Source organism: Hemicordylus capensis, chromosome 3, assembly GCF_027244095.1.
Source record: "Hemicordylus capensis ecotype Gifberg chromosome 3, rHemCap1.1.pri, whole genome shotgun sequence".
NCBI classification, from domain to species: Eukaryota; Metazoa; Chordata; class Lepidosauria; order Squamata; family Cordylidae; genus Hemicordylus; species Hemicordylus capensis.
Genome location: NC_069659.1, coordinates 289,766,413 through 290,679,048, shown reverse-complemented (window position 1 = coordinate 290,679,048; position 912,636 = coordinate 289,766,413). Strand labels below are relative to the sequence as shown.

Sequence of the window (912,636 nt, the reverse complement as noted above, 5' to 3'; positions counted from 1 at the left end):
CTCATTCAGCCTCATCCTCCCTGCCACAGTGGCCAAATGCCTTGGAAAGCCCACAAGCAAGGCATTAAGGCAATAACCCAACTATGCTCTTCCTTCCCCAGAAACTGGTATTCAGAGGACTACTGCCTCTGAATATGGAAGTTCCACTTAGCTGCCATCCCTAGTTGCTACTGATAGGGGACTCTATCAGTAGTTTTTTAAACCTATAAGCCAGTCACCATCATCGTACATCTGGTAGCAGTTAAATCCCATTAGTTAAGTATGGGCTGTGTGAAGAAGTACTATTTTTCCTTCTCTACCCTGGATCTCCTAGCCCTAGAAAACCTGTTATCAGTTTTCAAAGTCATCCTGGGGGGAAAGGATGTACTATTTGAAGGCCACAAATGTACACACTTGGCTGGAAGTAGGTCCAGGGGTGTTGCTATTATTGAGTGGATGGGTTCACAGAAACCAGGCCCCCAGCTCCCGGGGGCCCCTCAGCTCCACCCCTCCCTGTTTTCTTCATTATCTCCCTCACTCTGAGGGGCCGCTGGGGAGAGGGGTGATCACAGGACTCCTCTCCCCTAGCTATGCCCCTGAGTAGGTCCCATTGATTACTGTAGGATTTACTTTTGATTAAACTTTCATAAAGACTGCATTACCTAAGAAAAACAGGGGCAAGTTTCTCTTCATCCATTTAAGATAATAAGGGGCCTGGGTAACTAACATTAAAATGGGATTAAAACCTCTCTGGAGCCCTAAAACCAACCAACTGGGAAATTGTAGAGTTTATAGCCTGTATAACTCAAGGCTGAACTTGATCTACACAGCAGTCTAAATTTGGGGTGGGGTGTGTGTGTGTGTGTGTCCTCCCTGGGGAAGTTGCCCTAGAAACCAGCAGATGGTGACAGGGACTTACACACACACTTTGTTTACTGACAGTTGCCTTCTCCCGAAGTTGCTTTTCCACAATAAAAAGCAACCAGGGAGACGGTGTTACACACATGTATTATTACAGCCAATGGCTTTTTGACAGGGTTGTACTTCCCCAAATAATAAAGTAAGTTTGCAGCTTGAAGGTTCTCCTGAATCAGTTCAGCTTTGTCCCTGGTTTGGTTCACATATGTCAGAGGCCAGGAGTGCATTCTACCATTAGTCACCTATGCAAGGTGGTATACAAATGCAACAACAAACAAACAAGGCTGCCCTGGAGGATGAAATGGAATCTTCAGTTGGTGCAGAACATTGATGCCAGACTGCTCATGGATGTTTGGTGGGGGGCATGGGGCCATGGAAATAGGTTCATGGTTTAAATTTTTAATGCTGGTTTTAAATGATTTTAATGTGAATGTTTTTAATGCTTAAATGATTTTAATTGATTGATTTAGTTTTGATTTTAACCACCCTGAGCCATTTTTGGAGTGACAGTATATGTCAAATAAATAAATAAAGAGGGGAAGGCAAGAGGGAGCACACACACCCTGCAGACTGAGCCAATTCCCATTGAACCCAATGGGGCATACTCCAATGGAGGTAGGTATGGGATTGCTGGTTTTGCCACACCTGGGAAAAATCCTGCAGACACCCATGGTGAGGTGTGAGTTTAACTTGCTCTGCATCCATTGCACTGATTAACAGTGCACTTCCAAGCCCAATTTGATGGGCTGACAATTTAAAACCCTACTTTATTTACCTGAATCCAAAACTTGGGTTTTTCCAAATTCTTTGCTGTTCGAATGAGAGATCATCTTAAATTCAGAGTCCTCTTCCTTTTGAATAAAGACAAGTATAGCCTATATTTAACCTGTTGTGTTTTTTTGGGGGGGGGGTCATCATAAATTCAGAGTAGTCTTCTATTTGGGTAATTATGGTATATGACCTGCTACTGGAGTACCTTAAGGACTACCTATGCACAAATGAACCTGCTTGGGCTTTAAGATCTGCCTCAAAGTTGCTGTTTGCTGGCTTGCTAATGTCTCAGGATTGGTTGGCAGGGAACAAGGACCAGGCCCTTTCAGTGATAGAGCAGCACCTCTGGAATATCATCCTCCATGGAGTTCTGCCAAGTGCCCTAATTGGCAGTTTGAGGGGGAGCAATCAATCAAAACTAAACTGTGAAGGGAAGGCTTGGGTTGAGTATTCTTTGCTGGGCTCCTTTGATACTGTTTTGCCTTATTGGTTGCTGTTTTGCTATGTTTTATGCTGCTAATTTTTGGCTTTTCTTGTGTGTATTTTGATACTGTATGCCTTTGTTTTTATTACTTTTGTTTTGGTAAGTCACTTTGTGGACATAAAAACTCTTTTAAGAATAATAATTCTATCCATGTCTGTAGCTAAATGGAATCCCCGAGTACCAGATGCCAATGCAAGCAAGCACTCTTGCTTTCATGCCTGGCTCCGAAGCTTCCCAGAACTCAAACTGGCTATTGTAGTCTGAATGCGGGTCATTTGGTCCACTCCAGCAGCCATCTTATGTTTTTAAGCTGCAGGCAGCCCTGGAAGAAACATGATTAGACTAGAGAAGGAAATTGTTTGGATTAGGCCACATGGTCCATTCAGCTCTACCCTCCACGTATGGAGCTCCTGCTAGGTTGGTTCCTCTCTTCCACCTCCTGCCCACAGGCTTCAGCTTCTAAGAGGAGAATCATGACATGAACATAAACCCAGGTGGAGCCAAGTAATGACAAGGAGGGAATGAACTGCCCTGATCGATTATATCCACACTCCTTCCTCAGCCATCTTTCTATCTTCTTCCCTGAACTCCTGAGCAGAACAGCAGTAGAAGAAAGTCATACGAAGATAGGGGAGAGCTGGATAAAGGAAAACATCTCTCTAGTCTCTGCTTCTTTCTCCAGCCATTCTCAATACACATTTAAAAATAGCACCCCACACACTGGGAACCATATCTTGTATCTATGATGTCTGAATCTAGATTGGTACAAGTCAGACAGTGATGTGAGGTCAGAAAAAGATTTTCTACATTGCAGAATAATGGAAGTGAGGAATCTTTACCTCATACCCATGACTAGAAAGCAAGCAAGTATGCACTAGAGATCAAATTCTGCATGGTACCACCTGTGCCTCAAAGGCAACAAGTAACTGAACAAGCCTCCAGAGATAGTAACAGTGCTTCTGTCCACACCAAGCACTTAACATGTAACTAAAGGTAAAGTGTGCTGTTGAGACGATGTCTGCTTCTGGTGATCACAGAGCCTTGTGGTTGCCTTTGGTAGAATACAGGAGAGGTTTACCATTGCCATATCCCACGCAGTATGAGTTTGCCTTTCAGCATCTTCCTATATCACTGCTGCCTGATATAGGTGTTTCCCGTAGTCTGGGAACCATACTAGTGGCAATTCGAACTGGCAGCCTCTGGCTTGCTAATAGTAATTTCCCTTCTGCACCATTAGGTGGCTTTAGTACATTAACTAGAAAACTTTAAAACTTCCTTAGGAATTTCTTTGATCAACGAGGACTGATTTACTAACCAGGGTGGGCCATTGCTGGCATACAGTGCCAATGCACAGAGGAAATACTGAGCAGCACTTACTGCCTGTTGAATCTGAGAGACAGCCTCATTCATCCATTGGTTTGCAAAAACAGATATTAGGTTGTACTTATACCCACACTAAATACTTAGCATGCACATAGTACTTGAGCTTCTAAAGCATTTCGCATATGTATGGGTATCTTCCAAAACAGTGTATTTCAGAATAATCTTCCTGATCTTTCTTTTCAATAAACTCAATTTGGGTAGGTAGTTTAAAGTGGGAAAACATATGTACAATGAACTCATCTCATGAACTTTCAGCATGTCTTATTCACAGATCTGTATAAATCAGAAAATAAAATACCACAGGCACATGAACAGGAATGTTTTTATTGTTTTATCTCTCCTTTTAAACAAATATCCAGTTTCATTACCTCTGAGAATGTATTTTATAATATGGAATTGTGTTAAAATATTCCCATTGTGACATGTTGGTTCTGCCACACAGCCTCCCTTTATAAGTACACCATACTGAATATTTGCAGATTTAAATAGGAAAGACCAGTTTACTCTCAAAACTGACAGACACACCAATAAAAAAAGGGACAAGGTAAAAATGTATCCATTACAATTTATTTTCTACAATACTTCATTAGAGGGTAAAGTTCAATGATTTACACTCAGAAGTTATATAGCTAGGAGGCAACCAAGTGTAATAACAAAGAATTGGTCTGACATCTCTGCACTGAAGGTCAAAAGAGGTTCCTTGCTTTAAAAAGAAAATTAACCAAAATTTTAATAATTTTGGCTTTGGAAACAAACAGAAAACAGCATTCAGTCAGCAAAGACTGCAACGTTAAGAATGGATTAGGGAACACAATTATGTGCAAAACTTAAATCTTGAAGATTAAAATTTACAGACTACTTTGCCCTTGAAATTTTCAGATGTGATATCTGTAGATGTGATATTTTGACCTTTAACATCTTTCAGATTGAAATGCCTCTATTGAGATTGGCCGTTTGCTATGAAAAGCGAAAATCTCAAAGGGAAACATTCAAACAATGAGACCCCAGTGATCAAAGAAATTCTCTGATGCAACAGAAGGGGAAAAGAGAAACACACACACATGCACAATACATGGCTGCAGCAAGGGAAATTCCTACCCACAGTTGTCCTGAAATAAACCCATCTAGACCAAAAGGCACTTGCTTGTAGCTAAGGATGAGCCAATTCTCAATCGGGCCAGAAGGCTATTGCTAAGATCTTGAAGCAAACACATTATTCACTATTCAGCTGAAAAATACAACTGATGAGGACTCTAGAACAGGTCGTTCTCTGTTGGCTATTTTGGTTCTCTGTTCCAACATCTTTTTAATATCTTGTCTATCAGGCAGCTGAAATGTACGTTTCAGTCTGGGCTCATCTCAATGCACCAGAGCTATGTGGGAGACAGAAAAGGACAAGCTGTCCCTCCCATACACACTTTGCAGGAATGACATACTTGTTCAACCATACTGTAACCAAACACCACATGGAGACAGATGCTGGGTGTCCATTTTTCAAGGACTGGTTAATGCTTCATGGCCTGTTTGCTGTTCCACTCACTAAAAAAAAAATGCCCAACACACAAAAAATCCACAACCCAACTTTAACAGAGGCATTTCTATTTATACAGACCAGGTGGTTGGATGGAAACAGGGGCAGGGAATGAGACCATCTCTCACTCCAAAATTAATTTAACTTAATTCAGTGTAATAATAAAATTAAACCAAGTAGGTCAAGTCACATCTAAGAGTCTGTTCTTTAGAATGGCATTCAAGGTTCACACCTGGCTCCTAAACTCCCCCCCCCACCTTTTAAATCAAATCAAATAATTAACACTATACACTGCTGAAGACACATAACAGGGCAAACATTTGAAAAAAGAAAGCAGGATTGAATAGCCCGGCACTATATGCCTGCATGACCAGTCTCACCGAATGTGCTCAGGGGTGAAAGTTTAGCACCATTTTTTTTTCCTTTTTGCTTTTTAAAAAAATCTTTACAATTTAAATTCTAACATAGAACACTTGAATAATAATTAGTGTAGCCCTATGTTTCAATACTGTCTGAGAGCAGAGATGGATAGTATGACCAGAGCTGAACCCTCCTCTCCCCTCTACAATCTCCCATCAATCCAGGGCATCTGGGACAGTAACTACAAATCACTCTAATTGGTAACAAGGCTGATTTATTCTCAGTAGCAGGAAATCATGAAAACAGTCCCTTCAAATCCAAACACATTTCAACATCATCAGAAGGGAAAGAGTGGCAATCTACATGAACAATCCAGTACAAAACTAAAGCAGGGCAGTACTGCAGGTATCTGGAATACAAGTTCCTTCCCCCACCCCTCACATCTAGATATGTATTCACTGATGAGCATACATTTTCTTCAGAGCCATTAGAAGGAACAGTAGTGCTTGAACAATATGCAATTTGGAGGCTTCCTAAACTCTCTGAACCATCCTTTTGCAAGGAACATAATGTAAACTTGCTCTCCATCCTTCCTATCAGCCAGCAGTTTGCCTGGTCAATTAAGCCAGATACTGGCAAATATCGCTTACCACCATATATGGGGCATTCATGCCTACTTCTACTTCTCTTCAGAGATGCAGTATGTGTTCAGACTGCCTCAAGGCCTTGCTTCAAGACATTTACCCCTTATTCCCACCAAGGCATTGTTCATTCATCCTAAAAATCCAGATACCCACATCCCATCTATTTCTGGATCCGTCAGTCACCTATAAAGCTCCTGTTACTACACACTCTGGATATATAGTACCCAACTTTCAAAATATGTTCTTCACCTGGGTTTTCTTGCCCATCAGTGCTGATTGCCAAGATTTTCAGAAGTCCTGCATGACCATTTTATAACTCCTGTGGATTCATTTAAGATTAATCATAATGCCAGCATTCATGATATCACTTAGTGATTCACACAGGAGAACTGGGATGATGGAATGGAAAAGGGAGGTTTCCATTTATGGGTATCCAGCAACAATGGGAAAATGAATTTTTAAAAAATCCACAAGACAATCAAACATGGATCTGAGTTAACAGTGTATATATATTTGGATGAAAACATTCCTCAGGTTCCATTATCTGGAAGCATTTTCAATTTAAATCAATTTGACTTACTTCCATGTACATGTATTTTGGACTGAAGCACCAGTGCAGCAATGGCACCTGTATTTGATAGCCACTTAAAGGCTAACATTTACTGTTTATTTCTTTACCTGGATATAAGGGTCATCTAGAGAAAGCTGCTTCCTGATAAGTACAGGCCTCACAGAGCATTTCCTATAAACAACTTTCACACCCTTTATTACTAGAATAATGGCTTTGTAGGGAACAGACCTGCCCCAATCCAACAGCAGATCCTGCTGCCTGTATTGCAGCTCAGACACCCAGAAGAAGCCCCAAAAGAGGGAGATCATACTCTAGAGCGACAAGGAAACCCAAGTCTCTCCCATAGACAATCCACAGCACTTCATCTTCATGCATGCATTGTTGTCTTATCTAGTAGGCTACCTTCCTTGTGTATCAAAAGCAAAAGCAGGTAGATGTGAGAAATGAAACCTCCTGGATATGTGTAAGCATAGTTTTTATCTGCAGTAAGTTTTGTTTTCCCCTTCAAATCATACCATCCTTTCTTGTAACACTTCATGTCATCTGCTTGCCCGGGATGTATTAGGACTAATCAGCTCATGGTAGAGAAATATCAGAGGTTAAAAAAAAATTAAAAATAACCTAAAAATATTTTGTTGGACTCCGTTGCCCAGACTGCCAGGAGAACTCTCCTACTTGATCAAGGGGGTTGTCATAATTAACAATTCAAATAAACACAGTGCAATTTAACACACAGACAGAGCAATCTGAACTGGTACTGCCATTCCCAAGGTTATCTCAACCAAACTGCAACTAGTCTTGGAGCCTCAATCCAACTAAGCCCTCATTCTGGAGGAAGGATGAGGTAAGGCTTGGGCCCCTGAAGTTCAGCTGCACCCAATGGTATCCCCCACCCTCAGTTAGTTGGAAGGCAGACTTGGCAACGGAAGCTAGCATCATAAAATGGTGCAGTAATAGAAGTAACTGGACCAGGAAGAGGAGGCATCTGCCCCAATGATGTCATAGCTGTTAGTGGCAGCTGGGGGGCGGGACTGGTCATGCAGCCTTGTGTCAGGAGTAATGATTGTAGAGGGGCGGGGCATGAAGAGTGCCATTTTGGAAACAATGCTGACGAGAAGCCATGTATTCTGCATAACTGATTGTCACCTTCTCACTGCGGTACCTGAAAGAGAGAGACATTGGGTCCTTAAATGAAACAAATGAATTTAATCACTCACAGCTGTATATGTAAAGACAAACATCCATATCAACATAATTTCTTTACATGATCAAACTACATGTGTTAATGTTTATTTTGCTACAAAAAATAAAAGCTACAGGAAAATGATTCTTAATGTGGAATGTGGGTGACTGGAACAGTATCAGGGGTTGGCAGACACCTAATGAGACCCACATTTTGGAAGGGGGTCCACAGCCTATCAGAGCCCTCTGAATGGTTTTTGGGTGGTAGCAGCTTGACTTCCTCGCTATTTATTTATTTATTTATTTATTTAGCTAGCAAATTTATTGACCGCCTGACTTCCATAGACTTGAGGCAGTTTACATAAATTAATACAACAACAAAAACAAAAGAAAAAGGGGAACACACACAAACACAAAGCCTGGCAAAATAAATAAATTTTCAAAAGCTACTTAAAGGACAGAAGGGAGGTGGCATTACGAATCCCAGGAGGCAGGGTGTTCCACAAGGAGGGGGCTGCCACAGAGAAGGCCCTCCCACGATCCCGGGCCTCACATACCTTCCCTGGGCCCGGAACTGTGAGAAGACCCACCTGAGATGACCTCACAGGGTGGGTCAAAGTTGGATGGGAGAGGCGGTCCTGAAGGTACACAGGTGCCAAACCCTGAAGGGTTTTATAGGTGAAAACCAGCACTTTGAACTGGACCTGAAAGTGAATGGGGTTAGCTCTCATTCTGCTGTTAGCTCCCTCTTTGCTCACTTTTCCTCTCTGAGCCAAATCAACCAGCGGTAACTTTAAGGTGCAGAAGCCACTGTTTGCTGCCTCTGGACATAATAGTATGGCAGTGGTAGCAACTGCTCCTCCACCTTCCACTGCTACCCATCACCATTCCATTGTGTTCAGAGGGAGTGGGGGCTACAATGGTAGCAACAGGGCCTGCTGCTGCTTCTCACCACCTCCAGATTGGGTCCAAAGAGGAAGCTGGCAGACTGGTGAGGGTCCAGGTGATGGTTTCAAGGAAGAGAAGCAGCAACCACTGTTGCCAGTACTGGGGAGAGGAAGGCGAAGTGAGCCCCGACTGCATCCACATGTAGCTTATCACCACCCAGAGCAGAAACTCTGAAGCTGGCTCCAATGGATATTTGGTTCAGAGGGGAAAATGTAGCCATCTTTCTATTTTTGTACAGAAAACACTTACTAATTAAAATTAACAGTACAACACAGCAAAAAATAGGAAGTGTTAGAAGAAGAGCCCTCCTTAGTAAGGTTATACCAGTGTTATGGCAACATAACTTTAGAGAACAAAATCATCAACCAGTATTGAAATCCAGAAAATGTCACATAGGAAAAAGCATGCCTGCTCTCAAAATATGCTCTGTCGTATGCAGTAGGAGTAGTAGCTATTTTAGTACCTGCAAATTGCAAAAATAAAATATACAACTCACCTGGTGAGTTTAATAGTCTTCCTAAAGTCATTGGTAATTGGAGCCTTAAAACCACCTTTCCTGAGCAAGGAGTCTATTGTTTGAATCTGATCCCAATCTGTTCAAACACAGCAGCAGCAGAGATATAAATACAGGCTAATTTTAACTGATAATGGCATAGTTTCATACATGCTTATATATTTAAACAGTGGCTTACACCCAGACTAGTGTTGCACTAGTGTAACGCTGTTGTGCTAGTGTAAGGAAGAAGCATAGTGAAGCTGTGCAAAGAAAGGAACTTGTGTTCCAGACTAGTGGTATGGTAGCAGAAGAGAGAGGATATACTACTGCTAATGGAAGTGGAATTCATTCCCAGACAAGCGGTGCTGAAGGAGATTAAGTTCTTAATTAATTATTATTTCTTGTTTACACAGTCAGACAGGTGTTATTGACTGGTTTGTTTTATCCAGACATCGAGTCCTTCCCAAGGACCTGGGATGCCAGAATTTTATTGTCAGTTGTTATAGATATCGTCGCAGAATATAGGCTGTTCCCAGTAAAGCTGCTTTTTGTAATTGGCTGATGGTGATTTCTGTGGCCCCTATGGTGTTGAGGTGCTCTTCAAGGTCTTTTGGAACTGCACCCAGGGCGCCAATTACCACTGGGATGATTTTGGTCTTTTTCTGCCACAGCCTTTCAATTTCAATTTGTAGAACTTTGTATTTTGTTATTTTTTCTATTTCTTTTTCTTCTATTCTGCTATCCCCTGTTATTGCTATGTCGATTATTTTAACTTGTTTTTCTTTCTTCTCAACTACAGTTATATCTAGTGTATTGTGTGGCAGATGTTTGTCTGTTTGTAGTCGGAAGTCCCATAATATTTTTGCATCTTCATTTTCTACAACTTTTTTAATTTTATGGTCCCACCAATTTTTGGCTACAGGTAGCTTGTATTATTATTATTATTATTATTATTAACTGCACCTCTGTGGGCAGCAGCACACATTATGTTTCTTCTGGGCAGCTGCTACTGATTTGCCATTTTTTAAAGACCAAAAAATGTGGCTAATTGGCAGTAGCGGGCTGCCAGGAACACAATTAGAGCTCCTGACTCCACCACTGTCCACATAAGCAGAGAAGAAGAAAAAGGGGATTATGCAAACTGTTTAGAGGTGCATATCTTCTCCCACTGTGCTAGTGAGACACTAGTCGTATCTTTAGCCAATCAAGTCTTAGAACATTTCACAGAACTCCTATTATTATTGCAAGGACTCATCCTATTTTAGTATAGCATACATCCTATTTTCAGAGCCATCCTATTACTATAGTATATGTCATTTTTTCACAATAAGTCAAGAGGTACAGAATATGTCAAAACTGAAATTACTAAATATTCCTGTAATGGTGTAGTGCATTCGTATGTGGAGACCTGATTTAACAAATGACACTTTTTCATTTCCAGAATGTAGCAATATACTTCTCTGAAAGGTAGAAGAAATGTTTTGTGCAATTACAGTGGTAGTCACTGCTGCATTCTTCAAAGGCAGCCAAATTGTTTACATTTGCATCAAAGACGTTTGCTCTGGGGGAAGACAGAGTCATCTGATGTTGCGTTTGTGTGATGGTGAAGCTGAACTGTAAATCCACAATGTTGAAAATAGTCAGAATGGTACAACTGGATTCAACCAGTAAATTAAGCAATGGGTTATTTTCAATTTATGACTGGCAAATGGGAGAATACACCAAACTAAAAACAATTATATGGAGGAAACAATATTCACAGCCCTGCCAGTTGTGGGGGGAAACCAGACACAATAAAGATGTAACTACATTTTGAGCCTTTAAAAGGACAGATCTCTGAACAATTCAGCCACAACAGATTAATGGTTTTAGGTGGCTTTAACAGCTGCTGCACAAACCAGATCCACAATCCAAATCCTTACATATAAGCCACATTTGCTCAGTGTGGAAGTTCAGCTTATCTCAAACCCACCTTGTTCCTTAGCAACCTCAGGTAAGTATGTGGCTGTGCGTTTGACACCTTTCTCATTGATGAACTCAATTCTGATTCCATGGATTCCCACCTAACAATGGAAATATAAAGCCAGCTGAGAGGTATTTTCTGTGACGATGCACAGAACATTTTCCATTGCCATGCATCCTCTCTGTGGCCAACCTTACCTAGACATACACTTTTGCCTTTCCTTACACCTGCAACACCATATGCCACCTTCCCTGGTGCAATTCCATCACATGTTGCCATTTTCTCGGAGCCACAGAGGCAGCTTCCTCTGGCAGACCAAATCAACCTTAGTTTGTTCAGTCCTCACTATTTCAGTACCCCAAACATATGCCCCTTTCCTTACGACTAATCATTATTGTCTCATCTTCTGCAGGCAACTTTAGTGCCTCCCAACCACCACTGAAGTGTTACTAGCATACCAGCACACTTATCCAGCCCCTCAGTCTTCCATCTTTCCAACTTCATTCTTCTAATCCTATAACCACAATCTACCAATAAAGCAGTCACATTGCCATATACTAACCGAACCCAAATGGTATGAGAATGATGGAGAGTTCCAAATGCACCTGTTCTCACCTCCCAGTCCAAGTAGTCAGTGGCATCCTCAAAATTAGTGAGGAGGGAGACAGAGCAGAAAAGTTTAGGCAGCTCCTCACGGGTCAGGGGTGGAAATCTGCTGTCCTTAAGTGCACTAGAGTGGGAACAGAACACACATAACCTAAAACAAAGTCCTATGGGAGTTAATCAAATGATGTTCTTGAATTCATAGCCCTAGGGATCAGAAGAAGAAACATCACTTTTGAACAAAATAAAGTTTATATGTATTAACATGCAAAACAAAACACCAGGTGAAACAACAGTAGAATTATGCAATGGATTCTTGCCTATGGCTATTATGAGGTTGAAATGGAAAGGCACAGCATTGCTTCCTCAAAATGCTTATATTTCAGTGAAACAAGATTTGATAACCGAATATTAACAGAGAATCGCTCAATAAGCCTTTGCTGTGACTGGGGTAAACTGTCCCCACTGACTACATTATTTATGCCTTTATAGGACAATAACTTATTGGGAAGCCATAGGTTGCTTTGAGGATGTTATATTTAGAAAATTTGACTATTGATCCAATATTTTATTTCAGTTTTATGATACTGTTAACTTTTTTTATTGTTTATATTTGAATTTGTGCTTTTATTTTGGGAAGAAAGCCTTCTCCTACAACAGCCTGCTGGAAAATAAAGACCTATTGGAGAGCAAAGAAACAGAGACTGGAAAGTTGCATATAAGAAATAGAGGGAGGGGGAAGTACCTAAGGTTAGAGGGAAAGGAGTAATTCATGCTGTGTTCTTTCTTCCCATAGCTTCTAGTTTTCTCCCTTATGTGGGGTCAGGGTAGGAGGAAAGAAAGAGCACAGATTAGCTCCTTTATCTTTGGCTTCCCCTTTCCTCTTATATACAACTTTTCAACCATGCTCACTTCTCTTGCTCTCTAGTACGCCCTTAGTGCACCCAGCAGGCTATTGCTCAGGAAGAGGTTTCCCTGTGACTCAAGGAAATCGTTGCTCGAGGAAACAGACTTTCCGCTGCCTCTATAGCAGAGCTGCTGCTTTCCCTTGTGGCTCCACTCTGCCTTACATTTCCACCATTCTCTGTCCCAGATCCTGTTGCCATCTCTGGGAGTTCTGACAAACTGGGGTTTCCCTCTAAATCTCCACAGCAAGTAATATAACACATAAGATAAGTTAAATGGTAAAGTGTGCTGTTGAGTCGGTGTCAACTCCTGGCGAGCACAGAGCCCTCAAATTGTTTTTGTAAGCTTGCAGGAAGCCAATGGAATCATCCACTCAGTCATATACTGTGCTGGCAGCCAAGAATTATTCCCTAACATGCATGCCATATTCTCAAGTGGGTTGTTTTCCAGTCTGCAGCAGAAGGATGCAGTGCACTACAGTACAATTTACAGAATGATTTATCAATTTTACCTCTAGGAGCACTAAAGTCATTGCAGTGGTGATGGTGATGGAAAACACCTGTTCTGGCAACAGGACTTACATGAGACCAAAGACCAGCAGGACATACATGAGACCAAAGATTAGACATCGCAGATGCTTCCTTTGCCCAGTTTCTTGCTAGACACGTGGTTGCACTGATGATGTCTTTACCTGGTTAATGTGTATTCCCTGAGTCCTGAGTGAAGATTCATGGCAGAGAAAGTTCCAATGCAACCCCGAAGTCGCTTGTCTCGCCCTGTCTTCCATGTCACAAAGAGTGGACTGAAAATGCATAACATGAAAACTCAGCCTTCAAATAATTCTTGCTGAGAGAAGTCAATTTGATAGATAAATATGATAGATAAATTGACCATGAAGAGAACATAAATGCACTTGCGATGAAAAGCCATATACATATTGTAGTCAGTAACCTATGTATTTTGTAGTGTCAGCACTTATTTAGTTGAACTTTAGCAGCTCAGCATTTTTCTTTTCTTGAGTACACTTTTCTTACTGCTTTCCTCTAGTGCTTCAAACACATTTAGGATAGTCTGTGTCAGTGTTTATCTTCAAATATTGACTAACTTTGTACAAGTCAGAATTGCATTCCTTTAATCCATTAATTTATGATCTTTTAAAAATGAATCCATTACACCCTATCAAACACAAAGGCCACAATCCAGCATGAATGGAATGTGCTTTCTAATGTCTTAGTTTAAGTGTACCTAATTCTGTGCTAGATTGTGACCATTAAGTTAAAAGCTGCTTTTCGGTGGAAACAATGAACCATGGGAAACATATCTGCTTCTTGAGGTGAAACATAAGTATAGCACAATAAGTCATGTACTGGTTGTGATCCACAAAGGCACGGATTAATTATTTATCATAATTTTATTACAAATTCATCCATGTCCACAATAGTTTAAGTGAACTTCAGCTGATTTTGCCTGAGGAATCAAACAAAGTCCTTTGAAGTTGATGAGTTGTGCCACAACTCATCAGCTTGACCCTTGTTCTTCCTGCCTAGCAGCCTCTAAATACCATCCTGAAAACTAACACTTACTAATGGGACATATCCCAGCTATTTTGAAGTTGGAGGCTGTGAGGCCTCCCCTTAAGAACAGGTTGTTTACCTGTAACTATGGTTCTTCGAGTGGTCTTCTGCGCATTCACACTTGGGTATGTGCCTGCGCAGAGCCATGAACTCTGAACATTCCAGAGCTTGTCATTCACAGGAAAAGGAGCAGGAAAATGATCCCCCTATTGGCTAACTACCCTCCTTACCTCATTCTAGGAGACCACCCCAACCAAGGAATCCCCCCTCCTCTTCCCCCAAATAGGCTGATGTGGAGAGGCAGGTAGGGAAGTGTGAATGAACAGAAGACCACTCAAAGAACCATGGTTACAGGTAAGCAACTTTTTCTGCTTTGTGGTCTCTGTCCATCACACTTGGGATAGTAGCAAGCTAGATTTACCTGGTCGGATGGAGAAGCCCTAATTGCAGACCGTACTCAGAACCTCAGAGCCAAATGCAGCCTATGCCTGAGACCTGACATCAAGGGTGTAGTGTCTAACCAACATGGAAACTTGTGACCAAGTTGCTGCCCTACAGATGTTCTCTAGAGGAACTCTGCTCCAAAAAGCTGTAGAAGCTGCTACTGCCCCGGTTGGATGGGCCCATAAGGGGCAAGGCAGAGCTTCTTAGTCAGCTGGTAAGAAAGAGAAATGGCTACCTTTATCCAGGCTGAAATTCTTTGAGCTGAGACTGGAAGACCCTTAGAGGGACCAGAGTAACTAAAGAATAATAACAGGATTGCTGAAACTGTTTTGTCCTATCCACATAAAAAGCCAAAGCTCTCCTTACATCTAGAGAGTGAAGACAAAGATTGACAAAGAAGACAAAGATTGAAGAATAGAACAATATCGGATCTCTGAAAAGTATAAGCATGCATATGTATTCAGTACTTGGTTTGGGCCCCTTTTGCAGCAATTACTGCCTCAATGTGGCATGGCATGGATGCTATCAGCCTGTGGCACTGATGAGGTATTATGGAAGACTAGGATGCTTCATTAGCGGCCTTCAGCAATTCTGCATTATTTGGTCTCATGTCTCTCATCCTTCTCTTGGCAATGCCCCATAGATTCTCTATGGGGTCAGGTCAGGCGAGTTTGCTGGCCAATCAAGCACAGTACACTGTATACTTTTCAGAGGTCCGATATTGTTCTATTCTTCAATCCTTGTCTTCTTGGTTCCATGTAATATTCTAATTTTCTGAGATTGTGGATTTGGGGTTTTCATGAGCTGTACGCCATGATCATCACAATTATAACAAATTAAGGCTTGACTTATCTCGCTTTGCATGTAATGCGTCTGTCTCATATATCAGTTTCACCTTTTAATTTGCATTACTGAAATTAATGGACTTTTGCACGATATTCTAATTTTCCGAGTTTCACCTGTAGCACTACCGGTATGGGAGCATCTTGTGGAGATATGCCTTTGCTGAAGGCGTAAGTTGCAAATCGCTTTCACTTCAGGGCATAGGTTTTCTGGGTGGAAGGCTTCTTAGAGGCAGCAAGAATTCTCTTTTCATCCTCACTGAGTTCGCTGAACACTCTATCTTCCAGATTGTCAAGTGGAGAAAGTCCAGATCGGGGTGTAACTACATTCTCTGGTCCAGTGTGAGACGTCAAGATGACAGAGGAAGATGCCGGTAAGTCAGCCTGGATAGATGTAGAAGGGCAGTTACCAGGGCTGCTGTGGCCCCCAAGGGGTGACCAGCAGGACTTGTGCATTGTCCTGCTTTATCTTCTGGATTACCTTTGGGATCAACGGAATTGGTGAGGAGGCAGAGAGCAGCTGATTCCTGAGGAAGGCATCGTCCAACAACCTGTGGTCCTTGCCCACTCTGCTGCAGAACTGGGCACACTTCGTGTTGAACCGTGTTGCAAGTAAGTCCAATGCAGGTGTGTCTCAGCTGCGGAACACTTTCTGTAACAGCCTCAGGTCTAATGGCCATTCATGAGACAGGCAATCCTGCCTGCTCAGGGCATCTGCTAGGGTGTTCATTTGCCCTTCTATGTGAACCGTAACCAGTCAAATGTTCTTCTGAATGCACCAACTCCACAACTGGAGGTCCAGGCACTACAGATGATAAGAGCCTGTGCCTCCCTGCATGTAGGAACGTGCAGTTGTGTTGTCCGTTAAGATCAGTATTGGGGATCCCCGGATCCAATGATGGAAGGATTTTAACACCTGAAAAATGGCTAACAACTCCAAGTAGTTTATGTGCCTGTGTTGTTTCACACAAGACCATCTCCCTGCCACCATCAGGTTCTTGAAACGAGCCCCCACAGACCTTTGTAGACATTCCTGTGGTTATTGTCATGGTCGGAGATGGTCGATGAGAAGGACTCCCTTTTGTCAGGTTGGCACAGTCTGCCCATCAGAAGGCAGATGCCTGTATTCTTGTGGGAACCCCAAGTCTCCTATTGTGATGCTGGCAATGGGGCTTGAAAGGACTTAGGAACCATGTCTGAAGTGGCCTCATGTGGTATTGAGCTAGAGGGAGCACTGCCATCATGGAGACCATCAGCCTCAATAAGCGCTGGATGAAACAGGCAGTATGCACCTTCCTTTTCCAGAAACTGCATACTGCTTCCTGAATGGTCAGAATATGGTGTTTTGAAAGGAATGCCTTTTCTCAGTGGGAGTCTAGGAGCATGCCCAAGAATTCTATGGCCTGCGTCGGCATTAGCTTAGATTTTTTGTGATTGATGTGTAGGTCTAGCGAATGTAGTAGGCCCTTATATTATCCACGAGGTGTTGACAGGATGGGGAAACCAATAGCTAGTTATCTATATATAGGAAGACTCTCTCTCTCTCTCTAGTCTATATATATCTATACCTATATATAATATATAGTCTATATCTATATACCCTGCAGACACAGGTGTGCAGCCACCACTGCCATGCATTCATTCATTCTCTTTCTTTCTTTCTTATTTATTTATACATACATACATACATACATACATACATACATACATACATACATACATATTCCGCTCTTACTCTAAGAAGCCCAAAGCAGGGTACATAGTTATGTTTCTCCTCACAACAACCCTGTAAAAATGGGTGGGTCAGAAGCCAAACCAAAGGCAGGACAGCATATTGGTAAGACTGGCCAGCTACATGGAATTCTCAAGAACCTTTTGTGGTGGGGGACAATAGAGAGTTGGAAATATGTGTCCTTGAGATCTATAGATGCAAACCAAACCAAACCCCTCCTGAGAGGAGGCGCATGATGGATTGAATCAACAGGGAAGGGAAGCAATTCAATAACAGGGATATTGAATTCATTCATATATTCATACCTCTCAAGTCTAAGATCAGCCGTAGGCCACCATCTGGCTTTGGGACAGTAAAGTATCCTGAAAAGACGCCGTCCTGAGCTGTTTGATGAATCCTCTCAATTGCCCCTTTCTGGAGGAGGGATTTAATTTCCTCCAATAGGTGTGTAGATGGTGGCGTAGTTCTTATACCAGAATCTGGGGGCAAGGTTTGAAATTCTATTTTGTAGCAGTTTTGAATTATCATTAGAACTCACGCATTGTGTGACTGTGGATAACTCTCCTCAGCCCAAATGGGACTCCTCCATGTATACTGATACATGCTCTAATGTTGGCCTTCATTTCAGGACCTCTTTTTTGAAGGGGGTGGCAGCAGTAGTATTGATCCAGTTTGGAGGTTGTAGCATCATTGTCTCTTTGTGTATCACAGCTTAGATTTAGCAGAAGAGTTAAGGCTTTGATGCTGAGGAAGGTAACTGCTTCTGCTGTTGGTAACGGTACTGATGCTGACAAAAGAAATCGCCTGAATAGTATGATGAAGGTAATTGTCTAGGTTAGTGCTGTTTAGGCCAGAACTTTCTCCTATTGCTGGAGGTATAAGAACAGGAGTGGGTGAAACCCATAGAGCGAGACGTGGTTCAAAGCCTTTTGAGGGTGTCATCTGTCTTTTGTCCAAGCAGGGCTCCTCCATCAAAGGGCAAGTCCTCTATCCACACCCTGGCCTCTTGAGTTACTGACGATGAGTGTAGCCAGGCATGCCTCCTTAGAGAGATTGCTGCAACCACGGAGTGTGATCCACAGTCTGTCATGTGACGGGCAGAGTGTAGCTGTTGTTTTGCCACAAGAAAACCCTCCTGTAGAAGCATTTGAGCTGCAATTTTCTGGTCCTGAGGGAGAAGCCCTAGGAGAGGGGCTAGTTTTTCTAGGATGAAGTGTTGGTATTTGGTCCAACATGCCTGGTGATTGGCTACTCTTAAAGAGGAGGCTCGCTGAGGAATAGGTTCGCTTGCCTATTGAATCTAACTTTTTGCCCTCTCTGTCTGTAGGTGCTGACGAAGATCTTTGACGGGACTTTGACTGTGAAGACTCTGTGATAGCTCAAGGAGGAACAGTGTGGATCTGGAGCATAACATTCAAAATAAGGGTCTCTATAGTGACTCTATAATGTAGCCCATAATATCCACCATGGTCCCATGGACCCTGGGAGAAGTGCGAACTGCGCACATCAGGGGAGTAATAGCTGCACTTTCCACGGTGCCAGTAGTGGCACCCATACATGTGTCGAGGAGACCCTGGCGATTCTGGGGGTCTGCTGTCAGCACTTGCCTTTAAGTCATCGGGTTGGGACTCAGGATCTAAAAAGGGTCTGTAAGGCTGTACACTCTCTTCTGATACAGAAGAATGCTCTGGGGAAGGCAACTGTGGATGTTGTTCAAGGGAACGAAGGACAGGGGTATTTAAATATTTTTCTTTTTTCTTTTTGGTTGCTCTCCCTGTGCATCTTCTGTGTCTGGCAGTGCATGGGAACCCTTCTTTGCCTTGGCTTTGCGTTCTTTGCCTGCCCCATGTCCTCCGAGGGCTGTGCCTGATCAGGCTTCTTGTTAGCCTTTTTTTTTTTTTTTTGCACTGTCCCTTTAAGGTGATCAGGGTTAGAGGTGGCTCCCTTCTTAGCCTGAGGAGCAGAGACTGGGGTGCCTGCCAGATTTGAGGTGGAAACTGTGGCAACAGAGTAACAGGGGCCAGAGTAAATGATAGCTCTGGCTTCAACAGCAGAGCAAGTAATGTCAGGACTGGCAGCAGTGGTGGTTGCTGTGGGGGTGGGGGTAGCCCAGGCTTCAGTTCTGGCGGTGGCACCTCTAGCGCATTTTGAGCAGGAGGCTCTGCTGAAGTAGGTTGACTGTCCGAGCCTTCCTGCGCTGGGTGCAGTGTCTGCAACCAAGGTGCTGGCTTGGAGCGCCCTTTCCCACAGAGGTGCTGTGAGCCAGGATGCCCTGTTTCAGCAGGCCTGTCTTGTGAAGCTTAGACAGACCCTGCAGGAGTCTGTTCTATGTGTCTCTCTGAGGCAGAGTAGGCACTTGGAGTGCCTGATGGAAGATGGGATTTTTAAGCAGCAGTCAGCACACCACTTAAAGTTTATTTTTGCACTCGTGGCCATAAGCCACCTGTGGCCTATCAAGGCCGGGGCAGTAACGTGGTGGTGGGGTTCCGAATAAAACATGCAAACTAATAGTTAGAGACTATAAGCAAATAAAATGAGAAACAAAGAAAGAAGCAACATGGAGGGAAATTTTGGATTAAAACCTATCATTCTCCCACAGAACAAGCTGAGGAAAAATTCCAAGGTCCTGCTCAAGCGGGGGTTGATGAAAGACTGAGGTAAGGAGGATAGTTAGCCAAGAGGGGGGTCGTTTTCCCACTCCTTTTCCTTTGAATGAAAAGCTCTGAAATGTTCCAAGTTTGTGGCTCTGTGCAGGTGCATACCCAAGTGTGATGCACAGAGATCATGAAGAACCACCATGGTAATTATAAACTAGTCTCTAATTTGTTTTTGGGGCAAAGTGCTTAAGTAATGGCTAGAAAATTCCAGGTGCTCTTTAGTAGATCATCCAGATCCATTTCAATCTGGTTTCTGACAGAGAAAGCTTTAGTTGTCCTGGTGGATTCCAGGGGAGACAAAAGGAGTGATATACTTTGATTCTCCTGGATATCTCAGTGGCCTGTTCTGGACAGGCTCATACTCTCATTAAAGAAGCAGGTTTGCAGCATGGGCATACTGCTAGATCTAGCATTGCTCCTGAATTTCCAGAGGGCTGAGAAACCCTCAGGGACATGGTCCTGGAAGGCGAAATCACTCCCCTCCCTGTACTCTGCTACTTTGGAAGCCTCTTGCTGCATCCTCATATTGCTGCTCTGCATGTAAGCCATAGTAAATAAATAAATAAAATCACAGCTGTTAATATCCAGCCTTCACATCCAAGAGATATAATCCTGTACCTCATCAGGACAATTCAATAATCCTCACAGCCAATTGCCTAAGGATTTCCTCCCAATGCAACACGTACAGCTGTAGGCAATATTCTTCAACCTCAATGGCCAAGTACAGAAGCATACCTGCCAACATGTCCCTATTTTCCCATTCACCCGAATGGGAAAAACAGGGACATGTTGGCTGGTGTGCAGAAGGATTATTACTTCCCATATCTTGCCTATAAAGCTTATAGAAAACAACCAAAACATTCCACACCTCACCCATGAAAAGACATAAGCCAAATGCAGACAGTATGTGTCTGATATCCGAGAATGCTTAATGCAGCAGTAGAACCATTCATGGCAGCACTGAACAGAATGGTGTAAAGCAATGTACATAGGATTTCAAGTGGTCTTCCATATGGAAGCAATAAGGTGTTAATATATAGTGGTCTGTGAAGAACAAGCTAACCAGAACAGTAGTTCACAACAGAAGCAGAAAATCACTGGCCTATTACATGCACAACAATTTTAGTTCCATTTCTCCATCTTATGAAAATGGAAACAATATGTGGAACTGTTAGAAGCCTTATTTAAGTCCAGATATTAACAGAGTCCATCTTTCACCCTTATCCATTAAGGTTTGTTGAAGAAAATAACCCTATTTGTCGAAGTGTGATTTTAATCTGTGTTGGCTATCAGGGTTCACCCTTAAAAAAAAAAAAAGATGTTCACTTATAGAGATTAAAAACCATATCTAGTAAAATAGGGTTACTTTTTTCAACTGTCCTCAGTAGTTAAAATGGATTTTGTTATAACTGGACTAAAATATGACTTCTGGTATTTTTAGAATCTGTTCCAATATACTGCTACATAAAATAATTGTTCAATAATATACCATTTCCTGCATAATTGTGCTTGTAGTTCTTTGGTACAGGTATCATTCATTTCCCTTAATTTGTGAACAGTGTTCCCTCTAACAGGAATTCCCAGATGTTGTTGACTACAATTCCCATAATCCTCAAGCAAAGGCTGTTGCAGTTGGGGATGCTGGGAGTTGGTCAACAACATCTGGAAATCCCTCTTAGAGGGAACACTGTTTGTGTCACTAATGGAATTCAATTAGCTCTAACACAAAACTGCAAGTTAAAACCTGAAAGCTGCTTGTTAATCACCTAGTTATATAGCTGATAATTTGTCAAACCTGTTTCTATTCCAAATAGCTCTGTAAAGGCATGGGGAAAACATTCAATATTTTTTTCTGTTAGTACATTTAATAAAGCATGAAAAACTGACTAGAGGATAACCCCAAGCTACCACATCTACCTGAAAAATAGAACTGCCTCTAGCCTTTTAACCCAAATAGCAAATTGTCAATAAACCTATGTATTTGCTAATACTATTTCTTCATATGCATTTAAAGTTTCAAATCTCTTTTCGTTGACATAGAATTTTGGAACTGGAAAAATCATCTTGGAAATAATCTTATCCAGTCCCTGCTCAGTGCAGGAATCTGCTACAGCATCCCTAACAGATGGTCACTGAGCCTCTATTTTACAATCTTTAGCGAAGAGCCCACCACTAAAAGCAAGGCTAACTGTATATCAAACAGCTCTTAGAGTTAGGAAATTCCTCCTAGTGTTTGTAAACTTTGATTTCAGAGATATAAACACTGGCAAAACACTATTATCCTGCACTACTTTTGCTCAAGTAGGCCAGAAAACCTGGATAACCAACTACTGATGCGATTTCATCACAAATCACAGCAAGCAGTTTCTACAGCAGAACATTCCAGGTGTTAAGGTCTGATCTTATTTACTCCAAGCTTCTTGCCTTTGTTTACCTCTTGCCTTCAAACTTTCAGAACAAACAAATCTCTCTCAGGCACTTAGTGACAAAAATTGATTTTCAAAGTTTGGCTGAAAGCTCTGTAAACATTATGAAACGAACATAAAGCTTAGAACTTTGGCAAATTGCTCATTTCAGTTATAGACCAAGGTATTCACAGAACTTTAGATTTTCCATTGCATCAATTTCTTAATCCTTATATGCAGATGGTACTGTTACATAACATTTAAATAATTCCACAGGCTCCCTGTTTTTATTACCATGTTGATTTTCTTATTTCAACAGACAAAGAAGCCCCAGCACACAAGCTGGTTAATACCAGTGTTTCCTCTAAGGTGTGGGCATGTGTATGCAAACACAATTTTTAAAAAACGTCCAGTCATTTAATTTTAGATCCCACTCAGGAAGGCCTCATTCTGAATGCACGTGCACACATACTGCCTTGATACTGCCTCCCAGAACAAAACTCATTCTATACACAGATGAAAAAAATTAGAGAGAACACTGGTTAACACCTTATAAAGCTTAACATAAACGTCCCTACCCTCTGCCCTTGCAATCTCATTTTAACCAACTCTCAATAAGGCAAAACAGAAAATGAAAAACACAGACAGAAATGAGGAAAAATAGAAACAATTCGAAGGTGAGAGGGAGGCAAGGACCAGGGGGTGGAGGAAGCAACAGAAGGGAGAAGAAATGGCATCTCTTTGTGCCTGACTTTGGCACCTCATTTTCTGGCACACCACTAGAATTTTCCTCTGCTTGCCAAGTCCAGCTTATGACTGAACATAAAAATGACCAAGGGCTGGCTCTAGGTTTCCATGCCATCAGTTCAAACAAAGTGACACTGGGAGGTCTGGCTAAAAGTAGCCATTTATCGTAGATCAAAAAGGTCTGCATGGGTGGAACGTACTTCAATGCTGCTGCGATTGAAAGGTATTACTTCTCATGGAGTTTTCAAGAAGTAGCCAAATCTGTGTCTGACTTCTTACTAATACAAGTATATTAAGAGTTTGAAGATATTATGCTTTTCAAGTATTATGTATCCAACACTCGGAATACACCTCTAGCATAAGTTTTGCAAACCCACTAGTTATCCACAGAGTCTTGTGGCACCTTAAAGACTAGCCAGTTTATTGGCCCTCTTCAGACATGATGTTTTACTTGTGTTCAGATGTCTGTACACTCATACATGTTTCTGTATAAGTGACTGTACCTGCATTCATTTTAAAAGTGAACCTGACCTGGGTATAGGTTCCTCAAATACATAGTACAGAATTGTACTTCTATACCTGTCCTCAGCATAACATGCAAATAACTGTACATGTGTACAAATCTGTATCTGTGTACATACGGTAGGAGTGTTGAACATGTGTGAATAGGATTATTGTGGCATATATTTCTGTGGACTAGAGGTACATCGGACAAAGCAGGCAATGGGTGCCATCTCTTTTAAGTCAGGCTCAGTGTTCTCTCTAAGGCGTGCGCCCGTGTGCGCGTTCACACATTTTTGGATGTCCACTCAGTTCATTTTAAATCCCGCTCAGGTTGAATCAGGAAGGCCCCACTCTGAATGCATGTGCACACACACTGCCTTGATACTGCTGCCCAGAACAAAACTCATTCCGTACTCAGATGAAAATAATTAGAGAGAACACTGGTCAGGCTGCTGGTAGCTTGCATGTCTGTTTCCCCTGCCCGCCCCCATCTTCTTTTGGTCACCCAACTACTTGAGGAAGACAAAACCAGCTGTAGCCAGTCCCTCTGTCTGTTCACAACAGAAGCAAAAGAAAGACTGGCTCTAGAGAGGAGAGGGAGGTGCCTACTAGCCCACATCCAACAAAGTGTTTCCTTGAAGAACTTATTTTGCAGTGGATGGATCAGGGTCCTGGACACTGGAGAGCAACAGGTAGGGAGAAGCTATGCCACAATAAAATAATTAGTCTAAGACACCACGAGACATGTTTTTATTGCAACAGACTAACACACCTATCCCTCTGGAATTAGTTATTGAGTGGTGTTGCATTATTGCTGTATTAACCCAAGGTAGAAATTTTATGAGGTATTGCCATGATATTTTTTGACAAGCCCATACATTTTTTTGAAGTCTGCAAATGTTCCAAAATCCCTCTATGCACTATGTAGTGAGGCACAGACCAGATTCTTCTCTTTATCAATTGCTTCTAGAAAAGCATCTGGGCCCCCATGTCAGTGATCTTCATTATTTTTCAAGCAGAGGACACTTTAGTAAAAAAACCTTCATTGTGAAAGGAAACTCTCTCCCGAAGGCAGTCCGCCATGTGAAGGTAGCTGACCTCCGCACAGTACACAGTTCTCAGTGCTGAGAGGGCCCTTTCAAAGAGCCCTCTCTTCAGGAGGAAAGCACTGGGTAGGGCTACACTTCCCAGCACTCTGTGCACATTTTTCAAGGTGGTACAGGGGCTCAAGAGAGTTTAGTTTCCCTTAAAGGAGCCTCCTGGCATTGGGCAAAGTGCAGCACTGCACAGTGAGAATGGACTATGGATGCTGGACTATGCAGAGTATTCAGCTTTGGCCAAAGCTTCATGTAGGCCCACTAAACAGTCAGGGAGCCACACAGAAGATTGATGGGGGCTGCCACTGGCCTCCGGACTTTACAGCGAGGAACAATGCCCTATGTTAACTGAATGATTGTACTGCAGTAAGAAGTCCTTGTGTGTCTTAATGAGGCAAAAGTCCAGCCCCCACTGTCAGCCAAGTGTCCATATAACTATGACTGTTGGGGATTTAACTGCCAAGACATTTGAGAAATTCTCAATGTGGCCCCACTCAAAAATCAGAGCCAACTCTTTCTAAAAGAATGCACAGGGCTCTTGAGCAGCCTGAACTTGATGGCTGAACATGAGCAAGTTAAAAGAAGAAGTTGCAGAATGCCCCAAAATCAACAGATTGCAGAATGGATTAAAAAGTGTTCATATATATATATATATATATATATATATATATATATATATTTGAATTTATTCAAAATTCAATTATACTGTCTCTTTAAATTAACTGTTTGTAATGTAGACAAAGTTGTAGATAGTTGTGTTGCAGCATTAGAAAGAATCCAAAATCAATGCTATCAACAGCAGACTGAATCCTCAATACGCTACTGATATTTGTATTTTCTTCAGTTCAGTCGTAAGTCTCCGCTTTAAATTCAGGCCAGAGTCAACCATTTTGTTTCTTTGGCTTTAAGACTTCATTTCTGGGTAACAAGGTAATCACGTATGCTCTGCCTGTACCATTCAGGATTCAATACCTCCACCACTTAAGTCAGTCTAACACTAGAAGATGAACCATTTAGCATGATCTGCAGGAAACTACTGACACCTACTGCTTCTACTGCTAAAGGGAAAAAGCAAAGTTGGCCACATCAAATATGATGAGAGTGTAACCACTCTGCCCTTCAGGGCTATGGTTCTTTAAAACAAAAAGCTACAGACTATAAGCAAACCCAAAGAGAAGCTACACATCACTTGGTGCCAGCACTTCATTTGGGTGAACAATGGCAGTGGCAAGGAATTGGTTGTTGTGTTCAGATTCCCATAACAGGGAGAGGATTAATCCATGAAATTCTCTCTTAATGCTCTGTGTGTGTGTGTGTGTGTGTGTGTGTGTACACATGCGTGCCACATTCTAGATGATCATAGGTACACTGGCCTAATCCACTTCAGAAGTTTCCCAAGTAGTTCCATAAGGGTCACAGACAGATGGTCATAGTAATTCAGTCTACATTGTTCTCAGAACAATGTATACTGGAAAATTTTGGGAAAGGGCTATATGAATGTTTTAGTAACTAGCATTCATCCTCAGTTAATTGCTCCAAAACCTGACAAAACAATAAGAGCACATATTAGCTGGTAAGAAAGATGGTTACCCACCTTGTGGTAACTCCTGTTAAGATGCCACTTCCTCATGATGCCCACTTGTGGTCTTGTGTTGCTATTTGACACACAACGTCAGAGTTTTGTTTTGTTTTCCCCCCAACAGGGATCTGAGAAAGCACAGCAAGGCTGTGCACACAAAAAAGTGAATATAAAAGATGGCATGGCCACATCCACTTTCAGTTCCTGTGCTAATTCCACAGGCACAAATCTCTGGAAGAGAAGGGAGGGCAAATCAGGAGAGCCATGAGGGAGGGATGGCTCAAAGAGAACAGATTTCTCATCCTGTTACATAATTAAAAAAACAAAAAAGAAACAAAAAAACAACACAACCCTCTAGGGCTGCAAAATATTCCAACTATTCAACCAAAAATATTGGACTTCATTTGACTTTCTCTTCCCCCACCCGCACATACTACCACAGCAGGGCTCAAAAAAATAGTTCAAATACTGATGCACTAGCAGCAGATTTGAAGACAACAATCCTGTATAGGAAAGGGGTAAAACGTTTATCTTTGGCACTAGTGTTTCCTCTAACAAGGATTTCCAGATGTTGTTAACTACAACTCCCATAATCCCCAAGCAAAGGCTATTGCAGCTGGGGATGTTGGGAGTTGTAGTCAACAACATCTGGGAATCCCTGTTAGAGGGAGCACTGTTTGCATCAAGGTAAGTCCCAAGGGTCTAGGACTTTTTGCAGTTAGTTCATCCTAACCAAATTAGTTTCCCCTTCTCAATGTTTTTAAAAAGACCTAAAAACATACCTGTTTAGTCAGGCTTTTAATTTATAGTTTTAAAGCTTTGGTTTTAGAGTTTTTATCCTAATTTAAATTTTTTAAATTATGTTAATGTTTTAATGGCTCTATGTTGTGAAGCACCCAGTGACCTTTTTGTATGGGGCGGTATATACATGTACTAAATAAAATAAAATAAATCCTGATTATTGTTCCACAGAAATTATGGGCCAAATGCATTATCATAATATGCTTACTGATATGGTATAACAGTATAACATTCGTTTCATTTGAATATGAATAAACTTAGATTCAGATTCCTGCTCAACTTGGAAAGTGGCCTTGGGCAAATCTCTCTCAGCCTAATCTCTTATCACAGTGTTATTTTAAACCATGCTCTAAGCGCCATAGAGGAAGGAGGGAATATAAATTTACTGAAATTGCCTCAACGCAAATCAAGATGCCTCAAATCAAATCAAGATGTTTCAAGCAAATAAAGCTACTGGAGAATGTGAAATATACCAGAATCATCAGCCAGTTCTGCAATGCTAAACTAAAACGTCATATCCAAGGTAAAAAAAGCTGTCCTCTGAAATTCCAAGAAAAATGTTTCTTAGCCTTCCTTTTAACACACGTACATTTGAGGCTGTCCTCTTCTCAATTGCACAGAGCCTAGAGGAAACAAATAATTGATCACTGAAATGCAAGCAGGCAAGATCTGGGGAAGAAAAGATGGCAAGGTCTATGAATCATTCTGTCTGCATGAAAAATCAAGCAGGAAAGATGACCTTTTCAGAACCTTTGAAGTTATTAGTTTCTTCTGGGAATATACAGACCACACACCAGAGCAAACCCTGGTTGTACAGAGCCACTCATGGTTTACCCGAGTCTTGAGTAAGCCTAATGTTTGAAATCCTGTGTTTGTGGTAAGAGAGAAATCTTGCCCAACACAGCCATGTTAAAAAGTCTTTACCAAATCTGAAATTGGTACCAGGACATGATTTCAAAAACATTCCAGAGTGAAACCAGGAAGAGTTGAAACTGAATATCTGAAAGGGATATTCTAAAGCAAGAACTCTTGAGAAGATGTTGATTACGATTTTGCAAAGGCAGGATCCAGCTGCTGCCAGAGCTATGTTGTTGGTTTTTAAAACAAGCATTTACTTCATTCTTGGTCAATGTAGTGAAGGCAGAATGGGCCTGTGTTCATGTCTCAACACAGGCAGCCTCCCTCCCTGCTTACCCGTTGCCTGTGCTGCCATTCCTGCCTCCCACCAGTGGGCAGTTGGGCTCCCGGGCCTTGCTGCTGTCAACACTGCCTCTCCTGCTCCCAGTCCCCTCTATCACTCTTACTCCCACCTGCCAGCACCTTGCTAGCCGTTCCTGGGGCAGTCCGAAACATGAAAGCCCCAGACGCCTTTCCTGCTTCCAGTGCCGCCAGAGCCTGCTGGGAATGGAGGACACACCCTCCACCCCTAGCAGGAACGTTCCCCACTGTGTAACCTATCAAAATCACCTCATCCCTCGGTCAAACATACCTCATTTCAAACCTAAACACATATTTTCTGGTTCCTATGTCCTCATTCTATGCCTGCACACAAAATGCAACTTTTTATAAGCTAGTTACCATGTTGTGTTAGGATGGAATCAGTTAGAATTTTCATTCTGACAGATCTATATCAAAGAAATATTGTATTATCAGTAAGTAATATATCATACCGATACGATATATTGTCTTGAAAGATAAAGTGACACTACTTTTCTGCATCAGGCTGTCTTCTGCGGGCAGGAGCAGACCACCCTGGGCTCAAATATCTGATTAAAGCGAATCTTGATTAGCACTGACCATTGTTAAGGTTTTTACCAACTTTAGTCTGAACCCTGGTTAAGGCTGGACCTCTGGAGGGGAGGGATGAATTTGTGTTGGAGAGGGTAAAGAACATGCTATCCCATGGCCTCTTCCCAATTCCTTAGCCAAAGTTAAGTTATTAAAACTAATACAACTGCACAGGCTTGAAATATCAAATGCTTGAACATGCTCTCTGTATGTTCTAGAGCCCTGTGCGTTTAAAGCTCTATCTCATAGTGGTTAACCTAGTCATGCCTTCTTCATTTACAGTGTACAGTTTCATTTCAAATTGTAAGTCAATCTACAAATGTCAAAACAGTATTGTGGATTCCACTAACAGTTTACCTGTGTTTCAAGTAGCCCCTACCTCACCCTCTTAGCCCACAATGTAAGAACCTTGGGAAGGATTCCCGCCCATGCTCATGGATTTACTCACTAGGGATCATTGGTAAATCGAGGAAGTCGTGGCTGAGGGAAACCATAAAGATGACAGTAGAGTACATCAAAGCAGTAGCAGCACATCTCCGCTGTCACCACTAGGTTCTTGGTGCTGTTGGCAGTTCCATTTGGCCGGGCAAGTGGACTCAAAGCTCCTGAAGTGGGATTCATTCGAGTAATTGGAGAGTTTCCAGGGCACAAAGTCAAATCTGATACATTCTCCCTTCCATTGCCCCCGTCTGCATGCTGGTGGTTCTGAAGAGGACCTGAACTAGAGACTGGCACGGTTGTGGCTTGATTCCCGTGACTGTGTGTTCCACTTCCAGACAATTTGGGTTTCTTTACCCCACAACAGCCTGCTGCCAACTTGGGCTCAAGTGGAGGAACACAGCGTCTTTTTCCCATCCTGATTCAGCACTTGCTGTCTGGAGCACTGTAGAACCCTGGCAAAACACATGACATGCAACATTCAACATTATACTAAATGAAAAGCAAATTATAGGGATGTGACTTTTCCATTGCATCTCTCACAGGAACAATCTATTAATTTCAGAAGGTATGATTGTGCAAAACTGGCCAAAAACTAAATAAAAAGGCAGACTTTTTGTGTAACACTTATCAAGACATTACAGTTTTTGCACAGGTCATGTAGACTTTATTAATGAAAAGGTATTTCACTATGACATTGGCATGAGCAATATGTTACCTAAGGGCTATGTACTATCTGCAGACCTATCTACAGATGTCATCATTTCACATGACTACATAGCACGACATTTAACCTGTTCTATCATTTAAAATCTGGCAGAAGAATATTTCCGCAGCTAGAGAAACAAAAAATGATGCTTATCCAGGCCTTTCCATTTTCCTCAACAGAAAAGCTAAAAGAAAGCTTTATGCATGTTGGCACAACTTTAATTCTGGATTTTCTAGATGCTTGCCTGGATTTTCCAGATGCCCTAGTTTACATGTACTAAGCGATGTCACCTTGCCTGAAATGGGTTAAACAGATGTGACAGAAAATGCTTATTGTATGCCTGTAACCTTAGTTAAAAATCCAGCTTCAAGCTGAAGTTTCAATACACCTCTAAAATACTAGTATACTCAAGAAGTTTAAGACCAGGAGATCTTTTGTTTTTCCCAGACATTGAAAACACTAGGTGTAATGGATTTGTCTTTTTCATACAACAAAGACTGCACATGTTCCACTGCCTTCAGCTTAATAGTCACTTGTCAGTTTCAGGCGATCCCTTTAGCAACCCTTCATGTATTTGTATTCATGAGAGTGTGATCAGCAGTGCTAGTGCAAGTTGACCACTAGGCTCACCAAGATCAAACTGACAAGAGGAGATATAAATATTCTAGAGAAAGCAAACTGAGATAAACTCCCCTCTATCATAAATACACTGGACTGGAAAGACAGCCTGTTACTGATCTTTCCTCTTCAGCACGTGATTTATTAGCTTGGAGCCTTCACTTATGATAGCTCACTTTCAGGGTTTCCTGGAGGCTGATGATCCAATGTCTCCATCCCTTCTCAGAACTTAGTGTAATTTGTACAATGCAGTTAGGGTACAAGGACCCACCAAGGATTCTGATCAAGGAGTTCCATACACCACCACCAGAGGCAGAAAAGCTAAATTCAAACTAAGATTTTTCGCTACTGTAATGTTTAGGATATAATCTCTCCTGGGCACAAATGGAAAGGTGTCATGCCACTGGATTAATTTCAAATTATAAAATCAGTAGGGAAATGTTCTCCTTTAGTTGTATGTCTCATTTCTTTCTCTCACTCTTTTTTTATTTTACAGAAAGATAATTTTGTACCATCTCCTCTGCGTGTGCCAAATAATATACAAGTGTTAGTGATAAAAAGAGTTACATACATTATGTCTATGGAAGTGTGAAGACTGTACAACTGTTTCTATGCCTAAAGTATACTAATGTGGCATGCAGTCTGATCCTATACATGTTTATTCAGAAGTAAGCCTCAAGTAAGCACGCATAGAGCTCCAGTCCAAGGGCAACTGTAAGATAGTAATGTATGTGCATGAGATTATTATTTGCATGCAAAGTTCCAAGAGAAAATGTGACAGAGGCTGGCATGTACAGTGGGTATAGGAAAGAATCACCCCCTTTGATAGACCTTAAATTCTGGTTCCCTTACATCCTGAAATGAAAACACAAAGAAAATTCCCTTCACCAGCTCTACTTATCCAATGCAACCTATAACATCCAACTGAAAAACATCACAATTACAGTCCAGAAAAAGTGTCAGAAATAAAAAACAAGAATTACTGAGATTGAAAAAGGATCACCTCCCCCCCCCATGTCAATATTTTGTTGAACCACCTTTGGCTTTAATAACAGCCTTGAGTCTGTTGGGATACTTCTCTATCAACCTTGCACATCTAGACGGAGCAATATTTGCTCACTCCTCCATACAGAACTGTTCAAGTTCGGTCACATTGGATAGTAGGTGTTGGTGGACTGCTATCCTCCCTGGATCCAATCGGCCCTCCAAACTGGATGGAAGAGCAAGGAGGAAACTGGTAAGAGAGGTTACCAAGAGGCCAATGGCCACTCTGAAGGAGTTAAAGGACTTCATGGCAAAGAGTGGTTGTTCTGTGCATGTGACAACAATTTCACGAGCGCTCCACAGATGTGGCTTGTTCGGGAGGGTCGCAAGGAGAAAGCCACTTCTCAAGAAAGGCCAAATTAAAGCTCGTTTGAGCTTTGCCAGAAGGCACCTTGAAGATTCTGATGCCAAATGGAAAAAGGTCTTATGGTCAGATGAGACCAAGATTGAACTATTTGGCCTCAACACCAAACAGTACACCTGGCGTAAATCCAACGCAGCTCACCATCCACAACACACCATACCTACAGTGAAGCATGGAGGTGGCAGCATCCTGTTGTGGGGGTGTTTCTCTGCCTCAGGGACTGGGGCTCTCATTAGGGTAGAAGGAAAAATGGATGGGGCAAAATACCGTCAGATTCTGGAAGAAAACCTGCTACCCTCTGCCAGACAGTTGAGGATGGGCAGAAGATTCACCTTTCAACATGACAACGATCCGAAGCACACAGCAAAATTGACCACACAGTGGCTGAAGGAGAAAAAAGTGAACGTCCTCATGTGGCCCAGTCAGAACCCAGACCTAAATCCCATAGGAAATCTGTGGAGAGATTTGAAGATAGCAGTCCACCAACACCTACCATCCAATGTGACCGAACTTGAACAGTTCTGTATGGAGGAGTGGGCAAATATTGCTCCGTCTAGATGTGCAAGGTTGATAGAGAAGTATCCCAACAGACTCAAGGCTGTTATTAAAGCAAAAGGTGGTTCAACAAAATATTGACATGGGGGGGGGAGGTGATCCTTTTTCAATCTCAGTAATTATTGTTTTTTATTTCTGACACTTTTTCTGGACTGTAATTGTGATGTTTTTCAGTTGGATGTTATAGGTTGCATTGGATATTACAGCTGGTGAAGGGAATTTTCTTTGTGTTTTTATTTCAGGATGTAAGGGAACCAGAATTTAAGGTCTATCAAAGGTGGTGATTCTTTCCTATACCCACTGTATGTGTGGTTTAGACTGAAATTTTGTGATCAACAAATAGAAACAAGTATTTTAACAGATAATCACCAATTCATCTCCTTTTTATCCAAGGATAAACCAGGCAACCTACCCGCCCCCACCCAGTTACCTAACTACAGTCACTTCAGCAGATGAGAAAGATGGGGTTATATGGCTGTGCGAACACCCCCACTTCACCAAATTGCAGATAACAGTTTTTAGCATCACTGGTCTTATGTGTGCACCATCCCATTTTACAAATATATATTTATATATTATGCCTGAGATAATACTTACTGAAAGCAGAAACCTTATATTGCCAAGGGGTAGTGGGGCAGGTGGAAGGGGAAGCTATTTTATATCTGGAATGAATTTTCTCCTCTCACGGCCCATTCCTGTTCCCCAAACCTGGAAAGAAAAAGTAAAAATGATCAGGGATCATTTAACTTGAAAGTCATATGTAGGCAAATTTTAAAATGAACACAAAAGCTCATTGCACAGAAGAAACCATGACCTCCTTGCCAGTAGAGCCCGTGAAGCAGACATAAGAGAGGTACACTAGATAACATACACTGCTCATCAACTGGGTAACAAGATCAAACAGCTTGTGATACACAAACTAAAATGTGGGTCTCTCCTTGAAAGGCTTAAACTTTCCTTTCACCTTTCTATTCTTGACCCAAGAACATTATTTACTGCTGCTTGGCCATTTTAAATAAACTCTACTTCATCCCAGCCTCAGACACAAAACCTCTTTAAAGCATTGCAGAGACTGGGCACACAAAGCAGCAGCAGAAGCAAAATGGAAAAGCAAAAATAAGAACAAAATGTGTACTAATGAGGAGCTATCAGGGCAAAATAGTATGACAGCACAAGTAAGGGGCAAGGTGTTTGGACTTAACTCAGACAATGTCAGGAAAAAGAGTCATACATGAAAAGGACAAACAATAGAGAGATGAAATACAGCGAATGCAAACATGGGAGAAGTAGGAAGGAAAGAGCACGAGCGGCAGCCAAGTAAACAAACTTGCACTAAAGGATCTCAGAGAAACATTTTGTCAGAGCACTCTGAGCACATCTACTCTAAAGTAAATCCCACCAAGTTCAATGAGACTTGATTCCCAATTAAGTGTACTTAGAATTACAACCAGCACATGGCAGAGGAGAACAAGGGGCAGCCTTGGTGACAATACTTAAGAGAAGCAATCATCTTCAATTCAGTGCTTTTCCCAGTGTTCAGAGTAATTTACATCTTCTCAATTATCTTCACAACCCGGGAAGGGAAGGGAAGGGAAGCTAAGCTTGCCCAAGGCCGCCCAATAGGCTCCACTGGTTGAGCAGGAAGTTGAACCTGGTTCTCGTGATCCAAACCCAGTCAGCCCTGTGTTATTCACCCACCCGGCGGTCGGTGAAGAAACAGACTGGAGAAAGACAAGAGAAACAGTAAAGCAAAAGAAACGTGATGGGATGGGGATGAAGCTAGTGGGGAGGACCACCCGATGGCCGGTTGGCGGGAGCAAAACAGAGGCCGGTGGGCGAGAGGGAAGGAAGAGCAAGCTAGCGGCTGGTCCTCAAGACAAGCAGCGACAGGCGGGGGCAAGGAGGACCAAAGCACCAGCAGTGGGCGCCCGGCGGGGTGAAGCGCCCAGGGGCTTCTGTGGGATATGGGGAACCTGAGTGGCCCAGGGAGGGGTGCGTGGGGGGGTGTAAGTGGGAGAAGAGACCTGCGGGAGCATTTGCGCACCCCTCGCCCAGGGACAGAGCGAGAGAATCCCCACCTTCTCTGTTCCTGGCTCCCTGCCCCAGCCACTCTTTCAACCCAACCACCGTCGCCGCCACCAGCGCCGCCGCCGCCGTTCCTGCTCTTGCCTCCCCGCCGCCGCCGCCGCCGCCGCCACCTCTACCGCCCCGCGCTTCATGAAGCCATGGGCCAGGGCTGGTGAGCGCCGAAGAGGTGGACCCGGCAGGGCAGGGCAGGGCAAGGCAGGCTGTGTGTGTGTGTGTATGCGTGCGGGGGGGGGGGGGGAACCGCACAGCGAAACCGGACGAGGAAACCCGGGCTCGCCGCCGGCTAAACAGAGAGCTGAAGCAAGGCGGCAGAAGAGCCCAGGTCCTCCACGATCCCAGCAGCCCCTTCTCCGAGTGTGAGGTAATGGAGGAGGAATGTGCATGCTAATCCACCGTCCTCCCATCGGTCTCGCGAAAACCATAGACAGCGCAACGGCACTCTCTCGCAAGGAAACAATAGAGTTGCGGAACTTCCGCCCAGCGTCATGTGATATTTTGAGGGCAATCATGTGAGATTCTGAAGGGTCGTGTAGAACGAATGAGGTTCTCGGTGCCTCCCTCGACATAGAAATGTCTCTGCGCGTCACGTGATTCGAACTTACTTTTTAGCTCGCGCTTTCCAGAGTGCGGAACTAGTAGAAAGAAAAGGCAGGCGGGGGTTATTGTTAAGTTCGTGTTGGGACTTTGTTATTGTTTTTCAGTATGATATATTTGTTGTATAGCTTAAAGAGCGGTCGCCTGAGTACTGATGTTTTCGGGACGTGAAGTCCTAACTTTGTGTACTAACACGCATAGGTAGGCCTATGGTGGAAGTACACTTAAAAGTCCATACCATGCATATCTGTTGTTTACTGAACAAAAATCGTATGGAGTCCCAAGGGGTTACTTCGCGATAAAATACACGTTTGAGCTGCTTCTTGGAAGTAAGTTCCGTCGAGATAGGTAGGCCTTATATTGAAACAAAATCTTTGATTTGTTTTCTTAATTTGCCGTTTGGTCTATGAAATTTCAAGTGTGGCTACGAAATCATGTAGTCTCTGGAAGGGCACAAACAAAACCTCTTATTTGGTCTCAGGTAGCAACTGACTGAAGGCATAACTTTTGTTGCATGAACATTCTAAGTAATTAAGGGTCTGCCCGTGCAATTATGAGATGCTTATCGACTACAGCCCGGAACAACGCTAGTTGCTTCTTGCTATCTAGTAGAAACATGACTCTCTAGCTGCTTGTGAATATTCTATCCCTTTTTAGCTCTTTCTAGATCAAAAAAATTGCAATTCTGTGTATCCTTACTTGAGAGTAAGATTTATTGAACTGTAGGGTTGTTGAGTAAATATTCATAACATTAGTTTGAAACACATCAAAGCCCTTCAATAATAACAGGCTTGAGACTGCTGTTTTGCTAGCTTTACTTCTGGTGGAATTGATCTACAACAAAATACAGTAGCAAAACTTGGTAATCTGGATCTGTATAACTTTGGTGTGAACAGTAGTCAGGCTCAATGGAAATCTAAACGTTCATTGCCCTCGGCTAAAACCCTGGCAATGTCCTTTCCTTCTCACCTTTGCTTGTTGCATCCTTAGCCCGCTCACCTTTATACAGAACTCTGCTGCAAAATAATTCATCTCATTCATTACTCAAACCATGACGCTTTCCAAGTTAGCTGCTCAGCTTGGAAAGCGTCATGGTTTGAGTAATGAATGAGATGAATTATTTTGCAGCAGAGTGACCCCTGGTTCTAGTGTTGTGTGAGAGGGAAAAGAATCTCTCTCTCTCCAATTTTTCCATGCCATGCATGGAGAATACCTAATACCTAACTCCTTGTTCTTACATCTTCTCATAGCTTTGCCCACTCCTACTTTTCCTGCTCATGGCTGACTTTATTCCTAACTCAACTACCCTTTTGAATAGCTAATAAATATTTAATTTCTGAACAGCAATTTTGTTCTTGTTTGGCTCTGCTATGTTTGTTTTTGGGAAGATAAGGGCAATAAGTAGTTATTGAACAGCTTCCCTCATGAAGAAGTGTTCACAATGCAGTGAAAGCCTTCAGGAAGCCCACAAACAATAGTCGTCTCTGGGTCCTCTGTAAGTGGTATTGAGTGGGCATATGGCCACTGCCATACTTGCATTTTTGGCTCCCCCCCCCCGGTTCATCTTACTATATACTAGGGCTGTGTACAGAACTGGCATGTACCTATCCAGAGGTGAGGGGAAAACTTTAAGGGTGGGGAGGTGCTCTTATCTTTCCAAGCGCTGTGTATTCAAATGGGGTGGCAGCATATCTCCCTGTTGCCACATACGCACGCACACCAGGAACTTCCGGTCTGAGGAAGCAACAGGGCGGCAGGGAGGTGTGCTGCCACTCTGCCGGACTGTTTGAACATACAGTGCCAGTGGGGGAAAACACAGTGGGAGGAATAAGAGCACCCTCCCCCCACCCCGCCTTCAAACCAGCTCGAATGCCAGTCCACAGAACTGGTTCGGCCATCCTAGAATGGCATGCCAAACAGTTCCGTGCACATCCCTACTATATACACATAGCCTGGCTGGTTGAGAAGCAGCAAGAGCAGTACCAACACTTAATCTCTGCAATGGCAAGAGGAAAGATGAAACATGGGCAATTTAAGCCAGAGTGTATAGAACAGTGTTTTTCATGAGTACAATTGCAAATATAAGTGTCTGGTGCATAGGGAACAGATTGCAGAGTTGAAGGAATACAACATCCAGGGGCATTGTGCCACTACACATTTGAAAGCCTTTGATTTTCCATATGCCACTGAGAAATGTGTCCTAGTGGAGCAGCTGAAAAGGAATCTTTGTGCTCAGCAAAGTATATTCTGAAGAGCTAGTGTTACATTGTGTGCACAAGGGCCTAGGGATGTACATGGACCGGTGTGGCAGTGGGGGGTTACCTTTAAGGAACAGGGAGAGTGCCCATCTCCACTGACCGCGTTACCCCTGCCGGCGCTTTCTGCAAAACGGGTGCCACGGGGCTGCTGCGTACTTCCTTGCAGCCCCGTTCAGCGGTGTACTGGAAGTGGCATGTGTGCATTGGCCCCTTCCTATATGCAGCAGCCCCCCAGCATCAGTTTTGCAGACAGCATGGAGGGATGGGCACCCACCCTTCTCCTCAAAGGTAACCCCTCTGCCTCCGATCACCAGACCTCCAACCCAGTTCAGCAGTCCGTAAAAGGATTGCCAAACTGGTTCATGCACATCCCTACAAGGATCTCTTGGAGATAGTCTGTTTGGATGAACTGTTTACTGATAGAGACTAATGAAACACATAATGATGATTTCCAAAGAACTGGAACCAGAAGAGACACAGTATTTCAAGATATAAGCCTATCTGAAATGTTGCTTTTGGGGTACTACTTCAACAGAAAGGATGATAACTGTATGCAAAGGGTACACAGTCCTGCTGCTAGTGTACATTCATGGAGTCAATAACTTTGACATCACGCAGGAGCTTGTGGACATGTGGTCTGTGCACCGACAAAACTAGTGAGACTGGTTATGTATATATGTACAGAAATAATTTGTTTTTGCAGGAATTGCAGCTCTCTGCAGTAAGACTCACAGGTATATGTACCATGCATGGTAGCAGAGGCGCTCTCAGTTTCTTACAGACTGCCATATTCTGACAATTTTGTGACCTTTTAAAGTTTTTTTTAAATATACCTACTGTTGTGGGCAGGTTCAGGAGGGTCTTGTGAATATAACAGATTATTACCAGACCATAAGTTATAGGTGAGCAACCTGTTTATCTGGATTGTGATCCATTGCATTCATAAGGAATGGGTGATTAGCCAGCTTCTAAATAAGGTGGAGGACACAGTAGACCCAGAAGCCTATGGCAACACCCTTTTCAGCACACTCCTCCCAACTCTGGCCTGCTCTGTAAGTCGCAGGTCATATAGCATAAAGTTTTACAGATAGCTGCTGTGAAGACCATGTTGCAGCCGCACAAATATCTGCCATTCTAATCCTAAACAAATGTGCTTTTGAAGCAGTGTATGCTCTCATTGAATGTGCTCTTATTGTGCGTGGGCGATCCACACCCTTTTCGTAAGTCTGCACAATCAACTCCACCAACCAATGCACTAGTCTCTGCCTTGAGATTGGTTGGCCCTTGCCTTTTCCTTTGTAAGCTACAAAAAGCTTCTTTGTCTTTTATCATTTTGGTCTTTTCCAAGTAATACTGTATGACAGTGAGTGATGTACATCCAAAGAATGCAATGCCTTCTCTGTCTCTGGATTTTGAAAAAAGGTACCTTTGGTCAGAAACAGATCCAGCCTCATGACCACTTTATGTGCATAGAATTCAGTGTACATGATGTCCGTACGCAACACTATTAACTTGCTCACACACCTGGCAGTAGTGATGGCAATTAGGAATGCAGTAGTGATTAATGTTAAAGTCACCTCCTTCATTAGCTCAGAAGGGTTTTCGGTTAAGGACGACAATACCAAGGACAAATTCTATTGTTCCATTGGTGGATATAAGTTGTTAATTCCTTTTAAAAATCTTTTGCAGTCAGGATGGGAGAATACAGTTGATCCATCCCACCCCCTGTGTTTTGACAATATAGCTGCTAGATGGACATATTTGCTAAGCTACTTAGCTTCAGTGAGGTCATGTATAGCAACACCTGTTTTAAAGTGGCCTTTCTAGGGAGGTAATTATGCTTCTGCACTTATATTGTGAACCTTCTCCATTTACTCCTACTTTTTTCTTGTTGACAGTCTTCGATTGGGTAAAATCTTTTTTTTAAACCCAATTCTCTACACTGTCATGCAGAGTCTTCACCTCTGGGTGTTGCACCTTTCCGCCTTCTCATACTAGGAGGTCTGGTCAAAGAGGGAACCTGTGGTAACTCTTTGTCTAGAATTTGAATAGCAGTGCAAACCAGGGTTGCCATCGCCACCATGGCGTCACTAGAATGTCAGAGTTTTCCTTCATGATCTGCGCTAGCACACAATTGACTAACAGTTGTGGTGGAAATATAGGAGACCCTTGTTCCACTGATGTTGAAACGCATCTCCCAGTGATCTCCTGCTGATTACTGCACATGAGCAGTATCTGACACTTTCTGTTGGCAGCAGTCGCAAACAAGTCTACAGTTGGATGTCCCCACAAGTTGAATACTCATAGATTCTGTTGATCTCCCACTCATGGCATTGATCCAGCTGTTTTGAGCAGCTGAGGTTGTCCACTAATACTTTGCTCATGCCTTTTATGTGTATGGTTAGAAGGTACACTCTGTGAGCGATGCTCATAACACAGAACGATCGGGATACCATCCCACCTTGTTCATTGAGATACTAAATAGCTATCGTATTGTCCAACTGGATTTGCACCACTGTTTCTAAGCAGTGGCTTGAAAGCTTTTAGTGCCATAAACACTGCTAGCAGTTCCAAGTAGTTTGTGTCATTGGGTATTTTGTTTTGTCCATCAACCTTACATTTGATGCTGGGCACAATGGGCCCCCCCATCCCAGCAGGAATACATCTGTAGTCACCCACTGAGTGGGGGTTAACATCTTGAATGGAACCCCTTCCAACAGATTGGTCCTCACCGTCCACCAGCATAGAGAATCTAGCACTGTCTGTGCAAGTGTCAGCAGCTTCCCTTGGATGTTGATATTGGGCTGGAAGTTCCTGAGATACCACTTTTGCAATGGTCTCATACATAGACGTGTGTATAGCACCATGGCGTTGCAAGACACCATTAGTCCCATTAATCGCTGTATGCTTTCTGTGGGCTGTACTGGGTTCAGGGTGAATAGCTGTACTAGGACCCTGATCTGCAGGTAGCGTTCTTTTGGAATGTCTTTTGCCTAACCTACTTCACAGGGTTGTTGTGATGAGAAACTTAAGTATGAAGTACACCGCTCTGGGCTCTTTGGAGGAAGAGCGGGATATAAAATAACTAAATAAATAAACGTTGCTGCCCATTTCTCCTTGCACAGGAAAAGCATTATCCCCTGTAATGTTGTCATTCTGAACTTGCATGCCCACACAAAGCAATTTAGTCCCCTTAGGTCCATGATTGCCCCAATTCCCCCATCCCTCTTTGGGCTCTGAAAGTAACAGGAATAAAATCTGGACAGTCTCTCTGCCCTCCGCACTGGGACTATTACCTGTTTCTCCAGAGGCACCTGCACCTCTTCCAGCAATGTAGGAGTTGCTCTGGTATACTTCAGTCCCGAGAATGGAGGCAAAGCTTTGAACTCTATAGCGTAACCAGTCTCGATAATCCAGAGTACCCACTGATACGATGTTATGAGGTGCCATGCTTGGGCATGGCTTGCCAACTTGATGGAATTGTCAGCAACCACAAAGGTGTTGTGTGCTTTGGCAATCACCTGATGTATGTGCGATGGACAGTTGTTTAGATCCAAGAGATTTATTGTTCTTGGGGGAGGCCTGGTGTTTTAGCCCTTGTTCTTTTGACCAAAACCTTTATTCCTTTGGTATGGCCTGTATTGTTGTTGATAATTCCATCTGTCCTGTTTGTATGCAGGTTGTTGACCATAAAAATAGTAATGGGAAGTTGTTGCTGATGTAGATGTGGAAGCCGTGGATGTTTTAGCTGTGAATTTTGATTTTTTAAAAGTGATTCCATAGTGGAATCTGTGTTCACTAAAGAGGACTTTTTCCATTAAAAGCCAAGTTTTCCACACAATCACGCATGTCTTGCTGCAAGGCTGTGGATCTAAGCAATGCGTGATGGCACAAAGTCACTGCAGTCACCATGGCTTGTGACTCCATTTCTGCTAGGTGCTTGAACACACTAAGTTGTTGTCTTGTAACAGCAGCAGTCTCCTTGTATAGCTTTGCAAACCTATCTTGAAACTCTTCTGGTGATAGTGACATGGAATCCTGCAGTAAAGTGTCCAATGAAAAGTTATTGAATAAAGCCATACAGGTGGCATAGTTGGCAATTCATATAGCCAAGCTTTCTACCCAATACATCCATCTTTCTACCTTCTTTATCTGAAGGTGTTCTATGGTGGCATCTGGCCTTTGACAATGACGTGCAGTTGATTACCATGGAATTTGGGACAGGATGTAGAAGCAAGTATGCATTCTCCTATTCTTGTATCCTGTACAACCCTTCCAAGCGCTTTGACATTGGCGTTGAGATCTGTAGCACCTCCCAAGCTGTCTGGGCCGCTTTATTGATCACTGGCAGCACTGGAAGGGTGACTGGATGCAAGGTCATAACAATCAACATCATATTGTAAACAGGATCTTTCAGGTCTGTCTCAGGTATATTTTCCCAAAGCCTCTGCCGCTTCTCTTATCAAAGCATGATAGGCTTTTAACACCTCCAATGGAGAAGTAGATGTTTAGGTGATACATCCGGGGATGGATCTGATGGATGGCTTGCTCTGTCAGAATCTGAATCCGTAGAGTCTGAAGAATAATCATCACCATCCTCTGTGGGGGATGAAGGTAGTACCAGTGGGGGTACTGTTTTATTTTTCTTTGCTAGCAGTGGCACTAGTGGGGTTTCTGGTACAGGAGAACTTGGCTGCTTGTCTGACAACCAGTTGTGACTGTCTGAGTACATGGCAATGCCGGGGCATTGCTTAGTAGCCCAGCATCCATGGAAGTGCCTGCAGTTTGGAGATTTAATCTCTCTGGAGCAGTCATAATAGGCTGCTGAATTACACACTGTGCCTTCCACTGGAGGTATTCTGCATAAACATCAGGTAGACTATGCGGTGCTGCATATCAAAAACCACAAGAACGTGTAAGCTCTCTATGACCTTGCAGTCCTTGAATATTGTGCTGTAGGAGTCCCTGCGTACTTGCATACTGAATGGGGGACTTCCATGTGAGGGACGCAAAAGCTGTTGTCATCGTAGCTGGCGCCATTGGCCTCGACAGTACATGGACAGTATGCGTCACCACAGGCTCTGTTACTCGTAAGGGAGACATCATTCGGAATAGCCTTGCAGATGTTGTAGTAATGTTTAGTGGCGACACTGGCACTTGGACAACTTTTTCAATGTTGAGGCCACTGCTAAGGAATCCATGGAAAGTCAAACCCAAAGGGGTATTTGTCAAGGAACCAAACATTGCCAGTAAAGTAGCAGCAGTGTTTTGGTCTAAGGAAACATCTTGTTCTTGTTCCGCTGCCAGATCCAAGAAATCCCCTTTCCCCTATATTCTCATGCCGAGGAGTAGATGGGGATTGCACTGGTGTTTGAGCTGGAGACAACAGGAGCGGCCTAGGTGGTAACACTGCTAAAGACGAAGCTGTCACTTTCGTTTACAGTCTTGTAAAAACAGGCTCTGCTCACTCAGCAGCAGTTTTAGACTATGCTTCCACAGATCCCTGAGCTCAACATCAAGACTGACCGCATTCCCAATGTCGAGGGATAGCTCGGTCTCGAAGTTGGTGGCCGTAATATGTCATCGTACAAGGCCACGTGAAGGAAGAGTGCTCTGTTCTTCATTGTTGTCTTTGAAAATGAGCAGCAATTTTTGCACACTGCAGTGTTCTGCTGTTCTCCCAAACACAAGTCATGATAGTCCAGAGATGGTAGATTTGCCTGGCATTCTCTACACATCTTAAAAGTTTTTTCCGATTCAATGTCGACAAGCGACACCCCAGGGCTTTTGCCCTGTGGCACCAAAAATAAAGTCTGTTTTACTATCATCCAGTCTGTTGAGCAAAGAATGGTCTTAACAGTCCTATAGTCAAAGTTCGAAGTATCAGTATTTCTCTTTTTCTGTTTCTAGATAATCCGAAGAGGCAGCAATGAGGTGTTGACACTTTGGCAGTCAAATAGAAAATGGATCCCCAACTGCTGATTACAACAGAAGCACAGAACATGTGCAGGGCAGAGTGGGCATCACGATGAGCTAGTCAGTATACCCGTGAGATCCCTGCACAGGTACAGAAGCCATTCCTTATGAATGCAACAGATCACAATCCAGATCCTTAGAATACAGTTGTGATCAAGAATGATTTGGAGATCACATAATCTCATGATGGTACTGTATCTTCCCTGTCAGTCTGTTATTCATAATAACTTTGTCAATATTGAAACAAGAATGATTCTGTGGCTAAGTTTAACTGTATACTAACAACTCAGCCACAGAATCTACAATGCAGACCAATACAATCACAGCAGGTAGGTGTCCAGAGTGGTGTGACATTGCATGATCTTGTGCTTATTGTTCCTTGAAGTATGTTGTATCCCTTCTTGACCTTTCCACTTTTTGTGTTGAAGCTATAGCAGTAAGTATATAGGCATGGTCTTATTCCCATTCCTAAATATGAACAGACTGTGGTGCTCTGTGACAGTACCATGAATTACTGGCTGCTGTTCACTGAATAGAAACCTGGGCAAAGTTTGCATGTGTTCCTGTATCTCCCCCGCCCCCCTGGCCCAATTCTGAAATGCCTCAGTGCACCAGAAGGAGCTGGAAGTGAACACTGCTAGTAGCTATGTTCATAAGTCTCTGGCTCACATCCATTCTATCAAAGCCCTTGTCAGTTTCAGTAGACCTTACTCTCAAAGTATGCTTACAGGCAAAAATGACATATTGGTCTCATGTACAGTTAAATGAGAACTACTTAAAAGGTATAGGCATATTACACTGGGATGGTCCCCCATGCAATTGAAATAAATGGAGCTAAGCAAGAACAGATTCAACAGGATTTGAGTATGTGACCTTCATGGTAGTCTGTGTCCTACCTTTTTATCCAATTAGTACCGAAATGTTTAGACTAAATCAGAAAACTAGTGGAAGCCTGTATTAGGACAATAGTCTTCTACAAGTTTAACTCCAACAAAAACGGAACAGGATGCAAATGTGTATTAGTTTAGCACCATAACGTAGGATGAATTAAGAGGGCTGATAGAACTACTGTTATGGAAACAAAGAAAAAATGATCTTTAGCCCTGCTAGATCAAGTGTAAACCTTTGTTACCAACCTATTTTTACTATCCTAAAGGAAATATACCGAGTTATTGGGGGAAATTCTCATCTCCTTTCTAAGAAGAGATCTGTTTTCCCAAGCTATTTCTTGCTGCATAAAATTAGACCACCTGCTGTTATACAAAATCCTCCAAATCTTTTATTCATGTTTTTGGAAGGCTAGGTAACACAATGAACAGCATCACACCAGCTACAGGAAGTACTTTGCTGTATGAGAGTACTTTGAAAACAATTATATCCCAGAGCACCAACATGGGCACACGCACGCACTCCACAACACTACAAATCACTTTGAAATGGTTTTTTTTTAAAAAAATGACAGCTAGAGACTTCAGAACCACTTAGGATTCTAAATTGTAGCAGAACTGCCAGTGCAATAGCACTGGTTGAATGAAGGCTGCTCCAGCCACTGCAAGGTCATAAGGAGCAAGAACCGAGTGGGCTAGGTGGAAGTAGTGTTTCCAGATTTTTTTTTGTTTATTTCAATAGGTGGTTCTTGAGGTCTGTTGCAGGAATCCATTGTACAAACCTGTAAAGTTACCTCTAAAACTGTAAGATGGAAGGAGGGGGACTGTCTACCACGTTTGCATCAATGGTTCCAATTAGGCACTGGCACATCAAGAGGGCTAAACAAAATGTGACTGTGAAGAGTTTAAACGGACGAGCCTGAGAAAAATCTTTGTTCCTTTGATAGGTCAATAATAATCCCTTAAGGTCACTGGGCTCCACACATCCATCCATTGTCCTTCTCTGAAACTCGTCCTTTTTACTCAAATGCAGCTCTCCGAAATAAAACCCCAAATAAGAGCCTTAACACTGTTCTGTACAAATTTTTTGTTTCCAGAGTCCTTCTACCTCTGGCTCTAGACCTTCTCTTTTCTCTTCAATTTGGATACTTTCTTGACAGTTCCGTTCTTGTTGAGGAGTTTCAGAACACGCTCTTTGTGATCCAAGACCTTTAACATGGATTCTCGAGCCTCATTAATTTGATCCATTACAAGCTTACATCTCTGCATATTCCCCTGAAACAACACAGCATTTACATTAAACAGTTGAACATTTTAAAGGCATGCAAGTCACATTTGAAGAATTATCCCTGAAATACCAGATGTATGATCTAAATCCTTTTAAAGAAAGTAACTGAACAGCCCTTTTAAAAAGATGGATCATAGCACTGTATTCAGAAGTCTGTTCTGACCCAATTCCTCCTCTCCTGCTGATAAAGTGAATCACCTAAGAAATGAGACTTCAAAGACATTCTGTAAGAAACAAATTTTGCCCTTCAAGACACAGTAACACCAAGTCTTAAATGAGACAAGAGAACCACATCTCTGCATAGTTTTGAATTGCTTCTTGCGAATTAAAATAACCCCATGTTACTTTGGGTGACTTTGCAAATTTCTGAACAAATGAGAGTGCCTTATACTGAGTCAGACCATTGGCCCTTCTAGCTCAATGTTATCTACACTGACTGGTAGCACCTTTCCCAGGTTTCACCTTTGTGGGGATACCAAAGATTGAACCTGGGACCTTTTGTATACAAAGCATATGCTCTAGCATTGAGCTACAGTCGTTCTCCCCCCCACTCCCCCGCCCATGTCTTTATTCAAAGTATGAAACTCCAGGCTGGACTACTGCAATGCGCTCTATGTAGGGTTACCTTTGTACCTAGTTTGGAATCTTCAGTTAGTTTGAAATGCAGCAGCCAGACTGGTCTCTGGGGTATCCTGGAGAGACCATATTATGCTTGTTCTTAAGCAGTTACACTGGCTGCTGAAAGGTTTCTGGGCAAGCTACAGAGTGCTGGTTATTACTTTTAAAGCCCTGAATGGCTTAGGTCTGGGTTACCCGAGAGAGTGCCTTTTTCTACAAGATCCCCACCACTCACTGAGATCATCAGGAGGGATCTGTCTTCGAGTGCCACTGATTCATCCAGAGGCGACCTGGGATAGGGCCTTCTCAGTTGTCGCCCCAGGTTGTGAAATGCATTCCCCATGGATATAAGAGGATTATCTTCCTTGGAAGCCTTCAGTAGTGCCTTAAAGACCCCTCTTTTTAGCCTGGCTTTTAACAATATCTAGTTAATTTTAATCTGGTTTAAATGTTTGATTTTAATTGTTTTATTTTTTTTTTTATTTTAATGTAAACTGCCCTAAGCCACTTTGGGAAGGGTGGTATATACACTGAATACATAAATGATCTTCATAAAAAGTGAGTAAATGCATCAGTAAACTAGCCTCCCACTAGAATTTGAAGAACAAAGTTGAGACTTGGACCATTTACAAAGTTACTTTAAGAGTGTGTGTAAAACATTCTTAATTTTGGATATTAATCATGTGTCTATTGAGTGAGACATGGAACTTTCGAGCCTCAATATTTGTACTAATATGGATAATATGGCGAATGGCTATTAAGTACAATGTTATTTGTTCATCCTTCCCTTCTATCTCAACAACTTGTTGTCTCAAGTATTTTAAAACATACTTCAGTCAGGTTGAAAAACAAATTGCAGTAAAAGTTTAAGCTCCATCAGACAAGAAATGAACTGTACCTGTATCAGTTCATTTATTCGATGCAAATCATCATCAGTTGCTGCTTTTTTCTTGGGAATGATCCCTTCTTGCAAAGAGGTGAGTCGTTCATATACATCATGCTCCAGATTAGTCTATAAAATATTAGAATTTGGCAAGAACATCAACATTCTCATGCTGTTTTATATTAAAAGTTACCATTTCCTCTAACTTCTTTCAACAAAATTAGTATTTTTCACTGGCTGCAGAACCACTTTTTTTTAAAAAAAGATCACAGCATCTTTCTTGTAGCTGCCATCTGATGCTCTCAAACATGCTTCAGAATAAAATAGGACTGCCCCACCTCTGAACAGGAAAACATGGAGCTTAGCCAGTGTTACCTACAATGGAACATCTCCCTCAACCAACCCATCTCATGCTTGTGAAAGAAGTGCTTTGAAATTCTCAACCTTCTTACCACCACCTCTTATGCCTGGATCAAAACTTCAATCCACATTAAAGCTTCAGGTTATTTTCACAAACCCGAAGTAGCCCCAGTTCTCCTAAACATACAGCTGTAACCTCAAAGGCTCGGGGAGCTGGTGCTAAAATACAAAGCACCTACCTCACCCCCACCTGAAATAGAAGCATCCAGGAATGTGGAGCAGTGCTGCCTCCTCAAATCAGCGGCACCATCCCAGACACTTCTTCAGACCTGTGCACCAGAGGGAGGGATTTGCCAGTTTTGAGCATTAGTGTAAAATCCATCAGCTCTTATGCCTGGACCAAAGCCTCCATATACACTAAAGATTCAGGTTCATTTGATACACATTTCCAATTAGCCATTGGTTTGTGGGGTTCTGCAGAGTTTGGTTTTGTCCCCCATGCTGTTTAACATCTACATGGAGCTGCTGAGAGAGGTCATCCAGGGACTTGGACTTGAGTTGTAGCAATATGCAGATGACACCCATCTCTCATCACCTGATCCTAGGAAGGCACTGGATGTCCTGAGTCAGGGGCTGGAGGCAGGGCTGGGTTGGATGTGGGCTAATAAACTCAGACTGAATCCAGGCAAGATGGAGGTGCTGTTGGTCAGTAGGAGAGCCAGTCGGGATTCGACTGGTTATGGATGGGGTTGCAGTACCCTGAAAGAGCAGATGTGTGGCTTGGGGGTATTGCTGGACCCAGCTTTGCTTTTGGAAGCTCAGGTGGAGGTGGAGGCCAGGGGCACCTTTGCACAGCGTCAGCTGATGCACCCTTTCTTGAGAAGGCAGATCTGGCCAGAGTTATCCATGCCTTAATCACACCATGGCTGGATTACTGTAAGTAACATACTCTATGTGGGGCTGCCCTTGAAGAATATTTGGAAACTGCAGCTAATGCAAAATGTGGCAGCTAGGATTTATTCCTGAGCTGCCTTCTGGGATCATATTACACCCATTCTGAAAGAGCTACATTGGCTGCCAATTTGTTTATGGGTCCAATTCAAGGTGCTGGTTTTGACCTTTAAAGCCCTTAACTGTTTGGGCCCTGGATATCTGAGGGACTGCCTGCTCCCAGGGGTTTCTGCCAGCTTGATGAAGTCATCAGGGGGCTCTGCTCTTCATGCCAATAATGAAGGAGGCTCAACTGTCATGCATGTGGGGCAGGGCCTTCTAAGTTATTGCCCCAAGCTTTGAAATGCTCTCTCAGTGGGCATCCACTCCTCAGTCGCCATCATAATTTTTAGAAAGCAAGTGCAATCTTGGCTTCTTACCCAAGCTTTTATATGAGTGTTTTTGTTGTTGTTACTCTGTATTTTATTGTCTTATTGTGTATGTTTCTTAAATTTTTAATTAGATTTGTATTTTTATATTACAACTTAATATTTTAATTGTATAACTTTTATATTTTTGAAATTGAGATTGTTTTAATGAAAGGTGGTATAAAAATCTAACAGTAAATAAATAAATAAATAAATAAATAAATAAATGGCAACCTGACACTACACACTTCATTTTTGATGGGAAATCCAGTCCCAATAATCTGTCACTCTGCTGGTATCTTCTCTCTATTTTTAAATACACACATATCCATTAAGCTTTGCCTTGGAGCACTTTCTTCCCCACTTATAGGAAACAGACAGTTCTCCCACTTACCAGCTGCAGTAATTGTGCTGCGCAAAGATGGACTTTCCATCCCTGTGCACGACAGGATACCCCCTTCTGATTGGCTATTTCTTGCAACATAGCCTTCTTTTCTTCTAGAAGGAAAGTCAAAGATGAGAAGGAAGCCAACCACCATGCAATAAAATGTGAGGTGCACTTTAGTCCTCAAGTCACCAAGCTGAAGAGAGCACATGTGTTGTCCAGTATTCTCTTCAGTTATTCCTGCCCTGGGCACTTGCTCCTTGACCACTGGTATGGAGGGTAGAATGCTGGAGTACAGAACAGGCCACACATGTGAAGAGGAATAGATTTCCTATTTTCAAATGGTTGAAGCTTAAGTCTGCAAGACCTTCAGACTGAGAAAAGAGTCTCATGACTATGGGTAGTGTCCATTTCTTTAATGGATGAAATACCAAGAGTTAAGCACAATCATATGCAAAAGTGTTTTGTAAAAAAACCAACCCACTAGAAGTAGAAATACTAGACAGTTGACAAAACTGGTGAGTATGTGGAAATTTTTTTTGTTTTAATCTCTGCATTCACTAAATATGAAGATTGACAAGACTTTTGTCTTAAAGCCAAAGAGTGTATGTACACTGTACTCAAAAGCCAAATTTGGTGATCTGAATCCACAAAGCAAATTAAGCAAATCTGTTTGCTTATTTTGCACAAGTTATTCAGCTTCTGCTAGCCACTGGGAAGGAGCAAGTAACTATGCAGAGTTTTCAAGCCCCCACCCCTACAGGAAGTTCTGCAATTTATTAAGCATTATTGTACCCCTACTAGCTGACCCCACACAGAGCATCTGTGCGCTCTTTGGGGCCAGCGGTTACCTCTCCCCCACCCCCCCAGTCTCCACTTCCAGGCCCAGTTGCCTCTCCTCCCCACCACCACTTCTGCCCCCCGCTTTCTCCCCCACTGGGCCATGCCTCCGCGATTGGGCTGGGCCCGCCGCTGCCTCTGGCCTCTGTGGCCAGGCCTGCCGCTGCCACGGCGACCAATCCTCCTGGGTGCGCCTCAGCCAATCAGCTGGGCGCGGGGACGCACATTCCAAGGCACACCCAGGAGAATTAATATAATAGATACCAACTGCAAAACTGATATGCACTGTTACCTCTGTAGCATAAATTTATGTTGGTTTGAGACAGTGAATATCTTTCTAGGCAAAAACTAAGTCTCACTGTATGTCCAGCTATATCAGAAGTTACAATGTACAAGTCAGTATTTGATGTATGCCTTTATAAATTGGATCACAGACCATAAAGCACCATTATATAGTCCCATATTAAAATGCAATGACAGGAAAAAACATACCTTTCACCCTGACGTCACTATATCGCTGAAAATGATGGTAGGCAGCTTTCCATGGGTTGCGATAGTGACGAAGCAGTGTTATGGGGGGTCTTGGACGCACAGGCACATACCTCACCCCTTCTTCATCTAAGAAAGATTAAGAAACATCATTCAAGTTCTTTAAGATGCTTGGGTTATGAACTAGGCACATAAATGCAATTCCAGGATTTAAACACAGGACCAACATACTTTGAACCAGCAATTAGCTCAGTCTTAATGTTAATTCTCATTTAGCAGCAATACTATATTTTGGGTAGATGGGTATGGCTTGGAGAACAACCACTATGAAAGAGTTTGCCTCAAAAGGTAGTAGTCACCTATATACTCTTTTGGAGGCGACTTGCGCTTCTCTGCCTTGACTAGCAGACTTTTGGTAGTGGATTTTTCATCATCAGTGCTATTGGTCTCCATCATGTCCCCTTCCTCTGTAGAGATGACATGTTGCTGCTTCCGTGGTTTTTTCCTTGGGGAGGCACCAGGTGGCAAGTCACTTGGGGGCACTGAAAGGTTGTTGGGCAGTAATGTAAGCGAGGGTGTATTTGTAGATAGGGGAGGAACTGCTGAAAGAGAAGAAGAGGAGGAACACATTTAAGAAATTGACAATTAAAATGAAGAGGGGTCCAGACCTTTCATCCCCACCCTCAAAAAAAAGCACAATGCAAGAAGCTTTTGCTGTACCTCTCCTGCCAACTCTATGTGCTATGCATTTATAAGGAGCAGCTATCTAGGACATTGTGTTTCCTTGGGCCTCCCTCTCAATATCTCAAAATCTGAAATCAGTTTTTGTGGGTTCATCTCCTAATTGTCTTTTGAATCATTTGGTCCTGTACCAAGAACATGAGTGGGCAAGACATACAACCTTAGTTGTACCTTATTTACCTCTAGGACAGGCATCCCCAAACTGCGGCCCTCCAGATGTTGCTGAACTACAACTTCCAGCATACCCAGCCACAAAAAATTGTGTCTAGGGATGCTGGGAGTTGTAGTTCAGCAACATCTGGAGGGCCGCAGTTTGGGGATGCCTGCTCTAGGAGGATCAGTTACTTTTTTTAGCTTAAATAAGTTCACTATGACAAGGCTTGGGAACCCCTGTGCTACACCAGATTCAGTTCACATGTTGCAAACTTCTGCAACCCTCATGTAGTAAAGTAGTTATCACCACATGTCAAAACTATCTATCTTGGAAAAGGAATATAAAGGCAAATTTCCCTTTCTGAAAAACATGATATGAAGAATCCCTTGTGTCATAGTTATTGTTTGCAAGGGTGCACAATTGCTGTCTTAATTTTCACCACATAATATACAACTGTTAATGCTTGATGCGTCCAAAAACATCTAAATTTAAAGGTTAATATATTCTTAGCATTACTCCAACTATTTCCCTATGAAACCTTTTTTTTTTTACTTGCAGTCTAGGATCATGGCTGGATGTTGAAATGCCCATAGGCTATCATCATGATACTAAAAGCTTTAGTATCATGATAGACTATGGGCACTTCAACGTCTAGCCATGAACTTCTGTACAGAGATCAAATAGAAAATTAAAAAGTTTAAAGGTATCTAAAATGAAGGAAGTCCCATTCCTTTCACGATTATATTCTGTTTTGCAAATGGTGGTCAGGCTTTGTGACCAATTCAAATCTCTCCTGAGAGAAAAACTACCTGAGACTGGCCGTATTATGTCCATAGGTTCCACTTCCTCTTTGATTTTTATCTCTGGTACCACAGGACCCAAAACTGTGGAGAGGACACCACTTATGGTTGACGGAGGTGGAGGAGCAGCCACAATTGTGGTTGAAGTGGGTGGGGCAGATGGAACTGTTCCTGGAATGCTTGACAGGGCTGCTGTGGGCTGTGAAGGTGGACTGGCTGCTGTGATGATTGTTGGAATGGCGGATGGTGGCTGCTGAGAAGCAGGGACTGCAATAGGAGATTGCTCGTTGCTCTGAATGGATACTGCCTCCACAGGCACAGTTACTGGCGTGGCCATTGACACATGGATTTCTGGTTTAGGCTTGGCACTGAAAATGAAATCAGTAACAGTGTTAGTATAGTGTAAATTGCATCTTTATACAAGTTGCACTTACTGTAACTTTGTGAAATATTTTTAGTCAGTGCCTCTACAAGACCAACACTGTTTTCCCATGGAGGTGGTTGGCATCCTCGGTCTGGGCCACTCCAGCACCCCCCAAGTGCAGTTATTGGGCTGCTGAAACCTGCATTCTTCCCTATGGAGAAAAACCTTAAAGCCACTTGTGGGGTGCTGGGGTGGCCCAGAGTGAGTGGTGGTCTAGTGCAAAGAGGGTGCCAGCCACCCCCATGGGTTGCTAACCCATGGGGTACTGGGTTTTGTTGTTTCTGAAGTGTTCTGAGTGTAGATTCTTTGGTAGCATATAAGATTTTCCATGACAAACCATGAATCCACTCTCATCTGCTAACCTTAAAGACACATAAACTTCAAAAATCACTTAAAAATCAGCCCTTTGCCCAGTTCCTTTCAAATAATTCTGATAGCTTCCTTGCCCACCTTGGGAACTACCACCCACCACACTCCACTCTAGGACACCCCTTTCTCCCCGACGTGAAGCTATACATTTGCTGCAATCCTCATTATTCTCTATGAGGAATTCCAAAATAATTTTAAAATTCACCAATAATCAGAGGAGTGTCTGATTGCCTTGGAACTTTGTGGATAGTAGGCACCCCTGGTTGTCTACCACCCACCCCACTTTTGTGCCCCTAGGTGCTCCACAATAGGGGATATGGGCTGGTTCGGGTCCCATGATACCCTATGAGAAAAAAATAAAAATAATTTTCAAAAATTTATAAAAAATCATACGAGTGTCCGATTGCTTTGTGGTTTGGGTGGCAGGTACCCCTGGGTGCCAGCTACCATCCTACCAATTTCTGGATGTTCGAACCGGTTCGAATCCAACCACCCCCTGGTTTGGTTCGAATTTGAACCTGTAGCTCGAACCTGATGGCTTGTTCGGTTCGAATTCGAACCGGTTCGCACATCCCTATTGAGAAACCTTGTGACACAGCACCACTAATTTGGTAAGGGAGCCGCATGTGTGTCCCCAAAATGTGAACAGCCTCCGAGTCTACCACAAATGCCTCTCTCTCTAATTCTTGGCAATTTCATGTAAAAATGGACAGTAATTTATAGTTCCAGAGCAAACCCTAAAAATGTTTGGATAATGTTCAAGTGATTTGGTAACTTTTGTTCAATATTCCCACTCTTAGAAATGTATTACTCTGTTCTTCAAGTTCTAATTTTTTCTCCAAAGCTGCTGTTAAAAATAAAGCTCTATCCTGTCATAAAATTCTGCAACCAGCAGCAGTGTGTCTCAGTAAAAGCGTATTTGGATACTTTATTACAAAACACAGACTTTGGTTTTCTTATTGCGAAGTCAGAGACCTTTAGTAAATAATTCAGTTTACCCTTTCCCACCCTCAACATACTGTATTTTGTCTACTATAAGAGTGAGGCTATTGGGAATATACAGTCAACCAATCTAGGAGGCGGAAGTACCAGTCAGAAACATAACAACCACTTGGTAAGCACATGGCGGTGTGTTCTTGGGAAAGAGAGGGATTAGCAAGATCTGGCAGAAAATTGTGAAACTTAGAAAGATGCAGCCAGATTTCTCAAACTTTAACATCCAGTGAATATGTATTGGTCCAACTTTAATTTACCTAGAAGCAAATATGCATTAGCTGACTCCACATAAAGTGTTTACTAATGAGTAAGAACCTACATCACTGGGTTGTTGTGAGAATAAACTCAAGTATGTAGTACACAGCTCTGGGCTCCTTGGAGGAAGAGCGGGATATAAATGTAAAAATAAAAATAAATAAATAAAAACAACCAGCTCTCACACCTTTCTGACAAAATTGCAGTAACTTTTAATCTTTCATGTATCATTTTATTCTGAAGTCTTACCCAGCTGGTCTTGGTGATCCAGATGCATTCCTCATAGAGCACTCTACTCGCGTGCCAGTGACCTCAGATGGCTGAGGGGGAATGAGGCTTTTCCTAACGGCCAACCTGAAATATTATTAGAGGCAATTAAACACCTATTTAGGATTACAGAACGCTAAAATCAATTATTTAATATTTCCAGTTGTAAACTGAATAGATCCCTTTGCAATTCCTTAAAAAAACCTATTTAAAATAAGAAGGCTTTACTGTTCCTCTATTTATCCAGTATAGTCTCCATTTGTTTGCTGCTAAAGGAGAAAGACAAAAATCTAAACAATGTTTGTAGGTTTTATTTTAAATTTTAAAAAATAAGGCAATCAATTTGTAAAGGTGGTGGCAAGAAAATCAATCAGGGGTTATTACACAATTTCTCCCATTCTGCATTGGCTGCATCATTCTGCCACCACTTTATAGGAAGACTTCTTGTTGGTTTTGCAGCAAGAGAATAATGTGGCTAACCCTCTAGAAGAATGTTACTTGAGGCCATTTTGAATACTATGGTGAGTAAATTTTAAGTACTATGGACAGCTGCAGTTTTACTCACCCGTCTGTAGTGGGTTTCTTTCGGAGGATGCTTGGACGAGGGGATGAACCCTGGGCTGGTGTGCTAGAACTGGCACTCTGACTATGCGTTTGCACCACTGTAGTTGAAACTGGAGCAGCGTTGAATGTATTGCTGATTGGATTGGCCACAATGGTGGCTCCATCTGCCAAGACCACTTAGTGAGAAGAACAAAGCAGATTGTAGGAATTTAACAGAAGTGACAGAAGATAGGCCAATTGTCGTGGCAACTGAAAGAAAATTCACTGGGAATGTTGCTTTATCTATTCTTGCTCCACAATCTCCTTATTTAGCGGGCAACATTCAGACCAAGTCTCACTGAACGTAATGGGAATTTAGTCATGACTAACTTATTGATTTTGGTGGTGCGTAGTCATGACCAACTAGTCTGGATATTGCCAGCTGTTTTTAAAATGATCTCTAGCCCAATTCTATGTACTCAGAAGTAAGTCCTGCTAAGTTCAATGAGGCTTACTTCAACTATAGGAGTGCAGCAATCATTAGTTTAGCTCCCACCTACCCCCAGCAAAATATTATGATTTCTAGTGGCAAGAAAAGTCTTTTGCTCAACAGCTGCTGCCTTGCAATACAAGATTTGATGAAATATAGAAAAATCTGCATTTTGTCTGCCCATTACTATGCATGCTTGCTTTGTACACCAAAAATAGCAAAAGTCTGTGTTTTACACAGTGTGATGCATCATATGCCCAATATGATGCATATTTATAAGTCTCACAGAATTCAGTTGGACTCCTTCCCCAAGCAAGCAGGTAGCATCCAGAACTCTAGCAGAGTGGTATTCTTCCAGCAGAAGGTCTTTTCACTTGTGCAAAGACCCCTTCTGTTCATGGAAGCAGCTTTTGCCAAAGAAGCACTGCTTCAGAAAGTGTCTCCATACTGCCCACCAAGTACAGGATTGTAACCCCAGAGTTGTTGTTTTCAATGCCATCGTTGCTCGAAAGACACTAACAGGAACAATTTATTATTCCTTTATCTGCAGCACAGATATTGTTGGCTAGTTACCTGATGTCTTTGTTTCAGTTGGTGGCTGCTGAGCACTCATTGCTGCAGTCTGAAGACCTTGTGTGCCAATTGGTGCAGCTGGATGTAGCCCTTGAGTTCCAATTGGTGCAGATTGTATTCCTTGTGCACTGATGGGTGCTGGTTGTATACCCTGTGCACCAATTGGTGCAGACTGGATGCCCTGGATATGACGGGCATGAGATGCATCCACAGTCATTAGCTGCATGGGGTTAAGATGGACCGTAGAGGCTACTCCTACACCAGTCGGAGCTGTTATGGCTGAATTGGGAGCCTGAGCTGAAACTGAGAATGCCAAACAATTGCTTAGTTACTTCCACCAAACTGACAATTTGTTATCCTGTGCTAGATTTTATAACAATTTTGCTTGGCATTTAAAGTTTATTTAGACATCTGTGGTCCTGCTGAAGATCCCAAAAAATACAAGTAAAATTCATAAACCAATCTTTTCCTCTTAGGATTTCTACAGCATCAATGGAGGCTTCCTATTATTAAAACTGAATTTTATTATAAAATTCATGAGTACTAGTTGACCGGGCGCATAGCATCTGCGCCCCTAGTTCTCCCTGGCTACCCCCCCCTTCAGCCCCTTCTCCCTAACTCTTCCCCCAGGTGTCTCTAACCACCGCCCACCCTCTCGCTTCTCTCCCCCCACTCTCCCCGCTTGTGGTTTCTGACCGGCTTGCTGGCCCGTTTGCTCCTGCTGCCGCTTCCTCACACTGGCAGCACACAGTGCCCACCACGGCTGGTCCCGCCGCTGGCCGCCATTTCCCTGGGCAGCAGCTCAACAGTCTAATGAATCCTGCCGCGCGTGAGCTCCACCACCCAGCCAATCCGGCGCCTCGGCTTCCCAGCCAATCCGCTGGGTTGCCGGGATGCATCCCCCCAGAGGCACGTCTACGGGGATTAATAATATAGATTATTGTATTCTACACCTGGAATGAGACCATCTGCTCCACCACTATCCTCCAAATTAAAAGTTTAGCCAACATACAGCCTAGCTATCACAGCTTTTTAGATCCTAGCTATCACAGCTTTCTTAGCCACTAAAGTGGCTGCTGTCGGATGATAGGCCAACGGTTTAGCTCTGTAACTGTAAGCTGATATAGCACATTGATTGGGAATGCAAGCGATGAACTAGAAAGTTCACCTCAAGATTGAATTCACTGGGTTGCTTTAGGCAAGCCATTATAGATCGATACACATGTAATTCCAAGCCACAGCTTGACTCAGTTTAACATAAGAACAGCTGTGCTGGATCAGGCCCAAGGCCCATCTAGTCCAGCATCCTGTTTCAAACAGTGGCCCACCAGATGCCACTGGTAGCCTACAGGCAGGAGTTGAGGGCATGCCCTCTCTCCTGCAACTGGTACTCAGAGGCATCACAATCCTACTTTAGATGGCTCGCACAAACCAGTTTGCCAGGTAGGATGTTAACAATCAACTATGGATTTTACCAAGTATAAGCTTAGGAATTCCTTGTGCAACACCAAAGTGTGTTTGGGCTCACAGTAACATGGGAATAAGAATACTCGTCATGGATCCCGTAAGAATGATTAAGCGAAGAGAGCTGAATAGCTCTGAACATTAAGGTGTGTGTGCGCACGTGCACACATATGCATCTATTCTGACAAGCCAAGTAGCTCCAGCTACTACAGTCTACATGTTGGCAAGATCCAGTTCGCACTACGCTACAGTCTGTACAACTGGCAGAGCGCAAAATTATTACAGTTAGTCACGACAGGATAGGTTTTAAGAGTATAGAGGCATGTCTAAAATTAAGCAACGGTTGACAGCAAGTGCCTAAAAAATCAAACAGGTGACATTCAAGATGCATGGGAGAGGAGAAAGCAATGCAAAAAAGAGTGACATGCACTTTACTCTCTCTTCTCCATGAACTCATCTATTTAATGCCATTTAGGCGTTACCAAGTTCATATTATTTTTCTGCATTTGTAAACGCAGCTGCCCAAAACTCAATCAACCCTTTAAAGCCAAGGTGTCAAACTGCTGCCCCCTGGGTTGGATCAGATCTGCTGAGCTCAACTGACCAGCCAGCTCAACTGACCAGCCCCCCCCCCTCCGCCGCCCAATTCTGCCCCATGCCAGAGACAGCAGCACATCTCATTTGCCAGCCAAAAGACTTCCTTCTTCCCCGCCATCGGTGGCATCTCTCTCTCTGCTATACACTGCAGGGGGAGCTTGAGTTGCTTCCTTTGCTGCCACTCTCCTCCCTTCCTCCTCACTCATAGCAGGTTTTTCAGTGCACAAAGTGCTAACTCAGAAGAGGGGGAGATAAAAGAGGAGGGAGAAAGGCAGGCAAAGTCAAAAGATGGCACAAGGTGCTTTTTGTCTGGGGGGCGAGGGAGGGAGGAAGGGAAGAGGAGGACGGGTAAGAGGGGTTCTGCTTTTCTTGGGGCATGTTTTGGAATTATTGATCTGAGGGTTAAAAATATGTTGAGAACAACAACAACAGTTCTCATCCTCCATCACCACCATAATGCACAGCAAAAGTTGTGCATTCAGCTAATTTAAATGGCAGGGCAAGGAAAAGAGGAAGAAAGGAAGAGAGTAAGAGAAAAAGGGAGGAGGAGGAACACAGAAGATGGTGAAAGATAGAAGGCTGTAGTCCCCCAGAAGTGCATCAAGATCAAATCTAGCCCACCATCTAATTGAGTTTGACACCCCTGCTTTAATACAGCTACAGGCTTTTACTGTCACCATTTTAGAAATTATATATCTGCTGCTTCAAAAACCTCTGAACCAGATGACTGACATTTGTTACACATAAAGGTATGAATTTGAAAGGGAGAGGCTTGTTTACCAAAGTCACTGCAACTATTTTTATTTTTTGCTTTATCACTGTCCATTATTAAGCAAATAAAGTTGACAGTGGATTCTTTAAAATATTTAAATACTGCATTCAGTGGCTAGCCTTTGCTTCTTGGTTGCAATTTTTTCACATTAGTTTGGAATCACATCTTTAACCTCAGAAATATTCTTGGGCATAAAGCTTTGTGATACTGCTACTCTAATGCTCCTCTGTAAATCAATAAATGTTACAATGTCTTACCAGGATATTGGCGGATGGTGGAGACGGAGCTGGTAATAGGTGTGTAAGTATGGGCCAAAGGGTAAGAAGGTGGATACGTTGGTAAAAAGTACTGGAATTGAACAGGCACTGACTGTCTACAGAAGTGAAGACAAATGATGATATTATTTTTAAGAATTATGTATACACTGCTTTTCAATGAGAAGTTCAAAGCGGTTTACATAGCAAAAAGAATGATCTAAAAAGAAACAGGAGGGAGACACCATCAGCTGCCACTGTAAGACACACTGTGCTGGAGTGAATAGGGAAAGCTGCTCTTCCCCTGCTAAATATAAGAGTATTCACATTTTAATACCTGCCTCCACACAGCAGGGTTTAGACAAAACTATTTGTCACATAACAAAATGTAGCAATGATTATTAAATTTTGTTTTAATACAAGCCACCTATTTGCTTGTTTGTTTTGCAGAACACCAGATGTTCTTATCTTGTGGTTGCCACTTGAAAAGGTGATTCCTTCTGCACCCTGAAGCAGTTGTATAGTATACTCCAGGCAAAAAAGAGCAAATAGAAGGAATGAAATAAAAGTTTTTCTAGGTTTGCACATGCTCCACGTCACTTTCCTGACTGTTGAGACACTGTTAAAAGTTGAGTCCTGAACAGTCCGTTCTACTGAGAAATGGCCTCGAATTTTAGTGGCTTGCCTGAGAACTCTCTTAAATGGCTACATGCACAAACCTAACAACTACTCACTACCTAGCAATGCATCTCTCTTCTTTTTATCCTGTGCACCCAAATACAGCTGTACAGGACCTGTAGAAGGAACTTTTATTTCAGAATTCAACTTTGTTTGCTCTTAAACTGTGAACCACCCAGGGACTTTTTTGTATAGAGCAGTATATGAGTGCACTAAATAAATTAAAAAGTGCTTGATTTTCCTGAAAGTACACCACAGACTCATTGAACTGTAGACTTCAAGGCACTATCTGTCCTTAAAAGCATCAAATATAATTTGAGTGCTAGAGTACTTTTCAGTCACATAGATAAAGAAGTTCCAAAATTGCCAGCATTTCCCAGTAGAAGCATGCAATGGATCACTTGCCCTGAACTTAAGTTAACTGGAAGATCAAGATATTTCATTCTATTTATGCTGTTTTCACCTGTTATATATGTCATATATCCAAGATTATCAGGTATCTGCCCAGTATATCAAAATTCATTTAGTTACCTGTTATCATTTCTAGCTTCCATTGCAACTGGATTTGGAGATGCACGGTGACCAGATATGGGAATGAGATTACTCCTTTCTGCAGTGTAGTCAGACTGGATGCGAGGAGAAGTATGTGTGATCTGCTGAGGGACCACTTTAGCTGCACAGTGAGAAAATGCACCACAATGATTTACAAAGTAAACTTAGACTAAGGATACAAACACCCTCAAAGGAGGAATTGGAACCTCAGAATGGCTCTATATACTGTTTCAACTCACAAAAGCACACACACTAGAGTAATCTGGAGATGAAAACCCAGGGATTCTGAATGGAGTGTAACTTGAACAAGGCTAGTGAAAAGAGCTGTTCCAGAAAGATCACACTTGACAGAGAGAGAGAATTCCAGCAATAAACATAACTAAGCAATAGATTTTATACCTGAACTAGCTCAAAAAGAGTTGACTTATCAAAAATAAAGAATGAGAAAGAATAGACTACCATTACATAGATCAATTTCTCTCAATCTGGAGTGTCCTCTCTTGCTTAATTTGCTAACATGCATTGGTACCCACAACTCGTTCTGTCCCTGCTAACAAATAAATGTTACAGATTAAATGAACCAGAACATCTCTCACCAACTGGGATGTTTGATGTGGTCACAGCAGTGGCATGGGAAGAGTGCGAGGGCATAGTCACGGTGACAATCGTACTTGTAGGCGCTTGAGTATGAGATACAGAACCTAAAAAGGTAGAGAGATGCATATGTAGTTAAATATCTCTCACCTACATTTTGTGGCACAGCAGGGAAATGCTTGACTAACAGGCAGAAGGTTGCCGGATTGAATCCCCACTGGTATGTTTCCCAGACCATGGGAAACACCTATGTCAGGCAGCAGCGATATAGGAAGATGCTGAAAGGCATCTCCTCATATTGCACAGGAGGCAGCAATGGTAAACCCCTCCTGTATTCTACCAAAAGACACCCACAGGGCTCTGTGGGCGCCAGGAGTTGATGGCACACTTTACCTTTACATTTTCTACAAAGAAATATGTACTAACACACAATGAAACTACTAGGCAGCAAATGTACTTTTCACAGAATAGCACTTGACTAGGCCCAGAACAAGCCATCTCTCTGGTATGGTAGCTGATGTGAGAGAGTCATCCAAGTGCAGCTAACCTTACAATAGGACATGCTAAAAATCCATGTGTGATTATTTTATCATATCTGTCAACAATCATGAACCCTTAAAGGGTCTTCGCTTTTGCTTTTTAAAAACAAGATACTTCAGCTCTAATTAACTGGCTTTCATATTTGTACAGAAGAAGAGACAGTACAAGAAACGCAGAGAAGCAGGTACTCACCAGCTGTGGTTGCTGAAGGAATGGTATTGGTTGCTAAAATAGGTGCCACTGTTGCCGCTACCACTGGAGTACCGGTACTAAAAATGGTTTTCTATAGAAGAGAAGTTGTAAATCAAGAAAGCTTTGCTGATATGCTGGTTCACTTAAAAATCATGCTGTGTCATTTTAAAATGAAATTACTCTCCAAGCCCCAAGTCCAACACAAAACACGATTCAACATTTCACTCGGCTTTAAAAATGACATAGCAGTAAAAGCCAAGAAAATATGGAAGAAAAAATTTCATTAATGCTGTTCACAGTTATTCACCTGAGCCATAGTGTGGAGCTGCTGTTTTTGTGTTCCTATGGCTGGATGGGAAGGTAAGGTAATTCTGGTGGCTGTGTCCCGTGGCTGTGCAGGGCGCTGAATACTGATAGGTGCAGAAGGGTGCTGCTGAATTGACAACGCTGGCCGACTGGAAAAGAAAATCTGGTTATTTTCTGAAAGTTCTCAGGAGTCACGTATCTCTCAGGGCTCCTTCACACTATATGGTTACCACAAAGATGGGTATTTAGCTGATCCGCATCGCAAGCTGCTAAACAAAGGACAACTCACTGCATGGAGCAGCTACTAAAGGAGACAGATTGAAGCAACCTCCACATGATGGACACATTGTATAAACCGATCCTTAGTTACATGCCTCATATATACCTTTTATATCCCTTAAGAGAGATAAAGAGTGTTTACACTGCTCTGGGTTGGTTACCTGAGGGTAGATTCTGTAGCATGTGTTGTTGTAGTAGTAATAACTGGTGATTGCGCCCTAGTGGCTGAGACTGTTGCTACAACAGCAGGAGGGATGGTGCTTGAAGTTGTCACAGGGGGTCGCGACTGTGAAAACACAAACAAACAAAAAGTAATAATGATTATCCACTATTAAGAACAAAGGAACAGCCTTGCTGAATCAGGCCCAAGGCCCATCAAGTCCAGCATCCTGTTTCACACAGTGGCCCACCACACACATCTGGGAAGCCCACAGGCAAGAAGTGGGCATAACCTCTCTCCTGCTGCCGCCACTGTGCAACTGGTATTCAGAGGCATCTTGCCTCCAAGCCTGGAGATACTCTATACCCATCAAGACTAGTAGTCATTGAGAGACCTGTCTTCAATGAATTTGCCAAAACTCTTTTAAAGTCATCCAAGCTAGTGGCCATCACCACATACCGTGGCACAGAGTTCCACAGTTTAATTGTGCACTGTGTGAAAGATGTACTTCCTTTTGTTGGTCCTAAATTTCCTGGCCATCAGTTTCATGGGATGACCCCTGGTTCTGGTGTTGTGTGAGAGAGAGAAAATTCTCTCCATCCATTCACTCTACACAATGCATAATTGTACAGATGTCTTTCAGGAGAGAGCCTGCCAGAAGAGCTAGTTTTGTGGTAGCAAGCATGCATTGCCCCCTTTGCTAAGCAGGGTCCACCCTGGTTTGCATTTGAATGGGAGAATATGTGAGAACTGTAAGTTACTCCCCTCAGGGGATGGGGCTGCTCTGAGAAGTGCATCTGCATGTTTGTATGCAGAAGGTCCCTCCCCAGCATCTCCAGATGATCTCCTGCCTGCAACCCTGGAGAAGCCGCTGACAGTAGACCATGCTGAGCTAGATGGACTGATGATCTGACTCTGTATGAGACAGCTTCCTATGTTGATGCCAGGAGCTCGCCTTACTTGAGAGCAAAAGAAGAAGTAGAGAGGAAGCTCAAGCACACAGTCCTCCCCCCGCCCCCATCTTCTGACTTTTCATAAAGCTCCAGGGCTCAGCAGGGTTTGGCCATGCCGCTGCAGAGATAAAAATCCAGTCTTTGAAGAAAGTCCTACATTTACCTACAGTCCTTCGTGATGAAGCACACGCGAAAATAGCTGGAATCTAGACAGCTTTTCAAGGACTATTTGGATCACACCCTGGAATATCCTATTATGCCTATCTAAGTTTTGACTTGTTCACACCTTGGAATAACTTATTTTTCATCTATATACGGGAGACCCACGAGCATGTTTACAAGACCATCACTCTGATTTGAATGAATTATTTTAGGAATTCATTCCCCTGGGTCCATGCCAAAAGTCTAGCTTCTCCCCATACATTACTGTTTTTCCAAGAGTTTATCTACTTACTAGTATCTTTCAGCCCATTAAAATAACGGGCGCTAGTAGCCTTTTCCCCGCACCTTCCGCCCCAGTATCCAGGGCTACTACCGCCTCACCGGCCGGGCCTGGACCCCCACCACTGCCGGCCTCCCCTTTCCGGGCCGGTCCGGCCGCCGCCGCCTGTGGCTTCCGTGGCCGGGCCCGCTGCTGCCTCTGCCCCCCCGCCCTGGTCTCTGGCCGGGCTGCCGCCGGCCTCCGCCATCGGCCTCCACTCCGCCACCGGTCTCCCCGGCTGGGCCTGGGCCCCCCGCCACCACCTGCCTCCCCTTTCCGGCTTTTTCTGCTGCCTCCTTCCCTTCGCCCGGTAGCGGCGGCGCCTCGCTCGGCTTCCCCCACCGCCTCCTTGCCCCGTCCATCGGTGGCGGCCGCGGCTCCGCCGCCGCCTTGCCCGGCTTCTTCCGCTGCCTCCTCCCCCCGCCCGGCGGTGGCGCCTCGCCCGGCTTCCCTCGCCGCCTCCTCCCCCTGTCCATCGGCGGCGGCTGCGGCAGCAGCTCTGCCCCCGCCTAGGCCAGCTTTTTCTGTTGCCTCCTCACCCTGTTTGGCACTGCCGTCTCTCCCCTCCCCGCCTCTGCCCTCCCCGCAACTGGCCCGGACCCGCCCCCTCTGCCCTCCCCGCGGCCGGCCCGGACCCGCCCCTGCCCTCCCCGCGGCTGGGCTGACCAGCCGGCCAACATGGCCGCCTGGTGCCTGCGGTCGTGTCTCCCTCAGCTGTTCTGGGCACGCGCTCCGCGCATGCCCAGAACAGCCAAGGGAGACACAGACGCAGACACCAGAGACACGGGTGCACACGCTAGGGCTTTATTATATAGGATGGCATATCTGTGACGGGCTCCGCTGTTTTCAACTATCTTCAAACAATGGAGGGATTTTTCCACCATATTATGGACTTTCATGCCCTGGATACTGGAATAGTCATCTATGTCTATGTTTTTGTATAGCTTTAATATAGTTTCTGTATCATTGTTGAGACTTGCATATGTATCTTTGTTTATAGTTATTTATTTTGTATTTATGGTTCCCATATTTATGGGTGTGTATTGACATTTGATATTTTCTGTTGACTTAGAATTTATAAATCTATTTTGAGTCAGTTTAATATGTTCTATTATGTTTTATTAGGTTTCCACTATATTTTTCTCCTTTTCACATGGTCTTTTGATTTATGGTATCTTTGTTTTTACGTGTTACTCCTTTTTTGATTTGTGATTGTGCTGCTAGAGTCCTGTGCAAAGGAGAGAGTTGGGAGTGAATTAGGCAGAGGACTCTGAATTTAAAAATGACCCCCCATATAAGAAAAACCACTGACACATTTCTCAGTCCATATTACTATGCAATAGTCAACTGAATTTTCTGAGTGGTTTTCCAGTGAGAGGGTCAAAGAATGTTAAACAACCACCGCTTGACTACAATGCTGAATGACTGTCACCTACCTGGATTGGTTGATGAATGATGTGCTGAACTGCTGGTTGAGCAGTTGCTGCATTTGGCAACTGTGACGCTGGCCTTAGGACTGATGTTACTTTTGAACTGGACATCACAGCAGCAGCTGCTGCACCTGAGGAAAAATCCATGTACATGTAACTAAAAAAATAGTTAAATGTTCCACTTTTATTAAAATAGCTACCATTTTTACTTAATGTATTTTTAAAAAACATTTATATCCCGCTCTTCCTCTGAGGAGCTCAGAGTGGTGTACATGGTTATGTTTACCACCACAACAACCCTGTGAGGTAGGTTAGGCTGAGAGATACATGACCGGCCCAGAGTCATCCAGTGAATTTCATGATTGAATGGGGATTCAAACGTGTGTCTTCCCGGTCCTAGTCCAACACTCTAACCACTACGCTATGTTGGAGATAAGGCAACATGTTTTAAAAACAGAAAATACAGATAATAGTGCTAACTAAACCAAACTGCTTACCACAGAAGAAAAGATCAGGTGGTAACACGGGACTTGCAGAAAACGGAGCATTTGTTTCACTTACCGTGAAGGCTTCTTCTGGTTGGTGTTGCCAGGGACACCTCTGGGTTATCCTTTCCCACTAGCTCCTAGGCAGGACAGATTTGATTTGCCAATAGCAGTTTGGCTACGCCTCCTTGGGGCTAGGGAGATAACCCCGCCCAGTTCTTTCGTCCGAGAGACATACACACACCATAGGAGGTAACAGGAAAAAAGTGAGAAAACAGGTACTATAACGAGAACCTTGAACTAAGTGCTCGGAGGGTCTAACGAATATTAGCCTGGGAGCAGTAACAATAATTGGTTCAGATGAGCTATTCTTAGAGGTATTTATCCCCTGGCACCCTAAGGCTACCAGGATGAGGCAAGGAGCGCCAAACTGAGTGGGTCGAGGTGTCCCTGGCAACACCAACCAGAAGAAGCCTTCACGGTAAGTGAAACCAATGCTCCATTCTCAGTTGTTGTTGCCAGGGACACCTCTGGGACATACCACAGCTTGGCCAAACAGGGCGGGAGCACTCCGGCCTATTCCTGAGGGAGAACCCGCTGAAGCACCCTCCTGCCGAACGCGGCCTGAATGGTAGCATGGGTCTCCATTTTATAATGCCTGATGGACGTGGAGCGCGTGGACCAGGTGGCGGCCCTACAGATATCCTGAGCTGGGGCATTAGCTGAGAATGCAGCTGTGATGGCTGCAGCTCTTGTTGAGTGTGCCGAGATGTTTGATGGTGCTCTGACATGCCGCACTTCATACGCTAATGCGATGCATGCCCGGATCCAGCAGGCGATTGTGGATGACGTTACAGGGGAACCCAAGGACCTAGGGTGAAAAGAGACAAACATCTTGTCCGTGGTCCGAAGCGATGCTGTGCGCTTAATATATTTCTTTAGACATCGACGGACATCTAGGTTGTGCCACAACTTTTCCCTCTCCTGCACTGGATGGGGGCAGAACGATGGGAGGAAAACATCCTGAGACTGGTGAAAAACTGAAGCGACCTTTAGTCTAACAAAGGGGTCCGGAATCAACCTAACAGCTTCCTTGGAGAAGATATAGAATGATTTGTGAATAGACAGAGCCCTTAGTTCTGAGACCCTCCTTGCTGATGTTAGTGCTACTAGAAAGGCCAGCTTGAACGATAGCACCTTGAGCGGAATGTCCGCAATCGGTTCGAATGGTGCCCCTTGAAGTGCCTTTAGGACAATATGCAGGTCCCATGATGGAAAACGGTGAACGGTCGGGGGGGACAACAGTGTTGCTCCTCGCAAAAAAGTCTGAGGTGCGGGTACATTTGCCAAGTGTCCATCCTGTTCCCTGATATCAAGCCTACTAGGGAGGCTGCTTGGCGCTTTAAGGTGTTTGGTCATAGACCTTTTTCCAGACCTTCTTGTAGAAACAGGAGGAGGTGATGCAACTTGGCGCTGCCCCTAGGTACCGAGTGACGGGTCGACCAACGAAGAAAGGCCCTCCACGTACATTGGTATATACGGTTAGTAGAGGGTCTACGGGATGCCGACATGGTAGTGACGACTTTAGCCAAATAGCCAAACTGCCTTAGAGTTCGCCGCTCAGTCTCCATGCGGCAAGCCTTAGCCAGCCCGGATCGGGATGGAGAACTGGACCCTGTGACAGCAGGTTGGGAAGGACCGGGAGTTCCCATGGAGCCTCCGTAGATAGATGCAGGAGCTCTGGGAACCAAGGCTGTCGTGGCCAGAACAGAGCTATGAGTATGGCTTGGGCTCGCAGAAGCCATACCTTTCTCAGAACCCTGGCTAGCAAGGGGGTCGGGGGTATGTGTACAGTAGGCCGTCCGGCCATTTGGTTGATAGAGCATCGGTGGCCATGGCCCTCCTGCATGGGAACCTGGTCATCAACCGAGGCAGTTGGGCGTTCAGCAGAGAGGCGAAGAGATCGACCACTGGGGTTCCCATTCTCCCTACGATTTCTTGGAAAATAGTTGGATGTAGTGACCACTCCCCTGGTTGGACGTCCTCCCTGCTGAGCCAGTCTGCCAGCACGTTCAGCTCTCCTTTCACATGATGGGCTGTCAGTGAGTTGAGCTCTTTCTCCGCCCAATAGAGCAGGAGAATCGCTTCCTGATGCAATGATTTCGAGCGGTTCCCCCCTTGCTGGTTTACGTGCGCCTTTGCAGTGGTGTTGCCCGTTTTTATTAAGACATGACGCTTGCGAATTGTCGATTGGAAAGCTAGCAGCGCAAGTCGAATGGCATGGAGCTCCCTCCAGTTGATGCTGTGCTGTTTCCCCCCCTCTGTCCACAGGCCCTGGGCCGTCAGGCTGAGGCAGTGGGCACCCCAGCCCGTCACTGGCGTCCGTGGTTACTATGATCCTGGGAGAGTCCAGAAACTCCTTCCCCTGGAGCAGGTTCACCGGGGACAACCACCAATGAAGCGATCCCCTGAGGGTGGATGGTAGCCTCAACGTCACCTTCCTCCGCCATGCAATAGAGTGCTGGTGAGGGAGCAGGAACCACTGGAGGGGCCTGAAGTGTAGACGAGCCCACGAGACGACCTCTATGGTGGAGACCATCAAACCCAGGAGCCTTGCTAGATACAACAGCAAGGGCGATGGAAAAAGCAGAATCCTCTATTTCCTCCCTGATGGTCTCGAAACGGTCTTGCGGAAGGAAGAGCCAATCTCTTTCTGTGTCGATAACGACGCCCAGGTGACAGAGCTGGTGGCTCGGAGTGAGTTGGCTCTTTTTTCGTTTGATTATAAAACCGTGGAGTTCTAGTTCTGAGAGTGTCACTGAGAGATCTCGCTGGGCCTCTGGGTAGGTATGCGATTGGACGAGCAAGTCATCGAGATATGCAAATAACCTGACCCCCTGTAGTCGAAGACGCGCCACCAGAGGGGCCAGGACTTCGGTGAATACCCTGGGAGCGGACGAGAGGCCAAACGGAAGAGCAGCGTATTGGAAGTGAAGGCCTGCGTACTTGAAGTGTAACAGCCTTCTGCTCTCCTGGTGGATTGGAATATGCAAATAGGCCTCCTTGAGGTTGATAGATACTAAGAGGTCCAGATGATGGAGGGCCTCTGTGACTGACCTTAAAGTCTCCATGCAAAAGCGCTCCCTCTTTACCCATTTGTTCACGTATTTTAAGTCCAGGACCGCTCTTCTGGACCCGTCCCTTTTGGGGACGGTAAACAGAATAGAATAGACGCCACCCCCCTCCTGGGCGGGTGGAACTGGTTCTATCGCTCCGATCTCCAGCACGTGACGAATCGCCTAGGACATCTCTGCATGTTTTTGCCAAGAGCGAGATCGTGGAGTTGGAAGGAACCTCTGGGGAGGAGGGGCGTCCACCTCGGTATTCTGTACCCGGTTCGAATTATCCGAAGGACCCAATTGTCTGTTATGGAGGATTCCCAGACGGGAAGAAGGGCCCCCAGGCGGCCTCCCAGGAATCCTAAGTGAGAGTCATTGACCTGTCTTTTGCTTGGTTGCAAGGGGCTGTGGCTTGAAGTATGGCCGGCCCCTGTAAGAGGAGCGCTGGCATCCCCAGGAACCACGCTGTTGCCTCGTGTCTCTATCCCGGCCCCTGAAGGGCCGAGAGCCTCGAAAAGGCTGTGACTGAGACAACCCCTTCTTAAAGGATGGTCGGGCTTGCGGCCAGCCGATGGCATGGTTTTGCGCTTGTCATAAGATTCCACTAGGATGTCCTTGAGGGCGGCCTCCCCGGACAATTTAGTTGCATCATAAGGCACAGCTGTCAGATTACTCTGACATATTGTCAACTGGCCAGTTCTTCAGCCACAGGTGGCGACACCCCAGCACTGATACGGCGGCTACCCTTGAGGAAAACCTGATGGAGTCCAATGTAGCATCCGCTATAAAGGCCTGAGCCTTCTGCACCTTGACCAATTGCTGTCTTAGCTTGAATGGGTCAGAGGGTGTATCATTGAGGAGATCGTCTAACCACAAGAGGTAAGCCCTTGCGGCCATAGAGGCTGTGGTGGCCGCCCGGGTAGACAATGAAGAATTATCATGTGCTCTTTTAAAGGCAAGCTCAGCCTTTTTATCAGCTGGATCCTTTAACGTTACCTCACCATCCCGTGGGACCAGGGAATTGGAGACCAACTGGGCGATGGGAGCATCGGCACAGGGTGTCTTGAGTAGGTCGGATGGTTCCTGCTGGTAAGAGTAGAAGTGGTTAGTCACCGACAAAGGTTTTCTATTAGCTACTGGGAGCAGCCATTCCTGCTTAACTACCTCTGTGAATAGACTAGGAAAAGGCAATAAAATGTCCTTAGGCTTTGCCCTTGGGAAAACTATCTCCTCTTTGTCAGAGGTGGCGGAATCGATGGATGCACCCTGATGCAGGCCTATTGTCTTAATAATCCAAGACATTAATGGATTGTAATCCTCAGCCACAAATAGCCTTTGCAAGACCGATACAGCCTCAGTGTCCTCCCCTCCAGACCACTCTCCTTCCTCCCTGTCGGGGGGTTCTGGATCTTGTGGCAGACTTCCCGGGTTAGAGGGACTATCCCCTGCGTCAGAGTCCAAGGCGTTGGGTGCCCTTGGTTTGGTGGGTCTGGGGTTAGATGGGGTAGGATCCCCGGAGTTGTGCTCAGAGAGATCAGAGGAGTGAGGGGAAGAGGGTGCGTGCTTTGTAGACTTGAACACCTTTTTAGTTTTAAGGTGCTTTTTCTTTTCCTTTGCCTTTTTAGGCGAGGGACTCTCTTCCCTACTGGAGGAGGAGCTCTCAGAGGACGAGATGGTCCTTCTCCTTTTAAAATATTTTTTCTTTTTCTCCTTTTTAGCAGGCCTGACCTGGTAGACTGTCTCTATGATGGCGTTTTTGAACCATGCCAGCTATGCGGGTGGTACAGCCCTTGGAATGGTTATGGTAGGCTTAGAGGCCAAAGGAGCCGTGACCCCTGACATGCTAGTTTGCCCCAATGTCACATTCACAGACTCCCGAGAGTACTTCCCTGAAAGGCGACTCCAAACACGAGGTCCCTGCACAGGGCTGGCTGGAAGACTCTAAAATGGCCACTGCTCCCTCCTTTTGCGCCATTTTTGCTTTCTCCTCCGCCATTTCACACTCTTGTGCCAGTGATATTTGTCTTATCTCCGCCGATGTAGGTGGCAGGTTAGCGCAGGGGAATCTCGAAAAGTGCAGGCAATTTTCCGATTCTAAGGAGGTTTGCGCTGTGCGTCTGGCAGCCGAAGCGCGCATCTCATGGCCTGAAGGCAGGAGACCGGGGGCAAGCCGAGGGGCAAGCGGCGCGGGCGGCTCTGAGGCGGCCGCTGCCGTCGCAGGCAGCGAGGCCGTCTTGGAAGCTGCGGCTGTTGAGGTGATAGACGCTGCCGCCGCTGCGGTTACAAGCGGGAGGATTGGGCGATCTGCCGTTAGTGGCAAAGGAGCCTGAGGGGCGGGCGAGAAAACCTCTCTAGGCAGGAGCAAGCCGAAGGGCTTTGAAGTGCTAGGGCCAAACGGCTCTTGGCGGGGCCCGCGGGGCACTAACACGAACCTTCCCCTACACTCAAACTCCATGCAAGAGGGAGCGGAACGGGGGGGGGGGAGAGGAACTAACGAGGATGGCCAATAACGTCTTTTTTTTTTTAAGGTGGACAAAGGAGGATGAAACGACGAGGAAAAAACTCACAACGGTACAAAAATCTAGAGTGGAATCAGAACCAAAGAAAACCTCTGCCTGGAGCTGAGCGAGGACAGAAAGAACTGGGCGGGGTTATCTCCCTAGCCCCAAGGAGGCGTAGCCAAATTGCTATTGGCAAATCAAATCTGTCCTGCCTAGGAGCTAGTGGGAAAGGATAATCCAGAGGTGTCCCTGGCAACAACAACCGAGAACTTAATGTTCTCAATTGCTTAAACACGATTATGCAATTAAGAACAGACTATAGGTTTGCATATTCTCTCTTCCCAGCTCCTCCCTTCTGGAGAATTAACTCCCCCATTGACTTTTATTGCAGTTAAGTATTACATCAGAATGGATGTTAAGACTAAACAGATTTCCCTCTTAAATAGGATTCGGGGGGAAATTAGTGAACCCTGGTCAAAAGGGAACTTGATTAGCCTTAACTGCAGTTAACACTGGTACTGGTGTTAACTGTGGTTAGAAGCTGGTGAGAGGAATTTGAGCTCCAGCAGTTAAGGGACTGGAAGGAAGGAATACACAATCCCATGGCATCTCCTCAAAGCATCTAGGTGTTTGCAGGATCAGTGTAGCATATTGTATAGTGGTGGTCGTGCTAGCACAGCATTAGTACAGATGTTAGCCATACCTCGATATTTTCCCATGACAACACAGCTAAAAATTCAACAAGTCACTTCAGAGACTAGTTTGCTCTAGATGTATACGAAGTGGCACTTTGATTAATCCAAGTGCCAAGATATTTTATTTCAGGATCATTCCTTTAAATCAGGGCTGCACAACTTTGGTCTCCAGCTGTTGCTGGACTATAGCTCCCATCATCACTGACTACTACTTACAGTGGTGGGGGATAATGGAAGCTGGAGTCTAAGAGCGGAAGTTGTGTAGCCTTGCTTTAAATCATCATTGCATTAAGTACCTCGAGGTAAATGAGAGGCTCCAATATGCAGCGGTGGCCCAGGAGCGCTACTTCGGATTATTGACATCTGAACGTTGGCTGCCATTATATGGTGCAAGTTACTGGGATGTCCCTGTAGACAAGGAGTACACAATATATATCTTTTCTAGAGGCAATCTATATGAAAATGACACACACACACCCCTACAGTTAAGATGTTTCAAGAAAAACATCAAGGTACAGATTAGATATGATTATAGTAGGGGATACAAATTAAGATTGGGGATGTATTTAAAGTCAGAACAGTTCATAATCCCTTTCCTATCCTCTACACAATCTTAACATGCATTTTACTTTAGCAGAAAAAATTACAACCTGTTGTCCACTGATTGTTGCTACAGGAATAGCAGAGGCCTGTGGAATGCTGCTCTCCATTGTTACAGTAACTTGCCCAGGTACTTTGGTGGGACCTGACAGAGTGGAGGGCGGAGCAGGTGCAATAGGACGGCTGGGTATGGTTGGTTTCAGGGGAGGCTGCAAAGAACAAAGACACCAAAGTCTGAATCATTAATGTATTTTGCACTCCTCTGTAAATATTGTTCAAAGAGGAGTGTCTGAAAGGCAAAACCTTTGAGGAACAAGACTCATCTTGAGTAGGGCTACTAGAAGTTACCATAGAAAGTGTGTAGATATAGAACTCCATCACCAATGTCCTTGAAACCTATTTGCATCACAAACAGTCTCTCTCTCTCAAGTAAAAGTGAGGCTAGGATTTGGTAAGATTAGTTCTGTAATACACACTGATTGCCCTAGAAGAGGGAAAACCAACTTCCTACATTGAGGGGCTAGATCCTCCCTCAGCCAAGCTGTTTGGGGCCAGACCCTCTCTGACAGCAACTGCATTGCCTGGCTCAGAGCAGAAGAAAGGATGACACGAGAGCAGAGCTGACTTGATTTTAGTGAAACCAGAAGTATCTTATCATTCTCCCCTGGAAGTCTGTATGGATCCTTGGAGCAGAGCATGACAAAGCTGAAGTACTTCAACCTGTGTATCATCTTGCCCTGGACTCCAAATTCAGCAGGACCTTCAAAGCCCAATATGGCCTTGCAGACGTCCACAAGAGTTATTTGCCCACAAACATTTCTGCTAGGCTGCCTGCAAAATACCTGTGTTTGTCATTTGTCGCACATCAATAGACTCAAAGGAAAAGAAAGTCAGCTCTTTCCCAAGGTTCCCTGCCAAGAGAGGATTCTTAATCAACTCGTGTGAGTGTCTATTTTATAAGGCTTTTTGTAGAGGCTACACAAAATCAGGTTGCAGGCTTGACACTGTCCCTAGGCCAGAAGTCGGCCATCCATGGCCTTAACAGCTTGACTATTCAAGAACAGGGATTCTTAACCTGGCATCCATGGAGTAGGTCCAGATGGTTCCATGTAAAATTAAAAGGCAGCTTCCCCAAAACATCATTTAAATCAACTACAGTATGTTATTTATTTTTCTTGAGTCTTAATTATAATATAATTCAGAACATTATAAGTGGGATGGGGGCCCATGGGAAATACTTGATGATATGCGGAGTCCTATAGGTTCAAAATGTTTAAGAAACCCTGATGTAGAATAATATGCTTGTCCAATTTAAATTCCCATTTTAGAGAAGTTTTAATGCCTTATGGCTGTGGGGAGAACCCTGAAAAGTGGGACTATGCTATATGCATCAACCAACATTTCCTAAATATAATTACAATGGCAGTATGTGGCTATTTGGAGGACTTCCTACTTCACTCAACCCCACACCCTGCAGCTGAGTCCATAAAGAAGGGAGAAAAGAATACAAATGTTCTATGTTACAATAAATTATTGGGAGCTGTTGCATGGAATAAAGCAAACTAGCTGACCCTGCACAGAGCATCTGTGTAATTGTGCACTGAGCCTCGCCCTGCCCTCCCTGCAGCTAGCTCGCCCGCCCTGCCCCCCCCCCACAGCCAGCCCGCCCTGCCCCCCCCGCAGCCCAATCACCACAGTGCCACAGGTTCCTCCTCCCTATCTGCATATGGAATCCCCACTGCCCAATCAGGTGCTTCTGCTTGCAAACTCTGTCAGCCAATCGCCTCCTTTCTAGCACGTTCCCCACGCATGGCCTGTCTTGGAGAATTAATAATATAGATAAGAGGTTCAGGATGAATGGGGGAAAGTTTGAAGTACTGAAGATACAAAAATAGGGGTTTAAGTAGAACGCAGAGTCTAGTAAGCAGATCACATGAAGATTATTATTACTATTATTATTACATGTATATCCCACTCTTCCTCCAAGGAGCCCAGAGTGGGGTACTGTATACTTAAGTTTCTCCTCACAACAACCCTGTGAAGTAGGTTAGGCTGAGAGAGAAGTGACTGACCCAGAGTCACCCAACTAGTATCATGGCTGAATGGGGATTTGAACTCGAGTCTCCCCAGTCCTAGTCCAGCACTCTAACCACTACACCACGCTGGATCCAACCACTACCCCAAGATGGCAGGAACAGAGACTGAGGTAACCTTTTTCAATACAGAGCAGTAATTATGGTTCAGTACTATAAAGCTGTGCTGTAGTTAGTAACTAGGGTAATTTTTCCAGTGAGACAAATTGAGATTTACAGGGGGATTTAATGAAATACAGATGAGATGGTCTACCAGATATTTTGATTGGGCTATATTTCAATAAGAACAAATATTTAATATCTTTGGCAGTCCTTTTGCCAAACTGCTTTCAATGGTATACCAGATTAAAAGCTACTTAAGAAATATATTTAACCTTTTCTATTCCAATGACTCAGGATAACCAGTAATACACAAAGAATTAAGTGCTAAAAACAAAGAGAAGGTTGTATCTAAAAATTTAAAATGCAAGCAAACATCACAACTGTGGAATGAGTTAAACAAGTGCTATTTATGTTTTCTTAATATGGAATACAAATTATTATTACCTTCATAAGTCCTTCAGGAAAAGAAAGTGGCACTGCTGGAGCCAGATGTGCTGGAGGAGTTGCCACTGTAACTGGTACACCAGACTGAACTGGATGGTGCTGAGTTAACATCTGCACCTGTGGATATGGCCGAACTACCACAGTTTCCTGCTTCTCTTCACGAGACTGAAGAGAGCCACCAGGGACCACATGATCTCTGGGAGAAACATCTGATTCTCGGTTGGGTTCATCACTTACTACTGAACAGGAAAAAAAATGGAACATTAAAGAGGCTAGAAATGGATAAGACATACATCTGCCATCTTCAGTTTCAATGTGACTTACTTCCTGAAAAGTATGCTTAGAGTTGTAACCTTGGTAGAACCACTATCAATCTAGGAGTTGCCTCACCTGTAGATGTTGGGTTTATCAGTCCAGTAGATCCACCAGTAGAGATTGGAGGAGGAGCTGGTCCTAAATTTGTGGAAGCGGCTCCAGAACGAGGAAACTGCTGAGAACTCATTTCCACCTAGGGCACACAATCAGAAATATAATTCATATGGACACATTCTTTAGCTCTCTTATTAATGCTTAATCCTAATGAATTTAACTGGACTACTGCTTTGCGCTCTCAGACTGTGGCTACTGACAACTAATGTGTAAAACCTCTCCCTCACTGAGATTCTAGCTATAATCTTATAATGCTAACAGTTCAAGCAATAAGATTACTTTTAAACAAACAAGGATATGAAGTATAAGCATCTTAAAAAACAACTAGTAACATGGGTTGAACATCAAGGAGCATTCACAGAAGTTTCTGCTCTGCTAAAAGGTATGAATGCCCAGTGTTTAGGCCGCAGCAAGCAGATTCTAAATGTTTGATATGATGGTGGATGCTTCAGTGTTTGAGGTTATGTTTCTCTTCTGAAATCTGGACAGTTTCAGGACTGTATTTATTTAATCAATGAAATCAGTTGTTCAACACCAGCATTAGCCATCTTAGTCAATAGCAGTCACTACCCATACACTTGTGTGAATAATTATCTCAAAGTGTCTCCAATCAAGACTTTTAATCCCATGCTAAAGACCAAGTGCATTACCTAATCAACACAAACACAAAGTTATTGGAATTATTTTTTTAAGGGTAGATTCATGGCTAAGAGTGAGAAATACTGGAGCTATGCAAGTCAGCTTATTTCCTGAACTGGATTCCTCTGCTTTGAGCATTGTACAGGTGCAATGTCCATTTGTATATAATGCAGAATTACAGTTTGTTCTTAAAATGAAAGCTTTTGCTCTCATCCTCTAATACACGCAAAGGAAAATGGGGGAGCATGCAAGCCCAAGACTTGCGATGGTTCATTCACAATCATCTGGGCATTACTGTCCAAACTGGGTCACAGAATTGGTCCATTTAGCTCAGAACAGTCTACTCTTGAATTAGCAATGGCCCTTCCCAGCTCTGTTTTCCAATTGTGAAATAATGCACAAATACACTGTAGCTCTATATAAGCCTTTCAGCAGCCCAAATGTGAGCTTATGCTGGTCATTGCAGCACAGCTATTTGTGATGCTGCTCCTACAGCAGCACATTTCACTACACAACTGGGACAATACCAGTCAGTTCTACTCTACTTGCCATTTGAAGGCTTTAATTAACTCTTAAAACAGGAAATCCTTTGCAGAGGATCCTCATTTCTTCAAGTCTTTGGTCCCTACACATGACTAGCAGTAGTCCAGTCTCCCCATTTGATCCTACCTAATCCCCACCTTAAAGAAGCACTTGTGCAGAGCAGCTGAATCACACAAAAACTAGGTGGGAGCACACAGCAGCACTGATGGCTTCTGCTACACACACACTGCAATTCTATGACCACTTACCTGAGAGCAAGCCCCATTAAACACAGGACTTACTTTTGAATAAGTATGTATGGCACATTTCATGATGAGATGTTAAGATGGAATTCCAACACCAATGAGAACAGAAGCTTCATAACATCAAACTGATCTTTTATTTGTCTTCAATGGAAGGTTAAACACTTAACATGAAAGTATGCCCCAATCACATAAACCTATGCAAACAATTACTTCATAGGTATTATATGACCTGTCATTCAATCCTATTTTTCCCTCTGTAACTGCTATCAACATAAATCCCATTTTATGGCACTGTGATGCAAAACTCAATTCAACTTTGACTTTTTTCTTAATTGCTACACTAGGCAACACCTCTTCTATTACCCACTGGGAAGCAGAATGTAGGGAGCATAAGTGCATTAGAGAAACACTCACGCAGTACTAGTCTATGCATATTTATGCCAAAGCAAGTCCCACTAAGAACAATTGAGCTTTACTCTCAGGGCACAGGATTGCAGCCTTAATCTTCAAAAAGGCTCTACGTGCATAGCATGAAATCCACAACACTCCAAACACAAATCCGTGTTTGCAAGATTAACTCCCAGCAGAACATTTCACACTTCTCCCCTTGTTAAAGTACATTTTAAAAAAAAAATTCCTCTTTTTAAAGCCACCAGCGGTGAAAGGTCCGTTATGAGAGAAACAGAGAAGGAACCCTTCGCCCCCGCAAACCAGGTTATTTTTCAGGGCCAGGGGAGTGTTGCTTGCAACAACGGAGCCGACCCAACGCAGATCAATCCGGCTTTCAAGTTTTAATGCTACAACAGGAGAGATCGGGCGAACTTTTACTACTGGCTCTCAGCGGAAACACACAAAACAACGGCCAGTCAGTCTCCGCGCCAAGGCAAGGAAAAACAGGGAGGAACAGCTCCAGAGACTCCTCCCCTCCTCAGGGCAGAGCCCAACTCTACATATAAGCTCCACCTACTCAATTCTCTGTAAGGCCAGCCTCTTCCCCGAGTAGCCAATTGGAAGGCCTCCTCTTTCCACTGCGGGCCAATCCGACGTAGAATGGAGAACTGTTCATCGACCAATGGGAAAGCCCGCATAGGTTACGCCTGACTACCAATGGGGAAACAGGTAAGGAGTAGACAGGGCCCACCTCCTTTCCCTCCCTGATCACTATGTGAAACAGACGCGCAGGGCCGGGGACCCGGATGTTCAGCAAGAATAAAAAAGCTGCAGCAGCCTCGACTAACGTCTCGCATAACCATCGCGGACTAGAAAAAAGAGACTGCTTCATCAGGCCAGTCTCCGCAGCCCTTTGGCTAGGAGCGCCAGTGTTTCCCTCCAGAGTCCTGCTCCCAGGACAAGCCCTCCCCTCAGGCCCTGAGTTACCTGCAGCCCTGGGTGCGGCGGAGACTCTCTGGAAAGCCCCCAGCGCCACTTTTCACTGACACTGAGGGGCACAGTCGGGAGTGTTGCTTCCGCTGCCGCAGCAAAGCACCCCTCCCCCTTTCAGATTGATTGGGTCTTGAGTAAGCCTGCCCACTGTGGCGATACTTTCTCCTCACTCTGCGCGCCGATTGGCTAAGGGGACGGGGGCCATGGGGTTCCTGGGAGTTGTAGTTCGAGATCTGAGTGTCGCCGCAGTGAATGTCGCGAGATGATGAGAAACAGAGAAGGGACGCGATTGGTTGCCGTGGAAGAGGCGGGTCGCTTATTTTTTTCTCCACCTACTAATTTTAGGATTGGCTGGCTTTCTTTGGAGCGCTTTAGTAAATGGCTTCTGGATGCAGAGCGAACGGCTTCGTTTCGTAGCGCAGTGGCGGGAAACATGGCTGGAAGCTGTCAACATGTACCTAAAGTTGTTGTGTAACCGAGTTTATCTTTCCTCTTCCTAGCCCAGATTAATAAAGAGAAGCGGTCATATTTTCCAGTGACGCTGGTAGCTTCCTCGATATCCTGTATTCCTCCATCTCTCTTTTGCCTGGTTTACCCTTGTTAATAAAGTTTGTTTTTACTACGGTAATTGTTGTGAACACTTATTTTAGCCACCTCCAGCCTCAGAGGCAGGATGCCTCTGAGTACCAGTTGCAGGGGAGTAATGGCAGGTGAGAGGGCATGCCCTCAACTCCTGTCTGTGGCTTCCAGCAGCATCTGGTGGGCCACTGCGTAACAGGATGCTGGACTAGATGGGCCTTGGGCCTGATGTTCTTATGTTTCTTAAAATACCCACGCATAAATAAAGCCCTCTTGGGCAACAAGCTGTATTTTCAAAATACTATTTTGCTCACTGTCTTAAGTTATTATGAATGGAGTCTAAAATCTTGTGGAGCATTAAAAAGTGCAGTAGTATTGCCCTGCCCCATCAGAAGTGTCAGAAATAGTTCTATTTTATTTTTTAAAATTTATAGCCTGCCCTTCCTCCAAGGAGCGCAGTGTAGCAATTATTCTTCCCGACCCTTTATCCTCACAACCACCCAGTGAGGGAGGCCCAACAGAATGACTGCTGTCAATTTCATCCAGTGAGCTTCATGTCAGAGTGAGAATGTAAGGGACAGGACACTACAGTCTTAGTCTTACCCTAACTACTACATCATATTGGCTCTCTACATATGGCCAAGGCAGGGTTTTCTATAGCCTGTTCTATAGTCCCCAGTGTGTGCCTTATGACACTCAGTGCAAATAACTGAACCAAATTCCTGCTAGGAAATGATACTTTTCCTTAGAGCCTGACTTGCTGCTGTATGTCTCAGCATCTCCCCTCCCCTCTATCAGTGTGCACTAGCAACATTGGTTTCAAGGACTGTGAAACTGCAATTTGCCAATGTTACTGCCAAGGAGGAAGGGTAATTGTGGTGGCAGCAGCAACTTTGTAGGGCGGGTGGGCGGGGGGCAGAGAAGCTAGGCTGGCAGGTGTGGGGGCAGCTGTTTTGGTGGGAGAGGATTCTTGAGGTAAAGCAGCAGCAAAGAAGCTTAGATAGAAAGTTGTAAAGTGCACATATAGATGGTGAGGCTGGGAGGAAGGGATCACTTGATGGCAGTGCCCATGAAGGAATTCTGGTGGGATGGTGAGGTCTATTTTTAGGTCCTAACTACTAGCCCTTCTGCTGGCCCTCCTCCATCAAAACTGGTATTTGTTTAGGAGACGGACGGGCGTGGCTGCATGGTATGTGGTGTAGTGGGCCAGCGTGGGGTAGTGGTTAGAGTGCTAGTGCTACTCGGCGAGACCCGAGTTCAAATCCCCATTCAGCCATGAAACTAGCTGGGTGACTCTGGGCCAGTCACTTCTCTCTCAGCCTAACCTACTTCACAGGGTTGTTGTGAAAGATAAACTCAAGTATGTAGTACACCTGGGCTCCTTGGAGGAAGAGCGGGTTATAAATGTAATAATAATAATAATTAATAATAATGTGCTGGATTGGTGGTAATTTGATGCCACATTTCTAGACAAATTAAATCTCATCACAACTTGGTACACGACAGTCTCCTAAAAGCAAATTAATGACTATCACCCATACTGAGTTACCTATCAATCAAATACAGGGATTCATTTCAGTTTCTTCTCATGAAAATGGCTCTTGTCTTTCCAGCAGTGCCTCTGAAAGATGAATACTCAAATAGTTCAACTACTTCTGATTGTGATATATGTGCTAGTTTTCTCACCTGATCCTGAAAGTAATTCTTCCAAAGCATCAATGATACTTGGAAAGTGTTTGGTAACTAGGCAAGTAGCTTGCATTCTTGCACACTACTGAGTATCATTAACCAGCCAACGTTTTTAGTGAACACATCAAGTTTTAAGATTCCAGCAAATAGAGCGATTCACTCAGCCAATGAAGATTATAACTTCAGGACAATACACTGCAGCATGTACACCAAGATTCAATGAACGAGCCACACAAGGTGAAAAGATGGTAGCTGGATGTTTCTGAATGCAAACTTGAACCCAGTTTACTTTCCCAGCCATATCAGTGGCACTGTCCTGCCCTCTGCAGTCATCAATATATTCGGGAGTGCTCTATGGTGCAGTGGGGAAATGGTTGACTAACAAGCAGAAAGTTGCCGGTTGAAATCCCCACTGGTATTATATTGGGCAGCAGTGATATAGGAAAATGCTGAAAGGCATCATCTCATCCTACGTGGGAGGAGGCAATGGTAAACCCCTCCTGTATTCTACCAAAGAAAACCACAGGGCTCTGTGGGTGCCAGGAGTCTAAATCGACTTGACAGCACACTTTACCTTTACTTGCTCCTGGACCCAAAGCTCTCCCTGGTTTATCAGGTTGAGGGGATGGCCAGGAGCACTTTTTATCAGCTTGGGCTTATACATCAGCTACATCCAATTCTAGAGTTGAATGACCTTAAAACAGTGGTACATATGCTGGTAACCTCCAGGCTCGACTACTGTAACGTGCTCTACATGGGGCTGCCTTTGGGTGTAGTCCAGAAACAACAATTGGTACAGAATGTGGCAGCCAGATTGGTCTCTGGGACAACACGAAGGGACCACATAACACCAGTTTTAAGAGAACTTCACTGGCTGCCAATATGTTTCTGGGTGAAATACAAAGTGCTGGTTATTACATATAAGCCCTTAATAGTTTGGGTCCAGGCTATTTGAGAGTGCGCCTCCTTTGTCACTATCCCTGCCACGTGTTACAATTTTCTGGAGATGTCTGGTTACATTTGCCACCAGCTCATTTGGTGGTGACCCAGGACGAGGCTTTCTCTGTGGCTGCTCCAGGTCTTTGGAATAAGCTCCTTGCTGAAATAAGAGCATCTCCTTCTCTGTTTGTTTTCAGGAAGAACCTCAAGACTCTCCTGTTTTCTCAGGCTTTTAATTAGAATTAATAATTTTTAAAATCTTGTTTTAATAATTATTTTACTCTATTGTTTTTATTGTCATGTATTTTAATTTGTGACTTTTAAATATTTTAAATTTTGTACACTGCCTAGAGATTTATATACCAGGCGGTATAAAAATACGATAAAGAAATAATTAACAAATATCCACATCACGATGCTGTAGTCAGCAGTATCATTAATGCAATTTTCGTTCCCATCTTTTGATCAAGTTAAAAAAAATTCATAAATTTCTCCATAGTCTATACTTCCACATTTCTATGGGCATAACAAAGTATAAGAAAATTCTACACATGTGAAACGTCAAGAGTACCATCACATATTGGGAAAGTACATTACTTGTACACTTTCAAAATATAGTCTTCAAAACATAGTTTCCACACAACTTGATAAACTAATTCTGAATTTGCATTAATAAGTAATGCACTCATAGATATTCTCCACTTTTTTGTGTTGTCTTATTGCTCCTAGGTCATCAAGTAAAAATGGTTACTATTTCACAGGAAAGTCAGGAGTCCCGGGGTTCCCTCTAACAGGGATTCCTAATGTTGTTCAGTACAACTCCCATAATCCCCAAACAAAAGCCATTTCAGCTGGGGATTCTGGGAGTTGTCAACAACATCCGGGAATCCCTGTTAGAGGGAACACTGGTCAGGACCAGGGAGACTTGAGTTCAAATTGTGCTATTACGAATTGTCACATACTAATACGTGTCAACTTACTGGGTATCACTGGGATAGTCACTTATATTTCAGCCTAACTTAACTCATAGGGTTGTTTTGAGGATAAACATAACCATGTACACTGCTCTGGACTCCATAGAGGAAGAGCAGGAGATAAATGTGAAACTAAATAAATACATAAAATATGCTTTTTGGGACTGACCTTTGAATGCAAAATTTCTGGAAGACAGAAATATAGCCACATTAGGAAAGCATTCTAGCAATGCAATAAACCTCTGCCTTTGATCCATTATGGATTGGTGCATCCTTTTGTCAACTCCTCCTCACCACCAGCAAAAGGTTGCTGAAGTGTTGTGTACTGCATGTGTAACTGCTTGTGTGGAATACCCTCTCAGTGTTCAAGAAGCATTTATGCAGCATGTGCCGTGTCTGCTACAAAGGATTACAGCTGCCTGCAGGAATATGACAGAATGAATGAACAGCTGACAAAGATATAGAAAAAGGGATGCAAATTGAACAAATTGCTGAGGCCAGGGGGTCAGCAGGTGGGCCAGTGATTAAAACAAGCACAAAATAAACTCCTATCCTTAGTACTCTTGCTATTATCATAGTTCTGACTTATTTCCTTTCTGTTTGAGCCAAACACACACACGCACCTCCAACTCTCACCAGCTCATATGCTGGTGAAATACCAACAGACATATGGACCACACATAGATCCTATGCGTTTTACTCAGAAGTACAATATCCGTATGTCACACTGAGGATGGCAGCAGGCCATCTACTGAGAAGCAAGCTTTGAGTTCAGTGGGTTTCCTCTTAAGGAAGCATGCACGTGCGACCCACACACAGAGGCAGATGCTTTCTTTCTTGCCTTTCTGGGAGGCTTAGCAATTAACAGGAAGTCAGCTCCTGGACGGAGACCGACGACAACTCGGTTCGTTGCTTTGCACGAGTCGCAAGGGTGGGGGAAGACAGACGCAGCGGCGTCAAAAGTCCATGAGGTGAGGGCGACCGAAGTGAAGACGGACAGCCGCCACTGAGTCGGCTTCAGGGAGCTCGGAGCAGGGGAAAAGCGGGAGGTATCCTGCGCTCTGCTTTCCCTGCCTCGGATCCCTGTGAAGCCGAATCGGCGCTCTCCGCCACGTCCTCGGCTCACCCTCACCTTGGTTCCTCCTGCGGCTGCTGTCAAGACAATTTGAGAGGACCAGTTCCCTCCCCTCTGAGGGCTTCTCGTTCCCGGCTTCCCGCTCGCCCCACTTTCTTCCCCTTCTTTAGATGGGGCGGCTTCCCACCCCTTGCCTTTCTCTCGTTTCCTTTTCCGGAACAAAAGCGGCTGGGAGCCCACTACGGCACCAGTTGTAACAGCATTCTCCCTTACTTATAGACAGTGTAAGGGAAAGAACTGCTACAACGGCCCCTTCCCTGTGCATCTGAGCATGCTCAGAAGAATTGGAGCATGCTCAGTATGGTCAAATGAAGCTCCTTTGATGAGGTAGGGGAGAATGACCAGCTATCAGATGAAAACCATACAGGGAAGGGGGCGCTGTTAAGGATGAGAGAATGGTGATACACTGTACTGCGAACTGGCCCCTAAGCGGAGTGAGGAGAAACGGCGGGCAAGCCAAGCAAGCGAGATGGCGGCGCCCCTGCTGGCGAAGTGCGGAAGCACAGGCTTGTGGAGTAGTAGCCTCCTTCTCCTCCTCCTCCTCCTGTCAAAGTTTCTTTGCTCGGCGTACGGAGCCGCAGCGCCTCTGCTGGACCACTGGAGCGTAGCCTGAGGGATAGTTGCCCGCAGTGGACATGGCGCTGTGTGCCTCTCCAGCTGCTCCAGACTGGTTGTTTCCAGACGAATAAGCTATCTCTATGCACCGCTCTTCCTGGTAGCCGGCAAATGGCCGGAACCGGAAGAGAGGTGTCAGGAAGACGGAGGACCCGCGGCAGCTGCAGCAGGAAGGGAGCGTGGCGGTGGCTTACAGGTGCGCTCTTCCCAGGGGGAGTTCTAGACAGAGCGGGAGGCTGTTTGCCAGGTGGCCCCGGCCGGCACCATCGCCCTCTGAGCCCACTGACCCCCAGCACTGAACGGTGAGCGAGCGCCTCGCTGGTTACTCTGCCCTCCGCCTGCCGGTTAATCAAGGCGACTTCTCATTTTACGGGCTCTCCTGGGGCGCGATCGGAGAAGAGGGGCCCGGCTCTGGGGCTCACGGCTGCACGGCCCGGCGGGCGGGCGGAGGGAAGTCAGGATAGTACCTCGAGGAAATGCTGCATCAGGCGCGGTCATTTGTTACTTTCTAGCCCTACGTGTGCTGCGAGGAAGCTGACATTTTTGTGGGTCTGTCTTCCTCTTCTTCATACCGTATCTCCGGTTCCGCGATAAAAATAAAAAGGCGGCGATCAAGTGCTTATCGGCAGAGTTTCCTGCGTGCCTGCAGAGGAGCAGTCTGTTCCTGCTGTGCCACAAGGCTCTGTCACGAAATTCTCGTTAGTCTTTAAGGTCTCCCAGGACGGGTTGCTTTACTGTTGCAACAGATTGACGTGGGTGCTGCTGTACTGGAATCTGCAGTGATCAGAGTTGCTGTCATTTACCATGCGTGGACTTTTCAAGTTACCATGTCTTGGCGAGACACAATTATGTATCACGAACTTCCTTTGCCTTAGCAGTAGAGAGGATGCGTTTCACATGTGAAACGGGGAGGTGGCAGTTTTAAATAAGGATCTTGCTTAGTAGGGTCGAGAAGGATCTCTCTCTGACTGAGACCTTGGGCAGCTGCTGCCTGTCAGAGTAGATGATACTGGGCTATATGAACTAGTATTTTGATCAGCGAAAGTTAGTTTCATATGTTTGTATGTAACTTGTGAAATAACTCTTATCTTTCCAGCGTGAAGGCAGTTTGAGGCAATTTTTAATATGGTTTGGACTTGGAGAGTATTCAGTTATGAGATCTCCATTTCTTTATGAGATCTCCATTTCACTGCTTCACTAGATTGCCTATTATGCTGCACATACATGCATTGTACTCTGTAACACACAAGGCAACTATATGCATTTATGCTGTGTTTCTTATAATATATGTACCTGATAAAATAAATGACTATGTTCACTTTGCATGTTATGTGCAAACATGAAGCTGATCAAAAAGCCAACAGAGAAAATGCTTGTGATTGTCTAGGTAGGAGATTACAATGTTGAGCATTTCTGTTGAGTGTGACGACTTATAGGATGTTGGGAGGTGCAATCCTTCTGAATTGCTGTAGCTTTCAGTTAGTTGAGTTTCTCGTAAGGGTGCAGTAGGCAAGAAAGAGAGAGAAAACAGAATTAGTTGAGAGGAAGCAACACAAATGGAAATTTCCCTGATCAGGGTCAGTTCAGTTAGTTTTCTAGATCAGGTCCAGTTAAGACAGGCTGTTAGAAAAGAGAAACCAAATCTCTTGCGGTGATATTCCTACATAGGGTTACTTTGGCTTTGTGAATTTAGAATTGGTTCAATGAAGTATAGGCTTTACTGAATAAGATCTGAGCATATTAGATGGGTGAGAATCCCTAGGTTTGCGCCTATGGACATTATCTGTCATTAATAGATAATTCCCACATGCAGGTGGGAAAAGGCAGGAGAACATTATTGGGGTGGGGGAGAGCAACTTGAGGGGGGAAACACAGTATACTTACATTTCCAAACATTCCTTCAGTTTGGAACAACAAATGATTTCCTACTAAAATCAATTTCATTTTCATAATAAGAATCTGGGAGCAATACAAAAATGTTTTGAAAACCTTATGAAACCCATAAGAAAGTGTTTCTAATAGCTTAAATGCTGCACATTATTACAGCAATCATTCTGATGTCTGCTGAAGCTGGTGGTACATGTTTTACAGGAAGGACAAACATTAGGCAATTTTACTGTATCTTAAGGTGCTCGTGGTTTTTGCCAGACTGGCTAGACCAGGAGTCCTTAACTTGGGGCTCATGGGGTAGGACAGAGTGTCTCTGAAATGTTAAATATATAATAAAGGTAGCCCCCTCAATATCATATAATTAAATAATAGTGTGTCTTTGGTTTTTTGGAAATTTTAATTTTACAATTGTCATTTCCAAAATTATTAATGGGGTGGGGGTGGGATCCATGTGTACTTGGGGATCTGGGAGGGTCCACAGATGCAAAAAGATTAAGAACTTTGGGCTAGGCAAAGTTCAATTTGATTCTAAAAACAAATAGAAGTTTCTAATTTCTCTACAGTGAACCTTCGCATCCCTCTGCCTTAGCATACTTCTTACATCATCCTTCACCAATTGCTCTTCTAAAACCTTATTTAAAAAAATAATTACCAACAATTTTTTTTAGAGAACTTCAAAACTGGGGGAATGGTAGTATGCAGAAGGTTTCATTAAGGCTGCAGCCCTAAACCCTCTAAGGAAGAAAGCCCCATTGAAAGTAAGTTAGGTAGAATAGTTATGAACACTGCAGAAGTGCCTTTATTTGCCCAGTTGTTTTGTAACTGATTGTAAATCCTTGGATTCGGCGGCTCTCCATTGATACCTAGGTAGCAAATGCATCTGTACTTATTGAGATATAACTTAAGACAAATGTCTTCATTCTTCTTTTTTCAGGTTTTTCATAAGATGGGAACTCTGATCACACTTATTGGAATCTGGATGAGCTGCTCCCTAGTGAAAGCAGATTCAAAAGCAGTGACAACATCCTTGACTACGAAGTGGTTTTCCACACCATTATTACTTGAAGCAAGGTAAGAATCAGGGGTGTACAGTGAGGGAAATAAGTATTTGATCCCCTGCTGATTTTGTCTGTTTGCCCTCTGACACAGAAATGACCAGGCTATAATTGGAATGGTAGGTTTATTGTAGCTGTGAGAGACAGAATAACAACAAACAAACCCTCAAAAGCCCAGTGCCCAAAAGTCAGCGATGGATTTGCATTGTAGTGAGGGAAATAAGTATTCGATCCCTTCACAAAAGATGTCTTAGTACTTGGTGGCAAAACCCTTGTTGGCAATCACAGAGGTCAGATGTTTCTTGTAGCTGGCCACCAGGTTTGCACACAACCCAGGAGGGATGTTGTCCCACTCCTCTTTGCAGATCCTCTCCAAGTCAGAAAGGTTTCGAGGCTGATGTTTGGCAACCCAAACCTTCAGCTCCCTCCACAGATTTTCTATGGGATTAAGGTCTGGAGACTGGCTGGGCCACTCCAGGACCTTCATGTGCTTCTTCTTGAGCCACTCCTTTGTTGCCTTGGCTGTGTGTTTTGGGTCATTGTCATGCTGGAATACCCATCCACGACCCATTCTCAATGCCCTGGCTGAGGGAAGGAGGTGCTCACCCAAGATCTGACGGTACATGGTCCCGTCCATCGTCCCTTCGATGCGGTGAAGGTGTCCTGTCCCCTTAGCAGAAAAACACCCCCAAAGCATAATGTGTCCACCTCCATGTTTGACGGTGGGGATGGTGTTCTTGGGCTCATAGGCAGCATTCCTCCTCCTCCACACACGGCGAGTTGAGTTGATGCCAAAGAGCTCGATTTTGGTCTCATCTGACCACAACACTTTCTCCCAGTTCTCCTCTGGATCATTCAGACGTGCATTGGCAAACTGCAGATGGGCCTGTACATGTGCTCCCTTGAGCAGGGGGACCTTGCGGGCACTGCAAGATTTCAGTCCTTCACGGCGTAGTGTGTTACCAATTGTTTTCTTGGTGACTATGGTTCCAGCTGCCCTGAGATCATTGACAAGTTCCCCCCGTGTAGTTCTGGGCTGCTTTGTCACCGTTCTCATGATCATTGCAACTCCACGAGGTGAGATCTTGCATGGAGCCCCAAACCAAGGGAGATTGACAGTTATTTTGTGTTTCTTCCATTTGCGAGTTATCGTGCCAACTGTAGTCACCTTCTCACCAAGCTGCTTGGTGATAGTCTTGTAGCCCAGTCCAGCCTTGTGCAGGTCTACAACCTTGTCCCTGACATCCTTCGACAGCTCTTTGGTCTTGGGCATGGTGGTGAGTTTGGAAGCTGAGTGATTGCTTGCTTCTATGGACAGGTGTCTTTTATACAGGTACTGTAACAAGCTGGGATTAGGAGCACTCCCTTACAGAGGGTGTTCCTCATCTCAGCTCGTTACCTGCATATAGTGAAAAGACACCTGGGAACCTGAAATCTTGCTGGTTGATAGGGGATCGAATACTTATTTCCCTCACTACAATGCAAATCCATCGCTGACTTTTGGGCACTGGGCTTTTGGGGGGTTGTTTGTTGTTCTGTCTCTCACAGCTACAATAAACCTACCATTCCAATTATAGCCTGGTCATTTCTGTGTCAGAGGGCAAACGGACAAAATCAGCAGGGGATCAAATACTTATTTCCCTCACTGTAGCTAGGTAATTTTGGGGCCTGGACCTAGTAGGCTTATGTCCCTCCCCCTGCAAATTAAGCATTGTACACACACACACACACACACACACACACACCATGGTTTCACACAGCATTCTTGAGCCACTGGAATATATTAGTGCATCTATGCACGTGGAAGAGAGAGCTTCCCATTGGGGCAGGCAGGAACAGGAAAGCAGGCATATACTGAGGCAGCAGCGCACAGAGTGCTCTGCCTTTGTCAGCCCCTCACTCACTCTGCTGGGTGATCTCATAAGCATACTGGAAAGTAGGGCTAAAAACGATAACACAACAACCAGTGGATTCACACACCTTCATGACCATTCACAAACGAAGTGGGACACAACACATGTCCCTTGCTCCACAGTTTACATCTAAATCATAAACCAGCTTTGACATATACTGCATTTTTAAGGGGAAAATTCCGTTGGTTTTTTTGTAATTACATTACAGTTATACTAGTGATGCTGGCTTACATGCTGTGCAGCGTAACAGACTGTTCAGAGCCATTCATACCATTATGGGTGTCAAACACGCCTGTGGTGCTGTACAACAGGGTTCTGCTGTGACTACATTCCCCTGCACAATCATATGTCACAACACTACTTGCATTATTTCCAATGCACATAGCATTGCAACATGAGTAGTTTTTTAAAAAAATGATAATTGAAAAAAAAAAAATTAAAAATAAATGGATTGACAAATCCCCTTTAAACTAAATACACAGAATCTCCACCACCCTGTTCTACATCTGTGGCTGATATCAAAGCCCTATGCCAAGCCACTCCCAGAGAGCAAAGGGTGGGGCAAAAAGGGGGGGGTGCTTTATCCTTCTTTATGAAGACAAAAGGCAGATTCATCCACATGGGTGTGGAATGATGGTCCGGGGAGGGGCTGGTGGCGGCTTCAGTTCTGAAGTGTTTTTAATTTTCTGCCATGAAACAAGCCACTTTTAGGGCTTTTTGAATTTTTTTAAAAAATCAAAAGATCATTAATAATCAATGGGTTGACCAATTCTCTTCAAATTAAATATGCAGAGCCCTTCCACCCTGCCCTACTTGTGTGCCCAATATCAAAGCCCTAGGCCAAGCCACCTCAGAAATACACAAAGTGGGGGGGACCCACACACAAGCCCCATAGTCCCACACACACAGCTTCTGGATGGCTTTGAGGATGAGGCAGGCACAAGACATAAGGAGGCAGTGTCGGGGCAGCGGGGTAGAAGGCTTGCATAGGTCTGGGGCGGCTAGTTCTGGCCCCTCTGCTTTCTTTAAGTCCAGCCTCTGCTGCTGGGCAACCTGCCAGACTGTGCTGCTGCAGAGCCAGGGGGGCATCCAGAGACTTCCGCTCAAGCCCTGCTCACCTGCAGAACAGCTAATTGACAGGTGGCAGCATTTGCAGCAGCCTGCCAGCAAGCAGACAGAGAGCCTCCAGATGGCCAGCCAGGCTGCTGGTAGGCTGGGCAGTGAAGGAAGTATTGTGGAGCCTGCACTGTGTGCTGTGCGGGAAGAAGATTCCCCATGCTGGCCGCTGGCAGGCCTCAGACATGCAACCTGAGGTCTAGGCCTAATAGCAATAGCAATAGCACTTACATTTATATACCGCTCTATAGCTGGAAGCTCTCTAAGCGGTTTACAATGATTTAGCATATTGCCCCCCAACATTCTGGGTACTCATTTTACCGACCTCGGAAGGATGGAAGGCTGAGTCAACCTTGAGCCCCTTGGTCAGGATCGAACTTGTAACCTTCTGGTTACAGGGCAGCAGTTTTACCAGGGGCTCTGGTGGCGCTGTGGTATGGCACCCCAGGTAAGAATATGGCATCCCAGGTAAGAATAGTGGCTCTGGTTTTCCCCCAAAAGCACTTTAAATACACAATTTCAGTAACTCTTACAAAGTTTTGTAAGGTACACCAAAATTATTTGTTATTGTACAACATAGTGGCTAAGAGGCTGAGCTATGAATTGGGACTTCCTTGGTTTGAAATTCACCTCTGCCTTCAGTTCTGGTCTTAGGCAACCCAGCCCCTTTAACCTCTATCAATACAGGGTAGTTGTAGGGATAACTACAAGATAAGATATGTGAAACTCTTTGGAAACTCAGAAGTGCTAAACAAATGCTAAGTATTATTAATTTTTATGGTTCAGATTATAGGGGCTGTAACTGAGAGAGAGTGGCTTGCTAAATATACCCAACTAGTGTTTTTAAGCCTGTTGGATAACGGGTGCTAGTGGAGCTGTGTGCTCCGGACCCCCACTGCCATTCCCCCTCCCGCCACCCACCGCCGCCCGCGGCTCCGTTTGGGCCCACCACTGCCCGGGCCCACCGCCGCATCCAGTTTCCCCCGCCGCTTCGTCCGGTGGCCATGTTGGGTGGCCAGAAGCGGCCGCCCTGAAGAAGCCGGGTAAGCGGCAGCGCGGCCAGGCCTCAGCCATGGCTCCGCCGCGCCGCATCCTCTGGCCAAGGTGGCGGCTTTGCCCCTGCCTCGGCCAGTTTCCCCCGCCGCCACTTACTCGGCTTCTTCGGGGCGGCCGCTTCTGGCCGCCCAAGATGGCCGCCGGGTGCTGGCGGTCATGTCTCCCTTGCTCTGTTCTGGGCATGCGCTCCGCGCATGCCCAGAACAGGTCAGGGAGGCACGGACATACGCTTGGTGTCCGTCCACGGACGGACACCAAGCCTTTTATTAGAGAGGATGAGTTCACAGCAGAGTGAAACTGGAGCCATGGCTTCCTAAAAGCCTATTATTTTTACCTCTGTACCACAAGAGGCTTTATATGCATATTTAAATAAAAATTAATATAATGTTTCTCTCTGTCTCTTCTCTCGTTTCAGTGAATTTTTAGCAGAAGAAAGTCAAGAGAAATTTTGGAATTTTGTTGACGCCTGTCAAGACTTTGAATCATCTAATCATTATGGTAACTGCCACTTCCTTTGATGATTTTTAATTGCTTCCTCCCTCCCATCTCCATTTGTAGCATAACATAAAAATAGTAGTCAACATCCATACTAACAATGTGTAAAGGTAAAGTAAAGTGTGCTTTCAAGTCGATGTCAACTCCTGGTGACCACAGAGCTCTGTGGTTATCTTTGCATAGAACAAAATTGCGCACATCAAAAAAGAAAGGAGTGATTTTCACTTATCCTTCCGGTCTGTTTGCTGCTCCCACTGCCCCCTGAAAATATGTCCCTCAGGGTGGTGTGACCATCCTGCAGCCCTTAGGGACATATTTTCAGGGGGCTTTAGGAGCAGCAAACGGACAGGAAGGATAAGTGAAAATCACCCCTCTCCTGTTGCACATGCACAGTTTTGTTCTATGCATACATAATTAGTCTGGATGTTGAGTACTGTTTTTACGTTATGCTACAAATGGTGACCGAGAAAAGCCACCTCCTAATTTTTGTTATCTATACTGATAAACCTTTACAAAAAATGCATACCTTTTAAGGTGTGTGAGTGTGAGAGTGTGTGTGTGTGTGTGTGTGTGTGTGTGTGTGAGAGAGAGAGAGAGAGAGAGAGAGAGAGAGAGAGAGAGAGAGAGACTGGGTGGGGAACCCAGTTGCATAGATATACTGTATTTACCTGAATCCAAGACTAGGGTTTTTCCAAGTTCTTTCATGTTGGAAATCAGGGGCTTGTCTTAAATTCAGAGTTGTCTTGTATTTGGGTAAATATGATAATGTGGTAATCAGTTAGGTCCAATCCAGTCATAACATTACCCTTTAAGGCAGACTTGCACAACTTGGTAAATTGCCAAGCCAAAGCAACTTACCAGCAATGTAGTGTGCCCTTCCAGAGGCTGAATACATCACCTGTGTTTGATGACTTTCAAATACTAGGGGTGTGCCTCTGAACAGGTTCAAACAATGGGGGGTTCAAAGAGTTCGATGGCGGGGGTGGGATAACTTTAAGGGTGGGGTAGGGTGCCCTTACCCCTCCCTCTTCTTTCCCCCCGCCAGCACTCGCTAGAAAACCGGGCCGGCGGGCCGGCAGGGTACCTCTCTGCTGCCCCCTCCGCTCTCTGGACTGGAAGTAGGTAAAAGTAGTGTGTGTGCTAATGCACGTCAGGTGTGCGCGCGACATGCACACATATGTGAGCTACTTGCACCTGCTTCTGGTCTGAAGAGTGGGCAGGGCGGCAGGGAGGTACACTGCTGCCCCACTGGACCAGTTTTCCAGCAAGCGCCAATGGGGGGAAAGCGGAGGGAGGGGTGAGTGCACCCTCGCCTGCCCTTAAATTTATCCCACCCCTGCCGTCGAACCGGCCCCCGCCTGTTCTGTGCACATCCCTATCAAATACAGAGGTTTATTTAATGTGTATAGTGAGCTGCATTCATTTTGCTGAGTTCAAAGTTGTACAACTCCCCCCGCCTTTTTTTTTGTTGGGACACAGTTCTGTTTTAAGGAATACAGGCTGTCCAATCGCATACTCTTTCCTTTTCACATGTGATTTCCCCCTTAAGTCTGTACCAGCACTTGCACACTTTCCCAACTATTACGCTGTAATCAGTACATTATGTCCACTTAAAGGCAGTGACCAGATTTTGCAGGATAATTAATAGTGGGTGAAAACACTATATGGTCCCATTATGGCAAGCAGCAACAGAAACTGCCTAAAAATCGTGATGTTCTCACAGTACAAAGATGCCCCCCCCCCCAAGAAAAGAAAAAACCCAACAACAACCCTAGAATGGGCTATGGAGCATCAGGGTTTAATATAGAAGTATTTGGTAGACTTGTGTGTGTAGGTAAAATTGGAATTTTGATGTCGGAATTCCTTGCCCCACCACCAGGAGGCATTAGACCACGCGGCAGGTGCCCCTGGTAGCACCCTGATGGTGGTGACCCTTAATTCACCATCCAGCACTGGAGCAGGAGTGGCTCCAGAGGCCTCCACTCAAGCCCTGCTCACCTGCAGAACAGCTAATTGACAGGTGGCAGCAAATTAAAGGCCCACCCCCACCCTCTGCCCTGGACACTACCTGGGGCACTTTCCCCATTGTCTAAAGCCTCATGTTAGTGGGGGCAGGGAATTCTGACATTGAAATTCTGATTTTACCGACATGCACTGGCTTAGTATTTGGCATTACACAGGTGATCCATTTTAAGAACAGATTATAGTCATTAGGTGTTGAACTTTGATAGTGAATGACTGTATGTAATTAGTTAATAGGTTTTCAAGAGAGTGACAATGATAACTAGAGGCATGTTGTTAAGAAACGTATATGACTTTGTTGCATACACAGAATCAAGCTGTATACTATTTAAGAAACCTCACGAAAGAGATCATAGATGAAAATCAATGGATTCCAAGAGTGACATCAAGAATCAACACTTAATACATCCTAAACAAATGGTTATGTGATCATAAAAACTGTGTTGTCCCCAATGAGGGGACAAGTTCAGAGACGCAACGTTTCTGAGTACAAGACTGGAGGAGTTAAGTCCAGTATACGGTCACTTGAAGCAATATATTATGGCAATTCAGAGTTTTTGTAAACATATATTTCCAGTTTAATGGTAGGTCTGACTGCATAGGATGGTGATGCCTTGCTTTGTTTGCAGTGATGTTGCTTGTTGCCAGTAGTTGCATAAATACACAGTGTGTTATGTGCAGTGTGAATCAGAAAAACCTCTGATTATGACTTCTGAAATTTCACTTGTGTAACACTGGTTTGTCCTGTGCCTTGGCAGGTACTGATTATTCCTCTTACCAAGCAATGCTGCAAGCAGCTTACTGGAATCTTTCACCCTTGCAGCAAAATTTGTTGAAATTTGCTTTGTCTTTACGTTCCTATTCGGCCACAGTCCAAGCATTTCAGCAGGTTAGTACAAAGCTTTAGGTGCTCTACTTCTACTCCTGCAGTATTGTTTCATATAGATAGTCGTAATGCATTTCATTGGAAATCTGAGGTATCCTGTTGCCATGAACTAGTAGGATCAAATTCTTGCGTTTGATTCTACTACAGTCATCCCTCACCAACCATGGATTTGAGTATCTGCGACTGGGAAATTGTGACTGGACTCGCCCACCGCAACCTGAGTATCTGTGGTATGGCAAGATTTTTTTGAAATTAGGGGTTTTTTTGGCAGTGGGATTCTGGGAGTTGGGGCCATTTCCAAGGGTCCGTGGGTCCTTTCTGGGGCTAAGGGGGGATTTTTTTCTATTTTTTACTGTCTTATTCGGTCATTCCACAACCACGATTCCCCTAACCTCTGTTCTCAATGATTCCCTATTGCTTCCCAACCGCGAATTCACCAACGGAACCCTCGTGGTTGGTGAGGGTGTAAGTGAGATGCCTCAAAGTTTCCTCTTCCTCGCAAAAGGGAGGAATGGAAAACCTGAGGACATTCAACAGTAGGGATGTGCATGGTCCGGACCGGTCCGGACCGGCACCGAGGGGGGTCTACCTTTAAGGGCAGGGGGGCGGGTAGAACTTACCCCTCCCGCCACTCTTCCCCCTCCGGCGCTGTAGTTTAAAGCACGCCGCCACACACACATGCGTGTTGCTATTATGGAGCGTTCCAGAGGTGACGACGGGGGCACAGGCGGCAGCGAGGAACGCTGCCGCCCCAAAAACATCATTTTAAACTACAGCGCCGGAGGGGGAAGAGTGGCGGGAGGGGTAAGTTCTACCCGCCCCCCCGCCCTTAAAGGTAGACCCCCCTCGGTGCCGGTCCGGACCGGTCCGGACCATGCACATCCCTACTGTTGAGTGTCCTCAGGTTTTCCATTCCTCCCTTTTGCGAGGAAGAGGAAACTTTGAGGCATCTCACTTACACCCTCACCAACCACGAGGGTTCCGTTGGTGAATTCGCGGTTGGGAAGCAATAGGGAATCATTGAGAACAGAAGTTAGGGGAATCGTGGTTGTGGAATGACCGAATAAGACAGTAAAAAATAGAAAAAAATCCCCCCTTAGCCCCAGAAAGGACCCACGGACCCTTGGAAATGGCCCCAACTCCCAGAATCCCACTGCCAGAAAACCCCCTAATTTCAAAAAAATCTTGCCATACCACAGATACTCAGGTTGCGGTGGGCGAGTCCAGTCACAATTTCCCAGTCGCAGATACTCAAATCCATGGTTGGTGAGGGATGACTGTAGTAGGATCAAACGCAAGAATATAAGGCCTCCAACATGGCCTCCAGACCGGTTCGTGCACATCCCTACTCAACAGAGAGATGCCGGTTCTTGCCAAAGGCTGACTGTTATGATTTCCCCAAGATTCATGAAAGTACACCAACAGGAAAATTAAGAGGTTAACTGCGTTTTATTTCTCACCCAACCTAAGCCGTATTCAGCATACAGGAACAGCAAACGTCTCTGATATAAAATCAAAGTTAACAGCTTTAAGATTAATGATGCCCCCTCCGCTTACTCCCCCTTTTGTCCTCATACCTTGTGGTTAAGTCTTCCAAATTCCTTTCCCCTCCTTCTTGCCGAGAAAAAAAAACCTCTGTTCTTCCTCTTCTCCCCCTTCTGTTTTGTCCCTGGTCCTTGTCCTTGCTTAATTAATTAATTCGATCCCCCTCCCTCTAACAAACTTTAACTTAAGTACCCTTTGACAGATCACCCACACATCATCCCTTTTCCACCTTTCCTAATAATGATTGGTCAAATGAATCATGAGGATTGATGACCTATATTCCAATTTGTTACCCCTTTGACATATAAATCTATCGGTTAGGTTCTGAACGTGTGTAAATGAAACTGCATCATGGGTGTAACGACCACCTCATGCAGAACATTTTGGTGAGCACATTCTATTCTTGATCTCGTTTTCAGCAAAATTGAGGAAGAGACCCGCATGAAATGGGGAACCGACTTGCCATGCCACTATAGAAAATATAGTTTGATATTTACAAATCGAAAGGTGTACCTACATCCAGGTGGGGGTTGTGAGAGGGTCTAGGAAAGTACATTGAAAATGAGATGGTATGGGCGGAGCGGGTCAACTGAGGAAGGTACATTAAATTGAGATGGGGAATGTGGGAGGCTAGGTTATGACTGGTCACGACTGGGAAACAGCTATCATCAAGTAGGCCCTAAAACTAATGTCAAGCACACAGGCCAACTTAATCATAAAATAAAAATGTCCTCTGCTCTGTCCTACAAGGGACTACTGTACTTTATTGGTAACTGCTGAAGCTACTGTTTGTATCAGGGCTAGTAGCATGCTGATGGGCGAGGAAAGGTAAGAAAGTTACTGTATGATTTTCCCTTCTGTCTTTTATGTAATTCCGAGATGAGTGATCTTTATAATGTCTGGTATGTGTCTGAAAACAACTGAGCAGCTAATTCTGCCTTTCTTGCTGATATCCATCTAGGCTAAAATAAGCAGAAAATCTGTGCAAGTGCTTTTGTTCTCCCAATCATTGCCAGGTTTTTTATATGGCCTGGTGGCTATGTTACTTTTCGTTAATTTTGGCCAAAATAAACAAGCAGAGTGGCCCCAAATCCTGTTATATGATATGACCATGATGTGATTTCCCCCACTCAAGGGAGATTGCCATCCTATACTAACAGATGTATTTTAATACAGATAGCAGCTGATGAGCCTCCACCAGAAGGGTGTAACGCATTCTTTGTTGTCCATGGAGAGAAGACTTGTGAATATGACAAACTTGGAATGCTTTTACAAACAGCTTCAGAAAGGTAGTTTTCTTTTGTAGCCATCAACCATTTTTATTTTATTAGAATGGGGACATTTTAATGTGTTATTAATTTCTGCATAGATTCACCCCCCACCCCCCCAGTCTATCCTTTTTGTCTTTGGAGTAATCAAGTCCTTATACTAGGTCAAGTGTCTTTGGAGGGAATATGTACTCATCGGTGCTTTCAGGGTTACAGGACTGAATGAGAATACTTGGTCTGTTGTTTATCATATTAGAGTTCTCAAGGGCATAGTTGACATTTGATGGGGTAGGAAAATGTTAATATGAGAATTAAATGTGGGAAATGTTCAGGCAGAAATAATTAAAATAATAGTTTGGAGGTGAAAAGGATATTAGGTCAGTGCATGTTTGAAAAAGTCAGATCTGATCCAAATCTGACCTAATCCAATTCCAAAAATGTCAGAATCAGATTCTTTACTCCCCTGGGCATGTCAGATATTAGGGATGTGCACTAAACACGATTCAAGCTCCAAATCACGGTACATTCTCCACACCTTTAACGGAGGAGAGCAGGACCATATCTGCTCCTCCTCCACTTGCTGCCATAGGAAGTTTGGCAGCGCTCCACCCAGGTAGGATTGTGTGCAGGTGAGGCTCTCCCAGATGCCCTCATATGATGCCAGCATGCACATGGTCTCTGTGCATGTGTGGTGGCTATTTGTGTGGTCAGCATGGTTTCTGACCATGCAAATGGCTGCCGCACATGCGCAGAGGCCATGTGAGTTCAGCCATGCTGTTGAACTTCCTATGGTGGTGAGTGGAGGAGGAACAGGCATGGACCTGCTCTCCTTCCTGTTAAAGGTGCGAGGAACTGGAGCTCGAATTGCATTTCAAGCATATCCTTAACATATATCAGATTGGAGTCAGATTTCCATGTGGAAATCCATCTGAAAATCAGATTTCCCCCATAGAGGTCAATGGTGAATTTTTAAAAAATTCACCAAAAATCAACTGTTGAGTCTAGAGCTTTGACACTTGCCACACACACATGAAGGGAAGGAGACCCAGACCTCCTGTAATGGATTTGAAGTGAATTCGTCAATCCTCTGATTTTTGGTGAATTTTTGAATTTTTTTTGTTTAGATGGCTAAAAATTGTGAAATTTGGTTTGTTTCAAGCCAGAACTTTACAAAAACCTCTGTAACTGAAGCTTCCCCATGGACCATCATTCTACCCCCATGTGAAGAAATTTGCTCTTTGCCTTCATAAAAAGGGATAACAGAATGCCCCCTTTGCCCCCCCCCCCCTTAATATGCTGGGCATACAGTTATGTAATCTGGTGCATATGAGGTCCACATTGGTGGTATTCGGTGCCCCCATCCCCACCAAGGCAATGGAAAAATCCTCTGGTTTTTGGTGAACTTTTGAATTTATTTTTTTTAAGCAATATTGGGAAATACCCAGCTTGTTTCAAGGCAGAACCTTACAAAAGGTTCTGTATCTGAAGCCACTATTTGGACCACCATTCCACCCCCATGTGGAGGAATATGCCCTTTGCCTTCAGGAAAAGGTGCAACCTGATCCCCCTTTCTGCCCAACCCTTCACAGTTTTTTAATGGCTGCTCCTAGGGCTTAAAAATATGCCCCATGATGTAGTCCAGGTTGTCATGAGTCCTATAGTCTTTATTCCACAGAAAAAGGGCATTCCATTGATTTTATATTAATTTTTTCTTTCCTGTTGCAGAACGAGCAGCACTCAGTGAAAGTGCTTTGAATGTTTATGTTTTTTCTTAGAAATAATTTCTCACTCTCCCTTTTAGTCATTAAGGAATTAAAAGGTGTGAAATGCTCTCCTGCTGCCCATTGGGGCTTCAGATCTAGAATCTTTTGTAAGGTTCTGCCTTTAAACAAGCCGGTTTTTGCCTTTATTTGCTATTTTAAAAATACATTTTTTAAAAATCACCATAAATCAGTGGATTGATCCATTGTCTTGAAAAACAAAACACTGAGTCCTAACAATGTGGACTTCATGTGTGCCAGATTTTATAACTGTATGGCCAGCCATTCTGGAGTTATAAAGGGAGGCAGTGACAAAAGGGACATGCGGTTGACCCTTTATATGAAGGCAAAGGTCAGATTCCTCAACATAGCGGTGGAATGATGGACCAAGGAGGGGCTTCAGTTGAACTTTTTGTAAAGTTTTTAGCCATTTAAAAAATTCAAAAATCAGAGGATTGACCAATGCATTTCAAATTCGTAGCCTACGTCCCCACATGTGTGACAAGTTTCAAAGCTCTAGACCCAACTGTTGATTTTTATTGAATTTTGATCAAATTTTATCGTTGATTGTATCAAGAATTTTTTTCTCAATTTCCCCATTGATCTTGGGGGGGGGGGCGGTGTCAAGTTTTTGAAGGTTTTAAAATGTCAGTTCTGCCATTTTGTACCTCCAACATGACTCCTGACATGAATTTTGACTTTCTAACGTAATAGAAGATATTTCCGATCTGATATCTGAAAGTTGATGTTGGATCAGAAATGTTGGGGTTTTTAAAACCGATTTTGCCAATTTGGGATTAATTCTGACCTTTCTGAATCAACTTTGCATGGGCCTAATGAATACCCCCTTCTAGGCTTCTTGTTGCTAAATCATCAGTCTCTTTGCCCTTGCAAACAAGGCTGTTCACTTGTTTCTCCAAGTGTGTATGTTTGGAGTAATTTTTCTCCATACAGAGTTTTAAAAAGACTTTTTGCATGTGATACATAATGCTAATGCATGATACAGGAACTATAATCAATAATGTTGGTAGATTAATTTAAGCCTATATAAATGATCCAGTGTGCCATGACGCTTTAACTTTTCGCATTCTCACTCACCCGGAACAGCAGAATTAAGGATTTCTTACACAATACAAGTCTTTCTCTGTTCAGGAAACATGAATTCTGATGCATTCAGCTCCCTAATTTTAGGGAAACCGCCATGTTGGGGTTCTATTCATATTATTTTAAATTCGTAGTCATAAATCTTCTTGGTTAATCACCCCTGACTTGTGCTTGAGATCTTTGTAGACCCTTCTACTAGAGGACAATTTGTAGACTTTGACCTTAGTTATAAGGACTCTAATACAAGTGTCAGAGGGAAGCGAATCTCTTATTTTTAAAGAAAATATTAATCTTGTTAAAGTACAAATGAAAATATTCGTATTTTCAAAATTTATTTTAGGCCAAAGCCTTTTATGTTCAAAGGTGACCACAAATACCCAATTTCAAACCTTGAAAGTCCTGTTGTAATAATGTATGCTGAGATTGGCTCTGAGGAGTTGTCTAGATACCACAAGCTACTTGTATCAAAAGCCAATACAGGAGAAATCACCTACATCCTTAGGCACTACATTGCTGTAAGTATTGATATTTACAACAGGTTTCGTGTTTTCCGAGTGTAATGTAAATATAGAATTTGGAAGAATAATGTTACGTAAGAGTAGTATGTACATAAATAAAATAATATTTACATAAGAATAGTATGTTACTTGGCTTAAATGCCACTAGTGTTCGCTCTAAGGTGTGTGCCTGTGTGTGTGCTCACACATTTTTGTATGTCCGCTCAGTTAATTTTAGATTCCACTCAGGTAGAATCAGGAAGGCCTCACTCTGAATGCACGTGTGTGTGTGTGTGTGTGTGTGTGTGTGCACGCACACATGCTGCCTTGATACTGCTGCACAGAACAAAACTCATTCTGTTCACAGATGGAAAAAAATTAGAGAGAACACTAAATGCCACCAGTTTGTTTTTAATCTAATTTAGATTAAGAGCTAAAATTACAAATGCTTTTTTTACAGTGTAGCATGATTTTTGTAAGATTGGATTATAATTGCTTGCAGTATGTCTTGAAAAAGAATTTTTTAAAATGAGGTATTCATTAATAGCCTACTAAAGGAGTTCTCAAACTTGGGTCCCCAGATGTTCTTGAAAAGCAGAATATAAATATTCATAGTAGTAGTAATAGTAGTAGTGGCAGCAATAGCAATGGATTACAACTCTCATTATCCCTAGCCACAATGTTTTATGGTCATTGTTGCTGGGAACTATGTAGTTGTAGTCAAGTAACATCTGGGGACCCAAGTTTGAGAACCTCTGGCCTGCTGTATAGGAGTTTAGAAAATGGGATGACTCCTCCATCTTTTTTTATACAAAGCAACCAGGAAGTTAACTCTAAGCTGAATATTACTAAAAGATCTGGAAGATGTTTGGGCCTTGGGCTTCAAATTAAAGATGCAAGTAGTCCAAGATATATCTGTTGGGAGCCCTTTTCGTTTGGCTGCTAAGGAATTCTTATTTCCCTTAAAAAACAAAACTCTTTTTGGTATTTTGCTCTTGTATTAAATTTTATGAATTAGCCATCAAAAGCCTCTTTTCAGTGAAAGGATGGAGAGGAGCAGTAGTTTTGTTGCCTTGTGTGTGTGTCACACTTGAGGGACACACACATTTTGCTGCTCCTAGCTGGAAAGGCAAACCACTTGCCCACTTCCTACTCCAACATGGTGTTGTCTCTGTACAAAAGCAGAGGTTGCCAAAGAGAATCAGGATCAAGGTTTCAGATCAGTAGACACCAGCATCCTTCCAAACGCGAGGTTCTGCCAGCCTGCCAAGAAATCAGGAGTCACAATTGTATCTGTCATATGGAAGCCACACCTTTTCCTCCTCCTCCTGCCAGTGAATCTGGCCCCAACTCTTTTTACCTCAGGAGAGTATGGGTGAGCCACAAGACGCTTGGGTACATATTATGTTAAGAAGCTTAAAGCAGGCTGGCCGAGCTGCCAGCTACCTGTGGTTTGCAAACTTGGGAGGGACTATCCAAGTAAACAGCTTGTTGGTGCAATATTGTTTTTTTCTTGTAGAATCCAAGCAAGGAAAAAGTCTACCTGTCAGGCTATGGAGTGGAACTGGCCATTAAAAGTACAGAATATAAGGCCAAGGATGATGCCCAGGTGAAAGGTGAATTCCTACCTTAAAAGTAGCAGTGGTTCCACCATAATTTAGAATATCCTGGAAAAGCTTTATATTTTGCTAATAGATAACTTAAAAAAAAATATCTTCCTGTTCTTTATTACTATTATCCATGTTAACATGATGTTGCTCTAATTTAAATGAAATACCATTGAGTAGAAATGTCCCCTGTCAAAATGTCACCTCTGAGTTTCCTGTCACTCTGGAATTGTTCACATGTTGTCAGGAGCCACAGAGGCTGGATCGTGGAATCTTTGGTCTGTGCTCTACTGCCCTTGTGGTGAGCTATCCAGGACTGCAGCTAGAAAGTTCCCCAGATTATGATGTGCTTGCTCCAGGGTGACTCTGTCCAGCCAGGTACTCCATTAGTTTCCCTTAACATGCTGGGAATAGAAAAGCTTCGTGTTCAGGCTGGTGTCTGAGTCCTCGACTCTATGTGGATTTGCTCTCTGTCTGCCTCTTGGCTTGCTATGTCTGGGATTTCCCCTAAGGCCACACTCCCAGGGGCTGGACTCCTTCTTCTTGTTTTGTGTTCTTCCTCCTTGTTGAGGCTTCATAAGGTATATCCTTAATTGCCCCCTCTAGCCCTCTCTTCTCTAAAAATAAGCTCTGGTGAATGAAAGACAGCAAATTTCCTCAGTAAAGAAATAGCTGCTAATTACTATTCTGTATTAACTGCCTTTTTCCTTCTTCAATATCTGAATTATGGCTTTAAAAAATATTTCCTGCAAATAAGTTAAAAGAGAAACATAAGGCTCCACCAAATACTCTAAGTGTTTGGTGTTGTGTTCTAAACAGAAATGTTAAATGAATAACCCAGCCATGCCTATTCTGTATGATGCAGAATGAGCAGCAATGTCAGTACCATTATGTCTCCTTTGTGTTACACTTGACTTATAAGCACTGGAAAATGTTTTGGGCACGATTCGCCAACATAACTTTGTGCCAGCGGTCAGGGGTGTGTGTGTCTGTGAAACAGCGGCGCGACAATCATGAAGGATGTGGGGCTTATGGGCTCCTACTCACTTTAGAGTGTGACTTTCAGTGGCAGGCGAAAGCAGCACCAGAATCTTTAATGAGTGACAAGAGCAGCATTAAGATATGGACTCCCAAAGGATGTGACTCACATCTGTACCTCACCAGAGGGTGACTCATTTTAGTTATTTGTTGTAGTACTCTTTTTATTTTTTATTTTTATAGAAATAGCATGCGCTTATTCCCTTTAATGTATGAGGTTTTAATGTGTGACAATACATTGCAAAATGAGTCAGAGTCTATTTGTTAAAAGTCTCTTGCATAGTATCCTCATTGAGGTGGTTTTCATGTTTCTGTAGGTACAGAAACGAATGCAACGGTAATAGGTGAAAATGACCCCATTGATGAAGTACAAGGATTTCTGTTTGGGAGACTAAGGTAAATTGTTATCTTGATAAACCTGTTCATTGTTTCTTGCTTTTCTATTTAAATGTTCCAGAAACCTTATTTGCAGGCAAACATTTAAAGAATGTTAACTGTATTCTCAAAGCCGAAATGTACATGGTATTAAAAAAGAAAACCCATATCTAGGGTAGTTGTGGGTTTTTAATGGTGAGGGGCAGCGGGAGGTTGAGCTAATTTCAGAGAGACAGTATTTTTCAATTCACTTCTTTTTCTTTCAGGCAGCTGCATCCTGACTTGAAAGAAGAATTGAAAGAATTAAGAAAACATCTTGTTGAAAGTACCAATGAAATGGCACCATTGAAAGTGTGGCAATTACAAGGTAATGCATTCATATTAAGGTTTGTGGTTGTTGTTGCGTTGTGTGTATAGAAAAGTATGAATACGATGAATATTTATAAACTGCTTTTCAACAATAGTTCCAAAAGTGGTTTACACAGATAAATAACCATAAATAAAGATAAAATAAAGTGTGTGTTTGAGCAATGTCTGAAGATGGTCCTTATCATACACTTCCTAGAAGCAGTTAAACTATGCATTTAAGTCTCATTATACATTTCCTGTAGAAATGTATTTTACATTCTCCCTGACTTCTGTCTGAAGTGTTCTTGTGTCAGCAGGAGCATCCATCAATGCAAGTGTACTTAGAGCCACACTTTGTACTAGTTCTGAAATGCTTCCCATCTACACACTATTCCAAATAAGTTCTCCTCTGTGCAAAAGGAGAAATGCTCCCCTGACTGCAATATCAAATGAATTGTAATTGTGTTTTTTACAGTCACATTATGTTTGACTTATAGTCGCCTTATGGATACTAAAGATGTCTAAAACTCCAAAGTCATTTGTCACCCTATCTGTCACTGTTCCATCATTCAGAGCAGAGATCCTCAACATTGGGTCCCCAGATGTTACTGGACTTCAACTCCCATAATCCCCAACCAAGGCTGGGGATTATGGGAATTGAAGTCCAATAACATCTGGGGACCCAATGTTGAGAATCCCTGGTCCAGAGCACTAGGGTACGCTCCTCTCTCTGCTAGGAGGCAGATTCTTTCTTTTAGAAGAAAGCTGGGGTTGAAATAGGAGGCACCTCCCACTACAATGTTGTTCATCTGGACCATGATCTGTTGCACTCATAAGAGCGGGTTCTGCGCCTGCATGGGACCATTTGGGCAGAATTGACTAGCTCCTTGAAGCACTTGCACGTGGTGCACTTGCTCAGTTTGGGCAGTCTAGTGTTCTCAGTTTCTTTCTGATCGCCGTTGTGTCGGCACCTCGGACAGTGAGCTTCTCAGACTGGAACAGTTTTATTTTGTGGAAAACGAAAATTATCTTCTGACTCAGCCTGAACCATTTCTCTCACCTTTTTAACTTTGTTCTATCGAATGGACTTTTTCTCAGATATGACCTCAAACTGATTAACGGCTTACACACGGAATGGACTCTTGCTCGACACTTGAGTATTATTGTCATTTTATTTACTTACTATGGATAAGAAAAAGACCTTTAAACTCTGTCTCCACTGCAGTGCAAAACATCCCTCAATGGAAGACCACAAGCTCTGACTACTTTGTCTGGGGGAAGAGCACAATACCTCTACTTGTAAGATTTGTCTTACTTTCTCCCACCAGACCAGAAAAAATAGAGCCCTTTGTTTGCAGGCTGCCCTTTATGATGACGTTGTGCGCCCTGGAATGCCCATGCCGAGATCTCTGGCGGACACTCCTGAACTTTCAACATCCGGTACGGTACTGAGATCAACATCGAGCTCAGCGTCGAAGTCGGCGTCAGGGTCTGACATTGTGCAGTCTAAAACCTCACCGCGGGTTGCTCTGAAAGCTTCCATTGGCACGTTTAAAGTACCCAAACCGCCTTCTGAATCGGCACATCAAAAGAGGCATAAGTCTCGACATCAGGGCTCTGATGCCAAAGGGGTGCCACCTTCCACGAAGCATCGGGAGAAAGGTGCCAAGACTGGGTGCAAGCTGATTCCCACACCTTCGCGGGCTACCCTTTCCCCAGTGACTCTTCAGTCAGCCCCGTTGATCCCTCGATCTCACCCATCGACGCCAGAAGTTGTAGAACTAAATTCTTCCACATCTATGGCATGATGCCCAGCGACGATGACAACGCAGTTGATGTTGACCACAGTATCGACTGCTCAACGCCGTGAGCACTCCCTGTGTTCACACCAGGGCAATCTCCATCTCCAGCCACTCTCCAAACACCATATGCTCTCTGTCCTGCATCTTCCTCAGTCTCTTTCAACGTTGATGCTGATGCTGATGATCTAGAAACTGGCTTAGGACCCGGTGCTGCCCAACGCATCTTGAATATGCTGGATTCCACTGAAAGTACTACATCGGCATCGAGCTTCAATGGCAGTGCTGCTCAATTTCAACCCTTCTGCAGATGTTGACCTACAACTCCCATAATCCCTGGCTATTGGCCATTATGGTTGGGGATTATGGGAGTTGTCCAAAAACAGCTTGGGGGCCCAAGTTGAGCAGGCTTGTTCTATGGATTTCTTAGCCAAGGTCTTGACACTGATGAGGATGGAACATCTTTTTTGATATTGAGAACTCTGGGAACCTCCTCATCTCAAGCTCGTCTCTCTACTCATTCAACACCTTCAGCTTTCCAGCCTTTCCAAATGCAAACTTGTCCACATCCATGGAAAGCCCCAACTGACTATGTTACCACATGAGGCTTAGTTTGTGGAGGCAGAGATGTGTCACAGGCACAGCTGAGCTCCCCCGGACTACCATTTGATTACCAGGAATATAGACATTGGAAGGCCCATCACCAATCCTTAGTGCTGATGGTACCTATTGTCATACGGATTATCCCTCCACCAGAATTGACAAAGCTAGCGGCTGTAATGGTCTTGATGTTGACCCAGGTTACCCCGGTACCCACACTGACCACCGCTGTAGTTTCAGTGTCAACACAGGCTACGCCATTGAGAGAAGATAATTCCTTGGTGCCTAGACCTCCTATCCAGCTAACCTGCATGTCTACACAGAGGGTCAGGTTGCCAAAACCTTGTTCTCAAGAGTCAACCAACCCAGATGGTGGCCCCTGTTGCCACTACTTCGTGAATTCAAACAGCACCTAAGAAGATGGGTCTTCTACCATAATTATAACAGATGATTCTGATTCATCTTCTACGGTCTCCAGTTCCTCTAAACAACCTGGCGACCTCCCTATCAAGGTGGTACCGGGTGACAACATGTCTCTTAATGAAGAGATGCATTCCTATCACAAACAGATCTCTGAGATGGCTTCTGCACTTGGTTTAGAGTTAAAGAAGCAGGCCCAAGATGTGAACTACTCTGTCCACAAGTTCTATATTTCGATGACTCCCATCTAGCCAGTATACCTCCCTGTGCTGCCTGTGATCTTCAAGGCTGCTAAGTTGGTCTGAGAAACTCTCCAGACCTCTGCTCCTACCACCAAGTGCTTGGAGAATTTGTATAGGATTTAGGAAGAAGATAATGACTTTCTACTAAAGCATCCACCTCCCAACTCTCTGGTAGTAGATTGTGCCTCATCTTCTAAGACCAGCAGGCATCATACCACACTAAGGGACAAAGAGGGACAAAAGTTAGACGTCCTTGGATAAAAAATCTACTCTACCTCCCGCCTGGTGGTTAAAATTGCTAATTATACTGCCTGCTTTACGAAATACAGGTCGACCTTTCACTGGAGGAGTTTCTAGCCAAATTCAATGATATCCATTCCAAAGTTACTCTCTTAACCAGACAACAGCTGAGCATTGCCAAACGCCTGGCAGAAACCGTATCTCGGACATTGGCTACTGCTGTTTCTTTATGGATACACACTTGGCTGCACTCTACCGTGCTTCAGCCTGACATGAAGGATCATGTGGAGAACCTGCCTTTCGATGGAAAGGGTCTCTTCTGTGAAACCACAGACACCACCATGGAATCCATTAAAAAGTCAAAATTTACAGCAAAGACCTTTTCAGCTCCTTCACAGACCTATAGCTCTAAATACCACCAGTTTGGTAGAAGGCAATACTCCTACAAACAGATGGACAGGAAAGGCTTCTGTAAGCAATATCAATGCTTTAATAGGAAGCCCTTTAACCAGAAATCAAGAGCCTCTCAAGGCACCTGCCCAAAGACCACCAACTCGGGCAAACATCTTTGATCACGAGGTCAGTCCACTGAATACCCTAGTCCATGAGTCAACACCATCGAGTTCTCTACTACCTTCCATCCTAGCTGCCTCCAACATCAGGCTGGCAAGTCATGCCTTCGCATGGCGCAACATAACATCAGACCACTGGGTCCTTCACATAGTCCAGACAGGCTATGCCATAGAATCCACAACACTACCATCGTTCAACAGATCAAGACTACCTGCACCCCAGCTGCTGATAGAGGAAGTTCAAATGCTCTTAGACAAGGGGGTGATATCTCCTGTTTGGTGGACAGATCAGTGGCGGGGTTTTTACTCTTGCTACTTCCAGATCCCTAAACAGTACAGAGGCCTACAACTGATTATGGACCTACAGTGGCTGAACTGCCACGTGGATGTGTGCAAGTTTTGCATGATGGTGTTGCAGGGCATCCTTCCTCTCCTTCACAGGAGGAGTGGTTCATGACATTGGATCTCCAAGATGTGTATTTCCACATCGGGATCCAGCACAGCCACAGGCAAAACCTCAGGTTCACAGCGGGCCAACAAATCTATCAATACAACATACTCCCATTTGATCTGGTGATGGTGCCCCATGTATTTACAAAACGTATGGCTGTGATCATAGCACACCTTAGATGGCAAGGATTAGCAATATTTCCATACCTTGACAACTGGCTTCTGGCAGGAAGGATAAAACCCCTGCTAACTTGGCACCTTTTAATGCGGTGATTCTCTTTATTTAGCAGGGGGAGAGTAACTGGTCCTATCCACCCCCAGAACAGTACCTCCAGTGACTGTTGCTGGTATCTATCTTATGTTTCTTTTTAGATTGTGAGCCCTTTGGGGACAGGGTTCCAAATGAATGAATGAATGACGGTCCTAAGCTTACTGGAGGATCTTGGCATCCAGGTCAACTGGTCAAAGTTAAAACTCCAGCCAGTGAAGTGCATAGACTACATAGGGGCCATTCCTGACGCGGAAGCACAATGTGCATTTCTGCTCATGGAGTGCTTCTTGTGCATCAGAACCCTAATATCCACCTTTATGGCGCATCCCAGACAAAAGGCTCACAAGATACAGAAATTACTGAGCCTGATGGCTTCATGCAACTCCACTGTGTACTACACCAAACTTTGACTGAGACATCTGCAACTCTGGTTTCTGTCGGTTTTCTGACCCAACGTAGACAATGCTCAGATGCTGCTGACGATTCCATACCCGATCCTAGTGTCACTCCACTCCAGTGGTAGACAAAGGAGGTCAATCTCCTGGTGGGAGTCTCCTTCCAAGTACCGTAACTGTCTGCCTGGGTCATAATGGGGGCTTCTTTGTAGGCCTGAGCCCAAAACTGCTCAGCCACGTTTTGGTGGTGGCGGGGGTGGCTCCTTAAGGGCTGGGGAGGGTGCACTTACCCCTCACGCTGCTTTCCCCCCACCGGTGCTCTGTTTGTACCGAAATCCATGCGGCAGCAGCGTACCTCCCTGCCGCCCCTTCCCTCTTTCATCGCCATAAGCTGCCGGAAGTACCGGCTGTGCGTGCGCACACGCATGCGATGAGTGCACACGCAGCCGATACTTCCGGCGACTTGTGGTGACAAAAGGGGGAAGGGGTGGCAGGGAGATATGCTGCTGCCCTATGGATTTCGGTACAAACGGAGTGCCGGCGGGGGGAAAGTGGCGGGAGAGGTAGGTGCACCCGCTGGTGCTGAAACGGCCCTGGAGCCGAAACGTTTTGGAAGCCTCTATAATGTTCTCTGAAACGTTTCAGGCTCAAGCCTACTTCTTTGCAAGCTTGGGGAGCCCATTGCAGGGATCTTTGTGCACAAGACCTGTGGTCTCCGAGCCAGTGCCAAATGCACATCAACATTTTAGAACTCCTGACTGTGTTCCTGGTGCTCAAATCCTTCCAACCATCGCTGACGGGAAAGGTGGGTCAAACCAGCCTACACAATACTACGGCAATTGCTTATCTAAACTGCAAGGGAGGGACGAATTCCTGTTCCCTTTGTATGCTAAGCCTTCAAATTTGGAACTGGGCCATAGTTCAACAAATGACCCTAACCACTATCCACATCAAAGGTGTGGAAAACACCCTAGGGGATCATCTCATCAGGTTGCAACTTCTTCTGCAGCAACATGAATGGGAGGTCAATCTGACATACCTTCTACTGCTGTTCAGGGCATGGGGGACTCCAGAAATCAATCTGTTCGCAACGTCAGTGAACAAGAAGTGCCTCCAATATTGCTCGAGGGCCAGTGTCGGCCAGAACTCCAGAGGGGATGCCTTCCAATTCAGTCGGGGTCAGAAATTTCTATACATCTTTCCTCTTTACCCTCTGTTCTAGTGAAAATCCTGCAGGAGTCTGCAAATTGTATTTTGATTGTTCCCTGGTGGCCCCGAGAGCCATGGTTTCAATAAGCACTCAGACTGTCGGAGGGTTGCCACAGGTGTCTGTGTCAATGCGAGGATCTTCTGCTACAGGAGGACAGAAGACTTGGTCATCCTGACCTAAAAACCCTAAACTTGATTGCCTGGAGGATAAGTTTTTGAACGACATCCTCCACAACAGGAAGAAATTGACTCTCATCAATTACAACAGGCAGGGGAAGCGATTCAGTGTGGATGCACAGTGGCAAGGTTTTCTACCTTACTCTGCAACATCTTGCCAAGTCCTGCTGTACCTCACGAGCCTTAAGCAGCAGAAACTGGCCAATGTCTCCATTAAAGTTCATCTGGCTGCCATTTCTGCTCATCATCCTAGATGGGATGGAACAATGGTTGTCTCGCATCCAGACTCCAAAAGATTCTTAAAAGGCCTGAACAACCTCTACCCATCTATCTGTTGACCTACTGAGCAATGGAGCTTGTCCCTTGTCCTGTCTGCTCTAACGGGAAACTGAGCAAGTGCACCATATGCAGGGGGCGGGGCTAAGCACTTCGAGGAGCTAGTCAATTCTGCCCAAATGGCCCCTTGCAGGTGCAGAACCCACTCTTAGGACTGCAACGGATGACTTCCAGATCAATAGTTAAAGGTGAGCAACCTGTTTTGCCTCTCACATGCCCACACAAACAGCTCTGCTCCGTGCAGCTCCATAAAGCACAGAGCATGGTGGAGGGATCTGGGGCTGGAACTTGTTCCAGTGTCCAGGCATCCCTCAATGTAAATGCATGGTATGTGCATCATATATGGGACTCCCCCCTCCAAAAGGCACTCTATGCACCCATCTCTGTGATTCCTGGTAGCTGGGTTAAAGTTGCAAGAGCACGCTTAATCTTGGCTAAAAGCTGGAGTTATTTAAGGGGTTAGGCAGGAGGGGAGCAGAGGGATCCATAAGGATCCCGCCACTTCTCATGACCAGCCTAACTCTGCTCAGGCAGCCCAGGCAGGGTTAGGCTGGTTTTAAGAACAAAGCCTCATAGTGTTTGGCTCTGCATAATTATTTTACTCAAGTGGCTGTGGAGGAGGCAGCTATCAGAATTGGGACTGCAGTGCATGGGGATGGGCTATTTAGCTCTTTCCTGCTATGCTGCCATTCTGAAGAAAACTGCACCTCAAACAACTATTGGCTCCAGAAGGGAAGCTTCCATTGACTTGCTGGAAGCTCCCTCCTCACACCCTCCATAGTTGCTATTTGAAGAAAATAAACCAATAATGCATGGCCAATGTGTAGCTGATCAGAATTCATTCCCAACTGGTGAATAGTTGCTGTCCACCACTCCCCTGCGCCCTTGTGTAACCCTTTTTTGAAATGTAGATGTGCGAATTGTGCACTTTGCTAAAATTGAGAGTTGTTGGAGCAAAGTGGTGGGTGTTCTAGCTGAATCTAGCAAAGCCCTCAAGCATGAGCTCAACTTCAAGCATGTGAACAGTCTCTTCAAAGTGAGTGGGGGTAGTATTTCGTGTGTTTGAGATCTCCTAGGGATCTGGCTGATGTTTTAAATATCTTGTAAACTTAAGTTGTTTTTGTTTGAAGGACTAGCTTTATCATAATTAAATTAACTATTTTCTTTTTTAGATCTAAGTTTTCAAACTGCTGCCCGCATTCTGACTACTCCCACTGTGTATGCATTGATGGTCATGAAAGATCTAAGTCAGAATTTTCCTACAAAGGCTAGGTATAATAATTATTATTACTACTTTTTAATTACTTGTTTAGTAGAAATGTTGTGCTAAGTGCGTATTTCAGTGAAAAGTGTTAAAGATCTCATCCAAACTGTGGTTGTCCATAAAACTGAGAGTGGAATCCTGATTCTTGAAACAAAGCAATTTGGTCTTTTATGTACATGGGCGACCTTGGGGTGGTTCACCCAGGGACAATTGGTTAGTCAACATTTTGATAAGAAGCAACTGGGGATGGCCTAATATGAATACTTGGAATCAGCATTCCCTCTAACAGGGAATCCCAGACGTCATTGACTACAGCTCCCAGCATCCCCAGCTCTGGTGGCCTTTGGCTGGGAATTATGGGAGTTGGTTCGAATCCCTGCTGGTACTATATTAGGCAGCAGCGATATAGGAAGATGCTGAAAGGCATCATCTCATACTGCACGGGAGGAGGCAATGGTAAACCCCTCCTGTATTCTACCGAAGAAAACCACAGGGCTCTTTGGGCGCCATGAGTTGAAATCAACTTGACAGAACACTTTACTAGGGATGTGCATGGACCGCGGAGGCACGGTCCGACACCAAGGGTGTGTGTCTCGCTCTAAGGCAGGGTGGGGGTTGTACTTACCCCTCCCGCCGCTTTTCCCTCTCCGGTACTCCATTTTGCAGAGAAATTTTCAGGGCGGCAGCATTCCTCCCCGCCGCCCCGCCCCTGTTGTTGACCAGAAAAAGTGGAAGTAACTTCTGCGCCTGCGCCTGCTGTGCATGTCGCACATTGCGTGCGCACGCTGCACGGCGGGCGCATGCGCAGAAGTTACTTCCGCTTTTTCCGGACAACAACAGGGGTGGGGCGGCAGGGAGGAATGCTTCCACCCCAAAAATTTCTCTACAAAACAGAGCGCCGGAGAGGGAAAAGCGGCAGGAGGGGTAAGTAAAACCCCCGCCGCCCTTAAAGCAAGACCCCCCCCCGCATCAGACCGCCTGACCGGGCCACTTGCAAACCGGTTCACAGGCCTCTAACATGGCCCGCGAACCAATTAGTGCACATCACTACACTTTAACAGAGATTCCCAGATGTTGTTGACTAAAGGAAGAGGGAACACTGCTTGGAATGACTGCACTTTGGTATGGTATCTTTCTGTCAGTCACCTTTATTACAGTCAAACACCAGCACAGGTTATAATATAGTAATACAGTAAAGTGGATAAGGCAGTCAGATTATTATGAAAATAAATTTTACATGTATTGCTACTATAAACTATAAGATTGAGATTTTTTATTACAGCTCTATTGGGAAGACTGATGGAATAAGGGTCTAAAAATGCAAGATATTTAAAACATACTATGGAGTACAAGCAAGGTAGCTAAAATATAAAATAAAATATAAAACTGCTACATAAAATTAATCAGTTACAAAATACAACTCTAGTGGGATATGTAAAATACAACTCTAGTATACCTAGGATTATCAATGAATAGAAGACATCTACCATGTTAGAGAGAGAGAGAGAGAGAGAGACTATAAAATGTACTGTAGGGTAAAAAGGGAAATGAAGTGACTAACTAAAAAGGACGATCTAGTAAAGCAGTTAAAATCAGCTTCATGGATTATAGGCTACAGTCAGGGAGTATGGTGTCTTTGTATCTCTAACATTAGCGTAATGTCCCCTTTAAGGGATCCAAGGTGGGTGGAGATCTCAGACACAAAACTATTCTTAATTGTGTTTTGGATATCTAATAAGGAGGCTGTTCTCACGATTAATGAGAAGATCCTGGGGAGGGTTTGCAGAGAGAGCGGGCTTAGCCCGCTCTCCCTGCACACAAGCAGGCATTCTGCTCTGGGCCATTACGGAGCCGGTGGGAGCTGGCAGGATCGGGGACCTTGTGGCCACCGGAAGCTCCAGCATGACCTGCACGAGTGCGCAGGGCATGCTGGAGAGACCCCTGAGCCGGGAGGCTGCTTTTCAGCCTCCCAGTCAGGGGTCTCCTCATGAGTTGCTGTGGCGCAGAGCCGCGCCGTGGTAACTCATGATTAAAAAAACTGGGTTCGCAAACTCGGTTTAAGGGGAGGGGGTAGTTTGGCGGGTTAACTGCCTGGAGGCCACCGGGCTCACCTGCAAGCCCGGTGGTTCTCATGGTCAGATGAAATCGAGCTAGGCTTCCCAGCCCGATTTCACCTGATCGTGGGAATAGCCTCTTAGAGTGGTAGATGGTCTTGGACTAATGACTCACCCAATCCTAGAATACATCAAAGTTTCTTGGTGTCATGTTTGGTCTCACTCGGCTAAGAAATGGACCCAGAGTCCATACATATAAATACTTGCTGCAGGAGAAGTCCACCAGTGTTTAACTTGCTCGTCCCCCTCACTGTTAAATGTGTGTTGCTTACATGCCACATTTTAAATGCTCACTACTCTTCTCTGTGAACCCAGCCTCTTTGTTCTGCTCCACTGCTTTGTTTCTGGGTAATACATGTTGGAAAGCATGTCCTTTACCAGCTTGGTCTGTGAGACTCTGGAGGGCTCTTCAGAATTGGAAATGGGGAGAAAGCAGTTGCAGGGATCTTGTGCAGGCTTAAGGAGAAGTCTGTGCTGTGGTGCTTTAGCAGCCCGGCCTCTCAGCAACAAACTTGCACAAGAACTTAGGGGATTTTCTTGCAGTCCTAGAATGCATGCACAGGATTGTTGACAATGCCAGCATTTATTTAAAGTGAAGTTGCAGAGACCAAGGAGGAAAAGTTGGCAAGAAGGAGAATGGTACTCATAAACACTAAGCCAACTCCAAGGAAAAGTTGCCCAGGGAACAGAGGAGGAACTGGTGTCATGGAACCGCTTCCCTCTCCTGGTAACCGAGGTCTCCAAGGGGGTGAATAAGAGGCAGGGCCAGAAGCCGAGCAAACCCTGAGAGGGTTGTCCATTCAAAGACGTGGCAATACACACATTTGTTTGCATGCTGCTTGTTTTTTATTTTTAAACTGTTGATTTGCTGTCCTGTGTGTAAGACCTTGAGAATTAGTGGGCCTTGGTTCTGGACAGAAGCAAGTTTTATGCATGAACTGAAGGGAAATTGAGATAGTTGCTTGAAATGTAATCTTTTGTGAGACAATCTGTCCTAGAGAGTTTGGCTGAAATAAATACATGTTGCTTTTACCATGTAATCTGTACCTTGAGAATAATATGAAGTAAATTCTTAAGCTCGTCTGGTGGCTACACAGTGACGGTCCTTCTCTGTTGCTGCCCCAAGACTCTGGAATGTGTTCCCTGCTGAGATAAGAGCCCCCACCCCACCCCGACAAGCTTTTAAAAGTCTCTAAAGACTTAATTTTTCACCTAAGCGTTTTAATTGGATTGCAGTTTTAAATTGTTTTAAGGTTTTCATTTTTAATCTGTTTTATGTTGTTGTAAACCGCCCAGAGACAGAATTTGGCTGGCTGGCTGGATAATCTGTTTACTTACTGATGTAACAGCTGCATGCTCCAGTGAGGCATATTGTGTTTTGAGGTAGAGAAGGTTGCGTGTGTCTTTGTGTGCATCCTGGGTTTCTTTCGGCTACACCCCGGCCTATTTGGCTGGTAACGATTATGGATAAGCTTTCCAATATTGGCCTAGATCCTGAATTTTTATTAGGAACTGACCTAGTGAATGCCCCAAAATTAGTTCGTCAATGTCTAAATGATATGGAGTCTCAGAACGAGTTGGCTTGTCTGCCGGCATTTTACAGTCAATTTAAGGCCAGGGTGGGGGTTTTTTCGGCTTCATATTTGTCCACCATAACTGTCAGAAAGTTCAACTGGGCTTTTTCAAGAGCACACTTTAATGCCTTTCCTTCAGCTATATTGATGGGGAGATTTCTACATCTACCTCTGGAGGCTCGCTTGTGCCCTTGTGGTTCGGGTGAACCTGAATCAATTGCTCACATTTTATTACACTATAGATTCTACAGTAATATTAGATGTCATTTGATTCTGCTGCTTCTTTCTAAGTTTCAACATCAATTGGATGATTTGCTGGTGAAATTTTTACTTGAAGATAATGCACTCTGCATCTCTCATGTTGTAGCAAAGTTTTGTTACATCACAATGAGAATTCGTAGTTCATTGATTGATGCTAAAGTTAATGACTAAGTTAATGTTGAATGCTGGAATAATTTTTATTGTTTGTGTTGTTGTTTTGGCCATTGGCCGTAAATAAAGTATCTATCTATCCTAGTTAAGACGTAACTCTAAACCAGGCCTGCTCAACTTTGCCCCCCCCCAGCTGTTTTTGGACCACAACTCCCATAATCCCCATCCACAGTGGCCAATAGCCAGGGATTATGAGAGTTGTAGACTAACATCTGCAGGAGGGCCGAAGTTGAGCAGGCGTGCTCTAAACCAGGGATTCTCAATTTTGGGTCCCCAGATGTTATTGGACTTCAACTCCCATAATTCCCAGCCCCAGTGGCCTTTGGTTAGGGATTATGGGAGTTGAAGTCCAGTAACATCTGGGGACCCAAGGTTGAGAATTCCTGCTCTAAACGATAGGCTAGCATTGTGAGAATGAGCAGACACAACCCTTGGGCTTACCCATTTCCACTGCCACTTCATGTACAAAATGGAGGAAGTTTAAAATTTGCTCTTGCAGTTTGGAATAAACAACAGTTTTCCTTATGTACAAATTTGGGTAACCATAGTTTGTTCAAATACAGTAGATCCTGGTTTGTTATAAATAACTGGTTTGAACAAACTCTAGTTTCCAAAATCACAAGAAACTGCACTTTATTCCAAGCTACAAAGAGAAAGCTTCCTCCCCTCATACACAAAGGGGAGGCAAGCAGGCATTGTCCATGCCTGAGGTTCACATTTGCTTGTTCTTAAAACAGTGGGGTTTTTTTTAATGTGTGTGTGTGAAAGCAAAGCAAGGGATAATGGGAAGTTGGGCAGATAGTGATAAAAATGAATTTTCTGATTTGGTATTTGTTTTGGTAGAGGAATAATGAAGACAGTTGTTTCTTCAGAACTCAGATCTGAAGTTGAAGAGAACCAAAAGGTAATAATGATTTTTTGTATAGCTCTAAAGTTTTAAAGCACATATTTCTGTTGTTGTTGAAATGTATTTAAGAAAGGTTTTATGACTCTCTTAGCAGTGTAAATATTTCTGTTGGTATTGAATTCTAGTAGTGAATTAGTTACACAATTCATTTTTGAAGAAGAATTACTTGGGAGTAATTATTGTGCCCACCTTTAGAAAGCTTTTTCAGATTTGATATTAAAAAGCCAATCATTGTGGAATATTTATTCTCCTATGGCAGCAGATTCCTGCACTGAGCAGGGGGTGGACTGGAAGGCCTTCTAGGTCTCTTCCCACTCTAAAATGCTATGACTCTGTTCTCCAGTGGTGATAAATGCTATCTGTTTAACTTGAATGTATTAGTAGTGTTATGCATATTATAGTACTCTAGATGAAAAGTGCTTTCCTGTTGATCTTACTCATAAATTTTAATTGAGTAATAACTGTGGAAAAGGAAATCTCTGATCACAGCAACAAGGCAGCTCCAGTGTCCCTAGAGACAGTGAATGAAAATGCCTGCAGCTCTGAGTGTCACTTTGAGCCCTGTTGGAATGATTAAGTTTGGCTCAGCACACTCTACAGAGCTTCTAAGTATCAGATTCAATCGCTGTCTTTCCTGCGGTGACCTACGTGCTTCAGGCTAGATTGAAAAAACAATTTCCTTTCATGTGGACTACAAAAATGACTCCAGTCACTTGCAGCCTATGGTGGTCTGAAGGGGATTTAATAAAAGTAATGACTTTTGACAAAATGCTGTGCCTTTCCCTGTTTGTCTTGCACATACTAGTGCCTCATAGCCACAGGCATAAGCTTCTGCTTGTACTGTGGTAGCCACGGCCCAGGTCTGGATAAAGGAGGGAAGGCTATTAGTAGTTTTCAAGAAGAATCTAGAAGTTGATACATACAGGGTTGTTAATTCCAAGTGCTTGGAAACCACAAGCCAATTGGTAATCTATTTCCTAGGGGGAAATTATTAGCAGTTGCTTGGGGAAAATTTGGTCATGTGTGTTTGCCTCTGCTTTTGCATAAGTCTCAGTTGTGTGTCATTCTAGTAATTAAGAGACTCTTGTGCAGTGTTTTGGGAATGAACAAATGCAAACATAATAATTGGCACAGTAAAAACAACACAATAGTCTCCATGTACATCCTTTTATGACCTGACTAAACTAAGAGTTTACTCACAATGGCCTGATTCAGGCATAACACTACACATTGATAACATTTTTAGCCTACTTTCCAGTAGGCTTATGAGATCACCCAGCATTTTGTGTGTTGGTGTGTGTGTTCCCCCTACCCCCATCAACTTTGCAATGCCTGAACCAATATGAACCAAATTGGGTACAGTTCTAGGGACACCTCAATGGTGTCGTTTGTGATGATGTCACAAAAAGTGTGAACTTTTGAGGTGCAAGTGCACTAACTTGAGGATTGTCTAACAGATTTGGGCCAAATTTGGTAGTTTTAGTGAGTGACCGACAGAGACACCTCAATGGCATAGTTCATGATGATGTCATTCACCCCAATCCAAGATGGCGGACGCATGAACATTTGTGGTGCAAGAGATCTAACTTGTGGGCCTCATGTTGAACCAAATTTAGTACAGTTGTAGAGATAGTACAAGGAAAGTAGGCAGACTAGTTCTTACTAGAACAACTTGTATTTTTTGCCATAATATATTTCAAAAATGTGTTTAAAGGCTCTGCACTCTAAAGGCCAAAGTTGTGCAGCCCTGCTCTAAACCATGGTTAAGTACTATGAGAATCTGGAGCATCTTGGATTCATGTAGTTCTCCCTCATTTTTGCATAGCTAAAAGCTTCCATTCGTGGTTTGTAACAGACAGTGACTTATATCCAGACTAATGCTGTGCATGTTGAAAAATGTTTCATGTACACAACAGGGGAGAGATGATTTTTGGTCTGCCCTCTTCCCTCTGCATCTCTTGTGCCTCCCAAAAATATGACCATGAGGGTTCCACAACTCTCAAACATCTTTTCTGGAGGCACAATGAGCTGCAGAGGGAAGAGGAGATTGGCAGAAATCATCCCTCCCCCTTTGCGCATGTGAATTTCCCCCCATGTGCACAGCATTAGTCTGGATGCAAGCCAGTTTCCCATACTGGACAAAATATGGGAAGCTATTATTTGTTACTTATCACAAACAGAAGCTCATAATTGTGTGCAGAGGAGATGGGGGGAGTGCATGAGCCTGAAGTATTCCACATTCCCATATGTCTGAACTGGGCCAATGTGTTGTGGTAATTGCTGCCTAATATCTGTTACCCTGTGTTAAAGGGAAGGGTGTAGTCTTTTGAACTACGCTTTTGAAGTGTGTGTGTGTAGAAATGTTGGTATGACAGTGTAAAACATCAAGAAAGCTGTCTTAACAAGCTCTCCCTAGAAAACGAACTCCCTCAGAGGAAAGGGGTTGTCACGACAATGAAGAGAAAACCATGGGGGAGAGGGATGTCCAGACCTAGAAAATGTTGTTGGGATACTCACTAAAGCATTCATATCCACTAGAGATTCAGTACTGCAAGGTTTAAGTTGCTCTAAATTTATGCTAAGACCTGAACTTTGGATTTAGGTGACACAGAGGATGTTTAGAATTGCTTCTAATTTAGTTGCTTTGCTGTCTAGAGGACAGCTTGACTACAGTGGAAGATGCATTTCTGGTGAAATCCTGCCTTTTCCCCCCTGACCTGATCTCCATGTTTCATTGTACCCCTTTTGATTAGGTCTATCCTTGAATGCAAATGTGGCCTGAGCTTTTGCCAGGGACACTTTGTCTTTATGGATGTAATATCCCTTTGGAATCAATAGCTTTTGACCTTGCAGCCCTTAATGCTATCCAGCATCATTATATGCCATAGATCTTAGTCACTAGTACCTCATTATTCCTGGAAATAGCTAGTTTGGAAAAGCCATTTTAAAATACAATAAAGCTATTCTCACAACCAGGAGAAACCGGGCTAAGGGTGCCTAGCCTAGTTCCTCCTGGTCGTGTGTTGTAACAGGAGCCGCATGGCTCCTGGCAGCAAACCCTCCTAAAAGCCCCTCCCTTTAAATGGGGTTAGCGGAGCAAGTGCTCCAGTAAACCCCGTTTACTGGATAGTGTGCCTCTGTGGTGCAGTGACTCACGAGGAGACCCTGACTGGGAGGCTCCAACAAGCCTCCCGGTGTGTGTGTGTGTGGGGGGGCTCCCCAGCATGCCCTGTGCACTTTCGTGGGGCATGCTAGGACTTCTGGGGGCTGGGCGGCATCCAATCCCCACCAACCCAACCAGCTCCGTGACGGAACCGGTAATCGTGTGGGCGGCCAATCCGGCTGCCCATGGAGGGCTGGATGCTCATGTGTAGGGAGAGTGGGTCAAGTCCACTCTCCCTGCCAAACCCCTTCCAGCTCTCCACACTGCTTGTGTGGAGAGCCTTATTATATATTTTTCACGTATGTAAATGCATGTTTCATAAACTGTCTTTTATGACTAAAGATTAGAAGTAGTTGATCTAGTGCATTTTGTATTGTCTGCATAGGGACTATTAAGAGCTGCAACAGAGAGATCTTTGGTGGTATGTGGAGTTCTTCCTTGAAGGGAGAGCAGTTCATCTTGATTTTTTAAAAAGAATCAGCCACATAGTTATGAAGGACCTGGCCACTAGACTTCATAAGTAGAAGGGAAAACACACTCAGAGGCACTGGAGGGAGCGTGCTGGTGATCCATTTTAGGAGACTTCTAATTCTCTCCCAGTCTCCACCACAGTGGTTGACTCAAATGTAGGGGCAAGAAGGCCTTTGGTCCCAAGGGTTCAGGATTCAGATCTTTGAAAATCAATTCTGAACCTGGTTGCTAGGGAGCCTAAGGACTAAAAGGACCTATAGTCAAATACCATAGGTAGCATCCATAGTGACTTTTTGTGGTTGCAACAGTCTGCAAAGTTGTGGTATTTCTAGTGGAAGAGGAAGCATCCAAATGGACGTTGTGCAAGGAGTTTCCTATTTGCAGCTATACGGGGTTGTGCAAGAAGTTGCACAATTGCAATAGGTTGCACTTGTGCAAGATCTAGTCTGGAACAGAAGAGAATTTCTTCATGCAACAAATGTGCTACATCCTTATGCTAGCACAACTGCATTTATACTAGCACAAGGCTAGTCTGGAAGTTATCCCATTGCTGCATAGGATTCTCTCCATCTGCTTTCCATCTAAACCAAGTTGTGGCAAAAGAATCAAGAAAATGGAGGAACCTTTTACTAGTTGATAGGGTGGAAAGAGACAAGTATATTGAAAGGGCATATAGAGATCAGTAGTGTTTGTGGATTTTGAAAGTTAATATTAAACTAATAAAACACTTAAATGCAGGTCAGTGAAAGATTTGATGTATGCTCCTGAAGTCTTGTATAAAATGAACTAATGTTAGTTGTTAGCATTCTATTAATGGCTTCATCACACTTTTTTCAGTACTTCAAGGGAACATTGGGATTACAGTCTGGAGATTCTGCTCTATTTATCAATGGACTCCACATAGATCTGGACACACAAGACATATTTAGGTTTGATTACTGATTTATTTATATGGTGTCATCACTGTGCATGGTGCATCAAAAAGTACAAGTTGATACCTTGTGGAGCTTGCAATCCATAATTGACTGCGGCAGAGACAAGAGAAAAAAGAAGGCAAATACAGGCAAACTTTGTTGTATGCGGAATCACTATTCATGGTTTCGCTTATCCACAGGTGTCAAATAGACACCCAATCTCCTTATCTGCAGATACAAAAGGGTTAAAACCCACATATCTGTGGTTCCTAGAAGGACGGAAATGACAGCGGAGGTAATTTCTGACTACCATTTTGTCTGTAGGAGCCGTTTTGTAGCTCATTTTGCCCCCTCCCCAGGAAAAAAATCCATGACTTTTGGGGACCATTTGGGACTTTTGCTGGATGCCAGGAGACCTGTGGAGCATGATAGGGCACTTTATTTGGCCCGCTTTCACAATTTGGGTGATGGGGTTTGAGGTCAGGAACCTAATCCCCATGTTCCCATAGACTCAATGACTCATTATCTGCTGTTTCGTTGCCCGCGTTAATATGTGGGAACGGAACGCCTGTGGAGAATGAAGTCAACCTGTAGAGGCAGGGGTAAATGGAGGAAGCATATGGGTATGAATTCTAATCTACACTTTGGAATATGTCACACACATTCTCTGTCAGTATAGAGTGCAGCTAGTGTAAAAGGCTAGAGTATACAGTGGTCCCTCTACTTACAAAATTAATCCGTTCCGAATGCACATTTGTAAGTCGAAAAGTTCGTAAGTCGAAAAGCGGTTTCCCATAGGAATGCATTGGGAACGGATTAATGCGTTCCGGAGCCTAGAAAAAAGACCCAGACCCCCAGTAAGGCTTGCAAACTGCACAGGAACATTTCTTTTCAAGAATAAACAGGCAGTAAACAGGCAGGCAAGTCAAGGAAACCGCATGTAAAATTCGTAAGTCGAGGAAACCCCATCTAAAAATTTGTAAGTCGAAAAAACCGCATCTAAAACCGGATCTAAAACTGCCGTTTGTAACTCGAAAAATACTTATGTCGAGTAGTTCGTAAGTCGAGGGACCACTGTATCTGCATTTGTATTTTACACTTTTAATCTGATCTGTGCTTTCTAGCTTGTTTGATGTGCTGCGGAATGAAGCTCGTGTTATGGAAGGACTGCACAGTCTAGGAATTGTTGGCCTTTCCATGCACAATGTGTTAAAGCTGAACATCCAGCCATCTGACTCTGACTATGCTGTAGATATCAGAAGTCCTGCTATTTCAGTGAGTATTGTTTCCAGCAATCTAAACCATGTGGTGAGTGCCTTCAAACAGAAAAAATTCCTTTTGGCTCTGATTGGATTTGTTTGTGGACTGTCATGATAGAATTCCGTAATAGGTCTTAGCTGTATAGATGCATATCTGGACAGAATAAAAGTTTGAGCTCTGCCCCAGATAATTTACGCTTTGATCTGCAAATGTGTAGAAAGAAAGAAATTGTATTAGAAATCATTATGAAAAGGCATCTGTGTACTGACACCATGCTGCTTGAATCAGAGCTGGAATTCGAGATAACTGTAACCTAAAGTAAAGCTGATTAGGGGTAATTTTCTTCTTAAGTACCAAAGTGATATTTCTCTTAGAGGCCAGTCATCTAGTCACTCACATACTTCACAGAAAAATGCTGATGAGCAAGTGAGACTCTTGCACTTCTGCAAGGCTCTCCAAAGCACGTTGGCACTGTTGCAGAGGCAGGCTGCTCTGTGCCTACTAAACATTGCACAGTTGCCTTTGCAAGGCTGCTTCCATTGGGAATAATGGCAATAGTGTTGCAAGTGCAATTGTGCAATGTAGTGCAATGTAGTGCAATTGTGCAATGTAGTGCAATTGTGCAATGTAGACACAGAGCAGTTCACCTCCACAGAGGGCAGAACATAGGATCGTGCTCAAGGCCCTCGGTGCATGGGAGCTACTAATTTTTTTGCTCCAATCCAGTGCTGGGTTCCAGTCCTGCCCACTCGGTGGCCCAATCGGTGCTGGTGTTCCAGCTCAGCAGAGTGATGGGAGGCAAACCAACATTAGGCATTTGTATCTTTATCCTAAGACTCAGAGAGTGGCTCAAAAGTTCCTAACACTGCACACTTAGGGGTTTCCCTTACACTTAGGTAATCAAGGCAGTGTGGTTTAGCTGTGGTGACAGGATTAGCCTGAGCTTCAGTATTCTTCCACTTAGATTTCATTGCCAGCCTCTGCTTGGCTAAAAGTGATGAAAACGCCAGGACGAACAAAACATGCACTATAAGATAGATGCAGTGGGAATGTTGTGTTGTAAATAAAATTCAGATAATGTTTATCGTATCTCATTTTCGTGACCCTAGAACCTCTAAATGTAATGTTACTGGCATTAAGTAGTTTAAGTAGCACATGTTTTTTTGTTTGTTTTGATGTTTTTAGTGGATCAATAATCTTGAAATTGACAGCAGATACAATTCTTGGCCTTCCAGTATTCAGGAGCTACTGCGCCCTACCTTTCCTGGTGTAATCAGACAAATAAGAAAAAACTTTCATAATTATGTAAGTGGTGATTTTGCTTATTTTCCTCTGTTAACTGTACCCTAAACCTTCCTGGGCTGGACAATTTTAGATTTTGTTTAAACCCAGTTTTCTGTCCTGTTGATTCCATAATATGATGAATATAATGGGATGAATGGGACTAATGTCAAGGTTAAACTCTCTCATGTTTGTTTTTATTATTTGGATGTCCTAGGATTTCAGAGAGGTTACGTCTTGAAAACACAACATTTTTGTGACTTTTAGTCTAAGTCACTCTTGAGTAAGTGTTGGAGAGGCCCAACAAATTATTAAATAAAACCGGACAACAGAAACATATATTGAAACCTCTTGCTAAAAGCTTGACCTGGCGATTAAAAGCCAGCCTAGATCCAAAGCAGTGTTCCCTCTAACAGGGATTCCTAGATGTTGTTCACTACAACTCCCATAATCCCCAAACAAAAACCATTTCAGCTGGGGATTCTGGGAGTTGTAGTCAACAACATCTGGGAATCCTTGTTAGAGGGAACACTGATCCAAAGGTCTTGCAATGCTTTGGAAAGAATCTTGGACTTTGGAGAGCATGCAGTGGAAAAGGAAGTTTGTGGGATTGTGAAACAACTGTAGAAAGTGTCTCTTTTTGTTCCCTTACTCTTTGCATCAGTTTTCTTCATTGTAAGGCTTGGGGGCCGGTGGCAGCCCCCACCAACCCTAAATGTGGCTCCCTTACTAATTGTTTATTGGGCCTATGTGAAGTTTTGGCCAAAACTGAATACTTGAGCCCTCGCACCATCTTGGAAGGCATGCACAGAGTGTCTGGAAGTATAGCCCTTCTCAGCCCTGTCTCTCTTAAAGGGCCCTCCCAGCCCTAAGAAACATACAGTACTGTGTGGAGGACAGCACAGTGGGAAATGGCACTTGCATGGAAAGATCTTTGTGCTGGCTTGGCATCATTCCTAACACTGGGATCTGCACCTGTGCAGTACCCACCACGGAAGGATTCGACAGCTCCTTGAAGCACTCTGAAGCCCCACCCTTCACACATGGAGCACACTCAGTCTCTTTTGGTGCCAGAGCTTCTTTTCTCCTCGCTTCCTTTCCATCCACCATAGTGTGCACTTGCTTAGGGATTCACTCCTTTATCTCGGTTCCTGGAACAAAAAAAAGTGTATTTCTAAATTAGTTACTGTTTTTTAAAAAAAACTTTCGGACTATGTTTTGCCTCTTTCTTTCTTCTTCATCTCAAGTCTCACGGACTTGAAGAAAACCTTTAAACATTGTTCCTCGTGTCATGGCACCTTACCCTCTTCGGACTGGCATGATTTGTTTTGCTGTGCCTAGGAGGGGACCATATTGTCCACTCTTGTAAAATCTGCCTCTCCTTTTCGAAGCAGACCCAGAGGAATTGGGAATTATGGTTGCGGGCCACACTTTACAAGACCGCCTTGCGCCTGCTGACTCCAATGCCGTTGACATCGACAGCGTCATCAATCTCAAAGTCGGCTCTGACATTTAAGCCTCCATCTGATTCCATCTCCAGCACCTTTAAGAATCCGAGGGACGTCCCTAAGGAGTCCACCACAAACATCACAAAGAGAGGAAGGACAAGGACTCCCGAGTCCTCGACTGCCCTGAAGCTCTTTAAGACATTGTTGGCACCTTCAGTATCAATGTCAATGCCCCCTTCAACCTTGTTGGCTTTGACCAAGTCGGCTTCTTCATTGAACAAGATCTTCAGCTATGATTTCTTATCTGTCAACATTGATGACTGTCGAGTGTTGCTCCTCGTCAGTGCCACCTCCAGTGCCACTCTGTCTGCTTGCTTCTTCGCTGACTTAGACACTGACACTTTCTGCAGTCGATTCCCATTCTTCGTCCTCCTCCACAAAAATTGTGAACAAGCCTTAAGTTCTGCCACCATCGTCATTGGGCGCTCTTCAGACTCCACCTCGTTGGTGTCAGTCTCCACAATCCATCCTCCATGGCTGTCTTCGTCGACAACTATGGATCACATTCTTCATCAGCTTTGATTTCACCTGCTTTCAGCACAGGGTTCCCCTCGACATCATCGAAGTTGAGGGATATCCAAATACTGGATTCTATTCCATACCCCTTGACTGCATCATGATTGACCTTCGAAGGTTCTCTTTACACGGACTCGACATCAAGGATGAACCCGATGGGGTTCCATGTGTTCTGAAGACTCATCTGCCTCGCCTGCCAGAGCTACTCTAGTTGCCTCTCCTTCTCATCTCCCATCGACTTGGAAGGAGTAGCTTCGTTTTTCTCTGCCAGCTCCTCTTTCATATCAACAAAAGATGGATTACTGGAGGTCTCCGGGTGCCCTCGACCCAGGATGCATCTTCAGGATGCATCAGTTCGGAGACCAAATGTTGGACACTCCTCTTCATTTCCATATGATTATGAGGAGTTTCACCTATGGAAGTTAAATAATCTGAAGTAGTGCACTCCTCAGGATCAGCCTACTGGTCCCTTTTCCTTTCAAGCATCCTATTGATCCCCTTCCTGGGCTCCAGCCTCTGCCCTCCAAACCTGCTGCTTCAACTCTTCTGCCTGCTCCTCCTTCTCATGTTCCACTTCAACCAGAGGACCCTGTTGAGCCATCAATACCACCAGATGCTCCTGTTGTCCCTGATACACATCTCTCGATGAGGAGTATGTTTCCACCTCTGAGTCTGATGATGATTCCACTGTTACAGAAACGTCTTCTGGCACCTCTCCAGATGATGATGTTTCAAATAAACCATCAGACTCTCCCAATGAAGAGACCAAGTCTCATAGACTCCAGGTCTCTGAGATGGTGAAAGTGCTCGGCCTGGAGCTAAAGTCTCCTACCAAAACTGTCAGTGACCTGGTTTATGACTTTATGTCTTTGACCATCGCTTCTACTCCTGCGGCTCTGCCCATGCTACCGGTACTAGTTAACTCAGCTAAGTCAGCTTGGGAAGCCCCCTCATCTACAGCTTCAACCTCTTGTAGGTTAGAGAACTTCTATCGGGTGCATGAAGAGGACTGCCAATACTTATTTAAGCACACACACACACCCAAACTCTTTGGTCATCAACTGTGTGCTTTCTTCAAAATCTGGAAAACAACATTCTGCTCCCATAGATAAAGAGCTCAGGAAGCTGGACTCTATAGGGTGTAAGAGTTACTCCTCTTCCTCCCTCTGCATGAAGGTTTGTAACTATGTGGCCTGTATGGCAAAATTTAGTTATTCTGTCTAGGAAGGCTTCAAGACTGACATGCAGAATGCCCCTGCACCTTTATAGGCACTTTTCAAGGAGCTTATTTATTTATTTTATTTATTTAAAATATTTATACCCTGCTCTTCCAGTACACTACTGCTTGAGGCGGCTCACAGTAAAATAAGATTTGATTTTATTTGGCTTCTCACAAAATCTGCTGATGTTACCCATCAGTCTCTAAGTACGGCAAAACATCTAACAGAGATTGAGTCCCGCACCCTGACCAGTGCTGTGTCATGCCTGGCTTTGGTTTTCTTTGCTCCAGCAGGATATGCGGGACAAGATCTAAGATTTGCCCTTTGACGGGGAAGGGCTTTTCAGTAAAGAGATAGACAATGTCATGGAGAACATTAAGAAGTCTTACTGTGCGTGCTTTCACTTCAACTGCACCTGCATTGTGCTCCTATACTCAAAGATTCCAAAGGCTGGACAGAGCCAAGGCCTCCTATCCTCATTCTGTCAAGATAAATTTCCGCCTCTCCTTTCCTCAAGGTCAAAGATGTCCTTCTCTCAACTTGGGAAATAACATCAAAAGCCTGGAGGCCAAGATGCCTCCAAACAAAGTCTTCGACTCCTCTGTGCCCATGCCCATTGCTCCTGTTCCTTCTTCTATCCAGCTCACTTTCTACTTAGCACCTTGGCGTCTTATCACCTCCAACAGCTGGGTGCTGTTATCCAACAGCTGGGTATCTTCTCCACCGGCTACGCCCTAGAGTTCTTGTCTCCACCTCCCTTCATGGGAATAAAATATACCCCTGCAACTCCTATGCTTCTAGCAGAGGTACAAGAACTGTTATCCAAAGGAGCAATAGAACTATACATACAAGGAAATTCCAGATGCTGACATTGCAACAGCTTCTTCTCCTATTGTCTGGAGAGGAGTGGTTCGCCACCCTGACTTGATAGCGTGGAGGTTGACCTTTTGAATAATATTCTTCTTTATGAATGGAAGGCCTCCACGAGGTGCAGTTACACCTGCTAGTGGAAGAGACTTTCTGTTTCTGCCCGGTCCAAGGGTTTTGATCCCTCCACAGCTTCGGACCACCAAATCTTACTCTACCTTAATTCTATTAAGCAGACAGGATTGTCTACCTCATCTATCAAAGTATACATGTCTGCATTATCTGCAGTGCACACAAGTTGAGGATCCACATCTCTTTCCCCTCCATCAGCCCCTGCAAGTGTTTTTTTGAAAGGCTTGAATTAGTGCAACTCTGGAGTCTTTCTCTGGTCCTCTCTACGCTCATGGAAGATTCCTTTAAGCCCATCTTCAACATTCCTCAAGTTACTTAACTTTAAAGTAACCTTCCTCGTTGCAGTTACAACAGCCAGGAGGGTCAGTGAGCTTTCCTCTCTAAGCATTGGCATTACCTATGTAATGTTTTACCCTAACAAGGTGGCGATGTGTACTGACCCAGCCTTCCTCCTAAAGGTAGTCCCGGATTTTCATTAACCAATACACCATTTTGCCCACCTTTTTTCTTGGCCTTGTGTCACCCCTTGAATGCTCATTACACTCTTTGGATGCCCATAGGGTCCTCCTCATTCACCCTCCTGTATTACCTGGCACACACTAAGGACTTCAGGCATACTCACAAACTCTTCATTACCTTTTAGGGTCCCAGTAGGGAATGACCTGTTTCCAGACAAGGCTGCCTGAATGGCTGGTTCAGTCTATCCTGTTATGCTACAAGAAGCAAGGATGAACTCCGCCTTCTACCATCTGGACTCATTCCACAAGGGCAATGGCGGCCTCGGCTACTTACCTGTCAGGAGTGAGTTTCACTGAAATCCGCAAGGCTGCAATCTGGTTGACTGATCAACCTTTTATTCAATACTACGCCCTTGACATGTGCTCTGTGACTGAGGCTGGTTTTGGGAGCCCCATTTTTAAGAAGGTTCTCGGATGCAGCCTTCTCCTATTTGGGAACTAGCTACTCTCCCAATGTTGGGAATGATACTGGTCCATCACAAAGATAAACAAGTTGCTCACCTGTAACTTTTGATCATTTGGTGACGAGGTGTCATTCACAACACCCACTCAGCCTCCCCACTTATTGGATGCACTTATCTTATTTCCTTCTCTGCCTTCTCTGAAGAAGCATCAATCCAACATCATCCATCCAGGAACTTAAGAGAAAGGTGCTCTTGCTCCAAAAGAGACCGAGTGTGCTCCACATGTGAAGGGCAGGGCTTCAGAGAATTTCGAGGAACTGATGAAGCCTTCCGTGGTGGCTGCTGTGCAGGCGCAGAGCCCAGTTTGGGGAATGATATCAGATCAAAAGATACAGGTGAGCGACTTGTTTTTCCCCACCAAAGTAACCCCTGCTTGAAAAATAGTGAAGACCACTGCTCTACATAGATTATGCAAATTAAGAAGGCAGTCTCAAGTTGTATAAAATCATGATGGGTTATTTATATGAATAGATACTTTGTGGACCATTATTTATTTCCATTTTTAGCCTACTTTCCAGTATGCTAATGAGATCACCCGGCATTCTGTGTGTGTCCATGTGTCCCCCAACCCCATCAGCATTGCAACGCCTGGACCAATATGAACCAAACTGGGTACAGTTGTAGGTACACATAGGGATACCTCCACGGTGTAGTTTGTGATGATGTCATCCACCCCAATCCAAGATGGCAGATGCATAAATGTTTGAGGCGCAAGTGGGCTAACTTGTGAACCACTTAACGGATTTGAACCAAATCTGCTGCAGCTGTAGGGACACATAGGGACACCTCAGTGGCACAGTTTGTGATGATGTCATCTATCCCAATCCAAGATGGTGGACGCATGAACGTTTGAGGCACAAGTGGGCTAATTTGTGGACAGTCTAACTGATATGAACCAAATTTGCTACAGCTGTAGGGACACATAGGGACACCTCAACGGTGAAGATTGTGATGATGAGATCCACCCCAATTCAAGATGATGGGCATGTAAACTTTGGAGGTGCAAGTGCATTAACTTGTGGACAATCTAACCAATTTGAACCAAATTTGCTACAGCTGGATGGACACATAGGGATGCCCCAATGGTGTAGTTTGTGATGATGTCACCCACCCCAATCCAAGATGGCGGATGTATAAACTTTTGTGGCACAAGTACATTAACCTGAGGACTGTCTAATTTGAACCAGATTTGGAACAGCTGTAGTGAGTGACACACAGGAACCTCAGTGATGCAGTTGTAATGATGACATCCACCCTAGTCCAAGATGACGGATACATGAACGTTTGAAGGGCAAGAGATCTAACTTGTGAACCTTGATTTGCACCAAATTTAGTCCAGATGTAGAGACAGTGAAAGGAAAGTAGGCTGATTAGTTCTTACTAGTAATATTTATATATAACCACATATTTAAAATTAGATATTGGTCAATAAACACATTTGATGAACGTAATTTGTATTCCTGATCCTCTTAAATCAACTAGTTTCACCTGAGTCAGGAATATTTCCCATTAGTTTCGTGTTAAAATTATAATGGAATATAGGAAAGTGCAACTTCTGAAGTGTGTGGGTCTCAAGCTGTTATAGAGTTTTGTACATTTAAGCCAGCACTTTTAACAAGGTACCAGTGCTGTTGCTGCAGCCCTTGGGTAATGTGATATACCACGGGTTCCCAAACTTTCAGTGTACCCCTTCTGTTGCAGATCTTAAGCTTGGTTACCCCACAGAGATTGTGTGTGTGTGTGTGTGAGTGAGTGAGTGTGTGTGTGTATACACTTAGGCACACACAAATTTAAATATTTCAATTATGAGATAAGCTGTTGTATTCACTGGCTTACACTCATGAGTATTCCTAACCCTAACCCTAACTTGCCCTATAAATCTCAATAAGACTTCTTATGAGTCTTAATCCAGCTAAAAGCCAGAGACTGGAGTAATCTGTCTCTTAACTGCAACATTTAAGTGAGTTTGTGTGAGTGTGTGTGTGTGCGTACATATATTATATACATAAAAACACAAATAGGGAGACAGGCTACTACAGTCGGCTCACATCCACACTAAGTGACCCACAAGCAGTCTTTTTGAAATTAATGGGACACATTTATGTGCTCTATTAAATCTCAGTGATAGTACTCAGTGCTCATTTTCTGAAGTCTGTCCTTCAGGCTGAGGGGAAGGGTACGGTGAGCTTCAGCATGTAACCTGTTAATCAGGAGCAAAGTAGGAGGGTCTTCATCCTCCTTCCTCCCCTTCTTCAGTGTACACATTGCTGAGGATGCATTGGCTTCAAGCCGGCGATCCTCAGATGGGGAACAAATAGATCTGGATCGTGAACTGTTGATTCCATAAGGAAATCGGTTCTGCACCTGCGCAGGCACCTCACAGGCCTACTAAGTAGCTCCTTGCGATGCCCAGCTGTCTGCACGTGCCCTCTGAGTCTGTTATATTCAGCGGTTGGGCATCTTCCTGTCAGTTTTTTGTTTGACCCCCATAGCATTCAGACCTCATTTGGGCTCCTTGTTATAGTGGAAATTCAGGATGACAACGTTGCAGGCAATACTACCATTCTTAGTTCAGGAAGAGTGGGCGGCAACATTGATCTGAAGGATGCTTACTTTCATGTAGGCATTCAGGAGAATCACCGGAAGTATCTCAGATCCACAGTAGGAGATGCAGTGTACCGGTCTTGCCCTTTGGACTCTCAGCGGCACCACAAGTATATACCAAGGTGATGGCTGTCATAGTGGCATATTTGTGAACTCAGGACTTGATTGTTTATCCTTATTTGGACGACTGGCTCTTGGTGAGCAGCGACAAGGAACTGCTGATCTCACAAATCCAGTTGATAATGCACCTGCTGCAAGATTTAGGCATCCACATAAATTGGAAAAAAATGAACCTCGAGCCCAGGAAACAGCTAAGCTTTATTGGCACCACTCTAGACATGAAGCAGAAAAGGGCATTCTTACCGAGGGAACGCTGTCACCAAATCATCTTGCTGACGAGCCTGTTTCTGGGCAGCCCCATTCAGCCGGCAAAGGAGATCCAAAGATTGTTGTGCTTGATGGCGTCCTGCAACACAACTGTCAGATATTGGACATGCTTCCTCTGCAACGATGGTATCTGGACAATTTCTGACCCAATATAGACAGCCAGAGGTTACGCCTAAGGATCCCACAGGCTGTGTTGAATTCTCTGCGTTGGTGGATGTCAGAGGGCAACCTTTTCCAAGGGGTGCTATTCAAACCATTAACACCAACACAATGGGTCATGACGGATGCTTTCCTGTTTGGATGGGGAGCTCATTGTGGACTGCACCGCATCCAAGGGAAGTGGATATGCTTACAGACTCGGGATAATAAATTACTTAGAACTACTGGCTGTATTTTTGGCTTTGAGGGTGTTCGAGCCCCAAATCAGAGGAACAGTAACACAGATTCACCTAGACAACATGCCGGCAATCGCCTACCTCAACAAGCAAGGGGGCACAGTCTCCCCAACGCTATGTGCCCTGTCCACACGGATATGGGAATGGTGCATTGCGCATGTCATTTACCCAGTAGCAATACATATAAGAGCCATCGACAATCATCTGGCCGACAGTCTCAGTCAGACCTGTCAATTCAATCACAGACACAAATGGGAGATCAAGGAAGCTTGTCTCAGGAAGCTTGTCTTCAGCAGATGGGGCACCTCAACTGTGGACATATTTGCCACAGCTGCCAACAGGAAGTGTCCAAAATATTGCTCATGTGCTGGCGTGGGCATGGGATTGCTGGACGATGCCTTCCAACACCACTGTCTCTTGGGGCTTCTGTACCTGTTTCTGCCACTGCTGCTGATGAGCCAAGTGCTGGCCCAGATTCTGAGAGAAGGGGCATCCTGCCTACTCCTGACCCCATGGTGGCCGCCCAGCCATGGTTTGCGCCACTGCTGCAGTTGTTGAGAGGGAACTTCTGCAGACTCCCTCTTATTCCGGACCTGCTCCAGAGGGAAGGAGGGAAGGTGCTGTATCCCGAAATCCGAACACTGTACATGACAGCATGGAGAATTGGGTTCTGAAGAAGATTCTGTTGAATAATAGGCACCCTTTGACTAGGTGCAGTTACTTCAGCAAGTGGAAGCGGTTCAAAACCTATGTGCGAGGACACAACTTCCGTCCACTGTGTGCTACCGTGCGACAGGTGTTGCTTTATTTGACCACCTTGAAAATGAAGGGGCTGGCTAATGTGTCTTTGAAAGTACATCTAGCAGTCATATCGGTCAAGCACTCTGGATGGGATGGGACAACAGTATTTTCTCATCTGGAGAGCAAAAGGTTCATGAAGGGCCTTAATAATCTATACCCGCCGCTGAAACGGCCAATGGAGCAGTGGAGTCTGTCATTAGTGCTAACGGCTCAAGCCTCTACATTTGGCAAATTTGCGCTTAACCACCCTCAAGGTGGCATTCTTAATTGCCATTACCACAGTGAAGCGTGTGAGGGAGTTGGCAGCATTGAGAATAGATAGGCCGTACACTCAGTTCTACCCGCATAAGGTGGTAATGGGACTGGACCCGGCCTTTCGCCCAAAGGTGCTTACTGAATTCCACCTTAATCAGGAAATCATTTTGCCAACCTTTTCCCAGGCCCCACAGACGGCCTTGGAGACAGCTCTACATTCCTTGGATGTCTGAAGAGCTCTGCTGTACTACTTGCAGGGAACAAAGTTACTGAGAAAGATGAAGAAGCTTTTTGTGGCCTACAAGGGGAGGAATAAGGAGCAGGCTGTGTCCAGATAGCATTTGGTGCACTGGCTTGTGGAACTGATCCTGCTCGCGTACAAACATCAGGGGGTTACTCCCCCAAAGACTGTACAGGCACATTCAGCCAGAGCATACTCAATGGCTGCCCATTTATCGGGGATAAAGATGGAGGACATCTGTACAGCAGCAACATGGTCCTCTCAACAGCTGTTCCTCAAGCACTATGCCATAGACCTATGCATGGCGTGACGGGCTGAGTATGGGAGGAGTGTCTTGAAAAGGGTGTTTCCATAGAGTTCTGCCTACGGCACCCTCTGCCAAGGTGTAAAGCTGACTAATCACCCATTTCCTCATGGAATCAATGGAACACGATCCAGATAAACAGGTTGCTTACCTGTAACTATTGATCTGGAAGTGATCTGTTGAATTCTTAAGACACGCCCCCTCCGAGCCATCCCCACTGCAGAAGACGGAAGCAGTAAAGTGCAACAACAAATGTTGCGGCAGGGAGCAGATCATGTAATGATGGCGGTCTGCACAGAACTGACAGGAAGACGCCCAACCGTTGAATATAACAGACTCAGAGGGCACGTGTAGACGGTTGGGCGTAGTGAGGAGCTACTTAGTCGACCTGCGAGGTGCCTGCACAGGTGCAGAACCTATTTCCTTATTAATTCAACGGATCACTTCCAGATCAATAGTTACAGGTAAGCAACCTGTTTTGTGGCTGCATTATTGGAAGGCAGGATGGGTTTTTCCACCTTCAGGCACCCTTAGGAGTATTAGCACACCCTGCTGGGAGCCCTGTGCTATACTGCTTCATCCCCAGAAGTGGGTTGGTAATCGTATTGTGCTCCAGCTGAAACTTATAAACTCCATGACAGCCCCACATAGAGTACATTGCATATTTGTCATGTCAGTGTCTAAATGCCACTGAAGAAAGTTGATAGCACTGGTTTCAGTTTCCAGTTCTATTAACTGTTGGGTAATTTCATGAAAATTGTGCCCTCTCTCTCTCACAGCTTTCTGTAGTTAAGCATAATTTTATCTTTCTAATCATGAAATATTTCCCTAGCTATTCTGAAGTGATAAAATAGCTTATACATGTTTATATTTTTGTTTCTTTCAGGTCCTCATATTTGATCCATCCCATGAGAGCACAGCAGAATTGCTTAGTGTGGCTGAAGTGTTCCTTAGTAACCACATACCGCTGAGGTAATGCTGTGGTTTTTGCATGGGACTTTTAAAAAGTTAACTTTTATCCTTGAGGCTGAGTAATGTTCATAACTACTTATTTTCCTTTTAACGTAGTGATTCTCTTTATTTAGCAGGGGGAGAGTAACTGGCCCTATCCACCCCCACCACAGTACATCCAGTGCCTGTTGCTGGTATCTATCTTGTGTTTCTTTTTAGATTGTGAGCCCTTTGAGGACAGGGATCCATCTTATTTATTTATTATTTCTCTGTGTAAACTGCCCTGAGCCATTTTTGGAAGAGCGGTATAGAAATCGAATGAATGAATGAATAAAATCTCATCCTTTCCCAGCCATGCAAGAGAAGGGAATATATAATACACATAGAGTGATGAAGCCTTTCTAGATATGATGATAAGCAGACCCTATATGGATGTCCTATTTTGCAGCAAAGGAGATCTGGGGATATGGAATTAGGATTCATAGGCAAGTTAGAGTGTGTATAGTTTGCATTCATATGTAGACCTGCTAGTAGGGGCTCTTTCTGTCACTGAGGACTGGTATAGACATAACCCCTTGGGACTGTCCTCCTTTATTGTGTGTGAATTATCTCATCCCGCCCCCAACTTGAATCATGGCCTTTTGTTTCTACATGACTGTTGATCATGGTTTATTTTCACTAGGGTTTGATGTTGGTTTCAAATTATGATTGCCATTAACTATAGGTTATGTCATTGTAGATATGATAGTTAACTTTGGTTTGGGTGTTGTGGGAATTTGCTCATGAGAGGGGAGAGGTTGTGGGGAAGAGGATGTGATCCTGCAGCAATTCCCCATTCTCTTGCCCATATTTAGAGATGAACAACCTTATATCTAGGTTGGCCCCCAAGAAATGTTCAGTGCCATCTGACCATGTTCATGAGCCCAAAAATTCCCACTGTCAGTGGTTGTGCTTTGAATATTTGATTAAAATGTTAATCCACATGACTGGTTGTTGTTGTTTTTAAATAGGATTGGTTTAGTGTTTGTAGTTAATGACTCTGAAGATGTTGATGGTTTACAAGATGCTGGGGTCGCCCTTCTTCGAGCATACAACTATGTTGCACAAGAAGTAGATAACAATTTTGCCTTCCAGATACTTATATCTGTAAGTAAACCTTTGTACATGCAGTGCAGCAATATCTGAGAGTCAGATTTACTGGGCTTGATTAGAGGAATCCACGTTCTCTGTGCAATCCGCTTTTATGCTGTAGCCATGAAAAGAAGCACTCAGTTTGCCTCTTCAAATTATTTGGGTTAATGATACTGGTAACAAACCTGTTTTTGTTTGTATGTGGGCAGCTGTTGTGAGTTCCCTGCTTTTCTGTTGCGGGGCCCAGAAGGATAAACTTTCCTGCCAAAGGCACTTTGCTCCCATGCCTTTCTTCTTCAGAATAGGCTATAGAGTGCTAAGGGCATGCATGCCTTTTGTGCCATTCCTGAAGGAAATGTGGGAGGTGAAGTGGGGAATTATTTGATCTCTGTGGAGGTGCCCTAGCTTTCTGTTTCCTGTCTTTCTTTTCCTCATTGGCCCAGCTTACACAATTGATAAACCATGGTTTTATCAAACAGGAATGCAAACCCAGCCTGCATGCTTGCCGCCCTCTTTCCTTCTTACCTTGCACACCACCAGACACCTGGCTTGTTAAATTATGGCTCTGTTATGTTTGTTAAAACATGGCTTGTGGTTTGTAAGCCAGAGGTAAACCACAATTCCTGACTTCACTTGAGCTGTGGAGCCACAGTTCAGGATCGCAATGTCACAAAATGGAGCTGAGGAGGTAAGCAAACGTGAAGGAGGGAGCATGCAAGTTCAGCTTGCATTTCTCACTGAACAAACTGTGGATTGTTCGGTTGTGTGAATGGACTATCTTCCAAATATAATTATAGCAATATGGGGAAGAGCAATGTATAAATTTGTGCTTGGGACTAGTCCCTACTTCAGTCTCCACCCTCCTGCCTCCATGCTTACTTTCTTCTCTATTTTGCTTTACCTGTGTAATAGAATGCCTCCTTTCCTTTTTGTCCTGTGGGCATACAAACTTATGAACATTGCTAACCAGAGCAGGCTCTTAAAAAATTAATCTTCCTGTATGTATGTATTGCATTATAAACAATTAAGTATTCATTGTAGGCATCAGCTTTGCACATATATTCTGCCTAAGTGTTGACATACAGTTCTGGTTGTATTATGTATATAGCAATATAGAGAATAAAATTAACAAAATAAACAGGCCATTCCCCAGAGGTGCTTTGGCCATTTTAGTTGGGGATGGAATGAAGGGATTAAGATAAAAACTTCCTGGAAGAGGTAGGTTTTCCTGGAAGAGGTAGGTTTTGAGTGGCACCTTGCTGATGTTCTGGAAGAGTGTTCTTATGAGCAGGGGCAGTAAAGGAGCATGGGAAAGTGACTGATATATTAATGATCAAGTAGGAATAAGAGGTCATGTTTTTAATTGGTTTTCCTCCCCAATTTCACAGATATATAGCAAAGTAAATGCAGGGGGAAAACTGACAGTAGAACATGTGGTTAGTGTTCTTGAGAAACAGTATCCTTATGTAGAAGTAAACAGCATCCTAGGAGTCGATTCTGCCTATGATCAAAATAGGAAGGTAAGAAATTCATGTGTACAGATTATGCACTTTCACTCCTCATGATTTTATTTTTGCCTTCTGTAATTAGATTTCTGCCAAACTACTGTGTGCATAGCAGCCAGACAGGATACGTTCTTGCATCATTTTTGTAGTAATAATACTTTGTAGTCTATTTTGTAACCCATAATATTTTGTAGCCCTGTAATGCTATCTGCTGTATTTCTCTGGTCTTCATCCCTTAAAATTTTTGGAGGCAGAACTATTTCCCAAATACTATATAGTTTAGAGATCTGGGGAATGGGGAACATTACAGATTTGAAGAATCTCCATAATAAATATAAGGCTACAGACTCACCTCCTGACTAACAAAACACATGTGTAAAGAACGTCACTAGGGCCCGCATAGCAATTCTCCTGGTCTCTCTACTTGTGCACTGTTGCACAAGCTGATGAAATGTCCCACTCTGCCGATGCCCCAGAAGTGCTCTGGAAGAGAGGAAGTGTTATGGAAGAGACTTGATGAGATGGAAGAACATTGGTTGTTTTTTGCTCTTTTCTGGAGCAACTTGAGAAGCGTGGCTGGGAACAGCTGTGTCAAGTCTGATGTTGGCATATTCCTTGTTCCAAAAGGCGTTAATTCTATGAGGGGGGTCTAAGCTTTGGCAAGGAATGACTGTTAATTCTATGAGGGGTTCTAACCGGCAAACCAGTTGTCCCAGTGGAACGAGCTCGGAATGTTGGGATTGTTCTGAGCACATTTTGGATGCCTGTTTTTTCTCTTGCTGACTGGTTTTGGCACTGGCTTCTGATTGGCTTGCGATCTCCTTGCTTCTTGGTTGGCTTGTTATCATACAAATCAACTTGATTTGTATCATACAACTTACAATAACAAGCCAAACAAGAAGCAAGGAGATCGCAAGTCAATCAAAAGCCAGTGCCAAAACCAGTCAGTAAGGGGAAAACAGGCATACAAAATGGTGCTCAGAATACTCCAAATGTTCTGACTCGGAATGGGGTCATTCCGTTCCGAGATCAAAACAGGCCCTTCATTTGAAGGCCATCCTGTTTCAGGCTTGAAACACCCCAAACAGCATGTTTAGAGTCGGAACGTTTTGAGCTCTAAACATTCTACACATCCCTAATCTCTTATTTAGGGAACATTTCAGTAGATTAAGGCATGAGGGCAATAGCGACTTGGAGTAAATAATTGTGCCTGTTTATTCTATGTGTTTCAGGAAGGACATGGTTACTACGAGCAGACAGGTGTGGGCCCCTTACCTATTGTACTTTTTAATGGGATGCCCTTTCAAAAAGAGCAGCTGGATCCTGATGAACTGGAAACTGTGACAATGCATAAAATCTTGGAAACCACCAGTTTCTTCCAAAGGGCTGTATACTTGGTAAATTACATTGCTTGTAAACTAGGATTTTTAAATCCTGGGGACTTTTCAATGCTTTATGATAAGAGCCAAAATCCAAAGAATGGTGCACCTAATTCTTTTAATTGTTCTATTCTGTGAATGTCTTTTCATTGTTTATTTTTATATTGTAACTTGGATTATTACACCACCTAGATATATATATATATCTATATCAGGCTGTATATAAATATGATAAAGAAAATACAGTCATCCCTCGCTAACCACAAGGGTTCCATTCTGGCAAAAACCCACGGTTGGCAAATTTGCGGTTGGTAGCGTTAAAGTATGTGGGAAATGGGGTTAGGGGAACCACAATAGCAAAAACACCAAAAGAAAGGGGGGGGAATGCTTTAAAAACGGGGAAAATCCCTTAATATTGCCAAGAGTCACCAAGAGGAATGAGCAGATTGAACCTCCAAACTCCCCCAAATCACTAACTACTTGCCCCCAACACTTAAAAACCTTGTCAACTGCTGATACTTGGGTCGTGGTTGGTGAGACTGGACACAATTTCCCAATTACGGATACTTAAAACTGCGGTTGGCGAGGGATGACTGTAATTCTGTACTTCAAAAAGGACTTCAAAATTGCTTTTCTTGGAACTGCATTCTCTGATGCTACGTAGCAAACCATGTTTGAAACTACAGGGGGTTTCACAAGCACAGGAGCTTGCTGTTCCAAGAAATAAGTCAAAATCCCAAGGACTACACAGACCAGTGCTTTGGATCTCAGTGTTTTATGCTAATGTGTCTTGATTTTTTTTAAAGCTGGTATTGTGAAGAGAATAACTTGTTTCTCAAACTGATTTTGATTTTCAAGTGGATTCAAAAACATTGGATAACATCTTCCCAGACTAAGTTCCTTTGAAAATAATAGGACAGGTTGCTCATGACTAACAAGTTACTCATGACTAATTTCCTCATTGATTTTAAAGGTGTTTAGTTATGACTAATTTAGTTTGGATGCTGTGCATTGTTTTTAAGAGCAATGAGATTTTTGATCTTGTTTTTCAGGGTGAACTGTCAAATGATCAAGATGTGGTAGAATATATAATGAGCCAGCCTAATGTTGTTCCAAGAATCAACTCTCGGATTTTGATGTCTGACAGAGAGTACCTAGATCTAACTGCAACTAGTAAGGCACATTTATTGATGAAACAATACAAAAGGCTACTTGTTAATAGACATTAGAAAAAGTTTGGACATCTTCAGGAATTGTTGAAAGACTAATAGGGGTTTTCTACTTTGCATGGGTGGCTTTCTATTCTTCCTGACCTCTAGTTCCTGTTTGCTGATCTTACAATTTTTGATATGGTTTCCCTTTTTTCCTTGTCTTCTGCTCAACCCATAGGAACATAGGAAGCGGCCTTATGCCAAGTCAGACCATTGATCCATCTAGCTCAGTATTGTCTACGCCAACTGGCAGCGGCTTCTCCAGGGTTGCAGGCAGGAGTCTCTCTCAGTCCTATCTTGAAGGTGCCAAGGAGGGAACTTGGAACCTTCTGCATGCAAGCATATAGTTGCTCTTCCCAGAGCAGCCCCACCCCCCAAGGAGAATATCTTATAGCACTCACATGTAGTTTCCCATTCAAATGCAAACCAGGGCAGACCCTACTTAGCCAAGGGGACAATTCATGTTTGCTTCCACAAGACCAACTCTGTCCATGCCCAAATATTCTGAACTCTGCAAGAACATGAATTTTTGGATTTGGACGGATTAAGTGGTACAAAGACTAGGTAGTCTTTTCAGTAATATCTTCTGAGCAAACAATGTTTGTGTCCCTGATGCAAAGAGTAGATACCTTTTGTACAGAATATGTGTATTTTATTTACACATGGATCTGCCATGCAAGTGTGGAACCTGGCATCTCATGTGGAATTTGTCATCCTCAATCTTACTTTCTTGTGAGTTTCAGTTGTAAATAGGTCTTTGACAACTCTCTACTCTTTTATATCTTTTGCAGACCTGAAAATGCTTGCAAATTTCTGTATTTCTTTACTACTTTATTTTGCTTTATGTTGTTGTATGTAGATCTTCCTCTTCAACCTTTCCTTGACTTACATCTTGGACTAGTCTCTCACTTCTTAGAATGTATCCTAGAACATATTAGTTTCTTCCCATTAAAAAAGTTAAGTCGGCGATAAGACAGCTTGAAAGCATGTGGGAGAGGTCTCAGAGAGGTGGGGGGTATGACTGAACATATGTGCTGAGTTCCAGTTAGAAGCTTCCACATGTGCACTGATGCTTTTCAGGCTCCATGTTCCTATGGCAGCCCCTTGTACACACAAGAGTGGCTCCCAGCCACTCTTCTACACTGTAGTAGAATAGTATTACAGAAGCTGCTACTGAGACATTAAACAAAAATGCAATACAGGGAGCTGCACCGAGAAGAGGAACTCAGAAGAGCCCCCATGTGCTCATGGAAGCACTTTTGGCATACATGATGGGGCCTTTTGGAGCTCAGCTGTATTTGCTTTTCCCCCTTTCCTTTTCTTTTCTTGGAGGGTGTATATGCCAATAGTCATAGACAGAAGTATGTGAAATCAAACCTTAAAATACTGTGTGTGTGTGTGTGTGTGTGTGTGTGTGTGTGTGTGTGAGAGAGAGAGAGAGAGAGAGAGAGAGAGAGAGAGAGCGCGCGCGCGAGAGAGAGAGCGCTTTAATGCCATAGCTGATAATGCTTTCCTGTTTTTATAAAAATAATTGGGTATAAGAGGTTGTTGTGTTTAAATTTTGTTTGCAGATAATTTCTATGTGGATGATTTTGCTAGATTTACATTCATGGATTCCAGAGACAAGACAGCTGCTATTGCCAACAGCATGACTTACTTGACAAAGAAAGGTAGAGATGACAGAACTAGACTATTTTTGTATATCAAATCTAATGGGAGTGAATGTTTACTATACTACTTTGTACCTAGGGATCCTTTGTGTTGCAAAGCATAGTGTGACATTTTGTTAGTTTGAGTGATGCCATATTACTGTCTCTTCTCTGTGCTCATTTCAGTCTTTTACCCTGTATATCGTTCTTGGCATGCAACTAATTCCAAGTTATTTGGCTTATTGTGTACAGCATAATAAGGCATTATACATTTAGCATATCACTCAATTTTGTTTTGAAAAGTCGAATAGAAGTAAATCTCATGGAAACTGGACAGAGGCATGAGCCAATGTGTTATTCACATGAAAGGTATTCATTTACGTAGCTTCCAGGTAACATCAGCTTTCTTGCTATCTTTTGCATTCCACTTATAGGCCTGGTCTTACATGTGCAGTAGAATGAAATGGTAGGCTTGAGCTTATAGAGTTGACTGTACTAATTTAGTCTGTAACAGTGTGATCTGGATCGAGATCTGTTGAGATCCATAAGAAGTGGGTTCTGCGCCTGCGCAGGGACCATGCGGTAGCTATGCCAAAGCTTGTCAAGGTGTCCTGACCACACCCCCACGCCCCATGCATTCTATTTAAAGGCGGGCAGGACATGCATTCCTCAGTTCTTCTCTGACCGCCTTTGCGTTTAGACCTTCGGTTTGCTGCTAGTTGGGAAGTTCCTCATAGTTTCTTCATGAGTTTTTACGTGAGCTTATACGATTATCTGACTTGGACTGGCTGACGGACTGCGCTCTCTTTTGACCTGGACCGGCTGACGTGTTTTTCTCCTTCGCTTTTGACCTCGGAACGACTGACGGACTACGCTGGAAATTAACTCGGACTGCCTGACTACCCTCTCGTTTTTTTGTGATGGCTGAAGAAAAGAAATCCTTTAAGAGGTGTGAGCGCTATAAAGCCAAACTCACCTCTAAGGATTTACACAATCTGTGCCTTCTCTGCTTGAGCAAACAACATAATGTTGCCACATGTAAGATCTGCTTATCGTTTTCCAAGCAGACTCGGAAAAACAGGGTGCTCCACCTTCGCGCAGCAATCTATGATGACAAGCTGAGCCCTTCAACGCTGGGCATGCTGGGCCCCTTGGTATCGAGGTTGAAGACTCCTCCGAGATCTTCCTCGACTCCGCCTTCAACTTCAACTTCCCTTAAGTAAAAAACACAACCGAGGTTGAGCTCCAGCCCAGAGTATTCTTCAAGAGGCGGCTTGAAAAAGTCCGAGAAACGGGCCTGGACATCGACCGTGGCCTCCTCTTCAGCATTGGATAAGGACGGCACCATGAAAAAGCCTGAGAAGCAGTCCTCAATGTCAGCCATGACCACGTCTTTGACATCGAGCTCAACACCATTGGGGAAGTCCCCATCGATGTCAATGCCTACAGCCGAGTCGACCCCAACACGTCAAATAATAGACCATTTGTCGACCTCATCATCGAAGCAGCTTCCTGCCACTGAATCGATGTCGACACGCAAGGAAAGGGCTCATTCATTGACATTGAAGCCGCCTCCACATCAAGGGACTATGAGCGGTTCGTTGACATTGACGCCAGAGAAGCGCCATGGCTCGGATCGCCCAACACCAAGTGAGAAGCCTCAACGACTCATTGACCTGACGGTAGAATGCACTCCTTCCCTGTCAGACATGCAGTTAACCACTCCAGTCGCCCTCCCGGCTCCTGTGGGTACCGAGCTTTCAAAGTAGACCAGGATGCCGACGAACCTGCCTTCAACATCCACCGTCACTTTATCGAGGGCCCGTTCTTTGTCACCGGCTCAAACACCGTCTTCCACACCTTCAACACCGATGGTAAATGGCCGATCTCTTTCCATTCTACATACCCCGGTGATCTCCATTTCCAGGCAAGTTTCTCCTCGATGTCGACCGCCACCTCCATCCTTCGACATCGAGGATGGTGACAATGCTGATGCTACATCAACTCTTGTTCCAGGGGAGATGGACGCACTCCTGAAGTTGCTCGACTCACCCTCGAGCACCCCATCGACGTCGACGTTTTTGGGTTTTCTCCCGTCGGAAACAGGACGACGGACAGTATGTCCTGCATTGTCAGCCGCCCACCTGCAGAACACTCTTGCATGGCACACATGTAACTTCACCCACGCGGCATCAGCACAGCCACCGGGCTCTTCTCCACTGTTAACAGCCTGCATTAGTGAATCCAACAGAACATGGGAGCCGGTGTCCCAACGCCCACCTGCACCAGTACCCATTACACCACATCTGCAAGGTGTCTCTGTTGCTACCCAGACCTTTTCTGCGTCTCTGCAACACCAAGCATACCAGACTGAATCTGCCACAACACTTTTGGTGGCCACCCAAAACTCAAACACCAACACAAGGCGCAATGGCGGGGACTCAGACTACAGTTCCCCCTTCACCGTCTGCCTACCGCTCTGACCACTATGGTTCATCCAACTTTGAGTCAGACCAAGAGGAGAAGGAGGAAGTTGTTGTGGAGCCTCCAACAGATGTCACCCCTACTACTTACGTATCACCTAACGAGGAACTCAAGGCATACCATAAACATATCCGGGTCATGGCTGCAGCACTAGGTTTGGAGCTCCGCTCAGAGTTAGCAACCATAGATGATCCAGTCTATAATTTCATATTTAAGAAGACCCAAACAACGGCTCTGGTGGCTTTGCTGATGTTTCCAGTTATTACACGAGCGTCCAAGTGCACCTGGGAGGTTCTCCACACTTCCACTCCAACGTCAAGGCGCCTCAAGAGCCTGTACCGCGTCCAAGTCAAGGAGAATGCCTATCTTCTTAAACATCCTGCACCAAACAGTCTGGTGATTGACTGCGCTTCCACATTGAAGGCAGGGAAACGTTACACAGTACCGCCGGATAAAGAGAGTCGTAAGCTAGACCTCATAGGGAGAAAAGTGTATTCAATCTCGTGCCTCTCAATCAAGGTGGCTAACTACTCTGCCTGTACAGCAAAGTATAGCCATAGCATCTGGGAAGCACTTCTTTATTACCTGGCATGGACAAAAGACTTTCGCACCACAGTGAAACTATTTGTGACCTGTGCGTGTTCCTCCAAGGGCACCTGCATCTCACGCCAACACTTATCCAGGTGGTTAGTGGAGCTCATATGCCTGGCATACAAGCTGCAAAACAAGTCTCGACTGGAAGCCATCAAGGCCCATTCCACCAGGGCACACGCTTCCTTGGCTGCACACCTCTCCAGAGTGATCTTTACAGACCTCTGCAAGGCAGCAACCTGGTCCTCTGAGGCCCACTTTGTAAAGCATTATGCCATAGACACATGCTCTGCAGCAGAGGCTACCTTTGGGAGGAGTGTATTTAAGCGGGTGTTGCCCTAACTACTACTGCACCCTCCTCCATTTGGAGCTTGCTAAACACCCACTTCTTATGGATCTCGACGGATCTTGATCCAGATAAACAGATTGCTCACCTGTAACTGATGATCTGGTAGAGATCCGTCGACATCGACAAGACCCTCCCTCCCTCCCCCTCTGCAGTAGTGTGGTTCTCTGGCTGTATGTTTAGGTGTGCAGCCCTCGTCACTGTGGTGTCACTCTGCTCACTCATCACTGTTTCAAGAAAAAACTCAGTCTTACCTGGGTGATCGTCCTCCTCAGTGGTCATCCAAGAACTGAGGAATGCGTGTCCTGCCCACCTTTAAATAGCACGCACAGGGCGTGGAGGCATGGTCAAGACACCTCGACAAGCTTCGACATAGCTACCGCATGGTACCTGCGCAGGCGCAGAACCCAGAAAGCGCAGAATTCAGCCTATAACAGTGTGATATCTTTTGAATGATAACCACCCCCACATAAGCAAAAGCACTTCCATGTAAGCAAACTGGTACAGCAGGGACAGAGGTTCTTGAACAGCCCCCCTCCCAGCTGTCTAATTTTGACTTGCAAAGAGTGCTTTTCTACCACCTGCTGCAAGTATTAAGTAAATGCAGCCATAGTCTTTCTGTTCATGGGGTAACATTAGTTTTGTGGTCCCCCTAGTTTAACTCACACTTCTCACTTCATTCTCTCAGCTTACTCAGGCATAGGGGTATGTAGGCATTAAGTTTTCTGAATATAAAATAATTTTGTTAATTGCTTTTGAAAATTGCCTGAGTACAGCTGATGGCAGTTGGTAACTATTATTGAGAATGGCAAAGTATTACAGCTGCTGCTGATACAGAAAACCATGTCGTATGTATGGCAGAGTCTTCTGGTCTGTGCATAATACAGACTACTATCTACATAGTACAGACTACTATGTACAGACTACTATGTACTGTACTACTCATAGTACATGCTCTTCCATCCAGAGGGATTGGACAGAAGGAGCAGAAGGTGGACTCAGGGCTGGTTGATGGTTAAGATGCTGGCCCACAGAAGCAGCCTAGTTGCTGACATGCTAAGTTTACTGGTCTTAGAGTTGTTGATGGTAGGATGTTCACTTGATCAATAAGCAGGTGAATCGCCTGCTCTCTTGACTATTGTTGCCTGTACCAGAGATTCCCTGATGTTGTACTCAACAACTACCACAATCCCCAGCCAAAGGCCATTACAGCTGGGGATTAGGGATGTGCACGGAACCGGTTCTGAGGTGGACTCTGAACAAATCAGCAGCACTTACTCACCAACAACTGAGTACCACCAAACACCTGGCTGAGTTGGAATCGCGTTCCTTGACAGCTGTGATCTCTCTGAGGAGGTGCGCCTAGCTTTGCTCCACTAATCTTCAGGGCAACATGAATGAAAAAACTGAGGGCCTACCTTTCGATGGTAAGGGCCTCTTCAGGATACTGACTCCACTATGGAGCGGATGAAAAAAATCAAAGTTTTCTGAAAAAACTTTTACCACCTCAACATCAACCTCTTCCTACGGCTCCAAATATTGTTCTTATGCAAGACAGAAGCCCGCTTTCAGGCAGCAGGAGCACCATGACTTCAGGAAGCAATATAATCCTTATCATAAGTACACTTAACAGGGCGAAGGGAAATCTAATCAGTCCCAACATACGAAGCAGGTGGAGCCTCAAAAGCATCTTTGAGGTTCAGGTCCACCCACTGTCACCACTACACTCCTCTCCCTTCCTGCTACCAGGGGCATTAACATCTTGGCATGCGAAGGACAACACCAACCTTGCAAACCTTGTACTCATATCAGCATCCAGTATCAAGCTGGCATGCCATGCCTCTCTCCCATGGCACCACATAACATCGGACTGTTGTGTCCTGAAGATAGTAATTGTATGGATATGCCATAGAATTCAAGACAACCCTGAAGTTTTCAGAGATGCAGTTCTCTCAACCCTCCCAAGCGTTACTAGAAGAAGTGAAGAACCTGTTAGCAAGGAGGGCTATCACCCCAGTGCAGTTCCAGGTGGGAGGGTTTTTACTCCCAATGCTTTCTGATCCTGAAGAGAGATGGCGGGAATTGACCCATCATGGATCTATGCCACCTCAACAAGTTTGTCCTTGTGTGAAAATTCTGTATGATAGCGTTACAAGCTATCTTCTTTGTCAGGAGAACTGGTTTGTGACACTGGATCTCAAAGACGCATATTTCCACATTGGCATCAGGACACAATACAGAAAATATCTGAGATTCTCGATAGGAAGTCAAGTGTATCAGTACACAGTCTTACCCTTTGGGCTGTCTACCCCCCCCCACACCGCCAAGGTATTTACTAAATGTATGGCTGCAGTGGTGATCTACATAAGAACTCAGGGCATAACAGTCTATCCATATTTGGACGACTGGCTCCTGATTTCCAGAGACAGAGAAGAGTTACATTCTTAGACAAAGCGAGTTTTATCTCTCCTCCCAAGACTTGGGGATCCAAGTCAATTGGGAAAAGTCCAAACTGGACCCGGTTCGTGTTATCAACTACATTGGAGCAGTCCTGGACACAGAGACCAGGAAGGCTTACTTACCTCGAACGCTTCCAGTGCATCAGGGGGACCTGGTTCTCGATTTCTAACAACATCTCTCTCAACTGGCCCAACACATTCAAAGACTCCTGGGACTCATGGCATCCTGCAACACAGAGGTGCAGTATGCCTTCTTGGAAATGTGCAAGTTACAACTTTGGTTTCTGTCGGTCTTCCACCCAAATATAGACAGCCAACACCTGCATCTAATGATCTTGGATCAGATTCTACGCTAAGTTACCTGGTGATCAATGGGCACGAATCTACTGGAAAGGGTCCCCTTTCAGATGCTAGTTCCCTCTGTCTTAGTTGACAATGTGTGCTTCTCTGCTGGGCTGGGGGCCCCACTGCAGAGAGCATCAGATTCAGGGCAATGGACCCCTCAACAGGCTCAGTTTCATATCAATTTCCTGGGTTTGCTGGCTGTCTTCAAAGCTGTGAAAGTTTCCTGCCTCTTCTGCAGGGAAACGTTATACATGTACAATTAGACAATACCACTGCCCTAGCTTACATCAACTGTCAGGGAGGGACAGTGTCTCAAACACTGTGTGCACTCAGCCTACAACTATGGCATTGGTGCATTGGACATCAGGTCTACCCGATAGCCATCCACATAAAGGGACTGGACAATGTCCTAGTGGACAACCTAAATAGAGTTTTCCCACATCAATAACAGTATGAATGGGAAATCAAAACAAATTATATTACTTCTCTCTTCATAAGTTGGATAAAACCAACCATAGATCTCTTTGCCATCTCAAGGAACACAAAGTGCACTTGTGACCCAGAGCGGTTCACAACCCTCTATCACTGGAGGACGCCTTCCAATTAGATTCGCAGCAGGAGATCCCGTATATGTTTCCTCCGTGACTACTGATCAGCCAAATGGTTGTCCACCTTCAGACTGCTCCTACATCATGTGTCTTGGTGACTCTATGGTGGCCAAGGCAACCATGGTTTCCACAGGTACTCAAACTGTCAAGGAACCAGTACCACAGACTGCTACAAGAGTTAGATCTCCTGGCACTGGACAACGGCAACGTCCTGCATCCAGAAGTTCTTACTCGCTGCTTGACAGCATGGCGAATCGGTTTTTGAGTAAGATCCTACTTAACCAATGGAAGTCTTTCACTAGACGTAATTATTTTGGCAAATGGCTCAGATTCAGATCTTATGCAAGGTTGCATGGTTTTTTGCCTAAGCAGGCTACAATCAGAGATGTGCTCCTCTACTTGACTTATCTAAACTCAAACTAAAGTCACATGGGTTGGCTAATGTATCTTTGAAAGTGCATCTAGCAGCACTCTCTTCAAAACATCCTAGCTATTATGGAAAGACTCCTTTTTCACACCCAGATAGTAAGGCTTTCCTAAAAGGCCTCATGAACTTATATCTGCCCATTTGCACTCCTGTAGAACTGTGGGGCATATCCTTGGTCTTTTCAACTTTAATCAAAACCCCATTTGAACCAATGAGTTCTACATCCATCAAACTAGTGATGTTGAAAACTGGTCTCCTGCTTACCATTACTACGGCTGAATGCATTAGTGAACTGACAGCATTATGGATTGATTCACCATTCACCAGGATCTATCCTGATAAAGTGCTAATGTGTATGGACCCAAACTTCTTACCCAAGGTGGTTTCCGACTTCCACTTCAACCAAAACATTGTTCTCCCTATGTTCTTTAGGGACGCCTCTACACCTTTAGAATGTGCAATGCACTCTTTGGATGAACGCTTTTATATTACCTAGACCACACTAAGAACTTTAGATCCGTCAAGCATTTGTTTGTGGCATGTAAGGGCTCTGTGAGAGGCTCCTGCATTTCAAGACAGAGAATGTCCAGTTGGCTAGTTGAGCTCATTATGCTGACCTACAAGTCACAGAACATGAAACCACCTGAAGCAATCAAGGCCCACTCTACCCATGCTGATGTAAATGGTTTTTGAATTTACATACTTTAAATAAGTTTCTGGAACAGACCGGACATTTCAGAGATTGATATTAATTAATAACAAAGCAGAGAAGGTTCTTAAAAATACTAAGATAGTTGTATTGGTTAAATAGCTAAAAGATACAATTAATATACAGTTTTAAATGGTTGTTAAAATAGTTGTTTAAAGGAAGTGTCTCAAAGACTAAGCTTCTCTTAGAAGCTGATGTCCTTTTTCAGGCTAGATCCCCCAGTCTATGACAAGGCAAAACAATTTCAAAGCTCACTTACACCCAGTTCATAATCCTAAACTTTCCAATATGGACTGCAGTCTCACAAATCACATTTCTAAGTTCCCCTGCACCAAGTCCGGTACCTCATACTCAATCTCAAAAATAATATCTAGTCTCATGATTTGGTATACTTACAACCAGGTATGAACCTTGATCAGGGGCGATAAATTCTTGGAGAGATCGTTTGATCAATCAGCTAGCCTACATGCACACCATCTCTCTCTTCATTCATTCATTCATTCATTCGATTTCTATACCGCCCTTCCAAAAAATGGCTCAGGGCAGTTTACATAGAGAAATAATAAATAAGATGAATCCCTGTCACCAAAGGGCTCACAATCTAAAAAGAAACATAAGATAGACACCAGCAACAGTCACTGAAGGTACTGTGCTGGGGGTGGATAGGGACACCGAAACTAAACTCTCTTAGTTTCGATGTCAATGCTGAGTGGCAAGGTACCAAAGTACACAGCAAGCATTTATACCCATCTTTCTGTTCAGCGGGGTTTGAGCAAAAGCAGAAAACAATCCCTGTTTTGACAGAAGTTGGCATTCATAGCCTTTGAGAATCTTGAGAAAAACAGACATTAAAATTCCCCTTTCTGCTTATGCATAGATCCTGTCCTTTCCATGTCACGGTGACCTTGCTCCCATACCGAGCATGTGCAGAGTGCTGGTTAGACTGAAGTCTGCGAGCCTTGTCCAATACACAGCTGTGCAGTTTGCAAAACTGTAGCAAAACATATTCTTTTCTGACTGTGTGCACAAAGCAACCAGATGTTATTCTCCTGTTATTTTCATGAATATTGTTATTCTTATGATATTTCCCTAAGTCTCCCTACGCTGGCCAAATTCTTACTCATTCTTTGGCCTATATAGATGTTCTTGGCCAGGTCACTGTAACTTGAACTGTAACCTGGCATGAAAGGAGGCACCCAGGCCAGGGAGCTCTTGTCTTCAGCTCCTGAAAAGGCCAACAGCCGGAGATAATGTTATTTTAACCTTCTGTAATTTGCTTCTTTTAATATTGTAAACTGCTTTGGGTGCCTTTTGTCAAGGCAGAAAGGTGGTATAAAAATGTAGTAAAGAAATAATAATAAATAACCTTCACAGACATCTGTAAAGCTGCAACTTAGTCCACTGAGTTACCTTTCATCAAGCATTACGCCATAGATGTGCACTCTGCTGCCGAGGCGAGTTTCAGGAGAAGCGTTTTGAAGCAAGTGTTAATATAGCTACTGGTGCACCCTTCTCCATTGGGGGCTTGCTAAACACCCATTTTTATGGATCTTGGTCCAGATAAACAGTTTGCTCACCTGAAAATTTTGATCTGGCAGAGATCCATCGACATCCATAAGACCCTCCAGAGCCAACCATCTGCAGTAGTGCTACGCTATGTGCATATTGAATGTGCACACTATTCTCCTTTGATGATGAACTCACCTGATTCTGGATTATCGTCCTCTATGGCGGCCGTCCAAGAACTAAATAGCACACTGTGGGCATGGAGGCAGGGCTCAGTCACCTTGATGAGCTGCAGCATTCTACCGTGAGAATCCTGCGCAGGGACAGTACTCATTTTATGGATGTTGATGGATCTCTACCAGATAAAAAGTTACAGGTGAGCAGCCTGTTTTTACAGGGATCATTGCTTTGGACCCAGCTTTACTTTGAGCTTCAGATGGTGGCTGTGGCCAGAAATGTTCAAAGTGATCCTGCTGTGTCCTCTTTTTGGCAGCTGAGACTTTGCGTCCCTAATTCATGTCTTGAGAACATTTAAGTTGGATTACTTTAATTCACTCTGTGCAGGGCTGCCCTTGAAGACTGTTTGGAAATTACAGTGAGTCTAGAATATAGTAGTCATACTTCTGACAGAACCTAGCCATAAGGAACGTATTACAGCTATCTTTAAAGAGTTGCCCTGGTCAGCAAGGCAACTCTTTAAAGACAGCTGTAATATGCTCCTTAAGATTTGGGCCCTGTTTACTTAAAGGAACACCTCCTCATGTACCAAGATCTCCCAAGGATGTCCTTTTATAAATGTTACTGCTGTCTGAAGCGTGACAAAAAGCTATAAGTTCTAGTGCCTCCTTGATGGTGGCACCCCCGTTTTGATATTCCCTGACTAGCGTATCCACTTCCTTTTCTACTTTTAGATGCTGACAAAAATATCTTTGTTCCAGGGTCCATTTCCAGAACTTAACTTCTGTTGTGGCAGCTGTTCTTTAACTGGAGAAGTGCTATTTTATTATTGACTGAGATTTTAGTGTTGTGTGTTTTGTGTTTTTTAATGTGTGGTAGTGGTTTATTTTACAGTCCCCTTAAGTGGCACAGCGGGGAAATGCTTGACTAACAAGCCAAAGGTTGCCGTTTAAAATCCCCTCTGGTACTATATTGGGCAGCAGCGATATAGGAAGATGCTGAAAGGCATCATCTCATACTACCTCAGGAGGAGGCAATGTTAAACCCCTCTTGTATACTACCAACGAAAACCACAGGGCTCTGTGGGCGCCAGGAGTCTAAATCGACTTGACGGCACACATTACCTTTAGTGGTTTATTTAACCACATATAAAAGTGGAATATAAAGTTAAAAAATAAACAGTTAACCAAACGTTATAAATATTAAGAAATGATAAATAAATGCCCATTGCCCTTATTAGTCAAGATTCTAAGTATCCGATAGTGTAGGAAACTGAAATGGAGCTCAAGAGTCCTTGACTGCTGCAGGCCTTATCACAACAGGCAGAAAACAAAGTGGTGTAGGTGGAGGACTGTGTGGAGAGTCAGATGGGCTTCAGGAGCCTGGGAGGTATACCAGTGAGGCTTCTAGGCGAAGGGACAAAAGTATGGAAGATCCACTTAGTTTAGAATGGTTATATGGTTTCATAAAATATGGACTGACATCTTAACAGCATGAACACAGTGCTAGCTCACCCAGCGCTAGGTCCCATGCTTCAGAAGTGGGATGCACAAGAGTGCCTGCATTTTGAAAGTGTGGAGACTAGCATGGGGGCTAGCACTGTGTGCAGGCAGTTGTTAGAAGCACACATGCAGCGCTGGTCAGGATATTGGCTGAAAATGAATTCATTGGCTGACATCCTAAGGCTTCATGCATGCTACATGAGATGTGCCTGTGCAGTCAAAGGCAGTTCTATTAACTCTTCTACTACTATACATATGCCACTTTTCAACCAAAGTTTCTAAAGAGGTTTACACAAAAAATAAACATACCGTAAATGCAGTGGTTTGCATACAGGTGAGTGGATTTATTATGTATGTATGTATGTGTCACATTTTTATACTGCTTGATATATACATCTTTTGGCGGAATACAAAATTTAAAACAATATGGAAGTCACAGATTAAAATCCACAAAACACAATAAAAACAATAGCCTAAAACAGTTATTAAAACAAATTATTAAAATTAATTATAAAAGCCTGTGAGAACAGGTGAGTCTTGAGGGCCTTCTTGAAAACAAACAGAGAAGAAGATGCTCTTATTTCAATAGAGAGCATATTCCAAAGCCCCTTTCTCCAATCTCCCCTTCTACCAGAAGTGCCTTGTGCCACCTGAAAATATGACCCTGTGGGTTGTGCAAGGGATGATCATTGAAAGGGAAGGGGAGACTGTCAAACCCAACCCCACCACCATCACCTCAACCTGTATGTGAGTGCTGGTGCTGTATTATTATTTATTATTTTTACATTTTATATCCCGCTCTTCGTCCAAGGAGCCCAGAGCAGTGTACTACATACTTAAGTTTCTCCTCACAACAACCCTGTGAAGTAGGTTAGGCTAAGAGAGAAGTGACTGGCCCAGAGTCACCCAGCTAGTATCATGGCTGAATGGGGATTTGAACTCGGGTCTCCCCGGTCCTAGTCCAGCACTCTAACCACTACACCATGCTGGTGCTGTAGTAGTTTGGAAGCTTTCTGCAGCATGGCATTTCTTCCTGCAGTGTGCTTGGAGCCTTAATCAGGATGTTGGCCATTCTTAGTTGCCCTTGACTTTAGTAGTTGCTTATGGGAGCACTGCACAGGGTATATGCTGCTTATTTATATGAGGACTGTTTTATAAACTAATTATTTCTTTTCCCACTCTCTCCTGTTTTACTTCTGTTCAGGAATGTCTTCCAAGGAAATCTATGGTAATGAGCTTGAGCACTTCCTCTCCCCAACCCCACACTATTACATTAATATATTTGGATAATTTTTGGGATATCTCCTCCCCTTTATTAATGGGCCTTAGAACCTGTAGGGAATGAAAAATAGATGCATTTGCTTATACTTCAATGTATAAAATTTGAGTCCATCATATTTGGATCAAAACTATTCCCATTATGCATATGAACTGAACTTTAAGTTGCTTACAGGTTCTTTGTAGGTCTTTAAAACTCTCTCTTAGGTAATTAGGCAAATAGTAAACCAAATTAGAAACAGAATTATGCATGTGCTTGTTTTGTGCACTTTAAACCTAATTTAACGTTAATAGTATTTTCCTTAGCACATACTAGCTTCATTGGAAAGTTTCACGTGTGTCTTGCTTTAAGTTTCCTTTCCCCCCAAAAGAACGCATGATGTGCCCAGCATGAAATGAAAATACATTGTGATAGCATTCAGAAATTCAGTATGCTTCCTTGATGGTGGTATTTTTCCTTGTTCAGATGATGCTTTTGTTAGACCAGTGACCTTTTGGATTGTTGGAGACTTTGACAAACCATCTGGAAGGCAACTGCTATATGATGCAATCAGACACCAGGTAGGTAGCAGTCCTTATTAAAGGGAAATTGCATTGTCAGCGATCAGCCAATCATCTTTATTTCAGTCTCAGACCAGCATAAAAGCAATAAAACACGACAGCGGATGTATTAGAAGCCTAGATATGAGTGACACAATACAAGCATATGATTAAAAATAAAACAAAACTGTTATTATAGAATTATAATAGCTATAAAAGGCTATACAAATCAGAAGTAGAAATACAATTTAGAGTAAAACTATGGCTGTCCAGTACAAAAAGCAAAATCACAAACTAATTGGCCCTTAATGGCTGAGATCTAAAGACTGTATGTAGTAAACAATAGTTAATAATGGTAAAAAGTGGGTACAAATGTTTATGAAAAGTTCATTAAAAACATAAAAGGCATCATAAAAGGACATAAGGGCATAAAAGCAAAAATGCATTAGAAAGTTATATAAAAGTCATGAATATCCCTGTAGCAAATACCCCTGTAGAACTAGCACTAAAGGAGGATGTGCTCTCTTGTTTTTGCTTGCCCAGTATTGTCAGCAATATACAGGGAACTGAGGGTCACCATTGGCTTGTTTTATAACGGCTTTAGAGACAAATAAGTGCTGGCTTTTAAAATATAAGAGGGAGAGTAGAAATAAAAGGGAGAGTAGTTATTGCTCCTTCACTCTAGCCTGCCTGACTTGGGGTTTTGGATTTTGTTTTGGTTTTTGCATCATGCTGAGCCTAACCTAATTGAATCTCTTTTGTTCCATCTTAAGACTACTGCAGACAGGGCTCTTCATTATGCCCAGCATCATTTATTTATTTTCTGTTCAGCCCCACTGCCTTTGCTCAACATCCATCTTGAAAGAAAGTTATAGTAAACTTGAAAGCCTGATCACTATTTTGTAACTTTTGAGCTAGTCCTGATAAAGATATTACCCTACTGCAGCAACAAGTGTTGCTGTTTGCTTTTTTAAAAAAAATTAGGAACTCTTGGTCCTGAAACACATTGAGCTACAAATAATGCTTTGTATTTAAGTAGCGTGAGCACAATGGCACTTGCACGAATGTTCTTCCCTGCCCTTCCTCCCTAGGCCACTTCTTAAACCCCCCAAGAGCTGCTCCTGAGTTTAGGAGACTCTCAGGGATGTGGCGTGCGGGGCTGCACTAGGCAGGGTGAATCCCTACAAGTCGTATGATAGCATTTACCACTATTGAGGGGAATCCTGACTTTCCACTGGTTTGTATTTCTGTCTTGCTTCCAACAAGAGCAAACAGGGTTTTTGTGCATATACAGTTTTGATATCAGAGATCGTGAGTTGGTCTGCAACGCACACACACAGGCTCTTTGTTTAGAGCCCCTGGTGGCGCAGTGGTAAAACTGCCGCCCTGTAACCAGAAGGTTACAAGTTCGATCCTGACCAGGGGCTCAAGGTTGACTCAGCCTTCCATCCTTCCGAGGTCGGTAAAATGAATACCCAGAATGTTGGGGGCAATATGCTAAATCATTGTAAACCGCTTAGAGAGCTCCGGCTATAGAGCGGTATATAAATGTAAGTGCTATTGCTATTGCTACAAATTGATGATGCAATCTCAATTTGTGTGTGTTTTAAAATAGAAGCTTCTAGCTCTCATTGAGTATTGAGAAACCCCAATCAATTGCTCAGTTTAATAACTTAATAAGATTTGTAAGGGGTGACTCAGGTTACATTGAAGGGAAACCATTCCAAAGTGATATGAGAAATGCTTGTTTTGCTGTGCTATCCATTTCCCACAAAGAACAAACAAGCTTTATTAATGATCAGGACTTTAACAAAGATCTGCTGTTAGAGTCTATTCCTGTTGGTCAATGCAAAGGTGCATTTTTGTTTGGAGGCCCATGATAAGCCTTAAAAATGAGAGCAACTGAATGAATATTGAAAGGAATTTACAAAAAGGGAAAATAAAGGAAGCATTATTTATAGAGAAATTGAGATATTAATGCTCGGGAGGCACTGGCTGATGCTATTAGGGTCATTAGCCTTTGAGAAAAATCAGGTGATTCCCTTTCTCCCCCCATCCCTCGTTGTCTCTCCACCAGTCACGGAAGAGGTTATCAGGTCTATGGAATTTAACAGCTGGGGAATGGAGGAGGTTTTTATCTGCGCGTGTCTGTTTGTTTAACTGATGATGGTGTGTTACACCTAAACATCTTTTATTTTATTTTTGTATACGATCTTTAATTTCTTTTTGCACAATAAAGGTCTTTGTTGAGAGTTGTAAGTCACAATAAGTAATTTCTACATCATTATGGCTGATGCTTTTTTAATACAAACATTTCACAGCAGCATGGCTTCTGATTATGCATATTGCAAGACATATTGATAAATTTAAAAGTTGGAAGAGGACATGTGTGTAGATGGTGGGGTTTTAATGCTCACTCCCTGGTTCTTATGGTACTCTTTACTTGCTGGACTTCATAGCTGTCTAGGTATAGCGTTGTTAATGTACATTTCACTGTTGTGCAGAAATCCAGCAACCATGTCCGGATTGGTATGATTAGCAACCCCAGTGAAGAACCAGACAGCAAGAACACAATCATTGCCAGAGCCATATGGGCGGCCTTGCAGACACAGACATCGAACAATGCCAAAAACTTCATCACAAAATTGGCTAAGGAGGAAAATGCAAAAGCTCTGGAGGCTGGAGCTGATATTGTAGAATTTGCTGTTGGAGTAAGTACTGTATGGAAGATGACTTCTACTGTGAGGTAGAGTAGTAGCTGTTCAGATGACCTGCTGCAAAGCTTGTGTGTGTGTGTGTGTGTGTGTGTGTTTGTGTGACCACAGTGAGAGTAGAACTGGGGTCTCTGAATTTTATGGACCAGAGTTGAACCTGTGCTGTTAGAATTAGCACAGGGTAGGGATTTCAGAATGTCCAGACACAGCAACCACTTCCTCTCTCCTCCTCCTAGTGGCAGGGAATGCCTGAGTACTTTGCTTTTAGCTGCTAACCATTCCCATATCTAGGATTGCCAGGTCCCACCAAGAAAAGGCCTTATACTGCCTAATACATTGTTCCATCTAGCACAGTATTGTCTACTCTGACTGACAGCAGCTCTCCAAGATTTCAGGAGAAGAGTCTTTCCCTACTCTGCCTGGAGATGCCAGGGATTTAACCTAGAACCTCCTGCATGCAGAACAAGATTCTTTGCCACTGAGCTACTGCCCCATCCCTGTATGGATGTGGAATGCCAACTCCTCCAGTTCTGTCTAGGAGTCTTGCATGCAGCTCCATTCACCCGCCTCATCCAACTGATATACCATGAGTAGCTCATTAATAATTGTGATCAGAAGTTAAGTGATATTCTCAAATACAAGATCTGGATAGTGGTTCCATCATTCATAAGTAGTGGGTTCTGCGCCTGCGCAGATCAGCTTCGGGAAGAATTCATTAGCTCCTCGCGATGCCAACCGCCTCCTGCACGTGACTGCAGTACCCTCTAGTGGCGGTTAGGCGTCTCAGTGTTCAGTTTCTTTCTGACCGCCATAGCGATCAGTGCTCGGAGGCTGTTTGCTCCTCGTGTGGAAAGTTTGTAATTCGTTTTAAAGGTTTTAGACTTCTGGTTACGGCTTTGGACTATTCTCACGGACTTCCCTCGGTTCTGACAGTACTTTGGACTCGGATTTGAATTTTGGAATGTTTTTTACTACTCTTTCTCTAACTCCTTTGGATTTGACCGCGATCTCGGAACTCCCCCCTCGACCTAGGAACGGAATGACTACTGTTTTTCTCAAAATGAGCAGCCCGGGGAAGCCTGGTAAGGTGAGTAATTCCGGCAAGACTACCTTTAAACGATGTACTAATTGCCGCGGAAAGATTCCCTCAACAGACGGCCATACTCTATGTCAGTTTTGCCTAGGGGAGTTGCACGATATGAAATCCTGCTCCCTCTGTGTAACTTTTAGTAAACAGACTCTAAAGAATCGTGCTGCACGTCTAAAAGTGTTCTTGTTGGAGGAGGCTTTACTGCCTAAAAAAGCTGCCCCGGTGACTTTGGCTGCGGGTCCTGCGTCTACGGGCCCAGCATCGAGTGCGCAATCAAAGGACCCTGGAAAGTCAAAGAAAATCTCGGCGTCTGGCGCTTCGCCATCTGCCGCTTCAACGTCGAGGGCCACGGCATCGAGTACTTCGGCATTGGACCCTTCAGGAACATTTAAGTGTCCAGAGGAATGCTGGTCTGGTCAGAAGAGGAAGCACAAGGAGGATCCTTCGGCGCACGGATCTACCCACAAGAAGTCTAAACATAAGCATTGGGACCAGGCTGTGGAACTTACTCCTTCACCCTTGGGGCTGCAGGACTATGTGATCCCTCAGCGTCAAACAGCTTCCTTATCTCCAGCTCTGACGCCCTATCAGTCACCACTGACTCCTGGGCCCAGAGCGCACACCGTTCGACATCGTGACCAGTCGACTTCGAAGATGTCCAGGCAGAAGTCTGGAGGTCACTTTTTGGAATCGAGGACTCGACATCAAGATGATGCTGCAGTGACCGCTAACATGGCTCTCCCATCAATGTCAAAGACATTGACATCGGCGACTGCGTTGGAGTCGACGATCGCCAACATTTTGGATATGGAGCTCGACGCAGACCCCGATATCGAACTCAACATTGAGGATGATGCCGTAGCTTTTGATCCTATTGTTGTAGAAGAAATTATTACGGAGCCATCTCCAACGACACCTGGTGGTGTGGAGGAGCGAGATGCTAGTTGCCTAAACCGGATGCTGCTTTCTGAGGAAAGTACACCCTCTATGGGAACCTTTACAGGATTTCAGGAGATTGACTACCTCCCTGGGCCAGTACCCAGGACTCCAATACCCAAGACACCGTCCTTTTTGGCTAGGGGCACGCCAGTCACAGGACTTACCCAGTGCTGGTTGGGGTGACTCGGTTCACCTGTCAGGCAGAGACTACGCTTTGTTTAGGGAGTGGTTGCGACAGAGAGAACAGACCCTCAGGGTCAGGAAGGAGACGGCTGTCCAGACAGCTTTTGCACCTGTGCAGCACGCAGAGATGGCAGTTCAGGCTACAGCGCCGTTGCCATGGCAGCGTACCGTCTCTTTGCAAGCTAATGTGCCACGGCCTCAGCTGCCTCCTGCACCCGCACCACCCCAGGTGGCAACTCAGACGACGCGTACTCATATATCTACTGTTGTGGGCAACTCGCCTGCACCCTTGGATGACGGTGTTGATGAGGATGACTATACCTCTGATTCAACTCCGCCTGATCCATACGATCCCGAGGCACCTGCTTTACCTGATCCTGATTCGGATGTCGCGACTGTTCCATCAACATCGCCTAGTGAAGAGATGAAGGGCTACCATCAGCAGGTAGCTGAGATGGCTCAGGTTTTAGGCCTGTCATTGAAGGAAAAGACCACTGATCTGGAGGACCCGGTTTATAATATGATGCGAGCAGCTACTGGTTTGAAACTGGTCTACCTGCCTATACTGCCTCATATCACCAGGGCGGCGAAATCAGCGTGGGAGGTGCTCCAGACTTCGGCACCCACCTCGAAACGCTTAGAGGCTCTGTATGGTATCCAAGAGGAGGAGAATGCTTATCTGGTGCGTCACCCTACTCCCAACTCTTTGGTGGTGGACTGTGCTACGACATCTAAGGGTGGCAAGAGGCACACCACACCTGCGGACAAGGAGGGCCATAAACTGGACGTCCTGGGGAGGCGCATGTATTCGACGGCGTGCTTATCTATCAAGATTGCCAACTATGTGGCCTGTCAAGCAAGGTATACGCATTCCCTCTGGGAGGCTTTGTTCTATCAACGTGCTAAGCTGGAACCAGGCAGGTTTGTGAAGAAATTTGAGTCTGTTTTTGCAAAATCTACAGCGGCTACCCGTCAGCAGTTGGCTAATGCCAAGCATTTAGCCAAGTCTGAATCCTGCACGTTGACGTCATCTATAATTCTGAGGAGGCATGCTTAGCTGCGAGCTACAGGTCTCCAGCAAGATTTGTGTGATCTCATTGAGACTCTTTCATTTGACGGAGTGGGCTTGTTTTCGCACAAGACCAATGACAACATGGAGCAGTGGAAAAAATCACAGGTCACCGCATGGACCTTTACCAACCAGCGGTTTAGCAACAGATACCACCCATATAACCAGTACAATCAGTACCAGAGGCGCCAGAACAATTACTGGCAGACCCTTAAGCGAGACTTCAGGCGATCCTACCAACGTTTCGGAGCAACTTCAAGCGGCCTTATTATCCAAAAAAACGGGCTAATCAATCCAACCAAAATAAGAGGAAACCACAATCAAAGCAGCAACTTTGATCGGGAGGTAGGCCCACTACCAACTTGCGACTTGCCTTAACAAAGCTATATGACCAACATCACAGCAAGGAAAACCATCTCCTTGAACTGTGCCAGAGTAACCATCAAACTGGCAGGCCATGCCCAAGCATGGCACCATATAACATCGGATGAATGGGTCTTACGCATTGTAACGACGGACTATGCTCTGGAGTTTCCTCCATTTCTGGGTGTGAAGTTCACTCCGGAAACCCCAGTCTTGAGGGAGGAGGTAGAAAAGCTTTTGATGAAGGAGGCTATATCACCGGTCCAGTGGGCTCTCAGCCAGTCGGGATTTTATTCCCGTTATTTTCAAGTTCCCAAGCGCGATGGGGGCATAAGACCAAATATGGATCTCCGGGGCCTGAACCAATACATCGAGGTACAAAAATTCAGGATGACAACGTTGCAAGCCATCCTTCCACTCCTCTATGGGGAGAATTGGATTGCAACACTCGACTTGAAAGATTTCATATATCAATTCTTTCATATAGGCATCCAAGAGAACCATCACAAGTACCTCCACTTCACCATGGGGAACGAGATATATCAATACAACGTGCTACCCTTCGGCCTGGTCACCGCTCCACGGGTATTGACGAAGTGTGTTGCAGTAATAATAGCCTATCTCAGAACAAAGGGGCTGTCCATATATCCTTATCTGGACGACTGGCTGCTGTCAGCCGGTACACGGGAACAACTGCAAAAGGATGTGCATTTGGTGACATCCTTGTTGGACAACCTGGGCATAAGGATCAACTGGGAGAAATCCTTTCTTCAGCCTGCAAAACGCCTTCGATATATCGGGGCGCTGTTGGACATGTCAGCCCAGAGGGCGTTTCTACCAAAGGAACGGTTTACTCGCCTGAGAGTGCTCATCCTTTTGTGCCAAGGGCAGCCGGTGCAAAAGGCAAGAACTGTACAAGTGATACTCTGTCTGATGGCGTCCTGCACCACCACCATATTATATGCAAAGCTGCGTATGCGCAAGCTGCAGCTTTGGTTTCTAAAAGCTTACAAACCGGGACTAGAGCCAAAATCCAAGCGTGTAACGCTTCCAAAGAGAGTGTTGGACTCATTGACGTGGTGGACCAAGGAATCAAACATCCTCAACAGCGTCCAGTTCGAGGCGCTAAGGCCTTCGGCCACTGTGACGTCCGATGCTTCACTGCAGGGCTGGGGGGCCCACCTGCTACATCACAGGGTGCAAGGGCTGTGGTCGCAGAAGGAGAAGGTTCTACATATCAACTTCCTGGAGCTGTTGGCCGCATTCAAAGCCCTGATTGCCTTCCAGGAGGAGCTCATGGGACAAACCGTCCAACTGCAGATGGACAATACAACAGCCATTGCGTATGTCAACAAGCAGGGTGGGACGGTGTCCAGATCGTTATGCGGCCTCAGTTTGCAACGGTGGAATTGGTGCATCTCACGCAGAATTTATCCCATTGCCATTCACATCAAGGGCACCATGAACGTTTTAGCGGACTTCTTGAGCAGGGAGCTTGTGCTGGACCAGCACGAGTGGAAGTTGAATCCCATGATACTAGAATAATTATTCCAAGCATGGGGCAGACCTAAGGTGGATCTGTTCAAGATCTGATCCAAGAACAGCAAGTGCGACCTCTATTGCTCCCGGATGGGAGTCGGCCCAAACACCAAGGGGGATGCATTTCAGTTTCAGTGGTGCCAACAGCTGTTTTATGCCTATCCCCCGATTCCGCTGCTCCACAGAGTGGTGGCCAAGCTTCTACAAGACAAGACTTGGACGATAGTGGTTGCCCCATGGTGGCCAAGGCAGCCATGGTACACGCAGTTACTCAGACTGTCCCAAGGCAGGTACAGATGTCTACCACAGTGGACAGATCTGATTACTCAAGCCCAAGAAAAGTTGGTTCACCCCAACTTATCTGTGCTGAATCTCATTGCGTGGAGGATCGGCTGCTAAGGAGAATTCTCTTCAACACCTGTAAGCTGTCCACGAGGTGCAGCTATTGAGCAAAATGGCATAGGTTTAAAGTGCACGCCACTTCTAGGGGATTTGACCCCAAAGAAGCAAGCCTTAAGGCAGTTCTTCTCTACCTAACCTCTCTGAAACAAAGTGGCCTGGAGAATGTCTCTATAAAAGTGCATGTGGCTGCTATATCGGCACACCATGATGGGTGGTACGGAAAGACAGTCTTCACCCATCTGAGATGTAAGGACTTTTTGAGAGGCATCAATAATCTATACCTGCCAGTTAGGCTGCCAGCTGAAAAGTGGAGTCTCTCTTTGGTGCTCTCGTCACTGACGGAATCGCCTTTTGAACCATTGGCAGCTGCGTTGTTGAAGCTCTTAACCCTGAAGACACTCTTCTTGGTAGCCGTCACCTCAGCAAGGCGTGTGAGTGAGCTGCGTGCGCTCTGCATAGATGAGCCTTATACAAAGTTTTATCCAGAACAGGTCATCATGCGTTTAGATTCTGAGTTCCATCCAAAGATTGTTTCAGAGTTTCACCTTAATACTGAAATTGTGTTGCCTACCTTTTTCAGGGATCTATCGACCGTGCTCGAGCGGGTGATGCATTCATTGGATGTTTGAAGGGCCCTGCTCTACTATTTGAGGGCCACTAAGGATATTCGTAAGACACCACAGTTATTTATTGGCTTGCAAGGCAAATGTAAGGGGTATTCTCCAACTCGCCAAAAGTTGACTTTCTGGTTAGTAGTACTGATTAAGATGGCGTATGACCAGCAAGGGGTCAGTCCACCAGCTACCATCAGGGCTTACTCCACTAGGGCTTACACCACGTCTGCAGCACATCTATCAGGCATTCGATTCACTGATATCTGCACAGCAGCAAAGGGGTCACCTCACCAGACATTTGTAAAGCACTACGCCGTGGATCTGCATACGGCTAGGGCTGCAGACTTTGGACAGGCAGTCCTTACAAGGGTGTTACAGTGACTTGCGGTGCTTGCCCACCTCCTACTGGGTAGCTCGTAATTCACCCACTACTTATGAATGATGGAACCACTATCCAGATAAACAGGTTGCTTACCTGTAACAGATGATCTGGTAGTGGTTCCATACATTCATAACACCCGCCCGTTCATCCCCGCTGGCAAGCCACTGTACTCTGTACATCTTATGCAAGATACTATGCCAACCAGACCTGGCTGCTATGTCGGCCATCTAGAAACTGAACGTTTAGATGCTAACCACCACTAGAGGGTACTGCAGTCACGTGCAGTAGGTGGTTGGTGTCACGAGAAACTAACGAATTCTTTCCGAAGCTGATCTGCGCAGGCGCAGAACCCACTACTTATGAATGTATGGAACCACTACCAGATCATCTGTTACAGGTAAGCAACCTGACTTTAGGGCCATTGTGGGATTGTTTGGATTTGGCAATATGAATTTTAACACCATGCTATTAAATATTAATATTTATAAAATTTTAAAGCCATTAAGTGTGAATTTTAATACCATGCCAAAAGCATATCTAATTGCAAACCTGTTCATACATAAAATTTGTGACAGTTTAATAGCAAGTGCAAAGAATGTGCCCAGTCCTAAGGACTGATTTGCTGGCATCAGGACTGGGCCATCAATGTGTCATCCTCTTTGACTAGCTACTGTTAACAAGGAGACAATGGTCTGCATTAGTACTTGACACATCACAAAATTAGAGGAATATAGGAATCCTCTTTCTTATTTTGTACAGTCTCCCTTCATCTGCCTTCCAACAGCCATTGTGGGTGGGCTGCAATGGGTCCATTTTGAAAGGCTGAAGTAAGAGAGTTCTCCAATCTTATAATAGTTTTATAAGAAACCTAGAAAGCTGCCTTATACAGAGTCAGACCATTGGTCCGTCTAGCTCAGGCCTGCTCAACTTCGGCTTTCCTGCAGATGTTGGCCTACAACTCCCATAATCCCTGGCTATTGGCTAGTGTGGCTGGGGATTATGGGAGTTTCTCTGTGTGTGTGTGTGTGTGTGTGTGTGTGTGTGTGTGTGTGTGTGTGTGCCACCCTTCCAAAAATGGCTCAGTTGTAGTCCAGAAACAGCTGGGAGGCCTAAGTTGAGCAGCCTGATCTAGCTCAATATTGTCTATAGTGACTGGGTTTATAGTGACCTTGTCTATAGTCCAAGGTTTCAGGCAGGAGTCTTTCCCAGCCCTACCCAGAAATGCTTAGAATCGAACCTGATGCCTTCCATGTATAAAACATGTGTTCTGTCACTGAGCTAAGGCTCCACACCCATTTATATAAAGTTACTTATTAGTATTAAGAGGTGTTCCTATTTCTGTTGGATTTCTCTTTTAAGAAGCATGACATTTGTTAGTTTACTACTTAATTTCAATAAGCTTTGCAAAGTAAACTGTTCAGATAGCTAGGACTGTCCAAAGAAAATAAGGCTTCTTTCTTGAAAACTAGGATGTGAGGGATCTCTCTCTTTCTCTCTCAATCTCTTAATTTTTGTAACTTTTGATTTACCAGGGGGTTGTGTTTTTTTAAGTGGAGATGTTTTGTCTTGTCTCTTAATGTATACATTTCCCCTTTTCAGGGTATGGATATCAATTCTTTTAAGGCTGCCTTTGAATCTCCTAAAGTGGATTTTATTCTTTCACATACCATGTACTCAAGGGATGTTCTTAAACTGAAGAAAGGTCAGAGGGCAGTGATCAGCAATGGAAGGGTAAGCAACCTAAGGAAGTTGTATCTAAAATACGAAAGAGGAACTATTTCACTTACAGGAATATTTATTTACATGTCTAGTCTGCCCCATTTCATATGCTCAGATTAGTGTAGAATTTTGAACTAACACACATACAGATAAAATGAAATTGGGATGTGTCCTTTGATCTTAAATGTGACTGAAGGTTAGTTGGCACTAAAAGATACCAATGTCTTCTGGGTCTTTGTTCATGGTAGAGTTAGTGGATGGACTCACCCCAATTCCACTGAAGTGAGCCCCAGATAACACACATTGTCCTATAGAAGGGTCAAAAGGGGTTGAATTGACTTTATACGTCAAACCTAAGATCTCTGTAGGGATCCATGGTCCCTCACAACTTGGTCTTCTGTGCCTGCGCAGGAATCCCACGGAGGAATCCATAGCTCCAATTAGGTTCTGTCTGTCCCTTTAAGGTGTAGGGATACCAGAGCCTGTAAAGCAGGCTGTAGAGCTCCTCCTCTTCAGTTCCTTCTTGTCCGTCGCTTGTGCTGCCTCGTGAAGGGTATGCTCCTTTCCCCTCATTCCTGTGAAAAAAGTAAGATAAAAAATTTGCTGATTTTTCATTTTTGACTCAGACTGACTGATTGCTCTCTGATATTTTTTCCCTCCAAACTTGTGACCTCAGACTGCTTTAAGGACATTCTCTGTTTAGTCCTCTGGTTTTGGAATTTCTCGCGTGCGCTTTTTGACTGACTCAGACTGTTTTTGACCTTGATTATGTCTTACTCCAAAACTTTTAAACGGTGTGCTATATGCAAAGGCACCATGCCCTCTTCAAATGACCCTGCGGACTACCTTATCTGTCCAGGTGTTGGCCACAACACCAGCACCTCCAAGGTTTGCTTGTTTAAGGAAAAAACCTGACTCAGTAGGGAGTTACATTTAAAAGCTTCTCTTTATGAAAATATTTTGCATCCCGGGATTCTGAGACTAAGCCCACCGTCACTGCCAAGGACCTCGATGCCTGGCCCTTCATTGCCATCCACCTCAACGGCATCTCGTTTGGCTCCTGATAAGCATGGGGAAGGCATTTTTAAGAAGCCTATGGATAATGGACATGAAGGCTCTTGCAAGCATAAATGAGATAGAGACTGCTCTCCCTCCTCCAAACACGTGCACAAAAAGCGCTCAAAGTCAGCAACCTAGGATATCAAGAGTACACTCAGAGCTTCTTGTTTTTTGACCTTGACATCAAGATCGATGCCAGGCTCAAAACCACACAAAACCGTGTCGACATCAACCCCAGGATCAGCATATGTCTTGCTGTTAGCTAAGACTCCTGCGCTGTCCTCTGCGCAACCGGGAACTTCTTACTCTCCTAAGGACTCAGGTGCTAAGGCATTGACTTCTAAAGCTGCAACCTCAATGCCAAGCACCGGGATGTCGGGGGATAGAAGATCTTCGGAAATGGCACTCTGGCGTAGAAGATCCTGACCTCAATGCCAAGGACTGCTCCAGCGCCAGTGCCACTGGCACCTTCGGCGCCGAAGATAACTGTTCCGACGTCGACAGCTTCGGTGTTGAGGATGCCCCCAATGCCTGCATTTCCACAAGGTCCTACCCAGGCTTCTTCTGCAGGGCTTTCACCAGTTCATTCACGACCTCCTTTGCCTGTTGTTATCTCACCTGTTCAGTCCCCAGCTTGACTGTCTCCTAGTCAAATACTGAAGGGGAATACCCCTGCAAAATAATCTCCTGCCTTGTCACCCCTACCCAGGCAGGAACTGGAAAGATTGGTGAGATCAGCTAACTCCACACTTTCCAATATCACATTTAAAGGCTTTGCTCTCTCTCAAGGCCTAGACAATAATGACTCCAGATCTCCTTTACCAATTCCTAGGATGCCCTCCGGTGCCCCTACAGGGGGGATGTCTGTGTGCTCTCCTTCCATGCCATGGTGAGAACGCTACCATTACTCGGTGCCACATCGCCCCATAAGATCTCTGATGCCTTTGACTCAGGCCACTGAGTGCTGGGGGGCGCTTTAGGTCCCTTTCTCTTTATGGATGCCCTGGCCTCCCCTACAACTTTGAAGAGTAGGGGCTGTGGAAGTCTATGAAACCTAGGGCTACTATCTCGGTTCCCCCTACCCCTGATGCCAACAACCCATTTAAGTGACCTACACCCAGGAATCCCTCAGGGCCACCGATGTCAGCCTTGAGGGCCCCTCCATCTCCTCCATATCCACCTGTGGCACCTCCAGAACTGGTCTGCCCTAAAGTCCCTCCAACTCCGGTGGAACCACTTCCTGAGGCTCCTGGCCTGGAAGACATGGATATTGAGTCTACAGATCCCTCTGTCCCTGGCTTGGACATCACTGACGTCCCCCTTGGCACCTCTATGGATGACAATGTGGTGAACCCTCCTTCGAACTCCCTGGCCAAGGAGACAAAGTCTTATAGGGTTCAAATACAGGAAATGGCAAAGGCCTTGGGCTCCACCTCAACAGGCTGCATTCCAGAACAGGTACTATTATGAGTACAAGCACCGCTACCAACCTAAACCTTCTCAAGAGAGCGACAACTTTAGACGAGGCTCCAGGCAATTCTCCAGACCTTCTTCCAACACCACCAGAGAAACCAGCAAAAATCCAAACGATAGGATCAGCCTAAGCAGGCTTTTTAACCTAGAGGTTCTGGAAGTATCTGTGTCCATCCCCCTTGATTCCATCCGCCTTGCTCCTTTCCTCCCTTCCTGGTGTCATATAACATCAGAATTCGTGTTGTGTTGTGCATAGTTGCCTCCGGCTATGCAACAGATTTTGAAACTCTCTCCGCTTATGCAGGAATAAAATACACCCACTCAACTCCTACCCTTGAACAAGAGGTCTCTGAGCCAAAAGGGGGCCATAGAACCTGTTCCTTCCTGCTCTTTGTATTCTGGCTTTTACTCCACATACTTCCAGGTTCCTAAACATGATGGAGTACTTCGTCCTATTTTGAACCTAAGGGGACTGAACAAGTTTGTTAAGACTAGCAAGTTCAGTATGATATCCCTGCAGGGCATCCTCCCGCTCCTATGGGGAAAGGAGTGGTTTGTCTCCCTTGACTTAAAGGACACATACTTCCACATTTCCGTAAAGCCCCACCATTGTCAGCTTCTGTCTAGGTACACGGGCATACCAATACAAGGTGCTCCCTTTTGGTCTCTGTACTGCCCCCTGGGTTTTTATCATATGTATGGGTGCAGTGATTGCATATATGCACATGCAGGGTGTTTTGATTTTTCTGTATTTAGATGACTGGCTTATCACCACAAGAGAGATATGATTTTGTTTGTTTATTGATTTGATTTATATACCATCCCTCCAAAAATGGTTCAGGGAGGTTTACAACAAATAAAAACAATTAAATCAATTAACAGTTAAAATGAAAACCAAATCAATTAAACAATTAAAATAATTTAAACATTAAAAACATTAACATTAAAATCATTTAAAACTAGCATCAAAAATATAAACCATATATCTAATTAAAAGCCTGGATGAATAAATGCATCTTCAGTGCCTATTTAAAAGTTGCCAAAGATGGGGAGGTTCTTATTTCAACAGGGAGCGTATTCCAAAGTCCAGGGGCAGCAAGGGAGAAGGCCCATTCCCGAGTAGCCGCCAAATGAGTTGGTGACAACTGCCGGCGAACCTCTCTAGATTATCTCAACAAGTGGTGGGACTCATGGTTTGGAAGACGTTCTCTTAAATACCCAGGGCTTAAGCTGTTTAGGGCTTTATAGGTGATAACCATCACCTTGTATTTTGCCCAGAAATGTATTGGCAGCCAGTGTAATTCTTTCGACACAGGAGTGATATGGTCTCTCCTAGATGATCCAGAGAACAACCTGGCCACTGCATTCTGGACCAACTGCAGTTTCTGGACTACATACAAAGGCAGCCCCACATAGAGCGCATTTCAGTAATCCAGCCTAGAGGTTACCTGCATATGTACCACCATTTTGAGGTCGTTCATCTCAGGAAATGGATGCAGCTGGCATATCAGTCAAAACTGATAAAAAGCACCTCTGGTCACTGCCTCAACTTGGGACACCAGGGAGAGGTCCAGATCCAGAAGCACCCCCAGACAGCGAACCTGTTCCTTCCGTGGGCGCGTGACCCCATCCAGAACCGGCAGATCAGTATCGTCACCTGATTGATCCTGTTGTACAACCTTCAGCTCACTCTCTCTCTCCTAGTAGATCTGGGCCTCACTGTCAACCTCAAGAAGTCTGTCCTGGCCCCTTGACACCCAATCCAGTATATTGGTGCTGTCCTGGATGCGGTCACAAGGCGTGCCTACTTACCCATTGAACGCGTCCAATCCATCTCGGCCCTGATTGCAGCATTCCAAGCTTTGTCCAAGTAGAGGGCCCACTCGATACAGTGCCTTCTGGGCATGATGGCTTCATGCACCACGATGGTGGCCAACGCCCATCTTCGAATGCAGAGACTTCAAATGTGGCTGCTCTCGGTATTCAGACCGATCCTGGACAATCAAATGAAGTGGTTAGTCATACCTGGTGCTGTTCTCCAGGAACTTACTTGGTGAGCTATGCCTGACTCCCTGTCACAAGGTGTCCCTTTCCATGTCCTGACCTTCACAACCTCAGTCATCACTGACACCTCTCTGCAAGGCTGGGGTGCACATTGTGGTCCCCTACAGACACAGGGCTTGTGGAACCTCCATTAGCAGGAACTCCACATTAACTTCCTAGAGCTATTGGCAGTTTCCCTTGCTTTTAAATCCTTTCTTTCTGTCCTACAAGGGCAGGTGGTCCAGGTTCATCTTGATAACACCATGGCTATTGCCTGACTGAACCATCAAGAAGGGACTGTCTCGATATCCCTGAATTACCTAGCCCTACAATTGTGGGAATGGTGCCTACTACATGAGATCCATCCTATTGCCTTCCATATTAAAGGGGAGGATAATATCCTAGCTGACTCACTTAGTAGGGATATCTCTTTTTCGATCCTCCATGAGTGGGAACTGAACGCCTCCATTCTTTCCGAAGTTCTTGACACTTGGGGCATCCCTGATGTTGATCTTTTTGCTTCGGAACAAAACACAAAATGTAATTTATTCCGTTCCAGGACAAGCATCAGCATGAACTCCATAGGAGACGCCTTTCAGTTACAATGGAAGGACAGGCTATACTCCCTCCCCACCTCCCCTTCCCGCTAATGTCCAAGGTGATGGGAAGAATTCTTCAAGAACAGAGTCAATGCATTCTGGCTGTCTGGTGGCCCAGGCAGCCCAGGCTCCCGGCTCTACTAAGACTCTACAAGGGCAGTTACCTCCGTCTCCCATTGTGGAAAGACCTACTGATGAGAGATGGGAGCTTAGTCCTGCACCATGTTCTTCACACTCTCTCGCTTATGGCGTGGAGGCTGAACTTTTAGATGAGATTCTGTTGAATGAGAGGAAAGCCTTGACTAGAAGAGACTATAAGTGCAAATGGAAGTGTTTCCTATTTTATTTGTCTTTGAAAGGTTTTGAACCCTTCCAGGCATCTATCTGACAAATATTACTGTACCCCACCTCTCTCAAAGGTTTGGGGCTCTCTAATACTTCCCTTGTCACCTGAAGTGGTGCAGCGGGGAAATGCTTGACTAACAAGCAGAAGGTTGTTGGTTCGAATCCCTGCTGGTATGTTTACCAGACTATGGGAAACACCGATATTGGGCAGCAGCGATATAGGAAAATACTGAGAGGCATCATCTTATACTGCACGAGAGGAGGCAATGGTAAACCCCTCCTGTATTCTACCAAAAGAAAACCACAGGGCTTTGTGGGCACCAGGAGTTGACACTGACTTGATGGCACACTTTACCTTACCTTACCTTAATACATCCCTTAAAGTATGATGTAACTTGTGGCTATATCAGCTCACCACCCCGACTGGGATGGCAAGTCAGTTTTTGTCCACCATGACTCTAAACATTTTTTGAAGGGGATCAGCATCTCTACCCCCCAGTTCAGGACCTGGTGGAGCCATGAAGCTTCTCACTTGTGCTATCCACACTCTCAGAGGCCCCATTTGAGCCACTCCTTACATCCTCGATGAAACTGTTGTGCCTGAAAACATCTTTTCTTGTTGCTATCACTTCGGCTAGACAGGTCAGCGAACTCACTGCTTTGAGAGCTGATTCTCCCTATACCAAATTTTACCCAGACAGGGTGGTTCTTCATCCTGCTTTCTGTCCTAAGATTGTCTATGATTTCCACATAAATCAGGACATTATCCTACCTACATTCTTCCTCAGTCTGTCTACACCCTTGGAATGCTCCATGCATGCCTTAGACGTTCGCAGGTGCCTCCTATATTTCCTGGACTGCAAAAAGGCATTCCAATGCTCAAACAAGCTGTTCATCTCTTTCTCTGGGCCTCACAAGGGCCACACCATCTCCAGACAGAGACTATTGAATTGGCTTGTGCCACTAATTTTCTTATGTTACAAAAAGCAAGGCGTCCAGCCTCCTGCCAAGGTCAGGGCCCACTCTACCAGGACCATGGCTCCCTCAGCAGCCCACATGTCAGACATCAGCATGACTAACATTTTCAGAGCTGCCACTTCGTCTTCGGACCTGCTTTTTGTTAAACACTATGCGATGAACTTGCGCCCCGCTTCTGAGGCCAACTTTGGTTGGGCGGTTTTGAAGAAAGTACTCTAATCACTGGCACCCACCCCTATGCAGGATGTAACAGATTATCACCCCTATGCTTACCTGTAACAGATTATCTCTGTGGGGATCCATGGTCAATCACATCATCCGCCCAGCCATCCCCACTGCTAGCATGTTTCTGAATTGGCTTACCTGTTGCTTTTTCTTGGTGTTCTTCTCTCAGTGTCGTAAGTCTCCTCTTCGCAGCAGCCAATTCAGGAATGGGAAGAGCAACTTCCATGATATGGGAGGACTTCCTCTCAACTTCTACCTCAGCCACCACAGAAGGCTGCACTGTGAGCTCAGGCTCCTCTTGATAGAAGAGCCTGCGCACATCAGCAGGGGATGGGGATGACTCGGGTGGTAGACCGCTCTTGCCATCGCCCACCACAACCAGCATCACCCCTCCTTTTGCCTGCCACTCTGCTCCTGGCTCTGCTTCACACCTTCCTAGACATCTTGGGGTTTTAAAAAAAAATTGTGGGGGGTGAAGAAGCGCCTTTAATAGGGCGTGGGAGCAGATGCCCATCAACCACAATGACCTTATTTGGCTCTCTCAGATGAATACCACCTTCTTCCTTGTCATGACAATAGGTGAAACCCTTCTGATTACTCACCCTCCTCAATAACATCCTTTCCTACCAACTCCTTAACAATGAACAAGCCCCTGAGGGCAACCCACTTCATTCTTGATCCTCCCCTACTGTTGCAGCTGATGTTTGAACTGCAGCAGTCTTTAACTGGGGACTGTCCATCCATTATCTCCAAATTCAGTGCAGCAAATAACTATCTCCCAAGAACAGGGGTACTGTTAGATACAATATAGAATTCTGCAACTGTACTACATGACCCAAAAGTTACTTTTAAAGGTAAACATCCCTTCACAGGAATCCAGTTTATTAAATAACATGCTAACATGTTATCCCTTGCTAACTTGGCGAAGAGGCACCTTTTAATGTGGTGATTCTCTTTATTTAGCAGGTGGAGAGTAACTGGCCCTATCCACCCCCAGCACAGTACCTCCAGTGATTGTTGCTGGTGTCTATCTTATGTTTCTTTTAGATTATGAGCCCTTTGGGGACAGGGATCCATCTTATTTATTTATTATTTCTCTGTGTAAACTGCCCTGAGCCATTTTTGGAAGGGTGGTATAGAAATCAAATAAATAATAATAAATACAGGTGAAACTCAGAAAATTAGAATATCGTGCAAAAGTCCATTAATTTCAGTAATGCAAATTAAAAGGTGAAACTGATATATGAGACAGACGCATTACATGCAAAGCGAGATAAGTCAAGCCTTAATTTGTTATAATTGTGATGATCATGGCGTACAGCTCATGAAAACCCCAAATCCACAATCCCAGAAAATTAGAATATTACATGGAACCAAGAAGACAAGGATTGTAGAATAGAACAATATCGGACCTCTGAAAAGTATACAGTGTACTGTGCTTGATTGGCCAGCAAACTCGCCTGACCTGACCCCATAGAGAATCTATGGGGCATTGCCAAGAGAAGGATGAGAGACATGAGACCAAATAATGCAGAATTGCTGAAGGCCGCTAATGAAGCATCCTAGTCTTCCATAACACCTCATCAGTGCCACAGGCTGATAGCATCCATGCCACGCCGCATTGAGGCAGTAATTGCTGCAAAAGGGGCCCAAACCAAGTACTGAATACATATGCATGCTTATACTTTTCAGAGGTCCGATATTGTTCTATTCTACAATCCTTGTCTTCTTGGTTCCATGTAATATTCTAATTTTCTGGGATTGTGGATTTGGGGTTTTCATGAGCTGTACGCCATGATCATCACAATTATAACAAATTAAGGCTTGACTTATCTCGCTTTGCATGTAATGCGTCTGTCTCGTATATCAGTTTCACCTTTTAATATGCATTACTGAAATTAATGGACTTTTGCACGATATTCTAATTTTCCGAGTTTCACCTGTAAATGATAACTGTAGTTTGAGTTTAGTGAGTGGTTAATCCCCTTAAGTGGCACCGCGGGGAAATGCTTGACTAACAAGCAGAAGGTTGCCGGTGTGAATCCCCGCTGGTTCTATATCACGCAGTAGCAATATAGGAAGATGCTGAAAGGCATCATCTCATACTGCGTGGGAGGAGGTAATGCTAACCCTCCTCCTGTATTCTACCAAAGAAAACCACAGGGCTCTGTGGGCACCAGGAGTTGAAATCAACTTGATGGCACACTTTACCTTTACGATGCATCCCCAAAATATTGAAAACAGACTGATTCTGTCAATATAGCACCTGCTGACCCAGTATCCAGCATCAATTCCATATCTTTTTATTTCTCCACAGCTGCAACAAACACATTAATATTGCACACAATTTTCTCTGCAAGGAAAGAAGGACTAATCTTATCCACACTCAAGATAGTTACATCTGGTACTGTGACTACATGTACCTGCTGGTTAAACTGATTACTATGGCATACTTTAGCAAAGCATCAATTTTTTACATTGAGCTATCTTAGCAGGGCATCCTCTATGACTTGCATCCTCTATGACTTAACCCCCTTATGTCAGGTTTAATGATTTAATGTTCATTAGTGTTAGCAATTAGAGATTATTTAACTATTGGTCCATTGTTTGTCAATATACATCTTCATTGTTTGGCTGCTTTATACTATTCTTATATATGTTTGCCGTAGTCATGGTGGAATATCCCCCCCCCTTTTTTTTGCTTGGTTGATTCCATGATTGCCTTTGCTTGCGTTTTGGAGGGCTCTTAGGGGCATAGTGTCCCCTGTTGGGAACTCCTGCGCTAGAATAAAACTAGTCGGGATGTAGGCCATAATAAATACAAATTAGTTAAAACTATTACAAAAAATAAATCAAGCATCTGATGATTTTTTTTAAAAAAGTGTGAGGTCAGCAGACAACAAAAACAAAGACATTTTCAGTTATCAGTAGGCCTGAATGCCCTCTGAAAGAAAACCTGTATTTGCTGTGTCAAAACCCAAGCAATGAAGGAGCCAAACAGGTGGGAGAGCGTTTCAGAGTCTGGGGGCCATTACAGAAACAGCCTTATCTTATGTGACTGCAGTGGGCCTCAAATGATGACCTGAGTGAGCAGGTAGGTTTGTAAGGCAAGAAGTGGTTGATATTGTTGTTCGCGTGACTGGGGCAATATTGACTTTCCAAAAGGTTCAAATTTCCTTTTAAAGGTATTTGATTTTTACGCTCTTAATAGCAGTAGTGGCTGGTGCGGTTGAGACAGGGGGCACTAAACAAACCACACCTGTCCCACTGATACCAGTTGCTACTGCTCAATAGTGAGATGAGTTGGTCTTGGTTATGCCACAGGTCTTAATGTGTGTAGTTCTTCGGGTATGTCTGCATTTTTCTTCATTATTGCTTTCTTCATTATCTACCTCCACTATTTCCTCCCCCGCCCCACACCCCGCTTCAGATTATTGGTCCATTGGAAGATGGTGAGCTTTTTAACCAGGATGATTTCCACTTGCTAGAGAATATTATATTAAAGACATCTGGGCAGAAAATAAAAACTCATATTCAGCAGCTGGGAGTAGAGGAAGATCTGTAAGTAAACATGAGCAACTTATAAGCAGTGTGGAAGCTGGATTCCTCTGTTCACTTGGTCTTTACAATTGTCATCTGGTCTAAAGGGTGTAAATGTTGGAGCTTTTGCCTTCCTCCCTTTCCTTCCCCCCCCTTTTTTTTTGGCACCATGACCCACTTTGGAAGGCTTTAGATTCTAGGTGACTGTTCCTCATAATGAGTTAGACTGTGAGTGGCTCTTCCCCTGCCATCTCTCTCTTGCAGTTCCTCCTGCACTCCCTAAAAAGCTGTTCCTGAGTGTCAGAAGATCCTCCAGAATGGCTTTTGCAGCTGGCGGGGCTGCAGCTGAGAAGGGGAAGTCATGAAAACTGTAGATCACCCCTTTATATGAGCAGAAGTGCCTTTCCACTCATTCATGACACCATTGGATCCAAGCCATTGACTCTAAACATGTTGCCCAGGGAGCACTTGTTAAAAAAAAACACACCCAGAAATTTGCACAAGCACTTAGTGCACTTTTATGTACTGTATACAAATGTAATTTGATGAGGGATAGCAGTACTAGAAAGTAATGAAACCTCTTTTATTTTAGAGCCAGTGATCTTGTAATGAAGGTGGATGCTCTTCTGTCTGCTCAGCCAAAAGGAGAGGCAAGAATAGAATACTACTTTTTTGAAGACAAATACAGGTAAAAAATTAACTCCCATTGGTTTATTTCTGGATTTCATGTATGTGAGCTACTTAAATTCCCTTTCTCTGTAAACTGTCATAAATATTCTTTAAAAGGTCTTAGCTCAGGTTTAGTTACTTGTTATAATTAAATAGTGATAAATTATTTGCGATGTAGGAATAACTAAATCAATAATAGATTGTTGCTCTATACTCTGATAATTTAGCCTCTTCTTTTAAAGGGCCTTAATAAACATACTTTAAAATATATCAGGAACTCCTTGATGGGGCCTTTACTGACATTTTCCATTATGGGGTAAAGAGGGGAAACATTTTATTTTAACATTATACTTACATGTATATATCTAATTGTAAAAATATCTCTCACTTTTTTCTTTCCTTCCCTTTAGTGCAATTAAGTTAAGACCAAAGGAGGGAGAGACATATTTTGATGTTCTGGCTATTGTTGACCCTGCTACCAGAGATGCACAAAGACTCGCTCCATTACTTATGGTGTGAATACATTATTGGTTCGTAATAGTCAGCAGTTCAGGGACAATTGAACATTTTTTTGCAGTTAGGGGTTTTATTTTTCCTTCTCTCTCTTTTTAATGAGAGGCACCCTGGTTATTTACAATGTGTACAAAGCCTGCAATTTTACAAAACAAATTCCACAGAATATAAGATTACCAAGATTCTTGGTAGAGTCTCGGGCAGAAGTTGATAATGGGACATGTTGGCAGGTTTGGACAACATGCCCAAGTGGAAAGTGTACACCATGTGAACTTCTGGCTCCCTTTTACTTACTTTACATTGACTTATGGGCAATTGTGTGAAGCCACTTCACATGATGATGTTGCATCAATCCTAGGGGCATTCTGGGGTGAGTGGGCAGTGGCTGCCAGCCAATGGCCATCAGAAAAATTGCTGCTGTAAAAATAAAAAATAAAAATAAAAATTAGTATGTCAAAGAGAATCTTAGATTCGATAAGAAATATGGTACTTGGGTCATTGAGTGTTCACTTCTTTCTGTTTAACCAAAATTAAGAAGTCAAAAGATGGGTAAACTATATATATATATTTGACTAACAACATGTTTGTACATGGGCTGGGACCAGTTTCACAAAAGAGTTCACCTTTTAGTAGTAGTGGTGGTATTTGTACTCAAAATGTACTTGCATTCTTTAACTGGAAAGCTTTAAAAATACAAAATATCATTCCCCCCGTCTTTATTAGTTTGCTGCAAAAACTCTTGAAAACCTATTGTCTTGTGCGACGCTTAACATAGGGTATCTAAGGTATTTCACATTTGAAAGTGTATATCTTTTTATTTGGAGAAAATGAAAATTTCCAAGAAGCTCATTTGAATTAAATTTAACTTATTGATTGAAGGTCTACACATATTAAGAAGCAAGGTTTCCAGTTTTTTTTATTTGTTCTTTTTATGCCAGTTTATCTGCATATTTAGGCTTTTCTCTTCTTTAGAACCCCTTGTAACCTTCCCCCTCGCTCCACATTTTATATAACTTCATTAGAACTGTTCCAGAGCAACAATCTGAAAATCTCAGCCTTAGTGAGCTAGTAAAATTACACACATTTGGGGGTAAGGGAGTGGCAGGAAATTGCAAGAAATTTATTCTCTTGCTCTAAATCTAACTGTATATTTGTGTCTTTTTAAAAATTAGGTGTTGAATAAACTAATAAACATGAACCTTAGAGTTTTTATGAATTGCCAGTCCAAACTCTCTGACATGCCTTTGAAAAGGTAAGGAATGATGAGCTTTATAAAGAGTAATGAAACAGAACAGAAAATGCTTGTTTAAAAGAAAAGAACACCACCACGAGTCTGTCTTATGTTGCTTCTGTCAGAAAGCTTTAGGCTTCATTTCTCAATGAACTGTGAGCAGAGTTATAACATGGGCTCCAAGCAAATGGATTAGCTCATGCTAATCATGGTGAAAAATCAAACTTTGGCCAAGTTCCTAATAAAATGTCCATAATCTTCTGATATAAAATATGTTTTTCTGCTTAGCTATCTTATCACACAGGCTTGTGGTAAGATAAGATATATATTCGCATGATGTTTTTTATTCCAAATATTTGCTTACATCCAGATTAGTGTTGCACTAGTGCAGCAGGAGAAATTGCATATCCTTAAGAAATTTACGGATCTGCGTGGTACAGTGGTGTTCTGCAGTGTTGTATAACTGCTACTGGACGATACTCTCTAGGGCACATACAAGGTTGTACAATGCATTGTGCAATGTGTCAACATCTTCTGCTAGCTAGTTCAAGAACTAATCTAACAGATGTCCGTTTGTGCAGTCCCATTGTACTAGTGTTACAGCATTAACATTAGTCTGGATGCAGGCTACTCTTGTTTGAGGGCCCTGTGTGATTTGAAAGCTTGCAAGTAGTAGTTAGTAGTTTACTAAACTACTGATCCTATGTAAGAAGGAAACAAGTATTACCTGTTCTGTGTTGTCTCATTTGGTAGAACCTTTTGAACAGTGTAGTTCTTACTCCATTTCAGTCCTCTGCTTTCTGGTTCCTCTGGTGCCACCATTTCTTGGTTGATGCATGAAAGAATGAGACAAGGAATGAGTAATATGAAAGGGGCATAATTTTCTAAAATCTTTTTCTTGAGTTTTGGATGGAAAATGAAGAACTGCAGTGCCTCAAGATACACTGGAATCCAGCAGGCTTATTGTCTGAGGGGTCCAAGTACACTTTCTCAAAGTAGTATTTTTTGCTGACTCAGAAAGTGGGGGTGGAGGACGCTGTCAGAGATATGGTCTTAAAATGCACAGGATGAAGAAAATTGTTTGTAAGCATTGCAGAGTCTTCCACTAGAACTATTAAAATATTTGCTATTTTAAATTTTAGTTTCTATCGCTATGTTTTGGAGCCAGAGCCCACTTTCACAGATGACAAACTACTTGTTCCTGGCCCAGTTGCCAAATTCTTGGATATGCCTCAGTCTCCCTTGTTTACTCTGAATCTAAACACTCCTGAAAGTTGGATGGTGGAGTCTGTAAGAACATCATATGATCTTGACAATATCTATTTAGAGGAGGTAAGAGACTTGACTGTTTCCCAGTCAGTTGTGTGTTCTGGTGTTTTTTGGAGGGGATGATTTCTTTCAGGATTTAAAAGAGACTTCAACTTGATAATTTTAAAAATAGTTTTTGCATCAGTTGTATGTCTTATATTGATATTCCATTTCCCCATATGGATATAAGAGAAAATATTAAAGATGACTGATAATTTAAACTTTAATAAATGGAGGTAGTACTTAAGAAAAACTAAAATATTAATGATGACTAATATTGTCTGATAATTTAAAATTCCACGAATAAAGTTTCTTAATACTTAAGAAAAACTATGTCCTTTCTTCAATACTATATTTACCTGGATCCAAGACTGGGTTTTCCCCCATATTTTTTTATTTTAAAAAATCAGGTCATCTTAAATTCAGTGTTCTGTTCCTTTTGAGTAAATGCAGGTATAACCTGTATCTAACCTCTCCTTTCTAAGGTGGGTCATCTTAAATTCAGAGTCATCTTTGATTCAGATAAATACAGTACTACCCACAAGGTGTGGGGTAGCATCCACAGTGGCACTTGAGGTAGCACATTTTATGGTTTCAGTGCTCCACAAAGTTGCACTACCACTAGAGGAAGAGGAACCACCTGAATGCATATTGCTCAAGGAGTCCCCCATTTGCACATATATGGGCTTGTGCAAAAGGTTGTTCAGGGAGTTCTCTTGTTGAAGAGATTTTGCAGCTTGTTGCACTAATGCAAGACCTAGTCCTGGAACACAGCTGAATTTCTTTACATAAGCATTTGCTGCATCCTTACATGAGTGCAACAGCATTCATACCAGTGCAAGACTGGTCTGGATGCTACCCATGCATATTAAGATTTTTAATAATATGAACATAATATGAATTTTAAACTGGTCTATAGAAGGGATAGTTACAATTAGGCTGCTAACATGCACTGTGCTGGGTGAGTTTTAGTATACCTTTATTTATCATATTTTTATATCGCCTGATATGCATATCTCTAGGCAGTGTACAAAGTTTAAAACAATCATAAAAAGTCACTGATTAAAATCCACGAAACACAATAAGAACAATCACATAAAACAGTTATTAAAAAATTCTTAAAATTAATTCTAATTAAAAGCCTGCAAGAACAGGTGAGTCTTGAGGGTCTTCCTAAAAACAAAGAAGGAAATGTTCTTATTTCAATGGGGAGCATATTCCAAAGCTCCGGGGCAGCCACAGAGAAAGCTCGGTCCCAGGTCGCCATCAGATGAGCTGCCATCAACCATAACTGACCTCTCCAGAAGTTCGTAATCCAGGTTGCAGGGTTCATGACAAATAAGGCACTCTCTTAAAAACGCCCCAGCCATTTTATAGGTAATTTAAGGTTATAAGTAATTTAAGGTTACCTATAGGTTATAGGTAAGGCTTTATAGGTAATAACCAACACTCTGTATTTCAACTGGAAACATAGCAGCAGCCAGTGCAGTTCTTTTAAAATTGGTGTTATGGGATCCCTTCATGTTGTCCCACAGACCAATCTGGCTGCCGCATTCTGTACCAATTGTAGTTTCTCGATTACGTCCAAAGGCAGCCTCACGTAGAGTGCAGTACAGTAGTCATATGTACCACTGTTTTAAGGTCATTTACCTTCTGTAGCGGGAAAATAACTTGCCTAGGGAGCAAGAGGTTGCTGGTTTGAATCCCTGCTGGTATGTTTCCCAGACTATGCAAAACATCTGTATCAGGCAGCAGCGATATAGGAAGATGCTGAAAGGCATCATTTCATACTGCATGGGAGATGGCAATGGTAAACCCCTCCTGTATTCTACTAAAGAAAACCACAGGGCTCTTTGGTCACCAGGAGTCAACACTGACTTGATGGCACAACTTTACTTTACCTTCAAAAATGGACGTAGCTGATGTATCAGCTGAAGCTGATTAACATTGCTCCTGGCCACTGCCTCAACCGGAGAAACCAGGGAGAGCTTTGAGTCCAGGAACACTCCCAAGCTATGTACCTGATCTTTCGGGGGAATGTAACCCCATCCAGAACAGGCAGATCTAAACAATCTCTCGGATCCAGACCACCCCCCAATCAGTACCTCCATCTTATTTGGATTCAACTTGAGTTTGTTACCACTCATCCAGCCCATTACCTCTTCCAGATAGGCATTTAGGGAAGGCATAGCAATTTCCTGATGAAGTCGAAAAGTAGATCTGGGTGTCATCAGCATATTGATTACACCTTGCGCCAAACCTCCTGATGATCTTTCCCAGCGGTTTCATGTAGATGTTAATGAGCATTGGAGACAGTATGGAGCCTTGTGGAACCCCACACTTTAGTTCTCACTTTGCAGAACAACAGTCTCCAAGTGGCACCATCTGGAATCTCCCAGAGACGTAGGAACGGAACCACTGTAAAACAGTGCCACCAAATCCCACCTCCCTCAGGTCAGAAGGATACCATGGTTGATGGTATTGAAAGCTGCAGAGATATTCAAAAGGATCAGCAGAGTTGCACTCCGTCTGTCAGTAGCCAATGGAGATCATCATCAGGCCAACCAAGGCAGTCTCAACTCCAAAGCCCACTCAAAAACTGGGATAATCTGCATCATCCAAAACTGCCTGGAGCTGAGAGGCCATCATCCACTTAATCACTTTACCCATCCATGGAAGATTAAAATTGTTCTGTAATTAGCTAACTCTGAGGGATCCAATGCAGGTTTCTTCAAATAAAGTCTAATAACAGCCTCCTTAAGACAAGGAGGCATCCTGCCCTCCCTCAGAGAAGCATTTATAATATTTACCAGACACTCTCTGATAATATGATTAACAGATGAGATAAGCAAGTTGGGCAAATGTCAAGAGTACAGGTTTTAGGACACACAGTCCAGAGGCTCATGATACCTTCTAGGAATATAAGAACATAGGAAGCTGCCATATATTGAGTAAGTTCATTGGTCTATGTAGCTCAGTATTGTCTTCCCAGACTGGCAATAGCTTCTCCAAGGTTGCAGGCAGGTATCTCTCTCAGTAGGGATGTGCACAGGACTGCGGCGTGGAGGCTCAAAGGCGGTGGGGGGTCTATCTTTAAGAGCGGGGGAGGGTGCACTTACTCCTCCCGCTGCTTTCCCCCCGCTGGCGTCCATATTTTTCAAAGCCCATCGGGGCGGCAGAATACTTCCCTGCTGCCCCATTGCCCTTGTCTTCCAGACATAACTGGAAGTTGCTGGTGTTCCTGCACGCACCCAGTGTCTTATATCCATGCCCAGCTTTCTAACCATTGCACTGTGCTGGTTCTTTGTCATTGTTAGAGGCTTTGTTAGGGAAGAGAGAAATATGGGGAAATATCTGCCGTTCTCAACAAAACTGAGACATAATGGTATCATATTTACAGGAACTTCATGAAGCTGTTGCTTACTAAAGCAACAGAACATAGCTAGGTTTGTCGATTGTCCTTGAGTTCTGTGACAAGCATACCACAGTAATTACAGAAGCAAACAAAATATTCATATTTTGAATAGCAAAGCTCGTCTGCAACATTTCAGCAGACACGACTGTGACTAATTCCACTGGCACAGACAAGAGCTCCTCATCTTGTATTTCTGGAACAGTTTCTCGGCGGCAGATGGCACACGAACAGCAGCAGGTCCAAACGAAAAAGAAATTCCCAACACTCATACCGAAAATATTGTCAAATTCTTTACAATCGGCATCCAACACCTGCTTTGGTGGTACACTTAAGAATCCTGAGCCATCAGCTGTCTTGAAAAGATACGATATATTGGATTTTATGTGAGAGGGAGAAAAGGGCTTCTTTTGTTATTTTATTGTACTATTGTGAAGTGCATACCAAGAACAGTTGCTGACATCCTAACAGTGCACACTTGCATCTAACAAAAGTGGGCACACAGCCCTAGCCCCCATGCTTCTAAAAGCATGAGCGCTCTTGCACAAGAGGGCAATGATTTTTGCTGCACTCCCATTGCTCCAAAAGTGCTTTTTGACCGACAGAAATACTGAGGTTGCGCAATCCTCAAGGATGTGTTTCTGTGGGACAAAAAGCATTTCTGGTACAAGGGGAGCACAGCAAAAATGGTCACGCCCTTGCACAAGAGCTCCCATGCTTCAGAAGTGCAGGGGTTAGCGCTTTGCATATGCTTTTGTTAGAAGTGCACACACAACATTAAGATGGAGAGAGGAGAGCTGGTCTTGTGGTAGCAAGCATGACTTGTCCCCTTAGCTAAGCATGGTCTGCCCTGGTTGCATAAGAATGGGAGACTAGAAGTGTGAGCACTGTGAGATATTCCCCTCAGGGGATGGAGCCACTCTGAGAAGAGCATCTAGGTTCCAAGTTCCCCCTCTGGCTTCTCCAAGATAAGGCTGAGAGAGATTCCTGCCTGCAACCTTGGAGAAGCCACTGCCAATCTGTGTAGACAATACTGAGCTAGATAGACCAATGGTCTGACTTGGTATATGGCAGCTTCCTATGTTCCTATGTCAGCCAGTGTGTCTTATTTCTCAGAGTTCATCTCATTTCAAATTACAAAGTAATCCGCCACTAAAAATGTAACTGGTTATACCTTCTGAGTACTTAAAGGGGGTTATTTCTTTTCTCAGGTGGAGAGTGTTGTGGCAGCTGAGTATGAATTGGAGCACCTCCTTTTGGAAGGGCACTGCTATGATATCACCACAGGGCAGCCCCCCCGAGGACTTCAGTTCACGCTAGGAACATCAACAAACCCCGTTGTTGTTGACACCATTGTAATGGCCAACTTAGTAAGTGACTACATTGCTAACCAAACTAAAGTAGAATACTTGAAACAGATTTGCAAATAGCTGCCCACCCCAGGCAATTGACCTTCTATGGGCCATCAAATATTTTCTCAAATCCTGAGACTTTGCATTGAGACCCTTATCTGTGTGAAAGAGACGGCAATAGGACTGTGCACATCATTAAAAGTTGGAATTCTGTTTTTGGAACTCCCAGCCCCCACCACAAGGAGGCAGTGCCTGACGGGGCAGTTGCCCCAGTGTAAGAAGGGAGTGGGCGGGGCTCTTTAAAAGTCACCCAGCTCTGGCACGGGGAGAGCTGGGCAGCTGCGTCGCTGCTGCGAAATGTGCAGGGGGCAGGCAGGGAGTGCTGAAGGGAAAGCTGGGTACTCGGGTGAGGTGACTGGGAGATGCAGAGATGCCTGGGAGGATGTAGTTCCTCCAAAGCTTTTTCCATATGAAGAAACTCATGTCCTTTAGGCATGATCATTTATGCCTAACTTGCATAATGCTTCTTTGTTGGCTCATATGAGAATCTTGCAGATATTAGTTTATATGTGTTTAAAACATTGCTCCCAGCCCCCTTGGTGGCAGAGAAGTTAATCTTTTGCCATTCTTAGGGTGGATTCACACGATATGATAGAAGCTGAAACTCTGGTTCCTGGAGTTCTACAGCAGTCTGAGTTCCAGTGGAGGGTGGGGGGGCAGGAATCCAACATTGGCTGTGTTGTCTGAACCTGCCAATGTTGGCTTCGTCAGCCCTGCTTACCATTTTTGAACTGACATCTGTTAACCCACCTCAACGCTTGGTTTCTGTTGTTGAACTTGTGTAACTTTTAGAACCCTACCTCATCTGTTGTCAGTGAAACCTCTCTGCCCACTGTAGCTTTTCATTCTGCCTGTATCTGAGAGTAACATTTTTACTGTGTTACTTTTGTGTAAATAAGATATGCTAATTAGCAACAACCTTTTAGCTCATGGTGTCTTTTTAAATGTGGTGCTGAGAAGTTGTCATTGTCTAGCATGTCTGTATTTGATCTTTCTCCTGCTTTATAGGGCTACTTCCAATTAAAAGCCAATCCTGGTGCCTGGTTTCTGAGACTCAGAAAGGGGAGGTCTGAAGATATCTACAGGATCTATAGGTAGAGTACTAGGAACAACTGTTTTGCTTTGTGTTTTTGTTCTGGTCAGAACTCATCCTGACCCATATAGCCTACCTCAGTGGCATGGTCAGGTTCATCAGTTTTTCTCATTGGTGATACAACATCCAACAGCACACATGACTTATTTTAATTTCCCTAAGCTAACAAATTGGAAGTCTATAAGCAGTTGGGTATACTGCCTTGTAAGATCCAAGATTTATTGATGCATAAGTAAATGTGTATATCGATACTAAGGTTTATATTAGGGGTGTTCAACTTTGGCCCTCCTGCAGATGTAGGCCTACAACTCCCATAATCCCTAGCTATTGGCCATCATGGGAGTTGTAGTCCAAAAACATCTGGGGGCCTATGTTGAATAGGCCTGGTTTATATGATCCTTTCTGAAATAATGTTTTTTGATATCTGAACTGAGTAGGAGGACAGACTGAATGCGAGGGAAAGCTTTTTTTAAACAGGATTGTGTGTAGAAAAGAAATGACAGAACTGGAAACAAAGTAGCACTTCTCTTAGAGTGTTTATTGAGTTAAATGTTTTAATTATTGTAATTTGTTTTAGCCATGATGGTACAGATTCTCCTCCAGATGCCAGTGACATTATTGTTGTTATCAACAATTTCAAGAGCAAAATTATTAAAGTGAAGGTGAGTTCAAAAATGACATGGCAAAGCATTATTTTAAGAAAAAATTATTTTGTAATGGGAAGAGGAGAGGCCCTTGTTGCACTCATATAATTGGCTTATAGAGGGCCCTATGGGCGAAGCAAACCCATAGATGGATAGTAAGGGAACTGGATGACAACAATATAATCACATGTCTCTTATCAGGATTTGCTCTTTCTTTTGTGGAAAGAGTGAAAGAGAGGCTTTTGCTTCTTCCACCAAATTCTTAGCTTACCCTGTAATACTTTTCAGTTGGTCTTTGAAAATTGTTTGTGGAAGAAAACAACTATTCTTATTCCCATAGATTAGGAAATGGAGGCAATGCGAGACGGAAGGCAAAGCCTGTGGGCATATGCACGCTTACCTGGGAGTAAGTCCCACTGAACACAGTGAAGTTTACTTCCAAATAGTTATGTAAAGGAACTTGCTGAAAGTTGCCAAGTTTTTAATTTGGAGTACTGTGTCTTCTTTCCCATTCCTTGCCCTCCACATTGGGCCAACAGTATACCAATGACATCCTAAAATTAATAAATATATTGAAACAAAACAGAGTTGGATATCTAGTGGCCGTAATTAAAGGTGCAAAGTAGGTACACACCCCTCCTTTTTAAAAGTTATGTCACTTGCCCTGTTGTTATTCCCTTGGACAGTATTTAATGTTTAGAAGCTTATGAGCTATCCAGCTACACCTTAGGCATCTCATTAGGCACATGTAGCTGTCCAATAAGTGCTCATAAGAGGGCTACATTCAAGAAATAAATTCCCATACATGGAGCAAAGTGCACAGGTGGGGGTGAGAAGGGAGCTATGGATGACTGGCTTTTGGGACCTTGTATATGTAGGTGAGGCCTATTGTAGATTGGGCAAAGTCATTTTGCATAGATTACACCTATAGGAAAGTTCAAGAAATTAAATATATGTCATAGAATTGTTTATTGATGTGTTTGCAAAAGGAAAGTAAAAACAGTTTGAAATTTGTAGGATTTCAAATTCAAATATTCATTTTATTGAATAATTACCATATATGGTAAATTTGAATCTAAGAAAGATCTTCTGCTTCTCCTCGGTTCATTATTATTGATCTGATTTTTGAGTGTTAAAAATCTGTTGAGAACACTAAGCATTAAAACATGATTATAGAATTTCTTCTAAAAAATAACAACAACATCATATTCCAGTGTAAAAAGTGCATTCAGCTAATTTCAGTGGCAGGATAGTATATGCGAAATTGGATATCTGTAGGTCATCAGGAAGTATGACTTTATTTCGCACCAACTGATCAACCGGCAATTAATAAGAGACTTGTGTTATTTCTCTTTCTGTAGGTTCAGAAAAAACTCGATATGCTAAATGAAGACTTGCTAAGTGATGGAACTAATGAGAATGAGTCTGGATTTTGGGAGTCTCTTAAATGGTAAGCAGAGTTGTCTCTTCTCATGTCTTTCTAGAACCTGAATTATATTTGTTTAACCAATTTCCACCCTGCTTTTCTATATTTGAGGTGGGAAAATTCCCTGATATTTTAAATGTAGCTGCTGAGAAACATGCAATTGATATGAAGCCTTTAAAAACTAACAAGTTGTTCTTGAAAGAACTAATTGCCTACTTTTCTTTCAATATCCCTTTCACTATCACTATCATAGAACCGGACTAAATTTGGTCCAGATCTGTTAGGCAGTTTACAAGTTAGCCCACTTGTGTCTCATACATTCATGCATCCACCAACTTGAAGTGGGGTGGGTGACATCATCACAAACTATGCATTTGAAGTGTCCCTATGTGTCCCTACAACTGTACCAAATTTGGTCCAAATGCACCTCAAATATTCACCATCTTGATTCAGGGTGGATTACATCATTACAAACGATGCCCTTGAGCCATCCCTTTGTGTCCCTAGACCTGTAGCAAATTTGGTTCAAATCAGTTAGGCGGTTAGCCCACTCATGCCTCAAATGTTTACGCATTTGCCATATTGAATTGGGGTGGATGATATCATCACAAACTACACCATTGAGATGTCTCTGTGTGTCCCTGTAACTATACCCAATTTGGTTCATATTGGTCCAGGCATTGCAAAATTGATGGGGGACACACACATGTGGACGGACACGCAGAATGCTGGGTAAATTCATAAGCCTACTGGAAATTAGGCTAAAAATAGGCCATACTGCAATTGCTAATTATTGGGGTATGACATGGGAATTGATTTGCAACTGAATTCATTTCTGGATTAATTCCTGAAAGAAGAAGTAGAGTATTAATCTTTGAATTTCTGCAGAACTGTTCATCTGCAACAGACTAATGTATGGTGGGATGGGTTTTCATAGGGAAGTGCTATGAATGCTTATCAGATGCATTTGTTATGTCTGAATTACATGTTTCACATTCAAATGACACTGTGCTTTTTTGGACACTGGGATTTTTAATGCTTAATGTCATAGTCTGTATCTTCTGGATTGAGGAGAAGCAGAAATCTGGTTGTCTTTTTTGATACTGCAGATTGGTATAAGCATTTTGCTCCCCCTCCCTTTTCTTTTTTAGGGGATTTACAGGTGGACAGAAGAAAGAAGAAGTGAAACAAGATAAAGATGATGTGATCAACATATTTTCAGTGGCATCAGGACATCTATATGAAAGATTCCTTCGGTTAGTCTAGGATCAATAGTATGTTACTCAAACTGGAAAATGTGTTGCTGCTTGTAAGTGGCAATTTGGGAGACTGTATATAAGTTGGCATTAACTACATTGCTTTGCAGAAGGTCAATTCCAGCCAATGTCAACATGATCCACATTTATGATTACTCCCACTGCTGCATCATTACAAAGTTATGTTCTTCATATATAAAGAGCTGCTTGTTTATTTATGGAGGTGGATATATCTAAATTCTATCCATCCCGAAGTAATGTAGAAAAATGCAACTTCCTACACTTCTGAATTCTGTGCAGGTAGTAATGAGCTCTTACATTTCCAGAACCCTTGATCAAGAGCCTTTACATTTTCAGTTTTGAGAAGGATAAACATCATCCTAAGGGAGAGGAGAGCGGGTCTTGTGGTAGCAACATGACTTGTTCCCTTAGCTAAGCAGGGTCTGCCCTGGTTGCAGTTGAATGGGAGACTAGAAGTGTGAGCATTGCAAGATATTCCCCTGGGGATGGAGCCGCTCTGGGAAAAGCAGAAGGTTCCAAGTTCCCTCCCTGGCTTCTCCAAGATAGGGCTGAGAGAGATTTCTGCCTGCAACCTTGGAGAAGTCGCTGCCAGTCTGTGAAGACAATACTGAGCTAGATGGACCAATGGTCTGACTCAGTATATGGCAGCTTCCTGTGACTTCAAGTCATGATGGTTCTTCAATAGATTATTAATTTAATTTAATTTAATTAATCTTAAAAGATGGCTATTCCCCCCCCCCCGCCCACCCATGTAATCTCTTAATATACATCTGCCAGTGTATATTTTTTCTGCAAAAATAGCATATACAGTACACAATATACAGTCATTAATAATTTCACCAATACGAACTGCATGAAGGACTAGATGTAGGAGCAGAACCAGTTATATTGTAGTATGTGTGCTGTTGATTTGTGCTAGTTCCAGCTAGTTAAAACAGTTCTCTTTTTTTCCTTTTCCTTTTTTTGTTTTGACAGCATCATGATGTTATCTGTGCTAAAAAACACACAGACGCCCGTGAAGTTCTGGTTCTTGAAGAACTATTTGTCACCTACATTTAAGGTTTGTTAAAACAATAACAACAACAAAAATTACAAAACAAAATTGAAGCACTTTAAAAATATTCTCTCCCCCAAATATCAGTTGACTGACTGACTGATCAGTCAGTGAATATAAATGCATGTGAGGTGAGCTAATGCAATTAATTAAATACATATAAATACATCCCCTTAGGGGATGGGAAGAGCATCTGAGGTTCCAAGTTCCCTCCCTGGCATCTCCAAGTTAGGGCTGAGAGAGATTCCTGCCTGCAGCCTTGGAGAAGCCGCTGCCAGTCTGTGAAGACAATTCTGGTCTGACTCAGTATATAGCAGCTGCCTATGTTCGTATGTAAAGGAAATATTGAGAGAGTTGCAGGAAATAATTTCACATCTTTGTACTGATGCCTTTTGTTTCTTCTAAACCAGGGTTAGGCAACATGTGGCTCTCCAGATGTTGCTGAATGCCAGCTCCCATCATCTCCAGCTGTAATAAATTGTGGCTAGAGATGATGGGAGTTGTAGTTCAGCAACGCCTGGAGAGATGCATGTTGCGTACCCCTGATCTGAACCTTTTTTCAGTCAAAGCTGATGATCACATATTAGAGTTGTTCACACGACCACTGTGGATGGGGAGGGCGGGGAGGAAGGCAAGATCACACCTATGTTCCCCCACACAACTTCCTTTTTCTCCCAGCCACACCACTTGCCCGCCTGTGTGATCACCGCTGCGGCTAGTGGCATGGTGATCGGGAGGCTGGGGAAGCGGAGTCTGGTCTCCAGGAACCTCACAGTGCACCTCACGAGCAGCGTGGTGCATTGTGGAAATTCTAGAGGATAGGTCGTTCCTTCCCCCAACCTCTATCATTAAAATGGCTGTTGGCGGCCTATAAAGAGCTGCTGGCAGCCCGGCTGCCCACCCAACCAGGCGGTGAGGGAGGAGGGCATGTGCACGTGCTCCTACCTAACTTTTAGCCCAGGTAAAAGACCTGGGCTATCAGCTGAGAAGTGCTAGGATCGGGACTGATCCTAGTGGTTCTCACGAGGAGCATTACCCAGGTAGGGCTGTGCTAGCCCAGGTAGAGCTGGTTGTGAGAACAACCTCATTGTATCCCTTATTTCTTTCTCAAAGGGGAACTTGGTTATAATAATAAAATAAGGTTTTGGTGGCCTCTTTATGGAGGACATTCCACAACTGGGGCAAGCGGACATGGCCATGGTGATCCATGCCATTTTATGTATCTATCTGGCTATCTATCATATGTATATACTGCATGATATGTGTATCTCTAGGCGGTGTACACAGTTTTGACAGGGAGCATATTCCAAAGCCCTGCGGCAGCCACAAAAAAGACCCAGTCCTGAGTTGCCAGCAAACGAGCTAGTGGCAACTGTAACCAGACCTCATCCGCTTAATCACCTTACCCAACCATGGAAGGTTAGAAATGGTTCTGTAATTAGCTAACTCTGAGGGATCCAATGCAGGTTTCTTCAAATAAGGTCTAATAACACCCTCCCTCAGAGAAGCATCCTGCCTTCCCTCAGAGAAGCATTTATAATATTTACCAGACCCTCTCTGATAATACAGTTACCAGATGAAATAAACCAGATGGGGCAAGGGTCAAGAGAACAGGTTGTAGAATGTACAGTTCAAAGCAGTTTGTCCACATCTTCAGGAGTCACAAACTGAAAGTGGCCTACTCTAATCCTATATGAGGAGTTGCTAGACATCTCTACAGTAGACTCTGCAGTAATCGTGGAATCTAGTTTGGCCCAAATATGAGAGATTTTATCTGCAAAAAAGTTATTGAAAACGTCACAGCGAGTGACTTATGGTTCCAAGTTCAAATTTGGTGAGGTGGGAGGACACATACTAGACAACTCAGCTGGACGTGAATTTGCAGAAACAATGGGGGCAGAAAAGAACCGCTTCTTTGCCGCCTGCACTGCAAAAAGCATATATCCTCACATTTGCTCTGTATTGTGATCCATTGGATTTGTACGGAGTCTTCCTCCACTTGCGCGATAGTTGTCTACCTCACTGCTTCAGTTCCCATAGTTCTGAATATGACTGGGCTAATTTTGAAGTAGGTTTGGAGAGAATGCTTAGGAGCAATTGTGTCTACTGTTCTAGTGAGTTTATTATTCCATGTTTGCACCAGAGTATCAACAGAATCACTAGCAGAGTCAACTCTAAACCCTTCAAAGGCTTATTGGAATCCTATTGGATCCTGTAACCTTCTCAGGTGGACCAACCTAATAAGTCCTTCACCCCTGCAGAGGTGGGTTGTGGTTGCAAGTCCTACCTTAACCAGATGGTGGTCTGTCCATGACAATGGGGAGATAACAGGAAGTCCCCACCCACAGAACACCACCCTGATCAGAGCAAAAGACCAAATCGAGCGAGTGATCCAGCATCATGCATCAGTCCAGAGACCAGCTGGGATAGGCCTATAGCTGTTTTGGCTGCTATGAACTCCTGAACTGCTCCTGACAACCCAGTTCCAAAATGAACATTGAAGTCCCCCACCAACAACAACCTGGGCAACTCCCATGCCAACTTCACAACCAGATCCATCAGCTCAGTTAGGGACTCTGTTGGGCAGTGTGGTACACTAACAGAAGTCCCAGTCTATCCTTGGTCCCTAGGCTTAGGTATACACATTCAATATAGGCCAATTCCCTGACAGGGATCCTGGTAAGGGATGGTATTGCTGTAGACACAGACACAGCCACCCCACCTTTCCACCCATGTCCTCTCACATGCTCCACCACGGAGTATACCACCAGGAGAAGCTGGGAGCAAACCGGACGCAAGCTTCTCTCAACTTGGTCTCCATAATGCATACCAGGTCAGTTCCTTCACAATCAAGTTATGGATGATCTCAGACTTATTTTGGACTGACCTGGCATTACAGAGTAATAAGGTGAGGTTCTGTGGGTAATTGGCACTGCTCTCCAAGGTCAAAGAGGTTGTAAGCCTGCTGAAAGGAGAAACAGCAATTACATTTTTGAGTCCCCTTCCCCAATTATTGGCTGACCAACCAGCACCATATATTTGTTGATTCCCCACCACCACTGGAATGGTTCCCCCAACAAGAGTCCAAAACAATACATTTGGCCTTAGGCCAGCCCCCTTTGGTAGCTGGCTTCAGGGGCCACCCACTGGTGGGCAGCTCCACCAGTGGGCAGTAGGTCACTGGTGCCCCACTCCCACGGGGGCTGCCCGCTGTGCTGGAGGCAGCGCCCCGGTGTTGTTCCAGGGGAAAAACCTTCATAAGGGCCAAAAGTTTAAAAGCTCAACAGCTGTGGCTTTCACCCCACCCTCATCAGGCAAATCCAGCCCAGGTTCAAGATGTACAGTAATTAAAAGTGAGCAAAACAACAGTTAGCAGCCCAATGGAGAAGTGCACAGAAATCACAGCCCCTCTCCCAATCCAGAAGGGGGTGCGGGGGGAAACCAGATGAAATAAGTAGACTTGTGGTTTTAAATTGTCTTAAGGTTTTTAGTTCTGTTTTAATTTTTTTATGTTGCTGTAAACCACCCAGAGATGGAAATTTGGGGCGGTGTACAAATATAAACAAACAATGCCAGTGAGCTTCAGCTTTTCAGTTCATAGTATGTTTCAAGATCAGTGTTCCCTCTAAGATGTGCGCACATACCTGTGCTCACAAGTTTTTTTTAATGTCTGCTCAGTTAATTTTAGATCCCGCTCAAGTTGAATCAGGAAGGTCCCATTCTGAATTCACGTGCGCACACACTGCCTTGATACTCCCCCACCAGAACAAAACTCATTCTGCACACAGATGAAAAAAATTAGAGAGAACACTGTTCAAGATGAATCGTTATCCAATCTCATTTGGGTACTCCTGGTTCTAAATGAATGTTTCTATATTAATATGTAGAAGGACTAAGATTCTGGCTAGAGCACTGCCTTATAGGAATGGCCTAGTAACAAGTTTGCTCACTGGAGAACCATTGCAGTGAGGCAGTTCACATGTAAGTCCTGGTGTATTTACTAGTATAGTCTATCTCACAATAGCTTGCCTTGGCTAGCAGTCTGCAGAGTACACTGAGACTTGTAAGGGATTATGTTCTACCCTTTCAGTTCACTGAGGTGGAGCATGGGAAAGAAATAGACTTTTCATTGTCCATCGTCATTGTGGTCTCAAAGTACTCTGATGTTAATGTGAGCTGCCTTCATCTTTTTCTCTTGTACCATTTGAAAAAAAAATCAGAATAGTCACACTGGGGTTTCAGAAGAGAACAGACTCTGTTCTTGTGCCAGAGGAACATTGCAAGGTGGAGGTCTGTGCCAAATATTCTCTTGTTTTGCTGTAACGAATCTTTCTCAGTGCTCTAACAATAATGTGCTTGAGTCACAAGTTAAATGTGGGACTTTGCTGGCATATTTAAAAGCAATGATTAAAATTTTTAGATAGGGATTGACCACATTCATGGTAGCCTAAAAATCAAGATACCGTCATCTTTAAATCTCTTAAGGGGATCCACAAATACAATTAGCTAGTTGCCAGAGGTAACCATAAACTTGGTTTTAGTGACCAGCAAGGAAAGCATCTAATATAGGAGTAATAAGGTTTTTTGTTTTCTTCAAATGCTTCTTGCAGCTCAGAGAGGCAAAGACTGCATCTTTTGAAATGATGCCAGCCTGAATCTTGCACCAGGACACCACATCACTGTAGCAACCTCTCCCCTTCAACTCTAACACATACATTGCCTGCGGTAGCAGAGCCAGACCAGTGGCTCTGCCGATGTGTCCAGCCGATGTGTCCAGCCGATGTGGCAGCCCTGCTCACAACCGCCCCCTACATCTGATGCCAGACGTGGGGGTTAGCCATACACCAGATGTGGGGGTTAACCACGTGGGGGGCATGGACTGGCTCCCGAACGGGGCTGTGCGTCCCCGTTCGGGAGTTAGATTCAGGCCAGCACTGAATTCGCAACGCGGCCAGGAGTGGCTCTTCCCTGCCTTTAAGGCAGCGAAGATCTTGCTCCTAGCTGTGCTGTGAATGCAACAATGGCCATTTAACTCCCAAACGGGGCCGTCTGGCTCCCACTGCATCTGACATCAGACGCGGGGGGGGGGGGTGTCAGGGCTGCGAGGCGTGGTGGCCCAGGTTCTTTGAACCCAGTCACCCAATAGTGGCTACACCCCTGATTACTTGCTGTAGCAGGAAATTAGGGGTGTGCATGGCTCGGAGCCCCCCCCCCCTGGTCCGGCAGGGGGGGACTGTGACTTTAAGCGGGGGGGTGGTAGTACTTCCCCCCCCCCGCCACTCTTCCCCCTCCGGCGCTGGTCCTTGCAAAAATCTTCACGGCAGAGCTCCTCTCTGCCGCCCCTGCCCCCATCGTTGTTTAGAAAGCCTTAACAGAGACGAGCGCTAGCGGCGCGCATGTGCCCTGCGCAGCGCGCGCGCTCGTCTCTAACGCTGCAGCGCGCGCCGTATACGTGACGTATACGGCACGCGCGCTGCAGCGTCAGAGACGAGCGTGCGTGCAGGGCGCATGCGTGCCGCTAGCGCTCGTCTCTGTTAAGGCTTTCCAAACAACGACGGGGGCAGGGGCGGCAGAGAGGAGCTCTGCCGCCCCAAGATTTTTTCAAGGACCAGCGCCGGAGGGGGAAGAGCGGCGGGGGGGGGAGTACTACCACGCCCCCCACTTAAAGTCATAGTCCCCCGCCCAGCCAGACCGCCGGACCTCCGGACCGGTCCGGCGGTCTGTTCAATTATGCCGGACCAAAACCATGCACACTCCTACAGGAAATGAGAAAGCAAAGCCTCCCTGGCTACTAGAAACAATTATTGGCTACTAAGCCCAGTCAGTATGTGTGGACTCCTGATCTTAAGCTTGCACTTCCATCCTTACCCATATTTCTACAGCCAAATATCTATTTCCAAGGATTTTTGTTGGAAGATATTTTGCTCTAAAAATAAAGTTTGCTTTAAATGTTGTCTTTATATAGCTCTGGGGACCAGTAACTATACTTTCCTTCCAGGAGTTCATCCCGTATATGGCTGCTGAATACAATTTCCAGTATGAACTAGTCCAATATAAATGGCCACGATGGCTTCACCAGCAAACGGAGAAGCAGCGTATCATCTGGGGTTACAAAATCCTCTTTCTGGATGTGCTTTTCCCCCTTGCTGTGGATAAATTCCTGTTTGTAGATGCTGACCAGGTAAGCAGTCTTGAAGCCTCAGATATTCCTAGATTGGTGCTAGGAAACACATGGCTTGCAGTATTTATATACATGACACAGAATACCTCCCCTGCTCTTCTTTCTATACTGTTTTGCTGGCTTGTGCAGGAACAGCATCCTCAGAAATCTTTAATGAATAGTAATAGGCTTGATTTAGAGAACTTGCAACTTTTCACCTATGAGAGAGCCCTTAAAATGTTCCCTGCCCCTAGGGATTACAGTGTGGAAAAATGGAGCAAGTCAGACGATAGAGCTTTTGTGACATCTGCAGCTAGTAGACAAGTCCCACATCTCTGACCCCTATATTGCCTATTTGCAATCCCCACTGACATGAGATTTCACTATCAACCAAGTTTTGTTTTTCTCACACTCCGCTCCTCACTTTTAAAGAGCCATGGTTACCATGTGTAACAGAACTGGACAGTTGTCATCACACTTGACTTCTGTCTAGATTTGCAGCCCACTTTTCCGTTTTCCTAGAGAGGGCTTCTGTAATATAAACAGAGCTGAACAGGTCAGTTTTAATTCAGTTGATTAAAATATGTACAGCATGCTATGGGTTCAGGGCAGCTTTTATTATACTTCCTCTATTAGTTGATTGTGCGGTGTAGGGGAAGAGAAGAGGCAGCAAGAGCACATGGTTCTTCTTTCGCTTTTTGAAGACAGCTCCAGGGTTGGGTCCAGGTTTGGAAAAGCAAATTGGGTTTGCTCCACCATGGTTACGTTCTCATTAGTGGATGTGATGGGGGAGAGCAGGCTTTGAGGATGGAGCCCTCCATCTAATGGGCCTTTATCATGACTGTGGAGGTCCCAGCCTCAGGTTTCTCCACCAGAATATCTAACCTTGAAGCTGAAGGTAGGCTTTGCATTTCCTTTTCCTCAGATTGTGCGGACAGACCTCAAGGAGCTAAGAGATTTCAACTTGGACGGGGCACCTTATGGATATACGCCGTTCTGTGAAAGCCGAAGAGAGATGGATGGCTATAGATTCTGGAAATCAGGATACTGGGCGAGTCATTTGGCTGGAAGAAAATACCACATCAGGTGACAGAAGTTTTTTTCCTGTCTGGTGCTCATATGGTTGTTGCTTTTTTTTTTTTTTAACGCACTTGAAAACTGCATCACTAAGTACTACTGTCAGTGGAGTTGGTGATCTCATGTTGAAATGTGCACGTGTTAACATGTGAATTGTAGGCTTTGCATTTTTCCATTGAGCATTTCATCACAAATTTTGGAATGACTGCAAAAATTATTTTGTCAGAGGACTTGGGTTTAGCTTTTGACCGTAATAAGAAACAAAAAAATATGAAAGGCACTGAAGTGTTGCTTTCTGCTCTGGTAATTTAGCCCCTTCTGACTAAGGATGTGCTTGAAACGTGATTCAGCATCCAAATCACTGCACAAGCCTTTTAAAACTGAGGGTTTACACAGCCCCTTTAACATGGAGGAGAACAGGTCCATACCTGCTCCTCCTCTGCTCGCAGCCACTTCTATAATCTCTGCTCTCCCCTCAGCTATGATTGTGTGCCGGCGGGGCGTCTACCAGCTGCCCCTGCACAATGCTGGCACATACATGGCCTCCACGCATGCTATGCACAGTTTTAAAGGAATTGTGCTGTGATTCGGACACCGAATCATGTTTTGAGCACATCCCTATTTCTGATCTAATAATTCTGAGGACCCATTTTGAATATATTTTGATTTAGCCCATTAATATAGCTCTTGGATACAATGACTCAAACAGCTGTTCTGTCTGTTCTTAGTGCTCTCTATGTTGTGGATCTGAAGAAGTTCAGGAAGATAGCTGCAGGAGACCGGCTCAGAGGGCAATACCAAGGACTTAGCCAGGATCCCAACAGTCTCTCCAATCTTGATCAGGTACTTGTTATGCTTGAATTACTGCGGGGAAACACAGTAATCTAATAACATCCATCTCTTGCTCATAAAGCCTTATGATGCTCACATACTATGGGGTGAAGCTATTGCTTTTTCAGACAGCTTATTACGGGTAGGTATCACTTTTAAGGAACTTTCTTTTCTTAAGGCATCTTCAGAGTTGTTTTTTTAAGGTATCTTCTAGTTTTGGGGAAACCATAGAGTTGCTGTACTATGAAGCATAAGGAGATAAGAATGGAAATAGATACAGATTATCAGGAAAAACAAATAGTGAAGATTGATATGGAGGATGACCTGTTGAAGGGAAGCCATAATAGCAGGTGAGTGGATGAAGGAGGCTCAAAATCTCAATGGGCCTTTTGTGTTGTATGGAAACATCTCAGTAAAGTTAGAGCTGCTTTTCAATTAAATGATTACCACTTACAATTGTAGATGTTAACCATTTAAAATGTTTGTATTGTTTTTAATTGTTTTGACTGTTTTAATTCTTGTGGCTTTTAAAATTTTCTGTGTGTAAAATACCTTAAGACATTTGTTTTGGCAGTATATACATGTGCTAAATAGATAAATAAAAATTTCAGGTAGTGGCCAGACTTGGAATCACTAGAATATCTAGTTAGACATTCTCCACTATTGGCTTCTACATCTACTGAGTGTCTTGTGACTTTTCTGTGTTTCCACAATCCATTGTGCTTAGTTTTTGTTCATAAACCACCTTACATTGAGAACTGCACGCGGTGATCTTAAGGAACTAAATTATCTTCCACAGTAGAATGTCTTGATCTGTACTTATTATGTGTGCATATATTTTCAGCTTTCTGGACAGAAAAACATTTAGTTTGGACTAATTTTAATCTGATTTGTAACACTACATGAAAGCCCTTCAAAAGGCCACTAAGGAAACAATTCTACTATGTTAAAAAAACCAGCAACTATTTTTCTTCTGACAGGACTTACCCAACAACATGATCCATCAAGTACCCATTAAATCGCTCCCACAAGAATGGCTTTGGTGTGAAACATGGTGTGATGATGCTTCAAAGAAGAGAGCAAAAACCATTGATTTGGTAAGGTTTCTTGTACATACAGAATGGGAAGTGGTAGACATGCCAGAACCTAGTCATATTTAAATGTGTTCATGTATTATAAATGTGTGTATATATGTATTTATCATATTGTGGACAAACTTCAGGCATGCAGAATCTACTTTCTTTGCTTCTTTGACTAGAACCTAGAGGTTCACCACGCGTAAAAAAGCAACTGCATCCCATGAGCCATATCCTGGGATCGGTGTTCCTTCTAAGGCATGCGCACATGTGTGCGCTCACATATTTTTTAATGTCCGCTCAGTTAATTTTAGATCCCACTCAGGTTGAATCAGGAAGGCTCCACTCTGAATGCATCTCCACACACAGTGCCTTGATTATGCCGCCCAGAACAAAACTCATTCTGCACACAGTTGAAAAAAATTAGAGAGAACATTGCCTGGGATTACCCACATAAACAAGTACAAATCTATAACTAAATTAGACTCTGTGATCTGTAGTAATAGCATCACTCAGAATTGAAGCCTTTTGTTGTTCCTGTTGTTAAACAGGCCAGTACTCCAAACTGCCTAGAGATCTACCAGTACATCCTAATGCACCCTGCTGTCTACCCTTGCTGTAAACAGTAAAAACAGTAGAACTGTTCTTTGCCATTTGTATTGCTTTCATCCCCCCCCCAAAAAAAGCAAACTGAGCAAAGTGGCACCTTTTAAAGGTGGTGATTCTCTTTATTTAGCAGGGGGAGAGCAGCTGGCCCTATCCATCCCCAGCACAGCATTCCTCCAGTGTTGCTGGTGTCGTATCTTACATTTCTGTTTTTAGATTGTGAGTCCTTTGGGGACAGGGAGCCTATTTATTTATATCATATCATACCATATTGATGTAAACCACTTTGGGAACATTGATTTAAAAGTGGTATATAAATACTTATCGTATTAATCACTTGGATAAGGGGTGGCCACCTACTGTCATCTCCAGACACTGGCCTGGGGACTGGAAGTGTGTAGTGCTGCATTGTGACGGCCTTAAAATTGATACTAGTAGCAAGCGCTCCACAGTTGTGTATCGTATATGCTTGGGCATAGCATTGCATACAAATGAAATTTGCATGTTATTTACACATTGCATACAAAATCTATAAGTGTTGTAACATTAAAGTATGGAATAGACAGTTTTCTATTTGAGTGAATCTGTGGGCAAACTTCTTACTATAGTTTGATTATAATGTGCTTCTTTTAAACTTTAAGGTATAACAATTAAGCTTTTGGATGTTGACAGTGTTCTGAGTCTTCAGACCCATTTCCTGAATTCATGGAATGCCGTAAAGTTTGTTTAGTCTCTGGAAAAACAGTAATCCTTGATGATGGTAATAGTGGAATTCAAAGAGAATTACAGTATAGTTTTCATGGCCAATCACATTTGGGGCTTGAATTACAGAGGCACTGCTGAGTACGTTTTCTTCTTGTATGATGAATGTCCACACATTTATTTTCATTGACTTCTGCCATTATATTGCAGTGCAACAACCCCATGACCAAAGAGCCGAAACTTCAGGCAGCTATGAGGATTGTCCCTGAGTGGCAGGACTATGATCAAGAAATTAAGCAGCTGTTCAATCGTTTCCATCAAGCGAAAGCATCAGGAACACTTTTTACAACAAATGAAACAAAACAACAAAATCAAGAAGGTAGTTCTCCCCACCCCCATTGCTACTTTAAGAGGCAGCTGTTGCACATCTGGGCATGCTGACAGTGTGAAATGGCACCAGAGCTGCTGTCTACCCATTTCCTGGGGAACAGAAGCTCACTTGGGACCATTTGAAGGCCTAATGGAGAAAAAACAACAACACTCTTCTGATGTTGTGATCATTTAAACCTGAGTTCCATGGAAAAGAAAATGTAGGACTGTTGCTTACTTTGTTTCTTGACAATGCTTGTGAATTTTGCTTCTGAAATAGTTTACACCCACAAGTTTACACCCAGATCTGCCTAGGAGCGCAGCAGGACTAAAAGAACTAGGCAGGGTTATCCGTCCTGGGCTCTTAAGGCTAGTAACACTTTTTAATTAGTCCTGCCTGGGAGCACGTGGGAAGGATAACCCAATCAGAGATGTCCTCGGCTCCAGGCAGCAGCGAATTATCACTTTGCTTGCTATGCTTTCTGCTATCTGCAAGCCTCTGGCTTTGCAATGGAAAGTACCATATTAGCCATGGACAGCAGAATCCTGCTAAGTGCCTGGACATTTTCCCCCCATACTGAGGATGAGAGTTGCTTATTCAGAAGGAGGGCACCAAAAGGATTGGCAGTCAGTCCCTCAGCTATTTTGACCCTCTGGCAAGATGTCATCTTGGCTTTAAGCCAGGTCCCTGCAAAAGAGCAGACAGTTATCCTATCTCTACATGTGACTTTTCTATTGATTATTTTTTTCTTCTTCCTCTCCTTTTCTACAGATACGGCAGCACATACGGAATTATGATCCATAGTAACAAACCAAGTGAGACTATTTCATAGACAATTTTTCTATCAAATGCTAGTTTTTTTTCTAGTATACTTGCAAAACTCCTGAGTAAACTAAGGCAGGGGGTGATGTATATTGCGATTGAGTTGATATCTGCAAATGGAATAGGATCTGGATGATTGGAACGAGTGTAACTGGTTTTATTTGCACCTGCAAGAGATGGAAGAGCCCACAGAAGAATGCAGAATTTTGCTAACAATTGAAGTACACTGAAAAGTTTCTTCATCTAGCTTTTGGCAGAGTACACAAGTGGTCATCAAGATTCTGATCATTGCCTCTATCTTTCTCAAGAGCCCAGGGCGCTACTCGGAGAGTGGGCAAAACTCTGAGAGTATTACTTAGGCATTTTTGTCTCATTTTCAGGGTTTGAGGCAGAGCCAACTTTTTCAGGTTTAAACAGGGCTTGGTTTCATGCCTTGGACTGACTGACACAGTTGCAGATGTCAAATGGATTCTTTATTTTTTAATGACACCCTTGATTCTGGTATAAGAACTGAAATTCTTTTATTTAAAATGAGACATTGTGAATATCAGAAGTGTTAACTCATTGTAAAACAAAATGTCAGAGCAAGTCAGCAGACTTCAGAAATATACATTTGCAAATAAATGTATATTTTAATGAAGCAAACCGTGTGTGGCACCCAACTTTTTTTTTTTTTAAAGAGAATATCTTCCCTCAAAGTTATTGAAGATTGCAAAATTATTAGGGCATTATGACTTTTGTGATTTTTGTCTTTTCATGAATGTACTTGGTTTATGCAAATCTGTGGAAACTTTTTGAATATGTAAATTTCATAAGTTTATTTTTCTCAAAGATAAGTGTGATGTCAGGTCAATAAAGCCTTAGCGTTCCTAGACCTTTTCTCTAACTCTCCTCTCTCAGGTCCTTATTAGGCTCTTTGCTGTAAATTGCCAGTGGATTCCTCTTTTGTTCACATGTTTTTGAATTCACTGTTTCAGGTGCAGAGAACAGATTGTGCTCTTTATAAAGATCTCTGGAGGATGAGTGATCTTGGAGTTTCTTTAGTTCTTTGTGTCTAATCAAACCTTTTTGCCTTTCATTTGGAACAAGCTGCTTCCGTGCAAATGTTCCCTATGCCTGATGAGCTGAAGCAACTCCTGGTGATTGTGACGTCTTTGTCAAATCACCATGAGAAGTGTTTGCTTTTTAATAAAAATTTCCCTGGCCAGAAGGATTAAAGCCAATCAGTTGGTGGTGATAGATTCTGCCATGACAGAAGTCTTGCCTCTACAGATCATACCAAATCCTACATTTTTAAGAAGAGGCCCTCAGTTCTCACCCACAAACAAGGGAATTATGAATGTCAGTTTTGCATTCATACTTTTATTATGAGTTCATATAATTACAGCTATTGACCAGCTTTTCTTCTAAACCCAATGTCTAGATATTTATTCAAGTTCATTTTAACTTCGTGAAACTATTTTTAGATTAGTCTTTCTCTTTAGAATGCCGAAGAAACTGCACAGTTTGTTCTGCTGCGTAGAAAAAAAATCCTGCAGGAGTACTGAAGTCTGAAGCATAGCACTTTGTTTTAAAGCAGAAATAGATTCTAGCAAATATTTCTAGGCAAAAGTCATTTAAATGTGTTGCAGATGGGCAGACTTACTTAGAAGCAAAAGTGTGACTTCAATTTTTGTGTTATTTGTTTCTTCCCTCAGAGTCAAGCAGGCAGCCTTTACAACCTGAAAAACACATCCTCCTGGTCAAGAGATAAGTTCAATCTTTTGACTTCACTAGTGGGAGGAAATCCTTTCCCTCCCAGACCAGCCCCACCTTATAGCTAGGCAATAGGGTTGTTTAGACTCCTGGTGATTTAGACTCCAAGCTCAGTCTATTTGCCCTCCCCCCTGTCCCCCACAAAGCACTCACTTCTCCCATTTCTCACTGCCCCAATTAGGAACCAATCTGGGGGAGACACTTGGGGAGGGACATTTTAAAAGAGTATTTTAGGCTGGCAAGAAAGTTTCTCCCCGCTTCTCCTTCCCTGCCACGACTACGACTACTTATATACCACTTTTCAACAAGGTTTCCAAAGCAGTTTACATAGAAAAGAAACAAATAAATAAATAAGATGGTTCCCTGTCCCCAAAGAGCTCACAGTCTAAAAACACCAACAACAGCCACTGGAGGGATCCTGTGCTATGGTTAGATAGAGCCAACTGCTCTCCCTCTGCTAAATATAAGAGAATCACCACTTTACTCAGTTAGCAGGGGGTCCTACTGACTCCTAATCCCCTGAGCTGTGTCATTGGGAGCAAGCCCCTGCTTTGGCACAGACTCGTGCCCCTTGCTCTCCTAACTGGGAGAGGAATTGTGGATTGGGATGGGGGCAGCTGCTTCACAAGCAAGACACCCTCCCCACTGCAGCTGGGAGAGGGCTAGATCAGGTTTCCAAAACTGAGGCACCAGCTCTCCAGCTCATTTCCATGGCTAGGCAGTATGCAAAGGAAAAGTTATGGCTGGAAAGGAAGTGGGTGGCTTCCTGGGAGGTTGCTGTACACCATATGGGACAATCTGATGCCTGAGCTGTAGCTCCTGAAGGGGGATTTACAGCCTACTCTGTGTTAAGAACATGCCCTGCTGGATCAGGGTCAAGGCCTATCTAGTCCAGCATCCTGTTTCACACAGTGGCCCACCAGAACCCTTTGGGAAGACCACAGCCAAGAGCTGAGGGCATGCTCTCCCTCTGCTGTTGCTCCTTTGCAACTGGTATTTAGAAGCATGTTGCCTCTGGGACTTGATGTGGCCTATCAGACTAGTAGCCATTGATAGACCTGTCCTCCATGAATTTGTCTAAGCCCATTTTTAAAGCCATCCAATGTAGTGGCTATGACCGCATCCCGTGGCAGGCAATTCCATAGATAAATTATGCATTATGTGAAAAAGTACTTCCTTTTGTCAGTCCTAAATTTCCCAAGCTTCAGATTCATGGGATGACCCCTGATTCTAGCATTGTGAGAGAGGGAGAAAAATGTCTCTCTACTCCATGCATAATTTTATACACTATCATGCCTCTCCATAGTCTCTTCTTTTCCAAACTAAATAGCCCCAGTTGCTGTAGCATAAGGAAGGTGCTCCAGGCACCTGATCAATTTGGTTGTCCTCTTCTGCAACTTCTCCAGTTCTACAATGTCCTCCTTAAGATAATGATAACCAGAACTGTACGCAGTACTCTAAATGTGGTCGCACCAGAGACTTGTATAAGGGCATTATCGTATCAGCATTTTTATTTTCAACCCCTTTCCTAATGACCCTAGCATGGAATTTGCCCCTCTCACAGCTGCATCACACAGAGCCAACACTTTCAATGAGCTGTCTGATCTGTCAGTCAGTGACAGATCAGACCCCATCAGTGTATATGTGAAGTTGTGGTTCTTTGCCCCAAGTTGTATCACTTTCCACTTGCTTACGTTGAACTGCCTTTGCCATTTTGTCACCCAGCATTCCCTCTAAGGTGTGCACACGTGTGTGCACTCACATATTTTTTTATGTCCACTCAGTTAATTTTAGATCTTGCTCAGGTTGAATCAGGAAGGCCACACTCTGCATGCATGTGCGCACACACTGCCTTGATACTGCCACCCAAAACAAAACTCATTCCGCACAGAGATGGAAAAAAGTTAGAGAAAACACTGCCACTCACCCAGTTTGGAGATAACCTCTTGGAGCTCCTCACAACCTGTTTTGGATTTCACTATCCTAAATAGTCTAGTAACATGTGCAAATGTGGTCAACCTCTCTGCTTATCCCAATTTCTAGATTAATTATGAATATGTTAAAGAGCACTGGTCCCAGTACATATCCCTGTGGGACCCCACTTTTTACTTCATTGTGAAAACTGTCCATTTATTCCTACCTTCTATTTCCTGTCCTTCAACCAGTTACCAATCCACACATGAACCTGTCCCCTTGTGTTGCACAAAGGTAGTGAATGGACAGGATGTTGAGATTCTCTGTAATCCACACGCGAGTCAGATTCAGCACTCCAGCTCCTCCTACCCTATCTATAGAGCTGGCAAAGCCAGTTTCTGGGAATGGGTTAAGCAGCTAGTCACCAAAGAGGCTAGGGGATCTAAAGGTGGCAAAGTTAATAGGGGAGGTTCTCTTTCTTAAGGAGCATGGAAATTGGAAGAAAGGACACAAGTGGTGCACAAATCAAAATCTTGCTTTCAGGAGCTACTCCTATAAGCCACTCCAAGCACAAACACTGCTGCTGCTAGTGTTCTTCCTCTAGTTCCCAACTCATCCTTTTCCAATTCAGACCATTGCTGATCCAGCCAAAGCAATGGAAAGCAAAACATCCAGAAAAGTTCAAACAGGCCTGCATTTATTCTTCTGGATTTTTGTCGAGCCTTCTTAGGATGGTCCTGACATCTACATTATTTTTAACTTTTGTGTGAAAAAAATAAAATAGACCAAGTGCCTCTGGGACAGGGGAGCTGGTTTCTTTGGCTTGAATGTCCAAGAAAAGTTGTACAGCTTTCATAATTCTCTGATGTTCCCCACATGTATGCCTGAATAAGGATCATCCTAAACTCAGGCACACATGTGGTAAATAAGTAGGGCCTCAGAGAGAGTTTTCCTCCTTTGCTCTTTCCCATGTTGGTTCCCATCTCCGTGACTGACAAAATTGTATTTCCAGTTATGTTTATTTTCTACTGGTAGGGTGGAGTTTGTCTGCTCTTCCAGTTCTGGTTAGGAAGAGAGGAGATTCCCACCCCATAGCGAAGTCAGAAGACTGACCTTTCCCCCCAAACAGGAGGAAGTGTATTCTGAGTCATAAAGATTGCCCTCTGGACTTCCAGAGTGATGGGAATCTATGGCAAGTCAAAATGTTCCTTTTCCTCTCGTTGTATGAAGTGATGTGTCCCTTTCTTATTGAATGTGAGTGAAATTATGTTGTGGTGAGAGGACAGGGAAACATAAACTAAAGCTGGGGGTTGCTACTTTTGGAAAGGAGGCAGCAGACACTTCTGCCCCTTCTGAAATCCAAATTGTATCCTGAGGAGATAAGGCATACCAGTTAGTTAGAAACTGGCCAACTTCACAGATTCTCAGAGTATTTGGTGAAAACATGGCTCTTCATAGGCTTCCCAGCCATCTCCCCACTCTTGCATGATACTGAGCATAATTTAATTGCCCCAGCACTTGCACTTTAATTCTGCACTAGTCATGTGGTGTTATCAGTTTTCCAGGCCTACTTAAACTTTAAAATGTCCAAAGAGTGCCAGAATATACTGGCCAAGAGTCTATCACTTGTAATGCTGCTGTCCACTAAATAGTTTATGTATATTTTCTTCCAAATCATAAAAAGCCTTGGCCCTAGAGAAAGAGGGGAGAGGCCAGATTGTAGTACCTGTTAACATCCGTCACTAGCAGCAAAGAGAGAGAGAGAGAGAGGTGGTCATAACATTAAATATAATCACATTGGCAAAGATTCCATTTGGTCAAGTAACAATCATAGTCTTCCAGCAATTCATAGAATCCCTTTCATAGATTTGGAAGGGATGCCAGGGAGCCATTCAGCCCAACCGTATGCCTCAAGACAGGATACCCCGAGCACTGCTTTGTACCATTCTCAAAGAGGTGCTACATGGTCTATAGTCTGCTTATTGGTCAAATATATAGTGCACGTCAAAAATAATCTGTCATGACCTACGAAATAGGAGAGGGGCATCCTTCAGTTTCTCCATATAGAAAAGGGGGCAGGGGAAACACAGTCTAAGTAACCTGGAATGGGCAACATCTGCTCAACAGAAATGAATTTATCTCAGTTTTATAAAGGTACAAATAACTGCACCACATCTTATGTTCTCTGTACAATGTAGATATTTTTTTCACTTCACTCTTGACTGCCCTTCTGATCAATACTTGGTCATGCAGATCACTAAGCATGCTCTACTGTCTCAGGATTAGGTCTGTCCAACTTGTAGATAAGATCATACAGCTGGCATACAACTTTTTATCTGTACTGCACAACTCGTGGGAATGTACGGAGGGCTGATGGTAAATGAGGAATACACACTTACCTTCTGAAATATGGTATATGTAATGCAATGTGACGATTGATCAATGTCCTAATCAGAGCGTTATGCTGAACCTCTAATAGTGAATAATTCTTTAATTACAGAAGAAACTTGTGTAATTTTCTAGCTATTTTGTGAGCTTGGAGGTAACATAATTTGAAATTTTTTAAAAAATTGGACTTCAGTTTCTTGAAATATGTACCACCAATGGAGCATAAAGTATAATGTTGCTGTACATTTTTTTAAAAAAATGAAGGCATTTTGAAAGCGATTTATTAAACTGGCTGAAGCTATTGAGACAGCTTTATGTGCCTATTAAGCTTCTTAAAGAGGATTCTTTTATGTTCAACAGAACATATATTCCAGTTATGTGTGTGAGTTTGCTCGAGTGTCAAGTAAATGGAAGTAAAAGAAAATTGAAACCAATGTTTTTTAAACTGGCAAGCTCATGCTTCTCTCAGGATAGGCAATGTGACTTTCCCCCCTTATACTACAACTCCTCTACCCTTGTCAGGGTGGTGGACTAGTTGTGATGATCTGCCCTCAGATAAATATTTGCTGAAGAATAGTTAGTGGTATTGTATAAATTAAAACACGTAATTTATACTTAAAACATCTCTCTGAGTAGCTTCATCTACCAAGAAGACAAATACCAAAGCATCTGCAAAATGACCACAGGGGAGACTTGGTGGGGGGATAGGAATTAGGGCCTGAGAGAGGAAAGATTCCAGTGAAGTTTGGCATTCAAGCTGGTGGGGTAAGCTGATAAGAAGTCCACATAGGGGAAGGTTCCAGGATAAAAAGCAAGCATCCTGAACATAGAGGGGGAAATTAAGAAAACAACCACCCGCCCACCAACACTCTTGGATAGCTGGACCAGTTGAGAGCCCATCAGACTTTTATGTAGGGCAGGTTAAGTCCATCATGGACAGGGTGAGATGAACAGCAAAACTAAGGGGTCTGGACTAGCTGCATTGAGCAATTTGATCTTTATCAGGGGTTCTCAAACTTGGGTCCCCAGATGATGTTGGAGTACAATTCTCATCATCCACAGTAAAAATGACTGGCCATAGTTGCTGAGGATGATGGGAGTTATACAGCAACAGCATCTAGGTGGGGACCCAAGTTTGAAAACCTCTGATCTACAGTATGCAAGTGCCTAATGTTTCTGCCTTGTTTCTGCTCATGGTAATTGTAAATTCCTCAGTTTGGCCAGTCAACCTCTTGTCTTTTAATAGAAGAATTGTGCTTTCTATAATGGGAACTTGAATTACTTTGAGAATAAAAACTACTCAAGTAGGCTCACTTCTAATCTTACCTACTTATTATTCCTGGAAAACAACCAATAATTGGATATAATTAAGTTCAGTTAGATAATGATGGAGACTGTTACAGTATTATTTTTTTATTGTTTCTATAGCACCAACAGAGTGCCAAATAGAGTACCATAACTGCAAAGAGAGACAGACCCCTTTCCATGTTGCTAGAGTGCTAAGGAGAGTCTTTTAAATGATGTATCAGTTTTCCAAACTTGGTTTTGAAATTGTTCTCGTTGCAGTAATTTCTGCTACCTCTCACAGTGAATGTTTTAAAGTGGGTGATTTGGTTTCAGCTATTCTTTCACAACATAACTTCTTTTTTTTAAACAGTTGTTAGCTAGCTATTGGACATAAAATTCTACAGACAAAGATTTTTAAGGGATCTATATAGCTTTTGCTTTTTCTTCCTATTCAATAATACCATGATGCGTAAAAGATACCTGTTGATGTACAAAATGTTCAGTGACTACAAAATGTTATCAGAAATGGCTTTACAATTGATTCTCCCAGGTCTGCTCAACACAATAAAGTATTTTCATCACTTCTCTTTGAAAAAAATAGAATAAAAAAAGTTTGTGTCTGGTTTCTTCGGCTCAGGTTATATAACTTAAATTAAGGGACTGATGATTTGTTTTTCTAGAACAGTGATGCACCAATCAAATTTTTTGTGTAGGCTGAAATGAACATAGGAAGCTGCCATATACTGAGTCAGACCATTGGTCTATCTAGCTCAGTATTGTCTACACTGACTGACAGCAGCTTCTTCAAGGCAAGAGTCTTTCCCAACACTACCTCAAGATGCCAGGGAGTGAACCTGGGGCCTTCTGCTTGCAAAGCAGCTGTTCTGCCACTGAGCTATGGCCTAAACCTTTGCCAGAACTGAGTGGGTTCCATTGTGAAAGTAACCAGAAATGTTGCATCAACATTCACTAAATATGAACTAAATAAAATTTGCTGCAACTTTTTAAAGCCAACATTTATAGTATCCTTTGTCAATGTGATAGGTCCTGTTTTGCTCTTGCCATTCCACTGCAGGTTACAGCACAGCAAAATGTGCCACTGAACTGCACAGCCCAGCAGACTGAATGAAGGTGATAATCCCTGGCTCTGGGGTTGGGAAAAAGGCTAGGGGTTCTTTGACTGTTGTGTGGCCAAGATACTGAGAGCTTTCAACACGTAGGGCCAAGCCGGCTACACTCCCCACCACCGCTTCAGGGTGGGAGAGGGATATATGAAGTATGCCTGTTCAGCTGCCATGGCAGAGTGCCAGGCAAACGGTTACACTCTGGCTCCTCCTTGCTTCCTTTTGTTGCTTCAGAGTGAGGAAAGGAAATGGGGAGGGTCCTCAGCTGTTGCTGTGCCATGGAGCCTGGGCTACTTCAGCCAAGTGGCAGCTGAACAGGCATATTCCACACTTCCCCCTTACTTTGTAGCAGGGGAGGGTCTGGGATGGAATGGGCCTGCTCAAGGCTTCCCCTCCACGGCTTCGAAGCAGGGAGATCCTCGTCTGAGGCACCTTGGTGGAGTGGCAGCCAAGGTGGATGCTCCACCCCTTCACTCGGCTGCTTCAAAGCAGGGAACGGTGGCAGTAGGATTCTCAAATGCTCCTCAGCTGCGGTATTTGGGCCTGTGGCTAACTGGCAACTGACGAGGGTTTTTTTTGCCTTATGCTCAGGTGAACCCGCATGGCGCGGAGGCAGTCACAGTTTTGGTTTGGAGACCAAGACCAGCCAAAAGTGTGGATTGCTAATGATTTTGATCACAGTCTTAAAATGAGTGCCCCACCACCACCACCACTTGTGAAAAATACAAGTGTCATTGGTGCTTGAACAAACTTGGGGGTGGGAATTATTTGGGTGGTATAGATGACCATTTTGTCATACACATGCTGCTCCTGATCTGTAGTGAAATTTTGCTTTGAATGGGAGCACAGACAGCCAAGCTACTCTGAGGGCAAGAGCTCACCTGGTGGGCTGATCTTTCTGGGCTCATGGTTGTGGGATTTGTCCAGGGGTTGGGCCAAACACTTAAGGAGCCATTGAATTACCTTGCTTTTAGCACTGATAGTTTAAGGCTGCAATTCTAGACATATTTACCTTGGAATTTAAATCCCACTAAACACGGCATGTGGCCCAATGACTCAGTGAGCAACCCTTGCCCCCATATCTTGGAGCTGGTGGATGGCAGCAGCCAGCCACTATGCAACATAAGAACAGAAGTGCTCCTGAACCCTTAAACTGGCCTGTCTTCTAAGCTGGGTGGCCTGAATGGCCTCCCCGTATCTCTAGGGATGAGCATGAACTGATTATTATTATTTTATTTTATTTTACATTTTATATCCCGCTCTTCCTCCAAGGAGCCCAGAGCGGTGTAATACATACTTAAGTTTCTCCTCACAACAACCCTGTGAAGCAGGTTAGGCTGAGAGAGAAGTGACTGGCCCAGAGTCACTCAGCAAGTCTCATGGCTGAATGGGGATTTGAACTCGGGTCTCCCCGGTCCTAGTCCAGCACTCTAACCACTACACCACGCTGGCTCTCTCAAATGGTGCTCACGTGTGCACAGATGCCATGTGCATGCCGGTGCCACGCATGGGTTTTTGGGCGCAACGCAGTCGCAGCAGGAAGCTGCATGTGGCAGCAGAGAGCAGACCCCTCTCTTCTTTTTTAAAGATTCCACTGGCTGCTCCCCTCCTCATGGTGCCAGATCACTGCATGAACCTCTGTTCGTGCACAGCCCTATCTCTGAATTAGTGCACAGCAGCCGCCAGTCAGCACGGGAAGAGGAGCAGAATGCTCCCAAGCCCTAAAGCTGGCTATGCTGTGCAGTTTGCAGGAAATGTGTCCATGGGCCACATGTTGTACACCCCGGTTTTAGAAGCCTACTGCATGTGAAAAAAGGCTTCTGATGTTCTGTTCTCTCTTGGCAGTCTTCAGTAACAGAGAACTGAAATTGTTTTCAGTTTGTTTTAATTTTAATTTAATTTTAATTTAAGTTTGTTTTAATTTGCTGTTTTTATGTTGTTAACTTAAGCCACTTTTGCAGAGTATTTCACTTGAAAGGCAAGATATAAATGTATTAAATAAATATGCCTGGTGCTTTACTGCTGGTTTATTGCTGGAACAGCTGTGGGATGTGCTCTTACTGATTTCCCATCAGTGCTATGGTGTTAAATGACTGGTGGAAAACCCAGTTGTGGTTTATTGCTGTTTTCTTTGCGTGAAAAAGACTGCAAATGGTTCAGGAGCAGAATTTAACTATGCTGTATTGTTCCTGGATAGAGATAGTTACACTGTGCTCTCTGAAAGGCAGTGGAGTCCCCATATGCTGTTAATGCTTAATGGGACTGTGAGATGGCCACGACCTTTTTTGTCAGCCTACAGATAAAGCAGAGATGGCCTATTATAGTTTACTCGAGGAGTTCTCAAACATGGGTACCCAGATGTTGGACTGCAGTTTCTGTCACCCAAGCCACAAAGATGGGAATTATAGTCCAACATCATCTAGAGACCAATTTGAGAGTCCCTGGTTTACTCTCCACTGAGGTGCCAGTCAGAGCAGTGTAGAATTGAAGTTTAACGTGGAAGTACCCTACAGATGTTTGAAAGGTAGCTACAAGTGTACCCTTAGTGCCCTGTAGACACGCCCTTAGCAGCATGTAATCATAACTAGATATTGCAGCGAAAGGTGCACCACTTTTGAAGATACTGCGCTGCTTGCCCCTTGGAATGCCTTATCCCAGTCCATTATTTACAGATGTGTTTAAATACTGAAATATGCGTCTTTCATAGCTTTTGCAACTTCTTCCGTTGCATGAAATTGTGTGAAATCTTCTAATTCAAGCATGGTTTCCCCATCATTTGGAATTCTGTTATTCTGTACACCATCATTCCCTCAAGGCATTCATTCAGCCAATCACAGCCCCATCCATCACTCGATTGTGAGGTTTTCAACAATTGGGCTTACTTCTGTGTAAACATGCACAGTATTTGGGCTATGTCATTTGGCCATATGATGGTTTCCCCTTTAGCTATTTCCATTCCTTTTGTGTACTTCCACATACATGCTGAGCAGGGATGAGCCTTTAGTTCCACCCACTTGATCTCTGTCACACACATCAGTGGCTGATATCCTAACAAAAAGGGCACATGTGTTAAGAGGCTCTGCATGATTGTGATGGGGGCTTGCACGCAACTCCCCCTGTCCTCTGTGAGCACTGTTGTACAAGTGGGCCAAACTTCCAAGCTCTGTCCACACTCCAGTCATGCTCTGTAAGAAAGAAAACACACTGCTGACCCTCAGAGTGCTTACTCAGCAGCACACACAGAGGAGGACTGGATGGGGTGGGTTGTGTGAATGCCCCTGTCGCATCCCTGCGATGCCTCCTAATGTGCACGCTTCGTTAGGATGTCAGCCATCATTTGCAAGTGCATCACCGACTGCTTTCACTGCTCATGGCTACACTAAAACCATTTGCATTTGCACATTTTCCCTGCAAAGCACAGAGGTAATAGAAAGACTAATGAATAGGAAGACTCAGAATGTTTCTAATGATATATAGTTAACATGATACTGATCATTTTATTTTTGAAACAACAAAGCTAAACCTTTGTATATTCTCATTTTAAAATAAAGCATTGCTATCCACTGAAACAGCGGGCTTTGCTTTAGAAACTGATTTGAGCCAAGGTTCACTGGAGTTTATCCCTGCAATCTATTTTCAGTAGAACAACTCAGGCCTAGAACATGCAAAGTAACAAGGAATGCTCCCAAATATGTATGAGGTGAAGATTCTGAGTCAGAGGGCTTAGTCCAGTTATTTTATTTTATTTTTCCTTTCCTTTCCTTTCTATCTTTATTTTTCTTCGTAATAAACAGCCATTTTGATCAGATTGGCATAGCATGTCAGTAATTTACACATCCACCCTGTCCGTCAGAGTCAATGTACCAGATTTGTGTGTTGTCCTTTTAAAAACGGTTGTAGACCAAATAAGACCTGTAGGTGGAGGACTTGCACTGTTGAATTCCTCTCCCTCACTATGATTCCCAGCAGTGTTTTTAAATTGGGAAACACATTTGTTCCATGTGGTTTGAAATGACATTTAACTTACGGAGAATTAGAAAGGCAATGGGTGCTTAGTGATCTCTATCAAAATTGGGCCTCTGTACAGGAAATGTGCAGTATTTGTGTTTCACAGATGCCCCCAGAATTGTGTCTATGAACATTCACTGCTAGGGAAGAGATAGGGGCCATCTGATTACATTCAAGAGTAGTTTGCCACTTTCCTGGTATTCATCTGAAATGAGAAAGTGCCAGCATAAATATCAGATCCATAAAAATAAGTGCAGCATAATTGCAATCTCATAAGCACCTTTGGCCTCCATTCCTTTCTGGAATATGCAAGGTGAATCCGAAGTTCTGTTTTACAAACTCTTCTCTGAATGGTGAGAGGAAGCCTTTAGTTTCCTTTGGAAGAAAGACTTAGGATGTTTTTTTGTGTAAAGAAAGCCAATTTTAACGTACAAGTGTACAGTCTCAGCATGAATAAAGGTGATGCAATCATTAGCAAATTAGCAAGCTCCAGGCCATTCCATTTCCAAGGCGACCCTGGTCCAGGCATGGCTGGTGCCATTACCAAGCATTGTGAGTGTGGGTGTTTGTCTAGGAACCATGATTGTTTGAAGGGCCTCACTAAACCAAGCCTACCCATGATCCTCAAGCAACCCTTTTTGTAGGTGTAACACTCAAAAGACCAGCAGACAGTGCAGATTCAGGATCATACAGGTGTGATGTCATATAGCAAGATCTGTTCTGCTAGAATCTCCAGTCCATGCTCTCTGATGCTTTCCTAGCCCTTTCTACGCTAATGAAGAAAATAAATTATGGATTGCGGAACTAAGCAAGTGGTTCACTTTCACTATGGGAAGGAGGGGCAGGTCTGAGATGGGAGCCTTCAGTCCCTTGCTTAGGGACTCACACAAAGTTCTACCCACCACCATCCCACATTGAATCACAGAAAGAAATGAATCGTTCCAGCAAAATTATCTTATAATTACCCAGCCATTTCTCTTTCTCTCTGCGTTTTAGCAAAATTATGCATTCTGTCCGGACAGTCTAGAACAGGCTGTAAGGGCTTCCTTCTGCAGTTAATGGCCCACTTATTCAGCTGAAATGGAACCCGCCCCCAACTAAATTCCATTATACTGAAAGACTTTGCCGGAGAGAAAGCCATGGTCATTTACAGTTATGACTACAGTAGAGTGGTTTCTTTCATTGTCATAAAAGTAGAATTTAGTTTGTTTGGACGGACCGGTTGCTTGTCTTGAGAGGTGTGCTTCTGTCTCAGACAGAAATATATGTTAAGGCCCAGCCCTTTGCCATCTGCTTCCCAATGCACTCTGATATCTGCAAGGACACATTTTTTCCAAGTGCATCTTGCAATCAGTGCTGTCACCAGGTTTGAGGGGGGAGGGGCCTTCAGCTCATTCCCTTTGTGGGCCTTTTTAAGTGGGGTGAGGCAGCCATACTGGTGATGGTCATCTTTTTTTTCTTTTTTTTTTAACCAACAATGCAATGCTCTTGCTCCCACTACTTTGTCATTGGATGCAATTATAGGCAAAGGAAGATGAAGGTCACCAGCATGGCTGCCAAAGAGCTGCTGATTCAATGACAAGTTCCCCAAGGGCTTGAGGGAGGCTTTCCATGGCCACCATCTTTTTTCACCAGGGCTTGAGGGGTCTGCCATGGACCATCTAGCCCAGCGCTTTGCACCACGCCAGCACTGGCTAACTCCTAACACTGGCCATTTTTGTTAGGCCTGTGCAAAATCAGATTGGTAAAATCAGACCATGTCCAGTTTTACCAAATTTAAAGAGTCCAAATCCAAACTTAAAACTGCCAGTTCAGATCAGACTTCTCAGACCCCCTTTGGGGGGAAATTGGATCTTTCCAGAGCTCCAAGTGGTGGTGAGAGGGTTGGTTTTTTTTTTAAGTGATTGTGGCTGAGGGGGGAATCTAATCTATCTTCTGCCCTCTAACTGCCTGCCTGCATGTTCATATCATAGCATTAAAAAAATTCCCCCAAGTGTGTATTCCATTTTTCACTCACATTTGCAGCCCCCAGCCATTTCCAGGTTTCTCTTGCAATTATTTGGTGTGAGGTAACTTCCCTTTGGACTCTCTGATGTTACCTCACTTCCCCTACAACTCTGAGGTTTTATGTTAGCTTTCTTCCGGGTTCACAGTGAATATCTACAGTTACTTTTAACACTTTTAAAATATTTCTGTCCAACCCCAATCCTGACTCCAGTCCTGACTCTTTCTGTCATTTTGGGGGTCGGATATTGGGTCGGGTCGGACTGTGTGCACAAATCTATTATTTATAATTCAGAGTTTGAAAGAAGAAAACTACTGGGGGACATAACACATTTTTTGTTCCTTCTCCTACCTGTAGAACCTCAAATCAGGCCTGAAATTGCATCATATTAATACAATACACTTCAGAAAACATGACCATGTTTATCACATGATGAGCAGCACTCCTCTGACAAGCAGCACTCCTCCGCAGAAGACTTATATGGCTGTTTTGGATATGATTGAATATTGCCTTGTTTATTTTTACTTTGCAAGATAAATGTTAAATTGCTGCTAGTTTGCTTCCTTTTTATTCCTGATTACATGTAGTGTAAAAAGAGCTATACATTTTGTTTCAGCCTCCAAAATGTTAACAAAGAAAATGAGCAGGGTGTGTGTGTGTGTGTGTGTGTGTGTGTGTGTGTAGGTGGAAGGGTTAAGTTGTAAGTGTGCTTCCCTTCGCTTTCCTTCCCTCCTCTGCCCAGGGGTGACTCTAGACTAGAGCAACTAGTTTGGAGGAGCAAGAGAAGTGGTAAATAACATTTTGGGGGGAGCAAGGATTTTACAGAGGTAAGGTAATTAATGTTGTTCATTTGTATACCTTATTAATGAAGCAGAATACACCTGTAGTTGTGACAAGAAGCAAATCTGTCTACAATATTCTTCATCTTAAGATACTTGAACAACTTTTTTCAGTACCCATGAAGCCAAGTACCTTTTTTGCATTTTGTTTCCTGAAAAGGTCTGAAACTGTCATGATTGCTTGCTTGACATTATCAAACATATTCTGAAAATAGGCCAGATTCATCTTAGAAAATAACTGTATTTTAGTGATGTGAACGGATCGCGATTCAAAGCGTGATTCGTAACACATCCCCTACCCCTTTAAAATGGAGGAGGGCAGGTGCATACTTGTTCCTCCACTGCTCGCCACTCCTACCCAACTATCTTCCCCAGCTGCCCCATGTGATGCCAACATGCACATGGCCTCTGCACATGTGTGGAGGCCATTTACATGGTCAGCATCATGCTGGCTTCACACAGGGGCAGCTGGGGGAGAGTGCCGCCAACGCACAAAGATAGTTTGTAGGAGTGCTGCCGATTCAGAAAGTGGCGGCTAGTGGTGGAGGAGTAGGTAGGCAGCTGCTCTCCTCTGTTTAAAGGGCCAGGGGACATGTTACGAATTACGCTTGGAATCACAATTCATGCACATCCCTACTGTAATTTTAGATTAGGCCAAACATTCCAGTCGGCTTTCCAGGCTAGTTTTCTCTTTCTCTCCAGGACCATGTGGCAGGAAAGAGTGGGGTGGGGAAAGAGATTGGTACCAGGCCAGCTGAAATCTGCAGGGGAGATGACCTTGCACACATGACCTCACCCAGTCCAGTTCCTAGCTAGGAAGGAAGCTAAGGGATTGATCTGGCTCCTGGGAGTCTAGAGGAGTCTCCTACCTATCTGGTGGTACTGGCTTCTGCTGCTTGTTCTGGGGTAGAGGAGTGAGTGAATGAAGCTTCTTTAAACAATGGAGGCCATTTAACATATTTAATTCAAGCGACAGGACCATAATATATTATGACTGTATTGTCTGACACTTTGCTGGTGGATGGGGGAGCAGTAAATATTTCAGGGAGAGCACTTGCTATCCCTTGCTACCCCTTGGAGTACTCCCTTCCCTTCCCCAGTACTTGCCCAGTCCTATGATGATTCACTAAGAAGCAAACCCCAATTTGTCCAATCGGTCTGTCTTCTCTGTTTGTGTTCATAGGATTACAGTGTTCATCAGTTCAGCTAACTAAAGAGCTGGTGCATGAGGACTCTTTTGCTTGCTTCTGTCTGTTATGGCATAATAAATGTTCCTGCTCCCTTTATGTAGTTAATCAAAGCAAGAGCTGTGCTCGGCAAGCAGAAAAAATGATTTGAAAATAGTTGCCATGCTATCAAGCACAAGCTGCTGGCTTTTAGTCTGTCTATCTATCTATCTATCTATCTATCTATCTATCTATCTATCTATCTGAAAGCTGTTTCCACAAATCAAAATTGTTTTGGAAAAGGTATAGGGTGGGGAGCTAGGGAGCGGGAAGGAAAAGGAGGCATCACACCAAATCCTCAAAGGCTCATTGTGGAAGGACCCGACCTTCCAACCACTAAAGCACTATCTAGTGTGTTCTTTTCCCTTTTTTGTTTATTTAAGGCTGTAAAGTGAAATGCCCATGCAACAGAGCACCAGACGGAGCTGCTCTCTACAGGCACTGCCAAACAGGGCACTTGCATGGTACATTAAGCAGAGTGCTGTCCTGACCCTGTGCTGGGGGTCTGGATCAGAGGCACCAACAGAGCAAAAAGGAGGGCTTCAGAAGCAACCAGGCCTGGAGGCACTGACTGTGTTTGACATGTAAATGTGGGAGGCAGGGTAGGGAGGAGAGGGAAAGCATCCTGGAATTTATTTTCACCTATATTTAACCTGTATAAGATGGGAAGAAGGTGGACTGTGTGCACCCAGACTTTGGCCCTCCTGCAGATATTGAGCTACAACTCCCATCATTCCTATTGGCCACTGTGGCTGAAGACGCTGAGAGTTTTAGTCCAACAGCAGCTGGAGGACCAAGGTTGTGCACATAGGTGAAACTAGGGGGGGCAGCCAGGGCACATGCCCTAGGCACCATTGGGGGTGTGTGCCAGTGCTATGCTGCCCCCCACTCCCTCCCAAATTCACGGATTTAAAAATAAAATAAAAAATTACCCATAGCCCCTTTGGGGGGGCTTCCTAAAGGTCACGGGGTGTGTGTGTGTGTGCAAGGGTTCCCCCTCCCCCTGCCGGCCTCTTAGATCACCACCGCAGCCCGTCCTGGGCTGATTTTCAGGCCTGTTCAGGCCTACAAAGATCATTTTGATCTTTGGCCATTTTGGAGATTGGACAGCCATTTTGGAGATTGCTGCACATGCTCAAAAGGCTTCTGTGAGGCCTGACAATGGATAGGACCTTTCACGGACCATTTGAGCATGTGCGGTGGCCATTTTTTAAAGTAAAAAAAAAGGCTGCTGAAAACAAAAATGGCCACTGCACATGCTCAAATGACTTCTGCAAGACCCAAGTCTAGATTTTTCCCTGATCTAGGGAGTCAGAAGAATGTAAAGTTGTTGGCAAGGGACCCAAGCATTGAAAAAACAGATATAAATGGCACAAAAGTAAGTGGGCAAAACATCCCTTAAAAAGACGATGTTGGTTTAATACCTTGTAAGCTGGCAAAACTGAAGGGTGGGGGGGAGAGGCAAGGAATAAAATGGAAATATTCACTCGCATGCTGTTTAATTCTCTATACGGAGCTCTATCTTTATCTGCATGTTTGTCAAGCAATCAGATTATAAGGTTTGTGAGATTTCAAACTTGGAAAGTGCCTGCCATTAACTTGTGTGGTGCTTTAAAAAAAAAAACTGTTGTAAGAATTTACACCCAGTGTATTGCCATCCCTGTGTTGTGCAGTCTTACTATACTGAGAAATGGCTTGTCTTTTGAAATAAGTGGTTAACGTGCTGCAAATTATTCCCTTCAATTTAGCTGAGTTGTACTTGGGTTTTTATTGCCTGTTCGCATCCCAAGTAGATTTGCTCAAGTTTCCTTGCCTTCTAAAAAAGTTATATTTTAGAATGTCTTTTTTAAAAAATCAATGCAACTCCCTTTTCACTTTGAACACAATTGTTTTTCAAAGACACATTGAATAGTCAATATGTCACAGCAATAGATGGGAAATGGAATATGTGTGCAATAGAAATGGGGGTTTTGTTTTGACCTTTAGACCCAGGAACTTGAGGGGATGGGGCAGGAGCAAACTTTTACCAAACCTTTGCAGTGTGGCAGAGACAGAAAATTGGTAGATTATTGTTATAAATTCTTTCTCTCTCTCACACACACACACCATTTTTCTGATTCGTATATCACGCTGTTCTGCGGCTAGTTGCAACTTCCACCTTCTTCCTGATTCAGGCTGCTGGATCCAAGCCTATTGTAAGCTGCTGGATAATTTCAGATTGTTTGGGGCCCCTAGGATTTCCCATTGCAACCATCTCCCTTTAAGCCAAAGGCTGTGTGGACAGAAAAAAACCATCCCTGAATTTCTTGGAGGCAGCAACCTGTAGTGAGGTGTGCTGAGGTGGCACAGCATTTGCTAAAGAGAGCTTTCACTGCTTAGCTCTATGGAAGCATGCTCAGCACATGAATGTGCTGCATTTCCTTGGAAAGGCAACTGACACATATGTGCCACATGTGTGGTTGTATGTGCGTATGCATGTGTGTGTTGCTTACAACCTGTTTCTCCTAAAAGTGTCTGAACTTGTATTTTTGAGCTGATATTATGGTAAGGTTATTTGAAATATGGGTGTCAGATGTTTGGACATGGGCGCAATTTCAGTGCTTGCCCTAGGCGTTATTTTCCCTAGATACGCCCCTGGTTGTGCAGTCCTGTTCTAGAGCATGAACTTGATTCAATACAAAGCTGTGACTTGCAAACAGGAGAAAGGCGGTCTTGAGGGCTGTTTCAACTAAGTGCCAGATACTTGGGTCTTGATGTCCCAGGCAGTGGGGCTTGTTCAGGCAACAGTTTTCTACATAGCTGGTCACTGGAGTTCAGTGGTTGAGCATCTGCTTTGCATGCAGAAGTCCCAGTTTCAATCCCTGGCATCTGCGGCGGGTAGGACTGTGAATGAATCCCCCACCCCCACCCCATTTGAAACCCTGGGGAGCCACTGCTAGTCAGTGTAGACAGAACTGGGCTAGCAGGGCCAATGTTCTGACTCAGAACAAGGGAGTTTCATCTGTTTATATATAATATGTATAAACAATTGAAGTATATGTATAGGGGAAGCTAATGCATGCGTCTAGAGCAGTAGTTTTTGTGGGTGTGCCAAAGTTAGAGATGTAGAATCCCATCTGTGCTGATCTGCCACAAATTACTGACGCAGTACAGTCCCACTTCCTAAATGGTTGTATGGTGCTAACTAGGTACGTGCCCAAACCTGTTCGGAGGCCCTTTTACGGGCCTCTGAAGTCCGAACTGGTTCAAACACCGGGGGGGGGTGGTTCGACGTTCAGCACCGGGGGGGTGCTTTAAGGGTGGGGGTGGGTGCACTATCCCTCCCACCACTTTCCCCCCACCAGCATCAGTTTTCAAAAAAGTCCATCGGGGTGGCAGCGTACCCTGCTGCCCCATTGCCCGTGGCCGGACGTACTGGGCTCATGCACACCCGGTATGCTGCCGCCCCGATGGGCTTTTTGGAGAACTGATGCTGGTGGAGGAAAAGCGGTTGGAGGTGTAAGTGCACCCTCCTCGCCCTTAAAGTGCCACCCCCACCACTTCCAAACCGCCCAGCCGCGGTTCCGTGCACATCCCTAGTGCTAACAGAGGTTGCTCCGAGCAAAGTTAACCTTACCCTTTCTGTATTTTTATGTATTGCATTTATATGCTCCTACCTCTCAGATAGATTCCAGATGGTGTTGATTGGAGATTGCTGCTCTTCAAAATCTGAGCTTAAATATGGTGTCCCTCAAGGCTCCATACTCTCTCCAATGCTCTTTAACATCTACATAAAACCGCTGGGAGAAATCATCAGAGGATTTGGAGCAGGGTGTTATCAGTATGCTGATGACACCCAGATCTACTTCTCCATGTCAGCTTCTTCAGGAGATGGCATATCCTCCCTAAATGCCTGCCTGGAAGCAGTAATGGGCTGGATGAGGGAGAATAAGCTGAGGCTGAATCCAGATAAGATGGAGGTACATATTGTGTTGGGCCGGAACTCCAGACATGATTTTGATCTACATGTTCTAGAAGGGGTCACATTTCCCAAAAAGGAACAGGTTCACAGTCTGGGAGTACTTCTGGATCCACACCTCTCCCTGGTTTCTCAGGTTGAGATGGTGGCCAGGGGTGCTTTCTGTCAACTTCAGTTGATATGCCAACTGTGTCCATTTCTGGAGATCAGTGACCTCAAAACAATGGTATATCTGTTGGTAACATCCAGACTTGACTTCTGAAATGCGCTCTACATGGGGCTGCCTTTGTACATAGTCTGGAAACTTCAGTTGGTTCAGAATGCGGTGGCCAGGCTGGTCTCTGGGTCATCTTGGAGAGACCACATTACACCTCTACTGATGGAGTTACACTGGCTGCCAATAGGTTTCCAGGCAAAATACAAAGTGTTAGTTATGTGCTAAAGCCCTAAACGACTTGGGCCCTGGGTATTTGAGAGAACATCTCCTTCATTATGAGCCCCACCGTCCATTGCGGTTGTCTGTGGAGGTCTGTCTCCAGTTGCTGCCAGTTCATCTGGAGGCCACACAGCCACACGGAGACAAGCCTTCTCAGTTGCTGTCCCAGGACTATGGAATGTGCTCCCTATTGAAATACGATCCTCTGCATCTCTGACAATTTTTAAAAAATGTTTACAAACCCATCATTTTACTCAGGCTTTCCCAGCTTCTGGATAATTTATAGGTTTTAATTTTGTGATTGGTTTTTAAATTGTTAGCTTTTATTGGTTTTTATGTGTTTTTATATGTGTTTTTAACTGTTTTATATCATTGTGAACCACCCAAAGATGCAAGTTCGAGGTGGTATATAAGTGTGATGAATAAATAACTAAATAAATAAAATACTGCTCTACATTGTTCCCTCTAAGGCGTGCGCACATGCGTGCACTCATAAGTTTTGTGATATCTGCTCAGTTAACTTTAGATCCCGCTGAGGTTGAATTAGGAAGGCCCCACTCTGAATCCATGTGCGCACACAGTGCCCTGATACTGCTGCCCAGAACAAAATTCATTCTGCACAGAGATGAAAAAAATTAGAGGGACCACTGCTGCTCTAAATAAAATCTCAGGGTGGTTTACAGTACAATCAAATCAAAACCTAAAAATCACATAAACAGATTAAAATTACCATAAATAAAACTTTAAAACATCATAAATCAAAAGCCTGATAAAACAGGTGCATTTTCAAATGTCACTTAAGAATAGGCAGAGATGGGGAGAGACTGATTTCACTTGTAAGTGTGTTCCAGAGCCTCGGGGCAACCCTAGAGAAGGCCCGGTTTTGGATTGCCACCCAGTGAACTGGTGGCAACCACAACCGGACCTCCCCTGATGATCTTAATAGGCAGTGGGCTTCATGAAGAAGGCACTCTCTTAAATACCCTGGGCCCAAGCCGTTCAGGGCTTTATAGGTAATAACAAGCACTTTGTATTTTGCTTGGAAACTCATTGGCAGCCAGTGTAACTTTTTTAAAAATAATGTGGTCTCTACAGGTGACCCCAGAGACCAACCTGGCTGCCACATTCTGCACCAGTTGCAGTTTCCTCACTACATACAAAGGCAGCCCAATGTAGAGCACATTGTAGTAGTCAAGCCTAGAAGTTAGCAGTATCTGCACCACTGTTTTAAGGTCATTTGTCTCTAGAAATGGATGTAGCTGGTGTATCAGCCAAAGCACCTGAGATATCAAAGAGAGGTTTGGGTCCAGAGTACTTCCAAGCTACACACCTGATCTTTCAGGGGGAGTGTAACCCTATCTAGAACAGGGAGATCTAAACCACTTCCTAATTGCCAGCTGCCCACGACGAGTACCTCTGCCTTGTTTGGACTCAACTTCAGTTTGTTCTCCCTCACCCAGCCCATTACTGATTCCAAGCAAGCATTTAGAGAGGTGAAGCCATCTCCTGACGAAGTTGATATGGAGAAATAGATCTGAGTGTCATCAGCATATTGATAGCACCCTGCACCAAATCTCCTGGTGATCTCTCCCAGCAGTTTCATGAAGATGTTAAAAAGCATTTGAGATATACAGTAATGGAGCCCTATGGGACACCATACAATTTTTGAGAATTTATCTCCCTATAACATCTGTTGTTGTGAAGCTGACCTTTGTTATTAGGTGCCATGCTGATACAGATATATCAGACACACCTGCTCAAGCAGGATACAGAATGACCAAATAAAAGCAGTCTCTGAAGTGCAGGCAGAGCATAGGGGAGAAGCAAGTAGAAGAAAGGTAAAGCCACCATTGTTTAAGCAAAGCATACGTTGTCTGCTGGTGGATACATTATTTATTCCTGTTATTTATGACCTGTCACCGTTCACTTGTGGACAGGATTTGCTGTGTCATTGGAGAGTTACAAGGTCATTAATAAGTCATAGAAATGAATTATATACCTGCAGGTGCCCCAACAGAATTTTGCAGCTGTTTATGTGGGGTGGCAGCTATTTATTTATTCACTGTGGACCTTTTGTAAATAGTAACTTTGAATGATGTGTCCAGTGCTATTGAACAGCTGCTATTGAACGCCAGTATCTCTTGAAGTCTAGCATTTCTGCAAATGCACCAAATGGTAAAAGAAGTCAAGAGTCATTTAGATTCAGAATAATACTGTTGAAGAAGGAAACAAAAGCCAATGATTTCACTGTGTCTAGTTTCTAGTGAATGCAGATTTCCCATAATTATAACTTGAGGGAAGGTTTGACAGCCTGGAACAGCACCAGGATCCTAGTTATGCATGTGCATGGAACCGGCAGGGGCCAGTTCGATGGCGGGGTGGTGGCGGCTTTAAGGGTGGGATAGGATGCACTTACCCCCACACACACACACCGTGTTTCCCCTGCTGCTAGATCTCGCTAGCGTACATCTCGCTAGAAGCCCATTGGGGCGGCAGCGTACCTCCCAGCTACTCGGCTCCGACATTATCCAGAAGCACCCGAAGTAGCAGCTGCGACTGTGTGTGTTGCTCGCGTGTGTGCACACACATCATGCGCATGCATGCACATCACGCGCATGCACCCAATGTGCATGAGAACAACGCATGCAGTCACAGCTGCTACTTCCGGGTACTTCCGGATAACATCGGAGCAGGGCGGTAGGGAGGTACGCTGCCACCCCAACGGGCTTCTAGTGAGACATGTGCTGGCAGGGAAAACATGGTGGGGGGTGGAGTGCATCCTCCCCCACCCTTAGAGCCACACACACCCCGCCGTCAAATTGTTGAGTCGGGCAATGTTCAAACTGGTTCAGAGGCCCATAAAGGGGCCTCCGAACCTGGTTGTGCACATCCCTAACCCTAGTGCCTGGGTAAGAGGGCATCCATCAACCAATCATTTTTGTAGCTGCTATGGGACCCAACTAGGATACTGGTGGCTCTGGTTTATCAGTTGCTACTGCTGCTATTTCATGAATAGTTGTATACATTTTTAGTACCTTTTCTGTAGGGATATGCAAGAAACGGATTTTGTTTCGAGCTTGAAACGAAATGCAGATGGCTGAAATGTTTTGTCGAAACAGTGGTTGACCTGGTTGTTTTGATGGAACAAAATTCGAAATGTTTCAAGTGTTTTGGCCATAGGGAACAATGGGGAAACTCAGAACACCCCATTGTTCCCCATGAGTAGCTCTTAGGGACATCAAAGTGGGTTGGGTGGTAGGGCATGATGGGTGCTACCTACCACCCAGCACACAAAAGAAATGGGCAAGCAGGCAATTTTAAACAAATTTTAACCTTTCCCCCCCAAACCCCATAGGATTTCAAGCTAGTGCTAGAAAACCAACCAACAAGGGAAAAACAGGCCTCCAAAATGGCACTCAAAAGGTCGAGACATTTCCAATCAAAAGTGGGTTGTTTTGTTCTGAGCTTGAAACTGGCCCTTTATTTATTGGGTGCTTTGTTTTGAACTCAAAACACTCAAAACAGCTCATTTCGAGTAGAAATGTTTCATCGAAATGTTTTGCACATTCCTACTTTTCTTTAAGAGTATTGGTTTAAAATAACATGTTTATAGTCTGCTTTTTCTATAAGCACAAAGTGGCTTACGGCATTATACAATATACAGGTGGACCAATATACAGGTGGACCTCATTATCCTCAGGGGTTCCAACCCCCAGATTATCGTGGGTAACGAAACCTATAGGTAACAAAACAATGAGTCATTAGGTCTATGGGAACACGGGGTAGGTTCCTAGGCTAAAAACAAACCAACCAAAATCACCCCCAAATTGTGAACATAGACCAGTGAAGTGCCCTTCTGTGTTCCACAGGTCTCCTGGTATGCAGTGATGCCTCCCAAATGCCCCCCAAAAGTCCCAAATGGTTCCCAATGGTTGTCCCCCCCCACTTTCTTTTTATTTCCCCCTTTTTTGCTGAAATGAGCCACAAAATTGCTTCCGCGGATGAAATGGTGGCCCGAAATGCCCTCCATGGCCATTTCCAGCTTTCTAGGCACCATGGATACATGGGATTTAACCCTTTTGTATCCGCAGATAAGGAGGTCGGGTGTCTATTTGACACCTGCAGTTATGCGAAACTGCAAATAGCAGTTCCGCATATAATGAGGTTTGCCTGTAGAAGCAAAATAACACAAAACCTACAACAAATACAAAACCCAGCAATAAAACAAGCAGGCAACCTAAACACAACAATACCATAGCAATCTAAAGGAATAACAGCATTTGGCAGCAACCCTCACCCCAGACCAAGTGCCTGGCAGAAAAGCCAGGTCTTTTCCAAATGTCAGAAGGAGAGTGGGGGCTTAATGGATCTGCAGCAAGAGGGAATTCCAAAGTGTTGTGGGGACTACCAGATGGATCCTTGCTCCTAGTGGGTGTCCACCTATTTCACCAGGAAATAGCTCCCGGAGGACAGCCTCTGATGAGAGTTTTAAAAGGTGAGATCCAGAATCTTGAATTTACCTGGAAACACACAAGTGCACTTCAGGTAATGCACACAATAAAACAGCAGTCTAACAATATAATACATTAATTGTTACAGTTCCAACAGTTAACATAGGACAGGGGTTCCTAACCTTGGGTCTCCACATGTTTTTGGACTACAACTTTCAGAAGCCCTAGCCACAATGGCTGATATTCCCTGTAGTGCTGTGACAAGCGCTGCATGCAAGTGAATAGCCCTTTAAGCAGAGAGGAGAAAGCAGCAAAAATTGCTCCCTCTTACCCTCCACTGCTTATGGGCTGCAGAGGAAACATAACTAGTTTCTGGGCTCTTTAAATCCCCACAGGGCTCCTTCCCCTGTTGGAGCACTGCAGGGAACATTAGCCAATGGCCTTTGTTAGCTTTTAGTTTTTTGGTGTTTAGTATTCTGTGTCAAAATTTGCCTTTGACCATTGTGGCTGGGGGTGATGGGAGCTGTAGTCCAACAATGTCTAGGGTCCTGGGAATCCGTGCCTGGGAATTCCTGACACAGGCAGCTAAAATGCTGGGAATCCCTGACACAGAATGCTAAAATCAAAATTGAATTGAATTGAATTGAATCAAAAGACTAAAAGCAGTAACAAGAGTTTAATTAGACTTCAAAAAGCAACAGTACCCAGGGCTGTTCATATGAACAGCCCTACCCAGGTTTGGGCAGCCCTACCTAGGTAGGGCTGCTCATATGAAGGGCCAGGATCGAGGCCGGTCCCGGTGCTACCTCCCCAGGTAGCCTGGGAATTTTGTCCAGGCGTTTTCCTGGGTGAAAGGGTGCAATGCTCAGGCTGCAGGAACAGAGGCAGGCACCTAGAGCACCTGACTTGAGGGGAAATCCCTCAGTGCGCCACACTCCTCACATGGTGCGTTCAGGGATATCTGGCTGGGCTTCATTTTCCTGGCCTCCAGAGATCTGAGCTGCTCAGAGAGGTGCGGATTTTGTGGGTGTTTGAGCCATGTGACATGCAGAAGATGAATGCTCATCTGGGGGAAAGGTAGGTTCGAACTGGCCTTCCCCCACATGATCCCCGCCTCAGTAACAGTCATGTGAATGACCTTGATTGATTGATTGACTGATTGATTGATTAAGTGCCGTCAAGTCAGTGTCAACTCTTAGTGACCACATAGATAGATTCTCTCCAGGATGATCTGTCTTCAACTTGGCCTTTAAGGTCTCTCAATGGTGCATTCATTGCTGTTGGAATTGAGTCCATCCAGCTTGCTGCTGGTCGTCCTCTTCTTCTCTTTCCTTCAACTTTTCCCAGCATTATGGACTTCTCAAGGGAGCTGGGTCTTCACATAATGTGTCCGAAGTATGATAGTTTGAGCCTGGTCATTTGTGCCTCGAGTGAAAATTCTGGATTGATTTGTTCTATGATCCATTTGTTGTTGCTGTTTTTTGCTTTTTTTGTTTATGTGTTATAAAAATATTTTTAGCTGCCAACACACTCTAGGCAGACCTCCCTGGCCAGAGAGCTCCAGAGCATGGGAAATTCTTCTTCCCAACCCCTATGTGGCTCATTGGCTCATTTGTGGCACACAAGGCACTTTTTGGTAATTAGTATAGTCTGGGATAAATAAGAAGACTGGGGGCAGGGGGTCACTGAGAGCCATATACAGGATACACTGGCTGATATACTGAGCAATGTCTTATATCTGATGGAATGGAATGTTCGCACAGTTGCACAAGAGCACTGTTGTGCAAGCACAAAAATTGTGCAACAGAGTTGCGTGACAGTACTGTCATACAACTGCATTGGTGCAATTTTTGCACTTTCGCATCAGCACTCTTGCACAACTGTAACATTGTGCTCTTGCATGCGTAACATTGTGCAATATGTCAGACACCGACTGATGTATCAGGCCTGGACCCCTTACAGTACTAGGTCAAGGATCTGCAGTACTAGGGGGAAAGTCCAACAGTTCTATGTTCAGCAGACTAGATGGCTCTCTCCCACTTGTCTAGCACAGGATGTAACTTAGGCTGAAGCAGAAGCAGAAGAGCTGAAGTGTTCCTGCAAACAAGACTCTGTTTTCAACAGGGAATCACAGTACACAACAGTCTGGACTTGCTTTTCCATGTTTTGGCATTTGCGGGAGAAATGGATTTGTACCTTGGACATTTCACCTGCACATATGAAGCTACCTCCTGCTGAGTCAACGCATTGGTCCATCTAGTTCAGTTCTGTGTCTATATGGTCTAGGAGCAGTTCTTTAGAGCTTCAGAGTCCCACCCAGGCACCCCAATGTCCTACCTGGAGTTGTCAAGGATTGAACTGGGACCTTCTGCATACCAAGCAGGTGCTCTTCCAGTGAGCCATGACCCCCTCCTCCTCATTAGTAGTAGCTGCTGTGCAAACATCTTTGCATGGGCCACACTAAGGTAATAATGTGCCATAGTGGCCCTGCCCTTCTCCTTTGCAAGCTAAGGAGTGTAAGGTCTGTAAGGGCCTTCTAGTATCATTTCTAAGGTAATTTAATGAAGAGCAGCGCAAGTGATAAGATCAAGCACTGTGTTGTCACTGTCAGCAAGTCTTGAGCTACCAAAAGGTTTATGACAAAGAGATGCAGGCGCAGTGGGCCCCTCGGACTGCTGACTCCGCTGCTCATTATCTGCAATTAAGAATTAAAATGCAAAGCTAAGACTCCTGCCTGCACATCAGGGCCTTACCATCAGTCAAAGGTCAATTGCTGAGCACTTTCAGGGCAGAGCTGAAGGTTTATTGCTGCAGAAACAGACAAACCACTGGGACTTGGGGTGGCTATACAGAATAAACAGGCTGTCATCGGGGTCCAATCTTTAAAACAAAGAAAATGTCTGGATTATCTTGAAGTCTGTACCAAAGAATTTGGAATGGACTTTAGAACTGCTTGTCACTGAATCCTGAAATGTTAATCTGTGATTATTAGCTATACATTCCTTACCTTATGGTAGGTCATACCTGTCAATCATACATCCACTTCCACACATAATTGAACTGAATTTTGATCAAAAAGCTAAACAATAACAGGGTTCTATTCAAGGTCATGGAGGTGAGGCTCTGTGGGGATCATTAAGCAGTTTTCACAGACTGAAGGAAATTTCCCTTAGCATAAGGGCATTTTGTTAGAAGGAGGAGGAGTTTCCTTTAAGGAAATTGGAATTTCAGGAAATAACAAGCAGGGTCACCTTAAGTGGTGCAGTGTGGAAATGCTTGACTAACAAGCAGAAGGTTGCCAGTTCGAATCCCTGCTGGTACTATATCAGGCAGCAGCGATATAGGAAGATGCTGAAAAACATCATCTCATACTGCGTGGGAGGAGGCAATGGTTAACCCCTCTGTATTCTACCAAAGAAAACCACAGGGCTCTGTGGGCACCAGGAGTCGAAATCGACTTGACAGCACACTTTACCTTATTTACAGCCTATTTTTGACGGTTTCAAGATAGCTGTACTTAATGTCTCTACACATTGGCTCCAAAATGCATTCTGAGTGGAGGCTCTTCTTCTAGCTGGATCAGATCAAAAGCCCAGCTAGTCTAGCATTCTATTTGCCACAGTGGACAACCATGCATCTGGGAAGCCCACCAGCAGGAAAGAAGACATGTCCTTTCTTCTTCCTTTGCTCCTGTGCAATTGGTATTCAGAGGCATCCTGCCTCTAAACCTGGAGGTAGCATATAGTTATCATGACTAGTAGCCAGGGATGGATGGCTGCTAACCATAGATTATAAACCACACGCAGGTTTATAACCTATAACTGAGTGCTGCTCTCTGCAGACTGAGAGACAAATTTTCTAGGAGGGCGAGCAAGTATGGTGAATTACTGGCCTGTAATAAGGATTGCTGGCCATTTCACATGTCTGTATTTTTCATTTTTAGTATAAAAAGCCTTGTTCATGCTTAACAAAAGAACTTGTTAATACAAATGCGGGGGATCATTTTGCTGTTGAAAGAAAAGAATTTGTGCATGCAGAAGGAAATATGCAAGTGAATAAAGCCTTTAGGACTATCCTCTCTAATAAAACGCTTGGTGTCCGTCCGTGGACGGACACCAAGCGTGCGTTCGTGCCTCGACTGTTCTGTGCGTGCGCGGAGCGCACGCTCAGAACAGTCCAAGGGAGACACGACCGCCAGCACCCGGCGGCCATCTTGGGCGGCCAGAAGTGGCCGCCCGAAGAAGCCGGATAAGCGGCGGCGGGGGACACTGGCCGAGGCGGCAGCAAAGCTGCCGCCTCGGCCAGAGGACGCGACGCGGCCAAGGCGGCGGCGGAGCCATGGCCGTGCCGCCGAAGCCGGGCGGGGGGAGGAGGCGGCGGGGGAAGCCGGCCGAGGTGGTGGCCGAGCCGCCGCCGAGGCCTGGCGCCGCCGCCGCAGCCGGGCGGCTTGGGGCCCTTGCCTGGCCGGGGAGACCGGCCGCGGCATAGAGGCTGGCGGCGGTGCCGCCACAGCCGATATCCACCTTCCCGCCCTCCCAGCTGCCCGACTTACCCTTCCCTGCACCCCCCCAAAGGAATAAGGGCCTCCGCGGCCGCCGGAACTGCCCTCCTGCCCTCCCAGCTGCCCGAGCCCTACTCACCCGAGTCAGCCCGCAAGAGCCGGTCGAAGTGCAAGCATGTTTTCAAAAGGTCCAGAGAGGAGCTCGCAGACAGAGCTCCTCTCTGTGCTAAGTCTCTTCCCGACAGTTCTCTTCGGGAAGAGACTTAGCACAGAGTAAGAGGAGCTCTGTCCGCGAGCTCCTCTCTGGACCTTTTGAAAACATGCTTGCACTTCGCCCGGCTCTTGTGGGCTGACTCGGGTGAGTAGGGCTCGGGCAGCTGGGAGGGCGGGAGGGCAGTTCCGGCGGCCGTGGAGGCCCTTATTCCTTTGGGGGGGGTGCGGGGAAGGGTAAGTCGGGCAGCTGGGAGGGCGGGAGGGCGGTTATCGGCCCCTTCCCTTCCTAGCGCCTGTTATTCAACGGGCTAAAATTTACTTGTGTCTAAATAATTAGTGACTGACATGACACACAGCCTAACAGAACCGGATGCTTTTAAAAACCGGTGGCTGTACAAGCAGCAGTGCCATATTTGTCCCCATTCTGGCTCCATTAACTGTGCACCATGTCAGCCATTAAAAGTAGAGTCATTCACAATTTATTCTAATTCAAAGACAACTGTGTAATAACACAGAAGGAGGTGGAAGGAGAGCTATGGGTCCAGTGATGGATGGGGCTTGTTAAGAAAAGACTGAAAAATGTTAATGAAACAGCAGGACAGTGCTGCAGAGGAAGGAGGCACCTTATCTATCCATCCATCCATTCATTTTTAGTATTCCATTTCTATCCTGCTTTTCACAAGACATCCCTAGGTAGTAGTGGTAGTGACCCCTTTTGTCCAATCGAAATAAGCAGTGCTTTTCTAGAGCAGTACATCGGTGGTGGCGGTGTCCTCAGCTTCTGCAGCAATAAATAAATAAAACCCATCACAAAATGGCACGAGCACAGGAGGTGGGGAAAATTGCATCCCTTGACCACTGATGGGTCACAGACCTAATCAAATAGGTGCCTGAGACATAACTGCGAAAACGATGGTTGCACTCTTTGGGGCAAGAATATCATTTAGCTAGAGGCACTTCCAGGTGGGGTGTTCCATCTGGGATTGTCATACTTGGTTCACTCACTCTTTACAGGGGAGTTCACATGACATTGTCATCCATCCATTGTTAACCTGTACTTCCCACGTAGTTAAATGGTCACATTGATTAACAGAGATTTTTTTAAAAAATTGTTTTAAAACATTGATGCGGCTGCACAATAACCACAAGTGTAGACTACTGCTCTTGTTAGTGCTGTTGTTCCATTTCTTTGTGTAGGTTATAAGCTTTTTGGGTAGTGCTATTGATTGATTACGTGCCGTTAAGTTGGTGTTAACTCTTAGTGACCACATAGATTCTCTCCAGGATGATCTGTCTTCAACTTGGCCTTTAAGGTCTCTCAGTGGTGTATTCATTGCTGTTGTAATCGAGTCCATCCACCTTGCAGCCAGGGCCACCGAGAGCTGGTTCGGGCCCTGGTGAAAAACATTTTTTGAGACCCCCAGCTTACAAGATTCATTTCATGCCTCCTGGGAACGCAGAATACTTACTAAACTAGCAACACTGGGGTTGCTTCTGCTTACCCTGCTCAAAATGGAAGTATTACAAGCCCGTGCCTTGGTGAAACAGAAAATATTAGACACGGAGCGGCAGGAAGATTTATCTAAGTCTCTGGGTTTCTATTGTAACGATACCACAAGGTACCTTGTTGCTCCTTTATCTTATCTGCAACAATTAGACATCCCCAGATATAGGTTGGCTTTCACACAGGCCAGATGTAGATGCCTTCCCTCTGCTGTCCTTGAAGATCGCTACAGTGGGACTCCTTAGGACCCTGTGGTGATGGGGAAGTTGGAACAATTGAACATGTTTTGCTTTATTGCTCCTTTTATAGGGACTTACGTTTAGAACAAATATCTCCACTGCTGGCTCGTTTCCCAAGAAATTCGCCTAGCCAACAAGTGGCTTTCCTGCTTGAGGACAGCATACCTGCCATTACTTGGAAAGTGGCGGGTTTTTGTGCAGCAGCTTGAAGATTGCATCAGTTTTTAATTATCAGTCCTAGTGCTGCTCTATAACCTTTCAGTTATAACATTGTTGATGGGTTAGACTGTTGACTTGGTTTTTTAAAAAAAGTTTTATTTATATTTTAATTGTATCCCCCCCTCCCTTGTTGTGCTGGTCATATACCGTAATAAACTTTGATTGATTGATTGATTGAGACCCCCAGCAAGGGCAGAGTGGCTATAAATCTTTACCCCGGATTTGTATTGATGTGCAAAAAACCCACACACAAAACAAATATGCCCTGCCTGGTATACAAATGAAACCTGGAATAGGAAAAGAAAACATGTATTCTTAATTTTTTAAAATATAATTTTGACATGAGATCTTGTTTATTTGAAAACTGAGAGAAAATACAGTTAGATTTTTTTTTAAAAAAAATAAACTGGGTGGGTTTTTTTTGGTAAAATATATAGGTAGGCCATTTAACCTTTTGTAATTAAAGAATAACTACAAATTTTAAAATATATGCTTTATAATAATAATTTTTTACTCCAAAGCCCCAAATTGCAACAAAATTCATACAAAGCTACGTTTTTGAAACGATCGGTTCAGGAAACTTGCATAAAATTTACTGTATCATATTTATATCAGTGGAGCTTTACAATTTGCAAATAAATCAATAACTTCAGAGAAATCACATTTTCTTGCTAATTAAGCCTCAATTGACAGTAAATCTACATCTGGCCCATGTCACTATATTTACATTTTGGGGGAAGAACCTTGTTTAGACAGCCCAAGAAGGAGATCTCCTCAGCCTGAACAGCAGAGATCTCTCTCTATAGTGCGGGGATCTTTCTCTACAGTACAGAGTCATCTGTGAGAGACACTGCTGTTTGGTTAAGCCGTGGGAGAGTGGGTGATTGGAAAGGGGTAAAGAGAATCAAAGCAATTATGAGAAAGGAAGAGGAATTGGGAGGAGAGGACAAAGTGTGTAGGAAGAGTCAGAGGAAAGGACAGCAGGAGAAAAGGGTACAAGGCAGGGAATAAAAAGAAATTACGAAGATTTATCGAGGAACAGAATGGAACAATGGGGGAGGGGGGACAATCTAAGAAACAATTATGGGATAAAATGTGAGAAGAGGATTAATTCATGGAGGATAGTTCTAGGACACCACAATGCACTGAGCAGAAGAATGGGGAAAGAAGTAACACAAGTTACTTCTGGTTGTAGAAGGCAAGGCAGTAATCAGGGGCGTAGCAAGGTTGGAGTGGGCCCAGAGACAAGATTTTAAAATGGGCCCCCCTCACTGAAGCTCAGATGATGATGATGATGATGAATTCGATTTCTATACTGCCCTTCCAAAAACGGCTCAGGGCAGTTTACACAGAGAAATAATAAATAAATAAGATGGATCCCTGTCCCCAAAGGGCTCACAATCTAAAAAGAATCATAAGATACACACAGCAACAGTCACTAGAGGTACTGTGCTGGTGGTGGATATGGCCAGTTACTCTCCCCCTGCTAAATAAAGAGAATCACCATGTTAAAAGATGCCTCTTCGCCAAGTTAGCAGGGGTTATGTGCCACAATATAACATCATCCTAAATTATTTTTAAAGGTTTTGTAAATTGTGGGCGATGCAAGTCATTTAATGGTACTAGAGAAAGACATGCTGTTCTGGTAGCTCCAGGTCTTAACACTCACATCAATTTCGGAGGATGAATACAACTGAAGGAAGCCCGGGCGGGTGCGTGGCTGGGGGAGTCAGTCATGTGACTTGCCTCAGGGGGGGGCCAAGGCAGTGGGCCCCCAGACAACTGTCTCCCCTTGCCCTATTATAGTTACACCCCTGGCAGTAATGTTTACATTTCAGCCATACAACTACATATGTATTCTGGATCATTTAAACTGGAACTCTTTGATGCTGTACTCAAAGGTACTAACATAGACTATAATCCTCACTCCACCTTTTTTGCCATTCTTTAACCATCCCGTTGTACATATTACAAGAATGTTGTTCAGTAGTAAGTGACATCTCAGTATGCACCCTAAAAATGAGTTTTGGAGAATGAATCTGTAACGAAGACAAGGTTTTTGTCACACACAGTAACAGAATACAAAAGAGAAAGAATGGTGTCATTAGCTGAGGTTACACCATTTGCAAGCTTAGGTCATGGAAAGTACAGGCTGAATGCAAGCTGTGATGTTAACTTTCTTCTGTTGACAAATGGAAGCTATTCTGTCTTTGCCCAGGGTAGGGCAGGCACCAGAAGAGGAAACTGGAAATATTTTGATGGGTGCCTGCCCACTTATTCCCTGAGAAGGGGTGGGGAGAGGAAAAAGCAGATTTGCAGGGGATGGGGTGGTAGAATCGAAGGAGAAATACTGCAGTGATTGATGGGGGAGGCTTCTGCAGGGGAAAAAAAGTGAATACAGGGGGGCTTATCACCTCAGCCATTTTTGCAGCAAGGTGCAAAGCCCCTGAGGTGTAAGGCAAGGAAAGAGGAGGAAGACCCCATGGAAGTGGGTAGGGAGGGCCTTTCCTCCTTGCTTGGTCTCTGCTGGTGTGTACGCGGGCTGCTGCTTTCTAGCAACTGCAAACCTGCACTGCTCACGTTCTGCAGAGAGACGTGCAGGCAGGAGACGGCTCATGGCTGTCGAGCAGGCTGCGAGGAAAGGGAGGAGGAGTAACGAGTAAGCAGGGGAGTGGGTGCATGGCTGTGTGTCCTGGGTGTCTCCCTGGGAGTGTACAGGAGGCCTGCTCACACATGCATGCACTCACACCACTCTTTATCTCTCACACCTTCACAGCTGAACAAAAAGTGAAGATCCTAGTGCCCCTCTCTTTGTTGGTGGGTTAGACTGTTGACTTGTTATCTTTTTCATTGTTATTTATATTTATATTGTAATTGTATTCCCCCCCCCCTTGTGCTGGTCATAGACCACAATAAACGCTGATGATGATAGTGCCCCTCTCTGCCTCCGCTCCTTCTTCCCACCTTCTCTGCAGCTCTGCTGCCCCTTCACGCCTTGCCTTATGGCACAGGCAGGTGGGGGAGCGAGTTGGGCTCATCAGCGAGCTCTGTGTGTGTGTGTGTGTTTGGGGGTGGATTCTCTCCTCTCCCTTCTTCGAAGGATCCCTCAGGGAGGAGCTGCACTGCCACCAGCTGCTCTAGCCCTAAGCCCATCCAGGAGCCCTCAATCCCTACCACTCTTTCTCCCTCCCTCTCCCTGGAAGGCTGCACTCCGCGTTTCCCTTCAGCAAGGGTCCCTGAAGGAGTGTCATTGTTGCCTATGCACACAGCCCAGCCGGGGCCCCCTCTGGACTGCCGGGCCCCGGTAATTTGTACCGGCTCCCCCTCGCCTCTTGTCAGCCCTGCTTGCCCCTCGTAGTGCTATAAATGCACATTAAAACACATGGCTCATATACTGCACAATGCAACTACCATCGACTGTGTTGCACAACAGGCAGAATTGTGCTCAGTCAGAAAGTTGCCTAAATGTAGTTGCACCCATTATTTCCCAAGGGCGTCATGTTGCCCAACTGCGTTTCCAGCTGAATGGAACTGCCCTGTTATGCAGCACTGTCAGTATTGGTTACACAGACACTTCAGGGTGGACAGTGCTCCAATAGCCTGTGTTGCTTTGCACAATTCTGCTTGTAACTCAAAGACCAGGTGCTACAAGGTGTATATCTGGAAGCATAGTAATATTATACTAATATAATATTATACTAATATAAAAGATTGGCTTTGAAAACACAGGACATCCCCTCAACAGAAACATTCCCTGAGAAGAAAGCACCTGGATTCCCCACAGGAAATGAGCAAGAATAGTTCATTAGGAACATAGGAAACTGCCATATACTGAGTCAGACTATCTAGCTCAGTATTGTCTTCACAGACTGGCAGTGGCTTCTCCAAGGTTGCAGGCAGGAATCTCTCTCCGCCCTATCTTGGAGTAGCCAGGGAGGGAACTTGAAACCTTCTGCTCTTCCCAGAGCGGCTTCATCCCCTGAGGGGAAAATCTTGCAGTGCTCACACATCAAGTCTCCCATTCAGATGCAACCAGGGCAGACCCTGCTTAGCTATGGGGACAAGTCATGCTTGCTACCACAAGACCAGCTCTCCTCTCATTATTACACAAATAACTCAAACGATTGTGTGGGAAGGCCATTACTCTCAGACTTCTAGCTAGATCAAATCTTTAAATAATGATATTTATAGATTATCTTTTAAAGATATAATAATGACACCCTAAGAGCTTGCCTACCTTCAGCCTAGGAAAGAACTGACGAGCTAGCCATGGCCTGTTTTTGAAGTTTGGGTAAGCTCAAAACATCCTAGGATAAGATTTTGTTCCTCCTTTTAGCAAGATGGATCCCTCCTTTAGCTGGACAATTGTAGAGAACAAATTATTTCTGCCTGTACTCCCATCTTGCCAAGACATTGTATGTTCTTGTTGGTATAGGAAGTAGCTACTTTATGAACTGTCTAAGCAGATTGCATTTATCTAAGGAATGTATTGCTTATAATAATTCGAATATTTCGTTGATTATGGCTGTAATGCCTTCTGGCCATGTTAATTAATAGTCTTTTGTCAGGCTATTAATCATCCCTCATGTGGGACTGATTGAAGTCCCAAAAGGAGAATTGTACCTTTTTGAAGGTTTTTCTTTTGAAGTTAGAAGCAATCCTAGAAAAAGTATTAATCCAACAGAAGCTGGTTAGCATTATAGGCTTATAGTCTCACCTCATAGTATGATTAAAACGTTTTGGTGGGGGCAGGAAGCTCACTAGGCAATATGGAGATATAATAAATCTGACAGCCACAGCAATCTTAGAATCAAACACAACTTCATTATATTAGGAAAATGATTTTCTAATTAACTCATGAGGAAACCTTGTGATTCATCCACCCTAATAGAGTTTGAGAGTTCAGACTTCCTCATCAGTGTCATAAAATCATTGTCCCTTATAAATTATCACTTTCTCTAGTCTATAGAGAAAGAGAGCTTGATAGATTAATTGGGTATTTAAACAGGCTACAGATAACTCTAATAATGATCTTTACATTTTGGCATGCGCTAATGTAACTAGTTTTAAGCAGTGTTAAGAAAGCTCCTTTGAAGTAAATACAATTTGATATGGAAGAATCTTCTCTCTTGAAGCTAACTTCACATTGATCTTCATTCTGAGAACAGAAACATTTGTCAGACTCAGACCTGTCAAGATCGGGAAATGGAGTTTTCCTCTAAAATCTCCAGACAGGTTTAGTGCAGTAACATGGTTGGGTAAAATTAATGCTTTTCAGGCACCTGTGCAGAGAAATCACCAGGACAGAGGTGAAGGAGGAGTCCCCCAAACTTACTCCCTCTGCAGGGACTAGTCTCTGGGGACTTGCTTTTATTTTATTTTATTGGATGTTTATGGAATTCTTTTAACTGACTGATTGTGAGCCGCCTTGGGGATCCCTTTTGGGATCAAAAGGTGGAGTATAACTACTTTAATACATAAAACAAACGATTGCAAAACACGTTTTAGCTCTTTGTCTGAGCAATTTTAGAGGCTTTCAAGGGTGGGGGGAAAGTGCTATTATTCCCTATACAAAGCAAGAGTACCATCATAAACTGTTCTTTCAAAAGCTCGACTGGAAAGACCCACCCACACCTACTTAAATTCCCGAATGGTCATAAGAAACATTTCAAGAGCAGATTATGTGTCAGGATAGCTTCTAATTCTGCTCCTGCAACAGATAGATGCTACTGACATCGGAAATTCTAAGTGCTTACATTCTTAATAGAGCTCTCACTTTCTGTGATAGACCAAAATATTCATATATGCAAAGTTGTTCTGCAAAGTAGGCCTTTACACCTCTAAAATGGCTGCCTAAATATAAAATGGCTGTGCTGGAGCTAAGAAATGCTTGAAGGCCCAAACCAAAGTGACCTGGAAATGCTCTTTGTATTGCTCAAGTTGATTTTGTACTTTTAAAATGGTTGCTTCCAATGCGTTTTGCAGTGCATAAAGGGTGATGGAGCTAGTCGAGGTGCTTCTGAACTTTATAAAGTACCTTGTTTATTACAGTTATTTGATCAAGCTTTGGCAATATGGATGTCATGAGCTGTAATGAGAAATGCCTGTGTGTGCGAAAGGGTGAGTGAAGACATATTTAACAGTGGAAACAGACAAACAGGCTGAAGAATACTAGGTGAAAAAGGAAGCATGTTAAGAGTCTATACTTGAGAGACGAGTGCAGAGTGGGATGAACCATCTCCAGTGGCAGAGAAATTATCTACTGAGCATGTTTAGGACACGTTGACTTGGGCCAACAGCCAAAGCCTGAACTCTGGGGGACTTCCCAAAGGAGGGACTAGCCAAGAGGCCTAGAGAGACATTCCACTGATGTGTCCTAGGAGTATAGCCTGAGAGAATGCCCTGTCAGAGCATCTATACAATACCATAACAAATGTTGGAAGTTAAGGACTTTGCACTGTCCCGTCTCAGACAGTGGAGGACAGACTAGTGAGTCAGAGGGCTAGAGGGTCAAGACATTGATCATCCCTTCTCCACTGCTCTGATACTATCCCTTTGATATGTAGATTGCTAATCTCAGGGACTAACTTCCCTCCTCTCTCTTCCCTACCTGCCCTTCTACCTTGCAACATGGCAAGCTTCTCTCCTTGCACCATGTGTGCAGCGAAGATGCAGAATCCATCTGCATCCAGCTAGATAGATAGATTAGAGATCCTAACTCCTCACTTTCCTATCTAGAATGGAGTTCCTTAATAAATGCCTTATATATTGACTTGAAACTATGAATTGGCTCCAAGTTACTTTACTCTCAGCATACACGCATGCCTAACTAAATCCGCTGTGTTGTGCCTCTGTGCACTCTGCTATAATGAGAAAGAAATTCTCTCACCACAGAGAATTTCCAACAACAAGTCCATGGAGTTAGGAAAAAATCACCATCTTGCAACCTGGGACCTGCATAGCACTTCCTTGTCCTGTTGACCACACCCAGCACCACCTAAGTAAAAAAGGTTGGCCACTTTTTCAGTTAGGTAGAGAGAAGTATACCTGTGGTAGGAATGAGACTTGTGTTGAGTTTTTATTATTATCCTAAATCTTTGTTTCCCTAGTGGATTTCTAGTTTCGTGGCTGGAACTATTATTTTGATAGCATAATTATTATTTGTCTTTATTTACCCAGTGCTAAACATATCAGTCTCTTTTACAGTTGCCTGAATATTACGGTTATCATTTAACTCTGTCATTGTTGCATCGCTTCTGGGTTCCGGGGTCCATCTCTCCCTCACCCTCTTGGAATAACATCCTATGCAAAACTAGAGGCATTTCTTCTGGGCGTAACAATGACAAGCAGGAACCCACAGAAGACCATTACAAAACCAACAACCAAGTTCCTCAGTCATATTTTAGACTTACAATATTGCCATGTGTGTATTGTGCAGCACAATGTTCCAGCTCAAGGCCAGTGCCAGGGACTGGGCAGCTGCCAAGGGCTAACAACTGATCCCTGTTCCCTTGGCCTTCATGTGATGGTGGGGGAGTGGAGTGGTCTGTTAGGAGGGTTAGGAACATGGCAAGGGAAAAGACCAGGAATTAAATTTAAAAATTTAACAGATGCTAAAGAAAGAGGTGGTCTTACCCTGCCTGATTTAAGGTTGTATTTTGATGCTGTTTGTTTGACATGGTTAAAAGAATGGATAACATTAAGAAATCCCAGAATACTTGGTCTGGAAGGATTCGATAGAAGGTTTGGATGGCATTCATATCTGTGGTACGATAAAAGTAAAGTGCATAAAGATTTTCTTAATCATTATGTAAGAAGGAGTCTAATGGGAGTGTGGGTAAAATATAAAAAATGGTTGGAATCTAAAACTCCATTATGGTTATCCCCGATTGAAGCTTTAGCACGTAAAGAGACAAATATGCAATCTGTATGGGGTACCTATAGGGATTTGTTATGTTTCCAAGAAAAGGGCTGTAAATTAAAAAACCTAATCGAAGTACAAAATTTGGTTAGTAACTGGTTTCAGTACCATCAGTTAAATAAAATCTATAAGAAGGATCTTAAAGTTGGATTTTGATGATCAAATGTCGAGATTTGAGAAGGAGCTGTGTGAAAACAATGAAAAATTAGTTTCTAAGATGTATAAGTTGTTGCTCTTGGAGGAGACAAGAGATGAAGTGGTTAAAACGACTATGGTAAAGTGGGCTCAAGATGTGGGTCATAATATAGATATGGCAGCTTGGGAAAAATTATGGAAAATGGATTTAAAGTTCACTGCATGTTATACTTTAGAAAAAATTATTATAAGATGATGTATAGGTGGTACTTGACACCCAAAAAATTAGCATTAATGTATAAAAATGTTCCAAACAAATGTTGGAAATGTGGACATTGTGAAGGAACTTTTTTTCATATGTGGTGGCCTTGCAGGAAGGCAAAGGCCTTTTGGGATATGATATATAATGAGTTGAAGAAATTTTTTAAAATGACATTTCCTAAGAGGCCAGAATCCTTCCTGCTGGGAATAATGCAAGGAGAGTTTTCCAGAAGAAACTTAAGATTTTTTATGTATGCAACCACGATGGCCAGAATAGTATATGCGCAGAAATGGAAGGACAATGAAATGCCCTCAAAAGAAGATTGGTTGATAAAAATTTTGGAATATGCTGAGATGGCAAAACTTACAGTACTGATAAGGGATGAAAACCTGGAATCTTTTAAAGAATGTTGGAAACCATTCTTACTATACTTAAAGAACTATTTTTCTAATATGGACCTTTCAGCAGGGTTTGAAGTTTAATAATAATAATAGCAGGTTGGGTAGAGTAAAATCGAGTTTGCAATGTGTAGGATGTATGTTTTGAATTACTATAGCAATAGTTGATTTGTATAGTTAATGAATTGCGCAGATTGATGAGCGGGAAGTCTGTATTTACTTAATTAGATGTAATGGGATTGTTAAGATATTGTAAAAACCAATAAAAATTTTAAAAAGCAAAAAAAAAGGAGGGTTAGGAACACAGGAACATAGGAAGTTGTCACACACGGAGTCGACTGTTTGCTCCCCAGCATAAACAGAACCAGCGACCTTGGCAGAGCTCTCCCTTATGCACACACCTCCACTGTACATTCTCATGTGCCTACGGTTTGGTTCATGCACAGGAATTAATGACTGAGTTGCAGGAGAGGAGAACCCTGAAAAGCCTCATCATGAAGGGGCTTAAGGAACCCTTTGCCTATATCTCTTAGACTGTGTAGCTGAGATGCATACTAAGCACAGGACTTTGCTAAAGCCTGTGTTGCTGCTTGTGCTAGTGAGGAGAAGATGCGTTAAAGAGAGGGAAAAGATCAGCAATCATCCCAGCTGTTTCGACAAAAAGGTGTATTTAGTTGCCAATGCATTTCAAATTCCAGTCTGCCTCAAGGAAAAAAATGCTTCACAAGTGTAGATAGTTACACCACGTAAAATTAAGCATCCCCATACTTTCACATCAAAACAAGCCAAATACCTACATTCATCATTTCCTTGTATTTATATTCTCAAAAAAGAACACATACTTTTATTAATAAGTATAAACAGTTCTATGCTTCTTGAAAGCTACTTATTAATCTCACAGGTGTATTACATAAACACACACACACAGCAAAATATGTACAAAATATAGCAGTTCCCCTGCTAACTGGGCAAAGAGGCACTTTTAAAAGTGGTGATTCTCTTATGTTTAGTTGGGGGAGACCAACTGGCCCTATCCATCCCCAGCTGGTAGGATGGCACTCAACATGCTACTGAGGAAGAGCTGAGAATCTCTCAATGGTGTTTATGACACAGTTAGATTAAAGCCTTTTGGGTGTCTGGAGGCTGATGTTGCCTTGTGGGAAAAGAAAATCCGATGCTGCAAAGACAGAATTACAATGGGAACATGGAATGTAAGAAGCATGGATATGGGAAAGCTCAACACAGTGAAAGATAAAATGACTTGACTACAGATCGGCATCTTGGGTATCAGTGAATTAATGTGGGATGGAATAGGACACATTCAGTCAGAAAATCATACCGTTTACTACTCACGAGGAACGAGGAAGGAATGGTGTTTCTTTCATAGTCAGGTAGGATATAAAAATGATAGTACTTGGGTACAATGCGGTCAGTGACCGACTAATATCAATTAGATTCCGTGGACAACTCTTTTACATGACAGTTATCCTGAAAAGTCTTCTCCAGCACCAAAGTTCAAAAGTATCAATACTTTTTCTATCTTGCTTCTTCAAAGTCCAGCTTTCGCATCCATAGAGTGTCACAGGAAAAACCATGGTCTGAACTATTCTAATATTTGTAGGTATAGACACATCACAGCATCTAAATATCCTTTCCAAGGCCTTCATTGCAACCCTACCAAGGGTGAGTCTGCAGCGTATTTATTTTTTAAAAAATATTATTATTATTTAGAGAATAAGAAAAAGAAAAGAAACATGGTTACATTATCATCTCTTGAACTTCCAACTTACAGTAATTATGTATGGAGTATTACAAATAACAATCCACAATTCCATTTCCACCCTCTGTCAGCCATTACCCCATAACAAGAATTGCAAAAAAGTAAGAAATATGAATAATGCACAAACAAACCCTCAATATTAAAAAAAAATAGCCGAATCTTCTGTGTGGATCGCGACCTTGCGCTATATTAAAATTTATAAAAGGTTCCCAAGTTAACACAAATGTTTCATCTGAGTTATTCCACAAGTAGGCCGTAACCTTAGCCATTGAAGCATATTCCCATAGTTTTAATAGCCATTCATCCAGATTTGGGGTTATCTGTGATCACCAATTGGCAGCATAAAGCATCCTAGCAGCGGTAATCATATATCGAGATAGCTCCGTATATTTGGTGGGTATACTGGGTTTAGTCACATTTAACAGAAAGAGCTCTGGTTGGTAAGGGAAATTTATATTTAAAATTTGCTGCATCTTAAAGTGAATTTTCTTCCAGAATTGTTGTGCTTTGCCGCAAGTCCACCACATGTGATAAAATGTTCCTTCATGATGTTTGCATATCCAGCAATCTCCTGGGTAATTACTGTCCATCTTACTAATGGTCACAGGGGTAATATACCAACAAAAATACATTTTATACCAGTTTTCTCTTAGGATGCTATTTGCCGTAAATTGCAGCATATTCCTTTACTGTTGACGGTCGATCCTAAAAGGCAGAAGCTATCCACTACTTCAATGTCTTCATTATCAATTCTGAGGCTGGTTGCTGTACCTGTTGTCATTCGTTTAGTCTTCTTTACATTTAGACATAGTCCCATTTTCTCACTGTGTTCCTTCACTTTCACTACTAGAGTTTGCAGATCATCTGCATTCGCAGCTATTAGAGTGGTGTCATCAGCGTAGCACAAGTTATTGATGTTTTTAGCTCCAGCTTTAAAACCACGCTCATCTTCCAATCCTGCTTCTCTCAGTATATGTTCAGCATATAAGTTGAATAAATAAGGAGAAAGTATACAGAGCCTTGTCTTACTCCTTTGCCGATCTGGAACCATTTTGTTTCACCATGTTCTGACTGGACTGTGGCTCCCTGTCCTGTGTATAGGTTTCTCATGAGAACAATTAGATGTTGTGGGGCACCCGTTTTCCTAAGGACATTCCACAACTTAATAAGGTCGACGCAATTGAAGGCTTTTCTGTAGTCAATAAAGCACATATTGACTTCATTTTGGTATTATTTGGCTTTCTCAATTATCCAGCGTGCATCAGCAATGATGTCTCTTGTTCTTTGGCCTTTTCTGAAACCAGCTTGAACAAAGCATTTCCCTTTCCATGTAGGGGTCTAATCTGCATTGGATGATCCTGAGCATTATTTTGCTAGCATATGAAATTAAGTATATTGTGTGATGGTTTGCGCAATCTGTTAAGTCTCCTTTCTTTGGTATGGGTATGTAGACTGATCTCTTCCAATCTGTTGGCCACTGTGGTGTTCTCCAAATTTGCTGGCATAGTTTGGTTAGAATGTGACTGTGTTCCGGATGTACTGCTGCTTGACTGTCAGTGGTGTGTTTCCAATCAAATTAGCACTTCCAGAGTGCAGATGCTCGTTTGACTGTCAGTGGTGTGTTTCCAATCAAATTAGCACTTACAGAGTGCAGATGCTCGTTTGTGTCCTTGCACAAAAGTGCAACACCACCGGCACTGCACTATGAGTTCTCAATAGGGTATGCAGGTCGCCATCACCAATGCTATGCTGTACTAGATGTCAGTCCATAAAACTATTTGACAAGAATCAATCATCACTTGCTCAGCACAACCATGGATCAAATAAGACTGCGAAAACAATGCCACGTATTTGGTGGACGGCTCATTAATAACTAATGATATATTGAGCCTCTTCTCATGAGCAGTGAGAAAGGCTCTTGGGCAGGCTACGGGGAAGGCAGGTTAAACCTACCTTCCTTGCAGTTGATTGTCTCTCCTTCCCTGGGTGGGAGGATCGCCTGCCTAGACAAGCAGAGGCTCTCCCAGCAGGTCTGAGGCATGGGGGGATGGGACGCACCGCCATGCCCCCTCGAGCTCCGACAATGCACTGCATGAGTGTGCAGTGCATTATGGGGAATCCCCCTTTCTGAGTGTGCCAGCCACTGCTGCTTACACACGAGCAAAAAAACCGCCGGGGTTAAAGGAACGCTCACTCCCTTAACTTTGTTTTACTGGGTGGCTAAATAGGTGGGTTGCCGCCATGGAGCTGCCAGGTTCAGGCCCGATCCAGGCGGTTCACACACGTGTGCAAAACTGGGCTGGGCTCCCTTAGCCCAGTTTTGTATGCATGTGTGAATAGCATAATCTATTCATTCATTCATTCATTCATTCATTTTAATTTATATACCGTCCTTCCTAAAGTAGCTCAGGGTGGTTTACACTAAAATAAAAAATACATAATGGACATATGAATATGCCCAAGAAGTAACATGTGAGTTGAGCTTTCTGAGGACATGAGGGACATGTTTTTCAGACCCCATTCCATGTTTGGATTCCTGATTTGGGTTATATTTTCAAAACAGTCGGGGACTGGGTTCCATATACTACAACAACAACAAATATTTATATACCATTCTTCAGCCAAAATAAATCATACATAAATAAGATGGTCACTTTTCCCCAAAGGGCTCACAATACAAAATGAAACATAAAGTAGACACCAGCAACAGCCACTAAAGGGATAGGACCAGTTGCTCTCCACCTGCTAAATATAAGAGCATTGCCACTGTAAAAGGTGTCTCTTTGCTCAGAAGGGATACAATTTTTGTGAGGTATCAGGTATCAAGCCTGCATTAACTATAGCAAATAGCTGTTCAGTTTAGGGCATGATTAGGGATGAATTCTCATAAACAGCAGGTGTTGAGACAGCCTATATCTGGGCAGTACCACTTCAGACTGTAGGTAGAACACATGACCAAATATTTATCCGTAGCAAAATACCTCCCTGCTCATAGAAAACTGGCACGTCAGGAAAAAGAACTTGCCTTTGAATTATTATTTGAATAGTATTTGAATCAGGCCTGTAAGAGGGTGTGGTAGGGAATATTTTAATGAGAGTCTGATATCAATTGGAAACATTTAGAACAGTGTAAATGGTATGTCTGTTGTTTGATGTGAATTGCATGTTGTTGCTAATCAAGCATCTGGTTTCCATCACCACAGCCAGACTGAAGAATGTGCTCGGCACAAAAAAGCGGAGAGGGAAAGTCCTGCTGTTTGTTCAACGTTTTGAAAGCACTCACCTATATTCTTGGCTTTCCCCGCTAGCAGCCAGTTGGGAGGTTGACTCAACTGCTTCTCTCATGCTGTGCCAAAACCGTTTTACAGTCCATCTAGATGACATAGTGAGGTCACTATTGGCCCCATTGTGGCTACTCTCTCTATTTACTTGCAACTGTCTTTCCCCAACCAACTTGGATGAAGAAAAGGACTGAGCATTAGAAGGCTTGGCTAGAAGACTGATGCAGACCTTCCAAGTCACTTCAGAAAAAAAGAGAATGGTCCGTAGTATGTGGTCTATCACGTGCATTGAAGCAGAGAGCCAGCTCTTGACTGACTCTAGTGGTATTGGTCACCTCATTAAATGGATGCTCCTGTGGGCTCCTATTTACACCGGCTGACATGCAGAACAAGAGCTCCATCCTTTCAAGAAGCCAGTCAACTAGCTGCACACGAGGTGTGGCTTGCAGCCCAGTGGGGGCAGAGGGGAATGGGGAAATTATTTTAATTCTTTCCCCTTCCTCCATGAGCCCCTTTCTCTGCCAGGAATATGTCCCACCCAGAGGGTCATGCGGCAATCATGAGCAAATGAATTCAAATGGCCGTGAGCTGCCTACAACAGATTTATAACAAATGAGAATAAAAGCTTTCCACCCAAGTCAATACTTCATTAATCTAGGAATTCTATCCAATACTTGAGGCATGATGAGTATGCTGGCTGGTTCACAAGCAGCAGTCCCACTGAATGCTGCAGGAACTAGTTAAGCTGCCAGGCTCCGCTATATAATATATAAACACATGGTACCACATTTTACCTTGTACCACCTAATGGCGCAGCGAGGAAATGACTTGATTAGCAAGCCAGAGATTGCCGGTTCAGATCCCTGCTGGTATGTTTCCCATAGTCTGGGAAACACCTATATCGGGCAGCAGTGATATAGGAAAATGCTGAAAAGCATCATCTCAGACTGCACGGGAGATGGCAATGGTAAACCCCTCCTGTATTCTACCAAAGACAACCATAGGGCTCTGTGGTCGCCTGGAGTCGACACCGACTTGATGGCACACTTTACCTTTACTGCATTGTTCTCTCGTTGTTTACAGCTCTCATATTTGATTTTCCCCCCCTTCCATGTTAGGTTTCCCACTTACTGGTCTTGCAAGGAATTCCTCAATCTTGTCTTGGTCATCCCAAATAAGAGTGACTTCCCAATAGATCCAGGCTGCTATCCTGCTCTGAGGAAGAATGGCGATTTAAAATTAAGTAAAAATGAGGAATTCTGGGTATGGTAACTTGGAAAGGATACCAAGAGTTTTCTGTTAGATATCCATAGGCCTCCTCACAGAGTGCAGTTCTTAGAAGAGGAAATGACTCTTAAGCCATTTCAAGTCTGCAGAACTCTGTTACACATGGAACTTAGCTGTACAGGGCTAAGTGACTCTCTCTTACATCACAACCAAGCTGCAGTGTTTTTGTGGTGGCAGATAAAACCGTAAAAGTACACAAAGCCAGGCAGAAAGAGAAATGGAGAAGGAAATCTAAGGTTAGATGCAGATGACGTGTTGATGACATAGACTGACCATATGGTTTTGACAGCAACTCAGCATAGCCTTTTCTGAAATGGTGCTGGGACTGTCAGGGCCAGCTTTTGCGCAGTTGAAGAGCAGACAGTCACCTGGGGCAGCAAAATAATGAGCAGCTGCTTACTGTTAAGAGGAGGTGCTGGATATATGGAGTGGGAAGACCTCAGGCAATTGACCGAAGGCAGCAATCCTCTTCCATCCCAAGAGCTCATTCTGGAAACCATAATATGACAAAGCATGATGTAAACAGATCATTTGTCAGCATTATGACATCCAGGGTGTACATGTGCGTATCTGTTAACTTTTCCAAAAGAGTTGGATGTCTGTTCCTTCAACCTTGATTTCCCCGCCTCTGCTCCAACCACACACAAAATAAAACTAGGCAGTGTGTTTCCATTAATGCATTCAGTCAGGTCTCAGAGGTAATTAACTGAATTACAGTGGGTCATTGGCAAAATGTATCTTGCCATTCTTCGGGCCTTTTTGCACATGAATTCAAAATGCCTCTGAACCATTCTTTCTGCAAAATTAGCACAAATGAGGCTTCAGTAACAATAGTGTGACATCCTGTCTGGGCTTGCTGACTACCTTGTTGCAGAACCTTCAAATAATGAAAGAAATCCACCTTAAAATAAGATAACATTATGTAGAATATTGGAAGATGAGTAAACTAAGACTGGCTGAGGATGAGTAGGGAGAAGATTTGTGCTATTCTTTGTCAAAAATTGTTACAGTTTCAATCTGCTAAAAAACGTGATCTTGCCCCCCAAACAAAAATACAAAGTAGGCAAAATGCTTGTGGACAACATGCTACAAATGGGAAACAAATGAGCATTAACTCTGAACAAGATGTTAGCATGGAAAGGCTCTTTCTGAGCGCCTGAGCACTTATAAGGGCCTCAGCTTTGCAAAGCTTATTGTCTTTATCTATGCAACCTCATTGTTTAAAAAACCTCTGTGAATAAATGACAACTTGGCAGCACTGTGAATACAATTGAAGGGTGTGATTCAAAGGCAATAAGGAGAGAGTATCATTAGCATGCCACCCAAAGTGGTCAGTTGGTAGGTCTGCATTCAGTTGAACCTGTGTTCAGTATTATGATGAATCTAAATCCAAGCCAGGGATTTTATTTTGGTATGCTTTGCTGCCTTCTCTATACTTTGTATTATTGTTTTCAGTGTGGAACAATGCATCACATGATACCTCATGGTCTTTCTTGGTTGGTTGATGTGCAATGCTTCTCTGATAGGGTCCAGTGGCATGATCCAAAGAAGGAAGGAAGTGCTGTGACATGAGCCAAAGTATTGGTGCAAAGTCTGCACCAGTGTTCATCATTGCTGTGTTGTGCTGTGTTGAAGTGTCTGGCAACACCCCACAAATAATTGTGCTGCTATTTGCAGATAGGCCTCTCACATGTGCCTGTGATCAAGGTGCATGGTTGTAGCCACACCACACAATTATACACACAAATATGTTATAATATTTGTGGGTGTTTTAAGGCCTAACACTCTTCTATAGAAACATAGGCCTACTCCAGGGGGCCTATGAATAAGTCATGAATAAGTCCTATTGAAATCAATGGCAACTGAGTTAGTCACAACAATTAGCTTACATACTCATCAATTTCAATAGCACAGGGGCATGGCTTGCTTTGTCTACATTTAGGCCACAGGCTGTGCTCACATATACCATATTTTACTCCTGCACCTGCTGTTATGGTATCTTCTAGGGCTGTGCACTGTGCACATTATTGGGATCAAGATCAGGATTATTGGGATCAAGATCAGGATCAGTATTGACCCAATGCCAGTAACAATCAAATTGTGTATTTGATCATTGCACTCCACTTTGCATCAGTATCTTCTTGATGCATCAGACTGGGGTTGAGGGGCTTATCTTTAAAGAAGAACTGGCATTCCACGAAGAAACGGCTGCTCAGAGGACAGCAATAGCAATTCAAATAATCGCGTTTCCTTTCACTCTGCTGCCCTAGGGTGCACCAGGACAGGAAACAACATACATGCATTGCATCCTTTTCCTGGTGCATAACTGGGAGGAAAATGGCCACACTCTGAATCTAAAGGATGCAGCCATCCTCCCCCCTGCCCCCAGTAATGCACCAGGAAAAGGACATAATGTAATGATGTTGCTCTCTGCCTTGGTGTACCTAGGGCAGTAGTGTGAATGGAAAGGTGGCAATTTGATTTGCTGCCATGGTGGCAGCCTTCTGAGTAGGGATGTGCACATATTTCTGACTTAATCGATTCGACTCAAAACTGCTTGCACAGAATGGGATTTGTTAAAATCAATTTGAATACGGGTGACTGTGAATTGAATTCACATTGAATACAAGCAAATTTGATTTTGAGTTCAGGCAAATTCAAATCAATTTGAATGAATCCCTTTCTGTGCAAGCAGTTTTTAGTTGAATCAATTTGAATTTGATTTAAATTGGAATCAATTTGAATTTTTTGCACATCCTTACTTCTGAGCAGTTGCTTTCTTTGTGGAACGCTGGATCCTCTTTAAAGGTAAGCCCCTCTCCCCACAAATCTCTAATAGGTTTGATGCAATGCTGATATGTTGTGGCAATGGCATTGCATCAAATCTATTGTCAATATTGGGGACATTTCCCCATCAGAATAGTTTCTGAAGAAAAATGTGCCGATATAGCTTGCATTGCATTGGAAGAAATTATTGTTCTGATCCAATACACAGCCTTAGTATCTTCTATGCGGATGATTTTTTTTACTCACGCAAGCCCAGTGCTTTGATCTCCCAGCATTTAAAAAAAATTTTTTTCCTCCCCACATTGTTATTGGAAAGCCTACCTGCTCCACAGGTACACATGTCAGACTAGAGGTGCAGCAGCATCTACAGTGCATGGAAATGTGGGCTAGGCTCCACAGAGCATGTAATATTTCTCTTCCTTTTCCCAGAGGCACAAACTTAGTCCCAGCCAGGAGCTTTTAATGAGGCAGCAAGCTGGCGCCCTTCTCCCTGCAGGTACCATGCAGCAGCCATTAATTTACCATTGTTCCTGTGCAAGGAGCTGTTGCTAGCCATTAGCAGAAGCCAGATGGTGCTTTCACACTAATGAGGCTTTGCATTCTAGAGGAACAGATAGGAACCTCTGATTCCACAGGTATTCCTAAACCTTGTCAGCTGAAGCAGCAGGGACAGTGCTTTATTCCTTGCTTCTGCCATGCCAGTTTGCCCACGATGCATATCGCCTTAGTGGGACACTCTTTTTTTAAAAGACAGGTGTGTATGTAGTGTAGACATGTTGCTTTACATAATTCTGCTGCAGCTGGTATCTGAAGCATCCCTTCATATAGGGTGGCCTGCCAGCCTTTCCAAAGTACTCATAAGAGGCCATTTTTAAAAAAATGTATATAGCAAATCATTACTGCATTTGATGGTGAAGCTAGAAGGCTGATAAGTCCAATTACTACAAGTTAGCTTTTTAAGATGCAAAGGATCCTGCCTAACACTATTTTTTTTTCAACTTAGTAAGATTTTGCATTCCCAACATTTTAGAGCAGGGGTTCTTGACCTCGGTCCCCAAATGATGTTGCAATGACTGGGGATGATGGGAGTTGTAGTCCTACATCTGGGACCCAAGTTTGGGAAACCCACTTTTAAAGTAGCACTCTTCTGTTCTACCTCCAACCTATCCTGGGCAACATTAACCACCAGTAATACAGTCATTTGTCATACTTTTAAACAAGCCAAATCATGGAAGAACACAGCCTGAAGAAGCCAGAGCAAAGATACCATGCAGACTACAGACTGTTTTTAGGGTTTATTAAATTGACTAACATTCAGTCTTGATCTAGACAAAACAATTAGATGACTGTTCCTTTACTTTGCGTTATCCATTTTTCATAGTAGTTGTTGAGGAAAATAAAAGGAAACAAGCTTCCTTGTCATTAACACTTGAAAAAGAAGAAGCTATAAATAAATATGTAAAGCTTTAAATGTTACTTGGTTCAACTTAAACATTGCTTTTAGTTCCTGCAGCAAACATGCAGACCTTACAGAGTCAGTCCACTGGAAAACAACTGTTGGGATACTTTCAGCTGTTGACAGTAAGAAGAGCCTGTTTGATCTTGTGGGAGAAAAACCAGGGAGTGGGGGCCTTTTTTTAGAGAGATAGAAAGTAGAACTTGGTTCCTTGGCAGATCACTCAAGGAAAGGAAGAGGGAACTTGCTCCCATGTAGGAATTGTCCATGGATTTCCTGATACTTCTCGCACAGATGTGGAAAAGCAAGAGGTACATGAGCAAAGCAAGCAAAAGTAACATGGTTTCTCAGGATTCCAAGACTCCTGGTCAGAAACCCTGGAGGCTTGTGAACATGTCTGGTGATTGACATCTATAGGAACGTCACAGTGCATGTGTTTTAAAAAGCACTTTAAAATCAGTTCAAAAGAGGCAATAAAAATAAGTTAAAAACATATTCCAATATGTACAAAACAAATCATCCTCTGAAAATAATTTCAACATAATTATTTTTCATAGCTCAGCTCTCAAGTTCAGCATATAGAAGGGACACCTGAGAAAAAGGGAGGGAAATGTAGGAACTGCAGAGCAAGATGAGGGTGGCTGGAACTGGAAGCTCATTTGCATACAATGCCTTTCAACTTTTACTGATAACCAAAATATCAAAAGAGGGTCAAGAGAAATGGTAATAGCCCATTACCTGTGTATAATAACCAGCCCTCCTCACATAGCCTAGGTGACTCTGGCCATGACTGCATGCTGTCAAGACCCAGTAATTTTGATTGCTCTGTGCTCTAAGGGCCTGCCTTGGACTTTACCACAAAGACCCTTGTATTTGTTCCTGCAAATGGAATGTGATAATCTGTCATTCAAAATGAAAGGAAAGGATGGATAACTGAGCAGAGCTGCAATTGGAAGCATATCTGGGGGTGGGTGGTGGGTGGGAAGAAAATAGTGGAAGGAACGTGCTGTATGAAGATTTCTATAGTGCTGCCATCTCTTTCGTTTCCTTTCAGATAACTATGGGTGGTTACATGGCTCAAATGGATTTTACGGCATTACAGAACCACTAACCTCTCAAGCTGATGTATCAAAGCCTGATCAGAACTGTCCTGAAACCATGGACCATTTAATACATGTAAAAAGACTGACTTCCTCATTATAGTTACGGTGGATCTGCCTTGGAACATTAACCACTTCCTATTTGATGATTTAGCACTACAGAGAACTTCCCATAGGCATAATGTGACATGAGGCAATCATATGTTGACACTGCAGATGTGCAAGTATGTCATTCAAGCAGACAAGAGATTGTGTGTGCTGGAGAAAATCTGTGAGGAGTTGCATCGCGGGAATCAGGGGTGGCAAGTCACCTGATTCCTAAGGAGGAATCCTTAACATCCTTGTTTGTGATATCTCCAGGGATAATCAGTGTAAACACTACATGAACATATATGTCAAATTGCCTAGAGAAAAGTTCCTGCCAAGTGAAGCTTATGTGCCATTGTGGATGTTTTGCTGTCCTTTGCCTGTGCTGCAATTGGGCAGGCTAGCCTACGGCTGTGTCAGCCAAACAACATTGCAAAAAGCTCTATGCAACCAAACTTGCATTAAGAACTACATGGTGAAAATGTGTCTGACTCTAAGCAGAGAGAAAATATATAGGCCAAAGAAGTTGCCCCGCAATGTGGTGGCAATATAGCGCCTCAGCATTTCACTTGCTCTGGTCTGGCCTACTGAACAAAAGCTAAAGGGCACAACATCTTTTCCAGTAATTACTGGATACTGAAGATAACATTGGCTTGACTGGTGACTGAGAATCTGAATTAGTAAGTCTTCTACACAGCCATTAAATTTTGTGGCAAAGCTCTAATCCTGGAATACATACTCAACCTTGGGTCCAAGAGGAGTCATTGTAAGCAGTTTCAAGACAGCCTTAATACCTTGTTACATGACTAGGCCTATGTCTACCAAGATAGACAAGGTGGGAACAAACAGTCCATGGGTGTGTATCTGTGTGGCCTAACCCGCTCCCTCCACCCCAGGAGGCAGACCAAGAGCTTGCTGAAAGATTTTGTGGGAAAGATTTTGTGGGGCAAACTGTCTTCCTTAGCCCAGAGCAGGAGTGTGTGGGCAGGAATGCTGGGAGAATGAAGGAGGTGCCCTGCCTAGCTGGGGCTGCAAAGGATCCTGCTGTGGCACTGGTCTTTCTTCCCCATGTTCTGCTATTAGCAGTTGGCTGGAATTGCCACGAGTCTGCTTGTGCTCTGGTGCTGGTACTCCCTTTTGGTGCAAGGAAGGAGCAAAAGTCATCCTTCTTTTAAACTGCATGGTGATCTAAAGTTGCATGAGTTCCCTTCAACAAGCTTTGCTTGTTATGGAGGTGAACTGACCTGAGGAAAGGTGGAGCGAGAAAGGGCCAGTTGGCTCAGTGACAGATGCAGTGGCTGGAACCGAAAGCTTCAAAGCCCTCTGTCCAAGCCACTGTCATGGAAGAGGAACCATCTGGAGAATCAGACCATCTCCCTGTCTGCATCGCTAAGCCCCTCCATCTGCTCTGTCCTGTTCAGTTCCTTGGTCACACAAATCTATCTATCTATCTATCTATCTATCTATCTATCTATCTATCTATCTATCTAATCTACCTACCTCCCTACCTTGATAGATATGCCTACCTATATAGATGTGCATAATTTTAAAGCCAGTACATCCTCTACGCTTTAAGGTACTCTTTCAAAGAGGATGGAAATCAAGGTATGCGATTCTCCATGGCTTCAGACCTTGCATCCTCTGTATAGCCAAAGTAAGCTTGATATGGGATCAGACTTCTCTGTCCACACACGACTGAATTTTTAAACATATCTGGTGAAAGACATTCTGAAAGAAGGCATGAAGCCCGTGTTCTTTGAACCGAGACCTCATTGGTAGAGCACATCTAGGTTGTAATTTTGCTGCTGTTTCCATCTGATTGCTCTGCACAGCCCTCACAAGGGCTGTGCCAATCTCCATGCTAGCTGCACTTCAGTCAGCAGGGTAAGAAGAAAATGGAAGAACCTTGCTGTGTCAAACCAAAGATCCATCTAGTCTAGCATTCTGTTTCCAACAGTAAATGGACAGATGACTTCAGGATGCCTACCAGCAGAGCCTGAAGGTAACAGTCCGCTCTCACTGTCTGTCCTCCAGCAACCAGCATTCAGAAGAATACAGGCTGACATAGTGCACAGCATTCTGCACACATTTTAATGCAATTGTATACAGTTGTGCAAATGCCAGGAATTGCACCAACACAACTGTGTGATGGTAGGCCATATTAAATAAAGGCCTACCACTGTGCAACTTCATTTGCACAGTTCCCTGCATTTGTGGAATGGTGTACATGCAGAGTTAAAACGTGTGTGAAATGCTGCACAGTATGCCAGCCACTGCCTTTGAACCCGAAGGTTTTGTTTAAGCTAGTATGGCTAATCGTTGGCGGCTAACCTCCTATAAGAACCAGTGCAAGTATCATGTCAACTGTAGCGCAAGGACAGCAATGGGAGCACAAACCCTTCGTGCTAGTTAGTATTTTGGTTGCGAGAATCCCTCCCCCCCTGCACTTGCCTTACCCGTGTAGCACCACCATTGCTGGAGAAAGCTGCCCTCAACCTCAAGCAGCATTGCTACTCCCCTAAAGCATGACTAATTATAGGCTTTCTGGAACAGTTCTGCAACCATGGCAGACTGACAACACATCTGATACTCTGTTATATGAAAAATGTGTTGCTAGCTGGGATCTGATCTATCTCCTCCTTCATTTCCTCCAAGCCACTTCATTGACCTCAGTAAGCCCTAGCTACAGAAGGCTTCCGTGCAAAGCAATTTCTCAACTGCCTTCAGTGTGACCTGGTGGCTGGCTGGCAGTACAAAATCCCCCTTTGCCTAAAGAAGCCTAGAAAACGATGAGTGCTGGGGGAGAGCTGTGTGTACAGCCGGAAGTTTAAGTTCCTACTGCAGTCACTTGCATGGCTGAGCAAGCAAGTGGAATTTAAGAGCTGCAATAGACATTTCAAAGACCCCTCCAGCACCATAATCACAGACTGTCAACATAAGGGAAATTCTGCAAATGACATGGAAGATGAAAGGGTGGCACATCATCTGCCCACTGCAGTTTAAGCAGTTCTTGTATATAAAACTGAAAATCATGCATATCTTTTAGTTTTGCTGCGGTATTATATCTGATCGCGAAACAGCTGGTACCACACCAAGCAGCAGTCCTTAAGCATCATAATAAACTACTGTATATTCACACTGGCTGACATAATGCACAACATTATGCACATGGTGGAAACATAATATTTACGCAGATATGCAAGATATGCATAGTTGCACTTGCACAACAGCACCAATGTTAAGTCCCACCGCATGCATGGTTTTTCGTTTATAATGGTTTAAAGTTTTATTGATGGTTATTTTAAATTGTTTATATGATTTAGGGTTTTGTGTTTTAATAATTTGTAAACTGCCAAGATATTTTATATGGGGCGGTATATAAATGTGATAAATAAAAATAATAATAATGATAATGCATAGCATTGTGCAGTATGTCAGTCACTATGTTAAAATGTTCTCCTAAAAAGCCACTAAAGGAAGGAAACATGGTGTCAGAGAAAAGACTCTGCCACACTGTTTTTTCTCAGTGCTTTGATTAATTTAGGTGAGGTCTGGTGCCTGTTGATTTTGTTTCCTACACTTAATCATAGATCCTCTGCCTTTTAGCTGTATACTGCAATTGTTTCGTACAATCTAGGTGTTGGCGTTTCAGAGAATTTTGCAATCTCATTGTGTCAGTTCCAGATTAATGTTTTTGATCTGAACATAAGAAAATGCAGGAAGCAGAATATTTGCCAGTGTTGGGACCTGAAAATGACACGCTTTCCCCTGCAGCTACAAGGATAGTGTTCTGAGCACAAAAGATCACACACCCACTCACCTTCCTTTTGCAGATGTAAGTGAAGCTGATAACCATATTCAGTAGTTTTATTTCTTTAGCTTATTGTTATAACAATATTACACAAGGAAAATATTAGAGAGCGCCTATCATTGATGTTCTCAGAGATCTGAGGTTTTTATAGGCAGACCCATTAAGGTTTATTCAAGTTATTGTGGGAATTAAATTTGGACATGAAGAATAAAAATCTAGCTTTTATCTGTGACCACACAGCTCAATACATGGAAGCAGATTTTAGCCCTTAGAACCTGGTACCAATTGTTCAAAGTATAACACAGCAGGCTCTCTAGTAGTCTTCAGACTATGAATATGGATTAGTTGCTGCAACCATTTTTATATTATAGATCCGTAACTATGAATGCACAGAGGAAAGCCTTTGGGTAAAGTGACATGGTCTGCATAAAGAACAGCTGCTCCTTATACTGTATTTCACATATGTTTTGTGGGTAAAGAGAATGTTAAATAGCATTTAAAAAACCTGTTGTTGTTGTTACAGAAATATACAGGTGTTTGGGGAATTAGCAAATTGCAAAATCTAGCATTTTTAACATGCAGTGCTCCCCCAACCCCAAATAATGCCAAAACAATTATGTTAGGATGAGAGTTTTCCTTGCCTCAACCTCAAGAGCAAATTTATGACCAGCTGTGCACACTCAGAGAACAGGAAGGTCTTCATGGAAGAAGTACTGACATGGGACGGCATCAGCACTTGGATCTGGTCAAGTACTTAAAGACCTGGGTAACTTTCCATGCTTGGGTAGTCCAAGGAACTTGGGTATTTGGCATGATCAGATGAGCATGAAAGAAATGGGAAGGGCTTTCAATCAGTCTATGTGAGGCTGCCTCTTCTGAAGTTTCTTTTTCATGCAATTCAATGTCATTTTCACGGACTGACTGGTGGAGTAGAACACCTAGAAATGGCAAGCCATGCATGAGGAAATCAGGCAGGCTGCTGCACAAGCGACACTGCTACCTCCTTCCATATATATGTGAGAAAAGAAACATCACATTTTTAATTCCAAAGTCCCGGCAACAGTGTGCAAAGGCTAGGGATGGAGATTTCTGTTACAAACCACGGGAAGCTTCACTGTGCTGGAACAAGTGGTATCAACCTCCGCGCTTTCAATTTTTGGTAGGATATGCAGTGAGCTTGAAAATCAAGCTGGCTGCCAGCTTATCTGGACTTTGCCTACAACCTAGCCAATTCACATCCTAGGGGTAGGTAATAATTAAGCAAAGAAGGCTTTTGTTTTGTTTCTCTCTTTTGGACCAACCCACAGAAATATAAAAGTGTAAAGAAATGTAAAGAAAAGAAAGCAAGAAAGAAAGCACATGCTTTGGAGAGCAACTTGTCATTGGATGGTCTGCAAACAAAAGCTGTATGATATTCAAGCAAGGAGTATGGCAGACATCAAAGGCTGTTAAAATCTGAACCTGAAGCTGAGAATGAGTCAAGATTTCTAGTCTTCCAAATGCTTTGACTTGGCTCCAAATAAAAAGGCAAGACAGACTTTACCCATCAAGTAAACCAGGGCAATGCAATGTTGCCTCTTAAGTTAAAGAAAGCAGCAGTTGTCAAGCTCATAGCTAGTGGGTGCAATCCAGCGAAGGTTAGCTGCGTCTAAATCCCATTCCAATCAATGGAACTGAAGCACTGAGTTGGATGCTTAGGTCAAGCCCTATATGAGACTTATATAAAATAAAGTAACATAAATAAGTGCATCTGACTTTTACTGTGTTGTAGTCAACATTGAGGACAAAACATATATTGTCAAACAATGAGCATTTTGAATGTTTTAACATTTGTGCCTCATTAAGTAAATGCCCTCCCTGGAACCAAAGGGTATTTGTATGGAACATCATAGCCTGAGTGGACAATCTCCATTTAAATGTGGGGATTGGTGCACACCCAATCTACCTCTAGAAAAGGACTTCCATGTGAATATGGCACAAGAACACCCATGTTGGATTTTATAAGGGAATTAATTTGCTTTCAGACACCTGCCTAAGGCTGAGGATATTTGTGCACTATTCACCAATTGTTTTGCTAATGGCATGTGAGTGAGTGTTGACTGTGAGTACAAGCATGCAAGACACCAGTGCAATGTATCCAAACCTCTGTGCTTGATATGTGGTCCAGATTGTAAGCTATTTGCTTGCGTGTTTTTCATTCTCTGCCTTTTCGTTTCCTTTTTTGCTTTGCTTGTTTTGATGATCTGTTCTTTTTGACCGCAGGTTCCATTTGAAGACAAGCAACTGTATCGGAGCTGAAGCCATGGTTTGGCAGATTCACTGCCACTATTGTGACTTGCACAATTGAAAAGCTCACATGAGCAAGGGAAAAACATTGATAACCTTTGAGGATCAAGTGGCCGTTGCTGAGGGAGAAGAGAGGTTACATAGCTACTATCCATGGCCTTTTGATTTGCATTTAGGAGGATACAAAACATCACACTGTATTTGGCCTCAGAGCTGGGGGACCTAGACTTGTGCATTTTAAACTCTGAGCCTTCTAGTATATTGATTCTTAATTTTTTTATTTTATTTTATTTTATTAAGAACCCCATTGGTCTTATAAGAAACAGTAAAAAGACCCTTTGTTTAAACAAGCATTCTACCTTCTGTTTTACAGACTGTTTTTAAATAAGAGTTTTTTTTAATTCCATGTTCTTTTATTATGGAAACCCTAATATTCTGTTTTCAGTATAAAATTCTCTACCACTTCTCTATAATATGGCTCATGTAGTCCTCAGTAGGCAAGCGTCCTTGCTCTTCGGTCTCTTCCTTGGGAAGTGCCTCATTAGACCGGTGAAGAAGCCTCTCTTCCCGATTTTTTATCCTCTGCTCCATCCTCTCCAGCTGCCGCTTGTACTGGTATCGTTGTTGGAAGAGGTCCTTTGCATAGTCGTAGAGCTGCATGTCCAAGTCATTAAGTTCTTCAATCCTCCGGATGGTGTTGTTGTCCACCTCCACTCCACCTGCCCTTGTGCTGTTGTACTGCATGAACGGCCTGATGAATTTCAGATTGAAAGTTCTCTCAAACAAGTACTGTGTTTTCCTCTGGAACTCTGTCAAGCCAAAAAAGGCCATGTCTCTAAGATTCTTCTTGGCGCTCTCCAGCAATATCTGTGCTCGCTTGTTTTCCGGTATGAAGGACATGTTATAGCAGCCCACCAAGCTCAAGTCAGCCAGCATCCTCACCTGGCGGTTGTTGGCTAAGTTATATGGGCAATCCATGAACTCCTGAAGGGTACAGCCTGACCAGTCTGTGCCCTCATAGCACGATGGCAGCTCTTCAGGGGTTGGCGTCCGGCCGTCACACATGTGCAAGGAGGTTTTCCAGGTAGCTCCTCGTTGGACATGCCTCCATTCACTGAGGTAACGGGATACAGGATCTCTCAGAAGAGTGATATAATAAAATTTCCTGTAAGGAAGAGGAAAAGCATATCAATATCCTACACATCACAAAATAATTATTTGGCATGCTGAGGCCTAAGGTACATCTAAGACAAGACAACTAACAATTGACAAGTGCTTAGGATGCATGGAACCCCCTCCTGCCATCGCAGAAATGCCCATGTCCTGGTGAGTGGCTCATCATGAGTGGGTGGCCACTGTGCAGAATATCAGCCACTGTCATTATTTGCCTTCTTTTTCTTATAAGAGTCTCTTGTGATAAATCAGGATCACATTCCCCTAATCAGAAAGCATATTTTCCATTTCAGTCATGTTTGGTGATATTACTTTCTAGCAAACAAACTGAAATGTCAGAATAAATCATCAGAATTCAAATGATCCACCACCCTCTTAAAGCTTCTCTGGCTTGAGGGATCAACTGGCCTTTTATTCTACCATGTACCTTAAAAAGTGAGTCAAGAAGGCTCATAGCAACAAGCACTGCTCAGATAACTTATACTTCTCAAAGAAGGCCAAGGTACAATTGCAGAGCTCCCAAAGGATATCTCCAGACTGGGGGAGTGGGCAACAAAGTGGCAAATGCGGTTCAATGTTGGCAAGTGTAAAGTGATGCACATTGGGACGAAAAACCCCCACTTCAAGTATACACTGATGGGATCTGAGCTGTCGGTGACGGACCAGGAGAGGGATCTTGGGGGTATGGTGGACAGCTCGTTGAAAGTGTCGACTCAATGTGTGGCAGCTGTGAAAAAGGCCAATTCCATGCTAGGGATCATTAGGAAGGGGATTGAAAATAAAACTGCTAATATTTTAATGCCCTTATACAAAACTATGGTGTGACCACACTTGGAGTACTGTGTACAATTCTGGTCACCACATCTTAAAAAGGACATTGTTGAACTGGAAAAGGTACAGAAGAGGGCAACCAAGATGATCAGGGGCCTAGAGCACCTTCCTTATGAGGCAAGGCTACAACACCTGGGACTTTTTAGTTTAGAAAAAAAGACGACTGCGGGGAGACAGGATAGAGGTCTATAAAATCATGCATGGTGTGGAAAAAGTGGATAGAGAGGAATTCTTTTTCCTCTCACACAACACTAGAACCAGGGGTCACTCCATGAAATTGATTGCCAGGAGGTCTAGGACCAACAAACGGAAGTACTTTTTCACACAATGCGTGATCCACTTGTGGAACTCTCTGCCACAGGAGAGAGACAGCCAACAGCCTGGATGGCTTTAAAAGGAGTTTGGATGACTTCATGGAGGAGAGGTCTATCAATGGCTACCAGTCGGAGGGCTGTGGGCCACCTCCAGCCTCAAAGGCAGGATGCCTCTGAGTACCAGTTGCAGGGGAGTAATGGCAGGAGAGAGGGCATGCCCTCAACTCCTGCCTGTGGCTTCCAGTGGCATCTGGTGGGCAACTGTGCGAAACCTGATGCTGGACTAGATGGGCCTTGGGCCTGATCCAGCAGGGCTGTTCTTATGTTCTAACTACAGCCTGGGTGGAACCTAATCTAGTCCAACCTAGACCTAAGGGGCTTCCTTACAAGAACATCCCTATCAAATTAGTGCATACTATCCAGATTAGAGCATGCAGTTCGCAGAAAGCAAGATGGATCAAGGCGCATTGAGGTGTTTGCATAACAAGAAATATATTTAGTAGGGCTGTGTGAAGCTTTGGGGGCCTATTTGGCTTTGCCTGTTGGGGCTAAAGTGAAGCAAATCAGACTAAACCATTCGGTCACTTCCATCCTCAACCCTAAACATATTCAGGGGACTGGGAAGGAGGCAAGAGAGAGGTTGCTTTCCTGTATATTCACTCCCTAGTGAAGCTACAGGGGGACTTCTGCAGTGAGAATGTTAACATGACTCCCCCTCCTTTAATTTCCCTGAAGTCTTGAGAATAGCATAAGCTCTCCTGGCAACTGAAGTGCTTTTTATTTTTATTTTTTAGGCTATATTAATGGCCATGGGCTCAGAAAAAACTACAACTCCTAGGAGCACCATTCCCAGGGCTTCAGGGTAATTAAAGAGGGGGTAAAGTCATTTTAAAATGCACACCTTGGAAGATGCTGCCTGCTCCCTTGCCACCAGGAGTGAAGATACTGCCTAGTCCTGTGATTACTTTTTACAGGGCCTTCTCGGACGGGCCTTCTTGGTTGCTGCCCCGAGATTGTGGAATGCGCTCCCTGCTGAGATATGATCCTCCCCATCTCTGGCAATTTTCAAAAAAACACCTTAAAACTCATCTTTTCCCCCAAGCTTTCTCAGCTTCCTAAAATTTTGGGGTTTTAATCTCTGGTTTATTTTTAAATTTTTAAATTGTTTTTAAGTTTTTTGTATATGTTTTTAACTGGTTTTATGCTATCGTTAACCACCCAGAGACGAAAGTTTGTGGAAAATAAATAAAATAAATAAAAATTTAAAGGGTGGCTCCGTAGACGGGTTTGCCACCATGGTGCTCCCAGGATCGGCCTGATCCTGGCAGTTCACATGTGTGTGCAAAACCGTGCTGGGCTCCCTCACAGAACTCATAGAACAGGAACAACTACTTTGGACAGACAGGTGTTACTGTCTCTAATGAAATAACCAACAGCCTTTTCAATAGGTGAGAATGCCTAGGTTTTTTCTTTTTTCTTTTACTCTGCCTTTTGCTAAAATCAGCACACACTATTTTCCCACATGATATGGGGAATCATTCCAATATGATTTTTTATGGCCAATCTCTGCTACTGTACAAGGTAAGTTTTTTTTCCCCATTTAAAAGCGATCAAAGGCACTGGCCAGGAAATCCAACTGGAAACGATACTCCCATTCCCACTGTCTAATAATTCACCAAGGGCCTGAACACAACCCCCCACTGAAGTCACTGAGAGAAATTTCATTTAATTGAATGGACATTGGAGGAAGTCCAAAGTGTGTGTCTTCCATCTTCTGGTTTTGTAAGCAGAGCAAATAGGAATGTCTGCTATTCGGACTCCCAACAAGCCAAAGATGTCACACTGTCTAATAAGGAAACATTTATAGAGGACGGTGGAGGGGGAGCAAGCTCCCATGCATTTCTTTTGCTTTTGACTCATTTCAATCGCAGCCCATAATAATGATTCATCTTCCCTGACCAGGATGCAGCTATGATTTAAATCATCAGTGCTATGGAATCCCTAACAGGCAGGGATAAAATATGACAGTGGAAGGCACAGGGCGGTGATGACGGATGCCAGATGTTCCAGAGACAGAAACAGATTTTAAGCATTACAGCCTTTTTATTTTAAAATGGTGAACCCTGGTGGGTTTATTTTTACTGAAGTCAGAAAAATTCCAAATCTCATTCCCCTCACCCTTCATGAAGCAGTATTTTACAAGTACTCTGCCATAGTGCAGAGGGCTGAATACTCTGGCAGTTAATGATGAGTAAGATTATACAAAGAATCCAAATTCTGGGCCAAAGAAAACCAAACTTATGCTAAAAAAACATAAATTCTGCATGTCAACAATATACGTGCAAATTCACTTCTTTGGAACGAAAATGCATAACAAAGAGCTAAGCTGGATGAGGTGTGGAGATGCCTGAATAGGATTCCAGTTTTCAATGGCTTGCACACAGTGCAGCTTCCCACTGATCCAAGAGCACACTCATTTTATGCCTCTCCAAACCACATCCACACTGCTAACAAACTCACAGAGCTTCCGTCACTACTAACAATTGTGTCACCACTGAAGCAGCAAGCCTACTATTGGGAATAATGGAGGCTCATCACTACAGCAATGATGCAACCATTAGTAGTGACGGAGCTTCTGTGTGCTTGATAGCAGTGCGAATGCGGTTTGGAGAGGCATGGAACGAGTGTACATGCCCTGTTCTTGGATCAGTGGGGCGCAGCACTGTATGTAAGCCACTGTCTACAAACAGCAGCCACAGGGCCCAATCTGAACTGGGACTGTGGTGCTGGGGGAGGGGTTTAAGTCACCCATAATGCCATTTTCTCGATTAAAATTATTCATGCATGTATATGTGTACCTTCCCCCTAACTATGAGAATAGCTGTTTGGGGTGGGATTTTCATCAGGAAAATCACAGTGACATGGAGGAAAGGGTTTTAAAACCCATGCTCCCCACTGTCCTGATCGAGACTGCCCCATCCCTCCCATGGAGGTTGGAGAGCTATCTATACATCTCCATGGTCTTGTCTAGTTTGGCCCTTATTCTGAACCAAATAATGTATATGTTTGTAAAATATAGAAATCCTGGCCTGATGACAGTGTGCAGGCTGAGAGGTATGTTTAAGTAAGGGGCAGTTTAAGGGAAACATGCGTGGAGACTAGATGGTGGTCGGCCAGTTATTTCAGGGCAGAGAAACACTGGTTTGAAACCCCTGGAGCTCTTTGCTGACACTGACTGGGTAAGGATGAACTGGTGCAGCGAGAGAGCAGCAGCCTAACAGAACCTCCCAACTAACTGCACTGGTGCCGTGGGGTAGCAACCATTTTTAACTCAACAACCCTCAGGGACATACTTTCGGATGGTACAGAGGGCTTCCTTGGGAAGGGGAGGGTGACAAAAATTGCCATTCCACACTGCACCAGTGCAATAGTTGGGAAGGTCTGTTATGCTGCTCTCTTGCTGCCCTGGGGCATCCTCGCTTTGCATGCCAGCCACTGCCCAAATATTTTCCTTGATAACCATTAAGGCTTAGGAAGTGGTTTAAAAACCAGATGTCCTCAAAAATCCACAGAATGTCTCAGATTCCAACTCTGCAAAGATGCTTGCATGCACAGAATCATGAAAAATGAACAGCCCCAATAATTACGTGCACTACCTTTTACCTATCACTATGAAATTGGCTGCTGCTAGGAGGAAGAAGCAGCAGAGAAGAAAAGGGGTGCTTCCAACTTTCAAAAATGATTGCGAGTGACTGATCTGAGCCACTTTTAGTGGGACTCTAGGGCAGCCTAGGCCACGAAAAGGATGGAAAGTAAAAAGGGCAGTAAGCTATACTTGGCAATGGGGAGCTGCGTAATCAGGCAGGCAATACAGACTTTGCCCATCTGTTGAAGAACTACAAGGAGAGCTTGGGCATTTGGAGCAGCTCCTCAGCACCAATAGAGCATCCTCCTGTTTTATTGGTGCATGTAACTGTGGAGTGATTATTGTGATTATTGGTATGGTAATACAAAATGCACTTTCCAACCTGACCAATCTGCATGAAATACTTCATTAATACTGAAGTGCTCAAGGTAGCACGGTACTCCCAAATTGCTAGCTCAGACTTGGTAATTGAAACAAGCTGTCATTAAGGAAGGGAGCTAAAAAGCAATCATTGCTTTCTTTGCAGCATGAGTTCAGATCCCCCCACCCCCGAAGATGAAACGAACAGCTTGAAAACATCTAAACACAACATTGCTTTTATAGGGTTTCTAGTAATCATTGAAAATGGATATGAGAGAAGCATAAGTGGAGAGACTCTTACTGAAAAGCTTTAGTGGGGGCACTTGATTAAAGGTGCACTATGCACACATTCTATCTAGAAGATGGAAAGGTAATCACCTAGGGAATAAACACTACTGGTAGCACAACACTGACCACCTAAGTAAATATTTCTAACTTTGGGAACCAGTCTCCAGTCTCCCATTCTTGGGCAAGGTGCATGGCAACCCAGCTCAAAAATTTCTAGGATGATTCTAAGGATATCAACCAATTTCAGTCTGTCTTCCATACTACTTTGGGGACTGAAACAGCCTTGATTGCCTATTTCATGATCTATGATGGCACAATGGGAGTATGTCCGTGTTGGTTCTGCTGGGCCTCTCAGTGGCTTTCAGTACCATTAATTATGATACTCTTCTGGGTTGCCTGACCAGGATAGGTCTTGGAAGCACTGTTTTATGGTGGCTTTGGTCCTTCCTGGAGGGCAAGTTCCAGATGGTGGTGCTGGGGGATGTTTGCTTGACACTGTGGCTTCTAATCTGCAGTGTTCTGCAGGGTTTCATTCTGTCCCCTATGCTATTCAACATCAGCATGAAATCACTGGGAGAGACTGTCTGGACTTTTGGATGACATGCAATTCTATCTCTCATTTCCATCTTAGTCCAGGGAGTCTGTAGAGTCCTGAATGAGTGCCTGGGGGCAATGAAGAACTGAATGTGAACAAGCAAACTGGTTGACATGAAACACAGCATCTCGTTGATGCTGTGAACTGCATCAAGGCTGCTTCAGATGCATAAGGCAGCCCCAATGGTGCTGAGGATGAGCAGCTGTGCAAGCAGCAGCACCGTAGTTACTCGCATGCAACAGTGCGGCTTACACAACCGACCACCCTCAGCAATGCTGGGGCTGCCTTACTTGTTCACAGTAGCCTCAGCGTGGTTCACAGTGTTGAAGGGACACTGCATGTTGTGTTGACCACTGAAATTAAGTCCAGACAAGAGAGAGGTTAGGAGACCTGCTGTTTCAGGGAGAGCAGTTCATCCTGGTCTGGATGGGATTGCATTCCTCTTGAGGTTACAGTCTTAAGAGTGCTCCGGGATCCCAGGTTGCTGTTGTGGTCTGGAAAACTTTTGCTCCGTTTAGGCTGGTGTGTTAGCTGTGCCATTCCTGGAAAAGGTAGACTTGGCCTTGGCCACTCATTCCTATCATATCCGATACTCATATATCCTATACTCCTATACTCCTTCGTATCACTCATTCATATCTTCATTGGACTATTGCAGCATGCTTCATATGGGGCTTTGAAGACCACTGTGAAATGGAAATTGCTACTGCTAAAGTTCTGACTGGGGCTAGTTTTCAGGAGCATGACTCCTGGTCTACATCCAAAGTGCTGGTTATTATTTTTAAAGCCCCAAATGGCTTCGGATCGGGATATCCAAAGGACTGCTCCCTCCATATGAAGCGCGAGCTACTTAAGGTCACCCAGACAGGGCTTTCTGCATGCCCAGTCACATTTGGAGTTCTGGCTGATAGAGACACATACACACACCTTTGGAAAGGTGGGATATAAATTTTCCTTTTAAAAAAAAGTATGCAAATTATTAGTTGCCCAAATGGTAAAAAAAGAACAGCGATGGAAGCACTTTCTTTAGAAAGCGAAGGAAAATACATTACTATTAATCCAGGCAAGAAACAACATTTAAGAGGTCAAGCCTAGCACAAGGCAAGGGGTTTCCAGGTGATTTGGACATAGTAGGGAGAGCATGAAGCTGTTGCTTGGCAACCATGCTTGTGCATTGCCCAGTGCCTTTCCACAAAACAAACTTTGCTCTAACCTGGGGGTTTTAACCTCAGCTGGCTAAGAGGCAATAGGAGGCTCCCCTGGCATTTGCTTAGGTCAAATAGCTACTGGCATTTGGTCTTTCAGAGGAATGGCATTTTGCTTCTGTGTGGTTAAGAACATGAGCAGAGGCAGACGTTTGTCAGCAACAGCTTTAGATTTATGACCATTGACTTCTCTTGTCAACAGAGATAAGGAAACTCACAAAGCAGAAGCAGCTGAATGTGTCTATTTCAAAATGGATTCTCCCTTTTGGCATGGTGCCTGAAGCAGCTATAGTTTCTTCTAACACCTACTTGAGTAAGCCCTGTTGATTTCAGTGGGATTTCATTGGTTTCAACAGGGTTCATTCCCAAGTAAGTGTGGATAGGATTGCACCCAGAGGCTGATCCTAACCTCATTCACTCTGAAATAATCCCAATGGAATTTACTTCCAGGTAGGTATGCTTAGTGTTGCAGCATTCCACAGCTATAATATAACTCCAAAGAGCACAGAATAATCTGAGAGCTTCTCCCTGCCAACAATTAGAACTGAACACAGAACAACAATGCAGATAGTTCAAATTTCAAATATGTCAGTCTGAATCCTCAGGTATGCAGTTGCAGAATAAGCTTTGCTACTAAAGCTGGCTCGCAAGTTTGGTGCGAGGTGTTATCAGTATGCTGATGACACCCACATCTATTTTCCCATGTCAACTTCAACAGGAGAAAGCATAACCTCCCTAAATGCCTGCTTGGAGGTGGTAATGGGCTGGATGAGGGATAATAAACTGAGACTGAATCCAGATAAGACGGAGGTACTTATTGTGCAGGGTCAGAACTCTAGAGACAATTTTGATCTGCCTGTTCTAGATGGGGTCACACATCCCCAAAAGGAAGTGTGGGAGTGCTTCTGGATCCATACCTTTCCCTGGTATCTCAGGTTGAGGTGGTGGCCAGAGGTGCTTTCTATCGGCTTCGGCTGATATGCTAGCTGTGTCCGTTTCTTGAGACGAACAATCTTAGAATGGTGGTACATATGCTGGTAACCACCAGACTTGACTTCTGCAATACGCTACCTAGTCTGGAAACTGCAGTTGGTACAGAATGCAGCAGCCAGTTTGGTCTCTGGGTCATCTTGGAGAGACTACATTACTCGTGTTAAAAGAGCCACACTGGCTGCCGGGAAGTTTCTGGGCAAATTACAAAGTTGAGATCATCAATTGAGATCATCCGGAGAAGTTCGTCTCCAGTTGCCACCAGCTCGTCTTCTTTGCTGCTGCCCCGAGATTGTGGAATGTGCTCCCTGCTAAAATATGAGCCTCCATGTCTCTGACAACTTTTTAAAAGCACCTGAAGACTTACCTCTTCACCCAAGCTTTTCAATCTGATTCCGGTTTTAAATTGTTTTAAGCTTTTTATTTCCTGTGTTTTAACCTGTTTTATGTTGCTGTAAATTGCCCAGAGACAGAAGTTTGGGTGTGTGTGTACAAATTTGACAAATAAATAAAATAAAATAAAGTCTTTTGCAAGTATGTTGACCCCTGAAAACAATCGCTGACATCCTGACTAATGAAGTGCATGAATTAGGAGGGTCTATGGCAGGGTTCAGCCTTCCTGCAGATGTTGGCCTACAACTCTCACAATCTCTGGCTGTTGGCCACTCTGGCTAGGGATCATGGGAGTTGTAGTCCAAAAACAGCTGGTGGGGGGGCAAGGCTGAGCAGGCCTGGTCTATGGAGATGTGCTGGGAGCCCTAATGCAACACCAATGAAAAAGAAACCCCTTTGGTTTGGTAGTGTGGTCATGAAAGTTTCATTGAGTTTCAACATTAAATAATTTTTATGCATCCACCTATTAATCTTTCTAGTTAGCTCAAACATTTTTGCCAAGAAATTTAGGACTGACGAAAAGAAGTACTTTTTCACACAGCACATAATTAACCTATGGGATTCTTTGCCAAAAGATGCGGTGAAAGCCACCAGCCTGGATGGTGGCTTAGACTGATTAATGGGCTTAGATGAATTCATGGAGGACAAGTCTAACAATGGCTACTAGTCTGAGGGCTACAGGCCACCTCCAGCCTAAAAGGCAAGATCCCTCTGAATACCAGTTGCATGGGAGCAACAGCAAGAGAGAGGGCATGCCCTCAGCAATTGCCTGTGGGCTTCCCAGAGGCATCTGATGGGCCACTGTGTTAAACAGGATGCTGGACTAGAGAGGTCTTGGGCCTGATCCAGCAGCACTGTTCTTATATTCTTATTGAGTGTACAAGTAAAGAATCTCATCTAACATCCTGAGTCGCAGAAGAAATTCTGGAGGAAATAATACTTGAGTTATAATTCATCTGAGCATTAAAAACTCGATAAATTTATGTTCCAAAGCAGGTAATTTACAAATTTCAGTGACATCACTACTGATAAGGACCTGTGAACTTCAATGTAAGGGTTAATAGCTGAGTAACAAAGCCCACCCATATGCATTAACGGTTGACATGATGTGCACAGCTAACGGAGATGGAGCGACCTGATGTGCCACTGCTGCAGAGATGGAAGCAGCAGTGCCACTGTAGAGAATGGGCAGCAGTGTTACCAGAATTACCATATCTCCTCCCATTGTTGTGAATGGGGAAAGCGCAGCTGCTTCCATGTCTGCAGCTCTTTCTCCATTAGCTGTGTGTGTACTGTATCATGTCAGCCTAGCTGTCTGTCGATGTGTATGTGTGTGTTTGTTTATTTATTTAATACATGCAGCATGCTTCAAGTTCCCTTCCTGGCATCTCCAAGTTACGGCTGAGAGAGACTCCTGCCTGCAACCTTGGAGAAGCCCCTGCCAGTCTGTGTAGAAAATGCTGAGCTAGATGGACCAATGGCCTGACACGGTAGAGGGCAGCTTCCTAAATAACCCTGCTCAGTCCCACAACCACCAACACATGGAGCACAAGCCCCAAGATAGGATTTGAGGTATCAGGAAGGGCTGCTCTCTGCCCCTACGTGCTGCATAGAAGGGAAGTTATGCTGCTCTCTCAGATGCGACCACGTGATCCAGATCTTATGAGCTGCAGCAGCCCAGAGCCCTGAACATTTAGAGGTGTTTTACTGACAGCAGACTTTTTTTTTGCTCACACACTCACACATCCTCTTTTGGTGGCCTTCAGTCATAGCCTAATGATGCTCTATCTTGTAAGTGTTTCCACTTCAATCCATCACGCTTGTCAGGGAAGAGGGACAGAAAAGAGAGCGGCAGTCATAGAGCTGCAAACAGATAATCTCAACCTTGCTAGGATGACATGCCTGGGTGTGATAATGTCCCCCCTTCATTAAAACATTAACACCTTCAGGCCCTTATTCTTGTTCTCACTAAATGAATTGAACTATATTAATTAATTAAAATATATATTAAGCAGGGCACCTATCTACATTTTCTATCTACGTTTTATTTAGATAAAAACACATCAATATTGTGGGATATATGGGTGGGAAGAAGTCAGCCCTGTTGGTCAAGTTTAGCTTGGCCCATACCAGAATGGATACTGCAGCTCTTTAACCTACACAGTTTGTTCCTGGTGCTAATAGACCATGATGAACTATAAAACCAGCAGGGCTTAGCTGGTCTAGACGTCTGCAAAAATATGCCTAAACTTTGAGCCCTTGGAGCAAGCTTCCTTGTGTATGCCTTTGTCTCACCACATGAAGAATGTAAGGACAACCCTTGCTGCTTTGGCTAATTCGTTCTCTAGCTTTGTGGAAGCAATTAAGCAAATTATTGTGCACTTATTGATCCCTCTCCAAGGTTACCCCATGCACTAAGCACACTATCGTTTAATGAACCATTCACACAGGAGGTCACCAATCTGCTAAGCAAAGGAAATTGAGCTTCTCTGTTGATTCAGGCTGTTTGTGCCATTCTAATGGAGCTGGACATTTGGTGTAAACTGATAGTAACCTGTAACAATGCTTTAAATTTATAGTAAGAATAGAACCCTGTTAGCAGGCCTTGCTATGATGGAACTGCCTGTCCCTGCATACATTTTATGATAGGACTGTTTAGTCGGTCATGGCCCTCTGTTCACTGTGCCCTCACTTCTATGCTGTACAGTTGTTTAATTATGAAATTAACTCTCCCTACAAAGCAAGCATCTTTTTGAAAACTACTTTTCTATACGTCTCCTTTACTCTTTTGACACCGCATGGTTCGATTTCCATTTTTCTCCTCCAACCTTACATAACATGCCCTTTCTGCTCGAAAGTAATTTAATATCCACATAATGACTGGAAGCAAATAGGTCTAATTTTCCTCAACTTGTTTCCTCTCATATGGTGCTAATTAAGTCTCTTCCTGTTTTCCCCTTCATTCACAAAATAAAACCCACAGCCTTTGAACGTCTCCAGTGTGAAAAGAGCAAATACATTTCGCTTATGTTTATGTGCATGCTTATGCAAAATAACGGTGGCGACATAAATTAACAAAAGCCAGGGAAATGCAGTTTTCTTTCCTTAGGTTATAAATAATAAAAAAGCAAACAACTCCCCTCACTGCCACTTTTCATTATGCTCCAAGTAGTCATGGATTTCTGCATATCAAGTGAATGTATGCTTTGGTGGCTGCATTTATTCTGAAAGCCACCACCCCCCCTCGCTGCTGTTTTTTAAAAACGTGATGGATAGTACTCTCGGGAGGTGAAAAAGATAAATTGTTTATGACATGAGATGCTGAGCAGTTTCATGAACACACTCCTCTGCTCACAAGTCATCACTCACTGATTGCTTTCTGTGGTCCCATCACATGCCATACACTGATCCAACAGATAATGCTGGTCCAGTAGATGTTTGCATGGTCACCAGGTCAAAATACTGAGACACCCCATTGGAACTGTAAACAGGAGAATGAGCAGGACTGTGATACTGAAGAGGAATAATTAATCCTTTGGTAGTGTCATTGATTCTGCAAGATCCTTCTCCAAACAATAAAATAAATTGGACATGATTGGAGAACAATTGATTGTCATTCTTTAAGTAAGTTAACAGACCTGAAGTGAGGAGAGCTGGTCTTGTGGTAGCAAGCATGACTTGTCCCCATAGCTATGCAGGGTCTGCCCTGGTTGAATATGAATGGGAGACTTGATGTGTGAGCACTGCAAGATATTCCCCTCAGGGGATGGAGCCGCTCTGGGAAGAGCAGAAGGTTTCAAGATCCCTCCCTGGCTTCTCCAAGAGAAGGCTGAGAGAGATTCCTGCCTGCAATCTTGGAGAAGCCGCTGCCAGTCTGTGAAGACAATACTGAGCTAGATAGACCAATGGTCTGACTCAGTATATGGCAGCTTCCAATGTTCCTATGTTCCTAAGTTAGCAAATAGATTGTCTTACAAAATTCTGTCTGCTGAATTTCCAAAACTCTCATAAAAGATACTATTTTATTTCATAAAAGATCCTAGTTCATAAAACAACCTATTTTATTTTTGTTCTAAATACCTGTGGCCAATTAAGAACCTGATAGTGCTTGAGAATTTACAACGTTCAAAATATCGTGTGGCAAGGTTTCACTTTTTGGGTCATCACCCTGGCCACAGCAGGAGCCCTCTGGTAAGGGTGACAAGAGGAACCTCTGGTCCTTTCTGCAGCCTGGACTGGAGCTGGAGAGGAGGCAGGATTATTCCTGTTGCTGTACTGACCTTTGGAGGGCATTGTGCAAAGAGATCCCTGCCCACTTTTCTAGCTCCAAGGAGACAGAAAAAGTAGAGGTTGGCTATTTTGGTGCTGGACAGGCAAGGGAGAGTCCTCACTTACCAGTCCCATAAGAAGTGCCAGCCTTCACCTCCACCTCTGGAGAAGGAGATTAAAGCTGGATGTCCTGGTGCTGGATGTCCAAGGTACCCTGTGCATCTCTTAACATTCAGCGCTGAAAGAAGCACCGGACGTTCCCTCCATGATCATCATGCATATAGCCGTTGCCTCTTCAGATGAAGGTTATATGCTTGATGGACCCGCCTGGCAGGGGAGAATAATTGATGTGCTGGACAGGAGTTCTGCCTCATTCTTGGAAGCTGTACTCATGTTTTATAACATCTAAATGAGACTAAGGAGACTTGAGGGCCTAATTCCTGCTTTGCCATGAACTTACTGGGTAGACTTTCCATAACTCCCTCTCTTTGAGCCTCACTTACTTTCTGATCTGTTATACTGAGAATATTATTGAATGACCTGTCTCACAGAGCTGTTGTGAGGATGAACCAGACACAGAGTATAAAGCACTCATTATCAATTACCAGCATTTACTTGCTGAAAATCCTAGTGCTGACCTAGCCGATCAAAGGAGAACATATTTGTCTAGAATTAAAATATTCTATTCCAAAATGAAACAAAGAATGGGGGGTGGATCGATTCACCAGATGGTGGTGTAAATTGTCTGCTTCTGAGCTTCCCTCTCACAGTCTAGGATACGCTCTAGAATGATTTACTATAAAGTGACTCAAAAAACAGTCATCTGCAAATCTGCAGTAAAACAAACCAGATAACACAGCTGTTCCAGTGGTTTTAGGGGGTGTTCAGTGGATCATTGCCACTGCATGACTTCCATTAGCTACACTGGGCTGTGCAGTGGAGCAGTCCTGAAGCTTCAAAGAAATGGATCGAAGCGGAGCAGCTGTTCTTAGTGGAATGTATCTGAGAACTGTATTTGCTTCTTTTAAGGGACTGACAGGGAGCAGCTTGCTGAAAATTCTTATATCCTCCCTGTTTTGGCACAGCCACATACAACTTTATAACAAAAGATTATCAACATGCACCATGTTTATTTGCACTCTAGATGGCAAACAAAGCTCTTCTGGGGATGAGAACTATAGACAGAGGTCAAGAAATATTGGCTCTCTTCACCAGCCAGACAAAAAATATTTTACTCACCGAGTAATTTGGTACATTACTCGTCAGGACTTTTCCCACTTGCCAGGCATCATTTTTCACTCGTCACAGACAAGTAGACTAGTGGGCTTCCTGAGCCCTGACTACAGAAATAGTCCAGTGCTCGTGTGGTTTTTCAAACAGCTGGCCAGCAAGAAGGAAAAGGTTGAATGAGATGATCAAAATGGAGGCTAAGGCTTGGTCTTAAAAGGGTAATGGAAAAATTGCTTGAAATACGAGATTGTTGCGCAGAAGGCAAGCAGCATGAAAGTACACTGCAGATTGATCATGGCAAAAACTATTCATTATTCTAGTAGAGTAACCAAGACCATTGCTTTCTGAAAAAGCGATGAGAGACTTTACGAGCCTCATTAATCATTTTTCACAAACTGCTGATCTGGAAACAGCAGGGCAATTCGTGGTTTCAACTTCATTTGCCTGAAAATACCACAGCATGTTTTGTCCGGAAATTAAGGTTTTCCTTTTTAAAAAGCATCTGAAGCACACAACTGCTTTATGCCACATCGTACTACAGTATCAGGGCATCTTCTGAAGCATTGACAATCTGGTGCAGGCATGTGCAATGGCTGGCAGAATAATCAGCAGCGCTACTTAAGAAACAAAAGCAATTATTCCAATGAGGGAGTAATCACACCCAAGGACCTATTTCAAACATCCAGTAACGTGATGGCAAAATTGGCTAGCTAAACAATTTTAAGAGCACAGGAACTGCCACATGGGATCAGGCAAGTGATGCATCCTGTCATTTGCTCCTGTATATTTACTTGCAACTTTAGTATTACGTGCACGGTAGAAACAGCTTTTGTGTAAATGAGAATGGGCCCAGTGGAATTTAGTAAGGAACCAATTCCATTTTTCCATAGGCATCACGAACGGTACACAATTCCTGAATTCTTCAGAACAGGGTTGTGCTTTCTGTTTCATTTGCACAGAGAAATTTAATAGTGTTTGCGCCCCTTTCCCACCCACAACTGCCTTGTATAACCATCACCTGGTGGCTAGGATGTGCAGGCTGGCTGGCTGAGTGATGCTGGTACAAGCTGCTAGTGGAAAGAAGAATGGCTGACAGTGCAGCTTGGGCTTATTTGTTCATAGTTCCTTGGGGAGTTGTTATTTGTTCCTTTTCATTCTAGGAGTGAATACCAAACATCTGTTGAAGAAAAACTGGAATCCCACCCCCTGCCCTTTGCAATACTGTTTCCTCTTCAAGTGCTATATCCTTTTAGGTGTGACAAAGATAGTCAGAAGAGGCCAGGACACTTAAATTATCCAAAAAGGGGTCTCTTCTGTCAGAGAATAGCCAACTTTCACAAGGAATGTTGTTTTGTCTGGATCTAACAGCTGATAACTAACATCTGGCCTTGTGTGTGGAACCCTGACATCAAAACTTACCAGCCTAAAATCCTTCATCTCCCCTTATTTCACTCTTGCAATCTGTAAAGCCTCCTCTGACATAGTGTCTGATATCCAAAACACTGAACCGCTGGTGGAACAAACAAATTTGTACTCGTTCAAGACAATAGCTTAGTTGCGCTAAAAATGGGGGTTTGCAGAATTGCACTCTTGCACAATCTCCTCATTAAAGCAAACGAGCTGGGCTGCAGGTGCTCAACTGCAAGCCTGCTTGCAATGCAACTAGCTAAAACAACCAGTGTGCACTAGTGCAATATCTTTCATTGCTCTGAATGTCGACCACTATCTTTGATAAAAGCACGAGAGCTAACTTATGCCCCTCCCCTCCATCCCCCAAATTCACACTGCTTAACATCATAACTCTTCCCCTCCCCTTTTCCATAGCCTCTGTTGTATTTTGGATGCTTTCTTTTTTGTAGATCACAAACTTATCCTATTCATTTTACTTGCATTCATAATTTTCTACTTTGTAATAGTGCACGTTGAGCTAAGGAATCTTTGCTTCTTCTGGGCCACCACTCTCTAGGAAATCCTGTGTGTGTTCATAAAATGGAGCATATCTATATTTGCAAGATGCTTGCTTTATTCCATCCCAGATAAATTATCTTAACTGACATGGACACCCCCCACCCCTTCATTCTGCATCAAATTTTTAAGTAAGTCAACAACATAGGAACATAGGAATCTGCCATATATTGAGTCAGACCATTGGTCTATCTAGCTCAGTATTGTCTTCACAGACTGGCAGCGGCTTCTCCAAGGTTGCAGGCAGGAGTCTCTCTCAGCCCTATCTTGGAGAAGCCAGGGAGGGAACTTGAAACCTTCTGCTCTTCCCAGAGTGGCTTCATCCCCTGAGGGGAATATCTTGCAGTGCTCATACATCAAGTCTTCCATTCATATGCAACCAGGGCAGACCCTGCTTAGCTATGGGGACAAGTCATGCTTGCTACCACAAGACCAGCTCTCCTCCCAGATAGTCCAGATAGAATATCTGGGAAAAAACCCACGTGTCTTAATAAACTTGGCTTGATTCTTAAACATAAAAACAAGCCTTTGTGATTAATAAGCATGCCTGAAAAGCAACTTAATACAGAGGCGTATCTAGGGAAAATAGCGCCTAGGGCAAACACTGAAATTGCGCCCCCTGTCCAAGCATCTGACATCCATCTTTCAGATAACTTTACCATAATATCAGCTGAAAAATACAAGTCAAGCTCGTTAATCTTTTAATATTTCAAAAACTATTTAGCAGTGGATGTAGCCAGACCAAAAAATGCTGGAAAACTACAAATTTCAGTATGTGGGGGCTCATGAAATACCCAAATACTATGTGGAGATGTACTTGGAAAACTAAACAGAAGTGCCTGTCTAATTCTCTACTATGCATTGTAGCATCACCATTACATAAGTTTTAAAAATCAATGGAGAATTTGACTTTTCCCAGATACTCTGAAAATAATTAAAGGATATGCAGAGTAAACTGTGTCACTGCTTGGAATATATTCTAGTCTTTCAGAAAGACAGTTCAAATGAGAGAAAGAGAGCAAGAAACTCCCAGTGGGCCTTAATATTAAGGGTTTCACACTGATTCAAAGACAAACTCACCATTAATAGCCATATTAGCAAGACATCACATTTATCTCACTTATCACAAGAAGCAAAGTAAGAGCAAATGAATACAATCCTAGCTCTTAAGCGTCAGCTCAGTATTCACAAGCCCTGATTCTCTGTACATAGTGCCAATCTGAATATGTGTACAGTGTCTTATATTATATTATTATTATTATTATTTTTACCCGTAGCCCCTTTGGGGGAGCTTCCTAAAGGCTGGGTGTTTTTTTTGCAAAGATTCCCCCTCACCCCGCTGGCCTCTAGGGCCTCGCAGGGACCATTTGAGCATGTGCAGTGGCCGTTTTTAAAAATAATCTTTTTTTATTAAAAAAAGGCCACTGAAAACAAAATGGCCACCGCGCATGCTCAAATGGCCTCTGCAAAGCCTGGCATGACCTAGAGCCTCACAGAGGCCATTTGAGCATGCACAGTGGCCATTTTGTTTTTGGCAGCCATTTTAAAAAAAAAAAAATTTACAAAATGACGCCCCCCTTCAAGTGGCGCCTGGGGCATGTGCCCTGCCTGCCCTACCCCTAGATACGCCCCTGACTTAATATTTTGCACATAATATCAGATTCAGTCTATTGTTTAAACAGGGATTGGATAGGCTGATAGGAAGTTTGCTTAGCTTGATCACAGTTGCACTATTAAATCCTGTAATTGTAAGTTGTTTTTTCCATTCCACAAAAAATTTATATTTAGGTTATATTTAACTGAAGCACTATGGAGAGTCCATTTCCTCCTAGACAAAAGGAGAGCACAGCAGAGTATTTAAAATGGAACAAGGATAACCACTTTTCTGTTTCATTACTAAAGCCTGATTGCCACACATTTAAAAAAATGAATATGTGGAAATCACCACACAGTATTATTTTAGCATGTCAGTTTCATAAAAACCCTCTCTATATATTATCAGCGTGAGCAGAGCTTACGCTTATAGCAGGAAGGAAGTCCTGCCCCACAACTGTCACTCACCCCTTCCTGCTCAACGAACAAGCTTAACGGCATCATTCGTCTGAAGGGGGAGGCACCATCAAGCATGTTCACTGGCGATTCCGTGTGCTGCAACCTTGATCGATCGAGGTTGCAGCTCACAGAATCCTGGTGAACATGCTTCCAGTGCCTCCCCTTTCAGACAAATGGTGCCGTGAGTGTGTGCGCCCTGCAGGAGAAGGTGAGTGACAGTGGTGGGGTGGGATTTCCTCCCTGCATTTCTGACTGTGTGAGCACTGCTTGCGCTGGTAACTTCTGAAAAGGGCTAAAGCGAATAATTAGTTGGGATATACCATCCAGTGAAAGGCTTGAGAACAAACAGAGAGGTACTGACTTGCGGTATGTTGTGCATGTGCGTGTACACGCATATGTAAGAAAAGGATCATATGAAACTGACAAGGTAAAATAATCTTCTGATGCCTTGGTGATATCAGAAGCGAAGTGGGTTTGGGTTGGGATTTTAGTACTCTTGTGACAAAGTACTGTGATCTGTTTGTGCAAAAACTACTCCTATAGAGCATGAAATATTAGTCTTTTAGTTATGAGGAACAATTTCCAGGTGCTGCAATTCATATATACATATTCTATTTAATGTGCTTTTTGTGAACACTCATACACAGTAAAGGATTTTCGCGTAGAATCACCCCAAATACAGTAGAACTGGATTAAAATAATATCAAACCAAATAGTGCTGACACAATTACAGCAAATAATCACCCTGAAGCTTCCACTGATTGTAATATAATTTTAGCTACAGGTAGAACATAGGATATCTCAAATGTCCTCCCCATTATCTTTTTTGTTTTACTTATCATCCAGTCTGATGAAGAGTTTTGGAGAATTCAAAGGCTTGTTGATCACAACTCTGTCATTTTGTCTGCTTTAATAAAGGTATGAGCAGACTTTGACTTTTAGACTCAAAAGTCTTGTAACTCTTACATTGGCTTAATTAATTAATTATTAATAAATAAATTATTATTATTATTATTATTATTATTTATGCTTTTCAACAAGAAAAATCTCAAAATTGCTTACATAGGAAAAGAATAATAATAAATGATGATGATGATGTTTCTTGTCCCCAGAGAGATCACAGTCTAGACACCAGTAACAACCACTCTGCTCGGATTGAACAGGGGCAATTGCTCTCCCCGAGATAAATGTAAGAGAATCACCACTTTGAAAGGTGCCTCTTTGCCCAGTTAACAGGGATTGCTACTGAAGCAAATATCCACTAGATGGCACATTGTTACTTTAGAAATCTAGAAGCTAAGAGGGAGCATGCTGAGAACATGTTACAGCCCTTTTCAGAGAGCAAAAGATTGTAGCACTTCACATTATTACAATACATTTACTTCAGTTCTCATGGGGTTTGCTATGTATCTTACATATTAAGGTCACAAGTGGAAGTGAATATAATTGGCTGTGGGGGGTGGGGAAAGGAACAATTGTGAGTGCAGGTCTCAGCTGTAGGATAGTAATGCCAGGGAGCTATCTGACAAGGATCGATGAGCAGAACCAACTGGCGTCAGGACACATCTGGGTACCAACTGCATACTTTGCCAGAAAAGCTAGCACACCAAGCCAAACAAGTACATCCTCCCCAGGGGGACTTCCTGGCAGATTATAGAACCTCTGATTTGCTGCGCAGGATTCGTAGGACATGCCACTGGTGTTCACATTATATTCACACTTGCAGCTTTGTACGACATACTTATTGTCTCCTAAACAGGGGTGTGTGAAGTTTCTTTGTCCTAAACGAATGCCCCAGGTTAGAATTTGAAATGTGCTGAAGGATGCACATGATAAGACAGATTTTTAAACAAACAGCATGATTCTTGGGGTTTCTGCTGAAGGGTTTGAAACAGATAGAGGAAACAACCACCAGAAACATCAGGGCCCTTCACGGCGTCTGTTTTTTGAGCTGCTGTGGGTTTTGGGAATAACAGCCTGCCAAGTTTAGGTAAGCCACAATTCCTGGCTGCTGCTTGGAGACAGCCTTGTGCAGAATCCCAGCAATAACACCACTAGCTAGTTGATTCTGAGGATTTTCTTTATTCTTGGGTTTGCAAAAAGCCTCTCTGAAGCTTTAAGCATGCTATACTTGGCCTAAAACAGACAGGGCCCTCTTTGTTTCCTTCCAGGATTCCAAGAACACAAGGACAATCCTGCTGGATCAGGCCCAAGGCCTATCTGCTCCAGCACCCTGTTTCATACAGTGGCCCACCAGATGCCTCTGAGAAGCCCACAGGCAAGAGGTGATGGCATGCTCTCTCTCCTGCTGTTGCTCTTCTGCAATTGGTATTTAGAGACATCTTGCCTCTGAGGCTGGAGGTGGCCTGTAGCCACCAGACTAGCAGCCACTGATAGATCTGTCCTCCATGAATTTGTCTAAGCCCCTTTTAAAGCCATCTAAGCTAGTGGCCATTACCACATCCCATGGCAGAAAATGTCATTGATTAATTATGTGCTATGTGAAAAAGTACTTCCTTCCTAAATTTCCTGGCCTTCAATTTCATGGGATGACTCCTGGTTCTTCTGTTGTGAGAGAGGTAGAAAACCTTTCTCTCTACTCCATGCATAATTTTATACACTTATACCATGTCTCTCCATAGTCAACTCTTTTCCAAACTAAAAAGCCCCAGATGCTGCAGCTTTGCCTCATAAGGAAGGTGCTCCAGGCCCCTGATCCAGTTGGTTGCCCTCTTTGGCAGCTTCTCCAGTTCTCAAGATATGGTGACCAGAACGGTATGCTTTACTCCAAATGTGGCTGCACCACAGATTTGTATAAGGGCATGATAATATTAGCATTTTTATTTTCAACCCCCTTCTTCGTGATCCCTATAATGGAATTTGCTTTTTTCACAGCTGCCACACATTCAGTTGACACACAATCCCAAAATCTTTCTCCTGGACAGTAACTGACAGCTCAGAGCCCATCAGTGTATATGTGAAGTTGGGGTTTTTTGTCCTAATATGCATCACTTTACACTTGCTAACACAGTGCCACATTTGCCATTTTGTCACCCACTCACACACTTTGAAGAGATTCTTTTGGAGCTCCTCACAATCTGTTTTGGATTTCACTACCCTAAAGAGTTTAGTGTCATCTGCAAATTTGGCCACTTGGCTGGTTACCTCAGCTTCTGGAGCATTTATGAATAAGTTAAAGAGCACTGGTCCCAGTGCAGATCCCCGGGGACCCCACTTCATCCCTCGATTGTGAAAACTGTCCATTTATTCCTACCTTCTGTTTCCTGTCCTTCAACCAGTTACCAATTCACACATGAACCTGTCCCCTTATCCCATGACTGCTAAGCTGAGTAAACTTAGAGCCTTTGGTGGGGAACTCTGTCAAAAGCTTTTTTGAAGTCCAAGTATACTATGTCTACTGGATTCCTTTTATTCACATTCTCAAAGCACTCCAAAAGGTTAGTGAGGCAAGACTTGCTCTTGTGGAAGCCATGAGGAGGAGAGCTGGTCTTGTGGTAGCAAGCATGACTTGTCACCTTAGCTAAGCAGGGTCTATCCTGGTTGCACATGAATGGGAGACTAGAAGTGTGAGCACTGTCAGACATTCCCCTCAGGGGATGGAGCCGCTCTGGGAAGAGCAGAAGGTTTCAAGTTCCCTCCCTGGCTACTCCCAGATGGGGCTGAGATTGATTCCTGCCTGCAACCTTGGAGAAGCTGCTGCCAGTCTGTGAAGACAATACTGAGCTAGATAGACCAATGGTCTGACTCAGTATATGGCAGCTTCCTATGTTCCATGCTGGTTCTCCTTCAGCAAGGCCTGTTCTTCTATATGTTTTTTAAAAAATATCCTTAAGTATGCTTTCTATCACTTTACCCAGCATTATTTTACCCAGGTTAGATAAGCTAACCTGGCTTTACTTTACCAGATCCCCCCTGGATCCCTTTTTGAAAATGGGAGTTGCATTAGCTACTTTCCAGTCCTCTGGTACAGAGCCAGATTGTAGGGACAAGTTACACATTTTTGCTAGAAGCTCAGCAATTTCACATATGAGTTCCTTCAGAACTCATATGTGGGTGATCTCTTCTGACCCTGGTGATCTGTTAATTTTTAGTTTTCAAGTCAGTTTAGAACATCCTCTCTTGTCATCCTAAATTGGCCCAATTCTTCAGCATCCAAGCCTGAGAAGCTCAGTTCCGGAGAGCGTATATGGTCAGTATCCTCCCCTGTGAAGACAGATGCAAAGAACACATTCAGCTTCTCTGCAATCTCCTTATCCTCTGTAATAATCCCTTTCAGACCCTCATCATCTAAGGGTTCAACTGCCTCCCTGGCAGATTTTAAACACCTATATCGGGAATCCACAATATAGAATGATGCTGAAAGGCATCATCTCATACTGTGTGGGAGATGGTAATGGTAAAGCCCTCCTGTATTCTACCAAAGACAACCACAGGGCTCTGTGGTCGGCAGGAGTCGACACCGACTTGACGGCACACTTTACCTTTGCTTTACCTTGGCAGTTCTAGCTATACGCTTCTCAAACTCTCCTTTTGCATCCCTTGTCTCCACTATATCTAAGTTTTCATTAGCAACCGAGCATTCCAGCTCGCCCACCTTGGCTTGGAGGCTTCTGGCATTGGTATACAGACAACTATACACCAAGTGTCCATCCTGGCATTGGTGTGTGCTATCTCTCTTACTGTCATTTGATCTTTTCAACCATCTGCTCTACTCCTGGTTCTACTCTGTCCCCTTATGGTTTATATAAAAATCCCGCACCCTCACACCTGTGACAGCATACATGAGCCATAAGGTAGGGGCACATTCCAAAGGGGAAAGGAGGATTGCTCCTTTTTCTTCTGACTGTTCTGCTTCCAGCTCCGTCAATCACTGAATTCAGTGAGACACATGTTTTGGTCTCCCCAATATGCAAAAGAGGAAGTGCTGTAGCTCAGTGGTCAAGCACATGTTTTACATGCAGAAGGGCCTAGTCCACTCCTTGGCATCTCCAGGTAGGGCTGGAAAAGACCCCCTACCTGATACTGTGGAGAGCTGCTGACAGTCAGTGTAGACAATACTGAACTAGATAGACCAATGGTCTGATTCAGTAGATGGCATCTTCCTATGTTACTATGATGTAAAAGGCTGCTTATAAGACATAGCTCTTAAAGTGGTGACTTATATTTAGCAGGGGGAGAGTAACTGTCCCTGTCCTACAGGGTGGATTTGATTTAAATCAAACTGATTTAAATCACGATTTAAATCACTAGCAGGGTGGATAAAAATAAAAAAATCCAATTTAAATCAAAAAAATCCAATTTTTTTATTTAAATTGGATTTTTTTGATTTTTATCCACCCTGCTAGTGATTTAAATCGTGATTTAAATCGTGATTTAAATCAGTTTGATTTAAATCAAATCCACCCTGCTGTCCTACTCAGGGAGAGTGTTTTTCCAGTGGTTGTTGCTGGTGTCGAATGTGTGTGTGTGTGTGTGTGTGAGAGAGAGAGAGAGAGAGCACTCTTCTGGAACAGGGAATAATCTAATTCTTGTTCCTTTTTCTGTATAAACTACTTTGTGAACTTTTTGTTGTTGAAAAGTGGTATATAAATATTTGTAATGGTAATAATGTATGAGTGCCAAGAACATTGCACTTCAAACTCTGTCAACACAAATAATGCATTTGCCTTCAAACATCTGAAAGAAAAAAAGAGAGAGTTTGGGGGCCAGTGCATGCACTATGAAAGGGCAGCAGGGCTCCTTGAATCTCACCTCTCAGCAGCTGTCTCTATATGGAGTAATGTTTGTGTGAAATCTCAAGTTTTAAACGTTGATTTGCAGTTCTTCTTTCTTTCCAAGAAAAAGCCGTGCAAATGATACATGATTCCTGTTAGTGCCTGTTCGCAGACCTTTCTTGAAAAAACCCAGCAACCAATTCCAACTTAACATGTGCATTTCTCCATGAGAACAGTTCCAAAACCACTCATGTGGTGGCAAGCATTATGGAAGAAGAGTAACCCATGGATAATGGCTGCAATTATAAAGGCAGTTTTCTGGCCACTGATGATATACTACAGCTGTGAAATGTTGTTCTTCAGATAAGGGGCCTTATATCTGCAGAGTTATTGAGTTAGTACATATTGATCTCTTCTGTAAAGGCATTTATTTTCTTTGAGGCTAAAGCCCCTGAAAGCTGAAGTAGAGTTGTTTAGATCCTCTCTTCTTACCTAGTGGTAAGCAGCTCTTATACCTCTACCCTTAAATATCAAAGTCCTGTGCCACACAATGACTATGTATTTATTGAAAGATAGATAATTGGTATTTTCTCCATCTCCAAGAGCCGGTGTAGTGGAGAAAGGGTCAGAGTTGGACAGAGGAGACATTGGTTCAAACCCCTGCTCAACAATGAAGTTTTCTGAGTGACCTTGGGCCAATTACAATTTATTTAAGATATCTTAGGGCTGCTTTTCTATTAAAAGAATAACAATAGTGGCTGACATTCTGCACAATGGTACATCAGCCTAAGTCACTTTGCATGCACCCAAGGTGCATAAGTTACACATATGTTTGCAAAATTTGCATAAAAGACGTTAAATAAAAGTAAGCCCAATATTTCCAAAGGGCTTACTCTTATGTAATATCATTTGCACAAATATTAAAGTAAGTTAAAATAACAAAACACACACACAAAAGTTACAGCAGGTTAAAACAGCACAAACCCCCCAGCAATTAAAACAGCAACCAAATAATTGTGATTAGAAGACCTGGGAGAAGAAAACGGTCTTTACGTGGCACCTGAAGAAGAATAATGTAGGTGCCTGGTGAGTCAGCCTGGGAAGAGATTTCACAAGTGGGATTCCACAACAGAAAAGGCCGCCTTCTGGGTCATCATCCATCTCACTTCCAAAGCAAGGGGCACCCAAAGAAAGACCTCTGAAGATGACTTTTTTTGACTCATGTGGGAGCAGGCATTCTTTCAGGTATGATCCTGCAACCCACCTTCCCTTAGATTGGGAATAAGTGAGCCTAAAATAAGATAATTACCACAGTTGCCTCTCTGAGCTTCTTGGAGGAAGACTGGAATATTATATATTTTTTTCACACTCAGCCCTTGGATTTTAATGGGCCCATCTAACCCAATAATAAATAGTTTTGCTGCTAATGTTTTTCAGTGCCATGTGAAAATGTATATGCAGTGGAGAGGAAGTGCAAGTGGAGGCATGAAAAATGTGCATGTGAGTGAGCTAGATTGGAAAACAGCTAAATCTCTTCCCATCAGTGCCAGAATGAACATAAGCCTGTAAGTCCAATACATATTCCCAGAAGATTAGGAAATGAGAAGCAGGAAAGATCCGGGTTGTTAATATTGAAGAAACAATCTTCAAGGACCCAGTCCTGCCAAGAGGCACAGAATGCTGACAGACCATGATAACAAGGTCTTCATGAAGAAAATGCTAGCACCACCAAATTAAAACCAAAAACAAAAGACCAAACATATACTCTAAATGTAAACATTAAAATGACTGACTGCAATTACATTTATGATTAAAAGATCTACCAGAAACATACTTAAATTCATTAACTTAGTCCATACTTGCTACCTCAGGAGACCAGCTGTTCCCAGAATATGGGGCAGCGATATACAAACTACATCTTGTTTGTGTTTGATCTAAACCTTTTGGAAGTTCCAATGATTTGGCTGTTAACATCTCTTAGGTGATAATTAGCCTCCAGGGGCAGCAAACAATGTTTTGAAGAGAAAATGCAGAGTGGAAACATAATAAATGGAGTGTTTTGCTTGGGGAAGGATTTGCTATATCTATGTATTAGGAGAAAGTACAAGTGGGACAAATAGAGCTGATTCCAAACAGAAACCCATTTCTATCTAAGCGTGTCAGCAATTAGGAGCAATCAGAAACAGCCCAGCTGGATGTTAGCTATTTAGGCTTTGCAAACTGGGTTGATTTCAGGCAGTGCCTGCTTGAATGGATTCCAGTCCAACAACTAGCTAGTAGGATTCTGCTTTGTAATTTGAGGCTTGCTTTGGGCTCTGACCAATATACAGTGGACGTGAAGGGATCGATCAGTTCATTCATAAACTGCAGGCTATAAAGGTAGGCTTTAATTGAATTCTAACTGGAATTCTCCTTTGTGAAAGGGTATTCAGTGCCAAGGGGTGCTGTTGTGAAGAATCAGTATACGCTTCTCAAGTTGGACAATGAAGACAATAAAAGATTTGCCTGCATTATTTAGGGAAACAGCTGTCCCCCATTAAACTTGCAAGAAATACTGCCTAAACTGATGCCCTGTAATAATCAACCAAAAATCTTTAATCACTTGAGAGCGGTAATAAATAGCTGTTGGTTTCTAGAGTTTCCCATTTGCAGGCTTTGTGGATTTCACACACAGCTCTTAGCCATATTCATCAATGAAGCTGTAGTTCTACCTCTGGAGCTGAAGCGGTCTGGACCTTGCTTTTGCCTCAATGAGAAATTTCCCAATATGTGCTGCTTTGAGTGCCACAGATCATGGATAGCATAAAAAAAGAGAGAACAATAAATAAAATGCTAGGTAGGTCTCTTGAGAGACATCTCAAGTCTTAGGGAAAAATGAGACTGTCAGGCTCGCTTGCTGGAACCATGACATTACAAGAAGCAAGTAGTAGGATGAGTGGATCCTTTGCTGTTTGGAAATGGTGCTCAAGACCTTTCTGACCCTATTCCCTCTACTGTATTCCCAAGGCTGAGTTGATTCTCAATAAGGCTAAGCAGTGCTTCTGTGTTCACAGCTTGTCTAGTCTGTAGAGTGAGAGGTGACAGCAAGGTGGAGTGGTATCTCAGAGTGTCTGTGCCCCAGGCAAACCTTTACTAGGATGAGGAAGGACAAGCTTTTCTGAGATTGATTATTATTCTCCTCTATCCTCACACAGAGTCTTTCATTGGAGTCTAGCAAGATAGACAGTGAGCCGGGTCTCATGATCCATGAGACCCGGTTTCTTTGGGTGAGCGGGGAAGGAGCCCTGGGTGGCTGGATAGGCCGCCCACATGATTGCCGGCTCCGAGATGGAGCCGGCGGGGGCTGGGGAGCTCGGGGGCCATGTGGGCCCCAGAAGCCCCAGTATGCCCTGCGCGAGCATGCAGGGCATACTGGGGAGACCCCCGGAGTTGGGAGGTGGATTTTCGCCTCCCCTCCGGGGGTCTTCTAATGAGTAGGTGCAGCGCGAAGCCGCGCCATGGCTACTCATGATTTTGAAAACCAGGTTTGCGGAGCACTTGCTCCGCAAACCTGGTTTTGGGGCAGGGGTTCTTGAGTGGGTTACCTGTTCTAGAATCACCGGGCTTGCAGCCGAGCCCGGTGGTTCTGACGATCTGCAAAAACTGGGCTAGGCTCTCCTAGCCAATTTTTGCAGATCGTCAGAATAGCCCCAATGTTTGTCTTAGGATTTGGCTGCTGTTCATAAGGTTTGTGGCTGACATCCTGAACTAAGCTGTGTATTGGCAGTGCAAGGTTGTATGGTTGCAGAAGTAGCAGCCCCACTTCTGAAGCAGGAGTACTAATGTATGGAGGAGTGTGCAATTTTCCCAATCTCCCATAAGTGCTCTGAGCAATTATGTCTCTGAGGGTCATGGAGTCCTCAGGGACATAACTGTACACTGCTCAGAGCACTTCCACAGAAAGGGGAGATAAATTAAATTCACTTGCCCCACCCACATGCAATCACCTGCACTTCAGAGGCAGGGATGCTACCACTGTAACCATGCATCCTTTTATCGTCCACACACAGCTTTAGTCAGGTTGTTGGCCGCTTTCCCTTTTTGCCTCAGATATACCTGTTATATTATTAAAGATGAAGTTAATGAGATAATAGTAAGATGGATCATGCATGACAATGCTCTCCCATGGAAAGATGAACATTTGTTAATTGAGATCTCCTAATATACACAGTGGGATATTTAAACCAAGAGCAAAACTATCCAAGTTCCTCTGTAATTTCCTTTCAATAAAGTCAAGGGACTGGCTTTCCTTCTACCTGCTTGAAAGGACTCAACTAAATAGTTTCCAATTCCTCTATGATTTTTGAAGAGGTCTTCTAAACATGAAAGATCAAAGGAAGATGTTTTGCTTTGTTTATATTTAGGGTACTAGACAGCAAGAACAACAAAAATGCCTCCAGGGTACAATCTTACATGTTGGCCCCTTGAGCTGCAACTGAATTTTAAACAAATTGTCTCCACTGGTTGGGGAAGTTGAGAAGCAAAATCAGGCACTGAGCAGAGGGGGAAAAAGAAGAGACCCAAAGAGGGCAGGATAGAAACAAAGAAGAAAAGCACTTGTGTAGGTCACTTGTCAGCCCAGGGAGGGCCCGCTTCAAAAGGAGAGTGAAGAGCAAGGAGTTCTGGGAAAATATAGAGTGCATATAATGATATGTGGTAACCGTAGTTAATGAACAGATATGTTCAAATTGCATATTAATGTCCTGTGCTGTTTTGCATAGTTATATTTACTTGATTTATAAGTGTTACATTTTAATATTCTAATTAGTATTGACACATGTTTGATAATAAAAGCAGACAGATAGAGTGACTAATAAACCCTGCCAAGAATTAAAGAGTCTCTTAACTGTGGTCCACAAGCTCTTAAGTCAATACTCTACTCTTGGCATTTAGATTTTAAAACAATGCAAGTTATACAAAATTCTGTACTCATCCTGCAATATTTGTTGATGCAAACTTTGTCAATCAATGCTATAGGAAAGTGAAGTGTGGAACAAACAAACGTTATCTAACACCGTGCAACACTGAGTACTACAGAACCTAAAATGGCTGCTGCCCTAAGTTTCTGGAACTGCATCCCTCCATTCATCCGAACATAGAATGATCTGGTTCCTATCATCACTATATGTCTTCCCTTTAAGAAAATAAATTATTACTCTAAATTTAATAAGTTATTGTCCTCCCCATGTAGTGTGAAAAAAGCCTCATTCTTACATAATTATTTATTGAATTTTTATCTTGCCCTTCCTCCAAAGGTGTTCAAAGTGGCAAACGTTGGCCATTGAGAAGGTGGTGGCCTCTCAACTCCAGACATTCTTGGATGAAACAATAATCTAGACCCATTTCAAACAAGCTTTCAGGCAAGTTATGTGGTGGAGACTGCTTTGGTTGGCCTGATGGATGATCTCCAAAGGGGAATTGACAGAGGGAGTGTGGCTCTGTTGGTCCTTTTGGATCTCTCAGCGGCTTTTGACACTATTGACCATGGTATCCTTCCTTCTGGATCGCCTGCGGGGATTGGATGTAGGGGCACTGCTTTGCAGTGGTTCTGCTCATAGCTCTCAGGAAAATTTCAGAAGGTGTTACTTGGAGACTGCTGATCTACAAAGAAAGAGCTTTTATATGGTGTCCCTCAGGGTTCCATTTTGTCTCCAATGCTTTTTAACATTTATATGAAATATCTGGGAGAGATTATCAAGGGATTTGGTGCAGGGTGTTATCAGTATGCTGATGACACCCAAATTTATTTCTCCATGTCAGCTTCATCAGGCAATGGCATAGCTTCCCTAAATGCCTACCTCGAGGCAGTAATGGGCTGGATGAGGGATAACAAACAGACTGAATCCAAGCAAGACGGAAGTGCTCACTGTAGGAAGCCACAGTTCAGGAAACGGGATAGATCGGCCTGTTCTGGATGAGGTTAAACTCCCCCAGAAGGAACAGGTTCGCAGTTTGGTAGTATTTCTGGACCCAATCCTCTCTCTGATACCTCAGGTGGAGGTAGAGGCCAGGCCTGCTTTCTGTCAGTTTCACCTGGTTTGCCAACTGTGCCCTTTCCTGGAAGTGAGAGACCTTAAGACAGTGGTGCACATGTTGGTAACCTCCAGGCTTGGTAACCTCCAGGCACTCTACGTGGGGCTGCCTCTGTACATAGTCTGGAAACTGCAATTGGTGCAGAATGCTGCTGCCAGATTGGTCTCTGGGACGTCCTGTAGTCCCGATGGCACACTTTACCTTAACCTTGATAATATATTCATTCTCAAATAACTAATAGATCCTGTTTTGTTATTGTAATTGTAAAGCCAAAACTTAAAGAATAAAAGTATTTTAAAATGTTTTGTTCATATCTCCTGGGTCATAACATTCTCATCTGATCTCTTCCAGGCATGTCCGAAACAACTATTGGATTGACCTGCTTTACACATTCTTCTACTTTGACTATTACCTACATTCTAGCCCCTGCATATTATTCAGTTCCCTTTGCAATTAGTGTTGCTGAAGTTTCCAAGATGCATGAATAACATTTTTAAATGGAATATTGCTCGGGTAAACGATCTATGCCTTGAAACACATCTTTATAATACATATCAGCATCTCATTGATCTTCTGGATCTGTTTCTATTAAATCAACTCTGTATACCAAATCTAAATTAGTCATGGATAGCCCTCTGACCAAGTACAGATTGTGCATAAAAATCTGCTACCTGGAATTCCAGCTGAGCTGCCTTATCTTTATTCAAATTACATTTACCAAACACTTGCAGTCTTTCCCTGGTATATGTTACTAAATTGTTATTTGCATGTTGAAGTAAGTGGCTGACATCTTCACTGTGGTACCACAAGGGAAGCAGCCCTACGGAGACTCAAAAAGGAAACTAGCTGCACCTCTTTGTTCTTCGGCAGCCCAGCAGCACCAGGGGGTGGAATCTTTGTTGCTTCCGCCTCCCTCCTAAATACATATTGCAGGAATATGTCCCTGAGGGTCACACAGCCTCTTTTTCTAGTTTTACACATTTACAGTTGTTGGATTTGCTGCATTTTCTCTATTCTTCCCCATATGTTGGATAGGAATTTATTCTCTGGCTCATGCCACAGGCCTTTGTTGCACTCCCTTCCGTTTGGGGCTTTTGTTAGTGCTATGGTTTCATTTGCTCTGAGCCGGGATGCCTTTTAGGGGTGTGTTGTTTTTATAAAGTATTTTTGTAGTGTATGGTATCCATTCGTTTTCTGCTTCTTCCAGCCTTTTCAATTCCATTGTAGTGACTTTCTCTGCCCTGCATATACCCACTGAACAAACCAGGTTAAAACTCTGAGCATAATCTAGAACTTAGTTGGCCTATCTTTATAATTTCAAAGATCAAAACAGTTGACTAAAGGTTAATGTTGAATAAAGGTCCTACACATTCTAGGGCCAGGAAATCTTAAGGACTGCCTCCTCTTATATTACCTACCTGATAATTCAGGTCCTCATTTGAGGTCTGGCTCAATGTCCCCCACCACAATCATCTGCAGTGTGGTGGGTGGTTACATGGGATAGACGATGGATGACATGGGATGGTCATCCATAGTCTGAAACACCCTTCCATGGGAGATCCATTTGGCCCCCTTACTCTTGTATTAAAGACACAAAATAAAGGTGTGGTTTTCCTAGAGGGCTTTTCAGATTAGTGCTAACTAAACTGAGTGACTAAAAAGTCTCTCATTTTTCTCTGGGCCCATAAAGTAGTGCTGACTGAAGTTTCTCACCTTATCTGCTCCACTTTGCAATGCAGTACAATTCATATAATTCTTTCCACCCTCCAGTTCTCTGCAGCATTTCCTCCAAATACCAACTTTCCTGGAGGCTACAGATAAACCCATTTTCGGCTTCACTGTTTTACGTTCCATTTCTCTTCTGACACAACACGCTGTTTGCTGCTGTGCACTTTGTAAAATGATGCCACTGGACTGAAGGGTGGGACAAATGAACTATACTTAACACTGCTACTACAACCTCTGATCTCAAAAAGGCTATCTGACTTATTAATTATTAATTACAGTATGTGCTGGTATTCCCCAGAACTGCTTCCCCAGCATGTACAAACTCACTGAGCACTTTATCACTATTGTTGTATTTCTAGAATGGAATGTCAGGAATCGGCAGTGCATGCTCCCAGTGGCTATGTGATCTGAATATGCCCAAGTCTGGTTCCAGAGTCCTCCGCCCAACATTCTCCTGGGATCTGTCACCCAACTTCATATCTTGATTAGAGAATTCAGGCAGAAGTTGGGCGAATGTCAGATAAAGGACTCGGGGACTGGACTTGGGGTGAGGGTGGGGGAATGTCACGTAACATACCCACTGGAAGTGCACACTGCCAGTTCTCAACACTTCCAAACCTTCCTTACTTGTGGTGGATCATGTAAAGCTGCCCGATGTTTTAAGTCTGTTGGTGCTCCCCATAATGATATCAATTCATGGAATACTGTGGTACCTTCTGTTGTTATAACCAGTCTCTTTCATCTAACTGAAACAATCAGAACTCTGAGAAAATAGGTTCTTCCTTCTCATCCATGTTCCATAACAATACAGTGCTAGATTAGCTAAAGTGCATTAGATTAGCTAAAAATGACAAACTGGGCTCCTATACTTTAGAACTAGGCAAAAAGAATGCTGTCTTGTTATCAGAGCACCTTTACTCAGATGCTGGCTATTCACTCCAAGACAAACATACAATGGGGCCATTCACACAACCTACTGGGAGGGTGGGCGGGTAGAAGTCTTCCCAAACCTTGCCTTCTCCCAAGACAATCACTGAGGTCATTCACACAATCAAAAACTGTGTTCTACCCAGGTTTGGGAGCTGTGTGTACTCCCAATTTTTGATTGTGTGGAAGCAAGGTTAGAGGAAAACCTGGGCAGAAATGATTGTGTGGAAGCAAGGTAGGAGAAAAAGCTACCCAGGTTTTCCTCTAACCTTGCTTCCACACAATCAAAAATTGGGAGCACACAGCTCCCAAACCCAGTTTGAACATAATTTCTGATTGTGTGAACAACCTCACTGTTTAATTGGTGGAAGTATGCAGTGTGCTCCCACATGATCAGCCCTGCTGATCATCTGAGATCTGAGACCGGGACTCATTGTCCCAGTCTCCATGACTTCCACATGACTCGCAGCATGCACGATGCATTGGAGGCGGGCACTAAATATAGTCCCAGCGAACACACAAGCAGTTAGCTCAGGTTAAGGGAGCGTTTGTTCCCTTATCCTTGGTTAACATCTGGGTTTGAAAGCGGGGCTAGGTGGTGCAGGCCCAATCCCAGCAATACTCACACGTGGCCTAATATGGGCTGTGTATCCCTAGCTTGGGTTAGGCTGTACAGACAGCCTCAATGTCTACTCGCGTTGTTGGAATAACATGCTGACGTACAGAGAACTCTCAATGTTTATTATAAAAATATGATGAAGCTTTTTGAATCAATCCAAATGAAGTCAACAGAAACTCACTTTTAACGGCAGTGGAGATGGCTACAGAAAGTGTGTGTGTGTGTGTGTGTGTGTGTGTGTGAATCACTGGAATAGTACAATTTGTTTTGGAAGAACAAAAAGGTAGCCAACTTGCCTCCTAGAACCAAAAGCCAAGAAAATAAATTGTGTATAAGAATTACCAATTCAAAAGGTTTTTCCTATGTGGTCCCCAATCTTTTCAGTATGGTCTTCCTGATCTTCAGCCATACAATTAACAGTGATGAGAAAATATATTGTGATAGGTTTAGAAAATGGGTGGCTATTCAACTTGAGTACCATCTCCAAGAAATGCACAACCCTTATAAGGTGTTTAATATCATGTCCACACACATATAGGTAATTTCAGAAATAAATATATCTATATATCTATCTATATCTATATCTATATCTATCTATCTATATCTATCTATCTATCTATCCACACACACACATACACTGTATTTTTATCCCGTGTCTCCTCCGTGGATTTTAGGGCAGTGTATGTGGTCAGCCCTCCATTTGAAGCTCCTCATAACTCTGTGCAGTAAGTTAGATGGTGATGAAGCACCTAGGTCACTCAATGGGCTTCATTAGGCGATTTTAATGTAAGTCTCCTTGATCTGACATTCTATCCTATATACTGGCTCTTATGAAAGAGAGCTGTGGAGGCGAGGATAGCAGCTAAATTTCCTTTCTAGATAAAATGTAATGCATGGCATATAGGTATTTTAGAAAAGAGAAGAGTCACTCTTTATGAGAGGCCTGCACCACCTAGAGAAAAATTTCTTTTTTTGGTAGCTCAATTTTATTTAAGGGCATAAGTTAAGAATATCAGGAAGAGTTCCATTAATTATTCACACAGGGAAAGCTGCAAGTCTGAATTTTAAAACAGAGCCTAAGGCATATTAATTCAAAGGAATGGTCTATTCGTCTTATTTCTCTCACCACCAGAAACTGATAGGTTGCCATGATACCTCAGAGACCAGTCATCACACCTGATGGATGTTAGTTTTACAAAGCATGTTCTATTTTACACCTGAGTGAACCTGCACCACTCCACTAACTATTTCCCCTTTGCTGAGATTTTTCAGGATGCTGAACACTCACATTTCATCCTTGACAACAAACAAGTACCATCTTGGCTAATATTTACTGTTTTAAAAGACAATGCTGGGTCTACACCTCAGAAATAGCCTTTGACCTTCCATATCCTGTATAGATGAAGCACATATAATAAAAACAGATTTGAACATAATGGGAGAGACAGCAGACTCTTCGAGAGGAGAAAGAAAATTTGACATTTGCATTATTTTAAGGAGTCTTCACGCCCCAAGCCTTTGTAACAATCAGCATGGCTACAATGCCATTTTTTATAACCAAGAGCTTAAAGCAAACTTTTGTATACAAAGTTTGTTAATGAAGGCCTTCATAAATTTTCTCTGGATCAAAGAGCCAGGCCCAAAATTTTGGAGCCAGACAATGAACACTTGACAAAATTACCAGATTTACTGATGGGCATCGTAGGACGCTCCTGTAATGGGCTCCTCTTTGTTCCCTTTACAAGCAACAGACTTAGAAAAGAAACAGCACTACCTCAGGAAAAGGCAGAAAATGTTATTTTCTTAAATAACTCCTCCTCTGACTATTCCAGTTTAGGTGCCACAGTTACATTTCTAGTTGCTGTGGATCCCTGGCACCTGGCATTTGTCAAGCTCTGTCTCAATGTGCTTCTTGACTGATTGTTTTAGAGGCGTTTTAATATTTATATAAATTATGTTTATAGAGGTATTTTTATAACCATGAACTGAAAACAAAGACTAAGGCTGTCCACATGAGCAGCCTTACCTGGGTAGGGCTAGACATGTGAAGTGCCAGGATCGTGGCTGATCCCAGTGCTGTCTTACTGGGTAGCCTGGGAAGGCAGCCCAAGCAGACACAGAGCTGGGTGTCTTGAGCGCCCGGCTTGTGGGGAACTCCCTCAATGCATGGCACTCCTAGTATTCAGGGATACCAATAGGCTGGGCTTCATTTTCCCAGCCTCCAGAGCGGGGTGCATGGGTTGCACATCACACAGAAGACAACTGAGAGTCCGGGGGAAAGGTAGGTTCAAGCCTGCCTTCCCTCCCCCGCTGTCGTGAAAATGACCTTATTGTTTTCCATACAAAGTTTGTTAATGTGTTTTTCTAGGAAGGTTTTATAAGCAGGATATTTGTGGAAAATTCCAGAAGCAGAATTGCTTCTAGCTCCTGACACTACTGTGGAGACACATTTTATTTTGGAAGAGATCTCAGGGGATCTCAACTGAAGGGTGGTGAATCTTGTTCTGTGAGGAACCATCTAGGACAGAATTTACCAGACAGTTCCACTATACAAACTCCACTGGACTGCATAGGAGTTGTGCAAGAGTAATATTGTGATGTAGGTTTCCAGGAAAATAACTTTGCAAGGCGACATTAACTTTGTAAAAATCTGATTTATAGAATGCAGATAGAGATTTTATAATGCCTGTAACGTACGTATAAAATCTCTGAGAGGTGTGAAAAAATGGGTGACTCTCTTCTCATTTAATACCACAGAAAAATCAATCATGGCCAGGAATCATCCACCCCATGGGAAAAGTAAGTGTTGCTCACTGGGACAGCAGTGCAGTGGTAACAAAATGCATCTTTGCAATGCTTTGAGTCACTGGGATTTCTGTAAAATATGAGCCCACTGTAATGACAGGAATTTTGCTAGCTTTAGATAACAACTACTTGAAATCCAACTCACATTCTCAGGCATATTTATCCTTTCCGTTGGAATAGGGCAGCTTCATCCTATAACCTGGAAAATGTGGTTCTTCTCAAAGGTGGTGCATCCGTTGCTATTGCAACTTTTGAAGGAACTTGCGGTTTTTAAAAATTTATTTATCATATTTATATACCACTTAACATGTGCATCTCTAGGCAGTGTATACAATTAAAAAAAACCATTATAAAACAGAATAAAAATTTAAAAAAATTCACGGAATAAAAAGTTAAAACCATTACATGAGATAAAAACAATGAAATGGGGTGGGGGGCGACAAGGAAGACTAGGGGCACAGATGCTCTGTGCCAGGTCAGCAATTTTGTCATTATTACTTCTCAATTCTACTCATAGCTTTTGTTGAGTCAATTCTAGGACATTAGCTCTTGAAGGAAATAAAAAAGCCTATTTCAGATTCCAATGAAAAACATCAACATGTATTGATGTCTATTACATTGTGTGTCTTCCGGAAGTATTGAAACATATCTGTTTCGATGATTAGGATGGCAGAGCAGGAAGCAGAATATGGTGTAGGCCATGTTAGAAATGAAGTGACGTCACAGTGAGAAGAGATGGGCAAACTCAGTGTTTTAAGTTTCTTGTTTAAAAATTACATCTGGTGTGTAGAAGCCTCTATGAACTGAAACCCACCAGGCCTCTGCTGCTGAGAGGACCCAGGCAGCAGCTTTGTTGTAGTCAGTGGCCCACACTAAATGATGCCTCCTCTATGACATTTCGTTCTTCTCCCCCCGCTGACAAAGAGGGCCACATCACACATGGCATAATTTCTCATGTGTAACCCTGAAATATAAGATTCAATGATAATTAATTTATTTTAATTAGATGTATAGTTTTAATACTTTTAATGTTGGGTTTTAAATAATTTAATGTTAGCGATTTTAATTTTAAGTCTATTTTAATTGTAAACCGCCCAAAGACGTAGGTTTTGGGAGATATAGAAATATGTTCAAATTCAAAGAGGTGGGTCTCATGATTCGTGAGACCTGCTTTTGTCCCTGCAGATGAGCGGGCAGGGAGCCCTGGGAGACCAGATCGGTCACCCACACGATGTCCGGCCCCGAGACGGGGCCGGCAGGCCACGTGAGTGCACAGGGCATACTGGAGAGACTGGGAGGCTGCTTTTAAGCCTCCCGGCCAGGGGTCTACCCATGAGTAGGCGTGGCGTGAAGCTACTCACGAGCCTAAAAAGCAGGTTTGCTGGAGCGCTCGCTCCGCAAACCAGCTTTTTAGCAGGGGTTCTCGAGCGGGTTACCTGCTCGGCTGCGAGCCCGGTGGTTCTTACGACCAACAAAAATCAGGCTAGGCTCTCCTAGCCCGATTTTTGTTGGTCGTGAGAATCGCCCCAAAATGTTAATGTATTTAATCCTACGGTTGTAGTAAGTATAAAATATTATATAAGTTACATATATAGGTATCATCATATGTTTAAAACACATTAAAATATTAAAAAAGCATGAGAAGTTATATATGACAGGTTAATTGGTAGCCATCCCTTGAAGAGATAAAAAAGATGTAACAATTTATTCATTCAATTTATATACCACCCTTCTTAAATTAAAAAACACATTTAAAAAATTGAAACCAGATTATAATTAAAACTAGATATCGCTAAAAGCTGGGTTAAACAAATGGGTCTTTAAGGCTCTCCTGAAGGCCTTCAAGGAAGATAACCCTCTTATATCATTCCACAATCCAGGAGCGACAATTGAGAAGGTTTGATCCCAGGCTGCCACCGGATGAACTGGTAGCACCTGAAGACGGACCACTCCTGATGTTCTTAATGAGTGGTGGGGAACTTGTAGAGAAAGGCAACTCTCAGGTAACCCGGACCAAAGTTTATGACAATCTTAGGATGAAATACATGATTTAGGATTCTCTTGTGTCTGCTTATAATTTCTCATGCTTCATCTTACAGGAGAATAGCACTGGATACAATGGTACAAGAAAGCAAATCATGTTTCCAGGCTAAAAATATACAGTACTGATAATGTATAAGGTATACATTCACCTTCAGATGGAGAGTCAGATATTGTCCTGGACACTCTCCTTGACTCTCCTGCAATCTTGCTTCTATCTTGGGAGCAGAACCAACATTACCACAGGCTTGCTGCCTTTGTGTAACTGAACAATTCCTTTCTTCTAGGCTGACTGTACAGTGCTTTCCTTGTATGTCTGAAAACTTCTTTCCTAGCCTGTATGTGCATAGCTTTTCTCATAAGCTGAAATCTCTTAGGAATGGTAAAACTAACAAGGACATCCTAAGATGAATGGGTGACTTCCCTAGCATGATAAATTGGTATCGGTAATGGGGCAGAAGATTGCATAGAGTCAGTAATAAGGTTTGCAAGGGTTCACCTCCAGATGATGAGCTGGTGAGGTGAAAACCTCTTCCATTCTACAGCTATTAGCACTCTAGAGTTAGATGGATATTGGCTTATGCATTCCAACAACAGGATACCAACTTGCTGCTGGGGCGGGAGTGGAATCAATGAGAAGCTTCTGTCTATATATCAAGCTTCTGCCTAACCTCTGATACATCAAGTTGAAACTTAAAATTAAATTATGCCTCAAGGGAATGTGAAGAAAATGGATCAAGTTTCACTTCTAGATTGCTGGTTGAAATTAAGACTGGGTCAATGTTCACTGAAGGCAGTCACCATTGGACAATCCAGGAGCTATATCCCTCCGTTTAGCTCAAATCTACAACAAACATAAAAACTGGGAGTTTCTCTAAAGAATCAAAAAGAACCTGCCAGAACCAAGCAGAACTGAAATACATTGATTAAGCAAAATGGAGAAACTTGTATTTAGTTGACAATGCCATAGTTATTCAGAGACTGATGATCAACCAGCAATCCATAGAAGAGAGCTGAAGAGATACAGCAAGAAGTCAGGTTTTTGCAGTCAGAATAAAAAAAGGCAAAATACATAGAATGCACTCATTTTTACCTTCTTACCACACTTCCTTTCAATTAGGAAATCTGTCCTCTACCTGTAGCATTTCTCAGTTCCTGCCTCATGGCTAGGCCTTAGATAATTAAAGACTAAATACAAGGCTAGAGATATATATCCTGCTTGAATTGCTGGATAGGGCATCCTGTTAACTCACCAGCCCAAATAAAAGTGCCCATGCTGCTTCAACCTATCATTACAGCTGCTGCTTCAGACCTAGGTTAACTACCACTGGTCAGTGTAGCTCACAATTTATTGAGCTTGGGGCATTGCAGCCTCTGGTACTGATTGGCTGAGCCAGCATGATGGCTCAAGAACATTCCAACCCTATGGAACAAAACTATTGGCAATGTTCACAGTCCAGCTTCCAAGAGGGAAGAGGAAACTGCCAGTTTGGCTGGGATTAATATCTCACATAGTCACTACAGAAGAAGAAGCTGAATGAGGAAGGCAGAAAAGCTGAATGAGGGGAAGTTCCAGAAGGTAGTGTACTTTAGAAACAGGAAGTTCAGAGGCTGACTGGCTGAAGAAAATGGACAAAACAGTATGTAGAATATAGGAATATGAAGGAAGAGCAGTAGGAAGAGACCAAAGCCTGATTAAATGGTTTAGGTATTATAAAATAAGGAATCATAGGGGCATAGGGTCACCAAGCCTTGAGAAGGCTCCTGTGCTTTTAAGAGTTCTACAGAGGAACACATTCTGGCAATCCTAAGGTGGCAGCAAGAGCAAAAGGAATGGAATGAGATGGAGAGCTGAATTTTGTATACTGATTTGTACTAACCAGTCACTTTACCATATTTTCTCACCAAGAACCCTTGGATTATCCTCCCCTCCCGTCAAATGGAAGAAGGGGGTGCAGGGACTTAAAGAGGTGCAGGCTTTCTAACAAGACATTCAGAGTCTGTTTCTGACTGTCAAGCACTTTTCCCTGGGGAAAAACTGGAGAATTTTTAGAGGATCTAAGGTTCACACAGGTGTGAGCAGGCAGCTGAAATGCTCTCTCCCTTCTTCCCTCTGTAGGAAACAACAGCCCTTTCACCAGTTTTCTTCCTGGCAAGCAGCAAGTGTGGGGAGTAGAGTTTACAATCACTAGGAGAGGAATGTACGGGGGAGTAGCTGGGTACAAGCTTTCTGACTGACTTATAACAGGGCTCTAGGCAGGTTTGGGCTCCTGCCGTGGGTGGAGACTATGTGAGAAAATACGGTTACTGGTCAGGAGTATACTGCTTCCCACAAAATTATCTCCCATAAACTCAACCTTTTCGGTTGTGGTGCCTCGGTTTTGGAATGTGCCCCCTGAAGATCTGTCTCATGCTCCCTCCCTCAGTGTTTTTTTAAAAAACCCCAATTAAAACAAATCTTTTAAAAGAGACTTTTTAATGTTTCATCTGCTGCTTATATCTGGTAGGTTCTTTAGTTTTTATAGCTCCCTGTTTTTAGCTTCTAAAATAACTTTTCATTTGAAACTTTTTTAAAAATGTAATTTTAATTGTGGTTTTAGCCTGGTCTTTTAACTTGTTTAACATAATTTGGTTAACTTTATTAGTCTTATTTTACATTGTATCTATTTTATTAATGTTGTGAGCTGCCCCAGCCAGCATGGTGTAGTGGTTAGAGTGCTGGACTAGGACCGGGGAGACCCGAGTTCAAATCCCCATTCAGCCATGATACTAGCTGGGTAACTCTGGGCCAGTCACTTCTCTCTCAGCCTAACCTAATTCACAGGGTTGTTGTAAGGAGAAACTCAAGTATGTAGTACACCGCTCTGGGCTCCTTGGAGGAAGAGCGGGATACAAATGTAGTAGTCAATATTTGCACAATATAAGTGGAAAATCAGACATCACAAAGACTTGGCAATGGCTTAAGAATGGCAACTTGAAGAAAGAAACAGAGGGTTTAATACTGGCTGCACAAGAACAGGCACTAAGAACAAATGCAATAAGAGCAAAAGTCGAAAAATCCACCACAAACAGCAAGTGCCACCTTTGTAAAGAAGCAGATGAAACCGTGGACCACCTAATCAGCTGTTGTAAAAAGATCACACAGACTGACTACAAACAAAGGCATGGCAAAGTAGCAGGGATGATACACTGGAACATCTGCAAAAAATACAAGCTACCTGTAGCCAAAAATTGGTGGGACCATAAAATTGAAAAAGTTGAAGAAAATGAAGATGTAAAAATATTATGGGACTTCCGACTACAAACAGACAAACATCTGCCACACAATACACCAGATATAACTGTAGTCGAGAAGAAAGAAAAACAAGTCAAAATAATCGACATAGCAATACCAGGGGATAGCAGAATAGAAGAAAAGGAAATAGAAAAAATCACCAAATACAAAGATCTACAAATGGAAATTGAGAGGCTGTGGCAGAAAAAGACCAAAATAATCCCAGTGGTAATTGGCGCCCTGAGTGCAGTTCCAAAAGACCTCGAAGAGCACCTCAACACCATAGGGGCCACAGCAATCACCATCAGCCAATTACAAAAAGCAGCTTTACTGGGAACAGCATATATTCTGCGACGATATCTATAACAACAGCAAGAACATTGACAATAAAATTCTGGCATCCCAGGTCCTTGGGAAGGACTTGATGTCTGGATAAAACAAACCAGTCAATAACACCTGTCTGACTGTGTAAAATAAATAAATAAATAAATAAAAAGAAGTTGTATGGAAAGTCTCAGTCAGAAATCGAATCACTGCTAAACACTGTCTGTATATTCAGTAGTGATATAGCAATGGAGTTTGGACTAGACAAGTGTGCTGCATTAATAATGAACAGAGGAAAAATAACAAAAACAGAAGGAATAGGAAGCAAGATCAAGAATCTGGAAGAGAAAGAACATTACAAATACTTGGGCATTCTCCAGGCTGATAACATTGCACACGCTGAAGTTAAAAGAAAGATTGGAAGTGAATACATCAGGAGAGTTCGAAAAATCCTCAAGTCCAAACTCAATGGCGGGAACACCATACAAGCCATAAACACCTGGGCTATACCTGTTATCAGATACACTGCAGGAATAATAGACCGGACCCAGGCAGAGCTAGAGATGCTAGATCGTAAGACCAGGAAAATCATGACCATCAATCATGCTCTGCACCCCCGCAGTGATGTAGATAGGTTATACTTCCCTCGCAGCTCAGGTGGAAGAGGAATGCTGCAAGTCCACCAAACAGTAGAGGAGGAGAAAAGAGGCATTCATTCATTCATTCATTCAATTTCTATACCGCCCTTCCAAAAATGGCTCAGAGCGGTTTACACAAAGAAATAACAAACAAATAAGATGGAACCCTGTCCCCAAAGGGCTCACAATCTAAAAAGAAACACGAGATTCACACCAGCAACAGTCACTGGAAGTACTGTGCTGGGGGGTAGATAGGGCCAGTTACTCTCCCCCCTGCTAAATAAAGAGAATCACCACATTAAAAAGTGCCTCTTTGCCAAGTTAGCAGGGAATATATCAAGAACAGTGAAGAAGATGGTCAATAACAAGAAACTATTCAACACCAATGAAACGAAGCAGGTCTACAAGAAAGAACAAGTCAAGAACCGAGCAGAAAAATGGAAAAAGAAGCCACTACATGGTCAATATTTGCACAATATAAGTGGAAAATCAGATATCACCAAGACCTGGCAATGGCTTAAGAATGGCAACTTGAAGAAAGAAACAGAGGGCTAGGTGGGCAGATTTGGCTTAAAAAAAAAAGCCAAATTCTGGTTTACGGCCCATTTGACGAGTATACCCCTTAGGTTCTGGCAACCCTGACAGAGGGTTTAATACTGGCTGCACAAGGACAGGCACTAAGAACAAATGCAATAAGAGCAAAAGTCGAAAAATCCACCACAAACAGCAAGTGCCGCCTTTGTAAAGAAGTAGATGAAACAGTGGACAACCTAATCAGCTGTTGTAAAAAGATCGCACAGACTGACTACAAACAAAGGCATGACAAGGTAGCAGGGGTGATACACTGGAACATCTGCAAAAAATACAAGCTACCTGTAGCCAAAAATTGGTGGGACCATAAAATTGAAAAAGTTGAAGAAAATGAAGATGTAAAAATATTATGGGACTTCCGACTACAAACAGACAAACATCTGCCACACAATACACTGGATATAACTGTAGTGGAGAAGAAAGAAAAACAAGTCAAAATAATCGACATAGCAATACCAGGGGATAGCAGAATAGAAGAAAAAGAAATAGAAAAAAATCACCAAATACAAAGATCTACAAATGGAAATTGAAAGGCTGTGGCAGAAAAAGACCAAAATAATCCCAGTGGTAATTGGCGCCCTGGGTGCAGTTCCAAAAGACCTTGAAGAGCATCTCAACACCATAGGGGTCACAGAAATCACCATCAGCCAATTACAAAATGAGCATTACTGGGAACAGCCTATATTCTGCGACAATATCTATAACAACAGCAACAACATTAACAATAAAATTCTGGCATCCCAGGTCCTTGGGAAGGACTCGATGTCTGGATAAAACAAACCAGTCAATAACACCTGTCTGACTGTGTAAAGAAGAAATAATAAATTAAATAATGTACTGGAGGCGTAGGGTAGAAATATTGTAAATAAATGGCCTCCAAGTCCCAGCTTTGCAGTGACTATTGCTTGGAAGCATCAGGAAACCAGACAAATCATACATGAAAAAAGATCTCTATGACAAGATATCGGAATGTCAGTAGTTCAGTAGAGTAGGGTAGTTCAGGATGTATGAAATGAAGGTTTTATGACAAAGTCTGAGTGCTGCAGTCTGAATGCGCAGAAACAAACCAAAGAGGTAATTGGTCATCAAATGTTTACCGTTTTGAATATGACCAATGGAGAATATGACCCAAACTTCTCTTCTGCCAAATTCTAAGTAAGCAAATTGAAGGTATGGCTAGAAAGGAACTGTTTTACTTGATTCAGCTTTCACTGATGGTTCCGTTCAGTTTTGCTTGCAAGAAATATACATGATAATTACATATAGCTCTGAGTGATGGTAGCCTCATTGAACTGCCATGGTTGTTCTCTAGATAATTGGACACTTTAAGAAGTTAAATCCTTCAAACTATTGCTGCAAACAGCAGCACTTGACATGGTGACCTGGGGCTGAAATAATCCTGAACTCTGATCTGGTTAAACATCCGTGACTTAGAAATGCCTCAGGCTCCCACACAGAAAGCAAGAACAGGGGGAAATGAAGCAGCAACAGTACAGAGAAGAAAGAAAATCTTATTTTTGAACTTTATAATCCTATGACACATGGAGCTGACGTGGTATGTAGATGGGTGGGGAGGTGATCCGATGAATGGATAAGCCACTCGGGCTACAGTTTAATTTACAGCTGCAAGCTAAGTCACCCCTGTGACCTCACTCATAATTCCTTTATCACTTTCATCTCCCCAGCAAACCTATAAGGTCGAAAGGAAGCAAGGGAATGAATAGTCTGAAATGTGCTGGTGCAGCAGATAAATCAAACCAAGCAATGAAAATCCTTATACCAGAAAGCCCATGCCTCCGACTGTTATTCCATCTGTGTGATATACTTAGAAGCTATTCCCACGATCAGTAGAAAGTGGGCTAAGGGAGCCTAGCCCACTTTCTACTGATCGTGGAAACCACTGGTCTCGCCTGTGAACCCGGCGGTTCCAAGGCGGCTAGCCCGCCTAATTCCTACTCCCCTTAAACAGGGTTAATGGAGCGAGCTTCAGCCTCCTGGTTGGGGGTCTAGTTGTATGTCACCGCACACCTCTGCGGCACACGAGCAAAAAAATGAGGTTTCCGTTAACCTCATTTTTTTGCTCGTGTGCCACAGAGGTGTGTGGTGACACACAACTAGACCCCCGACCAGGAGGCTGCAGCCAGCCTCCCAGTCTCGGGGGTCCCCTCAGAATGCCCCGCTTGGCCCCTGATCCCCACTCCCCTACTAGCTAAGCCCACTCTCCCTGAAGACCCACCAGAAGCTCTTCTCACTGTTCATGAGAAGAGCTTCTTAGACTCCTAGGGTAGCAGTCAGAGTGATGCTTGTGGAAGGACTTTTTGTGGTGGTGCTCTACAAAGATGTGCTCCTGCTAGTGGAAGAGGAACCACCCCAATGGAAAAAGGAGCTCTTCTTTGGGCTTGTGTAAGTGCCTGTGCAAGAGATTGCCCAATGATTATAACATGTTGTGCTAGCACAAGCACTAACGAATAGAGGAGGATTTCTTTGCAAAATGTGGATAATGCTATGTCCGGAACAACAACATTTAAGCTAATCCAAAACTAGCCTGGATGCTACCTGTAGAATTATAGAGTCTAGAGTTGAAGGGGTCTTGAAAGTCTCCTAGCCCAATCATGCACTCAGAGCAGGAAACTCCTGCAGCATGCTTGACAGATGGCCATCCAGCCTCTGTCTGAAAACCTCTAGCAAAGGAGTCCACCACTGTACCATGCAGACTGCTCCACTGTTAAACAGTGAGGCTGCTCTCATGAGCAGCCAAGCCTGGGCTCGGCTGCCCATGAGAACCACTAGGATCCATGAAGATCCCGACAGTGCTGTGGTGCCCAACCTAGTGCCGAAGCCCAGCTCTTAGTTGAGGTTAACGACACAATGTGCCCTTAACCTGGCTGCCGGGATGGCGTATCAGTGTGGGGTTACTTGTAGCTCACACTGACACAGAGATTGGGGCCTGGAGTGCCTGTCCCCTGGAGAAATCCCCCAGTGCACCATGCTCGGTGCACCAGGATAATGAGTCTCAGCCTCAGAGCGATCTGCATTGCACGGAGCAGCGTGGATCATGTGGGAGAGCACTCCACGCTCCCACCAAACAAAGGATGATCATCTAGGGAAAGGCAAGGTTTGCAAAGCCTTTCCCCAACCTGCCTGCCTGGTAGGTCATGTGAATGGCCCCAGCAGCTTACAGGCTGCAATGCATTTTCTCTCTTAAATGTGCATAAATACAAACACTCAAAGATGAAGGTGCAGAGTGTATAATCAGTGGGGAAGTGTAGATATAGACATGGTTCTGGGGACATCATTTCATCTTATTTGTTTGTTATTTGTCTATGTAAACCGCCCTAAGCCATTTTTGGAAGGGCAGTATAGAAATCGAATTAATAATAATAAAATAACAATAATAATATTCTTCACCCAATTCACTTCACTTTGGAAAGAGAGAGAGAGTGTGTGTATTTTCCACAGCAGTAGTAGCAGAATTTGGATAAATGACATTCAGTTGGGAATCAACTGGATGAAGCTAAAACATTAAATGTGTAAGTAGAATGTATTTGCTCTTAGTGAAGGCGGTGTGTCCCATCTTATTATTCTTGTCACTGCAAAGACACAGCTCTCCCTTTCAACATTCTGTTTCAGCTCACTAAATCTTCTGACATTCCCTCATCAGGACCTTCAATGCCGCCCGACCTTGATAACCTGTTTGATGCTGTTAGGTCACATGAATATGGAACTGGCAGCAGAATTTATCCATGCGCAAGAGCACAGAGAGATTAACCAAGCGTGCATTTGCCCCAACTAGAATAGCGTGTCTCTCAATTACAGTACACCTGAAGGCTTCACTGGCCCTCTCTAACAGGTCCTTCACTGTTCAATTAAGGCTTATGCTTATTTCCATAAAAGGGCCATACTGACCAATGAAACATAAAAGAGAAAAAATGGTGTGGGTGCTGGAGTTCATTTGCCACATGACGACTAACATCAAAGCTCTCAAAGACAGCGATTGCTTTGGAACAATAAGGACAGTGCACAAAGAGCCCAGGGTTCTTGTTTGCTAAAGTCCATAAGTATCATTAACAGTAGGATGACTAAGAGGTCATTCACACAATCAAAAACTGTGTTCTACCCAGGTTTGGGAGCTGGATAGAACCTATTTCCAGTTCTGTGGAAGCAAGGTAAGAGGACAACATGGGTAGAAGAGACTGAGGCTATTCTCACGATGGGAGACAACTGGGGCAAAGGAGCCCAGCCCAGTATTCTCCCATCGTGAGAACCACCGGGCTTGCAGGTGAGCCCGGTGGTTCTCTGGCAGCTAGCTCGCCAAAGAAGCCCCCCTCTTAAACAAGCCTCCCGGTTTTGGGGGTCTCCCCATGATGCCCCGCACATTTGAGTGGGGCATCCTGGGACTTCCAGGGGCTGAGCAGCCCCAGATCCATGGAGCTGGGTAGTAATGTGGGTGGCCGATCTGGCCGCCCAGCAATGAACAGCTGCTCATCTGCGGGAAGAGAGGGCTAAGCCTGCTCTCCCTGCTAGGGATGTGCGTGGAACCAGTTCGGAGGACTTCCGGCCATATCCGGCCAATGGGGACAACGGGCTGTCAGGGAGATATGCTGCCGCCCCGATTTGCTTTCTAAACCAGTGGGGGGAAAGTGGCGGGAGGGGTAAGTGCTCTTAAAACGGCACCCCCGCCGCCTTCGAACCACCCCGCTGTGGTTCCGTGTACATCTCTACTTCGCGCAGAACCCTCCCAGGCTCTACACATGGATCGTGTGTGGAGCCTCACTGTGTGGGAGCAAGGTAGGAGGTAAAGCTACCCAGGTTTTCCTCCTACCTTGCTTCCACACAACCAAAAACGGGGAGCACAGAAAGCTCCTATATCTGGGTAGAACACAGTTTTTGACTGTATGAATGGCCTTTAAGTCTCTTTCCTTCACATTTGGAACAGCCCTTGCTGCGAGCCCTTGCGGAAGCAGCCCTTTTGTTTTACATGCACTTGGAAGTGAATCTGAATATGAACTGATGTCCCACAGAGATAATGCACTCTAATGTATAATCCTTGAAGGGCTGGGGATTAACATTTGCAGTAAGTGGGTAGGTCAATGTTTCCCACCCTCTCCTGTAGAACTGCAGCTGCTGACAGGATCCTACACACATGCACTGTCCAGTGGATGCCATGCATTTTGGAGAAGCACAAACAATAGCTCAGTTTGGATGGTCTTCCACACAAGGGTTTGGAGGATGAGAAATGAGTTGTGGACCTGTGTGCTCCCACTCCTGCATCAATTTGCTCCTCCATTTCTGTGTTGCTCTAACCCAGGCTTTGACAAATTGCCTTTGGATCTAGGAACCAGCCCCAAAATTTAGGACCTTTGACAAAATGATGGGACTTCGTGATGCACACTGCAGCGGGGAAGAGGGTACACAGGCTCTCTGTTTCCTTTACAAATAACATTGAACAGAAACTGGGCTGCCTGTCACGCCCTCGATCTCAGACAGCGAGGAGGAAGGGGAAGCTGTCAACTTTTCAGCCGATGCCGGGGTGTCTGAGGGGCAGAGCCCGGCTGTCAGTTTCCAAGAAACGGCTGAGGCAGATGATTCAGAGCAGGGACAACAACCTGAGACAGCAGAAACTGTGACGGACCAATCAGAAGAGGAGCTATGCAAGCAACCTCCACTGACTCCACAACAGAGGCGTATTACAAGGCAGAGAACTCAGCTTGAAACTATCAGGAGGAGTAAACGCCTCTTGCAGAGGGCTGATAAGCCTTGAATTCCTGCCAGCTTGGAGCTCTTGGCTTGTACTATAAATTACGTCACCAGCTTTCTATTCACTGCTGGAAAGCAACGTTTGTCAACTTTTGCGTCGACAGCTTGCAGCCCAGCCCGGTGAAGAAGAACTGTGTCCGAGCCGTATCTTGTTTCTGCAGCTCCGTTTGGTATTGCGAACTTCCCTGCCAGGTGGCCAGATACTGACACTACCTGGGACAAATAATGATCTTATGAAAACTCTATGGAGCTACTCAGATGAGCGTTTGGGGGGTGGGGCTGGGAAAAGGTTGTGAAATCTTACCTTCACCCCCAGCCGAGTGCGGTGCATTGGGGGATTCCCCCATCAGACAAGCACTCTAAGAGCCTGTCTCTGTATCACAATCTAGGAGCCTGTCTCAGACACTCATTCCTTGCAGCTGGGTTAACAGAGCCTTCAACCCCTTAAGGTCAGACAAGGGCCGGGCTTAAAAATAAGGTTTGGCTGGGCAGGAGTGCTGGGATCCCGACACTCCACACAAGCAACCTAGCCCGGGCTAGGCTACTCGTGAGAACAACCTTGCCATCCAATATTCTAGTCTAGGTGCCACAGTTAACATTTCTAGGCGACATGACTCCTCGCACCTGAGTCAAGTATTACCTTAACCATAGTTCCAGGGTGCCCTTACAATCACATCATTTGCTGAGATGACCAAAATGGACAACTTGGTTAGTGCTAACCTTCAAACCATGAGGCTCCCCACACAAGCAGTGTGGAGAGCTGAGGAGGGTTTGGTGGGGAGAGCAGAATGCAAACAAGCATTCTGACCTCCCTGGGCAGCCAGATCGGCCGTCCACACTATTACCAGCTCTGTCACCGAGCCGGTAAGGGGGGCGGGGCGGCCGGCCCCTGGGGATCGTGGGCTTAGCCCGTTCTCCCTGCACATGAGCAGGCAGTCTGCTTTGGGCAGCCAAAGCGGCCGCCTACATGACTGCCGGCTCCATTACGGAGCCGGCAGGGGCTGTGGGGATCAGGGGCTGCGCAGCCCCCAGAAGCTCCAGCATGCCATGCGCGAGCGCGCAGGGCATGCTGGTGAGACTCCTGAGCTGGGAGGCTGCTTTTAAGCCTCCCAGTTGGGGGTCTACTCATGAGTTGCCACGGTGTGGGTTTGGGTAGGGGTAGTTTAGCGGGTTAACTGCTTGGAGTCCACCGGGCTTGCCTGTGAGCCCGGTTGTTTTCACTGTCAGGTGAAATCGGGCTAGGCTCCCCTAGCCCGATTTCGCCTGATCGTGGGAATAGCCTCAACGTTGAGAATCCCTAGACTAGGAGACCACCACAGATACTTTCCAACTCTAAAATTCTATGAGCCCTTTCTCACGATCGGTGAGATAGGGCTACAGGGTCAGCAGGGAGAAAGCCTTAAAAAGCTTACCGCCCCACAGACAATCCATTCCTGCTTGTTGGGCAGGTAACTGCCTGCCAAGATGATTACTAGATGCTGCCAGTAGCTCGGAGGTTCGGGGTGCTGGGATATGTTGCCCTGACCCCCGGAGCTCCCAAAATGCACCATGAAAGTGCACAGTGCATTATGGGAATTCCCCCTCCCCTCCCCTCTCTAAAGCTGGCTGGGAGCCCTTCAGTTTGCCAGTCCCAGCTGCAAGCTTCCCGGGCTAGCAGATGATTAGAAAAACAGGGTTAAGAGAGCGCTCTGGAGGCAAGTTTGCGACTGCGGCACTGTCGGGATCGGGCACGCTCCTGGAGGTACACACCAGGTTTGGCTTCCTTAGCCTGGTTTTGCCTGCTCGTGTGAATAGCTTCTATGATTCTCTAACATTCCTTAATTCCCAAACTATGGCTTGGAGAATGCCTAAACTGAGTCATTTTCGTATTAACTCCAATCTCCTTCCTCAAAACCTAACAAAATGCACTCAGCTTCTGTCAAGTAACCTTCTACACAGGTCTCTCACTACATACACTCTTTCACCTTGGGAAGAAAGGCCTCGTGTCTACAGCTGTGTCTGTCTCTCTTGTGGAGAACAGCCCCTCTGACTTGTTTGTAAAATGTGTATAATTTCTATGATTTTGCACTGGCGCTATTATTTTGCTGTATCACTGACTATTCCAATTCGAGGCTTAAATTTACATGTTTTGCATAATGTGCACATGCTTTGTTTATAGTCTTCACTAATTATATTAATCAGCAAGTCTTTGATTCCCACTTTATTGCCTTCCATTGTTGTTGGATAGGTACAAGGCTACGGGTTACTATCTGTTCTGCCATTCACCCTCTAGACTAGCGTCAGACTGCAGCACTCTGCCAAATCTGCACAGCTGGTGTGCTGGCAAGTGCCTTAAAGAAAATATTGCGGGCCCTAAAGAGTGGAAGTGTGAAACAGGGAAGTAGAAGAGAAAGTAAAATGATATTTAAGACTTTGGAAGAGATGGTAGAGGATAGGAGTGTGGGAATTACAAAACAGATAGCTTATTACATACATCCCCCCACCACTTTACTGGAGTCATAGCTCAGACATTTTTTAAATCCTGGGGGCTCTAAATGGATTTCTGCATTGTTGGCGAACAGCCGGCAAAGTATTTGAAATAGCACATACATAGGCAAAAATAACTATACCAGACGGTATTTTCTGCAGAGAGGTGGGGGAAAGTGGGTGCTATCAATTCTTCAGCTTCTGTGGTGGAAGAAAACCAGCCAGCTCTTCTAACAATGGGGGTGCAGCTCAGTGGGAGGTTCCAGGTTCAGTCCTTGACATTTCCAGGGAGGTCTGGGAAAGACCCCGTGTTTGAAAACTTGGGGAGCTGCTGCCAGACAACAGAACACAGAGCGAGATGGACCAAGGGTCTGACTTGGTATAAGGCAGCTTCCTATGTACCAAACAAACATTTCTTGAAACTGCACCTCTGAAATGGCAGTCTGCTGCAGTCTGCATAAATGCGGTGTGCCATGTCCTTGCCAAAAGCTATATAGGCTTTGGGACATAGGTAAGGTACATAGATTGATATACTGTAGATTTTTAGACTGTGAGCCCTCTGGGGACTGGGATCCATCTTATTTATTTATTATTTCTTTGTGTAAACTGCCCTGAGCCATTTTTTGGAAGGGTGGTATATAATCAAACAAACAAACAAACAAATAAATAAATAATATAGGTTTATACATGAGGTATACAGGCTTTGTAGGTCAGCCTCAAAAGGTGAACGCACACAGTTATTGTAGCAACAACTAGGCCGAGGCCTGGTCAGTGCTTGGATAGGAGAATGCTTGGGAACCTCATGGATGATTGCCTTAGAGGCTATTCTCACGAGCAGCACCAGGCTAAGGGAGCCCAGCCTGCCCTTGTTCCTGCTGCTCATGTGCTGCAACGGGAGCTGCGTGGCTCCTGGCAGCAAACCTCCATAAATGCCCCCACCCTTCAATGAGGTTAGTGGAGTGAGCGCTCCGCGAACCCTGGTTTTTTTTTTAATCATGAGTCGCCACAGCGCAGCTCTGTGCTGAGATGCTTCCCACCACCTGACTCTTACATGTTGCTTGGTTACATCTTCAGATGTTCAAAAATTCAAACTATGGAGACTTAAAAATAACCAACAAATAAAAATAACCGACAAATTAGCCAATTCATATACTTTAATATCCAAACAGGCTTCAGATGGGGATGAACTCTGAGCAGAAGCCAAAAGTAATTGAGGATTGCTGACAGAATTGCCTTTGGAGACGTTATACAGATAACCAGTTCCAATATAACTTTTCCATATGTATGGATTTATGGAACACATTAAAAGTTATCCCATAAGTGCTAAACTTCACACTGGAAGGGGCCAACAGAATACAAATTCACCTCTCTATTTCTGAACACATGCACTTCAGCTGGGATGCTGGTAATGTGGTTGTTCCACGCCCTCTCCTTTGCCTGCTCATAACCCTCAAGATGATTTCCACATTACATTTTCTGCTTGCTTCTAAGATTCTTAGATCTATTTATGTTAATAACTTCAAAAGCAGTTATCTTACCTACAGCACAATGATGATTATGAAGCAGAAGGAATGGTGAGTTCAGATCCACCAGGAAGGCAAAGGCAGACCACACATGTGAAAGAAAAAAGGAGGAAAAGGTTAGATTTTTAAAATGAAAAGCTAAGTCAAATTTTTAAAAAGTAGCTTCATGGAACATGTAGCCAATGAAACAAAAGCGTAACAACAAAAGACTGATGCCTGGATAGAGGCTCTTGAGTTAAAAGATATGTGTTAGGGGGAAGTTTACTGACCTTCATCGGACTATGAGAAAATACCTTCCTGAATTCTACATCTTAAATGTTATATTACTGAGTTGTAATGAAGAACCAAATATCGAGATTCACAGCAGAGGAATTACAGTGGCATGGCCATTGCTTTCTATTATACACAGTGGAGAAACTGATATCTCCTGGGCATGGTGGAACCTGCTAGTTGATGGGGCAAGCAACATTTATTATGATTAATAGGCAACCTAACTGTCAGAGAAAGCTCTTAAAAGCTCTTTGTCCAGTTGGAATGCAGCTGAACTATGCACCTACTACCCAAAGTGGGAGGGCTTGAAATATTTTCTAAACTGAGTAAGAAATGCTTGTAGATGCAATTTTGGGGGAATGCTGTGCCGACTAGACTTTGCAGTGTGGAGGGACGAGGCTAAAATGCTTGTGGTATATCACTAACTTTCTAGTTGCAGCTTGAAAATACTAATATGTAGATAAATGGATTATCAATGAAGACAAACGCCAAAGGCTATTCTGAGGACTACTTGAGGAAGGCTACTACTTGAGCAGGAAGGAGCATGAAACAGTGAGGTGAGTCTCACGATCAGTGAGACTCACCAAAACAAGGTCTGCAGGGAGAATGGGCTTAGCCCACTCTCCCCGCAGATGATCAGGCAGGAAGCCCTGGGCAGCCGGATTGGCCGCCCACACGACTGCCGGCTCCGTCACGGAGCCAGCGGGGGCTGTGGGGATCGGGGGCCGCGCGGCCCCCGGAAGTTCCAGGATGCCCCCAGGGCCGGGAGGCTGCTTTCAGCCTCCCAGTGGGGGTCTCCTCATATGTTGCCATGGTGTGGAGCCACACCGCGGCAATACACAAGCAAATAGACGGGGGTAGGAGAGCGCTCGCTCCGCTAACCTCATCTAAGGGGAGGGCTCCGTAAGCGGGTTACCTGCTTTGAGGACACCGGGCTCTCCTGCGAGCCCGGTGATTTTCATGCTTGCCAGAAAGCGGGCTAGGGTACTTTAGCCTGCTTTTTGGTGATTGTGGGAATCACCTCAGTATCTGGCTTGCCAAAATGTGATGGCTTTGTAGTAATAATTCCATGTAACATTAATTAAGATGGTTACCAATTAATTATTTTAATTAAATTTTAATCACCTAATTGGCTATTCAGTTCTAACAAATGACACAATATAGAGCCTGTTTTCACAATATTTAATGAAGTTTCTAGATCTCAAGGTTATAAGGGGGAATAAACCACCCTGGAAATATGTGGGTAGTATTTGGTGAAGGCTTTGAATGCAGAAGAGTATTGGGCAAAATGGTCAGTGGACAAGGCATGTGTATCACTGCCTGGCACAGATCATTATTCCTCATCTGGGATTATTTTTTCCTTCCCTTCTCCAACCATTAAACTCAGTTGTCAGGCATTATGGATCTCAACCTATGATTTAGAAAAGGATTCAAGGAGCTTCTGTGCTACGTACTGTGACTAGCATTCTGTATTACATACTGTGGCCAGAATAGGTCACTGAAGTTACTCTACTGGAACTACAGCAATACCCATAGGCTGCTGCAAAAAATACTCCATACTCTTTGTTAGTTGTTAATTACCCTATCTTCCTTATTAGGTCACTAGTACAAAAACCTCAATTAGATTTTTGGGGTAGTTTGCTACCCCCAAATGCCCACAATGCATAGACATTGTTGGGTTTAGGTTTTATAATGTTGTATTTTTAGGACATTGCCAGTGGCACCACAGGACACAAAACTTTCAAAGAACACATAGTTACAAAACATGGTTTGATCTCTGAGGATGAAGAATTGCCCAGTGTAAGCTTGTATGTCATCTATGAAGGAGTTTTTCCATACAGATTTACTTACTCAAAGTCCATTATCCCAGTTCAATTTCTGCTTATAGACCTACTTAGCCTGGACATGTTTGACCATATTTTGTTGAGATGGCCTATGGGTCAGAGTGCATTCAACACCAGTTCTGGGAAGATGGGAAACAACTAGGCCATCTACATTCAGCTTTTACAAATTTTCTGTAAAATAACCTGATTGCAGGAGGCAAAGCCGTCTCACATTTGCCCTCAAGAAAAATTAATTCACACCTTTTCTGGTGTCCTGGATGGCAAGTACATCCTGGATTAGCAATTTATCTCAGCAATGGCCTTCTGGTGACCTTTCTTTTTCAAGGATTCAATGTCATTGCACCTTTGACCTTTCCAGGAAAAAAAAAGGTCACATGATAGCCTCTCCTCTTTGCAGGTAAGTATGAACTTATTTGCCCCCTTTGGTACAAGCCAGGTGTTACAGGATACAAAGTTGCCCCACGATGACAATAATGGTTATCATGGAGGAAACTGAAGGTTAAGCAACATGTCAAATGATCCTGGCATTCTTGTGTGCTTGACCAGGGGCGTAATGAGGCTGGAGTGGGCCCAGAGACAAAATTTTAAAATGGGCCCCTCGCTGATACACACACACTCACTTCATATGTGACTTGCCTCTGGGGGTCCCCTTGAGGCGTGGGGGCCCCCAGGCAGCCACCTCCCCTTGCCTAAAGGTAGTTACGCCCCTGTGCTTGACCTGCCAACTTGCCCAACTTCTCAGTTGCCTAGCAGCCCTGACCTTAGGTTCCTGCTTTGCCTCACCTTTGCTCAGTGTTTAGGGTGCAATTCAGTACAGGATCATGTTCACCTGAAGCAACAGTTCCCAACCCAGGACAAATTTATATTCCCAGTTTCCAATTGTTTGTTTTTAATTTCCCTCTCTTCCTCGTTAGGTCACTAGTACAAAAACCACAATTAGATTTCTGGGGTAGTTTGCTATAGCAACAATTGCATAGAAATGGTTGGTTTTACGTTTTATAAAATTGAGGCTATATTCTCACGATGGGGGGGAAACCGAGCGAAAGAAGCCCAGCCCGGTTTTTCCCCATCGTGAGAACCAGCGGGCGAGCCAAAGTAGCCCTCTCCTTAGCCCAGGTTAGCGGAGCGAGTGCTTCGTTAACCAGGGTTTTCTGATTGTGTGCCGCCACAGTGAGGCTCTGCGTCATGGCAACACACGAGGAGACCCCAGCCGGGAGGCTGCAAGCAGCCTCCCAGATTCAGAGGTCTCTCCAGGATACCCTGCACGTTCACGTGGGGCATCCTGGAACTTCCGGGGCACACACGGCCCCTGATCCCCGCTGCCCCGTCAGCTCCGTGACGGAGCCAGCAGTCATGTGGGCGGCCAATTCAGCCACCCAGGTACAAGTGGCTGATTGTCTGCAGAGAGAGTGGGCCAAGTCCGCTCTCCCCACAGAACCACCTTCACACAATTGGTGTGAAGCGCCTCATTGTCTTTTTAGGACATTGTCAGCAGCAGCCCAGGACACAAAACTTGCAAAGAAAAGATAGTTACAAGGGTAAAGATGGAAGGAGAATAAGATTAGATGAAGAGGAGGATTAAGAGAAAGTCCATGGACCATAGGTTTCCTATCCCTGACCTATAGGCTTCCATTGTCCAAGAACCTGAACGGAACCTGAAAAGTAGAGTCTTGGTGTTTCCTCTTCCTGCAGACCATGATAAGACTTCCTAAAACACACGGGACAGACAGCTTGGATCAAGTCAGTCCATGGAAACAGCCAGAAGGGTGGAGGCAGCACACAAGTTATGATCTCATTCTCTCTGAAGTATTTTTTTTAGGAATGATGAATGAGATATGAATAAAAGGGCTGTAATGAGATACACATTATATTGGGTTCACAGGGTCACTGAAATAAGCAGGAGCATAGACTATCCTTATGACTCATACCAGAAAGCACGTCAGCCTTCTTACAGGGTGCCTGCTAACATGCCATTATTCTGTGACAGATCAAGTTCACGAATGGAGGTAATTCATGCAATCCCTACTGAGAGTGACTGAATGAGGGAAAAAGCAGTTAATAGCTCTAGTAAATGGAAACCCAGTACTGTAAAATACTCAAGAGGACTGGACTAGGTTAATTTGGAAGCTCTCAATTCTGCATGAAAACAAACTCAGGGAAACCAATTTACTTTTTTCAGTTTTTCAACCAAGAGGGAACATTTCTGAGAAACTTAAGAGATTCTGTGCAGTACTCTATATTATGCCTTCCATATGAGGATCTCTGTGTACCGTTCTTACTCTAAGGAATTCCATTTCCTCTTTACTGAAATCAGAGCTGGAATAGCAGAATTCCCTAGAATTAAAGAATTCTTTATGGATGGTCTTCCAGCTGCCTCCTAGAGCCCCTAAAAGATAAGATACAAATCTACTAGGATTGGATTAAGGTTGCAGTCCTATGCTCTTGTTAGGTAAATTCCACTGAGCATGGTGGAATTTACTTCCAAGTAAATAAGTAACAAGTTTATTGTTATAACCATAACAAAACATAGCATAAGAAGTAAATATACTTTGTATTACATTGCATGTTTAGTTATCCTGACATTGCACAGAGTTGGATTAGATGATCCTTGAGAATACTTTACAAATCTATGGTTCACGAGGTATGATCCAACTTTTTCATTACTAGAAGATGCTTTCAAATCATGAATGGTGGAAGAAGCTTCTTAAGGACAAAACAGAATAATTCCTCTTCCAGTGTTCCTTGTAAGATTTAATGTAGACAGATATACACAGATTGAGGAGATAAAATAACAGAGCTAGCTTGTCAAACAAAATCAGTGTCATATTAAAAATGGGAGATCTGATTTCTTGCTCACTCTTAAGACCCATGCCTGCACAGGAAATATGTGTTTCATGTGAGATATTATAAACAGAAATAAGTGCTATCACTGGGAATGAGTCAGTACAATTTTGCATGCAAGCCAAGTCGTGTCTGTTTCTGTCCTTCTCTGCAGAGGCCCATCCCTCTATGTTAAAGCCAAAATTCTAACTTAAAGAGCCAAAATGATTACAAAATCTTGCACACTTCGAGAGGTTCATCTGAAAGACAAGCTTATACAAAATGGATCTCTTTCTGTTTGTGTGTATGGTTTTTTGGCGTTAGCTTCCATATACAATGTCATTATTCACACCAGCCAAGCTCCTTCCAGGACATCAAGATGAAACTGCTCTCAAACTGTCTATGGCAAACAGGATAGCTTGCCTAATTTAAACCCAGCATCCACCCCCATCCCACACACACATTGGATGGAAAGTGATGAAAAAACAAACACAATCACATTAATAATGATCACATGGGGAAAAACTCCAACAAGGCTGAATAAATGAAGTTTCATAATTATTTTTAATTACATGGCCATCTATTTCAGCTATCAAATGGATCCTACAGCGTTGCCCTCTGAAGTCTCACTGTTTTTATACAATAATAATGAATAATTCAACACACCTGCAGCTGAGAGTTAAAACACTGCCAATGGTATCAGTGCTGTGATAAATCAACAGGCTACCCTGCTTCAAAGTTCCCAAATCTGTCTATTAATCACAACACTTCTTGCATTTTCTAATTTCAGAAATAGCAACTGTATACAGCACTCACTGAGCGCGTCCCCACGTCCCTTAAGCATGTCTACCAGGGCTGAGGGGGCAGCCTGACCCTGTCCAACATGACATCATGGAGGACACATTTTGCTCAGGTATGAGTGTTCCTCAAGATTGCATGCTAAGCTGTCAGCCATTGAGGGTGGGGGCAGCAAAGTGGCAAGAGTCTGAGGAATGCGCCAGTGAGAAAGATGCCAAGTTATAACATATTCTATAAGATGAACAAGAGAGGGGTTCTAGCTTAAGCAAAGGATGTATTGATTTCTTGAAAACTGAATGTCATGCTTAGTATGGAATAAAAAATATATGGTACAAGGGAAAGAAGTGAAGTTAGAATTTAAGAAACACTATGCCAGACTCAAGCGGACAGCCTATTTACTCATCCACTTAGGGTGAATGCTAGATCACAGATAAAAATATCTGCAAGTTATCTGGCTTGCATGGATTATAAATGCTAATGAAGAAGTTTTAGATTATCTCATATACTAGACCTCTAGCATTCTTGGCAAAAATTAAAAAATGAGAACTTGGCTCAAAATATATTTCCCTGTGGCAATATGTCTGTGTGCAAATATCTTCAGTACCGAACCTCATACTGTTTAAAAGATCTTAGTTAAGTGATGAACATATCCAATTAACCACTAATGCTAGTCTAGTAACAGAAAGTACACAAAAGCTGTCTCAGGAGAACTGCAACACTCCCAGTTCCTGGATCCTAACAATGACATTTTTATCCTCATAAAAACAGATGAACCACCTTAGATACTGAGATGGCCCTAACTATTCTGCTACCACAAATATGTAAGTGAATGGTAAAGTAAGGTTGTGCTGTCGAGTCAGTGTCGACTTCTGGCAACCACAGAGCCCTGTGGTTGTCTTTGGTAGAATACAGGAGGGGTTTACCATTGCCATCTCCCATGCAGTATGAGATGATGCCTTTCAGCATCTTCCTATATCACTGCTACCCGATATAGGTGTTTCCCATAGTCTGGGAATCATACCAGTGGGGATTCAAATCAACAATCTTTTGCTCCCTAGGAAAGTTACTTCTCCACTGCGTCATTACGTGGCCTAAGTGAATAGTAAAGGTAAAGTGTGCCATCAAGTCGATTTCAACTCCTGGCACCCACAGAGCCCTGTAGTTTTCTTTTGGTAGAATACAGGAGGGGGTTACCATTGCCTCCTCCTGCACAGTATGAGATGATGCCTTTTAGTATCTTCTTATACCGCTTCTGTGTAATATAGTACCAGTGGGGATTCTAACCGGCAACCTTCTGCTTGTTAGTCAAGCATTTCCTCGCTGCGCCATTAGGTGGCCAATAAATGAATGGTAAGTCCCTTTAAGTGGCACAGAGGGGGAAATGCTTGACTAACAAGCAGAAAGTTGTTGATTCGAATCCCTGCTGGTACTATATTGGGCAGCAGTGATATAGGAAGATGCTGAAAGGCATTATCGCATAGCGCGTGTGGGAGATGGCAATGGTAAACATCTCCTGTATTCTACCAAAGAAAACCACAGGGCTCTGTGGGCACCAGGAGTTGAAATTGACTTGATGGCACATTTTACCTTTAATTAGGCCTAATCTACACATGCAGCAGAATAAAGTGGGAATGGAATGGGAAAGGTCCAAGATGGCAAAATGACTCTGCCACTTTTGACTACACAGGAAGATATCTTAGGCCTTCATTACTTGGCAATGGTATAAAGCAGGCCTGCTCAACTTAGCCCCCACCCCAGCTATTTTTGAACTACAACTCCCATAATCCCCAGCCACAGTGGCCAATATCCAGGGATTATGGGAATTGTAGGGCAACATCTGCAGGAGGGCCGAAGTTGAGTAGCCCAGGTATAAAGAAAAGGAGAACAAGCGTTCATATGTAAATAAATCGTATCTCCTTTCCAACACACAAGAGGAACCTTAGATACCTCTTCCTTAACTATCATGACCACCAGAGGTTTTTTAAAAAGGAAAATTCAGAACTGCATAATAGTATGCAAGTATCATTTGTGTGTGTAGCATGTGCTGCTATGATACACACCTGCGCACTTTCTTTGTCTGCACAGACACATGCTTTGTTGCCTAGAGCCACATTCCGTGGCACTGACAAGCCTACACAGAAGCCTTGTTCAGTCTATTATTATTAGGATGGGAGAAGCCTCCTAGCCGTTTGGGAGCTGTGGACCCTCCCATTTTCTGATTGTCTGTGAGTTAAAAACAAGGTTGGAGGCAGCAGCAATGATCATGTGGGAGGAAATCCGCTAAACTATGAATCTGACAGCATGATGACAGAAGAGCATTATATGGTTGGTGGGAAGTAGTAGTGGGGAGTAGCTGTGGGAAGTGTCTCTGGCTGAGCAAACTCAATCAGGGTCTGGGTTTTAAGTCTGGACTGCATTATTTTTATCACTGTTAGCAGCCTCTTTTAACATCATCTAACATAATATGTTTGTAATGACTTGAAATTTTGAACTGCACAAATATTCTTTTAGAACTGCACTTTATTTTTAAGAACTGCACATTTTGTGTCTGGTTGAACAATAAAAAAAGCTCTAATGGCCAACATTATGACAAATGGAACAGAGCCATTTGCCAAGAAAAATGCTTACTGAGCCCCGTTCTATGAGTAAAGTCATGTACAGGTTTGTACCAGCTTTTCTTAGACTGAGGCTGCACAACTTGGCCTCCCAGCTGTTTTTGGACTGCAACTTCCATTATCCCTAACCACAGTGGCTAATAGTCAGGAATGATGGGAGTTGTAGTTCTGAACCTTTGCCACAGCCCATTGGTACAATTTAAATGCCCAAGGAGGAAAACAGTGAACTGAAGCCACCAGGGAATCTTGCCAGCACACAATCACCAAAAGGAACTTTCCCAGCCTGTTTCTGAGAGTCAATGAAGCAAGGACAGTAGCTCATTTGCTAGTCCTATTCCATTGTTCCTGCTCAGTGCTGGCCCACAGTTTGAATTTCTCAACATGAATGATTTTGCTCCTTATTGGAGATTTTTAACAGCACTGAAATATTTTTCTTTGGCAAAGCTCAGTGTTATTCCCTCTATGATGCTGGAAGGCTGTTTCAAAGGCATCCTGGTTGTACAAAGACTTTGCCCTTGCAATTCTGGCAATACTGACTCTCTGTCACATGGATTTCTCTACTGTAACTTTTATAATGGAGCAAGAGGAAGCTTGATCTTGCAGTTGTTTAAGTAACTTCCTGGACAATCTAATGATCATCTTCTAGTCACCTGTCTGGATTGGATTAATTCCGACATTACTGTGAAGGTTGCGAAAATTTTAAATATTGCCATTAGTACTAGGCCACTGATGCCAGATAAGTAATGAAGTGTCCTTTACTGTGATGTATATGATTGGTGGACTAATAAAATTCAGATTGATTGACTGATTGTAGCTCATAAAATTAGGCTTTAGGGATCAAGGTGAATTCCCATGTCACTAGCTACTCAGGCCCCTTCTTTCCAGTTCGGCTATCCTGTTGCCCTTGGGTACCTTCCAATAAAATCTAGGGGAAAATGTGTGAAAGCACTATCTTATCTACCCCATATTACCTTAAGAATCCTAAGAAATAGCAGCAGCAGCACCACCACCACGAAACACCACAACCTTTTTATTTGCCTAGAATTGTTGTGAGCTTCTAGGGACTAGAGACACAGCTCTTTCCATTTAATCAAAGGAAGGATTCTGATTTATTTACATCTCTCAAGGGCTTATGGCCTTCTGGAAAAAAAATAACAGATCTCATGAGGCTCACAATAAATTCATGGCATTTGACAGCCCCACTCTTTGACACATGCTGCAGTGCACTGTCAGGGAAAAGGGCGGTGAGTGGGGAGAGAGCCGGAGATGAGAGGGTAAGCAAGGATGGCTTCTTTCATCCTGTAATCTGGCAGATGTACTTTAGGCTTTGGTGCGGGAAAGCCAAAGGTAGAATTTTCAAAGAGCCTTCTAGTATGGTCCGGACATACAAGGAGGTTTTCATGGTGTGAGTAGTTTACAGGGGGAAATGCTTCTGATGTATTTAAACACATATATTCAAAAAAGAACAGAACTGGTTTCCACGTTTCTTTTTGCCTGTCACAAGAATGTGCATCCAAAAACCATTAAAAATGCATCTATTCCAACCAGATCCTTTCCAGCTCTTTCCTTTGCTGTCATAAGCACTCTGCATTTTAGGTTGAAGTGACAATTCCCCTCCACCAAATACGCATGTATGTCACATACAAATGACACATTCAGAAGAGAGATAAAAAGTAGGGAAGGGAAAGCAGCGGAAAGCCCACTTACCCATGACTTACTACAGTCATAAGAAAACAGACACCTGTCTTGCTAAAGAACAATCTCTGCCCTCCTGGGACTACTCCAACCATCCTTCAAATGGAAAAGAGCTGACAATATCTTACATGTGAAAGAGCCTGCCACAAGTGATCACCCGTTGTTCTTCTTGAATATTATTAATTTAATTTCTTCAGGATAATCTCCTGAGAAATTGGATTCAGCTGCTCTACAATCTTTGGGGAGAAGTTAATGAATGTTGCTGAGTTGGCAGAATGAAATGTAGAGCTCCAAACAATTTCTGGGCTATTTTCGGATATGTGACTTGCATCAACCAGTTTGTGAGCTTCAAATGTAATCCCCTCACATCATTTTAAATTGTTCCTCTCATTTTCGTACTTCTGTCAAAATTCTCTTAATAAAACTGATCATGTATGTCAATTAGCAGAGGGGTGGAAAGATGGGCAAAAGGAGGCTATGACTAATACTCTGTTGGGTCCCAACATCACAGCTCACCATGTGTCACCACCTACTATGCACAATAAAACTCAGTTATTATAATGGATCCATGATTCATCACAAATATCTAAAAAAGCAAACATGCAGGAAAACAGAGTGCTGATTATTAAATCTTCATATTAAAGTTGTGCCTATTAAAACAAAGACAACAGCAAAGTAATTTGGGATAACTGAAATCTAGAGGTGGAGCGTGTAGCACGTCAATGTCCTCCTGAAGCTGAGCATATCTGAAGAAAGCAACAGCCTCTTACCCACATGATAGGCAACTACAACAAAACCCCACAGGCATACAGAGATTAAACAAATAATTGGCAGGAATGAGAAAGAATAAGGAAGGTGCAAGTGCTTTGAAAGACAACTGAAATATAAGTTTTAAATTGTAACCAGCTTCATTTTAGCTTTAGAAGGCAACTACTGACCTATGCATGACGTGTGTGTGTGTGTGTGTGTGTGTGTGTGTGTGTGTGTGTGTGAATTAAACTAGAAAGGATGGAGAACAAAGTAGAAGAATTTCCCACAGCAAATAAAAGTGTCTGAAGAACTAATTCCCCTGGAATCACCAAAGTTGTTCTGAGCTTTAGGAGTGTCTTTTAGCAAATGTTACATTTTAAAATGAGCAATTTGCAAAGGAGCCTTCTAGAATGCTCTTGTCACAGGCCAATTTCTAGAGGCTTCTGGCTGCTTTTTCTAGAACAGCCTGTTCTGCTAGTCTAGTTTATTTCTCATACTGTTTTCTGTCTTTGTCCCTGATGTGATATGACTCAGTCATTTGAACAGATCCACTAACATCTTGTTTGCATTGTATGAGGGGTTGAACACTTCTTAGTACAGAAGTGCAGTGTAGTGTTTAGAGTATTTACTGGACTAGGAGTGGGGGAAACTGGCTTTATACCTCCCTCAGCTCACTGGATGATTTTGGGTCAGTCTCTCACCCCAACCTATTTCACAGAATAGTTATGAGGATAGAATGGGGGGTGGGTGAGGCCTTGTACACTAGAGTTGTGCTGAACCGAGGTTTGTGCACTAGTTTGGCACTGAACCAGTTTGGAGCCTCAAAGAGGGGAACGGCCTTCCTTGTGCCAAAAATCGCCCAGTTTGGGTGTTCCTCAGCCCTTTCCAGACCTTTCCTCCATTGCGGTGGCCAGTTTGAAGGCTGCTGTGCATGTACAATGGGCCCCTGCATGGCCAGGTTGTGACCCTAACCCCCCTAGTGGCTTCGGAAAAGCCCCCCGGAGGAGATAAGTGTGTGTGTGTGTGTGTGTGTGTGTGTGTGTGTGTGTGTGTGTATGTATATATATATATATATATATATATATATATATATATATATATATATATATATATATATTTATATAAATGCACAAACCCCACAAACCAAACCCCGTGGGTGGGGGTGTTGATGGGGACAAAACCGAACTGATCCAGTCCTGTTTGTACTCGAACCGAACTGGGCCAGCCGGTTTTGTGCACACCCCTAGATGCCATGTGCATGCTGTGCCATGCACAGCTTCTTGGGTCAAGTGCCTCCACAGCAGGAAGCTGCATGCAGTGGCAGAGAGCAGGTAAAGGCCAGCTCTCCTCTTTTTAAAAAAGATCCCGCTCCCTGTAGCACCGTGGTTCGGACATTGGCTGAACCACATCCCTATTGTACACTACCCTGAGTTTATTGGAGGAAGGGCAGGATATAGGAGAAAGTAATAATATTACAAACTAGAGAACTGTAGACAACATTTTGACTGATAAATTCTAATGCACACAGTCCTTCCTCTACCTAGCTATCCAATTTGCAAAGCACATGAACATTTCTTTCTTTCTCTTCCTTCTTTAGAACATAAGAACAGCCCTGCTGGATCAGGCCCAAGGCCCATCTAGTCCAGCATCCCGTTTCGCACAGTGGCCCACCAGATGCCGCTGGAAGCCACAGGCAGGAGTTGAGGGCATGCCCTCTCTCCTGCTGTTACTCCCCCGCAACTGGTACCCAGAGGCACCCCACCCTCAAGGCTGGAGGTGGCCTACAGCCCTCCGACTAGTAGCCGTCAATAGACCTCTCCTCCATGAAATTATCCAAACCCCTCTTAAAGCCATCCAGGTATGTTGGCTGTCACCACATCTAGTGGCAGAGAATTCCACAAGTTGATTATGCGTTGTGTGAAAAAGTACTTCCATTTTCTCATCCTAGATTTCCTGGCAATCAGTTTCATGGGATGACTGCTGGTTCTAGTGTTATGGGAGAGGGAGAAGAATTTCTCTCTATCCACGTTCTCCACCCCATGCATGATTTTACAGACCTCTATCACGTCCCCCGGCAGTCGTCTTTTTTCTAAACTAAAAAGCCCCAGGTGTTGTAGTCTTGCCTCATCAGAAAGGTGCTCTAGGCCCTTGGTTGCCCTCTTCTGCACCTTTTCCAGTTCAACAATGTCCTTTTAAAGATGTGGTGACCAGAATTGTACGCGGTACTCCAGGTGTGGCCGCACCATAGTTTTGTATAAGGGCATTATAATATTAGCAGTTTTATTTTCAATCCCCTTCCTAATGATCCCTAGCATGGAACTGGCCTTTTTCACAGCTGCCGCACATTGAGTCGACACTTTCAACGAGCTGTCCACCACGACCCCAAGTTCCCTCTCCTGGTCAGTCACTGACAGCTCAGATCCCATCAGCATGTACTTGAAGTTGGGGTTCTTCGTCCCAATGTGCATCACTTTACACTTGCCAACATTGAACCACATTTGCCACTCTGTCGCCCACTCCACCAGTTTGGAGAGATCCTTTTGGAGCTCTTCACAATCAGTTATGGATTTCACTACCTGAAAGAGTTTGGTATCATCTGCAAATTTGGCCACCTCGCTGCTTACCCCTACTTCTAGATCATTTATGAATAAATTAAAAAGCACCGGTCCCAGTACAGATCCCTGGGGGACCCCACTTCTTACTTCCCTCCATTGTAAAAACTCTCCATTTATACCTACCCTCTGTTTCCTGTCTTTCAACCAGTTAGCAATCCACTTTCTCAGTAGTCTTTTTCTTTTTCTCCCTTGGCCATCTCTTTCTCTCTGCCATGTCTCCATCTCTCTCACCAGGTTCTTGTGGACTATCCCTTCTCTCTCACCACCAGCTCACTTGCTCAGCTCTCTCTCTCTCATCACTTATCACCCATGCCTTTTCTCTTTCCTTTCCCCACCCATGTCACTTCCACCGAATACCTAATGCAGCTGCTGTTTGTGTCAGGGCTTTACTGCTCAAAGCATCATACCATACAATACAAGGAAGGTGAGCACATATTTATATATTTAAAAAGAATAAACTCAAATCAGGACTGGACGAAGAGGAGCACAGAAACTATCCCATGATTATATCATATCACTTTCCCACAAATTCATATAGAACTGGATGGCTTCCAGGAGTGGAAAGAAACTGTATGTTTTCTCTGCTATAAAAATAAAGAAAATGCCCTGGCTAATACAGACTATTCTTCCTGGCAGCTCCCACTGTTGTGGCTCTTGAGGACACTTCTGTGCCTTCTGCTGCATCCAGGGCCATGTGCACCTCGTGTACCAGGCCTGCAGAAGTAGGAGGTCTTCCACCGCCCCTCCTTGCCCCTCAGGCAGGGGCACAGAAAGGTTGGAGTGGGTCCTGGAACAAAAAGTGAAGATGGCCCCTACTGCCCTCGACTTGATTCTTCAGAGAGTGATGAAGGGGAGAGCAAAGTAACCTATCCAGGGGTTACCCCCTCCTTAGAGAACCAGGGCCATTTGTGTCCCCCCCCCATTCATTTTTAGCTACAACCCTGCCCTCAGAGATGCACCTCTTCCTTCCCCTCTCCCCACACCCTGCGTTATCAATGCGGTGGCAGTGGGCAGGGGAAAGTTGGATGTATCGAAAATGTGTTCAGTCAACACAGTCCAATTTTTTTCGTATAGTACAAGCCAAAACATATTCAGAACATCCTATTATCATGTTTCACAGAAACCTAGGGACATAGGAAGCTGCCTTATACCGCCAGACCATTCCATCTAGCTCAGTATTGTTTACACAGACTGGCAGCGGATTCTCCAAAGTTGCAGGCAGGAGTCTCTCTCAGCCTTATCTTGAAGATGCCAGGGAGGGAACTTGGAACCTTCTGCATGCAAGCATGCAGATGCTCTTCCCATAGCGGCCCCATCCTTTAAGACAAGGATCCTCAACATTGGACCCCCAGATGTTCTTGGACTTCAACTCCCATAATCCCCAGCCAAAGGCCACTGGGCCTGGGGATTATGGGAGTTGAAGTCCAAGAACATCTGGGGGCCCAACGTTGAGGATCCCTGCTTTAAGGGGAATATCTTACAGTTCTCACATATGTATCCCATTCAAATGCAACCAGGACAGACCCTGCTTAGCAAGAGGGGCAATTCATGCTTGCAACCACAAGATCAGATTCAGTCTGGGAATCTAGAAGCCCAACTGGGCATGGCCAGCATGAGAAGAGTAGGACTCAAAAGCCTCCATTGCCCTGAATGTTTTTTTAAAATGCTTTTATTAGTTTAAAATGTAGAAACAGAAAATCTTATCTCTCTGAGACACAGCCATACATGTTCACAAGTACAAGATCTTTTCCATCATTCCCCATACATAGGAAAAATACGCTAAGAATGGTTATATATATGAAAGGAGAAAAATCTAAAAATCTAAAATCTAACCTTCAGTAAAGGGTTCTGAACCTCACAGGAAAGACTCTCCCTGAACCAGCTGAACGTCCAACCATCAAATAATTTGAGAAGAAGAGAACCAGTCCAGCCATGACAGAAAGAGATTAAATCATATAAACATTGACAGTGTTCTGCACCAAGCCCTGAATGTTTTGCTTGGGCCCACAAACCAGTGCTAGTAGTCCAGTATAACCAGTGTCAGAATAACCCCCTTTGCATCCCAACAGAGGCATACAGCCTGGCTCTGCCTGTCCTCAGGAGAGTCTGAGTTAGATAGACAGTGTTCAGCACTGAAGCCAAAGGGCAGCCCAGGGAATGAAGGAAATAGTGCAGCTGCAGCTCTTTAGGAGCCTGGAATGAGTATCCCAACACCTCACCACATACATCCTGAACAGAGGCTCCAAGGTACTCCTGAAACCCCTGGGTCAGGCCAGGCAGCCATGACTCTGTTTCCACTCGCTCACATACCTGAGCTGACCTGGGCACTAAAGCCATTTAGTCATTGCTCCTGGATTATCCAAATCCCTAAAACTAACAAGCCAATATCTTCAAAGTCAACATTTGTGCCTCTGCTCCAAGGAAATTCCATCTTCCTGTCTAGCTACTCTGAAACTATTGTTCTACTGTTCTGGACCAAATACCACTAATGTTAATCATTAAAACAGAGGAGAACAAATTTAGCCCTTTGTTAACCTATACGAATAGCCAGCCAAAAGTCCCCCAAACTGCACAGTTTATTGGATTAATTTTAGAGATTGTTACCCTCTGCTTCACCATCTTCACACCATTTTCCCATTTTCTCTGATGAGAACAGAGCTTCTCTTCCCTTCACACTGGATGGGTAATTATAGGGAAAGCCCCTCTTTCTTTGCTCCCAGAGTTTTTTTCTTTTGCTTGTAGTTTTACTAGACTAGGCTAGGCAGCATTCCATTGAGATCTATTTTTCACTAGTAGGAGCAGGGAGGATGGTACCCCCCCAGTACCACCCATAGTAACACCCATAGGGGCTACCTGGCAGGTCGTGGGACCTGCTCAGAAACCACAGGGCCCCTGAGAAATAAGTCAACAGCCAGGCAGAAAACCCAGGAAAAGCCTGTAGCCTTTGTGATCTGAACTGTTGTCTCACGATGACATTCAGTTGGCATAATCCTCCTTGCAAATTGATCATCCTCTCATGAGAGTGTAAGCCATGGCAGAGCCATAAACTATACATTCAAGCAGATGGAATTCTAGCCAAGGTAGCTGCCAAGGGTACCCATAGGGTGTCCCTTCTGGTACAAGTGACTTGCATCACACACCTTCATGTTGTGACCACTGATCAGTCTTTACCTCCCTAACTTCAGAACAGTCATCCATTCTCCCACTGGTGCCTCCCACCCTGGCAGCAAGAGGACCACCTCCACTACTTCCTGGCTCCCAACACTCCCCCCATCATTCACATAACCCAACCTCATGATCCACCCTGTTGTTGGGAAGCCGATAGCTGGCTCTACTTGTCTAGTAAAATAAACAGTTCTTCTGGAGTCGATTTCCTCTGGTTGCTCTCCCTCTGCTTCTGAACCTTTTCTGGACACTTTCTCTCCCTTCCTCACTCTCTTTCTCTGTCACTTTGTTTGACCAGCTCTTCCTCCTACTCCTCGCCTGAACTCATTTGGACTCTTCCTCTCCCCTCCCTCAGCCCTCCGGACTGGCTCCTTGCTCCCACTTGTACCCAAACCTTCCAGGCTCCTCTCCTCCTTGCTCCTGGTCTCCCTGCCAGTTCTTGTGACCAGCCCCATCTCCCTTCTTCACCCAAACTCTGTAGGGCATCCCTCCTAGCTCCTCTCGGACTCCAGCTGGGTCTCTTGACAAGCTCTGCCTCCTCTCTCCCTTTGGAGTCCCTTCCGTCCCTTCCACTCGTCTCTCTCTCTCATTCCTAGTACTGATCCCTCTCACTTACTTTCCTCGCTTTTTGCTGGGTCCTTTCACTGAACTCCTCTGCAGAGCAGACCACTCATCCCTGTTCCCCCTCCCATCCCTCCCATAATAAACACTCATTCAGTAACCACAACAGAGGTAACACAATTAACCCAGATGCTAGTATATCTCGCATACCTGTGTAATGTGGGCATTCTCTCACTAACATCAGTCACGCCTCTCATTTTGTATTCAGTAAAATATATCTGTATCTGGAAGCTTAAACCAGTGGCTGTGACTTTTTTACAACTGAGTCTAAAAGGTCCGCAAAGAGGGTAAAAAACACTCCTCATAACATCAGTGCCTTCTTTCAACTGATTGACTGACATTGCAGGATTGTTATGGAGAAGTGCAAGCAAATGTGGTTCAAACAAAACCAGACTTCTGCAAAACCCCAACTCCTTTGTATGTTGAGAATCACGATATTAAACACTGGCAAGCATAAAAGCAAGAATTAATCTTGGGGATAATAAACTGACCTCTAGGCTGGTAAGCCAGCCATCCCTGGAGACATTTCCTGTGTACAAGCAATACTGCTGATTTAAACTCAAACCATTTTGCATCAGCATGCCACCAATAGGAACAAGCTGCTTGAAAAATGCCAGACAAATGGGCTTTGTGAAATCTTCCTGCTTTGCAAAGTAATGCTTTTAGGCAGCTAAACTGGGGGAATCTCTCAAAAGCAACTAACTAATAGCTTGCCATTAGTTGCAGCTACAGCAGTGGCAGAACATCCCTCTCCCTATTCTGACTGACAAAAGGAAAGCATTACATTTAACAGGAGGAGAATAATCTTAAGGAAGGTTTTAAATACTTGGCTCCCTAATGAATTACAAAGCCTATTTACATCATATAGAACATGGATCTCTCAAATATCTATAATTATAGGTAAGCAAACTGCTTTTTCCCTCTTGTTTGTCTAAAGTTGGGGCTAGACAACATTAGTGGCAGACTATGGGCAGAATCCAATCTTCGCCTTCTCACCCATGTGAGGCATGCTGTTTGGACCTTCAGTTGCCAAAGGGTCTCAATCCCCCATCCCATCATCAGCCTAGAATGTCCATTAGAGTGCCACGGAACCAGTTCGGAGGCCCTTTATGGGCCTCCAAACTGGTTCGAAGAACCAGCAATTCCGCCGGTTCGAAGGCAGTCTACCTTTAAGAACAGGGGGAGGGTGCACTTACCCCTCCCGCCGTTTCCCCCCTGCTGGTGTGAGTTTTTTAAACAGCCCATCAGGGTGGCAGCATACCTCCCTGCTGCCCTCGTCTTCCAGATATGACTGGAAGTTAATGCACCTGTGCGCACCGGCACACACATGTCACGCATGTCACACACCGCGGTTCCGTGCACATCCCTAATGTCCATTGCTGGCAAGCAGTTAAAGAAAATCTGATTATGTGCTTCTGTACTACCTGTTGCTAGAAGTCCACCCATTGGATCTTACAAGTTGCTGCATTGCTGAGTCAGCCCGTAGAATGCTTTCAAGCTTCTTATCAACTGGTAACAAAGGCATGATAGGGGCTTATCACTTTCACTGCTCATAGGTTAAATGGAATGGAATCAAAATGCACCTCTCCACTTCATCACCCTGTTTGCAGCTTGCATGGTTTTTTAGAAGTATTCACTGCACTTACAAGCAGTAGTTATGGCTGGGAATCATTCTCTCTCTTGCCTCAAAGGCGGCAGAGTGAAGCCAAATCAGACTGAGGGCAGGAAACACTGCCCTCACTCTGACTGGATTTCATGATGATGCCATGTAACCAATGAGATTTGGCTATCTGATGATGCCTACAGCCAAATCAAAGCGGGCGATGTTTCTTGCCCTCACTCTAGCGTCTTGTGGATGGGGGGAAAATTGGCACTCAGAAGTAGTGGGGAATGCAACTGCTCTCACCACTGAGACCCACAAAAAGAAGGCAACTACTTTATTAACAAATTTGAAGTTAACAGGCATAGGAGAATAAATAGGCATCTTTATTTAAAGAGATATACTTTATAGGTTAAATAAGATTTATTTACCTGACTTTGTAATTACTTTTGGTATAATAATATATAAATATTAAACTTTTAAAAGGAAGTTACAACATATTTTAAAATGCAGTCAGAAGGCATAGGCACTTGATTTATGGGTGCATTTAATGCTTATTCTATAAATGCTCAGCAACACACTAAATACTTGTGGAGGAACTTCAAAGGTAGCCTGGAATCTCTTCTATGGAAGATATGGGAACTCTAGGATTATAGACACACACTAAATAGCTCAGAGGATAGGCAACAGCACAAAAATACTTCCATCCTGTAGTAGTTGCTTTCAATCCACCCCGGGTCACAGCAACTGAAATATAATACTATCTGAAAGTTGTACAGCAAGGAGAGGGATGGATTTAATCTAGTTCCAAGCTAACAGGTGTCGCTCTGGAGTCAACAGAGAGTATAGGACACGGAAAAGAATAAGAATTGATTCACACTCCCAGGGTACAATCCACATTCCATTGATGTCAACCATAAAGCTCCCATTATTTTTCATGTAGCTGCACCCTCATTCTTTAGACATCAACAAGTGGGGAACCAGCTTATCTTCCAAAATGAGGCATCTTCAGAAAAAGAGTTAGGGCTTCCATTACCCAGAGACCTATAACTTCCATTATAGATCTTAATAGCATACAAAAAATTAAATGCAAATCAGGCTGACAATGCTGAATGTTTTGTTTGGCCAGTGGTTAAAATGTAATCAAGTTTGAAGTGAAACATTTTGGGTAATGTCAATCTAGCAACTATCTTTTGGACATCACAGGACAATTTATTTCTCTTCCCAAGACTGCTTCTATTCTACAGGAATAATGAATACTGTGTGAACTCATAAGGTTGTCTCTCCATAACACCCAAGAGACAATTTCATCTTTTTTTGACCAAGAGTACACATTTAGGATTATGAGGGTGGTGATATTTTTTATTATTGTTGTTGACAGGTGTTATTGACTGGTTTGTAGTGGTAGAAAATGAAGATGTAAAAATATTATGGGACTTCCAACTACAAACAGACAAACATCTGCCACACCAGATATAACTGTAGTCGAGAAGAAAGAAAAACAAGTCAAAATAATCGACATAGCAATACCAGGGGATAGCAGAATAGAAGAAAAAGAAATAGAAAAAAATCACCAAATACAAAGATCTACAAATGGAAATTGAAAGGCTGTGGCAGAAAAAGACCAAAATCATCCCAGTGGTAATTGGCGCCCTGGGTGCAGTTCCAAAAGACCTTGAAGAGCACCTCAACACCATAGGGGCCACAGAAATCACCATCAGCCAATTACAAAAAGCAGCTTTACTGGGAACAGCCTATATTCTGCGACGATATCTATAACAACTGACAATAAAATTCAGCCATCCTAGGTCCTTGGGAAGGACTCGATGTCTGGATAAAACAAACCAGTCAATAACACCTGTCTGACTGTGTAAACAAGAAATAATAATATTCTAATAATAATAAATTTGTAACTTTAATAAATCTATACCAGATCGGTCGTCGCCCGGGTCAACGAGGACCGCGCCAGGTGCTATAGTCCCTGGACATCTGGTGGCAAGTGGGCAACAGGACTCAGGATCTTCAGTTGAGCAACCAGGGCTGGAGACTGCAAGGTTACTGGAAGAAACGTCGCTTAACCGAAAAAAATATACAAAAAATGCCAACAAGGAAATAATGATCTGCTATTACAAGTCTAGTCCAACTAGAAGAGGTTATTTAAAAAGAATGTACCAAATTTGGAAAGAGAAGCATCCAGATACAGAAATAACAGAACAAAGGCTAGCAGACCAGAGAAGATTCATAATAAGAAATACAGTGTTCACAGGAGTTGAGCTGGAAGAACTGCAAAGAGCAACACAGGCTCAAGATATGGAAGAAGAATTACTACCAACTGAAGAAGTTACTCAGGCGCAGGTGGGGGAGGTGTTGGAAATCGAGGATACCACTGTTGCTGAACTGTTTCAAAATCAAAACCAGGCAACCTCCCCTTTGCCTTCACCTCAAAAACCCAAATGCCGTTTAACAGAAAAGCAACAAGAACTAAAGCAAAAAATAACTGAGCACATGAACCAAACAACCACCAGGGTTCGACTTCCAGCTCTGAAAACAGTTGCCAAAAAACAACTTGCTCAGGCATTAAAAGATGTCAATGCTGCACTTGCAGAAATAACAACCAATAATTTGCAAGAAACAAACCAACTCATGTACAGTGCAGCAACAATAACAACACAAGAGCTCGGATATAAGATCAGTGGACCTGTAAAAAAAAAAAGCAGTACATCACCTAAATGGAAGATTAGATTAGAAAATAAAATCTCCAGGCTTAGATCAGATGCTAGTAAATTGAAAGATATGAAAGACAAGAAGCTGAAGAATGAAAACACCAAACAGTATCTGATCCAAAAATACCACCTAGATTCAAGGAGAATTAGAGAAGTCCCGGAAATAATAAAGCAGCAAATAACAGCAGTAGCAGATACGAAGCCAGAATTACACAACACAGGCAGAATCTCCAATTCCAGTCGAATCAGAGACGTTTCTACCAAAGCATAGAAGGAGAAACTGCAAGAAACCTAGAAACACCAAATAAAGAAGAAACAGTGCAATTCTGGGGGAAATTATGGGACAATCCAATAGATTATAATAAAAAAGCAGGCTGGATGAAAGACATCAAAAAATGTAACCAACAAATGCAAGATCTAATAATAACACCAGAATTAGTAAGTGAAAGAGCAAAGAAAATTAAAAATTGGACTGGGCCAGGCGACGATAACTGCATGGCTATTGGCTTAAACACCTAACAAGCCTTCATAAACAACTATCTAAACAGTTCAATCACATTTTGCAAGGCGGTGATATTGAACAATGGCTAACAACTGGGAAAACTCATCTCATCATGAAAGACCCAGCAAAAGGTGCAGTTCAAAGTAATTATAGACTGATCACCTGCCTGCCAACCATGTTCAAATTATTAACTGGAATAATAGCAGATGAAGTGATGCAACACTTATTAACTAACAAACAGCTTCCAGTTGAACAGAAAGGAGATTGCCCAAACACCAGAGGCACAAAAGACCAGCTGCTGATTGACAAAATGATTTTAGAAAACTGCAAGAGAAGAAAAACAAATCTAAGTGTTGCATGGATTGACTACAAGAAAGCCTTCGATTCATTGCCTCACACATGGATACTAAAATGTTTAGAAACATTTACCGGGAAGAGAAAGAACCTGGAAGAGAAAGAACATTACAAATACTTGGGCATTCTCCAGGCTGATAACATTGCACACACTGAAGTTAAAAGAAAAATTGGAAGTGAATACATCAGGAGAGTTCGAAAAATCCTCAAGTCCAAACTCAATGGTGGGAACACCATACAAGCCATAAACACCTGGGCTATACCTGTTATCAGATACACTGCAGGGATAATAGACTGGACCCAGGCAGAGTTGAGACGCTGGATCGTAAGACTAGGAAAATCATGACCATCAATCATGCTCTACACCCCCACAGTGATGTAGATAGGCTATACCTCCCTCGCAGCTCAGGCGGAAGAGGAATGCTGCAAGTCCATCAAACAGTAGAGGAGGAGAAAAGAGGCCTTGAAGAATATATCAAGGACAGTGAAGAAGATGCACTTCAAATGGTCAATAACGTTAAACTATTCAACACCAATGAAACAAAGCAGGTCTACAAGAAAGAACAAGTCAAAAACCAAGCAGAAAATTGGAAAAATAAGCCCCTGCATGGTTAATATTTGCACAATATAAGTGGAAAATCAGATATCACCAAGACCTGGCAATGGCTTAAGAATGGCAACTTGAAGAAAGAAACAGAGGGTTTAATACTGGCTGCACAAGAACAGGCACTAAGAACAAATGCAATAAGAGCAAAAGTCAAAAAATCCACAATAAACAGCAAGTGCCGCCTTTGTAAAGAAGCAGATGAAACAGTGGACCACCTAATCAGCTGTTGTAAAAAGATCGCACAGACTGACTACAAACAAAGGCATGACAAAGTAGCAGGGATGATACACTGGAACATCTGCAAAAAATACAAGCTACCTGTAGCCAAAAGTTGGTGGGACCATAAAATTGAAAAAGTTGAAGAAAATGAAGATGTAGAAATATTATGGGACTTCTGACTACAAACAGACAAACATCTGCCACACAATATACCAGATATAACTGTAGTCAAGAAGAAAGAAAAACAAGTTAAAATAATCGACATAGCAATACCAGGGGATAGCAGAACAGAAGAAAAAGAAATAGAAAAAATCACCAAATACAAAGATCTACAAATGGAAATTGAAAGGCTGTGGCAGAAGAAGACCAAAATCATCCCAGTGGTCATTGGCGCCCTGGGTGCAGTTCCAAAAGACCTTGAAGAGCACCTCAACACCATAGGGGCCACAGAAATCACCATCAGCCAATTACAAAAAGCAGCTTTACTGGGAACAGCCTATATTCTGCGACGATATCTATAACAATTGACAATAAAATTCAGCCATCCTCGGTCCTTGGGAAGGACTCGATGTCTGGATAAAACAAACCAGTCAATAACACCTGTCTGACAGTGTAAACAAGAGATAAAAATAATAATAATTCAATTTCTACACTGCCCTTCCAAAAATGGCTCAGGGCAGTTTACAGAGAGATAATAACAAACAAATAAAATGGAACCCTGTCCCCAAAGGGCTCACAATCTAAAAAGAAACACAAGACAGACACCAGCAACAATCACTGGAGGTACTGTGCTGGGGGTAGATAGGGCCAGTTACTCTTCCCCTGCTATTTTTTTCAATAAAGAGAATCACCACGTTAAAAGGTGCCTGTTTGCCAAGTTAGCAGGGGTTTACCGTGATACTGACATAGAATTGTCAATTTTTCTTATACTAGAAAGAGAACAACTATCCCTCATAATGCTGGAGTCATATACCATGGCTTCCATAGTTGGTGTATTCTAATTAGCCAACAGAAACTGGCTTGGTATTTTGATATTACTGTAATAGGATGCAAGTACTTGTTCCTCCACATTTCCTTCTCATTCAGCTATTAGCAAGCACTATGACTGATAAGACTATGGATTAATGTTTTGTAAAGAGAATATATTTTACAATGTGTGAACACTGTAATAAACCATGTTTGCAAGGGAAAAGGTAATTACCTCAAGGACTAACACAACTGCAAAAGAAACCTTGAAGATATAACTGTGCACCACTAAATTTACTTATTATTTTGGACAATTTAGAATATTTAGATATTGGTTTTCAACAAAGAAATTCTCAATGTAGTTTATGAAACAAAATGAATGGGAACTTGGTTCTATGTCCCAAAGAAATTCATAATCTAAAAATAAACTCAAGGTAAACACCAGTAACTGGAGGGATGCCATGCTGGGTTGAGCAGAGACAATTGTTCTCCCCTGTTGAGTACATAGTTCAGGGCCTTCTCAGTGATTGCCCCCATTCTGTGGAACTTGCTGTTAGATGACATCCACATAGCTTCCTCACTCCCAATATTTTGGAAGAGACTGAAGACTTCCCCTTTTATTCAGGCCTTTGCCAATGATTAGTCGTTCTCCGGTTCCCTTGCAGTTGGTTTTAGTTAGGTTTGTTGATTTTTAGTGTATTTTTAACAAACAAAATTGATTGTTTTATTATTCATTTGCTTTCACTGCTCTGGGCTACCAGGTCAAAGGGTGGTATAGAACTGTAAGTAATAAACAAACAATAAATGTAAGTGGGCCTCCATTTTAAAAAGTGCCTCTTAGGCCTCTTCACAGATTGCTACACACAGATCAGGCAAACAAGAAATGCTAGCAGAAGGAGAGCAGTGTGCTGTGTGAAGGACTGGGGTGTCTATCAAGTCCTGGAAGTGCAGGAGCAATCAGGCCATGCTAGTGTGTGAGTCTCTTGAGATCCTAGCTGCCATTTAATTACATACACACTTGCTATAATCTGGAATGAAGCTATAAATTGCCAGCAATATACTCTACAGCAGGGATTCTCAACATTGGGTCCCCAGATGTTATTGGACTTCAACTCCCATAATCCCCAGCCCCAGTGGCCTTTGGTTGGGGATTATGGGAGTTCACACTTCTAGTCTCCCTTTCATATGCAACCAAGGTGGACTCTGCTTAGCTAAGGGGACAAGTCATGCTCACTACCACAAGGCCTGCTCTCCTCTCTGCTCTTCAACTCCCTGAGTTGAAGTCCAATAATATCTGGGGACCCAACAATAAGCATTCCCTTTTCTACAGAAATGGTCTACTTAAGTGGAGACAGAGAAATTACAAAAATGAGAATACCTTAAAAATTTTCAAAGTGGGTTGAGATGTAAAGAAATTTATTTTATAAATTTGCACAGATTAAACAAAACTGAAAATCATTGCATTAAGAAGTCCTGTTTATTTCTGAAAACTCTTCTTGGCTGGAAGCCACTAGGTCACTGCAGGATATTAGAATGACTGGGGTTTGATGGCTGCTCCTACAAGTGGTGCAAGATGAAGAGCGACAGATTTGAGTAATTTAGGATGTCTGTATTTTACCGAAGTATGTTTTAAAAATGCAATGTGTCACATGTGGAATACTGTATACTGTTCTGGTAGTCTCGTCTCAAAAGGGATTATTGTAGGCATAGAACAGAGCAATTAAAAGGACAATGGGGTTCAAGCATTTTCCTTAAGGCTTAAGTGTTTGGGGCTTTTTAGACTAAGAAAAAGATGGCTAGCAGGCTGGTCCTATGGTGGGCAATCAATATGCCCCATTCAAATATTGGCATAATATGGTTGCAATCCTATGCTCAATCATCAGCAGAGGCAACAACTTATACCTGCAACCACGTGCCAAAGTTTCCCCAGACAGGGGTTCAAACACCCTAGCAGCCCAAAATAACAGCAGCTTGCAACTCACCATCCTTTAAGAAAGGAAAATGCCAGGGCTTCAGAGGGAAGGGCTGCCATTCCAATAACAATTGTTAGTCAATGCTATAGTTGACTGGACACAGCCAGCATGTGGAAACCAGTGGTGATAGGTCCACAGGAGAAAGGCTTGTGGCTTGCTGTGTGGTCAAGGGTGCCATGCAAAGACAATGCCAATAGCTTGTCTGCATTGGTGTTTATATTTAAGGGGGGACAAGCTTTTTGTAAAGAAGAGAAAGGAAAAAATAGAAGAGCAAGTTCGTAGTAGGAAGAAACACTGTGAACTGTCCGGTAGTTCGGTGTGAAAGAACACTGCAGTTGGAAATGGGAAGCAGGGGGCTTCAAACCCTACCCCATGGAGATGGAAATGCAGTTCTCATAAGCCAGCCTAACTTTTGGGGGCCTGGCTATCTACAGTAATGTTAGATGCCTTGTGCTCAAAGAAAAACACCCTAACCACATAGCTACAGGAACAGATAAAAAGACAGACTCATTATGGGGACTTTGTATTCTGATGTCAGCCTTGAGTTGCAATGTGAAGTCTGACTCTGAAGAGTGGTGGCAAGCAGCTGGGCTGGAGGACCAACCCTAAGCTCTAACACTAGTATGGAACCTAAGCCTGCCAGCTCGGAAACTCCAGCATCAGAGGCCCTGGAACTAGCACTCATTGAGCCTGAGTCCCCAAGTGAACAGGCCTCTTCCACATCAAGTACCTCATTCTTCCCAAGCCTGCACACCAGCACCAGCAATGGGCTTTGAGGGAGGGGCTTGATGAAATGGAGAAGAAGTGCTAGACTCTAAGCCAGAGACTGCCCCTTTAAATATCTGTGCTTTCCCCTTTAAATCTCTGTGCTTTCCAGAGACTGTGGAGCTTGGGTAGTCTGAGCCTGGAGATATTTAAGACCTCATTCCACCTCTGACCCTAGAAGAGGCAAGTTGCTCACTTGGAGCTATCCAGGGTGCTGCAATCCCGATTGCCTTTGTAGTCTTTTAAGAAAATGGGCTCTTCCTTCTCTCCAACTCAGCCCTCTGCATGGCACCCAGCTACAAAGGCTAAAAACTAAAGATGTCCCACATGGGACACTGTAGCCCTGTGCTCAGTGCCCAAGGTGTCCTAGTTCCACTGATTGGTTATTGTTTCATAGGAGGGAAAAGGTTGGGAAGAGTCATATACACATGTTCCTGGAGTTGTGTAGTGATACAGTCCAAGGGAGTGGTGCAAAAACCAATGGTCTTCAGATTGGTCATCCCCTCCAAGCACATCTCCCTCATAATCAAGTAATGGTTTATTGCTAGTACCCTGCAGACCTTGGTAGCAATCTCCTGTCTGTCTACATCATGGCAGCAACACTACTTGGTTAAGTACCGCACTAGCAGTAACTGAATGGGGAGCACTGAGCTGTGGGGACCCTAACCATTCTCCAAATTGCAAGGCCCTGGTCAAGACTGAGTCTCCAGACCTGATGGGGCATGGTGCTGGTGAACCTACTGCTCCCCATTCCCAGTGTATGTGAAGACACTGTGACTACAGCTGAGATCAGTATTAAGACAGGAGTCCCCTGTCTGTGAACCTTCGTAAGAAAGTGACATAGGTGAAAGAGACAATTGTATTGAGCATGATCAAGAAGTGAGTGCTGCAGGCAGAATGCAGATGTTCATTTATCTATTTATGGATTATATTTCTCTTTTTCACCCATGAAAACTCAAGTCTGATAAAAGAAATCTAAAAATTGTTCTCTCCCTCTCTTCTGCTAAGCTGCTGAGTGGCTAGCTGCTGATGGAGTCCAAGACAGTGATGGACACTCACTCCACCAGTGTGTGGCAAGATGGTGGTGATTTAGAAACAAGCATATCCCCTGGGGCACAACAGAGGTCTATACAATTACTAGTAGGTGAGGCTTCTCACTGCCTGAGGCCTGTCATTTTGTGTAGAAAATATTAAAAAGTTCAAGCAATTAAATATCTGTAATATAATTTTTATTAATGTGCTTGCAAAAGGGAAATGAAAGAACAGTTTGAAAATTGTAGGATTTTGACTTCAAACGTTCTTCATATTATTGAATAATAATCATATATGGTAAACTTAAATAGTAAATTTGAATCTGAGAAAGATCTGCTTCTCTTTGGCATGGTGTCATTTTGGAATTATTGACCTGATTATCAATACATCTGTTAAAAATCTGTTGAGAACAATAACAGCGTGGTGTAGTGGTTAGAGTGCTGGACTAGGACCGGGGAGACCCGAGTTCAAATCCCCATTCAGCCATAAAACTAGCTGGGTGACTCTGGGCCAGTCACTTCTCTCTCAGCCTAACCTACTTCACAGGGCTGTTGTGAAAGAGAAACTCAAGTCTGTAGTACACTGCTCTGGGCAGTGAGAAGAGCTTCTGGCGGGTCTGCATGGAGAGCAGGCTTAGAGCCGCGTAGACGAGCAGCCTCCAAGCACTGGGTGGCCGGATCAGCTGCCCACACAACTGCTGGCTTTGTCACGGAGCTGGTGGAGGCTGCAGGGATTGGGGGCTGCCTGGCCCCCGGAGGTTCCAGGATGCCCTGCACAAGTGTGAAAGGCATTCTGGAGAGACCTCCAAGGCCGGGAGGCTGGCTGCAGCCTCCTGGTCGGGATCTACTCATGTGTCGCCACGCACTGCGGCAGCACACAAGCAAAAAAATGAGATTATGGGGTGCTCGCTCCGTTAACCTCATTTAAGGGGAGGGGGGATTAGGCGAACTAGCCACCTGCGACCCGGTGGTTCTGACAATCAGTAGAAAGCGGGCTAGGTTTCCTTAGCCCGCTTTCTACTGATCATGGGAATAGCTTCAAAATCTCATTAGAACTAGAAGTCATTCTGTGATAGCTCCAAGACAGACAGAAGAAATACTTCTGCATACAATGCACAATTAATTAGTGGAATCAGTGTGTGACAGAAAAGCATTTCATTCACACACACACACACACACACACACACACACACACACACACACACACACACACAAAAATAAGTAAGTAAATATATGGTCTGAGAGTACATGTTCCTGGATGGGTGACCATCTGGGAATCCTATGTATGCTGTCTTGAGTTCCATGATGGAGGAAAAGATATAAATGTAATAAATAATTAAAATCCTCTATAAAACCAAACTACTTCCATTAAGGCAAGCTAATAGAATCACTTACTCACGAGTACCATTCCTACGGAATGTGTATTTCAAAGAAATTTCTAATGTTCTTTGGTCTGGAGACCAGGTACTTGTCAAACGCAAGCCTTCTATGGCCAAAACATTTATCCTATCTGTTTCTCAAAAACCCACCAATCCCTTTGAAGTGATAAACTCTGAAAGTCTGGTAGACTATTTAATTATAAAGAACCATAGTTCAGGAATCTTTTTCGCATATTAAGTGAAGCCTAATTTCCAAGGTATAGTCCCAAGTCATCTGACTGTGGGAGTCTTGTGCATTGGCTGGGGCTAAAATGAGCATCTTAAATTGGGGTGAAGAGCCAGTATTGTGGTAGTGAGCATGAATTGTTCCCTTTGCTCAGCAGGGTATGCTCTGGTGTGCATTTGGATGGGTAACTACATGTAAGCACTGTCTGCTGTAAGATATTCTCCTTCGGGGATGGGGCCATAACTCAGGGATAGAGCATCTGCTTGCATGCAGAAGGTCCCAGGTTCACTCCCTGACATCTCCAGGCAGGACTGGGAAGACCCTGGAGAGCCACTACCAGTCAGTGCAAGACAATACTTAGCTAGATATACCCTGGAGACTGTTGGAAATGTATGGAGCAGAAAGGTACCTTTTATCATATGTGGTGGACATGTAAAAAAGCCCAAAATCATTGGAAAACAATACATTTGAAGATGTAGCAAATCTTGCAAATAGATTTTCCTTTTCTTCTGGAAATTTTTATGTTATATATTACTAAACTGTATATTCCTGCAAAACACACTGAACTTTCATTATGTGTGATAATGGCGGCAAGAATCTTTTATGCTTTCTGTTGGAAAACAAATCTGATTCTGACTTTAGATGATTGGCGACTCAAACTCATAGGAATATGCATCAATGGCTAAAATTACTGCATATACTAAGAATAAATTGGAAGACTTTTCCCCCCAGACATGGGAACCATTTATTCAATATAATATAATATATCACAGAGTTTGGTACCTCATCCGAGATTGGGTTTTTCTTTGTAGAGAAATTTAAGGCAGACTGTTGTGTACAGATAGTAGGAGCATTGCTTTTGTTATTGGTTTGTTTGTTTTTACTTTTGCAGTTATATATTTTTCAGAGTAGGGGAAGGAGGGGAGAGAAATGTTGGGTGAAGGAATTCAGGTTGATATATACAGATTTTAATGAGAATCACTGTATTTGCTTTGCTTGATTATTTTATTTTTTCTGTTTTCTTATGTCTCTTGTTTGTATTTCTGATAAAACAATAAAAATATATTTTTGGCCTGACTTGGTATAAGGCAGTGTCCCATGTTCCTATGGTTGGGAACCCATAGTTTAGATGAGGAAAATGGTAGTTTAGACAAATCCATGGAGAAGTCTCTCAACAGCCATTATCCATGTTTGCTTAATAGACCATCTATGTACAGAGGCACTACTTACTAATTAATGCCAATTGCTGGAGGGCAAAAGCAGGAGAAGGCCATTCTGCTTGAGAGTTTCCAGAAGCATGTGGTTGGCCACTGCGGGGAACCAGAATGTGAGACTATAAAGATCCTGCTCTGATCTAGCAAGGCCATTTCTTCATTTTTATGTCCTGATGTTGCTGTTATTTTAGCTATTGATCTAGCTATGTAAGCATTTAAAAAACATGCAAACAATTGTTCCACTGGTCATGAGACACTTAAACCACAGCAGTAACATTATGAAAGAATATTCCAATATATTGTGTAGTCTTGCTGTTATCCTTTTAGTCTGAAATCTTGATGTCAGTACCAGTCCCCCTTTTGTTCTGTTTTATTGCTCTTTTCTTTCTGCAGTTTTGCTCAAGCCTTTTACATGTATTTTTGGAAATTATTCTTGAAAAATCTGTCCATATAACAGAGATTAACTTTGTTGATTATTATGTTCTTCTTCCCTTGTCCTATGTACTAACAAATTAATTGGCAAATATTTAGCTCTTTTAAAAAAAGTATACCCTCATTTTGGGTTATTCAGGTCAAGGCTGAGACCAAGTAAGTTTTCTCTGCTGTCACTGTTAGCCGGGGAGACCTTCTCCAGAAACTATCAACAGAAATCTAAGCATATCAAAAGCTATAAAGGATATCCTCCAAGGAGAAAGATGGGCAGCAAACAAATCACAACTTTCACAGAAAAAGAACTTAAGGCTTTGAGAAATGCTGCATTGCTCCTTCAAAAAAGGACTTCTCAGGCCAGGACAATCAAAAAACAATCAAATTCAATTGCTTTCAATAAAGTGTAGCTTTGTGAATCTGAAGTTATTTCTGTGAGTGACAACATAATGGAGGAAAATGGTCTATGATAAGATACTGCTTGATTCTGTGATAACATAGCAAACTAATATGAAAGAAGCAATAAGGACTATTTGCCATTCATCTTGGAAACACTGGACAGAGAAAAGGATGTACAGATTGCTTTTGAAAAAGGTTGTTTCAAATGTACTGCACCAGCCTGTTAGCACTCTTACTTCTAATGTCTAGTCTTTATTGCTTCTTCGGTATTAGTTTGCCGACAAGCATTTAGGATGGGACACCACTTGGGGGCAAGCTCAGGAGTCCCATTACAGTGGCTGCTTACAGTGATGGCAGAGGGAGTGGGGAAGAATAGGGACAGCAGGAGGAATGACAGGAGTTGGACATCATTTCCAGAGGAGAAGCCATGTTAATCTACAGCTGCAACATCTACGAAGAATCTTGTGGCACCTTACAGACTTACAGGTATACATTTTTGTGATGAAGTTTTGTGATGAATTTACTACAGCACAAGAATTCATGGAATACATATGCTACAATAAATTCATTAGGCTATATGTAACAGAGATGGCAAGCTTGAGGTTCTCCAACCGTTGCTGGACTGCAACACACATAATCTCCAGCTACAACAAATTGGTCTATAAGTGCCACAAGACTCTTTGTTGTAGGAGACAGGCATAGGGTGGAAATGACTGCAGGATAGGTATTGCTTTCAAAGAGAAGGAGAGACTGCTTTTGTGGCAACTGGGGATGCTGAAAGCAAAAACTACCCTACCAACAGTGCAGAGCATCTTTAAAGATGGAGCATTTCCAATAAAAAATAGCAGAAGAATATTATGATCCCTAACTAGATACTTTAGCTTGAAACGCAGCCTGTTGACTGGCAGGACTGGTGAGAGGCTGGGTGCCAGGGCTGGCTATGAAGAACATACCACTCCTTCTTTCAAAGCAGAAATGCTATGGCAGAACTTTCCTTTTTCTCCTCTGCTTAAAAGGAAGCACAACATGACATGTGGTTGCTTTTGCAGATTGCAATATGTAGAATGAAACAAAAACCTAACAATAAAATAGTTGCCTCTGCTTTTCTTGCACATAACTCAATCTCCTCAAATGCATTTCATGCAATCTCCTATTCTCATCCTATTCTCTTTAACAAGGCCAAAGACCATACTGCTTGCATCATTGAAACCAGAAGATATTGTGAAGACACCTTTTCATTTATGCAGAGGCAGAAGCAGAAAGGTGAAATGCTGATGTCTAGGTCATTTCAAGTATATTGGACAGAAACATTTGTATCATGTAACAGCCTGCATGTACAAGTAGGTATTAGCGATGTTGAAAATGATACACATATGTTCCTAAAGCGCCAATTATGCCAAGCAAGACTAAAGAGAGTTGGTAACCAGGACTGTTCTAACATGAATACTCAATGTGCATTCATTACCTGTAATACAGCAGCTTTAATAATCCAGATATATTACAGCATTTTCAAAGACAGCTACTCATGTAATGCAGGCACTGGAACTAGCTCCATTAATATTGCACCCAGTGTACCCAGCAGGTGGATATAACTAGTGATATCAGATCTTTCTTATATTCTTTTTGAAGGGCCACATGGTGTACCCACTCTGCTGCTGTCCAATTGCAGCTGCTTAATACATTTATACCAAAAAGTGCAAGCTGCGAGTTATTCCCAAGCCAAGGAACAGACTCAGCCCCTCTATTCTTTGGTCTTTACTGCCCTCCTTTGTGTTTCTTTAGTAAAAAGTTTAAATTTGAATATAATTATTGAAACAAGATACTTTTGAGGCATTTTAGTGAATGACCATAACACATTAATTTCCTCTATTTGGACCTCTTTAATAGTTTAGCTCAAGGCTGCACAACTTCTGTCCTCCAGCAGATGTTGAACTACAACTCCCACCATTCCTCTCACCACTGCAGCTGGGGATGATAGAAGTTTTAGTTCAGAAACAGCCAGAGGGCCAAAGTTGTGCAGCCCTGCTTTAGATATTGCTCTGCCAGTTTCTCAAAGTCTCAGAATTGTAAGACTTCCATCAATCAATCGATTTATTGTGGTTCATAGACCAGAAGGGGGGAAAAGGAGTCATGGCTACAGCACCAGAAATGGCAGTAAAATGGATTTTCATCCTCAGTTACTCGGGGGTTTTTTGGTCTCTGACTTACATAACTAAAATCATTGTGCTTTTTTCTTCTTCCTCAAACCATTTTGAGCCATGGATCCAGGATGAATGCACAGAACTGGCTTTATATTACTCTGTCTTTAAATTCCTCAGTTCCCTTAACCATGGCCCAAAGCTTCCTGTTTTCTTTGTCAAATTTCCCTACCTACATGTGCAGTGATGAGGCATAGGATGCATATTAATTTTGCCTTGGGTATCATCAGTCTCTCCAAGCAATAGGCTACTGAGCCTAATTTGCACTGTTACCCATGTATGACGGGTTTGCATTGGACCAATGGCAAGTTATTTGAGAGTCATATGTGAAAGGAGCTCTGGACAGTAATCTTTAATAACTGGAGGAAAAAACATTGCCTTGGAAAGAAAATCACACTACCTTTCATGGTTCCAGAAAACCAGTAGAATCTTCTGGAAGCATATTCATTCCTGTGAATCTCAGCAAATCCATTAGAGTGGGAGATCCTTCCAACAATGCAAGCTGAGTTGCATTTTAATTTTAATCTAAATTTTAATGTGGAGAACTTGAAGGATAAAAGATGTTTGCCCTTACAAAAGGGGTACTCGCTTTTAATTCAAATGAATGAAATCTGCTTTATCTGATGGATTGGGTAGTACATTTCAAGGCTGAATTCATGAGGAATCTATAGACAGATTATAGGTTGGTTTAAAAAAAAGTATGAGATTGGAACTAGTTTGGGACAGGTTTTTTTCCTAAGGAAGTTTCTGTAGTTTTAAATGATATGATTTCAAATGGAGATGATGATAACAATTTTAAAAAACCACAACTGTTTGGCAAGCATACTCCACAGGTTAATGAAGCCATTCGTGGCTCTGTGTGAACCTTAGGTGAAAGTGTTGAAAATGTAAAGAATAATAATCATTCACTGTATAATTAAAGAATGGCAATATAGTTACAGAGCTAATGGTCACATATTACATATTAATGTATTATAATTAATTCCCTCTAGGACTAATGCAGGCTTGGCCTGGAACCAAAGCAGCTGCCTAGAGGGATTCTCTGCAGAGCATCCCATTTAAATACCCTAGTAGCTGATACTTATCCACTTTTAGGCCGTGTATAATATTTGCATGAAAAAAAGAGAAATGGGAGAGGTGAGGGGTGCATGGCAGAAAAGAATAAACACAAAAACAAAATGTAGTCTGGAAGTCAGCAAAAGTGAGTTTCCTGTAGCCCAGCTCCAGGGGTGCTTTCTGAGTCTTTCAATGGGACTGAAAGAACTGGCACTTACTGAAGGAAACCAGGCTAAAGAGATTATCAAAGTCTGCAACTGTATTTGGGGCTGGTTATTTTACATGCCGCTTCCCATGTCCATTTCAGTGCCAGAGACAATATGAACAAACTTGCCATTGTTTGTTACCGTCAAGGAAACAGGAGATGAGAATTCATTTTATATTAATAATGTAATGCAAATAACGTGCAGGGCTTTCTGTGTTTCACTGGACGCCTCCCTAGGCAAGTAGAAAGTTTATGTCTTTCAGCACAGCATGATTCCAGGAGTCCTGCAAATAAAAGTATCCTGCTTAGTTGGGACCAGGATTGCCTAGCTGAGCAAAATAGCCATCACCTTTAAGCAAAGCTGGTGATTAGGAGACCTTTTGTATCCAGGAATCTGGACAAAGCTGCTATCCTAATGTGTACTACCAAGACCTGGCCAAAAAAGGCATCTGGGCCAAGGTTTGCCCTGATAGGACTGACTGCCTATTTGGAGCAGCATTGAACTAGGCTTGGGGAAAGAGGAGGTCTGTTCTGTAAAAATATCCTAGTCTTCCAGAGGCTTCCAACACAGGCCATATCTAAGTCAGAGTGAGTTCTCAAGATGTTTGGGCCCAGGTACGCTGAGGATTCTGCTAGTATATCAGCCACTCTGGTGCTCTGCAAAGTCCCTGACCAAGCTTGAGGAGTTGAGGGTCACTGGAGTCGTTCAGACTTATTCTTCAACATCCACACTGAGGATACTGCATCAGGACTGGCTCAGCCCTTTATAGCATACTTGCGACTAACCATATCAAGTTAATTTTTGTTCCTAACATATAGAGGGAGCTAATGGTGCAGTGGGGAAACGATTTGACTAGCAAGCCAGAGGCTGCCAGTTCGAATCCCCGCTGGTATGTTTCCCAGACTATGGGAAACGCCTATATCAGTCAGCAGCGATATAGGACGATGCTGAAAGGCATCATCTCATACTGCATGGGAGTAGGCAATGGTAAACCCCTCCTGTATTCTACCAAAGACAACCACAGGGCTCTGTGGTTGCCAGGAGTCGACACCAACTCGACGGCACACTTTACTTTTACCTTTAATTGGACTATAAGTCCTGTGCTGACCAGAAAAAACAGGTATCCAGTTATTAAGGCTGTATAAACACTATTATTATGGATGGATCACTGGCTTCTGAAAAGCCCAGGTTGCTAGGGCAGACCAGTTACAGTAGTCTACGCAGAGACGTACAGAGCTCGTTAAGATTCCAGAACTCTCTTGAGGCATTTGCAGACTATGAAGCACTACAGTGTGGAGATGAAAAGTGCCCAGAAGTCTTTCATTTTTTAATTTATTTTTTTTGCTGCCATTTCATCTGTGAGGTCCCACTCAGTAGAACTGTTCTAGGAGACTCACAAGTCTGGTTCAGATATGATGGAGACTCACAAGTCTGGTTCAGATATGATGCTAAGCGATGATTGTCGTTTTGGGGAGGCTGTCTCCTGAAACTCAATGGGATGTCTTGGTACAGACACATATAGCCCAAGACATCCGGAACACTCAAAAAATCTGAAAATGGGACATTTGTTTAGCCCTCCTTTGAAACAAGGGACTGAAAAGTCCTGTCTGGATATTATTGCAAAAGAGGCTGCACTCGCATACAGCATCTAAAAAGGGGATGAAAGTCTCACCCTGGTCCATCACTCCTGATCACAGAAATGCTAGTCTGGGGTTGGCCGTCATGGTTAAGGTTAAGCCTCTTTAGATGAATGCTGTCGTAACCATGAGCAGCCCGCTGCTGGGAGTGAGTGATGGGCTGTGGTGGGACGTCCAGCTTCTCTTTAGATGCTGTATGCTGTAACCATGAGTGGCTGAGGTGAGGGTGAGACTTCTAGCCCCTCTTTAGACGCTGTATGTGATCTTTTACAATAACGTCTGAACAGGGCTGACGCGTACCCTCAAACTGTAAAAGTACTTCCAGGCCCCCGAGAAAGTTGAATTATGACATATGTATAGTTAAAGACATGCTGATAGCTGGAGAAGTCTGAAAGGAAGTCTTCTATGAGTCTCTCCCTAGAAGAAGGGAGCCAGAAGTATACCTCCAAATTGCTACTTCTAAGCATCTAGAAAGCTGAAATGTAGTACACACTTAGCTCACGGGGCACCAATTACAAGAACATTCTAAAAATTGTATGTTTCTGCACCTCACAGCCAAGTTTCTTTTGTGACAGGGCCCAGCATTACCGCACAGAGAAAGTTAAACTATACATGGGATGTTGAGAGTTTTGCTTACTCTTCAAGCTTGGATCTGAGGGATCCAGAAGCAGCTAGAAATCCATATCTATGCTTGAAAAATGCAGGCTTCGTGTATCTGTCTGTCTGTGTGTATACACAACCACATATGTATGAGATTAATGGCATGAAGGATATAGATGTGATATATGCATATCAAGGACACTGAATTTTACAGCGGAATTTTACCTATCTTCTTGACAATATGATAGAAATGTGTAGCACCTCAAGCAGAATCAGATGCTCAAGCAGGCTTGAGCTTCTCACAAAACAGTGCAGCACTTGCATGTGTCTAACAATACAAGCTCCACATACTGTCACATACCTTATGGCAAAATAAAATAAAAATAATTACAGGCAGCTACCTCTAAATAATTTTTTATCCTTCCAGCTGTTGTTTTATTAACAAACCATTACTTCAGCCTTCACATTCTTTCTATTTCCAATTTCTAGGCAATCCAGATTATTTATTAGGAAATTTCCACTGGCTTAAATTTCCCATCTGCTATGCTTTATAAATCTCACCACTATCTTCTTCTGTTCTCTCCCCTACTCATGCATATTTGGAAAGCTGTGCCATTATTATGCATGTAATTACTAACATACTAGCCATTTTATGACTTGTGGCCTTATTCCAAAGCACAAAGTTATAAAGGTTTAAAGAGTGAACGCTTATGCCTGAGCCATCTTTGATGGAGGCAGCCTAGTAATTTCTTCATATCATGAATGACAGATACTTCATGAAGAAATTAAGCCAATGAAACTTTTTCCTGACATGAAGATAAAGTAGTAGGGTTCCTACTTAAAGATGGGGAAATCTTCACCTTCATGATTTCTTCATGTTAGTCTGCTGTTACAGAACAGGAGTAGGGCCAGTAAAAAGGCAGCAAAGTGATTCCCTGCACTGCTCATTTGGTGGCTTGATGGTTTAGTGATAAACTGAAACTGTGGCAAAGTATGAAACCCTGAACAAAGAGGTTAATGTAAGTCAGGGGTCTCAAATGAGATCCTCCAGCTGTTGATGAACTACCATCATCTCCAGTCACAATGGCGGGTAACAAGGGATGACGGGAGTCGTAGGCCAACATCTGCCGAAGGGCCACAGATTGCGACCCCAATATAGGTTTCGCTGTTGGACTGGTCTGCCTATGTTGACCCCATGATTCTTCCAGTATGCTGTATGGGCTAAGTGGGGATCAGCACAAGCATAATTGTGCTGATCCCAACATAATTGCCAAATATTTTGTGGGGTCTAGATGTGTTAAACTGGCATAGCTGTACCATGTGGTTGTACTTGACAAAAACACAGTGGAAACTGGAAGACCCAGAGAAAAATAAAAGAAACAAAATATAAAAGGCCTTCCAGAAATGTCAACTGCATCCCTTAACCTAGATGGAATACAGGATATCCAGGAAACATTTTTAAAATAAATCTTATAAAATGACATAAAATGACAATGAGGTCATTCACACAATCCAAAACTGTGTTCTACCCAGGTTTGGGAGCTGGGTGTGCTCCCAATTTTTGGTTGTGTGGAAGCATGGGAAGTAGAAAACCTGGGTAGAAGTGACTGTGTGGAAGGAAGGTAGGAGGAAAAGCTACCCAGGATTTTGATTGTGTGAATGATCTCAATATGTCCACCTTTAGTAGGACTGATAATGAAAAATCTGCCCAAGAGGCAGAAATACATTCACATTTGCCAACAGAGTATACTGGAGCAAGACATGTCCGGAATGCCACTTACGCTGCCACCTCAAAGGCCAGACATGTGACAGACCCTCCCTGCTGCTGCCTTGATGAAGAAGGACCAATTTCCATCAGTGAACTGATAGAGAGTCTCAGTCTTAATAATAATCCTGTCCTGCACTTCAACTTGATTCACAGTCCCAGAAGGAAGATTAATCAACAAAGTTTCTCAGCTCCTAGAAATGATACTCACAGGCTGGGAACCATTCTTAGTCATCCTACTTCTCAGATAATAATCCTGCCCCCTCCCAATTGATAATAATAAAAATAAAATCCAGCATTTGGCTTCTTATTTTACAAGCTGATTTTAAACCTCTGAAGTAGCTTGCATGGGTCATACAATATGCTGGTTCCATAAAAAGCACAGGAGGTGTAAAGTGACTCCTAGAACAACTTGTCAAGTAGAACTGGAAAAGCCACTTCAGAAAAGCAGTTGAGAGGCTTTTCATCTCATGGGGCTACAAATGAATATTTGTTACCTCACACATCTGGAGTAGAACACCAATGCTTATGGGAGGTGATCTGGAACAGGGAAAGAGTAGGCAAGAAAAGGATTAAGTTGCTTCAACATTTCATCAATCTCAACTGCTTCCTCCAAAGTGACTTTTCCAGTTAAAAAAGGGTTGTTGGGTTATCATGATATGCGTTTGCATGTAGCTTAGTCCTGAGAGGTGCAGTAATTAGTCATTTCTGCTCCTGGGACAGGCTCCCAATTCTTCATTCTTTCCCCAGGCATCACAAGGATTATAAGGAACATCCTGCTTCCCAGGAGATTTATGCACATATAAAACATTCAGATTGCCAGTGTAGAGAACACCTTCCTGGCTTCCCTGGAGTCAGCCAATCCCAAACCTGATTATTCTGGTGTGTAGAGAGAAAACAGAACTCAAACGGCCTCAAATAATGTCCTTTGTAACAGACAAAGAGACTGTTCTTACGCGCAGCCTAACCCAGGCTAGGGAAGCCCAGCCTGCGTTAGGCTGCATGTGAGAACCGCTGGGATCAGGCCCAATTCCAGTGGGGCAGCACTACCTAGCCCCGCTTTTTAGCTCGGCTTTTCACCTGGGTTAATGGGCTAAAGTGCACTGTTAACCTAGGCTCTGGGATCATGTGTTTCCGTGGACTGCCTTCAGCCCAAGGAGACACAGAGATGGGTGCTTAGAGTGCTCTTCTCCTGGGGGAAATCCCCAATGCACCATGCTCAGCACACGCATTGTGGGCTATCTAGAGGCTGGAACGTGTTGCCCTGGCCTCCGAAGCTCTGTGCTGCCTGGCGCAGCAGCATTTAATGGATCACCTGGGGAGAAGGTAAGATTGACGCAGCCTTTTCCCCACCCTCCCGGTCACCAGAGCTTCATTACTGTCTACTCAGGGCTTTGAAAGGAATTATGACCAGGTAATGGTCTTATTATACAGTAAGCATTTTCTGTATTGTGTACCATGTATTGTGTACCCCTTCATTCATTATAAGTCTGGTTTTTTTTGTCTAAGGCAGGTCAACAAAGGACCTGATAATGAACTAGTAAGGACTTGGTAGTGGCTGAGGTATAAAAGTAAAGCCAGTGACCTGGTTGAAAGGAAAGAATGATTTGTTGAACTCCATTAAGCCATGCCAGAGGTCAAGCAGAAAAAGAGAAAAGCTCAGATGGCAGCACGAACAGTTGTTCGTGTTTTACAGATAACATGCCTTTAAAACAGGGATGGCCAACCTGAGGCTTTATAGCTGTTGGTAGAGTACAACTCCCACCATCCCTAGCCACAATGGGAGTGGTAGTCTAAAAACAGCTGGAGGTCTCAGGTTGACCAACCCTGGTATAAACAAAAAACAATCAAGTTTTCCCAAAGTGCAACTAGAACACCACTGATATTGCTGAAAAGGAAGGGTGGGAATGCATAGCCTGGACTGCTATAGACGTAGTTACCTCAAACTAGAGATGAAGTGGCAGAAGAAAAGTGCATGAGCCAGGAAGAAAAGTGGCACAGGTATACATGTGTAGAAATTGAGCAAAGCAAATATTGTCCTTAGGTGGAGGGGATGGGTGGGATATAGCAATAGAGGCACCTCAAATAGCAGCGTGGTATGGGGGATAGGGACCATAGTTCAGTGGTAGAGCATCTGCATTGCATGTAAGAAAGTTCCAAGTTCAATTCCTGGCATTTCCAGATAGGGCTGGGAGAGACTTCTGTCTGAAACCTTGATGAAACTTTCTGCTTGAAACACCTGTCAGTGTTAACCAGGGCTGACCCTCTTTCAGATGCAGGACTACAACTCCCATAATCCCCGACTATTGGCCACTGTGGCTAGGGATAATGGAAATAGTCCAGAAAACAGCTGGAGGGTCAAAGTACTGCAGCCCTGTTGTTGACAATAATGTGCCTTTAAAAATAAATAAATAATTAGATAGATAGACAGATAGATAGATAGAACATTTATATACCACACCCCATACAAAAAGGTCCCTGGGCAGTTCACAATATAAAACCATTAAAACATTAACATAATTAAAACAATTTAAATACAATAAAAACTCTAAAACTGAAGCTTTAAAACTAGAAACTAAAAGCCTGACCAAACAGGTATGTTTTTAGGCCCTTCTTAAAACATCCAGAGAAAGGGAAACTCTACTTTCATTAGGAAGTGTGCTCCAGAGTCCTGGGGCAACTCTAGAAAAGGCCCCGTTTCGATTCACCACCAACCAAGCAGGTGACAACTGCAACCAGACCTCCCCAGATGATCTTAAGAGGCAGTGGGGTTGATGAAGGAGAAGGCACTCTCTTAAATACCTCATAGTCAATACCTCATAGGGCTTTATAGGGTTACTTATACCGGAAACCTATTGGCAGCCAGTGTTGTTCTTTTAAAATGGGTGTAATATGATCTCTTTGGGCAACCCTGAAGACCAACCTGGCTGCTGCATTCTGTACTAACTGCAGTTTCTGAACTGTGTGCAAAGGCAGCCCAATGTAGAGCACATTGCGGTAGTCAAACCTGGATGTTAACAGCATATGTACCATTGTTTTAAGGTTGTTTATCTCCAGAAATGGATGTAACTGGTGAATCAGCTGAAGGTTATAGAAAGCACTCTGGGCCACTGTCTCAGCCTGAGAAATCAGGGAGAGGTTTGGATCCAGAAGTACTCCCAGACTACTTATCTCCTCTTTCCGAGGGAAAGCAACCCTGTCCAGAACAGGCAGATCTAAACTACTGCTAGATGGGCCAATTATAAGGCCGCTTCCTATTTTCCTATGGTACTCTCAACTCTTGAGCAAAATGAACTGCTAGTATAAGAAGATAGCATACAGATGGATTCCAGAATCAAAAGACAAGCCCTCTGCCTCCACCTGAAATGGATGAATCACTAGAAGCCAAGCTATTACTATATCAACAGTAATGGGCATGCAACCCTGAGCTGGTGGGATACAACACGGTACAGAGTCCTTGGGGTAAGGAGGTCTGTATGTCCAAACACATAAACAACCAGACTGTTGCAGATTGTTTTGAATGTGTTGTGAGCGAAACCAGGCTGGGAAAGACTGAGGGAATTGGCACGCTTAGTCAAAATATTTCTTATTGAAAAACTGATATAATAAGCCATATGCAACAACAAGCATGACATCCTCTCCATTTGTGTTCTTCTCTCTCCCATCAATATGATGGGAAGGGGTTTAACAATACTATTTCGGAATGGAATATTATGTAAGGTCCTTGAAGAGTATAATTCTGGCAAACAGACTGCATGCTTGCAATTTGCTCTAATTAATTAATTTCTTTGTAAATCACTCAGAAGAACCTCGTCCATTTCAACACCTTCCTAATATTGCCTGAAGGCAGCTTACGTAAACTCACATCCCCCATTAGCTGTTTGAGCAATCATCCATCTCACAAAGAATTAACTAATCTGTGACACATCCTCCTCCTCAATCTGAGATTCTTCCCAGGGGAACTAAAAAAAAAATCAATTGCTGTTTATAGCCTTCTACTCCTTTCTTGCCAAAGCCACTCCTATAAAGAATAAATAAATAAATGCATACATCAAATGAACACTTCTGTCATATTCTGATGTGGTAGCTTGTCTCCTGGAAGGCTATCTTCTTCCTCTCCCTTTCCATTTTTAAACTTGTGGGATTAAATTTTAAATACACAGGAATATAGTCAGACCATTGGTCCATCCTGCTCAGACAGGCAGTGGCTTCTCCAAGGTTGCAGGTAGAAGTCTCTCACAGCCCTATCTTGGAGATGCCAGGCACTGTACCCTGTAACAGGGATTCCCAGATGTTGTTGACTACAACTCCCAGCATTTCCAGTTGAAGTGGCTTTTGGCTTTTCTGGGAGTTGTAGTCAACAATGTCTGGGAATCCCTGTTAGAGGGAACACTGATGCCAGGGAGGGAACTTGGAACCTTCTGCAAGATGCTCTTCCCTGAGTGGCCCCATTCCCTGGGGGAATCATCTTACAGTGCTCCAGCACTAAGCCAGTGCAGTCAATACACCAGTGATTACTTACCTGTTATCTAATGTGTTGGCCAACATTTGGCAGGAGATGGGAGATCAGAGAAATGATAGAGACCCACATGATCAACTGCCACCGAATTGGTTAAGACATATAAACATTATTCGAGCCATGTGGGAGCCACGCGTGGAAACACAGCTCCCATGTGCCTGTGGTAATGTTTAAAGTACTTCATACAGAGGCAAATACTGAATGTGGATGTTGGCTAGGCTCTAGTGTAGGTTGCTGCAAATCTGTGATTGAAGCAATGCTGAGTTTTAACTGGCTTTTCTGTCCACCCTCTACAGTAGTTTGTTACACTGCACTCGGGGAAGTTTCTGAAGCTGGCAAAAAATTCAGGCGTGGCTTGTTGGATGGCACAGAGTGGGCGAGTAGATTGATACTGAAAAGTGGGGTGGGGGGTGGAATCCAAGGTCCCACTTCAGATATGGAGCTCAGCACAGGGTCCTTTGATGTGGGTAATCAATGAATATCACATTTTAATAACCGCATTAACATGAAATAAGCAAAACTGTATGCAGAGAGATTTGTTAGTATGAAATAAAATTCCCTCACCTGTTTATTATCTTTAGAAAGAACACTTCACAATAACTGTCCACACAGAAGGGAGGGTAGCAATAGCACTCCAACTGTGATAGCTGGGTTGTTTTCTGCAGATCTGTATGTGTGCATGTCTGTGTGCACATGTGATGTGAGGTGAGATGTCAAATCAGTATATTTGTATAAGCAGGACCTTCCAACACATTCACCAGATTTATGGCTACTTTATTCAAAGACATCTATTCAAGAAAATCTGGACAGTTTGTTTCCATTTGAATTTTAAAATGCGATAGACTTTCAATATACATGTGATTTGAGGTTGTGATTAGATGTTTAAAGCACAAATAGCAGCAGCGCTACCCTCTGATATTTTTGATACAAGTCCTATTTTAGAATGTGAGCCCTTTGGGGACAGGGAGCCATCTTATTTATTTGTTATTTCTCTGTGTAAACCGCCTTGAGCCATTTCTGGAAGGGTGGTATAGAAATCAAAATAATAATAAAATAATAAAATAATAAAATAATAATAATAATAATAATAATAATAATAATAATAATATTCAGGCATCATGTTGCACATAAGTACAGGTGCTTGTACACATGGCATCACTGTGTGAAAGACTGTATATGTGTTCTTTTAAAAAGTGAACCTGAGTACAGAAAGGAAATGCACTACTGTACACAAGTTGAACATAGTGTGTGAATGACTATACATGCATACAGATCTGTTCATCTATATACTGTACATAGATTGTAGGTGGATTGAACATAATGTATAACCTAATGATTGATTCTGTGATTTTTATAAGAAGAAAATATGTGTCACTGTATACATGGTATCTGGCAAGATTCTGTTCCAGGGACATGGAATGATGAAAAACAGAGGCTGATTGTAATAGACCTTTCAAGAGTTTGTTGTTTGTAATCTTCAGCACTGGTTTTCAGGAATCAGGCTAATGGGAGATTTAGAAGGGGACCTTTGGGCTCTTAAATGCTGACCTCTATGCTTTTCTTTCTTCTGAGGAGGGGAGAAATAAGCATTCGTTCCTCCAATCCCAGCATCTTTCCGACAACACTGAAAAAGGTTTCGCAATGCACAGAGAGGTTGTGCACACCACCATAATCGCCTGTGGTGGGGAGGCACAATCTTCCTCCCCATTTTGCTCTGCCACGAGCAGCACTGTGGTAAGTGGCAGAGCAGGGAGCTGGAGGAGGAAGTCCTCCGGCATCCCTCAATGCACTGTGCCAGGAACGTCTGCCAGGTGCTCTCGCCTCTCGGCTCTGTGTGTGCACTGGCTGCCTTTTGTGGTAGCACTGGGTTCCTTTCACTGTAGTAGAGTTGTCCACATGTATCCTTGCAAATGGTGCAATGGCAGGGCCTACTGCCAATTGTGCCTCTGGATTTCCTGGCTGTGCTGAGACACTGGGCAGCTCCTACGCTGCCCACGTGTTGATCCTGCTCCAGCCTCCAGCAAGTAGATAGACCTTGCTCTTGCTTGAAAAGAATTTACTTAAAATCTCTAGAAATGATGCAAGCCCCTGCAGTGATTACATTTCATGCTACACCATAAAAGGTCACAAAGCTTTAAATGCAAAATCTACAATCATCAGTCATTTAAAATGAAATAGCAGAAAGGACTCTATTCCCTTTTCATAAACTCAGGAGTGACTGTTTCCAGGGTGAAAACACAATGATTGATGGAGTGGAATTTCTTCCTGAAATTCCCAATATATGCTTATATTGTTGCACACGAGAACATAGTTTTGACCTCTGATTGTATATATAACACACACTTCGTTTAGTCATTGTTTTTTGGGGGGCTAATATAAGGCATGTTTTCAAAATAGTCTGCATGTATTTGTAAGACTATGTAACTATGGCAATAGTACTAAGTGTGGACATCAATGGGACTTCTTTCTAATAATTCTCAGTCCGGCATACCTGATGCATATGGAGCTCTGGTCATCCACAGGCATCCTCATTTTCTATTGTAAATGCTCCATACACATTATGGGGTAATTTTAGTATGCACAGGGAATATTCTCTAGCTCAGAAGATCCTTTTTTCAAAACCATCTAAGCTAGTGGTTATCACAACATCTTTGGGCAATACATAATGTCAGTCAAAAATCAAGAGTATGGCAGTAGTGCTGTATCAGCATACAAACATCCACCAAATGATAAATACACAGATAACACCAAAACATGGGCATCTGAGAAATCTCCACAAACTTTACTTTAAAATTGTTTGGAGTAACACAGAAGCCTTAAGACACCACAAAACTGAGATAAATATAAATGTATTACAAATAAAGAGAAAGATAACATAAAAATAAAGGATTACGTTCAGGAATATACTGAAGCTTCCTAAAGCTTCTGGCAGAAATTCTGATCTGATACATCTCAGATTGGCAGCCAGAGTGAAAACTGGAAGTTTCAGTTAGGAGGGGCAAACACACACACACACACACACACACACACACACACACACACACACACACACAGCAAAACAGTACATCCACTTTTGAGTTATCTAATATGGAAAAAAATAATTGTGCATATTTAATCTTTATAAGCCTTGTTTCCCATGCAGCTCTTCATGAGTAACCAGCCCCCCACCTTAGAAAGGAACTGTGAAAGGGAAGAATACAGCCCATTGCATATGCAAATATATGTGTGAATTTGCAGAGGGAGGGTGGGAAGATTTGCAGCTGAGCAGGTTAATGATAAAAGCTCTTGCATTATTTTTCACCCAAGCTATGCAGCTGAACATGCTGGAAAGCTTGAAGGACGGGCAGGGGAGGGAGAGATTAAAAAGAACAAAGACGTTTTGGCTTCTTAAAATGTTTCTGGCCAGTCTGATAGCAGTAGTGGGTGCAAAGCCAGGTGCCGCAGTGTGGGAGTCTTGGATTCATGGCTCCTCTCTCATTCCCCCCCCCTCCAAACTGCCTCCCTGAACCATTTGGGAAATCAGACATTGGGGAGACAGTAAACCACAGGAGGGAAAGGAGAGGCCATTCCTCTGACTTGGTTTGGGGATCAGAACAAGAGGGTTCCCTGCATTGTTGGAACAATGGAAAAAGGAGGAGGAGTGTATGAGCAAACAAGCAAATAAAAAGGGAGGAGGCTAAAAATCTGGAGAAGCAGCAGGCACCCCTTCATTTCCCTTCCCTTTTTCTCTTTCCCATTTCTTAAGCAGCGACAAAGCACTCTGAAAAGGCTTTTTGTCAAGAACCTCTGTGCAGATGGCTTCTGATCCCATTCGGAGGCACTGTGGTTCTTAATACAGCTGTCACTTACACTCTCCTTGCTGCTCTAACCAAAAAAAAAAAAAAAAGTGTGTGGGGGAAATAATACTAATAAATTTCTGCCTAACGGAGCACACTGCCACTGACAGCCACCCACTGGGGATGTGGGCCTGCCTCAGACACCCTGCTGACTCCAAGAGGAGGCCCAGGGCTTTAAACTGCTTTCACGCCACATTAATGCCCTGCCTGGCTGAAGCAGAGTAGGAGAATCTAGCACTGCCTGTCTGATCCTCAGAGCTACCAGGAATAGGAATGGGCTGTTCTTGTCTCTTACCCACCCTCCTCTCTTTGTGGAAGTAGAAATGAACAATAGGTTTCACTCAATGCAAATGAGAAAGGAGAGAAGGGGAGGGGGAGGGAATCACCTTAAACTCCCCCTTAGTGATCTCAAGTAGATAATAGTGAAAGCCAAAGCCCATCTGTGGATGCTGAGCAGACTTTGTCCCAGTTCTGCAGGCTCATCTATAAGCTTACTTTAGAATCCCTGCGATTTAATGCATCTTTAAGGAGTGTCATTACATTACTTCTCTCTTTCTTTCACGTTTTGGTCTCCTCTTTCTTCCCTGTTGTTTCACCCATATACATTCCAAAAGGAGCATCTCATTTCACAATTAAAAATGCTTTAGATGTTTTCATATATTGATTATGATAATATGCTAAAATTTGCACACACGAACATGCTGTTCTCTGTTGTGAATATAGGCTCCAAACCTCTTTTCACACATTATTGAAGACTTTTCTCTGCATTGTTTTATAGCCTTGTTTTAATGTTTCTATGTGAACCGCCTTGGGATTGTTTTAATGAAAGGTGGTATACAAATGTAAAACTAAACAACAACAATAAATTAATTATTTCAAAATAATAATTATTTTAACTTGTTTTTCTTTCTTATAACTTTAGCCGAGAAGAAAGAAAAACAAGTTAAAATAATTGACATAGCAATACCAGGAGATTGCAGAAAAGAAGAAAAAGAAATAGAAAAAATAACAAAATACAAAGATCTACAAATTGAAATTGAAAGGCTGTGGCAGAAGAAGACCGAAATAATCCCAGTAGTAATTGGCACCCTAGGTGCAATTCCAAAACAACTTGAAGAGCACCTCAACACCATAGGGGCCACAGAAATCATCATCAGCCAACTAAAAAAAGCAGCTTTACTGGGAACAGCCTATATTCTATGATGATATCTATAATGATAACAACAATGATATTGATAATAAAATTCAGCCATCCCAAGTCTTTGGGAAGGACTCGATGTCTGGATAAAACAAACCAGTCAATAACACCTGTCTGACTGTGTAAACAAGAAATAATAATAGTTTTATTACACCGCCCATCTCTCACCTGTCACTTTGAGCAATCAAGGAGGTAGACCTTTCTGAAATATAACTGATCTAAAATTGTGCTATAAAAATGCTTGAATCCATGATTGTAGCAAATACACATCAGCAGGTTTAGATCTATTTGCATAGGGATTCTTTTTGTCAGTATTTAATATTTTGTGCTCAATTACTTTTTGTCAAGAAATAGAGCTCAAAAGTGAAAAAGGGGGAAATGGTTAAATATAGGGATAATAGCTCATACTCTGTGCAGCAACAATAGGGTGGAACAAAGTAGCATGCCAGCAGAAACACTGTCTTGGAGCTCAGTCAATGAGTTTGCTGAGCACCCAATGTGAATGGAGGTGGCAGGGAGTGATTTTCACTGCTCTCTCCTCCCTCCAAAAGTACTTCTTGGCTTCAGAAATATTCCAGGAGGGCTTTGCAACCCTCAGCTGAAATATAATGCTGAATTGCAATTTTCTGCAGTGAGAAAAAAAACACCTCTGGAATTCTGAATAATATGATTCATTGTAGCCTGGGTACAATTCTCAAACGTCACAATCGTACCATCAAATTATGAAATGCATGAGCATAATGACAAATCCCTTCCCAACCTCATCCAAACCAAACTGGTTATTGAATTTTTATTGAATTTTTAAAAGCTACCAGTTAATTGTTAGCTTATTACATAGGAAAACAAAGTTTTGCAATGGTTTAAAAGAGCCTGTTAAGCTTTTGCCCAGCAAGAGAGCCTATTACTTGTTAGCTAGCTGACAATTAATGGGATCACAATTGTGGCACTCTAAATAAGAGAACAAGTGCCTCCTTAGTGTGTAATAAAACTAGGTAAAATTTAGAAGGCAGTTGTGTAAAATAAATCTCAATCTTCTGTATAATGCAACACTTAAAAAAGAACAGCATGCTTAAAATACAATGAGGCTATTCACGCAATGAGGCTATTCAGCCGGGGTTGGGTTGCATGTGTGGAGCTCTGGGATCACTCCCAATCCTGGCACTTTTGCCTCAGCTAGCCTGACTTTTAATCCCTGTCCTTAACTGGGGTTAGAGAGCATGAGAACACCCTCAACCCCAGGTTTGGCATTGTGTGTGTGCTGGGCTGCACACAGCCTGAGAGTGCACAGAGTCAGGCACCTAGAGCGCCCAACTCAAGGGGGAATCCGCCAATGCACTGCATTTGTCACGTGGTGCATTTTGGGATATCTGGAGGCCAGGACTCATTTTTATGGCCTCCAGCAATCCGTGCTGCCAGGAGCAGCATGGATCATGTGGACGTGTAACATCACATTGAAGAGGAGCTCTTTGCTCATCTGGGGGAAAGGTAGCTTCAACCCTGCCTTCCCTCGGACCTGCCCTCCCCTGTTATGGTCATGAGTCTTTAAGTCTTATTTTCACTTCATTGTGTTCAAGGGCCATAATTTCCAACTTTCTTTTTTTTGTCACCTTTAATCAAAACACTATGAATATTTAAATTAATTAACTCTTAATTTCCAAAATTAATTTTGCCAGATTATTACACATTCCCAATGAGCAACTTCAAACAAATTTGAATTCACTCTTCAAATCTGCTTTTTTTTAAAGTAACAAACAAACCCAATCAACATTACTTTAGCAAGGATTCCCCCCCCCTTTCACTGACAGAATTATCTATATTTTCTGTAATGCAAATGTTGGTAGAACCAGATGCATGCATTGGTATCCTAAACATTTATTTCTTAGTTGGTTTTCATCAGTTCTTTTGTAGCTAAGTCACCTCCCATACTTTGATCTAGACTCTATGAAGATTTCCTTGGTTTGGCATTGATACAGTGGACTGTATCAATTGCTTGGTTTGGCATTGTTGCTTGGTTTGGCATTGATACAGTGGACTGGGTCTCACGATCAGTGAGACCCGGTTTGGGGCAGTGAGCAGGGAGAGCGGGCTAAGCCACATGAGCGGGGAGGGAGCCCTGGGCTGCTCTCTAGCCCAATTAGGCTCTCCTAGCCCAATTTTTGTTGATCGTGAGAATAGCCCCCGTGTTGCCCAGCAATAAAAATGCTCTTTTCAGTGTTATTTACCGAAGAACTCTGATCCTTGATGTAAGATAGACCTCTTTAAGGAGGACAGAACTGACTTGTTGGATCAGACCAAAGGTCAACCTGAATGAAGCTGAAGGTGAAAGGTCACATACTTTTAATCTGTGCAACACTCAATTCCTTCAAACATGTTTTGATGACAAACTTTTTACTTCACTGGAATTCAGAGAAGCTATTCTCACGACTGGGGAAATTGGGCTAAGGGAGCCTAGCCCAATTTCTCCTGGTCGTCTGCTACCACGGGAGCCACGTGGCTCCTGGCAGCAAACCGCAAAAACTACCCCTCCCCTTAAGCGAGGTTCTAACCCCGTTTTGTTGCTTGTGTGCTGCTGTGGCGCAGCTCCATGGCAACACATGAAGAGACCCTCGCCAGGAGGCTGAAATAAGCCTCCCGGCCCTGGGGGTCTCTCCAGAATGCCCTGTGCACTTGTGTGGGGCATCCTAGAACTTCCAGGGGCCGGCTGGCCTCCGTTCCCCACCACCCTTGCCGGCTCTGTGACGGAGCCGGCAGTCATGTGGGCGGCCAATCTGGCTCCCAATCTGGCTAAGCCCGCTCTCCCTGCATTACTCCGAACGGCGCTTCACACCAATTGTGTAAAGCGCCTCAGAGAGTCAAACTGAGCCTGAATTAAAAATTGGACCTAATCTTTATTTTTTCTTGAACTGGAATACAATCAGAACTGCTATATGGAAGTCTTTATAGAACCCAAACTGCAACAAACCTTGAAAAAAATAGGCAACAGGTTCAGAATTAGGTCTTGACCAAAAGATGCTGACACAGTGAAAATCACTGGTCCTAGCCACAATAAATTATGAGAAGTACCTGGGTGAAATCAAGGTTTGCACTGATGGGCTTTAAAAGATCCCTATATTTCTCTCTAAGGATCTGGAAGCAGAAGACAAGATAGAGGCATTTTCAGCCTACTTTCCAGTAGGCTTATGAGATCACCAGGCACACCGTGTGTGTGTCCATCCATGTGTGTGTCCTCCACATCAACTTCACAGTGCATGGACCAATATGAACCAAAATTAGGTACTGTTGTAAGGACACCTCAACAGCATAGTTTGTGATGTCATCCACCCCAATTCAGGATGGTGGATGCATAAACGATTGAGGCGCAAGTGGGCTAACATGTGAACTCCCTAATCAATCTGAACAAAATTCTTTCTCAAGTAGAGAATGGTCTTCACAAAATACTACTCTACAAAGCTTTGTGCCTTACAAGAATTTGGCTCTGAGTGAATTCTCTAGTAGTAGTAGAGGTGGCTGTCAATATACTTTTGGAAGACTGGACTTTGGAATATGTGGAATAGTATTTTGTGAAGACCATTCTTCACTTGAGAAAGAGCTACAGCGAGACGGAGGTCACCAGGTCACTGTTGTGCATGTATGGATTCATGTGCATCACATCACTCTCCACACTATGAACTTTACCAGCACTCCATAGTTACACATTTAGTTTGTGGCGTGCTTTTTTGATATATGGTTATTGTAGAATTTGTGGGGATCATACTGTTTCTTGTAGTTTGTAATTATGTCATCCACCCCAGTGCAAGATGATGTATGTGTGAATGTTTGAGGAGCAAGTGGGCTAAATTGTGAACCACCACTGATTTAAACCAAATTTGGATCAGTTTTAAGGACACATAGGGACACTTCAACTGCATAGTTTATGATGATGTAATCCACTTCAATTCAAGATGGCGGATGCATGAATGTTTGAGGCACAAGTGGTTTAATTTGTGGACTGCCTAGCCGATTTGAACCAAATTTGGTACAGGTGTAGTGAGTGACACATAGGGACAGCTCAACTGGGATGATGCCATCCACCCCAATTCATGGTGGACATGTGACCATGCAAGGCTGAGGTAGGCTAACTTGTGAGGATGGTAATTATCAATTACAATTATTGTGAAAGGAAAGCAAACAGATCAGTTCTTACCAGAATTTGTTTACTCTCTCATCAGGTCCCAACTTTCTGCAGATGGTGTAAGCTTTTCTGTATGCCATGTGTAGCAATTTAACATAAAGATTAGGACTAAGGCTGAGCCAAAAATCTTCTTTTTTTTACCTCAAAAATAGTGTGTGTGGGTAGGTGGGTTGAACCTCTTCTTCTCAAAATCCTTTAATCCTATTTGGTTTTCAGTTACCATTTCCCTCTATTGTTGTTGCTTTGGTGCCATTTTTGTGTGCCATTCATTCCTCCTCAAGTGAACCTATCCAATCAGGCCAGCAGCAGCAGGAAGAAGGGCAGCAATGAGTGCTGGGCTTCTGGTGCAGGGGGTGAGGCAGTGAGTTTGGGGGGATGAGGCAGTGTCAGCACTGGGCTCACCCAGAGGAATGGCCTGGGCCAGCAAGAGTGGGTGGGGTGGTGCATTGCAAGTTGCCTCTGGTGGAAACAGGCTGCCTCTGTGTGATTACAGCCATTTGGTCCCACTGCTGATAGGCTTGTTTCATTTAATGATGCTGATACTGTAAACTCCGAGCATTATAAAACTTGGATCCCAGAACAATAGGCCTCCTAAAGAGATTCTCATGTTGGAGGTACCCAGTGTAGTGGTACAGCTTTCATCAGTTTGACGAGTATTCTGGTCACAGCTGTAAGAGAAAGAGCAACAAACTGCATTCCATTGTCTTGGGATGGTTGGTCTGATCTAGAGAATACTGTTTAATGTGGGCAGTTGTAGGTAATATGCCAGGTTAAGTGAATTTCCAGAGCAAAGAAGAAACCCAGATTTTCTTTGTGCTGCTATGAATCTCCTGATTATCTTCCTCACGGAGCTTTCCTAGACAGCAGGCTTTACCGCGGGTTTACTGTGAGGCTTTACAGTGAGTTCAAAGTTGCCCCAAGAAACCTGCATCCAACCCTGTATCCATCCAGAAACTGATTATGAAACTGATTATGAAACAGATTATGTCACAATGTTATGCATCCAGTCAGATTTTATTAGAAATGAATAAAAATGGAGAAATGAAGCTCATTGTCGTAGTCCTGACCTCAAGAGACAGTCAGGACTTGGATTTTGATGGGAAAGAGCCAGGTAAATTCCCAACACCACTACCAGCTGTCAAGATGCAAGCCCCAGGTGAGTATCAAGGAATGAGGAATTCCAGGAAACTGAACTGGGGCTCTGAGCAATGGTTCCTGGTGAATAAGATTCACCTAATATGTCAGACCTGAACATATCAGGAACTGCTCACCTTTCAGTACCCACTCACTGAAGTTGAGAATGCACTAGGCAAGAGGTGGCTGAGAGATGGCAGAGTTCTTGACTAGGGATGTGCGCATGAATCAATTTTTTTTAGTTGATTTGTGCCCGAATCGAATCACCCTGATTTGATTTGTGTCCAAATCTGTTCCCCCGAATCACCCCAGATTTGATTTGATTCGGATTGATTCAGACCACTTACAAAAGGCCCTAGGAGCTCAAAGTTTGGGTGGTTGGTAGGTCCCCATGGGTGCCACCTACCAACCAAATTTCAGGGCAGTGGGGCACTTGGTTGATTTTTAATTATTTTAAAAAGTTTTTACTTATTTTGTATATTTTCACCATGGGAAATAATGAGGATTTGAAGTCACACTATCCTAACCCTAACATGTATCCCCAGCTTTTTTTTTTTTTTTTTAAGCTAAGCCCTTGCAGAAGTGGAATTACGGTGCAAAATGTGTGGTCACTATTTTTCAAGTGCTTGGATTCTTTGGTGTATAATAATTTTTCCTCATAATGAATCCCTATGAGGATTCATTGCACATCTTCATTTCTTCCATTCATTTTGACTGTCATTGGACAGTGCCAGCTGTCACCAGCCATGTGCCAACTACACCCCCCACACCTGCAAGGCAGTGGGGTACTCAGTTTTGTTTTTTACGAATATTGTTTAGATTATTTGGTGTCTAATCAGTTTTCCTCATAATGAATCCCTATGAGGATTCATTATATGCCTTCATTTCTTCTATTCATTTTGACCCCACTGCTTTGTGGGTGGGGGTGGGGAATTAGTGGCATCCCATGTGCCAACTCCCCCCCAACCTGCAAGCCACTGGGTACTCAGTTTATATTTTAGGAATTTTTGAGGTGTTTAGACTCTTCGCTGTGTAATGAATCCTCACAGGGATTCATTATGAGGAAAGGTAATTAGACACCAAAGAGTCTAAACACTTGAAAAAATTCCTAGAACATAAACTGAGTAGTATCCCACTGCCTTGAGGGAGGGAGGTGTTGTTGGCACATGGCAGTTGACATCTGGCACTATCCAAAGACAGTCAAAATGAATAGAAGAAATGAAAGTGTGTAATGAATCCTCATGGGGATTCATTGAGGAAAAGTTATTATACACCAAAGAATCAAAACACTTGAAAAATAGTGACCACACATTTTGCTCCATAACTCCACTTCTACAAGGGCTAGAGCTTAGCTTTTTTTTTTTTAAATGAAAGCTGGGAATCTGGGGAAATTCATGGGAGGAATCCGAATCTTGAATAGATTCAAATTGCATCTGGCACAATTCAATTTGGACCTGACTCTAGTCAATGGACCACAGGGGTGATTTGTTCTGTCTCCAAATCACCCAGATTCGGATACAAATCGAATTGTACCTGAGTCACATCCCTATTCTTGATTGTAAGCCTGGGAGCTACCCCATTAAGGATCCACACTCTACAGCAGAGTGATAGAGCTTGAATGAGGCAGTCAGGGCCAAGACACATAAAAGGGCTCAATTGAAGCTAGGACTCTGTTAGACCTACTTGGTCCTTAGGAGCTCTCCAAGGTACTTGAAACTGATCTTGCCTTGCCTTGCAATCCTCTTTAGGAGACCAGAACAGGGCATATTTAGAGTCAAGACAGTGCTTCCTAGACTGGTCACAGGAACAATTCTAGCTAATTAAGGGTCACTAACAGTGAATACTTTTGTACCGTTCTAAAAATATATATAAAAAATCACTGAAAGAGGGCCTGCTTTGACACTGATCCAAATTTAAGCAAAACAGACTTCCTTATCAGCTCAGTCCTAATTACTACAATACTGCAACATACACTGAGGGAAATAAGTATTTGATCCCCTGCTGATTTTGTCCGTTTGCCCTCTGACACAGAAATGACCAGGCTATAATTGGAATGGTAGGTTTATTGTAGCTGTGAGAGAAAGAATAACAACAAACAAACCCTCAAAAGCCCAGTGCCCAAAAGTCAGCGATGGATTTGCATTGTAGTGAGGGAAATAAGTATTCGATCCCCTATCAACCAGCAAGATTTCAGGCTCCCAGGAGTCTTTTCACTATATGCAGGTAACCAGCTGAGATGAGGAACACCCTCTGTAAGGGAGTGCTCCTAATCCCAGCTTGTTACAGTACCTGTATAAAAGACACCTGTCCATAGAAGCAAGCAATCACTCAGCTTCCAAACTCACCACCATGCCCAAGACCAAAGAGCTGTCGAAGGATGTCAGGGACAAGGTTGTAGACCTGCACAAGGCTGGACTGGGCTACAAGACTATCGCCAAGCAGCTTGGTGAGAAGGTGACTACAGTTGGCACGATAACTCGCAAATGGAAGAAACACAAAATAACTGTCAATCTCCCTCAGTCTGGGGCTCCATGCAAGATCTCACCTCGTGGAGTTGCAATGATCATGAGAATGGTAACAAAGCAGCCCAGAACTACACGGGGGGAACCTGTCAATGATCTCAGGGCAGCTGGAACCATAGTCACCAAGAAAACAATTGGTAACACACTACGCCGTGAAGGACTGAAATCTTGCAGTGCCCGCAAGGTCCCCCTGCTCAAGGCAGCACATGTACAGGCCCGTCTGCAGTTTGCTAATGCACATCTGAATGATCCAGAGGAGAACTGGGTGAAAGTGTTGTGGTCAGATGAGACCAAAATCGAGCTCTTTGGCATCAACTCAACTCGCCGTGTGTGGAGGAGGAGGAATGCTGCCTATGAGCCCAAGAACACCATCCCCACCGTCAAACATGGAGGTGGACACATTATGCTTTGGGGGTGTTTTTCTGCTAAGGGGACAGGACACCTTCACTGCATCGAAGGGACGATGGACGGGACCATGTACCGTCAGATCTTGGGTGAGCACCTCCTTCCCTCAGCCAGGGCATTGAGAATGGGTCGTGGATGGGTATTCCAGCATGACAATGACCCCAAACACACAGCCAAGGCAACAAAGGAGTGGCTCAAGAAGAAGCACATGAAGGTCCTGGAGTGGCCCAGCCATTCTCCAGACCTTAATCCCATAGAAAATCTGTGGAGGGAGCTGAAGGTTCGGGTTGCCAAACATCAGCCTCGAAACCTTTCTGACTTGGAGAGGATCTGCAAAGAGGAGTGGGACAACATACCTCCTGGGTTGTGTGCAAACCTGGTGGCCAACTACAAGAAACGTCTGACCTCTGTGATTGCCAACAAGGGTTTTGCCACCAAGTACTAAGACATCTTTTGTGAAGGGATCGAATACTTATTTCCCTCACTACAATGCAAATCCATCGCTGACTTTTGGGCACTGGGCTTTTGAGGGTTTGTTTGTTGTTATTCTGTCTCTCACAGCTACAATAAACCTACCATTCCAATTATAGCCTGGTCATTTCTGTGTCAGAGGGCAAACGGACAAAATCAGCAGGGGATCAAATACTTATTTCCCTCACTGTAAATCAGCATCATAATAAACACATTTAACTATTTTGATATGAACTGGAATTAGTTGGTTCACATTGCTAAACTGGTTAGCAAGTATTTATTGGCTTGAGCAGTACAAAACTAGAAGAAGCAATATAGTCACATGTGAACCTGAATCTTGACACAAAATATAATGCTTTGGCTCTCTAATGGAATCACCTCTGTAAAGATCTTGACTTGGGCCATGAGCCCTCTACATTCTTCTGCAGGGGGAAAAAAGGAGTACCAAATATTAGTCTCTCTTAACTTTAATAATTACACATTTTCTTCTCTTAGGGAGGAAGACTTCTTAATTAGAGTTTGCGAACTTGTGCCCCCACCTAGAAACAAATGCACACAGGCTATGTTCCTAGCTTGCTGACATTCAATGTTGCACATAGTACCATCATCTTCTGTGAAGTTACAAGAAATTAAGCAAGAACATATCTATGTCTGCAGGATGAAGGAATCTGTATAGAAAAAAACATGTTGCCATACCTAATAATTATGCATTGGGATTGGAGCCAGATATGAAAATGCTTTATAAAAAGAGAAGACTTTTATTTAGACATTTTAATTAACAATGGGAGAAAAAGCACAGAGCATTTTGTCAGGTGTTTTGAAAGGATATGAGAAGTTAGTTTTAAATGTGGCAGCAACACTAACTTCAGCATGAGAAAAATACAGTAGTTTAAATGTGCATAATTACCATCCGTTCCGCCACTGGGCACATACAATGCATGTGAAGGAGTGAGTGACAGCTGCCTGGGCTTAAGAGAGAGAGAGAGAAAAGAAAAGCCAACTGGTCCCAGGTCCCTCCCCTTCCATAGTCAGCAGCCACTAAGTATAAGAAGAGGAATGCATTTTCCAAAGATACAGACCATCTTCACAGTGAATTTAATACCTGACAATCAAAAAGGAAAACACAAGAGTGACAGGCTGAAGTTAGGCAAAGGAGGGGAAAAGATTTTCTGGTTCCAGCTCCTCTAAAAAGTTAATTCAATGGGGAGATTTTCAGCATTCCTTCCAGTTTAACCTTACCCCTTGAGAGACACGTTGCTTTGAGGTCTTAGGCAAACACAGCAGAATCAATACTCTTCAAGGTACAAAATGTATGTATAATGAGAAGATCTTTCTAATTAAAACAACAAGAATCCAGAACTGGGGAGTCAGGGCAGGACCAGTAAGTAGCCAGAGCAGATGATAAGAAAAGAAACAGAAAAGGTTTAGGGGATCCAGAAACAAACCTTGTGGAAAATAAGAAGTGGAAAGGACAGCAAGATTGTTTCCTTAGAAATTGTGTTGGAAATATTTATTTATTTATTTATTTATTTATTTTTACACCGCCTTTCGTTAAAAGAAAACCCCAAGGCGGTTTAGAAAAATTAAAAACATACAGTAAAAAGCAGTAAAAACATCAAGCTAAAAACAGGCATAAAAACAAGACAACAGATAAAAACACACAAGAACAGCAGTAAAAGATAATTATGTAAAAGCCTGGGTAAAAAGCCAAGTCTTTAAAAGCTTTCTAAAAGCTGTGATGCGGTCCGAGGAACGAATGGCCACCGGGAGAGCATTCCAGAGTCTAGGGGCAGCAACAGAGAAAGCCCTGTTGAGAGTGCACGACAGCCGGGCCTCCCTCATTGTCGGCACCCGGAGCAGGGCCCCCCCAGATGTCCTAGTCAAGCGGGCAGCAACCCTTGGGAGCAGGCAGTCCCTCAAATACCCCGGGCCTAAACCGTTTAGGGCTTTAAAGGTCAAAACCAGCACCTTGAATTGGACCCGGAAACAAACCGGCAGCCAGTGCAGCTCTTTCAAAATGGGGGTGATATGTTCCCAACGGGCAGCTCCGGATAGAACCCTCGCTGCCGCGTTTTGCACTAGCTGTAGTATATATTCCAAGGAGAGAGACAGAAGAAGGACCTCTGTCCTGTCTACAGATAATCCTAGCCTTGTTTGAAATGAACAACGCAGATTGGTCACAAAAGTGCTAGAGAACGCCATATGCACAAACAGTAGTAACGGATGTTTAACAAAAAGACAGGGCAGACTACAGCCTCAGAATTTCTTGCACTACATTTGGCTTAATCTTAATACTGAGATGTATCTTAATACATGAGTAAAGGCCATTGATATTTTATGTTTGTAAACTTTAACAGAGGCTATTAAGTACATTACTCTAAGCATGTTACTGGAAATAAGTCCTGAGTGAAACACTGAAATAGTGCCTCTGCACATCATGCACGGTGGGGAGCATATTTCTCACCATGTGTTCCTGTATTCCAGTAACTGCAGACCTCTGAATTTGAAGGGCAGATGTGAAACTCCTCTAGGGATAAAGTGAAATGTTCTTCTTGCTCTGTATGTCCTGATACCATGCAGCAAGCATTTCCCTGGCCCCACAAGTGGCAGCCCATGATGTCAAAGGAGGACAGGCAAACACACCTTGTATGGTCAGTGTGTGGGGTAAGTTTAACTGTACATTATGGAAGAGAAGGAGGGAACTTGATGAGGGATTGCTGGTTTTGGCAATAGCCCAGTATTCTCTATATAGCTCCAGCCTTTGTTACATATCTGACATGAATGAAAAAGTTTGGAATCAAAACAAATTAGAAATCTTAGCAAGGCAATTCCACACTGGAAGCACCAAGGGTCCCCATACGGCAACTTGGTTGTGGAAATACAGGGGGCTGAAGCCTATCTCTCTCTCTCTCTCTCTCTCTCTCTCTCTCCATCCCTGTCCCGAAAGGGGCTCACAGTCTAAAACTGACCCCAGCAACAACCACTGAATGAATGCTGTGCTGGGGATGGATAGGGCCAGTTGCTCTCCCATTGCTAAATAAAGAGAATCGCCACTTTTAAAAGGTGCCTTTTTGCTCAGCTATAGTCTTTTCTCTAAGCCTATTTCTACTATAGCAATTTGCTTTAATTTGTTTTTCATCAATGGATGAGGCAGGAGGAAATTCAGAGACATGGGTATTATTGTATTTTAGGAGTTTGCAAACGGACAGGACTGGGAATCGTAGTTCATTTGAGGCAAGTGTTGCGAGGAGGAAGCTCACTCAGCTGATACAGCACATTTGCAGATAAGGCAGCCATGTCAAGATTAGCCCTGCCATCTGTTATGTGGAGGATCTCCATGCATTTATGAGGATTCTTGTTCTAATCCAGGCTAATCCGCTGACTCATTCTTTCACCTTGTCAGACTACTTGCCTATCAATTCACCTGCAAAACCAGTTAACAGGTTTAGTACCTCACTTAGGACTTGCTTTCACAATCCAGATTCAGGGGTTACTGTCTTATTCCAGGCCCTAGCCACATGAACAAGGAATGCCATGAACATGGAGGAGTGCTTAATTGTACCAAATGACATATTTAATGCAGGCCTTGACAAATTTCCTTTGGCTCTAGGAGCCAGCCCAAAAATGTAGGAGCCAGACAATGGACATTGTGGAGGGGCAGGTGGGCTTCTTCTCTTTATCCCCTTTACAAGTAACATACTTAAAAAAAAAAACTCCCTGGGACAAAGAAACAATTGATTAAATGCATCTACCTCTGAATATCCTAGTCTAGGCACCACAGTTCAATTTCTAGGTACCATGGCTCCCTGGTGCCTGGCATTTGTCAAACCTTGGCATCATGTTCAGTCAGGCCCTGATACTGGCTCAAACCATGATTCGAAAGGAAACAAAAACCAAGAAGATAAATTCCCTAAAGAAAAAGGGGAGAAAAACAAAAACAGGAAGAAAAACTTCCTGACAAAAGCTACTAAAATTGGAGTGAAATGTAGCTACTCTTGCTTAGAGCATGGCTCTCTGCCTTAAAAAAAAAAAGATTTCCTGAAAATCTCAACATCCTCCTCCTATGTCTCACAGGAGTAAGTAATGACTTGACACTTGTCAGGAGTGGCCTTACAATTTCTTCTCTACTGTAGTGCAACTTTTGCTGTTAACTTTGTGCCTCCTTTGGGAATTTATAGACATCAGAGATTTTCAAGAGGCCTTGAGATTCCCTGCCCCACCTGGAGCTCTCGTTATCCTTTAGCAGAACCTGCAGCATCTGCCCTTCTGTTCTGCCACTGGGCACATCCACACATAGTTGCTTATCTCCCTTTCCCCTCAAATACATACTGGTTTGTAATTTTAAAAAGAAAAATGGTTTGTGTTGTTCATGGACATATGGCCTATCCACCCAAACTAGTGATTATACATAGTTCTGCTTCTAAATTGCAATCTGCTTTGATATTTATTAAATCAGACTCAGCTTCTGTCAAGTTGGAGGAAGGGAGAGAGTGATCTGTTGCCAGCAGCAAAAGCTGAATCCCTTATTTGCTCAGATTAGTGAGCAAGTCTGAACTGAAGAACATTTACAGGGGTAAGGGAGCATCACCAGAGCAGTTAGAACATAAGAACATAAGAACAGCCCTGCTGGATCAGGCCCAAGGCCAATCTAGTCCAGCATCCCGTTTCGCACAGTGGCCCACCAGATGCTGCTGGAAGCCACAGGCAGGAGTTGAGGGCATGCCCTCCCTCCTGCTGTTACTCCCCTGCAACTGGTACCCAGAGGCACTCTGCCTCCGAGGCGGGAGGTGGCCTACAGCCCTCCGACTAGTAGCCGTCAATAGACCTCTCCTCCAAAAGTTCTGGCCTATTATAGTTAAGATGGCACTTTGTTGGTCTTGCATATCTCCCTAGAGTCCTCTCCTCTGGTCAGAATGATCTGGATGGCCAAAGACTCAATCCCTGCCTTCCATCCCTCAGGCTGGAGGTTCAGGACTAGCTGTGGGTTAAGTATTCAAAACTGCCAAACCTCAGAGAAACAGGTTAAGTGCTAACACAAGGCTTGTTAAAATGTTGTTATTCTTCTCAAAGAATTCTCTCCTTGGGGTAATTTTTGCCCAGGCAGTTCTCTCTTGGTGTGTTGGGAAGGCATCCTATTTTGAATGCAACCTTGAGAAACATGAGCTTCGAGACTCCATCCCCAATCCTGCTGAACCAGAAGTGAAAGACATAGAAGGTAAAGATAAAATGTGCCATCTAGTCGATGTCGACTCCTGGCGACCACAGAGCCCTGTGGTTGTCTTTGGCAGAATACAGGAGGGGCTTACCACTGAACATCTCCTGCACAGTATAAGATGATGCCTATATCTCTGCTGCCTGATATAGGTGATTCCCATAGTCTGGGAAACATACCAGCAGGGATTCAAACCAGCAACTTCTGGCTTGCTAATCAAGTCATTTCCCCGCTGTTCCATTAGGTAGTTAGCTAAGACATAGAATCACAGCTAAAATATCACACAAAGTAATGTGCAATGTTCAGTAACTAACAAACAGACCAGCAGCTCTTTAAAAAGCACCTATACTAATTTTATCTCCAGAGATGTACAAAGAAGTATTTGTGCAAAAAAGAAAAAAAGGTTATGGCTTTTGGGGAAAAATGAAAAAGCCGACTGCATTGCCACAGGCAAGTAATGCTGGACCCACACACATCAGAGTGTTTCAGCCATATTAATGAACAGAAAATATTTGAAAAAGGCACAGCTGGCAATAGTGCAAATTCCACTTTAGGTGAAAATTAAGGGGGGGGGCGCCTTCAATTTTTGGCTAACTAGGCTTCCCTTCCTTTTCTTTATTTTAAAGTCAACAATTCATTTTAATATTTGCTGCTTGCAATAGTATATGAAGTATGGTTAAGAGCAACCAAAGCAATTTCCTGCCACATCATACATCTCTCTTGGCAGAAAATAGATCTCAGCAGCTTCCAAGTGATATTTATTCCCCTGCCCATTTAGTCCTGGACTGCAACCTGTGCAGTAAAATCCAACATGCTAAATCATACGTTGCCACATTTTCTTTTATGTTTTGGGTGATTGTTTTTTTTTTAAACTTATGGACCAAACCAGTGCAAAACACAACTGCTCTACACCTTAAATATTAACTGGTTTTGTTAGATGTACATGTAATTGAGGATGCTGGCCCATTCTGGTTTAAGCCTTCATAAAGTAACAATGTGCACTTGCAACTCTTTCTGCTATTGGTTTGCTGACTAAGTTATTTTGAGTTATAAGCTCTTTAGCATGGAGCACCAAAAGAGAAAAAATGACCTTGGTCTGGATCTAGGGCAGTTCAGACTGATGCTATGACTCAAATCTGCTGAATGGGAAACCCAGCAGCAACCCAGAAGCCTTCTCCTTCCAGTCCTCCCCCAATCCATTGATCTCCTCCCCCGCCTGCTGGAGCAAACAGAACTGCTAGTATGATATAAGCAAGCAAGGGATGGCTCAGGCAAAAGGACAGGTGGTGGAGGCAGGACAGGTGGGAGAAGCTCTGGCTGCGATCTCCCAGTTTAAAGCAGATGTAAAGGTTAAAAATTCAATTTCCATATTGCAATCAGCGCAGCTGAGCCAACAGGACTGACAGGGGTATGAGGAAAAAACAAAATCTATTGCTGTCTCCTGGTGCTCCCCACATCCACAAATGGAAGCTTTCCCCCACAGGACCGTGTGTCATTGGAAGACCCACAAGTGGGAAACCTTTATTTTAAGATAGCATGGGGAGAAGAGGAGCCCTATTCAGACACTATGCTATATCTGCATTCAGATGTCTGTACACATGTACATGTTTTTGTGTGAATGACTGCATCTGCCTTCATTTTTAAAATAAAATAGGTACATGGCCCTCAAATGCATGTACTGATAAGAAGTTACTGCTGTACCAGTGTTCAGCCTAACATGTGAATAACTGCACCTGTGTACAGATCTGTATCTGTGTACACTGTATACATGATGAGACTTTTCTCACAATCAGTGAGAAGGGCTACCAGGCGAGCAGCGGGGAAGGCTGAAGAAACTTACCTTCCTCACAGACCTATGTTCCTATGATTGCCTAGTTCTTGCTGAGAGTGCAATTACATGCCCAGACACTCACTAGTGACCTCTGGCAGTGTGGAGGATTGGGGGCTGGGAAGCATCATCCTGGCCCTTGGACATCCTATAGTGCACCACCAGGGTCGCCGAGAGTGGGTTTGCCCCACCCCCCACCCCACCGCCACTGCTGTCGCCACCACAAGACCAAACCGAAGATCTGGCCACCATATGCATGGCCAGGGGGTGGGAGTGAGCCGAGCACCCCCCTGGGGCTGCGGCGGGTGGAGTAGGAGTGGCCGCTGAGCCCGATCATCTGGCCCAGCGGCCCAGCGCCCCCCAGCTGCGAGGCGCTCCAGCACACATGCAGCAGTTTGAAGCAAGTGTCGATGCTCTATTCAAACTGAGCAGGCATGCTGGAGCACCTCACAGTTCTCAAGGGCTACTGGGCCAGATGGTCAGGCTCAGCGGCCTCTCCTGCTCTGCCCACCGCCACCATGGGTGTGTGTGCTTGGCTCACCCTCCCCCCAGCCACGCATATATCACCTATAATTATTTTAAAGATTGGTGGTTCAGCCTTGTGGCGGGGTGGGCATGGGGTAGCACCAGGAGGCAAGACAAAAACATATGCAACATAGTTGGGCTCCAGGCCCACTTGTGGACCGCTAGGCCCTGGTAATTTGTACCAGCTTCAACCCCACTTGTCACACCTGTGCACCACATGAGTGTGTGTTGCATTGTGGAGATCCCCACAGAGACGCGCAGGTGCTTGTCACTGCTAAAGCGCCGGCTGCTGACAGACGAGCAAAGAAATTGGGCTAAGGGACACTTGTCCCCTTAATTCAGTTTTAGAGTTGGGTTCCTCAGGTAGGTTTGCTGCCACAGTGCCACTGGCAGCTGCTTGCGTCCCACTGCTTCTCATGTGTAGCCAAGACCGAGCTTGGCTGCTTTAGCTCAGTCTTGGCTGCGCGTGAGAACAGCCTCAGTGTATGAGTGTTGAACATGTGTGAATAAGACTAAAGTGACTCTCTTGGCCGAAAGAGTTGCTCCATCACTGTGACTTAATGGGCACAGAGGCAGTCTTGGGGATTGACAAGGAACCCTGAGAGCCCTGGGCCCTCAGCAGCAACACAGTGATTCTGAACCTTGACACCAACCCTGCTAGAATTTCATCAGTTTAGAGATGAATCAAGGGGGCATCCATGCTATAAGTGTAACCAATGCAAAATCTGCTAAATTCTCATGGCTTCCTCCAACGAATACTGTGATTTGGAGTTTTATGAGGCTGCTGAAAATTCTTGCAGTGATCCCTAGCCCAATCACAGAATTTTTGGCTGACATCCTGACATATGCAGCACCTGCATTGTGTAAAGCATCAGTGCTGCTGAAGAGTTTTCACATGATCACCAGCACTCATGCAAGGTGAGTGTGTGTGAATTTTGATGATCTCTCTTCCTCTGGAAGCTCCCTCTGCCACTGTAAAATATGTCACTGAGGGCTGTGTGACCCTCAAGGACATATTTTTAATGGCATAGGGTGCTTCCCGTGGAAAAGGAGATCAGCGAAATCCCCCCCGCACCAGTTCTTGCACCTAGTTGAACCAATCTGCAGCATGTGCACCTCTCACTTAGCGCACCTGTGCTGCCATTAGTTAGGATGTCAGACACCATTTCCAAGGTTCCTTACAAAGAAGCCATGAAAGAAATTCACCTTAGTAGTGTGGACACATCCTGTCTATACGTTTTATTAAGATCTTGTATCCCATACTACTGGCCTTAATCTTTTAGATCACCATCTATCAGAGCATTGTAAAGCCCCATTGGTCAACATCCAGACTAACAAAGTGTTGGAGCAGAAATGCTGTGCTGCTGCTACAGGGGAGGGGCAATTTTTGTCAATCTTCTCTCCCCTCTGAAGCTCACTGGGACTCCTGAAAATAAGCCCTGAGGGTTATTTTCAGCCCTCTGAAAATAACCCCTCTGGGACAATTTGTGAAATTCACAGTGGGCTTCTGAGGGAAGGGGAGGTTGATGCAAATCCACCGCTTTCCCCTAGCACCAGCACAGCCACAGAAGCACTTGGCTAGTCTGGGTGCCAGCCACTGATTCCAAGAAGAGACCTAAACACATTCTTAAAACTTTCTCACTCAAATAAATGGAAATTCAAAGTGCTTAACCTTTGCTGGGTGATGATAACATTTGCTTCAGTTGTGTGTGTGTGAGTGTGTGTGTGTGTGTGTGTGTGTGTGTGTGTGAGAGAGAGAGAGAGAGAGAGAGAGAGAGAGAGAGAGAGAGATTGATTCAGCTGAAGTCATGTGACTTGGAACCTGTGTATTATTGTACCCAGAGCCACACCATCACTCCCAATTTCTAAACAGTATACTGCTCTTCACTTCCCTTTGGGATAATTGTACCTCTTTCTGTCAAAGAGCTGAACTGCTTTCATTTCCATTCTTATTTTACCTTTAGGCAAGAAAAGCATTGAGCCAGGGAGAGACTGAGAAATATTGGTTTGCGAGGGGGGTTAGCCTTTTGGAATCCTGGGCAGGCGGATTTCAGCATGGCTGAACTATAAAACTACGGGGTGGGGGGCACGGCGAAAATAATGTTGGGGCAAGCCAACTCTAAATTTGTCATTCATTAGTTTTTGAAGAGGATTAACAGGAACAAAGAGTTTGGAATCTGTCACGTGAAATGAAAGGCTTTAGTGTCACTCAGACTGATTTGTGAAATAAGATTCCGGAGACATAAGGAATAATTTAAAGGAGGCCAGATGTAGATTTCCTTTTCTTGCCAATATGTTGCCAAGAGCTTCATGATCGCAGGGAGTGTTTTCTGGACCACAGATGTGTAGCCTAGGGACTATCATAAACTGGGAATCAGATTTTTTTGGGGTGTGTGTGTGTGTCAGAAAAAGATTGGATATGATTTTGCCCCCTCCAGTTCTTTTTCTATTGCCTCTGTGGGTTTGTAAGTTAAATGACAGAAAGACTATCATTTTGACCTTTTGTTCCTGAGTAAATTCTATGTTCAAAAAAATCATTTTTTCTTTGAATAATATTTTATCTCTACTTCTTTACCAATGGCACTCAGCCTGACAAGCAATAGAGGAGGGCATGTCCAATATCATGTTGTCCATTTAATCTATGTGGAGGCTTCACCTGGAACACAGATTGTACACTTGGTACTTAGAGTAATTGTCTCAAAGTTTTTCCCTTGGCACACAAATATTATTTTGATGCATGAGCTATTAAATCGGGCCTTCTGAGTCAGACTGAAAACTTACAATGTTTGCAATTACAAGGCTTTGCCCTGAACATTGTTACAGAACTCTGCAAGGTGAGGAAAAAATTTGTCATGCACCTAATGAAACTTTATTCTTCTGTCCAAGTTGTGTGTAGACTGCTTGTGTTTTTATGTCTTGCTCTTTAAAAACAAAATCCATACATTCTGTTGAATGGTTTGTTGGAGAGAAAGCAAAAAGAAAAGAAAAGCAGGGACAAAAGGTTTTCCACTGAGAGGTGAAGAAAGATAGGAAGCATTAAGACAAAAAGTGCTACGTCTACCAAAGTAGGCTGACTGGGTTATTTTGCATAGGCTTTTATGGTGGCAACCTACTTTAACATACAAAAAAGTAGTCCATGCAGTGGTAGGCATATGGATGGCACCGTGAAGACCCGTATCTCATGATCTTCTAAGTCCTCCCATCAGCCTAACATCCACTGAAGTTTTATACATACCTTATCTCTTCTTAAATAATGTTTAAAGGATTTACAGGAGGACCTCAGTATTCGAAGGTGTTCCATTCTGAGCTACTGCCACAGGTATCAAAACCATGAATGCCAAGGCATTAAGTAAATGGGATTGTGGGGGTTAGATTTCAAAGGGCATGGGAAATTGCAAAAAATGGGCAAAAAATACAAAAAATAATAATCCCCAAATAAAGTGCCCTATGTGTTGCCCAGCAGTCCAGCAATGCCCCCAAATGACTTAAATCCACCATTTTCTTGAGAAAAACTGGGGTTTTAAAACATTTTCTTTGAAAAGCCACAAAATGGCTCCCGAACACAAAATGGCAGCTGGAAATTACTTTGGAGGTCCTTTCTGCCCACCCCCTATCAGCTGATACACGGATTTAACCCTTTGTACCAATTACCCAACCGCAGATATGTGAAACCACGGATGCCGAATCTATGAATAAGAAAGTCCTCCTGTATTTTGCTACACAATGGGCACAATGCAGCACAAATTAGTTATTCTAAATTCCACTGAAATCAATGGCACTAAAGTGCACAGTTAAATGCTTAAGGCTGCAACTGTATGCATACTTACCTGGGAATAAGGTAAGTATAAGGTAACCTATTCCTTTACCTGGGAATAGGTCCAATTTAATTCAATGTTACTTACTTCGAAGCAGATAGGTTGCACATTCTACTGCTTTCAACTGACCTTAGTTCTAACTAACCTTCAGTGCATTGCTGTCAGTGCTCGTGGCCAGCAATATGGGTTGTACAAGACACATGGCAGAGTGAGGCAATGGTCAGGGTTACTTGAGAACAATGTTGGAACAGGGCACTGGAACAGGGGTGGTGTCAGGAATCAGAGAGGAAGACGAGGAACAGGCTTTCTGGGGGTTTCCCAGCTCTTATATCAGCGAGGGTCTGGCTGAAAGTAAAGGGTTGATAAAGGCTCAGGAGCATTTCCCCTTCCTGGAGCTAGCTTGGCTATGATCCAAGGTCTGCATGAGTAAACCCATTGGAAGAGAGGCCTAAGGCAGCAAGGCAGGTAAAAGAGGCCCTCTTTTTTCTTTTGCAGGGTTCCATTCCGGCCTATTGCCACAAACAGGGAAACTGTGGAAAAAGAAACCTTGAGCCTATGAGGAGGTGAGGTTAGGTTCCTCACTCAGCACACTTAAATGTGCTCAAATATAATTAAAATGCGGGGGGGGGGGGAGAGATAGAAATAAGAGTAGTAAAGCACATTGCCTTGCTCTCGAGAAATGTTCCAAAGCCCCCCAATTTTCCGGCTTTCTTTTGGTGGAAAAATCACAAAATGGCCACCAGACATGACACAGGAAGTAATTTCCAGGTAGCAACAAACCATAGTTTTAGTACACAAACATAAAAACTAGGTCTCTATGCTGCAAATAATTGAAAATAGCCCTAGTTTTGGGCGCAAGAACAAAGAAACCAAGTCTCTATACAGCGAATAGCCGGAAATAGGGCTATTTTTGGCCAGAAAACAAAGAAACTGGGTATCTAAGTCCCATCTGCAAATAACAGAAACCTGTGATAGGAGAAACCATAGCAAATGAGAGTCTCCTGGTACTTCTCTTTGCCAAGGAGGTGGTTGGACCATTAGACAATGAGGGAGTGAAAGCGATTATTGAGGAAGATATAGAGGTTGCAGAGAAACTAAATGAGTTCTTTGCGTCTGTCTTCATGGCAGAGGATACTGAGCATATACCTATTCCTGAGCCAGGCTTTTCGGGGATGGAGGCTAAAGAACTGAGTCAGATAGCAGTGACAAGAGACAATGTTCTAAACTGTCTGGAAAAACTGAAAACTAGCAAATTGCCAGGGATGGATGGCATCCATCCAAGAGTACTCAAAGAACTCAAATGTGAAATTGCTAAACTCCTTGTTAAAATATATAACTTATCCCTGCAATCAGGCTCTGTCCTGGAGGAATGGAAAGTAGCAAATGTAACACCAATTGTCAAAAAGGGATCCAGGGGCAATCTGGGAAATTACAGGCTGGTTAGCTAAAGGCCACTCCAGGCAAATTGATGGAAAGCATCCTCAAGGATAAAATTGTAAAGCATATAGATAGAAGAACATGCCCTGCTGGGAGAGAACCAGCATGGCTTCTGCAAAGGGAAATCTTCCCTCACAAACTTTTTGGAGTTCTTTGAGAGTGTCAACAAGTGTGTGGATCAAGGTGATCCAGTTGACATAGTATACCCGGACTTTCAAAAAGCTTTCGACAAAGTTCCTCATCAAATACTCCTGAGAAAACTTAGCAGTCATGGGATAAAGGGACAAGTACATGTGTGGATTGCTAACTGGTTGAAAGACAGGATACAGAGGGTAGGTATAAATGGAGAGTTTTCACAATGGAGGGAAGGAAGAAGTGGGGTCCCCTAGGGATCTATACTGGGAACGGTGCTTTTTAATTTATTCATACATGATCTAGAAGCAGGGGTAAGCAGTGAGGTGGCCAAATTTGCAGATGATACCAAACTCTTTCGGGTAGTGAAATCCAAAATGGGTTGTGAGGAGCTCAAAAATGATTTCTTTAAAATGGGTGAGTGGGTAAAAAAATGGCAAATGCAGTTCAATGTTGGCAAATGTAAAGTGATGCACATCGGGATGAAAAACCCCAACTTCAAGTATACGTTGATGGGATCTAAGCTGTTGGTGATTGACCAGGAGAGGGATCTTGGGGTCATGGTGGACAGCTCATTGAAAGTGTCCACTCAATGTGTGGCAGCTGTGAAAAAAGCCAATTCCATGCTAGGGATCATTAGGAAGGGGATTGAAATATATTATAATGCCCTTATACAAAACTATGGTGCGGTCACACCTGGAGTACTGCGTACAATTCTGGCCACCACATCTTTAAAAAGGACATTGTAGAACTGGAAAAGGTACAGAAGAGGGCAACCAAGATGATCAGGGGCTTAGATCACCTTTCTTATGAGGCAAGGCTACAACACCTGGGGCTATTTAGTTTAGAAAAAAGATGACTGCGGGGAGACATGATAGAGGTCTATAAAATCATTCATGGTGTGGAGAAAGTGGATAGAGAGAAATTCTTCTCCCTCTCACATAGCACTAGAACCAGCAGTCATCCCATGAAATTGATTGTCAGGAAATCTAGGACCAACAAACTGAAGTACTTTTTCACACAACGCATAATCAACTTGTGGAATTCTCTGCCATGAGATGTGGTGAAAGCCAACATACCTGGATGGCTTTAAGAGGGGTTTGGATAATTTCATGGAGGAGAGGTCAACCAAAGGCTACTAGTCAGAGGGCTATAGGCCACCTCCAGCCTCAAAGGCAGGATGCCTCTGAGTACCAGTTGCAGGGGAGTAACATCAAGAGAGAGAGCATGCCTTCAACTCCTGCCGGGAGGCTTCCAGCAGCATCTGGTGGGCCACTATGTGAAACAGGATGCTGCATTAGATGGGGCTTGGGCCTGATCCAGCAGGGCTGTTCTTATCTTGACCCATGTCCAGTACGGCCATTATATTTTATTGTTGTTAGATTTCTATACCATCTTTCATTAAAATAATCTCAAGGTGGTTCATAAAACATTTAAAATATAAAACCATAAAAACTATACTATAAGAGTTAAAATGGAATATAAAAATACAAGTCTAATTAAAAGTTTTAAAAATATGTACAATAACCAACAGATACAAAGCAGCAGCCAAACCCACCCACCCCTCCAAAACCCCCACACTCATTTAAAAGCCTGGGTAAAAAGTCAAAGATTTTACTTGCTTTCTAAAAACTGTGATGGAGACTGGGGAGCAGAGGCCTACTGGGAGAGTATTCCAAAGTCTGGGGGCAATGACTCAGAAGACCCTGTCCTGTGTGCACGATAGGCAAGCCTCCCTCATTGTCAGCACATGGAGAAGAGCTGCCCCCCTGGTGACCTTGCTGACTTGGCAGAAAACCTTGGGAGCAGGCGGTCCCTAAAGTATCCAGGGCTCAAACCATTTAGGGCTTTAAAGGTCAAAACCAGCACCTGAAATTGGATCCAGAAACAGATTGGCAGCCAAAGTAGCTCTTTCAAAATGAGAGTAATATGATCCCAGTGGGCAGCTCCAGATAACATCCTAGCTGCCGCATTTTGCACTAGCTGCAATTTCCAAATATTCTTCAAGGGCATCCCCACAAAGAGCACATTACAGTAATCCAGCCATGATGTGACTAAGAGGTGGGTAACAGTGGCCAGATCTGCCTTCTCGAGAATGGGACGCAGCTGGCACACTAGCTGAAGCCGTGCAATGGCACCCCTGGTTACTGCCTCCATCTGAGTCTCCAAAAGCAGAGCCGGGTCCAGCTGTACCCCCAAGCTGAGCACTTGCTCCTTCAAGGGGAGTGCAACCCCATCCAGAACCAGTAGAAGCTCCTCATCCTGACTGGCTCTCCTACTGATCAACAGTACCTCCGTCTTGCCTGGATTCAATCTCAGTTTGTTAGCCCACATCCAACTCATCACTACCAGAGGAAATGGGGGGTTAAAATAGGGCTCAAGATCAAGGTGTGTGTGGTGTGTGTGTGTCAGAATCCTTGAGACCTGTGGCTTATCCAGAGGGTGTTGGGGTCCCTGCAAGTTCCTGGACATTGCCAGGGGCTCCTTATCAGCAAAGGCTTCTTTGAAGCCCAGATCCAGCTGGGTCCTGACGCAATTGCAGCCAAAGCTCTGATGTGTTTTATAGCAACCCAGATTATACTATGAGGGTATCCATACAACCATTCAGTAGGGCGGTGGTGGGGAGGCTTACTTTCCCCCAGACAATCCTTCAGACATTGATGGGTGCGTGCACCATGCTCCCAGACGAGCAGTGCTGTGTCAAGCAGCATGGAGCTCCAGAGGCCCGGATGATGTGTCTCGGCCGCCAGGTACCCCACAATGCATTGTGCACTGAGTGGAGTTTATTGGGGGATTCCCGCAGGGGACTGGTGATCTAGGTGCCCGTCTTGGTGTCTGCTCGGGCTGCATGTGACACATGATGGCGTAGCCTGGGTTAAGGGAGCATTTGCTCCCTTACTCCTGACGAGAAGCCAGGCTAGGCAGCACAGCCCCACCAGGATCGGGCCCGATCCCTGTGCTTCTCATGCACAGCCTAACCCAGGCTGGGCTTCTCTAGCCTGGCTTAGGTGGCATGTGAGAACAGCTTATAACTTTCAAATAAAAAGCAATGTCTTTTGATAATTTTTTACATTTTAATTAGATTTTTACATCTATATAATAAACCTGTATTAAGATTACACATTTTAAAATAATCAAAATATACTGCACATTACAATCTATTAAAACATTCAAAATTAATATACCGAATCTAGTAACCCTGCTTATATTTGCTTAACCTCCATAAAAAGTAAAAGAAAACACAAATCTGATATTTTCCAGCTTTCTCTGTCATAAAGAACCACAAGGGGACCTACAGTTTATTAAATTATCCTGTTAAAAAAATCAAACTCCCACATAATTTCTATTTTCATAGGCAAATTTCTTTTCATTCGAGTGGCTAAAGGATGGGAGGCTAGGAAGGAAGGGAGAAGAATTCTCCTTCAACAAGGAGTTTCCAGCAAGAAAAAGGATCACACTGCTATCTCTAATGAATGAAATGGATTCAGAGAGAGCTGGTTTGGATGAACAGCCCTACCAGCAGCCCTATATGCGATAATGTTGGGGCTGTGGCAGATGACGTCGCTCAAGGATGTGCGGACACAATCCCAGAACATGCATTAATCACCTGTGAGGGGTGCTCAACAGCTTGAGCATCTTATCTGGGCTTAAGAGGAATTTTTGGAATTTCTGTCAGGCATCCCCATGGAGCATGGGGAATCTCTCTATCTTTTCTGAGCTGTAGATCACTTAAGAAGGTTTAGAAATTTGCTCTTCCTTTGCATGAGAAGCCGAGGCCTCCGAATGACATCAGCAGCTCTGATTGGCTGCTCTAAGTCTGGTGATGCATGGCTGATACAGATTAGTCCAGTCTCTGAAGAGACTTTGGTCATCCCTACTTCCTGCCCAGACTACCTCTGTATTGCAAGGAGGGGCTGGAAAATTCAAAAGATTTCCAGTTCTAACAAGCTGAACTAGCTGGTCATGGAAATACAACCACAATGGATGATAGAAAATCTGTAGGAAAAGGAGGCTGTTCTCACAAGCAGCCAAGACTGGGCTAGGGCAACTAAGCCCGAGCTTGGCTGCCCATAGAAACCGCTGGGAAGTGCAAGGATCCCAATAGTGCCTCTGTGGCAAACCTAGCTAAGCAGTTGGGCCTTAAATGAGGTTAAGGGAGCGCTCCCGTAACCCCATTCAAATGAGTGAAACACTGAGACAGGCATCTGCCTGTCACTGGGGGTATCCCCACAATGCACCACACACTCATGTGATGCACTGTGGGATTTCCGGGGGCCGAGACAACAGGTCCCGGCCTCAGAGCGATCAGGTCTGTTCTGCACTGCACAGAGAAAGGCTGATCATGTGGGAGCACGGAGCGTGCTCCCAGGAGGACAAGAATGACCATCTGTGGGGAAGGCAAAGCTTAGGAAGCTTTACCCCCACCCACTTGGTAGGTTGTTTGAGTGGCGCCAAAATGCTTAATATAGCAATAGCAATAGCACTTACATTTATATACTGCTCTATAGCTGGAAGCTCTCTAAGCGGTTTACAATGATTTAGCATATTGCCCCCCAACATTCTGGGTACTCATTTTACCGACCTCGGAAGGATGGAAGGCTGAGTCAACCTTGAGTCCCTGGTCAGGATCGAACTTGTAACCTTCTGGTTACAGGGCAGCAGTTTTACCACTGCGCCACCAGGGGCTCTAATATGTTTCAAACAATAATTATTATTTTACATTTATATCCTGCTCTTCCTCCAAGGAGCCCAGAGCGGTGTACTACATACTTGAGTTTCTCTTTCTCTGAAATATGATTCTATCTTCAAGCTTCTTCATACATCTTGGACACGTTTAATATCAGATGATTAAACTTCAGGCTGTGATTTCAAAAATATTTACTTGGAATAAAATTCCACTGAAATTAGTGGATTTACTTCTGAGTATACCCTGTTTAAAACTGAGTAATACACCAACCCTTTTTTACACCTTAGCTATACAGATTTCTGCTTTTCATGTGAAAACTGCAGTGTTGCTCTTTATCTATGTAGAAAATGGACAAGGAAATAATGCATTTGGCTATCTGAATTCTGCAACAGCAAGAGGCTATTGGAGGCCCAAGGGGTAGAGGAAAGGGAATGACAGGATCCTTTTAATTAGGTGAAAACTAACTTGAAAAGAACAGGCTGTCTGAATTGGTACCTCTAATTGACTGGTCTGAAGCTAGAAAGAGTGAATGTGGCAGGGGGAGTAATTATTGTCTGTGACAATTTGATTGACAGGCTTGTCCTCTTGAGGAGAGTCTAAAAATGCTGCCTTCTCGCAAGACACAAATAAAATAAACTCAATTTCTGAAGACTCCATTTAAAAAAGCATGGTGAGAACTGGACAGCATGGTAACAGAGGTGATGGGGATGGGATTATAATCACCATAACTATCCACTCTCTGAAAGGTGGCTCAGGTAGATTAACTGGAGAAGCAGGAGATGGAAATTAAGTAGCAAGAGTGAACCACTTTGGAAACGGGACAACTGAAACTGTTTACAAAATTTCTCCCTTCTCTTTGCTGGTACATGCCAAATTTTTTAATTTAGGAAGGTTTCAAGCCAGCTTTATGGATTTATCTTATGAGAACACACTTTATGGATTAGCTAGAAATAAAACAAGACACAGTTATACACAGAAGATGCATGTCTTGAAATGCATGTTCATTAGTACAGCAATACTCAGCGGGGGTTTTTGAGCTCTGGGGACAACAGATGCATAGCCAGAGAGGTTCTGACTCAGTGAGATGTGGATCCTTAGCTGACAGGCAGCAGACCACACCAAGGAGAGCTGGTCTTGTGGTAGCAAGTATGACTTGTCTCCTTAGCTAAGCAGGGTCTGCCCTGGTTGCATCTGAATGGGAGACTTGATGTGTGAGCATTGTAAGATATTCCCCTCAGGGGATGGAGCCGCTCTGGGAAGAGCAGAAGGTTCCAAATTCCTTCCCTGTCATCTCCAAGATAGGTCTGAGAGAGATTCCTGCCTGCAGCCTTGGAGGTTGCTGCCAGTCTGGGTAGACAATACTGAGCTAGATGGACCTATGGTCTGACTCAGTATATGGCAGTTTCCTATGTTCCTAAGTGGAAGGCAAGTCAACAGCTCATGAAAACAATAAGGAGAAAAGAGCATGCTCAGCACTTATCTTCCTTCTTGTAAGGACTGATTCTAATATTTCACATTTGAGGGAGGCAGTTGCTTAACAGGATGATAGAGCGAGTGGCAAACCTTCTTAGCACAGTTCTGGAGTAAAGTGCAACATGTTCTTCAGCTATATGTTGCCACTGACAACATTAATTAAAATGATAAATACATTGTACTAAATGACTGCAATTAAAAGATTCAAATTACCTTCAGCAACAGTCACTCCTGTTTAAAGTTACATTCAACATTAACAGGATATGTGTTGAGGAATTATGTTAAGTTGGATCCTGTGAGTACCACTTTCTTTCTGGAGATGAAGTGGCAACCACTATCCAAACTGCAGGCTGATGTAAATAACATAGTTTTAGGAGCCCCTGCAAAATTCCTCTCATTACTCAAGATGGCAGTACCATCTGACATCAAAGGACAACAGATGGACCACAGCGATGGTTAGAGGCCTGGAAAACCTTCCTTATGAAGCAAGGCTACAGCATCTGGGACTTTTTAGTTTGGAGAAGAGGCGACTATGGAGAGACATTATAGAGGTGTATAAAATTATGCAAGGAGTAGAGAGAATAGACAGAGATGAATTTTTCTCCCCCTCTCACAACACAAGAACCAGGGGTCATCCCATGAAACTGAAGGTCAGGAAATTTAGGACCAACTAAAGGAAGCACTTTTTCACACAGCACATAATTAATCTATGGAATTCTCTGTCATGGGAAGTGGTGAGGGCCACTGGCTTGGATGGCTTTAATTCATAGAGGACTGGTCTATCAATGGCTACTCGTCTGATGGCTATAGGCCATCTCCAGCCTCAGAGGCAAGATAACTGTAAATACCAATTGTAGGTGAGCAACAGCAGGAGAGGGGGCATAACCTCACCTCTTGCTCGTGGGCTTCTCAGAGGCACCTGGTGGGCCACTGTGTGAAACAGGATTGTGGACTAGATAGGCCTTGGGCCTGATATGCTCCTAAACCCTTAGCTTCTAAACCCAGTTCTTATATGCTCCTAAACCCTTAGCATTAAATAATATTCAATTCTAATTCTTCCAATATCTATCTGGTATGAGGAGGTGGGATGGCTAAATCAGTATGTCAAAGCTCATTAGCTGGTTTGAAAACAGGAGCCAGAGCAGGTGACACACCTGATTATTATAGATCTGGATCAAATGTTTGCTTTTTAAATAGATAAAATCTGTTGCAGAAGGGAAAGTGATGCAGGATTGTAAAAACACGCAATGTGTTTCAAAGCAAATACAATGCTAAGCAGGAATAATTAATGGATCTAAGATTCAAATGTATTGCACATACCAGAAGTCCGAACCTCATGACCTGAAAAGAAGGCATTTCAAACACGAAAGTCAGGCTAATTGGAGTCACACTGATCTAAGTGAATCTTTCCAACTTTGCTTCTCACTGTCAAAATCACCAGGAAATGCTTTATTCCCAAAGTTGGACTGCTTGGCTGTCCATCTAGCAAATATCCAGCTTTCTAAGCCACTAAGCACAACTTCTGCCCATAATTGGGATCCCAATTATTCTTCCAAACAACATGTTGGGAAGCGAGGCTTATCATATGGCCCAATGAAGCTAACCCAATAATAAAGAGTCAGCACTGTCTTCTATGCACTTCATGTTCTGAATTTGGTGTGTGTGCGTGTGCGTGTGTTTACTGCTGGCACCATTAGCAGGGATGCTGTTCTCAATTAAAACCAGTCCATTGCTTCCCTGAGCTTAATTAGGAGCAGGGCCGTTCATTCTGGCATTGGCAGTGTTTTCTTTTCAGAGAATGGCCCTAACAAGCTGCGGGTGCCAGTGTCTTCCTTTTTCCTCTTCCCATTCCTTACAAGCACCCCTCCATTCTCTTCAAAAAGTCTCTGAATTTTTCTTATTTTTTTACAGAGCAAGTGCTTTCCAAAGGCTGTAGGAAAGTGAAAACAAAGCTATCTTTTGGCATTTCAATGCAAAGAACCCTCAGAGATGGCTGCCTTCACTGGACCATAGCATGGATAATGAAAAGTTAAGCTATAATACTGAAGAAAGTTTAACAAGCCAGAAAAAGAACCGACTAGGTCAGCTCTACCTTGGAAAAAAAGTGGAGGAATGCATAGAAGATGTGTGAATGTGCATGTGAGAGAGAATCCATGGAAGATACGCTATTACTGTTGCTGTTGAAAAACGTGGAAAGTATATGCCTCTAATTTCCAAACTTCCAAATAATGGACAGAAACTAAAGTTCCCAATTTCAAATGGCCCATTGTGCTCTCTGCAGTACTCTTTCTATGCATAGTACTTTGGTGTTCACTGGATGAAAATGTAAAGAGAAGGCTGAAAAACAGAATTTGCAAATAAACAAAATCTAGCTGCTTGTAGCCGTTTAAAACCCTACCCACATCTTCCTCTGGATCCCTCAGCTGCTGCGAGTGACAGCTTATTTCACCTCCCACTCTTCTTAATCAGTTGGCAAGAGGCACAGATCATGCACAATTGGGCCATTTTGCATGACAGCCTGTCAGACTGCTGCCTTAGGATTCTCTCTCCTTATTACAGCTCTCTCCTCTTGGCAGGTCTAGGATTCCCTGCCACACAGCCTCGAGCTCTCTCTTTGCTCTTGTTCTTGTTCCCAAAGCCTTCCACAGTGAGGTGTCTCATGACGCCAAGACCAGTGAGTATTACTCAAAGTCTTCCATTCTGTTACATGGGGGCTAGCTAAAGCACATATGCCGTCTGCTGCCCTTATCCCTGCTCTTCTTTCACATCAATAATTGTCCTTTTCTCCAGGCAGCACTTTCCCTTGATATGCCCCGCCTCCAGCTACATGCAGTCCCATTGGCTTCACTTCCTTGCTTCAGGCCTCTTTCTGCCAGGGGGGCAATAAAGCCTCCCTTACATGGCAACGGTTGCCAAGCAAAGAATGGCTTCTAGGTTCAATTTTAGGGTGTTAACTAGTGAAGCCTAAAAGCTTCAGACTGCTACTTAAAAGATGCAGAGAGATGAAGACACAACTTTGTGTCAATTATTCAGCACACAAACACACTATTAAATTTAGGCAGGGAAAAATGAATGTTATTTAATTTGCAGTCTCTTCCACGATCCACGTCTTTAAAAATGACATGATGACACAAGTCTAGCTTTAGCACTGGGCACATATGCAAGAAGTTTTAATGCAAAAAGTTGCTCCTTAGTAGTATTAGATTGCATTGGCACCCTTCTAGTATTCTTTCACTAAGTGCTAAGAATTCTAATTCAGATTGTTGATTCAAAGTCCAGAACTGGGGGTTGTAGTCATTTTGGATCAATGAATGCGGAGTACAAGAATACAACTGGGTATACATTGCATGTTTCATATCTGTTTTCAATGAGGAAGGGAAAGGGGAGAATTGGGTATTGGTCAGCTTGCAACCTAAGATTGGGTGGGAGAAGCTGCAGCTGCTGCATCTCCTGCTTAGTCAGTTACTTTCAAGAAGGTGAGCTTCTGGGTTGCAATCAGGATGATGCTGGATGCAATGATAGTTTTTGTGATAGAGATAGCAGTATCCTGTGATACGTCTGTAAGACTGCCAGTATTTAAAATAGGTTACCTCAGAAGTACCTGATGACCCAGAACTGAATAATTCAAAGCAGGCATTAGCTATTATTTCATCTGCTGGCTTGCCAGCTCGGCATTCCTCCAGATTTTACATGATTTCACTTTTTAAAATACCCAATATAGAAGTGTAAGAATCTCCCCGCTCATTAGCACTGTCTCCTAGGAAAGAAATACAAAGCAAGAGATACTTTTTTATTTGGACCAACTAGGGTTTAAAAATGTATTCCACTCCACCTAATGAAGCTGCTTTCAGATAGCCAAAAATGTGAAAAACTTGTGTAGATCATTGTGTGAAGGGGTAATGACCACAGACATTCGTAGTTTATTATGTTTCTTATTCTATAGACCAACATGCCTACCATGACTGATCTGTCTTAGACACTATCAATAAAGGCATTCATATATCATTATTACCTGGTCTTTAAGAGAACATATTTTAGAACAAAAACTAATTTGCCTCTCCTTCAACAGCTGGATATGCTTAGGTCTTGAATTTGAAACTCATTCTTTAGAAATATGTATTGGTAACCCAAAGGAAAGACCATTTACTATGCCTATAACAAAAGCAGTTCAATTTGATAGTATCTTTCATTGAAATTGTGAGAGTGAAAGATATGATTGTTTCTGGACCTATTGCATTCTTTCCCAATTGCCGTCCATCTATTTTCCCAAGGAAGTGGCAATTTAAGTATGCATGCACCATTCAGACCTGAAGCAAGGTATATGTATTGTATACTTCAGTAAAATCAGAGCTGACAGCATATCATCAGTTGCAGAAAAGAGAAGAAGTGATAGGAGGGCTCATGGTGTTTAGATTTATTCTCAGTTCTACAAAGAGCAACTCACTCAAGAGTGATGTTCTAATCTTGGAGCATTAAAAAAGAACAAGAACCATTAAATAATACTGTTTTTTAAAAGCCAAACCCATAATATTTATAGTTAGCATTGCACTCATCAGCTGCATTTCAGTTAATGCAGAATGAGAACAAATGATGGAAGGAATGCCACAGGGCACAGTGGGGACCCAGCTCTAGAACTATGCTGCAGTCCTAGCCAAAAGCAGGTGCCAAGAACTGTGCAATGAGATTATAGTGCAGCTGTGGCCTGTCTTTCCTGCTCAGTGTGGCTAGGGACAAGACTGTTATTTCTAACGTCCAAGCTATATTTACCGCCTCTAGAGTGTGCCTTCGAATTGGCTTCAGAACACAGTTGTAACTGCCTAATTACATTAAGTGTGGAACACAAACCATGTTACCTCTAGACTTGGCCTCAACTATTTTTGTAAGCTGTTTCAATATGATTATTGAACACTGTGAATGAAGGGGGATAGGGGGGTGGAATTCCAGTACATTCTACAGAGGCATCTGCTGTTCTCAAGGTTTGTGAGATATTATTACTTTAGGAGACTGAGAAACCATCAACATTATAGGGAAAGGTTGTTGGTTTTTATTTTCATTAAAAGAACAGAATGGCAAAGCACCAGAAATTCTGGCCAGCCAACATTTCTAATAGGTCTTATTGGTCACAGATCAAGGAATAATCAATTTCTTCTCTGCTTTAAACTTCCTGAGATTCAGATTAGCTAAAAAGTGAACCTTAGTTACCCTTGCTCCTTATTTTTATTTCATCTTTAATGTAGAGCTTGTTCAGAACAACTACCCACCACATTCAGGTACAAACATTGATTTCTAACATTTAAGAAAATAATACACCTTACAACAAAGCATTAACGAGTACCCTAATACAAAAACCAGCACTTGGCAATCCAGTGCTCTCACCCTCAAAAATAGTTTATAACTGGACATCTATCTATCTATCTATCTATCTATCTATCTATCTATTTCTCCTGGTGACTGGGTAGTGGGGATTCTATATGCAGATAGGGAGGAGGAGCCTGTGATGGTTAAGGTCAGTTGGAATGCAACTGTTACTGGTCGGAAGATGTTCTTGCTTGTAGAAGAGAAGGAAAAAAGGAAGAGGAAGATAAAAAGAAGGAAGGGCGAGGGATGGGCCTGAGCCTGTCAGCAGCCTGTGGGCAGATATGGCAGCGGCAGGAAGGAAGGGCCCAGTCAACCACTGCTGCTGTTTGGGGCTACCAAGCCCATTGGCGGAGAGAGGGAGGCAGGTAGGCAAGGGAAACACCTGAGCTTGTCATTGGCCTGAAGGGAACGAGCGGCCATAAGAACAGCCCTGCTGGATCAGGCACAAGGCTCATCTAGTCCAGCATCCTGTTTCACACAGTGGACCACCAGGTGCCTCTGGTGAGCCCACAGGCAAGAGGTATATGCATGCCCTCTCTTCTGCTGTTGGTCCTCTGCAACTGGTATTGAGAGGCATAATGCCTCTGAGGCTGGAGATGGCCCAAAGCCACCAGACTAGTAGCCATTGATAGACCTGTTCACCATGAATCTGTCTAAACCCTTTTTAAAGCCATCCAAGCTGGTGGCCATCGCCACATCCCATGGCAAAGCCCACAGATTAATTATGCGCTGTGTGAAAAAGTACTTCCTCTTGTTGGTCCTAAATTTCCCAACCTTCAGTTTCAGGGGGTGACACCTGGTTCTAGTGTTGTGAGAGAGGGAGAAAAATTTCTCTCCGTCCACCCAATCCACTCCATGCATAATTTTATAAAGTAATCTTTTGCAGTTTGTTTTGTTTGGACATTTGTCCTAGGGGGTGACATGTAGAGAGTGTGGGTGAGGAATCAGAAAGGGAAAAGAAGGGAAAGGAGAAGGAGAAAATGTAGTTGTTGCTGAATAAACCTTTAGTTAAATCCACATAAGATTCCCTTGTGTGTATGGGAGAAGCAGCTATAAAACACATGGCTTTGTGGCAGAGCTGCCCAACATCAGCCCTCCTGCATATGTTGGCCTACAATTCCTATCATCCCTCACTGTTTACTACTATAGCTGGGGATGATGGGATTTGTCATCCAGCGACTGTTGGAGTGCCAAATTTGTGCAGCACTGCTCTATGGGATCAGATTGTACATACTATTATTTTCAGTCAGAAAACTAGAGTGAGGACTGCAAGAAATGAGACCCATTAGAGCAGATATTTAAAATCTCTTGACCCTTGCTGGAAATATCTCTTGCAATCCCATTCATAGGAGTTGGGAATTTTCCTGAGGATTAACTTCAAGGGCAGGTTAGATGTTAAATGTGATGCCTTGATTCTTCAGTTATTTACAAAACTGACCCGAGATTCACACGTAAGCCTGTCAGGAATGCAGTGCATTGTTTATTAGCCAGCTGTTGTTCTCTTTAGTAAGAGTACCCTACAACACCTGTCCCTGCTTAGTCTGCCTCATATCCCAGGCAGTATCCTGTTCAAGTCAGCTGCCAAGTGCATTTCCCCAGAGTGGAAAAGGATAGATAATGGGATTCTGGCCAGGAACTTTACCTTGGCATTGTTGTTAGTGAAAGGGGCCTTGTTGGAGAGAAATTCCTTTAAGACAAATTGGTTAGCATCTGTCACATGAGCAGCAATAATCTGAAATGCATAAATTATGTCTGTCCTTTCCTCAGATGTAGCAGTTTTGACTGGGAATGTGAAACATTTCTTAACCTAAGCCCATTGATGTTTTCTTCATTTAACTTTCTCAATGAGCATTCTGGGTGTATTAACTGAAGTTTATCTGGGCCCTTGCCTCAGGTGTTTAGGGCTCCACCTTCAAGCAACTCCTACATTTACAGTCAAAGAGGATGTCTTCACTTTGAAATTGAGAGATGATACAGGTTATTTTGAAATATGCCTAGTTTATACAGCCCACAGAAGGGAAGTAATATTGCTGAGGTGCACACAAATCATATTCAGACTGGCGAGGGTTTAAACAGCTGCCTTACACACAGTCAACCCACTGATCCATCTAGCCCAGTACAGTTCCTGGTAGCAGTTCTCTATGGGTTCCAGCCTGCTAACTGAATTCCTTATCTAGAGGGTGCTAGGGATTGAATCTGAAACCTTTGACTTGCGAAAGATGTGCTCAGCTACAGAGCTGTAGTCCTTCACCCACCTTTTCCTTGAAGCTATTGCTCTTCCTCACTTTTGGTTTAGTGTTCAAGTACTGAACTGGAAGTAGAGGAAGAAAAGAATGAAGAAGAAAAACCTCAGGGAGAGAAGAACTGGTCTTGTGGTAGCAAGTATGACTTGTCCCTTAGATAAGCATGATTTGCCCTGGTTGCATATGAATGGGAGACTTGATGTGTGAGCACTGTAAGATATTCCTCCCAGGAGATGGAGCCACTCTGGGAAGAGCAGAAGTTTCCAAGTTCCCTCCCAGGCATCTCCAAGATAGGTAGAGAGATTCCTTCCTACAACCTTCGAGAAGCTGCTGCCAGTCTATGTAGACAATACTGAGCTAGATGGACCTATGGTCTGACTCAGTATATGGCAGCTTCCTATGTTCCTAAGACCACCACAACCTGTGGAGTTAAACCAGTGGAGGGAAAAATTAATTCAATTGTAAATGCTCTGAAAACAACACAAATCTATATTGTGCTCAAGATTGTTTTCATCTCATGGAAGATGCAGACATCTTCATTTTGCACAGGAATAGCAAAACTCCAATTCTCCATCAGCTCTAACATGAAAAAGAGGTTAGGGTTTTTTTAAATGATGCATCAACAGAGGGATAGATTTTCAAAGGATAGTGGGCCAAAACAATTTTTTAAAAGTGGATCAGTCACACTCATAGGACTAGTCCTAGCCATCATAAGAACTTAAGAAGAGCTGTGCAGGATCAGGCCCAAGGCCCATCCAGCCCCACATCCTGTTTCCCACAGTGGTCTACCAGCTGCCATTGGAAAGTCCACAAGCAGGAAATGAAGGTATGCCCCCTCTCCTGACATTGCTCCCCTGCAGCTGGTATCCAGAGGCATATTGCCTCTGAAGCTTGAAGTAGCATACAGCCATCAAGACTGGTAGCCATTAATAGATTTGTCCTCCATAAATTTGTCTAATCCCTTTTTAAAGTCATCCAAGTTGGTAGTCATCACCACATTCTGTGGCAACAAATTATATGGACTAGATATGTGCTATGTGAAGTATTTCCTTTGGCCTGTTCAGTTTTGTTAGTCATCAATGCTGGCCCCAAATGGCCTTTCCCAGAAGACAATATAAGAGTGTCTGAAAAGAAGGATGAGCTGCAATGACACACCTATGCAGCAGCTTTCAGGGATCAGAATACAAGTAAACTGGTGACATCATCTGCCTATGCCCATTGCTAGAGTCGTCTTTGTATGTATGTATGTATTTATTTATTTCTAGCCCGCACTATACCCAAAGGTCTCAGAACGGGTTACAATAAAACCAAAATAAAACCTAATTAAAATTTAGCATCATAAAATCAAAAACACAGTTAAAAAATACAGTGCCTGAGAGGGGAAGAACCGCTACATCTCTAGTCAAAGGCCAGGGTAAAGCGATGCATCTTCACCATTCTCCATCTTAGCCCATCTACCAAAAGCCTGGTAAGTGCAGGAACCATTTCTTAATAAGCAACAAATATAGCTTCCAGCCTATCTTACTTTCAGCAAAAGACTTTTATGCTTATTAGACAGAGGAAGAGGGACACAGAGACAGATGAAGAGGGTGGTCTGTGTCTCCATTCTTGTGTAGTGGTTCCATGGGCTCTAACTGCCAATGGAAGTTAAGGTGGTCCAAAATTACACTCAAAAGTATCATCTATCTATATATTAATAATTCCTGTAGACAGACCAGGGAGATGCATGGGGATGTGGCAAATCACAGCCCTGCTGAAGCCGTAACCAATGGTAGGCCCAGAGGGGGAGACCGCTGGCCGGGAGGAGGAGGCGGGAGGTGGAGGTGAGGGTGATGAGAAAAAATGACGGTGGCGATGAGGTGGGAGGAGGCGGCGGGAGGCGGCAGCGACAGGGGAAAGTAATGGCGGTGGCCCCACGAGGGAGCCTGGCGGTGGTGGGCGGGCGAGGTGGTGGGCGGGCAAAAATGTTGGGGAGGGAGGGAGGGAGCCCGGTGGGGAATGGACTGAGGCAGAAGGGAGAGGGGGAAGCAGCAGAGAGAGAAAGCAGCGGAGCCCCGCTGGGCAGAGACAAATTAGTGGCACAGATGCTATGCGCCAGGTCTGCTAGTTGTAATTAAATCTTGACTCGGTACATGTTATAAATGTACTCTTAAGGAGAAATCAATGTAATTAATTTCTGATGTAACCCCCTATCCCCTGCCTATCTGCAACACAGGAAGTATTACTGCCAGATTCTCAATTTATAGAAGTATTTATACCAAGCAGCAGGCTACAGTTTCTCCCCACCAGCAGAACTACTAAGAAGGATGAGCCATCGAGTCTGCAGCTTGGCATGTAAGGACCTTTCTGAGTAGCCACTCATAATGAACAATGTGGGGGAAACAAACACTTTATTCATGGATTTTCCTGAGGAGTTAAAATGGAAGTGGGATCTTCATTAAGATCACTGCACAGATGAGGTGTGGGTTGGACCTGCCGTGCCCACGAGATTTCCCAGGAGAAATAGCAGATGCAAATGCACTCCTATTATCCAAGATCAACACAGAAATAGGCCAGTGTCTATGTATCCCTAATTACATTTCTCTTCTTTAAAAAAACAATGTTCATTATGCCCAAGTCCTAAGAACTTCCTTAATTTATTGGATCCTCATAGTCATTCTTCTAAAGCCATTGTTTTGGAAACTTGAAAACAAAACTATGGCTTTTCTTGGCAAGTTCTACAGGTTACAGGTCTTCCTGTTGACACACTGTTCTGCTGCTCTCCAGAATGATATGGGATTGTATAATTTTTCCTTCTCTCCCCAATCCTAACTTGCCTCTAATGAACCACTGCTGAGACCTGAGAAATTATGGGAAAGATGCTGTTAACCTCAACTTTTCTATACAACTTTCTAATATGAACAGTAAGTGATGTTGCTGATGCAGAACTGAAGCTGGTAGAGATCAGAAAGGCTGGCAAAGCAAAGCTCAGAAAGGCTGGCAAGGCAAATTCAATTTCTGTATAATTTGTACCACTGCAATAATTTAATAGTTTGACACCTTTTGTGTTCTTATATACAATTCCTCAGGGTGGCAATGATGGTGTAATGTTCACCTATCATCCCAAATTTTCATTCATTCCCTCAAGATACAGCTATAGCAAAGGTGATCCATGTCTGCCTATTTTTTGTGGCAACTTCCTTAGAGAAAAGAAGCCACAAACCTTGAAATGTGCCAAGCAGTAGGTGAATTGAGGACCACCTACTAAATATTTGCATGTTTGCTAAATTGCGATTTGGAAGTCAGTTTTAGATTAATCTGAACTATTTGACCAAGTGATCATAATATTCTAATGGGTAAGGTGTTGACGCTACCCTCTGAATTATATCTATGCAAAACAATGAAGATTTAATTATAAAAACAGCCCCATAAGTCAACAATAGACAACAGTTTCACATGTAAAACTTTAATGGAATTAAAGTTACAGCATTATCATATGCATGTTTACTCAGAATTAAGTTACACTGTATTCAGTGGGACTCACACCCTAGTAAGTGGACAATAGCCAGATTACGGGACAGACAGATTATATGGAAACTGTCACATGTCATAAGGGTGAGATCATAAAGAGAGTGTGCCTGTCATGACATCAGTGGAGGATGTCCAGGTGTGTACCTATTGTGTACCTTGATTGCATGGGCAGGGGGCTATTCATCTGAATTGCCTCTCTACAAGCACTCCAAATGCATTCGGAATGTGTTTGTAGAGGGGTGATTCAGATGAAAATGAAATAAAGGGTTGCACTGAGATGTCGTCTGCCAATGTCACCATGTGCATTCTTGGTGTACTCCCTTCCTTATCACGAATAGTGGGCTCTGTATTGTCTGTACTGACCCTAAATTATTCATGATTAAATTCCTTTGTAATTAATGGGACTTATGAGACTAACTTGTCTCACTGTCCAACATCCTGACTAATGGTGTGAAGGTAATTTATGTAAAGCACCTCCACAGTATTTAGTAATCCAGAATCCCGCTGTGCAGGTGGAAGGGGGCAATTTTTGCTGCTCTTTCCTCTACCTGAAGCACAAGGCAACCAACTTATTGGAGGGCTGAACCACAAGCTCCAACTCAAGGAAAACATTAAACAAAAGACACTCTGTGTGGAAGAGGGGGAACTTATTCCCTGGAATGTCTCTGAGAGCTGCACAACCCTCATGGACATATTTATGGATGCTGAAGAGTAATTTGGGGAAAAGAGAGATCAGTAAAAATCCTACCCCCTGAGCTGGACTCTGGATTACTAAAAGCTGTAGAGGCACTTTGAATACAGTGCCTCTGCGCCATTAGTCAGCATATCAATGTTGACCATTGATTTCAGTGGTGCTTAGTCATGGCTAACTATTCTGGATGTTCTCTACTCTGTTTAGAAATAGGTCTCCCCCCCCCATGATAAATGTTTCAATATTGCTTCCACTTCCTGTTAAACTACTAATATTGTTTTCTGAAAATACAGATGGCCCTCCTTATTCAAGGTTCCAGCAACTGCGGCTTCGTGTATCCTTGGGGAGGTCTTTAGAGACTTGGTTTCCATATATTCTGTCTTTAGAGACTTGGTTTCCATATATTCTGTGTAATCCGCCCTGAGCTGTTTTTGGAAGGGCGGTATAGACACCGGAATGAATGAATGAATGAATGAATGAATGAATGAATAAATAAATAAATGTGGGTGCAAAAATAGGCAATTTTTGCCTATCCATCTTTTCAGGGCCACCGAAAATGACTCCTGGAGTCATTTCCAGTGTCATTTCCAGTCTGGAGGCAGTGCAGAGCCATTTTGTAGCTCTTAAAATAAATAAAAAATAATAATTTCCCCACAACCTTTTGCTAAAATTGGAGGAATGGGGTGTGTGTGTGTGTGTGTTTAGGGGGGTTGCTAGAGAGCTGGACACCTGGAGAGTAAGGTAGAGTACTTTATTTCTCTTATTTATGCCCTCCCTTAACCTTGTGTGTGTCAGAACCTAACCACTGGATTCCCATAGAGGTAAGGTTTCATTATGCACAGTTTCCATATTCATGCCTATAGGCAAGAACAGAACCCCCACAAATAATGAGGGACACCTGTAGTCATTATCACCAATTCAAGGAATGAAAACAGTGTTTTTTATAAATTGTTACATTGTTAAAAAGATATACTGCCTATTGTTAAAGAAACAACATGGCTTAAAAGCTTTATGGAAATTAAGAGGTATTAGATTTGTTTTCTGCTAGGGTTGTTTTTCTCTAACCCTAGAGAAAATCTAGGGTTAGTAAAAAATATCCAGGAGGCATGAGACACAAAAACAGCTGTAACAGTTAATGCTTTTCCAAAAGCCATTCATTATAGCAAGTTAATTCAATTTGGCTCACATTATTTATTGGAACCCCACCTGACAGCACAATGCAAATAGATGTGGAACTATAAAATAGGTCAGCATTGATCCAATATTTGATTTGGGATTGTTCCCCAGTGTCTACTTTTGGTATGGACTTGTGGCATGAATTAATGTGACACTGGAGATCACCACGGACCTTAAGTTATCTCCATTCCAGTTTATATAATTTCTCCAAGCCAGTGGGGGAAAATATATGGTTCTCTGACTTTCAATACAACTGCCAAAACAATAACTCTGAGGGATGGGAAAGTCAGGTTTGTACGTTGCTGTGCAGCATGGAAATTTTTAACAGAGGCAAAAAATGTTTCTGGGTCTTTTGATAACCAGTTCTTTTGGTGAATGTTTATAAGATGTATTTATTTTATTTATTTGCTACACTGTTATACCTTCTAAATCAATGATCTCTAGGAAGATCATTGTGTGAGATCATGATCTCACACAAATAAAATGTATTTTGCTTAATGTTCTCTTTGAGTTAGAGCTTGAGGTTCAGCCCTCCAATGACATAGGTCGATAGGTTGCCCCATGCATATTATTTAGTTGGGCTTTCATGAGAGAAATTCTTGGCAGACTGTGCTTAAAGTACCTGGAAAATAAGTTGCTGTGAGATGTGTATTCTGGACAATTTGAGTCTGCAGTCTCCACTTGCAACAACAGAATGCTGTATTTATTATTTTCTTCTTCTAGCCCCAGAAGTTGTAGCAGGTTAAAAAACATCTTTATCTCATTTCATGTCATTCAACAACCTATGAGGTACATTTTGCTGAGAGAGAAGAAACTAAACTTTGCTCACAGCCACAAAAGTGAGCTTCCAGGCTAAGTATTAATCCTTTGAAAGAGGGGAAAATGATATAATATAATTAAATAGTAAATAAACATTAAAAATATTGTAATGAAAATCACACACACACACACACAACTCTCTCTCCCTTCCTCCCTACCTACTGGTGTCAAGGGAAACAATAGGAACTGGTGCAGCATGTTAAATCTGGCAACTTTCTCATTTTTCAAATTACCCGCCCCCCTCCACAGTGGCATACATTATTCTCCCATCCCATTTTATCACCAGAACAACCTTTAAGACAGGTTTGGCTGAGAGATAATGACTAGCCCAAGATTAGGATGGCCTTCTCTGTGGCCGGCCCTCTTCTTTGGAACACTCTTCCCCCCTAGATTTGTTTAGCCCCCTCCTTGGCTGCTTTTAAAGCCCTTCTTGGCCCACCTGTTTTGCCAAGTGTTTGTACTTTAATTATTAAATTATTATTATTATTCTCTTGTTTACACAGTCAGACAGGTGTTATTGACTGGTTTGTTTTATCCAGACATCGAGTCCTTCCCAAGGACCTGGGATGCCAGAATTTTATTGTCAATTGTTATAGATATCGTCGCAGAATATAGGCTGTTCTCAGTAAAGCTGCTTTTTCTAATTGGCTGATGGTGATTTCTGTGACCCCTATGGTGTTGAGGTGCTCTTCAAGGTCTTTTGGAACTGCACACAGGGCGCCAATGACCACTGGGATTATTTGGGTCTTTTTCTGCCACAGCCTTTCAATTTCAATTTGTAGATCTTTGTATTTGGTGATTTTTTTCTATTTCTTTTTCTTCTATTCTGCTATCCCCTGGTATTGCTATGTCGATTATTTTGACTTGTTTTTCTTTCTTCTCCACTACAGTTATATCTGGTGTATTGTGTGGCAGATGTTTGTCTGTTTGTAGTCAGAAGTCCCATAATATTTTTACATCTTCATTTTCATAAACTTTTTCAATTTTATGGTCCCACCAATCTTTGGCTACAGGTAGCTTGTATTTTTTGCAGATGTTCCAGTGTATCATCCCTGCTACTTTGTCATGCCTTTGTTTGTAGTCAGTCTGTGCGATCTTTTTACAGCAGCTGATTAGGTTGTCCACGGTTTCATCTGCTTCTTTACAAAGGCGGCACTTGCTGTTTGTGGTGGATTTTTTGACTTTTGCTCTTATTGCATTTGTTCTTAGTGCCTGTTCTTGTGCAGCCAGTATTAAACCCTCTGTTTCTTTCTTCAAGTTGCCATTCTTAAGCCATTGCCAGGTCTTGATGATGTCTGATTTTCCACTTATATTGTGCAAATATTGACCATGCAGTGGCTTATTTTTCCATTTTTCTGCTCGGTTCTTGACTTGTTCTTTCTTGTAGGCCTGCTTTGTTTCATTGGTGTTGAATAGTTTCGCATTATTGACCATTTGAAGTGCATCTTCTTCACTGTCCTTGATATATTCTTCAAGGCCTCTTTTCTCCTCCTCTACTGTTTGATGGACTTGCAGCATTCTTCTTCCACCTGAGCTGCGAGGGAGGTATAGCCTATCGACATCACTGCGGGGGTGCAGAGCATGATTGATGGTCATGATTTTCCTGGTGGTATTATTATTATTATTATTATTATTATTATTATTAAAAATTAATTGTTATTGGTATTGTTGTTCACCACCTAGAGTTTTCAGAGGAGGCTTTTCTAATATAAATTTTCTAATATAAGAAAATTTAAATAAACAAATAAATAAATTACCCATAAGAACTTAAAAGCCCTGCTGGATCAGTCCAAAGTTCTATCTAGTCCATAATGTTTCCCAAAGCGGCCAACAAGCTTCAATAGCCCTCAAGCAGGAGGTGAAGTCATACTCTTCCTCTTATCATTGTGGTATTCAGAGGCATATTGACTGAGATTCTAACACTGCACATGTACAGCCAAAGAATCACATGTTTAATGAATGTGCTTCTGAGGCACAAGTGCCAATTTTCACCAATCTCCCCTCCCCAGAAACACTCTGTCCAAGGGTGAAAACCACACTCTGTCCAATGGTGAAAATAGTTCTCTGCATGTGAGCACTTACGCTTCAGAAGTGGGGGTGCATGTGCCGCACATGTGCTTCTTTGGGCTGTGCAATGTGTAGCATTAGTTCTGGCAAAGGTGTTTACCTATATCTTCTGTAGTGAAGATATATGCAAATAATTTATTCAGTTTATCTGTAATCTCCATATCTTCCTTAACTATCCTTTTTATTCCTTTGTCATCTAATGATCCAACTACCTCCCTGGCAGATTTCCTGCTTCTGATGTGTTTAAAAAAACTTTTGTTGTTTTTATGCCACAAAATATGAGGATTTGAATCTGGTTCTCCCAGAGATTAAATGTTAAATAGTCCAACATTTTGTTTCTTGCTTTACACTTGTTCATGCCTGAGATTACCAACAGAAGCAAGCTGGGTAAAACTGGTGAGCACAGAATGCTTCATTGTGACCACAGATATTGAACAGGTCTTCTGAAAAAATTGAGTGCACTGATGTAGTCCTTTCTGAGAATTTCTCATTGTCTGCTGGCAACTATAAGAAGCAGCACCTTCTTCCTAGGGGATCATTAACCTAACTTTTGAAATAATTTTAAGTAATAGTAGAGTAAAAAATGTAATAGATTTTAGGATTTGATCCTTTATGATCCTTGTGATAAGATGGGGTTACTTTATCCCCCATAGAGAGATGGCTGCAATTCCAATTTAGAATCAAGCCGTTCCTTTGAGGTAGGCTGCTAACAGTTGGAAGACTGATCTAAAGCCATTGACCAGGCTTAGGAACAACCTAGAACTATCTGGCTTGGGACTTAAAGGCACTGTACAGCCGGAGTCCACACAACCCAGCTCTAGACAAATAATATATTATTCTAAAAACAACTCATCAGTAGTGTATGACCTTATGGGGAAGAATTTTGCAAGTAACCCTCCAGAACCTTTTAAACCAGACTGAAGCCACTTCTTATTTTTTATTCTAAGTATATGGAATTTATAAAGAAATAAGGCTTGCACACAGAATAAGGAGATGGGAGAAATAAGAGAAATTTGGATTAAAGAAAGGCACACAGGAATTAAAAAACAAAACAAAAACAAAACAAAACAAAACAAACCCACATTAACTAACTAACTAGCACTGAGTTTTACACTCAGTAGGCAGGTCCTTGGCTAAGAGAGTATTAATTTCTACAGCATCTCCTTTGGGACACTAGTAGCAGCTGGTGACATGGTGCTTGGTTATTGGCAACTCATGATTATACTGGTGACCGACCAGATGGTGGGGGTCTTTTATTTTATTATGATTAAAGAGGTGGAAGGCTTTCCCACACTTCCAAAGGTAGACAGCTCTGAGATAGTAATGTGCACAGAAATGCACCTCTGCAGTCCAGCACTGGGGAGGGGGACTCTCTAAGGGCGGGGGAGGGTGTACTTATCCCTCCCGCCGCTTTCTCCCCTCCAGAGCTCCCAGTTTTTAAGGCATTTGGGGTGGCAGGGTATCTCCCTGCCGCCCCTTCCCCTGTTCCTCGGCTAAAAGCTTCAAAAGGCGGACTGCGCGTATGCATGCCGCGTGCGTCACGTCCGTCCGTCCCATGCATTGCGCATGCACATTGATGCACGGACATGATGCACATGCGGTGTACACACATGCAGTACGCCTTTTGAAGTTTTTCGTTGAGGAATGGGGGAAGGGGCAGCAGGGAGGTACCTGCCACCCCACATTCCTTAAAAACCAGGAGTGCTGGAGGGGGAAAAGCGGCGGGAGGGATAAGTACACCCTCCCCCACCCTTAAAGGTCCACTACCCCGGCATTGAACCACCAAACTGACACCATGTCTGGACCGTTCTGGAGGCCCTTAGAATGGGCCCCTGGACCAGTCCGAGCACATCCCTACTCTGGGATCCAATGGAAAGAATCAGAGAATCTCTGATGTAACGCTGGTCTTAGGCCAATCCAGGGTTGAGGTTTCCCCTCCAAACTGGAGGCTCCTCCTCCTTAATGGATCTGAACTTACATGTCTAAAAGGCAGGTCTGGTTTGAGATGGCTACCTATTGTGAAAAAAGGTTTAGGACTATAGCTTGATGGCTCTGCCCCTTCAATGACAAAAGGCAAGGATTGTACACATTCAGCAACAGAAGGGAGAAGTGCCCCCACTCAGAGCAATCAGGGTGGAGTGTAAGTGTAAGATATTCTTGAGTTAAGATGGAGAGCTGCATTTCATCACAATGCTTAATGCAAGAAACTGAACCTTTATGATCCTTAATGCAAGAAACTGAACTAGGAGAAGTTTTTGGATCCTTTCTTACCGTACAATTAATTGATTCTGTGGATAGAAACAGTTAGGTCATAGCTGCTGCCAATACAGAATTAAATGCATTATAGGCAGGCTTGAATACTGCCAATGGGAGCTGCTTCCAAGCAATGAAAGAAAAATGTATCTTGAAGTAAACTAATACATGATGGAAATTTTAAACAATAAGGCTGTAGGTGAGAAGGGTAATCTCTGTCTGAAGAAAATGCTTGTCTCCGAATCTACCACATCATTTGTAATCTGGACCAAGGATACAGTTTTGTGCTTTGCAGATACAACATCAATGTTTCCAGTTTTATGCATGGAATGCCATACATAAAAAGCAAGCTAAATAGTGAATGTGTTTAAATGAGGAGACAAGAAAATACATTTCATTTCTAATATATAATTTCCTTTGCTATCCAAGTGTAACCAAAGCCATCCATCTTTATTCAAAGATACAAAAGAGCACTCTAGTTGTGTGAATAAAATAAAGTCATACCCCAGGTATAGGCATGCAGGGGCTTTTTATTTCAAACAAATGAACAGAGAAAAGCAAGACTATACAAAGAAGCCTTCGAAACAACTCTCAGTACCAAAAAGCTGCATCAGCATTGCATGGAAAGCATCTCTATGCCCCAATATAGAAGACTATGACAGGCCCTCTTAGGCCCATGCTAGGGCCTGTACACATACACCAAGGTTTTCCCAGTTTTCTTGCTGCAGACTCAAGTCTTTGGAATGACTTGTTTGGTGGCACAAAAAGATCCTTCCAGATAGGCATGTCTCAAAAGTCCCACTGTGTTCATGAAGCTCACAGCATGGTCTTTTGTATTGAGGCCAGGTCTGATTACTCATTAGGAGCTTGTTACAATGTCCCAGTTTGAGTTTCAAAAGCAGGGGAACAATGCCCCTAAATGAACTCCTTGCCACAAACCAACACACACCATTAAAACCCAAGGAAGGTGAGGTTTGCACTGTGAGACCTTGGCTCTAAGGTCTGATACAGATAACAGGGGGGGGGATCTATGTTTCTGCTACTGATTATAAAAATAATCTACTGAAACGTAGAGATTTTTACACATATGTTAAAAGCACTGCAGGATGTCTACATCACCCTAAAGCAAGTCTTGATGAAGTTATTTCATGCCAGGTGTTGAGATTACCACAAAACCTATGCAAATCTGCACCTATAATCTATGCCTGAATAAGCAACAAGATAATACTGCTTCCATTATTCTTAATAAATTCCTCTGCATCTCCCCACTCAGCCCTTGTGAGAAATTCGTATTTGAAAGCAATCTAAATTCTGATGACCGGTAAAAGTGGCTGAAATGAGGCACAACCTTTTCCAAACACTTTTGGATAGGTGCCACACTAATCCTCTTGCTGCAAATACAGGGTGTTACACACCTCCCAACAAGGGAAAATGAACAGATTACATGGTGAGGTAACAAGTTTGGATGGCACTGAGAAGTAACTCTGGGGAAATACAACGTTGGCCTGACTATATCGTGCCCTCTAACATTTGGCAATGCCAAATAATCTTCCACTGATCAAACTAGGGAAACTGTAGCAAAGTTCAAGTATACAGATACTGATAAACATAAGGTCCAGGGCTAGACTTTACGTCTGCCCCAATCAGTGAGGAAATCAAGGGCCATGTGCAATGTTCAGTACTTGTTGGAATGGAAAATATTTATTAACTAAAGCTTGCCAGGGATGACCTATGGACTTGAAGCACAGCAGGGGAACAGGAACATTGCAGAAATGTCAAAGGGGGCAGCTTCACACAAAAAGCCTTGCAATTAGCCAGTCCAGTCAGTAATAATTCCTTCTGGGCAAGTACCCTGCCAGATCAGCCACTCAGGGGTGTAACTATAATAGGGCAAGGGGAGACAGTTGTCTGGGGGCCCACTGCCTTGGGGGGCCCCCCAGAGGCAAGTCACATGACTGACTCCCCCAGCTGCGCACCCACACGCGCTTCCTTCAGTTGTATCCTTCCTCCGAAATTGATGTGAGTGTTAAGACCTGGAGCTACCAGAATAGCATGTCTGTCTCTCGTACCATTAAATGACATTAAATGACTCCTAAATAATTTAGGATGGTGTTCTATTGTGGCACATAAAGATATACACACAGAGACACATGCTTTTTGTTACCATTTCATGATCTAAGCTTCAAGGAGGGGGGGCATTTTTAAATCTTGTCTCTGGGCCCACTCCAACCTTGCAACGCCCCTGCAGCCATTTAAGAAACCCTTGTGAAACATAAAACAGGTTTCATGAAACACTGATGGGGAACTATTGGGTGTTTTTTTTAAACACTAGGGCAAAGTTTTTGTACCTATCTTCTAAACTAATGTATAATTTAGCAAGCGTAACCTGTACAGAAATAAAATGTAATGAATGGATTTAAGGAACTTAAGTACGTGGCATCACTGTTATATGCAAAATAACTGTTAAGGTAGACCAAGAAAGTAAAATTAGTGCTATACCAAATAAATCCTTACTAGAGATTCTGTTGCCACAGGGAGTGATAATTTTGGGAAATCTGAGACAGTTCAGTGGCAACACAACAGCCGGGAGAGACAGTTGTGAAAAATCTTTGCATTGGATTGATACAGACTAATGAGGATAACCACAGGATCGAATCAATTATTTACAAATGATGCTCATTACAACTTTCAGAAATATACTCAGATAATAGGTAGATGGGCCTTGGGCCTGATCCAGCAGGGCTCTTCTTCTTCTTCTTCTTCTTCTTATTAAAACATTTTTATACCACCCAAAACTTACATCTCTGGGCGGTTTACAACAGAATAAAAACAAAGTAAAACATTCATTAAGACAAAAATGGGGGGGGGACCACATTACAACAATTTAAAATTATTAAATAATATTTTAAAACAGCATTAAAACCATTAATACAACATTAATTAAAAGCCTGGGTGAAGAGATGTGTTTTCAAAGACCTTTTAAAAGCTGTCAGATGGGGAGGCTCTTATTTCACTAGGGAGCGCATTCCAAAGCCTCGGGGCAGCAATGGAGAAGGCCCATCCCTGAGTGGCCACCAGACGAGCCGGTGGCAGCTGCAGATGGACTTCTCCAGCAGATCTTAATGGGCGGTGGGGTTCATGCCGAAGAAGGCGTTCTCTTAAATACCCAGGGCCCAAACTGTTTAGGGCTTTATAGGTTATAACCAGCACCTTGTATTTTGTCTGGAAACATATCGGCAGCCAGTGTAGCTCCTTCAATACAGGAGTTATATGGTCTCTCCGAGATGAAGCAGAGACCAGCCTGGCTGCCGCATTCTGGACCAACTGTAGTTTCTGGACTACGTACAAGGGCAGCCCCACATAGAGTGCATTACAGTAATCCAGTCTGGAGGTTACAAGCAGATGTACCACTGTTTTGAGGTCATTCACCTCAAGAAACGGACGCAGCTGGCATATCAGCCGAAGCTGATAGAAGGCACTTCTGGCCACCACCTCGACCAGGGAGAGGCTTGGATCCAGAAGCACCCCTAGACTGCGTACCTGTTCCTTCTGGGGAAGTGTGACCCCATCCAGAACAGGCAGATCAAAATCATCTCTTGAGTTCCGACCCCGCACAATGAGTACCTCTGTCTTAGCCGGATTCAGTCTCAGTTTGTGATCCAGCTCACCACCGATTTCAGGCAGGCATTTAGGGAGGTTATGCCCTCTCCCGATGATGCTGACATGGAGAAATAGATTTGGATGTCATCAGCATACTGATAGCAACCTGCACCAAATCTCCTGATGATCTCTCCCAGCGGTTTCATGTAGATATTAAACAACATTGGAGACAATATGGAGCTGTGGGGCACACCATACAAGAGTTCAGATTTTGAAGAACAGCAGTCTCCAAGCAACACCATCTGGAACCTGCCCAAGAGGTAGGAGCGGAACCACTGCAAAGCGGTGCCTCCAACTCCCAACCCCCTCAGACGCTCCAGAAGGATATTATGGTCGATAGTATCGAAAGCCGCCAAGAGGTCCAGAAGGACCAACAGAGTCACACTTCCTCTGTCCATTGCCAATTGGAGATCATCCATCAGGCCGACCAAGCCAGTCTCCACCCCATAGCCAGCCTGGAAGCCAGTTTGAAATGAGTCAAGATAATCAGTTTCATCCAAGACTGTATGAAGCTGGGAGGCCACCACCCTCTCAATTACCTTGCCCAGCCACGGAAGGTTGGAGACAGGCCTGTAGTTGTTCAAGTCCGAGGGATCCAGGGTAGGCTTCTTCAGAAGTGGTCTAATAATTGCCTCCTTAAGACAAGGAGGCATCTTACCTTCCCTCAGAGACGCATTTATAATCTCTACCAGGCTTTCTACAACAACTCCCCTGCCAGATAATAAAAGCCATGTCGGACAAGGGTCAAGAGAACAGGTAGTAGGCTGCACCATTCCAATCAGCTTGTCCACATGCTCAGGAGTCACAAACTGGAACTGATCCAACCTAATCACACAAGAGGAGTCGCTGGACACCTCCACATCAGACACTGAAGTAATTGTGGAGACGGAGTCTAAGTCGGCCCGAATACGAGAGATTTCCCCCCACAAAGAATTCATTAAACACATCACAGCGGGTAATCAATGGTTCAAGATCCTGATTTAAGGGAGGAGGAGCACTCACTAGCCCTCTCACAACCCTGAACAACTCCGCCGGACGTGAACTTGCGGATGCAATACGGGCAGAAAAGAATCACTTATTTGCCGCATGTATCACCTGAGCATAGATCTTCTAATGAGTTCTATGTTGCAATCTGTCGGATTCAAGCCGAGTCTTTCTCCACTTGCGCTCCAGTCGTCTACCTGGTCACTTCAGCCCCCGTAGTTCTTCTGTATACCAAGGGGCCAATTTTGAAGTGGGTCAGAGAGGACGCTTAGGAGCAATCATGTCTACTGCCCCAGTGAGTTTTCTGTTCCAATTCTCCACCAGGGCATCAACAGGATCACCAGCACAGCCAACACTAAATCCCTCCAAGGCTTCTTGAAATCCTATTGGATCCAATAACCTTCTCGGGCAGATCATCCTAATAGGTCCCTCACCCCTGCGGAGGTGGGAAGTGATTGTGAGTCCAACCTTAACCAGATGGTGGTCCGTTCATGACAATGGGGAAATCACAGGATTCTCCACCCACGGAACACCACCCTGATCAGAGTGAAAGACCAAATAAAGCGTGTGACCAGCGATGTCCATCAGCCCCGAGACCACTTGGGGTAGGCCCATAGTCGTCATGGCCGCTATGAACGCCTGAGCCGCCCCGGACAAATTGGTCCCAAAGTGAACACTGAAGTCCCCCAGCACCACAAGCCTGTGGGACTCCAACATCAAGTCCGAGACCAAGTCTGTCAGCTCAGTTAGGGACTCTGTTGAGCAGAGGGGCAATCGGTACACCAACAGAAGTCCCAGTCTATCCCTGGTCCCCAGACGTAAGTACACACATTCAATATGGTCGGACACCCTAACAGGGATCCTGGTAAGCAAAAGGTTATTCTTACAGACCACAGCCACTCCACCTCCCTGCCCACGGGGAGGTAATGTGTAATTCTTCCACATTACATTTAGGTAGTTAAGTCACAACACAGAAAAATGCAAATAATAAAACATTTACAGAGCTGCAGTACCAAACCAACCAACCAACCCACATTTAATCCTTATTGTTTTACATATGGTATACTTAAAGTCACCATAAAAAACTAAAAACAGGCCCTTCCTGAAGACTGACAAATCTATCCAGTGCAACTGGCAGCAAGCTACAAAAGGCTTGTGCCGCAAGACCTCAGCTAGTGTCGAAGCAGTCCCTGAAAGCAAGCTTGCTGCAGTATGGCAGTTTGCAAGTCTCTTCTGAAAAGCCAAAGCACAATTACCCACCGACACATAGTGGATGGAGGGGCAAGTGAAAGTGGAGAAATAGCCTTGCTGTGGAGTAGACAGCATTGTGTGCGAGGGCAGCCATGCTGCTGTTTCTTTTACGTTTTCAGTAAAGGACATTAGAGGGAGAGCTTCTAAACTATCTGTCTATCTACATATTTCTCTTAGGCGTACCTGTCGCTAATCCCATGTGTGGCAGCTCTTGTGAGAGTTCATGAGCAGCTGCCGGATAGCGACAGGGAAGGGGGAGAAAATGGAGGCGGCCGGCCAGCTGACCAGTAAGTAGGCAAAGAAAACAGTGGTAAATGGTGGCGGCTGGCTGGCCAAAGAAGGCAGCGGGTGGGTGGGAAGAAGGCGGTGGTGGGAAGGGAAGAAGACGGCCGGTGGATGGGTGGGGGAGAAGACTGTGAGTGGGTGGGGAAGAAGATGGTGGGGGTGAGTGGTCAAAAAAGTGGTAGGAGGGTGGGGGGAGAAAGCAGCGGCAGTGAACGAGAGGAGCAGATGCTCTGCACCCGTCTCAGCTAGTTACAATAAAATAGGGGTGGTCAATATGAAGTTCTCCAGTTGTTGCTGGGCTACAACTCCCATCATCCCCACCTGCAATTTATTGTGGCTGGGGAAGATGGGAGTAGTAGCCCAACAATAGCTGGAGAGCCTCAGGTTGGCCACCTCTGCAATTAAAAAACAAACAAACCACACACACAATACAAGAAGTTCACAAAACGGCAAGATAGAGAATAAAGTGGACAGGGTAGTCTTGCTTGTGTTTATCATTTCAGAAAAATAAAAGCTAGCAAAGTGCCCCCATGGAGTAAATTGTACTGCAGAGAAAATATACAGTCTCTAATTTTGTTTTTTAAAAGAAGCACAACAAATGTTGTTGAGATAAATGTATTGCTAATCACCACTCTCAACTTGGGCAAAATCCAGTAGGATACTGCAGATGACATCCTGGTTGCAAAACCAGATTTTGTAGTGACATTAGTTGCTCTCTCTAAATTGCATTTTCCAAGATACAAATTGTGTAAGTGCTGGGTAAATGCAATATTCTCTCAACAAAAGTGCTACCTTGAAGGAAGGCATTTGGATTTGTGCAAAAAATGAACAGCAGCATGTGCAGTATGTTTACGGAAACAAACAAAAATGAACATTGTCTTTTTACTGCTGTAGACCATAAAATAGGTCTGTCCATACTAACATCAACTAGCAGGCATTCCCTACTGCTGAGTAATCCTACAAGAGTTAATGTGTGCTCATGAATATTGGCAGTAAATCACACTACTTATAGATTTAAACTGCTAGGAGGATTAGAAAATGACTGAGAATTAATAAGATCTGAGCATCATCCTTGTAATTATGTTCATTCTTGATAAATAGTTTAAGTGTTCTCTCTTTGGCAGTTGTAACAAACATTAACAAGGTTACAAGAATTTTGCAGGCAATCTACAAAGCAGAGCTTTTAATAGGATTGTGATTTTTTTAAATGGCACTGAAAATAATAAAGGATACTCTTCCTGATCCAATACAACAGCTAAAAGGCAGTAACTGCATCTTATGAATTTTCAAGGTTTCAGTGGTGGCTGGGCGGTGAGGAGAGTAAAATATGCACCAAGCATCTGTCTCAAGGTAGTGCTTTAGTTACACATTCTTCCCAGCATTCAAAACAGTAGTTTGTAACTGGGAAATGGAACTGCTGTATGACATATGGTTGCAGGAATGTCATACATCTTGAATAGTGCTTTGACACTGATGACAACTCTCTTTCCACATTCCTGTACTATTTGTGAAAAGTTTTTAATTGTAATTTATTTTTAAGCATTTCTTTAAAGGCTACCCTGGCTCCCATTCGTCATTAGCAGAGAAGCTGTGAGAAAGCCCTTTATCAGCAATTATTGAAAATGTTTCAAACAAGTAACCCAGATCCCCCTCTGCAATGCCTCACCATTATCATGAACCTTTTGCTATTTGTTTTAAAGCTCTTTTAACAAGAGCTCTTTTTAAAGCACTCTGGCTGTGTGCTGAACTACAAATTAAATACATTTAATAGGCGAAAACCAGAGCATCTTCCAGAAAGAAAGGAATATTAATATTTGATAACAATATTTGAGAATAGTGCTATACATTATTTTCTAACCAAATGAAAATGGAGACATATGCCTGAATACACACCAAAGACATGGATGTAACTATCCTGGCTATGACATTAACTTATTTTTTAGGAGATTGTGGCAGATGGTCTACATCCAAATCAGGAGATTGTGTCAGATGGTCTACATCCAAATCACAAAAGCATATGAAAAGACGCATCAGCCATTATCTGTGGGTTTTTTTGCTTATAAAGGTTGTTCTTATTGTTGTAAAAGTACACTGCAGTAATGCCATGCCTATAGCACTGACATTATTAACACTACTGAAATTCAATGATGAAAGGTACTTCATTGATTTTGCAGTTCTAAGTTACAAGGTACAATAAAAGGAATTTCCACAGTTTACAAAAGAGAGAGAGAGAGAGAGAGAGAGAGAGAGAGAGAGAGAGAGAGAGAGAGAGAACATAGGATAAAAAAAATAATAGTGAAGGAATCTCTTCAAGAAAGCCAGAGCTATAAAACTGCATTAACAGACAGCGAGGCTCTACACATGATCTGTGTGTAGAGCCTGGGAGGTTTCTGCAGGGAGAATGGGCTTAGCCCACTATCCCCACAGACAAGCAGCCGCGGGTTGCTCGGCTTGCCCGGTGGTTCTCACAAAGGGAGAAAACTGGGCTGGGCTCCTTTAGCCCCGTTTTCTCCTATTGTGAGAATAGCTTCATTATTTAAAATGAAAGAGGAACTGAACAGTCAGCAATAATAAAAACAATGCTTCCAAGGGTTTCTGCCCACTTGACAAGATCATCAGAGGGAGTTCTGTTTCCCATGCTGATGGTGAGAGAGGCTCGGCTGTCAAGCACGTGGGACAGGGCCTTCTCAGTCATTGCTCCAAGGCTTTGGGATGCTCTCCTGGCTGGCATCTGCTCCTCAGCCTCCATCACAGTTTTTAGAAAACAAATAAAAACATGGTTCTTCACCCTGGCTTTTATATGAAAATTCAGTTTTTACTGCTGCTGCTTTGTGTTTTTTGTGTTACTGTTTTATATAGGTTTTAAAATTTTTTAATAGAGGTATATTATTTTTATATTTAACATTTGTACTTTTAATTTGTATTTTTGCTGTGCATTGTTTTAATTATATTGTAAACTGCTTTGGGATTCTTTTAATGAAAAGCAGTATAGAAATGGAACAATAAATAAATAAAATGGAAAGCTCTCATACCTGCTTCTGGGAAGGTCACCAATTCACAAGGACAATTTGACTGCTTAAAGAACTGTATCTGCCATTCAGATCCTGAAGACTTTCAGATCCAATTAAATCCTACCAGACAATAAGGAAACTAAAAGGGTGGGGGAAACTCATATCGTGAGACAGCAGTGGAGCGGGCCCGCTGGTGGCCTGTGTGCGGCCGCTGCCGCAGCCCTGCTGACCCCGCTCCCGCGTCTGACGTCAGATGCTGGGGCTAGCCACGCCCCCATGTCTGACATCAGACGCAGGGGCGTGGTCTGGCTGAACAGAGCCTTGAGGCTCCGTTTGGCCCAGAGAGAGGAGAGTTGCCCTTTAACTGCCAAAGGGGCCATGCAGCCCCTTCGGCAGTTAAACGAAGCCTGGCGCTGCTTTCGCAGTGCAGCCCAGAAGCGGCTCTTCCCTGCAGGGAAGAGCCACTCCTGGCTGGCGCTGCAAACACAGCATCAGCCTTTGTCTAGCTCCCGAAGGGGCTGCGCAGCCCCCGCTCGGGAGCTAAACTAGCCTCCCTGCATCTGACGTCAGACGCAGGGGGCGTGTCAGGGCTGCTCTTGCGGCCCCTGATCGGTCGGCGGCCCGGGTTCTTTGAACCCGTTGGCCCAATGGTGGTTCCGCCCCTGCCCTGAGACTCTGCCATGGCCACAAACCCTAAGCAGGGACAGGTAAGTAGAGACAGCCTCTAAAAACAGGAAAGGAAATAGGGAACCAACTATCTTTTTATTAAGTGTAGCTGTTCATAAAATTCAACGGAACTGGGATTTTTTGGTTTCCCACCCCACTTACATGGCAAAGATTACACACAGCTGTAGTGAGATAGGTGGATGAAAAATTAGCATGGAAGTAGAGAAGGGATGCCTTCTCTACAGAAGACAGAAGAGCAGGCCAAATAAAACAAGACAGTGAGATTAAAGCAAATGGTGGGAGGAAAAAAAATCCTGGAGATGGACATCACATTAATATCACATAGCTTTATCAGGCTTTTAGCTAATGGCTGCAGGAAAAACTGCAGCCTCTATTGGCCATCTTGAGAATAAAGTCTCAAATGCTAGAAAAGTACAGGTTTGGCCTCGGAAAACAGAGACTGTGTCATATTTAGAGGAACATAACTACAGTGGTCCCTCGACTTACGTAAATAATCCATTCCGAACGCACGTTCGGAGGTCAAAATTTTTGTAAGTCGAGGAGCGCACCACGGAAGTCTCAAAGCACTCGTAATTCGAGGAAGCCGCATCTAAACATTCGTAGGTCGAGTAAGCAACTACTTCCGGTAAGCAACTACTTCCGGTCTTTTTGTCGCTCGTAACTCGAAAACAACGTAAGTTGAGTAGTTCGTAGGTCGAGGGATTACTGTAATCTGGGAGGTATGATATTTAACTGTCATCCCATACGTACAAGCTATTAAAGTATGGAAGGGAGAAAGGGTAATTTCAAAATGGCATTTTTCCCCTTGAAAGGTTGATCATCCTTACAATAAGATACTTGTGTACCAGATCTTCATTTATTCACTGAAGAAGAGCAAGTGCAAGAACTCTCTCTACCTTGGCTAAATGAGATGGTCAAGATGGCCTCTCAAAGCTTTTTAAAAAAATAATACAATGCTATTAAGAATTGGAAGGCTTTTAAAAGGAAAAAAACCCACGTCCTTTTTTATACAAGGGAAGTCACTGGCTACAAATCAAATATGAGAGAAAGAAAGGATGCATTTCTGGATTTAACAAGGGGCAGGAAGGGTAAATGGGAGAAAAAAGGGTTTAGGAAGATGGTTTGATAATCTCCTATGATATGATTTAAGCTGCATTAGTTAAGCAGGCTTAAGAAAGTGGGAGCCTATTAACTAGATGTGGCTCAAAAGATCACTTCCTTCAGCGTAACTCCAGGGAATGAGAGCAAGAACAACTGGAAATGTGGATTCCCATCAGTCGTATGAACGAACTCAATGTTTTATAGTTTACTTGGTTACAAAAACTTTGTAGCCATATATTGCCTGGTTATAAAAACCTGGTTACAAAATGTTTGTAACTAGGCAAGATATGGTTACTACTCACCATGAATTGTATCCAGCTCATTGTATGAAACCACGGTTTGAAATGTGATCCTGGTTAGTATTAATTATAGAGGCGGGTCTCACGATTGGTGAGACCCGCCTCCAGAGGGTTTGCAGGGAGAGCGGGCTAAGCCCGCTCTCCCTGCAGACGATCATTAAGCCCTCCCTGGGTGTCTGGATCAGCCGCCCACACAACTGCCAGCTCTGTCACGGAGCCGGCAGGGGCTTGGGAGTTCCGGGGCTTCATGGCCTCCAGGAGTTCCAGCATGGTCTGCGCAAGCATGCAGAGCATGCTGGAGAGACCCCCAAGCCGGGAGGCTGCTTTTTAGCCTCCCAGTCAGGGGTCTCCTCGTGAGTTACCAGGCTGCGGAGCCGCAACAACACACAATCTGGAAACCCTGGTTAGCGGAGCGCTCACTCCGCTAACCTGGGCTAAGGGGAGGGCTTTGCAAGCGGGTTAGCTGCTTGTAAACCACCGGGCTCACCTGTGAGCCCAGTGGTCTACACGACCAGCAAAAATCGGACTAGGCTCTCCTAGACCGATTTTTGCTGGTTGTGAGAATAGCCTCATAGGCTGCTTGGATGGAAGTCAAGACATGGTAAAAACCAACTAGAAAATGGAGAGGGAGATCAATGCATAACACAGGATGAGGGAATATATCTATATCTATATTTATAATTAGGTAGGTAGGTAGATACCATAGATAGATAGATACCATAGATAGATAGATACCATAGATAGATAGATAGATAGATAGATAGATAGATAGATAGATAGATAGATAGATAGATACCTTAAGTGGTGAAGCAGGGAAATGCTTGACTAACAAGCAGAAGGTTGCCGGTTCAAATCCCCACTGGTACTATATTGGGCAGCAGTGATATAGGAAGATGCTGAAAGGCGTCATCTCATATTGCGCGGGAGGAGGCAATGATTGACCCCTCCTGTATTCTACCAAAGAAAACCACAGGGCTCTGTGGGTGCCAGGAATTGAAATCGGCTTGACAGCACACTTTACCTTTAGATAGATACACAGATAAGAGAGAGAGAGAGAGAGAGAGAGAGAGAGAGAGAGAGAGAGAATGTCTGTATGAAATACTAACATGTCAGAATGCTACAGATGTCCATTCTAGCGACCTCAGTGAAGACTGAACAAGTAGGACTCTGACTTGTCAGAGTCCTGCAGATATAAGTTTGTCCTTGGGATTGTTTTCCTTGAAGGGGCGTATATGTTCCTTCTCCTCTCCTTCCACTAACTTCATGATGACTCAGTTCATATGGGGTTTAGATAATTGGGAATGTGCTACAGACGCACTTATTGAAGCTCTTCTCACAATCCATGAGAAGTGCTTCTGTTGGGCTTGTGGGGAGGGCGGGCTTAGCAGATGAGCAGCCTCTCGTCGCTGGGCGGCTGGCTCCGTCACAGAGCCGGCAGGGGCTGCAGGGATCAGGGGCCGCGCAGCCCCCGGAAGTTCCAGGATGCCCCACACAAGTGCGCGGGGCTTTCTGGAGAGATGCCCGAGCCTGGGAGGCTGCTTGCCGCAGCGATACACGAGATACACGCACCGCGGTGATACACGAGCAAAAAAATGAGGTTAACAGAGCACTCGCTCCAATAACCTCATTTAAGGGGAAGGAGAATTAGACAGGCTAGCCACCTTGGGACTACCAGGCTTGCTTGCGAGCCCGGTGGTTCCCACGATCCCTGGAAAGCAGGCTAAGCTCCCTTAGCTCGCTTTCCAGTGATCGTGGGAATAGCCTCATTCTCTTCTTCCCTCATCCTGTTTATGCACTGATTTCCCCATCCATTTTCTGGTTTGTTCTTACCATGTATGTATCTATGGATATATGTGTATGTGTGTGTGTGTGTGTTTTTCCTCCACAAACACTTCATCATTTTAGAAGGCATTAAATCAAAACAACTACACTGGAAATTCTGGTTTGTTTTAGCACACACCTTGTTTAAGTGAACTACCTGCTCTTCTCTGTGAAGCAAAACCAATGAGCTTTCTGCAGCAGTCACTCTCTGGCAGTTAAAGCACCTGCTTCCCCTATCCCGATACCCCCTTAATGAATACAGCAGCTTTATGGCCAAAAAGGAATTTGTGCTTTTCATGGCTTTGCTCCAAAAATGTCATAGAGAGCCAAACTGAATTCTAATTTCCAAAGAATGAAAAGTATAAGCGCACATATATTAAATGTTACTTTTTCCAGTAAAGAACACAGCTGAAGAAGCATGGAAGAGAATTTGTGAGACTAATCATACTCAACACTGATGGTAGATTAGGGAACATGGAAGCAGCTAGAAAAGTCTTGACAAAATGAGGTCAAGATATGGTGATGAGGAATAGGGCTGGTTAATGATGCACAGTTTTCCTATATGGTCTTTCAGTTTGATTAATGGAGTCAAAGGAAAAGGAGGAGATGGAAAGACAGATAGCTAACCCCCTCTTTCAAAGGGCATAAGACACCACTGCAAGAGGAAGAGATGCTGGCTGGTGGGAAGAGGACAGGAGACACTAATTGTATTATTTAAAACTAATCTAGTAGCAGAAATAAAGCAGTCAAAACATTGACATACATACAAATGTTCTATAAAAACCTGAAGTCTTATATAGCTTCAATCTTTGAAACAATGTGGACACAGATAATTAGTCTGGTCTAGCACACACACAATAAGTTTGGTCTACGGCCCACCTCATTGTTGGTGCTATAAAAATGATGAACAGCAGCAGCAGTCTGTGGCCTTGGGTCCTACATAAAATAAAGATGTCATGAAGCAATGAAACCTTCCAGACACTCCAATATGGCATTGTGAGGCAATGTCATCAGCCTGTTGTGACTCATCTAAGGTCCTGTCTTTCCCCCAAAAGAGCATCCTTCTCTCATGATAAGTGGGTTCTGACCAGCAAATGAACCCAGGACAAGACTGGTTGGAGCCTCCCAGAAAAGGCTCTGCCCAACCAAGCATGAACTCCCTAAGCCCAGACCCCCATTCATATACATCCCAGACATTTCTCTCCTCCTCCTGCCCCCTCCCTGCCTCCATCCCTTAAAGGGTGCATTTTATCAATGGCCACAGAACAGCAAAACAGAAGCTAATTGGCCAGAATGTCCTAGTTTGTGTCAGAATCCAAGCCTATTATATGACAAGAAAGCAGCAGACAGCAGGTGACTGAGGAAAATTCGAATGGTGGTGGAGACTTGACACCCTTTCTAAAAAGGTAGGTCTCAAAATCTGAGGGGAACAACAACAGCAAATGCATTAAGTTGCATTTCATTAAGACCCATAATACTGAGAAACAACAGAGTCCCCTGTGGCTGCTACCCTGCATTTAGATTTAATGTCTTTCCCCTCCAGTGATCAATTCATCCCCCACCTTCTTACAAACGATGACTTGTGGGTCTTAACCTTACAAGCAAGGATGCATGTGACCCATTAGTTACCCTATTTAAAGGCTTTTGTTAACCTGTAGTAAGAGCTGGAGCCATGGTTTTATATGGAGGCTCCAAATCACAGCAGCAGATGGTCTCACAAAACACCACCCCCCACCCCACAACCCTATTTTTCACCTTCTGCAAGTCATCAACATTTTCTCCTAATAAACTATTTTCTCTGCAATATATTATCTTGGACTGGACCAGCAACAAATGGCACCAAGGTTGCTGTGTATGCTAGCAGGATAGACTGTGTGGTTTGAAACATTATTTCTGAACAGTGAACAGAGTCAGTGTCAGGAATTTAAATATCTGTTCTGGTTGAACATATTTTTCATCCTACCCTTGAAAGTGTGTATTTATAAAGGAAAACATTCAAAGGATCAGTGCTGTAACCATAAATCACATGCAAAACAAACTTGGGTGGTTATGCACTCATGTGCACATGCACATAAACATACACAATTAAAAAATGAGAAATCCCAAGGAAAACCAAGAACAAATATTGTAACCATAATTCATACACAACAAAAATGTGTGTGCGTACCAATCTTTCAATGCAGTATAAGTCATTTTGGATTATTCTAATTTTCAAGCAAACTAGCAAAGACAATTTCCCTTTAAGCCAGATGGCTGAGAACACTCAGCACAAATTAAAGGAGACTTACTATGACTGCACAAGTTGCAATCTGGTTCTTTAAAACCTTGTGCTTTTTGAACAATTTAATGAAAGTAATAGGTAATAAAAACAACGGATGCTGAAATAAGTTAGCTGGATAGTTTGTAAATCAATGTTTCCCAAACTTCATGAAAAAGGTGCCCCTTCATCTAAACTTACTTCTGTACCACTTCTTTCCCCTGCCTCCTACATACCCACTCTTCCCATACCACTCCTCCATCTCCAGTCTGAGGAAACTGGGCATGTAGAAGTCACAGATTCATGAACCTATTCCTCCCTCTCACAGCAATCCCATAATCTGGTAACCATTAGGCTTGACAGTTCACAATTAGAGAGGAAAAACTGTTTTTGGCTCCCACTGCTGCAGTGCCATATCCCCTTACTTAGAGAGGTCCACAATCAGTTTGAGACAGACTGCACTAAGAGCAGTTTGGGCAGAGACCACCAAAAGATCTCTAAGGGGAGGTTTTACACATGAGGATTAAAATGGTTCTTGATTCACTCATACTTGCAAAGTGAACCTAACACCTATTTGGGCCGGAATATTAGTTTGCATTGTAAATACTTCTGCTTTGCTTTTTATTCCACATGAAGAATGATCAGAATTAACACAAATAGGATAGGATGAGAAGTGTCTACATCCTCAAAAGAATGTCAAAAATTGCGGCTGATTGATCTTCCTGCAGCTCCATAAACTTGGCAGGTAGTACAGATGGCACCACCACAGAAATGGGAGGTGGTTAGATCCAGTCAGAGCAGATGCAGTTTACTCTAGAAAGGGTGAAGCATTTCCACCCCTTGGGTATAGTGGGATAAGGGGATTCAAGGTATCTTTGATTGAAGCTTGTTTTCTGTTCTTTTTAAAATACAAATTGTGGATCCATTAATTTAAGGAGTATAGCAATACTAGCAAAAATAAGAGGACCTGAGCATATGTTTCTCTTAAAAGGCAATGCTAACTCGGCTGGTACAGGCTTTTATGTGATCTTTCTCTTATATATTATCCTACCATATTATGAATCCAGGAGAAAAGGTTTATGGGGCAATAAAGCAGTAATGTATCAGAAGCGCTCTAAACACAGTTAGATGGGCTCTTAAGCACAGGAATAAATGCCACAAATCAGCTTTATTAAGCACACAAATCAGATGCTAAACAGCAGCCAAACCTTAAAAATACTGGAAAATATGATTTGCAAATTAGGAGGAGTTTAAAAAGAAACTGGAAGCCTCAGTTGTTCCAGTTTTGTCAGGCAGACAACCATCAGGTAGAACCCAAACATTAGATATAACTAGATGTAATGCATGAGAGGTGGACTCGTCTTCTCTGCCCAGTAGAGTATGGAAGCTTAACAAGTCATAGTTGCTGGAATAGTTGTAAAATGACTAATTTGTAGTTTGTCACTTGTTGCTTCAAATTGGCTGCAGAGATGTGTAGTAGCTCTGTCTTATTTCTAATGGTTCCTCGGGAGGACAGAATGATGATAGTGGGAATGTATCAAGCAGAAGGAGTATTTCACATGGTAGGTTGCTGGCTTCCACTTGGTAACAAATGGTCTGTTCTAAGTAGACAACATAATTTAAAGATGCTAGTATTTCAACAGGGATATTTTGAAAAATAAGATTTTAGAATGAAAGTTCTTACTTGACTTTGCCTTCCTTGATGGCACCCACACAATGAGCCCAAAGAGAGGGTAAGCACATCAACACTTTGAGGCTGTTCACACAGGCAGCCCTACGCAAGATTGGGCAGCCCTTCCTGGGTAGGGCTGCTCATGTGATGCGTCGAGATCAAGGCTGATCCCAGTGCTGCCTTTCTGGGTAGCCTGGGGTTTTTACCCACCCTTTTACCCAGGTACAGGACCATCAGTATGCTGGAGCTGCACGCAGCCTAAGCAGACACAGAACTGGGTGCCTAATGTGCCCGGCTTGAGGGGAAATCCCTCAATGCACTGCACTCCTCACGTGGTACATTTAGGGATACCTGGAGGCCGGGCTTCATTTCCCTGGCCTCCAGAGATCCGCTCTATTGTGTGGGCATGCGAGGACAACCAATTACCCAGGGGGAAGGTAGGTTCAACCCTGCCCTCCCCACCTCAGTAACGGTCATGAGAATGATCTTTCTGTCTTTTTAAATTGAAGGTCTTCTACTTCTTTGACACTGGCAAAATCCCCACAATATAGTATAATAATGTTGTGAGCACCTTCAAAGTTCCCTGTAATGATTTAACAGCAACAGCACCAGTATAAATTCTGCAGGCATGGATTTAGTATGATACCTTATTTCTTTATTTGTTATTTCTCTATGTAAACCACCGTGAGCCATTTTTGGAAGGGCGGTATAGAAATTGAAAATAATAATAATAATAATAATAATAATAATAATAATAATAATAATAAGAAGAATAAGAAGAAGAAGAAGAAGAAGTGTCAGCAAAAACATTCAGATATTTATTAAAAAAGCAATGAGCATGTGGAGTACACAGTTAACAATCAATGGCGAGACACCTGGACAGGTTAGCATTAGAAGAGGCATTTTCCAAGGGGACTCACTATCCCCTCTGTTGTTTGTAATCGCCATGACTCCACTTTCACAAATAATAAACAAAACAGGCCTCGGATACCAAAAATCTAAAACATCAAGTAAAATCAACCATCTGCTGTACATGGACGATCTGAAGTTGTATGGAAAGTCCAAGTCAGAAATCAAATCACTGCTAAACACTGTCCGTATATTCAGTAGCGATATAGCAATGGAGTTTGGACTAGACAAGTGTGCTGCATTAATAATGAGCAGAGGGAAAATAACAAAAACAGAAGGAATAGAACTGCCCAATAGAAGCAACATCAAGAACATGGAAGAGAAAGAACATTACAAATACTTGGGCATTCTCCAGGCTGATAAAATTGCACACACTGAAGTTAAAAGAAAAATGGGAAGTGAATACATCAGGAGAGTTCGAAAAATCCTCAAGTCCAAACTCAATGGCGGGAACACCATACAAGCCATAAACACCTGGGCTATACCTGTTATCAGATACACTGCAGGAATAATAGACTGGACCCAGGCAGAGCTAGAGACGCTAGATCATAAGACCAGGAAAATCATGACCATCAATCATGCTCTGCACCCCCACAGTGATGTCGATAGGCTATACCTCCCTCGCAGCTCAGGCGGAAGAGGAATACTGCAAGTCCATCAAACAGTAGAGGAGGAGAAAAGAGGCCTTGAAGAATATATCAAGGACAGTGAAGAAGATGCACTTCAAATGGTCAATAATGCGAAACTATTCAACACCAATGAAACAAAGCAGGCCTACAAGAAAGAACAAGTCAAGAACCGAGCAGAAAAATGGAAAAATAAGCCCCTGCATGGTCAATATTTGCACAATATAAGTGGAAAATCAGACATCACCAAGACCTGGCAATGGCTTAAGAATGGCAACTTGAAGAAAGAAACAGAGGGTTTAATACTGGCTGCACAAGAACAGGTACTAAGAACAAATGCAATAAGAGCAAAAGTCAAAAAATCCACCACAAACAGCAAGTGCCGCCTTTGTAAAGAAGCAGATGAAACAGTGGACCACCTAATCAGCTGTTGTAAAAAGATCGCACAGACTGACTACAAACAAAGGCATGACAAGGTAGCAGGGATGATACACTGGAACATCTGCAAAAAATACAAGCTACCTGTAGCCAAACATTGGTGGGACCATCAAATTGAAAAAGTTGAAGAAAATGAAGATGTAAAAATATTATGGGACTTCTGACTACAAACAGACAAACATCTGCCACACAATACACCAGATATAACTGTAGTCGAGAAGAAAGAAAAACAAGTCAAAATAATCGACATAGCAATACCAGGGGATAGCAGAACAGAAGAAAAAGAAATAGAAAAAATCACCAAATACAAAGATCTACAAATGGAAATTGAAAGGCTGTGGCAGAAAAAGACCAAAATAATCCCAGTGGTCATTGGCGCCCTGAGTGCAGTTCCAAAAGACCTTGAAGAGCACCTCAACACCATCGGGGCCACAGAAATCACCATCAGCCAATTACAAAAAGCAGCTTTACTGGGAACAGCCTATATTCTGCGACGATATCTGTAACCATTGACAATAAAATTCTGGCATCCCAGGTCCTTGGGAAGGACTCGATGTCTGGATAAAACAAACCAGTCAATAACACCTGTCTGACTGTGTAAACAAGAAATAATAATAAATAATCCTGCAGGGGCCTGAGCAATAGCTATAAGCTATTTGGAAAGTTGTGGGTTCAGTGTCCTGCTCAGCAATGGCTGCTCTCTAGAATACACATGCTTGTAGTTCACCCTCTCAATATCATTGGTGCTTTTAATCAAACTCAGGTCATATTCACACGCCAGAATTTCAGTTTTGTGAACTGGCTTTTAAAAAATGAGGCTTAATTACTTAATGCCACTGGTAGTGTAACTACACATGCACTAATAGGATAGTTTATATATATGGTTTTATTCTGCACTTCAAGTGCAATAGAAGGATCTAAAACAACAACTGAGAGACATAATCTGCCAGCCAATGCTAGAATGCTTTGGTTTTCCATGTTTCCTTCAGGGAGGGATACATACTAAATGTGTGTTCTTAATGGTGTAGTTAGGTATAGGATACTTGTATTCAATTTGTCAAAAACCTGGCCCGAGCATTTGATTTTCCATTGCAAAGAGAAGACTCAACTTCTTTTCTTACAAAAGAATTTTAGCAACTATATTGCTTCCCACTGCAGCTGGAAGTCTGGTGCTGGCCAAGGTGCTAAATGGAAGATTTTGTTTCCGAGTTTTCCCCCTCCTCTGCTATCGAAGGAAAACAACACCCACCCACCCACCCACCCCACCCTACAGATATTAGTATGAGAGAACAGGACCAAAAAGCCTGCAACAATGATATAAGGAATGCCTAGAGCTGCAGGTTTGGGATATCTTTGCCATCTGCTTTTGCAAGTAGCAGCAACAGCTCTGCTAACAGGCTGGAATTTCCCAGGAGTGACTTCCAAGCTAATTCATCCCATTTGGTACACAAAGAAAGCAACTTCTTGTGCAGAGGATGTCTCACATGGGAATAGTCCTACTTGTTTTTCTTTTGAAACCCTAGCAGGAATCATCTGGATAATCACCTAACTTTAATGGCTGATGAAAATTCTGGCATCCTTGTCAGCTAACTAATAAACCTAACAACTGCACTGAGCATGAGACAGCCCTCTATTATGGGATGACCAAACAAAGCAATATATTGACAAATGAATCCTGTTCTTTGTCAGGGCTGACAGGTGTTTGGGGCCTTGGCTATAATAGTTATCAGGGCTGAGAACGAGTGCAGGAATTCCTGGCGATGATGACAGCTGGAGGAACAGCCAAAATGGCATCATGAAGGTAGGCAGCAGGTCGAAGTTATAAGAGGAGTCCACAGAGAGTAGAGACATGGAAGGAGTAGGATGGAATGGGCAATTAGGTTGTGTAGATAAGCAGGTTCTCAGTGGAGAGACAAGTTGCTAAGACTAAAGAGCAGGGTCAGGCTCTGGGATTTTATACTGCACAGAGAAGCATCACTGGTTCCCTGGATCACCTGACAGACTTTGGAGTCGGTAAACAACAGCAATGCCAGCAGGTTTCCTTTAACTATAGGTCTTCCATTTGGCCAGTTGCCTTAGTAGTGCCCAAGAGAGGCTTCATGAACCCACAGCACAGTTTTCTGGCCAGTTGTGTTGGTAGCACAGAGAGTCTGGCTGCCAGGGGCATGGGTATGAGAGCCATGGTGCCTTACATTCTGTTATCCTCCGAGAACCTAGAGGTTGTGAATTTACTGTGGAAAGTTAGCGGAGGTTGTATATAGAAAGTGGTGCTGCTCTTTACATATAGGTCTTTCTAGTTTAAGTAAATAGATGGGTAACTTTACTGGTGAAACAGTATTTCTTCTGAAATTAAGGATTCACTGAGATTTATTTCCTCCATGTTTCCAAAGTATCAGCAAACTGCAATAGTCAGAGACATAAAGTCAAAATGGGAGATATTCCAAGCAATCAAAAGAAGCATGGCAATGTAAGCTGCACTTGTTTTTAACAGCCACAAGACAAATATGCTTGCATCTAGTTTTTCAAGGTTACTCCAATTTTTACTCCTCACTACCCAAACAGTTTCGGCCCACCATTCAGGCCATCTAAACCTTGTTTTTGATGAAGGGGAGATATGAACTCACATTGGAAGATCCCTTTAAGAAATGTGCTTTGTGGACCACTCAGAAACAGAGCATTAGGAATCAGTGTATTTCTATGCCCCTTCAAGACTGGGCGTTTACAACTTATTGATGCTTGTGAATAAAAAAATGGATCATATATCTTTTGAAATTCTGAATTAGATAGTTAAACCCCTAACACTGAAGTTATAAGAAAGAAAGTGGCTATTTAGACCCAATTTATAGGTGCAGAGTGGCATGGTTGCTGCCACATGGAGGCAGAGCTACATGGCAAGTTATTCTCTAAAACTATTTCCTATACCATTCAAGCATTCTTCAACCATGCCAATGCAATGTGATCGAGACCCAGTTAATGGTCAACATGATTGCTACACCTCATGATTTCATGCCATGGTACTCTGGAAACTTAAGAATGTAGAAGGATCATATGGATAGAACCACAGTAGCATCAGAGGTCCTGAATCAGGAGTTCTTTCTATGCAATCCTGCCACTTTGCCCATGGTTTTTACATGATTACTTTACTGGAGCACCATGGGATGGAGCCAGAGTGAAGCAACAACACCCTCTTGCATAACATTGAAATTGGACCTTGGGCATATTGCAATGGAATGGTTAAACTAGCTGGATTGTGTGGAGAGCTGCTACACACACACACACACACACACACACACACACACACACACACACACACTTGCCACAGAGCTCCTTCCACAGAGTTGCAATTCATGTTGCTCTTTGCATATATAAACACAGAACATGCTGCTGTAGACATGTGACCAACTTTTACAACCACTTGCATGCCATTGTTTTGGTAGCATTTTGTTGTTGTTTTGTAGCATTCCTGCTACTACCCTTGTTGCTTTATGAGATCACTTAGACAACACTGAAACTATAGAACTGATGGTTCTATAGACAAATAGGCAGAGTGCAAGGTTACCCATTGTACGACTGGCATCTGAACCACAGTTATGACAAAATGTGGACAACTGATTTCTAACTATTCAGGAAATAATATTAGAAGATGATATCTTATGTTTTAACTTGATCCAAACAGAAACTCAATGATCTGTCTCCCAGGATCAAGTTTGTTAACAGCAGGTAAATGCCACAAAGAGGACTAAATACAATGAGGTATTGCCACTAACACTGGACAATGCATTTTAATATGCAGGCTGATGAGTGACATGCACATCAAACAGGACATAGGCTGCAAGAAGCATTCTTATTATGGGCTAGAGCAGGGTCTTTGTGCCTTCTCCTCCTACCCCTCTATATATTCTAAACCACTGTAGTATAGTAAATCAGGTAGTTAGATAAGACTTAGCTCAGGTTCACACATTTCAGAATCTGCTAAACAGAGTTGCCCCATTGCATATGAGTGCTCATGCAAATACCTGATCATTTATTCTCTCTCTCTCAACCAAAAAACGGGGGCAGGAGGAAGAAAAATCACGTGAATGGGCCCTTCTAGAGATCAAACACTGATGTGGACACCTAAACTCATACGTTACTTCCCCTACATGGCTGATCCAAGGACTGTTCCAAATGGAGGATTTTTAAAAAGCATATGAACCAGGCACAGGCATTTAATTATGTACATTACATTGATCAATGAGAGGAAAAAGGATACACATACCTGTGTATCACAGATCCAAAAGAATGTTTTTGGACTATTATTGTGTAGAGGTATGGCAAGGTAATCAGGGGTTCTCCCTAGTCTGAAATAGACATTTATTAAGCTGGTCTTTGTAGTACAAGAGACTTGACCCTGACAACTGGGAAATAGGCAAATTTGCATGAAACAAACCAAGTAGAAAAGTATTTTTACAGAGTGCTAGGTTAGATTTCATAAGGAATTTATTTGAAACAAGAATATAAAGCATGACCTGTAGAATAATCATATAATCATCTTAAGGCTAACATATGACTAACTATACAACAATAAGAGGAGAGAGGCGGAGGATAATTAAATAGCATGCACAGACTTACCTAAATGCATCAACCGAGTAACAAGAAGTCAGGGAGGACGATATCAGAGTTGCATTTAAAAAGAAAGAGAGAGAGAAAAATGGGGAAATGTTAAAAACTTCACTCACCCTGATAACAGAATTATTAGAATAATAGATGCTAAGTTTATAAATAACAAAATCTGTTGCAAGCTTCATGGGGGAGGGGAGGACTGGGAACAGAAGAAAAAGCTGTTTGACTTTCATGACAAATGTGGCAAGGTACAAATGTTCAAACTCAGCTTTATGGGTCATAAACATGCTATAATAAGTTCTGCGCAGTACTACTTATGTTGAAATTGCTGTTTTGATTTACAAAGAATGAGTGAGATGGATTCATTAAGTAGTGATACAAACCATATCAGCACATATGACCATGGCATAGTAACAACCTCTTCACAAAATCCAACAACATCCACAAAGTAGTACTTTAAGTATCCAGGGCCTATCTGCTTGCTTGCATCTGTAGCCACTGCTCCCTCTAAGGCGTGCACACGCTCACAAGTTTTCTGATGTCCGCTCAGTTAGTGTTAGATCCCACTCAGGAAGGCCCCACTCTGAATGCATGTGCGCACACAGTGCCTTGGTACTGCCGCCTGGAACAAAAGTCATTCCGCATAGAGATGAAAAAAAATTAGAGGGACCACTTGTCTGTAGCGCATCCCATTTCAAAGTCCCATGATGGGTAGTGATTATTTAAATTTTATATTATATAGAAGTATAGTAAATTAATTACATAATTTGGTATTGCAGATATTTTATTAATTTAATTCACATTTCTAACCTGCTTCATCCACAAGGTGTGGGGATCGCTAACTATCTGAAAACAAATGAAAACAGTGATAATCAGCAAATGCTAAGGTCCCATGCCAGAATAGATGGAGATTATTGCCAAAGACTGGGTGTTAATCCCATTAAATTAACTAGGTCTTAGTTTGCAATCCTGAACCCACACCAGGCTGGTGAGGTGGGAGGTGACTTTCCGGTCTTTACTGCCGGAGGGATCCTTTTGGGGACAATAATCCTGAACTGTAAAGGGGTAATTCCTGTTGGCAAAAATTTCCCTTTCTGTAGGATGTCTCCAAAATCACCAATGGTAAGAATTCTACTTCTTGCTAAAGCTCCCTGAAATAAAGTTCTTGATGTCAAATGGGAAGAATAAGCCAAATACTCAGAGACAGGAGATCTTTACCATTCTGTCAGACATTGCAGACACACAGGAAAACCTTGACCACTAAACCTGCCCACACTAACCTGCCCAACAAACATCCCATCAGATCTCCTGGAAACAATTTATTTAGGTTCATTCAAAATTACCTCCACTCAATGCATCACAATTGTCCCCAATGACATATATGTATGCAGAACAAAACAAATGACCCAGACCATCCACAGACATAGCCCAGTCCCCATGACTGTGAAGGCTGAAAAATATATTGCCATGATAGTGGCTAATTGCCAGCAGGAAGCTAAGGCCATATCCTTGGACTAGTCCAGTCAGTCATATGTTACCTTTTCCACAATAATGTGTCCCTGGAGATGGTAGGAGTAGACGGCACAGAGAAGATTTTAAATTACCCTTAGTTACTCCAGTAAGGAATCATAGGGCCAATTTTACAAGTGTGCTTCCATAATTTATAATACACCTGTCAACCTGGTATTTTTGGCTTGCTTTTGATCAGCTAGTGAAGATAAATGGATGTGCCCCTCACAGCTCTGCTATCATGCAGAAGATTCCCCAAAGGAGCTGTATGGCAGTAGAGAACTTAATTGGTGCTTTTGCCTCAAGCTCTAAAGGGCTTTCATGTGGCAGGTTTGTTAATTCCCACCTAAGGTTGCTCTACACTTGCATATTACAAAAACCCAGGCATAACTGGGGGCAGGGGGTGGGGATAACCCAAACTCTCTTAAAACAGTAAACATTTCATCTTGGAGCCAAAAGGAAGTACACAAGTCTGTTTTTACTGAGTCTTTTAAGACAATGAACCCATATATACAGTTAAATATTGCCATTAGCCATACTGAGCCGTTAGATATAAATATAAATATCTAAGGGCTCAAAATAAATTGAAAATAAATCCAAATTACTATATCTTGGTGCAAGAAGTATACAGAGAAACTTAATTAGAATTAGAAAGATTTCAGGAAGTAAAAGATACCAGCGACATAGCTGAACCACATGAACGATGCCAGCAGACAAACTGGTCACAGCCAGCAAAGACAACTCAGACAACTGTCTTAAAAGGTCAATTAGGCAGTTCAAGGTCATAACAAACCTTTGACCTTCAACTGCCAGTCTCAACAGACTTTCATCCTCCCTCCCAAGCACCCCAACACTTCCCCTTCTCTTCCTTTCACGCTCTTCCTTTGGCAAAGGAATTTCTCAAGAGTGCTTCCACATTATTCAGAACAAGCACAAAATGTGTGACCTAATCAACACGCTGAGCCCTAACAAAGAAGAGCTACACTCAGCTAACCTGTTCTTGAATGGGGTGCAGCCCTCCCTCCCTCGCATTCCCAAGGGAAGGCAGAATCTGTTTTAATCTGCATTGGAAATCTTATGCTTGCTGAAAGCAGCTCTTCTTTCCTGTATCTCAGCAGCAGGTGAAATTTATTACTGCACATGGCGCAGGGGTGCAGGACCCAGCACCATTGGCATAGAGGGAAATGTGAAAAGAAGTCACTCAATAGGATTTGGAGGGAGGAAAAAGTCTATCTAAAAAAGAAGAAAGGGATTCAAAGAGAAGGAAGAGGCTGATTCAGTAACAGGGATCAACATTCCACCTTCTTGTCTAAAAAGGACAGCTCGAAAGTTACAATATAATTATGTAGCCTTAGAAGTGGACTATTTTCTTTTTACTAACCTCCCAAAGAAAGTGACAGAGATCTTTAAAAGGCTTCCAGAATATGGAAGCTTTCCCATCCATTAAAGAAAAAAGGGGAAAGTTTTGCATTTCTTCACTTTATTTATTTTTGCTGTAAAATACAGAACACAAAAGCCCTGTGGGTATCTGGGCAGCCAGAGACTGCTGCTAAGAACAGGGAAAGCCAAGCAAAAGGGAAGACCAGTTCACAAAAGCAACACTTTTCCATAACAAGGACAAGGCTGCTGTGTTTTAGAAATATTAGTTCTGGCTTCAGTCACAAGCATAAAGGAATTTGGCAAGCTCCATCCAGCTCCTTCATTGCCACAAAACCACAGGCTGTTCTGGCACAATTAGCTGGCCTTGCTCAGAAAAATGCTGCCAGCTAGGATGGAGGCGTTTCATCAGAGCGTTTTCTGTTGTCTGACCCTACTGTGTTGGAATCCAGCAATAACTAACATCTTTGATTTTGAGCATTATTTCAAGTTACTTAGTTGCCCGGATTTTCCTTTTAAATCACTGACTCTGCATCATCAGCCATATGGGCCCAGAATAGCCAAAGCTGCAAGAGGTGGTACTTCAGTTTCTGAATCTCCATTTTCAATTACTCAATTTCTTGGGAGTCCCACCCCCCACCCTGATGCTCAATACTTGTTCTCATTTCAGTCTTAGGGAAAGGGGATAGCCTACAATTAAGGCACTCTCTTCGAGATTAAACAATGTTGGGATTATATGTGGAATTGAATTATCCTGGTCCCATACACCATGTTCCTTGATCTGCTATCATTTATACTAAAAACAAACAAACAAAACTATGTGGGCACGTACCCCTATTTCCAGGGTTATTCCACCATATACCACTATTTAAATTTTCTGTGTTACATAAATATTTTGCTTTTTATGAAAGTCAGGGAAACAATCATATCATTATTTTTCCAGCTGATTCCTTGTGCATCATTCCTTTGTCTTGTGACATAGGGCAGCTTCACACAATTCACTGGAAGTAAGAAATAAGTCCAGGAGAAGGGACCAGAGGTTCCTGCTTTTCATGCACTCCCGTGCGGCATGTTGTTCAAACCTATTACCTCAACTCAAGGTTTGTAACTAAGGACTGAAATTGACTTGATAAGGTCAGTAACAAGTCAGGTTGACCAGTTGCCAACTGGACTTGGGCGGATTCCTGCATGCTGCGGGAACTCTGGTCCCCTCTCCGGGACATATTACTGATGTTCAGAAGTCATATGAACCTGCTCATAGACACAGACACCATATTCTATTTCTATGGGAAGAGGGAGAGACAAGAAGCCCTAGGCAGTGCACAGGCTGGATACACTTTTCAGCCTGGTAAAACTAGATTTGATTGGGGCCCTATTCCGTAAAGTACTTTGCTTAATAGATATTCCAGCCTTGATCTATCCTACTACAACATATACATGTTGTAATTACATGCTGTTGGCCTTGTGGGGGGCGGGGGGGGAGATCATATTTAATTTAATTTAATTTAATTATTATTACACTTTTATACCACCACAACTCGTGTCTCTGGGCGATTCACAATGATAAAACAGTTAAAAACACATATAAAAACACATAAAAACAATTAAAAACTAACAATGTAAAAGTCAATCACAGAACTAAAAACCTATTAAAAACTTGGAAAAGCCTGAGTAAAAAGATGGGTTTTTAAGAATTTTTAAAAAGTTGTCAGAGATGCGGAGGATTGTATCTCAATAGGGAGCGCGTTCCATAGTCCCGGGGCAGCAACCGAGAAGGCCCGTCTCCATGTGGCCACCAGATGAACTGGAGGCAACTGGAGATGGACCTCCACGGACGACCGCAATGGATGTGATGGCCAAGTTTGGAAATATACTTGGATAGGCACAGTTGTCCCTTGCCAACCATGAGGGTTCCTCTCCTCTGTACCTGTCTCTCTCTCCCCCCTCTCTCTCTTGCATATGCTCAAACTGCGTTAGGCAAGACAGTCTACAAAATCCCAGCTGCGCATACTTAAAACCGCATTAGGCAAATCTATGGCTGGCGAGGAATGATTGTATACAAAATAGTGAAAACAGCTCAAAGTATTCTATGGCAGACATCCTAATGCTATACTTGCACAAGGTTGCTGTGCTAGTGCAAGGCTGTTATACTAGCTAGATGTGCCAAGTCTAGAGTGTGGGCTCCAGGCCAGATTAGTGTTGTATTAATGCAAACATATCTGTGCTTGCACACCAAGATGCATAACCTGTGGCATGCCTCATATATTTTGTAGGGAACTTTTGCACAAGAGCAAAATTCCAACAATTCCTGTGGTTTTAGCACAGCTGCTCTATCTTTTTGCGCTAGCACAACAATATGTCTAGGTTCCTTTTTAAAAGAGAAATGTTTAGCTATAAAGTTCAAGACTTGGGTTTATTCTGCATTCTTGAATTAATCATTATTGTCTGCCATACTCCCCCCACCCTTTTCTAACTTCACTATGCAGAGATAGGGGGTGGGGTTGTTCAGTGTTGCAAGGCTTTGAACAACAGTCGCCTTATGGAAGGTGGGAAAATACTTGCACCTGCTGTTTGGACACTAAAATATTTGATGCTGGTGTCTAGGAATTCAAAATATTTTGTCAGATTTGATTATTATTAATATGTACTGACAGAACCAACATGTCTACAAATACCAGGGCACACACTTGCAAAATTAGTTAGGTAAAAGGTCAAAGTGATACATGAACAAAACAAGGTTACAGATACAGTGACACACTGGATGAGGTCTGAGGAAGCACAGAGAATCTCTTGTTCAAGTTATGCTAGCTTTGCTCTCTTTTATGAAAGAGTGAGGCTTATTCCTCTGCTTCAATTAACTTCTTCCTTTCTGACTATTAGCTTATCAACTTTAATAATTTCTTTAAAAAGGAGGCATAGGAGCACAAATCTTGTCTGGCAGTCGTATTTTCTGGGCTAGAATCACATCCCACTAGTCCCATAGATGTGAGACTGGGTTGTTGTTATTCAGGAGTGACAAAAAGACACTTTGCACAAGCTTGAGTATTTCCTTCTTGTTACTGCACATTTTCTGATGCAATGAAAACCAGTTCCAAGGCTAAGTCCTGGTTCAAATTAAGTTCTGAAAACATTCTTGCCAAAGATAATTTATGATCTCAGAAGAATTTTGCAGTGCAGAACACTGTGAGGGGGGAAATTGTCCAAAACTGGCTGAAGAAGAAGAAGAAGAAGAAGAAGAAGAAGAAGAAGAAGAAGAAGAAGAAGAAGAAGAAGAAGAAGAAGAAGAAGAAAGCATCAGGCACAAACTAGCACAACACTCTTCAAAATATCGGAATTTCAGAAGTACCATTCTGCTGTCTGCATGCCTAATTGTAGAATGCTAAGCTTCCTTTCCCCTGCACCCAATTCCTAAACAAATTTATCCAGTAAAGAATACAGTCCAAAGGCTGGGATACAGAGAAGTCAATCTTCATAAACATTAAGATGTGTTCAGAAAAAAAAGGGGGTGGGGGGGATCCAGCAGTCCAGCTCATTTCTAGTCTCCATAGCAAAAAGGAGTTTAAATTAAACTGGTAGAGCAAAAGATTAAAACAAAGAACAGGGGGGCAGGGAGGAAAGGGAGATTTTGCAAGATTTGCACAAGCTATGCAGAAAGTCAGTCATCAGCCACAGAAGTCAATTATATCCACTCCAGCCGGCAGGTGTTGCTCTGGCAATAGGAACAGGCATGAGTAACAAAGACTATAAAGCAACAACTGGACTGCTTTAAAACAACAACAGGAAAATATCATATCCAAGCAATACAGTGGCCAAATGAAACTCATAGCCAATGCCTTGGAATACAAATCACCAATAAACATTCCTTCCCTTCTATCTCAGTGGTCTAACTGGCAATGGAAAATGCAAGGTTGTCTCATGAAAATGAACACACACACATGTTCTATCCTGTTTCCTTGTACTACTTGGAACTGTTATAACAACTGTTCAGCAATAACAATGCAAGTTGTGAAGGGCTTCCCTCCAAGTTTCAGAGTTCACTTGCATACTGCTTGGCACAGTCCCTTTGTCACAATGCCACAGTTCAAACACATTTTTTAAAATGTGGCAGGACAGAATCAAGGCCTTGCTTTCCCACTCAGAGAGTATGTAGGGAAATGGAAGAACATCCTCCCCCAGCCCCCCTCCACCCAAAGTCTTGAAAATAAAAAGATAAACAAAAATATAGAACAGGAATGGCAGGCAGGAACAAGGAAATTCTACCACAAGCACCTGCTGATGCTAGAAAGCCTACTAAAATGAAGGAGGGGATTATTGTTGCATCCAATTCCTCACGGAAAACTCAGGGCAAGGCCTGCTGAACTAATGGGTGTGCTCTATTACTTGAACCACCTAATAAATTATCGAGCATATAACATGACATCCCTGTCAGTGAGGAACAGTTAATGTCTCTCCGCTGCTGGAACACAGTAAATATTAATAGGCAAGGCCCATTAGATTGGGATTGACTCCTTGCTTTTACCAAAGTAATTAACAACCTTGTCGGAACATGGGAACATTTGAAGCTTTTGCAAGGAAAAGTTCCAGTATTGTAGTAAAGTTTGGTTTAAAACATATTTTACTTATACCCAAGTATAAGGCTCCAGTCAGTTAGGAAGAAACCCTACACTTAAAAACAAACATACATACAATTTATGAGACATAAGATCCGGTGTAAGCTCCCCCTTGAGAAACTGAGATGTGTCTCTGCCATCTCTGCTACACATGTGCAACTGTGACACTACACCAGTGGAATACTACACTACTGAGCTAGTTTTGCATCCAGCCCCCTACCTAGGTTTAAACCTGCCTTGCCTGGCTCCTAATTTGTGCCTCTGTGCAGAGTTACCAGCATCTTTCCCTCAGTGAGTGTGGTTGGGTTACCCTTGTGGCTTGTTCCAGTTCCTATCTGGAACTATCTGGGAAAAAGATACGTTCATAGAGATGGGTGTTGATACCCCAGAGAGGCTTGATTCTTTGCCCTGAGGAGGCCTGTGTGTTGGTTGTGTATCCCTCCCTGCCAAGAAGCTCTCTTCCTTCCCTTTGTGATGCATGCTCAAAAAGTAGAGTGTGCCTGTGTTTGTAGTAGAGGGGGATTCAGACTCCACTCTATAGGGCTGGTTCTCTGTTTCCAGCCTCTTGCTCTCTACATCTCAGCAGCTCATGCAATAGAAGGTGCTGTGGCATTCTTGTGTCAGGCATGTTGTGTGTTTTCTCTGTGTGTGGTCTCATGTGTTGCAATCCCATTGCTGTGTGGGGATTGGCTCCTTCCATGCCTGGTCCATATGGGGACGCTATTGACATATTGCCTTGAGATTGGTACATGTTGATGGTATTGCCATGAATGTTGGAGGACTTGCTGGAGCAGTTGCACCCCTGCCTGCTCCTTTTCAGATCTTGTTCTGTCTTGTGCTCAAGTTCAAGCAGGATGCTTAACTAAAGTATATGTTTGCCTGGTTAATACACCAACTACTCCACAATAAAGCAGAAGAAAAGTCCAGAGGCAGACTAGATGAGTTAGCAAAGGAACAATGAGCTGATAATCATTATAATCACAGCCTTAAGTTCATGTAGATTGCTTTTGTCTATGGGTACCAGAGCATGAGGGATGGTGAGTGAACCTGGTGTCAGCAAAAATTTTCCTTAAAAGTGACAAGCAACACAAAAGGGGGAGGGGAAGAAGAAGAAGAAGTCGGGAACTGAGATCTGTTTCTAGAGCTGCTTCTTAGTGAGCGAGGTATTTAAGGAGATACTAGTCAGTAGTCATCTATACAACAAACACATTCAAAAATTTAAAAGATGGCTGGCAAGATGAGTGTACATTCCCTACAGGTTATAGAGGAACAGCCACATTTTAAATACTTTCCATATGAGCACAGGAATTCCCCTCCTACAACTAAGAAGATAGTCTCTTCTAGATAATGTAAGCGTAATCAAAGAATATGAATGTATGGCTCAGGGGATTATGCTGCTGTTGTATTGTAAAACATAAGCAGATTGCAGCCGAACAGAAGACTGCCCAGGAGCTGAAAGTAAAAACTGCTTTAAACCAAGGATAAACTGGATATAAATATAATATACAGAGCCTTCAGGAGAAACTAACTGAAACTAAGATTAGCTACACTAGAGCCAGGCAGTAACAGTACCTCTCAGTATTGGTGATCAATTACTAATATTGAACAGTGACTGGCATCCACATTCACTCCACGTTGATGCAACAGCATTTTCTGTCATGCAAGGGTGTGAGTGGTTTTCAACAATCTCCCCTTTCCTGTGCAGCTGCCTGTGCCTCCCACAACCATGTCTGAAGGGCCCCCAACCCGCAGGGACATATTTTCAGGAGGCACAGAGGGCTGTAGAAGAAAGTGGGGGGTCATAAAAAATGGAACCTCTATATGAGACACAGTTGTGCAGGTGTGGCATTCATCTGGATATTAGCCAGAGTGCCCAGTTTTGAACAGCAGCTTTCACAAAAGATATGGACAAGCTGGAGAGACGTCAGAAGAAAATGGCTCTGATAAATGGTTCAAGGTATTTAATAAGTTATAAGAAAAAGCTGATGGAATTGGGCATATCTAGCTTAGTGAAAAGTAATACATGACAGTGTGTTTTGAGTATTTAAGAGTCTGCAATAAAATAAGGGGGAGAATGAATCGTTTCCCCTACTTTTAAGAGAAGAGCAAGAGATGATGGTTTGCAACATCAATTTAAACCAGGAAATGGAACAAGATCGCTTAGGGAAATTCTGGAAGCTTCATCACTTGAGATTTTTTAATATGGCTTCTAATGTTATGCAGAAGTAGCAACAGCAGATACCGTACATGAAAAGCAAGTGGTAACTAAGGATCCCTCTTTAAGAGGATGAAGCAAGGCAAGAACCTCATCCCTCAGCCAAGGAACAAAACACAGGGTATAGCTAGAGGACCAGGTTTGTTTGTTTGTTTGTTTGTTTATTATTTCTTGTTTAAACAGTCAGACAGGTGTTATTGACTGGTTTGTTTTATCCAGACATCGAGTCCTTCCCAAGCACCTGGGATGGCTGAATTTTACTATCAATATCATTGATATTATTATAGGTATCATCCCAAAATATAGGCTGTTCCCAGTAAAGTTGCTTTTTGTAATTGGCTGATGGTGATTTCTGTGGCCCCTATGGTGTTGAGGTGCTCTTCAAGGTCTTTTGGAATTGCACCTAGGGCTCCAATTACTACTGGGATTATTTTGGTCTTCTTCTGCCACAGCCTTTCAATTTCAATTTGTAGATCTTTGTATTTTGTTATTTTTTCTATTTCTTTTTCTTCTATTCTGCTATCACCTGGTATTCTTTCTTCTTCACTACAGTTATATCTCGTGTATTATGTGGCAGATGTTTGTTTGTCGTCGAAAGTCACATAGGGGCTATTCCCACGATCTGCAAAAATCGCGCTAGGAGAGCCTAGCCCAGTTTTTGCAGATCGTCAGAACCACCAGGCTCGGCTGCGGACACAATGTCTGTGGACACAATTCTATCAAGAGAATCTAGGAGCATCTCTGGGTCTAGAAGCACCTTCAAGGTATCTCAGTAACAAAAGGCTCACGTCTCTGAAAAAATGAGCTGAAGCCAGACCTATGCCAATCACCATAGTTTCCTCCACTTAGAACTTGAAAAACAGAGAAGACCCAAATGGTCAAAAACCAAGTGACAATTCTAAAACCTTTTTTAAATGCATACTGGCTTTTGTTTTAAAGTTATTCTACTAAGCACAACTCAAGGAATGTATTGTGTAAGCTAGCACACTGAAAAACTGACTCCCTATTTGTTAGCCCCTCATCTCAGATTTCTGTATCATGAGCATAATGTGCCCATCCCTCCTGCTTTTGAACAACTGCAGACATGTTAAAAGGCTTGTGCTGAATTCTTTGTCGCTTTACTGGAGGGCATGGAAGTACAAAAAGCTAATAAAAGAGCCTGTCACTATGGGTATACTCCCCCCCCCCAAAAAAAAAACTCCAAAGAGGAAATGAAGACTGCGAAGACACCATTCCTTCAGCTTTCTTTGAGAAATAAGACAAGACTATGGTCTTCAATTCTCTTTCAAAAGCAGCTGAATTCAGTGAACTCTTTTATGAGGATTAGAGGTGAGGCAGAGAGCGAATGGGCTCCTGGCTGAAGGGAACAAATGCATTCCATTTCCAACTTTCCCCCTCCCTCTGGGCTGGGAGGTTCATGCATATTTGACATGTTTTCCACTCACAGTAATTTCAGAGCAGCTTATCTCATTCTAGTTTCTTTTGCTTTAAGAAATACAAGTAGTTGATGTTCCTTACTGAAAGCTCTGATTTAAATATAGTTTTCATCTGTGACAAGGACTGGGAATTCTAATCTCAATTTGACACATTTCAACATGAAGTACATTATTTACAGGCATGCTAAGAGTCATATGTGGCAACCTTGCACATGCACTCCTGCCTGATATCATCCCTCATGCAAGGAACAGGGAAATGTTTGTGAATTGCTTCAGCTATAATACAGTATATGTCATAGCAACCTTGCTGGAGTCATTCTGTGGTTATTTCCCATGCACATGACTTGAGAACAAGAAGGACTACATTGCTGGCTCAGACCAAAATCTATCTAATTCAGAATTCTTGCCTCCAAAAGGCCAGTCAACTGTGAGTGGCCTGTTGCATACAAGACATCAAGGCAACATTCTTCTCTTGCTATTTGTTCCCAGCCACTGGTATTTTATATATTCCACGCCGCTGTCATGGCCAATAGACATTGATAGACCTACTATTCAGAAGCTTCTGTAGAGTATTTGATTTCTGCTGGTGGTACATTTTGGTCTACATTGTACAGGCTGATCTGTAAGGAACTGATTTTCTGTAAGGAACTCCTGCCTGGTGGTAGGAGACAGAATTAAAAGGCTGGCAGGCCAAACTTCATGATGACAGCTGGTCCAAGATGACACAGTAGAGCAAACTGAGGCTCTTAGACCACCAATCCAGTTCTTTACTCACAAGACAGCATGAGTGATCAAATGAATCTTTACACTACAAACTACAATCTGGACCCAAATTAATTGCTGATGCCAACAGCAAGCAAAGACTCCAGGACTCCAGTTGCAGGGAAGTAATGGCAGGAGAGAGGGCATGCCCTCAACTCCTGCCTCTGGCTTCCAGCAGCATCTGGTGGGCCACTGTGTGAAACAGGATGCTGGACTAGATGGGCCTTGGGCCTGATCCAGCATGGCTGTTCTTATGTTCTATGACTTGCCACTCTTGAAGGGATTGCTGCTGTTCACCTGGCTCTGACTGGCTGATTTCCTCTCTGATAAGTTTGATAGGTGAGAATACCTATCACCTTATTTGTAATAATAGGAACCATAGAGGCTATTCACATGCGTGTGCAAAACTGGGCCAAGGGAGCCCAACCTGGTCCATCTAAAACAGGGTTAGGAGAGTGAGTGCTCTCTTAAACAGCAATAGCAATAGCACTTACATTTATATACCGCTCTATAGCCGAAGCTCTCTAAGCGGTTTACAATGATTTAGCATATTGCCCCCCAACATTCTGGGTACTCATTTTACCGACCTCGGAAGGATGGAAGGCTGAGTCAACCTTGAGCCCCTGGTCAGGATCAAACTTGTAACCTTCTGGTTACAGGGTGGCAGTTTTACCACTGCACCACCAGGGGCTCTTTTTTAGATCCCATTTTTTAGATCGTCTGTCAGCTGTGGCTGCTTCTGTCATGGCTGCCAGACTGCAGGGTGCCTGGGGAGAGGAGGGGGGATCCCCATAACGCACCACATACTCATCTAGTGCATTATGGTATCTCTGGGGGCAAGGCAACATGTTCCAGCACCCTAGCCCCCGGAACCACTGGCAGTAGCTGGTGCTTGCCTGGGCAGGTGATCCATCTGCCCAGAGAAGCCTAGAGGGTCGTCTGTGGGGTAAGCTTTTCTGGGCTTCCTCCCTGCAGACAGGGTAGCTCTTTCGCACAAGTCATGATATATTTTGATATAGCTCTTCCAATACACACAAATACTGAACTTCCTTAGTTTTAAAGCTATTTTTTTACTTGATGCAATCTTATAATATCCCCAAATGTGATTTTAAAAATCATTTGGGGAATATTTCCAAATGTGCACCTTAAGGGGCTGCATATTTCTTTGTTACTTTTGAAAATGCAGGTCTATTGGCCATTAATTAAAATATCTGGATCTGAAAACAGGAAAGATAGCTTTGCCTCCCAGAAATAGGTGGTTGATCAGAATTCAAATACTCTTACTGTTCTCTCTTACAAGTAAAAGAAACTACATTCCTCCTTTAGGAAGATTCCACAAAATGTCATCCTCTTTTTATTAATGAATCCAAAACTTTAAAATGTGATAGTTAATTGATTTTTTTTTTAAAATGAAAATAATGACGACAACCCTGGTGACATATGGATATGGGTGGGCCTCCAAAATTTCCTGTAATCATTAAATGAATGCTTTTATATTAGAGTCCTCTTAATTATGCCTTTGTCTAGAAAGCGGTATAAAAAGCGGTATATAATAAGCGGAATAACAAAAAATGTGTGTTATTCTTGCAACTATTAAAAGAGCTTCCAAACTGGGGGTGGGGTCTGTAATATTACATCATTAGCTGGGCTAGGCAGTGCTGGCCCATCGGGATTGGGCCCAATCCCAGTTGTTCTCACGTGCAGCCTAACCCGGGCTGGGCATCCCTAGCCCAGGTTAGACTGCGCATGAGAACACCCTCATGGTGCCCTACAAAACTACAAGGAAATGCTGAAAAATCTACATTGCAATATTGTGATGCAATTTCATGGTATCTGCTTATAGCTTAATAAATTATTTTAAAAATCATGATTTTTAAAGAAGAGTGGGATATAAATGTAAAATAATAAATAATAATAATAATGATTTTTTAAAAATGTGTATGCTATGTATGAATGATAATGGAAGAGGATTCTATAGTTAGTAAAAATGAAACAACTACAATAAAACTATTTATAAAATTGCCTATTCCTTACCTATAACAATTAGAACCTGACCACTGTGGGATACTACAACACAAGACTACACAGTGGTAGGAATGCAAACCCAAAGATTTATTTCCTCCAAATTATGTCTACCCTTCATTGCTTTAGCTACAACACCACAATTTACAACTTGTTGACGGTCAACATAGAAGAACTGAATTAGGGTCAGAATTTAGGCAAAGAAATCATGCACAAACCCCCAAAGCAAACATCACAAATGCTTTAAAGATAGAAATGTTGATAAAATCCCTAGCTAAAAACATAGTCTGCACCTGTAATTAAAATGAGATGATAAAACAGTCAAGCAGGATGAAGGACGCACAGCAAATCCAAGCAGAATTAATTCCACATGGAGATAAGGATGATCAACCGATAGTGCACTTGAAAGTATGTTCCAGCAATAAACAAGAAGCTCTAAAGTGGTCCTGGTTGAGGCATCTAGTGGTAAGCAGTATCTGAAGCCGTTCAACAGAACGAATATTCTCCCAGCAGGCTGCATTTCATCATTTCTGCAAAAGAAATACTTTCTCCTAGCCAAGGCTGATCTAATTACATCCCGGTGAATGTTCAGGAGGCACAAACCTTAGGTGCCTTTGTCTCAGGAGACCTTCAACAACAGGCAACTCAGCTCAGAGCCTATTCACTACCACTTCACTACAAATGTCCAGGCACTCACATGCTTTTGTATTCTTGCACAACTGGACCAACTCAGAAGGCAAATGTTAAGGTGGCTTGGTCAGAAGCTAGTTTTGTCCCTAGGGTGTAATTTTCCCATGTGGAAGGAGATGCTGACATGAGATGGGCTTTTACTCAAGCAGCACTCTACAGTATACATGTTTTGAGGTGCCACAGTGGATCATAGCAGAATATTTGAATTGACTCTTTGTGCCAGATTGTGGCTTCTATTAACCTCATTTTGAGAGAAGACCATATCTAGGCTGAATAATAACTTTTTACAAATAAAATTAAGTATAATAAAGTGTGCCGACAAGTCAGTGTTGACTCCTGTCGACCACAGAGCCCTGTGGTTGTCTTTGGTAGAATACAAGAAGGATTTACCATTGCCATCACCCACACAGTAAGAGATGATGCCTTTCAGCATCTTCCTATATTGCTGTTGCCCGATATAGGTGTTTCCCACAGTCTGGGAAAAATACCAGCGGGGATGCAAACCGGCAACCTCTGGCTTGGTAGTCAAGCCATTTCCCCGTTGCATCATGTTCAAAATACATGCATTAGGAGGATGAAAGCCAAATGCAATCTCCACTTTAGTTTACAATGCCTAAAGAACTCTTTAGATGAGCAATTATAAACATAACCACAAAAGCAACAAATCAAGCAGAAGTATGCGCAGCCAGCATCAAATCACTCAACACTTGTCTAGAAAAATATAACCTTTTATATCAATCTACCCACACATAGCCCTATACTTGGGCAGAAGGAAAGCTGACCTGGAATTGAGTGAATTTCCTGCTCTGGATGGGATAGTACTCTCCCTGAAGAACCAGATGTGCAGCTTGGGGGTGATCCCTGGACGTGATATTGTTCTTGGATGCCCAAATGGCTGCTTGGCCAGAAGCAGCTGCTGTGCCAACTGCACCCTTCCCTGGAAACAGTTGATCATTTTTTAGATTGTGAGTCCTTTGGGGACAGGGAGCCATCTTATTTATTCTTTATTTTTCTATGTAGACTGCTTTGGAAGCTTTGTTGAAAAGCAGTATATAAGTAGTAGTATCATCCACACCCTGGTCACATCAAGACTGGATTACTGTAATGGCTCTACATAGGGCTGCCCTTGAAAAGTATCTGTAAGTGCCAATTTATCCAGAATGCAGCAGCTAGGCTATTGTTGGGAGCCCATTATTACACTGTAATTTGCTCCTGATTCGCTTCTAAAAGAATTCTATACTTAGTTTTAAAATGCTAAACAGTTTAGGACCAAGGTATCTTATGGACCACATTCTTCCATATGAACCTGCCTGGACACTGAGATCATCAGTTGGGTACTGGTTGTGGGTCCTGCCTCCATCTGAGACTTGACTGAGACTGGGACAGGATCTTTTCAGTGATGACACCTGAACTGTTAAACACCCTTCCTTTCAAAGTTTGCCAGGCCCCCTGACTGCTATCTTTGCAGTGCTTGACCAGGGCCTTTTTGTTTAGATAGGCATTTGCTGCTGATGAGTAGGAAGCTGAATTTTATAATTGATGACTGACCACTGATGAGTTTTTCATCTGGTACTATTGTTTGTTTCATTAATCTTATTATTTTTAAACTGTATTTTTAAAAATGTATTATTGTTTTTATTTACTTTGAAAAATGTTGTGGAAAAATAACACTACTTTACTACTGAGCTATGGTCTCTCTCTAGGATATCACAAATAAGTGGTATTCATGCGGGTGAAATTACTGTCAGAAATGTATAATCTCTCTTGATCAACTATTATGACCAAATGAACAAAAGTTTAGAATATAATTCATGCAGAGATTCTGCAGCACAAACTCTGAACAGACTTAGATGAGAAAACATTTATCTTCAATCATTCACACAGCAACAGAAGTACCTGGAAACCTTTTGCAGTTATAAAATCATTTCGATTCAGCTGCTTTTGCTCAGACTGGCCAATGGAACCGCCAGAAATGAAACTATTCTTTCACTGATTTTCACCAGGCAACTACACAATAATGAGAGAAATATTTTTTAAGAGAAATATTTTCATAAGAGCAACTCACTGAGAATCACTTGCCTAATAATGGTCAGAAATGGCAGGAGGAAGGAAAGCTCCTGTGCCTTCCTCCTGAACTTAACAGACATGACTTGGCACTGCAGCAGTGCTGCCATGAGAACCAACTCAAAGGAGATTTGAGCAAAACTATTATTACCACCATCTGAAAAGTGCATTCAAGAAAAATGAAGAGAATTCTCTAGGCAAGACTTTGAAATAGACTCACAGATAGCACAGAAAGAGTAAGTACAGAAGAAATGACTAGTTTGATTCAAAAAACAAAGACATCATTTGAAATACTTCTTGGCATGGTCTGGAGTGGGTACGGAGAACAATTAAATAAACAATCCATTATCAAATGAAGATTTTTTTTGAAGTATTCTCTCCTACATTTTTCACTTTTCAAACACACACACACACACACACACACACACACACACACACACACACACACACACTTACTTTAAAGATTATGGCTAGAACAGTTTTCAAAGCAAAGCCTCAGTGCATCAGCTCCACGTAGGGCTAAAACGTGTTGGGGAAACAATTCAGAGACAAAAGCTACATTTTAAAGAGCTTCTCAGATTTGCCCAAGACTTGACAGACAGTCATACCCTGGTGGCATGTCAAGTTTCAGGTCAATGGTTTTAAGGCTGAAACTGGTTAATTATTTAATGTGGAAGTGCTGTTCAACATGAAAACTGCAACCACTGTGGATTTTTCTTATTCTAAATGCACCTGTGCTGAATTTTGCTTGCTGACAAGCTGTTCTCTTCATTTAGGCCAAAGTGTAGTGAGAAACCCCCAAACTCTTCTTCCCACCCAAAGCAAGTCCATAACATCTGATAAAAGAAATCCTGTGTTTCCAAACCCATTTTATTCCCCCATTCCCTCCTAGGTGTTTGTAAGAACACGATCAAAAAGGACAGGTTGCTTGCCTTTAACCATAGTTCTTGGAGTGGTATTCTGTGCATTCATACTTGGGTATGAGCCTGAGCAGAGCCACGAATCTGGAACATTTCACAGCTCAGACGTATTAGGAAAAATGAGTGGGAAAACGACCCCACTATTGGACAGATTACTCTTCCTACCTCAGTCTAGAAAACTACTGCAGCCAACTATGGAATTTTTATTTGTTTATTTATTTTTTAGATAAGGCTGCTGCAGAGAGGCTGGGAGGGAAGTGTGAATGCACAGAAGACCACTTGTAGAACTATGGTTACAGATAAGCACCTGTCCTCCTCCTTCGGGGGTCTCTGTGCATCACACTTGGGATAGTAGCAAGCTAGGCTTACTTGGACAGAGGGAGCTGCCTTAGTTGCAAACTGAATGAAGACCTTTGGACTCAAACTTGGACTGTGCAGATTCAACAATGACCAAATTAGGTATGGAGCATTGCAAATCTTTTTTGCAAGGCATTGCGAGTCTTTTTGCTGCACCTTGTACATGTTTTCCATTTTTAAAAAAATGTTGGTGGCATCGAGGCCGGCTTCTCCCATGACGCCTTTATTATGTGAGCCAACATTGGGACCAAAGGCAGAGTAATTGCACCCTGGGAACCAGACCGGATTAATTCAAAGATTGGATCTTCTAGTGAAGTAGATTGTTGCTCTGTTTCCAGCCCCAGGGATGATGCCATGCATAGGAGTTGCCATGCGTAGGAGTTGCAGTATTTATTTTCAGTTCCTCTGATGGGGTGTCATCCACTACATCTTCTGTAGCCTCATCTCCCTTCGAGCTAGATGTTCCTGCAGGCACTATAGGTGCTTCTGGGTCCAACAGTATCTCTGGGGAGTTGTTAGCATCCCCTTTCAGGAAGGTCATCTGAAAGACAAGCTGGTTCTGGTGGAGGTAGCAGTTAACCTTCTGGATGGGCAGGTACCAATGGATCAGAAGAGGAGGTTTCTCCTGTGATGCCGGTCTTCGTGTTCTTTCCTCTATGCGTGTGCACCTCTTTGGTGATCTAGAGGGTGATCTGGAGTGAGTGTGGGATCTATACCTGTGGCAATGTTGGTAACAGCTTCATTTTTCTCTGTAGGCATGGGGGGGGGGGAGCCAAAGGAATAGTAACAAGGTTCTGGTACCTAAAATTCATAGTAGGAATCCCTGTAACGTGGCTAAGTTCTGCAGTAATCTTCATAGTCCCAAGTGCCTTGGCAAGTGTGTGAGCTGTGAGTGTTAGGAGACTGACATCTACGCCAGTCCTGATGCCTACAACTCCCCTCATTGTAAGTGGGTCACCAGTGCTTATGGCTATAATGATGTCTTTGTGAAGAGCAATCAGGGTAAAAGAGTGACCTTGGTGTCTCCAGGGTGGAGCGACTCCTTTTGCTGCTCAGACTTGCCTCTGAATCATCCTGGTGGGTCTTGGGATCAGAAATTGGTCCATAAAGTTGGTCAGGGTTGTCTGACACAGAGTCAAAAGAGTGCTTGCGGGAGGGAAGTTGAGGCTATGGTTCTGGGGAATGCAGATTTGGGGTAACTGGCTGCTCCTCTCTCAGATGTTTCTCCCCCCCCTTCTTTTTGGGCTGACTTCCATGTGCATTATCAGCTTCAGGAGCAGTAACTGGCTTCTTCTTCTTCAGAACCTTTGCCGTGGTCTGTCCTGTTCCTGTCTAGGACTTAGCCTGCTCAATAGTGCGCTGTCCCTTTAAGGCACAGCTTAGGCAGTCCCCCTGGAGCTGAGGTGGCGCCTGTCTTCAGTTTTTGAGAGATCTATCCCAAGCCTCCACTCGGGTTTAATGATGAAGGCGCTGCTGGCAGCTGAGGGAGAAATGAGGTCAGTAATGACGGTAACTGCGGCTGTGGCTGCAATAGCAGAACAGGCTCTGCTGGCCCCAGTACCAATGGGCATGAGGGATTGGGCATGAGTCAGGGCTGGATTTGGGTGCCTCTGGAGGCTTTTGTACTGGAGCCTCCATCAGATCAGGCTTTGTGGGGTTAGGTACCAAACCCTGCTCCTCTTGCATTCTGTCAGCCCTCTGCTGCTGAACCAATTGTACTGCTGGATCCGAGTCCGTTAAGGGCTCTGTATTCACTATGGAGATACTCACTTGAGAGCGTTTCCCCAAGCAAGACACCTGTTTTCAGCAGGCCTGTTTTGTAAAACCGAGGCAGATTTTACACAGATGTCCTCGGTGGGTTTCTCTCAGGCAAAGGAGATACTTGGCGTGGCCATCTGATATTGGGATCTTTGAGCAGCACTCTGTACACCACTTAAATGGTACCTTAATGGCTGTGGCTGGGGATAAGGGGTGGGGGACAAGTAAAATAAAATACGCTAATGTAAAAATAGGGACGATAAAGAAACACAATAGAAGTAAGAAAAAATGAGAAGTTAAAGAATGTGGAGTTAAAACTTATCGTTCTCCCACAGGCAAAGGAAAGTTCCGAAGACTTGCTCAAGCAGCGGTTGACGAAAGACTGAGGTAGGGAGGGTAATCTCTGGAATGTTCCGGATTGGTGGCTCTGCACACGCGCATATGAAAGTGTGATGCACAGAAATCACAAGTACAGCCACTTCCAGCTATTGCAGAGATGGAACTTTTACTAAAGCACAATAAGAGATGGGAAGCAAGGAGGATGTTTTGTCTTAAGGATTTCCTATGATTCTACATTATTTATACAGATGGTGGTGGTGGGAGTAAGGAAACCCTCCCTGCAAATTAAGAAGCTCAATCACCTTACTGTTTCTCTCACACACATTTTAAAATAACCCTGAATGAGCTTAAACAACAAAATGTTATACCTTCCAAATATATCACACTTTAAATTAGTACAAAATAACTCTAAATGCTCAACTCCATGATATTGGAATCAGTTCATCTATGGTTTCAAACTCCTTAGAAAATTACAGTTAAAGGGAAAATAGTCACTTTTTATCATATTTTAATTAGAAATGCCCTAATGTCTTGTAAAATAATCTTTAAGGGCTGTGATTCAGTAAAGAACAATCTGAATGATAGTTGCTCCATTTAGGCTAGCCTGGGTGGGAGTGTATCAAGGAAGTCCATATATGCTGATCTGAACTCCTCAGTGGAAAGATAGGAGACAAACACAGAACAGAAATTACTGCAAAACCTATGCCAAGTGCAGAGGCCAACATCCTAATGGTGTGCATGTGCTTCTAACAAAAGCACATAGAGCTAGCCCACACGCTTCTAAACCATAGATGCTCTTGTGGATTTTCGTGGATCTTGTGAATGCTCAGTTATTTTTATCATGCCCCCTGATATCAGGCATGTGTTTCTGTGGGTCCATGCATGCTTCTCCAAGAGTGTCCATGCTTCAGAAGCTAAGAGGTGCTGCTGCATGTATGCTTATGTTAGAAGTACATGTGTACTGTTAGGATGGTAGAATACAGGAGGGGTTTACCATTGCCTTCTCCTGTGCAGTATGAGATGATAGCTTTCAGCATCTTCCTCTATCGTTGCTTCCCAATATAGTACCAACGGAGATTCAAACCGGCAACCTTCTGTTTGTTAGTCAAGCATTTCCCCACTGTGCCATTAGGTGGCTTACTGTTTCCTATATAGGTGGCCCTCATTATCCACGGTTGGGACTTAGAGACCAGTTTCTATATTCACAATTTTTAAAATAGGCAAAATTCACCTATCCATGATTCCTAGGTGACCGGAAATGACTTCCAATGTCATTTCTGGCTACCATTTTGCAGCACGGAGCCATTTTGTGGCTCTTAAAAAAAATCTCCCCAATTAAATTTGCAAAAATTCACAAAAATGTGGAGAATTTGTGGGTTTGTTGGGTGGGGGGCTTACTGGATAGCTAGAGGCCTGGAGAGCAAGGTACTGTGATTTATTCCCTTTATTTCTGCTTTTTTGACTCTTTTTTTAGCTTAAGGAACTTAACCCCTGGATTCCCATAGGGGTAAGGTTTCATTATTCACAGTTTTTGTACTCGCGCTATAGGCAGAAATGGAATTCCCACAAATAATGAGGGCCACCTGTATATATGACATATGCCCTAATCCCAAAAAAGGAAACATATGCAGAAATCCTGATCTAGAAATCAGGGTTGCATGCAAGGGTGTAGCTATAATTGATCAAGGGGGTGGAGGAGAGAATAAATGTCCCTGGGCCTCTGAGGGAGCAGGGCCCTACTGGCTGGGTGGCAGCTTGCTCTCTGCTCTCCCCCCACATGCCTCTCCAAAGAAGAAGGTGGCGGATGGAGCAGGGGCCCATCTTCACTTTTTGTCCCAGGGTCCCCGACAACCTTCCTATGCCCTTCATTGCATGCATGCAGCCCCAGCCAAACAGTGCTCAATACTGTGTCAATACTCAATGCCATTCATTTGTGTGGGGGGAGGATCAAGCAAAGAAGGACCAATTCCAGCTCTGCATTTCCCTCTCCCTTCTCAACTCTTGTTTCTGGACTGAGTGTTCGAGCCAGGAAAGCATGCACATGGCCCCTCTTTCAAGGATATGTTTTCTGCTACTGGATCAAGTGATCACAAGCAATGTGGATATGTTCCTCACTGGGCACATGCATGGACAAATGAATGGTAAGTGTAGCACTGTTTCAAGAAAACCAATGGGACTGCAAGGCAGAAACCTTGCAGGGTTCTCATATAATGAATCCAATAATATTACAAGGCTGGGTGATGAAGAAAAGCCCCACATTCATAATGGACACAATATACTGCCTATTTTTTTTTAAGGTGCACAGAGATATAGGGTGTATACTAGATTCTAAGGTATCCACAAGTCTGATACCTACCAATTCATTATGATAGATCACAACCAGCATTATTCACTTAGCTAAGCAGCCGGAATGATCTTTCATAAGAGCAACTTATCTGAAATTATTTGCAGTACAATAACATGGCTGCAAAATGCTGTCCTGAGACCAGAGATAATTTTCTTTTGTCAATGGCAGTGGTTCTTCCAAATAATCCCCTAACTATAAAACTGTTTCCTTCCAAGAATCCCAGAACCTTTATTTATTTTCACTTTATCTGCTATCGTATTTTGTGCAGGCCAACGGAGACCAGTTTATTTTCACTCCCTTTTGACTCCAGGCACAGATCATGAAGTGGCTGTTATCTCGCTTATGTCAGCATCACATGGTTGAAGCTGATAAATCATTGGTTTCTACAGCATTAGTAGCCACTGAAGTGTGTTCTTAATATGTGAATCTAAGCCAAAAGCAGAACTGATGACAGAGTATAAAATCAATCCGACTAATACCTACAACTCGGTGGTCATAATTGATTGGATGTCACATTAAATACTGGACCCAAGTATTTAAGAAGATGCACCTTCCTTTCCAAAGGTTCCTGACTATCCCTAGGTCCATCCAGAATAAAAAGGTTCCCTCTACTGCAGCATTTAGGGCCAACGGAACTGAAGGACACCCACATCTTTGGGCACCATCCAGACCATGGGATGTGATAATCCACTTAACAGGCCCTTTCATAAGCCTATGTTTGCAAGGCTTTAAAATAAGAATGTTCAGCCCTGGATGAGAGGAGGAATTAAAAGTGAGTTGTCTTTTAAACATTTCTAACCTCAAGTAACAGCCTCCACCCTCATACATTTTCTCCAGTAAAATTTTCTTAGAATGGCCAGTAAAATGCTGTTACTCATATGTCACCTACAGGTAGAATTTTCCAGTAAAGTCCTTCCCTCTAGACATTGCTATATGAATTGCATAGGAAACCTCACCTTTTTTTGTGACAAAGGATGATGGATTGCTACAGGTGGTGTGAACATTAATACAACTAGTATCCAAAATGGGATATTTTACTAATACTGGGCATAAGGTTGCCATCTCTCCTGGATTTCTGTGTTTTTTACCAGATTTTAAGCATGTTCCCCGGTGCCCAGTTACCCCATTAGCTTGCCTGGATTCTTAGCTTTCATTTCTTTAAAAAAGCTGGGAGGAGGCAATGATAAACCCCTCCTGCATCCTACCAAAGAAAACCACAGGGCTCTGTGGGCGCCAGGAGTCGAAATTGACTTAACGCACACTTTACCTTTAAGTGTTCATAGGATTGCAGCCTTAACTGAAAAGCTCAGTGCAGGTTTTTTTTGTTCTATTGCTCCTATTAATATCTCAAACTTAGTATAGTATTCATTTGTTTTCTACAGATATTAGTGTGTGTGTGTGTTTATTTTGCTCTAAGCCACCATGAATTCTCCCTGCCCTCTGCTCTTTTCCAGCCTATACTATTATTCAAAATCAAAAGGAGTCATTTTGGTGTTACATTTTATGCATTTATCTCAGGATGTAAGTGGTAACAAGGCTCACATATGAAAGCCTTAATCCCTAGGGCCAGTTTTGTAGGGTCAACTGTAGAATTTAGTGGTAATGAACATGCACTCAGCACTTCTCAGCACAAGCTCTGATTTGGCATCTTCATCAATTTTATCTGATAAAAAAACTTTCATTTTCACCAATGAATAGCATATTTAAATTAGCATACTTAAACCAACAAACCGCATATTTATTCACCAATAAATAGCATATTCAGGTATTGGGAAATAGAGTGGGATATTAGTCTGCAGTTGGTGAGGAATCTATGACAGCATTACACACAGCTAATTAGACAAGTTTTAAACACTGAACTTGTATTTTAGAAAGTGTTGGGATATGAAGTCTGGTTGTTTAATGATCAGGTAAATGGTCAAGAAAAGATATCCTCTCCAACTATTGCTGGTAGTTATCCAGAGCAAATGCAAGAACGGGACAGTACATCAGCTAATTTGCATAATATGCAGTCATTTGCAGGCTAATTTGCATGACATGCAAATAATTTTGACATGCAAATTAGGGTGCCTGGATTTGGAGAGCTTGAATATGGCAACCCTAACTGGGCACTACCACATAAGCCCCATTAACCTTGACTAATGGAAGCCTTACTGTTTCAGTTACTACCACTACTATTACTTATTTTATTTAAAACATTTACATCCCACCTTTCTACCTCAATACAGATGCACTGAAGATGGTTTTGAAATTAAGCCATTTTTAAAATAAATAACACTAGTGGGCCCGGGCACAGAGCATCTGTGCCTCTAGTTGGGCTCTGCCCGGGCCCACCACCACTGCCCGCGGCTCCGGCCGGGCCTGCCGCTGCCTCACCCGGCTTTCCCCGCCGCCGCCTCCTCCAGCCGGGCCCACCTCCTCCTCCGGCTTCCCCCAGGCTCCAGCTTCCCCCGGGCCCGCCGCCTCCTCCCGGCCGGGCCCGCCGCCACTGCCCGCAGCTCCGGCCGGGCCCACCACCGCCTCGCCCGGCTTCCCCCGCCGCCTCCTCGCCTCACCCGGCCAGGCCCGGCGCCTCGGCCTGTCCCCATCGCTGCCAGGCCGGGCCCACCAGCAGCCATGGCCGCCACCACCGTTCTCCTGGGTGTGCTGCCAGGACCAATCAGGCGCCCCCGCAGCCCAGCCAATCAGCTGGGCTGCCGGGATGCATTTTTCCTGGGCACACCCAGGAGAATTATATATATAGATACATCTATACTTCCCCCCTTCCAAAGGAAGACACATTTGCATGCACATATCTTACTTGGAACTAAAGGTACAAAATAAAATGGGATCACGGTACAAATATTGTAATGGGGGGCGGGGAGATGAGAGGAGGAACAAGATACACAAGAGAGAATCCCCTAAATGTATGCAGAAAATGAAAACTCTTCAGATAGTTCTTGTTCTTTCCTTCTCTCTTTAAAAAGTAAAATCTATAGGGAAGGAGCTCCACTTTATGGGGTTTATTATACAGAAAGTTTGATCACTTGCCAACATAATGAGAGATGGCAAGATCCTCAAACACGGTAAACAGCACCAGAGTGAGATCGCAGAAGTGGACTTTAAATATTGAGATTGGTCCTATATCCTCAATGCTACTGTGTCATACATTACTTAGCTACACAACAAGATAGGAAGACATACATATAGGCTGACATCCTAACGCTTCATGAATGCTTCATGAATGCACGCAGTGCTAGTTAGTCCCCATGCTTCCAAAGCATGGTATTCTTGCACAAGAGTGTTACTATTTGGGAGCTCTCCTGGTGCTCCAGAAGCTCTCTGTTACAGTGGAAACCCATCCATGACCATCCTCTGGAGCAGTGTTTCTCAACCTTTTTGGACTCAAGGACCGCTAAATCATTTGTGCAGAGTGTCAAGGACCGCTACATTCTTTGTGTGCAGTTTCCCGGACCAGCAGTTAGTAAAGGGGTTTCAAGTTTAATTTTATGTTATATATCTAACAGATATAACATCTAACATTGCAATTAAAATAATATCATAAAATAAAATTTGTTAAACAATAAACTGTATTTTATTTACATACTATTTATATACTCATCAAAATGCACACAAGAAATTAAGTTAATGTGAACATTAAAATTTTAAAACTACATGTTTACATGCTACATGTTTACTTAACCTTTTCTGATTCTTTTCATCGTGTGTGCATCATCACTTATTGTGGGAAAATCCCAGGCGCCCGATATTGTCGTGCGTGCGCGGAATCTTAAGACTTTCCCCTTCTTTCTCTGTAAAGGTGTTTGCTTGTTTTGCTGGGACGGGAAGGTTACACTGAAGAGGCAATTGCACATGCAAGGGCTGGCTTGCTGTGGCGGCCCCAAGCCAGAGGAAGCGCGAAGGGGGCGGGACTCAGCAGAAATGTCCACTCCCGTCCCTGCTGCTGTAGTAGCTGCGGCTGAGGCGGGGCTGGAGAGCAGGGGAAGGCGGGATGGATGGCTATTGCTAAGAGACGAGGAGGGGAGCTGGGCTTGTTTGCCTTTAATACGGAGATTTTGAGGCTTAAGAAAAGGCGGGGAAAGGTGCTCCCCTCTCCTCCTGGCAGAAGAGCTCAGGGAGGTGGTGTGTGGCAGGAACCTGCATTTTGTCCAGCTTGCAAAGGGAGAGAAAGGGTGTCTTTTAAGAAGCGGCGCCTGATGCGAGCAAAGGGGCGGCACTGCCATGTGCGCGCAGCTGCCGGATCGCTTTTATACAGCGCCACACACGCCCGTTGCCTCCCCTCTCTCCTCCTCCAGGGACCTTCTTAAAAGGCACCCTTTCTCTCCCTTTGCAAGCTGGACAAAATGCAGGTTCCTGCCACACACCACCTCCCTGAGCTCTTCTGCCCCTGCTCCACCCCTATTGGCCACTGACGTTCCAGGAGCCTTGGAAACTGTGTTACTCAACAATGTTGAGTAAGGGGGGCGATGGCAACCCGGACCCGACCGGGATGGCGGCATGTTTAGTGCAAGCTTTTACTGGGGATTGAAAAACAAGCCTATTCTTCGGGGAGCCCTGCCTTCCTAGTCGCGGACCAGCACTCAAGCCTCTGCGGACCGGCAGCGGTCCGCGGACCGGCTGTTGAGAAACACTGCTCTGGAGCATGGGGAGCCTCTGAAATAGTCGCAGTCTTGCATAAGAGTGCCTGCACTTCAAAAGTGCCAGGACTAGCACGGGGACTAGCACTGTGTGTACATTGTTTTTGAAAAAATGTATGCAGCATTAGTCAGGATGCCAGCCACAGGACACCCAGGAAACATTTAAGGAGTGCAGATTGCAAGGCAAAAAAGCAAAAGGACAACCCAACTCCCAACTGTCCTTGCCAGTTCTTAAAGTTTATGGACTGTGAGAAAGGAGAGAGAGCCTCACATTTGGTGAGATTTGATAATCTGTTGCATCAGAGAAGCTTATCATTGTAAGACTGTCCAAAAGAAGGGATGAAATGATGAAGAGTCAATATAATGCAGAGGAAAAACTGAATGGGACTGTGTTATATAAATGCCTTTTAATAAAGTTTGAACAGGAAAAAGCTATGAAGATTGCATTCATATGGAAATAGGTGATAGTCAAGCATACAAGGAAACATACAGATTGCCAGGAATTTTAACTACTTCCTACCCTGAACACATTAAACCTCTCTACACCTTTTTCAAACATGATTTTATTATAGAAGGATCTGAGTTTACTGTTTACCACCCTAAAATCTCCTAAATCTGAGAAATGGTGCTAACTTTGTGGTCTTTCTGCAAGGAAATAAAAGTACTGTCTGTAAAAGTGATTATTTTCAATGAAAATACCATAGGTATGGAAATGTTAAAGGTAGGAATCCACAGTCTATCATGTTATGAGAACTGTGCAAGCTAGCATTAATTATCATGCAAAACCTGAATTCACAGACACATGCAAACAGCACTGAGAGATCAAAGACAGTGCTGCACTCAATAACTCTCTTTAAAAGCTTCCATTCATCAAAGAGAAAACTGAGGCTTGAAAGAAGATTGTGTATAACTTTGGAACACAGAGGAAAGTAGCATTTCTTTTGAAATATCTCAGGAGCAATAAAATTATTCTATATACTTTCCTATTACATGAGAATGCCAGAATAAGGATCAGTAAAGATATGCTATTTTGGTCCTAACCTTTGCAAAAAAAGAGAATAGTTGTGTCCAGTTCTTGCAGCCTCTTCCTGGTTATTCTCTCACCTCTTGCCTGCAATCTGAACACACTTTTAATCCTCAATTGTACAAACAGCAGCTCTATTTCTCCCGCAATCCAATAAAGCACTTAAGCACAAGTTAAACACCCGTCTTGCTCTATTGAAGACAATTAACGGCATTTGACTTTGTGAATTTGTCTTGCACCCTCAACTAACCTTGTCGCCATGTGACACCTAAAGACTAAATTAGCCCTTGACTGCTTGGTTCTATAATAAGATTATTATTGCTAATAATTTTGATGGCACTTTAAAAAGGGGCAAAGTGCTTTTGAAGTAAGTCATTATTTCTGTTTTGCTGATGGGGAACAGAGGTTGAAAGACTTGTCTTGGCAGAGGCTGGGATGGTCTGTGCTTAAAAAAAACACCTTGATTTTTTAAATCAAGTTCTTTGCCAATAAAAACAACATGAATAAATTATGCACATTGAGCTAGTCTGCACATACACTTTTAGCATAATTTATTCTGCTTCTACAAGCTATGGAGAGGGCCAAAGAGTCACACAAAGCAGCAGTGACCATCCTGTACCCCATGGTACATTTAGGTTCCTCCACCTTCTGATATTTCTCTGGACAATGTTCACACATGCTTTATTAAACAAGAAAGCTGGATTCTTCTCAGTTGTACAATGTGATCACAGATACGTGGAATATGCACAGATCTGCCCAATGCAACCTGGTGTCATCCATAAAACCTGCATTCCATCATCATGTCCAAATGCTATCCACTGTACTGCACTGGCTCTGAGATGAGATGATTCTTTCCTACAGCTGCAGCATTTGCTATTGGGCTAGGAGAGGACTTTAATTTGCAGGGCTGTCAACTCAGCATCTGTCATGGTCACTGCACAGTTGTTTAAAAAGTGGTGGAAGAAACATTGTAAAATGCAAATGAACTGAAATCTCCATCTACCTTCTATATAAAAGACAGATCCCTGATGTATAGCAGACAGATATTTGCCCTGTGCTTTTGCTCAGCCATGAGGAGAGGCTATCTGATCAACAGGGACAAAGCAGCAATAGAAAATCCATTAGCTTGTAGTTCTGGAGCATCACAGGTCTATTAGCAATTGAATGATTAGCCTGTCGGATGCAAGTCAGACTTTCTCAAATCTCACTCTCAATAAACTGTTCAAAGTCAATACTGCACAGAATGGAAATTCAATTTAAGGTAAAGGGGAAAAAATGACTAATTATTCTTTTTGGAACGCCATTGATCTTCCCAGCTCAGAGTACTTGGCAAAAGGAACCCTTGCCAGATCAGAATGCTTGATATGAAAAGTACTCCCTTCAGAAAGGTGCCAGAATGGATAAGAACTAAATATTAAAACTGGAAATAAATGATTCACTCTCCCCAGTGGCAGACATTCCAGGCTGCCTCCAGAGAAGGTTAGGGAGAGTTTACAGAACTAGAAAGAAAAACATCAGCCCAAACCACAGAACAGGATCATTAACAGTGTTTTATTTTTTTTAAAGTTAGTAACTTCTTTTTAGTAAGTAAAAAAGCAACACACAAGTGATTATTTGAGAACTGAACAGGCCCTTCCACAAAAACAAAACAAAAACCACATTATCTAAGCCATGGGGAGAGACACTTTTTATAAGCAGCTCCTGTGCGAGAGGGACAACATTTAAATGACACAAACATGGGAGTGGGAACTAATCTCATGAGTCCGACACCATCCTGGAATGGAGATGTCAATGCCATGGAGAAAACACAAGCAAATGGCCTCTGCCCACATGGCTGAGTCACTTAAGAGAACCAGGATGATGTAGCACAGGGCTCAACAATTCACAGGTGTCAGCTTGCCATGGTGTCTGGAAATTTAAGTGTGGCATCTGAGCCAGGTGATGGATGGATGTGATCAGGAGGAGGAGTGAGCAAGCAAGATGTAGCAGATTCCTCCCTCCTCCTCCTGGGCACATTGGTCCATTGCCTGCCTGAGCCAATGGACACAACCACAAGGAGTAAGCAAGGTGGGGAATTTGCCACCCCCTTGGAGCAGAGGCAGTAACTAACGTTTTCAAATAGGAGTGGGGAGACCTGGGTTCAAATTCACACTTGGTCTGAGAGACTTCAGACCAGTCACCACTTCTAAGCCTGATCTACCCCACAGAATTCTTTGAGGGTAAAAATGGTGGGGTGGTGGTGGTGCTAGTGGAACATACATTTAATAATAATGGAACAAATTTAAACATGACGACAGCTACTCGAGAGTCAAACATGGGAAAGCAGCTCATTTGTAGCCAGATCTCCTTGCACATTTATTTTTTTTAAAAGCCTTTCTGCTTAAGGTTGTAGACAGGAAGTTTCTTAGGGCACAGTAGCCAACTATGATATCCAAAATAATTTTTACCAGTTTACCCACACCCAAAAATCATTGCTAATTTATGCACCATGTTAAAGATCATGTTTGGTACTTCTCACCAATCAAATAGTGATCTCAGTTAGCTGCCTTTTTCTCTCCCTCATAAAAAGTCTTCAGGCAGTCTGAGAAATTTTTAAGCACAACATAAAGATGTAGTCATTTAAAATGTGATGCTGTTTTTATGGGGAAATCATTAAAAAAAACACACACAAGAACTTGAAGCTGTTCCGGGGATAGGAAATGGATTTGTGATGTCATGCATACCAGCCAATTAGTGCTGTGCACAGTTGGCATCTGTTGCAAACTGGTAAAACCAGTCCTCTGAGGGAAATGCAACTCCCAGAGCAGCTCAGAAGCTCAAAAATACACATTTGTATGCACCCATCAATGCAAAAGAGTGATCTACTTTGGTATTTCTGGATATGCATCAAGAAAGCAGAAGAAAAGGTGAATCTCAGTCTCCTTTCTTTTGCACTCATCCACTCCCTGAATTTAAGGAAGGATGAGATTTAAGGAAGGCAGTATGTGAAGCGGCAAATGTGGCTTTTTTGAGAAAATCTCTGGGAAACTGACTTGGATAACAGAGCTGCTTTGTTAATTCTCTCTGAGCCACTGGAGACAGCGTGGTGTAGTGGTTAGAGTGCTGGACTAAGACTGGGGAGACCAGAGTTCAAATCCCCATTCAACCATAATACTTGCTGAGTGACTGTGGGCCAGTCACTTCTCTCTCAGCCTAACGTACTTCACAGGGTTGTTGTGAGGAGAAACTTGAGTATGTAGTATACCACTATGGGCTCCTTGCTTGGAGGAAGAGCGGGTTATAAAATCTAATCAATAAATAACAAACCTGTATCTGGGCTATACCAGTTCATACCGCAGATTGCGGTTACACAACTGAATGCTACTCTGTACCAAAAAGAAATAGTGTATCTACTTTTTGTGTAATTGTCACACACATACTATGGGTGCACAGATGTTACATTTTGTGTTAGTTACAATGCAATATTCATGCAATATGTACATAATGTACAAAATTATGGTCCTCTAAGATGAGGAACAATTCCCAGATTGTTTTAGCATGCTAGACCAGTGGTTCCCAACCAGGGGGCCTCCATATGTTGCTGAACTACAACTCCCATAATCCTCAGCTAAAATTTATTTTGCTACTGTCCTAGACCATCTTTATTGTGTACAATTTATTGTGCCACTGTGCTAGACCATCTCAGAAAGGTGCACAGAAGAAATATTCTGTGTACAGTATGTATGCTCCCAAAGGATCATTCAGGAAGCAGGCTCTGGACGCAGAGGTGTGACACTGAAACTGACCTTGTAAATTCCAAAAGGATTACTAAAGCTTCACATTCTGTATGGCCGTTCAGTTTGTGCATTTGTGTTTCATTTCTTGTACACAATTTGCATGTCTTCCCTTGAAGTACTGCTGCTGTATTGGAGAGCTCATTTTCTGAGAAGCTGAAGTGCAATATTGCAAGTGGGACACAATTTGAGTGATTATGTGGAAAGCAGCAGTAGCCACTGCTGTCATGGGGCCCTGGCTATTGGAAATCCGTTCATCATTTTGTAATCCTCCCGTAGTCCAGGCAAGTGGGATTAGAAACAATTATCAGTATCTTAAAAACACTAATCTATGTCATGTCTTTATTGCAGAAACAGGTGTCTGGCATAAAACTGTAGTTTCTTTAATATCCGCTGAGTAATATGATCACCTTCTCTCCTGTTTCTCCTTCCACTGAAACTTCTGATGGAAGAGTGGAGAAGCTTCTTTTTTCCAGTTCCCCAGATGTAGGAAGGAATTCTATGCATCCTGGGAAGCCTTAGCACACTATCCTATGCCTGCAGAGTTTTGAGGCAGAGAAGCTGTGCAGGGTACTTGATCAAGTAAGGAACCCATTTACAATGTTCATTAAACAGATCTTTTCCTTAATGTGCTAAAGGTGACAACAACTTACAAGCACTAATTGCTACAAGTTTGTGGCCAAATTTTGAAAAGAATCAAAATGTCTTTAGAAAATGACAAGTATTATATGTGGTCAGCTTCCCGACCAATGCAGTGTAAATGCAGAATGCTGAGATTAAAGTTGTTTTTGTTGATCTCCCCTTTCCTCTGGAGTATTCTTTAACACCCAAAAATATGTCCCTGAGGGTTGCTTAGCCCTCATAGATATATTTTCAGGAATTAAAGATTGCTTCAGAGAGAAGGGGAGATCAGCAGAAAGTGTGCACGTGCATGCACACACAGACACACTTGTGTATGAGTTTTAGTTTGGAACACAATGTGCTGTGTTAGTCAGAATGTAGGCCTGTGTTTATGGAATGCCTAGCTACTCTCCCGCTTCTTCCTGCTTGCTACCACATATCACATACTGCTCTGAGAATGTTTTTGCTGAAAAGTGGAATATAAATATTCTTAATAAATAACAACAACATACACATGTGCTCAGGCTAGGAAATGTGTCAAGAAATCTCACTTTATTTCTGAAAGGGTAACACCTCAATCCATGTTGCCGAACCTGCAAAAGTTGCAGGCAAATGGTTTAAGAAGGGTGAGTTCAGATGCCTCAATTAATGATTCAGTTAGTTGGTTATGAGATATCTTTCCCTAACCTAGAACACTGATAAATCTGCTTGTTATAACCTAAAATAGTGTACAGGTCTACAAACAAAATATATGTGTCTAAACAACATACAGATGTGTCCTTTTAAAAGGGGCATAGCAAAGATGGAGTGGGCCCAGAGACGAGATTTTAAAATGCCCTCCCCTCCATCACTGAAGCTCAGCTCATGAAGTAAAGAAATCTTAAATGAGGCTGAATAGTGGTAACAAAAAACATAGGAGAGAGAGAGAGAGAGAGAGAGAGAGAGAGTATCCCCTATATGCCAAACATCATCCTAAGTTATTTTTAAAAAGGTTTTGTAAATTGTGAACGATGCAAATCATTTAATGGTACTAGAGAAAGACATGCAGTTCTGGTAGCTCCAGGTCTTAACACTCACATCAATTTTGGAGGATGAATACAACTGAAGGAAGCCCGGGCGGGTGTGCGGCTGGGGGAGTCAGTCATGTGACTTGCCTCTGGGGAGGCCCACAAGGCAGTGGGCCCACAGACAACTGTATCCCCTTGCCATATTATAGTTACGCCTAACTGGTCCAACATGGCATCATTTTGCTCCACCGCCTTCAGTCCAAGTGTCCAAACATGTTTTCCAAGTCCAAAAGTTGTTTTACATGACATCTCCCACCCTGTCTTATCACCTGTTGGATGCATAGCTGGCCCAAAGTCACTTATCTCTCTTCTTCTCCCCTCCTCCCAGTTGAAGGGTTCAGGAAGTGCCAAGAAATGTCTCATCACTTAATCAGTTAAGTCCTTCTGTATACTGCCTGTTCTTGTTTCAACACTGGGCCCACTCAAACTCTCTTGTTCCTTATCTCCTAGCATATATAACTTCTTAATTTCAATTGTGTCACAAAGTCGCATCAGGACACGATAAACTAATATATTTAGAATCATATATATACCCAGTGTCACACCAAAATATGTTTAAAGCATTAGCTTCAGGTTTCATTCTCCATGGAAATTTACCTTTTATATTAATACTTCTATATTTATTGTCCGATTTCTATATCTCTTTTCATTAAAATAATCTAAAAGTGGTTTACAATATAAATAAAACAATGCACAATTAAAAGACAAAAAGTATAGAGAGTAAATATAAAAATAATCTATTTAAAACCTATTTAAAAACTTTAAAAACCTATACAAAACAGTAATACACAAAGTACAGAGAAGAAGCAAAAAACAGTGATGGAGGCTGAGTAGCGGATGCCAGCCAGGAGAGCATTCCAAAGTCTAGGGGCAATGACTGATGGGCCCTACCCTGCATGCTCAACAGCTGAGCCTCGTTCACCATTGACACATGGAGCAGAGCCCCCCCCCCCCCGATGATCTTGTCAAGTGGGCAGGAACTCTTGGGAACAGGCAGTCCTTCAAATATCCAGGGCCCAAACCATTAAGGGCTTTAAAATGTCAAAACCAGTACCTTGACTTGGTCCTGGAAAGAATCTGGTAGCCAGTGTAGCTCTTTCAGAATGGGTGTAATATGATCCCAACAGGTAGCTCCAGATAAAATTGGCCTGCAGTTCCTGAATATTCTTCAAGGGCAGCCCCACATAGAACACATTACAGTAATCCAGCCATGACATTACTAGGGCATGGGTAACAATGGCCAGATCTACCTTCTTGAAAAAGGGACACAGCTGGTGCACTAGCCGAAGCCATGCAAAAGCACCTCTGGCCACTGCCTCCACCTTAGCATCCCAAAGTAGAGCCGGGTCCAGTACTCCCAAGCTGTGCACTTGCTCTTTCAAGGGGAGTGCAACCCACTTGGGTCCAGAACTGGTCAAATCCCTTCCTCCTGATTGGCTTTCCTACTGACCAACAGCACCTCCGTCTTATCTGGATTCAATCTCAGTTTACTAGCCCACATCCTGCCCATCACAACCTCCAGCTCTCAATTCAGGTCATCCACTGCCTCTCTAGGATCAGGTGATAAGGAGAAATATTGCTGCGTGTCATTTGCATATTGCTGACAACTCAGTCCAAGTCCCTGGATGACCTCTCCCAGCGGTTTCATGTAGATGTTGAACAGCATGAGGGACAAGATTGAACCCTGTGGGTCCCCACAAGCCAATGGCTGAGCCAAGCAGCAGCCCAACAACAGCTTCTGGACCCTCCCCCCAGGAAAGGACCAGAGCCACTCCAAAGCAGTGCCTCCAATCGCCATACTCAAGAGGCGGTCCATAAGGATACCATGGTCAATGGTACTGAATGCCAGTGAGAGGTCCAGCAGAACCAAAAAGGATGCACTCCCCCCTGTCAAGCTCCCAGCATAGGTCATCCACTAGGGCAAGCAAGGAAGTTCCAGTCCCATATCCAGGATGGAAGCCAGACTGAAAGGGAACTAGAAAATCTGTATCATCCAAGACCCTTTGCAGCTGAGACACCACCACATGCTCTATCACCTTGCCCAAAAAAGGGAGGTTAGAAACAGATCTGTAATTGTTCAGGTTGGAGGGCTCAAGGGAGGGCTTTTTAAATAGTGGTTTCACCACCTCCTCATGGCATGGTGGCATCCTGCCCACTATAATCAATAAAAGCACTGATTATAGCCTCCAACCACCTACCCGTGCGTTCCCAGGCAGATTTTATTAGCCATGAAGGGCAAGGGTCCAAACTACACGATATTGCCTGCACACTGCCCAGGATCTTGTCCACATCCTCAGGCTGCACCAACTGAAAAAAAAATCCAACGCAACAGGACCAGACAGTACCCAAGGCACATCTACTGGAACTGCCAGAATCCTGGTGTCCAAATCGGCAGGGATGAGAGTGACTATCTGCAAAATAGTATGCAAGTTGGATGCTGGTCAAATCCACAAAGCCTCGACAGAGTGACCAGCTCTAAACACTATAAACTCCCCGAGGGTTGTCTAGAAACTGGACAGACTCATAAGCTTCTGAAGGTGGACAATTCTAATTGGTCCATCAACCCTACAGAGGGTAGGCAGAGCAGTCAAATTAAATCCCACCAGGTTAATGATCTGTCCATGTTTCTTTACATGGTTCCTCAGACATGGATGGCTACAGAAACTCCTTCAGCACTAGAGATCCTGCCCTCACTGCCACATCAGCCCCATTGGCAGCAGGAGACACCACACTCCTGCCAGCGTGCATGCATCAGGAACAGAATATGTTTCCTTGAACTGAGAACTGCTCCAGACAGTTACTGTAGAACTTGGAGCACACACAGATTCCTGCAAGATAATATCAGCCTCAAGGAAGCTCCAGACCAATGCTAGAGCAACATTCCAGGTTACCGGCTCTCGGACCAATCCAGATGCTTACTTTAGACTTACGTCTGTTGCCTGCCATCCAAGTCCTGCACTCCAGCCCCAGTCGGGACTGCAGACACTTCCCAGGGTGACCTTTCCATTCCGGTGCAGTGGCAGACATGAACAGGAGAGAATCTTTTAGTGCACCAAGTCCCTTAACCCCTCTTTGGCAGTAGCTTTCCTATAAAAAGCACTAACAGTTGGAATTAGGAAGGCCAAACTTTAGACAGAAATATGATGAGTTGGCTGCACTGCAGTAAATTATTATTCTCTGCTATTCTACGGCTAGTCATCAAATAAAGGGAAAGTGTCAACACTTTTGAAAGAATGGGCTTATTAAAATGTTAACAATTTTCTTTTAATCTGAGTTCCTTATTCTATAGACAAGAAAAAATTGCCTTGTTTAGTCACCTTTCTCCCCACCACCACCCCCTCGCTGCTCCTTCACCTCACAGCTCTTCAGCCTGGGTGTGGGCGGTGGGACGGCATTCAGACTCAAAGGGAAGTGGGCAGTGATCTTTTTTTTTTAAATTGTTTGCAGAATGAGTTTTGTTCTGGATGGCAGTATCAAGGCAGTGTGTGCACACATATATTCAGAGTGGGACCTTCCTGATTAAACCTAAGTGGGATCTAAAATTAACTGAGCAAACATTACTGGAGGTAGGGTGTCAGAGTGGGCCACACAGTCTCAAGCTGGGGGCAGACTAGCAGGGGCATAGCTAGGGGAAAGGGGGCCTGTGTTCATCCCTCTTTCTGGCAGCCCCCCCTGAGTGAGGGAGATAATGAAGAAAATAGGGAGGGATGGAGCTGGATCGCCCTCAGGAGCTGGGGGCCCGTGTTCTTTGAACCCTTTCGCTCAATTATAGCTATGCCCCTGCTTGTAGCTGAGCCCCACCTTCTAGGTGCCCTCTTTCAGGGTAGCTCATTAAGGAAGTCAACCTCCAGTACTTCGGTTTCCCTCCTGCCTATGTCACACCAATGCAGAGGCACTTCCACTATTTTCTAAGCCATAGCTGTCCACAAAAGCCACAGTGAGTGTCTAACAGAATTTCAGATTAAATTTTTCCTAATGGAAGAATTTTCTTGTTGCTACTTGTTCTTTAAATGCTTAGGAGTCCATTTGGGATTGTTTCTGTACTGTTCAAATTATGTGCTGATGCCATTCTAATATATTTTAAAATGTTTTTCCGCACTGCTCTCATTCCACATGTTTTCTGTCATTCTCAGCCAATCAAATCATTGATTCAGGTTGTTTTTATTATGCTTTTCCACCTTCCCATGAACTTTCAGTTACTGTGTCAAATTTAGAAGCAAACAATATTGTTCTCATTGAAAATGATGCGGGGGCGGACCCCCTTGTGATCAGGTACTCGAAAGAAAATACTTCAATTGCCTTGCCTGAAAACATTGAAGGGTTGTTTTAAAATATAAAACAAAACAAATGATTTCATCCAGTAAGTACTGCTAGAGAATGATCTTTATTCATTTCAACAGCACCAAGTCCTATTGACAACCAGTGTTCCCTCTAAGGCGTGCACACGCTCACCTGTTTTTTGATGTCTGCTCAGTTAATTTTAGATCCCACTCAGGTTTAATCAGGAAGGCTCCACTCTGAATGCATGTGCGCATACACTGCCTTGATACTGCCACCCAGAACAAAATTCATTCCATGCACAGATGAAAAAATTAGAGAGAACACTGTTGACAACCAACACAGTTCAGCAAACAAAGGTTTCTAGAGTCTATTCAAACATGCATGTACATTTCTCATCACTCAATTACTTCTCACTCTCAAGTCTCCTCCACTGAAAAATATTGTTTTTGATGTGCTATGAAAGCTCTGTGCTGTTTGATCTGAATGGCTGTTGCATACATGCAAGTCACCAACTTAGACACTGCAGTCGCTGAATGATGAATATGCATATGTGGACTCAGACTGAGAAGAGCTCGATGCAAGCCCTAACTTTGCCATTAACTCACTGCGTGACTTCTGCTTCAATTGGCAAGTCATTCTCTCTCTCAGCCTCTATCTGCAAACGGAAATCCTAGCCACTTGGTACACAGGCTTGTTATGAGGCTGAATGTTAACACTGTAAAGTGCTTTACCAATGAAAAACAGTTAAAGTAAATAGATGGAAAATGTACAGTGGCATGTCTGGGTAGATTGTGCTCAATGAGAACAACTGTAAAACTGTGCCATAAGCCAACTATTTCTTTTAAAGGGCCTCCTCGGTTAGCAACAAAGAATGAGCAATGAGTGGTTCTTCCCCTCTTCAATAAAATAAAGGCAATTGGCTCTGAAATAACTATGTTGGCATTTGAAAAGCCCAGGCCTGACTCTCTATTCTGGACATAATATTTAATCCCTTTCAGTGTTGTCTATAAAGAAGCATCAACCAACACAATCACTGGGAAAGTGTGGTGCTAACTTTAGTAAACAACAAGCAAAAAGCATAATTTACAGGAAACTGTGTGTTATCCAAACTCGCTTCTAATAAAGGATGCAATTTTAAAGAATGTAGGAAAATGCAATTTTCTACTTATTACAAGCACACACACTGCTGGCACTTCTGTTCACAAGTAGTAGCTTAGCTTTAATCGAGTCCTAACCATACTATAAAAAGACTGCCCAAATCCAAAACCAAAATAATTCCACCACTTCCTTAAGCTTTCACTTTGGCAACATTGATCTCTTGCCAGGTCCCCAAGGGAGTCAAACTAATTCCAATGCAACATTTATGGCCTAGAACCTGAGCTGGTAAAAATGCAAAATCATTCTATCAACTGCAGTGCTAATTTGCACCAATTTACTCTATGATCTTAGTACTAAAACAAATGCATTTATCCTTTCACTTGCCTTTATTACTGAATGGGGGTGCTGAACATTATATTCTGCCACAGTAATGATATGCAGGCGATCATCTTTATTCAGCTCCTATAGCTGGCTCTTCAGGACACAGTTAGCTGTACAAGAGCATAATCTGTACTCTAGCAAAGGACTGAGGAGGTTTCCAGCCAATCTAAGCTATGCCTGTCAACTGTGTCACCCAATAGCCATATATTGTATCTAGTGGGTAGATAAAGCTAGCAGATATATCCTAGATGAACTCCTAATTTTGTAGCACTCTGCATCACCCCATCTAGGAAATGCCCTCTGAAATACTGTCGAAAATTGTATATATAGGAAGCAATCTTGACAACATTTTGTTCATGCATTCAAAACATGTACATGCTGCCTTTCAGCCTCCATTCCTGGAAAATGCTCTCTTGCAAAACCACATTGTTAAGCCTACTGGCAGAGAACACTAGAGAATCTAATAAGTGGATGCCTACCCTCAACAGTCAGCAGCAGATGGGGGGCTGCTTTGCATATTAGAAGTTTTGTTCACAGGACAAAATCGGTGTCTACTTGCAGGTCAGGCACAGGTGTGCTGAGAATCTGTGAACAGACTGGCATACCTGTTTTGAATGCATGAACATAAAATAGAGCTGTCAATCAATCACAGATTGGTTTAAATGCCTGGCTTTTAACTGATTAATTCATTAAATTATTTGATTAAATTTACATATTGCAAAACTTCAAATGAAGGTGCCTTTTTGAGGATTTTGAAGGGGACACTTTCTTTTTAAGAGTGAGTGCACTTACAATTAAACAAAAAGCTGCCACTCATGGTTAGCATTCAAGGTTATCTTTAATACATTTAAAAAACAACTGTGAATATGGAATGCAAATGGGGCTGTGAAAATGCACAGTAGTGGAGAAGGGACAAAGGAATGCATTAATCTTCTCCACCACTAGGCACAGATCATTCATGGGCACAGGCCATTCTGTACCAGCTGAGGCAGGAATCCACAGATCAGGAAAAAACCTTGAACAGTTGATCAGCTCATTGGAAGAGTGCATACTCTCTATGCAGAAGGTCTCAAGTTCAGTCCCTGACATCTAGGTAGAGCTGGAAAAGACCCCTGTCTGATATGCTACAGAGCTATTCGTCTTGTGGTCTTTATTTTCTTATGCATAGTCATGGGCCATTTCACCAAATAAAAGAACCAGCCAAACTCAAACACCAACTCGGTACAAATCCAAAACCATTAAATAAAAAGATCCCCCTTACAGTCCATTGCCATTGTCTTCAAAGAATTAGCTAATAATTAGCGTATCTTTAGGGCTGCCAAACCATATGAAGCTACACACTGGGACATCCTAGCATCCTGAGCTGATAACAGACAAGTTGTTCTAGTAAGAACCAGTGTTCTCTCTAATTTTTTTCATCTGTGTGCGGAATGAATTTTGTTCTGGGCGGCAGTATCAAGGCAGTGTGTGCACATGTGCATTCAGAGTGGGGCCTTCCTGATTCAACCTGAGCAGGATCTAAAACTAACTGAGCAGACATCAAAAAACTTGTGAGCACACACATGTGTGCACATCTTAGAGGGAACAAGGTAAGAACTAATCTGCCTACTTTCCATTCACTGTCCCTACAACTGGACTAAATTTGGTCCATATCAGTTAAGCAGTTCACAAGTTGGCCCACTTGTACCTCAAACGTTCATGTGTCCACCATCTTGAACTGGGGTGGATGACATCATCACAAACTGTGTCCCTACAACTGTACCAAATTTGGTCCAAATTGGTTCCCACTTGCACCTCAAAAGTTCATGTGTCTACCATCTTGAATCAGCCTAGATGACATAACAAACTGCATCCATCCCTATGTGTCCCTACAGCTGTAGCAAATTTGGATCAAATCAGTTAGGTGGTCCACAAGTTAGCCCTCTTGCACCTCCAATGTTCAAATGTCCACCATCTTAGATAGGGGTAGATGACATCATTCAAAACTACACCATTAAGATGACCCTATGCGTCAACTACAAACTACCACAAATATTTATACCACTTTTCAACAAAAGTTCCCAAAAGCAGTTTACACAGAGAAATAAAAATAAATAAAGATGGATCCTTGTCCTCAAAGGGCTCACAATCTAAAAATAAACATAAGACAGACACCAGCAATAGCCACTGGAGGGATGCTGTGCTGGGGCTGTATAGGGCCAGTTCTCCCCCTGCTCAGTAAAGAAAATCATCACTTTAAAAAGGTGCTTCTTTGCTCAGTTAAGCAGGGGAACTCTGTTACTAACTACAACTGTCCCAAATTTGATTCAAATCCGTTAGACGGTTCACAAGTTAGCCCATTTGTATCTCAAACATTTACACGTCCGCCATCTTGAGTCATGGTGGATAACATCATCACAAGCTATGCCACTGAAGTGTCCCTATGTGTCCCTACAGCTGTAGCAAATTTTGTTCATATCGGTTAGACAGTCCACATGTTAGCTCACTTCCGCCTCAAACATACACTTGTCTTCCATCTTGAATCAGTGGATGACATCATCACAAACTATGCCATTTAGCCATCACTATGTGTCACTAGGCTGTAGTAAATTTGGTTCAAATCAGTTAGGCGGTTCACATTAGCCCACTTGTGCCTCAAAGGTTTACGCGTCCACCATCTTGAATTGGGGTGTATGACATTATCACAAACTGCACTGTTGAGGTGTCCCTACAACTGTAACCAATTTGGTTCATATTGGTCAAGGCATTGCAAAGCTGATCACACACACACACACACACACACACACACACACACACACACAATGCCAGGTGATCTCATGAGCCTATTTTTAAAAAAGGCTTTAAAAGTACCTTTCTTCCTCCAAATCAAAATGATGAAAGGACAGCACCTTTTCAAGATATTTCTCTCACACTGTTGTGTGAGGGCAGTGGTGCAAATAATGGGGCAAATCTTCAATTTGAGAATGGCTACAAATACAAAAAATGTTGTGCCAAAGAAATTTGATGGTATAATAACCCTGGTTAATATCAGCCATGGTTAGCATGGTGTACAAGAAATGGGTTGGGTCATGGTATCTGAAGGACCACCTTGCTATGGATGCATCTGCCCGTCCACTGAGAACTAAATGGAAATAATCTGCTCTGGGTTCCTTCACTGGCCATGGTGAAGTTGGTGGGGATGTCTGACATGGTCTTCTCTACACCCATGGGGCCTGCCTGGCTGCCTCCAATACTGTCTTTCAGAGGATTGTAAAACAACCCTTTTTTCATTTGGCTTATGACGAGGTGTTTTGGGTTTTCCACTTTGCATTGTTTTTCTCTGCTGTGTTCGGTTGCTGTTGATTGTTGGCTTTTAGGTAGGTAGGGCTTTTTAACTGATTGTTTTTTGTATTATTATGTTATTCTGTTCACCACCCTTAATGCATTAGAAGACTGCATTAGATCCCTCAGAGTTCAGCAATTATAGGCCTGTTTCCAACCTCCCATGGCTGGGCAAGGTAATTGAGAGGGTGGTGGCCTCTCAGCTCCAGGTGGTCTTGGAGGAAACTGATTATCTAGACCCATTTCAAACTGGTTTTCGGGAGGGCTATGGGGTGGAAACTGCCTTGGTTGGCCTGATGGATGATCTCCAATTGGCAATTGACAGAGGAAGTGTGACTCTGTTGGTCCTTTTGGATCTCTTGACCATAGTATCCTTCTGGAATGTCTGAGGGGGTTGGGGGTGGGAAGCACTGTTTACAGGTGTTTCCGCTGTTTACATATGTGGTTCCACTCTGACCTCTCGGATAGATTCCAGATGGTGTCGACTGGAGACTGTTGCTCTTCAAAATCTGAGCTTAAGTACGGTGTCCCTCAGGACTCCATACTTTCTCCAATGCTTTTTAACATCTACATGAAACTGCTGGGAGAGATCATCAGGGAATTTGGAGCTGGGTGTTACCAATACGTTGATGACACCCAGATCTACTTCTCCATGTCAACTTCTTCAGTAGCTGGCATATCCTCCCTAAATGCCTGCCAGGAAGCAGTAATGGGCTGGATGAGGGAGAATAAACTGAAGCTGAATCCAGATAAGATGGAGGTACTTATTGTGAGGGGTCAGAACTCTAGAGACGATTTTGATCTGCCTGTTCTAGATGGGGTCACACTTCCCCAAAAGGAACAGGTTCGCAGTCTGGGAGTACTTCTGGATTCACACCTCTCCCTGGTTTCTCAGGTTGAGGCGGTGGCCAGGGGTGCTTTCTATCAGCTCCAGCTGATACGCCAGCTGCGCCCGTTTCTCAAGATCAATGACCTCAAAACAGTGGTACATCTGTTGGTGACCTCCAGACTTGACTTTTGTAATGCGCTCTACGTGGGGCTGCCTTTGTATGTAGTCCGGAAACTTCAGTTGGTTCGGAATGCGGCAGCCAGGTTGGTCTCTGGGTCATCTTGGAGAGACCATGTTACTCCTTTACTGATGCAGTTACACTGGCTGCCAATAGGTTCCCGGACAAAATACAAAGTGCTAGTTATAACTTATAAAGCCCTAAACGGCTTAGGCCCTGGGTATCTAAGAGAACACCTTATTCATTATGAGCCCCGCCACCCATTGAGGTCATCAGAGGAGGCCCGTCTCCAGTTACCGCCAACTCATTTGTTGGCGACACAGAGACAGGCCTTCTTGGTCGCTGCCCCAAGATTGTGGAATGCACTCCCTGCTGAGATATGATCCTCCCCATCTCTGGCAATTTTCAAAAAACACCTTGAAAACCCATCTTTTCACCCGAGCTTTCTTAGCTTCCTAAATTTTGGGGGTTTTAATATCTGGTTTATTTTAAAATTAAAAACCCGATTTTGGGATTTTAATCACTGTAATTGTTTAAATGTTGTTTTAAAATGTTTTTAAATTGTTAATTGTTATATTGTTTTTAATTTGTTTTAGCTCTTTACTGTTTTAGTGGTTTGTTTTAATTGTAAACCGCCCTGAGCCATTTTGGAAGGGTGGTATACAAAATAAATAAATAATGCCTTTTAAAATGCAGCTTAAAAGTCTTAATAAATAATTTTAAAATACATAAATACATACATGTATGTATGCATTCATACATTAAAGTAAACCATCCAGCCACCATTAATGCACTGGCTGACAAACATATGTCCGTAAGCAGACATATGGGAGGAAAATACACACTGGAGAGTGAAGGCGGCAGGGGTGTCTTTAGACAGCCCTGATGGGGTACAGGGCCCCTTCCAGTTAATTTTAAAGGGGGTTAAAAGAGCAGGTCCTGGGGCGGTTGCCCTGGAAGGAGGGAGGGGGAAGAAGTTTGTACACCAGTGATCCATTCACTATGGTGAACAAATCAGCACAAGTATGTATTCAGCCACAGCAAAACATAACTGACTCACGAGATAAAGATGGTCAAGGCTAAACAGTATAACGGGAGATCTAGATTAAAGAGGCACATTGACATGAATTTCAATTAAACACTGCCCCTGATTCAGTTGCCTCTGATACCTACTGTTCAAAAGAAAGCTACAACGATTTCACCCTGAAGGCAAAACTATTGGCTAGCTTTGGGGAAATGGTTTTTGTTGTTGTTGTTGTTGTTTTAAGTTTTCTTGTCATCTTCATGATCATCAACAACAACTCTGGTGTGTGCAGTCTGCACTGAATCGTGCCACTGAAAGTATTCCAAGTCCCTCAATCACTGCATGTTGCCAATCCCATCCATTAATCAGGCGGAGGGGAATTTTAACCTGCAATTTTAATTGCACTGATTAAATTGATTAATGCTCATAACCTTAGTATAAAAACCTTTGTACATTATGACTTTAATTGCAGGAATGCATTCTACTGAGCAAAAAATTGTGGTGTGGTAAACAGCCTTCACCCTTGACTCCGAATTCACTAAACTCTGTGGTCAAAATCTTTGTGGTGTTTATATTATACCATGTACTATGTAGTAAATCTTCAAAGATTGATTCCACTTCCTTCAGAATATGGGTTAAGAGACTTTTAGGTCTCTCCACTTCCCACCACATTTCTTCGTTCATCCTCATGAGGGCACCAATTTATCTCCTCCACACAAAGTCAATCCATCATTCGGAGACTGTGACTGTTCTAGTGCTCCTGTCTCTATCTGTAATATCAGGTGCATGTTTCTCACTTACCTCTAAAAGATTAAATCAGGGTCTGTCACTGACCACATGATTAGGGCCACTTTACCCTAAGCACCTTATTTGTCACTGTACAAAGGAATGCACTACCATCAGTTCTGATGGTACAGCAGCCTTTCCCTTACATAAGAGGTGTCCATTCCCAAGGGAATAAAATTATGGTGCAAACAGCAATAAGAACAGAAGAAGAAGCCTATCTAGTCCAGCATCCTGTTTCCCACAGTGGCCCACCAGATGCCCCTGGAAAGCCCACAAGTAGGAGATGAAGGCATACCCCGTCCCACTACTGCTTCCCTGCAACTGGGATTCAGAGACATACTGGAATCCACACTGACTAGAAGACTATAACAAAGGGTATGGACAGGATTGCACAATGTGCTACTTTTATGCTGTGATCCTTAGGATGGATACCCAGGAATAAATTCCATAGGAATCAATGGGAAATAAGAGTATTTAGAGTGTGTCCATAACTTCCCCCGCTTTCACTGTTACAAAAAGATTTTTGACACTTTTCATAGTCACTATCCAGTGTAATTTATCTATTTACCACAGTACAACAGTGGCCTTGTACATGAAAAGGCCCCAATTCAGAAGCAACGGAGGATGGCACGATTCTGAAGCTCATTTTTGTATGTTATTTCAAACAGATACATTTGAGGAACAAAAAACAAACACTCTATCCACATGGGTTGTATCTATTAGCCCTGATCAGGTACTTAATCAAAAGTGATGCAGCCATCTGTCCAAACGCGTGTGGTTTTAATTGCTCATTTTAGTTTTTCTGCATAGTATGCAAACAGGCCTACATCTCTTTTCTGATCTCATCTGATTATGGGGGGAAGAGGGGGAAAGAAATGAATTGGACTAGTAATGAGACAATTTTCTGAAAGCGTTTGCCCCCTTTTTAACAGGTGCAGATACTGGTATGCTGAAAGGCAATTAATTTAGTAATAATTAGCTACTGAACACTAGTGCCCCTGTCAGTTAATTACCCAAACCACCCCAACTACAGTAAGAACTAGTAGGCTCTCTATCTCTCTCTTCTTAAAATTTTAACCACAAGAAGTTTCAGTATTAAATTATACATTCTGGGTAATATGTCCAAAATCTCCTGGGTACAATCCAGGGAAAGTTAAGAGTATTTAAATCCCACTGAAATAAATGGGGCTTGAATGCACAATTAAGCACTTAAATTCCATTGAATCAATGGGATTTAACTCTTTTTGGATTATGCCCAGTGGCTGTAATCCAGGGAGACATTTAATGCAAGTACAAGCAGTAGTCCACATTCATCAGGCTTCTTCCAGCTGAATTCTCATAGCAAAGGAATATCAAAACTATAACGTTTTTAAATATCACAAAGTTAGGACTTGCAGCTTCTGAAAACTTTATTCTTTTAAATTTTTATGAATACATAAACATATTGGCGGGCTGCAGGTTTATGTGCAGCAGGGTCTCGGATGTACTGTTACGAGGACAATGCAATTTTTATCTCGCTAGATCAGAACTCCATTTTAGATTTTTTTTTTAACCTGGTAATAGAAAGCAGGGGCTAATTAAATCACTTTTAAGGAAGTAGGGTCAAGGGATTACAACCTCTTTCAGCTCAAACAGTCGCCCACATTTGATAAATCAGAATGGTGCTAGAACCATAATCCTCCAGCAACTGGAGGATTATGCTGATTTTCAGTATGATGAGCAAATAGGCAATTGGCCATGGGAACCGGATTTTGTAAGGTTTTTAAATATTCTAAACCAATCAAATGTATCTCAACCTATATTTTAAACAAACAGACAATCTAGAGGATAACACTTTAGATAATGATATAGCTCAAGTGTTCATATATATGTATGATTTTCTTAGGAACCAATACTTTACCATGGCTCAAGTCAATGAGAAAACCTTTAATAAGATAGATTTTATAAGAAGATATATTTGGAGGGCAATATCAGGCCTTAAGCCAAATATGAAAGAGATGCTAGCTCTTATCGAATCAGGAATACTAACAGTTGCTCCTTCTATTAAGGCATCCAACCATGACACAAAAAAATCCCTCTCTGGACTTTAGACAAGAGCATGCACATGGGCCTACTCCCAATTTAAAAATCCCAAGTGGGCAATTAAGCAAGATCCTGTTGGACTGCGAGATCCCAATTGTTTCTGATAAGCTAGAAGAAACTTTATGACTGCAAATGCTTATGGGCTAATTAAGACAATCTGTAACATCATCCTTTTGTTCCAAGAGCAGTAGATCTAGCCAGGTAGTCAGTATAAGACTGCTCTTTATATATTCATTAGAACAGTAGGCATGGCACTGCTCTTTAGATGGTGACCAATCAAAATTCAGGACTGTTCATAGTTAAGGCAAACAACCACTTTATCTGATTTATTTGCAAAAAGAAAGAAAAAATCATCACCAACAAAAAGATAAGCCTGCCCAGACCCTAAGATCAACCCTGGAGGTCCTGCTTTCTGCCTCATCAATAGCAATTTAACTGGTAGGTAGCAGAGACAGGGTCTTGTCAGTAGTGGTACCACAAGTGCAGAATTGCTTTCCCCAGGAAAGGCTCTTATTGCCTGCAGATTAATGGCCAGGAATCAAGGCCAGGAGTCTCAAACTGTGGCCCTTTAGCTGTTGTTGGACTACAACTCCCATTACTCCAGTAACAATGGTCAGTAGCAATGTTCTCTCTAATGTTTTTCATCTGTGTGTAGAATTAGTTATGTTCTGGGAGGCAGTATCAAGGCAGTGTGTGCACACATGCATTCAGAGTTGGGCCTTCATGATTCAACCTGAGTGGGATCTAAAATTAACTGAGCAGTAGGGATGTGCATGAACCGGTTCAAACGAACCAACGTTTGGATGTTTTGGCAGTGGTGGGGGGGGGAGGGGGAGATTACCTTTAAGGAGTGGGGAGGGTGCTCATCCCCCCCCCGCTGCATTTCCCCCACTGGTGCTGCCGTGAAATTCGTTGGTGCAGGGTAGCAGGATACCTCCTTGCTGCTGAACTTCTGGTCCGGCGCTGGCTGGGGCAGCAAGAAGGTATGCGGCCACCCTGCATCAGTGGATTTCATGACAGTGTCGGCAGGGGAAACATTGCGGGGGAAGCACCCTCCCCGCTCCTTAAAGGTAACCTCACCAGCACCACAGAACCTTCCCCATGTACATCCCTGCTGAGTGGACATCTAAAAACCTCTGAGTGCACACACATTCGCATGCTTTAGAGGGAACACTGGTCAATACCCAGGGAACATGGGAGTTGTAGGCCAACTTCTGCAGGGGTGCTGCAGTTTAAGGCCCCTAGTCAAGACCTTGTTTCAATAAGCATTTTGCACCACTGCCTGTTTTCCTTTTTACTGCTATATGTGGTTTTTACACTGACTTTATTGCAGTTTTCAAAATTGTTTGAATACTTTGCAAGTCAATGTGTTATTTATCATGAAAAGTGGGATGTAAAGAATCACACAGCCTGGGAACAGCTTTCCCATAGAGTCTCAGTTTGACATTCGTGGGATCCCTCATGTCTATCAACAGAAGTAGTGTCTTCTTCAGTTGAAATAAATGCTGCTATTAGTAGCTAGGAATGTGCGGATTGGAAGCGCATTTCCAAAGGCCAGTGTTTAGGTCAAGGGAATTTGTGAGTATACTCCATTGTATCAGAAAAGTTCCCAGCCAGAATTCTGGTACCTGTCCACATGTGTATCACTCATCCTCCATAAGAAGTCTTGCCACGTCACACAGCAGGGGCTTTCATGGCAAGGAACAATGCATCAGTAACGACAAGCTGGTCATGGTGGGAAACGCAGCCAGTTTAATTTAACAGATGGGATTCACGTCATGGCGCACAGTTGTCCATTAACAGAACAAACACCATTCTCCACATCACCACCACCGCCACACCCTGCACTTGGCAATTGAAGCAAATCTTCCATGAAAATACATTTCCTATAATGTCCTGGTCATGGTTGGAGGGACCTGCAGCACATTTCCATAAAGCCACCATGTGGAAAATTGCCTTGCTGTTCAAATGGACTAATGTGAAAGAATTTCCTTTTTTCTAGTTGAGAGCCTCAATCGTTTAAAAGAGACAAGCGTCTAGAATATTATCAGGTCACTTCCCAGCAACAAGGAAGAGACCTCAAAATTAAGACGGCAAATCAAACAGCTTTAAATAAAAAGCAAAACCAAGCTGCACATCACCACCCACTGGAAATAATCATGTATACCCAGCAAGCTCCTAATCAAAGCTATTACTGACATTGCTAGGTGCCCCTATTTAAACCTCAGGCCACAAACACTGACTGGAGCTCCCCTGGCTCAATCCCAACACAATTCAAGTTTATTTTTACTTTTTGCTGCTGAAAATTGCTGCTCTGTAAAAATGGCTACTTTCTAATTCAGATTCATCCAAGTTGGGCAGCAGCGCCTATCCACAGTGAATGCTGAAAGACCCCAGGGCTGTATAAAAAGCTCATCATTTCCAGGATAGCCTCAGTTACTTTCAGCTACTAGCCTTGCTTATATGGCCATTAATACTGATAATCAAGTGACCATCAAGTAACATATGCAACCCTTCTGCAAGCCAAAATACAACAACCAATACATAAATAAGGTGGGTTCACACATATGGCGACCTCTGAGCTTGGGCTGAGCAGACAGTTCCCTGGGAGTGTACACTCCCCACACAAGACTCTATTTCCACTCCAGCTTCTGACATGACGAGATTGGTAGGTTCCGCTCTTAGGGAACGAGCTGCTTGGGCCAACCTCAGGGGCCACTATATATGAGAACCTGCCCACAGTTTATTTAATATTGTTTATTATGAATAGTTGTATGCCTCTTTTCAAACAACCAAAAAAAGATATCAAAGCAGTTTACACAGAAAAGGAGTAGGAAAAAGATGGATCCCTGTGCCAAAGGGGTGTACAACCCTAAAAAAAAAGACACAAGGGAGTCACCAGCAAACAGACACAGGGAAAGATGCTAAGTTGGAATGGATAGGAACAATTGCTTTCCCCCTGTTATCATAAGAAGGACACTGCTTTAAAAGGTACCTCTTCTTGGTCAGTTTGCAGGGTTGACCAGTTAGCCAGTTTCTTTCCCCAATAATCCTGGGGACTTAATGTAACAAAGGGAAAGAGACTGTAGAGAAGAGTAGTGCCACAGGCTTAGCAGGGATGAGGAAGGGAAGAGAAATGTGAAGACTTTTAAATGTGATGAATATTTTACCTACCTAGAGCACGTTTTTAAAAGGGATTTTACCATAATTAAGCTCATCCATGCCCACAAGCCCTGTGAGGCAGGTGATTACTGTTCCCAACTTTACAGGTTTTATAAGAAACTGAGAGAAAGGATGTAGTGGAAGCCACCCAACTCAAAGGCTGAGCAGAAATCTTAACAGAGCCCCAGTCATCTAGTTATTTACTCTCCATACTGACTCTTTGCAAGCTGCTCAACTTAGCCCCCCCCCTGCTGTTTTTGGACTACAACCCCCACAATCCCCAGTCATAGTGGCCAATAGCCAGAGATTATGGGAGTTTTAGGCCAACATCTGCAGGAGGGCCGAAGCTGAGCAGCCCTGCTTAAGAGGGATGGTGAAAATAGAGAAGGTGAAGTGGCCATTCCTTTATTGATAACATACTTATCCCAGCTGTGTTCTCAAGACTGAATCACTCTTATTCTGGTATAACATGCCAAGCAACCAAGTTGAAAAAGCTTTGCACCTTTGTAAAAGAATGACATAAGGATTTTGCAAGCTCATACTCAGTTTAACAGCTGCCTTCCCTTTTCAAACAACTCTTTGCAGAGAATAACATTTCACAGGGAAAAACAAATAGTGGTCAGTACCCCAACAATGTATTTATGAAGAAGCAGAGTATTCAGGTACACCTGTACCTTGTTACTTTTGAGGGACCTTCTGCTCCTTTGAGAAACTCTGTTTGAAAGCAAGGTGTGAAGGAGAGAAAAGACAAAAAAGATAAAGTCATCTGAGCCCCACACGGTGATTTCCTAAAAGATTAAATCCTGTTAAGAGTGGGGCACAGAAGGAAATCTTCTCTAATCAAAGTCAGATCAACAACAGATTTTGTTTGTGATTTGGACTGTCTAGTTTCCTAAAAGTAACACATTCACCCTATTCAGCACTCATTCACATACCTTTTGAACTACATTTCATCTCCAAAGTCAGAAAGGACAAGCAGTTTTCAGCTAATCAGAGAATTAGATGTGCCAACGTCTAGATTAAGACACTAGGATATGATCCAAATACCATACACTTTGCTACAGACAAGGCCAAAGCTAGAAGGCCACGCTATTGGCTCATGTACTTTCCTTATTATATTTCTTCACAGAAAGCCTTGTTCAAAGCCCTGAAGCAAAGAATGTTTGAACCAAACCCAAAGAGTCTTGTCCAATGCCCAAAGCAAAACATGTTTGAATCAAACTCAGAAGAGTCCACATATTTTTTTAAGTCACTGAGAATGCATAAGAATGGCTTTACATATAAACTCTCTATACATGGAGGAAAATGCACTTGTTTATATGAAAAGAATTACGTCTGTGTGTGTCCATGATACAATGAAAGCAACTTCAATACATACATAAAGACAGAAAAAACAGTCACCTGCCCAATTTTAGCATATATACATACAATTTTTCCCTGCACGAAGATTATCTCAATGGTTATGTAGGATAGCCTCAGACATCACACAGAACCATGGTTTTATCCCAGTTCCACACAAACTCCCTGAGCCACAGGCTTGTGTTCTTCCCCCTTGCCTTTGCATGGAAGAGGAGGAAGCTTTCTATTTTTGATCACAGTTTAGAAACAAGCCAATGAATGGGAAGGGGACAGAATGCACAGGAAAACTGTGCAGAACCAGGATTAAATCATGGTTCTATGTGATGTCAGAATTGATCCACAAATTTTTAATAGCTGTTAACATTTTAAACATTGTGTTACATTGTTATTATGTTTTAATTCGTACTGTTTTACTGTAAACCACCCACATACATAAGATTTGGATGGTATATAAATGTGTTAAATAAAATAAATATAAATAAATAAATAAGTTTTCCCTGGAGACAGTCACAACCATACTAATTCATAGGCCTCATTACTGGACACCTCAATTCCCCCTAAAACTTCTAGAAATGTAAATAATTGGAAATAACTTAGCCCCTCTGGGACACGGAATCAATCCCCCTACCTTTTGCTATATAAACTGCTTAGCTTACTTGCATTGTTGAAAAGCAGCATAGTCATCATCAGAGCAAACAGTGATCACAAGAAGGGATGGGGGTTGGGATAATGACATTGTAAGTGGTGGGGGATGTCGAGAAGAACAAAAGTATTTAAATGCTCTGGATGTGGAGTTAGGTTACTCTACCTATCAAGAGTGAGGTAATTCAAGTAGGCATCCTTTCTCAGCTGAGTTGCAGGAAAACAAGCCTGTGCTAACTAATAATCACACATGCAACATTTTGTGGGGGCTGGAGGGCTTTAAACTAAGAAATATGAGATGTGTGAATTATTATTTTCCTCTTCCGCACCCAAATGAGAGGCACCCAAATACTATGGAGAGTTGTAAAAGTACAGCACAGAGTGACCAACTGGAGAAGAGCTACGGGGAAATAGAATATTTAAGAGTCAAATCATAAAAATATAAGGAAATAGGTTAAATTTAGGCAACAGAGAAGGAGAAGCATTGTGATGTTTCCCAGATGTTCTAATAAGATTTCAGAAAGAGCAGTAATGGAGTAAACTGGAGTAAAAGGGACACTTTAGGTACTGGCCAGAGATTGGAATATCTTAACCCAAGAAACCGCTTATCAGCTCTGAGAGTAGCCACCAATAATAACCAACCCCATCTTCAACCAACTACATTATGTGACCCCAAGTTTTGTATGAATACACAATTACAGAAAAGTGCAATATACATATGTATAGCAAAACAAAACCAATTCCAGCTGTGTATGCCCATACTGTAAATAGCAAGGACAACATTTTGCCTCACAATTGGACACACACACACACACACACACACACACACACACACACCTTGTAGTAGTAACATTAGGGAACCAAGGCAGGGCCAATATCCCTAGAGAAAAGAAAATGAGGTCCAAGCCATCACTCCTGAAGGACATGAAGCAAAGGCAGTCAGAATAAGGCCACTTATGAAAAACAAAAGCCTGTCAGATGTACAGAGAACAGAGAGACAGCAAACAACCCAGGAGGCCTCAGTGCTAGCCTACTGCTCTAAACAGACCACATTCTCTGCTGTTCTAACAGAAGAGAAGGAGCCTTTTGAAGAGGGAACCTTAAAGAAGGGACTTTAAAGTTTAAACATTTGTGTGGCTCAGCCTATTTAGTCCGTAACCCCCAAGCTCGAACTCATTGAAATTCAACAATGGTTTTTTTCTCTTCTCTTTTTCTTAAACTATCCCAGTAAGGAACAATATGTTTCTGACCACATCTACTTCCAAACATAAAGAGGGGATTCTCACAATTGGGCAAAAGCGGGCTAAGAGAGCCTAGCCCGCTTTTGCCCGATTGTCTGCTGTTGCCCAATCATCAGCTGCCACTGGTGCCGCGCGGCTCCTGGGAGCAAACCCTCCTAATTCCACCCCCCCTTAGATGAGGTTAGCGGAGCGAGCACTCTGCTAACCTTATCTTTTCGACCGTGTGTTGCCGTGGCAAGGGGTACTCACGCGGGGCATTCTGGAACTTCCGGGGACCGCATGCCCCCCGATGCCCACAGCCCCCACTAGCTCCATGATGGAGCCAGCAGTCATGTGGGCGGCCGATCTGGCTGCCCAGGGCTGCTTTCCTGATCATCTGCGGGGAGAGCGGGCTAAGCCTTCTCTCCCCACAAACCTCTTCCCGGTGAGTCTCACTGATCGTGAGACTCACCTCAAAAGCTATTTCTGTCTTCTTCTAGCTATCCTGAAAACATTTAAGGCGGAAAGAACACTCCTACATAAATTCACATGAACTCCCAAAGAGAGAAGACATATGAGAACACACTGGGCCATTCACATGACCCGCTGGGCGGGCAGGCAGGCAGAGGAAAGGCTCCATAATCCTTGTGTTCCCCTCAGATTATCATACTGTGCTTGGTGGGAGTGCCTAGAGCGCTCCCACACGATCAGCACTGCTCCATGCAGAACGGAGCAGGGCGGATCGCTCTGAGGCATGGAAAATGTGTCTTCAGGTATCCTATTGTGCACTGTGTGCTGAGAATGGTGCAGTGGGGGATTCCTCCAGGGGATGGGAACTCTAGGTGCCTGTCTCTGTCAGCGCAAGCTGCAATCATGACCCAACAAGATCCCAACAGCCTGACACACAATCCCAGCTGACACACAATCCCAGCAGCCAGGTTAAGATCACACTTGCCTGAGCAGAGAGCTGGGCTTCAATGCTAGGTTTGGTGCCACAGCTCCACTGGGTTCCATATGGATCCTGGTGGTTCTCATGGGCAGCCAGTCCCACGTTTGGCTGCTCATGAGAACAGCCTCATAAAGTGGAAGTGTGTTTTTGCACGCAAGTATGGAAAGCATGGAACTTATTCAAAACCTTGTGTGGCCTTGCTGAAGGAAAACCAGCATGGCTTCTGCAAGAGCAAGTCTTGCCTCACTAACCTCTTGGAGTTCTTTGAGAATGCCAACAATAACCCCAAGTTCTTCTGTATGATCCCCATGGCACACTAAGATCATCTGAGGAGGTCCATCTCCAGTTACCACCGGTATGTCTGGTGGCGAATCAACCTTGTCTGTAGCCGCTCCTGGACTGTGGAATGCACTCCCTGCAGAAATCCGTAATTTGAATGCTTTATTGGCTTTTAGGAGAGCCCTTAAGACCAATCTGTTTGGCCTGGCCTTCCAAGGTTTTTAAATTGTTGTAAAGGGTTTTAATGTACCTGGTTTTTCAGGATTTTAAAACTGTTTTTATTGTCTAACTGTTGTTTTATGGTATTTTAAAATCTTTGTTTTAATTGTTGATTAATAACTGTTTTTGTTTTATCTATCACCAGCTTGAGCCATTTTGGAAGGGTAGTATAGAAATTGAATAAATAAATAAATAAATAATAAATAAATAAAGTTGCGTGCGCAACTTGTGCATGCAAGTACAGAAAACATGGAGCTTATTCAAAAGCACAATAATAAAAGCTCAATTGGAATGTATACCAAGAAGGAAGAAAGGTTCTACCTAGTTCAGGAAGAAGCCAGCATGGCTAACAAGTAGAGTCAGGGAAGCTATAAATGGGAAGAAGACTTCCTTCAGAAAATGAAAGTGCTACCCAAATGAAGAGAACAGAAAGGAGCATAAACTCTGGCAAAGGAAATGCAAGGAGACAACAAGGGATGCAAAAAGAGAATTTGAGGAGCATATAGCTAGAAGCGTCAAGGTGAATAACAAAAACTTCTTTAAATATATTAGAAGCAGAAAACCTGCCAGGGAAGCAGCTGGGCCCCTAGATGATGCAGGAATGAAAGGGATGATTATGGGGGATAAGCAATTTGTAGATAAGCTGAATGAGTTCTTTGCATCTGTCTTCACAACGGAGGATACTGACCATATACCCACTCCAGAACTGAGCTTCTCAGGCTTGGAGGCTGAAGAACAGGGCCAATTTGAGGTGATGAGAGAGGATGTTCTAAACTGTCTTGAAAAACTAAAAAATAACAAATTGCCAGGGCTAGATGGCATCCACCAAAGAGTTCTGAAAGAATTCAAATGTGACATTGCTAATCTCCTAGCAGAAATATGTAACTTGTCCCTACAGTCAGGTTCTGTAGCAGAGGACTGGAAAGTAGCTAACGTTATTCCCATTTTCAAAAAGGGATCTGGAGGAATCTGTCAAATTACAGGTTGGTTAGCTTAATTTCTGTTCCATCAAAGTAAATTGCTGGAAAGCATACTTAAGGACAAAATTGTTAAACATATAGAAGAACGTGCTTTGCTGAAGGAGAAGCAGCATGGCTTCTGCAAGGGCAAATCTTGCCTTACTAATCTTTTGAGTTCTCAAGATTGTCAACAGACATGTGGATAAAGGTGCTGTAGTTGACATGATATACTTGGACTTCCAAAAAGCTTTTGACAAAGTTCCCCACCAAAGGCTCTTGAGTAAACTCAGCAGGTTCATGTGTTTTATAGGTATTTTAATTTTAATTTGATTTTTGCTATGTTTTAACTTTTAACTTTTTATTTTATTTTATTTTATTGCTGTAAACTGCCTAGAGATTTTGGTAGTGGGCAGTATATAAATAAATAAATAAGTAAGTGGATTGGTAACTGGTTGAAGGACAGGAAACAGAGAGTAGGAATAAATGGACAGTTTTCCCAATGGAGGGAAGTAAGAAGTGCACCCCACCCAAGGATCTGTACTTGGATCAGTGCTCTTTAACTTGTTCATAAATGATCTACAAGTTGGGGTAAGCAGTGAAATGGCCAAATTTGCACGTGACACCAAACCATTTAGGGTAGTAAAATCCAACACAGATTGTGAGGAGCTCTAAAAGGATCTCTCCAAACTGGGTGAGTGGACAACAAAATGGCAAATGCAGTTCAGTGTAAGCAAGTGTAAAGTGATGCATATTGGGGCAAAGAACCCCTGCTTCACATATACACTGATGAGGTCTGAGCTGTCGGTGACTGAACCAGAGAGAGATCTTGGTGACAGTGGACAGCTCATTTGAAAGTGTCAACTCAGTGCACAGCAGCTGTGAAAAAGGCAAATTCCATGCTAGGGATCATTAGGAAGGGGACTGAAAATAAAAATTCCATTATGATAATGCCCGTATACCAGGGGCATAGCAAGGTTGGAGTGGGCCCAGAGACAAGATTTTAAAATGGCCCCTCACTGCCTTCCTCTCCTTCTCCTGGCTGGCAGCAGCAAGGCCAGGAAGGAACACAAAGAGCGGCCTCCAAAAATTGGGGATGGTCACGGGCGGGCGGAGGCTCACAGGTGCCTGCGATGATCTCTTTGTTGCTCGCCTCACTCCCACCTGTGTGTTCAAGGCAGCTGTGGAGGATCATGTGCCTCTCACCTGCGGCACCCAGCCAATGAGAGCGGGGGGGGGGAGGAGGAGCCTATGCCCGGTAACAAGGCAAAAGGGTGTGGGGGAAGGAGGAGGGAGAGAGAGAAGGATATGGTGGCGCAGCACAAAAAAAGAACCAATTTTTCTCAGAAGTAAATTATAATGAATGAAGCCCGGATGGGTGGGCAGTCATGTGACTTGTCTCGGGGGGGGGGGCTCAAGGCAACAGGCCCCTAGACAACTGTCTCCCCTTGCCCTATTATAGTTACGCCCCTGCCTTATACAAATCTATGGTACAGCCACATTTAGAGTACTGTGTGCAGTTCTAGTCACTGTATCTTAAGGAGGACATTGTAGAACTGGAAAATGTGCCGAAGAGGGCAACCAAGATGATCAGGGGCCTGGAGCCCTGACCAAGATGATCAGGGGCCTTATGATGCAAGGTTACAGCATCTGAGACTTCCTAGTTGGGACAAGAGGTGACTATGGGGAGACATGATTGAGGGGTATAAAATTATGTATGGAGTAGAGAGAGAGGACAGAGAGAAATCTTTCTCCCTCTCTCACAACACCAGAACCCAGTAGCAGCTGGTGAAGGTGACACCAGGAGATGCCTTTAAAGATAAATTAGCAGGTGCCTTACCAGCGTTACTGCAGCACCTGCAAACTGCCTCAAGCAGTAGCGTTCTGCCCAGTATCCTGCGTGGAGCAGCACTATAGCCCTGGCCCGTGTCTGTGCACAGACACAGGTGCTCAATTGCATGCACAGCATGGTGTTGCTGGCCATGCAAACAGCCTCCGTGCACGTGAACAGGCCAGGGCTGTGCCTCCACCCCAAGCGGGATGCTGGGCAGAGTGCCACCACCGCACATGGGATACTGGGTGGAGCACCACTGTTTGAGGCAGTTTCCAGGTGCTGTGGTAATGCTGGTAAGCAGGGTGGATTTGATTTAAATCAAACTGATTTAAATCACGATTTAAATCACTAGCAGGGTGGATAAAAATAAAAAAAAATCTGATTTAAATCAAAAATCCGATTTAAATAAAAAAATTGGATTTTTTGATTTAAATTGGATTTTTTTTATTTAAATCGGATTTTTTTGATTTTTATCCACCCTGCTAGTGATTTAAATCGTGATTTAAATCAGTTTGATTTAAATCAAATCCACTCTGCTGGTAAGCACCTGCTAATTTATTTTTAAAGGTACCTCTCGCTGCCCCCCAGCACTGCCCTCACCAGCCACTACCATTAGAACCAGGAGTCATCCCATGAAGCTGAAGGCTGGGAATTTTAGGACCAACAAAAGCAAGTACTTTTTCACACAGCACATAATTAATCTATGGAATTCTCTGCCATGGGAAGTGGTGATGGCCACTAGCCTGGATGGCTTTAAAAGACAATTTAACAGAGGACAGGTCTATCAATGGCTACTGGTCTGTTGGCTATAGGCCACTTCCAGCCTCAGAGGTAAGATGCCTCCAAATACCAGTTGCAGGGGAGCAACAGCAAGAGAGAGGCTGTGAGCGTACCTCTTGCCTGTGGGCTTATCAGAGGCATCTGCTGGACCACTGTGTGAAACAGGATGCTGGACTGGATGGGCCTTGGCCCTGATCCATCAGGACTGTTCCTATTTTCTTATATAGTAGCACACAAGTGGTCAACTGTTTCTTGCACACTGTTTCTATTTGTACTATACTCACTTACTGAAGAGTGCCTTGACAAGGATCACTAAGCATTTAAAATACCATTAAAGCAAAATCTAACCTTTCCTACCCATGTGCGTTTCCTGAGACTGTTTACCTGCCACACAGATTTATAACCTCTCTGGTGCTGTGATTAAAGCAATAATGGTTTGTTTTTGTTTCTCCTTAAGGCTGATTCTTTTTCTTCATTCCCTTGAATGCACTAATGCAATCTGTGTTGTATTCAATAGTTAGGAACTGGTGCCCTAGAAGATGAAATCCCCATTCAGCCACGATACTTGCTGGGTGACTCTGGGCCAGTCACTTCTCTCTCAGCCTAACCTACTTGACAGGGTTGTTGTGAGGAGAAACTTAAGTATGTAGTACACTGCACTGGGCTACTTGGAAGAAGAGCGGGATATAAAATGTAAATTTTTTAAAAAAAACAACAACACTCCATCCATTTCCAAAATGGCATCATTGCTCAAAGCTGCTCAGGCAGGCAAAGGATGCCTATAGTTTAAGAGAAAACAGTAGAAACTTATAAGCAAACTGCTCAGGCACACTAAGGAAGTCCATCTGAGCAGTGTCCCATATGACCATAATACAAATAAACACACTGCCACAGAAGAAGTCTAGCACATCTGATCATAATGGAATTCATGACCTCGGGTCTTGAGGCGAAAAACAGGAGAGTCACTATGTCCTCTGTACAAAGTATACCTTAGAGATAAACACAAAGAGCACATGAAAAGACCAAATACCATAAGGAAAGTTCAGCATCTTTATTAGCTCTTACCAATGCCCATCATTCATGATAGCTGGGGTACACCTCCTGCCTAACCTACCTCACAGGGATGTTGTGAAGATAAAAATAACCATCTATTCTGAGCTCCTCGGAGGAAGGGCAAGATATAAGGGTAAAAGAAAAAGGTCATCTTACAACAAGACAACAAAACCACATGATGCCTCCTAATCCCAACTTGTGCATGTGATCCAAAAGGATACCATGATGGATGGTTTTGAAAGCTGCTGAAGGATCCATGAGAATCATCAGAGTCACACTCCCTCTGTCTCTCTAGACAAGCTGTGTACAAGGGTGACCAAGGCATTTTCCAGCCCAAATCATGGCCAAAACACAGACTGAAACACATCAAGATAAATCTGCTCAATCCAAGAAGACCTGGGAATTTGTCCCACTGCCTGCCTGATCACCTGGCTAAAAATGGTAAATTAGAAGCTCATCTCTTATAAATCTCTCTTTAAAAGTAACTGGCATCAGTTCTGTATGCAAAGATGTGCTAATGATGAGCCACACAGATTATTAACAGCCTATCCCAGCAAGCTTTCATAAACCAGAATGGGAAGTCTTTGAACTGACAGGTAGTTGGACTAAAAGCACCAGTATCTGGGTTAATGCTCTCAGGTGTTTTGTTTTTTTAAAAGGTATTTATTTATTTAACCTATAACCTATTTCTATTCCTGCCTTGCCTGTGCTTGTGGTCCTGCAAAATAGGTTGCTTCCCTGTTTACTAGTCACCTGCTCAGCTTCCCAACTATGGTAAATTGTTGCTTTTTAAACCAAGAAATGAAATAGAATCCCCAGATCTTAGCTCTAGATCTGGGCATGCTCCAATTTCCTGGCCAGGCTTCCATCAGCAAAAAACATTTCCCAGAACATGATCGTCCAGTTCATGATTTGATGACAGAAGCACCTGTATTCATACTGTTCTGTGCACAGGAATCGTGCATGAATGAATGCCTGTGCAGAGACAACAACTTTTATTAGTCACATAGAACCAATAAACAATGATGCACATTCTTGATCACCATCTAGCTGAATATTTCATATTATACAAAACAAATATGTAGACTTCTTTAATGTCTGGGCCCCCGGGTAGGATAAATCTGGATAATTCAGATGCCAACTTGCATAAACTGGTGCAACACTGAGTTTGTTTCATTCAGCATTTCACCTACTGGTATCAGCTACAGTTAAAAAATAATAAAATAATAATAATAATAATAATAGAAGAAAGAAAAACAAGCCAAAATAATCAACATAGCAATACCAGGGGATAGCAGAATAGAAGAAAAAGAAATAGAAAAAATCACCAAATACAAAGATCTACAAATGGAAATTGAAAGGCTGTGGCAGAAAAAGACCAAAATCATCCCAGTGGTAATTGGCGCCCTGGGTGCAGTTCCAAAAGACCTTGAAGAGCACCTCAACACCATAGGGGCCACAGAAATCACCATCAGCCAATTACAAAAAGCAGCTTTACTGGGAACAGCCTATATTCTGCGACGATATCTATAACAATTGACAATAAAATTCTGGCATCCCAGGTCCTTGGGAAGGACTTGATGTCTGGATAAAACAACCAGTCAATAACACCTGTCTGACTGTAAATAAATAAAGCAAGCAAGCAAGCAAGCAAGCTTCCTGAAGCCTTTATTATCCAGGTGCTATGCCATGTACCTGTCAAAGCTGAAAATCAATTAAACAACAGACATCTATAAATCCAACTACCAGCTCTCCAGGGGCAAATGTCTCCCAACAAAAAGGTTGCTCAGCAGCCCAAATCCCCTCTCCCAAGCCCTCACTTGTGCTGCAGTTTGGACAAGGTAGGACACTAAGAGGTCATTCACACAATCAAAAACTGTGTTCTACCCGGGTTTGGGAGCTGTGTATGCTCCCAATTTTCAGTTGTGTGGAAGTAAGGTAGGAGGAAAAGCTACCCAGGTTTTCCTCTTACTTTGGTTCCACACTACCAAAAACTGGGAGCACACAGAGCTCCCAAATCCTGCTAGAATACAGGTTTTTGATTGTGTGAATGATCTCTATTCTTCCAAACCTCAGAGTAAGTGGGAGAAATCCCCACTTCTTTCCCAAGCTTTTTGTACCTGTCAGAGGGTTCAAGAGGCACACTGGTCTCCTCTAATGAGAACTTAGGAACCTGCCTTATATTAAGTCAGACCATTGGTCCATCTAGCTCAGTATTGTCTACACAGACTGGCAGAGACTTCTCTAAGGTTGCAGGCAGGAGTCTCTCTCAGCCCTATCTTGAATATGCCAGGGAGGGAACTACAATTCCCATAATCCTCTTCCACAATGTGGATGATGGGAGTTGCAGTCAAACAAAATCTGGGGACTCAAGGCTGAGAACCCCTACCCAAAGGGGAATATCTTACAGTGCTCACATGTTCTCATCCATTCAAATGCAAACCAGGGCAGCCCCTGCTTAGCAAAGAGTACAATTAATACTTCCTACCACCAGACCAGTTCTCCTCTTCCTCACCTATAACATAATTTGGATATAGTAAGAAAAAAAGCATTACTGCCCTGTTACACGAGCTTCTCCATGCCCCAGCACAAGCGAGAGAAGCTCATGTCTCTAAAGCGTCCTTTGCATGAGAGAAGGGAAGAGTCTTCTCTCACTCATGGAGCAACCTGGATAAGACAAGTGTAAAAAGACTGCTGCCATTTCTGACCTTCTTTATCAAGGTAAAGTGTGCCGTCAAGTCAGTGTCAACTCCCAGAGACCATAGAGAGCGCATTGGTTTTCCCACTCATTTGCACTGACCTTCTTTATATGGCAGTGCAAATGAGCGGGAAAACCAATGAGACCTCTGGCAAGCATACAAAGCATGGGAAAGAGGCAGGGTCATCATATGCCACACCCCCAAGTCTGGATAAGGTAAGAAACAGCAAGAGTCCTGCTCACTGTTCCTCATTTTCTTTACAGCCCAACATAAAATGAGAGAAACCACTGCCTCTCTCCCCAAGCCTTCTGTGTATGCCAGAGGACTTGGGGAAGGAAAAGGGAGACAGCTGGTGTGAGCACAAATAAAGCCTGGCTACTAAGTCAAGCCAATATTCAAAGACCCCTGGTTGTCACATTTGTGCATTTTCAAATAAGAGGAACAGATTCTGAAAGACTGTCACCTTGTTAGTGGAAGCTTAAATTAAATCTGTACAGTCACATACACCTGACGTTTTCAAGACCAAAAAAAAACCAAAACACATCCATAGAGGAAGCTTGTTTTCAAGGCGCTTTTAATTGGGAGGACTGTTTCAGGGACACCCAGGGATTCACTAATAATTAAAAAAAGGTGGAAATATCTCAGACGTTTTTGAAGTTTTCACCACATTCAGGAAAGTAATCCTAGTGCCAACCTAGCGCAATAATAATAATAAAAAGACAGAGCTTCCTTTTTGTTGATAGCATTATCATCAACAACAGGGATGCAGAAGATAAGCCTGAGATGCTGAAGACACAAGATGAAGCCTTAATTAGATTTTGCTTTATAGTATTTTTCCTTGCTTGACCTCTGTGGTTCTGCTACTCTGCCTTGAGAAAAGCCACCCAAATATGAAGCTGTTTAAATTAAACAGTGACGCTCTTCTCGCAATCCGTGAGAAGAGCTTCCTTGAGGTCTGTGGGGAGAACGGGTTTGTTCGACCCTCCTTGCAGACGATCCCTCTCCTGTAGGCGGCTCGCCCTGCAGCTCCAGGGGTCAGGCGCAGGGAAGTGCCGCTGCATGGCACCCCGCCCCCCCCAGAGCCCCAGTAATACACCGTGTGAGTGCGCAGTGCATTTCTGGGATCCCCCTCCTCCCCCGAGTGTGTCTGCCATCACACACTATCTGAAAAATGAGGTTAACGGAGTGCTCACTCTATTAACCTCATTTAAGAGGGTAGCTATTTAGGTAGGCTTGCCACTGTGGAGCCACTGGGCTCACCCTTGAGCCCAGTGGTTCTCACGAGCAAGCAAAACTGGGCTGGGCTCCCATAGCCCGGTTTTGCTCACTTGAGAGAACAGCCCCAGTGAAGTCTAGTTCTGAATCAGCCACTGAATGTAGGTTCAGAGCAGACAGTAGTTAAGCAAGCCCCACTTAAAACTCTTTTTTCCAGAAACTAAAAACAAAACTAAAGCGACAGGAAGTTGCAGGGGCATGGCTAGGGAAGAAGGGGCCACTGTTCCCTCTAAGGCATGCACACGTGCGTGTGCTCACATTTTTGGATGTCCGCTCAGTTCATTTTAGATCCCAATCAGGTTGAATCAGGAAGGCCTCACTCTGAATGCATGTGAACACACACTGCCTTGATAATGCCACCCAGGACAAAATTCATTCCGCACAGAGATGAAAAAATTTAGAGGGACCACTGGAGGAGGTCCATGTTCACCCCTCTCCCTGGAGGCCCCTTGGAGTGAGGGGGATGCTGAAGAAAATAGGGAGGGGTGGAGCTTAGGGGCCCTCAGGAGCTGGGAGCCCCGGGTTCTTTGAATCCATCCGCTCAATTATAGCTACACCCCTGGGAAGTTGTTTTGAATATAGAAAGAACTGGAGAATACCCATATTATACAAGTAATACTTAACAACTCTGTTTACTTTAAAAAGGTACATAGTAGAGGACATGCTTTATCTAGAGAGATTCCTCCCAAATGTTGCATTGCCCGTGACATAAATAGAAAGGGGTGGGAGGATGGAAAAGGAAGTTCTTCTGTAATTGCTCAATACTTGGAAGTGTTGAAAATCTTCTGTGATTGCTCAAAAATCTGAAGACCTGTAAGCATTTCTTTCCACTGCCTTCTCAAGGAATGTGAGCTATTGGCAACACTTTGGTTACCACCTAAGCTCCCAGGTACAGCATCCATTCAAGGAGTACCTGTATACTAATACTAATACTACTTCTACTACTATGATAAATATTTACATACCGCTCTTCAACCAAAGTTCTCAAAGCAGTTTACATAGAAAAATAAATACACAAATAAATAAGATGGTCCCCTGTCCCGTAAGGGCTCATAATCTAAAAAGAAACATAGATAGAATCTAAAAAGAAACTGGAGTGATGCTGTGCTGGGGATGGATAGGACCAGTTGCTCTCCCCCTACTAAATATAATAGAATCACCACTTTAAAAATGTGTCTTTTTGCTCAATTAGCATGCTATTTATTGTATTATAGAAATATCAGTTATGATATTTATTCATAAACATCTTATGAATATACCTAAAAATATGAAGTGGTCCCGAAGATTTGGGAAATACATCTGCAAATATACTTGAATCAGAACCACATTTAACGGAACAGCTTTTCAAATGTGTAAAAGTACATTTTTTTCAAATTTGCACATGCCCTTGGCCTAACTTCGTATCATGAAAAACTGGATGCACACATTTATAGGTTTTTTCCACAGCAAGCTTAGAAAATAGCTTTGAAAATTTAGCCCCCCAAATCTGCAACAATGTTTGCCAATACAGAATCAACTATTTGGCGTTACTCTAATCGGAACAAACATGAGTCATCCACTGCAGCTCTTGAGGAGCGTTATCTTGTAGCCTGCTCTTAGAATACAGCTGAAGCAATTAAGCAGTGCAAAAACCCTAATGGCTTGCTCCATGTGCTTCCTCCTCCAGCTCCCATCTTCCCAGTTCTAACAGTTAACAGTATTTTGACTGTGCTTGTATGAATTGCCTTAAAATGTTGTGATTTAAAGTTCTAGAAATTTCTCTTTAATTGGTCGAGCCTTCCTGGTAGCTTTTGCCAAGAAAAATAGCTGAAACACATTAGTTGCTTCCACAGAATACTCAAGATCTGGGAACATTTGGTGCAAGTGATTCAAGAAGATTAATTTTACAACTCAAGCAACTTCTCCCCATATTCTTGCTTCCTTTAGGCTTGAATAAATTTCCTTTCCCTGTACTCAGAAACACCCCCACTGCACACACTCATCTTTTATTTTAAGGAGGAACAAATTAGAGAAACACTAGATGTTTCCTACACACCATTCCTAAAATAACCAGTTAAGATTTTTTTTCCTGCAACCATTATTAATAAATCATTTAAGCCAAGCCTGAAAACTACACCCACCAGCTGGAAGTGGAAATGCTGAAGAATGCAAAAGATGCTTGCCATCGTATGGTACACAATTTTAGTGTTTTGTTTTAAAAACAGAAGGTTAAGAGCCCTTGCCCAGTGCATTTTTGTTATTCTGGAAGAAAAATAACCCATTGGCAAACATTCTTGACTATCATCATTCTCTTACTTAGCCACCACTCATTTTAATTAGTGCAATGAGGAGACCCATGGCACCTTAAAGATGAACACACCTATTTTGGCATCAGATTTTGTGGGCCAGGGTCTATTGCATCAAATGCATCTGACAAAATGGACTCTGGCCCATCAAAACCTATGCTAAAATGCATGTGTTTTGAGGTGCCGCAGGACACTCTGTTGTTTTTGGTGCATCAGACTGATGCAGCTACTCCTCTGGAGATGCCACTTGTGAAGGAGAACTTCCCAGAGGATCATGGTTACCATAATCCAAACATAGAAAAATCCCTGACATGTAAGTCAATGAGAGGACTATAACTTTGCCACCATACCTTGCAATAAGTCTAGAGATTGGAAAGAAACCATAGGAACATAGGAAGTTGCCATATACTGAGTCAGACTATTGGTCTATCTAGCTCACTATTGTCTTCACAGACTGCCAGCGGCTTCTCCAAGGTAGCAGGCAGGAATCTCTCTCAGCCCTATCTTCAAGAAGCCAGACCTTTCTGCTCTTCCCAGAGCGGCTCCATCCCCTGAGGGGAATATCTTACAGTGCTCAGACTTCTAGTCTCCCATTCATATGCAACCAGGGCAGAACCTGCTTAGCTAAGGGGACAAGTCATGCTTGCTACCACAAGACCAGCTCTCCTCTCCTTGTCCACATAAAGGACAAGCAGTAATAAAATGATATATTCACACAAGCTGATATGCAAATATGCACAATTAAATTCAAGAGCATAATTACTGGGCTCCAGGCTCATAAGCTGTGTGGTCCCTGACTAGCTCACAACTTGAAACTTCTTTTATTGATACTTTTTGTGCAACTGATTGTTTAAAATTGTTGTTCATTTGTTTAAGAATTGCTTTTAAAATCTGAATGTTGTTTTATTTTGAGTGCATGGACAGGCAGGATGAAAATCTTTTAAATAAATTATTAGAAAGAAGTTGGAGGTCTTCAGACAGGAGAGCCAATTCCATCTTAACATGCCTAGAGTAACCATTCCCAGGCTGACAATTTCAACATTGGGCAAAAAGCTGTCACTGTGCGAGCTGCTTGCTGGGCCTGCTCTACCATTCTTACTGCCACAGGCTTCATTGCTGCACCTTGACGTTACAATCACTCCCATTGCCTTGAAGCCTTTAACCCATGTCATGAAATTGATTCCTATTCACAAAGTCTGAGATTATAGTGGCCACCATGACAAAATTGCAGCTCAGCCAAACAGATTTCCTAAAACAAACAACAAAGTGAAATTAACAAGAATCTGATCAATTTCACTGCAGCTACTCAACCTTGTAAGAGCAAGTGTGAAATAGCTTTAAAATTACCCATTTATTCTGCTGTTTAGAGACTGACAGACAGGAGCCCAAGGAGAACATAGAGCAGGTACATTTTTCCACACCAAATAAAATTTAACTACAACCAGGAAATTCTGATAAGAGCAAGGTTTATTTCTAAAAGATGGTGGGAATTACTTTATCAAAATCCTACTAACAAGGTTGGACACTATGCTTGAGCAAGACATAGAAGCTCAGGGGCGTAACTATAATAGGGCAAGGGGAGACACTGGGGGCCTGGCAAGGGGAGACACTGTCTGGGGGCCCACTGCCTTGGGGAAGGGCCCGGAGGCAAGTCACACGACTGACTCCCCCAGCCACGCACCCACCCGGGCTTCCTTCAGTTGTATTCATCCTCCAAAACTGATGTGAGTGTTAAGACCTGCAGCTACCAGAACAGCATGTCTTTCTCTAGTACCATTAAATGACCTGTATCGTCCACAATTTACAAAACCTTTAAAAAAATAATTTAGGATGATGTTCTATTGTGGCACATAGGTTATATATCTATATATAAATTTTACTTCAGTAGGGAGGGCATTTTAAAATCTTGTCTCTGGTCCCACTCCAACCTTGCTACGCCCCTGTAGAAGCTATTCCCACGATCAGTAGAAAGCTGGCCAAGGGAACCTAGCCCACTTTCTACTAATCAGTGGAGCCACTGGGATTGTGGGTGAGCCCGGTGGTTCCAAGGCAGCTAGCCCGCCTAATTCCCCCCCCCCCCGCTTAAATAAGGTTAAAGGAGCAAGCGCTGCGTTAACCTAATTTTATTTATTTTTTGCTTGTGTGCCGGCACATAAGTAGAACTCCTCAGGGGTCTCTCCAGAATGCCCCACATGCTCACGCGGGGCATCCTGGAACTTCCAGGGGCTGGGTGGCCCCAAATCCCCGCAGCCTCCACCGGCTCTGTGATCCAGCCACCCAGGGCTTGGAGGTTGCTCGCCTGGGCCCGCTCTCTCCGCAGACCTTCCAGAAGCTCTTCTCACTGATCGTGAGAAGAGCTTCACAGGCTATAATCTGAAAGAAGGCAAGATAGATTTCAGGGTCTCTTTCCTAAATCTGGGTTGGTTTGGCTAATATGATCCCGGGTGGCTGCCCATTGTGGAGAGAGGAAAGAGTGTGCTGCCATGCACTAAGAGCACTGTGCCATTAAGAGGCGGATTTGGATGTTCCATCCCCACATGACCATGTGAGGGTGGAAGCAGCTTGTTGAGTGGTGGGGAATAGTAGTGCATCCTTGCTCTTCTTCATGGGCAACAAGTCTTCTTCATGCAGTGGGCAACCAGTCTCTCAGGGTCATATAATCTGAACTTGCCCTCTGAACATACCCCATACAGTATATGGCATTTACTGTCATGAGCAACATTATTTTATCTCTGGCATTATTTGCAGAAATTGACATTTGTGTGTTAGTCACAGAGTCATTGGGAATTCTGGCTATAAATTATCTATAAGATATTCTTTGTGCTCATCTGTCAATTCTTAAAACATTTCCAGGTAAACCTAATACATGAAAGAGAAGGTCTGGTTAAAAAGAAAAGAAAAGAAAAAGAAACGGCGATAATGTTGCATGAAATTCCACAACTATTCCTCACCCATATGTAAGTTGAATTTAGACAGCAATGTATTATTAACAGCTACAGAGACAATGCAAGAATCCAAAATCTGAGTTGTTCATACCACACTGTAGTTAGCTTCTAAAAATAAAGATGAGCAGTATTCAGACTACCTATGCTTTCGTAGGCTTTTGCATTTTAGTCAGCGTTTTCAAGAACTAACTGGATGCTAATCATTGTACCGTTGAGTTGTTGTCGATGCCTAGAGATCACATTCCATGTGATTTTCCTGGCAGAATACAGGAGTGGTTTACCAGTTCTTCCTCCCACGCAGTATGAGATGATGCCTTTCAGCACCTCCCTATATTGCTGCTGCCCAATAACGGTGACTACAAATGTCTTTACTAGGCACAGTCTGGAACGTACATCGGCGGGGATTTGAACTAACAGCCTCTTGCACTCTAGGCAGGCTGGGGTAGGGGAAAATCAGAACACTGCTAAATGCCACTCTATGAGGTCATTCACACAATTAAAAACTCTGTTCTACCCAGGTTTGGCAGCTGTGTATGCTCCCAATTTTCGGTTGTGTGGAAGCAAGGTAGGAGGAAAAGCTACCCAGGTTTTCCTCCTACCTCACTTCCAAATCACTAAAAATTGGGAGCACCCACAGCTCCCAAACCTGGTAGAACACAGTTTTTGACTGTATGAATGACCTATGTATATGTTTACCATCTACCATACGTTTACCAGCAGAGGAAGTGCTGCTATTTCCCCATTACAAATGAACTGAAATGAAGTCCAATACTGACTTCCAGGCAAATGCTCTCTCTCAGGTTGCTCATTTTTTGATAAGGCTGTTGAATGTATATAATAAAGACTCTCAGCTTCACATGCATCTGGATGATACTGTTTTCTTGTCAGTCTCATTTCTGAGCTTGGTGTGATACTGATACTATAATGGTGTCTTTGGATTATTACCTTCATTTAAAAAATGAAAGTGAATACTGTATCCTACTGATTGCATATAAATATTTGATATCTATTGTAGTGGTTAAGAGAATGAGTTATGAGCTCATTGGGTGGCCTTGGGAAGCCACCACCATAAACCCTATACCCCTCCATCTATAATATGGGAACAACACTATCTTACCATCAGTTCTAATTAGATGTTTAGATTAGACAAGATTATGTATCTTAGATAAGATAATGTGCTCTGAGCACTTAGGAGGAACTGTTACATAAACTAAAATTACTACAGTGGGATACTGACTGCATGATCCATTTGCTTCTAACAAAGAGGTTCCAAAACACTTCATTCATTGAAGCTATTCCCACAATCACCAGATTTCTAGTGATAATCAGAACCACCAGGCTTGCGGGTGAGCCCAGTGGTTCCAAGGCAGCTAGCCCACCGAATTCCACCGAGGGGACAACTTAGTTTTTTGCTCATGTGCTGCCATGGCACATGGCAATACACGAGTAGACCCCGCACCGGGAGGCTGCAGCCAGGTGGCCCCAGTCCCCAGAGCCCCTACTGGCTCCATGAAGGAGCCGGTATTTGTGTGGGCGGCTGATCCGGCCACCCAGGGCTCAAGGTTTGATCGTCTGCGGGGAGAGCAGGCTAAGCCCACTCTCCCCGCTGAACTGTCCCAGGCTCTATACACGGCTCGTGTGTAGAGCATCAGTCTCTTCTTGGGCCCCCACCTACAAATTATCATTCATGCCTACAACACATACATGTTTTTCAGGCCTGCCCTTTATCAGCTGGTGAGCAGCACAACACTTTGATTTCTCATGGGGGTGAGACTGTAGACATATGCTTTTACTAGCTATTTCACAATTATGGAATTTCTTCTTTCACCAAATTCTGAGCATGGCAAGTTTCCAGAAACATTCTAGCCCTATTCAGACATTTGTGAATACACTCACATATGTTTTTAAGTGGATGACTGTACCTGTGTTCATTTTAAAAGTGAGCCTGGGTACAGGCTGCTCAAACGCAGGGTACAGATAGGAAGTGTACTGCTGTACCTGTGCTCAACATAATGTGTGGATAACTGTACCTCTGTACAAATCTGTGCCTCTGAACACTGTGCCCTTGAGTGTTCAACATAATGTCTGAATAACACTTTTAAGATGTTCTTCTCTGGGATGGCTTTTGAAGTTCTGCAACAAGCCAATATAGAGCAATTTTTTGTCTATCATCATAAATGTATTATACTGAAATATTTTATATACTTTACTAGCTGCCTTTCAGAGAAAAAGACACAATAAAGGTTCCAAATGCATGTGTTAATGGACATTTATGGTATAGCTTTTATTTAGGATTGATAAGTAGCAATGTTATTTTCCCCCAATGAAACAACTGAAACACTGTGATTAAATATATGGAAGCAGCCTTTAGTTTCCCATCATTATGCAGTAATTTTAACAGGCTGTTGCTAATGGATCCTTAAAGATTTGGCTGAGCCAGAAAGAAATCTTCTGGCTGTTTCTCTTGGGTCTGAATAACATGAGGTCTACAGCAGGATCAAGAGACCATTTTACTACAGGCAAATGAATCTCACCTCATTCAGTTCCATCTTGTCCCAAAAAAACTTTCAGCTGAACACTAGGAAGTCAATTGGCAAAGCCACCACTACTTTGCCAACCCTCAGGTGTTCATCACCAAGATAACAGAGAACAAATGTTTTTCAGTCCATTGCATTATTTGCAGAGATCACCTCTTCTGGACAGGGAAAGCAAATATTAACCTTTCAGATATTAGCTGTGGGTGATTATGGTAATTTTGCTCCAGTGACAATGAGCAAACAGATTACTTTTGGAATAAGACATGCCTGCAGGCTCCAAAGGAGGCCTGCTTCTGTTAGGCAGAACTTTGTCATCCTTTCCATCAATACCTCCTCCCCTTTCTAAATGGCTGAAGTCTGTCAGGGAGGGGTTAGCTGGCTGTAAAATGATGGGGGTAAAATGAAGAACCACTAAAGTCTCATTAAAACACAAACCTTTCCTTTATATTTTTATATGAAAAAGATAATGCACCTATTTTCCTCTTTATGATCAAGAAATAAAAATAAATTTCTGGCACATTTATTGCATACTTATACTGATAATTGACTAGCATAAAATACTTGTTGGGTGCAGCTTCCAAAGACAATAAAATAAGTGGATGGCAGCTGTGCAGCTCCATTTGGTTCAAGGCAGTCAAACTCCCTACTGCCTCTTAAAGATGACTGATAGAAAAGAATGAGTACAGGAGGTTGGATGCCATGGAATTTGAAGGGGTGCCAAATGAAAATAGCATGGTCAGGACACACTAAAGCAGGGGTAGGCAACCTTGGCTTTCCAGATGTTGTGGAGGTACAACTTTCATCATCCCCTGCCACAATTTACATTGGCAGAGGATGATGGGAGTGGTAGTTCCACAACAGCTTTAGAGCCAGCCAAGGCTGCTTACCCCTGCACCAAAAAAGGAATGACCCAGTTCTCTCCTTATCTGCATAGGAATGGTTTCAGCAGAAGCATAAATAAAAAGAGGAACTGGGGATTAGACATGCCATAAGGGTACCAAGCACGAGGAAAGTCCACACTGGTCCTCTATCCTCCCTTAATCACTATCATTCAAATTTAACTTCTGCCATACTTTGAGTTTTGAATTTTTATTTTGGATGTTAGCCCAATGGTGGTTCCACACAGTCATACCCAATTTGTACACATGAAACCTAATGGAGAATAGGCCCACAGGTAAAGAAAGTCTACCCAGAAGATGCTAAAGATGCATGCCAAACGGCACTGAGTCTATCAAGATGCACTACTCTAGTTGGCACCTCAGATATTCATGCTCAACAAGCTGAACTATATAAGTATCAGAAGAACTGGTAATTTTCTGCAAACAGAAAACTGTTTGGGTTTACAGAAAAGTAGCATTACACCAATATATTTAGGACTTCCTGTTCAGAAAGAAACAGTCTCACTCAGTTTAAGTTTCTAAGGAAACAGAAGAGACAGAACAGAAGCTCTGCCTATATTATTGCTAGCATTATGCACAATAAAAGCCCTGGTCTCAGCTGGCATCTTTAGATGCAACGATGACAACAGCAACAACAAAAGCCCAGGAACTCAGGATTTGTGTGGGTCTCTCCTGTGTACCAGGAGAGTCAATTGCCCAGAAACTCGGATTTTCATTTGCCAAAGAACATAGGTTTAAAGATAAACTTCCTGCAAGTCCCCCTACCCCGACTAAGGCAACTTGTTTCAAGATTCAACATGCCCAGCCAGGTGAATTCTCAATTAAAGTGGAAACTTGCACAACCTGTCAATCAGCTCTTTGTGATCTGCACTGTCAGACAGGACAGGGAGAATGAGGAACACAAGCACTAACCTGAAGATGAAGAACCTTGATTTCCTAATCCCCGCCCTATGTATGAGAAAGAAAATATCCATAGCTGAAATTACTACTGATGCCCTGGAAGTCTGGAAATCATATTCTCATGGAGCTTTTGGCTGCAGAAGCCACCCCACCCCTGCCAGCTTTCCTTTCTCCCCCTTGCATGAAAAACAGGGAATAACAAGTGCCCTGAAATTCAGCAAGCACCAAGTTCAGAACCGCTCAAGTGAAGCTTGTGGAGTAGGCCGTGTGGCCCCGTTTGGGAGTGAAATCCGCCCACACTGCATTGGTAGCATGGCCAGGAGCAGCTCTACCCGCATTTAAAAGACAGGGAGAGTCACTCTGGCCACTCTGCCAACACAGTGCGGGCTGATTTTGCTCCCAAACGGGGCTGCACATCCCCGTTTGGGAGCAAAATTAAACCCCCCCACCGCATGTCTGATGTCAGATGTGGGGTGCGCGTCTGGGGCCATGAGGTATGGCCCCTGAGGGGCGGTCGCCCAGGTTCTTTGAACCCATTTGCCGAATGTTGGCTCCGCCCCTGCATGGTTTGTCAATTCAGTCATCATGCCAAAGCATAGGTTTCCATTTGGCTCTCTGTGCGCATGGAAGGACACTGAAAAATATAACTTCCTTAAGAGACTAGGGCCATGCTCCAATTAGGTATGCTGGACTGGGGATTAAATGTTCAGAACCTTCCAGAAGGCAGCTGGTAACTGCTGAGTAAAAGCAGGTTCTCTCCATGAGATGGGAAGGTACGTGCCTGAACAGTTTGGTTATAGTAATAAATACTTGTGGTTTGTCACAATATACAACAAATGACCTACTGTATTACATTCATAACTATCAACTTCAGAAGTCAAAAGAAGGTTTTGTTTTAGACAGAAGATCAGAAATTCTATTTTAAAAGATACACGTAGACTTTAATGTTTTTGTATTAAATACAGATTTCACTTCAAACCAATTCATTTTTTTAACTTACCAGACATTTCAGTTAGTTTGTTTTTAATCAGTTTATATAAAAAATGCAAAACACAGATGTAAACATGCTAGGCATTACTAGTGACTGACATCTGGCCTAGCACTGCACTGGTGCAGCAATGGCTGACATCCAGACTAATGCTGCACCCACTGCATGAGGTTAAAAAAGTGATTTTCTGTGATCTCTCTTTACTTCTGAAGTCCATTCTGTCTCCTGAAAAATATGTCCCTAAGGGTCATGAGACTCTTAGGGACATATTCTCAGAATGTACAGTGGGCTTCAAAGGGAAGGAGAGATTGTTGAAAACTGCCTCTCCCACCTTGCATGATGGTACAGCTTCAGTCTGGGTGTCATGCACTGCTGCATTAGTGCACTATTAGTCTGGATGCCAATCACTGTTTTTCAGAGCAATTAAAAAATAGGCGTTTCAAAGATTTTCGAAAAGTAGTTTGTAATGGAATGACAAATTTGACAATGTTGTTAAAACAATTTTATAATATTTTTGTTTTTAAAGGATAGTTTATGCATAGCCCACAATCAAGGTATGTTCCAGGTTAAAATAACCGAGACACTTGATCTCCTGAAACAAGAGGACCAGACACAACACATTCCATTACTATGAGTTCTCCTTCTATGGCTCAACATCTAGGACCAGAATTAAAGGGCTCTTGTGTTTTCCTCTCCCAAGAGTATGTATTGCAAACTGTTAGCTACGCTTGGGTTTCTTTACAAAGATGCTGAAACCAAACCCAGATTTTTCTTTTCTTTTTTCTTTTTTGGGGGCGAGTGCTACAAATCCTGCAATAGGGTCACTTAGCTTTTATGGCTGGATGCCAGGCAAACAAATTCCATCTACTCAGCCTGTCAGACTGTATTTATAAGACCTACGTCTGTGTCTGCAGTTCTCAGTTTTATTAGTGTGAACAACTGGAGGAGGTATGGGGAGGGAACAATCCTGCTATAGGGAGAAGTTGATCAGTAGTGTCTTCAGCGCCACATTAAATTGGCACCTGGTCTGGTCACCAACCCAGCTCATAAATAAGATAACAACAAGCAACACATCCTCAAAATCCTGCCACAGCACTCAAATACTCTCTCTTCGCCCATCCCAAGAAGCCAATCAGGAGACTGGTTTTTTAGGGAAATAAAAGTTCTGCCCAACCCAAATCCTTTTGTTACTAATGTAGAGCATTTGTTAGGTAGCCATTTTTGCAGTTTACAAGATCAGTGGACCTCTGGATGAAGAACAGTCACTAAGGGCAGCCCAGCCTGGGTTAGACTGTGCATGTCAAGCACCAGAATCAAGGTTGCTCCCGGGGATGCACTCGCACCAAGCCTCATTTTCAAACCCAGTGTTTAGCCGAGGTTGGGCAATCACTGCTGGGTTAAACAGCTTCTTCAGCCCACTGCCATTTCTGGCAGCGAACTGGGAGGGGGGCGAGGTGAAGGAGTGGCCACACCCAGCAAGCCGGGGGGGGGGGAGCGGCTAGACTAGAGCAGCCACCACACTCATGCCCCAGGGCACCCTGGGATGCTGGGGGGCGGGTGTTCTTCACCATCTACCTCTGCCGCATCACTGCTCGTGTGGGCACATAGTGCGGCGGAGGGGAGCATGGCGGTTGCTCATCTGTAAGGGAAGGCAGTGCATACAACCTCACTATCTTTCAAAGGAAGAGAAAAATGTAATTGAAAAGGTCTGAATCAAGCCTATAGCCATGCACTGAGGGTTTTTGAGGCAATCCGTGCTTTTCCAGGAAGCTGCCCATATCTGTCTGAGACATGCTAATACTGATACCATAGGTGCTTTCACAAATCGGAAACTGGCAAAACACAAATGCTCATATGCCCTGGGCTTATCAAAAGGCAACTGCTGTCATGTTATCACAAAATCTGCCTAGCTTGCAATGACTGTGTGAACTCTCACTCTGCTCTTTTCTGCTATAAAACAAAAGGTTCTAGAGGTGCAACACAGGTATCTCGAGGGAAGAAGGTGGAAACACAAAGTTTCACATACATTGTAATGGGGTCTATGTCAGTATTAGGTTGTTTTTTTAATCAAACAAGTGGAGACTCCAAAGATCTGTGGAAATCTCGGGAACACTTTCCTCACTCTCCCATTCCCAAACTGGAGAAGCCCATTGGGTTCCATGGGGGGCAGGGGTGAGGCTTCAGAAGAATGTGCTAATTTTCCTTTTCTCTATTAGGGCAGTCATGGCTTATACATGCAAACAGAATAAACTTCACCAACAGCAGCATCAGTTCATCCACTCTCCCACTCTACCACCAGCATTTTAATTGATTGATACAGGAGTAAATCATTTCATATCCCTCTCTAGAAATCATCGTTTTTAATCAAAAGCATTAACAGAATACAGTTTTACTCATTGTTGTTCTGCCTACCCTGCTCAAAAGAGTGATGTTTGGGGGAAAATTAGTTGAGAAGTTTTTTGTTTTTGCTTGATGGGACACATGCTTGGTTTGCCAAAACTCTAGCAGACCATCAAATCCCTTGCAGTTTTCATTGCTCTCCTCCATTCTGCACCAAATTTTCCAGCATGCAGCATGATGATTGGCTAGTGACTGCACGGTCCCAAGTGATTCTGGCAAACCAAAGGGACAAAACAACCTGTCTTCAAACAACACAGTAAGACCCTTTAAATAACCTATGCAAAAGGGAAAGAGCTAGTGTTACAACACGATTGTAGGCTTATTTTAATATCAGAAATCGATGTGTCCAAACACATTTTTAAAAATCATGATAAAAACATCTTCGCCCCACTGAAATCAGGGTAATTAGCTATCAGCAATAAAATGTAAAATAGTGGAGGGAATCAATCAACCTATGTTCTCTGCTATCTTGAGTTGCTTCAAGATCTTCTGCACGGATCTACACTAGGTGGTTTTGTATAACATCCCTACTCATTCTTGAGGAAGCAGGTTACATAAGCAAAGAAAACAAATCTTACATGGACCTAGTTTCTGATTGTTCATAATGGCTCAGCCTTTGATTCTTGTGGAAATCTGCAGAAAATAATGCAAACTTCCTTGGTAGTGTATACAAGCAATTTAGTGCTGGATCTGGTTACTGCAATAAACACAGTTTATTAGTAGCCTTTATTTTCTCTCTCTTTTCATTTATAATCCACTTAAATGTGACTAATGGCCAACGCCAAAACTACAGAGCCAGGAAGTACAGTATTTTACACCCAGGCTTAGAATGCAAATTGAAACAAAGGCCTGGTTGTTAAGATTTCCTTTGAACTTCATAAAAGTTCATTCCCTTCTAGCAGTACTTTTAAATTGTACCTCCAACCCCTTGTGGGAAAGCACTGGGCAAGTTCATTCCTAATTTTTTTCGGCATGGGGCTGGTGAGACAAAAGCAGGAGGAAAATCTACAAATGGATTGTGCTTGAAGACCTAACCATAGTGATACAAATAACTTGGTGAAGCTGGGTAACTTTGGGGGATGAGGGAATGGAAAAAAAAAGATATGGAAACTTTCACCTTGAGGTCACTGGATCAATGCAGACCATGTTAGTAGTGACTGGAAGCTTTTAGCCATCTGTCAGGCAGTTCCATACTGAGACAACATCATCTCAGATCACACTGAGGAGAGATCCATGCTACCCCACACATACAGGGTCACTAATGGGTTGGTGGGGTGTTTAGCAGTCCTATGAGACAGGGATTGAGCCTAACGGTTGGACAGGCAAAGTCTAAACCACTTCTCACAACCACTCTTGCTATTTTGACATTCAATATGTTATTGTCACTTGATTTGGTATTGCTGAACTATATAGTTTTACTGAACATTTGGGAGTTGCTCTAATAAAGCAGTATATCCATCATTTCCAAGGAGAATCTCTGGAAAGAGTCACCATACCCAGCCCGCTCTACAACCACCATCTGAAAAATGAGTTCAGTTAGGAACAAAAGAACTGTCAGATTCAACAGCACAGAGAGAGAGTCAAAATGTAGCACCGTACAAATCTGACTAAGGAGCTTGCAGCTGAGAGGTGGACAAGACTCTCTCCTGAGATTCTGGCAATTTGCTCGATCCAGCAGAAAAAGAAATTCCAGGGAAATATAGAATTTTGTTGCTGGTTTGTTCTGGGGTAAGCAACATCCAGTGTGCAGGCTTCATCCAGTCCCGTTGCAGCCTTCTTTCCCCTTTTTCTGAAGTGTGGAGGCTGGAAACTGTGGGGAAACCAAGAAAACTGCTGCATGAACCACAGAGAAACTCGAATGTGAAGTACCCCCACTTTAGTTTGGTGGGTTTTGTACTGGTTCATCAGGCAGAGATATGAACTGTGAGGTTTCACTGGACAATTTTCTGCCTTGGAAGAGACAGAAAGTGAACATACTAATTTGGCTTAGCCAATTTTCTTTTATTCATGCAGAGAGTTGCTTTTGTCTGATTTTAGGTGCTCTTCTTTTGCAGGAGTGCAGGTGCAGGCCTGCCAAACATTATTCATCATCTGTGTATTACATTTAAAAAAAGAAAGTCAGGCTGGTAAATTTATGGCTTTTACTGAAGAACCTGCCTTATTTTCCTTATTATAGTCATTCATACCTAGAACCAGGAAGACGAGGCTAGTTGGCTGCAAAATCAACATCCATGTCTCAATCAATGGCCTGATTCAGATGTCTCGCAGAGCCAGGATTGGTTTTGCATGATGTCCTCTCGCCTTGAGCACATGTGCTCACCTCTCCCCTTTATACACAAGAGGGGAAATTATTCTGCTTCCAGACCTGGCTTAAAATAAGCCAGAATCTTTGTTAACGTCTGAATCAGGTTATCCAGGTTTGTTCTAGGCTTGTTTCCAAATTCTAAAGTTGGTGTGTGTGTGTGTGTGTGTGTGTGTGTCTATGTGTGTGTAAACCAGGATCAGGAGTAGAATTATTGTTCCCTCATGTGCAAGCTGGGGGGGGGGGCCCTACGGCTAGCAGGCTTCATACAAAAATGATTCAGACCTGGTTCCGTGTGACGTCTGAACCAGGCCCGAGTCAAATGGAGGCCTTTCAAATAAAGCACAAGAGCTGACTCAGAAGTCAGTTAAGTGGAAAAGACTGGACTTTCACAGCTTATCCCTAACCCCTGCTAACTTGGCTAAGAGGCACCTTTTAACGTAGTGATTATCTTTATTTAGCAGGGGGAGAGTAACTGGCCCTATCCACCTCCAGCACAGTACCTCCAGTGACTGTTACTGGTGTCTATCTTACGTTTCTTTTCAGATTGTGAGCCCTTCAGGGACAGGGATCCATCTTATTTTATTTATTATTTCTCTGTGTAAACTGCCCTGAGCCCTTTTTGGAAGGGCAGTATAGAAATGAAATAGATAAATAATAAATAAATACATATCCCAAAATGTTTGGAGTTTCTAGCATCTGATTTTGGCAAGAGGCACAGAACATGTTTTCTTTGATGCAGTTATTCATTTCAGCAGCCAGCTGTTTCACTGGACAGGATAAAGCAGGTCATTCTTGTTTCTTGTGCAGCAACACAACTTGTATCTTCCACTTTGCTTTGAAGAAACTTAGTTAAGGAGAGCTTAAGGAGAACCCTAAAGAGCCAGGGAGTGGGGCAGGGGAGAAGCACAAGATTAATCCTGTCTTTTCTGATTTAAAGTATGTTAACAGAAGGAATAGATGGCTGATTATGATTACAATTTAATGTTTCAGCTGCTAGTCCATTCAGTGTCTCCACTAGGAAAAGGAAAAGCTGTCAGGAACTGATGAGTCAGCAATCTCCTGCAATTTGTCTCAGCAATGCAACATTGATTCCCCACCACTACCAAATACTTGCAAGGCAGCCATTGATATCCTAACAGCAATCTTTAGTGAAAGGAAAAGGGCCACATGCTAGAGCACCTATTTTAAACACTCAGAAAAATCAATGCTATATTTACAGGACTTGATTGGAACAGGCACTTGCTGTTGGTCGATGGTGGGAAACAAAAGCACCTTAGAGGGGAACAAAAACATAGCCTAAGATGCATGTAAATGTAGCATACAAGGGTCCATTTTCTATTCAATATGCTGTTTCAATGAGCTATTAGTAGCAAATCCTCAAAAACAGCCATGGTACTCACCCTATGCAGCATCTTAAGACCCAGCAACTCAACGTAGCTATGCATCTTACAACAAAGAAGAACTGTCTATCACGTTTTCAGGATGTAGCTTGAAATACTGTCATGGGGTTTAATTTGCAAGTGTGACCAGTTTTTATTTTTGTCTCGTGGGGGGATAGTTCTTTCTGGGACTAAGTAAAACATTAATAATGAACTAGCTCACATAGTCTATAACTGCTTTACTTAGATCTCTGGGGTTGGCCAATATCACTTAGGAACTTTCATGTAAGCTGGTCTCAGTAGGATACACAGATATTTCTTTCTGACTAGACTGGAAGATGAAGTTTTTCTGTGTGTTGCATTACGAACCCTTTCTCACGATCCCATGAGAGGGCTTGACAGAAGATGGCAGGGAAGGCTACCGGAGCTTACTTTCCCCACAGACGATCCTGCTGCTGCTTCTGGCAGCGCTGAGGTGCAGGCGTCAGGACGGGTCATCACAGCCCCCGGAAATCCCACAATGTGCCACGCAAGCGCACAGTGTATTCTGAGAATCCCCCCAGCACCAGCCAGGAGCCCCACAGTATCTCAGTGCCTTCTGCAAGCAGCCAGTGCTGACACACGAGCAGTTAGACGCAGTTATAGGCGTGAGCACATCCTTAAACTTGGCTAACTGGGGGGTTTCTTCTTCTTGGCGGGTTTGCTGCTAAGGCACCACTGGGATCTGCGTGGAACCCGGTGGTTCTTATGTGCAGCCTAACCCAGTCTGGGCATCCCTAGCCCGGGTTAGGCTGCATGTGAGAACAGCCTCTATGTAAATTTGGCTTCCTAGTAAACACTTTTTGACCTTTTTTTTTGGTTAAACAGAGTTATATAAATATTATTAATAAAACTGGTCTGCTGTGTGCATTTTGTGTTTGTTCAGCTATGTTTGTGTTGCAGGAATTGCTTATATTATTATTGGTAGTGCTACTTTTATATAGTGTTAGATCATGAGGCTCTTCTCACAAGCAGCCAAGAACATAAGAATGTAAGAACAGCCCTGTTGGATCAGGCCCGAGGCCCATCTTGTCCACACGGTGGCCCACCAGATGCTGCTGGAAGCCTACAGGCAGGAGCAAGGAACCACACTTAGACTTGGCTGCACATGAAAACTGCTGGGATCCCCATGGATCCCGGTGGTGCTGTGGTGCTAAACCCAGCGCCACAGTCCAGCTCTTAGCTGAGGTTAAGGGTACAAGGGTCCTGGGATGGTGTGTCAGTGCAAGCTGCCTGCAGCCAAGCCCTGGCAGCTCATGCTTGCAGCTTGCGCTGACACAGAGATAGGTGCCTAGAGCACATGTCCCCGGGGGGGGGGTCCCCAGTGCACGGTGCTTGGTGTGCGGCATATTGTGGGGTTCTCAAAGGACAGGACAACAAGTCCCGGCCTCTGTTTACCCATGCTGCCAGGAGCAGTGTAGATAGTCATCCACACTGCTCCTGGCAGCGCTGGTTGTGTGGGCGTGTGGCTTGTGCACCACAGGGGCTCAGAGCGGCCATCTGGGGGAAGGAAGGTTGAACCCTGCCTTCTCCCCCAGCCTCCTGCCAGTGCAAGCGAGTGAATAACCCCCTTGTTTTATATTACTGTTGCATTAACTGCTATTTTGATACTGGGATATTACTGCTTTCTGAGTCTTTTTGGAAGAGAAAAGTAGTATATAAATTCTAAATATAAATATGTAATTATATGTGGATGTACAACCATGTTTTTAATTTTGTGTAATTTGATGTGCAATGTTTGTTTTGAATGCATGTTTGATGAGAGGACCAACCCACCCCACCACCCCAAACAAATAATTCACTAGTACTACTTGGTGAATACTCTGAAGTTCACTTTACCTCCAGCTTAAAACAAAATACACAATGGCTGTAGAAGCTGCAAAAGAAACACACCTAAAAAAAAGTCCACAATCTTAAAAGCATAAGAAAAGCCCTGCTGGATCAGCCCAAAGGCTTATCTGGCCCAGCATCCTGCTTCACACAGTGGCCAACCAGGAGAGCGAAAGCAATGCCCCCTTCCCATTGGTGTTCTCTAGCACCTGATTCAGGAGCATGTTCCTTCTTATTCTGATGGAAACATACCACTATACAGGATAGTAGCCACGGATAGCCCTATGTATATGCATCACAACATATCTATGGGTTGCAGTACATTTTGTAAAAACATGGACCCATTTTTACAAACACCATCAACATGCAGTGAAGAAAATGCCAGTAATGTAATCTGTGATGAAGCCTAATCAAAGAATCACTGGTTCATAAGCTGGAGAACAGTTATGCAACAAAATGTGGTGTTAACAGCATAAAAATCACTAATTGCAAATCACAGTTTTCTTCTTACAGATGACAGGCAATTGCCAAGAATTGCTTCTCTAAAGGGTGCTCTCAGCTGTTAAGATGAGCTTAGCATTAACACAAGGTAAAACGCAGAGCAGAGCAAATTTAGATGTATTTCAGATGCCACCTGTGTAAAGTCAACAACAGTTCAGGCAGAAATTAAGTGGCTGTGATTACAAGGAATGTGCGATAAAGTAACTGTTCAGAATCCTGGGGTTAGAGATAGGACACATCCTCTGATCTTCTGACACCTCCCACCTCGACCTCTGGCTTTTAAAAGCCTCCTGCCCTCCCTCAAAGGAACATATTGAAAAGTTGCTTGTTTTCTCCATTCACTTCTTACTGCTTTCCTCTAAACCTTAGGGTGACTGGTTGTTGGTGCTTAGTACTCCTCAATAGTCCCAAAGGTAATCCTTACCCAGAAGCTCCTCTATAGAATGTTTTAAGATACAATGTTCAAAAGTAAAGTACCTTTCAATTAAGAACAAGACAGGGCCCATTCACACGACCATGGGTGGGGGAGGGAGGAAGCTGCATAACCTTACCTTCCCCACAGACGATCACAAAGATGTTGCTGGGTGCGTGGATCATGCGCCCAGACAGTCCACTACAACTTTAGGCAGCACACAGGTGCAGGGGTCAGGACGCGTCCTCCCAGCCCCCAGAAATCCAACAATGTACCACATGAGTGTGAAGTGAATCCCTCCAGCGAAGGCCAGGAGTTAGGGATGTGCATGGATCCAGTAGCACCAAACCGGTTTGGTCCGCCAGCATCCGAGTCAGTTCGAAGGGCTGGGGGCTGCTTTAAGGGACAGGGAAGGTGCTGCCTACCTGCCAGCACTCTCCAAAAAAGCAGGCATACTTTCCTACTTGTAGCCCCAATCAGTGTTGCCATACTCATGGCCGTTGCGTGTGTGTTTGAAGACTGATTTGAGATCTTTTAAAAAATATTCTTATCTATGGAAGCAGCTTTTCAAAAGGTAAGAGCGACACATTTTTAAAGTAGACACCCAAGTGCAGTATGACAGCCTACTATTAATTTTTTATTCAAGGGCTAAATCTATGACTCCCAAAATTGATAGAATTTGTTTCATGGGTGGGGCAGGGGTCAAGAAACCTTTTTACAGTTCTTTAAAAATGCTATTCACTTTCAGCAACTGATCTTCACACAAACAAAAATTGAATCTGATTTAATTCACCCTTAACTTATTGGTAACAACATACAGAACCTTCTAACAGTATCTATTTCACACAAACAATTGCAGTAAAGGGAGAAAGAGGTTCACGGTGATGTTTAAATCAGTTTTGGTGTTGTCTACATCTCTAAATCTAATTTTTAAAAAGCTAAATTGATTAATATGTACATTCAGTTTTAAAATTATGCTCTTCTTTCTTCTACACAGTATTTTCAAAAAACATATTCCAGACTAGAAGAGGTACTTCGAATCGCTTGTAAAAAATATATAGTGTGAAGAAGAGTCGTCTCTGGATGGCCACATTGACCAAAAGGATTATTAGGGGGCAGGGTGTATTTTTAATTGTTTGCTCCAATTTCTTCACTGATGGAGAAATGAAAGGGGGGGGGGGAGACATAAAGCAAAGGTGTTTCCTTAGAGTTACAATAACTAAATACTGAACTGACCAGTCAATTATTCCAATCCCCACAGGAACAATGGAAAACAAAGTGGGTACTATCTAGCCGGAGTTAAATACTTCTCTGTCCCATTGATTTCAATGAGTGAATTAAGTACAAGCTTAAGTTATTACCATTGAAATCAATGTGAAGGAAGCATTTAACTCTGGTTGGATTGTGCCCAGTATATGTTTATAAATAGTCCCAGTTCCAAGGCAGAGAGAACCTGAATGACATGCATCTTTCTCTCCAGCCCTCTACCACAATGTGGTGGTTCTTTTTCTTTTCTTTTTTTTAAAGAAAGGATTTTGGAAGAGTACAGCTGAAAGGTGTTCTCCCATGCCAACCACAATATCACCACAAGAAGTTGACTCCACAGTCAGCACCATGATGACTATGGAAAATGAAGACAGCTCATGTGCTTTGCCTGGAAAAAAACAAAACAAAAAACCACCCATCCTAAATTTTCTTTGGAAAACAGGCCTTTCAGGAGAGAGAGGGGTAAAGCCAATTACTACTGAAATCAATGGGAAGGAAAGTATTTTCTTTCAATTACACTCACACAGACTGGGCAAATTCACGTGCGGGTATTCACAGAAACCAAATTTCTAGATATGCTAGATGACTGTGCCTTAGAACAAACAGTTGGTCACGGAACCAACCAGAAAGAAGGCGACCTTGGACTTAATCCTGAGTGGTGCCCAGGACCTGGGGCGAGATGTCAGGGTTGCAGAAACATTGAGGGACAGCGGCCATAGTGTAATCCAATTCAGCTTATATGCGAGTGGACCACTGCCAAGGAAGTCCAACACAGATGCGTTGGACTTCAGAAGAGGAAATTTCTCAAAAAATGAGGGGACTAAAAAATGAGGGGACTGGTAAAAGAGAAGCTGAAACGGAAAGCCGGGAGGGTCAAATCACTCCAGAAAGCATGGAACTTATTCAAAAGCACAATAATAGAAGCTCAGTTGGAATGTATACCAAGAAGGAGGAAAGGTACCACCAGGTTCAGGAGGACACCAGCATGGCTAACAAGTAGAGTCAGGGAAGCTATACAACAGAAGAAGACTTCCTTGCAAGCAAACAATAAGGGATGTTTGAGGAGCATATAGCTAGAAGTGTCAAGAGAAATAACAAACATTTATTTAAATATATCAGAAATGGACAATCTGTCAGGGAGGTGGTTGGACCATTAGATGATGAGGGCTTGAAAGGGACTATTAAGAAGGATAAGCAGATTGCAAAGAAGCTGAATGAGTTCTTTGCATCTATCTTCACAGCGGAGGATACTGACCATATACCCACTCCAAAATGGAGTGTCTCAGGCTTGCAGATGACACTAAGGGTAGTGAAATCCAAAACAGATTGTGAGGAGATCCAAAAGGATCTTTCCAAACTGGGGGAATGGGCAACAAAATGGCAAATGTGATTCAAAAGAAGCAAGTGTAAAGCGATGCAGACTGGGGCAAAAAAACCAACAACTCCACCCAACTTCACATATACACTGATGGGGTCTGAGCTGTCAGTGACTGACCAGGAGAAATCTTGGGGTCATGGTGGGCAGCTCATTTAAGTTGTCGACTCAGTGCATGGCAGCTATGACAAAGGCAAATTCCATTAGAATCTGGGGATTCATTAGAATCTGGGGACTAGGGATCATTAGAAGGGGTGCTGAAAATAAAAATTCTAATATGATAATGCCCTTATACAAATCTATGGTGGAGCTACATTTGGAGTACTGTGTGTAGCTCTGTATTAAGGAGGACATTGTAGAACTGGAAAAGGTGCAGAAAAGGGCAAAGTGATCAGAGGCCTGGGGCACCTTCCTCATGAGGCAAGGCTACAGCATCAGGGGCCTGGAAAAGATGCGACTACGGGGAGACATTATGGAGGTGTAAAATTAACCTATGGAATTATCTGCCACGGGAAGTGGTGATGGCCACAAGCTTGGATGGCTTTAAAAGGGGCTTAGATAAATTCATGGGACTTTGGTTTGGGGCGGTATAAAAATCCATTAAATAATAAATAAAAATATCAACAGCTACTAGTCTGGTGGCTATAGGCCATCTCCAGCCATCTCCATTCTGGTGGGCTCCCCAGAACGCCCCATGCACTTACATGGTGATTCTGGGACTTCCGGGGGCTGGAAGGCCCCCAAACCCCACTGTCTGGGCAGCTGATCTGACCAACCAGGGAGGCAGGTCCAGCTCTCCCCACAAACCCCCTTTAGGCTCTCCACACTGCTCGTGTGGAGAGCCTTACAGTGTTGTAATTGTTTGTATTCATTTTTACATAGCTTGGAAGTTTAAAAACAAGGAAACAGACACACCCAACAATGAACAGAATACTGTAAATGTTTTGTTTAAGGAAAAAAGGGGTTTGCCAAATGCAGATCAAACACCAATTTTATTTTATTATGTCAAGCAAATAGCTTGGCTATAGCCAGGCCCCATTTGACTTGTGCAAGTCGAAGGTCTATAAAAAATATGGCTCTATTGCATCATGAACTTTATTTTATTTTATAGTGTTATCTTCATATTTTAGACTGGTAGCAGGATATCAAGTGGGCACATGGAAGGCAAGCCCGAAGCAGATCTCAAAGCTGAGAGAGGAGGCAAGTGGGTCTATTCTAGGGTACATCAAATCATAAAAACTCTGTACATTAAAAACAGTCAAGCAAACAATATCATGGCATAGATAAGAAAGGAGCTGCATTCAATTGTCTTCTGAAGCCTGAGGATCCTCTCCTCAGAAGATAAAGAGGTGTTAATACTAAATGGCTTAGGGACATCACTTTTCACATTTTTACTCCACCCTTCCTCCCAGGAGATGGGGCAGTATACAAGTTTCACACATTTTAGCCTCCCTACAATTCTGAGGTGGGCTAGATGAGAGATGAGTCATCCCAGGTTCATGGCTGAATGGGGGGTGGATGGCTTGACCTCAGGTCATGCTGGTCTAAGTTCAACAATCTACTCACTTCACCATATTTAAACATTAGAATACCCATGTGAAGGCCACTGTAAAAGGCATTTCTGCATGGCAGCACTCCAAACAATGGAAATAATGTTTGAAAACAGCCTGCCACCTAGATACCCCAGCTCCATAGAGTAGGGCTGCTCAGCTTCAGCCCTCCAGCTGATTTTGGACTACAATTCCCATAATTCCCAACCACGGTGACCAATTAGCCAGGAATTATGGGAGTTGTAGGCCAACATCTGCAGGCGGGTCAAAGTTGAGCAGCCCTGCCATAGTGCCAGCACTGAACATTCCTAATGGTTCCTGGGACTGGTACAGAAACTCCCCATACAATGAAGGAAATCCATGTGGTGAACTATTTTCAAATGTTTTTGTGGAGTGTGCCACCCAAGTGTGGGCTATAACACTTGAATCAGTCTTAGACATGGTGAACTATTTTAGTGCTAGGCACTAAAAAGTGCCTACTGTCCCAGGATACTATTATTCCATTCCTACGAGGTACTGTGCTGTTGCTTTGTCTTTTTGGAAGGACCTTTAAGGGCTATTGTGCAATGTGAAAGACAGAATTCTAAAATGAGCTTACATTCTATACTATGTTTCAGAGTGTGTTTTCTGACATGCTTTGGGGACCTTTTAACTACAACTTCTGCATCAGAATGGGATCAGAAGGGACATAAAAGTTGCTAATTTTAATAATTAGGTAGTTTTATTTGGCTTATAAAGAATATGAGATCAGTTTTCATCAAGAGAACAAATTTAAAAACAAATCACACTCTAGGCAATTATCAAGGCATAAAATAAAGACAATAACATGTGGATGACTTAAACAGCGGGTTAACAGGGCATTTAAGGGTTAAGGGTCTAAAAACAGAACTCCTAAAGTTACTAAAAATAGGGAAATCAGCAGTCTGTTGCTTCAAATGATTAGTGCAAACTTGGACAGGATGGAAGCCTGCTTTTTAGCTTCTACACAGAAGTGTGCACATGTGTAGAACACAGTTTACAGACAGAACAAGAATAAAATGCTCTTCCTGCACATAGATTCATGCAACACAAATGTAGCGGGGGTGGGGAGGATAGCTTAAACAAGTCAACGAAAGGGAGTCAACAAAAGACAGAAAAGTTTAAAGACAAAAGGTAGCTTGAAACCAAAGAGAAATACCGGTCCAAAATCTGTTGAATTGAGCCTACACTGTCAAAGTAGAGTGAAGCTAGAGAGAGATTAGATGTTGCAGCCCAGAAAGAGGAAAAAAAATAGAGCTACACAGGGATCTGTGTTAGGCCAAATTCCCTCACCTTTTTGCTCAAAAAATCTTAACATTGTGGCGTATGGAGGATGGAAATTATTTCAGGAGGTACTAACTACTCCTGGAATGACCACTGATGGTTCAAAGATGGCTGTTAAAGGTTCTGAACAAAGAACTGGACTAGCTTGAACAGGGAATGCCCTGGAACATCCCTGGCTAGTGGATTCAGGAGAGACATTTGATAAGGAAAATCCTTTTAGAGTGGAGCCAGTATTTTTTCATACCTGATAACGCTGTTTGGCATAGCAGCTATTTCTGCCTGTCTCCTGAGGGATTATGAATCTTTGGAATCATGCTTTGAGGGGTGCTGGATGTTTAATTTACTTAAAGGTTAGCAACTCTGAACTCTCAATCCCTTTGTCCAGGGTGTGAAGGGGAGAAAGAAACTGCCCTGCATCCTGTTGCTCAAGTTGTTTCTAGTTGCCCAGGATCTGAGTATGAAGATTGTCTATGTGTTGGGGTCGGGGGTAAAATAGGTTGGAGTGTCCTTAACAACCATACTAAAAACTTGTTTAATGGATTCATATGGTACAATTTTGCAGAGCAGTGCTTCAAACTCAGCCTATGTAAGAGCAAAGAAAGGGCATTTTGTTGTTGTTGAAAAACAGTATATAAATATTAACATTCATCATCATCATCATCATCATCATCAATGCAAGGAGATTCTCTGAATAAACTCTTAGTTGCAATGACCAGGTAAGTACCAACTATTACCAAGAGAGGCCATATAGTCAAAATGTCATGGCAGCGATTCAAGGATGGTCAATGACAAACACAGGTCTCTATGTCAGCTTTGGCTACTACAATATGAAAATGGTTGCATAGGCAGTCAGCTATGCACAATACACACACAACTGACTTTCATGTCCGGCAACAGAAAGGCCAAGTCAAAGTTTTATATAAGCAATAGCACAACTGGCTACAGGGGCTGATATTCTACACAACAGAACGTCAACATTAGGGACCCACTAGGGACTGCTGTGAAACAAGAAGGACAGCCCTGATGATGAACGACAACAGGCATCGGAAATGTTGAAGTAGCACTGCACAACCCAGAAGCTGGTTTAAGTCATTCCTCAGCTGTCCCGTCACAAAACGCAGTCGAAGCTACCTTCATCTTGTGCAGCAGCCTCGGCGGGTCCTTAGTATCAGCGTTCTGCTGCACAGAATGTCTGTCACTGTTATTATTCTTGGTTTATTCTAATGTAACCCAAGAGACCTAATTTGCAAAAAAAACAAAAACAAAAAAACCCTTGCCAAAAAGAATATTAAAGATCCTGATGCTAGTGCCTAGCATGGCCTTTATGATGCAAATATGGGTACAGTATACAAGGCAAATAGGGCAGAACTGTCCAACTATGCTACACTTCTAAAACCTCTTCCAACCCCACTTTCTGCAGGATTTTCAGGGAGCACTCTGACCATTTGGCTGTGACATCAGGGCCACAGACTTCCTCCAAATGCACTATGTGAGTTACTGTTGACTCCTAGCATCAGAGCATGCAAACAAGCCCAGGGATAATTTGTTGCCTGAGGAGCCCTTCACCCAATTCCCTGCTCTGTTACCGTGAAGCACAGGATGGTCCTCAAGCACGTACACAAAAGTTCAAGTCTGTGTTCTGGCAGTTCAGTGTAAAACATCTCAAGTCAGTCTGTCTCTTGGCAAAGTGCCATCAGAGCCTCCAAGTGTGCATACAATGACTATCCCATCAAACCCAAATTTGCAGGAAGGGAGAAAGAAATGGTACCAAGCTGTGAAAGTCCACAGCACAGCAAGCAAACAAAAGCCATCACGCTACTAGGGCCCTGTTGTTTCTTTTAAAGCTGAAAAAACACAAACAAAGGGTGAAAACAGCTTGCCAAAGAAGCTGGGGAAGTCATCCCATTGATCCATTTAACAATATTTAAGCCTAGAGAGGCAGACAGCTCTATTTTTGTCCAGGTGCTTGTGGATCATTCTCTCACTTTAACAATCAGCCACATCACTTGATAGCAGAGCTCTCTCCCCACCCCCTCCGCCTTCTTTTTTTTAATCCTGCCTTTAATTTTTAGAGTGTGATCACAGGAGGGGTGTTCCTAACAGTTCTGAAAGCAGAGTGAGAAATTCAAATGAGAGGCTCAGCAGGCCAAAGTTCGGTGACAGATTCCTGTAAACGTGCACACAAAACCCAGATTAAGAAAGCCTCTTGAGAAGGCTCATGTAAAAAAGTAAAACTGGAGGAGGAGGAGAGTGGGAGGAAAGGGACAGGGTGGGGGGCAGAAAGAAAGAAGCAATGCAGTTCTCTCATTCTCAGCAGAACCAAGCCTCATACAGTAACCAACTGCTTTCAGAGTTTTAAGGAGTCACATGTCTAGTCAATCACTTCTAAGCAAGAATATGAAATCAGATAATGTTCCTGTCTTTCTCCTCCAGCTACAGCTTCCTACAGAGCCAAAAGCAGCTAGGGAGGGAAAATGACATGGAAAAAGGCACGGGAGGAAAGGATGGAACATCATCTCCCACAGCACCACATCTCCAATCTTCAAAGCAATCCCTTTGGACATCTCTTAATAATGTATCTCAACTGACATGTCTGGTTTGGCCCTCAGGAAAGCTGGGTCAATAACTTACCTGGAGTGAAAGGAAGTAATTGTGTTAATTTCTCACAGGCTGCATTCCTTCTGGAACAATCAACAGTGAAAACAGCAACCCACCTACTATTACTTTTGGGCTGCACATGTTCAATCCTCTTTTCTATGTCATGAAATAAAGTCCTTTACCTACATATGATGAGTCACTGAGCGAATCAGTTTGCTATGTTGCTCCTAAAGCAAAGCAAAGAGATCATATCCCAAGTGCATGTCGAACAATTCTCCCCAAAACTCAAGCTGCATTTTATTCTTGGAATCAGAGAACAAACAAGAGATGTGGGCTTTTAACAGTAATCCCTAAAATACTGTAAGCTTGTATAATTGTCCATCTTTCTGCTCTCCATCCACCCTCTTCAAAAGTCACAACAATACATTGAACACGCAGAATGCAGGTCAATGTGATGTCATCACAGAGTCATGGGAATTATACAAGCGACAATTTAAGTGTCCCTTGTGAAAAAGGTCTCGACGTCATTAAGTCCAACCTGGAGCAGGAAAACAACAAAAGCCATCACGTTATGAATGCATCTGACATGCACAGGTTATGGAATGTAACGCAAGAATGCATTTAGCAGTGCTAAAATGGCACTGCTTACAAGGTTAACAATCTTTCAGCTCATGATTTGTATGCATTTATTGGTACTACTGAACAACCTTCAAGAATGCCTGTGAGACACTGGAAGATGAAAGACCCAAGACCTCTTCTTCCTGAGCAAACTACAGCTTTCCTACACTTACTGCTCTGATGCAATAACATGTAAGTGCACATTAGTAAGTAGCAAATTACAGAATGGAAGAGGCTGATACATACTTTCATAATGGTAAACCTAATGGTTGCACTTGAGAAAAAGCTATTTCAGCAACTAACGGCCTGATCCTATCAATGTAAGTGCTATGTGTTGTAAAGAGCAAGTCTCACTGAATGGAACTTGTTTCCTAATAAATGTCCTTAGGATTAGAGACAAAGATTCTACAAGTGAAATGGATCTGAACCAATGGATTTATCGAATTCTCTTTCAAATACATTTTTTAGAAGCCAACCTAATTTCAACAGGAAAAGAGAGCTGTGAAACTCAACATCTTGCACATGCTTAAACAACAGAAGCTGGTGCAACAAAAGAGATCACCCAACGCTTTTTTTCTTTTCTCAGCAGTCTCTGTAATGTGTGCCAGACATAAAAAGCATAGGCTGTTCCATTATCCTAGATACATTATTCAGAGGGGGGAAATGAAGTGATACAGTCACCACTGTAGTGGAAATAATGCAAGAATGAATCCCTTTTCTATCCCAACAAAGGAAATTCGCTCCACCAGTGGTTTTACATAAACAGCTCTTGTTTATGAAGCCAGATTTCATTACGAACAGGAGAAATGTTATCTTTTTGTGGACATGCTGAAATGGTCAGCAGTACAATAGCCCTATGTGATAGGGCAATATTACTAAGTCAACCAGCAGCTCATTTATCATTATCAAAAACATTCCCAGTACACAGTTAATGAATGGCCAGAACATATTTATGTATATCTATGTAAACTGCTTTGGAAACTTTTGTTGAAAAGCAGTATATAAATATCCGTTGTATTCGTAGTCATATTGCATACTAATAGAGGAAGGTTACAAACTAAACCTGCACCTCACCATGGATTCTTCATGGCCAAACATCAAGACCTTCGCCAAACTAAGCAGGGCATCATGGAACACACAAACCAAAGGGCAAGCCACAGTTGAACACCAAGGCATGCACACTGGGATATTCTTTTCCATCCCATACATTTTGCAATCAGTGGCTGACATCCAGACTAAATAACTCAATGTACTACACATGAGTTATTCTAAAGAACTACTTAATTTCACTAGGACTACTCAGGAGTAATTCCACCGGGCTATTAGCCAGTCAGTTTAAGGCTGCAATTCTATAACAGTTACTTGGGAGCATGTCCCATTAAACTCAGTGGGGCTTACTTTTGAGCAAATATGCATAGGACCAAGTTTTAAAAGTGACATTTGCTAAGTGCTACTATTATCAGATGAAAGGTGAATGGCAAATTCGCTTCTCAAAAGAATATTTAGCCAAAACTAAGACTTTAGTGGTCACTGCTGCCAGCAAGGCCCTTATTCTCACTAGCCCAAAATTCCAAGATTCAGCATGCAGGTTTTAATTCAAGAGAGAGAGACATGCAGCTGGATCCACCCATACATCTGTGTTCTGGTCTTTATGCAAAGTTAATGATTTGCTAACTGGGAGTCAAAGTTCAGATTTTTGTTCCTCAGCACAAAAGCCCCAAGAATGCAAACACTCATTCAATTTAACTTGTGAGATATTTTTCTACACTGCAACTTTTTGCCAAATATCAGTACAGTAAACATGGAAGGCATTTGTTTGCAAGTGTTTACACATGTCTTTACAAAAAAGAAACCTGAAAAGACTTGGCTCTTTGGGATATTTCCTTTGGTTTGATACTCTTGAGCCAGTCTGCATAATGGCACACCATAGGACAGCATGAGAGCAATTCATACTGAAACTCACCAAGATAGCTTGAAAATACAGCAACAATAGCAGAATCAATAAACATAATTAATAACTGCATGCAGCACGGCATGCTGAACAAGTAGAACTGAAATGGAGCAAAAAACCAGAAGAAACAAGTATAGCAGTAGTGATAAGAATAACATCCTCTGTTCCAGCTCCCTAGGCTGCCTACTCACTGGAAGGATTATAAAGGATATTAACAATATACATGCACAGCACATGGCATTAACAAATGTGAGCATAAAATCCTGCAGAGCTATGGGAGCAAAACTTTGGAACAAAAGGCTCTAAAGGGTAGTAACGATCAATGATTTACACTCACTAGATACGACAGTGACTGAACAAAAGCTCTCTGAATGAGACTCCACGTATTAAAATTAGAAAGCCAGGAATTAGAAACATCTCTGATGATTTAAAGAAGCAAAACCAGCTTTGAGAATCAGGAGTGAGCTAACAACCTACTGGAAAGACCAAGGATTATAATGAGAAATATGACAAGAAGGAGAGCAACATTTTTCTGTGAAGTTGGGACATAAAAAGTGAAGGTGAATAGTGCAGGGAGAGCACAAAAAATATAGAAGGAAGCATGCCTATTAACCTCCCTTGCTTGCAAGAGGCTGAGTTTTAACTGCCTGCTTCTCAAAACCACACTAATCCAGGTAAAGGGAGAGGAAATCAAGAGCAAACACAATAAGAGCAGTGATGTTTGGTGACTGCAGTTTGGAAAGACAGCACACAAGTACACATGGAGGATGCAACCAGGTCATAGATAGATTTGTGGCATCTACAATGAAAAGTAGGGATGGGGTGCACAGTCCAATTGAGAAGGTACATCAGCAGGGTAAGAAGGAAGGGGGACGTAACTGGATGATGAATAGGACAGTCTAAGAGGAAAGTTGAAAGGTTTAAAGGCAGGGATATAGCATGGAACAAGGCCAGATTAACAGGAATGCAGTGCATTTCTTAAATATTATACTCTGCACATTATTTGGATGGAAGAGCAGATTAAAAGGAGAGGAAAATGACTGCTACTAAGATAGCGGGATACAGTGTGTCCAGAGGCGACAAAGGCAATGTTCAACATAACAGAAAAGTAAGGCAAAGAAGTGTGCACCTGGTAAAGGTGTCTAGCACTGGAAATGATACCTAAAGCAGGGGAGCACAAAGGCCAGGAATCCCATGGTGAGGTGCAATGTAGGTTGCAGTGTGCTTCAGATAGGAGGGCTTTAGTGCAGAGGAATAAGAAGAGTTTCAGAGTCAGAATGAGAGATGCTGACTGCAGTGCAAGAGACAGGTTTGCAATTAGGTGGGGTGCAAAGTCCAGAGGTAAGTCTATGCAGCATACAGGTGTTATGGGCATCCCAGAATTAGATGACAAGGAGCTGCCAGAGTATGAAGGCTGTGATGGAAGAGCAGCACTACTCAATTTGTAAAATAAAAAACAATGGGGCTGCAAGTTGCCTGAAAAGTACACAATCTGACTCAGAATCAGAACCTCTCCCCTCCATTCCTAAATGTATGTGGATTGTCTTTAATAGGGTGAGGGAATGACATTTTACACATACACAGGAGCCCCTTCCTCATCTATATCGAGTATCCAGATGTAGCCAACCACCTCCGCACCAAACAGTCATACCTAATGCATAGTAGAGCTCCAGTATTTGTACTGGCTTATGGGACCAAGCCCAGGGTCCAGTTATGGCCTATGGGAAGTCAAGCTCTGGAGTGTACTCAGCAGGGAATGTTGCTAGCAATATACAGTTGTGATATAAAGGGACATGGAGATCGGGAGGTATGGTGGAGCACATAAAAGAGTTCATGGGTACAGCATGACAGTACACAGGCTGCAGTGGATAGGGCTGTCACCCTTTTTTCTATTAGGCTCCTAACACAGCTATAACATTTGAATGACAGGCAGCGATCCCACAGGTATAGAGTTTGTCCTTTCCCCCTCAGCATGGGCATTCATCTGCTGAATGTCTGTCTGCTATGCAGTTACTACCAATCTCTGACTGGCAACCCTAGAGGAGCAGGAAACTGCCCTGCGAACAAATTCACAGGACTAAACCGGCATGTTGAAAAAACAGCATTAGCGAACCTGCAACCGAACCAGGTGGGGCCCAAGCGGCCATGCCACACACACTCAACCTTGTATTCCCTGTCTCCCCACAAAGTTGTCCAAAGTGGATTTGAGGGCCAGATCCATTTAAACGGGGTGAGCTGAGTGGGCTCACCTAGCAGGCAGAGCCAGCCTTTTACCTCCCTTTCCTCAACAGGCCACGGTGGTCTTGTGAACCACCCCCCTCCAAGAGGCTACTGAGCACAGTGGGGGGGGAGGAACAGGAGGTGTTCAAGGCCACCCTTCGGGACCAGGGACAATGCCCGGACCCCTCCCCGGCGAGGCTGAAGTGCCAAGTGGCTGCCTGACTGGGAGAGGGGTGGGCAGGTAGAGACACAGACAGGTAAGTGGACGCCACTGGCGCTGGGCGTCGGGGGTGGTGGAGGAGAGCAGGGGTCGAGAGAGCGCCACTTGCGCGGCGAGCTTCCCGCCTCCTCCTCCTCAGTCTGCCTCACCTGGGAGATTTGGCAGCGGCGCTCTCCCGCTTGTCCAGCACGCCGGGCACGCAGTTGGTGAGCTCGGTCCAGTCGGCGTGCAGCCCGCAGCTCCAGCCGGTGGAGAAGCGCGAGAAGAGCCAGGTCTCCCGGCGGTTGGGCCGGTAGCAGGTGCACTTCTTCTGGCCCGGCCGGCAGTCGCAGGGCACCTCGAGGCGCACGTTCTGCACCAGGTGGCGGCCGAAGGTGGTGCCGCCCGTCTTCTGGATGTGCAGGAAGACGATCACGTCGTCGCCCTTCATGTCGAAGGCGAGCTGCCGCTCCAGCTCCCGCACGGGGAAGTAGTACTTCTTCACGTAGTGCGGATCCGGCGTGGGGAACAGGTCGAGCTCGTCCTGGTACGAGCGGCCGCTGGGCGAGCCCAGGCTCAGTCCCGGCCCCACATACTGGTACAGGATGAGCATGAAGCACACCGAGCCCGCCACGATCAGCAGGAACTTGCTGTTCCTCTCAACCATGGTCCTTCCAGCGCGCTTCATATGCCACCATCTCCCAGCAATGGGGAGGCGGCGGCGGCGGCTGCTGCTGCTGGATGTGCTGGCGGCGAGATCTGCTCCTTTGCTTTCTTTCCCCTTTGCCGCCTCCAAACAAACACAACAAGAACCGAGGCTCCCTTTGCAAAAGGAGGGGGGATTTCCCTGCTGCTGCTGCTGTTGCTGCTGCTCCTCCCCCCTTTCCTTCCCCACCCCCCCAGTCAGATCCGCAAAGGGACTCTCCCCTCCTGCGAAGCGAAAAGCGAGAATCTGTCGTGGGGGCTGGGGGGAGAGACAGAGATCGGTGCCAATTGCGCGCCCCCCCCCCCCCCCCCGCCGGCGGCGGTGCCGCCTCTCTCACAGCCCCGTCCCGCCTCTGCCCACAGGACTTTGCTTCCTCCTTGCCCCAGTCCCAGCCTTCCAGGCAAAGGGGCAGACGCCACGCGCAGCACCCAGGTCTTGTGCGGAGCTGGCCGCCGCCGCACGCTAGTTCAAGTCCTTCCTGCCTCGCTTCCTATTGCAAAGCCCCACCATGATCTGAGCCCAGCATGCACAGCGCCGCCTCCTCTCGCAGCTCCCGGCGCACACTGGAGAAGGGAGAGCAGAGCAGCAGCAGCAGCAGCGACACAGGCACGCCGCAAAGCCAGCGCTACTAGGAGGCTCCCGAGTTGCAAGCGCCCGCCCGCAGAGCCTTTCCCCCCGCCTAGTTACTTCTGCTTTCTGGGCTTTTATATATATGTATATACACACACACACACACATACACCTCTTACAAAAAAACGATGCATTAAGTTCTTAAATCACGGGGAGATATACATACCACTTTTTTTGGGGGGGCGGGGAGCTTCATGGACTTTATCATTGTATAGAAAGTGTAACATTTCTCATGGCCTTCAAGAAGGCCATAAAAACCACTTATTTCTAACCAAGCTTTTAATAGTTTTAACTTTTAAATGGTTTTTAACAGGGTTTGTTGTTGTTGTTTGATTTTTGTTTTTTGTTTGGTTAGGTTGGAAACCGCCTGAGACTTTATATGATTTGGCAGTATATAAATACATACACACACAGATATATACATACATATACAATTTACATGGTTGGTAGAAATTCAACAGATCTGAACTTTCCCTAGCACAATGATTTGGTATATACTTTTTGAAACTTATATACTGTACTAGTTGGTTTCAGAACATATATTGAGGGGACAGTTGTGATCAAATATTGGCCTCCATTGTGTTGTATGCTGTACATTTCTGATGCTGATTGATTTGTTATATTTTTTAATATGACTATGTAGGCTCCACTGAAAAGCAGCTTATAAACTTTAAAATAAATATTCTCAGAATTGCCTTTCCTATTTTTAACTTGCAATATGTTATTCACATAGGCACCTAAATAGGGGTGTTTTAGCATTAAACAGACTGTTTCTATACCTTCTCTATCTGGACCCTTTAAGGAAACCTACAATTTCTCAACAACCACACTGAAACAGAAATTCTCATGTTTTTCTTCCTATGATTATCATGATTCAATCTAGGGACCTCTCTAATTATGCCCCCCCCGCCCCACAATCTACTAAAGCAGCAGTCCTATGCATTGAACACAGTGGAACATACTTCTGGGTAAACATGCATAGAATTGCATTGTAAATCCTCACAGATAACCCTGAAAGGTTGCCTCTCCTCAGCCATCAGGGTCACCAAGGCATCAAGAGGAGGAGAATTCAGAGCCACAAAGTGGATGAGACTGTACCCGTCTCAATGAACTATTCACTCTGCAACTGTAATTATCACTTCAGGTGAAAGTTGTGAAAGACTTCTTTTTAAATTAGCCCACAAAAGAGGGAATCTTGTCATTGTCATGTGATACATTATTTAGTTCCTCTATGGAAAACATAAGCAGCAAGGGCATTTTCATGAAAAACAAGCCCCCCCCAATGCTCCTGTCACCTCAATCACACTAATCCTTCCATTGTGATGTCACAAATGGTTGCCATTCTGATGTCACAAAGGCAGGATTATGAGGGTGGGAAGTGGTGGAGAATACATAGCAGAAGCATGCCGCCAAGGGAGCTCATGATTAAGGAAAACATGAACAAACCTGAAGTGGCTGTGAGAACAAATCCAGCACCAATACACCATTGATGGCAAGTGCTTTTATGGAGTTTAAAAACCTCCAAGCACATTTGTGTTTAAAATGCTATGCAGCTGGCACCCAAAATGGTTAAAACATTCCTTTAAAAAATATGGGTAGCATTTGTACTGTAGCTCAGGATCTTGTCTCTAGCAGTGTCTTCATAGTTGCTGGCTAGGGAGGAAGATGCAAGAAAGCACACCACAAATAGGACTAATATGCCTCCATGATCTGAGGAGTAATCAAGACCAGTGAATGAGCAGTGAAACTGTTGTGTTTTTGACATTCAACCATAAATATTTATTTAATATTTATTTAACAATAAACCAGGTGATGTGCCAACCAGGGGGTTTCCTAAGGAAAATTTAGAACTGCACAGTGGGAGGTAATCTTTATTTGCATGCATAGCACGCACTGCTGCAACACACCTGTACATTTTTCTCTTGTGTGTTTTCTTCTTTATTGCTTTCTTAGAGGGATATTTCATGACATTTGGAAGCCTACACAGAGTGGGAGCATGCAGTTAATCAATGGACATCTCCACCTTTTTGTCTACCACAACATGCCGCCCATGCATATGTGGGATCCTAGGCCAGCAGTGGTCTACTGGATCAGGCTGTGGTGCTATCAAATTTCTGAGAAGTCAAGAGTCAAGGAGCAGTCATATTTTGGTGCTGTCTTTTCTAAAGTAAATTCAAAAGGGCAATTTTTAGAGTTTGAACATGAAACTTCTGAGGACAAGGCCATCAGAAACACCAACCCTAAGAGGAAATCCAAGTCATTTTGAGGTCTTCAGCAAAACAAGAGCAACAAGTTGTTGAAGTAAGAACAAATCAGCCCACTTTCCTTTCACTGTCTCTACAACTGGACTAAACTGGGTTCAAATCAAGGTCCACAAGTTCGATCTCTTTTACCTCAAATGTTCATGTGTCCATCTTGGATTGGGGTGGATGAAATCATTACAAACGACACCATTGAGGTGTCCCTATGTGTCACTAAGCTGTAGTAAATTTGGTTCAGATCAGTTAGGTGGTTCACATTAGCCCACTTGTGTCTCAAAGGTTTACGCGTCCACCATCTTGGATTGGGGTGGATGACATCATCACAAATGACACTATTGGGGCATCCTTATGTATCCATACAATTGTAGCAAACGTGGTTCAAATCAGTTAGACTGTCCACAAAAGTTTATGTTTCCGCCATCTTGAATTGGGTTAACACAGAATGCCAGGTGATCTCATAAGCCTACTGGAAAGTAGGCTAAAAAAACACAAATGACATGTTATGCATTGCAACATGTGTTGAATTAAAAAACAAAACTTTTTAATAGTCTTTCTTCATTTAACTACCAATTCAGAACTGCACAACATTCCTATTACAGATGCCCATTTTGTGCAGAACTAGACATTAGAAAAAGCCCAGATGTCAACAGTAGTGATGACTTTTGGTTGTTGTTTCTTTCTGGGCTTTTCACTTCCTCTTTTTGACTGAAATCTCCCAGTGGCGGTTTAGGGAGAGGCAACAGCTCAGTGACAAAGCACATTTTTGCATATAGAAGTTCTCTGGTTCAGTCCATAAATGGTTTGGGAAGGAGCCCTGTCTGAAACCCTGGAGAGCTACTGTCCATCAGTGAAGACAATATTGACCAAGATGGACTAAAGGTCTCACTCTATACTGCCTTATGAAGGCAGCATAATGTGTCAACTTCTTTCCAGGCATGTACCTTTGGAGAGTGGGTTTGTGTTTGTCCTTCTCTCTGGTGGCCCCTGCATGCCAGCCACACCCCCTGCATGTGACATCACATTCAGTGGGCACGACCAGCTCCCAGAAGGGCCTGGGTGGCGCTCTGGAGCTCATCTCCCAGCCGGCTTCATTGTCGGCTGGGTTTTCTTCATTCTCTCCCTCAGGGAGAGAACCAAGCTGGCTGGGAATTAGGCTGGCGATCATGAGAATAGCCCCACTATATTGCTGGAAGCTACATATGACATCTCTCCATGTGAGTGCAATCACCACAGATTGTGAATGTATGGAATTGCCTTGTACTGAGTCAGAACATCAGTCCATTTAGACAAATGCTATCTACTTTAGTTAGCAACATCTTACCAGGGTCTCAGGCAGAAAGCTTCCTCATCACTTGCTACCCAGATCTCTACCACTGAGGTATGGCCCTTCATTGAGTTTGTAGATGGCCAAAATGGCACCAAAGGGTATTCAAATCCTCCCTTACGGAAACAAAATATGATAAGCTAAAATTGAAGGAACTCCCTCCTCCATATATTTTCTCTTAAAACTATTTCCAATAAGTAGACTGGAATATAAAATAAGATTAGTTGCAAGATGTAGAGGAAGGGCGAATTATGTAATTCAGGTCTTCCTATACTACAGAAAATAAAATCTTTATAACACCCCAGAGAATCACACAGGGTTCATGCTGTTTATTAGCTTTGATTTTTCCCCCTTTAAGAAATGTCTGCTAGTGACTTTATCCTCATTTTTTGTGTCCCACTTTTCAGAATAATCATTATAACCCATCATTACAGAAAGACGTCAGTGGACAGTTGGAAGTCAATTTAACTTGGGACTGTATACCTTGATTTGGGAAGTAGTGGCATTTATGCACTATTTTATGTAACTGGTTGAAATATATGTGAGATTGTAAAGAGCCACAAAGCAGTTTGCGCTATTGATGTTTGCCTCTGGTTGTAAAATGGAATAACCCACTGAGTATTAATTCTGAGTAAGAGTTCTTTACTGTAGAATGAGTTAGCAGCAAATGTGAAGTGTGAGGAGAATATTATGCAACTTTTGTTTACTTATAGCATATTGATACTTGTCTGTAAAAATGGAGCTACTCGAATAGATCTTCCAGTACTAGTATTCTATAGTTGATGAGTATATTGTTTGTGACTGTGGAATAAGAATGCACCAAAGCAACTTATAAATGCAGAGCATATTATGCCTGAAGAAGAGACTTCATATGGAAGGCTGATACTTTCTGTATTAAAGGAGGGTTTATTTCCATTTTGGGGGAAAAGACTGCAGTTGAGTACCCCATTCCCCAGCAGATTCAAACATAGGACTCCACTGTATATTTCTCAAAACGTGATTCATAATCCTCTGAACAGCCTCCTTATTTCAGAAGCACGGCTACCAAATGCTGGGGATTAGCAAGAGGGGAGGAACACTGCTATCATACCCCACTTGAGAATGTCTCTGTGGAATTTGGCTATTGTCACAGGCAAATGCTGAGTATATGGATGAGTGATCTGACCCTCCAGCACAACACTTTTATCAATGGAGCATCATACCACATACATGTACAACATTGCATTCCATGACTAAAATACTGGGGTTAATCATACCTTCCCCCACCCCCACCAACAAAAGTTGCAACTCTTTATCTTATCAGCAGGGTCAATGCTCACCAGTAGACTACAAGGGCCAGGAAAAGGTGGAATGCTGGGAATAACAACTGTGAAACCCTGCATATGTTCTAGACATCTGCTTTCACACCTTCTTAAGCCTATAAAGATTGATTGTGTCAAATTAGGACCATAGTGATTATTTCCACAGGTATATAGCTATAGGCCTTGTTTCACACTCTCCGTTCGGAGCATCCAATGTATTCAGTGCTCCTGTGCAATGCCACAAATACAATATGTTCCCATTAAGCGGAATGTGAGCTTACTAATGGCTTTCCAGGAGACAAACTGCAGGTCTTGCTTCATTCCCCAGCAGTTCCCTGTGAGAATAATTATGGATTACTTGATTTTTAAATTCTCCCCACATAGACTATACCAAGATTTTTGTGGTCTAGACTTTCGCAGCATAACCCATTGTTCCTAAGGCACTCCATGTATTCATTTTGGAATTATTAACATTTGTCCTCTATTTGAGTACCAGAAAATGTGCAATTATACAGCACTTTCTTCTTCCACAGCACAAATAAACTACATCCATTGGTTTACTGCAAGAATAAAGCATTTTACTACAGTCCAGAGTTAAGTTAAGCTCAGAAATCAATGGCTGCATTTCCTTTAGTGAGATTACTAGATGGTTTGAGGTTAAGTGATTAGTTTTGACCAATGGTAACTGAAGGAACCAATGAAGCATTACAGTACTCTGACTCTGGATGCCTGACTCCTCATCACAAACCCAGATTCTGACTTGGGATGACTTTTAAGTGGCCTTGCATAAAATTGTTGGGACTGAGGATTGTTTTGGGGGGTAAACTGACAACTGCCTGCTGCCTGTTCCCCGTGCCCAGCAGAGGAGGAAGACCATCCACCAGCAAGAGGCACAGGGTGAGAGCCTGTGCTGGGTGCTGGGTGTGGCTCCTCTGCTGTTCTGCTGTTTGTCATCTGCTGCTGCTGCCTGCCTGTGGGACTTCTGCCTGCCAGCTCTGTTGCAGCTGAGTGTTGGCAGGACTGGGGTCCTGGGCTTACATCTGCCCACCCCCGGGCTACATAGGAGACTGCCAGTAGCGGCGGGACCGCCACTGGTGGGGCTGCCACCGAAGGGGCGGCACCGAAGGGGGTCGCCCCTTTGGGGAGCAACGAGGGCAAGGGCTACCTCCCCGTTTATCATTTTTAGGGTTGGGTGGTGGCTGAGATAAGGCTTGGGTAAGATTTGTCTTGAATGTTTTAGAGTCTGTCTGGAGATGGGAGATGGGAGGGCATGTCCACTGGTCTTGGTACAGCTATTCCAGTGGTGGTGGGGAATAGAAGAAGTTACGTTGGCAGGTCAGCAGGCCGTTGCAGGGGAAGGGAAATCAGAAACTTAACAGCTGTTTCCTCTTCTGGCTGCCCTGCCAGCTCTTTGAGCTTGGAGAGCAGTGCCAACAACCCACAGAACCTTGCCTTGCTCCTTTGTAACGCCAGGTCAGTCCAAAACAAATCTGAAATAATCCATGATTTGATCAGGGATGAAGGGGCTGACCTGGTGTGTATCACAGAGACTTGGTTGGGGGAGGCTGGAGGCCCAGTTTGGGCCCAGCTTCTTCCTCCAGGGTACTCTGTAGAGGAGCAGGTAAGGGAATGTTGGCGGGGAGGTGGGGTAGCTGTGATCTTTAAGGATAATATCTCCTTTACCAGGACCCCTATCAGAGTGTCTGATCATATTGAATGTGTGTACATACGTTTGGGGACCAGGGATGGATTGGGACTTCTGTTGGTGTACCGATCACCCCACTGCCCAACAGAGTCCCTGACTGAGCTCACGGACTTGGTCTCGGGTTTGGCGTTGGAGTCCCCCAGGCTTATGGTGCTGGGGGACTTCAATATCCACTTCGGGACTGGGTTGTCTGGTGCAGCTCAGGAGTTCATAGAGGCCATGACAACTATGGGCCTATCCCAAGTGGTCTCTGGACTGACACATGTTGCTGGTCATACTCTTGATCTGATCTTTCATTCTGATCAGGGTGGTGTTCCGTGGGTGGGGACTCCTGTGATTTCCCCATTGTCATAGACGGACTACCATCTGGTTAAGTTCAGACTCACAGTTGTGTCCCACCTCTGCAGGGGTAAGGGACCTATTAGAATGGTCTGTCCAAAAAGTTTATTGGATCCAATAGGATTCCAAGAAGCCTTGGAAGGATTTAATGTTGGCCCTGCCGGTGATCTGGTTGATGCCATGGTGGAGAATTAGAATAATCAGCTCACCAGGGCAGTAGACATGATCGCTCCTAAGCGTCCTCTCCAACCCGTTTCAAAATTGGCTCCTTGGTATACGGAAGATCTGCAGGAGCTGAAGTGGCAAGGTAGATGACTGGAGCGCAAGTCGAGGAAGACTTGACTCTAATCCGACAGATTGTGACACAGAGCACATTTAAAGATCTGTGCTCTGGCTATACGTGCAGCAAAGAAGTGTTTCTTTTCTGCCTGTATTGCTTCTGCAGGCTCTCGTCCAGTGGAGCTATTCAGGGTTGTGAGGGGGCTAGTAGGGCCCCCTGCTCCCCTGAATTCATATTTGGAACCATCAGTTGCCCGCTGTGATACTTTTAATGCATTTTTTGTGGACAAAGTCTCTTGAATTCAGGTCAATCTAGATCTAGATCTAGATTTAGACTCCACAGTTATCACAGTGTCAGATGAGGAGGTATCCAGCAACTCCTCTTGTGTGGTTAGGCTGGATCAATTTCAGTTTGTGACTCCTGAGGATGTGGACAAGCTGCTTGGAATGGTGCGTCCTACCACCTCTCTGCTTGATCCTTGCCCAACGTGGCTTATACTATCTGGCAAGGGTGTTGTTGTGGAGAGCCTGGTGGCAATTATAAATACCTCTCTGAGAGAGGGCAGGATGCCTCCTTGTTTAAAGGAGGCAATTTTTAGACCTATTCTTAAGAAGCCTGCCTTGGACCCCTCGGAGTTTAGTAGCTACAGGCCTGTCTCCAACCTCCCATGGTTAGGGAAGGTGATTGAGAGGGTGGTGGCCGCCCAGCTCCAGGAGGTCTTGGAGGAAACTGATTATCTAGACCAATTTCAAACTGGTTTTTGGATGGGCTATGGGGTGGAGACTGCCTTGGTTGGCTTGATGGATGATCTCCAGTTGGGAATTGACAGAGGAAGTGTGACTCTGTTGGTCCTCTTGGCTCTCTCGGCGGCTTTCAATACTATCAACCATTGTATCCTTCTGGAACGTCTGAGGGAGTTGGGGGTGGGAGGCACTGCTTTGCAGTGGTTCCGCTCCTACCTTTCTGGCAGATCCCAGATGGTGTCGCTTGGAGACTGTTGCTCTTCAAAAATCTGAGCTTTTATATGGGGTCCCTCAGGGCTCCATACTGTCTCCAATGCTTTTTAATATCTACATGAAACCGTTAGGAGAGATCATCTAGAGATTTGGTGCTGGATGTTATCAGTATGCTGATGACACCCAAATCTGTTTCTCCATGTCAACATCATCAGGAGAAGGCATATCCTCCCTGAATGCCTGCTTGGAATCAGCAATGGGCTGGATGAGGGATGACAAACAGAGACTGAATCCAGACGGAGGTACTTATTGTGCGGGGTCATCACTCGGGAAGCGATATTGATCTACCTGTTCTAGATGGGGTCACACTTCCTCAGAAGGAACAGGTACGCAGTTTGGGAGTACTTCTGGATACACACCTTTCCCTGGTTCCTCAGGTTGAGGCAGTTGGCCAGAAGCGCTTTCTATCAGCTTCGGTTGATACGCCAGCTGCGTCCATTTCTTGAGGTTTATGATCTCAAAACAGTAGTACACTTGTTGGTAACCCCCAGACTTGATTACTGCAATGCGCTCTATGTGGGGCTGCCTTTGTACGTCATCCGGAAACTGCAGTTAGTACAAAATGCGGCAGCCAGGTTGGTCTCCGGGTCATCTCAAAGAAACCATATTATTCCTCTATTACAGGAGTTGCACTGGCTGCCAATAAGTTTCCGGGCAAAATACAAAGTGCTGGTTATAACCTATAAAGCCCTAAACAGCTTAGGCCCATCGTACTTAAGAATGCGTCTTCTTCTGCATGATCCCCATCGTCCACTGCGTACATCGGGGAGGCTTGTCTGTGGCTACCTTCATGTCGTCTGGTGGCCACCCAGGGACGGGCCTTCTCCGTTGTCGCCCAGAGACTTTGGATCGCGCTTCCCATGGGAATAAGAGTCTCCCCATCTCTAGCGGCTTTTAAGAAGTGTCTAAAGACTTATTTTTTTACCAAGGCCTTTTAGCTTTTTAACTTTGTAACTTTTTAAATTTTGGATTATTTATTGATTTGTTTGAAGTTATTTTTAATATTTAATTGATTTTAAGTTTTGTTTTTATTTGTTGTGAACCGTCCTGAGAGCTTGAGTTAGGACAGTATAAAAATGCACTAAATAAATAAATACATAAATAAATGCTTAGAAAAGGCTCTGTAGTCTGTACGCAAACTCAGTAAGTTCTGTTGCACTCCTTTGAGAACACAGTGATTATTTGTTCTCTAAAGCAGGTATTTCATGTTATTTGAAACTCAAATTAAACATGATGGTAGCAAAATGGTGTGTGAGAAGCTGGTTGCCACCAAATTGCTATAAAACAGGGCTTACATCCTGACTAACACTGTACAAGTGCAACCAAAAGCAGCATGCATGCAGTAGATGTGCTCTTGTCTCTGAAGCATGGATGTTCATTGCCCACCTGAGCTTTATAGGAATTTGACACAACTTACCATCTTGCCAAGTTTCTAATTAGATGCTGACTTAACATGTAGTTAGACACTTGGCAAGATGGTTATAGGAACTAGATGGCTTGGGTTTGTGTGTTTTTTTTAACTTATTACCCAGCAAATTCATTCCTCTCTTCTATCTGTGTCTTCTTCAAGAGTTTGGAGCCCCTTTTGAAAAGGAGGGGGTACTCCCTTAATGCACAGATGCATTGCAGCTCCATTCCAGGTAGTGCTTCATGCATTTTGCCATGTTGGACAGATGTCTTAAAACAGTCCTAGGCAATTGTTTTAAGTTTTTTTAAATCACCATTTTAAGTTTTAATATTATCTAGTTTTAATTGTAATTTTAATCTGTTTTTAACTGGGTTTTTAAATTTTTTTAATTGTTTGTATTTTTTAATTGTAATATAAACTACCCTGAGCCACCTTTGGAAGGATGGTATATAAAACAAGCAAGCAAGCAAGCAAGCAAGCAAGCAAGCAAGCAAGCAAGCAAGCAAGCAAGCAAACAAACAAACAAACAAACAGCCTAATCCAAGATACACACAATCTGGTTTGACACCCTCCCATAGGTCACAGGAACTTCATGAGTGCATTTTGTTCTGCTAGGTGTGTTGCCAATACCCAAGCAGAATGAATGGGAGAGTGGGCCAGAAAGTGTATATCAAATTATTATCTGTAGGTGGGTCCAAGTAAAGCAAAGACAAAGAGGATATTCCTACCTATACTAAAGTCCTGTAAATGTGCCAGGTCGTTGCTAGTCAACTGCTTGCTTCCACCTCTGCTAGTAACACACCTAAAGTTCCTGTTAGTTACCTTGACCTTCAAAGGTAAGGAGGGGGAGGAGTGGCTGTACTTGTCTGGAGCCTGGGAGATTATGGCTGGGAAAGTGCAGCTGATGCCCTGGCATTTGTCCAGGGCATCAGGTTATGCACAGCCAGCTTTGAGAACCAGTTATTTAAATCTACCTAATTAAGCAGGAATACAGAATTCCCCAGATCACTTCCAAAGACTGCAAATTCTTATAGGATCCAAATAACTCCTACTCACATATTACGTTCATATATAAGCCACCTAATGGCGCAGCGGGGAAATGGCTTGACTACCAAGCCAGAGGTTGCCAGTTCGAATCCCCGCTGGTACCTATATCGGGCAGCAGCGATACAGGAAGAGGCTGAGAGGCATCATCTCATATTGCACAGGAGGAGGCAATGGTAAACCCCTCCTGTATCCTACCAAAGACAACCACAGGGCTCTGTGGGCGCCAGGACTCTGACTCGAAGGCACACTTTACCTTTACCTTGATAAACTGTGTACAATGTACATACAGTAATACACAGATCTGTACATTATGTGCAGTTATTCAAACATTATGTTCAGTACATTCACAGCAGTACACTTCTTGTCTGTATCCTGCATTTGAGGGAGGCCTATACTCAAGTGCAATTTATTCTCTCAAAAAAATGTATATGTGTACAGATATCTATACACACATACAGAGTAATGTAAGAAGAGGGCTGTAGTCACAAAGCCGCAAGTGGAGGCTGCATGGAGAGGCAGAAGACGGAAGAGTTGAAAAAGGTTGTATATGATTTCCCACCTGCCATTTCCTATGTTCCTAAACACTCAATCTGTATGACAATTATTGCCAAATCTAGTGACAGATACAATACACTTTTATTTGTTTGCAGCATAGGTTTAGATGTTCTGAAGAGATGACATTTATAAATATGCTAAATGCTTACAGGTTTCAGCTTGATTTGGAATCTTGGTATTGAAGTGCATGGTAATATTCCACATGGCATTCCCTATGTTGAAGAGTCATGTGCAGTCTGTAGAAAAGGACATCAGAGACTTTGAGCCCTTTCTCATGATTGAGTGAGAGGCCTTGAGGGCAGGCGGCGGGGAAGGTAGCCGAAGCTTACTTTCCCCGCAGACGATCCACATGGGAGTGCGAATCCACGCTGGGCGAGCGAATCACGCGCCCAGATGGTCTGCAGATGCCACAGGCAGTGCGGAGGTGTGGGGGCCCAAATGCATTGTCACGGCCCCCAGAAATCGCACAATGCACTGTGCAAGTGTGTGGTGCATTTTGGGGATTCCCCCCCCCCACCAGTGACAGGCAGGCTCCCGTCAGTGTTTCAGCACGCAGTCAATTAAACAGGATGAAGGGAACGCTCACTCCCACAACCTCATTTAACAGCTTATCTTCTTAGCCAGGTTTGTCACCAGGGGCGTAGCTAGGGGAGAAGGGGCCCGTGTTCATCCCTCTTTCTGGTGGTCCCTCAGAGTGAGGGAGACAATGAAGAAAATAGGGAGGGATGGAGCTGGAAGGCCCTCAGGAGCTGGGGGTCCATGTTCTTTGAACCCTTTCGCTCAATTATAGCTACGCCCCTGTTTGTCACTAAGGTGCCGGCAGTTCCCACAGGCAGCCAAGTCCAGGCTTAGCAGCCTTAGCCTGGTCTTGGCTGCTCATGAGAACAGCCTCACTGTCATCTTTGCAACAGTTGTGAGAATAGGCTCTGGGGTCAGCAAGAGAGCTCCCAGAAGCTTGTGTGCCACTGACAGAAATGCATCGAGCTTCCTTCTGCTAGAAAGAGGAGGCATTGAGGAGAGCTGATCACAGGCGGGTGGAAAGAATATGGTTGGGGGTAGTTCAGGGTTGCTGTACTTTTTAATGGACAGATACCAGAAAGGCATCAACAGGAAACACAAGGAAGTTTAACTCTTCTGGTTTCTGAAAAACTGATAGCATTTTCATGGATTAGAGGCAACGAAGAATCTGATGGAGTTTATGCCCAAATAAACCTGCTAGTCTTTATATGGCTCTTCCCTGCCCCTGCTACTTTTTTCAGTTGTGTTTTACAGAGAGGGGCTCTTTGCCTTTAACAACTGTGTAAAAGGCAGAAATAAAGAGGTAGAATTTTCCCTTTAATTTCATCTCCAGGCAGAGAAAAGCTTAACCGTTGATTTCTGCCTATTATGTAGCTGTAAAAGGCACAGAGCCTCTGGCCATGAAGTACTAGCAACCCTAGCTGAGTGCCTCAGTTCTGAGGTGAGGCTATTTTATCATAAGCAACTACTGTGAATTAAAATTTATGGCTTTGCCAAGGGATGTGCGAGCCAGCTCACTTTGAGCTGGGCTTGACATCGAGCTGACCTGGTTCAAGTTCAAACCGGAATGCCTCCCTAAAGGGGGGCGGGGTGCCAGTCCGAGTTTGAACAGGACTAACTCAAGGTTCAAAGAACCAGCTTGCTCCGGATCAGGGGGTATACTTGTTAAGGGGAATCAGGTGAGGATTCCAAGTAAAGGGCATTCCCTTGAGTAAATGTGGGGGTGGGGAGAGAAAAGGTGTTTTTTCTCTTTAAAATTCAGGTGCCGGAGTGGTGGGGATGGTTGTGGCAGTGGTGGAGACATCAGAGGTGGCATCAGGGGCCCCTCTAACCCTCTCGCCCACTGGCCTGGGCTGATATTTGGGAGGTTGGCAGCGGGGGAGGGTTGGAGGAACCCCCATCACTGCCTCTAATGTCTCCACTGTTGCCATGGCCGCCTCCAACATCCCCGATGCCCTAGCACCTGAATTTTAAAGGTTAAAAATACATTTTCTCTCCCCCCCCCCCATTTACTCTAGTGAATGCCCTTTCCTTATAAACAGGGATCCAGCAAGGATTCCCCTTTGCAAGTATCGCCCCTGAGACAGCTCACGAGCCAGTTTGGCCTGGTTCGATGGCTGAACCGGACCAGACCTAGTTTGGCCAAACCTGAGCCTGGACTGGGCTGGGTAGGTTCAAATCTGGTCTGGATTTGAACCGAATCAGTCTCACGGCCGGCTTGCACCTCCCTAGTTGTACCTGTAAACAGCAATGGTAAACTGTAGGCATTAACTGTAACTAATGAGCAAAATGCATGTGTGTTGCATGCTATAAGAATAATTAATGACTCAAATGCAAGTCAGTTACACAGTGTTCAATTGTAAGCAAATGTACAGGAGTGTAACTGTATCATCATTACTAGAAATGTTTAGGATTCTTGAATCAAACTAATTTTGTGGCATGAATCTATTCCTTGGCAAAGGCTGTTATTCAATAGCACAGAAGTACAGGGAGCTGTGTATACAAATAGTATTAGTATTTGTGATAAAATATTTGCAAAAAAACCCTCCAGCCATTCTGAATAGTGATTTCAGCATTTTTCCATTCTAGTGTCTAGCTCTCACCTGTTTTATATGCATCATTAAAAGAAAAGGTACAGAGTCTTCTTGGCATTTGAAAGCCATGTGCTGTTTGAGCTAATGGCTATTGATATTTTAATGTGGGAATTTAAATGTGTAGTTTGCATTAATAGGAACTGCAGAACTGAAATCTACACATCTTTATAGGATTGATCTGAAGAAAGTGTGAAATGAAACCCTCCCTTCCTTCAATTTAAGAGAGGTTTATGTCTGAGAAACAGAAAATCGACCTACGAAGCTTCCTCTTGGAATTCCAAACCCTGTGCAATGCTGCTTTGCAGAGCATGGGGGCAGCACTGTCAATAATAATTCTGATATATTTACAAAGCAGTTGACAAAATTAAGGGATTTTCTACACTCAGTTCTTTAGTTGTTATTCTGTCAGCATCTTATCAAAACACCCTTTTAGAAAGCGTGAAATCAGATCTAGAGAATTAAGGAACAGAAAATAGGGAGAACAAAAACTCTTTAAAGGATTGCAAAATTGGAAAAAAAGTCCCTAAAATTAAATCAGAACAGTACTCTTAAGGTAGCGTTCTCTGAGATGTCCTAAGCCAGGGTTTCTTAACCTTGGGCCCCCAGATGTTGTTGGACTACAACTCCCATCATCCTCAGCCACAAAGGCCATGTCTGGGGATGATGGGAGTTGTAGTCCAACAACATCTGGGGGCCCAAGGTTAAGAAACCTTGTCCTAAGCCATTAGAGGGAAGACTCCCAAGTACAAAGGCAAAGAGAAATACATTACTGAGAGGGAAGTGGTTTGTCACTGTTTGACTTCCTCAAAGGGAATGTGATTTCATCCTTCAGAAAAGGGGCCCCAGAGATACCTTGCCCCAGGACCAAGCTTTGGAAAGAACAACCCAAAATGCAAGAGACAAAAAACCTGAACTGCGACCTGTGAACTGCAAACATCCCTCTTTCATTCTCCCCTCCCTGCCACACACCACTCTCCCATGTATCTTTAACTACAGTACTTCCGTTGCATCTTTGCCATGGAATTTGTAATTAACTGTTCTGAACCACAGTGGGTACCAATTCAGTCTGAAAAGCACAGCAGCGATACATACACATAAGTAATAAATAAAACCAAGCCAACAGCAATGAGCAGGAGCTTCAGCTTTCACTTGTCCCAGGAGTACTTTGTGGATGGAGAGCAGCCTACATTGAATAGGGACACAACTGCATCTATGAAGGCTGGGATCCGATAGTTATGGTGAGATCAAATAGTTATAATTGTATCACACACATACCTTGCCACTGCTTCACTGTCTAGAGCTGTTGATATTGTTGCTGTACCCTCACCTTATGTCTTTATGTGCTTACTTATCATGTTCTGGGAGATGTTATCTCCACTAAGATAAGGATTCAGGAGCACCACTAAGCTTGGACACTTTCAGGGGCCAGGAGTTAGACCCTCAGCTCCAAGCAGGAGCTGGACATGGCAACATTAATAGAATGTTGCTCTATTATCTTCTTGGAGTGAGTGACTTTTAAGACTACTGCCCAGAGTGACTTGGCCTGGTCCCTTCCCTACAGATGGATGTTTCTTAAAGGGACTTTGCCCAGTTTTGTAAATGCAGGCTCTGCAATGTTGGGGTGGGGGGGAGAGGGTGTTCTCTACTAATTGTGGTAGATCCTCAGGGGGCCTCTTTGAGCCAGAGGAGGAAGGCAGGGATGTATCCTCAGGTTATGGCGAAAGTGTTGGCTCCAGTTGTCCTGGTGGGGGTGGGGGGTTCCAGTGGCATGGGGTCATAGCCCTGACTCTTCCCCTAAACGGTGGAGGAGCCCTAGATCCAGGCTCAAGACGTCCCTTGTTCTCGACATGGCACGGGTTGAGCCCTGTACCTCAACGACCCACTGGAGAGCTCAACATTTCTTCCACAACCAGCTTCTCTTCTGCACTGAGGAGAGGCAGATGGGGCTCAAACAGCCAGACACCCACCCACTCCTGGCCTGCAGCACGTCAGCTGAACAGCAGTGGCTCACATCTCACAGCAGCCAGGAATCAAGCCCAGCTGTTTGCTATGCCAATGGGAAGAAGTTGACACGACACTCCTGCAAGCTATCCATCAGGCTAGGTTGGGAAAGGCAGCTGGGAATGTTGGGCAATGCGGGGGGAATGGAATAGGCAGAGTGTCTACCTTATCTGAAGTTCCAAGGGGGAAAGAAGAAAACTTTGCACAATTGTACCATGCAGAGAAGCCGTTGGGCAATTTACTGTGTCAGCATCTGTTTCCAAAGTGGGAATTCAGCGGTTACGGCTCAAGAAGATGACCTGAGTGCTGTCTGCTGAGCATCCACTTTTAATTCTGCAGCAGTTCGGGGCTTGTGTGTAAGAGACTACAACAAGTTTCCATTGTCCAGATGAGATGCAGAACGTGCTCCTAAATGCTGCATTGACTTGGGCTTCTTTTCCTAGAAAGTGAAAGTAATTCAGATTGAAAGCATATAAGTTGCCCTTTTGTATACTTCTGGCAATAGAAACATGCCTGTCAAGGAATGGAAATGAAATGTAAAGTGCAAGGGCAAAAAAGACATTTCATGTTTTTAAAAGTAAGACAATGGACTGGAAAAAGCTGAACTACTCCTAGGAATAGGAAATGTTTCCCATTTAGGAAAAGGACAATTTAAAATATATGCAAACCCTAACGAGTCTGGGAGAGGAATTGGCCCCTGCCTGAAAATATGTGTTGCTATGTTTTGCACTGAAGTAGGACAAGAATGATACAAAAGTAAAGATTTTAGTTCAGATATATAGACTTTGTCTGAAGCATACATTCTCAAATGATTTGCTAAGAAAAGGCTCCCTTAGGAGAGGGTTTCTAGCTCAGTGGGATGGCACATGCATTGCACACAGAAGGTCCCAGGTTCAGTCTCTTGTATCTCCAAGGAGGGCTAGACGGGATCTGTCTGAAACCCTGGAGAACTGCTGCCAGGTGGTGTAGACAAGGTAGAGGAGTGGTCTGACTTGTATAAGACAATGGCAAAAATGTTTCCCCTTTCCCCAGTATACCACGAATGAGCATTGGATCTTTTAATTACTGAAATATACCTTACTTTAATTTGCCTTCGGTTAGTGTAGACTAATTGCTCTGTCCTATAGAGCAGCTTAAGCATCACTTCCATTGCTGCAGCTGAAATATTGTGTAATATGCCCAGGGTACAGAATAGAAACAGCTTGCTGCCTTTCTGAATGCCAGGAACTGACCTTCCCTCCACACCCCCATTCAATTATGCCTGGCAGTCAATGACATATATGAAAGAAAAAGGCCTATAATTTCCTTTTTCCTCTTTGTCCCCACTCAACTACAGAGCAGTGGTCCATGCCTCATAGAAGCTTAGCTGTGAAATAATCTAAGGGGAAATGCTGAAGCAGGGACCAGCAGAGGACATTAGCATAGGCATGAGACTTATCACTTCACGTCATAGCACAGTGGGTCACAGGAGTGAGATGTAATAATGTTCAAACATGGGCATCTAAATTTTGAAGCAGATGTTTCTGAGGCCATTGACATTGCAAACAGAACTTTGAATCAGTGCATCTTGCAAAATATGCACAAGTCACAGTTTCAGAGTTCAAGATTAGGGATGTGCACAAAATGGATTTTGTGTTTTGTTTCGAGATTGAAACAAAATGCAGATGGCTGAAATGTTTCTTTGAAACAGTGGTCAACCTTGTTATTTCGACAGAACAAACCTCAAAACGTTTCAAGTGTTTTGGCCATAGGAAACAATGGGGAAACTCAAAGCACCCCATTGTTCCCCATGGGTAGCTCTTATGGACACCAAAGTGGGTGGGTTGGGTGGTAGGGCATGATGGGTGCTGCCTACCAGCCAACCCACAAAAGAAATGGGCAAACAGGCAATTTAAAACAAAATTTTAACCTTTCCCCAACCCCCCAACCCCCAATCCTCGGCTATAGGATATGGGGCTGAGGGAGAGACTCCTGTCTGTAACCTGGGAGAAATGTACAGTAGACAATACTGAGCTAGATGCACCAATGGTCTGACAAGAAATGCTTGATTTGTAAGACAACAAACCAACCAAGAAGCAAGGAGATAGCAAGCCAGTCAGAAGCCAGTGCCAGGAAACCAACCAGCAAGCGGAAAACAGGCCTCCAAAATGGCACTCAAAATGGTTAAATGTTACAAATTGAAATGGGATTGTTTCATTCTGGCTCAAAACACGTCCTTTATTAAAGGGCATTTTATTTCACGCGCAAGACACTCGAGATGGCTTGTTTTGAGTCGAAAATTTTTGATATCAAAATGTTTTGCACATCCCTATTCAAGATTGCAAAAATTTGCAGTGATTCAGTGTGGTGTAGTGATTAGAGTGCTGGACTAGGACTGGGGAGACCAGAGTTCAAATCTCCATTCAGCCATAAAACTAGCTGGGTGACTCTGGGCCAGTCACTTCTCTCTCAGCCTAGCTTACTTCACAGGGTTGTTGTGAAAGAGAAACTTAAGTATGTAGTACACTGCTATGGGCTCCTTGGAGGAAGAGCGGGATATAAATGTAGTAATAATAATAATAATAATAATAATAATAATTATTATTATTATTCAAATGTTGGTTTTGGAATTAATGTAGGTTCATTTTATTATTGTTATTAAAGTGCTTTACATAGCTATAGGAGTAAGAAGGTTCCCTGTCCCAAAGGGATTCACAATCTAAAAGAAACACAAGCATGCGAGACACCAGCACAGCCAGTTGAGATGGACACTATGCTGGGATTAATAGGGACAGTTGCTCTCTCCCTGATAAAGATAAGAGTGCCATCATGCCAAAAATGTGCCTTTTTGCCTACTTAGCAGGGGTTGTTTTACCAGTGTATGAATCATTATATCCATTTTGTTGATGGGCATTATAGTTATGTGGTAGCTTCAAGTAGTAGCATTTGGCATAGTACACTAATTTATTATTAATTTTTAAAGGAGAAGTCATTATCAGCATTCAGAAAAAATAATCTGATACTTCTAGTGCCATTCCTCTTGCTATCAGGCACTGGCTGATTATATGATTATGTAAAATAACAGTTTCCTCAAGACAGTTTGTGGTTTTAGCTAAGGATTAATGAAATCATATGACCCATCAATCATAATAAAATCAAATAGGTCCCATCAGAAATAAGTGCCCCCATGGCCTTATGTTTTGCAAAGAGTTGGACAATTGCAGGGCAGCTTCTCAGATTTTGTTTCAGTGTTATTCTCCCTGCATATTCCATTAACTTAAAACAAAAAGATGTGGACTTTACAAAATCTTTGCTGGAATCCTGGTACACGGACACATTTCTCAGAAGTAGATATGTGTCTTAATCTTGCCAATGTTAACATTTCACGAAGATTTTAGAAACAGAAATGACATGCAGGAGCAGGACAAATTTAGAGAGCACATCTGGGCAATAGTCCAGCCTCAATTATTCCTTTCTATTTCATGGAGCTCTCATGAAAGGGATAGTGGCTGACATGGTGTGCGGTATTATGGACATGGTGGGATGTAATGTTTGCACAGTTGCATATGAGCAAAAACTGAGCAAACTGAGTTGCACGATAGTGAAGCCTTTATATAATGGCTTGGGTGTTGCACAATTCTGCACAATTTTTGCACTTGCGCAGCAGTGCTTTTGCACAACTGCTCCACCACATGCATAATGTTGCACAGTATGTCAGCCACTGCTCTTAAACCAGGATTTTTCCTAAACCAATGTATGTAAACCAATAGTTTGAATTACTGATAGTAAAAAAACCAAACAACACCAAACAATGTGCTTCAGTGCATTTTAGAGCTATTTACTTAATACAGTTTGAACAAAGCCAAATAGGCGAAGACTACAATGCTGCACATGAGCCCTTCTCAGATGTTCAGGCTGCTCTTTCTAACACACAAATGGTGGATGGAGGCCACAGGTTACATCCTCCACATATGATCTGTCCAGCTTTTGGGAGGAGGAATTCTCCAAAGTGACCTTTATGCTCTCTTGCAGTGAATTATAGGTGTGGGCGTTGCTTCAGAGTTGGGGAAGGAAGGAAGTTCATTCACTCCCCTCCTTCACCTATCAGTGGGAGCCAGGAGCCTGATCTCCTGTCTGGGAGACTGTCAAGCCCACAACCCCCGTCCTGACTGATCTGCTCACCCTTGGCAGCCTCTGCCTTAAATAAATCCCTGCTTCTCGGACACTCATCCCCGCTTTTGGCCAGCTCCATCTTCCCTGGCCAGGCACATGTCTTGGACACCCAATCCCTGGTCTCCAAAGGGGGCTCATTCCCCAACTCCACCCCCTGCCTTATCATTCCTCCAGCTGTGGAGCTGCTATCTTAGCTATTCCCTCTCCACCAAATCTGCTGCCTCTTGGGCGAGACCTGCCCACCCCCCCAGCAGCTGTTGCACATCTCTCTGAATCCTCTCCGGCTTCTGAGAGGTAATTGCCAGGGCTGTCCTGGCGTCTGGAGCCCCTGGCTTCTCTTGGCACTCCACAGTCTGGCTGGGCATACCTCCCTGTCTCAGGGAGGAGGGGAGGAAACCCTGACACATACATTCATTGGCATTGCATCACTGTAACTTGCTTATGTCTATACACTTGTATATGCCCAGGCACCTCTCTGTGTGATCAGGAACAGAGGATCAGGAATACTAGTACCTGCATAGGCACATTACAAATGTGTAAAGAAATACCCTTACAATAGGGGTAAACCTGTCATTGCAATGCCATCCCTATCTACATGCCCCGGAGCAGCTCAGACTGAAGAAGGCTTACAATGGGGACTGGATGAGGGTGGATACTCAATCCAGACAAGACAGAAGTATTGGCTGCCTTTGACAATGGTCCTGAAACTGTAGCTGGTACAAAAATAGAGACGCAAGCGTATTAACTGGGACTGGGTGTTTTGATCATGTCACACCAGTGCTTCATCAGCTGCATTGGCTCTCAGTCCATTGGCTCTCAGGCCCAATTCAAAGTGCTGGTTTTAACCTTTAAAGCCCTTAATGACTTAGGACTGGGTTGCCTGAGAGAGCACCTTGGCCCACATGTCCTGACTTGGACCTTAAGGCCCTGCTCCGAGTGCCCCTGCCAAACAAGGTGAGGTGGGCGGCTGGCTGGCTACTAGGGCCTTTTCAGTGGTCCATTTCAGTGGTCACACCCCATTTATGGAACAGCCTCCCCAGTGAGGTTTGCCTGGCACCATCATTTTGCTCTTTTAGATGCCAGGAGCCTTTCCAGATGTCCAGCTTTAGTGCGGGAGGAAGTGGTCTAACATCGGATGACTTAGGATGAGAGTAGCCAAAGTGGAAAGTCGATCTCCAAAGTTGGAGATCACACACAATTTTCACCCGCTTCCTAGCACTATCAGAGAGAAAGAGTTGCTTGTAACCTCCTCTTACTACTTGATTGGAAATGAAACATTTCCGGAACGTTGCCTCTAAAAGCCCAGATTCCCCCCATCCTCTCCAAAAGCCCAGTATTTACACAGGGAAATGTTTTCAAATATATCCAGATTTCTGTCAAATATTCTTTTTTTCTAGTGCATTTTAAATGTAGGATCATACAACTTTGGACTTGTCTGTACGATATTTATATTTATTTATTTATTTAAAATATTTATTCTCTGCCCCTCCAGCACACTACTGCTCAGGGTGGCTCACAATGTCAGAGAATTATCTACAAACTTTATTTGTAGTTTTGTACACAGGAAAGTTTTCAGATTCACCAAGTTTTCCATCTAATACTTTCCCTTTTTAATAATGTATTTAAAGTATGGTATTATGATATACTGGTGTTGGAAGGTATCTTGAAAAATTGCTGCCCACTAAACTGAAGCAGGACCAAAGCATATGTAAGTTATTTTGTTTTTATTTATCATTTATTTTATTTCATTTGTTTTCATTTATCTTTAAACCTTTCATGTGATGGGAAGTTGGCACCCTCCCTTTAACTGCTAATCTCTCCTTATGGTTAAATCTTTTTCATCATCATTTTAAGCTCAGTAACTCTTGCCATAGCCTCACTGACCAGTGGCCATAAACTACAGTTTGTTACCCTATTATCTAAACATGTTGAGTACCAAAACAGTTGCTACGGAGGAAATGGAAATAAATTGTTATCTCAGATTGAGGCAGTGGCCAGAGGTGCTTTCTATCAGCTTCATCTGATAGGCAAGCTACATCCTTTTCTTGAGATAAACGACCTCAGAACAGTAGTACATATGCTGGTAACCTCCAGACTTGGCTACTGCAATGCGGTCTCTGTGGGGCTGCTTTTGTATGTAGTCTGGAAATGGCAGTTGGTACAGAATGCAGTGGCTAGGTTGGTACCCGAGTCATCCCAAAGAGATCATATTATTCCTATATTACAAGTACTACACTGGCTACTAATACGTTTTCTGGCAAAACATAAGGTGTTGGTTATAACTGGTAACACTCTAAACAGCTGAGGCCCAGGGCATTTAAGAGAACATCTTCTTCACTATCAGCCCCATCACCCATTGAGATCACTTGGAGAGGTTCGTCTGCAGTTGCCACCAGCTTGTCTAAGGTCCGTTGCAGCCCCAAGACTCTGGAATGCGCTCCCTGCTGAAATAAGAGGCCCCTCCCCATCTCTGACAACTGTTTAAAAGGCCCTAAAATACACATTTATTCACACAAGCTTTTAAACTAGACTCCTGGTTTTAAATTGTTATAAGGTTTTAATTTCTGTTTTAATTTTTGTTATGTTGCTGTAAACCACCTAAAGACAGATGTCTGGGGCGGGTGTACAAATATAATGAATAAATAAGTTAATTAAAAAAATCTGCCTGTCTGTATCACAGTAAGAAAGACTGAGAGTCAAACACATCCATGCTCATGTATTTGATATATCGAGACATGCTTTGAACAGGAAGTGCCCCTTAATTAACTAAAAAGAGCTGAAGGAAGCTCCTAATTCTGAGTGGGACCACAGCATAGGGAGAAGAGAAAGTTAACTTTTTCTTCTTGTACAGTTTCCCCATTCAAAATCATCCCTCCAAAGAAGCTGCTCGTAAAGTGACAATTTACAGGAAAATAATTTCCTTATATAATCTTAAATAAAATTGTGCCATTGGACTCTACTCATTCAAGTGTTTTAGGATTTGTTACTTGTGTATTTTTGTGGGGGGTGGGTGGGTGGCGGGGTTATTATAATGTATAAAAACTCACCCACTGCTTTTCTGCAAATCACACCCAAGACAGCAAAGAGTAAACCATTTTTTTTTAAACCCCACAACTACAACTCCCATGTGGTCCTCCAGATGTTGCTGAACTACAACTCCCATCATCCCCAGCCACAATAAATTGTAGCTGGGGATGATGGGAGTTGTAGATCAGCAACATCTGGAGGACCACAGGTTGAGAATCCCTGCACCCGTGCAACCTCTTTGCACGGTGTTAGTCAGGATGTTGGCTGCTATGCCCCTGCACCACTCAAGGGATCCAAGCCATGCAACAAGAGCAGCTACTGGCTAGCAGTGCCCTCTCCTTGTGCTGTCCCACTGCAGGGCACCTGTGTCATACACAAGCTTTATTTGGTGCTAGGCAGGTACAGGCAAGAAGTGGAGTGGCTCCTAAAATCCCACCTTGTGTGCATTGTTTATTATGCCTAGAGCGAGGGAAAATTGACACAACCCGCTGTGCACTGTTATTGCCCTGTCCTTGGGGAGGTTTATGACAAGCGGGAAAGAGCAGAAAGCCCCTGCCCTGGCCAAGTACAGAATATGGTCTCTGTGACTATACGTGTGAATGTATGTGTCTTTGTGACTATGCGAAGCACCACATGGACCAGAGCCAGTCCATAGCATTGGGCTGCTCTATTCACTTCATCCCATTTCAGTTTAGGAGACGGTAAGACACACTTTCAAATGTCCCTCCAGTCATTCCACGCAGCACATTGTTAGTTGTTTGAGTGGGTTAAGCGTATTGTGTCGTTCATGATTCGGCTTCTGGTTTTTTAAGTGCCCGAGTTCTTCTCTGCGAGATGCGATTGTTGAGTGTATTGTTGTCTCTTAGCAACCTAGAATGGCTTTACATGACATGTATATCTCCTGTATAAAAGTCTTTCTCAGGCACACGATTCATTGGGCAAACATTCACTTATTTTATTGCTGCAGAAACATTTGCTAAGCGGGAAGTAAGCAATATGCCTGTTTGTTGAATTGTCTTTTCCAACTCCAGCATTGTGGCTATCAAGAATTGCTGACTCCTCTCCACATAGGAACATGGGAACATAGGAAGCTGCCAGATACCAAGTCAGACCCTTGGTCTATCTAGCTCAGTATTGTCTTCACAGACTGGCAGTGGCTTCTCCAAGGTTGCAGGCAGGAATGTCTCTCAGTCCTATCTTGGAGAAGCCAGGGTGGGAGCTTGGAACCTTCTGCTCTTCCCAGAGTGGCTCCATGCCCTGAGGGGAATATCTTACAGTGCTCACACATCAAGTCTCCCATTCAGATGCAACCAGGGTGGACCCTGCTTAGCTAAGGGGACAAGTCATGCTTGCTATCACAAGACCAGCTCTCCTCTCACAGATATGGAAGCACACATATGAGCTTTCTCCACTCCCAGGCCTTCTGCTATTGGATGCATAGCAGACAGATACTTAGACAGGGCCTTTTTGCCTGTGACACCCACAATTTGGAACAGTCTCCCAAGAGACTTGGAGCCCTTGTTGCTCACTTTTAGGTTAACACCAAAGCCTGCTTCCTTTTAGTAGGCTTTCCCAGGATATTGCTCTGAATAACATATATGAATTTTTAATTTCCTTGTAATGTGATTATAGACCAGCAGTTTGATGTTGGATTGTTTGATGTCTGTAAATTACCTTGATTTTTTCCAACAGAAAGGCAAAGTATAAGTCCTAGAAATGAATGAACTTCTAAGCAGCTTTTCATGATCACTTTGGGATTTCTTTGTCTCATTGTGGAGCTTTCCAGCCTGTATTGAGGTGAATGTACAAAGTAGGATGTCAGATTTTTTTTTAAAAACCATTTCTATCCTGCTCTTCCTCCGAGGAGCTCAGAGTGGTGTACATGGTTATGTTTATCCTCACAACAACTCTCTGAGATAGGTTAGGCTGAGAGAGAAGTGACTGGCCAGAGTCACCCAGTGAGTTTCATGGCTGAATGGGGATTTGAACTCAGGTCTCCCCGGTAGGAATGTATATGGAACCAGTTCGAATGGTGAGTGGTTCTGCCAGTTCGAAGGCAGGAGGTGTACTACTTTAAGGGCGGGGGAGGGTGCACTTACCCCTCTCTTCACTTTCCCCCAGCCAGTACTCTGTTTCCCCAAAGTTCATCAGGGTGGCAGCATACCTCCCTGCTGCCCTGTTGCCGCCTTGACCGGAAGTCACCAGAAGTATCCAATGCACCTGCGCGCACACACGGCAGGCGCATGTGTGCACCAGGTGCAATGCACATGCGCCAGTGCCCAGTGCAGGCAGGCGCATCGTGACTAATATCTGGTGATAGCCCGTGAATTTGTGTAATCTTACTTTACTCCATGAATTTGTGTAATCTTACTTTACTCCATGAATTTGTGTAATCTTACTTTACTCCATGAATTTGTGTAATCTTACTTTAAAGCCATCTAAAATAATCACTATCACCATATCTTGTACAGCAAATTCCACAAATGAATTATGCACAATGTGAAAAAGCCTTTTATTTTTGCTTGCCTTGAATCTCCTGCCAAAAAATGTCATTGAATGACTCCAAGTCTGAGTGTTCTGAGTGAGGGAGAAAAACATATTTCTACTGGTTTTTTTCCACATTGTGCATCATTTTTTATACTATTGTCATGTCCCCCTTTAGTCATCTGTTGTCCAAACCAAAAAGCCCAAAGATCCTTTCCTTTTAGGGAAAATGCTCCAACCCCTTGACAATTTTGATTGCCCCTTTCTGCGCTTTTTCTAACTTATTCATTCAGATTTGTCTCCTGCTAACTGAGCAAAAAGGTACCTTTTAAAAGTGGTGATTCTCTTTACTTAGCAGGGAGAGAACAACTGGCCCTATCCATCCCCAGCACAGCATCCCTCCAGTGGCTGTTGCTGGTGTCTGTCTTATGTTTCTTTTTTAGACTGTGAGCCCTTTGAGGATAGGGATCCATCTTTATTTATATATTTATATCTATGCAAACCATTTTGGGAACATAAGAACAGCCCTGCTGGATCAGGCCCAAGGCCCATCTAGTCCAGCATCCTGTTTCGCACAGTGGCCCACCAGATGCCACTGGAAGCCACAGACAGGAGTTGAGGGCATGCCCTCTCACCTGCCATTACTCCCCTGCAACTGGTACTCAGAGGCATCCTGAACTTTGATTGAAAAGCAGTATAGAAATAGTCATTGCATTTGTATTTGGTTACTTGATCTTATATTTATATCTGAAAGAGCTGGAAATGTTATGATCTTATGGATGTATAACCAGAATACTTGTGGGTTAGATGGAGGTAATGGCAGATTTGGGCTAACTCCCAGACTCATTACTTTTCAAAAAACCCCACAAAAAACAGAAGGAAAACAAAACAAAACCCCGAGGGGGCAAAAAATATCCTAAACTGCCTCAGTTTTACTCAATGGAGCCAAATGTTTGTGGACTAGAGGGCAATTAACAGACTAGGTGGGCAGAGCTAACAGAACTCAGTGGCAAGGAGCAAGAAATTTCTCAGATTGAAGACTACTGCCTCAAGAAAGTCACAATGGTCCCATTCACACATAACACCAAACTCAAGTTGAATGGGGCAGAGGATGGAATTCATGTACATCTGAATGTGTGAAACCATGACTTATCAGCAAAAGTGACTTGCAGTTTCCCTTGCCAAACTCAAATTTGAACCTTTGGTTTGTAGTGAGTTTCACTGCTCCAAACTGAGGTTAGAAGGCAGCAATGTTATGTCTGAAAGCTGATGCCACTATAACTGGGTTTTGTGCTGTTTCTGGAACTAAAATCATAGAGTCCTGCCCAGGAACATGCCCTCTCCATGCCTGCTGCATTTCTCATTGGCTGCCTCTCCAAGCACTTGCCCTGTCCCCTTATCTCCACGCTCCTCAAGCTGTTGCCTGGAAACAGGGACACCACCTTGTCCCATCCCAAGCTTCTAAGTCTGTCCAATGGAAAAGTCACATAGGAGATGCCTACTTTCCATTGTGTATCTTGTCCCCCCACCCCCGCTTCTGGCAATCAGAAGAGAAAAGGGATGGGATGGCAAGACAGGCACTATGTGTTTTGTTCACCAAAAAAAAGCAATAAAGAAGTACTAGCTGGGACGGGCACAGAGCATCTGTGCCTCCGGCTGGCCCAGCCACCGCCACTGTTCTTCCCACCACCACCACCACCGGCATGCCCACCCACTCCCACCGCCGGCTTCTCGCCCCCCTCCCCATGCTTTCTGATGGGCCGGCTGGCCAGCCTGCTTCTTCTCCCCCTGCATGCTTTATGGCTTGCAGGCTGGCCGGAAAGCTGGCCCACCACCTCCTCCAGCAGCTGGGCCAGGGACAGGCCAGCCCGCCTCCTCCGGCTGAGCCACCTCCTCCTGGTGGGCAGCCGGGCCAGATCGGCCTGCCACTGCCTCTACCAGCGGCTGGGCCAGGTCCTGGCCAGCCCACCGCTGCTGCATCCAACCTCCTCCTCCTCCGGTGGCCAGACCAACCCACTGCCTCCTCCTCCGGGTCAGGCCAGGGCCAGGCCGGCCCGCTGCTGCTGGCATTGTCTCCCATCCCTTTTCTCCCATCCCGTCGCTTTTTCCAAGGCAGATGCTCTTGCGAGAGCTGCCACACATGGGATTAGCAACAGGTACGCCTAGGAGAAATAAATACATATATAGATGTTCAAATACACATGCTGTCACAGTGGCACCATGAATTGGGCAACCCAATTAGATCACTGCAAATATAATGTATGGCCGGGCAGCGATACCTGGGGTCGGGTTTAAAAGGCAGCCCCACTCAGGAATTCTTGAATGGCTCTGCTCTATTTCTTCCTTTCTATTTGAGGAAGGGGGCCCCAGTCCCTTCCACTTGGGTAAAAGCATGCAGTCTCAGGCGTTACTCATGAAAAGAACTGTCCAGCAGGAGTAGCATTGCCTCCAGTCACAGGAGACATTCCTCCTATGTGATGAGGACAGATGCTGCCCCGAAGCAGACCACTTTCTCATTAGAGTGAAAGGTCATGGAGACACCTATGCACCATTCATGAGAAGAACCATCCTGGGGTACACAGGGATGGGGCTGCATTGTTAATAATATGCTATGATGCCCTGTCTCACAAGGACTGTTCTCTCATGAGAGTGAAAGGTCATGGAGCCGGACATGCAGATGCTGCCAAGCTTGGTTGCTCAACACAAGCAAGCCGTGGGGATGGGTACCCCAGCAACTCCTTTCCCTGTCTTGGTGACTGCCATGACGAAACAGTCCAAGCAGTCCCTCTGCCAGACCGATTGCCCATTGGCACATATCTATGTTTGGTTTTGCCCTGTACCCTACTTTCCTGGGTTCTCTGATAATCGGGGCTCCCCTCTGGTGCAGTTCCCCTGCTGTGGCTAATCTGCATACTCCACAAGACTGGCCTAAACCTGGGAAATCTGAATGGGAGTAAAGATCTATAACAGAAGAAGGAGAGGAAAACTCCCAAGGTGCTGATGGAATTATTCAATATGTTTTTATTGTTACACTTACATTAAATAGTTCAGTGTTGCCTTACACATTTTGAGCCGATGCTCTTCTTCAGAGGCAATTCTTGGGTAGCTAAAATAAATCACAATGTTTGTTAATCTGCGATTAATTTTAGCTATCCAAGAATTGCCTCTGAGGAAGAGCATCGGCTCAACATGCATAAGTCAACATTGAACTATTAAATGAAAGCGTAAAAATAACACACACACACACACTTCTCTTAGATGTACCCATCACTAATCCCATGTGTGGCAGCTCTCATGAGAGTCTGTGAGCAAGCTGCCGGCAGGGGAAGAGGAAAGCGGCGCTGCTGGAGGCGAGGCGGGAAACAAAACAGCGGTGGCGGTTTTGGGGGGGGACAAAACGGCGGCGAGGGAGGGCAGGGGGAGAAAAAGTCAGCAGGGGCAGTCAGGGGAGAAAACGGAAAAGATGGTGGTGGGTGGGGCAAGAAAATGGTGGCAGCAGGTGGGAGGATGGGTGGGGGAAGAAAGTGGCAGCAGGCGGGTGGGCAGGGAAAACTAGAGGTACAGATGCTCTGCGCCCAGCCCAACTAGTATTGAATAATTCCATCAGCACCTTGGGATATTCTATTATTCACCAGAGAGAACAGGGGCCCCACACAAATGTGGGGCCCTTGATCTGGATGGCCTACCTTATGGGAGTGTAATCCGATGGAGGACCAAAGCTTATTGAGTTTCTGGTCCTCCCCCATGGACTGGCCCTCTCATGCAAGAGCATCCTTGGTCACAGTGGACCAGACCCCAGGATCCTTTGCCCTCCCTCCTATATCCCCGCCTAGGAAGTCATCATGATCCCTTTCTGAAGTAACAGAAAAATAGTGCTCCCCTGCATCCCCCTATTGCCAGCAATTGTGGCTGCCTGAGACTGTTTTGGTGCAGGGCTCTTACGAGGGTGGCAGTGCAACTGCTGTCAGGAGAAGGGCTTAAATGCCATTTAAAGGGATTTAAATGCCCGTTCCCTGTTGAGGGCAGGTGGTCCATTCCGAAAAGGCACAATTGGCATACCCTCTTGAAGATAATGGCCAACGGCTGTCACCCTGCAGACATTCTGACGATTTGTCCACGGTCTGGTGATGTGAGTGCCATGGAGCTTGTTGGGATGCGGTCTCGGAAGACTAGGAAAAGGGAGTGGCCACCTTGCCCTGAAACTGGAGGTTGCTGGGCTATGGTTGGACATACATCTGCGATGTGATTCACAGTTACAAAAATTAACCTTGGGTTCATTTACCTGTGGTTTGCTGTTATATGCGAATGTGGCCAACCTCTGCTTTTGATGGGGGGAAATGCTTAAAATGTCCACCATCTTCAGGCTCAGGCTCAGATGCACTCCAGGGATATATGCAACATTTTGTTATGGGACCACACTTGTAACTCACTATTGCTAGGACCAAGAAGGGCCCTTTTCAGACAGACAGACAGAAAGTCAGATAGACAAATGATGCAGAAGCTGTAGTTGACCAGGACTGCAAAGAGCTCATGCTGCTGCTTATTGCAAACCAGATGGTGTGGGAGGGGTGCCCCAGAGAAAGTGGGGAGAGAGGGGGAGAGACTGCCTGAATGTATGTTAGGGATATGCTCTGCTATATGAGTACTTTACTAATGTTTTCCCTGAAACAGGCCGATTTTTCAGGGAGAAAATGTTCATGATATGCATCTCTCTACTTTCACACAGATCTAGTTTTTTGATCACTTATAGTATCTTGATAATTTATCTTGCAAGTGATGGCTTGTAGTGCTCGCCCTCCCTTTTCCCTCAATCACTTAATTCCCAAAATATTGCTTTCTAGATGCGTATGACCTTGAAAGCTAGTTACTTGGTATGTGCTGCATTTTCAGGAATTGGAAGTATTGACAGTACTTAGCCAAATAAGCCTCTGCTTTCAAATGCACTCCCTGAGCTTGGCCCTGTCTGGTACATTATATTTTTCTCTGTCTCTTCATCTTGACTTTCTAAACTAAGTAAAAGGGTGAGCCACTGAAATGTTGATCTCAAAAGAGCACAAAAATAATGCAGACAACATAGATTTCTACACACAGTGGCCAGATTTCATTCAGGGTTTATTTAAAAATATGCTGCTCTCTTAAATGCTTTTACAATAAGACTGTAAGCTGCTTTTTCCGAATATAATGTAAAAATAGCTGTGAGTGTGGAGAGTCAGGCTTAATCACATGTGGATTGCATGGCTTACTTCTGTCTTGTTTTCCCTCTTAATCATGTCCTTCCTTGGAGGACAAGCTTGGAAAATGAGTTATCAGCAGGATGACTAGAGCACACACCTCCACCTCAATTTCTTTTTTCTTTTTTCTAAGTTGGTGGTAAGTTCATTGTACATTAATGTGACTTCCCTGAAGAGAAATGTGCTTAGGCAGGAACAGTTAAGGGTGGCTCTTGCTTTTACTTGGAGGATAAGCATCAGTGCAGCTTAGCTTTCTGAGCAGGGGTGGTCCAAGACAATAGGATGTGCCTTCACCTGTGGGTGGGTGCTCAGCATTCTCAGGCTGTGCAATTGAGTGCAGCATGCATGAGCACAATGCTACCAAGTCAGGCAGTCACAGCAGAGGCATTCCTAGCATGTGTTGTGGGGGAAATGGGGAAAGATGTGCCCCAGTAGGGCAAGTAGGAGGAAATGAACAGCATGCCCCAGTTGGGTGAGGAAGCGCAGTGGCAGCAGACAACGGAGAGACCTGTGGGATGGGGCCTGAGGTGGTGAGGCCTGGATTTGCTGCCCGTTGCACCTCTCCTTGTGCCCATGCCTGAGATGACCACGTCACCCTGCCTTATGGAAGGGTTGCCCCTGGCCTGAGCAAATGTTTCACTTCTGGCTGGAGTCTATGTTTTGGTGTTCAGTGACTCTGATGTAGTATTTCTGTATTTCTCATTCTGGAGATTAGATTTTGGTCAGTTGATTGAGTCTCTCATCTGACTCCTGGCACTTGTAAAATGTATGGCCTTGAGTCCAAAGTATCAAAGCAGACTTTTCTATATCCATTGTACTGACAAGACAGAGAACTTCTCAGTTCTTTGCCTTAAAAAAAATCAAAAATAAAATTCTATCTTGGGAAACAGATTAGCACTTTGCTGATTTTCTAGTGATATACATGCTTTCCAGCAATAAGTTAAGGAAATGATCTAGTATCAGTAGCAGCACTGTTTGGGTTGGAAGCAACTTCTTGCTCTCTCTTCTTCCAACCTTCTTTCCTCACATGTGTATATGCATCACGGCTTGACTCAACAAGGGCGCTAAATCACTCAGTGATGATTCTGTGCAAGAGGGCAGTATAGGTTCTGCCGACTCTTAGGGGGTTGCACATCATGTGCTACTTCCATTATTCCCAATGGAAGCAGGCCGCAACATGCAACTGTGCATGATATTCCTTAGATCAGGGGTTCCCAATCTTGGGTTCCAAGGTGGTGCTGAACTACAACTCCCATCAATGGCCAAGGGCTGGGGATGGTGGGAGCTGTAGTTCAACAACATCTGGGGATCCAAGGTTGGGAACGCCTGCCTTTGATTATGTTGCTGCATGAAAAGCCTACTTTTCAAACTTCTTGGGTTATCATGGAAGGGTCTCAACAGGCCATCTGTTCCAGCCTTTTTTCAAAAGACAAATTATGTTATACCTAGACAGTCTCCACACAACCTCCTCCACAACCACCTCTCAAGTCTTTTCTTGAGAAAAGAGGAGGAGATTCCTCAACCTTCCTAGGCAGCAGTTAGAATGGCTTCCCCACAATGCTTATCCTAAACTGATCTCCCAACAATTAAAAATGATGGCTCCTTTTCTGACGGTGTCCCCTTTCTTCTTTCTAACATCCTTCTGAATAAAAGCCGTTGGCTATTCTCCCTGCCTCAAATCTTTGTTTCTTGGGTCTAAACACATGGCACATCCAGTTCCTTTCTGTATTTCCAGGCCCCCATCAGGCAACAGGTAATTATTAGAAGCATCCTTTTGCAGAGGTGTCCTTCCACCAACCTTTATCAAAAGAGGTTATTTTTGCAAATCTGCTCACCCTTAGTATTGTTGTGACTGCTGAAGTAAAACTGCTGTGAATGGAAAGAATGTGTTTTTTGTGTGTGAGAGAGAGAGGCGGGCGCGGGGCGGTGGGTGGGTGGGGTGGGGGAGAGGATGTCACCATCCTTACCTGAAGAAGTAGCACAGAGGCCAGCGTTGAGGAGGGGGCAGTGAGTTGTCTTAGAGTCAGTCCAGGACCCAGAGCCAGACTGAAGCCCTGACTGGGAGACTCTAGAGCCCCAGAACTGGAGACCCCAGAAATGGCAGTTACTGAACCTGAATGCCCCACCCCAGTGCACTGGCTTCCTCCACCTGGAAAGAGTGAAGAAGTGCTAGACTCTGAAAGAATCAGCCATCAGTCCTAGAGTCTATCACTTCTCCACTCTATCAAGTTACTTGGTGTGGAAGAGGTCAGATCATTAGTGGGGGACCTCAGTAAGTAGGGAGAGAAAGAATCAGCATGAAGAAACATGTTTTAAAAGAAAGAGAGAGAGAGAGAGAGAGAGAGAGAGAGAGAGAGAGAGATGGGCATGTGGATAGTATTCTTTGGATCCCTACACACAGGGAATTGGCAAAAAAGCATCTTATGCCTGGCACGTTCGCTGTGCTTGCTTACACTGTGTACACCACACACGTGCTTATTTATGCTTTCAGACCAAACTGGTGGAATTTACTCAAAATCATACTTGCAATCATAGATAGCAAATGGATTGCAGTCTGAGCAGAAGCAAGACAACATTTGGGTACCCCAGAGGAGCAAACAGATTCGGAGACAAGGCTTTTGAAAATAAGGAAAGAGAGCTTATTTCATATGAAGCAGAGGCACAATGTAAACATGTGGTCGTTGGCAACTGTAGTGCAATCCCAGTTGCACAAGAAAAGGCTCATATGGCAAGATATTGGGGGGGGAGAATGAGTGAAGGCTGTAATAATCTGGCAGTTGGCAGGTATTACAGAAGGCTATAATAATCTGGTAGTGCAGGCAAAAAGGGGGGGAGGGGAACAGAATAGAGTCAGTCAACAGCAGCTTTTAATACCTTTCCCTATTCAACTATTCCATGAGTGGAGCCAAAAAGGGTGAATCTCACCAGGGCAGATGAAAGAGTCCCAGCCACAGAGCTCTGCCAGGGCAGCAGGCAAGGAAAGACAGCAAGGTGCTGGCTTGGCACCAAGTTCCAGATACTGTTTGTGACATTGCACATACCCACAGTAGCAAGGGGGGAGCACTAGATTTCCCAAGGCAGTTAGGTGCAGGTGTTACCCCGCAGCAAGCCCATGCAGGGAATGGTCCAGGCTCAGTCAGAGGCACTCTTAACCCTGGTCTTTGGGGCCCGAAGTCCAGGGCCTCCACAGTCCCTGGGGGCCCCCAAATCCTCTTTAGTCTGTCTGGGGTGGTGTGGTTGCCCAGTGGAGCATGATGATGCTTAATTTGCAGGGTGGGGGGCCTCCAGATGCCTTTAGGTCCAGGCTCCAAAATTATCTAGGTGCACCTCTGGCCTCAGTGGTTCCATTCAAGGATTCAAGGGTTTCACTCCGCAGTCCAGGGGTCCTCAGGCAGCCAGATGCAACCCCTAACAAGCCCCATCACAGGGACTCTTAAGCACTAAGAATGTCCAGAGCAGTCTTGTGTAGGTCACCCCACAGCAAGCCTATGGAAGGATCACTCAGGCATAGTGATTTCAGCTCAATGGGTCTAGACTCCGCAGTCCTGTGTCCCAGCTCAAGGGCAGGAACTCATCAGTTCAGTGAATCAGCTTATGAGGAAAGACTTGGAGTACACTTGGAGATGCTTAGTTTTGCAGGCTTCTGGGCAGTGGAAGGCAAATGGCGGCATCACCAATCTCCTATGCCACATGCCTTCGTATTTGAGTTTGAGAGCAAAGGCTTTTTATAGGGGTTTTCCCTCCGTAGGGTTCCAAAGGCAGGAAAACTATTAATCAATCAATCAGTTATTTTACATATTTGTATACTGCCCCCAAACTCACGTCTCTGGGTGGTTTACAATAAAATAACACAGATTAAAATAAAATCAAACCATTAAAACAAATTAAAATCTAAAAACAATGATACATTCTATAAGTCTAATTAAAAGCCTGGATGAACAAATACATCTCAACAGACTTTTAAAGAGCTGTCAGAGATGAGAAGGCTCTTATTTCAGCAGGGAGCGCGTTCCAAAGCCTCAGGACAGCAATGGAGAAATCCTGTTCCTGAGCAGCCACCAGGCCAGCCGGTGGCAGCTGCAGACAGACCTCCCTAGATGACCTCAATAGGCAGCAGGGCTGAAAATGAAGAAGGCGTTCTCTTAAATACTCTGTGCCTATGCTGTTTAGGGCTTTATAGGTTATAACCAGCACTTTCTATTTTGCCTGGAAACATATTGGTTGCTAGAGCAGTTCTTTTAACATAGGTGAAACATGGTCTCTTCAAGATGCAGGGCCGTCCCTAGGAGGGTGTGGGGCTGGGGGCGAGCAGCAGCACCCCCCCCCCAGCCATACTCCTTCTTCACCACCTCTCCTTGCTCCCTTCCCTACTCAGTAACCAACACATGCAGCGCTAAGGAGTTTGCTCGCCTCCTTCCAGATGAGAGCAGCACTGAACTTCCCAGCACTGCATAAGCTGGATACTAAATGAGAGGCACGCATGTGGTTGGATGCCTCCTCAGGGTGCATGTACCCATTTCATTTACTAGCCAGCCCTGGAGGCTCTTGGAAGTACAGCTTTTCCTCCAGAGTGGAGAGAGGAGACTAGCACTGTGCAAGCTAGAAACGAAATAAGAGGCCTACGTGCGCCCAGCACACAGTGCAGGGAACTTCACCCCATTACTCATTCCAGCGGTGAGAGAGGCAAACTCCCCAGTGCTGTGCAAGCTGGATACTAAATGAAAGGGGTGTGTGCGCATGCCCTGATGCCTAGCTGCCCGTGTGCCTCTCATTTAGTATCCAGTTTGTGGGGCGCTGGGAATTTCGGTTGCCTCTCTTGTCTCTCAAACTGAGGAGGGATGCGTGTTGGATACTGAGCAGGGGTGGAGGTGGAGGAGTAGCCGTGGCTGACGAACCTCGGATGGTTGCGTCTGTGAAACCTATTTGCTCCAGTGTGTGTTGATGGCATAAGCTGACATAAATCTTTTGTGAATAACACAAAGCCATTCTCCTCTCTCTTATTTCTACCTCTACATTCTAGAAACATTTAAGTAAGGGTTTGGTTACCAAAAGCTGGTTTTGTGTGTTTTTTATAAAAAAGATGAAAACATCGAATATTGTGGGGGAAACGGCATTGCATTCCTTTTATTTTGTGACCACTGCATATTGCAGTTCACTAAGTGGAGGGCTTGCAAAAGAGAAAGCAAGCCTTCCGTCCAGTGACCCAGCTGCAATGCCAGCCAGGAGAGTGCAACAGGATGCTGGCTGGTCCAGGCTCAGGGGTGTAGCCAGGGGTGTAACTATAATAGGGCCAGGCGAGACAGTTGTCTGGGGGCCCACTGCCTTGTGGGGGGGGGCCCCAGAGGCAAGTCACGTGACTGACTCCCCCAGCCACACACTCCCCCAGCTGCACACTCCCCCAGCTGCGCACCCGCCCGGGCTTCCTTCAGTTGTATTCATCCTCCGAAACTGATGTGAGTGTTAAGACCTGGAGCTACCAGAACAGCATGTCTTTCTCTAGTACCATTAAATGACTTGCATCGTCCACAATTTACAAAACCTTTAAAAAAAATTTTAGGATGATGTTCTGTTGGATGATGTTCTGTTGTGGCACATAGGAGACGTCTATCTATCTATCTATCTATCTATCTATCTATCTATCTATCTATCTATCTATTTTTACTATGCTTTTTGTTACCACCATTCAGCCTCATTTAAGATTTCTTTACTTCACGAGCTGAGCTTCAGTGAGGGGGGGCATTTTAAAATCTTGTCTCTGGGCCCCCTCCAACCTTGCTACATCCCTGGGTGTAGCAATAATTGAGCGGATGGGTTCAAAGAGCTAGGACCCCCCAGCTTCACCCCTCCCTATTATCTCCCTCACTCCGAGGGGCCACTGGGGAGAGGGGCAAACATGGAACCCCTTTCCCCTAGCTATGCCCATAGACAGGCTCATCTCCCTCACCCCCATTCAGCTGCTGCATTTTGCTCCATTTGCAATTTCCAGACTACATACAGAAGCAGCCCCACATAGAGTGCATTGCAGTAATCAAGTCTGGAGGCATTATGCACTGCTGTTCTGAGCAGGGGCATAGCTAGGGGAGAGGGGGCCCGTGTTCTCGCATCACCTTGGCAGCCCTTGGGGGTGAGAGAGATAATGAAGAAAATAGGGAGGGGTGGACCTGGGGGGCCCTCAGGAGCTGGAGGCCCAGGTTCTTTGAACCCATCCTCTCAATTATACAGTAGCTACACTCCTGGTTCTGAGGTCATTTATCTGAAGAAACAGACGCAGCTGGTGTATCAGGCGAAGCTGACAGAAAGCACCTCGGGCCACTGCCTCAACCTGAGACACCAAGTTTGGATCCAGAAGCACTCCCAGACTGTCCCCTTTCCCCCTTATCTAAGCAGGGTCCACCCTGGTTGCATATGAATGGGAGACTTGATGTGTAAGCACTGTAAGATAAGGGGATGGAGCTGCTCTGGGAAAAGCAGAAGGTTCCCATTTCCTCTCAAAACTCTGAATTTGAACGAAAGGGTTCAAAGAACACGGGCCTCCAGCTCCAGAGGGCCCTCCAGCTGCATCTGGGGGGCCGCCAGAAAGAGGGATGAACACGGGCCCCCTCTCCCCTAGCTACGCCCCTGGATCCAGTTTCAGAAAACTAGAAATACAAAATAGACAATGGGGAACCTTCCAGCACAGAATCTAGAGCAGATTTGTGGGTAAGATCGTCAAGAAATGACTTGTATTTTGATGTAAACTGCCCTGAGCCATTTTTGGAAGGGCGGTATATAAATTAAATAAACAAATAAATAATAAATTATTCAGAGAGATTCCAAAACCAAAAGATCTAATAAGCTGCCTAGAAGCTTGTCTTGACTGCATAGTCGGGTGGGGCCGTTCCAAGTGTCTAGGAACAATCTTTGTTCTAGATCGCCCCTGCTCCTCATCCTATTCCAAGCTTCAGAATTCTTTTTTGCTTGGAATACCAAGCTTTCATTTCTTGAATTCATTTTCCTTTGGGATTCCAAGCTTTGCTTGTAATTCTGGCCTTGTTAGGTATGCAAGGAATTCAGGAGGCATGTGTCACCTTTTCCTAAGCAGCTCAGATTTGCATGACACAACAGTTTGACCCATCTGGGGGCTCTCCCTACTTTTGGAATCAAGTGCTTGTCTATTTATAGGATTCCACGCAGCCTTGCTGAGGTCAGAGGCCACCGTTTCCAAGATGAGAGGGAGGCTGTCCAGTAACACATGTGAAAATCAGCAAGAAAAACATCAAAAGTTGCCACCAGTGGCCTACAGTGATCGCTTAAAAATGTAAATCAGCAGAGTGAAGCCAGCTTATTTGCTCTCTTAAATGGCAGAAGGTTTCCATTACTTCACACCCTCATAGAGTGTACTATTGCAACTCAGAAGTACTTTCTTTAAAAGTTTGTTCTCCTTCTTGCAGTTATGGTTGTTTTATAGTCACTTGACTTACTCATCTTTGTCTGTGGGGCAGCCTTACTTGTAACTGAAGAAACTGGGGGCAGAGGAAGTTTCCCCCTCCCATCCTGGTTTTTCTCTCTAATGTAGCATCTGAACCATTTAGGCAGTGAAACGATGTATTTCTGGTGAAGGTGAACTCTGACTCAGCGTCTCTGAGTGGGGTTATAAACTTACAGGGGAAGAAATTTTCTTCTTTGAGTGTTTTGGAAAGCTTCTCATTAACTCAACATGTCATGTTAGCAAATCTATTATCACACTGCCAGGCAGTGCAGTGGGATGGAGCATGTTAAATACAGGTATTTATGCACCAATAGATAGTCAGTCAGAGAGAGAACATTCCAGGCACTTGTTAAGAAGGAAGGAGAGCAGTGCAGTGGAGGGAACATTTGATCACATCCACATGGCTCTGAGGGGAATTGAAAGGCTTGTTAAACCTCCAGCACTTCTGCAACTTGCAGGAGATGCATGCAGGCAGTGTTCCCTCCAATAGAGATTCCCAGATGTTGTTGACTACAACTCCCAGAATCCCCAGCTGCAATAGCCTTTGCTTGAGGATTATGCGAGTTGAACTCAACAACATCTGGGATTCCCTGTTAGATGGAACAGTGTATACGGCCCATGTTGTTCTTTCACCAGTCCACTCAGTAGGGGAAATAAGAAGCCCTGATTCTTGGTATTGTGTGTTTTTCCATGAAGAAATAAACAAACTTTTTATACTGCTCTTTTGATTGCAATGTTTCAGCAGTGTGGAAGAAAGCACATAGGCTGTCTTCACAGATAATGAACCTGAGGTTAATCCCGGAACCCTGGAATCGTCCCACAGACAATCTTCCAACCTGGGCCAGGCAACCTCTGGTTTCAGGGCAGAGATGCCCCTCCCTCTTCCTGGTCTGCTGAGGCTGCATCCTGCGTCACCAGGCTGAGGGCAAGGCAGCAGCACATCAGCCGGGTGTCAGCCATTGGCCGCAATCTTCAAGGGGGCGTGCCCAGCGCAATCCTGGCTTTTTGGCATGGCTCGCCCACCCTCAGCAGGGAAAGGGCATGTAAACCCTTTCAAATGGCCTTTAAACCCTTTTCCTCACACCACTTGCACCACTGCCCTCAGGAGAGCCCCACAGTCAGTCTCGCACAAGCACAATTACTGGTATCAAGGCGGGGGAGGGATTGAGAGGGGCACTATTATTCTGTTACTCTGGGAAGGGATCATGACGACTTCCTAGGAGGGAATATGTCTATGAGGATGGACAAAGGATCCTGGGGCCTGATCCACTGTGACCAAGAATTTTATTTATTTATTCATTTATTTATTAAATCATTTCTATACTGCCCAAAACTTATGTCTCTGGGCAGTTTACAACAGGATAAAAACAAAGTAAAACATTCGTTAAGACAAAAATGGGGAGGGGGAAAACACACATATTACAACAATTTAAAAATGTTAAAATAATATTTTAAGACAGCATTAAAACCATTAAAACAACATTAATTAAAAGCCTGGGTGAAGATATGTGTTTTAAAAGACTTTTTAAAAGCTGTCAGAGATGGGGAGGCTCTTATTTCACCAGGGAGCGCATTCCAAAGCATAAAGAATGTTTTTGTGATGTTAGACCTGGTCTAACAACAACACACTCCTGCCCCCATGTTGGCTTGCCAGCTGGGGATTAGCCCTCTCATGAGAGGGCCAGTCCACTGGTGAAGACCAGAGGCTCCATGAGCTTTGGGTCTCAGTCAGACTGCACCTCAGTCAGAGTTAGGCCATCCAACTATAGGGCCCCCCCACTGATGTGGGTCCCCAAGTATATCCGTTTAAAAATAGAACTCATACTTGTCTTCCCCTCCACACTCAAGCCCTACAGACTCTCAAGGAGTTTGGGCCGCTCCATGTGTCCTTCTGTTTTCCCGCAGGCTCAGACTTGCTAGGTTGGGGATGGCTCCTGCTACACATTCAAAATTTCCAGGCTGGAACAGGCACTGCAGCATATGCAGATTACCTGCCACAAGGAGTCATTGGTTAGGGGAGTCCCTATTTTGAGTGATCCCTGGCAAGCTGGGTGGTCATACTGGGGAAAAATAAACATGCATATGTGCCAAGGGACAACCAGACTGCCAGAGTGAGCACTTTCACCCCTGCAGTCCATCAGCTGCCGTGACCCGGAAGGTGTCGGTGTGGTATCCTTCCGCAGGACTTGTGTGGATCTAGCACAGGGCTGGGCGGCAACAGGCCTCCAGCCCGCATGCATGTCTCTATGGCCTGCCTCATGAGAGAGCAGTCCTTGGGAGAAGGGGCATCGTCACACATTATTAACACCCCTAAAACACCATCCTGGTGTACCTCAAGTTGGTTCTTCTCATGAGTAATGCCAGAGACTGCATGCTTGCACCCAAGGGGAAGGGGCTGGGCCCCCCTTCCCCTACAGATTTGTACAAAATATAGAGCAGAGCCATTCAAGAATTCCAGGGCTGCCTTTCATCCCAGACTGGGTGTTTTCTTTGTTGGGAAACAACCTGGCTGCCCAGTTTATGGTGCCACCAGGACTCCATTTGCTTGTGCACAGAGGCGTATCTAGGGAAAATAGCACCTAGGGCAAGCACTGAAATTGCGCCCCCTGTCCAAACATCCGATTCCCATCTTTCAGATAACTTTACCATAATATCAGCTGAAAAGTACAAGTCAAGCTCGTTAATCTTTTAATATTTCAAAAACTATTTAGCAGTGGACGTAGCCAGACCAAAAAATGCTGGAAAACTACAAATTTCAGTATGCTGGAGCTCATGAAATACCCAAATACTATGTGGAGGTGTACTTGGAAAACTAAACAGAAGTGCCTGTCTAATTCTCTACTAGGCATTATAGCATCACTATTACATAAGTTTTAAAAATAAACAGAGAATTTGACTTTTCCCAGATACTCTGAAAATAATGAAAGGATATGCAGAGTAAACTGTGTCACTGCTTGGAATATATTCTAGTATTTCAGAAAGACAGTTAAAATGAGAGAAAGAGAGCAAAAACCCCCCAGTGAGCCTTAATACTAAGGATTTCACACTGATTCGAAGACAAACTCATCATTAATAGCCATATTATTAAGACATCACATTTAACTCACTTATCACAAGAAGCAAAATAAGAGCAAATGAATACAATCCTAGCTCATAAGGTTCAGCTCAGTATTCACAAGCCCTGATTCTCTGTACATAGTGCCAATCTGAACCTGTAGCCCCTTTGGGGGGCTTCCTAAAGGCTGTGTGTGTGTGTGGGGGGTCTGCAAAGGTTTCCCCCCACTGGACTCTGGGGCCTCACAGGGAGCATTTGAGCATGTGTGGTGGCCATTTTTAAATAATATTTTTTTTTTAAAAAAGGCTGCTGAAAACAAAATGGCCACTGCGCATGCTCAAATGGCCTCTGCGAGGCCTGGCATGGCCTAGGGCCTCACAGAGGCCATTTGAGCATGCACGGTGGCCATTTTGTTTTCGGTGGCCATTTTTAATTTTTTAAAAAGAAAATAAGAAATGGGGCCCCCCTTCAAGTGGTGCCCAGGGCACGTGCCCTGCCTGCCCTACCCTAGATATACCACTACTTGTGCAAATACTTCTTCATCACTTGATGTGTGGAGACCTCTCCACAAAGTGCCCGTCTTGTCAGCCAACCCCCCTTCTCTGCAGATTGCCAAAGGAGAGTACGTGAGACACAGTGGAAAGCAGGCATCCCCCAATGTGGCTCCTTCCTTTGACATGCTTTGAAGCTTGGGATGTGGCAACGTGGCATCCCTGTTGCTGGGCAATGGCTGCAAGAGTGCAGAGACAGTGGGGGAAGGGCAAGTGTGCAGAGAGGCAGCCAAGGGAGAAGTGTGTCAGGCATAGAGCTGGCGTGTTTCTGGGCTGGTCTGAGCCACCTTCTCTATGGTTTTGGCAGCAGTCACAGGTTTCGGTGGCAGCAGAATTTGGATGAAATGATGCCACCTTCAAACCTCAGGTTGGAGCAGTGAAACTCACTACAAATCAAAGGTTCAGATTATGGTTTCAGTTTGAAAACCTCGAGTCACTTTTGTGATGAAACTGCAGTTTCACATATTCAGATGACCACAAAATGGAACTTCTGGCTTGTTCGTCTCTGGTTTGGTGTTGTGCAAAGGAGGCCTGAGTTTTGGATGAAAAGCAGCTATAATTTCTATGCATAGAAATAAAAATGCTAGAGGAATGGAATTTTGAATGGAATTTGTCCACTAATGGAATCCATCCATGTGCAGGGCTTAACCAGTCCCAGGTAAATGGGGCAGAGTAACACAGAAATGTAGAGTGAGGTGTAGAATAGCCTCTCCTTTCTTCTTCCTGAATGTGGCTGTGGCACTTTTCAGTCAGAACTGCAGGCTGCTCTGTCTATTGATCAATCTAGCCCAGTATTTCCTTTTTGACTTGCAACCCCTCTGTAGGATCCTGGAGAAGGGTCATATAGCAGAATGTCCAGGGGTGTAGCTAGCCCGCTGGCGGCCCGTGTGTGGCCACGGTGGGCGCCCCGATAGCCCCACCCCCTGTGCCTGACATCAGATGCAGGGGATAGCCACGCCCCCCCACGTCTGATGTCAGATGCAGGGGGGCGTGGTCTGGCTCCCGAACGGAGCCTTGAGGCTCCGTTCGGGAGAAGCAGCTTAACTGCTGAAGGGGCTGCGCGGCCCCTTCGGCAGTTAGACAAAGGCTGGTGCTGCGTTTGCAGCGCAGCCCAGGAGCGGCTCTTCCCTGCAGGGAAGAGCCACTTCTGGGCTGCGTTGCGAATGCAGCACCAGTCTTAGCTCCTGAAGGGGCCGTGCGGAGGGGCCATTCACAGCGCCAGCCAGGAGCAACTCTTCCCTGCCTTTGCAGGGAAGAGCCGCTCCTGGCTGGCGCTGCGAATGCAGCGCCAGCCTTTGTTTACCTCCTGAAGGGGCCACGCAGCCCCTGCTCGGTAGCTAAACTACCGCCCCCTCGTCTGATGTCAGATGCGGGGGGCGTGTCAGGGCCACGAATGGCAGCCCCTGATTGGGCATAGCTCGGGTTCTTTGAACCCATTCGCCCAATTATAGCTATGCCCCTGAGAATGTCCCAGGTTCAATCGCTGGCATCTCCAGTGAAAAGCTCTCATGCACCAGGGATCAGTAAGACTTGTGCTAGATCTTGAAGAGGGGTTGCCAGCCAGACTAGGAAAGACTGGGCTAGATTGATCAATAGTTTGATTCAGTAACTGACAACTTCATATGTCCTGCTATCAAGTAATTTAACCTGCATTCTGATCCAAATTATCCTCCAGATAATTTTTCTTCAGTGGAGTTTTCTGGGAATCTCTGCTTTTTAAAAATTACAACTAGAGATCAAGGAGAGGGTGGGCTTTTTAAACTGCAGATTGGATTTCTCTTGACCAAAGGGGATCTATGGTTTCCTGCAACAAAGCTGGCCTAAATCGACCTAAAATAGAAATATGTGCTTAGAAGTCGCATCAGTCCAAATTTCCAAATAACTATTTGGGCGTAAAAAGTGCTAGAGTGGGGACAATCCAAGGGCTTGGTGTTAGGTTTGAGCTGGATAGTCAATTCTCCTTTCCTTGTGACACAGTTTAATAAGTTTGTGCCTGAGAATTGAGGCGCTCTAATTACTTTGCTAGGGCCCTTGTCTCTGTGGCAGGTAATGGACTTAGGCACATTGGGTTTCTTCTGTTGTTTGCTCTAAATACACCAAGGCACAATAGAGAGCTTATTCTTTTTTCTAGGTTAGTTCACATAACTGCCTGCTTCACTTCCTCCTGAGGAACAATATTGTACATTCCAGGCTCACTCTCTTCCCTCACTCTTCCCCAAAGCTCTGCTCCTTATGAAGGGAGACTATAATCCAGGCGCGTAACAATGATAGGGCAAGGGGAGACAGTTGTCTGGGGGCCCCACTGCCTGGAGGGGCACCCCAGAGGCACCTCACGTGACTCCCCATTGCCCCCTGCCCAGCCCCATAGCCTCTCAGCCACTTGCCCTCTTCGCCGTCTCTCCTGCTTGTTCTGCTGGCCCAAAATCGAAGCAGCAGCCCAGCTGCAAAGAGCTCCTTTTCTCCCGCCTCTCAGCTGATCGGTGGGTGGGCGGGGCTTCCACGGAGGCCTCCGTGTAGGCCGCAGTGAAGCCTGAACTCGAGTAGGGCCCAAGCAAGCCAGGAAGGAGGAGGCAGCCAGAGTGTTCTCTGCAGCAGAAGACCCCTTGCTGCACTGCTTAACCCAGACCAGCATTTGCCAGGTAGAGTGTGAACTCCTTTTTGTGGTTACCTTTTCCGCCCCCCCCCCATATAGGGATCTGCTTGCCATAGGGCTTGGATATGGGGGGGAGGGACTGAGAAGTCTCTGAATATTTATTTTGAAACAGCTTGGAAAATTTGCTGACTTAAAAAAAACTATCTAAAAAGTCCTATAAGTGGCTTGTTTCATGGCAGAAAATTGAAAAAACTTCTGGAACAGTATTTTATTAATTTTATTTATTCATTCATTCATTTATAAATGCACTTATGTTCAAGTTGTTTTGCAACCCAGAAGGTCTGAGTGAGAACTGGGAAGCATGTGTGGTGCTTTTATTTTATTTTATTTTTCTTGTGTGTGAACTGCTCCCCAATAACTTGCAGGGACTTCAGGGTAAATCTGGCCAACATGTGAATGCAGCACCTCCATTCCAGAGGAGATGTGTCTTAAAGGGCTTTAAAAGCCTCCTGTGAAAAACCTCCTGCAATCAAACTTGACTGAATTTGTTCAGAATTCTGAGAAAACAAACATAGGTTCACCCTGCATGGTTGAAAGTCTCCTTTGCTAATCTGCAGCGAGGGGCCCATTTTAATCATTCATCTTTCTAGTGTGTTCTAGGCATTAAAAGTAAAACAAATGTATAGTACTCAATGTATATCACTATATATTGTGACGTGTGTGTGTATTCAGTGAAATGTATTTGCAGGCAGCATACTTATTTTGGAATATCAGACTTAAATCCTTGGGGGCCTGGGGTGTGCGGAGGCCCTGGACTTTGGGGGGGGGCCATTTTAAAATCTTGTCTCTGGGCCCACTCCAACCTTGCTACGCCCCTGCTATAATCTCTTCTGAGCAAGGAGGGAAGCTGGTAGGGCAGACTGGTTCCTGCAATCGGAAACTTTGCTGTACCAAAGGTGAGCTGTCTGCAATTTGATTGTTCCCTCTGAGCTCTCCTTGAACAAAGGTAGTTTGCCCTGAGCCTTCCATCTGGCAGAGATCTTTCCTTTTCTCTGTGGAGCAACAGACCAAATAGGATTTTTTTTTTTTGTCTTGGAGCAGAGTTTTAAAACAGAGTCCAAAACTGTTTCTGAAAGCACAGGAACACAAGATAGCATAGGCACTGTTTGCAGCAATGAGAAGCAGCGGAAATGGTTGGTGGCTGGGAGATCTGAACGGATGTGCTGCTGAGACAAAGCGTGGAATGCCATGTATGAAACTGGGAACACACCCATCAAATTTCGAGCCTGCTGAAACAGACAAGGATAGATGTTCATTGCTACCCATGCCAGGTGCCTTAGATGGTATTTTTAGACATCATGTGGAAAAGCAACAGCACTGGACTCTAGATGTTAAGAGTCCCTCTTTTATCTCCTGAAGCTAAAGAGTGGCTGGAAGTGGAATTAAATCCTATAAAACAGATGCCTTATGTAACAAGAAGACAGTGAAGCAATTCTGATAAAGAAGATTGTGGTAATGGGTTGAAAATTGAGTGGTTGGGCTATGTGGTACATTTCTACTTTAATTATTCCCTGTAAACAAAGTGGCTGAGCAGGTTTGGGAGAGATTCTGCAAGCAGACAGAATGGAAAATGTGCTCTGATTGCATCCGTTTTGCATCTAGCAAAACAGGCTTTTCCTTGGGCTTTTGCCAACCGTCCCTTCACTTCACTTTCTTCCATGTATCTCATATATCAACAGGAGTTTTAGCTACATTTGCAAGCCCATTACCACAACTATTTACTCCCTCTCTCCTGAGCTGAAGGTCTCTGAACTTTAAATGCAATGCTATCCTGAGAGGATAGGATAGTGCCCCCTCTTAGACATAATCCTCTCTGTCTGCTTTTAAAAACATCTGTGTGAATTCTGGGGGGAAAAATCCACAAACCTTGCTGGCTTAGAGTGGATCATCTGATGAAGAACTGTCAAAAGCCCCGAAGGAATCGCAATTGTACTACCCTAGTAAATTGAACTGCTTCATTCCATTAACATATTGGATGAAGATTATTTGTCAGCCACAAAGAAAAAAAAACAAAAAACCAAAAACCAGGGCAACATTTAATCATATGAGTTTGCAAGAATGGACGATTCCAGATGTTAAGACATGAACATCTTTATTTTCATCATATGTTATATTTTTATTGCAAAATCTGCTTTGGATAATATGTGGGGCGCCTTGTGAGATGCTGTTAGATGATGAAATTTAAGTTCATTGCTGATATGGCACAACCTCTAGACTGCCTGGAATCTTTTGACACAGGGCTCTTGAAGCCCTTTAACTTGCAGCTCCTCCAGAATGGAGGGGGTGCATTCACATATCAGCTAGATTTACCCCGAAGTCCCTGCGAGTTATCAGGAAGCAGTTCACACACAATTCGGGATTTTCACTCTGCATTAGAGAGTAACCTGATTTGTATCTGGGGTAAAAAAAATCCACTATTTGTGTGGGACAACTTCAAGTTCACAGTAAAACCTCCCTGTAAACTTGTGGTAAAGCCCCTGGGGAGGGAGGGAAGAAATAAATAAATTAGAATCACAATTGTTACTTTAGCACAAGATTCTCAGGAACAGCCATACCCCCATTTTGGTGACAATGCTGTAAGTGAGCTTTTCACTCTGTGTCCTACTGGATGTTTGCTGGCATGGGAGTCTTCTGAGATTACTCGTGTGCCAGGCAGGCAATTAAAAACTGCTGCCCTAGGGTTCATAGATGTTGAGATTTATTGTTTTGTTTCACTACAAATAAAGGCCTGGAATCATTCCATTCAAATAAAGTGCTAGTAAAATCTGCCAACACAAGCTGGGGTAAGACTGGCAGGGTTCCTAGGGCAGCCAAGATTTTGCTGGTCCCCTAGGTTACAGTGACCTCTCCACCTTGGCATTAGGGTTCAGTTCAGTTTGAAATGGAAAACCTGTAAGAGACAAAACATAAGCAACTCACACAACTCTTTGGTCTCAGGACTGTTATTTGTTTGTCCAGTTTATATCCACTCTATGGCACAGGCTCAGAGTGGCCTACAGTAGGGGTTCTCAGACTTGGGTCCAGTGTTCCCCGTAAGAGGGATTCCCAGATGTTGTTTACTACAACTCCCATAATCCCCAGCCAAAGGCCATTGCAGCTGAGGATTCTGGGAGTTGTAGTCAACAACATCGTGGAATCCCTCTTACAGGGAACACTCCATCATCCCCACTCAAAAAGGCCAAATGCCATTGTGTCTGTAGAGGATGCCGTTATTGTCCAACAACAGCTGGGGACCTGAGTTTGAGAATACCTGGCTTACACCTTTTTAAATAGTCTTGTCCCCAAGGGGATCACAATCTTAAAAGCAAAATAAAATAAATAAATAAAAATGAAAGAGTTTAGCAGCAGTGATGATGGTGTCTCTTAAGTTCTCCTCACGAGAGAGGTCAGTGTTAACTCTCACTTCCTGGAATGGGCCTCCTCTTCAGCAGCAGCAGCAGCAGCTGCTGCTGTCAATGGTGACCATTGAAAAGGTGCTACAGAGTGGGCTGAGAGAGAAAGGGCTGACTATCCTCAATTGTTGTATGGTGCCCAGTTAGGACCGGTCAGAAATTTCTCATCTTTAGAAGCTCTGCAATCTAAATTTGTGAGTTCAATATTATCGGTCCCTCGCTGTGTTCCTACTGTTGTGTTGAGAAGAAAGGTGGGCTTGATTAGAACGGTAACCTGCTACTGGAGAACCATCATCCTATTTTGGTTAAAATTTGTGTTCTTTTGTGTGGGCCTGGCCTCTCCTATAAAAACTGATTCGTTCAGGTTTAAGTGTTCCACCCTGATCAGTAGCAAACTAGCACATTATGGGTTGTCTACAGAGGAAATCCTTAAAATGGGTTATGACAGGGCCAGGAAGGAAATCAAGCAACGTATTATAGATCTTCAGGAGGAAGTTGCTCTTTTGCCCAAGAATGTCCATTTGGGCGAGCAAACAATTAGTTCTAACCCTGCAAGTTATCTGCGTCTTATTGTTCCCAAATTTAGACATGCTTTGACTTTAGCGTGTTTGGATGTCCTTCCCTCCGCTGTTTTGGAGGGTAGATTTAAAGGCACTCCTTTTCCCGCCTGCCTATGTCCCTGCAGTGCAGGACAAGTGGAGACCAGCATTCTGTTTTATATTGTGAATTTTATAGGGATACCCATTTAGGATTACTCTCCCCTTTGCTGATTAATTTTATAGGGCATCCCGATGATTTTTTTCTGAAGTTTTTATTAGCCAATCCTGATGAGAATGTTATTAATAGAGTGGCCAGATACTGTTATATAATTTGTAAAATCCATTCAGGTTTTTAAATGTTTGATCTTGATATATTTGTTCTTTCTGTGTTTTTGTACTCTGGTCTATGACCGTAATAAAGATTGGATTGGATTGGATTGGAAAGGGCTGGAGCTCAGTCCTAGGAGGGATGGTGTCTCTTGAGCTCTGCTCAGCAGGGAGGGGGATGTTGAGATGATTGTGATCACCTTGCCTGTGGAAGACATTTACTCATTTAGGCCACAGTTGTTGATCTGTCAGCATTTCATTCGTTCATGAAGTGGCCATGTGAAGCATTCATGAGGGACTTAGACTGCATTTAAAGATACCACCCCAAGACTTCAAATTGTGGACAGTGTAACGGCAATGACATGCATAGCTCAGGCAGTAGCCTAAGTCAATATCTTCACACAGCTCAACACAGTCATAAGGCATTTCTTTTTACTCAGCACAAGCTTCTTTGGATTCTGCTATAGGACAGACTTGCAGAAAGAGAATAGCTTCAGGCAGAGGAGTGCTTACCCCTGGATTTCCGGGCCAAAATCCAGGGCTTCCACAACCCTTGGGGGCCCCACAAATCCTCTTTAGTTTGTCCCAGGTGGTGAGGTCACTGTATTGCTGGGCAGCCAAGTGTGACCTCTACTTTAGAGACAGAGGGGGAGTGGGGAAAGACATATTTTTATTTATTTATTTTTGTACCGCCCTAAACTTTCATCTCTGGGCAGTTTACAACAAAAAAATGACAACAGAAAAATTAAAATATTAGTTAAAACAAATAAATGACAACAGAGAAATTAAAACATTGGTGAATGGTAAATGATAGCAAAAAGTTAGAACATTACAATAGTTTAAAATTTTTAAAACAATATTTTAAAACAATGTTAAAACTATTTAAATGGTATTTAATTAAAAGTGTGGGTTAACAGATGTGTCTTTAAAGATTTCTTAAAATTTGTCAGAGATGGGAAGGCTCTTATTTCAGCAGGGAGCACATTCCAAAGCTTTGGGGCAGCAGTGGAGAAAGCCCGTCCCCGAGTAGCCACCAGACAAGCCGGTGGCAACTGCAGAAGGACATCTCCTCGGCGCTTTCCAGATTAGACCCTGAAAAGGGGTCATGTCGTATCTCGGAAGTGGGCTTCCACACTTCCTGCGTTGTGACACCACAGTCCCTATGCAGACAGCAGGGTGCCGTTCACATTTTCCAATGCCTTGGAATTTAATTGCTGTGATATAGGCAGTGGAGTTCATGGTGAAGAAGATGTTCTCTTAAATATGTGGAATGGGAATATGTTAAGTTGCATGTTGAAATGTTTCTGCTAATGCATATTTGCATAAATATACCTGTTTTATATTCTTGTGAGTTCAGTGGTTGCTCATTTATTTATTTATTCAATTTATATACTGCCCTTCCAAAAATGGATCAGGGCAGTTTATAACAAAATAAAAATAATTAAAACCAGTTAACAATTAAAATCAAAACTATAAAAACAGAATAAAACCAATTACACCTTCAAACAGTTAAAAAACCCTGGGAAACCAGGGCAAAAATTTAAAACAATTTATAAAACTTTACAATTTACAACAATTTAAAAACCCTGAAAGGCCAGGCCAAACAGAGCTCTCCTGAAAGACAATAATGAACTCAAATTATGGATTTCTGCCAGGAGTGCATTCCATAGCCCAAGAGCAGCTACAGAGAAGGCCCGTCTCTGAGTCGCCACCAGACAAACTGGTGGTAACTGGAGATGGACCTCCTCAGATGACCTTAATGTGCAGTGGGGATCATGCAGAATAAGGTGCTTTCTAAGGTAACCTGGACCTAAGCCATTCAGGGCTTTAAAGGTAATAACCAGCACTTTGTATTTCACCCAGAAACGTATCGGCAGCCAATGTAACTGTTTCAAGACATGCATAATATGGTCTCTCTGGGTTGCCCCAGAGACCAATCTGGCTGCCGCATTCTGAACTAACTGAAGTTTCCAAACTACGTACAAAGGCAGGCCCACATAGAGCGCATTGCAATAGTCAAGCCTGGAGGCTACCACCTGATGCACCATGGTGTTGAGTTCATCCTCTACAAAGAATGGGCACAGCTGTCAAATCAGCTGAAGCTGATAGAAAGCACTCCTGGTCATGGCCTCCACCTGAGATACCAGGGTCAGGCATGGGTCCAGGAGTACTCCCAAGCTGCGCACCTGCTCCTTCTGGGGGAGTGTAACCCCATCTAGCACAGGAAGATCTAACTCACCCCTCAGATTCTGAGCCCCTACAATAAGCACCTCCGTCTTGCTTGGATTCAGCTTCAGTTTATTATCCCTCATCCAGCCCATTACTGCCTGTAGGCAGGCATTTAGAGAATGAGTGCCATTTTCTGAAGATGAAAAGGAGAAGTAGATTTGGGTGTCATCAGCATACTGATAACACCCAGCACCAAACCTCCTCATGACCTCACCCAACAGTTTCATGTAGATATTGAAAAGCATTAGTGACAGAATGGAGCCCTGAGGGACTCCATATAACAGCTCCCATTTTGAGGAGCAACTGTCACCAAGCTCCACCATCTGGAATCTACCTGAGAGATAGGAATGGAACCACTGCAAAGCAGTGCCCCCTATCCCCAACTCCCCCAGGTGATCCAGAAGGATACCATGGTTGATAGTATCAAATGCTGCCAAGAGATCCAGAAGAACCAGCAAAGTCACACTCCCTCTGTCAATTCGCCATCTATCAGGCCAACTGAGGTCATCTATCAGGCCAACTGAGGCTGTCTCAACCCCATAGCCAGCTCTAAAGCCAGTTTGAAATGGGTCTAGAGAATCAGTTTCCTCCAGAGCTGCCTGGAGCTGGTTGGCCACCACCTTCTCAATCACCTTGCCCAACCAAGGGAGATTGGAGATTGGCCAGTAACTATCCATCACTAAGGGGTCTAGGGAAGGCTTCCTAAGGAGCGGTCTTCAGACAAGGAGGCACCCTACCCTTCCTCAGTGATGCATTTATGATATTAACTAGGCCACTTCCCTGCTAGATGGAAGCAGCCAAGTTGGACAAGGATCCAGAGAACAAGTGGTAGGCCACAACACCCCAAGCAGCTTGTTTATATCCTCAGGAGTCACAGATTGAAACTGATCCAACCTAATACTGCAAGAAGGATTGCTGGACACCTCCTCCATAGATCTCTTGCAGAAATAGTGGAGTCCAAGTTGGTCTGAATACAGGAGATCTTGTTTGCAAAGAACCCATTAAAAGTGTCACAGCAGAACAACCCCAGGGACTGACTGGAAGCAGAAGGAGCAGAAATGAAACTCCTCACAACCCAAGATAGCTCTGCTGAGCGTGAACCTGCAGCCGCAATGCACACTGGCCAAAATCTCTTTTTCGCTGCATGTACCATGACTGCATAAGTCTTCAAATGGGTCACATGCCACTTCCTGTCAGATATGAACCGAGTTCTCCTCCACTTGCGCTCTAGTCACCTACCCAATTGCTTCAGCCCCCGCAAATCCTCAGTATACCAAGAGGCCATTTTTGAAGCAGGTCAGAAGGGACGCTTAGGAGCAATAATGTCTACTGCCCTGTTGATTTCCCTGTTTCAGGTTCCCACCAAGGCATCAACAGAATCACCAGCCGCACCAACATCAAAATCCTCCAAGGCCTTTTGAAATCCTACGGGGTCCAGCAGCCTTTTCAGATTGACCATCCTAATAGGTTCACCACCCCTGTAGGGGTGGATTATGGCTGTGAAACCAACCTTAACCAGGTAGTGGTCCGTTCATGACAATGGGGAAACCACCAGATCCCCCACCCACGGAATGCCCCCCTGATTGGAACAAAAGACCAAATTGAATGCATGGCAACTCATGTGGCCAACATGAGTTGGTTCAGAAACTAATTGGGATAGGCCCATAGTTGCCATTGCTGCTATGAACTCCTGAGCTGCACTGGACAAGCCAGCCCCAAAGTGGAAGTTGAAGTCCCCCAGCACCAAAAGTCTAGGAGACTCCAACACTAACTATGTGACCAGCTCTGGCAGCTCAGTTAGGGAGTCAGTTGGGTAGTGGAGTAGACAGTACACCAACAGAATCCCCAGTTGCTGTTCATAGTTTATGTGGTGTCAGCAGACTAAGGAAAGTTCTGCAAACTGTCAGTTGTGAAATAAAAAGAGCAATTTGGTTTTCTCACTGTGTACAACTGTTAGCAGAGTGCATGCCTTCTGAAAGATGGCCTCTCTTGCAGGCCAGCCTGCCTTCCATTTCTGTCAGGTCACAGGAAGTGCATGCTTAGTACTCTGGAGCATTGTTTTTTTGTTTTTTTAAAAGTAAGCAGCAGTTTGGCCAGGATCCCTGCAGATCCGGGCTGCAGCAGGGAGAGGGGACTTTACCACTCTCTGTGTTCCTGATCCAGATCAAGAAAATCAAGGAACAGAACCGGGACAAAATTAGAATAGTGAAATTGTGGAAATCAAAATAAAGATTTCAGCTATGGCCAATCTTATTTTAAAATGGGTAGAAGTGGAGCAAGTTTTTTTGCTGAAAATTGTTACAATGGAACAGCAAAATTAATAAATAGATTTAAAAAAAAAAATCACCCCCACTCCCTACCACAAAAATGCCCTTCATGGAGCTCCAGAAGGAGTATCTTATGCATGATCTGCCTCTTCTGGAGGGATGATGGGTGAAACATCCTCTCCCATTCTCTCAAAAGGCAAGAATTGTGATGTTTGTCCCCAAGAGCAATAGGATATGCAGTGTTCTTGGGAATAAACATGTTTTTCAAGATGCTGGATGAAAAGCCACGTTCTTTATGTTGGAAGTGAAGGACTTTGCGCTGTCTCTTGTCTCAGTGACATAGGAGGACAGACTAGTGAGTCAGAGGGCTAGAGGGTCAAGACATTGGTCATCCCTTCTCTACTGCTCTGACACTATCCCTTTGAAATGTAGATTGCTATTCTCAGGGACTAACTTCCTTCCTTCCTGCTTTGCACTTCCCCTCCCCCCTTTCTCTTCCTGTTCCTTCTACCTTGCAACATGCAAACTCCTCTCCCCTGCACCATGTGTGCAGAGATGCAGAATCTATCTGCATCCAGCTAGCTAGCTAGATTAGAGATCCTAACTCCTCACTTTCCTATCTAGAATGGAGTTCTCTAATAAATGCCATATATATTGATTTGAATCTATGAACTGACTCCAAGTTACTTTACTCTCAGCATACACGCATGCCTAACCAAATTCTGCTGCGTTGTGCCTCTGTGCACTCTGCTATAATGAAAAAGGGATTCTCTTACCAGAGAGAATTCCCAACAGCTTATGGGCCCAGTATTTTGAGCTGTGTGTACTGCAACTGAACAGTAGATTGTTCCAGAGATCTAGCCGTTTCAGGATAGTCAGCCTGAGCTTTCCCTCTAGATAAGTAGCCATCCTCACTGGGCTCCAAGAAAGGGCAGCTGCTGTAGATAAGCAATTCAAAGTGTTGAATTGCTTATCTACAGCAGCTGCCCTTTCTTGGAGCCCAGTGAGGATGGCTACTTATCTAGAGGGAAAGCTCAGGCTGACTATCCTGAACCCAGACAATTACTTGGAATGGAAAACCTGACTGAGGCTTGCATTGAGAGCAGAAGGACTCCAGAAAGTAACTGAAGAGGAACCCCCCCCCCCCCGATGGAACTACAGCTGCTGAGAAAACTGCTAAAGAGAAATGGCTGCTCAAAGATGCTAAAACTCAAGACCTGATAGCTGCTTCTGTGAGTAAAAACTATCTTACTAATATATGTGATCTTGAGACCTCAAAGGAAATGCTAAGCCAGCTAGATTCCTTGCATGTGAAAAGGGGTGGGCACACACCTTTAACTTGAGAAAGAAAATGCAGAATCTCCAGTATAAAGATGGGGTCTGTTTTGCCATGCATGTTAGACTGCTATGGGACTTTTTTTGCACAATTTAAAGCTGCAGAGGAGGAATTTACAGAGAGTCAGAAACTGGAAGCTCTGTTCCTAAGCATGCCTCCCAGCTATAGCAATATAATCAGCCAATTGGAAGTCCACACTGCTCTAACCTTTGAGAAAGCAGTGGAAGCGATATCTTCTGAGGCAAACAGAAGGAAAGTTTTGAATTCTCACTATGAAGGTAAATTGGCAAATAACTTTGCTCTTAAGGCAACAATTGGCCATACCAGAGGAGGAAACCCAAGGTGGGGATGGAATGCTGCAAGAGGAAATCGCATGGGCCCCTCACATTTGCATACAAAGAGGTCTGGCTCTGTTGCCAAGGGAATTCAGTCCAAAGAGAGAGGTCACATGACCGCCAGTAGGGAGACTGCTCCTGGAATGAGGCCAACTGGGACTAATGCCTTTAGATGTTTTCTGTGTAACCAATTTGGCCACAAGGTGGCGAACTGTCCCAAGGATCAGACAAGTTGATTTTACAGAAAGAGATTTAAATCACAATTATAGCCTGTCCCTGTTTCAAGAAAATGGAAGATTCATATAAGACAGCGGTTCCACAGTTCATATCTCAAATAATTTGGATTTCTATACTGAACTGTTTGATATTCCTGAAGAGATTGTTCATTTGGGCAATAATACTACAATTAAAGCAAAGAAGAAAGGCGAAGGAATTTTGTATTGCAAGTTATTAGATGGATCAGTTAAACCATTTTTTGTGAGAGATGTTTTGTATATCCCTGACTTCTCAAGCTCCTTGCTTTCAATATCCAAGCTAGAGAAACAAGGCTGTGAACTGTATATTAGAAATGGACAATGTGTTGTTACCCAGAATGGAGAAGTTTGCCTTGTAGGCACTGAATGCAAAGGCCTGTACAGTTGCAGGAGCAACCTGTATCAAAGACAGACAGAGAAACACCAGCCCGGTCCAAACCTGAAGCATGCCAGATGAAGTGAACCTTGCTAAGTCATGCCCGCATGAAAACTTTTTGCAACTGTGGCATAGATGCCTGGGACACAGGAGCTATGAGTCAATCCAGAACAGGAAGGAAAGAGGATTAGCTAATGGCATTGATTTTGTACCATGTGACATTGTGACTAACTGTGTTTGTTGTCTTGAGTCCAAAGCAGTTAACAAGCCATTTCCTAAGCAGAGTGAAAGGAAGACCAGGAGACCCCTGGAGCTGATCCACAGCAATATATCTGGACCACTACCAGCAACCATAGGTAATTTCAAATATTTTCTCACATTCATGGACGATTTCTCACGATACACGCTTGTATTTCTACTAAAGGAGAAAACACAAATGCTCGAGAAACTCCAGGACTACGTAGCCATGGCAAGTAACAAATTTGGATGGAAGCCAAAGATCCTGCACACAGACAATGGGGGAGAATATATGTCCAGCGCCACACAGCAGTTCCTGAGAGAACATGGAATCGTGCATCAAACCACGGTAGCTTACAATCCGTCCCAAAATGGAGTCTCAGAAAGAAAGAACAGAAGCCTCCTGGACATGGCAAGATGCATGCTTGCTGACACACACCTCCCACAGAAACTCTGGGGAGAAGGCATCATGACTGCTACATACATACAAAACAGAACGCACACAAAGCCTATAGGAACAACACCATATGAACTTTGGCATGGTCATAAGCCGTCCACTACACATTTGCTTGTCTTCGGAAGCACGGCTTACTCATACATCCCAAAGGAAAAAAGGACTAAGTTAGGGGCTAGGGCCACAAAAGGGATTTTTGTAGGCTACTCAGCGCAATCCAAAGGCTAGAGAATTCTGGATCCTGACACCAACAAGATAACCATAAGTAGATCGGTGTATTTTGATGAGAATGAAAGAGCTATGTCTTCAGAGGGGGCCTACACCGAAGCAAGCAACCAGACCAAACATCCTGACAACTGGATTATGCTTCCTGATCTCCGCGGAATTGAGGAGGAGGAGACAGCAGATCCAGATCCAACCATGCTTGACACAGAGACCCCCAGCGATCCACCAGATGCACCTGAGATAATGGAAGAGACCACAGAGGGTGAGGTGAGGTGATCAACACGCTCAACCATAGTGTTCCAGCCCCTAGACTGTCCTACCTCGCAAGAACAGCAGAACAACCAGAACCTTCATCATGGGAGGAAATATCCCAGCTACCACAACCAGAAGCCCAGAAGTGGAAACAAGCTGCAATTGAAGAGCTTGAGGCTCTACAGAAAAACAAAACCTGGACTCTTACTAAGTTACCTCAAAGAACGAAAGTTATAGGCTGCAAATGGGTTTTCAAACTCAAACATGATGCTGATGGTGATATTCAGCGCTACAAAGCCAGATTAGTAGTGAAAGGATATTCACAACAATATGGAGAAGATTATGATGAAACATTTGCACCAGTGGTTAAACATACCACAGTAAGAACTCTGTTTAGTATTGCTGCCAGCAAAGGCATGCATGTTGAACACCTAGATGTGAAAACTGCATTGTAGCATGGCGAACTAGAAGTGGACATTTACATGCAACAACCACCAGGTTTTTTAGAGAAAGGCAAAGACGACCTTGTAGGCAAACTGCAAAAGAGCATTTATGGTTTAAAACAGGCTGCCAGAGCATGGAACACAAAACTAAATGATATGCTGCTTCAAGCAAACTTCAAAAGAAGTGAAGCTGATCCCTGCCTGTACATGAAATGCATAGATGGCAAATGGACTTACATTTTGGCGTATGTTGATGATTTGATTCTTGCCTATGAGAATCCAGATGACAGTAAGGAAATAATGCATCATCTGAACAGAGATGTGGAAGTCAAGCGACTTGGCAACATTGCACACTACTTGGGCATTCAAGTACAAAGAGAGAAAAATGGAAGTTTCCTCATCAACCAAGAACAGAAAATTAAAGACTTGATAAACCTGCTCAGACCAGAGTTGCCAGAACCTAAGGGGTATACTCGTGGGTCAAATGGGCCGTAAACCAGAATTTGGCTTTTTAAAAGCCAAATCTGGCCACCTAGGCTCAGACTGGAAAATGTGAATCCTACACCAACTCCAATGGAAATGAACTACATAAAGCAAGAAGATCAAACTGAACCATTATCTGACAATCATAGATATCATGAAGCATTGGGTAAGCTTCTATACATTAGTACACTCACTAGGCCAGATATTAGTACAGCAGTTGGCTTACTTTGCAGAAAGACTGCATCACCAACAGTCAAGGACTGGAATGCAATTAAGAGACTTGTTAGGTACCTAAAGGGTACTGCACACTTTAAGCTCAAGCTACCAGTCAACCAAAACTAGAAGCATACATAGATGCAGACTGGGGTGGAGACCTAACAGAAAGGAAATCCACTGGCGGTCACATAATTTTCTATGGAGATGGAGCCATAAGCTGGTCAAGCACCAAACAAGACATAACAGCATCATCAACCACTGAAGCAGAATATGTATCAGCTGCACAGGGCTGTCATGAGATACAACGGCTGTGTCAACTACTGAAAGATCTAGGTATAGATGTACCACAGTCCATACCAGTGTACGAAGACAACCAAAGCTGCATGAAGGGAGGGCAGTGATCAGTGGAAATGGCCAGCGGAGGCAGAAAAGCTAACACCCTAATTAAATAGCTCCACTCTGCTGTTGGTTTCTGTCTATTTTAGCCTCCTCATCACGGATGTAGCTGATAAACTTTGACCTCCATCATTTGACTCCTTAATTTCTACCATGTTGACACATCTTCCCTTTTGCTGCAGGACCAGATGGTTCTGTTAACCAGCTTTCTAAAACAGCAGAGAGAAAAGGAACTGTATTGACAATGTTGTACTTCTGACTGACTTCTCAGCTGTCACCCAGATGCTCTGGCCAGTTTGAGCTGAGATAGCTGAAAGAATTTTACAGATAATTTAAAAGAGATTTACAGTAAGTCTGCCCCAGTTCCCCTTTGTTAACATTCTTATTTACATTTGTTTTTAGGGTGGTTTGTCCCTGGTTGTCCTGTGACATACCTCAGCTGCTCTTTATGCATTTCCTGTCCATGCATGCTTTCTCCGCTTGAGATTAGGAACTGTTCGTCATGACAAGTAATTTAAAGAACAACAATCCACATATGTACAAAACACACCATGCCAGCCATATGCACAAACCAATAACCTCCTTGGGGTATAAAAGGGGGTTGTGTTCATTCATCAGTTCCTATGGAACCTGGGATTAGCTGGACAGATCAAATCTGGGGGAGAAAAGTCTCAAAACCAAACAAAATGAAATATCTTATTAGTGAAGGTGGGCAAACAGGTGGAAATATTATTATTAAACATAAATCCAAACAAACTGCTCAGTTATTTGTGAATATTTTCAACAGTGTCAAAAAAGAAAGCCAGCATGGTGTAGTGGTTAGAGTGCCAAACTAGGAGTGGGGAGACCTGAGTCCAAATCCCCATTCAGCCATGAAACTCATTGGATGACTCTGAATCAGTCACTTATCTCTCTGCCTAACCTACCTCACAGGGTTGTCGTGAGGGTAAACATAATCATGCATGCTCCTCTGGGCTCCTTGGAGGAAGAGCAGGATATAAATGTAAAAAAATAAATAATAAAGCATGCCTCTTATTTCAAGCATTTGTTGGCACTCATGCAAATTTTCATTTGTTCATCATTTAGCCTCAGTGATGTCATCACCTAGCCCAATCTAGGAAGAAGCAACTGGGGGGAAATGCACCAAAGCAGCAGCTGATGGAGAAGAAGATGACACAAAACAGACCAGGAAAAACAGGGAATGAATGTACAATCAGAGTGGCTTCTCTCTCTCTGAAAAATTTGTATCCCATTGAAATGGCTTGTTTATACCCCCAAATGGAGTATCTTCAACACAGCTCTAATCCAGTGTTATAGTAAACCATCAATAGATCTGATAGTGGAGGAAGAACAGCAGTGGGGTATGGCCCAAGATAAAGGATATTGTGTGAGATTCTAATCTGCACAAAGATAAGGACCATCACATGAACTTTGGGGCATATTTAATGTGGTACTAATAGCCACTTCACCCACGATATCTTCCCTAGATGGATATTGTTTCCGTGTAGGAGGAAGCAGGTGCAATGCATACACACTACCAAGGTGAAGAAACGCACACAAGTCTATTTCATTGCATATAGAGAGAAGCCAAGGTTGACTATATCTTAGCCATCCCTTTACAAGTAATGCAAAAAAACCCCAGGCACCTTCTTCATATCATGATTTTCACATAATGGATATGTTTCCCCATTATGTGAATACCTGGAGAGGAGAGCTGGTCTTGTGGTAGCATACTTGACTTGTCCCCTTAGCTAAGCAGGGTCTGCCCTGGTTGCATATGAATGGGAGACTTGATGTGTGAGCACTGTAAGATATTCCCCCTCAGGGGATGGAGCCACTCTGGGAAGAGCAGAAGGTTTCAACAATTGCCTGCATGCTGGGCAAGTCTGACTCTGGTATTACTCAGGTTCAGTTCTGGTTCAGACACTAACTTTGAAAAATGATTTGGTAACTGGTTCAGACACCAAGTCAGGAGAGCTGGTCTTGTGGTAGCAAGCATGTATTGTCCCCTTTGCTAAGCAGTGTCTGCCATGGTTTACATTTGAATCGGAGACTACATGTGAGCACTGTAAGATATTCCCCTTAGGGGACGGGGCTGCTCTGGGAAGAGCACCTGCATTATTGCATGCAGAAGGTTCCAAGTTCCTTCTCTGGCTTCTTCAAGATAGGGCTGAAAGAGATTCCTGCCTGCAACCTTGGAAAAGCCGCTGCCAGTCTGTGAAGACAATACTGAGCTAGATAGACCAATGGTCTGACTCAGTATATGGCAGCTTCCTATGTTCCCTACACAGAAGTGATGTTCATATATGAAAAATTTCAACACTAACCCACCCACCCGCACTGAAAGTGGAACACAAATTGGGATAGGATGAGCTGCAGATCAGGAATCCGGCTGGCTCTTCAGATTAAATAATTAAGCCTTGGTCCACAAACTCAGCTGAACTGAAGCCTACACTGTTAGAACTGTGTTTGCACACTTCTGTTCTTTATTACCCTGTCCAAAGCCACCTCAGGATATTCCAGGCAGGATACTCCCTCTATTTTACAGCTTTCATTTTTTTTTAAAAAAATGTATGTTTCTGGTCCTTTTGTGGAGGCAAAAGGAAAATCATACAGGCAATATTCCACCCACTTGCTCACTAAAAAGTGATGCCATTGGATGTTCCTATGCTCTGGCTGCTTGGCAATTATTACCCAGTACCCACCTGTCCAGACATGCCCTGCCCCTTTCTTTCTTCCCTACCTTCGACACTCCCTCTTCATATTTAAGAAGATTCCCTCCACTTTGCTTATATATAGCTTTAGAATGCTGTGTACAATATTGTTATCTGTCTAAATGGCATTGTCTGACCTTCTGACTAATGCAGCACTGCGGCTATGTGTGTGTGCTATGAATGGGTTTGACTAACTCAGCAGTGATTATTATGCATGGAGTGAGGAGGAATTTTATGAATCTTCCCTTCAGCCAGAAGTGCCCTGTGGCCCTAGAAAATATATCCCTGAGGGTTGTACAGCCCTCAGAACATATTTGCAGGTGGCACAGGGCACTTCTGGGGAAAGGGAAGATCAGCAAAATTCACTTCCACTGTGTGAACACTGGTGCTGTGTTAGCCTGGAAATTTCCAGAAGCACTGGAACTTCTTCACGCACCACAAGTGCTACATTACCAATAAGATTAACTCACAGTAGATGCAGACATAGCTTTCAAATAAAGAGTGAGTGAGTGGCTAAGAGTGAGCAGCTCTTGCTAACAACCTATACCTTTGTATTCCTTATATAGGGCTGCATTGCAAGCAAAGGAGTTCTATATTATTCTGCTAGGGATGCACGAGCTAGCTCACTGAGAGCCGGGCTTGACATTGAGCTGGCCTGGATTGGTTGGTCTGAGTTTGAACTGGACTGGCCGCCAGTTTGAAGAATTGGCTCGTGCACCGGCTCAGGTGTTCTTGTAAAGGGGAACCCTATATTCTGCCGTGCTGACTTAGGAACATAGGAAGCTGCCTTATACCCAGTCAGACCATTGGTCCATCTAGCTCAATATTGTCTACACAGACTGGCAGTGGCTTCTCCAAGGTTGCAGGCAGGAGTCTCTCTCAGCCCTATCTTAGAGATGCCAGGGAGGGAACTTGGAACCTTCTGCATGCAAGCAGGCAGGTGCTCTTCCCAGAGCAGCCCCATCCCCTAAGGGGAATATCTTACAGTGCTCACATGTAGTCTCCCATTCAAATGTAAACCATGGCAGACACTGCTTAGCAAAGGGGACAATATATGCTTCCTACTACAAGACCAGCTCTCCTGACTTGGTGTCTGAACCAGTTACCAAATCACTTTTCAAAGTTAGTGTCTGAACCAGAACTGAACCTAAAAAATACCAGAGTCAAACTTGCCCAGCATGCAGGCAATTGTTTGCTGGATTTCCTCAGGTTTGCCAGTCAGCAATCACTCTAGAACACAATTAGCACTCTAGAGATGTTGTTAGTTGATGTGTGTTCTAATCTGAATAAGTTCCAGGAATATGTCCTGAGCCTCCCTTAAATTCTCTTAGTGAATTTCTAGCTCAGTTATTTTTTGTTCACGGTTCTGTTCAGATGGCTTGATAAGGAAGTCAGTGATGATGATCCTCTCTCTCTCTCTCTCTCTCTCTCTCACACACACACACACACACACACACACACAAAAGCTAGCCTGCAGTTAACGGTGCTTGTTACAGAACTGCATGGGCTCAAGCTGATTCCTAGATCGATTGGTGGAGTCTTATAAGGGAGCAAGCTGAGACTCATGTTCTCCAACTGGATTGATGTAGGGTCAGAGCACACACATGCAGCATGGGACAAAATGAGTAATCTTATTTTAAATATGTAAAACTAAAATATAGAAGGCAGGTACCAGCCACATGCTGGTGCCTTCTTCACATACAAAACTTGGTATCTTGAATGAAAAACACATTCCAAGTTTCCTTTCCTCCTCCTAGGCTCTCCTGATTCTGTGCTGCAAGTGCTTTGTGTCTGTGTATTAGTTTGTGAGCAAACATCAATTTGTGAGCATGTGTCTGTCCAGGTAGTGATCTCTGTCTTAAACAATAAACATAAATGCCTGCCAACCAGGAAGTCTCATAAGCTCACTGGAGACCTGTGCATTCTGACGCATATCTCATGGTACTCTCAGGTTAGTGCAGCTAAAACTCACAAGGGATGTGAATCACCTGTTTATCCCAAACCAAGAAAAAAGCACTTTGACGAGTGTGCATTCATAACACAAAGCCTCCATTGCAACAGCAAGGCATAAGGGGATAATTGGTGTCTAATTATACATTACATAGCAGCAGAATTACATGTTGTTAACTCAGAAAATGAGTATCTGAATCTTTTAGTACTTTTTGGTTTGCACCTTATTTAGAACACTCATGTTTTAATGCATTCTTTCTGAATAATTCCAGTTAATAAATAAATGGAGATTATGCAGTCATATCATCTGGTAACAATACATACATCTGTACTACATGTGAGTAGTCACCCAATGGCTCAGCGGGAAATGACTTGACTAGCAAGCCAGAGGTTGCCAGTTCGAATCCCCGCTAGTATGGTTCCCAGACTATGGGAAATACCTCTATCGAGCAGCAGCGATCTAGGAAGATGCTGAAAGTTATCCTTTCATATTGTGAGGGAGATGGCAATGGTAAACCCCTCCTGTATTCCAAAGAGAACCACAGGGCCCTATGGTTGCCAGGAGTCGACACTGACCCGATGGCACACTTTACCTTTACTACATGTGAGTACTTTGCCTTGGATCAGCTCTAGATACAATAAGAGTGAGGTCATTTAGACAAGAGAAAACTGTGTTCTACCCAGGTTTGGGAGCTTTTTGTGCTCCCAATATTTGGTTGTGTGGGTGCAAACAGCTAGATAGGAGGAGGGAGAAGTGAATGTGTGGAAGCAAGGTAAGAGGGAAACCTACCCAGGTTTTCACTTGTGTGAATGACCTCACTGTCTTTTTAATAAAGCACTAATAGGTGAGTCCTGTTATTGACTGGGCAAAGTCATTTTGCATAGATTACCCTGAAAGAAAGAAAGCATTCAAAGAAAGAAAGTTCAAGAAAGCATATATATATGCTTTGTTTATTTATCACATTTTTAAACCGCCTGATATGTACATCTCCAGGTGGTGTACAAAATTTAATACAAAATTTAAAAATCAGCACAGATTAAAATACACAGAGCATTTAAAACAGTAGCATAAAACTGAAATAAAAACAGTAGCATAAAACAATTATTAAAACAAATTATTAAAATTAATTCTAATTAAAAGTTTGTGAGAACAGGTGAGTCTTGAGGATCTTCCTGAAAACAAATAGAGAAGGAGATGCTCTTATTTCAGCAGGAAGCTTATTCCAAAGCCCCACAGCAGCCACAGAGAAAGCCCGGTCCTGGTTTGCCACCAAATGAGCTGGTAGCATCCATAACTGGACCTCTCCAGAAGATTGTAACAGGCAGCAGGTTCATGACAAAGGAGGCGCTCTCTTAAATACCCTGGTCCCAAGCCATTAAGGGCATTATGTGGTCCCTTTGTGTTGTCCCAGAGACCAATCTGGATGCCGTATTCTGTACCAGTTGTCGTTTCCGGACTACGTACAAAGGCAGCCCTACGTAGAGTGCATTACAATAGTCAAGCCTGGAGGTTACCAGCATATGTACCACTGTTTTAAGGTCATTTACCTCCAGAAATTGATGTAGCTGTTGTATCAGCCGAAGCTGATAAAAAGCACTCCTGGCTAGTGCCTCAACATGAGAAACCAGAGAGAGCTTTGGGTCCAGGATCACTCCCAAGCTATGTATCTGAGCTTTCAGGGTATCTTTCAAATTAAAATATATGTAATAGAATTGTTTATTAAGTGCTTGCAAAAGGGAAGTTGTGAAATTTGTAGGATTTAAAATATGATTATATCCAGAATTTCTTTTAAAAAACTATAGAAAAATTATTTACATTTTAACTGAGCATATTCTGGTGTAAAAACTAGTGCATTCAGCTAATTTCAGTGGCAGGATTGTTTATGGAAAATTTGGTATCTGTAGGTCCTCAGGAAATATGACCTTTTTTTCCCATACAAACAGGCAAATTATTTAAAATATAATAGATTATGTACTGATTGTTCCACAGTTGCATGACAGAGTAGACCAGTCTTGTGCAACCCTTTTGCATGAGGTGCCTCCCTGTAATGGTATACTTACTCAGGGGGCCATGAGGAAATGTCAGAATAATAAGGCTAGAAATATCATTTACTATTAGAAACCCAATAATACTTGTCACTAGTCTGGATACTGATTTAGTTAGATATCTGGATATATATATATATATATATATATATATATATATATATATATATATATATCTATATATCGGCTGGTAATCATGGGAGCCACCATCTTTACTTTTAGAAGCTGTTATTTAAAATACATTTATTAAGTTGTGTGTAATAAATAATAATAATAATTTCTCAATTTTCTGCAACTGTATACTTTCAACATTGAGTTTGTTCTTCCAATAGCTCTACAGTCTCCAGCCCTGGTTGCTCAGCTGAAGATCTGGTGTCCTATAACCCATTTTTCAACAAGTGCCCAGGTACTCTAGCATGTGACATGACCCTTGTTGATCCAGGCGATGACCGATCTGGTATAGAATTAATCTTTCTTGTTCTCACCATGGTTTTGGGATTAGGCACATTTAGTCTGACTTCTCAGCAGAAGCCTGTCTAGTTCGGGTGACCCTCCAGCATAGCCCTCTGCATCCTCGAAGCTCGCAAGCCCCTCCACTTCATCAAGGCAGTTTCCGGCAGAGGGGGATCCAGACTGGTGACAAGTATAATTGAGTTTATTTTCTTAATAGTAAATGAAATTTCTAGCCTTATTATTCTGAAATTTGGTCATGGCCCCCTGAGAAAATAAACCGTTGTAGTGAGGCCCCTCATGCAAAAAGGTTACAGTAAATGCTACAGGAAGTGAGCAAGACAGGACTGTTGAAAATAAAGGAAGCAAAGGATGAATTAAAAAAACAGCAGATGAGGAATCGACGAGAAAAACGGCACAACAAACCATTGCATGGTCAGTTCTTTAATGACATACAATCTTAAGTCAACAATAGCACAACATGGCAGTGGTTAAAGAAGGGGACACTGAAGAAAGAAACGGAAGTTCTCATATTTGCAGCCCAGGAACAATCACTACGAACAAATGTTATGAAAGCAAAAATTGATAAGACCCAAAAAGACAGTAAGTGTTGGTTATGCAAGGAAGCAGATGAGACGGTTTAGCACCTTGTATGTTGTTGTAAGAAAATCACACAGTCTGATTATAAGGAAAGACACAATAAAGTTGCTGTGATGATCCACTGGAACTTTTGCAAGAACTACAAATTGCCAGCAAGCAAGAATTGGTGGAATCATCCAATTGAAGTCACAGAAAATGAGGAGGCAAAAATCCTTTGGGATTTTCAAATACAAACTGATAGGCATTTAGCGTACAATATACCAGATCTGACAGTCATTGAGAAGAATCAGGTTCTGATCATTGATATTGCAGTCCCAGAGGATAGATGAGTTGACGATAAACAACTGGAGAAAATAACTAAATACAAGGAACTTCAGATTGAAATTGAGCGGCTCTGGAAAAAGAAAACAATAGTGGTGCCAATAGTTGTTGGTGCCCTTGGTGCAGTACCAAAAGAACTTGAACACAATCTTGACACCTTGGGCATCGATAAAATGACAACACATCAACTACAGAAGGCCAGACTACTCAGGACAGCACGAATACTAAGATGCTGTCTTTAATTTATCTTTAGTTATCCTAGAACCTTGGAAAGGGCCCGATAATTAAAGTACCAAATCCAATAACATCTGGTAGATTGTGTGTAAATTGCATAATAATAATAATCCCCTGGTATTGCTATGTTGATTATTTTCCCATAATATTTTTGAAAATGAAGATGCAAAAATATTATGGGACTTCCGACTACAAACAAACAAACAAACATCTGCCACACAATACACCAGATATAACTGTAGTCGAGAAGAAAGAAAAATAAGTTAAAATAATCGACATAGCAATACCAGGGGATAGCAGAATAGAAGAAAAAGAAATTGAAAAAATAACAAAATACAAAGATCTACAAATTGAAATTGAAAGGCTGTGGCAAGAAAAGACCAAAATAATCCCAGTGGTAACTGGCGCCCTGGGTGCAGTTCCAAAAGACCTTGAAGAGCACCTCAACACCATAGGGGCCACAGAAATCACCATCAGTCAATTACAAAAAGCAACATTACTGGGAACAGCCTATATTCTGTGACGATATCTATAATAACAAGAAGAACAATATTGATAACAAAATTCTGACATCCCAGGTCCATGGAAAGGACTTGATGTCTGGATAAAACAAACCAGTCAATAACACCTGCCTGACTGTGTAAACAAGAAATAATAATACTTTATTTGTTAGCCTCCCTCTATTAAATTGTTCTTGTCATAGATTGAAAATATTTCATTATAACACTTTGGGGCTACCCTTGAACCTCTCTCTACAAATGGTTTTTATCCATCCACCCAAGTGTGTACGCAAACACGGAGTGCAGTTAGGGTTTCTTCTTTCCACCCCCCAGCAACCAAATTGAATGGGAAAAATTAGTGCAGGGCAGGGAAGAGCTGTTTGTGTGTGCTTACAGACAGAACTCAGTCAGGGCTTCCTTCTTCTTCCCACCCACCTCATGGAAGTTGAGAGTGGTGGCAGCATCAGCAGCACAAAATCTGTTGTGGAGCTGGGATGCTGCTACTGACCAGAGTTGACACATGGCCATGCTTCCTATCTATCTATCTATCTATCTATCTATCTATCTATCTATCTATCTATCTATCTATCTATCTATCTATCTAATGTATTTTTATACCACCCAAAACTTATGTTTCTGGGCGGTTTACAACAAAACACAGAAAAGAGAAATTAAACTATTGGTTAAAATAAATGACCACAAAAAGTTAAAACATTACAACAATTTTAAACCTTAAAACAATATTTTAAAACAATGGTATTTAATTAAAAGCCTGGGTGAACAAATGTGTCTTTAAAGATTTCTTAAAAATTGTCAGAGATGGGGAGGCTCTTATTTCAGCAGGGAGAGCATTCCAAAGCTTTGGGGCAGCAGCTGAGAAGGCCCGTCCTCGAGTAGCCACCAGATGAGCTGGTGGCAACTGCAGACGGACCTCTCCAGATTATATCAATAGGCAGTGGGGTTCATGATGAAGAAGACGTTCTCTTAAATACCCAGGGCCCAAGCCATTTAGGGCTTTATAGGTTGTAACCAGCACCTAGTATTTTGCCCGGAAACTTATCGGCAGCCAGTGCAGCTCTTTCAATATGAGAGTAATATGGTCTCTCCAAGATAACCCGGAGAGCTGCTGCATTCTGAACCAGCTGTAGTTTCTGGACTACATACAAAGGCAGCCCCACACAGAGCACACTACAGCAATCCAGTCTGAAGGTTACCAGCATATGTACCACTTGTTCTGAGGTTGTTTATTTCAAGAAATGGACGCAGCTGGTGTATCAGCCAAAGCTGACAGAAGGCACCTCTGGCCACTTCCTCAACCTAGGACACCAGGGAGAGGCTCGGATCCAAAGACACCCCCAGACTGAGCACCTGTTCCTTCTGGGGAAGTGTGGCCCCATTCAGAACAGGCAGATCAAACTCAATCTCCCAAGTTTTGACCCCACACAATAAGTACCTCCATCTTATTTAGATTCAGTCTCAGTTTGCTATCCCTCATCCAGTTCATCACCACCTCCAGGCAGGCATTTAGGGTGCTTATGCCTTCTCCTGATGAGGTTGACATGGAGAAATAAATTTGGGTATCATCAGCATACTGATAGTACCCTGCACCAAATCTGGTGATCTCTCCCAGCGGTTTCATGTAGATGTTAAACAATATCGGAGACAATACGGAAGCTTGAGGGACACCATACAAAAGTTCAGATTTTGAAGAACAGCAGTCTCCAAGGGACAGCATCTGGAACCTGCCTGAAAGGTAGGAGTGGAGCCACTGCAAAACAGTGCCTGCCACTCCCAACCCCCTCAGATGCTCCAGAAGGATACTATGGTTGGTAGTATCGAAAGCCGCAGAGAGGTCCAAAAGGAAGTCACACTTCCTCTGTCAATTTCCAATTGGAGATCATCCATCAGGCTGACCAAGACAGTCTCCACCCCATAGTTTGCCCAAAAGCCAGTCTGAAATGGGTCTAGATAATCAGTTTCCTCCAAGACTGTCTGGAACTGGGAGGCCACGACCCTACTGCATCCTTGCATCCCACAAGGAGGAAATAAATGCAGGAGGATTTATCTCCCTGCCCACCCACACACTGCTGCTGAGATTGTCTGTCTGGAGAGAGTCAGTGGATCATTTTTCTCCCTCTTCTCCATTGTTGAGGACTTACTCACTAGCTTAGTTTAGCAAGCGCTTGCTCATGAGCTTAGCAAGGCAAGGCGTGGAAACCACCATCCTTGTGTATGTACTGTACATGCAAGGCAGGGGTGGAGCAAGCAGGCAGAGAAGGAAGAGGATGTCAACCAATAGGCTGGCTTCCTGCCAGGATGATGTGGAGTATGCATCTGGGCGGGGGCAGCAAAAATACAGAATGCCTACCGTGCTTTGTTTACTTCCTTGGCTTAGTTTAGTGGTGGCACTGAGTTGTAGGCTAAACAGAGGCTGGGATGTGAGCACAAACTGGTGTGGCAAGGCAGGTCAAATTTGGTGAGCTGTACTCTGGCCCCCAGGCCATAAGTTGGACAGCCCTGGACTCTAGACAGTAAAAACAACACATCACTATCTTTTTCTTGAATGTCCTGAACATCTTGCCTGTTGCTTGTAAGGCATAGGAAAAGGAGAGGGCTGTATTTAATATACCAAAAGCTTAATAATAATTTGAAAACTAAAAGTGTGAGAGGAATAATTGCCCTTTGGAAAGTTTTAGGCTTAGCAAAGTTCAGGTAAGATTAACTTTTTGTACAGCTTTGTATAAAGCTGCATAGCTGCACAAAAATACCAGGTCCTCAGCTTTGCCACTATTTGAATCTTTATTGATCTGCTCCATGCCTTTCCAATTTTTGATACTGTAGGTTATTCCATTCCTGATTGCACACAAATAAATCCCCTGCTGCATTAGCCCTTTAACTCTGGGCCTTGTGAGATAAGGCAAACCTCACTTTGTTTACTCCTGTGTGCAATAAGTACTACGTGCAGCTTCTTTTCTTAGAATCCTGCAGTCACTTTCTAGCATTGACCTTTTATCGCAGCCAGGGCTGCTCTTGCTAGGTTAAAATCACAGCTTATGCTGCTGTCCTGCTCGAGACATATGTTTCTAAAAGGACAGAGAAATTATTTGGCACCTGTTAATTCCATCCCATTTCAGGCCTTTGTTCAAAGTGAGAGTCAGGCATGATTGACCCAGGGCATTTTAGGAAAATGCAGATGAAACTACATTTCCTTTGAGAAGTGCCATAACAATTTTGCAGGGTTAGTTCAACACACCCTTACGCCCATTGGTTTTGGTGGACTTAAGCACACTTAATTCTGTGTTAGATTGTGGCACTGTACTTATCAACTGGGACCAGTTTAAATGATACAGTGGGGAAATGCTTAACTAACAAGCAGAAGGTTGTCGGTTCAAATCCCTGCTGGTATAATGTTTCCCATACTATGGGAAACACCTATACCAGGCAGCAGCAATATAGGAAGATGCTGAAAGGCATTATCTCATACTGCGTGGGAGGAGGCAATGGTAAACCCCTCCTGTATTCTACCAAAGGAAACCACAGGTATTCCACCAAAGAAAACCATCTTCCCTGCTAACTTGGCAAAGAGGCAACTTTTAACGTGGCAATTCTCTTTATTTAGCAGGGGGAGAGTAACTGGCCCTCTCCACCTCCAGCACAGTACCTCCAGTGACTGTGGTTGGTGTCTATCTTGTGTTTCTTTTTAGATTGCGAGCACTATGGGGACAGGGATCCATCTTTATTTATGTATTATTTCTCTGTGTACACTGCTCTGAGTCATTTTTGGAAGGGTGGCATAGAAAATAAATAAGTAAGTAAGTAAGTTTCTCTTGCGTGACACAACTTACACCTGCTCACATCACATCTTAGTTCTTTGCTTGTATTAACTCATGCTTCCTTTCAAACACGGTTCATTTGGTACTTTGAGTGCATCTAATTTAGTCCAACAAATCCTCAGTGTTATAACATACAAACAAATTCAGGTTTTTCCATTTAGTACTCTGGGTCTGCTGAAGAGAACTAAATTGGATGGAAACTCCTATGCCTTAAGATCTGTTTCTTGGTCATGCTAAAGTTTGATGGAATGGTGGGAAATGGTTTTGAGGGAAGGATTATTTATTATTTGTATATTGGATTTCTGTCCTGCCTTTTGATCTGGAAGGATTCCTAAGGAGGTTTACATCAAATAATACAATGCAATATGTATACATATACAACAAATATTTATATATTGCTATTCAATGAAAGTTGACATAGATATAAATAAATAAATAAAATGGCTCCCTGTCCCCAAAGGGCTCACAATCTAAAAAAGAAACATAAGACAGACACCAGCAACAGCACTGGGAGGGATGCTGTGCTGGGGATGGAAAGTGCCAGTTGCACTCCCCCTACTCAATAAAGACAATCACCACTTTAAAAAGGTGCCTTTTTTCTCAGTTAGCAAGGGAGACCACACAATAAATTTGTTGTTGCTTCTAAGTTCTATCCTCATTAGATTACAGAGCTTTGCTTCTCAGCCTGGTTCAAGGGACTCCCATGGGTTCATGTGACTGGTTCAAGTGACTCCCACTCCAGAGCTACAACTACTGAACCTCTTTATGTCCTTCCCTTAACAGGCCCATCAACAACTGATAATTGCCCAGTGTATATATCTGCCATTAGGAGAACTTACCACTGTAGTCATACAGGGCATCTTCCACACACCATCATGGCCCAAGCTCTCCAGCACTGCTCTTGTAGGACTTGAATAGACCTATTGCCCCAAAAGTCATTGATAGAAGTGTCACAAAGATTGTGATACAACAAACCTCTATTTTTGGACCTGGAGATAGTGTCCCTGATTGGAGTTGTTCAGGCCTTCTACCAAATGTCTGTAGATTTCCTGTAGAGGTCAAAAGAATTGTTACAAAGCTAATGGCGAACACAAAAGGCAACACTTGTAGAAGTCACCTAATTTAAAAATATAAGTAGCAATCTGTTTAGACAGCTATAAATGGGATTATCTGTTTCTGAGGGATTTTAAAGTGATGTTTAATGTTTTTGACTCACTCCTTTCCCCATTCTGGATTTTTGTAATGAATAAAAGATCTCTCTAATAAGGGTATTGTAGAAAATCTCCACATTAACTTGAGGCCCACAAAACAGAATTGACATTGTAGAGTTAAAGGTATGAATCCCTAGGTATGAATCTAGGCAGCATGCCATACATAAACTTAGATTTGGCTTCAGATTGGGTAGAAAGATGACCTCTCTTAATGAACAGTGGACTCTGAGGTCAAACCAATTAACCGATAAGCTTTTAATTAAAAAGGTGGTTGTGCTTTAAAGATCACTGCCTGAAATGAAGCAAAACAGTTTCCTTCCAATTTAGTTGTCTTCAGCAGAACCAGAGTACTGAATGGAAAAGCCTGGGTTCAGATCTCATCTCAACCATGAATACAATGGTGTCCTAGGCCAAATTGTTATGTTTCGGCTCCTCATCTGTAAAATCAAATATGAATATGAATACGCTGAATATTTATACAGTATACTACTTTTCAACAAAAGTTCCCAAAGCAGAACTTTTATACAGTATACCGCTTTTCAATCCCCCCCCCAATCAAAACAATGGTGACCCTTTTTCAAGAACTGTTGTGAGGATGAGCACTACAAAGACTGTAAAGCCATTAATATCACATTAAATGTGTTTTGTAAATGATTGTGATGGTTTATTATACACAGAACACAGACTAGATGGTATTTTAGGGCAGTGGAAGAAAATCTTCTATAAAGATCTACAAATCTAGGGTTTTTGGCACCATAGGCAAAGTATGACTTTGTTGCCTCCACCCCAGCTGAGAAGTGCAGATCCCTGTGCATACCCAGAGGTCAGAAATGATGGACACACAGGGGGGTTAACACAGCCCTCATTCACAGCCCTCATCCCCTGAGCCAACCCACACCTCACCCCCGCAGTGTCAGGAGACCACCACAAGTTCTGCTGGGTGCATAGTTCACTCGTGGGGGAGTGATGGAGAATCCCAGTCTTTCCCTCTTACCTCTATTTCTCCACTCCCACTCCTCTCACCCTGCCACCCATCACTAAGCAATGTTTTGTGAACTCAGTGGAAGCTAATGACACCATAGCCCTGCCCTAGATTATTTTTTGGCCATACTAGAGCCCAACAGAATGTTGGGATCTGATTTTTCTATGAATACGTTTTAATTATTTATTTATTTAGGGTCATAGACTCGTAGCCACAGGAGAGCATGAAGGGCCTGCTCTTCCTCAGGGATATTACAGACAAATTTTTAGCCTACTTCCCTTAAGGAAAGTAAGCTTATGAGATCACCTGGCATTCTGTGTGCTTGTCAGTGTCTCTCTGTGTGTGTCTCCCCATATTCACTTTGCAATGCCTGGACCAATATGTACCAAATTAGGTACAGTTGTAGGGACACATAGAGACACCTTCAGTGGCATAGTTTGTGATGATGTAATCCACCCCAATTCAAGATAATGGACTCATAAACGTTTGAGATGCAAGTGGGCTAACTTGTGGACCATCTAACCTACTTGAACCAAATTTGATACAGTTGTAGTGAGAGACACATAGGGAGGGACACCTCAATGGCGTAGTTTGTGATGATGTCATCCACCCCAGTTCAGATGGTGGTCATGCAAATATTTGAGAAGCAAGTGGGCTAACTTGTGAACTGCCTAACCTATTTGAATGCAATTTGGTACAGGTATAGGGGCACATAGGGGTGGATCAGTGGCATAGTTTGTGTAATGATGTCATCCACCCAGATTCAAGATGGCACACACATGAACGTTTGAGGCACAAGTGGGCTAACTTGTGAACCACATTTGCTACAGGTGTAGGGACACATAGGGATGTTTTTTTTTTTTCATGTTTAAATTTTTATTGATTTTAACAATATCTTAATATTCACATCACATTAAACAAACAAATATTGACTTCCCGCTCACACCTCCTCGTGAATCACCAACTATAGAATTAACCCTTGCTATAATAGTAATTCAAAACATATATCTTAAACCTTACAAACTCGATTTTGATCTACCCAACCTGCTATTATTACTAAATTTCAAACCCTGTTGTAAAATCAATATTAGGGAAATAGTTCTTTAAATATAATAAAAATGGTTTCCAATCTTCTTTAAAACATTCCAAATTTTGATCTCTTATCAGTGCTGTGAGTTTTGCCATCTCCGCATATTCCAAAATTTTTATCAACCAATCTTCTTTTGAAGGCAGTTCATTACTCTTCCATTTCTGCACATATATTATTCTGGCCGCCGTAGTAGCGTACATAAAGAATGTTAAATTGGTTGCAGAAAACACTCCTGGCGCCTTGTTGGCCTTACTCTGATTTATTGCTTCTGTTACTTCCATTATTGTTATCGGAGCATTCATAATTTCTATATGTTCCTTAGAAAGTTTTGGGATATTTTTGATTTTAAGAAATTGTTCAATTTTTATATCCTCTACTATGTTTCCCTTATATAATTCTGAATAGTATCTAAAAAATTATCCTCTTATTTCCTTACCGTCATAAGAAAACCCATTTTTTGTAAGTATTTTGGATATATAGTTTTTTTTTTCAGTTCTAATTTTCCAAGCCAACAACTTGCCTGGTTTATTTGCAAATTCAAATGACCTTTGCTTGACATATTTTAAGTTCCGTTCAACTTCATTTAGCATAGAAAGTTGTTGTTGAAGCATTTTGATAGCTTGAGTAATCGTCTTCTTATCCTTGGCCCATAGTAATTCTCTTTCTTTTTTAGAAATCTGCATCAATAATGTCTCTTTTTCCAATCCTCTTTGCTTTTTAAAATATGCATTTTGCTGTATAAAGAAACCTCTCATAACTGCTTTTCCTGCATCCCAGACTATTTTGTTGTCCATTCCTTGATTTAAATTCAGCTCAAAATAGTCCTTTAGCTTCTTTTTAGCTTTCTCCAAACATCTGATTTTTTCAGCAGGTACTCATTCAATCTCCAGCGAAAAGAAACCATTCCTTTCTTCTTCCATGTAAAACAAATTGGGTTATGATCTGAAAAAGTTCTGGGCAGAATATCCATTCTTTTTATACATGGCGTAATAGATTTTGATGTCCAGACCATATCTATCTTTGAATGAGATTGATATCTTTCAGAGAAGTAAGTGTATTCTTTTGCATTTGAATTTTTAATTCTCCACAAGTCTTAAAGATCCATATGTTCTGCTAAATCAAAAAACACTTTAGGAAGCTTGCCTTGTAGGTTACTTTCCGATATGTCGGATTTTCTATCCAAAGATGTAGAGACAACACCATTAAAATCTCCCAAAATAATCAAGTTAACATTCGATAACTCAGCCACCTTCTGTTCTAAGTAATTATAAAATTCAACTTTCTTTTCATTAGGTGCATAAATTCTAATTATCACCGTTTTAATTCCAGAAATTAAAATTTCCAAGGCTAGCAGTCTGCCTTCTTCATCTTTAAAAATCAACTTGGGTTCAAATTGTTGTTTAACATAAAATACTACCCCTCTTTTTTTTTCTTATCAGAAGAAACAAATTCTTGTCCTAAAGCCTTATTAACCAAAAAATTTCTATCTTGTTTTCTAATATGTGTCTCCTGTAAACATACAATGTCCAAATTTTGTTTCTTAAGAAAATGAAAAACTTTATTTCTTTTTATTTCGGTATTTAACCCATTAATGTTCCATGAAGCTACAGTATCTTGTAATCCATTTGGTCTAATTAGAATTATGTGTTGAGGGGGCTGGCTGCTCAGAAGATAATTTTTTTTTTGTATTTTTACCAAAATTCTTGCACTTTAAGGAGTTCTGTGAACCTATTCTTCTTGCCCTTGTAAAAAAAAGGAGACCCCTTCAGGTATTTCCCATCTAAAACGTATTCCATTAGCATTCAAAGCACCTGTCAAAAATTTGTAATCCTTACATTTCCTTAAAATCCTAGATGGAACACATAGGGATGTTTCAACAGCATAATTTGTGATGACATCATCCATCCCAATTCAAGATGGCAGATGTGTGAATGTTTAAGGCTGAAGTGGGCTAACTTGTGAGGATGGTAATTATCAATTAAGATTATAGTGAAAGGAAAGTAGGCAGTTTAGTTCTTACCAGAACAACTTGTTTTATTTTAAAATTTTGAATATTTACAAATAAAATTGAAAAAAACACCAACAACATAATTCTATTGTAGCATAATAAAAAACCTTAGATAATACAACAATATGAGGCTATTCCCACGATCAGGCAAAATTGGGCTAGGGGAGCCTAGCCCAATTTTGCCTGACCATGAGAACCACCAGGCCCGCAGGCAAGCCTGGTGGCCTCCAGATGGTTAACCCACCAAACTACTCCTCCCCTTAACTAGATCTACATCTAGTGAGTGCTCCGCAAACCCATTTTTAAAAATCATGAGTAGCTGTGGCGCGGCTCCGTGCCACGGCTCCATGCCGCAGCTACTCATGAGGAGACCCATGCCGCATGAGGAGATTCATGACTACTCATGAGGAGACTCCATACCGCAGCTATGCATGAGGAGACTCATGAGGAGACCCCTGACCGGGAGGCTGAAAAGCTCATGCAGGGCATGCTGGAGCTTCCAGGGGCCGCACGGCCCCTGATCCTCCCAGCCCCCACCGGCTCCGTAAGCCCGCTCTCCCCGCTAACCCCCTAGAGGCTCTTCTTACGGATTGTGAGAAGAGCCTCTATGTGTAATAGGGTTAACCTCATTTTAAATTATTTTTAATAATAGGTTAGAAGTTAATAATAAGTTGAAAGCCTACTCTGTGAAGAGCAGATGCAGCTTGAGGAGGTGCGTAAGCTTTTCTAAACAGAACAACATCTAGCCTTTCCCCACTTCAAACTAACTAACAGGAGCAGGGGAGATTTTGAGGGGCTGGTTTCTATTTAAGGGATAAATCCTAGTCTTTCTGTGAGTGTTTGGGTATGTGTTGTTGTTTGCCAGGGCTAGCATTTGCCAGGGCTAGCATTTGCCAGGGCTAGCATTTGGTAGGGCTAGCAAACTCCAGTGTTTTTGTTTGTCCCTGCCTGGAGGGGTGGAGTCAGCTAGGGCTGTGGGAAGCCCCACATTCCTTTGACCCATATCCTGTGTCTCAGTTGGAAGCATACTCTGTGAAGAGCGGACGCAGCTTGAGGAGGTGAGCAAGTTTTTCTAAACAGAACAATATCTAGCATTTTCCCCCTTCAAACAAACTAGCAGGAGGAGGGAAGATTCTGAGGGGCTGGTTTCTCTTTAAGGGATAAGTCCGTGTGTGTGTGTGTGTGTGTGTGTGTGTGTGTGTGTGTGTGTGTGATTTGCCAGGGCTAGCATTTGCCAGGGCTAGCAAACTCCAGTATTTTAGTTTGTCCCTGCCTGGAGGGGGTAGAGTCAGCTAGGGCTGTGGGAGGCCCCACATTCCTTTGACCCACATCCTGTGTCTCAGTTGGAAGCCTGCTCTCTACATAAGAGGTGAAGGCCTGAGAGCATAGTGAACAGAGCATAGCCAACGGGGATAGCAAACAGGACGTTGGAGTTTTGCAGGAGTTTAGTGGGCAGTGTGCGGGGGAGCCTAGATCAAGCCCCTGTGATCACAAGGAGGCAGGTGGAGAAGAGAATGTAAATACAAATCCCTCCCTCATATTCTTGAGAAAGGCTGTTTGGATAGTTAAATGGCTGACCATTACAGCTGAAACCTATCCTTCTAATAAACTATTTCTAAATACTGTAAACAGCCAACAAAAACAGTATGAAGATAGAAAATCAGCAGCAGAGGGGGCACTTCCCAGTGTATTGCATAGAGTGCCGCCTGTATGTCTATTTGCTCCATGGGCAGAAGTCATGGGTGTGTGTTCGGTGCAAGGGGCTCCTGACTTTCAGGGAACAAATTCATTCCCAAGGTGGCGGATCTGGAGAAGCTCAGAGAGACATGTGGATGAGACCTTCAGGGTTGTGGTAGAGGCATTCCATTCCAGGGCTGATAGCTCCTCTGCTGTCAGGGAGAATGAAGGTTTCGGGCAAGGAGGACATCAGTCTGAGGAAGAGGGAAATGCTCCTTTAGAAGGGACCCTTTCCATGGATGATGAGTCCATAGCCTCTCGCACAGGGGATACTCCTGGGTGGGGGGTGTTAGAGGCCTGCTTGTAATGGGTGATTCGATCATTAGAGGTATATAGAGATTGAAAGAAAGATAGCATACACCAGTTGAGAGATTCAGTGTATAGGTGATTATATGCAGATGCCAGAAGCCTCCGAGCTGAATGGGTGAGCTGGAGTGCTTGGTTGCTAACGCAGAAATAGATATAGTGGGCATAACAGAAACATGGTGGAACTGTGAGAACCAGTGGGACATTGTTATCTCTGGATATAAACTCTATAGAAAGGACAGGGAGGGGTGCCTTGGAGGTGGAGTAGCACTGTATGTTAAAGAAGGGATAGAATCTAACAAGCTAGAAAACCTAGGTGGACTGGAGTCCTCCACAGAAACCCTGTGGGTGACAATACAAGGCCTGAAAGGGATCGTGCTACTGGGGATGTGCTATCGCCCTCTGGATCAAAACGCTGACAGTAACTGGGAGTTGCAGAAGGAAATCAGGGAGGCATCAAGGAGAGGCAGGGCTGTAACAATGGGTGACTTCAATTACCCACACATAGACTGGGTAAATTGACAGTCAGGTAATTTTTTATTATTATTTCTTGTTTACACAGTCAGACAGGTGTTATTGACTGGTTTGTTTTATCCAGACATCGAGTCCTTCCCAAGGACCTGGGATGGCTGAATTTTATTATCAATGTTGTTGCTGTTATTATAGATATCGTCGCAGAATATAGGCTGTTCCCAGTAAAGATGCTTTTTGTAATTTGCTGATGGTGATTCCTGTGGCCCCTATGGTGCTAGGGTGCTCTTCAAGTTGCTTTGGAATTGCACTGAGGGCGCCAATTACCACTGGGTTTACTTTGGTCTTTTTCTGCCACAGCCTTCCAATTTCAATTTGTAGATCTTTGTATTTTGTTATTTTTTCTATTTCCTTTTCTTCTATTCTGCTATCCCCTGGTATTGCTGTGTCGATTATTTTGACTTGTTTTTTCTTCTTCTCAACTACAGTTATATCTGGTGTATCGTGTGGCAGATGTTTGTCTGTTTGTAGTTGGAAGTCCCATAATATTTTTACATCTTCATTTTCTACAACTTTTTCAATTTTATGGTCCCACCAATGTTTGGCTACAGGTAGCTTGTATTTTTTGCAGATGTTCCAGTGTATCATCCCTGCCACCTTGTCATGCCTTTGTTTGTAGTCAGTCTGTGCGATCTTTTGACAACAGCTGATTAGGTGGTCCACGGTTTCATCTGCTTCTTTACAAAGGCGGCACTTACTGTTTGTTGTTGATTTTTCGGCTTTTGCTCTTATTGCATTTGTTCTTAATGCCTGTTCTTGTGCAGCCAGTATTAAACCTTCTGTTTCTTTCTTCAAGTTGCCATTCTTAAGCCATTTCCAGGTCTTGGTGATGTCTGATTTTCCACTTATATTGTACAAATATTGACCATGCAGTGGCTTATTTTTCCAATTTTCTGCTCAGTTCTTGACTTGTTCTTTCTTGTAGGTCTGCTTTGTTTCATTGGTGTTGAATAGTTTCTTGTTATTGACCATTTTAAGTGCATCTTCTTCACTGTCCCTTATATATTCTTCAAGGCCTCTTTTCTCTTTCTCTACTGTTTGATGGACTGGCAACATTCCTCTTCCATCAGAAATGCGAGGGAAGTATAGCCTATTTACATCACTGCGGGGGTGCAGAGCATGATTGATGGTCATGATTTTCCTGGTCTTATGATATAGCGTCTCTAGCTCTGCCTGGGTCCAGTCTATTATTCCTGCAGTGTATCTGATAACAGGTATAGCCCAGTTGTTTATGGCTTGTATGGTGTTCCTGCCATTGAGTTTGGACTTGAGGATTTTTCTAACTCTCCTGATGTATTCACTTCCAATTTTTCTTTTAACTTCAGTGTGTGCGATGTTATCAGCCTGGAGAATGCCCAAGTATTTGTAATGTTCTTTCTCTTCCAGGTTCTTGATCTTGCTTCCATTGGGCAGTTCTATTCCTTCTGTTTTTCTTATTTTCCCTCTGTTCATTATTAATGCAGCACACTTGTCCAGTCCAGACTACATTGCTATATCGCTACTGAATATACGGACAGTGTTGAGCAGTGATTCGATTTCTGACTGGGACTTTCCATACAACTTCAGATCGTCCATGTACAGCAGATGGTTGATTTTACTTGATGTTTTAGATGTTTGGTATCCGAGGCCTGTTTTGTTTAGTATTTGTGAAAGTGGGGTCATGGCGATTACAAACAACAGAGGGGATAGTGAGTCCCCTTGGAAAATACCTCTTCTAATGCTAACCTGTCCAAGTGTCTCACTATTGATTGTTAACTGTGTACTCCACATGCTCATTGCTTTTTAAAAATAAATATCTGAATGTTTTTGCTGACACCAGTTGTTTCTAAACATTTTAGTATCCATGTGTGAGGCAATGAGTCGAAGGCTTTCTTGTAGTCAATCCATGCAACACTTCGATTTGTTCTTCTTCCCTTGCAATTTTCTAAAATCATTTTGTCAATCAATAGCTGGTCTTTTGTGCCTCTGGTGTTCGGGCAATTTCCTTTCTGTTCAACTGGAAACTGTTTGTTAGTTAATAAGTGTTGCATTACTTCATCTGCTATTATTCCAGTTATTAATTTGAACATGGTTGGCAGGCAGGTTATCGGTCTGTAATTACTTGTAACTGCACCTTTTGATGGGTCTTTCATTATGAGATGAGTTTTCCCAGTTGTTAGCCATTGTTCAATATCACCTCCTTGCAAAATGTGATTGAACTGTTTTGATAGTTGTTTATGAAGTCTTGTTAGGTGTTTAAGCCAAAAGCCATGCAGTTCATTGTCGCCTGGTGCAGTCCAATTTTTAATTTTCTTTGCTCTTTCACTTATTAATTCTGGTGTTATTAATTTGTTGGTTACATTTTTTGACCTCTTTCACCCAGCCTACTTTTTTATTATAATCTATTGGATTGTCCCATAATTTCCCCCAGAATTGCACTGTTTCTTCTTTATTGGGTGTTTCTATGTTTCTTGCAGTTTCTCCTTTTATGCTTTGGTAGAAACGTCTCTGATTCGACTGGAATGGGAGATTCTGCCTGTATTGTGTAATTCTGGCTTCATATCTGCTAATCTTCTTTGACACTGCTGTTATTTGCTGCTTTATTATTTCCAGGACTGCTCTAATTTTCCTTTAATCTAGGCGGTGTTTTGGATCAGATACTGTTTGGTGTTTTCATTCGTCAGCTTCTTGTCTTTCATATCTTTCAATTTACTAGCATCTGATCTACAGTAAGCCTTGTGATTTTATTTTCTGATCTAATCTTCCATTTAGGTGATGTACTACTTTCTTGCTCTTGTGTTGTTATTGTTGCTGCACTGTACATTAGTTGGTTTGTTTCTTGCAAATTATTGGTTGTTATTTCTGCAAGTGCAGCATTTATATCTTTTAATGCCTGAGCAAGTTGTTTTTTGGCAACTGTTTTTAGAGCTGAAAGTCGAACCCTGGTAGTTGTTTGGTTTATTATTATTAATTATTATTATTATTATTATTATTATTATTATTATTATTATTATTAACATTTCTAAACCGCCCCATCCAGGGGCTCTGGGTGTTGTACAACTTTTTAAAAAGACATAAAACCCACAATTCATATTGTGGTAATGACAGAGAGGTCAAATTTCTAGATACGCTGAATGACTGTGCCCTAGAACAGTTGGTCTTGGAACCAACCAGATAGAAGGCGACCTTGGACTTAATCGTGAGTGGCATCCAGGACCTTGTGCGTGATGTCAGCATCATCAACCCTTTAGGAAACAGTGACTATAGTGCAATCAAATTCAGCATACATGCGGGGAGAGAATCACCAAGGAAGTCTAACACAGACATTTTGAATTTCAGAAGAGGAAACTTCTCCAAAATGAGGAGTATGGTGAAAAGAAAGCTGAAAGGGAAAATCAGGAGAGTCACATTGCTCCAGAATGCATGGAGTTTACTCAAAACCACAATACTAGAAGCCCAGTTAGATTGTATACCCAAAAGGAGGAAAGGTACCACTAAGTCCAGGAGGATGCCAGCATGGCTAACAGGTACCGTCTAGTAAGCCATAAAAGGGAAGAAGACTTTCTTCCAAAATTAGAAGACCTGTCCAAATGAAGAGAAAAGAAAGGAACACAAACTCTGGGAAAAGAAATGCAATAAGGGACCATAAGGGAGGCAAAAAGAGAGTTTGAGGAACATTTAGCCAATAGTATCAAGGGGAATATCAAAAACTTCTTTAAATACATCAGAAGCAAGAAACCTGGTAGGGAGGTGGTTGGACCATTTGACAATGAGGGAGTGAAAGGGATTATTAAGGAGGATATGGAGGTTGCAGAGAAACGAGTTCTTTGCGTCCGTCTTCTTGGCAGAGGATACTGAGCATGTACTTGTTTCTGAACCAGGCTTTTCGGGGATGGAGGCTAAAGAACTGAGTCAGATAGAAGTGACAAGAGATGATGTTCTAAACTGTCTGGAAAAACTGAAAACTAACAAATTGCCAGGGACGGATGGCATCCATCCAAGAGTACTCAAAGAACTCAAATGTGAAATTGCTGTTAAGTTAAGTTATATATTTGTTATATATTTGCTAAAATATATAACTTATCCCTGCAATCAGGCTCTGTACTGGAGGACTGGAAAGTAGCAAATGTAACATCAATTTTCAAAAATTAATCCAGGGGTGATCCTGGAAATTACAGGCCAGTTAGCTTAACGTCCATTCCAGGCAAATTGATGGAAAGCATCCTCAAGGATAAAATTGTAAAGCACATAGAAGAACAGGCCCTGCTGGGAAAGAACCAGCATGGCTTCTGCAAAGGGAAATCTTGCCTCACCAACCTTTTGGAGTTCTTTGAGGATGTCAACAAGTGTGTGGATCAAGGTGATCCAGTTGACATAGTATACCTGGACTTCCAAAAAGCTTTCTACACAGTTCCTCATCAAAGACTCCTGAGGAAACTTAGCAGTCATGGGATAAGGGGACAAGTATATGCATGGATTGCTGACTGGTTGAAAGACAGGAAACAGAGGGTAGGTATAAATAGAGAGTTTTCACAATGGAGGGAAGTAAGAAGTGGGGTCCCCCAGGGATCTGTACTGGGACCAGTGCTTTTTAATTTATTCATAAATGATCTAGAAGCAGGGGTAAGCAGTGAGGTGGCCATATTTGCAGATGATACCCAACTCTTTTGGGTAGTGAAATCCAAAACGGATTGTAAGGAGCTCCAAAAGGATCTCTCCAAACTGGGTGAGTGGGCGACAAAGTAGCAAATGCAGTTCATTGTTGGCAAGTGTAAAGTAATGCACATTGGGACAAAAAAACCCAACTTCAAGAATACGCTGATGGGATCTGAGCTGTCGGTGACAGACCAGGAGAGGGATCTTGGGGTCGTGGTGGACAGCTTGTTGAAAGAGTCCACTCAGTGTGCGGCAGCAGTGAAAAAGGCCAATTCCATGCTAGGGATCATTAGGGATTGAAAATAAAACAGCTAATATTATAGTGCCCTTATGCAAAACTATGGTGCGGTCACACCTGGAGTACTGTGTACAATTATGGTCACCACATCTAAAGAAGGACATTGTAGAACTGGAAAAGGTGCAGAAGAGGGCAACCAAGATGATCAGGGGCTTAGAGCACCTTTCTTATGAGGCAAGGCTACAACACCTGGGGCTTTAGAAAAAAGACGACTACAGGGAGACATGATAGAGGTCTATAAAATCATGCATGATGTGAAGAAAGTGGATAGAGAGAAATTTTTCTCCCTCTCACATAACACTAGAACTGGGGGTTATCCCATGAAATTGATTGTCAGGAAATCTAGGACCAACAAATGGAAGTACTTGTTCACACAATGCATAATCAACTTGTGGAATTCTCTGCCACAAGATGTGGTGACAGCCAACAACCTGGATGGCTTTAAAAGGGGTTTGGATAACTTCATGGAGCAGAGGTCTATCATCAGCTACTGTTGGAGGGCTATAGGCCACCTCCAGCCTCAAAGGCAGGATGCCTCTGAGTACCAGTTGCAGGGCAGTAACAGCAGGAGAGAGGGCATGCCCTCAATTCTTGCCTGTGGCTTCCAGTGGCATCTCGTGGGCTACTGTGCAAAACAGGATGCTGGACTAGATGGGCCTTAGTCCTGATCCAGCAGGGCTGTTCTTATGTTTTTATAGAAATGGTGATGCATTATCCTGAAGTTTGTCATTCCAATAATTAGGAACATAGGAACATAGGAAGCTGCCATATACTGAGTCAGACCATTGGTCTATCTAGCTCAGTATTATCTTCACATACTGGCAATGGCTTCTCCAAGGTTGCAGGCAGGAATCTCTGTCAGCCCTATCTCGGAGAAGCCAGGGAGGGAACTTGAAACCTTCTTCTCTTTCCAGAGCAGCTCCATCCCCTGAGGGGAATATCTTACAGTGCTCACACATCAGATCTCCCATTCATATGCAACCAGGGCAGACCCTGCTTAGCTAAGGGGACAAGTCATACGAACATAGGAACATAGGAAGCTGCCATTTACTGCCATTTACAACACACACATTGGGGTTGTATGCCTGCCAGGACAGTGTCAGCACTGGTTATCCCATAGTTTTCAAGAGCTTAAAAATACTTCATCTCTTTCCCTCCTGATTTGTATTTGGGACAGAGAGAAAATGAGGTGCAGTTTTAGGGGACATGAAAAATGTAATTGACAACTGCAGATTAAAATGGAGAGCTTGATGAGTGAAGAAGTTGGGGGGCCTTAGCAAAACATCATCACCCCTAATTGTTACAGTTTGTCTAATGTATTATGAATCTTCATTCAACATCCTTTCAAACACAGATCTGCCTTACACCTGCTGTCTTGCTGTTCTCGCCATAAGAGCTGTCTCAGCTTCACACCTGCCAGCTTTGCTTTAACAGACTCGGTTGCTTTTTATCATATCGGCAGTTTTTATAACACTAATTAAAAATAAGTGTGCATATTTTCAGCCCATCGTGGGTTTTTTCTTTCTTTCTGACACAGCAGTAATTTAGACCTTGAGGAAGCATTAAAGTATATATATCAGGCATGCTTGTTTTCTTAAGATTCTCAGCAGGACACATGGCTATAAAGACATTTTCATGGTAGCAAAACAAGGTTTAAGCACTGTGCTCACTTTTATCATCTGTTTTGCCATTATTTTTTAAAAATACCTTGATTAAATGTATGGCTCAAGGCATAACATATTACTCAAGACTGGAAAAGAAAAAGACAATATAAAGGAAAGCTTTCATTGCAGGCAGAAGGCTTAGTCAACAGACATGTTATTATCATATCATATCATATCATATCATATCATATCATATCAATCTCTACCTGGCCAGAGCTTCAGCACTAGTTAAAAACAGCCAAAAAGCTGATAGTGGTTGACAAAGATCTGGTTCACATAGTGGTTCAAATCAAGGTTTAAAGACAGTAACCAACATTAGTGTGATCATGTGAACCCATGCCAAGATTACCTGTGTTGGTCTGTGACCTGAAATAAATTTGAAATTTCTGCCTTGGCATGGGTGCACACAATTATTCTAATGTTGGTTAGCAATTTTAAGCTTAGATTTGAACAAGTGAATGAGGCCATACTGAGGAAAATTACTCAAAGTTTTCCCATTGAAATTAAAAGGAAAACTTAATTTTAACAGGACTATTCTGAGTAATTTTCCTCAGTATGGCAGCCAGTAATTTTCCTCAGTTCTGCCATAGTTTAACCGAGACTATGCATGTCTGGGCATAAATTTGTATCTTAACAAGGATTTTATAGGATTTTCTTATAAAAATGAGGATTGAATTGAACTTCCAAAGCAAAATTTGGGACAGAATTTTTCCCTGATAAAATATTTGTTTGGGGAATAAAATTCTGTGCTGTGCCCTGTACACAGCAATGAGGTCTTCCTAGTGTGCTCAGGAAAATTGTCTTCTCAGCTTTACAGCATTATGGTTCCAAACTGTATTGCTGCCAGTCTAAAGAGTGAATGTAGCAATGAAAGAAACACTCGCCATGTTAGGAAACCTTGCCACTGGCTACCAGTTTGCTTGCTCTCTGTTTGGAACTATCCTTACTAAGTGGTCCAAGTTACCCATACTAATTTTAGTAGTGTTGCTGTGCAGAATGATTGTGCCTTCTCCCCATTATGCACCATACCACTATGTGCTATATCATAGTGGAGAGCAGGATCACAATTTTGCTCTTCTTGTCTACATATGACACCAGTGTTTCTGATCCATAAAAAACAAGGATAGTGGCTTCCTTCCAGGACATGGTTGCTTCCCAAGTTTATTGTTTGTGCCAGGGTAGGTCAAGCTGTTGGACAGCAGAGTTGCCACTTGTTCTGAACTGATAAAGAACCATTATATTTCTCCTTGTGCTATATCAGGGTTGCAATAGTTTTTGGAGACGCCAGCTGCCTAGTTGCCCTTACTTATGGTGTAACAACTTGCCTGCCAAGGTAGATATCCTCTGACTAGGGAGCAGTGCTGCCCCTAAGTAATTTTGGAGCCTGTACCTAAAAACCTTTAGTCCCGCTCCCTGCCCCCCAAGTTAAGCATAATCACCTAAGGGTCTTTGGAAGCCCTGCCCCAGCTGCAAGTTAAACATCATCTTCTTACACACACACACACACACACACACCATGACAAACACAGAAACTACTCACATGACCGTGTGCAAGCAGGATAATGCAGCCCAGCCCACTTTCACACATGCTCAGCTAATGCAGGTTTTCGGGTCATAAGATGCGGCCCGCAGGAACTCACACACTCGCGTAGGGCATGCTGGGACTTCCAGGGTCTGGGTGACCCCCCGCTCCCAGACAAAGCCGGTAGTCGTGTGGGTGGCCAATCCGGCTGCCTAGGGCAAGCACTCTGCTTGTGTGCAGGGAGAGTGGGCTAAGCCCGCTCTCCCCACACTAACCCTCCTAGAGCTTCACAGTAATTGTGTGAAGCGCCGCACAATATTTTTAACATGTGGATTTTTGAGGGCATGAACAGCAACTGAACTCTCAAGAATGTAAGAATGTAAAACAAGTATATTTATGTAAATATGCATTCACAGAAACATTTCAACATGCAAATTAACATATTCCCACTCCACATATCCCCCACCCCACTATGTGTTTGGTTTAATCATAAACCATATGTTTAGAAGCTGCTCTGCCTTCCCCCCATGAGTATCTGGGAGCAGAACAATGCACTGGGGGACGGGAGGGCAGAATGTGCACCCTTGTTTTTCATCACATGGTGGTTGGGGCTGATGGACAATATTGTCCAATCCAAATAAACTGGTCCAATCCAAATAAACAGACACATGAGGAAAAGAAAGGAAGAAGAAGGGAAAGGGGAAAAACAACAGAGGAAAAGTGACACCTAGTTAAAATCTCAGCAAATCCAGCTCTTGTGGAACTGGCTGGAGACACTTGAGCCAGAGAGGAGCAATTCTGTGGTTATAATAAAACATGTAAAGCTGGGTGCAAGCATGCATGTGAGTGAGTGAGTGAGTGAGTGAGAGAGGGTGGGGGCTGTGAAGACGCAGGTTGGGGCAGGGGCCTCCAAGAGAGTGCCGGAGGGCAGCAAACACCAAAGGAAATCATTACTTCCAGCAATATAAAGACAAGGCAGGAAAGTGCAGCCCCTGAGAAATGGCCATCTCACTCCATTCAAGGGGGGGGGGAGAACTGATGCAGGTCCAGAGACAAAACTGCCATGAGGCAATAATAATTCTTAATAATAATTTAAAGCCTCTAACCCAATGAACGTGGGGATGGGGGAACAGCTTTGTAAAGGAGGGTTAGGAGGAGGGGAGACCGGAAGAGAAGTTTTCAGTGGTAAGTACTAGTACATATTAAAGAGGAGCAGAGGTCTTACCCAGGACACAGGGAGCCTCAGGTTGCCTTGTTTGAAGGTGAAATAATAATAATAATAATAATAAAAAGCAGCCACCCTCTCTCACCTGTTATGTAAATATCTTAGTAGACTAGTGCCTAGTAGACTAGTGAGTCTCGGCGGCTCCAGGGCGCTTTCCAGATTGCGAGCATTACACCACAAAAAGCGGTGTAAACTGCAACGTTTTGTGGCGCCGAATTCAAACTGCATTAGAGATCCGTTGTTAGGAGGCAAGCCTCCCACAATGGGAAAATTCAGCTACTTTTTGCAACAGAGATGCAACGTTATAGGGCTGCGACGCAACAATAAAACCTGAAAGAAGGCATCGGAAATATGAATGGCACCTTTCTTACAATGCAGGGGCTGGGATGTCAAGACACAGGCAATACAGAAGCACACTTAAGGGACCTGTTGCGACACTGTGATAGCATGCAGTCTGGAAAGTGCCCAGCTCTGTTATCTAGATAATCTGTTTCCTCCAAGACTGTCTGGAGCTCGGAGGCCACCACCCTCTCAATTATCTTGCCCAGCCATGGGAGGTTAGAGACCGGCCTATAGTTGCTTACTCTAAGGGATCCAATTAGGCTTCTTCAGAATAGGTCTAATAATTGCCTCCTTAAGACAGAAAGGCACCCTGCCCTCCCTCAGAGAAGCATTTATAATATCTATTAGGCCCTCTACGTTTAGGTGTGAGCATGTCTACTGCCCTGGTGAGCTTGCTGTTCCATTTCTCCACCAGGGCATCAACAAGATCACCAGTACAGCCAACACTAAATCCCTTCAAGGCTTCTTGGAACCCTATTGGATCCAATCATCTTCTCGGGTGGACTATTCTAATGGGGCCCTTGCCCCTGCAAAGGGCAAGTGACTGTGAGTCCAACCTTAATCAGATGGTGGTCCGTCTATGACATTGGGGAAATCACAGGAGTCCCCACCCACAGAACACCACCCTGATCAGAGTGAAAGACCAGATCAAGCATGTGACCTCCAATGTGTGTCATTCCTAAGACTCTTTGGGATAGGCCCATAGTTGTCATGGCAGCTATGAACTCCTGAGCCGCCCCAGACAAATTGGTCCCAAGTGGACATTGAAGTCCCCCAGCACCACAAGCCTGGGAGACTCCAACGCCAAACCCAAGACTAAGTCCGTCAGCTCAGTTAGGGACTCCATAGGGCAGCGGGGTGATGGGTACACCAAGAGAAGTCCCAGTCTATCCCTGGTCCCCAAACTTAGATACACACATTCAATATGGTCAGAAACTTCTACAGGGATCCTGATCAGGGAGAGGTTATTCTTATAGACCACAACCACTCCACCTCCCCGCCCATGCCCCCACACCTGCTCCTCAACAGAGTACCCTGGAGGAAGAAGCTGGGACCAGACTGGGCCACCAGCCTCCCCCAACCAAGTATCTGTAATACATACCAGGTCTGCCCCTTCATCCAGAATTAAATAATGGATGGTTTCTGACTTATTCTGGACAGACCTGGCATTACAGAGGAACAAGGTGAAGGTCTGTGGAAGGTTGGCATTGCTCCCCAAGGTCAAAGAACTGGCAGGACAGCCAGAAAGGGAAACAGCTAATAGATTTCTGACTTCCCTTCCCCTGTAATGAGGAGCAATGACAATACAGAGATAGCCAGTGATTTATGTCAACATCAAGGTATCCTCTGAACTGCTCTATAGAGATCCCCTGCTGACAAAAAACAAAGGCAACATTCCTCAGAGGGATTACTTATTGTTTGAACCTCTCCCAGTCAGCCTCCTATGCTTCACCTGCCTTTCTCCAAGTCCAGCAGTTGAACAGAATATTGACCACACATTTTGCTCTTTAACTCCATTTCTACAAGGGCTAGAGCTTAGCTTAAAAAAAATAAAAATAAAAAAGAAATCTGGGAATGCAGGCAAACACAGAATAAGCTGGAGTAGCTTACTATCCTTACTTACATTAAGTAGGTATAAGTGTACCACGTCTATTATTTGGGGGGTGCATTTCTACCCCATAATGTTTTTATTCACTAAAATGAAATGGTATATTGTACCTGACTATACTTCAGAAATATTGTGTACAGCTGACAACGCCTTAAAAGAACAGTGGACAACAGCTGGATATTACCATTTGTCTAATTGTGAGTCTCTTCAAAGAACTGTGGAAGGGTATATGTTTCTTCATATGAAATCAGACCAATGGTCCATCAAGTCCATAAAATGTTGCCGCTTTTTAAGGTGGCAGATTATGGACATTCCAGGCATTCTCTGCATCAGAGAGGCAAAACAAGCAGGGCCACAAGGGGTTTATATTGCGACCGTTGTAGGTATGGGTATCTACTTAATCTCTTTTAAATATATGGCTAGAAATGTATAATGGTTGTTATGAGTCCATAGCCCTGTTCAGGCATTCAGCAGAATGCAGCTGAACATGCTTACAGGACTGGAAACAAGTCTGAAGTCCTGTTTCCGGCCCATCGCTCACCCTCCCAGGCCCACCTTTCACACATACTGTAGTATTTGTTTGAAGAGGCCAACCCTGTAAGCATGGTTGTGCCCATTTCCATTATCGGGAGATTGGGGTACCCCAGTTTCCTGTAAAAGGAAATGGGCACAATCATGTTTACAACTTTCCTCTCTTCCGATGAACACTGCAATAAGTGTGAAGAGTGGGGCTGGAAGGGTGAGTGACAGGCCAGGGGTGGGACTTCCCACCTGCTTCCAGCCTTGTAAGCATGTTCAGTGGTGAACAGGGCTCATATTAGCTTACACACAGTTTCTGTTTCTGAGTGGGTATGGCAAACAAAACGACACTGTGCATTACATCTCTACAAAACAACTTATTGTAGGTTTTTCTTCATCGTAAGTATGTATTTGCTGTTGAACTCTGCTGCCTCCAGAAGCCCTTTGTGTCTCAAATACATATTTCTGAAAATAAAAGCAGGGCTGACTAAAGTTTGTGTAGAGTCACAGTTCTGCCTTTACAAAAAAATATGGACAAACTTCATCCATAATACAATTTCTATTTATTATGGACAACACTCGTAAAATATTAACAATCCACAGGAATTAGAGCTGCACTGAATTTTTGTAAGGTTTATTGTTTGCAGCAAAGGATGATATTTTAATGGGGATATGGAGTTTTATCCAAAAGAACAATGCTCCTCTAGAAAAACTGGTTCTCGCTGCCAAATTGCAGTCCTTTCCCCTCTCTTGGCAAAGCTTTTCTCAAGAGAAGGCAGTGGGTCATACTGGGCATCATGCTGTAGATGGCAACCTTTAAAGTGATTGCAACACTCATCAGTGGCCTTTGAAGGAGGCCACTGATGCAGCCTGGAGCATGATCCTCCTCTTGTGAGCCCAGAGGTATTGTAGCCATCGAGCACATGGGCTCAAAGGACCCAGGCCACCATGCCCCAGGAGCTGTGCCTGAAGCACTAGTCACGCCCCTGCATCTATCCCTCTGCTAAGTGAGCAAAAAGGCACCTTTTAAAAGTGGTGATTCTCTTTATTTAGCAGGGGGAGAGCAACTGACCCTATCCATCCCCAGCACAGCATCCCTCCCGTGGCTATTGCTGATGTCTATCTTATTTTTCTTTTTTAGATTGCGAGCCCTTTGGGGACAGGGAGCAATTTTATCTATCTATCTTAATATCTATGAAAACCGCTTTGGGAACTTTTTGTTGAAAAGCGGTATATACATATCTGTCGTATTTGTATTCATATTGTCATGTGCAAGGGGAGTGACCACATTAGCAAACGGGGCCACTTAGCCCGTTGGAAAGTAAAATTTGGCCAGCGCCACATTTGCAGCATGGCCGGGATGGCTTCTCCCTGCTTGCAAAGGCAGGGAGAGGCATTCTTGGCCAGGCTGGGAGCCCAGTGCTGGCTGAAACTTCTCAAAAATGGAGAAATTTCTCCCTTTGCAAGTAGGGAAATTTCTCCCTGCCATGCTGCAAATGTGGCGCTGGCTGAATTTTACTTCCAAATGGGGCGCGCTGCCCTGTTTGTAATGTGGCCACGCCCTCTGCATCTGACGTGAGATACAGAGGCGTCTGACGTCAGATAGGACATAGACATAGGAAATACGAAGCTGCTATATAGTGAGTCAGACCATTGGTCTCTCTAGCTCAGTATTGTCTTCACAGACTGGCAGTGGCTTCTCCAAGGTTGCAGGCAGGAATCTCTCTCAGCCCTATCTCAGAGAAGCCAGGGAGGGAACTTGGAGCCTTCTTTTCTTCCCAGAGCAGCTCCATCCCCTGAGGGGAATATCTTACAGTGCTCACAGTTCTAGTCTCCCACTCCATTGCAACCAGAGTGGACCCTGCTTAGCTAAGGGGACAAGTCATGCTTGCTACCACAAGACCAGAGCTCCTCTCTCAGCTGTAGGGGGCATGGCTGGGGTGGCAGGGGCCACCAATGGCAGGCTGGACAGGGGCCACCAGCATCCTTGCTATGCCACTGCCAGAGGCGTAACTAGGGAAAACGGCGCCCGGGGCAAGCACTGAAATGGTGCCTCCCCGCGCCCCCCGCCCCCCCCACATACTACATTATACTTAGGTTTTTCCTCACAAGCGCCCGCCGCCGCCGCCAAGCCAGGCCACTGACTGGCCGCCAGGTGCCAGCAAAGCAATGGGGGGGGGGTGCAGGTGGCGCGGAAGCGACCGCTCATGGGGAAGGGGGCACCGACGCGCTCCCTTGACTGCTGCAGTGCTGCTGCACTGAGCAGGAAACATTTGTATTAACAAAAAATTAAAAATTAAAAAAAAAATTGGTCATCGCGGCGCCCCCCACGTGACCAGAAAAGATGGCGCCCGGGGCACATGCCCCCCCTGCCCCCCCTATAGTTACGCCTCTGGCCACTGCAGAAGCGTCTCTTACCAAAAGAAGAGGGAGGATCCACAGCAATAGCATTTCAGATTGTCTTTTTTAACACAGCTGCCTTAACTGTTTCAAGGGAGACAGTTTGCAGCAATATACAGAGTGTGATCCTCTCCATTTTGCTTCTCAAGAGATGAAGGCGGGCTGGGGATCAAGCTGAACATAGCACTATAATGTCTTTTTTAAAAAGTGATGCTTGCTTGCCACTTGGGAGGAAGATTTTTGTCCCTGTTCTCATGCATTGCCAAAAGCTCACTGAAATGTGGAGCCTCCTTTATAAAGAGTGGCTTCCTTTAGTTCATCTCTAATAACATTGGTGAATGCAACCCTAGTTCTGTAATGTCTAGAGGTGGCCAACATGAGGCTCTCCAGTTGTTGTTGGACTACAACCCCCATCTTTAATATATTACACCATCAATTTATTTTGGCTTGGGGATGATGGGAGTTGCAGTCCAACAACAGCTGGAGAGCCCCAGGTTGGCCACCTCACCTGTTTGAAAGAGGTTCTGTTGGAACTGAGAGCTAAACTAAATTTGATGCTAAACAAAGCACCATTGTTTAGCTAGGAGCCTTGGGGCTTACATTTGTTTGCAAGTATTTGGGGCTGCAATTTGGACTGGGGTAAGGGGGTGCTTCACCCTTTATTTCTTTGCTATTTTCCTGCTGAAAATTGTCCACCCAATGGCAATTTAACCCTGAAAGTGCAATTTGCTACAATATTTATGCAGGGTTAAATAGGCACTCCTGGGTGTTCCAGACTATGAGATTTGCAATGCTTAAACTGTAACGTAATGAGGCAGCATTTTGAAAATGTGAGTGCAGCAGTTTTTGAGTGTTTTTCCCCATGCAACATGACAGGGTTCTTCCCGTCCTTATTGCTCACAACTGCAGCGGATTTTCCAGTTAGGGGGTGTCCATATTCCACCTGGCTGACATTCACTGACCCTTCCTCCACCTTGAATTCTGGCCAGTGGGGGTTGCTGACATGAGGAACTTGAGGAAAAACCCCTTTCTTGGAGTATTGCACCAGTGTGAATGTGTCCCCCCAAATAAGTTTGAAAAGCATGAGCAAATGCGATTGGAATCAAAGGCAGATTAGAACTGAATTGCAGCCTTACACCTTTGTGAAAGAACTCCCTTTGAAAAACAAAAAACAAAATAAATTTTACATATTTCAGGAATAGGTGGAAAGGGCCTGCAATAATCAGTGAAAATCGACAAATTGTTACACAATGAGTGAACCGTCCAGACCACACCGTGCTACAACACACAAACAATGGGACAAGCCTCTCTACAACAACAAAAACCAGCTACTTTCCTGCAACACATTTACAACATTGCAAGGCTAAAACAAAATAATAAAATCCAAAACAAGCCATGGGAAATATCAACAGAACTCTGTCACCAACACAACGAAAATGATGACATAACACGAGCAAAATGGAGGGGCATTTAGTGAACATGTTACAAAATTGTTGCAGCACATAATCTGGAAAACGCCCTGGAGGTCAGGGCAGCAGGATTACTGGCAAGCTGTGTTTCACACAGCAGGCTTTACTGTGAGTTTACTGCAAGGATTTACTGCGAGTTTGAAGTTGTCCCCCCAAAACCAACACGAAAAGTGGATTCCTCCCCCCTCCGGGCTACACTCTAATGTGCAATGAAAAACCCGAATTGTGTGTGAAGTGCTCCCCTATAGCTCGCAGGGACTTGGGGTAAATCTGGCCAATATGTGAATGCACCCCTTCCATGCCGGAGGAGATGTGAGCTAAAGCCCTGTGGGAAAAACACCCAGGAGAAGAGCATGCAAGTAAAGAATGAAATACCACCAAACAAAGAGGAGGAGGAGGAAGAATCTGGAGGTTGGTTGTACTTAAAGTGACAGTGCATGGTTAATTCCCTGCATCTAATACAGCACACAGCCATTGCCCACATGTCTGCAGACAAGAATCAAGACAGGAAATGACCTTCCTTAAGGTCATTCCAAAAGTATAGGTGTCTGCGCTTGGAAATAACTCCACTCTTCTTGAATCTGGGTCTTAATCACATTAGCGCCATTCCTATGAGAGTATCCCCTTCATTAAAGTAGACTTTGTTGACATCACACAACCTTTAGAGCAGAATAGCGAAGTATGGGGGCAGATACTGGCTTGTGTGTCATGAAGATAATCTACTTTATTACAAAGACAGATGGGACTCCTGGTATTTCAGTGACTGGAAGGCGCTCTGACAATGACATATTGAGGAGCTTGCTGCAGCCATTCTGTGCCAAAATTATTTGCTACTAGAATTCCTGGTGACAGTTAAATACACACTGGGAAACCTCTAGAGATGAAAGAGTCTCTTGTGAGGGGCTGGATATGTGACAAGCAAATAGCTTCATCCCTTGTGAAATACAGCTTCACACCAATCATTTTAATACAGTACGAAGTGAGTGTTACATCTGGCAGGCAAGGATCTCATCAGCAAAAAATAGCTGCTTGGCTCATGATGGCTGCCTATTCTATAAATACTGCCGAGTGACACATATCTGCATTTTTACTTCCTTTCCTCTGATGGACTGGGAAAGCAATAACTATTTTTTCTTCCTAGGTGAGATTTTTCTGCTCCCTTCCTCATTCTGTTTAGTAACAGTGTTACGAATGAACAACTAGCCCAATAGGGTTCCTCAGGATCTTCCTACACAGAGAAAACCTGCTCCGTCTGATCTAGACTTTGAGATGGAAAAAGATATTGTCAATTCTCTTTAGGGTTGCCAGTTTGATTCACCCCAAACCCTGAGATATCTGAGGCAGGGCCTGGTATTGTTATAAGTCCTTGAAAAATGGAGGGGGGGGGATCTGGTTCTGGGGTGAAGTCCAGGAGTAAAGGGGTGGAGCCCAACAACTGGCTGAGATTACTCTTCCATCTTCTTGAGAACAAAAGAAAAAAGATAGAGAAGTGAGGTCACCATTGGGTATTGCTCTTGTAACGCCAATACTTTCCACCTTGCCTGCAGTAGGTGGAATCTTACCAGACTCTCTCTGCATAGGCCTTCTTATTGGTTATTGATGGCTTATTGTGTGGCTGCTGTAGACCACTGTCAGTGAGAGTATCTCCTTCATAGTCAGAGTCGACTATGAGACTGTTCTCACGCACAGCCTAACTCAGGCTAGGGATGCTCAGCCTGGGTTAGGCTGCGCATGAGAACTGCCGGGATCGGGCCCCATGCTGGTGGGCCAGCACAACCTAGCCCAGCTTTTTAGCCCAGCTGCTAGCTGAGGTTCAGGGAGTGAGGGCTCCCTTAACCCCCGCGTGCACAGTCATGTAAACAGCCCCTATGTTGACATCACACAACTTTTGTAGTAGAATAGTTAACCTTAACCCTTGAGCCTGTGAAGAAACTCATTTATCACACATAATCTTTATTTGCTTTAAATTTATTTGTAATACGTTTTGGTGGGAAGGGGGGAATGTGTGTTTGTGTGTGTATATATATATGTGTGTGTGTGTGTGTGTATTGTATATATATACAGTATGCATATATATATAGAGAGAGAGAGAGAGCGTGCGCGAGTGAGAGAGAGCTCATTGTTGGGACTGCACTTATTTTATCTGTATTAATTTAAGTTAATTTTGAGGTAACTTGATTGTCTAATTACTTTAAACAGAACACCTGTGTACCCTGTTGTAAATTTACACATCATGTTACAACATGAAATAGCTCTTGTACTCTTAAACATGAAACCAGTTTATTTATTTATTTTATTTTTATTGTTAAATTTATATACCACCTTTCATTAAAATAATCACAAGGTGGTTCACATAGAAAAAGTTAAAACAAGACTATAAAAATTACACAATTAAAATATGCTAAAATATAAAAGCAGATCTAATTAATTTTTTTTTTAAAAAAAACATACATTAAAATACCATACAATATACAAAGAAGCAGCAATGGAGACAATCACATAAAAGCCTGAGTAAAAAGGCTTTTTACAATACTGAAACCAGTATTTATGCTAGGATACAGAAAGCAATCTTTAAAACAAAATCATTTACTTCTGTGAAAACCCCACTTTGACCTTGGCACAGTATTCTTATAAGTCCCCTTTGTTATTATGTGATCTCCTGTCTATCAATGCATGTGTGGAAGATGTGGGGCAGTTATCTGGAGAGTGTGTGGTAGCTATGCTGCCATTTGCCCCTTATTATTATTTTGCTTAAATGTGAGCCCTAGCACAGAACAAGAAGAGCACGCAGATTCTAAATAATTAAAAAAGCGAAACAAAACAAAACATTCACAAAATAGTAGGACATCGTTAGAGGAAAGGATAGCACTGTTAGTACTTGAAAATAAATAGATCAGCTTTCTGTGGGAAAGAACATGACCTCCCCAAAATATATTTTCTAAAAACATCACATGATGGTCTGGGATGCTCTGAGAAAGGAAAGTTATTTTATTTGTATTTTTTTTCATTATATTTTTATACAACTTTGGGGACAGATATTGTTTCTCAAGATGGCCCACATCAATTAAAAAGAATCGAGCCTGCCCTCAGGCTCACAAAACAAAGACAAGATGCACAAGGAAATATGAATGGAGAGAAAAGGTATAGGTAGAGGTCAGTTTTATAATGCCAGTATGTATTGGTAATTGTTCAGGCATTTATTTTCATTCTGGGTCAGGTTGATCTACCCTTCTATGCGTTACATAGATAGCTGCCTTATACTGAGTCTGATCATTGGTCCATCTAGCTCAGTAGTGCTATATTCTCTCTACCATTGCAACCACACATTCGTTAGTACGCGGCTGTGCTTTATCGGGAAATTCTATTCACTGTTGCTTTTGTAAATCATATGTTAAACATTCTCTAATAAAAGTCAATCTATTCTGGCTTGCAGCAACTCTACAGGGTCCTAGTAAGGGATTCTCCTAGCCCTGGGTGAGAGACCTGGGAACATTTGCATGCAAAGCAAATGCTCCATTACTGAACTATGGACCCATTCCTGTGATCTTGCATGCATAGAAATGTCAAATGTTCCTTACTCCTTTGGCTTGTAACAGAGGTGACAGTAGCCATGTTCAGATGTGGGGGGAAACAGAATGCTGTACTCTTGTACAGCGTACCAGAGAGTGGTCAGAAGTCCCACTGCCAGCACTGATGTGCTGAGAAGCCTTACCCTCCCTGCACTCTTCACAGTTAATGGTGTTGGAAGAGGCAAATGCTGCAAGTGTAATGGCAGGTATTTTCTCTCGTAGACCTTTCTAATAACTTATTTTGCCACAAAAATATGAATTGGGTGAATTCACAAAATCACATTCCACATGGCAATCACAATAGTAATGAACATGATGTCAGGCAGAATAATGGCATTTTCAAAATGTTCCAGTCTGAACACTGGAAAAATATATTTAAAAAACAAAACAAAACAGAAATGAAGTCCTGCACACAAGATGGACTGTTTGCAACAAATGAGAAACAAGTGCACACCTATTGCACAATAAAGGGATTGTTCAGAGAAGATCAAGGGAGAAGTCCCAGTGTGTGTGATGGAAAACATTGATTGCTGTGCATAGCAGATGTAGTTGGCTTAGTCTTGAATCAGTTTGCTAGAACTGCAGGACTGAAAAATAGGCTTCTTCTCTCTGTGGCTACTAATTGGATTTAGATAAGCAGATTTAGATATGATCATTAGAATTTGTCAGAAAAATAAATCAAATAGTATATTTGAACTTAGTCTATTGAAGGCAAAAGACTTACTATAGAAAGGTTTTAGCTCAACAGCAGTTTTAGACTGTTGGTCCTGCTTATTAGACTGGTCTAAGGCCAATTCAGACAATACCTTACGGGCACAAGTGATTAGGATGGGGACATGTTGAGAGTGCACCCACACTGACATCTTCTAGGGACACCTCACCACTCTACTGACATGTCTCTTTATTGCGTTGTGGCAGGGGGCCTGTTCATCCTCTAATGGCCATTTGTATGAACAGCCCACTCCCATGTAATAAAGGGATGTTATAGGAGGACATCAGGATCTTGTGGAGGATGTCTATAAAGGCACACTTTTCGTGCATCCCCTTCCTAATCATTTGGGCTGGTAAACCAAGCCATTCCCTAATTAGACTTTCCAGGCCTGCATGGAATCCAGATGTGGACAAACTGCTCCTTATGTCCATCTGGCATGGATAAGATCAACTTGATTTATTTTTCCCCTTTGGGCCTTTTCTTGACCTGTAGTTACTGATCAATAATTTAATCAACTTTTTCTCTACCTTACTATCGTTTATGAACCAAGCACATCATGGGGCAATCAATTTTCAAAGTCTATACCAGTTTCTTGCAGATAAGAATATGGTGTCTTGACCAGGCCTCATATAGTCATGATGAAAAGAGATTAAAGATGAAAACACATGAACACTTTGGGATGCATTGTTGTGTGCATAAATCCAATTTTGCATGTGTTATGGCTTGGACAAGAAGTGATTTTCCATGGGCATACAGTGCAATAATCTGGTTTGACTGTGTAAAAGCATGCAGTAAATTGAAAATCCAGTGTGTGTGTAGGTACTATTCCTCAATATCTGTGCGGAGACTGATATGCTGATAATGCCCATTTAATCACCACTCTTCATACACACCATCCAGCCATGAAACATGATTGTGTTTTGGAAATGAAGTGAGTGCTTACAAAAATGGAGGACTCCAGTAAGTATTCCTCTGATGGAACAAGCTTGAAGAACAGTCTATTACCTCGCTATTCCGTGTGTGTGTGTGTGTATATATATATATATATATATATATAGAGAGAGAGAGAGAGAGAGAGAGAGAGAGAGAGAGAGCTTGCCATAGACATCTGAAGAACAGCATGATGGAATACCATGGGAGGTAAGAATCTACTCTAACCCCAAAGCATGATTATGGAGAGGTGTGGCACTGCAAGCCACAAGTGTATGAATGGTTGTCAAAAAAAAAATCCCTTTCAAATAAGGAATTAAAAATATCACAACAAGTAGAACTCTGTGTTTGAGGATACTTTGAAGCATTGAGCCAATTAAGACCTTTTGGCTTAGAAGACCAAGAGATTTTAAATAAAGAAACATATGGCTGTGGCTATTTTGAAGCACTGCTACTAACTGAAGTTTTTGGATACGGAAGATCAAGATAGCTTCAGTATACAACATAATTAAGGGGGTTCCTTGGAGAATTGGACATTTTACATTTTAATTCATTTGTCATAAGTGAGCATTTCATCCACTTGAAAAAGATTTCATGTTTCAAAATAGTGATACACTGGGTTACCATTGTGGATTTTCATCTATTTATGGATCATCATAATATTTAGATATTGTGTATTCATATTACAATTGAGATGTATTTGTATGGATGGTTAATAGAATGAGATTTTTTCAGGGTCTATTTTGACTGATGCTGGTTAGCAATCATTATTTGTGCCCATTTTTATGTGCAATATTAAATGTATGATAGTTTGTTTATTGTGGATCCTTTCTGTTTGTTTGCCTATTTAAAAACTCTGACGTGTCAAAGAAAACTAGAAAACATTACAAAATGCGGTGCAGATGAAGACTTCATTTCAGCACACACTAATGTGGCTATGTATTTGCACCCTATTGCCAGTAATTTTACATTCAGATTTTGCAACCTCAAGTTGTGAGGGGAGCTATGTGACTGCTGGATCTGTCCCATGTACTTATGACATATGAAGGAAGTGTGACTGAACACAAACAAACAACAGAGAGTTAGGGTTAAAACAGGATATAAACAGGTAATTTGGCTATGTTCAGGTCATGCTTCCTGTAGGGATGTGTGAGCCGGCTCGCTTGACATCAAGCCAGTCTGGTTTGGGTGATCCGCATTTGAATCGGATGAGCTCCCAGTTTGAAGAACTGGCTTGTGGGCTGTCTTGGGTATACAAGCAAATCCTAATACTAAAGGCAGCACAGGTTGGGGGCAGCCTCCATTGGCCTATGTACCTTTAGAGGAGGTGGGAGCAGAGGTGGCGAAGGCAGCGGCAGGGGCTCCTCCAAGCCTCCGGCTGGCCTTCCAAATGATAGCCTGGGCTGCAGCTGGTCCAGGCTGCCATTTGAGAGGCCAGTGGGGGGCTTGGAGAAGCCTCCACCATTGCCACCCCTCACCACTGTCTCTGCTCTTTCTCCACCACCTCCACCACTTAGTACAGCAGTTGGAGGATGACAGAGGCCGCTTTCTTTAGTTACCCTCAACCCATGCTGCCTTTACCATTAGGATTAGAAATGCCCTTTATCTGCAAAAGGGAATTCTCAAGGATTCCTCTCTACAAGTATACCCAAGCTGGCCCTCCAACCAGCTCTGCCAAAGCCTGAAGTTGAGTTGCACACCTCTAGCTTCCTGTTCAACTGGTTGGGCCCTTTGGTGTCCATCTGGGTGTGTGGAAAACGGCTTGGAGGAAAGCAAGTTCCTTTCCTCCTTAGATATCTTGTTATGTAGAAAGCTAGCAATGTGGATTAAAGTAAAGGTAAAGTGTGCCGTCAAGTCAGTGTTGACTCCTGACGACCACAGAGCCCTGTGGTTGTCTTTGGTAGAATACAAGAGGGATTTACCATTGCCACCTCCAGCGCAGTGTGAGATGATGCCTTTCAGCATTTTCCTATATTGCTGTTACCCCATATAGGTGTTTCCCATAGTCTGGGAAACATACCAGCAGGGATTCGAACTGGCAACCTCTGGCTTGGTAGTCAAGTCATTTCCCCACAGCTTGTATTTCTCCCATCCGAGTTCCTACCAGCCATACAGACTGAGAGGGGACAGCTCAGTTTTAACTCTGCAAATCCAGACTGTACTATGATGAGCATTACTATAACGACTCACACAGTGTTGTGGTCCAGGCCTGATTTGTATACCAAATATGCTCATTAGCTAGCATACAGGATTAGACCTGTCTCATCAGTGTCACCAAGTGACCAAGTTCTTTTATATAGTGACCATGTAGGATCTGGGCGCAAGGAAGAAAGGAGATCAAACCAATCCTAAATGATTCAATGGGCTTTATTGAGTATAAAAGAATAACAACGTCAGTCTAGCTGAGCAGAAAGCAGAACATTCTATCAATATTACCAACAGTATTTCAACTCTAGCCAGCACCAATATTCACCCAGTGTTCCTAACTAACATATGTGTGTGTATTAAATCTTCCTAGAGTCTAATACAATTGAGATATAGATGGGAAAAGGGTGGGGTAAGGAAGGTTGGGGACTGGCATGGGTTGGGGATATCAGGAATTAGTGGGGGGGGGGAGGAGAAGGAAGGGAAAGGATGGAGGGATCCAAGGCTTGTGGAGGCAGCATATTACCCGGATCAGAGGCTTGAGAACGGTGGAGCTTTCCGCTGAAGGAAAGAAGCTTTTGGCTGGAGACAGGAGCTTTTAGATCAAGCATGCAGTTTGCTCAGAGCATGGCTGAGAGTCAGGGCACCATGGCTGGGGAAGTCTTGACTTCTCAGTTCGCAGCAGAAGTCACAAACAGTCCCTTCTCCCATGGCAAGAGTTCCTGCCTCTAGCCACGCGGCTTGGGCAGCAAACCCTTGGATTGCTCATAAGCAGATCTTGCTTGTAGGCACAAGATTGCTTGTAGGCAAAAGACTGCCTGTAGGCAAGAGACTGCCAGTTCTCTGTCCAGTAAGCTATTCTTTATAGTTCTATCTTCCTTTGATCTCCCATCATCTTTCCTGGGTCCCAAAAGGTGACAACTTGCTATTACCTTCTGGATAATGTCTTTTTAATTATTCAGGCAGTCCAGGGAGATCTTAATCCCATCTTCCGTTAGCTGCTATCTTGGGGAGGAGACCAAAGCAAATCTGCATCTCTGAGCTGCAAATGGGCCTCTTCTCTTGTCCCCAGATTTGGGCCTGGTCCCAGAAGGTGTTAGTAAAAGGACTAAATCTACAGGTATTCTTCTAGGGTGGAATTTCTATAGACAGCAACTGAGTAATCCCCTTTGGGCAGAGCAATCACTGACAAAGATTAACATAGACTTTTTGCAACAGGAAAGGGGAGATCAGCCTCTGGCCTCTTCCACAGACATTATCTGATAGTGAATCACATTTTAGTCACATTGTTCTGGTCTGGCTTTTGTGCTTCCTTGAGTACCCACTTCACAATACAGTGCTGGATCGCCTCTTCCCTCACAGACCAGTTGAGATCTGGGGTGTCAATTCACCCTGAGTCCAGGCATTAATTCATTTCTTAATATAAAATGAAATCAGACACAGGCCTCAATTCCACATACTTCTGAGTTGCCTCTGGGTCTAATATATTGGGGGGGGGGGGCGCATCCCCAACATCAGTCCAAAAATGAGGCATCTGGACATACTCTCAGGGAGCAGAACTCTCAATGTGCTCACCAACTTTGAATTATATTGAAATATTTAATCTTTGCAAGGTAAAAAGGTCATTGTTTTCTCACAGCTACCTATCAAATTCATCTTGAGTTTGGAGAGACCACCCTGGCTGTCGTTCACACAGGTGCAATATAAAATCCAAATGTCACTGACAGCAAAGCTTGAAGGAGAAAGAGGCAATGGGTAGAACTTTGGGCTTCAGTTGCTGGATTTCTTTAAGACCCTTCATCTACAGAACAAGTTCTGTGTACTCATCCCTAAATTCCATTTTAGGGATTCTCTGTGATGTGTGTGTAAGTAAAAGTGTAGGCATTCTGAAAGCTGTTCACAAAATGAAGCCTTTCTAGGCAGACAGTTTAGAAGACTTAATCATGCATGCTAGTAAGTCTAGCAAAGGAGGGGTCCCCCACCCAAGACAAAGATAGATCTCAGCAGAATGTCCTCAAGTATTTCTCATAAATCATTGCAGTGGAAAGTTCAATTATTCTTGGGAAAGTAAGGTATTTGCATGGTAAAGCAAAAATGACAATGTTTAGCCCTTCCACAAGTAGGCTTTCAACAGCAGTTTTTGCGGAGGGTCTTCTTCATTAGCAGTGCTGGATTATTCTTTCAAAGATGTGTTTTTTGGGTAATTGTCCACTTAACAATCTAGTGCTTTAATGACAGTACACTGTGGAGAGCTCTTTACTTAGATTTATGCCTTTCCTATATCTGAGTGTATGTAGATCTGGGATGAGGATTCTGGGAATTTCTGCCAGCAATTATGTGCAACTGTTTCTTTTGTTTGAAGTGCCATCTGTAGCGGGTCTGTGCTGCTCTCTTTAGACCCGCTCCTGAGCTATTTTGCTAGAAAAACAAGAACTACTACTCTTTAGCATTTATTTGTGTTAGTGCACCTAGCCATTTCATGCTGGTTTGTTAGTCATGGAGCCCCTTCACATCTGCCATGAATTCTCTATGTGTTGCAGAAGATTCTGAGGTTTATCCTAACAATGGGAGGCATGCTGGAAGATAGTAAATTGATCATACGATTATCACTTCAGCAAAAGTCTTGCAGCTGCGAAGAAACAAAGGCCTGGTCTACATGGGCAGCAGAATGAGGTGAGGTGGTATAATGGATTGTTCCATTTCAGCATACAGGTACAGAATACAATGTCTGAATGCTCCACCATGTATAAAAAACAAGCACATCAGGGAAAAAGATTTAACTTAGCCTAGTTTTCTCTCTGCAGGTAGTTTTTATTGTGGGGAGCATTTAAAAATGGCTTCCTCCACTCTGAAGTGGTGCCGTCTATTGTGTACTTTAGTGTTCTTATATCTCCTTGTTTCTGCTGAAGCATCAACCTGTGAAGATAGACAAGAAAAGTGTGTTTTAGGCTTATTAGTTCTCAGTGACTCTGTGTCTGGGTGATACCACTTCAGACTGCTGGAGGGGAACTTAAATGATTTAATGCTCTTCTATATTAAAAAAATCCTTCCACACAGAAAAGTAGATGTAAGGGAGAAGGGTTCTAGCTAACCTTCTTTCTGACATGTTAGCATTCTATGTATAGAGGTTTTTTGATTGATTGTTTTTCGGTATGTGAACCCCACCCCCCAGTCTGAAGTATTATAGTCTGGACACAGACTCACCACCTCAGCAAGAACGAGGCCTCAGGCAGAAAAAAGGCAAGTCCAGTAAGCATTGAAATAAATGCTTAACTTGGGCAAGATTGTGTCTATTTGTAGTATTATAGTTTAAATGTCTTGTTTATGATACTATACATAGATAATTAAATAGATATAGATACTTCCTTGTAACCCAAAACAATCTATTAAAAGAAAAAGAGATACCTCTTTCTATTTGCCTTCTTTCTTGTGTTGATACCAGTTTTTAGTCTTCTTCCACCTATTTCTTAAAGATGGCATACTTAATTGAGGGCTGTATATATCTTAACATTTAAGCGTTTAACTGTTCCTAAGGAAAAAAGAGAGATTTCATTAAATTAACATAACTATTCAGCGAGAAGAAAAAATTAGAAACACCATCCAGCCAAACTCTGCAGGGTATGCTTTATCATACCATGACTGCATTTCCTGGGCGCCTTTCATCTTAACACCCCTGAGGAGGGCTATTATTATGGAATAATACATGCCCTATCATAAAAAAAAATCTAGACAATTATGAAATTATCAAACACTTCAGCCACCTGGTTTTATTGACCTATTCCACACTCTAATTCACATTTCTATAGCAACTTGAGCCAATGTGCCTGATATGTAAATTACAAACATAGAAGCAGTTTGAGGAAAATTTATGAACTCCTATTTTGGCTGTGAAAATATAATTCCCCTTCCTTCCCCCCCCCTTCCCTTTTCTGCTAGCTTCAAGATTTGCAGGTTAAACAGAGCCTCATTAATTCTGCAGAGGGTGTCGGAAAGAACTGTGGAGATAATTTAGAGACCCAATATGTAGATAACAAATCTAGGAAATTGCAGCTACAGCAACAAGACTGCACTTTAATGCCTTTCCTTCCCAATGTACATGACTCCATTGTATTCTTACCAGGTGGATTCAAATGTCCCTTTAGAAAATCATATCAGCTGAAAGTGCCAATCTAGATACATTCCTAATGGAAAGCCTGGTGATAGGCCCTGCAAGTAAAGCATGCACTTATGGCGGGCAGGTCTTCTAGACCTTTCAAGATTTAAAAAAATCCTTAGACTACAAGAAACTACTGCCAGGTTAAACTGCTGTAGTCCATACGAGCCTGAATTTTTAAAGAATGAAACTGAATGGTTCTGACAAAAGCAGTGCTACTTTTCCCATTACTTTAGCACTTATGATTTGCAAAGTGATTTAGTAAAAGTAATAACAATTACAACAACTATAACAACAATAACTAAATAGCACATTCTATAAGTTCTTAAACAGTGACTGACATCGAGACTGACACAGCACACATGCAATGAACAAAGATGCACTCATAGAAGAAGATCTCATCGCTGAATGCAAGTTCAAAGTTGCACAGTGTCTTGTAGTCTTCATCCACTTGTACAAGTGTTGTGCTTGCACAAGGATAGCGGATAGCTTTGCAACATTCCCTGCAACATGTACGGACTGAGGAAGAGATTTCACAGCCGGAGGCATGCCACAGGTTGCAAAAGTGCACCTTGTTGTGCCAGTGCAACACTAGTCTCAAACACAAGCTCCCAACTGAATAGAACTAGCAAGTGTAACATCCTTGTACTAGTGAAACATGTTTGCAGCCTTGTTGCATGCTTGCAGTAGTGCAGCATTAGTCTGGATGTCAGCTAGACATCACTGTATACAGTAAGTGATTTTGGATTGGTGCCCAGACAATCTGGGGTCTGGTCACAAAACCAGAGTGGGTGTCCTTAGAAGAAGTCTCTAGCCCTAGTTGTGACATCATCTTGCGTCATCACTAGGGCCTGAGACCCTGCTGAGGCCTTAAGGCAGATCTGCCAACTGCCCCAGTTTATCTGGGACAGTCATGATTTGCCATTTCATTTCCCAGCTCATGACCATGCAATAGATATTCTTAATCCCCCCTGCCTCTCTCCTCCCACTCCCTTCAGAGAAACACCGTATTTCACTTTCTGCTCTCTCCAGCTTTGAGAGAGGAGAGATGCAGACTAGACTTCATCTCTTTGAAGGGAGCTTCCCTCAGACGATGTCTCTCTGTGTCTCTCCTGCTTGCCAAAGAGGGCAGGGGAGTAAGTGTGGCTGCCAGGGATATATAAACCTATGACCACGAGGTCTCACCATCTGTATCAGAGTGTGTAGATTTCCCTGCAGAAAGGGTCAGATTCATTTGAGAGAGCACTTTCTTCAGAATTGTTTATATTATATATTCCTGCAGAAAGGGTCAGATTATATGATAGAGCCCTTTGCTTTTCAGAATAATTTCTTCAGTATCCTTTATAATAAAAGCCTTGGTGTCCGTCCGTGGACACCCAGGCGTGTGTCTGTGCCTCCCTCGGCCGTTCTGGGCACGCGCGGAGCGCATGCCCAGAATGCGCCGAGGGAGACACGACCGCCAGCACCAGGTGGCCATGTTGGACAGCCAGAAGTGGCCTCCGCGAAGAAGCCGAGGAAGCCCCACAAAGCAAGGAAAGAGGCGGCGGGGGAAAGTGGCCGAGGCGTGGCTGAGGTGGCGGCGGAGCCATGGCTGAGGCCTGGCGGCGCCGCCGAAGCCGGGCGGGGGGAAGAGGCGGTGGGGGAAGCCGGCCGAGGTGGTGGCAGAGCCGCCGCCGAGGCCTGGTGGCGCCGCTGAAGCCGGGCGGGGGGGAAACTTTGGGGCCCTTGCCCGGCCGGGGAGACCGGCCGCAGCATGGAGGCGGGCTACAGCGGCGGGAGGGGGAATGGTGGCGGGGGCCCGGAGCTCACAACTGCACTAGCGCCCGTTATTTAACGGGCCGAAAATCACTAGTATATTATATATCCCTGCAGAAAGGGCCAGATTCATTTGAGACACAACTGACTTTGCTTTTCAGAATAATCTCTTCAGTTTATATTATATCCCTGCAGAAAGGGAGATATTGCATTTGGGAACTATATCCATTTTGTTCACATCACAAGTCCTTCAGTTTATTTTTCTAATATCCGTGCAGAAAGGAAGATAGTACAGGTGAAACTTGGAAAATTAGAATATCGTGCAAAAGTCCATTAATTTCAGTAATGCAAATTAAAAGGTGAAACTGATATATGAGACAGACGCATTACATGCAAAGCGAGATAAGTCAAGCCTTAATTTGTTATAATTGTGATGTTCATGGCATACAGCTCATGAAAACCCCAAATCCACAATCTCAGAAAATTAGAATATTACATGGAACCAAGAAGACAAGGATTGAAGAATAGAATAGGGGCGTGCAATTCGGATTTTCGGTGATTTGGTTCGGGACCCAAACCGAATCACCCCTGTTCTGTTTTGTGCCTGAATATGGGCCACCCGAATCACCCTTGATTCGGTTTGGATTTGGATTTAACCTGAATCCGAATCTGAATCGATTCAGGGGGGAAAAAGGGCTCAGGGGCAAAATTTTGGGGTGAGGTGGTAGTGCCCAATGGGTGGAAGCTACCACCCAAATTTCAGGGGGATTGGGCAAAGGGCTGGTTTTTGGGGAATATTTGAAGTTTTAGTGACTTTGGGGCAGCTTGGGGGCATAGCATGGGATCTGGGCAAAAAGAGTGGGGTGGGGTGGTAGTGCCTAATGGGTGCAGACTACCACCCCAATTTCAGGGGGATTGGGCAAAGGAGTGATTTTTGGGAAATTTCTGAAGTTTTCATGTCTTTGGGGCAGTTTGGGGGAGATTGGGGCAGAAAGTGGGGCATGAGGCAGAAGAGTGGGGTGGGGTGGTAGTGCCTAATGGGTGGAGGCTACCACCCCAATTTAAGGGGGATTGGACAAAGGGGTGATTTTTGGGGCATTTTTGAAGTTTTTGTGTCTTTGGGGCAGTTTGGGGGCAGAAAGTGTATCTGCCCCAAAAGGGTGGGGTGGAGTGCTAGTGCCTAATGGGTGGAGGCTAACACCCCAATTTCAGGGGGATTGGGCAGAGGGCTGATTTTTTGGGAATTTTTGAAGTTTTGGTGTCTTTGGGGCAGATTGGGGGCAGAAAGTGGATCTGCCACAAAAGAGTGGGGTGGGCTGGTAGATAGTGCCTAATGGGTGGAGGCTACCACCCGTCCCCAATTTCAGAGTGATTGGCCAGAGGGCTGGATTTTGTTGATTTTCTGAGGTTTTTCTTCATAAAGTGCAGTGTGGTAGATTGATTCATTCAATATTCATAGTAAGTGAGAGTGTGAAAAAAGTGAAAGTGGGGTCATGAGAGTTCTTTACTTGAAAAAAATCTCATTTGCTATCATTGAATGAAAATTCACACCTCAGAAGTTTTTCTGAAGGGATGTTATTCCCTTATTTTCTGAGGTGTAAATTCTCATTCAATGATAGCAAATGAGATTTTTTTCAATTAAAGAACTCTCATGACCCCACTTTCACTTTTTCACACTCGCATTTACTATGAATATGATGAATGAATCAATCTACCACAAAGCACTTTATGAAGAAAAACCTCAGAAAATCAACAAAATCCAGCCCTCTGGCCAATCCCCCTGAAATTGGGGTGTTAGCCACTACCCATTAGGCACTACCACTCCACCCCACCCTTTTGGGGCAGATACACTTTCTGCCCCCAAACTGCCCCAAAGACACAAAAACTTCAAAAATGCCCCCAAAATCACCCCTTTGTCCAATCCCCCTTAAATTGGGGTGGTAGCCTCCACCCATTAGGCACTATGACCCCACCCCAATATTCTTCCCCAGGCCCCACTTTCTGCCCCAAACTGCCCCAAAGACATGAAAACTTCAGAAATTTCCCCAAAATCACCCCTTTGCCCAATCCCCCTGAAATTGGGGTGGTAGCCTGCAACAATTAGGCACTACCACCCACCCTACTCTTTTCCCCCAGATCCCATTCTATGCCCCCTAACTGCCCCAAAGTCACTAAAATTTCAAAAAATCCCCCAAAATCGACCATGGCCCCGAAATTCGGGTGATTCGGCTCAGCCCCCCAAAATATCGGGGGACACCGGGGGTGATTCGGTTCGGCCCCGAATCACCCGAAATTGCTCATTTCGGGCACAGATCGATCTGTGCCCGAAATATTTTGCACATCCCTAGAATAGAACAATATCGGACCTCTGAAAAGTATAAGCATGCATATGTATTCAGTACTTAGTTTGGGCCCCTTTTGCAGCAATTACTGCCTCAATGCGGTGTGGCATGGATGCTATCAGCCTGTGGCACTGATGAGGTGTTATGGAAGACCAGGATGCTTCATTAGCGGCCTTCAGCAATTCTGCATTGTTTGGTCTCATGTCTCTCATCCTTCTCTTGGCAATGCCCCATAGATTCTCTATGGGGTCAGGTCAGGCGAGTTTGCTGGCCAATCAAGCACAGTACACTGTATACTTTTCGGAGGTCCGATATTGTTCTATTCTTCAATCCTTGTCTTCTTGGTTCCATGTAATATTCTAATTTTCTGAGATTGTGGATTTGGGGTTTTCATGAGCTGTACGCCATGATCATCACAATTATAACAAATTAAGGCTTGACTTATCTCGCTTTGCATGTAATGCGTCTGTCTCATATATCAGTTTCACCTTTTAATTTGCATTACTGAAATTAATGGACTTCTGCACAATATTCTAATTTTTCGAGTTTCACCTGTATTTGGAAGCATTATACACCAGCTTGTTCATAACGCCTTCATAATTCCCAACATTCCTGCAATAGGGGAGATATTTTATTTGGGAGCTTTATCCACATTGCTTGAAAAAAACACTCTTTCAGTTTATTTTGAAGGCCCTCCAAACACCAGTATGCCTAAGGAGAAATCAAAGCAAAAATATCGTGAAACCACATTCAAATTGTTATATTATTTAGATGGCACAGGATTCATAAAGCCATCTAGGAAAGAGAACACCCACCTATACTTTCTGTTCAACATGTGCCTGTGACTTCTTGGTATCCCATGGTGGGATTAATGATGTAAAACTGCATATAGTGACTATGAAGCACAGAACAAATGCAGAAAGTCAAAAGAGCATAAAGTCCTGATGAGGAGACTTGGTCCAATCCACACAACCAAGTGACAGACCAGGTAGCGAACTACTTTTACAGGGTTGGTACTTCAACATAATTTGCCATTTGCTGTGAATGACACTTTCAGTAAACTGGCAGGTAGAATGTTTCCAGACAGTGAAATAGCTAAGAAATATGCATGTGAATGCACAAAAGCCAGTTGACTTATCAACGGCATTGGAAAAGAGAGCATAGGTGCCATCCAAAAGCAATTATCATCAAGTTCTGGTGAATTAAGGAAATAAATTTTCCTGAGTACATATGGCAGTTCTGACAAGGATCACAAGTTCTTTCCAGTACTTGTCACCTTTGAGGATTTAGAAGGCTTAGTTAGGACTCACTTTCTGGATATGCCCACAATAAGCCATGTAGATGCTGAAAATATTGCAGCAGCCATTGAAAAATGTCTTTCTGATTCAGGACTCAGCCTAGAGAACTGTATTGCTTCTGCCTCAGACAATGCCTCTGTAATGATTGGGAAGCACAATGGAGTCCTGAGGCTTCTACCAAAGAAATGAACTGATGGAAAGGTTTATAGTGTTGGCTGTCATAAGAACATAAGAACAGCCCGGCTGGATCAGGCCCATGGCCCATCTAGTCCAGCATCCTATTTCACACAGTGGCCCACAAGATGCCACTGGAAGCCTACAGGCAGGAGTTGAGGTCATGCCCTCTCTCCTGCTGTTACTCCCCTGCAACCGGTACTCAGAGGCATCCTGCCTTTGAGGCTGGAGGTGGCCTATAGCCCTCTGACTAGTAGCCCATGATAGACCTCTCCTCCATGAAGTTATCCAAGCCCCTCTTAAAGCCATCCATGTTGTTGGCTGTCACATCTTGTGGCAGAGAATTACACAAGTTGATTATGCATTGTGTGAAAAAGTACTTTCATTTGTAGGTCTTAAATTTCCTGGCAATCATTTTCATGGGATGACCCCCAGTTCTAGTGTTATGTGAGAGGGAGAAGAACTTCTCTCTATCCACTTTCTCACACCATGCATGATTTTATGGGCCCCTATCATGTCTCCTCGCAGTTGTCTTTTTTCTAAACTAAGTAGCCCTAGGTGTTGTAACCTTGCCTCATAAGGAAGGTGCTCTAGGCCCCTGATTATCTTGGTTGCCCTCTTCTGCACCTTTTCCAGTGCTACAATGTCCTTTTTTAGATGTGGTGACCAGAATTGTATACAGTACTCCAGGTGTGTCTGCACCATAGATTTGTATAAGGGCATTATAATATTAGCCGTTTTATTTTCAACCCCCTTCCTAATGATCGCTAGCATGGAATTGGCCTTTTTCACAGCTGCCGTACACTGAATGGACACTTTCAATGAGCTGTCCACCACGACCCCAAGATCCCCTCTCTCAATGTATACTTGAAGCTGGGGTTTTTCATCCCAATGTGCATCACTTTGTACTTGCCAACACTGAAACACATTTGCCATTTTGTTGCCCACTCACCCAATTTGGAGAGATCCTTTTGAAGCTCCTCACAATCCATTTTGGATTTCACTAGCCGAAAGAGTTTGGTATAATCTGGAAATTTGGCCACCTCACTGCTTACCTCTACTTCTAGATCATTTATGAATAAGTTGTTATGAATAACACTGGTCCCAGTAGAGATCCCTGGGGGACCCCATGGTCCATGCTACTTAGCACATCTAACAGCAAAGCATGGGACTAAGGCTCTCTCATTTGACGCACATGAATTTCTCATTGATATCTATTTTCATTTTGAAAAAAGTTCCAAAAGAAAAAAACTTCTCAGAGAAGACATTTCATTTTGTGATGAAACAGAAAGGTCCTAAAACATGCCTCTACCCGATGGCTGAGCATGTCTCACACACTGAAGAGGGTACTAAATATTTGGGATGGCCTCAAATGCTACTTCATATCTCACTATGGTGATGATAACGAGCCTACTACATCCAAACCTTACAAAGCAGGAGGAACACGAGAAAGTAGACTAGCAAATATATTCAGGAGTCCAGTCTGTAAACTGTACATTCTGTTCCTGCATGCCATTACATCTCACTTTGAGAACTTCACTGCATTGCTTCAACGTGAGGAACCAATTATCCACAGGCTACATCCTGCCATGATGAAACTATATGTAGACCTTTTAGGATATTTCATTAAACCAGCCATCATACTTGAGTACAAAGATGATGTATTGTTTCTTGATATCACCACAAAATACTTTCAGAGGTCAGACTGAGACTTGTTTATAGGTTTTGCTGCATCACAACTGATCAAAAAGCAGGATCTTGATGGATCACTTGAAACCGCCAGGTTCCGTGCTGAGGCTAGGGGATTTTATCAGAACATGCTGCTGTATATGAAGACAAAATTCCCATTTAAAGACCCAGTACTGCAGGCAGCAGTTGTGCTTGATCCTATAGGGAAAGAAAATCTGAGCTCCTCACTGATAGAGACTCCTCTGGAAGAATCCCCTAATGTATTTCCACAGAGCAGACAAAATGTTATTTGTATGGAGTTCATGCAGTACCAGAGTTTTATAGAGATACCTGCCGTGGCTCCACAGGAAGTCAGGACTGATCAGTTTTGGCATCATCTATCCAAAGTACAAGATCCAGCTACTGGACAACTGCGGTTTCAAGCCCTCTCTCAATTTGCCAAGTATCTGTAACTCATTCCACACAGTAATGCGTTTTTGTGTGAAGGCATTTTTAGCATGCTTAAGAATACAGTTGAGGTTCGAAGCTCCTTAGGAAACTCCAAAGAAGGACATGCTTCAACTGGAGCGTGTACAGAATACATAGGTATGAGAAACAGTCTCTGTGCAGTGATGACATCTAAAATCAATATTTTCAAGAACTGCAGCTGTAGTGAATGATCGCCAACCACTGACCTAATCCAGAAAGCAAAATCTGCTACATATAAGAACTTGCAAGCAAAGAAAGAAGTTCTTTCTTAAGTTGGACTGGCCAGTGACAAGCTCTGCTTAAGCCCCAATTAGCTGTCACTCATTATTTGGATGTATTTTTTTAATTTAGGCTTATAAAATGATTATGCTTACTGTTACATTCGGGCCCATTCTTTAGAGGTCTTGTTTTATTCGACCTATATGAAGCACCTTTAGAGCTGGAATCATAAAATAGCAATAGCAATAGCAATAGCACTTACATTTATATACCGCTCTATAGCCGGAGCTCTCTAAGCGGTTTACAATGATTTAGCATATTGCCCCCAACATTCTGGGTACTCATTTTACCGACCTCGGAAGGATGGAAGGCTGAGTCAACCTTGAGCCCCTGGTCAGGATCGAACTTGTAACCTTCTGGTTACAGGGCAGCAGTTTTACCACTGCGCCACCAGGGGCTCTTCTGTCATGGTTGTCATGGTTGTCATGGCTCTTCTGTCATGGTTGTCATGGCTCTTCTGTCATGGTTGTCATGACATTCTGTCAAATGTCATGGTTTGGAAGGGATCACAGAGATCATCAAGTCCAACCCCTTAGCCAGTGCAGGAATCTACAAGCCTACAGAACCTGGTCTCCCATCCAAGTAATAATCAGGTCTGACTCTCCTTAGCTTCTGAGATCAGATGGTTGCTTTGGCTTGTTGCCATCTACTAGCCATGCACAGAATGCCTGCCTGGCAGAGAGTGGTATAGATTTTTTATTGGCAAGTATTAAGGCTATGAATGGAGCTTAAGGCTGTGTTACTTATCAGAGGTGTTACTTATCATAGGTGGTAGGGATGGTTAAGAGAGTTCCATAGGCAGCCTGAATGCCATAGCATAGGCTCTAGATGCTCTTCAATATATGTCTAGGAACTGTAGTTTTCATGAGGTCCAAATGTCTGGGAGAATGGGACTGTCTGGGCATTGGTTAAATGTGCAGGCGCTAGGCTATGAATTGAGCCCTGCCTACTGCCCCCCCTCCACTTATTCATTCATTCATTCATTCCATTTATATACCACCCAAACTTTCGTCTCTGGGTGGTTAACATAAAACAATTAAAACACAGATAAAAAGTTAAAACAATTCAACAATTTAAAATCAATCACAAAATTAAAACCAGCAAATTTTAAAAGGCTGAGAAAGCTTGGTTAAAAAGATGGGTTTTTAGATGTTTTTTAAAAATTGCCAGAGATGGGGAGGATCGTATCTTAGTGGGGAGTGCATTCCACAATCTCAGGGCAGCAACTGAGAAGGCTTCACATTACTCATTGAAGGTGGAAGAGACAACTTGATTTATCTGATTTATAACCTAGGGGTTTCAGACTTCACCGAGGTCTTGGACATCCCCAAGCTGAATAAGGTGTTCCAGACAGCTGGACATCATGGAAACTACAACTCCCAAGATACCCAGGCAGCTCTCCAGACACAATCCACATGCACAGGAATATCTAGAGCCTGAGACCTTCCACTTTTGCCACCTGAGACATGTTGCTTTTCCTCCACCATTCTGGCCCACAGTGGACCACAATGGTCTCACCACAGCAATAAAAAGAACACACACACACATTCAGGAATGTTTTTTCTTCTCAGGATATGCAAGTGTCCATCTGCAGTGTCATGTCAAAAGCCAAATCACATGCATGGTGATGGAAACACATGACTGGGCTGGAATGGAGACAGTCTGGGACTCCCAATCTGGGAGTGCTTTTCCCTGAGGCCACCATTTCATGACGTGGTTGTGTCAAATGACTGAATCTCATATTTCACATCTTCAATGGCAGTTTTTGCTCCAGCAGATCCCCTATCCTTCCAGCAGATCCCTTCCAACTCGGAAGGGATCTGCAGAAAATGGGATAACATCTAGTTCATTCAGACATTGCATGTCTTCTGCTTTGCATGATAATATGCTGCTCAAACACTTTGCTCTATGGTATGAGCTTCTTCTTGGGGGCAATCTTTCTTATCACAAGCAGCAGCTATTTTTCTTATTTGCCAAAGAATAATTTTAGCACACTGCAAGAACAATATCTCCTGTGTATTGTGACTGTACAATATTCCTGTGACTGTACAGGAATATCTAGAGCCTGAGACCTGCCACTTTTGCCACCTGAGACATGTTGCTTTTCCTCCACCATTCTGGCCCACAGTGGACCACAATGGTCTCACCACAGCAATAAAAAGAACAACACACACACACATTCAGGAATGTTTTTTCTTCTCAGGATATGCAAGTGTCCATCTGCAGTGTCATGTCAAAAGTACAATAGTACAGTCACTTCAGAGGAGCAGGAGATTCTGTTGGCAGAAAATAATGTGTTAAGCAGTGTGTGCACATTGTGCTTGTGATTGCATTGTGGATGTGATGGACAGATTAACCATTCAGTCTCACGCTTCTGTACTTGAGAATAGTGCATCTGTGTCAGTCCAGCAACAAACCCTTGGTGGTTTTATGCTTTTAAAATAGCCCGAAACTACATAAGAACAGCCCTGCTGGATCAGGCCCAAGGCCCATCTAGTCCAGCATCTGGTTTCAAATGGTGCCCACCAGAGGCCTCTAAGAAGCCCACAGGCAAGAGGTGATGGCATGTCCCCTCTCTTGCTGTTGCTTCCCTGTAACTGGTATTTAGAGGCATCTTGTCTCTGAGGTTAAAACTCTTGTGGTTTTAACTTTTGAAGTATGGTAGTAGGCACCACTTTCTCTCAAATGCCAGAATCCCCCATCTGGACACCAGAGAGCTTTCAGAGTCTTATGAGAGGCCTGAATTTATTTAGCATTTAAACAGTGTTCTTACATTCCTTGTCTCATTAAGAATAATTGTGTAAAACCAGACAGTGGCTGATATCTTGACTAAAGAAGCAGGTGGAAATACTTTCAATTTCCTTTTGAAATTAAGTTGTCCTTTAGAGTAACTCCATAGTAGTACTACTGAGTAATTTAGCCTGGATGGCAACCAGTATTATTTCTAGGTATAGCCTAAGGCTACTCAGTGAATTAATGAGTCCATTCTCATGACCAGAGATTCCTGGGTAGGAGAGGATTAACCCAGGAATCTGTGGTCATCTAGGGCACCAGTAGTCTTCCCGACCCAGCAGTTCTATACCTACCCAAGTTAAAAGTGAGATTGGGTGAAAATGGAGCCCATCCTACCTTTTATTTTGGTAGTTTGTGCTGCTGTGCCATTTTAAATTGTTCCCGAGCAGCTGGTGGCCATGTTTCTCATAGAGTCCTGTGGCTTGGAGAGCCAGGCTGAGTGGAGCTGCTGCATTACTGAGAGCTGCCTCTCTGCTGCTTGTGCAATGCATTGTGAGATATCAGCAATGGAGAGTGCCACTGCAGTGTGTGTGTAGGTGCGTGAGCCGCAGAGCCAGAAAGAGGCCCTGGCCATCTAGGAGGCATGAAGTAGGAGCATATCTTCCCCCCAGACCACCCCCATGTGGTCATGAGAACTGGCTCAATATCAATTGGGGATTTGAACCAAGATGTCCTAGACCCAAACATAAGATTTTAGTGCTGATCCACACTGATGAACTGAGTAATCTTGAAGTTTGACAAGGGCTACTCCAAATGTTACATTTTTCCTACATGGAGAGCACTTCCTTGTTGGCAAAAGTGTGAAAGCTGGATATAGATAACATGTGATGATGGCACATGTATCTGGTCAACCGCATGTACAGACAGTGCAAGAACGTAGCTATAATTGAACAAGGGGGAAACAAATGTCCCTGAGGCCATGAGGGAGGGGGGCCCACTGCCTGGGAAACAGCCCACTCTTAGCCCTCCCCCGCTCTGTCTCCCTTACTCATTGGGCACACTGAGAATGTTTTGTTTTTCATCATCTCCGTATGGTTCTTCTGTGCAAAGACAAGGTGGGGTGGTGGAGGAGGAGAAGGCGGCAGGGAGCCCAGTGGACTATCTTCATTTCTTATCCTAGGGCCCAGTTCAACCTTGCTATGCCATTGAGACAGTACAGTATACACTGGGAAGCCATGATCTATCATGGCTTCCCAGCATGTGCATATACAATGAAATAGACTTGTGTATATTTGTCACATGAGACTGTCTATGACACCCAGTGTACATGCTGCTTCCTTTATGCTTCTAATATAGGAAAAGTCTAATGTTTGGAGTGGCTCTGAGACATCGTACAATTAGAAGGACAGGCAAATCTATTTTAACCCATGGTCTGTTCTAGGCCTCTCCTTTAACACATCAGATAGGCTGCATTTAAATTTAAAGAATCAAGTCCTTAAATACAGGCTGTCTTTATCAAGTAAACAGGCAGATCTCCACATCCATGTGAAAGCCTTGGTAATTTAGACCAAAAATATCTGTCTCTTTTCCTTTGCCCTTTTAACTCTGAAGCATGTTGTACGAAGGAGACTATTTCCTTCTTTCCAATTCATGGTCCATAACTTTTTTTTTTTTTGGTGTGGCTAGGAATGTTCAAACATTTACAAACAGAAGGCATTGATTTAGTAGAGATCTTATTTTCTAAATGGTTGGAAGTGAAGAACTGGTAATAAAATCAGGACTTTTATATATATATAAATAAATTATGATAGCACCCCCTCTATCTCCAGGAACCTGGCTGAAAAACAGATTTACAAGGCTGAGTGGCATTTACTTTCCTATCTGTCAATATTTGAAAGGACTTATTACAGTGCAGTGCCAAGCTTAAAATGAATTAAGTGGTTAATGGAAATATTAAAATAGAATTAATCTAACTAACTGAATAAACTTGGTAGTCTGTGTTCTCTGCTCAGAGGTGGCTTAATGTACTTGCTGAAACAAAGCCATGGAATAAAACTGTCTTGTGCTTTTAGTTTGGGTGCAGTTAGTTGTTAATCTCCTTCTCTAATGTTCTGTTGCCGAGAACTACCGCAGCTTGCTTATGGATCATCTCACAACTAATACGGGGCACAGTCTCATCCCAGCCAAGAGTCAGCCAACTCAACAGTGCTAATACAGATGGGAAAAAAAAGGACCACACGTGCGATAGAGCAGGGATCCTCAACACTGGGTCCCCAGATGTTCTTGGACTTCAACTTCCAGCATCATCAGCTGCAGTGGCCTTTGGCTGGGGATTCTGGGAGTTGAAGTCCAAGAACATCTGGGGGCCCAATGTTGAGGATCCCTGCGATAGAGGACCAAAAACAACCAAAAAACCATGTGAATGCTCTCTCTCTCTAGATATAACCTCAAAGCATAGTAAGCTAAATATATATATCCAAATGCTTAAAACCCAAAAATGTGCCAAAAGTCATATAAACGTTCTTATACAATATCCACTATGTAGCTGAAATAGCAATTGCTTATCAGTCTCCTAGAGCCTGAAAATGTCCATCCTCCTACATGTGATAAGGTATGAGTATCTTCAACTTCATCTGAAGCTCTTGGAGATGATTCATAAGTAGTCCTTACTAATAAGTCCTTAAAAAACTGTCCAGATTCCAGTAGTTTTCACAATAGCTTCTTCATAAGGATGAAAAAGTAGAAATACAATATCATAGATTCTACAGTAAACAATGTAACAAACATTTTAAACTAATGTGATAAAACATTTCTCATACCTTATATACTTTATGGTAACACTTTACCTGTGGTATGTTACCTGGAAGAGAGCTATATATGTATGTATGTGTGATGAACCACCCTTAAGGCTTCAATTTGCACAATCATGCATCATAAAACTCCTGTGTAGAATAAACCTTAATTAGCCAAGTCATTTTACTCATGAGGAGACAACAAATAAAACATCAAACTTATTCACTTAAGGTAGGGGTGGGGTACCTTGGGTGGGGAACCTGGTAGGGGTGGGGAACCTGTTCAAAAACAGCTGGAGGGCCAAGGTTCCCCACCTCTGACTTAAGGGATCAGAGCAAAGATCAACTACTTGCATAAGAAAGGAAACAGAGACAAAAGACAAAATAATCAGTCCATTCCAAACCAGGCTTAGTAACAACCAGTCTCAAAAGCAATCAACAACATATAAATTCTTTTAACCCATGAAAACAAACAGAAAATGGACAAATCATTTCACAAAATCTCTACACTCATGAGAGAAGACAGAAAAAACCCATATTAAAGGAAACATGCCAGGTCCAGATGCAAATTTAGACCTCCTTTCCCTACTGATCTAAACCTATAAATGAACTCAGCCTCCTTATGCATAAGAATTCTCTGTACATCATCTCTCCTACCAATGTTGGGTTTGTATTTAAATAAAATACAGACCCTAAAATCATTTTTGGAATGTTTCTTGTCAATAAAATGAGGAGTTAAAGGGGCCTCCATATTGCAGTTTCTTATTCTCGAGATGTGCTCAGAAATTCTCGTGTGAAGAGGACGTGTACTCATTCCAATATATATCATAAAACAAGTTCAAATGATCATATAAACCATGTTCCTTGTGTTACAGTTTCCAAAGCAATCCAGGGATATAGTTCTATTAATAGTCGGGATGAAAACTAGTCTATCATTCAAAATCACATTGCAGGTCCTACAGTGACCACATGGATACGTTCCCCTTATATCCTCTTTATGATGTGATGTTCAGTCACACAACAGTGCTGGCAACAACATGGAGCAGACAGGCAGGTGGTCTGCAGGCAGGCCTGTTGACCAGTGGTGAAGCTTTCTGGGGGTATAGAGGGATTGCCAGATAGCTTTCATTAACATCAACTTTCTTAGACTTAGGGAGTGCTGTAGATTTGGAAGCCAATCCAGTGTCACAGAATTTACTCTTGCGATTACCTTCTTGGCACCAAGAGAATTATGGACGGCAGTGCTAAGTGTCTCTACTCTAACTTTGTGTCAACTCTAACTTTGTGTTAGTAGTGAATTCCATCCTCCAGCCAATAGTTTCCTGGCGAACTGGCCTGTATGAAAATGAGACTTTGCCCACGCAGAAGAGGAAGCATTCAGAGAGACAATAGGGTGTGGTGGTCAGGAACAAGCAGCACAGCTAAGACAGTGATAAAGACAGTCCGTTAACAACCAGTTGACACAAGCTGATGTTAATCGGCAAACAAAATATCTGGGGTTGGTTATCTGAAGAACAGCCTTCCTCCTGCCCGCTTGCCCACTCATGGGCTCGTGTGAATAACCTTATACATTGACAATGGGGTAATACTGCAGGAATGGGCAGGGATAGAGACCCAGCAGTTTTCCCCCCTCCAGGGGAAAATGTTCATCAGGGACACAAAGCCCTTTGCTTTCTAAATGGAAATAATATGCTGCTCTTACTGTTCCAACAGTTGCTTCCATAAGTGGATATCGGGCTGCAATTGATTTTATTACCATTCTCCCTGTCTTCTATTATAAGGAGTATCCTCCATCCTTTGTGACTGACGATCCAGACTGCTCTTTGGGGTGAATAACCACAAAAGGTTCAAGTTCTGTAGCATTAGGAAGCTATCCTTGATTTCCTGTAAAAGAACCCCCCAGTTTATTGCATCTACCTAAGTGGGGTGGATGGCTGTTCGGGTAGGTGTGGCTTGGGCACTGTCATGGAGAGTGCCTGCACTTCTGAATTTGTGCTTCACCACTGTTCAGTATTTGACATCCTGACTAATGAAGCACGAGTGTTACTGGGAAACACTGGTGCTGCTGGTGGATGTGCAGCTCTGGCACATGGACAGTGGATTTTGATGACCCCTGGAAGCACTCTGTGCCACTTGAAAATATGTCCCTGAAGGTCATGGAGCCCTTCAGAACATATCTTCAGATGGCACAGAAAGCTTCAGGGGGAGCTTCAGTTGTAGACCCCCACCCCGCCACCACAGACACTGGTGCTGCATTTGTCTGTAACTTAGCACCAGCACTGGCACTTTCCATGTAACTCTTGTTCTTCGTTCATCAGGATGTCAACCAGATACCTTAGACTGCAACAGCTTGCATCTCCTTCTCTAGCTATGGATATATTTGCAATTATTGGTTGAATAAAATGTGTACTGTTATATTTCATACACACACACACACTCTGTTAAGTTAACATTTCGTGTCCCTGGAGTGCAATCTTATGTATGTTTCCTCAGAAGTACATGCCATTAAGTTGAGTGGGACTTGCTCCCTAGCAAGTATACATAGGATTGCAGCCTTACAGTCGTAAAATAAGGTTGAAGTTTGCTAATAAAGTAGGTATTACATATATTTCAATTCCTGCCCCCATGTCCATTTTTTAAAATTATTATTTTTTGCCACTAGGGGAAAAAACCCTAGGAAAACTGTTTTCTCTCCATAGCTTCTATATTTCCATAAATTTTACATCTTTTACTTGTGATTGTTAATAGTTTCCATGTTCTGAATATTCCATGTAGAGTGTGTGTGTGTGTGTGTGTGTGTGTGTGTGTGTGTGTGTGTGTGTAGGGGAGAGGGATTGTTGTATTTACATTTTCCATTTAATCTTTTAGTTTGTGCCTTAGTTCCAAAAAAGGACCAAATAGTTATGATGCTGATTGACTTCAGCAGTTTCTTTGCCAGCTTACTTACATCTAATGACAGCGCTTCAGAGTTTATTCAGTTAAAAAAGGGTAAAAGTTTTGAGAATAGCTAAATAGTTTACTTTGTCATTTTGTAAGAATGCAGAGAAAATTTGGAATGCTTTGAAGGAGCTGAGAGCTGAATACAAGGACTTGGTAGGGAATGGCATCCAACTCCAACACAAACCCAAATAGCTAATCACCTAACTCTCTGATCAATTAGCCAGCAATGTATCATAACCCATCTTAGAGGAACACATAACAGAAGCAAAGCAGGAAGACAGGCCAAATACCTGAAAGTTTGTCTCTGCTGGCACAAAGACGTCATGAGGACCTAAGACTTTGAAGACTCTATCTCCCACAGAGGCGTATCTAGGGAAAATAGCGCCTAGGGCAAGCACCGAAATTGCGCCCCCCTGTCCAAACATCTGACACCCATCGTTCAGATAACTTTACTATAATATCAGCTGAAAAATATAAGTCAACCTCGTTAATCTTTTAATATTTCAAAAACTATTTAGCAGTGGACATAGCCAGACCAAAAAATGCTGGAAAACTACAAATTTCAGTATGCTGGGGCTCATAAAATACCCAAATACTATGTCGAGTCGTACTTGGAAAACTAAACAGAAGCGCCTGTCTAATTCTTTACTATGCATTGTAGCATCACTGTTACATCAGTTTTAAAAATAAATGGAGAATTGGACTTTTCCCAGATACTCTGAAAATAATTAAAGGATATGCAGAGTAAACTGTGTCACTGCTTGGAATATATTCTGGTATTTCAGAAAGATAGTTAAAATGAGAGAAAGAGAGAAAGAAACTCCCAATGGGCCTTAATACTAAGGATTTCACACTGACAAAGACAAACTCACCATTAATAGCCATATTATTAAGACATCACATTTAACTCACTTATCATAAGAAGCAAAGTAAGAGCAAATGAATACAATCTTAGCTCATAAGCTTCAGCTCAGTATTCACAGGCCCTGATTCTCTGTACATAGTGCTAAACTGAATATGTGTACAGTGACTTATATTATATTAAATTAAATTATTATTTTTTAAACCTGTATCCCCTTCGGGACGCTTCCTATAGGCCGTGAGAGGGGGGCGTCTGAAAAGGTTACCCCTCCCACTGCTGACTTCTAGGGCCTCACAGAGACCATTTGAGCATGTGCAGTGGCCATTTTTTAAAATAATTTTTTTAATGGCCGCTGAAAACAAAATGGCCACCGTGCATGCTCAAATGGCCTCTGTGAGGCCTGGCATGGCCTAGGGCCTCACAGAGGCCATTTGAGCATGCGTGGTGGCCATTTTTTTTTTGGTGGCCATTTTTTATTTTTTATTTTTAAATAATTTTAGGAATTTGCACCCCCCTTCAAGTGGCGCCCAGGGCATGTGCCCTGCCTGCCCTACCCTAGATACGCCCCTGATCTCCCATGTATTATGTAACTTCCAAGAGCTAGGAACTAATTTGTCCACAGCCCACCTGCTTATTTTTGAAATGAGTGATGCATGGAAATTGCTGTGCAACTAGTGAACAATGTTGCAAGTTTCACCGTAAGGTAAAGGAAATTAGCAACCAGGCAGACATGACTGTGTTTATGAGATGGACATGCTTTATTCACAGAACCCCAGTCCTATGTCTTCCTGCTGGAGCAGAATAGGAATTAATTGGTTAGGAGAGAGCTGGAAAAATAGTTCAAACCAGATTATACTACTCCCAAGTATAAATGTGAACCTGTTCTGATATCCAGAACCCATTATTCCAATCCCACCATTAGACCATGGATTATATTACCAACCAACCTTATGCCCTTCATCCTCCTGTCTCTGGGAGGCAACAAATGGAAGAACTTTGTGTAGTTGCCTGCTAAGTCCCCAGTGGGTTAGTTTGGACAATGCCTTTCCCCCCAAAACCAGTCCACATGATTAAGAAGGTGGACATGCAGAGAGTGTGCTTGCACTGACATCTTTCCCAGGTATCCCAACATCCTCCCAGTGCATTCCTTTATTGCATGGGTGAGTGTGGAGGGCACGTCTCAATACTAGTATTTGGCTTGTGTGTAGAGCAACAGTTTGGATGAACCACTCCTCCAAGCAATAAAGGAACATGGGGAAGAGTATTATCTGAATCATGCCTCAGACATCCATAAGTATCCCATCCTATCAAATTTCTCTTCTTTTCAGCTGCATCATAGGATGATTTTCTTTGGAGCAAATATCAAGCAGTGATTCATTAAGGTCGTTCACATGAGCAAAATCCCAGGGGCTAGAGAGGGCTGGGGGGGGGGAAGAAGGCCAGATTATACCCACCTTCCCCCATATGAACAAGGGCTTACCTGCGTTCCCTTGCACCGCACCCCCCCCCCCCCGATTGGTATGGTGGAGATGTCTTTAGCAGGGATCTGGAGGAGGAAGTCCTCCCGTATACCGCAATGCATTGCATGGGCAGCAGTTAGGCTGCCCATCTCAATGCAGCAGCTTCTGGTTTCCTGGCCACTCTGTAGGCGGCACTCAATGGTTGAAAGTGAGACTGACTGCTGGGAGCTGCTGCGAACAGACCCATTTATGCACCTGATCAGGGCGATGAGATAAGATGAGGCTTCCCCCCTCTTACCTTGGTTAACACCAAAGTAAAAATATAGGGTAGCCCTGATCTGGAGCAGCAAGGTAGGAGCGGGACCCATGGCTCCACGTGAGCCTCTCTAGCCTGGTTTCCCCTCTTCTGCCTTGCTTTGGCTGGTCATGAGAATGACCTTACTGAGTTTTTGGTAGTTCTGTAGCCCTGTTCACTTATTCTCAATGAGCAGAAGTATGCTGGCTCATTAAGCCAGCTTCAGCCCTGCCCCCGCCCCCGGATAACATGCTCCACAACATGCTCTGGATGAGGCAGTTTATAAATGCAATAAATAAATAAATAAATAAATAAATAAATAAATAAATAACATGCCCCCTGCTGTGATGTCCATGGATATAGCATTTGTTTGCAGAGACAAACACTGGATTTGGGTAGAAATTATTCCCAAGACTGAGAACATGTCCTCATTTGCAGGAAGAACCTCTCCCCACCAGTACACTGTTTCTCTCTGCAGACAAATGCTGTACCTATGAAGAACAGGGGAGCTGTGGTTACGGAGTGCATTGGCACAGAGGTGGGGCTTTCTGGGCACAGCATCCACAGGTTAAGAACAAGTGAACTGCACCACCTATATATGTCATGCCAAGGTACCCAGAGAACAGATGGTTGGTTTTGCTGATTCTCTGTAGGACATCCTCTTACCAGGGTGCTCCTCCAGTACAACCATTTTCTGATTAAGGAAGGCCCTCTGGTGGCAAAAGCCAAGGGAAAGGAAGTCTTTGAAAATGATTTCCTAAGTTCACCACCTAATGGTGACTGTTCTCCATTAGCACTGTTCAAGGCATGCTTGGAAGCAAACTGTATACTTGTGCAGTCTGATCCTGCTATTGAGAATCTGCTGACTTCTGTGGAAATAGGATGGAGCTACTTCCATAGAAGAATAAGCAGCACAGCCATAGGATTTTATGATTTTCAGCAACTGACATGAGAGAGTGTATTTCAGGGTAATTTGCCTACAGTGCCTCAGGTGGTGTTTTGAATCATTGAATCCAAAGCCCAAAGCTGAACAATTTTAATCACTTGAACATGAGCAATAATCCCTTAGACCGTCACTGCCCAGACTTGTTGGGTGGCTTAGTCATAGTGCCCTAAAGAGATAGACGGTGCACCTGGGTCTGATATAGTTCTAGAATCCTACCTCTCCCTCCCACCTGCTCTGAACAAGCAGGTATGTAGACAAAACATGCATTGCAAATGTGGGGAAGGGGGAGCACCTGGCATAGCTCATCTCAGTAAAAGCCTAGGGCTGCTCAGGGACTAGTGATGATGGGAGCAGCACTGAGGTTTCAGATGGATGTTCAGGGAAGGATGCAAAGAGAAATCGCTTGCTGTTGAGAAGCAGAATTTGAATACAAATATAAGGGCAGTGGTTAATACTAACCAATAAACATTCACTTTTCATGCCCAGGACTCTAATATTGTATCTAATGCAAGAGATCAGGAACATCTATAGTTGATTTCAGTTGGACATTTTATCAACTGCTGTGTAGAATTCTCACAACAAGAAATAAAAAGGCTGCTTAATGTGTCTTAAAGAAGTCACATTCTATTTAATGTTGAGATGTATCACTAGAACTGTTATTTATTAAGCACTTTAAATTCTACTAAAAGTATTGCAAATAATAAGATAAGCTAGGGTTTTGCCAGAATGACTTAATATACATGCCACAAAGGAATGAATGGATGGAAGTCAGGGAGCAATGGAGAAAACAAGCACATTCAAACACATGAATTTAAAATTACATTGGATTGGTTCTGATGATACATCTGACTGGCCTCACCAAATCATGTGGGGAAGAGCATGGGCATGCACAATTTATCCAGTGCTCCATGCTGCTTATTACAAGAGGAGTGGTCCATTTACACTGCCCCTTGCACACAATTTAAATACTACTTTAAAATAATATTTAAACTACATGCAAGAAGTACTTCTGATGGCGGACCCTCCCCCTGCATTTATGCAAGTGTAGGACAGCACGTTTCATGTCCAAGGTGCTAATATTTTATTTAATGCAAGAGATCAAGAACACCTATAGCTGACTGCAACTGGACACCCTAACAACTGCTGTAAAGATCTGCATTTCCAAACCAGTGTACCACGGCACACTAGTGTGCCATAGGTCACTGGCTGGTGTGCCATGCTGACTTAGGAACATCGGAACATAGAAAGCTACCTATACTGAGTCAGATCTTTGGTCCATCTAGCTCAGTATTGTCTACACAGACAGGGGAGTGGATTCTCCAAGGTTGCAGGCAGGAGTCTCTCTCAGCCCTGTCTTGGAGATGCCAGAGAGGGAACCTGGAACCTTCTGCATGCAAGCATGTGGATGCTCTTCCCAGAGTGGCCCCATCCCCTAAGTGGAACATCATACAGTGCTCACACATGTAGTCTCCCATTCAAATGCAAACCAGGGCAGACCCTGCTTAGCAAAGGAGACAATTCATGCTTGCTACCACAAGACCAGCTCTGCTCTCTGAGTCAACTCTAAAAGCAGGGCATTTAAATTCTTTGCCAGCATGCCAGCTGGACAGAAGACATCTCCTTACCCAATTTGGTGAGACTGGTTGGACATATTGACCTACTATGAGTAGGTGGAATGGCCAGTGATGAGGACAGTTCTGGAATGGGTGGAGCAAAATGTCTGATTCCAGCCATTTTAGAGGGCCTTGCTTCCTCATCACTTTCTCTGGTGGCTGTCTGATGAAATGGCTGCTTCCTTCCCTCTCTTTGGCAAGAAAGTCTTGTGTGGTTAGACTGCACTGTGAATTAGAGGTCTCCCCTGAAGGCAGTGTCTTGAAACTCATGTATCACACAACCTTTTTCCAACACGAAGACTTGTTTTTCAGACTGCTTCATGAGAACAGACTGAAGAGACATCACCCCTTGTTCCATATTTACTTTATTTCAAAATATTTGTCCTGCTTTTCCTCCAAAAGTGGAACAGAACGTAGTTTACAGAAAACAAAACAAATACTAAAGGCATAACAATGCCACTCTTGGCAAGAAGTTAATTTACTCAGCATTCTTTGAATTGGTGTAAACTGAGTAGGTTAAAAAGGATTAGATTCCAAAGTTATAACATTTAGAAGTTAGAGTAGAAAACTCTGAGGCAGTTTGCCTGTTAGGTGGGAAAGCTGCCATAAAAATAATTGGATACTAAGTTGAATGAGATGATAGAACAGTGAGATTCTATCATCTGACTCTAGAACACAGAGGTAGAGCACACATTACACTTCTGGATTTCTCATTTCTTTTCTTTCTTTTTTTCTTCTTTCATGTTTTAGTTTAATATAAGGAAATGGAGACTCAGAAGATTGCAGTGACTACCTCTGTGATCAGAAAATTGCATTTGCTGATTTTTCAAGTAATGGATGTAAGAACATAAGAAAAGCACTGCTGATTCAGGCCAAGGCCCATCCAGTCCAGCATTTGGCTTCATGCATTAGCCTGCTAGGTGCATCTGGGAAGCCCACAAGCAGGGGGAAAAGGGCAACTGCCCCTTCCCACTGGTGTTCCCTAAGACCTGACCATGTTGCCCCTTCCTCTTGGTGTTCCTTAAGACCATTGGTTTTCAGGGGCATACCACTTCTGATCCTGACTAGAAGAATACAGCTACCAAGGCTAGTAGCCATTTATAACTTTATCCTCCATGAATTTGTTTAACCATCTAGTTTGGTGGCCATCACCACATCTGGTGCCAGTGGATTCCATAGTTTAACTACATGTTGTGTAAAGAAGTACTTCCTTTTGTCTGTCTTGAATCTCCCAGGATTTAGCTTCAATGGATAACCCTAGGTTCTAATATTATGAGAGAGAGAGTGAGAGAGAGTGAGCATATTTTATAGACCTCTATCATGTCCTCCCTTACTCACCTTCTTCCTAAACTAAATGGTGCCAAATGTTTTAGTCTTTACTCATAGGGGAGTCACTTCAACCCCCTCTGTGAGCCCACAATCCAGATGTTACATTGCACATTGGGTAGACTAAGGTACATATTAATGGGAGCCAACTGGCTGCAGTAGCACTGGCCCAGTTTTACGTGCTTGTGGATAACTTTCCTGATATGACGGCAGATCCGGGTAGTCATGATCTGCTGAGCGACAATAGCTTGAATCTCAGCAATACAGCTTATATGCAACCAAGCTTTATAATGAAATAAACCTTTTTTAAAAAAGTACCTAATGGGTTTGACAGCGGTGTGAAAGGAAAAAGAAAATGGAAAGAATACTTTGAAAGGAACATTCAAGAGGAAAACATTTTGTTTATCTCAGGTACCCATAAGCTTCATTTGCAAGGAATCAGAACCAATTGTTCTATATAGCTCACAGAAATATACATAGACATGACTATGCACACAACCCACAAATAAGTATTTACTGCAGAGAAACATGAATCAGTTGCTCACTAATTTCTCAATAACATTGTAGTACTACTAGCAGCCAGTGAAGTTGTAAAAAGGAAAAGGCTGCTTGCTGCTGGCTAAGCAGTGACCAAGGACTGTCAACTCAGTTGCTCTCTGCCTCCACCACTTCCAATGTCCATGGGAAGGCTTAGGCTGTGGGATCCCTTCCCCCACTAGTCTCTTCCTACAGACCCATACCATATCACTGGCCACCACTGTGTAGAACATGTTCTGAAATTTGCCTATGAATTTATCTGGGCTTAAGACGATGCACTTTTTTTCTTGATAACCTGCAAATATAAGATGAGGCAAGCCACAAAATGGTGTTGAACTGGAAAGTTTATATGTGTGGAATAAAAATTAAGTGAATTGAGAGAAGCTCAACATGTTTTGATTTAAGATTTTCCTTGAGAGAAATAGATCCCGATGTTCTTGTTATTTAAGAATTCTCAAAAGATTTGTTCTCTTTCTCTCTTTTAAAAAATGTATCTGCTAAACTCAACATTAGTTGGCATGTTAAATAGATTTCCACTAGTGCCAATTTTAGATATTTTCATGTGAAGATAAAAACCTCTCTCCAGCTAATTTCTTTAAACAAACAAACAAATAAGGACAATCTTTCCACTTCCAAGGGGAGAGAGCATGTGTTTAAGAAATTGTCAAAACAAAATAGAAGTCCAAATGCAAAATTATATTTGATGGTCAAGAGACAAGCTTCTGAAATTATAAAGCTAGTTTAAAAAGTGGATTTTCTCTACACCAATTTTAAAAATAGTTTTTTTCTCTTCTGAATTGTTAGTGCTGAAGCTGCACAAGTAGTCTTTTTGGTTAATCTATTCCTTGATCTAGGCCTTTTGAAAGGGGCTTTAGTTATGCATATTCCAGTCCTGGAGTAGCGTAGGGCTAACAAACAGTCAGCAACAAGAGCACTGAAAAGCTGTCTTCATTTGCCTCTCTGTAAAGGTAAAGTGTGCTGTTGAGTCGGTGTCGACTCCTGGCGACCACAGAGCTCTGTGGTTGTCTTTGGTAGAATACAGGAGGGGTTTACCATTGCTATCTCTCACACGGTATGAGATGATGCCTTTCAGCATCTTCCTATATCTCTGCTGCCCGATATAGCTGTTTCCCATAGTCTGGGAAACATACCAGCGGGGACTCGAACCACCTCTGGCTTGCTAATCAAGTCATTTCCCCGCTGTGCCATTAGGTGGCTTTGCCTCTCTGTCCATTATATCACAATATCTATTTCATTAAACTATTAATATTCCTGATTCCACTCCACTGCCTTGTCCTTGCATACCATAACTCTTTCCCTTGGATTCTACACAAGTCAGTTAGGAACTTAACTTCTATGAAGGCATGCTGTAAAGCAGCCGTGGATCCATTCCAAAACGAATGCGAAACCCAACAGAAGCCTTTTAGCCTTGATTTTCTTCTACATACCTATGGGCCATCCACTGAACTCAATTCCAGTACAGTTCAGTAGGTCTTACTGTCCAATTCAAAGGTATGTATACAAATTGGAAATAATTTCCTTTTCTTGGCCATCTCAATGACATTCAGTCCATTAACTAAGATTGGTAACACACATTTAAAAACATTTCTTGGAAACAGAGAGATAAATAGTTAAGGACAGGAAACATTATGGAGGTTAAAGGTTTCTGTATCTCTCTTTTAAAGAAGAAGCCTGCAGTCAAGTCAAACCCACAAAGCCTCCATCAATCTATCATTTAAGCACAGGCATTTTTACTGGAATGGTGCCTGACAGGTGTTACTACCTCGTGACTCTGTTTTAAGAAGCGGCAAGGGATTCTGGTTACCTTTTGAACTGTTTAGTTATCCACATAATCGATGGTCAACAAAGATGCTTTTCTAGTCAACAGCAATGCTTCAGCAATCAACAACGGTGTTTCCATGAGAAGACAGTGGGGCAATTTTCACGACTGCCAGGGTGCATGGGTGGGCGTGGGTGGAGAAGGTAGTTCCATGCTCCGCATGGGCAGCCCTGCTCTGTGAAGCTCCATGAAGCACAGAGCAGGGATCCGGGGCCAGAACTTGTTGTTCCGGCCTCTGGGCATCTCACAATGCAATGCACATTATTGGGGGGGATTCCTCCATCAGACAGGCACTCTATGTGCCCGTCTCGGTGTCTCCTCAGGCTGAACTCAGCCTGAGGAGACACACAGTAACTGGCAGCCGGGTTAAGGACATGAGTGTACCCTTGACATCAGTTAACAGCTGGGTTGGTGGGGAGAGTTCGGCGGGCAGGAAGTGGAGGGATCTGCAAGGATCCCGTTGCTTCTCATGACCAGCATAACTCAGGCTGGGATGCCCCAGGCTGGGTTAGGGTGGTCGTGAGAACAGCCTCAGTATGTTGTTAAATCACAGATGGGGCTGTCAGGTCTTGGCCTTTTCCACTGCTGCAGAATGGTTGTTAACGGAAGTTTCTCTTATCAGCACTGTAATAGGAGAGCGACACCGACACCTGTCAAATGTCTCCCTCCCATCCAGCATTCTAAAGGCACCAGAGCCTTCCAGTGCTAAAGAACTGAGAATGTCACTCTCACTCTTTCAGCACTGCCTTATTCTTGATACCTTATTCTTGATATTTATTAGAATGCAGCACAGTTGTGACATGCAAGAGGCATATCAAAGCAGAAAGGGATAAGGACTGTAAGTGCCTGCTCTCGTGATCAAAGCAATGTCTGCTTAACCAGAAATCCCAGATCACCAAGCTGCATGTGCTCCTGCAGAGTGTATCGTGGGGGATGCAAAAAAACCCCCTCCTGATCCCAGATTCATGCTTCTACCAACCAACATTTAACTAGGATTGGAAATCAGTTGGTTGATCTTACTTAAATGCTGCTTGGTTGCAGTGCAAATCTGGTATTGGACCTTTTTTTGATAGCCCACACGACATGCTCCATGGAGAGTGCATGGCTCAGTGATCTGGGATTTCTGGGTAAGTGAACATTGCTTTGATCATGAGAACAAGCCCTAACATATTTATAACATACTAGTGGTTTTGTAGCCCGTTGGTTAACGGGCGCTAATGGAGCTCTGCGCTCCAGACGTTCACCGCCATTCCCTCTCCCGCCACCCCCCGGCGCCCGGGGCTCCGGCCGGGCCCGCCACTCACCGCCGCCCGGGGCTCCGGCCGGGCCCGCCACCTACCGCCGCCCGTGGCTCCGGCCGGGCCCGCCACCTACCGCCGCCCGCGGCTCCGGCTGGGCCCACCACCCACCGCGGCTCCGGCCTGGCCGACCGCTGCCCGGGCCCACCGCCGCATTGTTTTGTCTGCCGCCTCGTCCGGCGGCCATCCTGGGCGGCCAGAAGCGGCCGCACCGAAGAAGCCGGGTAAGCGGCGGCACGGCCAGGCCTCGGCCATGGCTCTGCCGCCTCCTCGGCCGCGCCGCCTCCTCTGGCCGAGGCGGCGGCTTTGCCGCCGCCTCGGCCAGTGTCCCCCGCCGCCGCTTACCCGGCTTCTTCGGGGCGGCCGCTTCTGGCCGCCCAAGATGGCCGCTGGGTGCTGGCGGTCCTGCCTCCCTGGCTCCTTCTGGCCATGCGCTTTGCGCATGCCCAGAAGAGGCCAGGGAGGCACGGACACACGCTTGGTGTCCGTCCACGGACGGACACCAAGCCTTTTATTAGATAGGATTATAAATGCTTCTCTGAGGGAGGGCAGGATGCCTCCTTGTCTTAAGGAGGCTGTTATTAGAACACGTTTGAAGAAATCTGCATTGTATCCCTTGGAGTTAGCTAATTACAGAACGGTTTCTAACCTTCCATGGTTGGGCAAGGTGATTGAGCGGGTGGTGGCCTCTCAGTTCCAGGCAGTTTGGGATGATGCAGATTATCTAGACCCATTTCAAACTAGCATTCATGTGGACTATGGGGTTGAGATTGCCTTGGTCAGCCTGATGGATGATCACGAACTGGTTTTGGCAGAGGGAGCATGACTCTGCTGATCCTTTTGGATCTCTCTGCTGCTTTCTATACCATCGACCATGGTATCCTTCTGGACCGCCTGAGGGAGGTGGGATTGGATGCCACTGTTTTACAGTGGTTCCATTACTACCTCTCTGGTAGATTCCAGATGGTTGCTCTGCAAAGAGATAACTAAAGTGTGGAGTTTCACAAGGCTCCATATTGTCTCCAGTGCTCTTTAATATCTACATGAAACCGCTGGGAGAGATCATCAGGAGGTTTGGTGCAGGGTGTTATCAATATGCTGATGACACCCAGATCTATTTCTCCATGTCAATCTCACTAGGAAGTTGTATATCTTCCCTAAATGCCTGCCTGGAGGCAGTAATGGGCTGGATGAGGGATAACAAGCTGAGGTTGCATCCAAATAAGATGAAGGTACTGACCGTTGGGGGTAAGGATCCAAGAGATGGTTTAGATCTGCCTATTCAGGGGGTTACACTCCCCATGAAAGATCAGGTATGTAGTTTGGGAGAGCTCCTGGATCCAAAGCTTTCCCTGGTTTCTCAGGTTGAAGAAGTGGCCAGGATTCCCTTTGGGACAGCAGTACTGCACTCATGACTGCTTCACTCTGCAAGGTCATTTCAGGGACAACAAGTGAGACATACACAGCACAGGGATGCCACATAGGGTGGCCAGATGGAAAAGAGGACAGAGCTTGTGTTTCTTTAATAGATACACAGAAGAGGGGATTTCAGCAGATGTGGCTTTTCCTTCTCTTGCATGACAAGCGGTGCCCACTGTAATTCCACAAAAAGGTAAAGTGGTGCCGTCGAGTTGTTGTTGATTCCTGGTGACCACAGATCCATGTGGTTGTCTTTGATAGAATACAGGAGGGGTTTATCATTGTCATCTCCCGTGCAGTATGAGATGATGCCTTTCAGCATCTTCCTATATCTCAGCTGCCCAATATAGGTGTTTCCCATAGACTGGGAAACATACCAGTGGGGATTCGAACCAGCAACCTCTTGCTCCCTAGGCAAGTTACTTCTCTGCTGTGCCATTAGGTTGCCAATTCCATATACCATGTGTATATTAAAGGCCTTTCAGAGGCCTTTAATATATGCACAGTAGGGCCTTTTCAGAGGCCCTCTTCTGGGTGCCCCTGCCAAACTTGGTGAGGTGGGTGGCTACCAGGGAAAGGGCCATTTCAGTAGGTGCACCCCTTTTACGGAATGGCCTCCCCAGTGAGGTTCACCTGGCTTCGTCGCTTTGTTCTTTTAGATACCAGGTAAAGAGCTTTTTGTTCCTTCAGGCCTTTTAAATTCCGGTTTTCAGATTTGATCTGATTTTTAACTAATTTTAAAATGAGTATTTAAGCTCTTTTGTATTGTATTTTGTATTTTCTTCTTTTTTGTCTGTTATGATTTAATGTGTTATGTGTCTTTATTGTATGTTTTATTGTATGTTTCACAATCCTCTCTTGTGAGCTGCCCAGAGAACAATTTGTTATGGGGTGACTAACAAATAAAGTAGCCCTGCCATCTTTTCAAGCTTGCCATCTTAATGCCATGATTTGGGTGTCAATTTAGCCACAGCAGATCAAACCACTATTTATATCATTGCAGCACTTTCCAATCAGGGATGCTAGACTTTTTCAGGCTACTGATGATTGATCATTCCTTTCTGTGTGAGGTCAAGATTGGGAATTGCAGAAAACAATTTGTTGGCCACTTTTAGTACCAGGAACACAATCGAGAGGCTCACAAATGCTTGATGAAGGGTAAAAAAGTTGTAAAAACAAACTCTCCCTTCATATTCCTGGACAAAACCTTCAACATATGTTAGCTATGTATCATAAAAGTGCAGAAGACTAAAGAAAAATACATGGAATAAAGCCTGCATTTCAAAATTGTTATTCCTAAGCCCGTCTCATGATTTCTGTCTGAGTGGTTGATGTATGCTTGAATGTTTGTAGTTCTCTGTTCCAGATTCTCAGTCACCCCAGTTGTCTAAGCATGCTAGGAAGAGTTTCCTGGAATGAAATAGTTGAACTTGAATACTTGGAGCCGTGTTTTTCCAGAAAGGGAACTGGATCCAAGTCCTTAATTAGTTACACTTTACAAGTGGGTTTTTTTTGGGGGGGGGGGACATGTTCTGTTATTTTGCAAAGAACATTTTATTGTAAATACAATCGAATGGATCTTTTAAGCCATGTTTTGCAATAAAGTTGCATGCATCTTCGTACATGGTTTATATAGGTTTTCCAGTATAAATATTTGTGTATGAATAAAGTCATTTTTGGTCTTCTTCGCTTTGGTGAATGTCTCCCCCACCCCCGGAAGATAATACAGGCAGCCAGGTTGGTCCCTGTGTCATCTCGAAGAGACCACAATACAACTATATTAAAAGAACTACACTGACTACCAATATGTTTCTGGGCAACATACAAAGTTCTGGTTATAACCTATAAAGCCCTAAGCAGCTTAGGCCCAGGGTATTTTAAGAGAATGCCTTCTCTGTTATGAGCCGCGCTGCCTGTTGAGATCATCTGAGATAGTCCATCCCACCAGCTTGCCTGGTTGCTACTCAGGGAAGAGCCTTCTCCATTCCCACTCTGAGGCTTTGGAATCCACTCCGTGCTGAAATAAGAGCCTCTCCATCTCTGACAGCTTTTAAAAGGGCTGTTAAGATGCATTTATTCATCCAGGCTTTTAATTAGACTTATAGAATCCATCATAGTTTTTAAATTGCTTTAAAGTTTAATTTTGTTTTAATTTGTGTTTTAATTGTAAACCACCCAGAGGCATGAGTTTCGAGAGGTATATAAATACGCTAAATAAAATAAATATGTTAAATAAACATGTTAAATAAAATAAAATAAATTACAGTACAGTATAGGCTGGACAGTCTTATGTTGCACCAAGCTGGAAGCTAGTTTACATCACCATAGAGTCCCCTGGTGGCATATTTCCAAGATCCATCGGTACAAGGAGTTTATGCCAAATCTAAGGTGCTCCAGCCAGCATATATTTAGTGTAGGATTGCAACTTGAATTCATCTTTCTTCCTGTTATATTTTTCCATGTGGTGAACCTACTGCTGCAGCTTGAAGGAAGGATTCCTCATGGAGCCAAGCAGATAGCATTATTGTAATGATCTTTCTAAGGCACTTGTAGAGGTGCCACCAACATTCAGTTGGACCAGATTTAATCAGGTGAATGGGAGGTTCTGCCCAAGTGGAAGCAGGAAGAATGGGAGGGAAGGAGACAAGCATAGACACCTAAAAGGAGACGACAGAGCCTCACAGACGAGCCCAGTTTCTGTCTGTAGACCAGGCAAAAGACCCTGAATGGGCAGTTCACATGATTGATATTGGTAGTATCACATTATAGATATTTGCTAACAAGCTCCCCACCTCCAACCTTGTATTTAACTGACACATGATCGAAAATCTGGGAGCTCACAGAATTCCTAGATTAGGGTAGGAAGCCTCCTACCCTAATCTGGGAACTCTGTGCACTCCCAAATTTTCGATCACATTGTCAGTTAAATACAAGGTTGGAGGTGGGGAGCTTGATAGTGAGTGAAGTCCTAACTAGGTTGGATGAGCCTGCCCTGTCCAGATTCTGTCCCCAGCTTCGGAACAGGGTAGGAAGGAACACTGAACTCCGAGCAGTAGTATACTGGTGGGGGGCAGGGGGCGGGGCAGCAGGGTATACGTATTTTAAATAAATAAATTTAAATAAATAAACCTATCCAGCTGGGGCTTAGCTCACAATCAAGCTCCCTGCCTCTGACCTTGTTTCTAACTGATACACACAATTAAAAACTGGGAGAGCGCAGAGCTCCCAAATGAGCTAAGGTTGATTGTGGGAGCTACCTTGTTATCTAGCTATATCTGCTTCCCAAAGTTCAGAAAGAACAAGTGGGCTGCTTGGTGTGCTGGGGCCTGGGAAGGCAATATTGCCTTTTCTTTTCCTACCCTGCAGCCTTGAGAGGCTCAGCACAAAGTTCATCAGCAGAGAGACCAAGAGGATCCCAGATGAAATTCTGGCGGACCCTGACACCTCTGTTTAGCCACTTCTAGGCTCACAGTAGATGCAGGTTCTCAGGAGATGCATGCATCCCTTGCCATCAGCTTGGCCTCCACCATGTCAATACTTATTTTGGGTAAATTATGTTTACATTATACAACATTGCTACTGTACTGTGATAGAACCCATTTTATTTTTCAAATTTGGCTTTTTGTAATGAGTGAGGAACCTCCCAGCTGATGTGATTTATTTTCTCTATGCATGCTGAATGTAATTATTATCCTGTATATCTTGTACAATAGTTTCAGTAGTTTGCAAAACATCATATCCTGTTGAATCCTTATGGCTACAACTTTTTAAGTAGCCTTGTTGATTCCAACTTGTCTGGCTTTCCTCTTCACTTCAAAAGAACTATAAACACAATGACAGGCTTGCAGATGAATGTTTGCAGACTCTGGGTCACAGACAGTTAGATTGTGGGGCTGGAGCATTAGAGACCTGATTGTACAATCAACTTGGCTCAGTACTTTCATTCTGAAGCTCTGCTTGGGTCTGCAAGAAGGCACTGCTAGAAAAGTTTGGCATTTCATCATAGCCTTAGCTTAATTCTTTTTGGGTTTCCTCCTCCTCAGAGCATCACATACCATCAGAGAAATGAGTTCTGGAGAACATCAATTACAGTAAAAGTCATTTTTCAGATGCAGCTGTTATTATATATATATATATATATATATATATATATATATATATATATATATATATAGTGGGGGTAAGGATGGGGTTGACACAAGCTGATTTTCAAAGGGTTAAACTGGCTGCTGGTGGAATTTGAATCTGGCAATCTTGAATTTTTTAGCATTACAGTAACTTTTTGAGAGTGGTGGTGGTGGAGCAGTGGAGATAAGGAACACACTATTGAATGAGTCAGTGTGTGCTTCCATTGTGCTGTTTCCAGTCCGGCACCATATCACATGCTGCACCCAATGCACCGCTCCTAAATTCTTATGCCATTCACACATTAAGACAGTTCACATGAACATTAACTGGGTAGGACGGTTTTGGGAGCTGTGCACAATCCTGACTTTTGATCATCAGCAAGTAAGCAACAGGGTAGGAGGCACTGGCGCGACTGTCTGCCAACAGCAGCTGGATAGGAGGGCTTTTCTACCTCATTCAACAGCTGGGTACAGCTTCTGTGTTGGATGGAGCCCTCATACCCAGCTGCTGCTTAGCAGATGATCTCTGTCAGCACCTCCAACCTAGTTTTTCCCTCACAGACTATCAAAAATCAGGAGAATGCCCTGCTCCCGAAACTGGGTAGGGCACTTGTCCTATGCAGTTAATGGTCATGTGAATGACCCTATTGCCCAGTCTAGGAGCATCAGCACTTTGTGATAGCCAGAAGTGCTGAGATGTGGCCTGACATTAGCAGCACATAGCATGGGACAGGGATCTCATATATCCTCACTGGGAAGTTGACACTGACCTTGACAAGAATGTAGAGTAACGCTGAAGTATTTGATAACTCTTTGATTTTCTTGGCAGGATCCAAGTATTGTTGCAAATAACAGAGCAAATTATTAGGGAAATGGTATTTTAACAACCTTTTCCTGATAGCTGGTATTTCATTGTACGTTTGACTTCTGAATTTTAGTAAAAACCCTGATAGATGCTGTCGTAAAAATTGTGTATTATTCACCAACTTGTAATAAAAGAGAATAGAATAAACTAAGACATTAAAACCTGGAATCTGCCAGGATTTTCAAACTGAGCAGTAATACTAACTTTCAATATTTTCTGTGTTTATCACAAGGCAGTGAAGAGGAGAATAATCCTTTCCCCCTATTATTAACTAGGCAACTTCAAAGTTCACTTTGACATTTTTAATAGAACTGGTAAAATACAGAAACAGACACGAAGGAACAAATGTCTACAAAGGCACTTTTAAAAAGTAGAACTGTTCACAAGCAAAACCATTTTTTAATTCAGTTGTACCCATACAAATAGCTGTTGAACAATATGTCCAAATGCAAACATGGATTAAAATATACAGTAGGACAAATGTATCTGCTTGTTCTAATTTACTTGAATAAGCAAGAGCGCCTTAGGATGCAACTAGAGGAACGACCAGGAGATCTCCCAGGCACTTTTAAAATTATCAGATCTCCCAGGCATTTTTAAGAGGCTGAATTCAGATCAGGACCATGTTGCTGATGATGAGAAAAACTCCTGGGAAGGGTTTTTTTTTTTTTTTTTTTAATTATTGTTCAGGGAGGTGAAGTGCAATCCTCTTCCACTGCTGCTGTGCCCTTTTCTGATTCACATAATTCCCTGTGTCATGCACTGGCTTGGGATCACAGTATCCAACCGCCTCCCTTCCTCTGATTCTGTTCATAGGCTGTGGAAGTGGCCTCAGAGGTTCTGGTGAGAGAGCATTAATTGCCACCCTATTCCTCTACCAGCTGTCAGGGAGAGGGGTAAGACTACTTCTCACTGGGAGACTCCAGGTCCAAGTCACTCTCATCTCTCCAGACCTCCTCATCCCTGGCCATCCAAGCCTTAAATAAAGCCCTGCAATCAGGGCAATCCCAGCCACCCTCTCCTGACTCCGCCCTCTCCAGTGTAGCTGCCTGCATCCTCCCTCCTTCAGCACCTGTCCTGCCAGCTGTTGAGGCCCTGCCTTCTCCTCTTTGCCCCCAGGAGGCAACCTGTTGGGCCATGCTGGCCCATCCACAGTCTGTGGGTTCCTGGCTCTCCCTGGCAGCTGTGTAGGGTCCCAGCTGACTTGGGCTGTACACAGGGGCTGTATTGCCTCCGTCTTCTTGGCCCCCCAACTGGGTGAGTACTCGGGCCCGCCCATGGCCAGTAGGAAGGCTTGACACCCTGCAGTTGCTGCTTGACCCCAGGGAAAACATACAGCAACCATATCGGGCAAACAGCAGTTTGGGCGGTGGGATTTCACCTGGGAAAAGGGTTAACACCCTCTCCCCAGATACTGCAGCTGCAATCCAAATTGGAGTTCCTATTATATAGGTGATTGCCTTAGCCTGAGTCAGACTACTGGACCATCTAGCTCAGTATTGTCTACGCTGACTGGCAGTGGCTACTCTCCCAGGTTTCAGGTAGGAGTCTTCCCCAGCCCTCACTGGATATGCCGGGGATTTAATCTGCATGCAATGCAGATGCTCTACCACTGAGGCTTCGTGCTCATTACTGCACTTACCTTTCAAAGCAATTATGAGAGATAGAATTTTGGATTCCACACTATTTAATCTAGCTTGGACCTTAGATGCGATACAGAAGATCTGGGATTAGGATCTCTTTTGTTTTAGCAGCTTTTTGTGGCTGCTTTGAAGAATAGGAATTGGTCCTCTGGGTGAGGATGTTGAACCAATTCTTCCTTCATCTTTTCCTGCTCTAAATTGTCCTTCATCCCAAAGCTCCTATCAGCCATGGAGAGGGGAAAGACAGGCAGATTATCTGTATCTGTATCTGATGTTTCTGCCCATGGAACTAATAGCAGTGTTGGGTGGGAAGGATTTAGAGTGGAGAAAGAGCAAGGGAGGAAAGCGTTAAACATTATCTCCAAGAGGGCCACTTCCCCAATCTTCAAAGCAATCACTGTTGAAAAGAGACTATTTCTCCCCCCCCCTCCTGAAAATTCCACAGCTGCTCGGGTAATTTTGATTATTACGAACAACTTTACTTTTATGAAGTGTCTTTATGTGTTCCTTCCTAGTCTTGGGAGTACCATAGTGTAGAAGTCACATGTGTGGTTTTAATATAAGGGTTGACAAGGGAAGAATGTATATGCCAGTGTTTCTCAACCACCGGTCCCTGGACCGCTGCCGGTCCCCGAAGGGTTGAGTGCCGGTCCCTGACTGGGAGTCAACCCCCTCCACCACAACTGAAATCAAGGCACTCACTTCCTCAATTTTGCACATGGCACGGAAGAGGAAGAGTATCACGGAGGCATGGGACCCTTCTTGTGCCTTGCCTCCATGTGCTGCTGAGATCTTCCTACAGCTATCTTTATTCCCTATCTTTACAGCTTCAAACTGTATGCGGTGCGGGGGCATGGAGGAAAAAGTATGGCAGTGGGCGCCACTTGAAGGGCTGCTGGTTCTTGCATGCTCATTGTTTGCAGCCAAAGGTTGGTTGATTGAAACCGAGCTGCCTGTTGTGGTCGAGGCGCCTTGAGAGGGAACGCTGTTTCCCTCTTGCATCAGTGGGGCTTGCTTGTATGTTGTTTTCATTGGCCCCATGTAGCTTTTGAATTTTTCTAATGGCCCAACATCCCCTCTCCATTGAGTAATCACAAGCACCTCCACTCCAGACATACTGGAGACAAATTTGTTCACCCAGGCTTTTAGATTCAGGGGTTCTCAACCCTGGGTACCCAGACGTTGGTGGACTTCTACTCCCATAATCCCCAGCCATAATGGCCAAATGCCATTGTTGTTGGGGGTTATGGGAGTTTAACTGAGGGACCCAAGGTTAAGAACCCCTAATATTCCATGTTTGCAAAAGATTCCAAATTTAATTATTTTAATGCTTATATTATTTTCATTCTAAACTGCCCAGAGATGCAAGTTTTGGGCAGTACAGAAGTCTGATTGATAGATAGATAGATAGATAGACAGACTTGAAACCCCTTTACTAACTGCTGGTCCGGGAAACTGCGCATGAAGAATGTAGCGGTCCTTGAAACTCTGCACGAAGAATTTAGCGGTCCTTGACTCCAAAAAGTTTGAGAAACACTGGTATATGCTGTAGTAGTAGTAGTAGTAGCAGCACCAGCAGCACCACCACCACCTGACAAGGCTTGATTAGCCTCTCAGGGTAAGGGAGAATGGAACCAACTGCAAGGAGATTATTGGTTCCAAAACACTGGAGTGCGATTCTGGTTCTGGATCAGGAGCTGCCACCAATAGTGAACAAAAATGGTGGCTATAGGAAGAAAGTGTTCCTTGGTAATTTCATACCAGAGGTACAGTTATGGCAAGCTCCAAATAATGAATCTGTTTAAGGCAGGGATTCTCAAACTTGGGTTCTCAGATGATGTTGGACTACAGCTCCCATCATCTCCAGCCACTATGGCTGGGAATGATGGGAGTTGTAGTTCACCAACATCTGGAGACCCAAGTTGGAGGACACCTGGCTTAAGGCATCATAATGGATTTTCTCTTTGTCTTGTTCTCATCTGAATTTTCTGTGTCTTGTCCTCAAAGATATGACTCAACATGGGAGGCCTCTGACTGAAAACCATATTTTAAATTGTTTTTATAGCCTAGCGATTTGTAGTGCCATCTGGTACGATTGCTTTCCTGCAGTGTAGGTCACTACAGGTCACTGTGACCTTCCAACCTGATCTAGCCCAGTGCCCACAGCGTCAGCAGCTCTTCTTAAAATAGCTACTGCCTCAGTAATATAAGGCCAACACTGTACACATTGACTTATTTTATAGGCAGTGCTCATGCTGAGCATTTCATAACTCTTTTACATTCTCCTATTGGAAAGGGGACATTTCTGGTTTGTTGTTGTTTTTTTAATACTGGAGACTGCAGCACTTATATCTAGCCTTGAAAATTCTAGAGATGATAGGGAACCTTAAATGCCAGAAATTCTTGGCATGTACAAGTTTATTTATTGATTGCTTTTTAATGCCTTCCTTCGTCGTGGGATTCCAGGGCAGTGCACATCAATCAAAAAGTCACAATTAAAAAACACATCAACATAATACAATTAACAAAATTATTGCAACAATCAAGAAAACTATGCAGAGGCAGTTAATGGCTGATGTTGTGACGCTGGATCAAGGATCTCCCACAACAGTCAGATGAGACAGATAGTTCAGGGGATGAATCTATAGGGGAGAACCCTATTGCCCAGACACAGGGTGACCTTAAGCTGCCAAGATGACTTATACCAGAAAAAACAGATGAATCAGAGCCAGCACCCTCACCATGCCCTTAGGACATGAACCTGCTTCATTTTCTGACTCAGGGACTTGCCAGACCAAACAGAGGTCACTCAGTACCGCTGGAGTCAGTGCTTGAAAAATCATGGAAGGTCGCTTTAACTATGAAGCTTCCCCGGGGAAAGGGTGGAGTCAATCCACTCTACTCAGACAACATCTAGCCATGAAAACCACTGGTCCAAGCAGCTGCTGGAGCAGCATCCCTCTTATGTTGCTGTGCCCAACTCTTTTGTAGTCCTGCTTGGAGCTGTCCAAGATCTGTGTCCCTCCCAGAACCTGGCCTTGATGAAGATCCTGGCTGAGCCTAGAACAGGAAAGTTCAAAATCCAAAAGCCTGAGTAAAAATGGTTGTTTTTACATGCTTCTGGAATACCAGGCGAGTATGAGTGGCATGGATCTCTTTTGTGAAGGAGTTCCACAATCCAGGGGCTATCATTGAGAAGACTCAGTCTCCCATGTATGACACACATGCCTCCACAGGCATTGGTATGTGGAGCAGTCTGCCCAGAAAATATGAGGTAGGTAGATTAAGCTAGGAGAAGGCAGCTCTTGAAGTATCTAAACCGTTTAGAGCTTTAAAGGTAACAACCAGCATATTGAATGGTACCTGGAAACAGATCAGCAGCCAGTGCAACTCCCTCAGGATTGGTGTGCTCTGTGCACTGTGGGTGCCCCCGACAGTAATTTGGCCATTGTGTTACAGATAATTACATCATCTGTAATTTCCATATTTTTTAAAGAAGAATTTTAAATGTTGTTACACTTTATAACTTGCAAAAGTTCTATCTGAGGCATCAAAGAGTAAAGTTATTATGTATGTGCATCTCTCTCTCTCACTATTAAATAGTTGGTACTATTTATCTGCCAACTGAGGATCACACTTCTAAAGACGTGGGTTTTAGTACAGAAAAACTTATATCAGAATGAGGCTTTTCACACGAGCACGAGCAGCCAGAGGTGAACCTAGGTAATTTGGAACCTGGACTTAAAAGCCTTTGGAGTCCCTCCCCCCCGCTGCCCTGCAAGTTAAGCCTCCCCACTGCACGTGCACACGCACACACACAGACACACCGTGACACATGCAGTATTTTTAACATGTCGGTTCCTGAGTGCACAAATGGCAACTGAACTTACAAGAAAGTAAGAATATAAAACATTGATGCAAATATGCCCTAGCAGAAATAACATAGAAATAATGCAACTTTCCATAGGAGGCTGCCATATACTGAGTCTGACCATTGGTCTATCTAGCTCAGTATTGACTGCACAGACTGGCAGTGGCTCGGCTTCTCCAAGGTTGCAGGCAGGAATCTCTCTCAGCTCTATCTTGGAGATGCCAGGGAGGGAACTTGGAACCTTCTGCTCTTCATTCTGCTCTTCATCAGTATATTTGTCTAGTATGGAAGGTTCAGTCATATTGAAGAAAAACAAAACAAAACACCGCTCAGGTAGGTATGAAAAATTTATATTTAGGATTTTCTGCTTCATAGCATGAATTTCCCCCCAAAATTGTTGTGCCTTATCGCAAGTCCACCACATATGATAAGAAGTCCCCACATGCTTCGCACATTTCCAACAATCTCCCGGGGAGTTACTGTCCATCTTATTTATCTTAGCAGGGGTGATATACCGATGAAAGTACATTTTATACCAATTTCCCCATAAAGTACTATTTGCTGTAAATTTTATATGCACCCTCCATTGATGCTCCCATTGTTGAAGATCAATTGTTCTATTTAAGTTTTGCATCCATTTAATCATGCAGCCTTTAATCTGTTCTGTTTCCGAGTCGTACTTCAACAGCAGTTTGTATATCAATCCCAGTAAGTGTTGGTTGTTTTTAGTTATTAATACTTCAAATTCTGTTAGTTCTCTGAGCTTGACACCTTGTTTTTGTATTTCTTTCTGTATAATCAAAGTGATTTGCAGATGTTGAAGCCACAGAGGTTCTGTAAGCCATTATGAAGGAAGAGTTTGAAGAGATTTGGGTTTAACCCTTCCAAAAGATAATTTTTGCATATTATATGCCTTCTCTCTCCAAAAACTAAATTTGTTAGATTTTTCTTCTTCATTAAAAAAAATTTTTTTTTAATTGGATGCCAAAGGGGATATATCTGGACTAATTCTGTTCCTGTATTTGTACCAAACAGTTAACAAGCTATTTCTAATTGTATGGGATTTTATTTCTTGATTATCTCTCCTTGTCCTAGTCCATAGGAACTTATATAAACCCTCCAATAAGCCAGACCCTTCCATGTTCATAGTTGGACCGTATGGTGCTCTGATCCAATCTGAGATCCATGTCAAACAGCTGGCATGATAGTATAATTTCAGGTTAGGAACAGCCAATCCTCCCCGATCCTTTGTGGCTTGCATAACCTTGAACTTGACTCTTGCTTTCTTTCCAGCCCAAATGAAAGAATTAATATGCCTCTGCCATGCATTCAATATCTTATCCTCTATCTTAACAGGGATCATTTGAAATAAAAAATTCATTCTAGTAAGATATTCATTTTAACTGATGTGATCCTTCCTAGCCAAGAAAGATTCAACTTTTCCCACCTGTCTACATCTGCTGAAATGGCTTTCCACATTAGAAGGTAATTGTTCTTGAACAAATCTTTGTTATTCCCTTTTAAGTTAATCCCTAAATACCTGACAGGCTTAGTTGTTGGCTGAAATCCGGTTTCCTTTTCCAAATACAGTAATTCCCTTGCAGACAGATTCCACATAATAAACTGTGATTTATTCTTATTAATCTTGTATCTGGAAACCTTGCTGTAATGGTCGATGTGTTCCATGATTGCTCTCAGGGAATCAATCGGCTGAAGATCATCTCACATATTTCTTTCCCCACTCTGTCTCTAAAGCAGAGGTCATGCTTGGCCACCTGATGCAGGTCACAGTCACTCATTGCTGCCCAGTGCAGCATGGGCCGGTGGTGTGGCATGATGACCACCCCACCCCGGGACAGACTAAAGAGGATTTTGGGGCCCTCAGGGGGTGTGGAGGCCCTGGACCTCCACCCAGAAGTCCAGGGGTAAAAGCATTTCTGCGATCAGCCCAACTTGGGTTGGGCTGCTCATGTGGAGCACCAGCAACAGTCTTCTGCCCCCCCTCCACATGCCCATCTTTTTACCCCGGCCCTTAACTGGGGTTAGAGGGTGCAAGTACACCCTCAAACTCAGAATCAGGATCTATCGCAGCCCAAGCACACACAGAGTCGGGCGCCTTGGGAGTCCCAGAGTGTACTGTGTTCATTGCATTATGGGATACCAGGAGGCTGGGACTCATTTTCCTGGCCTCTAGCAATCCACGCCAAAGAGGAGATAGTCAGTCATCTGGGGTGGGGGGAGTAGGTTCATCCCTGCCTGCCTCCCCCTGCTGCCCTCTCCACCCCTCTAGTAGTCATGTGTATGGCCATAGTATATGTTAGTTTTTAAGGTGTGAAAATACGTTTTTGTGTCCAAAAAAACATTTAAAAAACCTCCTTAGAATTCCAACATACAATAGAAAGAAGTGGATGCCTGCAACCAAGTTGTGTCCTGGGTGCAGTCTACCATGGACTTCATTTGTCCAAGCCCCAGTCATTTTAACACAGCGTGGTAAGAAATGTGTTATATTTCTCCATTTGGCAGGGTTGCCAGGCCCAGACAAATTCAAATCATGACTCTTCTGGGAGCTGGGCATGACATCTTTTATGAAGACTAGAGGCCTCCTTGGGCTAAAATAGGTCTACAGGCTCTTTGCCTTGCTCCACCTTTCCCTACTGTGAGTGGTAATTGCCTTTCTCTATCCCCATTTGTTCCACTTACTGTTAGCAGGATTTTTTCTATGCAAAGCATTTGGTTTGGTCAGCAGAAGATTCTTGGTGAGTTTAGAGAACCTGCTGCAAGTAGGAGGCTCCCAGCAAATGTGTGCCCCCACCGCTCAACCGTACTTCTATTTTATTTATTTATTTATTGTTGCATTTATATACTGCCTTTCGTTAAAAGACAACCCCAAGGCGGTTTACAAAAGTTAAAACATACAATAAAAAGACAATAAAAGTATTAAGCTAAAAAATATAAAACAAACCACATTTAAAAATCTATAAAATACAAGCATAAAAACAATACAACAGGTAAAAACACATAGAAGCAGCAGTAAAAACAATTATGTAAAAGCCTGGGTAAAAAGCCAAGTTTTAACAAGCTTTCTAAGCCGTGATGGAGTCCGAGGAGCGAATGGCCACTGGGAGAGCATTCCAAAGTCAGCAACAGAGAAGGCCCTGTCCTGAGTGCACGACAGCCGGGCCTCTCTCATTGTCGGCACCTGGAGCAGGGCCCCCTCAGATGTCCTCGTCAAGCAGGCAGCAACTCTTGGGAGCAGGCAGTCCCTCAAGTACCCCGGGCCCAAACTGTTAAGGGCTTTAAAGGCCAAAACCAGCACCTTGAATTGGACCTGGAAACGAACCGGCAGCCAGTGCAACTCTTTCAGAATGGGCGTGATGTGCTCCCAACGGGCAGCTCTGGATAAAACCCTAGCTGCCGTGTTTTGCACTAGCTGCAGTTTCCGGATATTCTTGAAGGGCAGCCCCCTGTAGAGCGCGTTACACTAATCCAGCCGCGACGTGACTAAGGCATGGGTAACCGTGGCCAGATCTGCCTTCTCGAGAAAGGGACGCAGCTGGCGCACTAGCCGAAGCCGTGCAAAGGCACCCCTGGCCACCGCCTCCACCTGAGCTTCCAAAAGCAGAGCCGGGTCCAGTAGTACCCCCAAGCTGTGTACTTGCTCCTTCAAGGGGAGTGCAACCCCATCCAGAACCGGTAAAATCTCCTCATCCTGATTGGCTCTCCTACTGACCAACAGTACCTCCATCTTGTCCAGATTCAATTTCAGTTTATCAGCCCACATCCAACCCATCATGGCCTCCAGCCCCCGATTCAGGACATCCACCGCCTCCCGTGTTCGGTCGGATTCGTCACGACTCTTCCTCCAGCGTCGTTCCAGCCATCGTCCGAGTTGCTTCATCGCTCTAAGCTCCGAGGAAAACCAAGGAGCAGATCGTGCTCCACCAAGCTGGAGAGGGCGTTTAGGAGCAACCATGTCAACAGCCCGGGCCATCTCTCCATTCCAGAGATCAACCAGGGCCTCAACAGGGTCACCAGCTCTGGACACTGGAAACTCGCCGAGGGCCATCTGGAATCCAAGCGGATCCATAAGCCTCCGGGGGCGGACCATCCTAATCGGCCCACCACCCCTGCAGAGGGCAGATGGAGCGGTCAAACTAAACCCCACCAGATGATGATCTGTCCATGACAAGGGAGTCGTCTCAAATTTCCCCACATCCAGATCATTTATTTCCCGGTCGGCAAAAACCAGATCCAGAGTGTGTCCTGCCACGTGGGTAGGGCCCGATACCAATTGAGACAGGCCCATGGTTGCCATGGAGGCCATGAAATCCTGAGCCGCACCCACTAGGGGGGGCCTCAGCATGGACATTGAAATCCCCCAAAATAATAAGCCTGGGGGAACCCAAGGCCACCTCCGAGACCACCCCCGCCAGCTCAGGTAGGGAGACTGAAGTGCAGCGGGGTGGTCGGTACACCAGCACAATCCCCAGCCTATCTCGGAGGCCCACCCTCAAGGACAAACACTCAAAATTCTGAGATTGCCTGACCGGGCACCTGGAAACGGGGAGGGTCTCTCGAAAGATGACTGCAACACCTCCTCCCCGACCCTTGAGGCGGGGCTGCTGCACGATCTGGAAACCTGGAGGACAGAGCTGAGAGAGACCAACCCCACCCAGCCCATCCAACCAGGTCTCCGTCACACATACCAGGTCAGCACGCTCATCCACAATCAAATCGTGGATGAGAGAAGTTTTTGCATTAACTGACCTGGCATTCAGCAGCAGCACCCTAATCCTCGAGGGAGTGTTCTCAGAGCTCCCTGGGGTCAGAGGGTTGGGAGAAGGGCTGGAAAAAGGAACAGGACTCAATTGCCTGGATTGTTTTCCACTGTAATGGCCTGCCCATATCGCCATACCTTCCTCTGACCGCTACTTGTGATATTGCTGCCCCTACTCCACACTCACTTTTCCGCTCTCCCAGACACATCTCCCAGACACTAACCCACCACAGCTTCTTGGCTTGATAAAATCCAGAACCAGACTTATGCAATCTCTTGCTGACTTCTTGGTTGCAGGAAGAAAGGTCTTCTGGGCTGCAAGGAGAAAGGTCTTCTGGGCCCCAGGCAGCTCGCCCCACGGCTGAGAGCCACAGGGGCACGAGCCTCTTGGCGCGAGCCGGAGAGACACAAGGACGAGAGCCCTTGTGCTCTTGCCCTTTGGCTCAGGCCAAGAGGCTCACACCCTTGGGCCAGCCTGCCCTATATAGGAGCAGGGCCCCAGCTACAGCAGTAGCAACAGCCCAAGGAGATCCTACACACCTGAGGAAAGGTGGGGCAGAGGCAAAGACAGGACAGTCAGTGCCCCACCCAAGCTGTTCCCTTCTTTCTTCTTTCCCCTATTGTTTTCCATGTCATGTCATCTCAACCTGTCCATGCCAGGTTGTCAATATCAGGTCCCCTCCCACCACCCCAACATTCATAACCAACATTTGAAGTTGGCTATGTTGGGTGTTGGAGGGGACCAGACATTTTCAACCTGACATTGGTAGGTTCAGATGACAGACACAAAAAGTGGCAGGTGTACTGGCAAGCAGCTGGAGCACTTGCACCAGGAGCTGCCACTTCCCTCCTACTTACTTGCAATGGGTCATCTGAGCCCACCCTGTCTCTTGTTCTGTCCCTCCCTGTTCTTTCTTTGCTTCCTGAACCTGCAAGCCCTTTCCTGCTTCAAGCGTTTTAACCCCCTTGTCCTTGCCATGGACCTGGTCTGGATTAGGATTCCCTATTTCCTCACAAGGCAAATAGCAGCCATTGGCAGTGGAGCGGGGAGATATCCAGATCAGGATTGTGATGGGGCAAAGGGTTAGCCCCCACCCTCAAGCCATGGTCCTGATTCATATCTGCTTCTTCCCACAGCTGCTTAGAAAAACCAAACCAGTCAGGACCAAACACATTATTGATGTAATGTGTATTCTGGTCCTGAGCTATCTCCAAACTAAATTATCAGGCTCTAGATGAAAAAAGGCCCTCCATCCAGCAACAAACAGCATCCCTTGTTTCATTCAGCTCGTTCTTTGTGGCAGGTTCCAATTATCTGCTCCAAGTTGTCAACTGATTAGCTAGACTAGCTCTGTTTTCAAAGCTGCCTGCCTCCCACCATTCCCTTCTCCAGCTCTTGTTTCTTTCCACTCTTCTCCAAACATCTTTTTCTCTCCAACTGATCTCCAAGAGTCTTTCATATGCTCTTCTCTCTAACATTCCTCAACATTCCCCCCGCCCCCGTCCCCTACTTCCAGCTTGCTCTCCTATAGGTTAAGCTGAAGGCTCCATGATACAATTGCTCAGACCAAGCCTTTGCAGTTCCCCATAATATTTCTGCTGGTGCTTCCATATGCATAATTAGTGGAAACAATTGATTTAGCCAAGCTGAGGCTTTTAGTGGAACTATATAGCTAGAAGAAGTGGGTGAAGTGGGTGTGCTTAGAATGCATTCTTCATATATTCGAATAACCAAAGGTATAGGGAAATCACACCATCCCTTCTTTCAGAGCATGAGTGATGACATCACCTTCTGGAACTCAAGAGTGGGATCCCTCTGACCCCCTGTGGAACTATGGCTTTAGGAATGATGGGTTCATATCTGTGTGTGGTACAGGCTTTCAGCTTTGCTGTCAGGATCAGCTCAAGCTGTGCCTGAAAGTTAAAGCAAGCAAAAAAGATGGCGGTAGTGGCAGCGTTTTACATTGAGTGAGCTGGTCAAGAGAGCTGCTTCATGGTTGAAATGGCAGCAGTGACCATCTGACCACCATTTGCTAAAGTTTCTGAAATGTGCTGCAGAACTCAGTCCTGAACAGCAGCAAAATTAGTTGGGGAAAGGAGCAGTGTGGTCCTTTCATGAAGTGAGGTTGCCTCAAGCGGCAGATTCTTAGGGGGCCAGCAGGGTGGCAAGATGGGTATGCAAAGCTAGTTAGGCTTGCTGGGGTTAGATCAGGAGCTCCTGGCAAGCTCTGTAAGGTGCACAATAAAAGAAGAGGAGAGCAACCTCCTCCCTGCATTTGCAAAGCCTGCAAGGGAGGATCCAGAGTGATTAACCACCTCCCTATTGCACAGTGGTATGAAGCTTGCAGCCTGCACCAATCACACGTCCTGTCCCAGTCTCTGTTTGTTATGCCACCCACATTGGTAGAAAGCTGCAAGCTAACTCTGCCTCCTCCACGATGATCCCGATTTCTCAGCAGCCAAGGTGAGGCAGGGAGCAGACGAATGATGTGACCATGGAGGCCCCATCATGGAGGAGGAGGTGGGCTCCTAGGAATAGGGGGCCCTGTGACATGTGCCACTTAGGCCCCTCTTAATCTATGGTGGGATCAGGTCATGGGTATGGGAACTGGAGCATGTCATGAGTATGAGGGCTGTCATGAGGAACTCCTGCTGTTCAGAGTTTATTACACTGGATAATCCATGGCTGATGGGCAGATTCAGAATTCATGAGTGATCCTGAGTATTTATGGAGAAAGAATATGCCAACTACCATAAATTATCTGTGTGGTTAAACTAATGAAATGGTACTCCCGAAGTCTGAGTAGCTGTTAGTTCCATTGACTTTCTGTGATCTTTGGTACCTCAGGATGTTCTCTTGACACCAATAACTTCATAGTAGCATCACTGACTAATCTGCAAGGAGCATTTTGAGGGTTGTGGTGGTTATAGTTTAGTTTCTAGGCTCAGTTGTGTCCTTCTGAAATGGAGACAGCTCAATTTGCCATCTTCCATTTAATATCTTCCCATCTTCTGTTTCCTGTCTGTCTCACCATTATGTCCTTGTGAACAAAGGCAGACTCTCATTATATATGTAATGGAGAGCAGCCGAGGTAATGTTGACATGGATTTCTAAAGGAGGCTTGAGGAAACAGCCCTGAGCGTGTCTCTGCAGGATAAGGGGCCCATACAGTAGACATCTGGCTCAGAATCAAAGGTGGGCAGAGGTGGCTGGAATGCTCCCTTGGCATGATCCCTGTGCTGAGCTGGAAGTCTGTCAATTGCAGGCAGCTGAGGACTGGAGTTACTGTTTCCACTTAAGAAATCATTCCATTCTAGGAAAAGTAGCCATTCTAGTAGCTCTCATGGGATGCTGAATGGTAGATCCCACTCTGACAGCAGTGGAGTGAGATGTGTTCCTAATTTCTGATTAATTTTGTGCCATACTTTCCTGAAGTTATATGGTACATTAGGGTCTGTTATTCGTAATGGAAGAACCAGAAACCTGGAGTAGGGGGAGTCTCTGATATCCAGTCTATCAGAAATTCAAAGCATGTTTCATTTTTTCCTGCTTTCTTTCAAATACTTTTGGCAACCTCGGTTGCTCAAAGTCATAAATCAGGACCAGGGGGAGAAACCTATGGATTTAATGATTAATAAAGGTTGGTTTGGTTTTTAAAACCTCATTTTGGCCTCTTAGCCAGTAAATCATTTTGCCATTCATGTTTCCCAGCATTCCTTTGCAATATAAAGGCTGAAATCCCATTTAAAATAGAAGATGTGAGTCCCATGTTTTCCCCTAAATATAATTTCAGCATTAAAAAGCATTCAAATTGTGATCCGGGGAACGAGATTTCAATGGCTGGTGACCTTTTCACATCTGCATTGACTGATGCTGTCGTTCTGATGCAGTGGAATTTGGGCAAAAGGGCAGTGAGGCATTGCATGGAGCTGGAGTGATATGGCAAGGGAGAGTCCTAAGCCCACACTCTTTCAACTTCTCTCCAGATGGCATGATGAGCTTGATTACATCAGTGATCATGATGTGGAGTCCTGACTTAGAACCACAGTGGGCGTTGCAGGTCTCTTGACATGGATGGGCCTGATGTAGATGCACAGCTGCCCTTGGACAAAGCACCAATAGGGAAAGCCTCTAAACGTGTGACTGCAGGAACTTTGGGGTTTCTCAGATCAAAGTGAACCCCAATATAAATTCATTCATCAATAGTATTTGACACCAGACAAGCCTAAAATTTACACAGTTAATGTCCAGAAGTGGTGCTGGTGGGGACAATTTCATTCCTGTATTATAAAAATGGCCATAATATATTATATATCTCCAGAAAGACTTTCTGTGTTCTATCAATAACACAATGGGTGCTGTATACAAAACACGATTATTTGGGAGTTATCTGAAGGAGTTATTTATACCCACCAACGGGAGCTTTATGGCACATTGTCTTACAGCTGCAAAAATAATATGGGCAAACTACTGGAAGCGATTTACAGCCCTAAATGCTTTCAATTGGCTTTTTCAAAAACAGCAGCTCCAGCCCATGCTGCTTGCCAGTGCTTGTGTTTTCTTTGCCCGGTGGGGGGGGGGGGCGTGATATCTGAGAGGGAGCAAATAATTTTTGATCACTTGCCCAGCCTTGTAGCACCATCTACAAAGTGGATTTTTAAAAAAAACATCAAAATGGGCACACAGGAACATAGGAAGCCGCCTTCTACCAAGTCAGATCATCTAGCTCAGTATTGTCTACATTGACTGGCAGCAGGAGCATTCTCAGATGGGGCTTTTAGTTCACTTCTCCATTGGAATGGAGGGTGTGTGCATTCATACAACGGCCAGAATTGTACCCAAGTCCGTGCAATATCTTGGGGAGCACTTCGCACACGATTCGGGTTTTTCATAGCATGTTAGAGCCTAGCCTGATTTATGTCCAGAGTTAACCCCCCCGCACACACACTTTCCCCATCTTTTTTTGAGGGGGGGGGATTCAAAATTGCAGTAAAGCCTTGCTATAAACTGTCTGGAGCTTTCCCTGCTGCCCGGGAAAGCTCCTGCTCTCCAAGCCCTGTCTGGAGATGCCACAGAGTGAAGCTAGGACCTTCTGCAGGCAAGCAGATGCTCTATCCCTGAGCCATGGCCCCCTTCCCCAAGGGGAATATCTTACAGCAGGCAATGCTCACGTAGTCATCCATCCAAATGCAAACCAGGGTGAACCCTGATTAGCAAAGGGGACAATTAATGCTTGCTACCACAAGACCAGCTCCCCTCCCCATAGTTGGGATAGTTGCCCAACTAAGAAATCCTGAAATCATGCTTTTAATTTCCTGTCTGCTGTGATGTAATGCCAATCCTCATTACACAGACCCAAAGTGACATTTTCCAAACAGAAATGACATGCCTCTTGTATTCTGGGGTGATGGAGGCTGCAAGCCCAGGTGCAAAGCTCCAGCTGTTGGTCGTCCCACAGGATCAAAGAGCACATCTAGGATGCAGGAGGACAAAGGTTCAGCAGCAGACAATAGTGTCAAAATATGTCATTTACAGATCTTTGAGCAATCTTCGTGCATCCACTGTCAGATAGATATACCTGGATGGACCCAGCTTGGCTCCTGGAGAGCCAGGAGGCAGCTGTGGCCCGGAACAACCTTGCATGGCTTCAGCTGTTTGACCAACTCTGACCCTTCCTTGAGAAAGCAGATCTGGCTACTATCACCCACCTCTGGGTCACATCGCACTGGTGCAACATGCTCTATGTGAAGCTGTCCTTGAGAAGTATTTGTAAACTGCACAGGTACAGCATGATGCAGACAGATTATATGAAGCCTATTGCTCCCATCTTGTTTGACTTGCATTGACTCCCCATCTGTTTCTGGATTCAAGTCAATGTGCAGTTTCACCTTTAAAACCTTAAATGGCTTGGGTCCCAGGGATCTGAAGGACTGCCTGCTCCCATATGATTCTTCCCAGCTGTTAAATTCTTTCAAGGAGGCTTTGCTATGCATGCCAGAACCACCATTACCATTACCATAATCATGATCACCATCATTGGTAAACAAGTGAGACAGCGCCTTTTTTGTGGCAGCACTCCTCTTAAATTGTTCCCCTTGGGAAATTTGAACTGCTTGTTTATTCCATCAAACTGTTGGTCATCGTTGAGGAAGAATTCTGCTTGATTGTCTTGCTCTGTGCTGTTGATTTGTCTTATATTGTTGGCTGATATCCTGACTAAGGCTGTGCACATTCAATGGGGATAAGTGTCAGGCTTCCTGACCACCACAGCATCAGCAGTCTCTGTGGTGGTGGGATTTTTGCCATTCTCCTCCTCTCCTGGAAGAGCCCTGTGCCAACCAAAAACATGTCCTTGAGGGCTGGGCAACCTTTGGGGACATATTTTTGGATGGTGCAGGGCACGTGCAGGGGACGGGGAGATTGGCAAAAATTGCCTTCCCTCTGCATGATCACTGTAGCTGTGAAGTTTTCTGCTGTAGCAGTGCATCTCACCTAGTGCACATGCACCCTTAGTCAGGATGCCAGCCTACTTAATTAAGATGATGACTTTATTGCATATGATTTGATTGTACTATTTTACACTTTTAAATATTGTCAACCACTTTAGAGACCATGTTGCTGAAAAGCAGTATAGAAATGCTAAAAACAAACAAATTTTAAGAATTGCTGAGACTACATATTCACAGGAGCTTGATAAATCATACCTATCAGATCACTCTGCTATAACAGTTGCGTTTCTAGAGACTATCATTCAAATTCAACGTCCTTATTTCCCACACTACATATCACAAAAACATATTCACATTTTTTTTAAAAAATGCATCAATGCAAAACACTGTACCCCTGAAAACTTAGGTGACAGATACCATACACCGTGCTCCTCCTTGCAGTCAGAATAATATCAAATTCCTCACAGCTTGATTTTTGCTTAGGTTTTGAAAAGTAAATAAAAAAAAGTCACCATGTTGAATGCTGGTCTGCCAAGCTCTCTCATTTTAGTTGCAAAGGCAAATGATCCCTGCATTCCTAGACAATACTTTCTCCAAATTGCTTTTGAATTGCAGTGATGTCATCTAAACTTAATGTGTTTCTAATAAATAATGCATTAGGAAATTCTGATTTTTCAGAGCGACGATGACAAACCAATCTTCAGTTGTTGCTACCAGCAGCCTTAGTTTGAGTCCTTTGAGTGCCCTGCTCCATGTCTTTTACTTGCTTTCATAGCTTAGAAATACTATGAAAGAAAATATTTGTTGTGAGATGTCAAGACATTGAGCTTAATTTAATCTGCAAGTCCGGAGGTATGTGGTTCTGTAACTAGACACATGTCATGGTAACTTACAAAGAATGGAATGGAGAGGCATCTTTTAGTCACGGAATTCTGTACATAAAAATCTCTTCACTCATGAAACCACAACATTAATGCAAATAACGGCTGTGTTTCCTTATGATGGGAAACTGGAATATGTTCATGATGCTAAACTGTGCTGAGAAACCACATATATTTTTCTAGTGAAATAATTCATAAGTTGCCTCCGTATGAATGATTTCAGCACAAAGACTCCATAACTATTCACATGGGCACAACACAAAGATTTTGATCTTTTACTGGCACTCTGTTTGGAATGTGGATCAAAACAGAAAAGCATCTCAGCTCTTATGGCTTTAACATTTGCACATTTGTAGTCTACTGGGTCTCTCTCTCTTGCTCTTGCTCTCACTCTCTCCCTTCCCACTTCCCACTTGGGTCAAACCAGATGAGATGCTATAGGGGTAATGGGAATGTCCTCCTTTTTCTCTCAAGTTAAGCAGCTTCTGGGGAAGCTGATGGAAACAATGGCAGCTCACAGGGAGGATGTATTTAACCCCTTCTCTCTGTGTCATGGACCTGACAAAAATAACTCCCCCTGCCCAAAGCTCCTGTTATCCCTGGATGGGATGGCACCTTCCCTTTTGATGCAAACAGCAGCTTTGCGGGAAATTTTCATTAAGATGTATTTATTTATTAACTTTACACCCCTCCCAAACTTATGTCTCTGGGCAGCTAACAACAATTAAAACACATATAAAAGTGAAATCAGTTCAACATATAATACCACATATAAAAATTAAAACAATACAATAATTTTAAAACCATAAAATTAAACAAACAGTATTTTAAAATTAAGAACCTGAGAAAGCTTGAGTAAAAAAATGGGTTTTCAAATGTTTTTTAAAAACAGCCAGAGATGGGGAGGATCATAACTCAGCAGGGACCACATTCCACCATCTCGGGGCAGCAGATGAGAAGGCCCATCTCTGTGTGACCACCAAACAATTTGGCGGTAACTGGAGATGGACCTCCTCAGATGACATCAATGGGCGGTGGGGTTCATAGTGAAGAAGACGCTCTCTTAAATACCCAGGACCGAAGCCATTTGGAGCTTTATAAGTTATAACTAGCAGTTTGTATTTTGCCCAGAAACCTATTGGCAGCCAGTGTAACGCCATCAGGAAATGAGTAATGTGGTCTCTCCGCGATGACCCAGAAACCAACCTGGCTGGCACATTCTGAACCAACTGCAGACTACGTACAAAGGCAGCCCCATGTAGAGCGCATTACAGAAGTCAAGTCTGGAGGTTACCAACAAATGTACCACTGTTTTGAGGTCATTGATCTCGAGAAATGGGTGCAGCTGGCGTTATCAGCCGAAGCTGATAGAAAGCACCCCTGGCCACTGCCTCAACCTGAGAAACCAAGGAGAGGTGTGGATCCGGGAGTACTCCCAGACTGCAGAAGGAACTGCCATATCCATTCTCCTTGCACTGCAACCCCGGAATGTGATCCCAATCCTGTCCATTTCTCATGACTGTTATTTAACTTTAAGGAGGAAACCCTCTATTTTTGCATTTAGCCTCATCTCTGTTTTGACCCTAATGCTGCAGTTCTATGCACATTTGCTCAGATGTTTCATTGAACTCAGTGGGAATTACTTCTGAGTAAATATTCATAGGTTTGGGTTGCAAATTTCAGTTCCATGACCCCTGTTCTTTTGAATAAACAGGTCAATCGACTTTTTGACTGTGTTCTTATCTTGATGTGCCGCTTTGTGCTAAAGAGCTGATGAAGGCAAAGCAAATTATCAAAGAATTGCTGCCCTTTACAGTTAAGTAATGCTTGGTTGATCAGAATGGTGCTGTCCTCTCATAATACATACACATTTAAAAATCGGAACAATGACTTTTACAGAGTAGGTGACACAGAGCTCAAAGAAGCAGGGGTGTATCTACAATTGGACAAGGGGTGAGGGCTAATGCCCCAGGGCATTAGTGAGGGAAGGAGCCCACCTGTCTGGGTGGCAGCTTGGTCTTTGCTCTCCCTCTCATGCCTCTCTGAAGAAGGTGGCGGGAGTGGGTGACAGGGGCCCATCCTCACTTTTTTATTCCAGGGCTCAGGGCTGTCCTTAGGACAGGGCAAGCAGGGCAAATACCCTGGACCCTGCTCTTTTAACCCCCATTTAAAATTAGCTGGAAGGGAACCCTACACTGGCTGATTTGCCCCAGATCCTGCACCCCACTAAGGCTCTCTAAGGACAGCCCTGCCAGGGCCCACTTTAACGTTAAGAACATAAGAACAGCCCTGCTGGATCAGGACCAAGGCCTATCTAGTCCAGCACCCACCAGATGCCTCTGGGAAGCCCACAGGCTCTGGGAAGCCCACAGGCTGATGAGGGCATGCCCTCTCTCCTGCTGTTGCTCCCCTGCAACTGGTATTTAGAGGCATCTTGCCTCTGAGGCTGGAGATGGCCTATAGCCACCAGACTAGTAACCATTGATAGACCTGTCCTCCATGAATTTGTCTAAGCCCCTTTAAAAACCATCCAAGCTAGGACGGTGGCGCATTATTAATCTAGTGTCATGAGAGAGGGAGAAAAACTTATCTCTGTCCACTCTCCCTACTCCATGCATAATTTTATACACCTTGATCATGGCGCCCCTTTTTTTCCAAACTAAAGAGCCCCAGATACTATAGCCTTGCCTCATGAGGAAGTTGCTCCAGGACCCTGATCATCTTGTGCCCTCTTTTGCACCTTTTCTAGTTCTACAACGTCCTTCTTAAGATACAGGACCAAAATTGAACACAGTACTCCAAATGTGGCTGCACCATAGATTTGTATAAGGGCATTATAATACTAGCATTCTTATTTTCATAACCCTTCCTAATGATCCCAAGCATGCAATTTGCCTTTTTCACAGCTAGTGCGCACTGAGTCAGCTATTTACCACAACCCTAAGGTCTCTCTCCTAGTCAGTCACTGACAGCTCAGATCCCATCAGCGTATATGTTGATGGTTTTTTGCCCCAATATGCATCATTTTACCTTGCTACACCCCTGCAAAGAAAGAATACTTTAGGTGGCCACAGAACTCAAGGAAACTGTTAAGCAGAACACAAGAGGAATAAAAATGGTATTCAGTGATGTGGGCAAGTGTTCAACTAGGAAGACTTTAAACACAGGCAGTCAGGAAAGTGAAAGGACTTTTAAAATCTGAGGTCCTCTGTATTTCAAAGGGCTACCATCCACGACCTTGCTGAGGGATTAGTCTGTAGGCCTGCTTCCCTGGACAGTGGGTCTGCAGGGAAAGTTTTCCTTAACATTTTCTAATGGCACCACACAGCAACAGATTAAAAGGTTAAAACAATTCTGCTGTCAAAAAAAAATCAATAATGCAATTGCAACCTTTAAATACATAGGCATTTTAAATGCATAGTGCACACAGCTTGCTGTTTAAAGCCATTTCAAAATTGCTGGGGAACTCTTTCCCTCTGTGTGTGCTGTTTTTTATTACCTCTTTCAACTCAGAACTGTAAAGGAAACTATGCAAGCAAATGAGTTTTGATGATTAATTGTGCAAGCTAGGTAGAATCAAGAGAATTAATAGTGATGATGATTATTTTAAAAAGAGTTTATTTTCTGTTATGCAGAATCCAGGACCAGGGAGTTGGGTACAGTGTTCACTCTAACAGGAATTCCCAGATGTTGTTGACTACAACTCTCAGAATTCTCAGCTGCAATGGCTTTTGCTTGGGGATTATGGGAGTTGTAGTCAACAACATCTGGCAATCCCTGTTAGAGGGAACACTGGTAGGGTAGTGAGTGGGGTACACACCTCTCCTTCTGATCTTTCTCTCAGCCCAGGTAGTCTAGTGAATGGAGTTGGCTGCCCATTGAATGTGCACTTCTTGCTTTGCAAAGGCAGGTGGTGGCACAAGAACCAACAATCATCCAGGACTCAAATGCCAACCTGGAAAGCTTCCAGGTTTTGAGGAGATTCCAAGCCAGCATGTGGTGACGGTGTTGTAGTAGTAGTGGTTTACAAAAAGTTCATCCTTATCACCAGGTGAGAAAGGAAAGGTTGTGCCACTGAGTTGGTGTCGATTCTTGGTGACCACAGAGCCATGTGGTTTTCTTGGTAGAGTACAGGATTAGCTTACTATTGCCTTCTCCCGTGCAGTATGAGACGGTGCCTTTCAGCATCTTCCTTCTGTGGTTGCCAGAAGTTGACACCTACTCAACGGCACAACTTTTCTCTTTATCACCAGGTACTGCATTATTATTTGGGCATGGGACTGTAACTCCGTGGTAGAGCCTCTGCTTTGCATGCAGGAGGTCTGTTTTCCTGCATAAAGCCAAGAAAGACTCCTGCCTGAGAGAGCTGCTGCCAGTCAGTGTAGACAATACTGAGCTAGGTCTGATTTGGTATAAGACACCTTCTTATGTTCCTATCAGGCTTACTGGAGCTGTTCTCACAACCATCATTTTCAAGGGAGGAGGCAATAAACCAGCCATTCAGGCTTGTGTGGGGCCATGAGAGTCCCACCAACCCAACCTTCCCAAATCTTCATAGCCAGATCCTCTACCTTGCTCTAAACCAAGGTAGGAGGACAACAGAGCCCTCTTACCTCAGTCCTTTGGTTGTCTGGGTGCATGCAGCATTTTAAGCTTTTCCCCAAACCCAGAGTGCTGTGGCTATGGGGGTTCCATCTGTGAATGTGCCACTCTGCAAAGCAAACTCTATGGTCCTTTCCCTGCAATGTCTTAAATAGGGTTGGGCCTACCTCTTGCCCTTCTCAGCCAAAGGACAGATGGTATTTTTTGTCTATTCATTTATCTATTCATTTATCTATCTATTTATTTTATTTCTCAAATATGTAGACCATCCCAGACTTCAGTCTCTGAGAAGACAGACTGTTATGTTACAACAACATAAAACAAATTAAATGAAAACCTTAAAACAATTTTAAACCACAGTCAAATTAAAAGTCTTGGGTGAAAAAATGAGTCTTTAAGGACTTTTAAAAAGTTGTCAGAGATGGGGAGGCTCTTATTTCAGCAGGGAGCACATTCCAGAGTCTCGGGGCATCAACCATGGCACGAAGGGCCATCTTTGTATCGCCACCAGATGAGCTGGTGGCAACTGCAGACAAACCTCTCTAGATTATTTCAATGGGCAGTGGGGCTCATGGCGAAGAAGATGTTGAGGAAAATCTGAGTAGGAGTGATTGTGTGGAAGCAAGGTAGTAGGGAAAGCTACCCAGGTTTTCTTTCTACTTTGCTTCCACAAAATCACTTCTACCCAGGTTTTCCTCTTACCTTGCTTCTGCACAACTGAAAGTTGGGAGCACACACAGCACGCAAACCCGGGTAGAACACAGTTTTTGATTGTGTGGATGTTCTTGTTCTCTGAAATATCTAGGACATAAGCTGTCCTCTGACAGGGTTCCCAGTGTACTGGTGGTGCAATGCATTATGCGACATCTTTTTCGATCCTTGATGGACCTGGCTCCCTATTGCTGCAATGGAGACACAGATCAGGGGGCAGGGTTTGAAAAGCCAAATGGAGGCTCTGCTTATCTGTCTGCAACAGGGTAGGGGATCTCTTCTCCCAAACCACCCCAATTTGTGTAAATGGGCCTATTGTCTGAGCTGTTGCTGATGGTGTTGAGGTCTCTGAATCTTTAGTACTGGGGACATTAACACCACAACCTACAGTTCAGACAGTATTGGAACTTTTAGTGTTTAGGGACTTCACCATACATGCTGAGGCCTCTTTGCATGCTTCCAAGTCATCATGGCTTCCATGATACCCAAGGAGTTGGTTGCAATGTCCACTCATTCAACACAATTGGCAGGTCTTGGACTGCATTTGTTGCTCTAGATGGTATATACTGATAATGTACTGCGGGTGTGTATAATAACAACTTTGTTCTCATGGATCAATCATTATTTGGTGAGTGTGGATATATTGTGCCAGTTCACCCTTGCCAAGGGCAATGGACCAGCTAAGATAGTTTGTCGCTGAAGGCTGATAGATCTGACTGGTTTCCAACAAGGCCTTATGAGAGCTTCCAGCCAATACTATACAAAACCCAGTTGCTGTCTGAAATACAGGATTGATTCAAATAGCTGGTATTATAGCTCTGAGGTACCCTCATTCATGTCCTTGAGTTCATGAGTCTTCCTGGTATTCCAAAGAGTTGCAGACAATGGAGCAACTGGGATGATGGGCTGACAGAAAATTCGTAATGAATATGGCCAAGCACAGTTAAAAGCACATTTCCAGAAAGTGCTGCTGCAAGGAGAAATTGCCAGGGGAAACCTGGTGTGTGTTTGAAAGTTGTGATTGCTAAAGGGGTTCTTTAGTAAGGACCTTGGCCGCTGCATTCTGCACCAGATGCAATCTCCGAGTTAGGTGCAATGGCAACCCCACATAAAGTGAGTTGCAATAATCTAACCTAGAAGTGACCGTCACATGGATCACAGTGGCCAACTCCGGAGGGGACAGATAAGGGGCTAACCACCATATTTGGCGTAACTGAAAAAAGGCCTTTCGAGCATCCTCCATGATCTGAGCCTCCATATTCAAAGAGGCATCAAGAATCACACCCAGACTCTTCACTGTAGGCCGAGGTATCAAACAAGCACTATCAAGGGTCAGTAATTGGAAACTCCCCCCTGACCTCTTCGGGCCCAGCCATAGAACTTCAGTCTTATCTGGATTAAGCTGTAGACGATTTTGCTTCAGCCAGTCTATGAGCGCCTCCAAGCACCTGGTCAGCTGAGCTATGGTGTCCTCAGCCCTGCCATCCATCAGCAGAAAAAGCTGGATGTCACCCGCATATTGATTTAGCCTCTGTGTAGCTGTCCTTCTCTTGCTTCAGAATCAGATCATTCTGAGGTGACTTGATTTTCTGTAATATAGCAATGTCCTGAAGATAAATGGCAGGAATATGGATTCTGCCCCTGTTTTTGCACTGTGGGAGTGGGAAAGCTGCAGAAGATATCTCTGGTCGCCACCCCCCAACTTCCCTGCCATCAGCACTGAGCATGCAATTATATGTTTTGCATATAATTGGCCCCAGGCATGCTTATCAAAGTGGAAAAAGAAAAGTGAGGCTCTTCTCACTTATAATGTATCTTGCACAGTATACTGCTCTTACTTATCTAAAGGCGCATTCATGTATTAGAGTACATTAAATAATTTCACAGAGAAAATTACCATGGAAATTGTGAAACTCTGCTGCACCCAGGAAAATAAATCTTTGCATAATTGTTCAGAAGAAGTAATTCTGGCAACCTGCCTTCATCCATGTGAAAAGGTGAAAAACACATATTTTTCCCCTTCATGTTTTCTCAAAAGTACATGCACATATCTTTATATAGGTACAGTTTGCACTTCACTTTGTAAGCAGCTAATAAGCGTTATTAATGTCGGCTATTTATATTGCATTCTTAATTTACACAGCGTCCACTGTCTTTATCTTCTGTGTTGTCCCAACAACAGTGTGGAGTAGGGCAGTGTTATTCCCATATAAGTGATGAGGTATGGAAGCGGATAGATCACAACTTTTCCGAACTTTCTCAAAAATGCATGATTCAGTTGAAGCAAAGCCCAGATTTCCCAGGTTCAAGGCCTCCACTGACAATACCATAAAATCAAATATTGACCCGCAGTCTTTCTACATTTGCACTTCTTAGCTTCTATTTAATTGCTGCAGCTTGAGGAACAAACTACAGCAATTAAATATGTCTCCAGCACGTACATCCATGCAAGGGTGCAGGTTCTGTGTTTTTCCTTCCAGTGAAATGTTTCTAAACTCCCATTCTAAAGAGAATGTGTGCACAAAAGCCTTGGCCTAACCTCCCAGCTTACTCTCTGGCAAACCCACATCCATGCTGTAACTGGGGCACTCATGAGATATGGTGCACCCAGCGACTGGGAAAAACCAAAGCAGCTGAAGCAGCTCAAGAGAAGATCAGAAAACACAAGGGAAACTGTCAGTCACCAATGAAGCTCGTACAGTGCCAGAAAAGAGAGAACTCTGCTCTCCAAGGGCAATTATGTAAATGTCAGGGAGTTACTGAACATTTATTTGGAGGCCATGTGCAAAAATGACAGGGATGAAAAGAGAATTGTGTGGAGGGGGAATGAAGTGCCTCAAGTCTCGGGAGTGGGAAATGTGATCAGTGTGTCAGTTTTTGAAAGGTTATTTTTAGGCGGGTTTGTGTCATTCAGTTATGCGGCCAGCAAAAGATTCTGCAGCAGTAGAGAAGCGGTGTATCACTGGATGTTGAAAAATGGCATTAGGTGGGTGGGTGGATGGATGGATGGATGGATCTGAGCTGAAGGGAGACATATGAGCTGCAATCCAAAGAACCCCTTTAGCAATCACAACTTGCAAACACACACCAGTGGGGTTTATGTGGGGTTGCCATTGCACCTAACTCGGAGATTGCATCTGGTGCAGAAGGCAGCGGCCAAGGTCCTTACTAAGGCGCCTTGGCGAGCACATATGACACCTTTGCTCGTTCAGCTGCACTGGTTGCCGGTTGAGTCCCGGGAAAGATTTAAGATATTAACTTTAACATTTAAAGCCCTACACGATATGGGCCCTCCATACCTCCAGGACCGCTTTGTTTGATATGTCCCTTGCTGGGTCCTGAGATAGGCCACAAGTAATACCTTGGTGATCCTGGGCCCTAGGGACGTTAAACTGCAATCAACAAGAGCCAGGGCCTTCTTAGTGGTGGCCCCGGCTCTATGGAATGGTCTCCTGGATAATATCAGAGCTCTCCATGATTAGTTGGCTTTCCGTAAGGCATGCAAGACAGAAATGTTCCGTCGGGTGTTCGGTCGCTGAGATAGCTGGTCGTAGAGTGATCTGGTAATCCATGGTTATTATGTCATGTAATGAGTACTGTATGGGGTTGTGGTTATAATGTTATGTATGATGTATTTTATAGAACTGTGTTACTTTGTATGTTATTGCTTGTAAGTTGCCCTGAGTCCTATGGGAATAGGGTGACATATAAATCTAACTAACTAAACTAAACTAAACTAAACTAAATCTGGAGGAAACTCTACTTAATAGCAAGAGATCACTGATTGCCAGTGAAATGAAGTATCTGATCAGGGATTAAGATATAGGGATGCTGGAAAATGGAGCAGCTGCCAAACTATTGGTTGCCAACTGGTGGCACATGGCTGGATGGTGAGTGTAGTGGTGACTGTCATTGCTTTTAGATGGCAAAATAATTGGGGGCTGCCAGGACATGGTTGCTTAGTCTTGGGAGTTCTGTGGTTGGACACTGGAGAAAAAGAGTTGGAGGTCATGTATATTTAAGGGGGGCACTGTAGCTTCTATTGCCATTTGATGTCTGATTCAAGTCAGAGGTTTCTTATTGGCATATGGGAATGGGGTCAAACTATTCAGGAAAGAGTTTCCTAAGGAATCTGCTGGGCAGAGGGAAGGCTGAGGACCAGTATTTCCCAGGCTGGGAGGGTTGCAGTATTGGGATTAGGAAACCCTATATGGATTCTTCACATGTCACAGCAGCACCTGAAGTTCTCATGAGCACCTGCAGCCCTGAGAGCACCCCCCCTCCCCGCATGAGCTTTTACTTCCTGTCCAGGTTCCAATATGCCAAGATTGGATGGTTCGGATGTCACTCACAGCCAATCTTGGCATATCCTGCCCGACTTCCATCAGGGAACTTGATATTTGTAATAGAGATTTGAAGTAAGTGACAGATGGTGGGTTCCCTGAGGAAAGCAGGGCAGTCTATATCACGACTGGTTGTGATGTCTGAACCCAATGATCCTGGCATACCAGAACCTGGACAAGAATGAAAACCTCATGTCGGGATGTGGGGCGGGAGAGTGCCTGCTCCCAGGGCTAGGGATACTCACATGGACCTCAGGGCCACTGTTACTTATAAGCCTGCCCCCTGTCTCATGCATATATGCATTTTGTGGCTATTGGCATGCCTTTGTGTTTCACTTTCAGGTTCAGTACTCCACTGTACAAAGAAATGACAGTGACCCAGCTCAGTGAAATGTCAAGATTTTACAAAGCAATGCTTTACAAAGCATTGTGTGTCCAGGTCCCATAATGAGTATCAAAATAACTGGGCACATACCCTAAAGAGGAGGAGATTCCTTTCAATCACAGGGACAGATCTTTTAAAAGAATGTGTCACTGCTCTGTAATATATGTGGGTTTTTAACCAGCCTTGGCTGCAGCTCATTCTACAGAGATCTTAGCACAGAGGAAGCTCTGCTAGGGGAAACAGGATTTATGTGCACTGCAGTGCCACCACCTTGGATTGAAGGGGCATGAGGAGCAAGGCATAGTTTTGTGAGGCACTAATAGTCACTAAAAGTAGGCACAGGCAGGAGCATGGCATGTGGATTAGAGAGCTTTTAGACACAGAATGTGGTTTAGCAGCAGGATCTGTATCTAGCACTGCGGAGAAGGCAGAATCCAGGCATCCATTATCTGATCAGTGCATGTTAACACCGCTGTACAATGACTTGAGCTGATACATTCATGGTGGCATCCTGTCTTGAGTGCAAGAACTATACGGCTTGTCAGTTGTAATATATCCAGAGTTTATCATGCTTATTCATGCTTTATCATGGGTGCAGGGAAATTCAAATGTTGTGTCCATAAACTCAATCTCATCTGCTTTCTGTCAGTACCTGTGTCCTGAAATTGCTCTCTGCATCATTGCCACATGGATCCCACATACCATATTTACTCAAATAGAAGATGACTCTGAATTTAAGATAACCCCCTGGAAAAACAGAGGTTAAAACACAGGCTATATCTGTATTTACCCAAAAGGAAGTAGACGCTGAATTTAACACAACCCCTAAATTTTCAACACTGAAGATCTTGGAAAAGAACCTAGTCTTGTATTTAGGTAAATACGGTACTCACTTTCTATTGTACGAGCTCATAGAATCAGCCCATCTTTAAGTCAGAACAAATATCAAAAGAGAAAAATGTTAGGGCATTCAAAAGCTTCGTACAACAATGGCACCAGAATAATGTTTTGACAGAGTAAGCATTAACCTATCCCCTTTAGCTTGATTCCTCTTATTCATCTAATATTTCAGTATGGTATACATTTCACTGGAATCTTTTGTTTCTGCTTTTGTGACCTCATAAAGTGCATCTTCCTCTTAATAGCAACAACAATGGTTTTCTTTTTTTTTTAAGCTTTAAGTGGTAGACGGCATCTGATATTAGACATAGTGGAAGAGTGAGTATGCTTGAATTTTGCTGGATTTTGAGAGGAGTTAACACTGAAAAAGCATGAATGGTGAGTACCTCCTAAATTATTCCAGTAATTGTCAAGCTTCCTGGTTCTTACAGGCTCAAAGACATGGATTGTTCTTCCAGAATGCAGGCTTCTGCATCAGCAGAGCCTACAGAAGAAGTGACTGGTTGCAAGGTGGAAAGAAAAGCTTGCGCTATTTGAATATTAATGTAATCCATCCATGTGAACGAGCTGCACTATCTTGCTGCCAGAGGAATAAATTGCATAGAAGAAGAGACTACTGCATCAGGCACATAATCCAAAGGAAATCCTAATTTATATGCTAATTAGCCCACATGTTAAGAATTACAGGGTTAATTAAGCATATCATCCCACCCACATTTTTTATCAGCAATAGCCATGGAGGTGCAGAGCAGGAATCTTGCCATTTGATCGAATTAACTACCAATAGTGATTCTTCAGGGGACCTTCTTTCAAAACAAAGCCAGCAAGTTTAAATAACATTTCATCGAGAAGAACATCAGGAATGTGCTGAAGTTCTTACGATTTTTTTTTTTTTTTAAAAAGATGTTTGGAGGGAGCACTTTACACAGTGTCCTACATAGCCTGAACTTTATGTTTAATTAAACTGGGTCGGCTTCAGTTATTGAACATGAAATAGCTGCTAATTGATTGAGAACACAGCCACTGAGGTTCAACAGCTCCGTAATAAATGCATCTCTTATAGCACAGTTGTTAAAGCTAAATATATTTTAATCATCAATTTGTATTTAATTAGGATCCTGAACCCATCTCATTACATTAAAATTAAATCCTTATTTCAGACTCCTGGAGCCTGACCATATAACTGCATGCTGGGCTTGCAAAAGGCTTGCTGTCTCAAGTCATTTTGTTATGCAGCTTTTTGTCCCCACTGTAAGAAATAAGCTTGAGAGAAATGTGAAAGCAACGCTTCCTTATCCAGAAATGGATATCACTGCTGACTTGTGAAGCTGTGTGAAGGAAGCAAATAGGCAAGTCTTGTTGTTAGCATGGCTGCAACTTCGGTGGTCTGTGTGCATCATGGTGGAGTAAGGTGGCGAAGTCCTGAAGTGATAGAATGGAACTGTACCACTTCAAGCTTCAGGAGGAGATTTTTGGATGCTCCTCCCTATTGAGGGAAAAAACAAACAGCAACCCAAAACTCTCCCTTGAAGTACCACATGGAAGAGAAAGGGACCAGTCTAGCCTATGTTTAGGCGTTCCCCTGTGCAGTAAATTGCAGCTCCAGGGAGGTGAATTGGGATAGGTCTGCAGGGTAGGAGGAAAGGGCTACCCCTACCCCGCCTTCTCCTGTAACATGGGCCTGATCCACATTTCACCCCCATGGATCCTTTTTGAAGAAAAAAAAAATATGTTGGCAGGTCCAGGGGCATAGCTGGGGTGGGGGGCTGTGTTCATCCCTCTCCTCAGCAGCCACTCGGAATGAGGGAGATAATGAAGAAAATAGGGAGGGGGTGGAGCTGGAGGCCCTTCATGAGACGCAGGGCCTGGGTTCTTTGAATCCATCTGCTCAATTATAGCTTCACCCCTGGACAGGTCCAAACACGGAGATACGACATAATATACTGTTTGACTCTTCTATACAACTTTTCCCTCTAATGCAATCAGTACCGTTTAAAAAAATGTCCTGCAACCTAAGAGACATGATATAAAAGGAAAAAGAGTTGGGGAGGGAAGAAGAAAATGAGCAAAATGAGGTACTGAGTCTTGCTTAATGAACTATGAAGCCACATGGCTAGCATTATATTATTTAGACCTCCTGGCCTCAAGTGGACAATGAGAAGAGGGGGACAGAGAGGCTATTCTCACAACCTCCCAAAAGTGGGTTAATGGAGCCCAGCCTGTTTTGGAGAGGTTGTGTCCTGCAATGGGAGCTGCACGACTCCCGGCAGAAAACCTCCCCAAATACCCCTCCCCTTAAATGAGGTTTGTGGAGTGAGCGCTCCACTAACCCCGTTCTTCTGACCATGAGTCACCACGGTGTGGCTCCGCACCACGGTGACTCACAAGGAGACCCCCAACTGGGCAGTTGCAGCAAGCCTCCCAGCCTTGGGGGTCTCCCCAGAATGCCCTGCACTCTTGCACGGGGCACCCTGGGACTTCCGGGAATGGGGACCCCCCCAATCTCCACCATCCCTACTGGCTCCATGACGGAGCCGGTAATTGTGTGGGTGGCCGATCTGGGTGCCCAGGGTGAGCTCCCGGCAAAGCCCAGTTAGGCTCTACACATGGATCATGTGTAGAGACTCAGAGACTCAGAGACGAGACAGAAGGGGATGAGACATGGCAGGGTACATGGACTACAGAAGGGAGGGGGCAGAGGTGTCTTGAACCCTTCCTAAGATTGGCCAGGAAAGACTGATTCGCCTCCCCCCCCCGGGAATTATTATTATTATTTAAAAGACTGCCCTTGTAGTAGAGGCTGAGAAAAGAGAGGGAGAAATGCAACCTATTGTTTAGGACAGCCTGGCCCCAGCTCCTCTGTGCCTGAGGTGGCATTAGAGAGCCATTGTCCATAGGGAGCCGTGGCCCACTGTGTGCTGAGTGTAGAATCCTCACTGCTGTTGACTTTTCTCTTCCTCCTGCTTGTCCTGCTCCCTCCACACATCCTTCCACTCCCTGCCTGCTGCCTTTTCAAAAGGTAGTGAGCTGGGAGAGGAGGAAGAGGAGTGGTGGCAGCAGCAGCAGCTAGTGCAGGAGCAGCCCAGGAGCTACTAATGGAGTGGGGGGGCAGGTATCCAGTGGGGGGTAGGTGGGTATCCAATTTACTGCCAGAGGTATCATTTCACCTCTTCACTTCATTAGCAGGCCAGCTCTGATCCAGGATGCAGTAGTCAACTATACTGCCTTGCTTGCTGTGCCTTGGGAGCAGAGCTTAGCTGTGGAGGGAGGAGTCAAAATGATTGAGGAGAGCCATATGTGGAGAGAGCATGAGTTATCTGAGATTCAGAGTGGAGAGATCAAGTCTTGAACAGTGAGCTTGGTCTCTCCATTGGCTCACTACCATTCTATGCTATTCATAAACAGTGTTTTTATTTTCCAACTTTGAACTTATTTTTAATTTAATATTGGACTTGGAGGATAATATTTAATACCAGCTCAATCTGTGCAGAGCATCTGTGCACTAGTACTTGATTGCTCCCCTCACCCCCTACCACAGCCCCCCTCACCTCAGAGATCTTTCCACCCTCATCTGAGCCGCACTCCTGCTCCTCCTCCTCCATCCGGTTGTGTTCATCCTCCTCACCCCTCTTGGTCACTCCTCCATCTCTTTACTCCATCCCCCTCACCCCTCTTGGTTGCAGCTGCAGAATTGCTGGCACCTCTTGGCCAAGCGGCAGCCCTCAGAGAGCTCGCCACCCTCATCCGAGCCCCGCTCTTGTGCCTCCTGACAGCAGCAGCAGCAGCAGTTGACCGGGCCCTTCCTTGCTGTCACCACCACCACGGCCACTCATTCCCCTCAGAGTGCTGACAGGCTGGGATCCATTCCTTGCCTTCATGCCTGCCTCCGCCAATGGTCTCGGTAGCCCCAAACAGTATTATGGTTGACTGGGCCTTTCCCTGCTGTCGCTGCCACCACCATGACTGCTTGTTCCCCTCAGGCTGCTGACAGGCTTGGGCCCGTCCCTTGCCCTCTTCCCTCTCATCCCTCTTCCCCTGCCTTCTTTTTCTCTCTTTTTATCTCCTCCACTCGCTCTTCCTCTATCGCTCTTCCTCTATGTCTTCCTTCCTTCCTTCCTTCCTCTCTCTTTCTTTCCCTCCCTCCCTAAGTTAACAGATCTTGTTTATCTTGTTTCCTCATCTAATTCACAAAATGACAGCCTCCTTCTCCTGAAAGGGCGCCTCCCTCCTTCACAACCCCTCTCTTTGCAGACCCCTGCCCACTATCTATCTATCTATCTATCTATCTATCTATCTATCTATCTATCTATCTATCTATCTAGTTTCCTCTGCTCTATAATCAAGAACATCTTCTGACCAGTAACAATTGCATTCCAACTGTCCTTAACCATCACAGGCTTCTCCCTATCTGCATATGGAATCCCCATTGCCCAATCAGATACTTCTGCTTGCAGACTCTCAGGAGAGCTGCCATGCACGGGATTAGTCACGGGTAGGCCTTAGAGAATTATATATATAGATTGGAGGATGATTTAATATTACCCTCACCTTTTGAAATGGAGCAGGTGTATAATCTAGTTGCCCAGTCCTTTGCATATTTACTCAGAAGTAAATCTCACTGAGTGTAGTGTGGCTTTCTCCTGTGTAAGTATGCATAGGCTATCAGCCAATTAAATAAACAGTGTAATACAAATTTTATATACCTATATTATAAAATAATGCAATACAAAGAACATAATTAAACTTGTACTGTTTACTGTAAAAAATAACTAAAATGTAAAATACCCTTTTGTATTTGCTGATTATATCTGACATTCCAACAATGAAAAGATGCTAGTGTTCTACAAAAGACTTCACTTCCTGCATCCTTCCCTTCTTTTTCTAAGACTAATGTTATGGTTTAGCTTTTGCATACAAAGAGTGTTCCATAACTGAATTCCGTGATTCTTAATTCCATAACAGTTCTATAATTTTTGCTTTCATCAGTTACTAGTTCTTGCATTTCTTTCCTTTTGGTTCCATCTTAAGGCTATTCACATGCTCCCTACGCTGGGTGTGTGTGTGTGTGGGGCGGGGAGGCAGGGTTCTACCTACCTTCCCCCCAGACAATCCTTAGGATTCTTGTGGGCATGTCACCGTGTGCCGTGTTGCTCCATGAAGCACGGATTGGTGGAGGCCGGGACTCATGTTCCCAGTCTCCAGGAGTCCCACAAGGCACCGTGTGATGAGTGTGATGCCTTGGGGAATTCCCCCCCAGAGTCAAGCACTCTAAGCACATAACTCTGTGTATGCTCGGGCGGGCTGCAGCCTGAGCACACACATGACTCTGGCACTGGATTAGAGGGAGCGCTTGCACCCTCTAACCCATAGAAAAGCCCAGGTACAAAAGATCGGCTTTGATCCCAGCTTGCACACAAGCAGCCCTACCCAGGTAGGCCTCAGTATCTGAGATTGTGATAAAGTCATTTAACAATATTGAATATGAGCAGTTGTAACTTTATTATTTGCCCATTTAAAAAGCGGATACAAAAATATGCCTGAAAAGTAGACAACATCCTTCATATTCTGACCACCTTGAGCCTCCCCACCTTAAAAACCACTTGGTATCTTTGGTGGGAAATATATTTCAGCCTTTCCTTCTGATTATGCCATATGAGAATTAATTTAAGTTGGAAATACTCTTTTGATCTTTGTGCTAATTTGTTTGCTGCATGATAAACTGCACTCATATGCATGCAAGTGGGAATATGTGAGAAGGATCAGAGGATTTGAGCGTAACAGCAGCAGACTGTAAGGTCACTTTTGGACATTTGCTGCTTCTGTTCGAATGGGCTCCTGCTGTGGCATATAAAGCCAATAGCTAGGGTTGGCTGTTGGTGGAGAAAAATAGGCACACTCATTTTACATCAGTTGCACAAGAGATTCCTAACATAGCAGCCATGAGTAAGTTAGCTGAGCCAAACCAAATCATTTTGAAAATGTTAGTCAGCATTGGAATTGTCACTGAATTTTGCCTGAAGTGAAATTTCATGACAAATTTCGAAGTCTCTTATTGGATGAAACATCTAAGGAATTTTGAAAGAGACAAAACCAGTTTTGATAAGTAGTAGTAGTAAATTTATTACGGTCCTTAGACCAGCTTAACATTTAAAGTAATACAATTATAATTTACAAAATATTCAGATTGCTAATACAAGCTCTACGAAGTTTGGATGCAACAAAACAGAATTTGGCCACATTTATAGAAGTAACAAGTTTAAAATTTGACAATAAAACATCCAAGTAAAATTGATCTGTATGACTAGGATAGTTCTTTAAGAGAGGAGCAATAAACTTACTACGAGCATCCCTATAAAATTGACAATACAGAATAACATTAAGAACTGACTCTATATCCCCTGAGCCACAAGGGCAATGACACAGTGCGTATGGGACTCGTTTATATTTCCCGTCTAGGAGTGCGGAGGGAAGGGCGTTCAAATGAGCAAGGGTCAATGCTCTCCTAAACTTGGGTAAAAACATGTGATCTAAGTATTCAGCCGGTTTGTGGCTGAAATTTTGAGAACCTATATAAATTCCCCTTGGTAGTCGAGCACACTCCTCCTGTAGATCTATATCTAATAGTCGTTGCCTAACAAAACATAATGCCTGATCTAACCCCCTCGCTATAAGGTCTTCTTGGGACAGTTTTGATAAGAGTAGCACACTTTCTTAGAGGTGGGAGGGGGTCCATTCCATACCTCACTAGTCAAAATATGCACATTCCTTTACAGTCTGGAAATCATGTTCACACGTTTACATATTTTTGTTTCAGACATTTTACTGCCTGAACATTATCTTCAGAAGTTCAAAAGTCTGAACACATTGCAAGGCCCAGTTTGTGTCTCATTCAGATGAGATTGTGCTAGCCAAATAGGTACATATGGCTAGTAACACCAACAATCTGTGTATAAGATTTGCGAACTGAGCTAAGAGGCACCTTTTAAAAGTGGTGATTCTCTTTATTTAGCAGGGGGAGAGGAACTGGCCCTATCCATCCCCAGCACAGCATCCTGGCTGTTGCTGGTGTCTATCCTTTGTTTCTTTTTAAGATGGTGAGCCCTTTGGGGACAGGGAGCCATTTTAATTAACCAACCAGTCAATCAATCTGTTAATTAATATGTAGACTGCTTTGGGAACTTTTGTTAAAAAGCAGTATATAAATATTCGTTGTATTCGTATTTGTATAAGGTGTTCTTTCCAGTAATTCCTGCAACTGGTACATATAAGGTTGAAGTATGTGTTATATTCAGAAGTGTATGATAAACTCCAATGGCTGCTTCTTTTAGTCAAAGTAGCTAGAGAAATAGGTGATATGGAGTACAGATGTGGGAGTGTGGTGAAGTGTTTAACCTACTCTCCTGTCTGTTATTTTCTGCAGCAACCTCCCTTCCCAATCTACTTTCCCATCAGGAGGTTTCAGGTGTATGTTTGTAAAGTAACATGTGTTTGAACCTCAGTGGTGGAATTAGGACCAATGGGAGCTTCCTCCTCTGGTACATGCATGGAATCTGGATCTGGTTTATGGCAAAAGGAAGAATTAATGGTCCCCTCCCCTCACACTGTGATCCTGAACCGGATCTGCACCCTACCTGTCACCTATTTTCATTTGAAATACTCAAACTATGTTTTTAAAGTAACATGGAGTTTGACCCTTAAAGGTTAGGAAGACCTTGCGAAGAAGAAGAAGAAGAAGAAGAAGAAGAAGAAGAAGAAGAAGAAGAAGAAGAAGAAGAAGAAGTTGTTGTTGAAGTTGGACTCAGGGCTGAGCGGATTTTTCAAAAAAAGTGTGATGTCATATAACAGGACCTTAATGAGGTGAAATTCATCTTAGCTGTCGCTTTCAGCAGCAAAAGCAAACAGGAATAATTTATAAAGGGAGTTCATTTAAGACATCTTTCAGTGTTTCAGAAGTTATTACCGAATTATGCGGTAGCTCTGAGAGATCTAAATAATTCACTGTGCTTGTTTTATTTTCAGTGGCAGGCCCAAAGTTAAGTTTCTTCAGCTGTCACTGTCCTTTTAAAGTAAGTGAAGGATGGATGAAGCTGCCTTATACAGAGTCAAACTTTTGAGTCATCTAACTCAACATTGTCTGCCCTGACAGACAGTGGACAGAGGTGCACCTTGGTAATTTTGGAGCCTGGACCTAGATGCCTTTGGAGCCCGCTCCCCTGCAAGTTAAGCATCATCCCCCTAAACACACACACACACACACACACACACACACACACACACACACACACACCATAACACACACAGTATTTTTAACATGTAGGTTCTTGAAGGCACAAACAGCAACTGAACTCACAAGAAAGTAAGAATACAAAACAGGTATATTTATTTATTTATTTATTTTACATTTATATCTGGCTTTTCCTCCGAGGAGCTCAGAGCGGTGTACATGGTTATGTTAAGAACATAAGGCCCATCAGCATCCTGTTTCACACAGTGGCCCACGAGATGCCTCTGGGGAGCCCACAGGCAAGAGGTATGTACAGGCCTGACCATAGGGTGGGGCGACCAGGGTGGTAGCCCTGGGCCCCGCATTTTGAGGGGCCCCACTGTGCCAGTGAGCAGCCTCACAGAATGTCCATGTGCTCGGCTCCTGGCAGCGATGCATGCGGCGGCCACTGTGGCTGCCCGCCACCACCATGTGTGCTTGCCTGGGGGGGGGGAAGCAAGCCCCCCGCCCCCTGCACCTGATGCAGGGGGCATGGCTTCGCTCTGAAACGGGGCCACACACTCCATTTCAGAGCAAATACTGGCAGTGCTGCGCTCGCAGCATGGCCGGGAGCTGTTTTCCTGGCAGGGAGAGCAGCTCCTGGCCACGCTGCATACGCAGTGCTGACCGGCATTTGCTCTGAAATGGGGTGCGCTGCCCCGTTTCAGAGCGAGGCCATGCCCCTACTGTGTCTAATGTCAGACGCTGCTGATGTCAGATGCAGGGGGCAGGCCCCTTTGCCCCACACCCCCAAGTGATGGTGCTGGGTATGTGCATGCCAATTCTCATGACCTCTCTGCTTCTGTTGCTCCCCTGCAACTGGTATTGAGAGGCATCATGCCTCTGAGGCTGGAGATGGCCCACAGCCACCGGACTAGTAGCCATTAATAGACCTGTCCACCATGAATCTGTCTAAGCTCCTTTTAACGACATCCAAGCTGTTGGCCATTGCCACATCCCATGGCAAAGAATTCCATAGATTAATTATGCACTGTGTGAAAAAGTACTTTCTCTTGTCGGTCCTAAATTTCCCAACCTTTAGTTTCATGGGGTGACCCCTGGTTCTAGTGTTGTGAGAGAGGGAGAAAAAATTCTCTCTGTCCACCCTCTCCACTCCATGCATAATTTTATATACCTCAATCATGTCCACCCTTAGTCACCTCTTTTCCAAGGTAAAGAGCCCCAGATGCTGTAGCCTAGCCTCATAAGGAAGGGGCTCCAGGCCCCTGATCATTTTGGTTGCCCTCTTCTGCACCTTTTCCAGTTCTACAATATCCTTCTTAAGATATGGTGATCAAAGCTATACGCAGTACTCCAAATGTGGCCACACCATAGATTTGTATAAGGGCATTATAATATTAGCATTTTTATTTTTAATCCCCTTCCTAATTATTCCTAGCATGGAATTAGTCTTTTTCACAGCTGCTGCACACTGAGACAACACTTTCAATGAGCCATCCAAGATCTCTCTCCTGGTCAGTCACCAACAGCTCAGATCCCATCAGCGTATATGTGAAGTTGGGGTTTTTTGCCCCAATGTGCATCACTTTACACTTGCTTACATTGTTGCCCACTCCCCCATTTTAGAGAGATCTTTTTGGAGTTCCTCACAATCCGTTGTGGATTTCACTACCCTAAATAGTTTAGTGTCATCTGCAATTTGGCCACTTCGCTGGTCACCTCAACTTCTAGATAATTTATGAACAAGTTAAAGAGCACTGGTCCCAGTACCAATCCCTGGGGGACCCCACTTCCTACCTCCCTACATTGTGAAAACTGTCCATCCTGTCCATCAACCAGTTTCCAATCCACACATGAACCTGTCCCCTTATTCCATGACTGCTAAGTTGATTCAAAAGCCTTTGGTGGGAAACTTTATCAAAAGCTTTTTGGAAGTCCAAGTATACTATGTCAACCGGATCACCGTTATCCACATGCCTGTTGACACTCTCAGAGAACTCCAAAAGGTTAGTGAGGAAGGCAGGACTTTCCCCTGCAGAAGTCATGCTGGTTCTCCTTCAACAAGGCCTTGTCTTCTATAGGAAACATTTCAACACACAATTTAACATATTTCCATTCCACATATTTCTAAAGCATCCAGCACAGGTCACCATCACACTTGGCTGCCCAGCACAGTGCAGGCCAGCAGCACAGCATGGTGACCTGACCACACCAGCCAGGACAGACTAAAAAGGATTTGGGGGCCCTTGGGCAAAAAGGATTTGGGGGCCTCCATATCCCCAGGGTGTGTGGAGGCCCTGGACTTCAGCCCTAAAGTCCAGGGGTAAGAGCGCCTCTGACAGTAGATCTCCACAAGGGAACTATCTTAGGCCTGCTACTTGAGATCTGTAGTATATACTGTATGTCCTGACTCTAAGATTTGATTGTATTTGGTTGGGTGTGGCTTAGCGTTCTCTTTTTCTAAGTGTAAATTGCACTTAGAAAAAGCGCAGTCTTGTCTGAATAAAGAAGCCTTCTAAACCTACTTTGTTGACTGCTCCTTCAGGTCCAAGGTCAGGCCCACAAAGTGACTGGTTGTGAGTATGCCTAACAAGCATACCTAGGGGAAGATACTGCAAGATCTACTGTACTTGGAGATGCCATGCCAGGGATCTAGCTTGGGACTTCAGGCAAAGCAGACCTGAGCTACAGCCTCTCCCTCTAAGATACATTCAGGACTGGCCCAAACATACTAGACCTGGGGCACTGTCATGTAAAAGACATCAACCTCAGACTTCACAAATGCCCTGATGAACTTGGAGTGTCCAGAATCTTCAGTGACATTGCCGGAGGTTCTGAAGTACACTGTTAGTTTGCATGAGGGACATATTTGCTCCACCCCACCTTGGGCAGCAAAAAGCCCTGTGCCAGCCCTGGACACTCTCCTGAAATGTTCAGTGTAGCATATGTGCTAAAGTCATCTGTAATCAGCATATCTCATTTCAGCATAACAAAGCTGAAGATGCGATGGACATGTATAATTGCCAGTAGCTCTCACCAATAAAAATAGGAGCTTCTCTGTGGAAAAATGATTACAACCATCTGTTTCAAGCCTCTAAGTAGGCATTTGTGTAGAATGCAAAAATGTGTTCTAACCCAATACATTTTTGTTAAAGATTGCAGCAGTGCCTTCATGGTAGCCAGGGATCTTTCTTTTTTTCACTTGAGATTTCAGCACCATTGTGCAAAGCTATAAAATGATGTCAGCCAATTCTAGCCAGCTCACATCAGGAGGGGAAAGGAACTGGAGCTAAGAAGCAAATATGCATGGTAACTGTTCAGAAATTGTAAAAACATGTATGCTATGCCCAGATACAGAACAAAGCAAGCCAGCAAACCCTACCCCTGTGCTGACGCACTCTTAAACCACACCCTACCCATCCTCTCCATGGAGACAGCATTTGTCTGCAGGAACAAATGCTGCATTTTGGGAAGAGGACCTCCCTGAGACAGAGAATACTGGGTGTCCAGCATTCTCAGCCATGGGAAGTATCTCTTCTTGGGTGCAGCATTTATCTCTGTGGACAAATGCTGTATGCATGGAGAACAAGGTGGAGGCACGTTCTCTGGAACACATTACCCCAGGGTGCGAGGCTTTCCCACACACTCCCATTGGTGCTGTAACCATGTACAGCACCCATGGTTTTATAACTTCTGAATAGGACTTACACCGAAATGGATCTAAAAGTCAGTTCACTGCTTTCATCACTTGGTGAAGACGTATGTGCCTTTTTTTGAATGGATTTTCATAATGGATGATTGTTGTTTAGGAACGCTTTGTTTTTGTGGGGGTTTTTTTTTGGCAGGTTATCTTAATTTTAGTGGCCAACACAACATGCACTCCAGCATCAGCCACGCTGGGATGCTGCACACACGAAATGTAGCCCCAGAGGTGTTGCGGAGCCAGGCAGTTAGACAATTACTTAAAATAGCACATGGGCTACTTCACTGTTTCCAATAGAAGAAACACTGCAAAAGTGCCTGCATGCCATTCTAAATAGTTGTGCAACTTACCATCTCTACAATATCTCTGAGGCTGCTGCAACACCTCTGAGGCACAGAACCCCATCAGGTCAGAAATACTGATGTTGGAATGCATGTCATATTGGCCAATATTTTTATTATGGTTTTAAATTGCAAGTTGTTATCTTTGGGATATCAATAAATAACATTAATGTGGAAAAGTCACCACAAGGTGATTTCTCCCACTCAATATTTGTTTGGTGAAATGGCCTTGAGAAAGTAAGACAATGTGGAAAGATCAGTATTGATTCGAATTTATCATGTTATGAGGAACATTAGAAAACTGGTGTTATCCAGAGCTGGGCATTACCCTTACAAATGCTTGTGAGACTCTTCACATGGAGAACAACTTCCATTTGTTATTTATTATAAACCACCTAGATACATTTTTGACTTGGTGGTATAAAAATATAACAAACACATAAATGAATACATTATGTGGGTATGAGATATCCTGCTTACTGATGCTGGACTCTGGTTAGTTGAAGTATCTATACTAGCGGGAGGTCCAGGGTTCACTCTGTAGCATCTCTGTGTAGGGCTGGTAGAGACTCCTGTCTGAAATCTTGGAGACGTAACTGCCAGTCACTGTAGACAATACTAGGGTTGTGCACAAAACTGGGTGGCCTGGTTCAGTTCGAGTCAGGACTGGACCCAGGCCTGACTGGGCCAGTTCAGTTTTGCCACCCATCAAACCCTCCCTGTTTGGTTCGGGGGAGGGGTTCGTAAGCATTTTTTGGTTTTTGTTCTTAATTTTCTTAGTACTCACCCCTTCTGGGGGGCTTCTTTGAGGCTGCGGGTGTGTGTCCGTCCATGGTGGTCCCCTCTCCACTGGCCTCTGTTTTGCCAAAAACCACCCAGTCTGGGTGCTCTTCAGCCCATACCGGGACTTTCCCCCCATTACGACAGCCATTTTGGAGGCTGCCACGCATGCGCAATGGGCCCCTGCGTGGTTGGGTCATGACCCAGGCCATGCAGAAGCCCATTGCACATGTGCTGTGGCCTCCAAAATGGCCACCACCGGGGGAAAGGCCCAGTATGGGCTGAGGAACACCAAACTTGGGTGGTTTTTGGCAAAACAGAGGCTGGTGGGGGGAGGGTGAACCTCTGCAGACCTCCCCATGGCCTCAGGGAAGCCCCCTGGAGGGGGTAAGTACTATAAAAATAAGTTTCTTTTTAAAATAAAAAAATGCTTGTGAACCCCCTGAATGGGGTGGGGGGTGGTCCGGGGTCAAGCTGAACCGGGGGTGGTTTGGCTTGACTGTCAAAACTGTCGAACTGAACTGGTTTGATGTCAAACCAGCACAACGTTGAACTGGTTTGCACATCTCTAGACAATACTGAGCTAGATGGACCTTTGTGCCTACGTGCAGCAACAGGGGGAAAAATACCATAAATGGGAATGGCTGATACCAACAGGGTTTTGTTGCATCAGCTCACGAGTCCCTCTATCTCAGTAAATGTCTTGATTTTTGGCAGCACTACAGGGAGCAGCTTGTTGTTCGTCTTGGCCAGCTGCATTGTTCAAGCAAATGACATGGAAATGCAGTGGCTGCAGTTGCTATCCTGGGCTTAATAATACTCCAAGAATAATGTTTTTTTTAAAAATAGGGCAAGGACTTCTGGGAGTGAACCACAGGTGTCAGCAGAAATGATCAGATGCTGGAACACATACCTACATTCTCATTGGCTGTAAGGATTGGAAATAATATAAATGAGCGATAGAACTGGTTGTGTGAGGGATTAAACACTGTGTATATGCTACTTGATTACACGCCAGCAAAGCTGGCGGCAGATAGCTCTATTTTATGTGTGATTGTTGTTATGTGCCATCTGCCCATGTCTTTGTGGAAATATGAGAAACGTCTCTAGCCCTATTCAGACATTACACTATTTGCACATACAGACATTACACATGTTTGTGTAAACAACTGTGCAAGCATTCATTTAAAAAGTGTACCTTGATACAGACCCTCTGAAATGTACAGATAGGAAGTGTACTGCTGTACATGTGTTCAACATAATGTGTGAATAACTGTAGGCACATATACAGTATATACATATACAGTATGTGTGCACATACTGTATATGTGTGCATACAGAACTGTATATGTGTACACTGTACACAGTATGTACATGTGCACAGGAGAGCTGGCGGAGAATAGAGCTGGTCTTGTGGTAGCAAGCATGAATTGTCCTCATTCCTAAGCAGGGTATCCTCCGTGGTTGCATTTGAATGGGAGACTACATGTGAGCACTGTAAGAAATACCTCTTACCAGCGTATCTAGGGAAAATAGCACCTAGGGCAAGCACTGGAATTGCGCCCCCTGTCCAAACATCTGACACCCATCTTTCAGATAACTTTACCATAATATCCGCTGAAAAATACAAGACAAGCTCGTTAATCTTTTAATATTTCAAAAACTATTTACCAGTAGATGTAGCCAGACCAAAAAAATGCTGGAAAACTACAAATTTCAGTATGCTGGGGCTCATGAAATACCCAAATACTATGTGGAGGTGTACTTGGAAAACTAAACAGAAGTGCCTCTCTAATTCTCTACTATGCATTGTAGCATCACTATTACGTACGTTTTAAAAATAAATGGAGAATTTGACTTTTCCCAGATACTCTGAAAATAATTAAAGGTTATGCTGAGTAAATTGTGTCACTGCTTGAAAAATATTCTAGTATTTCAGAAAGACAGTTAAAATGAGAGAAAGAGAGCAAGAAACTCCCAGTGGACCTTAATACTACGGATTTCACACTGATTCAAAGACAAACTCACCATTAACTGCCATATTATTAAGACATCACATTTAACTCATTTATCACAAGAAGCAAAGTAAGAGCAAATGAATACAATCCTAGCTCATAAGCTTCAGCTCAGTATTCACAAGCCTTGATTCTCTGTACATAGTGCCAATCTGAATATGTGTACAGTGACTTATATTATATTAATTTTTTCAATTTTTTTTTAACCTGTAGCCCCTTCAGGGAGCTTCCTAAAGGCCGTGGTGTCATGCCCTCGAGCTCCGACAGCGAGGAGGAAGGGGAAGCTGTCAACTTTCCTGCTGATTCAGGAGTGTCTGCAGGGCAGAGCCCGGCTGTCAGCATTCATGAAACGGCTGTGGTAGATGCAACTAATGATTTAGAGCAGGCATGGCAACCTGAGTCAGCAGAAGGCGTGAGGGACCAATTGGAAGAACAACTATGCAATGAAACACTGACACCACAACAATGCAGGCGCACTAAATGCAGGACGCAATTAGAATCTATTAGAAGAAGCAAACGCCTCTTGCTGAAGGCTGATAAGCCATGAATTATTGCCAGCTGGGAGCTATCGGCTTTCACTATAAATCCTGTCACCAGCCGTCTACTCCTTGCTGAAAAACAACATACGTCATTCAGTCGACAGCGTTCAGCCAAGCCGTGAACTTCCCTGGCATTTGGCCAGACCTTGACACGTGGGCTGGGGGGGGTCTGCAAAGGTTCCCCCTCCCCCTCCCCCCACTGGCCTCTAGGGCCTCACAGGGACCATTTGAGCATGTGCGTTGGCCATTTTTATTTTTATTTTTTAAAATGGCTACTGCGCATGCTCAGATGGCCTCTATGAGGCCTGGCATGGCCTAGGGCCTCACAGAGGCCATTTGAGCATGTGCGGTGGCCATTTTGTTTTGGGCCGCCATTAAAAAAAATAATTTTAAAAAATGGCGCCCCTTCAAGTGGCGCCCGTGGCACATGCCCAGCCTGCCCCACCCTAGATACACCCCTGCTTAACACTCTGGTAAGAGCACCTGCATGCTCGTCTGCAGAAAGTTACAAGTTCCCTCCCTGGCATCTCCAAGATAGGGCTGAGAGAGACTCCTGCCTGCATCCTTGGAAAAGCCGCTGCCAGTCTGTGTAAACAATACTGAGCTAGATGGACCAATGCTCTGACTCTGTATATGGCAGCTGCCTATGTTCCCATGAACTAAACATGTGAATAGGGCTCAAAGTAGGACTGTGGTTAATTTACACAGGGACCTAAGTCCAGGTGTTGATGCTGTGGCTGCACAAGGAATCCTCTACTACTGCTGCACAGCACCTGGATCATTTAAGAGGCTTTTTTCCTTAGGGTGAGACAAGATCACAGCATGGGAAGGGACGTGGTAGAATCCAGAAGGCCCTCTACTAACTACAAAGTCAGGAACAGTGGCCCTGTTTGACCAACTCATTTCCTTAGGAGATGGTGCTTGCGTATCAGAAACCTGGTCTCAAGCAGGGTGTTTTTTTTTTCTTAAACAACTTCATCTTAGCTGTATTTCAATTTCTCATCCAGTTTCTTAAAAAGTAACACTCACAAAACAGCTGGTAGAAGTGCTGACCCCACTCCTAATTCTCCCACACACTTCACTTATTTAGGAGGACACTGATTAAGGACACTTCAACACTACAACCCAGTATCTGTTTATCAGTAACGTAGGCATTCATGCCCCAATTGTCCCCATTTACCCAGGGCAATCTCTGTTTTCTGCTTCCCATCCTGGTTAATCACTGCCCACATTTTTGTCCCTGTCTTGCCTTTTGGGAGATATTGGAGATGTCTTCAACTTCTTAAAAAAATTGCACACATGTCCCCTCCTTCCAAAAACCTCTTCTGAGTGGGGAAGCTGATACATCTTGATTCGCATAACCGCAGCAGCCTGGACACAAGCAGGTAGTGTGCTCCTTCCTTTCTAACCTCACCTCCCCCAGCCCCTGCCCTGCCATGGCTGCCTCTCCAAACAGTAAATGTCACTGAATGTGGGTGGAATTGCAACTATTCTGTAAGAAGCAGGGGCGTAACTACCATTAGGCAAGGGGAGGCGGCTGCCTGGGGGCCCCAACGCCTCGAGGGGCCCCCCAGAGGCAAGTCACATGTGAAGTGTGTGTGTGTGTATCAGTGAGGGGCCCATTTTAAAATTTTGTCTCTGGGCCCACGCCAGCCTTGTTACACCCCTGGTAAGAAGTATGAGTATATCTGTTGTGAGCTTAAGCCAGGGGTGGTCCAAGACATTTTGCTGCCTGAGGCAAAGGCAACTAGAAGCCCGTATTAGGTCCGTGCCCATGTAAACCAGAGAATGAATTTTTAAAAAACCAGATGGGTGAAGTTGAATCCATGGCAAGGAAGTTCAGCTCTAGCCATCTCTCTTGGATTTTGCAGATCCTGCTCTTTATTTAATAAAGAGAACCTCACTTGGGGGTAATTAGAAGCTATCTACCTATCCTTGGGTAGATCTATGAACCAATAGATTGTTGAGAAGCTGTCACACAGCCCTCATGGAGAAGGCTTTCCTGTACAAGAGATATTCGGGGGGACGGGGGACTAGAAAATGGTAAAGCATTGCTGATGTCTTATACTGGAGCAGGGTTTCCCAAACTTGGGTCCTGATATATTGTTGGACTACAACTCCCATCATCCTCCACCACAATGGCATGACTGGAGATGGTAGGAGTTTTAGTCCAATATTTGCGGATCGAAGGTTGTGAACCCCTGCACTAGTGCTTGGGGAAACTTCTGCTTCATGATAGACAGGAGACTCCACAAAATTAGGAACATAGGAAGCTGCCATATACTGAGTCAGATCATTGGTCTATCAAGCTCAGTATTGTCTTCACAGACTGTCAGTAGATTCTCCAAGGTTGTAGGCAGGAAGCTCTCTTCATCTTGGAGAAGCCGGGGGGGGGGGGGGACTTGAAAACCTTCTGCTCTTGCCAGAGTGGCTCCATCACCTCAGGGGAATATCTTACCGTGCTCACATTTCTAGTCTCCCATTCACAAGCAACCAGGGCAGAACCTGCTTAGCTAAGAGGACAAGTCATTCTTGCTACCACAAGACCAGCTTTCCTCTCTGTTCTTCTTGGCAGGACTTATCAGGGGAAAACAGGTGATAGCTCTCCTGATGTCTGTGGGCAAGCAGGACCACATATAAGAAATTGAGCATCCACAAATACCGGCAGGCAAGATGCTTTAAATGGGGTTGCTGGAGCCATTGAGGGGGATGGAAGCTGGTAGGGTTAAGTGGGTCAAAAGCTCAACTTCAGGCCAATGTAGGTCAGGTTTGTCACAGCTTATCATGCTTGACAGCAAACGTCATTTTGCCTTTCTGCAGCCCACTTTAAATCACACTGTCTCAGTTGGGGAAGACAGTAAAAACTATCTAGAGTGAATAAATATTTCTACCTTTACTATGCACACCCACAAGTAGCTTCCAAGGAGTCTGTAGATACTGGCACTTGCATGCCCTTTCACTGACACAGGGTTCCACTTCTAGCTAAAAGTCGTCCTGCAGGGACCTCTATCTGGACCTTTCTTCTGCCGGGTTCAGGCTGAGAACTCTTTCCCACACCCTTCGCCCTCTCTTCAATAGCTGTATGCAGACATTACAGTCAATGTGCATACAGGTCTCTGCACACATGTACATATATCTGTGAAGTACTATATATGTGAGTATATATCTGTGAAGTACTATATATATGAGAGCCAGCGTGGTGTAGTGGTTAGAGTGATGGACTAGGACCGGGGAGACCCAAGTTCAAATCCCCATTCAGCCATGAAACTAGCTGGGTGACTCTGGGCCAGTCACTTCTCTCTCAGCCTAACCTACTTCACAGGGTTGTTGTGAGGAGAAACCTAAGTATGTAGTACACCACTCTGGGCTCCTTGGAGGAAGAGTGGGATGTAAATTGTATAAACAAACAAACAAACAAACAAATAAATAAATAAATCTTTGAGGCACACAGAAAACGTAAAAGGAGAAGCTTAGTGTAAAAATTATATTTTGGACCACAACCACCACCACCTCCTCCTCCCCCTCCCCCTTCTTCAGCACTTCCTAGATAAATTTAAAACTAGCTTGAAGTAAAAACAATGCAGCACCTTAATGACTAATGTATTTATTGTAGCAAAATTTTTCATGGACTCCATCAGATGCATGAAGTCATCTATGAATATTTCCTGACAAAAGATATTTTCATAATTCTAATTGGCTGTAAATTCCAAACAAATCAAATGTTCTTTTCTGGTAATCAGTTATTTTAATGCTATATTCTTTCCATTTTCCTATGAGTTGATTCCTCCCACCCATCCATAATGACTTCAGCAGAGGTCAGTGTTTGGTTAGCAATAATCAAGCTTAAGGGAGGGTCCTGGGAGGGCAAAATGATTGTAAACAGTGAAAAAATGTGATAAATGCTTGTGAGCTCTAAAGTAACTGAAAGGCTGCTGCTTGAGATTTAGCTTGCCGTGTTCTGATTCTGCTGTTGCCTTAAGGTGTGGTTCCCTTATCTCTCTACTCCACCATGCCTTTATGTGCGGTGGATAAGGATTTTCAATACAATATATTTCCTCCCTCTTTTATTAACTCTTCAGCAGAAAGTGAGTTTTTCATGTGTGACAGTAATGGGGTGGTGAGACGGAGATTGTTGAGATAGTTATTTTGTAGGAATGTACTGGTCACCTTGGAAGCAGATGGATTTCCTGCTGTTTCCCCCAAGCTTACATTTGCCTAATCTCTATAAATACCCAAATAATCTATCTACCTTTGAGTAGTTTTTATGTTCTGTTTCTCTCCTAAAGCGAAGTGTAATTCAAGCTCCTGGCACCTTGTTGTCCCTTAAGACACTGTCACCCCTTGCCAATTTGAATGTGTGACTTACTGCAAATATTAACAGTAAGAACAGTCTGGAGTGTGTTGTGTATGTGCAGCTATTGATAAATATCAAAGAGTAAAACACAAATGAGTAAAACGTATTAAGCTGGCAGTAGTAAAAGTTCAGTATTAACAGTTAAAATCCTGGAAGAATAAAAAGGCTTTCACCTGACCCCAGAAAGACAGCAGAGTAGGTGCCAGCTGAGCCTCCCTTGGGAAAACATTGACGGCCAAGATGAGTCTCTTCTTAGTCTCCACCCACCTGGTGGCAGGGGCAGCCAGAGGAAGGTTTCCCATAAGGATTTTTGTGCACAGTCAGGCTGATGCTCGAGTTGTAGTCCAGCAACAGCTGGAGAGGCTCAAATTGGTCACCACGGCATGTTACTGAGGAATGCAGAATCCTCTTCTGGCTATGCCTTACTTTGCAGCTTAAGAACTTATGTTCTTAATCAGGCCTAAGGCCTATCTAGACCAGCATCCTGTTTCACACAGTGGCTGATGCCTCTGAGAAGCCCACAGGCAAGAAGTGCCTGCTGTTGTTCCTCTGCAACTGGTATTTAGAGGCATCTTGCCTCTGAGGCTGGAGGTGGCCTATAGCCACCAGACTATTTTTTTAAAATTGTTAAGTTTATATACTGCCTTTCATTAAAAACAATCACAAGGTAGTACTGACTAGTAGCCATTGCTAGACCTCTCCTCCATGAATCTCTCTAAGCCCCTTTTAAAGTCATCCAAGCTTTCACCACATCACGTGGCAGAAAATTCCATTAATTTAGATTCCATCATTAGATTAATTATGCTTTTTGTAAAAATAAAAAAAAAGTACTTGCTTTTGTTAGTCCTAAATTTCCTGGCCTTCAGTTTCATGGGATGATCCTTGGTTCTAGTGTTGTGAAAGATGGAGAAATTTCTCTCTCTATCCACTCCTCCTACTCCATGCATAATTTTATATTTGATAATGTCTCCCTGTAGTCACCTCTTTTCCAAACTAAAAAGCCCCAGATGCTCTAGCCTTGCCCCATAAGAAAGATGTTCCAGGCCCCTGAACATCTTGATTGTCCTCTTCTGCACACTTTTCAGTTCTACAATGTCCTTCTTATGAACTGTACAGAGTACTCCAAATATGGCCGTACCATAGCTTTGTGTAAGGGCATTATAATATTTGCATTTTTATTTTCATTCCCCTTCCTAATGATCCCTGCCATTTTGTCACCCACGCACCCAATTTGGAGAGATCCTTTTGGAATTCCTCGCAGTCTGTTTTGGATTTTACTACCCTAAATAGTTTAATGTCATCTGCAATCTGGCCACTTTGCTGGTTACCTCCGCTTCTAGATCATTTATGAGCTAGTTAAAGAGCACTGGTCCCAGTACCGATCCCTGGTGGACCCCACTACTTACTTCCCTACATTGTGAAAACTGTACATTTATTCCTATCCTCTGTTTCCTGTCCTTCAACCAGTTTCCAGTCCATACATGAATCTGTCCCTTTATCCCATGACTAAGTTTACTCAAGAGCCTTTGGTGGGAAACTTTGTCAAAAGCTTTTTGGAAGACCAAGTATACTATGTCAACCAGATCACCTTTATCCACATGCCTGTTAACACTCTCAAAGATCTCCAAAAGCTTAGTGAGGCAAGACTTGCCCTTGCAGCAGCCATGCTGGTTCTCCTTCAGCAAGGCCCATTCTTCTATATGTTTAACAAATTTGTCCTAAGTATGCTTTCCATCAATTTACCCAGCACAGAAGTTAAGCGAACGGTCTTGTAGTTTCCCAGATCCCTCCTGGATCCCTTTTTGAAAATCAGAGTTACATTAGCTACTTTCCAGTTCTCTGGTATTGAGCCTGATTGCAGGGACAAATTACATATGTTTGCTAGAAGACCAGCAATTTCACACTTGAGTTCCTTCAGAACTCTTGGGTTGATGCTGTCTGGCCCTGGCGATTTGTTAATTTTTATTTTTTCACGACCGTTTAGAACATCCTCTCTCATCACCACAAATTGTCCCAGTTCTTCAGGCTCCAAGCCTGAGAAGCTCAGTTCCAGCGCAGGTATATGGTCAGTATCCTCCGCTGTGAAGACAGATGCAAAGAACTCATTCAGCTTCTCTGCAAACTCATTCTCTTTAACAATCCCCTTCACACCCCCATCATCTAAGCGTTCAACTACTTCCCTGGCAGGTTTTGTGCTTCTGATATATCTGTCTCCAAGGGCTAGTTCATATGACCTGCTGCAAGTCAGTAAGCCAGTAACATGTTAATAAAATGTCCAGACATAAGAGCACACGCTCCTGGTGGGCATGATGTCTGAACTAAGCATGTTCACGAATGGTTTGCAGTGAACCGGTCTGTCACAAACCAAGCCAGTTCAGGCAGCTTGACTGTGACAGGACCAGCCTCCAGGAAGGCTGGCTGGTCCGTGATTTAACCAAACTGAACCAAGCCTAGTCTGTGGTGGACTGGTTCACCACAGTTTGACTATTCAAGGGGCTATGCTTGTAAAGGGGAATCTGGTGAGCAAGCAAAGGGGAATCCATGAAAAGGGCAGCTGGGGTGGCAGTGGCAAGAGGACACATCTAAAAGTAGATGTAAGGGGCTTACCAGTCCGGAGGTAGCTGTGGTAGTGGTACTTTCACTTTCACTTTTCACTTCCCCAGCCCAGACCCTCTGTGTGTGTGTGGCACTCCGCCCCAGCAGACTGACCTGGCCTCTGCACATGCGCCAGACCAGTAAGCCCCTTACATCCACTTTTAAAGATGCCATCTTGCCGCCCCCCTGCCACCCTTTAGAAGCCTTTTCAAGAACTCCCCTTTGCTTGTAAAGGGGAATCCTCACCAGGTTCCCTTTTACAAACATAGCCCCTCAAATCACTTAATTGGTTTGCGGTGGTTTGGCTGAAAAGACTGGGCCTACCAGTTGGTTCAATCGAAGCAGTTCACATACCTGCTGTTTAGTCCAAATTTAGTCCATGCACACCCCTATTCTATACTTGCCCAAGTCCAGTTCCCACACCACATTACCAACATTCTTGAAATTGGGTGGCGAATGCCAGTAACTTGCAGTAGGTCGTGTGAACCCACACAATAATTGGTGACCAAGCTGATCCCAATTATCAGCTTATTTAGGTTTGGGGGAAAATTAGATTTTATTTTATTTTTTTGCTTCTTGTGGCAATATTATTTTGACGTATGCTATTTAGATGGATATATATACCACATGTGCTTCTGTGTGATTCTCCCAATAAAAGGTGCACATGTAAACAAACATGATCTCTAACATTAAAAACTTTATTTGAAGGTGATGTTTTTCAAATATTGCAAAGACATAGAATCATGGAATCAAAGTACTTTCAGATCCCAACAGCCTAACAATTCCCTAGTCTCAAAACATTCCTACGAGATTAGACCATATTATTTTTAAATAATACAAACCTGCAATCATCTGAATTATAGTATGCAGAAGGGACTAAAGTACACTATGCCAGGAATGCCTCTTGTTTACAAAGTCAGGGTTGTTGCAGAGGTAGTGAATGTGGACTATTTTAACAGGAATTCAAGATGCTTTAACAGGGAATCAAATTGAATCTGAACCAAAAATCAGACCAATCCAATCCATTCAGTTTTTCCACACTGAAGAAAACCTGAACTGTTGTTTCAATATTTCTGTTAAATCTATACCAGAACAGGACTTATAAGAAATATCAGTTTCCTAGTTTGACTATAAAAACTGGTAACTTGACATTTTAAAGATTGTTTTCTGGGTTGGATTCAACAGAAATGTTCAAATAATGATACAGGTTTAGTTTCCCACAACCAGAATGAATCATGTTCTCATAAAACCAATACATGGGAGAATTTTTAAAAATACATTTTAGGTTTGTCCAGGCTTCTGTACTGTCCCCTTCTTCAAGTGCAAAGAAGCACTAAGCATCTCTTAGGCTTATTTCCTGACAGTGAAAACAAATCCTAGCATTGTGTATGTGGAGTTTAAAATCCCTTTTCAATCTGTATCATGGTTTTGCACCCAAAAATGTTATCAAGTCAACAAGAGGAAAAAACCTCCAAACAAATCAAACTACTAATTGCATTGTGACATCACATACATAACAAGGTATTCCCACTTGCACAATGGAGTCTATGAAAGGTCTGAGAATTAAACCCTTCCTGTAGCTTTAACTGAAAGGGTTTTTTTAAAAAATGCTCTTCATAGCTGTCTAGAGTTAACTGCTTAGTTTTCATAGTTACATCAATCAACTTTTGGATTTTCCAATATCTAGTAAGATCTTTATTGCTACTTAGTCACATATTCACCCAGCCAACACTTGCCGCCAACTGAAGCCAAACTTCACTCATCATTGTCTGTGATTTAGCTAATATCGTCCACAGCTGCGCATTAAACATAAGTTCAGCTGCATTTAGATTTTGTGGCGCATTACATCTAATTTTTTAAGTAATTAATTTGCTAGGTAGTTTAATGAAACCCAGAAGCTATATACATGGTTTCAGATATCTTTTTAATGGGTGAAGAATCCACGTGTATCATACATGCCTGGTGCAGACATAATGCTAGCTCCCTGAAAACCCTGGTTTACAAAATGAGACACAGGATGCATTTGCACATAATGCAGAATCATGGGTCCAATGGAACCGCAGTTCTGCTCCACACCCACACCCCACTCTCCTGTCCACATTTGGATGAAATGGACAGAAGGCTCTCCTCAGTCAGGGAGACTGCAGAGAGGAGAGAGAACAGGCTGTGCGGCTTCCTTCTTGCAATTGCAGACAGAGAGAGGGAGGAGCTTTCTCCCTCAACTCCGATTTCAGCCAGCCCAGCCTGTAGTTCCGCATTCGGACGTACTGTAGGTGGCTTGAAACCTGAGGTACAAGTGGCAAAACTCACTACAACCTGAGGTTTCAAATTGGAGTTTGGCAAGCAAAACCTCAGGTTGCTTTCCATATGGGATCCAGAGTTTTACGAATTTGGATGTTCGGGTTTGGTAACCTCTGGCCCCTTCTATTCCAGTTTCCCAATACATGTGAATGAGGCCTCGGGCTCTCATTCTCCTAAACATGCACACCCCAGACTCCCCAGGGCTGTAGCTCAGCAGTAGAACACATGTAGAAGGCCCCAGTTTCAATCCTGGACAATTTCAGGTAGGGTTGGCCTGGGAAAGGAAGACTTCTGTCTGAAAACTTGGAAAGCCGCTGCCCATCGGTGCAGACAACACTGAGCTAAGTGGAACAATTGTCTGGCTCAGTATGAGGCAGCTCCATATGTTCAAATGTTCCCCTCCCTTTTTCTCTGGAGTGATTTCCCTTCCTGGCATTAAACAGAGGTTCATGTTATATTTACAGCAACTCAAAACATGGTCAGTGCAAACCAAGATAGTCATAACCATGGTTTGCAGCCACACTTTGAACCATGGTTATCATATCTAGTATTATGAGAGAATTATTATTAGAATTAGACATATAATGTAAAATAATGGTTATCTATAGTAAGGGAAAGGAAGAGGAAATAATTTTAATTATTTATTTATTGTTTAAAAAATGTATACCGCCTTTCATTAAAATAATCTCAAGGTGGTTTACAAAACATTTAAAACAATATAAAACCATAAAAACTATGCAATAAAAATTAAAATGGAATATAAAAATATAAATCTAATTAAAAGTTTAAAAAACATGAACAATATTACCATAAGATATAAAGCAGCAGCAAACAAAACACTCACTTAAAAGCCTTCCTTGCTGTTTAAAAACAGTGTAATTTCCCTTTATTTTGCATTAATGGTATACAAAGATGGTACTCAGCCTCATAGGGGGCAGAAATATTCCACTCACGCTGGTGACAGCTGCTGTGAAGGTGAGTGAGGTATTTTTGTTACCACCCAAACGGATAGATGTTGCTACTAAAGGCAGCTGGGTGTCTGTGATGTGGAGCAGTAAAAGTCGATCTCTCTTGGCCAAGAGTATGGTTCTGGAGCAAAGTGCATGGGCATCTGCGGGACTTTTTCAGAGTTGGGACAAAGGCTGTAAGGAATTTTTCAAGGGGGCAAGCAAAGTTCTGGGCCATGAACCCTGGGCTCCATCTCCTCCCATTTGCTCACTCACTCCTTTCACTGGTGCTCCAGCCACTGCTGCCGCTTCCCAGGACTGAGGCATGGTGAGCAACATGTCCTCCATCCCTCCCTCCTGCAGGAAATCAGGGGCATGCCAGGCCAGCCCCCTGGAGGCAGAGTGAGCTCTGCTGCGTCTGCTCATGTGGCTTGCTGGCTGGCTGGCTGGAGTGCCTGGTGCACTGAGACACTGCCACTACTGCCTGCTCTCCCTTGAAGATGGGCTGGACTGCTGCGTTTTCAATCCACGTGGGAGAAATGCCTCCCCATGCCTTCCCTTGCTCCCCCACCCTGGATGCCCATGGCAAAGCCAATGTTGGAAGAGGTTTCCACCTATGGCTGCCTGTTTGCAGCTGCTCCCCTCATAAACACTATGCAATTGTATGTTTGTTTAACTAAGCTTTATTCAGAAACAACTCCATTGTTAGCCTACTTTCCTTAAGGGGAGTAAGCTTTTGAGATCACCCGGCATTCTCTGTCTGTGAAAGTGTGCGTGTCTCCCTATCAACTTCGCAATGCCTGGACCAATATGAACCAAATTGGGTACAGTTTAGGGACACATAGAGGTGCTTCACACGATTGGTGTGAAGCACTGTTTGGAGTAGTGCTGGGAGCTGTCCCTGGGCAGCCAGATCAACCGCCCATTTGACTGCCAACTCCGTTATGGAGCTGGCAGGGGTGGTGGGGATCGGGGGCCAGCCGGCCCCTGGAAGTTCCAGGATGCCTCACGGAAATGCGCGGGGCATTCGGGAGAGACCCCTGGGGCCGGGAGGCTTGTTTCAGCCTTCTGGCAGGGGTCTCCTCACGTATTACCATGGCACGGAGCCATGCCTCAGCAGCACATGATCAACAAAATGGGGGTAGCGGAGCGCTCGCTTCACTAACCTCGTTTAAGGGAAGTGGTAGTTTTTGAGGTTTGCTGCTGTGAGCTGTGGCAGCAGACGACCAGGGGAAATCGGGCTAGGATCCCTTAGCCTGATTTCCCCTGGTTGTGAAATTAGCTTCATAGGGACATCTCAACAGTGTATTTTATTTTGTGATGATGTCACCTACCCTGATTCAAGATGGTGGATGCATAAACATTTGAGGCGCAAGTGGGCTAATTTATGGACCATTGAACCGATTTGAACAAAATTTGATACAATTGTAGTGAGTCACACATAGGGAAACCTCAGTGGCATAGTTTGTGATGATGTCATCCACCACAATTCAAGATGGCGGACACGTAAACGTTTAAGGTGCAAGTGGGCTAACTTGTGAACCGGCAAACTGATTTGAACCAAATTTACTATAGCTGTAGGGATACATGGTAACACCTCAGTGGCATAGTTTGTGATGATGTCATCCACCCCAGTTCAAAATGGCAGATGTGTAAATATCTGAGGAGCAAGTGGGCTAATTTGTGGGCTGTCTAAATGATTTGAACAAAATTTGGTACAGTTGTAGTGAGTGACACATAGGAACACTGCAACGGTGTAGTTTAGGATGATGTCATCCACCCTGATTCAAGGTGGCAGATGCGTGAATGTTTGAGGCACAAGTGGGTTAACTTGTCAACCACCTAATTGATTTGAACAATTGTGGGGACACATAGGGACACCTCAGTGCCATAGTTTATGATAATGTCATCCACCTATTCAAGATGGTGAATGTATGAAAATTTGAATCATAACTGGGCTAACTTATGAATCGCCTAACCAATGTGAACCAAATTTGCTATGTAGGGACACACAGGGATGGCTCAAGGGCTTAATTTGTAATGATGTCATCCACCCTGATTCAAGTTGGCAGACACATGAATGGTAGAGTGGACTAACTTGCAGATTGCCTAACCTATTTAAACCAAATTTGGTAAGTTGTAGTGAATGACACACAGGGATGGTGTAATTTGTGATGATGTCATCCATCCCACTTCAAGATGGTGGATGAGTGAATGTTTAAGGCTGAAGTGGGCTAACTTGAGAGGATGGTAATTTTCAATTTAGATTATAGTGAAATGAAAGTAGGCAGATTGGTTCTTACCAGAACAATTCCTTCTCCATTCCCTTTCCTTTCTGACTCCACCCTGCCCCCATCCTCACTCTCTACAGGATCCCCACTGGGACAAATTTCTAATTAAAAAACATAAAATATTGGTAGATAGAATGCAACACTGCCTCTATTGGTCTCTCAGGAAATTAAATTCAATGTCTTATTCTGAAGGCCAGGACAGGAAGAGCAGAACTTGAATATATACATTCCCTCATTAAGATGATAATATGTGAATGGGCCCCTTGAAGAACTGTAGGCCCAAAGTTGGCAGATTGGTGGCCAATATGCTCAGAAATGACATTGGGTGTTCTGTTGGGTCTGATAGATCTTGCCTACTGGGGTGTGTGTGTGTGTGTGTGTGTGTGTGTGTGTGTGTGTACTGGGACCCATTCATCACAGACCATAGGAACTCAACCATAAATCCAAAATCACACTTAAGTACACCCAACTGAATACATAATATGAATCAAATGTACTGCTTATGTTTTGCAATACAAAATAGATCTATCACTTGAGTTATGTGTCTGTGCATCAGCTGTGAACCAATTAAAAGTTAAAATTGTCTCCACAAAGAAACAAATACTTTGATCATGCTCAGAATGGAAGTACTACACTAATATTTCCTGCCTGAATAATTTCCATTTTTATGTTTTGGTGGTGGTGGAGGTGGTGTGGGGAGCCTTTACTGGGAGTGCTATAGGATGGGACTGGGCAGTGGGCATGGTCCCCATATTAACTATGCTAAAAAGGCATTGAGTGTTTTACCAGGTCAGCTGCTTGAAGCTTTGCACTGATCTGGTAAGGTAACTCGTGGGAGCAGCTCTCTTCATAATGAACTGCTAATACTGCTCCACATAGCCAGGTAGGGCTCCCATTAATCACATGTGGAGTCATTCCTGGCTTACTTCCAGTAGGCAGGGAGAGGGGGTTGCTTGAAACTTGTAATAAAAGAACACAATTCTTATGGGATAGAAAAACTGGATTGATGGTTTTTCAGCATCACTAGCATAAAAGAAACTGATCCTTTTGAGACATGCAAGAAACTTGGATTTTGTTAACAGATAAAGGGATTTGTCAAACAGACAGAAGTAGGTGTTGGCTCCTTTCCTTTCTTTTCAAGTGCTAGGTGGATTTTCACTTTCTTCCAGGTGCTTTTCTTCTTACTACCTCTGATTACTTTTAGTCCACTACATCCCATGTAGTTTATTTCTGACTTAAAAGCTGTCCATTTCTGACTTAAAGAATGTCCAAGGCTGGGTCAGTGGTTTCTTTATTTTCTATGGTTAATAATGGAATTCCAGCGAGCAGCCAAAATGAAAGCAATGACTTCAGGAATTGGCTGCGCTTTCAAAGTGAAGCTTTGAGATAGGAATGTATAGTAAAGATAAGGAACTAAATGGAAACAATTAACATGAGCGTGAAAACGGATGTATGGAAGCAATTACGAAATGAGTTGCAAGGAGATCTGTAGAACTCTAGACTGCCAGGATTATGTGTATTCTTTGTGTCTGTGGATTTGCATGAAACCTAGTATCTGAGATCCTGCGCATCTTTGCTTTTATGTTTAAAATGAACTTGGAATTATGGGCACAGTCTGAGCAAAACTCAGCAATCATAGGGAGCTTAACTTGGCTTCTATTCATAGGTGGTGAGGTCCTATCTAACTTCTTGCCTACTCCTATGGCAACTATTCTTTGACCCTGCTTCTCACAATCTCACTACTCTCTTTCCATTCCTTGCAGATAATTCAATTGTGCTGTAGTGGACAGAACACTGGATAGAGTGTGTAGAGCAGGATAGTGTTGGAAAGCCAGTGTGGTGGGGAGCAAGGAAGACCTAGGTTCAAATCCACACTCAACCATGAGGGTGTTCTATGAGTCATGTTTACAAAAGCATAGCAGGCACAGGGAGGTTTTGTTTTTTAAGGTATCATGGCTTAAGTGATAGCCAGGATATAGATTCTGAGGGGGAGGAGTGGGCAAATCTCGGTTGCAACATCTGTTGCCAAAGCGCAATACCATGTCACTGGCAGCGAGGATCAACCAGGCAGTGAGGAGCACTGTGAGCTGAACCAGGATTCTGATGGATGGTCCCTCCTGATCTGGCCTCACCTAAGATGTCAGACTCCAACATAATGGGAGTCTCTCACCCCTCAATGTCTGCTTGTGGATGCAGAGAATGCATCCAGTGAGAGGTGGCTGAGGGAATGTTCAGCTCCAGGCCTGGAGGCTACCCCTTTAAAATATCCTCACTCTGCAGCTGTGTATCTGTGGAAGCTCTTTGTAGATTTGCCTTGCCTCGCCTCACCTCTGTCTTTTTTTTTTTTTTTAACATAAGAACATAAGAATAGCTCTGCTAGATCAGGCCCAAGGCCCATCTAGTCCAGCATCCTGTTTCACACAGTGGCCCACCAGATGCCACTGGAAGCCTACAGGCAGGAGCTGAGGGCATGCCCTCTCTCCTACTGTTACTCCCTTGCACCTGGTACTCAGAGGCATCCTGCCTTTGAGGCTGGAGGTGGCCTATAGCCTTCCTCCTAGTAGCCATTGATAGACCTATCCTCCATGAAGTTCTTTGCTTCTCATAGACCCCTGTGTGAGGTCAAGACAGAACATAAAATGCTTGGCATCCTTAAGAAATACTTGACAGCCCTGGAAAACTACATTTCCCAAGATCTCAGATTAATGGAGTACTCACAGAAAGGACTTGATTCTCTAGAGGACTAGAGACAGGGAGGTTATCCACACAATCAAAAACTGTGTTCTCCCCAGGTTTGGGAGCTGTGTGTGCTCCCAAGTTTTGGTTGTGTGGAAGCAAGGTAGGAGGAAACCCTGGGTAGCTTTTCCTCCTACCTTGCTTTCACACAATCAAAAATTGGGGGTACATATAGCTGCCAAACCCAAGTAGAACACAGTTTTTGATTGTATGAATGACCCCAGGGTCTTTTCAGTTGTAGCCCCTCAGCTTTGGAACTCCCTCCCCACAGAGCTTCTCCATGCTCCGTACCTCAGTTTTTTTTTAAACAATTAAAAACCCATCTTTTAAAAGACGCTTTTAAATGTTTTATCGCTGGTTATATCTGGCAGGTTCTTTCATTTTTATAGTTCTCAGTTTTTAGCTTTTAAAATAAATTTTAATTGGAAACTTAAAAAATAATTATTTTAATTGTCATTTTAACCTGAGCTTTAAAGTTGTTTAACTTAACTTGTTTAAATTTTTTTAGTTTCTTATTTTACATTGTATCTGTTTTATTAATGTTGTGAGCTGCCCCGAGAAGTAGTGTACTGGAGGGGTAGGGTATACCCCCTTGCCAGTGGCACTCAGTGGTGGAGCAGAGATGGGGAAATGTTCACTACCCTGATGTCAAGTCATGCATTAGTTGTCCTAGAAAGGAGAATTAAATGTTTCCTTGCCATTTTTGGTGCTGAAATGAGCAAAGTAGGTCTCCAGAAGTTTGGTTCTGAAGCCTTCTCAGACATTAGTTCTCCATAGAGAATCAATGAGTGGAGGGGGCAAATGGGAATGCCAAGCTAACCACACACCTTAGCCACATTCAGACATTATAAAATCGCCCAACTGCAGCCGTGTGCAGTGGGGTAAAGAAAGAGGAAGTCCCAACCCCGCCACATCAATCAGCAGCATGCCCCACCACTCATGCTTACAGCAGGGCTTGTCTGAAGAGGGAAAAGCCCAATGAGAGATGGTAGGTGCTCTAAGCACATGAGGGCGATTGACACAGTGGGGGCAGGACTTCCCCCCCTTCACCCCACTGTACATGGCTACATTGGGGCAATTTTATAACCTCTGAATGAGGCTTTTATAGTGATGAACTCCCTGACCACACCTCTGAGATGTTCTCATATTCAACAACAACAAATATTTATGTACCACTTTCAACAAAAGTTTCCAAAGTGGTTGACAGAGAGAAATAAATAAATAAGATGGATCCCTATCCCCAAAGGGCTCACAATCTAAAAAGAAACATGATAGACACCAACAACAGTCACTGGAGGTACTGTGCTGGGGGTGGATAGGGACAGTTGCTCTCCCCCTGCTAAATAAAGAGAATCACCATGTTAAAAATGTGCCTCCTTGCCCAGTTAGCAAGGGGTAATTCAGCACTTGTCTGCCAAAGGCAGGCACTGAACACAGGGAAAGTGTGCACTCCTGTTTCCCTCCTGATGCATTGGTCTTCCTCAGAAGAGGGCTCATGTCTCTCAGGTAACATGTCTAGGAATTGCCAGTATAGTCTGGACCAGGCAAGGAATTGATTATTCTGATGCCCAAATCTAAATATTAGGTTTTTTTGTCCCATAGGCTGCATTCACACATAAAGCAGAACCAGAGTTTAATTGGGGCAGAGGATGTCTCACAGTGTTTGAATGTGTGCAATTCTAGTAGGCAACTTACCCAAGATTTGGATTTTTAAACTTCAGTCTGAACCCTCAGGTTATAGCGAGTTTCATCGCCCCAACCCAAGGTTCCACACAGGCTGCATGTCATCTGAATTCCGAACCACAGGCAGTGTTCACTGTGACTGGAGTCGAAGGAGGAAGCTCCTCCCTCCCTCTCGCCATGATTGGCTGTGCAGGCTGTCCCTCATGCTAGAAGGAAGACCACACAGCCAGTTCCCCTTCCTTTCTGCAGTCTCTCTGACTGCAGAGAGAGAGGTCTCTGTGATGTCCAAATTCGGACAGGAGAGCGGGAGTAGAGGTGGAGAGCGGAACCGCGGGTCCACAGTTCCGTGTTATGTGTGAATGCAGCCATTGTCTTATCCCATATTTTATCCCATAGTCAGAAACCAAACATTAGGAATATCTTTTGATATCACAACTAAAACACTTATCTTTATCCTGCAGGTAAAAAGGTCAATGTCACATCATAGGTTTCTTAGCTAGTGTTGCCCATCCATTTAGCTTAAATTGTTTGTAGACCAAACATTCCTTGTAGTTGAACAAAGTACATTAAGAATGATTTTACTCACTTTTTTAAAAAAAAGAAAAGTGAAAAATCAATATGCCATTCCTGGCATTTTAAACTCTTTCCACTTGACCTTTCAGTGACCTCACCTGCTTCTTCTTTCTTCCCAGAAGGCACCACTTCTCAGAAACATCTGCTTATGCCCCAAGGCTATTTCCTTCTACTCTTAAACTAAAGATGGGGGGAAAGCAAATAGAGGAAGCAATTTTAATATAGATGCAATATGTTACCAAGAACTCCATCAGAATTTGAAGAAGTGAGTCAGTAATGGCCTTGAGAAGTCTGCCAATAGCCACTCTTAAAGCAATATTTTAGGCTTTAATACATACATTGGAATAAACAAGGGGAGCTGTTTAAAGACATTTCTGGTTGGGCAGGGCTTGCAGTGCTGAATAAAGGCCATCACCAACCAGGATACAGAATTGGTTCTGAGCGCTACTCTGGTTATAAAGTGGATGATTCTGTAACACAGGAAGGCTGTGCAGCTTAATGTGTGGCTGGGCTGATTGCCCAGGCTGTTCCGTCATCCTTGTCCCTCTTTTGGGGAATGGCAGAGCTGAGAAGTGTAAAAAACCTGAAAAGCCACTTAGTGTGAAGGTGTTTGAATTCTGCTGCCTGCAAGAGGATCCAAAACTTTGCTGCCATCTACAGGAGGAGTGGAGACTTCCATGCAGTGCTGCTGCTTAATGCGGCTCCTAGAACAGGGATGGGCAAACCTGCCCTCCAGCTCTTGTTGAACCACAAATTCCACTACCCCCAGCCATAATTTATGGTGGCTGGGGATGATGGGAGCTGTAGTTCAACAACAAGTGGAGGGCCATGCTTACCCACTCTTGTCCTAGAATGTCTCTGGAAGGCTGTACAGTGGAAACCACAACAGGCTGCAGTCATTCACATGATGGGCCTTTGGCCAATGTGGCTGGCTGGGGGTGATGACAGTTGTAGCCCAACAACATTTATGGACCCAAGGTTGTGCACTTCTGACCTAAAGGGGTTTGCCCCTGGAGGGGCCATTTCAATCCAACCACTGAAGTTGGAGGCTTCTGCCAAATGTGAAAAGAACCTGTACTTTCATTAAATGCATACGAAAGATGAGTGGGGTTAGAAATAGAGGCCTACAGGATCCCATGTATTATTTCAATTCCATCCAATGATCCATCCTTTTTGGTCCTTTTTGGAATATATTTCTTGTGGGACTTTGAAAATTTGCAGCACTTTTTGTAGGTAAACAACTAGTTGATCCAATAATATATAATTCTACCTATTCCATATCTCTAATTTTCTGATTGCAAGTACCCCATGTTCCGAGAACAGCCTGTTCCGAGAACAGCCTGTTACGAGAACGGGCGCTACGAGTAGCACTTCTTTATATGATTTGGAATTGCAGGCTTGCAGACTTCATCTTGGCTCACAGGACCTCAAGCCTTCCATATGCCCATATCTGGCAAACTCTCAGTCGCTTAGAACAAGCAGCACAGGGCAACTTTACCCCAGGTCAAATATGACATGTGACTGAAAGGTACCTCCAGGCCCCTCTCTATTCTGCAGTACAGAGAAGGATGCTGGCTGAGTAAGAAATGAGTTAAGGAGAAGATAATTTCTCAAAAGAGTAGTCAAAGTCCTCTTGTTGGCACAAATGATTAGTCTTACTAATCAACTCAAAAGGAGCTCAGATAAGGCTGTATGCTCCCACCTTATTATTGTAGTGTTAATGGTCTGACACAGACCAGGGAAGTGGCTCATTAGTGTGAAAAGCATTCCAATCTTCCCACCTGGAAGGTCTTCCTGACCCCGAGATAAGTTTTTAGCTCACCCATTTAATCTATCCCATACAGGTTTTTCAAACCATTTCACTCTATTGTTCCTCAAGCTGGCACACACCCGTGATTCAATCATACAGCATTTATTATTTTGTTAACCACAGATGTCATTCCCTGCAACAAAGAGGTGTAACCCGTGTTTGGCCCCAAAGCCATGTTTTTGCATTAACCCCAAGCCCCACTCAGTGGTGTGCTCCTTCTTTTGACCCGCCATCTGCGTATTGGCACTGGCAATTCCATCTACCATGGCCATTGCTCCAGCTTCACTTCCAGATTCTGGTTTGGACTCATCTCCTCATCCAAACCATGGACCATGCTTGGCTGCCTTAGAGAATTGACCTCCCCTGGATTTCCCCTGGAACCAGCCACTTTTCTGGTCCCCTGGCTTGCGAGTGGCATGCTTGCCTCTTCTCTACCCTGTCCTTCTGCTTGGCCTCTGGGAAGGAGGACCCCAACGTTCCCCATCCTGCAAGGGTGACAGACGCCTCGACACAATTGGAAGAAGGTATTACTAATAATCTGTGTCCCCCCCTTCTTCCTAAATCTGTATTCCAGGTTCTCTCTCTGACAAGCCTTAAGCTGATTTACTTGCAATTCGGATCTTTAAGCTAAAACTCCTTTTCGTGAGTCCCTGATTTACATTGGTAGTTTAAGTTTTATTGCCTTTTATCAGTTGCCTAACTATTTTGCACCATATTCCTTTCTCAAGCCTTTATTCCCAGACCAAAGCTTTGCATAAATGGATACTGTAATGGACTGTTTGCTCCAGTCGCACTAATTCCCAAGCCCAAAAGTAGTCTTGGGATGTTCTGCCAGTATTCCAGAATAGTTCCATTAACGCCTACTCCAAAACCCAGGACTAATATGAGCTGCTACATCTCAGGGTCTGACTTGAAGTTTCTGAGTTTTAAACTGCTTCTCAGGGTCTCCAGGGAAAGGAGAAAAATCTCAGGGAAACAGGCCAGAATTCAGGGGCAGGCAGTTTTCATAATGTTTAAGAGGTTTTGCTGCCATGGCCTCAGAGGCATATCTAAGGAAAATAGTGCCTAGGGCAAGCACTGAAGTTGTGCCCCTGTCCAAACAGGAATGATGGGACTTGTAGTCAACAATATCTGGAAATCCCTGTTAAAAGGAACACTGTACCATCTAGACATGGTTGTTGATCAAAACCTGAAAACATGTGCCATCTCTGTTAAAGACTTAGAACAACAGTCAGGAATTATGTGAGGATTCCAAGTGTCATTTTCTCTGTCTCATCTCATGCTTTTTGAAAACATGAATTTGTCCTAGAGGATCACCTGCCCAAATAGCCAATAGCAAAATAGAGGAAGAAGAAGGTGGCGTGGGGTGGGGGGAGGTTCTATAAATCAGTGAATGATTCCTGCCAGCCTTTGTCTTGTGATGACTGTTGGCTCATGATGGGATATATGTGCATTCACCACACTAGTGCTTACTTTGACACCAGGAGGGAGGAGTTTGCAACACTAGACAGAGGAATTTGCAACAGGAGCAGACAGCCAAGTTCTGCCAAGGCCAGAGCCAGCCCCTACCAGACTAAGAGATCATTGTAATTTGCCCCTTCCTGTCACAAGCAGTGTGCTGTTCTTTTATTATTGACTCTAACTCTCAAATATCCCAGTCATGGATGGAAAATTCAGGGTCAATTTACAAGAGACACATCTTCTACATGGAAGTTTCTTCTGTGCAGGTGTTGTTTAGAAAGCCATGTGTAGTGACCACCAGGGGCATAGTAAGGTTGGAATGGGCCAAGATGAGATTTTAAAATGGGCCCCCAGCCCCTCAAAGTCCAGGGCCTCCACATATCCTAGGCCCCCAAGGATTTAAGTCTGATATTTCAAAATAAGTATGCTGCCTGGAAATACATTTCACTGAATACACACACGCACACTTCACAATATATAGTGATATACATTGAATACTATATATGTTGTGTTAATTTTAATGCTTAGAACACACTAGCAATGCAAATTATTAAAATAGCCCCCTCGCTGCAGATTAGCAAAGGAGACTTTCAACCATGCAGGGTGAGCCTATGGACCGGGTCTCACGATCAGTGAGACCAGGTTCCTAGCCGTGAGTGGGAAGGGAGCCCTGGGTGGCCGGCTCCAAGGCGGAGCCGGCGGGGGCTGGGGAGCTCGGGGGCCGTGCGGCCCCCGGAAGCCCCAGTATGCCCTGCATGAGTGCGCAGGGCATACTGGGGAGACCCCCGAGTCAGGAGGCTGCTTTTAAGCCTCCCGGTCAGAGGTCTACTCACGAGTAGCCATGGCGCAGAGCCACACCACAGCTACTCACGAGCAGATAGCCCAGGTTTGCGGAACGCTCGCTCCGTAAACCCGGGCTAAGGGGCGGGCTACAGGAGAGGGTTAGCCGCTCCAGAACCACCGGGCTCAGCTGTGAGCCCAGTGGTTCTTACAGTCACAAAAATCGGGCTAGGATTTTCCTAGCCCAATTTTTGTGATTGTAAGAATAGCCCCCCTGTTTGTTTTCTCAGAATTCTAAACAAATTAAGTAAAGTTTTATTCCAGGTTTTTCATGAGGCTTTTAAAGCCCTATAACACACATCTCCTCTGGAATGGAGGAGCTGCATTCACATGTTGGCCAGATTTACCCTGAAGTCCCTGCAAGTTATTGGAGAGCAGTTCACACACAAGAAAAATAAAATAAAATAAAATAAAAGCACAACACATGCTTCACAGTTCTCACTCAGACCTTCTGGGTTGCAAAACAACTTGAACATAAGTGCATTTATAAATGAATGAATGAATAAATAAATAAATATTTGTTCCAGAAGTTTTTGTAATTTTCTGCCATGAAAGAAGCCACTTATAGGCCTTTTTAGATAGTTTTTGTTTTTAAAGCCAGCAAATTTTTCAATCTGTTTTAAATTAAGTATTCAAATACTTCTCAGTCTCCCCCCCCCCATATCAAGCCCTATGGCAAGCAGATCCCTATATACCTGGGGTGGGGGTGGGGTAACCACAAAACGGAATTCACAGTCTACCTGGCAAAAGCTGTGCTAGATGGTCTGGGCAGAGGTCTGCTGCAGAAAACTCTGCCTGCCTCCTTCCTGGCTTGCTTGGGGCCTGCCAAGTTCAGGCTTCAGGGAGGCCTACATGGAGGCCTCTCTGTAAGCCCCGCCCACCCGCCGATCAGCTGAGAGGCGGGGAGAGAAGCGCTCTGCAGTTTGCAGGCTGCTCAGATCCTAAGCCTCACCGATCCTAGGTGAGAGCCAGAGGCAAGGCAAGCAGGATGGCAAGTGGCTTAGGGGCCCTGGGGCTGGGCATGTGGGCAATGGGGTGGGGGTGGCAGGAACTGGCATGGTGCCCCCTCCTCAGTGGCACCTAGGACACGTGCCCTGGCTGCCCCCCCCCCCCAGTTCTGCCTATGCATGGCCTTGCGTGTCGACCTAGGGATGTGAGGAACAGTCAGATTCTTCCCCTAGCCTGCCAAGTGCTGCCTTCTCACCAGGTGGCCCTAGGCTCTGCTCTGATTCTATTATGTTCTACCTTGCAAAGTACCACCCCTTAGCTCCCAGGCTCTGCCCCTTGTATGTCAGGATGTGAGCCTCATTTGCTCTGGCAACCCTAATTAACCCTCCATAACTACAGGCAAACTATTGGTGTACTTTGGGTAGATATAGATCTAAGATACAGCTAGCTACCAGGGTGGAGCTGTAATAGTGTAATAGTATTCAAAGAACCCATTGAGCCCTTTATCTAGAAGTTGTTGAGCCTCTGGGAGGAGCTGCTGAATTCTACCCTCCTCCAGGCTGGTGCTCCCACCACCACCCACCTTAAGCCACCATTGCTGCCAGCTACCTCCTTTGGCCACACTCACCCAGCTGTACCCATCCTCCTTCCATTGGTCAGGTGACTGGCAGATTGAAGGAGGATGGATGCAGCCAGGTGAGCAGCTGGCAGCTACTGCCAGCTGCCCCCTTCAGCTGTGCTTGCCTGGCTGTGCCCTCCTTCAATTGGCCGGAGCCCGGTGGATAGAAGGCGGATGAGCGGAATAAGCGGTTGAAGGAGGCAGCGGTGACCGCAGGTAGTTGGGGCTGGCAGCAGCGAGACCCACAGCCTGGGGGAGCTTTGTGGCCCCCTCCAGGGGGAAGGGAGTGGGTGTGTATGTGTGTGCTTGAGTGTGCGCTGACACAGAGGGCGCTGTTGCAAGGGGGAGGGCCTCCTGGACATGGGCCCATTTTCTTCAGTAAGTTTTTACGTGTGTGTGTGTGTGTGTGTGTGTGTGTAAAAAGGGTTGTTGTGACATGTCTCTTTCCCACATATGCATGTTCATTTGAGGGTCAGCATAGAGCCTATGCATGTCTAGTTTTATATACAGTGTGTTCTCTCCACATGATAAGAAGCCCTGAAAAAGCGGTGTTCCTGACCATGCAAAGAGAGCTATATTAATGGAGGCTCTACGCAGACCAAAAATGAATGCATACTGCTCAGGAGCAGGGGCAGCTTGTGGAATTTATTTTTAAAATTTATTTAACATATTTATATACCACCCCAAATCTGAATCTTTGGGAGGAATGCGTTCGTTCATTTAATGTCTGGAAGGAGCTATTGATGCTGGGGATATTTTTCATCTGAGGTAAACATTTAACACCTCCCTCATTTTCCTTGCAAGTTTAGTTAGAACTAGCTGGGCCAGGCACAGAACCTCTGCACCTCTAGTTTTACCCGCCTGCCACCAATTTCCTTCCCCACCCACCCACCCACCAATGCAGTTTCCTTCCCTGTCTGCCACCGCTGTTTTCTTCCCCCACCCGTTGCCACCGCTGTTTTCTTCTCCCACCCGCTGCCACTGCCGTTTTCTTCCCCTGCCCGCTGCCGTTTTCTCCCCTGCTGCCATTTTGTTTCCCACTTCGCCCGCCTGTCTGCCAGTGTCACCGCTTTCCTCTCCCACTGCCAGCAACTCACTTGTGAACTCTCATGAGAGCTGCCACACATGGGATTAGCGACAAGTACACCTTAGAGAAATATATATAGACAGATATGTTTGGGTTCAGCATTTGTGGAGTTGTAGGTGAGGCAGACCTGAGTTCAATCAAGTCCCTATGCAGCCATGAAGGTGATGCGGTGGCCTTAGGCCTTTCACTTTGTCTTTCATCCTAAGTTTTACACAAGGCTGTAAAACCTGATGTGCATGGCCCTAATGCCTTGCAGGAAGAACATGAGAGAAGTCTGTGCATTTTTGTTTGTATGTATGTAGAAAAGGAGATGTAACTACATGCTAGATTTAAGTAGTGCAGACTGAATCCTGCAATGAATCGACTACTTTAGAATATGTGGTTTGAGGGCAGCAAGCTAAATGCTTTAGCAAGATTCAAATAGGATCAGATATTCCTGTGGATAATTAAGGCATCTACAATTACATCAGTGAGGTTAAAACCACACATTTTTCATGGCTTAAACTTTCCTGTAATGGATATTAAAAACACTCCCTTTGTGTAGGTGAGTTTGAAAATGCCTTCTGGGAGAAATCTTCAACTTTCCTGAAACTTCTGATATTGGCTTTTTCCTAGAGTCAGGATTGACTAATGACTTGAGCTGGGCTGGTTGCTATTGATGTCCCAGTAGGCTGTTACAATATGAGATAGTCTCGGTTTGATGTTGTTTTGCTCCCATACTTATAAGTCACTTTTAAAGGAAATGCTGACAAGGTCCAAATGAAATAAAATTTCCCTCCCTCAGTAGGGAGGTAAATGACTTACTGATTTCTTAGTGAAATAAACACACATTTTATTTGTGGTTTCCATATCATGCAGTTGGAAGTGTGGATCCAATATAGTATATGAGAAACAAACTGTCATCTTTTGGGGTCATATACCGTTCCCAAGCAGCTGCTACATTTCCAGATGTTCACTATTACTACAGAATAGAGGCTTAGAGGCTGCTAATTATTCTGAAACTATAAAATATATTGACTCTGATAGTTTGAGCATTTCATTGTTTACCATTCAAGCAGAAAGAAAGAAAAAGAAAGAAAGAAAAAGATTTAAAGAAAGAAAGAGAAAAGGGGATGGAAGAACTAGGAATCTTTCATTTGAGACTATAATAGCAGCATGAAATATGTGCTGCATTGTCTGCAAAGCATTCAAGTGTATCAGAGAAGGGTTTATGTTTTAATGTTGCCTTTTATAAAGTGAAAGGGAACTCTTGCTGAGGCACTTCAGACACTGGTCAAGATAGTTTCAAGCTATTCCCCCCACCACTTGCTTCAGTGGGATTGGAAGTAACCTCTTTGTTATGTGCTGTTAGCTTAGCTATCCTTCTCAATTTATAGCAATTGTCACTATACCCATGATAAGCTAAGAACCTGTCAGCACTGTGAGTGACAGCAAAGTGTCCCACTGATAGGGATGTGTGAAACCAGTTCGAGCTTGAACCAAGATGGCCCCCGCAAAAGAGGAGGTCACTCTAATGGCCTCTGTGCTTGTGTGGAGGCCCAAACTGGGCCCCCACTGGCCCCCACTCATGGGGGGTGCCAAAGGGGCCAAGGGGAGCCATCGCTGGCCTGCTGCTGCCGCTGCTGAGGAGCCGCGCCACCATGGCAGTGTGGAAGGTGACCTCCACCCTGCTTACCCTTTTTCAATCACATAGGATTCCCCCTTTGCTTGTAAAGGGGATCCTTACTGGACTGAACTGGTTCGACCTAGTTCTAGTGCACAAACTGGACCACCGATTGGTAGGGTTCTACAGAAAACCGGCTGGCAGTGTTTGGTTTGGGTCCAAATTGAAATGGAACAGGACCAGGCCAGTTCGGTTCTTCAACCCACAGGAAACTTCCCACCACCATGGTTCGTGGGTGGGGATTATGATCATTAAAAAAAAAGAAACCTATTTTTTTGTATTTACCCCCTCTGGGGGGCATCTTCGAGGCCATGGGGGATGTGTGTCTCTGGAGATTCCCCCTCCCCCCTTGGGCCTCCATTATGTGGTAAATCATTCATTTTGGTCACTCTTCAGCCTGTTCCAGGCCTCACCTCTGTGGCAGCAGCCATTTTGGAGGTTGCCACACATGCCCAATGGGCCTCTGTGTGGCCTGGGTCATGACCCAAGGTGAGTCCTGGAACAGGCCGAAGACTGGCCAAAATGGGTGATTTACCACATAATGGAGACCAGCTGGGGGAGGGGAACCTCCAGAGACACCCCCCCACACACACACTGCAGCCTTGGAGAAGCTCCCCGGAGGTGGTAAGTAAAAAAAATTTAAAAAAATATTTTAATGATTGTGAGCCCCAACCCCCACCCCAGCGGCTGGGGGGTGGGGTGCAGACCATCAAACCGAACAGGCTCAATGTCGAACCTGCTTGACATTGAACCTGTTTGCACATCTCTACCATCCGGTTCCAATGAACTGGTTCATGGACTGGGCAGTTTGGTTCAAAGCCAGTTTGAACTTGAACCGAACCACCCAGAGCAGTCCCATGCACACCCCTAACCAGCGATGGCCCTGAGCCCCCTCCTCCCTCCCGAGGCAGAACTACACATTAGGTGTAGTCTAGTTCGATGATGGTGTCTTCAGCAGCCATATACAGTGCAAAGTAACTGGGGATGGGGATGGGCTTCAGATTGAGTGGAGGTCTGGAAGAAGGGGGAAGGGGCTGTTTAACCTTTTCCTTGACAGCCTTTTGCCTACTCACAGTTACCTATTTTAAAGCACTCTTCCCTGAGGCTTAACAAGAAGGTTAACAAGAAAGGTAATAACCAGCACTTTGTATTTTGCCTGGAAACATATTGGCAGTCAGTAGGGATGTGCACGAACCTGTTCAGAGGCCCTTCTACTGACCATGCGTGTCCGACAGGGCGCGCACGAGCGAAAGGCGCACGCACACCCAGTACTTCTGGGTACTTCCGGCCATTTCTGGCCGAGGAGGGGGAAAGGGGAAGGGCAGCAGAGGGAGGGAGAAGGACACGCATGCCCTCATTCTCAGCCATTTTGGGGTCAGAACCCTGAGCAGTTGGGAAGCAGCGGTGGGTGGCAGGAGCACTGCCCACCACTGGGGATGGTGGAGAAAGCTGGTAGGAGCGTGGCAGACAGCAGCAACAGTGCAGCAGAGCATGGCAGTGGCTGACCAGCTGGCTGATACGGGAGGGGAGGTGGGCAAGGCGGCCACAGGGGCAAGCAAGGTGGCACTGGAGGCAGGGCAGGTGCGTGTTCTTTGCATGTGCCTGCTCAATTATAGCTCCGCCCCTACTTACAAGCCTAGGGCTGGGCAACTGACTTTCTAGAGAGAATAAGACAGGCCAGCCCCTCCCCTCCGCTGAACTGCAAGGCAAATACAGAAAGATCCCAATGGCAGAAAGGCTCTGCCCCTGTGACACTGGGGAGGTAGAAACCACAAAACATGTCCTCTGTCCCTTTTACAGAGATGTTCAGGCTAAACATGTTCCTCCACTGCTTCGCAAGCACCCTGGCTGCCCAAACCAATTCTATACCTGGTTGCTGCTTTCAGATGAAGTCCCGGACTTCACGTTTAATACTGCCAGGATCTGTCGGACCATGTCGACCCGGCCTTTCCCTCACATCAGCTCAGCATAGTTTTCAATTGTGATCTATGCCACTATTTTCTAGCGCTCCTATCCTGTATACTCTGTTCTAGTCACTGCTTTTTCATTATATACATTAGAATTTAAATAATCTCATACCTCCCTACAACGCATAATAGCTTTTAATATAGGAGTAATCATTTTAAAGTAACGCAGCTTTATGTTTCCATATGTAGTGACACATACAGATTTTATAATATTGTATTGGAGCTTTAGTAGTAGTTTTATAGTCTTATTTACAACTTCAGAGTAGCATTTTTTTTTAATTTTAGTAATTATGGCTTACAATAATATTTATTTATTTATTTATTTATTAGAGACATTTAATATGCCACCCACTCCGAAGACTCTGGGCGGTGTACAACAACAGGCAAAAAGGCAAAATTAAAAATTATATTACATTAATAATTTAAAATTATTAAAGAACTAAAGTTCCTTTAATCCTTTCCTTGCCCGCCATTTGTCTGCTCAAAATTAAAGGTTATTATCTTTAAAGCTCTGAATGGCTTAGGTCCGGCTTACTTGAGCGCCTTTCTCTACAAGATCCCCATCGCTCATTGAGATCATCAGGAGGGGTCTGTCTTCAGGTGCCACCAGTTTGGCTGGTGGTGACCTAGGATCGGGTCTTCTCAATTGTCGCCCCTAGGTTGTGGAACGCGCTCCCCACAGACATGAGATGATTGTCTTCCTTGGAGACCTTCAAGAGAGCTTTAAAGACCCATCTTTTTATCCTGGCTTTTAATGAATCTTATTTTTAATTTTAATCTGGATTAAATGTTTTAAATTTTATTTTAATCATTTTATTATGTGTTTTTAATTGTAATGTAAACTGCCCTGAGCCTCTTTGGGAAAGATGGTATAAACTGAATGAATGAAATATTAGAGATGTGACATTATGGTAAATAATGGAGATGTTACACGTATGAAATATTCGAGGGTATGAATTGATACAGCCCAGACACATGTTTGCCACCTCTGTGAAAGCTAGGCCCTGGATCAGAGGGGGTTAAGGCTGTGTTTAAGAAAGAGGAGTCAAGCAGTGGGAGGATCATGGGCTAGTTCAGGAGAATAGAGTCTGGACCACAAGGTGCTACTGATCAACACACAGCTTTTGCAATCACATTTATTAAAGAAGAGGGGTCAGACATAAATACTGCTCCTTTCTTTCAATACTAAGCATTTTGTCTGGGTTTTTCCAATTTTCAGCATAATGGGCAGAATTTTTAAGCAAAGAATAAGTCTACAATTTTCTGTAATTTTGTCCCTGGCCTATCATTATGTGGCTATTTGGTATTCACAGAGATTATTATGAATTTAGTAACAATTTAATGCAAATATCATAGCATCTTCTCACAATGGGCCTTTTGCCATCATACACTTAGAAGCAATCATAGTCAGAACAGCGGATAGACTGATATCTCAAGGTCCATTGCTTTTTTTTAAAAAAGCAGCTAGCAGCATAATAAGCATGAATCCACAGAGATTCCAGTCAGAAACCCAGCATAACTCAGAGTACTTATGGTTGTACTGCTTCTTAAACACAGTTGTTGTTGTTATATATGCACTATATAAACACATTCCAACTTTCACTGGTATTTCTCTGCCTTGCTTCTAAACACGCTACAAGAGCTATTACTTTTTTGAAACAGTATGAAAAGGAACATGATTTCATTTGACAGAAAATTGATGTTTCTCTAAAGCTAGATGGAAGTAGGTATAGACAAAACCAGGAAGCGAAATTCTACAGACAAATCCATTCCCTCTGTCTCTGAACTTGGTGGCAAGCTTTCAACACAATTCCCAAGTCCCTGTCTGGATTTGGTTCCAACTTAGATTCCAAAGCCTCTTCTCACTGGTACCTGGACACCTCTTTAGGTTTTTGGTGAGGGTTTTAATGTGGTTTAAGTCCCCCTAAGTAATGGCGTGGATGGTGGGAGGTCAACTTACATGCTATTTAGGTTGAAGACTTTGCAGAGCTTGTTTTGATGCTAAATGCTCATCTGAAAGTAAAGTCACTGCTACGTTTTTCACACAGCATCTATTACGTGGTAGGCTGCTTGAAAGGTTTCATAATTAAAATTGGGCTCCTTCTGCACTCTGACGTATGCAACTGTGCTGTGTGCACCAGTGAAGGGGAAAGAAGCAGCATTGCTAGGCAGCAGTTAAATGTTGCTAGGCTTGTGTTTGTTCTCTGCCATGGACTCATTTGTCAGTCAAGACACAAGTATTCAGTCATATCAGAGTTCAGAAGGAGTTGAGTCTTAATTTGACATTCATTGCTTCTTGTTCTCTAAAAGCTATTCAGCATTTTCTTCTGTTATTTTTGTTGTGGTTTCTGAGATCATTTGATGGTGCACCATTGATTATGGTTTAAGATTCATTAAGCAGGATGACCTAATGGATTCTGGAAAGGATGTAGCAATGCCCCTCCTGCATTTTATTTATTTGGAAATGTCTAACCCACCCTTCAGAAAATTGTCTCAGGTAGGGTACAACAATGAAAATACTAAATGAAACAATAAAACACAGCAAAAATTAAGACTTTATTAAATAGGTTAAAAACCACAACAGCTAAATACAAGTCTGGAAAAATAAAAATGTCTTCACCTGGTGCTGAAAAGACATGACAATTGGCATTTGGCAAGCTTTTTTGGAGAGGGAATTCCATAGTCAAGGGGCTGCAACCAAGAAGGCTCTCTCACTGGTCATTACCCTCTGAAGTTCTGATGGAGGAGGAACTTGGGGTAGGGCCTAAGCATTTCGATAGGCTTATGCAGTATCAAGCAGTCATTCAAATACCTGGGTCCCAAAGCATTTAGGGCATTATAGGTAACTAAGCACCAGCATTTTGAATTCTACCTGGAAATAGTAAAGTTGTTGGCCACATTGACACATAATGCTCATGCCCGCTCCTCCCCCACCCCGCTCTCTTATCCAAATTTGGATGTAATGGAGAGTTCCCTCTCTGCAGTCAGAGAGACTGTAGAGAGGAGGGGGAACTGGCTGTATGGGCTTCCTTCTTCCATGAAGGACAGCCTGCACAGCCAATCCTAGTTGAGTTGAGGGAAAAGCTTCCTTCCTCAACTCCAGTTCCAGGGGATGCAGCCTTGGTTCCAAATTTAGATGACACTTAGGCTCTGTCAAAGCTTGGACTGCGGCGAGGAAACGTACTACAACCCAGGGATTCAGACTGGAGGCAGAAAAGTGTAACCTTGGGTACGTTACTGTGTGGGACCTCAGTTGCACACATTCGGATGTAATGCTCACGGAACCTCTGGCCCCTTCAACTGCAATTCCACGATATGTGTGAATGCAGCCGTTGTTTCAGTATTGGCACAATACAGTCAAAATAACTGATCCAAGTTAGTGGTCTTGTCATAGCGTTTTGTACTAACTGAAGTTTCTGAGAAGTCTTCTAAGGCAGTCCACCATAAAGCATGTGAGAGTAATCTTATCTCATGGTTATCAGTGCATGGATGGCTCATGGATCAGTGGCCAGGCTGTCTCTATTCTGGAGGGGCAGAAGCTAGCACACTAGCTGTGTCATGACTCCAGCCCTGAGCAGTAGCATGAAGTCTGACCCTGAGCAGTTGTGTCAGAGGAGCCAACCCCAGGCCCAGCCCCAAGCCCAGCCCCAACCCCTGACATCGGGCTGGAGCCTGAGGCTGCCAGCTGGGAGACCACAGAACTAGAGACCTTGGAACTGTCATGGAAATCTCATGCACCCGGTGAATTTAAGTTTTTCATGCTGTTTAAATTTATATCAAGGGCCTTTGACAAACAAGACAAACAGAGGATTCTCCTTCAAAAAGAATCCTTTTTTATTCACAAGTTCAATACATGTATACCCAATGGGTTAAATGTTAATTGCAATTTCTCCTGTTTCCTTTAAATATAAGAAAGGGGAAATGAAGATCAGCACAGCTGACCCATCATTCCCCCTCATCATGTGATTGATTGATTGTCGGGGGAGAGTATTTAACTCCAAGGCTCAGTATCATCCATTAAGGAGTAAAGCATGTCCTAGCAGGCATGGTATTCAGATGCTGCTTTTAAGTGACAAGGCTTTTCCAGATTTAAGGTTGGTTTGATTGCATACTTATTATATGATTTTATTATGCATTTTGTACTATTGGGGTTTGATGACTATGGTTATTGATGCACAGACCTTTGATACTTCTGATGAAGATACTTGCGAAATGGACTACAACCTAGGAAGTCTGTCAAGGGTCCAGCTTCTACTGTTTTCACTTTCAAGATTTCTGTGCCAGGCCTTGCGGTTCAAGGTTTTTGTGCAGAGTGCAGTACCTCGCATTCATGGGGATTGTTTTCCGGCACATCAGCACTATTTACACCATTGTCAATGACCAGCATTTCAATGACTGTTGTTAGCATCACATTCTTCAGCTTGTGGAGCTTGTTTCAGCCTCTACTATTGTATTTACTCACTGTTATAACATGGGTGCCTGTGGGTATTTGTTATTACATGTGTAGTTTGGCTTTACCCTGCTTTGTGCCTCTGTACTTATTGCCTTTCTCATTGTTCATGGGTTCTGAGGTAGATTTTTTTTTTTCATCTATTACCTGTGTTCCCCCAGGTTTTTTTTCTGATGCACTGAACCTGAGCCTGAGCTCCTCAGCAAATGGGCCTCTGGTACCTTATGTTTCCTCAAGCCTGCACAACAGCACTAGCAAAAGGCCAAGTGGGACTAGATGGGTTGGAGGAGAGATGCTAGACTCTGGCCTAGAGGTTAGCCTCTTTAAATCCCTCTGCTTTTGAGGCAGGGGGGGTGGAGCCTGGGAGAGGCACTCTGAGCATGGAGGTATTTAAGATCTCATCCCACCTCTGGCCATTGTCAGAGCAAGTTGTTCATTTGTAGCAGTGCAGGGTTCTGCAACCCCAGTGCCCTGCCTTGCCCTGCAAGTTCCTGACTTTGCACAGGACAAGCTGTAGCTTGTAAAAGGTGCTTCAGGTCACTTGGGCCTTCAGTGACAATTGCCACTCCCAAGCAATGAACCTAATGGATCTAGTATCACTCCCAAGTGATGGACCTAATCCTCAAGGGGAGTGTGACTCCATCAAGAACTGGTTGAACACCACCTCTAAACTCCACTTTATCAAGAACTGGTTGAACTACCTACACAGAACACCTCCATCTTATCTGGATTGAGTTTCATTTTATTGACACTCATCCAATCCATTGCTGATACCTGAAGCTGATGAAAAGGAGAAACAGAGCTGGATGTCATCAGCATACTGATTGATAATGGAAAAAACCGATACTGCTATGCTAATAGTACAATTGCAACAGTATATATAATATATCATAGCACATCTTTCAATCTTATAAGACATGTTTCAACACACAAAATGATCATCATGATCAAGCAGTGTACAATGATAAGTCTAGCTCTGCTTTTGTGTATCTCCTAAGAGATAACTGTAAATGTCTAAAGGTAATGGTTTGTCAAATTTACTGAATACGCAATGAGGAATTCCACATGATATAATGACTATGGAGCTGAAGAATCACCAAAATGGCTGCACATGCTGATGACTGAAATGCGGGTGACTGCAAAACAGGTAGAGCTGATTCTCTTTTTTGTTTATCTTCTTCAGTTACTATCAAGTACAGAGAATCAGCGCTACCTGTTTTGCAGTCACTTGCATTTTAGTCATCAGCATTTGCAGCCATTTTGGTGATTCTTCATAATAATGTCTATGGAGGAACTTGGGGTAGGGCCTAAGTATCTGGATAGGCTTGTGCAGTATTAGGCAGTTGTTCAAATAGCTGGGTCCCAAAGCATTTAAGGTATTATAGGTAAGCACCAGCATTTTGAATTGTACCTGGAAATAGTGAAGTTGTTGGCTGCATTCACACATAATGCTCGTACCTGCTCCCCTCCCCCCACTCTCCCATCCAAATTCGGATGTAATGGAGAGCTCTCTCTCTGCAGTCAGTGGGAACTGGATGTGTGGGCTTCCTTCTTCCATGAAGGACAGCTGCACAGCCAATCATGAGGGAGCAGCTTCCTTTCTCAACTCCAGTTCCAGGGGACACATAACCATTATATCCATTTTATTCATATATTATCCATTTTATTCATATATTATCCATATATATATATATATCTCCATAGCCATTATATCATGTGGAATTCATCATTGCGTATTCAGTAAATTTGACAAACCATTATCTTTTGTTATGGGTTGAAAGATGTCTTATAAGATTGAAAGATGTTGTACTATGATATAATATATATACTGTTACAATTGTACTATTAGCATAGCAGTATCGGTTTTTACATTATCATTCTGTACCTTACTGCCCCCCCCCCCTTTTCTGGTTGGTTCTGATCAGCATACTAATGACATCTTACTCCAAATACCTGGTTGACTTCACTCAGTGGCTTTGTGTTGATGGTAAAAAGCATGAGGGACAGAATTGAATCCTGGCATAAACGGCATGAGGTCAAGCAGTAGACCCCCCAGTAGCACCTTCTGGAATCAGCCATCCAGCCAGGTAGGAGCGGAACATTCAAAAATAGTTTCCCTGACTCCCAGCCCAGACAGCTATCTAGAAGGATAACCGTGGTTAAATGCTGCTGAGAGTTCAAGGAGAATAAGAAAGATCATTCTCCCTCTTTCCTTCTCCCAGCATAGTTCATCTATCAGGGTGAACAAAGCAGTTTATATTCCAAAACCAGGCATGAAACCAGATTGAAATGGATCTAGATCACCAGTGTAATCCAAGAGTGCTTAGAATTGTGAGGACACCACTTACTCAAACAAGTTGCCTGAGAATGGGATGTTTGCAACCTATTGATAGTTGTTAAGATCATCCAGGTTTAAGTAATACTTTTTCAGGAATGGTCTCAACACTGTCATGTTTAAGATGACACTGATAACTTCTTCCAGCAAGAATGCATTAGTCATTCCTTGTATCTAGCTAGTCAATCCCCTTCTGCTAGAAGATGTTAATCATGAGGAGTGAGGAGGACTGAGCACACAATGTCAGTTCACTCCTACAAATACCTTGTCCACATCTTCAGGCCACAAAGATTGAAATTCACCTAACAAAAAAAGGGGTAGATGATGCACCAAACACCTTGTCTCCAACAGGAACATTAGGAGAAGTGTCCTGTGTGCTGCCAAGTCTAAATTTTGCTGGAGTAGTGAAGTCAAGATCCTGACAGATCCAAGCAATTTTATCCTCAAATGCTGTGCAAATAAGTTACCTCAGGCTGCAGACTATCACAGTGAGCATTTGATGATCCACATTAAGGTTTTGCATCCAACAATGTTACAATAGCAGCAGTCAACATTTGACTTGTATCTGACATGCAGGCATGAATAGTTGACAAGGTTTAACAGCTGACATACAGTAGCCGTCAGTATTTGACAGTATCTGACAGCTGACTTGACCTATAATTTACCTTCAAACATGCATTTCTTAAGCCAATCAAAAGAGGCACACATTTGGATTTTGATAGCTTTCAGTTATGAAAAATTAATATCAAATGTTGAGGTCAGATTTCAACATCGAGATCTGAAAAACTTAAAATTTCACAATTTTGTTTCTCTTCCAATTTTAAACAATGGGTGAATACGGTTACTTCCTTGGGCAATGCATGTTTGAAACAAATCCACGAACAGTGGATGCTATAGAAAGATTGTTATATCTCACTGTATTATCACCATGCTGGGGAATGTCTCAACTGTTGAATTTAATGTTGCTGTTAAAGGCTAGAAGAAGGATTTGCGGGGTGGTGGTGGATAATGCACTACTAACTGGGCAAAGAAGCACTTAAAAACCATAAGAACAGCCCTTCTGGATCAGGCAAGAGGTACTATATATGCATGCCCTCTCTCTTACTGTTGCTCCCCTGCAACTGGTATTGAGAGGCATCAGGCCTCTGAGGCTGGAAGTGGCCCACAGCCATCAGACTAGTAGCCTTTGATAGATCTGTCCTGCATGAATTTGTCTAAACCCCTTTTAAAGCCGTCCAAGCTAGTGGCCATCACCACATCCCATGGCAAAGAATTCCATAGATTAATTATGCACTGTGTGAAAAAGTACTTCCTCTTGTTGGCCCTAAATTTCCTGACCTTCAGTTTCATGGGATGACCCCTGGTTCTAGTGTTGAGAGAGAGAGAAAAATTTCTCTTTCCACTCCATGCATAATTTTATACACTTCAATATATAATATATATTCAGTCTCCCCTTAGCTGCCTCTTCTCCAAAGTAAACAGCCCCAGATGCTGTACCCTTGCCTCATAAGGAAGGTGTTCCACATTTTAGTGGTGACTTCCTTATGATTAGCAGGTGAAGAGCGACTGTCCCTTTTCAGCTTAGCATACCATCTTTCCAGTGGCTGTTTGTCAGAAATTCAATGCCTATTTATTGCTGCCCCTTCACCACTATTGTTTCCACCCTGGTACAAACTGGGCCCCCAATGCTTTGGTTTGCAGAACCTAGAACTGCCTTTTTTAGAGAATGTAGGGCATGGTGAGGGTCAAATTGTACGTGAGGGAAACATATGTTTGTGTTTGCATTTTTAAAAATCAGAGTAGCCGCTGTAGAGGGGAGTGATCAGGATTGGGGCCAAGGCATATAGGAGGGAACATTTAACTGTTTTCACAGTCATTGCAATGGAAATTGCACCCTGAAACTTCTATAAGCCCGGAAGGGAAGCTTCCATTTGTTGGGGTGTGTGTGTGTGGCTCTTTTCATCAGGACCATACCACAAGGGGAAGGAATCAAATGCCCTCTCCCTGTGCACCATGGTCACAAACCTGATTGTTCCTCCCTGTGGCTGCTATTTTGATATCAAAAAACACAAGCACAAATGATGCATTTAGTGTCATGTCTTATTTGACCCTCAAAAGTTTAGAACTTGCTGCTGAAGGCAAGCAGGACTCATGTGATATACGGTAGTCCCTTTGAGATGTAGTGCCTTTGTAGATCCCTTTGCTCAAAGTTCTTGTGAGATTATATGCCACGTAATTGGTTCAACAGGACTCAGTGCCACAAATGGGCAGTGAACATTCAAAAGAATGGTTAATGTAGTAGTTGTGGACAAATAAAAGGTGAAGAGCTCTAATATAGTCAAGTACCATATTTACCTGACTAGGTTTCCCCCAAGATCTTTTTCTTAGAAATTAGGGGGTGAGGGAGTAGAGTGTTCATCTTCAATTTAGAATGCTGTTCCTTTGGGGTAAATACAGATATAACCTGTATTAACCTCTATTTTTAAGGGGGTCATCTTAAATTCAGGGTCATCTTCTATTCGGACAAATAAGGTATATAGCAGAATCCAACAGGTGATGAGAATGGAACCTGCTTTTCTCTCTTGTGCCCTGCAGTCCTGGTCATTTGTTGATACTATTCTGCATCTGCTGTATCAACAGAGTGGCGAAAGTAGAAGCCAAAGTTGGTGTCCACAGTTCTTCATGTCCTTTGTGAGGGAGAGTGGATGATTTAGGGTGGGTGGGGAACTGCATCAGCCAGTGTGCAACATTTGTCCAGTATTGCATCAGGAAGAGAAACATGATATTGCAATAGATTGAAAGACCTTGAGAGGCAAGAGCCAAATTAAGCAGCAACATCTCCCTCCAGTGCTTCTCCTGTTATCTCTTCAGTAGGATATTGATATTGGCAGCCACATTGGTATCAGTTGGGGGAGAATTGATGAAACATCTTCTAGAAGAAAAACTAATTTGCCTACATGCAAGACCAGCATGTTGCTTTGCCCTTGGAGGCAAAAGAAAGTATCACCTTTTACACTGTGGAGCTATTTTTATCTTGATCTGAACACTGCTTATCGTGCATGATATATTTTATCATTTAGAAAGGTACTGTCAGCAGAAAGATGCTCACTTCCTATTTGAAATGCAGTTCCTACAGAAGTCTTGTCCAGTTTGTGAGGGAGCAGAAGCCATAGATCTCTGGGTGATGAGAGCTGAGAGACATGACCCAGTAATAGCATGTTATTCCACCCTCCAGTCCTTGCTTACTCAAGAAAGAGAAATGAACCTCTAGGACCCAATTAGATATTTTGCAAGGCATCTCCCTCTGGCACCAGGCCATTTATGAGAGTGTTGTCTCCTAAGAGAGAAGGTCTGGCTATAGAACAAAACCTTTGATTCAGTATTGAGCTTTCACACTTGGGAAGTGTTGGGCCTGGTAAGAATCCATGTGTTCGGAAAGGTGGCCAGCCAAAGTGTAGCCCACTCTTTCTGGGATTGCAAGCTGGGGGGAAAAATGGAACATGACATTATTTAGCAAATGCCTGTCCTGAATTAAAATGATATAGAAATTGGTGTCTTAATTACAAATCAGAAGTCCTGGTAAGAACTAATCTGCCTACTTTCCTTTCACTATACTCTTAATTTATAATTACCATCTTCACAAGTTAGCCCAATTCCATCTCAAACATTCATGCATCTGCCATCTTAAATTGGAGTGGATGATATAACTACAAACTACACGTAGATATGTCCCTATAACTGTACCAAATTTGGTCCAAATCAGTCCAGGCATTGTGAAGCTGATAGGGACACACACACACAACCATACAACCACACACCTAGGTGGCCAGATTTGGCTTTTTAAAAGCCAAATTCTGGCTTATGGCCCATTTGACCAATGAGTATACCCCTTAGGTTCTGGCCACCCTGCCCCCCCCCCCCCACACACACCAGGGTGATCTCAAAAGCTTACTTTCCATAAGGAAAGTAGGCTAAAAATATTGTAAACTAATATAAGGACACGCAAGACAGAGACTGGGTAGAGAACACTTGAGGAAGGACTCAACTAGCAATTACTGCTTAGAGTGCAGAGCCGAGCAACAGTGCACCCCATCTTAAAGCCTTAAATCTCTCCTGAGAAGACAACATGTAAATTGTTTTCTGCTTTAAATATACTGTACTATGATAATACATTTCAACCTAGAAATAAAAGGTAAATGGAAAAAAGGAAGTCAATAACCCCTGCTAACTGGGCAAGGAGTTGTCTTTTAAAGTGGTGGCTCTCTTATATTTAGCAGGAGGAGAGCAACTAATCCTTTTTCTGTCCAGCATACTGTCTCTCCAGTGTGTGTGTGTGTGTGTGTGTGTAGACTGTGAGTCCCTAGGGGACAGGGAACAATTTCTTCATATCTTTTGTGATAGAAACTGCATTGAGAACTGTGGTATATAAATATTTGTGGTGGTGGTTGTTATTATTACAAATATGTATACACTGCTTTTCAACAAAAGTTCCCAAAACCAATTATATAGCAAAAAGTATGAGGAAAAGGTTCCCTGCCCCAGAAAAAAGCATCCTACAAAAATGAACTTTTCATTTTTGCAGCTTTTCATCTTTGGCCACATTCACACATAACAGGGAACTGGAGTTGTAGGGACCAGAGGTTTCCCTACCATTATGTCCAAATGCATGCAACTCTAGTCCCTTTCCTTCCATGGCTCTAAGTTTTGCTCTGGAGACTCCAACTTGAACCCTCGATTTGAAGTAAGTAAGTTGCTCAAATCCAGGGTTCAGCGGGGCCTCCGTTGCAAACGAATGCGGCACTGGAGGCTGCATCTCTCCAGACTGGAGTTGAGGAAGGAAGCTCCTCTCTCTCCCCTTGCATGATTGGCTGTGTGGGTTGTCCTTCAAGCAAGAAGGAAGTCCGCACAACCACTTTCCTCTCCTCACTGACTGCAGAGAGGGAGTTCTCTGTTTTGTCTGAATGCAGACAGGAGAGCTGGTGGTGGGAGCATAACTGTGGGCCCATTGGACCCATGGTTCTGCTTTACGTTTGAATGCGGCCAGAGTGTCATTAAATTTTTAAAATGTTTTATAAACACTATTCCAATGGTTTCTTCTTGGTGAAATGCCAACTCTATCCCGTAAATCTGTAGAATATACAAGACATGCAGTTAAGTGATCAGGCTATTTTTGAACTTTAACTATATATATTTTTAAAAGCCTGAAGTTGGTAGACAGTTCTGAAGTCAGTTGTAATGTCAGTAATTGAGAGAACTGGGGATGTTTCTTGGCATCCAGTCTTTTTCAGTTTTGTGAAAGGACAGTCATGCTGGAAATGGGGGGTGCTCAGAAAAGGAGGATGGGTAACAGCTGCACACACACCCATGTTCCGGTCACTAGTGTAACTTCTAGTGTAACTTCTCTGAAAGGTTATAGCATACAAATGGGAGAAAGCCCATAAAACAACTTGCAGAGTATTGTTTCTGGGATAATTCTGTCCCCATTTAGCCTGATGGTTAGCCATCTATGCAATGAAACTGCAATGTACTGAATGAGCACATTCTCATGTACAGTAAATAAATGATATGATGTGCCAAGTTCTTAGACTTTGAGACTGTTCTCACAAGCAGTGAGGGCTCCCATAACCTGGCTGCTGGGACTGTGTGTCTCCTCGAGCTGCATGCAGTCTGAGGAGGCACATAAATGGGTGCATAGAGCACCCATCTGAGGCGGGAATCCCCCAGTGCACTGCACTTGGTGTATGGTGCATTGGGGGATACCCAGAGGCCGGGATGCGTCTGGGCCTCCAGAGCCCTGCACTGTCTGGCACAGCGCTGCTCCTCTGGAAGCGTGCTCTGCTCTCTCAGCAACGTTTGAAGGATCATCCAAGGGAAGGTTTTGCAGCCTACCTCCCTGGCCACCCTTCAAAACAGTCATGTGAATAGCTTCTTTGTATCACTTTGTTATCAAGGCATAATCAGGTCACTGCAGTGTTACCTCACTTCCTAGTCCTTTTGCCATGCCTTTCCCCTTTCCCTTTTCTCTCATCTACCCTGTTCTTATTTTGACTGATTCTGAGTGTATTGTTGCCCTTAAGGAAATGGTTAAAAGGAGAGCTTTTTGTTTACCTGAGGATTCCACTGCTGCACTTAGTCAAGGGTAGCTCAAGTTTGTCTCTCCTCAAAAGAGGTGAACAGGAGCTGTGGAAATAGATGAAACAAACCATACTTGCTTCAATTAATTGCTTTGACTGCTAGTGATCCAATCAATCAATCATTACATGCATATATCATAACTTCATCTGTGTTCCCAGGACTGCTTTAAAAAGCTTTGTAAGACATAAGATTAAACACAACTGTAAGATCTGGAATGAGTAGCTAATATAGTACATATAAAATCTTTAAAGGTCTGGGATATTTATTTTATTTTAAAGGATTAATTTGGCCCCAGAAAGATAACTATGTGGATGCCAGGCAATCCTCTTTGAGAAGAGAATTCTATAGGGGGGTGCTACCACCAAAAATGGGTGTTTGCCACCCACCTTACCGCAGATAGTGGGAGCGTGTGGAGCAGGGCCTCTGAAGATTACCTCAGTGCATGAGCAGATCGATGTGGGAGCAGGTCTTCTGTCAGATATCCAGGTCCTAAGTCACACTGGTCTTTAAAGTTAATCATCAGCAATTTGAATTGTGCGTAGCCATTTCTTGAGAGCCACTGAAGTTCTTTTAACACTGGCAAAATATGTTCCCAATGCTCAGTCCCAGTTTGAAATCTAGCAGCTATATTCTGAACTAACCTCAGTTTCTGACCGGTCTTCAGAAGCAGCCCCACATGCAGTGCATTACAGCAATCAATCCTGGAAGTTACCAGAGTGTAAATGACTGCCAGCAGGCTATCTCTGTCCAGCTGACATACCAGTTTCAATTTGTGAAAGACACTGAGGTCATTCACACAAGCAAAAACTGTGTTATACCCAGGTTTGGGAGCTGTGTGTGTTCCCAATTTCTGGTTATGGGGTGCAAACAACTAGGTGGTAGGAGAAGGGAGAAGTGATTGTTTGGAAGCAAGGTAGGAAGAAAACCTGGGTAGCTCCTACCTTGCTTCCACACAATCACTTTTCCCTCCCCCTACCTAGCTGTTTGCACCCATACAACCAAAAATTGGGAGCACACACAGCTCCCAAACCTGAATAGAACACAGCTTTTGCTTGTGTGAATGACTTCATTTTGTGCCACAGAGGCCATTTGGGCCTCTAGGGATGAAGCTGGACCTAGAAGTAACCCCAAACTGTGAACTTGATCTAGGGAGTGAAACACCCTTGTCGGGACCCGGTGAGGTCTGTGGTGTGGTCAAACAAGCTGGTGTTCAGGAAATGCTATATCTGCTAATTCCAGATAAATTAATTGTTACACTTCTAATTTTCTTCAGCCAGTGACTCGCCTTGGAATATTTTGTACTAACTCCTGTCATGGTATAGACTCCTGTAGTGAATAGTGACTGGTGAAAGGTGGATTTAAGCCCAGCCTTTGTCTCAGAGCAAGTCCACATGGGTGAAAGAAAATTGCTTTTTCATTCCCTCCATGTTTGCTCAACAAAGAATGTCCCTCTGGTAGTGCTGCCACCATGCCAATTTTTTAACAGGGTTTAATCCCTCCCTGGTGTGGGCGAAATTCCAGGAAAACCCTCTGTCTTTTACCAAATGGAAAAATACAAAAACCTCCCACGTGTAGCCTACACGTGAGGAGAAAAACTTGGTAGTGTGCTGCTGAGCAATGAAACTTGAGGCATGTTTGCACCAGAGCAAGACCCCTTTCCAGCCCCCATTTTCCTGAGCTGAAAATCCACTCAAAGAGGCTGGTTAAAATTGTAAAGGACCAAAAAGAAAAATAACCTTTATTCAAAATACTACAGACTGTTTCAGTCTGAGGCTCTCTCTCTCTCAGCTTCAGTTAGAGGTAACAGAAAACACTCAGTACTTTACAAGATTACTTCCAAAAAGAGCACTCCATTTGATAGTTGGAGTGGTACACTTTAAAATCTTGGTTACCCAGTTGCAAAAATAATTCAAAAAGCACCCCCAGTTGCCAGGAACCTTTAAAGACACCTTTATAGGGTACAGTGACTTCTAGAGCCCTGGGTGGATAAAAGGGCTCAGGCTAGGGTTTCTGAGAAGGTTACATTACAAAATAAAACACAATAGACCAATTGTAAGGACTTGCAAAGCACTAAAGTAAAGAAATCTGATGCCAGCTACCTAACACACGGTTCCCTGGCTAAACCATTCTCTGAAGCCAAGCCCTGGCTTCTTCCCTGAACTCACCCAAACCATGGTAGAGACTTCAGGCCCCTGCAGAGTTCCTGGTTGCTGCCATGGCTTGGCCACCTGTTGCTTCCCCTGCCTGACTTCAACTGCCCGAGAACAAAGAACCCCATTCACTTCCTGCTGCCAGGTCCTCTAAGTCCTGGTCACTGTGTGCTGAGTGGCTGATCCCTAGAGGATCTGACAGACAGGATAGGGTTCCCTTCCAGTTCACTCTTTAGGGTAAGGGAGGGGCTGATTGTTACAACTCCCAAAAGATGTCTAGCAGTACTGGCAGAATTGTTGTTGAATGATGGAAAGAAGAAGCAATATTCATGGGGAGAGTCAGTTGCTTGCTGGTCTTGAAGAAGAAGGAAGCAACAAGCTTGTATTTCTCACCTAAAGAAGACAGCAAGCAAGGGAACACAGCAAGGAAATAGATAAATAAAATAAAACAAATCACCAAGACAACAAGAGGGGAAGGAGACGCTAAGACTGTTAGGGCTGGAAATTCTCTAGGGTTTGATTTCTGGCTGGCTGGATTTGTATCTTTGACAGAGGAGTAGCCTGAGTGGAGGAATTCATCCCAGGTGAGTGCGTCAGCTTGTGGAAGGGATCACATCCTTGAGGAGAGGCAGTTTTACTGCTGATCTTGAATACAAGGCTCAGACCAGAGGAGCTTTGCTCCCAGGAGCTTTGAAAACAGGAGTTTGCAAACAGATAATGAAGGAGTTAAGTGGGAGACTGGGGGAAAACTCTGTAGGGAGGAACACAAGTGTTGCCTGTTCTTTACAGGGGAGACACCCAGTGCAAGAATAAGGTGAGTACGACTGAGGTCTATCAATGGCTACTAGTCTGGTGGCTGCGGGCCACCTCCAGCTCAGATTCCAGTATCAGAGGGTGAACATTGTTGGTATCTGCTTAGGCCTGAAGGAGGCCCTCTGCTGACCCTTGGAGCCTCATGACCCCTGCTTATGCTTCTCCCCCTTGCCATCATCATGACCTGTTCACCTGCCCTTTTGTAGCAGGTGAACAGTGACAAGGATGAGGAGAAGCAGCAGCAGATTTCACTCATCTACCATTCCCTTTTCTCCCTAGGCAGTGGTATGGATTTGATCAAATGAATGACAGTGGTGACAGTGTTGAGGAGAAAATGGACCCACTCAGACAGAGAGGCTTATTGCTTCTCTGGGCATCTTTTCTCCCCCAGACCTCCTGCTGGTGCTATCCTTGATGTTTAGTCATTGTTTTGTTGTATTTTAATATAGGCTTGTATTATAGTGGACAACAGTATATATTCATATAATCATATCAGGAATGTAATAAAAACTGGAGATTATCTTGGCTATATCTGCCTGTAAGGGGGGGGGGGAGTCCCTTCCTAATAGGATCCCCACCCACCCCATATATGATGTTAGAATAATTCACACAAAAATTTCTTGGCTCAGTAATTGGTCTAAATAGATTTGTGGGTATATGTAGAGCTCACCAGCATTTATCCCTTTCTGTATAATACTCAACAGTAATGTGGGTTATATTGTGCATGGCATAGCACTCACAAGAACCAAAGTGTATACAAGAACAATGATGGGGAAATGCCATTAGAAGCCCGGCTATGTATTTATCTATTAAATGTCTATTAAGGCTTAAGGTTAGAACAACTTAAGTGCTGAAAGCAACATAATTAAAAATCAAGCAATTACTGCCTTCAGCAGCTGAAGTGACAGAAACAATGTAATGCATGAAAAGAGTTGTTGTGAGTACTTTTTATCGGTGAGTACTTTTTATTGGATCGGATTGGGTAGCTGCCATGTGTACTGTCCTCTTGATACCATGTATCAGTTACCATGTATCAGTTACCCCCAAACAAACAAACAAACAAACAAACAAACAAAAGATTGACCATTCTTCAAACATTACACATGTGCTTATTTTGAGAGAATGAGTGAGAGAAAGCACACATCGGAAAAAGAGCAATATATGAATTGGCCTTCAGCTGCTTACCGAACTAAGTGAGAAATGATGCAGGATCCTATAGAAAACAAGCTCATTGACCACCATTGTCTATAGATGGATTTCATTGTCAAAGATTTGAAAAGTTATCTCTGCTAATTCCAGCTGAATTCACTGTTTGCACTTGTAATTTTCCTCAGTCAGTGACTCCTTTTGGAATATTTTGTGCTAACTCCTGTCAGGGTGTGGACTCCCTAAAGATGTTTAGCAGTCCTGGTAGAATTGTTACTGACTGATGTAAAATGAATTCTGCAAACAAACGCTGAACAGTTTACATTTGTCAAAGTCAGCTCATCTGTTCTTTTCTTGGATGGATGAGAACAGAACAATGTTTACACTAGCAGCGGTGAACAGCCAGGCCATTTGTGAGAACGTATGATTTATGAGATATGCTAAAATATGCTCCTTTAGCTTATTGTTAAACAAGTCTCTTGGGGATCTGTTTGGCTGCACAACTCGTCAGTCTTGAGGGATGCTCTTACCTCTAACAGCCTTGTGTTTCCAATTTCAAATGGGGTGTCTTAGGCATTAAAAGAGTTACTTAATGCTCTCTCAACTCACATTCATGGCATACCTGGCTCCACAGGTGACTTTTAATAGTAAGACTGCTTTCTTACTAGTCGTAAGACATGGCTTTCAGTAGTAAGAATGCTGAGCTACTGCATGATTGGACTTCCCAGGCAAGTTGGAGTTCCAGTGCATCAACCTTTTGCACCAACTATCCTAATGACCACTAGGGGCATTGGGAGTAGAGGTAGCTAGTGGGTCTCCTTTTCCTGCCCCTGCTTTCCTCTACTCTATGACCCCTGCATTGACTCCTCAGGTGCTTCCTGTAGTGAGTCAGTCCCTTTCCTCCTAGGGAGAAGATGGAAACATCTATCTTTCTCTGTACCTACCTATTCATTATGTAGCTGATAGATAGGATAGGTCTCCTATCTCAAATGTACTTTACCAATAAATCAATTTAGTTTAGATCTCTATAGTGTTCTCCATGCGTGCTACTTAAATAGCTGTGACAACTAAACTCTGCACTCTGTAACTGGAGTGCTTTGCTAAAAAATCAGAAATCCCAAAAGGGTTATGGGCCCAGCAGCCCAAGAGTCTGCAGCAGAGTTTTCCTTTTAAAGTCCAGCCGAGTGAGTTAGTAAGATAGCATGGATACAGAGGTGAGCAGCACTGCCCTCTCCAAGCTGAATGGAAGGAATTACTATCAATGGGTCATGAAAATGGACCCATCGGTCACTCGCAGTGACATTTTAAATGCCCCTTTGCAGATAAAATATCTCAGATTCAGGCCGAGCTGGATTCCACAGTTACTGCAGAGTCTATTGTGGAAGTGTCCAGCAACTCCTCTCATGGGGTTAGATTGGATCATTTTCAGTTTGTGACACCCAAGGAAGTGGTCAAACTGCTTAAGACTGTGTGTCCTGCAACCTGTTCTCTTGACCCTTGTCCAAGGGCTTATCTCATGTGATAATCATATTATCAGAGATAATCTGGTAAATATTATAAATGCTTCTCTGAGGGAGGGCAGGATGCCTCCTTGTCTTAAGGAGGCTATTATTAGACCACTTTTGAAGAAAACTACATGGGACCCCTCAGAGTTAGCTAATTACAAGCCTGTTTCTAATCTTCCATGGTTGGGCAAGGTGGTGGAGCAGGTGGTGGCCTCTCAGCTCTAGGCAGTTTTGGATGATGCAGAATATCTAGACCCATTTCAAACTGGCTTTTGTGTGGACTATGGGGTTTAGACTGCCTTGGTCGACCTGATGGATGATCTCCAACGGGCTATCGACAGAGGGAGTGTGACTCTGCTGATCCTTTTGGATCGCTCTGCAATTTTTGATACTATCGGCCATGGTATCCTTTTGGACTGTATGAGGGAGGTGGGATTAGGGGGCACTGTTTTACAGTGGTTCTGCTCCTACCTCTCTGGCAGATTCCAGATGCTCCATTCAAAGGCTCTGGGTGGTGTCCAACAAATTTTAAGACATTAAAAATACACACCATTTAAGATACAGTGCTAAAGACAATATAAAACCAATTCAAACACAATTAAAAACCATTTAAAACCAATTAAAGAAGTGCACTGGTTGCCAATATGTTTCTGGTGATATACATAGTGCTGGTTCTTAACTATAGAGCCCTTAACAGCTTAGGTCCAGCCTATTTAAGAGAGTGCCTCCTTTGTCATAAAACCTGCCGCCTGTTACAATCCTCTGGAGAGGTCCGATTATGGATGCCACCAGCTCGTTTGGTGGCAACCAGGAGTGGGCTTTCTTTGTGGCTGCCCCAGGGCTTTGGAATATGATCCCTACTGAAATAAGAGCATCTCCTTCTCTGTTTGTTTTCAGGAATAACGGCAAGACTCTCCTGTTTTTGCAGGCTTTTAATTAGAATTAATTTTAATAATTTCAAAACTTGTTTTAATATCTATTTTATTATATTGTTTTTATTATTTATTTTAATTTGTAAATTTTAAACATTTTAAATTTTGTACACCGCCTAGCGATGTACACATCAGGTGGTATAGAAATGATAAATAAATAGAATAAATAAATAAATAAAGATGTAAGCCCTTCTGATGGCAAAAGGACTTAATGGAGTACTCACAGAACCAAGGCCAACAGATGGGGTGGCTGCCCAAAAGGAGTGGGATTTACCACACATATGGACAGAACATATGGCTTGATTCTTCTAAATGTAAGTGATGATCTACTAATGCATTTCAAAGAGATTAAAACTGCCTTAGAGATGTGGAAAAAGCTCAAAAAGCTATAATTAATTAATTAACTGCCCCATCCAAAGGCTCTTAGTGGTGTACAACAAATTTTAGAAGACATTAAAAATATACACCATTTAAGACACAGTGCTAAAAACAATATAAAAATAATTCAATTGCAATTAAAAACCAATTAAATTACTTTAAAAAACCATTTTAAAACCTTGGAAGGCCGGGCCAAACAAATAAGTTTTTAGGGCTCTCTTAAAGCCCGACAGTGAGCCTAAACTGTGGATATCTGCCGGGAGTTCATTCCATAGGCCAGGAGCAGCTACAGAAAAGGCCTGGTTCCGAGCTGCCACCAGATGTACCGGTGATAACTGGAGACAGACCTCTTCAGATGACCTCAATGTGTGATGAGGACCATACAGAAGAAGGTGCTCTCTAAGGTAGGCCAGACCCAAGCCATTCAGAGATTTAAAGGTAATAACCAGCACTTTGTATTTCATCCAGAAACATATCAGCATTTATCACATTTATTTGCCACATTTATTTATCACATTTATTTGCTACATACTCACATTGATTGATGATTTTTAAAGATTTACTTATGTATATCCTCTGAGAGAGAAAAGTCAAGTGCTTCAAAAATGCTACTGTTTTAAAACAGGCAAAATATGGTCTATCTGGGTTACCCCAGAGACCAGTCTGGCTGCCACATTTTGAACTAACTAAAGTTTCCAAACTATGTACAAAGGCAGCCCCATGTAGAGTGCATTGCAATAGTCGAGCCTGGAGGTTACCACCTGATGCACCACTGCTTTGAGATCATTCTCTTCAAGGAATGATGCAGCTGTCAAATCAGCCAAAGTTGATAGAAAGTGCTCCTGGCCATAGCCTCCACCTGAGATACCAGGGTGAGGCCTGGATCCAAGAGCACTCCCAAGCTGCATACCTGTTCCTTCTGGGGGACTGTAAACCCATTCAGCAGATGAAGTTCTAACTCATCCCTCAAATTCCAATCACCCACAATGAGCGCCTTCATCTTGCTTGGAATCAGCTTCAATTTGTTATCTCCTATTCAGCCCATTACTGATAGTAGGCAGGCATTTAGGGAGTGAATGCCATTTCTTGATGATGATGATGATGATGATGATTGATCATGATAAGGATAAATAGATTTGGGTGTCATCAGGGTGATACTGATAACACCCTGCACCAAATCTCCTGATGACCTCACCCAGCTGTTTCATATAAATGTTAAAAAGCATTGGTGACAGAATGGAGCCCTGAGGGACTCCATATAATAGATCGTGTTTTGAAGAGGAACTTCCACCAGTCTCCAACATCTGGAATCTGCCTGAGAGATAGGAGTGGAACCACTGAAAATCGGTGCCTCCTATCCCCAACTCCCCCAGGCGATCCAGAGGGATACCATGGTCAATGGTATTGAACGCTGCTGAGAGATCCAAATGAACCAACAGAGTCACACTCCCTCTGTTGATTCCCCAGTCATCCATCAGGCCGACCAAGGCACACTCAACCCTACAGCCAGCTCTAAAGCCAGTTTGAAATGGGTCTAGATAATCAGTTTCCTCCAAAACTGCCTGGAGCTAGTTAGCCACCACTCTCTCAATCACCTTGCCCAACCAAGTTACTTGCCTATAACTATCCATCACTGAGGGATCTAGAGAAGGCTTCTTAAGAAGTGGTCTAATTATTGTCTCCTTCAAACAAGGAGGCATCCTACCCTCTATATGGCAGAGTCTCCCCAACACTGCTGTCCTTTGAATTCAAAGGATTTGCAAAACGCAGCTGGAAGAAGGAGAGGATATTTCAACCCATATAAGGGCAATGCAGGAGACTCCCATATTACTTAAACAACATGGATCTACTTTGGATGATCAAGTGTTAATAATTGGCTTGATTCTGAGCCTTTACCAGCCAAAAATCAATACAGAAAGGCAATTGGAAAACCTATGTATATAGCCAAAGTAACAAGACCAGATATTGCTTTAGCATCAACCAATAATGATTGGATTGCAGTCAAAAGACTGGGAAGATACCTAAAGGGTACTGCACACTATGCATTGGAGATTCCAGCGAGTAATAATCCCAGGCTAGTGGGATACATGGATTCAGACTGGGGTGAAGACAGATCAGACCGCAAGTCTACAAGTGGACATCTGTTCTTTTATGGAGATGGAGCCATAAGTTGGGCTAGCCGCAAGCAGTCACTTGTTGCACTCTCATCCACAAAAGGAGAATATATTTCCACAGCTGAAGCATGCAAGGAAGCAGTGTAGATATACCAGCTACTATCGGACTTTGGGACTGAGGAATCAATACTCACAATAATGTTTGAGGATAACCAAAGTTGTAGCCAGATCTCTCAGATGGAGAAGATGAAGTCTCTAACTAAGCACATTCCCATAAAGTATCACTATGTTTGAGACATGCAAGAAAAAGGGGTAGTCCAGTTGGAGTACTGAAGTGATGGTGGCAGATGGATTGACTAAGCCACTGCCCAGGGATGCTTCATGAGAAGATGGGAATCGTGAGCCGGTGCGACAGGTGATGAGAAGGGGTGTTAGAAATGGAATTCCATTGCATCGACCTTTTTGCACCAACTATCCTAATGATTACTAGGGGCACTGGGAGTAGAGGTAACTAGTGAGGGTCTCCTTCACCTGTCCCTGCTTTCCTCTACTCTATGATCCTTGCTGACAGATAGGATAGGTCTTTCCTATCTCAAATGTACTTCACCAATATATCAATTTAGTTTAGACTCTACAGTGATCTCCATGCATGCCCTTGAAATAACTACAACTAAACACTGCACTCTTGTTACTGGAGTGGTAGCTTCCTTGGTGCTTTGCTAAATAATCATAAACACCAACAAGGCACAGGCCTGGCCTACCCACCATCCTTTTCACTATAGCACACTCCATCTCATTGTATCTCAGTAGGACTTCCTATCCCAGATTCTACGAAGCTATGAGAAAGCAATTGGAAATCATACAGTTTATCTTTGATCTAAAAGTTGCAGCTATTCTTTGCCCTCTCTGCAGTGATCTTTCTCTTATTCTTTCAATGTTTGCTCCTCAATCCAACTCCCCTCCTCACTCTCTCCCCTCCTCACAAGGATGGTATTTCAACAAAACTTGTAGATAACCTTCAGATTAATCATTTAACATTTTAACTGTGATTATACAGAGGGAGCTGTTAAATTGATCTGAATAGCAGAGACTGTGCTTTGCATAATATGTACTAAATTAGGGATGCCAGCTGTAATGTTGTTTAGGAGCAAATCTGGTGCATTTGAAGGCCCTCCTTGCAGGTTATGAGTTCCCCCAAGCAATCCCCATAGTCTCTATTTATGGAAGCCAGATTGATGAAGATACAAATTTCATTAAGGTGGGATGTGGTGTAAGGTTTGAAATTATGTTTCTGAAAATATATGCATGCCACTACTATTTGATTATATCTCTAGGTGAAAAATTACTGTAAGCTCAATCATGAGAAAATTGAAAGCATGCAAAGTTTAATAAGATGTGTTTTTTAAAATCATCCTAATTTTAGCACTCTCCCCGGGTGCTGGGACAGTGCCTGCTGTGTACGGGTAAAGAACTTATCATGTTGTGGGTGCTGCTGGAAATAATAAATAGAAGTAATTGCATAAAGCAATATAATGCTGCTGCTTCAGAGGCAACAATAAATTAATTGCATGCCAATGCAAAAATGATTACTGAAAAATCTATGCATCACTGCATTGCAACGATCCATGTTTGTACAATGTAATTGTACTGCCGCATATCAGGAGAATTGTGGTCAGGATTAAATTACCCGAGAGAGAATGTAAATACTCAGTCTTCTATTATTCTGCATTTCATGCTATATAAACAGACAGTGATGGGGAAACCAAACACAAACAGAAGTAATTCATACAGGACAATTTGCCAAAAGGAGACCATTTCCATTTCACATCATGAGATCTATGCTGGAGGTTTTGATTAACAAAAACAAACTGCTCCAAAGGAAACCTAGCCCATTCTCTGACAACAGTATTTGGTGATTCTGAACACAGAACAAAGATTTATTTTATTTATTTACTTGTTTAGTTGGTTGGATTTATTAAGCTCATAAAAAGCACCCTGCTTGGTTCTATAGCAAAATATTTATACTGACAGATAGCAACTCAGCCACAACCTCAAAATTTAGCACAGAACAGGGGCAGAGGAATTCTCAGGCCAAAGGAGAGCCCTTTGCCTTAGTTTTCATCAGGATAAAGTTAGGGAACATGTCGTGAAATTGTCATTTGGAATTGCAACTGAAACCAAGGCTAGTTTTTCAGGAGGAAAGCATGTGTTCTTCCCTCTTTTGGTCTATCTGAAGACTGTCCTATCACAGCTGTGAGAAGGATTTCCAGTTCAATTTGGAGGCTGTCTCAGTGCTTCAGAGAGAGGCCCCTTGATTCAATTAAGTGCTTTGGGTAGCGGGGTCTGCTTTGCTTTGGCTCAGTTTAAATGGTTTGCATAGAGGTAGTACTGGATTTGGTGTAGGCTAGCTCCTTCCTGTCTCACCTACTGTATGTCTCCATCTTCTTTTGGGGCTGGCCCAAGTCGCGGGTGCAGATAACACCCGCAAAACATTCCACCGGCATAGCAGTACAGTCCCATAGACATTGTAGAAATGGTGAAGGTAACAAGGCATAGCTTGGATTCTAGAGGTGACTTATGCGAGATCTTATGCTGCTCAAACTGGTTTTTCTGAAGTATTAAATTGAGCCCTTAGATTATTTGTTTACTAAGCATCGGTTGGAGATACCATATCTACCCACCTTTCCATTGAATAGAGTTTCCAAAGCAGCTTATAATTTGACTGGGACATCGGATATACCTGAACACAATCTAGTGGGGCACCGCCTTTGAAAGAGTTTTCTGTGAAAAGGTTATTCTGTATTTGTGCCATCACTAGAGTTAAAAATGATGCTGGCTAAATAATTCATTTCAGTTGAAACTATATATTGGTATCTTTAAATAGGCAATTCATATCCTCTTGTGGTGGAGTATTTAAAAAGCTGGAATGCAGTCCCAAGTTCTATCCTGGTCTCTGTATAAATCTCAAGCACAAAAGAGGAATGAGAGAATTTTGTTGTGGGAAAGAAAGGGAATGAGAGTTATTTTGTTTTATACTTCCTTTTGGGAGACCAGATGCGGCGTCTTTACACTTGTAGACATGTCTGCCTTTGCTCAGCAATAAATAGGTTGGTATTTGACCCTGTTATTTCCCCTCTTCTCAAAGTCAGAGGTCAGCAGCATGGGGCTGCTCAGCCCTGTGAATAAAGGCACTCTAATTGCTGAGGGGTTGGTTTGGTGGCCAGTCATATGGAAGTAACAGCAGTAAATGTTTACCTTACTCTGCATGCTTAGCATAGTTAAAGTCCTGGGACTGATTGGTGGTGAACCACCAGAACCCACCTATTTTCAGAGGACTTGGAAAGAATTTAGAAGAAAGCACATGATAACAAAGAAATCTGAGACCAAGCCTGCAGCAGAGCCAAATTCACTAAGCGTTTCTGTGCCATGGCTTGAAAAGGCTTATGCTCACCCTGGCATGGCTTAGGTGCAGTTTCTTTGCCTTACTGAGCCTCAGAATGAAGCATGAGGCATTTTTGCAGGGGCAGGTGGGCGGGTAAGGTGATTGGTTGAAGGATCTGGAGGTGGAGCTTGTGAGCTCCTGCAACACATGTCTGCCCGCTCATTCAGTGTTTGAGCGTTTCTTCCTTTTCATCCTAAACAATCCTCATTCTCACTGGCATGCTCTGCCTGCCCTGGGGCCCTACCAAGTACCAATCAAGTAAGGCCTACATATTGCTGCCCCTTGTGGGGCATCTCCTACATAACAGCAGATTCCTAGACCACTGACACCTTGGACAAGCCCTGCCTGAGGGGATCATTCTTTGGACCTTCCCTGCAGTAGGAAATACTGTATTTACTTGAATCCAAGACTAGTTTCCTCCAAAGTTCTTTGATGTTAGAAATCAGGGTGTTGTCTTGAATCGTATTTGTATTCATATTATTTGTATTCGTAAACTGAGAATTTGAGAATGCCCTTCCTATTTGGTAAATACAGAGATAACCTGTATTTCATCTGTATTTCCTAAGGGGGTCGTCTTAAGTTCAAAGTCATCTTTTATTCAGGTAAATACAGTATAAGAGGCTTGCTGGCTGAGGCAGGCCTTACCTCAGTATTAAGCTTCTCTTGTTATAGTGTGTCTGTCTTGCTGTGTCTCCTGTCTGATTATCTGCTTGACCTTCATGCTTCTGACTGTTGATTTGACTTGACCTTTGGTTTGTTTCTGGCTCCTAGCTTCTGTTCTGACCCTCTGGCCTTGAGTGATACTTGGCTTGATTTACAGCATGTTCCTGGCTTCTGTCTGACCCACTGGCTCCTGGTGATGACTTTTTTTTTTTTAAAACCCTTGATGTATTCCTTCCTCCTGGCTCTTGACTGGTGTGACCTCTGGTGAGCTCCTGACTCGTCTATTCCTTCTTCAGACTTGCGCCCCCTAGTGACTGCTGCCCATGGTCCATTTGCCTGACACTCACTGTATTTTAAACATGTTTGTGCCAAACAATCTGCATTTCCATGATAAACTTTTTTCATGCCAAACATCTCTGTTCTTATGAATGAAATATCCATGCACAAGAGCTGACTGCTTGGGCAGCATTACAACTACAAAATCCATGATGCAATGTGATCATCAGCAACAATGTATGCGTGAAAAAATCTCAAGCCTTTCACTGAACAGCTGAAAATATTAAAGGAAAGGTGGTGAAGATGGTGTCACCCAAAGCCAGGTGGATTTTCCATAGAATATATGTATGTATTGCAATGATTTATATACTGATGTCCAATTTATAAATTGCAGGTTGGTCCACAAAAATAAAGCAATAAAAAAGCAGCAGATTAAAAACATATAGAAATAAAAAAATTGCAGGTTAAGATCTTGCTAAAATAAAAGTTCTTTGTCTGGCATCTAAAATATATCAATGTAGGCATCAGGTAAACCTACCTGGGGTGAAAATTCTGAATGTAAAGTGCAATTACTGAGAAGGATCTCTCCCCAGTTGATGGTGGGATCACTTAAACTAAAGAAGGGTCTCCAAAGATTATCTCAGGGTGTGGGGAGAGCTCTACTACTTGGGTCCAGGTATATAGAACTGAATATGGAACATCAGGTTTCATAATTGCCTTCTCTGAAGTACAGCTGGGCCTTGTTACATGTGGTCCCGACACCCACATTTCATTTATCCACAGTTGGGCCATGTGCACTCAGCCTTGGTATATGCAGTTGGGAAAAGGGTTAAATTTTTGCGTATCTGTGATTTCAGGGTCTCTGGAAATGACCTCAGAGGTAATTTCTGGTCACCATTTTGAAGAAAGGAACCATTTTGTGTCTTGTGTGTTTGTTTGTTTTTAAATTTCCCCGTGACATTTTGTGGGGGAAATGGCAGAATTGGGGCTTGGGGAGGGCACTGCTGGACAGCTGGAGACCTAGGACTGGGTCTCATGATCAGTGAGACCTGGTTTCCTCAAGTGCGCGGGGAGAGTGGGCTAAGCCCGCTCTCCCTGCACACGAGCAGGGAGGGAGCCCTGGGCAGCTGGATCGGCTGCCCACACGATTGCCGGCTCCGTCACAGAGCCAGCGGGGGCTGGGGGAAGCGGGGGCCACTGGGGGGAGTGGGGGCCCTGCAAGCTCCAGCATGCCCTGCGTGATGACGCAGGGCATGCTGGCGAGACCCCTGGAGCCAGGAGCAGGGTTTTTGCCTTCCCTCAAGGGGTCTCCTTGTGAGTAGGCATGGCGCAAAGCGCACCGCTGCTACTCACGATCTACAAAACCAGGTTTGCGGAGCGCTCGCTCCGCAAACCTGGTTTTAGGGCAGGGATTCTCAAGTGGGTTACCTGCTCTAGAACCACCGGGCTTGCAGCTGAGCCTGGTGGTTCTTACGATCTGCAAAAATTGGGCTAGGCTCTCCTAGCCCGATTTTTGCAGATCGTGAGAATAGCCCCCTAGAGAACATGGCACAGTGTGTTGTTTCACTTGTTTCTGCTTTTTAAAGCTTTTTTTCTTTTTTGCACTCCAGGAACCAAACCTCACCAATCTCCATTCACTCAATGACTCATCCGTGGTTTTTCTCTCCATGGCTTCAGCCGAGAATGGAACCACCTCAGATAACAAGGTCCATCTGTACTGGCAAGTTTCAGAATTTTCTGGAAGGGATGTTAAGATATTTATGAGCACATTTAGACTGGCCAAAGACAGGATTTACTATAGATGTACATGTCATACTTTAATCTATCATGTGTTTTATTTTTAACATATTGTTATACATTAAACTCAGGACCCTTCTAAGTTTTGGTCAATCTTATTTGGGGATGGGGATGTAGCTCAGTGGTAAAGCACCTGCTCTGTGTGCAGAAAGCATCTCCGGGAAATATCTGTCTGAGGCCCTGGAGAGCTCCTGCAGGTCAGTGTAGGCAGTACCAGATGGACCAATGGTCAGACTCAGAGGCGGGTCTCACGATCTGTGAGACCCGCTTTTGTTAAAACTGCTGGGAGAGTGGGCTAAGCCCGCTCTCCCCGCAGACGAGCGGGCAGGGAGCCCTGGGTGGCCGGATTGGCCGCCCACACGATGGCCAGCTCCATGACGGAGTGGCGGGGGGGGGGAGCGGGGCCTGCCCGGCCCCTGCAAGCCCCAGTATGCCTTGCGTGAGCACGCAGGGCATACTGGGGAGACCCCCGAGACAGGAGGCAGCTTTTCACTTCCCGGCCGGGGGTCTACTCATGAGTAGGCTTGGCGTGAAGCTACTCACGAGCCTAAAAAGCAGGTTTGCTGGAGTGCTCGCCCCGCAAACCTGCTTTTTAGCAGGAGTTCTCGAGCGGGTTACCCGCTCAAGAACCACCGGGCTCGGCTGCAAGCCCAGTGGTTCTTACAACCAACAAAAATCAGGCTAGACTCTCCTAGCCCAATTTTTGTTGGTCGTGAGACTCGCCCCCTCAGTATAAGACAGCTTCACAATGAGGCGCTTCACACAATTACTGTGAAGTGCCTCGATGAGGTCTGCGGGGAGAGCGGGCTTAGCCACAGATGACCATGCTCGGAGCCCTGGGTGTCTGGATTGGCTGCCCACGCGACTACTGGCTCTGTCACGGAGCCGGTGCGGGCTGTGGGGATCGGGGGCTGCCTGGCCTCCAGAAGTCCCAGGATGCCCTGCAAAAGTGCACGGGGCATTCTGGGGGACCCCCTGAGCCCGGAAGGCTGCTTTCAGCCTCCCGGTCGAGGGTCTACCTGTGTGTTGCTATGCACCATAGTGGCACATGAGCAATAAAATGAGGTTAACACAGAGCGCTTGCTCCATCAACCTAATTTAAGGGGAGGGTGGATTAGGCGGGCTAGCCATCTGGGAACCACCGAGCTTGCCTGCGAGCCCGGTGGTTCCCACAATCGGTAGAAAGCGGGCTAGGCTCCCTTAGTCTGGGAATAGTTTCTATGTGTACCTTCATGCACTTTTCCAAGGACAAATTTATTTTTGGACTTGCGTGGACAAAAGAGCAACAGCAGCAACAAACAAGAAACAAAAACCCAGCAAAACACAAGGCCCCCCGCCCATAACAATAAAAAAATAATGGGGAGGCAACATACAACATATGGCAGGAGACTTATAAAATGGCCAAGACGCTTGTATACCTCACATCAAGCAGGAAAACCACGGAGATGCCAACAGAAGGAGGCTTTGGGCAACTATACAGAAGACTGCCTAGAAAGAGGGTTTAGGATTGCTTCTTTGCACCACAAACAGCTCATAGCTCTAGAGACTAATTAAATAATATTGCCACAAAAACTCCAAACTTGACTGGTCTAAGCAAAAGGGAAATCAGACCCACAAATTATTGATATGGAGATTCAGAATAGGAAAAGAAGAAAGAGTGTTGCTCCTGGGCAAGTAGGGACAAGGCAGGTAATGTTCCATTCAGAATGAAAGGAACTGATCAACTTCTAAAGAGCCGCAAGTACATTTGCTGTTATTTGGCTCTGTTTTGATGCTGGCTGAAGTTCATCTAAAACTTGAAAGAGACTAGAAAATGTTTTGTAAAGATTCTGCAGCTGCATTTCCTATTTTTTTCAGGTCATGAGTGTAAAACAAAATTAACATCTGCAACACCAGACAGCAATAGTGATGTTCATTGTTCACAGAGGTTCTAAAGCACCCATTTTAAATGTTCAAATAAATTGTGGTTGTTCTTTTTGTTTTAGTCCACCATACCACTTATCATTATTTACCTTACAAAGTTTGCATCTCTATTTGAGTACCCCTTTGACATTTAAGAGGATGGTTGGCAATCTCACTTTTGAGTACTTATGGCATGTTCATTGCAACACTGTGACCCTCTAAATCAGGGGTCAGTTGCTCCTAGGCCATCTTCTGGGTTCCTGTGACCTTTGGTAAAGTCATCACCAGTTCCCCTACATTCCTGATCCCTATCCTGAGAGCCACATTCTGTAGTCAGTTCTAAAGTTTGTTGTGGATTTTCTTTTTTAAAAAGCAGTTTGTTATGGGATTATTCATATGGTACGTCCCTGCCTGTGTGGAGCATGGCAAAATGTTTTCATATGGCAGTGGCTTCACATGGGGGCTGCAGTCTTTGTAAACTGCTTACTTATGATCTTGACTGGCCAGTTCATGTCAAGATACTTCATACTGGAATGTGTAATTCTGACATTGAAACTCCATGCGTTTGGGCTGATTCACAGTGTTGGGACAATGACATTTGAACTGTCTCTGACATGCTGCACCTTAATTATTTTTTTGATTGATTTACACTACAGTGACTTCCAACTGGGTTGTTTTTTAAAACCTCATTGGAATCAGACTCCTCAAAAGAGAGCAGACACTTTCCAAGAGCATTGGTTGACATTCTAACAAAGTACAGGTACTAGTGCTGGTGCTGCTGATGGGTTTGACTGATGCAGCACCAGCACTCCTTTGGGGGAGTAGATTATGACAACCACCCCTTCTCCCGGAAATATTCTGTGCCACCTGAAAATTTGTCCTTGAGGGTCGCACAGCCTTCTGGGACATATTTTTGAGTGCCACAGGGAGTTTCCAGGGGAAGGGGAGGTTATCAAAACCCTACCACCACCAAGCACCAGTGCTGCATTACTCATCTCACATAACACCAGAGCATCTCATGTAGCACTAGCACTTAATTAGGATGTTGGTCTCTGCTTGGAATCTTCTCCTTCTTGCGCATAGGCATAAATGCCTCAAGAGTTGTGCACTTTGTTTTAGGTATTGTCATAATCAAACCCAGACTTCGTGTGTCCTCTCCCTCTCTCTCTGCTGCATGTTTTGTGCAAGTAGTACTGATCCTACTTTTACAAGGGTGAATTGTAGAGAGCGCTTAATAGATCTTGGGAAGGGGAATGAGGGCTACACTATATATTATTATGGGATTCCACAAGCATGGTGTAGTGGCTGGAGTATTGGATTAGGACTGGGGAGACCCAAGTTCAAATCTCCAGCGATGAAACTCACTGGGTAAATCTGGGCCAGTTACTTACCTCTCTGCCAAACTTACCTCACAGGGTTGTTGAGAACATAAACAATGTACAATGTTGTAAACAATGTTGAAAACACAACAATGTACATTGCTTGGAGAAAGGGCGGGATATAAATGTAAAAATAATCTAAATATAATTTTCTTCTCATAAAAACAACTGCAGACTCCTTGATTTAGATTGAGGCTGCAGCATGAGGGGGTTCGAGCCCTTCCCCCTGCATCATTTGCCCAATTGAAATTGTTCCTTCAAGATGCTGTTAGCCATGGAACGAAGGTTTACGAACACAAAAATGGTATCAGTTTCCTCCTCCACACCTAACTGCAGCTTTAGCGGCAATTTTAGTTGGGAAATGACATGGGGTGAAAGCAGGGGTTGGACCCTTCTCCTCACTGTGCTGCATCCCCTACTGAAATATGCCCCACCTCTGCAGTTGCTAATATAAGAAAATTCTGGTGGGAGCTCCAACCATGTAACTCTAACATAAAATTAAATTTGGCCCTGAAGATATGAGACTGTAAGAGATCCTTTAACTGAGGGCAAACTAGATTTTGCATGCAAATATGTGTAACAGTGACTGATTAGCACTTTTTTTTTTTTGCTAACCTTTGTTTGGGAAGGGAACATTTAGGATGGAAAAACATCAGAGGAGGAGGAAGATGCTTAATTCTTTCTCATCTGACATTTTCACATTCCATATCACCCCTAAGTGTTTCCACCCCACATAGTTCAAAATGGTAGAGTAATTTGTAATAGAGAAATAGCTCTTCTCAGCTCTGAATTTCCTCCCATCTAGTGAGGTCATTCTCACAACGAGCCTATCCAGGTAGGGCAGTGCTAGCCCAGTAGGGCTGGTCATGAGAACTGTCGGGATCTCTTCCGATTCCAGTGCTCATCTACTGGGAATCCTTGGTTGTGTACCCAGGCTAAAAGTCAGGTAGGAGGGCAGGTGTGTGCCCTCCTATACCACTCCCTGGTTGTGTGGGTGACCAGGCTTGTGTGGGTGACTGGCATCTCCTCCTGGGTTGCCCACAGTCATTTAAATCATAGAGACCGGGAGAAGGAGCGACCTGACCTCAGGAATTTCTACAATGCACTATGCTGCTTGTGCAGTGCATTATGGGATTCCTGGAGGCCAGGCTTAGTACAGCTCACCCAACCTCTATTCTTCTCAATGATATAATAATAATAATAATAATAATAAATAATTCGATTTCTATACCACCCTTCCAGAAATGGCTCAGGGCGGATATAACCTTTGTTGAATTTGATGTTGTATTTCATATTCCAAATAAGGATAAAATATGAATTTAAAAGTGAAGGTGGCTGCCTGCTCCCTCACAGCCAGGAGTGAAGAAACAGAAAAGTGTTTTTTCTTCTGCCCCCAGCCTGTCCCCCATAAGTAATTTTCGGAGTGAAGGATGGAGGAGCAATCTGGAGACTGGGAGAGCTAAGCCCTGTCCTGCCCCCAGGAATCCCATATGAGTGTACAGAATTTTGGTCTTTCTCATTCTGGTGTTGAATGAACAATATCCATCTAAAAACAGATTTATCTATTGTATTCTCATCCCTGGAATGTTTGTAATACATAAGTTTAATCAGAAATATCATGTTTCAAATATATATTTCCCAATCTAGCCTTGTTGGTTCTGTTGCTTTCACCATGCTTTTGCAATACAGCTTCTTGCTGCTATTAAAAGGTAAGTGATCATTTCTGCATGTGCTGCAAGATTTCCTCTTTTATGTATCCAAAAAGACTTAGCTTTGGATTATTAGTTAAATGCAGTGCCAATATTTAATGAAGTGACAGATTTGACGTTTTAAATGACTCACAGCCCGCCCACCCGCCACCTTTCCCATTGAGTCCTGGGAATTAGGGATGTGCGAAATGATTCGGGTACAAAATGATTTGTATCTGAATCTGGCAGTTTCGGGCAATTTGTATACAAAACAACTGGTCTGTTTGCACCTTCTGAAAGTTTTGCTGACAAAACAAAATACCCCTGTTTCGGCTCAGAAAGATGTGTTGTTTCGGACTTCCATTTTGTGGCTATCTCTGAGTCAGTCTCCATTTTGTGTTTGATGTTTGTTTTATTTTCCCGCCTTCAGAACGATGAACGAAAGCATGGGCTGATCTCCTGACAATTCCCTCCTTGTTCCCGATTGGCTCCTTTGGCTCTTGTCATTCCTAACTGACCCCACATTGGCCAGGGGAAGGGTTGAAGAAGGGGCAAGGGTGGGAGGGAGGGAGTTCAAGGAGGGATTCATTCATACATTCATTCAGATTTAAAGTGGCAGCAGCCAGCCACCATTCTGTCTTGTTCTGCCTCATATTCATAGGAGGAGAGAAAGAGAGAGAGAGAGCTTTGCTTTGCTTGCCATCATGCCATGCTATGCCTATTGCCTTCTGCCTTGCCAGCCTGAGCCCAGCCTGCCTGCCTGCCCCTGCTGGCTAGTGTGCTTACCAGCCTGGAAAAGGATTAAAATTTATCTCTGCTGCATTGCTTTTTTATTTTATTTTATTTTGTTGAATCCTGAGAAAAATTCTTTTTTCACCCCCTTGAGACTGAGAATCACTGCCTGCCTGTGCCAGCAGCCACCAGCCCTAGCCACTGTGGCCACTGGCCAGCCCCCCCCCCCCGATTTTCCAGGCTTTTGCCCCAGCCCCCCCGTCCGCCCCAAATCTGAAGACTGAAGAAGGAGAAGAAGAAGTCAAGAAGAAGACTGAAGAAGAAAGAGTAGACTCAGAGACCAGACCACAGAAGTGGAAAACTGGACACACAACATGGGTGAAGCCCTAGACTGAGTGAGTGTACCCCATTCTCTCTCTCTCTCTCTCTCTCTCTCTCTCTCTCACACACACACACACACACACACACACACACACACACACCCTCTGGAATTCTGTATTCTGTATTCTTGGGTTTTTTTTGCTGTTTAGAGGGAAGTTTAGGTTACATTGAATTTAAAAAGTTGTGTGTTGTTTAGTTTGTTTGTTTAGTTTAGAAGAAGTTTAAACAGGGGTTCTGTGTGGGAGGGATCCCCGTTAGCTAGTACTAGTAGGTGTAGCTTTGTGGTTTTAAAAAACAATTATGTCTTTTTCCCCATTCCAAAGATTCGGGGAGGGGGCATTATTAAGAAGGGTGACAACCTATGTGCACCATGTGTTTTGTTGTTTCTGAGGTGTTCTGAGTGTAGATTCTCTGGTAGCAGTTGAGACAGAGTGGATTCTTGTTTGTCACTGAAAATGAATCCACTCTGTCTCATCTGCTATCAGAGAATCTACACTCAGAACACCTCAGAAACAACAAAACCCAGTACCCCATGGGTTTGTGGGTATGGGGGTGGTTGGCACCCTATGTGCACTATGCCGCCACTCAATCTGGGCCACCTTGTTGCCCCCCAAGTGAAGTTATGGGGCTGCTGAAACCCCCATTATTCCCTGGGGGGGGGGAGCTTAAAGACATGCAAACTTCATTAATTCTTTAAAAATCAGCCCTTTGCCCAATTCCTTTGAAATATGTGTGGTGGCAGGCACCCATTGGGGCACTACCGCCAGATCCACTCTTCTTCCCCCCCCAACCCCCTTTCTGCCCTGAATCTGCCCCAAAGATGCACAAACTTCAAAAATTCTTTAAAGATCAGCCCTTTGCCCAATCACTCTGAAATCTGGGTGATAGCTTCCTTGCACCCATTAGGCACTACCACCCACCACAACCCACCCTGGTCCACCCTATTGCCACCCCCCCCCCGGGGAGTTCTAACTAAGGCTGCTGAAATCCCCATTATTCCCTATGGGAAAAATCTTAAAAGACGCATGAACTTCAAAAATTCTTTAAAAACCGGCCCTTTGCCCAATTCCTTTGAAATATGGGTGGTAGCTTCTTTGCACCCATTGGGCACTGCCACCCACCACACCCCACTCTAGGCCACCCCGGTGCCCCCAACGTGAAGCTATAAGTTTGCTGGAATCCCCATTATTCCCTATAGGAAAAATCTTAAAAGACGCATAAACTTCAAAAATTCATTAAAAATCAGCTCTCTGACCAATTTCTTTGAAATTTGGGTGGTAGCTTCCATCCCCCTTCTTTTTGCCCCAGGACCATTTTTTAAAAAATCTGAATCAATTTGGATTTGGAAAATTCAGGTACAAATTGAATCAGGGGTGATTTCGGTGTGTGTGTGTCTGTGTCAGATTCAGACCCCAAACAAATCGGGGGTGTTTCAATTCAGGTAGAAATCAATTCGTGCACACCCCTACTGGGAATGGTGCAAGTGCTTCTAGGATTTATAGTATTTTTTGAGGAAGCAATGCAGGAGCTTTACAGGCCCAAAGGATTCTTCTCAGTTTGCTGTTTTGATTTCACTTTGGTTACAGCTGGCTTCTCTTTGAGCTAAAGGGGGCTGAAGCAAGCCAAACTAAATATACCCTGAAGTTTTGTAGAGTTCTACTTTTCGGTACATCTTTTGATGTACTGTGGATTAGGGCGGCATAAACTTTGGCCATCCTGCAGACGTTAGACTACAACTCCCATAATCCCTGACTACCGGACACAGTTAATTGGAGATGATGGGAGTTTTAGTCCAAAAACATCTGGAGGTATAAAGTTGTGCAGCCCTGCTGTAGATTGAAACCAACATTTCTAGCCTAAACATGATTATTATAGAATGCTAACCAACCGAAGAGATGTACTGTATAGGAATAAAAGTATATTGTGTGCAGCATTGATAAAGCTGAAAAACAATAAATAAATGCATGCTTTATGAAGCTTGTAACAATATGTTTTTGTCTCTTGGACCATGATATTCACACCACCATATCCCAAGAAAAATCTCGGAAACTAACACTTTACATGTCTTGCTTTTCTTTTCAGTGTTTCCAGGTTTATTCAAGTTCAATATGTTATGGATGGAATGTTCTATAAAAGGCTTCTGGCTCTCAGGGAACAAGTTCGTTCTCTCAAAGCCAAGGTGACTGACCTGGAGAAGTTCAGGGAGGCAGAGAGGCGTATGGATGAGACCCTCAGGGATGTTATAGAGGCATTCCACAGCCAGGTTGATGGTACTTCTGCTGTCATGAAGGTCTCAGGTAAAGAGGACATGAGTTTGAGGAAGAGGGAAACACTCCATAGGCAGGGGCCTCTTCCTTGGGTGATGTGCCCATATCCTCTCGCACAAAAGATACTCCTCTGGGGGGATGGGGAGGCCTCCTAGTAGTGGGTGATTCGATCCTTAGGGCTGTAGAGAGATGGGTCTATACCCATTTGTAGACTGCACAGTGACTTTCCTGCCTGGTGTGAACTTCAGAAGCGGAAACATCTCAAAAATCAGGAGACTGGTAAAAAGAAAGCTGAAAGGGCAGGTCAAGAGGGTCTAATCACTCCAGAAAGCATGGAACGTATTTAAAACCATATCTGTCTGTCTATCGATCTATCTAATTTGTACCTTTTCATCTCTGGGTGGATTTCAGTGACATAAAACAGGTTAAACACAGAGAATAAAAACCTTAAAACTAAAGTCAGATTAAAAAGCTTGGGTGAAGAGATAAGTCTTCAAGTGCTTTTAAAAAGTTGTCAGAGATGGAGAGGTTCATATTCCAGTAGGGAGGGCATTCCACAGTCTCGAGGAAGCTACAAAGAAGGCCCATCCTCATGTGGCCACCATCAGAGGTGCTCTAACCCTGGACGTTGGGGCCCTGCTCTGTGGCCTCCAAGGTCCAGGGGGCCTCCAAATGGCCGGGGGTGGAGCTCTTGCACCTACCCCATGCCCACCACACCAAACCCACCCCGGTGATCAGCCCCGTTTGGGAGGGAGACCACACCCTGGGGTGTGGCTAGCCGGCCCTTGGTGTCTGATGTCAGATGCGGGGGGCAGGGCCAGGGGGTTGTGGCGGCAGCCGCACACAGGCCTCCGCCAGCCTCCCTATGCTTCTGATACTAAGTCAGACCCTTGTTCAATCCAGCTCAGTGTTGTGTACACTGAATGGCAACAGCTCCCTATGATTTCAAGGAGGAATATTTCCCATCCCTACCTGGAGATCCCAGAGATTGAACTTGGGACCTTCTGCATGCCAAGCAGATTCTCTACCACTTAGCTACAGCCTCATCCCTATTTGACAAGCTATAAGAGCTCCTGGGATATCTACTGTAATTGGATAGGTTGTCTGTTCCTACTGTCCTGGTGTTCTGGGAAGCTACATTCCTTGACACTGTGAAGCCAAGAGAATCCTGACAAGATGAAAAATTTAGCTTTCTCTATCCCCGGTAGAGGAATTCTGTCCTGTGGGCATACAGTCACTTCACTCACTGTATCTTTAGAAGTTGCCCCTGCTGATCAGTGTGTGGGCTTGAGCAGAGCTGGTCTTGTGGTAGCAAGTATGACTTGTCCCCTTAGCTAAGCAGAATCCACCCTGATTGCATTTGAATGAGAGACCACACGTGAGCACTGTAAGATGTTCCCCTTAGGGGATTGAGCCACTCTTGGAATAGCATCTAGGTTCCAAGTTCCCTCCCTGGCATCTCCAAAATAGGGTTGAGAGAGACTCCTGCCTGCAACCTTGGAGAAGCCATGGCCAGTCTGTGAAGACAGTGCTGAGCTAGATGGGCCAATGGTCAGACTCAGTATATGGCAGCTTCCTATGTTCCTATAGCTGAAGTCAAACAAGAAGCAAAGATAGTTTAGTCATTTTTATTGTAATAGCCTCCTGGGAACTGTGAAAACATCACAGGGTTTAAGGAGAAGACAAATGGAGTGGCTGCTGCTGAAGGTGAGAGTTTGGGACATTAAACCCTTTACAGAAAAATCTATAAAACATCAATCCTGCTCTTTACATAACCCAGGATTAAAGGATACAGTGAAAGATACAAAGTTCACCACCAGTGCTCCTAGCTCAGTAACCTGAGTGTGGAGAGATCTAATGGACCTTCATCTAAAGAGGGTGTTTTTTAAAAAAAAATCGATCAGGTTTTCTTTCCCAACATGACTGCTGGTGCTAATGGTAACTCAAGTATTTCATTATGTAACCTCGCCAGTCCTCTCTGTTTCTAGTACTAAAACAAAATTACTCCTGAGTAGTCTTATTGAAATTAGGTTAACCCTTCAGAGTAGCTCCTGAGCAGTACTCATGAGTAACGTAGCCTGGACGTCAGCCTCTGTCTCTAGTGCGCCTTTGTGGGGAGAATTAAGCTTACATGCAATGCAATCCTATGTGCATTTACTTGGAAGAAAATCCCACTATGGCACTAATGGTGCCATGAATGCTGATCCTGGACTAAAACAGAGGTGATACAACACCTGTATCGTGGCCTGCCAGTGCTTGACTGACCCCTGATTTCCACTATCGTGAGCAGGCAACAAAACCCAACTGCCATACACAACTGGCAGATGGCGTTCAGCTTGCTGGGTCCTCGGCTGCTTGGGCCTGGTTGAGAATTTGAGACAGGAGATTGCCTAAAGTCATCCAGTGTGATGCATGTTTGAACAGGGAATGGATTCTGGAGCTCCCACATCCAAAGCCAATATTCCAGCTGCTGCACCATAATAGCTCAGCTCTCCCGTTTGGGCACTAAGGTTTCCAGGGTTCTTTATAGATTTCAAATGAATGTGTTGCTTGGAACAGGGGTTGCTAACCTGTGGTACTCCAGATGTTGATGAACTACAAACCCCATCATCCCCATCCACAATAAATTGTAGCCAGGGGATGATGGGAGTTGTAGTTCAGCAAGTTGGGAACCCCTGGTATGGAAGAATATTTTCATATCTCTGGTTCTCTCAGAGGGCAAACAGTAAGCTGGGACTTTGCCAGACGTTGCACATGATAACTTGATTCCTTCCCCCACCCTCAGTTTTGTAGGGATAAAAGGGAACTGATGTATTTTGAATGATTCCTTCTTATATCCTGTATCATGGGCGTAACTCCCCTCTCCCTCGCACAACTGTCTAAAAAACTATTGGGTTGGATTTTTAAGAGCAGCGGAATGTGAGAATATGCATAATGCAGTTCCCATGATGAAAATATACAAAGCAACTCTTGTGAAAGTGGTCTTATTCTCAGTCTGAAGTGGGGGGAAAGCTGAAATGCTGCATCATCAAATATGATCTTTGAACAGTAGCCAAAGAAAAGGATGATGGGGAATGATTGCCTTAGACAGTGGAACTTCAATTCAGTCCAGAAAGTGTGAAAGATGGTACTGTGAGGTTTTCCATTCTTTAAAAGAAGGAGGAACTGCAATCCATCCCTAGGATACAAGTTTAGGTACTGATCCTTAAATGATGCATGAATCTAGTATAGGTCTTGCTGTGACATATGCAGTTTAAAAATAATTGCTCTCCATGCATTACAAATATGTTGCTGCAAGGAAAACAGTTCCTGCCTTGGTGAATGAAGGAAGAAAGAAAGAAGTCAGTCATCTCCCTCCGCCCTACAGAATTCATCTATGTAAGAAAAGTGTTTTCTTTAATTAACAAGCTACAGACATGCAGTAATTATAGGAACTCAACAAGACAGTAAAAATTACTCTTAGTGCTTTGGCCAAACAGAAACAGTTTTAACTTCAGCAATTAATGCTGCTGAACATGTGTACAAAGGAAAAAGTAATACTTAATTTCACAGCCTATATGGGATCCTTTGTTGAGTGATTCAAACAGAATTTTCAGCTTATTTAATAGAAACCTGGGTCTGTTTCCTGCATGTCCATCACTGGATTGGGTATCGGTTGATATCTCACAGCTGGAAATGTGAATGGGCTGTATTGAAAAATATTTTATTTGGAATGGCATGAAGTGATATACAAGTTCTATTTGTGGCATTTGTGACAGCAATCAGACATAGATGAAGATCTTGAATAGCTATAAACTCAGGCTATCCCTCCTGGACTCCACCTCCCAGAGTGGAGAGTGGTAACCTTAAAGGGTCAGTCTTCTGGCATGTAGTCTGGTATTATTTCTCCTCGCTACCTGATCCTGCCTGGCTTGTTAACAGTAATGACATGCAGCTATCAAGGAGTTCAACAAAGTGGGAATGGTCAGCTCCTCGAGGGGTGCAGGTTCCATGTGTGCTGCTTTGGGGGCCTCAGTCTCTGAGGGTGGTGTTGGGAGGGTTCCAAATCTGAAGCCCTCTCAGGTTCTGAGCCTGGGTCCAGCGCTGGTCCTGCTTCCTCCAGATCACAGTCAGAGTCACTACCCAGGATGGGGGTCATGATAATGGGCTTAGTAGATGATCTTCAGGATTAATAAAAAGCAACAAGCTACTTAGATATGAAGTGCCAGAGGACAATAATACTTAGCACTGATAAAATCACTTAAGAGTGATCAAAGTGATTTTTCTCAGTTATCTTTAGGAACACAGGAAGCTGCCATATACTGAGTCAGACCATTGGTATTGTCGGTATTGTCTTCACAGACTGGCAGCGGCTTCTCCAAGGTTGCAGTCAGAAATCGCTCTTAGCCCTATCATGGAGAAGCCAGGGAGGGAACTTGAAACTTTCCGCTCTTCCCAGAGTGGCTCCATCCCCTCAGGGAAGTATCTTACAGTGCTCACACTTCTAGTCTCCCATTCACATGCAACCAGGGTGGACCCTGCTTAGCTAAGAGGAAAAGTCATGCTTGCTACCACAAGACCAGCTGTCCTTACAACAACCAATCTAAGATAGATCATATTGAAGATGGGAAATGGAGGATATATGATTTTTCTAATTCACCTAATCAGCTTCATAGCTGAGACAAGGCTGAAGCAAGATCCACGGTTCATGTTAGCCACTACACTACAGTAGCAAAGGTTCCGAAGCCAGCAAAGTGTTAAAAGTATATCAGTCTGATGCATTCTGGGCATTGGAAAAATGAGTCAATTTTGATTATGGTCATTTGTCAAATCACATATACTGGAAAGATTTTATTGACTAATGTTTGTAGATGTGTGCATTTTAAATAACAAAGTACAAATGGGCTAAAGCATAAAAATAAGACCACCTTACAATGACTGCTGATATTAATGAGGGGGACAAATGCATGCAGACACAGAAAGCATTCTGGCTAGCTGAGATTTAAAATTCTTTCATCAGCAGATGTTCCTTGTTATATAAAACTGTGCTTAATTATCTACATCATTAGTGTGATGGGAGATAACTGCTGTCTACAAGGAGCTGACATAGCAACATCTTGGCTCCGTTCTCAAAGGGAGCTGCAGCACACCTGACTCCAAAGGGGAGCAACAAAGGAAGAGCTGATTTCCTAACCTTAATATCGCTTTCCTACTAATGTCCCTTTAAAATTTCTATCATTGTTTCTGGTAAGGAAAATGCAGTTTAGCAAACTGTGAGCATGTCACAAATGTAAGCTTTATGGAGGTTGGGCATATACAATAGGTACTGGGCAGTAGGGGGTGTCGGTTGATATTGGATGGTGTGTACATTAAGATAAACCAATTAAACTAACTCCAGGAAAACAATGGATAAACAATTGCAGAACTAACACTGGTAAGAACATCTGCTTTCTTGTATTTATTTTTTTAACCTCTATGCTTCCACTTCCAACAGCCTATGAAGATGACCTCGTATCACCCCCATGCAGGTAGTGAAAGGGGTTTAGATCAGTCTGACAAAGAATAAAACCTCCATTTTTACACCTAATGGTGCAGTAGGGAAATGACTTGATTAGCAAGCCAGAGGTTGCCGGTTCGAATCCCTGCTGGGTATGTTTCCCAGACTATGGGAAACACCTATATCGGGCAGAAGTGATACAGGAAGATGCTGAAAGGCATCGAGGTTATTCCCATGATCAGCCGAAATCGGGCTAGGGGAGCCCAGCGGTTAACCTGCCAAACAACCCCTCCCCTTAAACCGGGTTTGCGGAGTGACTGCTCCGCAAACTCAGTTTTTAAAATTGTGAGTAGCCGCAGTGTGGCGCCGCGCTGTGGCTACTCACGAGTAGACCCCCGGAGGGGAGGCAAAAAGCCACCTCCCGGCTCCGGGGGTCTCTCTAGTATGCCCTGCACGCTCACTCAGGGTATACTGGAGCTTCTGGGGGGCCACACGGCCCCCAATCCTCCCAGCCCCCGCTGGCTCCGTCACGAGGCTCTTCTCCGTGATCGTGAGAAGAGCCTCATCATCTCATATTGCATGGGAGGAGGCAATGGTAAACCCCTTCTGTATTCTACCAAAGACAACCACAGGGGTCTGTGGTTGCCAGGAGTCGACACTGACTCAATGGCACACTTTACCTTTACACTTTACCTTCAAAGTTCTCCCACATCAAAGGTCTCCCACATACACAAAAAACCCCAAAGCTAACTAATGTGCTTTAATCATTTCAATAAACAGAGGCACAAAACAGAGGCACAATAGACAAATCATAGGCAGAGTCTTTTCCTTCACAGATCCACTGAGGGGAACACTACAGGCTTCTACTACTGAGGCCTCTCCCCACGACCTCTCACGAGCTGAGTGTGTTGCTGCTGTGTCTGGCCAATATAGTACGCGTACTAGCAGTTTATAGTAACAATTACATAAGGTACTCCTGTACCTTGCATAGAGGTGCCACATACCCTTAGATATCTCTTTGTGAGTCATGAGAAGATCCCACATTAATGAGAATGGCTGGGACTGATCTATTCAGTCCTGGAACACAGAGAAAAAGAGCCATTAGCAGAAAACTGCAGAGAACATCTCCAGCTGCATAGAGCTACATGCATGAATTTTGTATGTATGTAGGAGTGGAAAGATTCCACTCTAAATAAATAATCTATATTCCAAAACTCCCAAGAGTTTTGAAGGCAAGCTGATGATTCATGCCAATGTTATAAACAGACAAATTTAGGGAAACTTTGCATTGGTACTCTGGACTTATTTTTCCTCAGTGTGGTGCTCCCCACCCTACAGAGAGGGGCACATGGTCAGTACAAAACTATGGGATACAATGGCTTTGTACTTGCTTTGCTTGCAGCCTTTGTGATTATTCTTTTGAAAGAAAACACAAAGCAACATTTCTTCTGGAGCCTTTATACGTGAAGAAAAGTTCCAGAAGAGTAGACCTGTTGGTCTGTTTAGCAGCAACAAATGATAAGGAGCCCTGTGGCACCTTAAAGATTAACATATTTGTTATGGCATGGAAGACCCCTGCTTAATGAAGTCTAGGCTGTTATGTACAAAAGCTCCACAACAATAATGTCATTATTCTTTAAGATGCCCCTGGTCTATTTTTGTCTCCTTATTTCTCCCATCATCAACTTCTCATCCACAACTCTGGTTCCTCTTACATGAGAAGCAGCTTTGAAGCATCCAACCTTTGAGGCTCTGAGCCTGGCTGAACCATTTGTTCTGAGGCCAAGTGCCACGTATGGTGCTCAATAACCTCACTTGTGATGCGTGAACATTGATTTTCACTTAAGTTACAGAGATATAATTATACTGCATCTATAAACATGCTAATTGGTTAGAAAAATATACTGCTTTCCCTGGAGCTGAAAATATTGACATGTTAATTTCACCCTTGTATCCAGAAATCTTGTGTGACTGAATAGCATTAGAGCTTGCTCCCTCCACCAAAGAGTGCAGAACTGCAACAATCTGGATTTTTGACCTTTTCCTCCCCAATAAAATGCCAATAATTACCTCAGTTACTACTCAAAATAGAGCTAAATTGTTGGACCTGCCGACTGATGCAAACATGAATTGGCAGGAGCCTGTTAAAGAGACTGTATAATTAGAAGTGAGCCTGCTATAGCAACTAGTAATTGTATACTTGGAACTGTATGCGTGGCTGTGAGCTCATTAGTATTTATCGAAATAATAATGCTGACTGTATCATTTATTTGGCCCCATGGAATTCCCCTGCATTTTCCAAACTTCTCCTCTTCTGTTCTAATCGTATGCAATTAGACATTAAAGGGATTTTGGTAAGCATGGTAGATGCAAGAATTTGCCTGCCAGGATGTGTCTGGCCTTTAGGAAATCTTGCCGCATGCTGAGTTGCACCTCTTGTTTTGTCTGCAGCTTTCATTTCTCTTTGCAGGAGGTCAGGAGAAAAGGATCAGGATTATGTACTCTGAGAAATTATTTCAATTCCTATTCATGCTAAGGGGGAAACTCCCTAAGTGTTGCAAGAATGGAAAAGATTTGGAACACGACTAAACCATGCCAAATTCTAGTTGATCAGACATTGGCCCAGTTCAGATATAAAATGAAACAATGGTTTAGTGTTGTGTACAGAAGCAGCAGCGAGCCTTCTCCATTCCTCTTTCACTTACAAGGGGAGGGGATTTAAAGCTGCTATTTGCTGTTTGGAACAAACTACAGGCCCCATTCACATGTAACGGGAAACCAGAGTTAAATGGGGCAGAAGTTGGATTTCTTGTACATCCGAATGCATGGAACCTCTGCCCCATTTGAAAAGTGACCTGAGGTTTCCCTCCCACAACTCCAATTTGAACTCTCAGTTTGTAGTAAGTTTCTCTGTTCCTAGCTGGGATTAGCAGCTAGCTGGTGTATGTCCAAATACAAAGGATTCTCCAAAACCGAATTCCCTTGCTGTCCTTCATGTGAAGGAGGAAGTCTGGCAACCAGTTCCCTGCTCGCGTAGGCAGTTCCCACGTCTCTTTGCAGTCTCCCTGACTGCAGTTTGGGTTCCATGAGATATGTCTGAATGTAGGCAAGTAAGTGTGGGGTGTGTGGGTGGGGAGGGAGAGTGGAACCATGTGAGCAACTTCTCTCTCTATGCGTTTATTTTAAAAGTGAACTTGAGTACAAGCCCCCTCAAATGCAGGCAGGGGCGTATCTAGGATAAGGCAGGCAGGGCACGTGCCCTGGGCACCACTTGAAGGGGGTGCCATTTTTTAAAAAAATTTAAAATGGCCGCTGAAAACAAAATGGCACTGCTCATGCTCAAATGGCCTCTGTGAGGCCCTAGGCCATGCCAGGCCTCACAGAGGCCATTTGATCATGCATGGTGGCCATTTTGTTTTCAGCAGCCATTTTTTTTAAAAAATAATTATTTTTAAAAATGGCCACTGCACATTCTCAAATGGTGCCTGCGAGGCCCTAGAGGCCAGAGGGGGGAGGGAGAACCTTTGCAGACCCCCCCCCCCACAGCCTTTAGGAAGCCCCCCAAAGGGGCTACAGTTAAAATATTTTTTAAAAAATTTAATATAAGTCACTGTACACATATTCAGTTAGGCACTACATACAGAGAATCAGCATTCCCTGTCCAGCATCTTTTGGTCTGGCTACGTCCACTGCTAAATAGTTTTTAAAATATTAAAATATTAATGAGCTTGACTTGTATTTTTTAAGCTGATATTATGGTAAAGTTATCTGAAAAATGGGTGTCAGATGTTTGGACGGGGTGCAATTTCAGTGCTTACCCTAGGCGCTGTTTTCCCTAGATATGCCCCTGAATGCAGGGTATAGATAGGAAGTGCACTGCTGTACCTATATACATATATATCACTGTTGTACCTATATACACCAGCACAGCATCCCTCCAGTGCCTGTTGCTGGTGTTTATCTTATGTTTCTTTTTAGATTGTGAGCCCTTTGGGGACAAGGGGCCATCTTATTTATGTATTTCCCCCCCTATGTAAACCGCTTTGAGAATTTTGTAGAAGAGTGGTATATAAATATTATTAGTAGTAATAGTATATTCAACATAATGTGTGAATAACTGTACCTGTGTACAGATCTGTATGCACATATACTTTACAGTGTGTTGGACATAACTAGTGAATAGAGCTACTGAAAGTCCCCAAACATCCAGTTTGGGGGGAAACTGTCATGTTTGAAAATGGCAACATTCTCTCTGTTCAGCCGTAAGCATCCATATCTCTGAAATGAATGAGTCATATCTGAAACTAATGAACTGAATTAAATGTTCATGCACCCAAAATGGTCAGAAAATCTGGGAGAACAATGTTTGATAGAATTTTATCCCTTAGGATTCCACGGGACTTTCTATATATTTATAACAGCTATTAAAATGAACATACCCTGGAATTTTCAACATTTTATTCTAAATTTCCTGGTTACATGCTGATTTCACTGGACTATATAACTTTATGTTGAAAACAAAGTACACATAACTGTTACTAAACTACTGGTTTTTATTTGAAGTACCTGCGATGAATAGTAAGATGAAATAAGATCAATTTTGCTTATAAGTATAGTATAGAACCAATTTCAGTTCAGTGAGCTGAATGTTAAGGGACAATTTTACTATTGTGCTATGATTTTAGTACAACCATACAGTTTACTGCAACTATATATTCTTTGATATCCAGAAAGCAACCAGTTCTGTCTCAGCTCACAGAAGCCTGTGTCACTTGTTGACAGGCATCAGAGGTTATCAGCATCACTTTCATTATTGGGAGAATTAACAAGCAACTCTTCTGGTGCTTCCAGTGGACCCTCTTCAAGATTGTTTATAACAGGTGTCAGTTATTACAATCATGTCCAAAAAAACAGGGCGTAGCCACAACTGGGTGACTGGGTTCAAAGAACCTGGGCCTCCACCCTTTCGGGGCCATGCCTCGTGGCCCTGACATGCCCCCGTGTCTGACGTCAGATTCAGGGGGTGCGGTTTAGCTCCCAAATGTGGCCACATGGCCCTGTTTGGGAGTTTAATGGCCAGCGCTGCATTTGCAGCACGACCAGGGGCAGCTCTCCCTGCCTAAAGGCAGGGACAGCCGCTTCTGACCACGCCGCAAACACAGCACTGGCCCCAATCTAGCTCCCAAACAGGGCCTTGCGGCCCCATTCAGGAGCTAGATCATGCCCCCATGTCTGACATCAGACACGGGGTGTGTGGCTCACTGCCCACATCAGACATAGGGGGCTGGGCAAGGGGGCTGCCACGGCGGCCAGACACAGGCCACCGTTGGCCTCCCTCCACTAGTACAACACAGGTCCCACACACAGAGGGGAAAGGCAAACTACTTCTAACATACACTTCTGTTTGCATCTGGATTTACAATGGCACACAGCAAGATACAGGAGGTGTTCTCGTTCAGGCTGTTTCAGAGTTGTGACTGGTTGCTGATGATCTCCTCCAAGATTCCAGTCCCACTCTGTGGCCGTCGTATGCACATGCCTCAGTTTCAGGGCCTGATGAAAGACTCAAAAGGGCTGTTGTCTTGCTGTGGCAGATGGAGGAGGAAGAGCTGCTGAGTTGAACTTTGCATGCATAAGCTGCCGTGCAACTGTCTCACTCACAGTGGGTGCCTCTTTGTGTCTACACTTTCAATCACCTTACCTCAATTCATTACGAGGAAGAAAGCCTCTCCTGTTGCAGCCGCATGACCTGCAGAGGAATTCGAGTGGCTGAAAATGTTCATCCAGTTGCAAAGTTTCTTATTGTTTCAGAGTGCTTTTTCAACTTATTCTCTTGCCTGTAGGATGCTGAAGACATTTGCACCCAGTTACTGCATGCAAGAGGATAAACCAACCGCCTTGGGATTGTTTTAGTGAAAGGCGGTATACAAATTAAACAAAATAAAAATATGGTGGTGCATGTCTCCAAAGGTTTCATACAGCATTCTACTACTGTACTACATGGTGGTTCTTCGTGCTAAGAATGAGCATTTTAAAATGTACATTATCTTCAGTAAGGGCGGACAGTAGCACAAGAAGGCCTGTGTCCTCTTCTTTCACAATTACTGAGGCGCTTCACATGAGTAGTGTGAAGCGCTGAGAGGAGCTTTTCAGGGAGAGCCAGTTTGAGGCGGATCACCCGCCCAGACAAACGGCAACTTGTCTCCGGTGCTCCTGCATCCGGCCGTGGCTCACTCAGCAATTCTGGGGGTTGGGTGCAGGGAAGTGCAACCATGTAGCACCCCTCCCCCCTGGAGCACCAATGCACCCCCAAGTGCATGGTGCATTACTGGGAGCCCCCTCCCCCCTCATGTGTACACTGACAGACACACGATCAGTTAACCCGGTGTATAACCTGGGTTAAGCAGTGGGTTACCTAAGAGGGTTCGCTGCCGCATTGCTGTCAGGAGCCGTGTGGCTCCTGGTGGTTCACACACGCAGCAGAAACCGGGCTGGGCTCCCTTAGCCTTGTTTCTGCTGCATGTGTGAATAGCCTCATTGAATTCTTACCATCTTTGGCAAGCATAACATTTAGTAACAAAGAGACTATCATTGTGCCAGCATAATCTGGCACTGGTACAGTGGTAATTCTCAGATTTGTGAGATACACTGGCAAAAATGTGATAAACCTAGTTCTGCAATTTATGTTCACCAAAAACTGTTGTTTTGTGTGGTTATTGCTAGGGTCAAGTCCTCTGCCAATGAAGCCTTTCCTGCATGCTGGAAATGTTCCTTGACCTCACCCTTAGTGCTATGCAGATTGTAACTGTCAAACACAGCAGTAATGCTTTGTCAAGATTTTTGTTTGATGTATGGCATGCATTGGTTACAAATTTGGTCAAACGTTCCTGGACAAAACCACACAGGACTGGGTCTCATGATCAATGAGACCCAGTTTAGGGTGCTGAGCGGGAAGAGCGGGCTAAGCCCGCTCTCCCCGCTCACGGGTGGGCAGGGAGCCCTGGGTGGCCGGATCGGCCGCCCACACGATGGCCGGCTCCAAGACGGAGCCGGTGGGGGGAGCAGGGAGCGGGGGCCGCATGGCCCCCGCAAGCCCCAGTATGCCCTGCGCAAGCACGCAGGGCATACTGGGGAGACCCCCAAGCCAGGAGGCTGCTTTTAAGCCTACCGGCCGGGGGTCTACTCATGAGTAGGCATGGCGCGAAAGCATGCCACGGCTACTCACGATCGCAAAAAGCAGGTTTGCAGGAGCGCTCGGTCCGCAAACCTGCTTTTTGCCAGGGGTTCTTGAGCAGGTTAACCGCTCCAGAACCACCGGGCTCGGCTGAGAGCCCGGCGGTTCTGACAACCAACAAAAATCGGGCTAGCCTCTGCTAGCCCAATCTTTGTTGGTCGTGAGAATAGCCCCACAGTCTGATGTAGCCACCATCAATAATGAGGTCATCCACATAACCAAAAACTATGTTCTACCTAGGTTTGGCAGCTATGTGTGCTCCCAATTTTTGATTGTCTGGAAGCAAGGTAGGAGCAAAATCTGTGTAGGAGTGATTGAGCTGGGTCTCACGATCAGTGAGACCCGGTTTGGGAAGGTAAGCTGAGAGAGCAGGCTAAGCCCGCATGGTGGTTATGCCCGCATGGTGGCTAAGCCCGCTCTCCCCGCAGATGAGCAGGATGGGAGCCCTGGGCGGCTGGATCGGCCGCCCACACGACTGCCGGATCCGTGACAGAGCTGGCGGGGGCTGGGAGGATTGGGGGCCGCACGGCCCCCGGAAGCTCCAGTATGCCCTGAGCAAGCCTGCAGGGCATACTGGGGAGACTCTTGGAGCCAGGAGGCTGCTTTTCGCCTTCTCTCCATGGGTCTACATGTGAGTAGCTGTGGTGCAGAGCAGCACTGTGGCTACTCATGATTTAAAAAACTGGATTTGCGGAGTGCTCGCTCTGCAAACCTGGTTTAAGGGGAGGGGTTGTTTGGTGGGTTAACCGCTGGGAGGCAACTGGGCTTGCCTGCAAGCCTGGTGACTCCCACAATCAGCCAAGATTGGGCTAGGCTTCCCTAGCCTGATTTCAGCTGATTGTGAGAATAGCCTCATTGTGTGGAAGCAAGCTAGGAAGGAAAACTGATAATTTCCACCCAGGTTTCCCTCCTAGCTTGCTTCCACACAACCAAAAATTGGGAGCACACACAGCTTCCAAACCTGAGTAGACAACAATTTTTCATTGTGTGAATGACCTCAATGAATATTGAATAAGCAGGAAGCCTCCTTTGATACTTATCAAATGTGTCACGAGCAGGGAGAAGACCTCCAGAGTGGTCTGTAGGGAAGGTGGGTTAGACTTACCTTCCTCGCAGATGACCAGTCCTCCTGTGCTTGGCACGCATCCTGCATACCCAAATAATTCCCCATAAGCCCAGGCAAAGGGGAGGGCCTGGGGCCAGGATGTGTCATCCCAGCCCTTGGAAATACCATGATGTACTGTGCGAGTGAGTGGTGCATCATGGAGATCCCGCCTCCCCTCCCCAGGCTTCCTGCAGTCTGGCAGCCACAGCAAGCCAGACAATTAAAAAAACCAGCCGCGGCTGCCAGATGATTAAAAAAAAAATAAAACCCAACAGGGAGGCTATTCACATGATGGGGCGAAATCGGGCTAGTGGAGGTTAGCCTGATTTTGCCCCATCGTGTGAACCACCGGGCTCAGCTGCAAGCCCAGTGGTTCCTAGGCGGGTAACCAGGAAAGCCCTGTTTTCCTTCTGCATTAAATGGTTGTTGAAGAGCACTGGTGATTGTGCTGCCCAGTGATTCTCAAACTTGGGTCCTCAGGTGTTATTGGACTTCAACTCCCATAATCCCCAACCAAAGGCCACTGAGGCTGGGGATTAATGGGAGTTGAAGTCCAATAACACCTGAGGACCCAAGTTTGAGAATCCCTGGTGCAGCCAGTGTTTACCTGGGGTATTCCAAAAGCTCATCTTCAATTCAAACACAAACAATTGAGCTGTTCTCACAAGAAGCCAAGAGCAGGCTAAGGAAACCAAGCCTGGGCTTGAATGCCCGTAAGAACCACCAGGAGGCACACAGCTCCTGGTGGCACCTTGGTGGCAAACCCACCTAGGGGCCCCGCCTCATAAAGGAGGTTAGGGGAGTGAGAGCTCCCTTAACCATGTTTCCCTGATTGTGTGAATCGCTGAAGCACTGACGAGCACCAGCCTGTCACTGCGGGGGTGGGGTGGGGAATCCCACAAAGCAAGTTCACTCGCATGGTACACTGTTGGATTTCCAGGGGCTGGGATGATGCATCCCGGCCCCTCTGCCTCCACACTCTTGGGGCAGCAGCGGACCATCTGGTCGCACAATCCACATACCCAGACAGTTCTCTGAGATCATCTGCAGGGAAGGCTGGCTTCTGCAGCCTCCCCCACCACCCTGCCCGCCCGGTTGTGAGAACTACCTCAATGTTGTGGTAACCTTGAAATCTGTTTAAATCAGCTTCCCTTGTGAACACAAAACATCTTATGTAGATTTAACTGAGAACTTTATAAAGAAACCTCTCCACCTCCTTCTTCTCTTTTTCTCCTCCTTTCCCTCTCTGCTGCTGACTCCCCCCGCACTATCTACAGGGTCCCCACTGGGACAAACTTCTAAATAATGGAACAGATTATAAGATAGGATACAACAACACCACCCTGTTCTTTTCCTTTTACTGATTTGGTGGCAGTTGGGGGTCTACTCGTGTGGTGCTGCGGTGTGGAGCCACGCTGCGGCAGCATACGATCACCAAAATGGGGTTAGCAGAGTGCTCACTCAGCTAACTCCATTTTAGAGGAGGGGTGTTTAGGCAGGCTAGCTACTGCTGAATCACTGAGCTTGCCCACGAGCCCTGTGGTTTTCACGACCACTGGAAAGCGGGCTGGGCTCCCTTTGCCTGCTTTCCAGCAGCCATGAGAATAGCCTCAGAGTTTATTAAAGTTCTTTAAACAAAAATATACCCATGTGGTTCAGCTTTACTGCAAGTTATGGTTGAATGATGTGAGTGGAAGATCTTAAACATCTTTTAAGTCGGGGTGAAGAAATGTTGGCTCAATTTATCAGCGAGATAAAATATTTTACTTGTCAAGCTCTGTTGGTACATTGCTCATCAGGACTTTTTTCACTCATCAGGCATCATTTTCAGTCATCACAGACTAGTAGACGAGTGGATTTCTGCAGCCCTGATTGAATAAATATGGAGCAATCAAGGAGGCAACTATCTCGCTTTAGGCACCTGAGAAGACCATCTTTGAAGTTGAATTTACATAAACAAAGTCAAACAGCAATAGGTGTTCCTGCTAGAGTTACTGAGAAGAGTGTGCCTTACTTCAGTACAATTCCCATATCTTGTAAACCATCCCCTCTATGGGACAGATTCATGTTCAGTGAGATCACACATGGCAAAAGTGGATGTGGGATTCCACCGGTCCTCTACACATTCAATAGAAACACTTTTGGGAACGTGTGCAAAGTCCTACACTGTCTGATGTTCTGTGCATGGTCCATTTCTTCTGAAATACCAAGGATCCGCCTTCAGAAAAAGTAGCTTCATGGCATTCAATCTCACATTAGCTCATCTTCAGCCCCCATCTCATATAATTTACTTTAAGCATAACAAGCCATCTATAGTGTGTTTGTTTAATGCATTTATTCATTGATGTGGAAGATATTATCTGTTGAGATCTATTCTATGTATAAAGCTAAGTGCAAATGATTTGCTTACCAACATCAAAGTGCAAAAGACAACCCTAGGCTATTAGATTACTTGCCAGTGAAGCAGTGTTTTCTGCATATTTTCCTTCTACAAAGCCATTGTGTTTTTATTTTAGTGGGTGCCATTTGTATTGAAATTTCTCTGTAAAACAATGTGCCACAGGAATTTTCCCTCTAAGCAAGGACAAAAACCAACAACAAAATGAGGTCAACTTTAGTGCATTTCACTCTTCCTGTAGCTTTTATATGAATTGATATTGAGTTAAGTGAGGTTATAGTTATCAGGTTTTATTTGCTTGTAGTGTAACATTTACTGTGTCAGTTTGATGCTGCTTTTGGCATACTTTACTTGGAGATAATTTAGGGTCCAATAAGGAGGAATGGATATTGTTCCCTGTCCTGTTCTCTCTGCTTTGAAGATATTTCAAGAGAAGATAAGGGTAATGTAGATTTCCAGAGGTATCCACACTTGTTTGTCGAGGATGCTTTCCAGATTAGACCCTGCAATGGGGTCACAGCGTATCTCTGAAGTGTGCTTCCACACTTCCTGTGTTGTAACACCGCAATCTCTACACCGACAGCAGGGTGCCATTTATATTTCCAATGCCTTGTTTCGAATTTAAGCACTGTGATATAGTGCTATAACGTTGTATATCTGGCATTAAAAAGTTACTGTTTTTTCGGATTGTTAGTTTTTGCGAGACTGCTCCCCCTGCTGGGCACTTTGCTGCTTACATTTTGAATGCAATTTGCCTGAATGGAAGCATTTTGCTGCTCTTGAGTGGCTAATCTGGAAAGCACCCAGGTAACAATTTTTTTCTGGCTTGGGAGGAGTCATGCTTTGGGGTGCAGCAGATGCCACATGAAGGCTGGGGACCCTCATGAAATGTTGAACCCCCACATTCTTAAGAGGTTTTGTGCCATATTTGTAAATGATACTCCATGTACATTTGGAGAGGGGGAAATGGGGAGGCAGCATTCTAGTATTGACACTGCACTGTGGAAACAGAAACTGAATTATCCTTGCAGCAGTGCTTAGGGAAGGGTCTGTGGCTCAGTGATAGAATATCAGCTTTGCATGCAAAAGATCCCAAGCTCAATCCCTGGCATCTCCTGCTAAGGCAGGGAAATACCTCTCTTTGAAACCCTGGAGAGCTGCTGTCAATCAGCGTAGATAATACTGAACCAGATGGACCAAGAGTCAAACTCAGTATAAGACAGCTTCATATTGTTGCAGGTTTCCCTTGCACTATAAGGCAATTAAAGGCAATGCCTGATCAGAGTTCAGGATGTGACAAAAGTGCATTCATGTTCCTTAGCAATCTGTTGATGTGTGTGTTTGAGCTTCACGGCAGCACAGATGGATCTGGCACCACCTGTGTTACACTGCAGGACATGTAAGCCGTTATGTCTGGCCTGGGTTGGGCTGCTCATGTGGTGCGCCGGGATCACTCCAGAACCTGGCACTTCTGTCCCTGCTAGCCCAACTTTAAACTCTGGCCCTTAACCTGGGTTAAAGGGTGAGAGTGCATCCTCAGCCCCAGGATTGTCTGTGTGTTTGGGCTGCATGTACACAATCCCGTGCATCTCATTTTCCCTGCTTCCAGTGATCTGCACTGCTGATCATGTGGGCATGTGCCAGTGTGCCAAAGAGGAGCTCCTTGCTCATCTGGGGGGGATAGTAGGTGTCCCCACCCCCACACCCCTGTTATGGTTGTGTGGATGACCTTATTGTCTCTAAAATGGGAGTCTCTGTGTACAGAGACCACTTAGAAAGCCACCAGAGCTTGGAAACAGCAACCCCCAACCTGAGAGGCAGTTATGGTGTAAGTTATGTGTATGAAAGAACAAAAGAAGCATCATAGAACGCACAGGTTGTTTTTGGCTCACACAGACTGAAAAGGTGTTGAAGTCACCTTGGAGATACAGTACTTGAGTAGGTTTGATGTGAGATGGAAGACCTGCGATCTTGTAGGAATGTGTATGCTCCTTGCCTCCGCCTGTACTCCACTTGTATATTTGTAACTGATGGGATTGGGGAGCAAATAATAAGTGAAAAACAACAGGCATCCTCATCCAAGAAGCAGTTAACTGCAAGGCCTGGCTATTGCAAGTGACTGTGTATCCAGCATAAAAGAAACTTTAGAGGGAAAACACTGTAAAACTTAGGTGTTCTCTCCTCCAAAAGAAGTCAAACCCAGATAGAGTTGCCCTAGAACTTCTCACTGCAGGGGGAAGAAGGGAGTGCATACCAATATGTTTGTATATTGAATGAATATTCAAGAATGAATGCTATCACAGCAACAAAATGACTAGAAAGTGGGAGAATGTTTTGCTAGAACACCCTTTTCTTAAAAATGTAGCCTGGGGACTCTCAGATGTTCATTTATGTGGGTTTCCTTAACGTTTCTGAGCAAGCTTCCCTTGGGGATTTTCTTATCTGAGGCTTCTATGTACTTGCCTCTGCACATGTGCAAGCTAAGTAAATGGCATGCCCCTGGGCAGGCACAAGTGAGCCTTCCTTTCCGTAACATGTGCTGTTCTCTAACAATGGCCTGTAAGTGACACTACTGCTATTTACTTGGGTTGAGGGGTTGTCTCCATCTAAGCCTGTAGCAATGCTGGCTGAACTAACAAAACTTTGGGAGGAGAATGCATGGTTCAGCTGTTTTTAAAAACCAAGAGAACAATGAATGTGCTGTCCTCTCGTTGTAAATAAATAGTTGGGATGTTTCTGCTTGCTAACAGCTGTAATTCTCTAGAAGTTTTAGACATAAACTTGGAATTTGACAGTTCCGAGGTTGAGCAATAATTGTCAAGGCTGAGCTATAATTGTCTGGGGACCACAGGCTTTGGTTGGTGAAAGATGTAAAGTCTATGAAAGAAGGGGAAAAGTAAAGCCCTCTGCAACATAGCTGCCATCTTTGCAGATCCAAAGGTGGCTTAATTATAGCAAGACCTCACTTCTTCCTTCTACTTACTACAAAAAGCTGTTTCTTCTTGTAGCTGAAGGGCCACCATAGCACTGCAAAATCTCACTCTCAACTTGGAAATGTGTTTTCATAACTTGAATATCCTCCAGTGGAGTCTTGTGTGTGTTAGCTATACAATCACATACATAGCCAGACCTTGCAGTGAGATGTTTTTTCGATGGACATGTCTGTGTTACTTTTTCACTTATTTATTATTATTTAGCTGTTGAAAGAAGAAATAGGTGGAACATGTACAAATTATCATGATATAATATTGTGAAGAGGGATGGAGAATTATTATTATGTATAATAATTATGATTAGGAGGGGTGGAGATTTTATATATATATATATATATATATATATATATACACACACACACACACACACACACACACACACACACACACTGCCCCCTTCCTAAAGTGGCTCAGGGAGGTTCACATTCATTGTCTTACCGGGTTTCACCAGTAGGCAACAGTAACATTCCCTCAGAATGTCCATGTCTTGTTAGTGTTAATCTTGTTAATTTCCTTCTAAGGCCAGACCTATCTTTGCAGCTGCTTCTGGGCCTTGTCGAGATTACCGGATTTGTGTTGGTTAAAGTGTTGCAAAGTGCAACCGTGTTAGGCAGCGGCTGGAAACCACGAGCACAGCGTTTTCAGTGCATTTCTCAATGCACAGTGACAGGATTGTGGCCGTTCAAATTGCCCACCACTGCAGCGGGTTTTCTGTGTAGGGGGGTGTCCATATTCCACTGGAATCACATTTACTGCCCCCACTCCATTTCGGGCCAATGGGGTCTCAGAGTGGGAATGACATGATAAAGGGCTTATAGATAGATAGATAGATAGATAGATAGATAGATAGGCACTTTTGCACAAAACTGTCACTAGTGGGAGCAGCAAGGCACAAATTGTAATCCCTTGATTGCCTCTATATTAAGGAAACAGAAAGGGATTGTGCATTTGTGCAAGAACCCGAGCAAAAAATAAAATTTAAAAATTTATATATGGAGAGCAGCTTTAAATATTAACAAATCCTTGAACTGCGGAATGAGCCCTCCATACCACATGGCATTGAGAACTGTTTGCAGGCTTGCTGGTGAATGATCCACACTGGGCTTCCTTGTAGTAAACAAGGGGGGAAATGTTTGTTGCCTTGCAGTAAACAAATGGGATTGCACAGAAGTAAATGATTCAGTTCAGAGGGCTTTCTCTTAAGTAAGTGGCCAGATCCATGCTTACCCCAAAAGCAGAATGCGAAAAGGGAGCAGAGTGGAAGAAGAGATGCCGAATCCGACGGCGCACCATGCATAAGCCGGGCTGGGACAGTGAGGGAGAGAGAAAGCAGGGAGCAGCCTACCGGGAGCTCGCCCTACCTTCGGAGGGTGTGCACGGAGCCCCCATCTTGTTTCTCTTTGCCACAAGCCTCAGTGCAAAAGCCCCAGTGCACACGCACACACACCACTGCCAAGCCCATCTAAGAGACTTCTAAGAAGAGGTCTTTTCTTTTCGCTTTTCTGCCCCACTCTCTGAATATGTGGATTGGAGAAGAGGAAGGGAGGGAGGCAGAAGGAGGTGGGGCTCTTTCCAGAGGCTGAACATGAACACCACCCCATTCTATGGCTGCCCTCCACCCCAAGCTTGTCCCCCTTCCTCCTTCCTTCTGTCCCTGCCCACCTGCCTGCCAGCTCCCTCCCTCCACAGAGCCTCGCTGTCTCCTTCTATTTCCTTGCCCCAGTGCCACATCCCATCCCAGGCTGCGTCCCCTCCTGTCTGCACCCCACCTGATCCCTCGAGAGGGTGGGGGAGCACCAGCACTGGCAGAAGGGTGAGAATGTCTCTGTGGTGCAGAAGTGGTTGAGACAACTGCACGTGTGCTTTTACACTGTACCTTTTACAAAACCATCCGTACCTCCTGGCTTGAACCTTATTTGTGCAAATTTTGGGGACATCAAGATGAGTTCTGTGTTGAGTTCTTCCTGTCAGGTCGGCACAAGGGAATTACCTTGGCCACAGCCAGATTTTGTGCAGCTGCTATAAAAATAAGAAATGTTTTAACTAATTTTAATTGATGTTTTATGTGTTATTCTCCCCCCCCCCTTTTCTTCTTCTGATAATTGTACTATTGCTGCTTGTTGTATGTACATTATGTTTGGTCTTGTACCGTAAATAAATAAATTCAATTCAACTAACACTACATTGCAGTGCACAAACTATGGAACAAGCCTCCTAAGAAATGGAAAAATACAGCTACTTTCGTGCAACACATTTACCACGTTATAGGGCGGAAACACATCAATAAAATTTGAAAAAAGGCATTGGAAATATGGATGGCACCCTGCTGACAATGCAGTGACTGCGATGACAAAACATGGGCAATATGGAGGAGCACTTAGTGGACACATTGCAAACCCGTTGCAGGGAGTAAGCTGGAAAATGCCCTGTAGACCTCCCTCACCTTGCTTCTCCCTCCATTTTATATCTGTCTGTCAGGGAGGAGGAATGCATTGCAGCGTACCATGAAGTTCTCTGCTTCCTGCTGCTCCTCCCCTTCCCCCATGCTCACTCATCCTCTGCAAACCCTGAGGTACGGAAGTCTTCTGCTTGAGATTCCTAAACATATATATACATACATACAAAAAACTATAATTTAAATGATTTTGGAGATTCTATTCTAAGTTTATTCAGTTACACTGGATTACATCCTGACTACTGAAGTGTTCACATAAATAGCACCTCCAAGCATGCAGTAGAACTGCCTCCACTGTTTCCTTATGCTTTGGGGCTACGGAGCCAGCAGGCACTTTCCCCAGAGCGCTCTCCTGTGCTCCCAAAGCCCTCAGTCATCGTGGAAACATGTCACTGACCTCAATGATGTCACCAGGCCTTTTGCATTGTGCCCAGAAGTGCCCTGGCAACCAGTGATGATGTCACAGCATTCAGGTCACATGGTCCTCACTGTCAGCTAGGCTGCTACATTCTGGATCAGCTGAAGCTTCCAAACACTTTTCAGAGGCCTATATCTACCAGGAAAGCTTGCTCATGGCTTCATTCTGATCACACCCTACATTACAAGCAGCGAAAAGAGTACTGAGAAGAGGCAATCAGCAGCGTTAAGTTTGAACAACATTATATGAACAACCTGTGTGAAACTGGCTTCTGAATGATAATTTTATCAGGAAATTGCCTATAACAGGGTGACAAAGCACATCTTTTGTATGCAAGTTCCTAGGTTCAACCTTTAGCAGCTTCCTTCAGTTAAAGCATTTTGGGTAATAGTGTTGGAAAAGACCCCTGCCTGAGGTTTTGGAGACATATTTGGGGAGCAGAAGCAGGAGAGGACTACTTTCTTCATGTCCTTCTTGTGGGCTTTGCAGGATTGACATCCCTCCAGGATTGGTCTGGAGTCTCTAGGAATTGGCATTAATCTGCAAGTCACTATTGAAAGTAATCCTGGTGATTTTAATGGCTTGATATTGTGGGAAATATCATGGAGAAGGCTGGTCACTGAGTAGCTATCAGACTAGCTGGTGGCAACTGCAGATGGACCTCCCCAGATGATCTCAGTAGGAAGCAGAGCTCATAAAGAAGAAGGTATTTTACCCCTACCTGGGTTTCAGTTGTGTGGAAGCAAAGTAAGAGGAAAACCTGGGTAGAAGTGATTGTGTAGAAGCAAGGTAGGAGGAAAAGCTACCCAGGTTTTCCTCCTACCTTGCTTCCACACAACCAAAAATTGGGAGTACTCACAGCTCCCAAACTCAGGTAGGGGCAGAACACAATTTTTGATTGTGTGAATGGCCTAGTAGATTTTAACATTGTTTTAAGTTTTAAATTGTTTTAATGTTTTGTTGTTTTTTTAAGTGTGCTGTTTTATTGTAAACTGCCCAGATGTGCAGGTTTTGGTGGTATATATAAACATGTTAAACAAAATAAATAATCTTGGCATAGTCTGCCTAACTTGCAGAATGGAACCAGCCCTCTGTCCCTTAGATTTAAAGTAAGGGACTCTGACAGTTTGTTAAGATTTTTGGTTGAACGTGATATGTGAATGTAATATGTGAACCCATTCTCTTGCTAGTCAGAGAAGGTTGTGCTGGGCTAGGTGGAAAACTTCATGTGTTAAGGCAGGGGGTTCCCATGTTTGGGTGACCAGGTATTGTTGGACTACAGCTCCTATCATCCCCACCCACTATTGTGAGTAGGGATGATGGGAGCTGCAGTCCAACAACATCTGGTGATCTAAATTTGGGAACCCCCTGCATTAAGGAATAAGAAATAGGTTAGTGGTAGAGTGTATGCTTTGCAAACAACCAATCACAGAACAATTCTGCTATTTCCATCTTCCATCAAGTGAGGTGGGGTTGTGGGAGGACAGGACACTGGGCTGGGGAATCTTGAAGTTCTGCTCCTGATCAGAAAAAAAAGTACTGGGCTAGATAGATCACTAGTCTGATTGAGCACAAGGCAGTTCTATATGTTTTAAATGTGTGGCACTTTCCCATTGGCTTTTGCAGTGCATCCACTATTCTCTAAAGTTCATACTCTCTACATCGTCTGCAAATGTGCCAAAGACTTGAGATGCTCCTCCAAGGGGGGTTGTGTTGTGTTTCTATGGCAGTGGGAAATCTTGCAAAGCAGGATACAATTTAACGGTTACTCCAAGTAATTTCCAGAAGAAAATGATCTGTAAGGCAGAAACGCAATCCATGTGCAACTCTTTCCTGGGGTGATGGTAATAGGAATATAGGCTTCAAATATATTTCTGGTAGTTTGCAATCAGGGAAACAAGCAATATAAAACTAAAACCAAGAGGGAACCAACAGCAACTCTACTGCATATCACTCATTTCAAACTTGTAGGTGAAAAGGAAGACAGTTCTGGGGAGAGGGAGGAGGGAAGAAGAGAGGAGAGAAAAGTGTGTGTAGAGCTAAAAGTCAGACCATTAAAATTTTGGGTTTGGTTCCAGTCTAACCGGTATTTTTTAACTTCCCAGTTCAATTCTAATTTAGACAATGACTCACATCCTGGGCAGCAGTTTGTGAAGAAGGGCTGTGCAGTTGCAGGAAACCTTCAGTGTACCTGCAGCGAGGCCTTTTCCCGTAGGCAAGCATGTACAGAAAAGGATGGGGAAGCAATTTCTGCTTCTTTCTGCTTGCAAGAATTTGTCCCGAAGGGCCACACATCCCTCAGCAAGGGGGGAGAATCAAAAATAGCTTTCCCAACTACCTGGAACTGCACAGCCCTTGCTCTGTCCACATACTGAGTCTCACGAGCAGCCTGAGCTAGGCTGCTTGCATGAAGCACTGGGATCTGTGTGGGTCCCGGCAATCCCAAGCCTGCTCCTGCTCCCAAGCCGTGCTCTTAGTCAAAGTTAAGGGAGCAAGCACTCCCTTAACCCAGCTTCTGGGCTCATGTGTCTCCTCGGCTCCATGGATGTGTCTCTTCGGCGCCACAAGATGTGTGGGCATGTGGCTTGCACACCGAATGGTTCAAGAGGGATAATCTGGGGGAAGGTAGGTTGAACCCTGCCTTCCTCCCCACCCGTCCGGCCACCTGCCCGGTCATGTGAATGGCCTCACTGTTGCACAGCACGTGGGCCATTAAGTTTAGAAAATGATTCCACACTGGTTCAAACACTTTCTGCATGGAAGCATTTTTCATTGCATGCAAGTATCTTTCTGCATGAGTTAGAGTTATTCGTTTAGATCAGGGGTTCGCAACCTGTGTTACGAATACGAATACGACGAATATTCCCAGAGTGGTTTACATAGATATAAATAAATAAATAAATAAATAAATAAATAAATAGGCTCCTTGTCCCCAAAGGGCTCACAATCTAAAAAAGAAATATAAGATAGACACCAGCAACAGCCACTGGATATGTTGCTGAACTACAATTCCCTTCATGCCCAGTCACAATACATTGTAGCTGGGGGTGATGGGAGTTGTAGTTCAGTAAAATCTGGAGGACCACTGATTGGGAATCTGTGGTTTAGAGAGATTTCATGCAGACTTCATGCAATACTAAACGTTTCTATAGACTGCAATTCTATAAAAATAATACAGTACTAACAAATAAGAAAAATATGTATTTTATAAAGGTTTAGTGTTTATTTTAAAGATGTTTACAAAGAGAAGAACATAAAAACAAACAAGAATATATTAACCATTAACTTGAAAGTTGAAGGCCTGGTTATTTGAACCACTTCTTTTAAACCAGTTTCCACTTCTTGTGTTTAGGAGTTCATTTCCAGTTCAGGTTCAAGGCAGCCAAAAGATTTTAAGTTTTGGTTCAGTTATGGCTCATGAAAAATACCTCTCTAGGCTGGTTTTTGGTTTGGGTTCAGGTTCAGTGCAACTCCCTGATGTGTGGGGAAAGAAAGAAATCCAGTCAAGAGACAAATCGTGCTTTATGATTCCAGATCATTCTTTGCTAATATCAAGAAAAGAAAAATGGATGACTCTGAAAGCTCAGATTTTTGGACTCTAATTCCTTTTTGGCAACAACAGTGTTTTATCCACTCTCATGGGTCTAATACACCAAGTCATTTAGCAAGAAATGCTAGTGGTGAAATAAAACTCTCAAGAGCTATATAGCAGGGGATATTTTGGGATGACTGTTTGTTTTGGACAAGAAAGGCTAATGGCCTTACCCAACTCTTATTCATTGCAATGGGGTTTGCACAAGAAGCCTTCCTGGTGGGTTATGTTGAATGCCATTCTGTATGAGTTCCCATTTTAAATCTGCTGAAGAGACATGTCTTCAGTGAGGGGGAGAAGTCATGGGGGAAAATAGTGTGGGAGGATGCCTAACAGCCCTCGAGGCTCTGCTGGGGGAGCAGAACTGAGGGTGGTTGTGGAGGCTGCAAAGGCAGAGGTGCACTTAGGTAATTTTGGAGCCTGGGCCTAAAGGTCTTTGGAGCCCACTCCCCTTGCAAATTCAGCACCATCATGCTCGACTGGGCAGCCACACCACCCAAGACAGACTAAAGAGGATTTGGGGACCCCCAGGGGCTGTGAAGGCCCTGGACTTCAGCCCCGAAGTCCAGGGGTAAGAGCACCTCTGGCTGGAGGCAAGCAAGGAGGGAAGGATTCATGCTGAGCTGAAACTATAGGTGAAGATGAGACTGTATATGTTTTGTTACTACTTGGGGATTGTGGTGGCAGTGGCTCTGAGGTTGTGGCCGGTATCATTTTGAATTCTGCATCATTGTGAGGACAGCAGCCCTGTGGACTATTTTGGTCTCCCATCAGCACTTTCATTCCTTATAACTCTGAAATGTGGGAGGCCTCGTCCTTCTATCTCTTAAATAAATAAATGCTGTATGGGAGCTGAACTATAAATAATGCTTTTAACAAGGGGCGTAACATGGCTGGAGAGGGCCCAGAGACAAAATTTTAAAATGGGCCCCTCGCTGGTACAAACACACACACTTCACAATATATAGTCATGTGACTTGCCTCTGGAGGGCCCCTCGAGGCGTAGGGGCCCCCAGGCAGCCGCCTCCCCTTGCCTAATAGTAGTTATGCCCCTGCTTTTCTAAAACTTCTCTCCTTAGAGTGTGGAAGATTTTATTTGCCACATGTTTTATTTGCCACATTATTGCTCTACAATATGGTTGAAACAAGAAACTGATTTGACTGAATATTACAGATTCAGATTCTGCTGTAGCTCAGCATAGACCTGAGATTACATGTGATAATCTATACATGGTGAATAATATTTCCAGAGTCACACTCACACACCCCAAGTCAATTTGCAACCCACCCACCCCCTAATCAATACTATAATGAAAACAAAGATAAAAACAAAACAGCCATACTAGCAAACTACAGGAAGACAAATATGGACCCTAACAAAATCTTGCAGTATGTGTGCATGTGTTATTTGGTGTGCATGAGTTATTTGAGCCTATGGTTGAGCATGATGAAACAAAGCAACAAAGATGGGAGTCTCCGCTCTAACTCGTGTCTTACTTCATATGCAATCCCCACCCACTCCTGATTTTATTTTATTTTATTGGTATGGGGCACTAGTACTCAGTCTCAGCTCCTTCTCAGACAGCCCTAACATTTCAAGAGTTAATGACTGGTGAGGGGTCAGTTTAATGTTTTACTCAATAGCTGCTGAGATTGTAGGGAGGGAAAGGGATTGTGGAATAGGTAGCTTATATCTAATGGTGAGTGTTGTTAGGTGTGTCTGTATGCATGCATGCATGCATGATTAACAGATTCAGTACACAACTTCCCCCTCTGTTCTTTAGGAGAGTACACACAGAGTCTTTATGTTTTTTGGTGTGTATGTTGGGGGAGGGTGGATTAACCCCCCCGTACCAAGAGCTTATATGTGTCAAATCCCTTCCCCCTCAGAAACACAAAGCTGTGAAATGGCTGGTGAAAAAACTAAAGTGTTTTAGACATCTTTCCTGCTCAGAAACAGAAAGAATTGTGACTGCCTTGAGGGAGTATTCTTCAAGGCTTTCACAATTCTTTCTGCTTCTGAGCAGGAAAGATGTCTAAAATGCTTTATTCTTTTTGTTGAAGTCCTTCCTTCCTTCTTCCTTCCTTATCACTGAGTTCCATTCACTCTGTCCATGTGGTTGTCTGTTAACTGTCCTCGGAGTCTAGGAACATTCCACTCCATTGAGTTGCATTAGAGCAGTGGCGGGGCTGGTCCCCTTAGTTTTTAAATGCAGATTTTTGTGAAACCAATGTACTTGCAGGTTACCTCGAGCCTGCTAGTATCTCTCCCTTGCTCGCAAGTGCTCCGGTTATAGACCCATAAGGATAATAACATTTCCAGATCTTTCAGAAACAGATAATAGATATGAAAATGAGTGTTAGTTAAATCTTGGGACTGTGCCCATACATCAGAATCATAACCTGTAATATTCAGTCAAATCAGTTTCTGCTCCTTGCCTGATACCTAAATGGCTGTAGTGAAGGTCTCAGGTGAGTTTCTCTCCTTGGAAAGGAATTCCAGAGTCGGGATGCCAGTGCAGGAAAGCGCTCTCTCTCTGTCTCTCTGGGAATCAACTGTTTAATGGTGGGGGAATTTGGAGAAGGGCCATTAATCTATTTTAGATTACCATTTGCTGGTTATAGGAACTTATAGCCACTTACCACTAGAAAGTTTAAATTGCTCTGGAGCTTCAGGTGCTCCTTCATTATGCGTAGGTTTCCTACTAACTCTTTTTAAATTCTGTTAAATTAACTAGCACTCTTTTAAATTTTCCCAGACATATCTTATCCATCCCTCAATGTCTCTACATGGTTTCTATTAATTAGGATATAGAACTATCCTAGGGATGCCGTAGCAAAAGGTTGCTTCTGCAATTCAGAGCATTGTAATTGCTTTATTGTTGTTGTTTTTTAAAATACTTTTGTGCTGGCAGTCAGCAGAGATTTTTGCAGTAGGAAAAAAAGGATGTTCTGTTAAACTGAAAGACAAAAAGGAAATCTGTTGAGTAGTTATTTTCTTAAATCCACTCATGAGAAAAATAATGTTTTGTTGTTCCAAATAATTGTTATTGCTTATATAAACAATTTTATTTCTAAAAGCTGAGATTTTCAAGGTCTAATTCCTTTGCCCCTTGGCAACAGTGTTAGTGCAATTGCAAGAGTTTCATACTCCACTCATTTAGCAAGAAATGCTAACAGTGAAATAGAGCTGTCTAATGTCTATACAGAGAGCTAAACTGGAAAGTCCTTTTCAGACATTCTAGGCTGCAGCTAGGCCTGCCTGTGTACAACGCTGCATTTATTGGCTCATTCTAATCTGGTAACCTGGGCTTTTGATTGGTCAGACAGCCCCATACACGTTCAGCTATATATGTAAGTTCTGATTGGGCTATGTTCTGATTTCCAGAGTAACCTATGGAGTTTGGGGCAAGGACAGCATATATACAATCTTTCTCCTCCCCTCTCTGTGTATTGAAAGAATTTCAGAGGGGTTTGTTTTTGTAATCAACACAGAAAAATTGATTTGCTGTGCTCCTTTAGGATGTAGTGGAATTCTAAATGGATACGCTTGTACTTAGCTTATCTCTTGGCCCTCTCTTGTCTTCCACATCATGAGCTGGATTTTGTGGTGCCTGTTCTGTAATGTTTTGCATCTGGAAATGGTAGGAAGAATGAGTCAGACCACTAATTGTTTACACATTCAACTTAAATGGTTTCTTCATGGTTTCTTTTCTTCTTGCCCTCTTCTCCTCCCAGTGTCACGCTTAAGTGGTATTTTATAGGGAAACTGAAAGGAGGGAAAGTATAAGTAGGTTTCTGACATCTGTGCTGTCTTCTTCTGGATTTGAAACCTTTGGCCCAAACTTCCATGCATGCACCAGTGTGGTTTCCTGAGGATTTCTCTTCTCTAGTGAAGCCAACCCAAACCCCACAATCCATTGTCACTAGGGTGTTCTTAATAGCAGATTCCTAGTGGAAAGATGGCCGTGTAAGCCCCTGGGATCAGGTTTCTTCAGGGCATAGCAAATAGGTAATTTATGTTCAGCAAACACACGGGGGAAGAAAGCTTAAGAACATAAGAACAGCCCTGCTGGATTAGGCCCAAGGCCCAAAGCCCATCTAGTCCAGCATCCTGTTTCACACAGTGTCCCACCAGATGCCACTGGAAGCCTACAGCTGGAGTTGAGGGCATGTCCTCTCTCCTGCTGTTACTCTCCTGCAACTGGTACTCAGAGGCATCCTGCCTTTGAGGCTGGAGGTGCCCTATAACCCTCCGACTAGTAGTCCCCGCAGTTGTCTTTTTTCTAAACTAAATAGCCCCAGGTGTTGTAGCCTTGCTGCATAAGAAAGGTGCTCTAGGCCCCTGATCATCTTGGTTGCCCTCTTCTGCACCTTTTTCAGTTCTAAAATGTCCTTTTTTAGACATGTTGACAAGAATTGTACACAGTACTCCAAGTGTGGTCGCACCATAGTTTTTTAGTTTTGTATAAGAGCATTATAATATTAGCAGTTTTATTTTCAATCCCCTTCCTAATGATCCCTAGCATGGAATTGGCCTTTTTCACAGCTGCCACACATTGAGTCGGCACTTTCAACGAGCTGTCCACCATGACCCCAAGATCCCTCTCCTGGTCACTCACTGACAGCTCAGATCCCATCAGCGTATACTTGAAGTTGGGGTTTTTCGTCCCAATGTGCATCACTTTACACTGGCCAACATTGAAGCACATTTGCCATTTTGTCGCCCACTCCCCTAGTTTGGGGAGATCCTTTTGGAGTTCCTCACAATCGGTTTTGGATTTCACTACCCGAAAAAAATTGGTATCATCTGCAAATCTGGCCACCTCGCTGCTTACCCCTACTTCTAGATCATTTATGAATAAATTAAAAAGCACCAGTCCCCATACAGATCCCTGGGTGATCCCACTTCTCACTCCCCCCTCCATCGTGAAAACTCTCCATTTATCCCTACCCTCTGTTTCCTGTCCTTCAACCAGTTAGCAATCCACATATGTACTTGTCCCTTTATCCCATGACTGCTAAGTTTCTTCAGGAGTCTTTGATGAGGAACTTTGTCAAAAGCTTTTTGGAAGTCCAGGTATATTATGTCAACTGGATCACCTTGATCCACACATTTGTTGACACTCTCAAAGAACTCCAAAAAGTTTGTGAGGCAAGATTTCCCTTTGCAGAAGCCATGCTGGTTCTCTCCCAGCAGGGCCTGTTCTTCTGTGTGCTTTACAATTTTATCCTTGACCTTGTGAAAAGATGCTATGAGGGGAAAAAAATCCTTTCTTGGAATGCGGGGAGATAATTTAAGAGAGCGTCTTCTTCGCTATGAGCCCCACCGCCCATTGAGGTCACTTGAGGAGGTCTGTCTCCAGTTGCTGCCAACTCGTTTGGTGGCTACACAGAGATGGGCCTTCTCGGCTGTTGCCCTGAGATTGTGGAATGCGCTCCCTGCTGAGATACGATCCTCCCCATCTCTGGCAATTAAAAAACAACAACCTGAAAACACATCTCTTCAACCAAGATTTCTCAGCTTTTTAAAACTTGTTTTTAAATTCTTCTGATTATTTAATTGTTGTTTTACAATGTTTTTAATTGTTAATTGTTGTTTTTATGCTTTATTATTTTTGTTTTAATTATTAACTGATTTTAATGGTGTTTTAATGTAAACCGCCCTGAGCCTTTTGGAAGGGCGGTATAAAAGTTTTAATAAAAATAATAATAAAAATAATAAAAATTAAAAAAAGAAAAAAAAGAAAGAAAAACAAGTCAAAATAATCGACATAGCAATACCAGGGGATAGCAGAATAGAAGAAAAAGAAATATAAAAAATCACCAAATACAAAGATCTACAAATTGAAATTGAAAGGCTGTGGCAGAAAAAGACCAAAATAATCCCAGTGGTAATTGGCGCCCTGGGTGCAGTTCCAAAAGACCTTGAAGAGCACCTCAACACCATAGGGGCCACAGAAATCACCATCAGCCAATTACAAAAAGCAGCTTTACTGGGAACAGCCTATATTCTGCGACGATATCTATAACAACTGACAATAAAATTCAGCCATCCCAGGTCCTTGGGAAGGACTCGATGTCTGGATAAAACAAACCAGTCAATAACACCTGGCTGACTGTGTAAACAAGAAATAATAAAAAAAATGTCTATAAAGCTCTGGAAAATGTTTCCGTTCAGTCTGCTGGAAAACACAGGTCCCCCTTTTGCTCAGAATCAAAAGCAGCCCTGTTCAATGACTGGAACTTCACTACAGCAGAGTTGTTTTATCTTATCCAATTCTCCTTTAGGCTTCTTCTTTATCTAGATGCCTAGTTCAACTTCTTTCTGATCTGGAGGTTGTGTCTGCTTGATGAGGCAGATGCTGAGGTCATACTCACAACCTCTGCCCGCCACTCCTGAGGGCTGCAGGGAAGGCAGGAGCTCATCTGCTTTCCCCAGCAGATGAGTGGTGGCCACCTGTGCCTTTGCCACACCACACACCCACATGAATGGCGGCATGGCGAAGGCTGAAGTCGGAAAAGGGAGGACTCCCCCTGCCCCCACATCCCAGGGTTTGTGTGCCACGCCACTAGTGCAGCCACTCCTTCTCCCTAGCTTGCTGCCGGAAATGGCGGCAGGCTGTGGGGAGGCCAGCAGCAATTGTTCTTATGATAGCCTGCCAAGGTTAAATGAACCTCAGGTTCCTAAGCACTATTGAAATGAATGAGACAGGTTAGTCATGACTAACTTAAGACCCATTCATTCCAATGGGTCTTAGTCATGACTAACTTAGTCTGGATGCTGCCTCCATAACATTACAGTGATAACTTTATAACAGTGACAGATTAAAAACAGAGAGAAGTCAGTTAAACAACATCCAAAAGGCTAATCTTCTGGATTTGTCCTAGAACCCACTGGACTTGGTAACCAATTCCAGAGCTTTGGAGGCACTCCTGTTCAAAAGGACCAATTGGTGTTAGAAGCAGAAAGTTCCCGAGTATTTGTGAGCATGGATATTGATGCTGAATTATCTGTATTAAACTAACTTAATAAGTCAAGTCCCTTTCACATCTCATGTGAAAATTTCATGCAAATACTAAATTCATTTTTACAGATGTGTGGTTACCCAAATTCAAAGTTTAAAATATATACCCCAAGCTTATTTTTTGTAAATTAAGGTACTAGAAGGATCCTGGTATTTAGCAAGACTTCCTGCATGGAATCTGAATGAAAGCATGAGTGAAGACCAGACTCAAACTGAACTTTTCTGAATCTCAGAAAAAGGTTTAGTTTTATTGTGGTTTAAGGCTCAGACTAAATCACATTTTACTAGACTGGTTCACTCAACCTTGCTATAAATCAACTCTGGAGCACTCCACCACTGAGCATAAAGCACTCCTAGAGGTATAAATCAAGATGTGAACATTGTACCTGTGAGTATAAAACACTTTGAAATGTATAAGTCAAGCTTGAAGACTCTGTCTCTGTGAAATGCTTGGAGAAATAAATGTTAGTGCCTAACCACTGCCTGTTTGAATATAAACACAGGGGTCATATATCTCACTTCTGTATGAATGCTTGAACACATGTATATATCAGTCTCCAGGTGAGAATGAAATGCTGGCCTTGATGCTGCATGTTGAGCCAGTTGGCGCTTGAACACCATTCATTTATCTCTCATATTTGGATTTTGTCCTTCCTCCAAGAACCTCAGGGCAACCTCCACAGGGTTACGCAATTTTTTCTCGCAACTACTCTGTGAGCTAAGTTTGACTGAGAGACAGTGACTGGATTGGCCCCACAGATCACAGAGGGTGCTTCGTGGCCCACTGAGTTGAATAGTGATTTAGATTTGTGTGTTCTCAATTTAAGCCCAACACTAACCAGTGCACTATTCAGGCTCTCTTCGTCATTCTTACCATGCAGTTTGTATTCTCTTATCCCATTAATTCTAATTAATGAGAGTACGCATGAGTAACTTAGTCTCAACAAAAGCTAGTAACTGGAGTAGTTTATCATAACTATAACATTTACATTTGTGCGTGCATGCACAATCTCTATGGTATACTTGAGCTGAAGATTTGCAACAGAAGAGGTTGAGCATTTCCAAGATAGGGCAGAGAGAGATTCCTGCCTGCAACCTTGGAGGAGCTGCTGGCAGTCTGTGAAGACAATACTGAGCTAGATGGATCTATGGTCTGACTCAGTATATGGCAGCTTCCTAGGTTCCTAACTTCCCTGCGATGTGATGGCACTGACTTAGGGCCAAACCACATTACATTAAATGTGTAAGGGCTGTTCAGACAATCACTACTAGGGTAGTAGAATCTTATCCTAGTTTGGGAGCTGCACACACTCCCAAATTCTGAGCATCGGTGAGTGTAAAACCAGGTCAGAGGTGAAGATCTTGCTCATGTGCTAAGCCCCATCTGTGTGGGATGAGCATGCCCTACCCAGATTTCATCCCTAGCTTTGGAATGAGGCAGAAGGAAAAACTGTCCTACTTAGCTGGGGCTTAGCAGGTGATAAATCTCCCAGCTGTTAGTGAAACTGCTCTGGAGTGTTGGCTATGCACTCTGGACTAATTTTGGCCGGAGGTGGACAGTCAGTGTGAATCTAGAAGGAGCAGTTCATTACAGGATAAATTTGTGCAAAGCTTTGGTCTTGGAAATTACTGACAGAGAGTTGGAGTCAGAATACAATCAGTTTTATTGAGAGTAATAGGGGTAGAGAAAGCAAAATGAATTAATAAGCAATACAATATTAACTGATAAGACTAATAAGGCTAATAAGATGAAATTAAGGCTCATAAAGAGGTGTTTCAGCTTGAGATCCAAATTAAAATCAACTCAAAGTTGGTTAGAGGAATGAGAGGGACAGCAAAAGAGTTTGGAGCATAAGTTGGTTAGTATACCTGGATCCTTCCGATGGATGTCTGGGACACTTGTTGCTCAGTACATGCTGAGGTATTTCTCTCCAGGAACAAGCAGGAAAACATGGTGCAAGAGTGGAGACAAGTGTGCCACTTGTGAGTCAGGAAGCCAGTAAAGGTCTAAAGGTGGTCTGATCTCAGGAGACCAGATGCCTTCAGGCCATCTTCAGACTACACCTCTTTCCTGAGAAAAGTGGCATCCATGGTAGACAAAATAATGTATTTTGTCCTATTCAATCCCAGGTGGATGTGCTCTAAAGCACAATGAGGTGAAAAGGTTTAGACAACCTGTATGTAAAAACATTTAATAGGTGGACACAGAACTTGTCTTGTGTCAGGAAGACCTTCCAGGTGTGTGTCATGGTCCTGATCCTGATTTCCCCCTGCAGCTGCTGCATAAGTTAAAAACACACACACATGCACGCGTGCACACACACACACACAGAGCATTTAACATAAAAAGGCTATTCTGACGATCAGCCGAAATCGGGCTAGGCGAGCCTAGCCCGATTTTGGCTGACGGTGTGAGCCACCGGGCTTGCAGGCAAGACCGGTGGCTCCCAGGTGGTTAACCTAAGTACCCCTCCCATAAGCGAGCACTCCACAAACCTGGTTTTTTAAAATCGTGAGTAGCCATGGTGCAGCTCTGCATCCTGGCTCCGGTAGGAGTGTGCACGGTTCGGTCCGGCCACAATGTAAAAGACCGCCGGACGAGTTCGGAGGTCCGGCAGTCTGGAGGTTCGGGAGGGCGGGGGCATGTAGCTTTAAGGGGGTGGTGGTAGTACTCCCCCCCCGCAGCTCTTCCCCCTCCAGCGCTGGTGCGTTTTAAAGTCTTCCTGGGGCGGCAGAGTTCCTCCCTGTCGCCCCTGCCCCCGTCGTTGTCATCCAAAGCCTTCAAAGGAGTACAGCTAGCGGCGTGCATGCGTCCTGCGCAGCGCGCGCGCTTGTCTCTGACGCTGGCGCGCACGCACCGCATATGTCACGGCACGCGTGCGCCAGCGTCGGAGACAAGCACGCGCGCCGTGCAGGGCGCATGCGGGCCGCTAGCTGTACTCCTTTGAAGGCTTTGGATGACAACGACGGGGGCAGGGGCGGCAGGGAGGAACTCTGCTGTCCCAGGAAGATTTTAAAACGCACCAGCGCTGGAGGGGGAAGAGCGGGGGGGGGAGTACTACCACACACCCTTAAAGCTACATGCCCCCCAGTGCCGGACCACGCCTCTGTGGTTCCGTGCACATCCCTAGGCTCCGGGGGTCTTGCCAGCACGCCTTGTGCACTTCTGTCACGGAACCAGCAATTTAGTGGGCGGCCGATCTGGCCGCCCAGGGCTCCCACCCTGCTTGTGTGCGGGGAGAGCGAGTTTAGCCCGCTCTTCCCACTCAGCTCCTCAAACCAGGTTTCACTGACCGTAAGACCCAGCTCAAAGTGTAGTTTGAACCTTGATGCTGGTAAAAATAAATGAGTTAAATAAATTCTTGAAGGATTGGCCCATCTATTATTTCTTGTGTACACAGTCAGACAGGTGTTATTGACTGGTATGTTTTATCCAGACATTGAGTCCTTCCCAAGGAGCTGGGATGGCTGAATTTTATTGTCAATGTTGTTGCTGTTATAGATATCGCAGAATATAGGCTGTTCCCAGTAAAGCTGCTTTTTGTAATTGGCTGGTGGTGATTTCTGTGGCCCCTATGGTGTTGAGGTGCTCTTCAAAGTCTTTTGGAACTGCACCCAGGGCGCCAATTACCACTGGGATTATTTTGGTCTTTTTCTGCCACAGCCTTTCAATTTCAATTTGTAGATCTTTGTATTTGTGATTTTTTCTATTTCTTCTACTCTGCTATCCCCTGGTATTGCTATGTTGATTATTTTGACTTGTTTTTCTTTCTTCTCGACTACAGTGATATCTGGTGTATTGTGTGGCAGATGTTTGTCTGTTTGTAGTCGGAAGTCCCATAATATTTTTACATCTTCATTTTCTTCAACTTTTTCAGTGTTATGGTCCCACCAATTTTTGGCTACAGGTAGCTTGTATTTTTTGCAGATGTTCCGGTGTATCATCCCTGCCACCTTGTCATGCCTTTGTTTGTAGACAGTCTGTGCAATCTTTTTACAACAGCTGATTAGGTGGTCCACAGTTTCATCTGCTTCTTTACAAAGGCGGCACTTGCTGTTTCTTGTGGATTTTTAGACTTTTGCTCTTATTGCATTTGTTCTTAGTGCCTGTTCTTGTGCAGCCAGTATTAAACCCTCAGTTTCTTTCTTCAAGTTGCCATTCTTAAGCCATTGCCAGGTCTATATTGTGCAAACATTGACCATGCAGGGGCTTATTTTTCCATTTTTCTGCTCGGTTCTTGACTTGTTCTTTCTTGTAGGCCTGCTTTGTTTGAATGGTGTTGAATAGTTTCTCGTTATTGACCATTTTAAGTGCATCTTCTTCACCGTCCTTGATATATTCTTCAAGGCCTCTTTTCTCCTCCTCCACTGTATGATGGACTTGAAGCATTCCCCTTCCACCTGAGCTGCGAGGGAGGTATAGCCTATCTACATCACTGCAGGGGGTGCAGAGCATGATTGATGGTCATGATTTTCCTGGTCTAACGATCTAGCGTCTCTAGCTCTGCCTGGGTCCAGTCTATTATTCCTGCAGTGTATCTGATAACAGGTATAGCCCAGGTGTTTATGGCATGTATGGTGTTCCCACCATTGAGTTTGGACTTGAGGATTTGTCTAACTCTCCTGATGTATTCACTTCCAATTTTTCTTTTAACTTCAGTGTGTGCAATGTTATCAGCCTGGAGGATGCCCAAGTATCTGTAATGTTCTTTCTCTTCCAGGTTCTTGATGTTGCTTCCATTGGGCAGTTCTATTCCTTCTGTTTTTCTTATTTTTCTTCTGTTCATTATTAATGCAGCGCATTTGTCTAGTCCAAACTCCATTGCTATATCGCTACTGAATATACGGACAGTGTTTAGCAGTGATTCGATTTCTGACTGAGACTTTCCATACAACTTCAGATCGTCCATGTACACCAGATGGTTTATTTGACTTGATGTTTTAGATGTTTGGTATCCGAGGCCTGTTTTGTTTAGTATTTGTGAAAGTGGGGTCATGGCGATTACAAACAACAGAGGGGATAGTGAGTCCCCTTGGAAAATGCCTCTTCTAATGCTAACCTGTCCAAGTGTCTCGCCATTGATTGTTGTTAATAATAATAATAATAATTAATAATTTGATTTCTATACCGCCCTTCCAAAAATGGCTCAGGGCAGTTTACACAGAGAAATAAAAAATAAATAAGATGGCTCCCTGTCCCCAAAATGCTCACATTCTAAAAAGAAACACAAGATAGACACCAGCAACAGTCACTGGAGGTACTGTGCTGGGGGTGGCTAGAGCCAGTTACTCCCCCCACCCGCTAAATAATGAGAATCAGCATGGTAAAAGGTGCCTATTTGCCCATTATCATTTAGCCATTATAATTTAGTGGAGCCTCATTTCTAGAGGCAGTATATCTCTGAATACCAGGTGCTGGGCACATGCAATTAGAATGGTTATTGCCCTGTTTGTAGGCTTCCCAGAGGAAGATGGCTAATTACTGTTAGAAAGACAATGAGGCTATTCACACGATTGTAGAAAATCGGGCTAGCCTCCGCTAGGCCGATTTCCTACAATCGTGTGAACCTCTGGGCTCGGCTGCGAGCCTGATGGTTCTTAAGCGGGTAACCCGCTCAAGTAGCCCACCCCTTAAACTGCTCCTTAAAGTGCTCTGAAAACCCGGTTTCTGGGATCGTGAGTAGCCGCAGCGCGGCTCCACGCCACGTGTACTCACAAGTAGACTCCCAGTGGGGGGGCTGAAAAGCAGCCTCCTGGCTCGGCGGTCTCTCCAGCATGCCCTTTGCGCTCACGCAGGGCATACTGGAGCTTCCAGGGGCCGCGTGGCCCCTGATCCTCCCAACCCCCGCCTGCTCCATCATGGAGCCGGCGGTCGTGTGGGTGGCTGCTGCGGCCGCCCAGAGCAGACTGGCTGGTCGTCTGCAAGGAGAGTGGGCTTAGCCCGCTGTCGTCGCAAACCCCATAGAAGCTCTTCTCCGTGATCGTGAGAAGAGCCTCATCAAGGCGATTCTCATGATCGGGCGAAATTGGGCTAAGGGAGCCTAGCCTGATTTTGCCCGCACGTGAGAACCACTGGGCTCGCAGCCGAGCCCAGTCTCACCAAAGCAGGTAACTCGCTAAAGTTACCCTCCCCTAAGCCCAGGTTAGTGGAGTGAGCGCTCCGCTAACCCGGGCTTTTGGACTGTGTGTTGCCGCGGCGTGGCAACTTACGAGTAGACCCCTGACCGGGAGGCTAAAAAGCAGCCTCCTGGCTTGGGGGTCTCTCCAGCATGCCCTGCATGCTCATTCAGGGCATGCTGGAACTTCTGGGGGGCATGCAGTCCCCAATCTCTGCTGCCCCTGCCAGCTCCGTGATGGCGCCAGCAGTCGTGTGGATGGCCTATCCGGCCGCTCAGGGCTCTGCGGGAACTTGTCTGCGGGGAGAGTGGTCTAAGCCCGCTCTCCCCGCTTAACCCCATCTGGCGGTTCCCACTGATCGTGGGAATTGCCTCAATGTTGAACTCCATGGGAGTGTGGTCTGAACCAGGAGGGCTGCTCTTACATTCATAATCATTTTATTTTCTTGACTCATCAGAAGTTTGCAGCAGTTGTCTTTTATCTGCATCTTGGACAAAATAGAATCCCCTTCTTTCCTATCCAAGACCTTCCTTACTTCAATTTTTCTTCTTCTCTTCAAACTACCCCTTTCATTGTCTCTTAATCTCAACAGTGACCTCACATCCTACAAGTAAATGTCAAACCATAATAACTTTTCCACTTTGTACCAGAAACGTGATCAAGCTCCTCTTTTTGGAAAAATCTCATTAGTGAGAGTACATCTCGTTTTAATTGCTCCGCTGAACCCTTTGTGCCCTGTAGGGATATCTTTACACCCATTGCTCACTGCATTGTCATCTTGCATAGTTTTCACTTCTGACTCATGTAAACTCTCTTCACAAGCAGCCTCTTCCAAAGAAGTTAGATCACATTTTTTAAAAATCCTATCTCTACGGATTCTTCATAGGATTACTGCATTATTGCTACAAGGCATCCCAGTCTTTGCAAGCACAACTACATAGCTTACTATGAAATACACCAAGGCCATAGCTATAACTGAGTGAAAGGGTTCAAAGAACATGGGCCCCCAGCTTCTGAGGGCCCTTCAGCTCCATCCCTCCCTATTTTCTTCATTATCTCCCTCACTCTGGGGGGCCACCAGAGAGAGGGATTAACATGGGCCCCCTCTCCCCTAGCTACGCCCCTGAAATACACAGTAATTATTTCTGTTCTGGGGTTAGTTTGATGGTCTCCACAAGCTTTTGCAGCCCCTACAACTCTTTTACCTTCCTACCTGATGAAAGAGAAGTAGGGTGAGAGGAGCTCAGACCTTAGTACAAGTTCCCTCCCTGGCATCTCCAAGATAGGGCTGAGAGAGATTCCTGCCTGCAACCTTGGAGAAGCCACTGCCAGTCTGTGAAGACAATACTGAGCTAAATAGACCAATGGTCTGACTCAGTATATGGCAGCTTCCTATGTTCCTATGTAATCTTGAACAGCCATCTGTAGTCATCATATAAATATTTATTTATATTTAAATATAAATATGAAATAATTAAATACATATGACTGTTAATCAGCAGACACAGACTTGGATCCAAAGAACAGTGAAAGGAGGAGGAAATCCAGCCACCCGCCACCCAAATGGGTGGGGTGGCTTGTTTGCCCCAGCCCCCTTTGGAGCCAAGGAGCATGAGGCTTGGTCTCCTCTGATTGGATCCTGGGGTTGGGGGGGTGGGGCTTAGGCAGCAATGGCCGCGTCGGCATTCTCCTCTCCAGTCCACTTCTCTCAAGCACGGAGAGCAGATGCTCAGCAGGAGCATGGCGGCAAGCCTGGGGGCTGTATTTGTCATAGGCCAGGAGCATGGCAGCAGAGGCTAGGTTTGGGGGTGACTTGAGCGGCCTTCGGCGGCTTAGTGTGGAGCTCAGAGCTCGGTAGGGGGAGCAGGTGAAACTTTTTTGTTCACTCATCTGGAAGGAAAGTGAGGACTGCACAGTCTTCCCCCCCACCTGCCTGCCCTCTACCCTGCCTGCCTGGTCATGTGAATAGCTCCAAAGTCTTGCTCAAGAGCTTCTGCAAATGGAGACACTCCTCTGGATTTGCGCTCACTTTTCCCATGCAACACTTTCCCTCTAAATCAGAAACAGCCCCTCTGTAAGAGGAAGAGGGTTTCTGCTAGTGGAAGGGGCTCCTTTGGATCCAAACCATAAAATACAGAGCAGAGATTCAAAGGCCACAGGATTCACAGGATTCAAAGGCCACCTTTATTAGGACAAACTAAAAGCCCTGTTCAGACACTGAGGTCATGCACAAAAACGTTGGGTGGGCAGGGAGGGTGGGCAGGGGGAAAGGCAGGATTGAACTTACCTTCTCTCCCCCCAGACTATCTGTGCACTCTTCTTCAGCATGTGCTCTCATGTTCCACACTGCTTCATGGAGGGCAAATCTCTGGAGACCAGGACTTGTTTTCCTAGCCTCCAGAAATCCCACAATGCACCACACAATGAGTGCAGTTCATTGGGGGATTCCCCCAGGAGTCGAGCATTCTAGGTGCCCAACTGTGAATGCTTGGGCTGTGCACTCATGCCCCATAGCCAAGGTTAAAGTAAAGTGTGCCATCGAGTTGGTTTTGACTCCTGGCGACCACAGAGCCCTGTGGTTGTCTTTGGTAGAATACAGGAGGGGATTACCATTGCCTCCTCCCACACAGTATAAGATTATGCCTTTGAGCATCTTGCTAAATTGCTGCTGCCTGATATAGGTGTTTCCCCATAGTCTGGGAAACATACCAGCGAGGATTTGAATTGGCAACCTCTGGCTTGATAATCAAGTCATTTCCCCATGTGCCTTTAGGTGGCAACCAAGGTGTGCATAGCCTCATTGTCTTGCATGAATGTACAGTTGTTTGTACACTCATATGTTTTTGTGTGTATGACTGTACCTGTCTTCATGTTAAAAATTAACCTGCCTGCAGGCCCCTCAAATGTATGGTATGGATAGAAAGTGTGTTGTTGTCCATTTGTTCAATGTAACATGTAAATAACTGTACCTGTACACTGATTTGTACCTGTGTACACTGTAAATTCATTGTACGCATGTTTAACATAATAGGGCTAAAATGTCATAAAGTAATGAACAAGTTTTCCTGTTCTATGATAGAATGTTCTTCAAATGGGAAGAAGGTACTTAATATCTTATGAAGTTTTCATCACATTTCACATATTGGCACAAATGATAAACATGCCAGTAAACTCAATCTCATTAATTTCTCCCCCCTGCCGGCTTCTGGAGCTGACTTCTTTTAAATTTGTACTTATTCCAACTTTCCCTTGGCCTTTTGTTTCTAAATGTATCTGTCAGAATACAAAATTAATTTTAGCTCAGTGAAAATTTATGTTTAATATCATCTTATATTCATAGGATTAAGTGTATTCAAGCTGTATAGGTTAATTCAGATTAGCTCAACTTTTCTAGCTACTGATGTTTGGCAAATCTAATTCAGATAGTCTAGTTTTGTTCCATTAATACAACTATTCAGGCATAAAATAAAATTCAACCCTAATAACCCCCCCCACCAAAGCCTGTGGCGAGAAGTAGCCCCAAGAAACCCATCTGATCTTTCCCCCCACTCTTTTTAACGTCTAGTTCATGAATAGAAGTAATAAGACCTTTAAAATGTTTAATCTTGCCTTTCAGTCTTGTTCCATGACTGCATGAGAAAGTACAAAATATTCCAAAGGGATAGAAACCTTTAGACCTAAAAAGCGACATAGTGCTAAAAGTGGGCTCTTTGGGGCTTAGTAGGGCTCATGAGTGAAACTGATTGATTGATTAAGTGCCATCAAGTCGGTGTCGACTCTTAGTGACCACATAGATAGATTCTCTCCAGGATGATCTGTCTTCAACTTGGCCTCTAAGGTCTCTCAGTGGTGTATTCATTGCTGTCCTAATAGAGTTCATCCACCTTGCTGCTGGTCGTCCTCTTCTTCTCTTTCCTTCAACTTTCCCCAGCATTATGAATTTCTCAAGGGAGCTGTGTTTTTGCATAATGTGGTCAAAGTATGATAGTTTGAGCCTGGCCATTTGTGCCTCGAGTGAAAATTCTGGATTGATTTGTTCTATGAACCATTTGTTTGCTTTCCTAGATGTCCATGGTATCCTCAAAAGTCTTCTCCAATACTCATGCATAAACAACTAACTGTCCATCTAGCTTTAAGGGTCCAAGTACTGAGGCAATTCACATGAGCAGTCCAACCCAGGTTAGGACAGCTCGGCCGGATCCCAATGCTCATGTGGAACACTGAGATCACTCCCGATCCTGGCGCTTCTGTCCCCACTAGCCCAACCTTTTAACCCGGCATTTAGCCAAGGTTAAAATAAACTATGGTTCATATAACCATGGCAGGAGATTGCGAGAACCATCGCTGCTGGGTTGAAAGGCTCCCCCCTGGCCTGTTGCCATTTCTGACAGTGATCCGGAGGGAAAGAATGGCTGCACCCAGTGTGGCGACTGCTTTAATGAGAGCAGCTGCTGTGCTCATTGTGTGGGGCACCCTGGGATGCGGGAGGGGGAAGTCCTTCCACTCCCAGCTGTGGCCTTTGCTGCGCCGCCTCTCAGTGGGTGTGTGGTGCGGAGGAAGGACAGATGGCTGCTGCTCATCTGTCACGGAATATAGGAGAACTCCTGCCTTCCCTGAAGCCCTTCCAAGTTGTAGCCAGAGGTCGTGTGCGCCATGATGCAATCTGATACCACTCAACACACACACACACTCGCACACTCTCACAGAGTGCCACCAACAAAATGTGTATGCGTGAGGATGGTTATATGCTTCTGCAGCTTTAAACACTACAAACTCCTGTCACAATACAACCCCAGCAATGAAGCAGTTAAAGTGTCGGATTAGAACTAGGATGACCCAGGTTCAAATCCCTGCACAGTCAGGAAATTAACTGGGTGACACTTCCTCATGCCTACCCTGCTAACTGAGCAAAGAGGCACTTTTTAAAAGTGGTGATTCTCTTTACTGAGCCGGGGGAGAGCAACTGGCCCTATCCACCCCCACCCCAGCACAGCATCCTGGCTGTTAGGGATGTGCATGGAACTGGTGTGGGGGGCGGAGAAGTTTGAAGGCATGGGGGGCATGCCTTTAAGGGTGGGGAAGGGTGCCATTACCCCTCCTGACACATTTCCCCCTCTGGTGCTCCATTTTAAAAGTCACTGTCGGGGTGGCAGTGTACCTCCTCCTGCCCCGGTGTCCTCCTCGGCCAGATGTTAATGGAAGTACCTGGTGTGCACGCGCATGCCGAGTGCGTGCATGCACACGTTCCGCTCACTCGTGTGCATGCCCAATGTGCATGCACATGTGCCTGGCGTGCACAAGCACTCTGGGTACTTGCGTTAACTTCTGGCTGAGGAGGACACTGGGGCGGCAGGGAGGTACGCTGCCACCCTGACGGGGACTTTTAAAATGGAGCTCTGGTGGGGGGAATGCGGCAGAAGGGGTGAGGGCACCCTCCCCCACCCTTAAAGGTATGCTCCCGCCTTTGAACCGGTGTAACCGCCAGCCGATCAAACCAGTTCGGAGGCCTATAAAGGGCCTCCGGATCAGTTCCATGCACATCTCTACTGGCTGTTGCTGCTGTCTATCTTATGTTTCTTTTTAAGATTGTGAGACCTTTAGGGACAGGGAGCCATTTATTTATTATTTCTCTATGTAAACCACTTTTGAAACTTTTGTTGAAAAGTGATATATAAATATGCTTGTAGAAGTAGTAGTGGTGGTGGCAGTAGTAGTAATAGTAGTAGTAGTAGTACCATCTTATCTCACTGAGTTCTTGTGAGCTCAAAAGAAAAGGGGGGGGGGTCTTGTATGTTGCCTGAGCATTTTGGAGGAAGGGTAGAATACAATTTCATAAATAAGCAATGATTTAAAGCAAATAATTAAAAGATGTTTTCAAAGGGTGGAAATGCACCTGTACCCAATTGAATTTTGAATTGCCAGATAGAGTTTCTATAGAAACCCATTGCTTAGAACTTGCAATTTTACATGTGACTACATAAGATTATGAAGAGCATGTTTGGTCAAGGATACTGTATTAGTTTTCACCTTAGATTGTATGTCCTTGGAATATCTATTTTGAAAAAGTAAAAGTAAAGTTGTGTCATTGAGTCAGTGTTGACTCCTGGCAATCACAGAGCCATGATGTGGTTGTCTTTGGTAGAATACAGGAGGAGTTTACCATTGCCTCCTCCCGTGCCATATGAGGTGATGCCTTTCAGCATCTTCCTATATCGCTGCTGCCCAATATAAGTGTTTCCAATAGTCTGGGAAACATACCAGCAGGGATTCGAACCTGCAACTTCTTGCTTGCTAGGCAAGTTACTTCTCTGCTGCACCAAAGGATCTCAGAAATCTGGGTTGGGGAAAACTTCTGCCTGATACATTGGGGAGATGTTGCCATTTAGAGTAGAAAATAGTGGGCTTGGTAGACCGATAGTCTCCCTGAGTAAAAGGCAGCTTCATATGGCCAGGATGTCCTTAAACCTATGAGTTATGACTGTCAAAAATAGAGAGAAAATGCAGGAAATTGACTACTCTTTGATTTCTCTGTGGCTTTCTTATTAACTTATAGTGCCAACCACTGTTAAGATCATTCAATCAGCTGGGTGGTCTTTTGATCCCTCTAAATCAGGCCTGCACAACATACAGCCCGTGGGCCGCATGTGGCCCGTGAGGCCTTTTTTCTTGGCCCATGGGGCCATTCTGCTTGTCCCCCAACTTCCCGCCCACCCGCCTCCTCCCGACCCAAACCTCCATAATAATTTCTCAGACATGTCTGCCATTCTTTCTAAATGTATTGTGGAAATCTCACGAGAAGGGCCAGAAATCTTGTGAGAAGGGCTGCGAGAAGGGCCAGAAATCTCGCGAGAGGTGAGACTTCCATAGCTACTTCCGGGGGTAAATGGGGGAAGAAAATGGTGGCGGGTGGTAGCGACCCGCACTGGAGGCCACTCAGGGAAGGAAGAAGCCACGAGAGGAAACCTTGTGGAGCTGTCTGCCGGCAAGCTGGATGGGTTCTCAGTGCCAGCAGCCCAGAAAGGCAACAATGAAAGGGCCATGCCGGCAAGAGGAGGTGGCGGGACAGACAAGCGGGCGGGCGGAGAAACAGCGGCAGGGAGAGAAAGCGGTAGCGAGTGAGCTGCCGAGAAGTCCTGCCGGGTGTGCAAAGAGGAGGCCAAGGAAAGGTTAATTTTTCTTTAAATTCCTGCTGCTGTGCGACTGGGGGATGGCTGTGGGGGGCGGGGGTGAGCCAGGGGTGGCCCTTCTTCCCTTTCCCCCAAGCGGTGGTGGCGGTGGCTCCCATAGCGACTCAGGGCCTGTAGTGATGGTCATTCCTACTGCTCAAGGACCCTTGCCTGTGCATCTCTCTCAAGCCAAGCCTCCTGCCCCATCCTTTCCATCTTTCTTTCCACTTCTCCCTTCTTTTCCAAAATTATGAGAAGAGCTTCTCATATCCCCCCCCCCCCTTTAACAGTGTTCCATGTTATGTGTGATGATTTGGCAGAGGTGGATAGGAAGAACAATGCATTTTATTATGTATTTTGTACAGGTTGTATAATATTTATATTATTAAAATGAATTTTAATTTAACTTACTTCATATTAATTTAAATTAATCTTGGCCTGCTAGAATGTCAAAAGTTAAATTTTGATTAAATTCATTTTTAATTAATTTCACTTTAATTTGATTTAATTTGATTGATTGATTGATTGATTGATTGATTGATATTAAGTGTTACTCTCATAATCAGCATCCTAAGAATTGACCTTGGCCCCCATGAACCAAGTCACGGGTGGTTTCGGCCCACCAGGTCATTTGAGTTGTGCAGGCCTGCTCTAAATATTCTTTGTGTGTTAAGAGAGGTCTGACTCTGCCTGGCTTGTCTGTCACAGGATGTTGCTGTAGCTTTGGCACCACCCGCTAAGCAGATCCATAGGGTGAGGCTTTTAGACTCCAGGGAAGCTCTGAGGGAAACCATCTTAAGTGGTGTGATTTATCTGGTTTACACTGTTCATAGCCCTCATTTGTAAGGACAGCATCCTGATTGTTATTGACTGTTGCAGGATACAGACAGCCTACTAGGGATGCATGGAGAAAAATGGCATCTTCAGCCCTGATTTTTCTTCACTGCGATGAGTGACTCCAAGCCCTTTCCATTAATCATAGTATTGACTACTTTTAACTTCAATAATTCTGTGCTTTGGTGTGTCGAAGTCAGCATCACTCAGGCAATAAATAATTAAATGAGACCAAATAAGAGAAAGATACAATTGATTTTCATATGTATGGCTGAATTCCCTCCTGTGCTTAATTTTTCCTTTGATAATAAAACAGCAGTGGTGCTCTTCTTCTAATTTCTTTTGAATGGGGATGGCTTCATCAAGATGTTTCAGTTTTTAGTTTACCCAGGAGATTTGTTCACTAGAGCATTTTGGCAGCCTACAGAGAACTGGAAAAGGCATAATATAAGCTCCTTAGAGTTGAATTTATTCTAAATAGAGATAAATTTACTTCTAAATAGAAAAAAGGGCTCCTATTGATGTTACAACATCTTTTCCTGGCCCAGAATATGGGTCCTTGTAAATGTCTGATGACACAGTTATGGCTAACATGGAATACTGGAATTGCTGATTTGATTATATCCTTTGTTCCTCTGCTGTTGTATCCTTTTATTGCTGGCCTTTTGAACCAAATTGACAAGATTGGGTCTTAGCTGTGTTCCTTTTAAGTTGAATTAAATATTCATAGTGGACTTTTAATTCAAGAAGCTCAATTAATTTGGAAGGATGCTTCCAGATTCAAGAGAACTTTGATTTTGAAGTAGCTTCATACCTTTTCTTTTAAAATTATGAATATGCCATCCTTTATTTCGGGTTATGCAACTTGCAAATGAGCAAAAATATCCTTACTTTGCCAAAATGAATTACCCAAAGTTGCAGCTTTCATGTGTTACTATAAGTATTAGTCAAAGGAGCCAACCACTTGAATTTGATTCATGAATTTGGAAAGCACTATTCATTTCAGCTCCAGTCTTTAATGAATAATATATAAAGAAGACTTAATTAAACAGAAGTAAGTAAAGTATGTTAGTACTGATGAGTGAGTTGAAGGCGGGAGCAATTCAAAGTCCATCACCATATTTTGAACAATACAAATAGTAGAAATACTGGTAATCAATGTTTAGACTAAACTTAAAATAGCAATGTTTTAAAATAGCAAATAGTCAGGAATGTGCTATTTTTAAAAAATGGCTGGCATTCAGACTAATGAAACACTTGCTCAAATTTGTTGTGCTGCACAAGGCTGTTGCGTTGACTAGCTGTGCTAAGTTTGAAGCTTGCATCTTAGTCTAATGTTGCACTAGCGCAAACATGTTTGTGCTAGTGAAGTTACACAACCTGTGGCACACTTCATATGTTGTGCTGTGAACTTGTGCAAGAGCCTTGTTCCAAGAATCCCTGTGACTTCGCACAGCAACACAATCTTTTTGCATCACTGGCAGTCACGCAAGTGAAACTTTCTCCCAGAGTCCACACTCCAAAGTCAACACTGACATGAATTTAGAGGCAAATTTAACTATTCAAAAAGTTTAAGTTAATCAATTTAAACAAATATACATTTTCCACATATGATTGATTGATTGATTGATTGATTGATTGATTGATTAAGTGCCATCAAGTCAGTGTCAACTCTTAGCGACCACATAGATAGATTCTTTCCAGGATGATCTGTCTTCAACTTGGCCTTTAAGGTCTCTCAGTGGTGCATTCATTGCTGTTGAAATCGAGTCCACCAACCTTGCTGCTGGTCATCCTCTTCTTCGCTTTCCTTCAACTTTTCGCAGCATTATGGACTTCTCAACGGAACTGGATCTTTGCATAATGTGTCCAAAGTATGATAATTTGAGCCTGGCCATTTGTGCCTTGAATGAAAATTCTGGATTGATTTGTTCTATGATCCATTTGTTTGTTTTCCTGGCTGTATTTAAATCAAAAGCCCCAATTGCTTCAAAAGGTGGTTATTCATAAAGGCAAAGGTCTTCAAAATAGGTGAAGCAACAGATACTCCAGTTTCTCTGCAGTTCTTAGGTCCCAGTCTCCCTGGCTCCTGCTACTGAATCTGTGGCTGAAGGAACATAAGAATGACCCTGTTGGATCAGGCCCAAGGCCCCGCTAGACCAGCATCCTTTTTCACACAGTGGCCCACCAGATGCCGCTGGAAGTCCACAAGCAGGAGCTGAGGGCATGCCGTCTCTCCTGTTACTCCCCTGCAACTGGTATTCAGAGGAATCCTCTGAGGCTGGAGGTGGCCTATAGTCCTCAGACTAGTAGCCATTAATAGACCTCTCTTCCATAAAGTTATCCAAACCCATCTTAAAATCATCCAGGTTGTTGGCTGTCACCACATCTTGTGGCAGAGAATTCCACAAGTTGACTATGCGTTGTGTGAAAAAGTACTTCCCTTTCTTGGTCCTAAATTTCCTGGCAATCAATTTCATGGGATGACCCCTGGTTCTAGTGTTGTGTGTGTGAGAGAGAAATTTTTCTCTATCCACTTTCTCCACACCATGCATGATTTTGTAGACCTCTGTCATGTCTCCCCACAGTTGTCTTTTTTCTAAACTAAGAAGCCCTAGGTGTTGTAGCCTTGCCTCATAAGGAAAGTGCTCTAAGACCCTGATCATCTTGGAAGGATGCTTGAGAACAGAAAGCTGTTCTTTTCTCCTCAAGAGTTCAGGTTTTACCCTCTTTCTTCTTGTCTCAAACTCTTCTTCATACTCTAATTTCTACTCCGTTGACCTCCTTTTTCCTTCCACAGTCTCTCCTTGGAACTCTCTCACACAGACTCTCTCCTACGCCAATCCCACCAGGGCCAAAAATAATTTCATCCACGCCCCATCCAACAGAGGGCTACACACTACATACAAGTGCTTTGTTAGTCAGCCATCTTCTTTTCAAATGCACCTCTCTGTCTTGAATAGGTGATGTTTTATTAGAAGCAATGTCACTTTAGACTTATCCAAAGCTGAGTAATTTCATATTATGTGAAGGATTGTGCCACCACTGTGGTGGAGACAATGTGAACTTAATGAGGCTGTTCTCACAAGCACCCTAACCCTGGTTAGGACATCCTAGCCTGGGTGAGGCTGCTCGTGTGGAGTACAGGGATCTGCGAAGATCCTGGCGCTTCTCCTTAAAGCCCATCTCTTAGCCAAGGTTAAGGGAGTGAGGGCTCCCTTAACCCGGCTGCCAGGATCATGTGTCTGAGATAGACACCTAGCACTCCAGTCAAATGGGGGAACCCGCCCCTCGATGCACTAGGCTCATTGCGCTGTGCATTGTGGGATACCCAGAGGCCGGGATGCATCATCCTGGCCTCTGGAGCTCTGTGCTGCCTAGTGTAGTGCTGCTTGTCTGGGAGCACAGACTGCGTTCCCAGCAACCTTTGGAGGATTGTCTGGGGGGAAGGTAAGGTTTCATAGCCATCCCACCCTCCCGAACAGTAGTGTGAATAGTTCCATTTTCTACTGCCTTCAAAGTGACATCAAGTGACCCTGGTCCAAGGGGTGAACTTCGGTTGTCTGAGACCAAAGGCTGAGACAGATCTGCTCACCAAGATTAATATGTCAGTCCTTTTGCAGACAAACCCACTCATTCAGATGTGGACGTTTAAACATAATGTCAGCTAAGATTATAGCGATTCAATCTTGTCAGTTTCTGAGCACAGTTTCAATTAGTCAAAAGAGTGCTTTACAGAGTGCTCCAATGTGATATATGCCACTCCTGCCAACAATGCATTTCTGCTATCTATGCAGGAGAAACAGCTCAGTGTCTGCTCAAAAGGATAAATGGGCACAAGTGTGACATCAAATATAGTAATATTTAGAAACTAGCTGAAGAACATTTCCTCAAGACACTTTGATATAGACCTCAAAAGTCACAATTTAACAACCAAAGAAGTTCAAATGTACAGAATTTATCAATGGAGCTGTTTGTTTAGGATTCAATATCAGGGTATTCTCTCCAACTACAGAAGTTAAATTAGAGTAGCAAAGCAGGGAAACTGCAATATCGCCAGTTATTGCTGTTGTGAATGGTCATTATATTTATCTTGGACACATCTGAGTTTTGCATAGAATCTCACAGACTGTACCTTTTGCATTTCATGCTCTTTTGGTCCCACTATTTACAATATTTTCTCAATATCCATGTTTATAATTGCCAACAGGATAATGTTTAGGGATCCATGTTAATGTTTAGATGTTTTTCTAATCTAATGTTTAGATGTTTTTCTAGTTGCTCAAACAAGAATATGGAGCTTTTCCACTTCAGGTTTTATTCAGCTCTCTATCTGGTAGGCCGTGTTGTAGAGGGGTGCATGAATGGTTCATGCAGAACCAGTTCGCCTCAAACGAAGGCCAGTTTGAAGGTTCACTCATGGACCAAACTGGGGGTGGTTCAGTCTGTGAGCGAATGAACCATGTCTGGTTCAGGGGTGGTCAGGCGAGGGTGGTGAGATGTGGGGGAAGCTGCTTACCCGGTCCAGTGGGGCCGCTTGCCACTATTCGCCCTCCCGACAGAACACGCGTGGGGCCACGCTGGGAGGGTGAGCGGTGGCAAGCGGCAGCACTGGCAGCCACACTGGGCTAGGTAAGCAGCATTTCCTCTCTTTCGCCACCCCTACCTGGCTGCTCCTTACAGTGCCCTACCCCTGTACTTCTAAAGGGGAATCCTTGCTAGATTCCCCTTTACAAGTATATCTGCCGAACTGGTTCAGCCCAGTTTGATGGTCGAACTGGATCAGAACAGGTTTGGCTGGACTCAGAACCAGACTGGGCTGGTTCAAATCCAGTTTGTATTTTAACCGAACCAGCCAAACCAGTTCCGTGCACACCCCTACCTTGTTGATACTGAAGTTGACTTGTTGATACCCCATTTATCTGCCTAAAGACTTTTTGATACCCAAGTTATCTAAATTCAATCAGAATTTAAACAAACCTCTGACTTTTTCTAGGGTTCTGAAGAATCTTACAGATAACCTAGTTCATGCATCTGATGAAATGATTTCTAGTCTACAAATGCTCATGCCACAATAAATCTTTAAGTCTTTAAGACAATATGTCTTTATAACTGTACTGTACAACTTTGTCCCTCCTGCAGATGTTGGACTACAATGCTCAGCATTCTTGACTGTCCAAGAACAGCCAGAGGGCTGAAGTTGTGCAGACCTGCTTTAATGTAACACGTGTCTCTGTTTTTCTGTATGTGTTTGCAGATGTATAAATGACCAATTGCAAGATGGATCCATGCTCAACCTAGCTGATGAAATGAATGGGGGGAAATACAGGTTAGGTGGTGTCAGACTCCCAGGGGATGGGGTGGGCTCCTAGCTTCAGAATGACTGGGTCAGTACCAAAAAAAAGGTCAGCCTCAGGAACAGCCAGGGCAGGAGGTTAGTTTGTCACCTGAGTCCTCCTCCTGGCTTCCTGCATTCAGCCAGTTCCCTCTCCTGGAGAACTCCTGGCTCCCATACTCAGAAGCAGCTCCTCCTCATCAGTTGCCTTGTCTTTAAATACCGCAGTGCAGAGCTGACAGGGCTTAAAGCCTGCTTCCAGGTTTGCCCCCTTCCTGACCTTGCTTCCTGTTTCCTGCCACACCCAATCTTGCTGTCTCTCTAGAACTGTTTCCTAGAGCCTTGCCCTCTCAGCCCCAATGAGATCTGACCAGCTTGGGCCCTTCTTATCCCTACTGCCCCCTGAAGGGAATGAAAGCCTCAGAGGAGGGATGCCATGCCCTTCTCTAAACTCCACAGGGCCACCCAAGCAATCAGGTAACATGGAAATCCAACAGGTGGTAAAGTGAAGGGTTTGGCCATACAAAGCTCTTTTTGTTTTGTGAAATTTGGTCCTCACATTAGGCAATGCATCAGCTGCCTGTAGGTCACCCACAGAATAAAATCAGCATATATGGGCAGGGGGTATCCCACATCTTTCTGTTAGTTAACAGCCTAGGAATAAATCTCCACTCAGAAGTGGGCAAAAACAATACTTTCTGAATATGATCATGTACAGTGTGAGTGACTTGTGTAGACATGTCATGCAATCAATATGCAGTAGGTTCTCCCACACAACAAAACAATATTTCTTAAAGGATTAAAGCATTAAGCATATTTACCATAATGAAGCATCAATTGCTGGAATAATGAAGCTTGAAAGGTTTATATTTTGGTAGTTATGAGCTTTCTGTTTCTGAAAAGATAACAGCCTCTCATTTTAGAGCGGAATTAACTGCATGTTAATGTTTATATTCCTGGAATGAGCAGGTCATTCTGACCCACAGGCTACAGACGGAACAGGTCATTTAGAATCAATGTCACAAATAAATGTCTTTATCAAAGCACTGACACAGTGGATAAAAATGTATTAAGATAAAACCACACTTATCATAGTTCTTTGATCGTCTTTTGTTTTTACTTGTGTAACTTTCATTTGAACTTTAAAAGATTTGTTATACAGCATCAAATTCACAGTACATAATCTCACTGTTGATGAAACGAAATACCTTCCTCTTAGATGAGTCAAGCAAGTTTCAGGTGGCCTGCAAGATAAATGAGGCTGTTCACACAAGCAGCCCTACCCTGGCTTGCGCAGCCCTACCAGGCTAGGGCTGCTTGTGTGAAGTGTCAGGATTGTGGCCAATCCCAGCGCTGCCCTGCTGGGTAGCCCAAGAAATTTCCCTGGGCTATTACTCAGATAAAAGGGTGTGAGCTAGCCCTTCTACTGGGAATCCTGGTCATGTGTCACTGTCTGCTCAGGCTGCCTGCAGCCTGATCAGACATAGAGCTGGGTGCCTAGAGCACCCAGCTTGAGATGGAATGCCCAGTGCATTGTGGGAGTTCTGGAGGCCTGGCAGTATTTCCTTGGCTCCAGAACACCACACTGATTGCTGCAGCGGCGATCATGTGCGCGGTGGCATGGCGTAGCATGGGTTTCCCAGAGATTGTGTAGGGGATGGTAGGTATACTCCTGCCTTCTCCCCAGCCCTTCCTAGCCACCAGAGATTTTGGTCATGTGAATGACCTTAATCTCTCTTGGAAAAAGTGCCCTCCGTCCAGTCACTGGAACTTTCTAATACCAGCCATAAACCAATGGACTCCACTATTCAGACATACCCTGTTCTTTCTGAATTGTATAAGATATTAAGCAGGTATTATTGCTTTGAAGAGGGCATACAAGTGTCTTACCAATGGAAGAGTTTCATACTGTGACCTTCCAAATCAGAGATCCCTGGCAGCAAAGCTAAAGCCATTGAAAGGCTAAAGCCATAGAAAGGAAAGCTGTTGGTCTCCCCCACACCTTCACTAGCTGTGGCCTGAGCAGAAGAACTGAGTGTTGCCAAAGCTGTAAGACTAATGTTGAGGCATCAGGACTTGTCTTTTTCTAACACAGGTTGCTAGGTGCAGTTTCATAATTGGTGCACAATTGCTGTGGTCTGTGTTAACATGTGACCTAGTACTCATACTTAATTTTTTCACGTTGATGCTTTTGGTGTGGGGCTGAGGATAGGAGATCATAATAGTTATAATAATAGTGGCTGGCATAATGTTGAGAATGGGGAAACCTCTGGAACCAGTGCTTCTGCAATCGCTGCTTCAAAACCATGTTGTGGCTGCCTTTAAAGTCTGCAGCAGCTCCAGGATGGGGTGTTATGGCTCTGTAACACTGCACATCATGTCAGCCAGTAATAATGAGTAATAATTAACTTGTGTTAGTGAAGGGGAAGATGTAGCATCAGTTATTTCAGTTGGACTATCAAACTAGGCTGCCTTTGTAGCTTAACCAACCACTAATTTGCTGAGTTTGTCATTGCTGAGACCTCCATAGTCCATAATGAGGACTTCCAGAGGGGTGTCTCTGGAAGCAAAAGCAATGAAGAGGCATGTTGCATTTAAAGACATATTATGGCATAAGCTTTAGAAACAGAGGGTTCTTTTCATCTAGCTCAGTATTGGCTACATTGACTGGCCGAGGCTCTTCCAGGTTTCAGGCAAGAGTCTTTTCCAGCCCTCCGTGGAGATGCCAGGAATTGAACCTGGGACCTTCTCCATGTAAAGCAGATGCTCTAACACTGAGCTATAGCCCATCCCCATTTCATGGTTTAGAGCAGTGTTTCTCAACCACTGGTCCGTGGACTGGTGCTGGTCCGCAAAGTGTTGGATACCTGTCCGTGAGACATTACTAATAAAAATCACTCACACACCCCCCAAAAAATTCGGAGCTCATTTCCAGGCAGGCTGGCAGCCCTTGCTGCTGGATAACGTTCATTTCACTCCCTTGAAATGAACATTATCCAGCAGCAAGGGCTGTCTGGAAATGAGCTCCGGAGAGCTGCCCAAAATTGTTTTTTGGGGGGAGCATGGGGGTGGGGTTGTGGGCAAGGGGGGTAACCCCCTTACTAACTGCTGGTCCAGGAGACTGTGCACAAATAATGTACCAGTCCATGACTCCAAAATCATTGAGAAATACTGGTTTAGAGCACACTTCATTATATGCATGAAGTGTTCTCCTCTGTTGGCATATATATATATATATATATATATATATATATATATATATATATATATATATATACACACACACACTCACACGCATACAGAAGAAAAACTTCAATAACATTGAGGCCAACATGACATGAATAAAATGGCAAATTTTAGTTCAGCAATTTACTCCAGATAACTAAAAATTAACAAATCAACAGGGCCAGATGGCATCCACCCAAGAGTTCTGAAGGAACTCAAATGTTAAATTGTTGATCTCCTAGAAAAAATATGTAACGTGTCCCTACAATCAGACCTTGTTCCAGAGGACTGGAAAGTAGCCAATGTGACTCCAATTTTCAAAAAGGGATCCAGGGGAGATCCTGGAAATTACAGGCTGGTCAGCTTAACTTCTGTGCTGGGTAAATTGATGGAAAGCATACTTAAGGATAAAATTGTTAAACATATAGAAGAAAAAGCCTTGTTGAAGGCGAACCAGCATGGCTTCTGCAAGGGCGAGTCTTGCATCACTAACCTTTTGGAGTTATTTGAGAGTGTCAACAGGCTTATGAATAAAGGTGATCTGGTTGACATAGTATATTTGGAATTCCAAAAAGCTTTTGACAGATTTCCCCACCAAAGGCTCTTGAGTAAACTTAGCAGTCATAGGATAAGGGGACAGGTTCATGTGTGGATCGGAAACTGGTTGAAGGACAGGAAACAGAGGGTAGGAATAAATGCACAGTTTTCACAATGGAGGGAAGTAAGAAATGTGGTTCCCCCAGCAATCTGTAGTGGGATCAGTGCTATTTAATTTTTCATAAAAGATCTAGAAGTTTGGGTAACCAGCATAGTGGCCAGATTTGCAGATGACACTAAAATATTTAGGGTAATGCAATTCAAACGAGATTGTGAGGAGCTCCAAAAGAATCTCTCCAAACTGGGTGAGTGGGCAACAAATGGCAAATGCAGTCCAATGTTAGCAAGTATAAAGTGATGCATATTGGGGGGAAATCCACAACTTCACTTATACACTGATGTGGTCTGAGTAGAGGTGTAGACAAAAGAAGAAAATCCAGTTTGGCTTGAATCAAATAGGACTCGAGCCAAACCGGGTCCAGTTCAATTTTGTGCACACTCAAACCAGGTTCAAACTGAGCCTGGTTCAAGTGGGCTTGAAACTCTGTCGGTAAAGGGGAATCCGGTAAGGATTTCCCTATATGAGTAAAGGGGAAGGTGGGAACAGGGGGCTTTGCTAAAACTAGTTAGGATAGGAGGGGTGTAAATTTTTACCTTACAAATACCGTCATGGGTGGCTGTGGTGGCAGCAGCAGCAGCCACAGGGGTGAGCAGGAATGGTGGTGGCGGCTCCCCTCTGCTGGAGCAAGCAAGACCAGTTTAGGCCTGGTTTGGGCCTCTGCGTGTGCATGGAGGTCAATAAAATGGCCTCCATTCATGTGCAGAGACCATTTGTGGGACCACAAATCAGAAGCCTGACCCAAGCCTGAACTGGCCCTGCCTACTCCAGTGTGGGTGAGGGGGAGCCACTGTGCTACCCTACCCATCCTTGGGGCCAGTGCCAGCACTTTTAAGGTGAAAATTAACTTCCCTCGTGCCTCAACTAGTTTTAGTAAAGCCCCCTGATCCCCCCTTACCGGATTCCTCTTTACCAGTAAGTTCCTAGCTGGCTTGAATAAAACCAGGCCCAGTTTGGCCCATATTCGGGCTGAACAGGGCCTGGTTTGTTTTGACCTGAACTCTTCGAGACAAGCCGGCTCAAATTTGAGCTGGCTTGCACACCCCTAGGTCTGAGCAGTCAGGGACTGACCAGGAGAGAGACCTTGGGATTGTAGTGGACACCTCATTGAAAGTGTCAACTCAGTGCATGGCAGCTACGAAAAAGGCAAATATCATGCTAGGAATCATTAGGAAGGGGACTGAAAATTGACTCCCTTGACTGCTGCAGCGCTGCTGCACGGAGCAGGAAACATTTGTATTAACAAAAAAACCCCAAAAAATAAAATATATATTTTTTGTCATGGCGGCGCCCCCCACGTGACCAGAAAAGATGGCGCCCGGGGCACGTGCCCCCCCTGCCCCCCCTATAGTTACGCCTCTGATTTATTTTATATACCAATCCATCCAAATGGCTCTGAGTGGTGCACAGCAGCAAAAATAAAACCCGCAAATCAGTCCTTTAAAAACAATCATTACGAAACAATTTAAATGCAGTATAAAACCATTAACAATTAAAACTGTTTAAAAACCCTGGAAGGCCAGGCCAAACAGGTTTTTAGGGCTATCTTGAAGGCCAACAACGAGCCTCAATTATGGATATCTGCCAGGAATGCATTCCATAGGCCAGTAGCAGCTACATAGAAGGCCTGCCTCTGAGTCACCACCAGACATACCAGTGGTAACTGGAGACGGACCTCCACAGATGACCTTAATGTGTGGTGGGGATCATGCAGAAGAAGGTGCTCTCTAAGGTAACCCGGACCTATGCCATTCAGGGCTTTAAAGGTATTAACCAGTATTTGTATTTTGCCTGGAAACATATCAGAAGCCAGTGCAACTGTTTTAAAACAGGCATAATATGGTCTCTCTAGGTTATCCCAGACACCAGTCTGGCTGTCGCATTTTGAACTACCTGAAGTTTTTGAACAATGTATGAAGGCAGCCTCACGTTGAGTGCATTGCAATAGTCAAGCCTGGAGGTTACCAGCTGATGTACCACTGTTTTGAGGTTGTGCTCTTCAAGGAATGGACGCAGCTGTCGAATCAGCTGAAACTGGTAGAAAGCAGTCTCAGTCATAGCCTCCACCCTAGATACCAGGGTGAGGCCTGGGTCCAGGAGAACTTCCAAGCTGCATACCTGTTCCTTCTGGGGGAGTGTAACCCCATTCAGCACAGGAAGATCTAACTCATCCCTCAAATTCTGAACCCCTACAATGAGCACTTCCATCTTGCTTGGATTCAGTTTCAGTTTGTTGTCCCTTATCCAGCTCATTACTGCCTGTAGGCAGGCATTTAGGGAATGAGTGCCATTTCCTGATGATAAAGATGACAAGGAGAAATGGATTTGGGTGTCATCAGCATCAAAATCTCCTGATGACCTCACCCAGAGGTTTCATAGAGATATTAAAAAGTATTGGTAACAGAATGGAGCCCTGAGGAACTCCATATAACAACTCCTGTTTTGAGGAGCAACTGTCACCAAGATCCACTATCTGGAATCTACCTGAGATATAGGAGTGGAACCCCATTCCCAACTGGTATCCCAAAGGATACCATGGTTGATGGTATCGAACACTGCCGCGAGATCTAAAAGGATCAGCAGAGTCACACTCCCTCTGTCAATCCCACGGTAAAGATCATCCATTAGGCTGACTAAGGCTGTCTCTACCCCATAGGCAGCTCTAAAACCAGTTTGAAATGGATCAACGATGGAAGATTGAAGACTGGCCTGTAACTACTCATCACTAAGTGATCCAGGTAAGGCTTCTTAAGAAGCAGTCTAGCCATTGCCTCCTTCAAACAAGGAAGCAACCTACCCTGCCTCACTGATGCATTTATGATATTAACTAGGCCACCTCCAGCAATCTTCCTGCTAGATAGAAGCAGCCAAGCCTCAAGAAACTTGTCCACATCCTCAGGAATCACAGATTGAAAATGATCCAATCTAATATTGCAGGAGAGATTGCTGGACACCTCCTTCATAGACTTTGCAGAAATAGTGGAGTCCAAGTTGGCCCGAATACAGGAAATTTTATTCACAAAGAACCCATTACAAACGTCACAGCAGAACAAAGTTTCTGGTGACTGATTTAAAACAGAAGGAGCAGAAATTAAACTCCTCACAACCTGGGATTGCTCTGCTGAACACGAACCTGTGGTTGCAATACATGCAGACCAAAATCAGTTTTTTGCCACATGCACCACCGCCATATAAACCTTCAAATGGGTCCTATGCTGTCCTGTCAAATTTGAGCTGAGTTCTCCTCCACTTGCATTCCAGCTGCCTACCCTGCTGCTTCAGCACCCGCAATCCCTCCTCTGTATACCAAGGGGCCATTTTTGAAGCAGGTCAGAAGGGACACTTAGGAGCAATTGTGTCTACTACCATGGTGAGTTCCCTATTCCAGCTTCCCACTAGGGCACTGACAGACTCACTGGCAGCACCAACAATAAAACCCTCCAAGGCTTTTTGGAATCCTACAGGATCCAGCAACCTTTTGAGGCGGACCATCCTAATAGGTTCACCATCCATGATTTATTTATTAGATAGATAGATAGATAGATTCACCACCCCTTGCAGGGGTGGATTGTGGCTGTGAAGCCAACCTTGACCAGGTAGTGGTCTGTCCATGACAATGGGGAAACCACTGGATCTCCCACCCACGGAACACCCCCCTGATCCAAACAAAAGACCAAATTGAGTGTGTAGCTGGCAACAGGAGTTGGTTCAGAAACTAATTGAGATAGGCCCATAGTTGTCATGGCCACTATGAACTCCTGAACTGCAGCAGACAAGCCCGCCCCAAAGTGGATACTGAATTTCCCCAACATCAAAAGTCTTGGTGACTTCAACACCAACTCTGCAACCAGCTCCGTCAGCTCAGTTAGGGAATCATTTGGGCAGCGGGGTGGATGGTACACCAAGAGAATCCCCAACCTAGCCCTATTTCCCAGCCTCAAAAATACACGCTCAGTGTAAGTCAGCAGTCTCACAGGGGCCCTGGTAAGGGAGATGGCATTCTTATGGACCACTGCCACTACACCCCCCGCCCCCGACAAAACAATTTCTTAACAAAACAGAAATATATTGGACAGGACATTTTGGCTTCCACCTTCTTCAGCTGCTCTGATGTTAGGAAAGGTACAGTAGCTACTGATCTATGGTACCTTTCCTATAAAATCAGAGCAGCTGAAGAAGAATGGAAGTATTGTTGTTAAGTAACAATACATTTATACTGTTCTTTTTGATTAACTGCATCCTTATGAGATCCAGGTAATACTTGTATGATGTTCTGTTTGAATATTTAAAAATCCTACCCTCTTTCTATATATAATTGCTTCCCTAAGCCCTATACAGATGTACCCACAGATGTACCCTAGGAATACTGAACAGAACAAAAAACACCTCCTGTTTTTTTGTGTGTTTTAATTTCAACCCAACAGCTGGCTGGTGTAGAAATTCAGGACTGTACCTGAACATTGACATGATGAAGTTATTTTTAAACATGTCAGAAAGTTATCCTTAAGCCCTCTGCTCACACAGTTAATACTTTGTCTGATAGCATGAAAACATTGCCATCTGTTTCTACCTGTGAGAGCGTGCAGAGCTATTCAGATAAAATGTCATGCTGTGATTGTGTTCAGCTTGTCCAATCATCCTGATATGCAACAGCTTAGTGGTAACCATGTGCTAATCATCATAATCCCACTCTGGAAGTTATGGCAATGAATACACAGAGAAGCCTGCGACATTATAGTGTTTGCCACTGGAGCAGCAATGCAAAGGCATTGACAAGGTGTCATTGGAGCTTTTATTTTCTAATGGCAAAAAAGATGTGTTCCTTTTTAAAGAAAATGTGAACCATGGCAGAAACCCACAAAGCACAGCCACACTTTCAGTGCCAAACCAGCAGGTTAATATGTCAGTGCAAATGCTTTCATTAGCAGTGGGAATTATTATTCTCAGGATTAGGAGCATTAATGTATCTTGCTCAGCAGTATAACTGAGTGCAAAGTCTCAGGATTAAAAGCCTTGAGGTAACAGCTCCATGCAAAATGTTATTGATCTTCATGTTAAATTTAACCATTTGTGGAATATCATAGTTAATGGTATTAACCATTGGTTTCCCTGTACTAGTACTTTTCTTAGCCACCTAATGGCGCAGTGGGGAAATGGCTTGATTATCAAGCCAGAGGTTGCCAGTTTGAATCTCTGCTGGTATGGGAAACCCCTATATTGAGCAGCATATAGGAAGATGCTGAAAGGCACCATCTTTCAGAAGATGTAGTGGTACACCAGCCAGTGTGATGTAGTGGTTAGAGTGCTGGACTAGGACCGGGGAGACCCGAGTTCAAATCCCCATTCAGCCATGAAACTATCTGGGTGACTCTGGGCCAGTCACTTCTCTGACTCTGGGCCAGTCAGCCTAACCTACTTCACAGGGTTGTTGTGAAAGAGAAACTCAAGTATGTAGTACACCACTCTGGGCTCCTTGGAGGAAGAGCGGGATATAAATGTAATAAAATGATCATCATCAAATGTAAGTGCTAAGTGCTATCATCATCATCATCATCATCATCATCATCATCATCATCTCATACTGCATAGGAGGAGGCAATGGTAAACCTCTCCTGTATTCTACCAAAGACAACCACAGGGCTCTTATATCATGAACTGTCCAGGATACTTGTATCATGAAATGTCCAGGATACTGTATTGGAAAGTCCCAGTCAGAAATCGAATCCCTGCTAAACACTGTCCGTATATTCAGTAGCGATATAGCAATGGAGTTTGGACTAGACAAGTGTGCTGCATTAATAATGAACAGAGGAAAAATAAGAAAAACAGAAGGAATAGAACTGCCCAATGGAAGCAACATCAAGAACCTGGAAGAGAAAGAACATTACAAATACTTGGGCATTCTCCAGGCTGATAACATTGCACACACTGACGTTAAAAGAAAAATTGGAAGTGAATACATCAGGAGAGTTAGAAAAATCCTAAAGTCCAAACTCAATGGCAGGAACACCATACATGCTATAAACACCTGGGCTATACCTGTTATCAGAAACACTGCAGGAATAATAGACTGGACCCAGGCAGAGCTGGAGATGCTAGATCGTAAGACCAGGAAAATCATGACCATCAATCATGTTCTGCACCCCCGCAGTGATGTAGATAGGCTATACCTCCCTCGCAGCTCAGGTGGAAGAGGAATGCTGCAAGTCCATCAAACAGTAGAGGAGGAGAAAAGAGGCCTTGAAGAATATATCAAGGAAAGTGAAGAAGATGCACTTCAAATGGTCAATAATGAGAAACTATTCAACACCAATGAAACAAAGCAGGCCTACAAGAAAGAACAAGTCAAGAACCGAGCAGAAAAATGGAAAAATAAGCCACTGCCACACAATACACCAGATATAACTGTAGTCGAGAAGAAAGAAAAACAAGTTAAAATAATCAATATAGCAATACCAGGGGATAGCAGAATAGAAGAAAAAGAAATAGAAAAAATCACATAATGCAAAGATCTACAAATTGAAATTGAAAGGCTGTGGCAGAAGAAGACCAAAATAATCCCAGTGGTAATTAGTGCCCTAGGTGCAATTCCAAAACAACTTGAAGAGCACCTCAACACCATAGGGGCCACAGGAATCACCATCAGCCAATTACAAAAAGCAACTTTACTGGGAACAGCCTATATTTTGCAACGATATCTATAATAACCAACAGTATTGATAATAAAATTCAACCTTCCCAGGTCCTTGGGAAGGACTAGATGTCTGGATAAAACAAACCAGTCAATAACACCTGTCTGACTGTGTAAACAAGAAATATTATTTTCACTTGTTTTTCTTTCTTCTCGACTACAGTTATATCTGGTGTATTGTGTGGCAGATGTTTGTCTGTTTGTAGTTGGAAGTCCCATAATATTTTTGCATCTTCATTTTCTACCACTTTTTCAATTTTATGGTCCCACCAATTTTTGACTACAGGTACCTTGTATTTTTTGCAGATGTTCCAGTGATTCATCCCTGCCACCTTGTCATGCCTTTGTTTGTAGTCAGTCTGTGCGATCTTTTTACAACAGCTGATTAGGTGGTCCACTGTTTCATCTGCTTCCTTACAAAGGTGGCACTTGCTGTTTGTTGTTGATTTTTCAGCTTTTGCTCTTATTGCATTTGTTCTTAGTGCCTGTTCTTGTGCAGCCAGTATTAAACCTTCTGTTTCTTTCTTCAGGTTGCCATTCTTAAGCCATTGCCAGGTCTTGGTGATGTCTGATTTTCCACTTATATTGTGCAAATATTGACCATTACAATTCTTACAGAGTCTGATGCTGAGGTGTCTAGCAGCTCCTCTTATGTGATGATCCTGGATCAGTTTCCGTTCATGACTCCTGAGGATGTGGACGAGTTGCTTGGAATGGTGTGGCCTACCACCTGTCCTCTTGATCCTTGCCCGACATGGCTTATAATATCTGGTAGGGAGGCTGTTGTAGAGGGCCTGGTAGAGGTTATAAATTATTCTCTCAGGGAGGACAGAATGCCTCCTTGTTTTAAGGAGGCAATCATTAAACCACTTCTGAAGAAGCCTGCCTTGGATCCCTCAGAGTTAAGCAACTACAGGCCTGTCTCCAATCTTCCATGGCTGGTCAAGGTGATTGAGAAGGTGGTGGCCTCACAGCTCCAGGCGATCTTGTAGGAAACTGATTATCTAGACCCATTTCAATCTGGCTTTTGGGTGGGCTATGGGGTAGAGACTGCCTTGGTCGGCCTGATGTATGATCTCCAATTGGGAATTGACAGAGGGAGTGTGACTAGGTTGGTCCTTTTGGATCTCTTGGTGCTTTTCGATACTATTGCCCACAGAATCCTTCTGGAATGTCTGAGGGGACTGTGGGAGGCACTGCTTTGCAGTGGTTCTGCTCCTACCTCATGAGCAGATTCCAGATGGTGTCCCTTGGAGACTGTTCTTCCAAATCTGAACTTTCCTATGGTGTCCCTCAGCTCCATATTGTCCATATTGGTGGCTCCATATTGTCTCCGATGTTGTTTAACATCTACATCAAAACATGAGGAGACATCATCAGGAGATTTGGTGCAGGGTGTTATCAATACGATGATGACACCCAAATCTATTTCTCCATGTCAGCATCATCAGGTGAAGGCATAACCTCCCTAAATGCCTTTAGGCAGTAATGGGCTGGATGAGAGATTAAAAAAATGAGGCTGAATCCAGGTAAGATGGAGGTAATTATTGTGCGGGATAGCAACTCTGGAGATGATTCTGATCTCCCGGTTCTGGATGGGGTCACGCTCCCCCAGAAGGAACAGGTATGCAGTCTGGGGGTGCTTCTTGATCCGAACCTCTCCCTGGTGTCCCAGGTTGGTGGCCGAAGGTGCTTTTTATTGACTTCGACTGATATACCAGCCGCGTCCGTTTCTTGAGATGAACGACCTCAAAATGGTGGTACATTTGCTGTATATATTTTTTATAAATATAAGTATTTATTTGTTTTACAAACTCCAAGCCTTCTCCGTTGCTGCCCCTGGACTTTGGAATGCACTCTCTGTTGAAATAAGATCTTCACCATCTCTGGCAACTTTTAAAAAGGCACTGAAGACACATCTATTCACCCAGGCTTTTAATTAGATTTATGGTTTTAAATTTTTGTTTGTTTTATTTTAATGTTTAAATGATTTTAATTGTTTAATTGCTTTAGTTTTGATTTTAATTTTTTTTTTTAATTTTGATGTAAACCACCCTGAGCCATTTTTGGAAGGGCAGTATATCAATCAATCAATCAATCAAAAAAATAAAATCTTATAGCAGTGAGAACAATAATACATTCATGTAGTGATGATAAAGAGAACCACAAAGAAGGTCAACAAGGTAAACACAGGACTCAGGAGGATGTTACCCCTTTATCACTGTTAGAACACAAGCCTGTTCATGTTCCACTGAGTAAGTTCCATTGAATTCAAAGTGTCTTACTCTCAAGCAAGTGTGCCTGGATTTCAGCCTTAGTTTCCTTTTACAGATACTACACACAGACCCAGAAAAGACACAAACACACATGGGAAATTTTCACACAGAGCTTCAGCTCTTGGAGTATGCCAGGAGCAAAGTCATTTTGAATAAGAATGGCATTACAGAAGGTAGCTTTCTACTTGCATCTCAAAAGTTTGACTGGCAGTCACTCTCACTTTATCCTAAAAAAGCGACTGAATTACAGGGTGTTGTGTTTTTTTTAACCCCGGACATAAAGCAGGCTAAGCTTAAACCCGGAAGGAAAAATCCAAGTTGTGTGTAAAGTTCTCCCAAAGATCTCGTTGGGACTTTGGCAAGAATCTGGCTGATGTGTGAAAGCTCACACTCCCTTCCGGGGGAAATTTGAAGTAAAAACTAGGGGTGTGCAATTCGGGTTTTTGGGTGATTCAGCTCGGACCCGAACCGAATCACCCCTGTTCTGTTTTGTGCCCGAATCTGGGTCACCCGAATCACCCTTGATTCGGTTTGGATTCGGATTTAATCCGAATCTGAATCCAAATCGATTCGGGTGGGTAAAAAGGGGCCCAGGGGCAAAATTTTGGGGTGGGGTGGTAGTTCCCAATGGGTGGAGTATAGCACCCCAATTTCAGGGGGATTGGGCAAAGGGCTGATTTTTGGCGAATTTTTTAAGTTTTAGTGACTTTGGGGAAGTCACTCAGAAGTTTTTTCTGAGGTGTGAATTCTCATTCTATCATATCAAATGAGATTTTTTTCAATTAAACAACTCTCATGACCCCACTTTCACTTTTTCACACTTACTATGAATATGAGGAAGTAATCAATTTAGCACACTTCACCTTATGAAGACAAACCTCATAAATTCACCAAAATTCACCCCTCTGCCCAATCACTCTGAAATTGGGGATGGGTGGTAGCCTCCACCCATTAGGCACTATCTACCAGCCCACCCCACTCCTTTGGGGCAGATCCACTTACTGCCCCCAATCTGCCCCAAAGACACCCAAACTTCAAATATTCCCCAAAAATCAGCCCTCTGCCCAATCCCCCTGAAATTGGGGTGGTAGCCTCCACCCATTAGGCTCTACCACCACACCCCACTCTTTTGAGGCAGATCTACTTTCTGCCCCCAAACTGCCCCAAAGTCACTAAAACTTCAAAAATTCTCAAAAAATCAGCCCTTTGTCCAATCCTCCTGAAATTGGGGTGGTAGCCTCCACCCATTAGGCACTACCACCCCACCCCATTATTCTTCCCCCGGCGCCACTTTCTGCCCCAATCTGCCCCAAAGACATGAAAATTTCAGAAATTTCCCAAAAATCAGCCCTTTGCCCAATCCCCCTGAAATTGGGGCGGTAGCCTGCACCCATTAGGCACTACCACCCCACCCCACTTCTTTTGCCCAGATCCCATGCTATGCCCCCAAACTGCCCCAAAGTCACTAAAACTTTAAAAAATGCCAAAAATCAACCATGAACCGAATCACCCGAATTTTTCGGGTCCAAAATTCGGGTGATTCGGCTCGTGCCCGAAAAATATCGGGGGACATCGGGGGTGATTCGGTTCGGCCCCGAATCACCCGAAATTGTTCGTTTCGGGCACAGATCGTTCTGTGCCTGAAATTTTTTGCACATCCCTAGTAAAAACACTATGCGAAAATGCTCATGGAGAACTTTTTCATTCTCTCTCTCTCTCTCTCTCTCTCTCTCACACACACACACACACACACACACACACACACACACACCCCTCATTGACACACACAGACAAGGCATGATTATTTCTTGTCAGGTCCACAACTGGTCCTTTTATCCATTTATCCACCCAACCCAATCCAACTGGCACTGTAGGGAGGGGCCATGCCTAACCATCTCAACTGTCAGGTTAGGCTGAGGTGGAGATCTGACCGCTCTCTCAGAGCATCCCCCTTCACTACTGCCACCTTCTCCACCTTTCCCCCTCCTTTGCCCCACCTCCAGGCTTGGAGCCTGACTGCCAGCGGCCCATTGGCAGCCCCGGTGGGCGTGGTCATTTGCAGACACAGGGGGCATGGTCTGGCTCCGAACAGAGCCCCGTGGCTCCGTTCAGGAGTGTGTGTGAGCCCGGTGCTGTGCGGCCCCTTTGGGAGCTAGTCTGGGGCTGGGGCTGCATTTGTAGCACAGCCAGAAGCAGCTCTTCCCTGCCTTAAGGCAGGGAAGAGCTGCTCCTAGCCGTGCCGCAAATGCAGCGGCCATTTAACTCCCAAACAAGGGCTGCGCGGCCCTCGCTCTGGAGCTAACCCAGCACCCTCGCATCTGACGTCAGATGCAGGGGGAGGGATGTCGAGGCTGCGAGGTGTGGCCCCTGATTGGGCATAGCCCAGGTTATTTGAACCCGTTGGCTCAATGGTGGCTCCGCCCCTGCCCACCTAACCTCCATGGCACTGCATTGCCTCCCCTTCACTGTCCCCCCTCTCTGCCCCCCGCCAAATCCCCATTGCAAAGTGGAGAATGCAGCCTGTGATGAGATGGGATCAGGGGAAGGGCTGCAGTGCATGAGACTCCAGAAGTGTGCTGCCCTGCCTTATGCAGCCAGCATTTTAAAGCAAAGCAAAAGAAACCCATAGCTGCAGCCTCGGGGTTGTGGTGGTGGTAGTGTGCCACTTCCAGAAGCATCTGCATCCATGCCACTACCAGATGCTAGAGGGAAAGTAAAAGGGAACTTCTTTTTCTTTACTTCAAAATGCAAGCCAAATTCTGGGATGAGGATTTGACAAGAGGGGAGAGAGCGTGGAGGTGGTGGAGGGAAGGGGTTGAGATGAAGGCAAAGGAAGAGGAAAGGAGGAGGAGAGAGCAGCAAGGGAAGGTGGCCCTGACACACTTGTCAGATCTCCAACGGAGTTCCGCCATGACAGCAGGGAGCCTTCCAAATCTGGCTGACTGTTGGAGGCTCCCTGCAGTCATGGTGGAACTCTGTCCGACAATTCCTGATGTAGGGCAAGTTGTGTCTGACAATTCTGTCAGACTCAACACAGTGCATAGCCCTATCAAATACTAAGGTGTGTGCTAACAAATAAAACCAACCAAATTGTATTAAACCAGTGTTATCCTGCATATGTTTTGTTGCTGTGGAAAGACATGAAGATTGGTATCTATTATTACAGGTCTGCTCAACATAATTAAATAACAATAAAGATGTTAGGCACCTAAAGATAGCCAAAACATTTCAAGAATGTACTTACTTACCTACTTATTTAGCCAGTACCCTACTGCTCAGGACAGCTCACAACAATAAAATAGACGATGTAAAAATAAAAGTAATAAAATTAACCAAATTAAGTAAACAAGTTAGAAGTCAGGCTAAAAACCACAATCAGTATTAAGTTTCAAATTAAAAGTTATTTTAAAAGCTAAAAATTGAGAGTTATATAAACTAAAAACTAAAGAAACCACCAGATATAACCAAAGATGCAGCATTAAAAAGCTTCTTTAAAAAGATGTGTTTTAGTTGTTTTTTAAAAACACTGAGGGAGGGAGCATGATGAAGCTCTTCAGGGAGGGCGTTCCAAAGCCAAGGGGCCACAACCAAAAAGACCTTGACTCTACTCCCCGCCAACTGGATCTCTGCTAGTGGCGGAGTCATGAGCAGGGCCTGACTTGTGCCTCACACATCGGCCACCTTGAATTGGGGTAGATGACATAATCACAAACTCTGCTGTTGATGTTGAAGTGTACCTATGTATCCTTTCAACTGTATCAGATTTGGTTCAAATCAGTTAGGCAACTCACAAGTTAGCCCACTTGCTCAAATATTTGCACATTTGCCATCTTGAATTGGAGTGAATGACATCATCACAAACTACACTGTAGAGGTGTCCCTATATGTCAACAAATTTAGCCAAAATCGGTGCCAAATTTAGCCAAAATGGTTCCAGGTATTGTGAAGATTAAAGGGGGACATACACAGACACACCAGTTTTTGATCTCATAAGCTTACTTTCCTTAAGAAGAGTAGGCTAAAAACACAAACACTGCAAATATGTGAATGGCCCAGATGGGACATGGTGGTGGGACTGGGAATAACTCAGCTATACACAATCCTAAGGGCCTTTTGGCCACGGTTGTGCCATTAGAGCTACATGTTTATTTAGAACAAGGCTTTTAGAAAGATATGAAGAAAAGTCAAATTCATGTTCATTCATTCATTTGCATATTAAACTTACATTTGATTCTTCCTTTCCAGCATTTCCCTATCCAGGCACTATCAGCTTGAGAGAGGCCTGTTAAGATTTAACAGCATCCTGTATCCTCTCAGATCATTCTCTGGGCTCATATGGTCTACCGTGGATAACTGCTGTACGATCCTAGAATATTGATGGACCATAAGCTCACAAGCAGTAAAACATTGATAAGCATAGCTTCTCATGGTAGGAGAAATTCATTCTCCCTGATGCCAAATTCAAGAAAAGTAGATGGACACTCAACTAACTTTTAATTCTTTTCTCAGGAGTAGGAATGTGCAAACTGGCTCGACCTCGAGCCAGTTCAACATTGAGCTTGGCTGGCTCGAGGGCCCGACCCCGGCTTGCCCTTGAGCTGAACCAGATCCAGTACAGCTTGAGATTGAGCTGAACCCTGCCCCCTGCCTGCCCGGCCAGTCTCGGATTTCTAACAAAACAATTTTTTAAAGAACTCACTGCCTCCTGGGGGCACAGCCGCAGCTGTGAGGGGGACTCGGGTGGTTCCCCCTCCCCCTGCCGGCCTCCCCCCACCCCAGTCTCAAATTGGACTGGTTCAGGCAGCTTTCTGCTGGGTTTCTGCCATTTCCAGCTCATTCTGGGTCTCTTTGCACTGGTAACGGCCATTTTGTAGGCTACCATGCATGCACACTGGCCATATGCATGACGACCAGTGTACATGTGTGGTGGCCTCCCAGATGGCTGCTGCCAGCATGAAGAGACCCAGAACAGGCAGAAAACCACCTGAAAACCGCACGAACCTGGCCGATTTGAGACTGGGGGGAGGCTGGCTGGGGGAGGGGAACTGCCGGTGGACCCTTCCCCCGTGGCCATGGAAGCAACCCCCGGAGGCTGTGAGTGTATATATAGAGCCCCCGGACCACCTTGAATTTGAGCCAAACCGAGGAGTCTGTTTGGGGGAGCAAAACCAAACATGTCTGGTTCTTTTGAGTCCAATTTGGACTCAAACCAAACTGGGCATACTGGTTTTATGTACACCTCTACTCAGGAGACAAGGCCAGTTTGTAACTAGCGGTGACTCCCTGTTTTAGTGAAGGATCACAGTGTGAGTAACTCAATATATCAGCTGGAATTTTAAAATACATTTATTTGGGGGAAATAAATGTTTGGGTTCAGTGGACTGCAATTGGACATTCTGGGAACATGCTGCTTGAAAGAGTCTCCACTCATTTCCATGTTAATATCTTTGTTTGAACTTGCATATACCAACAACAGTGCTAAGGTAGTTTATCAAGCAAGACTATTGTTTCTGCTGTAGATGTATCTATTTCAATGAAATGCATTGTTTGGGGAAATTGGGAAGGCACAAATCAAGGAATGTATCTGTTCCAGTAAACAGAACTCATTATTTTTCTTGTGGCAGATTGCCTATGTGGAGTCTAGTTTTGACTCTCAAGGGTCACTTAATACAAAACAATTTCCCCCTACATGGATATAATTTTCAGCCCTTTTCATACAACAAGCGCAGGGTGAATGAATGTGCATGTGATGGCAGCAGAACTGTGGTGTGTAAACATGCAGAATCTCCTCCCACAGCCGACTGCATGCATGTCGGTCGAGGACCAGTCCTGTAATCCTGCTCCCCATGTGCATTCACTTACTCTTCATTCATTGCTTGAAAAGGGCTCTTGTGTATAAAATCCATGAGCATGTCATAACATATGACTAGTAATAGGTTGGCATCCTGAATGAGTGTGTGCATTGAACACCAGAATTTTTGCATCAATCCCCCTGGATCCAGTTAGGATTGTACTGAACTAGATCCTTACACTGTCTGGGCCTAATCCCAATTGTATCTGTTTCACATATACTCCTCTTCCATTGCAGTGCCTGCCTTTAGCCCTTCTTGCCATCCTTTCCCCCCTATGAGCCAGCGTGGTATAGTGGTTAGAGTGCTGGACTAGGACCGGGGAGACCCGAGTTCAAATCCCCATTCAGCCATGATACTAGCTGGGTGACTCTGGGCCAGTCACTTCTCTCTCAGCCTAACCTACTTAACAGGGTTGTTGTGAAAGAGTAATTCAAGTATGTAGTACACCGCTCTGGGCTCCTTGGAGGGAGAGCGGGATAGAAATGTAATAATAATAATAATGTTATCAAGATAAAGGTTGGCAGGGAAAGGCCCCCCCCCATTTTGCCCTGGGCACTGTGAGCATGTGCCATAGGGTGAGTTCAGATGACCACCTACAGATATTTACCAAATAGGAAGGGGAGGAACCAGAGGTCACAGGGAGTGTGCATTCCCTTCAGGCATGTCATCTGAACCCATCAAACCCAGTATTGAGATTCTCCACCTGGTATTTTACCAAAATTCTCTGCCCAACTTCCAGATTTTGGGGAGAATCATGATAACTGAATTTGGGCAGGTTCAGACAACAGGCCCAGGGGAGTGTGGGCTCTCTGTGACATCTGGTTCTTCTCCTTCCTACTTACAGACAGTTGTCTGAACCTACCCATAGTACCCAGGGTGCTGGAACTATAGGGATGCAGTTTCCATAATTCTCTGCTTTATTGGACACTGAACACATCTTCATGGCAATGTTCTGGATCTAATGTAGGCTCCACCACAGCACCTAAAGTAAGCTCCCGGTATTACCTTGGTTAAAACAATAAAAAGTCTTGTGGCACCTGTAGCTTCACAAACTGCACTTTTTGCATTTTGGGGCCATTTGACCTCATTGTTTACCATTTTTAATTCATTGAAAGTTTTTATAAGTGCACACCATGCATGTGTGGTGGGCGGCGGTGCAACATCCTGCCTGCTCTAGAAAACCATTGGCCAGAGAAAGCCCTGGCAGCAGTATGAATGGTCCACAGGAAAAATTTGAAAGGAACGAAGGGGACACCACATCAAAGCAGTCCTCTGCAAACACCCTCAGAATTGTTATTATTTTGACTTCAGGCTGCGGCTTCTATGTGACTAATTATTAGTTGCGTAATTCCGCAATCAAGCCTGCCATCTTGGAAAGCCCTTGGATAAGTTACGGAAGAGGGTGGGGGAAGGGTTGTGCCTCATCCCTCAGATGAGCAGATCCTATTTGTAAGCTGGGTTGCTTTGCTGATCATCGGGCAATCATTTGATCAAATAATGTGGGTCTCCCAAATGTATTTCCAGTACTTCCAGGAAGTTTTTCACATCTGACTTTTATAATTAATTAATTAATTAATTAAAATTAATATACCTCCTGACTCCATCGGCTCTAGGCCAGGCTTCCCCAACCTGCAGCCCTCCAGATGTTGCTGAACTACAATTCCCAGCATACCCAGCCACAAATTGTGGCTCGGGATGCTGGGAGTTGTAGTTTGTGGCTGGGTATGCTGGGAATTGTAGTTCAGCAACATCTGCAGGGCTGCAGGTTGGGGAAGCCTGCTCTAGGCGATTCACAAAACACAAGAAAAACAAGATAAAACAAACTATTAAAAAACAGCAATTAAAAAATTTAAAACATTCAGATTTTACTAAAAGCCTGGCTGAAAAAATGTGTCTTAAGGGCTCTTTTGAAGGCTGGCAAAGATGTTAAACCATGAATATCTATAGGGATCGCATTCCATAGCCCAGGAGCGACTACTGAGAAGGCCCGCCCCCATCACTGCAAGACAAGCTGGACGCATAGGGAGATGGAACTCTCTCGGTGACTTCAATGTGCGGTGGGGATCATGCAGAAGAATTTAGTTCACATCTACTCCAGAATGAAAGTGTGCATTCACATATTGGCCAAACTTACCCCGAAGTCCCTGTGAACTATCAGGGAGCACTTCACACACAATTTGGGCTTTTCATCACATGTTAGAATGTAGCCCAATTTTTACCTGGGGTTAAAAAAATCCACTTTTGGGGTTGGTTATTTGAGGTTATTTGAGGTTATTTGGTTATTTGAGGCAACTTAGAACTTGTAGTAAAGCCTCACAGAAAACCTGCTGTCCATAAGGTCTGCTGCCTGGGAAAGCTCCTGATGATATGTGTGTGTTTATCTGCCCATTGCTACATCCACCAAATCAAGCATATCTCATTCACTGCATGAACTTGTTATGCAATTGTCACATGAATGTTTGTTGTGCATATATTTTTATGCACAGTATTGGCATCCATGCAGGAAATTGTCTTATGCAAATATTGATATTTGTCTGGTGAATCAATCATTGCCATCCAATTCATGCTGGAGGACATGCATTCAGCTTTTTATATATTGCCTGGGCAATGCATATTGTCTTCATGTGGGGATGATACATATTGCTTGGGCAATGTACAAAATCCACTGGTAATGCTATCAAATTTGGGACACTATCCATGTCCTCAGGAGCCATCACTGGGTAGTTTCCATAACAGTAAATGTTGGACATGTGCCCCTGATGGCGGCGACTCTTAGCACCAGCAACCCTAATGACCCCTAGGGGCACTAGGGGTAGAGATAGTGAGCAAGGGAATCCCCTCTCTGACTACACTTTCTCTACTCTACTTCCCCTTTGTTAGACTAATAGTAGGGGTGTGCACAAATGGTTCATCCTGAACCGGTTCACTCTCGCAGACCGAACCGGCGGCTTGGTTCTAGCCTCAGTGTGTGCACAGAGGCCAGAAGATACTGAGCCGCCGAGGGGGGAGTGTGCTTGGGGCACAAGGAGGGTGAGCAGTGGTGCCAGCTGGGGTAAGAGCAGCTTTCCCCCTCTCTCACTGACCCCACCCGGCTGCCCCTGTGGAGAGCCTCTGCTGCCTAGTGAATGCCCCTTTACCAGTAAAAGGGAATCCTTGCCAGGCTCCCCTTTACAAATATATCCCCTGAAATAGTTGGCCCATTTTGGTGGTCGAAATGGACCAGACCTGATTCGGCAAGACATGGAGCCGGATTGGGCCCAGTCAGTTCGTATCCAGTTTGGATTTGAACCAAACCTGCCAAAATGGTTCCATGCACACCCCTAACTGATAGTCTCAGGTTTCATTCTCTCACCTGGAGAGACAGCCTTCCTTCTTCTCCCTTCCCCTTCTTCCTGTGTGTAGCAAGCAACTAAGCATGTAGACTTAATCTAGCTCCCAGATGGATTTCCTAAATAAACTACTTTATTTAGAACGTTAACTCTATGTCTCCAGACAATATTAATTAGCCGTGCTCTTCTTACCTGTGCAGTTCTGCTCAGCTGGGGTAGATAAAGAAATCTCCCCTCCAAGCCCTCTAACAGCAAACACCATTTCTCTCTCCCTCCCTCCCTCTCTCTTTCTCCACCCCCCCCACCGCCCGCCACCGTGTGTGCGTGCGCAAATTCTTCAGCTGCACTGCTGGCTGTCTACATCTTGATACATTAATTCTTCTTGCCTATTATCAGAGTGGTGATTTACCAGATAGTTTGCTTTCCTGTGGATTTTAGATCTCTGCCCTACAAACATTGTACCTTCTCTTTGGATTCCCACATCTTTTAGGTAAATGGCACAGCCTTATGTTTGTAGACAGCAGTTTAGGTCGTTGGTGCCTGGCACTCAACATACTCCTCATTCCTTTTTGCTCAGCATGTTTTAAACCAAGTCCATTTATATTAGTTTTCAGGATCTTATGCAGTCACTTATAGTGGGTTCAACTTTCTATGGCTACGTGTAAACCTAAGATTATCCAGTTACTTGGCAGCAATTTTCCTTTCTCTGGCAGGTTGTCAGGCTGGAGAATTGCCAAAACATGCTGCTGTTTTCTTTATTGTTTTCTGAATTACGCCGATCTGCAGCTTTTCACTTCTTGACCTGCATGAGGTGTTGATTGAATTTAGTGTGCCAGATGGTTATTACAGCTCATGTACCATCATACTGATGGCTTCTTCAATAAAGGCTCTTCTGGGTTACAGTGTGTACTGACAGTGAACTTATATTAGGCAAATATTTAGTTGCGGTGGCTTCCTTTCTGTTGTAAAATGCAACATGAGGGCTAAGAACCACCAAGTCCAGATTAGATTTCTCAGTTATGATTTCCATTAGATGACTGTTACCAGTTTTGATTCAGAGCCCTTTGCAGACTGGAGATGTTAAGATGCTCAAGAGTCCTGGAGGATTCAAAATTTAATATACCAGAGGAAGTCTTGTTGTCCTGCTTTTGAGGGAGATGTGAATCCTCCTTGATCACATTTCCATAATTATGAGTGGCTCTAGACATTCAGAGATGTCAGATGGAGGACCACAAGTACAACAGCCTTGCACTTTCCTGCATTCCTAGTGCCCAAAAAAGAATGTCAACAACTCTGTTATGGTGGAGTTTGTGTGTTTGTTCAGACATTAAGGAGAGATGAAAGAGGGGAGCCAGAGGAGAAATAGGAAATATGAGACTCTTCTGCATCCTATTCCTCCCTCATCTCCAGTCTGAAGCTGTTCTATAGAAATAGTTTATTTTTGGTCACTGACCAGAAAAATACAGATACATCAAATTCACAGAAACATTAAAAACTACAATTTTACAAAAACTAAAAAACCCCTACAATTTTACAAAAACTGTAAAAACTACAATATAATAACACATGCATTGTTTTGATAGCTCCCAAGTCACCGAGGCAGAATCTCTCTGCAAACAGGGCTTTATTAAATCTGCCTTTGAGCACAGCAGTGTGCAAGATGTTAAACTGATCCTGGGTAAATACCCTGCGATACTTGGCTATAGTGATCTGGTTGAGATATCAAACAGATCGTGTATGTACTCAAGATTCAATCAATCAATCTTTATTATGGTCACAAACCAGCATAAAGTATAAGGGTGATTACAAGTTAAAATGAGAGCAGGTAAAAGTGATTACATTGATTGTACTCAAGATTTGGTTACCTAACACTGCTCCTCTTGGGATAAGGCCTTGATCAGTCTGCCGTTCTACATCTAAGACTCTGACAGAGCACCAACTTGGCTTGGTCAAAGCCCATTGCGGGAAGTTGTTCTATAAGTATTAAATTCCATTTGGACACCAGGAGCTGTAAGTAAGTATGTTAGGTTTGGATGCCCTGTGGCCTTGTGTAGTCTTGTAAAGAACAGAACTGTACATTTCTTTATAATATCAACAATGTTGTAATAAAGGTATAGAATCATGAAATTTCACTCAGTGCACAGTGGCACTGATACAGCAGCAGTTGACAGGGGCGTATCTAGGGGTCGGACAGGCAGGGCACGCGCCCTGGGCGCCGCTTGAAGGGGGCGCCATTTTTAAAAATCAATTTTTTTAAAAATGGCCACTGAAAACAAAATGGCCACTGTGCATGCTCAAATGGCCTCTGTGAGGCCCCCATGTCAGGCCTCACAGAGGCCATTTGAGCATGTGTGGCAGCCATTTTGTTTTCAGCTATATATATATATATATATATATATATATATATATATATATATATATGCCACCACACATGCTCAAATGGTCCCTGCAAAGCCCTAGAGGCCAGCGAGGGGAGCGGGAACCTTTGCAGACCCACCCCACAGCCTTTAGGGGCTACAGGTATTTTTTCTTTAAAAAATTAATATAATATAAGTCACTGTACACATACTCAGTTTGGCACTATGTACAGAGAATCAGGGCTTGTGAATAATGAGCTGAAGCTTATGAGCTAGGATTGTATTCATTTGCTCTTTGCTTCTTGTTATAAGTGAGTTAAATGTGATGTCTTAATAATATGGCTATTAATGGTGAGTTTGTCTTTCAATCAGTGTGAAATTAGTATTAATTAGCCTTAGTATTAAGGCCCACTGGGAGTTTCTTGCTCTCCTTCTCTCATTTTAACTGTCTTTCTGAAATACTAGAATATATTCCAAGCAGTGACACAGTTTACTCTGCATATCTTTTAATTATTTTCAGAGTAAATAGGGAAAAGTCAAATTCTCAATTTCTTTTAAAAACTTATGTAATAGTGATGATACAATGCATAGTAGAGAATTAGACATTAGTCTTCCAAGTATACCTCCACATAGTATTTGGGTATTTCATGAGCCCCAGCATACTGAAATTTGTAGTTTTCTAAATTGTTTTTGAAAAATTAAAAGATTAACGAGCTTGACTGGTATTTTTCAGCTGATATTATGGTAAAGTTATCTGAAAGATGGGTGTTGGGTGTTTGGACAAGGGGCGCAATTTCAGTGCTTGCCCTAGGCACTATTTTCCCTAGATACGCCTCTGGCAGTCGAATAAAGCCACAAAATTAGGGTCTGCAATAGTATTCTGTATGTGCTTATTAGGAAACATAAGATGACAGACGTTCTAGACACATTCAGGTGGACATGTATTATCTTCATGCTTATGAACTTCTTGAACGGCCAAGAAGTTTTATAAGATGTCCTTCAAATCAAATTTCTCACAAAGCAATTTCAGTTAGGTTATTGTGCTTTCACATGGCTGAACTTGGCCGCTGACTGACCTGCTGTGGAACCACACTGGGGCCAGTTATGAATGATAGCGGTTTTTGACATGGCACTATTGCCATGACATTATCATTTTATTTTATGGACAATGAAATCATTCTCTCTCTCTCTCTCTCTCTCTCTCTCTCTCTCTCTCTCTCTCTCTCACACACACACACACACACACACACACACACACACACACACACATTCTTACTATATTTATTTCTCAACCTGATTGCACGGTGAGTGTAGTCTAAAGAAATATGAAAAATATGAATTATTTCATACACTGGATGAAAGCTGCATGATTGTGTGGAACTTGAATGTTAGTTTTATGGAGCAAGAAAAAGGTGATACTCCTCTAGTCCAATCACTTCCACTGAGAATGATCAAAACTGGACTTAAACTTTCAAACGCTGTCTTAGTTCAGTCCTTTGCCCATTTATTTCCATCTGTCTCTTGGAAGCACCACACTTCTTATATCCTAAAATTTCATTTCCTGCTTGGTGCAGCTGCAGTACATCCGTTATCTTGTAATCAACCAAGTCTTCCTCCTGTTTCCAGCTCATGATTGCCTAGCAGACAAAGAAAAAAATAATTCTCTGGCATATTTGGTGTTGTGAAATCCCATCCGTTTTCTTTTGCTCTTGTCCAGGAGGTTATAACCTCATATACTACGATTGCCTGCCTTCCCCAGCATTCTTTACAAGGCAGATATACTGTTATCTTGGCTATATTCTTGCAGTTTAATTGCATATTATGCAATGACTAAGCTTTGGACAGTTGATGCAAATATAACTCCAGTTTGGGCATAGAATTTTAATTGGATTTCCATTTCCCACTCTCAGATAGCACTATTGAAAGTGTAGTTAAATATAATAAGATAATAGAAAATAGGGAGTGTGTAGACTTGTTAAAAGTTAAACCTAAATATTCTGTTACAATTAAGATTAATTACCACAGTGGGAATGTGCCAATGTGTGATATATATTGCTAATGTTCTTAAGAAAGCTTCTGTATAATGTCCCTTCTACCAAGAATGTATAATAGCCTCTCATTGCCGCCTCTCTCTCTGTCTCTCACTCTCTTTCCCACTCCAGCACCAAATGTCTTGGTGCTGAAGGAGAGAGATAGAGAGCACTCACCGGTGCTTACACAACATCACCATGGTGACAAGAGGCCAGTCAGTGAAACAGCTGCTGCTGCTGCTGGATTCACACTGCCTCACCAGCCTGCAAGCAGCAGTGACATTCTCCAGAAGGCCGTCTCTGAGGTGGAAGAGGGGGCTGAGGTGGGGATGGTAGGCCAGTGAGGGAGGCAGAGGATGGGGCCAGTGAGGAGGCCAGCAAGATAAGACTTAGGGTGGGGCCTGTGAGGAGACCAGCAAGATAAGCCCTTAGTCAAAGGTGGTGGCAGAGGAGGTAAGGTGAGTCAGTGGTCCCAGGTAAGAGGGTGATGCTTGCAGGAGAGTGCAATGGAGTGCCTGAGCATGCCACCCCATGGCACTTGCTGCCTGAGGCCATCACCTCACCTTGCCTCATGGGGGAGCTGCCCTTGATTGGTGTCACACTTGTGTAATGAGTTGCTTTCATGAGCATTCTTGTGGCAGCATTCTGGACCAGCTGAAGTTACTGAACCATCTTCAAAGACTGTCTTATTTCTTAGGTTATTACAGTAGTCTGTCCTGGATATAACTTATGCATGCGTGTCTGATATAATAGCCTTCTCCTTCAGAAAGGTACATGGCTGATACACTCACCAAAGCTAATAAAAGGGTCTCCTGGCCATCACTGCCATCTGGGTTTCCAGGAGTACCCTCAAACCACAGACTTGGTCCATTGGGGTGGGGGTGGGGATTTCATCCAAAGCCAGAGATTCCTCACTCTCCAGATTGACATACTAACCCACAGCCTCCAGCATGTCTAGATTAAGCTTCATTTTGACTTCATCTTGACCAGAACTTCCTCTAAACACCAATTCATGGTTTACACTGCCTTCCTGGTATCAGATAACTTAAATTAGAGGCAGAGCTGGGTGCTGTCAGTATACTGATGGCACCACAACCCAAACCCTTGGATGGCCTCCCTTGGCAATTTCATGTAGATATTGAACAGCATGGCAGACAGAATAGAACCTTGTGAGACCCCATAAGTCAGCAGACAAGATGTAGAGCAGAAGATTCCCAGAACCACCTTCTTGGACCAGTCTTCCTGATAGGATCAGAGAAATCATCTGAAAGCATCAGATAAATCACGGTGCCCTCTAACCCCAATTCAGAAAGATGACCCAGCAGGATACCATGGATGATAGTATGGAAATCTGTTGAGAGATCCAGGAGAATGAACAGGGTCGTACGCCCCCTGTTTATCTCCCAATAAAGATCAGCCATCAGGCTTCTGTCCTGAAGCCAGCCTGGAAGGGATCCAAATAATCAGTTTTACCCAAACCACCTGGAGCTGAGCTGAGAAGTAAAGAGTAGTATGTGTGCAAGAGTAATCATACTGCAGATTTAACACTACCAATAGGACTTTCATATCACCCCCAAATGATTTGCAGTATAATACTTTTCAATAGATTCAGGTCACACACTCGGCTGCCAATAACCAAGCATTAAATTATGAAGGGATGTGGAAATCACGTGATATATGGGCATGTATTAACTCACACAACAGGTACTATACATATACCGTAGCATTCTGGACAAGGTTAAATTTAGTGCTAAATTTGGTTAATGGTTACAAAAAGTATGAAATGAGTGCACAAAAGATCTCAATGCACACTTCCAATTGTTTGCTTGAAAATAGCTCATGCTTACTATGAATCACTATAAATTGCTCACTCAAACCTACTTTATATGTAGCTTTGGCTCTACCAGCTCAGGCAGAAAGCCCTTTACATGTGAGTGTCCTGTTGTGTCTGAACTCGCATATCTGCTTCATTCTTCAGTATATTAAAACACATTCCCTCCGAACCTTATTTGTTTCACTTGGAATATCATTTTGTGTGGTGTTTCAATAAGTAGCACTGCAATCCATGAGATCAGACTATAATGTCAGTGAGATAGGAGGGACACAATGCTGGCTGATGCACCGAAACACAGCTGGAGGTATAGTTTTTATCGTACTCACCCAGACAGCATCAAAACCAGCAGTTTCTTAGGCTAGTGCAAACAATGCAGATTAGAACAGACTTTTGCTGGAAGTAGCTCTATCTGCACATAGCTCTGGAATTTTATTTTTGAACTATTTCATCCCTCATAAATTCTTGTGTTTCCTGTTTTGACTGGCACAAGATCTAAAATGACAAAAGCTTAATAATGCTGCTGAGTTTGATCTGTTTGTTGTTTAGTATCTACGGAGCTAGAATGTGAGAAATCTATGGGTGGAATTCTGTTTTTCCAGCCCTAAGCAGAGTTTCCATGAGAAATCCATCTGCCTCATTCCATTTGCACTGCCATTTCTTCAATACATATTTTCAATCAATTGCTTCAGTTAATGATTATGGATGTTTTGGCTCTGATTCTTTCTATTCACAGTTTCCTTAAATAATGGATTATGTAGTTGTAAGGCTGCATAATCCATCATGTGTGTATTGCTCATAAGTATTGCTCATATTTTGGTGCAGAAGACATAAAATATTGGAAAATACAAATGGATTGACTCATTTAAAGGATCAAAAGAACATACATGGGTTTGCATGAAAGGTTTAAATGTCACAAGAAGGCAAGACGTATTTCTTCTTTTTGTGTGTGCAGTAAGTTGGCCTCAGGTAGGGCTGGGCCCTGGCTGACGGCCTACAGGCTGACACACATCAGGGAACCAGTCTAGACTCATCATGGGCCATTGTGTGCGCTTGTGCATGTGCATGTGTGCATGCATGCGTGTATGTCTGGCTGTGCTGCAAAAGCAAACAACCAAACAACCAAACACCAACCAAAGCAACCAACACAATTCAAAGCCAGCAAGCCAACCCCCCCCCCCAAAAAAAACCCCACCCGCCTATGCTCCACCACAGCCTCCGATGGATGCTGGCCCTGGGGCACCAGTCCATCATCACAAGCCAGTGATGCGTGCGGTGGCGGGTGCATGCGTGGAAGTTACTTCCGTATTTTGCAGACAACAAGGGGGCAGGGGCGGCAGGGAGGACTGCTGCCGCCCCAAAGATTTTACTTGAAAATGGAGCGCCGGAGGGGGAAAAGCGGAGGGAGAGGTAAGCACAATCCCCCCCGCCCTTAAAGCAACACACACACACCCCGGCGACGGTCCTTTGGACCGCCTGACCAGTGAACCAGTTCACAGGCCTCCAACATGGCCTGCGAACCAGTTTGTGCACATCCCTAGCATGCTGCCCTCAGCACATTGGCACTATTGTCGGTGACCATGAAGCCCCTGTGGAGGTTTGGCCACAGACAGCCATTCCTCCACCTGGCACCAAACTGTTGTTGGGCCCTGTTGACTCCATTAGCCCTGATGCAACCTCCCTGCCTGCCCGGTACAGAGAGGGCACCACCATCCTACTGAAGGTGGTTTATGAGGGGATCCAGTACTTGGGGGCAAGCAGCTGGAGCAGCTGACAGAAGCCTGTGTTCTCCACCATCTGAAATGGCTGGTCGTCCAGAGCCATTATGTCCTCAATGGCCCAGGTAATGAGATGTATCTCTGGGTGACTAGACTGCTTACCCCACTGGATGTGCCCGCTGTGTGACAGGCAATATGCCCTGCTTGAGAGCAGGAGCATGTCTCTTGCCATTGTTAGCGGGCACAGAAACCGGCCTAGCACCACCAGCAGGAGTGAGGATGTGGTGACAGCCATTAGCTTGGATGGTGTTTAAAAGGGGCTTAGACAAATTCATGGAGAACAGGTATATCAATGGCTGCTAGCCCATAACCATGGGCTACCTCTAGGCTCAGAAGTAGGATGCCTCTGAATATTAGTTGCAGGGGAGCAACAGGAGGAGAGAGGGCATACCTTCACCTCTTGCCTGTGGGGTTCCCAGAGGGGTCTGGTGGGCACCATTTGAAACTGGATGCTGGACTAGATGCGCCTTGGGCCTGATTCAGCAAGGCAGTTCTTATGTTCTTGTTCATATTATTTTGTGCAAAGGGTCTTCCACACCTTTTGCTGAAAGCATGAAGACTAGGAATACAGAGAACAAGTGAAACCCTTTCCCCTATTCCACACAATCATCAAAATGTGTGAATATGGTTTATATTCAACTCTTTTTTAGTTTTCATTTTGGTGGCAAGTCTAAGTTATTTGGACGTGGATCATCTGCACCTCAACAAAAGTGTTGACAAGTTGTTTCCTTCTGCTCAAGACATGAGACAAAGAAGTCTATGGAATCATGCATTTTCCTTTACCTGTCGGATGTTATTAAAAGCAGTCAAAGATAATAAGCTACAGTCTAATTAGAAAATAAGGAGAGTTAAACAATAGGTTGCATTCCTCTCTCTCTTTTTTATGACTAGCTTCATTGCACAGAGTACATTTAATCTGCATTGGTAAACATGAGAGAAAAAAGCCCTAAATATTTAAAATCTGAATCTGTCAGACTACCTACACCTCAATGTCAAATGTGAAGGGAATCTTTATATAAGAACATAAGAACAGCCCTGCTGGATCAGGCCCAAGGCCCATCTAGTCCAACATCCTGTTTCACACAATGGCCCACCAGATGCCACTGGAAGCCTACAGCAGGAGTTGAGGGCATGCCCTCTCTCCTGCTTTTACTCCCCTGCAACTGGTACTCAGAGGCATCCTGCCTTTGAGGCTGGAGGGGGGTGACCTATAGCCCTCCAACTAGTAGCTATAGTTGGAGGGCTATACTCCAAACTCTTTATTTCTGTAACGCTTCCAGCCCAAGCTTATCTTCTGTCAAGGATAGGATAAGCTTTGGGTCGAGCCTCTGCTTTGCATGCAGGAGGTCTGGGAAACACACCTGCCTGAAACCTTGGTGAAGCCTCTGCTAGTCAATGTAGACAATACTGAGCTTGATGGACCAGTGGTCTGACTCTGTAGAAGGCAGCTTCCTATGTTCCTATGTCGATAGCAGTGCAAGTAGGATAACATTGCAACTAAGTATTCCTTCAAAGGAGTCAGATAGTCTTACTGCAAATGTGTAGATGGAAATATCATGAGTTTCCCTCATTAATGATAATAATGTGCTCAATGCTTATAACATCTCAGTGCTGTACAATGTTAAGAAACAATCAGGGGCATAGCAAGATTTCTGGTGGCCCATGGACAAGCTGCCATGGACACCATGTGTGCTAACCACACCTTTTCAACTTACATTATCATGTTGATGCAGGGGTTCTCCAGGTCCAGCATGGAGAACCAATATGAGATGGCCCCTTGTCCTCTCCAGTTGGTGGAGTGCTTTCTTTGCTGGCTGGATGCTTCGTTTCCCCTTCCCCTTCCCCTTCCCCTTCCCTTCCCCTTCCCCTTCCCTTTCCATGGCAGGGGGGTGGTAGTGAATTGAGGGCCTTGGCTGCCCTCCCCCAGGGCCCCACAGCTCAGGGATATTCTCCCTTTGCTTGATTACCCCTGTGTGCATGGCTGGAAACAGTGTTAAGAAACAGTTCCGGCCTGCTTTTGTAGGGCAATCCAAAACAGAGTATTATTTTGCCAGCTGGTTAACATGGATACATGAGAGCTGAATCTGCAAGGCTAGCTATTGATTGATTGATTGATTGATTGGCAAGGTAGCAAAGTGGTATCACAGAGAGAGAAGAATATAGCTGGGGAAGAACTGGTCATGGGCGTGTGAACTGAAAAAAATGATGAGGAAAATAAATTGCTGCTTAATGTGTCTCTGAATGTTTAGTTGTGCAGAAACAATGATGACTAGAAAATAAATGGCCACGACAGAAAAGTCAATAGATAGGCGACTGGACAATGGGTAGCACAATGAGCAATGTAACAAATGCTGACAGTGGTAGTGCAGATTGTCACGCAACCAGGCGAAGGAAGAGATTGGGAATCAATGTAGAACAATTAGTTGGACATTTCTGAAGAAATGTAGCAAAAGGAGTGGCAGGAAATGGCTCAGACAGCTTTATCTCTCTTGTAACTTGCAATCTTACTGTTAAGTCTTTCCCCAGCTTCTGCCTTCGACATGTTACACATGAAAAGGTGACAGTCAACAGAAGAGAGAGGTGTCATTCTCTAAGGGCTGAGTGGCAGGGGCTTTCCAGCCTCAGTTTTGTTTGGGACCTCCCTGGACCTTTCATTTCAGGGTGAAACGTATCAGCCAGGGCACTAGAGCGAATCATATACAGCCTTCTGTTAAGCTGCCCTGCTGAAATCTTGCCAGGAGCTCCAACAAAGAGACCGGTTTGGGGATGAGTTGGAACGGGGAGAGGGGTGTTAATAGGTATGTATCAGTAGCCCTCCTCTCATGTGTTCTCTTCTCAGGCCACCGGATCAAAGGGCATTGAGTCCTAGACATCCAGCAATCTACAATGAGCCTGGGAGTCGGAAAGGGTAGCCAGTCAGCCAACAAAAGCAACACTCTTGACCATACAGTCACCGAGAGTGGAAGATGGAACAGATGGCAGCAGGTGTGGGGTACAGTCAGGCTCCAGATCAGCTGGCCAATAGAAGTGAGCACGCATGTTTTATTCTATATATTCAGGGAGCAACTATCCTGTATTTACCGGATACTAGATTTAAGAGCATTCTGAATTATGCGCAGAAATGCAAGAGTAGGGCCATTTCCATATAGCCATAAAGTGCTGGATATTCAAAGCTTCCATGTAAGTTCCAAGCAGAGTCTTACTTTCTGTGCATACACTGTGGCAGGCTTCCATGCTGCTTCCTAGTGTACTCTTATCCTCTGTACACATGCTGAGCAGGGAAGGGACCTCACAACATTTTCTCAGCATCACCCACCAGCCAGCTCTTGCACTCCGAGAAGAAAACTCATCTCTTTTTATTACTGCTTTTGTGGCAACTGTGAAAACTGTGCAGGTTCCCTGCTCAGTTAGATCGTGCTAGTAGGAAGTAGGGTGGAAGCCTGAAGTGGCATGTGTACAGGGAGTAAGAATGCACTTGGAACTTAGCATGTGCTCTGCCGTTAAGCTACAGTGCCATTCGTTTCACCAGGCAATGCCAACACCTTTTCAAGCTTTCCTTTGCATCCATAAGGGCTAGGGACTTGCTTTATAAAACAATAACATTTAATATGAAATCACAGTGGGGCAGTTCAGATGATACTTTCAAGTGCACATTTAGTATATCTGTGTGTTTTTTTAATATCCACTTGATAGACACATTCAGACCAATGTGGTGTTAATGAAACTGCCTCGAGGGTGATTGGCCTGCACCTCCTAATTCGGACGAATGTGGGGAATTTGGCTCAAAGGGGGAGACAGTTCCAATCAGCCTTAATTTGTGCAAGCATGTGAACTCAAGAAAATTGGCTTGAGAGAGAGGTTTGAATTAAATCAAAAAGGAGTTTATTAAAAATAAAACCAGACTAAATTACAATGTGGCCCTAGTTTAAAGGCACTACAAATATGCTAAGAGAGAAACAGACTATTGTAAGGCACATTTAGCTTAAAGTTCCAAATTATGTGTAAATTCCCAGGTGGGCTAGAGTTACTTTAAGAGAGGGTCAAGATTTCGGAAATAAGGGAAAGGGATAAATTCAGCCCTGAAGGAGCCGGGCAAGAGGCTATATTACTTGTTCTGGAGATGAACACCAAGGGTCTGCTGGAGTCTCTTGTTACAGTCTGCTGGGGTCCAGTGAATGGCACAAGGGAACACTGAGATGTTTCACAGTGGGAGTCCCACAAGGAAGCACACTGGGTCATGGAATCAGGGATACTAATGGAATTAGGGATACCCAAAATGTGCCTTGAGGGCACTTGTCTTTTGTCCTGCTCTGCTCAACAGGGGAGCCCAGACAACCTTTTTTTGTGTCTTAGTCCTTCCTGAGTAGGAATGTGTGTGAACTGCCTATGGCATTCAAGGCTGATTGTGAGGACAATTGGAGCATGCAGGTGTGTTTAAAGAATATCCTGGGCTGGGAAGAGCTTCCCAATAATTCTATCAACAGTTTTGATAGGCACACTTTCAAAGTTACATCACTAACTCATCCCTATTATAATGGAGGCTGCAGTTGTACTTCTCTTATCTGTCTTTTCTGCCTTCCCTTCCTGGCCTGATTGCTTTGTTAACAACAGGTGTTATCTCTCTTTGCAAGTGGAAGAGGGGAGTTTAGAAATCATTCCAAGGCTGAAATGATCCTGAATGCCAGACACTTGTACTAGCCAGTTCTGGAGTCTGCTTAGCCATGGCCCCCTTATAGAGAGGGCGTATGGATCGAATCCCCTTTCCAATTCATGGGGCTTGCAGCTAAATCTAAGGGCGACCAGTCCACTGCCAACTAAGCGACTTGTCCCCATGTATAACATAGAGTAGGAGCTCACATTGCGCTTCAGCTCCTGAGCATAGCAAAATTGCAATCTCCAAGCCTAGCGATGCAGTTGCAACCAGGGAGGCTTCTGGGAGTGAGCAGAATAAGCTCAGCTGGTAACAGTGGGTAGAGTGTATTCTTCCATTCACATGTTTAGAATCCTACTATACCTTCATTTCACAGATGCAGTCCTAACACCACTCTCTCTCTCTCTATGGTCCCCAGGCTTCCTTTGTTGTATTTCCTGCTTCAAATACAGCACCTTCCCATAGAGATAAACAAAGGTGCACCTAGGTAATTTTGGAGCCTGGACCTAAAGGCTTTTGGAGGCTCCCCCCTGCTTTGGAGGCCCCCCTTACACACGTGTGCACACTGTGACACACAGAGTATGTTTTAACACATAGGTTCTTAAAGGCACAAAGAGCAACTGAACTCACAAGAATGTAAGAAGAGAAAACAGGTTTATTTATGCAAATAAGCATTAGCAGAGACATTTTGCAACTTAACATATTCCCACCCCACATATTTATTTCCCCTCCCCCATTCTGTCTCTAAATCAGAGGTCATGCTTGGCTGCCCAGAACAGTAACAGGTCAGCGCCACCCAGGGCAGACTAAGGAGGATTTGGAGGACCCCCAGGGGGTTTGGAGGCCCTAGACTTCGGCCTGGAAAAACTAGATAGATGTTTCTATCTTTTGTGTGTTAGTCTGGGAGTTTATGTCAGTGAGTGAGTGAGTTAGATTAGATATTAGTGAGCAATATAGTGTGCTCCATATGGGGGGGGCTTTTATAGGAAAGAATCCGTTTCCAAGCCCACAACCCCAGATTTCTGCCTTAAGGGACCTGCCTGGTGGTCTAGATCAGTGTTTCTCAAACTTTTTGGAGTCAAGGACCGCTAAATTCTTCGTGCAGAGTTTCAAGGACCGCTACATTCTTCATGCGCAGTTTCCCGGACCAGCAGTTAGTAAAGGGGTTTCAAGTCTGTCTATCTATCTATCAGACTTCTATACTGCCCAAAACTTGCATCTCTGGGCAGTTTAGAATGAAAATAATATAAGCATTAAAATAATTAAATTTGGAATCTTTTGCAAACATTGAATATTAGGGGTTCTTAACCTTGGGTCCCTCAGTTAAACTCCCATAACCCCCAACAACAATGGCATTTGGCCATTATGGCTGGGGATTATGGGAGTAGAAGTCCACCAACGTCTGGGTACCCAAGGTTGAGAACCCCTGAATCTAAAAGCCTGGGTGAACAAATTTGTCTCCAGTATGTCTGGAGTAGAGGTGCTTGTGATTACTCAATGGAGAGGGGATGTTGGGCCATTAGAAAAATTCAAAAGCTACACGGGGCCAATGAAAACAACATACAAGCAAGCCCCACTGATGCAAGAGGGAAACAGTGTTCCCTCTCAAGGCGCCTCGACCACAACAGGCAGCTGGGTTTCAATCAACCAACCTTTGGCTGCAAACAATGAGCATGCAAGAACCAGCAGCCCTTCAAGTGGCGCCCACTGCCATACTTTTTCCTCCATGCCCCCGCATCGCATACAGTTTGAAGCTGTAAAGATAGGGAATAAGATAGCTATAGGAAGATCTCAGCAGCACGTGGAGGCAAGGCACAAGAAGGGTCCCATGCCTCCGTGATACTCTTCCTCTTCTGTGCCATGTGCAAAATTGAGGAAGTGAGTGCCTTGATTTCAGTTGGGGAGGGGGGGGTTGACTCCCAGTCAGGGACCGGCACTCAACCCTTCGGGGACCGGCAGCGGTCCAGGGACCGGTGGTTGAGAAACACTGGTCTAGATTCCTCCACCCCACCTTGGGCTTTCTCCTCTTGCAACTTATCTGTTTCAATCCTTCACTCCCAACCTGACTGGGATCTTCTGGGTCAAAATGAGGGATGTGCATGGAGCCCATTCTAAGGACCTGGACCTGGGGTTGGTTCAGCGCCGGGGTGGGGTGGGGGTGGACCTTTAAGGGCAGGGGAGGGTGTACTAACATAACATGAAACTGGAGGTGAAGGGTTCAATTTCCAAATGTCCGAATGCGGGCAACCGAAGTTAAGAAAGAAAATGGACCTGCGGCTCCCTTCCCCAGACAGTGATTTTTACCTTCAGTTTGTAGTGAGGTCCACCACCTGGACCTCCGGTTCCACAGTGCCAGCGTTACATCCCAAAGCTGGCACCACAGTCTGGTTGCTTTGCAATTGAAGTGGAGGGAGGGAGCTCCTCCCTTGTTCCGGCTGCTATTGGCTGCTGGGCCTGTCCTTCAATAAAGAAGGAAGCTAGATTCCCTCCTCTCTGCACTGCAGAGAGGGAGCTCTCCCCAATGTCCAAATTCAGATGGGAGAGTTGGGGGAAGGGGGGAGCGGAACCAGTTCTGCATTATGTGTGAATGTTGCCTATACTTCGCACTAAACTGCTTGAATCTGGGTTTGCAAGAAGAAGAGAGAGGGTGTGAGGCCATGACATGTTCCCAATAGTTTGGAGGACTGGGACCATTATGTTTGAATGGAGGGAATATATTGGATTTTAGTATGAACATGAACATAGCATGATAAGTTAGCAAGCAGTAAATATTGCGTTATTCAATTATGTTTGGAAAATTACCAACTGTAGAGTGGAAATCTAGGGCTGATATCTTCCATTATTTCATTATTACACATAATACGGGTTTTAACAGTAGCATGTATATGATTTTCTTTTGCCCTTAGTACAAGTAATTGGATGCTTTGCAAAATTAAATTTTTTATTCCCCACAGAAGCTCTGAGCAAAATCTGTAGTTAGGTGGCTCAGATTCAAATTATAATTAAGTTCTCAGCTATTAAAACGCTAGTGACTTACTTGGGGATGATGGAGTCTATGGAGAATAAAAGGACAGGAGGGTGATTATAGCATAAGAGAAGGCAAGGAGGCTGGGAAGCTATACAAAAATGGATTAGAAGTGCAAGATACTCTTCAGGTGTGTGATTATGCTGAGATGCTATTCTTGTTTAGACAGATGCTGTGGCAGTATAATATTATTAACCTCAACAGTTTATAAATAAACTACAAAATAAATTTTATTTTTAAGTACATTTAAAAAATAATGGGACTTTGATAAAAGATGTTTCACCCCACCGATAATCGGGGAAATGTCATCTTGTTGTTGGCAAATTTCTGGTCAGCAGTCTATTTATGATTCAAGGCTAGCAGTGGCAGCTAGTACAAACAAGCTGGGGAGTGGAGAATGAGCTGCAGGTGTGATGGGTGATGCTTCTGTTCTGCCCCACCCTGGCTACCTCTCTCCCTTTCTCATCTTCTCTCACCCCAAGTCCAGTGCCTAGTAATTCATTCAGCTGGATGGAGAGCTCAATCCCCAACTGGGTGAATTACCAGGCCCTGGGCTTGGAGCATGGTGAGACGAGAGAGGTAGCCAAAGTGGGGTGGATCAGGAGCTGCAGGCACTGTGCCTGCAGCTCATTTTCAGGCCGCCCAGGTTGTTTGTACCAGCCACCATTGGAAGCCAGACAATGCACCAGCCTCTAGTGTTAGATATAGATGACAGTGTTTTGGCCAGAGACAGAGAAAGAATGCCTCTGGAGATGCAAATGTCTCTGCTTTTGCCAATGTGCTTACCTGAAAAAGAACATCAAGTAATGGTAGACCACAGCCTAGAATTCTTAGGAAAGTGTTTTCTAGAAGTTTCCAGACTAAAATAGGTTGAGTCAAATTCAGGTTAAGGAGAAGGGAGAAATTGTATGTGGGGGCACACTGAGATATACTTGAAAGCATATACACACCCTTTGACACAGACACCCAGAAGTAGTTTGGGGAACAAGAGAGATGTTGGTGAAAAGGAAAACAGGCCCAAGTGTGTGAGTAACATTATATCTTGATGACCAAACTTCTTACATTCAAACAGGAAGGGGGAGATCAGAGTTCAGTGAATTCTACTGGTTTGTGGGAGGGGATCATCCTGGTGAAGTGGATTGCTACTGAGCAATGAGTCCTTCAGCCCTTGTGCCTGCCCAGCCACTTGAAAATAATAGAGTTGTGTGTCTTAGAGAAAGAGTGTGATCTAGTTAACTTTAAGCGTGGTTAAGATCACCTGGTTGACATATCCCACAGCGTAACATGGGTGGTTCTGAACTGGCTGTGTCACTGAAGGTGTCTAAATCATATGCCCACATTGCTGTGCAACAAGCCTATTCCGCTATTGCTTACCACTGCATGATCACACATTGTGACCTGATTTGCCTTAGGAATAATACCAGTTTCACATTACAACATACAATCACACAATGGTAAGTAGTAGCAGAACCACCCTGCTGTACAGCAATGTGGGCATGTGTTAGACTACTGCAGTGGTGTTGCTCTGCCTGCAGGACATGTCAGCCAGTGAATACACTGGGAAGGGAATCAAGCAAGTGCTTAGCACTTCTATTGAATCAATGGGAATTTAGAAAGTAAATTTAGAAATAATTTTTAGATTTAGAATTTTAGATTTAGAATCTGCTGGGACCTAACCTCCATGAACTCATTGCCCCAAGCAATGGAGGCCCTTAAAGCACGGTATTTAAATCTATAGTCCACTTAAAACACTTTGGGCAATGGGATTGTGAAGGTTAGGTTCCCAGAGGCCAGAAAACTGCCCCAAAATGGGGGTGGGGGAGGTTTTAAAAGGGCAAAATAAAGTGCCTTACCATGCTTTGCAGGCATGATCCAGTATTTGCAGTTTCCATATCTGCAGTAATTGAGGAGAATGGAAATTTTAAGGTTTTAATTTGTGGACAATTTTTAAATTGTTAAATTGTTTTAAGTTTTTGTATATATTTTAACTTGTTTTATGCTATTGTTAACTGCCCAGAGACAAAAGTTTGGGGCAGTGTACAAATGTGATAAATAAATAAATAAATAAAATAAACCCCCACAAATACCGAGGTTCTCCTTTACAGTCCAATCCCCAGAGTGTTTTGCATCAAAAGCAAAAGTGGCCGCCTTCTCACTTATTTGCCTGTTTTGATTGACCAAGATAAATTACGTTTGTGTTGTTGGTTTGACCAATGAGCAGTATTACAAAGATGCCCATGTATTACTGAGGCCCATGTATTACTGCCTCAAAAAATAAATATATATAAAAAGGGCAAGTTAGGAGGTAACCACATCCACCCCACAAATACACAGGCTTGGATTGAATGGAATATTTCTGTAGTGGTCATCCAAAAGGAGAGGGCATCTGCTGAAACAATGAAAATTTAAAGGGCTTAACTTTGGATACAAGCCATTGAGAATAGAGCAAAAGGATTTGCCAAATGTAAGGTTTTGTGATTTGTTCAAGAATATAGGATGGGTTAGGTGAAATGGTAGTGTGTATGGACCAGCTGAGGCTCAGTAGGCAGGGTGTTTCTAAGTGCACATGACAAAACTGGGAGTTGACAAGCTAATAGTGAGATTAATACATTTGGATGAAAGGTAGCCCTTTCAAGGAAATCATCCTCAGATACTCAAATTGGAGTTTGGGCAATGAGCAGTAAGGAAATTAATTTTGGAAATGTAGCTTAAAATTAATATACAATTTGTAACCTATAGATCTAAGCTGCCATCAATTCAGAGGTTTCTGATATTCCAAGATTTGTCAGTGACCACAGAAATGGCTGCAGTTGAGCTTCAGAATATGTTGCTCACATGACTGGAAAGGTAGGGCTGTGCATCAAATTGGAACAATAATCAAATCAGATTTGATACAGTCTCCCCAGTCAAGGATATGGATCGTGTCCCAAGATCCAACCATGCACAATAAGTACCTCCATCTTATCTAGATTTCAATTTGTTATCCCTCATCCAGTCCATCACCATCTCTGGGCAGGCATTGAGGAAGGTTATGCCTTCTCCTGATGATGTTGACATGGAGAAATAGGTTTGGGTATCATCATTATACTGATAACATCCTGCACCAAATCTGCTGATGATCTCTCCCAGCAGTTTCATGTAGATGTTAAAAAGCATTGGAAACAATATGGAGCCCTGAGGAATGTCATATAAAAGTTCAATTCTGAAGAACAGTCTCCAAGCGACACCATCTGGAATCGGCCAGAGGTTGGAGCAGAACCACTGCAAAGCAGAGCCTCCCACCCCAACCCGCTCAGATGCTCCAGGCGAATATGATGGTCCAATAGCATAGGGAGGAGGCTGGCGGTGGACTGTGTGCAGCTGCCACCGCCCCCTGCCCCCCCCCCCATGTCTTACATCAGACGGAGGGGACTGGCTAGCCACGCCCCTGCATCTGATATCAGACGCGGGATGTGGTCTCCCAAACGGGGCCATGTGGCCCCATTTAGAAGGGATATTGGCTCGTGCTGCCAATGCAGCATGGGCCGATCTCTCTCCTAAATGGGGCAGTGCAGCCCTATTTGGGAGGGAGATCGATAGGCCCCACTGCATTGGCAGTGAGACCAGGAGCAGCTCTCCCTGCCTTTAAGGTACGGAGAGTTGATCCAGCATCGCTGCCAATGCAGTGCAGGCTAATTTTGGTTCCAAATAGGGCTGCACGGCCTCATTTGGGACCAAAATAACACCCCCACATCTGACGTCACACGGGGGGCATGTCTGGGGCCTCACGGCCCCTGATTGGTGGTGGCCCGGGTTCTTTGAACCTGTTCGCCCAATGGTGGCTCCGCCCCTGTGATGGTCGATAGTACTGAAAGCTTCTGAGAGATCCAAAGGGACTGACAGAGTCATATTTCTTCTGGCAGTTCTTTGACAGAATGGAGATCATCCATCAAGCTGACCAAGGCAGTCTCTCCACCCCATAACCAGCCTGAAAGCCAGTTTGAAATCAGCTTCCTCCAAGACTGCCTGGAGCTGGGAGGCCACTACCCAATCAATTACCTTGTCCAACACAGAAGGTTGGAGACAGGCTATAGTTGCTTAACTCTGAGAGATCCAATGCAGGCTTTTTCAGAAGAGGTCTAATGATTGCCTCCTTAAGGCAAGAAGGCATCCTGCCTTCCCTGAGAAAAGAATTTATAATATCTACCAGGCCTTCTACAACACCCCCCCCCCCGCCAGATAGTATAAGCCATGTTGTACAAGGGTCAGGAGAACAGGTGGTAGGCCACACTGCTCCAAGTAGCCTGTCCATATCCTCCGGAGTAAAACTGAAACTGATCCAGCCTAAACACATAAGAGAAGTTGCTGGACACCTCTGCATCAGACACTGAAGTAATTGTGGGGTCTGAGTCTAAGTTGGCCTGAAGATAAGAGATTTTATCCACAAAGAACTCAGTAAAACATCACAGCAGGTTGTTATCATCATCATCATCAACAACATTTTCTTCCTCCAAGGAGCCCAGAGTACAATATACTTAAGTACAACATACTTAAGTTTTTCCTCACAACAACCCTATGAAGTAGGTTAGGCTGAGAGAGAAGTGACTGGCCCAGAGTCACCCAGCAAGTATCATGGCTGAATGGGGATTTGAACTTGGGTCTGCCCGGTCCTAGTCCAGCACTCTAACCACTACACTATGCTGGTTCCAAATTCTGATTCCAAATTCCAAATTTTGATGGTTCCAAATTCTGATTCAAGAGAGAAGGGTCATGTAATAGCCCTCTCACAACCCTGCTGGATGTGAGGTCGCAGATGAGCATAGATCTTCTATGCACTCTATGTAATCTGTCGGATTTGAGTTGAGTCTTTCTTTACTTGCTGCTTCAGCCCCTGGAGTTCTTCCATATACCAAAAGGCCAGTTTTGAAGTGGGTCAGAGAGGATGCTTAGGAGTGATCATATCTACTGCCCTGGTGAGTTTGCTGTTCCAATTCTCCACCATGGCATCAAAAGGATCACCAGCAGAACCAACACTAAATCCTTCCAAGGCTTTTTGGAATCCTATTGGATCCAATAACCTTCTTGGGCAGACCATCCTAATAGGCCCCTCACCCCTGCAGAGGCGGCATGTGGTTGTGATTCCAACCTTAACCAGATGGTGGTCCATCCATGAAAATGGGGAAAAAACAGGAGTCTCTACCCACAGAACATCACCCTGATCAGAATGAAAGACTAAATCAAGCATGTGACAAGGAACATGTGTCGGTCCCGAGACTGCTTGGGACAGGCCCATAGTTGTCATGGCCGCTATGAGCTCCTGAGCTGCTCCAGACAAATTGGTCCCAAAGTGAACGTTGAAGTCCCTCACCACCACAAGCCTGGGGGACTCCAACGCCAAGCCCGATACCAAGTCAGTCTGCTCATTTAAGGACTCCATTGGGCAGTGGGGTGATTGGTACATCAACAGAAGTCCCAATCTATCCCTGGTGCCTGAACTTAAATGCACACATTCTATATGATCACACACTTTGACAAGCATCCTGGTAAGGGAGATGTTCCTATAGACGACCGCCACTCCACCTTTCTGCCCATGTCCCCTCACCTGCTCCTCAACAGAGTATCCTGGAGGTAGAGGCTGGTACCAAACTGGGCCACTAGCCTCCCCCAACCCATATGCATCACAGAGACCAAGTCTCTGTGATACATACCAGGTCAGATCTTTTATCCATAATCAAATCATGGACAATTTCTAAGTTATTCTGGACTGACCTGGCATTTCAAAGGCGCAAGATGAGACTCCGTGGGTGGTTAGCATTGCTCCCCAAGGTCAAAGAGCTGGCAGGACAACTGGAAGGGGAAACAGCTACTAGATTTCTGCTTTCTCTTCCCCTGTAATGGCCTGCTGACCTTCCAATGTTACTTCTTCTATTCCCCTCACTTCCAGAACAGCCACCCCATAGTCAGTGGATATGTCCCCTGTCTCCCCATCTCCAGACAAACCTACACAGATTGTAAACCAATTTCACCCAAAACTTAAAATAAAAGAAGCTAAAATTAAAATACCCACCCACGCCACCAAATCAGAATATACACACATATGTTCCTGGACCAGAGGGACTGGCCCTCACCCTTGTTGTCCCCTGAAGTGGCAACCCCCTTTGGTGGCAGGCCCGCCGCCACAGGCAGCATTCCAATATAGGCCCTGAGCTGGCTATTCTGGGTAGGTGGTACACAGGAACTGGTGACTGACCCTTGGCCTCAGTCCTGCACAAACTCCCCACGAAGCAGCAGCAGCTGCTATTTAACCTTCTTAAAAAGGAAGGAAAATATGCACGGTCAATGTAGTTTAGCTTTTTTTTACGCCATGTAGTTTAGCTCTTTGATGGAGATTATTTGGATTATTATTGTTGTTGTTGTTATTGTTGTTATTATTATCATTATTAAAACTTTTATTCCGCCCTTCCAAAAGGCTCAGGGCGGTTTACATTAAAACACCATTAAAATCAGTTAATAATTAAAACAAAAATTATAAAGCATAAAACAACGATTAACAATTAAAAACATTGTAAAACAGCAAATAATAATCAGAACAATTTAAAAACAAGTTTTTAAAAGCTGAGAAAGCCTGGTTGAAGAGATGTGTTTTTAGGTGTTTTTTTAAAAAAGCCAGAGATGGGGAGGCTCGTATCCCAGCAGGGAGCGCATTCCACAATCTCAGGGCAGCAGCCGAGAAGGCCCGTCTCTGTGTAGCCACCAAACGAGTTGGCGGCAACTGGAGACGGACCTCCTCAAGGGACCTCAATGGGTGGTGGGGCTCATAATGAAGAAGACGCTCTCTTAGATACCCAGGGCCTAAGCCGTTTAGGGCTTTATGAGTTATAACTATCACTTTGTATTTTGCCTGGAAACCTATTGGCAGCCAATGTATCTCCATCAACAGAGGAGTAAGGTGGTCTCTCCGAGATGACCCAGAGACCAATCTGGCTGTCGCATTCTGAACCAACTGAAGTTTCTGGACTACGTACAAAGGCAGCCCCATGTAGATCGCATTACAGAAGTTAAGTCTGGAGGTTACCAACAAATGTACCACTGTTTTGAGGTCATTGATCTCAAGAAACGGGCACAGCTGGCGTATCAGCCGGAGCTGATAGAAAGCACCCCTGGCCACCGCCTCCACCTGAGAAACCAAGGAGAGACGTTGATCCAGAAGTACTCCCAGACTGCGAACCTGTTCCTTTTTGGGAAGTGTGACCCCGTCTAGAACAGGTAGATCAAAATCGTCTCTAGAGTTCTGACCCCGCACAATAAATACCTCCGTCTTATCTGGATTCAGCTTCAGATTATTCTCCCTCATCTAGCCCATTACTGCTTCCAGGCAGGCATTTAGGGAGGATATGCCAATTCCTGAATAAGTTGACATGGAGAAGTAGATCTGGCTGTCATCAGCATAATGGTAACACCCAGCTCCAAATCCCCTGATGATCTCTCCCAGCGGTTTCATGTAGATATTAAAAAGCATTGGAGAGAGTATGGAGCCTTGAGGAACACCATACTTAAGCTCAGATTTTGAAGAGCAACAATCTCCAACCAACACCATCTGGAATCTATCCAAGAGGTTGGAGCGGAACCACTGTAAAACAGTGCCTCCCACCCCCAACACCCTCAGACGTTCCAGAAGGATACTATGGTCGATAGTATCGAAAGCAGCTGAGAGATCCAAAAGGACCAACAGAGTCACCCTTCCTCTATCAATTGCCAATTGGAGATCATCGATCAGGCCGACCAAGGCAGTCTCCACCCCATAGCCCACCCGAAAACCAGTTTGAAATGGGTCTAGATAATCCGTTTTCTCCGCCTGGAGCTGAGAGGCCACCACCCTCTCAATTACCTTGCCCAGCCATGGGAGATTGGAAACTGGCCTATAATTGCTTAACTCTGAGGGATCTAATGCAGGCTTCTCTAGAAGAGGTCTAATAATTGCCTCCTTAAGACAAGGAGGCATCGTGCCCTCCCTCAAAGAAGCATTTATGATTTCTACCAGGCCGCCTACAACAGCCTCCCTGCTAGATAGAACAAGCCGTGTTGGACAAGTGTCAAGAGAACAAGTGGTAGGCCTCACCGCTCCAAGCAGCTTGTCCACATCATCAGGAGTCACCAACTGAAACTGATCCAGTCGAATTGTATAAGAGGAGTTGTCGGACACCTCCTGTTCAGACATCAAATTAATTGTGGAGTCTCCATCTAAGTCGGCTCGAATCTGAGAGATTTTGTCTGCGAAAAATTCATTAAACACACCACAGCGGGTAACCAATGCTTCCAAATTTTGATTCAAGGGAGAGGGGGCAGATACTAGTCCCTTCATAACCCTGAACAACTCCACTGGACATGAACTCGCAGAGGCAATACGGGCAGAAAAGAACCGCTTCTCTGCTGCACGTATCGCCTGAGCATAGATCTTTAAATGTGCTTCATGTCGTAATCTGTCGGATTTGAGTTGAGTTTTTCTCCACTTGCGCTCCAGTCGCCTACCTTGCCACTTCAGCCCCCTAGATCTTCCGTATACCAAGGGGCCAATTTTGAAGCGGGTTGGAGGGGATGCTTGGGAGCAATTGTGTCTACTGCCCTGGTGAGCAAGTTGTTTCAGTTCTCAACCAGGGCATCAACAGGATCACCAGCAGAGCCAACATTGAATCCCTCCAAGGCTTCTTGGAATCCTACCGGATCCAGTAACCTCTTTGGGTGGACCATTCAAATAGGCCCCTTGTCCCTGCAAAGGTGTAAAGCGGTTGTAAGTCCAACCTTAACCAGATGGTGGTCCGTCCATGACAACGGGGAGATCGTAGGAGTCCCCACCCACGGAACACCACCCTGATCAGAGTGAAAGACCAAATCAAGTGTGTGACTAGCAATATGCGTCAATCCAGAGACCACTTGGGATAGGCTCATAGTTGTCATGGCCGCTATGAACTCCCGTGCTGCCCCGGACAAATTGGTCCTGAAATGAACATTGAAGTCCCCCAGCACCAAAAGTCTGTGAGACTCCAACGCAAGTTCCGCGATCAAGTCCGAGAGCTCAGTAAGGGATTCCGTTGGGCAGCGGGGCAATCGGTACACCAACAGAAGTCCCAATTTATCCCTGGTCCCCAAACTCAAGTACACACATTCAATATGGTCCGATACCCTAACAGAGACCCTGGTAAGGGAGATGTTATCCTTATAGACCACAGCCACTCCACCTCTCCGCCCACATCCCCTCATCTGCTCCTCTACAGAATATCCTGGAGGGAGAAGCTCGGACCAGACTGGGCCACTAGCCTCCCCCAACCAAGTCTCGGTAATACACACCAGGTCGGCCCCTTCATCCATGATCAAATCATGGATGAGTTCCGATTTATTTTTGACCGACCTGGCATTGCAGGGGAGCAAGGAAAAGCTATGTGGGTTGTTGGCAGTGCTCCCCGACGTCAAAGAGCTGGCAGGACAGCCAGAAAGGGAGACATCTATTAGGTTTCTGACTACCCTTCCCCTGGAACAGCCTGCTGACCTGCCAACGTTACTTCTTCTATTCCCCACCACCACCGGAATAGCTGCCCCACATTCAATGAAGGCGCTTGATGCCTCCCCATCTCCAGACAAACCCACACACATTGCAACTTCAACCCAACCTCAGCACAACCTAAAACTGATTAAACAGAAGCCCCACTATTGAATGCCTCTCTCTATACAAATAGTTGGACAGAGTGTCCAGCCCTTGCTTCTCCCCCGAAGTGGCTCCCCCAAAGGGCTGACCCCGCTGATGGTGGGCCCGCTGCCACTGGCAGTCTTCCTATATAGGCTGAGCAGCAAGCTCAGCAGATGGAACCAGGAAAAAACTGCCCAGTCACCCTTGCAGCCCTAGTCTTGCAAAGCCTCTCCGCAAGCAGTCCTGGGGGGAGGCAGATGCCAACCAGGGGGGCAGAAGAGAAGAGGCAGCCAGGCAGGCACCCCAGCCTCACACCCTGGGATAGATGGTATCCTCTTCTCTTCCTCTCCAGCAGGCTTCTGGGGGCTCAATACCTTTTGGGCATACCGTGGCTGAAGTATTTTGGACAGTTTTGATCATGGTCTTTAATTATCAATACTAAAAACTGGAGAAAATTTGGAATCTGCCATAAAAATATTTTGCTATATGAGGAAGATAGGAAGAGCTGCTCATGTGTGCCTTGGAGTAAAGATTGTGTGATGGGAGAGGCAAAAGAGGCATACTAGCTATTTTTCTGTGTGCTTAAATGTCTTCCATAAAGTTTAAAAAACAGAACAAAACTAGAGGCACTGAAGGAAGGCACAGAAGCAACAACTTCAAGGTGCAGTAAAGAGGATTTAGGGGCATTTATATACATGGCGGTAAAAGCACCGTTTGCATTGCCTGCAACTGTAATGTGTATTTAAATTCTACATTGGCTTGAATGTACATTCAATATAAAAACACCTTCTGCTTTCTGTCTCGCATCAGTAACATTCATGCATGAAAACAAATAAATGAGAAAGACTTAAAGATGTCAATAATGTCACGTTCCAGAGGTGTAGCCATTTTAGTCTGTTGTAGTTAAAACAATGTGTCCGGTGGCACCTTCAAGGCTAACAGATATATTGTGGCATAAGATCTCATGGACTGGAGCCCACTTTGTCAGATGCAAGATGTCAAGTAAGAAAATGCCTTCAGTTAGATATCTCCCCAAAATCTTCTACCTTGTAAAGATAATAGGGAAATAAAACAAGGTTTTTAGGAGAATGTCTAAGCATATTTCCCCCAGGATAGTTTAGCTTTAGATACTCTTGCAAGCCCAGAACCCAGAAGGATGGATTAAAGGACCCTTTTGCAACTTGTATTTTGATTTCCCACATATTCTCATTCCAGACTGAAGGGCTGATCATCTATGCTTTAATGCAATTTTTCATTGATTTCTGGTGTGTTGAATGACCTTGGATATGCCTTCTTTCTTGTCACTTCCTTTTAATAACAAGGATTTCAAAGGCAGTGGAATATGAGAGTCACAGTTTGATAGCAAAGTGTTTATTAAAAACAAGTTCTGAATTTTTGACAATCCAAAGTGTCTGTGTGGTGGGCGGGGGGAAATGCTAAAACAGAAGTTTATGGTACAGTGTTAATAGATGGCAAACCAAGTACATATTCATCAACTGTGACAAATGTGTGGATTTTCAGCAACATGTCTTAATCTTCCCATAGACATTTCTTGTTAAGCAGCTATGTAAATATTCATTGTTATTGCAAGCATGGAGTAGAGAGGGCAATTTAAAATATGGGGACTTGTGAAAGGAGTGTTTTAACATTTTAACATAATGGAAATGCTGGTGGTTTTGAAGGAAGAACTGTTATAAGAGAAAGTCTGTTTGGTAGCATCACTGAAGAGTCCTACTTGTTGTTAGATTACATATTTTACACATTTTGAAAGTCTACTCTCATCCCTCACCCGTCCTGGAAAGAGAAGTGTCAATAATGTCAAAATGATTGAACTAGCTCTGTCTGGATATTAGTTTGGTGTAATTCATTTGGACTAGGATTAGTGTAACTAGGTCCTAGACTAGTGGACTAGGACCAGTCCCTATAACAGGGAGTCCCTGATGATGTTGACTACACCTCCCTAGGGTTGCCATTTTCAATCTCGCCAAATCCGGGCTTACTAATTTGCATGTTAAAAGCAAATTAGCCTGCAAGTAATTTGCATGTTAGGCAAATTATGCAAATTAACTGATGCGCTGTCCAGACAAGTTGTACTTGCTTTGAATATCTACAAACAATAGTTGGGGAGGATCTCTTTACCTGACCATTTACCTGAGCACACCTAGACTTTATATCCCAACACTTTCAGTTCAGTTTCTAACCTTGTCTGATATGCTGTGTGTAGTCGTGCTGTCATGGATTCCTCACCAACTGCAGATACACCCCACTCCATTTTCCGATACCTGAATGTGCTATTTATTGGCAAATAAATATGCTGTTCATTGGTTTAAATATGCTAATTTAAAAATGCTATTTATTGGTGAAGGTGAAGATACCAGATAAGATTGGTGAAGATACCAAATCAAAGCTCATGCTGGGGAGCAGTGCTGAGTGCATTTTCATCACCACTAAATTCTACAATTGACCCTACAAAACTGGTGCTAGGGATTAAGGCTTTCATGCTTGAGCCTTATTATGGTCACCATTTAGATCCTGAGATGTAACTCCAAAATAACTCTTTTTTATTTAGAATACTAATATACGCTGGAAAAGAGCAGGGGGCAGGGATAATTCATTGTGGCTTAAAGCGAAATTAAAAACACACACAAACCCAAAATAATATCTATAGAGAATAAATGAAGACTACACTAAGTTGGAGATAGTAGCAGCAATAGAACAAAAAACTACACTGAGCTTTTCAGTTAAGGTTGCAATCCTATACATACTTACTTGGGAGAAGATCTGATTGAAACCAATGGTACTTACTTCTAAATAGGCATATGTAGAATGGATTGCACTATAAAGCCAAAAACCTTAAACATTACAATACAATACACAGGAAGAGAGTGATTTACATCAAAATCAAGCTATCCTCTCAACTGCTCTATAAAGACCCCTGCTGACAAAAAACAAAGGCAACATTCCTCAGGGAATTACATATCCACTGCATTCCCTTGTAACACCAAACCAAAGTTGAATGGGGCAGAGGTTGGAATTCATTTACGTCTGAATGTGTGAAACCATAGTTTCACAGCAAAAGTGACCTGCAGTTTCCCTCTCCAAACTCCAATTTGAACCCTCAGTTTGTAGTGAGTTTCACTGCTCCAACCTTAGGTTTGAAGGCAGCAGTATTATGTCCGAATGCAGACACTGCCATAACCGAGGTTTCGTGCTGCCTCTGGAGCCAAAATCATAGAGAAGGTGGCCCAGACCCGCCCAGGAACACGCCCACTCCATGCCTTCCGTACTTCTCGCTGGCCGCCTCTCTGAGCACTTGCCACGTCCCTTGTCTCCATGCTTCTCAAGCCTTTGCCCAGCAAAAGGGACGCCATGTTAACCCGTCCCAAGCTTCTAAGCCTATCATAGAGAAAGTCACATTGGGGATGCCTGCTTTCTACCGTGTCTCTTGTTTCCCCCCCACTCCAGCAATCAGAAGAGAAACAGGATGGCAAGATGGGCACTATGTGTTTTGGTCTCCAAAAACAAATCAGTAAAGAAGTATGTTCACAAGCACATGCATTCGTGATGGCACCATAAACTGGGTAACCTGATTAGATCACTGCAAAGATAACATGTGGCAGGGCAGCGGTACCTGGATTCAGGTTTAAATGGCAGCCCCACCCAGGAATTCTTGAATGGCTCTGCCCTATTTTTTGTACAATAAAATTGGGGAAAGGGGGCCCAGCTCCTTCCCCTTGGGTAAAAGCATGCAGTTCATTACTCATGAGAAGAACCACACAGCAGGAGCAGTATTGCCTCCAGTCACAGGAGAGATTCCTCCTATGTGATGATGATGAATACTGCTCTAGAGTGGACCATACTCACACGAGAGTGAAAGGCCATGGAGACACGCATGTGGGCCGGACGGCTGCTGCCACCCAGCTTGGTTGCTCAACACAAGCAAGCCGTGGGGACAGGTACCCTAGCAACACCTTTCCATGTCATGGTGACTGCTGTGCAGAAGTTGTACAAGCAGTCCCTCTGCCAGTCCAGTCGTCTATTGGCACATATCAGTGTTTGTTTTTGCCCAGTATGGCCAACCGATATGGCCCTTCACCCACGATTCCCTGCACTGGCCAATCTGCGTACGCTGCAACACCGGTCCAAACCTGCAGAATTTGAATAAGAGTAAAGATCTATCCCTGGTCCTGGTGTTTCCATAGTCTGCCCACCTGGGACCTCCCAGACACATGGAGCAGTCACTACTCCTTGGGAGTAGGAAAGGATTGCCTGGAAAGGAGGGGGTCACAGTGTACAAATTCTTTTATTTACCAGAGAGAACCGAGACCCCACACAAGCACAGCCCCCTTGATTTGAATGGCCTAACTCATGAGAGGGAAGTCTGATGAAGACCTGAATCTCATTGAGTCTCTGGTCCTCCCCAATGGACTGGCCCTCTCAGGCCACTGGGGCAGTAGTGTGCTTGGGTATTCCTGGACTGCTTTGCCTGGGCTTGCCATTGCAAGATAATTCTTTATCATAGTGAACCAGACTCAGGATCCTTTTCCCACCCTCATATACGTATTCCCTCCTAGGAAGTCATCATGACCCCTTCCCAAAGTAACAGAAAAATAGTGCCCCTCTGCAACCCTCCCCCTTTGTTTTGCTGTGGGGCTCTTAGGAGGGCAGTGGTGAAATCACTGTCAGGAGAAGGGCTTAAATGCCATTTTAAAGGGATTTAAATGCCCTTTCCCTGTTAAGGGTGAGCAGTCCATTCTGAAAAGGCACAATTGTGCTTGGCACAGCCCCTTGAAGATTGTGGTCAATGGCTGCTGCCCTGCAGACATTCTGACACTTATTTATTTATTTATTTATTTATTTATTTATTTATTTATTTATTTATTACTTTGCCCACAGTCTGGTGACATGAGTGCTATGGAGCTTGCTGGGGTGTAGACTCGGTGGACCAGGAAGCAGGAGTGGCTCCCCTGACCTGAAATTGGACAAACTTCTGTGATGCAATGCATGCTTACAAAAATTAACTTCAGGTTCACCTACCTATGGTTTGCCATTATGTGCTAATGTGGCTGCTGTGAACCTCTCCCAGCCAGGCTCCTGTGCTTCATCTGCCTTTCTCTAAGTCCAGCAGTTGAACAGAATAGTGACTGCACAGGTTACTCTTTCACTCTGCTTCTACAAGGGTTAGAGCTTAGCTTTTTATTTTTAATGAAAGCTGGGAATCTGGACAAGCTAATGGGTGAACTGGGCAGTGGGGAACATGCTTAAAATCCGGTAAAAACCCAGAAAACCAGGGGAGATGGCATGTACAGAGGCCAGAACTGAGCCACCGCCAAGCTGGCAGCTCAGTAAAAGAGGTGGGAGCGAGCTCCTTGGGGTCAGCGGGAGGGAGGGCGGCAGCATGCACTGGAAGCCGTGCTGGCCAGGTAAGCAACTTACTTATTCGCTCATTACCCCACCTGGCCGCCCCTGATCCCCTGAAAGGGTCCCCCACCCGCTGTACTTGTAAAGGGGGTGGAATCCACACTGGATTCCCCTTCACAACATATCCCCCCCCCACGAATTGCTTTGGCCCAGTTCGATGGTTGAACCAGACTGGACCCAGTTTAAGCAGACATGGAACTGGATCGGGCCAGGTCAGTTCGGTTTTGTGTACACCCTTACTCGGTATTACCACTCTTACTTGGTATTAACGTTTTTATTCTGTTTTACATTTGTTATGTTTTAACTCTGTACACCACCTAGAGATGCATATATCAGGCAGTATAGAAATATGATAGATAGATAGATAGATAGATAGATAGATAGATAGATAGATAGATAGAATAAAATAGTGATTGTCACCGATAATGCATTCCATTTGTATAACTTTCTATCTGTATTGACCAGTATGTAGCTAAGTATTTCCCCCCTCACTTTTCCAAGTGACAGAGAGAAGGTAACTAAGCAGCCAGCTGGTGAACAAAGCTCTTGCCAGGTGGAAGGGACTTCCTGGATTCTAAGCAGAGTAGAATCCTAGACTGCAGGCTTAATTCATTTTTTGAGGAGTTCTTGACTTATCTTGTAATCATTACAATTTCTCACTCTTTAGAGTGTGATGACAGTTTCTCCATCATTATATCAGAGCCACAGCAATGTATCCAAGTGTGGGGAATCTGAAACAGTGACCAGGAAGTTTCTGTTCATGCTATCTGTGTTGTCATATATTTATAATGTGAATCTTCATGCACCAAAGCAAATGCTAATAGAGGAGAGACTCTTGTGTCATCTCAGAATGTGGTTCAACATTAGGTCTCATATCCTTTAATCCAGCACCATCTGCATTGATCTTATAACACCTGGGAACTAAAATCTATGGTTTAGTTTCAGATATGCATTAGCAAAAGACTTTCTGATTTACATTTTGCAAAATGTTTTACATTTTGCAAAATTTACATTTTGCAGAGCAACCACTGTTTTCTCTCTTAAGATTCTGATCCACTCATAATGGGGTTTATTATGCTATTTACACACAGTCTACCAGATGCTATTGACTGGATTTGGTACTTTAATTATCAGGCCCTTTCCAAGGGTCTAGGATAACTAAAAAAAAATTAAAGATAGCATCGTAGTATTCATGCTGTCCCGAGTAGTGTGACCTTCTGTAGTTGTTGTGTTGTAATTTTATCATTGCCAAATGTGTCAAGATGGTGTTCAGGTTCTTTTGGCACCACTATTGTTTTCTTTTTCCAGAGCCGCTCAGTTTCATTCTGAATGTTCTTGTATTTAGTTATTTTCTCCAATTGTTTTTCGTTGACTTGTCTATTCCCTGGGATTGCAATATCAATGATCAGAACCCGATTCTTCTCGATGACTGTCAGATCAGGCATATTGTGCGCTAAATGCCTATCAGTTTGTATTCTAAAATCCCAAAGGATTTTTGCCTCTTCATTTTCTGTGACCTTCTCAGTAGGATGATTCCACCAATACTTGGTGGTGGTGGTGGTGGTGGTTATATTACAAGTGCCTATAGCATCAAAAATATTAGACAAGTGAATAAGGAATTTGTAAGGATGGGGAAATCTGGTAGTAAACTGGTGCAGTCATTATAAAACTAGTGAAACTTAACAGTAAGAAAAGAATAAAAGGAATCCAAATATAATAGTATTAAGAAGGCAATGCAAATAATTTCTTAAAGGAGGACAAGGAAGATACCTTCTGGATATAAACTCAGGTCATGTTAACAATGAAGCAAACACCAATAGGCATCTTGGAAACATCTATATATTTAATTCTCTTGGGACATGCATGCCCAGGATTTGGCAGCGGAACTCTCATGACACGCTGTGAGAGTTCTGAAGTGAGGAGGACTGAGGAGGAGAGGGGGAAGAAAATGCTGGCAGTGGCTGGCCGGCGGGGGGGGGGGGAGAAAAGCGGCGGTGGGCAGCAGGTGGGGGGGAGAGAAAGGCGGCGGCGGGCAGAGAGCAGGGGGGGAGAGAAAGGTGGCGGGCAGGGGGGAGAGGGGAGAGAAAGGCGGTGGCAGGCAGGGGGAGAGAAAGGCGGCGGGGGGCAGCGGACGGGGGAGAGAAAGGTGGAGACAGCCGCAGGCAGAGGGGAGAGAAAGGGGGCGGCGGGCAGGGGGCGAGAAAGGCGGTGGCCGGCGGGCAGGGCGGGAGAGAAAAGCCGTGGTGGTGGCAGGGGACGAGAGGGAGAAAAAATGGCGGGGAGCCCATCTTGGCCACCTGCCACGGCTCTGTGTGGGGGGAGGAACAGGAGGGGAGGAGGGCTGGAGAGTACAGGCCGGAGGGAAGAGGAAGAGAGGAGAGACCAGGCTGGGAGGAAGAGGGAGGGGGAAACAGCCAGCCCCAAAGTGCCACACAGATGCTCTGTGCGGGGTTGGCTAGTCTGTTTTTAAGACATGCAAAGACAATTAGTGGTGCTGGTAGAGAGAGTGGATATAGCACCACAAAGCCAAGTGGGTGTGAACAAAAATCCTCAGAAACTTCTTACACTATCAACAGAAATGTCATCACCTTGTCATAAGATAATATCAGAGGGGACAAGGAAGAAATAAAGAGGCTGGTAACAAGGTACCTGAGGATGGGGCTGTCTGGCATACTGGCATAGCCTCTTGAATTAAATTAGGCTTTGGGGCACTGGATAGTTTTTTCCTTGCTAATTAATGAGTCCTCTGCTTTGGCTATGAACTTAATCGGACAGCATCAGGGCATAGAGAGCAAGTTTATATATTGATGCCAGTATTAACAACATTGGATAAATCCGTTTTCTCTACAGTTACTCTTGGCAGAGTGGACTTACTTTAATGTCTATGCTTCTGCTACCAATATGATGTGGGTAAAGATAAAAATACCCCTTCACTGCACTGGCTTACTAAAAAATGTTCTCCTCATTGCTCTTTTCCTGAGTTTATCAGCAAGGCCACTATCATAGCATAATGGGCTCCTGTTGCTACACAAATGAAAATGTCATGGCAGTGTGTGAGATTTATATTGAATTGATCTTAGCTAGGCTTCTGTCCTGGTGACAGTATGTGAGTCATTTGATCTAATAGTTAAGTGTGTCCTGGGTAGATGGGAAGTTGGCTGGATTATTACTTGGCCTTAAAGCAGTTAGCTAATCAGGACAGTCACATACCTGGCTGGCAATTGTATGGAGTAGTATTGCCCCATGGTCATTTGAAATGGCAGGTTTTGTTCCATTGTTTTTTCTAGCACTTTCTGCTATATCTCTACAGTTAGCATCGTCTTCCATCTTCTACAGGAGATTCCAGTCCCTAACTTTTTCCTGATTTTAAAAATATTTTAAAAGTGATACGTGCCATTGAATGAAACAGTTTTTTGAGGAACTAAGGGTCTCTATGGGAATTTGGAGTAACTGACAATGGTGGAGAGCAGATGGGGAGAAATTGTGGACTACAGCAGAGTGTACCTAAACAAAGAGCTTCAGATGGGAGCTTTGAATTAGAACATTACAGAGAAGCAGCAGAAGTGGATGAATGAGATCTGCTTTTTATGCTTCTGATGTAACATCTGAAGGAGGAATCTTGCACATCTCCCCTATGGTGAGTGTAAATGGTACTGTAAAGTTATTTCAGCTAGAGAGTGAGGAGGATGACAACTCTGATTCATTGCTGCATAGGCATGTCTATAAAATGCTTCTCGCTTCCATCAACAAAAGCTTCATAGAGGCTATCTAATTATTTAAAAAGATAGACCAGACAGAATGAATTAGTTATTCCAGCTAGTCTCTGCAGCTGCTTTTTCTCTGAAATGTCCTTGTTCTTAGAAGATTGATGTGGTCATCTTTTCCTGTATTTTCTGAGATTACTCCCAAGTGCATTGATATTTCAATACACATCTGAGATTGTACAGATCAGCACCAAGAAATACTTTTTGACCCCTTTGATGGAGCTGGTATTGATGTTAACCCCCCTGCTGCTTATACGGTCTGGAGTATCACAGAGTCTTTCACCCCATTTAATTCACCCTGGCCTGTTCTTGCCAAGATATGATATGTTTTGCCATATAAGCCAAGTCCATAGCTTACAGTTTGTCTACAATTGGAAATATGTCTGTTGTATAACCTTGCAAGGCCTTGGTATGGTTTTCTTCCTGTAACTAACCCTTCTGCTGGATCTTCCCCCCACCTGCTATCTTTTTCCCCCTGGGCATAGGGAGAAGATGAAGAGTCTAAATCTCTGGGGCTGACATACTGTGCAATGAGCTGTGCGTCCAAGAAAGACACAGGCTTGCTGCTTTCGGGCCAGCCAACAGCCCCTGAACCACCTTCTGAAGGTGGAGGCTGTTCCTTGCCTCCAAAGCTGAGCATCATCACAGCTACAACCAGCCCCCAATGGGAATGATGGGGGTTGATTGCAGCTGCGATGCCACACAGCTTCAGAAGCAGAGAGAAGCCTCCACCTTCAAAAGGTGCATGTACGGGCTCCTGCTGGTGCTGAAGCAGTGAGCCCACATCTTTCTTGGATGCATGGTTTGCTATGCAGTATGTCAGCTACTGATCCTTGTTAGTTAATCTCTCTTTCCCCTGTTGTTCCATGTCCTGTCAATCAATCCTTTATTACCTATTTTGTAGCCAGTTGTGCTCTAGAATACAAAGAATACCATAGTAACTTGTTTATTTTATTTTATTCCTCTTTTATTATTGTCCCTCTGTTCCAAAATAAGCAAAATGCTTTACTGCTATCAAAGCATTGGCCTTTTATTGAAAATGATATTTGCTAATGATAAGGGTTATAATGGTAAGGTGGTTCTTTATTTTGTCAGGTACTAATTTTCCTATAAAAACCTTGGCAACAGAACATGTTGTAACAGGACATATAAACATCATGGCATTAGGCTTAGACTGTATAAGCCGCTAGAAGTTTATAACAGGAAAAAAATATTTCACAATTGACAAGAAGAGGGGGCTATAAATATTTTTAAATAAATAAATCACACAATTTGGCCCATGCAGGCATACGTTTAGTCTGTTGAAATGGCTTACTCTAACATATGTGATAAGTTGGATGAATAATTTCAACAAAAACAAGCTCTCTGAAGTATTTAAGTGATTCTTAAGTCAATGCTTCATAAATATTTCCTTTGGCACATAAGTTGATTTATATATTTCAGACTGAAATTAAATGAATTCAGGTTGTCATTTGCAGTACCATTGAATCACTTGGTTTCATTTTTAATAGGTGGGTTGTATTGTGTGCAGAGGTAGGTGAACGCTGCATTTTTCAACTTCATTTTGCAACCTGAACTCATTTAAAATAGGCCTGTATTCCCACATGGAGCTTGAGATATAATTTTCCAGACACCGAGACGTAAAGACTTATGAATGTGCATTTCCCCAAAGACAACGAGGGAATGAATGAGCAAGTTAAATGTGATCAAAAAACAAAAATAATGCAAACTATGCTTCTTGTGGTTTAGGGCTGTATTCATCCACATGAAGTAATATATTCAGCATCTTGGATGCTTAGGTTGGCTGCCAATATTTATCCCCACAGGAAACACCCCTAAAATCAGTTAGTGCAGTAGAGGCATTACAATCCTGTACATATATAGAGATCTGCACAGTTCAACACCACCTACATCTTCCTTTCTGCTTTGTATGCCACTAGGCAGTGGTGTAGGGTGGGGGGCATAGGCATCCCGTGTCCAGACCACCCACCCCCAAACCTGGCAGCAATGCCCCCTGCAGTCCCTGCCTCATGGTGCCCCTTCTGACAGAGCAGCCTGGGTTAGAAAATGCCCCCAGTGTGCAAGGGTGCCCAGGGCTTGCCCTAGGGTTTTTGACATCCTAGGCAAAGTCTGACTCCCTTCCCTGCCACCTCTGAAAAATGCAGAGCCCTGGCATGAGCTGTGCAGGCTGCTCATTTAAGGGGTCAAATGACCAGCCTGGGTGAGTGACCAGCAAATTACTAGTCCATGCTGGTTTGAGGATATAGTGGAAGAGAGTTCCCAGTCGGTTATGTGGGCAAAACGCGAACACTTCAGAGATGAAAATGTGCTGCTGTTAATTTGGAAAACCAGTCTGTGTTAGAGGTTGTTGATTTTTACCCACAATAGGTAAAACAGCAGAGCACTAAAGAATGAGCACACACTCCAGTTACAGAGTAGGTAGCAGAGGATGGTTTGGATATTGCAGCTATTTAGAGAAAACACATGGAGATCCTTGTATGACTAAACACTAAACATTTATTGGTTAAATACACTTAGATAGGAAAGACCTATATCTAATCTAAAGGACTACATAGTGGATAGGTAAGGAGAGAGAGATAGATGTTTCCATCTGCTCTCTAGGAGGAAAGGAAGGATTGTGACTCAGCACAGGAAGTGCTGCAAAGTCAGTTCAGGGGTCATAGAGTAGGGACAGATAGGGAGACCCTGACTGACTGTCTCTACTCCCAATGCCCCTAGTGGTCATTAGGACAGTTGGTGCAAAAGTTCGATGCACTGGAAGTTCATCTCCAACACCCCTTCTCATCGCCTGTCGTACCTGGTCACGACTCCCATCTTCTCACGAAGCATCTGGAATCTGTCTTTGGATAATGGCTTGGTTAATCCATCTGCTAGCATCTCTTCTGTGGGGCAGTACCTCAGCTGGACCACCCCCTTTTCTTGCAAGTCCCGAACATAGTGGTGCTTTATGGGAATATGCTTAGTTTGAGATTTCATCTTCTCCATTTGGGAAATCTGGATACAACTTTGGTTGTTCTCAAACATCACTGTGGGCTTTGGTTCCTCGATGCCAAAGTCCAATAGTAGTTGGTCTATCCATACTGCTTCCCTGCACGCTTCACTTGCTGAAACGTACTCCGCTTCTGTGGATGATTGCCCAACAAGTGACTGCTTGCGGCTACTCCAAGTTATGGCTCCACCTCCATACAGAAACAGGTGTCCACTTGTGGACTTGCGGTCTGTTCTGTCCTCGCCCCAGTCTGCATCCACATATCCCACGAGTTTGGGATTGCTGTTTGCTGGAATCTCCAATACATAATGTGCAGTGCCTTTCAGGTACCTTCCCATCCTTTTGACCACCATCCAGTCCTTGTTCGTTGGCACACTCACTTTTCTGCTCAGGATTCCCACTGCTGAGGCAATGTCTGGCCTTGTCACTGTGGCTATGTACGAAAGTTTTCCAATTGCCTTTCTATATTGATTGTTGGCTGGTAAAGGCTGGCTGTCCTCCTCTTGCTTCCAGAAATCAGCATTCATTGGTGTGCTGACTTTATTGGCATCTGTCAGTCCCAGGCATTCTAGAAGATCTTTTATCTTCTGGTTTTGGTTGAGAAGGAATGTTCCATTCTCTTCTTTTTCTATTTGGATGCCAAGGTAATATGAGATGCTTCCAAGTTCCTTCACCTCTATTTCCTTGTTCAGATGTTGTACAATTTCATGACTGTCTTACCTTTCCTCATGTGCAAGAATCAAATCATCAATGTAAGTCAGAATTTATGTCCATCTATTGTCTCTGAGTCTAGAATATAGGCAGGGGTCAGCTTTTCCTTGTGTGAACCCCTCCTTAAGTAGTAATTGATTCAGTTTCTCATTCCATGCTCTGGCTGCCTGCTTTAAGCCATAGATGCTCTTTTGCAGTTTGCACACTAGCCCCTTCTTTCCAGGTTCCTCAAAGCCTGGTGGTTGTTGCATGTAGATGTCTTCCTCGATTTCCCCATGTAGGAAAGCAGTCTTTATATCCAAGTGTTCAACTTGCATCCCTTTGGCTGCTGCCACACTGAGCTAATTCTAATTGATGTGTGTTTCACGACTGGTGCAAAAGTCTCATCATAGTCCTGACCATGGATTTGGGAGTATCCTTTGGCTACTAGTCTGGCTTTGTAGCACTGTACATCCCCTTCCTCATCCTGCTTGACTTTGAAGACCCATTTGCATCCCACAGTCTTTCTTTCAGCGGGTAGTTCCACAAGTCTCCAAGTCTCATTTTTGTGCAAGGAATCAATTTCTTCCATTGCTGCTTTTCTCTACTTCTCAGCTTCATCAGCTGGCAACCTTTCTATATCTTGCCATGTAGTGGGTTCTTGCATCTCTCCTCCTTTAGCCATGAGTGAGAGTCTGTTAGGTGGAACCCCTTTGTTATGCCTCTGTAAGCGCCTCAGTTAGGGTTCTGGTTGTGCAGCCCCTTCTGAATCTGGCACTGATTTCTTGGTTAGTTCCCTCATTTGGGAGTCAGTTTCAAAGTTTAGGCTTCGGTGGCCCAATTTTCTGTGCCATGAGAAATCACAGTTTTTGTGTTGGCAACTACTTGCCACGTTTGCTTGTGCAGTAGCATAGTCTGCTTCAAAAAGTCCATCACCCTGCATGTGGGCAGTCATGATTAACTCATCACCTTTAGAGATGTAGCATGCTTCATTTTCAAAAATTGCTTTACACCCGTTCTTGAGTCCATGCCCAATTAAAATCAAGTTGACTTGCATCTCTGGCACGAAAAGTGCATCATTTATCTTAACCTCATAAGCTCCAGCAGCAGAGCCACAGAGTATCTTCGTTGTCCCCTTGCCAGCCACGCTTAGCTTCCTTAAATCTGCTAGGGTCACAACAGATGTGTGGCTTTTATCGAGTTCGATAAATAGACTGGGATCACAGATTATATTCTGGGATGCACCTGAGTCCAGGATGAAAGTGTGACCCTTCCTTGGCTCTTTTAAGGCAATGTAGCTTTTGGCATTACTACTTGCCCTTTCAGATAAGCCACCTTGTCCGTGCTACTCCTCCTCTCTTTGTTTGTCACCATGACTCATCCCTGTGTTTACTTCATTGCCATGGTGAAGAGGTCTGTGCCCTCTGAGTTTCCTGCTCTTTGAATATGCTGATGAGTCACTGAGGCTACTTTGCTTGCTAATGTTGAAATTACTTTGTCTGCTGAAATGTGCCTGAGTGCCATCGCTTTCAAATCTTTCCTGCTGCAACTTTATATTAAAATTTCTCAGACTCGACACAACATGATCAACCTTGAGTTCACAATGAGACAGTTCAAGAGCGACAATTAGGGCTTCAAAACTTTTAGGCAGGGATTGTAGGATTGCCCCAATTAGAATAACATGATTCAATTCATATTGGTTACTCTTCAAAAGCCTGTTAATCTCTAAGATACTCGCTATGTGGGCTTCAAAATCTCCCCCTTCCTGCAGTTTCCTTTCGCATAGCCTTTTATACAGGAGAAGAGCTGCATTTGCAGAGACTTGGCCACATTGCTTTTTCAGTCTATCCCACGCTTCTGAGGCTAAATCTGTATCCCGCACATAGGTCAATAAATCATCGCTTATACTCAAAACTAAAAGACCATACATGTGTTGGTTTTTCTTGTCCCACGAGGCTCAAGCAGCTTCATCTTGGGCTGGCCGTCTCTCCATGAGCACTTCAAAGATTCCTTTTGTCATGAAGATCGCTTTCATCTTGAGGGCCCAGGTTTCGTAGTTATTGCCATCCAGTTTGGGAAAAGAAGGCACCATTCCTGAGTATGCTGTAGTCACAGGATCCATACTGCAGTTTCTAACTAACTCAGCTGCACTTTCAAAAATGAAAAATGAAAAATAAAATAAACTCTGCTTGTGCCTAGAAGCCTGTTGCTCCTGCTGGGCCCATAACCCTGTTAGAGGTTGTTGATTTTTACCCACAATAGGTAAAACAGCAGAGCACTAAGGAATGAGCACACACTCCAGTTACAGAGTAGGTAGCAGAGGATGGTTTGGATATTGCAGCTATTTAGAGAAAACACATGGAGATCCTTGTATGACTAAACACTAAACATTTATTGGTTAAATACACTTAGATAGGAAAGACCTATATCTAATCTAAAGGACTACATAGTGGATAGGTAAGGAGAGAGAGAGAGATGTTTCCATCTGCTCTCTAGGAGGAAAAGGAAGGATTGTGACTCAGCACAGGAAGTGCTGCAGAGTCAGTTCAGGCGTCATAGAATAGGGACAGATAGGGAGACCCTGACTGACTGTCTCTACTCCCAGTGCCCCTAGTGGTCATTAGGACAGTTGGTGCAAAAGGTCGATGCACTGGAAGTTCATCTCCAACAGTCTGAGGCAATTTCTTTCTGGAAATGAATGCTGAGGCAGACAGTTCCTATTCAAGAGAGGGAATGCAGTTTATGAGACTAGCTGTTTAGTAGGAGCTGAGGTGCAACAGGCAAAGAAGACTGTGAATGCTGGGGTGCAGGACTTTCAGACACTTTGGGGAGGAGGGTGCAGTACTAGTTCTTGTATTCTTGCACCATTGTGCACTGGGTTACGATACAAGAGGGAGAGAAAGAATAATTGGCAGTGACCTAAGAAGCTTCATACTGGATATGAGTCCATACTGATCCAGAACCTGGGCAGCCATTCAAATAGAGAACTGTCTGGGTCAAAAGGGGACACATGGTCACCCTAACCTGGCTATAAATATAGAGTACAAAATATATGTGCATGCATAAATGGCCATTTTGCCTTTTAAAAAGAAACAGAAGATATAGTGGGGGAGGGGATCTCAGTCCTTTCTTAGTTTCTGTATTTTAAAGCGGAAAGCAGCAATTTACATGCTTGGGCACACTTTATGGCTGTTTTAGGCTGTTGTAGTACTCATGTACATTTATTTGCATAATTATTTATTAATTTATTAAGTTTCTATACTGCCCCATCTGTCAGCTCTGGGCTGTTCAGAAGAAGCAAAACGGAGACATCAATTAAAACCAGGAAATTGTTCAGAAACTAAAACAATATAAAACAGTTGAAAACAAGTTAAAAAACAGAAAGGCCAGACCAGAAAAAATAAGTCTTAAGCGCCCTCTTGAAGGCCAGTAATTTTGTTAGGCCTCGGATTTCTGCAGGGTGCATTTCCCACAACCTAGGAGAAGGCCCAACTTTGGACTCGTATATTTATAATCTATACTTTGGACTTGTATTTCTATAAACAAGTACAAAATGTAATATAAGAAGCTGTCAAATGGTGGTCTTGGGGGGGGGGCTTTCAAGATGCTATCCGTTAATTTTATTCTTAGAGTACTTCAGGCTTAAGTAGATGTTACTTGAAGGGGATTAAGGGCAAGTGGCTTTGTAGGGAAGCTATTTCAAATGGGTGTCAGAAGCACTGTGAAAACTACAGGTTCGGGGCCTGGCTCACAGCCAAACAACATGCCAGGTGCCAGAGTGGAGAGAAAGACCTCGCCCTGGTACTCCATTCCATCACTACTGGAACAGCAAGTCAGGTTAGTGGGTAGTGTCAGTAGTTAGCCATGTCAGGTACTTGCTTGGATGCCCAGGGCCGCTGGAAAGCCCACCGCTGATCTATGTACCTCTGTGCGGCAGCAGTGATGCAACCCTAATGACTGAAAGAGGCTTCATTGCCATCTCCTCCTGACACTCCTCCCCACCTGCAAATAAGAATGCCCTGCAGAGCCCTCTGTGATGAAACAGGAACCTGTTTGGGTTCCATTTGCAGATGGGGGTGGGGTGCCAAGAGGAATTGGCAGTGGAGCAACTCTCTTGAGCAAGAGGACCACACCTTTGGTGCCTTCTCCTGCCCTTTCCATCCACAAATGGGGTTCCTCCATTCCCTGTGATGACGCATGGGCCTCTAATGGAAACCCATTCACAAATGGGAAAGCAGGATGAGATGATGGCAAAGCGACTAGCCGAGTTACTAGCCAAGCAGCTTGCTCAGCTGAGTGACCTTTCTAATCACCTCCTTTTCTTTCTCTCATCCATTGACAGGCTTCCTCCAGAGGCCCCTATGTCATCACAGGGAACAGAGGAGCCTCATTTGTGGACCAAGGGGCAGGAGAAGGCAGTGGTGTCAATTCAGGGAGCATTGGGAGGATGCCTATTTGCAAATGGGAAGGGCAAAAGGAGGAGCTGCCAACACTATGCCCCACCAATGAGTCCCACCCATGCCAAGATACTTACTCCTCCCACTGCAAATGCCAAGGGCCCCTTCAGACCTGGAGTCAGCCTGGTCGTGGGAGGCAGGTGAGTAGATAGGAGGAAGACAGGAAGGACTTAAAGTATTCTCCAGCTCAGATGAATATAATTTATGGAACCACAGTGGTTGTTGTCTCCCATGTGAGGCAAGCTTTATGGGCTGCCAAAAACCATAGTTCTGACCAAGGAGATACGAAATTCATTGATATTATTAGAAGTTACTGTAGGATCAGGAGATATTTCAGTTAGGGAATGTGCAAGGCTCAGATCCCTATCACTATGAGTGTGCAGAATCCTCAAAGTCCAATATTTCATTAATTGTATAATACACATAATCTCCTTTGTCCACATAGGCAGCAGCTTGGTGAGGAGCAGTCAAGTCTTTCCTAATGTTTGTGGAATTTTTCATTAGCACAGAGCCCCTGCAAATGTTTGTGCCTCCAAATCTGTGCAGTAATGATGCCTATGCTGCTTAAACTCTATTAATCGTTGGCAGATAGTAATATCTCCCCTGGGCCTCTCTGGAGTCATTTTTCAGATTATTCATCTTCCAAAAGACTTTCTGGACATTCCTTTGTTTAGGTCACTTAAAAAGAAAACTACAGTCTCTCTGAGGAGGCCTATTCTGTGCCAAGCCTTCTGTTGTATTCTACGTAGAAGTCCTTTATGTTTTGTTGATTAGAAGTTACTCCCAGTGGGGATTCTGTAGAGAGTGTGGGGGTGGAGTCAGAAAGAAAAGGAAAAGGAGGAGGAGAAAATGGAGTGGTTTCTGGAATAAAGTTTTAGTTAAAGAAACATACGATTGCTTTGTATTTACGAGGAAAGCAGCTATAAAACACCTTCAAAGGGGAATTCCACAAGACAGCATATCTCATGCAGTGAAAATGTTGCAGTACTGTCTGGCTGTACATTGCAGTGCTGGAAGACTACCGTGATAAGTGGATGAGTCAGGAAGCCTACAGAGAGTAGACATAACATATTTTGCGTTACTGAACTAAGTACATCCATAAGGTGCAGATTGCATACGAATGATGATTACAGTGCATTATTAGGATTATCTGAAAAGTTAATTGTCATGATTCAATTACGATAGACATGAGAATATTTTGAATATATAGTTTAGGGAGGGCAGTAGCCATGGGCTTGGTGCAGTTGTTTTAATGCTCTCTATTTTAAGGACTGCATGTTTTCCCCAGAAGCATAAGCTCTAAATGATTGCATTGTGAACAATTTGAGAGCTTTCTGGACAAATGGCAGCTGTAGAGCATGTGTGCATCTGAACCTTGTGGCTGTCACTTTGGTCCATGTGACTGATGAGACCCACTTACATGTGCTAGCAGTACACTCAGCCCACTGGGGAGAAAAGTTCAAATCAAAATTTAAAAGTACTAATTTAATGTAATTGCTGTACTGGAGGTTTTGTTTCTTGCTGGCCTTTCCTTGTACAGCTCCTGTCACTGCATTGGCTGTCTCTTGGACATGCTTCCTTCTGCCACTGGGATGCCTGTTCGATCTCTTTGACACTCTGTAGAAAGTTGTGTAAGTACAAAGATACATGGCACATGTTCAGCAGCAAGTCCAATCAGTTTTTATGCAACTTTAAGAGAATGTACTAACCCATATCCACACTGCATGATGACTAGGACATATCCTTTGCTGCTCTTTTTCTCCCAAGGTCTAGAAAGGAATGCACTAATGCTGCTTATTTTCCTCTTTTCTTATACACAAATGTCCTTCAAGATCTTGCAGCTCCTAGCTCAGCTGGCAGAGGCCCCTTAACAGCCCTGGTAACAACTTCCTCCCACTTGGCTTAGTGATGCCCTGCAGTTCAGCCAGGGGCGTAAAAAAGGTTGGAGTGGGCCCAGAGATGAGATTTTAAAATAGGCCCCTTGCGGTATATTTATACACAACTTTTCAGCAGTGGCAAGAGCCACTGCAGGGATGCTGGAGATGGATAGGGCCAGCAGCGAGCCAGGCAGTGAGCAAGTCATTCTGTTTCTGTATAGCAAAACTGAATGTCAAAATACCTTGTGTCCACAAACTGCATATAATGAGTGGTGGTCCAGTTTCCAAAAGATCAAGTTAAACATCAGTTTTCCCCCAGTATAAATAATTGTACTACCTTTAAAAACAACAAGAAATCACTTAGTGAATTCAAAAGTTCTATTTGCTAATGACTATTACACTGTTTGGGCTGGCCAATTTTCCATGCATGCAGCTTGACAACTGAGCACAGTCAGACATTTGTATTAAAATGGTTCAAAGAAACAAATCTTTTTTTTAAAAAAGCAAAACAAAAAACCACTGGGTTCTGGCTCAGTTTGTAGTCAATATAAATTGTCACAGCTGGTTTAATTTCAAATTGGTCTATACCTCAGGATGGTATGCAGCAAAAATGGTTGAGGGATACAACATGTATGTTTAGAGGAAACCCCTTTGAAGGTGGAAAGGTTCTTCTGTAGGTAGTAGCCGTCTGTTCTCAAAGAATGAACACGTCAGGCAGCGAGCAGGCACTTTAGATGGAGGAGGGGAAGGTCTCACCTTTCCCTCCTGTGTTCTGCTGCTACCCCCCCCCCGCCCCACCTCTCTGTGGCCTGGCGCCATCACACAGAGACAGCCACGCCGTTTCTGCTGCCGGTAAAGATCTGCTTGTAGCTAGCTGGGAATAGGAAGTTCCCTTTTCCCAGCATCCGAGGAGGAGGGGGGACTTCACACTGCGGACACCATCTTGAGTGCCCTGGGTCGATGCTTATGGAGTCACAACTCCAACAAATTCAATATGCTGCCCATGTCCCTCACCAGGTGCACCCTCCCCATTGTCCCTTCTTCTGGTGCCAGGGCTCAGTGCTCATGCTGCCCTTTTCCCCTTCACCAGCCTCACCTTCCGGGGTATGCTTTGCTTTCTTACCAACACCACTGCTCTTGCTGTAGAGGCAGAATGCATCCAGCTTCGCCCACCTGTCTGTCTCTTGCCACTGTTCCAGCATCAGCTTCATCCATCACTAAACTGTCTCCTCTTGAAATTTGAGACTGATGAGACTAGCAAGCGGATGCTGGAGTGGTGGCTAGAGGCAGAATGGCAGGTGAAGCTGGATGCTCACTGCCTTGTCTTCTCTGCCTTGGACAAGACACTACTACAGTAAGAGCAGTGGCAGGAATGGAGGGCAGAGCACACCTTGGAATGTGTGGCCAGTGAGGGAGAAGAGGGGTGGCATCAGTGCTGGGCTCCAGACCAGGGGATGGAGCAGGGTTGGTGAGGGAGAGGGAAAAGAGCTTGGAACGAGAGTGGTGTCTGTACAGAGTAGACAGGGGTGGCAGCAACAGACTGCAGTAGGCAGGTGGGGTGACACAGCAGGGGGTGTGGCAAGGTGCCTGCATTCATCACCCTGTGGCACACTTGCCACCTGAGATGATTGCTTCACTTGGCCTCATGGGGGAACCGCCTCTGTTCCCTACTGATTCTTGAGGTGTTTTGTTCCAGGAAAACCAGTAGCCACTCCAACTTGCACCTGAATTCCCTGCCTGCCACACCCAGCCTCTGGTGAAATGGGTCTGTAGCTAAAGGGAAGAATAAGGAGACAATGTCCCTTCTTCTCCCATAAAATATAGCCCACTGGAAGGTGAGGACCACCGTTGACCAAGCAGTCATTTTGCATAGATTATACTGATAGAGAAATTCTACAAATTAAACAGCAGTCATTTTGCATAGATTATACTGATAGAGAAATTCTACAAATTAAACAGATGTAATAGCATTTTAAATTAAATAGTTGGTGCGGGACGGCAGCGTACCCTTTTGCTGCCCTGGTCAGTGTCAGACCAGAAGTGGCCGGTGCACATGCATGTGCACAGGCACGGGGGTAATGTGACGAGGGGATAAGAGCACTCTCCCTGCTCCCTAAAGGAAACCCCCCACCACTGGAACACTGAACCGGTTCATGAACATCTCTATTAAAAAGTAGCGCATTCAGCTAATTTCAGTGGCAGGATTGTGTATGCAAAATTTGGTATCTGTAGGTCATTGGGAAGTATGACTTTATTTTGCACAAACAAACTCTTCAAAATAGATGTTTTTCTTCTCATTTCCTTTATGCTGACCTTTTTACAGAGTTAATTTGCATATGCAACTAATGTGATAGAATCCACTGGTTTGGCAAATGCAGGCATTAGAGAGATATTGTAATTCCAGTTATTTCCAGTAACACTGGAAAAATATCCATGAAAAGCAGTTATTTCCAGTAGCATGACTGCTTTTTAGTGGAGTGGTATCTGTAGTGGCATGGTAGGGAAAGATCGCCTTGTGCAAGACCATTGCATCATAATTAGTGTCTGTGTCAGGATCTTGGCCATCATGATTAGTGTCTGTGTCAGGATCTTGGCCATGAAATTCAGTGTAATGTATGTGCCAGTCTCTATGTAGAAGGCACAGCTCAGCCATCTTCCTTGAGAATTAGTGGCTTGTATGAAACATTCTCCCTCTCATCTCTGCTGAGCTCCTTGTTTTGGTTAGTGATTTAATTAACTGTATCAGGCCAGGATCCCCAGTAATGTGTGTTTCAAGGGATGTAAGCCAAGCCTTTCCCCCCTTTATTTGATTAAAATGACATATATTTGCCTCCCAATTGTGTGCATGTTTTTCCGCCCCGGACCCAAGAAAAGTACCGTGCCTGCTGGCACAACAGTATATTTCTGTATAGTAATGGAATCCTCCACCTGTATGTGTGATGAAGTATACATTCTTTTCTGCCAATTGATTTGATTCACTGAACTTCTACAACACCACTGTCTACACTCCATGTGCAGAACAGGTTTGAATCAAACTGGGTTCAATTTGAATAGGCCCAGTTCAACCAGTTCAAACTCACTTGACCAACCTCAAAAAATGGTGGCTGGGCCAAGTTTGAACTGGACTGTCCCCAGTTCGATACAATATGCTTCTAAAGGGGGATTCAGTGAGGATTCTCCTTTATAATCAAAGGGGAACCTTGCCTTTAAAAGGGTTCTAAGGGAGGCCGGGGTGGCAGCAAGTAGGGATGTGCAAACCGGTTCGAATTCAAACCAGTTCAAATTCGAACAGGGGTGGTTCGGAGGTTCGAATTTGAACCGAACCAGCCATCAGGTTCGAGCTGCAGGTTCGAATTCGAACCGAACCAGGGGGTGGTTCGATTCGAACTGGTTTGAACCTGTTAATACACAAAAATTGGGAGGATGGTAGCTGGCACCCAGGGGTACCTGTCACCCAATCCCCAAAGCAATTGGACACTCGTACGATTTTTTATGAATTTTTGAAAACTATTTTTATTTTTTTCTCATAGGGTATAATGGGACTCGAACCAGCCCATTATACCTTATTGTGGAGAACCCATGGGTGCCAACAACCACCCAAACCCTGAAGCAATAGGACAGTCCTATGATTTTTAATGAATATTCGAAATATTTTTAATTATTTTTCTCATAGAGTATAATGGGACACAAACCAGTCCATATCCCCTATCATGGAGCACCTAGGGGCACAAAAGCAGGGTGGGTGGTAGACAGACAGGGGTGCCTACCACCCACAAAACCCCAAGGCAATTGGACGCTCCTCTGATTATTGGTGAATTGTTAAAGTATTTTTGAATTCCTCATAGAGAATAATTAGGATTGCAGCAAACGTATAGCTTCACGTCGGGGGCAAAGGGGTGTCGTAGAATGGAGTGTGGTGGGTGGTAGTTCCTAGGGTGGGCAAGGAAGCTATCAGAATTATTTGAAAGGAATTGGGCAAAGGGATGATTTTTAAGTGATTTTTGAAGTTTACACGTCTTTAAGGTTTTTCTCCATAAAGAAGCATGGAGGTGTCAGCAAATGTATAGCTTCACGTCGGGGGCAAAGGGGTGGCCTAGAGCAGTGTGGGGTTGGTGGTAGTGCCAGGTAGGGGCAAGGAAGCTACCTGAATTTTTTCAAAGGATTTGGGCAGAGGGCTGATTTTTGGTGAATTGTTGAAGTTTACGCGTCTTTAAAGTTTTTCCTCATAAGGTATAATGGAGCTTTCAGCAGCCCCATAAGTGCACTTGGGGGGTGCTGGAGTGGCCCAGAGCGAGTGGTGGTGTATGGCACATAGGGTGCCAACCACCCCCATGGGTTTCTAACCCATGGGGTACAGGGTTCTGTTGTTTCTGAGGTATTCTGAGTGTGGATTCTATGATAGCAAATGAGATTGTCAATGAGACACCATGAATCCACTCTAATTTGCTATCATAGAATCCACACTCACAATACCTGCTGGCCTACACTGCTGCCGGGTGTGGAGGGGGGAGAGTGTCAGCGAGCTTTAGAGGAGCTGCCACCATAAAGTGCCCTCTCGCCACCCCCTGGGCCACCCTTAGAACCATTTTAAAGGCAGGGTTCCCCATATATGTATATGTATATGTCTGTGTGTGTGTGTGTATTTACTACCAGATTCCTCTTTACAAGCATAGCCCTCGAACCAGGTCATCCCAGTTCAACCAAATGAACCAGAACACAGTCCAGCAGTTAAGTTCAAATTCGATTTAAATTTGGATCGCCAAACCAGTTTCATGCACATGCCCCAGACTCTCATAGATATGGCTTGATTTTCTGCAGAGAGTCAAACAAATTTGAACTTCAGCTCAAAAACCAGCTCAGTGAGGTTTTCGTCAGTGAACCAGAACTGAACCTGAATGTAAAATCCCTTGACTGTCTTGCACTTAAGCCAGAACTGAACTCCTAAACACAAAATGTGGTAATCATTTCAACAGATGCAGTTCAATCATCAGGCATTCTGCTTGCAACTGTACAATCAATTGTTTTATATTTCTGTTTTCTAAAAATGTATTTATTCTGTCTCTATAACCACTTTTTAAAAAGTTAAATCTTTCATCATCATCATCATCATCATTTTTTTCTCAAGTTAAATAAGTATTTTGGGGTTTTTTGGAGCTGCAAGGGAAGCAAAAGAGTTTGATATTATTCTGCATGAAATTTATCTAAACTGGTTTGAAGTGTCAGAACCAATTATTGAACCACTTGGTTAGTGTCCAAACTGGAGCATTTAAAAAGTACTAATGAACTTGAACCAAAACTGAATCCAAAATTTTAATAGCTCAACTTTCCGATTGTATGGGATGGGGCTGTAACTCAGGGGTAGAGCACCTGCTTTGCGTGTTGAAGATCCCAGGTTCAGTCCTTGGTATCTCCAGGTAGGACTGCGAAAGACCTCTGCTTGAAACCTTGAAGAGCTGGTGCCAGTCAGAACACTGAACTAGATGGACCAATGCTCTGAATTAGTATAAGGTAGGCCTATGCAAGTCAGACAAAAGGGATTTCCAGTGTCAGAAATCCCTAGCCCGCCCACCCCCATCCCAACCCCCCAACCAGGAGAGAGCTGAATGCAGGACAAGTGCTCATGGTGGTGGCCTTTGTTCATGATGGTGGTCCTCTTAGTGCATATTCAGCATGCTGCAGAGGCAGCAGGGCAGAACAGCAATCTTTGGGAGCTGGGAGGGGAAACAGGCAGGAAGTTATGCCGGGCAGTATTGGATGCCCGCATGCCTGCTGGGTGGGAAGCATGGGCTTCTGGATCTGGTAGCTCCACTCAGAGTCTGCACTCTGCACAGACCTTGTAAAAGGCAGCTTCCTTCCTATGACTCCCAAGTCCTACCTGTAGCTCTGGTCCCAACAGAACCCTGCCACCATGGGGTTGTACTTCATTTGCATCCATTTACCCCTCTTGGTCCATTGAGCATGCACAAGTAATAGGAAGATATTAATGAACATACACGCCAGAATTGTTCTCGGAACTTAGGATGGGCTCAAATGCAGCACCTATTTTCCTCAGTGTAGGACACTAGTGTTATGAAGAAAGCTCCATACCTGCTTGGAACACAAAGAGTTATTGTTCCATTCGCAGCTAATCTAGAAACACAAGTGCCAGAAAAACAATACAATGTGGTGTAAGAAAGCACCCAATCTGCCATCCCTTTGCTTTGTCAAACACTTCTCATTGTTGGGAGAGGAATCCAAACAAAACAAAACCAAACAAAATACACAGGCTCACTTCTTTCAGGAAAGCATAAAGCTAAGCAGGGAGTCTGGGAGACTGCGTGGGAGAGCAACAGATTTATTTGTGTACATCTCACTTAGCCCATTCTATTTATCTTTTCATATATGGTACATATCGCATCCCCTAGCTATTCATTATTCAAGGGGTCCTCTCCCGGATCCATTGCCAAGTGAACTTATCATGTGGAATAGTCAGGCTGAAAAATGAGATGGGATAGAAGTGTATCTCCCATCCCCACCCCCCTCTCTCTCCCCCCCTCTCTTTCCCTCCCTCCCTTCTGGAAAGTTCTTGTCGTTTCAAAAACAAAGATTTGATGGGCTCCAAGAACAGTACTGGTGTTAGTTCACAAGGTGAGTTCATAGGTGAATTGCACAGATGCCTAACATTTAGGAAACATTGCACCAGGCTCATGAACACCTTCGTGTTTTGTTCCAATCCCTCCTCTTATAATTATAATCTATTGGATGCCAACAAAGCGGATAACTCGCAAAAGGGTGCTTCCCATAAAGATAGGGAGGATGTTTTGTAGCATAAAGTGGTCTCCTTTCCAATGTGATGAGATTTTTAAGAAGAGCTTTTTATTAATGCAACCTCATGTTTAACAGGCAGTACAAAACTTCTTTTGATTTCAAAGATTTGCATTTCTAAAAAGCATGTCCACATCCTTCAGCTCCTAGAAATAGAAACTATTTCAAGGGAAGAATTCCCTTGGCATCACCCACTGTCATGTCACATTATATTCTGGGACACATTGCCTCTCTGACTCTCCAGTTTTATAAACCTAATCTGCTCTACATGGAAATGATAGAGCCTGCTTTAACAGGAACAGAAACAACTGAATATTCGTGTCATCGTGTAAAATACTCCATGGGGTTAAGAAGTTCAGTGCTTTCCATGAATCTATAAGTCCTCTGCAATTTTACAGGCACTTTTGCTACCATCATGGTTAGCAAGTGCGTACTTTCAAAGAAAGACACTAAGGGCTGGTTCTCATGATCCCTCTGATGTTGGGGGAATTGGGAGTTTCACAATCTGTGTGCGCCACCCATTTCCAAAAGTAAGAACCTGAATTTTTTTGACAAATGTTGGGTTGGCACCATACAAATATAACAAATATTTATATAATGCTTTTCAACAAAAGTTCCCAAAATGTTTTAGAAAGATATAAATAAATAAAATGCCCCCCTGTCCTTAAAGGGCTCACAATCTAAAAAAGAAACTTAAGAGACAACAGCAACAGCCACTGGAGGGGTGCAGTGCTGGAGAGGGATAGGGCCAGTTGCTCTCCCCTTGCTCAATAAAGAGAACCACCACTTTAAAAATGTGCCTCTTTGCTCAGTTAGCATCATGCCAATCTGACATTTAACTGAGATCAGTGATCTAGGATTTGATCTAGATTGCCAGTCCCAGTTAAACAGCAGCTTGGTGTGGTGCCAGCTCAACATCGCTGAAAATTACCTGAGTTCTTACTATTGAAAATTGAGAGTGTGCTTGCCTTGCAAATCTCCTGATTCCCCAACATCACGGAGATCATGAGAACTAGATCATGATATGTTTCCATGTTCCAAAGTTGAAGAGGAAGAATGATTCCCACCCCCACTACAAATATGAGACGCTAGACCTGACATTCAAGGAACAACATCATTCCAAGATGTGAAGTAATGATGTTGCTGCCTTTGTTCTCTTGTCAGTGGTTTCTTCATCAGGTATCGAACACTTCAGACATGTAAGATTAGTGGCAAAGAAACCTAAGAATCTTTCGGGAAATGTTTCCACAACTTGAATTGCTATTGTACTTATAATTAGATTTGTTATATATTTACTGACAGAATGAAGTCAAGAATCACATTACACATTCCTAGCATCTTTTATAATGGCTTACTTTTTCTTATTATCAAAAAGGCAATTGCTTCAAACAATTCCTAAAATTAACACTTCAGGCTTGCTGTAAAATTTGCTGTACACTGCCCAGACCCTTTGGATGGGGTGGTTTATAAATGTAATAAAATAAATAAAAATAATAAATGAATAAATGGACCTCGTTGGTTCTTGACTTAACAGGAACTAGGACCTTGACTATAAAGGCTCTAAAACATTTTTGGGATGCTTATGAAATTGTCCCCATTCAAATGTCTCCCCAGATCTTGGAGTCCCAAATCATCCGATCTTATTCATGGAAGGGTACAGATGTGTTGGTGATCTGGCATCTTTCCATTTGTTATATATCTGGAAAACTGCATGTGCTTAGTTTGCATCCTACTTTTTTGATCGCTTACCAATGCATACTACTACTAATAACATCTGAAATAACACCCCATAGCAATTGTTCCCCGGGCAGCTCACAAAGTAAAACAATAAAACAACAATAGAATAAAACAAGCAATTAAGAAACACATTAAAACAAAAACAAAAAACAATTTTAAAAGGATTTTTTAAAAAACGCCTGGGTGAAAAAAATGGGCTTCACATGGCATCTAAAAGTACTTAGTGGTGGCCGCAGGTGAGCCTCACTGGGGAGGCTGCTCCATAGATGGGGTGCCACTACCAAAAAGGTCTTCTCCCTAATTTGTGCATTGATTTAAAACAGTGTTGATATGGTACCTTAATGTAATGGCACAATAGCATCAGGATTCTTTTTGGCACTGTGATTTAATCAGTGGACAGGTGGATATGTATGCATTGATTAAACCTTAATGCAAAAAGGAATCCTGAAATAATTGTACAATCACATCAAGAGCTCTTTTTGCGTGCATTTTAATGAAGGTACAGATCCACACATTTACATGTATGCTTCATTCCACCTACAGGCTACCATCATGCTGGCCTGGTATCGAAGTGCCTAACTCCAGTTGGAGTTCGGTTTCCTATAACTGATTTCAGTTGCCCTTAACTTTCTGACATAAATACAAGATCCATTTACTCTGCTTGAAGATAACTGTGCTTGGGAAAGCTGAGCAAAAGCAACCCAACCTTTTTAAGGAAAAGCAAAGCAAAACAAAACACACATTCCTCTTAAGCAATCACTTTGCAACTGCTCTGTGAGGAGCTGTAATGTCCTTGTGATTGTGTGTGGAATGCTAATCCTGGGTGTAGGGAGGCTAGAGCGTTATGGACGTGTACAGCATCATTTGAGTTGTTTTGGGATGTTACCTGGACTTCAGATACACAACCCATGGGTACATTGTATTGTCAGCATTGACCTTCTTCAATGTACATTCCTGTCATTGGTTGCATAGTTGGGTTTGTTAGCCTCATCATCAGGAAAGGAGAGTGGGAATACAAAATGCCAGGAATGGAACTGGGCCCAGCTCAACCTGGAAGCTTTGGCTTGTTTCAGTATGCCTATTTGGCTGTTATGTTGATAGATCAATCCCAGTCTCACAGGTGCCTAATCATATTCTGGCATTCCTAGCCCCAGAGACAACTGCTTAGAGACTTTGGTAGTGAGCCGTATACAAACATGTTAAACTAGGGGGGAGGGATCCTGTTTTCCATGGATTTGCAACAGAAGCAAGTCCTACAAAAGGTTTCTGTGAGGTCAGTGAATGATTTGAGAATTTGGCACTTTCCTTACCAAAAGAAACAGCTCCTCAAGTGTAATTACTTATCTTATCTTTGTGATAGTCTCTTTATTTACAAATCTACAATCAGAGCATAAGTAGAGGAGCTTCTACAAGGTACCATACCAGACCCAGCATCCTATGATGCTTCACCTTTAATCAGTTCATAGCTTTCTTCTACTCTCTTTTCTGCCTCTGGCTTCAACAGTGGCAACAAAGTACTTACTCCCACCAGCGGCTCCAGTGGCAGTGGTGGTGGTGGGATGCTGTGGTGGCTGCTATGGTGGCTGCGGGGAGGGCTATGGTGGCTCCCCCTATCCCTCATCTCACCTTCCCCCATCTCCCAGGCCACTGCTGCTTCTGCACCACTTCCCTTTATTATCATTGTTTATTTAATAATTCATTAAATTTTATATGCCACCTAACCCAGATGGCTCTAGGCGGTTCACACACATTAAAACAGATAAAAACAAAATACATAGCCCATTAAAACACAACAATTAAAAAGCATTTTAGCTGGAAAGGTCATTTTCTCCAAACTCTGCAGAGTAACTCATTCACACACAGCTTCCCAGCTATCAGGAGACCATCTCCTATCTATTACCTCCCACTGATGAAACAACAAACAACCCTCTTGCCCCAGGGACTTCAGTGATAGTTTGCTGTTTGCCCCCCCCCAGCCATTTTTGAAGCTGTGGGATCTTTTACTCCCCCTTTTGAAGTCAGTGGAGACATCAGTATCCCCATTAATTTTAATAGGGGAGTTAGGATCTGAATTCAAATTGGCCCAGAAATAAAACAATTTCCTGATTTGTAAAAAAGTAGCTCACTGTATTGCCAAGCCACTGCCAGGCCAATGTGAGCTCCAAGGAGCTTGCCCATCTGTCGTGCTGTCCCTCTGCTTGTTTCAGGGTGGTGGCACACTGTAAATGTTTTACCTGCTTTGGCTTACACCATAATATAGGAACCATGTGTCAAAGCCAGAATATTGTAGTAAAGTAATGATAACCATTTTTCCCCTTTTGTAAGAAAAGAAGGATAAAAATTTGTCTGGGAAACAGTTGTGAGATAAAAATAATTCTAAGTAGTGGCATTTGAAATTTCAGTTCTCAATTTCTGTATCCAGAAAAGAGCTACACAATTCTTCCTGGCAAAGCTGGTCTCACAGAAAGTGTTCTCCACAGTAGTTTTTAGAAGCCTTTTCACTTCTATGTACATTTTTTCTCTCTGCAGTTAACAGTGAATGCATCAGTAAGGAAACGTTCACCTTTCTTCATTCCATCCTGCCCTACCTCACATCATTGTAGAAGCAGCAGATAAACCTCACTGGCCAACTTCTCTAAAGAAAAAGAGCTAGTGGGTGTTAGGGAAGGGGAGAGAGAATTGTGTGCATCTATTGAATTCTGATTGTTTGGAAAGTATTGAAATAGGTCGGCACTAAATACAGTGCAACAATCTCACTGACATTTCAGATTTATTCTTAGCATTACTCAGTGCAATAGGAAGGAAAATTAAATGCACTGTCGAGAGGGGAAATGACAATTTAAAGCAATAAAAATTTTTAAGGAAATGCTTTAAAATTGCAACCCCAGTATTTATTGTTCCATTCTGTTATAAGGATATTTATAGGTTTAGTGGCAATGTGAAACATATGGTCTCCTCCCCACAGAAATATTCTTTCAATTATACTCTGCATGGATCTCCTAAATATCCTCCTTTAATCGTTTTGTACATTTGGTGAGAAACAGCATCCCATTTTGTGAGGAGATGTGATAAACAAGCATCTTGTCCTAGCAGATGTTGAAATGTGTTGGACAGAATAAGCCTTTTGCTGCTGACTGAAATTTTGGCAAATGTTGGTTTCGGAAGTGTGTGTGTCTCTCTTTCTCTGATTATAAATATCACAGTTGTTGGGCCACACAGCATGTGTGATTTATTTATGAATATATGTTTGGTACACTGAAGAATTCTCAGTGTCAGGCTTCTTCTGTGAGCTTCCCTCTCTACATCCCTAGTAGACATCTTTTGTGATAGTTTCATTGATATCCGTGGTGTAATAGCCTTTCCTACTACTCTCAGAAATCAAGTTCCAGGTTTCTAAAGTTCAAATGAGACATTCAACAGTTATAGTGGCAGACATTGTTTTATTTCTGTTGTTTCTCATATGGGATAGGTCAAATGTTGAGTACAGTGAACTGGAAGACTAAAAAGGAAAGTGGAGAAGACTCCCTTCCTTTGACAGAACTGGAATGGACGACAGGGGCCATTGTTTTGTTCTAAGGAGAGCTGCCTGGTCTGCCATCAATAAGGAAACGTGTCTTCCTGTCCCTGCCCAGGAATGGATGTTCCAAACAGCAGGGAGGGAAGAGGAGAAGAGGGGAAGAGAGGGCTGTGTCACTGTTGTGGTCAGAGGATCAAATCTCTGACATCCTTTAAAAAGTCCTTAAAGACGCATTTCTTCACCCAGGCTTTTAACTGATATTGTTTTGATTGTTTTGAATGTTACTTTTAGAATATTGTTTTAAAATGTTTAAATTGTGTTTTACATTTCTTGCTTTTAAATTTTTGTTTTGTTTTGTTTTTGTTTTTAATTAATGTTTTACTTTTTAATTTTGTTGTAAACCACCCAGAGACGTAAGTTTTGGGTGGTGTAAAAATATGATACATAAAAAATATGATAAATAAATAAAATCATTAAGAATTTGGAATAAGGTTCAGTTCAGTTTTGAACTCTCCAGTTCAAACATTCACTTTAAAACGTGGGTCAGTAAGTGGTTCATACACTTAGAACCAGTTTTGAGCTGTTTCATGCAGAGTAATATTAATCTTTCATTTTCATTGAACTCTATAATGTGAATACAGTGGTTGACATCCAGACTAACAAAGCACAGGTGCTATGGGAGAAACACTGGAGTATCATCACTGCTTCTGAAGAGTTCCAGACATGCTGCACTGGTGCTTGCTCATACTGGAGTGGGGTCACAATAACCTCCCCTTCCCCTGGAAGCATTTTGTGCCACCTAGAAATGTCCCTGAGGGCTGCATAGCTCTCAGATACAGGTTTTTTTTTGGTGACACAGACCGCTTATGGGGGAAGAAGAGGTTGTCAAAATTTGCCGCATGACGAGTGGAGCTGAGTGGTTGAACTCTTCAAAAACACCGATGCTTCTCTTGTAACACAATGGTGCTTCATTAGACTGGAGATAAGCCAATGATAACCAACTTGAAAAACTATTATTTTTTAGTAGATTTTTTACTAGAACTGTGTGTTGTGTTGGGTCTGGCAGAGCTACCCAACTTGCCCAGTCAAGAAATGTCAGATGGAGTTCCACCAAAACATCAGGGAGACTCTGACAGAACTGTCAGAAGATTCCTACTGTCATGGTGGAACTCAATTGGAGATCTGACAGCCATTAGACTTAGGCTGCAACCTAAGAAAAAAACTGCCACTCCAGAAACACCTGTGTCACTCCCAGGTCCAAGAGCAGGGCTGCACAACTTTGGTCCTCCAGCTGTTTTTGGACTGCAACTCCCATCATTCTCCCACAGTGGCCAGTAGTCAGGGATTATGGGAATTGTAGTCCAACATCTGCAGGAGGACTGTTGTTGTGTAGCCCTAGAATGAAAGTAAAAGCAGTCCTTTCTCCCTTATTTTAAAACAAAAGTCACAGAAAGCAAGGCAGTTCCTTGCTTACTCCATATCTGGCCCCTCCAAACAAGACTGCTCCTGACAGTTCCACTGCCCAGTCAGGTTGGAATGGATTGTGGGAGGGGGGCATTCTACTGGATAGGGCCCTAGCTCAGTAGTAGGAAATCTGTTTTGTATGCTGAAATTCCCAGGTTCAATCTCTGGCATCTCCAGGTAGGGCTGGAAAAGATTCCTGCCTGAAACCTTGAAGAGCTATAGAGGCAAGTCTCATGATCAGTGAGACCCGCCTCAAAAGCGTTTGCGGGAAGAGCGGGCTTAGCAGACTATAAGCAGTCTATAATAGCAGACTATTACAACTGAAGCCCTGGGCGGCCAGATCGGCCACTCACACAACTGCCAGCTCCTTCACAGAGCCGGTGGGGGCTGTGGGGATCAGGGGGCCAGTTCCAGGATGCCTCGGATGAGCGTGCAAGGCATCCTGGAGAGACCTCCAAGGCCAGGAGGCTTGTTTCAGCCTCCCGGCAGGGTTCTCCTTCTGTGTTGCTGCAGTGCGGCAACACATGATCAAAAAGATGAGGTTAACGGAGCGCTCGCTTTGTTAACTTTGGCTGGGGGGGGTACTTTAGGAGCTCCCGTTGCAGCACATGATCGGCAAAAAGCAGGCTAGGCTCCCTCAGCCCGCTTTTTGCCAATCGTGAGACTCTCTTCATTGCCTTTGGAAAGCTACACTAAGCTAGATGGATCAATGGTCTGACTCAGTACAAGGCAGCTTCCTATGTTCCTCATTTTAACAAACAAAATGCATACAACATATTTAAAAACAAAATAAAATAGGGAAATAACATGTTGACATACAAGTGAAAGTTGAAGGCCTATGGATTAAACTACTTGTTTTGAAGCAATTACCACTTTTTGTGCTGAGAGGGTTTCATTCGGGTTCAGATTCAAGGCAACTAAGAGATTTTAGGTTCAGGTTTAGTTCTAGTTCACAGGGTGGAAACTCTCTCTGAACCAGTTTTTGGCTTTGGGCTCTGGTTCAGTTCAGTTGCCTGGTTGTTCCCTGATAACAGGGAAACATGAGACAAGAAGCTAGCTGGTAGCCACTTCATCTGCCATGCCAAAGTGCTGCCTCAAAAGGACACTGCCATGTTGGAGCAAATCTAGTTACTAATAAAGGGCTGGGATTTTCTGTCCTATCACAAGTTGTTCAGAACATGGATTAACATGAATCTTGAACTCCCTCAGTATAGCAAAAGATAGCACCTTGATATGTCTCCTATAAAGTGCTGTCCTGGAGAGATGGCAGTAAGAGTTATGTTAAAGAAGTCATTAATATAATTCTAAAGCAGGCTTGCTGCCTGTGAGGATGTCAGTTCTAAAGCAACATGCTTGAAAGGTTTGCCTCTGAGATTTCTTAATTGCTTTGAACAGACTCTATGAGAAGACCAGACTGATAGTTTTTCTTACATCTTGCACTCTTTTGTAGTGCTGCTAAAAGGGGAGACTTTAAAGATTGTCTTAAAAGGCAGCATTTGAAGGCTGCCGCTTTTAACATAAGGCTAAAATTAGATTGTCTGACTATAGCATTCTCTCTTCCAGTGTGATGTTATGTAGCCCTCATCTATGGAGAAACAAGTTATAAATCCTGGGCTCAAGTTGCTGCTTCACAAAAGGCTTTTATGTAAACCCCTTTGTTGAGCTCTGAAAAG

At 43.7% G+C, this 912,636-nt stretch overlaps 4 protein-coding genes and 5 long non-coding RNA genes across 26 annotated transcripts; 3 read left to right on the top strand and 6 right to left on the bottom strand.

Moving 5' to 3' along the window:
* Window positions 1-4,080: 4,080 nt before the first annotated feature.
* Window positions 4,081-35,147, bottom strand: AMMECR1L (AMMECR1 like). Of its 4 annotated transcripts, none has more exons than XM_053308306.1 (8): window positions 34,716-35,145; window positions 33,235-33,345; window positions 29,358-29,802; window positions 13,431-13,541; window positions 11,846-11,960; window positions 11,240-11,330; window positions 9,268-9,364; window positions 4,081-7,803 (listed from the first exon to the last, which is right to left on the bottom strand). In XM_053308306.1, the coding sequence occupies exons 3-8, from the start codon at window positions 29,762-29,764 to the stop codon at window positions 7,692-7,694; spliced, it is 933 nt and encodes a 310-aa protein (XP_053164281.1). In that variant the 5' UTR covers window positions 29,765-29,802; window positions 33,235-33,345; window positions 34,716-35,145; the 3' UTR covers window positions 4,081-7,691. The 4 variants fall into 4 exon arrangements, 3 of the variants coding, with proteins under 3 accessions (XP_053164281.1, XP_053164283.1, XP_053164282.1); XR_008319236.1 differs by lacking the exon at window positions 4,081-7,803 and adding an exon at window positions 10,761-10,881 and having other exon boundaries at window positions 9,269-9,364; window positions 34,716-35,147; XM_053308308.1 differs by lacking the exon at window positions 9,268-9,364 and having other exon boundaries at window positions 34,716-35,146.
* Window positions 35,148-44,807: 9,660 nt separating this feature from the next.
* Window positions 44,808-78,998, bottom strand: SAP130 (Sin3A associated protein 130). 10 transcript variants are annotated; one of them, XM_053310075.1, is made up of 21 exons: window positions 78,798-78,998; window positions 75,955-76,072; window positions 75,565-75,803; window positions 72,976-73,134; window positions 72,622-72,733; window positions 65,532-65,656; window positions 62,663-62,787; window positions 62,224-62,371; window positions 61,917-62,007; window positions 61,187-61,291; window positions 60,570-60,711; window positions 59,364-59,479; window positions 56,274-56,576; window positions 55,233-55,407; window positions 54,650-54,754; window positions 52,366-52,724; window positions 51,021-51,263; window positions 50,665-50,790; window positions 49,342-49,445; window positions 47,245-47,358; window positions 44,808-45,715 (listed from the first exon to the last, which is right to left on the bottom strand). In XM_053310075.1, exons 2-21 carry the CDS (start codon window positions 76,064-76,066, stop codon window positions 45,557-45,559), a joined length of 3,162 nt encoding a protein of 1,053 aa, XP_053166050.1. In that variant the 5' UTR covers window positions 76,067-76,072; window positions 78,798-78,998; the 3' UTR covers window positions 44,808-45,556. The 10 variants fall into 10 exon arrangements, with proteins under 10 accessions (XP_053166050.1, XP_053166052.1, XP_053166051.1 ...); XM_053310077.1 differs by having other exon boundaries at window positions 75,565-75,800; XM_053310076.1 differs by lacking the exon at window positions 78,798-78,998 and adding an exon at window positions 77,835-78,363.
* A 5,792-nt stretch (window positions 78,999-84,790) lies between these two features.
* UGGT1 (UDP-glucose glycoprotein glucosyltransferase 1) lies at window positions 84,791-203,643 on the top strand. Of its 4 annotated transcripts, none has more exons than XM_053308613.1 (41): window positions 84,791-84,930; window positions 87,559-87,695; window positions 92,180-92,262; window positions 95,040-95,170; window positions 97,889-98,001; window positions 101,185-101,359; window positions 102,861-102,957; window positions 104,304-104,382; window positions 104,628-104,728; window positions 112,593-112,692; window positions 117,648-117,708; window positions 122,183-122,274; window positions 123,384-123,534; window positions 124,705-124,824; window positions 135,899-135,984; window positions 136,974-137,109; window positions 138,483-138,614; window positions 139,832-139,996; window positions 141,031-141,151; window positions 142,761-142,859; window positions 155,197-155,220; window positions 155,737-155,831; window positions 158,315-158,521; window positions 166,705-166,836; window positions 176,977-177,107; window positions 177,679-177,774; window positions 178,166-178,268; window positions 179,441-179,520; window positions 180,642-180,831; window positions 185,431-185,589; window positions 186,640-186,725; window positions 187,302-187,386; window positions 188,730-188,818; window positions 189,946-190,050; window positions 191,047-191,131; window positions 197,124-197,306; window positions 198,211-198,371; window positions 199,091-199,205; window positions 200,174-200,290; window positions 201,788-201,956; window positions 202,719-203,643. In XM_053308613.1, exons 2-41 carry the CDS (start codon window positions 87,571-87,573, stop codon window positions 202,742-202,744), a joined length of 4,605 nt encoding a protein of 1,534 aa, XP_053164588.1. In that variant the 5' UTR covers window positions 84,791-84,930; window positions 87,559-87,570; the 3' UTR covers window positions 202,745-203,643. The 4 variants fall into 4 exon arrangements, with proteins under 4 accessions (XP_053164588.1, XP_053164587.1, XP_053164589.1 ...); XM_053308612.1 differs by having other exon boundaries at window positions 84,861-85,036; XM_053308615.1 differs by lacking the exon at window positions 84,791-84,930 and adding an exon at window positions 85,260-85,283.
* LOC128350378 (uncharacterized) lies at window positions 178,579-217,334 on the bottom strand. The gene is made up of 3 exons (XR_008319297.1): window positions 217,263-217,334; window positions 180,227-180,323; window positions 178,579-178,685 (listed from the first exon to the last, which is right to left on the bottom strand). It is a non-coding gene; the product is annotated as an uncharacterized LOC128350378 (long non-coding RNA).
* Window positions 217,335-217,994: 660 nt separating this feature from the next.
* On the top strand, window positions 217,995-261,525 carry LOC128350380 (uncharacterized). 2 transcript variants are annotated; one of them, XR_008319300.1, is made up of 3 exons: window positions 217,995-218,077; window positions 255,198-259,165; window positions 261,404-261,525. It is a non-coding gene; the product is annotated as an uncharacterized LOC128350380 (long non-coding RNA). The 2 variants fall into 2 exon arrangements; XR_008319299.1 differs by lacking the exon at window positions 217,995-218,077 and adding an exon at window positions 220,632-220,693.
* A 163-nt stretch (window positions 261,526-261,688) lies between these two features.
* HS6ST1 (heparan sulfate 6-O-sulfotransferase 1) lies at window positions 261,689-531,057 on the bottom strand. Its single transcript, XM_053308616.1, has 2 exons — window positions 529,966-531,057; window positions 261,689-262,592 (listed from the first exon to the last, which is right to left on the bottom strand). Exons 1-2 carry the CDS (start codon window positions 530,481-530,483, stop codon window positions 261,884-261,886), a joined length of 1,227 nt encoding a protein of 408 aa, XP_053164591.1. The 5' UTR covers window positions 530,484-531,057; the 3' UTR covers window positions 261,689-261,883.
* Window positions 531,058-635,582: 104,525 nt separating this feature from the next.
* LOC128348807 (uncharacterized) lies at window positions 635,583-650,685 on the bottom strand. 2 transcript variants are annotated; one of them, XR_008318348.1, is made up of 3 exons: window positions 650,625-650,685; window positions 636,320-636,443; window positions 635,583-635,830 (listed from the first exon to the last, which is right to left on the bottom strand). It is a non-coding gene; the product is annotated as an uncharacterized LOC128348807 (long non-coding RNA). The 2 variants fall into 2 exon arrangements; XR_008318349.1 differs by lacking the exon at window positions 650,625-650,685 and adding an exon at window positions 648,202-648,301.
* Window positions 650,686-803,930: 153,245 nt separating this feature from the next.
* On the bottom strand, window positions 803,931-819,842 carry LOC128351253 (uncharacterized). Its single transcript, XR_008319667.1, has 3 exons — window positions 819,754-819,842; window positions 807,878-807,956; window positions 803,931-804,203 (listed from the first exon to the last, which is right to left on the bottom strand). It is a non-coding gene; the product is annotated as an uncharacterized LOC128351253 (long non-coding RNA).
* Window positions 819,843-824,210: 4,368 nt separating this feature from the next.
* On the top strand, window positions 824,211-895,597 carry LOC128349932 (uncharacterized). The gene is made up of 3 exons (XR_008319075.1): window positions 824,211-824,318; window positions 863,725-863,912; window positions 895,450-895,597. It is a non-coding gene; the product is annotated as an uncharacterized LOC128349932 (long non-coding RNA).
* Window positions 895,598-912,636: the final 17,039 nt, after the last annotated feature.

Excerpts from the sequence above, each read along its gene's own strand:
- UGGT1 (XM_053308613.1), top strand. The coding sequence starts at position 87,571 with ATGGGAACTCTGATCACACTTATTGGAATCTGGATGAGCTGCTCCCTA. Across the intron at positions 117,709-122,182 it reads AAGTTGAAGAGAACCAAAAG|TACTTCAAGGGAACATTGGG; the intron begins GTAATAATGATT and ends CACTTTTTTCAG. Across the intron at positions 137,110-138,482 it reads CCTTCCAGATACTTATATCT|ATATATAGCAAAGTAAATGC; the intron begins GTAAGTAAACCT and ends CCAATTTCACAG.
- SAP130 (XM_053310067.1), bottom strand. The coding sequence starts at position 77,486 with ATGAAATGTGCCATACATACTTATTCAAAAGTAAGTCCTGTGTTTAAT. Across the intron at positions 65,657-72,621 it reads AGCCTCTCATTTACCTCGAG|GTGCAGCAGCTGCTGCTGTG; the intron begins GTACTTAATGCA and ends ATTTTTCCTCAG. Across the intron at positions 55,408-56,273 it reads AACTGAAACAAAGACATCAG|TGGTCTTGGCAGATGGAGCC; the intron begins GTAACTAGCCAA and ends CTTCTCACTAAG.
- AMMECR1L (XM_053308306.1), bottom strand. The coding sequence starts at position 29,764 with ATGGGAAAAAGACGCTGTGTTCCTCCACTTGAGCCCAAGTTGGCAGCA. Across the intron at positions 13,542-29,357 it reads CGATTTACCAATGATCCCTA|TCCACTCTTTGTGACATGGA; the intron begins GTGAGTAAATCC and ends ATGCATTTTCAG. Across the intron at positions 11,961-13,430 it reads AGGGAATACACATTAACCAG|TGCACTTAAGGACAGCAGAT; the intron begins GTAAAGACATCA and ends TTCCCACTCTAG.
- HS6ST1 (XM_053308616.1), bottom strand. The coding sequence starts at position 530,483 with ATGAAGCGCGCTGGAAGGACCATGGTTGAGAGGAACAGCAAGTTCCTG. Across the intron at positions 262,593-529,965 it reads GCCGCTGCCAAATCTCCCAG|GAAATTTTATTATATCACTC; the intron begins GTGAGGCAGACT and ends TCTTCCTTACAG.